General features: G+C 45.0%; 2 protein-coding genes across 6 annotated transcripts; both read right to left on the bottom strand.

Moving 5' to 3' along the window:
- Positions 1–10,237: 10,237 nt before the first annotated feature.
- Positions 10,238–27,425, bottom strand: TMEM265 (transmembrane protein 265). Of its 4 annotated transcripts, XM_033947022.1 has the most exons (4): positions 27,185–27,425; positions 14,846–14,920; positions 12,915–13,186; positions 10,238–11,323 (listed from the first exon to the last, which is right to left on the bottom strand). In XM_033947022.1, exons 3-4 carry the CDS (start codon positions 13,179–13,181, stop codon positions 11,165–11,167), a joined length of 426 nt encoding a protein of 141 aa, XP_033802913.1. In that variant the 5' UTR covers positions 13,182–13,186; positions 14,846–14,920; positions 27,185–27,425; the 3' UTR covers positions 10,238–11,164. The 4 variants fall into 4 exon arrangements, with proteins under 4 accessions (XP_033802913.1, XP_033802914.1, XP_033802912.1 ...); XM_033947023.1 differs by lacking the exon at positions 14,846–14,920 and having other exon boundaries at positions 27,172–27,425; XM_033947021.1 differs by lacking the exon at positions 14,846–14,920.
- Positions 27,426–90,191: 62,766 nt separating this feature from the next.
- On the bottom strand, positions 90,192–981,827 carry SRCAP (Snf2 related CREBBP activator protein). 2 transcript variants are annotated; one of them, XM_033945009.1, is made up of 34 exons: positions 981,568–981,827; positions 892,272–892,342; positions 856,841–857,076; positions 856,479–856,748; positions 805,598–805,783; positions 762,859–762,999; positions 762,421–762,655; positions 675,277–675,524; positions 637,323–637,410; positions 573,053–573,142; positions 544,276–544,425; positions 524,057–524,277; positions 523,157–523,334; positions 522,917–523,053; positions 477,354–477,523; positions 463,720–463,912; positions 423,596–423,732; positions 421,432–421,618; positions 420,975–421,144; positions 420,513–420,868; positions 382,797–383,051; positions 372,735–372,899; positions 369,969–370,214; positions 333,999–334,214; positions 311,400–313,492; positions 310,985–311,271; positions 283,080–283,282; positions 251,579–251,748; positions 221,852–222,048; positions 221,322–221,436; positions 179,350–179,481; positions 157,539–157,721; positions 124,431–124,514; positions 90,192–95,968 (listed from the first exon to the last, which is right to left on the bottom strand). In XM_033945009.1, the coding sequence occupies exons 3-34, from the start codon at positions 856,931–856,933 to the stop codon at positions 92,018–92,020; spliced, it is 11,547 nt and encodes a 3,848-aa protein (XP_033800900.1). In that variant the 5' UTR covers positions 856,934–857,076; positions 892,272–892,342; positions 981,568–981,827; the 3' UTR covers positions 90,192–92,017. The 2 variants fall into 2 exon arrangements, with proteins under 2 accessions (XP_033800900.1, XP_033800899.1); XM_033945008.1 differs by having other exon boundaries at positions 369,969–370,241; positions 981,568–981,826.
- Between the last annotated feature and the right edge of the window lie 75,697 nt (positions 981,828–1,057,524).

Here is a 1,057,524-nt window from a genome sequence, read left to right as displayed (position 1 = left end):
ATAGAAAAATAGACAAATATAGTGCAAAATATAGACAGCAGATATAAATTCTCAAAACTTAACACATTTTGATCACTAAATTGAAAATAAAATCATTTTCCTACCTTTTTGTTGTCTGGTGAGTCTCTGGTTGCACTTCCTTCTGACTGTGCATCCATTCTTTCTGTCTTTCTCTCTCCCTGCCCCCTTTTTTTCATTCTGTCTTTCTTTCTCGCTCCCTGCCCCCCTTTCTTTCTGTCTTTTTCTCGCTCCCTTCCTCCTTTCTTTCTTTCCCTAAGCACCCTAGCATCCTTCTAGTTTTCGCTGAATACGCCTTTCAGCACTATAGAAATGATAAATAGTAGTTGTAGTATATCAAGTCCTATGCCCTTTACCTACAAAATAGCTCATACCTAGAAAATGGTCCTTGACATGTTTTTGTGTTAACATAAGTGTGTACATGACTAGAATACCAGTACTTGTTCTGTGCCTTCCTGCTAGCTAGATCTAGGCAGCTCTTTATGGAATTATTGACCCCTTCCCCCCCCCGACTTGCCCAAGCTCCCCAGAAATGTAAGTGGTCACAGTGAGATCTGAATTCTGATTTTTGGGGCCTGCAACTCATAGTTCTGTTCACAGCACTCACACTTCTTAGAAGAGTGTCGGAAGAGAAGTTCACCCAGAACTTTCACCTTTCTATCTAAAGGTGTACAACTGCCCCCTGGTAAGCTCTTTAGGAAAGGACTTATGTCCAAGTAGTAATAATGCTGAAGCCACCCCGATTATTGTTGTGAAGGATGGGCTAAAAATTCAATAGTAATTATTCTTAAGCTGGAGGAGGGAGGGGAGCTGGAGAGAAAAATGAAGCATTGGGGTGGAGGATAGGGAACAAGATTAGAGGGAGAGGGAAAAAGGGCCATCTTTCCTATTTGCAGCGGGCTTGGGCACCTCCTGCAGCTGGTTGGCGTCGAGCAGCAGCTCCTCCAGGCTGCGGCTGTAGCGGTAGCTCTTGTCGAGCATAGCCTGCAGGGAGCAGTGCCGCTGGTCCACCAACTCCACATGCCGGTTGCAGGGCATGGTGAGGGCTGCTGCCGCCGCAGAAGCCCAGGCAGCTCACACATCAGACGGGGGGTGGGGCACTCACATCTAATGTGCGGATGGAGGGGGCCTCCTCACACCGTGGCCTAAGTCCCTTGGACGAACACTAGGCCAGGGCCATAGGGAGGGAAGGAGGGGGTGGTCCTGTCAGGGGGAGGGACTGTGATTGAGGCGAGCGTGCGAGCCAAGGTCCCCGGGGCACTTAGCGCTCCCTGCGCATTCTTTCTCATCCCTCACAGCCAGCCACTCGCGCCAACGGATAAATTCCAGGCTCCTTTTGAGCACCCCTGCACGTTGTTCCCAAGTACAGCTTCGGGATGCCGAAATGTCCCGTTTTGTCCCTATTTCGCTCCTTGTGACCCTGGGCAAGTCACTGAACCCTCTGTTGCTCCAGGTACCATAGGTGGATTATGAGCCTGCAGGGAAAAATACTTAAAGAGTGCCTGAATATAAAAACCATCTGGATGATCTTATGAAGATCAAAGCCATAATAAGTCCTCATAGCATTATGTGAAAGTATTTTATTGTATCAGCACCGAGACAGAGATTCAGCAATCAGACTGTCTGAATCAACAAAGCTTTGTGAAGTATCATATTTAGAGGGCCCTTTTCAATAGGACATCTCAGTCCAACTTTGGATGTCCCCAGCAAGACGTCCAAAAGTCAAGGCGAGAAAACGACCATTATCAAAACCACAAGATGTCCAATTTTTTTTAAATGGCCCATCTAGATGTACTGACTCTTAGGACTAAAGAGCTGCAAAAGAACAGAGCCAACAGGCATCTATAGGGGTCCCTCCTGGGGTCGCTGGAATCCCATAGGGGTGGAAGCACCTCTTGCTCCCGTGGGTGTGTTACCTCACTCTAAGAAGTTCAGATAGTGCCTCTTTCCAGCCACACTTCTTCACAAAGCTGCGGGCAGCGGTTTCTACACACTGCCTTTAGCTGACATGGAAGCCTTCCCTCTGACATCAGAGGAAGAAGGAGGTCGACTTGGATGGCTCTGGTGCACACCTGCGGGAGAAGGGCACGGACTTGGGACAAAGAAGGGAGGAGATGAGAGAGGAAGAAATGTTGAATGTGGCAATAGAGAAAGTGAGAAGGCACCCTGGACCCCTTTCTCTGCCCACTCCTTTTGCAGCAAGGGAAGGAATGAGAGAAAGAGATGATGGACAGTGAGAGAGGGAGACATGTTGCACATAGGGGTGGAGGAGAAAGGAAGAAATGCTATGCAGGCAGGTGTGGGGAAATAAATGAAGATTGAAATAGGACAGAAGGGAGTCAGGATGCTATACAATGGAAGGGAGGGAAGAGAGAGGGAGAAATGCTGGAGTGGACCATGGTAGGAGGAACCAATGGACAGCAACCAAAGAAGAATTTGCAGAAGACAGGAAAGCAGAAAAAAGAGAAACTGGAACCAACTTGATGGAAAAATAAATCTCTATAGACAACAAAGGTAAAATCAAGGAATTTATTAGAACATAGAAACATGTTGGCAGATAAAGGCCAAATGGTCCATCCAGTCTCCCATCCACAGTAACCATTTTCTCTCTGAGAGATCCCATGTGCCTATCCCACGCCTTCTTGAATTCAGACAGTCTCTTTCTCCACCACTTCTTCTAGGAAACTGTTCCACGCATCTACCACACTTTCTGTAAAACAGAATTTCCTTTATTACTCTGGAGCAGTGGTTCTCAACTCTGTCCTAGGGGACCCCCAGCCAATCTGGTTTTCAAGATATCCCTAATGAATATGCATAAGACATATTTGCATGCCTGTCTCCTCCATTATATGCAAATCTCATTCATGCATATTCTTTAGGGATATCTTGAAAACCCAACTGGCTGGGGGTCCCCTAGGACAGGGTTGAGAACCACTGCTCTGGAGCCTATCACCTCTTAACTTCATCCTATGCCTCTCATTCCAGAGCTTCCTTTCAATTGAAAAAGACTCGACTCGTGCATTTATGCCACGTAGGTATTTAAGCGTCTTTATCATATCTCCCCTCTCCCACATTTCCTCTAAAGTAGATATATATATTGAGATCTTTAAGTCTGTTCCTATACGCCTTATGATGAAGACCATGCACGATTTTAGTAGCCGCCTTCTGGACCGACTCCATCCTCTTTATATCTTTTTAAGATGCGGTCTTCAGAATTGTACACAATATTCTAAATGAGATATCACCAGAGTCTTATACAGGATCTTATACAGTATTATACCTCCTTTTTCCTACTGGCTATACCTCTTCCTGAGCACTCTTGCATCCTTCTAGCTTTCACCATCAACTTTGCAACCTGTTTGGCTACCTTAAGATCATAACATACAATCACACCCAAGTCCCATTCTTCTGTCTTGCACAAAAGTTCTTCACAACAGAGATGTCAAAAATTTGAAAAAAATCCTTGGAGGAATCAAAAAAGAGACCTCTAAAGGGATCAAAAAGACGCTGACCATTCAACACAGTTATTAAGACCCAATGGATTCACCGTATTTAGATGAAATATCCATTTCTGTTCTTTCTGACAGAGGAAACGCCTCCAATTTCCTCTCCGTATGGGCGGGGTACTTTGCTCCAATACCATGCATTTTAGGGCAAAAAAATCATGTTGCTACTGCTTGCAATGGGCAACCAGCAGCTTTTCCATTCTGTTTGTATTCAAACATGACTTATGTTCTTGCAGTCGCAATTTCAGACTCCTTGATGTCTGCCCTACATATAGTTGGGCACAAGGGCATTGCAAGCAGTAAATTACCCCACTTGATCTGTATGTAGTAGAAGCTCACAATTCATATTGAACATGAGTAACAGGATGCACAAATGTAGTACCTTCTAGCATAAGCTGGCACATAGAGCAACTCCCACATTGATAGTGGCCCACAGGGGTACTCGGGGCACATTCCTCTAAAGCTGGCAGGCAATTGGGACTGAGAATATCTCCTAAATTGGTGTTTCTTTGAAATGAAAAGAAAAATCTGGATGATTCAAAACAAGGGTGCCTCTTGGAGCAACTGATTCAGGAACCGACAAGAGGAGGGCTATTTTAGATTTGGTCCTCAGTGGAATGTGGGACATAGTATGGGAGGTAACTGTGTAGGGCCCGCTGGGAAACAGTGATCATAACGTGATCAAATTTGAGCTGATAACAAGTGATGTCACTAAAGAAATCTACTATAGCAGCATTTAATTTTCGCAAGGGTAACTGATAAAATGAGGAAAATGGTTAAAAAGAAGCTAAAAGGGTCTGTGGCAAAGTCAGAAGTGTAAACCAGGCATGGATGTTGTTTAAAAATACCATCGTGGAAGCGCAGACTAGATGTATTCCAAATATTAACAAAGGTGGAAAGAAGAGAAAACGAGAGCCGGCATGGTTTAAAGGTGAAGTGAAAGAGGCTATTACAGCCAATAAAACATCTTTTAAAGATTGGAAAAAAGGATCCCAATGAAGAATATAAGAAGAGACATAAGCACTAGCAAATTAGATGCAAAGCATTGATAATGAAAGGTAAACAAGAATATGAAGAACAACTTGCCAGAGACAAAAACTCATAGTAACAATTTTTTTAGGTACATCAAAAGCAGAAAACCTTTGAGGAAATCCATGGGACCTTTGGATGACCAAGGAGTAAAAGGTGTGCTCAGGGAGAATAAAGCCATAGCGGTGAGACTGAATTAATTTTTTTGCTTTGGTCTTTACAGAAGAAGACGTAAGAAACCTACCTGAACCGGAAATGGTTTTCAAGGGTGATGAGGTGGAGAAATTGAAAGAAATCTCGGTGAACCTGGAAGATGTACTAAGCCAAATTGACAAGATAAAGAGTGATAAATCACCTGGACTGGATGGTATACATCCCAGGGTACTGAAAGAACTCAAACATGAAATTGCTGATCTGCTGTTAATGATCTGTAACCTGTCATTAAAATCTACTGTAGTACCTCAAGATTGGAGGGTGGCCAATGTTACGCCAAATTTTAAAAAGATTTCCAGGGGAGATTTGGGAAATTACAGACTGGTAAGCCTGACTTTGGTGCCAGGCAAAATAGTGGAAACAATTATAAAAAATAAAATTGTGGAACATGTTTACAAACATGATTTAATGAGACAGAGTCGGCATGGGTTCAGCCGAGGAAAGTTTTGTCTCACCAATTTGCTTGACTTCTTTGAAGGTATGAATAAACATGTGGATAAAGGTGAGCCAGTTGATGTATTGTAGTGTATCTAGATTTCCAGAAGGCTTTTGACAATGTTCCTCATGAGAGCCTCCTGAGGAAATTAAAGTCATGGGATAGAATGCAATACATTGAAGCCTTCTGCCCAATGTGTGGCGGCAGCCATGAAGGCAAATAGGATGCTAGGAATTATTAGAAAAGGGATGGTTAACAAGACTAACAATGTTATAATGCCTCTGTATTGCTCAATGGTGCAACCTCACCTAGAGTATTGCATTCAGTTCTGGTCTCCTTTACTCAAAAAAAGATATAGGCCCTCTTCTATAAAAACTGTGATAGCAGCTTTTAGCGCGGGGAGCTGCGCTGAATGGCCTGCACAGCTCCTGAAGCTCATAGGAACTCAATGAGCATCGGGAGCAGTGGGTGGCTCCCTGTGCTAAAAACTGCTGTCGCAGTTTGATAGAAGAGGGCTTTAGCTGCACTAGAAAAGTTCAAAGAAGAGCAACCAAGATGATAAAGGGGCTTGAACTCCTCTTGTATGAGGAAAGGCTAGAGAGGTTAGGGCTCTTCAGCTTGTAAAAGAGACGGCTGAAGGGAGCTATGATTGAAGTCTATAAAAATCTTGAGTGGTGTAGAATGGGTACAAGTGGATCAAATTTTTTTACTGCATCATTATTTACAAAGACTAGGGGACACTCTATGAAGTTATAGAGTAATACTTTTAAAACCAATAGGAGGAAACATTTTTTTCACTCAGAGAAGCTCTGGAGCACAATTGTCAGAGGATGTGGTAAGAGCAGTTAATGTAGCTGGTTTTATTAAAGGTTTAGAAAATTTCCTGGAGGAAAAGTCCATAGTCTGCTGTTGAGATAGACATGGTTCGGTAGCATTGAATGCTGCTACTATTTGGGTTTTTTGCCAGGTACTTGCAACTTGGATTGGCCTCCGCAAAGATGGGATACTGGTATAGACCATTGGTCTGACCCAGTAAGGCTATTCTTATGTACTAGCAGCAAAATACTGATCGCTGCTGGCTGAATATTGGGCCCAGTATTCCTACTGCTCTTTCTGTTGTACAGTACTATATGAGAAGTACACACAAATAAACATCTATCACACACTGACATAGCCATACAGTCTTTAGCACGTGCTACTTGATTGTCATAATACATCTGATCTTACAGACAAAGTAGAAGCAGAAAGATGCCTCGAGCATAGTTCTAAGTTAAACATTTTAATAAGAAATATAAACAGCTTGCTCCCAATATTAAGCATGAAAGAGGTGCTCCCTTCCTCATTGCAGCCTTGCTCTGTCTCCATAGAAGAACAAAGGGCCCCAGGACATCATTACTAGGGTCAGTCTGTTATGTTCCTCCTGACATTGATATCCATAGGCATGCTGTATACTGGGGTTATTAATCTGCTTCTCAAAGGTCAGTTGAACAATTATTTTTATGTGAGTTTGCAAACCATTGGACCCCTGAGGAAGGCGTGTTTGCCAAAACATGGACTGTGTAGGATCCGGTTGAATTTTTATCACTATTTTTTATCATTGTACTTTTTAAATTGAATTTTCATGTTTTTATATGTCAGTGTTTAATAAATTATCTCCAGAATATCTGTATCCACAGTTTTTTGTTTTTGTTTTCATCGGTGGATTTTTTTACTTTAACCCATTTTCAAAACATGGAAAAGAATCCACAGCCCTGCTCCTAGATGTCCACTTTGATCTTCAAAAGAAAGAGTAATCTTTGACTAAATCAACTTATAAACAGTAACTGAATTGACAGTAATCAGAGCATGTGGCACCTATTCCCAAATAAATGCAAAATGTGAAGGCTGAAAATGTCAGAAGTGGCTCTACCAAAATGGAGAGCACAGGATATTTAAAAAACCCTCTTACTAGAACACAGAAAGGGATAATCATTACCCTGGGGATTACTGAATAATGGACAGTGTGTTATCCCAGGACAAGCAGGCAGCCTATTCTCACATGTGGGTGACGTCATCCACGGAGCCCGGATGCGGACAGCCTCGCAAGCAGACTTGCTTGAAGACACTCAGAAGTTTTGAGTCTGCCGCACCGCGCATGCGCGAATGCTTTCCCGCCCAGCACAGGGCGTGTCTCCTCAGTTTTCCTCGGAGCCGAGAAGTCCTTCTTTGACGCTCTGCGCTGAACTTAGTTCGCTTCCTGCCTTCTTTCACTGTGGCTCGTGTTTTATTTTCTTATTACCGTGTCATTGTGCTTTTCTTTTGGTCATTGTTAAAAAAAAAAAGTTAAATTTTTTTATCGAGTGACTGCGGGGCCTGCCGCACGCCCTCAGCCTGCAGGCTTCGACTTTGCAGCGGCTATTTTTCCTTCTATGTCCCAGCCAGTCACGGGCTTCAAGAAGTGTAGCCAATGCCAGCGTGCAATCTCCCTCACTGACTCACACGCTGGTGCCTTCAGTGTCTGGGGCCTGACTATTGCCCAGAGTCGTGCATTCGCTGTGCTTAACATTCAACCTCAAGCCCTCAAACGTCGAGTTCAAGTGAAGAAGATTTTTGGGATGGAAACCTGTACTACACTCTCGACACATTACAGTCACTCCTTCGTTGAGACTTGGTGGATGCTCTCTTCCAATCACTCCAGAGGTTTACTGTTTCAGACACCCCCTCATCAGAAGGTCCTCATGACAGATTCCTCGACCTACGCTTGGGGGGCTCATCTCGAAGGTCTCCGTACTCAAGGCCACTGGTCCAGAATGGATCGTCAGTGTCATATCAATCTGTTGGAACTCAGAGCGATCTTCAATGCTCTCAAAGCTTTTCAGCATCTTCTTCACGACCAGGTAGTCCTTATTCGGACAGACAATCAATTTGCCATGTACTACGTCAACAAGCAGAGAGAAACAGGATCTCTCCCTTTTTGTCAGCAAGTTCGACTGAGTGATCCATCACAATACCTTCCTAAAAGCTGTCTACATTCAAAGAGAGAAAAACTGTCTGGCGGACAAGTTGAGTCGTCTTCTGCAATCCCACGAATGGACACTCAATTCCTAGCCTCTTTATCACATTTTTTCTTAGTGGGGAATTCCTCAGATAGATCTCTTTGCATTTCCCCACAACTACAAACTACCTCAGTTCTGCTCCAGGATATACTCTTCTCATCGCCTCAAGGCAGATGCTTTCCTTCTGGAATGGACGAATCTCTTCCTGTATGCATTCCCTCCATTCCCTCTCATTCTCAAAACTTGTCAAGCTCAAGACCGATCATGCCACCATGATTCTAATAGCTCCTCGGTGGCCCAGGCAACCCTGGTTCTCCCTTCTTCAACTCAGCAGCAGGGAGCCATACCTTCTACCAGTTTTTCAATCTCTGCTTACATAGAGTCAGGGATCTCTACTTCATCCCAACCTGCAATCTCTACACTTGACAGCTTGGTACCTCTCAACATAACTCCCCTTCAGTTTTCTCAACCTGTTCAGGACATTTTAGAGGCTTCCAGAAAACCTGCCCCTAGATAATGCTACCACCAAAAATGGACTAGATTTTCTACGTGGTGCATCTCTCACAACAAGGAGCCTCAAGATACCTCCTTGTCTTCCGTCTTAGATTGTCTTCTGAACTTATCTACCTCTGGCCTCAAGTCTACATCCATTCGAGTCCATCTTCGTGCAATTGCTGCTTTCCATCATATCGAAGGTAAACCCCTTTCTGCTCATCCTGTGGTTTCCAGATTTATAAAAGGACTTTTCAATGTCAAAACTCCTCTTAAACCGCCTCCAGTAGTTTGGGATCTCAATGTTCTTGCTCAGTTAATGAAGCCTCCATTTGAACCAATGTCTATGGCTCATCTGAAATATCTCATTTGGAAAGTGGTGTTTCTCATTGCTCTCACATCTGCTCGAAGAGTCAGTGAGCTGCAAGCTTTAGTTGCTGATCCACCTTTCACAGTTTTCCATCATGACAAGGTGGTCCTCCATACTCATCCTAAATTCTTACCTAAAGTAGTTTCAGAATTTCATTTCAATCAATCCATTGTACTTCCAGTGTTTTTTCCAAGGCCTCATTCTCATCCTGGAGAATCAGCTCTTCATACCCTGGACTGTAAGCATGCTTTGGCCTTCTACTTAGAACGCACCAAACTACACAGATCTGTTCCTCAAATTTTTTGTCTCCTTCGATTCAAACAAGTTGGGACATCCGATTTCTAAGCGAACCATCTCCAACTGGATGGCTGCTTGTATCTCTTTCTGCTATGCTCAGGCTGGACTGCATCTACAGAGTCGAGTCACAGCCCACAAAGTCAGAGCCATGGTGGCTTCAGTAGCTTTCCTCAGATCCACTCCTATTGAGGACATTTGCAAAGCTACCACCTGGTCCTCGGTTCATACTTTCACCTCTCATTATTGTCTGGATGTTTTCTCCAGACGGGATGGCCATTTTGGCCAGGCAGTGTTACAAAATTTATTCTCCTGAATTGCCAACACTTCCACCATCCCATTCTGGTTAGCTTGGAGGTCACCCACATGTGAGAATAGGCTGCTTGCTTGTCCTGGGATAAAGCACAGTTACTTACCATAACAGGTGTTATCCAGAGACAGAAGGCAGCTATTCTCACAACCCACCCACCTCCCTGGGTTGGCTTCTCTGCCAGTTATTTGAACTGAGGAGACGCGCCCTGTGCTGGGCGGGAAGGCACTCACGCATGCGCAGTGTAGCAGACTCAAAACTTCTAAGTTTCTTCAAGCAAGTCTGCTTGCAAGGCTGTCCGCATCTGGGCTCCATGGATGATGTCACCCACATGTGAGAATAGCTGCCTGCTGTCCCTAGATAACACCTGTTATGGTAAGTAACTGTGCTTTCTCATTATCCGCATGCTTTATATTCACAAATTCACACAAAATAAAGTGTAACCCTTTTTTGCTATTTACAAGGTATTTTCATTTATTCATGGTCATACAGAGTGTCTTCCCATGAGAATGAAGATATTTGTAGAGCTGTGAATGAGTATTGTTACACCAAAAGATTTTATTTTTTTTTGTAAAAAACAAAGTGTGCATAAAATACATTTACAAAATGCAGAATTATAACGAGCTGTTCTTTGTAAGAGTACACAAAATGATGTTTTTAGTCATCAAAAATGTACAATAAGCAGGGTCACACAGGCACATAACTCTCTTTTTCCCAAAGAATCAATGATTTCATAGTCACGTTTTCGGTATTCACAAGGTTTTCTAGGAATAGGTTTCTAGGTTTCCAATGAATAGGAAGAACGTATTGTAGTTCTATGGGCTACCTCTGCATCCCATTTAAGGTTTTTCTAGTCTCAATGGAAGTATTAAAAATCACAACATAATATTGAATAAATATAGATACTCAAAGTCTGTATAGAAATGTAAACAGAAACAAAATCTGTTCTTCAGACATGGGGACCCAGTATTAATCTCACTTTATAGTCCACCTTCTCTCATACTTTTTCTTGGACCCAGATTCCTTCCACTTGCCTAATGGTCTTGAGAATTGTCCTCTATGGATTTTCCTCCGGGCGAGGCATTTTTCTGGATCAAAACAGTGGAACGTATGGCAAAAATTTATGTTGGGGGGAGATTTTCCCCTTATTGGAGGACAACTTTCACAAGCTACGATAGTTACTTGGATAAACACTGACTGAAATTTGCTGCTTCAATATAGATTTAAATACACATGTGGTTCCACAACACATACACCTTTAGTTAGATTAAGAGTTGGGATACCCAGGAGTGCATTTTGGGCAGGCTCAAGAGACACCATATATAAATTGTGAAGCTAATGGTCAAAAGATTTGTCTAGGTATTGTTCCCAGAGAATAGCCCACAGCATAGCACCAGGTTGTGCTCTATAACAGAAGGCTCATTAAGTAAGAAATCTTAAAAGTCTTCTACCCCTCTGGGATCACTCTGCTACAGCTAGGATATAAGACAGGAAATAAATGAAAAGGGGTACAAGGATAAGCGTAGTAAGCCAGAGGAGGATGCTGATGATGGAAAGTTTAATTGACTTCCGTCTGAATGGTTCTGCAACGACTCTGTTCACTTTCTCCTTTTCAACAGCCTGAAAGAAAAAAAGAAAGGGAGTAGCACATTCCCACATAATAGCCCTGAGACACACTAACACAGTGGTCTCAAACTCAAACCCATAGTGGGGCCACATTTTGGATTTGTAGGTACTTGGAGGGCCGCAGAAAAATAGTTAATGTCTTATTAAAGAAATGACAACTTTGCATGAGGTAAAACTCTTTATAGTTTATAAATCTTTCCTTTAACAGTTAAAGGAAAGATTTATAAACTATAAAGAGTTTTACCTTATGCAAAATTGTCATTAACTATTTTTTCTGCGGCCCTCCAAGTACCCTATTTATTCTGCAGCCCTCACATTTAAAGTTTAATATCTTTCCTTTCTCAAAACCGACACATTTCAATCACTATATTGAAAATAAAATCATTTTCTCTACCTTTGTTGGCTGGTGATTTTATTTTTCTGTGCTTTTAACTGTTTCCAGGGCCTTCTTGTCCTTTGACTGTTTTTCTCTCCGTCTTCACTTTCTGCCTTGCATCCATCTTTGGCATTAACTTAATATTCAATTTTTCTGCTTTCTTTTCAAAATCTACGTTTCCATGTCTTACCTTCCCTTCTATCTCTCTCTTCTTCTGTCCCTATTTCCATGGTCTGACATTTCTTTCTTTCCTTTCTCTCCCCCCCTCCTTCCTTTCTTTCCCCTGGTCTGGCATCTGTCTCCTTACATCCCCCAACTTTTTATTTCTTTCATCCTGTCCCCTTCTTTCTTTCTCTCTCTCTCCGTGCCCCCTTTCTTTCTTTTTTTCTTTCTCCATGCCCGCCCTTTCTTTCTGTCTTTCTCTCTCCATGCCCCTTTCTGTCTGTGTCCCGTCTCCCTTCTTTCTTTCTGTCTCCCTGTCCCCTCCTTTCTTTCTTTATTTCTCCCTGCCCTCCCCCAAGCCACCACCATTGGGGAACAGGCCGCCACCGCCGCAATCGGGGAACAGGCCAGCGCCGAGGTCTTAGCTCTCCCTGCTTATCTTCCCCAGCGTGGGGCTGACCAATTCTCGCCACCCGACGTCAATTCTAACGTCGGAGAAGAAGTTCCGGGCCAGCCAGGCAGCGATTGGCTGGCCCGGAACTTCCTCCCCGACGTTAGAATTGATGTCGGGTGTCGAGAATTGGTCGGTTCTGAGCTGGGGAAGATAAGCAGAGAGAGCTAAGACCTCGGTGCTGGCCTGTTCCCCGATTGCGGTGGCTTGAGGGAGGGCAGTGAGAAGGGAAGGGAAGCAGATTGGGGACCCCTGCTTTAGGCGAGCAGCAGTCGAGGCCTGTACGCGATTGTCTTCTCCACAATCAGAAAACTTGTGAAGTGGAGAGGACAGATTGCGGGCTGCAAAATAATCCCGGGGGGGGCTGCATGCACTAACACTACCTATGCTATATTACAGCTTGAGACATATCTGCATTATATGTGCTACATGGGTCTGCATTATTTGTGCACATCTCTACTGTATCACATCCTCAAAATATTCCTAAATTATCTGTGCTGCATAACAATCCTGAAACATACCTGCATTTCCTCTACTGGGCACATATCTATATGTATGACACTGATATTTTGTCTTCCAGGAAGCAAAAATATTACCTTCATTGCATTGAAAAGTGCAGCAATTCCAATGCAGGAGTAGCCACAGATGATACTGGCAATAGCAAGATGGCGCAGCTTATGTGATTTTTTAGTAGCAGAGGCAAACTCTGGGATCTCATTCAATCTATTGGCCTTGGTCACCACCTGTGTTAAGTGCTCTTCTGGGATTCTCTCTATGGTGATGGTCTCATGAGTGATGGGTGCCTCTTGAAGCAGTCTCTCTTCCAAATGTGCCTTCAAATGTCCATTGCCAATCTCAGCCATAATTACTAGGGGGAAAGTAGGAGAACCTGTTATTAGCAAAAGAGTAAAATACTAATAATACTTATTTTTATAGTACTACTAGATATATGTAGCACTGTGCAATGAAAATATGCATTCATGAATGATAAATCCTTACCCCCAAAGAAATCAGTTAGCAGGGTTTAAAAAAAGACTTGGATAATTTCCAAAAGGAGATGTCCATAGACCATTATTGAGATGGCTTGAGGAAATCCACTGCTTATTCCTGGGATAAGCAGCATAAAATCTGTTTTACTATTTGGAATCTAGCTAGGTACTTGGGACCTGGGTTGCCCATTGTTAGAAACAGGATTCTGGTCTTGATGGACCTTCGGTCTGTCCCAGCATGGCAATTCTTATGTTCTTAATTTACCAACTCTCTGAGATTGGCATCACCTCTACAGTCCTTGAATGGTTCTCTAAATTCCTTCGTTCCCGATCCTACACTGTCAATATGAATGGCACCTCATCCTCCCCCTGGATACCAACCTGCGGAGTCCCGCAAGGCTCACCTCTATCTCCCATCCTCTTCAACATTTATATGTCCTCTCTAAAACTTCTCCATCTATCCCCCCTCGAAACAATCTACACCTATGCTGATGACATCCTTGTCCTTCTTGAGACCGACTCGAACCTCACTAATCTCTCAGACAACATTTCCTCCTGTATCTCGAACCTCCAATCTTGGGCCCGCACCGTCCAAATGAAATTGAATGAATCCAAGACAAAACTTCTTTGGCTCGGCCCAAAATTAGAGCAGCTACCCACCTCATTTCCACTATCCTCTGGCTCCACTCTGCAGCTCGAATTCTCCAGCAAGGTCCTGGGTGTCATTATCGATTCTACACTGTCTTTCAATGATCACCTCAATTCCCTTGTAAAAAAATGTTATTTCAGCCTTCATATGCTGAGGAAAGTCAGATCTTGTTTCCATCAAAAACATTTTGCCGTTCTCGTCCAATCCATCATCCTCTCCAGATTGGACTATTGCAATTCTATCTTCATAACCCTAACAAAGAAAAACCTTCACAGACTCCAACGGATTCAAAATGCCGCAGCCAAGCTTATCTTTTCAAAAAGTAAATTTGACCACGTCACACCGCTCCTTTTCAAGCTTCATTGGCTTCCGATAATTTCCAGAATCCACTTCAAATGCATCTGTCTAACCTTCAAGATCATCCATGGCATCATTCCTCCATTAATCACGCTCTCTTGGAACTCCTCAAACCCTAACGCCTCCAGACCCATCCAAAAATCGAAACTCTCCTTCCCCTCACTAAAAGGCATTTCTCTCCCAGGAAAATTAGGGACTTCCCTCCCCTTCAGACTCACCGAGCTCTGGAACAACTTTACCTTCCCTCTTCGGAACCTTAGTGCTCTCCAACCCTTCCGTAAACAGCTGAAAACCTGGTTATTCTCTAAAACCTAACATCCCTCCTAATTTGACACCCTTGCCCTCTAACCTCCCTCTTTCCTCTGTTCCTCTTCTAACACTTTCCATGGAGTTCCTTTCAAATTACTATTCATGTAAACCGTGCCGAGCTCCACGATTGCGGAGATGGTGTGGTATATAAACCTAAGGTTTAGTTTAGTTTAGTTTAGTTTAGTACCAGAAGCAAATGACTTGCTCAGGGTAAAAGGAGTACCTGTGAGAGAAGTGGGATTTGAACACTGATTTCTCTGGTTTCCTCCTCCAACTACTATCAGAAGGGCTGTTGAGCCTAAATGGGTACAAAACAGAGTTCTGTCACCATCCTGAACAGGAAAGTCTGTGAATAGGGTCAGGACATCAGGGACAGACCAAGCCACTTTTGGTTTTCCCCTATTATAAAATCCCTCCTTTTGTAAGTAGCCTTGAAGCTACAACTTTCTCCATGCAATACAGGATTCTTTCAACTTATTCCTGGTGAGTATCACAAAATTTAAGATCAAGGGAAAATTACAAAACAAGTCGACCTGCAAGGTTTTAAAAAGGGGGGGAAACCCCCCCAGGTGCATGCAATCTAAACATGGGAACAACGTTATTGGTATCCACCTCAGTTTCCTTATCCTCAAGACAGGATTTTAATTAAATGTGTATTCGTTACTGTGGTACTTGGATGATATACATTTTTACGTTTCACAAATTTACAATATTTGTATAAATTTGAACTATATGCTTTTTGTCATTTTTCTCTTTTTCTTCTGTACATAATTTATATGGCACTATTAGCATTGTGAAGAATGTAATTGTTTTCATCCTGAAGCCCTTTAAAAATATTTGGATCAATTTTCCATGAAGATGGTAGTCATATTTTTTTTAAACATTAGCCACTGTTTATATATATGTGTGTGTATATATATATATATACATATATATATATATATATATATATACACACACACACAGTATTGAGAGAGCGAGAGATTTTTTTTTAGTGCTCAATATTCATATAGCGATATATAAATACTAAAATGTATATATATATATACAAGTCTTTAAGCACATTAACGGGTGCTAGAATATATGTCTGTCTTTCTTTCTGTCTCTCTCCCTACCCCTGTCTTTCTTTCTGTCTCACTCCCTGGCCCCCTTTGTCTGTCTGTCTCTCTCCCTGCCCCTGTGTCTTTCTTCCTTTCTTTCTGTCTTCCTCCCTACTTCCCTGTGCAGCAGCCTCAGCATTCCCTCTCCCTCCATTTCCCTGTGCAGCAGCATTTTTCCTTCCCCCCCCACTTTCCTGTGCAGAAGCTGAAGCAGCATTCCCTCCCCCTCCATGTTCTTATGCAGCAGCATTTTTCCCTCCCCCCCACTTCCCTGTGCAAAAGCCAAAGCAGCATTCCCTCCCCCTCCATTTCCCTGTGCAGCAGCATTTTTTTCCCTCCCCCCACTTCCCTGTGCAGCAGCCACAGCATTCCCTCTCCCTCCATTTCCCTGTGCAGCAGCAGGATTTCTCCATCCCCCCTACACTTCCCGCGGTCTGGCCGGCTCCCTTGCCAGAGTTATTTTTAAGTTTAAAGGTGCTGCGGCAGCTCCTCTAACTATCCCCTGCATCGGAAGTCTTCTCTGACGCAGGTGCGGCTCGTGAGAGGAGCCGTGGCGGCACCTGTAAACTGAAAAATAACTCCAGCAAGGGAGCTGGCCAACTGGCAGATCAATGAGAGCCACAGCTTCAAAACAGAGCCCTCTGTCGGACACTCTCCTGCCGCTACTAACAGGGGACAAACTGCCGCAACCGCAACTCTCCTGACGGTCCTCTAGGCGCAACTAAAAGGGGACCGACAACTGCCAAACACAGCCGCATGCGCCTGAAGCCGACCGCCATTGAAAGAGCTGCATGCTCATGCACCTCCAGCTAGCTCAGGCGCCATGAGGACTGGCACAGAAGCACACCTCATGGCACCAGGAATCACGATCTGTCAACAGCGCATGCTATACAGATAGCAGATGAGTAGCATTTCCACTCTTGGCTCTACTATGGTGGCAATTCTATAAGTGGGTGCCTCTTTGTAAGCATCCTGATGCTGTGTGGTGTGCACCTATTCTATAATGGCATTTGGATGCCTAGATTAGTGAAGACACCTAAATATAAGGCATGCCGAGTTCTACTAGTATTTAATATCCATATTGCTGGCATAACCGAGCATGCCTAAATGTGGCAAGGGAGAGCATAACTTTTAGTATTCTATAAGTTGCACATGTAACGGAGCCACACCAATGTCTCACCCATGCTCTGCCCCCATGTTTTTTCTCATGTTTGTGTATTATAATGCTACGTTTTGACACATATGTGCATGCAGAGGGGCACCTACTTATGGAATTGTCCTATATCTGGATAGTGCCAATATGGCTGGAAAGATTTTTGTTGTCACTATCCTTGTAGTGCTGTTGAAAATCCACAACTGGCAGACGTGTGTGAAAGCCAAGTGGGTGACAATTTCAACATGTACAAACTCTGTCCCTGAATATGTCTACACCTAAATCACATAGAAGTACTTATTTTCTCTCACAGTGTGTGCCTTTTACATGTACAATCCATCCCATATGCTTTTAGCATAAAAAGGCATTTATGCATCAAAAATCCTTTAAAAGACTATCCTCTTAGTAGTGGCTGCTAAATCTATAAGTTCATAGGCATATTGGACTCATTGACTGTTTATTCTTGTTTACATAATGCACAATTTGTATAATATTATTTAACTTCTTTTTCAACACATAGAAACATGACAATACAGTAGGTAGTGACAGCAAACAATTAGTTGATTCATCTGAAAGAAAGAATTTAACTAGATGAGTAATATAATACAAATTCTGCAAGTCTATATTATAAATCTAGTCTGCCCATTTTTTTTCTGACCATATTACTATGGAATGTATGGTGTAGTGGTTAGAGTTACAGCCTCAGCACCCTAGGCAAGTCACTTAATTCCCCATTGCCCCAGGTACATTAGACAGAATGTGAGCCCACCAGGACAGATCGGGAAAAATGCTTGAGTTCCTGAATGTAAAATATGTGGAGGGGCATAATTTAAAAAAACATCTAAGTCCCCTTTTGGTCTAAGTCAGTAGACGCTGAAGTTGGCAGCAGGGAAATGTCCATTCTCAAAAAAAAACGTTCAAATTTAGGATTTTTGAGAATTTGCCTACCTGCACATTCAGCAATCTACTGGCCCAGACTACCACTACGTCATATCCCTACACCACATTCCCGACCAAAAAATCGGCAAAGTCCCAGACGCCCAGACCTTTAAGGCGAAGGAGGGGCCAGTCCTTTGCCTAAAAGCAGGATTCTATAACTGCTCCCCCCACCGCAACGATCACGGCAGAAGAGATGCCTAATCTCTCCTACTGTGATTGCGATCCCCCCGAACTGCCGCAAACCGGCAGGAGAGATACCCTATCTCTCCTGCCAGAACCGCCCCCCCCTGACAAAACAGCGATCACCGGCAGAAGGGATCCCAAGCCTTCCTGCTGGCACCTGCCCAGAACCGGCAGGAGGGATCCCAAGCCCTCCTGCCAAAGTCGGCCCCCTGAACCCTCCCCCCCCCCCCCCGTGAATACGAGCAGGAGGGATCTCAGGCCCTCCTGCCCACAGCACAGCCCCCACCCCCCCTCAAATATGGGCAGGAGGGATCGCAGGCCCTCCAGCCCATGGTGCATGGGCATCTCTCCTGCTGGTATTCGCAGCAGTTCAGGGGGGAATCACGATCGCGTTCACCACAGCAGGTGGGCAGGTTGCCGGGACTGCTGAGCTGATTGCGGCAGCTGCAATCAACTCAGCGGCCCATATTCAGAACTTATACCTGTTTTGACTTGGTCTAAGTCAAAACATATAAGTTCTGACTGGGCAACCTCGTTAAACTTTTGGTTATACTTGCAGTACGACTAAGTCTAGGTCAGCCCATCTCCCGCCCTTTCCCCTCCACCAAAAACACCTTTTTTCGCTCTAGGCGTTCAGAGGCAGGAGAAAGGGCTAAGCTGGTTTTAGATACATCTAAAACCAGCTTTGATTATCCATATTTGGACGATCTGTCTTTTTGATTGTCCAAGTACTGATTTAGGCCACTTTTTGGACTTTTTTTTTTTTATTATTATGAGCCCCTTAGGCTATAAGTGGTAGATAAATACTATAAATAAATACAGTATTTCCAGCTATTAGTTACAGATTAACCATCTGCAAAATTCTTCCTCAGTTAACTTCCTGAATATACATTTACTAGGTCTAATTACAAAACTCTGCAGTAATCTAAAATAAATAGTCAGTGATACTAATATGGGTATTACCTAAACATCCTGGTCTCCTAGATCTGCTTTATTGTTTATGTTCAAATGATTTTTATTGATCCAAAATATCACAAAGAGACAGGTGAGTAACACAAGGCTCAAATTTAACATATAACAAAATGCAGTTTATAAAAACCCCTAACTCCACCCCCAAGTAAAGTATAACATGTGAAACAGACTGGAAAGTAGTAACACAAGGGCTTGGAGGTCAAACATAAAAGAACCACATTCAACAATTCAAGAGATGACTACGCACCAGCGTAGTCATGGTATTCCAGAAAGTCTCCCAAACTGCTTGAAAATGAGTCTGGCACAGATGAAAAGTTCCCAGGTCAGTAAATACATCAGCTAAGTCCTCCAAAGTGGGGGCTTCCACGTCCAGCCACTTAATCAGGACACATTTGAAAGTAATCAAAATTGACCATTTAAGAAAAGTACTCGTACGCTTTCATATCAGATGATGAACTGGATTATAGCCAAAACCTGCCCAACCTGATTCAATCTAAAAATTTGTTGGTTTTTTTTTTCTTCTTAGCTATTTCTGGGCAAGAATCCAAAGCTCTGCCCGGTACTGTTCTTAGGTTCCAACTACTGAAATCTCTGTCAAAGCTCACTCCAGTCCATCTACACCCTCTCAGCCATTGAAGCCCTCCCCAGCCCATCCTCCACCAAACGGCCATATACAGACACAGACCGTGCAAGTCTGCCCAGTATTGGCCTTAGTTCTTTTCTGACTCTAGATCCTCTGTGTTCATCCCATGCTTTTTTGAACTCTGTCAGCGTTTTCATCTCCACCACCTCTCTCGGGAGCGCATTCCAGGCATCCACCACCCTCTCCGTAAAGAAGAATTTTCTTACATTGCTCTTGAGTCTACTACCCCTCAACCTGGTTTTAATATTTTCCTTTCTCTGGAAAAGATTGTGTTCTACGTTAATACCTTTCAAGTATTTGAACGTCTGATTCATTTCTCCCCTGTCCCTCCTTTCCTCTAAGGTATACATATTCAGGGCTTCACGTCTCTCCTCTTATGTCTTTTGTCACAAACCTCATCATCCTCTGGATCGCTTCAAGCCTTTTTGTGTCTTTCACCAGATACGGTCTCCAAAACTGAACACAATACTCCAAGTGGGGCCTCACCAATGACCTGTACAGGGGCATCAACACCTTCATTCTTCTACTGGTTACACCTCTCTTTATACAGCCCAGTATCCTTCTAGCAGCAGCCACTGCCTTGTCACACTGTTTTTTTGCCTTTAGATCTTCGGACACTATCACCCCAAGATCCCTCTCCCCCTCCGTGCATATCAGCCTCTCTCCTCCTAGCATATACGGCTTCTTCCGATTGTTAATCCCCAAATGCATTACTCTGCATTGAATTTTAGTTGCCAGATATTAGACCATTCCTCTAACTTTTGTAGATCCTTTTTCATGTTTTCCACTCCCTCTGCTGTGTCTACTCTGTTACAAATCTTGGTATCATCAGCAAAAAGGCAAACCTTTCCTTTTAACCCTTCAGCAATGTCACTCACAAAAATATTGAACAGGATTGGCCCCAGCAACGAACCCTAAGGGACTCCACTACTCGCCTTTTCTTCCTCCGAACGACTTCCATTAACCACCACACTCTGGCGTCTGTCTGACAACCAGTTTCTAATCCAGTTCTCCATTTGGTTCCTCACTTCAGCCCTTCAAGTTTGTTCAATAGCCTCCTATGAAATCTAAGTAAATTACATCTATCATATGTCCTCGATCCAGCTCTCTGGTCACCCAATCAAAAAAATCAATCATTTGACAAGATTTACCTTTAGTAAAGCCATGTTGCCTCGGATTCTGTTATTCATTAGATTCTAGGAAAGTTCACTATCCTTTCTTTCAGCAACACTTCCATTATTTTTCCAACAACTGAACCTGTAGTTTCCCATTTCATCCCTGTGACCACTTTTATGAATAGGGACCACATCCGCTCTTCTCCAATCCCCAGGAACCACTCCCATCTCCAGAGATTTGTTGAATTAGTCTTTAATAGGACCCGCCAGAACCTCTCTGAGCTCCCTCAGTATCCTGGGATGGGCTTTGTTTACCTTCAGTTTTTCAAGTTGTTCATAAACACTTTCCTCCGTGAACAACACAGAATTTACTCCATTTTCCTGTGTAGATATGCCAGACAATCTCAGTTCTTCTCCAGGATTTTCTTCCATGAACACAGAGCAGAAGTATTTGTTTAGCACATTTGCTTTTTTCCTAATCACTCTCCACATATCAGTTCCTGGCATCTTTTAATTTAGCAATTCCATTTTTCATCTTCCTCCAAATGGTACCAATAAAGATAAAAATTTCATCCCAGAAACTAACTGTGCTAGGGCAAGACCAAAATTGCCTAACTCGCCTCTGGCTGACCACACTTAGTGCAGTCCGCTGTTAAATAGAACTTAGAAAGATATGCTCATTTAGGAGATATAGAGAGATGTAAAAACTGTTTATAATGCAGTTCCCAGAAATACATATATTTCCTCAAGGAGGGCACCTTTTTTATAGCCAAGAACACAATGTCATCTGGTAACACAACTTGAAGATCACAGGACCAAAAGGCTTGTAATCTAAGATGGTCAAACAAGGGGATCTCGTCTTTCAAATATCTATGATTAAATTTAAGTGGTACTTTCATCTGGGACCAAAAGTGTAGGCAGTGGACAAAAGTTCCTGTCGGCAAGAAGTCAGATTAAACCTCCCCAAGGAGGCAATGTAATGATGAATCTGTAGATATGCAAAACCATCAGTAGGAGGAATATTATACTCCAGTCTTCGCTCGCCCATCCTCTGTAACCAGATGAAACAAAAATTGGAGTCCTCTTGCTTCCCATGCTTTATTGTTTATTACATTCTGTGTGACCTACTAGACAGGTCCCCCAGTAAGTACCTGAGTTTCTGCTTGGGCTTCTGGTTATTATAGAACTTGCAGCCAGTCAATTCTACCATTACAATCTGTCAGACCCAGCCAGCTTGTCACCTTTATTTCCACTGTTAAATATCTCGAGTGTCCTTCTAGTGAGCCCTCATGCTCACTCTTGAATCAGGCAGCACCACTATAAACATTTATACCTGTATGGCTAGATCATATTCTATATTCTCTCTACTTTTAGTAAGTATGGAATCTCTGATCAATTTTGTATGTGCCTGGTGACACACACTACTTTGCAAGCATCACAATAATTCACTAAAAGCAAGACTGGTTCAGACCAGATTTAGAATTGTGGAATAGCCTGAAAGCTAGCTATAATGATTAACAGTGATTCTAGCCTCTAGTTTATCTCTAACTGGCTAAAGAGCCAGCTAATACAGAAAGCTAGGACAGGCAGCAATGAGTGGTTGGTGAGCCAATGCAGAGGAGTGTTTTACAGAGAGCATAGGACACTAGCAGACAGCATATTAAAATTAATGGTAATGAAGTTATTTGTTAATTTATGGCTCCAATACAAAGAAGAAAACACATGTCTGTAGTTTGGGGGGCACTGCCCTTCCCCAAATGCAGCAAGATGTGGGTGATGGACAAAATACTTCCTTATTAACTCTCATCCCATCAAACCTAGGGGTAGAGGCAGTAGGAGAAGGGGGGCGATGTTGGGACATTGAGAAGGAAGAGGAAGACAAAAATGGTTGAAGATGGGTGCAAAGCATATGAGGGCAAAAATGTAGATGAAGAGGGTTGGATGTTGGAGCAAAGAGGAAAGGCAGGGTAAATTAATATTGGTGGAATGGATATTATGGCAGGGGGTATAAGGGAAGAGGTGGGAGAATAAATGCTTGGGATTGGGAGAAGAAAGGGTCGATGAGGAAGAGGCAGAAAAAGGTAGAAGAGGTTAGAAGGAGATTAGTACAGGGGTCTAGAAAGTGATACAACCAAAGCAGTTTACATTTATTATGTGCAGGTACTTTTTCTGTCCCTAATGGGTTTATAATCTAAGAGGAAAGAGATGGGGAGTGGTGGAGAAACCTAATGGTTAGAGCAGTGGACTGGGAGCCAGAGTTCAAATTCCACTGCAGCTCCTTAGGCAAGTCACTTAAACCTCCATTCCCTCTGGTAAAAACTTGATTGGAAGCCCTATGGAGACAGGGGAAAAAAAACCCACCTACTATATGTGAATGTAACTTGCCTTGAGCTACAACTTAAAAGAAAGAAAAAGAAGAAGAGCTATAGGGAGGATAGGCAGAAATGGAAAGAAGTAGAGGAAAAAGGTGTTGTAGAGGAGGGAAGGATGGAGGTGAAGGAGAGGAGAAAGGATCATAGGTTGTAAAAAGATGAAAAAATAAATGGAACCTATAATACAAGCAAAAGTATGATAATAGCAGGATGGAAAAAAATCTAAGGAAATGCTGAGAATAAAATGGGTAACAGAAAAAAAACATAGAAATCAGAGGGGAGATGAAACATGAAAAAAGGAAGATGAATTAATAAGGAAAGGCTTATGAAATAAAAATATATATCCACAGCATAACATTCCAGCGTACATTTTGCTCAGATATGCAAACAGTACTAGCTGCCTTCAATGCAGTACCTTGTGCACACGTCTGGTAGTTTTACCCTGATAAGAACACTTCACACTCATATATGATTAGCCTACTATTTCAGCAGGCCTTCTTTGTTATGTTCGTGTAAGAAGTCATGTGTTCAGCTATTAATGCACGGCTCTAACACAGCATTCTGCATCAGCCCCTGAGTTGGTCCTGGTTTTATTATGACTGCACATATGATGATGTAACTCCTGTTGTTTTGTTTAGACAAAATCAGAAATATCTCTCAGTGCATGCAATGGAAGAAAAATTAGGACTTGTTCCTCTTGTCTTATGTGCCATTGAGTTATCTAGTAACTCCTCATCTTCCCAGCAATGGAGTTCAAGAGATGTGTGAGACAATTTAAAATCCTAATAAAATGAATGCATTCAGAACTAGTGGCGAAATAGAAACAGAAATGTTTTCCCGCCTGTACTGTGCAAAAGGTAACAGAGATGCACATTTCTGTTCATTGTTTTCTTTTCTCAAAACTTATTTTTTAAATTTTACTCTTTCAGTACAATATCCAAATATATTCACACAAAACAACAAAACCTCACCAAGAACCAAGTATAAGTCATCTATCAATGGATCAAAAAAGAAGATGCTGATCACAATGAAAATGAAAAATATCCAGCAGATATAAACACCTATATTATTACTTTGGATATAACATACTAGTGCAAGTGGCAGGATCAGATGTTTATACCACTCCAGAGCTGGTGAAAATGCTTTTACCGGCATTTGTCAAGCACACACACAAATTTTAATATTTTATGCTCCATATGCATATTTGCATATGTTTATTTTAATTAGCATTTTATATACTGCTTTTCTGAGATGAAACCAAAGTAGTTTACAATCAAAATCAACAGAAAGGGAAAGGAAGTACAAAATTAAACAGGAATGAGAAGGAAGGATACAGAGAAACAATGCTCAAGAGAAAAACAGAAGTGACCAGAGGAGGCAGGTAGGAAGATGTCTCTGTGTGGAGTGTCTTGCATTGTCTATATTAGAACCTTAGGCTGGACTCCGGCCTGTAAAAGATTAGGAATCTATGTTGGCAAAGCAGGAAAGCAGTGATATGGTCACAGTGAGCACAAGTGAGGGTTCTGGTAGAGGCACCCTGGACAGATTGAAGGTATATGAAGAGAATAGATATAAGACTGGCATAAACAACAGGATGTACAACAATATTTGAAAAGCAGAGGTATCAAGATAGTAATGGACAGAACAAAATAGGCATAAGGTGAAAAAACAGTACCTGATGTACTGTTGTATCCTGCCCTCCTTTGATAGGAAGTATGTTTTAAATGGAGACAGATAAAGCCGTGCAGCTCTCAATCTTCTTTAAGCTTTGGGCCCAGCACAGGAAAACTGAAGACCGTTCTATTCAAAGACGCTTTTGAAATATGAAATTTTTTCTCTAACAGACTATTTCAGACAGGATTCCAACTCCCTACTGTTCTATCCCTAATTGTCTTCCTGTCCTATTGATTTAATGGAGTTCTCCCCTTAACCTTTTGTTCGCTGTACTTTAGGCAGTCTCTTGTATGGCTGACTAATTACAGTTGTATGTATGACCCTATTCTTTTATGAAGTCTGTACACTGCTTAAAATTATGATAAGTGGTATAACAAATTTTAAATAAACTTGGAAAGTAGATAATAGCAGTGGTAGGCCCCATAGGGGAAAAGTTCTTGTGTGTGCCAGAGCTGTGCTGCTGCTATCCCCTTAAATTCTGCCGCTCTGGGTGAAAACCTCAGTCTGACTAGTAACAGGGCTGACCTTATACACTCATACACATTCCAGACAAAACCAAAGGAACACGTTCAACTATTAAAAAAAAACAACAACCAACCTATGCAGAATAATGCACACTGCCCACTGAAAACAAAGACACTAACACCATCACTCATCTCTGTATGCTGCCCTCACCATGGTGTGATGCCAATCACATTTTTTTTATATATATATAGGGGAGTGCACTGTAAATTTTCTATTTAATTTTCTTTTTTCATTTTGATTAGAGTTCATTTATCTCGCTTATTTTAAAATTAAAAACAAACTACACAGCAAAACAAAATTAAAGGTTAAAAAATCTGCTCCAAGCTCCATCCTGAATGCTAACAAACATGAAACCTCTTCCAGACTCTTTTCCCATTGCTCCCAACCTCTGGACCACTGTTTCCCATCCATAGTGTGAAACCAAAGCAGGAGCAAACGTTGAAAATAGCACCAGCTTCAAGTCAGCTGGCCACTTTCTGGAATGCACTAGGTATCAGTGGGATTAGGGACCACTGAGGATCACCATGGGAAGAGGTATTAGTTTTTGGGTGGTGGCAGGCTCCTATCTTGGAAATAAAACATAAAAGTTTTGTTTCTTTTTATATTAAAATGAACCAGGAAATATTGCCTCAGGCACAAGCACAGTTATTAACACTCCTTTAGGGCCAATCCAGAAGTATACTTCACCTGGAGTACTGAAACAGCTGAACCACCGCCTGTTGCTTTTCACCCACTTTTTTCTCATAAAAGAAAATCTAACAAAAAGGAAGAGTGCTGACGCTTTCATGTGTTTTTAAGAGGGTGGAAGAGTGTTCTGCACTTTTGGATCCCCTCATACAATTGATTTCCGATGTAGTTGGACCAATTCTGAGCTGAAAGAAGATCGGATAGCTTCCTAAGACTATTTTGCTTTGACTACCCATTCAATAGTATGGGGGAGGGGAGTGTGGCGCCATGGTTAGAGCTACAGCCTCAGCACCCTGGATGGGGTTGTGGGTTCAAATCAGCGCAGCTCCTTGTGACTCTGGGCAAGTCACATAATCCCCCCCCCCCATTGCCCCGGGTATGTTGGATAGTTTGTGAGCCCGCTGAGACAGGCAGGGAAAAATGCTTGAGTACCTGAATAAATGCATGCAATCCATTCTGAGCTCTCCTCTCCTGAAAGAATGGTATAGAAAAATAAATAAAGGGGGGGGGGTTCTCTGCCCATCCAGCTCTTCCCAACCCTTCGATTCTGGCACCTGGATAGATGCTGTGCTGTTCTGCCCTCTCCTCCCCTCCGCAATTTACTGTAACTGCTCTGCCCCCTCCCCCCCTCTTCTGGCAATTTACTGTAACTGCTCTGCCCCCTCCCACCCCCCGCTTCTGGCAATTTACTGTAACTGCTCTGCCCCCCCCCCCCCGTTTCTGACAATTTACTGTAACTGCTCTGCCCCCTCCCCCCCAACCCCCCCCCCCCCCCGTTTCTGGCAATTTACTGTAACTGCTCTGCCCCCTCCCCCCCCCCCGGCAATTTACTGTAACTGCTCTGCCCCCCCCCCCCCCCCCCGCTTCTGGCAATTTACTATAACTGCTCTGCCCCCTCCTCCCCCCCAGTTTCTGGCAATTTACTGTAACTGATCTGTCCCTTCCCTCCCCCCCGCTTCTGGAAATTTACTGTAACTGATCTGTCCCTTCCCTCCCCCCCGCTTCTGGCAATTTACTGTAACTGCTTTGCCCCCTCCCTCCTCGTTTCTGGCAATTTACTGTAACTGCTCTGCCCTCCCCCCCCCCCCCCCCCCACTCGTTTCTGGCAATTTACTGTAACTGCTGGATGGGTCTTGTGCTGTTCTGCCCCCCACCCGCCCGACAGAGTGGAATGAAAGTTTCAAACCTCTTAGTTTTACCTTAGTAGGATCTGGAGGTAGAAGCGCTCTGTCTTTTCACGGGGCTTCCCGCCACACTTTTGCCGCGTCTTATTTCCTGGGTCTCTTTCTCCCAGCGCTCGTCCTCTTCTGCACCTGTAGTTTCTTTCTCACCTCAGCCTATGTCGAGCTTTCGGGGTGTGTTCCAGCTCCAGCTTGGCTTTTGATGTCACTGCCTGACTCACGTTACCTGAATGTCTGGAATGCGCGCTCCCTTCTCCTCTCCAATTCCTCCCGAAATAGTTGGTAAACTGACGTCAGATTATAGGACTTTCCTCGCGCAGGTCACTCAGGCAATCTTAATGCTACCAAGACCGTTTGTAACTAGTCTAAACTGGTTTGAGATTTTCTGAGCTCATTTTAAGAGAGGCATCAGTGGAGCTGAAGGTTGAAAACAGATGGATGGTGGTAAGCAAGAGAAGGGGCAGAGTGTAGAAATATACGATTGCTATTACTGTATAAGACCGAGAAATTGTAAGAAGTGAGAGACTAAGGGCCTTTCTTTTAAAGGGTACATGATTTCCCCCCTCAAAAAAAGCCCCACTTTAATACTGCAGTTAATCAAATTTCAGCACCCCTCTGTGCTCTAGCCTTAGACTGCTCAAAAAGTAGCAAGTCTTACACCTCCTATAAAACTCATGCCCATATGCTCAAAACTCTCCGTGTCTTTAACGATCGACGCTAAACCAGATCTAACTGGTTTAACATTGAAGTATTTCAGCTACTGATGCCAAAAATGGCTAATCACGTTTTTTTCCATGGTTTGTAGCAGCCTCCGATAATCATATGTAAATGGATTACTACGAGCTTAGTATTAAAATGGGTTCTCCGATCAATGCTCAGATGATGCACAAAATGAAGCACCGGCTTTTAACGATTCAAAATTAGTGACAGATCACCAGGTGCCAGTAGCATTGAAATACCACTGTTAAAAGCATATATCAGCAGGTTTCGGCTGCTGATTGCATGTGGAAGTTCATAAAAATACATTTTATGGGATTGAGGACCATCTTAAATAATAAAATGCTAAGCGCGCATGTGCACTCGCGCCGCGTGTTCCCTGATCCCTTTTCTGTTGGGGTGTGGCGGGGTGTGGATTACTACGAGCTTAGTATTAAAATGGGTTCTCCGATCAATGCTCAGATGATGCACAAAATGAAGCACCGGCTTTTAACGATTCAAAATTAGTGACAGATCACCAGGTGCCAGTAGCATTGAAATACCACTGTTAAAAGCATATATCAGCAGGTTTCGGCTGCTGATTGCATGTGGAAGTTCATAAAAATACATTTTATGGGATTGAGGACCATCTTAAATAATAAAATGCTAAGCGCGCATGTGCACTCGCGCCGCGTGTTCCCTGATCCCTTTTCTGTTGGGGTGTGGCGGCACGAGTGCACATGCGCGCTTATTACCTCACAACAGCCTCTCTGCTCTCCACCTAGCACTGCTTTCAAAGGGCCCGGTCACCATGATCGACTCCACAAGCCGGGACCGCAGCCAGCCGCCGATCGCCTCCACAGCGCCTCTTTCCCTCCATCGATGGCTTCGAAGCCCCGGGTCGAGGAGAGCCCCGTGTGCGTGGCGGTGCGCATCCGATCCTTGCTGCCCACCCTCCCACCGCGACACAAACCTCCGGCCTGCAGCAGCTCCACAGCCGCCGATTGCCTCCACAAGCCCGCGAGGGGAGGAGGGAGAGGGCTGGGGCTGTCCCGCTGGCAGCATGGCCCCAATCCCCTTGCGCCCGCTCTCCGCCCCACTGCCGAGCTCTGAAGCAAAGAAGCCACAGTCCACCACGGCCCGCTGAGAGGGAGAGCAGCGCTGGCTCCGGGGAGGGAAGGGGGGGATACACACGAGGGCTCTGCCGCCAGCTCAGCTCAGCCGCTCCATCTCTGCCGGGGCTAACAGTAGCAGCCCCCGAAGCTCCTCACCAGCCTGTCCCGCCCCCTCGAGAAGGGTTAGGGTTAAAGTGAAATTCTGGCCTGGGCAGCTGTAAAAGGCAGACATGTAACGAAGCACTCTTAACGCTTCATTGGGGATCTGATCTGGGAAGGGAGGAAGAGAATTGGCTTGGGGGTAATAATGATGATGAGGTAAGGAAAGGGGGAGAGGAATAAGATGGAGAAAAAGCAATGAAGTAGGGGATAGAGAATGACACGGTGACAAAATTCATCACCGTCCCCATGGATAACCGCGGGAAACCATCTTCATGTCATTCCTTAAGGAGAGAGGGAAGAATCAGAGCATGAATGGCCTCAACCACTGACCCTCAAGCTTTGCTTTGAAGAATGCTGGTGTAGAAGGACCGAGGTTGAAATAGACACTAGAAAATGACATGGGATTATTTCCCGCGGTTATCCGTGGGGACGGGAACGGTGATGAATTTTGTCACCGTGTCATTCTCTAGTAGGGGAAAGGAAAGACCAGGATAAAGGGTCAGATAAGGAGAAATGAGGAAGGGATGAGAAATTAGATGGTGAGGCTGAAGGAAAAGGCAGAAATGGAACTAGGAGACAGCAATGGAAAAACTAGAAGGAGGGGGAAAAATTGAATAGGATAGTGGAAGGAAGATGGTCTGGTATGAATATTAAAAGAATGGAGTCAGGCAACATGGAATGCATTATTAGAAGGAGAAAAGAATGTAATCGCAGAAAGCGTGGGAGGAGAAGAAAGAATGGAAACTAAGAGTTGAACCCGGAAACAGAGACAAGAATGAAATAAAAAATAAAAAGATCAATTAAAGGGCTGCTGCTGGATAAGGTGAGCAATGATGGGGTGGTGGAGGACACAGGAGAGGAAAAAGGAAGAGAGAAAGGGTGGTGGTGGACAGCCAAGGAAAAAAAAAAGAAAGACAAATACAGAAAGCGGCTAAGGAGAGAGAAAAATAAATAAAACCACACACTCACACACATATATTCTAGCACCCGTTAATGTAACGGGCTATAAGACTAGTATAATATACACATGTGTAAAGAGCGCATCTTATTCATGTGTGTTAAAGATACATCTCATGCACATCCATTAAAAGCGTATACTGGCTGATCTGGGGCTGCTGATTGCATATGTCCCGCCGAAGCAGTGTAGAAAAAAGTATATATAGTATTATCTTGTGTTTTCACATTTGCTTGGTTTGTTGTTAAGTTTTCTGCCCCTCCTCTCATGAGATGTGCCAATGATACACTACAAAAAGGCACTCCTATGATTGACACGGGAAGGGTAAAACGCGGACCTCGCGGATCTAAACCCGCACGTCCTTAAAAATCTGAAGTCCGTGCCGCTTGTAGTTAGTTTCTGGCTCTGACAGACCTCGGTGACAATTTAGCTCTGACGGATCCATCTTAGCATAGGGAAGGAAAATTATTAGGATCCATCAGCGCTAAAATATCACCGAGGTCTGTCAGAGCCAGAGACTAGTGCTGGAGTGGCTCTAAAACGAATCCTTTAAACTGGTTTCCTGCAGCCCCAGTAAATTAAAAAATCTGAGGTCCGCGGCTCTGACAGACCTCAATGACATTGTAGCGCTGACAGATCCTAATACTTTTCCCTCCCTATGCTGAGATGGATCCGTCAGCGCTAAATTGTCACCGAGGTCTTTCAGAGCCAGAAACTAACTACAAGCGGCACAGACCTCAGATTTTTAAGGACATGCGGGTTTAAATCCACGAGGTCCGTCAGGTCCGCGTTTTACACCTTCCCGATTGACACTCATGCATCCCTGTGACATAGCTATTCTGCGCATGTGTCAGTAGCTCTCCTACAACTAATCAGATGGGATTACAGCGGACCTCTGTGAAACTTATTTGCATACGAAGTTGTTTGAACATCGATCACCGTTTTCAAATCCGACAATTTACTGGCACCAGAGTGAACCACAGGATTTTGTAATAAAAAGAGCATAGAGCCACAAAATTCAAACCTTATTGATTCTCCATCCCTACCCCCACATATCCAATCATTATCAAACACACCACATTAACAGGTTAGAGGGAGGAGGTACTATGAACCAAGGGAACATTAAAAATGAAAGCACACTTGAGTGGCAGGGAGCAATGTTACACTGTTCCCCTGCCTTGGTGAAGCAAACTATTCTCATTTTCCTGTCTCCTTCCACAAAGAATAGCATTAATTCCTTTGTTCCTTTTTGTGGATCATGTTCAAAAACTAGCAGCATTTCTTACTGGTAAAGAGTTCCAGATGCAAAATTCTGACTTAGGAAAGTGTACTTGCATTCCTCTAGCTACACCAAGAATAATCTTGTTTTGTCACAAAAGCAACCTCAGGGCATCTACCACAATGCCAAAATGATCAAGCAGCTGATTATGTAATAATAGGAGGGAGGAGAAGCCTAATCTTGGAACAGCACACTGAGGAGGAGCAGGGGAAGGAATCCCAAGGACTCTGTCGCCATGAGCAAAATCATTACATTCTCATTTACCTTAAGTACAAACTGTGAGCTCCTTTTACAAAGCTGCGGCAAATACACCATAGTTCATTCAATTCCTGAGGGTTTCAGTGCATTTGCTACTGCAGCTTTGTAAAAGTGACTCTGAGTTTGATCTCTCTATGGCAGGAAAATCTGAAGGTAACTCACCTTGAGCTACCAACGAAAAAAGCATGAACTAAATAAATATTAACAAAAGATTTAATTGACTGCATTAGGATGCAAAACCTATCTTGCTACACTGGATGAGTTAGGCATTAATAGAAAGAATGTTATACCTCTATAGCTGGAGGACTTGGGACATTTGCAGTGGCTCATGTGGTAAAGGTAGGGTGAGGGTGTATATTTCAGAGAATGTTTTTCCTTTTATCTTTGTATTATTTTGGCAATATGAGGGGTGTTCCATAATTTATTTACCTCAGTAGGAATGAAAAGAGTTTAAAAAGATGTTGTTTTATTTTTCAATATAGTCCCCTGATAGCTCCATAAACTTCATCCACTTTTCTTGCAATGACTTTAACCCTTTTGAAAATAATTCTTCTATCTGCCCTTCAAATCAGGTTGTCACAGCTTCCTTGACATCTTCATCACTTGAAAACTGCTGTTCATAAAGAGATTTCTTCAAAACTTGGAATAGGAAATAATCCAAGGGAGCCAGGTCAGGACTGTAGAGTGGATGGTTCAGCTGCTGAAACCCATATCCTCGGATGGCAGCCTGTGATTGTCATGACATGTTCACTGGCGCATCATTGTGCAGAAACAGCACACCTGCTGTGAATTTTCCTCATCTTTTCTCCTTGATTGACTCCTTCAAAGCAATCATTGTGTTTGTGTAACTTTCCCCAGTTAGGGTTGTCTTGTGTGGCATGAACTCCAGAAGCAAAAGTCCTTCATCAACCTAGAAGCCAGTTGCCATGACTTTGTCTGCAGATTTTTCTGTCTTGAACTATTTGGGGGTGGGAGATGACTTGTGCTTCCACTGCATTGATTCCATTTTGGACTCAGGATTTCTGTGATAGATTCAAGTCTCATCTTCAGTCACTAAACAATGAAAAAAAATCACTTGGTCTTCAAGGAGCATCTCCAAGTTCTCCTGACAGCACTGTAGCCTCATAGTCTTTTGACATGGTGTCAGCATTCTTGGAAGCCATCTTGCACTAACCTTGGACATGCCCAATTTTTCATTATTTTTCAAACTGTACCTGCTGAGATGCCCATTTCTTCAACTATTCGGGAGAGCTTAATTCATCTGTCTGACAAAATTAAATCCTTGGCTTTCTTGCACATTTCTGTGGAAGTTGTTTCCACAGGCCCTCCAGTGGACACTCTACCCTACTTAAACTGCTTGCTCCAAAATTTTACTTTGTAGATGATGAGGCAGTCTCACCATAAACTGCAGCCATGCATGCATGGAACTTCTGTGGCTTTTTCCCTTATTTTGTGATAAATTTTATCACTGAATGGCGCTCCAAATCTAGCAATTTCTTACTTGATTTGCATAAGGACTCTCCTAACATCCTGTCTCTTGGAATGTTAGACTCCCACTGAGCCACAACTGTGCATGAGTAACCTTGACATGTCACAACATGCATAGACTTGTTTCAGCATGCTTGCTACTTTCTTTCATACTCAGGAAGACAAATTATTCAACGCCCCTCATATGTATAAACTGTAATGTCACTAAAGATTCTTGAATCTGAGAGGCTTACCTATGTGGATGAGTGAGAGAGGAAATATCAGTTAGGTGGCATAAGGTTTTATTATGATGAATCTTATATGAATACCTTACTGCAGCTCTGCAGACTCATCAATAAAAATAGAAACATGCACACACCCATGTCTTTGTCAGGCAAGTGACTGGCCTACTATCCCATTCAGGAAGAACATCAATTTATCATTCTGTTCAGTTCTAATTGTACAGTAACCATATTAATCATCTGTTGATAGGTGATTTCAATATGCCAGATGTTGATTGGAACATTCCTATTATGGTATCATCCAAAAATAGGGAGATACTGGATTCTGTAAAGCGGGAACTGTTCTGGCAGCCGATAGGGTCTATACTGGTCCAATGGCTTATGAATAGGAAGAGTGCTGTTGATGTTACAATAGAAATGGATGATCATCTGGCATGCAGTGATCACCAGAGAATGTGGCTCAGTATTAGGACATGCGTGCAGAGGGTTAATTCAAAAGTGAGGGTCTTAGACATCAGGTGAAACTCATTTTGTCAAGAAGGGGAAATACCTCAAGGAATCAGTTAAATGGGAATAGCAGGGGTAAGTAGAAAAGCAGTGAGCAAAATTGAAAAAAGCTTCTTTTTTTTTGCTAGGAACTTAAATACAAATAAGAGAAAAAGGAGGCTGTCGTGGTTCTCAAAAGAAATAGCTGATAAGGCAAGGAAAAAGAGGTTACGAATAGCTTTCATAAACTACAAGAGATCACTGAAAGAGAAAGACAAGCAGCAACATCTAGATAAGGTAAAAGAAGCTGGTAAGCTAATCAAGAAAGCAAAGTACTGGAAGACAAAATAGCCAATACAGTAAGATTTAAATTTCATTTTATCTGATATATTGCAAATCATTAAAAAAACACAATTTTTTAAGTGGTTTGCAAAGTTCAAAATAAGTGGAATGTTACTCATAGAAGCAGTGAAATACCAAGGGGGGGAGGGTGGTAAGGGGTGCTGAATTGGTCACGGGTCTGCATTCCACCTGTGTGTGGCTGTCAGCTCTGTCGGCCACACCCCCTGACATCAACTTCATGTTCCAAGTTGGGGGACCAACAGAGCTGATGGCTGCTCACAGGGGGTGTTTTGGCCAGAGGAGGGGGTACATGGTCCCAGGTTCCCGCTTGGCCAGGTTTGCCACTAAATAGAAGTCAGAGATAGGGTGGACCTTCAACAGAAGGGACAGAAAATTTACTTACAATATAATCCTTATAACAAGTAAGATATAGGAGGGAGGAGAAAAACACAAGGTAACATGCTATAGCAGTCCAACATGACACTGGCTCAGGACAAAATACTGGACTGTACTTGTGGAAAGGCCTGATTGAAGAAGCAGGTGTTAAAGGACTATCAATTGCTGTTCTCCAGGCCTCACTTCCTCCAATCAGAAATCAGTCCATGATCTTCCTTGATTTGGCTCCCAATTCTCTGACCAGAAATCAGTCCACAAGCCTCCTAGATTCAGCTCCTTCATTCTCCTCAAGGGTCACCCCCTCCCATCACCAAGCCAGCATCCTTTCTCCATACAAAAAGGAATCACTCAGTCTCCAGATCCCTTAGGCTCTTTAGTTGGTTCCTCCTGCACAGTTGCTGGAAGTCATTGCTCCCCACCAATCAATAGTTTTTGTCCTCTAGATTCCTGGAGTAGACAGCCCCTCCACCGGCCCCCTTCCTGGGCCTAGCCTGGTCCTGTTCTCCCCTCTAGGGTTTTTCTCAGCAAACAATGTTCACAGTTCACTTTCTATTTGCAAATTAAGATGCAAATATATCTCCAGTTCACATTTCGCTAGCTGGGTATTCTTGGCTCGATCCCAACATTCAAGGAATTATACTAATGGAAATCCTGAAGGGTTAGTCCCCCTGCCCTGCCACCTCTCACATAGCTTTTCCTGGCCGACTACAACCACTCACAGCAGGGTCCCAGTCCAGTTGCTCTAAACGTACAGGGTGGGCTACAGAAAAGTAGCCCGCCTCTAATACCGGTGTCAGAAAGATAGTGTTCTCCCTGTGAGCAAGGGGTTATGGCCATCACGTTCCCTGGACTTGTCCACATGTGATTTATATCTGTGGAAATCTAAAGCAGAAAGTGTACACCAACATTTCACATACCCTAGATGAACTCAAGGAAAACATAATGAACACTATCTGCAGCATCACTGTTGAAGAGGTGCGAGCAGTATTAGCCAACATGATCCAACGTGCCCAAAGCTGCATAGATGTGAATGGGGACCCCTTTCACCATCTGTTGTAACTTGTGGGTAAGTGAATAAAAACAATCCACTTGCTCGTTCATCTTGTCATACTATCGCCGGAGGCAGGCTACTTTTCCATGGCCTACCCTAAACAAATAGATATTGAAACTAACCTTGGACTTCCAGTTTGGAGGGCATGGTAGGAGGACGCAGGTAGAAGAAACATAGAAACATAGAAAGATGACGGCAGAAAAGGGCTATAGCCCATCAAGTCTGCCCACTCTACTGTCCCACCCCATTAAGTCAGAGTGCTGCTCGACCCACGTAGAGATCCCACGTGGAGAGGCAGTAAAGGGACTGCAGGGACCAGATGGACTCCACCTGACAAGGAGAGGCAAGAACGTCTTCGGACATCGACTAGCCCACCTACTCTGAAGGGCTTTAAACTAGGTAAGTTGGGGGAGGGTACCCACTCATGTACTAGCGCAGTAAGTAATTTTCCAGGAGAGGAGAATCGACACTCCATTTCTGAGACCGAGGTAAGTTCACACAGTAAAAACAATCATATAAAAGCCACTCAAACTCAGGCGGGAAATTCTACACAGGGTCTTAGCAAACATAAAGTATGGAGGGCTATGTATGTTAATGCACACAGCTTAGGCAATAAAATTCTAGAATTAGAGACAGAGATAACGAACGCCGACCTCGATGTAATAGCGATATCTGAGACTTGGTTCACAGACTCACATGGATGGGACATGGCTATACCAGGATACAACTTACTTCGTTGGGACAGAGAGGGAAGAATAGGGGGTGGGGTAGCACTATACACTAGAGATAACATCAAAGTCACCAGAATCACAGATGTCAACTACACCGGGGAATCACTCTGGGTGAACCTGGCCAGAGGAAACGAAAAATACTTGTATCTGGGTGTAGTATACAGGCCCCCAAAACAGCAGGAAGACAGGGATATGGAAATAATCAAAGACATTGAGAACATCACTTTACGCGGGGACACGGTTCTGCTAGGGGACTTCAATATGCCTGATGCTGATTGGAAGACACTTTCCGCTACTACCAGCGGCAGCAGAAGGCTTTTAACCTCCATAAAAGGGGCACGACTCAAACAAATGGTGCTGGAGCCCACCAGAGATCAGGCGACACTGGACTTGATACTCACCAACGGAGAAAGCGTTTCAGAAGTTTCGGTAGGTGAGAACAAGCCCCAGTGGTTCTCTGCAGAGATCTCGGATCTTGTCAAGGAAAAGAAAAAAGCTTTTATTCTTTAGCACTCTCCAGACCAGTAGAGGTTAATCTTTACGAATGGGTATATATCCAATCATGACCAGCAGGTGGAGACTGAAAACAAAACTTTGGGACAGTATATACTATCCTCCCTTCTCTATTTCCCTCAGTCTTCTTTCAGTCTCCAGCAGGTGTTGATGTGATCTGTACCCATCTCCCTTGGTAGGGCTGTTGGAACTTGTTTAGGGGGTTTATTGTCCCTGTTTTTGGCCGGACGGAGCTTGGGCGGACCCTGTTTGGGGGTTCGTCCGACCTCGGGGGTGTCAAACCCGGCGGGTCTCGAGCGGGGTCCCTCCCCCCACTTCCTCCACCTCCCCACATTTTTTTAGAGGAGCCTCAGCAGTAAGCCTTGCCCCCTAAATCAAGCAAGGCATATTGCTTCGAGAGCCTGTGGAGTCTGTTCTGTAAAAAAAAAAAAAATCCTGAGGTAGTGCTGGTCTGGAGGGTTGTTTCCCTTTAAGAAAACTGTATTTTACTGTATTTTTTCAACTAACCGGCACTTTTTTACAGCTAGGTCGCGTATGGAGCAATGAGCACTTCTAAAGGGAAAAAGTGCTCATTGTGCTCCAGACGCGAGGCACTCGCGGCCGGCCTGTGCAAGCGGTGTTCGGGCCGGTGCGGTGGAGGAGCTCCGTCGGCAGCGGCTGCAGGCGCCCAGAGCTCCCCGCCGATGGTGCCTCGCGAGTCGGCAGGGAACGGTGGGGAAGCCCGGTCTTCTCCGTCCGCCCACGGAGGGATTCCCCGAGCCGCCGACAGTCGGGTTTTAGAGGATTCCCTCTCAGCTGATTTTTTGACAGCTGATGCCGGCTTGCCTGCTTTAGCGGCTGAGACTGTTCAGGTTTCTCAGCCGCTTCAGGCTATGGAGGGAGCTTTTTTGGCGGGAAAACCGCCATCTTCTCTGTCTGGCCCCTCCATTTTGTCTTCCACCTCAGGTGACCTTCCCCCTGTTTTGACTATGCAGGGGCAGGTTTCTGCTGGGTCCCCTGCTGTGGCAGGGAGTCCCTTGGGACCCTCGGGGGGGTTTTCTCCCGATTTCTTTTTTTCTTTATGCAGAGCCTATTTTCAGGCGGCTAGGGGTCCCGGTTGCGCCCAGGGGGTTTCGGGGGGTGGGGTTTCCTCCGCGCTCCCTGCGGCTTTGCCTCTCTCGTCTGGCGTGACGTCCCCTCCGCCGCCTCCCTTGTCCAAGCGTCCGCGGGTGTCGTGGGACGAAGATTTGTGGTCGGAGGAACGTGTCGGTCTGGAGGAGGACCTGGACCCTTCTGAGGAATTCCAGGACCCTCTGGAGGGAACGGAAGCTGGCGGCGGGTTGTCGGGTTTCCCGTTCGTCGGTGAAGAGGCGTCCGTGGTGCGCCTTTTTCAGAGAGATGAGCTGCCTGACCTTATTCAACAGGTTTCTTCGGTTTTGCGTTTTGAGGACGCGCCGCCGGAGACTCCGCGTGTGGGGGACCCTCTGTTACGGGGGATCCGTTCCGTTTCCCGCTCTTTTCCTATGCATCAGGATATTCGGGATATTATTCTGGAGCAGTGGAAAACGCCGGAGACGCCGTTTCGGCTGGCGCGCAGCATGGCTCGCCTGTATCCCATTCCTGAAGGGGATCGGGCTACGTTAGCTTCGCCAGTCGTGGATGCGGTGGTCTCGGCGATTTCCAAGCGGCATACCGTGCCTGTTGAGGGCGGTTCTGCCTTGCGGGACTCTGAGGAGCGCAAGTTGGAGAACATTCTTAAGCAAAATTTTCAGGTTTCTGCTTTTGGGGTCCAGGCGGCTATTTGTGGGGGACTGGTCGCTCGCGCCGTGTTTCGGTGGGCGGAGCGTGTCTTGGATCGAGAGTCTGATGACTGGTATCTGGTGGATCAGGAGGTAGCGAAGATTGAGATGGCTGCCTCTTTCCTCTCAGATGCTCTATATGACTTGGTGCGGATCTCGGCTAAGTCTATGGCTTTTGGCGTGGCCACAAGGCGTGTGTTGTGGCTGCGCGCTTGGGCGGCGGATGCTGCGTCCAAAGCTAAGCTTACTAAATTTCCCTTTCGGGGGTCGTTTTTATTTGGAGAGGACTTGGATAAGTTGATTCAGACTCTGTCGGACTCGAAAGTTCCCCGTCTGCCGGAGGACCGTGCCCGCCCTGCGTCTCGGGGTGGTGCGGCCCGGGGGCGTTTGCGGGAATTTCGCAAGTATCGCCCTGGGCGTGGGGCTGCTTCTTTCCAGTCTCCGGGGTTTTCCCGGGGTCGGTTCTTCCAGCGCATGCAGCCCTTTCGGGGGGCCCGTCGGGGGGCAGGGAATCCCTCCGCCGGTTCCCCCGCTTCCCGTCCTGCACAATGACGCCTTGCCGGCACCCCCGTTGGTTCCGGTGGGGGCCCGGCTGCGCGACTTTTTCCCTAAATGGGCCGAGATCACGTCCGATCAGTGGGTCCTGGAGGTGGTGCGGGACGGTTATGCCCTGGAGTTCACCCGCTCTCTGCCGGATTTTTTCCTCGCTTCTCCATGTCAGACTCCTGGGAAGACGCAGGCTTTTCGCCAGACCCTTCAGCGCTTGCTAGATCTCAGGGCAGTTGTGCCAGTGCCCCCTCTGGAGTGGGGCATGGGAAGGTACTCCATTTACTTTGTGGTGCCCAAGAAGGAGGGGACCTTTCGGCCCATCCTCGATTTGAAAGGGGTCAACAGGGCTCTCAAGATTCCCTCTTTCCGTATGGAAACTGCGGTCGGTCATTCTGGCGGTTCAGCCGGGGGAGTTTCTCACTTCTCTCGATCTGACGGAGGCCTACTTGCATGTTCCCATTCGGGCCTCTCATCAGCGTTTCCTGCGCTTTGCGATCTTGGGTCGGCACTATCAGTTCTGTGCGCTTCCCTTTGGGCTGGCCACGGCTCCCCGGACGTTCACCAAGGTGATGGTGGTCGTCGCGGCAGCCTTGCGGTCGGAGGGCATCCTGGTACACCCCTACCTGGACGACTGGTTAATTCGGGCAAAGTCGTTGCAGGAAAACTCCCGGGTTACGGCTCGGGTGGTGGAGTTTCTCCGGTCGCTGGGCTGGGTGGTCAACCTTTCCAAGAGCCGGTTGGTCCCGGCTCAGCGTCTGGAGTACCTAGGGGTGCTGTTCGACACCTCCTTGGGGAAGGTCTTCCTCCCAGAGGCCCGGGTGAGAAAATTGCAATCTCAGATTCGCCTGCTTTTGGCGTCCCGGTGTCCTCGGGCGCGAGATTTCCTCCAGGTCTTGGGGTCAATGGCGGCGTCCCTGGACGTGGTGAGGTGGGCGCGGGCCCACATGCGTCCTCTCCAGTATGCTCTGCTCCAGAGGTGGTCTCCCCAGAGGCACGGGATGGATGTTCCGGTTCCCCTGCGAGGCTTGGCGCGCTGCAGTCTACGTTGGTGGCTCCAGACCCCTCACCTAGTTCAGGGGGTGGGTCTGGATCTTCCGCAGTGGACGGTGCTCCTTACGGATGCGAGTCTCCTGGGTTGGGGGGCTCAGTGTCTGGGTCACTCAGCTCAGGGTACCTGGTCCGCGGAGGAGGCCTCCTGGTCGATCAACGTGTTGGAGACCAGAGCGGTCCGGCTGGCGCTGTTGGCTTTCCACTCCCTTTTGTTGGGCAAGTCGGTCAGAGTCCTGTCGGACAATGCCACGGCGGTGGCTTATGTCAATCGTCAGGGGGGCACCAAGAGCACTCAGGTGGCGCAGGAGGCGGCTCGGCTCATGGTTTGGGCGGAGTCGCATCTTCTGGACATCTCGGCCTCTCACATTGCCGGGGTAGAAAACGTTCAGGCGGACTTCCTCAGTCGTCACTTCTTGGATCCGGGAGAGTGGTGTCTCGGCGCCGTGGCGTTTCAGTTGATAGTGCGGGCTTGGGGGCAGCCCCTGATGGATCTGATGGCCACAAGTGGCAACGCCAAAGTACCCCGCTTCTTCAGTCGTCGCAGGGACGGTCTGGCCGAGGGTCTGGATGCTCTGGTCCAGCCATGGCCAACGGAGGGGCTGTTGTATGTGTGCCCTCCTTGGCCATTAGTGGGCAGAGTACTGCTTCGCATTGTTCGCCACCCGGGGCTGGTGGTTTTGGTGGCTCTGGATTGGCCTCGTCGTCCGTGGTATGCGGATCTGGTGAGGCATCTGGTGGCGGATCCTCTTCCTCTGCCTCTCGTGTGTGATCTCCTGACGCAGGGTCCCATTCCCATGTTCGACCCGTCTCCCTTTTGTCTTACGGCTTGGCTCTTGAAAGGGGCCGCCTGAGTAAGAAGGGATATTCAGATAAGGTGATCTCTACACTTTTGGGGTCCCGGAGGCTTTCTACCTCTCGGGCTTATGTGCGGGTTTGGCGTCTTTTTGAGGAATGGTGCCGGGCGCGGGGAGTGGTCTCTTTTCACGCTTCCCTGCCTCTCATTCTAGAGTTCTTGCAGGATGGCCTGGATAGAGGCCTAGCTTGGTCTTCTCTCCGGGTTCAACTGGCGGCCCTGTCGGCTTTTCAGGGGCTGGTGACAGGTCAGCGTTTGTCGGCCATTCCTGATGTAATTCGCTTTCTTCGGGCGGCCAAGTTGCTCAGGCCTCCCATTCGGCCCTCGATTCCCTCTTGGGATCTCAATCTGGTTCTCTCGGGTCTGGTGCGCCCGCCTTTCGAGCCGTTGGATGGCTGTTCTTTGAAGGACCTTACGCTGAAGTCGGTCTTTTTGGTGGCCATTACTTCCGCTAGGCGGGTTTCTGAGCTACAGGCTTTCTCTTGTAGGGCTCCCTTCCTGGAATTTTCGAGGGAGCGGGTTGTTTTGCGGCCTGTTCCTTCCTTTCTGCCGAAAGTAGTTTCTCCTTTTCATGTCAATCAATCGGTGGTCCTCCCGGTCTTGGGTAGTCGGGAGGGTTCTTCTGAGCAACGGCAGCTGTGCAAGTTGGATGTCGGTCGGGTCCTCCGCGCTTATGTGCAGCGGACCCGGGATTTTCGGAGCTCCGATCATCTCTTTGTCCTTCTGGCGGGTCCTCGTCGGGGGGCTGGAGCTTCTAAGGCTACTATTGCGCGCTGGATCAAGGAGACGATTGCTTCCGCTTATCTTCTGAGTCAGAAGCCGGTTCCGGAGTTTCTCAAGGCTCATTCCACTCGGGGTCAGGCGGCTTCTTGGGCTGAGTCGTCGCTCGTGCCTCCGGTGGATATTTGTAAGGCTGCGGTTTGGTCCTCCTTGCATTCATTTGTTAGGCATTATCGGGTAGATGTTCAGGCGCGTCGGGACGCGGTGTTCGGTGAGCGTGTTCTGGTATCGGCCCTTCGGGGGTCCCGCCCGTGAGAGGGACTGCTTTGGTACGTCCCATTCGTAAAGATTAACCTCTACTGGTCTGGAGAGTGCTAAAGAAGGAGAAATTAGGTTCTTACCTGCTAATTTACTTTCTTTTAGCTTCTCCAGACCAGTAGAGGTCCCCACCCTGTCTGTTGTTGTTGTTGTTGGGGCTGTTTCGCGGGCAGTTTTTGTTTTTTGCTGCGGGTTCTAGTATTTTTCTAGGGCCGGGGAGAATTAAAGAACAGCGGCTGTGGCTCGGTTGGCTTAGCTGGCGAGCTGTGGGGACATTTTCCTTCGGGTATTTCTCCTCTGCATTTTCCAACAGCATTTGGGTATGTTATTTGTTACTCCTGTTCGGAGTATTGTTTTCTTTCTGTTTTCCAGTTCTTGGTTCTGCTTGGCTATTCGGCAGACTGAGGGAAATAGAGAAGGGAGGATAGTATATACTGTCCCAAAGTTTTGTTTTCAGTCTCTACCTGCTGGTCATGATTGGATATATACCCATTCGTAAAGATTAACCTCTACTGGTCTGGAGAAGCTAAAAGAAAGTAAATTAGCAGGTAAGAACCTAATTTCTCCTTTCCTACAAGCATACTGGAAACAGGGTGGCAAAAGAAGACTATCTGACCAGGTCTAAAGCAGTCAAAGCGGCAGTCAGAGAGGCCAAGATTCAAACAGAAGAACAACTAGCGAAAAACATTAAAAAAGGGGATAAATCCTTCTTCAGATACATTAGCGACAGGAAACGAAACACAGATGGGATAGTACGTCTCAGGAAAACAGACGGGACCTATGCAGAAACGGATTCTGATAAAGCCAAACTACTAAATGAATACTTTTGCTCAGTCTTTACTTGTGAGGTGCCGGGGACCGGTCCACAACTGCAGGCAAGGCAAACCTCGGAAGACCCGTTTCAAAATTTCAAGTTTACACCCAGCAACGTCCATGGCGAACTATCAAAACTCAAGGTGAACAAAGCCATGGGACCGGACAATCTACACCCCAGGATTCTTAGGGAGTTGTGTGATGTCCTGGCGGAACTGCTATCCGTGCTGTTCAATCTTTCCCTAAGTACCGGAAAAGTCCCCATGGACTGAAAAACAGCTAACGTCATTCCATTGCACAAAAAAGGTTGCAGAACGGAGGCTGCGAATTACAGACCAGTCAGTCTCACCTCAATAGTGAGCAAACTCATGGAAAGACTTATTAAACACAAATTAGATACGATTCTGACCGAGGAGAATCTACAGGATCCCCAGCAGCATGGATTCACAAAGGGAAGGTCCTGTCAATCCAATCTGATCAGCTTCTTTGACTGGGTTACAAGGAAACTGGATATGGGGAAGTCTCTAGAAGTCGTGTACTTGGACTTCAGCAAAGCTTTTGATAGCGTCCCGCACCGCAGATTGTTGAGCAAAATGACTTCGATGGGATTGGGAGTGATATTGACGACATGGGTCAATGACTGGTTAAGCGGTAGAATCCAGAGGGTAGTGGTTAACGGTACCCCCTCCAATACATCAGAGGTGACCAGTGGAGTGCCACAGGGATCGGTCTTGGGACCAATCCTTTTCAACATATACATAAGAGACCTGACTCAAGGGCTTCAAGGTAAAATAACACTATTCGCCGACGACGCTAAACTATGCAACATAGTAGATAACAGCACCTTGCCCGACAGTATGGAACAGGACCTGCTCTTATTGGAACATTGGTCCTCGACTTGGCAGCTAGGCTTTAATGCCAAAAAATGTAAGGTCATGCACCTTGGCAGCAAAAACCCGTGCAGAACTTACACTCTGAATGGTGAGACCTTAGCTAGGACTAGGGCAGAACGTGCTTTGGGAGTAATCATTAGTGAAGACATGAAAACTGCCAAGCAGGTGGAGAAAGCTGCATCCAAGGCTAGACAAATGGTGGGATGCATCCATAGAGGTTTCGTCAGCCGGAGGCCCGAAGTCATAATGCCCCTGTACAGATCCATGGTGAGACCTCATCTTGAATATTGTGTTCAATTCTGGAGACCACATTATCAAAAAGATGTGCGGAGAATCGAGTCGGTTCAGCGAATGACCACCAGGATGGTCTCGGGACTCAAGAACTTCCCATATGAGGAAAGACTGAATAAACTGAAACTATACTCGCTCGAGGAACGTAGAGAGAGGGGGGACATGATTGAGACTTTTAAATATATCACGGGCCGCATCGAGGTGGAAGACGATATCTTCTTTCTTAAAGGACCTTCAACCACAAGAGGTCATCCGCTGAAAATCAAAGGTGGGCAATTTCATGGCGACGCCAGGAAGTATTTCTTCACCGAAAGGGTAGTCGATCATTGGAATGAACTTCCATTGCAGGTGATTAACGCCAGCAGCGTGCTCGATTTCAAAAAGAAATGGGATATGTATGTGGGATCTCTAGCCGGGTGAAGTCTGGGGGTGGGTCATTAGCGTGGGCAGACTTGATGGGCCACAGCCCTTTTCTGCCGTCATATTCTATGTTTCTATGTTTCTATGGATGTCCCATTTATTCTTAAAGTCGAGCACGCTAGTGGCCTTGATCACCTGCACCGGTAGTTTGTTCCAGTGATCCACCACCCTTTCTGTAAAGAAATACTTCCTGGTTGTCACCACCAAATCTCCCTCCTCTGAGTTTGAGTGGGTGCCCTCTTGTGACTGAAGGTCCCTTAGGAGAGGTCTATGATGAGGTAATTGCTTCCTCCTAAATCTGGTCCATGTAGTGCTTTTGTCCAAGCCCGGAAAGGATCCTCTGCAGATGGGCTCGTACTGCCCTATATCCCTTCTCAATCAAGATGCCAAATTGCTGGCAGCTATTTTAGCTAAACATTTGAATACCTTTTTGCCTTTGTTGATTCATGAAAATCAGGTGGGCTTTGTGCCGGGGAGGTATGCTTCTATGAATCTTCTTCGGGTGATGGTAGTACTGCATTCCTTGTGCGGGGTGGAAGGCTCCGCGGCTATCGCAGGGCTGGATATGGAAAAAGCTTTCGATAGTATTTTGTGGCAATACCTGTTCTGGGTATTGGAACAATTTGGGATGGGGGCAGTTTCATGAGTGGATTCAGAGTTTATATCAAGAACCTCAAGCGCTTGGTAAATGGTGAGCTCACTATTCCCTTTTCTTTGGGACGTGGGAGTCAGCAAGGGTGCCCATTATCCCCTTTTCTCTTTATGTTAGTTCTTGAACCTTTAGTAATCAGATTCGGGTGGATCCTGGAATTCACAGCATAACGCTGGGTGGTAGGGAGAGCCGTTTTAATTTATTTGCGGATGACATCTTGCTGTATATGGCACAGGCTCACTTGCATCTGGATCCAGTATAGGCCTTAATTTGTTCTTTTGGCAGAATATCTGGTTTGCGAGTTAACTGCAACAAATCTGAATTATTACTATTGGGATCCCCCGGAACAGAGGTCAGGCAGGCCATCCTGAGCATACCACCGGTAAAGAAACCTATGAGATATCTGGGAGTTTATTTGAGTACCAGCCCCAGCCTTATGTATAAATACAATGTCATTCACCATCTGGACAACATCCGGGCTTTGTGTGTTAAGTGAAAAGATCTCCCGTTAGGTGTGTGGGGATGGATAGCTTTGACGAAAATGGTGCTCCTTCCCAAGCTTTTGTATCCTTTGCAGACCTTACCGTTGTGGATACTTAACAGGGATGTAGCTGCCTTTCGCTCTATTGTGACCTCATTTATCTGGAGGAACAAGAGGGCTCGTACTGGTTATCAAAAGTTAGTTTTGGATAAGCAACAGGGGGGCTTGAATCTCCCGGATCTCCGCCTTTATAATGTGGTGGCATTGATTTGTTTTGTACATGAGGGTGGACGGGTCATACTCAGTATTCCCCGAAGGGGTGGTTGGAGGATTGGTGCTTGCCCCACTCTCTCATAAATTTGTTACATCTGAAATCCTCAGCGGTACAGTGGGAGGCCTCTAAACTTCAGCTTATACAGCCAATTTGATTGGCCTGGAGATGGTGGCAGAGATGCCTGCAGAAAGTGCCTGAAGCCTCACTATTCTTGCACATGGCAGGCAAGGGAAGGGGTAAAACGCAGACCTCATGGACCTCACGGATCTAAACCCGTACGGCCTTAAAAATCTGAGGTCCGTGTCGGTCCGTGTCCCTGCCGCTTGTAGTTTCTGTCGCTGACAGACCTTGATTGAGATTTGAGCACTGACGGATCCGTCTCAGCATAGGGAGGGAAAAGTGTTAGGATCCGTCAGCGCTAAAAATCTCTTCGAGGTTTGTCAGAGCCAGAGACTAGTGCTGGATTTTGGAGACTTCTTTTCCATAACGCACATCCAAAACCTATGTCCCCGCTCTCTTGGCTTTTGCTCTGCCGCTCCAGCACTAGTCTCTGGCTCTGACAGACCTCAAAGAGATTTTTAGTGCTGATGGATCCTAACACTTTTCCCTCCCTATGCTGAGATGGATCCGTCAGCGCTCATATCTCATTTAAGGTCTGTCAGCGACAGAAACTACAAGCGGCAGGGACACGGACCGACACTGACCTCAGATTTTTAAGGTCATACGGGTTTAGATCCGCGAGGTCCGTCAGGTCTGTGAGATCCGCGTTTTACCCCTTCCCGACAGCCAATGTGGATTTCCCTCCAGGTATGGGGAGTTCCTGGTTTCGGCTTTGGGGGATGTTGAGCTATGAAAGATCTATGGGATTTGGGTAATGGGGAATTTCCATCCTTCACTCAGTTGTCTCATCGGGCGGTGCCAGCTACCCATTACTGGGCTTACCTACAAGTTAGGCATTACTTTCATACTTTACAGTGGAGGTGGGGTAATCTTTGGCTTTGTGGTCCTTTGGATGCTTAATTCCTGCAAACTCCACCTGTCTTGAATAAACTCTCCATTTGGTATTGCATTCTGAAATCAGCATATGGAGTGAGATCTTTGGATAAATTAGCGAGGGCCTGGCAGTAGGATTTGGGAGTTGATTATTGCCACCAGAGTTTCCTTGATCTTTTTGATTCTTCTCACTCCTTGGTTGGGGCGGTTGACCTTAAAGAAACACAATATAAGATCATACATAGAGCATATATCTCACGGGTTTAGGGTGCAAAGATGGGCCTCTGAGAGGGGGATTAGTGTCCCAAATGTAAAACGTTTCCAGGTACACTGGTGCATCTTTTTTTGGAATGTCCTACCACAGAATTGTGGCGGTGGGTCCTTCTGCTTCTGGAGCAGACCTTGAATCACCCAGTCCCATGGTCTTATACTTTGCTCCTGCTGGGGGATCAAAGAAGTACACTAGTTTGAAATTCTTCTGGGGTTTGAGCCTGTGACATGTGAAGCAGTGCATATACATTGTGGGGACAGAAAAACTCACATTCCATAGACATTGGTGTGTAAAATTGTGTGTGTGTGCCACCCAGTCTCCCAGATGACACAGCAGTCATGCATAATTGTATGCTTGCATGCTGGGAATCCACAGAACCACTTGTTGAACATTGCATGCAATATCATCATAAATTTAAAGATTTGAAATGTTTGGCTATTGATCATGTGGCTTCTGAAAATAGAGGAGGCAATAGAAATAATAAGCTGCTTCAGTAAGAAACAAGATGGACAAATATGTTGAATTCAATAGAACCATTTGGACTTAATTCATATATATTGGAACACCTTTTTATGATTTTATCTTTTATATCCTTCATGGATCATGCCTATATTTGTACATAGAATTTATAACGTGATATAGAAGATAGATAGTATGGGGGGGGGCGTGGCCTGACTGCCGCGGAGTCTACACGCATGGCATAGCTGCTCCTCTGCTCCCACACCCAAAACAAGCTTAAATTGTGCTTTTTTCGCAAAAACGCTGCGTTTTTCAGCAAGATCTTACAGCCTTGGTCCCTCATGTCACCACCGAAACCGGCGAAAAACGAAACCGCTCCACCCACGCCGCTCGGAGGAAAGAGGCTGAAACCCGATCCGAGCACGCCGGAGAAAATGGCGCAGAAAAACGACGAGCCCTCACTTGACCTGCTCTTGAAAGAAATAAGATCAATCCGGGGCATGATACAGGAGCAGGTTGAAGAAACTAAGCTCTTAAGGGGGGAAATAGAGGCAATCAACTCCCAATTTGTTGATGCCCGTCACCGTTTGGATGCCTTGGAGGAAAAAACGTCTGCCATACCCTCCCTTCAAGAAACTGTAACTAAACATGACAAACTGATTACTACTTTACAAAGAGACTATGAAGATCTTTCTAATCGCAGCAGAAGATCCAACTTAAGAATTATTGGGCTACCTGAATCATCGGAGGGCTCTGATATGGTTGCCTTTCTTTCTGCTTTCCTGCCTGCTACCCTGGGTCTTGTCTTCTCACCCTCGCTGGAAATAGAGCATGCTCACCGCGTGCCGTCTCACCTCTCTGCACATGCATCTTCTCCCAGGCCTATTGTGGCTAAACTCCTCAGATTTCAGCACACATTACCGATCCTCACAGCAGCAAAATCTAAACCTCAGCTGCTACATCAAGGCAGGAAGTTTTTCATTGTTCCAGATCTGGCTAAAACCACAGCCTTGAAGAGAAAGGCTTTTCTCTCTCACCGGCAGGAGCTCAAAGACATTGGAGCCAAATACGGTCTTATGTACCCTGCCAGGATGAAAGTTACCTACAATAACCGCACTACTTCTTACACTGATCCTGAGGAGCTGGCTGCATTCCTGGACTCTCTGAAAATGCGCTGACATGCTGAGCTACTGATGTTTTTGCTTGCCTCTGGTTCCTGCTGTTAATGTTTTCTGCTGTTATAGTTTGCTAGTACATGACTGTACAATTTATTGCTTTGTGTGAATAAGCACACCACTCTCATGTTTCTCAAATTGAGTGGGTGTGGAGTAGTGTTAGCTGTTCCGTATGTGTTACTTCTCCATGCTCACAGGAGCACCCTTAAACTGTTTTATTCCATGCATGATAGTTTGGTCTTTCTTTTTTCTGACCTTGTATTATACTGTCACTGCTAGTCTATTTGCTCTTTCTCTTATGCTTTCTTTATTTCTACTTTCTGGCAGAAGTGTCTGCTTGATATTCTGGTTGTGTCATTTGCTTTTTTCTCATAAAGGTGATATCTACTATGTCCTACCACCGCATATAATAGATTATGGCTGACTTACATATCCTTTCTTTTAATGTGAATGGTTTGAACCATCCTATTAAAAGGAAAAAGATAGCCAACTATGTGTCTAATAAACATCCTGATGTGATTTATTTACAGGAGACCCACCTCCCGCCCGCTGCCTCCTTGAAATTTAAGTTGAAGGGATATTCCACTCATTTATATTCCCCTGCAACTCAGAGGAAGAAAAATGGGATATCAATACTTCTCAGTGACAAGCTATCCCCTGTAGTTCACTCTCTTAAAACAGATTCTGACGGTAGGTGGTGTCTGGTGCATGCTGCGTTGCACTCTGTAGATTTTGTGTTCCTTAACATTTACGCTCCTGTCTTGGACCACCCAGACTTTTTCAAAGACCTTCAGCTGGCGTTAGTTGAACACGATTCTTGTTCTCTGATATTGGGCGGGGATTTCAATCAAATTCAAGATATTTACATAGACAGATCATCCTCTTGCAGACCCTCCAAATCCAGATCTTTTGCAGCTCTGCATGCTTTAAAAGAAGCCTTCTCCCTTGTAGATCCATGGCGCTTACTACATCCAAAAGGTAGAGAATATTCCCACTTTTCACCGCCACACAACACCTACTCGAGGATTGATTTCTTTCTTCTTTCCTCTTCTCTCATTCAGGATGTGACAAACACTATCATACACCCAATATCTCTTATAGACCATGCGGCTATTTCTTTACATTTATCTGTTTCTGCTCCGCACAAAGAATCTCCCTCTTGGCGACTTAACAATGCCCTACTCTTAGATGAGATAATAATGGACAAAATCAAATCCTTTACTACGGAATTCTTCGAACTCAATACTAAAGATCCAGAAATCTGTCCTTCTAGCGTTTGGGAAGCCTACAAAGCTTCTCTCAGAGGTGAATTGATTAAGCTTGCTTCCTGGAAAAAGAAACAATCCATGCAAAAAGAAAAAGAATTGGAAATTTCTATCAAAAACCTAGAATTACAACATATGTCTACCCATTTACATGATCCATCCTTATTCCAACGTATTCAAAACCTTAAATATGAATATAATACCTTGGTCTCCTGCACGGCCCGACGAGATATCTTTATTTCAACTTCTGGTCACTATATGGGAGATAATCTTATGGGTCGCCCTTTAGCTAGATATCTCAAAACCAAATCAAAACGTTTACACATTTCAGCTATTCAAGACCCATCAGGACAATTAGTCAGAACCAGATCTTTGATTTCCTCCCAATTTGAAAAATTTTATACTGCCCTATATCAATCAGAGTTTTCGGCCCCTGATTCGGACATAGATTCTTTTCTTGCCTCTTTAGCTCTCCGACCATATCGGAATCTATTAAAGCAAAGCTAGATGCTCCTATAACTACATATGAGATTGAGACTGCTATATCCTCCTTACCCACTGGGAAAGCCCCTGGACCAGATGGGTTTACTGGTGAGTTTTTTAAAAGTTTCCGAGCTCTCTTGGCGCCTCAACTTCTAACATATTACGATTTCCTCCACTCCACTCCGGACAAACAATTTAACTTCACTGAGGCCACCATTGTAGTTATTCCCAAGCCAGATAGGGATGCTACTTTGGTTAAAAACTTTCGTCCTATCTCTCTCCTCAATTTGGATTACAAAATCATGGCGAAACTACTAGCATTAAGACTTACCACAGTGATCCCATCCCTCGTACATAAAGATCAAACAGGATTCATCAAACAAAGATACATAGGAGATAATTTACGCTTATTTCATCATATCAATGCTCACGCCAAAACAATGTCGGAGCCTGTGATTGGTCTGGCTATTGATGCTGAAAAGGCCTTTGACTTAGTGGAGTGGCCTTTCTTATTCCGAGTACTGACATGGTACAACTTTGGTTCCTTTTTCACAGATTGGATAGAAACATTATATCGACAACCCACGGCCCGTATCCTGATTAATAACTCTCTCTCTAACAGATTTTCCCTTCACAGAGGTACCCGTCAAGGCTGTCCCCTTTCACCATTATTATTTGATTTAGCATTGGAACCTCTACTATCAGCTATCCGACAGTGTTCCTTAATAAAAGGTATTCCCTCATCCAATCGAGACATTAAATTAGCAGCTTACGCCGATGACGTTCTTCTCTTTCTCAGAGATCCTCTTGTCTCTCTACCCCATCTCATCCGCATTGTTTCCCAATATTCTCATCTCTCTGGATACTCTGTCAATTGGGAGAAGTCAGAGATCTTTCCTCTCAATGACCATATTTCCTCCTCAGATCTAGCTCATTTCTCTTTTCCATGGTCACAAGAAGCTGTGAAATATTTGGGAGTCCTAATCCATAAAGATCCAGTTCATGCTCAGGATCTTAACATATCCAAAATCAAAAATTTAGTTTTAAATACTACAACGCGTTGGTCCCCGCTTTATCTGTCCTGGTGGGGTAGAATAGCCTCCATTAAAATGACTCTGGCCCCACAAATTAATTACACTCTTTCTATGCTTCCCCTTCTATGCCGAAAAACATTCTTTCATTGGCTTAATATGAAAATCTCTGAATTTATTTGGAACAAGAAAAAACCTCGTATTGCTCTCGCCAAGCTGAAGGCCTCTAAGATTAATGGCGGCCTAAATTTACCAGATTTTTATTATTATTATATTGCATCACTAGCCAAATATGGAGCTCAATGGATAGTTGATTCGAACCCTCAGGATCAGCCAGCATGGTTTGAAATGGAACGCTTTTTATGTATACCACTGCACGTCTCCTGCTTCCTTACAGTGTCAGTACCTAGACACTTGAGAAAGTATTCTTTGTTGAGTGCAACGCAGCATGCTTTACACCTCTTAGATGCAGCGGCTGAGATTCATGCTGATGAAGGACCACTCATGTCCCTTTGGAATAACTCTAAAATTCAAATCAGCGGAAGATCCCTCTCATGGAAGAGATGGCAGCGGGCGGGTGTGTGGTTTGTTCATCAATTGGTCTCCTCCACTTCTTTTGTCCCCTTTGATATTTTCCGTTCCACATACTCACTTCCATCCTCTGTACGTTCACAATGGCTTATGCTTACTGGAATATTAGCTAATATACATACACGCCCTGACTTTATGACCTCTATTCATACTGTTCGTCACTGGTCTACTCTGGCTTTACTGAAAGGTAAGGCGATATCTCTTTTTTATGGTATACTAAGAGATCACTTCTTCACCTTTTCATCTCAATCTATGAGCCATTGGGACTCTATTTTGAAAACCACGCTTTCTGAAATAGATTGGGAACTTTTCTGTTCTTCCACAAATCGTCCTTTTTTATCATCCAGAGTTTCGCAATCAATGTACTTTATTATGTGGAATGCAGTATGGACCCCATTTCGTATGTGGAAAGCGAATCTACAACAAGACTCTACCTGCTGGAACTGTTTGAAAGAACCTGGAACTCTTGATCACATGCTTTTCCACTGCAATATGGTTCATTCCTTTTGGCTCCGTATTTGGGACACCATAAAATCTATTACTAAATATTCAGAAGTGATCTCCATGGACATTATAATTCTTCGTTCTCAACACCCTTGTTTTGCACAATCAAACTGCCCACCTAAACTCATTGACACCATGTTTGTGACAGCTCTAATGCATATTTTGAAAAACTGGAAATCATCCTCACTACTGGACTACACCTTCTGGTGGAACTCTCTAAACATGTACCACAAATTTGAATCTTATGCATATGAGAAGAAATTGATTTCTCGATTCTCCACAAACTTGGCACGAAATAAATCACCTTGGTCATTCTTAGATTCATATGTTCGTTCTGCTCTGTAGACACTTCTGCCTCTCTCTCTCTATTTCTCTTTCTCTCTCTCTTCCTTTATCTTTCTCTCTCTTTCTCTCATTCTTCCTGTTTCTCTGTCTTTTTCTGTTTCTTTTATTAGCAGTTCCAGATACTCTGGATCCTTTTCACTAATCTAGTTCTATTCAAACGATTGTAGATACGGATATTTGATACATGATTTTTATTCTGATTCTATGTGTTTGAACTGCTTTCTGTTTATATTTCTTATAATATTCAATAAAATTATTGAACTAAAAAAAAAAAAAAAGAAGATAGTATGCACTTTAGTGACACTTTTGATGTAATTATTTATTTTGAATTTTTTTTAATAACATTAAGAAGTAACACAATGTTTTTATGGTAAAATGGGATGTAAGAGTCTATATTTATTGCGATTTGAACAAGCACTGTGATAGTGTTTTATATGTGGTATGACTGTAGTAAACACAGGTTAGAATGCACTGCGCATGTGCATAGTTCACAGAAGTTCTAGAGATAAATTAATTTAATTTTTAAATATTCTGAAAAGCGGTAACGAGATAAGAAAACAACATGATGGATTTTGTTAATTAATATTGAAAAATGATGCAGTACTAAAAATACTCCAATGGTTTTGACTCATGCATTTGATCAGTGTACTGCGAATGTGCAAGGATTTAAAAAGATGTAATGTAACATGGCGGGCAAGCAGATTTACTCTAGCCCCAAAGGAGAAAGGCCCTGTAAAAGGTGAGCCCGATTATGAGAAGTTTGGAAGTGTAAAGTAAAAGTTTTTAAGAACTTTAGAATTCGACTTGGAGACTCACCAAATTGTGAATGAGATGGATAATATTTAAATTCTAAAGTAGGTTCCATAGCGCCTCAGGGCTATAAAGTTATATTCAAATTATTTTTATTATTATTTCAACCAGAACATACAAATAGAAGTTGCATACGAATCCAGAGAATAACAGTGCTAGTTCACCCCTCCCCTCCCATCCCTCCCTCCCTTCCCTCCCCACCCCACCCCAAAAGTCCAATGCCACTACCATGACTGAGAGTGTAAGATAGTCCTAACAATTCAAGATATCCTGCCAGAAGCATTCCCAGGTCTGACAGAATTTGCGGCCCGGTCCACGATCTAAATCCCCCACCAGCGTCGCATGAGCAATCATCAACGCTCTCCATTGAGCGTAGGAAGGGGGATCACGGGACAACCAGTTAGTAAGAATTGCCTTCTTGCCCATCAAAAGCACTCTAGTGACAAAAGCTGACATTCCTTTGGGTTTGGGTGCAGCTATATTATAATGTCCAAATAAAGCTTTCGGTTGTGGGAGCCAACGCCTCCGCCAGAGCTGCGTAATATAGTGCCCTAAATGTCGCCAGAACTGTTGAATTTTGGGGCAATTCCAAAGCATATGCCCCAATGAAGCGTGAGCTTGTGCACATTTTGGGCAAGAGTGAATTGTAGTAATCCCCATCCGGGTTGCTCGTTCCGGCGGGATATAGAGTCTCAAAACAATTTTTAACTGCATTTCCCAGTGGACAATATTAGGAGACACCTTCAGAATGTTTTTCAGCGTCCTCTTTAGCTGTTGGGCCGTTAGCGTGCAGTGCAAGTCCTCAGCCCATGTTGCCGCTAAGATGGCCAAATTGGTGCCAGAGTGTCCATCCCGGATCCCCACTATGTGAAATCGAAGCGGAATCCGCTGTTGTGCAGAAAGGCTAAAGAGTTCTGAAAGAGCCTCCCTGTTATCTTCCTTAAGATGGTGCACTGGAAGAGATTGAACATAATGTCGGATTTGGTAGTATGCAAAAAAATCATTGGGTGGTAAAGTAAATGTCCGACGTAAGTCAGCAAAAGTTGCCAGTCTCCCCTCCTCGGAGAATAAGTGTAATAGGTATTGAAGTCCCTGCACACCCCACCTCTGGAAGGCGGTATTTTGCAGTCCAGGCTGAAAGGCTCCATTACCTTGGATGGGTAAGTATAATGAAACCTCAGAAGACAATCTAGCAATTTTGCAAACCCACTTCCAGGCTCGTCGAGCTGGTGCAAATATCGGGTACCGGGCCACCAAAGGACGAAGCCGTGGGTCTGCCACATGCAAGAAATAACTCACATGAAACGGAGCCAACAAAGACAACTCCAATGATGTCGCAGTAAAGTCAGATGTCCCCCTAAACCAATCATTAATGTGTCTCATCTGACAAGCAATAGCATACCAATGTACATTTAAAAAGCCATAACCCCCTCTATCCCTAGGTAAGCACATTCTAAGGAATTGCATGCGGGGTCGCTTACCTCCCCAAAGAAAACGTTGTAATCCTTTAATTAACCGGGCTTTATGAGAATAGGATAAGAGTAGGGGCAGGACCTGAAAACGATACAACCATTTGGGAAAGAGCACCATATTATAAAGAGCCACCCGTCCCGCTACTGTGAGCGGGAAAGTGGACCAGTTTTGTAAGTCCCGTAAAGTGTCTTGGAGTAGTGGGGAAATATTACAGTCATAAAGAGTCTGGAGGTCTCGGGGGATCCAAACCCCCAAGTATCGAATCGAGTGCTCAGCCCATGTGAAAGGGAAAGAGCCTCTCCATGTCCGTTGCAGTGTTACCGGACTAGCTAAAGCAACAGATTTTTGATAATTTAAGGTGAAGCCCGAATAAAATCTAAATTCGTTAAGGGATTGTAGAAGGTGTCGAATAGAGTGAGAAGGGTTAGTTAGCATAAACAAGATGTCATCTGCAAAGGCTAACACCTTTAATGAATGATCCCCGAAGTCCACCCCTACTATATCAGGATCCTGAGATACAGTGCGCAGAAAGGGTTCCAAGTACAATAAAAACAACAGGGGGGACAAAGGACATCCCTGCCGTGTGCCTCTTTCAATTAATATTGGGTCAGTGATAGTGTCATTAACAAGCAGTCTCGCCCACGGCGTCGAGTATAACGTGCGTAACGCTGTGGCGAACCAGCCCGAAATTCCCAGAAAGTGCAGTATTTCAAATAGAAATGTCCAATTAACTTGGTCAAAGGCTTGCGCTGCATCCAAGCTGAGTAAGAGCATCGGGGTATCCTGAGATTGTGTATGGGCCAAGGACAAGAGTGCCTTTCGAACGTTATGGACCACCTGCCTGCCCTTTACAAAGCCCACCTGTGACGACGCGATAACGTTCGGGAGAAGAGTGGCTAATCTATCAGCCAATATTTTGGATAAAATTTTTATGTCCACATTTAATAAAGATATGGGTCGATTGGACTCAGGAGCAGTGCGGTTCTTACCTGGCTTCAAAATCAAAGTAATCAAAGCCTCATTCGCCTCTGTGGGAAAATGTTCATCCCGCGTAACCTGCGAATAATAGTCCCTAAGGAAGGGACTCAGCTGCTCCGCTAAAAGTTTATAAAATTCTGCTGTAAAGCCATCCGACCCCGGAGCCGAGAAATTTCTTTGCTGTTTAATAACATGTGACAATTCTTTAGGAGTGATGGCTGCATTAAGAAATTCTACATCAGGGTCAGAGAGCGGCATTAGGCCGGAATCTGCCAAATAATCCCTAATGAGTGGGGCAGCTCCCGAGTCCTGGCGCCCATAGATCTTCTGGAAATGAGCCTTAAAAATCTGAGCAATGTGTGCTGTGGAGTGCTGTAAATGCCCCCTATCATCCTTCAGACCCATTACATAACGATGACCTCGAGCCTGTGTTGTTAACCGAGCTAATAATTTCCCCGCACGATTACCATAGTGATGGTAGCGGTATTTTTGATACAGAAGCATTTTAACCGTACGTTCATGGATATAGGAATTAAGGGTCGCCTCCACAGAAATCAGGCGTTCCCTAGAAGCTCGTGAAGGAAATTGTGTATAATGGTGTTTAGCAGAGGCCAATTCTTTTTCAAGCCTAAGGATGCCCCGAGATAACCGGCGATTCCGCGCTATCACATATGCTATACAATCACCCCTGAGCACTACCTTAGCTGTGCTCCAAAACAGCGTCGGATCGGTACAGTGTTGACCATTAAAGGTCAAAAAATCTTCCCATTTAGTTGTTAAATAAGATTTAAAATGGTCATCTGAATACAAATAACTAGGGAAGCGCCAGCGTACGGGTCCCCGAATGCCAAAGCCCAGGTTCACGTCAATCCAAATCATTGCGTGATCAGAAATAACTGCAGGACCTATAACCGCCGCGTCCACATTGTGAAATGCCCTACGTGTAGTAAGAATGTAATCTATTCGAGATTGAGTGTTATGCGCCCTGGAGCGATGAGTATAATCCCGTTCTGTAGTGTGTAAGAGCCTCCAGGGGTCAACCAGATCCAAAGTGGCACAGAGGTAGAGTATGCCTCTAGTTTGGGAGGAGCCTACGCTTTGTCCCGGCCCAGAGCGGTCATATGTCGGGTCTAGAACTTGATTAAAATCTCCAGCTAAATAGACCGGATCAGTAATGCGTTCTAAAAGCAATGCCGTGATACCTTCAAAGAAGGCGTGATCGTAAGTATTAGGAGCATAAATATTCAAAAGGTAGAAAGAGTATGTTCCTACCGTCATCTGTAGCAATACATATCTACCCTGTGTGTCGGCATCAATCACTCTCGCTGTATATGGTAAAGACTTACGAATCAGTATCGCCACCCCTGCTCGCTTTTGTGGAGAAGAGGCTGCATACACTGCGTCCACCCAGGACCTCCTCAACTTCCGATGCTCTAGCTCTGTCAATCGGGTTTCTTGTCTACTTTATTACGTTTTAATGTGTTAGAATTTTGGTACGTTTAACAGGTGAGGTAATGCCAGACACATTCCATGAGGTAATTCTCAGAGTATTAGCTATGCTGTGTAAGAGGGGCTAATAACAACAAATACTGTAAAGTGTGAGTAACAAAACCGCCCCAGGTTCCCAGCCATACCCAGGGCAGCCAGAAAGCACTCAGGACCCGCCCGAGTGCCCTCAATAGAGTAAGTGTGTTATCTGGCAAGAATCTCGCAGTAACTTCAAAATCTTCACTCTCTTTCGTCTCTATAGTATATCTATAGCAATATAATAGCAAAGGACTTCCCCCCTTTTGATCCCCTACACCCTCCCCCTCCCTTCCCTGCCTAACCCCCTGTCGCATGGTTTGGAAATCACAACTAGGGGTCCGCCCTCGGGCGGTCCCAGAGATGTGAAAGATCACAAATCAATGCCACTCCAGGCCCCGAGTCCCATCAGTGCAACAATAATTATTATACAGTGTTAGCCCAGTGTTAGGAAAACTTAGAGAAGATAACTTATCCACAACATACTATCCCATGAACAGTCAGAACATAACAGATGTAGAAACATCAACTCGAATCATGTTTACTAGCTAAAGTGAGCATAGAATTTAGCCCTCTCCATCAGGTCAAATCAGACTGGGTAAGCACGTGGGTATTCACGTATAGCGCAGCTTCCGCAGCCACGTCAAAAACATGCCATTGTCCCAGATGGTGAATTTGCAGGATGGCCGGGTACAAGAACAGGAAGCATACTTTTTTCTCAGCCAAGGAGGTACATATCGGATAAAATTGCTTCCTGCGCTCTGTGAGGGCCGCTGAGTAATCTTGGAAGATGTGGACCTCCGATTCTTCAAATTGTAAGGTCTCCCGGAGTTGTTTATATTTGCGCAAGATTTCCATTTTGTGGTTGTAATTCAATAGTTTGGCTATGACTATTCTAGGTCGGGCCTCTTGGGCCTGTTCCCTGCCCAGTCGGTGTGCCCTTTCAAGCTGGATAGGTCCCAAGACCTCAGGTAAAGAAAAGGTGTTAGTGAGCCATACTTCCAGGGCTCGGAGTAACTTTAGGCCTGCTACCGTTTCTGGGATACCCAGAAAACGTAAATTGGACCTACGTGAACGATTTTCCAGGTCCTCCAAGCGCTCTGCTTGCTTCCGGGTCAGGGCTTGTAGCTCCAGTAAAGTAGCTGCCTGGGTGGTCTGTGTATCTTCTAATCCGGATACTCTGGTCTCTAAAGCTGTAGTTCCGGCGGTCATCTCTGTGAGTAGATGTTCCATTTTTAATAGTTGTGCAGAAAGTTTATCAATGCGGGGCTGCATGGCTACTGTGACAGCCTGAGTGAGTGCTGTCAGCGCCTCCGGCGCTAGTTGTTGAATCGCTGGCGCGTGGGTGCCCGGCGCCATTTTGTTCCCGCTGCACTGCTGGCGTTCGCGGTCCTTCTTGTGCAGGTGGGTCGACATCAGCGGCACGGGAGAGGCTAAAAATTTCTCCATGCAGCGGGGGCTTTCAACGCTGCAAATCGCGGGTCTCCTGCGTTCTGCGGATCGCTGGCAACAGGGCGAATTTGGACTCGGGGCCCGGGAGCTCAGGCAGCGTGCGTCTGCCGCGGCTCAGTACATCACGTGACCTCAGGGCTATAAAGTTAAAAGTGAGTCTGTAATATCCTGAGCTTAAAACGATTGACTAGAGTCAGTGATATTTATGGGAACCGAGTAATTGTAAGGTTATTCTCCTATAGATATAGCCTTTTTAGAGTTATGCTTTACAAACAATATAAAATTAATTTAACCTGTATTGCGTACATCGGACATGAGTCAAAGCAATTTGATGATTGATAATAGTAAATGCTTTGATTTTAATAAATGATGAATTAAAATAATCAGATGGTGGTCATGAATAACTGTTAGCCACATTCTAAACTATCAGAGACTGTTAATTGCATGTACAACTGTTAATCACATGTACAACTGTTAACTGCATGAACAACTATTAGTCGCATGTATAACTATTAGGCACAAAGTAACTGTTAAGTGCATATATAATTGTTAGATGCATGTACAACAAGTTAGTTGCATATGTTAGTCGAATGTATTAGTAGCATCTGATCAACCACAAGAGTCAACTGCAAGTGACACATTAATCAGTCGCAGGAATATCTATTAGAAACATGCCCAATTATTAGTCGCTACTACCTGGACCTCCTAAGAACTAATCCCACCTGGATCAGCCAGCCAGGTCTCCTTGAGCACCTTCCTCTCCCGGGTCACAAAAAAAAAAAAAAATATTCTAGGGAAACAAAACCTTCCCCTGCCTCAGGACTTCAGAAATACTCAATCTACCTCCCAATCATGAATCTCCTACTAATCCTACTGATCTACCTAATAAGCGGTAACATCAAAGACGTTCACTCTCTCTACCCTCAATTACAATCCATCCACCACCCTGTTCTATCCTTCCCCTACATCACCAACCTGCAAGAAGACACTACAAATCATATTAATGTAATCTCATATAAAAAAAAGACACCACCATACCCTTAAAAAAAGAACAAGGGAAATAAAAACCATCAAAACCACTAACTCAACAGTAAATGCTGCAACCACCTCCATCCCATGTGCATATCTTAATACCAGATCTGTTAGAAACAAGGCATTCCTCATAAATGACTGGATCACCAGCAAACAAATAGCCTGGTTACTATCTGAAGATGATCCTATTAAATCTGATCTTCTACCAAACAATTTCAAAATCCTTACGTTAAACCGCACAGGAAAAAAAGGAGGAGGATTAGCCATAATCCTTAAAGAAGGATTCGAGTTCAAACTTCTAGATTCTAAAATGACCGACAACCTAGAAATCCTACCCTGTAAAATCAATAATACCCAGCTAGAAGAATCCTTAGCCAGCATACTATTCTACATCCCGCCTAAAAGCTGGCCCAAAGCCAAAGAAGACTTCTGCAAATTCGTCCTGCACAATTCTATCAGCCCCAACTACAACATCATCACAGGGGACATAAATTTACACCTAGACGAAGAGAACAACACAGACGCAATAGAGCTTAAAAACTTCTTAACTTTCCTCAACTACAACATCCCCGTACCCACACAAACTCACGAAAAAGGCCATCATTTAGACCTAATTGCCATGTCCACAAAGGAAAACCTTGACCCAATCATCTCTCTGACTGAAGGCACCTGGCATCACGACATCTGGTCCGACCACTTCACCTATTATTTTAAGCTGATCTGATCACGCCGAAAATCTAAAACACGTCTGATGATTAAAAAAGAACATCAAACAAGAGGTTATATTAATCCAGAAGAATACTAGTCAGAATACGAACCGCAGACAGTAACAGAGGAAGGAATAGTCTTCTGGGACCATTGGAATACAAACCAGTACTTCCATCCTAGATAAAATCGCCCCCATACATAAAAGCAAAAGCAACGCAAACAAATACAACAAATGGTTCGATACTGAACTATTAAAAATGAAACAAACAGCTAGGCGACTAGAAAGGATTTGGAATAAAACAGGAGAACTGACAGACCGCAACAAATGGAGAGCCTACATAAAAACCTACAAACAACTGATAAAAGACAAACGCAAAGCATTCTACTCCAGCAAAATTAACTTATCATGCAAAGGTTCACAAGGAATCAATACAAAAGAGTTATTCAACATAATCACAAACCTATTTGACACCACCCGCTACACCACACCTGAGCATAACACGAAGTTACCCACCGCGAGGGACCTAGCTCTATATTTTGATTCCAAAATTAAAAACCTAAAAAATAACTGTATAAGCAATAATGATGTAACAATCATCTCCAGCAACTACCAAATAGCTAACTCACATGACAATGAAATACCTACAGACATGATCTGGAGTTCCTTTCTAGATCCAGAATGGAATACCTACACCAAACTCTACAACAAATATTCTAAATCTCACTGCATCCTAGATACGTGCCCTCCGGAGATTATGAAAGCGGCACCACCAGAATTCAAAATATCACTATTACACTACCTAACCCACAACCTAAAAAATGGGACTTTCCTCACTAACAACAGCCACATAATAATAACCCACATCCCAAAAAATAGAAAAGAATCCTCAGCGCTAATAACAAACTACAGACCAATAACATCTATCCCATTCATTGTAAAAATCATGGAAGGACTAGTACACACCCAACTAATGGACTACCTTAATCAATTCTCTCTCCTGCATGAAACTCAATCCGGCTTTAGAACCCTATTCGGTACGGAGACAGTAATCTCTGCCATCCTAGACTATCTGCGCCTATTATTTAGTAAGGGCCTCAACGCCCTGATCATGCAATTCGACATGAGCTCTGCATTCGACTTGGTAGACCATGAGAAAATGATGCAATGCTTAGACGCCATTGGTATCAGAGCTGAGGTACTAAACTGGTTTCGTGGCATCCTCACATCCCGTTCTTACCAGGTACGCTTTAACAATGAACACTCCGACACCTGGAGCAACTCATCCGGAGTGCCACAAGGGTCACCGCTTTCCCCACTGCTTTTCAATATCTACATGTCCTCATTAGGTGTGAAACTAACCCAACTAGGAATAAAACTATTCAGCTACGCAGATGACTTTACGATCATCATCCCATTCGCCAACTTCATCTCGGAAACCATTCCCAAGGCATCCGATGCCATAAATGAGATGGAACAATGGATGACAGATTTCAAGCTCAACCCAGAAAAAAACAAAATTCTTCGTTGCCTCCCCTCACCCGCTTGACAATAAAACCCCACTATGCATCAATAAACTCAACTACCCTATTCAGCCCACCATGAAAATACTAGGTGTTATTCTAGACCAATGCCTAACAATGAAGGAACAAGTGGATTCCCTATTCAGAAAAGGTTTCCTTACTCTCTGGAAACTCAGAACCATTAAATCATACTTCGATACATCAACATTCAGAATCCTAGTGCAATCCCTCATACTGAGTCAGCTTGACTACTGCAACATCGCCTATCTAGCAATCTCACAAAAGAATATGAGACGTCTTCAAATAATGCAAAATGTTGCAGTTAGACTTATCTTCGGGCTGAAGAAATTCGTCATGTGACACCCTACTATCGGCAGCTGCACTGGCTACCAACGGAAGCCCGAGTAAGGTTTAAATTTGCCTGCCTCTGCTTCAAAGTACTATACGGCCTGACCCCCAAGTACATAACGGACCTTTTCGCATTTTCTAATAACAAACTCAAGAGAAACACACACCCAAAACTCATTTCTCCTCCAGTTAGAGGCTGCAAAATGAAAAAACACCACGAACACCTTCTCTCTCACCAAGCAGTCCTATGGGGCAAAGACCTAGACCAACTGTTTTCACCCACTACATATGGGGAATTCAGGAAACGCCTAAAAACATACCTGTTCCAGAAATACCTAAACAATTGACCCGCTCTCCCTCTCCCTCCCCCCTCCCTATTCCACCTGAACTTACAGCACTGTTGTAAATATAGTCTGTTATCTTCATCTTATCGTAACTTTACGTTGCTATTTATCCCCAACAGGTCCTATCGGACATTACCTACTAAAATGTACATATTACATTTTCGCTCAGCAAATTGTATTTCTATACTATTGCCTCCTGAGGTCTCTGATCTCTGTAATTCCTCTGAATATCTACTTATTGTATTTCGCTGAATGTCCAGCACTCTTGATTGTAAACCGCCTAGAAGTCGCAAGATTGTGGCGGTATAGAAGAATAAAGTTATTATTATTATCATCGTTATAAAACAAAGAATAATAAGTTATATTAACTGGTCCCATTGAAAATTCATTAATTAAATGACTGTGAATTACCACTATTTCAAATTCAATAATGATAAGTTAATACCAGTGGGTTTCTTAAAGTCATGCATTTAGATATTACAGAAGTATTTGATGATTGATGTAAATATTTAATCGATAGGGAACATATATTTAATTGAAAGTATTTATTAACTTTATGCATGGTTATTTATTGAATAATATGTTCTATATGAAGTAATCAATTGTAAATCATGAGTTATTAATTATTGTAATTTTATGAGTAGGAATGATTAAGTAGATAATTTAAAAATTTAATAATTGTATATAGTATTTAAAAATGTTTAATTTATGTATTGTATTAGCAGTTTTTAACACAGTCTAAAGGGTGTCAATAATGTATGCTATAATTGGTTTTGAAAATAATGTTTTTGTACCATACAGAGCTCCTCTATGCACCCTTGAGAAAGCCCTTTTGGGCAAAACGGGTCCCGTTGGGGCATGCTAGAGACACTGCATTAAAACGATAAGTAAAAAGAAATTGTGCTGTCAAATTAGTCTTTATTTCTGAACAATAACAAAAAGTAATACAGAAGTAAACAGACAAGCTACATTTAATAAGGAGACAAGGAGATGAGCCAAAGCCAGATATTCATGCATATGTTGTGTACAGATGTAAATGGCTTTGAAGGCCCTTTTGCCATCCTATAATTAAATCCAAACCAATGAGGATTGCGGTTGCTATGGTTGTTTCCAGTTTGGCCTCACTTTTTCATCGTCTACATCTTTTTAGTGTTTACACCGGGAGATCTCCCCAGTTCTCCAACTGCAGCTGAGTCTGGGTCGTTAGATGGGTTACATTCAGTTCATACAAGTTCTCCATATCCACAGTCAGTAATGTGCCCAAATACACAAAGGAGTCTGTCACCCAAGTCAATAGAAAACCTTCCCTCCACATCTGTGTTACCTCTGGTGAGGATGGGAAGACCTGAGACTTTTCTAGATTCAACCTCAACCCTGCATAGTCACCATATTCCTTAATGCCCAATGATGTCTTAAAGTGATTCTAGGTGCACTAGATCATCTGCAAACTGTGACAATCCCAGCGCTGCTGCTGGCCTGTCACCGGTTAGAAAAAGAAAGAAAAATAACCCAGCAGTAGAAAAGGCTTACCAGGAGTTTGACCCTGGTTCATGGATGGGTGAATCTGCCTATCCGGGTCCAGGCATGCCAGGGTCTAACTATTGGCAAGGTAGGTCCTTTAGTCCTACAAAACAGGCTAGGAATAAACAGCACATAAATCTTTCAGTGTGCCAGGGAAAGCACAGGCTTGTTCTCCTTTAAACAGAACTAACATCAGTTTTCAGGCTGGCCAGAAGGCTGCCGGTGCTGGATGGGTGATTCTGACTGAGCACATCACATTTAAAAATAAATTAATATTTAAAAAAAAAATTTTGCTTTGTTTGTTTAATCAAGTTTCAAGTTTATTCATGGCTTGATATATCGACCATCACATGTATCTGGGCGGTTTACAACATTAAAAATTAGAACGGTCTAATATAATTTTTGATTTAGGTGGGGTAAAATAAAAAGGGGGTAAACCTAAAACTATGACAAATTAGGACTGATTGGAAATGAGGTTTGGGGATAGGGAAGTTTTAATTACAATGATAAATAAAAATAAAAGGAAGGGTAGGGGGAAGGGGAGTAATGAGAGGGAAGCAGGAATGTCGCTTCTTAAAAGCTTTTTTTTTATAATCCCCCCCCCCCCAAGTTCAGTTTTTTGAATTCCAGTAATATTTATGGCCAGAAGGTAAGCCATAAAGAGCCTTGGCCCATGTCTGAGCTTCGTAGGTTTGGGCAGGGTTTTCTTAGGTATAAAAATGTAGGTTGCAGAAAATATTGTTAAGTTGTATGTGGACAAGATGGTTGAAAACCATTTAATTTGGGGGGTCACGTGATGGCTAGTTCCTGAGCGGACGTCTTGGCACAGAGCTCTGCTCCGACTTCCCCGATTTTGCCCTCTTATTCTTTGTTCATGGCTGATGGCGACTTCTTTTAAGAAGTATTTGAGCAGGCTAGTGAAGGGGAACATTGCTGTGCTCAGTGGAGGCGACAATCTATTCTCTGTGCCGTGAGGGATGCCGCCTAAAGTTTCCCGACCAGCGAAAACTAGTGGGGCTCAAGCGTGCAAGATGGCGGGGACGCAAACAGATGCCCTAGCGGATTGCTCCTCTGATGACGGCTGCAGGTGTCCATGAGGCATTTGTCACAATTACTAGATGACAAACTTGCTAAATTGCACGCCTCCATGGACGAACTAAAAGATGTCCTGGCGGGCCACGCGGCACAACTTCAACAGGTAGTGGTGCGCTTGTCAGCTCAGGAAGATCACACAGTGGCGGTGGCGGTGGATGGCAGGCTGGACTCAGTGGCGGTGGCGGTGGATGGCAGGCTGGACTCTCTGGAAACACGAGTCTGCCAGCTCATGGAGCAGGTCGAGGACCAGGAGAACAGGGCTCACCGGAAGAACCTCAGGATCATTGGTATTCCGGAGAGTGTTAAGGATCCTGAGCTCTTGAACCTCGTGGAGAGGTGGCTGCCGAAGGAGTTGGGCCTGCTGGAACAAAGCGGGCCCTGTGGTGGTGGAACGCGTGCACCGCGTGGGGCAACGCTGAGAGAGTGATGGCCATGGAAGACCGAGAGCCGTGTTGGCCCGTTTCCACAACTATGCCATAAAGGCTTGACTGCTTGATCTCTTTAAGAAATCACGACACCTGGCATATGAGGGCACAAAGATTTTGATCTTCCAATATTTTTCTACCAAGGTTGCCAAACAGCGCAGAACCTTCACGCCTTACTGCTCTCAGCTGGTCGCTAGAGGGATCAGATTTGCCTTCTTATACCCTGCTAAGGTGTGATTGACTCATGAGAATCGCACTTTTACTATGTCTACAGTGGAGGAACTAAAGCGTTTTATTGAGAGTCTCCCGGCCCAGTAGGGGAACTGTGGGACCCATGTTGCTACCTGCATGCTGGTTGACTATGGGAGCTATTGCCTTAAAGAATGATGGTCGATCTTCCTTTCTTCCCTGCCTCTCCACATTGCAGGGGCACATCCCTGTCCCTGAGGATGCCTCCTGTGTCACCTTGGGGGAACTCCCTGGAGGAACTTGACTTCTCTACTTGCTGTCCTGAATGGTGGGGGCTGCTCCTGTGGTGTTCAGAGAGCGAGCTTTTGTGCGGGGCTGCCTCTCCTCTGGAGCTCTGTTGGACACTTCATGGACTACTTTGGGTTTTGGTGCTGGGGGCTCAATGCACTATACAGTTTGGGTGTTGATGTTTCCATAAGTTCTTTGTATTTTTCTTTCTTCTGTTTCGTTAATCCACTGGTCATGGACTAGACTGGTTTCTGATGTTGTAGTTGACCTTGGGGGTTGGATGGGGGAGGGGCGTAAGGGGGACCGTCTATAGGGGCTGGGGGGTTAGTCTGAAGGAACAGGAAGTTTTGCTGGGGGAGGGTGGACTGTATCCTAGGAGTCTGTCTCGGCTTGATTCACTGTGTGAGTGGGCAGCACATCATCTCGGCTGGGAGGCCGTTGCTGCTGCCCCATGTAGGCTGTGGTTTTTCAAATACACCTGTGCTACACCTTGTCCTAGCTTTAATGTAGATGGGCTACACTCTCCTGTCAAGCGCAGCAAAGTGCTCCAATATTGCAGGAAACTACAGGTTGATGTTTTGCTCCTTCAAGAAATGCACCTCAGTGTCTCCGAGCATGCCAAAATGCGCAGGGATTGGGTGGGAGAGCTTGTCTATGCCTCATATAACAGCAGACAAAGGGGCGTTGCTGTGCTTTTCCACAAGAAACATACCTGCATGCTACACAAATTGGTTCAGGACCCTGAGGGTCGCTTTGTGATCTGGGCAGGGGAGTTTTTGGGGAAAAAGTATGCTTTTTGTTCTATTTATGCCCCCAATGTTTACTCTCATTGATTTTTTTCTGTTCTTGTGGCTGCCCTTGCCCCTTCCTCAGAGTATCAACTAGTGCTAAGTGGGGATTTTAATATTACTGCTGACTCTCTTATAGATTGCAAACCTCCCAAGCCTCGTTTACACCATGGAGACCATAAGGGGGTCAACTTTGTAAATCATCAGCTGGGCCTTGTGGGCCTGTGGCGCACGCTCCATCCTGACAAATCTGATTTTACCTATCATTCTTCAGTGCACAACATGCAGAGTCATTTAGACTAGTTGTTAGTGGCCCCGTCCCTTTTGTCTGGAGTTAAGCAAGTGCTGATTGAAGATGGCGTACTATCTGACCATTACTTGGTCTGGATGGAGCTGCTTGACCCGCAGGTGCCGCAGAGTTCATTGTCTGGTTGGAGAATAAATCCCTCCCTCTACGAGACTTCCGGGTTTTTTTGGAACAACAATGGGATTCTTATCTAGCAGACAACCCCCTCTTCTGATGTTTCGGAGGTGGTGTTCTGGGAGGTCAGTAAAGCAGTTTTATGGGGTAAAATTATTGCCTATACTACGCACAAGTGGAAAGTCCAAGACCAGACACTGTTGGACTTGGCACGCCAGTTGGGGATGGTTCGGGGTGATCTGCATTAATCTGGGTCTGTAGCCCTCAGGAGTCGGTATCTGGGGCTGCATCATCAAATTAATGAGCTGTTGGCTCAGAGGGCCTTATGGGACATTCAGATGTATAAGTATTGCATGCATCATTGGGGAAATAAGGCAGGAAAACTGCTGGCCTCCATGGTCAATCAAAGAGCTCGCAAGGGCCTTATCTCTAAAATACGGGCTCAGGATGGCACTGAGGCGACCACGTTGCCTGTTATTCATCAGAGCTTTATGACTTTTTATCAGGCCTTGTATGATCGGGGGGACTGTGACACCGAGCAGTGGGATACCTTTTTCTGGGACCTTCCTCTCCCTACTTGCATATTGTATTTCGCTGAATGCCCAGCACTCTTAATTGTAAACCGAAGTCGCAAGATTGTGGCGGTATAGAAGAATAAAGTTATTATTATTATTACTTTGACTCGGGAGCAGCGGGATAAGCTTAATGTGCTGGTGCAGGTGGTGGAAATTCAGAGAACTATACGGGCGTTGAAATTAGCCAAAGCACCCGGGCCTGATGGATTGGGCCCTGAATACTACAAACTGCTGGGGGATCGGGTGGTGGGTCCCTTTTGGGCTTTGTGCCAAACGCCCATATTGTTGTTCTCCTGAAGCCTGGTTGAGTGGAGGACCAGCTTAGGTCCTATTGGCCCATTTCTGTATAAAACCAAGATATTAAGTTGTTTGCTGCTATTATGGCTGCACGCCTAGGTCAGGTTCTGCCTTTCTTGGTCCACCCGGACCAGGCAGGCTTTGTTCCGGGCTGGTATTCCTCTGCTAATGTACTGCGGGCGCTTTCGGTGTTGCACAGCCCTGCTCTGCTGCGGGGGCATCCCAGCCATGAAAATGCCCTTATTGTTGGCTTGGATGCTGAAAAAGCGTTTGACAAGGTTTTATGGGATTACCTTTTTGGGTTCTGCCCCAGTTGGGCATTCTGGGTGGTTTCCTGGCTGGGATCTGCACTCTCTGTGAGCAACCTACTGCACAGATTTTGGTAAATGGTACGCTCACTTTTTCCTTTTCCCTAGCTAGGGATACCCGGCAGGGCTGCCTGCTCTCCCCTATGTTATTTGTTTTGGCCCTGGAACCTTTAGCAGCCAAGATCCGGCAACAGCGGGGTATACAGATGGGGTCTCAAGAATTTAAAATTAATTTGTTTGTAGATGATATGCTCATTTTCCTGAGCGATGCGGTTACGGGAGTCCCTTTGCTGGTGGGGTTTATCCGCCAATTTGGTGCATTTTCGGGTCTGCGGATTAATTTTGATAAATCTGAGGCTTTAGTGGTCAACCCGAAGTGCGTCCTGTGCACTGATCCTGCCTTTCCATTGCAGTGGTCTCAGGGTACGCTTAAGTATTTGGAGGTCTATTTGCATGTGGATCCCCGGGTGGTATACCGGAAAAACGTGTTGGACAAATTAGATGCTATTAGAGCTTTATGCTGGCAATGGATGGACTTTCTGATTTTGTTTCTCGGTCGCATTGCTCTTATTAAGATGGTCCTCCTGCCTAAATTGCTCTATCCCCTGCAAATGGCGCCCCTCTGGGTTAAACAAGCGGATGTGCAGGTTTTTAAGGGTATTATTTCCTCTTTCATTTGGCGCTCCCGGCGGGCGAGAATTTGGTATCATAAGCTGGTTAGAGAGCTTGCTTGGGGGGAGTCTATATAATGTGGCTGCTCTGCTCAGATGGGTGCATGAGGTGTACTCTGGTGAGTCTAAGTTTGCCCCGCCAGGGTTTTGGCAATTTTGGCTGCTCCGGTGTTGGTGTTTAATGTTTTGTGGAGTGGAGCAGGGGCTTGTGTCTCTATGCTTCGACCCACGCGCAGTGCATGGTGCTGGTGGCGATTGGTGGTGGGGGGCTCGACAGGCCCCCTCCCCCTTTATGGAGTTTGTGGCCAATCCTAGCTTCCCCACTAGCTTGCATGCCTTCATTTTGAGAGCTCGCTGATCCAGCTGCCGGTTTGTGGTTCAGGTTGCCGAGTTGGGCTCGGAGTTGATTCCCAGTTTCCAGTCTTGTCGGGATCATTGGATGTGGAGTGCGGGGTCAATACTGGCTTATCTACAACTTCACAGTTACTGCTCATCGCTCCACTCGCCAAGTGGGCAGGTGCCTGCTTTTCCCCCGTTGGATCAGGCTTTTCTTTCCTTCTCTCTTGAGTTCAACACACTATCGGACTGGTACAAGATGGGAAGGTCCTGGAAGCCCGCCAGGGTTTTGGAATTAATGGCTGGGGCTTGGAGTTCTGAGCTGGGAGAGGAGGTCACTGCTGAGGAGTTGGCCCTGTGTTTTGTGGAATGTGCTGGGGCTTCCCCTAACGTGGCCTTGCAGTACCATGGGCCTGTGGTCGGATGCTTTCTGCCCTTGTTGCCCGGCTCTCTGGGGTACGATGGTGCATCATTTCTTGGAATGCTCTTTTGTGGGACCTTTGTGGATGCAGGTGCTCCCGGTGGTGGAGGATGTTCTGGGGCGGCTTCTGGAGTGGTCTTACCATACTATGCTGCTTGGTGTCACGGGTCCCCTTGTTGAGGCTGGTCTCACAGAGCCTTCTCGGCGCTTTGTGTTGGTAGCTCTGGGGCTTACTAAAAAACTTATTCTGCATCATTGAGTGGGAGAGGTGCACCCCACGGTCCAACAGTGGCGGGCCAGCATGTCCCAAATGGTGACTTGGGAGCAACAGCGCAGGAAGGGTGCCACTAGTTGGAAGTCGGTGGCTTATGTTGACTGTTGGAGTTCTTTCTAGAGTGGGTCAGACTCCTGGGATGCAGGGGGGTAGGGGGTTCTGCATTACAAATTGAACTTTGCATGGGAGATATCTCTGTTCATTCATTTGCCCGGTAGTATTGTATACTTATATTGCTGGTTTTTGCCTTTTGTTGCTTACTGCTTGGCTGTTGTACATTTCTTCTGTGCACTGTTCCTCCAATAAACATATATTAAAAAAAAAAGAAAACCATTTAATTTTATGAATGTTTACTGCTTGAAAACCACTTAGAACTTAGGCGGTATAAAAAAACTTTTAATTAATTAAATAAATTGCAACTGGTTCATTTGGAATTTTGCTTATTTATCATCCACCAGGTTCTTGGTCTAATGTTGTCGAAAATTAAGAGAGATGATTTTTTTCTTATGCATGTCATTTCTCTAAATTTCTAGTATTGGGCGATATTAATTTGCCATTGGAATCTTGACAAAGATATTAATGTATTACTGTAGATTTAAATAAATTTCTATCATCATACTTTTTGGAGCTGGTGCCCTAAGGACCTAGATCCACAAAAGGTTAATCAAAAATATATAGAGAAAAAAACCATATAAATAAATGATTTAATTACTACCAAAATGAAGGAAAGAATCTCAGAATTGCCACTCCAAGGATCATAATACTATCATCCATATAAGGAATTGTGGCTAGGGTTTCTTTCATAGATCCAAAACCTTCATATATTAATTTGACTTATTCCGTCATTCAATTATAAATATATAACTTCACTACTCAATAATTTAAATCTTGATTTTTAGGTTTTTAAATTCAAAACTGTGCAAATAGCATTAACATTAGTGCAAAAATGCAAAATTGTGCAAAATAGCTGTGCAAAAGGCAAAATAACTTTGCTATAACAAACTGATTGGTAACGTTAAAACCCGTATCTCTCATAAACCCTGAGGAAGCCGCTGGCTAAGCAGCGAAACGGGTTCCTGTTGGATGTGATACATGGGGCTCAAAGCGGCGGTACTTTTATGCTGCTTTACTGCTAATGTCAAGCTGAAAGATAAGTGCTTGTCTAAGGCTGTAAAGTTATTTACCTAAGTTATTTTGGTAGTAATTAAATCATTTATTTATATGGTTTTTTTCTCTCTCTATTTTTGATTAACCTTTTGTGGATCTGTTTACTTGTGGTTAATTTTTCTTTTTTTTATTATGTTTTTGATTGAGCCCTAAGGACCTACTCATGAAAAGGGCCACTCTCTTGGTTTTCTTCAAGATTTTGTGGCAATATCTATTTATGGTGAAGGGGAGGAATATGTAGAAGCTGATAAAGAAAAGGCTGAATTGTTTAACAAATATTTCTGTTCTATGTTCACGGCTGAAGTGCTGGGAGTGGAGGAATAGACCCTGATCAATTTTCAGAGGGTTCGTGAGGAGCTAGCTAAAATAAAATTAGACAAAGCGATGAGACTGGATGGTGTACATCCGAGGGTGTTGAAGGAACTTAGGGAAGTTCTGGTAACTCCGCTGACTGACCTTTTCAATGAGTCTCTAGAGTCGGGAGTGGTACCAGAGGACTGGAGAAGGGCAAATGTGGAAGTAAGGAAGAAGTAGGGAATTACAGGCCAGTAAGTCTGACTTCTGTGGGAAGCAAATTAATGGAAACGCTTTTAAAACAGAAAATGGTCAAGTTTTTGGAATCTTGTGGATTTCAGGACTGGAAGCAACATGGATTCACTAGAGGTAGGTCTTGTCTGATCAATTTCTTTGACTGGGTGACCAGAGAATTAGATAGAGGATGTGCACTAGATGTGGTGTATTTAGATGTTAGCAAAGCCTCTGACAGTGTCACACACAGACGTCTAATAAATAAACTGAGTGCCCTTGGGATGGGTCCCAAAGTGACGGGCTGGGTTAGGATCTGGTTGAGTGGAAAGTGACAGAGGGTAGTGATCAATGGAGATCGCTCTGAGGAAAGGGATGTTACCAGTGGTGTGCCTCAAGGTTCTGTTCTTGGGCCTGTTCTTTTTAACATTTTTATAAATGATATTGCTGAAGGGTTGTTGGGTAAGATTTTCAAAATTTTGAACTTTGCTCGCAAGATTGCCATCTTGCAAGCCATCAGAGCAGGTAAAGGTCTGCGCTATGATAATAAGAACATCCTAGCGCAACTCTCTCTGCCAGTGGGGAGAAGTGGTTTGGCATTGCCGGATTTGAGAAGATATAATATCGCCTGTCTCCTTCGACATCTGGTAGATTGGATTAAGAACACTCAATACTATACCCCTGTTTCTCTTGAACAGCAGTTGATGGCACCAATGCACTTGTTATACGTACTATCTTCATGCTAAAAGACCTCATCGGATATTTCCTACTCGTTCTCCTCTGCTGAAATCTATGCAACAGTGCTGGAAATAGTTATGTAAATGTATGCAATTGCCTTTCACCTCCACCATTCTATTGCTCTTATGGGGGAATCAAGACTTGGACCCGGATGGTTCTAAGCTCTATTTGCAGAGATGGACTGACCATGGTTTATGTTATGTGCGAGATGTGGTACTGGAGCACGGACTTTCTCTTTCCTTTCAGGATCTTCAAGCTCGGGGAAATCTGTAGGCTTGAGATTGGTTTTCTTACGGCCAACTCTTTGGACCATAATACCTTAAATCAGGGGTGTCCAACCTGCGGCCCCATGAAGAATTTTTTGCGGCTCCACTCACGCTCTGCCGCTCCCAGCTGTTTCCTGTCTTGCCGGCTCCCTCCTCCGTCTTGCTGCAGCGTTCACTCAAAACCGTGGGCAGCGGCTCCTACGTGCCTGCTGCGGATGACCTGGAAGCGTTTCCTCTGTCGTGACATCAGAGGGAACATTTCCAGATCAGCCACGGGAGGCGCGTGGGAGCCGCTGCCCGCAGCTTTGAGAAAACACTGCAAGATGGAGGAAGGGTAAATATTACTGCTTTTTTGGTTTCCTCTCCACAGTGTCCCTTTAATGAAGGTTTATTATTAGGTATATACATCTTCTATATTAGTGACTGCAGATTTGGGACCTGCTCAACCTTTTTTTTTGCTCATTGTCTAGTGTTAGTGTTTGTGCGGCCCCAGAAAAAAATTTTTCGGCCAATGCAGCCCAGGGAAGCCAAAAGGTTGGACACGCCTGCCTTAAATGAAGACACCATGTCAAGGAAACATTTACTTTGTCTCGACAGCCCAGAACCAGCTTGTCCTTTCACCAGGTCAGTTTGGGTAGTTTTAGTGTTCCCTGGGACTGCAATGCTGTGGTGGTAGTGTGGAATCAAGATCTTGTCTCTTTTGAGCAGATAACCAGTGATGGCTTGCATCTTCTTATGAAACATCGCTCTGTGATGCTGCAAGAACAGCATTACAAATTCCTGTTACGATTTTACATTTCCCCTTACAGGGCAATTGTTGCAGGGTTTGCTTCTCATGCCAGCTGACCCAAGTGCCATTCAACGCCAGCTGGTTTATTTCATATGTTCTGGTCCAGTGACAGATTGCAAACCTTTTGGTCATTTGTTGGTCTTCATCTACATACAATCATGCAGAGAAGAGTTCCTTTGCGGGCGTATGTCCTGCTTTTTTCTCACATTTCTTCCTTTGGATTATCTAAGGGTAATTCTTTATTACTGCAAAAAGCTTCTTTGTTGGCTAGGAAATGCATACGTTTACTATGGCGGCAGGCAGAGGTACCTACTAGTGCTGCCCAATTCACGATTCGAATCGGTTCACCGATTCACTTTGGGTGAATCGATTCGAATCGATTTAAAATAAAAAAAAAATTGGCTTCCCGATTAGGCTGACCCTCCTCCCTTGCCCCCTAAAGTAGGAGCATCAGCACTGCTCTTGTTGGCTGGCCGCTGCCGCACCTGCTTTAGAGGGTGAGGGGGGAGGGTCAGTCGCAAAGTGCTGCTGTCTGGTTCCCCCCCCCCTTGGCATCTGGCTTCCCCACACGGTTTACCTTTGAAGAGCAGCCTGCACAGATTGTGGTGTTAGCGATGTTTGCAAACAGCTTCGGAGCTGTTTCATCTGCCACAGTCCCGCCCCTCCTCTGACATCAGAGGCAGGATCGCAGCAGAGGAAACAGCTCCGAAGCTGTTTGCAAACATCGCTAACACCACGATCTTCTCTGCAGGCTGCTCTTCAAAGGTAAAGGTGCAGGAAGGCCAGGGGGGAAGCCGGACACCACTGGGAGGCCAGGGGGAACTCGCAGGCCTTCCGGGGGGGGGGGGGGGTGACAGGCCTTCAGGTGGGACAGGCAGACAGGCCTTCAAGGGGGGAGACAGGCTGGCCTTCAGGGGTGGTATTCAGGCCTTTAAGGGGGGGAGAAGCCTTCAAGGTGGGGGGGGGGACAGATCTTCAAGGGAGGGGGCCCTGGTGTAGAAGTACACGGAGGGAGGAAGGGAAGGGGGGTTCAAAGAGACGTGCATAAGCTGGACTTGTGGGGAAAAAAAAATGGGCCTAAAACTAGAGGAGAAGAGAGATGATGGACAATGGGATTTAGGGAGGGAAGGAACTGAAAGGGAGAGAAGTTGGACACAAGGGTGGATAGGAGGGTAGCTGAGAAAAGAAAGGGAGATATGGTGGGGAAGGAGGGAGAGATGCTGGATGAAAAGGTGGATCTGTGGAGGGAGATGAAAAAATGGAAAGATGCCAGAGGACAGAGATGGCAGGTGGATGGTTAGCACGGAGAAAGAAGGAGACCCTGGAAAGCAAGTTATCAGAAGACAACCAGAGCCTGGGACCAACAAGATTTGAATAATGACCAGACAACAAAAGGTAGGAAAAATAATTTTATTTTCTGTTTTGTGATTACAATTTGTCAGATTTGAAATGTGTATCCTGCCAGAGCTGGTGTTAGACCGCAAACGTGAGCTAGGATTTTTGTTTGTTGATTTTGTTTACACCACAGCGCCAGTGTGGTTAGGAGAAGGCAAAGGGGGTAAAGAGGCTATAAAATAAACCCGATATTCTGACTGACGTCAGTACACTGCCAAGTCTTTTAAAATGAGGCTGTCGCCATTTTGTTTAGACTGTGAGACCGCTTTCAAATACATAGTGAGCAGTAAGTAAGTGAATTTATTGTGTATAAACTGTATAAAGTATATTGCTGTTTACTAAAATCAAAACAAAAAACTTTTTTCTATTCTTTCAGCGGCTTGTTTTCCATAATATTCGGCCCTGATGCAGTGGGTTGGAATCTTTGCCCACGAAACGTTGGCCACGTTGGCTTTTCTGTAATACAAGCGCTGACTCAAGATAAGTAGGCTTTCTAAATGAGAAATGTTGCCTAACTATTAATAAGAATTTCTAAATAAGAAATGTTGCTTAACTATCAATATATAATAACAATTAACCTTTGGAGTTAAATGAATGAATGCAGTTTCATGAAGTTTACAAGAGTGTAATGAAGGGAATGGAAACGAACTAATTACAGCATTTTTATATAGTGAAAAATTATAAAAAACGACCTTAAATAAAAATCACTAATTTATATTAGTTTTAGTCTTTTGATAAATAAAGTAAAATAATAGGAGTGAAGGAGTGAAGCCAATGATTGGAGAATAAGGAGCAATAAACAACTACGCTGAATACCCCAGTCATTGAATTTGACTACGCGTAGGCTCCATTACTGAGGCTTACTCCTGTTAGTAAAATAGAACTTTCATACACATCCTAGCTTAAGTGGGAATTATTGTTTGATATTATTGTATAAAATAAACCCACCAGGATGTTTGAAAAAACACCCAATTGGGAAGGAAAATTGAATTGAATCGAATCAAAAAACCAATTCAATAGGCTGAATCGAATTGAAATTTTTTTTCGTGAATCGGGCAGCACTGGTACCTACTATTACTATGTGGAAAAATTAACTATTTACCTTGTTAAAGTATGAATATTTGGATGTTAAGCATTGTGGCCCTGGTCGTTGGAGAAAATTCCGGGCTATTTGGGCTCCTGTTTGGGATAACTTGTCCCATGGAGTCCGAAGTGCTCTTTTTAATTTTTGACACTAGAGTGCTTAGGAGGGTGGGTGGAAATTGACTTGTTTTTGTTGGGTTCTTTCAGTCTCTGTGAAGAAACTACACGGTAGACTCTCTAATCCTTAGTTTTGTTTAAGGTTGTATTTCGTTTTCAGAGTGTTGCATCTTTTATCTTTTATACAAATTTCTAAATAAAAAAAATATAAATAATAATGAAAAAAAATTCATCTGCCATTTGGACGCCCAGTCTTCCAATTTCCTAAGGTCTACCTGCAAATTTTCACAATCCGCATGCGTTTTAACAACTTTGAACATAAGAACAAATTTAATCACCTCACTTGTCGTTCCAATTTCCAGATCATTTATAAATAAATTAAATAGCAGGGGTCTCAGTACAGACCCCTGCGGTACTCCACTACTTACTCTCCTCCACTGAGAAAAATGACCATTTAACCCCACCCTCTGTTTTTTATCCGATAACCAATTCCTAATCCACAACTGAACTTTGCCACCTATCCCATGACACTTTAAGTTTCTCAGGAGCCTCTCGTGAGGAACTTTATCAAAAGCTTTCTGAAAATCTAGATACACTATATCAATCAGCTCACCTTCATCCACATATTTATTCACACCTTCAAGGAAGTCAAGCAAATTTGTGAAGCAAGATCTCCCTCGGCTGAATCCATGCTGACTCCGTCTCATTAAATCATGTTTGTCTACATGTTCCACAATTTTATTTTTTACTAGTCTTTAAGCCCGTTACATTAATAGGTGCTAGAATAGATGTGTGTGTCTGTCTTTCTCTCTCTCTCCTTGGCCGCTTTCTGTCTGTCTTTCTTTCTCTTTTTCCTCCGCTGTCCACCATCACCCCTTCCAGCAGTAGCCCTTCTCCCTTCCTTTTATCTCCCCCGTGTCTAGCAGCACCTCTTCCGTGCTCCCCCTGTCCCTCTTACCTGCTCCCCGGTCCATCAGCACCTCTTCCGTGCTCCCCCTGTCCCTCTTCCCTGCTCCCCGGTCCATCAGCACCTCTTCCGTGCTCCCACTGTCCCTCTTCCCTGCTCCCCCAGTCCATCAGCACCTCTTCCTTGCTCCCCCGTCCTCTTCCCTGCTCCCCTGTCCATCAGCACCTCTTCCGTGCTCCCCATTCCTCTTCCCTGCACCCCTGTCCATCAGCACCTCTTCCCTGCTCCCCCATCCATCAGCATCTCTTCCGTGCTCCCCCTGTCCCTCTTCCCTGATCCCCCGTCCATCAGCACCTCACCCGTGCTCCCCCTGTCCCTCTTCCCTGCTCCCCCTGTCCAGCATGTTCGTTTGCAGCCTGGTGAGGATAGTGGTTGGCTGTAGCGAACCTCGCAGGGCTCTATGCACCTCAGTAGCAAGTTCCCTCTGACGCGATCGCGTACGTCAGAGGAAATGTGCTACCGAGGTGCTGAGTGGCCTGCGAAGTTTGCTACAGCCGTCCGCTATCCTCACCAGGTTCCTTTGAAGAGCGGCTTTGGCAGCGGTACTGGGCAGTTTCACAGCAGCGGTGGCCACCGTGGCCGGCAATCGGGCGGCAATGATAGCTCTGGCGCCGCTGGGAGAGAGCTTATCTGCGCTTCATCCAGCAGCAGCAGTTGGGTGAGTGAGGGCGGGAGGGGGAGAGTCGCCATAATGTTCTCTGCCGCCATGTTCTAAAATAGAATTCATCCATGAAACAGAAAACACGGCGGCAGGGATCACAAAACCTAAGTGCGCATACGTGCTTAGGGTTTTATTATATAGGATAATTGTTTCTACCATTTGCCTGGCACTGAAGTGAGGCTTTCTGCTCTGTAATTTCCTGGATCGCCCCTGGAGCCTTTTTAAAAAATTGGTGTAACATTGACCACCCTCCAATCTTCAGTTACTACAGACGATTTTAGCGACAGGTTACAGATCACTAACAACAGGTCAGCAATTTCATGTTTGAGTTCTTTTAGTACCCTGGCGATTTATCACTTTTTAACTTGTCAATTTGGCTTAGTATATCTCCTCTCTCTAACCTAGTGGCAGCTTACTGTGTGCTTTTAACTTTGCCACACAGCTGCCGCTAGCTATAGTTTAGAAACAGTTTCATCAGGCAGCCTCGGGGCATTTGCTAAGCGGGCCTGACTTGCATCATCAAAGCGGGCAGGCATAGCAAAGGCCCCGAGGCTGCCTGATGGAACCTCATCTAAACTAATGCTAGTGGCAGCTATGTGGTGAAGTTAAAAGCACCTTAAGCTGCCGCTACTGGTTTGGGGTAGGGAGAGAAGACGAGGAAGGCAGGAGTCCTGGCATGCACAATGGCAGCAAGGCAGGAGATCCAGCAAACGCAACGGTAGCAGGAGTCTTCAGGCAGCCACTGTGCAGTGCAGGTCTGCTCCGGAGCACTTCATTCTAATTCCGGGGCAGGCTTGCTCATTGATGTGGCAGCTGCCCTAAGATTTTAAAATAAAAAAAAATTAAAACACCAGGGTTGGCAGGCAGTACAAATGCACCCTGGCGCAGGCCGCAGTGAGAACCATATCGGGCCGCATGTTGTGCAGGGCTGTGTGGGATACTTTTAAGAGTATCAATAGAGAAGATTTAATATCGTTATTAAAAAAGTTTTCTTCTAAAAATTGTGCACTGGACATATGCCCTTCATCTCTTTTTATTTCTCTTCCAAATAATACTCTATCATGGTTAGTTGAATTTATTAATAGACTGCTAGCTGAAGGTTCTCTTCCACAAAATATAGGTAACATTATTATACCTATTCCAAAGTAACAAAACAGCGCTTTTTCTCAACCATCTAATTTTAAACCTGTAGCCAATATTCCTTTGTTGACTAAATTACTAGACACTCTGGTAAATAAACAGCTATCAAAATACATAGAACAATTCTCTTGTTTCCATCCAGCTCAATTTGGGTTTTGACCTAAACATAGCACTGAATTGCTATTGTTAACATCAACATCAAGAGTGAAATATTGGTTGAGTTTGGGTCATCAATTTATATTTCTACAATTTGATATTAGTGCAGCATTTGATTCAGTAGATCATTCACTATTAATGAGTAGATTAACCCCCTCTTTTACAAAGGCGTGTTAGCCGTTTTAGCATTCGCTAAATGCTAACACATCCATAGACTTATAATGGGTGCGTTAGCGTGCACGTAGATTTAGCATGTGCTAAAACACATAGTGCACCTTAGTAAAAGGAGCCCTTGGTGATTTGGGTTTGCATGGATCAGTTATCAAATGGTTCAATTAATTTCTTACAAAGCAGAGCTATTGTGTAATCAAGGATGGAATTTTCTCTAAAAGTTGGAACTTTTTGTGGAGTTCCACAGGGGTCTTCTATTTCTCCTATACTGTTTAATATTTTTATGAGTTCTGTGCAGTCATTGGTTCTGTTGGGTGAAGATCTTTTACTCTCTTTTGCTGATGATATCTTTTGGTTAATTCCAGTGGATAGGGATACTGCAAATGTCAATATCAAGATCAGGGATTGTATTGGAAACCTTGAAAGATGGGCTCTGTTCTGCAAACTGAAATGAAATACGAACACGACAAAAGTTTTATGGTATAATAATCAGTTGTCTTTGGTCCCTACATTGATCACATTGGAATCTAGAGTTTCTCTTAAAGTTGAAAAAACAACCACAGTATTAGGGGTTACTTTAGACCCCTCTTTGACATAAAAGGATCAAATTGCAAATTTATGGAAGAAAATTATGTATGTAATGAAACAGTTGAGATTATCTGATCTTCTACCAAACAATTTCAAAATCCTTACGTTAAACTGCACAGGAAAAAAAGGAGGAGGATTAGCCATAATCCTTAAAGAAGGATTCGAGTTCGAACTTCTAGATTCTAAAATGACCGACAACCTAGAAATCCTAGCCTGTAAAATCAATAATACCCAGCTAGAAGAATCCTTATCCAGCATACTATTCTACATCCCGCCTAAAAGCTGGCCCAAAGCCAAAGAAGACTTCTATGAATTCGTCCTGCACAATTCTATCAGCCCCAACTACAACATCATCACAGGGGACATAAATTTACACTTAGACGAAGAGAACAACACAGACGCAATAGAGCTTAAAAACTTCCTAACTCTACTCAACTATAACATCCCCGTACCCACACAAACTCACGAAAAAGGCCATCATTTAGACCTAGTTGCCATGTCCACACAGGAAAACCTTGACCCAATCATCTCTCTGACTGAAGGCACCTGGCATCACGACATCTGGTCCAACCACTTCACCTATTATTTTAAGCTGATCTGGTCACACCGAAAATCTAAAACACGTCCGATAATAAAAAAAGAACATCAAACAAGAGGTTATATTAATCCAGAAGAATACTGGTCAGAATACGAACCGCAGACAGTAATAGAGGAAGGAATAGATTTCTGGGAACACTGGAACACAACCAGCACATCCATCCTAGATAAAATCGCCCCCTTACATAAAAGCAAAAGCAATGCAAACAAACACAACAAATGGTTCGACGCCGAACTACTAAAAACGAAACAAACAGCTAGGCGACTAGAAAGAATTTGGAATAAAACAGGAGAACTGATTGACCACAACAATTGGAGAGCCTACATAAAAACCTACAAACAACTGATAAAAGACAAACGCAAAGCATTCTACTCCACCAAAATTAACTTATCATGCAAAGGTTCACAAGGAATCAATACAAAAGAGTTATTCAACATAGTCACAAACCTATTTGACACCACCCACTAACCACACCTGAGCACAACACGAAGTTACCCACCGCGAAGGACCTAGCTCTATATTTTAATTCCAAAATTAAAAACCTAAAAATAACTGTATAAGCAATAAACGATTTAACAATCATCCCCAGCAACTACCAAATAGCTAACTCACATGACAATGAAATACCTACAGACCTGATCTGGAGTTCCTTTCTAGAACCAGAAGGGAATACCTACACCAAACTCTACAACAAATACTCTAAATCTCACTGCATCCTAGATACGTGCCCTCCGGAAATTATGAAAGCGGCACCACCAGAATTCAAAATATCACTATTACACTACCTAACCCACAACCTAAAAAATGGGACTTTCCTCACTAACAACGGCCACATAATAATAACCCCCATCCCAAAAAATAGAAAAGAATCCTCAGCGCTAATAACAAACTACAGACCAATAGCATCTATCCCATTCATTGTAAAAATCATGGAAGGACTAGTACACACCCAACTAATGGACTACCTTAATCAATTCTCTCTCCTGCATGAAACTCAATCCGGCTTTAGAACCCTATTCAGTACGGAGACAGTAATCACTGCCATCCTAGACTATCTACGCCTATTATTTAGTAAAGGCCTCAACGCCCTGATCATGCAATTCAACATGAGCTCTGCATTCGACTAGGTAGACTATGAGAAAATGATGCAATGCTTAGACGCCATTGGTATCAGAGCTGAGGTACTAAACTGGTTTCGTGGCTTCCTCACATCCCGTTCTTACCAGGTACGCTTTAACAACGAACACTCCGACACCTGGAGCAACTCATCCGGAGTGCCACAAGGATCACCGCTTTCCCCACTGCTTTTCAATATCTACATGTCCTCATTAGGTGTGAAACTAACCCAACTAGGAATAAAACTATTCATCTACGCAGATGACTTTACGATCATCATCCCATTCGCCAACTCCATCTCGGAAACCATTCCCAAGGCATCCGATGCCATAAATGAGATGGAACAATGGATGACAGATTTCAAGCTCAACCCAGAAAAAACAAAATTCTTCGTTGCCTCCCCTCACCCACTTGACAATAAAACCCCACTATGCATCAATAAACTCAACTACCCTATTCAGCCCACCATGAAAATACTAGGTGTTATTCTAGACCAATGCCTAACAATGAAGGAACAAGTGGATTCCCTATTCAGAAAAGGTTTCCTTACTCTCTGGAAACTCAGAACCATTAAATCATACTTCGATACGTCAACATTCAGAATCCTAGTGCAATCCCTCATACTGAGTCAGCTTGACTACTGCAACATCACCTATCTAGCAATCTCACAAAAGAATATGAGACGTCTCCAAATAATGCAAAATGCTGCGGTCAGACTTATCTTCGGGCTGAAGAAATTCGACCATGTGACACCCTACTATCGGCAGCTGCACTGGCTACCAATGGAAGCCCGAGTAAGGTTTAAATTTGCCTGCCTCTGCTTCAAAGTACTATACGGCCTGACCCCCAAGTACATAACGGACCTTTTCGCATTTTCTAATAACAAACTCAAGAGAAACACACACCAAAACTCATTTCCCCTCCAGTTAGAGGCTGCAAAATGAAAAAACACCACGAACACCTTCTCTCTCACCAAGCAGTCCTATGGGGCAAAGACCTAGACCAACTGCTTTCGCCCACTACATACGGGGAATTCAGGAAACGCCTAAAAACATACCTGTTCCAGAAATACCTAAACAATTGACCCGCGCTCCCTCTCCCTCCCTATTCCACCTGAACTTACAGCACTGTTATAAATTTAATCTGCTATCTTCATCTTATCGTAACTTTACTTTGCTATTTATCCCCAACAGGTCCTGTCAGACATTACCTACTAAAATGTACATATTACATTTTCGCTCAGCAAATTGTATTTCTATACTATTGCCTCCTGAGGTCTCTGATCTCTGTATTTCCTCTGAATATCTACTTATTGTATTTCGCTGAATGTCCAGCACTCTTGATTGTAAACCGCCTAAAAGTCGCAAGATTGTGGCGGTATAGAAGAATAAAGTTATTATTATTAGTAGTAAAATCTTATTTTTTTATCATCACTTTGCATTGGTAGTACAAATATTAATATTATCACAACTATTGTACACTTCTCCCTCAATATTTGCAGGGGTTAGGGGCAGAGCTGGCCCGTGAATATAAAAAAAACACAAATAATATTCGGGCCGGTTCTGACCCATCCTCCGCCTTCTCCAGGAATCCCAGACCTTACCTTAAGCCCTCTGAGACTCCCCAGAACCATACCTTGTGGTCTAGCAGGCATTCAGGGCAGGAGCGATCTTCCTATGTTCTTGCTCCATGCAGATCACTCTCAAGAATGGATTCTACCAATATCATTACACTTTGCATAAATGTTACTTGCCTGTACCAGAAGCACATCAAGGCATATTAGTCTGTATGGTGTACTAACAGAGATCAGTACACCATACAGACTAATATGATCACTATCAATTCCTTTATATTGTAATCTTCACATTTACGATAACATAATAAAAGTTTACAGCATGAGATGCCATATGAACTATCAAATAAGATTAGAAGGTAAAATATTTTCCTGCGATATCCATGTAAAAAGATTCAAACATTTCCCATAATGTATTAAGAAAATCAAAATTTTTCTTAAACCTTCAGTTCATAAAAGATTTTCTGAACAAGATTTGCTTAGATTTTTAAAATTGACTATACACTCATGGTGTATGGTCACGCCCCATTTAAGTCAACTACATGACACTTTCAACTGTGCAGCTGACCCATGATCCTAATCTCTTCTGAAAGATGGTTGTTTCTGTATTTTGGGGGGAATATTGTATTTCTTTGCATTATATAAGCCCTGTGCAATTGTCCTTTAGCATACAACAGGATCCCTGGGGAAGGCTTGTTTGCCAAAATATGGCCTGTGTTGAATCCATTCTTTTGAACAAAGGATCGTATTGCACCAATCAAGGGAATTATCCTTTTGAATAAAGGACATGCTTGAATCAGCTCTGTCTCATTGCTCTGGTTATTCCTGCTGTCTTTTAATTAAGTAGTGCCCACCATTTCCCTTTTAAAATCCATAGAGATGTCCTCCAATGGAGACTTTATCCTATTCTGTGTAAGAGATGGTTCCAAAGAGAGACCTGTTGACACCTCCTGATCAAAGCAATCCTCAGATTTTTAACTGTACCCCTAGAACTGCTCAGGTTCAGAAAAATGCTGTGGCGATGTTGGAGGGAGAGTCTGGCCATTCAAGGCCTCATTGAGGGTTTTACTTGACTCCTGGGTGCCTAGATTTTGATTCAAATCAATGCCTCAGTGAAGCTTCCTCCCCTGTTGGACCGGACATCACATAAGCTGATACTAATACTGGTACTTATGCCTCTAGAATAGATACTATCATGCTTTCCAGACTAAGGGCTAGATCAGGGGTGGGCAACTCCAGTTATCGAGGGCCAGAATCCAGTCAGGTTTTCAGGATTTCCTCAATGAATATGCATTGAAAGCAGTGCATGCAAATAGATCTCATACATATTCATTGGGAAAATCCTGAAAACCTGACTGGATTCCGGCCCTCGAGGACCAGAGTTGCCCACTCCTGGGCTAAATTCACTAAAGATAGCAACTCAATTGCTGTTGGCCGATTTTCAAACAGTTATTGATTCACTATCAAATTTGCACAGAGGTGCAAATTATTTGCATGCAAACCCATCGACTCAATCGCTCAGTGAATGATTGAGACATGCGCAGAACCCTAACAGTGTGAGAGGAGAAGCAGCCTCCTGTAACTGCTGTCAGGGCTTCTGCTTTTTTTTTTTTTAATGGGACAGATGTTCTGCGCAACTTAAATGCGCACCATCTGTCCCATTAAAAAAGCCCTCCCCACATGCTAGCACCCTCAGCTACTGTTCCCCCCCCCAAATGGCAGGAAGGATGCCCACTCTGCCACTGTAGTGCCCCCCTCCCTGCCCTGGTGCCCATCTTTCTGTTGGGAGCAAGAGGTACCAAAAACACCTCCTGCTCCTCCTCTGGTTGCTAAGCCACTGGGCCTTAAGCCCCGCCCTGGTGCATCATGTGATGCACAAGGAGGGGCCTGAGGCATCTGAGCCAATCAGTGCCTGCCTTAGGAAAGAGTCTAAGGAAGTCCCTGATTGGCAATTTGTTTCTGGCCAACAGCGGAGCCCAAGGCATCTGAGCCAATCAGGGCCTAAGCCCAGTGGCATAGCGACCAGAGGAGGAGCAGGTGTTTTAGGTACCTCTTGCTCCCAACAGAAAGGTATGAGCACCTGGGTGGGGAGTAGGGCACTGCGGTGGCAGGAGGGAGGGGCATCCCTTCTGCCATTTTTTAGAGGTTCTGGGGGGATTGCCGGTGGCTCGGGGAGGGGGGCATTGGCAGCGGTGGGGGGATTTTTTCAATTTTTTATGGGGCAGATATTTTGCATGTGTAACACACACATAATATCTGTCATGGAAAAAGAAAAAAAAAAAATCAAACCCAGGTAGACCACAGCAATCGGGTTTTAGGATCAGTAAAACCCGATGCTAAATAGCCAAGCAATGTAAGTTAATCAATCGCTTGGCTGTTTTGCATGGGGTTTAACTGATTTGTGTGGCCAAATTGAAAAATGGGCAATTGAGGGGAAAAACATGCAGTGGGCCATTTTGTGAATCGGGTCGGTTAGCAGCGATGGTTGCTAAATCTGTGAAAACAGGTTTAGTGACGATCGCTGACTTTGGTGAATCTAGGCCTAATTGTGGCAATTGCGTTCCTTGTGGCTGTTGAACATTTTAATCTGATACTTCTTTGCACCTTGTTCAAATAAAAGTTTTGTCAAGATCATCGGTTCCAGTTTTTTGTTCTCTGCCTTAGATGGTAACTCAACATCTGACCTTCCTTAACCAGCTCCTCTTCAATTATTGCTAATGCTAAAAATTAAAGCTGTAGGAAAAAAGATGACATCTTCCTGGGACACTTGGTATAATGGTGTGACCTGAGCCCCTGAAATCTGCTAAATTGCCTCAGATGTAGGAGAGAATGCATTTTTTTTCCTGCAGGTATCCTTAGAAGGCGGTAAGATTGCAGCCAAGATCTCCCTGTTCTTAGCATCATGCATTAATGAAACAACGGTAGTGTGACTCGTTACCTTTACCCAACACTTTATCAGTTTGTTTTGATGCTAGTTCAGCAGAATCCTTTGCATTAGCTAAATGAGACTTCACAGTGTTTTGTCTTGATAGTCTTTGAAGGTTCTCAGCATTGAAGGACAATGTCTAATTGTCTAATTAAACTTCAGAACCCATGAAGTTGATGGGCATGAATTGGACTTAAAGAAGCCACACCTCTTCATATGTTTGATGGTCACAAAGACTGGCAGGTGGAACAGCTCAGAATAACATGACATACAAAAATAGAGAAAACCTAAAAAAATTGAAAATCCTAATCAGTTTACTTCTAATGGAATGGAAACCAGTGGATAAAGCAACTTTTAAAGAAGAAAATTTATCAGAACTTTTACCAGATGAAGAGAAAAAAAATCAAAACTTCTGGACTTCAAGGAAAAAACCCTTTGACTCGCTATTTGCCTTCTCCTAACCACATTGGCACTGTGGTATAAACAAAATCAACAAACAAAAAAGACTTTTCATCTCTCTGTTAAATCCTAGCTCACGTTTGCTGTCTAACACCAGCTCTGGCAGGATACACATTTCAAATCTGACAAATTGTAATCACAAAACAGAAAATAAAATTATTTTTCCTACCTTTTGTTGTCTGGTCATTATTCAAATCTTGTTGGTCCCAGGCTCTGGTTGTCTTCTGGGTCTCCTTCTTTCCCCGTGCTAACCATCCATTTGTCATCTCTGTCTTCTGGCATCTTTCCTTTTTTTTTGTCTCCCTCCACAGATCCATCTTTTCATCCAGCATCTCTCCCTCCTTCCCCACCACCACAGGGTCCACCATCTCTCCCTTTCTTTTCTCAACTACCCTCCTATCCAGTATCTCTATCCCCCCCTCCACACCATCCCTTGTGTTCAACTTCTCTCCCTTTCTGTTCCTTCCCTCCCTAAATCCCATTGTCCATCATCTCTCTTCTTCTCCTCTATTTTTAGATCCATTATTTCTTTCCCTCCCAAAGTCCAGCATATGCACATCTCTTTGAACTCCCTTCCCTCCCTCCGTGTACTTCTACACCAGGGCCCCCTCCCTTGAAGGTCTGTCCCCCCCTGAAGGCCTGTCCCACTCCTTGAAGGCCTGTCTCCCCCCCCTTGAAGGCCTGTCTCCCACCCTTGAAGGCCTGTCTCCCCCCCTTGAACGCTTCTCCCCCCCCTTAAAGGCCTGTATCCCACCCCTGGTAATAGTGATTTTGTATCAGGTCATGGGGTTGGGAAGACAGGTACGGCACATACTGGGAGAGGGATGGGAAGGACAAATGCGGGGGGGGGGAGGGAATTAGGAAAGGAGGAAAAGCGAGATGCTGCACAGGTGGAATAGTGGGAAGGGAGAGAAAGAAATGCTGCCGGTGGGGAAAGGAAAAGGAACGGAGAATTGTTGGACATAGGTGTGTGGTGTGAGAGGGAAAGAGAGATGATGTATATGGGGAAAGGAAAGAGGAAGAATTGCTGGACATGATAGTGGTGGAGAGGAGGAAGGGAGAAATGTTACGCTTAGATGACCCAAAGAAGGGAGAGATGCAGACCACAGAATGGAAGGGAAGGAGGGGGAGAGAGAGAGATGCCAGACAGCAGAAAGGAGAGGAGAGAAATGTTAGACCTCGGGAAGAGGGAGGGAAAGAGAGATAGATGCCAGACAATATGAGGGAGGAAGGGGGAAGACAGAGATGTCTGACCATGGGGGAGGGATGAGATGGTGCAGGATTGGAGGGAAAGGGGAGACAGAAGGATGAAATGGTGCATAGGGATGGGTGCGGCAGGAAAGAGATAAGAAGAAATGCTTCTTATGAATAGATGGGAGTAGGGGGAAAAAAAGAGGGAGGAGATGGTACACATGGAAAAGTAGATTTTGAGAAGAAAGCAGAAAAATGGAAGAACGTTGAATGTTAAAAGTTAAAAGTTAATGCTAAAAATGGATGCATGGCAGAAAGAGGAGACTGAGAGGGGACATGATCGAAACATTCAAGATAATGAAGGGAAAAGACTTAGTAGATAAAGATAGGTTGTTCACCCTCTCCAAGGTAGAGAGAACGAGAGGGCACTCTCTAAAGTTAAAAGGGGATAGATTCCGTACAAACGTAAGAAAGTTCTTCTTCACTCAGAGAGTGGTAGAAAACTGGAACGCTCTTCTGGAGGCTGTTATAGGGGAAAACACCTTCCAGGGATTCAAGACAAAGTTAGACAAGTTCCTGCTGAGCCAGAATTTACGCAGGTAAGGCTAGTATCAGTTAGGGCACAGGTCTTTCACCTAAGGGCATCCGTGGGAGCGGATTGCTGGACACGATGGACCACTGGTCTGACCCAGCAGTGGCAATTCTTATGTTCTTATGAGAGAAAACCTGGATACATAGTTAAGAGCACAGACAGAAGGAAGTGCAGCCAGCGATTGGGGAAAGATGTTTGAAAACCAAAATCACCAGACAACAAATGTAGGGGAAATTATTTTATTTTCAATTTAGTGATTGAATTGTGTCAGTTTTGAGAAATTACATCTACTGTCTATATTTTGTACTGTTAAGGAAGAAACACATTTGTTTCTATTTTTCTGGGGTTGTACTGCATGCAGAGTCTTGAATCTTAGGATTTCGTTTATATATATTAGTACTTTTAGTTTGTGGTCCCGTATTTGCATAGGGGTTTTCTGTGTTCTGGTAGGAATGAATGTTGAGAAGCATACGTCCAGTGTACTTTGTGTAGTTTAATTTTGTGGTTAACCATTATGTATTGTTAATAAGATTATATTGTATGTGTATATATAAAAAATGAATGAAAAAAATAGTATTATAATTGGTACTATTATGGGGGTGAGGTCTAGGGCGGAGCTTGTGGCCCCCCCCAAACAAAAATGCGTTCTGCTGCCTAAGCATTATAGCAGGGGTAGGGAACTTCAGTCCTCGAGAGATGTATTCCAGTCGGGTTTTCAGGATTTCCCCAATGAATATGCATGAGATCTATTTGTATGCACTGCTTTCAATGCATATTCATTGGGGAAACCCTGAAAACCCGACTGGAATACGGCTCTCAAGGACCGGAGTTCCCTACCCCTGCATTATAGGGTTCACTAGAGGAATGGTGAGGAAATGTCCTTGGTTTCCCCATATCATACTGTTCATTTACTCAAATGCATAAAACAGGTGGAAGCACAAAAAAATGTGAGACTTAAGAGAAGGAAAGGCATGTTTAAAGCTGCCTTCCATTTAGAGTTATATCTCTAAAAACCTAACTTCCTGCCTTACATGGGGAATATCATCAAAGTGGCTTACAGTAAAGTGATTTAAAATTTATATACATATATAAAAGACATAACAAAGGAAAGAAAAGTGGTAGGAATTTTATTTGGTAACACTTTATTCATAGCATTTATCTGGAGAAAGATTACAACAGGCTTCTGTACAATTTTTGAACATGCTGTGGTAGGAGAAACTGCTTTCTTGGGGGGGAGGGGGCAAGGGGAGACTCTTGTCCTCTTAACTCCCTTTTCCATCTCCCGACAACCCCATTTACTCCCCTGCCCCCTCAGCATGTTTCTCCTGTGCTTCCTATACAAAATAACCTTTGCATAGATTTTATTACGAGGAACCTATTTTACAGAGAGGAACTGTACACATGGTGATATAAGCAGATGAGGATTTCAGTTTTTTTCCCTTTCTCCTTTATCTTTCAAGAGCTCTGTAACCAAGTAATTAAAACATTGTATAGTTATTTTTTCATTTGTATAAAGAGACTGACCACAGCAGAGCAAGAAAAAAATAGAAAAGGGGAAAGCATAATCATATCTATGGCTAGTCTTTTAAGTCCCATAAGATCATTTTGCAACTGTGTAGGTCTTCCTTTCTCACCCCACTAATACATGCTTGCTTCATTGCCACCACTCACAACCTACAAGTTTGGTCACATAATTTAAAAACCTTAAGAAATTTTATAGTGCTCAACCAAAGAAAATCCCTTCCCATCTTAAATTCACCACTGATTCATTTTTTTTAGGTCTATAATAACCTACATATGTGAGTAGGGCTTGTATTCTGGGAAACAAAGGTGTGGACAATCCCCCTTCTGTTTGTAGTCTGAAGACCAGCTCCCTTGTTGATCTCTCCAATCCATGAATGGAGAAAATAAAGTTTCTGTTGAATATGACACAGCTAAAGAAATTTTGTAAATTTAAAGTGATTAAAAAATTAAGGAGCTATGTAGCTCCCAGTGGAGAACTTGCACCAGGTGTAGGAAGAAGGTTAAAGGAGTTACACTATGTCACTTCTCAGCCATTCACTGCATGCTAACCCAAAAGGCTTAACATGGAATGTCCAGCCTTTGATCTCAAGCATGATGGTCACCATCGTGAAACAATCAATTTCTGAAAGAAGCAGATTTGAATACTTACTAAATATAAAATGTTAGTAGTACGCATGCTTGTGCACCTCTGTTCCTTCCCCCCATCTGGTGCCTCAAGATTATTGCCAGAGAACAGAGCACACAGAACAATTACAGTCTCTCAACATTGACAAAACTTAATTGAAACAGATAACCTTGGTCCACAGATTGTTCTGCCTCTCTCATCCCTTTTAAAAGTGTGTGCTGAATAGGACACTGAAATTCTCTGGCTTGATTGCAAGAGACCTGCATGTATAACAATCCAGAATTCTAGATGATGGATCTAGTAAGGGATGGGTATTTATACCAATCATAACAGTCCAAATAACAGGTCCCTCAGCTGAGTTGGTTTGGGTGTTTTTGTGGGTTACTGCTTGGTCTCCTGACATTAAAACTGCTCAGGGATGGTGTACAGTCTCTTCAAGGATGATGGAATGTAAGCCATTGGGGCACGGTGGTGAAATATGTTCATTAGGCCCTGGGCTGTGCTCTCTTGGTGGTGAGATCACTAGCATCTGCCTCTATCAGCTGTTGGCAGATTTCTGATTTTCAGGACCATAAGAAATTAATGTGCAGTTGCATACACAAAATTGCTTGTTCAAGTGGAGAGATGGGGGAGAAAGGGTTTAAATAGACTGCTTCAGAATGACCTCCACCCCACTTACCATACAATTTCACAAACCTCTTCCAAGTAGCCTCCCATCTACTAGTCAAGGTTTTATGTCTGTTTTCAGCTTCTTTATCATTTTCTCTAGTTTTCTCCCTGGGTCACGTCTTGGGTTTCCGCCCTCGATGACTTAGAGATGAAGTAACTGCTGCTGTAGGAGCCCCAGACTTCCTCCCCAGAGTTGGTGAGGGGGCTGTTGGTGGTGTAGTGATGGAAAATGAAGAGGAGCGTGTGTTTCCAGCTGGTGTAGTGGCTGCAGCAGCAGCTGCAGCTGCCACACTGCGCAAGACACGGTTTACAGAGTTTTCTGAAACATATACATGCTTTTTCTTTTTCAACTTCTCTGACTCAGAGTCCACATCAATGCCACTCCGTAGCCGTTTCTGTGGCCTGTCATCATCCTCACTTAATGTCTCATCCCCAGACTCTGCTCTGGCTCTGTTTTGTCCACTTGAGCTCTCATCTGAAGAATTCTGCCTCTTCCGCGGTGGCAGCTTAGTGAGTTTCTTTTCACTCTCCAAGGCAGGCATCAGGTCACCTGGACGCTGCCGAGTGCACCTACCCTTAGGGGGTGATTTCAGTTCTGAAGCACTGCTTTCTAATGAAGAAGAATCATCTGGTCGCCATGTTACTATGGCTTTATCAGACTTTGCATCTTGCTTTGATGGCAACGGTTTGACTGCCTCACTGTCAGAATCTGTCCTATGGCGCCTAGTAATCCTATCAGAAGCCTCGTTTCCAGAATCAAGGCCTCTCTTGTCTGTAATGGTTTCTTGTTTCCCAAGCTTTCTAGGTGGTGGCCGTTTCCCCTCCACCTCTGAAGAGCTCTCACTGTCGGTTTGTATCTGTTGGCCAACTGATGAATCCCCTCTCACCTTGTGCCTCAGGGGGTCTTCCCCTGGTGCTTTCCGTTTCTTCTTGCGGATGGGTTTCTTAGCCTGATGCCTAAGGTTAGAGGCCTCATCAAAGGAACTCTCTTCATTGGAGATGGGAGATAGGCAGCTCTTCTCCCTCTGTGGTGGTGTCTCGATCTTAGGGGGTCTCCCACGCTTGCGTTTCTGTGGAGTATCACCACTATCTGCTGCTTGGCTGTCAGAGTGCTTTGGACTCCCCTTTTCTTCTTTTTTCAGTTTTTTATTCAGAGTAAGGGGAGTGTTAGGGGTGCTGGAGAAACTTGGATTTTCCTTTTCTGAATTTGGAGAATAGCCAGGAGAAGCTGGCAAGTGCATCTTGGGAGGCCTTCCCCGTTTTCGTTTCTCTGCAGGAGAGCCTGCTGAAGAAATGCTCTCACTTTCCGCAGAAGGTGGAGTCTTCAGAGCCAATGAAAGTATATTCTTGGCACTGGGATTCTCACTCTCATTTGCTGTGGCTTGGGTTTCTGGGCTAAGTTTGTTGTTGTCTGCAACATCCTGTTTGCTGTTCCCACACTCTGTAACTGCTTTGCCTTGGGGATTCATCTCATCTGGCAGCAAGCTTTCTGGAATTGGGCTCTGTTCTGGAGAATGAATCTCTAGGGAGGTTTCTGATTTAGGAAATTTGGGAGGACGGCCTCGCTTTCGTTTTAGATTAGTAGGGGAGCTATCTCCCTCTAGTCTCTCCCCTGAGGATGACAGTGGTAGTATCTTGCAATCCATCTCCAGAGTTTCAGAAAATGCCTCATCTTCTACTGAAAGTCTCTGTCTAACAGGGGGGCAATTACCAGGATCAGGGCTTCTTGTTGAGACTTCCCTGTTGGGCCTGTGACGAGTGGGCATTCGGCTTGCAAGCTCAAGGTTGCCAGTAGGTCTCTCTATTTCTTGGCTAGGGTTTTGCATGGATTGTGTTGAATCGTCTTGTTCTATTATTTTCATCTCCACCCAAGGAAAGCTGAGATGACTACTGCCAATTTCAGGCTTCTCAATCGAAGACAGGTTTCCAGCAGCAGCTGCTGCTCTGGTTTCTAGTTCAATTCTCCTCCTGATAGGTAGGTTCCTTAGTACAGGCATCTCCTTGCTGGAAGTCTCCATATCTGAGGGGCTGTTGGCAGAGTTCTCTTCAGGGCTGGTAGTGCCAGTCTTGGATCGGTTACGACGGCGCTTTACTGGCTCTCTCTCTTCTACCACAGTCACAAGGCGACCTGGGAGCTTTCGCAACACTTTGGCAGTAGGCGAGTCATCCTTCTGGCTCTGTAGAATCTCACTATCTGCTGTGGTCCGCCGCCGTGGTGTACGAGTGCCACATGGGCTCTCCTTCAGCTTTTCAGCATCTGCAGGAGAACAAACTACCTGCTTCTCTTCTGGGGATAATGGAGGCTCTGTCCCTTGCTCTTCTAAATATGTTGCCTGCCTCAGTGCTACACTTGGGTTTGATGATAATGCTGATTCAGTGGGAACTGAGAAATTTTCTTTTCCTTGCATCTCCATGTTGGAAATTTGGAACATGTCTTTGATACTGGGATCTTTGCTGTTCTGGTGCGATATCTTTGGTTCCACTTTGTTCTTCCAAACCTCATCAGGCACGACCAGACCAGGATGGTTTCTGTTGGTTATCATTAGTTTATCATCTGCTGCCACTGATCTGCTGCTGGTAAAGGACTTTGCAGCTAGAGTTAGCACCTCAGTCCCTCTCTTCTCCCCCATACAACTGTTCTCTTTCTTATCTGTCTCTCTTGCTTTTAAATCTCCAAGTGTTGTCAGCTTTTCTAGCTCCTTTGCCTGTCTGCTATGGTTTGATGTTGGTGTGGCCCTTTTCAGGATTGATCCAAGGGAAGTCTTTAGTTCACTATCACTAGGAGATATTTTGGCGATTCCTGTTGCTAAGCTCTGGCATGTTTCTGGGAGCATGGATGATCTTTTCTGCTTTGCAGCTAAACTTGGACTGAAGTAATCAGGAGCAAATTCTGTGTTCTTAATATGCATCCTCAGTCCTTTGAACCCCTGCTGGCACTTACTGGCATCTCTGCTTTGTGATGAGGAAGGCGATTCCTCAATTGTTTGAGCAGCAGTATAAGTTTTATTATGTTCATAGATGTTTTGCCTCACTTCCTGTAGATTACTTGACTCTCCCATGAACTTGTGCTCAGCAGTATCTTTATCACAGGGAAACAGTCTCTGCCATTCTGACAAACACTCTCTTGTCCCTTTTGATGCTTCACTGAGAAAATGTACTGAAGAAAGAATGTGACCAAGAGGCTGCTGTGAGTTGAATCTGCATCCGATGGTGGCATCCTCAGTACAATCTCTGCTTTGGCCTTTGGCTCCATCTACACTCTCTGTCTTGTTTGACTGAATTAAAGGCACTTGATTGGCTACTGGCAGAGCATGGGATTTCTGGTCTTCAGATTGGTTTATTTGAGCACCCTTACAGAGCTGTGTTGCTTGCTCTTCAAGAGTAGCAGCTACCAAGGCTCTACCATAGAGAATATCCTTGGAGGCCTCCTCTTCACTAGGTTTGAAAATAGATGGTGGAAGAATGGGTTTGGACTCCATATCTGCCTGCTTCTGAGTCACTCTCTCTGAGAGGGAGTTAGATGACTGCCAAAGGCTTCCTCTGGCAGTTTCATCTAATTCCCTCTTATTGTCCTGGAATATCACAACCCTATCTTCTGACTTGTGTTGAAGTGGTATCCGATTGGCAGTAGAGAGATGGGCTTGGGTATCTAAGACCAGTGGCTTCTTTACCTCCTGCCATTGCAAATGTGGCTGTTGTTTCCTTTCTCCTATGGCAGGTACTTCGTTTCCCTGAATAGCAGCCCTGAGTAGCCTTCTCTCACTGCTATGCCTAGGCTGTGAGTTCTCCCAGTGCACCATGCTCAATCTCTTGGCTTCCTGCCGTGTCTGTAGGAACTCTGATGCACCGAATTCCCTTTCTCCCAGCTCCGGTAGTCGTACACCCCGTAGTCGCTCACTCACTCGGGTGCCCATCCTCTCACTTAGCCTGTGAGGGTTCTTAGCCTTCTTATTCTTCTTGATGTGGCTCTCCTCACCAAATCTGATCTCCTCCTCTTCCTCAGGCAGTCGAAATACCTCATCTTTAGCCTGGTCCAAATCCTTCCTGGCTGCCTCCACTTGTTCCTGGGAGAGGGAAACAGATGTGAAATAAAGACATTCAAGATCGGTGCTTATGTTTATAGGTGGTATTATGCATATAGACTGCTGCAATGCAGAACGAAAGATTAGGTTCTTACCTCTGCTAATCTTCTTTCTTTTAAATCCATGCTCTATTTCAGGACAAGTGGGTTATGCATCTCCAATTGCTAGACAGCTTGTAGGAAACTCATTTACATAACTTTAGACCCTCCCTTTTTACCTCAAGACTGCCCTCAGGAATTCAGTTCGTATAAAGCAGACATTCACCTGTAAAGGACACAGACAAAAGGGAGGAGCACATGGAAACTCCCCGCCAAATCAGTTTAATCTGCTCATAACATGAAATATCACAAGCACTCAAAACAGGTTTTAAAACAGTGTAAATCTGAAATAAACCATGCTGTAGAGAGAAGGGGGCTCTACAACTAACAGAAGGGGGCCCTACAACTAGAAACCCCCAAGGCAAAGTGTGAAACAAATTTGGATGGAATTCCTCGAAAGGCTGGCCAGAAAATGTGAAGTCCAGCTTACCTGTACCAGTTAAGGCAGACAATCGGTGAATCAGCAATTCCGAGGGCAGGTTCCAGGAATAGAGCATGGATTTACAATAAAGAAGATTAGCAAAGGCAAGAATCTAATCTTTCATTCTTGTAAATCCTGCTCTATTCCTGGACAAGTGAGACATATCAGAGCAGTCCCATAAAATCAGGGTGGGACTGATGAGCCTGCTGCCAAAATAGAGGAACCAAAAGCAGCATATTGATCCTGTAAAACTTGGCAAAAGTATGCAAGAAGGTTTCCCCGAACTCGGAACATCTCAGGACCAAACTCTGTGAGTTACGGTCTGCCCTTAAGGATTTGGAGCTCGCAGCTCTTAGTGCTTATCTTCAAAAAATGCGACAGGACCACTTTGAGTTCAATAATAAAGCTAGCCGTTTGTTGGCTAATAAATTAAGAAAGCAGAAGACGCGGAATTTTGTTTCTCAGATCATTATTTCGGATGGCCACGATTGTCGTACTGCGGGAGAGATTGGGGATGCATTTCAGGAGTATTATACAGCCCTTATCTTTCCTCACTTTCCCTGCCTACTTTATCTGAAGGGGAACAGGACCTTCTGTCTAATCCTATCACCCAACAGGAGATCCTGGATGTCATCAAGGAATTACCTTTACATATGGCACCGGGCTTAGACAGATAAACCAATAAATTTAATAAAGCTTTCCAACACTTCCTTGCATCCTTATTGGAGCGGGTGTTTGCAACCCTTGATTCTGGGGCACCCCTGCTGAGTACTTGGCGGCTGGCGGTGGTCACATTGATCCCAAAGCCTGGGAAAGCACTCACTAGTTGTAGCTCTTATAGCCCTATTTTGTTGCTCATCACTGACTAAGATCTTTACGAAAGTTATTGCTACTCGATTGCAATTGGTTATCACTAAATTAGTCCATGCTGATCAGGCCTAATTTATTCAGAATAGACAAACAGTTGATAATATCAAGGCTGCTTTGAATTTGTTATGGCATGCGCAGAAGGAAGGATCTTCTACGTTGCTTTTGTCCCTCAACGCAGTCAAGGCTTTTGATAGGGTGAGTTGGGCTTTTCTTTTTCAGGTTATGACTCAAATGGGGTTTACGGGGAGATTTTTGTTTTGGGTTAAAGCTTTATATATTTCTCCATTAGCGAGGTTGAAAGTGAATGGGACTTACTTGGCTCCCTTGGACGTGCATAGGGGTACTCTGCAGGGGTGCGCCCTTTTCCCCATTATTATTTGCTCTCTCCAATGAGCCATTGGCACGTGCTATTCAAGCACATGGGGGTATTCATGGTATTTCTATGGGTTCTCACGAATATAAAGTATTATAAGTATTATTGTATGCTGACGATGTTCTTTTGTTCTTGCAGCGCCCTGAATCCTCTTTGAGGGAGCTGTCCCTCTGTTTGCAGGCTGTGACAAACCTCGTGAAGACACGAGGTTTATCACAGGAAAATATAGGAAAACATATAAACCCCAGTGAAGAAGGGCACAGCAGGTCAGAGTCCATGACAGTAATTTAGCTGACTATCCTATGTGCAGTGAAGATGAGACTGAAACAGAACAGGAAAGGTTTTCCTTACCTAAGGCAGTGCCAAAGCAAAGCAGGAAATCTGTGCCCTACTATTATCCAGTTCCTGTAAGGCAGAAAACAGACAGACAGTTTTCCCTAAGAGAAACGTCCCAAGCCCTTCCCTCCACTGAAGCCAAGGGGGTGTGGTATTTTTCCTCAGCTTAAAGCGAGGCTCTGCAAAGAGCAGGGCAGAGGAGGACGGGAGGAGAGACAGGACACTCAGAACGGGACTGAGCTTACCCCAGACCAGACAGGCAGCCCTGACTGGGAAATGAGAGAGGAGCAGGCTGAAGAAAACCGGTCTTCAGAGCCTGGTGAGGCTATGATATGGAAAGACAGCAATGCTATAGCCGAGATGTGGCCAGAGCAAATGGAAGTGGCTGAAACAAATGTGAGTTTATTGGATGTTTTCCTTAGCTGGTTTTTTCCTGATAGGCAGACTGTGTGTGCTGCAAGAGAAGGGATTTTTGGACTGTAAAGTTTGCTGCATTTTTCTTCTGTGCTGTAAGCAAAGGGACAGTATCCTTCACTGTATAAAAACAGTGACTATATTAAGCCAAACACTGAGCAGGAAACTCAACCTGTTTGTTTCCCTGATTCACTGTGTACAGATCTCCATGTGAGAACACCAGCTGTTAGTGGTTACTTTAGCAACTGTTAATTGAGTTCAGCCTGCATGCTTCCCAGAAACGTATTGAAAATCTCTGGGTTTAAAACTGCTATGTTTTCTCTGTTAAACACCATCTCAGTTTGGATTGAACTCATTTTTAACAACCAGTGTTTGCTGTCTACTGCCTAAATGCTAGAAAGCTGGCTGTGTGCCTTGCTAAGGAACTTGCTGCACAGAAGTGTAACTTGTTCTTTCTCCCATAGACAAGCAGGGTAATGCAGCCCCACTTGATGGTGAAGTTCCTGGACTGAGCCTGTGCCGTGGAAACTCTCCCCTAGTACATTAGGATTTTTTTTTCCTTCCTACTGAGCATGTGCAGCCACCCTGCCTGTGTAGCTCCATCCCCGAGTTTGACAGTTCTTTTTTCCTTCCAGCCTAAGCAGGTCATTCTCTCCCCTTTACCTTGCCTGACTAAACAACAAACCAGAATAAAACTCACTGTCAACTGACAACATCGATGTCAAATTACTTTCAACTCCTAGGCAGTTCATCCGCTAGGATCGGCGCTATAAAAAAAGAAAAGAAAAGTCAAAAAGTACACCCAGACTTTCCTCATAGAAAGGTAATCCTCAAATCAATTTATCATCTACACTGTACAAGCCCCAAAGTACCGCAATCATAAACAGTTCAATCGCAGCAACTGTCACCTCACAATCAGCGGTTTCAATACTGTGAAGTCAGACTGATGGACGGCGGCTTTATTCTGGCTCCACTTCCCGCCTCTGGCACTAGAAACTTGCCCAGACTGCTTACGTCCATCACTCCTCCTCCCCCTCAGGGCTCACAAATAGCACCGCCGGGGGTAGGCAAGTCTTCCTTGCTGCAGCTGTCAGACAAAAAGAAGGCAGCTGCAGCGGGAACTTCAAAAAAGAAGACAGGGAGGCCGGAAAAAACTGCCTCCTCACTACTGTCTACAGCAAGTCACAGCTCCAAATCTCAGCCTGTGTCTTTGTCTCTCAAGAGTACAGCTCAACGGACTGTGAGTTCTATATCTGCACAGCAGTCATCCCGGGCTACAGACATGCAGTATTCAGCTATGTTTCCAACGTCTCAACCATCTTCAACTGCAAGAAAGAGAGCTATTTCTCCTCCCACTGTGACTGAGGGAATTTCCTCACCTAAAGAGGCACCTCTGCCACAAGTCATGTCAGCAGCTGTTTCTCAACCCCCTATGGGGACTCTTCAAGGTTTCTTCTCACTGCTACAGGATTTCATAAGACAGATCCTCTCTTCCTCAGACCAGCACTCCTTCTCCAGCACTTTCACTGATGGTTCAGCAGTCTCCTCTTCAACCAGACCAGTATGTATCTTCAGATGTCTGTTGTCCAGACCCTCTTGGTGACCCACCAAATCTTCTCTGGTTTCCTCGTACATCGCTCTGTCCATCTCCTCAACAGCAGTCTTCCCCTTCACATGATTGGGTCAATTCTCCTGGTGCCACCACTGCGGCTGCAGATCCTTCCTTTCCTGTTCAGCCTACTGTGCAACCAGACCAAGGGGATGACTACTCATATCCTAAATTTCATCAAAAGGTCTCAAACCTTCTTCGTTTTTCTCAAGTTGCCACTCCACCTGATAAGAAGAATTTCCAGGCGATCCTGTAGTCTTGTAAAACTCCTTCAAAGGGCATGGTGTCACTCCCAGTGCATCAGATTCTTCAAGACCTACAATTAGCTAATTGGAAAAAACCCCAATTCGCCTCTACTTTCTCCAGACGCCTGGACGTGAAATACAAGGTTGAACAAGCACCTGGTCACGATGTACAACAATTTCCACACCACTCCATGGTAGCAGAGTCAGCCATTCATAAGGTCAAATTTTCAAAAAGCCAGTTCAACTCATCTCCGGGGAAGGATCACCGCTTCCTCGACTCAATTGGACGTAAGGTTTACCAAGGGTCAATGCTCAACTCGAAGATCTTAGCGCATCAATTGCAAATTCTGCATTTCCAAAACTCCATTTTGCAACAACTGGACACAGCTTCACCTGCAGAAGTGCAGAATCTGCACTTGGCACTGCAGGAATCTACTTATCTCATTAAAACCAATTATGATGCCTATGATATGAGTTCCAGAACAGCAGCAGTAGCAATTACGATTCGTCGCTCAGCATGGCTCAAAGCCTCAGACCTCAGATTGGATCTTCATGATAGATTGGCAGGTGCTCCATGTGCGAGAGATAGTCTGTTTGGTGAGCAAGTTAAAGCTACGATCTCGCAACTTAAAGAGGATTCTACAGCTATGCGAGAACTGTTGGCACATGCTCAAGATAATCTGCAACCTTATTGTAAGCCTTCCTCTTCTTTGGCATTCCAGAAATCATACCATCAACAATTTTTCCAGCAATATTACCCTAGGAGGCATTTTACCCCCTACTCTCGCCCTCCTCCATTAAGAAATCAATCTTTTCCAGTGTCACAGAAACGCCCTTGAGACCGTAAGCAACAGCCAGCGACTCAGCTTCCTCCACTCAAGACTACTCCTAGTTTTTGACCTCCTTCCAGTGGGGGGGGGGGGAGGGGGCGGCTAACACATTTTTTTCTCAACATGGCAGAATGTCACCATAGACCAGTGGGTCCTACCATCTCTCATGGCTATACACTCAATTTCCAGCTTCGTCACAACAATTCCCATCTTCCTCTGCCGTCCAACATCCCACATCATCACATTTTACAGCTGACCAAGGAGGTTGAGTCACTACTATAGAACACAATAGAGGAAGTACCTCAACACGAACAGTTCCAGGGGTTCTATTCCAAATTCTTTCTCATTCCCAAGAAGACGCAAGGTCTCTGACCTATCCTAGACCTTCGTCCATTGAACTTTTTTCTCATATCAGAGAAGTTTCGCTTGATCTCTGTCAACAATCCTTCCTCTGATCAGCCAAAATGATTAGTTAGCCGCCCTGGATCTCAAAGATGTATATACCCATATCCCGATTCATCCTGCCCACTGGAAATTCCTGATTCATGTGCCTCAACAAACACTACCTGTACACGGTTTTGCCTTTCGGCCTATCATCAGCACTACGCATATTCACAAAATGTCTAGCAGTGGTAGCAGCCGACCTCTGGAAACAACATCACATGGTATTTCCTTATCTCGACGACTGGCTCCTAGTAGTTCACTCCAAGGAGCAGCTCTTGCAGACTATTCAAGACACAAGGGCTGGGTTTTCTCATCAATTTCGAGAAATTGCACCTACAACCTGTGTGTTGCCTCTAGTTTATAGGCGCATGACTCGACATTGTCACTGCACGAGCTTATCTGTTAGAAGAACGTCATCAAGCAATCATCACTCTGGCACATCACATGCAACAAACTTCCGCTCTTTCAGCACGTGACGTCTTGCGTCTTTTGGGTCAAATGGTGGCGTCTCTTCCTCTAGTGCCACATGCCAGACTGCACATGCGTCCTCTGCAATGGCATCTCAAACTCAACTGGAATCAACATTTCCAGTCTCTGAACACCTTGATTCCGCTTTCACCAAAGATAAAAGAATCCCTTATCCTGGTGGATTCAGTCTCCGGCCCTCAAACAGGGATGCCCATTCCAACTTCCACCTCATCTCCTCACCATGACTATAGATGCCTCCAACAAGGGATGGGGAAGTGTATCTCAACCACCTTCAGACTCAATGGGTCTGGTCAGAAAGAGAATTTTACTTCCACACCAATCTACTGGAACTTTGGGCAATTTATTATGTCCTCAGAGCGTTCAGCAGGTATGTTCACAACACACGACTGCTAATTCAAACAGACAGTGTGTGGAGGAGTGTGTGGCGCAGTGGTTAGAGCTACAGCCTCAGCACTCTGGGGTTGAGGGTTCAAACCCCGCACTGCTCCATGTGACTCTGGGCAAGTCACTCAGACCTCCATAGCCCCAGGTACATTAGATAGATTGTGAGCCCACCGGGACAGATAGGGAAAATGCTTGAGTACCTGAATGTAAAAAACCACTTAGTTAACCTTGATAGGCGGTATATAAAAACCTAATAAACTTGAAACAACCAGATAGCAATGTTCTATCTAAACAAACAAGGGGGTTCAGGATCCTTACCCCTTTGCAGAGGCCCATAGTCTATGGACATTTGCTCTCTCCCTCTCTATAGCGAAACAAGCAGTATACATTCCAGGGCATATGAATATCATTGCAGATTCCCTCAGTCGAAAGTTCGACCCTCACAAGTGGACCTTAAACATGGAGGTACTCCAATCCATTTTTCACCAATGGGGCACTCCCGTGCCGGATCTCTTTGCTACCACAAAAAATGCTCAGTGTGCCCTGTATTGCTCCCAGGGACGTTTTCTCAATTCCATGGATTTCCAGTCTGTTGTACGCATTTCCAATGATACCTCTCATCTCCAAGGTTCTCCAAAAGACTATCAGAGATACAGCTCAATTGATTCTCATAGCGCCTCGGTGGCCACAACTGATCTGGTATCCCATCCTTCTGGACCTACTGGTTGCACACCCAATTCCATTAGAGGATCATTCGTCTCTTCTGTTCCAACAGGATACTCAACTACTCCATCCCAATCTTCACAGCCTACATCTCACAGCTTGGAGATTGAGCGGGCAATCCTCGCGGATGTTCCAGTCTCATCAGCAGCAAAAGCCATACTTCTTGCAGCTAGAAAAGCATCTACCAGGAAGTCATATCAGTTGAAATGGAGGTGGTTTTCCAGCAGGGCAGGATCGCAGGATCAAGATCCATTCTGCTCTCCGGAGGATCATATTCTGATTTACTGCATTTATCAAATTCAGATCTTAAGACCAACTCGGTACGTCTTCACCTTTCAGCTATATCAGCCTACCACCATTATTTGGAGGGGAAACCTCTTTCTCAAAATCCTCTGATTTCCCGATTTTTGAGAGGTCTTAACAACCTCCAGCCTCCTCTTCATACGCCACCTTCAGCCTGGGATCTCAACATTGTTTTGGACCAGCTGATGAAGGATCCCTTTGAGCCCTTGAGATCTGCTACACTACAGTTCCTAACCTGGAAAATGGCTTTTTTAGTGGCCCTTACTTAGGCTCTGGTGATCTATGAGCCATATCTTCATTTTTTTCCCCGATAAGGTGCTTCTTCGTACACACCCAAAGTTTCTTTCAAAAGTAGTCACGGATTTTCACATCAATCAATCCATTTCTTTGCCATCATTCTTTCCTCCTCCGCATGGGACCTCATTGGAGAAAACTCTTCATACACTAGACTGCAAATGAGCAATGCTTTACTACTTGAACAGGACTGCTGCTATCCGTACCACCAATCGATTATTTGTTTCCTTTAACGCAGCTACTCAAGGACATGCAGTTTCTAAACGAACTATATCGTCTTGGATTGCTAATTGCATCTCTTTTGCTTATAGGAAAGCTTCCATGTCTTCTCCAGGTCACATTGGGGCTCATCAAGTACGAGCAACGGCTTCCTCAGTTGTGAGCTTACAAGCAATTCCCATACAAGATATCTGCAAAGCAGCAACCTGGTCTTCAGTTCATACGTTTACCAAGCATTATTGTTTAGACAAAGGTTCCACACAAGACATTCAATTTGGACAATCTGTTCTTTGCAATTTGTTTTCACTGTCAAAATTTTAAAAAAAAAATTTGACTTGCCTCCTCCCATTTTCTTTATAAGGCTAGTGACTCACCATCAAGTGGGGCTGCATTACCCTGCTTATCTATCGGAGAAAGCAAAGTTGCTTACCTGTAAAAGATGTTCTCTGTAGACAGCAGGGGAATGCAGCCACACTTGCCCGCCCTCCATCCCCGCATGTAAGAACATAAGAACATAAGCAATGCCTCCGCTGGGTCAGACCTGAGGTCCATCATGCCCAGCAGTCCGCTCACGCGGCGGCCCAACAGGTCCAGGACCTGTGCAGTAAACCTCTATCTATACCCTTCTATCCCCTTTTCCAGCAGGAAATTGTCCAATCCTTTCTTAAACCCAAGTACTGTACTCTGCCCTATAACGTCCTCTGGAAGTGCATTCCAGGTATCCACCACACGTTGGGTAAAGAAGAACTTCCTAGCATTAGTTTTGAATCTGTCCCCTTTCAACTTTTCCGAATGTCCTCTTGTTTTTTTATTTTCTGAAAGTTTGAAGAATCTGTCCTTCTCTACTCTCTCTATGCCCTTCATGATCTTATAAGTCTCTATCATATCCCCTCTAAGTCTCCTCTTCTCCAGGGAAAAGAGACCCAGTTTCTCCAATCTCTCAGCGTATGAGAGGTTTTCCATCCCTTTTATCAAACGTGTCGCTCTCCTCTGAACCCTCTCGAGTAACACCATATCCTTCTTAAGGTACGGCGACCAATATTGGACGCAGTATTCCAGATGCGGGCGCACCATTGCCCGATACAATGGCAGGATAACTTCTACCGTCCTTGTTGTAATACCCTTCTTGATTATGCCTAGCATTCTATTTGCTTTCTTAGCGGCCGCTGCGCACTATGCCGTCGGCTTCATTGTCATGTCCACCATTACCCCCAAGTCCCTTTCTTGGCTACTCTCATTCAATAATATCCCTCCCATTGTATAGTTGTACCTCGGGTTTCCGCTTCCCACATGCAATACTTTACATTTCTCAACGTTGAACTTCATCTGCCATCTCGCCGCCCATTCCCCCAGTTTGTTCAAGTCCCTTTGCAATTCTTCACATTCCTCTTTAGTCCCAGCTCCACTAAATAGTTTTGTATCGTCCACAAATTTTATTATCTCACACTTCGTGCCTGTTTCTAGATCATTTATGAATATATTAAATAGCAGCGGCCCGAGCACCGAGCCCTGCGGAACACCACTCGTGACCCTCATCCAGTCCTAGTAGTGGCCCTTTACCCCTACCCTCTGTTTCCTACCCGCCAACCAGTTTCTGATCCATCTATGTACGTCTCCATCCACTCCATGGTTCTTCAGTTTCCGGAGTAGACGCTCGTGAGGCACCTTGTCAAAGGCTTTTTGGAAATCAAGGTATATGATATCTATGGGGTCTCCTCTGTCCATCCGTTTGTTAATTCCTTCGAAGAAGTGCAATAAGTTCGTTAGGCATGATCTTCCCCTGCAGAAACCATGTTGGCTTGTTATCAGAAGTTCGTTTCTTTCCAAATGTTCATCGATGTGTTCTTTAATCAGTGCTTCCGCCATTTTCCCCGGAACCGAGGTCAGACTCACTGGTCTGTAGTTTCCTGGGTCACCTCTTGATCCCTTTTTAAAGATGGGCGTGACGTTGGCTATCTTCCAATCCTCTGGGATCACGCCTGTTTTCAAGGATAGGTTGCAAATTTGCTGCAGTAGTTCCGCTATCTCTTCCTTTAATTCCTTCAGAACCCTTGGATGGATTCCGTCCGGACCCGGGGATTTGTCAATTTTAAGTTTTTCTATCTGCCTGTGTACATCATCAAGGCTCACTTCCATGGATGTTAATTTTTCTGCTTGATTTCCATTGAAGTTTTGCTCAGGTTCCGGTATGTTGGTTGTGTCTTCGTTTGTAAATACAGACGAGAAGAACATGTTGAGTCTTTCTGCGACTTCTTTCTCCTCCTTCACCGCTCCCTTCCTGTCTCCTTCGTCCAGCGGTCCCACCTCCTCCCTAGCTGGCTGTTTCCCTTTAACATATCTGAAGAATGGTTTGAAATTTCGTGCCTCCCTGGCTAGCCTCTCTTCATACTCTCTTTTGGCTTTTCGAACCACACGGTGACATTCTTTTTGATACTTCCTGTGCTCCTTCTGGTTCCCTTCAGTTTTGTCCTTTTTCCATTTCCTGAATGAATTTTTCTTATTGCCTATCGCTTCCTTCACTATTTTAGTCATCCATATCGGGTCTTTTGTTCGACTCTTTTTGCACCCCTTTCTGAATCTGGGGATGTGCAGATTTTGCGCCTCGCTCACCGTGTCCTTGAAAAAAGACCAGGCATGTTCTACTGTTTGCCATTTTTTTGGAAGTGTTCCTAAGTTTCTTCCTTACCATTTCCCTCATTGCTTCATAGTTTCCTTTCCTGAAGTTGAATGTTGTCGCTATGGTTCTCTTTCCGTTCGGTATTCCTACTTCAACCTTGAACTTGATCATGTTATGATCGCTGTTTCCCAACGGTCCCACTAATTCCACTTCCTTTGCAGGTCCTCTTAGTCCATTTAGGATTAGATCCAGAGTGGCATTTCCTCTCGTCGGTTCTCTAACAAGCTGCTCCATGAAGCAATCTTGTATAGCCTCCAGGAATTCTGTCTCCCTAGCGCATCTTGAGCTTCCAAGACTCCAGTCTATCCCAGGGTAGTTGAAGTCTCCCATAACAACTGTGTAACCGCTTTTGCATTCTCGCTTCATCTCGGCATCCATTTCTTTATCGCTATCTCCGGTTTGCCCGGGTGGACGATAGTATAGTCCCATCTTTATTTCATGCCCTTTCCTACCCGTTATTTTAACCCATAGCGATTCCAGTTTGTTGGTCGTCTCCACTGTGTCCATTCTTGTCGATTGTATGCTTTCTTTTACGTATAGGGCTCCTTTCTGTCCTGACCTGTCCTGGCGATAGAGCTTGTACCCCGGCAGTGCCATATCCCATTTGATTTCCTCATTCCACCACGTTTCAGTGATTCCAATGATGTCTATGTCATCGCTATTGGCCATGGCTTCTAGTTCCCCCATTTTGTTTCTTAGGCTCCTTGCATTAGTATATATGCAGTTTAGATCCTGGCATTTTGTGGTCTTCATTTCTTTTCCCTGTGCTTCGGTCTTTGGTGTCTTCTCTTTTGCTACAATCTTTCTAACCTCCTCTTCTGGGTTAGTTGACTCCTGTAATTTGTCCTTTGTTTCTTCCCAGCCTTTTTTCCCCTCAGTATCTTCACTGGATACATTCTTCCGAATCTTTGTTTCTTCCCAGCCTTTTTTCCCCTCAGTATCTTCACTGGATACATTCTTCCGAATCATCGACGCTAGGTCGACTGTCGGCTTTCCCCTTTCTCTTAGTTTAAAGCCTGTTCTAGTCCTCTCTTGATGTTGTTTGCTAGAAGTCTTGTTCCCGCCGTGCTCAGGTGCAGTCCATCTCTCCTGTAGAGCTTGCTCTTGCCCCAGAACGTTGTCCAGTTTCTCACAAAGAGGAACCCTTCTTCCTCACACCATCTCCTCATCCACGCATTTATTGATTGTAGTTCTTCCTGCCTTTTCACATCTGCACTCGGTACCGGTAGGATCTCTGAGAATGCTATCTTCTGGGTCCTCATCTTCAGCTTCCTTCCCAGAATCCTGAACTGTTCTATCAGCGTGCCTCTTCTGTAGTCTCTCCTGCTGACATCATTCGTCCCGATGTGGATCATTACTGCGGTCTCTTCCGTCTCTGCTCCTTCCAGGATCATCCCAATTTTGTCCACGATGTCCTTGGTTCTCGCTCCTGGGAGGCAGGTCACCAGGTGATCCTCTCTCCCTCCTGCTATGTGGCTGTCCACATGCCTCAGTATCGAGTCTCCCACCAGGATTGTTGACTTTCCCTTCTTCAGTTGACGTTTCGGTCTCAGGTCAATGTCCTCGGCATGCTTTGCTCTCTCTTCTTCTGGGCATCGACTACCCAATTCTTCCCCCTCGTGTGGTATTCTTCTGTGGTTGTCATCTATGAGGTCACCTACTTCTTGCTCCCCCTTCCAAGTTGGTGTTGGTGTAACTTCATCTCTCCTCTGGAGTTCGTTCTCTTCCACCCTCCTCCTGTATGCTTCCTCAATGAATTCCTCGAGTTCCCTGACTTCCTTCTCGATGTGTGTCTCACTCTTGAAGTCTTCAAATGCCCTGGTAGGGTCCTATGTGCTGTAAAGTCCTTCTAGCTCCTGTATCTTGTCCTCAAGTCGCTTAACTTCTTTCCTCAAGCTTTCCTCAACTTCTTATTGAGCTAGAGACATACTGTCAAACTTGGGGATGGAGCTACACAGGCAGGGTGGCTGCACATGGCCAGTAGGAAAAAAAAAAAAATCCTACTCTACTAAGAGAGAGTTTCCACAGCACAGGCTCAGTCCAGAGATTTCACCATCAAGTGTGGCTGCATTCCCATGCTATCTACGGAGAACACCTGTTATAGTTAAGCAACTTTGCTGTCTCATCTTCATGGTTTCCTGTGCCAGCAGCCTAGTAGTGCTGGTCTTTAATCACTGCCATAAACTCCCATCCTGCAGCTCAGAAATAGGGAGCTGCTTATTTCAGCTGTTGTACAACAATGAAGCGTTTAAGCTAAAAGATTGTATTCTTGTTCCTGCATAAAGTATGCCTAGCCTTAAGACTCTGGTGAAGGGGACTGTGTATAATCTTCTTGCTAAAGTCCAGAGCTGGCAGCAGAGTTAAGTTTTGTGGAACCTTTTCTTTTGGTTATATTTTCATGCTCACATTGAAACTTGTGAGGGACTATGATTTTGAGGCAAGTGGCCAAATAAAGTTTATATTTTCCATTAAGGCTATCCTGACTGAATAGTATTCTTTGAAAGACGTTTGAAAGAGCAATTCTAGGCTGTTGCCTAGGGGTAAAAATCCTGAAAGGCTCCCTTAGTTCCAGGGGGACCACGCCAGATTGGAGCAACGTGTCACTACCTGTCTGTCTGTTACGCTCTTTGAGGGCACAGGTATGACAAGGCCTATGGCCGATTATCGGGTTTCACAGTGAATACGGTTAAATCAGAGATTTTGAATGTCAATGCTCCCTTGGAGATATCCTGGGAGCTTCGTCAGGATTTCCCATACCGTTGGGTCACCTCCTCCCTTAAATATCTGGGGGTTCAGCTTATTGTTGCTGCCTCATTTTTATGCGGCTAATTTTCCAGAGCTTTTAGGTACTCTCTATAAGGAGTTGGATAGTTGGGAGGGACTTACTTTGAGCTGGACTGGTCGGATAGCGGCGGTGAAGATGATGCTTTTACTGCGGCTGTTATATCTTTTCATGGCTCTTCCGATCTCTCTGCTGGATTCTTTTTTTTGTCACCTTAATAGGAAGGTGTTTGCTTTCATCTGGGATAAAAAACCACCATGGATTCAGTGATCCCTTCTCTATAGATCGAAACTCCAGGGTGGGATGGGAGTGCCCAATTTTTGGGGTTATTACCAGGCAGCCCAATTGCAGGACATAGTGGCCTGTTTGCACTTGGATCGGCCCTGGATACAGATTGCGTAGAAATGTTTATCTACTATTTCATTATGGAAGTTGCCCTGGGTGCCAATCTGTATTTTACGGCATTACACGCATACCTCTAATCCTTATCTGCAATGTACTTTGCATGTAAAGCACCAGGTGCACCGTCAACTGTTTCCTGACTGGGTGTATTTTCGCCAGACGCCTATTTGTCTGATACCTGGGTTTTTCTCGGGTGGGGAGGAGCCTTTCCTTACACAGTGGACCCATGTGGGCCTTCGCACCCTGGGACAGGCCTGGTCTGAGACCTCTATACATTCTTTTGATCATTTGCAAGAAGAGTTTGGGCTGTTGGCGGTTGATTCTTTTAATTATTATACCGCAGTAATGATCCACATCGGGACGAATGATGTCAGCAGGAGAGACTACAGAAAAAGCATACTCGTAGAACAGTTCAAGATTCTGGGAAGGAAGCTGAGGATGAGGACCCAGAAGATAGCATTCTCAGAGATCCTACCGATACCGAGGGCAGATGTGAAAAGGCAGGAGGAACTACAATCAATAAATGCGTGGATGAGGAAATGGTGCGAGGAAGAAGGATTCCACTTCGTGAGGAACTGGACAACGTTCTGGGGCAAGAGCAAGCTCTACAGGAGAGATGGACTGCACTTGAGCGCAGCGGGAACAAGACTTCTAGCTAACAACGTCATGAGAGGAATAGAACAGGCTTTAAACTAAAAGGAAGGGGAAAGCCGACAGTCGACCTAGCGTCGACGATTCAGAAGAAGGTATCCCGTGAAGATACTAAGGGGAAAAAAGGCTGGGAAGAAACAAGGGACAAATTACAGGAGTCGACTAACCCAGAAGAGGAGGTTAGAAAGAGTGTAGCAAAAGAGAAGACACCAAAGACCGAAGCACAGGGAAAGGTAGTGAAGACAACAAAATGCCAGGACCTAAATTGCATATATACTAATGCAAGGAGCCTAAGCAACAAAATGGGGGAACTAGAGGCTGTGGCCAATGCAGAGGACATAGACATCATTGGAATCTCTGAAACATGGTGGAATGAGGAAAGCAAATGGTATACAGCACTGCCGGGGTACAAACTCTATCGCCAGGACAGGACAGGTCAGGACAGAAAGGAGGTGGAATAGCCCTATACATAAAAGAAAGCATACAATCGACAAGAATGGACACATTGGAGATGCCCAACAAGCTGGAATCGCTATGGGTTAAAATACCGGATAGGAAAGGACATGAAACAAAGATAGGCCTATACTATAGTCCACCCAGGCAAACCGGAGATATCGACAGAGAAATGGAAACCGAGATGAAGCGAGAATGCAAAAGTGGTTACACAGTTATTATGGGAGACTTCAACTGCCCCGGGATAGACTGGAAACTTGGAAGCTCAAGATGCGCTAGAGAGACAGAATTTCTGGAGGCTACACAAGATTACTTCATGGAGCAGCTTGTAGAGAACCGATGAGAGGAAATGCCATTCTGGATCTAATCCTAAATGGGTTAATGGACCCTGCAAAGGAAGTGGAAGTAGTGGGACCGTTGGGAAACAGCGATCATAATATGATCAAGTTCAAAGTTGAAGTAGGAATACCGAAAGGAAAGAGAACTATAGCAACAACTTTCAACTTCAGGAAAGGAAACTATGAAGCAATGAGGGAAATGGTAAGGAAGAAATGGCAAACGGTAGAACATGCCTGGCTTTTTTTCAAGAACACGGTGAGCGAGGCACAAAATTTGTACATACCCAGATTCAGAAAGGGGAGCAAAAAGAGTCGAACAAAAGACCCGGTATGGCTGACTAAAATAGTGAAGGAAGCGATAGGCAATAAGAAAAATTCATTCAGGAAATGGAAAAAGGACAAAACTGAGGGGAACTGGAAGGAGCACAGGAAGTATCAAAAAGAATGTCACCGAGTGGTTCGAAAAGCCAAAAGAGAATATGAAGAGAGGCTAGCCAGGGAGGCACGATATTTCAAACTGTTCTTCAGATATGTTAAAGGGAAACAGCCAGCTAGGGAGGAGGTGGGACCGCTGGATGATGGAGACAGGAAGGGGGTAGTGAAGAAGGAGAAAGAAGTCGTGGAAAGACTTAACATGTTCTTTTCGTCTGTATTTACGAACGAAGACAAGCAGAAAAATTAATATCCATGGAAGTGAGCCTTGAAGATGTGCGCAGGCAGATAGAAAAACTAAAAACTGACAAATCCCCGGGTCTAGACGGAATCCATCCAAGGGTTCTGAAGGAATTAAAGGAGGAGATAGCGGAACTACTGCAGCAATCCATCCAAGGGTTCTGAAGGAATTAAAGGAGGAGATAGCGGAACTACTGCAGCAAGTTTGCAACCTATCCCTGAAAACAGGTGTGATACCAGAGGATTGGAAGATAGCCAACGTCACGCCCATCTTTAAAAAAGGATCAAGAGGTGACCTGGGAAACTACTGACCGGTGAGTCTGACCTCGGCTCCGGTGAAAATGGCAGAAGCGCTGATAAAAAAAAACATCGATGAACATTTGGAAAGAAACAAACTTCTGATACCAAGCCAACATGGTTTCTGCAGGGGGAGATCGTGCTTAACTAACTTATTGCACTTCTTCGAAGGAATCAACAAACGGATGGACAAAGGAGACCCCATAGACATCGTATACCTAGATTTCCAAAAAGCCTTTGACAAGGTGCCTCACGAGCGTCTACTCCGGAAACTGAAGAACCATGGGGTGGACGGAGATGTACATATATGGATCAGAAACTGGTTGGCGGGTAGGAATCAGAGGGTAGGGGTGAAGGGCCACTACTCAGACTGGAAGAGGGTCACAAGTGATGTTCCGCAGGGCTCGGTGCTCAGGCCACTACTATTTAATATATTCATAAATGATCTAGAAATAGGGACGACGTGTGAGATAATAAAATTTGCAGACGACACCAAACTATTCAGTGGAGCTCGGACTAAAGAGGACTGCGAAGAATTGCAAAGGGACCTGAACAAACTAGGGGAATGGGCGACGAGATGGCAGATGAAGTTCAATGTTGAGAAATGTAAAGTACTGCATGTGGGAAGCAGAAACCTGAGGTACAACTATACGATGGGAGGGATGTTATTGAATGAGAGTACCCAGGAAGGGGTAATTGTGGACATGACAATGAAGCCGATGGCACAGTGCGCAGCGGCCGCTAAGAAAGCAAATAGAATGCTAGGTATAATCAAGAAGGGTATCACAACCAGGACGAAAGAAGTTATCCTGCAGTTGTATCGGGCGATGGTGCGCCCGCATCTGGAATACTGCGTCCAATATTGGTCGCCGTACCTTAAGAAGTAATGGCGATACTCGAGAGGGTTCAGAGGAGAGTGACACGTCTGATAAAAGGGATGGAAAACCTTCCATACGCTGAGAGATTGGAGAAACTGGGTCTCTTTTCCCTGGAGAAGAGGAGACTTAGAGGGGATATGATAGAGACTTATAAGATCATGAAGGGCATAGAGAGAGTAGAGAAGGAAAGGTTCTTCAAACTGTCAAATAATAAAAGAACAAGAGGGCATCTGGGAAAGTTGAAAGGGGACAGATTCAAAACAAATGCTAGGAAGTTCTTCTTTACCCAACGTGTGGTGGACACCTGGAATGCGCTTCCAGAGAATGTAATAGGGCAGAGTACGGTACTGGGATTTAAGAAAGGATTGGACAGTTTCCTGCTGGAAAAGAGGATAGAAGGGTATAAATAGAGGATTTCTGCACAGGTCCTGGACCTGTTGGGCCGTCGCGTGAGCGGACTGCTGGGCATGATGGACCTCAGGTCTGTCCCAGCAGAGGCATTGCTTATGTTCTTATGTTATGTTCTTTGTTTATAAATACGCATTTTGGGATCTTTGAGTGTTACAAAACTGGAACGGGTGCTCCTGTTGGAATGTGGGGTGGGGGGGGCTCTATTTCTTGATTATATCAAGTGTTGTTGGCGCGCCTTTCGCCTACTGATTTTTATAGGCTTCAATAGGAGGAGGATTTGGGGAGGTTTTCCCTCAGTCTTCTCGGCATCGCCTTTATAAATTTTTGTTTGCCACTTCGGTGTCTTATGCTTTTATTGAGAATAGATATAAGCTTTATTACCGTTGGTATTAAATCCCTGTTCGGTTATTTCAGTTCTATCATTCTGGGTCTGTGCATTGCTGGCGTGGGTGTGGGTAGCAAGATGATTTTTGCCATGTGTGGTTTTGTTGTCCTGTCGTACAGCGCTATTGGCAAGAGGTGGGTAAGCTTTTGGTGACTATTGTGAAAAAGCATTGCCCTTTGCTAATGGCTTGCTGTTTGCTATATGCCCCGATTCCAGGTTTTACCTCTGTGGAACATAGATTTGCTCTCCATCTGTTCACGGCAGCCCACCTTGAAATTGCTGCTAGCTGGAAACATAAGGGTTTTTCGGGTATACAAAGAGTTTGTGTTCGCCTGGATTCTTTACATCTAATGTCCAAAATGATGGCGCTCCAACGTCACACTATGCCCCTTTATCATAAGATGGGGGATCCTTACCTGATTTGGAGGGAGACTATCTGATGGCTACTTGTTGGAATCTTTCCCCGGTGGCACCTGGGATATGGGGGTGTTGCCCCTTCCACCTCTCTCTTCTTGCCTTCTGCCTACCTAAGAGCCTTTGTTGACAGATGTTTCTGCATTGGATCATTCTGAGGTGAGGAGGGGAGTTTCAGGGGAGGGGAGTTGGCAGGTGAGGAATGGTGGGTTTTGGGGATTCATGAGGTGATTTTATGTGCAGATACTTTGTAATTAGCTGTATTGTGAATCTATGGTTTTGTTTGTTGGGTTGTTTTCTTATTTTTTTTCTGGAAAATTTTCATAAATAAAAATTATTTTAAAAAAAAGTATGCAAGGAGGACCATGTACCAGCCCTGCAAACTTCCTCCAAAGAGATTGCCGAAAGCTCTGCCCAAAATTAGGAAATGCCTCACAGAAAGTGTGTGTGTGTGTGTGTGTGTGTGGGGGGGGGGGGGGGTCTTCTTTCTGGCCACAATATAGGTGGAAGAAATAGTCATACAGATCCATCTGGAAACTGTGGCTTTTGAAGCTGGCCTGCCCTCACGAGCAGGACCCACCAGTACGAACAGATGGTTGAAAATCCAAAACTCATTTGATACCTCCAGGTACTGCAACAAAATCCTACGCACATCTAGTGACCGCAACATCCGGTTGTGCTCTCTCGACCTGGAGGAAGTAAAGGTAGGAAATTGAACCTCCTGGTTAATTACATTACATTACATTAGGGATTTCTATTCCGCCATTACCTTGCAGTTAAGAACATAAGAACATAAGAAATGCCTTTGCTGGGTCAGACCCGAGGTCCATCGTGCCCAGCAGTCCGCTCACGCGGCAGCCCAACAGGTCCAGGACCTGTGCAGTAATCTTCTATCTATACCCCTCTATCCCCATTTCCAGTAGGAATTTGTCCAATCCTTTCTTGAACCCCAGTACCGTACTCTGCCTTATAACGTCCTCTGGAAGCGCATTCCAGGTGTCCACCACACGCTGAGTAAAGAAGAACTTCCTAGCATTTGTTTTGAATCTGTCCCCTTTCAACTTTTCCGAATGCCCTCTTGTTCTCTTTTTTTTCGAAAGTTCGAAGAATCTGTCCCTCTCTACTCTCTCTATGCCCTTCATGATCTTGTAAGTCTCTATCATATCCCCTCTAAGTCTCCTCTTCTCCAGGGAAAAGAGACCCAGCTTCTCCAATCTCTCAGAATATGACAGGTTTTCCATACCTATTATCAGACGTGTTGCTCTCCTTTGAACCCTCTCGACTAATGCCATATCCTTCTTAAGATACGGCGACCAATATTGGACGCAGTACTCCAAATGCGGGCGCACCATCGCCCGATACAACGGCAGGATAACTTATTTCGTTCTGGCTGTAATACCCTTTTTGATTATACCAAGCATTCTATTCGCTCTCTTAGCGGCCGCTGCACACTGTGCCGACGGCTTCATTGTAGAGAGTTGCGCGGGGACAGAAATCCCACCCGTCCCCGCCAAAGTCCCACCGTCCCCACCCGTCCCCGTGAGTTCAAGGCGGTGAGGAAACTAGAGACCACCTTCAGAAGAAAGGAGGGAACAGTGTGCAAAAACATGCTGGAATCCATGATCCTAAGAAAGGGATCCCAGCAGGAAAGAGCCTGAAGCTCAGAAACCCGACAGGTGGAAGTAATAGCCTTAGGAAGACTGTCTTGACAGTGAGATCTGTTAAGGATGCTTGCTCCTAAGGCTTATAAGGTGGACAAGCCAGAGACCAGAGTACACGATTGAGATTCCAAGTCAGACAGGATGGCTGCAGTAGAGGCTGAAGCCTCAGAGCTCCCCTCAGCAATCAGACAATGTCTGGGTGAGAGGCCAAAATGCTTCTCAGAGGCTTGGGACCCAGACAGGAGTGACTGACGATCTGGACCCTCAGAAAGTCGAAAGCCAGACCCTTTTCCAGGCCAGCCTGAAGGAACTCCAGGATCAGAGGAACCGAAGGCAGAGACAAAACTTCATGCCTCTGAATGCACCATGATTGATAACATCTCCAAGCTTTTGCATAGGTCGCTACAGTTGACTTCCTTTTGCAGCACAGAAGAGTAGCAGTCACACCCAAAGAGTAGCCCCTGTGGACTAAGGCCACTCACTCAATAGCCAGGCCGTAAGATCAAAGCAGTTTGGATCCTGAAGCACAATCGGACCCCGAGTTAGAAGACGAGGACATGGAAGACTGACAGTGTCCAGGTCCAGTTGCAGATGAACCAGATTGGCTTACCACAGATGCCCCGACCAGTTGGGCACCACGAGAATCAGTTGACCCCTGTGTGCTGTGATCCTTCTCAACAGACAGCCTATCATGGATCATGGAGGGAAGACATAAGAACATAAGAAGTTGCCTCCACTGGGTCAGACCAGAGGTCCATCGTGCCCAGCGGTCCGCTCCCGCGGCGGCCCATCAGGTCCATGACCTGTAAAGTGGTTTCTGACTATTCCTGTAACCTACCTCCACTTCTATCTGTACCCCTCAATCCCCTTTTCTTTTAGGAACCTATCTAGACCCTCCTTGAACCTCTGTAGCGTGCTCTGGCCTATCACATCCTCCGGGAGCGCGTTCCATGTGTCCACCACCCTCTGAGTGAAAAAGAACTTCCTAGCATTTGTTCTAAACCTGTCCTTTTTCAATTTCTCCGAGTGCCCCCTTGTACTTCCTTCATCTTTCCTGGAACCAAGGTCAAACTCACCTGCCTGTAGTTACCCGGGTCACCCCTTGATCCCTTCTTGGGGTGACCCGGGTAACTACAGGCCGGTGAGTTTGACCTCGGTTCCGGGAAAGATGATGGAAGCACTGATTAAGGACACCATCTGCGATCACATAGAAAACAATGGGCAGCTGAAGGCAAGCCAGCACGGCTTCTGCAAGGGAAGGTCATGCCTCACGAACTTGCTGTACTTCTTTGAGGGAATAAACATAAAGAAGACCCTCCAGTGGCCAAACCTGCACCAGCACATCTAAGCCTTTGTTGCCGGGATCGTGACGGAGGCTGATGAACCAATATGCAGCTGAACGCCCTCTGGGACAGGGACCATTCCTCAAGGTCAAGAGTCTGATGACTGAGATAATCCACCTGATCATTGTCAACCTAGACCACGAGGTGGGTTTCCACCTACCTACAGCAAAGCTGGGCCTCCACGCACAGAGAAGTGATCCTGGTGTCCCCTGGCAACTGACAGAAGTCACTGTCATGGTGGTGTCCCAAAAAATCCGCACGGCCCAATTCCAGAGAAGATGCTCAGAGTGGAGGACAGCCAGTTGATTCCAGGTGATTGACCACTTGTGTTCTAAGTGGGGCCACCGGCTCTGAACCGGACTGTGCAGACAAAGAGCACCCCAGCTGAAGAGGCTAGCAACCATTTTCAGGATCATCCACTTCGAGATCTGGAGGGTAAGACACCTGGACAGGGAAAGAGAACGTAACCACCAGGCTAGGTTATTCTGAGCCTCCGCTGTCTAGGGAAGTTGGGAATACAATGGATCCCGCTGCAGACCCCAGTGGGAAATAAGCGCATCCTGCAGCAGCCGCAGGAGTGCCCTGGTCCAAGGAACCACATTAATCATTGCCACCAGGGACCCCAGGACCAGAAGGGACTGCCAGGCCTTCAGGACCGGAGAGCCTAGAAAGTCCCAGAAAAAATGTCGAAGCTTCTCCTGGAACAAGACAGGCAGGCAAACCTTATTCTGACCTGGGGAGCAGCAACCCCCAAGTTATTTCAAGTCCTGTGTTGATTCGAGGTGACTCTTTAGGAAGTAAATCACCCAGCCCAGGTGTTGAAGCAGCTGGATGACTTGGCAAACCACCTGATGCTACTCTGACTCTGCCGGAGCCCTGAGTAACCAGTTGTCCAGACACGAGGGGATGTGAACACCAAGTATTTGCAGGTAGGCAGCCACCACCACCACCATCACCTTAGTGGAGGTCCTGGGTGCCGCTGCCAACCCGAAGGGTAGAGCCATAAACTGGTAATGCTGCTGAATGTGGAACCTGAGGTACTTCCTGTGTTCTGAAAAGATGGGAACATGAATAGACCTCTGTCAGGTCCAGAGAAGCTAAGAACTCCCCCAGAGCCACTGAGGCAATCACTGAGCGCACCATTTCCATACTGAAATGTTAAATTTTGAGGGATGCATTGACCACCTTGAGGTCCAGGATCGGTCTCTGATCTTCAGAGCCCCTCTGTGGCATGATAAAGTATATTGAATATAAGAACATAAGAAACGCCTTCACCGGATCAGACCTAGGTCCATCTAGTCCGGCGATCCGCACAGGCGGTGGCCCAGTTAGGTACTCCCTGTAGGAGACCCGGATTTCCCGTATCCCTTGATATGATTTGCAAGAAGGTGTGCATCCAACTTGCGCTTGAAACCCAGAACAGTAGTCTCCGCCACAACCTTCTCCGGGAGAGCATTCCAAGCGCCCACCACTCGCTGTGTGAAACAGAACTTCCTGACATTTGTCCTGAACCTGCTGCCACTCAGTTTCAGGCTATGTCCTCTTGTCCGTGTCACATCTGAAAATGTCAGTAATGCTGCTTCCTGGTCTATTTTGTCAACTCCTTTTAATATTTTAAAAGTCTCTATCAAATCCCCTCACAGTCTTCTCTTTTCGAGGGTGAACAGTCCCAGTTTTCTGAGGCATTCTTTGTAGCTCAAATTCTCCATACCTTTGACTAGTTTCGTGGCTCGCCTCTGCACCCTCTCCAGCAGAGTTATATCCTTCTTAAGGTATGGAGACCAGTGTTGGACACAGTATTCTAAGTGTGGTCTGACCATTGCTCTGTAAAGTGGCATTATGACATCCTCTGATCTACTCGTGATCCCCTTCTTAATCATGCCCAACATCCTGTTTGCTTTCTTCGCCGCCACCGCACATTAAGCCGATGGCTTTAGGGTTCTGTCTATCAGTACACCCAAATCCCTTTCTTGTTCGCATTTGGCTAATGTCACACCCAATATCCTATATTCATGTTCTTTGTTTTTCTTTCCCAGATGCATCACCTTGCATTTGTCTATGTTAAAATTCATCTGCCACTTTATCGCCCACTTTTCCAGCTGGTTCAGATCCTTCTGAAGATCCTCGCAGTCCCTTTGAGAGCCAACCGCCCGACATAGTTTTGTATCATCTGCAAACTTGATTATATTGCATGTTGTTTCCTCTTCCAGGTCATTTATAAAAATATTGAACAAGATGGGCCCAAGAACTGAACCCTGGGGGACTCCGCTAGTCACCTTCTCCCAGTCCGAGAATTTCCCATTTATGCTTACCCTCTGCATTCTGTTCTCTAGCCATTTGCCGATCCATCTGTGCACTTCTCTTCCTATTCCGTGACTTACTCATAAGCCTTGCATGCGGGACCTTATCAAACGCTTTCTGGAAGTCCAAGTAAATTATGTCCACTGGATCTCCACTATCCATTTGTTTGTTCACCTTCTCAAAGAATTGAAGTAAATTTGTCAAACATGACTTCCCTTTCTTGAAGCCGTGTTGACTAGCTCTTATTAGGTTGTGATCTTCCAGGTGTTGTACAATGATATCTTTAATTAGTGCTTCAATTATCTTCCCAGGAACCGATGTGAGACTCACAGGTCTGTAGTTTCCTGGTTCACCTCTTGATCCTTTTTTGAAAATTGGAATGACATTTGCTATCCTCCAGTCATCTGGTATTTGCCCGGTTCTAATTGACATGTTAGCTAAGGATTGTAATAGTTCCCCAATTTCTACTTTAAGTTCCTTTAATACTCTCGGGTGAATTCCATCCGGTCCAGGGGATTTGTCGCTTTTTAATTTGTCAATCTGAAAATATATCATGTCCAACTCCACATTTATTGTTGTGAGGCTTTCCTCTATGCCTCCGGTGAATATCCTCCCTGTTTCTGGCATTGTTGTAGTGTCCTCATTTGTGAAGACAGAGGCAAAGAATGAATTTAACCTATCGGCAACCTGTTTGTCTTCTTTAATTGACCCTTTCCTTCCTTGGTCGTTGAGAGGGCCCAATGCCTCTCTTGCTGGTTTTTTTCCTTTTATATATCTAAAAAAGGGCATGAAGTTTTTGGCTTCTTGCGCTATCTTTTCTTCATAGACTTTTTTGGCGTCTCTTACCACTTTATGACACTTTTTTTTGGTCGATTTTGTGACAGTTCCAGGCCTTTGTCGTTTTTTCCCGTTTCCATTTTTTCCTTTGATCTTTTTTCGCCTTCCTTTGGATATCTTCGGTATGTAAAGATTCTGTGCTTCTGTGATGGTGTTTTTCAGTAGAGACCATGCTTGATCAACTGTTTGGATTTCTGCTTTGCCCTTCTTGAGCCGTTTTCTAACCATGGTTCTCATGCTATCATAATTCCCTTTTTTGAAGTTAAAGGTTGTGGCTTTAGTCTTGATTGGTTTCCCCTTTCCGATGCCAATGGTAAAATTGATCATACTGTGATCACTTGTCTCCAGCGGGGCCGTAACCTCTACATCTGCTGTCCTTCCAGCAATGCCATTTATGACCAAGTCCAGGATTGCGTTTCCTCTTGTCGGTTCTCCCACCATTTGTTCAAGGAAGCAATCTCCTATCATTTCCAGGAATTTTAACTCCCTGCCGCAGATTGAATATCAGCTCATGCTCTGGAACAGGCTCAATGGCTACTAGGCTCAGCAATCTTTGAACCGTTGCCTCCACCCAGGAAACTTTTTCCGGCCTTCCTGCTGGGGAGATCAGAAAAAGCTCTGCCAGGAGCCGAAGAAACTAGAGCCAGTAGCCGTCCTGAAGAAGCTCCAAACTCAGTGGTCAGAGGTGATGGCTCTCCAATCTGTGGAAAGCGGCCTCCCAATCTGCGGAACAGCCAGAGACCTGTCGTCAGAACTGTTTCATAGAGGTCGAAGCTGAACGGCTTCCAGTTGATCATTGGTGCCAGGAACTGCTGAATTTCTGGCTGGCTGGCTGACTGAGAAGAACGCTGCCTGAAGGGCCGTCATAGTACTGACAGAAATGGCTGAAAGGACTGAAATGACTGAAAGGTAGGGCACCCTGAGCCTACAGGGGCCCGGGGCCTGTCATCTGGCAAGGACCGGATTTGTGGTCCAGTACTCTAGCCATAAGGTCAATCAGACCCTTACCAAACAGCAATTGCCCCCTGAAAGGCAGTCTACTCAGGGTCGCCTTAGAGGGTGAGTCACCAGATACTGGCAGATCCACAACTTCCTACGCAACAAAATGGAATACGTCGATAGCTTCCTGAACACTCCAAAGCTAATATGCAAGGCGTCTGCCATATAATCCACCCTGGAAGTCAAAAAGGGGAGATCCTGGATCATGATAATGTCAGGATCATGGCGAAGCGCATGTTTCATGTTTATTAAAATTTGATGCAAACACTTATAACATAGCTCTGGCCACATAGGAAGAAGCCACCGACTCTTTTAGACTGGCAGCCACAGGGTCAAGGTGAGCAAGGATAAAATCCACTTAATGGTCCTGAGCATCCTGCAGCTCCCCCCATCTTCCCCCCAGCACTGGGGATTGAAGCGTGCATAATGGCCTATGCCACTGAAAAACAACTTTCTGGTGTGCAAAACACTAACTAAAGGCATCCGCCATCGGATACAGCCTGAACATGGCTCGAACGCAACTTAAGGGACTCTCAGGTGCCTCCCAGGTATCTGTGAGCATTATGAAAATGTCCAGATGATCAGGGAAGGTCGCCAACTGCAGTTTCTTGCTACTCAGAAGAGAGCATTCTGCAGCCGCTGAATTAAAAACCCCTGGAGGGTCTTAGAGATCAAATCAACCAGAACCACGGGTTTGAAAAATCACCCAGATCCTGAGCCTCATGCAGATCTGGATCCCGGAGATTCATGAGTGCTGTAAAATCCCCCAAAGCAGTAGTACCAGTCTGCGTGAGCAAAGGCATCCTGGTTGGCCGTGTTATCAGCCAGCGAAAACATCCAGGGACAACTCGGAGAGACTGTACTGAAAACCCCGCATCTTAGGAACAGGGAGCCCTCAGTGCCAGCAAGGATGCCAGAGGAGGCATGGAAGATGCTTTTATCTTTGTCAAAAAAAAAGCCTGATATAGCATGCTAATAAATTCTGGGGGAAACCTGTCTGAGGCAGTAGCTGCCTCCTGCACACCTCTCTTAGAACTTCTGGAGGACTTATGCGCTTGAGACACAGAAGCACAGCTGCAATACACTGGCGCCATAAGCGTGCTGTCCATGGGGCCCACTTTCAACTTTTTGGACTCCTCCCAGCTTGAAAGAGTGGCAGGACCCCCTTCAGGGTCAAGGGAACTTTTGCCGATGAAATTTCACCCCTTTTCTGTGCCGCAGAGCACGTGGAACACGGCCACTTGCTAGACAGCCATCTACTGCAAACAGGGCCTTAATTTGAAGTATCCTGCCCTGGGGAGTCCATCTGAGTGGTTTTCTTGCAAAAACAAAGCTTGTAGAGGCAAAAAATAACTTTAAATTTAAATTGGTAACATCCTAGATGGCCACCATGGGCACAATTTTCGAACCAAATTAGCCCGGGAAAAGCATAGGAATCCCCCCAAATACAATGATTTTAGGGGTGGGGAACTACGGCTAACTCTCAAACTACCCAAAATTCACTTTTGGAGTCCCCCCAAAATCACTGAAAACAGGCTGTCAGCTCTGTATTCATTGTGCCATGCTGTGCTGGATGCTGCAGAAAAGGAAGCTGAAACAGCTTACAGGGAGATCCTCTGCTCAACAAGCATGCAAACTGGACTGCTGGTCTTCTGATTGCCCCTCCAGCCCAACTCCAATGGTCAAAGACCTCCGCCACCAACAGACACCCCTGCATACGCGAACTGGCAGAGGAATGGAGTCAGCCCTAATCCCGGATACACCTCCACAGAGCCAAATCCACTAGCGGATGAACCTGGAGTGAGATGGCTACCAAGGGAACAGTCCTTGAGCCCCAATCAAAAAGTGCAGGCTGTCCAGGGGGTGCACTGCCAGGTAGCCAACCCCAGGAAACAGACTTGTCCTCAAAGTCTGTGATCTCCCACAGCCAGAGCTGTCCCCGCTTAGAACCTCTGCAGCACGAACAAAAAGACCGAGTTTAAAGATAAATAAACACGAGCAGAAAAGACTAGCTCCTACTGAATTGAATTCCTGACGCCAGTCCTAAGGTAGGGGAAGACGGTCTAAAGTTATGTAAATGAGTTTCCTATAAGCTGTCTAGCGATTGCACATGCATAACCCACTTGTCCAGGAACAGAGTGGGATTGTACAAGAACTTAGAATTAACATGGAATGTGAACAATTGTAGTTAACCAATATGTGTGGACCACGGGCATAGCCACAGGTGGAGCCCTCTATTTTTAGCTCAGGTCCACCTAGCAGCACCCTACCCTTGGTGTTGCTAGTGGGGATCCCGCAATAGCTCTCCTAAGCTGACCTTAGAAGTCAGTGGCAGTGTTCCTGAGCCATTGACACTAGCATCCCACTCATGCATAAGAACTGAGTACATGTGGGGTGCCAGTGTCAGACTCAAGAGTGCTGCTACTGACTGCTGAGGTTGCCTAAGGGGAGCTATGTTGAGCTCAGATGTCTATCTGGTGGGACTTGAGGATCCCTACCAGCTAATGTATTTAAATTTTAAGTTAAGCTGGAAAGGGGAACAGAGCAGGGGGTCAGAGAGGAAATGCATGAAGCCCTTGTGCCCACCTTTCTTATCTCACTGAATCACTAGTGTTGATGTACAAGAATATGTGGGTATGTGCATGTGTGGAGTAACAAACATATCAGAAAATTCAACACATTTGGGTGTTGACTTTTAGATAAAGCAGATTGTCTCTATACTAGAAATTTCAAATTTGAAACATGCATTTTCAGTGCAAATTAAAACATCTTTGCAATAGATGTACCTGCTATGAAAAGATGTTGTGTTATGTCATATGACCTAAATGCACAAATCAGTTGTGTGCATCTGATTTTGTACTTGCTTACTAATGGAAGAAGCTGATTTTCACCTCTGCTTGCTTGAGTTCCTCTTTACAGATTTCTTCCAAAGAGGCTTCAAGAAAATTCATGGCATACCGTTCAATCGGTGTCAGCTGTAAAAGAGAAAAGGTGCTGTGAGCTGGGGACAGGGGCTTATTAAAAAGGAGAATGAATGTTATTCAAGTGAGAATAATTCAAAAAGTGAGAAGACTTTTGTCTTCTCAAAAGCTGTTAAACCAGGAAATTGGGTCTTACAGCATCCTAGAAGACACTTAGGCCCTGATTCTGCCCCTATAGTGGGAGGGGCCTTAGGCACCTGGACCAATCATGCCCTTGGATCCTGTGGGTTGGACAGTGGAGGGGAGGCCTGCCTCATTTGGACAGAGGTGGGCCTACTGGCCAACTTGCAGGTAAACCCAAAGGGGGGTTCTGGGGTGGGGGTTTTGTTGTGGGGGGGTCTGGCAGGAGGGTTTGGGCACCCTCCTGCCGGCGATCTTCGGGAGGGCCATTGGGGGGTCCGGCAGGAGGAGTCGGGCACCCTTCTGCTGGCGATCTTTGGGGGGGGGGGCGTTGGGGGATCCGGCAAGAGGAGTTGGGTACTCTCCTGCCGGCGATCTTCGGGAGGGTCCAGGTAGGGGGGTTGGGGCATTTAAAACCCGATTCTGTAACCGGCGTCTACAACATGGACATCGGTTACAGAATCGGATTAACTCTGGGCAGGTGTAGGCCCGATTCTTTATAGGACGACCAGGACAGGCGTCCTATACAGAATCCGAGCCTTAGTATGAAGCAGAAGTAGGCACAATGGGGTGAAAGTTTAAACTATTGCTTGCAGACAGTATTTTGAAAAAGCCTGTTATTTCTTCCACATATAGCTACATTTTTCTTGGCATTTCCATTTCTGTTTCACTAGCTGTCAGCGTTTAGTCTGTTTTCTGAACACTGACCACATCATCTTGGTTTTGTCCCCCTTAACACCTACAGATGACCATCCTTGCATTGTTAAGACCACTGTCTTTGGTTCTCCATTACACCAATAGTGTACTGTCAGCTCTACTGGCCAACACAAGTCAAACTTTCAATAGTGTTAGCAACATTCATTATGTGCTAAAACAGCAAGCACCCATGACAACTGATGCTCAGACATGAGGTCCCTCTGCTCTGCACATAGCCTTACCAATTTATTTGGTTATTTTCTTTTTTTTTTAATTTATATTTTAACACTATCAAGAAATACACTTCTTGTACAGAAATGAATAAGATATACAATTCCTATCTAAGGAAATTAAGTTAAAGAAAGTAAAATTATTCACTTAATCAATATTTAAAGTCCCATATTGATAAGGTCCCCAAGATTCTAATGAGTGAAATTCAATAAAGAAAAAAGGGAACTTGAGACGAGAAAGAGCGCGCAAGTGGTGCGAACCGGCTGTTGCAGCTCCGCGCGCCTTGTGGTTAATATACCAAAAAGCTAATTTGACGGTACACTCGGTCAGTTGTAAATAGCGACTGAAACAGTAGATTGTCTATGTATATTTACATTTCCTTTTTTTCTTTTCAGTCAGAATAATATTCCACCATGGGGGGCGTCACGTGCCTTTAAACAAGATGGCTGCTTAGCTTCTCTGCTCCGTTCCAGCCCAACCTAAATATCGCCAGCACAGCCCTGTTACACGGGAGTTCAGATCGCGGTTCGCTGCCTACCTCACTGAGAATGTCTGGCAAACCTAGTAAGTCGGATCCCGCCTCTGCCGCGAACTCGGTCTCCCCTCATTCGGCATCCAAACGCTCCAAACACGAGCCGCCATCACTACTGAAAACAGCCTTTCTATCTCGCACGACCTGCACGTTCTGAGGGAGCTCATGCAGGAAAATCTCGCTGCCACTGCCGACATCAAGAATGAGATGAGCAATATTATAGTTCAATTAAAGCAGCACAATGCCCGAATTGACCTCGTGGAGGAGCGCATGGATACACATGACTCCCAATACCTAACGGTTCAGCGTGATCTTCTCAAAATTTCCTCACTGCAGTCTGAATTGAAGGACATTTCCAACCGCATGCGTAGGAGCAATGTACGCCTTATTGGTCTCCCAGAATCTTCAGAAGGATCTAACATGTCAGTGTTTTTGCACTCCTTTATTCCTAAAATATTAAATATTCAATTCTCCCCTCCATTGGAGATTGAGCGTGCGCATAGGGTCCCCTCTGGCCTACCATCTCTGTCAAAGCCACCGAGACCCATCGTCATGAAACTCCTATGATACCCACAAGCCATCCATATCCTGCAATCAGCAAAATCTATTTCTGACCTAAAAGTAGATGGCAAGCGGATCATGTTTGTTCCTGATGTTTCAAAAGCAACAGCGCAAAAAAGAAAAGCTTTTCTCTCAATGCGTGCTCAGCTCAAAAGTATTGGAGCGCAATACGGGCTTTTTTACCCTGCTTGAATGAGGGTGACCTATCATAATGTTACAAAAAATTTCGACACCCCTGCAGACCTTCAAAAATACTTGGATGATTCTGTGGGTGCGATGACATGAATTTTCAATCTCATCATTTTCTACATTGAAGGACTGTGTCCCACATATCTCCGCATCTACCAAAGGCGGGCTGCGGAGTGATTTGCTGAGCTCCTCTTGTTAACATGCGACCCCATCTCAGGAGCTTCGTTTGTTATCTTATTCTAATTCACCTTAAGCATGAAATTGCTGTTTCTCTCCGTCTTTTCTTTTTTGTTCTCTTTCTACAGAGTGGTCACCCTCCCTTTCCACCTCAGCCATCTCTACTGATTGTCTTCAGTCACATCTGGATTTCATCATACCACGCCTTCTCGAATGGTTAAGATCCATCTTGTTTCCTTGAATGTTAAAGGGATAAATAATCCCATAAAGAGGACAAAGATACTACATTATTTCAAACACTTGAATGAGGACATTTGTCTCCTCCAGGAAACTCACCTCTCCTTAGAAGAAGCTTCGAAACTTTATGAAGGCTGGGTCCAACATTGCTTCGTCGCTCCTGCTCAGGGTAAGAAAAATGGAGTTATTACCCTGATGAAGAGATCCCTTAATTTCCAGCTCGTCTCTCACAAATTTGATCCTAACGGGCGTTGGTCACTTGTAGAGGGTTCTATAGCGGGCCAGCCCCTGAACATCTTCAACATCTACGCTCCCAACTCTGATGATCCCTCTTTCTTCAGATCTTTCCAGACTGTGAGCACAACCTCCCTGACATCCCTGAAATCTTTGCCGGAGATTTCAACTTTCCCATTGACCCATTCATCGACAGATCCTCCAATTGACGTCCAGCTAAGCTAGGTGTTCGTTCTGCTGTTCTCAAACTCATGGATCTCTATGGGTGGGTTGACATCTGGAGAATTTTCCACCCATCAACTAAAGACTACACTTTCTTCTCTGCCCCTCATCAATCCCACTCCAGGATTGACTATATTTTAGGTTCTAAGGATGTACTGAACCTTGTCTCATCATCCCAGATCCACGCTATTACAATTTCAGATCACGCAGCTGTTTCTTGTATATTTCACTGGTCTTCACCTTCCTCCTCTCGACATTGGAGACTGAACAACTTCCTCCTCCATGATGATGATTTCCTTTCACACATCAAAAAAGAATCTCAATCCTTCTTCGACACTAACATTGCCTCAGTCTCCGATTTCTCTATTGTGTGGGAATCATACAAAGCTTGGTTAAGAGGTGAAGTTATCAGTTACTCTGCCTTCCAGCTCAAAAAACGCAAATCTACTTTGTCTCAACTAGAAACAGATATACACTCGTATGAAACTATGCTCTACCATAGACATGACCCTTCCATATACAAAAAATTGCAACTTCTCAAATTCCAGTATAATGAAATTTTCAGTTCGCTCGCCTCAGCATCTATTTTTCGATGATCAGCTACATATTATTCATCTGCTAACCAATCTGGACATCTGCTGGCGTCATACCTAAAAGGAAAACACTCCAAGCACAGAATCACCCACATCAAATCTTCCACTGGTCTCCTTCATACTTCCACTAAAGATATCCTAGAAGAATTCCACACCTTCTACGAAGACCTCTACTCATCTGAGACTTCTTCAACAGACAATTCCATCCCTGATTTTTTTCAAACATTGGATCTACCTTCTCTCACTGCCTCCCAACAACACTCCTTACAACAACCGCTCTCTGCAGTGGAAATCACATCTGCCATCTCATCTCTACCATCAGCCAAAGCGCCGGGTCCCGATGGCTTAACTTCAGAATTCTTCAAAGCATTCACAGATCTTCTGACTCCACACCTCCTTTCTTACTTCCAGGACTTACTGTCTAACCCTCATGGACTCCATCGTTTTCTTGAGGCGAACATTATTGTCCTCCCGAAACCGAATAGGGACCCTCAACTTGTGAAAAATTATCGTCCTATTTCTTTATTGAATCTGGACTATAAAATCTTCGCAAAAATTTTAGTGTTCCGTCTGGAGAAAGTTCTGCCTTGTCTGATCCATAGAGACCAAGTAGGTTTTCTGAAAGGTCGCTTTGGAGCTGACAACACTAGATTGTTATGTCATGTACTCCATTCCACTCTGTCAGACTCTAGTCCCAAAGCAATTGTCTCGTTAGATGCTGAAAAAGCATTCGATAGAGTGGAATGGAATTATCTCTTTACTGTTTTGTCTAAATTTGGTCTACCTCCTTCCTTCATTCATATGATTTCTCTTCTCTATCATGCCCCCTTCAGCTAGGTTAATTGTTAAAGATGAAGCTTCTTCTCCTTTCACTTTACATAGAGGGACACGTCAAGGCTGCCCTATGTCCCCTCTCTTGTTTAATTTGGCCCTGGAACCCCTCCTAGTAGCTATTAGATCCTCGCCAACTATCAAAGGTATCTCCATAGCTGATATTGAGTTCAAAATCTCAGCTTATGCAGACGACATATTGCTTTACCTCTCTGACCCTGAGCCCTCTCTGACCTCTTTGATGCATCTAATTTCCTCTTTCTCACTAATTTCAGGTTATAAAATTAACTGGGATAAAACCGAAATTATGCCCCTAACTGATTCATGCATCCCATTTACTATTACCACTCAGCCTCTCACTTGGGTCACTGAAGGAATCAAATATCTAGGTCTCACATTTGGCAGAGTCCTCCGCTCAACTATACAACTAATCTCTGCTAAACTTCTTGCTCAACTTTCACTTACACTTTCTCCCTGGTCACTTTTACATCTATCTTGGTGGGGCCGTCTTGATACCTTAAAAATGATGGTAGTTCCGAAACTCACCTATATCTTTAATATGTTTCCTCTTCTATTCCCACCCTCACTGTATAAACAACTCGAATCAAAGATGTCTAGATTCCTGTGGAATGATAAGCCTCATAGGATCTCCCTTCACAAACTAAAAGCCCCCACACATCAGGGTGGTGTTAATTTTCCAGACCTTTTTAGTTACCACAAGGCCTTTATCTTACGGCAGGGAGCGGAATGGCTTTCTTCTTCTTCCTCACTGGATATCCCCAACTGGCTCCGCTTAGAAGCATCTCTAGTAAGGCCTCTCCCCCTCCTTCGCCTGATGAGAGCCTTGAGCTTTCCCAACCCTCTCAGGAATCCCATACTTTCAACAACACATAAAGTCCTTATGGAACTTGACACCCATCTTGACATCCCATGGAATCAATCTTCATTCTGTCCCATATGGTTCAATAAACATATAACTATTGATAAAAAACCTATTTCCTGGCCTCACTGGCTCACTCACCACATATAGGACTTAGGTTCTGTGAGTCACCCTGATGGAACCTTTCTTACATTCAATGAACTGATGGACTCCTTCTCCATTAATACGACACATTTCTACAGATGGCTACAGTTAAGATCCTCCATTAAAAAATCAGGTCTCTTTCCTATCACTTTCAACTTCGCTCCCTCTCTATATACACTTTCTCGACAATTTCTAGCACTTGGCCACACTGCCTCCCACTTTTATAAACTCCTCAAATCTTTAACCCCTACATCCGTATCCCACCTTCACTCTTCTTGGGAAACAGATCTTGAGACCCCTATCCCCGATGAGGCCTGGTCCCATATATATCACTCTACTTTCCATACCTCTCGGTCGGCCTCAAATCTCCAACACATGGTTTTTTTCTTACACAGAGCGATTTGGACCCCGGTCAAATCGAATAAAATCAATGCCTCCTTTTCTGATCAATGCTGGACCTGCCATTCCGACATAGGATCTCTAAAGCACCTCCTTTTTTCCTGTCCTACAATCACTTCTTACTGGTCCTCTGTATGGGATTCCATTTGCTCCGTCTTCCACATAAACATCCCTTTGACTTACCAAATGCTCTTATTGAAATCCTTCCAGGTATCCACCCTGATTTCTGCCTCAGATTATTTTCTGTTTGACATGTTATTCTCCTTGGCTATAAAAATCTTACTCACATGCTGGAAAGATTTATCCAAGGCTTCCCACTCACAGTGGTGGAATTTAGTAAGCCTTACCTACAGAACTGAAGCTTACTTGGCTAAATCTTCTAATAGATTTCGCTCCTTTCAGGAGAAATGGTCTCTTCTAAAATCTCATCTCCACTCCCTCTCTTCATCCTGAATAGACCACTCTTCTCTCTCCACTCCTCCCTCTTTCCTTTTCTTACGATATTATGATTTTCATGCTTAGGATTGCAGTTTGGTTATTTTTCACTTCTATATGATACATGCCCAGTCATTTTACACTGGCATCACGATTTTGCACTCTTATTTGCTATGTATTTAATAGTGTTATTAATTTCTTGCTGTACAGGGCTTTGATTGACTGTCACATATGTTTGTTCCATACCTTGCTTTGTATATTCATAAATTTAATAAACAAACCTTGACTAAAAAAAAAAAAAAAAGAAAAAAGGGAAAACACATCCTATTTCACAAAGTAGGCGGTCAACTATTAGTGAATACAGAAACAATTTCTTAATTTCTTATTAAGTTGTTGTTACAATTCCCCCTTCAAGACATTTCATGGTTAAGAATCCTGACAGCTGAGAAGGTTCAAAGAATATTTAGTTACTAGACTTATATTTTATGACACATTTGCACGGATATCTTAGAAGAAAAATTGCCCCCATTGCAGTCACCCCTGGTTTTAACAACAATTGTTTTCTACGTCTCTGGGTTCCTTTTGTCACATCTGGAAACACTTGAATTTTTTGACCCAGAAAATCCTTTTGTCTGTTCTTAAAGAATAATTTCAAGATCCAATTCTTGTCAGGCAACTGTGACCAACAAAGTAGCTGTTCTAACTAATTCTTTCAATGAGGTATCCAACATAGTTGTTAAATCCATCTGTTGATTCTAATCTTGTTGTTGCAGATGTTGTTGTCCCTCTTGATTTTTTATTGGAAGATAATACATTTTTGAGAAAGGAGGAAACAGTTCTTCTGATATATCAAGTATATAATTCCAATAAAAAGATTTGATATCGTGAAAATATTTTTTTTAACATATCTTTAGCTGATATTGAGGAAATTTTGGGGAAATTCAAAATTCTAATGTTATTTGCTCGACTATTATTTTCCAATATTTCCATTTTCCTTCTCAAGTTCAAATTATCTCTAATCATAGTGGATTGTGTCTGATTAACTTCCAAGAGGTCTTTTACAATTTTTTCCACTTTTGTATTTATTATGATATTATCTTTTTTCAAAATTGTTATGTCCTCCTTTTGTTCCTGGAACTTCTGCTCTAAGGTTTTAATGTGTGGTGACAAAGTCTGACCCAAAGTCCTATATTGAATCTAGGGTAACATTAGTGGGTTTAGAAATTGTAAAGATACTTGCTGTCTGTGATTCTTCCTCAGCTGCCCTGGGTCCCTCCTGAATGCCTTGTTCCTCTTGCTCCAGCGCTGGTTTCTCCGCAGTCAAGCTCTCATTCAGTGCCCCAGCTCAAAATAGCCTCCCGCGAGATAGAGTCCGCCACTTCAGAAAGAATGTCCTCCCGTGGAGAGCTGGCACTCTGTGGCTGTGGAGGTGGGGTCTTGGCGTCTGGGCTCAGAGTGGACTCCATCCCAGGGAAACTCGAGGCGGCTTCACTCATAGCCTGTGGTTCCAGCGGGCGACTCCCGGACACAATCGGCTCCTGCTGTATATGCCTCAGGAGATCTTCAATAGTTGCCTGCGAAGGGGTTCCTAAGCACCTTGAGACTAGAGCAGTGCCGAGCTCTATCTTTATGGAAATGATGTGGTATACAAACTTAAAGTTTAGTTTAGTTTAGTCATATAGCTGCACTGTGTTTTGCTATTGCTCGGTGGTTTTAGAACTGTTGAACATAATTTTGTGCTTGTTTTATTTTGCAGTGATCCAACTCTGACTCGGGGCCCGGGGGGACATCTCTTCGTGCCCTAATACGTCCACAGAGCCGCTCTCAAGTGGGTCTGGGGTTGTGCTTTTTCTGGAGGGGTTGTGTGGGATGGGGGGGGGGTGGGTGGGTAGGGGGATGGAGGGGGGAAGGGTTGGGGATAGTCTGAGGTTTTATATTCAGTGGTGTAACAACAACATGTTTTTGATAATTGGTTTCATAGTATACCTGTTATCCCAGGACAAGCAGGCAGGTATTCTCACTAGTGGGTGATGTCATCCGACAGAGCCCCGATACGGACATCTTGAAAGCATGTCTTGCTTGAAGAAACTTAGAAGTTTCGAGATGCCCGCACCGCGCATGCGCCAGTGCCTTCCCGCCCGATGTACCGGGCGTGTCTCCTCAGTTCTTTTCTTTCCGCGGAGCTGAGAAGTTGTCTTCATTCTGCGCTGACTGAATTTCAGTTTTTTTTGCCTTCTTTAACCCGCGTTTTTGTTTATTTCTTTAAATTTATTTCACTTTTATTTTATTTAAAAAAAAAAGTTAAAAATTATTTCTTCCGGCGGTTCGGCCGGGCCGGCCTCATGGCTGCGGCCTAGCGGCTTCGACCTTGCAGCGTCGATTTTCCGGCCTATGTCCCGACCAATCACCGGTTTTAAAAAGTGCAGCAAGTGCCAGCGTGCGATTTCGCTGACGGACCCGCATCGACGCTGCCTTCAGTGTCTTGGTCCGGAACACGTTCCGAAATCGTGCCGGCCTTGTTCCACGCTCACTGCGCGCTCGTTTAAGCGGCGCTGCTTGCTCTGGGAGTCGATGTTCAAGATGGAGACTGCCAAGGACATCTCTGCTGCTGCGGCTGTTGAGGTTTCGCCGGTCCATTTGAAACCTACATCTGCGACTCCTGCATCGAGCATCGTGAAGCCCGCATCGTTTGCCCCGGCTTCAGCTTCGAGTTCGGCATCGGCGCCTGCCTCCGTCTCCTCGGTTCAGGTACCGCCTTCCACTATCCCTCCCGTGGTCATCAAAGTGCCTAAAGCTAGCAAGCAGAAGCACTTGGCCACGAAGGAACGCGAAGACCGTGCAGGAGGACCCCCTTTCGGTGCGGATCCCTCCATATCGGCTTCGCTTCGATCCCTGCTAGAAGCTCAGTTTGTCGAGCTTATGCACACTATGGGACCCCGGCTTATCGCCAACATTCAGGGTGAGATTCCCACCCCGGTTTCAGGGGGCGGTCCGCCCCCTCCCCCTCGTCGTTCGATCTCTCTGCTCGACGAGGGGGATCGGCGGAGGGCGGCGGAATCCTCCAGGAGGGCTTCCCTTCCTGAGATGCCGCCTTTGGAGCCCATCACACCTCCACGACAACAGGGTGCTAGGGCGGCTCCTGATAATCGTAGTCCTGGGCATACTGCATCGCAGGAGGAGTTCTTCCGCACTCCATACCAGACATGGGTGGCGCTGCGTGAATCCGCATCTCTGCCACCTCTGCGATCCACTGCATCGAGTCCTATCCATTCCTTTGAGGCTTCGAAGGATCAATCGATGCATAGAAGATCTCGTTCTCCGTCCTGTCACCGGGAGGGGCATCGATCTCGGCACTCTTCTCGGCACTCCTCACGTCATTCGGAGGTGTCTCCGCAGAAAAAGATGCAGCGTTTGGGGTACTCCTCGTCGGATATGTCCCAGCCGGAGGGGCCAGAGTACGAGGAACCATCTACCTCCTATTCTCCATGCCGATCTCAGCTCTCCCTGGACCCGGAGGCTTCCACTTCTTCTAGTCCGTCTCGTCGGCCGGCCTTGGCAGACCAACTGTCTTTCTCATCCTTTCTCCGACAGATGGCGGATGACTTGGATGTGACTTTGGACACTGGGTCCAAATATTCTAAAGAGTATTTGGATACCATGCATTTGCCTCACCCTCCGGCGGAGACTCTTCGGCTTCCTCTGCATAAATTGCTGGACCAGACTTTCATGCGCTGTTTTGAGACACCGTATTCCATACCTGCAGTTCCCAGTAAGCTGGATGCTCGATACCGCATCGTTCACCACAAGGGGTTTGAGGGAGCTCAACTTTCTCATCAGTCCCTTCTGGTCGAGTCTTCTCTCAAGCGTTCTCACCCTTCCCAGGTCCACGCTTCCGTGCCTCCGGGCAGGGAGGGGAGAACGATGGACAAGTTTGGTAGACGTATCTACCAAAACTCGATGATGGCGACTCGAGTGCTCAATTACAATTTTTTCTTCTCTTCATATTTGGATTTCTTCTTGCCGGTGCTCCGCAAGTTCATCCCTTTCATCGATGCTCAGGCTCGTTTCCAGTTTGAGGAGGTGGTGGCGACCCTGTCCCAGTTGCGGCTGCAGCTGATGCAATCCTCCTACGATGCCTTCGAGCTCTCGGCACGTGCTGCGGCCTGTTCGGTCGCCATGCGTCGCCTGGCCTGGCTTCGCACTATTGATATGGATCCGAACCTCCAAGACAGACTTGCTAATGTGCCTTGTGCGGGAGCGGATCTGTTCGATGAGTCTATCGAGACTGTTACTAAAAAGCTTTCGGACCATGAGAAGTTTTTTCAGTCTATTCTGCGACCTAAACCGAAGCCTCAGCAGTCTCGTCCCTCTAGACCGCCTCAAATCTACCAGAGGCGTTATCAACCAAGGCAGACTCCTCCTGCGAGACAGCCTGCGAAGAGGCAGCCTCCACAGAAGACTCAACAGAAGCCTCAGATGCCGGCTGCACCCAAGGCTACTCAGCCTTTTTGACTCTCTTCCAGGGAGCATAACCGACGTTCTGTCTTCCCCTGTTTTTCCCATAGGGGGTCGACTCCATCATTTTTATCATCGATGGGAGTCAATCACCTCGGACCTGTGGGTCCTTACCATCGTAAGAGAAGGATACTCTCTTCATTTCCAACGGGTCCCCCCGGACCACCCTCCAAGAGAGTATCCTTCCAACTTGACGCAGGCCGCTCTTCTCCTCCAGGAGGCTCAGGCTTTGCTTCGGCTTCGGGCCGTCGAGCCGGTCCCGTTGGATCAGCAAAACCAAGGGTTTTACTCCCGGTATTTCCTGGTCCCGAAGAAGACGGGCGATCTGCGGCCCATTTTGGACCTTCGAGTCCTCAACAAGTTTTTAGTCAAGGAACGGTTCCGTATGCTGACCCTTGCCTCTCTCTATCCCCTCCTCGAGCAGAACGATTGGTTATGCTCTCTGGACCTCAAGGAGGCCTACACTCACATCCCGATTCATCCGGCCTCCCGCAAGTTCCTCAGATTTCGGGTGGGACATCTACATCTGCAGTATCGAGTGCTTCCATTCGGCCTTTCCTCGTCGCCCAGAGTCTTCACGAAGTGTCTGGTGGTGGTGGCCGCTGCACTCCGGAACATGGGTCTCCAGGTGTTTCCATACCTCGACGACTGGCTCATCAAGGCACCGTCGGCCCAGGGGGTCATTTCGGCGACCTTGACTACAATTTGTTTCCTGCAGAACTTGGGCTTCGAGATCAACTTTCCCAAGTCACATCTTCAGCCCACCCAGTCTCTCCCCTTTATCGGGGCGGTACTGGATACCATCCAACTTCGAGCATTCCTTCCTCCTCAACGCATGGAGGCTCTTCTTCTACTCTGCCAGTCGGTGTCTTCTCGCCAATCCATCTCAGCGAGACACATGATGGTCCTCCTGGGCCACATGGCCTCTACAGTTCATGTGACACCCTTTGCCAGGCTCCATCTCAGAATTCCTCAATGGACCTTGGCATCCCAGTGGACTCAGGTGTCCGATCCGTTGTCCCGCCACATTGTGGTCACTCCTGCTCTACGGCAGTCTCTTCTCTGGTGGATGTCCTCTTCGAATCTATCCAGAGGTTTGCTGTTTCACTCTCCTCCCCACCAGAAAGTTCTCACGACCGATTCACCGAACTATGCATGGGGAGCTCATCTGGATGGTCTTCGCACTCAGGGGTTCTGGACCAGTGCGGAACGACTCCATCAAATCAATCTCCTGGAGCTCAGAGCCATCTTCAATGCTCTCCAAGCTTTTCAACATCTGCTTCACGACATGGTGGTCCTAATTCGCACCGACAATCAGGTCGCCATGTATTATGTCAACAAACAAGGGGGCACGGGCTCGGCCCCTCTTTGCCAGGAAGCTCTTCGAGTTTGGGATTGGGCAGTCCGCCACAACACCTTCCTCAGAGCTGTCTACATTCAGGGGAAGGACAACGTCTTAGCAGACAAGTTGAGTCGTCTTCTCCAGCCTCACGAATGGACGCTCCACTCCGACCCCCTTCATCAAGTCTTTGCACGGTGGGGGACGCCTCAGATAGACCTCTTTGCAGCCCCCCACACCTTCAAACTGCCTCTGTTTTGCTCCAGGATATACACTCCTCATCGCCTCGAGGCAGACGCTTTTCTACTGGATTGGGGGAATCGCTTCCTATATGCGTTCCCTCCTTTTCCTCTCATTCAAAAGACTCTAGTCAAGTTGAGATCAGACCATGCCACCATGATTCTAATTGCTCCTCGGTGGCCCAGACAACCTTGGTTCTCCCTTCTACTTCAACTCAGCAGCAGGGAGCCAGTACTTCTTCCAGTGTTTCCTTCACTACTCACTCAACATCAAGGTTCACTACTTCATCCCAATCTGCAGTCCCTCCACCTGACAGCTTGGTTCCTTTCAACATTACTCCTCACCAGTTCTCTCAAGCAGTGAGGGAGGTCTTGGAGGCTTCAAGGAAGCCTGCTACTCGACAATGCTATTCCCAGAAATGGACTAGATTCTCTTCCTGGTGTATTTCCAATGCCACAGAACCTTAGCGTGCTTCACTATCTTCTGTATTGGACTATCTTCTACACCTGTCTCAGTCTGGTCTCAAGTCTACCTCCATACGAGTCCACTTGAGTGCTATTGCGGCGTTCCATCAGCCTCTACAGGGGAAACCTTTGTCTGCTCATCCTGTGGTTTCTAAATTTATGAAAGGTCTTTTCCATGTCAACCCTCCTATCAAACCTCCTCCTGTGGTTTGGGATCTCAATGTTGTCCTGTCTCATCTTATGAAGCCTCCGTTTGAACCTCTCAACAAGGCTCCACTTAAGTATCTCACCTGGAAGGTGGTTTTCCTGGTGGCCCTCACGTCAGCTCGCCGGGTCAGCGAGCTTCAGGCCCTAGTGGCGGATCCGCCGTTCACTGTATTCCATCATGACAAGGTGGTCCTTCGTACTCATCCAAAATTCTTGCCTAAAGTGGTCTCTGAATTTCACATCAACCAATCCATCGTGCTTCCAGTGTTCTTTCCAAAGCCTCATTCTCATCCTGGGGAATCTGCTTTGCACACTCTGGACTGTAAACGTGCTCTAGCTTTCTACTTGGATCGCACAAAGCCACACAGAACTGCTCCTCAACTTTTCGTCTCCTTTGATCCAAGCAAGTTGGGACGACCTGTATCGAAGCGCACCATCTCTAACTGGATGGCGGCTTGTATCTCTTCCTGCTATGCCCAGGCTGGATTATCCCTTCCCTGTAAGGTCACAGCCCATAAGGTCAGAGCAATGGCAGCCTCTGTAGCCTTCCTCAGATCGACACCAATTGAGGAGATTTGTAAGGCTGCCACTTGGTCCTCGGTTCATACATTCACCTCTCATTATTGTCTGGATACTTTTTCCAGACGGGATGGACAGTTTGGCCAAACAGTGTTACAAAATTTGTTCTCTTAAAATTGCCAACTCTCCCACCATCCCATAGGGGTTAGCTTGGAGGTCACCCACTAGTGAGAATACCTGCCTGCTTGTCCTGGGATAAAGCAATGTTACTTACCGTAACAGTTGTTATCCAGGGACAGCAGGCAGCTATTCTCACGTCCCACCCACCTCCCCTGGGTTGGCTTCTCAGGCTAGCTACCTGAACTGAGGAGACACGCCCGGTACATCGGGCGGGAAGGCATTGGCGCATGCGCGGTGCGGGCATCTCGAAACTTCTAAGTTTCTTCAAGCAAGACATGCTTTCAAGATGTCCGTATCGGGGCTCTGTCGGATGACATCACCCACTAGTGAGAATAGCTGCCTGCTGTCTCTGGATAACAACTGTTACGGTAAGTAACATTGCTTATTCTGCAGTCAGGGCCCCACTATTATTATCATCTTGAGTTAGACTGGGTACCCGAGATGACACTTTTCCACTAGTATACTTGCAGGTAATTTCCGTTCATTACCCACTAAGATCCCAGCACATGCCATGAGAATAGTTTTGTGGAATGTCTCCGGTATAACATCCCCCGTTAAGAGAATAAAAATTTTAAATCAGTTAAAACGTCATAGGGCGGACATTGTATGTTTGCAGGAAACATGCTTGACGGATGCAGAGCATTCTAAGCTGAATAGGACTTAGGTTGGTGCAGTCTTTGTGGCCTCCTCACCACAGAAACGAGTGGATGTAGTTATTTTGATTCATAAATCTCTACCTTACAAAGCCCGCCTTATAGAGAGTGACCCCCAGGGCCGCTATTTGTTGATCCATCTGATGGTGGGTGCTTATTTGTTTTACCTTTTGAATGTGTATGCACCCAACGTATATGATCACTCTTTTTTCGAACGCTTAACTGCGTTGCTACTAGAGCGAGTGGCAAACTCGGTGTTTTTAGCGGGAGACTTTAATCAGGTCTTGGACCCTAGCTGTGACCGCTCTTCGCATGGATTAATCTCGGGGGGTTCGCAGACGCGAGGTATTCCTAACTTTTGTGCAACATTGGATTTGGTTGACCATTGAGGCCTGCTCCATAACACTGTGCACATGGCATACTATCCAGAATAGATTACATTCTTACCACTAGATATTCCTTTTTAAATGTGGACTCAGCAGTTATAGGTCCCTCTATTATCTTGGATCACTCTTTGATTTGGGTGGACGTGAATGTGGGCTCTGGTCTTAGAGGTTCGCGGCATTGGCGATTTCCTAGCTACTTGTTTCAAGATACCCACTTTCAAACTTTCTTGCAAACTAAATGGGACGAGTTTGTGGAATTTAATGGTCAACATTGCCACACTCCTAACTCGTTCTGGAATACTGCTAAAGTTGTTCTACGGGGCAACTTTATTGCCTATGTTGTTGCTCGAAATAAGACGACAGTCTCAGGGAATTCTCTGTCTAGAACGAGATTTGGCGGCAGCTAAGCGTCATTATAATAATCATCTGTCTCCAGCCATGAAGGAAAATTTACTCTCTATTGACACAGCCCTTAATTCCCACATTCATGAACACACGGTTAAGATGTTATTCTATCAGAAGTTTAAGTACCATTGCTATGGGAACCGATCGGGGAAACTACTTGCTCAGTTAACAAAACGGGCAAAGGTCCCAAGATTTGTTTTAGGTCTAAAAGATGGTTTGGGGAGATTGCAACACAACACTGATCAGATAGCAGGAATCTTTTTGAATTATTTTGGGGGTATTTATAGGAGAGAAGACTCGAGGGGCTGGCCCTCTTGTCCAGGATTATATTGAGGACTCTGGTCTGCCGACTTTGACAGACCAAGACATTGATTATTTGAATACTCCCGTTACCCTCAAAGAATTACAGAAGGCTATCCAGATTCAGCGGAATTACGCGGCCCCTGGACTGGATGGATTTACTGCCGAATTTTACAAGTTGTTGTCTTCTCAGCTTGGAGGGCCTTTGCGCAACTATTACCATCAAGTTATAGAACAGGGGGAGTTCCCTAGGGGGTTAATGAAGCTCTGATTACACTGATCCCCAAACCGAGCAAGGAGGTGACCACCCCTGAGTCCTATTTCACTTCTTAATGTTGATATTAAAATTTTGGCAGAACGGCTTTCATCTATTTTTCCAAGAGTTATTGGGTCGGAACAAATGGGATTTGTGAAAGGACGACAGGCTGTACATAATGTTTGCAAGGCAATTCTGGCTCTTGCCCATGCTCACGCTCAAGATTCACCTTTGTTGTTGCTTAGCCTTGATGCAGCCCGTGCCTTTGACCAAGTGGATTGGACATATTTATTTGATGTGATGGATTATATGGGGCTGACTGGTTGGTATGCTCGGGCGATACGTACTCTATATGCATTCCCGGTGACTCGCCTATTGGTAAATGATGTAATCACAGATAGTTTTCCGATAGAACAGGGAACTAGACAGGGTTATCCTTTGTCCCCACTTTTGTTTTTGCTTTATTTGGAACCTTTCTTGCGAACAGTACTCCGGGACCCGGGTATTTCGGGGATTGCATTTGCTGAACATACAGTAAAGGTGTTAGCCTTTGCAGATGACTTGCTCTTTACTCTAACACAATCCTGTATTTCCATTTCTCATCTTTTACACTCCCTTGAAGAATTTCGGTTTTACTCAGGTTTTAAGTTAAATTATCATAAATCTCACGCGTTAGCCTGTCCTGCTACCCTAGAAGACACTTGGGAGGACAATTTTCCCTTTTCCTGGGCCCCTACCTCGATTAAATACTTGGGGATATGGCTCCCTCAGGATACTAATACTTTATATGCTTGTAATATTGATTCCCTATTGAAAGACACCTTGCAGTTCCTTAAAATTTGGTCCACATTCCCTTTATCGGTGGCAGGAAGGGTGGCTCTGTTCAATATGGTTCAGGATGGCAGTTTGAGTGCAGAGCTCCTCTCCCTGGACATTCTCACTAAAGATTTTATAACTATTTAATCCCTTCTGTTTAACTAAAGTGATTTCAGATGGCTTCAAGAAAACAACTTACATTGGATACTGTATTTGCTACAGATGGGAAAAGTAAAAGACCAAAATCAAACCCTGTAACACCATCTAACACCATTCCAGCAGGGGAGAGCCGACAGAGGAGGGCTGCAGTCCGGCCATCGGACCAACGGTCGGCTCGGGGGCCCTTTCCAGCGGGGCACTCGACACTGTCTTCGCTCCTCCCCCATTCCAGCAGGGGAGAGCCGACGGAGGAGGGCTGCAGTCCGGCAAACGGACCAACGGTCGGCTCGGGGGCCCGTTCCAGCGGGGCACCCGACATTGTCTTCGCTCCTCCTCCATTCCAGCAGGGGAGAGCCGACGGAGGAGGGCTGCAGTCCGGCCATTGGACCAACGGTCGGCTCGGGGGCCCGTTCCAGCGGGGCACCCGACACTGTCTTCGCTCCTCTCCCATTCCAGCAGGGGAGAGCCGACGGAGGAGGGCTGCAGTCCGGCCATCGGACCAACGGTTGGCTCGGGGGCCCGTTCAAGCTGGACTTCAGTTTTGATTGTTTTGATTTTATTTTCAATTCTTTTTAGTTTATGATATATTTTTAAATCTCACTTATTGTTTTACCACTTATTTTGTTTTATTTTATCATTCAAATTTCATTTAAATTTCCCCAGAATTCTATTGCTTCAACGGTTCTCCCTCTGCATCTATTCTTATCTCCCCTCTTTTTTCAACCTTTCAAAGTCCTTTAGATCATTGTAGTCTTATTAGAATGTTTATTTTCTTATTTTTCTCATCTATTCTCTATTTTATTTCTTCATTACTCTACTAATTGTCATTTTTCCAGGTACTTTAGTTAGATTGTGAGCCTTCGGGACAGTAAGGGAATTTCTAAGTACCTATTTTACTTATAATTTTAATGCACCCTATTGTCTATTTTTCTGTAAACTGCTTAGAATCCTAACGGAGTTTAGCAGTATATAAGAAATAAATTACATTACATTATTTCCCAATGGTTATATAGATTTCAGGTACTTCCTTTATTATCATCTCATATTCACAATATTCAACTTACTAGAGGCCTACAACGATACGTATAGCTATGTAAAAGACCTCGTATGACTTTTTCTAGGCTGTGTTTACCCAGGGATAGGGGGGGGTATGGGATGTTAAATGTTCACTGGTATGAATTCGCTTGTCAGATGCGACATATTAATGACTGGTTCAGAGGCATATCATGTTATATTGTTACTCAGCTAGAGTTAACTTTAGCCTGTTCCAAGGTAGTATTTCCCATTATCATTTCCACATGGACCCATCTTCCTGATGGATCTGCATTTTTCATTTTAAATAAGGCTTACATTTTTTATGAATTAGAATTGCTACACCTGCTTTCTTTCCTATAGCTGACGCAAAAAAACAATGTTTTATCCACTCACATTTCAGTTTATTAGATTCAATAGAAGTGAGTCTCTTGGATAAAGCAAATATCAATATTTTGTTGTTTTAGGAATAAAAGCATCTTTTTCCTTTTTATAGGATGGTTGAGGCCATTTACATTAAGTGAATATACTTTAATCTCCATTTAGAAAGTTAAAGATAAATATATAAATCATATCAAATCACATTTAAATACAAACATTAAACACATATATGCTAGAAAAAAAAATCATTTAATTTGGATTAATTTCTTCTCATTCTACTTCCCCATTCTTAAAACTGGCAATTAGGAGCTCAATCAACTGCCAGATAAAACTCCCACTCCTTTTCACATTGTAGATATTGCAAACCCAGAAAAAAACCTGAAACAATAAAACAGAGCAGAGGGCAATGATCCGTTCTCTAGTCCTGTATATTTAAACTTTAAAGGCTTAGTAGTGAACCCTTCCTGTCAAATACAGGTATCCTTGTCTTTGCGATAACATCAGCTGCTTATCCTTTAGTGGAGAAAATGTTACAGCGTCAAGGGCCGATTACGTAGTTTGTAAAGTTTGCACATTTAGAGCACTTTATTGTTTTGCACAGCATACAGCATTTTAAAAAATCTCTAAAAAATTGCTCATAGCTCAATGAAAGATATCCTGTTCCTGCTAATACTGATTGAAACATTTTGAAATATCAGTGCAGGCCTCTGAGAGCTTAGGAGCAACCTTTGACAATTAAGTCTACTTAGTTCTACTTCTGTTTGTTGTGTTCACATAAGTGTAGGACTTCATCCATTGATTATAATTGAACTAGTTGTTTAGCCCGTTACATTAACGGGTGCTAGCAGCCCTTCTCCCTTACTTTTACCTCCTCCCTGTCCAGCAGCACCCCCACCCATTCCCTTCTCCCCCTATATAGCAGTAGCCCTTCTCCTTTTATCTCCCCCTGTTCAGCATCATCCCATTTCCAGCTCCCCATATCCAGCAGTAGCTCTTCTCCTTTGCAGGAGCCCTTCTCCCTTCCTTTTACCTCCCCCCCCCATCTAGCAGCACCTCTTCCCTGCTTCCCCTATCCAGCAGTAGGCCTCCCTTCCTGTTACCTCCCCCCCTGTCCAGAATCACCTCTTCCCTGCTCCTCCTGTACTGCAGCACCCCCTTACCTGCTCCCCCTGTCCAGTCCGGTGATCTCCAGCCATCAGGCTGGCTCCTGCAGAGAGTCTAGTTCCTGTCCGGTCCCCGCCAGGCGTGCGAGCCTGCTCTGCCCCCTCCCGACCTGCCGGGAGTATTTGAATTAGACCCGACGATTCCTGTTGAGGGAAGCACTTTTCAGCGGTGAACTCCAGCCATCGGGCTGACATCCGCCTTGTTTTTTGTTTTTTTTTAGTTGAAAGATGCGGCGGTGGCTCCTCTCATGATCCCCGCCTGCGTCCCTTCCCGCGGGCCCAACTACACATGGCGATTCAAGCAGGGTGTCAGCACTCTTCACACGCTGCTTCGGGCCCTTCTACTGCCCTGATTTGCTCCGGACGTGCCAGAGTAAATCAGGGCAGTAGAAGGGCCCGAAGCAGCGTATGAAGAGTGCTGACACGCTGCTTGAATCGCCAGTCGGGCCCGCGGTAAGGGAAGAGGGGGGGGGGGGCGGTGGCAAATGAGTCGGACAGCGGAAAGTTGCTGGGCTCCTCGGTGTGGCCGCGATCCCTCTACTCCCAGACCCCGGAGGAACGGAGATCAATTTGCCGCCATTTTGAAGATCGTTCTGCCCTGCTCCTTGCCTTAGTATATTTTTAAGTTGAAAGACATGGCGGCGGCGGCTCCTCTCAAGATCCCCGACTGCATTGGACTTCCGACGCAGGTGGGGATCCTGAGAGGAGCCGCTGCCTGGTCTTTCAACTTAAAAATATAGTAAGGCAAGGAGCAGGGCAGAGCGAAGAACATTGATTCCCATAAGATCATCCGCCTCGGGGGAGACAAACGTCGCGTCCGACATCAGCTTCGGGGGAGGAGAGAGGACTTCAGGCAAGGAGCAGGGCAGATCAAAAAAACAGCACGGGCTGATAGCCGCTGTGTCCGACATCCATCTCGGGGGAGGAGAGAGAGTGTTTTGGGCGCATGCCACTCCTATCTGAGATGCTGTACATCTCACGGAAAACGGACCCACGCGATGGAACTGCGCATGCGCAGCCTAACGTTTTATTATATTAGATAATTGAACATAATCTCATGAAAGGGCAGAAATTATCACAAAAACTGGACTACAAAGGAGAAGAAAGTTTTGCCTTAACCAAAGTGATACATTAACCCTCCCCTTTTACAAAACCACAATAGCGTTTTTTAGTGCAGTCCTGCACGCTAAATGCTCTGCACTGCTCCCGACACTCATAGAGCTCATATGAGCATCGGGAGCAGCACAGAGCATTCAGCTTGCCGGCCTGCACTAAAAACTACTATCGCAGTTTTGTAAAAGAGGGGGTAAGAGTCTCACAGTCTTTTCTTGTCGGACAGTGCTGAAAAAAAGAGTGTATTGTTTGTATGGATTAAAAAGAATTGAGTGGTGTTAATAGTAGTGTGATTATAAAATGTAAAAGTCTAAATGAAATGTTGCTCGGGATATAAGTACATTCTGATTCCCAGATATTTATATCTCCTATGATGTGATTTGCTTCTTTTCATTGTTGAATGATAGGTTCTGACTGTATATTTCTATTTATACAGCTTCTGTGTTCTATTGTTGATTATGTTGATCTATTGTCATGCTCGAGTCCTAGTGACTTGATGAATTGCGAATCTAAAAGAAATCGGTTTTGTGCTAGTCCGGAAAGGTCCTCCAGTGTCATCCCCATGGTTGTTTTCAACATGTGCAGCCATCTGATTGCAGGTCGCCCTTTTCGTATGGTTCCTTCGATCTTCCCAAACATTATGGCCTTCTCCAGTGATCTCTCCCTTCTGATGGTGTGACCAAAATAAGACAGTAGTAACTTCATCATTTGGGCTTCAAGTGACAAAGCCAGTTTGATATCTTCCAGAATTGATTTGTTAGTTTTTCTGGCAGTCCACCCCACGCCTAAAATCCTTCTCCAGCATCAAAGCTCAAATGAGTCAATCCTCTTTCTGTCTTATAAGAACATAAGAAGTTGCCTCCACTGGGTCAGACCAGTGGTCCATCTCGCCCAGCGGTCCGCACCCGCGGCGGCCCATCAGGTCCACGACCTGTGAAGTGGTTTCTGAACACCTCTACAACCTACCTCAAGTTCTATCTGTACCCCTCTATCCCCTTATCCTCCAGGAACCTATCCAAACCCTCCTTGAACCCTTGTACAGAGTTCTGGCCTATCACATCCTCTGGAAGTGCGTTCCATGTGTCCACCACCCTCTGGGTAAAAAAGAACTTCCTAGCATTTGTTCTAAACCTGTCCCCTTTCAATTTCTTCGAGTGACCTCTAGTGTTTGTGGCTCCCCACAGTTTGAAGAATCTGTCCTTATTTACTTTCTCTATGCCCTTTAGGATTTTGAAGGTTTCTATCATGTCCCCTCTAAGTCTCCTCTTCTCCAGGGAGAACAGACCCAGCATTTTTAACCTGTCAGCGTATGAAAAATTTTCCATACCTTTTATCAGTTTAGTCGCCCTCCTCTGCACTCCCTCGAGTACCGCCATGTCCTTCTTGTGGTACGGCGCCCAGTACTGCACACAGTACTCCAGGTGCGGGCGCACCATTGCGCGATATAGCGGCATGATGACTTCTTTCGTCCTGGTTGTGATACCCTTTTTGATGATGCCCAGCATTCTGTTTGCTTTCTTTGAGGCTGTCGCACACTGCGCCGATGGTTTCAGTGATGTGTCTACCATCACCCCCAGGTCCCTTTCAAGGTTACTCACCCCTAGTAGTGTTCCCCCCATTTTGTAGCTGAACATCGGGTTCTTTTTCCCTACATGCATGACCTTGCATTTCTGTACGTTAAAACTCATTTGCCACTTGTTTGCCCAGTCTTCCAGTCTCGTTAGGTCCCTTTGCAGGTCTTCACAGTCTTCCGTGTTTCTAACCCTGCTGCAGAGTTTGGTGTCGTCAGCAAATTTGATAACCTCACATTTTGTCCCCGTCTCCAGATCGTTTATAAATATATTGAACAGTAGAGGTCCCAGCACCGACCCCTGCGGAACTCCGCTCGTGACCCATTGCCAGTCTGAGTAATGGCCTTTTATTCCAACCCTCTGTTTCCTGCCTGCCAACCAGTGTTTGATCCATCGGTAGATATCCCTTTGCACCCCGTGATTCCACAGCTTTTTATGTAGCCGTTCGTGAGGTACCTTGTCGAAGGCTTTTTGGAAGTCAAGGTAAATGATGTCTATGGATTCCCCCTTATCCATCTGGCTGTTTATTCCCTCAAAGAAGTGCAGCAAGTTCGTGAGGCACGACCTTCCCTTGCAGAAGCCATGCTGGCTCGCCTTCAGTTGTCCATTGTTTTCTATGTGTTCGCAGATTGCATCCTTTACCATTGCTTCCATCATCTTTCCCGGAACCGAGGTCAAGCTCACAGGCCTGTAGTTTCCCGGGTCACCCCTTGATCCCTTCTTGAAGATGGGTGTGACATTTGCTATTTTCCAGTCTTCTGGGATCTCCCCAGTTTTTAGGGAGAGGTTACATATTTGTTGAAGTGTCTGCTATTTCGTTTCTCAGTTCTTGGGTGGATGCCGTCCGGGCCTGGTGATTTGTCGCTCTTTAGTCTGTCTATCTGTCTGAGGACATCCTCTTTACTTACCTCTAGTTGAATCAGTCTTTTGTCGTGTTCTCCGTTTATAAACACCTCGGGTTCTGGGATATTGGATGTGTCCTCTCTGGTGAAGACTGACGAGAAGAAATTGTTTAACCTGTCAGCTATCTCTTTTTCTTCCTTTATCGCTCCTTTCCTGTCTCCATCATCCAGTGGTCCCACTTCCTCTCTGGCTGATTGTTTCCCTTTCACATACCTGAAGAAGGGTTTGAAGTTTCTTGCTTCTCCTGCCAGTCTTTCCTCATATTCTCTCTTTGCTTTCTTGACCTCTTGATGGCATTTTTTCTGGTGTCTTTTGTGTTCTTCCTGGTTTTCCTTTGTTGGTTCCTTTTTCCATTTCTTGAAGGATGATTTCTTGTCGCTTATCGCCTTTTTAACTGCAGTTGTTATCCATGCTGGGTTTCTAGTTCGATTTTTCTTGTTTCCGTAGTGTTCAGCTTTTGCATCTGTAACTGACCACTTGGAAAATGAGTGCGTGGACAAGTCTGATATTCGTTTGGAGTGTTTTCCTTACCTTTCAACACTTTGTCGAGAGCCTTCATTGAAGAAGGACCAAGTGCTATTGTGCAGAGTATTTCCTTCCTGCTAGTTGCTTCTTTGTTTACAAAAGAGCCCTGGAGACTGAAATCCTTTAGAACTTCTATTCTATCGCCTTCAAGCCCAAAATCTTCATCATTTTCTGTGTTCATGATCTTCATCTTGTTTATGTTCGGTTCTAATCCCATGTTATGACTTTCAGCTTTGACTTTTCTCAGTAGATACAGAATGCCTTCTTTGCTGCTGGTGATGAGCGTTATATCATCTGCATTGCGCAGGTTGTTTATTTTTCGGCTACCAACTTTGAAACCGACACTACTGTCTTCCAAATTTGCTTTTTTGAAGATGGTTTCACCATACAGGTTGAACAGGTAAGGTGACAAGATGCATCCTTGCCTGACTCCACATTTTATTGGAAACCAATCAGTGTTGCCATATTCAATTCTCACTGCAGCGTCTTGATTTTCATATAAGCTCTCTATCAGCTGAATTATGTGTTTGGGTATTCCCATTTGCACTAGAGTTCTCCATAGTTTATTGTGATCCACAAAGTCAAAAGCTTTGCTGTAGTGTTCTATTATTCTGGTTTTAATCATTCTCCTTGTCTTTCCTATGTTCAAATAATTTGTATTAAAGTTTGAAACAAAAGTGCCAGAAATACAAGCAATAAGGCATAGCTGAAATCTTACATAGGTGTACAATCCCCATCTACCCACCCCCCATCCCAAAGCCTGAGGTGAAACATCAGATCCAAAGCAATCAACATAAAAGAACTATGACTTCACATGTTCAAAAGTCGACTTCCAGCATGAGTAAGATCCATCCAGAATCGTTCCCAGATCAAACAGAAGTATCGGCCTGGCCCTGCATCAAGAATGGTAAAATGTCTATACTCCAAAGAAGCTTGCACTATCATCAGTGACCGCCACTGACCATATGAAGGCGGGTCATTAGACAGCCAATTAGTAAGTATGACTTTCTTGCCCATAAGCATCACTCTGACAAGAAAAGCTGTCATCCCTTTTGGTTTTGGAGACGTAATAGTATAATATCCAAAAAGTGCTCGAAGGGTTGGAGTCCAGCGTCGGCTCCACAATGTTGAAACGTAATGACCCAAGCAGAGCAAAACTGATTAATGAGAGGGCAAGACCAAAGCATATGGCCCAAAGAAGCACGTGCCTGAGTACACTTAGGACAGGTATGTACCGGCGTAATTCCCATTTGGTAAGCACGCATGGCGTATATAAAGTCGTTGAACAATTTTCAGTTGAAGTTCCCAATGCAGGACATTTGTAGACACTTGCTGCAGATTCTTAAGGACTTCTTGTAGTTGAGATGCAGTCAAAAAGCAATGAAGGTCCTCCGCCCAAGAAGTAGCCAACACCTCCAGATTAGGACCAGGGTGAGTATCACGCACACTTACATGATGAAATCGAAGAGGCACCGCTTGTTGTGCAGATAACTAAAGAGTTCAGAGATGGCCTCTACAATCCTCGGTCAAAGTATCGGCAGGCAATGAGTGAACATAATGTCTGATTTTATAGTAAGTCAAAGGTACATTGTAAATCTAAAAAGGAGACCAAATGTCCCTCTTCAGTAAACAGGTGAAATAAATATTGTAGTCCTTTATCAGCCCATCACTGAAAGGTAATACTGCGTAGACCAGGCAAGAAGTTACAATTGCCCTGAATATGGAGAAGATACAGATGACAATTTCAAGCATTTACAAACCCAGCGCCATGTCCGTCGTGCAGGGGCAAAAATAGGATATTGTGCCACCACTCGACGGAGGGCTGGAGCAGAGACATGTAATAGAAAACTAATGAATTATATTATTGGAAAAACTCCTGTAATTTATTCAATTTTTTTAAAAAAAGGATATTTAAGGGAGGGTTGGTAGAAACTTGCCTGTTCTGATGTTTTCAAGTTATCGTAAGATTGAGTGGGAGGGAATATGGGTGGGAATAGGGTTGGGATTGGGGTTTTTCTTATTTCAGAAAATGAATATTAAACTATGGGAAGAATTAGAAAGAGTGAAAATGGTAAGACAAGGAATTTTAATGAAAAGGTTACAAAATAATAGATTATTTGATATGATTTATATATTTATCTTTAACTTTCTAAATGGAGATTAAAGTATATTCACTTAATGTAAATGGCCTCAACCATCCTATAAAAAGGAAAAAGATGCTTTTATTCCTAAAACAACAAAATATTGATATTTGCTTTATCCAAGAGACTCACTTATCTTCTATTGAATCTAATAAACTGAAATGTGAGTGGATAAAACATTGTTTTTTTGCGTCAGCTATAGGAAAGAAAGCAGGTGTAGCAATTCTAATTTATAAAAAATGTAATGCCTTATTTAAAATGAAAAATGCAGATCCATCAGGAAGATGGGTCCATGTGGAAATGATAATGGGAAATACTACCTTGGAACTGTTCAATGTATACACACCTAATTCGAACCAAATTGAATTCTTTAAAAATCTTCACCAATTATTAATACCACTGGCTGCTTCTAATTTAGTTGTGGCTGGGGATTTCAATGCTGTTATAGATCCATGTATGAAGTCATTAGGGTTGGATAATTTGGTACAAAATTGTGTTTTGCATGATATATGGAGAATATTTCATTTTAATGATCGAGAATTTTCTTTTTACTCCCAGGTCCATAAATCTTTTTCTAGAATAGATTATTTATTTGTTTCAGATTCCTTAGTTCAACAAGTAACACAAGTATGCATTGATCCAATCATTCTATCTGATCATGGAGAGGTATGGATCAAAATAAATTTAATTGATCAAATGAATAATAAATCAATATGGAGATTTGATTGCAGAAACATTGTTTGCAGAAACAAATTTTATTGAGAGAATTCAACCAAAAATTAATGAATACTTTCAATTTAACAATACTGAAGATATCTCTATAGAAACAATTTGGGATGCTTTTAAAGCTACCATAAGAGGACAAATCATTTCTTATTCAACATTTACTAAAAAACAAATTAAAAAACAATTTTCTAATTTGGAACAAGAGATAAAGAGATTAGAATCAAACTTAATTAATAATTGGGACAATTCTACTTTACAAGAATTATTAAAAATTAAAGGGAAATGCAATGCGATTGCTTCTAAAATGGTAAGGAAATATTTATTCTTTCAACAAACAATGTATTATGGAAATTCAAATAAGGCGGGAAGATTATTGGCAAATTATTTAAAAGCAAAAAATTGGAAAACAAAAATATTGTTGGTGAAAGATGAAAAAGGGATTGAATATTCTCAAACTAATTTAATTTTAAAACAATTTTTGAAATTTTATAAATCCTTATATTCTTCTGAATCTTATTCAAACAAGGAAAAAGAAGGGTTAGAATTTTTAAATTTAGTTAAAGGACCAAAAATTCCTGATCACATAAAAGAAAAATTGGAAAAGCCAATATCATTAAAAGAATTACAAACAGCATTGGGGTCCCTTAGAGTTGGACCGCCCCAGGTGGTGATGGTTTCACAGTAGAGTTCTACAAATCTTTTCAAAATACCATATTACCTTATTTATTAAAATTATATCAAACACAATTGGATAATGGTTGTATAAAAGGAACTATGGCAGAATCAATTACTATTGTTTTACCAAAGCCAAATAAAGATCCCACATTTGTTTCTAACTACAGATGGGAAAATTTTGGCTAAAACATTAGCTTTACGTTTGGCTAAGGCTCTCCCCCACTTCACTGGAATGCATCGGACTGGATTTGTAGTTCAGAGACATTCTTCTAATAACACTAGATTGGCGTTACATATGTTAAATTTGTCTAAAGATATAAGTGATCCAGTTTTCTGTGTTTCGCTAGATGTAGAAAAAGCTTTTGATCAAGTGGAATGGTCCTTTATGTATCAAGCAATGGAATGGTTTGGAATTGGATCAGGATTCATACAAATGATTCAAACGTTGTATAGCTCCCCTACTGCAAGATTATATATTAATAATAACTTTTCAGAATGTTTTAAGTTACAGAGGGGGTTAGACAAGGTTGTCCGCTATCTCCTTTGCTTTTTGATATTGTATTAGAACCCTTATTATTAGCAATTCAGCAATCAAGGAAGATTAAGGGAATTCCTCTTAGAGATCAGGAATATAAGGTCTCAGTTTATGCGGATAATATTTTGCTTTATTTGAGGAATCCTGAAAGGAAGATTCTAAATTTACTTAACTTGATTAATAAATATGGAAAATTTTCAGGTTATAAAATAAATTGGAGTAAATCTGAAGTCCTTCCACTCAATGTTTATTGTACAAAAGGATTATTTGATACATTTTCTTTTGTCTGGAAAGATGAAGGAAATTAAATTTTTAGATATTTGGCTTAAAAATAAATTAGATGAGACAATAAAAATTAATGAAAAACATATATTACAGAAGGTTACTGAATTATGTGAGCATTGGAATCCTTTACATATTTCATGGTGGGGAAGAGTTCAAACAGTTAAAATGATGATTTCACCTGTGGTTTGTTACCAAATGGGAATGATACCAGTGTTTTTTCAGGGGTCTTTTTACAAAAAAATAAATAGTATTCTTACAAAATTTATCTGGCAAGGTAAAATAGCTAGAGTTGCCTTAGTGACTTTACAAAAATCAATTTGAGAGGGAGGGGTAAATTTTCCAAATTATTATAGGTATCATCAATCCTATATTATGTGCCAAGGTATGTATTGGGTCCTCCCAGAACTCATGGAAAAATTACCAGATTGGTTAAGACTGGAATGGCAACTCATGTCTCCTGTAAGGCTGTGTCATATTATTAGTACTAAAATGCCTAGGCTGTACAAAAAAAATAAATTATTTATTGACACCTGGAAAACTTTAAAATTGATAAATAATTTAACTTCTAATCCAATTCATAAATCTACAAATCAAACAATATGGCTTAACTCCAAGATTCAAATTGGCGAATTTAAGCTTGTCTGGAAGCAATGGTTAATAGCAGGAATTCGTACTCTTCATGATGTAATGTCTAATGGTAAACTGCTTGATTTTTCACAGTTGCAACAAAAATTTGGCTTGAATAAATCACAAAGTTATAAATGGCTGCAACTGAAGCAGGCCATTCAGGCTGGGTTCCCTGAATGGAAAAATCTTAATAATCAATATAGTTTAGAATTCCTATGCTTTCAAGCAGACTTTCTGGGACACCAAGCCGCACAGTGGTACAAATTAATATCTGGATTATTGCAAAAAACCCAAGGAATGGTCTTAGAGACATTTGGAGCATTGAGATTAAGCACGAAATTACGGCATCTCAATGGCCACGTATTTGGTCTTGGAGGATGAGATGTACAATGTCTGCATCTATGAGATAAACGTGGTTTTTCTTGCTGCATAGAGCTTTCTGGACCCCTGTCCATTTAAAAAAATTAGATAGCTCTAAATCTGATAAATGCTGGCATTGTCATCTTGAAGCAGGGACTTTAGATCATTTGTTATTCTATTGTCCATATATATTAGAATTTTGGAAATCAATCTTGAATCAAATTAATTCCCTATTAGAAAATCATATGACACAGTTTTATTTGGTATAGAAATGAGGGCTAAGAAACAAATCTCATCTAATAATAACAAGTTATTGCTAATTTTAACTGGGGTTGCCATTCAACAGATCACTTACAATTGGAAGAATTGGAATAGACTTAATTATTGTTTTTGGTGGAACTCTGTATGCCATATATATAAAATGGAAAGGATACTAGCTGTCCAAAAAGGAAATTATAACAAATTTCAAGATGTGTGGAGGCCATTAATAGATTATTGTAAAAATTACAAATATTCTTCCCTGTATAAAATTTTAAGACATTAAGGGGGGGAGGGGGGTGGGTATTTTTTATTATAATTGAAACAAATCATTTTCATAAAAGGGAGGGGGGTAATATTTTATATTATGATGATAAATTATAGGATTTCAAGTGTATTTGAATGCTTAATTGATAAATATCAATATTGTACTTGATTTAAGATTTGAAATGAATAAAGATTTAAAAAAAAGCAAAAAACAGCATGATATTTATTTTTTACTTGAAAAATTGTACAAGGCTTTCTTACAAAATAATATATTATTTCTTGATGTTCCAACTGAGATAAATGTATATGGAATACTTTTTTGATAAACATATCTATTTTTTTTAGTATATGTTGGCTGTATAACGTTTTTATACTCTTATATTTTTACTAGCTTTATAGCCCGTTACATTAACAGGTGCTAGAATATATGTGTGTGTCTGTCTATTTCTTTCTCTCTCTGTCTCCTTAGCCGCTTTTTCCTGTCCATTCTCCCTTTTTTTTACCTCCCCTGTGTTCACCACCACCCCTTCACTGCTCCCCTTATCCAGCAGCAGCCCTTCTCTCTTTGTTTTACCTCCCCCCCGTCCATCAGCACTTCTTCCTGCTCCCCCTGTCCAGCAGTAGGCCTCCCTTCATTTCCCTCCCCCGTGTCCATCATCACCTCTTCCTGTTCCCCCTGTCCAGCAATAAGCCTCCTTTCTTTTTTTCCCCCCTGTCCATCATCACCTCTTCCTGCTCGCATTTCCCTCCCCCTCCAGGTCCCTGTGCAGCAGTAGCAGCATTTTCCCCCACCCTCTTCCCTACTCTTACCACGAAGTGGCCTGCTCCTTTTGGCCCCTCCGCCTTCCATTCCCGCGGTCTAGCCTGCTCCAAGGGCCCCCCCTTCCCTTATTGTGTTCCCCGCAGGCAGGCCCAACTTCTCCCTGCACGTTACCTTTTTTAATTCTGTTGCTCTCCCTCGCATGGCTGCCTGCCTGGTCCCATTGAGCGGCTCGCGGCTGAAGTCTTTTTTGTTGGCGCTTCCCTGCTCTGTGTTTGTTTTGGTGTTGGTCTCTTTGGCTGATGTATGTGGATTTTTTTTTTTCTGTGTCTCTCTCTCCTTTTATTTTTTTCTTTCTTTCAATCTTTCTCTATTGCTCCTTGTCTTTAAGGGTTTTTTTTTTCCTGTGTGTGTCTCTCTCTGTTTGTATATGGAGGTGTCGTATGTCACCAATTTTTTTTTTTTTTTTGTAATAATTGAAGTTTCACAGAGTAAGTTTTTTTAAAAAAATGTAAATTACCAGCATTTATTCCCTCTCCATTTCCCTCCCCCCACACTACTTTCCTATGCAGCCGCAGCATTTTCCCTACCCCCCCTTTCCCTTCCCACGGTCTGGTTGGCTCCCTTAGTCCCTTTCCGCCCCCCCCTTCCCTTCCCGCGGTGCCGACAAACCTGCTACACCAGCAGCGTCTGCAGCATTGTACACACGCTGCTTCGGGGCCTTCTACTGCCCTGATTCGCTCTGCTTCTGTGCCAGAGTAAATCAGGGCAGTAGAAGGCCCCGAAGCAACATGTGTACAGTGCTGCTGGAGTCGGGACCGCGAGAAGGTTTCTAGAGAGTAGCTGAACAGGTCACCGGCAGTCAATGAAGGGCTGCTGTCCTCGGGGGCAGAGCACGCTAAACAGGCTGGTTCGCGGCTTTCTTCTGCCGTTGAGTCTCTATGTCATGTCATTGATGACATCATTAGTGATGCGGCAGAGGGACTCAACTGCAGGAGAAAGTCGCGAAGCAGCCTGTTTAACGTGCAGCGACTGCCAACGCTGGAGGGAGGTTTGTACCGGTATGTGCAGAAGCGATATGTCTCTCCCCCTCCAGTATCTGTGCAGCACTTTGCGGCGCATCCTCCCATCCTGAGTCGGCCACAACGCTCGAGTCTGTTTCTTCCTTTGTCTAGCCGCCGCATACGCACTCTGCCACGGACCTCAGATCACGGATCAGGGATTACAGATCACGCAGGTCTGAGTGCGCATGCGCGGCTAGCGTTTTATTATATAGGATACTCTCATCTCTGCATTTTCTGTTATTGTGATTATATGTACATATTACTTTTATGATCATGTTACCGTTATTTCATGATTATGTTTTTATGAAAATTTATTAGTTATTTTCATGTATGGATTTTTATATTATCTTTGTATTTTGATTTATAGACTCTTGATGCAGGCCATAAGGCCGAAACACATTCATGTTGAGTCTTTTTAGTGAAAAATAAAGGCACAGTAACATGTTTGAGCAACTGGCATATGATAGAGGGACACCGTAGATAGTATGAGTCTAATCAGCAGACAAGACTCTTGTTGCCACTTCAAAGGCACACAAGACTCAAATGTTGTCATTTAATCATAACAGTGCTTCATTTAAATCCAAAAGTAGCTTTTGTAGTTTTTTTAATCGTTGAATTCAGTTGCCAGTTGACTAAAATGTATTAAGCTGTTACATATTGATACTAGCAATTTAACGATGTTGTTCCATCTAGTTGGCAAGGGGGACATCAATTCAACCAATGAGAAGATCTTTATTCATAAATGTAGTCCCAACAAGGATCCTAGTTTTGGCGTAATCTAAACGCCTTCCTCATAGGGGTTGCCATTCAACAGATTACTGGAAATTGGAAAGATTATACTAAACTTAATTATACCTTTTGGTGGAATTCAGTATGTCATATTTACAAAATGGAGAGGGTGCTTGCCATGCAACAAGGAAATTATCATAAGTTTAAAAAGATTTGGGGGCCATTGATTACTTATTCTAATGATCAGACATCTTAAACACCTTGTTATTAGATAAGGTATAGGGAGGGTGGAGTTGGGAAAGATAATAATTGCTAATTGTTTTATTATTAATAAATGGGTGGGTGGGATGGGATTTCTTTTATATTTATATATTTTAAAGATTATAAGTAAGATTGTCAAGTGATTTGTTTTAAAAAAAAATTTTCTGATTATTATACACTTGTTGTAAGATTTGAAAATGAATAAAGATTTAAAAAAACAAAACAAAAAAAAACGCCTTCCTCAGGGGACACTTGTAAAACAACTCACTGAACACACTGGAGCCTTTGCCTGCCACTACACACGACTCTAGTGCATTCAGTGAGTTGTTTTACAAGTGTCCCCTGAGGAAGGCATTTAGATTAAGCCAAAACTAGGATCCTTGTTGGGACTACATTTATGAATAAAGATCTTCTCATTGATTGAATTGATGTCCCCCTTGCCTTTTCTTTGGATTGTCTATATCTCAAGATGAGGTGTCGTTCTTCTTCATTGTTCCATCTAGTTGGAACAGCCTATTTAAAGCTAATCTCAACTGCCATACCCCAGGGCCAGTCTAATTCAATAAGACTGTGGGATATTAGAACCACATTCTAAATCATCCAAAAACTCAGGAAGATCTGTTCCCTACTGGATCATGTAAACACTGCTTAAAAACTGTCTTCCAAAAACCTTGTAACTTTATTTTTTTTTTTTTTTACCTCTGAGCAGCTAATTTATGTACCTGTTCCACCAGTGCAGCAATCTCTTGCTCTGCCCTGGACATCTCCTCTTCTTCCTCTCTTCCCAGTCCATCATCTACATCAAGAGGGATGTTCTCATTGAACTCAGCCAGCTCTGCCACTTGCTCTGCTTTGGCCTGGGTTGCAGCCTGGATGTCTTCCTCATCTTCTGCCTTACAGAGGGCCTAATAAAAAAATTAAAGAATGCACAGGACGTATTATTATTTCAAAATATGATAACTCGTTATCAATGTCCAATTACAGATGATGTTGAGGTGATGGCATGGCAGAAAGGCAACTTAGGGGAACTAACAGATCTTGTAAAACAACATGAGATTGTGAATGCAAAAGTAAATGACAAAGTGGTCTTTAATAAAGGTTTACAAAGCACTTGACATTACAGATCTGGACAATATAGCCTTTCTACATAACCTTTTTCCAAGTGTCCTGACCACTGGCTGCTGCAATTGTTCTGTTTTCAGATTTCTGCATCCATCAAAATTTTCTCCACAGACCTTAAAATTTAGTCAAGACCTTAAAATCTAGTCTAATCAAACATACATGACAAAAAAAGAGTCTAGGAAAATGTATTTATTATAAAGAAATGGGCCTGATGTAAAAGCAACATAAAGATGAGTGTTTAATTTGGTCTGCATCTGAATACGGCACAAGAGAGTGTGATGCAAGTTACTCGGGAAGTATGTTCCATGAAAATGGCTGAACAACATTTAAAGAGTAGAGTTGATTAGTAGCAATGAAGGGAATAGATAAGCGATTTGCCAGATAAATGAAGCTCATGATGTAGTGTGTGCAAGGGAGAGAGAAGTTACGATAATTTGATATACCGTCATTTTTCCATGAATATCAAACTGGTTATGATGAGCAACGGAGTGAATGTATTTGGTAGGTGAGCTATAGAAGCATGTCCTTTATGCAGAAGCAAATGGGGAATCAATATAATGACCTGACCAGAGGGGGATATTTCATGGTCACAGTGATGGTGAAGAAATAAGTCATGCAGTTACATTTTGAATAAACTACAGTGGAGAAAAATGATTTTGTGCGAGGCTCACAAGGAGTAAGTTGCAGTCATATAAGCAGGAGGTGATGAGAGAGAGTAGATGAACATTTAGACAGAGACAATTATGTATTTCCATGGTACAAATTGCAGAGGAGAGGGCCTTTTCCCATTGAAAGGAAGCTCTGGCATAAAGGAGCAAAGGAAGGAAGAAGGAGTATAGAAATAATCTAATGAAATACTTCTTTATAAAAAGAGTAGAGGATGGGAGGAACAGCTTCCCTGTGGAGGTGGTGGAAACAAGAACTGTATCTGCATTCAAAAAGGCATGGAACAAACACAGAGGATTTCTAAAGAAGAGGAAATGATTGTAGAGTTTATTAGTTGGTATGGATGGGCAGACTATGGTCTTTAGCTACTGTAATTTTCTGTTTTTATTTTTGTGTCCCAAGTAATATACTCAGAAAAGATGGATTTTACCAATGTTCAAAATGAAGAAATGACATTTTAGCAGCGTTTTGAATGTGTACAGAGGTGAAATACACATCACAGATGGCCCAGAGGTAATAAGCCATCAGTTTTGGAGGACATATCTTGCTAAGGATATAAAAAGAAAAAAAACAAAACTTGAAACAGTTCAGAGGAAAGTGACAAAAATGGTAAAGGGTTTACACCAAAAGACATTAAAAAAAAAACTTGAGGACCTGAAAAAAAAATAAAAATAAATAAATAAATAAATAAATAAATATATATATATATATATATATATATATATATATATATTTTTTTTTTCAGGTCCTCAAGTTTTTTTTATGTCTTTTGGTGTAAACCCTTTACCATTTTTGTCACTTTCCTCTGAACTGTTTCAAGTTTGTTTTTTTTTTGTTTTTTTTTTAAATATCCTTAGCAAGATATGTCCTCCAAAACTGATGGCTTATTACCTCTGGGCCATCTGTGATGTGTATTTCACCTCTGTACACATTCAAAACGCTGCTAAAGCAATGTTACTTACCATAACAGTTGTTATCCAGGGACAGCAGGCAACTATTCTCACTAGTGGGTGATGACATCCGACAGAGCCCCGATACGGACGTCTCACAAGCATACTTGCTTGCAGAAACTTTAGAAGTTTCGAGATGCCCATACTGCGCATGCGCCAGTGCCTTCCCGCCCGATGGTCCGGGCGTGTCTCCTCAGTTCAGGTAGCTAGCAGAGAAGCCAACCCAGGGGAGGTGGGTGGGATGTGAGAATAGCTGCCTGCTGTCCCTGGATAACAACTGTTACGGTAAGTAACATTGCTTTATCCCAGGACAAGCAGGCAGGTATTCTCACTAGTGGGTGACCTCCAAGCTAACCTCAATGGGATGGTGGGAGAGTTGGCAACTTAAGAGAATAAATTTTGTAATACTGTTTGGCCAAACTGTCCATCCCGTCTGGAGAAAGTATCCAGACAATAATGTGAGGTGAATGTATGAACCGAGGACCAAGTGGCAGCCTTATAAATCTCCTCAATCGGTGTCGATCTGAGGAAGGCTACAGAGGCCGCCATTGCTCTGACCCTATGGGCTGTGACTTTACAGGGAAGGGGTAATCCAGCCTGGGCATAGCAGAAAGAGATGCAAGCCGCCTCCAATTGGAGATGGTACGCTTCGAGACAGGGCGTCCCAACTTGTTCAGATCAAAGGAGACGAAAAGTTGAGGAGCAATTCTGTGTGGTTTGGTGCGATCCAGGTAGAAAGCCAAAGCACGTTTACAGTCCAGAGTGTGAAGAGCTGATTCTCCAGGATGAGAATGAGGCTTTGGAAAAAACACAGGAAGAACGATGGATTGGTTGAGATGAAATTCAGAGACCACTTTAGGCAGGAATTTCGGATGAGTGCGAAGGACCACCTTGTCATGATGGAAAACTGTGAAAGGTGGATCCGCCACTAAGGCCTGAAGCTCACTGACTCTGTGGGCAGAAGTGAGGGCAACAAGAAAAACCACTTTCCAAGTGAGAAACTTCAGCCGAGCCCTGTTGAGAGGCTCAAAAGGAGGTTTCATAAGCTGAGAAAGGACAACATTGAGGTCCCAAACCACTGGAGGAGGTTTGAGAGGGGGATTGACATGGAAAAGTCCTTTCATAAATCTGGAAACCACAGGATGAGCAGAGAGAGGTTTCCCCTGGAGAGGCTGATGGAAAGCCGCAATAGCACTCAGGTGGACTCGTATTGAAGTAGACTTGAGGCCAGACTGAGACAGGTGTAGAAGATAGTCCAATACAGAAGTCAGGGAGGCTCTCTGAGGCTCCTTATGATTAGAAACACACCAGGAAGAAAATCTAGTCCACTTTTGGGAGTAGCATTGTCTAGTAGCAGGCTTCCGGGAAGCCTCCAATACTTCCCTCACCGCCAGGGAAAACTGGTGAGGAGTTACGTTGAGAGGAACCAAGCTGTCAGGTGGAGAGACTGCAGGTTGGGATGGAGTAGAGATCCCTGTTGCTGAGTAAGCAGTGAAGGAAACACCGGAAGAAGGAATGGCTCCCTGCTGCTGAATTGAAGTAGAAGGGAGTACCAAGGTTGTCTGGGCCACCGAGGAGCTATCAGAATCATGGTGGCATGGTCGGATTTCAATTTGACTAGAGTCTTTTGAAAGAGTGGAAATGGAGGAAACGCATACAGAAAGCGATTCCCCCAATCCAGCAGAAAGGTATCTGCCTCGAGACGATGAGGAGTGTAGATCCTGGAGCAGAATTGAGGCAGTTTGAAGTTGTGGGGAGCCGCAAAGAGGTCTATCTGAGGCGTCCCCCACTGAGTAAAGATCTGATGAAGGGGCCTGGAATGGAGGGTCCATTCGTGAGGTTGGAGAAGACGACTCAAGTTGTCCGCCAGGGCATTGTCCTTCCCTTGAATGTAGACAGCTTTGAGGAAGGTGTTGTGGCGAATCGCCCAATTCCAGACTCTGAGAGCTTCCTGGCAGAGGGAGGCCGAGTCCGTGCCCCCCTGCTTGTTGACATAATACATGGCGACCTGATTGTCCGTGCGAATGAGGACCACCATGTCGTGAAGCAGATGTTGAAACGCTTGAAGAGCATTGAAGATCGCTCTGAGCTCCAGAAAGTTGATATGATATAGCTGGTCCGCACTGGTCCAGAATCCCTGAGTGCGAAGACCGTCCAGATGAGCTCCCCATGCATAGGTCGAAGAATCTGTCGTGAGAACCTTCTGATGGGGAGGAGTGTGAAACAGCAAACCTCTGGATAGATTCAAAGAGGTCATCCACCAAAGTAGAGACTGCTGAAGAGCAGGAGTGACTATGATGTGACGAGTCAAGGGATCTGACACCTGAGTCCATAGAGAAGCCAGGGTCCACTGAGAAATTCTGAGGTGAAGTCTGGCAAAAGGCGTCACATGAACTGTAGAGGCCATGTGGCCCAGGAGAACCATCATGTGTCTCGCTGAGATGGACGGGCGAGAAGACACAGACTGGCAGAGACGAAGAAGAGTCTCCATGCGCTGAGGCGGAAGGAATGCTCTGAGCTGAATGGTATCCAGAATCGCCCCGATGAAGGGAAGAGACTGGGTAGGCTGTAGATGAGATTTGGGGAAGTTGATCTCGAAGCCCAAACTCTGCAGGAACCAAATCGTGGTTAGGGTCACCGAGATGACCCCTGGAGCCGAGGTGGCTTGATGAGCCAGTCGTCGAGGTAGGGAAATACCTGAAGCCCTTGGTTCCGGAGTGCAGCGGCCACTACCACCAGACATTTCGTGAAGACTCTGGGAGATGAGGACAGGCCGAATGGAAGCACTCGATACTGCAGATGTAGATGTCCCACCCGAAATCTGAGGAACTTGCGAGAGGCCGGATGAATGGGAATGTGAGTGTAGGCCTCCTTGAGATCCAGAGAGCATAACCAGTCGTTTTGCTCGAGGAGGGGGTAGAGAGAAGCAAGAGTCAGCATGCAAAATCTCTCCTTGACCAGGAACTTGTTGAGGATCCTGAGGTCCAGAATAGGTCGCAGGTCACCCGTCTTCTTCGGAACAAGGAAGTACCGGGAGTAAAAACCCCGGTTGTGTTGGTCCACAGGGACCGGCTTGATGGCCCGGAGCCGGAGCAAAGCCTGAGCTTCCTGAAGAAGGGCGGTCTGTGTCAAGTTGGAAGGATACTCTCTTGGAGGGTGGTCCGGGGGGACCCGATGGAACTGAAGAGAGTACCCTTCCCTGATGATGGTAAGGACCCAGAGGTCGGTGGTGATAGCTGCCCATCGATGATAAAAATGATGGAGGCGACTCCCAATGGGAAAAACAGGGAAAGGCAGAACGAGGTTGTTTATGCTCCCTAAGAGAGAGTCAAAAAGGCTGAGGAGCCTTGGGGACAGCAGAAGGCTGAGGTTTTTGTTGAGCCTTCTGTGGAAGTTGTCTCTTCGCTGGTTGTCTCGCAACAGGGGCCTGCCTGGGTGCATAGCGCCGCTGATAGATCAAGGGTGGTCGAGAAGGTCGAGACTGCGTCGGCTTAGGTTTGGGACGAAGAATGGACTGAAAAGATTTCTCATGGTCAGACAGTTTCTTCGTCACGGTCTCGATGGATTCGTCAAACAAATCTGCTCCTGCACAAGGAACGTTGGCAAGTCTGTCCTGGAGGTTCGGGTCCATGTCAATGGTCCGAAGCCACGCCAAGCGATGCATAGCCACAGAACAGGCGGCAGCCCGTGCCGAGAGCTCGAAGGCATCGTAGGAGGATTGCATCAATTGAAGGCGCAGCTGGAACAGCGAGGCGACCACTTCCTCAAATTCGAAGCGAGCCTGAGACTCGATGTAAGGCGTAAACTTCCGAAGCACAGGCAGGAAGAACTCCAAATAAGTTGCAAAATGAAAAGTATAATTGAGAACTCTGGAAGCCATCATCGAGTTCTGGTATATGCGCCTCCCGAATTTATCCATGGTCTAGCCCTCTCTGCCCGGAGGTACCGATGCTTACACCTGGGACGGATGAGACCTCTTGAGGGAGGATTCGACCAACAGGGATTGATGAGAGAGTTGAGAGCCCTCGAATCCCTTGTGATGCACTGTTCGGTACCTGGCATCCAACTTGCCAGGAACAGCAGGAATAGAGTACGGCGTTTCAAAACACCTCATGAAAGTTTGGTCGAGGAGTTTGTGCAGAGGAAGACGAAGAGACTCGGCAGGAGGATGAGGCAAATGCATGGTATCGAGGTATTCCTTGGAGTACCGTGAACCGGAGTCCAAGGTGATGTCCAGGTCATCCGCCACCTGTCGGAGGAAAGATGAAAAGGATAATTGGTCCGCCAGCACAGGCCGGCGGGACGGACTGGACGAAATCGAGGCCTCGGGATCCATGGAGACCTGTGATCGACAGGGCGAGAATGAGCCACAGGGATCCTCGAACTCCGGTGCCGGAGGAGAGACATCCAAAGAGGAATACCCTACACGAGGTAGCTTCTTCTGAGGCAAGACTGTAGAGTGCCGAGAGGAATGCCTCGAAGAATGCCTGGACCGATGCCCCTCCCGATGTCTGGAAGGGGATCTAGATCGGTGGTGCTTAGAATGGTCCCCAGAAGCCTCCAAGGAGTAGATTGGACTCGAGGCAGTAGAGCGAAGAGGCGGGAGATTCGACGCCTCTCGAGATGCATCCCAGGCCTGATAAGGAGTGCGGAAGAACTCTTCCTGTTTGCGATGCCCAGGGCTTCGATTACTCGAAGGGGGATTCCAAATATCCTCGTCTGGAGGCGTAATAGGCTCTAAGGGGGGCATGTCACTAAAAGAGGCCCGCCTCGAGGGACCGGCCACCGAGCGCCGCTCCTCCTCGCCGAGCAGCGAGAGCGAACGGCGAGGAGGAGGAGGAACCGGTTGGTCACCCTGGATCGTGGCCAGCAACTTGGGTCTCACGGTGGTCATAAGCTCGAAGAATTGAGCCTCCATAATTGATCATAACGTAGCCGACAAGGAGGGAGCCGCACCTAAAGTGGGACCTTCTGAACGGTTTTCGCGTTCCTTCATAGTAGAGTGCTTTGGCTTGGAAGCCTTCGGCACTTTGAGAACCACTGGCGGAATGGGAGGAGGAGGTACCTGATCCGAGGAGACGGAGGAAGGCACCGGAGCAGGAGGCGGGGGTCGAAGCTGGAATGAAGGAAGCCGGCTTCAGGAGACCCGGCGCAGCAAGAGTGGAGGGAGGCTTCGCAGATGCAGACGAAGCGCTGGTCGAAGTCGAAGCCGGAGGGTCCTTAACAGTTTCCATCTTGAACATCGACTCCCACAAAAAACAGCGACGCTTAAAAGCACGTGCTGTGAGAGTGGAACAAGGCCGGCACGATTTCGGAAAATGTTCTGGACCAAGACACTGCAGGCAGCGTCGATGCGGGTCCGTCAACGAAATTGCGCGCTGGCACTTGATACACTTTTTAAAACTGGTAATTGGCTGGGACATAGGCCGAAAAAGCTCTGCCGCAAGATCGAAGGAGCGGGGCCTGAGCCACGCGGCCGACCCGGTCGAATCACCGTAAGAAATTTTTTTTTTTTTTTTTTTTTAAATAAGAAACCGAATAAAGAAAACACACGATAAAGAGTAAAAGAACTCAAAACCGCGGCAATTAGAAGGCAAGAAACACGGGTTCAATTAGCGCAGAATTGAAGTAAACTTCTCAGCTCCGCGGAAACAAAAGAACTGAGGAGACACGCCTGGACCATCGGGCGGGAAGGCACTGGCGCATGCACGGTACGGGCATCTCGAAACTTCTGAAGTTTCTGCAAGCAAGTATGCTTGTGAGACGTCCGTATCGGGGCTCTGTCGGATGACATCACCCACTAGTGAGAATTCCTGCCTGCTTGTCCTGGGATAAAATGTCATTTCTTCATTTTGAACATTGGTAAAATCCATCTTTTCTGAGTATATTACTTGGGACACAAAAATAAAAACAGAAAATTACAGTAGCTAAAGTCCATAGTCTGCCCATCCATACCAACTAATAAACTCTACAATCATTTCCTCTTCTTTAGAAATCCTCTGTGTTTGTTCCATGCCTTTTTGAATTCAGATACAGTTCTTGTTTCCACCACCTCCACAGGGAAGCTGTTCCTCCCATCCTCTACTCTTTTTATAAAGAAGTATTTCATTAGATTATTTCTATACTCCTTCTTCCTTCCTTTGCTCCTTTATGCCAGAGCTTCCTTTCAATGGGAAAAGGCCCTCTCCTCTGCAATTTGTACCATGGAAATACATAAATGTCTCTGTCTATATATATATATATATTTTTGTTTTTTTTTTTCAGGTCTTCAAGTTTTTTTTTTATGTCTTTTGGTGTAAACCCTTTACCATTTTTGTCACTTTCCTCTGAACTGTTTCAAGTTTTTATTTTATTTTATTTTTTATATCCTTAGCAAGATATGTCCTCCAAAACTGATGGCTTATTACCTCTGGGCCATCTGTGATGTGTATTTCACCTCTGTACACATCTATCTATCTATATATATACTAGTCTTATAGCCCGTTAAATTAACGGGTGCTAGAATATATATGTGTGTGTCTGTCTTTATTTCTTTTTCTCTCTCCTTAGCCGCTTTCTGTATTTCTATCTTTCTTTCTTTCTTTCTTTTTTTTCCTTGGCTGTCCACCACCACCCCTTGTCTGCTCCCCCTGTTCATTCTCCCTTCCTTTTACCTCCCCTGTGTCCTCCCCCACCCCATCACTGCTCACCTTATCCAACAGCAGCCCTTTTCCCTTTATTTTACCTCCCCCCTCTTCCTGCTCCCTCGTTCATCAGCACCTCTTCCTGCTCCCCCTGTCCAGCAGTAGGCTTCCCTTCATTCCCCCCCCTGTCCATCAGCACCTCTTCCTGCTCTCCCTGTCCAGCAATATGCAGTTCAACAGCAGAGAAAGAGAAAAAACACTATACACTTTGGAATATGAAAAGAAAGCAGTCTACTTTTATTGTCTAGCCATTTTATTCATGTTTATCACAGTTTCTGCTCTCTTCTCTCAATTTTCTTACCAGGGTTTGCAGTCTATCTGGCTCTTTTCTCATTCCTGTCTTCACTTCCTCTCCTACATCCATCTCTGACTTTAACCTTATCTTTCAGTTTTCCTCCATTTATTCTTCTGCATCTCTATTTGCTTCTATTTCTCCAGTTGTTTGTTTTTTTTTTTGTTTTTTTTTGCTCACTCCTCCCTTCCAGCATCTTCTCTTTTTCTCTCTTCCCCCTTTATTTTCAGTCTTCTAACCAGTATCTGTCTTGCTCCCTCCATTCAGCATATCCTCTCCCCTCTTTCCTCCAACATCTCATCTCTCTCTCTCTGCCCATCACCTTTTACTCCTTGCTTCTTCCAATGGAGTCGCGAGTCAGGCCTGACATATAAAGCTGGAAGCCGATTCCTCCCGGAAGCAGTCCTCCATGTTGTTTGCCGGCCGCTGGAAGGAGGGGGGAGGGGGGAGTGTGTCAGGTCAAAAGCGCGCCGGGACAAAGGCGCGGCCAGACAATTGAGCGCAGCGCGGAGGCGCGCGCCGGGTTCCCCAACAAAACCCCCCGTTGGAGCCCCTAAAAACTTTAATTTTCTTCGGCGTGCGCCTCCGTCTTGCGCTCAGTTGTCGGCGCGCGCCTTTGTGAGCAGCCCTGCCTTCGGTCCCACTAAACCGGCTGGCAATAACGAAGCCAGACATCACGGGGGCTTTCCCTCTTGCTAAATCGCTATAGGCTTTGCCAGTCTCGATCCCACCCCTCAAAATCAGGAAGTAACTTCAGAGATGGACAGGATCGAGACCGGCAGAGCCTTTAGCAATTTGGCAAAAGGGAAGAACCCATGGCATCTGGCTTTGTTATTGGCAGCCAGTTTAACAGGGACAGGACCGAAGGCAGGACTGGTGAAGAGCAGAGGCTGGAGTCGGGCAAAGGAGGAGATTTACATTTGAGGGACGGCAGGACTCCGCGTTCACTCCCTCTGTGACGGTTCGTCTTCTGACAGTGACCTAGTAAGCGCGCATGCGCACTCGTGCGGCCACATCCCGACAGAAAAGGGATCAGGGAACACGTTTCGCTACTGCGCATGCGCGGGCTAGCATTTTATTATTTAAGATATATATATATATATACACCCTAGAACAGGGGTAGGCAATTCCGATCCTCGAGAGCCACAGGCAGGTAAGGTTATCAGGATATCCACAATAAATATGCATGAGATAATTTGCATCTCAAGGAGGCAGTGCATGCAAATCCATCTCAAACACATTAATTGTGGATCTCCTGAAAACCTGACCTGCCTGCTGCTCTTGAGGACCAAATTGCCTACCCCTGCCTTAGAAGAAAGGAAGGGTAAGGGGAGATATGATACAGATGTTAAAATACTTGAAAGGTATTAATGTACAAACATATCTTTTCCGGAGATGGGGAGATGATAAAACTAGAGGACAAGAACTGAGGTGCTTAGATGGCAATTATGGTCGTTAGTAAGTAAGGTCAGTACTGGGCAACCTTCTAAGGTCTGTGTCCCGATTGTTGCAAGGACAGATCAAAGCATGAATTTCTCTCAGAGATGGAGGGGAAAACATCTTAAAGAGTACCAAGTGTAATGTCAGTTAGAAACATTATTGGATTGTTGGTTTAATCAAGTATTGGCAATGAATGTAGCTATGCTGTAGCCAAAATTATAAATCCATTCTTTCAAGGCTACATCAATTGGCACTGTGGTGAATTGTCATCTTCCTGTTTGTTATGCTAATATTTAATTATGAAGAAGGAGTGTAACATGCACAGAGTAGCAGGTGCAGCTGTGGCCGCCTTGTTGGGCAGAATGAATGGACCATGTGTCTACCTGTTGTCATCTACTATGCCAACAGAATCAGAAGCATAAGAGTGCCATCCATGTAGAGAGAACTAGGGGGAGTGAGTTTATATTGAAAGATAAGGAGTTCTGTCGACTAAGTTAAAGAAAGATGATGGTGGGACACCCAGACAGTGACAGACACTTAGGTGAGATTTGTGACTTGGTTTTTGATAAAATCTTTGGTGTAGAAGGGTAGATCTTGGGGTACTAAAAAACATATGAGAAGATTAAAATACTGAGATAGAAAGAAAAGCCTTGAGATATACTGACTTACATTGACCCTCCTTTCTTTTTCACTTTTGAGCTGTAGACGCATCCGTCCCAAAACCCCTCTCATTTATGATATCGCCCAGCATTCCCACTCATTTTCCTGAGACATGGCTTTGCCCAGGTGAAGATCTATTCTAGCCCAAAGTCTTCCTAAGTACTCTACCTATTCCTCTCCAAGATCTAGTAATAAGGAAGGAGGCAGTGTTGCTTTACTAGCTCTGTCCTCCCTCCCTTTCACAGATTTCATATCTAGTCACCTTCCTCTCCTCGATGCCAACCTCCTAAGACTTAACTCTTCCCCCCCCCCCTCCATTCCCCCTTCGCTCGACCAGACCACCCACAATGCTTTTGCTGTCTCTCTGATACTGCTGTCTGTTTCCAGAACCAACTGGTCCTAGGAGATTTTAATCTACACCTAAAGACCTGCACATGATCCCGCAATAAGTGTTTTACTTCCCTTTTTACTGAAATTGATCTCTTGCAACACATCTAATTCCCTACACACATTGTTGGTCAGATCAAGTTCTTACCAGATCTTCAGACAGCTTAACTCTATCCAACTTTTCTTCACATCCCCTACCCTGGTCTGACTACTTTCTGGTTTCATTTTCCTTAACTTTTCCACAAGATCCTTTGCTCTACTACTCTTCAAGGTTTCCATCTCCCCCCTCCCCCACATCCACATTCCTGCTACATTCCCCTCGCTATCGGGTTCTGTCCAAGATGATTTTCTTCCTATGTCCGTCACTGAGGAAGCCCAAAACTGGGATTGCTCATTGCACACTTATTTGCTTCATGCTGTTCTACTGTCATCTGGATCTGCTAAGGGTCTTCACAAGTCATGGAACTAGCTTTATATGTCTCTCTAAAACAACTTTGCTTTGCGTAACTGGCGCAGTTACCTCTGCAGTGAATCTAGATCACTACAATGAACTCTGGCAGCAATATCACAATAAGATTAAATCTCTATGGCAAACTTATTACACAAATCTAATAAATAAATCTTCCAACCATTCTAAGAAACTCTATGGTCTGGTTAATCAGCTTTCCTCTGTTAACTCTGTCTTTTGCTTATCTGGGCAGCATTACTGCTTCTCATTTCGTGGCTCATTTCTCAAAAAAACCCCCCAAAAACAACAAAACCCCATCTCTCTTCATGCCTCATCCACTTCTCCAAATCCTCTTTAACTGTCTTCCTCCTCCCCTTTCCGCCCCATTGTGACCTCACTCTCTTCTTCATGGTCTTCACTTAACCTCCCTTCTATGACTCTACTGACTAAGTGCTTTAACTTATCCAGAAAAACCACCCGTCTCCTTGATCCAGTTCCTTCTAGTTGGTTAGCTAACTCGTCATGATCTCCTCTCTTTTGCCTCGGCCATAATTAACAGCAGCCTGTCTTTTGGTACTATTCCTTTATCCTAGAAGAATGCTATCCACAAGGACAGAGACATCAAATTCTGCTTAACAAGGGACTCTAACATATGCTCCTCAATGACCCTCAAGGCTGAGCCACCCTCAACGGGCACCGTATGCCGCTTTGTAATGGCTGAGACCACCGCATCCACCACCAGTGACTTCAAGATATCCTATCCCCCTCTGGGATGGGATACAGGCAAGCCATAGAACACGCAAAATGAAAAGATGCCTCTGGTGCTTTCCACTGCGCAAGCACAATATCCCAAATATCCTGATGCATAGGAAAAGAGCAGGATGCTGAGTGGATCCCCCAAAGCAGGATCTTCCTTGAAACACAACACCGAGCAGACCTGAAGAATAAGCTCCTGGAGCTCTTCCCGCTGAAAGATGTGCGCCACCGATGCATCCTCACTAGCTGATGGAACTGAAAACCCGCTGCCAGTGGCATCTGTCCCCCTGAGAGGATCTTGGAGGTCTCCCATAGGATCCAGGTCCTCATCAAGAGAAAACTGCTCCCCACAGAAAAAATCATCATCCCAAGAGACCCTTGGCCACTTGGAAGAGAGAGGAGGAGACGGGGACAAAACTGGCGCTGAGAGGGGACGAACCGGAGTAGATGCAGAGGGAAACTCCTCTCCTCGAGACCCCTGGGGCAGAAGCATAACCCCCAGCTACCTAAAGATAAGTCTTACACAAGGCAAAAACAAAATCAGCGAAAAACCTCTGGCGGCCCGATGGGACTCACTGCCAAAGCAGTGGAACCAGCAGAAACCTGCCCCTGTCTCCCAAATACAGGGGGAAGGTCACCTGAGGCTGCAGACAAAATGGAGGCGCTTACCACACCTGCTGTGACTGAGAACAGACTGGTTAGACTAGAGGGAAGCACAGCTATTAGTATTTCATCTAAAGTTTTGTCTCAGTCTCTCCCTGCTGGTCATGGTAAGCTATTACCCATCAGTGAACTGTACTGGTCTGGAGAGATGCTAAAGAAGTGCGTTTAGTGATATATGCCACTGAGGAATCCACCTCCGAGGACGTGAAGTGCTGGTGAAAAGCGGGCGCCATTGGATAGAGCCAAGACATGGCCTTGGTGCATTTCAAGGAGCCCTACAGTGTGTCCCAAATGTCAGTGAGAATCTAAACAATATCAGGATGACCAAGGAAGGAAGCAGACTGCAGCTTCTGATCACTCCCGAGGGAACATTCCGCAGCGACAAGCTGCCCAGTCTCCAGCTTCAGCTTCTGGAAGGACTCTGAAAGTAAGTCCACCAGATGTGCAGGCTTATAAAAATCTCCGCACCGTGGGGGTCCTCCCCCAGATCCAGGGGCCAACCTGGGTCTTGGTTATCCATGAAGGCCACAACATCCCCCACTGCAGTGGTGTCCATCTGTGTAATTAATGGCATGGTCAGGGCAGCATGGTCCACCCCAGATATTTTATGACTTTGTTTCAATAAAAGACTTGAGTTCCTACGCTGGTTGTGACGTCTCCAGTGCCTCTTCTTGCTATTTTTTCCCACTCCAGATACAGCCAGCGTACTAACTGGGAAAACAGAGGGCAGAACAGGGAAGAATCCTCGTGCCCTGGGAAAGAGGAGTCCCCACAGCTCGCGAGGACACTTGTGGAGGGGTGGCAGGCATTGACTCCTTAGCCAAAAATGCCTGATACATCATGGTAATAAAATCCAGAGTAAACCCCATCATTCGGGCAGGAGATGCCTCCTGCAAGCCCTTCTTTGAATTCTTGGAGGACATGTGAGGATTGGTTGCTGAATTGCGCTTGCATTTCACTGGGATGGCAAGTGTGCACTCCATGGGGCCTACAGGCGATATTTTCCCCTATTTGTGGGCAGGAACAGTGGTAGGACCCCATACAGAGGTAAAGGATACCTGAGCCAATGCAAGTTCACCCCTTGATGTGCCGCAGAGCATGTGAAACACAGCCGCTTGCTGGATAGCCATCTACTACAAATGGGGCATGAATCCACTGAATCCTGCCCTAGGGAATCCATCTGAGCAGTTTTCTAACAAAAACAAAGCTTGCAGCGACTAAAAATAATGTTTAAAAAAAGATTGTGAAAATCCAAGATAGCTGATGCATGTGCTAATTTTAATACAAATTAGTTTGGGAAAAAAAACAGGAAACTCCAGAAACTGCAATTTTAGGGTGAGAAGGTGGGGGTAGGGGCACACTCCCAAACCTACTAAAATAAACTTTTTTAAGATTCACCAAAATCACCGATTACGGCTGTCAGCCTTTTTAGTCACTGTGCCATGTGCTGCCTGGAAATGCATGGAGAGAATCTGAGATCTGTTTCAACAAGCAAGCAAACTGGACTGCTGATCTTCTGACTGTGTCCTCTGGCCCAATACCCATGGTCATGGACCTCCCCACTCTCAGATACCCCATGGATATGCCTGGTGGAGGAAACGCAGTCAGCCCTGATCCTGGGAAAACCTCCAAGGAGTCATGCAGCCTGTGCCCGACCCACTAGCGGATGAATCTGGGATGAGCAAAGTGATGTCATCTTACCGAATGGCCATGTGTAGCCGGAACTCCGTCGGGGCTAGCGGACATAGAAGCTTTAATTACTCCTCTAAAACAGCAACGCTCTCATATTTAAGAACAAATTGAATGGCGAACAGCTATTTTATAGAATGACCCTTCCGACTTGAATAAAGAACAACTGTAAACCACGGCGTTCAGAGGTTACCTCCCCCACCTCCAGAGAAAACAGGAGTTGTGAACGCCGACAGGGTAAAGAGCAGAGAACGAGGATTAAATTTAGCAACTCAGAGGTAACCAATTAAGACTGACCTGTTCTGGTTGCATTGATCCTGACCCGCCAATGGAGATAAGCGTTGGCCCTGGAGAAACTTATGAGAGAGGAGGCCCTGTTCGGACTGCACCACAGAACTTGTCATAGTTCTTTTGAAGAGGTTGTTGAGAAGACAGCCAGAGAGGAGGTCGAGAACCTGAGAGCGCGTTAGGAATCGGGAGGGAGAGCCCGAGAGGAAGCTGGCGATCGGGGAGCGCGCCGGGAGCTGTGAACGTGCGAGAGTGGAAACTGACTGCAAATGGCTCCATTTTGGTTTGCCCTCGCTCTGCTCCTTGGAGCGGCTCCCCTTAGAGAGCGTATTCTGCAAGCCTGTGAGAGGGGAGTCTGAGGGTGAATCTCTGTGCAGTGGAGGTGGCCCCTCTGGAGAGAGAAGATCGGGAGCTTAGAGGCGAGATCATTCTGAATCATGGAGTGAAGTTGGAGTTTTGTTGGGCCCGATAGATGTCTTTGCCCTGATTATTAATCCAGAGGGGGAACTCTTTCTGCCTATGAATGAAAACTGAATAAATAAATAGCAACTGGCTGGAAAAGTTCTGCAGTTGTGATTGGTGAATACCCGAGAGTTGCAGTTCTTCGATGCTGCTCTATACCTCCTTGGAAAATATCAATCCTGGGAAAGATTGCAAAGCAGGATAAGAGTTTGCGGATCGAGTCCAGAGGCCCCGGAGATAAGCTAAGTGGGGGCCCAGTTGGACCTGGATGATTGGTCTCAACCATTGCTTGTTTGGACAGAGGAGATATGGAGAAAAGCAACTAGGATTATACAGCAGGGAGGAAAAGCTTGCTCTCAAGGGGTTGCTATTGTGAGGTCATAGAAACATAGAAAGATGACGGCAGAAAAGGGCTACAGCCCACCAAGTCTGCCCACTCTACTGACCCACCCCATCGCGTCTGAGTGCCTTACTAGGCCTCTGTAGGGATCCCACGTAGATGTCCCATTTATTCTTAAAGTCGAGCACGCTGGTGGCCTTGGTCACCTGCTCCGGAAGCTTGTTCCAGCGACCCACCACTCTTTCCGTGAAGAAATACTTCCTGGTGTCACCCTTAAATTTCCCTCCTCTGAGTTTGAGCAGATGCCCTCTTGTGGCCGAGCGTCCCCTGAGTAGGAAGATGTCATCTTCCACCTCGACACGACCTGTGATGTACTTAAACGTCTCTATCATGTCCCCTCTCTCCCTGCGTTCCTCCAGAGTGTAGAGCTGCAATTTGTTCAGTCTCTCTTCGTACGAGAGACCCTTGAGCCCCGAGATATTCCTAGTGGCCATCCGCTGAACTGACTCGACTCTAAGCACATCTTTGCGGTAATGTGGCCTCCAGAACTGCCCACAGTACTCCAGATGAGGTCTCACCATGGTTCTGTACAGTGGCATTATGACCTCAGGTTTCCTGCTGACGAAGCTTCTATTGATACATCCCATCATTTGTCTTGCCTTGGATGATGCTTTCTCTACCTGATTTGCAGCCTTCATGTCTGCACTGATGATCACTCCCAAGTCTCGTTCTATTGTCGTCCTAGCTAATGTTTCTCCATTTAGGTGTAAGTTTTGCACGGATTCCTGCTACCGAGGTGCATAACCTTACATTTCTTAGCGTTGAAGCCCAGCTACCATGTTGAGGACCAGCTCTCCAACGCAAGGTCTGGAGAATTGAGAATAATTGTGGACCACCGCACCCCAGAATCTTTACCCTTGAAGAACTGGTAAGGAGAACAGGGTATACTGCTGACGGATAGTTGCAATCTATGGTTGTTTCTCCATAGAAAAAAGGTTACTGTATCAGTAACTTTTGCAGCTGATATTAGGCTGCAATAGGGTTTATCATTTTGAATTAATGGAGAATAAAGACTGTAAACGAAGTTAATGTTCTCCATTAGTGTTTTTCATTAGTCAATAGCTTGTAGATTTGAGGAGAATATTTTGCTTCAAATCAATGAAAAATGAAGATTTCATATAGTAAGTTTGTAACTTTTTAAAATGAACTAGAACCCTTGAACATAAATCTAACATCAGTTATAACACATGGCGAACCTTCATAAGTTGGAAAAATTCCGGTTTAATGATACATCAAGTGGTAAACGTGTAACGAAAACACCTCCAGTAGTAGCCTCTAAAATGGCATCTACAGAGCAACTCCAGTTATCACCGACAGAGGCTAGGTTAGAAAGTAACGCTACAAATTTAAGAGATTCTAGAAATGGGATTTCAAGATTTAAAAATCAGAGATAAAAGGAGTAAGAGAAGATTTGAAAAATGCTCTTACGGAAATTAGAACAGAAATGATGGAACTGAGAAGTAGATTTGAAGCTTCTGAACAACACGTTCATCAGTTAGAAGAAGAAATAAAAGAAGCTAAAAAGGTAATGTCTCAACAGGCGAAAGAGATTATAGATCTACAATTACAAACTGAAGACTTAGATAATAGATCTAGAAGGAATAACCTGCGCTTTAAGGGGATACCTGAAATGGAACAATATAAAAACTGTGTGGAAGTAGTGAAAGACCTTTGTAGCCAATTATTGAGTCCAGACGAGATAGTAGATAAAACAAATATCAACATCTTAAGAGCACATCATAGTCTGGGACCGAGTAGATCAAATACTCCAAAAGATGTTATAGTGTGCTTTGGAGATTATTTATTCAAGGAAAAAATACTCCAAGCTGCTCGAAATCAGCCTGGAATGGAAATACAATAGGAATATTTCAAGATTTAGCTCCCACAACTTTACAAAAAAGAAGAGCTTTTCGTGAAGTGACTCAAGTGTTGCGCTCAGAGGGTCACCGTTATAGATGGATGTACCCCTTTGCAATGTGGTTGACTATTAATGGAAAATCATGCAGAGTGAAACAGTTGAAGAAGCATGGACTATCTTGAAAGCTTTGGGGTGTAAAAATCTGCCTAATGAACTAAAGGTAGATATATTAAAGAAATCAGTGAGACCAGTAGAGACATTATCTATGATCACCCGTTCAAATAAGAAATTGATACTGATAGAGAAATAATCAATATTAAAAGTTATGGACTGTGGAAAACTATAGGATATTGTCTTGGAGGAAATTTAAGTGAAAGAAACCCGTTATAGGGAGAAATTGTGGTTGGTATATGGCCCATAAGAAAAAAGTTTATAAGGACTCTGAAATTGTTAAAGAGGTTAGGAATTTAGATACCTTTAGTGAATTGAAGAAGATAGTGATGCTCCATCTAGAATTCTTGAATTTTAGAAACAATAGATTACTTTTTAAATTTAGTGAAGAATGTGTTGCTAATAAGTGATAATTGTGAATTTTGTGGGGATACGTTACTATATGGTAAAAATCGGGTAATAAAGTTGAACGTAAAGAGTTTAATGGGGGGTAAAGAGATGAGTGTGTAGTTTGAGAGATGGGTAAGTGCTTTTATATAATTGATGGGGAGAATAAGGGGTTTTAGCCTTTGGAGAGGGACTTTAACTTTTCCCAATGGTTGATCCGAGTGGGTTGGGATCAACAAATCGGGGAGGGGAGTGGGATGGGAGGGAAGGAGGGACAGAAGGGCAACAACTATGGAAGGATCTGGAATCTAGTCCGAAGCCCTACAAACTTTGACTAGGCTCCTGGAATGTAAATGGGTTGAACAGTCCAGGGAAGATTGTTTTAAGGGAATTGAAGAGATTGCGTTGGGATATATGCTTACTGCAGGAAACACATTTAAGACCTCGTGATGAAGCCCTATTATGGGATCCAGCCTTTGATCAAATTTGGACACATAAAGATAGGGATACTATTACTAAAAAGGGCGGAATTGCAATATTGGTGAAAAAAGGTTTGGGAATGATTACAGATCAGATATATCGAGACAGCCATGAGAGATGCCTAGCTCTGAGGGGGACTATCCAAGGACGACAGGTGACCATAATAAATATATATGGGCCCAACTCCACACAGGTAGAGTTTTATAATACTTTAAAAAATGAATTAATATCGTTTACTCGAGGAGTTGTCCTATTAGGAGGGGATTTTAATAAATTCCCGGATGGGCGATTGGATCACTCTAAAGGAGGTAGGGGACTCTATAAGAGCTCCTATTAAAGCATTTAAGATTTTTATGCAGACTATAGGATTAGTCGATTGCTGGAGACTTTTGCATGGGACTCAGAGAAACTATACCTATTTTTCCCATGTACAACAAACTTATACTCGAATTGATGCGATTTGGATACATAGAAATCATTGGGGTGAGATTAAGGAAGCAGATATTGGGACCATACAAATCTCTGATCACGCACCGGTCTCAGTGGAATGGGAGGGAGCCATCGGGTGGGGAGGGTCCCGATATCGGAGATTGAACGAGTCTTTATTGATAAAGCCAGAAGTCAAAGCCGACATTATCCAAAATATAGCTACATATTTGGAATTTAATGATATTGGGGTAGTATCTGACGCAGTGTTATGGGATGCCCTGAAATCAGTCCTTAGAGGGATTTTCATTAAATGGGGAGCCCGTTTTAAACGTCAAAGAGCACAGACCATGTTGACCATACGAGAACAACTGCTAACGTTAGAATTAATTCATAAAGAGAATTTAGATCCTCAGATTATGATTCAATTACAAAAGCTATGGGGGGATTTACAACAACTTCAAATGGAAGAATATACCTTTATGAGAGAACGATTTCAGTCTTATCTTTTTGAGTATAGTAATAAACCTACGGCCCATCTGGCACGGTATATCAAAATAAAACAAATTAAGGGGACTATCACCTCAATCAAAGATGAGAAGGGCACCTTGCAGGTCTCTGATAAGAGATATCAGTACCTCGTTCTTGCAATATTATCGTCAGTTATATAGTACTGAAGGGGAGGTTAGGAAAGATATTGTTAACCAATATCTGGATGGGGTGGATATTCCTGGTCTTTCACCTGAGGATCAATTACTTTTACAAGCACCGGTCCCCAGGACTAGATGGATATACTAGTAAATTTTATAAAGTATTTGACGAACAAGTGGGACCTTTGTTGGTCCGGGTGATGAACGGAGTTTTGGAAGGAGAGTGTTTGCCTAGAACCATGGGAGAAGCTGGCATTATACTTTTGATAAGACCAGTTGCAACGTGGTTCATATAGAAGGGGTACAAGTGGATCGATTTTTCACTCCATCAAAAATTACAAAGACAAGGGGACACTCAATAAAGTTACAGGAAAATACTTTTAAAACCAATAGGAGGAAATTTTTTTCCACTCAGAGAATATTTAAGCTCTGGAATGCATTGCCAGAGGATGTGGTAAGAGCGGATAGCGTAGCTGGTTTTAAGAAAGGTTTGGACAAGTTCCTGGAGGAAAAGTCCATAGTCTGTTATTGAGAAAGACATGGGGGAAGTCACTGCTTGCCCTGGATCTTTAGCATGGGATATTGCTACTCCTTGGTTTTTGACCAGGTACTAGTGACCTGGATTGGCTACCATGAGAATGGGCTACTAGGCTTGATGGACCATTAGTTTGACCCAGTAAGGCTATTCTTATGTTCTTATGAATGTTTAATGTAATGTTGTTCTGCAAAGCATTAATAAAAATTGTTGAAATAAAATATCATTGGACATAAAAGTTAGTGCCAGGGCATGATGGTATTTTGCTGATAGGTGTGTACAAGGGCAGAGTTCACAGGTTATAAAATACACTATTCTCCACAAGTACATTTACACCTGCTTGAGAGCAGGAGTGTCTGCGCCTGCAAAATAGGCACAATTTCTGCTGCTTATGCTAGTATTTTATAAACATACATAGGCACTTAAACACTGTACGTCTCTTAAACCAGGTGCCCTGTTATAAAAATGATTGGATTTCTGTACGTTTTATGAAAATTTTCATTGAAGAATTGTTGGGTGGGGGGAAAGGGTTATAATGTCTACTTTAATGGATTATATGTATAAGAATGTCAAGTGCTGTATATTTTATAAGTAATGTAATGTTTTAATATTAATCATTTGTTTGTCAGTTTTAAAATGAATAAAGAATTTAAAAACAAACAAACAAAAAAAACAACAACCCTCTTAGAGTCTTATAGTATTTTGAAAGGCTGTGTATGTGCAGCAGATGTAGAACCACCATCAGAAAGAGAACTAACAAGTGCATGCAAGTTGGGTAGTATATAGAGAGGCTCAAATTATAACATATCCCGAAGCATTGACATCCTTATCTTTAGGAGAGAGAGAGAATATTATATGATAGAAGCCTGAAATCCCTGAAGCAAAAATAAGCACGTATGCTGTAGAGCAGGGCTGCCCAATTCCGGTCCTCAAGATCTGCTGGCATGCCAGGTTTTCAGAATATCCAAAATGAATATGCATGAGAGAGATTTGCCTGCACTGCCTTCTTGGTATGCAAATCTCTCTCATGCATATTCATTGTGGATATCCTGAAAATCTGGCCTGCCAGTAGATCTCGAGGACCGGACTTGGGCAGCCCTGCTGTAGAGTGAACTTGTACCTGCTCCAATATTTGGGTCTGCTTGATAGATGTGCCATCCTCCTCCTCTTCTTCTGGAAATGCTGCCTGTTTTTCAGTTTCCTTTTTTCCTAGCTCTTCAACAGGCATGTCAAATAGTTCACGGATTGTTTGCTTTAGTGTAGGGAGACAAAAGAAATGAAATGAGTTAGGCTTTGCCATCATATGCTTAACCTAATTAACCTGTCACCCACCTGCACACAGAGCCCAGATTTCTACATAAGTCATAGGAATATCCAAAAGCATGAAGGCTAAGATATGAGTACAAGAAACTGCATTTGAGTAGAAACAAGGACATCATATCTGGAGATATCAGACCATGGCAATGGATAGAGGCAGTGGTGTACCTAGGGTATGTGGCACCCGGGGCCCATCATTTTTTGACACCCCCCCCCATGTAAAAAAATATTTTTTGTAATGACCATGAAACAGAATAAATGGTCAGAATAGAAACAGGCAGTAAAAATTTTCTTATATTCCAAACATAACATAACATAAATTATGTCTGAATTGTCATGACATCAGAAGTACATATGGAGTAGTTGCAGGTGATGTTTGGGACAGTTCTGATTGTGTTAGTTCGGTTTTATGTGTTTTTTGAATAGAAGGGTTTTTATTTCTTTTTGAAGGTTTTGCAGTATGTGGTCGATGTCAATTGGTTGTAGGGTTGGGGGTCGAGTGTTGCAGCTCGAATGGCTAGGAGGTTGTCGAACAGTTTTTTTCTTTTGACGTTTTTGGTTGGAGGGTGTGTGAATGGTGCGTGAGTTCTCCTATGTCTGTTTGAAGTGGATTGAATTATTTAGCTGAAGAAATTAGTTACCCCCTCATCCCACACACATTAATTCTCTTCCATTTTTGTTCCCATTATAAAAAACACTGATAAGTTCCCAGAAAAAAAATACATTAAAATAAGAAGTGAAAACAAAGGCCCCTACAGATGAGAACATAACATAAGAATAGCCTAACTGGGTCAGACCAATGGTCCATCATGCCCAGTAGCCCATTCTCATGGTAGCCAATCCAGGATACTAATACCTGGTCAAAACCCAAAGAGTAGCAACATTCCATGCTACCGATCCAGGGCAAGCAGACACTTCCCCCCATGTCTTAATAACAGATTATGGACTTTTCCTCCAGGAATTTGTCCAAATCTTTCTTAAAACCAGCTACACTAACTGCTTTTACCATAACTTCTGGTCACTTCATTTTTAAGTTTAGATCTTTCCTTTCAAACAGAGACCTTGCTAGATGTCAAATACAGCACAAAATAACTTCACATGGACTTAGCTGTGCAGGAAATGTGAATCTCCTCATACACCCACCATATAGTGCAAAAATGTGCAAAGGTCTGTTTTTTTCTTTCGATCACTACATAGCCTAATGCCACACAAGCAGCGCTGTTACAAACATATTCTGTAGGTCAATGCGAAGGATAACAAAGTTTCCTTCCTTGGACCAGAAGGAGATCCTGATAAACCACTGGAAGAGATCCCAACACAACACCCAAAGACCCACTCAGTGTGTGAACCAGTTGAGTGGAGTGGACTAACTGGGGGGGTGGAAATGGGCCCGGAGTTTGCTCAGCAGAATTTCCCAGACCACCTTTTCCTCTCAACACATTGACACGCTACCACCACCACCACTAGAAACACCTCACTGGGTAGGCCAGCTATGCTATAAACTTTATAAAACACATTATTATATTTTCTTATAAAGCACATATTTTAACTGAACTCTCTGACATCCTCAGCCTTTCCATTCACAAAAATAGAAGGAAGAAAAGTTCCCATTTCCTGCTGTTTCATGTCCCCGGCCTATACAATATTTTTTTTCTGCAGACCATTCAAAAGTCTGACCAAATCCTCATTTCACTTGCATTATAAAGTACTGAGGATGCCATCTCTCCCCAATCCCAGGTCCTAAAGTCTAAGACAGTAGCGCAAACTAATGCTGCCAGATTCAGGAAAAAAAATTTCGATTTGATTCAGCCTATTGAATTGGTTTTTCAATTCGATTTTCCTGCCCAGTTGGGTGATTTTTTTCAAAACTTCTGGTGGGTTTTATAGCTTTTTCACCCCCTTTGGCTTCTCCTAACCACACTGGCGCTGTGGTGTAAATAAAATAAAGAAACAAAAAGGACTTTTCCTCTCTCTGTTAAATCCTAGCTCACGTTTGCAGTCCAACACCAGCTCTGTCAGGATACACATTTCAAATCTGACATATTATAATCACAAAACAGAAAATAAAATTAATTTTTCTACCTTTTGTTGTCTGGTTATATTTCAAATCTTGTTGGTCCAAGGCTCTGGTTTTCTTCTGATAACTTGCTTGCCAGGGTCTCCTTCTTTCTTCTTTCTGCGTGCTAACCATCCATCTGCCAACTCTGTCCTCCCTTTCCATTTCCCTTCCCTCCCCAGGAAGTCTGGTATCTTTCCTTTTTTTCATCTCCCTCCACAGATCCACCTTTTCTTAACTACCCTTTCATCCGGCATCTCTCCCTCCTTCCCTACCACCCCAGAGTCCACCATCTCTCCCTTTCTTTTCCCAATTACCCTCCTATCCAGTATCTCTATCCCTCCTCCACACCATCCCTTGTGTCCAATTTCTCTCCCTTTCAGTTCCTTCCCTCCCTAAATCCCATGGTCCATCATTTCTCTCCCTCTCCTCTATTTTCAGACCCATTATTTCTTCATCCCCCCCCCAAAGTTTGGCATATGCCCGTCTCTTTGAACACCCCCTTCCCTCCGTGTACTTCTAAACCAGGGTCCCCCCAAAGGCCTGTCCCCCCTTAAAGGTCTGCCTGTCCCCCCTTGAAGGCCTGCACCCCCCTCTTGTAGGCCTGTCCCCCCCTTGAAGGCCTGTCCCTCCCCCTTGTAGGCCTGTCCCTCCACCTTGAAGACCTGCCTGCCTGTCCCCCCCTTGAAGGCCTGTCCCCCCCCCTTGAAGGTCTGCACCCTCCCGAAGGCCTGTCCCCCCCTTGAAGGCCTGTCCCACCCCCTTGTAGGCCTGTCCCTCCCCTTGTAGGCCTGTCTCCCCCTTGAAGGCCTGCCTGCCTGTCCCCCCCTTGAAGGCCTGTCCCCCCTTGAAGTCCTGCACCCCCCCTGAAGGCCTGTCCCACCCCCTTGTAGGCCTGCCCACCACCTTGTAGACCTGTCCCCCCTTGTAGACCTGTCCCCCCTTGAAGGCCTGCCTGCCCCCCCCTTGAAGGTCTGCACCCCCCCCCCGAAGGCCTGTCCCCCCCCTTGAAGGCCTGCCTGCCTGTCACCCCCTCCCCCTTGAATGCCTGCCTTCCTGCCCACCCGCCCCACCCCGAAGGACCGCTCGCCCCCCTGGCCTCCCCGCACCACCTATGAAGCAGCACTACCTATGCTCCCGGCCTTGCCGTTCTGTCCCCACCACCACCACCACCCCCGAAGGACCGCTCGCCCCACTGACCTTCCTGCACCACCTATGAAGCAGCCGCAGCAGGATCGCGACGTCAGCTATCCCTGCGCTGCTTAGGCGCTGCTTCCTGCGCCGCGTTCCCGCCCCTCCTCTGGCCAGGGTGTCGACCGATGGTATCTGTTCGTTGTTATTTTTCAGGACCCATGTAGTGTCTGTTAGTCTATTCACTAGTTTAAACAGTTCTCTGCTATTTGTTTTGACTGCTCCTATCTTTTGTGCATAGTGTTTAGAACGTTTTTTTTTATCAGGGTTTTGTATTTTTTCATTTTTTGTTTCCAGTTTCTTTTATCTTACATTACATTACATTAGTGATTTCTATTCCGCTTGTGCCTTGCGGTTCTAAGCGGATTACAAGTTAGAGGACTGGACATTTCCAGTAGCATTGCAGTACATGTAATCAAGAGTGTGTCCAGTTACAATTGTTAGTCTGGATTTTTCCAGGAGAAATTGATAGCAGGTAGTAGATAGTGATAGGTTGTTTAGACGAATAGAGATAATACTGTTCGGATTCAGGGTGTTGCTGGTGGTGGTGATGGAGGTGGTCGTGAGAACATTTTCTAATACTTTTGTGAGGTTATGATGATGGGAAGTGTTTTTTGAAGAGATGAGTTTTGATTTCTTTTCGGAATACTTTAATGTCTGTAGATTTGGTCAGTAGATTGGTGATGGTAGTATCGATCTTTGCTGCCTGTGTCGCTAAAAGGCTGTCATATAGTTTCTTTCGTCGTGTTCCTTTGAGAGGGGGGTGAGTGAATAGGCTCTGAGTTCTCCTTAGTCTGTGTGAGAGGTTACGGTGTAGTCTGTTATTTAGGTAGCTGGGGGCTGTTCCATGTATTACTTTGTATAGTAGACAATAGAATTTGAACTGGGATCTTGCTTTTATTGGTAGCCAGTGTGAGTCTAGGTATGCTTTGGTGATGTGGTCATATTTGCCGAGTGAGTAGATGATTCTGAGGGCTGTGTTCTGAACTGTCTGTAATTGTTTTATCATGTAGTTTGGGCATGATAGGTATAGGCTGTTACAGTAATCTACAATACTTAGTACTAGGGATTGTACTACTATCTTGTATTGATCTTTGTTGAAGAATTTTCTTATTTTTCTTAGGTTACGTATTGTGAAGAAAGCTCTTTGGATGATTTTGTGGATTTGAGACTGCATTGTGCAGTTTCTGTCTAGTTGTATTCCCAGGATCTTGAGTGTACTTTGCATTGGGTACTTGATTGTATTTAGTACTAGTTCTGTGAGAGATGGTTTTTTTTCCTTCTCTCTAGTAGTAAGAATTTAGTTTTTTCCGAGTTCAGTTTTAGTTTATGACTTGACATCCATTTTTCTACCGTTTCCATTATTATTTTCAGGTGGTTTGTGGATACTGGGTCTTGAATGTTAAAGGGGAGGAGGATAGTTATGTCATCCGCGTAGCTGAATGATACTGTGTTTAGGGCGTCTAGGGTTATGCCTAGGGATGCTATGAAGAGGTTAAATAATATGGGTGATAATGGTGATCCTTGTGGTACTCCACATGGGTTTGACCATGGGTCGGATATGTGCTCTTTTGATTTGACTTTGTATGTTCGTGTTTTGAGGAAGCTTCGGAACCATTTGTGAACATTACCTGAGATTCCTATTGCGTCTAATGTCTGGAGTAGCGTGTGATGGTCAACTAGGTCGAATGCCGCAGAAAGATCGAGTTGAATGAGAAGCAGCTTGTTTCCTTTGCTGAGGTGTTGTCGGACAATGTCTAATAGTGATACCAGTAGAGTTTCTGTGCTATGGTTGGATCTGAATCCGGATTGTGATGGATGTAGTATGTGATGGTCTTCAAGGTAGTTGGAGAGGTGTTGTGCGACAAGGCCTTCTGTTATTTTAATGTTCTTCTTTTGTTTAAGTCACATGAGGATTTGCTGTATTTTTTGTAAAGCCTGTCCAAGTCTGACCATTGTATCTTTGGGAAGTTTGTCCATATCCTGTCTGCTGGGATTGCTTCATCTGTTTTGGGATTGATTCGTATTTCTTCTATGTTGGTTCTTGAGTTGTTGAATGTGGATCTGGTTGTGATGATTTTGTGTTTGAAATGATCTGCTAATTGGGTGGCTGTGGGAGTTTGGTTTCCTTGGGTGGCGAGAAATGGTTTGGTATCAGTGAGATTTCTTACGATGTTAAAAAGTATTCTTGTGTCTGGTTTTTCGGTGCTGATGAGTTTGGAGTAGTAGTTTTTTCGTTTTTCCTTCAGTTTGGTATATTGTTTGATTAGGATTTTCCATTCATCTTTGATGTGATTGTGTTTTTGTTTTTTCCATGTCCTTTCTAATTGTCTGCATTTTCTTTTTAGTTGTAGAAGTTCGTCGTCGAACCATTTATTAGATGGTCTGTCTATTTTGTTTTTGTTTTTTATTGGAGCTAGTTCGTTTAGTGTAGATTCACTGAGGGTCCGCCAACTGTTTATGAATTCTTTGGGGTTATTGGGGTCGATTTCGGGGTCGACTGTGTTCCAGAATGTGTGAGGTTCGATTTTCGGTCTGATCTTGATGAGTGATTTCTTTGGGATGGGCTTGTTGTTATTTTGAGCCCAATTGATGGTGAATGAATATTTGTAGTGATCTGACCATAGAGTAGGGTGCCAGGACCCGTTTGAGATGTAGATGTTTTGTTCGTTTTGATTTGGAGATGAATAAGCTGCTATATCGAGTTGATGACCTTTTTCGTGTGTGGGTTCTGGGTTGAGAATTTGATAGGATAAAGTGTTGAGGTATGAGAGTATATCTGTTGTTTGTTTGGATGATTGATCTTCTAAGTGGAGATTTAAGTCTCCGAGGATCAAGTTATGTGTGGAGGAGAGTGAGTTCTGGAAGATGAATTCCTCTTTGTCTGTTTTGAGCCATATTCTTTCTAGTTTTCTGAGTTCCTGTTTAAGAGCTAGTAGTTTAGCATCAAACCACTCTTTTGATACCCTTTCTTTCTTTATGTATGTTTGAACTGGTGCTATTTTGTTTAATACTTCTTTGGTGACCTTCCCCCATCTGGTAGGGAAATCCTGTTCATCATCCATTTTGGGATATAATTCGTAATGCGGCCAGAATTCGGGTGGATTTATGATGCTTCTGCCAGTGACTGTTATTTTCTTACTGATTTTGCTTATGTGTTTTGTAAATGATTGTTTCTTTTGCCAGCGTAACTCAAAGTTGCAAATGTAATGATCTGACCATATGCATTTCTCCCAAGCTCCTATGCAATAGTGGATCTTAGGTTCAGGGATGTCTTTGTGAGAAAAGGTGACTATATCTAATCGGTGTCCCTTTTCATGTGTTTCCTCCTTATCTGGTATTGTGAAACCTAGGGTAGTTAGAAACGTGTCAATTTCAATCACTTCTGGTTTTTCCACTTGCTCTAAGTGTATGTTTATGTCTCCCAGCAACATATTATACGGTTCTCTTATGGTATTAGTCGATAGGAATTCGAAGAATTCTTCTTTGGCTCTAGTCCATTTTTTTGGGGGGATATAGAATAGTGTCACAGTTAATGGTTCTTCTAGATCAGTGTTAGAGATCTTGCAAGTTAGGATTTCCAATTCTCTTACAAAGGGTGTATTGATGTACTGCTCACTGCAGTATGTAAAATGCTGCCTTTTCCTAGGTACACTCTTGTATGATGTGTGGATTGTTACTAAAAATCATGTTTTTCATACAGATGGGGGGGTGTCAAAAAACGATGGGCCTCGGGTGTCACATATGCTAAGTACACCACTGCCTTCATAGTTTATATCTAATCCACAAGCCTGCTTTTAGGACCTACAGGGTATGTATCCCTCTGATTCATGACAATTTCACTTCTCATGTTATCTTATCCATTCTTTTTATTATACAACTGCCCAGAAAAGCATCATTCTTTGACGTGATTGGACCTTGAAAACTAATGGCAACAGTGCTCTCCCCAGAAATTTTTTCCAGCTATGAAATACATTTGCTGCATTTAGTGTGTCACAAAAAACATGCTCTGTTTAGTGTGCCGAAGTTAAAAAAGTTTGAGAGATGCTGCTCTATACCATTTGAAAGAGGGCAAATATCTAATTATTCACTTCTAAAATTGGAAAAATATGGAACAAGTGTCAAACCTTAAGAAAGGCAGTCATATTGAGCATTGGAAAATAATTAATAATAATTAACTAATACAAATAGTACACATTTAGGGCTCCTTTTACTAAGCTGCGATAGCAGTTTTACTGCGCGCTTAGCTCGTGCAGAATTGCTGCACGTGCTAGATGCTAACGCCAGCATTGAGCTGGCGTTAGTTCTAGCCATGTAGCGCGGTAATTCTGCACACGTTAAAAACGCTATTGCAGCTTAGTAAAAGGAGCCCTTAATTTTCCCCACCACCAAATTTCCACATCCCGCCCCACCCGGCTACTTTTTCATGCCACCCGGCTGGAAAAAATTTCTGGGGAGAACACTGCAGCTGCTTAGCTGCTCATGTACTGGAGAAAAAAAAAATCAGGAAATCAGAACTTTCCTTAACCAAATTTAACCTCTGTGAAATTCCTTCCCCTTTCAGAGATTGGCTTATAAAAGGCTCTGAATGTAAAAACTGTACAAGGGAGTGAAGAGTTTTGCAAGACACTGTATATAATTTACTAGGTTTGTGCATTAGTAAACAGTCAAAATATGTGCCCTGTTCTTTTTAACCACTTAGGGAGTAAGTTATTAAGTTGCGTTAGGGCACTAATCCATATTATTTGCTCCTTAACACAACTTAAAGAATACTAATGCTGGGAACGGTGCCCTAACAGTGCTAAGTATGGTAAATAGTAATGAGATGCCAAACAAGATGTAAAGCACCTCTTTATTATGTAACCAGCACACTGCGGCTTGCAGTGTGCACCCAAGCTGCAATATGGTTGGTAAAACCCAGTGCCCCCTCAAGCAACAATCCCCTTCATAGGTCATTCTGGACCTACCTTAATAGTATTGGTGATGATTAGATGGGCCAGCACCCAAATCCAAAATCTCCTAGTACTAGCCTAGTCAAGGGTATGGGGTCATGTTTCTATATAGATGGACAGGGATGTTAACTTGAAGGCCACCAATGTTTTTGCCTGGTGCCAACCCTTGTGCAACCCTCCTGGAAAAGTCCAGACTACTAATTTGTATACTTACTCTTTGCTTTGTAATTCTCCTGGAAATGTCCAGACTATCAATTGTAACTTGCTATATACATGATTCTTAGTATTGTAACGCTCCTGGAAATGTCCAGACTACTATTTTGTAATCCGCTTAGAACCGCAAGGCACAAGCGGAATAGAAATCACTAATGTAATGTAATGTAATGTAAACAACTGGCTGCAGGGTGGTTGATCATTGGAATGATCTTACACTTCAGGTAGTAGAGGCCAGCAACGTGCTCGATTTTAAGAATAGATGGGATAAACATGTGGGTTCACTTTGAGGAAGTGCTTAAGGGGGAGGGTTCTTGAGTGGGCAGACTTGTTGGGCCGACGGCCCTTTTCTGCCGTCATATTCTATGTTTCTAAATGCTCCTGCGCTGCAGGACTAATGTTGATTTGTGAGGTGACTCACAGGCAGTATGGCTCCTTACCATAGGAGTCGGCAAACGGTAATACAGAGACACTGCAGGGTGGTGACTCCGGTGGTAATCAAGGCATGGTTAATGCTTGCGTTTACTTCACCTTGACGACTTCCCCCCTTAAAGATTTCATTTTTTAAGATGCAGTTTAATTATCCCGTACTAAATTATCTTTAGCAATTATAAATAAAGAAATTTCAGTTAAAAAATTCAATTAAAACACATTTGGTCTTCTATGCATTTCCTACAGGTGTGTTCATTTATTTACATAAACTGCACTTCTGGAAATTACCATATTGTTAAAAACATATAGATTGTATGCCAACATGCTGCTAAGACTTGTCGCTTCTATCTCTTCAATATCACCAGAATTCGTCCCTTCCTCTCCGAGCACACCTCATGCTTAGATTACCGCAATCTACTCCTAACTGGTATCCCTCTGTGTCTCCCCCTTGCAATCTGTGCAAAACTCTGCTGCGTGACTCATCTTCTATCAACCTTGCTATGCTCATATCACCCCTCTCCCTAAGTCACTTCACTGGCTTCCTATCTGCCATCGCATACAGTTCAAGTTCCTACTGCTGACCTATAAGTGTGTTCATTCTGTTGCCCCTCAATAACTCTCCTCGCTTCTCTCTCCTTATACACCTTCCAGAGAACTCAGTTCCTCAGATAAGTCACTCTTAATGTTACCCTTTTCCTCCACTGCCAATTCCAGACTTCGTTCCTTTCATCTAGATGCCCCCTATGCCTGGAATAAATTACCCGAGTTTGTCTGTCAAGCCCCTTCCCTTTTTTAAAAGCAGAATGAAAACCCACCTTTTTGATATAGCTTTCAATCCTTAACCCTACTCCTCTGCCCTCCAACCCATCCAGCTGATTAACCGTTCCCCTTAACTGTATCCATGACATCTTGTTTGTCTATCTTGCCTGTTTAGATTGTAAGCTCTTTTGAGCAGGGACTGTTTTCTTACTCTTTGTGACTCTATACAGCGCTGTGCATATCTGGTAGTGCTATAGAAATAATTAATAGTAGTAGTAGTAGTACCAATTATATGCATCATATCTGTGGCAGACAAAGCAGTTTCTTATCGTAACGGATGTTATCTGGTAACAGCAGGCAGATATTCTCACATGTGAGTGATGTCATCCACGGAGCCCAGTAAGGAAAGTGTGAAAAGAACATTACCACTAAGGTTTTAGAAACTTTGCGACTGCCTGCACCGCGCATGTACGAGTGCATTCCCACCCAACAGCTAAGAAGCCAACCAGGAGATGTGGAAGGGCTGTGGGAATATCTGCCTGCTGCCCCCAGATAACACCTGTTATTATAAGTAACTGTTCTTAATCCTAGGATAAGCAGGCAGCATATTCTCACATGTGGAACTCCCTAGCTTACTGTAATGGGATGCAGGGAGAGTTGGCCATTAAGAAGAAACTAAATTCTGTAATACTGCTTGGCCAAAATGACCATCTCATCTGAAATAGTATTCTAGACAGTAGTGAGATATGAATGTGTGAATTGAGGATCAAGTAGCTGCTTTGCAGATATCTTCAATAGGAGTGGAATGCAAAAAAGCTCAGACATTTTGTGCTGTAACACGTCCCTCGAGCTGCAGCCCAGACAGAGCATTAACAGAAGGGAATACAGGATGCTAACCATGTAGAAATAGTTTTCTTGGTTACAGGCAGGCTCAATCTGTTAGGGCCAAGGGATCCAAGATGGCCGACAGTCCCAGTCGCTGAGTAGCACGCTGGAGAAGACTACTTGAAAAATTTCTTTTAGAGTGATTTACTTACTTGAGATGCCGAAGAGGAGAGGCCGCAGCGCCGCTGGAGCCTCGCGGCGTTCAGCGGTCCCCTCGTTCGGCAATATTGAAGAACTCCTGCGTCGGATGCAGGATATCCCGGCAGCGTCGGCACCCCCCCCCCCCCGCTGGAGACGCCTCAGAGGGGCGGAAATGAGGTGATCTCCTTGGGGCTAGAGACTATGCTGAGCCCCGATGCTAGGGCACCTCCCCCACCTCCTCAGGTTACCAGCTCCCCACGAGTGGAGGAGCTCCCGGAAGAAGGCAAGCACCTACCCTCGGAGGCCAGGAAGAACAGAGAGGGGAGCGTGGAGATGGACTCCCTGAGTTTTCAGGTGAGTCCAAGTAGTACCGAGGATTTGGAAACATCAGGGATCATTTCAGCCCAGCAGAAGGATTGCCAGAAACAGCTGATAACCGGTGAGACTATTCAAATTTCTAATCTTTCATATGTTATTGAAAAAACCCAGAGAAGTAACACTGGACTCAATCTGGGACTTAGTTGCTGACCTGGCCAAGTCTGTTAAGCCCCAGCTTTTGCAGCTGGAAAATAAAATTACTCTTCAAGAAACTGAGATAAAAAATATAAAAGTTGAAATTGATGAATCCAAGAACTCTATTGTGAATATACAACAGGAGTTAAAAGCATCAAAACAGCTTAGTGAAGCAATGGTAAAAGATAACACAAGTTTGCGTAGAAAATTGGAAACTTTGGAGAACTTTTCTCGTAATAATAATCTCCGCCTGATTAATTTTCCTAAGATAGCCTCGGTGACACCTAGAGATATGTTGAAACGTTATATGGTAGAGATTTTGGGTATTCCAGAGGATACATTACCACCATTTACTCAAGTATACTACCTACCAATGAAAACTACTAAATTACCACTTAAACAACAGGAGGACAATCAACCACTTAATGTTTCAGCAATCTTGGAACTTTCGGATAGAGAGCTTGCATCTCCGGCAACATTGCTTCTTACGGTGGCTCTTGCACCAGATAAAAACTGGTTGCTTAGATTGTACTTTAGAAATAAAATGAAAGAATTTCTTGGACATAAAATATTAATGTTTCCAGATTTGGCACGGGAAACCCAGAGAAGAAGGCGAGAATTTCTTTTGATGAAGCCAGGTGTTATATCTCTTGGAGGGACTTTTTTCCTACGATACCCTTGTAAATGTGTAATACAGTACCATATGAAGAAATATGTATTCTTTGAGCCATTCCAGTTGACAGCCTTTCTGGCAGGAACTCGACTGGATGAAGGGAAATCAAGCGAGGTGCAATTGAATAAATGATATCCTTCCTCAGCTAAGGGATTTTGTTTTCTTACTATTTGAATTGATATTTGTTAGCATTTGTTAATATGTCCGCCTCATCCTTCTTGGATCTAATTTAGAGGACTTGAGCTGAATTTAAGCTAAACATTTATTTTTATTTGATTTGATTATTATGTATTTTACCTATGAGTATTATTTTCCTGCTTTTCTTCAACTTTCTGTACAAGTGGATACTTGATTTATAAAATGTAAAATTTGATAAATAAAAAATTAAAAAAAAAAAAAAAAAAATCTGTTAGGGCCAAAAGAGATAAACAGTTGAGGTATAGTACTGTGTGGCTTAGTCCTTTGTATGTAGTAAGCCAAGGCACGCTTACAGTCCAAATTGTGTAGAGCTGTTTCTCCAAGATGAGAATGAGGCTTTGGGAAAAAACCTGGAAGCACAATGGATTGATTCAGTTGAAAGTACTTGACTATTTGGGGGAGGAATTTTGGATGAGTTCTGAGGACCACCTTGTTATGATGAAATACTGTGAAAGGTGGATTGGAAACCAATGTCTGAAGTTCACTCACTTGACGAGTGGAAGTGACATGAGATCAAGAAGTCCATTTTCCAAGTGAGAAAATTAAGATAAGTAGATGCATGCCAGTGGTTCAAAAGGCAGCTTCATCAGACTGGCTAGGACTACACAGTGGCGTACCAAGGGGGGGCGGGGGGGGGGGTGATCCGCCCCAGGTGCAAGCCCTGAAGGGGTGCTCTCAGTCCGGTCCCCCCCCCGCGTCTGGATCCCCTCCCCCCCACCAGCCTCCCCGCACCATTCTGGCCTCCCCGCACCATTTACCTGGGGAAACAGCCTGCACAAGATCGCGATGCTAGCGATCTTTGCACTGCTTCGGCTCAGTTTCCTCCGCTGCGGTCCCGCCCCTCCTCTGACAGCAGAGGAGGGGCGGGACCGTGGTGGAGGAAACAGAGCCGAAGCAGTGCAAAGATCACTAGCATCGCGATCTTGTGCAGGCTGTTTCCCCAGGTAAATGGTGCGGGGAGGCCAGGGGGATGAGCAGTCCTTCGTCGTGGTGGTGGTGGTGGGGGCGAGCGGTCCTTCGAGGTGGTGGTGGGGCGAGTGGTCCATTGAGGTGGTGGGTGGGACGAGTGGTCCTTCGGGGGAGCAGCAGGCCTTCAGGGTGGGGTGGGCGGGCAGGCAGGCCTTGTGGGGGTGCAGGCTTTCAGGGGGGGAGGACAGGCCTTCAAGGGGGACAGGCAGGCAGGCCTTCAAGGGGGGGGGGACAGGCCTTCAAGGGGAACAGGCAGGCAGGCCTTCGGGGGGACAGGCAGGCAGGCCGGCCTTCAAGGGGGGGGGGGGGACAGGCCTTCAGGGGAGGGGAGGCCCTGGTGTAGAAGTACACGGAGGGAAGGGGGAGGGGTTCAAAGAGACGTGCATATGCCGGACTTTGGGTGGGAAGAAATAATGGGTCTGAAAATAGAGAAGAGGGAGAGAGATGATGGACCATGGGTTTTAGGGAGGGAAGGAACAGAAAGGGAGAGAAGTTGAACACAAGGGATGGTGTGGAGGGGGGGATAGAGATACTGGTTAAGAGGGTAGTTGGGAAAAGAAAGGGAGAGATGGTGGACCCTGGGGTGGTGGGGAAGGAGGGAGAGCTGCTGGATGAAAGGGTAGTTAAGAAAAGGTGGATCTGTGGAGGGAGACGAAAAAAAGGAAAGATGCCAGAGGGAAGGGAAACAGAAGGGGAGGACAGAGATGGCAGTGGATGGTTAGCACGGAAAAAGAAGGAGACCCTGGCAAGCAAGTTATCAGAAGACAACTAGAGCCTTGGACTAACAAGATTTGAAAAATAACCAGACAACAAAAGGTAGAAAAACTAATTTTATTTTCTGTTTTGTGATTACAATATGTCAAATTTGAAATGTGTATCCTGCCAGAGCTGGTGTTAAACCGAAAACGTGAGCTAGGATTTAACAGAGAGAGGAAAAGTCCTTTTAGTTTCTTTATTTTATTTACACCACAGCGCCAGTGAGATTAGGAGAAGTCAAAGGGGGGTGAAAAAGCTATAAAATAAACCCACCAGGATGTTTGAAAAAAACACCCAATTGGGCAGGAAAATCAAATCGATAAACCAATTCAATAGGCTGAATTGCATCAAAATTTTTCTTCCTGAATCTGGCAGCACTAGTTTGCGCTACTGTCTTAGACTTTAGGACCTGGGATTGGGGAGAGATGGCATCCTCAGTACTTTATAATGCAAGTGAAACGAGGATTTGGTCAGACTTTTGAAGGGTCTGCAGAAAAAAAATATTGTATAGGCCTGGGACATGAGACAGCAGGAAATGGGAACTTTTCTTCCTTCTATTTTTGTGAATGGAAAGGCTGAGGATGTCAGAGAGTTCAGTTAAAATATGTGCTTTATAAGAAAATATAATAATGTGTTTTATAAAGTTTATAGCATAGCTGGCCTACCCAGTGAGGTGTTTCTAGTGGTGGTGGTGGCAGCAGCGTGTCAATGTGTTGAGAGGAAGAGGTGGTCTGGGAAATTCTGCTGAGTAAACTCCGGGCCCATTTCCACCCCCCAGTTAGTCCACTCCACACAACTGGTTCACACACTGAGTGGGTCTTTGGGTGTTGTTTTGGGATCTCTTCCAGTGGTTTATCAGTATCTCCTTCTGGTCCAAGGAAGGAAACTTTGTTAACCTTAGCATTGACCTACAGAATATGTTTGTAGCAGTGCTGTTTGTGTGGCATTAGGCTATGTAGTGATAGAAAGAAAAAAAACCAGACCTTTGCACATTTTTGCACTATATGATGGGTGTATGAGGAGATTCACATTTCCTGCACAGCTAAGTCCGTGTGAAGTTACCTTGTGCTGTATTTGACATCTATGAAGATCTCTGTTTGGAAGGAAAGATCTAAACTTAAAAATGAAGTGGCCAGAAGTTATGGTAAAAGCAGGTAGTGTAGCTGGTTTTAAGAAAGATTTGGACAAATTCCTGGAGGAAAAGTCCATAGTCTGTTATTAAGACATGGGGGATGTGTCTGCTTGCCCTGGATCAGTAGCATGGAATGTTGCTACTCTTTGGGTTTTGACCAGGTATTAGTGACCTGGATTGGCTACCATGAGAATGGGCTACTGGGCATGATGGACCATTGGTCTGACCCAGTTAGGCTATTCTTATGTTATGTTCTCATCTGTAGGGGCCTTTGTTTTCACTTCTTATTTTAATGTATTTTTTTTCTGGGAACTTATCAGTGGTTTTTATAATGGGAACAAAAATGGAAGAAAATTAATGTGTGTGGAATGGGGGGGGGGGGTAACTATTTTATTCAGCTAAATAATTCAATCCACCTCACCAGACATAGGAGAACTCACACACCATTCACACACCCTCAAACAAAAACATCAAAAGAAAAAAAACTGTTCGACAACCTCCTAGCCATTCGAGCTGCAACACTCGACCCCCAACTCTACAACCTATTGACTACAAAACCTTAAAAAAAAAAATAAAAACCCTTCTATTCAAAAAACACATAAAACCGAACTAACACAATCAGAACTGTCCCAAGCATCACCTGCAACTACTCCATATGTACTTCTGATGTCATGACAATTCAGACATCATTTATGTTATGTTATGTTTGGAATAATGGTTACATATATGAGGTTCAATAAAAGAAAATTTTCACTGCCTGTTTCTATTCTGACCATTTATTCCGTTTCATGGTCATTGCAAAAAATATTTTTTTATATGGCGGAGGGTGTCAAAAAATGATGGGCCCCGGGTGCCACATACCCTAGGTACGCCACTGGGACTACATTAAGATCTCAGACAACTGGAGGCGGCTTGATTAGAGATTTGTATTTGAAAAGTCCTTTCATAAACCGGGAAACAAGTGGATGAGTGGCCAGAGGTTTATTGTTGACGGGAGCATGGAAAGCACTAATAGTACTGAGGTGAACTCTGACTGAAGTAATCTTAAGTTCAGAATTGGACAAATGGAGAAGACAGTCCAACACTGATGGAAGAGAAGAGGAGGAAGCATCCCGATTATGGAGATTATATCACAAATCGAATCATCCAATTGATAGCATTCCTGAGTAGATTTTCTGGAAGCAGCTATAATGGCTTGTACTGAGTCAGAAAGATTAAAATCTGCTGAAGTCAGACCAAGAGATACCAAGCTGCTAGGTGCAAAGATTGCAGATTGGGATGGAAAAGAGATCATTGACTCTGGGTGAGCAGAAATGGAAAGATCTGTAAAGGTATTGGATCCTTGGCACTCAGTTGAAGTAGAAGGGAAAACCAAGGTTGTCTGGGCCACTGAGGAGCTATCAGGATCATGGTGGCTGACTCACGCTTGAGCTTGACTAAAAGTCTTAAGAATGAGAGGGATTGGTGGAAATGCATAGAGGAACTTGTTCGTCCAATCCAGAAGAAATGCATCTGCTTCGAGATGATGAGGTGAGTACTGTTTGGAGCAAAACTAAAGCAATTTGTGGTTGTGGGGAGATGCAAATTAGTCTATCTGAGGAGTCCCCCCATAGTGAGAAGATGTGGCACAAGACTTTGGAGTTGAAAATCCACTCATGTGGCTGAATAAATCTGCTGTGCCTATCTATTAAAGCGTTCTGTTATCCCAGGACAAGCAGGCAGCATATTCCCACACATGGGTGACGTCACCGACGGAGCCCCGCAGCGGACAGCCTCGAAAGCAAACTTGCTTGAAGATCTCGAATTTTCGAGCACTGCACCGCGCCTGCGCGCGTGCCTTCCCGCCCGAACTAGGGGGCGCATCTCCTGAGAGGATCCTCAGTTTGTTTATTTCCGCGGAGACAAGAAGACACGTTTTCTTTCTCTGCAGCATTGCCTTCTCATCACCGCGGCTGTTTCTTTCTTTAAAGTCGGTCGCTGTGTTTGTCTTTATTTTTCCTTTATTTTTTCTCGTGATAAATATATAAAAAAAAAAAAAATAATTTTGTTTTTCGTTTTTGTTCGGCCGTCGAGCTTTGGGCCTAGGCCTAGGCTCCTTCGTTCGACACGGACTTTATTTTTTCCATGTCCCGGCCTCTTACCGGGTTTAAACGTTGTCGACAGTGTAATCGGGTGATTTCGGTCACCGATCCCCACTGCCGTTGTTTACAGTGCCTGGGTTCTTCTCATTCCCCAGAAGATTGTCATCGCTGCTTCACCCTTACTCCACGGGCTTTTCGGCGACGTTGTGCTCAATTTTTTAAACTTTTCGGCATGGAGCAATCTTCGGATCCGGCCTCGACCGTGGAGGCTGCCCCGGTCTCGAAGGCTTCGACTCCGACGACCTCGACACCTGTGGTCTCGAAGGCCTCGACCCAGACTTCGGCTGGAGTTTCGGTCTCGAAGGCCTCGACCTATTCTGCTTCGGTTGCCTCGAAGACGACGCCATCCACGAAGTCTTCTACGGGGGGTAAGTCTCCGAGTTCCCTTTCAGGTGCCATATCCAAGAAGCCACCAGAGTCCTCGGCACGTCCAGCTTCGAAGCGTACCTCCAAGATAAGGGAATACTCACCTTCGAGGTCGCCCTCTTCGGAGCGTACTGCTGCACCTGCGAGGACAGAATCTTCTGTCTCGGTGCCGATGCTGGAGGACATGTTAAAATCTATACTTACCACTCAGATTTCCTCTTTGGTGGCTCAACTGGTCCCGTCCTCGACCTTGCCTCGGATTGATCAGCCTGTCACTCAGCCAGAGCTTCCAGTCTCCCGAGGCCGATCCCGGACACCGAGGAACATTTCTTCATCAGAGTCTTCTCCGGGCTCACCTCCTCCGAAGCACCGGTCGAAGCATTCAAGACCTGTTACTTCCAAGCTACGGAGGGAGTCTTCGACTTTAGATACCGAGGCTTCTTTACCTCGCTCTTCGAAGACGAAACATGGATCTCGACATCATCGAGCCTCGACTCGAAGCCCTTCTCGATCCAGAACACCGTCGAAGCCAGTCCGTCGAGACAGTTCTCCACACACCTCGACTCATTCTGTACCACGTACACCTGGTACTTCTCCATCTAGGAGTTTGAAAAGAAAACATTCTCTTACTCCACCTCACAGTGCAGCTTCTTCTGTCACTCTACGTCTGGAATCAGACCTTTCACCATACTCTAGAGAGGCTTCTCAATCCTACTCAGTTCAGCCTAAATCTCGCAGTGGCTCTCCTGAGGAAACATCTGATCCAAAATCAATTTCTTTTGCCAAATTTATTTTTGACATGGGCCAAGCTCTCAAGCTAGACCTTCATTCAGACTCCAAATATACTCCTGAATACTTAGCGGATATGGAGCTTCCCCATCCACCGAAAGAGTCACTTAGATTACCTATGACTCCTGTTCTGCAGCAGACCTTCACTCGCAATATGGAAACTCCTTATTCTATCACTGCTATCCCATCCAAGTTAGAATCTCGTTATAGAACAGTCCCATGTAAAGGCTATGAAAAGTCTCAACTTTCTCATCAATCTCTGGTGGTAGAATCATCATTGAAGAAAGCACATCCCTCCAAAATTTATGCTTCAGTTCCTCCTGGTAGGGAAGGCCGTACCATGGATAAATTTGGTCGACGTTTATACCAGAACTCTATGATGGCAAATAGAGTTCTTAATTATAACTACATATTTATGTCCTACTTCAACCATTTTCTAAAGATTTTACCTTCCTTTTACCCGGACATCTCTACCAATCGTCTATCAGAATTTAAAAATATCCTTAAGACTCTTTCTCAGTTGAGACTATTCATGTTGCAAGCTTCCTATGATGCATTTGAACTCTCGTCTAGAGTATCGGCATTTGCTGTAGCCATGCGTCGGTTAGCATGGTTACGTATAGTGGACATGGATCCTAACCTTCAGGATAGATTGGCTAATCTTCCTTGTCAAGGAAATGAGTTATTTGATGACTCTATTGAGGCGGCTACCAAGCGTCTTTCAGAACATGAGCGCTCTTTTGCTTCCCTCATTCGTCCAAAACCTAAACCTGCACCAACTAGAGGTTTCAAACAAACTCCACGTCGCTCTCCGCAGAAAACAACTCCTGCTTTTTCTAGACCTCCTTCTCGTCGGCCTCCTCCACAACAACGACAACAGAAGTCTCAGACCCCTGCTGCCACCAAGCCTGCTCAGTCTTTTTGACAATCTCGACCTGAGCATTCAAATTTCTCTGTTTCCAAATTCTCCCCTCCCCATAGGGGGTCGCCTGTCCACATTTTATCATCAATGGGAGCTCATTACATCAGATCTCTGGGTACTTACCATCATACGAGAGGGATACTCTCTTCGACTCCTTCAGGTACCTCCAGATCGCCATCCAAGAGAGTGTCTTTCAAATCAGTCGCATCTTCCCCTCCTTCTTCAGGAGGCTCGAGCTCTTCTTCTCCTGCGAGCAGTGGAGGAAGTTCCTCTTCCCCAAAGGAACTTGGGATTCTACTCCCGTTATTTTCTAGTTCCCAAAAAGACAGGGGATTTGCGACCGATTTTGGATCTCAGAGCTCTCAACAAATATCTAGTCAAAGAGAAATTTCGAATGCTCACTCTGCCAACTCTATATTCCTTGATGGATCAAGGGGATTGGATGTGCTCCCTCGATCTCAAAGAGGCCTATACTCATATCCCTATTCATCCAGCATTTCGCAAGTACCTCAGATTCCAAGTAGGAAATCTTCATCTTCAGTACAGAGTTCTCCCCTTCGGATTGGCTTCTTCCCCCAGGGTTTTCACCAAATGCCTAGTGGTTGTGGCTGCAGCTCTTCGCAACCAGGGTCTCCAAGTATTTCCATACCTAGACGACTGGCTCATCAAGGCTCCCTCTTTTTCAGAGGTTATTGCAGCGACCCAACAGACAATTCTTTTTCTACAAAGTTTGGGATTTCACATCAATTTTCCCAAATCTCAGCTGACTCCTTCTCAGTCTCTCCAGTTCATAGGAGCAACTCTGGACACTATCAATCTGAGAGCATACCTTCCACAACCACGTCACGATGCACTCCTTCAAATTTCTCAACAATTCTTCCAACTTTCCACTGTTCCAGCAAGGAAAATGATGGTTCTGCTCGGTCACATGGCTTCTACAGTTCATGTGGTTCCTTTTGCCAGACTTCACCTTTGCATTCCTCAATGGACACTGGCATCTCAATGGCAACAATCAGTGGATCCACCAACTCGACTAATTTCCATCACTCCTTCATTAAAGAAGTCTCTCCGTTGGTGGATGCTCTCTTTGAATCTTTCAAGAGGTTTACTGTTTTACCCTCTTCCTCATCAGAAGGTCCTCACAACCGACTCATCAATGTACGCATGGGGAGCCCATGTGGACGGTCTTTGCACTCAAGGGCTCTGCCACTGTTCCCTCTAAGCTGAGCAGGAGTCCTCCACCCACAGTCTCACCAATAGAGGGTGCTGTTTTACTGTCACATTTTTCAATTGTGAGGGACAGGCAAGTTCTGCAGGACTCCAGGGAACATACCTGTCCTTAGCGACTGAAAATATTCCACCCCCTAGTGGTAGCAATGCAGCTGGAGGACACCTGCTCAGCTTAGAGGGAACACTGCCAGAGCCCTTGATTGTCTGGACCCAAGCGGACCGGCGGTGTCCTATAAATCTGTTGGAACTCAGAGCGATATTCTATGCTCTCAAAGCTTTTCAGCATCTACTTCACGACATGGTGATTCTAGTACGTACCGACAACCAAGTAGCCATGTATTACGTCAACAAACAGGGAGGGACGGGATCTCATTCCCTCTGTCAAGAAGCTCTGAAATTGTGGCATTGGGCGAATCTTCACAACATCTTCCTCAGAGCGGTTTATATTCAGGGTCAACACAATTGTTTGGCGGACAAATTGAGTCGTCTTCTACAACCTCACGAATGGACACTCAATTCTCCTACTCTTCGCCAAATTTTTGCTCGTTGGGGGACTCCGCAGATAGATCTGTTTGCCCCCTAACCCGCCCCACCATGTGCCCAGGCGGAAACAGGAAGCTGCATCAGAGGGAAGCTTTGGGCAAGCAGCACCGCTTGCACAATTACAGTTCCCGTTGCCTTTCTTACCCGCATTGCTTGCTTGTCTTACTTTCCGTCGATCAGGGGAGCCCACGTTGCTGATCGGAAGGAGGGGGGGGGGGGGGCCCGCATTGCCGATCGATGCTGGAGGAGCCCATCGCAGTTTGGGAAAAAAATGTTGATGCCCTCCTTCATCGGGCCCCCCTGACCATTTCGGGCCCTAGGCACGCATCGCCGTTTGGAAAAAACAATGTTGATGCCCTCCTGACTATTTCAGGCCCTAGGCATGTGCCTACTTGGCCTATTGGTTAATCTTGCCCTGGTCAGGCCCCATCCATCTCCTCCCAATCTCTGCCCCAGACCCCGCCCCCATAATAGTACTAATAATTGTAACACCATTTTTTTCCATTCATTTTTCATATATACACACACAACATAATCGTATTAACAACACATAACGGTTAACCACAAAATTAAACTACACAAAGCACACTGTATGCTTCTCAATATTCATTCCTACTAGAACACAGATAACCCCATGCAAATACGGGACCAAAAACTAAAAGTACTAATATATACAAACAAACCCTAAGATGCAGTATAACCCCAGAGAAATAGAAACAAATGCATTTCTTCTTGAACAGTGCAAAATACAGACAGCAGATGTAAATCAATCACTAAATTAAAAAATAAAACCATTCCCCCCTACTGCTGTTGTTTCCCTCCATGCTGTGCCTTGCCTTCTGGCCTGCCCCCTGGTGTTATCTTCAGGCCAGTTCTCTCTTCCTCTGTGCTGCAGTGCACAAAGCCATGGGCAGCGGCTCCTCGTGTGTCCCACGCTTCATCTGGAAGTCTTCCTTCTGACATTGCGATGTTGGAGAGAAGTCTTCCAGTTCAGGCGCAGGGCACATGTAGGAGCCCCTGCCCACAGCTTTGTGCACTGAGGAAGAGGGAGCCGCCCGAAGACAACGCCGCATCGATTATACCGTGAACCGGCAGCTGAAGAGCATTGTCTGGGGCCCGATGCACGTGCAGGCTCTGTGGACCGGCAGGAAATTTCTGTGGACCGCCACTGGTCCACGGACCGGTGGTTGAAGAACACTGCTCTAAACTAGTGGTGGAGAAAATAAAAGCAAAAGAGGTGGCGTTCCTGAAATATAAAAAAAAAAACCAAGAAGAAGAGTACAGAAAGGACTACCGGGTGAAACTGAAAGAAGCCAAGAGGGAGATATGCCTGGCAAAAGCGCAGGCGGAAGAGCAAATGGCTAAAAATGTAAAAAAGGGAGACAAAAATTTTTTCAGATATATCAGTGAAAGGAGGAAGATGAAAAATTGAATTGCTAAACTAAAAGATGCTAGAAACCGATATGTGGAGAGTGATGAAGAAAAAGCAAATGTGTTAAACAAATACTTCTGCTCTGTGTTCACGGAAACAAAACCTGGAGAAAGACTGAGATTGTCTGGCAAAGTTACACTAGAACAGTGTTTTTCAACCGCTGTTCCGCGGCACACTAGTGTGCCGCGAGATGTTGCCTGGTGTGCCGCAGGGCCGCCATCAGGGCAGTACTACCATCCTGCATTCAGGGGCCCGGAGCTGACAGGGGGCCCGGGCTCCCCCAGGGTCCTAGGCAGTGTTCTAAGGCAGAGTCACCCAGGACTCACTTTGTCTTGGCGATCTAATCTATCGAGCCGATAAGTCTTCTTCTCCCCGACGTCAATTCTGCAGTCGGAGAGGAAGTTCGGGCCAGCCAATCGCTGCCTGGCTGGGCGGAACTTCCTCTCCGATTGCAGAATTGATGTCAGGGAGAGTATGCGTCGGCGTCGGCTTTGGGGCCTGTTATCCATTGGTGGGTCCTGTTCCCCGATGGCAGCGGCAGTGGCTTGGGGAACGGCAGGGAGAAAGAAAGAAAGGGGGCAGGCAGGGAAACAGAAGGAAAGAAGAGAAACAGAAAAAAAGAAAGAAAGGTCAGGGAGAGAGGAAGAAAAAGTTGGGGGAGGGAATGAGGTGTGGAGGAGAGAAAGCATACAGGCTGATAGAAGGGAAGAAAGATTGGATGCACAGTCAGAAGAAGAAAGTGCAACCAGAAATCACCAGACAAGGTAGGAAAAATGATTTTATTTTAAATTTAGCAAAGTGGAGGCAGTATTACCACAGTTTTCAAAGGAATTTGCCCAAATAACTTAATAGTTAACTGGGTAAATTCCCAGAGATGAAAACTTCCCTTCACTTACTATGCACAGTTCTGAATTTATATCTGCTGTCTATATTTTACAATATGGTCACCTTTTACTAAACCGCAATAGTGGTTTTTAGCGCAGCGAACCTATGAGCGTCAAGAGCAGCGCTGGGCATTCAGCGCAGCTCCCTGCGCTAAAAACTGCTATTGTGGTTTAATAAAAAGGATGGAGGGTATATTTGTCTATTTTTGTATGCTATAAAAACCAAACACAGACAGAGACTGAGAGCTGTTGACGAAGAGCTACGTGTGTGTCTTTCTTCGATTCCAGCCAGAATATCAGCTTTGTGTTCAGCCAAACAGGCCCAGGTTTCGCACTGAATAAAGTATTTTATAATTTTTCACTATTCTGTTTACTTAATATTTCATAATAAAGTAATTATAAAATACTTTCTATATAGTCAATATAGGCACAGAGTTAAATTTTTTAACATTTTCTAATGGTGGTGTGCCTCGTGATTTTTTTCATGAAACAAGTGTGCCTTTGCCCAAAAAAGGTTGAAAAACACTGGTCTATCATAATCATCAGTTTGTTTTAAGGAAGCAAACTTTTGGAAAAAAATTGTTGTCCATTGTTTAAGAGCATTGCAAATTGCCCGCTAGCTCTAACAAGTTGATGTGAAATGTCTTTTCTTGAGCAGACCACTGACCTTGTGTTCTGAGACCATTCAGGTAGGCTCCCCAAGCATACATGGATGCATCCATGGTGAGCATTTTCTGATGTGTGTGTGTGAGGGGGGGGGGAATGTAAAATTACAACTCTCTGGAGAGATTTGTCAAATTCATCCACCACTGGAGAGATTGATGAAGAAGCAAGGTGACTGTGATCCATCGGGATCGAGGGCTTGAGACCATTGAGATGTTAGGGTCCACTAAGCTGATCTGAGATTAAGTTGTGTGAAGGGGATGACATGAACTGTAGAGGCCATGTGATCTAAGAGTTGCATCATCTGTCTTGCTGAGATGGTTTGTAGAGTAGAGGCATGACTACAAAGATGAAGTAAGGTGCCTTGTCTTTGTTGAGGTAGAAAAGCCCATAAAAGAGTAATGTCGAGTAGGGCCCCTATGAATTGCACTGGCTGCACCTCGAGGCTAGAGTAATATTTAAATTCTCTTGTCTCTGTTTCAAATCAATCTTTGGTCTGTGGCCCCTATGTACCTGGTGTCTCCCACTTCAATTTGGGTTGCACTATCAGGCCCACACGTAAAATCCACTTATTTACACACCCAACAATAAAGGACTGCCGTTACAAAAGGAAAACTGAACGACTGGCTGGGTAACATTATCATGCTCTCCTCTTCCTATCAAGGTTTTAGAAAATTAGTAAAAACAAAACTGTTCAACCGATTTGTCACCTAAGAATTTGTTGTTCATTATCTCTCGTATTCTGTATACCAAATTCATAGCTATGTCGCTGACTGTCCAGCTCTTCTTATTTGTACTTGCTTTCAGTGTACTTGTATTCATTGATTCTATTTTGTAACTTATTGCTGACTGTCCAGCTCCTCTTATTGTAACCGCCTCGAACTACCATGGCTTTGGCAGTATATAAGAAAATACATTATTATTATTATTGAGAGGGTTGAAGTTGCGATTTGGGAAAGATGACTTTGAACTCTAAAGCTGGAGAAAAGTTATTGGCAGAACTTTGTACTGGAAGTGTTGATGAGCTATCCAAAAAGCAGAAACTTTCTGTGATTGGGATGTATGGATGTGTGCATAGGCCTCTTTGAGGTCTAGAGAGCCCAGCCAATTGTTTTGTTCTAGAAGTGGGAATAGGGTCCCTAGAGACAGCATGCAAAACTTTTCTTTGACTAGATATTTGTTTAAGGCTCGGAGGTTGAGAATTGGATAAAGACCTCTCATCTTCTTTGGAATTAGGAAATACCTGACGTAGAACCCCTGATTTTTTTCTGATTAGGGGAAACTACTTCTAGGCATTAAGTTGAAGTAGAGCTTCAAATTCCTGAAGAAGAAGGGACATCTGTTGAGAAGTGAAAGAGGACTCTTTTGGAGGATGATCTGGAGGAATGATGATAGAATGGGGAGAATAACCTTCCTTGATGATCTAGGTGTCTGTGGTGATGAGTGTCAAGCGCCGATGGTATAACAGAAGTTAACCTCCAATGGGCTGGGAGAGAGATTGAGAAAGAGGAATTTTAGCTATGCTCTCTAAAAGTACACCAAAAGACTGGGCTGGTATCTGAGGAGCTGAAGACTGGGGTTTCTGAGGCCTCTGTTGTTCTGCCTCTTCCGAGGTGGATGCTTAGAAGAAGAGAATGTTGTCGGATAACACCTCTTATAGGAAGAAAAAGTAGATCTTTGAGGAGGTTTAGATGGTTGAGCCTTAGCCTTAAATCCCGTTATAATATTCCAACTCTGCTCTTGTCGAGTAAGTCTTTGAGTAGCATCCTCCACCTTGTCTCTGAAGAGTTTTTAACCGAGACAAGGAATATTAGCTAAGCGATCTTGAAAGATTAGTATCCATATCTGAGACTCACAGCCAGGTACAAGACGTCTCATAGCAATACACATTGCTAATGCTATAGATGTTACTTCAAATGCATCAAATGCTGTTCTTGCTATAAATTTTCGTGTTTGAAGTAGACTGTGAGTAGTCTCTTGAAATTCTGGTAGGTGGTCAGATGGAATATATTGCTCAAAATCAAGCAACTTCTTTATGAGTTGTTTAAGGTAAAAAGACATGTAGAAGTTGTAATTGAGAATCCGGTTAGTTAACAGAGTTCTGGTAAAGATGGTGTCCAAACTTATCCATAGTATGACCATCATGTCCTGGTGGTGCAGTGACACAGACACTGGAGCTGGAGAACTTTTTTAAAATAATTATTTTTTTTATTTAAACAAATTATCAAGAATAAACTTCTTGTACAGAATATGATTAAGACATCATTGATATAAACCAAAGGAAAAATAATAATTAGATGCAAAATTATTCACTTAATCATTTTAAAGTCCCAAATGTAGAGATCCAAGATGCAATCATGAGTGAGAAAACAAAATAAAGATAAAAGAGAATGTCCAATTACCAATTAGGCGGAAAGCTGAGAATGATACAAGAGTAATCTGATAAATTAAATTGTTACTATCTCCCCTTCAAGGTGCTTCTTGGAGAGAAATCCCATTAACTGTGAAGGTTTGAAGAAAATGTAATTACAGGATTTATACTTTACAATACATTTGCATGGGTATCGTAATAAAAATAATGCCCCCATTGCAATGACCCCTGGCTTAAGAAACAGAAATTCTTTCCTACGTTTCTGAGTTTCTTTTGTCACATCAGGAAATATCTGAACTTTGAGTCCAACAAATTCTTTATGTCTATTCTTGAAGTACAACGTTAATATGCAGTTCTTATCAGGTGATAGAACCACCGTGGCTAATAAGGTAGCTGGACTAGCTGCCTCCTTCATTGAGGATTCCAACATTGTAGTTAAGTCCATCTGTTCACCCTGTTCTTGTTGTTCTAAAGGATACTGTTCCTCCAATCTTTTTGTTGGTAGATAATATGTTTTTGAAAAAGGGGGGAAGTATCATGAGGAACATTAAGAACTTCAACATAACATATAATAGATGACGGCAGATAAAGACCCGAATGGTCCATCCATTCTGCCCAACCTGATTCAATTTAAATTTTTTTCTTCTTAGCTTCAAGAAAGTATTTTTTTAAGACTTCTTTTGCTGATAATGAAGGTACTTTCAGGAAATTCAAGAATCTAAGGTTATTTAGACAAATATTATTTTCCATCTTTTCCACCTTTCTCCTTAAATTAAGGTTGTCTCTAATCAGAGTGGTTTGCACATGATTTACTTCTGATATCTTTTTTTCAATTTTTTCCACATTGGGGGCGTGGCTTGGCGGCGCACAAGATGGAAGCGTAACAGTGGCGCTCCTCTAACCCGGGCAACAGGCAGGAAATTTGAAAAGTATTTCGCTGCTTTTTCTTCCCTGTAGTTGAAATAAAAAATTGTTTAACATGGCTACTACGCGACAAACGAAGTTAGAAACGGCATTCGCGGCAAAGCGTATAAAACGTGATCAGCTGACGCCATCGAAAGTGCCTCTTCCTGCGAAAGCTACAGACGTATCAGACAAGAACGATGTAATGGTGAAACTACTAAGTATTAAACAAATGCTTAAAGACAACACTAGCAGAATTATTGAGGTAAAAGAATTAGTGGTGAATTTAATCAGGCAAATGTAAATCGCTAATCAAAGAATATCACAGTTGGAGATTAGAGTGGAGCAGGTGGAACTCAATACAAAGCAATGTAAAAAGGACAGTCAAATTATTAAAGAAACGAAGAAACAACTTGAAGATTATGAGAATAGGGAAAGGAGAAAGAATGTAAGAATTATTGGTTTAGCGGAAGGATTGGAAGGGGAAGATACCATCCATTTTTTAGAAAATCTGTTGCCGAAATTGTTAGTTAAATTTAAAAAATCCATTAGAAATAGAACGAGCTCACAGGATTCTAACAAGGCGGTCAGCAAGCCAAGTGAGCCCAAGGCCTTTAATTTTTAGGCTGCTATGTTTCCAGCAGGCCCTAGAGATACTAAAATTGGCCAAAGCGGATGGAAACTTAAATTATAAGGGTTCTAAGTTGTTGTTGGTGCCAGATTTCGCAAAGAATACGGCAAACATGAGAAAGCAGTTCCTCATGTTAAGGCCACAAATGAGAGAAAAATAGCTCACTTATGGCTTATACTATCCAACAAAAATGAGAGTGACAAGTGGCAATAAGACTTTATATTTTGAAGATCCGGAAAAGTTAAAAGATTTCTTGTCAAAAACTGAGCCAATGTCTACTTAAATTGATATGAATTTTAATGACCTTGACATAATAACATCTTATAGTTTCTGGATTTATTACTTGATGGAAAGGATAGATTTTGATTTTCCAATGGAAAAAAATGAGATTTTCAATGATTTGAATGCTTGTGAAATATAAATACTATTGACTTTTACATATATTTCATTCAAGTAATTATATCAAGACTTTAAAGACAGTAAAATGTAAGGATACAAGGATTTTCATTCTGGAATGGTCATTACATAAAAGGAAGTTCAAGATCTTATCGTTGATAATTTGATTTAATCAAAAATTCCTTCAGAAAAAGATGCAATGTTCTCAGCTTGTGAATCTTGGAGAAGTCTCTTAAGAAAACATATTCATGCTGATAGCAATGGAAAAGGAAAACATATCTAAACTTGGAAAATATAGACATAGATGTAGTTGCTGGAGACAAGAATTCTTTCTCTTATGATTCTAGAAGATTTTACAAAGATTTGAATTGGACTCATTGAGAAGGAAATTAATATATAGAGAAATATTAGTTGTTTTGGTTTATGTGGATATAAATATTATGGTTTGTCTGTTATGTTGTGCTTAGGCATGTTTTTATTGGTTTTTCTCAGTGGAATCAGTTATTATTTAGAGAGGTCGGATAATATGAAGTTAATATCAAAGGTATTAAAGTGGGGGTTTTAATTTCATAGACATGTATGAAGATGAATTTATATTAGAGGTATTTGGAATTAATTCAGGGGAAAAAATGAACGAAAAAATGATGTTATTCAAAGAAGAAAGTATATAAACTGTCATTTAAAGGTGATTAATTTCAGATTTTTTAGAGAAAATTTTTGTAAGGATGATTTATAGGATAAAATTTTGACTATAATATAAAAATGATTTTATTGGCAGTAAATATATATAGATGGTATTTATTACTTATTGGATGCTAATTTAAGACTTAAATGAATTTTTTTAAGATAGTTTGTTCTTAGAACATTATTTAAGTTAATTATTCATTAATGAAAGTTAATAATTATGAAATTTATGATTGTGTTCGAAGGGAAGTATTCAAGGAGGGTAAAAAGGAATGGGGGTATAGAAATGGTGAAAAGATAAAATTAATGGGGAAAGGGAATGTTCTATTAATTTATTTTATCTATATATAGATAGTTGATGGTTAGTAAAGGGATATTTAATATTTTACTTAGTATGAAGAGAAATAGATAAGGCTTTAGGATGAGTTTCTTAAAATGGATAGGGGAGGTTTTATTCTCATATGTGTTGGTAAAGAGGGAATAATTCATACTGTTAAATTAAATTATGGGTTTATTACTTTTAAGTTTTGGTTGGGGAGGGAAAAGATATAAGTGGCCTGGGGAGTATTGTGATTGCTAATCCTATGTGTGTTCCAAGGCAGTCATTTTATTGGGGGGGGAGGGTTTTTTAAAATTTGGGTTTAGATGTGCAGGGGAAAAATAAACTCACTGAATTATTGGATGGTATTGTGGTATCTTTTGAGGTCCCTTTTTATTGTAATAATATACAGGAATTAAAATTTTTTTCATTAAATGTTAATGGCCTCAATCATCCAATTAAAAAACAGAAAATGCTTTCCTTTTTGAAGCAACAGAATGCAGACATATGCTATATTCAAGAGACACACTTGTCGGCCATAGAATCCCCCCCAAAATTAGAAGGGGATGGGTAAAGCATTGTTTTTTTGCCCCTGCTGTAGAGAAAAAAAGCAGGGGTAGCTATTTTAGTGAATAAGAAATGTACAGCTATATTTAAACAGATTGCAGCAGATCCCTTAGGAAGATGGTTACATGTGGACATAGAGCATGGGAAATAATACATTGCCACTTTTTAATGTATATGCCCCTAATTTGAATCAAAATGAAATTTTTAAAGCTCTACAGCAGTTAATACTACCACTGGCTGCTTCTAATTTAGTAGTGGCAAGGGACTTTAATGCTGTTATGGATCCTTTGATGGATAAAAAACCTAGTAAAATTATGAAATCATTAGGATTAGATAATTTTGTGCAGTCTTGTGATTTGAAAGATATTTGGTGAATACTTCATTTTAATGAACGGGAATTTTCTTTTGCTCCCAGGTTCACAAATCTTTTTCAAGAATAGATTATATTTTTGTTTCAGATCAATTAGTTCAGCAGTTACCACAAGCTTCCATTGATTCAATTATTTTGTCTGATCATGAAGGAGTGTGGATTGAATTTAAAATTGCTGAACAAGATAATAGTAGACCTGTGTGGAGATTTGATAATATATTGCTTGCGGATTCGAACTTTATTGAAGAATTTCAATTAAAAATGAACATTTCCAAATTAATACCTTGGAAGAAATTTCTTTGGAAACTTTATGGGATGCTTTTAAGGCAACCTTGAGAGGACAAATTATTTCATATTCAGCATATATTAGGAAACAGCTTAATAGAAAATTTTTCGATTTGGAACAAGAAATTAAGGTCTTGAAATCAAAATTGGTTGAAAAATGGCAACAAATTACTTTACAGGCTCTTCACAATTGGTTAGGAAAGAATTATTTTCACAGCAGGCCCTGTATTATGGAAACTCAAATAAGGCGGGAAGATTATTGGCAAATTATCTCAAAGTGAAAAAAAGAAAGAAAAAAAATTATTGGAATTAAAGATGAAAAAGGTGATTTTCATTCTCAAATTGGACCTATATAAAACAATTTCTAAATTTTTACAAAGCTTTATATTCTTCTGAGCCTTATTTAGTTAAGGAAAAAGATGGTTTAAAATTTTTTAAATTAATTGAGGGACCAAAAATTCCTGAGCATATAAAGAGAAGTTTGGATGAGCCTATATTGCTAAAAGAATTACAAACAATGTTGAAGTCCCTTAGAGTTGAATCCGCTCCAGGTGGGGATGGTTTTACGGTAGAGTTTTATAAATCATTTCAAAATTTCCTTTTACCACATTTATTAAATTTATATCAGGTTCAACTAACTAATGGTTGCACTACAGGTACTATGGCAGAATCTTTAACTATAGTTTTGCCGAAGCCAAATAAAGATCCAATGTTGGTTTCAAATTACAGGCCTATTTCTTTAATCAATGTTGATAGAAAACTGTTAGCTAAGTTATTGGCTTTACGTTTGGCTAAGGCTTTCCCTTATATCACTGGTATGCACCAAACAGGGTTCGTTGCTCAGAGACATTCCTCAAATAACACCAGGTTAGCTTTTCATATGTTAAACTTAACAAAAGCCTTGAAAGATCCAGCTTTCTCTGTGTCTTTGGATGCAGAGAAGGCCTTTGATCGAGTAGAGTGGATCTTTATGTATAAAGTAATGGATTGGTTTGGTATTGGTTCAGGATTTATACAGATGATTCAAGCTTTGTATAGCTCCCCTGCTGCTAGACTTTACATTAATAACAATTTTTCAGAATGTTTTGGTCTACAGAGAGGTGTTAGACAGGGTTGTCCTTTGTCTCCTTTGCTTTTTGATATTGTATTAGAACCCTTGTTGTTAGCTATTCAACAGGCAGAGGAGATTCAGGGTATTCCTTACACAGGTCGGGAATACAAGGTCTCTGCTTATGCAGATGACATATTGCTTCATTTGAGAAATCCTGAAACAACCATTCTACATTTTTTGGCATTGAAGTTGAGTTGCCATGTCCTAGACCAGCGCTCCAGCAGGAGTAGGTCATGCATCATGTTGTCGGGCATTGAATCTTCATCTGTTGTGCATTTGCCCACTACATTACTTAGTTTGGCGTCATCGGCGAATAATGTTATTTTACCTCGAAGCCCTTCTGCCAAGACCCTTATAAAGATGTTGAATAGGATTGGGCCCAAGTTGAATAGGATTGGGCCCAAGATTGAATAGGATTGGGCCCAAGTTGAATAGGATTGGGCCCAAGGTTGAATAGGATTGGGCCCAAGCTTGAATAGGATTGGGCCCAAGGTTGAATAGCATACCTTCTCAGACACCCTAATCTCTTATCCCCTCACACTAACTCACAGACAGACCTCTCAGACACCCTAATCTCTCAGACTCCCTAATCTCTCAGACAGACTTCTCTAACAGACGCACTTTTTAAAACAGACAGACTTTTCTAATTATTATTTTTTTTCTTTTCTTATTTACAAAACAGGCAGCTCCACAGGACTTCAATTACAACTGGGAGATGGCAGGGAGAACAAGAAGCGCCAAGGCTACTATCAAGACCAGCACTCCTGTCACTGTGGGGACCCAGGAGGTGGTAACGGCCTGTGTGCAGAAAGAGGAGGTCCCAGGTCGGTGGACAGAGGTCTCTGTGCAGACAGAGGCCATCCCCCGGCAGTACACCACAGTTTCTACACAGACGGAGGAGATGAGCCAGCTGGACGAAGAAATTTTACAGCAACTAAGGAGCCTAAGGGAGGAGGTGGAGTGCTTGAGAAGCATCCGAGAGGATGAGGCCTTCATTGACGGGGTTGTCCAAGAGCTGTCCCAAGTCACCGAGCAGGCGCAAGACACGTCCATCCTCAGGACGCCCAAACATTCAGCTTTAAAACGACGATTGGGGTACAGGAAATGGCTGGAGGCGCTGATTCCTGGCAGCTAGTGACGTCCTCCACAGGTAAGTCTAGGAGACCCATCCTCCCTTCTTCAATTTCTTCATCTTTTTCTTTTTCTTCCCAACAGGGCAGCTTTACATCTACCCCACAACTCACCCTGAAGAACAGATTCCAGATCTTACAGGAAGGGACTGCCGACGAGGAACAGGGTGAGGTCCTAACCGATGCCCCAGTTCCGGGGACTTCTGATCAAACCCCCCCCCCCAAGAAGCGCAGAGTAGTGGTCATTGGGGACTCCATGCTGAGGGGCACCGAGGGACCAATCTGCAGACCGGATATGCAGTCAAGGGAGGTTTGCTGTCTGCCTGGAGCCAGGATCCGAAATGTCACCGCCTGTCTAGATAAACTTCTCACACCCCAAGACCACTTCCCTATGCTTCTCATCCACGTCGGAACGAACGACACTGCCAGGAACATCCCGGAGAATATACCCATAGACTTTGGAGCCTTGGGTGAGAAGCTGAGGTGGAAGGGAGCCCAGGTGGTCTTCTCATCGATCCTCCCAGTTAAAGGCAAGGGAAGAGCCAGAGACGAGCGTATCCAGAGGACCAATGAGTGGCTACACGGATAGTGCAGGGAGATGAACTTCGGATTCCTGAACTATGGAGAGGCACTGCAGGGACTTCAGGGACCAGACGGACTCCATCTAACCAGTAGGGGTAAGAACATCTTCGGACACCGACTAGCCCATCTGCTTCGCAGGGCTTTAAACTAGGTAAGTCGGGGGAGGGCACCAGTGCAGTAGGTAACTATACTGAGGAGGAGAGTCACAGCCCCACTTCTGCAAACAATACATTAGGGGCCACACTAACTCAGATGGGAAACTCCCCACAGGGTCCTAGCAATCACAAGGTATGGAGGGCTATGTATGTTAATGCACACAGTTTAGGCAATAAAATTCTGGAACTGGAGACCGAAATAATAAATGCCGACCTAGATGTGGTGGCGATTTCCGATACTTGGTTCACAGACTCTCATGGGTGGGATATGGCTATACCGGGTTACAACTTACTTCGTCAGGACAGAGAGGGCAAGTTAGGGGGAGGGGTAGCACTATACACTAGAGAAGACATTAAAACTACAAGAATCATAGACGTCAAGTACACCGGGGAATCCCTCTAGGTGAACTTAGCCAGAGGCATCGAAAAATGCCTATATCTTGGTGTAATTTACAGACCTCCTAGACAGCCGGAAAACAAAGACATAGAATTAATCAAAGACATAGAGAATATCACTTTAAGGGGGGACACTGTACTGCTAGGGGACTTCAACATGCCCGATGCAGATTGGAACACACTCTCGGTGACGACCAGTGGCAGCAGAAGGCTATTATCCGCTATCAAAGGAGCACAACTCAAACAACTGGTATTGGAACCCACCAGGGCCCAGGCGATACTGGACCTGGTACTCACCAACAGAGAAAGCGTCTCGGAGGTCTCGGTAGGCGATAAGTTAGCCTCCAGCGACCACAACATGGTATGGTTCAAACTCAGGAAAGATTTCACTAGATCAAGCACGACAACAAAAGTACTTAACTTTCGTGGTGCTGACTTTAAACGCATGGGAGATTTTGTCCATCAGACACTGCAAAACCAAGCTGTGGCCGATAATACGGAAGCTATGTGGTCAACCTTGAAATCTACCCTACACGTAGCAACGAACCGCTACATAAAATCAGCAAGCAAATGGCGAAGAAACAATAGACCCCAATGGTTCACCGCAGAGATCTCAGACCTCATTAAAGAAAAGAAACAAGCATTCATTTCCTACAAAAATTCAGAGACAAGGGAGGCTAAATTAGAATACAAGGCCAAGTCTACAGTGGTGAAAGCGGCTGTCAGAGAGGCCAAGCATCGAGTTGAAGTAAACCTTGCAAGGAATATTAAGAAAGGGGACAAATCCTTCTTCAAGTATATTAGTGACAGAAAAAGAAACACTGATGGGATAGTGCGCCTAAAGAAACTAGAAGGGAATTATGTAGAATCAGATTCAGACAAAGCCGAACTACTAAATGAATACTTCTGCTCGGTCTTCACCTGCGAGGCACCGGGGTCCGGTCCACAGTTGCTGGCAAAGCAATGTTCAGAAGACCCGTTTCAGAATTTTGAGTTTACTTCCGGAGATGTCTACGACAAATTATCAAGACTCAAGGTGAACAAAGCAATGGGCCCGGACAATCTACATCCAAGAGTGCTCAATGAGCTCAGAGATGTCCTAGCGGAACCGTTATCCATACTCTTTAATCTCTCCCTGAGTACGGGAAGAGTCCCCTTAGACTGGAAAACAGCTAATGTCATTCCTCTGCACAAAAAGGGTTGCAGGACAGAGGCTGCGAATTACAGACCGGTGAGTCTCACATCGATAGTGTGTAAAATCATCGAAACACTAATCAAACGCAAGCTAGACACGATCCTGGATGAGAAGAATCTACGTGATCCCCACCAACATGAGTTCACCAAGGGTAGGTCCTGCCAATCCAACCTCATCAGTTTCTTTGACGGGTAACAAGACAATTGGATCTGGGTGAGTCCCTGGACGTAGTGTATTTGGACTTCAGCAAAGCTTTTGATAGCGTCCCCCACCGCAGGTTATTGAGCAAAATGAAATCAATGGGATTAGGTGATACACTAACCGCATGAGTCAAAGATTGGCTGAATGGTAGACTTCAGAGAATGGTGGTTAACGGTACCCTCTCTAAAACGTCGGAGGTGACCAGAGGTGTGCCGCAGGGCTCGGTCTTGGGCCCGATCCTTTTCAACATATTTGTAAGAGACATGGCTCAGGGGCTTCAAGGTAAAATAACTTATTCGCTGATGATGCCAAACTATGTAACATTGTAAGTGACAGCAATTTGTCTGACAGCATGACGCTAGACCTGCTTTTATTGGAACACTGGTCCTCGACCTGGCAGCTTAGTTTTAATGCTAAAAAATGCAAGGTCATGCATCTTGGCAACAATAATCCGTGCAGAACGTACACATCGAATGAAGAAACCTTGGCAAGGATGAAGCAGAATGAGATTTGGGAGTAATCATTAGCGAAGACATGAAAACTGCCAATCAAGTGGAGAAGGCTTCTTCCAAGGCCAGGCAAATGCTGGGTTGTATCTGGAGAAGCTTTGTTAGTCGGAAACCCAATGTCATAATGCCATTGTACAGAACCATGGTGAGGCCTCATCTGGAGTACTGCGTACAGTTTTGGAGGCCACATTACCGTAAGGATGTGCTGAAGGTTGAGTCAGTTCAGCGAATGGCCACCAGGATGGTCTCAGGACTCAAAGATCTATCGTACGAAGAAAGGCTAAACAAATTGCGGCTATACTCTCTCGAAGAACGTAGGGAGAGGGGAGACATGATTGAGACGTTTAAGTATATCACTGGTCGTACTGAGGTAGAAGATGATATTTTCTTTCTGAGAGGACCTTCGGCCACAAGAGGGCACCCGCTGAAAATAAAAAGCGGGAAGTTCCATGGCGATAACAGGAAGTACTTCTTCACCGAAAGAGTGGTTGGTAATTGGAATGAGCTTCCAGCACAGGTTATCGAGGCCAGTAGCATGCCAGATTTTAAGAACAGATGGGATGCTCATGTTGGATCTCTAAGAGGGAATGGGACATCAGAGTGTGATCTCTCACAGGGTAGTTAGGATGGTGGGTGGGTCAATAGAGTGGGCAGACTTGATGGGCCTTGGCCCTTTTCTGCCGTCACTTTTCTATGTTTCTACAGTGTCTGCATCTATGAGACAAACCTGTTTTTTTCTGTTACATAGAGCATTTTGGACCCTGATTCGTTTGCAGAAGTTAGATAGCTCAAGTCAAATAGATGCTGTCACTGTCATCTTGAAGCTGGGACATTAGATCATTTGTTATTCTATTGTCCATTGATTCTTGCTTTTTAGAAATCAATATGGGGTCAAATAAATTGTATGTTGGAAAATCCAATGGCATTATCCTATGATACTGTACTGTTTGGCATGTCAATGAGGGCTAAGAGACAAATATCATTTAAGAATAACAGGCTTCTACTTATTATGGCAGGGATTGCCATACAACAGATTACGAGTAATTGGAAAAACTGGAAGAGACTTAATTACAGTTTCTGGTGGAACTCTATATGACACATTTATAAAATGGAAAGGACAATAGCCATACAGCAGGGGAATTTTAGAAAATTTCAGGAGATTTGGGATAGAGAATGACACGGTGACAAAATTCATCACCGTTCCCGTCCCCGCGGATAACTGCGGGAAATAATCCCATGTCATTTTCTAGTGTCTATTTCAACCTCAGTCCTTCTACACCAGCATTCTTCAAAGCAAAGCTTGTGGGTCAGTGGTTGTGGCCATTCATACTCTGATTCTTCCCTCTCTCTTTAAAGAATGACATGAAGATGGTTTCCCACGGTTATCCGCGGGGACGGGAACGGTGATGAATTTTGTCACCGTGTCATTCTCTAATTTGGGAGCCATTAATAAAATATTGTAATGATTGAATATCACTTTTCCCCTTAAAAATGCACATCCGGGATGGGGGGGGGGGGAAAGATTTTTTGATTTGAGCATTAAATAAGGTATAGGCATGGGATTTATGGTAGGTTTTCTTGAATTTAAAAAATGTAATTGATTAGGGGGGAGGGGGATAAATTCTGATATGGAGTTTAACAGAATATTAAGTGTTATATTGTTATAAATGCTGTTACACTTATTGTAAGTTTTTTAAAAATGAATAAAGATTGGGAAAATTTCCACATTAGTTTTACCAAAATATTATCCTGTTTAAGTCCATTTAATTCAACCCTTTGTTCTAAGAATTTCTTTTCTAAGTCCTTAATTTGTGGTGACAAAGTCCATCCCAGAGTAACTACTAAATCCCATATGGAGTCTAGGGTGACATTAGTAGATTTAGCAATAGAAAATATACTAGCAGGTATTGAACCAGCTGCCTCAGGTTTAGAGATCTTCTCACCCTGAAAGCCTTGCTCCTCTTCTTGTCCCTTTGCTATTTCCACCGCAGAAACGATCTCCTCAAGTGCTTCGCCTGGTTCAGCCTCCCGGGAAATGGAGTCTGCCTCCTCGGACTAACTACTTTCCCGTGGAGAGGGGGCGGGGTCCTGGCATCGGGGCTCAGCGTCAACTCGAGCCCATGAAAACTCGCTGCAGCCTTATTCATTGCTAGCGGTTCCAGCGGGCAATTCCCCGGCAGTGTTGACTCTTGCCATAGGCGCATCAAAAAGTCTTCCATTATCGACTGCAGAGGATTTTCCAAGCGCCTCGAGGCTCCAGAGGCGCTTTTCCCTCTCTTCGGCATCAGTAAAAATTTGAAGGTAATTAATTGCTGAGTTTCTGAAAGCGTCTCACTGGAGGACTTTTTAAAGAGTTGACTAAACAAGCAACGATTGATGTGATAATTGTGGTTTATCAAATCCAGGACAAGATTGTATTCGATAAAGAGAGCCAATTTTTCTAGGAGCTATAGTAACAGAAAGAAGGATATCCCAGTTCTTAAAGAGTGTCTCTTTGAGAAGGTTGTGCAGAGGCAACTTAAGCTCTTTAGGAGGCTCGTAGTAATCTAAGGCATCAAGGAGTCCTGCTCTGAGCTCAGTATCTGCCTCTAACTTGATAGGCAGAGCTTTCCCCAACTGCCTGATATACTTAGTAAATGATAGTCCCGCTGGAGGAGATCTTCTTATGGGAGGAGGAGATGGATCTGAAGGGATGCCAAAGGACTCTGGAGCAGATAATGTAGGCTCATACTCAGTATCGTGTTGAGACAGGTCAGAATCAACATCTTGTACCCAAGGAGATGAAGGATGAAGATTTTCTAGGTCCGATGAGTGTGAGAGCGTCGAGCAGAGCTTCTTCAACAACATCAGTACTATCTGATGAGCGATGCGATAATCTTTTGGATCTAAAAGCATATAATGTTGATATTCGGCAATGCTGCAATGCAGAATGTTGATGCTTCAATGCAGAGCGTCAATGCTGCGATGGAGATTGTAGTTGAGAGGTAGAGCGCCGATGCTGCGATATAGAGCAGCTCTGTCTCAATGCAGACCTAGTACCATGTGGCCTCGATGTGTTAAGCTTAGTACTGAAGGAGTTGATGTAAGCAGTGGTGCTGAATGCAACTTAAATAGATAACTGAGCTCTCTGTGGAAGAATGCCTTCGGTTGTTCTCTGAAGACTTGCACTGGTACTCTTGGCTCAACAGCTGGTACCATCGGTGCTGCAGGGTGTCGAGGGATGGGAGATCTTGATGAGGATGCATGCTCTGTAGGAGACACTGCCTGCACTGAAGATCAATGACATTGATGCTTGATCTGCATAGAGGAATTTGATGCTGTAGAGGCCTGTGACGCTTGTTGAGAAGATAAAATTAATAACAAAATCTAGAAAATACGACCATGTTACCCTCTACTTCAAAATGACCATTGGCTGCCAAAATCTCTCTCATAACATTTAAAACAATTCATTCCAAACTGCCCCAATTTATTGATAAATATCTTATCCCATATGACCCACCCCGCAGTCTTGGATCATCTAATCGAAAATTGCTGACGGTCCCCTCCCTTCATATAATAGGAACCAAAAGGCATGACATTTTGGAATACCCTATCAGCTCTTGTTAGAGAAGAATCTAATCTCGAACGTTTCAAAAGCCTACTCAAGAGTCATTTATTTATAGAAGCTTTTAACATTTGATTTAAATTTTACAGTATCCTTTTTAACTCCCTTAAGGAATTAAGCAGCAACAAGCTCTTTCTTTTTTTTTCTTCCTTATTTGTCTTTCGTTCCTATCCAACTTGTATTTCTAACCCTATTTTCTCTTGTCTCCTGTCTGTCTGTCTCATTTATCCCTTTTTAATATGCCAATTATTAGTTGATGTTTCTTTGTAATTGTTTTCTTTTTGTAAGTATTAATGGTATTTTTATTATGTTCATGCTCTTTTTTTATTATATATTGTAAACTCGCTTAGAAATTAGATAAGTGATTAAATCAAATTTTAATAAAACCTTGAAACCTTAGCAGGCTTGCTAAATGGAAGAACAGCATTTAATATCGATGTTGCTACTGCCAGTACTGATGGCTCAGATTTATCAGTTGAGTCCATGGCCGAGCTAAACAGCTTTTCATGCTGGATACGTCGAACCTTTAATGAGCGTTTCTATAGTGTAGAACGAGTATAAATGTCTTCTCGATGCTCAGGCCCCAAACACTGTAAGCACCAACTATGCGGGGCACAGGTTTAGATATGGACTGAAAAATCTTGGTGGCAAAGTCAAAAGACTCAATGGTGAAACTGAGGTCGAAAAACTGCTCAAAGTTGAGAAAAAATAAATAAATTTTTTTTAGACCGAAGAAGACCACTATAAAAATAAAACAAATAAGGAAATAAAACTGAAGGGCAAAAAAGAACATCGTTGATGGGAAGGCAAAGCAATTTTGGACAGAGTCCAAAAACAACACTTATTCGTTCCACGGAAAATGAAGAACTGAGGTACCACGAGTAGCTGTCTTGCAGGAAGGCACTCACACAAGCATGGTAAATATACAGACACAAGCAGCGAAACTTGACCATACCATCTCCAACTTGCTGATAACAACGAGCGACTTCAAATCTTTTCGAAAAGAAATCAAAACCCTGTTATTAAAAAAAATTTATCCAGATGTCTTAACTCTAACCCTGGTTTTCCCCTCCGTGTAATTCCCCCCCAAACCTCTCCTCACCTCCAGTTATTCTTTCTCTTCAAAGCCTCTAGTATGTCAACTGCTTCCCAAATTGTATATTTACTGGAATTGCACTATCTCCTATTTGTACAGCTCCCCAAATTGTAAATCTATTGGAATAGCCCAGTCATATTTTCTGTATCCTAAACCCTAAATTGTAATTCTCCTGGAAATGTCCAGCTGTTTCTTTTGTAATCCGCCCAGAACTGCAAGGTACGGGCGGAATAGAAGTCATTAATGTAATGCAATGTAATGTAACATACCGTGCAAGTCTGCCCAGTATGCCCTTAGTTCTTCAATATTTACTATTATTTTCTGATTCTAGATTCTCTGTGTTCATCCCATGCTTCTTTGTCACTGTTTTCCTCTCCACCACCTCTCTTGGGAACGCATTCCAGGCATCCACCACCCTCTCCATAAAGAAGAATTTCCTTATATTGCTCTTGAGTCTACTACCCCTCAACCTCAAATTATGCCCTCTGGTTTTACCATTTTCCTTTTTCTGGAAAATATTTTGTTCTACATAATACCTTTCAAATATTTGAATGTCTGAATCATTATCTCGCCTGTCCCTCCTTTCTTCTAGGGTATACATATTCAGGGCTTCCAGTAGGGTTAGTCTCAGTTAGGGCGCTGGTCTTTGACCAGAGGGCCGCCACGTGAACGGACTGCTGGGCATGATGAACCACTGGTCTGACCTAGCAGCGGCAATTCTTAGGTTCTCCTCATACGTCAAGTCGTGAAGTTTCTAAAAACACTGTCTGTAATGGGCTCCATGGATGGCTTCACCCACATGTGAGAATATGCTGCCTGTTTGTCCTAGGATAAATGGAGTGATCTTGGAGAAGGTGGTAGATCTAGTTGTTACGGAAACAAGATTTTTTTCCTGCTGAGACTAACAGGTTTAATTTAATTTAATTTACTTTAATAATTTATGTAGTGCCTTTGAGCAGGCTGCAATAGTGCTTCTCAAGCTGGCCCTGGAGTACCCACTTTATCAAGTTGGTTTTTGGGATAATCACAATGAATATTTGCATACATTATCTTCATTGCATGCAGATATTCATGGTGATTAATTCAAAAATACAACTGGTTAGAGTATATGCTAAGACCAAATTGAGAAACAATAGTCTCCAAAAGTAATAATGAGCAAATTAAAGCAGAATCATACAAAAGAAAATGAAAGCAATGTTTAATATACCAAATTTGTATTGCCAGAATAAGAAAGATGCAGTTTTATGCCTTATAACAGACTAGTAGTGTATTCTATATTCCTCAAAGCTAACCTAAAAGTACTAACTATTGGAAGAATGAAACCAAATAGAATAAAATCAAGTTCCAAATCCCTTATCACTTTCCTTTTGGAAATGAATTACAGGCACTCTTACTCTTTGCCCTGCCCTTCAATAAATGACCCTCATTACCTGTCTGAAATAAGCTGTGGTAAAATTGCCCCCCTCGATGGCCATATCACCCAGCATCCGTTTTTGATTGGCTTTCTTCAGGATGTTCTCCTCCACTGTCCTTTCACTGATCAGTCTGTAGAGAGGTGAATATTTTACTCTTAAATTATTTCATAGCTTTTACCATTATATAAACAGAATTTTAAATACAGTAGGAATGGGTGGAAAAATTCAAGAGCAGGTTTAAAAATTAATATGAGAATGGTTAACACAAAAATTCTATGTTGATATAAATTAGAAGCCTCTGCAAAACCATTATGTATTAGTTTTTACCCAATGTTATTATTTAAAGTTTGTTTTGTATTGTATTGTCCTTATTTGACTATATTTAACATGTTCATCGCTTAGAATTTGATTAAGCGATTAATCAAGAAAAATAATAAACTTGATAAAACTTGATAAAAACTTACTGTTCACTACTGTTCTGTAAATGAACTGTGGTTTAAATCTCTCAGCACATACTCTTTCTACAACCCTTCTCTTGTACAGACCTGTAAATATGCACATCTCTAGTTTGTCCAATGCGATGACAGCGATCCTGTGCCTGGGCATCCATAGTAGGGTTCCAGTCACTGTCATAGAATATCACAGTATCTGCACCTGTCAGGTTGACGCCTACACCACCACTGCGTGTGGACAGAATGAAGCAGAAGATACGTTTGTCTGCATTGAAGCGCTCCATTAGAGCCTAAGAAAATTAAGGGGGGGGGGATGAAATAGCTGTTAATTATTAACTTAAAACCTAGAACAATTATTTCAGATTTTTTTGAAAACCAGACCAGTCAGGTGTGACATACAGATACAGAACACTGACTAACATTTCAAGTTCCAACACTATCCATTTCTTCTTAGAGCTTTCTTTTTAATTACAATGTTGGGGAATAAAAGAAGGATTTGAGAAGTTTTTGGTGCCTCATCTTGGAATTAACTTCAGTCACCACTTACAGATTTAACAATTCTGGAAACCAATGTTGCTAAGTTCTCTAGGGTACCACCAGAAAAATTTCTGTTTCAGGAAGCAAGTGAAAACCTGGCTCCTCTTCTAAGCCTTTAATACTACAGCAACTATCCACTCATCCCACACCCTGGGTTAGCATGCTTCACATTTTTAATTTAAGATCAGTTCCTCATATCTTATTCAACTGTACATATAATTTCCCTTCAGTTTATCCACCCAAGTATTAATCCAATGACTATGTACTACCTATCTTGTCCCATCTATACAGCTTTCCCTTTATATTTGCAGGGGTTAGGGGCATATCTCCCTCACGAATATTAAAAAATAGTGAATAATTTTAGGGTCCCCACCCTGACTCCCTCCCACAGCTTATCTTTAAAGAACTGGTGGTCTAGCAGTGAAGCAGGGCAGATCCACTATCAAGAACGGCTGCCTCAAGTTCCCACATCGATCTCGTGGGAACACATGACACCGGATGCAAGAACTTGAGGCAACTATTTTTGATAGCGGAACGTAGGAAGATTGCTCCTGTCCTGCTTCACTGCTAGACAACCAGGGCTTTAAAGGTAAGCTTTGGAGGCTTTAAAGGTAAGCTTTGGAGGCGAAAGGGAGGCTTCTTGTTTAGACACTTGTGAATAACCGTAAATATGGAGGGAGACCTGTATATTTCAAATGCACTTGTCCCCTCAGCTACCTATTAAGATGTTTCATTTTACTGTACAGTTAGCATCACATGCTATTTGAATGTTCTGTGTGCCTATTAAAGTGTTTAATTTGTATTGTGATTACATTGTGAGTATCATTATCTATGTTATATAAATGTTCTTCCATGCTGCTTATTATGGAATCATTCATACCCTGCTGACATATATATTTCTGCTAAATGTTCATATTTTTCTCCTGAAAATTTTCTTTAATGAGATATTGCAACACAAAGTGAAACAATACAAAAAGCAAAGGGGAAGTACAGAGATCATCATATGTGGCCCCTTTGTTCACCTCTACCACAACTAATAAACAAGAGAGAAATACAAATTAGAGAATGACACGGTGACTGTTACATGCGGGAGAAAAAAAAAGTCACTGTGGGTACAGGGACAAGGTCATTCACCGCCCCTTGGAGCGGTGAATGGCCTTGTCTTGTGGCGGTGAATGGCCTTGTCCCCGCACTAAAGTATCTGCTGCGTTGCTTTCCTTCCCTGCCCTCCTTGCAATCGCGCACTCGCTCCTTCCGCTGGCGGTGGCAAAAAAACCCCACAACATCCGAGCATCTCTTCCCTTTGTCTAGCCACTTCCCTCCCGACCCTCAACTTCACGGGCACTCTTTGGAATTTTCTATTCTTTCTAAGGTGTCCGGACGTGGTTAACCATTCTCACAAGTCCTGCGCCTGACTGCCCTAAAGCTTCTCCTCTAACGCACTTCCTGTTTGTGTCAGAGGAGAAGCTTTGGGGCAGTCAAGCGGGACTTGTGAGAATGTTGCTGCGTCTGGATACCCAGAAAGAAAAAAGTCTGAAGAGCGCCCATTAAAGGTGAGGGGAAGGGAGGAAGGTGGTGAAGGGAAGAGGATGAGTGGGGCTGAAGAGAAGTGGAGGGAGAGAGGGGTAGCAGATGCTGGTTGGAAAGGGGAGAGTGAGAGAGAGGAACAGACGCTGGATGGGAGAGCAGAGAAAGAATTGCGCTGAAGGGAAGTGGAGGGAGAGGGGGAGCAGATTCTTGTTGGAAAGGGAGAGTGAAAGGGGAACAGACGCTGAAAGTGGAGAGAGAGCAGACACTAGAAGAAGTGGGGAGGAGAGGAAGGGATGGGATGGGAGGATGCTGGATGGGATGGGAGTAGACGCTGGATGGGAGAGAATAGAGAGGGGAGCAGAATTTGAAAGGAAGTGGAGAGGAGAGAGCGAGCACATACTGGATGGAAGGAGGGAGGGGATAAAGAAAAAGAGCACATGCTGGATTGGGGTAAGAGGATAGATTTAGTGAAATACTGGAAGGGGTGAGGGAAAGAGGTAGCAAGTTTTAGGTAGACACAATGAAAGGGAAATTGAGGACTGGAAATTAAGTAGACAAGAGATAGAAAACAAATTGAGAAGGAAGAGCAGAAAAGGAAGGGGACGGGAAAGGGAGAGGAGAGAGAGATACCAGAGCGCTGGGGGAGGGGACAAATAACAGATCTGAAGGGAAAAAAGAAGTAGAAAGATGCTAAAAACCACCTGGGGAAGGAGAATTTGAAGGGAAGAAGACAGATGCCAGACCATGAGGGGGGGGGGGGAGCGGAGGGAAGAAGATGGGTGCCAAAACAATGGGGGAGGGAGAGATGGAAGGGAAAGACAGACAGTTTCTGGTAGAGGCATAGAAATAGAGCAGATGCCATAAGAAAGAGGCAGAAAGAAGGCAGACAGTGGATGGAATGAAGAGAATGACGAGAAGATGAGGAAAGCAGAAACTAGACAACAAAGGTAGAAAAAATTTCTATTTCTTTTCTTTGCTTAAGGACAAAGTAGTATTGCTTTAGGATAAAATAGCATTGTAGCTGTGTCCAGTATAAAACTATTTGAGGCTTGTGTGGATGGGATCAGATGGTTTGTGGGGATAGGGTGGGAACCGAGCTTGCGGGGATGGGGACTGAGTTAGCAGCCAAATTTTTTCCCCATGTCATTCTCTAATACAAATCACAGGAAAAAAAAATCATACATACATGAGCAATAAATACCAATCAAATACAAATGAACACTCTCTCCTAATACCCCAGCAATTATAACATCACTGAAGATCTCTCCAATGTTGATATCCTTGCCAGCTGCTGAAAAGCGCCCATCATGTTTTATTCAAGGCAGTTAACTTAGTCATCAGAAAAATATAGTCCAACTTAAGATAAAAGTCAGAAGTACCTCCTTACGCTTCCAATAGGAAGCCAGACACATTCTGACTGCCTTGACAATCAGAGCCAGAAATTTCTGAGCATCCAGATTCAGCTCAAGTGGGGCCTCATTTAATAGAAAATGTGTATTACTACCAGTACTGTGACATTTAAAATATCATTCAACAACTGCATAACCATTTGCCAGTATTCCTGGGCTTTAGGGCATCCCACCAAATAGGGACAAATGTACCTGACTGACTACACCCACTCCAACATAGGCCTATGCCTGACTTAAACATTTGTTGAATCTGGGCTGGAAAACAATATTACTGATAAAGCCATGCTCAATCATATTAGGAACTGGATATGGATAGTCTTAATAAAGTCTTATAACCCTTCTCCTATTATGAGCTTGGCCAGGACTGCTCTAATAGGGATTCCCATTTTACCTCATGTATGTGCTCTGTTGGTACACAAATCAAAAGAGTCTTATAAAGATGAGAAATAAGTCCAGTCTCAATCCGCATGAGAAAAACTTTTCAACAAGGAGAAGTTTTCTTGCACCCAATGATGCAAACAAAACCTTATAAAAAATCCTGAAGTTGAGAATAAAAGTGGTCAGTACTTACCAGACCAAATTAATACTGGAAAGCAGCAAATGCTATATATACTTTTTATCCTCTACCAGTTGCCCTAATCTTTGTAAAATGGATGTAAACCCCCTTGGTTGAAATCCTGAAGCATACAGTATGGGAGTGTTATAGAAGTATTGATTGGGGAAGAACTTTTTCCACACCTCCAACCAGGTGTACAGATGGTACCAATAGGAGCTCAAATACTCTGCGCCTCAATATCCCCAATGGCAACCACAGTAACATCCATAAAGGGAGTGGACAAATGTTCACATTTCTACTACTGATAAGACTATTGCAATTCAGTATTTCACGGTATTCATGTCCAAGACCTTGCACAAAACTCTGCAATCAAATCAATCAGAGTATGCAAAAAATTTGGCCACTTTACTCCACTCCTCTAAGAACATTGGCTCCCAGTCTTCCACAGAACTTGCTTTAAATTGCTATCACTAGTGTATAAAGTATACAACTTTCTCCAGAGACAAGCAGGGAATATGCAGGCACACTTGTTGGTGAAGTCCTCTGACTGAGCCTGTGTGTCAGTGCTCTCCCCTAGCTATAGAAAGCTTTTAACTTACTGAGCATGTGCAGGATGCCCTACACCTGGAGCCCCTCCCCTCATCTGTCAGGTTTTTCTTCAACCGCACCGGAGAATCCGCAGCATCAGTTTCAGATTAAGAGGGATCAGGGTCAGAGTCCTCTTGCAAATCAGAGTCTTTCAGCATTGAAGGGGAACAGTATTTGGAACAGTGCCATTCCGTGTCAGGATATTGTAATGTTTTCGTTTTCGAGAGACTTTACCCGACTTGACAGGCGTCTTGCCCGAGTGTCTGGACGATGAGGTATAGTGTTGGGTTGATGAAAACTGGTGTCGAGATTGATGCTTCGATGTCAGAGTTGCAGACTTGGAACACCGTCCATGGTGCATCAAAGGGGCATCGACAGTACCTGTAGCTGGTGTCTCAGTACACTCAGGCTGGACCGGCACTGGAGAAATCAGCGTCGGGAGCAAGTGGTAGAACTGGTCCCCAAGCTCCTACCAAAGCCTCCATCTTCTGCTTCAGGCGAAGCATCAGTACGTGTGACTTCATCGCCGGTACCTTGGGGGCAGCGACGCGTTTTGTCGAGAAGGATGCGGATGTCGAGGCACTCCTCGATAATGGAACGGTACTCTTCCGGGACTTGTGTAAGGTCGGCATGATTTGGCTCAATGCATTTTTGACCTGCATCCCTAATGGGGAAGGGGAAGGCTTCTTAGCCGGCTTACCTAATGGGATGGTATACTGCAACACCGAGGTATACTGCCTCAACCGGTGTCGGTGACTTCAATGTCAATGGTGTCGACGCAGGCTCCCCCTCCATAGTGACACCGAATAACTTTTCTTGCTGCAAAATATGATTTTTTATAGTTCTTTTTTTGCAGCGAAGAGCAGCACTTGCACATCTGGACACGGTGCTCAGGACTCATAAACACTGGAGACACCAGCTATGAGGGTCTGTAAGAGATATAGTGCAAGCAAAGTAACCGCACTTCTTGAATCCCGTCAGCGGGCGTGACATGGACAGGAAGACCGCGTCAGCTAAATCGAAATTGATGTCTGAGGAGTACAAGTAGGCCCTGCCGGGCCAAAAACCCGCGGATGGCAAAAACTAAATTAAACATTTTTTTTTTTTTATTAGTAAACAAGAAAAAACAAAAAAACAAAAGAAAGAACGATTCTGACTGCTGAAAACTAAGAACTGAGGGATCGCATGCCTACATCAGGCGGGAAGGCACTCACGCATGCAAGGTGCAGGCTATCGCAAATTTTGAAGTGTCCGTACCGGCGTTCCATCGGGGATGTCACCCACATGTGAGAATATGCTGCCTGCTTGTCCTGGGATAAAACATTAATACAGAGTTTTTAATCTTGTTAGCTAAATAGACAATTTAGAGCAATTAAAGGGCCATAAAAAAGTAGTAAGAGCCTGTTTGATGATATCATACAGCAGTCATAAAACAATAATAGGAAATACAATTAGCCAGGTGGACAGTGACAGATTCTGTTTTAGTGGCTAAAAGTAAAGTTTTGAACAGAGCCTGTTTAATGCTGTGTGGACATCCAAGGGTTGTTTGGCCCATTAAAGTTCTCTGAGTTTGGCTGCAACTTGGATCTCTCCAGTCACTGGCACAGATGACACTTACAACTTAAACGGTGATGTATATTTAATTTATGTTTAACTTATGTATATGTGCATGAGCAGTTTGTTAGACTGATATACAGGGAATAAAAGCTTGTTCTTTGCATTATGTTATGTGTCGTATTAACTAACAAAGAGATATCCAAAAGAACCTAAAGCAAAACACTCTGGCAGAAAAACTTGGCCCTCTACTGTGTTGAACTGAACCCCCAAATACTCTGGATTTTGAGTTGGCTTTCAAAAGGCTGTTTTAGAAAGTTATAATCCATCCCAGAACCTGCAGGAGCTGCAGAACCTGAGATACCATCTTGCGACAATTCATTGTAGACAGTGCTCTAATCAACCAAGCGTCCAAGTACGGATGAACTTGGATGCCTGCTTTGCATAGATGCACTGCTGCCACCACCATTACTGTGGTGAAAGTACGAGGCGCAGTTGTTAAACCGAAAGGCAGTGCTGAGAACTGAAAATGGCTCTCTGTAGAGAATGACACAGGGACAGAATTTGTCTTCGTCCATGCAGATAGCCATCCTGTGTCATTCTTTAGTGTCTATCTCAACCTCAGTCCTTGTACACCAGCATTCTTCAGTGCATTCTTGAGGGTCAGTGGCTGTGTCCATTCATACTCCAAATCTTCCCTCTCTCCTTAAAGATGGTTCCCTGTGGGGACAAGTTCTATCCCCATGTCATTTTCAACTTTCTAGCACATGAAACTGCAGAAATCTCTAGTGATCCGGAAAGATGGAGATATGTAAATAAGCTTCTGTCAAGTCTAGTGAGGCTAGAAATTCACCTGAACTACCAAGGCAATGACTGATCTCATCGTTTCCATCTGGAATCTGGGAACCTTCAATGCTGCATTAACTGCTTTGAGATCCAGAATTGGTCTCCAGTCTTCTGAGTCTTTCTGAGGTACCTGAAGTATACAGAGTATCTGTTTGAGCCAGAGTCTGCATCTAGTACCGGCTATATAGCTCCATTTTGTATCAACCGTTGTTCAGTCGCGCTGACCTTGGCTGCTCTCTCCAGTCTTCCTGCTGGAGAATCCAGAAAAAATGTCCCTGAGGAATCGATAGAATTCAAGTTTGCATCCTTCTTGAATGATATCCAGTATCCATTGATTTGAAGAATTCTGTATCCAAATCTTTCAGAACTTTGAAAGTCTCCCTCCTAGGTGGGGGATCTCGGAGGCCGACCTAGTAATCATTGATATTTCTAGGTATTTGCTGCTGAGCAAGAGCCAGCTATGGGAGGCTCTTCTGGAGCCTCCAAACCTCTGTCTACAGCCCTGAAAAGACCATTGTGATGAGAAACCTGCAGACTCATAGTGCAATTTTCTGTAGCCACAAAAGGAATCAAGGCAGGAACTTCCAGAGCCTCATGGTTTACTGTCTGGCAAGGATTTAGAATGGTGATCTATCACACTGGTCAAAAAGTTGTCCAGTCCTTTTCCAAAAAGCATCTGACCCTTTAAAGGGAACTTGTTAATGGTGGTTTTAGACGCTGAATCTCCTGCCCACTGCCTGATCGAGCGCATTCTATGAGTGGAAATTGTAAAAGCTGACACTTGACTCATGACCCTGAGCATGCTGTAAATAGCATCTGCCTCATAGTCTACACTGGTCAGTACCATAGGAGGGCTTCTCCCCCCCCCCCCCAGTGGTCATGTTCTGGCAAAGCATCCTATGGCAGGCCCGCAACACAAAGGGAGCTGCAGTTTCAAGGCCTAAAGCTAAGGCCGCAAACTGCCTCTTGAGGACTCTGCGATCCTGGGTATCCCTTCAGGACCACTTCCCCTTCACCAGGCAGAGAAGTATTCTTAGAAACTTGTGCCACCAGATAATACACCTTGGAGGGAGGAAATAATTGTTTGAAATCAGAAGCCACGGGATCCAATTTCTTTATTGCCTTGGCCCTCGACAAGAGGACCCTCTGGCAAATACCAATGCTCCGTTATCATCCTGGTAACTTCTGGGTGTGAAGAAAAGCACGTGGACTGAGACTTAGTACTGCTTAGCAGCGAGAACTAGTCAGCAGAAAATTGTGGGGGTCTCTAGATCCAGCTCCTGCAGAGAGACTGTAATCACCTCCATCATATCTGCAGGTTTGAATTGCCTACACAATGTTGGGTCCTGCCCTTGGACTAGGATTACCATCGACCCATGGTCTCCTGCTCCAAACTGAGACCCCAAATCCTCCAGGGAGGATGCATGCTGAAAGAGTAGAGGAATCATATCTGACCCCCAAATCATTCCAATCCTTTTCTGACCTGGCTCCTGCAGCTCTAATGGCTGTGACAGAGCCTCGCTCCAAGAATGAAAAACTCCTCTGAGCTCACAGACTAAGCTGACAACCCTTACTGCTTCTGGTAAACTGCATACATCAAAGACAAAATCCAGGCCAAAGACCTGATCTGGAACCTCCGAGGACCTCTGTTGGTCTACATTTCCTTTCAGGGTCAGGGACATCTGCAAAAAGGCGCTTCGCTGGCGATGCCAAGTCACAGTTAGAGGCGCTAATAGGGCTTTATAATCCAGATCTTGAGCTTTCTGCCCCTCCTGACCTGTGGAGTGACCAGAGGTTATACCCATGGCTTCTGCCTCCCCCCTCGAGTGCCCCGCAGCACACGGGACAAGATCGCTACTCAGCCGATCATCTAGCGCAAAACTGGCATGGTAAAGGGGAAAAACCACCTGAGAAGTTCATAATAATAGATTTCAACCAAAATTGAGGCAATTTAAGGGAGGAGGCAGCTTTTAAAACAAAATTTGGACATCTAAGATGGCTGCTGTGGCATTGTTTTGGCACCAGAAAATGGTTCGTGGGAGCAAAACAAAGACCAAAATTACTCAAAATAGTCATTTAGAGCTGGTGAACCCTTGGGACCTCCTCAGAAACACTTAGTTTTTCTAAAATCACACCTACCCAAATGTGTCAAAACACAAGGCCTGCAGGCCAAATTTGCCTGCAGTGACTGTGCGCTGGCTTGAGGGAAATGCAGTGTTTTCCTCATTGCCACCCCTGGGTGTGTTACCTTCTGGCCAGCTCTTTCATTCAATTCAATTTTTTTTTTATTCATTCATTCAATTTTATATACCGTTCTCCCAGGAGAGCTCAGAACAGTTTACATTAATTTCACTGCACAACAAAGTTTTTGCTTCCTGAACACTGCTGGGTGTTTCTTATAGAATTTTGGGTGCTGATCATGAATATTACATCAAAAATTACCCATCACGTACCATTTCAGAGAAATCTTCAATTTTGTCGTGATTTTTTCTTATATTTGGATGCAAACAATTTTTTCTCCCATAAGTGTCTTATCAACAACGGTTTGTGCCGCCTGGGTATGTCCATGCATAAAATCTAGCCAGGTTGGAAGCTGTTTTATGGAAAATGACATCCTGGGCATGTCTGGGCAGGTCTGAACGAGCTTGCGCTGTCTCACCATGCTATAATGGTGGCTTCCATACACCGATCCTGCTCATTTGGTTAATATAGATAGTCCGTGTGTGTATATAGTATCAGTATAGTAAAGTATAGTAGTATAGTAGCTGTAGCAATATAACAGTAAGTAAGCTTGATGCTATAGACGTTTTGGTGTCGGGCAATATGTCTCGTCGGTGTCGTAACAGCCGCGACACATTCTGCTATATCTGTGGGGAATATACACTTACGCCTCAGAGACGTTCGATGACTGCCCTTGTAAAGAAAGCCTATCATCTGTATTTTGGCTGCAAAATAGGTGATCAAGACAAGCAATGGGCGCCTCACAATTGCTGTGCGACATGTGCTGTTAGTCTGAGAGCCTGGCTCAGAGGTACTCGAAAGACGATGCCATTTGCTGTTCCGATGATATGGCGAGAACAGAAAGACCATGTGACGGACTGTTATTTCTGTTTGACTAATGTGTCTGGTTTCTCTGCCAAAAACAAGAAGTCAATTGAATATCCTAATCTGCCTTCAGCAATGAGACCCATGCCACATGATGACAGTCTTCCAGTTCCGAAACCACCAGAGGATTGGACCTTAGACGAACCAGATGAAGAAACTGCAGTGCAGGGTTCTAACAGTGACATTGACCCGGATTTTGAACCATCCTCATCAGGCGATCCACATCTGATAACACAGTCCGAATTGAACGATTTGGTCAGAGATTTGGGTCTGTCAAAAGCAAAAGCTGAGCTGCTAGGTTCGAGACTGCAGGAATGGTGTTTGCTATCACCAGGTACGAAAATTTCTGTGTTTCGAGACCGGCATCATGATATAACCAAATTTTTTGCACAAGTCGACAGTCTCTGTTTCTGTTGTGACATTGAAGGATTGTTCTCGGTCTTTGGTTGTGATCACAACCCGGAAGAGTGGCGTCTTTTCATTGATTCGTCAATGTTAAGCCTGAAAGCTGTTCTGTTGCACAATGGCAACGTTTATCCTTCAGTACCTGTTGGCTATGCAGCACATATGAAAGAAACATATGAGAATATGGAAATGTTACTAAAGTATGTCCAGTATACCAGGTATAACTGGAATATCTGTGGAGACCTCAAAGTCGTTGCTCTGTTACTAGGACTGCAGCTTGGCTATACAAAGTACTGCTGTTTCATCTGCGAATGGGACAGCCGAGACAGAGAGTCGCACTATTCTAGAAAGAACTGGCCACTCCGTAAAAAGTTAGTTCCAGGACAGAAAAATGTAGCACATGAATCGCTTGTTGACCCGACAAAGATATTTTTGCCTCCTCTTCACATTAAACTGGGACTCATGAAGAATTTTGTGAAAGCAATGAACAAGGAAGGGGAAGGTTTTCGTTATTTAAGACAGATGTTCCCAAGAATAACTGATGCCAAGATCAAAGAGGGTATTTTTGTTGGCCCCCAGATCAGACATGTTATGAGTGACAAGCGATTTGAAGATCTGTTAGTTGGGCCGGAAAAAATTGGCTGGAAAGCCTTGAAAGACGTTGTTGACAATTTTCTGGGCAATTACAGAGCCCCAAACTACATTCAGCTGGTAGACAAACTTCTCAAAGCATACAAGAGAATGAAGTGCAATATGTCACTCAAGATTCATTTCCTCCATTCACACTTGGACTTCTTCCCCGCAAATCTCGGTGCTGTGAGTGACGAGCACGGTGAAAGGTTTCATCAAGACATAGCTACGATGGAGAAACGATACCAGGGCAATTGGAATCCGTCAATGCTTGCCGACTATTGTTGGATGCTACAACGTGATGCACCAGACACTGAATATAAAAGAAACTCGGGAGCAAAACACTTTTAATTCTGTTTCATTTAGTCGCTTGTGCGAAACGTAAACTTGACTATATATTTTATTGTCAGTAAACATAAAAATGTCTATTTCTCATAGTTCTTACGTGATGCAGTAAAACCAAAACCATATTTGAGCATACCAAGTTGGTACCTGTCATAATCACCAAAAACTTTTCAGGAATCAAGACTTAACCAAAAAATTGTTGTGCAGTGTTTATTCAGGTACTCAAGCATTTTTCCCTGTCTGTCCTGGCGGGCTCACAATCTATCTAATGTACCTGGGACAATGGGGGGATTAAGTGACTTGCCCAGAGTCACAAAGAGCAGCGTGGGTTTGAACCCACAACCCCAGGGTGCTGAGGAGCTTTAACCACTGCGCCATACTCTCCCCTCCTCACTGCCGCAGTCGTTTCTGTGCACAAAGCCATGGGCGGCGGCTCCTATGCGTGTCTCACATGTGAACCAGAAGCTTTCTCTCTGACGTTGCAACATCAGAGGGAAGATTTCTGGATAAGGTGCGGTAAGCGTAAGTAGCTGCCACCTCCGGCTTTGTGCACAGAAACGACTGTGGCAATGATGTGGGGGAGCCAGCCAGAAGGTAAACCACCCGCCGGTGGGAGGCACCTAGTTGAGGTACAGCATGGAGGGAGGAAGAGGGGAGTGTTGGGACTCGAGAAAGAGGGAGCATAAACTTAGGACAAATGACAGAAAGAAGGAGGGAGGGGCATGAACTTGGGACTTAGAATGAAGCGAAGGAGAGAGGGGAGCATAAGCGACAGAATGGAAGAATGGAGAGAGTGAGGGAAAGAGATGCTAAGGTGAGGGAGGGATTAGAAAGAAAGAACTGGGTGTCAGAGAGGGGGAGAGAGATGGTGCACATGAGGAGGTGAAGAAAGAGGAGAATTGTTGGGCAGAGAGAGGGAGGGAGAGAGACTTATTGGACATGGTGGTGGGAGGAGTGAGGTAGAGATGCATGGGGAAGAGAGAGATAGACCATTGGAATGTTCTTATAATGCTGAGGCTATTCTACCTGGAAAAGCGGAGACTTAGAGGAGACATGATAGAAACCTTCAAAATCCTGAAGGGCATAGAGAAGGTAGACAGGGACAGATTCTTCAGACTGTGGGGAAATACAAGTACAAGGGGGCACTCGGAGAAATTGAAAGGGGACAGGTTTAGAACAAACGCTAGGAAGTTCTTTTTTACCCAAAGGGTGGTGGACACATGGAACGTGCTTCAGGAGGTTGTGATAAGCCAGAGCACAGTACAGGGGTTCAAGGAAGGTTTAGATAGATTCCTAAAGGATAAGTGGATTGAGGGGTACAGATAGAAGTAGAGGTAGGTTATAGAAATAGTCAGGGACCACTTCACAGGTCATAGGCCTGATGGCCGCCGCGGGAGCGGACCGCTGGGCACGATGGACCTCTGGTCTGACCCAGTGGAGGCAACCTCTTATGTTCTTATGAGATTATTTCCCGCGGTTATCCGCGAGGACGGGAATGGTGATGAATTTTGTCACCATGTCATTCTTTATTATGCTACTCAGGTGGCTGTCTGAAAATCCCTGGATACCTAAGCATTGACGTATGCATAGTTAAGCTCACTATAACACTGGTTCTTTATCACTTGTGGAAGTTATATATGAGTTGATTTGGTTATTCCAAGACAAGCAGGCAGCATATTCTCACATGTGGGACCTCCCTAGCTTACTAGATAGAGGGAGTGTTGGCCATTAAGAAAATAAATTTTGCAATACTGCTTAGCCGAAGTGACCATCCCATCCCATATGGAAAAAGATTCCAGACAGTAGTGAGATGTGAATGTATGAACTAAAGACCAAATAGCAGCTTTACAGATCTTATCAATAGGAGTGGAATGTAAGAAAGCAACTGAAGCTGCCATAGCTTTGTGTGCTGTAATACGACCCCCCTATTGCAGTCCAGCCTGAGCATAGCAGAAGGAAATGCAAGCCACCAACCATGCAGAAATAGTTCTCTTGGACACAGGTTGTCCCAACTTGTTAGGATCAAAGGAGATGGACAGTTGAGGAGATGTTCTATGTGGCTGAGTTCGCTGTAAGTAATAAGCTAAGGCTCATTTGCAATACAAAGTATGAAGAGGGTGACAATGAGGCTTGGGAAAGAAAACTGGAAGTACAATGGATTGACTGAGATGAAATTCAGTGACTACTTTTGGAAGGAACTGTGGATGGATGCAAAGCACTACTTTGTCATGGTGGAACAATGTAAAAGGCGGGACAGCCACCAGCGCTTGAAGTTCGCTCAATCACCGTGCAGAAGTAATGGAAATGAGAAATACTACTTTCCAAGTGAGATATTTAAGATGAGCCGAAGACATTGGTTTAAATGGAGGATTCATGAGTCTGGAGAGAACAACATTAAGATCCCAAACCACTGGATGCGGTTTGAGAGGTGATTTGACATTGAAAAGTCCTTTCATGAATCTGGAAACAAGAGGATGAGCAGTCAGAGGTTTACCATTGACTGGTCCACGAAAAGCACTGATAGCACTGAGATGAACTCTAACTGAAGTGGTTTTAAGACCAGAATTGGATAAATGGAGAAGATAATCCAATACGGAAGATATACTGAGGATGATGAAGATTACACCACGTAGAAAACCACATCAACTTCTGTTGGTAGCACTGCTGTGTAGAAGGTTTTCTGGATGCATCCAAAATAAGCTGGACAGGATCAGAAAGATCAGTGTCAGCTGATGTCATCCCGAAAGGTACAAAGCTATCAGGTGCAAAGACTGAAGAATGGGATGTAAAAGAGATCCTTGATGCTGCGTGAGAAGAGATGGAAAGATCTGCAAGGGTATTGGTTCCTTGATATTGAGTTGAAGTAGAAGGTAGAATCACTGTTGTCTGGGGCAATGAGGATCATGGTGGCCAATTCTTGTTTGAGCTTGACGAACATTTTGAGAAATGAGAGGAACTGGTGGAAATGCATAGAGGAATTTGTGTGTCCAATCTAGGAGAAAAGCATCTGTCTCTAGACGCTGGGAAGAGTTAAATTTTATATCTATGCTGATGATATCACCATTGTTATTCCCCTTACTATTCTGACCCCCAAGACTAAGATTCATCTATCATCCATTCTAAAGCAAATTGAACTATGGATGAGCGAATTCAAATTGAAGCTTAACACTGACAAAACTAAATTTTTCCTTGCAAGCCCTAATGACAAAATCAAAGACTCATCGATCTCCTTGAATGGTCAGGACTTCCCTATTGACCACTCCATTAAAATCCTGGGAGTCATCCTGGACCGCCACCTCACTCCAAATGCTCACACAGATTTAGTGGTTAAAAAATGCTTTTCAGTACTATGGAAACTCAGAATCATCAGAAAATACTTTGATGCAGCATCCTTCTGCTTACTGGTTCAATATTCCATCCTAAGCTTGCTCGATTATTGCAACATCATTTACCTGGGATCCTTAAAAAAAACAAAAACCATTCTAAGACTCAGAGTCATTCAAAATTCGGCAGTTCGACTGATTTTTGGGCTGAAGAAATGGGAACACATAAGCTCCTACTATCAAAAACTCCATTGGCTGCCCCTGGAGGCGCAAATCCTGTTTAAGTTCTCTTGTCTGTGTTATAAATCAATATTCGGTCTGGCCCCCACTTACCTAGTTTCCCATTTTAATCTGGCAAGTTCTTTTAGGCCCACACGAAGAATACATCTGTTCACCTATCCAACAATAAAAGCCTGCCACTACAAAAGATTCTTGGACAGAACTCTTGCCTTCCAGGCAGGCAAATGGAACGATTTGCTTAGTAACTTTATCACGCTCTCCTCATCCTACTTCAATTTTAGAAAATTGGTAAAAACGAGTTTGTTCAATCGATTTGTAAACTAAGAATCTATACAGCTCTGCTAAGAACTATATAGCTTTCCAATTCTTTCATTATGTAAGATTGTACTGTTGACTTTGATTGTAACCTCTTCGCTGATTGTCCAGCGCTTCTTGCTGTAAACCGCCTCAAACTTCCATGGCTTTGGCGGTATATAAGAATAAAATTATTATTATTATTACTGTCTGGAACAGAATTGAGGCAGCTTGTGATTGTGGGGGGATGCAAACAGGTCTATTTGAGGAGACCCTCAAAAAGAAAATATCTGATGCAAGACTGTGGAGTTGAGTGTCCACTTCATGGAGTCGGAGAAATCTGCTGAGTTTGTCGGTGAGAGAATTCTTCTCTCCTTGAATATAGATTGCTTTGAGGAATATGTTGTGAGCAATAGTCCAAAGCCAAATCTTCCGAACCTCCTGAAAAAGAAGGAGAGAACCTATTCCTCCTTGCTTGTTTATGCAATACATTGCCATCTGATTGTCCGTGCGGATTAGAAGGACTTGATTAGCTATAATATGCTGAAAAGTCTTGAGAGCATTGCCAATTGCCCTGAGTTCGAAGAGATTGAAGTGGAATTGCTGCTCTTGGAGGGACCAGTGACCCTGTGTACAAAGACTGTCCAGATAAGCTCCCCAAGCATACTTGAATGAGTCTGTGGTCAGTGACCCCAAGGCTTAGAGGAAATCCTGCACCCGAGGACACCGGAATGCCATAAGCAGGTGAATCTGAGATTGCAAATTGCTTACCCAGGCCTCTGGGAGGAAAGACTTTCCCCAAGGAAAGTCAAACACAGTCTAGTCTAGTCAAACACAACCAAGATACTCCAGGCGCTGCGAGGGGCCAACCAGCTCTTGGCAAGGTTGACAACCCATCTCAGCAATTGCAGAAACTCCATCACCCGAGCCGTGACCTGGGTGCTCTCCTGGAACGACTTTGAGCAAATCAACCAGTCGTCCAGGTAGGGAAGCACCAGAATGCCCTCTCTCCGCAAGGCTGCCGCGATGACCACCAGAACCTTGGTGAATGTCTGTGGAACCGTGGCCAAATCAAGGAAGCGCACAGAACTGATAGTGCTGACCCAAGATCGCAAAACTAAGGAAGCGCTGATGGGAGGCCCGGATTGAAACATGCAAGTAGGCCTCTGTCAGGTCAAGAGAGGCTAAATTCTTGCTGAACCGCCAGAATCACATATTGCAGTATCTCCAAGTGAGAAGACAGAACTCCGAGAGCCCTGTAGACCTCTTTAAATCTAAGATGGACTAAAAGGACCCCTCTTTCTTGGGCACCACAAAGTAAATCGAGTACCTGCCAGTGTAACATGTCTGAGGGGGAACCAGAACAACAGTTTAGAGATCTAGCAATCTTTTAAGGATATGGCGAAAAACATGCTTCTCCCACGCTGCCTGACAAGGAGAAGCTAGAAAATGATCTAGCAGAATATGGGCATACTGCAGAGCAGAACCGTCCTGAATCACCTCCAGCTGAGCACCTACCAGAACCAGAGTGGGCACAGAATCATTGGGGGAACCGGCGGAGGGATTCTCAGCTTCCCGACGGGCCTGACATGACTGCATTCGCTGAAAGAAACAACCCCTGGAGAAAGCAGAGGTCGGGGTAGGGAGCAGTCCCATGCTCAGGATGGTACCTGCAGAAATCTTGCAGACTCCCCTGAGCAGTGCCACCTCGAACAGCCTGGCAAGCACTGTCTTCAGACAGGCAGGGCACTTTAGAGTTTGTCAGAGTTTGAACTAACTAGTCCAAAACCTCTGGAAAACAACAAGGACCCCCCAGAAAGAAAATTTAAAGAGTTTAGTGATGGACACTGCATTCATCGACCAAGCCCGAAGCCAGAAGGTCCGATGCGCAGCCATGGATTTGGCAGACGTCCATAAGAAGTCATAGAGGGCCTCTGAGAGGAAAGAGGCAACCATCTAAATCTTCGCCACCTCCTGACCATCAGACTCACTGTCAGGGATCCACTCGGCCAACCAGTACCAAACAAATAGCTGCCTGGACCCCCAAGGCAGACACATCAAAATTCTGTTTAAGAATTGTCTCTAACTTTTGTTCCTCAGAGTCTGTTAAGACAGAACTGGCCACGACGGGCACAGTATGTCGCGTAGCAATAGTTGAGACCACTACGTCCATCACTGGCGACTTTAAGGCAGTCCTATCCCCCACCAGGACGGGATACAAACAAGCCAAGGAGCGCACAAACCGAAAAGAAACCTCCGGCAAAGTCCACTGCACCAGGATAATATCCAGAAAAAAACAGATGTATTGGACAAGAGTGAGAAGCAGAGGAAATCTCCCAAAGAAGAGGGTCCTCCATATTTGTGGTCACAGGTGGCGTCTCCTCAACTGGTAGATGGAAAAAAACAAGTTCCCAGTACAAGCGGCTGTCCCCTTGAGAGGATCCTGGAGGTGTCCCCAAGAGTCCAGGTCCTCATGAATTAGTTAAAACTCTCCTAAGACAACAAGTCCTCGTCTGAGGCGGTATGCGGGCGCCTGGATGAGGGAGGAGGAGGGGGGATGTGCAAAGAATTAAGGAATCAAAATATCAGGAGGCGCAGAGGGAACAAACCCCTGAGTCCCCCTGGACACAAGAAGGACCCCTGGCCACCAGAAAATATGCTTTACACAAAGCAAAAAGAAAATGAAGGGGAAAATCCCCCCTGGTGGCCCCATGGGACTCCCTGCCCCAGCTGTAACCTGTCCCTGTTATGTCAAAACAGGGAGAAGGCACCTGAGGCTAAATACAAGATGGAGGGGCTATCTGAGGAAAAATGGCAAAAACGTGCCACAAATAGCCCCTCCAGGGCCTGTTGCGGCTGAGAAGACTGAACTGTCTCAGATGCTAAAGCAGGCAAAAGCCGGCCTCAGCTGAGACAAAAAACAACTGATAGGAAATCTCCAGTCACACCACCGGTGGCGGCTGAGGAAATCCCTCCCTGGGCAGAAGGAAAAGACCGGGCTTCCCTGCAAAGCTCTGCTAGCTCGCGAGGCACTAGCGGCAGGGAGCCCTGGACACTGGCAACCACTGCCGACGAGACTCTTCCACCGCACTGGCCTGAACAGCTGTTTTCAGGCCAGCTGTGAGTGCCTTGCATCTGGACCAAATTGTGCACTAGAGAATGACACGGGAACTGTTTACTGTGGTAAACCATGGCCATTGCAGTAAATCCACAGGAATGGAGATATTTGCAACTGGTTTACCATAGGAATGGGGACAAGACCTTTTACCGTCCCGTGGGAGCGGTGAAAAATCTTGCTCCTATGGTAAAAAAAAATTGCATCCGTGTCAGACTCGGCATCTCCTTCCCAGCTCCTCTTGGGCCTATTTTACCTTCAGGAGCCAGCCATGCCACAATGAAGACAGAAGGAACCCAAAACCAAAGCCTGACACTAATGTGATTTGAAGAATAAAATTACCAGATAACAAAAGGTAGAAAAATTTAATTTGTTTTATATTTTCTGATTAGAATATTTCAGATTTGAAATATGTATCCTGCTAGAGCTGGTATTAAACATAACTGGGGACTGCAAAGCCCAGGCTGTGCTTCTTTAGCTTCCAGCTGGCATAGGGCTCTCTCTGACCAGTGGACAGTTGGCCTAGTTGCACTCCCCTAACACTATTCCCGTCATGTGTGACTGAAGTATTCTGTTAGCTTGATTTTTCTATGTAGCATTCTGTAGTAATTTGGTTTGTTCAGTTTTCACAATAGTTGAGGGGATATTTGAGAAAGGGAAGGGGAGTCAGGGGTTTTGTTGATCCTTGCTCTGTATTATTTGTGTTTATAAAATGACAATCATACAGAATTTTGTCTCTTTATACTTTAATAAAATAAGTTCATTATAAAATTATAACTATTCGAGGCTTGTGCGGATGGGATCTGACAGTTTGCAGGGCAGGGGCGGGGACTGAGCTCGCAGGGACGGGGCAGGAATAGGGACTAAGATTGTGGGGACAGGGCAGGAATGGGGATGAGCACAAGGGGATGGGGCACTTAAGGTGATAAATATTTCCCCTTTGCCATTCTCTATTGTGCACCTTTCCCACTGATAAGTGCTCAATTGCTTCATACGCGACCTAGCTGAAAGAAAAGTGTTGATTAGTTGAAAAATACAGTAATTTACAGCATATTTAAAGGGAAAGCAACCCTTCAGAATGACACTGCCTCTCCCACAGAACAGACTCCACTGACTCTCTAAACAATATGCCTTACCACCAGGGGGTAAGGCTTACTGTTGAGGCACCTCTAGAAAAATGTTGGGGAGATGGAGGAAAGGGGGGGGGAGGGACACCCCTCCCCCGCTCGAGACCTGCCGGGTTTGACACCCCCGAGGTTGGATGGACCCCCAAACAGGGTCTACCCAAGCTCAGTCTGGCAACAAAAAGGGACAAAAATTCCTAAACAAATTCCAACAGCCCTACCAAGGGAGATGGGTACAGCTCACCACATCTGCTGGAGACTGAGAGAAGACTGAGGTAATTAGGGAGGGATCACATGATATGTACAGTAGAGAATGACACAGGGAAAAAATTTGTCCCTGTCACCCCCAGCAACCATTGTCCCCGTCACTACTATCCTGCAGCAACCATACAAGCCTCAGTCCTGAAAAATTTAGCTTATTCCTTCCTTATAAATCAAAATTCTGATTGCTGAACTAGAGAAAGAGATGTTCAGCTGGCAGGGCTTTGTTTACAAATTTTTTATCAACACAACTAATATACTACTATATCCTAAAGCAAAAATTAAAATAAATATAAATTTTTTTTCTACCTTTGTTGTCTGGTTTCTGCTTTCCTCATCTTCTCATTCATTTCCTTCCAGTTGTTAAATATGATTTAAAATGGTCATCAGAAAACAAGTAACTAGGAAATCGCTAGTGTGCTGAGCCTCGTAAGCCAGAACCTACATTCACATCTATCCAAATCAACGCATGGTCTGATATTACCGCAGAATCAACATTTAGAAAAGCCCTGCTCATGCTAAGAATATAATCTATTCTAGAAAGTGTTCCATGTGCACGCGAGCGATGTGTATAGTCCCTTCCTGTCGTGTGTAATAAATGCCAGGGGTCTACCAAATCCAATGTGGTGCAAAGATAAGGTATTAGCCCGCCACTGTTGCACTGTTGGCCGCGTGGTGCCAATCCAGTGGCGAAGAATTAGCTTCTTAGTGATTCCTAAGGCCACTAAAAGAAAGCGCCGTCCAGGATCGCTAACACCCGCTTCCACCAGGGGACCTGTGACACCCAACAGCAACGTCTTATAAGACCAGTCTATAGATAATCTTATAACGTTCTCCAGCTCCCGAAGCACAAAAAATCCACAGGGGCCCTACATGTGAACACTCCAAAAAGTGATGTACCAAGGTGTCCCGACGAGCCGGACAACGGGGGCAGCAGGCCATAACCCCATCGTTGGTCCCTTACTTCTCGTTAAATAAGATTGGTGCAGAATCTGCAGGTGCACTTCCCACAAACTCACATTAGGTGAGGCTGAGGCGCATTCCTGAAAACACAAAACTAATTCATCAGTAGTGACCTGCTCTCCCAAAGCCGAAGTCCAATCCGATGCCATAGCATCAAGAAACCTGTCAGATCGTCTTTCCCTCCCCACTTTATACCACTCCGAGAGCGTGTTAAATTCCGATGGGGCGGACAAAAACTGTTGATCCAAGGAAGTGAAAGTGGGCAAGCTGCCCTCTGACGAACGGAGCGCCAAACAATAGCTACGCATCTGCAAGTAAGCCAACATAGACCCTGCGGTCCAACCCCAGCGATCCCGACATGCCAGAAAAGAGGGGACCGATCCCGACCCCACCTCATCAACCTGCCCCACAAAGTGGCACCCAGACATCCGGACTGAGGCAAAAAATGCATGTAACAAACCAGCAGGAAACTTAGGGTTACCTACCAATTCCGTAAAAGGCGAAGGACCTACCGCGCCCCCCAAGGAAGACCGCCACCAGCACCATGCACCATGCCATTCGTAAGGGTCGAAGCATAGAAGGGCAGGGTCCCGCCCCCTGCCACAGGAGGTTAAAAACTGACACCGGAGCTGACAAAAGGTACCAGAATCCAATCGGGGCGAACCTGGCAACTCCCGTATATAATTCATGCACCCATCTCAACAATGCAGCAACATTATAAAGACGCAAATCGGGCAAGTTCACACCACCGTGCTCGCGCCCCCTAATCAGTTTGTTATAGCCAATTTTCACCCGACGAGAGCGCCATATAAAGGATGAAACGACCCCTCTATAAGCCTGCACATCTTTCTGTTTGATCCAAATGGGCACCATTTGTAGTGGATATAGGAGCTTCGGCAAGAGGACCATTTTAATAAGGGCGACGCGTCCCAGGAGCGAAAGAGGAAACTCCATCCACTTCTTACACAAAGCTCGGACTGCATCTAATTTATCAAGTACGTTCTTCCGATAGACCACTCCCGGATCTGCATGCAGATATATTCCCAGATATTTGAGTGTGCCCTTAGACCATTGCAGCGGAAAGGAAGGATCATGCCATAGAGTGCACGGGGGGCGGACCGCCAGAGCCTCCGACTTATCAAAATTAATACGCAACCCGGAAAAGGCTCCAAATCTCTGTATAAGATCTATTAATCGAGGAACCCCCTCTTCAGCATCTCCCAGAAAGATGAGCATGTCATCCGCAAACAAATTAATTTTAAATTCCTGTGAACCCAACCAAATACCACGCATGTCAGTGCTCTGACGGAGCTTAGCTGCAAGAGGCTCTAGGGCCAAGACAAAAAGCATCGGGGAGAGGGGACATCCCTGGCGCGTCCCCCTTTCGAGTTCAAAAGAAGAGGTAAGCTCCCCGTTAATCAGGATTTGGGCCGTAGGATGAGCATATAATGATCGAATCCCAGTCAGAAAGCTTCCCATAATGCCGAACTGAGGAAGAACCCAAAAAAGATAATCCCATAACACTTTGTCGAACGCTTTTTCCGCGTCTAGACCAACTATAAGAGCGTTATGCTGGCCCGGGTGTTGCCCACCAAGTCCAGGATTTTGAAGCACCGAAAGCGCCCTCAGCACATTCGCAGAAGAATAGCGGCCCGGCACAAAACCTGCCTGGTCCGAATGAATTAAATTGGGCAAAACCCGACCCAGACGAGCCGCCATAATAGCAGCAAACAACTTGATATCTTGATTGAGCAGAGAAATAGGTCTATAGGATCCCAGTTGATCTTCCGCTCGACCCGGTTTCGGTAGAACCACAATATTGGCATGAGTTAGTCTATGCGGAGGCAGGTCACCTCTACTAAGAGCCCCACATAGGGCTTGAAATGGGCCCACCACTCGCACCCCCAACAACTTATAATATTCAGAACCCAATCCATCGGGTCCAGGGGCTTTAGCCAATTTTAAGGCCCAAATAGCTTGTTGAATTTTCAACCCTCGCACCGGGGCATTTAACACCTCTCGCTGCTCATGTCCCAGGGACGGAAGCTGTAGGTCTTGAAAGAAAGTCGTCCTCTGTCCTGTGTCACAGGTCCCCTTATCATATAGCGCCCTATAGTAATCAACAAAACTCTGCTGTATCCCAGCTTGGGCAGTTACCTCTCTACCATCAGGCGCCCTAATCCTTGAGATAAGGCGCTTCGGAGCCCTTGAGGCAACCAAAGATGCAAGCAATTTCCCCGCTTTGTTACCCCAGCGATGGAGGCGATATTTATACAATCTGATCTCTCTAAGGGCTCTGTCTGCCAATAAATCATTAATTTGCCTACGTAGGTCAAAATACTGATTTCGAGCTGTCGTGACACCCGGAGCATGTAAACTCCCACGCAGCGTGGCCAGACGGTGTGTCAAGTCCAACAGTGTCTTATCTTGGGCTCTGCGCTTGCGGGTGGTATAGCAATAATTTTACCACGCAAGACCGCCTTGCTCACCTCCCAAAACACCACCTCTGATACATCAGAAGCGGGGTTTTCGTTCACAAAGAAATCCCATTGTTGTTCCAGGAAATCCTTAAACTCATCATCTTCGTATAAAGTGGGATTCATACGCCAACTAGTAGTCGACCCCTGGGACCCCGGCCTATCAATAAGCTCCAGCCAAACCAAGTGGTAATCTGACAAAACACCATCTTCAATCACCACTTGTGGAATACCCGCCAGCAAAGAAGGAGCCACCAGCAGGTAGTCCAATCGGCTGTGAACATCATGCACTTGAGAGTGAAAAGTGAAGTCAGATTCAGTAGGATGCAGTGTGCGCCAGACATCAATCAGACCCAGTTGGTGCAGCACAAAATTCACCCCCTTGTGTTCGCCCCCTTTCAATCGAGGCTTAGGTGGCTTGCAATCAACAAGTGGGTCTGCCGTGATGTTAAAGTCCCCACCTAGTACCAATTGGTATTCAGAAAAAGGCGTCAAAGCCGCTACTAATACAGAAAAGAATCTATGAGAGTATACATTAGGTGCATAAAGAGAACAAAACACATATTTCTTCTCCAAGAAAACTCCTGCCCAGATCACATAACGCCCCTCAAGGTCCTGTATTACCTTGTGAATAGTACAAGGATGCTTTTTATGGAAGAGGAGAGCAACACCTCGCTGTCTGGAATTATATGAAGCAAAAACTACTTCCCCTACCCAATCCCTCTTTAGTTTAACATGTTCTGTCACGCTAAGGTAAGTCTCCTGAAGCATTAAAACATCTACTTTTAATTTTTTACAGTATTGAAGTAGTTTGCTGCGCTTCACTGGGGAGTGCAAGCCATCTATATTGAAGCTGGCAATCTTAACAGAACCCACAATAACAGTTGGTAAGAAGTAAGTCCCCCCAGAGACAACAAGTCTGTGGGGCAGCAGCGCCGGCCTCCCAGCCAAACCGGCACGCCACCCTCTGAAGTATCATTACAGTACCGATCAGAGACTCCAGGTGCATCACCCCCCCACCCCTGCCCCACCAAAAACCCCCCTCCCACCTTAATCCCAACGTGTCTCATCCCCTCAACCCTACCCCAAGACCCCCCACGCATCTCAACCATTCGTACACCAAACAATCCCCACACACACATCCAAAACCCCAGCACTATCTCCATTCCCCACTCCTTCTCACACGACCACTCTCGTCCCCCCATCCACCACCCAGCCCCCCGACAGAAAACTAAATTGAGAACCCCCACACAAACTCTAGAGGGTTAAAACACCCAGGCATATGAAAACATATCAAAACAGTGCAAAGAGAGCTGCATAAACAACAAACTGGCAATCTCTCAAACCGGCACTCAACAGAATCTCAAACCAAGAGTCCAGAGGCCAGAAGTCCTATAGCGCAGGTCCCCCTCTTCCGATGGACAACAAGGCGATGTGGCTTCCAATAGCTCAAGGAGACTGGATAGACTGGAGTCGTGCCACGCAAGCAGGTCTCACAGGCGGCAGCAAAACATAGACCCCCAGCAGCAGTGATCAAGGCAGAGTCACAACACAAAGCACAGAAGACCCGTTTCAGAATTTTGAGTTCACACCAGGTGAAGTTTACAGTGAACTGGCAAGACTCAAGGTGAACAAAGCTATGGGACCAGACAATTTGCACCCAAGAATGCTCAGAGAATTGAGCGATGTCCTGGCGAAACCGTTGGCTGAGCTATTCAATCTCTCCCTAAGTAAGGGGAAAGTTCCCCTGGACTGGAAATTAGCTAATGTCGTTCCTCTGCATAAAAAGGGTTGCAGGGCAGAGGCTGCGAATTATAGACCGGTGAGTCTCACATCAATAGTGTGCAAACTCATGGAAACACTAATTAAAAGCAAATTGGACACGATCTTGAATGAAGGGAATCTTCGGGATCCCAGTCAGCATGGATTCACCAAGGGTAGGTCCTGCCAATCCAATCTCATCAGCTTCTTTGACTGGGTAACAAGAAAGTTGGACTTGGGAGAGTCTTTGGATGTCGTGTACCTGGACTTCAGGAAAGCTTTTGACAGTGTCCCACACCGCAGGCTGCTAAGCAAGATGGAATCGATGGGGTTAGGAGAGACACTAACTGCATGGGTCAATGATTGGCTGAGTGGCAGACTTCAGAGGGTGGTGGTTAATGGTACCCTCTCTAAAACATCGGAGGTGACCAGTGGAGTGCCGCAGGGCTCGGTCCTGGGTCCACTCCTTTTCAACATATTCATAGGGGATCTGACTCAAGGGCTTCAAGGTAAAATAACACTATTCGCCGATGACGCCAAACTATGTAATATAGTAAGTGAATGCAGTTTACAGAATTATATGGCGCAGGACCTGCTTACATTGGAAAGTTGGTCCTCAACCTGGCAGCTAGGCTTCAATGCTAAGAAATGTAAGGTCATGCACCTCGGAAGCGGAAATCCATGCAGGACGTACTTCTTGAACGGAGAAACTTTAACTAGGACTTCAGCAGAACGAGATTTAGGAGTAATCATCAGTGCAGACATGAAAACTGCCAATCAAGTGGAGAAGGCTTCATCTAAGGCAAGGCAGATATTGGGTTGTATCAATAGAAGTTTCGTCAGCCGAAAGCCTGAAGTCATAATGCTGTTGTACAGGGCCATGGTGAGACCTTATCTGGAATACTGTGTGCAATTCTGGAGGCCACATTACAGTAAAGATGTGCGCAGAATTGAATCGGTTCAACGGACGGCCACCAGGATGATCTCGGGGCTCAAGGGTCTCTCGTACGAAGAGAGACTGAACAAATTGCAGCTCTACACTCTTGAGGAACGTAGGAAGAGGGGAGACATGATCGAAACATTTAAGTACCTCACGGGACGTGTCGAAGTGGAAGATGATATTTTCTTTCTCAAGGGACCCTCGGCCACAAGAGGGCACCCGCTCAAACTCAGGGGCGGAAAATTTCATGGCGACACCAGAAAGTATTTCTTCACAGAGAGAGTGGTTGATCATTGGAACAAGCTTCCAGTGCAGGTGATCGAGGCAGACAGCGTGCCAGACTTTAAGAATAAATGGGATACCCATGTGGGATCCCTACGAGGGTCAAGATAAGGAAATTGGGTCATTAGGGCATAGACAGGGGGTGGGTAAGCAGAGTGGGCAGACTTGATGGGCTGTAGCCCTTTTCTGCCGTCATCTTCTTCTTCTTCTAGTCAGCACCACACTGTCGGATGACCAAAGCGACTCGATAGAAGAAACACCACCCGAAATCACACGACAGACGCCCATCAGCGCTCCTGAGGCGCCGGGGGCGCCAGCAGCTTCTCAAGGAACTTTTTCAGCTCTTCCGCCATGCTCATGGTGAAAGTCCGATTTTCATGAGTTAGTCTCACCTTAGCGGGGTAAAGAAATGCAAATCTTATTCCCCTCGTGACCAACTGCGAGCAATACGGCGTAAGAGCCCTATGCTGCTCCGCAACTTTGGTGGAGAAATCTTGAAATAGCATAATCTTAGCCCCTTCATAGGACAGAGATCTATTTTTCTTGAACAGGTCCAACAGGCGTGCTTTGATGGCATAATTATGGAATCTGGCCAGCACTGGCCTCGGACGGCCCGTCTCCATCGCGACGCTGACCAACACGATGGACCCGCTCTACCACCACCGGGCCAGCCTGCTCCGCCAGGCCCAGCTCCTTCGGCAGCCATCCTTCCACCACATGGAGAAGCTCAGAATCTTTAACTGACTCCGGGAGCCCTATCAGACGGAGGTTCTTTCTGCGGGCCCTATTCTCCTGGTCTTCCACTCTCTCGAGCAGTTGGCACACTCGGGTCTCCAAGGAATCAAGCCTGCCATCGGCGACCACTGCTCTGTCTTCTTGGGCCGAGACCCGGTCCTCTACCTGGTGGATCTGCGCCGCATGGCCAGCCAGCACATCTTGAATTTCATCCATGGCAGCGTGCAGCTTGGCCAGTTTATCATCTAAAAGCTGAGAAAGGTTCCGCATGGATACCTGTAGCACCTTAACCGAGGTGCGGTCCGCTGGAGCCTCCGTTTGTGTCCCCGCCATTTTGAGAGCCGGTGCCACGCTGTTTCTTGGGGCCTTCGGGGCTCGAGTCGGCATCCCCCGCGCCGCCACCGTGATTCACGCACCAGACGCTCCCCAGCCCAGCGGGAGCGAACCCGGAAGTGCGGGAGCTGAAATGTTCAAAAATTTATCGGCGGCGGCAGGCGTTAGGGGAGCCGAATGGTGCAGGGAGGACGGAGCTCCGCGATCAGGCGTCCGATCAGGTGCCGGCCATCACGTGACCAGATCCTTTGTACTTTTTAACTGCAGATCATTTTGCCTTCAGTTTTCAGCAGCTTTTTCAGACAGACACATTAGATTTTTTTTCCCTCTTGCTTTTTTTTTTCTTAAAGATTTGCTTCAATTGAGGTTGGAAATAATAGTCAACTATAGGAACATTAGTCTTCCTTCTTAAACTTTTAAACTTATATCCATGACAAACATTCAGAAATGAACCAGAAGTCTTTTCTGAGAAAAGGAGCTGACATGCCCTACAGTACTCTCTCTCTTCACCCTCTTTATGAAAAGTCAGGTCTATTACACTCCTTAAGCCAGTGGTCCCCAACCCTGTCCTTGAGGACCACCAGGCTAATCGGGTTTCCAGGCTAGTCCTAATGAATATGCATGAGAGATTTGCATTTAATGTAAGTAACAGGCATGCAAATCTGCTCCATGTATATTCATTAGGGCTATCCTGAAAACCCGATTGGCCTGGTGGTCCTCGAGGACAGGGTTAGGAACACTAAGCAGACTGTGCCTAAAGATAATGGCATATACCAAACATGTGGCAGATATAAGGTCCTTCATAGCTGCTCTTGTCCCATATTTTTCCAAATCTGCTAAATATGCTATTCAATTACTATCGATAAAGCTACAGAACTTGTTTTCCCCAAATTGACAATCCCTTCCTATATGATTCTTCTTGCCAATCAATCCACACCTCCACCCCTCAAAATCCAATAGATTTGCCATTAGAGTTGGTAATATTGGAGCATCTTTTCTAAAGTAATAGAGCAGGGGTGCCCAAAAGGTTGATCATGATCAGCTCGCATTGCCTTAAAGTTCTACCTGCATCCCGATGCCATAAATAGGATGCAGAAGCTCCGGGCTGATCAGCCTTCCTCTTCCCAACATCAATTCTAACACTAGAGAGGAAGTTCTGGGCCAGCCAATCACTGCCTGGAACTTCCTCTCCGACGTCAGAATTGACGTTGGGGAAGAGGAATGCTGGTCGGCCCGACACTTCTGCGTCAGAAAGCAGGGAGAGCTTGGGGGCCTATTCCCCAATTGCGGCGGAAGTGGCTTGGGAGAAGGCAGGGAGAAAGAAAGAAAGGGGGCAGGCAGGGAGACAGAAAGAAAGAAAGGGGGCAGGTAGGGAGACAGAAAGAAAGGGAAACAGAAAGAAAGGGGGCAGGTAGGGAGACAGAAAGAAAGAAGGGAAACAGAAAGAAAGAAAGGGGGCAGGTAGGGAGACAGAAAGAAAGAAAGAAGGGAAACAGAAAGAAAGGGGGACAGTCAGACAGAAAGAAAGGGGGAATGGAGAGAGAAAAAGAAAGGGGAGACAGAAAGAAAGGGGGCATGGAGAGAGAGAAAGAAAGAAAGGGAGGCAGGGAGAAAGAAAGAAAGGGGAGGGGCAGGGAGAGAGGAAGAAAAAGTTGGGGGAGGGAATGAGGTCTGGAGGAGAGGAAGCATACAGTAGGCTGAAAGAAGGGAAGAAATATTGGATGCACAGTCAGAAGAAGAAAGTGCAAACAGAGACTCTTGAAATCACCAGACAACAAAGGTAGGAAAAATGATTTTATTTTCAATTTAGTGATCAAAATGTGTCCATTTTGAGAATTTATATCTGCTGTCTACATTTTGCACTGTGGCTCCCTTTTACTAAACCACAATAGAGTTTTTTAGCACAGAGAGCCTATAAGCATTGAGAGCAGTGCAGGGCATTCAGCGCAGCTCCCTGCGCTAAAAACTGCTACCGCGGTTTAGTAAAAAGGGAGGGGGGGGTATATTTGTCTATTTTTGTATAGTTGTTACTGAGGTGACATTGCATAGAGTCATCTGCCTTGACCTCTTTGAAAAAACTTTGGAATATTAATGATAATTAACATTTTCTCTGCGTAGTGTGTGCTTTGTATATATTTTTTTTAATATTGTTGGTATATCATTTTGACTTGGTCATTTTAAAAGTATCTCGCAAGCCCAAAAAGTGTGGGCACCCCTGTAATAGAGCATGCAGTCATTAAAAACCAATAAAGATGCATGCCTGGGAAGTGGGTGCTCATATTAATGAAGGGTAACAAAGAAATACAAATCTTAAAATAAACCAGAAAAGTCAGTCAAAGATCATTTAACTGCTAGAAAAAAATCAGTTAGAGAATACATCTTGAGCATGGCATTACAAATTAAAACACAAAATGCCAACAGTACTCAGAAGAAGCAAGGAAGGTTTTTCCTTATGGATTCTGGATACCTGTCTCTGTTCAACCCTAGTGGAGCCATCCAGCCTTAGGTAGATGTGTCCATGGTAGTTGAGAAATTGTTCCAGCACATCCAGCATGCGAGTCATCTGGGTGAAGATCAATACTCGGTGATTGCCAACCTTCAGCTGCCGCAGGAGCCTATCAAGTGTTTGAAGCTTCCCTACAAAAGCAAAAATGGGAAATATGAGCAGAGGAGCTAAATCTCTAAATAGGAACCAGTTACAATAAAAGAAATTTGTAAAGCACATACCATGTTTCCCCCAAAATAAGCCCTAGCATCATTTTGGGGTAGGTCTTAATATAAGCCCTACCCCAAAAATAAGCCCTAGTCCCGGGATTTGCCGGCAACTCTTCAACCCGGCCCTCCCCACCCCACCGTGCAGCTGAACCTCTACTGACCCTCCATCCTTCCCTCTCCGACCGAGCCCTACCTTTAACTGAAGCAGATTTGGGCCGGCAGCACTCTAAACAGGCTGCTTGGCCTTGTCTGTCATGGATTTCATTCTGCCGCATTACTGATTATGTCATCAGTAAAGCAGCAGAGTGAAATCCCTGAAGGACAAGACCAAGCAGTCTGTTTAGAGTGCTGCTGGCCCGACGCTGCTTTGTTTGAAGGTAAGGCTCTCACTCGCAGTTGGCGGGAAGGAAAGGATGGAGGGTCAGCAGGGGTTTGGCTGCGTGGTGGAGGGGGGTCTCAAGGGTTCTGCTGCACAAGAGATGGGAGAGAGGGAAGGATAGAAACTAGGCAAGGGTTCTGCTGCATAATAATAATAATAATTTTATTTCTTATATACCGCTATACCATAAGTTCAAAGTGGTTTACAACAAGAATCGTGCAGTGAGAGAATGCAGTGATTACAGCGAGAGACATATGTTTACAACAAGATACATATGTTTACAACAAGATACATATGTTTGGAACAGGATATATAAGATTAGGGCTGCTTGCAAGAAGATATATGCAATGAGAAAACAGGAAGTTTGCAACATGAAGCAAATGTTTTAGATCAGGTTACAGTACGAAATGGTTAGGACAGGGTACAAGAGATTAAAGCTGTTTACAGGAAGATATTTGCAATGTGAATAAGAGAGGATTAACCTTCCCTTCCTCACATAAGGGATGTGAGGAAGGGAAGGTTAGAAGCTGAGCAAGAGTTATGCTGCACGAGGGATGGGAGGGAGGGAAGGATAGAAGCTAGGCAAGGCTGCACGAGGGATGGAAGGGTGGGAAGGATAGAAGCTAGGCAAACTTCTGCTGCACAGGGGGATGGGAGGAAAGATGCTGCATATGTGGGGGAGAGAAAGGAAAGAGGAAGAATTGGGGTGAAGGAGAGGGAGGGAGAGATGATCATGTGCATATCCCGAAAATAAGACTTTGTGCCTTTTTTTGGGCCTCAAATGAATAAAAGACACTGTTTTATTTTCAGGGAAACATGGTAATACCAGCTAGAGTTCAACACAATTGACAAAAGAAAGACCAAACAACCATCAGGAATTCTATCAAATCCATATTTAACCACTCACAGCACAAATTTCCTAAATAAATATGCTTTTAACGATTTTTGAAACACAGTAAAACTAGATATTTGTCTTAAAGAGAGTGAAAGAGAATTCCATATAGATGTTACCTGATAAAATAAGCTATTATAAGACTCTGGTGAGACCTCATTTAAAATATTGTGTACAATTCTGGATATTGCACCTTCAAAAAGATATTTAAAAAATGGAGTCAGTCCAGAGAAGGGGTCTCAAAGTCCCTCCTTGAGGGTCGCAATCCAGTCGGGTTTTCAGGATTTCCCCAATGAATATGCATGAGATCTATGTGCATACACTGCTTTCAATGCATATTCATTGGGTAAATCCTGAAAACCCGACTGGATTGCAGCCCTCAAGGAGGGACTTTGAGTTCCCTGGTCCAGAGGAAGGCTACTAAAATGGTGCGTGGTCTTTGTCGTAAGGACGCGCCAGAGGGAATCACAGGCAGGAGAAAGCTGCGAAGCAGCCTGCTTAGAGTGAAGCGATGCTGTTTAGAGTCTCACGATGGGAGGGAGAGATAGGACGGTTGGGGGAAGGGGAGAATAGCAGTCTGCCCTGGGTGCTCGGCCTGGCGTCATGAACTTCTTCAGTTAGCAACAGCATTTACAATTCACTGCTGTTACCGGCTTCAGGCCTTCCTCTCTGCCGGGTCCTGCCTACTTCTTGTTTCCATGAAGGCAGGACCCGACAGAGAGGAAGGCCCGAAGCCGGCAACAGCAGCGAATTGTGAATGCTGCTGCTGCTCGAAGAAGTTCATGATGCCAGCCCTTGGGTGACAGAAGGAGGAAAGGGAGCAGAGGGGGAGAGACTTGCTGTACCCAACTGGAGGGAGAAGGAAGATGAGGGAATGAAAGGAGATGCCAGGGCTTGGAGGGAAGGGAGGAAGGAAGAAATGCCAGGGCATGGAGGGAAGGAGGAAGGTATGCCACACCAAGGGAAACGGAAGGGGGAAAGGAAGGAGGAGATGTCAAAGCATGGAGGGGGAGGGAGAGATTGAAGAAAAGGAAAGGAGAAAGATGCCAGAGAATCAGGGAAGGGAAGATACCAGACTGTGGAGTGCGAAGGAAAGAAAGGAGAGATCCCAATGCATATGGGATGGGGTGGTGACAAAGAGAGAAAAATGGAGAGGTGGCAGAGCTGAAATCAATCATGCACAAAGGAGAGAAGGGGCACAGGATAGACAGTTTATTGAAGGAGCATATAAAGAGGGAAGATGCCATATGGAACAGGGAGAGGGTGGACAGTGGATGGAAGGGGTTGATGCTGCATGGAAGACAGAGAGCGGACAGATGCTGGCTAGAAAGAAGAGAGTAAAGACAAGATGGTAGAAAAAATATTTTTTTGTTCCTTTAGAATAAAATAGTATTGTAGTTGTATTGAAAAAACTTTTATAAGCAGAAAATAAGGTAATCTTTTTATTGGACTCATTTTAATACATTTTTTACTAGCTTTTAGAGATCAAAATCCCATTTCTCAGGTCAGGACAGTATAATGTAACAGCAGTATACTATATTGATCTGAAGGAGGAGGCTAGGGCCTCTGAAAGTTAATTGAAAAATGGATTAGTCCAATAAAATGGTATATTATTTTCAATTTTTGATTTATTTCCATTTGTTAATTTGTAAAGTGGTGATTGTCAGTATTTTCAAATTTACATCTGCTATATTTATATTTTGTAGAGTATTAGGGGGCTATGTGTCATTGTTTCTATGGTGTTTCACTGTATGCAGTTTGGCTTCTTGCCGTATCAACATATTTCTATTTTTAGTTTGTGATTACTTATTCCATACTGGGTGAAGGTGTATCTGTGTTCTGTGTGTATGAAAGACATGGTTTTCTGTTAGTGCTGTCTAGCCTTGTTTGGCGAAATGCATCGGGCATGATTCTTGGGAGCACCTTGAATAAACCTGATTTGAATCTCTTTATTTGCTGCCAATCTTCTTTTGTTTCATGTTGGATTCTTTGGTGGACTGCTTGCCTTGTTGTTTTATTACAAGTTAGCATATATGGAGTGGAACATACTAGAGGAGTTACAGATTTGGTTGTTTATACATACATATGGGTTACAGTTGGTTGAAGTCGAGTGAGGCAGTTGAGAGGCGTTGTAAACTTGGTTATTAATATATACTTATATTTTGGATAGTATTACTGCTTTACCACATATTTGAACACTTATATACATATGGAAAGAGTTCATTGTTAAAGTCCTGGATAAGTAGGTAGGAAAGGAAAGAAGGGGGATTTGTTCAGAAATGTTTGGGAGTTGCATAGAAGAAAAACTGCACTGGTATACTAATCTTTGTTTGTTTTGGATTAAAAAAAAAAGAAATAGAAGTGAATAAAAAAACAGATAAATGGGGCGGGGGTATGAGTGGGGTGTGGGCGGGGCAGGGAGGCCCCAGTATACTTGTGTGCCTAGGGGCCCTCAAAGAATTAATCCTGCCCTGGAGGGAAGGAGACAGATGCCAGACCATGTGGAAGGAAGGAAGGAGGGAGTGAAAGGAAGGAGAAGAGATGCCAGATAATGGAGTGGAAGAGGGAGATGGAATGAGAGGAGAAAGATACCAGGGCATGGGGGAGGGAAGGGAAACTAAGGAGACATAAAATGCCAGACCAGAAGGAAAGGAAGGAGAGGAGGTGTCAGAGCAAGGAGGGAGAAGATGAGATAATAATAATAATAATTTTATTTTTATATACCGCCAAAGCCATGAAAAGTTCGAGGCAGTTTACATCAAGAAGCGCAGGACAATCAGCGTAGAGGTCAACAATTCAAAGAGATCTATACAATCTTATATAATGGAAGAAGTAGAAAGCTATAAAGTTCTTAAGGTTAATGGTTGAATTTGCAGTGCTATAGAATTCTTAGTTTACAAATCGTTGAACAAACTCGTTTTTATCAATTTTCTAAAATTGAGGTAGGTTGAGGAGTGTGAGATAACGTTACTCAGCCAATCGTTCCATTTGCCTGCCTGGAAGGTGAGGGTTCTGGGCAGGAATCTTTTATAGTGGCAGGCCTTTATTGTTGAGTAAGTGAACAGATGTATTCTTTGTGATAGGAGAGATGCCAGGGCATGGGGGCAGGGAAAGGAGAAGAGAGAGATGCCAGAATATAGGGGAGGGAGCCGAGACAAAAAAATGGAGAGGGAGTGAAGCTGAAATGAATCATGTACAAAGGAGAGAAAGGGCACAGGATATACAGTTTATTGAAGAGGGAAGATGCCATATGGAAAAGAGAGAGAGGGCGGACACTGGATGGAAAGGGCAGATAGGGTGGACAGTGGATGCAAGGGGCAGAGAGGTGGACAGTAGATGGAAGGGGTAGAGAGAAAGAGGGCAGAGGCCGGGTGGAAGGGGCAAAGAGAGAGGACAGATGTTGCATGGAAGGGAGAGAGGACAAATGCTGAATAGAAAGAAGAGAGCGAAAAGAAGATGATTAAAGCTAAAACGACAAAAGGTAGAAAAAATTTTGTTGCTTTATGTAGAAACAAGTAGTATTGTAACTGTTTCAATTGAAGTTTATCAATAGGAAATGGAAATAAAGCAATTTTTTTGGGACTAAACCCCTTTCCTCAGGTCAGGACAGGATACCATAACAGCAGTATACTGTACTGTCTTGAAGAAAGCTTTGGCCTCTGAAAGCTAATTACTACTAATTGAAAAATGGATTAGTCCAATAAAATGGTATTTTCTTATTTCTCATTATTTGTTTTATTTCTATTTGTTAATTTGTAAAGTGGTGATTGTTATGTAGCAATTTTTTCAAATTTACATCTACTGTCTTTATATTTTGCGCTGTATTAGGGGACACGTCACTGTTTCTGTGGTGTTAACTTTTGTCTACATACATATTTCTATTTTTAGTTTGTGATTATTCCATATTGGGCAAGGGTGTATCTGTGTTCTGTGTGTATGAAAAGGATATGGTATTCTGTTAGCATCGACTGTGCAGGATCTGGCTTGTTTAGTTTTACAATGCTTGTGTTGGTGTTCTAGTGTTTACTGCAGTGTTTAAGATGCTGCCTTTTCCTAGGTGCACCCTTGTTGTGTAACTCATGGATTATTACTAAAAATAACTTTTTTATATAGAGGAGAGGGTTGTTAAAAAATGATCAGCACTGGCTACATAAGAACATAAGAAGTTGCCTCCGCTGAGGCAGACCAGAGTCCATCTTGCCCAGCGGTCCGCACTCAAGGCCTAATTGCCTGAACAGTGTCCCTGACTAATTTTGTAACTGCCTCTAATCTTCTAATCCTATCCCTATAACCTACCTCTACTCCTATCTGTACTCCTCAATCCCTTTGTCCCCCAGGTACCTATCCAAACCTTCTTTGAAGCCCTGTAGCGTGCTCCTGCTTATCACATCCTCTGGTAGCGCGTTCCATGTATCCACCACCCTCTGGGTGAAAAACAACTTCCTGGCATTTGTTCTAAACCTTCCCCCTTTCAATTTCTCCGAGTGCCCCCTTGTACTTGTGGTTCCCCATAATTAAAAAAATCTGTCCCTGTCTACTCTTTCTATGCCCTTCATGATCTTGAAGGTTTCTATCATGTCCCCTCGAAGTCTCCGCTTTTCCAGGAAGAAAAGCCCCAGCTTCTTCAGTCTGTCAGTATATGAGAGGTCCTCCATACCCTTTATTAGCTTAGTTGCTCTTCTCTGGACTCTCTCAAGTACCGTCATGTCCTTCTTGAGGTACGGCGACCAGTACTGGACACAGTACTCCAGGTGCGGGCGCACCATTGCACGGTACAGTGGCAGGATGACTTCCTTCGTCCTGGACGTGATACCCTTAATGATGCCCAACATTTTGTTTGCCTTCCTTGAGGCTGTGGTGCACTGCGCCGACGCCTTCAATGATGTGTCTACCATCACTCCTAGGTCTCTTTCAAGGTTACTCACCCCTAGCGTGATCCCCCCATTTTGTAAGTGAACATCGGGTTCTTTTTCCCTACATGCATGACCTTGCATTTCCCTATGTTGAAGCTCATTTGCCACTTTTTGGCCCACTCTTCCAGCGCTGTCAGATCTTTTTGGAGATCTTTGCAGTCCTCCGTGTTTTCAACCCTGCTGTATAGTTTGGTGTCATCCGCAAATTTAATAACCTCACATTTTGTTCCTGCCTCCAGGTCGTTAATAAATATATTGAACAGGAGCGGTCCCAGCACCGACCCTTGCAGCTCTCCGCTCATGACCCATTGCCAGTCTGAGTAATGGCCCTTTACTCCAACCCTCTGTTTCCTGTCCGCCAGCCAGTTTTTGATCTATCGGTGGACCTCCCCTTGCACCCCGTGGTTCCATAGCTTCCTTAGCAGTCTTTCATGTGGTATCCTTGTCGAATGCCTTTTGGAAGTCAAGGTAAATGATGTCTATAGATTCTCCTTTATTCACCTGGCTGTTTACCCCCTCAAAGAAGTATAAGTTTGTGAGGCATGACCTGCCCTTGCAGAAGCCATGCTGGCTCGGCTTTAGCTGCCCAATGTTTTCGATGTGTTCCTAGATGCTGTCTTTAATCAGTGCTTCCATCATCTTTCCCGGGACCGAGGTCAAGCTCACCGGCCTGTAGTTTCCTGGGTCTCCCCTTGAGCCTTTCTTGAAGATGGGCGTGACATTTGCTATTTTCCAGTCTTCCGGCATCTCTCCAGTTTTTAAGGATAGGTTGCATATGTGTCGAAGTGGCTCAGCTATTTCGTTCCTTAGTTCCTTGAGTACCCTTGGGTGAATGCCGTCCGGACCCGGCGATTTGTCGCTCTTTAGCCTGTCTATCTGCCTGAGGACATCCACCTTGCTCACCTCTAGTTGGACCAGATTTTCATCCTGATCTCCTGTTACGATCTCTTCCGGTTCCGAAATGTTGGTTGTGTCCTCCCTCGTGAAAACTGAAGTGAATAACTCGTTTAACCTGTCCGCTATCTCCTTTTCCTCTTTTACCACTCCCTTTCTGTCTCCATCATCCAAGGGACCCACTTCCTCCCTTGCTGGTTGCTTCCCCTTGACGTACTTGAAGAATGATTTGAAGTTTGTTGCTTCCCCCGCCAGTCTCTCTTCATATTCTCTTTTTGCTTTCCTAACCACTCGGTGACACTGGATTTAATGACCATATTCTAACTTTACTGTTGACATAAGTGGTGTTCTCCCCCCCCCCCCCCCCGGCAGTAAAAATAATTAAAATTGTATTAACATAAAGCAGCTTTCAAATGACAAGCAAATATTAAATATTTTAATGCAGCTAATTATTATCTGCATCTTTACCTAAACTGTTTTGCCCTAGCTCTCACTATGATCTTAATCTGCTACTTTTTTATTTTGCTGTAGTACAATCACACAGGTCTCCTTCAAGGCTCAGTAAACACCTCTCCATAAATTATGTGGAAGAGGTCTGGAAGTGGAGATCGCATCTATTTCATATCCTCAGTGAGACCTTAGGAAGGAACCTAGTGATCAAAACATTATTAGAGGTGCTGTAGAGCCATTTCTTGTATGACTGGATTAGCTATATTTATCTTTTTTTGTTAGTTGTTTAAATTCATGCAGAAATAAATGGCTAGATTGAACCTAATGACTTCATTAATGCATTTCCCTTTTTTAAACCTCTATACCATTTGAAAGAGGGCAAATATCTAATTATTCACTTCTAGAATTAGATATTTTTTAAATTTAGTAAAAATATTCTGGCACAAGTGTCAAACCTTAAAAAAGGAAGTCATGTTGAGCATTGGAAAATAATTAATAATAATTAACTAATAAAAATAGTACACACTTAATTTTCCCCACCACCAAATTTCCCCATTCCACCCCGCCCCACCCGGCTATTTTTTCATGCCATCCGCCTGGAAAAAATTTCTGAGGAGAACACTGTACGGGATTAAAGATAAATACAATAATACAATAACTGATAGGATATAGATAGGATCAAGAAAGGGAAGATAAGGAGTACTGTCCATCTGTCCATGCAGGCCAGCACCCTGGTCATCTCAGAGCAATAGTAGAAGAAAGCCTTCAATGAGTAAAGTAAGAACACTGGCAAAATGCATTGTTAAATAAAAAGGTTTTTAACTCAAATTTAAATTTATCCAAAGTGGATTCATGTTGAAGATAAGAGGGGAGTGCATTCTAAAAGGAGGGTCCTGTCACCGAAAAAAATGCAATAATGATTGGGTAGTAAAATTAGATTATTCATATAATATGGTGCTTTACTATATATAATAGAAAAGATTAAAGTACAGAGCTCAAACTGCTCTAGCCTTCATTGGCAACAAATGCAGTTTTAAAAAACAGAGTAACCCTTTCAAAACTTGGGATACAAAGTATAAGACTAGCTGCAGTATTTTGTTAGGTCTGAAACTTTTCCTGGATTTCATCCTACATATAGGATTCCTTTTATTAAACGGCACCAGAAGTTTTTAGCACGGGCTGGCAAAGTAAATGCTCTGACCTCACAGAATTCCTATGAGCATTGGAGCATTTATCTCGCTGGTCTGAGCTAAAAACCTCTAGCACCGTTTAGTAAAATCCAGTGATAATTTATTACAATAATCAATCAGAGAAAAAATTAAGAGACTGCACTATTAATCTGAACTTGTCCTGTAGTATCTATTAAGTCTTAATTTTTTTTTTTTTAAATCTAACAAACTTTAACAACTTTTATTTGTATGCCAAAGAGATACCTGTCAACCACTACTCCCAGTATCCTATATAATAAAACCCTAGCCGCGCATGCGCACTCTTACCTGCGTGTTCCGTGATCTCTGATCAATAGGTCTGTGGCGGCAGGAGTGCGCATGCGCGCATATATCGCTCCCTGTCTCTGTGGCCGCCAGGACTGGCCTGCAGCGCTGGACTCCCTGCTCTCCACCTCCTCAAGCAAAAATTAAAAGCTGCAGTGTTGGCTGTTCTCACGAGCCACACCAGCGTCGAAGAAGGTTTCCGACGCTGGCGGGGATCGTGAGAGGAGCTGCTGTGGCACTTTTAAACTTAAAAAAAAACCTTCGGTTGCAGCAGGCCAGCCCGCGGGAAGGGAAGGGGGGCCGACAAAGAAGAGGACTCCAGCCACAGGAACGCAATAAGGGAAGGGAGGGGCATGGAGCAGGCTAGACCGCGGGAAGGGGAGGGGCCGAACGGAGCAAGCCAGATCGAAGCAGGACAGAACGCAGTAAAAGAAGGGGGAGGGGCCTAACGGAGCAGGCCAGATCAAGGTAAGAGAAGGGCAGGGAGGGTGGGGGGAAAATACTGTTACTGCTGCACAGGGACCTGGAGGGGAAGGGAAATACCGCTGCTGTTTCAGCACAGGAAAGTGGAGGGGGGGTGGAAGAAGGGAAATGCTGTTGCTGCTGCACAGGGAAAAGGAGGGAAAGAATGACAGACAGACAGCGGGAGGGAGACAGAAAGAAAGGAAGAAAAACACAGGGGCAGGGAGAGGGACAGAAAGACAGACAGAGAAAGGGGCCAGGGAGGGAGAGAGACAGAAAGATAGACAGAAAGACAGACATATATTCTAGCACCCGTTAATGTAACAGGCTTAATGACTAGTTTTTAAATAAGACTCCAGTTTAGTTTGCTTTATTAAAAAAAAATCATCATCAAGGCAATTCTTGGAAATGAAAAAGTTTATTACCTGGAAAATCTATTATAGCAATAATCAAGGCAATTTAAATCAACAATGAGAAACCAAACCAAACAGCCGCCAGCAGCACTCTTCATTTCATCGGAGGCAGGCAGCCCCCGCAGCAGTCTCGGCGTCCAGCGCAACGAGAGGGGTCCTTTGAGGCTCTTTAAAATCAAGGGAAGACGTGTGAAGGGAACCACCAGTGCCACAAGCAGCACTCTTCATTTCATTGGAGGCAGGTAGGCCCCGCAGCAGACCTGGCGTAGGGGTCCTTTGAGGCTCTTTAAAATCAAGGGAAGCCGCAGTACACGGCCCGCAGTCATGTGCATGAAGGGACGGGACCAAATGGGCAGGACACGCCCCTTTTGAGCCTGTGAGGAACTGAGAGCGGACTGGTATCAATTCCTTCCACCATGGGCAAAAAAAAAGGTGAAAATCCATCTACTAGCTTCAAGTGTGGGCCCAATTGATCGGCATCTTATGGTTTCTTCATTGCCACAGTTGGAAGAGCAGGTAACTTTAGGTATACACTCTGCCTCCCTGTCCTCAGGGGAGCCATCACCACCTCCCCAGCCATTAAGTTTTGTTGGAAAAGTAGAGACACTCTTCAAGGTTGAGGATGTAACCTACTCCTTACAACTGTCTGATATAACTGGACTTAATGTTTCAGATCAATCTGGTATGGTGGGAACAAAAGGTTTGACTCCTGCACAAATGGTTGAGGAACCAAGCCTGAGTGTTCTCCCTAAAGAAAAAGTAGTCACTTTAATTGATGTATGGTTAACTGTTAATAGAATTGAGTCTTCTTTGCAAAATACAGTTTTGAAATTGTGCCAGTTCTCCTCTGATACAGCAGTTAAAATGAATGAGCATGAAACTCGAATAACAGCTAGGAAATAAATTAGATAAATTGGATAAATCAGTGAGTAATTTACAGAGTATTGCCTTTGCTAACGTCAAAGATAGTATAATGGTTCATGCCAAGATGGAAAAAAAATGGAGAATTATAGAAAAGCTAAAAATCTTTGTTTCCTAGATTTTCCCATCACACATTACCTATCTCCATTGGAGTTATTAAGAATGTATATGAGGGAGATTTTGTAATATTCTAATGTGGATACCTTTGAGCCTGATAACCTCTTTTACATTCTGAGGGCTTCTAAGGAGGTGGTAGATGAGGGGGAAATAGATAAATTAGTATTGCCAGACATTTTGGATCTGTCTCATTTCCTTGAGTCTTCTAAGGACACAATTACAAAACATGCTACATGCTTGGTAGCTTTCAAAACAGAACTAGAAAAACAGGCTATTTTGAAGTTGTACTTTACTAAAACAGGCTCTGTTTTGTGGCCGAGTGTTAATATTTCCTGATGTTTCTAAGCAGACAGATAAAGAGGAGGCAGTTTCTATTGCTTAGGCCTAAGGCCTTAGCGGTGGGTGCGACCTTCTTCTTAAAATTCCCCTGTAAATGTCTTATTTCATTTGCAAGTGACAAATATGTGTTTCTGGACTCGGCCCAATTAGAAGATTTTCTTTTTTTTTTTTTTTTTTTAAGTTCTTTATTCATTTTAAATTTCTTACATCAAGTGATAAATATATAATACATATAATTTTCAATATACACTTGAATATCCATCAATATATATTTTAATACAAACATATATAAAGACCCCTTTTGCAATAAATTATAAATCATCTGTTATTATAATATTGTACCCACCCTAACCCCTATTATATGATCTATCCTTGTGCTATGATATCTGATCTTTAGAAAAAAGAGCCAATGGTCCCCAGATTTTATTAAATTTTTTAATATAACCATGTTGTAACGCTATTGCTTTTTCCATCTTATATATATGGCAAATAGAATTCCACCAAAAAGTGAAATTTAATTTTGTATGATCTTTCCAGTTTTGAGTAATTTGTTGTATGGCGACCCCTGTTAATATCAATAAAAGTTTATTCTTTTTTATAGGTATCATCAAGACAATTAGAAGATTTTCTTCGAGATAAACCTTTGCAGATAGTTTCTTAAAAATTATTATTTGATTGTTGAAGAGGGTAATTGATGATTTAAACAATGTGCCACATCTCTTTGCCTGCCAAGATGTTAAGCTTTTTTACTTTATCCTTTTTTAAGCGTTGGCACTCTTGGCCATTTTAATGTGGACTTGATCACTGATAAATTATTGCCTTTGACTTTACTTGATGAGCATTTGTATGCTATGTTTGAACTTGATATACTTGTGTTTTTGTTATGTAAATTTAACAAATAAATGAATAAATTTAAAAAAAACTAAAACCCCCAATAAGAAACCAAATAAAACACTATACTTAAGAAATAAAAGGAAACAGAGAAGGGGAAGGAGATACACAAATGCTAGTTAGCAGGAAAATTTAAACTAGCATCATAAAGAAAAATTTAAGAAATAAGCACATATCAAATCCTGTCTAAATTTACAAATGTGCAGTGTATTAAACTGGCTTAGAAGACGGAGTGGATGCCAAAGTGGGTTTAGTAGATGCTCTCGCTTCTAGAAAATTCTTAAAATGTTCTGGGTCCTGAAAAACATACGTCTTAGATTCCAATTTAACAATACATCTGCATGGAAATTTGAGAAAAGAATGTCCCTCCCAGGGCCAATAAATCTGATTTCAAAACCAACAGGCTTTTCTTCTGATTCAAATGGCCCTGGACAGGTCAGGAAATATTTGTATTCTATGTCCCAGAAACTCATTATCTTTAAACTGAAAGTATTATCTAAGGAGCCAGTTACAATCTGTCTTTAAAGCAATTAATGTGACAGATGTTACCACCAGACTAGACTCCTCTAAAAAACCTGTGAGTTCAAATATATCTGCTTGATTTTTTGTTCCCTGAGGAGAGACCCCCCTCCAGTCCACATAATATACTTGAGTTATAGGTGGTATAGATCTTTAGGGACTTGCAACATTTCATAATATATTTCTTTAGCATATCCAACGGAGAGAATACAGGAGATTCAGGGAAATTGATAAACACACAAATTCAAGCATCTCATAATTCTCCAATGACTCCAACTTTTGAAGAGTAATAGCACAATCTTTTACTAATGCTCCTTGAACCTCCGTAAATGTTAACAAATCTATCTACCTTGCTGCAACTGATCCAATTTTGAAAGCAAAGAGTCCTCCATTTAGTCCATTGCCTCCCACAGTTCCTCTAAAGTTATCTTCTCCAGTTTCTCTTTCCTCCTGGTTCCAAAAATGGCTCCCTCTGGTTGCTGAGGACTAAATGGAGTCTCTGGCAACTGGCCTCCAAATGCTCCTCCTTCACCAAATCGCCAGTTCCCCACTGCTCCGAGAGGCAATGTCAACGCTGTTGTCTCTTCAGCTGGTCCAGCCATGACCTCTTCAGTACTTGGCAGCTTCCCCTGCGGCAGTGTTTCAGCATCATTTCCAGGTCTCAGGGGCATTATATGTCACTCTAGGCTGAAGGACACATCAAAGATGTTTTGTTCTGCTTCTCCTCCTCAGAGCACTCCTGCCTTCTCAAGAAGGCTGGTAGCAGGAACCACAAAGCAGGAAACCCTTTTGCTGCACCAGAACCGAGGAGCCCTCAGATGCCGACGGGTAGGTTCGGGGCTTCCCCTTGCGCTTTACCATAGTTGGACCTGCATATATATTCTAGGCACAGACACTGCTCACAAATGAGCTGCCTAGATAGCCATCATCTTGACTCTTCCTCCCTAGTTTAGTTTGTTTTCAAATGCTATTTGCAGATTTTAAGATTACAAGGTGACCCTAGTGGCAGAAATTTGGTCTCTTTTAGCTTTAACCGATAATCATGTGCCCATTTTTCCCTCTAGCAAGTTTTCCATTACTATCAACTTTTTCATTAAAAGGAAGATATACAGTATAAGAATATAATCTGCATAACTAAAAGAGAAAATGTCCTTTTCTGATAAAATAAGTCCCAGAGAGGACTTAAATGAGTTAAATGAGTTATAAAAAGACATCCTTGCAGAACTCCACAACCATGACCAGTTCTCTGAAATAACATTACCCATGTTCGAGTTTCAAGTTTTATTAGGATTTACTATCCCGCTCAATTGGTAAAACCTTCCAGGCAGTTTACAACACCAATGAGAAAGAGGGGGAGGGGTCTTGTGCAATACATAGAGAGAAGACACACTACATGCTTTCAATGAAAAAAAGCCCTTGAACTAGCTGCTTATTTTATCTCCTATTCCAATACTGCTTAAGATCTCCATGAGAGTTCTACGATCGCCTACATCAAAAGTACTACAAATATCCAATTGCAGTAATACAATTTGTTGACCTTTGCTTTTAACAGTTCTCATTTCTGATATAAGAGTTCCAAGAACTGTTTCGCTACTATATTTATTATGAAATCCTGACTGTGAGAGTGCGGCATGTCAAAACATTCAAGGTAATATGAAAGCTGAACTGCTACAATTCTTTCCATTACTTTTGCATAGAAGCTACTGGTCAATAATTCAGAACGTCTAGCAAAGTCCCTTTCTGATCTTTTGGAGTTGAAATTAAGATTATACTGCATTACTCAGATGTTCTGGGAAGATTTCTTCCTTCAAATTTTCCATTACCCAATCTAATAAAATTCCTAACAATTTATTGAGATATTGGAAAAGTATCAAGTAGACAATGTGAGGAGGAAAACGTACATATTAGTTTCCTTAATTCCACGTCCATTACTGGTAAAAAGTTGTGCCATAAAGGTATTAGATTCTTAACTTGATATCTTTTTCTAGTAGATAGGGATGATATGCTGAACTATAGGGTTGCCCACGCTTACTCGTGAGCATTCTGCAGAAGATGTTAATCACAGCTTTTCAGCTCCTCCTCCTTCTCCCTGGTCTCTGCAGACCGTTTCAAGTTTCAAGTTTATTAAAAATTTGATTAATCACTTATTCAAAATTCTAAGCGATGTACAAAACAATAAAATTACAAATTTCTGGGGGAAACAAAACAAACGAATAAGACTAACCTGACAAAACATATTAAACAAAAGGAAGAAATGGGGAAAGAAATACAAGTTGTTGATAGTAAATAAGACAAGTAGGGGAAAAAAAACAATAGGAAGGATGAGAACAGTGGGCTTCAAATAAGTTGGGAAATAGGATTCAATTCAGGCTCCTAATCTAGCTTTCTAGCAGTCAAATGCATCTTTAAAAAGAAAGCATTTTAACTTGCTCTTGAATCTGTCTAGGTTGCGTTCTTCCCTTAAATAAATAGGGAGGGAATTCCATGTTTGGGGGGCTGTGACAGAAAAGATGAATTGCCACCGGGTGTTAATGTTTTTGAGAGAGGGAACAATTAATAAATGTTGGTTGTTTGACCTAAATAATCTTGTTGGAGTATGGGGAATCAATAATCTATGAATGAAGGCCGAATCCCTTAGTGATATGCGGTATATATAGATTTTGTGCCTCGGTGACCGTGTCCTTAAAAAGTGACCATGCTTGCTCTAGCATTTTTACAGTGCTTATCCTCTTCTTAATCTTCTTCCCCACCATGAGTCTCATCCCTTTGGAATTCCCTTTTCGGACGTTTAGTGTCATGGCCGACATTCTGGTCCGATGTTTTACCCCTGTGTCCAGGTTAAAGTGATCACAATATGATCCGCTTCGACCTGGACACAGGGGCAAAACATCGGACCAGAACGTTGGCCACGGCACTAAACTTCCGAAAAGGGAATTACAAAGGAATGAGACTCATGGTGGACAAGAAGATTAAGAAGAGGAAAAGCACTATAAAAATGCTAGAGCAAGCATGGTCCCTTTTTAAGGACACTGTCACCGAGGCGCAAATTCTATTTATACTGCGTTATCACCAAGGGATCCAAGAGGAAAAAGAACAGGAAACTGGCATGGTTCACTGTAGCAGTGAAGGAAGTGATCAGAGACAAGAAGACCTCGTTTAAGGAGTGGAAAAGGTAAAAAACGGACAAAAACTGGAAAAAGCACAAACATCATCAAAGCAGGTGCCACAAGGCAGTAAGAAGGGCCAAAAAAGACTAAGAGGAAAAAATAGCCAAAGAGGCGAAAAACTTCAAGCCATTCTTTCGATATGTTAAGGGGAAACGACCGGCGAAGGAAGCGGTGGGGCCGTTGGATGACCATGTAATAAAGGGAGCGCTAAAGGAAGACAAAGCCATCGCTGACAAACTGAACACATTTTTTGCGTCTGTCTTTACCAAAGAGGACATACGCAACATACCGCAACTGAAAGGGGCTACAGCTGAACTGCTCCAACTAATAGCCAATCTGTTGATTAAATCAGGAAAGATTCTGGAAGACTGGAAAGTGGCGAATGTTATGCCAATCTTCAAGAAAGGTTTGAAGGGAGATCTGGGAAACTACAGACCAGTGAGTCTGACTTCGGTACCGGGAAAGATGGTAGAGGCGCTGATAAAGGACTGCATTATCAATCACTTTGATGGACACACACTGATGAGGACCAGCCAGCACGGCTTCAGCAAAAGGAAGATCTTACTTGACAAACTTACTGCACTTCTTCGAAGGAGTAAATGGGCAGATAGACAAGGGTGACCCAGTTGACATCGTATATCTAGATTTTCAGAAGGCGTTCGACAAGGTTCCGCCTAAACACCTACTTTGAAAAACTGCGAGCCATGAAATCGAGAGTGATATACTCACATGGATTAAAAACTGGTTGGCGGATAGGAAACAGAGTAGGGGTGAATGGACAATACTCGGACTGGAAAAATGTCACGAGTGGAGTGTCACAGGGTTTGGTGCTCGGGCCTGTGCTCATTAACATATTTATAAATGGCCTAGAAATTGGCACGAGTGAGGTGATTAAATTTGCGGACGATACAAAGTTATTCAGAGTAGTGAGGACACAGAAGGATTGCGAAGACCTACAATGAGACAAATACGCTCGAGGAATGGGCTGTGAAATGGTAAATGAGTTTCAACATGGATAAGTGCAAGGTGATGCATGGTCGGTAACAAAAATCATATGCACGACTACAGAATGTCCGGAGGTATACTCGGAGAGAGTCTCCAGGAAAGAGACTCGGGAGTACTTGTAGACAAGTCAATGAAATCATCCATGCAATGTGCGGCAGTGGCAAAAAGGGCAAACAGAATGCTAGGAATGATAAAGGGGATCACAAACAGATCTGAAAAGGTTATCATGCCGTTATACCAGGCCATGGTACACCCCCACCTGGAATACTGTGTCTAACACTGGTCGCAGTATACATGAAAAAGGACATACTGCTACTCAAAAGGATCCAGAAAAGAGCGACAAAAATGGTTAAGGGACTGGAGGAGACTAGAGGCTAGAGAAACTGAACCTCTTCTCCCTTGAGAAGATAAGACTGAGTGGGGACATGATCGAAACATTCAAGATATTGCTCTTTTCACTGGTTTTCAGCATTATATCTGCTTAATTTCTCTTCTCCTCCCTGTTTCTTACTAAAAAAAATATAAAAAAGCACAAAAAATAAATCCTTCTCTTTCCTCTGTTAAATCTTATTTCCTCTTCCTGCATTTTTGTTTAAAATACTGTGTTTTAGGTGGTATAGAGCCTATATTTCTGGTCACTTCACAACCAATCAAGATGACCTTTATTCTATGCAATCACTGTGGTGCTTTAATTCCAAGACATACTATTTGGAGGCTTAAGGCTTGCCCCATCTGTCTTCAACTTGCCAGTATTAAGGAGGAGCTCTGCAAACTTAAACAGGAATTGAATACAATTAAAGCAGCTTCCATCACTCCACAAAATCATACCAACTTACCACCTCTACCTCAAAGAATAAAACAGCCCAGGAATAAATGGGTCACAGTAGGCTCAGGAAGACTGCGACATGTAACACAGAAACATCCACCTTCACTAATATTACCTCTACAGAATTCCTTCGCTCCACTAGTGCACTGCGATACTCAGGAAAACAGAAGGGAGGTGGGACTTGAACCAATGAAGGAAACTCAAGAGAACAAGAGCACCCTAAGTACAAATAAAAAAGCCAAAAACAGAAAACTATTACTGTTGGGGGATTCCATCATCAGAGGCATTAACCTTGGAACACAGGGCGAGGAGACCAAAATAGTGAAATGTCTTCCAGGATCCTCAGCTACCAGGAGTTCCAGACAAATACTGACTATAATTAAGGAAGAAACTAAGGATTTTAACACTGATGTTGTTATCCATCTGGGAACAAATGACCTGGCCAACAACTCCACACTTGCAGCACAGAAAGCTTTTCGGGAGCTTGGTGAGAGCGTGAAACCTTTTGTAAAGACTTTAGCTTTTTCTGAAATACTGCCTGCATATGGAAAAGGAGAGCAAAGAGTGAAAAACACAGAGGACTTTAATAGATGGCTCAGAGCCTGGTGTCATCAAGAAGGCTTCAGGTACATAGGAGGATGGGGAAATACATGGAAGGACAAGAAGCTATATTGCACTGATGGGCTACATATTACTACAGCAGGAAAAATAAACCTTGCAGAGAAATTTAGACAATATTTTTCTAGGCATTTAAACTAGAAGGTGGGGGTGGTGTATGTACGAAGGACAATTATAGAGACCACCCCCGGCAAAAGAAAAGATGTGATAGTAGTAAAGGCTGCAACATAAGCAATATCAGCAACTCATTTCTTAGTATTGCAACGGAAAGTGAAACGACACAAAAATCCATACGAAAAAGGAGATTATCGCTGAAAAATAGCTGGAAAGCGATGACCACAAATGCTCGCAGTCTAAGCAACAAAGTTCATGATCTGCAAGCCCTGATATTAGAGGCAGATCTAGATATTGTTGCTATCACAGAGACATGGTTCAGTGAATCACATGGATGGGATGCAAACATACCGGGATATAATCTTTTTAGGAAGGACAGAGATGGTCATAAAGGTGGAGGAGTAGCTCTCTATGTAAAGATCAATATCCAAGCGACCGAAATGCAAGGGACCTGGGGTGAGGAAGAAGTGATATGGATTGCTCTGAAAAGAGAAGATGGAACTTCTATCTACGTGGGTGTAGTCTACAGACCTCCGACTCAATCGCAGCAAATTGATAAGGATCTGATTGTGGATATCCAAAAGTTTGGAAGGAAAGAGGAGGTTCTGCTGTTGGGAGATTTCAACCTGCCGGATGCGGACTAGAATGTTCCGTCTGCGGAATCGGAAAGAAGTAGGGAGATTGTGGATGCCTTTCAAGAGGCTCTGCTCAGACAAATGGTGACGGAACCCACAAGGGAAAAAGCGATATTGGATCTGGTCCTCACAAATGGAGAGAGTATCTCTAATGTTCGAGTGGGTGCTCACCTGGGTAGTAGCGATCATCAAACGGTTTGGTTTGATATAACGGCTAAAGTGGAGAGCGGCCGCACGATACTTAAAGTCCTAGATTTCAAACGTACGGACTTTAATGCAATGGGAAAGTACCTGAAGAAAGAGCTGTTAGGATGGGAGGACATAAGAGAAGTGGAAAGACAGTGGTCTAAGCTGAAAGGAGCGATAAAAATGGCTACGGACCTTTATGTGAAGAAAATCAATAAAAACAAGAGAAAAAGGAAGCCGATATGGTTCTCCAACCTAGTGGCTGAGAAAATAAAGGCGAAAGAGTTGGCGTTCATGAAATATAAAAAAACCCAAGAAGAGGAGAGCAGAAAGGACTACAGGGTGAAACTGAAAAAAGCCAAGAGAGAGATACGTTTGGCGAAGGCACAGGCGGAAGAACAAATGGCTAAAAATGTAAAACAGGGAGATAAAAATTTTTTCAGATATATTGGTGAAAGGAGGAAGATAAAAAATGGAATTGCTAGGCTGAAAGATGCTGGGAACAAATATGTGGAGAGTGATGAGGAGAAAGCAAATGTGCTAAACAAATACTTCTGTTCTGTGTTCACAGAAGAAAATCCTGGAGAAGGACCGAGATTGTCTGGCAAAGTTACACGAGAAAATGGAGTAGATTCTGCGCTGTTCACGGAGGAGGGTGTTTATGAGCAACTTGAAAAACTGAAGGTGGACAAAGCGATGGGACCAGACGGGATCCATCCCAGGATACTAAGGGAGCTCAGAGAGGTTCTGGCGAGTCCTATTAAAGACTTGTTCAACAAATCTCTGGAGACGGGAGTGATTCCTGGGGATTGGAGGAGAGCGGATGTGGTCCCTATTCATAAAAGTGGTCACAGGGATGAAGCAGGAAACTACAGGCCGGTGAGCCTCACTTCAGTTGTTGGAAAAATAATGGAAGTGATGCTGAAAGAAAGGATAGTGTATTTCCTTGAATCTAATGGGTTACAGGATCCGAGGCAACATGGCTTTACAAAAGGTAAATCGTGCCAAACGAACCTGATTGAATTTTTTGATTGGGTGACCAGAGAGCTGGATCGAGGACATATGCTAGATGTAATTTACTTGGATTTCAGCAAAGCCTTTGATACAGTTCCTCATAAGAGGCTGTTGAACAAACTTGAAGGGCTGAAGTTAGGACCCAAAGTGGTGAACTGGGTCAGAAACTGGCTGTCGGACAGACGCCAGAGGGTGGTGGTTAATGGAAGTCGCTCGAAGGAAGGAAAGGTGACTAGTGGAGTCCCTCAGGGTTCGGTGCTGGGGCCAATCCTGTTCAATATGTATGTAAGTGACATTGCTGAAGGGTTAGAAGGAAAAGTGTGCCTTTTTGCAGATGATACCAAGATTTGTAACAGAGTAGACACCGAAGAGGGAGTGGAAAATATGAAAAAGGATCTGCAAAAGTTAGAGGAATGGTCTAATGCCTGGCAACTAAAATTCAATGCAAAGAAATGCAGAGTAATGCATTTGGGGATTAATAATAGGAAGGAACCGTATATGCTGGGAGGAGAGAAGCTGATATGCACGGACAGGGAGAGGGACCTTGGGGTGATAGTGTCCGAAGATCTAAAGGCGAAAAAACAGTGTGACAAGGCAGTGGCTGCTGCCAGAAGGATTCTGGGCTGTATAAAGAGAGGCGTAGTCAGTAGAAGGAAGAAGGTGTTGATGCCCCTGTACAGGTCATTGGTGAGGCCCCACTTGGAGTATTGTGTTCAGTTTTGGAGACCGTATCTGGTGAAAGACATAAGAAGACTTGAGGCGGTCCAGAGGAGGGCGACGAAAATGATAGGAGGCTTGCGCCAGAAGACGTATGAGGAGAGACTGGAAGTCCTGAATATGTATACCCTAGAGGAAAGGAGAGACAGGGGAGATATGATTCAGACGTTCAAATACTTAAAGGGTATTAACGTAGAACAAAATCTTTTCCAGAGAAAGGAAAATGGTAAAACCAGAGGACATAATTTGAGGTTGAGGGGTGGTAGATTCAGGGGCAATGTTAGGAAATTCTACTTTACGGAGAGGGTGGTGGATGCCTGGAATGCGCTCCCGAGAGAGGTGGTGGAGAGTAAAACTGTGACTGAGTTCAAAGAAGCGTGGGATGAACACAGAAGATTTAGAATCAGAAAATAATATTAAAGATTGAACTAGGCCAGTTACTGGGCAGACTTGTACGGTCTGTGTCTGTGCATGGCCGTTTGGAGGAGGATGGGCAGGGGAGGACTTCAATGGCTGGGAGGGTGTAGATGGGCTGGAGTAAGTCTTAACAGAGATTTCGGCAGTTGGAACCCAAGCACAGTACCGGGTAAAGCTTTGGATTCTCGCCCAGAAATAGCTAAGAAGAAAAAAAAAAAAATAATAATAATTTAAATTGAATCAGGTTGGGCAGACTGGATGGACCATTCGGGTCTTTATCTGCCGTCATCTACTATGTTACTATGTTACTATGAAGGGAATTTACTTAGTAGAGAAAGAGAGACTGTTCATCCTCTCCAAGGTGAAAAGAACGAGAGAGCATTCACTAACATTAGAAGGGAAAAGATTCTGTACAAATGTAAGGAAGTTCTTCTTCACTCAGAGAGTGGTAGAAATCTGGAACGCTCTTCCAGAGGCTGTTAGAGGAGAAAGCACCCTTCAGGGATTCAAGACAAGGTTGGATAAGTTCCTACTGGAACAGAACATACGCAAGTAAGGCTAGACTCAAATAGGGCACTGCTCTTTGACCTAAGGGCCGCAGCGTGAGTGGACTGCTGGGCACGATGGACCACTGGTCTGACCCAGCAGCGGCAATTCTTATGTTCTTATACTAAAGCCAGTGACAGTCCTACAGAAGAAGACAGGAGAAGGAGGGGTACAGGGAGTCTGATCTGCTTAGAAGAATTTTAAAACAATCACTGAACAAACAATGCAGTGAAAACATTAACAAGCTTCTGAGAGGAACAATGAATGTAAGAAAAATACAAGTTAAACAAGAAATATATAAACAGCCTGAACAATTATGGAACTCAATCATTCCTCCCTTTTAATTATACAGTATTCCCCCGATATTCGCGGGGGTTCCGTTCCAGGAACTCCCACGAATGTCGAAAAACCGCAAATACAGTTTTTAGGCAGGGGAGGCACGTGAGGGCAGCTGGAGAGGGCAGCCAGAGCACCGGCGAGTGAAGGAAATCACTCACTGTATGCTCCGATCGCCTCTTCCTGTACTAAAGTTGGGCCTCACCAATCATGAGCTGCTTTGACATGCAGGGGAGAAAACATGTACAGCAGCCTAGTCCCTGGCCATAGTTGAACCAGGTCTTCTAGCCCTGCACTTCCGGGCTCGTATCTGCAACTGAAGAATTTATCTGCCTTCTTGTTCTTTGCAGTTTCTATGGAGGTTGAAGATTGGACAACACCATCTTCTCAAAATGGCCTGGAAATGTTTTCAGAGACAACGTCCACTCTCCTGGGTCTAATGTCTGTCTGCTCAGATAATCCGCTTGAACATTGTCCACTCTGGCTACATGCATCGCAGAGGTTGTCTGAAAGCGTATTTCTGCCCAGCAGAACAATGCCTTTGCCTCCTGTTGAAGCAGAGTGATCCTGGTGCCTCCCTGCCGTGGCATTGTCGGGAAAGATTCTGACTGCTTTGCCCTCCAACAAAGACTGCAGTTGGACCAGCGCAATCCAAACTGCTTGGAATTTTGGACTATTGAGAGACTACTTTCATTGAGACGGAGTCCATTAGCCTTGTACTGGGTGACTGTTGCAATGTGCTCCCCAGCCGAAAAGGATGGCATCCATTCTCAAGTTGACCCAGGAATCAATCCAATGTAGAATACCCTTTGCCAGAGACTATGTTGGAACCACCAGTACATGCTGTGCTGTCCAGGGGAGTGGAACTTGCAGGGAGTCTCTCTGAGGTGACCAGCGAGACAGCAAAGTGACCTGGAGGGGGCGCATGGGTGCCTTTGCCCAGGGCACTATCTCTATTGTGGATGCCAATGACCCAAGAACTCAAGGTAATGCCATGCAATAGAGGCTGACTTGAACAACAGGTCTATAATCTGACCACAAAACTTCTGTTTGCATGCTTCTGGAAGAAAGACTTGGTCTCGGCCTAGGTGCCCCCCTAGCCATTGACACAAGTCACTGCTGTAGCATTGTCTGAGAAGGTCAGAACTTACTTGACCTTTGAGTCTTCTGTAGTTTCAGCAGCACTAGTCAATTGATCAACCATTTCTTCTAGGTAGGCAACCAACGCACCTGACTCAACCAACGATTGCAATAAGCTCCCAGCCAAGCAGACTGGCATCTGTTATGACGACCACCGAGGATGCTATGCGGAGGGGTATGACCTTGGTGAGGGACCGAGAGCAGAGCCACCAGTCCATGCTGACCTGGGCATCCAGTGCCAAGGCAGAGACTTCTGTAAAGAGTCTGTCTGCAGAGACCAACATGTGAATAATGCATGCTGGAGAGGATACATGTGGGCCCTTGCCCAAGGAACCACTTCTACCATGGCTGCCACAGAACATAGGACTTGAACATAGTCCTACGCTGACAGAGCTGGCTTGGTCAAGAGGCCCGTTATTTGTGCAAAGCTTCTGTCTGCATGCCTCTGGTAGAGACATGGCTAGCAGCCATGTTGAACAAGACCCCCATATATTCCAGGGATTGTGTCGGAAACAAATGGCTTTCTTTAATACACAATCTAACCCAGACCTTCCAGTAGTCGGATCACCTGATCCACCGTGTGATGACACTTGGACGATGAGGGGGACCAGATCAGCCAGTTGTCCAGGAAGGTATACACTTGCAGCTCCCAACTTTCGCAGGTGGGCTGCCAGCACTATCATCACTTTGGTGAATGTGGGGGAAAGCAGTCACCAGGCCAAAGGGCAGGGCTGAGAACTGGTAATGCTGTTCCAGAACATGAAACCTTAGGAACTTTCTGTGGTCCAGAAAAATGGGAATATATGAGTAGGCCTCCATCAAATCTAGAGAGACCAGAAACTCTCCTGGAGTTACCGCCGCTATGACAGATCAAACCGTCTCCATGCAAAAAAACGGGACCCTGAGCTCTGCATTCATGTAAGGTCCAGAATGGGTCTCCAATTGTTGGAGACTTTCTTTGGCATGATTAAGTATATGGAGTATCTGCCTGAGACCAAGTCTTCAAGTGGCAAAGGCTCTATGGCCTGAATGTCTAACAACCTTCTCACAGTGGCTTGCACTCGGGTCGCTTTTTCTGGGTGCCCCTTGGGAGAGTCCACAAACCAATCTGTTAGAGGCTGAGTGAATTCCAGCTTGTAGCCATTCTGGATGATATCCAGAACCCAGCAGTCAGATGAGATCCGAGCCCATTTCTGCACAAAATCTGCCCCCAATCTTGAAAAAGGCCACCCCCGACCTGGCTACATTGCGACTTCTTAGAAGAGGGAGCTGCTCAGGAAGCTGACGACTGGTTGTGTCTGGACCCTGGAAATCTCTGCCTGTAACTGTGGGAGAACTTGTGGGATGTGACTCTGGAATACTGTCTAGACCTCCTGGAGCCACAAAAATTAGAGCGGCTAGCGCCTCTAGACTATCTGGGCTTGTCAAGCAAGGTTTTGGGTAGACGATCCACTACACAGATCATGAGATCATCCAGTTCTTTCCTGAACAACAACTGCCCTTTGAAAGGGATCCGAATAAGAGTTGCTTTGGAGGTGCCAGATCCATAACATCCTTCGGGCAAAAATTGAATAAGTTGACACTTTACTCATGACACGAATTATGTCAGAAAGCATCTACCACATAATTGATTCCTGATAAAAGGAGATGGGGCACGCGCTCAATGCACTCACGATCTAGCGTTCATAGCCTAGAAAGATAGGCATGGTTCACAAAGGATGCTGCAGAAGCCGCCTTGACTCCCAAAGATTATGCCTCAAAAAGTCTCTTGAGGACCTAATCTACTCGGTGATCTTGCATATCCTTGAGCACCATGCCACCCTCACTCGGGAAAGAGGTGCGTTTTGTAACCTGTACAACCAAGAAATCAAGTCTGGGCTGCCATATTTTTCCTCACATTAAAAATTATACGGGTCAACGTGGTGGTGATAGCGCTTTTGTGAAAGAAACATTGGCGATTTTTCTCAACCAACGACTGAAAGCAAGTCTGTTGTTGACAGTGTGTTGCCAGCTTTCCTAATTTCTGCAAACATTTCTTCATCTGTAGTACAGCTCTACTAGTATACGCTCTCCCTTCACACATGGAATTTCTATCCATAAGGATTCCACACTGCTATGTATCATACAGAATGTTTAATTCTGTTTGACTCAATTTTCTGTCTAACATATAGAAAACATATAGAAAACCCCCTACTCCAATTTGATCCACTATCATTGCGATATAATTTATTCCCCAATAGCACAGTCAATAGGTGCCCCATTCACTGTCCTCTTGCCACCAGGTCTCTGAGATGTCTATTATAACTACATCTTCATTTAGTGCTATATATTCCCATCTTATTTTTTTAGGTTTCTAACATTTAGCCTTCAACTCATAACCTTACTCACCTCTTCCCTTTGCTCACTACCCTAGCCAGCAGTTTAACCATCTCCTCTAACTGTAATCCCTACCTTGGCATCCTGTTTGTCTGTATGGTAAAATTATGTTCTACCTGTTAATTTTCTTTCCTTTAGACGCAGCAGATGAATCCAGAGATAAGTGGGACAGCAGGTGGAGATAGAGAACTGACTCGCAGATGTATATCTTGGATGGAATCCCTCATGGCCAGCCAATATTGTTCTTGCCAAAGCATCAGGAACAATCCAGCTGCACATCAACAAACTTCTTTCCCATAAGCAAAAAGAGCATCCTGATCCACCAAGGAAACCAACCTGCAAAAGAAAAACCAAAATCCCCTTCTGAGAACATGAATGGGTGGAGCTCTGGATTCATCTGCTGCATCTAAAGGAAAGAAAATTAACAGGTAGGACATAATTTTACCTTCCTTAGCGCCGGCAGCACATGAATCCAGAGACAAGTGGGATGTAACAAAGCAAACCTGAAACCAGGTGGGACGAACCTGCCACCTTCTGACAGACGAAAACATCCAAGGCCTTAGAGGCCACAAAGCCCTTCCTACTACCAGGAAGATTAAAAAGAGGTGAACCGACCTCCTAAATCATAAAGAACACAAGGATAGTGCCAGAACACTCTATGTCCTCCCATCCAAACTTGGAAACCTTCGACTCCCCCTCAACCTACTCCCACGAATGACAGGAGGAAGAGGGACTAATTGACTTGAAAAAACAAAAAACAAGCAGCCAGGAAGAAGATCTGCTTGACCCCTTGTATCCCACTGGATAACTAGAAGACGGGGGATTCGAACACAATCTACACCGAGAGAGAAGAATCCAACGCATAACTTGCAAAAATAATAATGAGGACCAACTGTCTTTTAACCAACTGGCCCACAGCCCTAGAGGAGGCCAGCAGTCCCCCTAACCACTCAACGGAAGGATTCCCTACCCTGTCACTTAGCAGACTGTGATGTCTGAGGACCATCTGGGCGGAAGAAGGCTTGGGAGGACGCCCAGATCGCCTCTGAGCAAACCTAGACCTGGCACTGTAGGACATGTCATACGATGCCCTATACATCGATCTTCCTGAGCTTTACCTCCTGGCCTAGAGGGTGGTGATTGAGACAGACTTCTTGGCTTATCCTCCGGTAACCTCTGAGACTTACTCCCTCTTTTACAAAACTGTGATAGCAGTTTCTAGCGCGGGGAGCCACGATGAATGGCCCGTGCTCCTCCCAACACTCATAGGAACTCAGTGAGCGTCGGGAGTAGCACGGGCTATTCAGCGCGGCTCCCCGCGTTAGAAACTGCTATCGCAGTTTCGTAAAAGAGGGGGTAAGAGCCTCCAAATTCCTTAACTAACCTGTCCAGGTCTTATCCAACAATTGACCCTTAAACGGCATATGTACTATATGCAATTTAGAGGCCGCAGCCATAAGTGCCTCCTAGACACTAGACAGAGAAATCTGCTTAGCTGAGGCCCTAACCATATCATATAAGGCATCTGCTAGATATGCCAGCCCTGACTCCACATCCAGAAAGTCCGGGGGTAGAGCCATCCCTGACTCTACCAGATCATCTGTGATTCATTGGACCCATTGAAGACAAGCCCATGTCGTATAAGAACTGCACACAGCCGTCTGCAGAGTCAGGGCTGCCACATTGAATGAAGCCTTCAAGATAAACTCAATCTTCCATTCCTGTGCACCTTGCTGGCCATCCCCCACCCCTAACTGAGGCTGGGACAAAGACACCTGGGCCAGTCCACCACCTGAGCTCTCCCCTCCAGGTTTGTCCTTTGCAGTAAAAAAGCATTGTGTAGAAACCGGACAAACTCTGAAGAGAAGAACTGCATGCCGGTCAGCGAATCCTCCCTGTCTGCCTCTCCCTGTGCCATCCACGCACTCACTGCCCCGCTGAAGAAGACAGATGGAGCTCACTCACTGCTGTGGCATGCTCTCGTGAGGACGCTGCTTTCATTTCATCCAGCGCTTCTTTTACCCAAGGTGGCAATGTGCACTCCTGGGTCAAACAAACTGCCGCTGCATCTCCTGAGCTAAGGTGGAAGCCACTCCCGGCGCTTACCTCATTTAACCACTTCTGCCACCATTCCCAGCATAAACTGCTGTTCACACTCCTCCTGAATTCGAAAGGTAGACACTACTAGAAAAAACAGATTCAGGTTCTTTTTTTTTGGGGGGGAGGGGGAAGAAGCCATTGAACCAACGAAGCTCCTCAGGTATTCAAGTTCTTCAGGTAGGGAGGGGAGGAAAGGGACCTGGGAGAGCCTAGATGTTGCCCCCCAAGTTAGCACTGTTCAGCCAACACCCTGCAGCTCAACTGAGGCCTAAGCTAAAGGAGGATTTTGGCTTTCAGATTTAGGCAACTGAAACCGATAGCTGAAGCCAGGAGCCCAGAAGAATAGCAGTCATCCAACCTGCTGTAGATAACGCATACTGGCTGGCCATGAGGGATTCCATCCAAGATATACACCTGCAAGTCAGTTCTCCATCTCTACCTGCTGGTAGATATGTGCTATCCCACTTGTCTCTGGATTCATCTGCTGCCGGTGCTAAGGAATGATTGTTTAGATTGCAAACTCATTCGAGCAGGGACTGTCTCCTTTGCGACTCTGTACAGTGCTGCATACATCTGGTAGCGCTGTAGAAATAATAGTAGTGGTAGTAGTATAGACATTTCAAATTGTGCTGGGAGGGTGTAGATGGGCTGGAGTGAGCTATGACAGAGATTTCGGAAGTTGGAATCCAAGCACAGTACCGGGTAGAGGTATGGATTCTTGTCCAGAAATAGCTAAGAAGAAAAAATTTAAATTGAATCAGGAAGGGCAGACTGGATGGACCGTTCGGGTCTTTATCTGCCATCATCTACTATGTTACTATGTCTTGGCTCACCGCTGGACCACCAGGTCCAGACAGAGGTGGAGTGGGGGCGCAGACCAGAGGACTTTAATATAAAATGAGACCCCATTTTTGGGCCATTTCTTGGCACAAAAATCTTGGTTTATTCAAGTATATAAGGTAATTTGCTTGCTATACTAAAAGTTAAGCATCATTAACATTGCCTTTGATAGAATCTGTGGACCTTTGCACTTTATGTTTTTTCCTAAAGAGACCCCAAGTCCAGGAGGTTTGCTTACACATTCCAGAGTCCTGTTCACATATATAATTAGCAGCAGAACAGAGGACAGGACCTATGAATCCCAAAATTCTAGCTGCATTTAACTAAAAAAAAAAGAATCACTTAGCAAAATAACCACATATTTGTTTCATCTATAGGAAGAAAAAGCTAACAAAGTCTCCTCCCCTTACAAAAACTACTTGTAGTAAAATACAGATGAACAAAAAGGCACAGCAAAAAATTAATAATGATGTGGAAGTGTAGGGGTGATTCCTTCATCACACCTAAGGTTGGGCCTCTCTCACTGATGTCAAGAAGCATGAACAATCTTCTGCGAAAAAAATCATCTTTGCTGTCTGCTGCCTCCCAGATGCATTCTGGGTGTTACAAGAACTATCAGTGATTTTGTTATCATTTACTTGGCTTGGATTTTATTATACATTTGCCTTGGCCTTTATGATTCTTTTACATTGATTATTGATATCTTTGATTTATTGATGATTTTTATGGTATTGCTTATGTTTTGCTGTTTATGCATTTATAGTATCACCTTGGGTCTTGATGATCCTTTCCTATTAGTTAGGTTGAAGGTGAAATAGACTCCATTGAAGTTATTTCTCCTTCAAGGGGGGAACTGTAGGGGTGATTCCTTCCTCACACCTAAGGCTAGGCCTTTCTCACTGATGTCAAGAAGGGTGACGGGTCAAAAGCGCGTGAGGACAAAGGCGCATCGACAACCGAGCGTGGACAACTGAGCGCACGGCTTAATCATGCCGAAGAAAGCCCGTATTTTAAAGGGCTCTGACGGGGGGCGTGGGGGGGGGAACCCCCCCACTCTACTTAATAGGGATTGCGCTGCCTCACGCTGCCATGTTGGGGGGTTGTGGGGGGTGTAACCCCCCACATTATACTGAAAACTTAACTTTTTCCCTAAAAAACAGGGAAAAAGTTAAGTTTCCAGTATAATGAGGGGGGTTATAACCCCCCAAAACCCCCACAACACCAGCGCGATCTCTATTAAGTAAAGTGGGGGGGTTCTCCACCAACACCCCCCGTCGGAGCCCTTTAAAATACGTTTTTTCTTCGGCATGATGAAGTCCTGCTCAGTTGTCCACGCTCGGTTGTCGGCGCGCCTTTGTCCTCGTGCATTTTAGACTATGAACTGTCAAGAAGCATGAACAATCTTCTGCGAAAAAAAATCATCTTTGCTGTCTGCTGCCTGCCAGATGCATTCTGGGTATGTTACAAGAACTATGTGTTTCTAGTCAAGGACATTTGACTATGGATATGTGCTCAGCTCCTGAGAAATCTGTAGGAGGTAGGAGCTGCTCTGCTGTTCTTATCTTCGGAAGGTGCCTCTCAAGGCTTCGGGACAGAAAAGGCTATTGATTCAGGTTCTGTTTCTGGACTGGTTCTAGTGGTGGTCATCTGACGAGAACTAAGGAGAAAGGTGTCTAATAATTTTAGTCTAAGTTTTGAATGTGAAGAAGCTCGGATCGGAAACTTAGGTGTCTCTACACACCTTAATAATAAGAACTGATAAGTTTCCTCTTGTGACCGGCTCTCAGTGGAGAGTGAAACACAGAACTACCCTTTACACAGATCTGTTTTACATCATATAAGGAACTTTAGCAGATATAGCTTACAACTTGCTCCAGTGTCAAACACATCTGCTGCGCTGAAGGAAACGGACGAATTGCATCTCCCTGTTCTGAGGAGGCATAACCTTAAAGGGGTGAGAATAAGGAATTATCTATCTTATCAGCTGGGCTAGATAAAATTCTATTGTTTTGGGTTAAGGAGAGTTAAGGTCCTTTGATGATAAGTTATCTTAGATTGCTGCTAATCAGGAATTTTTTAAACTTTATTTTTTAATTCTTTATTCATTTAAAAATCTTCCAGCAAGTATACAGGAATATATCATTAATATCAACAATATAACACTTGAAATTCTTTTTATTGTAATTATAACAACATAAAAATTATTATAAGGAATTACCTAGTATGTATGAATTAGTCATATTTACTCATTTACTTAGGGATTATTGTGTAATAATTATGTAATGAGATACATGTATGTATACAGAGATATTGTGAACAAATAATTAGTTATTATTTACTGCTGGCTTGTAATTTATATATTTTTATACCTATAATAAAATATTTCATATAGCTCTGGTCCGTGGTGTATATATGGTGTATCCTAGACACAAGATATGCACACGACTATTTTGTTGCACTAATTTGTTATAGCCATAAATCTACCTACAGAAGCTTTAAAGGATATGTTCTTAACACCTGTTGTAATCCTTACCACAGTCATATTGGATGAGACGCAGATCTGGGAACTGGGTATGCATGTTGCATATGATGCGGTGCAAACAGCTGGCATGGGGAGAAAGCTCCCTTCGGAGAGTGTCTTGGAAGACAGCTTTTTGAAGTAGAAGTGATGGCGGTGGGTGAGAGCTATGGAGGCTGATGGCTGGTGCCTCCACAGGAGGCATAACAAAAATAAACCTGCAGGAAGGAAAAAAATAGGAGATCATAAGAGCACAATCAGAGAGTATGGTCATTTTTTGTTCTAATAATTTATACAGAAATCTGGAAAACAGGATTTTATATTCACCCATACACACCAGCTTCTCTTGCTCTATATGCGTAGTGCTACTTATTTAGGGTTCTACCTCCTCTGTAGATACAATTTGTATACTTCCATAAGAACTGTCATACTCAATCAGATTAAGTGTCCATCAAACCCAGTACCCTATTTCCAAGAATGTCCAATCCAGATCACAAATTGGCAGAATCTCACAAAGTAGCTAGATTTTATGCTTTCCCCAAATCTATCCTATTTATCAGTTTACAAACTTTTCCTCCAGGAACTTGTTAAAAAATATAAAGGTAATAAAATAATCTTCTTCCAAACTATTTCAAAGAACAATATAAAAAGTTTACGGGATTATATAAAACGGTCTATTCATTGGAAGGAACACATGTAGGAACTTGTCTGTCCAGTTTGGAAAAAATTGATCTGATTAGAGATGATGAGGAGAGTGGAGACAGGAGTTGAAGTGCTAAAGTTTGTGATTGTTGGTAGATGGAAATAGAATTAATGGTGGAGATCCCCAAGCCAAGTAGATTTGATAGAATAGAGATGAACTGAGTCACCACTCATAAGGCTGAAGGAATCTGTTGAAGTAGTCATTTAGAGCATTTTGTTTCTCCATTAGGTAAATTTGTTCAGGATGCGCAGGAGCACCCAAGAGGAGAACTGTATTGTCTCCTGGCAAAGAGGATGAGAGCCTGTAACTCCTTACATGATTATATAGTAGATGGCTATCTGAGTGCTGTGTTTATCAGGATTATTTGGTTCAGGAGACAATCTTGAAGGGTGTGAAAGGCAATGCAAAAGGCTCGAAGGTCCAATAAAGTGATATGGAGGGATCTCTCTTGTAGACTCCAAGAATCCCGAGTGTGAAGGCTGGCCAGGTAAGCTCCTCATGCATACCTGGAGGCATCTGTAATAGTATTTTCTGATGCAGAGGAACATGGAATAGGAGGCTTTGGACAGAGTACCTGAATGTAATCGCCACTGACGAGATTAAGAGGGAAGGCGACCTAGAGACACTGCAAGAGCAGGTCTGTAACCTGCGACCATTGAAGGACTAGAGTGAAATGAGTAGTTCTTAGATGTAGTCATGCAAATGGGGTTACATGAATTATGGATGCCTTAGTTGTCGAGTTGTAATGGTTTGTAGAACAGAGATTTTATGGAAAGGTGATGCTGAGTGTCTAGAACCTACTGAGGGAGCCCCAATGAATTCTAGAGTACAGGCTAGTTGGAGATGGGAATTTTTGTAACCGAGTATAAACCCTAGAAGTTGCAGTAGATGTATTGTTAGGTAGGTGGCTGATTGGACTGCTTGAGGTGACGACACCTTTATCAACCAGTTGTCCAGATAGGGGAACACATGAAAGCCTTATGAGTGGAGCGTTGCAGCCATAACAAATACATACTTTTGTCAATACTCTGGGTGCCGATACCAGGCCAAAAGGCAGTTCACTAAAGTAAAGGTGATGCTAGCCAACTTGAAAGTGCAGGAACTGCCTGTGGACTTGCAGAATGGGGATGTGTATGTATGCTTCCATGAGAACACAGCCAGTCGTTCTTCTCTTTCAGGGGATACGAGGTTGTTAAAAAGAGTATGCAGAATTTTTCCCTGACTATGCATTTGTTGAGAGTTACAGCCTCAGCACCTGAGGTTGTGGGTTCAAATCCCATGCTGCTCCTTGTGACCCTGGGCAAGTCACTCAATCCTCCATTGCCACAGGTATGTTAGATAGAATGTGAGCCCACCAGGATAGATAGGGAAAATGCTTGAGTACCTGATTGTAAACCGCTTCGATAACCTTAATAGGCGGTATATTAAAAAAAAAAAAAATGGAGGTCAAGAATTGATCGAAGACCTCTTATCTTTCTTGGTATGAGAAAGTACTTGGAATAGAACCCCTATTTCTCTATTGAGGTACTGGTTTGATAGCATTAAACTGCAGAGGGGCTGAGAATTTCTGCAGAGAACTACTGGGAATTGAAAGAGAATACTCACTGTAGTTTGTTTGGAGGAGTTCCGGTAGATGTAGAGCATACCCTTATTTCACCACTGGTAGAGAGTGAGTGGAACTCCGATGAGCCTGGAAGGAGGCTGTAGGATGTTGACTAGACGTTCCAGAAGAGCGCCAAAAAGACCGAGTCAACTCCTGCTAAGTAGGAGTTTGAGATTTTTGAGAGCATTGGTTTCTAGGGTGCTTTGGAGCTGGCATTCTGGAAGACATTGGTGGCATAGTGTAGTGCAGTTTAAAGGATATAGTCAACTGTTTAGGATCATAGGAATGGGTAGATTTCAGTGTCATCGACTTAAGAGGCTGAGGGAGAGGTCTTACTGCTATCATGCCTGGCGATCTTTTGTGCAGCTCTTTCAATTTGATCACCAAAAAGCTCATCTCCTAAACAAGGGATATTTACATTACATTAGGGATATTTCTATTCCGCCATTACCTTGCGGTTCAAGTCGGATTACAAATGGATTGTCTGGAGATTAGAAGTACTTGGGAAGTAGTTTGTACATTTGAGTTGCTAAGGATTACATCTGAGTTGTTAAGATATTGGAGGTACATATGTAGTAGTTGTAGGTGATGCTTGGGAGATTCCTGATTGTGTTAGTTGGGTTTTATGTGTGTTTTGAATAGAAGAGTTTTTATTGGTGGCTTGGCGCGCGCAAGAGATGGAGGTGTAGTCGCGCTGCTCCGTTATACCAGGCAACAAATTGAACATTAAAATGTACCTTCTGTCTTATTTTGAGCTCTAAGTATATATATTATTGGTATGGAAGATGGCTACTATGCAGCAATCAAAAATTGAAACGGCTTTTATGGTGTCGGGCACGGCGAAGCGTGTTAAACATGATCAGGCGACGCCGTCAAAAGCCCTGTTGCCGGAAGAGGAGGAGCTGGACAAGAAATAAATTATGGCAGAGCTCAGGAAAATACAGCGCATGATTCAAAGTAATGCAGGTAACATACAGGAAGTGAAGGAGGAGGTGGTTCACACTAATAGACAGATGGAGGTGGCTAATCAGCGAATGGCTGTGTTAGAATCTAAAGTGGAGCAGTGTAAGGAAGATAATAAAACCATCAAAGAGCTACAAAAACAACTTGAAGATTATGAGAACCGTGGGTGCAGAAAGAATGTGAAAATTATTGGTTTAGCGGAGAATTTGGAGGGGGGAATCCTATTCAGTTTTTGTAAACTTTATTACCTAAGTTGTTACAGTTGAGCTCAAAATTCCCCCTGGAAATTGAAAGAGCTCATAGAATTCATTCTCAACGGTCTGCAAATCAAGCAAAGCCAAGACCACTTATTTTTAAGCTTTTGAGATTCCAGCAAGCTTTTGAAACTTTAAGCTTGGCCAAAGCAGATAAAAATCTTAACTATAAAGGGCCTAAATTAATTTTTTTGCCTGATTTTGCCAAGTGCACTGCAGTTACAAGGCAACAGTTTCTACAGCTTAGACCTCAGTTGAGAGAAAAAGGTTTCAAATATGGATTATACTACCCTGCCAAGATGAGGGTTACGACTGGTAATAAATCCATTTATTTTGAAGATCCAGAGAAATTAAAGGATTTTCTGCTTACTTCGGAGCCAATGGTTACTTAAAGATTAATTTAAGATCAGAAGAATAGAAGGAGAGGAGCAAAGTAGATACTTATTTTATTATTTGTTTTGGGAGATCTTTATTTCTTTAATCCTATTACATTGTTAATTTGGGATTAATCTTTGCATATAAGTGGTGGTATCTAGAGAGGCATGAAGTAGAAGATGGTGAGATCCTGGTGTACCATGAAGGGCAGTGGCTTGAGTTCTGTGCCATTCACGTACTGTATGTCCTACAAAAGAAGCATTTCAGCTAGGAAGTGGCAGATGACATCTGTAAGAGGTTTGCATCAGATTCACGCTGGATCCCATACTGCAATGTCCTGGGCAGAGGCAATTACGATGTTTAATATGATAATGACAGCTATTCAGTTTTTGGACTTTGCAACTAGATGTGGGATATGTGTCTCCTTGGGCATACTTTTATTACATTGGATTGTTGTATGGAAGATTAATGGACTTTATTATAACTTGGATTCAAAGCTGAAGGTGTCACTAGTGATTGGAAAGGATACAAATGTAAAGCTTTTTCTTCAGGTACTTATTTCGTAAAAACTATTTATCTGTTTATTGTACTTAAAGATGTTGAGACCTTTGGGACTTCGCTGAATTCTGAATGATGAAAGTTTTGGACAGAATTGTGCATGAGAACATATGGAGAAACAACTTTTTAATCTTCCCGACTCTCTGTTTTTACAAAACTTTGTGCAAGCCGAGCTGCCACTCCTGTGCCTGTTATGGAATTTGACGAAAAGAGATGCTGCCTTTTCACTTGAATGCCTTTTGAGGATAGCGCCTGTTATTACTTGAAGAAGAGTTTATACCATGGCTCTTTCAGACAAGGCTTTTAAAACCATGCTGATCATCCTATAGCCAGACAGGTTTTCTGGGTAGTTCATTAATTGTATAAGGGAAGAGTTAGCACTGTCCAGAGTATTGTTTATTAATTACACTTCTTATGTCTATCTTGAAGATCTTATTTAAGGCTCTTTAATTGGATGGAAAGCTACTGCCTGTGGGTTATCTTTGCTTTTGCTCATTCGTTTAATAGGTTTCTGTCAGGATTTAAAGAAGATATTTGAGACTTTTCTTTATTAATATTCTATGTTGTAGTATGAAATGCAGGTTATTAGGTATATATTTATGGTTTATCAGAGCTCTGATACAATGTATAGAATGTTATATGAAATTATTTTAATGACAAGTATTTAATTGTGAGGATGGATTTCTGTTTTTTTATTTTGGATTAATTTTATTTGATTTAAGGAAATTTGAAAAAGCTGTTTTAATTGATTTTATTTTTAAAATGCTTGTAGGTGGATATAATGAATTGTATTTTAGATTTGTTTGCAAAATATTAAGTGTGAATATTTTTGGTATCTTTTTATATTATATATAAGAACATAAGAACATAAGTAGTGCCTCTGCCGGGTCAGACCAGAGGTCCATCCCGCCCAGCAGTCCGCCCCCGTGGCGGCCCAACAGGTCATGACCTGCCTTAATCACCAGAAGGGGCCCCCTTGCCCCCTAGGTTTCTCATCGAAGTCCTATCTTCCCATCAATGTCCTAACCCTCCGGCCTTGCACCTGCACGACCTGGTGAGCTGTCTATACTTATGCAACACCCCAGCACCTCCCTCAGTACCCCACGATCCCCTTTTCCCTCAGGAATCTGTCCAATCCCTGTTTGAATCCCTGTACTGTACTCTGCCGGATCACTTCCTCCGGGAGCGCATTCCATTTGTCCACGACCCTTTGGGTGAAGAAAAACTTCCTTGCATTTGATTTGAACCTATCTCCCTTCAGTTTCTCTGAGTGCCCCCTTGTACCTGTCGTCCCTTTTAGTCTGAAGAACCTGTCCCTGTCCACCCTCTCTATGCCCCTAAGTATTTTGAAGGTCTCTATCATATCCCCCCTGAGCCTCCTTTTTTCCAGAGAGAAGAGCCCCAGTTTATCCAGCCTCTCAGCATATGGGAAGTTTTCCAGCCCTCTTACCAGTTTCGTTGCCCTCCTTTGGACTCTCTCAAGAACTGCCATGTCCTTCTTGAGGTACTTATAAGTACAATGATTATTGGGGATAATATATGAGTTTAATTTATAAGATCTCTTTTGATGGTTTTATGAAATTTTAATTTCCTAATGTTTTAAAGTGTGTTTATCAAGTGATTAATTTAATTAATTGGTTGATTAATAGGAAATTTTATGTTTCTTTTAACTGGGAATGTAGTTGAATTATTAATTAATATTTTTGTTTATTGAGTGTGACTATATTTGATAAATTTATATGATTGATTGGGTGATTATTCTAATTTCTGAGATTGTAAATTGCATTATTGATGTTTAAGGTATTCATGAATTGATATCATATTAGTATTTTATAAGAGATGGATTTGTTTATTATGTTGCCTGGGGGGTATTGTGATTATATGTCCTATGCGTGTTCCAAGACAATCATTCTTAGGGGGAGGTTGGGGAGGGTTGTTGGTTTTGTTGGAATTAGGGGTAATGAATTTATAGATTTGAGTTATTATTAAACATATTAGGTGTAATGGTATCTGGTCATTTCAATAATATCAAGTCTATATATTATTGTTGGTTTCTATATGAGATTTTAGATGGAGATTAAGGTTTTTTCTTTAAATGTCAATGGCCTAAATCATCTAGTCAAAAGGAGGAAAATGTTAGCTTTCCTTCAGAAGCAAAATGCTGATGTATATTTTGTCCAGGAGACACATCTGTCATTAATAGAATCTAAGAAACTGAAAGGAGGTTGGGTTTCTAAAAGTTTTTTTGCCCCAGCAGTGAGGAAAAAGGCTGGGGTTGCTATTTTAGTTAATAGAAAGTGTTCAGCTGATTTTCAATTAATTGCTTCGGATCCTTCAGGAAGATGGGTACATGTTAAAATGGATTTGGGAAATACTACCCCGGATTTATTCAATGTGTATGCTCCAAATTAGAATCAAATGGAGTTTTTTAAACATTTACAGCAATTATTATTACCACTGGCTACTTCTAATTTAGTAGTGGCTGGAGATTTCAATGCTGTAATTGATCCAATTATTGATAAAAGACCAAGTAAAATTATAAAATCATTAGGGCTAGATAATTTAATACAATCTTGTGATTTAATTGATATATGGCGTATTCTTCATTTTAATGATCAAAACTTTTCTTTTTGTTCACAGGTCCATAATTCCTTTTCAAGAATTAATTATATTTTTGTTTCTAATAGAATAGTGCAGCGTGTGACGAAAGCTATTAGATCCTATTATTTTGTCTGAACATGGGGGAGGGGGGAGTGTGGTTTGAGTTACAATCTGATGAACAAGTTTGTCATAAACCAGTTTGGAAATTTAATAATGCTTTGCTTGCTGATTCAAAATTTCTTGAAGATTTTAAGTTGAAAATGATTGAATTTTTCCAAATTAATACCTCTGTGGATATAAGTATTGAAACATTATGGGATGCATTTAAGGCAACTATGAGAGGTAATATTATTTCTTATTTGGTATATATTAAAAAACAACTTAATTATAATTGGAAAGATTGGAGAAAATTAAATTACAACTTTTGGTGGAACTCTCTGTGCAAGATTTATTGCATTACAAAAGGGTTATTTCAAGAAATTTCAGGATGTATGGAAACCATTAACAAAATATTATACGGAGTAGCTGAGTTTGTTTCCCTTAATTTTATTAGTATTAATTGGGTGGGGTGGGGATATTTTATTAATACATATTTATATTATACTGGATTATATGCTAGGGAGGGAGGGAAGGGGGAGTGATAAGATTTTAAGTAATGTGCAAATGATAGTTTGTAAGTGATATATTTATTGTTAATGTGATTGAATATATGTAACACTTAATGTAATCTTAAAAATGAATAAAGAATATTAAAAAAAACCCACAACTTAAGAAACAATTTTCTGATTTAGAAAAAAAAATTAAGATATTGGAAAATAAATTAATCAATAGGTGGGAACAACATACTTTGCAGATCTTATTAAAAGCAAAAGCCAAATATAATGAGATATCTTCTCAATTTGTAAGGAAAGATTTGTTTTGTCAGCAAACTCAGTATTATGGTAACTCAAATAAGACGGGAAGATTATTAGCAAATTATCTTAAAGCAAAAAAGAGGAAAACTAAAGTTATTGCAATTAAGGATAAACAAGGAATTACACATACTAAAATTGAGCATATTTTAAAACAATTTTTTAAATTTTATAAAGATATGTATTCTTCCGAGTCTTATGGAAATAGAGAGCAGGATGGTTTAGAATTTTTAAATTTACTTAATGGACTGAAGGTTCCTGATCATATAAAAAGGAGTTTAGAAGAACCTATATCTTTAAAAGAATTAGAAACAGCATTGAGATCTCTTAGAGTTGGATCCGCTCCAGGTGGTGATGGTTATACTGTTGAGTTTTATAAATCATTTCAAATTACCCTTTTGCCATATTTGTTAAAGTTATATCATTATCAACTGAATAGAGGTTGTATTACAGGTACTATGGCTGATTCTTTAATTATTGTCTTGCCAAAACCAAACAGAGATTCTACTTTGGTTTCAAACTACAGGCCTATCTCGTTAATAAATGTAGATGGAAAACTTATTGCTAAAGTATTGGCTTTGCGTTTGGCTAAAGCTCTCCCTTTTATTATTGATGCTCATCAAACAGGATTTGTTGCTAAGAGACATTCTTCGAATAATACTAGATTAGCTTTTCATTCTCTTAATTTAACAAAAAAATGAATGATCCGGCTTTTCTGATATCTTTGGATGCAGAAAAAGCCTTTGATCGAGTTGAGTGGACTTTTATGTATCAGGCTTTAGAGTGGTTTGGTATAGGTTCTGGTTTTATTCAAATGATTCAGACACTGTATAGCTCTCCTGGTGCAAGATTATATATTAATAATAGTTTGTCAGATCGATTTAACTTGCTAAGGGGGGTTAGACAGGGGTTGTCCTTTATCTCCTTTACTCATTGATGTTGTTCTTGAACCCTTGTTAATAGCCATTAATCAGGCAAAGGAGATACGAGGCATTCCCTATTCAAATTGGGAATATAAACTCTCTGCTTATGCGGATGATATACTGTTTTATTTGAGGGAACCAGAAATTACCATTCCATGTTTACTTGAATAGAGAAGTTTGGAAAATTTTCTGGATATAAGATCAATTGGAGTAAGTCTGAAGTTCTTCCGCTCAATGTTCACTGTACCAAAGGATTATTTGAATCATTCTCATTTGTTTGGAAAGAAGATGGATTAAAATACTTAGGTATTATTATCAAAAATTCAATAGAGGACAGAATGAAGGAGAATGAAAAATTTTATTAAAGAAAATATCAGAAATGTGTGAGCAATGGAATCCTTTACATCTTTCTTGGTGGGTGAGAGTTCAAACTATTAAAATGATGATATTGCCTGTGGTTTGTTATCAAATGAGTATACCACCATATTTTTTTCAGGGGTCATTTTACAAAAAGTTAAATGGTATTCTTACTAAATTTGTTTGGTTGGGTAAAAGACCTAGAATTGCTTTAGTATCTTTACAAAAGACAATTGGGGACGGAGGGGTAAATTTTCCAAATTTTTATAGGTGTCATCAAGCCTATATTTTAAGACAGGGTATGTATTGGATCCTCCCAGATCTCATGGAGACTGTCCCAGATTGGTTATATTTAGAATGGCGACTCCTGTTTCTTTTGCATTTGTCTCATCTTATAAGTAAAATTGCCCAGGAAATATAAAGAAAATAGAATTTTGCTTGATACTTGGAGAACTTTATGTTATGTTAGTAATCTGTCACCAAATCCAATTTCTAAATCATTAAATCAATCCATTTGGCTAAACTTCAAGATTAAAGTTGGCGGATTTAAAATCGTTTGGAAGCATTGGATTATTAAAGGTATACGGACTTTAAATGATGTTGTTGTAAATGGTTCACTGCTTAGTTTTTCACAATTGCAACATAAATATGGTTTAAATAAATCACAAAATTTTAAGTGGTTGCAATTGAAGCAGACTATTCAGAAAGGGTTCCCTGAATGGAAAGATCTTAATACTCAGTATAGTTTGGAATTGCTATGCTTTCAGGCGGATTTCTTGGGTCACCAAGCCACACAGTGGTATAAATTGTTGTATGGATATTTGAATAAAAAGCACAAAACTGGTCTTAGGGATATTTGGAGCATTGAGATTGGGCATCAAATTTCTGCTTCTCAATGGCCACGACTTTGGTCTTGGAAAATAAAAACTACAAGGTCAGCATCTATGAGACAAACTTGGTTCTTTTTGTTGCATAGAGCTTTTTGGACCCCAGTACGTTTGCAGAAGTTGGATAGCTCTAGGTCTAATAGATGCTGGCATTGTAATTTAGATGCTGGGACTTTAGACCATTTACTTTTTTCTGTCCCTATATAAATGCCTTTTGGAGGTTAATTTGGTCCCAAATTAATTCATTGTTAGAAAATCATGTTGCCCTATCTTATGATACTATTTTATTTGGTACATCTATGAGATTAAAGAATCAAATTTCAGCAAATAACAATAAACTTTTGCTAATATTGACGGGGATTGCCATTCAACATATTACTGGAAATTGGAAGGATTATACTAAACTTAATTATACCTTTTGGTGGAATTCAGTCTGTCATATTTATAAAATGGAGAGAGTGCTTGCTATACAGCAAGGAAATTATAACACTTTTAAAAATATTTGGGGGCCATTGATTATATATTCTAATGACTAGACACTTTAAACACCTTTTTATTATATAGGAATATGATTAGTGTGGGATTGGGATGTATGATATATGTTTTAATTGGTTGATTCCTAATGGAAGGGATGGGGAGGTTTCTTTCTTTTTTATGCTTTTGAGAATAATATATAATATCAAGTGATTTGTAAGAATTCTCTGTTTCCAGAGTTGGAAAAAGGACCCAACAGAGGAAAACCGTCAGGCGCACAGGAAATGCCAAAAGGAATGCCACCGGGAGGTTAAAAAAGCAAAAGGGAAATACGAAGAGGGGCTGGCCAGGGAGGCGAAAAACTTCAAGGCATTCTTCAGTTACGTTAAGGGGAAGCGACCAGCGAGAGAGGAGGTGGGGCCGTTGGACGATGGGGACAGGAAGGGAGTGATTAAGGAGGATAAAGAGGTAGCTGAGAGGTTGAACACGTTCTTCTCGTCGGTTTTCACGAGCGAAGACACTTCTAATATACCGGACTCAGAGGACCTCATGAGTGGGGAACAGGCTGAGAAATTAGAACACATAGAGGTAAGTAAGGAGGATGTCCTCAAACAGATAGACAGGTTAAAATGCGGCAAATCACCGGGCCCGGACGGGATCCACCCAAGGGTTCTGAAGGAACTAAGACAGGAAATAGCGGGCACAATCCAACATGTTTGCAACCTATCCTTGAAAACGGGTGAGGTACCAGAGGACTGGAAATTGGCAAATGTCACACCCATCTTCAAGAAGGGATCGAGGGGTGACCCCGGGAACTACAGGCCGGTGAGCCTGACTTCAATTATAGGGAAGATGGTGGAAGCTATGATCAAGGACGGCATTTGCGAGCACATTGAGAGGAATGGCCTACTGAGAACAAGCCAGCACGGATTCTGTAAGGGGAGGTCGTGCCTAACGAACCTGCTGTACTTCTTTGAGGGAATAAGCAGTCGCATGGACAAAGGGGAGCCCATAGACATCATTTACCTCGATTTTCAGAAGGCTTTCGACAAGGTGCCACATGAAAGGCTACTTAAGAAGCTTTGGAACCACGGGGTGGGAGGGGATGTGCACAGATGGATCGAGCACTGGTTGTCGGGTAGACTGCAGAGGGTTGGAGTAAAGGGTCAATACTCTGACTGGCGGGGAGTCACGAGCGGTGTGCCACAGGGATCGGTGCTGGGGCCGTTACTCTTTAACATATTCATCAATGACCTGGAAAAGGAGGCAAAGTGTGAGGTTATAAAATTCGCAGACGATACCAAACTGTGCGGCAGAGTTAGGACCAGGGAGGAGTGTGAGGACCTACAAAGAGACCTGGACAAGCTGGAAGACTGGGCAAACAAATGGCAAATGCGCTTCAACGTGGACAAATGCAAGGTCATGCATATAGGGAAAAAGAACCCGTTGTTCAGCTACAAATTGGGGGGGGTATTGATGGGAGACAGCAGACTCGAGAGAGATTTGGGTGTGCTGGTGGATGCATCACTGAAGCCATCTGCACAGTGCGCGGCAGCCTCGAAAAAAGCCAACAGGATGCTGGGCATCATAAAAAAGGGCATAACAACCAGAACACGGGAAGTCATCATGCCATTGTATCGAGCGATGGTGCGTCCGCATCTGGAATACTGCGTTCAGTACTGGTCGCCGCACCTCAAGAAGGACATGGCGGTACTTGAGAGAGTCCAAAGGAGAGCAACGAAAATGGTAAAAGGGCTGGAACACTGCTCATACGCCGAGAGGCTGGATAGGCTGGGGCTCTTCTCTCTGGAAAAAAGGAGGCTCAGGGGAGATATGATAGAGACCTTCAAGATCATGAGGGGCATAGAGAGGGTGGATAGGGACAGATTCTTCAGACTGAAGGGGACAGCAAATACAAGGGGGCATTCTGAGAAACTGAAGGGAGATAGGTTCAGAACAAATGCAAGGAAGTTCTTTTTCACCCAGAGGGTCGTGGACACTTGGAATGCGCTACCGGAGGAAGTGATCAGGCAGGGTACGGTCCAAGGATTCAAACAGGGATTGGACGGATTCCTGAGGGATAAAGGGATCATGGGATACTGAGGGAGGAGCTGGGATGTAACAAAAGTATAGAAAGTTTGTCAGGTATTGAGCATAAACCAAACAGGTCGTGCATGTGCAGGACCGGAGGGCTGGGACTTCGATGGGAAGGCAGGACCAAATTGGGAGGCCAAGGTGGCAGGGGAGCCCCTTCAGATGATTCAGACAGGTTGTGATCTGTTTGGGCCGCCGCGGGAGCGGACTGCTGGGCAGGATGGACCTATGGTCTGACCCGGCAGAGGCACTGCTTATGTTCTTATGTTCTTAAATATTGTACACTTGTATGATTTGAAAATGAATAAAGATTTTTTTTAAAAAAAGAAGAGTTTTTATTTCTTTTTTGAAAGTTTGTAGTCTGTGGTCGTGGTCAGTAGGTTGTAGAATTGTGGGTCAAGTGTTGCAGCTCGAGTGGCTAGGAGGTTGTCGTATAGTTTGTTTTCTTTTGACGTTTTTGGTTGGAGGGTGTGTGAATGGTGCGTGGGTTCTCCTGTGTCTGGTTGAGGTGGACTGAATTAGTTGATTGTTCCAATAGGCTGGGCTGTCTCCGTTTATTGCTTTAAATAGTAGGCAGTAAAATTTGAAGTGTATTCTCCCTTGTATTGGGAGCCAATGTGAGTCGTGGTATGCCTCTGTGGTGTGGTTGAATTTCTTCAGTAAGTAGATCAGTCTTAGGGCTGTGTTTTGTATTGTTTGTAGTTGTTTTATCATGGTTGCTGTGCATGGGAGATATAGTATGTTGCAGTAGTCTATTAGACCTAGGATTAGGGATTGTACCAAGAGTTGGAATTGTTTTCTATCGAAGAATTTTCTGACTTGCCTCAGGTTTCTCATGACTGCAAATGATTTTTTTTATTGTTTTGTTGATTTGTGGCTGCATTGTACAGCCTCTGTCTATTAGCACTCCCAGGAGTTTTAAATTGTGTTGGAAGTAGTATGTTGTAGAGTTTATGACTAGGTTTGTTATGGTTGGGATTTTGTTATTTTCGAATAGGATGAAGTTTGTTTTGTCCAGATTTAGTTTTAGTTTGTGGTCTTTCATCCATGTTGCTATTGTTTCAAATGTTCTGTGTATCGTGTCTGCCATGGATGGTGCTGATTGATTGAACAGAAGGAGAATGGTGATGTCGTCTGCATAACCGTAAGAGGTTAGGCCTTGTTCGTCTAGGTAGGAACCGAGGGAAGCAATGTATAGGTTGAAGAGTGTGGGAGAAAGAGGTGATCCTTGGGGTACTCCGCAGGGGTTAGACCATGGCTTGGATTTTTCTTTATTTGTTTTAACTCTGTATGTTCTGGATTGTAGGAATCCTTTAAACCATGATAGTACCTTTCCACTGATTCCTATTGAGTCCAGTATTTGTAAAAGGATATTATGGTCTACCAGGTCAAAGGCTGTGGAGAGATCTAGTTGGATAATTAGCATTTTTTTGCCTGTGCTGAGGTGTTGTCTGGCGGTGTCCATGAGTGAGCCCAGTAGGGTCTCTGTGCAAGACTGCCTGGGATTCAAGTCTGTTGCACGAAGCTATGCTTGCCATTGCATTGTAATGGCTAAGGCTGATGCTCAGGAAGTTACGTCAAAAGCATCAAAACTGATCTTGACATGAATTTCCTAGTCTCAAGGAAATCATGTGTAGACTGTTGAAAATCAGGAAACTGGTCTACAAAGATAAATTGTTTGAAGTGAGACAGGTGTTGAACTAATAGCTTGAAACAGAAGGTCATATAGAAATTGTAGTTGAGGATATGGCTGGTAAGCATTGTATTCTGGAATAATTAACGGCCAAACCTGTCCAAAATACAACCCTCCTTAATTGGAGGAGTAGTGGCATATGATCTGGAGTTGGCCGACTTCTTCGAAACAAACTCTACCAGGAGAGACTGATGCTGCAATTGAGGCTTATTAAAGCCAGCACATGATTGCACCCTGTAAAGGACATCCCTGTAAAGGATATCCAATTTTGTTGGTGCTACTGGAATAAGTAGGGGAGTTTTCCAGTTTTTCAACATAGATTCTCACATGAGATCATGGAATGGGAGTTTTAGACATTCCTTAGGGATTTGCTCAAAGTCAAGTGCATCAAAAAATGTAGCTCTTGGTTCCGGTTCAGATTCTATCTTCACAAGAAGAGCTTGACCCATTTGCTTTATGAATGTTCTTGCCTTATGAATGTAAAAGAAAGGCTCTCTGGTGTGACCTACGCCTAGGCGGAAGAGATGGATCTGATGAAAGCCCATGGGACTCTGATGCAGAATGTTGTGGGTCAGAGAAATCCTGAAGGAACAGATCTGAGTCCTTTCGCTCTGTGACTGGAGATTTAAAAATTGTACCTCCAGAAGCATGACACTGTGTGGCATGGTGGCTATGGTGCTGACGATAACGTCAGGAAGGACCTAATGTCTCCTTTGATGACGGTCCGACGTTGATAAAGAGGAAGTATATCGATGACAGGACCTGGACTTGTGTCGAGGAGAAGATGTAGATGTCGTACCATGAGGCCTCATAGAGCCTTGCTCAGACTAGGATAATACCTGAAGAGTCAGTTCAGCAGTTAGCTTCGATTGGCTTTGATAGCTCTTTATGAAGCAGCTCGTGAAGTTGGTCCTGTTTGGTAAGTTGTAGTACCGAGGGAGGGTGTTGATGGTATTGTTGGTGACCTTGATGTAGAGGCATGCCTCAGAGGAAACACTTCCTGTAATGATGGAGAGCGAGGCTGCCGGTGACATTGTTTAGCATGCATTGACTACTCGATGCTAGAGATGCCGGAGTTGTGTGGCGAGGAGAAGCATGGAAATCCTTCATAGCTTGTTTATTAGATGGTATCGGCGTCGGTACTGAAAAAGTCAACGCTGAACAATGCGACAATTCTGGTGTTGGTTTTGATGCGGCTTTTTTTACATCAAACATAGTGGGTATTTCTTGATGGATCTTGGGGTCCACAAAGTTTCTCATGCTGTAGACATCGAGCAATCAAAGAGCATTTTTGTAATTATGAACATTGATGACAAGAGTCTACTCGGTGACACCAATTGTGTGGATCAGTGACTGATACTGAAAGATTAGGTACTACCTTTGCTAATCTTCTTTCTTGTAAATCCACGCTTTATTAATGGACAGATGGATTATGCATCCCATGTCGTGAGATTGCTTGTAGGAAGTCTATTTACATAATTTTTTAGACCCTCCCCTCTTACCTCAGGACTGTGTTCAGGCATCCAGTTCGTATAAAAGCAGACAGTCACCTATAAAGCACAGTTACTTACCGTTAACAGATGTTATCCGGGGACAGCAGGCAGATATTCTCACATGTGAGTGATGTCATCCACAGAGACTGGTATGGACAGTGTTAAAAGTGTATTGTCACTTTAAACTTCTTAAGAAGCTTCGAGACTGCCCGCTCTACACACATGCGAGTGCCTTCCCGCCTGTTGTTGGGTCGTGGTTCCTCAGTTCAGTAACCAAGCTAAGAAGCCAACCAGGGGAGGTGAGAGGGATGTGAGAATGTCTGCCTGCTGTTCCCAGATTAACACGTTATGGTAAATAAACTGTGCTTTATCCTTGGATAAGCAGGCAGCATATTCTCACATGTGGGACTCCCTAGCTTATGAATGGGATGGTGGGAGAGTTGGCCATTAGGAAGAAAATAAATTCTGTAAAACTGCTTGGCCAAAATGAGCATCTCGTCTGGAATAGGATTCTAGATCATAGTGAGATGTAAATGTGTGAAATGTGGACCAAATAGCAGCTTTGCAAATATCTTCAATGGGAATGGAATGCAAAAAAGCCACCAATGCTGCCATAGCGCAGACCTTTTGTGCTGTAACTCATCCTTTGAGCTGCAGCCCAGTCTGAGCATAGCAGAAGGAAATGCAGGCCATTAATCGTGTGGAAATAGTTTGTTATGTTACATGCAGGCCCAATCTGTTGGGGTCAAAAGAGATGAACTGTTGAGGTGAAAACCTGTGTGGCCTACTCTTCTGTATGTACTAAGCCAAGGCATATTTACAGTCTAATGTATGAAGAGCAGTTTCTCCAGGGTGAGAATAAGGTTTTGGAAAGAACACAAGTAGCAGAATGGATTGATTCAGGTGAAATTCCATAACTTTTGGAAAGAATTTAGGATGAGTTCTAAGAATCACTTTATCATGATGAAATACTGTAAATGGTGGACTACAAACCAACGTCTGTAGTTCATTCACTCCACGAGCAGAAGTGATAGAGATCAAGAAGACCATTTTCCAAGTGAGAAACGTAAGATGAGTAGATGCCAATGGTTTAAATGGCAGCAGCATCAGTCTGGTGAGGACTACATTGAGATCCCAGATAACTGGAGCCGGTTTTAGTGGAGGTTTTGTATTCAAGAGTCCTTTCATAAAATCGAGAAACAAGCGGATGAGTGACTAGAAGTTTATTGTTGAATGGAACATGGTAAGTACTAATAACACTGAGGTGAACTCTAACTATAGTGGTGGTCTTAAGTCCAGAGTTGGATAAATGGCAAAGGTAGTCCAATTCTGAAGAAATAGAAGATGTGGAGGGGTGATGGAGATTACACCACGAAATGAAGCGTGTCCATTTGAGTCGATAGCATTGAAAAGTAGAAGGCTTTCTGGAAGCAGCTATAATGGGTTGTACTGAGACAGAAAGATTCTACTCTGCTGAAGTTAGGCCAAGAGGTAACAAGCTGTCAGGTGCAGAGATTGTAGATTGGAATGTAAAAGAGATCCTTGACTCTGAGTGAGTAGAGATGGAAAGATCTGTAATGAAATTGGATCCTTGATACTCAGTTGAAGTAGAAGGGAAAACCAAGGCTGTCTGGGCCTCTAAGAGCTATTAGAATCATGATGTATGAGGAGAGACTGGAAGCCCTGAATATGAATACCATAGAGGAAAGGAGGGACAGGGGAGATATGATTCAGACGTTCAAGTACTTGAAAGGTATTAACGTTGAACAAAATCTTTTCCAGAGAAAGGAAAATGGTAAAACCAGAGGGCATAATTTCAGGCTGAAGGGTGGTAGACTCAAGAGCAATATAGGGAAATTCTTCTTTATGGAGAGGGTGGTGGATGCCTGGAAAGCGCTCCTGAGGGAGGTGGTGGAGAGGAAGCATGGGATGAGCACAGAGGATTGTAAATCAGAAAATAGTAAATATTGAAGAACTAAGGCCAGTACTAGGCAGACTTGTACTGTGTCTGTGTCCATATATGGCCATTTGGTTGAGGTTGGGCTGGGGAAGGCTTTGTTGGCTGGGATGGTTTAGATGGGCTGGAGTGAGCTTTGACGGAGACTTCAGCAGATGGAACCTAAGCACAGTACCGAGCAGAGCTTTGGGTTCTGGCCCAGAAATAGCTAAGAAGGAAATTTTAAATTAAATCAGTAATTTAAAGAGAGGGTAAGATTTGGCAGACTGGATGGATCTTTATCTGCCGTCATCTACTATGTTACTATGATGGCTGACTCTTGTTTGAGCTTGACTAACATCTTCAGAACCTTCCTCACTCTCCTTGTCATCTTTCCCCCGTCCCTACTCCCTTTGTACTTTTTAAACTGCTTGCAGAAGGTTGGCAATCACATCTTTCAGATTATGACCAGTCAGGCTCCATGCCTGCTGTGATCCCCGTTAAAGCTGGCAGGAAGAGTGAGAGGAAGCCCAAAAAGTGGGGTCTCACTTACAGTACCAGACAGACCAGCTGGATGAATTTGCAGACCCAGAATGGGGGGACAGGAAAATCCTACCTAGTCACTACACTCCAATCAGCAGCACTAAAAATGTGGATTTTAAACCTAGTGCTGGTTATAGCAAGCCAGGTAATTTCCCTAGTGTCCACCGGGGGAGCCCAAGAGAGCCCCAGGTGAGAGCAGGCTCAGCTAGGACAGGGCAGGGCTTTCACTCTGAAAAGCCTGCAGATTTCTCTTCACTGTTAGAGAGGCTAAGGAAGAGAAGTTTCCCAGCTTTGACCAGGGTGATGCCATAGACCCTATAAAAATAAAGGAAGCTGGTGCCTCTCCAGAGTTGGCAGCACAAGTCCTGGAGGAACCGATGGAGTTGCAGGAGGAGCTGATTCCAGAGGTAGAGCTGATGGATGTAAGTTTCGATGCCAAACCGTAATTGAAAGCAGTGCTGTTTTGGTGCTTTCTGTATTTGGCACACTAACTGAGGATACTGCCTGACTACAGTTTTGGTTTTTCAATATTTTTCTATTTTACTAACTGTTCAAGACTGACTGTTTGCTGGACTTAAGTTTGCAGTGCTGGAGTAAGCCCACAATAGTGTTTTTTGACTCTGTGTGGGGGTGGGGCACATCCTGGTGTCTTGGAAAGAAACTTTGTTTGATTTTTAGGTTTGTTTTTTTTTGGGGGGAGGGGTATTGCAGCTGCCTGGCTATAAGAACTTGCTTTTTCACTTGACAGCCAGAGTTTTCTAAGAAGCTGAGTTTTGCCTTATGAGAAAGCTATTTGAGATAAACTTTTGAAGGCAAACTTTAGACAAATTTCCTGGCCCCAGCACATAAACTGAACTTATCTGTATCTTGCTCTGGCAAGCAGAGGAGAGAATTTATAAAAAGAAGCTGTTTATGTTGAGAAGTACAGTTTTTGCTTTGAATGAACTGTGCAGGGAAATCCTGAAGGTTGCACAGGATTTTCCCCTGAAGTTTTTCTTTTCTGAAATTGAATTTTGGTTTTGTCTGGGCATATTCTGACCATTAAACTCTATTGAGAACTTTTGCAGTAAGAATTTTGTGTTTTGATTTTTATCTAATTTCAGTCCCTGCAGGGCTAACTCCTTCCTGAGTAGTGCACCTATGTCAGTTCTTGCTGTGGTCACCAGGGGTGCTGCTGTTCGCTCCTTGGAGACCCCGGTTATTATAAGATCCTCCTCCTTCACCAGTGGAATATAGTGCCTTCTTCAGTTTGTACCAAAGCAATTGATCTCAAATATACCAGAAGAAAAGAGGAAGAGCACGAAGAACTTCCCCAGATATATAATACCTTTCTGTTCTGCTCCATAACTGATAAAAAACAATAATAATTAGCATTAACTTGCAACATAGATGTATCAATGAACAAACCTGCTGAGTGTAACTAGCACTAACATATGAGGAGCTCCAAAGCTCAACAATCTCATACTTTATTAGTAATTTATTCATACATGTGCATCCGACAGGAAAAGAACTCCCGTTCCGGACTATACGGTTGTCTGAAGGAGAAAACAAGTGAACTGAAAAACCCACAGGCGGGCCGTACTGTGTGTATTAACAGAAAGAAGATTATCTAGGTAAGAACTTAATCTTTTATTGTTACATAAATACAGGAGTCTGTATGTTAGGTGACGTACCAAAGCAGTGTCAAGAGGTCTAGGGTTCATTTTTCTAATAATTTTCTATTAATTATGTAAGATTTAGGGTTGGGTGGGGGGTGGGTTTCCATTATATGAAAATATAATAATTAGAGGGATTCGAGAGTGGGAGGGGGAGGGTTATATTTTTAATTATAAGAAATAATGATAAGATGCACAAGTGCTTAGATTTATTTTATTTATTATAAATTTTTGTACACTTGATGAAAGTTTTAAAATGAATAAAGAATTAAAAAAAAAAAAAGAGGTCTAGGGTGACATTAGCCTGTAAAACTGAGGACCCAAAAGCAGCGTCCTCTCGAGTCACTATGGCCACTCTGTAGAACCTTGTAAAGGTATGAAAAGTGAACCAAGTAGGCTGCTCTACAGATCTCCTCAGGTGGGACTGCCCAGGACACCATCAATGAGGATGCCACACTTCTAGTCAAATGAGCTTTGATAGAAATAGGTGACTGTTTTCCACAGCCAATGTACATTGACAAGATTGCCATGCAGATCCATTTGGCGATAGAAACCTTGGATGCTGGTCTGCCTCTTCGGGACTGACTGGTTAGAACAAAAAGATGGTTGGAAAGTCGACAATCATTGGTCCTTTCCAGGTAGTGAAGTAAAACACTTTGCACATCCAGTCTCTGCAATATCTTATCTTGCCTAGTTGAACCCGTAGGCTGAAAGGCGGGCAACCAAACTTCTTAATGTGGAAGGCTGATACAATCTTCATTAGGAAAGAAGGTACCGTACTCATTGAAACACTAGCCTCTGTGATCTGAGAAAAGTCCCTCTGTAGGAAAGAACTTGCAATTCTGAGATTTGTCTCACTGATACCATTGCCACAAGAAATACTGTCTTCACCGTACGATCCAGAAGGGACGCCTCCTGGAGAGCTCAGAAAAACCCTTCAAAACGATATTATGATTCCAGGATGGAAAAGGCTGGTGCAATGGAGGCTGCAATCTGAGTGCCCCTTTCAAAAAACAAATCACATTCACATGAGATGCCAGAGATATCTTGCCCCCTTGAGCTTGAGAGCACAAGAAGCCCGGCACCTGAACCTGGAAAGACGCCATTGCTAGGCCTTTTTCTAGACCGGCCTGGAGATTACAGGAATTGGTGCCTTGAAAGGTTCTACCTGTTTTCAGGCACACCATAGCTGGAAAGCCTTCCAGGCTTTAATGTAAGCCACGAACACTGATGACTTTCTTGCTCGAAGTAGAGTGGTCACAGAGATGGGAGAGTGTGGCTACAGCCTCAGCACCCTGAGGTTGTAGGTTCATACCCATGCTGCTCCTTGTGACCTTGAGCAAGTCACTTAATCCCCCCTTTACCCCAGGTACATTGGATAGATTGTGAGCCCGTCGGGACAGACAGGGAAAAATGCTTGAGTATCTGAATAAATTCATGTAAACTGTTCTGAACTCCTTTGGGCAAATGGTATAGAAAATTGAATAAATAAATAAAAGATGAAGCGGGAAATTACAGGCCGGTAAGCCTCACTTCGGTTATTGGAAAAATAATGGGAGTGTTGCTGAAAAAGAAAGGATAGTGAACTTCCTAGAATCTAATGGGTTACAGGATTCGAATTAACATGGCTTTACTAAAGGTAAATTGTGCCAAACCAATATGATTGAATTTTTTGATTGGGTGACCAGAGAACTGGTTCAAGGACATATGCTAATTTACTTAGATTCCAGCAAAGCCTTTGATACGGTTCCTCATAGGAGGTTCTTGAACAAACTTGAAGGGCTGAAGTTAGGACCCAAAGTGATGAACTGGATTAGAAACTGGTTGTCGGACAGATGCCAGAGGGTGGTGGTTAATGGAAGTTGTTCGGAGGAAGGAAAGGTGAGTAGTGGAGTTCCTCAGGGTTTGGTGCTGGAGCCGATCCTGTTCAATATGTTTGTGAGTGACATTGCTGAAGGGATAGAAGGAAAGATCTGCCTTTTTGTAGAGTAGACACCAAGAAGGGAGTGGAAAACACCGGGAAGGGAGTGGAAAACATGAAAAAGGATCTGCAAAAGTTAGAGGAATGGTCTAATATCTGGCAACTAAAATTCAATGCAAAGACATGCAGAGTACAGAATATGGGGATTAATAATCGGAAGGAATCATATTTGCTGGGAGGTGAGAGGCTGATATGCACGGATGGGGAGAGGGACCTTGGGGTGATAGTATCTGAAGATGAAAAAACAGCGTGACAAAGTGGTGGCTGCTGCCAGAAGAATGCTGGGCTGTATAAAGAGAAGCGTAACCAGTAGAAGAAAGAAGGTGGTGATGCCCCTGTACAGGTTGTTGGTGAGGACCCCCTTGGATCATTGTGTTCAGTTTTGGAAACTGTAACTGGTGAAGGACATAAGAAGACTTGAAGCGGTCCAGAGGAGGGCGAAAAAAATGATAGGAGGTTAGCACCAAAAGATGTATGAGGAGAGACTGGAATCCCTGAATATGTATAAACTAGAGGAAAGGAGGGACAGGGGAGATATGATTCAGACGTTTAAGTACTTGAAAGGTATTAACGTAGAACAAAAGCTTTTCCAGAGAAAGGAAAATGGTAAAACCAGAGGGCATAATTTCAGGCTGAGGGGTGGTAGACTCAAGAGTAATGGAGTGAAATTCTTCTTTACAGAGAGGGTGGTGGATGCCTGGAATGTGCTACCGAGAGAGGCGGTGGAGAGGAAAACAGTGACAGAGTTCAAAAAAGCATAGGATGAACACAGAGGATCTAGAATCAGAAAATAATAGTAAATAATGAAGAACTAAGGCAAGTATTGGGCAGACTTGCATGGTCTGTGTTTGTATATGGCCGTTTGGTTGAGGATGGGTTGGGCAGAGCTTCATTGGCTGGGATGGTATAGATGGGCTGGAGTGAGCTTTGACAGAGACTTCAGTAGTTGGATTCTTACCCAGAAATAGCTGAAAATTTTTTTTTAGATTGAATCAGGTTTGGTAGACTGGATGGACCTTTTGGGTCTTTACCTGCCGTCATCTACTATGTTACTATGAAATGACTATTGTGTTTTTGCGAAAATAAGACACTGTCTTATATTAATTTTGGGCCCAAAAAAGGCACTAGGTCTTATTTTCAGGGATGTCTTATTTTTTCATGTACAATGATCATCTCTCCCTTCCTCTCCTCCACCCCAATTCTTCCTATTTCCTTTCTCTCCCCCACATGCGACTCTTTCCTCCCCTCTTACCCATCCTCTTGTGCAGCAGAACCCTTGCAGCTTCTATCCATCCCTCCCTCCCATCCCTTATGTAGTAGAACCCTAGCAGCTTCTATCCCTCCCTTCTTCCCATCCCCCCATGTAGCATCTTTCTATCACCCCGCCGACCCATCTCTTCCTAACATCCGAACCGTGAGACCGAAATAAATACCTTATAACAAACCGGCAGCGTTGGCAGCAATCTAGACAGGCTGCTTCGTGACCTACTTTCTTCTGGACATTCCTCTGCTACGTTCCTGATGATGTCCTGTGCATGAGACTGATGCCAACCCAAAAGGTAGAGCCACAAACTGGAAATGCCTTTGAAGTACATGGAATCTCAAATATTTCCTATGGTCTGGGAAAATAGGAATATGAAGTTAAGCCTCCATAAGATCCAGGGAAGTTAAGAAATCCACCAGAGCCACCGCTGCAATGACTGACCGAACTATCTCCATGTGGAAGCGTGGTATTCTCAGCACTGTATTCACAAACTTTAGGTCCAGGATTGGTCTCCAGTCTTCTGTGCCTTTCTTGGGCACTATGAAGTATCTGTTAGAGCAGTGGTCCCCAACCCTGTCCTGGAGGACCACCAGGCCAATCGAGTTTTCAGGCTAGCCCTAATGAATTTGCATGAGAGAGATTTGCATATAATGGAAGTGACAGGCATGCAAATCTGCTCCACACATATTCATTAGGGCTATCCTAAAAACCCAATTGGACTGGTGGTCCTCCAGAACAGGGTTGGGGACCACTGTGTTAGAGCCTGATTCTATTTCAGGTTCTACGGCTTGAATATCCAATAGTCTTTGCATTGTTGTTCAGACCCTTTTTCCGGCATCTGGCTGGCGAATCAATCAACAGATCTGAAGGAGGTCAATAGAACTTGATATAGTGGCCCTCTCAAATAAGATCTAGGATCCAGCGGTCCAAGGAAATATTCTCCCATTCTCTCTAGAATGCTGACAGCAACCCGCCAATGGGCTGACCTGGCATCTTTGTGACTTTTGGAGGTTGTGCTGATGCAAGACCTCGAGGGCTGCTGGTGTCTGCGGTTGTTAAATCTCTGTCTGGATCCCTGAAAGGATCTCTGAGTAGAGGAATCCGCAAAGTATTGGTGGTAACGTCGTAAGGAATGAAAATTGCCTTTGCCCAGTCTGCTGTCTGGCAGAGATTTTAAGGCAGTGATCCACCATACTGGCCATAAGATTGTCTAAGTCTTTACCAAATAGCATCTGCCCTTTGAAGGGCAGTCTGCTTAGCATGACTTTGGAGGCTGAATTATCCATCTATTGCCTGATCCAGAGCATCCTGCGAAATGTAACGGCATACACCAAAACACTGCTCATGACTCTGATGTCATATAGAGCACCTGACACATAATCCATCCACTCCAGCACTAGTTGGGGGCAGATGTCCTCCTCCTAAGTAGGACTCCACCTTAAGCTGGTGTGGCAGGTACATGTCACAAACGAGGCTGCTGCTGCAGTTTTGATCCCCAAAACCAGCACTTCAGATTGCCTCGTAAGCACCATATCTACCTTGCAAGCTTGTGTATCTTTTAACATCACTCCCCCCTCACTAGGGAGGGAGGTTCATTTAGTCATTTAAGCCACAGCGGAATCCACGTTTGGTTGACTAAACAGCTGCTGAAACTCCAGAACCATAGGATAAAGTTTGGTTATAGCTTTTGCCATCTTAAGGGAGCCTTCCGGAATCTCCCATTGCTCAGTGACCATCAAAGTGATGTCTGGATGTGCAGCTGAAAAAGTGGTCTGAACATTTAAGTCGCTCCCAACTGTGCACTGTGATGTGGATGGCTGCTGGGGCTCCAAATTTAACTCCTTCAGCGCATCCATAATAACATGTGGGACGGTAGCTGACTTGAAAAGCTGCTGCACCAATGGATTGTCCCTTTGGTCAATAAAGGCTTACAGTCTGACTTTCAATCCTCCGTCCAGTTCCGCTTGGTCACTGAGGCTGGGATCCAGCTTACTCCACGGTGAGGAGACCTCCAGAAGAGGGATCTCTCCCTGACTTACTGCCAGCACGCCCTCAGGTAATACAGCACTTCCTGGACTCATCAATAAGTTTCCACATGAGATTCACAAATTCTGGGGTAAATCCTTGCACAGATGGCCCCACAAACCCCTGCAGGACCTCAGATTGACTTATCTTGGGCTCCACAGCATCCATGCACTTGCGTTTCGCAACTTTGCTGTTTGAGGTCTCCAGGAGGGATTTTCTCCCTACCACTCAGACCCCCTGCATTTCCCAAGCCCTAGAGGACACAGAGGAGGCTAAGCCAGAGGCTCCTGAAAGTCAATCCTCATCTGATCATCCAATGCAAAACTGGCATGATATACGGGTAGAACAGTCTGAGGAGTCCATTTTGACCAAATCAATGAGTTTTGAGGTAGAATGAAGCTTTAGAAAAAAAGATTGTTTACAATTCAAGATAGTCACCACCAGAAACTCCACACTAAAAACGGTCAATGGGCGCTCCCCTGAAGGTTAAAAAACTCAGGGGAAGCGACTTTGGAGGAGGGGGGACACTCTCTCTGGCCCCAGAAACCCTTAAAATCTACTTTTTACATAGGGAATAATGGGGCTTTACTCACTGTGCTTTGCTGGTGCCTGCTTTACTGCAGCCTGACTGAATGGGGAGGACTTTCTGCCTCAAATCCTTGCTGGTGCCTGCTTTACTGCAGCCTGACTGAATGGGGAGGACTTTCTGCCTCAAATCATTGCAGGGAATAGTCCACAACTGGAGATCTTTAGGCTCACAATCAGATGCCACCCCTGTAGTGCGGCAGGGGGAGATTAAAAATGCAGCCGGGTCCCTGATACACAAAGGAATTCACAAAGGGGGCTCCACAGCCTGTGTTCAAGTCTCTGATAAATCAGCAGGCAAGCTGGCTCCCAGGGAATGGACCCCGAACCTCAAAGCAGCACAAAGCAGGCAGGCTCAACAGATACACGAGAGGGTTGCCCTGTGAGTCTACATCTTCTCCCAGACAGAGTAATCCCCCAAATGGGGTCCTTTGGCACTAAAGCCTCCTGAAATGGAAGACAAATGCCTGAAAATAATAAAAAAACGAACAAAGCAGATCATAACACACCTTCTCAGTTCGCTTGTGGAAGAAAAAACTGAAGAGGGCACTATACTCCACTGGTGAAGGAGGAGCTGAAAGATGTGCTTGGCGCACAGATTGATTACCTAACATACAGACTCCTATGTTTATGTAACAGAATTTGAAGTTTGATATTTGGGGGCAGGGAGTTTTATAGCTCTCTTTTTGTTCTCCTTAAATCTTTTTAGCCTGCTCTGCTTCTCATTTCCCCTTGACCTAGCCTTCTATTTCCCTCCACTCTCCAGCAAGCTCCATTGCACTTTTCCCTAGCCAGTTGTTGTTTATCAATCCATTCATTGCTTCCCATGTCTCACTCTCTTGTACAGGCAAGACTTCCTTTTGCTGGTAGGTTTCTCAGCTGATCTCTCCTCTTCACCTCCTGTTTGAATGCCACACAGTTCTTCTCCCTGTCCTCATCAACCAATTACTCACCTACTTGTCTTTATATCACAGCCATGCCTCCCTAGCTTGCATTCAACTTCAGCTTTGTTCTCCCTTTTACATTTCATATCTCTTCCCTCAACCCCTTTCCCTCACAACCAATGTCTTCTAGCTCTCTTTCCTTTTTCATTCCTTTCTCAATGCCTCCCTCAGCACTTGTACCACTCTCTATGGTAGACCAAAGGCAGGAAAATCCTATCTGACCTATACTGCAACTCACTGGTTGCAGTATATCTTTTGGTCAGATATCCTTTAGCCAGCCAATAAGCTGCAGAGGAGGCAAGGCCAGAAGCTTAGAAGACACCAACCTAAGGAATGTCTAACCAATGGGGTCTCCTAAGCTACTGGTTCTGCTTCCTTTGCAGCTTATTGGCCAAGAAATGCTTGACCAATGGGCTGTAGGGGGAGGCAGAAGTAGTAGCTGAGGCATCACAATCTTCCTTCTTGCTTTCCCTGCAGCTCTATTTCCTAAAGATTTCAACTCTGATAGCTGGGCATTGCTGGAAAGAATATTGAGGGTGCTCTAGCACCCCCAGAGCTGAAGCCAATGCCTCAGGTATTAAGGCCATATTAGAAAATTTATAGCATCTCAAAGTACTGCACATTATTTATTTTTTGTTGTGCAGGTGGTGTATATTTCCTTTTATATTTATCTATTTTTGTCTGGGTAGGTGGGATAGGTTTATAAATAAATTTAATAGCCTGAGATCATCAGGAGGGCCAAGGCAGGGTGACCAGGTTACTTTTTCCAGAAGGGAGACTTTGGCCAGTCCTGGATATCTGCCAACTTCATCCTGGTGCTTTATGGGACCTGCAGCACTGATTTCAATGTAGAGAATCATAGACTACAAATACTACACTGCTTTGGGATGTAATATTAAAATTGGAATGGCCAAAAAGTCTCCCTTCTGGGATGGGTAACCTGGTCACCCTAGGCCAGGAATACACCAGTTAAAATCAATCAATATGCCAACTCTCTGTGAGCAGCTCTAAAATGAAAAACAAGCAAGTAGAGATTTCTTGAGAATGGAGTGCTGAAATTGGGACCCTTTATTCTACCTTATGTTATCCTTCCCTCACCTTTCTATGATATGCATCAGCTGCTCCATCCTCTGCTGAGGCTGCAAGATGGCATGAGTGAGGGCTTCTGTTTGCTGCCAGTAGACAGCTAAGCTATGGGTATCCTGCTGCAGCTGCGCAGCCTGGCAGTAGGCATAGCCCACACCAGGCGGGCTACCAAATAGACTGCAGAGGCGGAGAACCTCTGTGCCGTAGATGGGAGAAAGCACGCAGTGCTGTTCACTAATACGAAACAGTCGTTCTAACCGCTCTTCTTTCTGCTTCTTCCGTGTCTCTTCAAGTGATTCCTGAGAAAAAAAGGTGATACATTTCAGTTGACTGAATGGTGATATTTAAAAACACAGAGGTGGTTAATTTAAAATACTATACTATCAATACACATGCTAAGAGCACATTGTGAACCTGATGAACTTACCAGGTAAAATGGGGATCGAGGTGGTGGGGGTGGTTGCCGTCGAGCTCTCTGCAGCATGAATGAGGTAGATGGTGGCGGTGGTGTCAATGCAGTGGATCTCAATGACAAAGTCTCAAGTTCCTCCTTAATGATTGGGCTCAGAGCTGTCAACACACATCTGGTTGTAGGTGTAGGGTCATGATCTGAGGTCCCTGCAAAGTTTGGGGCTACTGAAGACATGAGTCTGGAGTCATAGTTGGGGGCTGCTACAAGATTAGGGGCTAATGAAGGTTTGAGTACAGAGTCAGAGCTAGAAGTCATTGTCAGGTTAAGAGTTACAGAAGGCCTATGTAAAAAATCTAAGCTGGAGCTCATTGCAGTGTTTGAAGCTATTTGAGGCTTGGGGGCAGGGTTAAGACTGGAAGTCTTTGTAGGGTTAGGGGTTACTGGCCTGGATGTTGCAGTAGAAGCTGATATGGGAGTCTGAGACCCAGGAGCAAAGTTGGAGGAAATGACAGCCTTAGGATATGAAATAGATTTACAGCCAAGTACCACAGGTTTGGTTGGTAAAGGGGGGCTGGAAGTCAGTATTTGAGCTGTGTTAGCTACATCTATGGGCAATTGTGTGACAGCAGTGTTCGAGAGTGTCATAGACACAGGTAGAAGAGATGGGCTAGGGTCTGCCACGGATACTGGCAAAGAATTGGAGATGGCCATAGTCACTGGCGTGGTACAAGAGCTAGAGCCAACTACAGGCCCAGACAAGGGAAGAGAGTTGGATACCAGCACAGACTCTGAAAGGGTAGAAGAACAAGAGACTGTTAGAGCCACTGATAGGGCAGAAGAACTAGAGACAACTGTGGGTGCTGGCATGGGAGTACAAGTGGAAACAGATTTAGACAATGACACAGTAGAAAGATTGGAAGTTGTCAGAGGTACTGGCATGGGAGAAGAGTTAGATGCTTCCATAGAAATTGGAAAGACAGGAGGACTTGCGACAGCTGTAGGCCCTGGCAAGGAAGAAGGGCTGGTAATTGTTAGGGTTGCCAATGTAGAAACAGAGTTAGGAATCACCATGGGGACTGGTGAGTGAGCAGGGCTTGAGGTTATCATGGGCACCATGGACATCAGTGTGGAAACAGAACTGGATATGGTTGTTGAAAGTCTGGGCAAAGAATTTATGATTGCCATAGATGCTGCTGTGGGAGCAGTACTGGCTACAGGAGTTAGTGGTCTTGATGGAAGTGTGGGGCCCATCAAAGGTGCTGCAGTAGAAACAGTCGTAGCTACAGAAGGTTGAGATTTCTGGATAGTCACAAGAGAGGTGGCAGAAGCTGAAGTTGTTATTGGAGTTTGTGATCTGAGTGCTACTGTGGATACTGTCACAGGTACTGCAAGGGAAGCAGAGGTGGTTACAGGACTTAGAGGCCTTGGAAGAGTCACAGCTGCTGCAGCACAAGCTGAGGTGGCTATCACAGTTAGAGGCCTGGGGACACTCACAGATGTTGAAGTAGAAGCAGATGTGACAATAGGAGGTAGAGGCCTGGGGACTGTTGCAGTAGAAACAGGGTTGGCTATTGTAGTTAGAGGCTGGGCTGCTAGTGTGGAAACTGCTGGGGGCACTGTTGGTTGAGCCTGGTGGGGTACATTTGTCACAGACTTTGGTGCCAAAATGGGAGCACAGCTATAATTAGAATTCACAGGCCTGTGTGCTGCTATGGGTGGAGTAGGTGTCAGAGGTGTTGTTAAAGGTGCTGGACTGGAAATGAGAGTTGTAGGCCTGGATACTAGGGCAGGGACACAGTTGGGGGTTGGCAAGGACACCAAACCAGTTGCGAGAGTAACAGGCTTAGGTGCTAGTGTAGGCCCAGAACTAGAGAATGCTATATTAGGAGGCAGAGGCCTAGGTGCTAGTGTGGGAACAGAACCAGTTGCCAGAGTTCCAGGCCTTGGAGCAGGTGCCTGATTTTGAACAGTCACAGGCTGGGGTGTGAGAGCATGTACAGAAAGGGAAGCTACTGTTACAGGTTTGGGTGTCAGCACTGAAGAAGGGGTAGGGATAGGACCGACGGTTGTCTGGGTAGTGCTGGGGGTGGCCAAGGGAACTGCAGGAGCTGTGAAGAGAAAAAAACAACCCAAAAACCAAATGTTTTAGATCCTTCTAGTGTGGTGCTCAAATGAAAACTCCAGGTTACAGAATTAAGATTTTGTTTCCCCATTGCACCTACAGTACGAGGTGCAGCTGAAAAGTTCTCAACTCAACCAAGAAAAGAATGCTGTGGAGCCATGAACTTACAAGTTATTCCACACTTTTCTGGATACTTTTCGTTTCAGTAACATGAAATGAAGCAAAACATGTCAAGAAAAGTGTGGAATAACTTGTAAATTTCATGGCTCCACAACAATCTCTTCTTGGTTAGACTGAGAACTTTTCAGCTGCCCCTCGTACTTATAGATTCCTCTTTTAGACAATACATATTTCACCCCCAAAAAGTGAACAAAACAAGACAAATAAGAATATTATGTCCTTACCATGATAATATCTTTTCCAGTAGATAGGCAAGCCATTCTAGACAAGCAGGTTCTCTCTTCATAGCCGTGAGCCATCTACAGAAGAAATCCATTCTGGATTCTTTTCTGTGTCCCTTCTACTTCACTGTGAGCTCCACTGCCACCTGCAGTTAGTACCCAAGCATGCTAGAGCTCCAAACCAGTACTTGAAGTAAGGACAGAGAAGGGACACTCCAACAATACCGCATTAACATAAAATACTGTAACAATTAATGAATTGGCAACAGCCAACAGAAGCATCAAAGGAGCTGAGGTAATAATAATAATAATAATAACTTTATTCTTATATACCGCCATACCCATCGAGTTCTAGGCGGTTTACAACAATTAACAAATGATCTGCATTGACAAGCTTATTTACAACGTGTTACAAGCAGATTTACAAACAAATTACCAGCAGATTTACAGTAGATTACAACAATTTTCAATTTACAACAGCCAGCAATGAAGTTACCACAATTTACAGTAGTCTGCAATGAAAGGAAGATGTACAACAGTTTAACTGAAAATTGCGGCTTAGACCGAACTAGACAAGGGAAGTAGAGAGAGGAATCAGGGGGGAATCAGGGGGAATCAGGTGTGGGAGGAAGGGGTTGGGGGTGGGGCCGGGGTTATGTGAGGTGAAGGGATTAAATAGGAGTCGTGTTTGTTGAATAGGTAAGTTTTTAGTAGTTTTCTGAAGGCAAGGTAAGTGGGGGCCTCGAGTATCATCTGGGCTAGCCATGGGTTCAACTTGGCTGCTTGGAAGGCGAAAGTTCTTTCGAGGTAGTAACCCTGAAGATGCTAAAACATATTATACAGTATTCTTCAGGGCCAAAGGGCAGACTGGCTTTCAAAATACAACTTGGGGAAGCATATACAGCATGAAAACATTAGACAGGCACTGGAAGGAAAGGGCAGGAGTCTAGAATGACTCACCTACCTACTGGAAAAGATATTATCAAGGTAAGGACAATCTCTTTTTCCAGTGCAATAGGCGAGTAATTCTAGACAAGCAGGACATATCAAAGCAGTCCCATAAACCTAAGGCAGGCTGACTGCACCAGCTCTCAAATCTAGGATACAAAGGTAGTCCTGCAGCCACATCCACTCTGTAAAACTTGGCAAAGATATGCCATTCTGCAAATTTCCTCTAGCGAGAATGCCCTAGCTTCAGCTCCTGGTAGAATGCACCTTAACAGAAAGAGGGTACAGGGTCCCATAAACAATGCAGGCTGACTAAATGGCCTTATGGATCCATTCAGATAAGATGGCCTTGGAAGCGGGCATGCCTCGCTTAGACGAAAGAGACAGCCCAAACAGATGGACAGACATACAAAGTCATTGATGACCTCTAGATAATGAAGAAGTACTTGTCCTGTTCCTGTTCCCTAGAATCTGTAGGCAAATGGACTTCCTGACTCAAAGGAAATGCCGATACCCGCTTCGGGAGACAAGAAGGAACAGAGTGCAGTGAAATTCCAGTCTCTGCAATTCTGAGAAAAAGCTCTCAACAAGAAATAGCTGGGCGCTCCAAAACATGGCGCACTGATGACACTGTTACCAGAAAACTGCCTGAAGTGTCAAGGCCAAGAGGGACGCTTCTTCCAAAGGCTCGAATGGAGCCTTGGTGACGCTTCTGAGAACCATGTAGAGGTCCCATGAAGGGAAAGGTGATTTGCAAGGTGGTTGAATTTGAAAAGCATCCTTCAGAAATCTGGTGATATCTGGAACAAAAGAGCCCAGCGACTTGGACTTGAAGGAAAGCCACGGTGACACCATTGTTAAGGACCACTTGAAGAAACGCCAATACTACCGAAACTGGAGTGAGAACAGCTCCATATGTTCTTGTGTGCACCAATGCTGGAAAGACCTCGTCTTAGCATAGGCAGAGACTGTAGTTGCCTTCTTAGACTTGAGAAGGGTGGCAAAAACTACAGTTGAATATCCTTTGTGCTCTAACATAAGAACATAAGCAATGCCTCTGCTGGGTCACACCTGAGGTCCATCGTGCCCAGCAGTCCGCTCACGCTGCGGCCCAACCTGTGCAGTAATCTTCTATCTATACCCCTCTACTCCCTTTTCCAGCAGGAAATTGTCTAATCCTTTCTTGAACCCCAGTACCATACTCTGCCCTATTATGCTCTCTGGAAGCGCATTCCAGGTGTCCACCTCACGTTGGGTAAAGAAGAACTTCCTAGCATTCATTTTGAATCTGTCCCCTTTCAACTTTTCTGAATGCCCTCTTGTTCTTTTATTATTTGAAAGTTTGAAGAATCTGTCCCTCTCTACTCTCTCTATGCCCTTCATGATCTTGTAAGTCTCTATCATATCCCCTCTAAGTCTCCTCTTCTCCAGGGAAAAGAGACCCAGTTTCTCCAATCTCTCAGCGTATGAAAGGTTTTCCATCCCCTTTATCAGACGCGTCGCTCTCCTCTGAACCCTCTCGAGTAACGCCATGTCCTTCTTAAGGTACGGCAACCAATATTGGACACAGTACTCCAGATGCGGACGCACCATCACCCGATACAATGGCAGGATAACTTATTTCGTTCTGGTTGTAATACCCTTCTTGATTATGCCTAGCATTCTGTTTGCCTTCTTAGCGGCTGCTGCGCACTGTGCCGTTGGCTTCATTGTCATGTCCACCATTACCCCCAAGTCCCTTTCTTGGGTACTCTCATTTAATAACATCCCTCCCATCGTACAGTTGTACCTCGGGTTTCTGTTTCCCACATGTAATACTTTACATTTCTCAACGTTGAACTTCATCTGCCATCTCGTCGCCCATTCCCCTAGTTTGTTCAAGTCCCTTTGCAATTCTTCGCAATCCTCTTTAGTCTGAGCTCCACTAAATAGTTTGGTGTCGTCTGCAAATTTTATTATTTCGCACTTCTTCTCTGTTTCTAGATCATTTATGAATATATTAAATAGCAGCGGCCCGAGCACCGAGCCCTGCGGGACCCCACTCGTGACCCTCCTCCAGTCCGAGTAGTGGCCCTTCACTCCTACCCTCTGTTTCTTACCCACCAACCAGTTTCTGATCCATCTATTTACGTCCCCTTCCACCCCATGGTTCTTCAGTTTCTGGAGTAGGCGTTCATGGGGCACCTTGTCAAAGGCTTTTTGGAAATCTAGATATATGATGTCTATGGGGTCTCCTTTGTCCATCCGTTTGTTAATTCCTTCGAAGAAGTGCAATAAGTTTGTTAGGCACGATCTCCCCTTGCAGAAACCATGTTGGCTGGTTATCAGAAGTTCGTTTCTTTCAAAATGTACATTGATGTTTTCTTTTATCAGTGCTTCCGCCATTTTCCCCGGAACCGAGGTCAGACTCACCGGTCTGTAGTTTCCCGGGTCACCTCTTGATCCCTTTTTAAAGATGGGTGTAACATTGGCTATCTTCAATTCCTCCGGGATCACTCCTGTTTTCAGGGATAGATTGCAAATTTGCTGCAGTAGTTCCGTTATCGCCTCCTTTAATTCCTTCAGAACCCTTGGATGGATTCTGTCCGGACCCGAGGATTTGTCAGTTTTTAGTTTTTCTATCTGCCTGCGTACATCTTCAAGGCTCACTTCCATGGATGTTAATTTTTCTGCTTGATTTCCATTGAAGAATTGCTCAAGTTCCGGTATGTTGGATGTGTCTTCGTTTGTGAATACAGATGAAAATAACATGTTAAGTCTTTCTGCCACTTCTTTCTCCTCCTTCATTACTCCGTTCCTGTCTCCATCGTCCAGCGGTCCCACCTCCTCCCTAGCCGGTTGCTTCCCTTTAACATATCTAAAGAACGGTTTGAAATTTCGTGCTTCCCTGGCTAGCCTCTCTTCATACTCTCTCTTGGCTTTTTGAACCACTCGGTGACATTCTTTTTGATACTTCCTGTGCTCTTTCCAGTCCCCTCAGTTTTGTCCTTTTTCCATTTCCTGAATGAATTTTTCTTATTGCCTATCGCTTCCTTCACTATTTTAGTTATCCACGCCGGGTCTTTTGTTCGACTCTTTTTGCACCCCTTTCTGAATGTGGTAATATACAGATTTTGCGCCTCGCTCACCGTGTTCTTGAGAAAAGACCAGGCATGTTCTACCGTTTATAACTAATAAAGTGAATTTGAATAATAAACAATATTTATAAATCATTAAAAATAATTTTAAGAGTGCTCAGTGTGATATCTTATTCAAAACCAGCAGATTATGAGAATGAAGATATATAATCTTTACATCATTGCACTCACCTCCCTACCAGCCCTAGACATCTTATAGGATATAAATTGTTCAAGCAAACTTAAAATAAAAGATGTATATAGATGAATACTTAGCTGAATTCACAAGATGTCACTTTGATTGAAAGATATTGTAAAGTTCACCACTCATAAATGAGTTTGCTCAAAAAAAGTAGTCTTTAAAGGCTGATCGCTGGTGATTACTAATTTGGTGCAAAAAATTATTCCAAGTTGTTACTCCATGTTGTTATAGCTGGTTTAGAAATAATGTTGAATAAAGTGAGTCTCCACAACAACCACAAAACCCAAAATGAAAATCAACGTGTGGCTAAAATATCTTAGTCTGAAAGTTAAAGCAAAGTGTCCAACATTTCCTCAATGAGGAATGCATTCTTGCTTCATCTCGGCTTCCATTTCTTCATCGATATCTCCGGTTTTCCCGGGTGGACGATAGTATAGGCCCATTCTTATTTCAGGCCCTTTCCATCCCGGTATTTTAACCCATAGCGATTCCAGCTTGTTGGTCGTCTCTGCTGTGTCCATTTTTGTCGATTGTATGCTTTCTTTTATGTATAGGGCTATTCCACCTCCTTTCTGTTCTGACCTGTCCTGGCGATAGAGCTTGTACCCCGGCAGTGCTGTATCCCATTTGTTTTCTTCATTCCACCACGTTTCAGAGACTCCAATGATGTCTATGTCCTCTGCATTGGCCATGGCTTCTAATTCCTCCATTTTGTTTCTTAGGCTCCTTGCTTCACGTTCAATAGCCATGCTGAAAGAGTAAAACGATCTGGACCTGCCATGCATACCAGACCCTGAGAAAGCAGGTTTGGATGAACCTGCAACCTGAGCCCGTGGCCTGAGCAAAGACACAGCCGATCTGTAGGCCATGGCTTGCGAGGCCAGTCTGGAGCCACCAGAATGACACTGCACCTTGTTGAGCCACAATTTGTTGAATGACTTGGCAGATCATGAATCAGGGAGGAAAGACATACAACAGAAGGACATATGGTCTTCGCAGCTGGGCTTGAACCTTCAAATGAAAAAACAAACTGTTTCTTCTTGTTTCTCAACATTGCTGCGAGGTCAAAGTTGGGACAACCCTAGTGATGTATAATGGTCTGAAATGCTGTTGGAGACATCATCCCGGATCTAAAGTCTGTCTGTTGAGAAAGTCTGCTTGAATAATGCCCACTCCTGCAACATGAGCCGCTGAAAGCGCCTGAAGATGACGCTCCACCCAGTGGAGGAGTAGACGGGCCTCCAGACCTAGAGATGCACTCTTGGAATTTCTCAGGCAAAATGTCATATGCCACCGCTGTGGCATTGTTGGTGAAGACTCCAACCACTTGTTCTTCTAGAGCAGGGAAAGGGAACTCCAGTCCTCGAGAGCCATATTCCAGTTGGGTTTTCAGGATTTCCCCAATGAATATGCATTGAAAGCAGTGCATGCAAATAGATCTCATGCATATTCATTGGGGAAATCCTGAAAACCCGACTGGAATACGGCTCTCGAGGACCAGAGTTCCCTACCCAGTTCTAGAGTCTTCTGCAACCGCAGCAGAGCCAAATGTATGGCCTGCAGTTCCAGCCAGTTGATAGACCATTTCCTCTACGATGCCATCTGAAGCCCTTGAATCGGTCGGTAGCTGCAATGGGCTCCCCAGCCCTGAAGAATGGCACCTATCATCACAATCACTCAGAAAGCCATCCGCAGAGGCAGGCTTCTAGAGAAAAACTGAGGAAGAAACCACCACTACATGCTGGCTCAAGCCTCCAGCATCCAAGATAGACCCATCTGTAACCCGTCCGTCTATGGAGACAAGCACGTGAGCCACTTCTGTAGGAGAGAATGCATGTGAGACACAGAAGACACACAGCCAGGCAGACAAAGAGGACACAGCAGGCATAGAGGACTCACAGCCAGGCAGACACAGAGGACACAGCTGTCACAGAGCACATCAACAGCAGACGCGGAGGACAGCAATGGAAGCAGCAGACAGAAGCAGGAAGTTGAGCTACCCAGTATTTTCCACCGTCTGCCCTATGTCTGACTACCTCCCCTCTGCGGAGAACTGGAGAGCCTGAAGAAACGAGTCAGACTCCTGGAGGGCAGAAAACTGGAACTGGAGGCACTTTGAGCAGCGGAGGAGGAGAACAAGGATGCAGAGAACATCAAGACAGAGGAAACCATCAAAGAAGAGGTCTGAGAGCTGGAGAAGTTCATAGAGGAAGCATACAGGGAGACCATGGAAAATCACCAGCAACAGTGGAACTGCTGGGACACATCTACAGAGAGTGAGGACCGCCAGCAGGACAACACAGTAGCAGGATATGGAGGCAGCAGAGGGGACCCACAAGAAGACAAGTCCGGTGTAAGCCAATGCCAAGATGAGGGAAGATGGGTGTGCACGGAGGACACGGACCTACGGCTGGAGAGATGGACATACACCGGGGACACAGACTTGTGGCTGGAGAAGCAAGAGAGGGCAGCAATCGTCGTGGGGGGACTCTATTATGGGAGAAGTCTTCCTCCCACATAGCGGGAGGAAGACAGGATCGGCTGGTGATCTGCCTACCGGGAGCCAAGGTAGAAGACATAGTGAGCCACATCGACAGGATCGTCAACAGCATGGAGGAAGAAGAAGATACGGCAGTGGTGATCCATGTGGGGACGAACAACATGAGCAACAGGAACTACAACAGAGAAGTACTGAAGGACCAGTTCCAGACGCTAGGAAGGAAGCTGAAGATCAGAACGCAGAGGATAGCATTCTCAGAGATCCTGCCGGTACCCATAGCAGATGAGAAGAGACAGATAGAGCTGCAAGCAGTCAACGCGTGGATGCGGCGCTGGTATGTGGAAGAAGGATTTCACTTCATGCGCAACTGGACGACGTTCTGGGGGGAAGAGCAAGCTATACAGGAAGGATGGACTCCACCTCAGCAGAGACGGAACAAGACTACTTGCAAGGAACATCAAGAGAGAAGTTGAGAAGCTTTTAAACTAGGAAGAAGGGGAAAGCCGACAGTCGACCGAGAGAGAGAGTCAATGATTCGGGAACCAGTATACCCGGAGGATACCGTGCAGGAAGATGGACGGGAAGACTCACCAGATTACAGACAAGACAGATCGAAAGGGGCACAAGAGGGAAGGACATGCAAGAAGGGAACAGGCTGCAAACTCAAGTGTATGTACACGAATGCAAGGAGCCTCAGAAATAAGATGGGCGAATTAGAAGCTGTGGCACAAAAGTATAACGTTGACATCATCGGCATCACGGAAACATGGTGGACTGATGAAAATGTCTGGGACACGGTGCTACCGGGATACAAACTATACCGTAGAGACAGAGTGACTCAAAAAGGACGAGGCATTGCCATAAACGTCAAAGAGAGAATTGAATCTACTGGAGAGAATATACCACAACAGACGGATAAGTTAGAGTCTCTATGGGTCAAAATTCCAGGAACAAATGGACCGGAAATGAGGACAGGCATCTACTACTGACCTCCAGGGTAGTCTGAAGAAATTGATGGAGAAATGACGGATGAGATTAAACACAACTACAAGGGAGGCAACGCAGATATCATAGGGATAGAATTGAACCTCGGCACCTCCGGCTGTGCTAGAGAGACCAAGTTCCTGGAAACTGTAGGTGACTGCTTCCTGGAACAACTTGTCAAGGAAAACATGAGAGGAAACGCAATTCTAGACTTAATTCTAAATGGGCTGCGAGGACCGGCACAGGATGTAGAAGTAGAAGGGACGCTGGGAAACAGCGATCACAATATGATCCGCTTCAACCTGGAAACAGGGCCGAAACACTGGTCCAGAACGATGGCCATGGCACTAAACTTCCGAAAAGGGAATTATGAAGGGATGAGACGCATGGTGGGGAAGAAGATTAAGAAGAGGATAAACACTGTAAAGACGCTAGAGCAAGCTTAGTCTCTTTTTAAGGATACGGTCACTGAGGCACAAAATCTATATATACCATGTATCAACAAGGGATCAAAGAGGAATGGAAAGATCAAAGACATACGAAAACTGGAATAAGCACAAACATCAAAGCAGGTGCCATAAGGCGGTAAAAGGGGTCAAAGAAACTACGAGGAAACAATAGCCAAGAAGGCGAAGAACTTCAAGCCGTTCTTTCAACATATTAAAAGGAAAAGACCCGCGAAGGAAATGGTGGGACCGTTGGATGGCCAAGGAATAAAGGGAGCGTTAAAGGAGGACAAAGCAATCGCCAACAAACTGAACATGTTCTTTGCGTCTGTATTTACCGAAGAGGATATGCACAGCATACCGGAACCCATCAAGCTATATGCTGGAAGTGAAAACGGGAAACTGACAGGGTTAACGGTCAGTCTAGAAGAGGTATGCAGGCAGATTGATAGGCTCAAGAGCAATAAATCCCCGGGACCGGATGGCATCCATCTGAGGTTCATCAAGGAACTGAAAGGGACCATAGCTGAACTACTTCAACTAATAGCCAATCTGTCGAACAAAACGGGAAAGATTCCGGAGAACTGGAAGGTGGTGAATGTTATGCCGATCTTCAAAAAAGGTTTGAGGGGAGACCCGCGAAACTACAGACTGGTAAGTCTGACCTCGGTACCGGGAAAGATGGTGGAGGCGCTGATAAAGGACTGCATCATTGATCAACTTGACGGACACGATCTGATGAGGACCAGCCAGCACAGTTTCAGCAAAGGCAGAGCTTGTTTGACAAACTTGCTGCACGTGTTCGAGGGAGTGAACAGGCTGATAGATAAGGGCGACCCGGTCGACACTGTATATCTGGATTTTCAGAAGGCATTCGATAAGGTTCTGTATGAAAGCACAGTTACTTACTGTAACAGGTGTTATCCAGGGACAGTAGGCAGATATTCTCTACATGTGGGTGACGTCACCGACGGAGCCCCCTAGCGGACGTTTTCGCAAGCAGACTTGCTCGAAGATCTTCAGACTTGTGATTGGCCTGTGTGCCCCTCCCGCCCTGCCTAGGGCATGCATCTCCTCCGCGTGTCCTCAGTTTAGCAAGCAAAGAAGCCAACCCCGGGGAGGTGGGTGGGTGGGTTGCGAGAATATCTGCCTGCTGTCCCTGGATAACACCTGTTACGGTAAGTAGCTGCACTTTATCCCAGGACAAACAGGCAGCATATTCTCTACATGTGGGTGACCTCCAAACTAACCAGAAAGGGATGGAGGGAGAGTTGGCAATTTAGGAGAATAGATGCTGCAAAAATGACTGGCCAAAGTGGTCGTCACACCTGGAGAAAGCATTCAGACAGTAGTGAGAGGTGAATGTATGAACCGAGAACCAAGTGGCAGCCTTACAGATTTCCTCAATGGGAGTGGAGCGGAGGAAAGCAACAGACGCTGCCATCGCCCTGACCTTGTGGCCTGTGACTCGACCCAGCAGGGAGAGACCAATCTGAGCATAACAGAAATAAATACAAGTGGCCAACCAGTTAGAAATGGTCCGCATACAGACAGAGCGAGCCAAGCGATTAGGATCGAAAGAAAGGAACAGTTGGAGAGCAGAACAATGAGGAGCGGTGCGCTTCAAGTAGAAGGCTAGCGCACGCTTACAATCAAGAGAATGTAGAGCCACTCCCCCAGGGTGAGAATGGGGCTTCAGGAAAAACACAGGAAGAACAATGGATTGGTTGATGTGAAAATCAGAAACAATCTTAATCAAGAACTTATGATGGGTACGGAGAACCACCTTATCGTGATGGAAGACAGTGAAAGGTGGGTCCGCTACCAAGGCTTGAAGCTCACTGACCCGACGGGCAGAAGTGAGAGCAATAAGAAACACAACTTTCCAAGTAAGATACTTCAAGTGAGCCCACGCAAGCGGCTCGAACGGGGGTTTCATCAATTGAGCAAGGACCACGTTAAGGTCCCAAACCACCGGAGGAGGTTTGAGGGGGCGGATGAACGTGGAAAAGTCCTTTCATGAAGCGGGAAACCACAGGATGAACAGAGATAGGCTTTCTGTCAATCGGCTGATGAAAAGCAGCAATGGCACTAAGGTGGACTCAAACCGAAGAGAACTTGAGCCCAGCGCCAGACAAGTGCAACAGCTGACAAGGAGGCAGACAGCGGCTCCAGCTGCCGAGTAGCACACCAGGAAGAAAAGCGGGTCCCCTTCTGATGGTAAAATTGGCGAGTGGACTCCTTTTGTGACGCTTCCGGGACATCCAGCACAGGCTGGGAGAACTGGAACGAGGGCATTAAGTCTCGAGGAACCAAGCTGTTAAGTGCAGAGACTGAAGGTTGGGATGGAGCAGAGAACCCTGACTCTGCGTAAGCAGAGAAGAAAAAACAGGCAGAGAAAGAGGCTCCCTGGAACTGAGTTGCAACAGAAGGGAGAACCACGGCTGTCAGGGCCACCGAGGAGCAATCAGAATCATGGTGGCACGCGAAGACTTGAGCTTGACGAGAGTCTTCAGAATCAGAGGGAATGGAGGGAACGCATACAGGAACTCGTTTGTCAAATCCAGAAGGTAGGCATCTGCCTCGATCCTGAGAGGGGTGTAGACCCTGGAGCAGAAGCGGGGCAACTTGTGATTGAGGGGGGACGCGAACAGATCGACGTCCGGAGTCCCCCAACGAACAAACACCTGACACAGGGTTACAGAGTGGAGGGACCACTCGTGAGGCTGCAGGAGGCGACTCAACTTGTCTGCCAGACAGTTCCGCTGGCCCTGAATGTAGACAGCTCGAATGAATATGTTGCGGCGGATGGCCCAATCCCAGAGCCGCATCGCCTCCTGGCACAGGGACCTGGACCCCTTGCTCCCTGTTTGTTGATATAATAAATGGCGACTTGGTTGTCCGTGCAAACTAGCACCACCTGGTCGCGAAGTAGGTGACAAAAAGGAAAATCGCTCAAAGCTCCAGAAGATTGATGTGACAAAGGCAGACGGCACGGGACCAAACACCCTGGGTGTGCAGACCGTCCAGATGAGCCCCCCCAAGCATAGGTCGACGAGTCCGTCGTGAGGACGATTTGCCGAGGAGGAGCATGGAACAGAAAACCTCTGGAGAGATTGGAAGAGAGCATCCACCAACGGAAAGACCTCTTCAACAAAGGAGTCATGACAATGTGTCAGGAGAGAGAATCCTGTCCTGGTTCCACTAGGATGCCAGAGTCCATTGAGGAATACGGAGGTGAAGTCTGGCAAAAGGAGTCACGTGAACCGTGGAGGCCATGTGACCTAGGAGGACCATCATGAGCCGAACCGGCGCCGAGGGGTCACCCTTCGGCACAAACGGAGTAGGGCCTCATGACGAGCGTGAGGCAAGAAGGAGCAGAGACGAACCGTGTCCAGGACCGCTCCGATGAACTCGAGAGACTGGGTCGGGCAGAGGTGAGACTTGGGAAAGTTCACCTCGAAGCCGAGACTTTCAAGGAGCAAGATGGTCTGACTTGTTGCTAGCAGGACTTCGTTGCGAGAAGACGCTTTGATTAACCAGTCGTCGAGGTAGGGAAACATCTGCAGGCCGCGGAGGCGCAGGGCCACAGCCACCACAACTAGACATTTCATGAAAACCCTCGGAGAGGCCGCCACGCCGAAGGGAAGAACACGATACTGGAGATGGAGATTCCCCACCCAGAATCTCAAATACCGGCGAGAGGCCGGGTGTATCGGAATGTGCGTGTACACCTCCTTGAGGTCCAGTGAGCACAGCTAGTCCCCCTCGTCCAAGAGGGGATACAACGTGGGAAGGGTGAGCATTCTGAATCGTTCCTGGATCAGAAACTTGTTCAGAGCACGGAGGTCCAGGATCGGACGCAGATCCCCCGTCTTCTTGGTTACCAGAAAGTACCGGGAATAAAATCTGGAGTTCCACTGCTCTAGGGGAACCTCCTCGACCACCCGAAGGCGAAGAAGAGCTTGAGCTTCCTGTAGGAGGAGGGGAAGCTGAGACTGAGCAGAAGGAAACGCTCTTGGAGGCAAGTCCGGGGGTACGCGACTGAAGTGGAGGGAGTACCCCTCCCGGATGATAGACAGGACCCAATTGTTGGTGGTAAGACTCTCCCACTGGGTATAGAAATGATGGAGATGACCCCCGACGGGGAGGGAGGAAGGCTCCAGGAGGAAGGGAGCCTGAAGGCTTGGACTGGAATTGTCAAAAAGACGGCCGGGGCCAGCGGCTGAGTCTTAGGTTGACATTTCTGCTGCAGGGGCCATTTCGAAGGAGGCCTAGAGAAAGCATGAGTGGATTTTTGTGCATACCTCCGGAGAGGAATTTTATATTGGTGAGCCGGAGAGGCCTAAGGTTTAAGTTTCACCAGAGACGCAAAGGACCGCTCGTGGTCCGAGAAGCGCTTCGTGGCCGCCTCGATGGAATCATCGAAGAGCTCATGACCCACACACAGGAGATTGGCAAGGCGATCCTGTAAATTCGGATCCGTATCCACAATGCGGAGCCAAGCGAGGTGACGCATGGCAATCGCAAAGGCTGTAACCCTCGAGGACAATTTGAAGGCGTCGTAAGAGGCCTGAAACATATACAGGCGGAATTGGGAGAAGGTCTCCTCAAGGAGACGAAACTCCTGACGCCGAGGCTCTGGCACGACCTCCCGGAACGACCGGAGGGCATTTATACAGAACCGGAGGTAGGACGTGAAGATGAAATTGTAGTTAAGGACAAGGTTCGCCATCATCGAATTCTGATAAAGGCGGCGACCAAATTTGTCCATCGTACGGCCCTCCCTGCCCGGAGGGACGGCAGCATAAACCTTCGAAGGGTTAGACTTCTTCAAGGAAGACTCAATCACCAAGGATTGGTGGGAAAGCTGAGCACTTTCAAACCCTTTAACCGGGATAGTCCAGTAACGGGACTCCAACTTGGAGGGAATAGCCGTGACAGCATATGGTGTCTTCCAGGTTCCGGAGAAACGTCTGCCGGAGAACCTGATGCAACGGAGCGAAGCGCCTCGCGAGACGTATTATTAACTCCCATTTCCGTCAGGTATTCCTGGGTAAAGCGGGAGTTGGCCTGAAGATCCAAGTTCAAAGCTCTGCCCATGTCAGAGATGAAACGAGAAAAGGAGGGGGTCCGAGAAAAAGATTCATCCTCTGGGGGAGACTCTGACCGAGACCGGGGTGCAGCCGAGAAAGAGGGAGAAACTTCCCTGGAATAGTAAGCCAGAGCCTCAGTCCCGTGAACAGGAAACCAAAGAGGTTCGACTAAGGCGTGTAGGGGGCGTCGAGGAACGGCCCCATGCCAGATAGACCGGGGAAGACCCCAGGGTCTGAGGAAAGCGCTGGGGAAGCCTTGGAGAAGACGGGGTATAGGAAAAATCCCCAACTGGCTTCGAAGCAGTCCCTTTAGAAGCCGGCAAGCGCCTTGATAGGGAACATACACTAGAGTCCAATTTGAGGACAAGTGTGTGTCTGGACGGTTTCGAAGTCGGAGACCTGCCCTGACAGGGCGGGGAAGACCGGGGTCGTTTAGAAGAGGCGAGCCACGCCGCAGTAGCAGTGGAAAAAGTGGCCCCCAGCCTGGACACCCGAAAAGTCACCGGTGACTTAGGGGAGGAAGACTCGCTCGAGGGAATCCGACGAGTCTTATGGTTGAGGCCTCGAGAGACGAGGGGACGCTCAGGTTGGTCAGACCGCGACTGGGTCGAGACCGAGGTCAAAGGCGTCGAAGTCAGGACTAGTTGGCTTACCACCGAGGAAAACTGTGTGGTAATAATAGCCTTAAGAATGTCCTCGAACATAGGCACCGAGACCAAAGGTAGGTGGGTCTGAGGTGCAGCAGTGCGCTCCTTCGGGGGAGACCTCGAGGAAGAGTATTCCCTACGTGAGGAGGCACGCTTAGATTGATGTCTCGAAGACGCTGACGAGGCCGCGCTAACATGAGACTCCGAGGTAGGCTTCTTCGCTGGTATACCTGAGGAGGGAAGAGGAGACTTACCCGAAGCTGGAGTAGCAGGAGGGGCCGAGGCCGACGGGGACTTCGAGGCCGAGGCATCCAACGAGGGCTTCGAGGCTGAGCTCGAGGCCAGTCTCGCAGGATCCATGGGGCCAAAGAGTTGGAGAATCTTGGCCACCTGTCGACGAAGAGCCCGCGGTTGTAAAGTCGCACAACGGGGACACAACTCAGCGCGGTGCTCTGCACCCAGGCACGCCACACAACAACGATGAGGATCGGTGATGGAGATAACCCGGTTGCACTTAGTACAATTTTTAAATGCGGAACAAGGCCGGGACATAAGAAAAAGGAGGGCTGCGGCCCCGCGAGGCCAGGCTGCTAGGAGAAGACCGGGAACCCAGTCAAAAATATACGAACTGAAAAAAATGAAAATAGAGAAAATAAAAGACGCGAGCACAGCGACTCAACAGAAACTAACTAAACAAGCCGCGGTGCAAGAGGGACAACGATATCACGCGAAGCAAGGGAGCAATGCTTCTGGCTCCGCGGAAAACAGAGAACTGAGGACACGCGGAGGAGATGCATGCCCTAGGCAGGGCGGGAAGGGCACTCGCGCATGCGCGGGCCAATAGGAAGCCTGAAGGTCTTCAATCAGGTCTGCTTGCGAAAATGTCCGCTAGGGGACTCCGTCGGTGACATCACCTGGAGAAGGACCGAGATTGTCTGGCAAAGTTACATGAGAAAATGGAGTGGATTCTGCGCCATTCACGGAGGAGAGTATTTATGAGCAACTTGAAAAACTGAAGGTGGACAAAGCAATGGGACCAGACGGGATCCATCCCAGGATACTATGGGAGCTCAGAGAGGTTCTGGCGAGTCCTATTAAAGACTTGTTCAACAAATCTCTGGAGATGGGAGTGGTTCCTGGGGATTGGAGGAGAGCGGATGTGGTCCCTATTCACACAAGTAGTCACAGGAATGAAGCAGGAAACTACAGGCCAGTGAGCCTCACTTTAGTTGTTGGAAAAATAATGGAAGTGTTGCTGAAAGAAAGGATAGTGTACTTCCTTGAATCTAATGGGTTACAGGATCCGAGGCAACATGGCTTTACAAAAGGTAAATCGTGCCAAATGAACCTGATTGAATTTTTTGATTGGGTGACCAGAGAGCTGGATCAAGGACATATGCTAGATGTAATTTACTTAGATTTCAGCAAAGCCTTTGATACAGTTCCTCATAGGAGACTATTGAACAAACTTGAAGGGCTAAAGTTAGGACCCCAAAGTGGTGAACTGGGTTAGAAACTGGCTATCGGACAGATGCCAGAGGGTGGTGGTTAATGGAAGTCGCTCGGAGGAAGGAAAGGTGAGTAGTGGAGTCCCTCAGGGTTCGGTGCTGGGGCCGATCCTGTTCAATATGTTTGTGAGTGACATTGCTGAAGGGTTAGAAGGAAAAGTGTGCCTTTTTGCAGATGATAACAAGATTTGTAACAGAGTAGACACCGAAGAGGGAGTGGAAAATATGAAAAAGGATCTGCAAAAGTTAGAGGAATGGTCTAATGCCTGGCAACTAAAATTCAATGCAAAGAAATGCAGAGTAATGCATTTGGGGATTAATAATCGGAAGGAACCGTATATGCTGGGAGGTGAGAAGCTGATATGCACAGACGGGGAGAGGGACCTTGGGGTGATAGTGTCCGAAGATCTAAAGGCGAAAAAACAGTGTGACAAGGCAGTGGCTGCTGCCAGAAGGATGCTAGGCTGTATAAGAGAGAGGCGTAGCCAGTAGAAGGAAGAAGGTGTTGATGCCCCTGTACAGGTCATTGGTAAGGCCCCACTTGGAGTATTGTGTTCAGTTTTGGAGACCATATCTGGCGAAGGACATAAGAAGTCTTGAAGCAGTCCAGAGGAGGGTGACCAAAATGATAGGAGGCTTGCACCAGAAGACGTATGAGGAGAGACTGGAAGCCCTGAATATGTATACCCTAGAGGAAAGGAGGGACAGTGGAGATATGATTCAGACGTTCAAATACTTGAAGGGTATTAACGTAGAACAAAATCTTTTCCAGAGAAAGGAAAATGGTAAAACCAGAGGACATAATTTGAGATTGAGGGGTGGTAGATTCAAAGGCAATGCTAGGAAATTCTATTTTACGGAGAGGGTGGTGGATGCCTGGAATACGCTCCCGAGAGAGGTGGTGGAGAGTAAAACTGTGACTGAATTCAAAGAAGCATGGGATGAACACAGAGGATCTGGAATCAGAAAATAATATTAAATATTGAACTAAGGCCAGTACTGGGCAGACTTGCACGGTCTGTGTCTGTGTATGGCCGTTTGGTGGGGGATGGGCTGGGGAGGGCTTCAGTGGCTGAGAGGGTGTAGATGGGCTGGAGTAGTTTTTATCGGAGATTTCGGCAGTTGGAACCCAAGCACAGAACCGGGCAGAGCTTTGGATTCTTGCCCAGAAATAGCTAAGAAAAAAAAATTAAAAAATTTAAATTGAATCAGGTTGGGCAGACTGGATGGACCATTCGGGTCTTTATCTGCTGTCATCTACTATGTTACTATGTTACACATGTAGAGAATATGCTGCCTGCTTGTCCTGAAATAACGACTACTTTGGAAAATGGCGAGCCATGGAATCGAGGGTGAAATACTCACATGGATTAAAAACTGGCTGGAGCATAGGAGTGGGGATAAATGGTCAATATTCGGACTGGAAGAGCGTCACCAGTGGGGTGCCGCAGGGCTCGGTGCTTGAACCCGTGCTCTTCAACATCTTTATAAATGATCTGGACATAGGTACGACGAGCGAGGTGATTAAATTTGCGGATGATACAAAGTTATTCAGAGTAGTGAAGACGCAGGGGGATTGCGAAGATCTGCAACATGACATAATCAGGCTCGAGGAATGGGCATCGACATGGCAGATGAGGTTCAAAGTGGACAAGTGTAAAGTGATGCATGTTGGTAACAAAAATCTCATGCACGAATACAGGATGTCCGGGGCGATACTTGGAGAGACCTCCCAGGAAAGGGAGTTAGGAGTTCTGATCGACAAGTCGATGAAGCTGTCTGTGCAATGTGCAGCGGTGGCAAAAAGGGTGAACAGAATACTAGGAACGATAAAGGGGATCAAGAACAGATTGGAGAAGGTTATTATGCCGCTGTACTGGGCCATGGTGCGCCCTCATGTGGAGTATTACGTACAGCACTGGTCGCCGTACATGAAGGAGGACACGGTACTACTCGAGAGGGTCCAGAGAAGAGCGACCAAGATGATTAAGGGGTTGGAGGAGCTGCCGTACAGCGAAAGATTAGAGAAACTGGGCCTCTTCTCCCTCGAACAGAGGAGACTGAGAGGGGACATGATTGAAACATTCAAGGTGCTGAAGGGGATAGACTTAGTAGATAAGGACAGGTTGTTCACCCTCTCTCCAAGGTAGGGAGAATGAGAGGGCACTCTCTAAAGTTGAAAGGGGATACATTCCGTACAAGCGAAAGGAAGTTCTTCTTTACCCAGAGAGTGGTGGAAAACTGGAATGCCTCTTCTGGAGTCTGTCATAGGGGAAAACACCCTCCAGGGATTCAAGACAAAGTTAGACAAGTTCCTGCTGAATAAGAACGTATGCTGATAGGGCTAGTCTCAAGTTAGGGCGCTGGTCTTTGACTAGAGGGCCGCCGCGTGAGCAGACTGCTGGGCATGCGGCTATTCTTATGTTATAAGGCACCACTATTGTGGCAGCAATGGATCCCAGGATTTGAAGATAGCTCCACGTTGATGGGAGCGGACCTGTGCAGGAGACAAGGAATCTGAGTGTACAACTTCTGTTACGTGCCTGTGGAAGACAGACTCAGCTGGCAACTGTGTTGAACAAGTCTCCCAGGTATTTCAAGAATTGATTTGATAAATTACCATCCGACCCAAATCCTCCAGGACTCGGATCACCTGATCCATTGTGTCTCGCCCACTGGAGATTGAGGCAGCTCTCATCAGACAGTTGACCAGATAGGGATGCATTTGCAGACCCCTCTTGTGCAAGTGAGCTCTACCTCAACCATCACTTAGATGGATCGCGATGAGCTGTCACCAGGACAAATGGCAGAGTTGAAAAACTGACAATGATTTTCTAGAACATGAAATCTGAGAAACTTCTATGCTCTGGAAAAATAGGAATATGCCAGTAGGCCTATTCAGATGCAGAGAGGCTAAGAACTTTCCAGGGGTCACCGCTGCTATGACAGAATAAACCGTCTCCATGCAAAAGTGGAGAACTTTGAGCGCTGTATTTAAGTGAATAAGGTCCAGGATGGGTCTCTAATCAGAGCCTTTCTTTGGCATGAAAAAGGATATGGAGTATCTGCCTGAATCCACTTGTTCAGGCAGCACAGTAGTATAAATATCAAGCAACCTTCTTACAGTGGCCAAATCCTTGGCTGCCTTCTCCGGGTGCCCTATTGGATTGTCCACAAATCAATCCGCCAGAGGACAAATACCAGCTTGTAACCAGACCAAATGATGTCCAGAACTCACTGATTGGACGAAATCTGAAACCAGGCCTGCAGGAATGCAGAGAGCCTGCCCCCGAAATGAAAAGGGGGATCTCCCAGTCTGGCACCATTGCCAAAAAAAATGACTAAAATAAATAAAAAGGCTTGTGTACAGAAGGAAAAAAACTGTAGGCAGCAGTAGAGCCCTCTGTGAAGTAAGAAGCACACAGGAAAGGAGTGGATTCCTTCTTCAAGACTTGCAGCTATGGGGAAATTACCTGCTTGTCCGGAATGATATACTTATTGCACTAGAATTTGTGTCTAATAATACACTAATAGACTTACTATAAGACTGAAATGTTGATCTACATCTAAATTTTAGTTAGTATATTGACCTCCCTTGCTATTATCTGAATGAAAAATCTGTGGTCATTTGAGGGTACAAATACATTTAAACTTCATCTTCCTTACTGTCCATACCAAATCAGTCTAGACAAGTGGGATGAACCTAAGCTCTAGCCAGACTGGGTATAAAAAAGCCAAAAGGGCTCTTAGGACTCCACATCCAAGTATAGACTCTATATCCTCTATACCAGGGGTGGGGCAACGAGGGCCGCAATCCAGTCGGGTTTTTTGGATTTCCCCAATGAATATGCATGAGATCCATTTGCATACAAATGGAGTAATTTAGGATGCATATTCATTGGGGAAATCCTGAAAACTCAACTGGATTGCAGCCCTCGTTGCCCACCCCTGCGCTATACTCTATTCAAATCCAGGCTCGAAGTCTACTGGCGTTAAGGTCTAGCGTGCGAGGCAATTCAGCGCGTGCTAAGTACGCGCTAAAACCGCTATCGCAGCTTAGTAAAAGGAGCTCTTAGTTTAGCTCAGGGGGTGATATGGTAGAAGTCTATAAAATATTGCTTGGCGTGGAAAGAGTAGATGTGAATTGCTTGTTTACTGTTGCCATAAATACTAGAACTAGAGGGCATACGACGAAGCTACTAAGTAGTTGATTTAAAACAAACCAGAAAAAATATTTTTAAAAACTCAACATGTAATTAAACTCTGGAATTTATTGCCAGAGAATGTGGTGAAATCAGTTAGCATAGCAGGGTTTAAAAAAGGTTTGGATAATTTCCTAAAAGAGAAATCCATAGGCCATTATTGAGATGGCTTGGGGAAACCACTGCTTATTCCTAGGATAAGCAGCATAAAATCTGTTTTGCTCCTTGGGATCTTGCCAGGTACCTGTGACCTGGGTTGGCCACTTTTGGAAACAGGATACTGGGTTTAATATGGACCATCAGCAATTCTTATCAACTACTATGCTAATATGAATGTAAACTAGATCATACCCTGAAATTATATTAAGGTTATTACAGAGAAGACAATCCTCACATACTGGCACAATAAAATGAACCAGAAAAAGTGCCAAGGTCGTCTTACCCGCTGGGTCTGCACCAGACACTGGGGACTGAAGAGCTCTCATCAACGGCTGTGTTAAGCCAGGGGGAGGGCTGCTGGCCTGCAGAGGTACTGAAGGAAGAAGAGGAGTACTAGGTCGTAGAGGCTGCTGGAGGCTTGGGGAGGGAAGGCCATCTCTCGGTGCCTGTCTCACTACAATTTTCACCATACTGGCGCTGTTCCCCAGGGAAGAGGATCCTGTAGATAGCAGAAGGTACCAAGTATCAGCTTGCCCCTTCTAAGTGAGAACAAACTACAAAACAGCATCATTTTTTTGTAAGATTAGAATGCCAGTATGATACATCCTTCACAGCAGGCCTGCACAACTCAAAAATGATCCAGGGCTGAAACGAAGTCAGAAAATGTAGCAAGGACCGCAGGTAGTGGCCACAGCTTGAGGCACCTGGACGTGCGCGGATGTTGCCGTGATGACATCACGCACATGCATGACATCATCATGTTGACATCCACGCTTGCGCAGAGGTCTTCCAGACGGGCCCTGAGACGCCAGTAGGGGTGCCAGCAGGGAAAATGGTGGGAGAAAAGGAGAGGCACTAGTGCCGGCTGATTGCCTACAGCAGTGTTTCTCAACTTCAAGCTAAGAACCCCAACCACATATCTCCCAAGCTCCACCCTAAACCCACCCAAGCTCTTCCCCAGATCCTGCCCCATTTACTAATTGTAATGCAATTTTTTCCTTTCATTTTTTTTTAAATTTCTTTATTCATTTTTTCATATTACAACAAGTGTATCAGAAAAATACATATAATATAATAATATAATCTTATAAACACACACTTGATTTTCCTTCATGAATACTTTAAGTACAATATATCATATTCATATTTTTATAAGTCTAATAGATGTTGGCACTGTCATCTTGAGGCTGGGACATTATCCTTTCATTTTTCATATACACACAGCAGATATAAATTCTAAAAACTGACACATTTCAATCACTATATTGAAAATAAAATCATTTCCCCTACCTTTGTTATCTGATGACTTTATTTTTCTGTCCTTTTAACTTTGTTTCCAGGGCCTTTTTATCCATTGACTGTTTTTCTCTCCTTCTTCACTTGCATCCATCTTTGGCATTAACTTAACATTCGATTTTTCTGCTTTCTTCTCAAAATCTACTTTTCCATGTCTTACCTTCCCTTCCTATCTCTCTCTCTCCTTCCTTCCCCATTTTCATGGTCCGACATCTCTCTCCTTCCTCCCCCCCCCAGTAGTCCGACATCTCTCTCCTCTCCTTCCCATAATCTGGCCTCTCTCTCTCTACTACTACCACTACTATTATTATTTCTATAGCTCTACCAGATTCCCCTCCTTCTCTTCCATTCTCTGGTCTGGTATCTCCCCCTTCCTTTAGTCATCTCTCCTCCACCCCCATCTCCCTTCTCTTCCTGGCCGCCCTCCCAGTCCAACATTTCTCCCTCCTTTCCACCAGTCCAACATTTCTCTCTCTCCCTCTTTTCCCTGTAGTCTGGCATTTGTCTCCTTAGTTTCCCTTCCCTCTCCCATGCCCTGGCATCTCTCTCTTCTCATCTCCTTCAAACTCCTACTCCATTATCTAGCATAACCTTTCCTTCCTTTCTCTCCCTCCATCCTTCCTTCTTTTCCCCTGGGGGGAGAGGGGATGGTATAATGTTCTATTTATAGGTTTCATCAATAATTAAGAATACAATATTTATGATATTTTTGATTGAAATATTTGAGGGAAGGGTGGGTGGGGAGGGAATAAATTTATGTACTTACGATGACAATAGAAAGAAATTCAAGTGATGTGTAAAAGTTTTAAATGATGTAATATTGTGTACTTGTTAAAAGATGAAAAAATGAATAAAGAATTTGCAGAGAAGAAAGGCAAAAAAAACCCCAAAAAAATTTTTTATGAAATTTTATAAAATGTGAGGGAATACAAAAAATTTCAAATTAATATAGAGCCCATTGATGTCTTTTGTAGAATTATTATAGTTTAAATTTATTTTACGTATTACTTTACATATCCAAGGGAAGGGAGGGAATAAAAGGGTTTAAATGAATAATATCTTTCTTAACGATTTGGGAGGGGGTGAAGGTTCTGTTTACTGTTTTTATGATTTCAAAATGACTGTTTTATAGGCAGGATTTATTTGTTATATGATACTTATTATACTTCTAAGAACTAATGGATAATTTGATTGATAATATGGGGTAGGTAGGGAGGGATATTACCGTATTTGCCGGCGTATAGGACGACTGGGCGTATAAGACGACCCCCCAACTTTTAGTTAAAAAATAGAGTTTTGTGTTATACTCGCCGTATAAGACGACCCCTTCTTCCTTCTCCACCCCTTTGTATTCCCCCATGTGCTTTCAGCGTTCTTCTCCCTCCTCTGTCTTCAAGTGCTTTCAGAGTCCTTCCCCCCCCCTCCTGTCTTCACCATGGCATTTCAGCGTCCTTCTCCCCCCCCTCCTTCTCTACCGCCCCGGGTGCAGCACAGCCAGCCAGGTCCCCTTACTTTTGTGGCACTTCCCCGACCGACCGACAACAGCCCGGGTCCGACAAACTTCCCTTCCCTTAACCGCGAATCTAAATTACCTTCTTACAGCTGCTGTAAGAAGGTAATTTAGATTCGCGGCTACAGGGCAGGGAGGATTGTCGGACCCGGGCTGTTATCGGTCGGTCGGGGAAGTGCCACAAAAGTAAGGGGACCTGGCCGGCTGTGCTGCAACCGGGGCGGGGCGGCCGCCCCTCTCTCTTGGTACCGCGAGGCTACTCTCCTTCTCCTTACCTGCCATGCCTGCAGCACAGAGCCGAACGGAAGTCTTCCCGACGTCAGCGCTGACGTCGGAGGGAGGGAGGGCTTTGTTTAAGCTTTGTTTAAGCCCTCCCTCCCCTCCGACGTCAGCGCTGACGTCGGGAAGACTTCCGTTCGGCTCTGTGCTGCAAGCAGAGAAGGTAGGGAGAAGAAGAGCCGCGCGACTGAGTACATCCAGCCCCGCAAGTAAGGGCATGTAAACTGTATCCGGCGTATAAGACGACCCCCGACTTTGGGGAGGATTTTAAGGTACTAAAAAGTCGTCTTATACGCCGGCAAATACGGTACTTTGTTAATGTCATGTAAGATTATTAAGTGTTGTTTATTGTGCAAACTGTTTTCTTTACTGTTTTCACTTATTGGAAGTATTAAAATGAATAAAGAATTAAAAAAAAAAAATTGTAATACTGATTGGCCAAAGTGACCATCCTGTCTGGAATAAGATTCCAGATAGTAGTGAGGATGTGAATGTATGAACTGAGGACCAAGTAGCAGCTTTACAGATTTCATCAATAGGAGTTGAGCAGAGGAAAGCAACTAAAGCTGCCACAGCTTGGACTTTATGGGCTGTGATGAAACTCTCCAGTTGCTGCCCAGCCTGAGCATAGGTGGTTTGACACTGAAAAGTCCTTTCATGAATCTGAACACCAGAGGATGAGTAGTTAGATATTTACCATCAACTGGGCTGTGAAAAGCATTCATAGCACTGAGATGAACTCGAATTAAAGTGGTCTTGAGACCTGAATTGGATAAATATAGAAGATAATCCAATTCTGTAGAGATAGGTGTGTATATAGCATCATGATGATGAAGAGTACACCAAGTGACAAACCGTGTCCATTTTTGCTGGTAACTGCTGGGTAGACAGTTTTCTTGAAGCTTATAAAATAAGTCTGACAGGATGAGAAAGATGCTCCCCAGTCAATGTCAGCCCAAGAAGTACCAAGCTGTCAGGTGTAACGACTAAAGATTGGGATGAAGGAGAGATCCGTGACTCTACATGAGAAGAGATGGAGAAAATGGAAGAGGGATTAGTTCCTTGATAATGAGTTGAAGTAGAAGGGAGAAGCAGGGTTGCCTGGGCCACCGAAGAGCTATAAGAATCATGGTGGCTGATTCTTGTTTGAGCTTGACAAGCGTCTCAAAGATGAGAGGGATTGGAAGAAATGCATAATGAAATTTGTATGTCCAATCCAGAAGAAATGCATCCGGTTCCAGATGTTGGCGAGAGTACTGCCTAGAGCAAAACTGGGGCAGTTTGTGATTGTGGGGGTACACCAACAGGTATATCTGAAGAGTCCCCCAGAGGGAGAATATGTGAGCAATGGAGGACCCAGGAACCCAGAGGTACTTTCCAGTATACTGCACATAGTGTAATATGTACGACTACCTCCCCTTGGGAAGGCGGGAGTACATATGCAGTCGGTGTCAGGAACTGGAGAGCCTGAGGATGGAGGTCGGCAGATTGAGGGTCAAGGTCCAGGAACTCGAGGGACTAGAGGGACTGAGCAACACAGAGGAGACGAATTGGTCAACCAGGGACACAGACGGAGCAGACCCCATGGTGGACCAGGTGAGGGACCTCGAGAGATTCATCGAGGAGGCCTATAGGAGGAAGGTGGAGGAACAGGACCATCAGCTGCACGGACATATGTCGGCAGACGAGACCCAGGATCCACAAGGCGACACCGGGGAAGGACCTAGCGGAGGAATCACGCAAGAGGAGGAGATCGTGACCCACCGGGAACCCGAGGGAGAGACACCACATTACACTGAGGACACAGACCTGAGACAGAGGAGGTTGCCGAGGAAAGGGAAGTCTGCTATTGTGGTGGGAGACTCGATCTTGAGAGAGGTAGATAGTCACGTAGCTGGAGGAAGGGAGGACCGGCTAGTGACTTGTCTCCCAGGGGCCAAGACACGAGATGTCACTGATAGGATCGAGAGGATCCTGGACGGAGCAGAGACAGAGGAGACTGCGGTGATAATCCACATCGGAACGAATGATGTGAGCCGGAGGAACTTCAGCATGGCCACACTGACTGACCAGTTCAGGGCCCTGGGACGAAAGCTGAAGCGGAGTACCCGGAGGATAGCATTCTCAGAGATCCTGCCTGTACCGAGAGCAGATGCAAAGAGGCAGGCAGACCTCCAGGCTGTGAATGCATGGTTGAGGAGATGGTGCCAGGAGGAGGACTTCCACTTTGTGAGGAACTGGACGTCCTTCTGGGGAAAGAGCAAGCTCTACCGGCGAGACGGCCTGCACCTGAGCACAGCGGGAACTAGACTACTGGCAGCAAATGTGAGGAAGGAGATCGAGAGGGCTTTAAACTGAGGAGAGGGGGAAAGCCGACAGCTGATCTGATGTTGACGCTTCGGACAACAGTATCCAGAACAGATGCTGAATGGGCTGACTGCAAGGAGGAAGTAGAGAGACCGGTGAATCTTATGATCAGACAGCGAGGGAAACACCAGGTAAAGGGAGCTTGCTGGGAGGAGACTAAGGGGCATAGAGACACAGGGGGACTGGGTGGCACGAGGGCGAAAACTGAGGGCAATATAGGGGTGCCACAAGGCGAGGGGGATCAAACAGAGCCTCAAGGGATGATAGCCCAGGAGGAGACCGGTAGGGCTAGAAAACCCAGAGGAGAAGCTGGAGAGAGGGATGGCGGAAATGTGGGGAAACCGAAAGCTGCGAGAGTAAAGGCTAAGGGCAAAGCAGAAGCACAGGGAACAGGAGAACTGCCCGAAATTCAAGGGGAGGCGGCCCAGGTAAATACGGAGGTGGAGGAAAAACGACGGGACCTGCGGTGCCTATACGCCAATGCAAGAAGCCTCATGGCCAAGATGGGTGAACTAGAGGTCGTAGCCAAGGGGGAGGACCTGGATATAATTGGAATTACAGAAACATGGTGGGCAGAGGAGAATCAATGGGATGTGGCGCTGCCAGGGTACAAGCTCTACAGGAGGGACAGGACCCACAAGAAGGGGGGAGGCATAGCACTATATATAAAGGACTCCATCTACTCGGTCGGGATGGATATGGCAAAGAAGGCAGAGGGGCTGGAATCGCTTTGGGTCAAATTGCCGGGAAACAAGGGTACAGGCATAAAACTGGGGCTGTACTATCGCCCACCTGGTACGCCGGAGGAAATCGGACACGACTTGGAAGCTGAACTGAGACAAGAATGCAGGACTGGAAGTGTAACAGTGATGGGGGACTTCAACTACCCGGGGATTGACTGGAGTACGGGTCACTCCAACTGCACTAAGGAAACAGGATTTGTAGAAGCTGTGAGGGACTGCTTCATGGAGCAACTAGTCAAGGAACCGACGCGAGGGAGTGCTACTCTTGACCTCATCTTAAACGGATTAGGGGGGCCTGCAAGAGGGGTAGAAGTGGGAGGACCACTAGGCAACAGTGACCACAATGCGATCCGATTCACATTAGAAAGGGGGACACCCACAGTAAAGAGGACCGCAACAACTGCGCTCAACTTCAGGAAAGGGAACTATGTTGCTATGAGGGAAATGGTGGGGAGGAAGCTCAAAAACATCCTTAGGATGGAGACTGTAGGAAGCGCCTGGACCCTATTCAGGGACACCCTGCAGGAAGCACAAAGAATGTACGTCCCAAGTTTCAGAAAAGGCGGCAAAAACAAGCGGTCAAAGGACCCGGTTTGGATCTCAACAGAAGTAAAGAGGGCAATAAACGACAAGAAAGTGTCCTTCCGGAGATGGAAAAAGGACCCAACGGAGGAAAATCACCAGGCGCACAGGAAATGCCAAAAGGAATGCCACCGAGAGGTTAGAAAAGCAAAAGGGAAATATGAAGAGGGGTTGGCCAGGGAGGTGAAAAACTTCAAGGCATTCTTCAGTTACGTAAAGGGGAAGCGACCAGCGAGAGAGGAGGTGGGGCCGTTGGACGATGGGGATAGGAAGGGAGTGATCAAGGAGGATAAAGAGGTAGCTGAGAGGTTGAACACATTCTTCTCATCGGTTTTCACGAGAGAAGACACATCTAATATACCAGACTCAGAGGAGCTCATGAGTGGGGAACAGGCTGAAAAATTAGAACACATAGAGGTAAGTAAGGAGGATGTCCTCAAGCAGATAGACAGGTTAAAATGCGGCAAATCGCCGGGCCCGGACGGGATCCACCCAAGGGTTCTGAAAGAACTAAGACAAGAAATAGCGGGCACAATCCAGCATGTTTGCAACCTATCCTTGAAAACTGGAGAGGTACCAGAGGACTGGAAATTGGCGAATGTCACACCTATCTTCAAGAAGGGATCGAGGGGTGACCCCGGAAACTACAGGCCGGTGAGCCTGACTTCAATTATAGGGAAGATGGTGGAAGCTATGATCAAGGATGGTATTTGCGAGCATATCGAGAGATATGGCCTACTGAGAACAAGCCAGCATGGATTCTGTAAGGGAAGGTCATGCTTAACGAACCTTCTGTACTTCTTTGAGGGAATAAGCAGTCGGGTGGACAATGGGGAACCTATAGACATCATTTACCTTGATTTTCAAAAGGCTTTCGACAAGGTGCCACATGAAAGGCTGCTTAGGAAACTGTGGAACCACGGGGTGGGAGGGGATGTGCACAGATGGATCGGGCACTGGTTGTCGGGTAGACTGCAGAGGGTCGGAGTAAAGGGACAATACTCTGACTGGCAGGGAGTTACAAGCGGTGTGCCACAGGGATCGGTGCTAGGGCCGTTACTCTTCAACATATTTATCAATGACCTGGAAAAAGAGGCAAAGTGCGAGGTTATAAAATTTGCAGACGATACCAAACTGTGCGGCAGAGTTAGGTCTAGGGAGGAGTGTGAGGACCTGCAAAGGGACCTGGACAAGCTGGAAGACTGGGCAAACAAATGGCAAATGCGCTTTAATGTGGAAAAATGCAAGGTCATGCATATAGGGAAAAAGAACCCGTTGTTCAAATACAAATTGGGGGGGGCATTATTGGGAGACAGCAGTCTTGAGAGAGACCTGGGTGTGCTGGTGGATGCATCACTGAAGCCATCTGCACAGTGCGCAGCAGCCTCGAAAAAAGCCAACAGGATGCTGGGCATCATAAAGAGGGGCATAACAACCAGGACGAAGGAAGTCATCATGCCATTGTATCGAGCTATGGTGCGTCCACATCTGGAATACTGCGTTCAATATTGGTCGCCGTACCTCAAGAAGGACATGGCAGTGCTTGAGAGAGTCCAAAGGAGAGCAACGAAACTGGTAAGAGGGCTGGAACACTGCCCATACGCCGAGAGGTTGGATAGGCTGGGGCTCTTCTCTCTGGAAAAAAGGAGGCTCAGGGGAGATATGATAGAGACCTTCAAGATCATGAGGGGCATAGAGAGGGTGGATAGGGACAGATTCTTCAGGCTGAAGGGGTCAACAGGCACGAGGGGGCATTCGGAGAAACTGAAGGGAGATAGGTTCAGAACAAATGCAAGGAAGTTTTTCTTCACCCAAAGGGTCGTGGACACTTGGAATGCGCTACCGGAGGAAGTGATCAGGCAGAGTACGGTACAGGGATTCAAACAGGGATTGGACGGATTCCTGAAGGATAGGGGGATCATGGGATACTGAGAGAGGTGCTGGGATGTAACACAGGTATAGAAAGCAAACCAAGTAATAAGTATAGAAATCCAACCAGGTCGTGCATGTGCAAGACCAGAGGGTTAGGACTTCGATGGGAAGATAAGACTCAATGGGAAACCAAGGTGGCAAGGAGGCCCCTTCTGGTGACTTAGACAGGCCGTGACCTGTTCGGGCCGCCGCGGGAGCGGACTGCTGGGCAAGATGGACCTGTGGTCTGACCCAGCGGAGGCACTGCTTATGTTCTTATGTTCTTATGTTCTAGAACATAGTAACATAGTTGATGACGGCACATAAAGACCCGAATAGTCCATCCAGTCTGCCCAACCCTACCCACTCTTTAAATTACTGATTTAATTTAAATTTTCCTTTTTCTTAGCTATTGCTGGGCCAGAACCTAAAGCTCTGCCTGGAACTATGCTTAGGTTCCATATTCTGAAGCCTCCATCTTGTATGGCTGAAAAAACCTGCTGAGATTGTCTGAAAGAAAATTCTGTTCTCCTTGAATGTATACTTCTTTCAAAAATATGATGCGAGCAATTGCCCATTTCCAAATTTTCTGACCCTCTTGACAAAGGAGGAGAGAATCTGTGCCTCCTTGCTTGTTTACATTGCAATCTGATCGTCCATGCGAATTAGGAAGACGTGGTTAGTCACAATGTGCTGAAAAGCTTTGAGAGCATTGAAGATTGCTCTGAGTTCTAAGACACTGATATAACAAAGCTGGTCTTGGGCAGACCAGTGACCTTGACTGTGAAGACCATCTAGATCAGTGGCTCCCAACCCTGTCTTGGCGGACCACCAGGCCAATCGGGTTTTCAGGATAGCCCTAATGAATATGCATGAGAGAGATTTGCATATAATGGAAGTGACAGGCATGCAAATCTGCTCCATGCATATTCAGTAAGGCTATCCTGAAAACCCGATTGGCCTGGTGGTCTTCCAGGACAGGGCTGGGAACCACTGGTCTAGATGAGCCCCCCCCAGTGAGGTGGGCAAATCCGTGGTCAGAACCTTCTGTTGAGAAGGTAAGTGGAACATAGACCCTCTGGAAAGATAGGAAGAGTTCATCCACCACTACCACTACAGAGATTGTCAAAGTGAAGATGTGACTGTAATGTGTTGAAACAGTGGGTTGAGAGCTTGGGACCATTGAGAACCAAGAGTCCATTGAGGGGTCCCAAGATGAAGCATTGCAAACATGCACCATGGAAACCATGTGACCCAGGAGCACCATCATTTGTCTGTCCAAGATTGATGTAAGATGGTAAGTCTGATCGCAAAGCTGAATCAATTTGTCTTTTATTTGCCGAGGGAGAAATGCCTTGAGATGAATGGTGTTTAGCAGAGCTCCGATAAATTGGAGATTCTGAGAGGGTTTAAGTTGGGTTTTGGGAAAATTCATTTTGAAGCCCAACTGCTAGAAGAAGAGAACTGTCAACCGAGTCGCTGCCATCACTCCTTGCGAGGTTGGGTTCTTGATCAGCTCAGGGCCGCCATCAGGGCAGTACTACCAGTCCTGCATTCAGGGCCCGGAGCTGACAGAGGGCCCGGGCTCCCACAGGGTCCTAGGCCACAGTCTAGGGAGGGGGCGGTCTGACCCAGATGCACAGGAGAAAGCTGGACGGGGCACCTTCGGAGTTCAATACATCTCGAGCCGCGAGGCTCGTCTTCTGTTCCTACCTGCCCTGCCGCTCACATTTAGCCGATTGGAAGTGTTCCCCGATGTCAGCGCAGAAAGAAAGAAAGGGGGCAGGGTGAAACAAAGAAAAATGGGGCACGGAGAGAGAGAGAGAGAGAGAGAGAGAAAGACAGACATACAGAATGAAAGAGGGTGTGGAGAGAGAAAGAAAGAAGGGGGCAGGGTGAGAGAGAGAGAAAAACAGACACAGAAAGAAAGGGGGTATGGAGAGAGAGAAAAAGAAAGAAGGGGCAGGGTGAAACAAAGAAAAAGTTTGGGGAGGGAATGAGGTCTGGAGGAGAGGAAGCATACAGGAGGCTGAAAGAAGGGAAGAAATATTGGATGCACAGTCAGAAGAATAAAGTGCAACCAGAGACTGATGAAATTACCAAAGGTAGGAAAAATGATTTAATTCTCAATTTAGTGATCAAAATGTGTCTGCTTTGAGAATTTATATATGCTGTCTATATTTTGCACTATGGCCCCCTTTTACTAAACCGCAATAGCGTTTTTTAGCGCAGGGAGCCTATGAGCGTTGAGAGCAGCGTGGGGCATTCAGTGCAGCTCCCTGGGCTAAAAATCGCTATTGTGTTTTAGTAAAAAGGGAGGGGAAATATTTGTCTATTTTTGTATAGTTGTTACTGAGGTTACATTGCATAAAGTCATCTGCCTTGACCTCTTTGAAAACCCGCGGAATATAAATGATAATTAACATTTTCTCTGCATACAGCGTGCTTTGTGTTTTAAAAATTTTATTGTTGGTAGATCATTTTGACTTGGCCACAAAGGTAAGGGGGGAGGGAGGGAGGGGAGCTGCTGAAAGACATCTAGTAATCCTTGCAGGCTTGACTGTGCAGGGAATTATTTTTGTAAAATCATGTTTTGTTATGTGACTGGCATTATTTAGACTTTAATTTCTATGAATGAATAGAATGAAAATGATATAAATTACTTGCTTGTTTTTATGTGCGTGCGCTGAAGGAAAGTGGAGAGAGAGTGGGCTGAGGACGCTGAAGGGAAATGGAGAAGAGAGAGTGGGGAGAAGACGCTGATTTATAAATTGACAATTGTACAGAATATTGTTTCTTTTTTATATTCATCCATAGCTGCATGTTAATGATGTGTTCATATGCACTTATTTATCATCATAACATATACATCATCATTAACATGCAGCTGTGGATGTGTAAGGACAGGCTGAGGAGGATGGATGGGAAGGAAGGAAGGTGCACATATCAACATATCGTACATTTTTAACATGCATGATGCAGCTATAGGCAAGCTGAGGAGGATGGGATCATGCAGATGTGTATGTTCAGATATGCACTCAGATGTGTAGTTTTTTCTGATATATTTATTAAGCTTACAGTATTTATAAAAACACATTTAATACTTGTTACAAAAAATATTGTGCAACTGAGATTTTACATTCAAAAGTGAATTATAGCTACTAGCACTATTATTTATTAGTTATTTATTATGCAGATGTTTGTTAGTTTGTTATTAGTTCAGTATTAGACATATGTTAATTTAGAATAGATAGGCACAGATTAGTTTAGTTTAGGTTAGGTTAGGGCCCTGCTGAAAGAGTCTACCTTGACGTGATTGCAGGCTTACAAATCTTTTGGTCAAAGAGTGCGGTGACAGAGAAAAGTATGTGTGTATTCGGCCCATGGAAGAAGGGGGGGTCGGGGGGGGGGGGGAAGGGGTGCGTGGGGGTCCCAATAGGATTGCTCAGTAAGGGGCCCAGAAATTTCTGATGGCGGCCATGGATCAGCTAGTCATCCAAATAGGGAAACACCTGGAGACCCTGAGCCCTCAACGCTGCTGCCACTAAAATCAAACACTTGGTGAATACTCTGGGAGAGAATGCAAAGCCAAAGGGTCGGACTCTGTATTGGTAATGGTGCTGTGCCACCTGAAATCTTAGTAATTTTAGGGAGTACGGATGCACTGGAATATGAGTATAAGATCAAGAGAGAATAGCCAGTCATTGCGATCTAAGAGGGGATATAAAGTTGCTAGGAACAACATACAAAACTTTTCCTTCTCTAAAAACATGGTCAGGCTCCTGAGGTCTAAGATTGGACATAGATATCCCATCTTATTTGGAACTAAGAAATACCGGGAGTAAAATTCCGATTCCTCTGGAGATGTGGAACCTCTTCTATTACATTAGAAGAAGAACATAAGAACATAAGAATTGCCGCTGCTGGGTCAGACCAGTGGTCCATCGTGCCCAGCAGTCCACTCCCGCGGTGGCCCCCAGGTCAAAGACCTGCGCCCTAACCGAGACCAGCCCTACGTACGTTCTAGTTCCACAGGAACTTGTCTAACTTTGTCTTGAATCCCTGGAGGGTGTTTTCCCCTACGACAGCCTCCGGAAGAGTGTTCCAGTTTTCCACCACTCTCTGGGTGAAAAAGAGCTTCCTTACGTTTGTACAGAATCTATCCCCTTTTAACTTTAGAGAGTGCATAAGAACATAAGAACATAAGAACATAAGAAATGCCTCTGCTGGGTCAGACCCGAGGTCCATCGTGCCCAGCAGTCCGCTCACGCGGCGGCCCAACAGGTCCAGGACCTGTGCAGTAATCTTCTATCTATACCCCTCTATCCCCATTTCCAGTAGAAATTTGTCCAATCCTTTCTTGAACCCCAGTACCGTACTCTGCCTTATAACGTCCTCTGGAAGCGCATTCCAGGTGTCCACCACACGTTGGGTAAAGAAGAACTTCCTAGCATTTGTTTTGAATCTGTCCCCTTTCAACTTTTCCGAATGCCCTCTTGTTCTCTTATTTTTCGAAAGTTCGAAGAATCTGTCCCTCTCTACTCTCTCTATGCCCTTCATGATCTTATAAGTCTCTATCATATCCCCTCTAAGTCTCCTCTTCTCCAGGGAAAAGAGACCCAGCTTCTCCAATCTCTCAGAATATGACAGGTTTTCCATACCTATTATCAGACGTGTTGCTCTCCTTTGAACCCTCTCGACTAATGCCATATCCTTCTTAAGATACGGCGACCAATATTGGACGCAGTACTCCAAATGCGGGCGCACCATCGCCCGATACAACGGCAGGATAACTTCTTTCGTTCTGGCTGTAATACCCTTTTTGATTATACCAAGCATTCTATTCGCTCTCTTAGCAGCCGCTGCACACTGTACCGACGGCTTCATTGTCATGTCCACCATTACCCCCAAGTCCCTTTCCTGGGTACTCTTATTCAATAACATCCCTCCCATTGTATAGTTGTACCTCGAGTTTCTGCTCCCCACATGTAATACTTTACATTTTTCAATGTTGAACTTCATCTGCCATTTCGCCGCCCATTCTTCTAATTTGTTCAAGTCCCTTTGCAACTTTTCGCAGTCCTCTGTAGTCCGAGCTCCATTAAATAGTTTGGTGTCGTCCGCAAATTTTATTATCTCGCACTTCGTTCCTGTTTCTAGATCATTTATGAAGATATTAAATAGCAGCGGCCCGAGCACCGAGCCCTGCGGGACACCACTCGTGACCCTCCTCCAGTCGGAGTAGTGACCCTTCACTCCTACCCTTTGTTTTCTACCCTCCAACCAGTTTCTGATCCATCTATGAACGTCTCCTTCCACCCCATGGTTCTTCAGTTTCCGGAGTAGACGTTCATGGGGCACCTTGTCAAAGGCTTTTTGGAAATCTAGATATATGATGTCTATGGGGTCTCCTTTGTCCATCCGTTTGTTGATCCCTTCGAAGAAGTGCAATAAATTCGTTAGGCACGATCTTCCCTTGCAGAAACCATGCTGGCTGGTTATCAGAAGTTCATTTTTTTCAAAATGTTGATCGATGTTTTCTTTTATCAGTGCTTCTGCCATTTTCCCTGGAACCGAAGTCAGGCTCACCGGCCTGTAGTTTCCCGGGTCACCTCTTGATCCCTTTTTAAAGATGGGCGTAACGTTGGCTATCTTCCAATCTTCCGGGATCTCGCCTGTTTTCAGGGATAAGTTGCAAATTTGCTGCAGTAGTTCCGCTATCTCCTCCTTTAATTCCTTCAGAACCCTTGGATGTATGCCATCCGGACCCGGGGATTTGTCAGTTTTTAGTTTTTCTATCTGCCTACGAACGTCCTCAAGGCTCACTTCTATAGATGTTAATTTTTCTGCCTGACTTCCGTTGAAGAATTGCTCAGGTTCCGGTATGTTGGACGTGTTTTCGTTTGTAAATACAGACGAGAAGAACATGTTAAGTCTTTCTGCCACTACCTTCTCCTCCTTCACCACTCCCTTCCTGTCTCCGTCGTCCAGCGGTCCCACTTCCTCTCTAGCCGGCTGCTTCCCTTTAACATATCTGAAGAATGGTTTGAAATTTCTTGCTTCCCTGGCTAGCCTCTCTTCATACTCTCTTTTGGCTTTCCGAACCTCACGGTGACATTCTTTTTGATGCTTCTTGTGCTCTTTCCAGCTCCCCTCAGTTTTGTCCTTTTTCCATTTCTTGAATGATTTTTTCTTATTGCCTATCGCTTCCTTCACTGTTTTGGTTATCCACGCCGGGTCTTTTGTTCGATTCTTTTTACACCCCTTCCTGAATCTGGGGATATACAGATTTTGCGCCTCGCTCACCATGTCCCTGAAGAAGGACCAGGCATGATTTACCGTTAGCCATGTTTTGGAAGTGTTCCTAAGTTTCTTCCTTACCAATTCCCTCATTGCTTCGTAGTTTCCTTTCCTGAAGTTAAACGTTGTCGCAATGGATCTCTTGCCTTTTGACACTCCTACCTCAACCTTGAACTTGATCATATTATGATCGCTGTTTCCCAATGGTCCCACTACTTCTACTTCCTTTGCAGGTCCCCTTAACCCATTTAGGATTAGATCCAGAGTGGCATTTCCTCTCGTCGGTTCTCTAACAAGCTGTTCCATGAAACAATCCTGTGTAGCTTCCAGGAATTTTGTTTCCCTAGCGCATTTCGAGCTTCCAAGCCTCCAGTCTATCCCAGGGTAGTTGAAGTCTCCCATAATAACCGTGTTGCCGCTTTTGCATTCACGCTTCATCTCGGCTTCCATTTCCTCATCGATATCTCTGGTTTGCCCCGGTGGGCGATAAAACAGGCCCATCTTTATTTCAGGCCCTTTCCTTCCCGGTATTTTAACCCATAGAGATTCCGGCTTGCTGGCCGTCTCTGCTGTGTCCATTTGTGTGGATTGTATGCCTTCTTTTATGTATAGGGCTATTCCACCTCCTTTTTGTCCTGTTCTGTCCTGGCGATAGAGCTTGTATCCCGGTAGTGCTGTATCCCATTTGCTTTCCTCATTCCACCATGTTTCAGAGATTCCAATGATGTCGATGTCTTCTGCGTTCTCCCTACCTTGGAGAGAGTGAACAACCTGTCTTTATCTACTAAGTCTATTCCCTTCATGATCTTGAAGGTTTCAATCATATCCCCTCTCAGTATCCTCTTTTCAAGGGAGAAGAGGCCCAGTTTCTCTAATCTCTCTGCATCACAACTCCTCCAGCCCCTTAACCATTTTAATCGCTCTTCTCTGGACCCTTTCGAGTAGTACCATGTCCTTCTTCAAGTACGGCAACCAGTGCTGGATGCAGTATTCCAGGTGAGGGCGTACCATGGCCCAGTACAGCAGCATTATAACCTTCTCTGATCTGTTTGTGATCCCCTTCTTAATCATTTCAAGCATTCTGTTTGCCCTTTTCACCGCTTCATTGACTTGTCGACCAGTACTCCCAAATCTCTTTCCTGGGGTATCTCTCCGAGTACTGCACCAGACATCCTGTATTCGTGTACAAGATTTTTGTTACCAACATGCATCACCTTACAGTTATCCACGTTAAACTTCATTTGCCATGTCACAGCCCATTTCTTGAGCGTGTTTATGTCCTGTTGCAGGTCTTCACAATCCTCCTGCGTCTTTACTACTCTGAATAACTTCATATCATCTGCAAATTTAATCACCTTGCTCGTCGTTCCAATTTCCAGGTCATTTATACATATGTTGAAGAGCACAGGCTCAAGCACTGAACCCTGAGACACTCCACTGGTGACGCTTTTCCAGTCCGAGTATTGTCCATTTACCCCCAACTCTTTGCTTTCTATCTGCCAACCAGTTTTTGATCCATGTGTGTATTTCACACATGGCTCGCAATTTTTTGAAGTAGTTGTTCATGCGTCAAACGCCTTCTGAAAATCCAGATATACAATGTCGACCGGGTCATCTTTGTCTATCTGCCTGTTAACTCCCTCAAAAAAGTGCAGCAAGTTTGTCAAGCAAGATCTTCCTTTGCTGAAGCCATGCTGGCTGGTTCTCATCAGACTGTGTCCGTCAAGGTGGTCAACGATGCGATCATTTATCAGCACCTCTTCCATCTTTCCCGGTACTGAGGTCAGACTCACCGGCCTGTAGTTTCCCGGATCTCCCCTCAAACCTTTCTTGAAGATCAGCGTAACTTTCACCACTTTCCAATCTTCTGGAATCCTGCCTGATTTGATCGACAGATTGGCTATTAGTTGAAGAAGTTCAGCTATAACCCCTTTCAGTTCCTTGATTACTCTTGGATGGATGCCATCCGGTCCCAGGGATTTATCGCTCTTGAGCCTATCAATCTGCCTGCATACCTCTTCTAGACTGACCGTCAACCCAGTCAATTTCCGTCTTCGTTTCCTAGGTATAGCCTGTTAGCCTCCAGTATGTTGCGTATATCCTCTTCTGTAAATACAGATGTTCAGTTTGTCGGCTATGGCTTTGTCCTCCTTTAGCACTCCCTTTATTCCATGGTCATCCAATGGCCCCACCGCTTCCTTCGCAGGTCGTTTCCCTTTAATATATCGAAAGAACGGCTTGAAGTTTTTCGCCTCCTTGGCAATTTTTTCCTCGTAGTCCCTTTTGGCCCCTCTTACCGCCTTATGGCACCTGCGTTGATGTTGCTTGTGCTTTTTCCAGTTTTTGTCTGTTTTTGACCTTTTCCATACTTTAAAAGAAATCTTCTTGTCTTCGATCGCTTCTTTCACTGCTACAGTGAGCCACGCTGGTTCCTTGTTCTTTTTCCTCTTGGATCCTTTGTTGATATGCGGTATATATAGATTTTGTGCCTCAGTGACTGTGTCCTTGAAAATCTTCTTCCCCACCACGAGTCTCATCCCTTCGTAATTCCCTTTTCGGAAGTTCAGTGCTGTGGCCGTCGTTCTGGATTGTTGTTTCACACCCGTGTCCAGGTTGAAGCAGATCATATTATGATCACTGGTTCCCAGTGTCCCTTCTACTTCTACATCTTGCGCCGGTCCTTGTAGTCCATTTAGAAGTAAGTCCAGAATTGCATTTCCTCTCGTGTTTTCCTTGACAAGTTGTTCCAGGAAGCAATTGCCCACTGCATCCAGGAACTTGGTTTCCCTATTGCAGCCGGAGGTGCCTAGGTTCCAGTCTATCCCCGAGTAATTGAAGTCACCCGTGATAACTGCATTTCCTCCCTTGCAGTTGAGTTTAATCTCAGTCGTCACTTCTTCATCAATTTCTTCAGACTGCCCTGGGGGTCGTAGTAGATGCCGATCTTCATTTCCATTCCATTTGTTCCCGGAATTTTGACCCATAGAGATTCTAACTTATTCTTTGTTTCTGGCGTATTCTCTCCGGCAGACTCTATTCCCTCTTTGAAGTACAGGGCAATGCCCCCACCTTTTTGACCCACGCTGTCTCTGCGGTATAGCTTGTATCCCGGTAGCACAGTGTCCCAGACGTTTTCCTCATTCCACCATGTTTCCGTGATGCCGATGTCAGGTTCTCTTTTTGTGCCATAGTTTCTAACTCATTCATCTTGTTCCTTAGACTCCTTGCTTTCGTGTATATATATATTTGAGTTTTTGGCATGTTACTTTCTTGCACTTTCTTCCCTCTTGTGTCCCATTTGTTCCATCTGGATTTCTGTCCTGTCCATGATCCGCTGAGTCTTCCCCGCTAACTTCTTGCACAGTATCCTCTGGGCATACTGGTTCCCGAACCTTTGACTATCTCTTGAGGGTTGAAAGAGGACTCTCTCGGAGGATGATCTTGAGGCATAGTGACAAAGTGAAGAGAGTATCCCAGAGGTTTGTGGTTATTAATTTCCAACAGTGACAATACAATTGGAGCCAACCTCCGAGGCAGAGGCTGGGAAAGAGGAACAGTGGCTATGCTCTCCACAAGCTCAAAACAACTGAGCAGGCTTTGAAGGAGCTGCTGATTGAGCTTTCTGAGGACACTGTTGCTTTTGCTGCTGTGATCGAGGAGCAGCAGCTAGTTTTGAAGAAAAACGCCTTTGATATGAAGAAGAAAAGGAGATTATGTACTTACCCTGGTAAGTTCTTTTCCAGTAGATAGGTGAAACATTCTAGACCATAGGGTTATTTCCCACTACTCGCATGGTCTGCAGAAAAAAATTCATTACAGGTTTTTCACTCTTCCTATATTGCACTTCACAGGCTAGTTTAGCGTCCTCTAGCAGTCAGTACCCAAGCATAGAGACACACACATCTGTGAAGTAGAGGCACCTGTAACGACAGGCTAAACTATTGTTCTGCTCAAACAACTAAACAGTTCAAGTTTCAAGTTTATTAAAAATTTGTTTGACCGCTTAATCCAACTTCTAAGCAGTTAACATAATAAAATTACACAAAAATAAATTAAACATATTAAAACAGGGGAGACAAATGACTTACTCAAAACATACTGCAACAGTAGGGCAGATGGGGAGGAAATACAATAAGTATAGGATAGGTAAGTCATAAGGCTAAAACAGTAGGTTAGGTAAAAATTGAAAAAAAAAGGAAAAGAAAGAAGAGTGGCAATTTAACAAAAGGCATCTCGGAATAGAAATATTTTTAATGCTATTTTAAATTGTTTTATATCTAATTCATTGCGGAGATTTATAGGCAGTAAATTCCAAAGAGAAGGGGCAGTGACAGCAAAGTTGTTGGTACGTAAAGTATTTATTGATTTTAATGATGGTATAACTAAAAGATTTTGAGAAGTGGAACGTAGGGATTTAGTTGTTACATACGGGATTAAAAGACTGTTAATGAAATCAGGTTGGTTATTCATTTTAGTGGTAAATGTTAAAAATATAATTTTATAATTGATTCTGTATTCGATTGGCAGCCAATGAGCATCAACTAAAAGTGGGGTGACATGATCATATTTCTTTGCCCCGCTAATGATTTTAATAGTGGTATTTTGAATTATCTGTAATCGCCTCCAACAGAGGCGTCAAAGGAGTTCAGAACTACTCCCACGACAGGTTATATATATGTACAAACTCTTGTTAACCCCAAAGGGTTGACCCGTCTCCAAGAAACAGATTGGATAAGCAGAAGGAGACTGAAATCTGAAATCAGAATCTGAAACAAGCACAGCAAGGACACGGCAGGTGTCTAGAATCTCTCACCTATCTACTGGAAAAGATCTTACCAGGGTAAGTACATAATCTCCTTTTCCAGTGCAAAAGGTGATACATTCTAGACCAGTGGTCTCAAACTCAAACCCTTAGTGGGGCCATATTTTGGATTTGTAGGTACTTGGAGGGCAGCAGAAAAAATAGTTAATGTCTTATTAAAGAAATGACAACTTTATATGAGGTAAAACTCTTTATAGTTTATAAATCTAACAGTTAAAGGAAAGATTTATAAACTATAAAGAGTTTTACCTTATGCAAAATTGTCATTAGCTATTTTTTTCTGCGGCCCTCCAAGTACCCTATTTTTTCTGCAGCCCTCATATTTAAAGTTTAATATCTTTCCTTTCTCAAAACTGACACATTTCAATCACTATATTGAAAATAAAATCATTTTCCCTACCTTTGTTGGCTGGTGACTTTATTTTTCTGTGCTTTTAACTGTTTCCAGGGCCTTCTTGTCCTTTGACTGTTTTTCTCTCTGTCTTCACTTTCTGCCTTGCATCCATTTTTGGCATTAACTTAATATTCAATTTTTCTGCTTTCTTTTCAAAATCTACATTTCCATGTCTTACCTTCCCTTCTATCTCTCTCTTCTTCCGTCCCTATTTCCATGGTCTGACATTTCTTTCTTTCCTTTCTCTCCCTCCCTCCTTCCTTTCCCCTGGTCTGGCATCTGTCTCCTTCCATCCCCCAACTTTTTATTTCTTTCACCCTGCCCCCTTCTTTCTTATTCTCTCTCTCCATTCCCCCCTTTCTTTTTTTCTTTCTCCGTGCCCTCCCTTTCTTTCTGTCTTTCTCTCTCCATGCCCCTTTCTGTCTGTGTCCCGTCTCCCTCTTTCTTTCTGTCTCCCTGCCCCCCCCTTTATTTCTTTATGCCCTTCCCCAAGCCACCACCATTGAGGAACAGGCCGCCACAGCTGCAATCGGGGAACAGGCCAGCGCCGAGGTCTTAGCTCTCTCTGCTTATCTTCCCCAGCGCGAGGCCAACCAATTCTCGTCACCCGATGTCAATTCTAATGTCGAGGAGGAAATTCCGGGCCAGCTAGGCAGCGATTGGCTAGCCCGGAACTTCTTCCCCAACGTTAGAATTGATGTCGGGTGGCGAGAATTGGTTGGCTCCAAGCTAGGGAAAATAAGCAGGGAGAGCTAAGACCTCGGCATTGGCCTGTTTCCCAATTGCGGTGGCTTAGGGAAGGGCAGTGAGATGGGAAGGGAAGCAGATTGGGGACCCCTGCTTTAGGCGAGCCGCAGTCATGGTATGTACGCAATTGTCCTCTCCACAATTGGAAAACTTGTGAAGTGGAGAGGACAGATCGCGGGCTGCAAAATAGTCCCTGGGGGCCGTGTGTTTGAGACTGCTGTTCTAGACCATAGGGACGTACAAAAGCAGTCTCCCAAGAAGGCTAGGGTGGGCTTGCTGCGCCGGCCTTTAAGACCGAGGACCCAAATAGCAGAGTCCTGTCAAGCAGCAACATCCACTCTAGAACTTGGCAAACGTGTGAAAAGAAGACCATGTTGCTGCCCTGCAAATCTCCTCGGAAGAAACAGAACTAGCCTCCATCCATGAAGAAGCTACACTCCTGGTAGAAAGTGTCTTAACAGAAATAGGGGACAGTTGCCCCACAAGAATGTAAGTATACTAAATGGCTCTATGGATCCATCTAGAGATCATAGCCTTAGAAGCGGGAGAACCCCGCAGAATAAAATAAGCCACTACGACAGGTGGTCAGAAAACAAAACTCATGAGAGACTTGCCAATAATGCAGGAGTATCCTGCGCATGTCCAAGTTCTTTAGCAGACAATCCCAAGATTGAAACCCTTCAGCTGAACAACCGGGAAACCCACTTTTGAATGGACATGGAAAGCCGAACCAGCAAAAAGAAAGAAGGAACTTTCCACTCTCAGGAACTTAGAGCAAAGGGTGTCGACAATACAACACCTGCCATCCGGAAACTCTACAGTCTCAAGAGAGAGTGACCAGAAAAACCAGTCTGGAGAGTTAAATTCCAGAGAAAAGCATCCCTCCGTGGATCAAAGGAGGCTTGGCAAAGCCAGACCACACTACATTAAGGTCCCAGACCAGGAACGGATTCTTAATGGGCGGCCAGATATTTTGCAAAACCGAGCAACATCCAGACGCAACTCCAAAGAGAATTGCCAATCCTGGGATCTAGACCCAGAGAGACCAGCCACCGGGATCCACAGACACGCCACCATGAGGACTTTATACAGACCCGCTTGGAGAAAGCAAGGACCCGCCAAATCTGGGTTGAATAAGGATCCACCTGATCTTGGTCACTCCCATATTCTAAAGATCTTCTACGCCTTAGCGTAAACCAACACTAAGGACGACATGGTAGACCTAAGAAGCTTTAGCTATGACAAGCTCCGAATTGCCTTGATGATTTTTTTTTTAAAACTAACGCTGTGTGCTCAAGAGCTAAGCCGTAAGAGCAAAATGACCCAGATCGGACATGGCAGCCTGGCCTAGTTAAGATGGTCAGTAAAGACATTCAGGCACAGACTATATGCCATCCACAGCAGATCCGTGCACCACGGCCTTCAATGCAAATCATGAGCCACCAGAATGACGCTGCCGGGGTGAGTTGCAATCCTCTAAAGGACAAAGCCGAACAGCAGCCAAGGCGGAAAAATGGAGAGAAGAACCTCTGGAGGCCACAGTTGCTCAAGAGCATCAATTCTCTTACTTTCGAGCCAGATCTGCGACTGAAGAAGCATGGAACCATCTTGTTTGGTGCCGTACCCACGAGGTCAAGTCGGGGCTGCCCTCTGTGCCTCATGAGCACCCCAAATGCCTATTGCGCTAGGGACCACTCATCCGGAACTTTAGACTGATGGCTGAGGAAGTCTGTTGGAACATTGGCCAATGCGGCCCCATGCGCCGCCATTAGCGCCAGTAGAAGACTTTCTGCCCAAAGGAAAAGAAGTCAAGCTTCCTGATCCAAGAGAGAGTTCTTGGATCCTCTCTGATGATTAACAGAGACCACTGCCATCAATAATCGACCACTTGTGTGGTTACAGAGTCCAACAGTCCTGAAAAGGACGACGACCGTTGTGAGCCTTTCCCAGCCACAAAGGCTGGCATCCGTGGTTACTACAATCCAGGAGACAAGGCTTAATAGAACACTCTGGCAGAGTGACTGAGGATGAAGCCACCAGGTCATACACACTCTGGCCTCCAGCATCCAACACAGACTAAAACATCTTGGTGGGGGACCCAGTGAGAGAGGAAGGTATTTTGAAGAGAACACATGTATACATTCATCCAGGGAACCATGTCCAGCTTGGTAAGCTTGGAACCCAGAAACTGTAGGATGCCCCAGCTGAAGGGGCCTCCACCTTTAATATCTCTGAAATCTGTGACCAGAGCTTCAATTTTCGAGCCTCAGGCAGGTAAACATAGCCCGCTGCCGTATCGACTATTCCAGTGAATGCGTGGGTGGTTTTTTTTGTTTTTTTTAAAGTTGACAATTCAGCCTTCGTATTCCAGTATGCGGAGCACTATCACTACTGTAGTACACCCCTTTTTCCGGGGGCGCTCTGAGCCACCAGGCGGCCATAGAAGGCTGAGACTGCAACTCCATTCACCTCAGAGGAGCTGATAACTACCACCATCCCTGTGGTGAAGGACCAGGGTACAATCGCCAGCCCAAAGGACAGAGCCGAAAATTGACAAAGCTGATCCAGCACATGAAACTGCAGAAATTTGCAGGGAACTAGAAAAATGGGAATGTGCAAATTTGTCTCCTTAAGATCCAGGGAGGCCAGAAATTCCCCTGGAGCCATTGCTGGAGGTCTCCATCCAGAACCGAGGAAGCTTAAGAGTTGGATAGAAGTGCTGCAAAAGCAGAATCAGACTGCAAACTTTTGATCCTATCCTAGGAATGAAAAAATAAATAGAGTATTTGTGTAAACCCGAAGGTTAGCTTAGCACTGGCCGTACTGCTTTAATATCCAACAAGTGCTGAATAGCAGCCTGGAAAAAGCTCACTGTGTCTGGACTCCCAACAGCAGAAGACACTTAGTAGTCTGTGAGAGGCTGGGTAAAACCAGCTTGCAGTTCAACTGAATAAATTCCATGACCCACTGGACTTTAATGATGTGCAACCAGGCAGGCCTAAACTGCAAGAACCGAACCCTCTGTCTGCAGAGGGGCCCTCGGCTCCCTGGCACCATTGGGTAGGACAGGCAAGAAGAGCGGCAGTAAACAGAGCACGCCTGCAGCCTGGAACCCTGAGAAAATCTCTGCAAAGAGGATGAAAAATCTTGCCTGTAGCTATGAAAATATCGTCAGGAGCCACTCAAGGGAGGATGCCCAGGACCCTTGGGCAGTGCTCAACTATCCGGCCAGGTCTTTGGGTGATAGTTCATTACCGAAGTCAACCAGATCCTTGCCACACAACTGCCCCTGAAAAGGTAGCCGTGCCAGAGTTGCCTCGGAGGAGGAATCACCAGCCTACCACTGAACCCAGAGCATTCAGCGGGCCAGAACAGAATCCGCTGACACCCTTGCCAACACCTTCAAAAGGTCATAGAAGCCCTCCGCCATATAGGCCATCCCTGCCCATAAAGCAGAGGAAAAGGCGTTTGTAGCTGAGCTAGAAAAGCATACCACAAAGGACATAGGCACTGTAGCTCCAATGGCTAAATAGCTGGTTTAAAACTTTCCGTAGAACCACATTCACCTGGCTATCTTGCATAGATTTCAACACAACTGTCCTGTCACTAGGGAGAAAGTTGTGCTGGGTCAGCTGAGACATCAGGGAACTTCTCTTCGGCTGCCACAAAGCTGCGAACACTCCTGCGTCCGAGGATGCAAGCTAGACAAAGCCCGAGCTTTCCATAAAGGACCCTCCAGAGAGTCAAACTGCTCCAGAACTATGAATTCATATCTAGATGCCAGGAAAAGTCACAGATTGCGAACAAATACTGCAGAGCTAGGGAGAAAAAAATTGAAGAAATGAAAGGAGTGGGTTGAGAATCCATACTCAACTCTGGTAAAGATGTAGAAATGAGATCCAGTAGCACCTCAAACTTAAACAAGCACCTGACAATCGGATCTTCTCTAGGATCCAGAGCCCCAAAGGGATCCGCAGATCCAGCACTTAAGTCCAGATTCCCAAATCCGGGAAGTGCAGCACTGTTCCAAAAGAATCAGGACGGTCCGGAGCCAGCTGCAGGGACCCCGGATACAGTCTGGAAAGGAGGAACATACGGCACAGGCAGAAGTGCAGAGAAACACCCCCCCCCCCCCCAAGGCCACTTAGCCACTGCAATAAGTAGCAGGGGGAACAGAAAAGCACCCAGCAGCCAGACCCCTGGAGTAGAATACAGACCCATAAAAATCTCATAAATTCTGAGAAGGTATCTGGACCCGGGGGCATAGAGTCACCCTTCGACAGCTCATACTTGCACTTCTTAGGCTGCGGAGAATCCGTTTTGCGGCAGACATACAAAGCTGCAGAATCAAGCCCCCCAAAAATATGTGGCCACCCCAACCGGCACGCTGAGGGTATAATCACTTGCTTCTGTGAAGGGGAGGGTGAACCAATAGTTACTGCCGCCCCCCCCCCCTCCGACTGCGCCACATGGTATGTGGTGCAAAACGCTCTAAATGCAGTAATTTTTTCCCAAATGTGGCATGAATCCACACAAGGAGACCCTAAGGTCTCCATTCCAGCAGTTTTCCTGGCAAAATTTTGAATTTGCCAGGAAACAGTTGAAAAAAAGATAGTTAAAAATTCAAAATGGTCGACGGACCCACATTTGCTTAAAAAATGTGCCAAAAATGAAATTTCTCAAACTTTAAACACAACATAAATACTAAATTTCAGGTGGGGGAACATAGAGGAACACTAGAAAACCTTAAAACCCCTCAAAATTAACTTTTAAGAGATCGATTTTTGAGCCTTTCAGCTCCACTTTGTACTCACGATTACCATACAGAGAGCCTGCAGCTGCTCCGAGCCCTTTCAATAGCCTGTTTAGAATCCATTGCCACATTGCTGGAAATTCATCCTTCAAATTGATCTTTGGGCTGCTAGTCAAACACCTCTGTCTGACTATGCCTCCACCCATGCGGACCACCGGATTCGCATCTGGATGGGCGAAGGCACAAAATGCAGCCAGCATGCTGTGGAATACCGCTGAGCCCCCTAAGCGTGCTACACAGTCTATGCTCAACCCCCCGCTTAACAGGGAGTGAGACTAAGTCAGGGAGGGCCCTGAGCTCCAAGGAAGACTAAGCAGACTGGCTAACAGGTACCCCGAAGGGATTGGCCTGTCAGCTACAGACCGAAGTCTGTGAATTCTCGAACAGGCAGAGCTTCAAATCCATTTTAAACACGAAAATACCTGCAAAAGGGATGAAACTATGTCAAATTAAAATAATAAAATGGGGAGAGCAGAATCTATACAGCTGCAACCATGCATGCAGAAGAAAAGACTGCTAAAGAGTGCTAAACTTGCCTGTGAAGTACACCAGAGGCAGAGTGAAAAACCTGTAATGGATTTCTTCTGCAGACCATGTGAGTAATGGGAAATAATGTCTCAACTATTGCACTGGAAGGCTTAGGCTTGGATTTAACCAAAGCATCTCAATGTTTCTTAAGGTCAATGAGCTTTTGTGTAGCATTTTCAATAGAGTCACCAAAGAGCTCATCTCCTAAGCAGGGAATGTTAGCTAATCTGTACTGAAGATTGATATCTATATCTAAGACTCTTAGCCATGCAAGACGTCTCATGGCCACTGACACAGCTGAGGCTCTGGTTGATAATTCAAAGGCATCTTTAGGTGATATCGTCATATACCTTCTAGCTAAAGTAAGGGTGCAAAATATATGGTGCAATTCCTGCAGATGTTGAGAACGAATGTATCTATCAAAAGAAGGCAATTTTCGAACCTGATGCTTGTTGTAGCAGGAGATATAGAAATTATAATTTAGTACTCTGTTCGCTAACATGGAATTTTGGTACAGGTGACATCCAAATTTGTCAATAGTGCGCCCTTCACACCCTGGTGGCACTGAGGCATAGACTTTTGATGGAGTAGATTTTTTCAAGAATCATTAGAGGCTACCACTAATGACTAGTGCTGAAGCTGTGGTTTGTCAAAACCTGGTGAAGGAATGATCTTATACAGAGAGTCTAATTTTCTAGGAGTGTTTCCCAAGCCTTAAGAGACTCTTTAAGAATACCATGTAAATCTGAGAATTCTTTAGGAGGCTCATCATAATCTAAGGCCTACAAGTATTCAGCATTAGAATCAAGCTTCTAGCTTGATTGGTAGCTCTTTTCCCAACTGCCTAATAAATTTAGTGAAAAAGAATCTTTCAGTAAGAGATTTAGCCCTTGATGGAAACTTCTGTGGAGACTTTTCCAAGGGAGTGTTATAAGCCTCCGTTATAGACTCAGACAAATTCTCTACTGAATGAGACTGTAAGTCAAAGTCATAAAAGGGCTTTGGTGAAGGAGTGCATCAAGAAGATCGATGCTGATGTGGAGTCCGGTGTCAATCCGATGATGATGATGTGTGATGTGAAGCTCTTTTTCTCTTTGAAGAATGTAAGGGAGAGTGATGTTTTCTTTTGGAAGTACATGAGGAAGAACGATGCTAACTGGTCTTAGAGCTTCGAGAGGAGGAAGAGGAATAACGATGTCTCGATGGAGAACTGGACCTGAGATGTCTAGGCGTGGAGCATCAATTCTGTTCCGGAGAACCAGTTGCAGTACCGCTAGAACTAACAGGCTAATGCTGAGGCTGGGCTGGTACCGAGGGAGTTGATACTGGGATAAGCAATTTGAAAACATCACCCAACTCAGCTTGGAAAAGCGCATCAAGCTTTTCACGATAGGAAAGCACTGGTACTTCTGGCTTATCTGCCGGTACCATAGGTACCAAGGCTTGCCTCGGAGAGGGTGACCTCAATGAGGATGCACACCTCGATGTTGAGGCAAATCGTAAAGGTGGTTGTTGCTGCTTGGTCAGCATCAAGGGACTCGATGCAAGATTGACCTGTGATGCCGGTTGATAAGCTGATGGCTTCTTAGCTGGCTTACTGGACGGAGCGAGGTCTCCCGACGACTGTGTCGATAACGATGTCAAAGTCTTCAATATTGAAGACTGCTTGCCCGAACTTCTCCTCCTGTTGAAGTTTGCGGCTCTTGATGAAACATTTCTGCAGGGTAAAACACTGTGCACAGGATTCTACTCGGTGTTCAGGCCCAAGGCACTGCAAGCACCAACTATGTAGACTGGTGATAGAAATTGGCCTTTGGCACCTGCAACATTTTTTGAAGCCTGTTAACGAATCGGAGAAGGTTATCATGCCGCTGTACCGGGCCACGGTGCGCCCTCACCTAGAATACTGTGTCCAGCACTGGTCGCAGTACATGAAGAAGGACACGGTACTACTCGAAAGGGTCCAGAGAAGAGCGACTAAAATGGTTAAGAGGCTGGAGGAGTTGCCATACAGTGAGAGATTGGAGAAACTGGGCCTCTTCTCCCTTGAAAAGTGGAGACTGAGAGGAGACATGATCGAAACATTCAAAATACTGAAGGGACTAGACTTAGTAGATAAAGACAGACTGTTCAAACTCTCCAAAGTAGGGAGAACAAGAGGGCACTCTCTAAAGTTGAAAGAGGATAGATTCTGTACAAACGTAAGGAAGTTCTTCTTCACCCAGAGAGTGGTGAAGAGCTGGAACGCTCTTCCAGAGTCTGTTGTAGGGGAAAACACCCTCCAGGGTTTCAAGACTAAGCTGGACAAGTTCCTGCTAAACTGGGATGTTCGCAGGTGAGGCTGGATTCATTTAGAGCACTGGTCTTTGACCTGGGGGCTACTGTGTGAGTGGACTGCTGGACAGGATGGACCACTGGTCTGACCCAGCAGCGGCAATTCTTATGTTCTTATGGACATGGATGGAAAGAAATTGGCCTTTGGCACCTACAACACTTTTTGAAGCCCGTTAACAACCTGGACATGGATGGAAAGACTGTGTCAGCCAAGTCAAATTCAATGGCTGAAAGGAAAAAAATAAAGCCCTCGATGGCAAAATCCACGAGGAAAAGAAAGGAAAACCCCCCCAAACACTCTCCTCTTTTTTTTTTTTTTAGAAGAAGAAGAAATATTTAAAAGAAAAATACATGAGCAGAAAAGCAAATGGTAAAAAAATGAACAACATTCAGAGATATGACTTCTTAGCTCCGCGGAAAACTTAAGAACTGAGGCACCGCAAGCCTACATCAGATAGGAAGGCACTTGCGAATGTGTGGTGTAGGCAGTTTGTGAACTTTCTTAAGTTCTTAAAGTGGCGATGCATTTTTAAATCTGTCCATACTGGGGTTCCGTGGATGAGGTCTCTCACATGTGAGAATATGCTGCCTGCTTGTCCTGAGATAAAAGCTGACATCAGGGAGCTAGTGTAAAACTCCATACTCTAAAACTATTAGGAGTTACTTTTGACAGTAAATTTTCTTATCATTTTCACATTAGCTCAGTCGTTCAGAAATGCTTCTATCGACTCAGGATGATACGTTCCCTTGCAAAGTTACTTGAACCAGCTTCCTTGAACACATTGATCCACTCCCTAATGATTTCTTTATATAGACTACTGTAATGCCCTGTATAAGGGCATTACAAAAAAGGAAATTAGACGGCTTCAGATTGTATAAAACACAGCTATTAAGATCATTTGTGGCACAAAGAAATACGATCATGTTTCACCTCTTCTGATTAGTGCACATTGGTTACCAGTCGAATATAGAATCAGTTATAAAATCTTACTTTTAACATTTACAACAAAATTAAACAATCAACCAGAGTTCATTAACAGACACTTAATTCCTTATAATACTTTAAAATCTCTTTGTTCAATGTCTCAGAATCTTCTCGTCATACCTTCTTTAAAATTAATCAATACGTTGTGCTCCAATAATTTTGCCGTCACTGCCCCTACTCTCTGGAATTCACTGCCTAACCATTTGCGTAGTGAATTCGCTATAAAACAATTTAAAGCAAAACTAAAAACATTCTTGCTCCAGGATGCTTTTGGAGAACAACTGTCCTCTTAAGGACAAAAATTAAATCAAAATTATTACTTTTTACCCTAATCTATTGTATTTTCCCTTTTTTGTTGCATTTTTCTTTTACAATTGTAGTTCTCCTCCATTTTCCTATTGTTTGAAGTAGGTCTATACATCTTATCAGTGCTTTATTATGACACTTGGATTTTATCCAGTATCCCCAGTTTTAATATGTTTTTATGTAAATTTTATATTGTACACCGCTTAGAAACCTGATTAAGCGGTTTAAAAAATCTTTTAATAAACTTGAAACTGTGAATACACCTTCCCTTCCTGTATTTTTTTCAAGCAGACCTAAAGCACAGTTACTTACCGTAACAGTTGTTATCCAGGGACAGCAGGCAGCTATTCTCACAAGTGGGTGACGTGATCCAACGGAGCCCCGATGCGGACGCCTCACAAGCAGTCTTGCTTGAAGAAACTCGAAGTTTGAGTCATCCGCACCGCGCATGCGAGAGTGCCTTCCCGCCCAGCGTAGGGCGCGTCTCCTCAGTTCAGATAGCTAGCAGAGAAGCCAACCCAGGGGAGGTGGGTGGGATGTGAGAATAGCTGCCTGCTGTCCCTGGATAACAACTGTTACGGTAAGTAACTGTGCTTTATCCCAGGACAAGCAGGGAGGTATTCTCACAAGTGGGTGACCTCCAAGCTAACCAAAGTGGGATGGTAGGAGAGTTGGCAACTTAGGAGAATAAATTTTGCAATACTGTTTGGCCAAACTGTCCATCCCATCTGGAGAAAGTATCCAGACAATAATGAGAAGTGAAGGTATGAACCGAGGACCAAGTGGCAGCTTTACAAATCTCCACAATCAGTGTTGATCTGAGGAAAGCTACAGAGGCTGCCATTGCTCTGACCTTATGGGCTGTGACTTTACTGTGAAGGGGCAATCTGCCTGGGCAGAGCAGAAAGAGATGCAAACCGACATCCAGTTGGAGATGGTACGCTTAGAGATAGGATGTCCCAACTTGTTCGGATCAAAGGAGACAAAAAGTTGAGGAGCAGTTCTGTGCGGCTTGGTTTGTTCCAAATAGAAAGCCAAAGCACGTTTACAGTCCAGAGTATGAAGAGCTGATTCTCCAGGATGAGAATGAGGCTTTGGAAAGAACACTGGAAGAACAATGGATTGGTTGAGATGAAATTCCGAGACAACTTTAGGAAGGAACTTCGGATGAGTGCGAAGAACCACCTTGTCATGATGGAACACTGTAAAAGGCGGATCCGCAACCAATGCCTGGAGCTCACTGACTCGATGAGCAGAAGTGAGGCCAATGAGAAACACCACTTTCCAAGTGAGATACTTCAGATGAACCTTGTCAATTGGTTCAAATGGAGGTTTCATAAGCTGAGAAAGAATATTGAGGTCACAAACCACTGGCGGCGGTTTGAGAGGAGGATTGAAGTGGAAAAGTCCTTTCATGAATCCGGAAACCACCGGATGAGCAGAGAGAGGTTCCCCCTGAAGAGGCTGATGGAAAGCAGCAATTGCACTAAGGTGGACTCGTATTGAAGTAGACTTGAGGCCAGACTGAGAAAGGTGCAAAAGATAGTCCAAAACCGAAGATAAGGAGGAGTGTTGAGGCTCCTGATGATGAGAAAAACACCAAGTAGAAAATCTAGTCCATTTTTGGTGATAGCATTGTCTAGTAGCAGGCTTCCGTGAAGTTTCCAAAACATCCCTCACAGCTTGAGAAAACTGTATAGGAGCTATGTTGAGAGGAACCAAGCTGTCAGGTGTAGAGACTCCAGGTTGGGATGAAGCAGAGATCCCTGATGCTGCGTAAGCAGCGAGGGAAAAACTGGTAGAAGGTAAGGCTCCCTGCTGCTGAGTTGAAGCAGAAGGGAGTACCAAGGTTGTCTGGGCCACAGAGGAGCAATCAGAATCATGGTGGCATGGTCGGACCTCAGCTTGACTAGTCTTTTGAATGAGGAAATGGAGGAAACGCATATAGAAAGAGATTCGTCCAGTCCAGAAGAAAAGCATCTGCCTCGAGGCGATGAGGAGTGTAGATCCTGGAGCAGAACTGAGGCAGTTTGAAGTTGTGGGGAGCCGCAAAGAGGTCTATTTGAGGCGTTCCCCACAGAGAGAAAAGATGATGAAGGGGCGTGGAATGGAGAGTCCATTCGTGAGGCTGGAGAAGACGACTCAAGTTGTCCGCTAAGGCATTGTCCACCCCCTGAATGTAGACAGCTTTGAGGAAGGTGTTGTGGCGAATTGCCCAATCCCAAACTTTCAGAGCTTCCTGACAGCGGGAGGCCGATCCCGTGCCTCCCTGTTTGTTGACATAATACATGGCAACTTGGTTGTCCGTGTGAATGAGGACTACACAGTCGTGAAGCAGATGTTGAAAAGCATTGAGAGCATTGAAGATCGCCCTGAGTTCCAGGAGATTGATGTGGCACTGGCAATCTGTACTGGTCCAATAGCCTTGAGTGCAAAGACCATCTAGATGAGCCCCCCAGCGTAAGTCGAAGAGTCGGTCGTGAGAACCTTCTGATGGGGGGGGGCGCGTGTGAAACAGTAAGCCTCTGGATAGATTGGAAGAGAGCATCCACCAGCGAAGAGACTGTGTCAGAGCAGGAGTGACCTGGATATGTCGAGACAGAGGGTCGGAAACCTGCGTCCATTGAGATGCCAGGGTCCACTGAGGAATTCCGAGGTGAAGTCTGGCAAAAAGAGTCATGTGTACTGTAGAGGCCATGTGGCCCAGAAGAACCATCATGTGTCTTGCCGAGATGGACGGACGAGATGACACCGAATGACAAAGGTGGAGAAGAGCTTCCAGACGCTGCTGAGGGAGGAACTTTGGATACTATCCAGAACAGCACCGATGAATGGAAGTCTGAGAAGGTTGAAGATGGGATTTTGGAAAGTTGATCTCGAATCCCAGACTCTGCAGGAACCAGATAGTCCACTGGGTCGCCAGGACGACTCCCTGAGACGTGGAATCCTTGATGAGCCAGTCGTCCAGGTAGGGAAACACCTGAAGACCATGGTTCCTGAGCGCTGCGGCCACCACTACCAGGCACTTGGTGAAGACTCTGGGTGACGAGGCCAGGCCGAAAGGGAGAACCCTGTATTGAAAATGCAGATTTCCCACTCGAAATCTGAGATACTGATGGGAGGCCGGATGGATGGGAATGTGAGTGTAGGTCTCCTTGAGATCCAGAGAACATAACCAGTCGTCCTGCTCGAGAAGGGGATACAGAGATGCCAGGGTAAGCATGCGAAAACTTTTCCTTGACCAGAAACTTGTTGAGCACCCTGAGATCCAAAATAGGACGCAGATCGCCCGTCTTCTTCAGAACAAGGAAGTACCGGGAGTAAAACCCCTGGTTGTGCTGAGCCAAAGGAACTGGCTCGATAGCTCAGAGCTGCAACAAAGCCTGAGCTTCCTGAAGAAGAAGGGCGGTCTGGGCAGAGGTGGAAGGATACTCTCTTGGAGGATGTTCTGGAGGAACTTGATGGAGCTGAAGACAGTATCCCTCCCTTATGATGGAAAGGACCCAGAAGTCGGTGGTAATAGTTGTCCATCGATGGTAAAAATGATGAAGACGACCTCCGATAGGGGGAAAAACGGGGAAGGGCAGAACAACTGATGTTATGCTCTCCAGAAGACAGTCAAAAAGGCTGAGGAGCCTTGGGCACAGCAGGTGGTTGAGGCTTCTGCTGCTTCTGGGGATGCTGCCTCTTGACAGGCTGACGAATGGAAGGAGCCTGTTTTGGTGGAAAACGCCGTTGGTAAATCAGAGGCGGGCGTGAAGGACGAGGAGGAGCAGGCTTAGGCTTAGGACAGAGAATAGATTGAAAGGACTTCTCATGGTCCGAAAGCTTCTTGGTCGCTGCCTCAATGGACTCATCAAAGAGATCAGTGCCAGCACAAGGGACATTAGCCAGCCTGTCCTATAGATTTGGGTCCATGTCGATGGTTCTGAACCACGCCAGGTGTCGCATGGCCACCGAGCAAGCAGCAGCCCGAGCAGACAGCTCAAAGGCATCATATGAAGATTGGAGCAATTGTAGCCGGAGTTGGGACAATGAGGCCAGAACTTCCTAGAATTCAAAATGTGCCCGAGGATCCATGTAGGCCATGAACTTAGGGAGGATGGACAGAAAAAACTCGAAATATGTAATGAAATGAAAATTATAGTTGAGGACTCTGGAGGTCATCATGGAGTTCTGGTAAATTCGACGACCAAATCTGTCCATCGTCTTGCCCTCCCTGCCCGGTGGAACAGTGGCATATACTTGAGCAGGGTGAGACCGCTTCAACGAAGATTCCACTAGAAGGGATTGATGGGAAAGTTGGGCACTATCAAACCCCTTATGATGAACCGTCCGGTATCTGGAATCCAATTTCCCCGGAACAGCTGGGATGGAATAGGGGGTTTCCAGACAGCGGACAAAGGTCTGATCCAGGAGCTTATGAAGACGAAGCTTGAGGAATTCAGCAGGAGGTTGAGGGAGATGCATGGTCTCGAGATACTCCTTGGAAAATTTGGACCCAGTGTCCAGTTGAATGTCCAAATCAGCTGCCATCTGCCGTAAAAAGGAAGAAAAAGACAGCTGGTCAGCTAAAGCCGGGCCTCGAGAGGGACTCGAGGACGTCGAGGCTTCTGGATCCAAGGAGGACGGGGATCTGGATGGGGAGAAAGACCGCACCGTGTCCTCGAGATCCAGTAGTGGAGGAGGCGAAGTAGCCGGTGGAGAATACTGAAGAAAAGGCTGCTTCCGATGAGGTGAGGCATGCCTGGATGAGTGCTTCAAAAAATGTCTCGATCGATGATGCGAGCTGTGTCTCGAAGCAGGCCTCAACAAATGAGGTGAATGTGTCTTCGCTGAGGCCCCCAGAGAGTGGATGGGGCTGGAAGCGGTGGATCGAAGTAGAGGTAGTTGGCTGGAAGAACCACGAGGCACTCGCAAAGACTCGAGCCCTTGCATCGAGTGGATAGGTTCCAAAAGAGGCACTCGCAAAGACTTTACTCCTTGCATCGAGTGAATCGGTTCCAATGGAGGCATGGACAAAGACTCTGCTCCTTGCAATGCATGCATCGATGCCAGACCAGACACTCACAGAGACTCTGCTCCCTGTAGAGAGTGTGCTGAGGCACAGGAGGCGGCTCGACCTCGCGGGAGACCTCCGCATGCCCAGGCTGGAGTTGAGAGAGAAGCTTTGGCCCCATTGTGGTAAAGAGCTGAATGAATTGCTTCTCTAGTAAGGTCTGGAACGAAGCCGGCAAGGATGGATCTGCGTCTCCAACGGGACCACCTGCACGGGCTTCGTGCTCCCTTGAGGCAGTGTGAGAGTGCTTGGACTTAGAAGCCTTGAGCACTACCGGGGTAATGGGCTGCTGTGCTATCTGACCTGAAGACAGAGCGGAAGGCACTGCAGCCGGCGTCGAAGACAGAGCCGGTACAAACGAGGCAGGTTTGATGAGGCTCGGAACAGCAAGTGTGGGAGCCTGAAGAGACTCGGATGAGGTCGATGGTGAAGCACCCTTCGATGATGAAAGCTCCATCAAAGACTCCATGCTGTAAAGCTGCTCCCACAAGATGCAAAGACGCTTGAAAGCACAGGCTGTAAGTGTTGAGCAAGGCCGGCACGATTTCGGGAGATGTTGAGGCCCAAGACACCAAAGACAGCATTGATGAGGGTCCGTCAGTGAAATCACGCTCTGGCACTTGGAACACTTTTTAAAACCGGTTGCAGACCGGGACATAGGCCAAAAAAGCTCCGCCACAAGATTGAAGCCGCGGGGCTGCGGCCACGTGGCCTGCCCAGTCGAACAGATGGAAGAAATTTTTTTTTTTTGAAAAACAAGAAAGAACGACGAAAATCAGCGATTATGAGAAAAATAACCCAAAACCGCGGACTTAAGAAGGCACAAGTGAAAATACTTCGCGCAGAGAATCGAAGACGGACTTCTTGGCGCTGCGAAAAAGTAAGAACTGAGGAGATATGCCCTACGCTGGGCGGGAAGGCACTCGCACATGCGCGGTGCGGGCAACTCGAAACTTCGAGTTTCTTCAAGCAAGACTGCTTGTGAGGCATCCGCATCGGGGCTCCGTTGAATCACGTCACCCACTTGTGAGAATACCTGCCTGCTTGTCCTGGGATAATGCAAATCATCCAGCCTGTTCTTTAACAGCCCTCAATAGCCAATTCCGCACCCAGACAACACCCTTCAGCACCTTCAGAAGGTGAACAATTATTCAGCTTCAATAAGAGCCGGTCATTAAACAAGCAATAATTATTGCCTCCTTACTTCCAACACATAACCTTGTAGAACCATCACACAAAATATTAGAAAACCAGAGAGAGGCAATGCAAGCTTTTACCTTGAGTGGCTGATGAAGGGACATTGAACCCAGCTGAAGTACTAAACGAAGCAGCAGCAGCACTGGGCAAGATGGCAGGCTGGTGACTGGAAGCCAGAGGTTGCAAGGCCATGGCCTGTACTCCCACCTGTGCTTGCCCGCTCTGTTGCAGCTGTGTTGTTGGTGACTGTAGTGGCTGCTGCTGCTGAGCCATGGCTTGGATCAGAGCCACTTGAGTGGGCGGGCTGATAATATGATGCTGACCCCCTGCAGACACCAGATGAACTACATTACCTGAAACAGAAAAAAAGCAAGGAAAGGAGCCAAAAAGAGCATGTGTACCAGCCAATAAAAGAACCTTAAAGAAAGAAAAATAATTAAAAAAAATATAAGTGAGGGACACTGAAATATAAGTGAAAGAATGAAAATAAGTAGGATAGGGAGAAACAGCTAAAGAACAAGAAGTAAAAAACAGTAAGCAGACAAATAGCAATAAAGGACAACAAAACAGCAAGAAGTGCAAAGCCATCAAAACAAGGCAATACAACCCAGAAGAGAGAAATATTTCTTGAGCTAGAAGACAAGACATAGAATATGTACTATTCAGGTGAAGACTAGTACCGTATTTTCACGTAGATAACGCGCACCCGTGTAAAACGCGCACACGGGTATAGCACGCGAAAAACAAATTTATGTACAGAAATTTTTATATACCGCGCACACCCGTATACCGCGCATGCTGCCCGACTCTCCTTTCACCCGCCCCGACTCTCCTCTGGCCACCCCGACTCTCCTTTCGCCCGCCCCGACTCTCCTCTCCCCCTTGAAGTCCTGTCCCCACCCTGAAAGCCTGATGCCCTCCCGATGTCCGATTCAACCCCCCCCCCCACAGGACCGCTCGCACCCCCACCCCGAAGGACTGCTCGCACGCACTCCCACCCGCACCCCCACCCTGAAGGACCGCTCGCACCCCCACAGCATCCCGACCCCCTCATCATGTAGAAGCTCCTACCGGTGTCCTGCTGCTTCCTCTTGGCGGTCCCGACTCCCCGACACGATCGGGGTAAGAGGGAGCTCAAGCCCTCTTGCCCCAGCCAACCGCGGCACCCCCAACACGATCGGGGCAAGAGGGAGCTCAAGCCCTCTTGCCCCAGCCAACTGCGACACCCCCGACACGATCGGGGCAAGAGGGAGCTCAAGACCTCTTGCCCCCCCGACACGATCGGGGCAAAAGGGAGCCCAAGCCCTCTTGCTCCGCCGACTCCCCAACTCCCCGACAGTATCGGGCCAGGAGGGAGCCCAAGTCCTTCCTGGCCCTGGCGACCCCCCCCCCCCCCGCTAGTTGTTTGGGCCAGGAGGGAGCCCAAACCCTCCTGGCCACGGCGACCTCTTACCCCCACCCCGCACTACATTATGGGCAGGAGGGATCCCAGGCCCTCCTGCCCTCGACGCAACCCCCCCTCCCCCCAACGACTGCCCCCCCCCAAGAACCTCCGACCGCCCCTTCAGCCGACCCGCGACCCCCCTGGCCGACCCCCACGACACCCCCACCCCCGTACCTTTGTGTAGTTGGCTGGACAGACAGAAGCCAAACCCGCCTGTCCGGCAGGCAGCCAACGACGGAATGAGGCCGGATTGGCCCATCCGTCCCAAAGCTCCGCCTACTGGTGGGGCCTAAGGCGCCTGGGCCAATCAGAATAGGCCCGGGAGCCTTAGGTCCCTCCTGGGGGCGGGGCCTTGGGCACATGGTCGGGTTGGGCCCATGTGCCTCAGGCCCCGCCCCCAGGTGGGACCTAAGGCTCCCGGGCCTATTCTGATTGGCCCAGGCGCCTTAGGCCCCACCAGTAGGCGGAGCTTTGGGACAGATGGGCCAATCCAGCCTCATTCCGTCGTTCAGGCGAGTTTGGCTCCCGTCTGTCCGGCCAACTACACAAAGGTACGGGAAAGGGGGGTGTGGGTGTCGTGGGGGTTCGGCCAGGGGGGTCGCGGGTCGGCTGGGGGGGCGGTCGGAGGTTCTTGGGGGGGGGCGGTCGTTGGGGGGAGGGGGGTTTGCGTCGAGGGCAGGAGGGCCTGGGATCCCTCCTGCCCGTAATGTAGTGCAGGGTGGGGGTAGGAGGTCGCCGTGGCCAGGAGGGTTTGGGCTCCCTCCTGGCCCGAACAACTAGCGGGGGGGGGGGGGGGTCGCCAGGGCCAGGAAGGACTTGGGCTCCCTCCTGGCCCGATACTGTCAGGGAGTTGGGGAGTCAGCGGAGCAAGAGGGCTTGGGCTCCCTTTTGCCCCAATCGTGTTGGGGAGTCGGGGGGGGCAAGAGGGCTTGAGCTCCCTCTTGCCCCGATCGTGTCGGGGGTGCCGCGGTTGGCTGGGGCAAGAGGGCTTGAGCTCCCTCTTGTCCCGATCGTGTCGGGTGTCGGGACCGCCAAGAGGAAGCAGCAGGACACCGGTAGGAGCTTCTACATGATGGGGGGGGTCGGGAGGCTGTGGGAGTGCGAGCGGTCCTTCAGGGTGGGGGTGCGGGTGGGAGTGCGTGCGAGCGGTCCTTCGGGGTGGGGGTGCGAGCGGTCCTGCGGGGGGGGGGGGGATGAATCGGACGTCGGGGGGGGGGGGGAACTATGTAAAAAAAATTTTGTACAACGCGCTCACGCGTATAACGTGCAAGGGTATGCGCGGTACGTAAAAACCACGTATAACGTGCGCGTTATATGCGAGAAAATAAGGTAATAAGAAACCACAAAGAACTGGCACTTTGGACAGAAGAAGATAAAAGAGAAAGCTGGATCAGCTGTTTACCTTGCAGTTGTCGAGGCAGGCCCATATTGACATGGCGCACTTGTGTTCCTGTCAAAGTCAACTTGTTGCCCTGCAGCTGGAATGTGATGGGTTTGTTGCCCTGCACTCCCTGAAGGGGCTTGTTTGCCAGAGATGCAAGCTGTGCAATGCTGACTACCTCACCAGCTGCATATATAAACAGAAAAAGGGAGACGTGAGCACACCTAATATAGCAATCCCTGCAATATCAATACACAGCAGTATACCTTATAACCCAAGCTCTTCTATCTGAAAACTCATTATGTGAAAAAATCATGATCTCTGACTAATGTGACCATTTATTTTTTTCATCAAAACAGGACATCTATTAATATTCAGTCCTACCCCATCCCGCCCCCAATTTCTTCCATTCATTTTTCATGTACACACAATATCTTATTTCATAATGGTAACCATAAAATTAAAAAAAAAACAAAGCACCCTATATGCAGAGAAAATGTTAATTATCATTTATATTTGGGGGGTTTTCAAAGATGTCACCTCAGTAACTATAAAAAAATAGACAAATATAGTGCAAAATATAGACAGCAGATATAAATTCTCAAAACTGACACATTTTGATCACTAAATTGAAAATAAAATCATTTTTCCTACCTTTGCTGTCTGGTGATTCATGAATCTCTGGTTGCGTTTCCTTCTGACTGTGCATCCTTTCTTTCTTTCTGCACTCAGGCCCAACAATTGTCCCTTTCTATTCCCTCCCTCCTTCCTTCCTATGTCCTTAGTGCCCCCAGTGCCTCCTTCCTATGTCCTTAGTGTCCCCAGCGCCTCCTTCCTATGTCCTTAGTGTCCCCAGCGCCTCCTTCCTATGTCCTTAGTGTCTCCAGCGCTTCCTTCCTATGTCCTTAGTGCCCCCAGATCCAGTGTCAGTTCTCCTTTGTACCTTTGTTCCTGGTCTCCCTCTCTCCCCCTCCTCTGTTATGATCTTGCTTCTCTATGCTCTTCCTCGGGGTCTCTCCCCCCTCTGTCTGCACCTCCCATAGTTCTGCTTCTGCCTCCTGTCTTTCCCCTTTGGTCCAGGCTTTTATCTCTCTAGTCTTTCTTCTACTTACAACCCCCCCCCCCTTTCTCTGCTTCTTTCTCTCCTTCCTTCCTCCCTCTCTCCTTCCTTCCTATGTCCCCTCTTCACTGCCTTCCAGCCTTTGTCACACTCCCTTCCCCATAGCCTGCCTGCCTGCCTCCCCCAAAGCCAGCCTACCTGCTGGCCTACTTCCCCCAAAGCCAACCTGCCTACCTCCCTCCCGCACCCGATTTCCACCACCCCCGATTCGCTGCTTGCCATCCAGAATCCTTCTTCCTTGACGTCACTTCTGATGTCGGAGAGGAAGTTCCGGGCCAGCCAATCACTGCCTGGCTGGCCCAGAACTTCCTCTCCGACGTCAGAATTGACATCGGGAAGAAGGATACTGGACGGCAAGCAGTGGCTGCGGACTGGGTGGGGATGGTTTGAATCGGCGCTTCGAGACGCTATCCCTGAAAACGGGACATTTCGGTGTCCCGAAGCTGTGTGTGGGGACAATGGGACAGGGAATCAAAAAACGGAACGTATGGTCACCTTATCTCTGACCAGTGGTCTGTATTCAAAAAGCTTATCTGGAAATAGGTTAGCTTCATATATTCCATTAGAAATAAAAACTTCCCATTACCTGAAATTCTTTTAGTAGGCAACTCCCATTACTCAGACAAATCCATTTTCTGTAACAAGCCTAGTTCCAATCATTCTGGATAAAAAGTTATCTAATGTACCAACTTACTGGGAGATGCAGATTAGAAAACAGTGTACAATGCTGTGGATCCCTACACTGAAATCACGCTCTAACAATATACTTCACACCATATAAGTGACTGCTGAAAAGTTCTCAGGCCAACCAAGAATAGAATGAAACGGAGCCATGAAACTTACAAGTTATTCCACACTTATCTTGACACATTTCATTTCAATGATATGAAAAATGAGGACAAGGAATACCCAAAATAGAAAGGCTGAATTGCTAGATATACTACCAAGACACAGAGTAGAGATACTCCAAGGCTAAAGCCCCCACAACTAGCACTTAGATACCAAGAATAATATAAAGCAGAGCTATGAGGTTCAAGTACCATTTGAATTGCTAAATTAAAAACCAGTCTACAGTAGATAAATAAAAAACCAAATTGAAGCTCATTGTGGATTAAGCCACCAATATAGAGGATACATTGTGAGGATAAGAAAGTATGAACACCAATACAGGGCACATAAAATATTGTGAAGCTGAACCTTAGAAAAGTACTGAGGAAATGAAGTTAAGATGGTGAGGAACTGAATTGTAAAGACACTGATCAGCTAAAGTAGCCACTGACAACAATAACTAAAATATAAACACTGAGGAGAAACTCCACTGAATTAGATCAGAAGCCCCTCTGCTCTTGAGAAGTGGCAGAACAGTTTACATTGATTTTTGTTGTTTTTTTAAATTCTTTATTCATTTTTGCATATTACAACAAGTGTATTAGATAAAATCATATGAACTTATAAATACACACTTGATTAACTCTCATATAACTATAGTGAACTACTACTGTAGAGCTGAAATGGATAAGAACCTCTTCAATGTAGAAAACAAATCAAAAATATACAGGTTCCACATGCAATTGAATTGGTATTCAACAAGAGGAAAAGACCTCAGAAGCCTGCACCATAAAGAATATTCAATTCTAACAATGGTTTCTCAGCAGGACAGGCTCTCTATCATTGGTCTCAAAAACCTCTCGTATCCGATTAACAAAAACTTTTCAATTGTGTATTCAACACATCACTTTTTAATCGGTAATGTAATCGATAATGTAATGCACTTATCTGGATTAGTGATAAGGGGGGGGAGGGGAAGAGAGGTTGGTTGGATTGTGGCAGTGCAGCAGGAGAGAGTGGGCATCTCTCCTGCTGCCGGGGGGTGGTCGGGTTGCGGCGATTAGTGCAGCAGGAGAGAGTAGGCATCTCTCCTGCTGCAGAAGGGTTAGGGGTGTTGTGATGCAGCGGAGATCTCTCCCGCTGTTGCTGTGTTTTTGTTTTTTTTTTATTTTGGGCTGCGCTGACAGCAGCATTTTTTCTGTGCATGTGCCCATCAACGAAGGGCACATACAAATTAGGAAATCTTCGCTGCTATCCGCCGACCTCATTTGCATATGCAATTTTTTAAGAATGTCTCGGGTTTTTAGATTCGGTATCTATACGGATGTGTTAGCAGACCGTCAATTTTTAACGTGGATTTTTGAAAATCCTGCTCTCAGTTGACATTCAAACAAAATGATTATTAACTGACCATTTCTCTTTAGACTTTGCAACACACTAAAAGAATAAACCATTATGAGAAAATTATATGGGGTAAAACTGAAGCTAGCGTATATCAGTTTCATATAACTTCCCAATTAGACTTTTCAAATATTGGTCAATTGGAATGAAACTAATAAATATTCTAGATTAGGGGTGCCCAATACGTCAATTGCGATCGACCGGTTGATCTCTCAGGCAACAGGAGTCGAACGCGGAGCCATGCGGTTCCCCTTCTCTTTTTTTCCCCTTCTGACCGGCGTGCAATTAATTCACCTTGTGGAGAACGCCGGCCAATCATAATTCCCTTCATTTTTTTCCCCTCCTGACTGGCATCCAATTAATCCGCCTCTTGGAGAACGCTGGCCAATCAGAGTGCTGGTAGGGCAGGGTTAGAAGGTCGGCATGGGATGGAGCTTAGTGCCTACTACGCCAAACAGAAGCGGTACGCAGGTGTTTGGGCAACCAGGAGAAGTGCTTCTAGCTCTGGGCGGTTTGTTGCTTGTCCAAGCGCCTGTTATGGTAAGAGCCGATGTTGGGAATAGTGCTGCCCGATTCAAATCGATTCGATTCGGTGACTGACCTTCCCTCCTTGCCCCCTAAAGCAGGACCGGCAGCACTGCCTCTTGCTGGCCAGCCGCTCCTGCTTTAGAGGGCGAGGGAGGAGGGTCATTTGGGAAGTGCTGTGGCGTTCAGCTTTCCCCCTGGCCTCTCGCGCATCCCTTTACCTAATTCCAGCAAGGAGCAGCCTGCAGAGAGGATTGCCGGTACTTCATAGGCAGAGGTACGTCAGAGGCAGGATCGCGGCAGAGGGAAGACAGCTCCTGAGGCCTATGGCAACCTGCAAGGATCGCTAAAGTACCGATGATCTTCTGTGTAGGCTGCTTCCTGCTGGAATTAGGTAAAGGGATGTGCGGGAGGTCAGGGATGAACACAAAGGCCTTCTGGGGTGGAGACCAGGCCTTCGGGGGGGGGGGGGTGTGCAGGCCTTCAGGGGTGGAGATACAGGCCTTCGGGGGGGGGGGTGTGGGACAGGCAGGGAAAGAGAAAGAATCAGGGAAGTGGAGAAATCGGCGCAATGGCTTGGGGGGGCAAAGGGAGAGAGAAAGAAAGACAGGCAGGCAGGGAGGAGAGAGAACGAAAGACAGAAATAAAGAGGGGGCGGGGGAGAGAGATAGACAGGCAGAAATAAAAAGGGGGGCAAGGAGAGAGAGAAAGAAAGAGACAGAAAGAAAAGGGGAGGGGGCAGAAAGAAAGGAAAAAAGAAATATTGGATTTATAGAAGAAGGAAGTGCAACTAGAGACTCGTGAAATCACCAGACAAAAAGGTAGGAAAAATGATTTTATTTTAAATTTAGTGATCAAAATCTGTCCGTTTTGAGAATTTATTTCTGCTGTCTATATTTTGCAGAATGGCCCCCTTTTACTAAACCGTGATAGTGGTTTTTAGTTTTGGAAGCTGCGAGGGGCATTCAGCGCAGCTCCCTGCGCTAAAAACTGCTATCACGGTTTAGTAAAAGGGTAGGGGGTATATTTGTCTATTTTTGTATAGTTGTTACTAAGGTGACATTGCATATTTTAAAGTCATCTGCCTTGACCTCTGAAAAAAATCCCCAAATACAAATGATAATTAACATTTTCTCTGCGTACAGTGTGCTTTGTGTTTTTTTAAAATTTTATTGTTGGTAGATCATTTTGACTTCGTCATTTTAAAAGTAGCTTTCAAGCCAAAAAAGTATGGGCACTCCTGTTCTAGATGAAATTGTGCCATTAAAATCCAAATTTAGACTCTCTTGAAACCCCCCCCCCCAATCATACGCCATGATTTTCCAAAGATTTTCTTAAATTGAAGAGACCAGGTCATTATTTTAAACAAAGTTGAAAATTAAATAAAGAGAAATAATAAAGTCTTGGGGTAAATATTGCCTACAGTTAATAGTATCCCTTATAAAATCATCAAGTCCAGCTTTCAGAAAGGCAAAAATCAACAAGATCGGAGCCAAAAAAGGGCCCACCTGGTCCTGAGCGCACCAATGTTAGAATGCCTTTCACGCTTTAGTGCAAGCAAAAATTGTGGACAACTTCTTACACTAGAGAAGTGTGTCAATAACTACAGCAGAATAACCTTTGTGTTCTAAGGACGCATGCTCAAGAGCCATGCGGTAATAGTAAAGCGACTTTGGTCCTCCATGGAGACTGGATCCTGTGTAAGCAGGTCTAGATGGGCGCTCAGCCGAAGGTCGCAACCCTTGCAAAGATGCATCAGATCTGCGTACCACGGTCTATGAGGCCAATCTAGAGCCACCAGAATGACGCTGCTCAGATGGACCGTGATCTGCCAAACAACTCGGCCATCATGAGCCAGGGAGGAAAGACATACAGGAGAATCCCCTGAGGCCACAGCTGCACTAGAGCATTGAGACCCTTGCTTCTAGGCTTGGATTTTCAACTGAAGAAACAATCTGCTTTCTTGTTGTTTGCTGTGACCCCGAGGTCAAAGCAGGGTCAGCCCCAGCACCATACTATGGGTCAGAACACTGCTCCTGACAGGGCCCACTTGCCCGGATCCAGTCTGTCTGCTGAGGAAGTCGGCTTGAACATTTTTGACTCCCGCTACATGTACTGCCGATAGTGCCCGGAGGTGATGTTCCACCCATAGAAACAGAAGGCAAGCTTCATGAGCCAGAAGGGTGCTTTTAGTCTCTCCTTGACGATTGCCATAGGCTTCTGCAATCGAATCACAAAGCCAGCCCAATATATCTCAGCTCTAACTGGTTGTTTGACTATTTCCTCTGAGATGTGTCCAACTTTCCTGAGTGGGACAACGTTTGCAGTGGGCTGGCATCTGTCATCACTACAATCCAGGAGGAAATCTGCAGCACAACGCCACTGCAGAGCGACTACCGGAGAAGCCACCAATTCATGCTGGCCCAAACCTCTAAAGTTCAGGGAAGAAACGAATGTAAAGCATCCCTGTACGGAGCCCAGTGAGAGAGTAAGGCATGCTGGAGAGGATTCATGTGCGCTCTCGCCCATGGCACTACATATATTGTGGCTACCACGGACCCCTCAATATAGTCCCACACAGAAGGAGCCAGCAACTCCAGAAAGGAAGAAATCTGGGCACACAGTTTCAGTCTCTGGAAGATAGACATGGCTCACAGCCATGTTGAAGAGAACACCCAGATTTTCCAGAGACTGTGTGGGCATCAGCATGCTTTTTCTGTAGTTCACAATCCAACCCAGGTCCTCTAGCACCTGGATCACCTGATCCACCATGCACTGTCCCTTTGCCAACGAGGGAGCTCTGATCAGCCACAGACCCATTTTTTTTCAGGTAAGCTGCTACAACCATCATCACCTTGGTGAAGGTACAGGGAACTGTTGCCAGCTTAAAGAGCAGAGCCGAGAACTGGAAAAGCTGTTCCAGGACATAAAACCGCTAGAATATGCAGTGGGCCTGAAAAATCAGAATGTGCAAGTAGGCTTCTATGAGATCCAGCAAAGCAAGCAACTCTGCCAGGGCACCATTGCAATGACCAATCGCACTGTTTCCATGCGAAAGTGTGGAACTTTGAGAGCTGCATTCATGTGCTGAAGATTCAGAATAGGTCTCCAATCTTTGGGGCCTTTCTTTGGCACAATAAAGTATATAGAGTATCTGCTTGAGCCCGAGAGTTTGGGCAGCACCGGCTCCATAGCTTGAATATCCAGCAAGTGTTGAACAGTGGCTTGAACTTTTAGCGTCTTGTCGGGCTGACTCGTGGGAGAGTCCACAAACCAGTCCGTCAGAGATCGGGTAAATTTCAGCTTGTAGCCCAACCAAATAATGTCCAAGACCCACTGGTTGGACGAAATGCGAACCCAGCCAGACAAATGCTAAGTCTGCCACTTATCTGAAGAGGGACATCCCTCTACCTGGCATCATTGCACCTTTTTGGCAGAGGGTCAGGACAGGAAGTAGAAGGCTGTAGCTGGCACACCTAGGCAAATCTCTGCGAAGTGGCACTCAAATACTGTCAGGATTGCTGGGAGCCATGAAAATTAGAGCGACCAGAACCTCTAGAGGTCCTGGATCTACTGTCAGGTAGGGTCTTAGGGTGACGATCCACCACAGAATTTATGAGGTTGTCCAGGCCCTTGCCAAAGCAATACGTAACTGCCCCTTAAAGGGAAGTCTAAACAAAGTAGCCTTGGAAGCAGAATCACCAGCCCATTGCCTGTTCCAGAGCATCCTGAGGACAGAAATGCAATACACAGACACCTTTACCAAAATTTACATAAGGTCATACAAGGAGGAGGATCCACAGCCTCACTCTCCAGCATGCACAGTTGAGAAACACTCAAGTGTGTGTGACAAAGGATGCCGCTGAAGCAGCCTTTATGCCTAAAGTTCTGCATCTAAAAGTCTCCGGAGGACCACATCCACACGGTGAGCCTGCATCTCTTTAAGCACCACACTACCTTTACTGGGTAAAGAGATGCACTTAGTCAATTGTGCAACCAAAGAATCCACCTAGGCTGATCCAGAAGCTGCTGGCACTCTTGTACCAGAGGATACTACTACTACTATTCATTATTTCTATAGTGCTACCAGACACACACAGCACTGCACAAAGAATAAGAAAACATTCCCTGCTCGAAAGAGCTTACAATCTAAACAAGCTAGACATGGCCCTCGCAATCTTAAGGGCTAACTTTCGAAGAATCAAATTGCTCGGAAATCAGGGTGACAGGGAAAGGTGGAAGAATGCGAGCACACACCACACAGCCAGGAAGAAGTAGATGGAGCCAGCTGAATGACTAAATTCAACTCTTGCAAAGACTCCAAAATAAGATTTGGTAAAGCCGCAGACTTAAACGCAAAACCGTGGGATCATCCCCAGTTTCCAAAACCCTAGAATGATCCACAGATCCAGAACATAGTCCCTAATCTCCTGTCTCAGGAAGAACTGCACCTGTAAATAAGGGGTCAGCAAGCTGGTTATCAACATCAGCATCCCCCAGATCAGGATCAGGCAGAACAGGTACAGCGGCTGACTGAGATGAGGACGTGCCCATTGAAGCTATGCCACTAATGCATCTGAGGTGGAGAGGGACTGTGCAGGGGAAGAATGTTTCATAAATTCAGAGAAAACCTCCAGCTCCATGGATGTAGAGTCACCATTTGATAACTTAACTTTGCATTTCTTAAATTACATAGAGTCCACAGCCAGGCACACGGAACTAGTAGCCGTTCCAAGACCCGAAAATAAAGAAGGCCGCCACACTTGGCTAGCCAAGCATTTGGTCACCATTTTCAAAATGGGAGAGGCTAAGCTGGACGCTGCCGCCTCTCCAGGGCATGCCACATAGTACAAAAACGCTCTTAAAGCAGCAAATCTGCACAATCTTGGCAAGAATTCACATCAAGAGAGCCCAAGGACTCCATCCCAATAAGATTGGAGGCAAAAATTGCAGTTTTGGAGAAGCAGGGAGCTTGGGAGGGGGGGGGGGAAGATCGCTAAAAATCCATGATGGCCACCATTAAAATTGCAGGATTTTTTAGGAGGGGGACATGAAGAAACCCTCAAAACTTCAAGTTTCAAACCTCCCCCGATTCACCTCGCAGGCATTCTTTACTCACTGTGACCTGTGCTGAAAATGTGTTGCAGCTTGCCTCAGCTCTCTTTCAGTAGCTGGAATCGGAAAATCACTGCCTCATGCAGGGAATGCCTTTGCAATGCTGATCTTCGGATTGCCAGTCAGACCAACATCGGTGCATGGCGCATTTGCCAATTTGTTTCATATACCAGAAACCCTGAGCCAGTTCAATCACCCAGCTTCAGTGGCTAGTGCAGCTGCTCTTAAAGCGGTGTCATATGAATCAAATGATGGTAAATAAGATATGTTGTGCATTCATGCAAGGCATATAAAACTGATGATTTAGCTTCATGTTCAATCAACTCAAAGAAATATAGAGAAATGTGAAATTGGGTTTGCAAATCATGCAAGTAACATATTCAGGAATTATTATTTTTTTTTTTTTAAACTGTGTCTAAAAGCTTGTGATCTTTCCCAGGTGGAGCACTTGTAAAAGAACGAGTACTTTTGGAACACTGGAGAGCAGACAGCACCACTACGGAATGCTGGTGCGATAGCTGCAATTTGGTAAGATCTAGGAGAAACAGTAAAATCTGTTTTACTCCTTGAGATTTTGCTAGGTATTGGTGACCCAAGTAGACACTGCTGGAATAGTAAGTATAAAAGCATTGAAGTAGCCCAAGAAAAAGGGAATCACCTTTGTTTTGTCTGATTTTCTCTATCACTGTAAAAAATGGAGGAACACTGCCACTACATCATTTCATTGTTGGACTAGGAAAACTGCCATAAAAACAGAAGATCCCTTGAGAAGAGGATCCAACTGCCTGTTTCATGAGAGTTGTACGAATCCAGAGTATGTCTCAAATCACCAGAGATAGATTGAGTAGATCTAAGTTAAATAATTAAGACCAAGAGTTGGGGGAGCACTCACATACTTAAGGATTTTTCCAGACTCAGGTCTGGGAGAGCAGATTTGACTTGGAACCATAAAAAATGATGTCTCCCATATTTGGCCAATATCTGGCTTGTTCATGGCAACAAATCCCTTCCCATCAATGAGTGGCCCCTCTCTTCCTGATCTGCCTATCTCCAACAGCTATGTGCCATGTATAAAGAGCATTGTGGATACTCACAGGGTAGACGGGCTTGCATGTCTGGGGATAAGATGACTCGCTGCTGCATGGTGCCTCCTGCTGAAGGAAAGGTGTACCCTGGAAGCACTGGTGTCGATTTCATTGTCCCAACAACTGTGCTGGTAGATGTCACTGCAGTACTCGACCTCACTGTGGCCATAGTGCTGGGCTTCACACCAGTTGCTCCCAAAGGGCTGGAGAGAGGAGGAGTGAGAGGCTGTGGCACTGCTTGTACTAGCTGAGAAGCAGGAAAGACTAAGATGAGAAGAGAAACAGGAAATGGGTTAAGAACCAGCATATATCCACTGCAGTTCTCTCTTTGACAGTCTTACTTACAAGGAAGCTCAACCTCCGATGCTCAAAATGATTCTCTGGAGCTTTTACAAATCCCTGTAGCAGCCACTGAGAACCCTATGCAAATGCATTTCAAATAAGAATTTAAATGAGCACTCCTTGTAATTCTCAAAATGGAACACCCACCTCTTACCATGCAAAATGGCAGATTAGAAATAGAATGAAAACTAGAGTAGCCATCCTCTGTTGCTTTTCCTTTATTTAAAAATCGGAGCAACAGTCTTTTCCAAGTCATCAGATAGCTCTCCTTTTTTGAAGAGACAAATTAACAAAATACATTCTGATTGCTATAAGGAAGACTAGGTTATTACCTCGATAATCTTTCCAGTATAAAGAGACATGAATCTTGACCTGTGGGTTATTCTCTTTTATCTGTGAGGTTTGCAAGAGGAATCACCTACTGCTTTTCAGCTCTACCTCCTTATATTAAGTGGCCAGTGACCCATCTCCTCGGTTCATACCAAAGCAGTTGATCACCCCTAGACGAGGGGACCTCCCTGACCAAGTGAGGTCTTTCTGCTCTGCAATAAAGACAATTAATTAGACCTCATGAAACATAATACAAGGTGGTCCCAAACAAGCCACCTACCTGAGTGCAACTAGCACTAATATTTATACAGCTGTTATAAACTCTACCACGGGATTTTGTCATAGTGATCTATTGCAAAATTTATTGTACTTGGATAACAGCCAAAAACAATTATCTTCATTCTCCTTTTGCTGCTCCAAGACAAGCATTTGAAGACAAATATATATGTCTAAGACAGGAAGAAGGCTTAGCTGACATCTATAACAGGGAGACTCACATTTATTTATACTGGAAAGAAGAATCTCGAGGTAAGAACATAATCTTCCCATCCAATGCAAAAGAGATCCAGGTCTTGGTCAGTGGGACATACCAAAGCTGTCCCCTGTCTAGGGTGGGGCAGATGAGCCGGCTGCTAGCACCGAGGACCCAAATGTGTCGTCCATTTGCTCCACCACATCTACTCTGTAAACTTTTGTGAAAGTATGGAGAGTGGACAATATAGCTGCCTTATAATCTCCTTGGATGGTACTGTCTGCGTTTCTGCCCATGAGGAATCCACACTTTTGGAGGAATATGCCTTCACACAGATTGATGGCTGTTTAACATAGCCGACATAGGCAGACAAAATAACCATGCAGATCCATCTGGAAACAAAAGCCTTGGAGGCTGGCATTCCCAGTCTGCCAGGACTAGTGAGCACAAAAAATTATTTGAAAGATGAAAATCATGTCACCTCTAGATAAGGGAAAACTCTCCTCACAGTCTCTTCAAAACTTTGTCCTTTTTCTTTACATCTATAGTAGGAAAAGATGGACCTTTTGATTGAGATGGAACGCCAACACCACCTTTGGCAGAAAAGAAGGTACCGTGCGTAAAGCCACCCCCACCTCTGTAAATGTAAGGAACGACACTCTGTTACAGAGCCTGATGTTCTGAACCCCTTCTAGCAGAGGAGATAGCTACAAAAAAACCTTCTTGATGGTCAAATCCCTCAGTTACACCTCCTGCAAGGGCTTGTATGGGGCTTTACTGAGGGGCCCATAGCACAATGTGAAGATTTCATGGAAGGATGCAATTGCAATGCTCCCTTCCAAAACCTGTACACATCTGGATGGGAAGGCAAAGAGCCTTTCTCCAGATGGGTTCTAAAGCACGAGAGGCTTTACCTTGAGGATGCCAACCGCTAGACCTTGTTTGAGACCACCTGAAGAAATAATAGGACTACGGAAATTGGAGCCCAAAAAGGCTTTACCATCTGTTCAGTACAACAGCGTTGAAATGTCTTCCAAGCCTTAACATAGCCTGTGACCATAGTTACTACAGCTTCTGTCAATATGTTCCGAGTGAAAAAAATTTCCTCCTATTGGTTTTAAAAGTATTTCCCTGTAACACCCTCTTTGTAATTTTTGATGGAGTGAATAATTGATCCACTTTTATGTTTTACTCCACTCAGGATTTTGTAGACTTCAAGCACATCTCCTCCTCAGCAGTCTCTTTTCCAAGCTGAAGAGCCTAACCTTTTAAGTCTTTCCTCAAACGAGAGGAGTTCCATCCCCTTTATCATCTTGGTCACTCTTCTTTGAACCTTTTCTAGCAAAGCTATATCTTTCTTGAGATAAGGAGACCAGAATTGAATGCAATACTCCAGATGAGGTTGCACCATGGAGCAATACAGGGGCATTATAACATTCTTAGTCATGTTAACCATCTCTTTTTAATAATTCCTAGCATCCCTTTTGCTTTTTTGACCGCTGCTGCACATTGGGCGGAAGCTTTCATCGTATTGTCTACAATGATACCCAGATCCTTTTCTTGGACCCTAGCATCCGATAAGTGATTTGGGTTATTCTTCCCAATGTGCATCACTTTGTATTTGTCCACATTAAATTTCATCTGACACTTGGACACTCAGTCTTCCAATTTCCTAAGTCTGCCTGCAACTTTTCACAATCTGCATGTGTTTTAACAACTTTGAACAGTTTAGTGTCATCTGCAAATTTAATCACCTCATCTGTTGTTCCAATTTCCAGATCATTTATACATAAGTTAAATAGCACCGGTCCCAGTACAGACTACAGAATGACACGGGGAAAAAAATATGTACCCGTCTTCGCCCCATCCCTGCGAGCTCAGTCCCCGTCCCATCCCCACAAACCATCTGATCCCATCCGCACAAACCATCTCCCTTCTGCGCTTCTATTTTTCCCATTTTTAATATCTCCCCTCTGTATCTGTATACTCCCTTTTATGTCCGGCATTGCCCCCCTGTGTCCATATACCATCCCTCTGTATCTCCCCTTTATGTCTCTGTCCCTATGCCCCCATGCACATAAAGCACAGTTACTTACCGTAACATGTGTTATCCAGGGACAGCAGGCATATATCAGTGTTCCCGCTAAGCTGCGCTGGCGTGCGCTGGCGCACAAAATATTACATCGCAGCGCACAAGTTTCACGTCACAGCGCACACTCGAGCGGAGGTGAGAGGAAGCGGCGGCGGTCTGCCCTGATCGCCTAAGATGCAGCAGCGGCGGCTCCTTTCATGATCCCCGTAAATTACGGGGATGCCGCCGCTGCTGCATCTTAGGCGATCAGGGCAGACCGCCGCCGCTTCCTCTCACCTCCGCTCGAGTGTGCGCTGTGACGTGAAACTTGTGCGCTGCGATGTAATATTTTGTGCGCCAGCGCACGCCAGCGCAGCTTAGCGGGAACACTGATTCTCACATGTGGGTGACGTCATCTACGGAGCCCCAGCGCGGACAGCTTTTCAAGCAAACTTGATTGAAGTTTCAAGTTTGCTACACTGCACCACGCATGTGCATGCCTTCTTGCCCACTAGAGGGCGCATCCCCACCTCGTGGTCCTCAGTTCCATAACCAGCAAAGAAGCCATCCCCGGGGAGGAGGGCGGGTTGTGAGAATATATGCCTGCTGTCCCTGGATAACACCTGTTACGGTAAGTAACTGTGCTTTATCCCAGGACAAGCAGGCATGATATTCTCACATGTGGGTGACCTCCAAGCCAACCAAAAAAGGGCAGGTGGGAGGATGGCAATTTAGGAAAACAGGTTACGTAACACCGACTGGCCAAACCGGCCGTCGCTTCTGGACAAAGTGTCCAGACAGTAGTGGGAGGTGAACGTATGAACCGAAGACCAAGTGACAGCTTTACATATGTCCTCCACAGGGGTAGACCGGAGGAAAGCAACAGAAGCTGCCATAGCCCTGACCTTATGCCCCGTGACTCGACCATGGAGAGTGAGACCAGCCTGAGCGTAGCAAAAAGAAATACAAGCAGCGAGCCAGTTGGACAAGGTGCGCTTGGAAACACGATGTCCCAGCCGATTAGGATCAAAGGACAAGAATAATTGAGGAACCTTCCGATAAGACTTGGTACGTTGGAGATAAAAAGCCAACGCCCTCTTACAGTCCAGCGTGTGAAGAGCCGCCTCACCAGGATGAGAGTGGGGCTTCGGGAAGAACACCGGAAGGACAATAGACTGATTGAGGTGGAAATCAGACACAACCTTAGGTAGAAATTTGGGATGGGTGCGAAGAACCACCTTGTCATGATGGAACACAGTAAAGGGCGGGTCCGCAACCAAAGCCTGAAGCTCACTAATTCGACGAGCAGACGTGAGCGCAATTAAAAAGATCACTTTCCAAGTGAGAAACTTCGGAAGAGACTTGTCAATTGGCTCAAAGGGAGGTTTCATCAGCTGAGCCAAGACCACATTCAGATCCCAAACTACCGGAGGAGGTTTCAGAAGAGGATTAACATGAACTAAACCCTTCATGAAACGAACCACTAGAGGATGAAGAGAGAGAGAACGTCCCTCTAGATGCCGATGGAAAGCAGCAATAGCACTAAGATGCACCCGGATGGAAGTTGTCTTCAGCCCAGACTGGGACAAATGCGGCAAATATTCCAGAACCGAAGACACCGGAACCAAATTGGGGTCCAGATGATGTGAGGTACACCATGATACAAATCTGGTCCACTTCTGCGAATAAAAAAGCCGAGTCGAGGCCTTGCGCGAGGCTTCCAACACCTCCCGGACCGCCGGAGTCAGGGGGAAAGGAACCAAGCCGTCAGATGCAATGACGGAAGATTGGGATGCAACAGCGAACCCCGACTCTGAGACAGCAGAGAGGGAAAAACTGGCAGAAGTAGAGGCTCCCTGGCACTGAGTTGAAGGAGCAGGGAAAACCAGTGCTGACGAGGCCAACGTGGCGCTATGAAAATCATAGTTGCTCCGGATGACTTGAGGTGAACCAACGTCCTCAATATCAGAGGAAAAGGAGGAAACGCATAAAGGAATCTCCCTCCCCAGTCGAGAAGAAAGGCATCTGCCTCGAGACGGTCCTGGGAGTACATCCGGGAACAATAGAGGGGCAGTTTGCAAGTCTCGGGGGAGGCAAACAGATCCACCTGAGGAGTTCCCCAGCGGTCGAAGACCTCGCGCAGAACCTGGGAGTTCAATGACCACTTGTGCGGCTGGAGAAGCCGACTGAGCCTGTCCGCCAGGCAATTCTGTTCTCTTTGGATGTAAACCGCACGTAGGAAGATGTTCTGGGAGACCGCCCATTCCCAAAGGCGCAGGACTTCCTGGCACAGGGCCCAAGAACCCGTTCCCCCTTGTTTGTTCACATAATACATCGCCACCTGGTTGTCCGTACGCACGAGGACTACCTGGTCGCGGAGCAGGTAGCCGAACGCTCGAGCCGCCAGAAAAATGGCCCGAAGCTCCAACACATTGATGTGACAAAGACGGTCCTCCGCCGACCATAGACCCTGGGTCCGCAGACCGTCGAGATGAGCCCCCCACGCGTATTCCGAGGAATCCGTGGTCAGGACCTTGCGATGCGGCGGAACGAGAAAGAGCAAACCCCCGGAAAGATTGGAAGAGTTTGTCCACCAACGGAGCGAGCGTCTCAAAGAGGGAGTCACCGTTATCGGGCAAGAGAGTGGATCGCAATCCTGACGCCATTGGGAGGCCAAGGTCCACTGAGGAAGCCTCAGATGCAATCGGGCGAACGGAGTGACATGGACCGTCGACGCCATGTGGCCCAGAAGCACCAACATGCGATGAGCAGAAACTGCGGGCATCCTCGAAACCTGGCGACTCAATCGAAGCAGGGCCTGCAACCGAGGAGGAGGAAGGAAGGAACGGAGGCGAACCGTGTCCAGCACGGCTCCGATAAACTGAAGGGATTGAGTCGGGCTCAACTGAGACTTGGGGAAGTTCACCTCGAACCCCAGACGTTGAAGGAAGATGATAGTCTGTCGGGTCACTGAGATAACCCCCTCCCTGGTGGAGGCCTTGATTAGCCAATTGTCCAGGTAGGGAAAGACCTGGAGCCCCTGCGATCTCAGGGCTGCTGCAACCACCACCATACACTTGGTGAAGACTCGAGGGGACGAAGCCAGACCAAATGGGAGAACCCGATATTGAAGGTGCAAATCCCCCACTTGGAACCATAAATACTTGCGGAAAGCGGGATGCACCGGAACATGAGTGTAGGCTTCCTTCAAGTCTAGGGAGCACATCCAATCCCCTTCCTCCAACAGAGGGTATAAAACCGGAAGTGACAACATCCGGAACTTCTCCCGGACCAGGAATTTGTTGAGCTTCCGGAGGTCCAAAATGGGGCGCAAGTCCCCTGTCTTCTTTGGGACCAAGAAGTAACGGGAGTAAAACCCCGTTCCCTGTTGTTCTGGGGGCACTGGTTCCACCGCCCGTAGGCTCAACAAGGCCCTGGCCTCCAGAAGGAGAAGGGGAAGTTGGCTGCGGTTGCACGGACACATTCCGGGTGGATGGTCCGGCGGCGTGGTCGAGAAATTCAGCGAGTAGCCCTCGGAGATGATCCGGAGCACCCATGCGTCGGATGTAATCTCGGTCCAAGCCACAGAAAAGGACCGGAGTCGGCCCCCGATTGGAAGGGGGTCCGGTGACATTGCGGAGGGGGCCCGCCCCCATCCGCACAGCCCTTCAAAAGGACGGGGCCGGCTTGGACGCTCCCTGCGCCGGAGGTTTCGGCTGTCCCCCTCTACCCTGTTGGGGAGGACGCCGGCCTGGAGGTCTAGAAAATGCAGGAGTAGACTTCTGCGGGTATCTCTCGGGGGTGGCCGGAAAGATTTTTGCGGCGGGGCACGAGGTTTAGCACAGACCAAGGAGGCTAAGGAGCGCTCCTGTTCCGACAAACGTTTGGTCGCCGCCTCCAAGGATTCATCAAATAATTCTGAACTCACGCATGGTAAATTGGCCAGGCGTTCCTGTAGGTTAGGGTCCATATCGAGGGTACGGAGCCACGCTAGCCGGTGCATAGCCACCGCAAAGGCCGACACCCTCGAAGCAAGCTCAAACGCGTCGTACACAGCGTGGAACAGGTACAGCCGCAATTGAGACAAGTTGGACATGAATGTGGCAAACCCCTCCCGATGGGAAGCAGGCATGACCTCCCTATACTGAGGTAGGTCCTTCACCATGCTACGCAAATAAGATGAAAACGTAAATGCGTAGTTGAGGACCCTGATCGCCATGAGGGAATTAGAATAGAGGCGACGACCAAACTTGTCCAGGGTCCGTCCCTCCCTCCCGGGCGGGACCGCCACCGAGACTCTGGAGGGTTGAGTCTTCTTAAGCGCCGACTCCACGATCAACGACTGGTGTGAGAGCTGAGGCTTATCGAACCCTTTAGACGGAATGGTCCGGTACTTTGACTCCATCTTGGACAGCACCGCAGTGATTGTAAGAGGGGAGTCCAAGTTTTTGAGGAAGGTCTGGTGTAGGACCTTATTCAGAGGAAGGCGAGGAGTATCCCTCGGGGGAGTAGGAAGGTCCTGCTCCTCCAGGAATTCTTTGGTATATTGAGAACCCGCCATTAAGTCAAGCCCCAAGGATTGTGCCATATCCTGCACGAACCTGGAGAAAGAGGATGTTCTGGCGGGCGGCGAGGGAGTTCGAGATCTCCCCGCCGAACAAAAGGGGGATGCCTCGCGGGAATACCGCGGTTCCCTGCCAGACCCCGATCCCCAGGAGGCCACATCCAGCGACCTCGAAGGGGTCGGGGAATGCCTGCGCCCCAAAGAGCCCTTGGGGGAAGCCCCGGGGGTCCGAGGCACCGAGGCACGCCCCCTCCGTCTCGGGGAAGAATCTCTCGAACCCCCTCTCGCGGGGGAGCAAAACAGGCGTGGGTTGTCGAGGCGGAGCTCCGAGACACGCAAGGTCTCGCCCTCGAGCGGCGAAGAGCGACCACGCCTCCGAGGAGAAGCCCGAGAACGTTTGGGTTTTCTCGGACGACGCCTCGCCCGAGGCCGGCCCGAGGGCGAGGAGCCCCGAGAAGACCTCGAAGAAGAGGAGGACGATATCCTTCTGACCCGACGCACCTTGTCCCGAGGCCTTATGCTCCTCTCAGGCTGGGCCCCCGAGGTAGAAGTCGAGGGCAAGGTCGGGGTCGAGGCCGTCCCGGCACCCGAAGTCAAGGGTACCGAGACCGAGGCCGCCGAGGCCGGGGCCCTCAAGACCGGTGCAGTCGAGGCCGAAGCCTGCTGCAGTTGCTCGATGGCTCCTGACAGCTCCGAGGTAATCAACGCTCGGAGCAAGTCTTGGAAGGCCGGGATCCCCTTCATGGCCGGTAGGTCTGAGGCCGGGGGGTGCTCCCTGGAGGGCGACCTCGGTCTTGAGTATTCCCTCGGGGCACTAGTTTTGCCAACCCTGGGCTGGGCCGAGGACGACCCACCCGCTGTCGAGGAGCCCGAGGATGGCTTCTTCGCCGAACCTGGGGCTGAGGAGGGAAGCGGGGACTTACCCGAGGTAGGCTTGGTCGGAGCAGCAGGCTTCGATGAAGTCGAGGGACGCGGCTGGGGCGAGGATCCCGAGGCCGGGGCCGAAGCCGACGTCGAGGCCTTCCCCGCCGCGGAGTCGACCGCGAAAAGCTCCGCCATCCTGGCACGGCGTCGGCGGAGCGCTCTGGCCTGGAAAGTAGAGCACCTGTTGCAAGAGTCTGTCGGATGCTCAGGCCCTAAACAGAGCAAGCACCACCAGTGAGGATCGGTAATAGAAAGTAACCGATCGCACCGGGTGCACTTCTTAAAACCCGTCAAGGGACGGGACATGAAAACCGACAAGGCCGGAACGAGCACGGCCGGCGGCCGCGGCTCACGGGGGCCCCCGGAGCCAAATCGAGAAAAAGAAAGTCGGAAAGAGTTTTTTTTTTTTTTATTAACAAAGACGACTGAAAAGAAAGTAAAGCACAGCGACTGAGCAAAAAATCACCCAGACGCGGTGACAGAAGGCAAGCTATCAGAGCTCAATTTCCACAGGGCTTCTGGCTCCGCGGAAAAAACTGAACTGAGGACCACGAGGTGGGGATGCGCCCTCTAGTGGGCAAGAAGGTATGCACATGCGTGGTGCAGTGTAGCAAACTTGAAACTTCAATCAAGTTTGCCTGAAAAGCTGTCCGCGCTGGGGCTCCGTAGATGACGTCACCCACATGTGAGAATATCATGCCTGCTTGTCCTGGGATAATTTCCCTTCTGTTTTTGTTACCTTCCTAAGTCCAGATTTCCCCTCTCTCCTCTCCAACCCCATCTAGCTTCTTTCCCTCTTTCTCCCTCCACTTCCAGCATCTGGCTCACCTGTTTGTTCCCCCCTTCTCTTTCCTGCTGTGTCTTCATCCACTTGGCCCAGCATCTTTTTCCCTTTCACAGATTGCGCAGTCCAGCAGCCCCCTGCTGCTCGATTGCCGCGTCCCATCATCTCCCTTACTTTATGTGCGGAATTTAATTGTTCTTCTTCCAGCGGTACGATTTCAACAAGTCGCACGCGGCTTCTTCAGTTGAATCTTTTCCTCTGATGCGACTTCTGTTTCTGGTTGGGTCAGAGGAAAAGATTCAACAGAAGCAGCCGCGCATGTGCGCGACTTGTTGAAAGCATGCCGCTGGGAGAACAATTAAATTTAGCACATAAGGTGAGGGAGATGGCAGGACACGGCGATCGGGCGGGAGGAAGCTCCTGGACCGCATGATCTGTGACTGCACGTGTTCCCTTCACTGCGGAGACAAGATCATTCACTGCTCCACGGGGCAGTGAATGGCCTTGTCCCAGTCCCCATGGCGACTACTATTTTTTCGTGCCCTGTTTCGGTGGGTTACCTGCAGCTAGCCGTGGGTATCAGCCACCATGTCATTCTCTAGTACAGACCCCTGTGGCACTCCACTGTTTACTCTCCTCCATTGAAAAAAATGACCATTTATCCTACCTCCTGTTTTCTATCTGATAACCAATTCCAAATCCACAACTGAACTTTGCCACCTATCCTATGACACTTTATTGTCTCAGGAGGCTCTCAAAGAAACATGATGGCAGATAAAGGCCAAATGGCCCATCCAAAGTAACCATTATCTCTTCCTTTCTTTAAGAAATCCCACATGCCTATCCCAGGCTTTCTTGAAATCAAACACAGTCTCTCTCTCCACCACCTCTACCAGGAGACTGTTCCATGCATCTACCACCCTTTCTGTAAAAAAAAGTATTTCTTTAGATTATTCCTGAGCCTATCACCTCTTAACTTCATCCTATGCCCTCTCATTCCAGAGTTTCCTTTCAAATGGACTTAACTCATGCGCATTTACGCAATGTAGGTATTTAAATGTCTCTATCATATGTCTCCTCTTCCGCTTTTCCTCCAAAGTATACAGATTGAGATCTTTAAGTCTGTCCCCATACGCTTTATGAAGAAGACCATGCACCATTTTAGTAACCTTCCTCTGGACTGACTCCATCCTTTTTATATCCTTTTGAAGGTGTGGCCTCCAGAATTGTACACAATAGTCTAAATGAGGTCTCACCAGTGGCTTATACAGGGGCATCAATACATAGTAAGATAATAACCTAAATGACGGCAGATAAAGACCTGAACGGTCCATCCAGTCTGCCCCTACATTATACCCATTACAAAATACATGATTAGATTAACTTGTCTCTTCTTTGATATTTCTGGGCCTTATACAGTAAAGTCTGGTATTGTCCTAGGTTTCAAATGCTGAACTTGCCATTCAAACCCACTCCAGCATATCCAACCATCCCGTTGTTTGCAGGCTATCTACCGTAAAGTCTGGCCAGTAACAGCATCATCTATCATAATAAAACCCCAAACTTTCATGATCCCTGCCTCCGTGATCCATGCTTCCGTGTCACACATGCGCAGTAGAAGGAGCCAGCTGCGGTTTCCCCATCGCCCTCCCTTGGCGACACTGGCTCATTCTACTGCGCATGCTGAGGCACCTTAAGCACGGATGCATGGAGGCAGCAACCACGGCGACGACTTCCCCCTCTCGCCATTTAACAGGACCAAGGAGAGCACAAAAATAACGGAAGCAGGAATACTGACGCTCAGCATTCGGACTGTGGTTAGCAGTTGTTCAAGCTGGGAAGGAGGCAAAAGGAGTGATTTAAGAATAGGTGGGAGAAGGGGGCTAGAGCTGAAGCGTCTCAGCATATGAGAACAAAAGACAGGGGGCCAGGGAGAGAGATAGATAGAAAGAAATACAGACAGCGGGCAGGGAGAGAGACAGACAGACAGGGGGCCAGGGAGAGAGATAGAAAGAAAGAAAGATAGCGGGAGGGAGAGAGACAGAAAGAAAGGAAAAAAGAGACAGAGGCAGGGAGAGAGACAGAAAGAAAGACATATATTTTATCACCCATTAATGTAACGAATGCTAGGAAGTTCTTTTTTACCCAACATGTGATGGACACCTGGAATGCGCTTCCAGAGGGCGTAATAGGACAGCGTACGGTACTGGGGTTCAAGAAAGGATTGGACAATTTCCTGCTGGAAAGGGGTATAGATAGAGGATTACTGCACAGGTCCTGGACCTGTTGGACCGCTGCATGTGCGGACTGCTGGGCACGATGGACCTCAGGTCTAACCCAGCGGAGGTATTGCTTATGTTCTTATGCTTAAACACTAGTGTTCCATATTAGTGGAGTTCACATTGATGCCCACCCCAGTCCATCCTACATCGAATCACCATATATGGAACACAGACCGTGCAGGTCTGTCCAATACCGGCCTTAGTTCTTTAATTTACATCTTTCATTTTCTAATTAGAGATTCTCTATTTTTATCCCACGCTTTTTTGAATTCCATCACTGTTTTCCTATCCACCACTTCCCTCGGGAAGACATTTCAGGCATCTACCACCCTCTCCGTGAAAAATAATTTCCTAACATTGCTCCTGAATCTGCCTCCCTGAAACCTCAAATTATGCCTTCTCGTTTTACAATTTTTTCTTCTCTGGAAAAGATTTGGTTCTATATTAATATCTTTCAAGTATTTAAACTTCTGTATCAAATCTCCCCTGTCCCCTCCTCTCCTCCAGAGTATACATAGTTAGTTCATCCAGTCTCTTCTCGTACTTCTTTTGGTTTAAACCCCTTACCATTTTTGCCCCCCTTTCTACATGCTTTTGTAAATCCTTCTCCTCTCTCTTCCTTATTTTTATACTTTGTAAACCGTGTCGAGCTCCACTTCCGTGGAGATGATGCGGTATATAAACTTAAGGCTTAGTTTAGTTTAGTTTTTATATCTTTCACAAGATACAGCATCCAAAAATGAACACAATATACCAAGTGCGGCTTCACCAATGACCTATATAGTGGAATCAACACCTTTTCCTTCATCTGCTGGTTATTCCTCTTTCTATACTGCCTAGCATTCTTCTGGCTACAGCCACCACCTTATCAAACTGTTCAGATGCCTTTAGATCCTCAGACACAATCACCCAAGGTCACTCTCTCCGTTAGTGCTCCCAGCATAAGAACATAAGCATGGCCTCTGCCGAGTCAGACCATGGGTCCATCATGCCCAGCAGTCCGCTCCCGCGGCAGCCTCCCCAGGTCCATGACCTGTAAGTGATCTTATACCTAAAACATTCTATTCCTTAATCATTTAATATCCTGTATGGTAACCCTCTAACTATACCCTTCAATCCCCTTTTCCTTCAGGAAATCATCTAATCCCATTTTGAAACCCAAAATCGTACTCTGCTCTACCACCTCCTCTGGTAGCGCATTCCAGGTGTCCACCACCCTCTGAGTGAAAAAGAAGTTTCTAGCATTTGTTTGTCTCCTTTAAATTTTTGCGAATGCCCTCTTGTTTTTGTTGCCCCACCCAAATGCATCACTCTGCACTTCTTCACATTGAATTTTAGTTGCCAGACGTTAGACCATTCTTCTAACTTTTGCAGATCCTTTTTCATGTTTTCAACTCCATTCGGGGTGTCCACTCTGTTACAAATCTTGGTATCATCTGCAAAAAGGCTAACCTTACCTTCAAACTCTTCAGCAATGTCACTCACAAATATATTAAACAGAATCGATCCCAGCACCGATCCCTGAGGCACGCCACTTCTCACCTTATACTCCTCCGAGCGAATTCCATTAATCACCACCCTCTGGCGTCTGTCTGTCAACCAGCTTCTAATTCAGTTCACCACTTTGGGCACTAACTTCAACCCATGGAGTTTAATAGTCTCCTATGAGGAACCGTGTAAATGGCTTTGCTGAAATCTAAGTAAATTACATCTAGCGCACATCTAATTCTCTGGTCACCCATTCAAACAATTCAATCAAATTCGTTTGGCATAATTTACCTTTAGTAAACCCATGTTGCCTCGGATCTTGTAATCCATTAGATTCTAAGAATTTCACTATCCTTTCCTTCAGCAACATTTCCATTATTTTTCCAATAACTGAAGTGAGGCTTACTGGCCTGTAGTTTCCCGCTTCATCTCTGCAAACACTTTTGTGAAGAGGGACCACATCCGCCCTTCTCCTGTCCTGTGGAACCCTCTCCCGTCGCTAAAGATTTATTGTACAAATCTTTAAAAAGACCCACCAGAACCTCTCAGAGCTCCCTCAGTATCCTGGGATGGATCCTGTCTAGTCCCATAGCTTGGTCCACCTTTTGTTTTTCAAACACTTTCTTCCATGAAAGGTGCAGTATCCACTCCATTCTCAGGTGCAACTTTGCTAACCAATCACGGTCCTCCTCCATGGTTTTCTTCTGTGACTATCAAACAGAAGTATTTGTTTAGCACGTTTGCTTTGTCTTCATCACTCTCCACATAGCGGATCATACCTTCTTTCAGTCTCATAACTCCATTTTTTGTCTTTCTTCTTTCACTAATATACCTGAAAAAAACCTTTTAACTCCCTTTTTTATATTTATAGCCGCTTGTGCTTTCACCAGATGTATCTCTCTCTCTTAACTTCTTTCAGTTTCATCCGATATTTCTTTCTGAATTCCTCCTTTTAAGTTTTTTTTTGTATTTCACTAACACCAATTCTTTTGCTTTTATTTTTTCCACCACTAGTTTGGAGAACCATTATCAGTTTCCTTTTTCTCTTATTTTTATTAATTTTCTTTACACAAAGGTCAGTAGCTCTTTTTATTGCACCTTTCAACTTGGACCATTGTTTTTCCACTTCTCTTATGTCTTCCCATTCAATCAGCTCTCTCTTCAGGTACTCTCCCATGTTACTAATGTCCATACGTTTGAAATCCAGGAGTTTGAGATTTGTGTGGCCATTCTCCACTCTGACTGCTATATCGAACCAAACCACATAATGATCGCTATTTCCCAGGTGGGCCCCCATTCAGACATTAGACACTTTCTCCATTTGTGAGTACCAGATCCAGTATCGCTTTTTCCTTCATGGGTTCTGTCACCTTTTGTCTGAGCAGAGCCCCTTGAAAGGCATGCATGATCTTCCTACTTCTTACTGATTCCGCAAATGGAACTTTCCAGTCCGCATCCGGCAGGTTGAAATCATCCAGCAACAGCACCTTCCCTTTCTTTCCCATCTTTTATATATCTGTAATCAGATCTTTGTCAATCAAAGACATCCAACTAGAATATAACTCCTGAGAGATAAACTTTAGATCTAAAGCGTTGCCTAGAGTAAATTCCAAATTGTCTATGGAATCCATACATGTGTGCATAGATGCAATTGATATCAGAAAAGAGGTGTTAAACTGGTTCCAAGGCTTCCTTATACCCTGCACCTATCAAGTTTGTTTTAATTACAATCTCTTGGACACCTGGAATAACCCATCTGGCATCACACAGGGGTCACTTCTATCCCCATTACTTTTCAATGTTTACATGTTAACATTAGGTGCGCAACTGAACCAACTAGGGATAAAATTATTCAGTTATGCAGACAACTTTACGATCATCATCCCATTCGCCACCTCTCTCTCAGAAGTTACTCCCATGGCAACAGAAGTACTAAACTCAATGGAACGATGGATGACTGAATTTAGACTTAAGCTTAATTCAGAAAAAACAAAATTCTTCATAGCTTCATCACACCCACTAGATACTAAAACACCACTGTGCATCAACAATCTTAAGATACCCTATTCAACCCACTATGAAGGTTCTGGGCGTAACGCTGGACCAGGGCCTAACCATGAAAGACCAGGTAGACTCTTTGGTTAAAAAGGGTTTTTTTTTACTCTCTGGAAGCTTCGGTCCATCAGAGCATATTTTGATGCACCATCATTTACAATCCTGGTACAATCCCTCATACTGAGCCAACTGGATTACTGCAATATCGCCTAACTGACAATTTCCCAGAAAAATATGCAGCGATTACAACTAGTGCAGAATGCGTCAGTCAGGCTAATCTTCAGGTTGAAGAAGTTCGATCACATAACTTCCTCCTACCGACTCCTGCATTGGCTGCCGATGAAGGCACGTGTGAAGTTTAAATTCGGCTGCTTTTCCTTTAAGGTACTATTCAGACTAGCCCCCAAATACATAACCGACCTATTCTCCTTTCCAACCAATAGACATAAGAGAAGCTCAAACTTGAATTTTGTTTCCCCCCCGGTTAGAGGATGTAAATTCAAAAGACATCACCAACATCTTCTCTCTTATCAAGCAGCATTATGGGTCAATGATCTGAAACTACTACTTACGCTTGCCAATACATATGGGGAATTTAGGAGACACCTGAAAACATATCTGTTCTTAAAGTACATAGGAAACTGATTTGCACAATCTCTCCCACAATAACGGATCTCTAGAACTATTAATCAATACATATTAACTGTCAATTCTACTCAATCTGTAACATTTATAATCATTGTAAACCGCATAGAACTTCACGGTCCTGCAGTATATAAACCGTTGTTATTATTATTCTTTGTTTGTACAAGTTGCATATTAAAATTACCCAATTATCATATTTTAAGAAGAGCTCAAAAATATGCTCAAGCAAACAATAAAATGCCTTATCAGAATTATCTGGTAGAGAATACACTTAAAAGCTATAAAACCCAGGCATAAATTTAGCCTCAAATAAAACTATCAAATCAGAATTCTTTTCTAAAACTAAAGAAAAAATTTTTAAAATCACCAATAAATAAAAACAATCCACCTCCCTTTTTTAAAAGCCTTGAATTATAGATACAATTGTAACTAAAAGGACAACTGTCTAGGAGTGATATTATTAACTGCAATTAGCTAATTCTGTTATACATGAAATATCTAAACTATATTGAGAAAACCAATCATTTACAAAATCTTTTTTAAATTAATTGTACAAAAATTAACCCTGTTTAAGCTGACAATTTCTTTACTGGAACGGTTTATATCAATTTTTATGTATAAACCTATCATGTATGAACTTTGTTTGCTGCTGAACTCCCCTAATACAGCCTCAGTATAACAGGGGTCCTTGTTAGAGGCTGCTTACTCAAAGGACTTTTTCCAGCAGCTGCAATTGTTAGACGAGTGAGGTGATTAAATTTGCAGATGACACTAAACTATTCAAAGTTGTTAAAACGCATGCGGATTGTGAAAAATTGCAGGCGGACTTTAGAAAACTGGAAGACCGGTTGTCCAAATGGAAGATGAAATTTAATGTGGACAAATGCAAAGTGATGCACATTGGGAAGAATAACCTGAATCACAGTTACCAGATGCTAGGGTCCACCTTGGGGATTAGCACCCAAGAAAATGATCTGGGTGTCATCGTAGACAATACGATGAAATCTTCCATCCAATGTGCGGCGGCAGCCAAAAACGCAAATAGGATGCTAGGAATTATTAAACAAAGGATGGTTAACATGACTAAGAATGTTATAATGCCCTTGTATCGCTCCATGGTGCGACCTCATCTGGAGTATTGCGTTCAATTCTGGTCTCCTTATCTCAAGAAAGATATAGTGGTGCTAGAAAAGGTTCAAAGAAGAGCGACCAAGATGGTAAAGGAGATGGAACTCCTCTTGTTTGAGGAAAGATTAAAATGGTTAGGACTCTTCAGCTTGGAAAAGAGAAGGCTGAGGGGGAGATATAATTGAAGTCTACAAAATCTTGAGTGGAGTAGAACGGGTACAAGTGGATTGATTTTTCACTCCATCAAAAATTACAAAGACTATGGGACACTCAATAAAGTTTCAGGGAAATACTTTTAAAACCAATTGGAGGAAATTTTTTTTTCACTCAGAGAATAGTTAAGCTCTGGAACGCGTTGCCAGAGGATGTGGTAAGAGCGGATAGCGTAGCTAGTTTTAAGAAAAGTTTGGAAAAGTTCCTGGAGGAAAGGTCCATAGTCTCTTATTGAGAAAGACACGAGGGGGAAGCCACTGCTTGCCCTGTATCAGTAGCATGGAATATTGCTACACCTTGGGTTTTGGCCAGGTACTAGTGACCTGGATTGGCCACCGTGAGAACGAGCTACTGGGCTTGATGGACCATTGGTCTGACCCAGTAAGGCTATTCTTATGTTCTTACTCTGCATTAATAAGCTAAGTCTTCCATTCTGTGTAATTTTTTAAATTTTTTCCTTATACTCTACTTTACATAATTCATTGAGTCTACGAGGTCTGACAATTAAGTTCACAAACTCAACCTGGAAAAAGTGCTACATACCTCATTGCTGAATATCACTATGATCACCTTTGAAGTACTCCCCTTGGGAAGCTATGCATCGACACCAGTGACTAAGTCCACCCTTCAAAGAAATTTTGGAACTCTTTTTCTGGAATGCCCATCAGAGCTGTTATCGGGTAAAGAAAAAAGTAATTGGGAGCCAGATCAGGTGAGAAGGAAGGGTGTTTCAATACAGTTATTTGTTTTCTGGCTAAAACCTCCCTCACACAGTGCCATGTGAGTTGGTGCATTGTTGTGATGCAAGAACCATGACTTGTTGGTGAAAAGTTCAGGTTTTCTTCTAACTTTTTCACGCAGCCATTTCAGCACTTCTAAATAGTAAACTTGGTTAATTGTCTGTCCAGTTGATACAAATTTATAATGAACAATCCCTCTGATACAAAAAAAAAGGTTAGCAACAACATTTTGATTCTTGATTTGAACTGGCGGAACTTTTTGGGTCGTGGAGAATTGGCCGACTTCCATTGTGCACTTTGATGCTTTGTTTCAGTGTCGTATTAGTATACCCATATTTCATCACCAGTGATAACATGGTCTAAAACATCATCTTGCCTCTCCAAAAGGTCTTGGCAATCTTCGATTCTCCTTTGCTTTTGTTCATCGGTGAGCTCCTTCAGGACTATAACATAGTAACATAGACTATATTTATTTATTTGCTCAATTATTTAGCCCGTTCTCCCAAAGGAGCCCAGGACGGGTTATAAAGTACATCCATAATATAATCAAGACAGGACAGAGATGACATAAATTACAATATAAGTTGACTAGTGGCACTAGTTTTAAATCGACTTATCAAAACAAGGGCAATACAATATAGTAGTTCTAAAGAATGCTAGAAGTAGTCTGCATTCGTTCCGCTCCTCATTATTAAATAAATAAATGTAATCTGTCTTCCCGATCTTCAGCAGGGCCACCATGCACTCAATTAATTTTCATAGTGTGGCTTTACACTCCGAATCGTCACTGGATCTTTTCTTTTTCAAACTAATTTTCAATATGTCTTTAATAAATATATAAATATGTACTAAAAGTACTTAGCTTTGTGGCCTCGCTTCATGCAGAGGTGGATACAACATGTTTCACCCAAACATTTTAAAGGGTTTTTTCAAGGCTACCACCCTATGCTTCTTAAAGCCATTCCAAACCGACCGTTATGTCTAATTGAGGGTACTTTTAGTATATATTTATTAAACTCACCTCTCATCACCTTTTATAATATAATTAAATACTGATTTCCAATATAAAATGTGTTATGTGAAAAGCTCAGACCCAACAACCCATCTCTAGTGATAAACACGGAGGCAGTTGTGAATGAGACCATCATAGTTCGTCACTATCTCATACCACCGCATCTTGCATTAGATCTTACACTCTATTTCCACCACTAATTACTTATCTTTTGCAGTGATTCGGCTGTGACTTTCTCCACAACTGCTCCAGATCAATTGTAAAACATTTAGATGATAGCTCCATTTAGATTGAAGCTCCAATTCGTGAAACTCGAGTGTGTGTGTGTGTGTGTGTGTGGGGGGGGGGGTTTGAGGGAAATGTGAGACAGCTATCATCTAAATGTTTTACAATTGATCCGGAGCAGTTGTGGAGAAAGTCACAGCTGAATCACTGCAAAAGATAAGTAATTAGTGGTGGTAATATAATGTAAGATCTAATGCAAGATGTAGTGGTATGAGATAGTGAAGAGCTATGATGGTGCCATTCACAACTGCCTCCGTGTTTGTCACTAGAGGTGGGTTGTTGGGTCTGAGCTTTTCACATAACACATATTTTATATTGGAAATCAGCATTTAATTATATTATAAAAGGTGATAAGAGGTGAGATATCTAAGAAGATCACTTGAGTTCATTGTAATAATTTTCAATTGGAACTGAGTTATATTTATTAAAGACATAATAAGAAAAACATATTAAAAATTAGTTTGAAAAAGAAACGATCCAGTGACGATTCGGAGCTTAAAGCCACACACTATAAAAATTAATTGAGTGCATGGTGGCCCTGTTGAGGATTGGGAAGACAGATTACATTTATTTATTTAACAATGAGGAGCGGAACGAATGCAGACTACATCTAGCATTCTTTAGAACTAATAAATTACAATATAGACATGACAATAAAACATATACACTAAGCAGCACTTGGTGAGAGTAGGTGGCATAGGTGCGTTGATTCTGATTGGCATTTCTGGGTGCATGACCTTAAGGCACTAGGTTTGTGAAGATGAAGGTTTTCATGGCCTTCCTGAAGCTCCAAAGTCCATCTAGTGTTCTAACAGATGGGGTGCCATAGCCTGGGTATGAAATGTGAGTAAGAGCGTTTGTGAGCTGTTTCAGTTTTGAGGGAGCGGCCAGGAGGTATGGTCAGTCGTTTTTCTCCTTGGGACCTCAGTGGTCACTTTGGGAAGTAGATTTGTAGTGCAGAATCGTTTCATGTAAGGTTTTGAAAGCAAGGATTAGGGCCTTGAAGGCACAGCATTTTTGAATGGGCAGCCAGTGCATGGAAGCTAGTGCAGGGGTAATGTTTGCGGATGCCAAGGTTTTTCAAGAGCCGGATTGCAAAATTTTGCAACCTTTGGAGGTGGGAGAGAGTTTTGGTAGTCTAAGCGGAATAGTACAAAAGCGTACAGTAGTTGGGCGAATTCAGGTTCTGAGAACTATGCACATATGAATTTTAGCTGGCAGAGGTAGTAGAAGGAGGATGATACCAGTTTGGATACGTGATCCGTCATTGATAAGTTTGAGTTGAGAGTTACTCCTAGGTTGCGAACGTTATCCTTGGGTGTAAGGGTGTTTGTGCCCCAGGAAAAGAACAGACGGCGGTGTACGCAAGGATCTTTGTGGATCCAGAGAAGTTCTGACTTGTTCCTGGTCATCCAGGTCTTTATTTCAGTTAAGCAGGACTGGAGATTCTTGATTTGTGTGTCTCGGTGTCTGCCTAGGGGGAGGTAGAGTTGTAAGTTGTCTGAGAAAGAGTGAATTCTGATTCCATGTTTTTCCGCTATGTCCAGCACACATCTTTCTCATGCCAAGATTTTCAGTCAAGATTTTCCTGTTTCTCTATCGATGTTTACTTGGAATGCTATGCTTGTCACAGTCACCTGATGATTTTGAAGCACAAGTCAACAAATTTTTGCAATGCTTTCATCAGTTCTGTTCGTTACTGGCTGCCCTGACTTTTCTTCATCAGTGACACTTTCTCTCCCCTCAGAAAAAAAAATTTTATCCATTGTACATTGCTGTTTTCTTAATGGCATTATTTCCATACACCAGGGGTCTCAAAGTCCCTCCTTGAGGGCCGCAATCCAGTCAGGTTTTCAGGATTTCCCCAATGAATATGCATGAGATCAATGTGCATGCACTGCTTTCAATGCATATTCATTGGGGAAATCCTGAAAACCCGAATGGATTGCAACCCTCAAGGAGGGACTTTGAGATCCCTGCCATAAACTGTGGGATTTCACCTCCACTCTTACGTTTAACAAGAAATTTAATGTATGTTTATTGCTCTAATTCAAGCTCCGACATTATTGAAATGGCACATAAAAACACACAACAGCAATCATGAACACCACTCAGCAAGACACTGCCACAAGTTGACATGAACACAGCTGTGAGACACTGATTTACCAAGGTTATGAAACCTTACCTGGTTGTTTGTACAGTGCTGCCAACGTAAGCGCATGGAGGCAAGTTCGCAAACTTAATTATCAGACCTCGTATACCTAGTTTACATTTAACTGCTGTGTTATTTTTCAAAGATTTTTATTATTCATCACCATTTTGGAGAGTTTTGATTAGTTTTGATGGTTATTTTTTTAAAATTCTTTATTTGTATTTAACACAAAAACAAATCAAGAAATAACTTCTTGTTCAGAATATTTAGAAAGACATTACAATATATAATAAACATATAAAAAATAAAAAGGAAATACTTTTCTTAATCAATCTTTAGTCCATTATGTATAGATCCAAGAATCTTAATGAGTGAAATAAGGAAAATAGAATCACATCCAATTGAACAACAAAATTGCAATTTCCTGACTGTGGTTACAGGAATATCTTTAAATATTTAACTTGATGTTAATGGATCCCCTTCAAGGCGTTTCATAAGAGAGAAATCATGTCAGCTGAGATGGTTCAAAAAATATATATGTATTTGATCTATATTTTACAATACATTTACATGGGTATCGCAGAAAGAAAATTCCGCCCCCCCCCCTGCTGCTACCCCTGGTTCAACGTTTTTGGGTTTCCTTCGTCACATCTGAGAACATCTGTATCTTATGTCCAAGAAATTCTTTATCTCTATTTTTGAAAAACAGTTTCAGTAATCAATTTTTATCAGGTGTTAAAACCACTGTGAGTAAAAGAGTAGCGGGTTTTACTATTTCCTTGAGAGATGTTTCCAAGATTGTTGTCACGTCCATTTGAGAATTCTGGTTTTGTACCAATGGAGAAGATTCTTCTTTTGTTGTAGTTGGAAGATAAAATACTTGTAGGAAAGGAGGAAGCATATCGGCGCCCGGGCTCCCCTTTAAGAAGAAGGGAAGCCAGGGCACGAGGCAGACCTCAGCGGTTTCTGTCTTTTGTTTTTTGCTTTTTTTATTGCAGGGCAGGAGAGGCCGAGAGGGAGGAAGCCAGAGCAGGCAGGAGGACCGGCGAGAGATAGCTCTGCCCCCTCACCGCGTCATAGGTCGCATCGGCGCCCGGGCTCCCCTTTAAGAAGAAGGGAGCCAACGGCGCCCAGCCGTTCGGCGAGCGGCAAAGGCGCTCGCCTTAGCGAGAGCGCCTTTGCGAAGGAGCCTTGCGAGGGAGCCAGAAACGCCAAGTAATTCACTTTCTTTTCTCTTTTCTCTCTCTCTTACCCACAGCAGGAGCACACCAGCACTTCACGAGAGCGATGGAGGACCCAGGATCCCAGAGGTACTTTCCGGTATACTGCACAGAGTGTAATATGTACGACTACCTCCCCTTGGGAAGGCGGGAGTACATATGCAATCGGTGTCAGGAACTGGAAAGCCTGAGGATGGAAGTCGGCAGATTGAGGGTCAGGGTCCAGGAACTGGAGGGACTGAAGGGACTGCGCACCACAGAGGAGACGAGCTGGTCAACCAAGGACACAGACGGAGCAGGCCCCATTGTGGACCAGGTGAGGGACCTCGAGAGATTCATCGAGGAGGCCTATAGGAAGGTGGAGGGACAGGACCAGCAGCTGCACAGACGGATGTCGGCAGACGAGACCCAGGATCCACAAGGCGGCACCGGGGAAGGACCTAGCGGAGGAACCACGCAAGAGGAGGAGACCGTGACTCACCAAGACCCCGAGGGAGAGACACCGCACTACACCGAGGACACGGACCTGAGACAGAGGAGGTTGCTGAGGAAAGGGAAGTCTGCTATTGTGGTGGGAGACTCGATCTTGAGAGAGGTAGATAGTCACGTAGCTGGAGGAAGGGAGGACCGGCTAGTGACTTATCTCCCAGGGGCCAAGACATGAGACGTCACTGATAGGATCGAGAGGATCCTGGACGGAGCAGGGACAGAGGAGACTGCGGTGATAATCCACGTCGGAACAAATGATGTGAGCCGGAGGAACTTCAGCATGGCCACACTGACTGACCAGTTCAGGGTCCTGGGACGAAAGCTGAAGCGGAGTACCCGGAGGATAGCATTCTCAGAGATCCTGCCTGTACCGAGAGCAGATGCAAAGAGGCAGGCAGACCTCCAGGCTGTGAATGCATGGTTGAGGAGATGGTGCCAGGAGGAGGGCTTCCACTTTGTGATGAACTGGACGTCCTTCTGGGGAAAGAGTAAGCTCTACCAGTGGGACAGCCTGCACCTGAGCACAGCTGGAACTAGACTACTGGCAGCCAATGTGAGGAAGGAGATCGAGAGGGCTTTAAACTGAGGAGAGGGGGAAAGCCGACAGCTGATCTGATGTTGAAGCTTCGGACAACAGTATCCAGAACAGATGCTGAACGGGCTGACTGCAAGGAGGAAGTAGAGAGACCGGTGGATCTTATGATCAGACAGCGAGGGAAACATCAGGTAAAGGGAGCTTGCTGGGAGGAGACTAAGGGGCATGGAGACACAGGGGGACTGGGTGGCACAAGGGCGAAAGCTGAGGGCAATATAGGGGTGCCACAAGGCGAGGGGGATCGAACAGAGGCCAGGGCCCAGGAGGGGGCTAGAAAACCCAGAGGAAAAGCGGGGAACTGGGGTGGCGGGAATGTGGGGAAGCTGAAAGCTACGAGGGTAAAGGCTGAGGGCAAAGCAGAAGCACAGGGAACAGGAGAGGCGGCCCAGGTAAATGCAGAGATGGAGGAAAAATGACGGGACCTGCGGTGCTTATACGCAAATGCAAGAAACCTCATGGCCAAGATGGGTGAACTAGAGGTCGTGGCCAAGGGGGAGGACCTGGATATAATTGGAATTACAGAAACATGGTGAACAGAGGAGAATCAATGGGATGTGGCGCTGCCGGGGTACAAGCTCTACAGGAGGGACAGGACCCACAAGAAGGGGGGAGGCATAGCACTATATATAAAGGACTCTATCTACTCGGTCGGGATGGATATGGCAACGAAGGCAGAGGGACTGGAATCACTATGGGTCAAATTGCTGGGAAACAAGGGTGCAGGCATAAAACTGGGGCTGTACTATCGCCCACCTGGTGCGCCGGAAGGAGTCGGACACGACTTGGAAGCTGAACTGAGACAGGAGTGCAGGACTGGAAGTGTAACAGTGATGGGGGACTTCAACTACCCGGGGATAGACTGGAGTATGGGTCACTCCAACTGCACTAGGGAAACAGGATTTGTAGAAGCTGTGAGGGACTGCTTCATGGAGCAACTAGTCAGGGAACCGACGCGAGGGAGTGCTACTCTTGACCTCATCCTAAACGGATTAGGGGGGCCTGCAAGAGGGGTAGAAGTGGGAGGACCACTAGGCAACAGTGACCACAATGCGATCAGATTCACATTAGAAATGGGGACACCCATAGTAAGGAGGACCGCAACAACTGCGCTCAACTTCAGGAAAGGGAACTATGTTGCTATGAGGGAAATGGTGGGGAGGAAGCTCAGAAACATCTTTAGGATGGAGACTGTAGGAAGCGCCTGGACCCTATTCAGGGACACCCTGCAGGAAGCACAAAGAATGTACGTCCCCAGTTTCAGGAAAGGCTGCAAGAACAAGCGGTCAAAGGACCCGGTTTGGATCTCAACAGAAGTAAAGAGGGCAATAAATGACAAAAAAGTATCCTTCCGGAGATGGAAAAAGGACCCAACGGAGGAAAATCACCAGGCGCACAGGAAATGCCAAAAGGAATGCCACCGAGAGGTTAGAAAAGCAAAAGGGAAATACGAAGAGGGGCTGGCCAGGGAGGCGAAAAACTTCAAGGCATTCTTCAGTTACGTAAAGGGGAAGCGACCAGCGAGAGAGGAGGTGGGGCCGTTGGACGATGGGGATAGGAAGGGAGTGATTAAGGAGGATAAAGAGGTAGCTGAGATGTTGAACACGTTCTTCTCGTTGGTCTTCACGAGAGAAGACACATCTAATATACCAGACTCAGAGGAGCTCATGAGTGGGGAACAGGCTGAAAAATTGGAGCACATAGAGGTAAGTAAGGAGGATGTCCTCAAACAGATAGACAGGTTAAAATGCGGCAAATCACCGGGCCCGGACGGGATCCACCCAAGGATTCTGAAGGAACTAAGACAAGAAATATCGGGCACAATCCAGCATGTTTGCAACCTATCCTTGAAAACTGGAGAGGTACCAGAGGACTGGAAATTGGCGAATGACACACCTATCTTCAAGAAGGGATCGAGGGGTGACCCCGGGAACTACAGGCCGGTGAGCCTGACTTCAATTATAGGGAAGATGGTGGAAGCTATGATCAAGGACGGCATTTGCGAGCACATCAAGAGAAATGGCCTACTGAGAACAAGCCAGCACGGATTCTGTAAGGGAAGGTCATGCTTAACGAACCTTCTGTACTTCTTTGAGGGAATAAGCAGTCGGGTGGACAATGGGGAACCCATAGACATCATTTACCTCGATTTTCAAAAGGCTTTCGACAAGGTGCCACATGAAAGGCTGCTTAGGAAGCTGTGGAACCACGGGGTGGGAGGGGATGTGCACAGATGAATCGAGCACTGGTTGTCGGGTAGACTGCAGAGGGTCGGAGTAAAGGGCCAATATTCTGGAGTCACGAGCGGTGTGCCACAGGGATCGGTGCTGGGGCCGTTACTCTTCAACATATTTATCAATGACCTGGAAAAGGAGGCAAAGTGCGAGGTTATAAAATTTGCAGACGATACCAAACTGTGCGGCAGAGTTAGCTCCAGGGAGGAGTGTGAGGACCTGCAAAGGGACCTAGACAAGCTGGAAGACTGGGCAAACAAATGGCAAATGCGCTTTAACGTGGAAAAATGCAAGGTCATGCATATAGGGAAAAAGAACCCGTTGTTCAACTACAAATTGGGGGGGGGGCATTGTTGGGAGACAGCAGTCTTGAGAGAGACTTGGGTGTGCTGGTGGATGCATCACTGAAGCCATCTGCACAGTGCGCAGCAGCCTCGAAAAAAGCCAACAGGATGCTGGGCATCATAAAGAGGGGCATAACAACCAGGACGCGGGAAGTCATCATGCCATTGTATCGAGCGATGGTGCGTCCACATCTGGAATACTGTGTTCAATATTGGTCGCCGTACCTCAAGAAGGACATGGCAGTACTTGAGAGAGTCCAAAGGAGAGCAACGAAACTGGTAAGAGGGCTGGAACACTGCCCATACGCCGAGAGGTTGGATAGGCTGGGGCTCTTCTCTCTGGAAAAAAGGAGGCTCAGGGGAGATATGATAGAGACCTTCAAGATCATGAGGGGCATAGAGAGGGTGGATAGGGACAGATTCTTCAGGCTGAAGGGGACAACAGGTACGAGGGGGCATTCGGAGAAACTGAAGGGAGATAGGTTCAAAACAAATGCAAGAAAGTTTTTTCACCCAAAGGGTCGTGGACACTTGGAATGCGCTACCGGAGGAAGTGATCAGGCAGAGTACGGTACAAGGATTCAAACAGAGACTGGACGGATTCCTGAGGGATAAAGGGATCGTGGGATACTGAGAAAGCTAACCAGGTAATAAGTATAGAAACCCAACCAGGTCGTGCATGTGCAAGACCGGAGGGTTAGGACTTCGATGGGAAGATAGGACTCAATAGGAAACCAAGGTGGCAATGGGGCCCCTTCTGGTGATACAGACAGGTCGTGACCTGTTTGGGCCACCTCGGGAGCGTACTGCTGGGCAGGATGGACCTATGGTCTGACCCGGCGGAGGCACTGCTTATGTTCTTAATTAGATATTTTTTCAACATCTCTTTTGCGGATATCGTTGAAGTTTTAGGAAAGTTCAGAATTCTAAGGTTATTTAAACGAGAGATATTTTCTAAACTTTCAACTTTCCTTTTTAGTGTTAACTCTAATTAAAGTACCCTGCACCTGTTTTACTTCTAGTAATTTCTTTTCAATAGTGTCCACTTTAGTTTTCAATAAAGAGGTATCTTCTTTAACAACTTTAAATTCCTCCTTTTGTTCCAAAACTTTTTTTTCCAGTTCTAGTATTTATGGGGATAAAGTCTGTCCCAGGCTTGCAACTAAGTCCCAAATAGAATCCAGGGTAACATTAGTAGGTTTTAAAGAAGCAAATGTACCTGGTTGTATTGATTGAGTTTCCCCAATCACAGGGCTTCTCTCTCTTCTGCCTTGTTCATTTGGCTGCTCCATCGCTGTTTCTGTTGCAGGATTAAGTTCTTCCGGAGCCAAGCTCAAAATAGCCTCCCGGGATAGAGTCCACCTCTTCGGATAGACTGTCGTCCCGCAATGAGCTGGCTCCCTGTAGCTGTGGAGGCGGGGATCTTGCGTCGGGGATCAGCTTCACCTCGAGCCCAGGGAGGTTCACTGCTGCCTCACTCATTGCCGGAACCTCCAGCGGGCGAATCCCCGACAAAACTCGTTCCTGCTGTAAGCGCCTCAGAAATTCATCAATAGTTGCCATAGGAGGGGTGTCAGCAGTGCTCCTGCCCCATCTCTTCGGCATTTTCGTAGCATGAAGGTAAAGTGGGGAAACTATTCTGGGATCATCTCACCTACAGTTATTCCATCGTGGCCATCTTGGATCAACCCATCTTTTGATGGTTATTTTTGCTGTCCAGTCTGAGCACCTTTCTTGTATAGATCACTGAGATCTTTTCTCAATTTCTTTATAGGAGGATTTCAATTTATTTATTACTTATGATTAGGTTTTCTTGTGTAACACGGATTTTTCCTTGTGTACCCCACAGCAGTTTTTTTTAGCTTTACACAAGATGCGCTATGGAACCATTTAAAAGAGATTAGGTTCTTATATTGCTAATAACTTTTCTAGAAGACAGGTGTGTCATTCTGGATGAACAGGTTATATCCCAGTGCTCATGAACCCTGCAGAAAGAATCCACTCTGGATTTTTTCTAAATCCCTTATACTTCCCAGAGGGCTCTGCTGCTCCCTACAGTTAGTTCCAAACAGGCAAGCGCACAGTTAGTTCCAAACAGGCAAGCGCCTTTTCTAGAACAGATATGAAGCAGGGGTACAGGGAAAGTCCCCAAAGAATAAGTCTGTTCTGCTCTAAAATATTAAACATGTTAATCATTGAACAATGAAATCAATCATATCAAACAAAAATATTAATGGAGCTCAAATAATACCCCAAAGTATCCTAGCAATAGACTACTGTACTCTTCATATGCTTAAAGTCTGACTAGCATCCAACCTGCAGGTTTGGATAAGAACAATCTAAGTGAGACAGTAAGCAGGCGCAGGAAATAAATGACAGAGTAAAGGGGTCCAGAATGACACACCTATCTACTAGAAAAGATATTAACAAGGTAAGAGTGTAATCTCTTTTTCTAGTGCAATAGGTGAGCAGGACTTATAAAAGCAGTCCCATAAATCTAGGATGAGACCATTGTGCCGGCACACAACACTGAGGACCCAAAGGCAGAGTCCTCCCTTGCCACCACATCCACTCTGTAAAACTTGCAAATGTATGTAGAGTGGACCATAGAACATAAGAATAGCCTTACTGGGTCAGACCAAGGGTCAATCAAGACCACGTTGCTGTCCTATAAACCTTAACCGCCAAGCAATGCCCAACATAGTAATAACCCTGGTACTCTCAATTTTTGACTATTGCAATGCAATCCTAATGGGTGTACCAAAATACATGATTAAACAGATTCAAATGGTATAAAATGCAACAGCAAGATTTCTGCTGGGAAAATAGAGGCACACGAGTGCCACCCCATTACTGAAAGAACTACACTGGCTCCCGATTGAAAGCAGGGTGAAATTCAACATCCTACTGCTAATGCACAAAATAATTCGTTTCTCTGAACCACAATATCTAGAGGTCAGACTGCATCGGCACACAACGCACGCACTACACTTGAGCCAAAATCACCTGCTGGAAATTCCCTCCTTCCGCGACGTCAAATACAAAAGCGTCAGGAAAAGAATGATCTCGGTGATGGCTCCAAGGTGGTGAAATGCCCTACCAAAGGAACTAAAACTAGAAAAAGATACCAGAAAGTTCAAGAAAGGGATAAAGACCATCCTCTTCATAGACTACTTAGCCAAATAAAACGACATAAAGGAGACAGTTGGCTAGTCCCCCCCCCTCCCCTCAAAATCAGGAACTTGATAGGAAAAACACAAAAGGATAAATAAATCAAGGGCTGGAAGCACAGAAAACTAGACATTAGTGATTTCTATTCCGCCTTTACCTTGTGGTTCAAGGTGGATTACATAAGAATTGGTAAGGAGTAGTTGGTATTGCAGGAGAAGTTCGGAAAAAGTTTGTTGTGTTATACTGGTTTTATGTATTTTTTTGAAGAGTAGGGTTTTTGTTTCTTTTTTGAAGGTTTTATAGTCTGTGGTCGAAGTCAGCAGATTGATGAGTTGTCGGTCCAATTTCGCTGCTTTGATGGTCAGTAGGTTGTCATACATTTTTCTTCTTTTGACATTTTTGGTTGGCGGGTGTGTGAATATTGTGTGGGTTCTCCTGTGTCTGGTTGATGTGGATTGAGTTAGTCTATTGTTCCAGTAGGTAGGGCTGTCTCCGTTTATAGCTTTGAATAGAAGGCAGTGGAATTTAAAGTATACTCTGGCTTGTATTGGGAGCCAGTGAGTCATGGTATGCCTCTGTGATGTGGTCGTATTTTTCAATGAGTAGATAAGTCTTAGGGCTGTGATTTGTATTGTTTCAAGTTGTTTTATTGTGGTTGCTGGGCTGGGGAGATATAGTATGTTGCAGTAGTCTATTAGGCCTATGATTAGTGATAGAACCACGAGTAGGAATTGTTTTCTGTCGAAGAATTTTCGGACTTGTCTTAGGTTTCTCATAGTTGCGAATGATGTTTTTATTATTTTGTTGATTTGTGGTTGCATAGTACAGCCTCTGTCTATCAGCACTCTGAGAAGTTTTAGCGTGGGTTGAATGGGGTATGAGATCGAGTTTATTACTAGGTTAGTCAAGGTTGGGGTTTTGCTGTTTTCTAGGAGGATGAAGTTTGTTTTGTCAGGGTTAAGTTTTAGTTTGTGTTCTTTCATCCATGTTGGTACTGTTTCAAGTGTTCTGTGTATTGTGCCTACCATGGAGGGCTCAAGTTGGTCGAAGGAGAGGAGTGTGGTGATGTCATCTGCGTAGCTGTAGGAGGTGATGCCTAGTTTGTCTAGGTAGGAGCTTAGGGAGGCAATATATAGGTTGAAGAGAGTGGGAGACAGGGGTGATCCTTGGGAAAATCAAAATTTGAAGATTTCATATACCGAAACTCACTAATGACAACCTACAACTTAATTCTAGGAGACCTAAACCTCCACCTCGAAAACCAATCCTACAAACAAGTTGAAAACTTACTATCATACCTCGAGGCCTTAACATACAAGATACTAGACCCTCAAGTCACACATGAAAAAGGACACCAACTTGACATTGCAGCCTACGTGTCACAACAGCTCACTCAACCAGAAATCCACACATCAAACGGATACTGGTACTGCTTCCTCTGGTCTGACTAGTATATGTACTCCTTCAAAATCAACTGGATCAAAACAAAAGCAAACCAATTACACAAAAAATAACTTACAACGCACGTCAGTACATCGACCCCACCAAATTCTGGACAAAAACAGACACCATAATCCAAGACTGCAACCCCAAAAACTTCATCTCACAATGGAACCATATAAGTACAGCAACCCTAGATGAGCTAGCCCCAGAACAATCCATAGAATCCATAGAAAATCAAACAAATGGTTTGACAATGAATTACTCCAACTCAAAAGGCAATGCAGACAACTAGAAAGAAAATAGAGAAAAAGTAGCCAAGATTCCACAAAAACAGCATGGAGAACACTACACCAAAAATATAAACAAAAGCTGAAAGAAAAAAGAAAGACATACTACACAATGCAAATAGGATAAGGATCCCAAGACACAAAAAACTGTTCCAGTTACTAAAAGAACTCACAGACACCACACCTTATTTGACCAATAACAACTCCCCCCTCCCTCAGCCACCTTATTAGCCACATTCTTCAAAAATAAGATTGCAAATATCAGACCCACGTTTAATGGAACACCTACTCACCTAGAAGAGATCTCAACTCCCCCCCACAGAGAAAGAATCAGTAGCAGCAGACAGAACCTGTTCCCACTTCTCACCTATACAATGGTCAGACCTCAACAAACTATACAACAAATACAGTCACGCAGCCTGTGACCTTAACCACTGTCCACCATACCTATTGAAAACCTCCAGTACGCTATTCCACACTCTACTCCTACAGTGGATACAAACTCTACTCACAGATGGCCAATTTCCACAAGACCTCAGCGAAATCATCATAACTCCGATTCTAAAAGACCCCAAAGGAGCAACGGTCCAACCATTCAATTACAGACCCATAGCCTCAATCCCACTTTACGTCAAGCTAATGGAAGGCCTGCAAAACTAAACTAAACCTTAAGTTTATATACCACATCATCTCCACGGAAGTAGAGCTCGGCACGATTTACAAGAACTTAAAAATGAGAAAGGGTAGGAAAAGGTTTACATAAGTTTATAAATCGAGTGGAAAAGTAAGGGAAAAGAAATTACATGTTAGAGAAGAGCCAGGTTTTTAGTTGCTTGCGGAATAAATGGAGGGAGCTCGGGTTCCGCAGCGGGATAGTAAGGTCATTCCAGAGACCTGTGATTTTGAAAAGAAGTGATTTTCCCAGTTTACCTGCGTGGAGAATACCATGTAGGGAGGGGAAGGATAGTTTTCATTTATGGGCGGTCCTGGTGGAGTCAGGGCACGAGGAGTTGAAAGATAGTGGGATTAGGGAAGGAAGGATGCCGTGAATAATCTTAAAAGCCAGGCAAGAGCATTTGAATTGGACTCTGGAAATCACTGGGAGCCAATGAAGATTGGCCAGGAGTGGGGAGACGTGGTCAGATTTACGTTTTGCAAAAATCAGCTTGGCTGCCGTGTTCTGAATAAGCTGGAGTCTTTGGAGGCTTTTTTTTTGTTAAGCATAGGTAAATGGCATTACAATAGTCAAGTTTGGAGAGGATGATGGATTGGACAAGGACGGCGAAATGTTTTTGGCGGAAGAAGGGTCTTGTTTTCCTTAGCATGTGGAGGCTGAAAAAGCATGATTTTGTCAAGGAGTTTAGGTGGTCGTAGAGAGAGAGAGAGGAATCGATAATGATACCAAAGACCTTGCTTGAGAACTCAAGGTGTAAGGCAGTGCCTGAGGGCAGTGCGAAGAGGGTGGGCAGGTGTTCTAACTTTGGGCCGAGCCAGAGTAATTTTGTTTTTGATTCATTTAGTTTCATCTGTACCGAGAGGGACCAATAGTGGAGTCTCATTATGCAGGATGTTATGTTATCGTGGAGGTTGGTGAGGTTCTGGTCTGTTTCAAGAAGGACAAGGATATCGTCGGCGTATGTGTAGATTGTTTCAAGGGGGGAAAGCTGGAAGAGCTTCAATGAGGACATATAGATATTAAAAAGGATAGGGGAAAGGGGTGATCCCTGAGGCACAACGCAAGAAGGAGACCAAGGAGTGGACATGGTGCCATTAGAGTTGACAGTGTAGGAGCGAGAGGGAAGGAAGTTTGAAAACCAATTAAGAACGATGGAATCAATTCCTATCTCGGAAAGTTGATAAAGTAGTATGTCGTGGTGGACGACATCAAAAGCAGCAGAGAGGTCGAATTGTAACAGAACAGCGAATTTGTTTCGAGAATGTAGTTGTTGCACCTTTGATATTAGGGAGACAAGGAGGGACTCGGTGCTGAAGCTGGGTCTAAAGCCATGTTGATAGGGGGAGAGAATGGAGAATCTCTCTAGATAAGAAGATAGCTGGGTAGCGACTATGGACTCAAGCAGTTTGGTTAGGAGGGGGATGTTTGCTATGGGGCGGTAGTTCGATGGTGAGGAGGAGTCGAGATCAGCTTTTTTCAAAAGAGGGGATAAGGCAATGTGTCCCTTTTCTGTAGAGAACAGGCCAGATAGTAGGGCAGTGTTTACAAGATTGGTGAGGGAGGAGATGGCCTGCGCAGGAATGTTATCGTAAAGGTAGGATGGGAAAGGATCTAGGATACATTTGCAGGATTTCAATTTGAGACAATGTTTAGAGATCTGGGATTCGGAGGCTATTTCGAAGGCAGTCCAGGATCTATCAGCAGGGATAGGGTTGGAGTTGTTGGGAGGTAGAGAATTGTAGGAGATAGTTGGGGGGAAAGAGCTTCTTATGGTAATTATCTTATCATTAAAAAATTTGGCTAGGTCATTAGCAGATGATGGAGAGAGGGGGGAGGTGGAGTCAGTTTTTGAGGTTAAATTACGCCAGATGTTGAACAGTGTACTAGTTTGGTTTTTTGATCTGGTGATTTTGACACCATAGAAATTTTTTCTTGCTTTTGTCAATACCGTGTGGTAGAACTTGATATTGTCTCTCCAGGATTGTCTGTCAGAAGGGGATTTTGATTTTTTCCATTTACGCTCCAGTGCTCGACATTTCTGCTTCAATTCCCTATGATATGGAAGATACCAGGGAGCTTTATGGGAGTGGGAGATAAGTTTAGTACAGAGGGGAGCAAGCGCACGGTAAGTGGATTCAGAAAGGGTTACCCAGTTGTGCCAGTTGGAGTCAGGGTCGGTATGGTCAGGAGAAGGAGGGAGTTGGTTGAGAAATTGGGACCAGAACTGTTCACTCGTGAGTTTTTTGTGGTAGGTGATATAGTTTGTGGCTCGGGGAGGAGTGCCCAGATGGGACATGAAAATGGGAAGGCAGACGGAGCCAAGAAGGTGATCAGACCAGGGGACATGTTCCCAATGCGCTTCTTCAAGTTTTGTGTTCCGTCAGATCGAGGAAGCTGATGGTATCTAAAGCCCTAAACGTATACCTAGAAAACCACAACCTACTCCACCCCGCCCAGTCTGGCTTCAGAACCAACTACAGCACTGAGACCCTACTAGGAACACTCATGGACATCGCGAAACAACACCTCAGCAAAGGCAAGAAAATGCTGATCATACAACTAGACCTCTCTGCAGCCTTTGATCTAGTAGACCATGACATTATTAACATCTCTAGGAATCAGTTTTTGTGGAATAAGATTATGCAGGTTAGTTGCCTAAATACTTCAGGAACAGATGTTTTTAGGCGTTTCCTAAATTCCCCATAAGTAGTAGGCATAAGCAATTGTTCCAGATCTTTACCCCACAATGCTGCCTGATGTGAGAAAAGATGTTGATGATGTCTTTTAAATTTACATCCTCTAACCGGAGGGGAGACAAAATTCAAGTGTGAGCTTCTCTTATGTCTGTTGGCTGAGAAAGAGAAAAGGTCAGATATATATTCAGGGGCTAAACCGAATAGTACCTTAAAACAAAAACAACCAAACTTAAACTTCACATGTGCCTCCATCGGCAGCCAATGCAAAAGTCGGTAGGAAGGTGTTACATGATTGAACTTCTTCAACCTGAAAATCAGTTTGACCACTGCATTTTGCACCAGTTGTAGTCGCCGCTTATTCTTCAGGGAAATTGCCAAGTAGGCGATATTACAGTTGTCAAGTTGACTCAGTATGAGGAGTTGTACCAGAATTCTGAATGATGACATCAAAATATGCTCTAATGCAGTGGTTCCCAACCCTGTCTTGGAGGAACACCAGGCCAATTGGGTTTTCAGGCTAGCCCTAATGAATATGCATGAAGCAAATTTGCATGCCTATCACTTCCATCATATGCAAATCTCTCTCATGCATATTCATTAGGGCTAGCCTGAAAACCTGATTGGCCTGGTGTTCCTCCAGGACAGGGTTGGGAATCACTGCTCTAATGGACCGAAGCTTCCAGAGAATCAAAAAACCCTTTCTGATTATGGAGTCCATCTGGTCTTTCATGGTTAGGCTTTGGTCCAGTGTTACACCCAATACCGTTATAGTAGATTGAATAGGATAACTAAGTTTATTGATGCATAGTGAAGTTTTGGTATCAAACAGGTGTGGTGAAGCTACAAAAAATTTTGTTTTTTCTGAATAAAGTTTAGTCTGAATTCAGTCATCCATTGCTCCATCAGATTTAATACTGTTGCCTTGAGAGTAACTTCCGAGAGAGAGTTAGCGAATGGGATAATGATTGTAAAGTCATCTGCGTAACTAAATAATTTTATCCCCAGCTGGGTCAATTGCGCACCTAATGAAGACATGTAGACATTGAAAAGCAATGGGGGTAGTGATGACCCCTGCCAGATGGATTGCTCCAGGTATTAGAGAGATCGTAATTAAAACGTACTTGGTAGGTGCGGGACATAAGGAAACCTCGAAACCAGTCTAGCACCTCTTCTCTGATACCAATTGCATCTAAGCATTGTAGCAGTTTCCCATGGTCCACTAAGTCAAACGCAGAGCTCATATCGAATTGCATGATCAGGGCATTAAGGCCCTTACTAAACAGGAGACATAAATTATCCAAGATAGCCGCAATTACTGTCTCAGTGCTGAACAAAGGTCTAAAACCAGATTGAGTTTCATGTAAGAAAGAGAATTGATCAAGATATTCCATCAATTGGGTATGTACCAATCCTTCCATGATTTTTACAATAAATGGAATCGATGCTACTGGTCTATAGTTAGTTACTACTGCTGAAGATTCTAACTATTTTTTGGAATTGGGGTTATTATTAAGTGACCATTATTAGTGAGTAATTTTCCATTTTTTAGGTTATCGGTTAAATAATTCAGCAAAGATAGTTTAAAGTCTAATGGAACTGCTTTCATAATTTCTGGGGGACAAGAGTCCAAAACACAGTAGGATTTTGAGTATTTGTTATATAATTTGATATAGTTATTCCATTCTAAATCTTGAAAGGAACTCCAAATCATGTCAGCTGGTATTTCATTTCCTTGTATGTAAGCTATTTGATGTTCATATATGTCATTTGTCAGACAGTTATTTCTTAGTTTTTTAATTTTTGAATCAAAATGCTGTGCTAAATCATTTGCTGAAGGTAGTTTTGATATTATGCACGACTTGAGTGTAGCGTGTGATGTCAAATAAATCCGTAACCAAGTTGAACAGCTCTTTTGTATTGATTCCTTTGGGGCTAGTGTTAGATAAGTCGATTATGGAAGAGTAAAATGTTTTACGTTTTTCTTTTATCAGTTGTTTGTAGATTTTTATGATGGATCTCCAGTTGTTCCGGTCTGACAATTTTCCTGTTTTTTTCCAAATTCTTTTTAGTTGTCTTACTAGTTGTTTCATTTTTAGAAGTAAAAAGAGCCTACGGACTCCATCTCTGCTAGTTTTGAAGCAAAATAATGTGATCTGAAGCTTCTGAAAACGTTGAAAAATAATCGGGAAAATCCAAGATGGCCACCACAGCATGTTTTTTGGCACCAATAAAGCTTCTAAAATGGTAAATAGAAATTTAAAAGCTAGCAATTTTAGGGGGGGAACATGAAGGAAAATGCAACAACTTTCAAAAACATCATTTGCAGACCCCCCCCTTCCCTCAATTTCTCTCTTAGACTGTAACATGCCTTACTCACTGTGACTTGTAATGGTAATTTGCTGCAGCCTGCCTCAGTTCCTAAGGTAGCTGGATCTGGGAGAAGAAATCATTGCCTCAAACAGAACATCCTTCCAGCTAAGAATCTTTGGGCTGCCAGTCTGACAGCCTCCAACCACCACAGACCATGGACATGCAAAAATGAGAGGGGAGGTGAAATGTAGCTGGCACCCTGCAAGAACCCACTGAGCCCCTTATGGATGCCTAACATCCTATGCTCAAATCCCTGCAAGCAGTAGATGAGCAATGCTAGCAAGGGATGGCTCCAAGCGCCAAAAAGGCTTCTGCAGGCTGGTTAACAGGTAACACAAGGGACTGGCTTGTCAGCTGCAGAAATCAGTCTGCTTCTTCTCCATGTAGGCAGAGCTAGACCCTTGACTAGGGGAGCTCTCAGCACTGAAAGATGAAGAAAATACGTGAAAAACCCCAACCAAAAATAAAGAATTAAACAAAGCAGATCAGAAACACTCCTTCAGGCTTGTGTGCAAAAGGAAAAAACTACAGGGGTCCAGAGCCCTCTGTGGAGTAGGAGGGATTAAAAAAAAAAAATCTAGTGTGGATTCCTTCTACAAGGCTCATGAGCACTGGGATATATCCTGCTCATCCAGAATGATACATCTATTGAACTAGATATAAAATCATTTTAGTTGTCTGGAAGATACTTTTCCCTGGTTTGCTTCAATGCTTACCTTGAGGTGCAGACAATACTGGAGGGACTGATGTTGCTGTTGTCATCATAGTCATTGCCGTACTGTTCTGCTGTGCTGGCGCAGGAAGTAACACGGGAGGTGGCTGTACAACAGCTGGAAGAGGTGGTGGCAATGATGGTGTGGGAACAGATATAGAGACAGGCAGAGTGACCTCAGGCAGTGGGATAGCTGGAAAATTCTGCTGAAAGTCATTTGGGGGCAGGACTGGAGCTCCAGAATGGAAGTTGGGTGTTAATTCTGGGAGACTGGGCATAGGAGATGATGGTGGTGGTGCTCGTGGGCTGTTTACTAGAACCAAAGTCCGTCCATCTGGCCTTGGAATAGGCTGAAACATCCTGCAGGCAAAACAGAGGAATTTAGCAGAAGGTTCAGAACACAATCAAAAAGAGACTCAAAAGGTCATAAGCACCCAGTTGTACCCATAACTCTTCTAACAAATACCTGTTGACCTTCATTTTGACAGGTTTTGGTCTGGGAGGGGGATCAGGAGACTCAGCAATCTCCTCAATAAGACCTCGAGTTGCCTTGTGACTGGGTAAGAAGATGTCAGTCTCATAGCGAGATACACGTCCTTCCATGTTGATTAGGTCAAACATGCAGAGGTCTACATTCTGGAAGGAATGGTTGGAAAAAAGAAAATAGTAAGGACAAGAACATCAAATCAACTTTACCGCTACTTGTGGCCTTTTATTTTCTACCTTTGCAATCCTTCTCCCTCATCAACTGTTGTCTCCATTTATGCAAATGTTCTATAATTCACACCTGCATCTCCGAGTGCAGGACCTCACTACTCATTTTATTACTGTTCTTTCTTCCTGCCTATTCCATATCCTTCAAGAGCACCACAGTCTCTCTCTCCTTCTCTCCCTGCTAAGCCCCACTGATTCCAAAGACCTGCCTTGAAAGGGTCTTTTTCGAGGGCCTGCAGGACTAGCGAAGCTGTGTTGAAACAGATACCCTCTGTTATGAAGGGCGAATGAATGGGTCGAGGATCAAAGAGATTTGGATGATTGCACACTTTCCGCAATTGCATCAGAATGTTGATCACACTCATAAAATGTCCACTAACCAGAGTTTCTCTTGTTCTGAAAAAGAGGTGCAAAGACAGAAGCAAATATCATTTAACAATTTCCAATGCAATGTCCTCTGAATACCTGGCTGGCTATATGGGGTTCCATGTTTTCAGAGAGACACTTTTTTCTATCTACTGCTATTTTGTATGCTCCTAGGGCCACGATTTAACATTCTTGGCCAGTTTTTGTTCGTTGGGCCCAGAATTCTCTGAGTACCCTCTCCCAGCTATGGCTGGAAGGGAGGATGCAATCCTGGGAGGACCTCCAGGAATAATATGGTCTTTTGGGATGGGATTTGTTTTGTTATACTCAATTGAGGCATTTTCTTTACAGTAAGACATGAGACTCATTTTAAATAGGCATTACGGGTGGCCCCATTCCATTACAAGATTATATGGGGCTCTGCTGGGTAGATATAATCCTATTCAAAGCTGTACACGACAATGGGAGAGGGATTTGGGACAAATATTTGCTTTTTCGACTTGGCAATATGCTTTTCATAACTTGTTTAAAGTATCAATTGCAAGCAATATGGCTGAAAATGGGCATAAGATTCTATATAGGTGGTACTATACTCCGAAGCACCTGTTTAGGATTTACACTTCTGGATCTCCTGCCTACTGGCGGAAGTGTGGTGAGTCAGGCTCCTTTTACCATATTTGGTGGGGATATCACAAGGTTAGGTTCTTTTGGAAGTCTATAGGCCAGACATTATCCTCTTGAGGCCTACTATTGCCTGCTACATTTGAGGCCCCCTCATGTGTCTCTGTTTCATTATAAATTGGCTAAATATTTCTTTGTAGCGGGTAAACTCCTACTGGAAGAAGGGTGATACTCCATTGTTAGAGTATTTTTTACGAAAATATGATTGCTTCTGTTTGATGCTCAAGTTAACTGCTATGAGAAGGGGTAGATTGCACCACTTTTCTGCAGTGTGAGATGATTATATCCATTAGAGAGGGTTCTTTCAACAGTTGCTTATCTAGATGCTTTTGTTGTTATTGTCTGGAAATTGTGAGTGCTTCTTGGGTTGGGTGTTGCTCTTTTTGGTGAGAGTGTTTCATCTCCTCTTCTCTCTTGTCTTTCTTTCTTTCATCTATTTATTTTTCATTTATTTAGTAATTTATTTAGCCCATCCTCCCAAAGGAGCCCAGAATGGGTTACAAGAGTACATTCACAGGACAAACTTTGGTGAGGAATACCGACTTTACAGCATTTACAGTATAGACAAAGGGAGTTTAGATTACAGCATTTACAGTGTAGACATAATATACAGACTTAAAAATTCAGACTTAGTGGACATAGGGTGGATTAAATTGCAGCGTTTTCAGTGCAGATATAACATGGAGGTAAAATAACTTTTCTTAGCAGGTGGGAGCATCTTTGTTGTTGCTCTGGAGGGGTTGGGTTTGCTTTTGGGGGGAGGGGTTGGAGGGGAGAGATGATATGGTTATTTCATTGATATGGCAGACTTTCTTGTTTTGTATGTGTATGGTTGTATACTGTATATTATTGTTTCGCCCATTTGTGTTACTGTTTTTGGAAAATCAAAATAAACAAAAAAAACCCCAACAATTTCCAAGAAAAGTGAAGTCTTAATAAACTAAGATGGCTGAGATGGTTAAGATAGGCTGGAGTGAGCTTTGATGGAGACTCCTAAGCATACTACTGGGCAGGGCTCTGGGTTTCTGGCCCAGAAATATCTAAGTAAAAGGATCATTTAAACTAAATAATTAATTTATGGAGCATGTATGGTTGGGCAGACTGGATGGACCACTCGGGTCTTTATTTGACATCATTTACTATGTTACTACATATGTTACTATGTTAATAAATCTGAAAAACAAACCTTCAAACAGAAATAAGCAAGTATCACTTGCCACTTTGCAGACTAATAAGGACACAGTCAGGGCCAAGCCACATTGGCCTAGAGGAGCCAAATCTGCCCTTCAGACAGCACATCAGTAGCATCAATGAGTGTTCACTTACGCGGCCTGAGCCATGAAGTCATCATAAAGATAGCGCTGCCGCTTGGAAAGCCGGCATCTAATTACATGCTCATATTTCTTTGGCATCTGCTTCTCCACATCTACTTTCACTCTGCGTAGCAAAAAGGGCCGAAGAACCTGAAGGAGAAGCATATATATATATATATATATATCTATGTATATATATCTAAAGTTTATTTAAAACCTTGATATTTTGCCTGGGCTGCCGAGCAGATCATAATTTTGTATACAGCAAAATGGCATTTAAATAAATACCACTTACAAACAAACAAAAAAAGCCCTACTTGTGAGGAACAAAAGCACAGAAAATTAAATAGGAATCCGTTCACATTAAAAATGTTACTATATAATACATTTCCAAATACAGTAAAACCTTGGTTTGCGAGCATAATTCGTTCCAGAAGCATGCTTGTAATCCAAAGAACTCATATCAAAGCGAATTTCCCCTTAGGAAATAATGGAACCTCAGATGATTTGTTCCATAACCCCAAAACTTTAATACAAAATACCATACGTACTTGAATTGCAAGACCTCGTTCATTTAGAACAGTCACTACACTTCTGCAGCGTCAGCGAGAGAAGAACCAACGGCTCAGTTGTGGTGATGTGACGCATGTATACTATATGTACTCGTATTGCAAGACATTGCTTGTATATCAAGTTAAAATTTAATAAAATGCTTATCCTTTTTCCGATTCAATCCTTACTTGGCTACGTTTTATTCACGATATTTTTGTTATCTGGACTGGCATGAGAGAAGAACTGGATTTCACATGTGGTTACATTCAAGACATCCTCATGTTGAATTTAGCATGACATGTCATCCTCACCAAATTTCTTTTTGGATGTTTCAGTTATTAAAAAGGACAACTCGATTGTAACCACTGTATTTAGGAAAACTACAGACAGAAATACGTTTCTGGACTTTTCGAGCAATCATCCAGGTTCTCTAAAACGCAGTTTGCCCACTTCTCAGTTTTTCAGATATCGTCATTTATGCTCAGATATGAATGATTATAAACTCAAAAGTAAACAACTGTACACGAGATTGAAGAAGAGAGGCTATCCAACACCAACATTAAAGAAGGCCTATAAAAGAGCTAAATTTATCAATAGGGACCTTCTGTTTGTTCTGAGGGACAGAAACGTTGCTGACAATATTGTCACTTGTATCTTACAATATTCTCCTAAAATGAACAATGTCATAAAGATTATAAGGCGGCACTGGGAGATTTTAGAGTTGCACCCCACCTTTGTTGATACCCATCTTCGGATCACATTTACAAGGCAAAAGAATTTCAAGGAACTTTTAAGTCCCTCTGACATAGGCAGAATTTCTGATTTCCAAACCTCCTCCACTGGTCATTATAAATGTGGGGACTGTCTGACCTGTCAAGTGACTCTGGAACTCACGAACATTTTTGTGCATCCCCGTACAGGACAGATTTTTAATCTCAGACATACGACTTCATGCACATCTGTATTTGTGGTTTATGTGTTTATATGCCCATGTGCAAAAATCTATATAGGCCAGACCACTCATCCTTTTAAAACAAGAGTTACAGAACACAAGAGTTGCATACGGAACAATAGAGTGCAAGCTCCTTTAGTCTTGCATTGTTTGGAACAGAACCACACGTTTATGGACTTATGCTGCTGTGTCATAGATCACATCAAAGAAAACAGCGTCAATAGAGCTGAATGTCTTTTGTGAGCAGAGCAGTTTTGGATCCACAAATTGAATAGTGAAGAACCGGAATGTCTTAACCAAAAGCTGGAGTGGGGTGCCTTCTATTGAAAGAACGTGTTTGCATTTCAATCTCACTATTGAATTTAGGGCAATGGATTTTAGAAGCAAATCCCATTATAGGAGGTGGCACTAGTTTCTTTAAAAATCTAAAATTTGCTTAAACAAAATGAAAATTAATATAAAAAGAAAAAACACACACAATCTAGTTTCTATAGTTCACACAGGTTAGCGAATGGGTTTTTCTCTTGTTTGCAATTTGGTTTTTCCTCCTGCTATAGGAGGTTCTGTGTCTTTAAGAGTGTCTGAAGACTGACGCATTTGCACTTTTGATTTCATACCGGGAGGATTTAAACCCAGTCTGCACGCCTTGTAGCCATCTTTGAATGTCTGAGACGCATTGAGCGTCCGATTTAAAGGTATGTCTTGTATCGGTTTTTACTGTTACCCTGAGAAGATATATACTGGGGTCCAGTTTTAATTTGATGTTTTGATTCTGGTTACAGTTTTGATCGGAGATGTTACACCCTGAGGTAGCTGAATAGTGAAACGCTGGCTACCGTCGGTGTACCGATCAACCAAGATAAGTTGATATTTTCATCTATCACACAGTATATACATTTTTTTTGATTATACTTTTAAGTAATGCAGTGTTTTTCTAATTAAAGGAGGTTTTTTAGCCAGTGAGGTTAACGCTCAACCACCGTTATTCCACCATTGTGGAGGTGGGAGGGCCCTTGTCTGAGGCTTTTTCCTCCGTTGAGAATTGTAATCTCACTCTGCACGTTGTTTTTCAATACACCATCAGACAGTGTGCATCTAACCATTGTGGAAGTGTTATCTATTATAGTTGGTTTTTCACAGTATCCGAGTCTTTTTTGCTTATCTTGCAAAACACTTGCAAACCAAGTTACTTGCAATCCAAGATTTTACTGTACTAATAAAAACAACCAGATTCTCTAACTTCCAAAAGGCCAGATACTACACACATAACGGTTCCTCAATAGAAAAGTAAATTGCAGGAGGAAGTGGTATCATGGGGCTAGATGGCTGCCTGAAGCACAGCTTGCATACTATTTGTTGTAAATCCCCTTCATTACACCTGCAAAATCATTTACAAACTCGGCATCAGGTGGAGGAGTATGAACGGCATACAGTGATATACCCATATCAGACCAGCATCAATTAGAGTTAAAAACTTTTGCCTACCAATCCAGTTCAGAACAGCTTGGACAAGAGGATGGCCATGAAACCAGCGCCATGTGTGGGTCACTCAACTGACTATGCTGAAAACCCTTAGAGGGGATATTCCTGATATTATAGAGAAGAGCTTGAGATGTGTGGAAGCCTTCTTACATTTGGTACCACACCAATTTAGGAACAACAGGGCTTGCGGAAGGACTGGTTGTGCATATAAGAAGATAACTATCTTTAGACATCCTTCCTACAACATCTAAATTGATGTGTTGGCTGATGACTAAAACCTATGGTAATATATGCATAATAATGTTTTCAATTACAATTACAAGGCTTACCATATGAATGTAAAAGACTTGAATATACCCACTAAGCACCATTGTAAAGCAATGGCTAGGATGCGAATAATTGTAGCCTTTATACAGTGTAGTAATGTTCTGAAACAGGGATAATATAAGCACACTGATATTATGAGGCCCTGTGAAAGAATTATGAATCATTCCCATTCCCTCTCCCCTCTTGCCACGTAGCTAGTCTAAAGCAAGGGAAAATGTTAGCACCTTGTGACAGAATGTTGAGGCATTCTCCCCTCCCTTCTTGTCACAAGACCCCTGTCGCATATTAACCCTTATCTTATTTAAGCAGTCCTTATTTGGAAAGGACATCAGCTGACAGGCATTGAGGACGTGCAAAAAAGCACAGTTACTTAACGTAACAGGTGTTATCCAGGGACAGCATGTGGGTGACGTCATCAACGGAGCCCCCTAGCGGACGTTTTCGCAAGCAGACTTGCTTGAAGACCTTCAGGCTTGCGATTGGCCCGCGCATGCACGCGTGCCCCTCCCGCCCTGCCTAGGGCATGCGTCTCCTCAACGTGTCCTCAGTTCAGATAGCAAGCAAAGAAGCCAACCACAGGGAGGTGGGTGTGTTGCGAGAATATCTGCCTGCTGTCCCTGGATAACACCTGTTACGGTAAGTAACTGTGCTTTATCCCAGGACAAGCAGGGAGCATATTTTCTACATGTGGGTGACCTCCAAGCTAACTAGAATGGGATGGAGGGAAAGTTGGTAATTTAGGAGAATAGATGCTGCAAACCAGATTGGCCAAAGCGGCCATCACGCCTGGAGAAAGCATCCAGACAATAATGCGAGGTGAACGTATGAACCAAGTAACAAGTGGCAGCTTTACATATTTCCTCGATGGGAGTCGAGCGGAGGAAAGCAACAGACGCCGCCATCGCTCTGACCTTGTGGCCCGTGACTCGACCCAGAAGGGAGAGACCAGCCTGAGCGTAACAGAAAGAGATACAAGCGGCCAACCAGTTAGAAATGGTCCGCTTAGAAACAGTGCAACCCAAACGATTGGGGTCGAAAGAGATGAACAGCTGGGGAGCAGTACGGTGAGGAGTGGTGCGCTTCAAGTAGAAGGCCAGCGCTCGCTTAAAATCAAGAGAATGCAGAGCCGCCTCACCAGGGTGAGAATGGGGCTTCGGAAAAAACACAGGAAGAACAATGGATTGGTTGATGTGAAAATTAGAAACAATCTTGGGCAAGAATTTAGGATGGGTTCGGAGGACCACCTTATCATGATGGAAGACAGTGAAAGGTGGTTCCGCAACCAAGGCTTGAAGCTCACTGACCCGATGGGCAGAAGTGAGAGCAATAAGGAACACAACCTTCCAAGTAAGAAACTTCAAGTGAGCCCGCATGAGCGGCTCGAACGGGGGTTTCATCAATTGAGCAAGGACCACGTTTAGGTCCCAAACTACCGGAGGAGGTTTAAGGGGTGGCTGAACGTGGAAAAGTCCTTTCATGAAGCAGGAAACTACAGGATGAACAGAGATAGGCTGCCCGTCAATCGGCTGATGAAAAGCAGCAATGGTACTAAGGTGGACTCGAACCGAAGAAGACTGGAGCCTAGCACCAGATAAGTGTAACAGATAATCCAGGACAGCAGACAAGGAGGCAGACAGAGGCTCCAGCTGCCGGGTAGCACACCAGGAAGAAAAGCGGGTCCACTTTTGATGGTAACATTGGCGAGTGGACTCCTTCCGAGATGCTTCCAGGACAGACTGGGAGAGCTGGAACGAGGGAATTAAGTCTCGAGGAACCAATCCGTTAAGTGCAGAGACTGGAGGTTGGGATGAAGCAGAGAACCCTGATTCTGCGTAAGCAGAGAAGGAAAAACAGGCAGAGGAAGAGGCTCCCTGGAACTGAGTTGTAACAGAAGGGAGAACCAAGGTTGTCGGGGCCACCGAGGAGCTATCAGAATCATGGTGGCACGTGAAGACTTGAGGGTGACGAGAGTCTTCAGAATCAGAGGGAATGGAGGGAATGCATACAGGAACTCGTTCGTCCAATCCAGAAGGAAGGCATCTGCCTCAATCCTGAGAGGGGTGTAAACCCTGGAGCAGAAGCGGCAGTGGCATACCTAGTATATGTGACACCCTAGTATATGTGACACCAAATCCTTTCGAGACAAAATGAAAACCCCAGCCCTCTTAGACTATGCAGGATTCTCAATAATATCCCCCACCAGGTACGAAGTTTAACATGTTCTTTGGAACTCAAGTGGGTCTCCTGCATCAAGGCAATACTAGCCCTATGTTGTTGCAAAACCCATAAGATCTTACTTCATTTTATAGGAGAATGGACACCCTCCAAGTTCCAGGAAAAAATCTTTCGCGATTACCATTCAAGGTCTTTGTTGATTTTCAAGCTTACGTCTCAGATGATGTACTCTTTCAAGCTGCATAGGGCCAATGCCAGAGGGAAGCGGTAATTCTTTATGCAGCCAGTTATCAAGTTGAGACATTAGATGAGAATCTAATATAGTTTCAGGGAGACCAAATCTAATATTGTCCCTGCGGGAGCGATTTTCTAAGTCTTCAAGTCTAGCTTCTTGCAAACGAAGCTGCTCCTGCAGGGTTACTATTGATCCTGAAGTAGTCATTATTATATCCTCTAGTTCTGCTACATGGACCTACAGCTCACCAGTGCGACAGGTAATTTCTGATAGGAGAGACTCCACTCCTGTTCGTACAGATGGGGGGGGGGGTGCCAAAAAATAATGGGTCTCCAACTTGGAGGGGATAGCAGTGACAGCATATGGTGTCTCCAGGTTCCGGAGAAACGTCTGCCGAAGAACCTGATGCAATGGTAGGCAAAGTGCCTCACAAGGCATATTGTTAACTCCCACTTCCACCAGATATTCCTGGGTAAAGCAGGAGTCAGACTGAAGAGTCAAGTTCTAAGCTGTGCCCATGTCAGAGATGAAACGAGAAAGGGAGGAGATCTGAGAAGAGGAAGCATCCTCCGGAGGAGACTCCGACCGAGTTCGGGGCGCAGCCGAGAACGAATAGTAAGCCGGAATCTCAGAGTCCCGTGAATGTGAGACTGAAGAGGCTCGACTAAGGCGCGTAGGGGGCGTCGAAGAATGGCCCTGCGCCAAATAGACTGAGGAAGACCCCGGAGTCCGAGGAAATCGCTGAGAGAGCCTCGGAGAAGACGGGGCATAGGAAAAATTCCCAATAGGCTTCGAAGCAGTCCCCTTAGAAGCCGGCAAGCTTCTCGATGGGGAACAAACACTACAGTCCAATTCGAGGACAAGCGTGTGTGTAGACGGTCTCGAGGTCGAAGACCTGCCCTGACCAGGCAGGGAATACCGGGGCTTTTTAGAAGAGGCAAGCCTCACCCCAGTAGCGGGGGAAACACGGGCCCCCAGCTGGGACCCCAAAAAAGTCCCAAGCGCCTCAGGGGAGGAAGAATCGCTTGAGGGAACCCGATGAGTCTTGTGTACGACACCTCGAGAAACGAGGGGACGCTCAGGCTGGACAGACCGTGACTGGGTCGAAACCGAGGTCACCGGTGTCGAGGTCGGGACTAGTTGGCTCACCACCGAGGAAAGCTGTGTGGTAATGATAGACTTAAGCATGTCCTTGAACATAGGCACTGAGACCAAAGGAAGGTGGGTCGGAAGTGCAGCAGAGCGCTCCTTCGGGGGCGACCTTGAGGAATAGTATTCTCTAAGTGAGGAGGCTCGCTTAGAATGATGTCTCGAAGGCGCCAATGAGGTGGCGCTAGTATGAGACTCCGAGGAAGGCTTCTTTGCAGGCACACCTGAGGAGGAAAGAAGAGACTTACCCAAGGCCGGAGTAGCAGAAAAGGCCGAGGCTGGAGCCTTGGAGGCCGACGGGGACTTCGAGGCCAAGGTACCCAACGAGGGAGCTGAGGCCGAGGTCTTTGAGGCCGAGGCGCCCAACGAGGGCCCCAAGGCCGAGCTCGAGGCCTGCCCCGCAGGATCCATGGGGCCAAAGAGTTGAAGGATCTTGGCCACCCTTCGACGAAGAGCCCGCGGTTGTAGAGTCGCACAACGGGGACACGACTCAGCGCAGTGCTCTGCACCCAGGCACTCAACACACCAACGATGGGGGGTCGGTGATGGAGATAACCCGATTACACTGAGTACAGTTTTTAAAACCCGAACGAGGCCGGGACATAAGAAGAAGTACGGCTGCGGCCCCGCGAAGCCAGGCGGCCAGAGGAAGACCGGGAACCAGGCCAAAAAATACAAACTGAAAAAAAAATGAAAATAATAAAGACGTGAGCACAGCGACTTAAACAAAAATAATAAAGAAAGCCGTGGTGCAAGAGGGACAACGAGATTGCGCGCAGCAAGGGAGCAGTGCTTCTGGCTCCGCAGAAAACACTGAACTGAGGACACGCTGAGGAGACGCATGCCCTAGGCAGGGCGGGAGGGGCATGCGCGGGCCAATTGCAAGCCTGAAGGTCTTCAAGCAAGTCTGCTTGCAAAAACGTCTGCTAAGGGGCTCCGTTGATGACGTCACCCACATGTAGAGAATATGCTGCCTGCTTTTCCTGGGATAACACAGGTATTGTCTAAGTGCTGAGTTGGAGAGTGATCACGAGGTAAACGCATGTACCTTTGTATCCACCAATCATTAGATGTGTAAACGAGGGAGTTACTATGATGTCATTAGCTTAGAAGCATAACAAAAGGGACTCGGAGCTAGCCACTGGCAGAGCCTCCATCCCGACTCGTATCCTGCATGTGTGTGTTTGCTGTGTTCCATCCCTACAATACAGGAGACTCATTTACTATCTAAACATGAATATCTTATCTGCCATATGAACTATAAACTAACTTAGCCCCTACAAATGATACAATAAAACCAGACTGGGCATTCTCCTGACACAGACAATACTTTGGCAAGTACATAGATTTCTAGCTGACAAAGAAGGATGATATACCCTCTTAAATTATTAAACCAATATAGGCAAAGCTTTGTAAATATCTATGTCCCCAATAAGAATAATCAAGATATCTTCTTTGATATGCACACAACATTACTTACCAGGGAAGGAGGTAGAAGGCAGACTTCTGACAGGAGGAGATATTTATTAAGGTTGATAGAAAAAAAGAATACAAACATAGCAAAAGAACAAAAGTACAATCAAACTAAGAAACAGAATGGCATGCTCTGATGTACCGTAACTCTTCAGTACATAACCATTGTAAGCAAACAAATATTAAATAAATAGAAACCCCACACAAATAGAAGCCTCCAACCCTCCCACCTCCCTATTCAAACCCCTATCATCTAACCCCCCCTTAAAGCTAAGAGTAACAAAATGATGGATGTATACATTCTCAAGTAAGCAATGGCGTGGCAAGGGTGAGAGGCGCCCAGGGCAGTGGCGTCCCTCCTCCACCCTCCCACTGAGTTCGCACCCCCTTCCCTACCCTGTACCTCTTAACTTCTTGACATGATTAGTATCACCAACTCGCTACCCTTGTCAGCGCTCCCTCTGACATCACTTCCTAGACGCAGAACTTAGAAGTGATGCCAGAGGGAGAGCCAACGCTGGCGCAAGAAGTAGGTTGGAGTTGCTGCTTGTGCCAGCAAAGAAATATAGAGGTACGGTGGGGGAGTGAAGGCACGCACGGAGAAGGAGTGGGAAGGGTGGAGGGCGGAGAGGAGATGGGGTGCCTGCGCCCCCCCCCCCACCTTACTATGCCACTGATAGAAAGCATAACTGATGCCACATTTAAAGTGAAATTGCAGCCCATGAATGAGCCCTCTGCCAATTGTCATAATTGTCCCAAGTCTTATGATAAAGTGACAACTGGTTCCTTTTGAGGGTTCTAACTGACAATTTTCAGTATTTTTAACTCCGATGACTTCCGGGTTCTATCTGACATGTAGATGTTACAACACTCGCGAGGATTTATTGCAACTTAACTGTTCCTTCATTTCATAAGAAATTACATGGTTCTATGTACAGAAATTAGTCTATGCATGGGATTACAAAGTTCTAACTGCGAGCCAAAAGCATTGCGATGTTTTGTACAGTTAGAACCATGTAATTCTAAGGTCACGATTTGTTGAATATAATTCATTTTAGCCAACACAGCAGGGAGAGCAGGGAGATCCGGCTGCTTCCAAAAGGATGCCAACAGAAGATAACTTGCAGTGGTAACCTGATGCACCCACTTCCTCTTCCGTGTTGGCAAGGTAAAGGGACCATCATTCAAAAAACAGCATTCAATGGATTTGGGAATGAATATACCAAGCACATCAGATATAAATTGCATAATTTGGTCCCAATATGGAAAAATTATGTTCTTACCTGTTAATTTTCTTTCCTTTAGACCAGGGGTAGGCAATTCCAGTCCTCGAGAGCCGGAGCCAGGTCAGTTTTCAGGATATCCATAATAAATATGCATGAGATAGATTTACATCTCAAGGAGGCAGTGCATGCAAATCCATCTCATACATATTCATTGTGGATATCCTGAAAACCTGACCTGGCTCCGGCTCTCGAGGACCGGAATTGCCGACCCCTGCTTTGGATGCAGCAGATGAATCCAGAGACTAGTGGGATAGCACACATCTGCCAGTAGATGGAGATAGAGAAACTGATTAACAGGTGGTCCTCTTGGATGGAACGTCTCCTGCACCTTCTGTATCGCTTCTTGTTCAAACATCCGGAACCAGTAATATGCTCAGTATACAAAAAACTTCTTTCCCAAAACAAATTTCTAAAGTAATAAAACAGATTACAACTGCCAACTATAACATAACTTCTAAGGCTCCCAAAAGAGCAATTAACAGCAAATATCCAGAAAGGGCGGGGCTCTGGATTCATCTGCTGCGTCTAAAGGAAAGAAAATTAACAGGTAAGAACATAATTTTTCCTTCCTTAGCAACAGCAGCAGATGAATCCAGAGATTAGTGGGATGTAGCAAAGCAATCCTCAATCTGGATGGGAAGCAAACGCCGTCTCTGCAATGGTCAATGTGCCAAAGGCAGCCTCCACACGTGACGCCACATCCAACCGATAATACTTAGAAAAAGTATTCCGAACGACAAATTTCTTCCAAGGAAAAACCCCTGGACTCAGCCCATAAAGTTGCCATTGCTCTGGGCATGAAGATCCTCCAGCAACCACTTCCCTGCCATCAAGTAAGCGGAATTAACCGCCTCTCTGACCCAGCGGGTGACAGAAGCTTTGGACACCGCCATACCTTTGTTGCGTCCCGCGAATAAGACAAAAAGGTGATCCGAACATCGAAAGTCATTAGTAATCTGCAGATAGTGGCGAAGCATCCTATGGACATCGAGCAAACATAGGGAAGGAAAAGACTCCCCCCAATCCTCCTCCCAGAAGGGAGACTGGTTGGCATGAAAGGATGATACCACAGCATGCACAACCCGACAGCAACTAAAATTAAAACTAAATTTACCTCAGAGAAAACTATCCTTCCCAGACCTCAGCAGAAATTGATGTTATTACTGGCAGTTAGTCAGGAAAGCACAGTTCAGTCACAACAACTTTGGTCTCTTTTATTTATTTTTTTTAAAGGAAAGAAGAAAAAAAATAGAGTACCAAGCAAACCCCTCAATCTACCAGAGGGGAGGGTGGAGCAGGGTCCTAGGGGGCCCCAGGTGTAACTCCCAAAGCTGGCAACGCTCAGCCAGACACCCTTATCTCACTGAAGAGAGAAATCCTCAACAGGAGTCTCAAGAATAAAAATTGGAATTGCACAGCAAAAGCCAGAAGCTAGTGAAATAGTGACCATCCACCTGCTGGAGATGATACTGAAGGTGCAGGAGACGTTCCATCCAAGAGGACCACCTGTTAATCAGTTTCTCTATCTCCACCTGCTGATAGATGTGTGCTATCCCACTAGTCTCAAGATTCATCTGTTGCTGTTGCTAAGGAAAGTTGAACTTTGGGATAAAACAATCAAATGTGTTCAAAAGTATCCAAGGCTCTGCAAGCTCTCCAACAAAGTTCAGAACCTTGGCCAAATATAGTTTTAAGGTGTACTGGAGTATAGTACCAATGATACATTTTATATCTATTTTCTACCTTATTGCTAGCAATCTAAACCAGTGTTCTTCAACCACAAGTCCATGGACCAGTGCCGGTCCACAGAAATTTCCTGCCGGTCCACAGAGCCAGCATGTGCATCAGGCCCAAAACAGTGTTCTTCAACTGCCGGTCCATGGTGTAATCGATGCGGCGTTATCTTCGAGCCAGCTCCCTCTTCCTAACTGATTCAGTGCACAAAGCCACGGACAGTGGCTCCTACGGGCATCCTGCACCTGAACGTCAGAGGGAAGGCTTCCAGATGAGGCACGGGACGTGCAAGGTGCAATTAGTACTATTATGGGGGCAGGATTTGGGGTAGAGACTGGGTAGCGATGGGGGGGGGGGGGTCCTGGCCCACGACTTAGCCCAGTGTTCTTCAACTGCCGGTCCACAGAATAATTTTTTTATTTCTGCCGGTCAATAGGTCTAAAAAGGTTGAAAAACACTGATCTAAACTTTAAGGAGTGATTGGAAAATCCCCATTCTTTGTCTTTATAACATTTTATTTTTATTATTTTGAAATTTCAAATAATGTTTACAAAGAAACATAACAGGAGATGGAAACATAACAAATCGTTTTACATAATTATTATCATTACAAAATCAGAAATTCCATCTAGCCCTTATTAAAAGAAGAGGTGCCCTATTTAATAACAGAAATCTATTTCAAAGGAAAATTAAAGGAAAAAAACATCTTCCTTCTATATAAGCATCTTTTTCAAATCAGGCTCCTCAATTTGAAAATAGCTATCTCAACCAACAAAATATATAATCCCCCATTATTTTTGATCAAGAAATTGTATCAACTGAGCCAGATCCCTAAAAATATAATCTGTATTTTGAAAAATCACCAAACACTTGCAAGGGAACTTCAGAAAAAATGTGGCACCCAGTTCCACAACTCGAGGTTTCAAGGCTAAAAAGCCCTTCCTTCTGAGTTGGGTCGATCTTGCCACATCAGGGAACATTTGAACTTTAGTTCCACAAAATAAAGCATTTTTGTTTTTAAAATAAAGTTTCATCGTCAATGCCTTATCGCTCTCAGTCAAGAAAGTTACAAGTAAGGTAGCTCTCATCTGTATTACATCTTGGGAGTCTTCTAAAATATCTATCATATCTATATCAATAGATTTTAACTGATCTGTTCCTTGCTGCCTTGATAGATCTGTCTTTATAACATTTACCAATAAGCACCTCCCATTGCTGTTTATATTTTAAAGGTATAAAATACAAAAAATAATTGGTAAAGTATGTCTTGGGTAAATCACCATTGGAATGTACGTAGGACTTCAGGGAGAATCGAAAAGACTCTCCAAAAAATAATAAGGGTGGAGAACTAACTAAAGTGTTTCAGTACGGGCTTAATTATCCCTCCGAGTTACCAAAAGCCCCGGGCAGGTATTCATGAGTGACTAGCACTTAGACCAGCTTCTAAATAAATCCTGTCCCGTACATCATATAACCTTAGATGAATAAATATGAAGTACAAACGTACATTCAATGTGGGAACCAAGAAAAAATGCAAAAAAGTTTCAAAAGAACCCCAAAACTCAATGAAGAAAAAACCTAAATATCAAAAAGGAAATAATAACAAACATCCCCACGTGTGAAACCGCATAAAAACAAAAGATCCCAAGAGTCATATACGAATGGTGTAAATTGTTCATGACAGTTAATTTAAAAGTTCATAACGAGTCCATCTCCAAAGCGTTTCCAGTATAGTGTCCAATATAAAGAATAAATAACTAGTAAATAGGTAAATCGTGTCTTGATTCAATAAATGACTAATAAATATATAAATCGCATCTCCATTCACACAGTTCAAATGAATAAATAACTTAGCTCATTCATAGGCATACTATGTCTCCACTCGACAGGTCCTGTTTCGATATTGTTCGTCAGGAGGGAGAGTTCAGAACAGCAATAAATTCTCTAGTCCAAGAGCTTAAAACGCGATATCATTATGTAGTAAACCTCTCACTGAGTACAGCAGCTCAATCACGCTAAAACTCACAAACATACTGGGAGGGTTCTTTTAAAACAGCCAGAGGCCTCGCCCATGGCAACACCAGAATGTAATAACGTCGCTGGTCTAAGTGCTAGTCACTCATGAATACCTGGCCGGGGCTTTAGGTAACTTGGAAGGATAATTAAGCCCGTACTGAAACCCTTTAGTTAGTTCTCCTCCCTTATTATTTTTTGGAGAGTCTTTTCTATTCTCCCTGAAGTCCTACGTACATTCCAATGGTGATTTACCCAAGACATACTTTACCAATTATTTTTTGTATTTTATAATTTTTTGGGTAAAAAATTTTTGTTTTGGTTTTATGTTCTGTGTTCACAGAAGAAAATCCTGGAGAAGGACCGAGATTGTCTGGCAAAGTTACATGAGAAAATGGAGTAGATTCTGCGCCGTTCACGGAGGAGGGTGTTTATGAGCAACTTGAAAAACTGAAGGTGGACAAAGCGATGGGACCAGACGGGATCCATCACAGGATACTAAGGGAGCTCAGAGAAGTTCTGGCGAGTCCTATTAAAGACTTGTTCAACAAATCTCTGGAGACGGGAGTGATTCCTGGGGATTGGAGGAGAGCGGATGTGGTCCCTATTCATAAAAGTGGTCACAGGGATGAAGCAGGAAACTACAGGCCGGTGAGCCTCACTTCAGTTGTTGGAAAAATAATGGAAGTGTTGCTGAAAGAAAGGATAGTGTATTTCCTTGAATCTAATGGGTTACAGGATCCGAGGCAACATGGCTTTACAAAAGGTAAATCATGCCAAACGAACCTGATTGAATTTTTTGATTGGGTGACCAGAGAGCTGGATCGAGGACATATGCTAGATGTAATTTACTTGGATTTCAGCAAAGCCTTTGATACAGTTCCTCATAGGAGGCTGTTGAACAAACTTGAAGGGCTGAAGTTAGGACCCAAAGTGGTGAACTGGGTCAGAAACTGGCTGTCGGACAGACGCCAGAGGGTGGTGGTTAATGGAAGTCGCTCGAAGGAAGGAAAGGTGACTAGTGGAGTCCCTCAGGGTTCGGTGCTGGGGCCAATCCTGTTCAATATGTATGTAAGTGACATTGCTGAAGGGTTAGAAGGAAAAGTGTGCCTTTTTGCAGATGATACCAAGATTTGTAACAGAGTAGACACCGAAGAGGGAGTGGAAAATATGAAAAAGGATCTGCAAAAGTTAGAGGAATGGTCTAATGCCTGGCAACTAAAATTCAATGCAAAGAAATGCAGAGTAATGCATTTGGGGATTAATAATAGGAAGGAACCGTATATGCTGGGAGGAGAGAAGCTGATATGCACGGACGGGGAGAGGGACCTTGGGGTTATAGTGTCCGAAGATCTAAAGGCGAAAAAACAGTGAGACAAGGCAGTGGCTGCTGCCAGAAGGATGCTGGGCTGTATAAAGAGAGGCGTAGTCAGTAGAAGGAAGAAGGTGTTGACGCCCTTGTACAGGTCATTAGTGAGGCCCCACTTGGAGTATTGTGTTCAGTTTTGGAGACCGTATCTGGCGAAAGACGTAAGAAGACTTGAGGCGGTCCAGAGGAGGGCGACGAAAATGATAGGAGGCTTGCGCCAGAAGACATATGAGGAGAGACTGGAAGCCCTGAATATGTATACTCTAGAGCACAGGTGTCAAAGTCGGTCCTCGAGGGCCGGAATCCAGTCGGGTTTTCAGGATTTCCCCAATGAATATGCATGAGATCTATGTGCATGCACCGCTTTCAATGCATATTCATTGGGGAAATCCTGAAAACCCGACTGGATTACGGCCCTCGAGGAGGGACTTTGACACCCCTGCTCTAGAGGAAAGGAGAGACAGGGGAGATATGATTCAGACGTTCAAATACTTGAAGGGTATTAACGTAGAACAAAATCTTTTCCAGAGAAAGGAAAATGGTAAAACCAGAGGACATAATTTGAGGTTGAGGGGTGGTAGATTCAGGGGCAATGTTAGGAAATTCTACTTTACGGAGAGGGTAGTGGATGCCTGGAATGCGCTCCCGAGAGAGGTGGTGGAGAGTAAAACTGCAACTGAGTTCAAAGAAGCGTGGGATGAACACAGAAGATTTAGAATCAGAAAATAATATTAAATGTTGAACTAGGCCAGTTACTGGGCAGACTTGCACGGTCTGTGTCTGTGTATGGCCGTTTGGTGGAGGATGGGCAGGGGAGGGCTTCAATGGCTGGGAGGGTGTAGATGGGCTGGAGTAAGACTTAACAGAGATTTTGGCAGTTGGAACCCAAGTACAGTACCGGGTAAAGCTTTGGATTCTTGCCTAGAAATAGCTAAGAAGAAAAAATTAAAAAAAATAAAATTTTTTAATTGAATCAGGTTGGGCAGACTGGATGGACCATTCGGGTCTTTATCTGCCGTCATCTACTATGTTACTATGCAACGACAGGGCTTGCTAGTCGGGAAAACAAATAAATATTGCCCTCGAGTAATTCTGTTAGGTTTGTATCATTCAAAGCATAAAAACAAGTAAATAGGAGCCATACCAAACAGTACTTTAAAAACAGGTACAACCAAACTTAAATAATATTCTAGCCTCAAAAGGCAGCCAATGTAACTGTCGACAAGATAAAGTAATATGGTCATATTTTATATGGTCATATTTTTTCAACCCAAAAATTAGATGGACCGCCGTATTCTGTATAAGTCTCAATCTCTTTTGAAGCTTTTTATGAGATCCCAAATATATTACATTACATTAGTGATTTCTATTCCGCCAATACCTTGCGGTTCAAGGCAGATTACAAAAGAAGTTATCTGGCCATTTCCAGAGGAATTGAAGAGAAGAGAGATTTGCTACAGAGAATTGGGATGAGTTTTTCGGAGTTAGTTTGTCTTCAAGGATGTCTTGAATAGGATGGTTTTTATTTCTTTTCTAAACGATTTGTAGTCTGTAGTCGTTATCAGTAAATTGGAGAGTTGGTAGTCTAGTTTTGCTGCTTGAGTGGCTAGAAGGCCGTTGTAGAGGTTTTTTTTCGTTTGACGTCTTTGATTGGGGATGAGTGAACGGTCTGGTTGAGGTAGTTTGGATTAGGCGGTTGTTTAGGTAGGCTGGGCTGTCTCCTTTTATGGTTATATATTACAATAATCCAGAATGGACAAAATGGATGATTGTATCAGTAATCTAAATGATGCACTATCAAAAAAATTTTTTATCGTCCAAAGTTTCCACAAAGTTGTGTAACATTTTTTTACTAGTAAATTTGTGTGATCTTCCAGAGTTAAATGGCCCTCCAATATGACGCCCAAAATTTTAATCAAAGCGGAAATTAGAAAAGTTTGACCATTGAGATGTAGTTCTTTTTGTTTTATATTATCTGAGGGAAAAAATTTGGATTTTTCCGGATTCAATTTAAGTTTTGCCCTCTTTGTCCATTGCTCAATATGAATTAATAATGAGGAAATTCGGTTTGTTACATCTCCTGTAAAGGACATAAGCAGTAATACTATGGTAATATCATCAGCATAGACTCCCAGACTATGCAGCAATCTTCCCAATGGGTCTAAATAGATATTAAATAGGGTAGGTGATAAAGGGGAACATGAAAGCAGGCCTCAACACAATTGTGTTTAAGCCACTAGACCTGCATCAAGAGTTTATATAAAACAAATTAAATGCTAACTAGAAAAATTAAATACAATCAAATATATATGTGTTTTTAAAATACTCAGATTTAATAATATAATCACAAATATGTATAATAAAGCAAATCAAATACAGTGGTACCTTGGATTACGAGCATAATCCTTTCCAGGAGCATGCTCGTAATCCAAAATGCTCATTTATCAAAGCGAGTTTCCCCATAGGAAATAATGGAAACTCGCTTTGATGCGTTCCCCCCCCCCCCCGAGAACCGGCATTGCTCCCCTCGAAGGGCCCCCCCCCCGCGATCAGGCACCCCCCACTGCGATCTGGCACCCCCCCTGCCTCGAACCGGCACCCCCCGCCACGATCCGACCCCCCCCCGACACGATTGGGCACCCCGACACGATCCGACATCCCCCCTGACACAATTGGGCACCCCCCCCCCCGCCGCTTCTTACCCTCATCTGGGCACTCTTGAAAATCGGCTTCCTCCTCTGCTGGCCTTGAGCATGCTCAGATGCTCAAGGCCCAGCAGAGGAGGAAGCCGATTTTCAAGAGTGCCCAAATGATGCTCAAGGCCCAGCAGAGGAGGAAGCCGATTTTCAAGAGTGCCCAGATGAGGGTAAGAAGCGGCGGGGGGGGGGGGGGGTGTGCCCAATTGTGTCGGGGGGGGGGGTCAGATCGTGGCGGGGGGGTGCCCAATCGTGTCGGGGGGGTCGGATCGTGGCGGGGCGGGGCGGGGAGCCATGCTCGGTTTCTGAGGCACCGATTTTGCAAATGTTTTGCTCGTCTTGCAAAACACTCGCAAACCGGTGCACTCGTAAACCGAGGTACCACTGTATACATAAAAAGCATTTAAAAAAAATCTAAATGCATAAGGGGTAAAGGGATTAGATCTTGTATACTGTCTTTTTGTAGTTTTACAACCACATTCAAATTGGTTTACGTACCGATACTTCAAGCATTTTCCCTATTTGACGCGGTGGGTTCACAATACTCCATCTAATGTACCTGGGGAAAGTGGAGGATTAAGTGACATGCTCAGGGTCACAAGGAGCAGCGCGGGATTTGATTTTGAACCCACAATCTCAGGTGTTGAGACTGTAGCTTTAATTACTATACCACCCTCTCTTCTAAAACATAGAAACATGATGGCAGATAAAGGCCAAATGGCCCATCCTGTCTGCCCATCCACAGTAACCATTATCTTTTCCTCTCTCTAAGAGATCCCACATGCCTAACTGAGGCTTTCTTGATATCAGACACACTCTGTCTTCATCACTTCTTCCGGGAGACTGTTCCACTCATCTACCACCCTTTCTGTAAAAAAGTATTTCCTTAGATTGTACGTAGATAGTGTGTTCTATGAAACTGTACCATGTGCTGAAATGTCTCAGTATTTTCCTGTTCAGAACCGCCCAGAACTACTGGTTGGGCGGTATACAAAAAAATAAATTATTATTATTCCTGAGCCTATCACCTCTTAACTTCATCCTATGCCCTCTCATTCTAGAGTTTCCTTTCAAATGAAAGCGACTCGACTCATGGCATTTATGCCACATAGGTATTTAAACGTCTCTATCATATCTCCCCTCACTTGCCTTTCCTCCAAAGTATACAGATTGAGATCTTTAAGTCTGTCCCCATACACCTTAAGACGAAGACCACGCACCATTTTATTAGCCTTCCTCTGGACTGACTCCTTTTTTATATCTTTTTGAAGGTGTGGCCTCCAGAATTGTATACAATATTCTAAATGAGGTCTCACCAGAGTCTTATATAGGGGCATCAATACCTCCTTTTTCCTACTGGCCATACCTCTCCCTATGCACCCTAGCATCCTTCTAGCTTTTGCCGTCATCTTTTCAACCTGTTTGGTCACCTTAAGATCATTACATACAATCAAACCCAAATCCCGCTCTTCTGTCATGCACATAAGTTCTTCACCTCCTAAACTGTACCCTTCCCTCGTGTTTTTCCAACCCAAATGCATGACTTTGCATTTCTTAGCTGCCAAATTTCAGACATCCCTTTCCTCAGAGCGATCTCCATTGATCACTACCCTCTGTCACCTTCCACTCAACCAGTTCATGACCCATCTCGTCACTTTGGGAACCATCCCGAGGGCACACAGTTTATTTATTACACTGTCAAAGGCTTTGGCTAAAATCTAAATACACCATATCTAGCACACTTCCTCTATCTAATTCTCTGGCCACCCAGTCAAAGAAATTGATCAGATTTGTCTGACAAGACCTACCTCTAGTGAATCCATGTTGCCTTCGGTCCTATAATCCAACATATTCCAGAAACTTCACCATTCTCTGTTTTAAAAGCATTTCCATTAGTTTGCTTACCAGAGAAGTCAGACTTACCAGCCTGTAATTCCCCACTTGTTCCTTACTTCTACTTTTGTGGAGAGGGCTCACATCAACCCTTCTCCAGTCCTCCAGTACCACTCCTGACTCTAGAGACTCATTGAAAAGGTCAGTCAATGGAGCCACCAGAACCTCCCTAAATTCCTTTAGCACCTCAGATGTACACTATCTGGTCCCATCACTTTGTGCATTTTTATTTTAGCTAGCTCCTCACAAACACAATGTAAAATGTTAAGAGAATAAAAAGGGAATGGAATACGAAAAAGATAAAAAGACATGCATAATTAGTTGCAAAACAAGTTCATGAGATTTAGTGACTGCAATACATTTTGGACCTAGTAAGTGACAAGGAACAATTGAAAAACTGGTAATTCACCCTGCAAAAGCGGCCATGTATGTATGAAATATATGAAAATCCTGAACACGCCTGAAGGCCTATATCTAATCTAATCTGAATTTCTATATCAAACTTATCCAGTACAAGTTCAAGATTTACAAGCTAAGAGGCCCATATATCAATTCCTATCAGCTGCCCTCATATTAATTACGCCACTGTTCTAACTTTTAGATTTTAGATTACTTACATACTCCTTCAACTGTAATTGTATTCCAGATCGAATGCTTATTACCTGCATCTCAGTCACTGACTGTATGTATCTTTTTTGTAAACTGCTTTGAACTTATGGTATAGCGCTATATAAAATTATTATTATTATTATTATTAATAATATGGAGAATTGCAGTTACAACGCATCAATAAGTAAACGTTACATACCCCCTCTTCTACAAAGCCACGCGGTAATGGTCCCGAAGCCCATAGAGATTTAAAAGGGGCTGTTGCCAGGAAGCAGCCACTAGCGCGGCTTTGTAGAAGAGGGGGATAGTAGCAGATGAATAACGAGTATAGGTTCAATTTAGATATGCCATTATGGAGTCCTTGAAGGCAAAGGGAAGTAATAGTTACATTAACATAGAAGAACAGTATGCACAATTATAAGTAGGTGTCAAGTTTTTCAAATTTTCAAGTTTAATTAAAAAATTTTATAAGATCGCTCATAAGGTTTTTTAAGCAAGTTACAATAAAAAAGATTCAGGGGTTAAAATTAACATAAATTTTGAAATATGGATAACAAAACTAAACGGAGACATTTGACTTACAGGAAACGAAAGGTATGAAATACAATTATAAAAGTAAAAGAGGACATTTAAGGTAAGGACAAGAGCACTGGGACAAAAAAAAGTGTCCTCGATAGATAATGGCTAGAATCTAGAACTGAAGGTCATCACGGCGTGAATGCTTCTTTAAACAGATGACTTTTAAGTAGAGCTTTAAAACGGTTGAGAATTTTTCATGTCTCAGATGGGTGGATAACAAATTCTGATACTGAGGAGCGACAACAGAGAATATGTCCTGGCATTTGGTATTAATAATTTTTAGTGATGGAATAGTTAATAATCCAAGATCTGTTGATCTGAGTGTACGAGATGGTTCACAGGGAATGAGAAATTTATCAATGAATTGGGGGGGGGGGGAAGTGTTATTAATGTTTTAAATCTTAATAGAGAAATTTTATAAGAAATCATATATTTTATCGGAAGCCAGTAGGCCTCTTTCAACAGAGGGGTAACATGGTTAAATTTTTTAGAAATTGTTATAATTTTAATGGCTGCATTTTGTATTATCTGAAGATGCCTGATTTCCTTTTAAGTAATTTCAATGAGTAAGCTGATGCAATAGTCTAATTTGGAGATCAATAACGAATGAATCAGAGTATTTAGTGATTTAGGTTCCAAGAATTTTGAGATTAAACGGAGCATTCGAAGTTTGAAGAAACATTTAACCACACAATTACTATGTACATGAATTTTTTTGTCAAAGGTAACCTAAGATTTTTATGGCTGTAACCGATTGAAGTGGACTGTCTTTAAGTGTTACTGGGGCGCATAAAGAGATCCCTTTTTTCCAGGGGAAAATCATTGTTTTGGTTTTGGTGATATTTAACGCTAACATGTTTTCATTCAGCCTTAGCCTGATTTGTTCGTGTTTTTGATTGATGGACTTCAATTTCGTTTTATGATTTCACATTTTAAAGGGTGTAATAACTGTATTTCATCAGCATAAGCAAAAGCGGATAAGCCGACGGATTGGCAGAGGGTCAAATGAGGAGATAGGAAGATATTGAAAATAAGTGGTGACAGACTTGAACCTTGTGGTACCCCATGTTTATTAGAATAAGGGTCAGAAGTAGAATTGTTGAATGTAATCTTACATTGGCAATTAAAAAGACCAGAAAAAAATACCGATTGATGCAAGTCTTTTTAGAAGTAGAGAATGATCAATGGTATCAAAGGCTGAGGACAGATCGAGGGAGATGAGAACTACCGAAGTGTGATGATCCAAATGGTACAATAAGGTTGTCGTCATCCCAAGAAGAGAGTTTCTGTCAAATGATTTTTTTCTGAACCCAGTTTGATGAGGGTGTAGAACATTGGTAGATTCGATAAATTCTGAAAGATGATTAAATACTAGTTTCTCTGTCAATTCAGCAAGAAATGGGATATTTGCAACGGGTCTGTAGTTTGATTCTTCATGGGCACCAATTTTTTGATCTTTAATGACTGGATGAATTGTTGATACTTTCCATTGCATTGGTAGAGCACCTGTTTTTAGACTATTGACTATTAAAGTATGAATGAAAGGTCCAAAAGTGAGAGAAAAATTGTTTAAGGATGTAAGGTAGTATTACTTCTGTCTGAGAACCTTTTATGTTGGTGTTATGAAAGAGGTGCTCAATTTCAGCTAGTGACAGAAGGTTGAATTTGGAGCATTTTGTAGTGGGGAGATAATGTTCAGATGATTCACAATTGGTGTCTAGATTTGTGTGATGATCAATTTGTTTTCTAATAACTTTTGTTCTGAAAATAACAGGCCAATTATTGAGCTGTTGGGGCTTTGGTTAAAATGGACAGATTTTAAGATCGAATAAAGGCTGGATTTCTGGCTTTGATATTCGAGATGTATAGTATAGTTTTTTTTATTGGTAGATTTTGGCTTTGTAGAAAGAGGACTGGTTTTTATATTTTTCTAAGATTGATAATGTTTTGTTGTTACTCCATTTTCGTTCAAGGGATCTTAGTTGCTGTTTTAGTAGATGAAGTTCCTCAGAGTACCACAGGTTTTCTCACTCCTGAGTTGAAATGGTTCTATTTAAAAGCGGGGCAGTCTTATCTGTCAGCAAGTGTATGGCATTGTCCCACACTGATAATTGTTCCTCCAAGGCCAAATGTTCAAGATCTTCAATTTTTTGCTTAAAGAAGTCGGAGATAGCCGACATATTCAAGCTGTTAAAATCTCTGTATGAGATGGATTTTGATTGCAAGTGTTTTTTGTTTGATATTAATTAAACCTTAGTAGATATCAAAGCATGATCTAACCAGGGAATGAACTTGATTATACGTATTGAATACACTGAAGCTTGACATTTAGGGACAAGAATCACAGATTTACAAATGGTTTAAGGAGTGTGCAGAAATAAAGAAAAATGAGATAATAAAATGTAGATGATTCTTGGTTTGGAGGGAAGGCTGAGTTATTTTGCAAGAAATTTATCAAACACATATGTTTTCAGCTTTTTCCTGAAGGTGAGGTAGTTTGTCTCTGTCTTTAAGTTTGTAGGAAGGTCATTCCATGTGGGACAGCACCCTGCAAAGATAGCCCATATATGTAAGAAATATATTAAAATCCTGAACATGCCTGAAAGTCAATATCACAGATGGGAGCAGAAGAAAAAAAATAAAAGAAGAGGGAAGAAAAGGGAATAAAAAGGAAAATAAGGAAAAAAGGAGAAAAAAAGAAAGAAAAAGGGGAAGTAAAGGGGAGAAGGGGACGGGAGGGAACAGAAGAGGGAGGTAGGAGGGGGTGGAGAAAAACGGTGAAATAGAAAATTTTAACAAGCTTGGAAACTTGAAAGGGAGAGGAAAGGAAAAGAGGAGAGGAGAGGAAGACAGGAGGAAATAAAAAAGTAATCTGTCCAAAGGAACAGAAATTCTGAAATCTGTTGACTGAGGTAAGAATTATGGCGAGAGATTACTAGATCTAAAATACATCAAGCTGTATGGGTAGGGAGACCAATAAAATAACATAATAATAGCCATACTGGTTCATACCAATGGTCCATCTAGCCCAGTAACCCATCTTCACAGTGGCCAATCCAGGTCACCAGTACAGTGATATCTTGGATTACGAGCATAATCCGTTCCAGGAGCATACTCATAATCCAAAATGCTCGTTTATCAAAGCGAGTTTCCCCATAGGAAATAATGGAAATTCACTTTGATGCATTCCCCCCCCCCCCCCCGAGAACCGGCATTGCTCCCCTCGAAGGCCCCCCCCTGTGATCAGGCACCCCCCCTGTGATCCGGCACCCCCCCTGCCTCGAACCGGCACCCCCCACCACGATCCGACCACCCCCCCCGACACGATTGGGCAACCCCCGCCGCCACGATCCAACCCCCCCGACACGATTGGGCACACCCCCACCACGATCCGACCCCCCCGACCCGATTGAACACCCCCCCGCCACGATTGGGCACCCCCCCCGCCGCTTCTTACCCTCATCTGGGCACTCTTGAAAATCGGCCTCCTCGTCTGCTGGGCCTTGAGCATCTGAGCATGCTCAAGGCCCAGCAGAGGAGGAAGCCGATTTTCAAGAGTGCCCAGATGAGGGTAAGAAGCGGCAGGGGGGGGGTGCCCAATTGTGTCAGGGGGGATGTCGGATCGTGGCGGGGGTGTGCCCAATCGTGGCGGGGGGGTCGGATCGTGGCGGGGGGGTGCCCAATCGTGGCGGGGGGGTCGGATTGTGGCGGGGGGGGGGGTGCCAGTTCGAGGCAGGAGGGGTGCCGGATCGCAGGGGGGGTGCTCGTAAATCGAGCCATGCTCGGTTTCCGAGGCACCGATTTTGCAAATGTTTTGCTCGTCTTGCAAAACACTTGCAAACCGGTGCACTCGTAAACCGAGGTACCACTGTACTTGGCAAAAACCCAAGAGTAGCAACATTCCATCTACCGATCCAGGGCAAGCAGAGGCTTCCCCCATGTCTTTCTCAGAAACAGACTATGAACTTTTCCTCCAGAAAAGTATCCAAACTTTTCTTAATACCAGCTATGATATCCGCTCTTACCACCTGCAATGCATTTTACAGCTTAACTATTCTCTGAATTGAAAAATATTTCCTCCTATTGGTATTAAAAGCATTTCCCTATAACTTCATTGAGTATCCCCTAGTCATTGTAATTTTTGATGGGAGTGAAAAATTGATCTACCTTTACCCGTTCTACTCCACTCAAGATTTTGTAGACTTCAATCATATCCCCCCATAGCCATCTCTTTTCCAAGCTGAAGAGCCCTAAACTTTTTAGTCTTTCCTCATACGAGAGGAGTTCCATCCCTTTTTATTATCTTGGTTACTCTTCTTTGAAACTTTTCTAGTGCCGCTATATCTTTCTTGAGATAAGGAGGCCAGAATTGAATGCAATGCTCCAGGTAAAGTCATACCGTGGAGCGATACAGAGGCATTATAACGTTCTTAGTTTTTAAAATAATTCCTAGCATCTTGTTTGCTATTTTGGCCACTGCCACCGCACACTGGGTGGAAGGTTTCATTGTATTGTCTACAGACACCCGATCTTTATCTTGGGTGCTAACTCCCAAAGTGGACCCTAGCATCCGGTAACTGATTTGGGTTATTCTTCCCAATGTGCATCACTTTGCATTTGTCCACATTAAATTTCATCTACCACTTGGATGCCCAGTCTTCCAATTTCCTAAGGTCTGCCTGCAATTTTTCATTATCTGCATGTGTTTTAACAACTTTGAACAGTTTAGTGTCATTTGCAAATTTAATCACATCACTCATTTTTCCAATTTCCAGATCATTTATAAATAAGTTAAATAGCACCAGTCCCAGTACAGATCATTGCAGCACTCCACTGTTTACTCTCCTCCATTGAGAATAATGACCATTTAACCCTATCCTCTGTTTTTAATCTGATAACCAATTCCTAATCCACAAATGAACTATGCCACCTATCCCATAACTCTAATTTTCGCAGGAGCCTCTCATGAAGAACTGTCAAAAGCCTTCTGAAAATCTAGATACACTACATCAATCAGCTCATCTTTATCCACGTGTTTATTCACATCTTCAAAGATGTCAAGAAAATTGGTGAGGCAAGGTCTCCCTTAGCTGAACCCATGCTGACTCTGTCCCATTAAATCATGTTTGTTTACGTGTTCCACAATTTTATTTTTTTATAATAGTTTCCAACATTTTGTCCAGTTAGTTTTACTGGTCTGTAATTTTCCAGATCTCCCCTGGATCCCTTTTTAAAAATCTGAGTAACATTGGCCACCCTCCAATCTTCAGGTATTACAGACTATTTTAGTGACAGATTACTAACAGCATGTCAGCAATTTCTTGTTTGACTTTTTTTAGTATCCTGGGATATATACCATCCGGTCCAGGCGATTTATCACTTAACATGTCGATTTAGATTAGTACATTTTCCAGATTCACCAAGATTTCTTTCAGTTCCTCTGCATCATCACCCTTGAAAATCATTTCTGGTTCAGGTAGATATCTTAAATCTTCTTCCATAAATACCGAAGCAAAGAATGAATTCAGTCTCTCCACTATGGCCTTATCCTTCCTGAGTGCCCCAATGGTCCCATGGATTTCCTCACAGGTTTTCTGCTTCTGATGTACCTAAAAAAAATTATGAGTTTTTGCCTTTTCGGCAAGTTTCTCTTCATATTCTTTCTTAGCAGCAAGAAAAGTAAGAAAATAAATAGGCTGTTTATTTGATGGATCATCAATATGAAGATTAAGATCAACTAGAATGATTAGTGAGTGAAATTTAGTATTTCTAACAGCATCAGATCCCATCAGCATAGCAACAGGGGACATTAAAAAAGTAGAAGGTAAACCACTGGCTTAGAACCTATTTCCAGCAGGAGAAGTAATAGATAAGGGGGATGATTAGTGAGTGAAATTTAGTATTTCTAACAGCATCAGATCCCATCAGCATAGCAACAGGGGACATTAAAAAAGTAGAAGGTAAACCACTGGCTTAGAACCTATTTCCAGCAGAAGAAGTAATAGATAAGGGGGAGAAAAGCCAGTAGAGCAGGTACTCCACCGAGTGAAACAACAGACATGGTATTCAGTTGAAGACGAAGAAAAAGAATGGAGTCTTCTTCATTTTTAATCCAAGTCTCTGTTAAAAGAGAAGATCAACTTGGGAGGAGAAAATAAGTTTCTGTCTGTCTCTCTCCCTGGCCCCCAGTCTGTCTGTCTTTCTTTCTTTCTGTCTATCTCCATGGCTCACTGTCTTTCTCTCTGCTTCTCACCCTGTCTGTTTCTCTCTCTGCCTCCCCCGTCTGTCTGTCTCTCTTTCTTTCTCTCTCCCTGGCCCCCTGTCTGTCTTTCTCTCTGTCTCTCTCCCTGGCCCCTGTCTGCCTTTCTTTCTGTCTCTCTCCCTGGCCCCTGTCTGTCTGCCTTTCTTTCTGTCTCTCTCCCTGGCCCCCTGTCTGCCTTTCTTTCTGTCTCTCTCCCTGGCCCCCTGTCTGCCTTTCTTTCTGTCTCTCTCCCTGGCCCCCAGTCTGTCTGTCTTTCTTTCTTCCTGTCTCTCTCCCTGGCCCCCTGTCTACCTTTCTTTCTGTCTCTCTCCCTGGCCCCCTGTCTGTCTGTCTCTGTGGCCCCCTGTCTGTCTGTCTCTCTCCCTGGCTTCCTGTCTGCCTTTCTTTCTGTCTCTCTCTCTGGCCCCCCTGTCTGCCTTTCTTTCTGTCTCTCTCCCTGGCCCCCCTGTCTGCCTTTCTTTCTGTCTCTCTCCCTGGCCCCTGTCTGCCTTTCTTTCTGTCTCTCTCCCTGGCCCCTGTCTGCCTTTCTTTCTGTCTCTCTCCCTGGCCCCTGTCTGTCTGCCTTTCTTTCTGTCTCTCTCCCTGGCCCCCTGTCTGCCTTTAAGTCTCTCTCCCTTGCCCCCAGTCTGCCTTTCTTTCTGTCTCTCTCCCTGGCCCCCAGTCTGTCTGTCTTTCTTTCTTCCTGTCTCTCTCCCTGGCCCCCTGTCTACCTTTCTTTCTGTCTCTCTCCCTGGCCCCCTGTCTGTCTGTCTCTGTGGCCCCCTGTCTGTCTGTCTCTCTCCCTGGCTTCCTGTCTGCCTTTCTTTCTGTCTCTCTCTCTGGCCCCCCTGTCTGCCTTTCTTTCTGTCTCTCTCCCTGGCCCCCCTGTCTGCCTTTCTTTCTGTCTCTCTCCCTGGCCCTCTGTCTGCCTTTAAGTCTCTCTCCCTTGCCCCCAGTCGGTCTCTCTCCCTGGCCCCCAGTCTGTCTTTCTTTGTCTGTTTCTCTCTCTGCCTCCCCCGTCTGTCTGTCTCTCTTTCTTTCTCTCTCCCTGGCCCCCTGTCTGTCTCCATGGCCCCCAGTCTGTCTGTCTCTCTCCCTGGCCCCCTAACTGTCTGTCTCTCTTCCTGCCTCCCCGTCTGCCTTTCTTTCTGTCTCTCTCCCTGGCCCCCAGTCTGTCTGTCTCTCTCCCTGGCCCCGTCTGTCTGTCTGTCTCCCTGGCCCCCTGTCTGCTTTTCTTTCTGTCTCTCTCCCTGGCCACCAGTCTTTCTTTCTGTCTCTCTCCCTGGCCCCCGGTCTGTCTGTCTTTCTTTCTTCCTGTCTCTCTCCCTGGCCCCCTGTCTACCTTTCTTTCTGTCTCTCTCCCTGGCCCCTGTCTGTCTGTCTCTGTGGCCCCCTGTCTGTCTGTCTCTTTCCCTGGCTTCCTGTCTGCCTTTCTTTCTGTCTCTCTCTCTGGCCCCCCTGTCTGCCTTTCTTTCTGTCTCTCTCCCTGGCCCCCCTGTCTGCCTTTCTTTCTGTCTCTCTCCCTGGCCCTCTGTCTGCCTTTAAGTCTCTCTCCCTTGCCCCCAGTCTGTCTCTCTCCCTGGCCCCCAGTCTGTCTTTCTTTGTCTGTTTCTCTCTCTGCCTCCCCCGTCTGTCTGTCTTTCTTTCTTTCTCTCTCCCTGGCCCCCTGTCTGTCTCCATGGCCCCCAGTCTGTCTGTCTCTCTCCCTGGCCCCCTAACTGTCTGTCTCTCTCCCTGGCCCCCTGTCTCTCTTCCTGCCTCCCCGTCTGCCTTTCTTTCTGTCTCTCTCCCTGGCCCCCAGTCTGTCTGTCTCTCTCCCTGGCCCCGTCTGTCTGTCTGTCTCTCTGGCCCCGTCTGTCTTTCTGTCTCCCTGGCCCCCTGTCTGCTTTTCTTTCTGTCTCTCTCCCTGGCCACCAGTCTTTCTTTCTGTCTCTCTCCCTGGCCCCCTGTCTATCTATCTCTATCCCTGGCCCCGTCTATCTGTCTCTCTCCCTGGCCCCCTGTCTTTCTTTCTTTGTCTCTCCCTAGCCCCCTGTCTATCTTTCCATCTCTCTCGCTGGCCACCTGTCTCCCTGGCCCCCAGTCTGTCTGTTTTTCTTTCTTTCTGTCTCTCTCCCTGGCCCGCTGTCTGTCTCTCTTCCTGGCCACCTGTCATTCTTTCTGTCTCTCTCCATAGCCACCTTTGTCTATCTTTCTTTCTGTCTGTCTCTCTCCCTGGCCCCCTTTGTCTGTCTGTCTCTCTCCCTTGCTCCCCATCTGTCTTTCTTTCTATCTGTCTCTCTCTGGTCCCCTTTCTGTCTGTCTGTCTTTCTTTCTCTCTCTCTCCCTGCCCGCTATCTGTCTCTCTCCCTGGCCCCCAGTCTGTCTGTGTGTCTGTCTTTCATTCTCGTGCACTGAGATACTTCAGCTCCAGCCCCCTTCTCCCACCTACCCTTAAGTCACTCCTTTTGCCTCCTCCAAAGCCTGAACAACCGCCAACCACAGTCCAGATGCTGAGCGTCAGTATGCCTGCTTCCATTATTTTTATGCTCTACTTGGTCCTGTTAGACCGAGTGAGGGAGGGAGAGAGGGGGGAGATGCCACTGTGGTCACCGCCTCCGTTCGTCCATGCTTAAGGTGCCTCCGCATGCGCAGTAGAAGGAACCAGCGTCGTCAAGGGAGGGCGATGGGGAAACCACCGCTGGCTCATTCTACTGCACATGTGGGGGCACGGCCCCACGGAACACAGCGACTGAAGTGCGCATGCGCGCTAAGGGTATTATTATTACGGATTATATGTAGTATCAATGTAGTCTACATCATGAAAGTGTAAGGTCGCATGTTGCCATGCCATAGAGCAGCAGTGGTTGAACTGAGCTCCGTGCAACCATCCTGCATAACTTAGATTTTCTCTGCTGATCTCAATCTTTTCACACTGATATTCAATATACCTACAGTGTATTCGGTACTTTTACTGTCACTGAAAGATCCACACCTGATGGCAACTAAATCAGTGTGAAAAGAAAGAAAATCTGCGACAGCCAGATACCAAGATGACTGATCACTCTACTCCACCAAGCCCCTCCATAAGCTCGGCCTGGACAGCTGAAATAATGGCTGCAGTGGTCGAAGCTGCACTATATAAATTACAACAAATATACAACAGGGTGGAAGAAGTTCATGATCAGATAGATATCCTTTGCTTGGAACTGGATGCAGGTCTCCAGCACACCTTAGAAATGGAGGATCATTCAACAATGTTGGTGAAAATCCAGGAAATGCTGCAAAAGATGATTCTGGAGCTGGAAAAGTATGTAGATGATTTAGAAAATCAATCACACTGTAATAATTTACGACTGGTGGAACTGCCAGAATTGATCTTGGACAAAAACAATTTTTTCATCGAAAGAGCTCATCAATTGGGGACCCGCCATGAGGATTCAGCTAAACCTTATTTGGTAATCCTTAGAGCCCTCAACTTTAAACATAAACAATGGATTCTACAATCTCTATGATCAGGTCAGAACTCTATAAAAAATAAACCTATGCTTTGCTTTCACGACTATTCATCAAAGATACAACTGTGCAAATCTTTTGCTCTGATTTGTATTGTGTTGTATAAAAAACAGATCTGATTTCCCCTGCTTTATCCATTAAATCTTCGCATTTCACATGCAAGGCACACCCACTTTTTTAATCAAACTAAAGATGCATAAACTTTTGACTCTAACATTGGACTCTTTATCCACTTGAGCATTCCAGAATTTAATGAAGAAACTGGTGGACAAATGATTCTGGACTTCTTCACTGGACCCCACATAGTGATTTAGGTTCTCAGGTTTTCTTATCAGAGGATATACAGTATATTGATATGGAGAGACTGGACATATTATACTTACTTTAATACAATCTCTGATTTGGTTACTATATTCTTAAGATACTAGATAAACTTTAGATACAGTGAACCAGACTTGATTTTTTTTTTTTTTTGATTTTTGCTTTTCATGATCCATATTATTGTGGAGTCTTCTAGAATGTAAAATGCAGAATGTAGAAAGGGGGAAGGGGGATTGTTTATTGTTTATTCAAAGTATTTGATTAAACGCTTATCCAGCAGTACAAAGCGTTGAACAAAATTTAGAAATTACAGGAAGACAGATGGGTCTGCAATGTAAAACATATATATATTAAATTATTGGATAAACCAGGACTAAACAGACAAACTCAAATCTTTAAAACAATAGGAAAAAGGGGCGGAAATACAATTTTTATAGAAAGAATATATAAAAGGAAAATACAGTAGGAGAAGGGAAATAAAATCAAAAAATTAAGAAATTAATGGCATGGGATGATACTTCCATGACTGTTTCCTTAGAGGGAGTTGATTTAAAGGGGGGGCAGGAGACTGGAGATAAAAGGGGATAGTCTAGTGGGAATTAAAAGGGAGGGTAGATCGATTAACTTATTTTTCGCTCCATAAGATGCAATTTTTTCCCTCCCAAGAAGTGGGTGGAAATAAGGTGCGTTTTATAGAGCGAATATACAAACCCCTCCCCATCGGACTTTAAATTGTGGTCGCTGGACAGCAACCTCCTCATGATGTCGCAACCAGAGGTGCACAATCATGTTCCTGCATGGGCCTGTGCCACTTCTCACTTGTGCGCCTCTGGCCCCGACATCATGAGGAGGCTGCTGTCTAGCGACCAGCATAAGCGGGAAGTGGCGCACAATCAGGAAGTAGCTGAGACGCGCTCCACGATCTGCTCATCAGGGAGGGAGAGAGGCAGCACTCTGATCTGGAGGAGATGTTGCCTGACTCATGACCAGTTTCGGAGGGAGGATCTGGATCGGAGGAAACCATGTCAGACTCTGGCTCTGATCCAGCTCGAGGTTGGAGTACTAGTGAAACGTCTACCTGTATCCTCTCCTTCCCTCATCCCTCTCCCTACCCCTCTCCTCCCCCTCCCCTCCTCCCCCCTCTCTATAAATCGCCTTGAGCTTACCTAGATATGAGCGACGCAGAAACAGAAGAAATAGAAATAAATAGATGCAGTGGTTCCTGAAAGGAATGTTGCTGTTAAAGATAAATTTGGGTCTCAGTTTTGGAGGAAGGGTATCCCTGATAACCTTAAGCAAGAGTATGAAGGAAAAATAGGGATGGTGCCTGGCTTGCAATTGGTGCTGGCTCGGATCTGATCTGTGGAGACTGTGCTTGAATCCCGGGACTGGTTCTGAATTGGGCTCCCACCGCTCCTTCCTTCCCTCTTTCAGCCTCTACAGCTAATGGCCAAGTCGGTAGCAGCCCCTGCTTTGCTCCTTCTCCTCCCCTCACCCAGGGGAGGGGAAGGAGCAAGGCACTTCAAATATTCCAATAAGACAAGCTCTTTCGTATATTTTTACTAAACAGACCTCAGTAGCCTTTGTAAAGTTCAACATCACGTGTATTTTAAATTTTCAGTTAGCAAAATGATGTTGAGGGGAGGGGGACAGGGTGCAGAGCCTGGCAGGGAGTGAGGGGGGCTGGGTGCCGAGCCTGGTATATATTAGTATACAATTTGGTTCGGAATGTTTTTTCCCTTGTTTTCCTACTCTAAATGTGGTGGAGGTCTAGCCATCATACTCAAAAACAACATCAATATAAAGACCCTAGACAAACACTCCACCCCCCACCTAGACCTCCTAGCCTGTCAACTATCCGACGACTCTCTCATAGGAACAATAACATGCATCCTTTGTTATTCAACACCAGGAAAATGGAATGATAACAAACAAGCTCTTGAAGAATTTATCTACCAGAACTCCCTAACATCACCTCATAACCTACTCCTAGGAGACATAAACCTCCATCTAGAAGATCACACCTCTAAACAAGTAATAAATTTACTCGCATACCTCAAAGCACTGAACTTCCAGATCCTCAACCCCCAACCCACACACGGAAAAAGGCCACAAACTAGATGTCGCTGCTTACATGACCCAACACCCTCACAAACCCGAAATCCATATTTCGAATGGAGCCTGGCACCCTTCCCTCTGGTCAGATCACTATAAATACACCTTTAACATCAACTGGCCTCAACGCAATAACAAGCCTCCTCCACCCAAAACTTCCTTCAAAGCACGCCAAAAAATCGAACCCTACACATTCTGGGACAAAGCAGACCCCGCTATCACCAATATAGCCCCCAACGAATTCATACCCCAATGGCGAACCATAAGCGAAACCATCCTGAATGAGCTAGCCCCAGAAAAATCAAAATTCAAAATCTGCAGACCATCAGATAAATGGTTCGACTCCGAACTTCACCAATCAAAAAAGCTCTGCAGACAACTAGAAAGAGAATGGAAAAAAAATAAGAGCTTAGAACACACCAAAACAGCATGGAGAAATCAAATTAACCAATACAAGACCAAACTCAAGGAAAAACGGAAAGCCTACTACTCCAAATTGATAGGCACAAAAACCCCAGACACAAAAAAGCTATTCAATCTAGTAAAGAACCTCACTGACACCAAACCTTACCTAGCTACTCAAGGAATCCACCCACCGACAGCCATCCAACTAGCAGAGCATTTCAAAAACAAGATCACCAATATCAGAACTGCATTCATCAACACACACACCCATCTCGAAAAGATAACAACAAACCCCTCAACAGGTGAAGCCATCGTAGCAGACAGAAGCTGGTCCAACTTCCCAATCCTACTTTGGTCGGATATGAACCGACTCTACAATAAATACAGCCATGCTTCCAGCGAACTAAATAATTGCCCCACCTACCTGTTATCAAACGCCTCCACCACTTTCAAAGCCAACTTTATGCTATGGATTCAAACCACACTGACAGAAGGCCAATTCCCTCAGGACCTAGGAGAGATCTTAATCACCCCAATCATGAAAGACCACAAAGGCCCAATAGATAGCCCATCCAACTACAGACCTATCGCTTCAATACCGATATACGTTAAAATAATAGAAGGCCTAGTAGCACAATACTTCACCAACTACCTGAAAAACCATAACCTTCTTTACCCCTCACAATCAGGATTTCGAACCAACCACAGCACAGAAACATTACTTGTCTCACTACTAGATACAGCCCGGCAACACATCAGTAAAGGAAAAAGATGATGTTAATTCAACTTGACCTCTCCGCAGCATTTGACCTAGTTGACGACTCCTTATTACTACAAATACTTGACGCCATAGGGATCTCAGGCAAGGTCTACAATTGGTTTCAAGGATTCCTCAAATCAAGAACCTATAGGGTAAAGTCCAATGATATCAAATCAGAACCATGGTCCAATCCCTGCGGAGTTCCGCAAGGATCACCTCTCTCACCTACGCTCTTCAACCTCTTTATTTCCTCCCTAGGAGCCACTTTAGACAACCTAAATGTCACATCCTTCAGCTATGCAGACGATATCACCATACTCCTCCCCTTCGACCCATCAGAGACCACCACCACAGCAAAGCTAGAAACAACCTTAGATACAGTGGAAAAATGGATGATGGACCACAAACTGAAACTAAACTCAGAAAAAACAAAATTCCTATTGCTCAAAAAGGCCAAAACTCCTACCATCACAGAACTGAAAATAAAAAATACCAAATACCCAATACAACCCGAACTCAAACTCCTAGGAGTAACGATAGACAGATGCTGCACAATGCAGTCCCAAATCAACAAGACAACCCAGAAAGCTTTTCTAACTATGAGAAATCTACATAAAATCAGAAAATTTTTCAATCCAGCACAGTTCAGACTAATTGCCCAATCCCTAGTCTTAGGTTTGCTGGACTATTGCAACTCCTTCTATCTACCTTGTCCTGCCATGATGATAAAACAACTTCAGACCATACAAAACACCGCCCTCAGACTGATCTACTCCCTGAGAAAATATGATCACATTACAACTGCCTTCTTAGACTCTCACTGGCTACCCATACAAGCACGAATTCAATTCAAATTCTACTTTCTATTATTCAAAGCGCTAAATGGCTCTTCCCCCTCCTACCTAAACAACCGCTTAAACCAGATCTTCACTTCAAGACACAGAAGAACCCCGAACCCTTTTGCCTTCCCCCCACTCAAAGGCACACAGCGCAAGAAAATGTTTGACAACCTTCTGGCAACACAAGCAGCAAAACTCAACCATTCCATCTCCTACCTGCTAACGACAATGGGCGATCTCAAAACATTCCGAAAAGAAATCAAAACCCTGCTTTTCAAAAAATTCATCCAAATATCTTAACCCCTCTTCACCTACCTCCAGATAATTCTCCCCTATAAAATCCTCTCCAAATCACCTACCAAGTAAACAGATCCCTGAAATGTACTGTAATCTTACCTACTCTAAATGTAATCTATTTGTTTATATCACACAGTTCTGCACTGTCAATTTGCTATCCAACTTGTAAATCCCCTCAGAATCTTTCCAACTATATCTCCTCTGTTGGAAAAAAAAATAAAAATTGTATCTTCACTGGAAAATGTCCAGTCAAATATTTTGTAATCCGCCTTGAACTGCAAGGTATAGGCGGAATAGAAATCCGTAATGTAATGTAATGTAAATCTAGGGTGCGTCTTATGGTCAGGTGCGTCTTTTGGCGCGAAAAATACGGTATATATTGGTTGGAAATGACATGTTAAATTATCAACAGTAGTACATTTAACATTGTATCATGAACTATGCTGGATTAGAGAGGGTTTAATTTTATGAGGATGATGGAGGCTGGGATGGTATCTCCCTATTACGAGATCTGATTATCAGATACAAGTATATAGAATTATTTCTAATTGCTGGAGTGATTAAAAATTATAACCTGGAATGTGGGCGGGATTGGATCCCTTATAAAACGAACGAAGATGTTACATGAACATAAAAATTGCCTTACTGGAACAGACCAAAAGTCCATCAAGCCCTGTATCTTGTTTCCAACAGTGGTCAACCAAGGTCCCAAGAACCTAGTAAAACAGATTTCATGCTGCTTATCCTAGGAATAAGCAGTGGATTTCCCCAAGCCATCTCAATAATCTCCTATGGACTTCTTTTTTAGGAAATTATCCAAACCTTTTTTTAAACCCTAAGTTTACTGATTTCACCACATTCTCTGTCAAAGAATTCCAGAGTTTAATTACACATTTTGTCAGGAAATATTTTCACCGGTTTGTTTGAAATCTACAACTTAGTAGCTTAAGAATTGCCGCTGCTGGGTCAGACCAGTGGTCCATCGTGCCCAGCAGTCCACTCTCGCGATGGCCCCTAGGTCAAAGACCAGTACCCCCTAGTCCTAGTATTTTTATAAAGAGTAAACAAGCGATTCACATCTACCCTTTCCAGTCAAATTAGTATTTTACAGATCTCTATCATATCACTCCTGAGCTGTCTCTTCTCCAAGATGAAGAACCCTAGCTAATTTTCGGCGCCCTTCTCTGTAACCTTCTAATTCCAGTATATCTTTTACGAGATTATGGTGACCAGAATTGCATACAGTATTCGAGGTGCAACCATATAGAGCAATACTGTACAAGGGCATTATAACATTTCATCTTTGTTTTTCATTCCTTTCCTGATAATTCCTAACATTTTAATTGCTCTCTTAGCAGCCACGAACATTGAGCTGAGGGTTTCAACATATCCTCAATGATGACACCTAGATCATTTTCATCATTTTTATTGGCACTGACTTCTAAAGTGGAATCCTGCATCACGTAGCCATAGTTTGGGTTCCTCTTTCCTACATGTATCACTTTGCACTTGATCACATTAAACATCATCTGTCATTTTGATGCTGTCTCCCAAGATCCTCTTGCGATTTAATAACTTTGAATAACTTTATGTCATCAGCAAATTTAATTATCTCACTAGATCTCACTATCATTGATAACTATGTTAAAAAGCAACAGTCCAAGCACAGACCACTGGGGAACCCCCATTATTTACTCTTCTCCATTGAGAATATTGACCATTTAAACCTACTCCGTTTTCTTTTGACCACCAAGATCATGGTTCCTGGGCACTCTAAGAAGCGACACATCAGACGCCCTAACAAGCGCTATGGAGTGTAGGCTTAAAGACCCTCCTGCAGACAGGACTGCGCCAGAGCATTCAGGGTGTTGTTTCCGGCCTCTCGCTAATGACTAAAAACCGATTGGCCTGCTAGATCGCTGCAGTCACCATGAGGTGTACTATGCACTCGAATGTTCTTCTGGAGAGAGACACTCTCTGGGGTCTATTGTCTGGCAACTGAGAGAGTCTGCCTGAACTTTGCCCCCTCCTGTCATGTACACTGCAGACAGCACAACCCGGAGTCATTCCGCCCAATAAAAGGGCAACTTGGACTCCACGCTCAGGGAGGGGCTCCTCGTGCCCCCCTGCCAATGGACATAAAGCACTGCCTTGGCCACATCCAAGCACACTCAACAGTTCAATGACAGAGATAGGCCTGGAAAGGCAAAAGAGGCAGCTGAATTGCTCTCAGTTCCATGCAAATAGTCAACCACTTGTGTCCTGAGGGTACCCACTGGCCCTGACCCAGAATAGACATACAGATTGCCCCCTGGTCAGAGAGACTCGCTTCCTTTGAAAGTCATCTAATCCAAATCTGGAGCATAAGGCCCCTGGCTAGGGACATGGGATGCAACCTCCACATCATGCTGCTGTGCGCCGCTGCCAGCCAAGACTGCGGGAGCTAGCAATGGGTCCCACTGTGGAGTCAATCGGGACAACAGAGCCTGCTGCAAGGGATGCCGTCCAGCTCTGACCCACAGAACTCCAATGAACGTCACCGCCACAAGCCCCAGGACTTGGAAATACTGCCAGGCCATCGGGGTCTGAGTGGCTAAAAGATCTCTGATGACTGTCTGAATCATCTCTTGAAGGGAGATGAGAGGAATACTTTGTTCTATCCAGTGAGAAAGCAAACCCCTAAGTACTCCAAATACTGGGAGGGGTTTAAGTGACTCCCCCGAAGGTTGATCACCCAGCCCTGACGCTACAGCAAGTGGACCACCTGTTGAACCGCCTGGATCCTCTCGGCCAGAGAGGGAGCTCTGAATGGCAAATTGTCCAGATACATATGGACCAGGGCACTCAGATAGTGAAGATGTCCTGCCACTACCACAGGCACTTTGGTGAAGGGCCTGGATGCCGTCACCTACCAGAAGGTGAAAGCTGCAAACAAAGTGTTGCTCAAGGCTGTGAAACCGCAAAAACTTCCTGTGCGCTGTAAAAATGGGGATTAAAAAAATACACCTCTGTGAGATCCAGGGAGGTTGGAAACTCCCCCAGCATCACTGATTCAATGATGGAATGCACCATCTCCATGTGGAAGCAGGGCACCTGCAGTGCCGCATTGACCACTTAGAGATCCAGCCTTGGTCTCCAAATTTCAGAGTCTTTCATTGGCACGATGAAGCACATCGAGTATCTCCCTGAGTCCAAGTCGCCCGCTGGCAAGGGCTCAAAGGCCGCAAGATCCAAATGTTTGCGGACCATGGCCTGCACCCAAAGCGCCACCTTGGGGCGGTTGCAGGAGAAACTAGAAAGTACATGCAGAGAGGACAGAGAAACTCCAATGTAAGCCCATCTCACAACACCTCCAAGACCCAACCATCGGATGTGACGGTCTTCCATTCATCCAAGAAAGCAAACAACCGCCCCCCAAAGCGCAGGAAAGGGCCTGGAAGTTTTCCCCCAATAGCCTCGAAGCATGAGGAGAGAGATCCGTATCCTGCCTCGAAGAGAGGTGCCTCGATGGAGAGGAGTACCTCGAGGAGGAAGCAAATCGAGGCTTCTTGACTGCCTCAAAAGCTTGACAGCTAGAGTACAAAGCCTGGATTGATGAGGCACGAGGCCTCACAGACTTAGCAGGCAGCGCCTCGAGTACATGCTCAGACTGGCTTGCAGGGAGCAGGGTCCAGGCATATTGAGCAAACACAGTGCTAAGCTCCTTGTGTAGAATAGCTTTTCAGCATGTCCTGGAAAGTTGACACCGAAACCAATGAAACTGGTATTGAAGGTGCAGCAGTGCGCTCCATAGAGGGCGACCTCGAGGATGAGTATTCCCTATTTTTGGAGGCACGCTTCAAAGGAGGTCTCATATAGGCCGGCACAACTGCACTCATTGCCTGGATTGCCTGAGATTCTGGTTGAAGGGCCTGCAGAGGAAAAAGGAAACTTGCCTCTTTGGAGGAGCGGCAGACGAGGACTTCCCCAATGAAGGAGACTTGCCCAAGGTCGAGGGTTTGACCAACCAGGTCGCAGACAGGGTCGAGGCCTTTTCAGCAGACGGTTCCATGACCCCGAAAAGTTGCTGAATCTGGATCCGACGTCTCTTGAGAGCCCATTTCTGAAAAGTAGCACAGCAGGCACAAGGCTCAGGACGGTAGTCAGGTTCTAAGAAGTTAATACACCAACAGTGTAGGTTAGTGAGAGAAAATGCATGGTTACACTGGCTACACCTTTGAATCCCGTAACAAGCCGGGACATGAAAGAAAAGAACGGCTGCAGCTGAAACGAAGACCTGAGGTTATGGCTGCAGCCAATGCCAGTCGACGGAAGAAAAAGAAGGTTGTCTTTTCTTTTTTTACACGCGCCACACAGTGACTTGAAAATGAAAGAAATAAACAAAGCGTGTGAGAAGGCAATGGACAACGGGGAAGAGCTAGAAACAGGTTTCTCAGCTCTGCAGAAAAACAATAACTGAGGAGACATACGCCCTGACTCGGGCGGGAAGGCACTCACGCATGCACGTGGCACTCGTGAACTTTAAAGTTCTACAAGCAAGTTGCTTGCGAGGCTCTCCGTTACGGGGCTCTGTGGATGACGTCACCCACATGATGAGAATATGCTGCCTGCTTTCCTGGGATAACGAATGTATTGTATTTCTAGTAGCTATACTCACATTGCCTTTTCATTTGCCTTGCTACTGTGCTCAACCCCCTAAACATGTATTCAATCCTACACGCAGTACATAGAAATTTCACTGCTGCCGGTCCTCCTTTCAATCTGTTGTTCTGTATAGCTGCTATATGTGAATTTTTAACTTGTTACTAACCTTCCACTGTGTATGTAAAATTGTAACCCGTTCTGGGCTCTTCTGGGAGGACGGGCTAGAAAATCGACTAAATAAATAAAAGACAGTGTAGTAAAAGCAGTAAAGGAGCTGCAGAAATATATGGGATCTCTATAAATATGAAAAGCACAAGTAAATCCATGGTTAAAGATTGGCATATGATAGACAAGGGGAAAAAGATCAGACATGCCTAAGGTTTGCATCTCAATTGCTGAGCTGAAATAAAAAATAATTGGCCTCATTTTTACAAAGAAGTGACATATAGGCACTACACAATTCCCTTGTTCTCATGTAGGACTTTCCTAAACATACCTTGTGAAGCCTCTTGATGAGGCTCTCATTGTACTCTTGACTTCCTTCAATCATTCCAGTCAGTGGGTTGGAGAACCATTCTTTGAACTCACGGTGAGACTGGAAGACGTGAGGCATCAGGAAGTGCATTAAGGACCAGAGTTCCATTAGACTGTTCTGTAAAGGTGTGCCTGTCAGCAGCAGCCGCCTCTGGCTGGAAAGAAATGAAGCATCAATGGGGAGGAACATCAGCTTAAATACATTATCAGTATTCAACCTAATTTAAATAGGATGTTAAATTGGAACATAGATGTCAAAATTTCCTTTATATTTCACAAAAGGCTCACTGAAATAGAGCCTCTTATAAATTATATATACGGCCAATTATAGGGCCAGAGGAGTAAAAATGTTATTTGATGTGACACATATCAGAACTACTCAAAATACTAGCCCCAACATTAAGTTTCTCATGAGGATATAGCAAACAAACATACAAGTGTTCCAGCATGATATAAACTAAACTAAATCTTAAGTTTATATACCGCATCCTCTCCATAATTATAGAGCTTGGCACGGTTTACAAGAGCTTAATGTAAGGAAGGAACAGCATAATGGGGTTGGAGGTTAAGTATAGGGGAGAAGAGAGCATTACATTTTTGTGAATAGCCTAGTTTTCAGATGTTTTTGGAATAGTTGGAAGAAGCCTAGATTCCGTAGTGGGGCAGTAAGGTTATTCCAAAGCTCAGTGATTCTGATGAAGAGAGATTTCCCTAATTTTTTCGCAAAGAGGATATCTTTTAGCGAGGGGAAGGATAGTCTAAGTTTATGGGTAGGTCTGGTGGTATCAGGACTCAAGGAATTCCATGATAGTAGAATTAGGGGAGGGAGGATGCCATATAGGATCTTAAAAGCTAGGCAGGCGCATTTAAAATGGACCCTGGAAATTACTGGAAGCCAGAGAAGTTTGGACAGAAGTGGGGAAACATGATCAAATTTGCTTTTTGCGAAGATCAGCTTGGCCGCAGTGTTCTGAATCTGCTGAAGTCCTTTTTTTGGTTAGACTTAAATAGATGGAGTTACAGTAGTCTAGTCTAGAGAGGATGATAGATTGTACAAGAATGGCAAAATGTTGTTGGTGGAAGCAGGATCTCACTTAGCTTCCTAAATCTACTTAAAATAGTAACGTGAACATCAGAATGTGGCTGCCATTACATGGAATGCAAGAGTTATTTGAAACGTGACCATCTTCTATGAAGCAGAGCTATCAAAACATGATTCATGACCATAGGTTGTCTCTGAATGCTTTCTTAAGACAAGTTCTTTACAATTTTTTTTTTTTAATTTGCAATATGCAGCTTTGCGTTTTTGTGACAAATATTTAAAAGAATTACCATGTTTAGTAAGTAAGTTTAAATTTATGATATGGATTAATAAAATATTTGGAGATAATATATTGGACCAATAAGAATGTGTGTAGATATACACTTTTGGGCTCATAATCAAAGAGAACAGACTAAACACGTCCAAGGAAGTCATATAAGTCCAAACCACACAATCAAAACGGGAAGAACAGGACGTCCAGCCATGACACTCAACATCCAAATACTATAACCAAACCCATTACGTTTTATTTTGATGTGGCCACAAACGTACAGAATTAGACCGGCTTTAAAAGCGTCCACTGTTGTTCTGGTTGTGTGGGAGAGCTACAGTAGAGCATTTCTGTGACCAACTGCAGAGTGATTGAGTGCAAGATTGGCTAGCTTTCTGTGTCCCTCTCTATCTACCTGAACTAAACATGTCCTGTTGTTCTGCTTAATTCATACAATATGTTACAAATCTCACTCCATACCTCACAGACCCCAGCCATCCCACCTCCCCATGCTTTCTACCTGATACTTGTGTCCCTACCTGTCCCCCTCCCTCTTCCGTTTCCCCTCACCTTAGCTCTCTGTTGCTGTGCTCTTTCTCAGTTTGTCCCAAGTGCCAGGACCTGCAGAGTGAGTGCTCATTATCTCACCTGTGTGTGTGAAGGGGGTGGGCTGAAATCACAGTTACTTACTGGGATGGAGAGCTGCAGTGTTGAGCGTTTATTCATAAGGTTGAAGAATTCTGCTGAGCTTGTCTGCTAAGCAATTCTGTTCCCCCTGAATGTAGACTGCTCTGATGTAGATGTTCCAAGCAGTTGCCCACAGCCAAATTTTTTGAGCTTCCTGGCAAAGGAGGAGAGATCCTATGCCTCCTTGCTTGTTTATATAATACATCGCTACTTGATTGTCCGTGCGAAGCAAGAGGACTTCATTGTTTACGAGATCCTGAAAAGCTTTGAAAGCGTAGTAAATCACCTTGAGTTCCAGAAGATTGATATGGAACTTCTGTTCTTTGGCAGACCAATGACCTTGAGTCTGTAGACCATCCAGACGCGCCCCCCCCCCCAGGCGTAAGTAGACACATCCGTGGTCAAAACTTTATGATAAGGAGGAATGTGAAACAGGAGTCCTCTGGAAAGATTGGATAAAATCAACCACCACTGTCGAAGAGACGATGTCACAGAAATGTGTTGTGAGAGAGGATCCATTGCTTGGGACCATTGTGAGGCTAGAGACCATTGAGATGTTCTGAGATGGAGCCTCACCAGAGGAGTCACGTGGACCATAGATGCCATATGGCCCAGAAGAACCATCATTTGCCTGGCTGATATGGATTGGAGCTGGTCCACTTGATGACAAAGCTGAATCAGAGCATCCTTCTGGGGAAGAAATGCTCTCAGAGTAGTGTCAAGAATTATTACTATAAATTGAAGCCTTTGAGATGGAAGAAGCTGTGACTGTTAGCCAGCCTGCAGTTTTCTGTGGAGCTCAGGGCTGTCCTTGATGTGGTTTCACCTAATGTTAAGCATAGGTCAAGCACAGGCTGTTGGATGACATTAGGAGCCTTGGTGGTGTCTCGCAGGGTGCTGGCTGCATCTCTTCGCCCCCCCACCCCCCCACACACACCTATCCTTATGCGCATCCATTGGTCTGCAGAGGTGGAAGAGCAGTGAGACATGGGGTCTGACTGGCAGAAGTTTTCCTAACATTGAGGCAGTGAATTTCCCATCCAGCTACTGTGAGAGCTGAGACAATCTATAGCATAGATCAGGGGTGTCCAGTGAAATCTTGCTGCAGTGTTTGCACGTTTGTGCGGCCCCAGAAACATTTTTTTCGGCCAATGCGGCCCTATGAAGCCAAAAGGTTGGGCACCCCTGGCATAGATCTTCAGAGAGGTCACAGTGAGTACAAGCTGTCAGCTTTTGAGGTGAGTCGAGGGAGGTTGGAAAAATGGGGTTTTAAATGTTTCTGCATGTTCCTGTGTTCCCCCTCTTGGAAAACCCTAAAATCACCATTTTTTGCCTTTAGAACTGTGAAAAATATTGCGATTTTGGCACAAATTTCATGACAGCAACCATCTTGGATTTTTAGCTATCTTTTTTCTTAAGCTCTCTGCTTCTCCAAAACTACAAATTTTGCCTAGAAACTTGTTGGAATAGAGTCCTTGTACTTTGTCCATGTGGATTTTTGCCAGGATTGCACAAATGTGTTTTTAGAGTGTACTTGTACCATGTGCCGCATGGTGCAGCTGGGGGGAGGCAGCAGCATTCAACTTAGCCTCTCCCCTGCTGAAGCAGGTGACTAAATACTCAGCTAGCTTTGCGGGGCGGCCTTCTTTGCTATCGGGACTCAGCACAGCTCTTCCATCCGCTTAGCTGCAGACCCTCCACAGCCTAAGAAAAGCAAAATTGTCTTCTCACAGTGGCTCTTAGCCCCAGGAGCCAGCCATTGTATAGAGTTTATGAAATATTTGTGGACTGAGTTTCAGACCCGGCATTCTTCCCCTGCGCAGCCCTGCTCTGCTTCTGCGGCATCTCTGTGGTGTTGCTCTTTGGAACCGTCCTTGACTCAGCCTGCTGATGTTTTTGTGCTATCTCACCCTGATTATGGGATCCTGATGCAGATGTTTCGCTTTCTGATCCCTTATTTGCAGGTACAGCCCTTACCAGGGTGGGAGAACAGGGACTCAGTGTGGATCTGGGGATCCTTCTGGGTTTTTAGATCCTGGGGATGATCTCACAGTCCTGTGCTTATTTAGATCTGCACCTTTGCCGGACCTTATTTCTGAATCTTTGCAGGAGTTGCATTTGGTCACCCAGTTGGCTCCATCTACTTTTTCCTCCTGGCTTTGTGGTGTGCGCTTGCAGTCTATCTTTCCCTGGCACCCTGATTTGAGCATTCTGGTCTCAGAGCAGTTGACTTCCTGAAGGATGCTCTTCGCATTGCAAGAACTATGTCACGCTTGTATCCTCTGGCACAGGAGTGTCAGCAGCTTTTGGGTCAGCCCAGGATGGATTCTTCCATTTCGCAGGTATCTAAATGCATCTCTCTCCCCAGTGAAGGTGGTGTGGTGCTAATGGCTAGGAAGGACCACTGTGTGGCTTTGATCCTCTAGAAAGTCTTTGGGGCAGCTGCTTTAGGCATTTGTCCCTGTGTCATTTTCTAATTGTAGGTAGAGACTGCATATCTGGTACCCCCCACATACACTATCTCCCTTTGGGAATTGCACCCAATTTATATGTTCATTGAATGGAATGCTTTCCTTTTTCTGTAGGTTGCCTCATCTGTCTGGAGAGTGGGAGGAGAGGGGTGTTTCAGCATGACATGTGTGCAGTCTATTATGCCTATGATTAAGGGGAAGCGGGCTGTGCTATAGAACTTAACCCATAGTGCTCTGAAGAGCCTGGGGTATGGTGGGGAAGTAATGTAGTCATGGATGTAGGTGAGGAAGGCTTATAGGAATTGAGTGAAGTAATTTGAGATGACAGGCTGGGTAAGTCCTGTATTGGCTACTAGGACAGACCGGAAGCTTCTGCTGCCTAGAATGCTAGGGAACCGATGACCTTGAGGTGGATGGGTATAGGGTTATTCCTGCATGTGGGTACCTGCATTAGGGGTATGAGCTGCTGACAGAGATCCTGAATAACTGCCCTTTCAAAGCAGTATCTACCTAAATATTGCTGATCTGTGAGATCTAGGAAGCAGGAGTGAGCCCTGAAGACTCTGGTATGTCCTGTGGGAGGCCTCCCTGATCTCTCTATTCATACTGCAGCAGGATTTCAGCCACCACCAGTGTATTTATATCATCCATGACCCACTATCCCCACTATTTACCCCCAACTACCACAGGGTATGCTCCCTTCCTCTAGACCAGTGGTTCCCAAACTTGTCCTGGGGGACCCCCAGCCAGTCAGGTTTTCCAGATATCCCTAATGAATATGCATGAGAGAGATTTGCAAACCTGTCACTTCCATTATATGCAACCAGGACAGGTTTGGAAACCACTGCTCTAGACAGACCCTCAGGCACTCACACACAGCCAACAACAGCAGTACTCTTTATCCCAGGACAAGCAGACAACATTCTCACAGTGATATCACCGATGAAGCCCCGGTATGGACACTTCAAAAGTGCATCGCCAGTTTAAGACTTTCAGAAAGTTTGTGATAGCCCGCACCATGCATGCGCGAGTGCGTTCCCACACAACGTAGGTGTGTGGTCCCTCGGTTTTAGTTTCCATGGAGCTAAGAAGTCACATTTCAATGGCCGTTGATTGTATCTTGCCTTCCCGCTCTTGCGGTTTTCTTATATTTCTTTCTTTCTTTTCTTTTTCGTTTAGAAAAATAAAATTATTCATTTTTTTGCCGTCTGTGGGTTTTGGCCTGGCGGGGCCTTGTTGTCCACTTTAGCCATCGAGTTTAATTTGGCTGAGGCGGTGTTCCCGTCCATGTTATGCCCGCTGACCAGTTTTAAAAAGTGCAGTCACTGTGCTCGCACTATTTCATTTACAGACTCTCACAGCTGGTGCCTACAGTGTTTGGGTCCTGAACATTGAGTTCAGTCTTGTAAGCGCTGCACTTCCTTGCAGAAATGGACGATTAAAAACTGTATTTTACAGCAGGAGAAACTTTTCGGTGTCAGAAGACACATCGACGACACCGTCTACTTTGAAGACTCCGGCATTGAAGATTTCAACATCGCCAGTGGCATTGATGCCAGTGTCCCAACACATTGTGCCCTCGGGAATGCCAGCTAAGAAGCCATCCCTTCCCCATCAGGGACGCTGGTCACAAAGGCATCTAGTCAATTCATGCCGAACAAGCAAAAGTCCCTGCAGCGACCAGTTCCTTTATCGAAGAGTTCCTCAACATCGGCATCGCCTCCCTGGAACATATTGCAGCACCTGTGGTACCAGCAAAGAGACTTCAAGTAGCGGTGCTTAGTCTGAGGCAAAAGCTCGATGCTTTGCTTCGGGAGGAGCTCAGGAAACAGTTCCTCTTACTGCTCCCGACACTGACTCCTCCGGTGCCGGTCCAGCCTGAGCATAGCACGGCCATGACCACTGACACCGTTGATGCTCCATCAGTGCGGCGCAGGAAAGAAACACGTCACTCCATCCCGGCAACTCCTGCAACGAAGCATCGATCTTCTCGACACTAGTCTCCATCTGCCCAGTGTCACACTTCTTCATACAGGCATTCAGGCAGGACACCTGTCAAGTCTGGGAAGGTCTCTTGCAAGAGGAAACACTCTGAGACCCTGACACCGGAATGGCACCGATCCAAACACCGTTCCCCCTCGATGCTACAGGACTCTGACTTGCAGGACGACTCTGATCCTGCATCTCCATCTGCCACCGATGCTGAGGACTCTCCTGCCTTGGATTCTCCCAGGCGTTCTGCCACCACAGGCTACTTTTCCCACCAAAAAGTTGTTTTTCTCCAAATTTATACGTCAGATGGGAAAGGATCTATCGGTGCAGTTGGAGGCTGACTCTAAATATAGTAGAGTATCTTGAAACCCTGGACTATGACCAACCTCCAAAAGAGATGCTCAAACTCCCTTTGCATGGCATCTTGAGGGAAACTTTTTATAAGAATCTTTAATCACCACTCTTCATACCGGTGGCGCCTAGAAAACCGGAGTCTCTCTATAAAGTAATTGCTCTCCCAGAATTTGATAAACCTCAATTACCTCATCAATCCCTGGTTGTAGAGCCTACTTTAAAGAAATCTGCTTCAGCTAATGTTTATGTATCTGTCCCTCCTGGTAGGTAGGGCCATATTATGGATAAGTTTGGTCAGAGGCTCTACCAAAATTCCATGCTGGCTAATAGATCTGTTAACTATAATTTTTACTTTTCATGCTACCTCAAATATCTTATGAAGCAGTTTCCTGTATACCACAAGTACATCCCTACCTTATGCAAAATTGTCATTTCTTTAATAAGACATTAACTATTTTTTCTGCGGCCCTCCAAGTACTCTATTTTTTCTGCAGCCCTCACATTTTCTCAAAACTGACACATTTCAATCACTATGTTGAAAATAAAATTTTCCCTACCTTTGTTGGCTGGTGACTTTATTTTTCTGTGCTTTTAACAATGTTTCCAGGGCCTTCTTGTCCTTTGACTGTTTTTCTCTCAGTCTTCACTTTCTGCCTTGCATCCATCTTTCAAAATAAACAGTAGCTTGTATCTCACGGACCTCAGTGGTACCGTCTGCATGCCACTAAACTTTTAGAACATGCAGAATCAATGGCACCCCTAATCGTCATTGGTCCCTTATATTTTTTAACATTTTTAAAGATAATTTTGTTTTAAATTTATATTTCAAAAACGTATTACTTATCTTTAGCTACGCGGGTGGGGGTACGCAGCATTTCCCTTCCCCCTTTCCTGTGCAGCAGAGTCATTTCTCTTCCCTCCCTCTCCCTTTACCTGTGCAGCAGCAGCATTTCCCTAGGGTCCCCCTTTCCTGTGCAGCAGAAGCATTTCTCTTTCCCCTCCCCTTCCATTCCCTTCCTTGTGGAGCAGCAACGTGTCTGGCCGGCTCCCTTGCTCAGTTGATTGTTCCGTTCAAAGCCGCGGGTGGCGGCTCCTCGTGAGATCCATACCTGCGTCTGAAGCCTCTCTGATGTTGTGACGTCGGAGAGGCTTCCGATGCAAGAGTGGATAGCACGAGGAGCCGCCACCCGCGGCTTTGAACGGAACGATGACTGAGCCGGCCAGACATGCTGCTGCTCCACAAGGGAAGGGGGAAGATAAATGCTGGTGTGGATGGCACCAGGAGCCGCCGGCGGCCGCAGCTATCACCGGAACAATCAACTGCAGCAAGGGAGCCAGTTGATCATCGCGTCCAGATGGTGGGCCGCAAAATAGCACCTGGAGAGCCGCATGCGGCCCGTGGGCCACGTGTTTGATACCGCTGATCTAGACCTTTCAAGCCTGCTTCATCCTACCAACAAAGGTTTGCTACCAAAGCTTCTGCTCCTGCAAGACCTCCACAGAAGAAACTAAAACAATAGCAATGTCCTCCTAAGACCCAGCTTGTTGCTTAGGCCAAATCCATTTAGTCTTTTTGGCATGCTACTGGAGAGCAAAGCCTCAGTCCCCTTACTTCAATTTCTTCCTCAGCCAATTGCAGGGCATCTGCAACATTATATCCATCGTTGGGAGCTCATCACCTCTGATCTTTGGGTGCTGCAGATCATTTGGGAGGGTTACTCTTAGCATTTCACCGCCCTCCCTCCAGATCATCCTCCAAGAGAGTCTGCTTTCAACCCTCGACAGTCCTCTTCTTCAAGAGGTTCAATCCCTCCTTCTCCTCAATGACATCGAAGAAGTTCCTGAAACTCAGCAAAACCAAGTGTTTTACTCCTGCTATTTTTTAGTGGTGAAGAAGATGGGAGATCTCAGAGCCCTCAACAAGTTTCTGGTCAGAAAAATTTTGAATACTATCTCTAGCAACTCTATATCCCCTCTTGGCTCACAATGATTGGCTATGCTCTCTGGATCTGAAGGAAGCCTACACTCATATTCCAATTCACCAGGCTTCCTGGAAATATCTCCGTTTCCAAGTGGCTTCTCACCACTATCGGTACAAGGTCCTTTCATTCAGCCTCGCATCTTCCCCAGAGTCTTCACGAAGTGTCTGGTCATGGTAGCAGCGGCCTTGAGATCTTGGGGTCTTCAGGTGTTTCCCTATCTGGACACTAGCTCATCAAAGTCCCGTTAGGATGTTGTGCTAGCAACAAATCACACCATCTTGTTTCTCCAGAACTTGGGATTCGAAATCAACTTCCCCAAGTCACAATTACTAACAGTTACTCAGTGGGATTGGTCTGTCAGTTACATACCAAAGTCTGTGTGTGCTCAAAGAGGCAGAGCTGAGAAAACACTCTAAGCACCAGAATCCCTGAAAAAGGGATGAAAATATACCAAATAAAATAACAAAATGGAGAGAGCAGAACAAACACTCCTGCAGGCATGCGTACAGAAGGAAAGAACTATAGGTGGAGCAAAGGAGTCCAGTGAAGTATAGCTAAGGCAAAGTGAAAAATCCAGAGTGGATTCCTTCTGCAGATACACTTGGCTATAGGGATATTATCCATCTGTCTAGAATGTCTCACCTATTGCACTGGAAAATCCAGTATGAAGCCTTGTAATGTGGGTCTCTCTGACCCTGGCAGGGACCCTATTGGTCCTCCCGGGCTTCAAAGTCCCAGTTTCTCCAATCTCTCAGCGTATGAAAGGTTTTCCATACCTTTTATCAGACGTGTCGCTCTCCTCTGAACCCTTTCGAGTAACGCCATATCCTTCTTAAGGTACTGCGACCAATATTGGACGCAGTACTCCAGATGCGGACGCTCCATCGCCCGATACAATGGCAGGATAACTTCTTTTGATCTGGTAATAATACCCTTCTTGATTATACCTAGCATTCTATTCGCTCTCTTAGCAGCCGCTGTGCACTGTGCCGTCAGCTTCATTGTCATGTCCACCATTACCCCTAAGTCTCTTTCTTGGGTACTCTCCTTCAATGACATCCCTCCCATCATATAGCTGTACCTCGGGTTTCTGCTTTTCACATGAAGTACTTTACATTTCTCAACGTTGAACTTCATCTGCAATCTCGTCGCCCATTCCTTTAGTTTGTTCAAGTCCCTTTGCAATTCTTCGCAGTCCTCTTTAGTCCGAGCTCTACTAAATAGTTTGGTGTCATCCGCGAAAGGAAGAGGTGCCATGACAAATGTCTTTTTGTTCAACATAAAATGATTTGCCAAATCTTCCCCAGAAAACAGCAATATGATACTGTACAAAGAGTTAGGTATTGGGATAGAATTAGTAGATGTCAGTATAGCGTTGTGGTCTACCCCTAAGGTAGTGGCTGCATCACAGTTTCTATTTCTCTTAAATATAGAGAAATGTGATGCATACTCTCCCCATGCATTATGGTCTTGCACACCCAAAGTTTCTGGGGCTCTATTATGTGTTCAAGCCAGGACAATCTACTCAATCTCAATCATTCTTCGCCTTCCCCTCACTTAAACGATGCACCCATAAGAGATTCATCAACAGACTCCTACCCTACCAAGTACCCTCCAAAGATCCTGAATGGAGCCAACTGGTCAGAACATCAACCTCTTACATGCACTTCAGAAAGCTCCTAAAAATGCTCCTCTTCCCCAAGCAGGACGAGCCACCTTAAATTTTCCATGAAAAGACTCCCGAGTCCCGACCCACTGACTCTCTATTCTACATTGTTGCTCTAAGACTATGAACATTCCAACCTATTTATCTCCCTCCTTTTAAAACCCTGCTTAACCTCCCTCTATGCAATCTATACAATTTTAAGTCTTCTCTCCATTGCTGTAGCTCGCTGATTCTCCTCAGCCATTTTGCCTGTAAACCACCTCAAACCGAAAGGCTTTCGCAGTATATAAAGATTTATGTTATGTTATTACAGTTTTATCTTTGAGGATTTTAGTTGAGAAAGTAAACAGAAAAGGCAGAGGGCACATTTTACTTGGGAAGAAATGAATTAGCAATATTGGACACAAGAGAGCTTTCTAACTTATTGATCCTGGATAAGTGCTTTTCATAATTTAATTTTAAGCTGGCCTCACTATCAACAGGCAGAAAAGGATCATGCTTACATGGGAAGTAAATATTCAAAATTTTCCACCTAGAGCATGTAACATGGTACTTAACAAGCTATACTTACAGGGGTCGATATGGAGACCACAGGAGGGTGGCTGACAAACTCCTGCAGTTGGAACTGAATCAAAATATTCAATGCTGGGCCATTTCCAGTCAGCTCAAATTTAACCGGCTAAATCAATTTTAAGCACTGGCCAGTTAAGTTATAGCGGCCAAAGATAGAACAGCTATTTGCGCAGCCCAATTTGGTTGCTAAACTTGGCTGTCAGCACATAAATCGGCAGCTATCACACAATATAGCCAGCTACATTTTAGCTGCTAAGCACTAATATTCAGCAGCAGTGTTCTCCCTTGGCTTTTCCGCCAAGCTAATTTAGGTGAGCGCCCGGCTGTCATCTGTCGTGAATCCTGCTGCCGCTGCTGCTCAATATTGAAGAGCCGCCGAAAGTTCAACCACCAAAAGTTTCCATCTGACTTTTTTTAAAAAAAACAGCAGCAAGCGACTTGAACCCATGCTCTGGGGCTCTAACGGTACCACCGTCCGCACGGACGGCTTCCCTTCTCTTCCCTCCAAAACTGGAAGTTATATCCTGGGGGAGGGGGGAGGTAGGGAAGAGAAGGGAAGCCGGCACGGACAGTGGTACCGTTAGAGCTCCGGAGCATGTGGGAGATAAGTCAGCGACGGAGGGAAGTTAAAACTTGTCTTGCTGCTCTTCCTTGCTTCAGGCCTTCCTGGCTGCTGGGTCCTGCCTACTTTCTGTTTCCACGAAGGCAGGACCTGGCAACGAGGTAGGTCCGAAGCAAGCAAGTTGTAAGCTTCTTTCCCTCCCTTCCTTTGATCGCTGCCCTATTTCCCGCCTTAGCCTGTAGCGAATTGAACCCATGGTCTAGGGACGTGTGGCTGCGTGCGCGCTCCCCATAGGTGTGGTTCACCCTGCACGGGGAAAGGGTCAGGCTAGTAGCAGCAGGCGCTGCTGCCGTTGCTTCCTCCTCCTGCTCCCCAGCCACCTCTAAGCGAGTTTTGGGCTGGTTCTGTGCACGGCCCCCACCTCTGGGTGGCGCTGCTCTCTCCTCTCTTTGCCGCTGGTACCCTCCTGCTGGCGATGGCATGCCCATGCAACCCACTCCTTTGGGCCCCCTGAGTTGGTTTGCATGGCTGAGGTTACAAAAGGTAACGGCAGGAACCCTGGCCAAGCTATATGGAACACCGTGGGGCACAGTGGCTGAGGGAGGGTATCTGACTCGTTCTTTTCTGCCCTGTCGGAAGCAAATCCCCCCCCCTCCAATATAAGTTAGCTCAGTTTCGCCTCTGATCTGTTGAGCGAACAGCTAACTGATAGAGAAACGGTAAGGGCAGACTTTAAAGCTGGCACATAGGACTGCAGTACCACTTTGAATAAATCCAACTCGAATAAAAGAAAAATAAACAATAAAAAAGGTCCCTTTGGAAAGGCTGCAGGGTAGTTTTTTTTCATTACCGTTTCTGCTTTTGTATTTCATGAAAAGGAGTTTTGATTTTCCAAAAGCCATTGCATAGGTTTTATGTATTTTCCACCATCGCTTACCCCCCAGTCCATTAAGATATTTTAATGTGTAATAATAATAATAACAACAGCAGCTTATATACCGCAATACCGTGAAGTTCTATGCGGTTTACAAAGATTAAGCAAAGGTACAAATTGATTGACTTTAAGAGGGGAGAAAGAAAGAGGGTTAATAGGACAGGAAATCCCTTTTTGAGGAGAGAGTGATCAATAGAACAAGTTAATCGCTATAAAGGGGAGAGAGAAGAGAGGATCAGTTGTCTAGATACTTTAGGAACAGGTGTATTTTCAGACGTTTTACTGCGTTGACCTTGTAAATAAAATACTATGATGCCATAATGCCTACTGTTAAATGAATATTTTTGCTGCAGTCAATGTTTATTGCCTTATGTCTTATTTATACTTGCTATAACCGCTTTGGGTGATTTTTTTTTTTTGTTTTGTTCTAAAAACACAGCGCATACATTCAAATAAATAAACCAATACAAGATCTGGCCTCTAATGTGTTTGTCAAGTTTTAATCACTGTATCTTTAAGTCCCGTAGGTACATTAATTTATTAGACTGTTATACACAATGTTTTTGCCACTTACCCTCATTATATTTTGTTTATGATGTTGGCTTCTCTTGTACTTTTCCTTGAATGGGTTGATAATGAGGTGAAGATTCAAGCATTTTTCCATTTAAAATAACATCTTCCAATGTTCTTATGCCTGCCTGCAACCATTCCTTCCAGGCAATTTTAGAGCCGCCTATTTGAATCTTAGAGTTTAGCCATAGGGATTGACACAAAGACTGCTCTGCTATTTCACTTTTCCAGCGTCGTCAGGGTTTAGCGTTTAAACAACGTCACTTTCAATGCTGTATGTCTCATTGTAGCTACAATATATCTTATTGTTCAACAAGCCCTAACATCAACTCACCACTATTTCTCGGCTTGCTTCCAACAAGCATCAGAAGAAAGCCAAGAAATAGTGTCGAGCTGATATTAGGACTTGTTGAACAATAAGATATATTGAAGCTGTAAAGGGATTTTACCCACTGTGTTGAGATATCAATTAAATATAGTTAACACCCTCACCTGTTGAAGTTGAGCAGAGACTGCCAGCGCTGGGACTTGAAGTTCTTTATGTTCTGAGCTTCATCCAGGATAAGATACTTCCAATTCTTACGCCGGAAGGCTTGATGGTCCTGCAGTACCAGCTTGTAGGAGGTTATGCAGACATGGAAGGCATTTGGTTTTGTCCAGCCCTGGAAGATAGAATGGGGTAAATCACCTCTGAATCATAACTCTGTGCTTTATTTTCCCTCTATAAGAGAGCACAGAACCCGCCCACAAACAGCACAGTAGTTTAATAAGTCAGTCAGGAAGATATATAAGATACGTTAAGTGGGAAATGTCATCAGAAGCTGCTGACACGGATCATGCTCTCAGAGAGACCAGAAAGTCTTGAGCATGCACAGAGTTCCCACACAACTTTTACTTCAGCGACTCAGTCTACAACAAAGCTTACAAGGCAGCTCCCCTAGACAGTATGAGGATGTGTGTATCCAATCTATCCTATCATCTATGGACAACCTCACTACAAGGGTGAAGTTTTGTTTTCTCCGTCAACAACAAAATCATCACTATTCTCTGGAATCCCAAGCTAAATGGTGTCCTTTTCGGTACAATTTGGTATACGGTATTACTGCTGAGTCTCATGAGGTTACTGCAAGAACTCGCAGCACCTAATTTATTTATTTATTTTTTTACTACAGAGACTACATGGGTGAGAGTGTAGATGGATCATTGCTGCCCCTATTGGACCACCAGGGACATAAGGTAGGCCTGCAGGGGGACCAGGAGGGGAGGGGATAGGCTGGTTGGTTGTTTGCAGAGCCAGCATGAAGGTCACCATGAGGATGGGATGGAGGAAGGGATCAGTTGCTTCAGCACCCTGCACAAGAGCAGTACAGTAGGTCCGATAATCTTCTTTCAGTTAGGATTCCATAGTCTTAGGTGTTCAATCCCTTCCCCGCATTCTGAGAGTTGCAGAAATCCAAACACTTTTCTGAGTATGTCCTCCTCCTACATTAGAGTGAGATAGAGTCCCCTACAGTTCAGTCCCAAAGCCAAGAAACCATACAGGAACCAATCCATGACAAAGAAGGGGGCATGGGGGAACCTCCCCTGCAACAAACAATTTCTGTTAAAATCAGCTCTGCAAAATATAAAAACAAGTAATTAATAGGCAAAAGGCAACACAGAAAAGACATTGAGGAACAATGTAGAGCTCACCTGCTGTGTGCTATGAGCATCCATATGAAACAGCCATCAGAAAAATGCATGTCAACTTGCTGGAAAATTCTGAAGCCTGTAAGCAGAATAACTGAGGCAGAAAGAAATGCAAGTGATTCCGAAACAACGAAGCTTGCACAGAGAGGGTGAGCCATATGGAATCGTACAGGGACTAACAGAAAGATGATTATCGAAGGTAAAAACATAATCTTCCACTCTGTTACATCCCGACCAAAATCCATACTCCGACCAAAATCCATACTCCGACCAAAATCCATACTCTAAGTCAGTGGTTCCCAACCCTGTCCTGGAGGAACACCAGGCCAATTGGGTTTTCAGGCTAGCCCTAATGAATATGCATGAAGCAAATTTGCATGCCTATAACTTCCATCATATGCAAATCTCTCTCATGCATATTCATTAGGGCTAGCCTGAAAACCCGATTGGCCTGGTGTTCCTCCAGGACAGGGTTGGGAATCAATGCTCTAAGTAATGTAACAAAGCAATGGCAGTGTCAAGGGAGGGACATAAGAGCCTGCCCACAACACCGAAGTCCCAAGAACAGCATCAGAGTGAACTGCCACATCCATTCGGTAAAACCAGGTAAAGGTTTGAAGATAGGTCCAAGTAGCTGCCCTGCAAATTTCATCTGGATGAATTGCTCAAGACTCTGCCCACGAGGCAGCAACACATCTAGTCGAGTAGGCTGCAAGAGAAACTGGTGGCTGCCTACAGCAGTTGATGTATGTCGCAGAAATGACCATACGAATCCAATGGGTGATCGAGTACTTAGAATCAGGACCACCTGATTGAGATGGAATAGTCAGCACAAAGAGATGACCAGACAGCCGAAAGCCATAAGTCTTCTCCAACTAGTGAAGCAAGACTCTCCTGACATCCAATTTGTGGAAGATCCAATCTTTTCACACTGATCCCGTGAGGTGAAACACAGGAAAATAAACCTCCTGGGTGACATGGAAGTCAGAAACCACCTTCAATAGAAAAGAAGGTACCGTATGGAGAACCGTGGTTCACTGCGAAAGAGGTTTCTTTGGGAGAATTGCTACCTGAGAACTGTTACTTCTAATTGCTCCTCTGTGCTTGCCCCTGGGAGAACTTTGGAGGGAAGCTCTTGCTGCACTGCTGGCACAGATGATCTTAGCCACACCCCCTGAGTGATGTCACTCGGAGGAGGGAGGTGAAAAAGGCCAAGCCAGTGCTGGAGAAAGACAGAGGTTTCTTTGGGAGCTCCAATTTTTCTAGGTGTTTGAGTATCTGCCTTTGTATAGCAAAAATTTATGCACTGTGCTATCCAAGAAGAGAGAGTTCTTTTTGATACTGGTTTCCCTTGGGTAGCTGGATTATAGGAAATGAAAAGCTGGTTAGATTGTCGTAAGGAAGCCATTGCTCTGATGTAAATAAGCAATGCTCATCTGCAGTCTAATGTATGGAAAAGTTGCTCTGCTGAAGAACAATGCGGAGGAGGGAAAAACATTGGTAAGGTAATAGTTTGGTTGAGATGAAAATCTGTTGCAACCTTCAGAAGAAATTTTGGATGATTTCTGAGTTGAACTTTAGTAGGGAAAAATTGAAGATAAGGATAATATGTAACTAATGCTTGTAGTTCACCGACTCTTCTGGCGGAAGTTAGAGCTGTGAGAAAAATTGTTTTCCAAGTAAGAAAAGAAAGTGAAGCAGATCCCAGAGGTTCAAATGGGTTGTGCATCAAGACATCCAACACCAAATTCAGGACCCACGCTGGAGATGGATCACGGATGGGAGGTTTAAGATTGTGAAGACCTCGGAGAAATCTAGAGATGAGGGGATGATGTGAAAAAGGCTTACCATCCACAGGAATATGAAAAGCTGAGATCGCTGCCAAATGGTATCGAACTGAGTTAGACTTAAGACCAGACTCTGACAAATGCAGGAGATATGACAAAATGTGTTCTGTTGGACAGTTGAGAGGATTGTGATGGTGATCTTGAGACCAAATGGAAAACCTTTTCCATTTAGAATGATATGATTTCCTGGTAGACGGACTTCTTGCTGCTAGAAGAACAGTTTTCACTTGCTGAATAAATGGGAAATTCTCTAGGACTGAGCTCTCAATTTCCAAGCTGTCAGGCTGAGACTGCGAAGGTTGGGGTGAAGTAACTGGCCCTGCTGTTGAGATGGCAGAGATGGATGGTCTCCAAGAGGAATTGGGGGAGTATCCAGAAGGTCCAGGAGGAGTGGATACCAAATTTGACTGGGCCATTGAGGTGCAATGTGAGTCCTGTCCAAAGCGACTTTCTGAACCACCTTGGATATTAGAGGAAATGGAGGAAAAGCGTAGAGAAGTTTGTTGGCCCAATGAATGGAGAAAGCATCTCTTGCTATTGCTTGAGAAGTTGGGCGTAGAGAACAGAAGGCTGGGCATATAGCATTGGCTTGCGAAGCAAAGAGATCTACTGTTGGAGTGCCCCATAGAAGGAATATCTGATGTAGAATGGCAGGATCGAGGGTCCACATGTGTGGGTCGAACTTCCTGCTGAGAGAATCTGCAAGGATGTTGTGTTCTCCTGGAATGTAGACCACTTGCAGATGGACCCCTATAGTTCAAGTTTCAAGTTTCTTAGGATTTTATATACCGCCTATCAAGGTTATCTAAGCGGTTTTTACAATCAGGTACTCAAGCATAGTGAGAGCATAAGTCCACAGACGAAAAGCTTCTCTGCAGAGGGAGAGATCCTGAACCTCCCTACTTGATTGTCCATTTGAATCAGAACTTGTTTGTTGGGAAGCCAATGATGGAAGGCCCGAAGAGCATAATATACTGCCCAGAGTGCCAAGTGGTTGATATGTAGCTTTTGTCTGCTCGCCGACCAGTACCCTTGAATGCACCACTGGTCGAGATGCGCTCCATAGCCCAATGTGGAAGCATCTGCTGTTATCATGATGGATGAGGGAAAAGGCTGGAAAAGACAACCCTCCTTCAAGGAAGGGGAGTGAATCCACCAGAGGAGGGACTGTTTGAATGTGCTTTGGAAGTGGAATCATTCTAGCGAGGGAATGATGATGTTGATTCCAATGCAATCCGAGGTGTCACTGTAGCGGTCTCATGTGCAGTCTTGCATTTGGTACTAGGGATAAAAAAGCTGCCATGTGTCCGAGAAGTCATAAGATGGTTCGAGCTGGCATGGCTGAGACCTGCTGAAGTACTCTGCCAGGGCAATGATGGTCCAATGTCTTTCTGGAGGAAGATAGGCTCTTGCATGGTCCGTATTCAGGAGTGCTCCGATGAACATAAGGGAGCGAGTTGGAAGTAGATTGGACTTTTGATGATTGATGATGAATCCTAGAGATTGAAGGGATTTAACTGTGGCCTGCATAGTTATAAGCAACTGGTCTTGGAATGTGCCACCAAGAGCCAATCGTCCAAGTATGGAAAGACCATGTGATGTTTTCGAAGATGTACTGCTACCACACTTTGTGAAAACTCTTGGTGATGAAAAAAGACCAAACAGTAACACTTTGTACAGGAAATGTTGAGTCAGGAATTTGAACCGTAGGAAGTGCGAGTGAGAAGGATGAATGGGAATGTGGGTATAAGCATCTTTGAGGTCTAGAGCAGCTAACCAATCACATTGTTTTAAAAGAGGAAGAATAGTTGGTAGAGATATCATCCATAATTTTTCTCTTTTGAGGCACTACACGCAGATCTAAATATATATATACTTTCAATGTAATTTACACTATGGATAAAGTATATATACTAAGGTTCAATGTTATTATATCTTCCACCCTTCTAACCCTATGTTCTATTCTAAACGATTATAGGTGGATAAATAGCCTCAGAATCAAGTGACTGTATAGTTGTGTGGCATCTCAACAGTCCACTCATAATTTCAATCATAGGCTAAACCACCTCCCCCCAGTTTTAATATTTTAATTTTTCTTTTTTTATCCTTTTATCTTCCCAATTTTTTCTTTTTCTATAATAATTTTTTAACCCTTATCCTTTCATCTTTCTTAATTTAATTTATTTTAATTTAATATCACTTCTGCTAAAAAATTTCATAAATAACCTACATAAAATTTATTAATCCATTGTCTGGGGAATCGATTTCATCAAGGGACAGCATTCATTGCTTCTTGTAAATAAATTCATAATATTTATGTTCAGTCCATCAGATAATAGGTTCATAAATCTTCATACTGTTTCTTAATCCATCTTAGTAAGAAAACTAGCAGTGAGGTTTATCATAAATACACTCGTGAAAAAAAATCTTATCAGTTCCGTTTTCACCAGATATAATATATAGGCCAACAGGAAAACACTGCAGTGAGTAAATTAAGTTTCCTTTCTCACATCATTTGAAACAAGCCATGTAGCCTCTGAGGCTGATTCTTGCCTGTTTTCTCTCCTGATGTTTGCTGGCGATCCTGTGTTGTGCCTGGCAACCGATCCATGACGAGCGGCGTTGGGATGAGTTTGGAGAGGGAGTGCTGCCGAGGTCGGCGGTGGATGACTGGGTCGCCGAGCAGAGGCGGTTGTTGAGGCGGAGGCGTCGTGGCTGGGATGATGGGCGTGAACTGTGATCTCCCTGCAGCTAGACGTGCTCGGATCCCCTACTGGCAATGCGACACCAGCAGGATGGGAGGTCTGGAGAATGGCCGTTTTGTCATGCCGGAGTGTTGCAGCGTCAGATGTCCCACAGCCGACTGGATCATTGTTTGTGTGTTGCGATGTCTTCGGGGGCTGGGTGAACTGCTCTGTCTTGACCGGATAGCAGAGAATCGAAGCCGGAAGATCTGTGAGCTGTTGAATTTGATGAACAGCAGTCCAGAGGGTCGGGAAATGCTTCTTTCTGCTTTGAAGAGTGATCACAGGGCTGATGTACAAAGCTCGATGATGGCGGTTGCCCAGTGGAAACAGCTATAGCTCCAGAGTCGATAATCATTGATGACTGAGGGAAATAAAATTAAGCCCTTCCTGGCTTTTGTCCTATTTATATACTATTTTTATTTCTTTTGCTTAATTTTTCTTTTAATTAATTTTGTTCTTCAATAGTTTAATATTGAGAGCTCTATGTATTCTTGTTAGGATGTTTTGTATCTCATTTCCGCTATCTTTATTTTCTTATCTAATATTTGCTAATTTTGCTTGTCTTGGTACTTTAGTTAGATTGTGAGCCTTCGGGACAGTTAGGGAATTTCAAAGTACCCATTTCTTATTCAATTCATTTTAACATCTCTTCTCTTTGTTTCTTCCCCTCTTTTCAAATGCTCTTGTAATTCTTTCTCCTCTCTCCTCCTATATTTAAGATTTGTAAACCGTGCCAAGCTCCACTTTTGTGGAGATGATGCGGTATATAAACTTAAGGCTTAAATTAAATTAAATTATTTATCCACCTATAATCATATAGAATAGAACATAGGGTTAACAAGGGTGGAAGATATAGTATATACACTAAGGTTCAATGTTATTATATCTCTTTTGAGGCAGGCATTTAGAGGTCTGAGGTCTAGAATGGGTCGCAGGCCTTGAGTCTTTTTGGGAATGAGGAAGAAATGGGAGTAAAATCCCTGATTTTAATGACTTGGAAGTACTTCCTCGATGGCATTGTTGTTTAGTAGAAGAGTGACTTCTGCCGTAAGTTTCAGAATGTGTTGATGAGGTGAAGGAGGTTGAGAGGGAGTTACTTTGGGAAGGAAATTGAGAAAGTAATCCTGTGCTACAATGGAGAGAACCCACTGACCCGTCGTGATAGCCTGCCAGGTTGAAAGGAAATGAGTTAGCAGCCCCCCCCACTGATAAATGTTCAAAAACCAGGCGAAGGCTTTATAGCCAGAAGCTGTGAAATAGATGGCTGCTTCCTGTTTCTTGGATGCTGTTTAGGTAAGAAGGATGCAGATGATTGGTTCTTTTGTGGAATAGAATAAATGGAGTAAATCTACGTCGTGGGTAATATTGCTGAAAAAAGTGAAAGAAGATGAGGGCCATCAAAATTGTTGAGACTGCTCAGAAAAATGTGCTGAGAGTTCCCTACTAGAAGAATCTTCTTTCAGCTGAGAAACCGTTGCTTTGACCTGTTCACTGAAATGATCACCACCCAAGCAGGGAGCATCTGCTAATCTTTCATGCAGATCTTCCTGGAGATCAGACGCTCGCAACCACGCAGAGCGTCTGGATGCGATAGCGACTGCTGAAGTCCTAGATTGCATATCATAGGCATCGTAATTAGTCGTTATGGCACCACTTTTAACTTCTGGCCAATCCATTGGCTTTACAATACTCGCATACACAGATGACGTACAATTGATTCACCCAATTAACCTCAACAACCCAGAAGAAATAATACTTATCAATCAGAAATTGGAGAAAATCAAACTATGGCTAGACTCAAATATGCTAGCCCTCAACATGGAAAAGTCTAAAGTAATGATTTTCCCTATCAAGGAAGGCCTGTCCTTTCAGGCTTCTCTTAAACTCAACTCCTTGAATATTGAAATTGTAAATTTCTTAAAATTATTAGGGATCACGTTTGATAGCAAATTTACCTATCAGCTTCATATTAGCTCAGTAGTCAAGCGCTGCTTCTACAGATTGTGAATGATTAGATCACTCGCTAAACTGTTAGAACCTTCTTCTTTAAACATCCTAATCCACTCCCTAGTGATATCATGTATCGATTATTGTAATGCCCTCTTTAAAGGCATTACAAAAAAAGAATTAAAACACCTCCAAATTGCACAAAACATCGCAATAAAAATTATATTCAACGCCAAAAAATATGACCATGTTTCCCTCCTCCTACATGAAGCACACTGGTTGCCTGAACACAGGATTAGTTACAAAATGGTATTTTATCAATAGTCTTTTAATTCCCCACTGTCCATCTAGAACACTTCGCTCTTTGACACAAAACCTTCTGACGGTTCCATCCCTAAAGCAAATTAATACTATAAAATCAAATAATTTCGCTGTGACCTCGCCATCACTTTGGAATTCTATTCCTAATTACATTCGTGAAGAAGTATCTTTTGACTCACTTTAAAACAAAGCTAAAAACATTCCTGTTTCAAGATGCATTCGATACCTAATTGCCCTTGTAAGGGCAAAACACAAACCGACAGCAGATGGCATTTTTCTTCCCTTCCTCTCATCCTTTCCTTAATTGTTCTTTTTCTACTTTTAGTATAATATAATTCATCCCTTCTCCCCATTTGTTTCTGTTTGTCATACTATAAACTGTAGATTTTATTAGTCATATGTTTCCTCTATTATAGATGACAAAAGTTGTATTTTTATTGTACACCGCACACAAGTCTGATTGAGCGGTATAAAAAATTTTAAATAAACTTGAATTAGTCTTGATGAGGTGTTATGTAGATTCCTGCTGGGTAACCAGAAGATTCGGGAACTCTTCAGGGCAGGAGATCAGCTGGAAAGTCGGGAGCTGAGCAGGGCAGGAGATCAGCTGGAAAGTTGGGGGATGACTGCAGATCGTGGCAGAGAGCAGGAGAGCTGGAGGAGGCAGAGAGAGAGTCAGGGAGAGAGCAGAAGCAAAGAGCAGGTTTATTTTAGGGCTGCAGGGCTGGCAGGACAGTCAGAAAGGAGGTGAGTGACAGGTCCCCAGTAGTTGCTTCTTGTTGATCGGCCAATCCAGTCGGTGTTCAAGATTTTTGTTTTGTGAATCACGTCCCTGCCTACTTTGCATGCCGTTTCCCTCATTTGCATGCATGGATCGGAATCGGATCGGTACACAGGTTAGTGAAGCAGGTCGGAGGGAAATCGGGTCACAAAGGGCTCACAATCCGATCGGTACACGATTGGTTTGCTTAGTGAATCTAGCCCTATGTCCTCTCTTCCGGCAGAGAACACTGCACAGTCTCATAGAACTGAAGCTACTGGGGAGGGGGAGGGGACTTTAAGCAAAAAAGAAAAAGGTGCAGAGCAGAACAAAAGACTTCTGTATGAATTGTTTGCAGAAATTGCAACTGTAGGAGGCTCTAACTCACTCTCTAAGGTAAGAGGACCTGCTCAAAAAAGTGTTTGGATTTCTGTAACTCCAAGAATGCAGGAAGGGATGGAACTAGATTATGGAATCCAGAGGGGACGTAACAGAATATATGTTAAGTAATGTGGAGGTTCTCTTTCACCAAACTCATTTATCTCATACTAAAACTAAAGCTTGATGAGCTAAACCAGTGTTCTCAACTTCTTCACGCCAAGTACCCCCTTAGTCTAACAAATATTAATAGAGTACCCCTGCCCAGGCTCCGCCCCTGTTCCCACCCCCATAATAATACCACTAATTGTAATGCAGTTTCTTCCATCCATTTTTCATATACACACTCATATGATCTTATTAATATATAATGGCAACCACAAATTTTTTTTCTTTTTTTAAACCCACAAAGCACACTATACACACATAAAATGCTAATTATCATTTATATTCAGGGGGGTTTTCAAAGAGGTCAAGAAAGATTACTTTAAAATATGCAATTTCACCTCAGTAACAGCAATAGAAAAATAAGACAAATATAGTGCAAAATTTAGGAGAGATAAAGTCTCAAAACTGACACATTTCGATCACTAAATTGAAAATACAATCATTTTTCCTACCTTTGTCTTGTGATTTCATGAGTCTCTGGTTGCATTTCCTTCTGACTGTGCATCTAATATTTATTGCTTTCTGCCTCCTACACCCTTCCTCTCCACTGGACCTCATTCCCTTCCACAACCAACATCTCTCTCTGTCCCTCCACGAGTCCAACTTTTCTTCCTCTCTCCTCCACCCCTATTGGTAACGTCTCCCTCTCTCTCACTGCCCATCTGTCTTGAGAGATCCAGGCATCTCTCCCACCCTCTTACTGCCATATCCCCTTTCCCCCTCTCTCATCCCCCGGATCATGTGCAGCATTTTTCACCACTGCCCACCAGCCCCATGCCCATTTTTTCTTCTATCACCCCTTGTCAGCACAATGCCATATTTCTCCCACCATCACTATGTCAACATTCCTCTCCCTTGCATCTTTCAATCTGTCCCTCTGTTCCCTCTCCACCACCATATCCAACACTTCTCACTCTCATCTTTCTATTTCCCATGCATCTCTACCTCACTCCTCTCTCTGCCCAATTTTCCTTTCTTCCTTTCCCCATGCACACCATCTCTTTCCCTCTCACTCACACACACACAATTCTCCCTTTCCCTCCTATGTCCCAAGTTAGTGCCCCCTTCCTCCCTCCCTTCTGTGTCCCATGTTCATGCCCCCTCTCTTCCTTCTGTGTCCAGAGTTCGTGTCCCCCTTCTCTGTCTTCCAGCCTTTGTCCAAAAATCATGCCCCTTCCATGTCCCAAAGTGCTCTTTCCCTTCCCCTCATGTCCTCTCTCCCCCTTACTTGCTTGAGCCGCATTCGCTCCTTCTGCCTTCAGCGGCACACTCGTTGCAAGGACACACAGGCAGTGATTCAGCCGCTGCACTTGGCTGACCCACAAGCCTTCCCTCTGATATCAACTCTGTCATCGGAGAGGTTTCCGGGTCAGCTACGTGCGTGTGAACCGCTGCATGTCCCTGCAATGAGTGCCGCAGGAGGTAGCTGGGAACTTCTAACCCACCACCCCTGGGAAGGCTTTCCTCTGATGTCAGCTCCTGGGTCGGCTCCAGTGGAGGGGGGCGGGAAGGAAGGATGGATCCCTGGCGGTGTTTTGACAGAGGACAGGAAGGAGGGATCCTCAGTGGCAGCTTCGACGGAGGGCAGGAAGGATGAATCCCTTGTGGCAGCTTCGATGGAGGGTGGAGGACAGGAAGGAGGGATCCCTAGAAACAGCTTCAGAAGGGCGGGCAGGTAGGCAATATCCTCAGCAGCGGTCAATGCTGCATACCCCCAACAAGCAGCTTGCGTACCCCTAAGGATTTGCGTTCCACGCGTTGAGAAACACTGTGCGAAACCAAATGAAATTGGAAGGAACTTCAGTGCCCTCTGGATTTGGCATATGTGAATGGGGTTTAACAGACTCACAACTATAGATCAAAACAGAACCAAGATTGAGATTAGGGCACCATTTATAGAATGAAGCCCACAGTAAATATCATTATTAATCTGAGAAATCTCATGTATAAAGGATAGACAGAATACATTCTTCATGCTCCAATAGCATAGCCAATTCTTGCCATGCAAAATGATGAACCCATAACTGCAACTCAATAAGCTGAAGTTTATAAGAATATATGAGAACATAAGAATTGCCGCTGCTGGGTCAGACCAATGGTCCATCGTGCCCAGCAGTCCGCTCAAGCAGCAGCCCTTAGGTCAAAAACCAGTGCTCTGAGTCTAGCCTTACCTAAGTACATTCTGGTTCAGCAGGAGCTTTGTCTTGAATCCCTGGAGGATGTTTTCTCCTATAACAGTCTCCGGAAGAGCATTCCAGTTTTCTACCACTCTCTGGGTGAAGAACTTCCTTACGTTTGTATGGAATTTATCCCCTTTTAACTTTAGAGAGTGCCCTCTCGTTCTCTCTACCTCGGAGAGGGTGAACAACTTGTCTTTATCTACTAAGTCTATTCCCTGCATTATCTTGAATGTTTTGATTATGTCCCCTTGCAGTCAAGGGAGAAGAGGCCCAGTTTCTCTAATCTCTCACTGTATGGCAACTCCTCCAGTCCCTTAACCATTTTAGTCACTCTTCTCTGAACCCTTTAGAGTAGTACTGTGTCCTTCTTCATGTATGGCGACCAGTGCTGGACGCAGTATTCCAGGTGGGGGCGTACCATGGCCCGGTACAGCGCATTATAACCTTCTCCGATCTGTTCGTGATCACCTTCTTAATCATTCCTAGAATTCTGTTCGTCCTTTTCACCACCGCCGCACATTGCGTAAATGGCTTCATCGACTTGTCGACCAGTACTCCCAGGTACTGCACCGGACATCCTGTATAAGATTTTTCTTACCGACATGCATCACCTTACACTTATCCATGTTAAGCCCATTTCTCGAGCGTGTTTATGTCACATTGCAGGTCTTCGCAATCCTTCTGCATTCTCACTACTCTGAATAACTTTGTATCATCTGCAAATTTAATCACCTCGCTCGTCGTACCAATTTCCAGGTCGTTTATAAATATGTTGAAGAGTATGGGTCCAAGCACTGAACCCTGTTGCACTCCACTCGTGACGCTTTTCTAGTCCGAGTATTGTCCATTTACCCCACTCTCTGTTTACTATCCGCCAATCAGTTTTTAATCCACGTGAGTATTTCACCCTCGACTCCATGGCTTGCAATTTTTCAAAGTAGTCGTTCATGCGAAACCTTGTCGAACGCCTTCTGAAAATCTAGATATACAACGTTAACCAGGTTACCCTTGTCTATCTGCCTGTTTACTCCCTCGAAGAAGTGCAGCAAGTTCGTCAAGCAAGATCTTCTTTTGCTGAAACGTGTTGGCTGATCCTCATCAGATTGTGTCTGTCTAGGTGGTCAATGATGCGGTCCTTTATCAGCACCCCTACCATCTTTCCCGGTACAAAGGTCAGACTCACCGGTCTGTAGTTTCCCGGTTCTCCCCTCAAACCTTTTTTGAAGATCGGCGTAACATTAGCCATTTTCCAGTCTTCCGGAAACCTTCCCGATTTGATCGACAGATTGGCTATTAGTTGGAGCAGTTCAGCTATAGCCCCTTTCAGTTCCTTGATTACCCTCGGATGGATGCCATCCGGTCCTGGGGATTTATCAATTTTAAGCCTATCAATCTGCCTACGTACCTCTACTAGACTGACTGTCAATCCTGTCAGTTTCCCGTCTTCGTTTCCTGCATATAGCCTGTCGACTTCTGGTATGTTGCGTATGTCGGCGATGGCTTTGTCCTCCTTTAGCACTCCCTTTATTCCATGGTCATCCACCGAGATTAGGAATGGTATGCTGAATAGGTCCATTCTCGTGAGCATACAGCAGAAAGATGTAAATCACAGCTTTTGAAACCTCCTCCTTCTGCCAGAAGCCTGCTGCCCCTTACAGTTCATTCCAAAGCATGCAAAAGCTCTAAAGTAAAAGATATAAGAAGGAGGGACATGGGGAACTCCCCCAAACCAAGATTCTGATCTGCTCATATAATGTTATAACAGTCAATAATTAAACTGTAAAGTATAAATGAACGAACATTACCACTGAACAGTAAAACACATCAAATAAAAGCAACTGCTTGAACAACAGTGGAGGCCAATTATCTCTTGAAATTCTATTTACAAACCGATTCTAAATCCAAAGACTGACTGGCAGAAGTTTTAGCTATGGAGAGGGCCATGAAGCATATGGCAGAAACAGGCACATCAGGTGGGGGATGCAGTATACCATTAGTGGAAAAGATTATATCAAGTTAACAACCTAATCTCTTGTTTCAGTACAATAGGAATGGTATGTTGAACCTTAGGGATGTACCTAAGCAGTCCCCGAAGTCCCAGCTGAGAGAGATAAGTTTGCTTTCAGTACTGAGGATCCAAAAGAGGAATCCTCTTGCGCTGCTATATCCACCCTATAGAATTTAGTGAAAGTGTGTAGGGAAGACCATGTCGCAGATCTACATATCTCATCCAGAGGTAAAACTTGAAAACTATGTGCAAGGGACTCGGAACACTCTAGCCAAAAAAATCAACAGATTTCTTTGACCGCACAAGTGGACTCTCAATTCCAAAGTATTATGCCACATTTTTTCACTGTGGGGAACTCCTCAGATAGATTTATGTGCCTCTCTCCACAATCAAAAATTGCCTCAATACTGTTCCAGGCAGTATTCTCCTCACAGTCTGGAAGCAGATGCTTTTCTTCTGGATTAGATAGACAAGTTCCTATACGCATTTCCTCCAATTCCTCTCATTCTCAAGACATTAGTCAAACTCAAAACAGTCAGCCACCATGATCCTGATAGCTCCATGGTGGTCCAGAAAACCTTGGTACTTCCTTGTAATTCAGCTGAGTGCCAGGGATCCAATTCCCTTGCAAATCTTTCCATCTCTGCTCACTCAGAATCAACAGTCTCTTTTACATCCCAATCTGAAATCGCTACACCTCACAGCTTGGTACCTCTCAACCTGACTTCAGCAGAACCTAATCTCTCTGATGCTGTACAAGCCATTATAGCTGCTTCCAGAAAACCACCTACTCAACAATGTTATCAACAGAAGTGGACACATTTCATTTCGTGGTGTACTCTCCAGCACCTTAGTTAAACCAGAAGAAGTAATTTCTGATTCTTCTGTTACTTTGTTTTGTGAGGCAACACCACATTATCAGAAACAGCTTTTAGTTCCCTCAAACTTCATTCTGTGACCATGCCTTCAAACATGTCTAATTCCTCAAGCTCCATTTCAATATCATTTACTAACATTTCTTCTGGCATTGCCACATCATATTCAGTACCTTCAGAAGAATGATTAGAGGCTTCAGTTTTGAGGTTTTCTACATGCTTGCTTTGGGAAGTGCCGGTCTCTGCCTTCTGAATCTGAGCTTGCACAGGTCTGCTGCGTGCCCAGGATTCAGGTATGCTGTAAATTTGTGGCTGCCTCCCTGGCCTAGGGATTGGGCTGATTGTCTCTAGAAACACCTGTGGTTCTCTGGTGCTTTGCTAATGAGCCTGGATAGCTTCTCTGCTGTCTAGCCCTGCCCCCAGCAGATCTGACTGCAGGAGCCAATCCCTTTGTGGGTTTTGCTATCACCAGCCTGGTGCATGCTGGTACTTGTAGTTCTTTAGCATTCCCTACACTAGAACTAGGCAAGTATAATCGGGTCACTTTTGGACTGCCTTTCACTGGGGATAAATTCTACAGGGCAGTTTCCCTAACCTGTCTGCTTTTAGGAGCCGGTTTAGGGATAGTTTCAGGCAGGGTTTCTTCCAGCATGACAGGACTCTCCCTGTCACAGCTCACATGCAATGAATACCCCACACGAGGGCAGGAGGGAGGGAGATGGAGCCAGCCAGCCAGAAGAAGCTAAACATCTTCTGGGGGAGGAGGGCACGAACCTGAAAACCAGAATAGAGGAAGGGATAGAGAGGAATATGTATGGACACTTGGGGAGGGGGTGTTGTGTTGGGACTTGGGAAGGAGGGAAAGGGGCGCATTGGGACACTGAAGATTTAACGACGACCTCTGTTTGTAAGTGCAAGTCTGACTTAAGTCAGATATTCGTAAAACGGGGACTGATTCGTGAGACAAACTGTACCAGGTCTCCATTCCCCACCTGTCTGAGTCAGAATGTTGGGCAGATTGCATGAACAGAGGCACATTCCAAGGTGGCAATGGTTTCATTAACCTTTCCCCCCTGACTATTCAAGTCAGAACACATATCCAAAAATCATACCTCCAGCACAGGTATCCCCAGCTCCTTTACAGAAAAAAAAGGCAGAAACATTAGCGCAACCTTTAAGCGCGTTTCAAGCAATGATAAAAAAGGCCAGAGAGGAAGGGCTATATATTTCAGAAACAGGTTTAAAACCAGGACACTTCAAACAAAACTTCAAGGCAAATAGTAATAAACTGCCCATATGGAATAAAGGACGACCCCCTAATATTGGCAAGCACAAAGCCAACTGTGTCAAGTTAAAAATCTGAAATAGCTCACAGTGCAGGCATAGATTTATATATTCAAGCAGAACAAGAATTGACAAAAAGCATCAAGGATTTAGAAGCTGCGTCTGTGTGTGAGGGGGCTGTCTGCCTGCCTGAGCATTTTTTTTTGTGTTACTGATAAGATGGGTCTGAGGAGAAATTAGCGAAGGAGGAGTTGGTCAAAAGCTCTAGAGAGAGAATGGAGATTTTAACCTACTATCTTTATAACCTCTTATATTTGTAAATTTGTGACTTGGTTCAGAAAATAACAACAATAAATTATATTTTTGTAAATCAGTTGAAATACTGGTGACTAAGGTATGGGATGCTAATTATCCCTCATAAATTGGAGTCACTGTTATATTTCTAGATTCTCTCTGACATTGTAGCTAGGGTCAATTTCTTCCCCAAACTACCTGACCTTTGCACATCTTATCAAGTTTATTGACAAACTACAGCCCAGGTCCCTTTGTTTGCAATTCTTCAGTACTGATACCTTTGATGTTATCTCGGTTTCTCCAAAATTAGATATGAAGGATGTGTCCTTCCATAGCATTTGCCCACTCTGGTAAGCCAGTCATTAACTGGATGGCAGGACTCACTCAGAGATGAATTTAAACTTTTTTGACAGGTAATCTCTTTAAGATGGAACCTTCTATGGTAATAGTAATGTTTACATATTAATTAACTTGCGATCTAACTTTATTACAGAAAACAGTGGATAAGTGATTACGTCACTGAATGAACTGTGCCCAGATTTGGAATGCCTTCCCAGTTAATTGCAATTACGGTAAGTTATTTCTGCATCATGTTATTACAAGAATTAATAGACTCCTTATTGATTGGACACAAATTAATATTTGTATATTAATAGTATTTTGGTCATTTGTTGCAAACAACCTGCAGATTTGATCTATATAACACCAGACATTCAAAAAGGTGTCAGGTCAAAAGCGCAGCGCGGAGGTGCGCGTCCCTCTAAATTACTGTTTTTAGGGCTCCGATGGGGGGCGTCTTTACTTAATAGACATCGGGCCGCGTTGTGGGGGGGTGTGGGGGGTTGTAACCCCCCACATTTTACTGAAAACTTAACTTTTTCCCTGTTTTTAGGGAAAAAGTTCAGTTTACAGTAAAATGTGGAGGGTTACAACCCCCCCAAACCCCCCATAACGCCGGCGCGATGTCTATTAAGTAAACTGGGGGGTTCCCCAACAAACCCCCCCGTCGGAGCCCCTAAAAACTGTAATTTTGTACGGCGCGCGCCTCCGCACTGCGCTCAATTGTCGGCGTGCGCTTTTGTCTTTCGCGCCGTTGTCTATGACCCTTCAAAAATTGATAGCGATTATTAACCAGCATTTATTAACGCAATGGTTTGATAGGATTCAGGATAATATAACACTTTCTTTATTAATCCTTCCACAGAAACGCCAACCTATTGCAGTTTTAGGCCAGCTAACCCCTGATAATCGTTTACATATTGTGGAATGGATCTATTAATCACATACGTCCCCTAAGAATATCAGCTCTCCTCAATCCATGTATAGTTCTCTCATAAGTAAAGCAAGAAATCGAGCCTTAGCCATTCTGGGACTGGACCTGATATCTATCACTTTTCCCATTTCGCAAGAGCAATGGGACTTTCTTTTTCACTATAATGAGAAATTGCAAATTGCATTAACTAATTACATTGGTCATATTTGTCCTCGTTATCTTAACGATAAACGCTTAATTCTAGTTGCAGAAGGCGTTTTGGATTTTCATTCTGCATTAAGCTTAACACCTATAATTGACGCTCTCACTGTCTATACAGACGGCAGCAAGACACACGGAGTCGTGCTCTGGACCCAAGAAAATGCTTCTCAGGTCTTATTCACTTCCCCGCAACAATCCGCTCAGCGCTCAGATGTAGCCGCTATTATTCTTGCGCTGCAAACCTTTTCCCACTGTCCACTGAACCTGATCACAGGCAGTCTGTATGTTCGTAATTAGTCTACCAGCTTCCTGGTGCCTACGTCACCCCGTCAATTGATGACAACTTACTATCCTTGTTTCTTGAATTACGCCCATTATTGTCAACATGTAAATGCTTTCTTAGAGTGTTTCACATTCGTAGCCATCAAAATCTTCCTGGAATCATTTCTATAGGAGATAATATTGCAGACTCTGCACACTTTACCCCTTCCATAGATAATCATACATTCTTCCACCAAAATGCCACAGCCTTGGTAAAAATGTTTAATATTCCCTTAAATCAAGCTACACCTATAGTTCAATCTTGCCCACAAATGCTCTCATCTGCATTCTGCAGGGGACTTACAGTAAATCAAGTGTGGCAATTGGATGTCACACAATAACCCCCTTTCGGGAAATGGAAATATCTGCACATTACTATTGACACCTATTCTGATTATCTTTGGGTAACATCACAAACAGGAGAAACAATGAATCAAGTAATTAATCATATGTTACAATGCATTCCAGTTATGGGAAAGCCAAAAACTCTAAAAACAGACAATGGTGCTGCATATTCTTCCAATGTTTTTTCAGAGTTTTGCTTACAGTGGGATATCCAATTAATTCACGGTTTGCCTTATAATTCTACAGGACAAGCCATTGTGGAACATGTCAACCGTACATTAAAATCTTATCTATTAAACCAGAAACCAATGAAATATGCTGTTCCTAATTTGAGACAGGTTCAAATATCTTTATCCCTTTTTTTGTTCACTATTAACTATTTGAACTATTTTTCAGAGTAGTGTCTCCTAATCCTGTCTGGCATGCATCTGCTCCCTTCATAACCTGGAGAAGGGGTTATGCCGCTGTCTCAACTCCTACAGGTTCAGTTAGGGTACCGAACAGACACGTCCGGCCTGCATGAACAGAAACTACAGAAGAAAATTGAGCTGCCCCTACAAAAGAAAAGCAAGCAGCTGAAGACACCAGCGCAAGAACTACAGAGGAAAAGGTCGTGGCATCAACTCCTGCAGAACCCTATTCCTGAGTTTGATTCCATCTTAAAGAAAACACAACAAACTCCCACACCACAGCAAGATGACCGGAAAAGAAAGCGTTATTCTAAGACTGATCCTGTGACTTGAGGACACCTTAAAAGCTTGAGTAACCAAGCCATTCTCACCTTGAAAAAAGACTGATAATTTTCACATTAGGTGTGCAACTGTTGTGCTTTTTCTTTTTTTAATTTAACAAACCTGTCCTATGGTTTAATACCTTTATGCCAAAAAATATACACCCACACCATGCAAGCTATTTATAGTAGTACTGCAGATCTTCAGAATCTAATATGCCCATTATGATATTTTGTTAGCTGTTGTATTTTCTTTATTATTGTCTCATGCATTGTTCTCAAAAAAGAACTATTTGTTTATCCCATATTTTTATGTACTGTAACACCTGTCGCAGGTAATAGGCCTGTCCCATAGGTGGCAGTGATTTACATTTTTGATTATTTGCTGACGCATCACAAGTTCTTTTTAAGATTTACATTGAATTTGAGAACTTGGCCCTTGCACCACACTCAAAGAAGACAAAATCTGTCTTGTGTGTATCCATTGTTTGTATCACCTTCACATGAGTTAATTGTACCTATGATGCATATATTTGGGCTTTTTAAGGTTTGCTCTGGGCATTTCTTCTCCATCTTAATGCATTTAACTCTAGGCTACTATGCCCGGCACAAGACTGCGTGTGTGTGTTTCCTGTGTGGCATTCCTACAATGCTACAGGGATTCACACTGTCTCCCATTTTATTTATTTATTTTTTTGGGGGGAAATAAGACAACTGCAGAACCAGAAAGGTCTTCCATGTTAATCCTTCACGAAGACCTAAAGGAGCCAAACCCCTCCCCAAAGACACTCCCCCCCCCCCGCACTCCAGTGTCAAAAGTTCAAAAGCGAACTTCGTGCTCTATGGGACAGACCCTCCCAAACAGGAGCCCAAATTCTGTGAAACTTCCTCCGGGGGTCGGTGTTTGTGGGCGATGCCGGTTCACAGGGAGGGATGTGGAAGCGCATCAGTGGCCTCGGGGATGGGGGGTGTCTTTTGAGGATGTGGTGGGGGTGGAGCAGCGCCGGTGGCCGCGGGGGACCAATCAAGCAAGTTTCCCTTACTTCCTTTGGGGAAATTCGCTTTGAAATAGGAGTAATTTGGTTTACGAGCATGCTTCTGGAACAAATTATGCTCGTAAACCAAGGTTCTACTGTATAGTGCAAAATATAGACAGCAGATATAAATTCTCAAAGTATAGTGCAAAATAAAGACAGCAGATATAAATTCTCAAAACTGACATATTTTGATCACTAAATTGAAAATAAAATCATTTTTCCTACCTTTGTTGTCTGGTGATTTCATGAGTCTCTGGTTGTACTTTCTTCTGACTGTGCATCCAATATTTCTTTCTTTCTGCCTCCTGCATGCTTCCTCTCCTCCAGATTTCATTCCATTCCCCAACCAACATCTCTTTCTGTCCCTCCATGAGTCCAACTTTTCTTCCTCTCTCATTCCCCAGACCAATTTTTACCACTGCCCATTTCTTCTTCTATCACCCCTTTCCAAAACCATACCACATCTCTCCCTCCATCACTATGCCCAATATTCCTCCCCCTTGCATCCCCTTCAATCTGTTCCTCGTTGGGCATCTTCATTCGCCACTACAGCTCCTACAATCTGGAACTCTTTACCTCCACGTATAAGGGCGGAAAAAATTTAGATAAATTTAAGGGAAGCCTTAAATGCTTCCTTTTAAAAGATGCATATGAATGCTAAACAATTTCTGTGTCTGCCCTGATCGATTACCAACTTGATCTCCTTTAACCTATCAACTTGATCTGCTTCACTGCACTTCTGTTTTTATCTTATGCGTTCTCTTTGTCTCTTAAATTATAGCTCCCCCCTCTTTCCTCTTGTCTTTTTTTACATCTTGATAGTAAAACCAGTAAAACAATCAATAAGGGAATACAGCAGTATATACTAGTACAAGCAAAACTAAAAACACGCTGATGGTGTGTTTAGCAGGAATTCACATTCATCCAATAAAACAACAAAAGCAAACAAAAAATCATAAATAGAAAAATGGAGAAAAACAGACCTCACACGGACAACCAGGACTACACTGTACCCTAAGCCGTCTGTATCATCATTGGTCTGAAAAAAAATTCCATACATGAAAATTCAATCAATCTTTCATCTCATAAATAGGTTTTACTTTTCAAGCTTTTACTCCTCAGAGACTGGAAAAAAGTGAGTTTTCAACTGCATTAAACTATTTGTCAATGGCTACAGCTAGGAAATATTGCCTATAAGAAATAATTTTCAAAAATAACAAGCATAAATGAAAAGAGAATTATCTTTGAATAGTTTATCTGGAGAGATCCGTTTCTTGCTACTTCATAGGTCGCCCCAACCGCATAATCCCGACAGTCAGTACTTCTGTTTTGTCTCTTACAAGGCTACATCAGGGGAAAACTTCATAAAGACTTCTCCTTCAGTCAGCGAGCCTCAAAAATCTTCTCATGCAACTCCAAAATGCAGGAGAGATAACAATGATCCCCAAATGTGTGAGGTCTGTACTTCTCCATTTTTCTATTTATGATTTTTTTTGTTTACTTTTGTTGCTTTATTGGATGAATGTGAATTCCTGCTAAACACACCATCAGCACTTTTTTTTTTACATTTGTCATGTTTTGTCCAGTCATTAATTAGTATGATAAATGTTTCCCTTTTTTTTAAATTGTAAAATGCTTAGAATTTATGATTAGCGTTTTATCAAAATTTTAATAAACTTGAAACTTGATACTTTTCCTCTCCACCACCATATCCAACATTTCTCCCTCTCATCCTTCTATTCTTCATGCATCTCTACCTCACTCCTCTCTATGCCCAATTTTTCTCTTCCTTTCCCCATGTGCACCATCTCTTTCCCCATGTGCACCATCTCTTTCCCTCTCACTCACACACTCAGGCCCAACAATTGTCCTTTTCTATTCCCTCCCTCTCTCTTTCTTATGTCCCAAGTTAGTGCCCCCTTCCTCCTTCCTATGTCTCAAGTTAGTGCCCCCTCCCCCTCACAGCCTTCCAGCCTGTCTCACCCCCTTCCTATGAGTGATCCTTGACAATACCATTCTTCAAATCAGCTTAGAAGTGCAAAAATGTTTTTTTAAGCTACAGATAAGATCTCTCTCGTCACTTCTTGACTTAAAGTCAATTAACATTCTCATTCATTCATTGGTAATATTAACTCTAGATTACTGCAATTCTCTTTATCACGGTATTACTTAAAAAGAGATTTAAAAACTGCAACTTATTCAAAACACTGGCATAAAAATTATCTTTAACACTAACCGGGAAAGATGGTAGAAGCGCTTACCGGGAAAGATGGTAGAGGCGCTGATAAAGGACTGCATCATTGATCACCTTGACGGACATGGTCTGATGAGGACCAGCCAAGCCAGCACGGTTTCAGCAAAGGCAGATCTTGTTTGACAAACTTGCTGCACTTCTTCAAGGGAGTAAACAGGCAGATAAGGGCGACCTGGTCAACATTATATATCTGGACTTTCAGAAGGCGTTCGACAAGGTTCCACAAGAATGACTACTTCAGAAAATTGCAAGCCATGGAATCGAAGGAGAAATACTCACGTGGATTAAAAACTGGCTGAAGCATAGGAAACAGAGAGTGGGGGTAAATGGGCAATAATCAGACTGGAAGAGTGTCACCAGTGGGGTGCTGCAGGGCTCGGTGCTTGGACCCGTACTTTTCAACATCTTTATAAATGATCTGGACATAGGTACGACGAGCGAGGTGATTAAATTTGCGGACAACACAAAGTTATTTAGAGTAGTGAAGATGCAGGAGGATTGCAAAGATCTACAACGTGTCATAACCAGGCTCGAGGAATGGAAATCGACATGGCAGATGAGATTCAGCATGGATAAATGTAAAATGATGCATGTCGGTAACAAAAATCTCAGGCAAGAGTACAGGATGTCCGGGGCAGTACTTAGAAAGACCTCCCAGGAAAGGGACTTGGGAGTTCTGATCGACAAGTCGATGAAGCCGTCTATGCAATGTGCGGTGGTGGCAAAAAGGGCGAATAGAATGCTAGGAATGATAAAGAAGGTTATAATGCCGCTGTACCAGGCCATGATGTGCCCTCACCTGGAGTACTGCGTCCAGCACTGGTCGCTGTACATGAAGAAGGACACGCTGTACTACTCAAAAGGGTCCAGAGAACAGCGACTGGTTAAGGGACTGGAGGAGCTGCCGTACAGATTAGAGAAACTGGGCCTCTTCTCCCTCGAACAGAGGATATTGAGAGGGGACATGAATCGAAAATTTAAGATACTGAAGGGGATAGACTTAGTAGATAAAGACAAGTTGTTCACCCTCTCCAAGATAGGGAGAACGAGAGGGCACTCTTTAAAGTTGAAAGGGGATAGATTCCGTTCAAACGTAAGGAAGTTCTTCTTCACCCAGAGAGTGGTGGAAAACTGGAACGCTCTCCCGGAGGCTGTCATAGGGGAAAACACCCTCCAGGGATTCAAGACAAAGTTAGACAAGTTCCTACTGAACAGGGACATATGCTGGTAGGGCTGGTCTCAGTTAGGGCACTGGTCTTTGACAAAAGGGCCACCGCGTGAGCGGACTGCTGGGCACGATGGACCACTGGTCTGACTCAGCAGTGGCAATTCTTATGTTCTTAAGAAATTTGTTCATGTCACTTTCCCCTCCTGAAAAAAGGTCACTGGTTGCCCATTTCTCACAGTTAACATACAAAATTTTTCTCACCTTCAAAGTTCAATCTAGTCACATTCCCTCACTGACCTGCAATCGGCAGCGTCCAACAGCCAGATCAGGCCAGCTCCTCCACGGAGCCTCGTTTCAAGCCAACCCCCCAGTCGGGCGTGTGAGCTAGCCAGCTCCGCCCCTCCCGACCTGCGGGAAGGATTCAAAACTAATCAGAGGGAACGGTGCGCAGCCATTCGGCGCACTGGCTAAGGCACACGGCAAAGGCGCGTGCCTTAGCGTGCGCCTTTGCGAAGCAACTGAGCGGAGCAGAAGAATAAGATCCCCTACACCACAGCATCTTCCCCCCTGCAGCTAGGCTCTGTCCAGGGCGGCCTAACAACGGGTGTGAGAACCTCTACCTTACCATCAGCACCAAGTTACCCAACACGAAGACCTTCCCCCGATCCTCCAAGCTATCCTATCATCACAATCTGGAAGATCTTGGAAGACCTTCCCATTGACTGAAAAACGGATAAGTATTCGCATGTTTAACCAATTTGCATGTTTAGCCAATCAACTGAAAAACTGATAAGTATTTGCATGTTTAGCATATTTGCATGCCTAACCAATTGGCAGGAAAATCGATAAGTATTTGCATGTTTAACCAACTATAATCTCACAACTAAATGGCTTCAGTAAATCAGCATTTTCTACTGTTTCTCATATTTTACTGGTCCTGCTACAAAAGCAGGTCAGCCGATGCCCTGTACTCCACTCCTATCCCAATCCTCACAAGATCCCGTGTTACACCAACTTAGAAACCCAGAGACCTGCCCATCGATTCATACATGACTGTTCCGAAACGGGCCCTTTCCAAATCCCGGTCTTACCCTCCTCTCGTAAACCAAACAGACCCCCCTGCAAAAACCTGCAGAGACTGAGGAAAGTCTCCTACACAGTAACAACTGACTCCCCCCCCACTTCCAAATGGTCCAAGGTTTTTACCTAAATATTAGATCTATAAGGAACAATTGGTGAAAGACTGGCTTGAGGAGACCAACCCTGACTTTGTCCTGTTAACTGAAACGTGGCTGATCTCCGATAACGACATCATCATATACGAATGCCTCCCACTAGGGTTCAAAATCATTTCTCAGCCCAGAAACAGGGGAAAAGTGGGAGGATTAGCCATCATTGTAAAAGACTCATTTGAATCCACTATCTTAGCTTCAAAATCCTCAGTGAATCTCGAAATCCTTTCTTGTAAACTCTGGTCAGACCAATTAGAAGAGGGCTTAATCATCACGATATTTTACATCCCTCCCAAGAAATGGTCAACTGCTAAGGATACCTTCTTCGAATTCCTCCTTTCGAACTCAACAGCTGGTCCCTACAATCTACTGACTAGTGACCTGAATATCCACCTAGAGCAGGGAGAACAAGGCGATGCCAAAGAATTACTATCCTTTATCGCTTCTCTAGACTTCCTTGTGCCACCCCCAGAAAGAACCCACCAAAAAGGACACCAACTAGACCTAGATACCTTTTCTTCCAAAGACCTAGTCTATCCAAAAATGCTCTGGCACCAAACCACTTGGACCACCGTCCATACAATTTCCAATTCAACTGGCAAGCCAAATGTTTCCCAACCAAGCTCAAAGGGGCAAAAAGGATTAGGAAAATGGCAGCCTCCAGAGGCTTGGTAAACCCAGTAGAATTCTGGTCACATTACGAGGTCTCGACGGACTCAGACTCCCTCTCTGTAGACTTTTGGACCAATACGAGCATGCAAATTCTAAATAAGATGGCACCCATCAAATTAAGAAAAACAAGAAATAAAAACCTAGACGGCTGGTTTGACGCTAAGCTAGGAACAGTGAAACAAGAATTACGAAAACTGGAAAGACAATGGCTAAAATTAAGAGATAACATAGGAAGAACAACTTGGAGACTAAAATTAAAAGAATAAAAAAAACTTATAACTACAAAACGCACAAATTTTTACGCACAAAAAATAGGCTTTCCCAACACCAACACTAAGAATCTATTTAAACTAGTTAACAATCTTTACGATATACAGGTCTTTTCCCGCACCAAAACAGACTCCCCACCATCGGCCAATGCTTTGGCTGAATTTTTCAACTACAAAATCAATAACCTAAGATCCAACCTATCGGCCTACACAACCAACCATTTGAACTACCCAGTCGCCCAACACATTGACGAACCCAGGGTAGACATGCTCTGGAGCAATTTTTCTATCCCTACCTGGAATCAATTCTGCAAATTCTACTCAAAATATGCCAATTCGTACTGCAGATTAGACATTTGCTCACCTAACATCATGAAAGCCGCTCCAGTCACCTTCAAAGCCAAGTTACACGATTGGCTCTCCTCTCTATTATGGTCTGGTACATTTTCCAAGGAATTAGGTCAGATACTAATCACTCCGATTATAAAAAATCCCAAGGAATCTATTAAGTTGACATCGAATTACAGACCCATTGGAAGCACTCCCTTTTTTATAAAGCTGATGGAAGGCTTGGTAAACCAGGACTTAGTATCATACCTGGATAAATTCAGCATACTTCATGACAACCAATCAAGCTTTCATTCTGGGTTCAGCACGGAAACAGTCATTGCTTCATTGTTGGATTCCCTCCTGAATCTATTCAGCCAAGGTTCTAGTGCACTAATCCTTCTGCTGGACTTGAGTAGTGCCTTCGATTTAATTGATCATGCCATCCTAACTGACTCTCTGGAATCAATTGGACTCACCGGTAATGTACTGAAATGGTTCCAAGGTTTCCTGACTAAACGTTCGTACCAAGTCCATTGCGATAACAATCAATCCTCCAGCTGGGTAAATCCATGTGGAGTCCCACAGGGTTCCCCCCTATCCCCCACCCTGTTCAATATCTACCTTGCCTCATTGGCGAACCTACTGCAAAAATTAAAAAACAGATTTTACATCTATGCTGATGACATCACCATAGTCCATCCTCTAACAAAACTGACTCTCGAGACGAAGAATCATCTAGCATCAACATTAAAGCAAATTGACCCATGGATGACCGAGTTCAAACTGAAACTCAATGCTGAAAAAACCAAATTCTTCCTGGCGAGCCTGAATGACAAAATCAAAGATAGAAACATAGAAACAGACGGCAGATAAGGGCCACGGCCCATTTAGTCTGCCCACCTAAATACCCTCCCCTACCTTTCTCTGTGAATAGATCCCACGTGTCTATCCCATTTGGCCTTAAAATCAGGTACGCTGCTGGCATCAATCACCTGTAGTGGAAGACTATTCCAGCGATCAACCACTCTTTCAGTGAAAAAGAATTTCCTGGTGTCACCTCGCAGTTTCCCGCCCCTGATTTTCCACCGATGCCCTCTTGTTGTCGTGGGACCCTTGAAAAAGAAGATATCTTCCTCCGCCTCGATGCTGCCCGTAAGATACTTGAACGTCTCGATCATGTCTCCCCTCTCTCTGCGCTCCTCGAGCGAGTATAGCTGTAATTTGTCAAGCCATTCTTCGTATGGAAGATCCTTGAGTCCCGAGACCATCCGGGTGGCCATTCTCTGCACCGACTCCAGTCTCAGCACATCCTTGCGATAATGTGGCCTCCAAAATTGCACACAGTATTCCAGGTGGGGCCTCACCATGGATCTATACAATGGCATAATGACTTCCTCCTTACGACTGACGAAACCCCTTCGTATGCAACCCATGATTTGTCTTGCCTTGGACGAAGCCTGCTCCACTTGATTGGCAGACTTCATGTCCTCACTGACGATTACCCCCAAGTCTCGTTCTGCTACCGTTTTTGCTAGGATCTCGCCATTAAGGGTATAAGACTTGCATGGATTTTGGCTGCCCAAGTGCATAATTTTGCATTTTTTGGCATTGAAGTTGAGTTACCATGTCCTAGACCAGCGCTCCAGCAGGAGTAGGTCGTGCATCATGTTGTCAGGCATTGAATCTTCGTCTGTTGTGCATTTGCCCACTACATTACTTAGTTTGGCGTCATCGGCGAATAATGTTATTTTACCTCGAAGCCCTTCTGCCAAGTCCCTTATAAAGATGTTGAATAGGATTGGGCCCAAGACTGAGCCCTGTGGCACTCCACTGATCACCTCCGTCATTTCGGAGGGGGTGCCATTCACCACCACCCTTTGAAGCCTACCTCCAAGCCAGTTCCCAACCCATTGCGTCAATGTGTCACCTAATCCTATAGAACTCATCTTGCTCAGCAACCTGCGGTGTGGTACGCTATCGAATGCTTTGCTAAAGTCCAGGTACACGATGTCTAAGGACTCCCCAATATCCAGCTTCTCCGTCACCCAATCAAAGAAGCTGATCAGGTTGGATTGGCATGATCTCCCCTTAGTAAATCCATGTTGTCGGGGATCCTGTAGATTCTCTTCATCCAGGATCTTATCCAATTGGTGTTTGATTAGAGTTTCCATTAGTTTGCTCACTATCGATGTTAGACTCACTGGTCTGTAGTTTGCTGTCTCCATCTTTGAGCCTTTCTTGTGGAGTGGAATGACGTTAGCCGTCCTCTAGTCCAACGGGACGCTGCCTGTACTAAGGGAGAGGTTGAAGAGCGCGGACAGTGGCTCCGCCAAGACATCACTCAGCTCCCTAAGCACCCTGGGGTGCAGATTGTCCGGCCCCATTGCTTTGTTAACCTTGAGCTTTGACAGCTCACCGTAGACACTGCTGGGCGTAAACTCAAAGTTACTAAAGGGGTCAACTGAGCCAACCCTTGTCTGTAGCTGAGGGCCAAGCCCCGGCGCTTCTCGGGTGAAGACTGAGCAGAAGTATTCATTTAATAGTTGGGCTTTTTCCGAATCCTTTTCCACATAGTCTCCGTCTGGATTCCTAAGACGTACAATCCCGCCTGAGTTTTTTCTTCTGTCACTGATATACCTGAAGAAGGATTTATCTCCCTTCTGGATGTTCTTTGCCAGAGACTCTTCCATGTGGAATTTAGCCTCCCTGACTGCTGTTTTGACGGCTTTTGATTTGGTCAGGTAGTCTGCTCTAGAGTCCTGCTTCCCCGATTGTTTGTAAGAGATGAATGCTTTTTTCTTCTCCTTGATGAGGTCTGAGATCTCCGCAGTAAACCACTGTGGCTTATTGTTCCTTTGCCGTTTACTTACTGATTTAACATAGCGGTTTGTTGCTTCTTGTATGGTGGCTTTCAAAGTCAACCACATTTCTTCCACGTTATCAGTTTCTGCTTGGCTTTGTAGCGTCTGGTGAACGAAGTCTCCCATTTCTTTGAAATTTGTGTCCTTGAATTTGAGGACCTTGGTCAGTGTGGTAGATTTAGTGAAACCTTTCCTGAGATTGAACCATACCATGTTGTGGTCACTGGAGGCCAATGTGTCGCCCACCGAGACCTCTGTGACACTTTCTCCATTGGTAAGTATCAGGTCCAGTATTGCCTGATCCCTTGTTGATTCCAACACCAGTTGCCTGAGTCTTGCTCCCTTCATAGAGTTTAATAGCCTCCTGCTGCTGCCGGAAGCAGAGGTAAGTGTAACCCAATCCACATCAGGCATGTTGAAGTCACCTAGCAATACTGTGTCCCCACGCAAGGTGATATTTTCTATATCTCCGATTATTTCCATATCCAGGTCATCCTGTTGTCTTGGGGGTCTGTAAATTATGCCAAGATACAAGCATTTGTCCTTCCCTCTGGCCAAATTAACCCAAAGGGATTCCCCAGTATACTGGACATCTGTGATTCTCGTGACCTTAATGTCATCTTTAGTATATAATGCTACACCTCCTCCCATTCTGCCCTCCCTGTCCCGGCGAAGCAAGTTGTAACCCGGTATGACCATATCCCACCCGTGGGAGTCTGTGAGCCAGGTCTCGGATATCGCCACCACATCCAGGTCGGCATTCCTTATTTCTGTTTCCAATTCCAGGATCTTGTTTCCTAAACTGTGTGCGTTGACGTACATAGCCCTCCATGTTGTATTTTTGTTAAGTCTCAATGGGGATATTTCTGCTTGAGCTACTTGAACACCTTTAGCATTATTTGCGTTATTTGTGCTTTCCTTAGACCCAGAACCACAATGTGTATTCCCCATATACCCAGAACTACAGTGTGTACTCCCCTTAGACCCAGAATTACAATGTGACCCATAAATATGATGTGACCCTACTCCAGACTCGAAAGTGTGTGCACTCACCCCCGACCCAGAATTTCGGTGACTACTTACCTCAGCCTCAAAAAAGTATTGGCAGTTTAGTTCGCCAGGTATGTTATTTGTGCCTGTACCCTCCCCCGACTTACCTAGTTTAAAGCCCTGTGGAGTAGGCGGGCTAAACGGTGTCCAAGGACATTCTTCCCTCTTCTGGTCAGGTGTAGCCCGTCGTGTCCCTGAACAGACAGGTCTTCCCTATCGTCGATTCCATAAAAATCCTGGGAGTGACGCTAGACCGTTACCTCACACTAGACATCCACACAGAGTCACTGATCAAAAAAGGCTTCTCGACACTATGGAAACTTAGAACCATCAGAAAATACTTTGACGCAGCATCCTTTCGCCTACTGGTAGAATCCTCCATCTTAAGCCTGCTCGACTATTGTTATCATCATCTATCTGGGGTCCCTCAAGAAAACCATTCAAAGACTCCGAATCATACAAAATTCAGCAGTATGACTGATTTTCGGCATAAAAACATGGTATCACATAACCCCCTACTATCAAAAACTTCATTGGCTGCCCCTAGAAACAAGAGTGCTGTTCAAATTTGCCTGCCTTTGTTTCAAATCTGTTCTTGGTACGGCCCCCCTATACCTGGTCTCCCATTTTAAATTGGATTGCTCCACCAGGCTTACACGCAGAATACATATGTTCAGCCACCCTATAATAAAAACCTGCCGATACAAAAGATTCCTTGACAGAACTCTAGCCTTCCAAGCAAGTCAACAAAACGGCTGGCTAAGCATCATCATCAAGCACTCATCCTATCTTAATTTCAGAAAACTAGTTAAAACCAACCTGTTTAACTGATTTGTAACGAAGAACTCTTAAACCTTCCCCTGTACTCGATATCCCTATATTGTGACTTTATGTAACCAACGACTTCATTGTTATTTTTTTCCGTTGACTGTCCAGCTCTTCTTGTTGTAAACCGCCTCAAACTACTATGGCTTTGGCAGCATATAAAAATAAAATTATTATTATTATTTATAGGCAGGCTGCTGATTCCATATGAATCTCAGCGATCACTCCGTTCTTCTCAACAATATCTTTTTGCGGTCCCTTCCATCCATCAGTTATTCTATGATACAACACACAAGACTATTTACTTGGTAGTTGCCCCCCTCCCCTCCCATTATGGAATTCCTTCCCTTTGGCCCTGAGACAGGAAATTAACCTCAACAACTTAAATCTAGTCAAGTTTCAAGTTTAATAGTTCTCTTGATTAATCGCTTAATCATACTTCAAAGCGATGAACAATTTAAAATACATTCAATGGAAAACAATACAGTACAAACTTTAAATAATAACATTGGGTTAAAGACTAGCACAACATTTTCATAACACAAGGTAAAAAGGGATTGTGAAATACAATTCAATATAGAAAAGCAATACAAAGGAAAGGTACAAGAGGGAAACAAGTAAAAACATAATATAATACAATAAAATCAATGGCCTCAGGATTATTAAATTAAGTACCAAAGGCATCTATAAGATGAAATGTTTTTAGATTACTTTTGAATTTTCCTAGATCCTGCTCCTTTCGTAAATAAATTGGAAGGGCGTTCCAAGTCTGTGGGGCAGTTAACGAAAAAATGAACTGCCGTCTAGTATTGATAATCTTAAGCGAAGGTATAGTTAATAAATTTTGTTCATTAGATCTTAAAGCTCTGTTTGGATGATATGAAATTAATAATTTATATATGAATGCTGGAGTTTTATTGAAAAGAGATTTAAAGGTAAGCAGGCAAAGTTTATATGTTATCCGATGAATAACTGGAAGCCAATGCGTGTTTTTTAGAAGAGGTGTAACATGATCAATCTTTCTAGATTTGGTTATGAGTTTAATGGAAACATTTTGAATAATTTGAAGATGTTTAATTTCATTCAATGATATTCCTTTAAAGAGAGCATTGCAATAGTCTATTTTAGAAATCACCAAAGAGTGAATGAGAATATTTAGTGATTTTGGACATAAGAATTTTGAGATTGATCGAATCCTACGTAACCTATAAAAGGTGGATTTAACGATATTACTGATGTGATCATGAAAATTTAGTTTGTTGTCAAAAGTCACCCCTAAAATTTTTATATTTTTAACTATTTGTAGGGGGACATTTTTTATAGTAATAGGAGCAATAAGAGTGAAACTTTCTTTCCATGGGAAGAGCATCACGTTAGTTTTATTGATGTTAAGTGCCAGTTTGTTTGTGTTTAGCCAATGATGAACTAAATCAAGTTTCTCGCTAATCTCTTGGATATCAGACATTTTATTAGTATCTATAGAATGCAGGAGCTGGATATCATCTGCATATCCAAAAACTTGAAAACCCACGGATAAGGTAATTAGAGGGGCAAGAAAAATATTAAATAATAACGGAGAAAGAATAGACCCTTGAGGAACCCCATGAGTAGTTAATGAAGATTTTGATGTTGAGTCTTTAAAGAAAACGGTAGAAGTGCGGTCTATTAGGTAAGATGCAAACCAAGAAAGAACTTGGTCTGTAATACCAATGGATTGAAGTCTGTCAAAAAGGAGTTGATGATCGATCGTATCGAAGGCTGCAGAAAGATCAATAGAGATTAACAGAGTCGATTGATGGTGATCTAGAAAGTATTGAATAGAAGTGGTCATACCAATCAGTGAAAGTTCGGTATTATGGTGATGTCTAAAACCAGTTTGGTTAGGATGGAGAGCATTAGTTTTTTCTACAAAATCTGAGATTTGATTGAAAACTATCTTTTCTGTCAGTTTTGCCAGAAAAGGAATATTAGCTATTGGTCTGTAATTAGATAGATCTTCAGTACTAACGTTTTTATCTTTGATGATAGGACGAATGATTGATTTTTTTCCACGTCATTGGTACCGTGTTTTGACTCAGACTCTCAGTAATGGATAAAAGGTCCAAAAATATGAAAATAATGCTTTAGAATGAAAGGCGGAATTAGATCAGCTTTAGAGCCCTTCAAATTGATAGATTTAAGAGTGGACTCAATTTCCTTTAAACTAGGTAGTTTAAATCTAGAGCATCTTGAAATTAATGATTCTGCATCGGTTTGTTCATGATCATTTGTTACATGTTGGTTTACTGTAAAAGTTTTTCTAAAGTTATTAATTTTCTCAATAAAATGATCCGCAAGTTCCTGAGCGGTGGGAATAGAACCATCCGCTTCAGATTGTTGCTTATGAAATGTATTCCTAGAACTAAACGGCTCATGAGACTCAGACAATACCCACACATTAAAGATTGCCTTTCCCTTTCATTTTTCCCTTTCCCCTTTCTTTTTAGTTTTATGCAATGTATCCTACCCACTTTCCTTATGTTGCATGTTTTGTCTGTAATAATAATAATAACAGCTTATATACCGCAATACCGTGAAGTTCTATGCGGTTTACAAAGATTAAGCAAAGGTACAAATGTTCATGTAGTCAGTCTTTCCCATTCTTATAATTAAAGTGGGATATGAAGACTAAATAAACTTGAGTCTGAGAACCTCTGCCTGTAGACCTGGAGTTTGAATATGGGCGGGATCACCTGGAACCACAAAAATTAGAGCCTCCCGAACTTCTAGAGGTTTGGGGTTTGCTGTCGGGCAGAGTCTTAGGGTGACGATCCACTACAGAATTCATGAGATTGTCTAAGCTTTTGCCAAATAACAATTACCCTTTAAAGGGATGCCTAGCAGCTTTAGAGGTGGAATCACCAGCCCATAGTCTCATCCAGAGCATTCTGTGAGCAGAAATCAAATTCGCTGACACCTTACCCAGGACCCACACAAGGTCATGTAGGGAATCAGCAACATAATCAACCAAAAGAAGCTAAAGAGGCGGCTCTACAGCAAAAGTACATGACAAAGGACACACTGAGGCAGCTTTGACTCCCAAAGCAGCTTCCTTAGACAGTCTCCTGAGAACCACATCCACACGGTGGTCCTTCATGTCCTTGAGCACTACACCATCCACACTGAGAAGGGAGGTGCGCTTAATCACCTACACACCCAAAATGTTCACTTTAAGATAACCAAGAAGCCGCTGGCACTCCTGCTGCATAGGGTACAAACAGGACATAGCCCTTGCCACCTTAGAGTGCCTTCCGAAGAATTCCATTGCTCTGCGATCAGAATGCTCATATCAGGATGCCAGGGAAAAGCAGAAAACTGAGCTCATACTCCATAAAAGGAGAGAGGAGGAGGTAGGAGGAGCCAGTTGAGTGACTAAATTCAACTCCTGCAAAGACTCCAAAGTGAGATCAGGCAAAGCAGCATACTTAAATAAACGAAAAACCGTGGGATAGCTCCGAGGATCTAAAGCCAGAGAAAGATCCGACAAACTGTCCTCGCCAAGGGAAAAGAGTCCTTGGAAAACAAAGGGTCCACAAGCTGATCATCATCAAAAGCATTGCCCAAATCAAGGTCAGCTAACTCAAGGACAGTGGCTGACTAAGAAGAGGTCGTGCCTAAAGAGGCAAAACCGCTAAGAGAGAAGTCTGAGGTGGAGCAGGTCTGTGCAGGAGAAGCACGGCTATCCTGAAAGGTATTCCACAAAACTATCATAAATTCTGAGAAGACCTCTAGACCCTGGGGAATAGAGGTACCCTTAGATGACTTGACCTTGCGTTTCTTGGCCTGCAGGGCGTCCTCGTCTTTCATGCAGAAATGGGCTAGCCGCCCATTTAGTCACCTGCTTAGACAGGGGAGAGGTTAAGCATGATACTGCTGCCTCTCCCAGGCGTTCCATATGGTACAAGGTTGCTCCAGAGGTGGTGGATTTGTGCAAATCTGGTAAGGATTTAAAGTAGAAGAGCCCAAGGACTCCATTCCAATAAAATTTCAGGCAAAAATTGAAGCTTTGGAAGTTTAGAGAGCTTTTGAAAAAAAAAAAAAAAAATTCACTAAAAATCCAAGAAATTTGCACCAAAATCACTATATTTTTCACCTTTACCAAAGTACAAAAATCAGCGATTTTAGGATTTTTCAGGTGGGAGAAACATGGAGACATTCAGAAATCTCTAAAATTGTGAAATTAAGAACCCCTCCCCTCATAGGCTGTGACAGTCTTACTCACTGATCAATGCTGGAAATGTGCTATAGTCTACCACAGCTCTCTTACAGTAGCTGGAATCAGAGAATAATTGCCTGATGCTGAGAATGCCTCTTCAATGCTTATCTTCGGACTGCCAGTCAGACAAGGTGCCTGACCGTACCTCCACCTCCACGGACTGACAGACATGCTAAGGGAAAGGGTGGAAGTGAAAACACAGCTGATGCCCTTTGAGACACTGCTGAGCCTCCAAAGGATGCCTAACAGTCTTCACTTGAACCCCTGCTAAACGACTTGGAGACGGGGACGAACTGTGAGGTTATTAAATTTGCGGACGATACCAAACTCTGCAGCAGGGTTAGAACCACGGAAGATTGTGAAGACCTGCAAAGGGACCTAACGAGATTGGAAGAGTGGGCAAGAAAATGGCAAATGAGTTTTAACATTGAGAAATGCAAGGTCATGGATGTAGGGAAAAAGAACCCGATGTTCAACTATAAAATGGGGGGATCATTGTTAGGGGTGAGCAACCTTGAAAGAGACCTGGGGGTGATGGTGGACACAACATTGAAAGCATCAGCACAGTGTGCGACAGCCTCTAAGAAAGCGAACAGAATGTTGGGTATCATTAAAAAGGGTATCACGACCAGGACGAAGGAAGTCATCTTGCCGCTGTATCGTGCAATGGTGCGCCCACATCTGGAGTACTGTGTCCAGTACTGGTCGCCGTACCTCAAGAAGGACATGGCAGTACTTGAGGGAGTCCAGAGAAGAGCGACAAAACTGATAAAAGGTATGGAAAACTTCTCATACGCTGACAGGTTGGAAATGCTGGGGCTATTCTCCCTGGAAAAGCGGAGACTTAGAGGAGACATGATAGAAACCTTCAAAATCCTGAAGGGCATAGAGAAGGTAGACAGGGACAGATTCTTCAGACTGTGGTGAACCACAAGTACAAGGGGGCACTTGGAGAAATTGAAAGGGAACAGGTTTAGAACAAATGCTAGGAAGTTCTTTTTTACTCAGAGGGTGGTGGACACATGGAACGTGCTCCCGGAGGTTGTGATAGGCCAGAGCACACTACAGGGGTTCAAGGAGGGTCTAGATAGGTTCCTAAAGGATAAGGGGATTGAGGGGTACAGACAAAGGTAGAGGTAGGTTATAGAAATAGTCAGGAACCACTTCACAGGTCATGGGCCTGATGGGCCGCCGTGGGAGCGGACCGCTGAGCACGATGGACCTCTGGTCTGACCCAGTGAAGGCAACTTCTTATGCTTCTTATGAAATGTGGGAATGGCCATGAGCTCCAAAGAAACAAACACAGGCTGGCTAGCAAGTTCCACCGGGGATCAGCCTGTCAGCTGCAGACCGGAGTCTGCATCTTCACTACACAGGTAGAGCTGAAGAAATGCTCTGAACAAAGAAAATTCTGAAAAGGGATGAAAAAACACAGAAGAAAATAAGAAAAAGAGGAGAGCAGAACAGAAACATTTCTTCAGGCTCACTTGCACAAGGGAAAAACTACAGATGGCACAAGAGCTCCCAGTAAAGTAGAGGAGAGTCAGAGAAAATATCCAAAGTGGATTCCTTCTGCAGATGACTCGCAGCCATTGGAAGATAACCTACTAATCAAGAATGTCTCACTTATTGCACTGGAAAAATCATTACCCCTAGAAACTGCTAAACAAGGCTGAGTTTGTAGCATCCACCAACCTGACAGAAATATGCCATGAACGTGGTCAATCATGGTGGCTCTGTTTTGCATTAGAACTTTGACCAGCCAACAAGACATGTGATAAAAGTAACTCCTCAACATCACTTACCTTCACTAAACACTATGTGAGACTCTACTGCTATGAGTCTATCTGGAAGCTCTTTGCCTTTGTAGGTAGGTCAAGCTACTCAACCTTTGCACACAATTACAGGAAACAAGAACCCTTTGGTAAATGTTTGGGATTATTGGACCCACTGCAAAACAGTTCAAGGCATACAGCCATTTCATATTACAATCTAGGTTTAAAAAAAAAAAAATGGAGAAACTAAAATCTTCAGCTCCTTTGTCTGGACTGATTTTACATGAAACAGATTTACCCTTCCTTTCAGGAGAAATAGGTATCACTTTTTCCATCTTGAACACCTCAAGAATAGAAACCAACATCTCCTATCCAGTCTAATAACTTGGAGTAGCAGGAAGCACTTTTGGGGAAGAGAAAGAAAAAAATGAGATCCCTTCTCCATTCGCTGTATTCTTCCTATCCATCCAACAGTCATAGGGAAAACAATTGAGAAACTGAGGCTCCTAAGCATTAGGCTATTAAAAACTGAAGTATTTAGAAAATACTTGGCCTAAGGTCCTTGTGGGCTATGCTGCCATCAAAAGCAAAAGTCTCTTTTGAGGATCAGCTGAGATCAAAGCGCCCACACTGCACTACTCTAAACTTCTCTTATGTAGTGGGGTACAGGTAAGTCACCTTATGGTTCAGTTGTAGAATTCCTCCATCTAATGCCCTATAGTCTCTAATATCCCAAGGCAATGGGAAAGGCCTTGATGGTTTTCTAGACCCTTGCTAAAATATAAACCTCCCTCAAGCATTCTGGTTGGACATGAACTGGGGACTCACTAAACTGGTGACACATATTTTCCATGTAGAGCTTCAAAGCTGCTTTTCACAAAAATCCCTTCCCTCACCTACAAAGGCTCTTTCTCTCTTTCCAACAGATTTATGGAAATCCATATCATTTTCTACCTATCCTCCCTCTCCTTTAATGATCCCCAAATAAATACAGCAAACCAGGTTGAGAACCCTCCCAGGACATTCTGCAGGCTCTCTTAGAAGCCTGGGCATGTTGGGTCAGATTCCATGCCCAGGACTGATTTTTTATTTTTTTTTATAAATAAAAATGGCCATGGTAAAAAGGAAGACTAGAAGAACGAAAGATTAGGGTTCTTACCTCTGCTAATCTTCTTTCTTGTAAATCTCCTCTGGAGGCTGAACAGTAGGGTAATGTAACTCCTCAAGCTTTGAGATGTAGGTAATTTAAAATCAAGTTCTAGTCCCTCCCTATGGACACATCCTGTTACATAACCTGGAACTTCAGTCTGTACACAAGCCAGGTAGACCTAATAAAACAGGAAACACATGAAAAGAGAGAGAGGGGTGCGGCGACTCTCCGCTATATATCAATTCTGCTCAAGAGAAACAAATTCAAAACGAGCAGTGCAAGGTGGTCAAATTTTGCATAACAAGAAATTTGAACAGGAACAAATCGAAAACAGCATAACCTTTGATAAAGCAGACACAGCCTTAAGGGCAGAAGGGGCCACCATCCAGGGACCCCTCAAACCCTATAAACTTTACGCACTTATAAGGAACAAGCATGGGATTCTCAGCGAGGTTGGCCAAAAGCAGAAATCCAGCTTACCAGTTACTGGTCAGGCGACCTGCGAATTGGACAGAAAAAAATGGGTGGGTAGTTCAGCCTCCAGAGGAGATTTACAAGAAAGAAGATTAGCAGAGGTAAGAAACCTAATCTTTTGTTCTTGTACAATTCCTCTGGAGGCTGAACGGTATGGATATATCAGAGCAGTCCCAAAACATCAGGAGGGGCCCGATGAGCCTGCCGCCAATACTGACGCCCTAAAAGCTACATCATGCTTAGCTGCCACATCAATCCGGTAAAACTTGTTTAATGTATGTAGAGAGGCCCAAGTGGCCGCCATACAAATCCTCTTCAGGAGAGACCTCAGAGGATTCTGGCCACGAGGAAGTCAGTCCTCAGGTAGAGTGAGCCTACACCCCCAAGGGGAGGCTTCTTCCCTGCTAACACATAAGCAGCAGAAATGGCAGCATGGATCCATCAAGAGATGGTAGCCTGGGAAGCAGCCCGACCCCGAAGCGCAGGGCCTGCCAGGACAAACCGATGGACCGAAAGACATTCATGACTTCCAGGTATCTCAAAAGAAGACAATTATACAAAGGGTAAATATAGTCAATTACTGATATTCAATTAATTAAAATGAAATATTTAATTAATTTTATGTTATGGTATTCTTGGTTTAGCATCTCAAAAGAAGACGCCACACATCCACAGACCGCAAGACACGGTTCCTTGGACTTAGAGCCTGACTAAACAAAGGCAGGCAGCCTAACGTTCTGGTTGACATGGAATGTGGAAACCACTCTAGGATGAAAAAAAGGAACTATCCTCAAAAGGACAAGCTTGAAGACCCAACACTCTCCGTGCAGAAGTGACTGCAACTAGGAAAATGGTCTTAAATGTAGGATTTTTCAGAGAGATCCCATCCAGGGGCGGACAAGCCAGCGAATGGAGAACCAAGTTCAAATCCCACGTTGGACAAGGCAGTCACAAGGGAGGCCTCATCCTCCACGCCCCCCACAAGAAATGGACAACCCGATAGCCAGAGAACCCCTGATAGCAAAGGAATCCAAACATGAAAGTCCCGCAATCTGAACACAGAAAGGAAACCAAAAAACCCTTCCTGAGGCCAGCCTGCAGGAAGTACAGGATACGCGCCACTGAAGAACCAAGGGATTCACTTGAACCCTCTCAGCACAAGCCTGAAAGCCCCTCCAGGCTTTTGCATAGGCTGACAGTGGATTTCCGCTTCCTCTGAAGGAGCGTAGCGATGACCGCGGATGCCTAGCCCCAAGCTGTCAACGCCGTGCACTCAAGCACCATGCCGCAAGATCAAAGCTGTCAGGATCTTGAAGCGCTATGGGGCCCTGTGTGAGCAGCCGCCGATGGCAGGGGAGACCTAGATCTCTCCCCATGCTCAATCGCCCTAGGCCTGTGTACCATGGACTTCTGTGTCAGTCCAGGGCCACGAGGAATACCAGACCCATAAGAGAGGCCACCCGGCACAGAACATGCCCTATCATGGACTACGGAGGAAAAACAAAGAATCTCCCTCTGGGGCCAAGGATGGACCAGAGCAACCAGTTCTTTGTTGCTGAGCTTTCTGCAGTGGGCGGCTGAAGAATCAGGCCACCTTCCAGTTCTTGGCAGCCGCTATCAGATCTAAGGATGGATGGCCCCACCCGCGTACTATGGACTCGAATGCTAGTCTGGACAGGGACCATTCTCCCGGGTTCAGAATCTGGCAACTTAGAAAGTTCATCTGAACATTGACTACGCCGGCCACATGAGCTGTGGGCAAGGTCACAAGATGCCTGTTCTGATCTGGAAAGAAGCATCCAAGCCTCCAGACTCAGCAGGGGACTCTTTGTGCCCCCATTCCGGTAGACATAAGCTACCACCATCACACTGACAGAGAAAATGCGAACCACCATGCGAAGAAGAGACTTTCAAAAACGCAACCAGGCAAAATGTATTGCTCGATGTTCAAGGAGATTGATTGACCATCTACTCTCCAACTTTGTCCACCAGCCTTGTGCCGGAACAGACCAACAAACGGCCCCCCAACTGGACCGACTCACGTCTGTTGTCAGAGACACCAAGTCCAAGATTCGCAGAGGAAGCCCTCTGTACAGAGTCACAGGATGCAGCCATCACAGCATGCTGCTGCGGGCCACCGCCAACAAAGGCAGTATCACCCCCAGCGAATCCCGCTAAGGAATCCATCGAGTTAGGAAGGACAGCTGAAGAGGCCAGAGTCACGCACTGGCCCATGGAATCACATCTAAGGTCGCAACCATGAGACCTAGGAACTGCCAGGCCATTGGAGTAAAAACCTCCAACATGGCCCGAACAATACTCCATAGCTGAGCTTCCAGGAGTCTGACAGCAACACTTGGTTCCTGTCCATGTAATCAGCTCAAAGTAGCTTTTCTGCAGACGATCACCCAGCCGAGGCACTCCAGCATAAGCACCACCTGGTAAACTGCCTTGCGGCCCTCCTTCAGTGAGGGAGCGCTGATCAGCCAGACGTCCAGTTACAGATGGACTAGCGCAGGTGGGCAGCTCCTACCACCATGACCTTGGAGAAAGATCTGGGTGCTGATGCCAGCCGAACGGCAGCGTTGCGAAAGGAAATATCGCCCAAGCACATGAAATTTCAGGAACCTCCTGTGTTCTGGAAATATAGGAAAGTGGAGGTATGCCTCTGTGAGATCCGAGGAAGTCAAGAGCTCCCTGGGTGCTACAACTGAATGCACTGGTACCATCTGGAAAAGCGGAACTTGCAGTAAGGCAGACACTGCCTTTAGGGCCAGAAAAGGTCTCCAATCTTCGGAGCCTTTCTCTGGCATAAAGAAGTATAACGAGCATCTGCCAGAGTCCAAGTCATCTTTTGGAGCAGGGTCCATGGCCACCAGAGCCAGCAATCTGCAAACTGTGGCGCACACATGTCGGGCTCTTACCAGATTCCCGTGGTCGAAAACAGGAAGAAAACTGTCAGGGCTCAGAAAAAACTGCAGCCAGAGACCCTCTCTGAGCAGTTTGAGGACCCATCGGTCCAAAGTACCCCTCTGCCACACTGGAAGGTAGGCCGAAAGTATACCCCCCCAAACCGAGGGAGAAGCGCCAGGATCCTGGTCTCAGACTGCTACCAAGAGGGCAGGAGAACATATGTTGGAAGACTACAGTCATGCCGGACCTCCAAAGCGAGGTCCGGATGGGGCACCAAATCACTGGCCTGTCACCGGAGGCCCGATGTACTGGCGAGGGCACTGACAGGGACTAAAATTCTGTCATCCTGAACTCCGTGCTGGGCAAGGCTTAGAACCGGGTAGCATCTTCAATGAATGGTTCTGAACATGGGCCATGAGGACCATCCAGACCCTGGAAAAACCAAGGCAAACTTTTGCAAGGCAATCAGTTCAGAGTAGCCTTGGAGGAAAAACACAGGACCACTGACTGATCCACAGAATTCACTGAGTTGACACTAAATAAGCTTCAAGCTTAGCAAAAACAACTTTCATCATGTCATAGAGGGCATCTGCCCAAAGATTCACCCTGAAACCCGGAGATCCGGTCCCAAAAGGACAACCTCCTTGGGATCTTGGCGCAGTAAAGTAACATGCCCAGGCAACAAAGGTGGCAGTTGCGGTATATCTCAGTCCCGCCGCAGTGGAACTGAAAAAGGCACTTGAGGATGAAATCCAATTGCCTGTCCTGAACATCCTTCAGGACAACCCCTCCATCCAAGGGAAAGGAAGTGCGCTTAGCGATCTGCACCACAGCCAAAACTACTGTCAGCGGAGCCAGGGAGGTGAATTCTGGGCCCCATGGAAAACAAATACGCCATGTCTCTAGCACCTGTAAGGGGATCCAGACCTCTGAAAAAATCCTAGCCAAATCCGGATTGTCCAGAAAGGAAGCGGACAGCAGATGCTGAGCACTCATGAAGGAACAAACAGCCTATTCCTGTTGGACTGAAAACAGGTCAGGAACCGCAGGACTCAGAAATAAGGTCAGGCAAAAGGCTTGCGCACAGCCGGGGCAGCCCCCAAGGACTGGGACCCATTGGCAGGGGGATCCCAAAGATCCGTTAGAGTAGCAACATCTACGGACGCTGCCGCCAGCAAAGGTACAGAGACTTAAGAAGAAACAATGGCAGGAACCACCCGCCTGCTTCCCAATGTCCCAGCAAGCGAACACAGAGACATGCAGGAAGCCATAAGAGGAGCAGACCCCATCTGCTGCACAAGATTCTGAGTAGAAGAAAACAGGCACAGCCTTTTTACCCAGAAAATTCAGATACATTGTTTTTACAAAAATCAGAGGAAAATATGCACCCTCGGCAAATGCTGTTCTGCTTGCCTCAGATTCAAAAGGCACTTAGCAGAATTCCAACTTTTCTCCTGGTGCTATGCAGACGATGTGCCAAAACATCCTCTGCATCCTTTTAGGCGCGCCAGACGCTTTAGACGCATTTCCGAACTGGAGGGAAGTGGGGCCTCTCCTGAGGGGGGTAGTGGGTGATTTGTGCACGTTACGGCCCCTCACAACCCGTGGTGCGTAAAAAATACAGCTGCGAAACCGCTAGCCATCCGCTGCAAACGAGGCATGAATTCATGCTAACATGTCCCGAGGAGGCCATCTGAGAAGTTTGGAGCAAAAATGAAGCTCCTAAGGGCAAAAAATATACTTTTGAAAAAGTTTAAATAAAATCCAAGATGGCTACCACGGGTGCCGATTTTGCCCTAAAACAGCACGGGGAAAACTCAGGAAACTTAGGAAAATGACAATTTTGCATTTTTAGAGGTGGTGGGAGGGGGGGGTTAGGGCATACATGGAAAACACCCAAAACCAACTTTTGAAGACCCTCCCACAAAATTGCCAAAATACACATAAATACAGTGTACTCATAGTGGCTGTGCTAGTGGCAGGCTAGCTAACAAGCAAGCATGGAGATTTATTACCCCAGGAAGCTGGGAAAACTGGATTTTTCACTTCTTCTGACTGCCTTACCTGCCTGTTCACCCCCCGTCAGTGAGTATTCGGACCTCCGGAACAATTAGGAACGGTACGCAGTCCGGTCCCAATCCCAGTCACGCATCCACGGAACCAAGCATCCTGCACTCTACCCTATAGTGAACGAACCCAGGGAGAGTTAGCTCCCGATCCCCGATCTGTCCTGCAAGCTGTCCGAGGGGCTTACTGCAGTTTTACTAACAAGGCACCCTCCAGAAGCAGACAATTTAAATATAAAAGTCTGTGATCTCCTGCCAAAGGATGTCCCCGCAGGGTGAATCCACAGCACAAGGGCAAGACTCACACCAAAAACAAAATAAAGTTAACTAGAAATTTTAAAAATGAATCACGAGCAGAAGAAATAAGAACCAGAAGTCAAAACTGCAGGAAACAGACTTAAGTTCCGGGGTATGTAACAAGATTTGTCCCTAGGGAGGGGCTAGAACTTGATTTGAAGTTACCTGCAGCTCAAAGTTAGAGGAGTTACATTACCCTACCATTCAGCTTCCAGAGGAATTGTACAAGAAAGCCACACTGGATAACAGTTCCAGAAACTCAATCCTATATAATATAAAGCTAGCCGCACATGTGCACTCCTATCGGCGTGCTTCCGTGATCAGGTCTGTGGCCGCAGGAGTGCGCATGCGCGAATCCCCAGCACTTACCTACACTCGCCGGAAGGACTGGACCCCAGCGCTGGACATCTTGCTCTCCTGTCGGCTCCTCTCACGAGCCGCACCAGCGTCGAAGAAGGCTTCCGACGCTGGCGGGGATCGAGAGGAGTCGCGGCGACACCTCAAGGGGCGGGAAGGGAAGCGCAGAAAAAAAAATCCAGCTGCTACTTTCTTCGCGGGCCGTCGCTTCCCCCCCCCCCCGGCGAACCCCTCCCCCCCTGGCACACCCCTCCACGGCGCACCCGAACCCCTGTTGACCCTCCCACCGCTGAGTCCAGCAATGAGAGGTTCCCTCAACAGGAAGCGTCGGGTTCAATTCAAATGCTCCCGGCAGTTTGGGAGGGGGCGGAGCAGGCTCGCACACCCGGCGGGGACAGGGCAGGAACGAGACTCCCTGCAGGAGCCGGCCTGATGGCTGGAGTTTGCCGCTGAGTCTGGTGAGGAGTGCTTCCCTCAACAGGAACCGTCGGGTCGAATTCAAATACTCCCGGCAGGTCGGGAGGGGGCGGAGCAGGCTTGCACACCCGGCAGGGACACTCCCTGCAGGAGCCAGCCCGATGGCTGGAGATTGCTGGACTGGACAGGGGGAGCAGGTAAGGGGGTGCTGCAATACAGGAGGAGCAGGGAAGAGGTGTTGCTGGACAGGGGGGGAGGTAACAGGAAGGGAGGCCTACTGCTGGACAGGGGGAGCATGGAAGAGGTGCTGTTAGACAGGGGAGGAGATAAGAGGAAGGGAGGCCTACAGCTGGATAGGGGAAGCAGGGAAGAGTTGCTGCTAAACGAGGGCGGGGAGGGAGGTAAAAGGAAGTGAGAAGACTTACTGCTGGACAGGGGGAGAATGAATGGGTGCTGATGGACAGGGGGAGACTTAAAAAGAAGGAAGAAGGGCTCCTCCTGCAAAGGGGGAACAGGGAAGGGGTGCTGCTGGTCAGGGGGGAGGTAAAAGGAAGGGAGAAGGGCTATTGATGGACAGGGGGAGCAGGCAAGGGGTGGTGGTGGACAGCCAAAGAAAGAGAGACAGAAAGTGGCCAAGGAGAGAAAAAGAAAGACAGACAGACACACACATATTCTAGCACCCGTTAATGTAACGGGCTTAAAGACTAGTAAAGCAATATTCACAAAGTATGGTCCTTTAGAGATTTCTATAGAAAAGGAGATAAGGGTGTCATCGGCAGGCCTTTTCCCACTGGTCAGGTGCTAGAAGGAAGGAGGAAAAAGAGTTGCTCCTTTGAGGATGAAGCCAAACACTACAGGAGGTAGAACAGCTGTTATTCATTCCCATCAAAACAGCTGGTGCCACTGAACTTGTTTCCATCTCCCACTTATATGTGGTTGTCTGCTGCTGACTCCACTAGGAATCAGTTCCCTAAGGTGAAATAGCAATCAGCCTACACTGCATTGTTGCCTAAGAACCCCCTCAGACTCAAGACCCAACAAGGAAGTATCCATTCCCACCATCACTAGGCCAAGCAGCTACGTCATCTATTCCTCAAAAAACAAAACCTCATCTTTCACTCTAACGTTACTACATTAAAAAAAGAGCAGACTGATCCATTATGACAAACAGAAGACCAACGTCATCAACCCCTTAGCCTTCCTTGGGGTCCTCACTTTTTCTATAAAATTGGGCTAATGCACCCCTCTCCTCCTGCTCTCTAACACAGAGTACACAATTACTCACCTGCCTCTTAAGTTTTCGCTCCTTCTGGGCACCAAAGTAAGTGAGAATCTTGAAGCTAGGACACCAGCGCTTGAATTCCATCTCCCAGTTCAGCATCACGCTAGTGGGAACAATAATTAGGTGTGGCCCCCAGTTACCTGCTCAGAGGAAAGAATAAAAGTCAAAGGGCAGTGGAAACACAGAAAGTTGAGGGAACAGGTGAGAGGGTTTAATGTTATCTGGCTAGATAATAGTCCTTACCCTTTTCACAGGCCAGATGAGCCAGCAACGAAATGGTTTGGATGGTCTTCCCCAGGCCCATTTCATCAGCCAAGATGCCGTTTAGTTTCTTCTCATACATAGTGACCAACCAGTCCAGGCCAATATGTTGATACTCCCGCAATGTACCTCGTAGAAGGAAGGGGATGGGAGTCTTCACCTGTAGTCGACACAGAAAGGCAAGTTATCTTAGGAAATATTTTCATACAAACTTCTCTTTATTTAGAAAGATAAAACATAATGGCAGATAAAGGCCAAATGGCCCATCCAGTCTGCCAATCCACAGTAACCATTATCTCTTACTCTCTAAGAGATCCCACGTGCCTATCCCAGGCTTTCTTGAATTCAGACATAGTCTCTGTCTCCACCACCTCTTCTGGAAGACTTTCCAGGCATCTACCTCCCTTTCAGTAAAAAAATATTTCCTTGGATTACTCCTGATATATCAACTCTTAACTTCATCCTATGCCCTTTCATTCCAGAGCTTCTTTTCAAAATGAAAGATTCGACTAATGTGCATTTACGCCATGTAGGTATTTAAACGTCACTATTGTGTCTATCATATTTCTCCTCTCCCGCCTTTCCTCCAAAGTATTCAAATTGAGATCTAGCTTTTAAGGAAACCTTGGTACCACCCTTACCTGGGTTTTTCTTCTTCCCCTCCATGAATATTGCATGATTCTTTTGTGAGTCATCAAACAATTACTTTTTACATTTTCACCTTTCAATGCAAGACCTTCTAGTTTTATCAACACCACCATCTTCAACTAGTTTTTCTCTCTCTCTCAAATTCTACACTGCTGACCCTCTCTGGTTATCCTCAGTAAGTCCCTTTTATTTTGCTGTGTGTTACAGGGTAGCTCACCACTTTCCTTAAATTACCTGTGTGGTAGCCAAAGTATAACCTTTGGGCTGAAGACTCTCTGCTGTGGCAGCGATGTCTGTGATCTCTTTCTTTGGTCCATGGGGCTCAGTGTGAGCTAAGTCAACATTCTTTCTTCCATCTTGCCACTCATCATCTTCCTTCAGGAGATATTCCATTCCAATATCTTTCTCTTGGTCAGACACCACTTCATTTTTCTCCATTTCTACTCCTGTGAAATCTAGACAAAAAGAAAAATGATTAGTTAAGGAAAAACTGATTGCAAAATTATTCTATAAGTTTAGTTACTCACCTATAGCAAGTGTTTTCTAAGAATAGCAGGACATATACCCTATAAAGGTGATGTCATTTGACAGAGCCCCTTATACAGATGCTTCCAAGTATTCTTACGTTTTCTAGAAGCCTTTGGCAGCAGCAACCCTGCATGTATGCATACCTTACCGCCTGCATTAGCCACATGGGATTAGGTAGAATATAAAAGCTTAGAGAATTCAACTCCTAAAGGAGGTGAAGGGATTGTGGTAACGTGTCATCCCTATCCACAAAAGATTCAAAAAGGCTTCACCACTCAAAAATATTTAAATTACATTATATTAGAGATTTCTATTCCGCCATTACCTTGCGGTTCAAGGCGAGTTACAAAAGAGTTCAAAAAAACAGAGGGTTACAATGGAAGAACATTTGTCCTTTCTAAAGAGGTAAAGAGTAGGTTATGTAGTTTCAGTGTGGCGGGAAGAGGGAGGGGGGAAGTACGGTAAGTTTGAAGTTAAGGCTGTTTCAGGAATTTCTTTAAGAGTGTAGTTTTTATTTCTTTTCTGAAGTTATATGGCTGTTTCAGGAATTTCTTGAAGAGTGTAGTTTTTATTTCTTTTCTGAAGTTATATGGCTGTTTCAGGAATTTCTTGAAGAGTGTAGTTTTTATTTCTTTTCTGAAGTTATATGGCTGTTTCAGGAATTTCTTGAAGAGTGTAGTTTTTATTTCTTTTCTGAAGTTATATGGCTGTTTCAGGAATTTCTTGAAGAGTGTAGTTTTTATTTCTTTTCTGAAGTTATATGGCTGTTTCAGGAATTTCTTGAAGAGTGTAGTTTTTATTTCTTTTCTGAAGTTATATGGCTGTTTCAGGAATTTCTTGAAGAGTGTAGTTTTTATTTCTTTTCTGAAGTTATGGCTGTTTCAGGAATTTCTTGAAGAGTGTAGTTTTTATTTCTTTTCTGAAGTTATATGGTTGTTTCAGGAATTTCTTGAAGAGTGTAGTTTTTATTTCTTTTCTGAAGTTATATGGTTGTTTCAGGAATTTCTTGAAGAGTGTAGTTTTTATTTCTTTTCTGAAGTTATATGGTTGTTTCAGGAATTTCTTGAAGAGTGTAGTTTTTATTTCTTTTCTGAAGTTATATGGTTGTTTTAGGAATTTCTTGAAGAGTGTAGTTTTTATTTCTTTTCTGAAGTTATATGGTTGTTTTAGGAATTTCTTGAAGAGTGTAGTTTTTATTTCTTTTCTGAAGTTATATGGTTGTTTCAGGAATTTCTTGAAGAGTGTAGTTTTTATTTCTTTTCTGAAGTTATATGGCTGTTTCAGGAATTTCTTGAAGAGTGTAGTTTTTATTTCTTTTCTGAAGTTATGGCTGTTTCAGGAATTTCTTGAAGAGTATAGTTTTTATTTCTTTTCTGAACGTCTTGTAGTCTGGTGTCGTTATCAGTAGACTGGAGATTTGGTTATCTAGTTTAGTTGCTTGAGTGGCCAGGAGGCCATTGTATAGTTTTTTCCATTTTACTTCTTTGATTGAGGGGTGTGTGAATGGGGTGTGTGTTTTTCTATGTCTGATTGAGGTGGATTGGATGAGGCGGTTTATCTCTGTTACAAGACTCTATAGATAACCACCTTAAATAAACTTTTTTCTTTAGACCTAAGCAGTGTAACTGTGTGTATAGCAAACTCCACACACAGATTAATACCACCAACTTCTTCATCGGTCCAATATTCTTTAAAGTGCTAGTGCATTTAAAGTTTTAAAATTTATTTTATTGATATTAAATAAATACTCATCTTATAAACACGGCTACGGGTACATATTCTGACATAGGACTATGTTTCGCCATAAGCTGTTTCAAGGAAATCCCCCTACAAATTTAGAAAAAATAATCAATATCTTAAACACTCATAACCTGCTCTTTATTTCAGTTAGATAAAAGAACAACTTTAAAGCACACTATAAACATATAGTATACCTCTAGATTGCCAGTTCCATATCCCCCATATCGTTAAGTTGTATCAGGAAACATGGGTGCGGCGTTTTTTTAGTTTATATTCAAGTCAAAGAACAACAGGCAGACATCATTTTGCGTAGCCAATCATCATCTAGTATCATCAAAGAACAAACCCTACTAAGACATGGAGGCTCCTGATTGGAGTTCTAAACTAATGTCTCTATTTCAGCATTAAGCCCTAATGGTTTAACGCAATTCAAAGTAAAAACCCACTTTTGTTCTCTAAAGTTAAGTCTCTCTATAATATTCCCTCCCTCCCACCCTAATTTAACTTCGTCAATCACTCTCCATTTAATATCACTAATCCTATGCTTCTTTTCATGCCAGTGCTGAACCAGCGGCGCTTCCTCACTATTTGTGTTAATCTTTGATTTGTGTTCAGTCAGCCGAATGGATATTTTCCTATTCGTACGCCCTATATACAAGAGCTCACATGGGCATTTCATTAAATATACTATACAGGCACTCGAACAGGATGTATTAGATGTTGCATAATATTTTTTCTTTGTGCCTGGATCAATCCAACAAGAACTTGTCATTGAATGTGTGCACCATTGGCATTGGCCACAAGTGTTATGGGTACAATTCCTCTCCTGATCTTTATTCTTAATCTCAAATTTATTAAAAGATAATATCTCTTTAATCGTTCTTCCCCTCTTATAGGACACTGTGGGAACATCCCGAAACAGCGAACTAAGTTGTAAAACTGACCAATGATGTTTTATAATCTCAAAAAAGGCTTTACTTAAATTTGAGAAAGGAAAGACACATATTAGTAATTCATCCTCCCAATTCATAGTAGTTTTTTCTGCTATCAACAGTTCTCTTTGAGCAAACTTGGCCCGTAAATATCCCTTCATAATCGCTCTTGTTGGATAGTGTCGCTCTTGAAATCGTGCCTTCAGTATTTTTGCCTGCCTCTCATATTTGTCTCTCGTAGTACACAGTCTATGTATAAGGAGAAATTGACTGACTGGTATATTAAATTTTAGAAAATAGGGATGGAAGCTCTGAAAGTGTAGCAAGTTAATACACTCTACCTCCTTTCTATATAGGGTAGTGTCTATTCTACTATCTCTATCTTTAATAAGCATAAGATCTAAATATGCAATTCTCAATTTATGAAAAGGCATTGTAAACTTTAGGTGGGAATCGAGAGTATTAATCCAGTTTAAAAAGACTTCCAATTCATTTTGGGTCCCCCCCCCCCTAAAAATAAGAATATCATCCAGATATCTCGTCCATAATTTCACCTTCTGAAACAAAGGAGATGGATAAATTAGTTCCTTCTCGAATTTTGACATGTAGAGACTAACCACAGAAGGGGCTAAATCGCCCCCATGGCTACTCCCTGAATTTGTTGATAATACTCCCCATGATACCAAAAATAATTCTGAGTGATCACTAGTTTAGCTAATTCCATTAGCCATCCTACATCAAAACGTCCCAGATCTTACATACTCAGGACTTCCTCAATAATTCTTAGTGCTGCATTTTGAGGTATTTGAGTGTACAGGGAGGTAATAACGAGCGTCACTATTAGGGTGGGAGGGAGGGAATATTAGAGAGAGACTTAACTTTAGAGAACAAAAGTGGATTTTTATTTTGAATTGCGTTAAACTATTAAGGCTTAATGCTGAAATAGAGTGGATGACATTAGTTTAGAACTCCAATCAGGAGCCTCCATGCCTTAGTAGGGTTTGCTCTTTGATGATACTAGATAATGACTGGCTACGCTAAATGTCACCAGCACGTTGTTCTTTGACTTGAATATAAACTAAAAAAACGCCACGCCCACGTTTCCTGATAGAACTTAACGATATGGGGGATATGGAACTGGCAATCTAGAGGTATACTATATGTTTATAGTGTGCTTTAAAGTTGTTCTTTTATTTAACTGAAATAAGGAGCAGATTATAAATAAGTTAGAGTGTTTAAGATACTGATTATTTTTTCTAAATTTGTAGGGAGATTTCCTTGAAACAGCTTATGGCGAAACATAGTCCTAGGTCGGAATATGTACCCCTAGCCGTGTTTATGAGTATTTATTTATTTAATATCAATAAAATAAATTAAAAAACTTTAAATGCACTAGCACTTTAAAGAATATTGGACCGATGAAGAAGTTGGTGGTGTTAATCTGAGTGTGGAGTTTGCTATACACAGTTACACCGCTGAGGTCAAACGAAAAAAGTTTATTTAAGGTGGTTATCTATAGGATCCTTGTCCACAGATATTATCTAATATAGGTGAGTAAATTTGCTGTCCCTAAACACAAACAAGACATCTGCTGCACGTGGGAATCACTAGCTATCAGGTTCACCAAAACAAAGTGTAATTACTTACCTTTAATAAGTCAAGAGGATAGCAGGTATATACTCTCACATGTGGATGATGTCACTCACGGAACTCAATATGGACATTACCAAATGCACTGTCACTTTAAATCTTTAGGACATGACAAACACCACATACATGCCAGTGTCTTTCTGCCCAACGTCAGCTTATGGGACCATCTGTTCAGTAACAAAGCTAAAAAGCCAACTAAGGGGACCATCTCTTTAATTTACAGTGCTGCGTGCATCTGGTAACTCAATATAAATAATAAATAGTAGTGGTAGTAGTATGGCAGGTTGTGAGACTATATGCCTGCTATCTTTGCTTTCTCCGAGGATCATGCATCTGGAAGAAGTTTAATACTGAATGCACAAGAGCCTTGCAAAACCCTACAGGAATGGAGGAAAAGTTGGTTTTAAGTAGAGCACACATGTCAAACTCTGGCCCAGTACTAAAATTCGGCCCGCCAAACAATTCATGCCGTTGCAGAGATTTGGCTTGCCATGCCTTCGCTTCCTCCATCAGATACAGCGCAGCTCCGCCAATGTGAAAAGAAGCCACATCGAAATTGTAGCCTTGCCGTCGCTGCAGCACGTTCCCTCTGCCGCGGTCCCGTACATCAGAGGGGCAGGACTGCGGCAGAGGGAACATGCGGCGGCAGGGCTCCAATTCCGACATGGCTCCTATTCACATTGGCAGAGCTGCACTGCACCTGATGGCTGCACATGGATATGGTTGTGCACTGCTGGGCCCCTCTTTGGCCTCTCTCAGGCCCTCTCCTGCCTATCTGGGCATTGTGGATGCTCCCTCCTGTCTCAGACCACTGGAGGGAGGTGCCTGTCTTCAGCTGCCGGGATGGAGGGAGGAAAGAAGAAAGAAGGAGACCCTGACAAGCGAGTTATCAGAAGACAAAAAGAGCCTGGGACCACAACATGATCTGAATAATGACCAGACCACAAAAGGTAGAAAAAATAATTTTATTTTCTTCTTTTGTGATTACAATATGTCAGATTTGAAATGTGTATCCTGCCAGAGCTGGTGTTAGACAACAGGTGTAAACTAGGTCCTAAGAGAGAGGAAATGTCTTTTTTATTTATTTTGTTTACATCACAGAGCCGGCGTGGGGTTGGGGAGTTTGTAACCCTATACTTCTACTAAGATTAAAGAGTTATTTTATTAAGGGGCGCATTTAGCATAAAAGGACCCCTAAGTATCTTAATAAAAAATTCAGCCTGCGACTTAGCCTATGTTTTAGATTTCGGCCCCTATGTGATTGAGTTTGACACCCCTGACGAAGATAATAGATTGTTTCGAACTGCTTGTCCAAACTGTTTTTTTTCTGGAATTGTGTTCTAAACAGTAATGAGAAGAAAACATATGGATTGCGGACCAAGTAGCCACTTTGCAGATTTGCAGGGTGAAAACAAGCTACAGAGGCAGCCATGGCGCGTACATTATGGGCTATTACACAGGCTTTTAGCATCAGCCCAACCAGAGTATACAAGAAAGAGTGACACTCCGCTAGCCAAGTGGAAATGTTGGGCCTGCCCTGGACCCGCAATTCCGTCCCCCACAGCCAGAATTTTGAGAGAGAAGTACTCAGGTGCAGACTCGAAAATAATCCAAGACCCCCATTTTTGAGCTCAAAAATCTCAGGTCATATTCGAGTATATACAGTAATATCTCTTAGTGGAATCTTTCTAGGCAGCAAGTAAGATTATGCAATCAGATACCCCCAGGCAGATTTAAGGAACAAATTTCTACATCCTTAACATCCAGGCCGTGAAGGGCAGGGACTGGATATTGGTATACCTTGTTTAACTGCATAATGAACTTGCCTAAATAGCCTTATATCTGTTGTCCCAACAGACCCTGTAGCACCCATCCTATCCCCATCCAATAGCTGTCCTAGTGTCATATCTATGTTATTTGAATGTTCTGATGTGTACTTAGTTGTTTCATAAATATTACACGGACACTATTATATCTTTCATTTGAATTTCAGTGCTGTTATAAGAATATTTCTGAAACTGTTTCATTGTAATCCTATTAAGTTTCAATTTGATGATTTTGAATTTACATCACTCATTGTATTTGTTTATATTTGGCCTATTTACGGCAGTTATTCTTTTAACAAAATTATAAGTTTTATATTGAATTCTACTTGTTGTACATTTCTTTCAGTGAATTTCTTCATATAGGCGGTTAATAAATCAATAAATATGCAGAAGGGACCACTGAAGAAGGCATGGCCTGGTAGTGGGCTTTGTGGTCCCCAGCTATATCTAACACCAGATCTGGCAAAATACAGATTTCAAATCAGATATATTCTAATCACAAAAAAGAGATTAGGTTCTCACCTTGATAATATATTTGCTAGCAGGAAGAAGCAGAGAGAGGAGCAGAGAAGGCGGTGCTAGCAGGGGAAGAGGTGAGAGCTAACTCCGCCCACCCCTGACATCACCAGCCAAACTCCCCCCATAAAAGGGGACGAGCCAACGGCGCGCAGCCGTTCGGCGCGCGGCAAAGGTGCTCGTCTTAGCGAGAGCGCCTTTGCGAAGGGCCTCAAGAAGGGCATCAAGAAAGGGCTATCAACTATAACCGGACTCCCAACTTATAAGACTAGCTAACTAATCAATTGTCTTCAGTCTTTCTTTAGCGTTCTACCAAGTCTTTAACTATCAATCTACAACTTTCTACCAAGTCTTTAACTCTCAATCTTACAACTTTCTATCTCACCAACAAGCTACTAAATCTTTCTCACTAAACAGGCACACTAACAAACAAACGTTCTTAACTGACAATTAACTAACTGTTAACTAACTAACTACTACTACTACTAACTAACTAACTACTCCATCCCTCAGACCAAGAACTAACTAACTACCTCTATCCCTCCCTCAACACTTACTGACCAACACCTAACAGCCCCCACCCTAACAAACATCCTAAAAAAAAAAAAAAATAAAAATAAAAAAATTTTAAATTAAGAAATAATAACAATAAACCTTTGTAATGGCAGGTAGGACTAGAAGCAGCAAGACTTCAATCAAAACAGGCAGTTCAGTCAACGAGAGCACCCAGGGGATGGCTATGGTCCGAGTACAGATGGAAGGAGAACCAGGACGGAGGGCAGAGATCTCTGTACAGACAGAGGCCATCCCCTCAAAGATGTCTACAGTCTCAACGCAGACAGAAGTAATGGTTCAACCGGACGAAAGCCTTTTGATGGAGCTAAAGAGCCTGAGAGAGGAGGTTCAGCGCTTAAGGAGCATCCGAGACGACGAGACCTTCATCGATGGAGTCATCCAGGAGCTGTCTCAGATCGCTGAACAGGAACCTGACAAGACCACCCTGGGAATACCCATAGCATCCAAAACGGCCACCTTGAGACAAACTACCGGAATGCAGGAAGTGGTTGGAGACGCTGACTCCTGGCAGTTGGTGACTTCCTCCACAAGAAAATGCAGAGGACCTAACTCTGTCTCTTTTTCCCCCATACAGGACAGCTCAACATCGACACCTCATATCGCCCTGAGGAACAGATATCAGCTGCTACAGGAAGGTCCGGAGAAAGAGCTACAAGTAGTTGTTCAGCAGACGGTTCCAACTCCGGAATCAACAGTACAGCCCACCCCTAAGAAGCGCAGAGTGGTGGTCATCGGAGATTCGCTGCTGAGGGGCACCGAGGGACCAATCTGCAGACCAGACCTACAATCAAGAGAGGTCTGCTGTTTGCCAGGGGCCAGGATCCGGGATGTCACTGCTTGCATTGACAGACTCATCAAGCCCCGAGACAACTTCCCCATGGTTCTAATCCACGTCGGAACCAACGACACCGCAAGGAGCAGCCCGGACAGCATACCTGAAGACTTCAGGGCCCTGGGGAGAAGCTGAGGAGGATGGATGCGCAGGTAGTCTTCTCCTCGATTCTCCCAGTAAGGGGCAAGGGCAGAGCCAGAGAGGATCGAATACAAAGGGCAAACGACTGGCTGCGAGGATGGTGCAAGGAGATGAACTTTGGGTTTCTGCACCATGGAGAAGCATTGCAAGGACTACAGGGACACGACGGGCTACACCTAACCAGAAGAGGGAAAAATGTCCTTGGACACCGCCTAGCCCGCCTACTCCACAGGGCTTTAAACTAGGTAAGTCGGGGGAGGGTACAGGCACAAACAACATACCAGGCGAACTAAAATGCCAATACATTTATGAGGCTGAGGAAAGTAGACACCGAAATTCTGGGTCAGGGGTGAGTGCACACACTTTTGAGTCGGGAGTAGGGTCACATCATATTTATGGGTCACATTGTAATTCCGGGTCTAGGGGGAGTACACACTGTAGTTCTGGGTATATGGGGAGTACACATTGTGGTTCTGAGCCTCAGGAAAGCACAAATAACACAAACAATGCTAAAGGTGTTCAAATAGCTCAAACAGGAATATCCCCACTGAGACATAACAAAAATATAACATGGAGGGCTATGTACGTCAACGCACACAGTTTAGGAAACAAGATCCTGGAATTGGAAACAGAAATAAGGAATGCCGACCTGGATGTGGTGGCGATATCCGAAACCTGGCTCACAGACTCCCACGGGTGGGACATGGTCATACCGGGTTACAACTTGCTTCGCCGGGACAGAGAGGGTAGGAAGGGAGGGGGTGTAGCATTATATACTAAAGATGACATTAAGGTCACGAGAATCTCAGATGTCCAGTATACTGGGGAATCCCTTTGGGTTAATTTGGCCAGAGGGAAGGACAAATGCTTGTATCTTGGCGTAATTTACAGACCCCCAAGACAACAGGATGACCTGGATATGGAAATAATCGAAGATATAGAAAATATCACCTTGCGTGGGGACACAGTATTGCTAGGTGACTTCAACATGCCTGATGTGGATTGGGTTACACTTACCTCTGCTTCCGGCAGCAGCAGGAGGCTATTAAACTCTATGAAAGGAGCAAGCCTCAGGCAACTGGTGTTGGAACCGACAAGGGATCAGGCAATACTGGACCTGATACTTACCAATGGAGAAAGTGTCACAGAGGTCTCGGTGGGCGACACATTGGCCTCCAGTGACCACAACATGGTATGGTTCAATATCAGGAAAGGTTTCACTAAATCTACTACACTAACCAAAGTCCTCAAATTCAAGGACACAAATTTCAAAGAAATGGGAGACTTCGTTCACCAGGCGCTACAAAGCCAAGAAGAAACCGATAACGTGGAAGACATGTGGTCGACTTTGAAAGCAACCATACAAGAAGCAACAATCCGCTATGTAAAATCAGTAAGTAAACGGCGAAGGAACAATAAGCCACAGTGGTTTACTGCGGAGATCTCAGACCTGATCAAGGAGAAGAAAAAAGCATTCATCTCTTACAAACAATCAGGGAAGCAGGACTCTAGAGCAGACTACCTGGCCAAATCAAAAGCAGTCAAAACAGCAGTCAGGGAGGCTAAATTCCTCAAGGAGGAGTCTCTAGCAAAGAACATCCAGAAGGGAGATAAATCCTTCTTCAGGTATATCAGTGATAGAAGAAAAAACTCAGGCGGGATTGTACGTCTTAGGAAACCAGACGGAGACTATGTGGAAAAGGATTCGGAAAAAGCCCAACTATTAAATGAATACTTCTGCTCAGTCTTCACCCGAGAAGCGCCAGGGCTCGGCCCTCAGCTACAGACAAGGGTTGGCTCAGTTGACCCGTTTAGTAACTTTGAGTTTACGCCCAGCAGTGTCTACGGTGAGCTGTCAAAGCTCAAGGTTAACAAAGCAATGGGGCCGGACAACCTGCACCCCAGGGTGCTTAGGGAGCTGAGTGATGTCTTGGCGGAGCCACTGTCCGCGCTCTTCAACCTCTCCCTTAGTACAGGCAGCGTCCCGTTGGACTGGAGGATGGCTAACGTCATTCCACTCCACAAGAAAGGCTCAAAGATGGAGACAGCAAACTACAGACCAGTGAGTCTAACATCGATAGTGAGCAAACTAATGGAAACTCTAATCAAACACCAATTAGATAAGATCCTGGATGAGGAGAATCTACGGGATCCCCGACAACTTAGTAAATCCCCGATTTACTAAGGGGAGATCCTGCCAATCCAACCTGATCAGCTTCTTTGACTGGGTAACGGGGAAGCTGGATATTGGGGAGTCCCTGGACATCAAGTTTCAAGTTTCAAGTTTATTCAATCTTTTGATGGATCGCCTATAACAATTACTAAGCGATGTACATATAATAATAAAAAGAGATAAGAAACTTAACATAATAATTAATTACGTAACATAAACTAAAAACATTTAAAACGTACTTGAGGGGCAAGGGAAAATTAAAAAGTTACAATTTCGGGTTATATAAGAAAAAAGGGAAAGTACAAAAGGTAGGGTAAAAAGATAGAACAAAATGGCTCAAGCAAACTTCGTTAACTTCTTTAACAATAAAACCAGATCATAAATAATTTAAAAAAAAAAATAAAAAAATAAATAAAAAAAAAAAACTACTAAAGGTCGAAGGCATCATTAAATAGATATGTACCTGGACTTTAGCAAAGCATTCGATAGCGTACCACACCGCAGGTTACTGAGCAAGATGAGTTCTATAGGATTAGGTAACACATTGACGAAATGGGTTGGGAGCTGGCTTTGAGGTAGGGTCCAAAGGGTGGTGGTGAACGGCACCCCCTCCGAAATGACGGAGGTGATTAGTGGATTTTAAGGCCAAATGGGATAGGCACATGGGATCTATTCACAGGGCAAAGGTAGGGGAGGGACATTAAGGTGGGAAGACTAGATGGGCCGTGGGCCCTTATCTGCCGTCTATTTCTATGTTTCTATATGTTTCTATTTTCCATTAGATGGGGATGGTATGCTGAACCAAGGGTCTTCCATCTGCTCCCACGAGTTTATTGCAGAAGATAGTGATCATAGTTTTCAGTACCTCCTCCTTCTCCCTATTCTCTACTGCCCCCAGTCATTTAGTTTCAAAGCCAGCAACAGCCTTACATAAGAGAGCAGGAGGAGAATGGAGAGACCCCCCCCCCAAAAAAAAAAACAGGAACTTGATCTGCTAATGCAAATTAAAACAATGCTCACAGATATAATAATGCACCCTTAATAATAATAAGCCATAAGGAACTATGGAACTTAGAGAAACTTCCCTATGGAACAGTATATGCATGCAATATACAATTTCTTCAAAGAAAGGAAGTTAGCAGAAAGTTCAGATGCAGCCTCCAGAAAGCAAATAGTCCAGGCAGGTGCATCAACAACTATGGGCAGGGGATTCAGCATACAATTCCTATCTACTGGAAAAGATTATCAAGGTAAAAACCTAATCTCTTTTTCCAGTGCAATAGGAATGGTATGCTGAACCAAGGAACATACCTAAGCAGTCCCCAAAACCCTGGGTGGGAGAGATAAATCTGCCTGCAAAACAGAGGCCCACAAACGAAGAGTCCTCCTGTGCTGCCACATCTACCCTATAAAATTTGGAGAGGGTGTGAAGAGATGACCAAGTCATCGCTCTACAAATCTCATCTGGCAGGATTGTTCTAGATTCAGCTCAAGAGTAGAAAATCCCTCTTATTGAATGCACTCAGAGAGCAAAAAGAGGCTGCTTTCCACAGGCATGTAGGACGACAAAATAGCTAACCAAATCTATCTTGAAATGGTAGTCTTGGAAGCCAGTCTCCCCTTCTTCACCGGATTTGTCAACATGAAGATGTGGTCCGAGAGATGAAAATCATTTGTAACTTCCAGGTATCGCAAGATAGCCTTCTGTACATCCAGCAGCTTCAAGATTTTGTCCTTCTTTCTAGAAGGAGGAACTCTAACTCCCTAGTTGATACAGAATGCCGAAACCACCTTTGGTAAGAAAGAAGGGACAGTTTGCAAGGAGACCCCCCACATCCATGATACAGAGATAAGGTTCCCTGCAGGACAAGGCCTGCAACTCCAAGACATGTCTAGAAGAAGGAATGGCTACAACAAAGACTGTCTTGATAGTCAGGTCTATGAGCATGGCTCCTTATAAGAGCTCGAATGAAGGTTGTGAAAGCTTCTTCAGCATGGTGTTAAGGTTCCAGGAAGGACAGGGCTGGCGCACCAGAGGCTTAAGCCTCAGGGCATGCTTAAATAATCTGAGAATATCCAAGTAAGAATTCAAATAGTCCTTCTGGCTCATTGCCAAGCGCTCAATTTCCATGCCGTAAGACCAAAGTGCTCCGGATCTTGCAGCACTATCGGACCCTGAAATACAAATCCCTTGAGTAACTGAAGTCTCAGAGGGGGACCATCCGGAAGATGCATCAGATCTGCATACCACATATGCCGGAGTCAGTCCGGAGCTACCAAGATGACAAGTCCTAGGTGCCTGGCTACTCTTCTCAGCATTATGCCTATCATGAGCCAGGAAGGGAGCATGTACAGGACCTTGTCCGCTGACCAAGGTTGTACCAGGGCATTTATCCCTGAGCTTATGAACTCCTATCTGCAGCTGAAGAATCAGACTGCTTTCTTGTTCTTTGTCATCATCAAAAGGTTGAACGTTGTCCTGCCCCAGCGGTTGACAATGGGCTAAAATGCCTGATGATAGAGAGACCACTCTCCTGGGTCCAGAGTTTGTCTGCTGAGGAAGTCCGTCTTCACATTTTGTACTTCGGTGACACAAACTGCCAAAATGGCAAGAAGATGAGCTTCCACCTAATGGAAAAGAGCCTTCACCTCTTTCTGGAGTCTGACACTCCTGGTACCTCCTTGCCTGTTGATGCCTTGCCGTGGCATTGTCCAAAAACACTCTGCTTTGTTCATCAGACAGGTTTGAAACTGCTTCAGTACTAGTTGGATGGCACAGAGCTCCAGTCAGTTGATAGACCAATAGCAATGAGAAAGAGACCACCACCTCTGAACTGGATGGTCCTCGCAATGCACTCCCAAGCCAAGAGACTGGCATCCGTTGTCAGCGTGGTCCAAGAGTCAATCAAAAGAGGCATCCCTGAGACCAAAGACTGTGGACAAAGCCACCAGGCCATGCTGCAGTGGACAGCTGTCGCCTAGGGCAGTAGAACATGCAGAGTGTCCCTCTGCAAGGACCAACAAGACAGAAGGGAGTGTTCGGGAAGCATATGCACTCTCACCCAAGGTATCATGGCAGGCACTGAACCCAGAACTTGAAGATAGTTCCAGGCCAAGGAGAACTCTGTTGCATCAGAAGAGCTGGAATTTGGCCTCAAAGCTTCTGTTTGTGTATCTCTGGAAGAAACACTCAGACTTTTTCCATGTCGACTCTGACACAGCAATTTGCTTTTTTTTTTTCTACTTTATTGATTTTTGTTACTAAAAGATAACAAAATACAGGAAAATAAACAATATCATACATTAAAATAAATCTGATCAGGAAAAATTATACATCAATTCCAGTCCACATTATAGGAGCCAAATAATACTACACTTTAGTTATAAAAAAAAGTATGCAGAGCCCCTTAATTTAGAAGTTATGATATAATAGGGCTGGATATAAGAAGTTGCTTATACACCGCCAATATTTTGGATACAAAAAAAGAGTCTACATGAGGGTTTTGTAAAATATCCTTCAGGTACATTCTTAGGAGTTCCAGAGGTGCCAAATTGTGTGAGATAGGGAAGTTGAGGAATCTAAGATTCTTTTGCCTCATTAAATTCTCTGTTTTCTCCATTTGTATATGAAGCAAAGTACTATCCTTAATATTAGATATAGCTGTTTGCTGTAAAGCTTTAGCTGTACCTTCCAGTTTTTCCAATTTATTTTCCAAAGACTTTATCTGAGATTGTTGCTCATTTACTTTAACAGTTACATCTGAGGAAAATTGACATAAATTAGATACAGTAGCTTGTAATGAGGACTCAATCCTGTTAATAACCAGCCAGATATAATTCAAAGAAATTACTTTGTCTTTAAGAACTTCCTTATTAGACCCCAATACCATTTGAACCGGAGTCAAAGGCTGTGCTCCTAAGGATTTTCACCTTCCTGAGATAAATCCATAATAGCAGTTGGATGAGGAAATTGTGAAAGAGAGTTTGATGATTCCCCATTCCTAGGGGAGTCAATTAAACTCCCAGAAGAATTAAGTATCGGTTGAAGAGAAGGTGACAGTTACCCAGAGGAGAGAGACACAGATTGAGATGTTATGATTACCTTGTCTTCCATCAATGGTGAAAATAGGGGTTGTCCATTGGTCCTGAGGTCAGCTGAGATGGTACAATTTTAGCTTTTCTCTTCCCCATTTTGAAGCTCAATGGTAATCCCCTGGCCTCTACTTCTCGTGGCTCCGAAGGGGCTCATAAGGGGCATAACCTGCCCCTTAGGCCATACCCCTTTGGTCATGCGACCAAGGGTCGTATACTGTGGTTCACAGCTGATTGATATACTCTCCACCGGGTGAGGTTAGGTGGCTGTGGGGAAGCCTGCCTGATCTCCCACTGCTCCAGTAGCGGCTCTCCCGATTTGCTCTTTTAAAGTTGACAGTCCAGCTCAGGTTCTGAAGGATTGCCATGATGGCCTGGACTGCTCTCTCCACTTCCTCCCTTGAGGAGACTCGGATGAGCCAGTCGTCCAAGTAAGGTTAACACCCAATCCATTTTGCAGAGGTGGGCCACCACTACTACCATCACCTTGGTGAATGTCTGTGGGGCTGCGGCAAGACCAAAGGGCAGAATCATGAATTGAAAATGCTGCTCCAGGATATGAAAACGAAGGAAGTGCCTATGATCCACAAAGATGGGAATATGTAGATATGCCTTTGTCAGATCCAAAACTGCCAGAAACTCTCCTAACTGCACTGAGGCAATGACTAATCAAAGCGTCAATACGAAAACAAGGCACGAGAGCCACACTGATGTACTTGAGGTGAAGGATCTGTCTACAATCTTCGGAGCCTTTCTTGGACAAAACAAAGAAAATGGAGCATCTGCTGAGGCTGAGTCTGCGTCTGGCACCCATTTGATTGCATGAATATCGAGCAATGTATTTGGGGCCCTAGGTCATGGGTGGCTCTTTCCAGTTGGCCCGCTGGGGAGTCCACAAACCAGGCAGAAAGAGGACGGGCAAACTCCAACTTGCAGCTATCCCTGATAACCTCTAGCAATGGTCAGTTGTGATAGCTTCCCAAGCCTCCAGGAAATCCTGCAGTCTGCCTCCGATCTTGCATGGAGAGGCTGAAAGCCTGGCGTCATTGGGATTTCTTGGGCTGCCCACATGGATGAGAAGCAGAGCCCTGGGACTTTATATTCTTGGTGAACCTCTGTGGAGGGCTCCGAAAGAATCTCTGGGATGAGGATCCAGAAGAGAACAGGTGGCAACAGCGTAAGCCTTGAAAGGACCCAAGGGCTTGCCCTTTTGCAGCCTCAGGCCTGTTGTCCAGAAAAGATTTCAGATGGCGATCCTGGACACTAGCCATGAGATCATCCAATCTATGGCCAAATAGCATATTGCCCCTGAAAGGACATCCCCAGTCCAATATCAGATCCACAAAATCCGGTGAGCAGAAACAGAATAAGCAGAGACCTTGCCTACTACCCAAAACAGGTTATAAAGAGCATCAGCCATATAATCCACTCCCAGAAGCAACATCTGGGATGGTGGCTCTGAAGACGTTTCTCCATCACGTAACTTAGAATGGCAAGCTTGAGCAACAAAGGAGGCCGCCACAGCAGCCTTAACCGCCAGATTCAATGCATCAAACTGCCTTTTGAGCAACATGTCCAGCCTGCAATCCTGTTTATCCTTGAGTACCACGCCTCTCTCGCTGGGCAGGAACATGCGTTTCGTCACCTAAGCCACCAAGGAGTCCACTTTAGGCATAGCAAACATCTGTTTGAACTCCTGATCCATAGAATATAAGTTATAACTTGGACATTGCTTTTGCCACCTTAAGGGAGCCCTCGGGGTTCTCCCAGTGCTCAGAAATCAGAACTTTCATATCCAGATGCCATTGAAAGGTGGTAGGCTGAGAGTGGATCCTGCTAAGCTGAGCATAATGAGCTCCTTCAAAGACTCAATAGGAAGGTCCATCAGGACAGTAGACTTGAACAGCCTGCAATCAGAGGGTCCTTGCTCTGTTCTGCAGCAGCACTTACTCCCCGATCTACTTCACCCAGGATTGCATCGTCCTTGACTGAGGCTTCACTCTGAGAAAGAGTAAAAGCATCATCATCCTCAATGACCCAACTGACCAACTGTTAGAGTTTGAGGGAAACTTAGGTCTTCTCAGAGAACAGATGCAGGACCACAGGAAGGCTGAATGGCTGGTCACTCTCCAGCTGACCCAGAAGACATGCAAACATCCCCAAAACTGTGAACTTTCTTTGGCAAGCCTAAGTCAAGAGGAAAAGGCATAATGGACCAAGAACCCCTTTCAAAAGGAGGGTTAGAGCACTTGATTTTCAGTTTGAGGCCATTAGCACCCTTACCAGGCACTGGTGCCACACTCCTGGACTCCGAGAGGCTAAAATCATCCCCCAACAATCACTTGGTAGCCTTAATGAGATGATCAGAGACTAAACCTGAGGTTCCCACTTCCCAATCTTGTGCGGCAGAATACACGTTGAAAGAGCGCTCTTCTGGTGCCCAACCAGAGCAAACTTCGGTGACGGGATAATCGCGCGCCAGACACCAGCGTGCCGACAATCCAGCGCTGACAATTCGGCACCAAGAAAGAAGCGCGCTGCGGGAAAATTTATTTTTAAAGAGCTCCGACGGGGGTGTGTGAGGGAAACCCCACTTTACTGCATTGTGTCCGCGCTGCCGTTGGGGGTGGGGGGTGCAACCCCCCACATTATAGAGAAAATGTAACTTCTCCCCCCCAAAATCTCTATAATGGAGGGTTCCAATCCCTCAAACCCCCCCAACAGCAGCGCAAACACTATGCAGTAAAGTGGGGTTCCCCCTAAACACCCCCCGTCGGAGCTCTTTAAAAATAAGTTTTCCCGTAGCACGCTTCTTTCTTGCGCCGAATTGTCAGCGCATTGGTGTCTCGCACGCCACTTACTATGAACCGCAAACTTCACATGAAATCATGAAACTGAAGCCTGAAGATTCCAACCCTGGTGGACAGAATCACAAACGAGGCTTTTTAAGGAAATTTGAGAACTTAATTCAAATTGGGGAAAATCCAAGATGGCCACCGCTAAGATTTCAACAGTATGTCATGACTAAAGTAGGAGAACAAACTATACAGAAATGATTACTAGCTATGAAAAAAAAGAATGACTTAACCTCTTGTATCCTTCCCCTACACTACAAGAAAACAAACACTGCCAATCTTTCTATCAGATAACTTACAACAGGCACTGTCATCTTGATACAGGGACACTGGATCATCTGCTGTTCTATAGTCCTTTGATACTCAATTTTTGGAAGTCGATATGGGGATAGATTAATGCTATACTTGAGTCATCAATTCCATTGACATATGAGGTAATCATATGTGGGATGATATTACATCTGAAGCTCTCATTGCACAGATATAAAGGTTGACTTTTTCTTATTATGACCGGGATAGCCATGCAAATGGTTACTCGCAATTGGAAGAACTGGGATCGCCTTAACTTTACTTTTTGGTGGGCAAATTTATGTTTAAGTTATAGGTATGAAAAGATGAATGCAGATATGCTGGGGCATACTAAGAGATTTAAGTTAATTTGGGGCCCACTGACGTCTTTTATGGATTCATTATAGTTGTCTTTTCCTTTATTTCTGTTGGTATAATACACACAAACCCAGGGGGAGGGAAGGCGGGTATTCATTTTTTTGTATGGCTCTATTCCCTTATGAAAATGTTGGTTGGGTGGGGATTTTTTAATACTGTATGGATTCTGATTGATTATAAGTGCATATATGATTACTATTATTTGTATAGATATTGTATTGCATTTTTGTTAGCTTTAGAAACTCAAAGATTTTAAAAAAAAAAAAAATTCAATTTTGAGTTTTCACAGTTGCAACTAAAATTTGGTATTTCTAAATTTCAATTTTATAATTGGATGCAGCTGAAGCAGGCCATTCAGAAAGGGTTCCCTGATTGGTGTAACTTGGAAAAATATTATAGTTTGCAGTTTCTCTCCTTCCAGACAAATATGCTAGGACATCAGGCCGCCAGGTGGTATAAATTAATTTCTGAATTGGTAAATAAGAAACCCAAAAATGCGCTTAGAGACATTTGGAGCATCGAGATTAAGCAGTATATTTCTGCATCTCGATGGCCACGTATTTGGTCTTGGAGAATAAAATGTACAGCGTCAGCATCTATGAAGCAAACTTGTTTTTTTCAGTTACATCGTTCTTTTTGGACCTCAGTTAAATTGAATAAGTTAGATAGTTCTAAGTCTAATAGATGCTGGCACTGTCATTTAGACGTCGGTACTTTGGATCATTCACTGTTTTATTGTCCTAGGATTCTCAGTTTTTGGAAGTCGATTTGGGGACATAATAATATCTTAGAAGTTGAGATTCCTTTATCTTATGAAGTTGTGATTTGTGGAACAATATTGTATGTTAAAGATTCCCTAGATAAATATAGAAAGAGATTGTTTTTAATTATGACAGGAACAGCTATACAATTAATTATGAGAAACTGGAAAAATTGGGACCATTTAAATTTCACATTCTGGTGGGCAAATTTATGTCTTATTTATAAATATGAGAAAGTGAATGCTGATTTGTTGGGAAACATAAAAATTTTAAAATTAATATGGGGCCCATTGATATCATTTGTAGATCTATTATAGTTTTGAATATGTTGTTATATCAATTGCACATCCAGAGGGGATGGGTTGGGTGGGTGGGAAGGATTGGGTTGGGGTTTGCACAATTAAATATTTGCATATTTGGAAGCGTATGAATTTACTTTATCAATAACTTTATATATAATAATTTTTACGGGGGAAATATGTTGATCTCACTATATATTGTAAAGACTTTAGGTGATGTATAATGTGTAAAATGTATTCTTTTCCTTGTATTCACTTAATGAAAATATTAAAAATGAATAAAGATTAAAAAAAAAAAGATAACTTACAACAGATTCTCATCAATTGTGCAATTACAACAATTCTCCCTCGGTATTTGCGGGGGATAGAGGCGAACTGAGAAAAACCGTCAATATCTTCTTGTCCGGCTATGACCTCCGCCTCCCTCCCGCCTTCCCCCCGGCAACCTGGCTTTACCTGGTGGCCTAGTAGGCTTTCGAGGCAGGAGCGATCTTCCTACCCTCCTGCCCCATGCAGATCGCCAATAGGAAATGACTGCCATGAGTTCCCGTAGTCTCTCGAGACTACGACGGGAGCTTACGGCAGCCATTTCCTATTGGCGATCTACACGGGGCAGGAGCGTAAGAAGATCGCTCCTGCCCTGAAAGCTTGCTAGACCACCAGGTAAGGCAGGGATGCCGGGAGAAAGGTTGGAGAGAGGCAGGAATGTGGTAAAATATGGGGTTCCCCCCCCCACAAAAAAAATTGCAAATATGTGAAACCGCGAGTGTGGAAACCGCGAATGGGGAGGGGGAAGAGTACATAGGAGTGGAATCAGCCTTGCTATTAATTATCTCCATGCATACAACCCCTACATCGTACTGTACCCGTCTGAATGCTGCTCTCCTCTTCCTCTTCATCAGACTGCTCCGATTCGGAGAATATGCTACACGAGGAACTTTCTGATGCATTTTTTTTAAGGTCAGCAGAGTACACCGTTGAATATTTCTGTAGGAGCTCAGAAAGTGACATCTCTCCTGCCAGAGAAAAGCAAACATACATTGTTAGCTCAAACCCCCTGTTAGTAACTACTCATTTTCCCTTCAATAAAACAGTAAGGCACCAACTCTCCTTCTTTGGCTCCCTCAGAAATGCAAGCTTAGAATCTAAAACATTCATAAAATCTTCATCTTCACAACACAGAAGGGTACCCTCCTGCTCCCACCCCAAACAGGGCTTCTAAACTAGAAAAGTACGCCCCTTTATCCTTTATAAAACAGCCTACCCAAAAAACTCTACAAAGTTGCACCTGTTCCAAAGTAGGAATAGCTCAGTGTATTTATGTGCTGGTTGAAATTGACACGAGTGTGTCCATTTTATAAAATATAAACTTAAGTGTCGATCCTGTTCCTATGCTGTCCATGGATACTATGATTTTGTGAGCCTGTATAACCCTGGACAATTCTGTAGGCACCTATCTTGAACATCTAAAATTTTGCACACATTGACGTTGCTTATAAAATTGACCTCCATAACCCACAAAGATTGTCTCCTTCCAAATTTGCATTATAAACGTTCACATTTTCTTCAAGTGGCAGGATATAACCTACACATGTAATACAACTGGTACAGGCACAATCGGTTAGAATTTAACAGTTCAATATATGAATTCTGCATTGGTTGCAGTATTTAAATTATTCATTAACACCACTGTCCAGACACAATATTCAAACTTGAAAGAAAATGGTGAAAACCTCACCTAGATGTAGACAAGCTGAACTAAACAAAACACATGGCAATGTACCATCAAGCCTCAACAACAGTCAAAAAACATTCTCTCTCTCAACACATTGAACAAGCTGCAAATTCTTTTATTTCAACTATTTTATACACATAAGTATGCTAAAAAGAAAAAAAAACAAAAAAAACAACTGCAAATATCATTCCAAAAATGTAAACATTTTTCAAATGTCCACTTCAAGGAAAGATTACAAGACTACAGTATATATCTAAGAAATTATATATCTTAACTGAAATCTAGTTAGTAACCTAAGCAACAATAGTTAGATCCTGTTATCTTATATCCTATGTTTTTATTTAAAATAAATCTAAGAAACTTGCTCCAATTGCCAAAACTCTGGATTTTAAAGCCAGGAACTGTTTCCTACATTCCTAAGTGGCTCTTGTCACATCTGGTGGGGGGGGGGGACCCTTAATTGGCTGCCCACAAAAAAACTTATTTTTTATGTTTAAAGTAATTCCTTAATACCAGCAATTTATCTTTCTCTGATGAGGTACCAACAAAGTTGAATGAGAAGAAATATGTCTTGTGCATCTTCTAGTAAAACAGTAAGCTCCCCAACTGTTAAAGCAGGGCCAGCATCATCCACATCTCCCAAAGATAAAGCTTGTGATACAGGAAGGTACAAAATTTTCTGAATCACAATTAAATCAGAAGTTTCCAAATTCAAAATTTCTTTGAAATACTATCTAAGCAAAATTTCTACTGAAAATGAAGGAGATATAGGGAAATTTAGGAAACCTAAATTATTCACACACAAATGATTTTCTAATTGCTCTAATTTATGATGCATAAATAAGCTATCCTTCATAGCCAAGGTGTAATAGCCCAGAAGGTTTTCACTTTACTCTGCTTTTCTTCACTAGCAATTCTTAATTTTGTAACATCTTCTTGAACTACAGAGACAGCACAGTTACTTACCTGCAACAGGTGTTATCAAGTGAACAGCAGGCAGATATTCTCACATGTGGGTGATGTCATCCACAGAGCCCAGTACGGACAGTCCTAAAGTATATAATCACTAACGCTTGAGAATTCTCGAGATGGCGCAAGTGTCTTCCTGTCTCATGAGACCATCAGTCCAGTAAAAAAGCTAAGAAACCAACTAGGCAAGGTGGGAGGGGTGCGAGAATATCTGCCTTTTGTCCCTGGATAACACATGTTACAGGTAAGTAACTGTGTTTTTTCCCAGAACAATCAGGAAGCATATTCTCACATATGGGACTCCCTAGCTGATAAGTAAAGGATAGAGGGAAGGTGGCATTTAAATGGAGAATAAATTTTGTATTACTGCTTGGCTGAACAGACTATCTCGTGTGGAGTGAGATTACAGACAGTAACGGGATGTGAAAGCATGAACCGAGGACCAAGTGGCAGCTTTGCAGATTTCCTCAATAGGAATAGATCTAAGAAAAGCTACTGATACCGCCATGGCTCTGACTTTATGGGCTGTGACTCGACTCTTTAGATGCAGTCCAGCCTGAGCATAGCAGAAAGAGATGCAAGCAGCCATCCAGTTGGAGATGGTGCGCTTGGAAACTGGATGTCCCAACTTGTTTGGATCGAAGGAGACAAAAAGTTGATGAGCAGATCTATGTGGTTGAGTGCGTTGCAAGTAGAAAGCCAAAGCACGCTTACAATCCGGAGTATGCAGAGCTATTTCTTCAGGATGAGAATGAGGCTTTGGTAAAACAATGGAAGTACAATCGATTGGTTGAGATGAAATTCTGAAACCACTTTAGGTAAGAATTTAGGATGTGTACGAAGGACCACCTTGTCTTGATGGAATACTATGAAAGGTGGGTCCGCTACTAAAGCTTGGAGCTTGCTGACCCTGCGAGCAGATATAAGAACAATGAGAAAAACCACTCTCCAAGTGAGATATTTAAAATGAGCTGTATCCATTGGTTCAAAAGGAAGCTTCAAAAATGGAGCAAGAACAACATTAAGATCCCAAACCACTGGAGGAGGTTTGAGAGGTGGTTTGACATTGAAAAGTCCTTTCATAAATCTGGAAAGCACAGGGTGAGCAGAAAGGAGTTTCCCTTTGATAGGCTGATGAAAAGCAGCAATTGCACTGAGGTGGACTCGAATGGATGTGGATTTGAGGCTTGATTGTGATAAGTGGAACAGGTAATCCAAAACTGAAGATAAGGAGATAGATTGGGGCTCCTTGTGATGTATGGTGCACCAAGCAGAAAATCTAGTCCATTTCTGATCGTAGCATTGTCTAGTGGTAGGCTTCCTGGAAGCCTCTAAAATGTCCTGTACAGATTGAGAAAACTGTAGAGTTGCAGTTAGGTTGAGAGGTACCAAGCTGTCAGGTGCAGAGACTGCAGGTTGGGATGAAGTAGAGACCCTTGACTCTGTGTAAGCAGAGAGGGAAAAACTGGTACAAGAAGTGGCTCCCTGCTGCTGAGTTGAAGTAGAAGGGAGAACCAAGGTTGCCTGGGCACCGAGGAGCTATCAGAATTATGGTGGCATGCTCCTGTTTGAATTTGACAAGCGTCTTAAGAATCAGAGGAAATGGAGGGAATGCATAGAGAAACTGATTCATCTATTCCAGAAAGAAAGCATCTACCTCGAGGCGATGAGGAAAGTATATCCTGGAGCAGAACTGAGGCAGTTTGTGGTTGTGGGGAGACACAAAAAGATCTATCTGAGGAGTCCCCACCTGAGAAAAAATGTGATGGAAAGGCGAGGAATTTAGTGTCCATCAGTGAGGTTGCAAAAGATGACTCAATTTGTTCGCCAGACAGTTTTCTCTCCTTGAATATAAACTGCTTTCAGGAAGATGTTGTGATGGATTTGCCCAGCGTTACACCTGTTGAGCTTCCTGGCAAATAGGGAGAGATCCTGTTCCTCCCTGCTTGTTGACGTAGTACATGGCTACTTGGTTGTCTGTCCGAATGAGGACTACCTGGTCGTGGAGAAGATGCTGAAAAGTTTGAGAGCATTGAAGATTACTCTGAGTTCCAACAGATTGATATAACACTGACGATCCATGCTGGACCAATGGCCTTGAGTACAGAGACCATCGAGATGATCCCCCCCCAAGGTCGAGGAATCTGTCGTGAGGACCTTCTGATGAGGGGGGTGTTTGAAACAGTAAACCTCTGGAGAGACTGGAAGAGAGCATCCACCAGTGGAGAGACTGTTTCAACGAAGGAGTTAGGATATTGCCTAACTGACGATCCAAAATGGTCTGGATGAGAGCCTCCAAACGTGACTCAGAGACACTTTTGGGACACGCACAGCCTCCTTGGAAGAAGAACAACAACTCTTCTACTTGGAGACATGCTTCTTAGGCAGCTTGAGGACCACTGATGGCACCTGACCTGAGGGAGGCAGCGAGGCAAGCATCTCGTCAGGTGAAGACTTAGCAAATTTGCTCGAGGACGAGGTCCTGTTGAACGAGGCAGGCTTGATCTAGGAGGAGACTGAGGTCAAGGCAGAACCCCGGTAAGCTTGACCGGATGCAAAGTCGAGGTCGAGACGGGGCAATGGGATCCATACCACCAAAAAGCTTTTCCACCTGAACTCGACGACGCTTGCTGGCTCGAGGTTGAAGGATAGCACAGCGAGTGCATGACTTCGGACAATAGTCAGGTCCCAAACACTGAATACACCACCTATGTGGGTCAGTGAGGGAGATCGCGCGCTGGCAACGGCTATACTTTTTGAAGCATGTAACCAGCTTGGACACAGGTGGGAAGATAGCTTCAGCAAAATCGAAACCCAGCAGCGGTGGCCGCAAAGCAGGCCCCGCCGTGACAAATAAAATTAAAGTTGCGGTGAGAGAAGGCACGAAGTTTAGAACTGAGTCTAGCGCAGAGCGTCGAAAACACAACTTCTCAGCTCCATGGAAAACAGAGAACTTAGGAGACACGCGCCTTTGCATAGGCAGGAAGGCACTCTAGCATGCGCGGTGGGGCAGTCTCAAACTTTCTAAGTTCTGCAAGCAAATCAGCTTGCGAAGCTGTCCGCATCAGGGCTCCGTGGATGACGTCACCCACAGGTTGAGAATAGCTGCCTGCTTGTACTGGGATAATAAGGGATTTGAACCAAAAGAAGTATGAGAAGAGACTGGAAGACCTGAATATGTATTCTCTACAGGGGAAGAGGGACAAGGGAGATATGATACACACATTTAAATACTTGAAAGGAATTAATATAGAACCAAATCTTTTCCAGAGAAGGGAAAATGGTAAAACTAGAGGGCATAACTTGAGGTTGCATGGAAGAAGACTTAGGAGTAATGTTAGGAAATTCTTTTTCACGGAGAAGGTCATAGATGCCTGGAATGCCCTCCAGAGGGAGGTGGTGGAGACGAAAACGGTGATGGAATTCAAAAAAAGCATGGGATAAACACAGAAGATCTCTAATTAGAAAACAAAAGGTATAACCTAAAGAACTAAGGCCGGTAATGGACAAACCTGTACGGTTTGTGTCCCATATGTGGTGATTCAGTGTAGGATGGGTTGGGGAGAGCATCAATGGGAACTCAACTAACTAGGAACACGAGAATAATTAATGAGCAGAATGGATGGACTGTTCAGGTCTTTATCTGCCGTCATTTACTATGGTTACTATATGTGGGCAGGACACGACACAGGAAAGATGGAGGACCTTCGGCAGCTCTTTTAATCACTGCAGTGTCTCTGCCAGTAGTGACTGAGTAACAGTAGCATCATTGAACCACAAGGAAAAGGGAGAGTGAGAGAGAGGAAAAGCTGCCGGAAGCTTAGTACAGCAGGTGAGTAAAAGGCGGGGAGATTATGGAATGCGGCAGAGAGATTTGAACAGCTGGCTTGCAGTGGGTGCCTAAATGACCGAAGAGCACTTCTGATGTTGTGCCTTCCTCTCTGCTGGTCTCGTCTAATTTCTGTTTCTGCGAAGGCAGGACCCAAGAGAGGAAGGCAGGACCCAAGAGAGAAAGGCCTGATGATGGGTGATGGCTGCTGCTGCTGCTGTCAAAAAGGGAAGAAGTTTGAATGCAGATGCCAACCTCGGGAGCACCCCCTTATGCTCTGCAACCCTTTATGCTCAATTCAAATTGATTCAGCCAAACTGAATCAGTAAATCGATTCAAATTATGAATCAGACAGCATTAGTTCTGGTCAACAACAGTACATTACCTTAGGCACCAAGTTGTGGAGTGCCACCAGGACCTATACTGTCTCCTATTTTATTTATTGTAATAACTTCCTCAAGCCTTGAAACAAAATTCTAATCTGAGCTGATGATGTGCAACTACTCATACCCACTGAACCAGATCTACACACAGTCTTAAGTAAGCTGCTTGTCTAATTGCAGCTCAGGAATGGGCACAAACTGATTGAACTCAAGCAAAACAGATTCTTTGGGTGTCTAACACAATTGAACCAATAGCTGATTTCAAAATACCTTTTGAGAAGTATGAATGCCCCTAAAACCACAGGTCAGGAATCCTCACTCATTCAGATTCTTCAAACAACATTTAAAACCTGTTTATCACCTATGGCAGCTACAAAATATTTCTCTATACATTGAAAAGATGAGCCTGACCACTGTGGTCCATTCCATGACAATATCACAACTAAGCGGCTAAGCTTATTTTCGCAAAAGGCAAGTTCAACCATGTCTCTCCACTCCTGTCCAAGCTTCACTGGCTTCCAGTACACTCCAGAGTCCTCTTTAAATGTGCCTGCTTAGCCTTCAAGATCCTGCATGGCATCCTTCCTCCCGTTATTCCACTCTAAGTTTATTTTCACAAAAGGCAAGTTCGACCATGTCTCTCCACTCCTGTCCAAGCTTCACTGGCTTCCAGTACACTCCAGAGTCCTCTTTAAATGTGCCTGCTTAGCCTTCAAGATCCTGCACAGCATCCTTCCTCCCGTTATTCCACTCTTTTGGAACTCCTCAAACCCTAACTCCACCAGATCCTCCCAAAAATTGAAACTATCATTCCCTTCTACAAAAGGTATATCCCGCGCAGGAAAACTAGGAACATCCCTCCCCTTTAGAACCACAGAACTCTGGAACAACCCTCACATCCCTGCTCAGAAATTCAAACTCCCTCCAATTCTTCCGCAAACACCTGAAAACTTGGCTCTTTTCAAAAATCTAACACCTCCCGCTCTCTGGTACCTTGGCCCCTCTCTATCCTCTCAGTTCCTTTCCTATAACCCTTCATTGGATTTCCTTTTTATCCTAACCCTGTAAACCGTGCCGAGCTCTACGCTTGCGGAGATGGCGCGGTATACAAACCTAAGGTTTAGTTTAGTTTAGACTACTGTAAAGCTCTGTACAATGCTCAAACCAAAATAAGTTTGAATCAGCTCCAACTAATTCAAAATACTGCAGCAGAACTGAAAGAAGACTGCAAGTGGCATGACTACATCACATACCTTCTGTAAAATCCCCGTGAAGGCCTGCTCCCTGTCGCGAAGGCCTGCCCCCCGCCCCCCCACAAAGGCACTCTTCCTCCTCCTTCCCCGCCGTGATGGCCTGCCCCCCCCACAAAGGCACTCTTCTCCTCTTCCTCCTTGCCGTGAAGGCCTGCTACCCCCGCAAACCTGCATGTTCCCCCAGCTTGCCCGCTCTTACTTTAAGCAGCTAATACAGCAGCTTGCAGGATCGCTGGTGCTAAAGCGATCCCTGCAGCTGACCATCGTCCTCAGCCGCGATCCTGCCCCTGACGTCAGAGCAGGGGCAGGACCATAGCAGAGAGAACGTGCCGCAGAGAACAACGGGCAGCTGCAGGGATCACTATAGCACCAGTGATCCTGCAGGCTGCTGTATTAGCTGCTTAAGGTAAGAGCGGGGAAGCTGGGGGAACATGCAGGCCTTTCTAAACTAAACTAAACTAAACCTTGGGTTTATATACCGCACCATCTCCACGAATGCGGAGCTCGGCACGGTTTACAGGAAGAAAGATGAGAGAGGAACTACAGTGGAGAGATTAAAGAGTTAGGTGTAAAGGGGGAAGGTGAGAGGCCTAAGAGGGGGGAAGTGTTACAGTTTTGAGAATAGCCAGGTTTTTAGGTGTTTGCAGAAGAGTTGGAGGGAGCTTGAGGTTCGGAGAGGGGAGGTGAGGTTATTCCAGATCTCAGTGATTCTAAAGGGGAGGGATGACCCAAGTTTGCCTACATGGGAAATACCTTTTATGGAAGGGAAGGATAGTTTAAAAATTTGGGAGGATCTGGAGGAAGTAGGGGTTGGGGAGTTCCAGGATAGAGGGATAACGGCAGGAAGGATGCCATGTAGGATCTTGTAGGCCAGACACGCACATTTGAAGTGGATCCTGGGGATTACTGGGAGCCAATGGAGCTTAGACAGGAGTGGTGAGACGTGATCAAATTTGCTTTTTGCGAAAACAAGCTTAGCTGCGGCGTTCTGAATCCGCTGAAGTCTGTGGAGGCTTTTCTTGGTTAGGCTGAGGTAGATAGAATTGCAATAATCCAATCTGGAGAGGATGATGGATTGTACTAGGACTGCGAAGTGTTTTTGGTGAAAATAGGGTCTGACTTTCCTTAGCATGTGAAGGCTGAAGAAGCATTTCTTCACCAGGGATTGGAGATGTTCGTTGAAGGATAGAGAAGAGTCTAAGGTGACACCCAGAACTTTGCTTGAGAACAAAACTTTCTGACTGACCCTCCCCCTTCAAGTAGGAGCAGCAGCAAGCAGACAGCCAGCAAGAAGCAGCGTTGCCGCTCCTGCTTTAGGAAGGCACGGGGGAAGGGTTGGTCATCGAATCAGGAGGCCAATTTTTTTTTTAATTGAACCTATTCGAATCGATTCACCCGATTCAAATCGTGAATCAGGCAGCATTAGTAGACGAAGAATACAGGGAAATCTGCAAACAGGAGAAAATCTGACTAGAACTGATGTTATAGAGGACTTTACTCAACAGAAGTCATGAATATTATGGCACGCTTTACTCAGCGGCCAGGGGAACCACTAATACAATGGGTAATTTGAGTGCAGAAGCTGGGCACAGCAGGGATTATGTTGGATACCACAGACGCTCCCAAATTTGTTCGAAATAGTCAAGAAGCAGCAGTACAAAATACATTACGGGAGGATCCCGATCCTGCAAATTACACCCAATGGTCTTTATTAGAGGTAATTGGTAGGGGTGTCACGAGGTGGCCCTCAAATGATAAAATTTCTTATACATTAAAAGATGCTCAAATAAGAATTAAGGAGGAGGTTATGAAGGTAGCCTTAGTAATAGGTCATGCTGACACATATGTACCTTTTACAGTGTCTATGAGAAATAACATTATCAGGGATGCTGCACCGGCACACAAATAGGTAATTATGACTTTGTTGATCAATCAAACAGACAGGACTATTTTGGAAGTCTTGGAATCGGTCCGACAGTTAGGAGATCTGGGGGACTGGGGACTTCAAAATACTTTTGATAAAAAGTGTGAAGGACAATCCATATCAAAGAGGGCTAATCGGGTGTCTCGGAGAGATATGTTTTTGGCATTAATAAAAGATGGGGTAAAAAGGGAAGCAATAGATGGGAAAGTGCAGGGACCAGTGCAAACAGTGGTATTTTTAGGAATTAAATGGGCAAAAGAATGCCGAGAGGTGATAGAGAAATTAAACAGAAGATTGTAAACTTCCCTTCTACCCAAAGTAAAAGACAAACTCGGGCCTTTATTGGCCTTTTTGGATTCTGGAGGCAACATATTCCATATCTGGGGCGACATATAGTGTAGACTGGATAATAAAAGAATAGAAATATTGCTAAGTGACCTATATAATGTATAAAGTTTTGTTAGATAGTACTCCAAGTGATCTTGAAAATGTTTTTTACCTCAAAAGCTAACATTGTGAACCACTGTACCTTCACTTAAACCTCTCTTGTATTTTTTATAGATTGAAGCGTCCCTGCTTGCATTCTTTTATAACTGTGTGACAGAGCACAGAAATGGATAGAAAGGAGACTGGAAACACTATAGAGCAATTAACTTAAGTTTCTCTCTTTCTCTCTCTCTCTCTCTTTTAGAAGCTTAGCATCCAGACATGGCCATTCGAAACCAATTTCACGGTGCCATTTCTAATTATCGATAAAGTTAATTTGTTCATGTGTACGCACAAAGAAATATTTCCAGTGTTGTGACCTTATATTGGGAATCCAATGGATACCAAATATGATTATATGACTCTTATGATTAATAATGTGTTTATTTACAGATTAAATTCAACCCTGAATCCTTGCCGGTGGAAGAATGCATGCTGGAGCTCTGTGTTTGTCTATTTCTGTTATGTGGTACCTGTGCTGTGCTGTCTGTTTTAGCTTATGGGGGGTACCCCAGAAAACATTACACACTGGCCATTTCCAGAGTTTTGCCACCCCTTCTACTAGTCCAAATGGGAACATGTCCCTTTCCAAAAAGATTCTCCCACATATAAGAAAGCTTCTTATGAAAACCATGCTCACAATAATTTTATGCTATGGCTCACACAGTCCAATTATAATTTAGTTAGGAGTTATAAGCAACAAAGTTCATGATCTGCAAGCCCTGATATTAGAGGCAGATCTAGATATTGTTGCTATCACAGAGACATGGTTCAGCGAATCACATGGATGGGATGCAAACATACCGGGATATAATCTTTTTAGGAAGGACAGAGATGGTCATAAAGGTGGAGGAGTAGCTCTCTATGTAAAGATCAATATCCAAGCGACCGAAATGCAAGGGACCTGGGGAGAGGAAGAAGCGATATGGATTGCTCTGAAAAGAGAAGATGGAACTTCTATCTAAGTGGGTGTAGTCTACAGATCTCCGACTCAATCGCAGCAAATTGATAAGGATCTGATTGTGGATATCCAAAAGTTTGGAAGGAAAGAGGAGGTTCTGCTGTTGGGAGATTTCAACCTGCCGGATGCGGACTGGAATGTTCCGTCTGCGGAATCGAAAAGAAGTAGGGAGATTGTGGATGCCTTTCAAGAGGCTCTGCTCAGACAAATGGTGACGGAACCCACAAGGGAAAAAGCGATATTGGATCTGGTCCTCACAAATGGAGAGAGTATCTCTAATGTTCGAGTGGGTGCTCACCTGGGTAGTAGCGATCATCAAACGGTTTGGTTTGATATAACGGCTAAAGTGGAGAGCGGCCGCACGATACTTAAAGTCCTAGATTTCAAACGTACGGACTTTAATGCAATGGGAAAGTACCTGAAGAAAGAGCTGTTAGGATGGGAGGACATAAGAGAAGTGGAAAGACAGTGGTCTAAGCTGAAAGGAGCGATAAAAATGGCTACGGACCTTTATGTGAAGAAAATCAATAAAAACAAGAGAAAAAGGAAGCCGATATGGTTCTCCAACCTAGTGGCTGAGAAAATAAAGGCGAAAGAGTTGGCGTTCATGAAATATAAAAAAACCCAAGAAGAGGAGAGCAGAAAGGACTACAGGGTGAAACTGAAAGAAGCCAAGAGAGAGATACGTTTGGCGAAGGCACAGGCGGAAGAACAAATGGCTAAAAATGTAAAAAAGGGAGATAAAAATTTTTTCTGATATATTAGTGAAAGGAGGAAGATAAAAAATGGAATTGCTAGGCTAAAAGATGCTGGGAACAAATATGTGGAGAGTGATGAGGAGAAAGCAAATGTGCTAAACAAATACTTCTGTTCTGTGTTCACAGAAGAAAATCCTGGAGAAGGACCGAGATTGTCTGGCAAAGTTACACGAGAAAATGGAGTAGATTCTGCGCCGTTCACGGAGGAGGGTGTTTATGAGCAACTTGAAAAACTGAAGATGGACAAAGCGATGGGACCAGATGGGATCCATTCCAGGATACTAAGGGAGCTCAGAGAGGTTCTGGCGAGTCCTATTAAAGACTTGTTCAACAAATCTCTGGAGACGGGAGTGATTCCTGGGGATTGGAGGAGAGCGGATGTGGTCCCTATTCATAAAAGTGGTCACAGGGATGAAGCAGGAAACTACAGGCCGGTGAGCCTCACTTCAGTTGTTGGAAAAATAATGGAAGTGTTGCTGAAAGAAAGGATAGTATATTTCCTTGAATCTAATGGGTTACAGGATCCGAGGCAACATGGCTTTACAAAAGGTAAATCGTGCCAAACGAACCTGATTGAATTTTTTGATTGGGTGACCAGAGAGCTGAATCGAGGACATATGCTAGATGTAATTTACTTGGATTTCAGCAAAGACTTTGATACAGTTCCTCATAGGAGGTTGTTGAACAAACTTGAAGGGCTGAAGTTAGGACCCAAAGTGGTGAACTGGGTCAGAAACTGGATGTCGGACAGACGCCAGAGGGTGGTGGTTAATGGAAGTCGCTCGAAGGAAGGAAAGGTGACTAGTGGAGTCCCTCAGGGTTCGGTGCTGGGGCCAATCCTGTTCAATATGTATGTAAGTGACATTGCTGAAGGGTTAGAAGGAAAAGTGTGCCTTTTTGCAGATGATACCAAGATTTGTAACAGAGTAGACACCGAAGAGGGAATGGAAAATATGAAAAAGGATCTGCAAAAGTTAGAGGAATGGTCTAATGCCTGGCAACTAAAATTCAATGCAAAGAAATGCAGAGTAATGCATTTGGGGATTAATAATAGGAAGGAACCGTATATGCTGGGAGGAGAGAAGCTGATATGCACGGACGGGGAAAGGGACCTTGGGGTGATAGTGTCCGAAGATCTAAAGGCGAAAAAACAGTGTGACAAGGCAGTGGCTGCTGCCAGAAGGATTCTGGGCTGTATAAAGAGAGGCGTAGTCAGTAGAAGGAAGAAGGTGTTGATGCCCCTGTACAGGTCATTGGTGAGGCCCCACTTGGAGTATTGTGTTCAGTTTTGGAGACCGTATCTGGCGAAAGACGTAAGAAGACTTGAGGCGGTCCAGAGGAGGGCGACGAAAATGATAGGAGGCTTGCGCCAGAAGACGTATGAGGAGAGACTGGAAGCCCTGAATATGTATACCCTAGAGGAAAGGAGAGACAGGGGAGATATGATTCAGACGTTCAAATACTTAAAGGGTATTAACGTAGAACAAAATCTTTTCCAGAGAAAGGAAAATGGTAAAACCAGAGGACATAATTTGAGGTTGAGGGGTGGTAGATTCAGGGGCAATGTTAGGAAATTCTACTTTACGGAGAGGGTGGTGGATGCCTGGAATGCGCTCCCGAGAGAGGTGGTGGAGAGTAAAACTGTGACTGAGTTCAAAGAAGCGTGGGATGAACACAGAAGATTTAGAATCAGAAAATAATATTAAAGATTGAACTAGGCCAGTTACTGGGCAGACTTGTAAGGTCTGTGTCTGTGCATGGCCGTTTGGAGGAGGATGGGCAGGGGAGGGCTTCAATGGCTGGGAGGGTGTAGATGGGCTGGAGTAAGTCTTAACAGAGATTTCGGCAGTTGGAACCCAAGCACAGTACCGGGTAAAGCTTTGGATTCTCGCCCAGAAATAGCTAAGAAGAAAAAAAAAAAAAAAAAAAATTTAAATTGAATCAGGTTGGGCAGACTGGATGGACCATTCGGGTCGTTATCTGCCGTCATCTACTATGTTACTATGTTATATTATAAACAGTGCAGTGTACATTTCTGACATAAGTTATTTTGGTATTACCATCAGTACCTGTTTATGGTTTCTCCTCAGATAATTCAGAATACTGCCGTTAAACTCATCCATAATGGTAAAAAATATGATCATGTAACACCTTTTCTGAATAAATCTTACTGACTCCCAATTAACCATCATATTAGAGAGTTGCGCGGGGACAGAAATCCCACCCGTCCCCACCCGTCCCCGTGAGGACTCCCACCCGTCCCCACCCGTCCCCGCGAGGAATCCCCTCCGTCCCCACCCGTCCCCGTGAGGAATCCCCTACGTCCCCGCCTGTCCCTATAAACTACAGAAATAGTTATTTCATTTAATTATGCTACTGAATTAAAGGCTCTGGTAGAAACCCATTTAAAAATAAGCAAAAAGACTTTATTAATTTGGAAATATTAATTGGGAAGAATACATACTTTGTAAACGGGTTTCTACCAGAGCCTCTAATGTTTATAAATTTTTATCAACACAACTAATATACTACTTTATCCTTAAGCAAAAAAAAAAAATAATAATTTTTTTCCTACCTTTATTGCCTGGTTTCTGCTTTCTTCATGTTCTCATTCAATTCCTTCCATCCACTGCCTCTCTTCTCTCTGTGTCTTCCATTTGCTCTGTTACTGTGCCTCTCCCTTTCTCCCCCCTCCCAAATTGGTCTGGCACCCATCTTTTTCCCTCCGCTCCCCCCATAGTCTGGCACCTCTGTCTTCTTCCCTGCCAGCGTCTTCTTCCCATTCCCTCTTCCCCATTTCCTTTCAGTGTCCTTCTCCCCCACCATCTTTCCCATGTCCTGTCAGGCAGCATCCTTCTCCCCTCTCTGCCTTCCCCATGTCCTTTCAGTGGCATTCTCCACCCCTTTGTCTTCCCCAGTGCTTTCAGGGTCCTTCCCCCCCCCCCTTTCTCCCGTTTACCCCATGTCCTTTCAGCGTTCTTTTCCACCCCTTTGTCTTCCCCAGTACTTTCAGCGGCCTTCTCCCCCCCTTAAGCGTCTTTTCTTCTCCACTCCACCTTTCCTCCCTCCCTGCCTCCACCTTTGTGGCGCTTTTGCACCCGACCGACAACAGAACAGGCCCGGTCGGACAAATCTCCCTGTCCTGTAGCCGCGAATCTAAATTACCTTCTTACAGCAGCTGGAGTAGTGAAGCTGCTGTAAGAGGTAATTTAGATTCGCGGCTACAGGGCAGGGAGATTTGTCAGCCGGGCCTGTTGTCGGTCGATCGGGGGATCTGACCGGCTGTGCACATTCTCCGGGGCGGTCCGCCCCCTCCCCCCTCTTTCGTACGCCATTGCCTTCTTCCTACCTGCCCTGCCGCACACAGCCGACCGGAAGTCTTCCCGATGTCAGCGCTGACGTCGGAGGAAGGGAGGGCTTTGCTTAAGCCCTCCCTCCGACGTCAGCGCTGACATCGGGAAGATTTCCGTTCGGATGTGTGCTGCGACAGGGCAGGTAAGGAGAAGGAGACTACCCTCGCGGCTCGACCAACCCCGCTGCGATCCAACCCCGCAGGAACCCCGCGACCCTCGGAGGCGTCCCCACGGGATCCCCGCGACCCTAGGGGGCGTCCCCACGGGATCCCCGTGACCCAAAGGGGGAACCCGCGGGATCCCCGCGGGTCCCGCGGGATTCCCGTCATCCCCGTGCAGCTCTCTACATCATATTACTTTCAAAATTTTACTTTTAGTATTAAAAACTCTTACCACTAATGATAAATTACTTATCCCTTATAGCACTTCGTGTTCTCTCCGGTCTATTAATCAAAAGCTTATAATAGTCCCATCTTCCCATCTTTGAAAGTTATTGAAACTCGACAACATGATATGTTTTCAGTGATGGCTCCGCAGCTTTGGAATGCCATGCCTCAGCATTTAAGAGAGGAAAATGACTTGAGTCATTTTAAAAGTAACTTAAAGCGTTTTCTTTTTTAAAGATGCTTTTAATCTTTAAATTATGTTTAAACTTTATATTAGTTTTCTTCTTTGATTGCACTTTTCCCTCACTAGTGTTTTCTCCATACATGGTTCTCCTCTGTACTTTAAAACACTGAATTGCAGTTCTGTTCCCTCTTACCTTGTGTATTAGTTAGTCTATAAGTCTATTTGTCTAACCCATTATTTTAAATTTTAAACTGTATGTCTAAATATATTTTTATATGTTTATCAATTTTGTACCTCACTTAATAAAACTAAATAAGCGATTCATCAAACTAAAATAAAACTTGAAACTTAAGTTTTATAATAATAATTGTGCCCAGAACATAAAAGGGTGTATTTTCTGAATGTCCTACTGAATACCTTTAGGTGCATTAGTATTGTTTCTCTTTTCTCAAACTGAAAGGAGACAAGTTTAAAACAAATGCTAGGAAATTCTTTTTTACCCAGAGGGTGGTGGACACATGAAACGAGCTTCCGGAGGTTGTGATAGGCCAGAACACAGTACAGGGGATCAAGGAAGGTTTAGATAGGTTCCTAAAGGTTAAGGGGATTGAGGGGTACAGATAGGAGTAGAGGTAGGTTATAAAAATGGTCAGGAACTACTTCACAGGTCATAGACCTGTTGGGCCGCCGCGGGAGCAGACCGCTGGGCGCGATGGACCTCTGGTCTGACCCAGTGGAGGCAACTTCTTATGTTCTTATATTGTCACATGCTACCACATTAAAATAGAAACATAGAAGATGATGGCAGAAAAGGGCCATAGCCCATCAAGTCTGCCCACTCTAATGACCCACCCCACTTGATTTTACCCCCCTAGAGATCCCACATGTGTATCCCATTTCCTTTTAAAATCTGGCACGCTGCTGGCCTCAATCACCTGAAGTGGAAGTTCATTCCAATGATCAACCACCCTTTCGGTGAAGAAGAACTTACTGGTGTCGCCATGAAATTTCCCACTCCTGATTTTCAGCGGATGCCCTCTTGTGGCCGAGGGACCTTTAAGAAAGAAAATATCATCCTCCACTTCAATACGGCCCGTGATATATTTAAATGTCTCTATCATGTCTCCTCTCTCTCTACGTTCCTCGAGTGAGTATAGCTGCAATTTATTCAGCCTTTCCTCATACGGGAGATCTTTGAGTCCCGAGACCATCCTGGTGGCCATTCGTTGAACCGACTCAACTCTCAGCACACCTTTTTGGTAATGTGGCCTCCAGAATTGTACACAATATTCCAGATGAGGCCTCACCATGGATCTGTACAACAGCATTATAACTTCGGGCTTCCGGCTGTTAAAACCTTTATGAATACAACCCATCATTTGTCTTGCCTTTGATGAAGCCTTCTCCACTTGATTAGCAGTCTTCATGTCTTCGCTAATGATCACCCCCAAATCACGTTCCGCCTTGGTCCTAGCTAAGGTCTCACTATTTAGCGTGTAAGTTCTGCACGGATTCCTGCTGCCAAGGTGCATGACCTTACATTTTTTAGCATTTAAGCTTAGCTGCCAAGTCGAGGACCAATGTTCCAATAGAAGTAGGTCCTGCGTCATACTGTCTGGCAAAGTGCTCTTACTTACTATGTTGCATAGTTTGGCATCATCGGCGAATAATGTGATTTTACCCTGAAGCCCCTGAGTCAGATCTCCTACAAATATGTTGAAGAGGATCGGGCCCAAGACCGAGCCCTACGGCACTCCACTGATCACCTCTGACGTTTTTGAAGGGGCACCATTCACCACCACTCTCTGAAGTCTACCATTTAGCCAATCATTGACTCATGCAGTTAATGTTTCTTCCAGTCCCACTGATTTCATCTTGCTCAATAGTCTGCGGTGTGGGACACTATCAAAAGCTTTACTAAAGTCCAAGTACACAACGTCTAGGGACTCCCCCACATCCAGTTTCCTTGTTATCCAGTCAAAGAAACTAATTAGATTGGATTGGCAGGACCTGCCCTTGGTAAATCCATGTTGGCGGGGATCCCGTAGATTCTTCTCGTCCAGGATCGTATCTAATTTATGCTTAATTAGTGTTTCCATGAGTTTACTCACTATGGATGTGAGACTCACCGGTCTGTAATTCTCAGCCTCTGTCCTGCAGCCCTTTTTGTGGAGTGGGATTACATTGGCTGTTTTCCAGTCCAAGGGGACTCTTCCCGTATTCAAGGAAAGATTGAAGAGCATGGATAACGGCTCTGCCAGGACATCACACAGTTCTCCAAGCACCCTGTGGTGTAGATTGTCCGGTCCCATGGCTTTGTTCACTTTGAGTCTTGATAGTTCACAATAGACGCTGCTGGGAGTAAACTCGAAATTCCAGAACGGGTCTTCTGAGCTTTGCCTTACTTGCAACTGTGGACCTGACCCCGGCGCCTCGCAGGTAAAGACTGAACAGAAGTATTTGTTTAGTAGTTCGGCTTTATCGGAATCTGATTCTGCATAAGTCCTGTCTGCTTTCCTAAGGAGTACTATCCCATCTGTGTTTCTTTTCCTATCACTGATGTACCTGAAGAAGGATTTATCCCCTTTCTTATTGTCCTTTGCTAGATTCTCTTTTATTTGAAGCTTGACTTCTCTGACTACCGTTTTGACAGCTTTGGAACTGGCCAGATAGTCTTCTTTTGCCTCTCCTCTTCCTGATTGTTTGTAGAAAACAAATGCTTTTTTCTTTTTCTTAACGAGGTCCGAGATTTCTGTAGTGAACCATTGGGGTCTGTTATTTCTCCGTCGTTTGCTTACTGTTTTTATATAGCGATTTGTTGATTCATGTAGGGTAGATTTCAGGTTTGACCACATAACCTCTACATTATTGGTTTCAGCATGGTCTTGCAGCGCCTGATGGACGAAATCTCCCATGCGTTTGAAGTCAGTGCCCCGAAAGTTAAGGACCTTTGTTGTTGTGGTTGATCTGGTGAAACCTTTCCTAAGGTTGAACCAAACCATGTTACGGTCGCTGGAGGCCAGCGTATCACCTACCGAAACTTCCGATACGCTTTCTCCGTTGGTGAGTACCAGGTCTAGTATCGCCTGGTCCCTAGTGGGCTCCAATACTAATTGTTTGAGCCGTGCACCCTTTATGGAGGTTAACAACCTTTTGCTGCCGCTGGTTTTTGCGGAAAGTGCGTTCCAATCTGCATCGGACATACTGAAGTCCCCTAACAGTACTGTGTCCCCACGCAAAGTGATGTTTTCAATGTCTTTGATTAATTCCATATCCTTGTCTGCCTGTTGTCTTGGAGGTCTGTATATCATACCAAGATACAGGCATTTTTCGTTTCCTCTAGCCAGGTTCACCCAGTGGGATTCCCCGGTGTACATAAAGTGATTTTTCTCTTCTTTCTTTTTCCTATCTTCTCTTTTTCTCTCTCTTTCAAGTATATCTCCTGGTACCTTACTCGGCCAATTAGAGGTGTTTTTAGGATAAGTGTGTTGTGTCTAATAGTTTTTATAGTAATTGCAGTGTGCCTTTTTTTTATATTCCCAATTATTATTTCTATTATTATATATCCATTTATAATCACTAGTAGTGTTTGTAACTAAAGCATTGAAGCCAAACAGTCATGGTAAGATATTTTCCTTGGAAAATCACGTACTGGGAATTGGTATTCCATATAGACTTTCATACCTTTGCGATAGAATTGGTTAGCTCTGCTCTCTTATTCTTATGATTTGGCCAACATGCCGGGTTAAGAGAAAATTTCACCAGATCGAGAAGATGATGTCACGCAACCAGACATACAGTGCCATGCCATGACGCTATTATGTGGCACCAACTTGGGAATAGGAGTAAGCCTATATCCTGCTGCTTTACACTAGGGCTGGTCTCTGGGGGTGGTGCACTTGACTCTTACGTGAATGAAGGCATGTGAGTGGCATAGCAAGACTATTGAAACTGGAGCATAGCCAGACTCTAACCAAAGCTGCCAACGAAAACTGGATACAAGATGACTGCAATGATTGATGGTGAACATGGAGCTACCCTAAATGTAAGCAAGCCATGAGTAGGAGCACAAATGTAATATTAATAATGTCCATGATTCCTGATACGTGACATTTTCAAGTAAAATGTCTCTCAAAACCAGTTTTCCCAATGCCCCCTTTATGTAGGCATCAATATATTTATGTATCAAATTCCTGTTAAGGATTGTTACTTTTTCCACAATGCACTATTTTACCATCTGTGAAGGAAGCAATGCAAAATATAGCAATCCTAAATAAAGCAAATCAGAAACGTCTAAATACTAACTTGCATTCAGTGGCAGATCATATTGAAGCTACCACTGCACATCATTGGAGGGATGCTTTTACCGGATGGAGTACTACGGCACGAAAGGTGTTTCTTCATCCCTTACTCTATATTTGTTTAACTATTCTTATGTTTAACATTTCTTAATTGTCGGCTTACCTATTGTGTATACAAATGGACTCTCTCCTTCTATTCGGATGACTTCTTACTCGGAGGTGCAGACTTGATGATCCAGGAGTGGACTATTATGCCTATGGCCAGGGTGGAACTGAAACTTTGCATGCTACGTGACCGAATATAACCTGGGTGTTGCCGAAATCATGAACAGTCGTAGTTAGGGAAGCTGGTTACTGCAAAAATTCAGCTTGTGTAACCATGAACTGTCGTAGTTAGGGAAGCTGTGTACTGCAAAAATTCAGCTTGTGTAACCATGAACTGTCGTAGTTAGGGAAGCTGTGTACTGCAAAAATTCAGCTTGTGTAACCATGAACTGTCGTAGTTAGGGAAGCTGTGTACTGCAAAAATTCAGCTTGTGTAACCATGAACTGTCGTAGTTAGGGAAGCTGTGTACTGCAGAAATTCAGCTTGTGTGACCATGAACTGTCGTAGTTAGGGAAGCTGTGTACTGCAGAAATTCAGCTTGTGTAACCATGAACTGTCGTAGTTAGGGAAGCTGTGTACTGCAGAAATTCAGCTTGTGTAACCATGAACTGTCGTAGTTAGGGAAGCTGTGTACTGCAGAAATTCAGCTTGTGTAACCATGAACTGTCGTAGTTAGGGAAACTGTGTACTGCAGAAATTCAGCTTGTGTAACCATGAACTGTAGTAGTTAGGGAAGCTGTGTACTGCAGAAATTCAGCTTGTGTAACCATGAACTGTAGTAGTTAGGGAAGCTGTGTACTGCAGAAATTCAGCTTGTGTAACCATGAACTGTCGTAGTTAGGGAAGCTATGTACTGCAGAAATTCAGCTTGTGTAACCATGAACTGTCGTAGTTAGGGAAGCTGTGTACTGCAGAAATTCAGCTTGTGTAACCATGGACTCAGCAGTTCTCACCCTATATAAAAAAACGGGACTTTACAACAGAATCAGAATCCATCTTGTTGCAACTACGGGGAAGTCCTGTGATCTACCCATCCATCAATCGAAAGGGGTTCCCGATTGTGAGGAGTGGTGATGCCCGTGATCGCGGAGAAGTTATTCTATTTTTATATACATATATTTATATAGTATTATAAAGGGTTGTTGTCTATGCATTTATATTGTCTGTGTGCTTTTCTGAGTGTTACTGATCATCCCATTTGACAGAAATAAGTGGCGGAAAAATGAGTAATCCTATTATTATATTTCAATTTGCTGTTTTCAAGTTTAACCACAGGTAACAGTCTTTGGCAATATGCATACTCAAAGAAGAGCAAACTCCCCATAGGATCCGTCTACTAGCTGGAAGATACTCAAGCCTTTAAGGAGAATACCCAAGGCAGAAAACAGACAATTCAGAATAACTGAGCTTACACAGAGAGGGCAGAACATACTGAATCCTCCAGGGACTACCAGAAAGAAGATTATCAAAGGTGTAAACCTAATCTTCCATTCTGTTACAACTGAATTCAGTACACTAGGCAATGGCAGCATATAGGGAGGGAAAGAAGCGCTTGCCCGCGAACATAGGCAAATGAACCTCCTGGAAGACATGGAAGGCGGAAACCACCTTTGGTATAAAGGTACAGCACAGAGAACAATTCATGTGTCCGTGATTTGGTACAGTATGGAGAACAATTCCGTGATTCAGAGAAAGGGTACCTTGCAGTTTGAAGTTCCGAAATGCACTTTGCAGTCACAATGGTAACCAAAAGACAGTCCTGATCGTCAGATCCAAAAGAGTAGCATCCTTTAATGGCTTGAATGGGGCTTCCACAAGATCCTGTAGAACAATTTTAAGATTCCACAAAGGGAAAGGATGCAAGTGAGGCTGCAAATGAAGCGCCTCCCTCAAAAAACTGGGTAACATCTGGATGAGCAGTAAGCGAACAAGAACCCCTGCGGGCCCTGAAGCACAAAAAGCCAGTCACCTGATTAACTCTAGCCCCAAATAAGGAAGAATGCTGAAAGAGAGCTCCTTTATGAACCCTTGAAAAAGCCCTTTTGGGCGAAACGGGTCCTGACAGGGCATGCTAGAGACACTGCATTAAAAGGATAAGTATAAAGAAATGCTGTTTAGTTTTTATTTTTTTTAAAAGTAACAGAAAAAAACAGCAATAAGCAAATAAGCTATGTTTAAAAAGAGGCAATCAGATGAGCCAAAGCTGGACATTCAAACATATTTTTTATATAGATGTTAATGGCTTTGAAGGCTCTCTTGCCATCCTGTAATTGAACTCGAATAAGTGAGGTGTGCGGTTGCTGTGGCTCTCTCCCTGCTTCCCTGCCCCCACCGCAACTATAGGAAAGGAAGGTCCAGTTGCCGGCCTACAAGCCTTCTCCATGACATCAATTCTGATGTCGGAGAGGAAGTTCTGGGCCAGCCAATCACTGCCTGGCGCTAGGACGAAGGTTTGTGGGCCGGTGCCTGGACCTTCCTTTCCTGTAGTTGCGGTGGGGGAGTGTTGTGAGCTTCGGCGCTGGAAGGAGGGAGGCAGGCAGGCAGGCTGGCTTCAGAGGAGGGATGGGACAAAGGCTATAAGGTAGTGAGGGGGACATAGGAAGGAGGGAGGAAGGAAGAAAGAAGAGAGAGAGGCAGAGAAAAGGGGTGGGGGGGTTGTAAGCAGTAGAAAGACTAGAGAGAGAAAGGCCTGGACTACAGGGGAAAGACAGGAGGCAGATGCTGGACTATGTGAGGTGCAGACAGAATAGGAAGACCCTGAGGAAAAACAGAGAGATGGAAGATCATAACATAGAAGGGAGACCTGGAACAAAGGTGGTAGTAGGTACAAAGGAGAACCAACACTGGATCTGGGGAGGGTAACAGAGGGAAAAGAGAGAGAGTCCTGGATCCAAAGGGGATGGGGCTGGATTGTGAAAGAAATGTTGGATGCGAAAGTAAGAAAGAAAAATATTGGAGGCACAGTCAGAAGGAACCTGAACCAGAGTCTTATGAAATCACTAGACAACAAAGGTAGGAAAAATGATTTTATTTTCAATTTAGTGATCAAATGTGTCAGTTTTGAGAATTTATATCTGCTGTCTATATTTTGCACTATATTTGTCTATTTTTCTATAGTTACTGAGGTGACATTACATATTTTAAAGTCATCTGCCTTGACATCTTTGAAAAAAAACCAAAATTCAAATGATAATTAAGATTTTCACTGCGTATAGTATGCTTTGTGTTTTTAATTTTTTGGTTACTAGTATGAATTAATAAGATATTGAGTGTTCATGAAAAATTAATAGAAAAAAATTGGGGGTGGAGCTGAGGCAGGACTGAAAATTAATAGATGACTATTTATTTTTATTTTTTTCATCAAAACGGGACATGTTACTCATGAGGGAACATTCTGCAGTGACAGGCTGCTCGGACTGTAGCTTTAATTCCTAGAGAGATTCGGAGATCAAATCCACAAGATTTGCATGCCTAAAAAATCCTCCTCCAAATCAGGGAACTCTGTACTGATCTGGATTCTGTAGATCTGCCAGATCTGCCACATCCGCCACCACCACTATGCCCTCCAGCAAAAGCAGAGATATGGAAAACGTAACTGGAGCAACCGCTGGCACCAAGTGGAGGCAAGAGAAAAGACCTTGGTCCATAGGAGCAGGGATCCCTGTGACTGGCACAGAGGCCGGCAGAAAGGAAACAAGCAGAGACTTTGTAACCAACTATACCAGATAAAGCATATTAACAAAATCTGAGGAAAACCCAACCTCCACAGCAGGAGCCAACCCCTGCGTACCAGTTTTGGACTGCTTGGAGGATCTATGAGGTTTAGTTCCAAAGATGCGTTTGTGTTTCGACGTAGCGTCGCCTGTGCACTCCCCAGGGCCCCTCAACGCTATTTTCATGGGAGTCGGGGCAGTGAATCCGGGCAAGCCTCGCATAACTCGTGGGCCACAGCGCATGTAGAACACAGCTGCACATCCGACAGCCACCCACCGCAAGTGAGGCATGAATCCATGACTTCCTGCCCTGGGAAGGTCATCTTTGTTGTTTTATTTCAAAAATGAAGCTGGAAAGTATAAAAATAAACTTTAAAATCAAATCTGGAAAAATCCTCTTTTCTTGCGTTTCCTTGTTAACGTCAGGGTAAATTCAAACCCGTTGTCCCAAGAAAGGGATCTGTGCATTTCTAAAGTATATTTTCATTACAGCATTTAGGTCTTGCTGAGAAACAAACGAGATAAGCAGTGGCCCCTCTCCTCAATCTGTAACACCGATGACACCAAAATCTCTGAAATATTACCAAGATCTAATTTTTGTATTTCCTTTAACATCTTTGTAAAATGGAATGTAATAAAATGATAAATAAATTAAAAAAAAATATATATATATTACCAAGATCAATTTGAACCTAATTCTGGTGTTCTTGATTTGTTGTAACTGCTTCGTCCCCTTTTTTTTTTTTTTTTCAACAGAAGTAGGAAGGTAATAAATTTTATTTAGCAGAGGAATCAATTCAGGTGCGAAGCTTAAATTTTGTGTCAAATAATTTTATGAACATTTCAACTGAAGAAATATAGATCTTGGAAAATTTAATATTCTCAAATTTAACCTATTAAAATTTTCCAGTTGTTCTATTTTCCTATGAATTATTGTTTTATCTTTTATTAAAGTTTCATTGACTGTCTTCAAAGCAGTAATATCTTCATTTGTTTTTAGAAACTTTGATTCAGTGTCTTTTTTGATATCATCAACAGTTTTTACTAGAGAGTTAACTTTGCCTACCGGGTTTGAAGTTTCTTCGGTGGATTTTTGAATTGTTCCTTCCATTTTCTAGAGCATTCTCCAGATGTCCACAAGGGTTTCCTCCGGAGGAGTTGTTGTATTCCCTCAATTCCTAGTTGGTTTTTCCTTCTCCGCAACTCCCTGGTCAGCACTGCTCCCCTCATGAAAGATTGCTCCGCAACCACTTCAGTATCAGGGCTTCCTTCTAGCAAAGGCGTTTCCGTCATAGGACACAGAGGAATAGGGGTGAGAGAGATACTTCTGGCTTCGATGTGCCATCCAAGTCTCGGGACAGGAACGCCATGGCACCTCGCACTCCAGAATTTAGAGGAGCTCTGGTGGTAAAGTCCAGCAAAGTCTGGCGCATTGGCGTTAACGATTCTGACGGTGAGGGTCCCGTTCGGATTACACCTGCCTCCCCATTCCAAAGGCTCCCCAATTCTCACCTGCCTCCCCACCCACAAAGGCTTCCCAATCTCTCACCATGAAGCCACCCTCGTGGCTCCTTCTCCTCCTACTCTGTCCCTCGCTCAACACCACCCTCTGCTTATTACCTCCCTCTCCCAACCTCCTCAATTCCGCAAGTGTCAGTAATATCTGCCCTGGTTTCAGAATCCCCACGCTGATACGCACCAGAAACCATCCCCCCCAAAAAAAACCCTCGACGAACCAACCTTGCCTCTCTAAAGCTTATTCCCCCTGCCAACCTCCCAAACCTTGCTCCGACTCTCTCACCCCAGTCCCAACACTTTATTGCAATGTCAGATCCGCATGCAACAAGATCCAAATTTTGAAGGATCTACTCGAGGATTCTGACCCTGGATTCCTATGCATCACGGAATCATGGATCACAAAAGATGACCAATTTACTCAAAATGAACTCTGCTCCCACAGCTACCAGGGCCTCTTCTCTCCCAGAACTAACCGTAAAGAAGGTGGCCTGGCATTACTCTACAAATCATTCTTCGATGTCCAGCTCCTCGAAAAAGGCAGTCACACCTCACTAGAATACATGCTAGCCTCTGTCAACGATGAACTCCACCCTCATGCACTGGGTATCCTGCTTCTATATCGCCCACCTACCCCTTGGAACAAATCCTCTGAACTCGTCCTCGAGACTATAACAAATGCCTTCCTCAAATTCCAAAGACTACTGATTATCGGGGACATCAATCTCCACCTAGATGACCTCACCAGCAAGGACACAACCAAATTTATTAGCTTCCTCACCTCCCTTGGCTTCCCCCCCCCGCCCCATCCCCCAACCCATGAAAAGGGGCACACACTAGACCTCATTAGTTTCCTCGATCTTACCGCCCACAAAACTTTAGCCGGTGACACTCGCTGGGAACATGTACCCTGGTCAGACCACCTCTTAGGGACCTTCTATCTCCCCATTTTCATGTCGCCTTTTGGGGCCCCACCCCGCACTTTCAATTCCATTACCTTCCGCAAAAAAATTACGAACGACCTGTTCTGGACCAAATTTCTCAACCTATTCTCCTCCGTTCCTCAGCCTGCAGACCCAGAAACCAACTGGCAAAATTGGGTCACACTCTCCCAGTCCACCTATCACTCCCTCGCCCCTCTTTCCACTAAAACCATCTCCTACTCCTGTAAGGCCCCTTGGTATCTCCCCTATCACAGAGAACTAAAACAGAAATGTCGAGTTCTGGAGCGCAAATGGAAAAAAATCTAAATCCCCTATAGACAGACAGTCCTGGAGGGTCAATATCAAGTTCTACAATACAGTTCTGAAAAAAGCAAGACAGAACTTCTACGGAGATAAAATCACCAGATCCAACAATCAGAGCAGTACTCTATTCAATATCTGGCGTTCCTTAACTTCCAAAAAAGGCTCCACCTTGGTCCCCTCCTCTCCCTCAGCTGGTGTTCTGGCGAAATTCTTCAACGATAAGATCACTACCTTGAGATTCTCCTTACCACCTACAGTCCCCTACAACTCCCTGGTGCCCACCGACTCCAATTCTACCCTAACGACCTCCAACCCTATCCCAGTCGACAGATCCTGGTCCACCTTTGAGCTCGAATCCGAACCCATGGTCCTCAAACTTTGCCTCAAACTGAAATCCTGCAACTGCTCCTTAGACCCATTCCCCTCCTACCTATATGAGAAAATTCCCGTGCAGGCCATCTCATCTATTACCGAACTCATTAATTCCGCCTTACACTCGAGCCTTTTCTCCCCAGAAATGGGTCATATTGCCCTGACCCCTCTACTGAAAAAATCTGACCTAGACCCCTCCACACCATCCAGCTATCGCCCAATAGCAAATATCCCTCTATTAACCAAGTTGCTCGAGTCCATCATAGCCACCCAACTCGCATCATATTTAGAGAGATTCTCTATTTTCCTACCTTACCAATATGGATTTCGTCCCAATTTCAGCACCGAATCCCTACTGACCTCCTTAATCTCAATGGTCCAACTACTCCACTCTCGAAATAACTTCGCCGTCCTCCTTCAATTCGACCTTTCCACTGCTTTTGACGTTGTTCACCATGACATCCTAGTCTACCAACTCTCTGAGATAGGCATCAACTCCACAGTCCTAGACTGGTTCTCAAAATTCTTACGTTCTCGTTCTTACACCGTCAACATGAATGGCACCTCATCCGCCCCCTGGAAACCAACTTGTGGAGTCCCGCAAGGCTCTCCTCTTTCCCCTATTCTTTTCAACATCTATATGTCCTCCCTTAAACTCCTCCACCTATCCCCCCTATAAACAATTTACACTTATGCTGACGACATTCTAGTCCTCCTCGAGACCGACCCAAACCTTACCAACCTCTCGGAGAACATATCCTCCTGTATAACGAACCTTCAGTCCTGGGCCCATACTGTCAAAATGAAACTGAATGAGTCCAAAACTAAACTACTTTGGCTCGGCCCAAATCTAGACCAACTTCCCACCTCCATCTCTCTGTCCTCTGGCTCCACTTTGCAGCTGGAGTCCTCAAGCAATGTTTTGGGCATCATCATCGACTCTACTTTGTCTTTCAACGACCACCTCAATTCCTTGGCAAAAAAATGCTTTTTCAGCCTTCACATGCTGAGGAAAGTAAGATCCTACTTCCATCAAAATCACTTTATCGTCCTCGTCCAATCCATCACCCTGTCCAGATTGGACTATTGCAACTCAATCTAACTAAGCCTTACCAAGAAAAATCTTCATAGACTTCAGCAGATCCAGAATGCCGCGGCTAAGCTTATCTTTGCAAAAAGTAAATTTGACCATGTCTCACTGCTCCTGTCCAAGCTTCACTGGCTTCCAATTAATGCCAGGGTCCACTTTAAATGCGCCTGTCTAACTTTCAAAATCCTTCACGGCATCCTCCCTCCGTTTATCCCACTTTCCTGGAACTCCACAAATCTTAATACCACCAGACCCACTCACAAACTAAAACTATCCTTTCCTTCATTAAAAGGCATTTCCCGGGCAGGAAAACTAGGGACCTCCCTCCCCTTCAGATTCATTGAGCTCTGGAACAACCTTACCTCCCCCCTTCGGATCCTGAGCTCTCTCCAACTCTTCTGCAAACATCTGAAAACCTGGCTGTTTTCAAAAATGTAATACTTACTCCATCTTTGGCATCCTAAGCCCTCCAAATATTCTTCTCACTATATTCTTTAACCTTCATTGGAGTTCCTTTCTCTCCCAACTCTTGTAAACCGTGCCGAGCTCTACGATTGTGGAGAGGATGCGGTATAAAAACCTAAGGTTTAGTTTAGTTTAGTTTGTATGCGGCATTCTAGGAGGAAAATTTGAAACTTCAGCAGCTCGACCTCAACTTGCCTGCTACACTGCCACCATCTTGCCCATTCCCTGCCCGAGCCAAGACAGATTCTAATGATATTCAGCAGACACTGCTTCTGAATATTCATAGCCAGCACCAGATAAGACATTTAACCAGATAATGACTGCCATTATCTACATAAATGCCTTTAAATATCAGGCCCTAGCTGTGTCTAGTGACAAAATGCATTCTCAGAATCTAGGTGATTATATTTCTGAGTCACTAAGGCAGTAAGTAGAAGCACAGTCACACAGCAGGATATGAAGAAAGGATGACTTGAGTAACTAAAGCTGAGTAAATTTCAGCCAACTACAGCCAACAAGAACCTGCTGACGTGCTCAAAAACAGGTAACGAGACCTCAATCTGACATGATTTAAGAAACACCAAAAAGCCTTCTTGAGCAAGTTTTACCTTACCTTCTTTTGTCAGTTCATCCAGTTCCATCATGTGATCCTGCTCTCCTGCCAGCTCCTCTTCTGCCTCAATTGTCTCTTCTTCATCTTCAGCTAAGGACAGAAGATGTATGAATTATAGTCTTACAGAGGTAATTTTAGAAGGGGGTGCCTACATTAAATGTCAAAAAGGCATCTATTTTAAAATGCATTATAGGTGATTCTGTACTATTATAAAAGATGCATCCAAACCCAACCCCAATAGTGCCAAAAGTCCATGAATAAATTTACACCTGCTCTAAATGGAGAGATTAGGTACTTACCTTATTAATCTTCTTTCTGGTAGACAGACACTCCATTCCTGAACAAGTGGGTAGTCAACCTCTTCTCACGAGAACTCATGTAGGGAGTTTTATTAGTATTCTTTTACTCCTCCTCCCATCCATCTTGACCGTCCTTCAATTCCTCAGTTCATATCAAAGCAGATGATCAGCCCTGGAAAGGAAATAAAATAGGGAGGGGTACAGGGACACTCCCCGAAAAACATGTCTGTTCTGCTCATAACATGAAAACATATAATAGATTAACAATTTAACCATTTGCAATACAGAACAAGGTGAAAACCAAACAAGTCACCAACTTGCGCACAATCTGTACTGTGGAAGATTTTATAGATATTCCCTAGTTTCTTCAACATTGTAGTTGTGTGTTCTATCCTGGCAAGGCTGGACAAAAGAAACAAGTCCAAATTCCCAGGCATCATTGAGGAAGCAAGCAGGAAAAGGAACATCTGGCAGGGCGGGTTTCAGGAATGGAGTATCTAACTACCAGAAAGAAGATTACAGTTCAACAGACACTCCATTCCTGAACAAGTGGGGTCCTTCAAGGTTAGGGTGGGATAGATGAGCCTGCCTTCAGAATCGAAGATCCAAATGCAGAGTCATGTTTGGCCTATAATCTACTTTGTAAAACTTCATGAACTCTACAGATTTCTTCTGGGGAGAAAGCTGAAGATTCTGCCCATGAGAAAGTAAAGCTCCTTGTTGAGTGCATCTTTATGGATATAGGCAGATGTTTTCAAATTCCAAATAGGTTGATGAAATGACCATGCGGATCCAACTGAAAATAGTTGCTTTTGAAGCTAGTTGATCTTTACGTGCCACCCCTGCCAGTACAAACAGATGATCCGACAATCAAAATTCATTAATAATTTCCAGATACCACAGCACAGTAAGAGTCTGTAGACATCCAAAGATTTCAACACCTGATCACTTTTTCTTAATCCAGAGGGCGTGAAGGCAGGTAAACGTACTTCCTGGTTAATGTGGAAACTGGAAACAACTATCAGTGGTTTGGAAGCATTTACAGGCCTTTGTATATGCTGCTATAGTCGACTTCTTCCTGAATCTTATAATGCTGGAGACTACTGCATTCGAATAGCCATAAGACCAAAGCATTCTGGATCCTGCAGGGCAATTGGGTCCTGTGTGTAGCCGGGGACAGAGAAATCTGAGGCTTTGGTCCATTTGCAGATGGACCAGGTCTGCATACCATGGTTGCCTCTGCCATTCTTTGAGATCTAGAATCAAGCCTTCTGAGCCTCTCTTGAACACTATGAAGTATATCGCGTATCTGCCGGAGCCTGAGTCGTTCTTTAGTATGGGCTCTATGGCTTCAGGATCCAGTAATCTTTGCAGTGTTGCTCTGACTTTTGTCGCTTTTATTTTGCCATTTTATTTTTAAATCTCATTTTATTATAAACCGTTTAGATACCCAACTAATAAATGGTATATCAAAAATAAAGAAACTTGAGAAAAATCTAGAAAAAGGTCCAGGAGGGGGTGAAAACTTATACAATGTCTAGCACCCAGCGATCTGTGGTGATCTAGGCCCACTCTCCAAAATAGGCTGATAACCTCTCTCCACTGTGTGGAGGCTTGGCTGACGGCTTGGTGTCATAACTGTTTCTTTGAAGCTGTGGTGGAGCAGGATCCTGAAGATTGAGGGCACCTGCCTCTCCTCCCTCCCCCCCAAACCCCCCCCCCTCACACACACACACAAAAACCCTTTGCCTGGAATTTTGAAATCATCTCTGGCCTGAAGGCCCTTCTGAGAACTGGCAGTATTGCCTGGAGGTTCAAAAATTACCATGACCTTACTCCCTAGGGGCGTGAGGCCTGCTGACCAGTAAGGACTTTGGTTAATGATCCTGCACGCTGGCCATAAGATCATCCAGATGTTTTCCAAAGAATAACTGTCCCTCGAATGGAAGTTTACTCAGGGTCACCTTAGAGGAGGAATCTTCTGCCCACTGCCTAATCCATAACATTCTGTGGGTGGAAATGGAGTAAGCTGATATTTTGCTCATGACTGTGAATAGGCCATACAGAGAATCAGCCACATAATTCACTCCAGACATTAAAAACTGGAGATCTTTAACAATAGTCTCCAGATTGTGGCACAACTTACAAAGGCAAGCTCAGGCGACCAAACACACCACCGAAACTGCCTTCAAGTCTGAGGCAGTGACCGCAAAGAGCTTTATGTGCACAAAATCCAGTCAGCGGGCCTGGGCATCCTTCAATACCACGCCACCCTCAATAGGAAGAGAGATACACTTTGTAACATGTGCCACCAGTGAATCTATTTTTGGAGGAACAAAAAGCTGGTTAAATGCACCATCCATAGGATAGAGCTTTGTCATAGCCTTGGCCACCGAAAGGGGCCCCTCCAGGATTTCCCAATGGTCTGTAAGCATTTTAGCAATGTTTAAATGAGAGGGAAAGTAGGAAATCTGTGCCTTGGTACTGCTCATAAGTGAGCACTGTGTGCTAGAAGACTGAGAAATCTCTACCTTCAATTCCAGGAGGGATTCTGTGATCAGTTCCATAAGCACCGAAGGCTTAAAACAGCCTGCACATAAAGGAGTCCTTGCCAAGATCAGGGGCCTGCACCAGATTTGGATATGGCCCCTCTATAGATGAAGCTGCATCTCAAGCCAAAGAGGACCCCAACTAGGAGAGTAAAGACTTTGAAATAGAGTCACTTTCGTTCCAGTTCTCATCTGACTGAACTTCTCCGACTTGCACATGGCACTATTGCTGGGGAACTATGCTCTGGGGGGCAGGGGTACCTCCAGCGCCAACAAAGTAGGGAAACCCAACTCTTAACCCCAGATCTGAAGAAAAATTTATTTTGAAGATTCCCTCCCCTGATTTGGTTTCCCAGGCTGTCAGCTTGTTACTCACTGTGTGCCATGATGAGTGCTGGGAGCTGCAAATTTGGAAGCTGCAAACAGCTTAAAGAGAGAACCTCTGCCTCAACAAGCCTGGAATCCGGACTGCTTGTGTCTATTGACTGCCACTCAGGTCCAGCAAACTGGCTGGAGACCTCAACCCCTACTGGATCATGCAGACATAAACGGGAGGAAGAACACAGTTAGCTCCAATCCTGGAAAAACCACTACACAGCCACAGAACCTGTGCTCAAGCCCACTGCAGACAAAACTGGAGCGAGCCTTGCTCCCAAGGGAAGAGTCCCTGAGCCCCTGAACTGTTAGTGCAGGCTGCCAAGTAGGTACACTGCAAAGCAGTCTGCCCCTTGGAAGCAGACTCTTAACATCAGAATCTGTGCTCTCCCACAGCCAGAGCTGTCCCATAAGAGGAATCTTGTGCTGTCCCACAAGAGGAATCTTCTGCAGCATTGAAATGCCTCAAAAACGGTTAGCGAAAAAGACCAAATTTAAATGAAAAGAAACATGAGCAGAAAAGACAAACTCCTCCAGCTCACTTGTAAGAAGACAGCTGAGGAATTGAAAGACAGGCCAGATGGATGGGAGGAGGAGCAAAAGAATGCTAATGAAGTCCCTACAAGAGTTCTCTTGAGAAGAGGTTCACGAATAGAGTGTCTGTCATACCAAAAGTGTAAGTTTGTGTTTGTATTCTATGAAAGAGTACTACAATTCTATTTGCACCCTGCCCAAACTATGCTCTATGCCAGTGTTTTTCAACCGCTGTTCCGCGGCACACTAGTGTGCCGCGAGATGCTGCCTGGTGTGCCGCAGGGCCGCCGGGCCCGGAGCTGACAGGGGGCCCGAGGCAGGGGCGCCAGTAGCTCGCCAAGGCAAAGTGAGTCTATCACCCAGGACTCACTTTGTCTTGGCGATCTAATCTATCGAGCAGATAAGTCTAATTCTCCCCGACGTCAATTCTTTAGTCGGAGAGGAAGTTCGAGCCAACCAATCGCTGCCTGGCTGGGCGGAACTTCCTCTCCGATTGCAGAATTGACGTCAGGGAGAGCATGCGTCGGCGTCGGCTTTGGGGCCTGTTATCCATTGGTGGGTCCTGTTCCCCGATGGCAGTGGCAGTGGCTTGGGGAACAGCAGGGAGAAAGAAAGAAAGGGGGCAGGCAGGGAAACAGAAGGAAAGAAGAGAAACAGAAAAAAAGAAAGAAAGGTCAGGGAGACAGGAAGAAAAAGTTGGGGGAGGGAATGAGGTGTGGAGGAGAGAAAGCATGCAGGCTGATAGAAGGGAAGAAAGATTGGATGCACAGTCAGAAGAAGAAAGTGCAACCAGAAATCACCAGACAAGGTAGGAAAAATGATTTTATTTTAAATTTAGCAAAGTGGAGGCAGTATTACCACAGTTTTCAAAGGAATTTGCCCAAATAACTTAATAGTTAACTGGGTAAATTCCCAGAGATGAAAACTTCCCTTCACTTACTATGCACAGTTCTGAATTTATATCTGCTGTCTATATTTTACAATATGGTCACCTTTTACTAAACCGCAATAGTGGTTTTTAGCGCAGGGAGCCTATGAGCGTCAAGAGCAGCGCTGGACATTCAGCGCAGCTCCCTGCACTAAAAACTGCTATTGTGGTTTAATAAAAAGGATGGAGGGTATATTTGTCTATTTTTGTATGCTATAAAAACCAAATACAGAGAGAGACTGAGAGCTGTTGACGAAGAGCTACGTGTGTGTCTTTCTTCGATTCCAGCCAGAATATCAGCTTTGTGTTCAGCCAAACAGGCCCAGGTTTCGCACTGAATAAAGTATTTTATAATTTTTATTTTGTAATAAAGTAATTATAAAATACTTTCTTTGTGTTTATTTGATTCCTATTCAAGAGAATTACTTTATATATAGTCAATATAGGCAGAGAGTTAAATTTTTTAACATTTTCTAATGTGGTGTGCCTCGTGATTTTTTTCATGAAACAAGTGTGCCTTTGCCCAAAAAAGGTTGAAAAACACTGCTCTATGCAATAACTACTCAGAAAATTACATATATGTACCTGAAACCTTTTGATCATAATTTACTTCTTGCTCAGTTGTCTGAAACAGGTCTGACAAGCTTGGTCATTTCACAGTTTAAATCATTCCTTGATAATAAATCTTTTAGAATTCAATCATCTTCTGCTCCTTCATTAACTAGACAGATTCACTGTAGAGTCCCACAAGGTTTCATCCTTACACGTTACTGCTTATTAGTCCTTTAGCTCTATAGATACAATGTGCTACATTTTCTTTCCATATTTACACCGATGATACAGTCTCTTCAACAATGTTTACATAGGATTGCACAACGGTTATTCGACCATCGCTTGGTTCTCAATCCTGAAAAGATCCTGTTGGTTGTCTGGTCACTTGCTCAACCCAGATGAAGATGTTAACACAATGTGTTGAATAATCAGATGAAAATTACTGAGAAAGTGTATCTTATCTAGGAGTTCTGTTGGATTCTCAGCTCAGCTTTTGTTCACATGTGAAGAGTTAAAAAAAAAAAATTGCGGATGTTAAACAAGCTTCAGACATAGTTATCTAGGTATGACTAAGAATGTTGCTCAAACTATGGTGCTTGCTGGGTTGCACAATTGTAATATTATGTTTTTGGGAATCCCAATAACATGTATGTCTGCTTTGCAGGTAGCTCAGAACTTTATAATAAGAATGTTGTGTGGGACTGATAAATTTGAGCACAATACTAGACACTTTATTGAAATGTACTGGTTGACAATGGAGTTTTGGGTGAAATATAAGTTCATTTAAGCCTCAATCACATGGCACCTAAATATTTACATAGAAATAATAATAAATATAAACTGATTAACTTTTTCAATTCAAAAAATTACCCTGTTAAGACCTTCCAATATTTTGGTACTCTGATTCACAACTGGCATTTGGACTACAGGTTTTAATGCTATGTAAGTCCTGCTTTTTTACACAGATAGTTACATATAATTAGCAGCTGGTTCAACAAGTCCTTTCATGCACTCAATTAGATTATTGTAACATTTCTTATTTGGGCATGTCCTAGTTTTCAGTTTGCAAACTCCAGACTTTACAAGGTTGTGCCATCGTCTTCTACATCGAGTGAATAAAACTAGTGAATAAAACTGATCATTTTAAACCTTTGTTAAAGAAACATCATTGGCTTGATTGAGTAGCAAATTAAATTTCAGATTCTGTTTTTAACATTCAAAGCATTTTGGCAGGGTGACCCAGACTGCCTTAACTGTCTCAATATTCTGTGCACACTACATTCTTTAAATGACTACCAGTTAGTTTTATCTACACGGTTTGCTGCCCGATTCACGAATCAGATGAATCGATTCAAATCGATTCAATTAAAAAAAAAAAATCAGCCTCCCGATTCAATGACCAATCCTTCCTAAAGCAGGAGCTGCAGCACTCTTGCTGGCCGTCCGCTGCTGCTCCTGCTTGAGGGGGAAGAGTTAGTCAGAAATACCTCCCCCAGCTTCCCCGCTTTTACCTCCTTAAGGCTAACACGGCAGCCTGCAGGTTCGTTGGTGTTATAGCAATCCCTGCAGCGGCCCATCGTCCTCAGTGGCACGTTCTCTCTGCTATGTACTGCCCCTGCTCTGACATCAGAGACAGGACTGCAGAAGAGGGAATGTGCCGCTGAGGATGATGGGCAGCTGCAGGGATCGCTATAACACCAATGAGCCTGCAGGCTGCCATGTTAGCCTTAAAGAGGTAAGAGCGGGGAAGCTGGGGGAAGATACTTGCTTGCGGGGGGAGCAGGCGTTAGCGGCAGGGAGCACGCCGAAGAGTGCCTTCACGGCAGGGAGGCAGGCCTGTGCAGAGGAAGAGTTCCTTCGCGGTGGGGAAGCAGGCCTGTGCAGAGGGAGGAGGAGGAAGGAGTAAGAGAGGGGAGGGGAGATGCCAGACCTGGGGTGAAGGGAAGAGAGAGACCAAACCAAAAAGAGGGGGGAGGAAAGAAAAGGAGAGGTGCTGGACTAAAGGAGAGAGGGAGAAGAAATGCAAGACCACAAGGGGAAGGGTACAAGATGGACAGATACTGCTCCAAAGTAGGTAGGCAGGGTGCAGGATGGCAGGAGAGATAGTAGAAGAAAGCCTGTACCTGGGGAAAGGGGATACAGGAGGTAAGGAAGAGAGAAAGAAGAAGCTGGATATGGGGAGAGATAAGATGCTGGGCATGGAGGGAGCATAGGAATAGGGACACAAGGGGGACAGTACTGGAGAGGAGAATAGGGACAGGGACACAGAAGAGAGATGCTGAAGCTGCGGGGGGATGGAGATGCTGAAGCTGCGGGGGGATGGAGAGATGCCAGATCTCCGGCGGAGGAAAGTGAAACAGAAGGGGAGGACAGAGATGGAAGATGGATGGATAGCACGAAGAAAGAAGGAGAACTAGATGTAATTTACTTAGATTTCAACAAAGCATTTGATACAGTTCCTCATAGGAGACTGTTGAACAAACTTGAAGGGCTGAAGTTAGAAACTGGCTGTCGGACAGATGCCAGAGGGTGGTGGTTAATGGAAGTCGCTCGGAGGAAAGAAATGTGAGTAGTGGAGTCCCTTAGGGTTCGGTACTGGGGCCGATCCTGTTCAATATGTTTTTGAGTGACATTGCTGAAGGGTTAGAAGGAAAAGTGTGCCTTTTTGCAGATGATACCAAGATTTGTAACAGAGTAGACACCGAAAAGAGAGTGGAAAATATGAAAAAGGATTTGCAAAAGTTAGAGGAATGTTTTTTCTACCTGAGAGAATTGTAACTTTTCCCCTCTTATCCTTCTATATCATGTCTGTCCTTAACCCACATGTATGATGAAATTTGTTAAGTGTTATAAGTATATTAATTTTTACTTGTGTTTTAAAAATGTTTGTCCTCTAAATTGTTGTTTTTTAAAAAATGTTCATCGCTTAGAAAGTTTGTATAGGCGATTCATCAAATGGTAATAAAACTTGAAACTCTAATGCCTGGCAACTAAAATTCAATGCAAAGAAATGCAGAGTAATGCATTTGGGGATTAATAATCGGAAGGAACTGTATATGCTGGGAGGTGAGAAGCTGATATGCACGGACGGGGAGAGGGACCTTGGGGTGATAGTGTCCAAAGATCTAAAGGCAAAAAAACGGTATGACAAGGCAGTGGCTGCTGCCAGAAGGATGCTGGGCTGTATAAAGAGAGGCGTAGCCAGTAGAAGGAAGAAGGTGTTGACATCCCTGTACAGGTCATTGCTGAGGCCCCACTTGGAGTATTGTGTTCAGTTTTGGAGACCGTATCTGGCGAAGGACAAAGAAGACTTGAGGGGTCCAGAGGAGGGCGACGAAAATGATAGGAGGTTTGCGCCAGAAGACGTAGGAGGAGAGACTGGAAGCCCTGAATATGTATACCCTAGAGGAAAGGAGAGACAGGGGAGATATGATTTAGATGTTCAAATACTTGAAGGGCATTAACGTAGAACAAAATCTTTTCCAGAGAAAGAAAAAAGGTAAAACCAGAGGACATAATTTGAGGTTGAGGGGTGGTAGATTCAAAGGCAATGTTAGGAAGTTCTATTTTACGGAGAGGGTGGTGGATGCCTGGAATGCGCTACTGAGAGAGGTGGTGGAGAGTAAAACTGTGACTGAGTTCAAAGAAGCGTGGGATGAACACAGAGGATCTAGAATCAGAAAATAATATTAAATATTGAACTAAGGCCAGTACTGGGGCAGACTTGCACGGTCTGTGTCTATGTATGGCCGTTTGGTGGGGGATGGGCTGGGGAGGGCTTCAGTGGCTGGGAGGGTGTAGATGGGCTGGAGTAGATTTTAACAGAGATTTCGGCAGTTGGAACACAAGCACAGTACTGGGTAGAGCTTTGGATTCTTGCCCAGAAATAGCTGTGAAAAAAAAAAAATTTAAATTGAATCAGGTTGGGCAGACTGGATGGACCATTCGGGTCTTTATCTGCTGTCATCTACTATGTTACAGACCAACATGGGACCAACATGATTTGAAAAATAACCAGACAAGAAAAAGTAGGAAAAATAATTTTATTTTGTGTTTTGTGATTACAATATGTCATATTTTAAATGTATATCCTTCCAGAGCTGGTGTTGGACCGCGAACGTGAGCTAGGATTTAACAGAGAAAGGAAAAGTATTTTTTGTTTGTTTATTTTGTTTACACCACAGGACCAGTGTGGGTAGGAGAGGCCAAAAGGGGTGAAGAGACTATAAAATAAACCCATCAGGATGTTTGGTAAAAACCACCCAATTGGGCAGGAAAATCGAATCGAAAAATCGATTCAATAGGCTGAATTGAATCAAAATTTTTTTTTCCTGAATAGGGCAGCACTAGTTTGCACACCTGGAGTCATCGTTTCATAGTGCCCTTTTTTTTTTTTTTTTTTAATAAACAGCTCTGTGGAATTCTCTCCCTCCATCCATTTGGGGAAGGCTTCAATGAAGAAATTCAAGGCAGCAGTTAAAAATGGTTGTTTGAGCAAGCTTTCTCACATTAACTGATGGGCAGATTAGGCTCTTACCTCAATAATTTTCTCTCTAGTAGGAAGGCATATGAGTCTTGAACCAGTGGTTGTTTACCTCTAACTGTGAGTTGTGTAGAAGACATCATTTACATTTTTCAGTTCCGCCTCCTGCATCACTGGGATGTGCTATTGTTTTTACCATAATTGTCTTCTTTTCTATTAGCAAATTGTATTTCTCTACCCATCCTTTCCTCATTTTTACATGTTTGTATTGTTAGTTTTTAACATATTACGTATGTTTAGTTTTTGCTGTTTTGTTGTCCCCTTAATTTTATGTAATTTTAATGATGTTTATCGCTTAGAAATTTGAGTAAGCAATTAATCAAATATACAATAAACTTGAAACTCCGCAATTCGTACCAAAGCAGTTGAAAACCACTATAAGAGGAGAAAAAAAAGTAGGGGCACAGGGAACTCTCAAAGCTAAGTATACTCTGTTCTTAAATGATTACAATAAAAACTCCCAATGCCAATAGGAATATAACAAAACAAAACAACAACAAGGTGTAAGTGAACAAGCCACTTACCCGAGTGCAACCAGCACTAATACTTATGTAGTTCTCACAGTCTCTTATTTGTCTTTTTACAATAGAGTTCTTCTCATCACTCTTCAGACCTATCTGACAGGAGAAAGTCCAGCTTCTGGAAAAGCACAGTTACTTACCGTAACAGGTGTTATCCAGGGACAGCAGGCATATATTCTCACATGTGGGTGACGTCATCTACGGAGCCCTGATGCGGAAGCATTTTCAAGCAAACTTGATTGAAGATTTAAGTTTGCTCTGCTGCTCCACGCATGCGTGCCTTCCTGCTCCACTAGGGGGTGCATCCCCTCGTGGTCTCCAGTTCACTTAACTAGCAAAGAAGCCAACCTCGGGGAGGTGGGCGGGTTGTGAGAATATATGCCTGCTGTCCCTGGATAACACCTGTTACGGTAAGTAACTGTGCTTTATCCCAGGACAAGCAGGCATGATATTCTCACATGTGGGTGACCTCCAAGCTAACTGAAAAGGGATGGAGGGAAGTTGGCAATTTAAGCAAATAGATTTCGTAAAACCGATTGGCCGAACCGGCCATCGCTCCTGGACAGTGAGTCCAGACAGTAGTGGGAGGTGAAGGTATGAACCGAAGACCACGTGGCAGCTTTGCAGATTTCCTCAATAGGTGTGGACCTGAGGAACGCTACGGAGGCTGCCATCGCTCGGACCTTGTGTCCCGTTACTCGACCATGCAGCGTGAGACCAGCCTGAGCGTAGCAGAAGGAGATGCAGTCGGCCAGCCAGTTGGACAAGGTGCGCTTGGAGACTGGGTGACCTAACCGGTTTGAGTCGAAGGACAAAAACAATTGTGGGACTTTCCGGTGTGACTGAGTGCGTTGGAGGTAAAAGGCCAACGCTCTCTTACAGTCAAGAGTATGGAGCGCCATCTCTCCGGGGTGAGAGTGGGGCTTGGGGAAAAACACAGGCAAGACAATGGACTGATTGAGGTGAAAATCAGACACTACTTTAGGCAAGAACTTTGGATGGGTGCGGAGTACCACCTTGTCGTGATGGAATACCGTGAAGGGTGGGTCCGCTACCAGAGCTTGTAACTCACTAACCCGCCGGGCGGAATTGAGCGCGAGCAGGACAATCACCTTCCAAGTGAGGAATTTTGGATGGCATTTGTCTAGGGGCTCAAATGGAGGTTTCATTAGTTGAGCCAGAACCACGTTAAGGTCCCAAACCACCGGGGGAGGTTTGAGAGGAGGGTGGACATTCAGAAGACCCTTCATGAAGCGAGAGACTAAGGTAATGAGCGAGAGGGCTTTCCCTTCCAGGGGCTGATGAAAGGCCGCAATCGCACTGAGGTGTACTCGAATGGAGTTGGTCTTTAGGCCGGAATGAGATAATTGAAGCAAATAGTCAAGGACCAGAGGGACGGGGATCGACACCGGGTCCTGGCTGTGGGAGGAGCACCAGGTTGAGAATCTGGTCCACTTTTGGGAGTAGCAGGTTCTCGTCGAGGCCTTTCTAGAGGCCTCCAATATCTCCTTGACTGATTGAGACACGGGGAGAGCAGTCAGGGGGAGAGGAACCAAGCATTCAGATGAAGAGATTGAAGATTGGGATGTAACAGCGAACCCTGACCCTGTGATAGTAGAGAGGGAAACAGAGGCAGAGGCAGTGGATCTCTGACACTGAGTTGAAGTAGAAGGGAAAACCAAGGCTGGCGTGGCCAGCGAGGAGCAATCAGGATCAGGGTGGCTTGTACTGTTTTCAGGTGGACAAGCGTCCGCAGTATCCGAGGAAACGGCGGGAACGCGTACAGGAACCTTCCCTCCCAGTCGAGGGGGAAGGCGTCAGCCTCGAGCCGGTCCGGGGAGTACATCCGGGAGCAGAAGAGAGGCAGCTTGTGGTTGTGGGGGGATGCGAATAGATCTATTTGAGGCGTCCCCCACTTTTCGAACACCTGTCGTAGGATCTGAGAGTGCAGTGACCACTCATGTGGCTGGAGGAGGCGGCTGAGTCTGTCCGCCAGACAGTTTTGTTCTCCTTGTATGTACACCGCTCGAAGGAAGGTGTTGTTGGAGATTGCCCATTTCCAGAGGCGCAGGGCTTCCCGGCAAAGGGACCAAGACCCTGTTCCCCCTTGTTTGTTTACGTAGTACATTGCTACCTGGTTGTCGGTTCAGATGAGAACCACTCGGTCGTGGAGCAGATGTTGAAAAGCTACAGCTGCGAGATAGATGGCCCGAAGCTCTAGCACGTTGATGTGGCAGCGACGGTCTTCTGCTGACCACATCCCTTGAGTGCGTAGGCCGTCCAGATGGGCTCCCCAAGCGTACTCCGACGAGTCCGTGGTGAGTATCTTGCTGTGGGGTGGGGTGAGGAAGAGCAAACCTTTGGAAATATTTGAAGAGTCGGCCCACCAGCGGAGCGATCGTTGCAAAGAAGGCGTCACTGTCACGGGGCGATCGATCGGGTCCCGGTCTTGACGCCATTGAGAGGCCAGGGTCCATTGAGGAATTCTCAGATGGAGGCGGGCGAAGGGTGTGACGTGGACGGTGGAGGCCATGTGGCCCAGAAGAGTCATCATCTGCCGAGCTGATACCGAGGTCAGCAGGGAAAAACTTCGACTCAGACTTACTAACGCCTCTAGACGCGGAGGGGGGGAGGAAGGAACGGAGGCGAACCGTGTCCAGCGTGGCCCCGATGAACTGTAGGGACTGGGAGGGGCGTAGTTGGGATTTTGGGAAGTTTATTTTGAACCCCAGACTTTGTAGGTAGGTAATAGTCTGTTGGGTCGCTGAGATAACCGCTTCCTTGGACGGGGCTTTGATCAGCCAGTCGTCCAGGTAGGGGAATACCTAGAGGCCCTGGGAGCGTAAGGTTGCTGCGACCACCACGAGGCACTTGGTGAAGACCCGAGGTGATGATGCTAGGCCGAAGGGGAGGACACGGTATTGTAGGTGCCAGCCCCCTACCTGAAAACGCAAGAACTTGCGGTGAGCGGGGTGCACTGGGACATGTGTGTACACCTTCTTCAGATCGAGGGAGCAGAGCCAGTCGCCCTCGTTGATCAGGGGGTAGAGAAAGCATCCAAAATTTTTCCTGTACCAGAAATTTGTTGAGGCGTCTCAAATCTAGTATTGGGCGTAGGTCTCCCGTTTTCTTCGGTACCAGGAAGTAATGGGAGTAGAAGCCCTTCCCCCATTGGTCGGGGGGAACCTCCTCCACTGCTCTCAGGCTAAGCAGGTCTCGAGCTTCGGAGAGGAGTAGGGGTAGCTGCGTTCGGTTGGGAGGGCAATTCCTTGGGGGGTTGTCCGGAAGAATGGCCCGAAAGTTGAGAGAGTATCCTGATGAGATCACGCCAAGGACCCATGCGTCCGACGTGATTTGTTCCCAGCGAGGGTAAAAGGCTTTTAGGCGACCCCCGATGGGAAGGAGGCCTGGGACTATGGCGGAGGGGGCCCGCCCCCTTCCGCGTATCCCGTCAAAAGGACGGAGATGGTTTGGTAGTCGCAGGCGGTTGGGACTTGGGCATGGCCCGGTGGTGGGCTTGCGGACGCCTGGGTGGAGGCTGCGAGAAGGCAGGAGTGGATTTTTGTGGGTAGCGGCGCGGAGGGGCCCTATACGGCCTGGACGCGGGCGGTTTGGGTTTTTGTCGGACGAGGGAGGCAAACGAGCATTCATGTTCGGAGAGGCGTTTTGTAGCCGCCTCAATAGTGTCATCGAACAGTTCTTTTCCCACGCAGGGGAGGTTAGCCAACCGGTCCTGTAAGTTGGGGTCCATGTCGACCAGGCGTAGCCAAGCTAGTCAGCGCATGGCGATAGCAAAGGCTGCCTCTCTGGAGGAGAGTTCAAAACCATCGTAGGCCGCGTGGAATAGATGGAGGCGCAGGTTGGAGAGGGATTCCAATAGCAGGCTAAACGCTCCTTGGCGGGAGGCCGGTAGGTCAGTCTCAAAGGCTCTCAGTAGTCCAATGAGGTGTTTGAGGTAGGATGTGAAGGTGAAAGTGTAGCTTTGTACCCTAGAGGCCATCATCGCGTTTTGATATAGTCTCCTGCCGAACTTGTCTAGGGTTCGGCCTTCTCGGCCTGGGGGGACCGCCGCTGAGACCCGGGAGGGGTGAGCCTTTTTTAGGGAGGATTCTACTAACAGCGACTGGTGGGAGAGCTGTGGTTGTTCAAATCCCGGGAAGGGTACGGCTGTGACCATATAGGGGGTCTCCAGGTTCCTGAAGAGAGCCTGTTGGAGTACCGGGTTAGGCGGTAAGTGAAGGGACTCTCTGGGCAGTGATGGCATATCCAGTTCCGCTAGGTACTCTTTAGAGTATCTGGAGTTGGACTGGAGGTCTAAATTCAAAGCGTGGCCCATGTCCTGGACAAAGCGTGAGAAGGATGGTCGGGATGTTCCCGAGGCCCCGTGCGGGGTCGGTGAACGAGATCTTCGTCGGGTGGAGAAGGAAGGGGAGGCTTCTCTCGAGTAACGAGGTTCCTGCTCCGATCCAAGCTCCGAGACCGGGGAAGCACTGTGAAAGTGTTCCGGGGTTGTGGATCTCCGACGTCTCGAGGAGCCCCTCGGAGACGATGCCGGGGTTCGGGGTACCGATCGATGTCGAATCGGTGACCTCGACCCGGACTCCCTCGGTGAAAGCCTGAGACCTCAGATCGGAGCCCCGGTCCGAGGGGGAGTTCGGAGGATGTGTGGGTTGGAGAGTGATAACTCTGTCACCCTCAGCGGTCCCGTACGAGGTGTAGGTGAACGGCCTCGTAGAGTGGGGGAACCCCGGGCCTTCTTAGAGGTACGGCGGTTCGAGGTTTCTGTCGGTTTAGCCCGACGTTTTGCCCTGTGGCGGTCTGTGGAGGGAGAGCGCCTCGGGTGACTCGGCGAGTAGTCCGAGGAGGATGAGATGCGGCGAAGTTTGCGCACTTTTCCCCGAGGTGGCTCGACGCGAGGCTCAGGCTGGTCTGGCACATGCGGGGTCGAGGTCGAAGCACAGGCCGGTTGTAGATGGGCCATTGCAGCGGACATCTCCGACGAGATCATCGCTCGGAGTAGGTCCTGGAAGACGGGCACGGACAGCATCGAAGGCATGTCCCCTGCCTCGGTGCACTCCACCGGGGGCAACCTCGTATCAGAGTATTCCCGTGTGGTGGAGGCACGGCCCGAAGGCTTGGAGGGCTTCGTCGGGGCTGTAAGCATGGGACTTCCGCCATGCGTCGCCGGTGTCCCCGAGGTTGGTTTCTTTGCTGGTACAGAACCTGAAGAGGAGACTTACCCGGAGCCGAGGCTTTCTGTTGTCCCGAGGACTTCGGAGTCGAGTCTCGAGGCGATGCCGAGGTATTCGGGGCCGAGGTCAAGGCCGGGGCCGACCTCGAGGCCGAGGTAGAGGGTTGGTCTGGGGCGAAAAGATCCGCCATGCGGGCTTTCCTTCGACGGAGGGCCCGGTTCTGGAAAGTAGCGCACTGGGGGCAGGAGTCGGTTGGATGAGCGACCCCCAGGCAGAGGATGCACCGGCGATGCGGGTCTGTGATGGAAAGAAGCCGCTCGCAACGGGTGCACTTTTTAAAACCGGTCAAAGGCCGGGACATAGAATCGAAAGTGGCCGCGGCTCGAGTAGCCATGCGGCCACGGGGACCCGGAAGCCTCCGGGTCGGTCAAATGAAGCAGGAATCAAGTTGAAGAAGAAAAAACTTTCGCGCACAGCGACTTAAACGATGAAAAAACAAGAAAAATCGCGATGCTAGAAGGCAGTTGGGGCAGAGCCTGAAAAAACAAGACTTCTAGGCTCAGCGGAAAATTTTGAACTGGAGACCACGAGGGGATGCACCCCCTAGTGGAGCAGGAAGGCACGCATGTGTGGAGCAGCAGAGCAAACTTAAATCTTCAATCAAGTTTGCTTGAAAATGCTTCCGCATCGGGGCTCCGTAGATGACGTCACCCACATGTGAGAATATAATACATACATGTCTGAGAATGTCAGCAGGTGAAATGATATCTGATAGGGCAGGCCTTCAAGACTTATATGCCATTCTACTTGAAAGAAAATTATCAAGGAAGAACTTAATCTTCCCTTCTATTGCAAAAGGCATATGAGACTTGAATCAGTAGCAGTGTTCTCCCCAGGGCCTTTCAGCTGGGCACTCCGCCCAGCTTATTTAGATGAGCGTCCGGCTATAATCTCGATTGCAATCCTGCTGCTGCTGCCGCCTTCTGCTCAACATTAAAAAAAAAATCCTTCTCACCGGCTTGGAGATTTACCGGGCTGACTCGGCACAGCCTGAATTGCAGGAGCCTGATTTTTTTTTTAGTTTTTTAGTTTTTAACGCCAGCAAGCGACATGAACCCATGCTCTGGGACTCTAACATGTGCATGCCGCTTCTCTTCGAAATCGGAAGTCACGTCCCGAGGGGGGAAGAGAAGGGAAGTTGGCATGCACACGCCCCGGAGCATGGGTTCGCTAGGTCAGCTTACAACTTGCTCTTGCTTGCTTCCGGCTTTCCTCGCTGCCGGGTCCTGCCTACTTTCTGTTTCCGTGAAGGCAGGACCCGGCAACGAGGAAGGCCCGAAGAAAGCAAGAGCAGCGAGTTGTAAGCTTCCCTCCATTGCTGACTTATGGAAGATAGGTCAGCTACAGAATGACACGGGGAAAAAATCTGTCCCCATCACCGCCCCGTCCCACCATCCTCTGCACCGCCCCATCACCGCCGTTCCCTTCACTGCCCCGTCACCGTCACCGCCATCCCTTTCACCTCCCCGTCACCGCCACTGCCATCCCATTCACCGCCCCGTCCCCGTAGCATCCATATAAGCCTTAGTACTCTAATATTTAGCTTATTCCGTTCTTATAAATCAAAGTTCCTGCTGCTGAACTAGAGATGTGTAAGCAAATCAGCAGCGCCATCATTATATTAATAGGTTGCCTTCGTCGTCCCTGTCTTATGAAAGAGCACAGGCTGTGTACAAATGTTTGCAAGTTAAAGAACCACTCTCACTCAGGCTGATGATACCGAGGAGGGAGTGGAAAACATGAGAGAAGGGCTGTGGGAAATGCTGCTTGTAATGCAATTGAATCAAAATATGGAGCCACCATGGTGAATCTTTTAAAAAAATATATAAACATCTTTATTGCGAGCAAACCACATAACAAACATACAAAGGCCAAATAGGAATACATCCAGTCCAAGTTACCGATTACAGAATAATTTTACAATAATAAACAAAAGTAAGATAAAAATATGATACAATACCAAAGAAGTGAACAGTAGAGGCCAATGTTTAAGAGAAAGCAGAAAGAGAAAAATAGATTTGCAGGAGAGTTTTTTCCCCCCATATATTATAACATCCCTCCCCCCCAAAAAAAAACCTACCACCATCCCATAATCAGTACAACTCCCCTCACCCAACTTCCACCCACAGAAACCAATTATTTTTTCAATATAAGACTATGTTGTTGATGAGTGAGCGTATTCCAATAGGGCTCCTAGATCGCCTGGAATGCACTCCAGCGCTTGGACTCTGCACCGGCAGACATTACAAACAAATCATTCTGCCCCAAGGCAGAGGCCTCAATATTTATTTAAGTATTTATATACTTAAATAAAGGTCCAACAGCCCCCACCCTCCCTCCACCTCACCTTATATTCTGAGTTTGCCGGCTTCCTTTTTCCCGAGCCGCACGCATTCAAAAAGCCGTGCACGCGCGGCTGCGCGAGTCAATCAAACTTCTCCTCTCCTGCAACTTCCTGTTTCCGGTTGCGTCAGAGGAGAAAATTGATTGACTCGTGCAGCCGCACGTGCACGGCTGTGCGAACGCGTGCAGCTCGGGAAAAAGGAAGCTGGCAAACTCGAAATATAAGGTGAGGTGGAGGGAGGGAGCTGGCAAAACGCTACGGGCGGGCGGGCGGTGGCTGCGGGGACAGCACGATCCTTGATACCTCACTGCGGAGACAAGACCATTCACCGCTCCACGGGGTGGTGAATGGTCTTGTCCCCGTCCCCGCAGCGACTGCTATTTTTCTTTCCCCGTTCCGGCGGGTTACCCGCGGCTAAATGCGGTAGCTGCGGGTAAACCGCCACCGTGTCATTCTCTAAGGTCAGCGATGGAAGGAAGCTTACAACTTGTCTTAGTCCAGCTCTGCACAACATGCGGCCCAAAACGGATCTCACTGCGGCCCGCACCCGATATTGCTCTCACTCCACTCTCCTTTGAAAATCAGCTCAGGAGGCAAGATTTAGCCCGAGATCAGATGAACATTAAAGGGCATTTGAAGGCATCTGAGCAGATTGAGGAGAACATGTCCTGTTTTTCCATGCCTAAAAATACCACCTTGTCTAATGTAATCTCTGATCAGATCCTTAAGAGTGATGCAACTATGTATGCTGGACAGTCTCCTCCAGTAAACAGGGCTTTAAAGCCTGCAGCCATACAGAACCAGATGGCCAAGGGCTCCGAAGTGTAGTATTGCCAAGGGATCTGTCTCACAAGTTTTTGCTGCTGGCAGATGTAAACACAGCACAAGAAATAGAGACTTGTGGCATTCTGTGTGGAAAGCTGATGCATAATGAATTTATTATTACCCATGTAATAGTGCCAAAGCAGTCTGCTGGATCAGACTACAGTACAGTGATATGGAGAATGTGGAAGAATTATTCAGTGTTCAAGATCAACATGATCTCCTCACTGAAGAAAGACGGAGAGAAAAAGAGAGGCCTGGACCAAAGGGGAAAGACAGGAGGCAGATACTGGAGAGGGGGGAGAGAAGGGAAGGAGATAGAGATGTCAGACCATGGGGTGGAGTGGGAAGGAAGGAAAGGAGAAGAGAGAGATGCCAGAGCATAGGGGAGGAGTGGAGACAAAAAATGGAGAGGGGTTGAAGCTGAAATAAATCATGTACAAAGGAGAGAAAGGGCACAGGATATAGAGTTTTTTGAAGGGATATAGAAAGAGGGAAGATACCATATGGAACAGAGAGAGGGCAGACACTGGATGGAAAAGGCAGAAAGCGTGGACAGTGGATGCAAGGGGCAGAGATAGGGTAGACAGTAGATGGAAGGGGTAGAGAGAGGGTAGAGACTGGGTGGAAGGGGCAAAGAGAGAGGACAGATGTTGCATGGAAGGGAGCAAGGACAAATGCTGAATAGAAAGAAGAGAGTGAAGAGAAGATGACTAAAGCAGAAACGACAAAAGGTAGAAAAAAAATATTTTTGTTGCTTTACATAGAATCAAGTAGTATTGTAACTGTATTGATTAAAATTTATCAATAGGAAATGGAAATAAGGCAATTTTGGGGGGGAATAAACTCCTTTCCTCAGGTCAGGACAGGATACCATAACAGCTGTATACTGTACTGTCTTGAAGGAAGATTTGGCCTCTGAAAGCTAATTGAAAAATGGATTAGTCCAATAAAATGGTATTTTCATATTTCTCATTATTTTATTTTTATTTGTTAATTTGTAAAGTGGTGACTGTTATGTAGAAGTTTTTTCCAAATTTACATCTACTGTCTTATATTTTGCACAGTATTAGGGGACATGTGTCACTGTTTCTGTGGTGTTGCATTGTATGCAGAATCTGGTTTCTTGGTTCAGTTTAACTTTTGTCTACATATTTCTATTTTTAGTTTGTGATTATTCCATATTGGGCAAGGGTGTATCTGTCTGTGTGTATGAAAAGGACATGGCTTTCTGTTAGCATCGACTACAGGATCAATTGACTGTGCAGGATCTGGTTTGTTTAGTTTTACAATACGTGTGTTGGTGTTCTAGTGCTCACTGCAGTGTTTAAGATGCTGCCTTTTCCTAGATGCACCTTTATTGTCTGACTCATGGATTATTACTAAAAATATCTTTTTTTTATTTAGAGGAGGGGGTTGTTAAAATTGATTAGCACTGGCTGTCATATATACTAGGTACACCACTGGATTTAATGACCCTATTCTAACTTTACTGTTGACGTAAGTGTTGTCCCCCCCAACACACAGACACATACATTATAAAGAATTAAATTAAAGTTCTATTTATCATCAAGCAGCTTTCAAATGACATTATAAGCAAATAAAAATAAAATATTTTTAATATATTGCTAATTATTACCTGCATCTTTACCTATACTGTTTTGCCCTAGCTCTTACTTTGCACTATAGCAAAATAAAAAAGAAGCAGATAAAGATCAATCACACAGTTGCCCTTCAAGGCTCAGTAATACCTCTCCATAAATTATGTGGAAGAGGTCTGGAAGTGGGGATAGCATCTATTTCATATCCTCGGTGAGACCTCAGGAAGGAACCTAGTGATCAAAACATTATTAGAGGTGTTGTACAGCCATTTCTTGTATGACTGGATGAGCTATATTTATCTTTTTTTTTAGTTGTTTAAATTCATGCAGAAATAAATGGTTAGATTGAACCTAATGACTTCATTAACACATTTACCTTTTTTAAACCTCTATAGTATTTGAAAGAGGGTGAATATCTAATTATTCATTTCTAGAATTGGATACTTCTTAAATTTAGTAAAAATATTCTGGCACAAGTGTCAAACCTTAAAAAAGGAAGTCATATCGAGCATTGGAAAATAATAATAATTAACTAATAAAAATAGTATATATTTAATTTTCCCCAGTACCAAATTTCCCCACCCCACCAGGCTACTTTTTCATGCCACCCGGCTGGAAAAAATTTCTGGGGAGAACACTGCAGTAGGATATATCAAAGCAGTCCCCCGAGTTTAGGGTGGGGGCAGATGAGCCTGCTGATACCACTGAGGACCCAAAAGCAGTGAACAGTTGTGCCACTACATCCACCCAGTAACATTTTATAAGAGTATGGAGGTTGGACCATGTAGCCGCCCTACAAATCTTCTCGGGTGGAGCTGCCCGGGACTCCACCCATGAAGAAGCCACATTCCTCGTAGAGTATGGTCTAAAAAAAAAAACCAAAAAAACAAAAACCTGTGGTTCCTTCCACACCAATATATGCTGAAGAAATAGCCATGTGAATCCATCTTGAAATGGAAGCCTTAGAGACCAGCATCCCCTGGTGACTAGGGCTCATTAGAACACAAAAGATCTGAGAGACAAAAATCATTTGTCACCTCAAGTTAACGGAGAGCTCTCCTAACGTCCTGCAATGCCAAATCCTTTTTCAAGGAATGCAAGTAGCCAGACTTCCTGATTTACATGGAAGTCCAAAACCACATTTGGCAGAAAAGAAGGTACCATGCTCAGTGAGATCCCAGCCTCTGTATATCTGAGGAAAAGCTCTCTGCACGACATAGCCTGCAGCACCAAGATCCTTCACACTGAGGTGACAGCTACTAGGAAAGCTGTCTTAATGGTAAGATTCATAAGTAATGTCTCTTGTAAGGGCTCATATGGGCCTTACTGAGAGTATGAAAAACAATGTTAAGCTTCCATATTGGGAACAGCTGACGCACAGGAGAATGCACTTGCAATGCTCCTTTCAAAATCTGGTTACATCACTTTGAGGAACCAACAGCCAGGCCCTTCTCAAGACTGTCCTGAAGCAACTCCAGGACCGCTGACATAGAAACCTTAAAAGGCTCTACATTCTGTTTAGCACTCCAGCACTGAAATTTTCCCAAACCATGGCATAGGATGCAACAGTTGCTGTTTTCTTAGATCTTAGGAGGGTAGTTATGACCACCTCCAAGTAGCTCTTCTACACCAAGGCTGTGAGCTCCAGAGCTGATGCAAAGGTACAGCTTACTCCAAACATGCAATACTGTCCAAAAAATGGGGGGAAAAAGGGGGCATATCCAAACTGGGCTAATAATGTTCCAAAGTTCCAAGAACCTTTTTGAAGATTAAATTAAAACCACTACTAAATTAAAACCAAGAGCAAAGAAAGCATACTCAGTCTCCTAAATCTGTCAAATGACAAACAGGCCAGCATGTGCACACAATCAAGATTAAATAGTGAAAGCCTGATTTCATGAATAATGATGATCATTGTTCCTTTGCATCAGCTGGCTTTCATTCCTTGTGGTTTCTGTTTCTGATCCCAGCTAGGTAAGCCATCCTTTTACAGACTTTGGTATGTTTTATATGGTCTTTTTTATTAAGATGTTTTTCACCAGGTGTTTTTATTAAATTCTGATTGTATTTTTAATGAGTGATTGAATTTGTCCACATGTTTTATTGTCAAAGTTAAATGTCCCTGAAGCAGCCTTGTTTGGTGAAATGCGTTGAAGGCATTGTTCCTGGGAGCGCATTGAATAAATCTGTTATCTCCAGATTGTCTGCCGATTGTTTTGTTCCACGTTGGATTCTTTGGTGGATCACTTACCTTGTTGCTTTTTCACACCTTCCAGTGTGTTCACCAATATCTGCAGAGCTAGACTAATAGACCGCAGCGCCAATCTTGTTGATAGGCCATTTCCTCTAAGGGGCAAGCTTTTGGCTAATGACTGCAGCTGGAGTCACCAACGCAAACTTTGATGAGTCCCTCATATCCAGGTCAGCAGCATCTGGCAAGCATCCATCTGTGGAGACTAATGAGACAATAGCGTATACTGAAGAGGGTATAGATAAGCTTTTGACCAAGGAACCACCTCTGTGGTCGCTACCATCAACCACAGCACCTATAGATACTGCCAAGTTGTAGGAGCTGACTTCACCAGGATTCCCAAAATCTTTTTTCTTCAACTTCAGTTTGCTTGGCTCTGGAAGAAAAACATGGCCTTCTACCATGTTTCAATTCCAGGTAGGTCATCCAAAAACTGATGATCCAACCAAGGGTCCTGCAGCAGTTGGACCACCTGTACCACTGCATCTTTGCAGTCGGCCTTGGACGGGACTCTGATTGGCCAATCATCCAAGTATCGATGTACCTGGATCCCTGCCTTGCATAGATGCGCTGCTGCAATGGCCATCAACTTGGTAAAGGTATGAGGTGCCATTGCCAAACCCAATGAGAATGCCGAGTGTTGGAAATGTCTCTCCAGTAAATAGAACCTCAGGAACTTCCTGTGAGCCTGAAATATGGAAATATACAAGTAAGCCTCCATCAAATCCAGCGAGGCTAGAGATTCCCCCCTTGCCACCAAGGCTATGACTGAACGGTCTCCATCAGGAATCAGGGCATGTTCGGTGCTACATTGACCAACTTCAGATCTAGGATTTGGTCTCCAGTCATCTGAGGCTTGCTTGGGCATGCCAAGGGCTATAGAGTAACTACCCAAGCCTGACTCTTTGGTTGGTATGGGCTATACAACTTGAGTATTCATGAGCCTGTTCACCATTGCTTTCTCTGGCCATCCGACCAAAGAGTCCATAAATAAATTCAGCAGAAAATGAAAGAATTCTTGCTTGTAGCCCTATCGAATATTGTCCGTACCCAGTGGTTTGAGTACAGCCTCGCTCAGGACTTCCAATAAGCTGACAATGTCCCGCAGGAGTTCGGTGGTTGGCCTGGTGACCCTGAGACGTCTTGGAGGCTGCTGCGGGGCATGAACTTGAGGAATGAGCTCACCTGGAGCCTTCAACCTCTATGGAAAACCTTGAAATGATCTTTGAGAAGAGGACCCCTCTGAGAAATGACAAAACCATTAAGAACCTCAAAACCAACATGGCCTGTTCCCATAGAGGCACATAGCCTAGTGTCTGGCAAACACCGAGGGCAATAACCAGCCACACTGATCATAAGATCATCCAACCCTTTGCCAAAAAGCATATGGCCCCTGAAAAGGAGCCTGCTCAAAGAGGCCTTGGAAGTAGAATCTTCCACCCTTTGTTTGATCCAGAGCATTCTTCAGGCAGAGATAAAATAAGCAGAGACCTTGCTCATGACCCTGAACACATCATAGCGAGTATCTGCAACATAATCTAACCCCAAAAGTAGCAACTGGAGGTAGGCATCCTCTTCCGCTGATACAGCATGCCAGGTGCAAGCAACAAAGGAAGATGATGATGCTGCCTTCAGCCTAAAAGACCTCAAAAACTGTCTTTTGAGGACTAAATCTACCCTGCGGTCTTGTGCATCCTTTAAAATCACTCCACTTTCACAAAGAAGAGAAGTACGTTTGGTAAAGCACAGTTACTTACCCTAACAGGTGTTATCCAGGGACAGCAGGCAGATATTATCACTGATGGGTGACGGCACCGACAGAGCCCCGGTACGGACACTTTAGAGTGAATTGCACTCTAAGAACTTAGAAAGTTCTGGCTAGCCTGTACCGCACATGCGCGAGTGCCTTCCCGCCCGTAGGAGTGCGATTCCTCAGTTAAGATAAGCCAGCTAAGAAGCTAACATGGGAAAGTGAGTGGGTTGTGAGAATATCTGCCTGCTGTCCCTGGATAACACCTGTTATAATAACTGTGCTTTATCCCAGGACAAGCAGGCAGCATATTCTCACTGATGGGTAACTTCTAAGCTAACAGAATGGGATGGTGGGAAAGTTGGCCATTAGGAAAATAAATTTTGTAATACAGATTGGCCGAAGTGCCCATCCCGCCTGGAGAAAGACGCCAGACAGTAGTGAGAAGTGAAGTATGAATTGAGGACCAGGTGACAGCTTTACAGATTTCCTCAATAGGAGTAGATCTGAGGAAAGCCACAGAAGCTGCCATAGCTCTAACTTTATGGGCTGTGACACGGCTCTCCAGTGCCAGTCCGGTCTGAGCATAGCAGAACGAGATGTAGGCGGCAAGCCAGTTGGAAATAGTTCTCTTGGAAACAGGATGCCCCAACTTGTTTGGATCAAATGAGATGAAGAGTTGGGGAGAAGTTCTGTGAGGCTTTGTGCGATCAAGATAGTAAGCCAAAGCTCGTTTACAGTCCAACATATACAAGGCCGCTTCTCCAGGATGAGAATGAGGCTTAGGGGAAAAAACTGGTAAGACAATCAAATGATTGAGATGAAAGTCAGAGACAACTTTTGGCAGAAACTTTGGATGTGTGCGCAGAACCACCTTATCATGATGTGAAAGGTGGATCTGCTACTAGTGCTTGTAGAACTCACTGACCCTCCTGGCATAGAGGTGAGAGCAATAAAGAAGACCACTTTCCAGGTAAGAAACCTGAGAGGAGCTGTGGCCATTGGTTCAAACGGTGGCTTCATCAAAATGGAAAGAACCACATTAAGGTCCAAGACTATAAGTGGAGGCTTGAGAGGTGGTTTCACATTGAAAAGCCTCTTCATGAATCTGGATTCCAAAGGATGAGCAGTCAGAGGTTTTCCCTGCACTGGTTCATGAAAAGCAGTAATAGCACTGAGATGGACTCTAATGGATGTAGATTTAAGACCAGAGTCAGACAAAGAAAGTAGATAATCCAACACCAATTCTACTGCCAAGGAAGTTGGATCATGATGATGAAGAAAACACCAGGAAGAAAACCGAGTCAACTTCTGTTGGTAACATTATTGTGTCGCCGGTTTCCTGGAGGCATCAATAATTTGACAGACAGGCTGAGAGAGGATAAATTGAGAGGAATTCAGCCCGAGAGAAACCAAGCTGTCAGGTGTAGAGACTGCAGGTTGGGATGTAGTAAGCAGAGTAGGAAATATTGGCAGAAGTATGGGTTCCCTGGAGCTGAATTGAAGTAGAAGGGAGAACCAATGTTGTCTGGGGCACTATAAAGCAATGAGAATCATGGTTGCTGCTTCCCTTTTGAGCTTGAACAGAGTTCTCAACATGAGAGGAAGTGGAGAGCAGGCATATAAAAACCAACCCGTCCAATCTAGAAGAAAAGCATCTGCCGCCAGACAGAGAGGAGAGTAAAGTCTGGAGCAAAACTGGGACAACTGGTGATTGTGAGGGGCTGCAAATAAGTACACCTGTGGAGTGCCCCATTGAGCAAATACAGACTGGAGAGTTATAGAGTAGAGAGTCCATTCATGAGGGTGAAGGATTCTGCTGAGGTTGTCTGCTAGTGAATTCTTCTCTCCTTGAATGTAGACAGCCTTCAAAAACAGATTGTGAGCTGTCACCCAAGTTCAAATTTTTTGGGCCTCCTAACACAACAGGAGAGAACCCGTGCCTCCTTGCTTGTTTATATAGTACATGGCTACTTGATTGTCCATGCAAATGAGGAGGACTTGAGGACAGAGAAGATGCTGAAATGCCTTGAGAGCATAAAACATCGCTCTGAGTTCTAGGAAATGATGTGAAATTTTCACTCCCTGGCAGTCCAAAGACCCTGAGTCTGCAGATTGTCTATGTGCACCCCCCCCCATGCATAAGGAGACGCGTCTGTCGTGATGATTTTGTGATGTGGAGGCAAATGAAAAAGAAGACCTCTGGAAAGATTGGAGGAGGTCAACCACCATTGAAGCGACTGCAGAAGAGACGATGTCACATATATGTGCTGTGAAAGACAATCCATCGCCTGAAACCACTGAGAAGCCAGAGTCCACTGAGGAGTATGCAGATGGAGTCTCGCCAACGGTGTGACATGAACTGTGGAAGCCATATGGACTAGAACAGGGGTAGGCAATTCTGGTCCTCGAGAGCCGGAGCCAGGTAAGGTTTTCAGGATATCCATATTAAATATGCATGAGATAGATTTGCATCTCAAGGAGGCAGTGCATGCAAATCCATCTCATACATATTCATTGTGGATATCCTGAAAACTTGACCTGGCTCCAGCTCTCGAGGACCGGAATTGCCTACCCCTGGCCTAGAAGAACTATCATGTGTCTGGAAGAGATGGTCTGAAGTGGAAGCACTTGTTGACAGAGACGGATGAGAGTCTGAAGACAATCCGGTGGGAGGAACGCTCTCATGAGAGTGGTGTCCAGGATTGCCCCAATGAACTGAAGACGCTGAGTCGGAATGAGATGCGATTTGGGGAAATTGACCTTGAATCCCAGAAGCTGAAGGAAAGAAATGGTCTGAGATGTTGCTTGGACCACTTCCTGGGATGAAGGAGCCTTGATCAACCAGTCGTCCGGATAAGAAAAGACTTGGAGGCCATGAGAACGAAGAGATGTGGCCACTATAATCAGGCACTACATGAATACTCTGGGAGAAGATGCCAGGCCGAAGGGGAGTACCTTGTATTGGTAATGACAACGATTGATTTGAAATCTGAGGTATTTCCTGGAACCTGAATGAATAGGTATGTGTATGTAGGCTTCCTTGAGATCTAGGGAGCATAGCCATTCGTCCTGATTGAGGAGAGGATAAAGAAGCGCAAGAGACAACATTCTGAACTTCTCATTTGTTGAGATATCTGAGATCCAAAATGGGTCTCAGTCCTCCGGTTTTCTTGGGGACCAAGAAATAACGGGAGTAAAATCCCCTTCCCCGCTGATCGAGAGGAACTTTCTCGATGGCATTCAGCAGAAGAAGATTGTACCTCCTGCAGAAGAAGGGAGGACTGGGCAGGATTCAAAGCAGACTCTTTTGGAGGACTGTCTGGTGGAAGAGTCTGAAAATTGAGAGAGTAACCCTGATGAATGATGTTAAGGACCTAAAGGTCTGAGGTGATGAATTCCCAATGACTGATGAATAACTGAAGACGACCCCGATGGGCTGAGGGCAAGGATGAGAAATGAGAAGACTGGCTACGCCCCGTAGAAACATGTCAAAAAGGCTGAGCAGCTTTGGGTTGCGCAGCTTGCTTGTTCTGCTGCTGCTACTGGCGTGGTTGCTATTGCTGTTGTTGCCTTAGTCTACGAGGTTGAGGCTGAGAGCTCTGCAGAGGTCGAGCAGTAAAACGCCTCTGATAAGAAGACTATTGCCTGAAAGGTCGAGCAGGTGGAGGCTTCTTCTTGTTTTTAATCAAAGAATCCCATTTGGTTTCATGAGCCAATCATTTTTGGGTAGTAGTATCTAAGGATTCCCCAAAAAATTCATCACCCAAACAAGGAGCATTGGCTAGACAATCTTGATGGTTAACATCCAGCTCAGATACCCAAAGCCAAGCTAAGCACCTCATAGCCACAGCGGTAGCTCAAGATGTAAGCTTAAAGGTGTCATAGATTGAGCATACCAAAAACTTCCGGAGTTGTAACAAACTGGAAGTATACTGTTGTAGAAGAGGAACCTTGCACTCAGGAAGATACTTCTGAAGGGCAGACACGTGCTGAATCAAATGCTTGAGATAAAAGGGAAAATGGAAAGCATAATTACCAGACCGGTTGGCAAGCAGGGCCTCCTTTTGTCTTTTAGTTAGTTCAGAGGGAACTGCACATTTGCTTTACACCAAAGATGCCAAGTTGCTATCCGAGGGCTCCAGAAGAGATTTTTGTCCCAAAAAATGAGCCACACATGACAGTATTGCCCTAGAGCAGGGGTCTTAAAGTCCCTCCTTGAGGGCCCCAATCCAGTTTGGTTTTCAGGATTTCCCCAATGAATATACATGAGATCTATGTGCATGCATTGCTTTCAATGCATATTCATTGGGGAAATCCTGAAAACTCAACTGGATTGCTGTCCTCAAGGAGGGACTTTGAGATCCCTGCCCTAGAGGGACTAAAGGGGGCTAAGCCCAGTGCTCCTGTTCCTCCCGTCATATGCCCCATGGCACGTAGAACATGAACACTCCCCAACCAGCCACCCTGCGCAAATCTAGCATGAATCAAGGGTACAAAAGCCTGGATCCACCTCTAATGATTTTAATCAAAACTGAGGTGTTCGTGAGGCAGATAGAAGCTTTTATGTTCAATTGATTTTTATTATTTCAACCAGAACGTACAACTAGAAGTTGCATACAAATCCAAAAAATAACAGTGCAAGTTCACCCCCTCCCCATCCTTCCCTTCCCTCCCCACCCCACCCCAAAAGTCCAATGCCACTACTATGGCTGAGAGTGTAAGATAGTCCTAACAATTTAAGAGTCTACTGCGAGCATATGGTGTGAGGTCCTGCCAGAAGCATTCCCAGGTCTGACAGAATCTGCGGCCTGGTCCACGATCTAAATCTCCCACTAGTCTCCGCTCCAGCGTCGCATGAACAATCATCAACGCTCTCCATTGAGCGTAGGAAGGGGGATCTCGGGACAGCCAGTTAGTAAGAATTGCTTTCTTCCCCATCAAAAGCACTCTAGTGACAAAAGCTGACATTCCTTTGGGTTTGGGCGTGGCTATATTATAAAGTCCAAATAAAGCTATCGGTTGTGGGAGCCAACGTCTCCGCCAGAGCCGCGTAATATAGTGCCCTAATTGTCGCCAGAACTGTTGAATTTTGGGACAATTCCAAAGCATATGCCCCAATGATGCGTGAGCATGTGCACATTTCGGGCAAGAATGAATTGTAGTAATCCCCATCAGGGCTGCTCGATCCGGCAGGATATAGAGTCTCAAAACAATTTTTAACTGCATTTCCCAGTGGACAATATTAGGAGACACCTTCAGAATATTTTTCAGCGTCCTCTGTATCTGTTGGGCCGTTAACGTGCAGTGCAAGTCCTCAGCCCATGTTGCCGCTAAGATGTCCAAATTGGGGCCAGAGTGCCCATCCCGGATCCCCACTATGTGAAATCGAAGCAGAATCCGCTGTTGTGCAGAAAGGCTAAAGAGTTCTGAAAGAGTCTCCCTGTTATCTTCCTCAAGATGGTGCGCCGGAAGAGATTGAACGTAATGTCGGATTTGGTAATATGCAAAAAAATCATTAGGTGGTAAAGTAAATGTCCGACGTAAGTCAGCAAAAGTCGCCAGTTTTCCCTCCTCGGAGAATAAGTGGAATAGGTATTGAAGTCCCTGCACACCCCACCTCTGGAAGGCGGTATTTTGCAGTCCAGGCTGAAAGGCTCCATTGCCTTGGATGGGTAAGTATAATGAAACCTCAGAAGGCAATCTAGCAAGTTTGCAAACCCACTTCCATGCTCGTCGAGCCGGTGCAAATATCGGGTACTGGGCCACCAAAGGACGAAGCCGCGGGTCCGCCACATGCAAGAAATAACTCACATGAAACGGAGCCAGCAATGACAACTCCAATGACGTCGCAGTAAAGTCAGACGTCCCCCTAAACCAATCATTAATGTGTCTCATCTGACAGGCAATAGCATACCAATGTACATTTAATAAGCCATAACCCCCTCTGTCCCTAGGTAAGCACATTCTAAGAAATTGCATGCGGGGTCGCTTGCCTCCCCAAAGAAAACGTTGTAATCCTTTAATTAACCGGGCTTTATGAGAAAAGGATAAAAGCAAGGGCAGGACCTGAAATCGGTATAACCATTTGGGAAAGAGCACCATATTATAAAGAGCCACCCGTCCCGCTACTGTGAGCGGGAAAAGTGGACCAGTTTTGTAAGTCACGTAAAGTGTCATGGAGTAGTGGGGAAATGTTACAGTCATAAAGAGTCTTGAGGTCTCGGGGGATCCAAACCCCCAAGTATCGAATCGAGTGCACAGCCCATGTGAAAGGGAAATGGCCCCTCCATGTCTGCTGCAGTGTTACTGGACTGGCTAAAGCAACAGATTTCTGATAATTTAAGGTAAAGCCCGAATAAAATCTAAATTCGTTAAGGGATTGTATAAGGTGTCGGATAGAGTGAGAAGGGTTAGTAAGCATAAACAAGATGTCATCTGCAAAAGCTAACATCTTTAATGTTTGATCCCCGAAGTCCACCCCCACTATATCAGGATCCAGAGATACAGTGCGCAGAAAGAGCTCCAAGTACAATAAAAACAACAGGGGGGACAAAGGACATCCCTGCCGTGTGCCTCTTTCAATTAATATGGGGTCAGTGATAGTGTCATTAACAAGCAGTCTTGCCCGCGGTGTCGAGTATAACGTGCGTAATGCTGTGGCGAACCAGCCCGAAATTCCCATATAGTGCACTATTTCAAATAAAAATGTCCAATTGACTTGGTCAAAGGCTTGCGCTGCATCCAAGCTGAGTAATAGCATCGGGGTGTCATGAAATTGTGTATGGGCCAATGACAAGAGTGCCTTACGAACGTTATGGACCGCCTGCCTGCCCTTTACAAAGCCCACCTGTGTAGACGCGATGATATTTGGGAGTAGAGTGGCTAATCTATCCGCTAATATTTTAGATAAAATTTTTATGTCCACATTTAATAAAGATATGGGTCGATAGGACTCAGGAGCAGTGCTGTCTTTACCTGGCTTCAAAATCAAAGTAATCAACGCCTCATTCGCCTCTGTGGGAAAATGTTCATCCCGCGTAACCTGCGAATAGTAGTCCCTAAGGAAGGGACTCAGCTGCTCCGCTAAAAGTTTATAAAATTCAGCTGTAAAGCCATCCGGCCCCGGAGCCGAGAAATTTCTTTGCTGTTTAATAGCATGTGACAATTCTTTAGGTGTGATGGCTGCATTGAGAAATTCAACATCAGGGTCAGAGAGCGGCATTAGGCCGGAATCTGCCAAATAATCCCTAATAAGTGGAGCATCTCCCGAGTCCTGGCGACCATAGATCTTCTGGAAATGAGCCTTAAAAATCTGCGCAATGTGCGCTGTGGAGTGCTGTAGATGTCCCCTATCATCCTTCATTCCCATTACATAACGATGACCTCGAGCCTGTGTTGTTAATCGAGCTAATAATTTCCCCGCACGATTACCATAGCAATAGTAGCGGAATTTTTGATACAGAAGCATTTTAACCATGCGTTCATGGATATAAGAATTAAGAGTAGCCTCCACAGAGATCAGACGTTCCCTAGATGCTCGTGTAGGATATTGTGTATATTGGTGTTTAGCAGTTGCCAATTCCTTTCCTAACCTAAGGATGCCCCGAGATAATCGGCGATTCCGCGCTATAACATATGCTATACAATCACCTCTAAGCACTACCTTAGCTGTGCTCCAGAACAGCGTCGGGTTATTACAGTGTTGACCATTAAAGGTCAGAAAGTCTTCCCATTTAGTTATTAAATAAGTTTTAAAATGATCATCTGAATATAAGCAACTAGGGAATCGCCAACGTACGGGTCCCCGAATGCCAAAGCCCACGTTCACGTCAAGCCAGATCAACGCGTGGTCTGAAATGACTGTAGGACCTATTACCGCCGCATCCACATTTAAGAACGCCCTACTTGTGGTAAGAATATAATCTATTCTAGATTGGGTGTTATGCGCCCTGGAGCGGTGAGTATAATCCCGTTCTGTGGTGTGTAAGAGCCTCCAGGGGTCAACCAGATCCAGTGTGGCACAGAGGTAAGGTATGCCTCTAGTTTGGGACGAGCTCACGCTTTGTCCTGGCCCAGTACGGTCACAGGTCGGGTCTAGAACTTGGTTAAAATCCCCGGTTATATAGACCGGATCAGTAATGCGCTCTAAAAGCAATGCTGTGATGCCTTCAAAAAAGGCGTGATCGTATGTATTAGGTGCATAAATATTCAAAAGGTAGAAAGAGTATGTTCCTACTGTCATCTGTAACAATACATATCTGCCCTGTGTATCAGTGGCTACCACTTTCGCTGTGTATGGTAAGGACTTACGGATCAATATCACTACCCCCGCTCGCTTTTGTGGAGATGAGGCTGCATACACTGCGTCCACGCAGGACCTCCTCAACTTCTGATGCTCTATGTCCGTCAACCTGGTTTCCTGTAGGCATGCTATATCTACTTTATTCCGTTTTAGTTGTGTTAAAATTTTGGTTCTTTTAATAGGGGAGGTGATACCAGATACATTCCAGGAGGCTACCCTTAGAGTATTAGCCATGCAGTGTTAGAAGAGCTATGATCAGCAAAAAATAGAAAGCATGAATAAAGAAGCCACCCCAGGTTCCCAGCCATACCCGAGGTAGCCATAAGGCACTCAGGGCCTGCCCAAGTGCCTTCAATACAGTGGGTGAGTTACCGGACAAGAAGCTCACCATAGCTTCAAAACCTACACTCTCTTGCAGCCGTAAATTATATATATAGCCATATGATAGCAAAGGACTCCCCCCCATTCAACCCCCTCCCCCCTCTCCCCCCATTCAACCCCCTCCCCCCCCCCTTCCCATCCTATCCCCCTGGCGCATGGTTTGAGGTCACAACTAGGGGTCCGTCCTAGGGCGGTCCCAGAGGTGTGAAAGATCACAAAACAATGCCACTCCAGGCCCCGAGTCCCCAATAGTGCAAGAAGAACAGTTATACCTTAGAAGCCCAGTACCAAGAAAACAGCAAAAAATAACTTGTCCACAACATACTATCCCTTGAACAATCATAACTTAACAAATGCCAGATCGCCAGCTCAAGTCATGGTTACTGGCAAAAGTGGGCCTTAAATGTAGCCCTGAGCCACCACAGTTGAGGGCCAATGCTTCTCATAAACCCAGAACCAGAGTTCGACAAGCAGCCCGAGGGTGGTACACTCTAAGGTCCTGCTGTTAATCAGGTCAGATCAGACTGGGTAAGCACATGGGTGTTCAAATAGAGAGCCGCTTCCGCCGCTGTATCAAAAACATGCCATTGTCCCAGATGGTGGATACGCAATAGAGCCAGGTACAGGAACAGGAACCGTACTTTTTTTTCAGCCAAGGAAGCACATATCGGGTAAAATTGCTTCCTGCGCTCCGTTAGGGCCGCAGAGTAATCCTGGAAGATGCGGACCTCCGACTCTTCAAATTGTAAGGTCTCCCGGAGTTGTTTATATCTGCGTAGAATTTCCACCTTATGGTTATAATTTAAGAGTTTGGCTATAACCTCTCGGGCCTGTTCCCTGCCCAGACGGTGAGCCCGTTCAAGACGGATAGGTCCCAATCCCTCGGGTAAGGAAAAGGTTTTGGTAAACCATATCTCCAGGGTTTTTAGCAGCTTTGGACCCGCCACCGCCTCAGGAATTCCCAAAAAGCGTAAGTTGGATCTGCGGGAACGATTTTCCAGGTCTTCCAGTCTCTCCGCTTGCTTTTGGGTCAGGGCCTGCAGTTCCTGTAAGGTAGTGGCCTGGGTGTTCTGTGTGTCTTCCATGCTGGATACTCTAGTCTCCAATGCTGTTGTTCTTTTAGTCGTTTCTGAGAGCATATTTTCTACTTTTAAAATCTGCTCTGATAGCTTGTCGATGCTGGGCTGCATCGCTGCTGTCACAGCCTGGGTGAGGGCCGTCAGCGCCTCCGGCGCAATATGTTGGATCGCTGGGGTGAGGGTGCCCGACGCCATTTTTTCCCCTCCGCTCTGCGGGCGCTCCCGATCCTTTTTGTGCAGGCGGGTTGACATCGGGGGCGCGGAAGAGGACAGAAATCTGTCCATGCAGCGAGTTTGTAGCTGCACTTCAGAGCGCTAATTTCCGGCGATCCCCCGACGGCTGTAACCGGGCAATTCGGGACTCGGGGCCCGGGAGCTCTGGCAGCGCGTGTCTGCCGCGGCTCAACGCATCACGTGATCCCCCAGATAGAAGCTTTTAAAATCAAAATGAAAATCCAATATGGCCACGGTAGAAGCATTTTGACACCAAAACACAGCCTGGGAGAGCTAAATAAAAAATAAATAAAAGTTCAAAAATTCAAGAAAGGGGATTTAGAAATAGGGGACTCAAATCCAAACCCCACAAAATTCACTTATAGACACCCCCCCCCCCTCCGATGTCTGCCATATACTACAATGGACAATACTCACATTTCTGTTGGTGCTGTGCTTGCTTCACCTGAAACAGCAGCTGGAAGATGGAGAAGACCACTGCCTCAGACAAGCATAGAAAAATAGTTTCAAATGCTTGTTTTTTGGGGCTGCCAGTCAGACTAAGACTCTAGACCCCCCACAGCTCCTCCAGTATCATGGGGGGGGGGAAGGGGGGGAGAGAGACGCATCCGGCACCTAATAAATTCCTCAGGACCAACAAGGAGTCACACAGCCTGCACTCAAGCTTCGGTAACAACCAGGAGCAAGTTTTGCTACCAGGGAAATGGTTCCCGAGCCTCCAAAATTATTAAAGCACACTGGCTAGCTAGGTGCCCTGTAAAAGAGTTGCTCTCCCAGCTACAGGTCTGTGTCTTCTCCAAGGCAGAGTTGTCCCAGGAAAATTGGGGACATCTGAAGCATCAAAAAGACTCAAAATCAGGATAAAAACCAAAAAATAAACTAAAATTGAAGATCAAAAGGGTACCTTCAACTTGTGTGTAGAAGGAGAAACTGAGGAGCTACAGCACAGCCCAGTAATACAGGAGGCAGAGCTGAAAAATGTAGATGTCTTCTACAAAACTTGCAATTAAAGGTGAATAACCACAGATTCAAGGCTCATATGCCTTAGATGCAGTTTGCTGTTAGTCCCAATTTTTTTTCTGTTTTATATGATTTCCCTGGTATGTTTGTGCTTTTTTAAAAATCTATTATGAGTTTGCTTTCCTGTATGAATATTTTAGTTCTTTTCTCATCTATGTTATTATTAGATTGTGCACCACCTTGCTCTGTTTTTTGTTTACAGTTATCATGTGACCGGGCCAAGCGTTATTACCTGTCACATGTTCACCCCCAGGCACCTTGGTTCTCTGTTAAAATAACACCACGAGAGGGTTAAACACACATACATTCTATTAAAATCCATAACTACGGGCTTTTCCAACCCTCCTGGTCATTCCATTGGTCCTCCCTGGACTCAGTCTCCTCCAGTATTCCCATGAGTCCTTTCTGACCCTCCATTAGCCCACCAGGTCTTCGGCAGCGTCCAGTGCTAGTTGCCACCGTCCCAGCTGGTCCCTCCACCAGACTGCTTCTCAGTCTTTTGGCCAATTCTCCCAGGGTCCTTGGTCGCTCAGTCGTCTTATCCTGCACCCACGCATTGAGAGTTCTCCTAGTCCCTCAGCCGCCTTATCACAGATGCATGCACTGAGGACTCCTATCTGCTTTGTCGCTCAGTCATCTTATCCTGCACCAATGCACTGAGTGTTCTCCCAGGCACTCAGTTGTCTTCTCGCAGACTCGCACATTGAATACTCACCTGAATTCATATTCATAGGTCCCCATCTCTGGTTGTCAAGCCTAAGCCCCTTGAATCCAGTCTCTACTGGGTCCTCGGTTACTCTTCAGCTCTTTCCTGGGCTTCATTACAGGACCAGATCTTTGTCGGTGTATAGGTCCCTGCAGACCCTCCCACCATTGGGATTCTACTTCTCCACTGCACTAATCCCCCCTTTTAGGGCTGATCAGCCTGGCCACTCTACTCCACTGCACCAGACCCCCAGTCAGCAGTGGCTTACCGAGACTTATGCCAGAGGCCAGTATTCCTTCTCCTGAGGGTCACCCAGCTCCCGAAGGAGCTCCTTGCCTTCTGAACTCTCTGTTTTCAGCACCACAATCCACTCAGGGTGAGTGGACAGCTCCCAGCAGCACTTGCAGCTCTATGCAGATTAGCTCTTCACAAACTCAATGAGCTCCATTTCTCGGGCTCCCTCCACTGGCCTGTCATAACAGTTAAAGGTGGTTTAGTAAATTTGATAGAACTAAATAAAAGTTTGTGTGGATATGTTGTATGAGTAATTTCATAAAAACTCCTCTGTGTGTGTGTGTGAAACAGACTATACCCAGAGCTACCTTTAGAGCATTATTCCCATACAGTTGAAACAGTCAAAAGTTTGTAGGTTTTACATTTAGTTAGGTCAATAAAAAATATCTATAACTTAGTAGATGACAGCAGATAAAAGACTTGAATAGTCTATCCAGTTTGCCCAACAGTCACATACCATCAATGAATTGAAACAATGAATATGGTACAAAATACTTAGTCTTTATCCTGCTCTTTCGTCGTTATTTTCAGGACAGAGGCCAAGAAGTTCTCTCTAGCATATCCTAATCTGTCTTGTCATAATCAGGGCACACACCAGAGGAGTCTTTCTCGCACTAGCCTTATTTCCTCACAGATATAGTCAAATGACTTCTAGGCGGTTCACACTGAAGAGAGCTGGACAATCAGCAAATTACAAAATGCAAATAGTGAAAGTACAACATATTACACAAGAAATAGACAGAAGGAAAATATAAATTTAGTGTGACTTCTGTTTAGGAGATAGAAGCCACACTAAATTTATATTGGAATCGCTTTCCAACCATCACTTAATACATCAACATGAATGCAGTAATTTAAGATTTTTATTTTTTTATAAAACAAAACTGCAGGAAATGTACAAGATACAGGAGTTTTATTCAATATATTTATTAACGACCTGGAGGCAGGAACAAAATGTGAAGTTATTAAATTTGCGGATGACACCAAACTATACAGCAGGGTCAAAAACATGGAGGACTGCGAAGTTCTCCAAAAAGATCTGACAACGCTGGAAGAGTGGGCCAAAAAGTGGCAAATGAGCTTCAACATAGGGAAATGCAAGGTCATGCATGTGGGGAAAAAGAACCCGATGTTCACTTACAAAATGGGGGGGGGGGATCACCGCTAAGGGTGAGCAACCTTGAAAGAGACCTGGGAGTGATGGTAGACACAACATTGAAGGCGTCGGCGCAATGCGCCACAGCCTCAAGGAAAGCAAACAAAATGTTGGGTATCATTAAGAAGGATATCACGACCAGGACGAAGGAAATCATCCTGCCACTGTATCGTGCAATGGTGCGCCCGTACCTGGAGTACTGTGTCCAGTACTGGTCGCCGTACCTCAAGAAGGACATGGCGGTACTTGAGAGAATCCAGAGAAGAGCAACTAAGCTAATAAAGGGTATGGAAGACCTCTCATATACTGACAGACTGAAAAAGCTGGGGCTTTTCTCCCTGGAAAAGCGGAGACTTAGAGGAGACATGATAGAACCTTCAAGATCATGAAGGGCATAGAAAAAGTAGACAGGGACAGATTTTTCAAATTATGGGGGACCACAAGTACAAGGGGGCACTCAGAGAAATTGAAAGGGGAAAGGTTTAGAACAAACACCAGGAAGTTCTTTTTCACCCAAAGGGTGGTGGAAACATGGAACGCGCTACCGGAGGATGTGATAAGCAGGAGCACGCTACAGGGCTTCAAAGAAGGTTTGGATAGGTACCTGAAGGACAAAGGGATTGAGGGGTACAGATAGGAGTAGAGGTAGATTATAGGGATAGGATTAGAGGTAAGTTATAAAATTAGTCAAGGACCACTGTTCAGGCAAGTAGGCCTGATGGGCCGCCGCGGGAGCGGACCGCTGGGCAAGATGGACCTCTGGTCTGCCTCAGCGGAGGCAACTTCTTATGTTCTTATGTTCTTAGACACACCTGATGGTGTGAATAAAAATGAAGAAACACTTGGCATTAAATTTTAGCTGCCAAATTTCAGACCATTCTTCAAGCTTCGCTAAGAAATGCAAGGTCATGCATTTGGGTGAAAAACGTGAAAGAATGGTACATTTTATTGGGTGAAGAATTTATGTGCACAACAGAAGAGCGGGACTTGTAAGTTATTGTATGTGATGATCTTAAGGTGACGGCGAAAGCTAGAAGGCTGCTAGAGTGCATAGGGAGAGGCTCTCCTATACTCAGATGTCCCACTAAATACAGTCTCTGTCAACAGACTGCCTTAAGGATTCTTGGCAGGAAATTCTGTCAGAAACGTTGTGTCTCTCCACACAGACACATATACCATTACGGTTTCACCACCGTCACCTTCAAGAATGCTTGGGAGACTTAGCATATGAGATATATGCAACTAAATTGTCAGTCAACTTACAATGAGCAGTAGATGGCGCAGTAATTTTAAAAAGCTTGCTTTGCAGTCAACATTTATCTCCTCAGGTGACCCGCTTTGAAATGAATTACAAATTTCTTCTCCATCTCTACAGATCTCCTGCCTGTCTATCGAATTCAATGCAGTCCCACTGACCAATGCCTTAAATGTAAGCACTCTCCTGCAACTCTGGGACATCAATTCAGGTCTTATCCATTGGTACAAATATTTTGGACTCCGTTGCATGCTCATATCATATCTATGTGGAACTCAACCTATGCTTTGTGATCTAATTTATTTGCTCTTTAGGATCTACAACATTCTTCCCTGAAGGGATTTCAGGGCTTTCCGAAAAGTGCTATTCTAATAGGAAAGAAAGCCATCTTATACTATTGGGTTACAATTGATCCCTCCCCCATTCTCTCTCATTGGCGCACTTTGAAGATACAACAGGCATTAATGGAATGTCTCTCTTTGCCATCCCTGGGTACACAATTCTGTACCACCTGGGAACCATTTTGGTTGACCCTAACACACTCGGCTCAAAGTCATTTGCTTAACCCATAATTTCTTATGACCCTTTATACTGGATATTGGATAAATGGATAGTTTTTATTACTGTTAAGGTGGGGGATAGAAGGGATATCATGTGGCCTGTATTAGTTTTTGTATCCTTTGCATTATATGTTGTTGTTTTGGAGGGGGGGGTTGTAACACCTTTTGTATTTTTGCAAAATCCTCAAACAGATTTGAACATAAGATTGAGAAGGGAAGTCTCTTGTAAGGGCTCATATGGAGCCCTAAAGAGACATTACATTACATTAGAGATTTCTATTCCGCCGTTACCTTGCAGTTCAAGGCGGATTACAAAAGAGAGAAAAAACGGAGGGTTACAATGGAAGAACATTTGTCCTTTCTAGAGAGGTAAAGAGTAGGTTATGTAGTTTCTGTATGGCAGGAAGAGGGAGGGGGGAAGGACGGTAAGTTTGAAGTTAGGGCTGTTTCAGGAATTTCTTGAAGAATGTAGTTTTTATTTCTTTTCTGAAGTTATGGCTGTTTCAGGAATTTCTTGAAGAGTATAGTTTTTATTTCTTTTCTGAACGTCTTGTAGTCTGGTGTCGTTATCAGTAGATTGGAAGATTTGGTTATCTAGTTTAGCTGCTTGAGTGGCCAGAAGGCCATTGTATAGTTTTTTCCATTTTACTTCTTTGATCGGGGTGTGTGTTTTTCTATGTCTGATTGAGGTGGTTTGGATGAGGCGGTTGTTCAGGTAGGTTGGGCTGTCTCCGTTTAAGGCTTTAAATAACATACAGTAGAATTTAAATAGTATTCTTTCTTGGATTGGTAGCCAATGTGAGTTGATGTATGCTTCTGTAATATGGTTGTGTTTTCTCAATGAGTAGATGCGTCTCAGCTGTATTTTGGATTGTTTGTAGTTGTTTAGTCATTGTAGCAGGGCAGGGGAGATAGAGGATGTTGCAGTAATCTAGTAGATTTAGGATTAGGGATTGTACTATAAGCTGGAATTGTGTTTTTTCGAAGAATTTTCTGACTTGTCTTAGGTTTCTCATCACTGCGAATGATTTCTGTATTGTTTTATTTATTTGTGGTTGCATGGTGCAGCATCGGTCTATAGTCATTCCTAGTAGTTTTATGTTAGTTTGAATTGGATAGTTGATTGTGTTAATTTCTATATTGGTTATGGTTGGGACTTTGTCATTTTTGAGGAGGATGAATTTAGTTTTGTCTGTGTTGAGTTTCAGTTTGTGATCTTTCATCCAGGTTGCTACTGTTTCTAGTGTTCGGTGTAGTGTGTTTGTCATGGCAGTTTTTGGTTGATCAAAAGGTATGAGAATGGTCATGTCATCTGCATAACTATAGGTGGTTATGCCTAGGTTATCCAGGTAAGTTCTGAGAGAGGTAGTGTATAGTAGAGAATGACACGGGGAAAAAAGGAAGGATTTCTGTATTGTTTTATTTATTTGTGGTTGCATGGTGCAGCATCGGTCTATAGTCATTCCTAGTAGTTTTATGGTAGTTTGAATTGGATAGTTGATTGTGTTAATTTCTATATTGGGTATGGTTGGGACTTTGTCATTTTTGAGGAGGATGAATTTAGTTTTGTCTGTGTTGAGTTTGTTTGTGATCTTTCATCCAGGTTGCTACTGTTTCTAGTGTTCGGTGTAGTGTGTTTGTCATGGCAGTTTTTGGTTGATCAAAAGGTATGAGAATGGTCATGTCATCTGCATAACTATAGGTGGTTATGCCTAGGTTATCCAGGTAAGTTCTGAGAGAGGTAGTGTATAGTAGAGAATGACACGGGGAAAAAATCTGTCCCCGCCACCGCCCCGTCCCCGGCCCACCATCCTCTGCACCGCCCCGTCACCATCATCCCTTTCACCGCCCCGTCACGGCCACTGCCATCCCATTCACCGCCCCGTCACCGTCCCCGCTGCATCCATATAAGCCTTAGTACTGTAATATTTAGCTTATTCCTTTCTTATAAATCAAAGTTCCTGCTGCTGAACTAAAGAAAGAGATGTTCAGCTGGCAGGGCTTTGTTTATAAATTTTTATCAACACAACTAATATACTACTTTATCCTAAAGCAAAAAATAAATAGAATTTTTTTTCTACCTTTGTTGTCTGGTTTCTGCTTTCCACATCTTCTCATTCAATTCCTTCCATCCACTGTGTGTCTTCTCTCTGTGTCTTCCATTTGCTGTTACTGTGCCTCTCCCTTCACCCCCCCCCCCCAATTGGTCTAGCACCCATCTTCTTCCCTCCGCTCCCCCATAGTCTGGCATCTGTCTTCTTCCCATTCTGTCTTCCACATTTCCCTTCAGGGTCTGTTCCTCTCCACCCTCCTTCAATGTCTGTCCTATTCCTTTCCACCACCACCCTTCCCTCCCTCCTTTACCATCTATTCCTTTCTACCACCCTTCAGCTCCTCTCACGTGGCCTATCTATCTACCTTCCTCCCTCTTATTTTCATGGCACGTTACAATGTAATTTGTGCAAGCCACTGGAGCCTGCGAGCTCGGTCCCTGTCCCATCCCCACAAACCATCTCGCTTCTGTGCTCCTATTTTTTTTTTTTTTTTTTTTTACGGATTTCTATTCCGCCTATACCTTGCAGTTCAAGGCGGATTACATAAGATTTGACTGGACATTTCCAGAGATGATCACATTACAGAGGATTTTACTGGACATTTTCCAGTGAGGATACAAATTTTTTTTTTTTTTTTTTTCTTGGGGATCTTATGGGTTGGATAGAAAACTGACAGTGCCTAGCAGTGTGATATTAGCAAATGGAACACAGTTAGAGTAGGCAAGATTACAATCTTTTTATGGTCTGTTTATATGAAGGGTGATTAGGTGTGATACTTGGGGGAGGATTGTCTGGTGGTAGATGAGTTCAGTCGAGGTAGGTGAATTTTCTGGAGGTAGGTGAACTTAGCTGGAGGTAGGTGAAGTGGTTTAAGGTTTTTGGATGAATTTTTTAAAAAGCAGGGTTTTGATTTCTTTACGGAATGTTTTGAAGTCGTCCGATGTTGTCAGCAGGTTGGAGATGGAATGGTTGAGTTTTGCTGCTTGTGTTGCCAGAAGGTTGTCAAACATTTTCTTGCGTTGTGTGCCTTTGAGTGGAGGGAAGGCAAAAGGATTTGGGGTTCTTCTTTGTCTTGTGGTGGAGATCTGGTTTAAGCGATTGTTTAGGTAGGATGGGGAAGAGCCTTGTATTGCTTTGAATAATAGGCAGAGGAATTTGAATTGAATTCGTGCTTGTATGGGTAGCCAGTGGGAGTCTAAGAAGGCGGTTGTTATGTGATCATATTTTCTAAGTGAGTAGATCAGTCTGAGGGCGGTGTTTTGTATGGTCTGGAGTTGCTTTATCATAATGGCTGGACAAGGAAGATATAGGGAGTTGCAATAGTCCAGCAGACCTAAGACTAGGGATTGTACGACTAGTCTGAATTGTGTTTGGTTGAAGAATTTTCTGATTTTGCATAGGTTTCTCATGGTTAGGAAAGCTTTCTGGGTCGTCTTGTTGATTTGGGACTGCATTGTGCAACATCTGTCTATGGTGACTCCTAGTAGTTTTAGTTCGGGTTGTATTGGGTATTTGGTATTTTTGATTATCAGTTCTGTGATGGTAGGAGATTTGGCTTTTTCGAGCAGGAGGAATTTTGTTTTTTCTGAGTTTAGTTTTAGTTTATGATCCATCATCCATTTTTCTACTGTATCTAGGGTTGTTTCCAGCTTTGCGGTGGTGGTGGGCTCTGAAGGGTCGAAGGGGAGGAGTATGGTGATGTCGTCTGCGTAGCTAAAGGATGTGACATTTAGGTTATCTAAGGTGGCTCCTAGGGAGGAGATAAAGAGGTTGAAGAGTGTAGGTGAGAGAGGTGATCCTTGTGGAACTCCGCAGGGATTTGCCCATGGCTCTGATTTGATATCATTGTATTTTACCCTATAGGTTCTTGATTTGAGGAACCCTTGAAACCAGTTGTAAACTTTGCCAGAGATCCCTATGGCGTCGAGTATCTGTAGTAATATGGTGTGGTCAACTAGGTCAAATGCAGCAGAGAGGTCAAGTTGTATTAGTATCATCTTTTTTCCTTTACTGATGTGTTGCCGGGCTGTATCTAGAAGAGAGACAAGTAGTGTTTCTGTACTATGGTTGGTTCGAAATCCTGATTGTGAGGGGTGGAGTAGGTTATGTTTTTCCAGGTAGATTGTGAGGTATTTTCCCCATTTCTAATATCTCCCCTATGTATCTGCCATTGCCCCCCCCCCCCTGTGTCCATATACCATCCCCATGGCATGTCCCCTTTGTCTCTGTCCCTATGCCCCATGCACATAATTTCCCCTCTTTCTGTTACCTTCCTGTGTCCAGATTTCCCCTATCTTCCTCTTCCATACCAGTGTGTCTCTTCTTTTCAACCCCATCTAGCTTTTTTCCCTCTTTCTTTCCCCCCCCCTGCTTCTAGCATCTGGCTCACCTGCCTGTCCTTCCCTTTCTTTCCTGCTGTGCGCTTTTCTTTCCATTTTCATCCCCTTGGCCCAGAATCCTTTTCCCTTTTACTCCCTCCTTCCAGTTTGAGCCGGGAACACGGGCGATCGCACGGTCCTCGCAGCCCCCACCCGCCTGCCCAATCGATCGTAGTGATTAGCCAGCTCTCTCTCCCTTCTCCTCACCTTAGTTTGCAGGCTTTCTTTTTCGGCGACCTGCACGCTTTCCCAAAGAGTCCCCACCCGCCTGCCCAATCGATCGTAGTGTTTAGCCAGCTCTCTTCCTTCTCCTCACCTTAGTTTGCAGGCTTTCTTTTTCAGCGACCTGCACACTTTCCCAAAGAGCCCCCACACGCCTGCCCAATCGATCGTAGTGTTTAGCCAGCTCTCTCCCTTCTCCTCACCTTAGTTTGTAGGTTTTCTTTTTCGGCGACCTGCACGCTTTCCCAAAGAGCCCCCACCCGCCTGCCCAATCGATCGTAGTGTTTAGCCAGCTCTCTCCCTTCTCCTCACCTTAGTTTGTAGGTTTTCTTTTTCAGCGACCTGCACGCTTTCCCAAAGAGCCGCGCACGCGCAGCTGCTCAGTGTTCAATCTTCTGCTCTGCTGCAAGTTCCTGTTTCCGGTTGCGTCAGAGCAGAAGATCGAAACTGAGCAGCAGCGGGTGCGCGGCTCTTTGATAGTGTGCGGGTCGCCGAAAAAGAAAACCTACAAACTAGGGTGAGGAGAAGGGAGAGAGCTGGCTAAACACTAGGATCGATTGGGCAGGCAGGTGTAGGCTGCGGGGACCGCGCGATCCTTCATGCCTCACTGCGGGGACAAGACCATTCACCACCCCAAGGGGCGTTGAATGGCCTTGTCCCCATCGTCGCAGCGACTGCTAGTTTTCGTTCCCCGTTTTGGCGGGTTACCCGCGGCTAAATGCGGTGGCCGCAGGTAAACCGCCACCATGTCATTCTCTAGTGTATAGGTTGAAGAGAGTAGGGGATAGCAGGGATCCTTGTGGTACGCCGCAAGGGTTGGACCAAGGTTCAGATTTTTCTTTATCTGATTTTACTCTGTATGTTCTGGATTTTAGGAAGCCTTCAAACCAAGAGTATACTTTATCCGAGATGCCTATTTCATCAAAAATTTGTAGTAGGATGTTATGGTCTACCAGGTCAAATGCTGCGGTAAGGTCTAGTTGTATGAGAAGCATTTTTTTTCCTGTGCTGAGGTGTCAATGAGGGAACCCAGTAATGGCTCTGTGCTGAAGTTGGATCTGAAACCAGATTGCGTGAGGTGAAGTATATTATGGTCATCTAGATCAGTGATTCCCAACCCTGTCCTGGAGGAACACCAGGCCAATCGGGTTTTCAGGCTAGCCCTAATGAATATGCATGAGAGAGATTTGCATATGATGGAAGTGATAGGCATGCAAATTTGCTTCATGCATATTCATTAGGGCTAGCCTGAAAACCCAATTGGCCTGGTGTTCCTCCAGGACAGGGTTGGGAACCACTGATCTAGATAGTTGATGAGGTGTTTGGCTACTAGTCCTTCTGTCAGTTTGACATATAGAGGTATTGAGGCAATGGTTCTGTAGTTGGATGGTTGGTCTGTTGGTCCTTTTGGATCTTTTTGGATTGGGGTGATGATGATTTTGCCGAGGTCAGTTGGGAAAAGGCCGTCAGTGAGCATGGTCTGTATCCATTGCAGAAGTAGAGTACGGAATTTTGTGTTGGAGGTTGTAAGGAGATATGATGGGCAGTGGTTAAGGTCACAGGATGCACTTTTTGTAGAGTTTATTGAATTCAGACCATTGTATGTTGGGGAATTGAGACCATGTTCTTTCAGCTGCAGTTGATTCTTTATCTGTGGGAAGAATTGTGAGTTCGTTTAGGTGGGATGGTGTACAATTGAGGGTGGCTCTGGCATTTGTAATTTTGTTCTTGAAGTGTTCTGCTAAGAGGGTGGCTGAGGGGGGTGGGGTATTGATAGTGTTCATGTAGGATTTGGTGTCTGTTAGGTCTTAATATTTGGAATAGTTTTTTGGTATCTTGGGTTTCTGTGCCTATTAGATTAGTGTAATGTGTTTTTCTCTTGTCCTTTAGTCGTATTTTGTATTGTTTGTTAGTTTTTTCCAGGCGGTTTTCGTGTGATCTAGATTAGTTTTTCTCCATTTTCTTACTAGTCGTCTGCATTGTCTTTTAAGTAGGAGTAGTTCATTGTCAAACCATTGATCTGATCTTCTGCTGATTCTAGTTTTGGTTTGTAGTGGGGCTAGTTCATCAAGGATGTTGGTAGTCAGATTGTTCCATTGTGAGATGAAGTCCTTGGGGTCACAGTCCTAGATTGTTTCATCTATTTTTGTCCAGAATTTTGGGGGGGTCGATGTGTTTGTGTGAGGTGTAAGTTATTTTTTTGGGTTTAGGTATGGTTTCGTTCTTGGTCCAGTTGATGTTGAATGTGTATGTGTAGTGGTCTGACCAGAGGGATGGGGGACCAGGTTCCATTAGGTGTTTGAATTTCTGGGGAGGATGGTTGATGGGTCATGAAGGCTGCAATGTCAAGTTGGTGTCCTTTTTCATGCATGGTTTATGGGTTTAGGATTTGGAAGGATAAGGCATTGAGAAATGATAGACAGTTTTCTGCTGGTTTGGATGCTTGGTCTTCAATGTGTATGTTTAGGTCTCCTAAGATAAGGTTGTATTCTGCTGTTAATGAGTTTGGTATATGAAGTTTTCAAATTTAGGTCTTACTGTGGTCCAGTTTCCTGGTGTTATGTAGCAGAGCATGCAGTTTAGTGAGTTTTTTAGAGTAGTGCTTGAGAGATGGCAGGCAAGGCAGTCCATTTGTGGGGTGGAAGTTTTTTCGAGTATATTTAGGGTTAGGGAGTCCTTGATTAAGATTGCTAGTCCTCCTCCTCTTTTTTTCTCTCTGCAGGTCACTGTTATTTTGTATCCCTGAGGGCAAACTTCTGTTATTCTAGGATCTGCGTCTGAGGTTAACCAGGTTTCTGTGAGGAAAAGGCATTCTAGGTTTTCGGTTTTTATCCAGTTTTTTATGTGTTCTGTTTTAGGTCCTAAGACTCTGATGTTTAAGTAGGCACATGTTAGGGTGGTGATATCTGTTTGGAAATTGAGAGTCGTTTCAGGGTAGATGAGTGTTTTAGGAGGAGGTTGAGGTTTGGTCTTGGGAAGTGGTCTTCTTTTCCAGGCTAAGGTGATGGGATGTTGAGCGCTGGTTTGGTTGTTTGAGCTTCTAACTATTGGGGTTCTCCTGTTGTGGTGTTGGATTTTGTTTGCAGTGGAGCATGTGGGTGGGGCTGGTAAGTTGTTTGCTACTGCTTTCCAACTGGTAATGAGGAGGATTATCAGTAGGGTGGCCAGGGTGTGTGTTTGTGGGATTAGCTTCATTTTGGAGGGGCGGGGCGGGTAGTGGGGACGACTAGTTGGCTGTGAGAAAGTTGTTCTTCTTGTGTTGTACCTGGATGGGTAGGAGTAAGAATTATTTTAGTGTAGATGCTGTAGAGAGCCTTGGTGGTGTGTGAGTATATGTTGGGAGTGAAAACTGTGGTTGAGAGTAGCAGTTGAGCAAAACCCGACGGTGCACAATCGAGGGGGAGGGGTGGAGCACACTCCAACACCCTGAGTGCCTTCTGCCTTGCTCCTGCTCTGCCTCTGCTGCTGCTCCCGGTCCAAGACATCACAAGACGGTATTAAGATTCCAGTATGGAAATGACAGATGCACCAGAAAGCCCCTTTAAGGAATCAGGTGACAAATGGATGAAAGGAAAGAAATACTTTTTCCCTCTAAGCTCAGAAACATGAATGGCCTGCTATTTGCACTTTCAGCAATCCGACCAACAGACCCTTCTCAAGTCCCTCTTTCAAAAATTTCCAGGACTACCGAGATTGGGGCATCCAAGGGTTCTCTGCATTGACCTTAGCACACCAGTGCCAGAAAGTCTTCCAGGCATTAGCAAAGGCTGCCACTGTTGAGGTCTTTTTGGTTCTAAGTAGAATGGAAACGACCACCTCCGAGTATCCCTTCCTTACTAGGGTAGCCTGCACAAGGTCCATGCCATAAGCCCAAAGTGTTCTGGATTCTCAATTGGGACTGGAACTTGAGTCAGGAGATCCACCTGACTCATCAATTTGAGGCCTTCGTCTCTCTATAGATGAAATAGGTCTGCGGGGTTAATTGGGCACCACTAGGACTACCTACACCAGATGACTCGCGATCCTGCGAATGACTCGATCTAGCATGGGCTAAAGGGGAAACACAAACAACAGTCTCTTCTCTAGCCACAGTTGGACGTTAGGGCTCATGTCTTCAACTGTAGAAGTGATCCACCTTTCTGTTTATTGCCAAGACCAGATTCATCAGTGGGTGCCCCCACCACCGGACATTGACATAGAATGCTTGTGGGAACAGCAACCATTCTCCTAGGTCAAGAGTCAGTCGACTGAGATAGTTGGCCTGAACATTCTACAGTTCCGCAATGTGTGCAGCTGAGAGAGCCTGTAAATGAGCTTCTGCTCACCGAAAGAGGAGCTGGGCTTCTAGGAGTAAATAGGGCACTTCTGGTGTCTCCTTGTCAATTGACATAGGCTACTGCTGTCGCATTATCCAAGAAGACCCTGAATGCTTTGCCTTCCAGGGACTTCTCTAGGGCCTGCAACGCCAGCCAACTGGCTCTGAGTTCCAGGCAAGTTAAAGACCACTTCTGATGAACCAGAGACCAACGACCCTGAACTGGGTGTCCGTTGCAATGAAACTCCCCCCAAAAAAAACAAACAAAAAAGCACAGTTACTTACCGTAACAGGTGTTATCCAGGGACAGCAGGCAGATATTCTTAACGCATGGGTGACGTCACCGACGGAGCCCTCGGTACGGACCTTTTTAACTAGAAGTTTCTAGTTGGCCGCACCGCGCGTGCGCGAGTGCCTTCCCGCCCGACGGAGGAGTGCGTGGTCCCCAGTTAGGATAAGCCAGCTAAGAAGCCAACCCGGGGAGGTGGGTGGGACGTAAGAATATCTGCCTGCTGTCCCTGGATAACACCTGTTACGGTAAGTAACTGTGCTTTATCCCAGGACAAGCAGGCAGCATATTCTTAACGCATGGGTGACCTCCAAGCTAACAAAGAGGGAGGAGGGATGGTTGGCCATTAGGAAAATAAATTTTGTAACACAGATTGGCCGAAGTGTCCATCCCGTCTGGAGAAGGCATCCAGACAGTAGTGAGTAGTGAACGTGTGAACTGAGGACCAAGTGGCCGCCTTGCAGATTTCCTCGATGGGCGTGGAGCGGAGGAAAGCCACAGAAGCAGCCATAGCTCGGACTCTGTGTGCCGTGACAGCACCTTCCAGTGACAGACCGGCCCGAGCATAGCAGAACGCAATACAGGCAGCAAGCCAATTGGAAAGCGTTCGTTTGGAGACAGGATGACCCATACGGTTAGGGTCGAATGACAAAAAAAGCTGAGGAGAGGAGCGGTGAGCCCTGGTACGGTCAAGATAGTAGGCTAGGGCACGCTTACAATCCAGCGTGTGCAGCGCCTGTTCCCCAGGATGGGAATGGGGCTTAGGGAAAAAGACAGGCAACACAATGGACTGGTTGAGGTGAAAAGCTGAGACCACCTTAGGAAGAAATTTAGGATGGGTGCGCAGGACCACCTTGTCATGGTGAAAAACAGTGAAAGGTGGATCAGCGACCAGTGCATGCAGCTCACTAACCCTCCTGGCAGAGGTGATGGCAATCAGGAAAAGCACCTTCCAGGTAAGGAATTTGAGCGAAGTTGAGGCAAGAGGCTCAAAAGGAGGTTTCATGAGAGCTGATAAAACCACATTCAGGTCCCAGACGACAGGAGGAGGCTTCAGAGGTGGTTTGACATTGAAGAGACCTCTCATGAACCGGGAAACCAGAGGATGAGCCGTGAGGGGTTTTCCGAGGATAGGCTCGTGAAATGCAGTGATGGCACTGAGGTGGACTCTGATGGAGGTAGATTTGAGACCAGCATTGGACAGAGAGAGCAAATAGTCCAGTACAGATTCCACCGCCAAAGAGGTGGGATCCTGATGATGCCGCAGACACCAGGAGGAGAACCTGGTCCACTTCTGATGGTAATATTGGAGGGTGGCCGGTTTCCTGGAGGCGTCCAAAATGAGACGGACAGGCTGAGATAGATTCTCTGGAGAGGTCAGCCCGAGAGAAACCAAGCTGTCAGGTGGAGCGAAGACAGATTGGGATGTAGTAGAGATTGATGCTGCTGTGTAAGTAGAGTAGGAAACACAGGAAGAGGAATGGGCTCCCTGGAGCTGAGTTGGAGCAGGAGGGAGAACCAGTGTTGTCGTGGCCACCGAGGGGCGATGAGAATCATGGTGGCCCTGTCCCTGCGGAGCTTGAACAAGGTCCGCAACATCAGAGGAAGTGGAGGGAAGGCATACAGGAACCGATCCTTCCAATCGAGCAGGAATGCATCTGGTGCCAGACGATGAGGAGAGAAGAGTCTTGAACAGAATTGGGGCAGCTGATGATTGTGAGGTGCTGCAAAGAGGTCCACCTGCGGAGTGCCCCATCGAGCAAAGATGGAGTGGAGTGTTGGAGGATCCAGTGTCCACTCGTGAGGTTGAAGTATGCGGCTGAGATTGTCGGCCAGGGAGTTCTGTTCGCCCTGGATATAGACCGCCTTGAGGAAAAGATTGCGGGCCGTGGCCCAGGTCCAGATGCGTAGGGCCTCGAGGCAAAGGAGGCGAGATCCGGTGCCGCCTTGTTTGTTTATGTAGTACATGGCGACTTGATTGTCTGTGCACAGGAGAAGAACCTGGGGGCAGAGAAGATGCTGGAACGCTTTGAGAGCGTAGAACATGGCTCTGAGTTCCAGGAAATTGATGTGATGCTGACGCTCTTGTGGGGTCCAAAGACCCTGGGTGCGTAGATCCCCTAGATGGGCTCCCCACGCATAGGGGGAGGCATCTGTGGTGATGGTCATGGAGTGAGGGGGCAGATGAAAGAGTAGACCCCTGGAAAGATTTGAGGAGTTCAACCACCATTGGAGAGATTGCTGAAGAGATGATGTCACAGAGATGGGATGAGAAAGAAGATCCGTCGTTTGTGACCATTGGTTGGCGAGAGTCCATTGAGGTGTCCGGAGATGGAGGCGTGCCAGAGGAAGGACATGAACTGTCGATGCCATGTGGCCCAGGAGGACCATCATTTGTCGGGCAGGAATGGTGGGATGCATGAGGACCTGACGACAGAGATGGAGCAGGGTCCACTGACGATCGGAGGGAAGAAAAGCCCTCATTAGAGTGGTGTCCAGAACAGCTCCGATGAATTGAAGTCGCTGGGTGGGAAGCAGATGCGACTTGGGGTAGTTGATCTCGAACCCCAAGAGATGGAGGAGAGAGATGGTGTGATGAGTAGCCTGTAGCACAAGTTGAGGCGATGGTGCTTTCACCAACCAATCGTCCAAGTAGGGGAACACTTGGAGGTTGTGAGACCTGAGGAAGGCCGCTACCACTATCAGGCACTTGGTGAATACCCTGGGAGATGAGGCGAGGCCAAAGGGAAGCACCTTGTACTGATAGTGATGGTGGTGTACCTGGAAACGCAGGTAGCGGCGAGAAGTCTGATTGATGGAGATGTGAGTGTAGGCCTCCTTGAGGTCCAGGGAACATAGCCAATCGTGTTGAGAGAGAAGAGGGTAGAGCGTGGCAAGGGAAAGCATTCTGAACTTCTCCTTGACGAGGTGTTTGTTGAGGTTCCTGAGATCGAGAATGGGACGGAGGTCTCCTGTCTTTTTGGGTACCAGGAAGTAGCGGGAGTAGAATCCCTGACCCCTTTGTTCTGGAGGGACCTCTTCGATGGCATTGAGAAGAAGGAGGGATTGAACCTCCCTCAGGAGGAGGGGGATTTGAGATGAATGAGAAGCAGACTCTACGGGAGGGTTGTCCGGTGGAAGAGTCTGGAAGTTGAGAGAGTAGCCGTGGTGGATGATGTTGAGGACCCACTGGTCCGATGTGATGACCTCCCAACGGCTGGAGAAAATGGTGAGACGACCTCCGATTGGTTGTGGAAGAGGTAGCGAAGGTGGAAGACTGGCTATGCCCTGGAGAGAAGAGTCAAAAGGGCTGAGACGGCTTAGCAGAAGGCAGAGGCTTGTTAGGTTGAGTGGATTGAGAACGTGCCTGCGCCTGGTGATGTTGCTGCCGTGGCCGCCGAGACTGTTGGGAAGGCGGGTTGAGTGGTCTGGCTGAGAATCTGCGCTGGTATGAGGTTTGAGGCCTGTAAGGACGTGTAGGCGGAGCCTTCTTTTTTGGTTTAATCAGGGTGTCCCACCTAGTTTCATGCGCAGAGAGTTTTTGGGTGGTGGAATCCAGGGACTCTCCAAACAGTTCATCCCCAAGACAAGGGGCGTTGGCTAGACGATCTTGGTGATTAATGTCCAAGTCTGAGACTCTCAGCCAGGCCAGGCGGCGCATGGCTACAGCCATGGCAGAGGCACGGGAGGTAAGCTCGAAGGAATCATATATCGAGCGGACCAGGAACTTTCTCAATTGGAGGAGACCAGAGATTTGTTGCTGAAAAAGTGGGATCTTCCTCTCTGGGAGATACTTCTGGAGGGCTGACAACTGCTGGACCAAGTGTTTCATGTAGAATGAAAAATGGAAGGAATAGTTGTTCGCCCTGTTGGCCAACATGGCATTCTGATAGAGCCTCTTGCCAAACTTGTCCATGGTTTTACCCTCTCTGCCAGGAGGGGTGGAGGCATAGACACTGGAGCCCTGAGTCTTCTTTAAGGTGGATTCAACCAGGAGGGACTCATGGGGAAGTTGTGACTTATCGAATCCTGGAATAGGGATAACCCTATAAAGGTTATCTAACTTGCGTGGGGCCCCAGGTACTGTAAGGGGGTTTTCCCAATTTTTATAGAAAGTCTCCCGTAGGATGTCATGCACGGGTAGTTTAAGAAACTCCTTGGGAGGTTGCTCAAAATCCAGAGCCTCTAGAAAGGCTTGGGATTTCTTGGAGTCTGATTCCAGAGGGAGGGATAGGGCGGCAGACATCTCCCTGAGAAACTTTGAGAAGGAGGATTGCTCAGGCCTGGAGGTGGCATCAGGAGCTGAGGGATCCTCATCAGAGGAGGAGAGATCTTCCTCGGTACCGGGGGGAGACTCTTCCCACAAGTCTGGGTCCCGGACCTCCGGGTGTGCATGACGCGACACCGGGGTGGAAGGGTCGGTATGGTGAGTCTTGGACAAAGATTTCCCAGAGCGTACCGAAACGGTACCGGGGGAAGAGGACCGGCGTCGGTCCCGGTCCCGGGAAGAATGGTGCTCCGCTCGGTCCCGAGGAGGATCCGCAGTGGCATGTTGGGCCGAGAGAATCGGCATGGAGGTATTAATAGGTACCGATGGGGTGGACACCGGTGGCTCGGTACGGGGCTCGGGCCGGTCTGGTACCGGAAGGAGCGGTGCCAGGATAGTAGGCAACAGTTGCTCGAGCTGACGTTTCAGCTGGTCTTGCAGTTGACCCTGGAGGATGGCCGCAATTCGGTCATCCAGGGGAGGCACCGGAACCGCTTTCTTTTTCTTCGGTTCCTTAGGTGCCGCTCTACGTCCCGGCGATGAGGAGGCCGATGATGAGGCACTCACCGAAATCGGGACGGAGCGCTTTCGGGCTCGGCTCGAGGCCGGCAGGGTCGGTGTCGCCACTGTGGCTGGTGGGCGCTCGAGGGAAGGGGTAGGCTTCTTAGCCGGCTTACCTTGCGCCAGCGGCGCCGATGTGGGGTCGGGCGTCGTCGAAGCCGACGGTGCCGATTTCTGTGGTACCGCTGTCGAAGTCGAGGATTCCATGGTCAACCCGGTGCCGAACAACAGATCTTGTTGGATTTTTCGGTTTTTAAGCGTCCGCTTTTTAAGAGTGGCACAGCGGGTGCAGGAGTCCGCCCGATGCTCTGGCCCCAAACACTGTAAACACCAATTGTGTGGGTCAGTGAGGGAGATCGGGCGTGCACACCGCTGGCACTTCTTGAAACCGACCTGCGGGGGCATGAAGGGGAAAACAGCCTCCGCAAAATCGAATCCCGAGGCCTGGATAATGGCAACAGGCCCCGCCGGGGCAAAACGAAAAAAGATAGAAAAAATCAAAGTTTTTTTTTTTTTTTTTTTTGCAACTAAAAGAAAAGAAACCCGAAGGTGAATACAAATAAAATAAGAAAAAATTCGCGAGCGGGAAGGCAAAAAAGTGAGTTCAACGGCCGTTGAAAAACACACGCGTCTTCTTCGCTCCGCGGAAACGAAGAAACTGGGGACCACGCACTCCTCCGTCGGGCGGGAAGGCACTCGCGCACGCGCGGTGCGGCCAACTAGAAACTTCTAGTTAAAAAGGTCCGTACCGAGGGCTCCGTCGGTGACGTCACCCATGCGTTAAGAATATGCTGCCTGCTTGTCCTGGGATAAAACAGTAAAGGCTGGTATCGGTTGTCAGTATCTCCCAGGAGGAAATGCAAAGTGCCATGCCATTTGAGAGGAGGACTATCTGTAGCCACTACTGCAAGCAGTTCCTCACTTCTGGTGTACCTGGAAGTGGCTGCTGAAGCGAGCTCATCTGAGGAGACCAGTATGATAGAAAAGTCTTGAAGAGGTCAAATGTGAGCCCTTAACAAAAGGACCGCCTCTATGGCTGCTGACATGGACCCCAGGACCTGCAGATGCCAAGCCATAGAAGCCAGCCTCAGCAGAGGCCCGATATCTGCTTCTAGAGCATCTGTTTGCATGGCTCTGGAAGAAAAACCTGGCCTATGGATGTGTCGAAAAGAACCCCCAAGTACTCCAGGTGCTGGGTCGGTTCCAAGTGACTTCTTGAAGTTGATGATCCATCCCAAGTCCTGCATGAGTTGGACCACTCTTGAGACTGCCAGTTCACCCTCCTACTTGGAACCTCTGCCTTGCAGAGGTGAACTGCTGCCACCATCATTACCTTGGTAGAGGTGTGAGGCCAACGAAAGAGATGAGAATTGGAAATGCTGCTCCAACACATGGAAACAAGAACCAAGCTCACTGGGATAGGGAAGGGATAGGGACCAAACTCATAGGGACAGAGCAGGGATGGGGACAAATTTTTTCCCCACCTCATTCTCTACAATGGGGTTCTGAACAGCCAGTTGTTCAGGTATGAATGAACCTGTAAGCCTATCTTTCATAGATGGGCAGCCACTACCACCATCACGTAGTTGGCAATCCAACAAATGGCAGAAAACTGGTAATGGTATTCTATAACATGAATCCTTAGAAACTTTCCATGGTCTGGGAATACACCTCTGTCAGATCCAGAGAGCTAGGAATTCCCCCAAAGTAACCGCCGCTATGACAGAATGAACTGTCTCCATGTGAAAGCGCAGAACCTTGAGCGCTGCATTGACACAAGATCCAGAATGGGTCTCCAGGCGTCTAAGCCTTTCTTTGGCATTATGAAGTATCTACCCAAGCCTTCAAGAAGCACAGGTTCTATGCCCTGAATATCCAACAACCTTCTCACTGTGGCCTCTACCCTGTCTCCTTTTTCTAGTTGACCTGCTGGGGAGTCCACAAACCAGTCCATTAAGGGCCAGGCGAATTCCAGCTTGTAACTGCTCTGGATGATTTCCAGAACCCAACAGTCCAAGGATATTTGAGCCCAGGCCTGCACAAAGTCCAAAAACCACCCCCCAATCTTGAGGGGAACTGCTCCAGACCTGGCATCACAGTGTCTTTCTGGAGGTTGAAGCTGGACAGGAATCGGAGGCCTGGTTTCGTCTGGGTCTGGCAGACCTCTGTCTGTATCCCTGGAAGGATCTCTGAGAAGTAGCCCGTGAGTACTGCTCAGAGCATCTGGAGCCATGAAAATTAGAGTGCCCTGAGCATCTAGAGCAGGGGTGCCCAACACGTCGATCGCGATCGACAGGTCGCTCACTCAGGCGACCCCAGTCGATCGCAGAGCGGGTTCCCTTCTTCCCTTCTCTTTTTTCCCCTCCTGACTGGCCTGCTCCTGAATTCTGCTGCTGCCTCCGTTGCTCAACATTTAAAAAAACAAAAACCGGCTTGGAGAATTTATGCTCCGGGGGCTAACGTGTGCTTGTACCGGCTTCCCTTCTCTTCCCTCTGAAACCGGAAGTTATGTCCGGGGGGGGGGGGGAGAGAGAAGGGAAGCCGGCACGCACATGTTAGAGCCCCGTTCGCGGGCTCAAGCGGGAGACAGGTCAGTGAAGCTTGCAATATGCTCTTCTTGCTGCCAGGTCCTGCCTACTTTCTGTTTCCTCAAAGGCAGGACCTGGCAGCATTTCTCCCGATAGGTCGATCTTGGGCCGATCAGCATTCCTCTCCCCGACGTCAATTCTGCCGTCGGAGAGGAAGTTCTGGCCAGCGGAACTTCCTCTCCGACGGCAAAACTGACATCGGGGAGAGGAATGCTGGTGGGCCCGAAGCATGGAGAGCTTGGCCAGCGGTGGGCGGCTTTGGGGGCCTGTTATCCGATGGCAGCGGCAGTGGCTTGGGGGAGGGCAGGGAGAAAGAATGAAAAAGGGCAGGCAGGGAGACAGAAGGAAAGAAGAGAAACAGAAAAAAAGAAAGGGGGCATGAAGAGAGAAAGAAAGAGAGGGCAGGGAGAGAAGAAGAAAATGTTGGGGGGGGGGGAGAATGAGGTCAGGAGGAGAGGAAGCATACAGGCTAAAAGAAGGGAAGAAAGATTGGATGCACAGTCAGAAGAAGAAAGTGCAACCAGAGACTCATGAAATCACCAGACAAGGTAGGAAAAATGATTTTATTTTAAATTTAGTGATCAAAATGTGTCTGAATTTATATCTGCTCTCTATATTTTACAATATGGTCCCCTTTTACTAAACCGCAATAGAGGTTTTTAGCGCAGGGAGCCTATGAGCGTCGAGAGCAGCGTTGGGTATTCAGCGCAGCTCCCTGCGCTAAAAACTGCTATCGTGGTTTAGTAAAAAGGGAGGGGGTGGGTATTTGTCTATTTTTGTATGGTTGTTACTGAGGTGACAGTGCATAGAGTCATCTGCTTTGACCTCTTTGAAAAAACCCCAGAATAGGAATGATAATTAACAATTCTATGAGTACAGTGTGCGTTGTGTTTTTTTAAAATTTTATTGTTGGTAGATCATTTTGACTTGGTCATTTTAAAAGTAGCTCGCAAGCCCAAAAAGTGTAGGCACCCCTGATCTAGAGGTTCTGTGTCTGCTGTCGGGCAAAGATTTGAGATGATTATCTGCTACACTGGTTATGAGATCGACCATTCCTTAACCAAACATTTACCCTTTGGAAGGAAATCTGCTGAGAGGAGCCTTGGAGGTGGAGTCACCAGCCCATTGCCTGATCCAGAACATCCTGCAGGCCAAAATTGAATAAGCCGAAGCTTTGCTCATGACTGATGATGTCGTACAGAGTATATGTTAAGTAATCCACTCCTGCTTGGAGGAGATGGGGTAAAGGCTCGTCGCTCTTGCACTCAAGACTCCTTAACCTAGTATGACAGGCACAGGTCACAAAGGAGGCTGCTGTAGCCACTTTGATTCCTAAGGCCAAAGCCTCAAACAGTTTCTTGAGAACCACATTCACTCTGCGATCCATTAACACTACACTTCCCTGTGCTACTAAGAATCCACCTTGGGCTGAGTGAATAGCTAGTGACACTCCGGTGCTGAGCCACAGTCCTGGCAACCAATGCTCTGTGATCAATACATTAATATCAAGACGCCAGGAAAATGAAAAGACTGGGCTCTCATTCCGCTCATAACAGAGGAGGAACTCACTCCACCCATAATACAGGAACTCCCAAAGCGAATCAGTAATCAGATCTAACAGTGCCAAATGCTTGATTAACCAGAGAGCCATGGGATCATCACCTGGATTGACCACGGGGTCTAATGTGCTTGACTGCGAACTTGCATCCCAACAGGGAGGGGGCATCTTCAGACAGTAATTGCACAGCAAGAGAACCATCATCTGAATCTCCCTCAGAAAGGTCCCCAAGTCTGACCAGCAGCAGCCAGTGAAGTAGACGCACCCTGGGAGCCCTTGCCCCTCGTGCGCTGTCAAAAGCACTGCCAGACTTCCCCTTGGAAAGTCGGCTGTCCTGAAAGGTTCTCCACATCAAATTCACAAATTCCAGAGAAAAAATCATACTAGGCAGCACCGAGTCTCCTGTAAAGGACTCCAGCTTACATCTTTTGGGCTTCGCAGTCTCCGCACCCCTAAACTGAGGACAACTGCCATTCTGGAGCCCAGAAAAGAAAATTGTCCCAACGAACAGACTTCTTGCATATTCTTCATCCCTAGAGAACAAAGGGAAGCTAAGCCATCTGCTCCCACCCCAATTCATATGCTGCTCGTCATGTGGCCCAAGGATGCTCTTTGGGTGCCCACCCAGCGCAAACCTAACATGAATTAGATCAAAAGCACCCGAGAACTCCATCCCTACCAGTTTTGGGGCAAAAGCAAGGCGATTTGAAGCTTCTGGAGAACTTAGGAGGAAAAAAAAGAGACATCCAAGATAGCCACAGCGGCAGCTTTAGGCACAAAAAACTCCCTCAAAAATGCAAAAAAACAAAAAACAAAAAACCAACCCCCACCCCCAAAAACCTAGCGATTTTAGGATTTTACAGGTGGGGGAACATCAGGAAATAGACAGAAACCTTGAAAAAACATTAGCCTTACTCTTTGTGTCCTGTGTTGGCAATATGCTGCAGATCCAAAGTAGCTGCATCTGGGAGAAGAAATCACTGCCTCAAACATAATGTCCTTCCAGTGCTGAATCTTCAGGCTGCCAGTCTGACTGAGCCTCCAACCCCAGCAGACCGTGGATGCGTGAAAAAGGGGGAGAGGCAAATTACAGCCAGCATCCTGCTGAGCCCTCTATGGATGCCTAACATCTTGCACTCAAACCTGTGCAAGCAGTAGGTGAGCACTGTTACCATGGAATGGCCCTAAACTCCATAAAGGCTTCTGTATGGTGGCTAACAGGTACTACAAGGGATTGGCCTGTCAGCTGCAGACCTCAGTCATCTTCTCCTCCATGAAAGCAGAGCTGGACTCTAGAGAGTTGCGCGGGGACAGAAATCCCACCCGTCCCCGTGAAGAATCCTTCCGTCCCCACCCGTCCCCGCGAGGAATCCCCTCCTTCCCCACCCGTCCCCGTGAGGAATCCCCTCTGTCCCCGCCCATACCTATAAACTTCAGAAATAGTTATTTCATTTAATTATGCTACTGAATTAAAGGCTCTGGTAGAGACCCATTTACAAATAAGCAGAGACTTTATTAATTTGGAAATATTAACTGGGAAGAATACATACTTTGTAAACAGGTTTCCACCAGAGCCTCTAATGTAAATATAAAATATAAATACTCAGCTGATGAGAACCCCCAAGCTGTCAGCTGAGGGCTTCCTTGCAATTGGCCGGGGGTCCCTTTTGCCAAGCTTGGCAGGCAGCAGTAGCGTCCCTGAGTCACAGATGCTGGCACCTCAATGGCTCATGGATGTTGCCAGCGACTGCTGTGCTTGGTGGAGGGGAGTTCTGGCCATCTCTAGAGGAGGTCCTCTGCTGGCGGTGCTTGGGGATCCCCACCAGTCACAGCAAGGGTCAGTAAGTACTTCAACACTGTAGAAATAAAACCAGAAATGCATTTCCTTTTCTTTTGAACACAATACAAAGACATCTGCTATATACATTTCCCAAAGCTAACATATTTTAGTCAATAAATTCTGGTTTTTACCTTTGTTGTCTGGAGACTTATTTTTCCATAAAGTTGGTCCAGACTTCATTCCCTCGACCAACTTTTTCTTTCTTTCACCCTGCCCCCATTTCTTTCTTTCACCCTGCCCTCCCCCAAGCCACTGCCATTGGGGAACAGGCTGCCACCACCAGAGAACAGGCTACCACTGCTGCCGCAATTGGGGAACAGGCCGCCGCAAAGTTCTGAGTTCTCCCTGCTTCCCTTCCCCGTAAAGAGGATGCTGAAGCGCCGGGCCGACCAACCTTCCCATCTCCACTTAATCTCCACCCCAGACCCCACCCCCATAATAGTACTAATTGTAACCATTTTTTCCATCCATTTTTTATATATACACACATATAATTGTATTAACAACACATAATGGTTAACCACAAAATTAAAATACAGAAAGCACACTGTATGCTTTTAAACATTCATTTCTACCAGAAAACAGATAACCCCATTCAAATGCAGGACCAAAAACTAAAAGTACTAATATTCAAACAAACCCTAAGATGCAAGAATCTTCAAGCAGTACAACCCCAAGAGAAAACCAAACAAATGCATTTCTTCCTGAACAGACAGCAGATGCAAAATCACTAAATAAAAGCATCTCCTCTACCGTTGTTGTCCCTCTCCCTCCATATGTCTTGCTTTCTGGCCTGCCCCCCCGGTGTTAACTTCAGCCTGGTCCATGGTGCGATCAACGCAGGGTCTTCGGGCTGGCTCCCTGAGTGCTGCATTGCACAAAGCTGTGGGAAGCGGCTCCTCGCACGCGTCCCACACCTCATCTGGAAGCCTTCCCTCACTTTGCGACGTCAGAGAGAAGGTTTCCGGGTCAGGCGCAGGCCGCGGGTAGAAGCCTTTTCCCATGGCTTTGTGCACTGCAGCACTCAGGGAGCCTGCCCAAAGATGCCGCATTGATCGCACCGAAGACCGGCAGCTACTGAACAACTCTTGGGCCCGAAGGAGGTGCCGGCCCTGTGGACCGACAGAAAATTTCTGCGGACCGGTGGTTGAAGTTGAGCCGTGAGCCGCACTCAAGTGGATAAAGAGCCGCATGCGGTTCGCGAGCCGTGGTTTGCCAACCACTGATGTAGAGTAAACGGCAATCTCTTATGCATTAAGATGGCAACACCCCTTTGCCTCCCGTTGAAGGTAAAAGAGTAGACTTCCCCCACCCAACCCCTCAGCAGCTTGGCATGCTCGATCTGAGAAAGGTGGGTATCTTACAAATATGCTCTATCAGTACCCAGCTTCCTGAGATGAGTCAATATTCGTGAACGCTTAATGGGAGACTTGACTCCATCCACATTAAGTGACTTGACTCCATCACTTTCAAATCAGCCATAACCACAGACTATCTGGATGCCCAGCTACACTCCGCCGCAGATTGAGTATGTGCTACCAACCTCAATGCCCCCAGTACCTCATCCCACTCCCACCATCCCCACAAACATACACAGGCATACCCCCACACCAGACATACCATAGCCATACCCCCACCCCCCCTCCCACCTCCCCAGAGCATGCCTCCCCCAGCATACAATCCCATATGCACTTCCACAGCCCACCCAGAGAGGACCTCCTCCCCAGCCAAAAAAACAACACATTTCTGCATCCCATCCAAGAACACAACTGCAAAACCAAACTGGAGAGCCCAGCAAGACCCCAGTCAAATTGGGTCACAGGCAGAGAGCCGATAGCCAAAGCAGATTGAAGTTCTCACAGAGTGAAGGCCCCCCCGGCCCCCTGCAGAGTCCTCCAGTCAACAGAATACAGTCCAGGCAAATGCAGGTGCACAGGGGTCAGAACAGTAGGAGCCCCAGCAGGCCACAGCAAACATGGGGCCCAGGCAGGAACAGGGTTGCCAAAGATCAAACCCTAGGGCCAAAACCCTGTACCCAGCGAGGCGTCCCCGGCAAGATCCACGCCATTCCCCACAGGAAAGACAGAAGTCGTCCATCAGGCAGCACAGGGTCTTGCAAAAGCAATAAATCGGGCAGGAAGCCGCTCCATAACTGCCCTGGCTTCCTTCACCTTGGCAAGGGTAATCACCCTGCCATCCTGCCACACACGCAGCTTCGCCGGGAACACCAGTGCGAATTGGAGGCCTCGGTTGTGAAGATCGTGCAGAACGGTGACATAAGTTTGCAGCCACTTGCACGGAGTAATTGTTAAACAACAGCACTTTAGAGTCTTCATAGTACAAAGCCCCTGTGTTTTGGAAAGCTCGGTTGTTCTTCTTTTCCCTACCTGCCCTGCCGCAGCACACAGCCATCGGAAGTCTTCACGATGTCAGCACTAACGTCGGAGGGAGGGAGGGCTTTGCTTAAGCCCTCCCTCCCACGTCAGCGCTGACATCGTGGAAGACTTCCAGTCGGCTGTGTGCTGCGGCAAGGCAGGTAGGGAAAAGAAGATGAGCCTCGCGGCTCGAGTGCATCGGAACCCCGCAGGATCCCTGCGACCCTAGCAGGCGTCCCCCATAGGATCCCCATGACCCTAGGGGGCGTCCCCACAGGATCCCCACGACTCGAAGGGGGAACCCGCGGGTCCCCCATCATCCCCGTTCCAGTGCAGCTCTCTACTGGACTCTCGATTAGAGGAGTTCTTAGAACCAAACGATAAAGAAAATACACAAACAAAAAAAAAAATAAGTAGAACAGGTCAGAAACACTCCTTATGGCTCAAGTGCAAAAGGAAAAAACTGTAGGGGCAACAGAGCCCTCTGCAAAGTAGGAGAGAGTCAAAATCTGGAGTGGATCCATTCTACAAGGCTCACGAGCACAGGGATATAACCTGCTTATCCAGAATGAAATGCCTACTGCACTAGAAAATTATATTACAATCTAAACCTAATGTAAATGCATTGTTGTCTTCATCTATTCACTGAAGAAAACACAAACAGAAAATGAGCACAGATAAAAATCATATGGCCTATCCAATCTGCTCATCCAGAGCAACTGCTCTCTATATTCTCCCCAGAGATCCTCTGTTCTTGTCCTGTGCTTTCTTTAATTCACATACCACCTTTATCTCTGCTATCTCCACTAGGAGTTTATTCCATACCTTAGACCAGGGGTCAGCAACATTTTTAAAGCAAAGAGTTAAGTTATCTAAAATGTTTCACCTAAGATTTACAAAGAGCCGCAAGGTGTAGCTTCTCTCCTCTCCAACCCTTTGCAGGTCTCTGCACCTCTCATCCCTCCCTCCCTCCCCTACTCCTTCCCCCAACCCAGAGCCAATGTTCTCTCCCCTCTAAGCCGTAAGGTGTAGCTTTCTCTCCTCTTCAACTCCTTGAAGGTGTCTGCACCTCTCATCCCTCCCCTACCCCTTCACCCAACCTAGAGCCAAGGTTCTCTCCCCTCTCAGCTGCAAAGTGTAGCTTCTCTCCTCTCCAACCCCTTGCAGGTCTCATCTCATCCCTCCCTCCCCCACCTATCCCTTCCACCAACCCAGAGCCAAGGTTATCTCTCCTCTCCAGGCCCCTTTAATCTCCCTCCCAATCCCACAATCCCTCCCCTAGGCCTGCTGAGATACCGGGGGAACCAGCAAGGGTCTTTGTGGCAGATGTGCAGCCCTCTCACTCTTGCCTCCTCGCAGCTGCCTTCTAAAATGGATGCCGCGACCTCTCATGGTACTATAGGAAATGCTGCAAGTAGCTGTGAGAGGTTGCAGCAGCGAAAGGGCTGCGTTCCTGTCACAAAGACCGGCATTGGACCACCAGATACCTCGTTAGGCTCAGGAGGTGGGAGATCATGGAGTTGGGAGATTAAAGGGTCGGGGCCTGAAGAACCATAGCCACATGTGGCTCATAAGTCGCAGGTTGTCGACCCCTGCCTTAGACCTAAGATTACTCTTGAGTCTATCCACTTTCACCTTTATCCTATGCTTGCCACCAGTGCATTTATGCTATGGAGATATTTAAATGGCTCTATCAATCATATATCACTTCTTCTGCTTTTCTTACAATGTATACAAAGTATATTGAGCTCTTTAAGTCTGTTCCCATATGCTTTATAATGAAGACCAATGACCACTTTAATAGTCACCCTCGGGCCCATTCCTACCTGTTTATATCTTTTTGAAGTACTCTCAATGTATTCTCACCAAAGACTTATAGAGATGCACTATCACATCCTTTTTCCTCATGGTCAGTCCTCTTCCTATGTGCATAAGCATCCTTCTGACTTCTGGTGTAGCTTTTTCTATCCATTTGGCCACCTTAAGATTTGAATCAGCCCCAAGTCCTACTCTTTCTTGCATAGAAATAGGTCACTCCAACAATGTGGCAGAAAAACAGTGGGACTAGATTTAAAAAAAAAAAAAAAAGTAAAAAACCAAAACTCCTGTCAATCCACTTTTAGTTTTCTCTGAGAATTACATGGGTTTTTTGTTGTTTTTTTGAACTGTTCTCTTTGAGTTTTGCCCCAAATGCATGACACTGCATTTTTGCATTAAATTTTAACTGAGACATTCTAAACCATTCTTTAAACTTCACTAGATCCTTCCTCTAGTGAGGCTTTTAAGTTATTCTAGTTAAAAAAAAAAAAGTATCACCTATAAATTACTGCTTGACCCTCATTTCCACAGCATGGAGTAAAAAGGGGGGGGGGGGTCACTTTTACCTCTTTTGTAAACTGCATAGAACCGTAAGGCTCATGCGATATACAAATAAAAATTTATGTTATGTTATAACAGTTCCTCTACTCTCTTTGATTCCCCTCCTCCAGCAGAGACAGAATTCCAACCTCACCTTCTTCTTCATTAGCTGTGAATTCCTCATCCTCCTCTTCCTGCTCATCATAGCTGGCCTTTCTGGGGACAGTCTGTGGTAGTTTTCCCTGGAAAAATGAATTTTCTTTTAAATCCTTACAACTTAAATGGTTACTGTTTAATGTAAAATACAGTACGAAGTTGCTCTCTAATTATATGAAAAGCCAAGGTCATTTTGAGAATGAAAAAAAAAGATCAAACTAGGAAAAAAAAAGATCATACTGGAACAAAAGTTTATAAAGTGCTGATTTCAACACACCCTTCCAGTTTCTAGTAGTCATGGTCAAAGGAGAAGGTGAACTATAAGGTAACAGTTAGAGCAGCTAAATAACAAAATTGCTCATCTATAATGAGAAGGATTAATAAAACACAATACTGGGTAACATATCAGCACACATTTAGAACAGCTCTGTAAGTTTAGAAAAGGTAAAACCTATACTTAACGTATATACTTGAATATAAACCGTTCCAAATATAAACTGAGGTGACCCTTGTCTCCCGGAAAAAAGGTTGACTCGAATATAAACCAAGATTAGAAACTTGGGTGATCCTGGTGAGCCAGTCTACAAAGACCAGACATCCTTGCCATTAAGTTTTAACACAATTTTCTTTAACATTAAATATTTTATTAGTGTAAAACCACTGAGGAAGGGGATTTTGATCTACAAAAGTTAGAAAAAAAAGCATAAAAATAAGTCCAATAAAAAGATTACCTTATTTCCATTTTCTATTTATAAATATTTATCATTATAGCTACAATAGTACTGCATTCTAAACCAACAAAAAATAAAATCTTTTCTCTACCTTTTGTAAGCTCTGGTTTCTGCTTTCTTATCTCTTCACTTCACTTCTCCATTCCATCTAGCGTCCACCCTCTTTCTCGGTTCCTTCCATTTTTCTCTTTCTCCACTCCCTCCCCCATGCTCTGGTATCTCTCCCTTCTCCTTTTCTTGCTTCCTTCCCACCCCAACTCACCCATGGCGTGGCATATGCTTCCCTTCCCCCATGCCCCAGGATCTATCTCATTTCTTCTTCGTCCATCTCTCCCTCCATGCTCTGGCATCTCCTTTCCCTCCCTCTCTCCCTCCCCCTCCCTGTTGGCTTGGCATCTCCGACTTCTTACCTAACCCTCCCCCAAATGCCCTGGCATCTCTCTCCTCTCCTTTTCTTCCATCACCCCCTCCCCTTCCATACTTTGGTATCTCCTCTCTTTCCTTTCCCTCCCTCCTTTCTCCATGGCCTGGCATCTCTGTCTCTTTCCCTTCCCTCCTCCCATGCCCTGGCATCTCTTCCTCACCCTCCCTGGCCTGGCATCTCCTTCCCTTCCTTCCAACCATTCTTTCCCAATGGTCTGGCATCTCTCTTTTGTCAAATCTCCCTTCCTTGGTCTTTTCTCCTTTCTCCCCCCAATCGGGTGCAGCATTTCTCTCCCTCTCTCTGTCACCCTCCAATCTGCAGTGCAACCTTCACAATTCGCTGTTCTTGGCATTGGGCCTTCATCTCTGCCAGGTCCTGTCTACTTCCTGTTTCCAGAAAAGCAGGACCTGGCACAGGTTCAGCAGGAAGAGGACAGCTGTACCAAGTGGTCAGGTGGTAGCTTGAATATAAACCGAGATCCCCATTTTTGGGCCATTTTTCTGACCCAAAAATTTACATTTGAGTATATACGGTATCTAGTAATTTCCTTTTTTTCAGTCCTGCCAAATCAGTCCATACAAACAGGTTATGCTCTCCTACCAGTAGATGGAGCAAGAAATAAATAGCTCAGAGCCAACTTCACAACCGCTGCCATCAAGAATATATGTGGAAATGGCTTAAGCCACAGGCTATAAAAAGAACTGCTTGCTGCTAACCTTGCCCTTCAGCAAAAGCACTTGTAGGTGCTACAGATGCAAATCCTCAGGAAAATTTCAATGAAATACAGGATATCAAAGACATAAATCATGGACACTATAGTTGCAAAAGTAGAAAAGATTAAATTCTGATGGCCTGAATGACAGATGTGGAGGTTCAGAATGACCTATATGTGAAGAAAATAAATAAAAACAAGAGAAAAAGGAAACCGATATGGTTCTCCAAACTAGTGGCGGAGAAAATAAAGGCAAAAGAGTTGGCATTCCTGAAATATTTTAAAAAACAAGAATATAGAAAGGGTGAAACTAAAAGAAGCCAAGAGACAGATACGTCTGACGAAAGCACAGGCGGAAGAGTTTATGGCTAAAAATGTAGAAAAGGGAAACAAAAATTTTTTCAGATATATTAGTGACAGGAGGAAGATGAAAAATGGAATTGATAAACTAAAATATGCTGGGAACTGATATGTGGAGAGTGATGAGAAAAAAGCAAATGTGCTAAATCAATACTTCTGTTCTGTGTTCACGGAAGAAAATCAAGGTTCAAATTTATTTAGGATTTGATAAAATCGCTTTTTCATAGATTACAAAGCAATGAACAATTTAAAAAAATGGGGGAGGTGAGAAACAATTTTGGGATAAATCACAGACATACTTTCCACGAGAGGGAAATAGAGGGAGGAATTACAAATTAGTATAGGAAAGATAATAAAAAAGGAAAAAAACAGAAAGGCGTGATTGGACAGATGCAAGGCAGTGGTTATTCAGAAAGTGCGGACACTGTCTCTGGTGCTGTACTGAACAACGGCACTGTCACTTTCATTAGACGGACAGGGAACATCAGGTCTAACAATTGTTTACCTGCGTGCGCCAAGATCTTTTACAGTAAGGGGGTTGGAAGAAGACATCATTTTAGCAGTCACCAGTACCAGATTCCTCGGGGAGAACGTGGGATCAAAAAGGAGAAGCAGTTCACACTGAAAACTGCTCTCCTGCAGAAATATCATTCTGTCCAACAGGAGTGTTTCCACTAGGGAGGCCAGCAGCAGAGACAAGCTGAAAATTGCTGCGAAAGCATCGCCTCCACCAAGACCTCATCCAGAGAGAGGGTGGGGTCCAATTTCACTTGCGCTAGCCCCGGAGAAGGACTGAGATTGTCTGGCAAAGTTATGCAAGGAAATGGACAATCAGCGATTTATAGAATGCATGAAGAAAGATGTTACATAATAAGGAGAAATTATGTTCTTACCTGTTAATTTTCTTTCCTTTAGACTCAGCAGATGAATCCAGAGACCAATGGGATAGCACACATCTACCAGCAGGCGGAGATAGAGAAACTGATTGACAGGTGGTCCTATTGGCTGACACTCCTCCTGTTATCTCCAGTATGCTCTATCTCCCAGCAGGTGATGGTCGCTATTCAACTAGCGCCTAGATTCTGGCTGTGGCTGGATAACTATTTTCTCCTGTTGAGGTTTGCTCTTCAGTGAGACAACAATTCTATTTCTCCTATTGAGGTTTTACTCTTCAGTGAGACAGGGGTGTCCGGCTGAACGGTGCCGGCTTTAGGGGTACACCTGGGAACCCCTGGTCTCTGCCTCACCCTCCCCTCCAGCAATAGAGGGTCTGCCTTGGTCTCTCATTTCTTCTTTCCCTTAAAAAAAAAAAAAAAAGAAGAAGAGACCACAGTGGCTGAATTGCATTTCTACCCTGCTAGTGCTGAGAGACCGGCATTTACCGGCATCTACCAGCACTGAAAGGGAAGTTGTAAGTATTTGCTTGCTAACATGGTTGGAGCTGTACAATTGCGGGTTTTGTCTTTTCGTGGTGTTGGAACGGCGGCTTTGTAGTTTCTTGATGGAATGCTGAATTTGGTACGGTGGTAGCAATGTTTTCTTTCATTTAATTTATTGCAGATTGTATGAACTTTTTTCAGGGAAGGGCTCCGGGTATGTACTTCTGGTAACTTTAAGGAGCTGATCCCTTCCCGCGTGCAGGAAGCGCACGGTTTTTTCCTACTCTGAAGAGCACGTCGTGGCTTTCCTGCTGTGGCTCCGCACCGTTGCATTTACTGCACGCTCCAGCGGTGTCTAATTAATTGGCGGTTGGCTCCGGGGGTGTTTTTACGACACGGTTATATGGGGCTGACACACTTCTCCGTGAACTCATGCACGCGCTGGTTCTCAGGCACTGCTGGGACCTGCCTTGCGTCAGTGTTTGCTGTGGCTGGGTTTAAATTATTCAGCCGGTAAGTTTATTTTAACAGCATGCCGGCGCTGGTGTCTTATAGCGAGCATGGGGCTCGCGCTCGTGCTCCTACGCTGGTGAGAGTGCCACAGCGTTCAGTGAGTTTCCTTGGCAGCTAACTTTTCTTACCATCTGTCGCGGCCTCTGTAACTTTGGGATCAGATGCGTGGGCAGTTTCTAGCAGTTCCTGCATTGCTGTGACATGTGAGCTTGGTTTGTGATGTTCTCCCGAGTCGGTTACTTGCCACACTAGCATTATATCAGTTGGGAGCCTCTGCAGGTGCTTAGGAGAGAGGAACTGCTCTTTGCTTGACCGCCCAGTTTCTGCTTCCCTCCATGCTGGGTCAGTAGGGGGCAAATCGCTGTGTAACTTCTGTCGGTCGCAGGAGGGTACCCGGTGTTTCATTCGGGTATATCCTCATCTCTCTCTCAAGGTCTCCAAAGGGTGAGGCCATGTCATTTTGGATGTTTTCTTATGTTTGGTGTTTTTGTACATCGCTGAGTGTGTCTGCTAGCGCTTTAGTGGTTATTACTGAACTATGGAGCAGTTTCTATGGGGCATAATGGCTATTCACATTTTCCTGCAGGCAAAACTGTCTTTTTTCTGTTTCTAGCACAGCAGGGATGTCCAACATTTGGCCTTCACTGGGCCCCGTTAAAAAAAAAACGTGGGATCAAAAAGGGGAAGCAGTTCACACTGAAAACCTCTCTCCTGCAGAAAAATCATTCTGTCCAACAGAAGGAGTGTTTCCACTAGGGAGGCCAAGCTGAAAAACGCAACCACATTCTGTTGCTGCGAAAGCATCGCCTCCACCAAGACCTCATCCAGAGAGAGGGTGGAGTCCAATTTCACTCGTGCTAGCCCCGGAGAAGGACCGAGATTGTCTGGCAAGGTTACGCAAGAAAATGGAGTAGATTCTGTGCCGTTCACAGAGGAAAGTGTTTAATAATAATAATAACTATTTTTCTATACCGCCATAGTCAAATGACTTCTAGGCGGTTCACATTGAAAGAAGGCTGGACAATCAGCGAATTATAGAATGCATGAAGAAAGATGTTACATAATAAATTGGGGTTACATGGGGAAAGAATACATGAGAGAGGTTATCTGATTAGGCAAATAATTTATCAAATAGAGCAGTTTTAATTGATTTTTGGAATGTGTTGTGGGTCTGTCTGGCTTTATTTATATGGTTTCCCAGCCAGGTCATGAAGGTTCTGTCTAGGAAGGATTTGTATTTCCAGCCTGTGATCTTTGGGTATGCAAAGATGTTTTTGTTTCTGGTTGTTCGTGTGGGGTTGTGTAGAGTGAAGTGTGTTTGCAGGTAGGAAGGTGCTAGGCCCCAGACTTGTTTAAAACAGATACATGCAAATTTGAACAGTATTCGCGCCTCCACTGGTAGCCAGTGCAATTTTTTGTAGCAGGGGCTAATGTGGTTTGTTTTTCTCAGTCCGAAGATCAAGCGAACTGCAGTGTTTTGCACTAATCTTAATTTTTATACTGTTTTTTTTGGGATACCCAGGTAGGCGATGTTGCAGTAATATAGGGTAGATAGGATCAGCGACTGAACCAGTAATCTAAAGGATGTTGTGTCAAAGTATTTTTTAATAGTCCTTAGCTTTCACAGCATGTAAAAGCATTTCTTCACCAGTGGTCAGCCATGGTTAAGTGAGTATCTAGAGTGATACCCAGTATTTTTATGGTTTTGGAGATTGGATATTAACAACTTGAAAAACTGAAGGTGGACAAAGCGATGGGACTGGATACTGAGGGTGCTCAGAGAGGCTCTGGCGGGTCCTATTAAAGACTTGTTCAACAAATCTCTGGACACGGGAGTGGTTCCTGGGGATTGGAGAAGAGCAGATGTGGTCCCCATTCACAAAAGTGGTCACAGGGATGAAGCGGGAAACTACAGGCTGGTAAGCCTCACTTCAGTTGTTGGAAAAATAATGGAAGTGTTGCTGAAAGAAAGGATAGTGAACTTCCTAGAACCTAATGGTTACAGGATACGAGGCAACATGGCTTTACTAAAGGTAAATCGTGCCAAACAAACTGAATGAATTTTTTTTAATTGGGTGGCCGGAGAACTGGATAGAGGACATATGCTAGGTGTCATTTACTTAGATTTCAGCAAAGCCTTTGACACGGTTCCTCATAGGAGGCTCTTGAACAAACTTGAAGGGCTGAAGTTAGGACCCAAGGTGGGGAACTGGATTAGAAACTGGTTGTCAGACAGAACCAGAGGGTGGTGGTTAATGGAAGTTGCTCGGAGGAAAGAAAGGTGAGTAGTGGAGTCCCTTAGGGTTCAGTGCTGGGGCTGATCCTGTTCAATATTTTTGTGAGTGACATTGTTGAAGGGATAGAATAATAATAATAATTTTATTCTTATATACAGCTAGACCAAGATGATTCTAGGCGGTTCACAACAAATGAAGCTGGTACATACAATACAGATAAAATGCATCAAATTATAAATGTAAGAACTCATTAGAAAATTAAAACACGATGCATTAGGATACAAACCTATCAAATAGTTGTGTCTTTAACAATTTTCTAAAATCAAAATAAGAAGAAGCCTCTAACATAATTTTTCCAAACCATACATTCAGTTTAGCAGCCTGAAATGAGAGGGTTCTCTTAAAGAACTTCTTATAACAAGATTTTGTAGGGGGATATGTAAACAGATGTGCTCTGCATGTAGTCTTATTTGAATAACTCAAAGAAAAATGAAGGTAAGGTTTGCCTTTTTGCGGATGATACCAAGATTTGTAACAGAGTAGACACCGTGGAGGGAGTGGAAAACATGAAAAGGATCTGCAAAAGTTAGAGGAATGGTCTAATATCTGGCAACTAAAATTCAATGCAAAGAAATGCAGAGCAATGCATTTGGGGATTAATAATCAGAAGGAACCGTACATGCTGGAGGTGAGAGGCTGATGATATGCAAAGGGGGAGAGGGACCTTGGGGTGTTAGTGTCCGAAGATCTAAAGGCGAAAAAACTGTGTGACAAGGTGGTGACTGCTGCCAGAAGGATGCTGGGCTGTATAAAGAAAGAAGGCGTTGATGCCCCTGTACAGGTCATTGGTGAGGCCCCACTTGGAGTATTGTGTTCAGTTTTGGAGACCGTATCTGGCGAAGAACATAAGAAGACTTGAAGCGGTCCAGAGGAGGACGACGAAAATGATAGGAGGTTTGCGCCAGAAGACATATGAAGAGAGACTGGAAGCCCTGAATATGTATACCCTAGAGGAAAAGAGGGACAGGGGAGATATGATTCAGACATTTAAGTACTTGAAAGGTATTAACGTGAAACAAAATCTTTTCAAGAGAAAGGAAAATGGTAAAACCAGAGGGCATAATTTGAGGCTGAGGGGTGGGAGACTCAAGAGCATTGTAAGGAAATTCTTTATGGAGAGGGTGGTGGATGCCTGGAATGCGCTCCCGAGAGAGGTAGTGGAGAGGAAAACGGTAACGGAGTTAAAAAAAAGAGTGGGATGAACACAGAGGATCTAGAATCAGAAAATAATAGTAAATATTGAAGAACTAAGGCCAGTACTGGGCATGCTTGCCTGGTCTGTGTCTGTATATGGCCATTTGGTTGAGGATGGGCTGGGGAGGGTTTCAATGGCTGGGAGGGTGTAGATGAGCTTTGACGGAGACTTCAGTAGTTGGAACTTAAGCACAGTACCGGGCAGAGCTTTGGATTCTTTCCCAGAAATAGCTAAGATGAAAAATTAAATTAAATTGAATCAGGTTGGGCAGACTGGATGGACCATTCGGGTCTTTATCTGCCGTCATCTACTATGTTACTATGAATAGGCAACTTACAAAGGAGAGAGAGAGTGCAAAACTACAAATGCTACATAAAAAGATAGAGATTGTTTTCTCTGTCCTTTCCTGCATTATCCCAGAAGACACAGAAAAGATGGACACCAGATCCTGGGTGTGAACTATGTTACTGCAGTGTTTCTTTAATGCTACTTTTCTATTTGTGTTTAAAATTGAGAGACTTTGGGGTGAGGCCTTATCTAGAATATCCCTCAAGAGCCCCAATTGTTAAATTTTGAAGATTTCAGATCAAGAATATGCGATATGTGAATTTAGAAAAATTAGACACATGCATTATAATAATTTAAAAATACTTACCATCCCAGATATGTCCTCAGAATATGAAAAAGAAAGACAGGCTTGCTTACATATAAATCAGCCCTACTGTCCAAAGGTTTTAAAGAAGGCATTGGATCTCCTGCAAAATTGATGGTTACAATAAATGGGAATAAGAAAACTTTTACTGGATAATGAAGACTGCTGAAAACGTTCTGGCAGCATATGATTTGGAAGGTAAAACAGAAAGATCTGAGGCCTTAAAGTACACAAAGTGCAAGAAATGCATTGCAGAGCAGCCTACCAACAGGAAATGAGGCCAAAGGCCCTTTCAATACAACTCAGCAAATTGCCACCCCATCAGAATCTGAAGTGGCAATGCTCAAGGACAAGGAAGCTGGCCTCAGAGCTAATCTTAAGTTTGATCAATACTCAACAGAGGAGATGGACTCACTAAATCAAACTGCTCATTCAGCAGGGGAAGGTCATCACAAGGAAATCTAAACTCAGAAAACTAAGACAATCTTAGATGGTTCAGGACTGGTATTAAGTTTTGATTACTTGTGGCAACATAGACAGATCAACTTTCCATCTCAGTTAATGGTATTGAAAATATCTTAAACTCGTAAGTGACTGTTTTTAATTCAAGAATCTTGAAGAGTCAAAAGGGACCCAAGGTGGTGAAGGGAGGTAAGTTGGGTTGACAAAGGTGGGTGTCCGTTATATGAATGGGTGTATTTCTGGGTTATATGAATGAGTGCAACTGCTACAAGAAGGACTATAGGTCTGTAAGGAGAAGGAGGAAAAATTTTACCGTTCAAGCAAAACAACCCTGAGGCAGCGGTTAAAAAACTTTGGTCCGCGAAACGCAGGCCATATTGGGGACAAAAAAAGCGGCTTGATGGTGCTGTATGAAGGATTCAAGTGGCTAAAGAGTGAAAGCCAAAAATAATGCAGATAAGTACCATTACTAAATACAAAGATTAAGATAAAGTGCTTAGAATTATGTGAAGTGCTTCTCATAGAAAATAATATTATGCTGCCCATTAGGCTTAAAGAAAAATCATAGGTGTGAAAGCTCTGCGAGACTTATAGATGCATCAATAATCAAAGAAGACTGTGGATGAGATACAGCTATGTAAGAATATGGACTTCTAAAACAGGTTGAATCTTCAAACTAAAAAACTATATATTGGGACATATCATTATGAAGAAAAACAACATGAGAAAATGAATTGCAGTGCTACAATATCTATGTATGAATGATAGAAGGAAATATGAATTAAATTATTAAATTTTTTTATAAAGATGAAATTAGAGAAAGTATTAAATTATTATTAAATTAATTATGGGGGAAAGGTGGATAAAAGCCAGTGATTGCTATTCAGAGCGCATGAAAACATTCTTTGTTATAAACGCTCTAAGTCTGAGGCAATTTTCCACCTAGTATTAATGGTAAGATAAGTAGATAATTTTCTGATGGGCTAATTAATATTATTAGGATACAATGGAAAAGTAGGAATACTTTATAGTTTATAGTGTATTTCTGGGGGATGATGTTCCCTAATCCCTATTTGTCTATTTTGACTAGATTGTAAGCTCTATCAAACAGGGATTGGAAGATTAGGTTTATACCTTTGATAATCTTCTTTCTGATAGTCCCTGGAGGATTCCAGAAGGCGTGGGATAGACACGTGGGATCTCTCAGATAGAGAAAAAGATAATGGTTACTGCGGATGGGCAGACTAGATGGGCCATTTGGCCTTTATCTGCCATTATGTTTTTATATTTCTAGGTGTTCAATCCTAACCCATAGTCCAGGTGTTGCAGAAATCCACATCTATTCTGAACACATGCTCCATCCCCTTAGCCTGAGAGTTAGCAAACAACCCTAGTTCAGTCCCAAAACCAAGCACATACCTGCAAATCCAGGACAAGGGAGGTATGGGGGAGAATCCCCCTCAACACAAGTAAATCATGAACTGGCTTGCTTTGCAAAATATTAACAAGTGAGAAACAGGCACAAAGGCAACTCCTAAAAACATTGAGGAACAATGTAGTACTAACCTGCAGTGTGTAGCGAGCAATACAATAAAGGCCTTCGATAATGTGTATACTCACAGAAACTCTCCACAGGATCTGCCAACTGGCTGGAAAAACTTCAAACCTGTAATGAGAGTGACTGAGGCGGAAAAAGTAGACTACTCCAACAACTGAATGAAGACAAAGAAGGAAGGTCATATGAAATCCTCAAGGGACTAACAGAAAGAAGATTATCAAAGGTTTAAATGAATCTTCCATTCTGTGACATACCAAAGCCACGAAGGGACAGAAGAGCCTGCCCTCAAAACCAAGGTCCTGAAAAATGGCATCAGAACGCGCTGCCACAACAAAAGTTGCGGATCCAAGTTTAAATCAATCCATCCATGAATTTCCCATAGGAAATAATGGAGGTACTCAGTCTCTGTAGTGCCTGTCAGTGCTTTTAATAATAGCTTTATTTATATTCCGTCATACCTTTTTAGTTCAAGACGGTGTGCAAGAGGTGCTGTAAGGACAGCGAGGTAACATCAATTAGAATTGGGGAGGGGTAGAAAGACAATTATGTGATGAAGTGGCATAAAGCAGCTGAGTGGGAAAAAAATGACTTTCTGCCTCAAACAGCTCCAAATACCCATACTTGAAGATCTTCGGACTGCCAGCCAGCCAGAAACACACTTCAACCTCTACTCCTACGGATCCTCTGACATGCAGTAGAGGCAGGAAAGGCAGCCTGTACCTTGAAACCTGGGTGGGTTTTTGCCCAGACGTATACAGCCTATACTAGAAACTTGTGACAGAGTCACTGGCCAGCAAACTCCCACAGGAAGGGACCCTGGGTACTTGAAGGTGGTGGCACACATGCAGGTTGGCTCCACAGATCCACCAGAGTTTCTCTGTGAAGCTACAGTCTGGCACCGCAGGACTGCATCCTTTTCTCCGACAGGGGACCACCAGGGAGGGGTCTCAAGGCACTGAAGCCATCAAAACAAACTTTAAGGGAACTTGAAGGAAAAAAATAAGAAACAAACACAGCAACTGCAAAAGACTTCTGCTTGGACTGCTTGCAGAAAACTGAAACTAGGGTCGTTTGCTAACTCTCAGGCTAAAGGGGTGGAGCATGTGCTCAGAAAATATATGGATTTTTACAACAGCCAGACTGTGGGTTAGGAATGAACAACTTGCGTATGGAATCCAGAAGGGACATAACAAAATTGTCTCTTACATATTTAATGTGTAGCACTGCATACATCTGGCATCAAGGAGGATAAAAAATAATTGGATTTTTTTTAAAGTTTAAATTGGATTTCTTTAAATAAAATGCTTTTTTGAGGAAAAATCTATTTAAATATAGTTTTCTATTTAAAATGCATTATAGCCCAAATGCTATTCATCATGAAATAAGGATTAGTTTTCAATTATGTAGCATGAGGCTGTATATTCATGCAATGTTTAAATTTTTTGGGTAAATGAATTCCATCAGTCAATTCATAATGCCACAGGCAATTTTTCAATCTAAAGACATTATCACAGATGCTTGATTTTGCATTTCTTAAAACTGTGAATTTGTGTCTACAGTACAGAGATAAAATGCTTCTTCAAAGCAAAAATGTCATAAAATGTACAGAGTTGAGAAAAAGAACTTAGCCCTATTAGAACTTTGCAAATTGATGTACACAGAATCAACCCCTTACCTCTTAAGTGCTAAGTTTATACTGTATATCTGAACAAGAAGCTAAGTGTGAGGAGGGAGGGCCAAGCAGTAAATATGAAAGTAAATTCTTCTGAGCAGAATACTCCACAAGTCTTGGGATCTTTGTGTATATAACCTGAGGTTTATCATATTATTCTCTCCTTGAATGAGAAAAGCTATATTGGCAATAGGTCGTAAGAGAAACCCAGTTTGGGAATGTTTTAATTAAGTTCCTCTACTTCAGTGTTTTTCAACCGCTGTTCCGCGGCACACTAGTGTGCCGCGAGATGCTGCCTGGTGTGCCGCAGGGCCGCCGGGCCCGGAGCTGACAGGGGGCCCGAGGCAGGGGCGCCAGTAGCTCGCCAAGGCAAAGTGAGTCTATCACCCAGGACTCACTTTGTCTTGGCGATCTAATCTATCGAGCAGATAAGTCTAATTCTCCCCGACGTCAATTCTTTAGTCGGAGAGGAAGTTCGGGCCAACCAATCGCTGCCTGGCTGGGCGGAACTTCCTCTCCGATTGCAGAATTGACGTCAGGGAGAGCATGCGTCGGCGTCGGCTTTGGGGCCTGTTATCCATTGGTGGGTCCTGTTCCCCGATGGCAGCGGCAGTGGCAGTGGCTTGGGGAACAGCAGGGAGAAAGAAAGAAAGAAAGGGGGCAGGCAGGGAAACAGAAGGAAAGAAGAGAAACAGAAAAAAAGAAAGAAAGGTCAGGGAGAGAGGAAGAAAAAGTTGGGGGAAGGAATGAGGTGTGGAGGAGAGAAAGCATACAGGCTGATAGAAGGGAAGAAAGATTGGATGCACAGTCAGAAGAAGAAAGTGCAACCAGAAATCACCAGACAAGGTAGGAAAAATGATTTTATTTTAAATTTAGCAAAGTGGAGGCAGTATTACCACAGTTTTCAAAGGAATTTGCCCAAATAACTTAATAGTTAACTGGGTAAATTCCCAGAGATGAAAACTTCCCTTCACTTACTATGCACAGTTCTGAATTTATATCTGCTGTCTATATTTTACAATATGGTCACCTTTTACTAAACCGCAATAGTGGTTTTTAGCGCAGGGAGCCTATGAGCGTCAAGAGCAGCGCTGGACATTCAGCGCAGCTCCCTGCGCTAAAAACTGCTATTGTGGTTTAATAAAAAGGATGGAGGGTATATTTGTCTATTTTTGTATGCTATAAAAACCAAATACAGAGAGAGACTGAGAGCTGTTGACGAAGAGCTACGTGTGTGTCTTTCTTCGATTCCAGCCAGAATATCAGCTTTGTGTTCAGCCAAACAGGCCCAGGTTTCGCACTGAATAAAGTATTTTATAATTTTTATTTTGTAATAAAGTAATTATAAAATACTTTCTTTGTGTTTATTTGATTCCTATTCAAGAGAATTACTTTATATATAGTCAATATAGGCAGAGAGTTAAATTTTTTAACATTTTCTAATGGTGGTGTGCCTCGTGATTTTTTTCATGAAACAAGTGTGCCTTTGCCCAAAAAAGGTTGAAAAACACTGCTCTACTTATTGGTAAAGCAGAAATGTGTGCAAAATGCTAACACTGCAACAAAGAAATTCAAGGCCTAGTGGCCCAAATGAAAACATCTTGAGAAGTGTTTTGATGAAGATGAGAAAAGGAACATGTTTGAACAGGCAGGATCTTCAGGTTGGTAAACGTTTAGATTTCATCATATTTCTTTAAAACTGCCTTAAGGAATTGTCATATTTGAGCAAAAATATATTTGTTATTATTACTGTATGCTACCTTCATTTTGATAAAGTTAAGAAATAAAGAGTTAAGCAAATATTGGGGGGTAGTACTGAGTGGCAGTGACTACAATGAGTAAAACAAAATAAGCAGATATGGTATCAATAATAAAACAAGTTATTAGTGGTTTTTCTGTATTCGTGGGTCTGTTAATCCCATATCACAGCGAATATGGAGGGAGAAGTGTAGTTGATACCCCCTCTATGGATCTAAATAGACTGTACTTCTAAGAGCTAATTAATGGCTAACAGAGATGCCTTAAATTTGTAGACTACTAATTGGTTCAAGAGATCAGTCCAGGGATGGGTGGGAACTAAAAATCTAAACTGAGGCTTCTGAAGACATGGAAGTAATTAAGATGTGATATCAGCAAAGTGATGAGAGAAAGAGTTAAAGAGATTATGTATTTACCCTGGTAAGCTCTTTTCCAGTAGATAGGTGAGACATTCTAAAAAGTACAGTCATTTCCCTTTAGTCGTATGGTTGCAGAAGGAATCCACTCCGGATTCTTCACTCTGCCTTTATAGCAGTGGTTCCCAACCCTGTCCTGGAGGACCACCAGGCCAATCAGGTTTTCAGGCTAGCCCTGATGAATATGCATGGAGCAGATTTGCATGCCTGTCATTTCCATTATATGCAAATCTCTCTCATGCATATTCATTAAGGCTAGCCTGAAAACCCGAATAGCCTGGTGGTCCTCCAGGACAGGGTTGGAAACCACTGCTCTATAGTACTTCACTGGACTGTTTAGCTCCCTCTAAAGTTAGTACCCAAGCACAGAGAGCCACCCCAATATACAAGAAGTAGAGGTACCTGTAGCAACAGACTCAAACCAACTGTTCTGCTCAAGAATTCAAACATTAAAGTTGGCCCACACAGGCTTCAAAAGAGATGAAAACCACTCCCCAATAAATTGAAACATATATGCAAATTCTTTCCAGCCCTCAAGGGCTAAAAGGCATTCAAGGATCAGCTTGGAGAAGCAAAAACAAACTGAAACAGTAGGCCACACTACTGGTATAATGTGCCTTGACAGAAACCAGACTGTGTCCCCACAAGAATGTAAGCTAACAAAATGGGCCTACGGATCCATCTGGAAATTGTGGCCTTGGAAGCAGGAACGCCCCACTTAACTGAATGAGTCAGTACAAACAAATGATCAGAGAGACAAAATTCATTGGTGACCTCCAAGTAATGCAGAAGAACTCTACAAAACACCCAGTTTCTTCAATAGGCTGTCCTGTGACTTGGAACTTGTTGCCTGAATGTCAGGCAACCACACATCTTGATTGACATGGAAAACCAAAACCACGTTCGGCAAGCAGGAAGGAACTGACTGAAAGGAAACCCTCATCTCCAAAATACGGAGGAAAGGGTCGCTGCAAGACAAAGCCTGCAGTACTGACACATGACGCACCAATGTAATGGCACCAGAAAAAACAGCCTTGAGCAACAAGTCCAAGAGGGTAGCATCTTGAAGGGGCTCAAAAGGATCTTTAGTAAGGCTAGCGACAATACCTGGTTAAGTTCTCAGGAAGGGAAAAAGGTGCTTAACTGATGGTCAGACATGAAGAGCTCCCTTTAAGAATCTAGCGACATCAGGATGAAAAGCCAAGGAAGACAAACACTTCCAGGATCTGAAACAGGAGAGCCCAGCCACATGGACGCAAAAACCCCCCACAATAAGGCCTGAAGAAACGCTCTCTGTAAGGATAAAGTTGACGTGAGCAAAAATTTTCTATTACTCCATGAGTATTTCGTACAGATATAGACAGACATGCACACAAACAATCACAGGGAGGTTGGAAGAATTACAGGAGTGCATTCTCTTCATACTTTTGCTACTTTGTTCATCTGTAGTTTAGCTATATACTTATAGCTAATCTGTATTTTACTCAGCTATTGGATGTTTAATGCAGCTAAGAGAACACATTACCACAATCACCTCATCTCCCCTCACCACACACAAGCACTACGCCTATTTAAAAAAAAAAGGGGGGGTTAGGAGAAGACAGTAGGGAGCACTGAAGGAAAGGATTCCACCATCTACCAGCTGCCTCCTCCAGTACTCCTGTTACTGAATTATGCACACTATATACACGCCAGAGAAATATATATCAAAACAATGCACACTATACAAATACAGCTATGGTCAATCAAAAGTGACACATTTTATCATTTGGGTTCACAGATGGCTTTAAAGAACATAAATAGTTCTAATTTAATAGCAACCGATGTCTTCATTGATCCCACAATTCAACAGTATTTCAAGCTCAATACTTTTCTTCTCTTCAAAAAATATATGTGAAATTCTAATATATCTTAATAGACTTATCTTTTAACATTATTATTTTGATGGCCGCCTCTCCCGACATGAATTCACATTTCAAAATGATCTTCTTCAGGGTCAAGGCATCATTATTAATGGTAAATCTATAGAGAAAATACATACAATTAAACCCGAGGAAACCACTTCGGTTTATACTCCAATTTTATTAGCAAAATCTCAAATTAACTAAAAATTACCATACTTCAAAAAATATATCTGTATACAAAAAAAAAAACTATCAGTCATGCTGAGATAGCCCACTTCATCGAGCCCCATCGATGTCAAAGTATTTAACTGAAAAATTCATCATTGCTCTTTCAAATTCAAAAGATTTTCAGAGTCTCTACCCTCCCACCCAACTCTAACTAAATCTACAATTTGCCATTTCATATCACTGTCTATGGCCCATTCATTTCCAATGATTGACTAGAGGTGCTGTATCAGTATTCACTCTAGATTTATGTTCAGTAAGAAGTATTTTTATTGAACTTATTGTGTGCCCCAAATATAATTTATTACAATAACAAATGTACTATCACAAGTTGTGAAATCATGAGAATACAACTCTTTTTCTGGTAGTACGATGTACTAAACTGGTACCTATCATTGAAAGGGCACATCATTGACAATAGCCACAAACACCATGACAACCCGATTGAGGCTGTCTAGGTATCTGTACCATGGTGTTAATTATTTCTCTAATGTTTGTTGACCTTTCATATGCAAAAATTGTATGTGGGACGCAAAATAAAATTGTATGTGGGACACTCAATGAAAAAAATGACTGGATGTTGATAATGTGAAGTCCTCCTTGTACAATTTGTGATATTATGAATATAATTAATACAACTTTTGTCAATGAAAAATTCCTTAATGATTTTGAACCTATGAGGATAGTGTAGTGAGTTGTAGTGCTGACGTAATGACGTCTCCCACGTTACTATTTAAATTGGGTGGTTTAGATGCCATTGCTATACTGAATGATTGGAGTATGACGGGAGAGGTGGCTATCAAAATAATAATGCTAAAAGATAAGTCTATTAAGATATATTAGAATTTTATATATATTTTCAGAAGAGAAGAAAAGTATTGAGCATGAAATACTATTGAATTGTGGGATCAATGAAAACACTGGCTGTGATTGAATTAGAACTATTTGTGTTCTTTAAAATCATCTGAAGACCCACATGATAAGTTTTATGCCATTTTTGATTGACCATAGTTGTATCCTTGGTGCAATTATAATTTTGGTCAGTTTAATTTTCTGCCATATAAAAGTGACTGACACTAAACTAATACAACATTCAACAGAATGGTATCTGCAGAATTCTGGAAATATATGCAGGTACTTTAACATTTAGGTCTAGCTAAATCAGCCCTACCTCCCCAGCCCACATCTTCCTGTTAGCCATGTGACAGAATTTCAGCAGCACTTTAATAGAAATCCTGATGTTACTGACAACCATAAAATGCATTATTCATCAATGTTTTTGACAGGTTTTCAAGTGACCACAGGCTTCAGCTCTGCTAGCCTTTAGTTTACTGTTGCTTTATCCAAAATTAAGTACAGCTAATACAGTGTCTAGTATTAACTGTACCTAATGGTTAGAGCAGTAAATTGAGAACCAGGGACATCAGGGTTCAAATCCCACGGCCACTCCTTGAGATTTTGAACGAGTTACTTAAACCTCCACTGCCTCAGTACAAAACTTAAGATTGTAAACCCTCCAGGGACAGGAACATACCTACTGTTTCTGAAAGTAACCTACCTTGAACTACTCCTAAGAAAGTTGTGATCTAACTCCAAATCCAATACCTGGCATACTATTAAGTAAGGTAGTCAATGAAAAGCAGCACAGCCAAAAGATATGTAATACAAAGCACTACAAATGTCACTTAGGACCTATAAAGCCATTCTACCAAACCACTATAGCAGTAATTTCCACAATCCACAAAACACAAAACAAGGGCCTACCTAGAAAAAGAGGTGTCAGGTCAAAAGCGCACCGGGACAAAGGCGCGCGCAGACAATTGAGCGCAGCGCGGTGGTGCGCACCGAAGAAAATTACTGTTTTTAGGGGCTCCGACGGGGGGGCGTAGGGGGGGAACCCCCCCCACTTTACTTAATACAAATCATGCCGCGTTGTGGGGGCGTAGTGGGGGGTTTGGGGGGTTGTAACCCCCCACATTTTACTGAAAACTTCACTTTTTCCCTGTTTTTAGGGAAAAAGTTAAGTTTCCAGTAAAATGTGGAGGGTTACAACCCCCCAAACCCCCCACAACGCCGCCACAATCTGTATTAAGTAAAGTGGGGGGGCTCCCCAACAAAACCCCCGTCAGAGCCCCTAAAAACAGTAATTTTCTTCGGCGCGTGCCTCCGTCTTGCGCTCAGTTGTCGGTGCGCGCCTTTGTCTTCCGCGATTATGTCTATGAACCGAAAAAGACAACACCGTAACACAGCAACACACCTACTGAAAAACTGATCAGATTAGTACAGATCAATCCTGCACAGACTGGCAGAAAACCACATCCCTTGCAAACATGCACAACTCCTACAAACCCTCACCCAATGTAGAATAGAAATATGTAGGTAAAAATTAAACTGAACCCCCCAGGGAGGCAGACCATACAGTGAACACCAGACAAAACAATGATACATGTCCCTCTACAGTGTGCAAAATATGAAGATAACAGACAAATTAATTTCAAAACCTGACAGTCTAATCATGTGTCACAAATTAAATACAAATAAAAGAAAAGATGGAAAATAAAGAGATTATATCCTTACCTTGATAATATCTTTTCCAGTTGATAGGTGTATCATTCTAGACAAACAGGTAAATTCGCCATGGCCCCCAGCCATCTGTAGAAGAAATCCACTCCGGATTTTGTGTATCCCTACCTTACTGGAAGCTCTACTGCCACCTGCAGTTAGTACCCAAGGATGCTAGAGCTCCAACCTAGAGAATGACATGGGGACAAATTTTTCCCCGACCCCGCAGGAACTCAATTTCCCTGTCCCGTCCCCACGAGTTTTATCGCTGTCCCTGTCCCTTTCCTGTAAGCTTTGCCTTCCCCACACAAGCCTCTAACAGTTATGGTTTTAAAGTGTTGGAGGCTTGTGCAGATGAAGACAGAGCTTGCAGGAATGGGGAAGGGACAGGAAAAGAACTTGCAGGATGGAAAATTGAGTTCCTGTGGGGATGAGGAAAAATTTGTCCCTGTGCCATTCTCTACTCCAACCAATTATGTGAAGTAAGGACAGAGGGGACAACCTTTGGCAGAAAAGAAGGAACAGTGTGCAGGGAGACTCCAGTCTCCAAAATTCTGAGGAGAGGCTCTCAACAAGAAAGAGCCTGGAGCGCCGAATATGCCGCATGGAGAACACTGCTACCATCACAATCAGCTGCTGCCTCAGTGCCCCATTCTTTTCAATCAGCCTTAGAGTCTAGTTGGGCAGATTTCTCTCTTTTACTGGCCTCTTCCTTGTGGAAGCTCAACTCTTTTGCCATACTTTGTAGTCTGGACCCCCCTCTTCCAAGGCTTTCTTCCATTGCTCCTCAGCCCACTGGGCTAATTTCCTTGCCTTTTCCCCTTCCAGAAGTAGCTCTGCTACCTATTTTTGTAGAGTTGCATTGATAGATGTCAAGGAGGTTACCTGTCCTGCAACAGGGGAACCTCTTCTGCTTTCTGTTGCAAGCTGGCTTTTAATTCCGCAATTATTGGCTCTTGGCCAGAAGTTCTTTAATTTTTTGTCAGCGGGGAGTGGCTAGCTCTTGTCACCTCCCAGGGAAAATCTTTGGAAGAGGATTAGCCTCACCTCCCAGGGAATCCACAACCAGCTGAGCCTTGCTAGATCCAAACTCCAAGAAGTCCTGTTTCAAGATAACTTGGTAGGGAAGCAGGGCACAACCACTGCTTCCAGCTGGACTCACCCTATTGAAGTTTTAATAGGGATATGGGCTCTCGGATATCATCAACAATCCCCATGCTCACAGAATAGCTCTACCATCAGGTCATAATTCAGTTGCCATGAGGTTAAAAGGTCTCTTTGGACAAGAGTTTTTTTTAGTGCTGTCAGAGTCTAGTAAGGCCTGATAATAGTTTTAATTCAGTTTCACCCTCATAAGGCATTTCGCATCTTTGGGTTGGAGGCCCTCAAGAAATTACAGGTATGCAGATACATAATCATCTACCAGCCACGGACAATCTCTCACATAAATACACTTTCCTCCACACCCAAAGCAAACAGGAGATGTCAGGTCCGGCATTTTGTTCTCTTGGGGCTGAGAGGCTCTGAGTATGACAGCTTTTCCTTGGTTGGGGATTCCTGAAGGGTATGGGGTTCTGGATGTTTCTGGCCCCTTTCGTTTTGACTCCCTCCTGGGAGATCCCAGACTAAACCCCAGGGTGGAGTCCTTTAATCTTCTCAAACCCAACTTTGTCTTTTCTCCAAGGGGGACTTCCAGTGCTCCTACTTTCTCTGCAAATGTCTGCTTCAGACTGGGCCTGCAAAAAGGCTTCTGCTGTTTTAACAGCTTCCTCATGGGTCAATTTAGGCTGATATCGTATCCACTGTCTTATGGATTGAGGCAGTCCATTGAGGAACTCCTCCAAGAGTACCATTCTCGTTATCTCCAGGTCAGTTTTACCCTCAGGTTGAAGCCACTGTCAGGTCATTTCCTTAACTCTGTAGAAAAAACTCTGTGGATATTCCTTTCTTGTAAAGATGTTTTCTGGAACTGTTGCTAATAGGTTTCTGGGATGCACCCAGCTCTTTCAAGAATGGCAGCTTTCACTTGTGCATAAATTGCCGTCCCCATGGAACTGACATCTTAGAAAGCAATCTAATTACAACCAGTTAAAAGATTACCCAAATAGGCAGGCCATGCGGCTTCAGGCTACCCTGATAAGCGAGCAATCCTCTCAAAATTTGTCAGGATGGTCAACGCCAGGATGCTTGGGTGCATAAGGAGAGGAATTGTCAGTAGGAAAAGGGAGGTGAAAATGCTCTATCCTTATAGAGAAGATGTGGTATTTAAGCTTACGGTTTAGTTTGGTATAAGTCTCTAGTGTGGCGTCATTTGGAATATTATATGCAATTTTGGAGACCCCACCTTAAAAAAATATATAAAAAGGATGGAGTCGGTCCAGAGAGCTGCTACAAAATTGTTTCTTGGTCTTTCTCATGAACCGTATGGAGACAGACTTAGAGACCTTAATATGTATACTATGGAGGAAAGTCGGGAGAGAAGGGATATGATAGAGATATTTAAATATCTCCGTGGCATTAATGTACAGGTGGTGAGTCTTTTTCAAATGAAGTGGTAGATACGTGGAATAGTCTCCCAGAGTAGGTAGTGGAAATGAGGACTATCTGAATTCAAGATAGCATGGGACAAGCATGTGGGTTCTCTTAAGGAGAGGAGGAGATAGTGGATGTTGTGGATGGGCAGACTGGATGGGTCATCTGGCCTTTATCTGCAGTCATGTTTCTATGTTTTAGCACAGAACTAGAAGAGAAGTGTGCGTCTTGGGCACTTGAGGAACTATGGCTGCCTGAACCTGAGCTCTGCAACAATTGTTGCTGTATCTGATGCAGTTCCAAATGAGCTTGCATAAACTGCTGCCATTGTTGTATCTGTTGCTGCTGTCCTTCCAACTTTAAAAAACTAACTTTGTTCGGATGGGGGATTACATCAAGGAATTGTTGTCTGGATGGGAACGTCTGGAAGGAGTAGAAATGCAGTGAGCAAAACTGAAAGGAGTTATTGTAAGGGCGACAAATCTTTTTCTGAGGTAAGTAAGTAAAAGTAAGAAGGAAAGAATGCTGCTTTGGTTCTCAATAGTAGAGAAGGTAAGAAATAGCACAGTTTAAAATGACCAAGTCAAAATGATCTACCAACAATAAATTTTTTTTAAAAAAACAAAGCATACTGTAAGCAGAGAAAATGTTAATTATCATTTATATTCTGGGGTTTTTTCAAAGAGGTTAAGGAAGATGATTCTATGCAATGTCACCTCATTAACAACTATACAAAAATAGAAAATATACCCCCTCCCTTTTTACTAAACCGCGATAGTAGTTTTTGGCACTCGGAGCTGCGCTAAATGCCCCGCGCTGCTCTTGACGCTCATAGGCTCCCTGCGCTAAAAAATGCTATTGCGGTTTAGTAAAAGGGGGCCCATAGTGTAAAATATAGACAACAGATATAAATTCTCAAAACTGACACATTTTGATCAATAAATTGAAAATAAAATCGTTTTTCCTACCTTTGTTGTCTGGTGATCTCATGAGTCTCTGGTTGCACTTTCTTCTTCTGTCTGTGCATCCAATATTTCTTCCCTTCTTTCAGCCTACTGTATGCTTCCTCTCCTCCAGACCTCATTCCCTCCCCCAGCTTTTTCTTTCTCTCCCCCTGCCCCCTCCCCTTTCTTTCTGTCTCCATGCCCCCTTTCTTTCTGTCTTACTGTCCACCCTTTCTTTCTTTCTGTCTCCTTGTCCCTCCTTTCTTTCTGTTTCCCTTTCTGTCTCCCTGCTCCCCCCTTTCTTTCTTTCTCTCTCATTGTCTCATTTCTTTCTATCTCCTTGTCCCCCCGCCTGCCCCCTTTCTTTTTTTGTCTCCCTGTCCCGCCTTTCTTTCTGTTTCCCTTCTTTCTTTCAATATCAATGCCAGATGCAATTCCGGAGATGGTCTTTGGGCATCAGCGTCAGAGGTAGTAGACATTCTTGATTTTACCGATGCTTTTGATGTCGATGCTCCTGATGTCAGTGGAAAGTCTTTCGAATTGAAGTGGTTAAGTCCTTAATGATTGTTTCTGAAGTGTTGCGCAGTGCTTACAAGAATCTGGATGGTGGAGCAGGGCCAAGGCACTGAAGACACCAATTATGTGGGTCAGTGACTAAAATGATCCTGCTGCACAGAGTGCACCACTTAAAACCACAAGCAGATTTAGACATGAAAGGAAAGACAGCTGATGCAAGGAGGGATGAGACAGTGGTAGAGAGCACGTCAGGGTCAATAGCCTGAAAATTTCCAAATGTATGGGTAGTGATTGGATGGGTTGGGGGGGAGGATGAGGAGTTGTGAAGATTAATAGCTGATGGTCAGAAATGGTAAGATTCGAGGTGCAGAATTCGGTGTAGAGCATTTGGAGGAGAGGACGAGGTGAAGGCAGTGGTCTTTTTGGTGAGTAGGGGTGGTGGATCACAGCTGGAGGTCATATGAGGACATTAGAGAAAGAAACCTGGACGTATAGGAATCAGAGGAGTCATCAGCATGGATGTTAAAATTAATGAGGATAAGGGTGGGAGATGAGGGTTCAAGAAAGGAGGAGAGGCAGGAGTCAAAGTCAGTGAGGAAGGAGAAGGACTTATCAGGGGGTCGGTAAATGACTACTACTCCGAGACAGAGTAGCGAATAGACGGATTCCGTGAACTTCAAAGGAAAGAGAACAGTGAGACTGAGGCAGAAGGGGTTGATATTTATAAGACAATGAGAGTAGGAGTATCAACATTACCTCTATGACCATCTGGGTGAGGCGTGTGTGAGAAAAGGTACCCCCCCCCCCCCATGACACAGGGTGGTAGCTGAAACAGAGTCTTCAGGGCAGATCCAGGTTTCAGTTAGTGCTAGCAGATGGAGCTTTCTAGTGATAAAGAGATCATGGATGAAGGTAAGTTTGTTGGAGACGGAGCGGGCATTCCACAGGGCACATGAGAAGGGCAAGGAGGAACAGGGGGTGAGGGGGGAGGAGAGAAACAGAAATAAGATTGATTACATTGTGGTGTGATCTCCATGAGTAGGCTGAGGGATGATTGGGAGGATCGGGATTAGGATTACACAGGAGCAAGAGAAGGAGTAGGAGAATATGAGGGAGTGTGGAAAGGCATAGGAGTTATGCCATGGTCAAGTTGCATATAGGTAGAGTAGGGTTATCTGAAAAAGAGGGATAAAGTGTAGCTTTAGGGCTGAGAAGTTGAAAAGTGAGTTGTGGTGTGATGGGTTAAGTGGTTTGGGATGGGGAGGGGAGGGGGAAGGTCAGTAGAAGTAAGAGGAATTGGTAAACAGGGGTCATTGGGAAGGAGAGGGCGTGAGTAGAACTTACCTCCTAATTGGACAATGAGAATTGTCCTGGAAATGATGGTGCAAGACAGATGAGTGGGGGCTATGAATAGTGGTGAGAAGTCTCATCAGATGAAAGTAAAGTAAATTTTTAAAGTAAACTCACCATGGAGAGTCCACTCATGAAGGCCATAGCCATGCAAGTGCCACAGAAAAGTAAGGGTAAAGAAGGGTAAAAAATGCTCTGCTCACGCCGTCCCCACTGAAACAGAATGAATGAATGAATGGAGTTAATATAGATCTTTAAACTAGTGCTTCATTGTGGCTGGAGGAGGGACTTTGGAAGGGAATGAGTTGGTTGCAGGGTTGTGTAAAGCCTGGTTGGGTGAAAATCTTGCCAGTCAATAAATTTGTAGAGACAGGGCATGTCTTGAATTAATCAATTAGCAGGAAAGCTAAGATTGAAGATCAGATGTCACAGAAAAGACGACAATTTCATATGCATTTCAAAATACAGCATTAACAGAAATAGTCTGATGTAGCAACAGGACTTAAAGGAAAAAACACACTTTGAAATACTTGGGCACTGAGGAGACTGCGACGAAAAAAGAGGTCCAATCAATTCCACAGAAAGAATGACTGAGAAAATCCTGCACAGCACATGGGAAAGGGCACATATGCACAAGCGAACCTGTGGAAAAGCTTCCAGAAAAGTAGCTGAGTAGTGATTCCCACACTAGGTTCTGTTGGTCCTGCTAGTCCTCAGAGAAACAAAATTGTGTGTGTGTGTCAAGAGCACGTCCAGTAAAGAGAAATTAGGTCATTACCTGCTAATTTTCTTTCTTTTAGTCCTTCTAGGCCAGGGGTATCAAAAGTCGGTCCTCGAGGGCCGCAATCCAATCAAGTTTTCAGGGTTTCCCCAATGAATATGCATGAGATCTATTTGCATACAGTGTTTTCATTGTATGCTAATAGATCTCATGCATATTCATTGAGGAAATCCTGAAAACCTGGCTGGATTGCAGCCCTAAAGGACTGACTGACACCTGTGCTCTAGACCGACACAGAAACGGATGGGTTTACGCTCCTCTGCCAGCAGGTGGAGACTGAGACACTAACTTTTGGCTACAGTACAAGTGGGCTGGGCAGTCCCCATTACAATCAGTCTTAACGAATAGCCAAGCAGAAAAAAAAATCAAGGCTGAAAAACAATAACATCCGAACTCCCCACCTACAAGGAGAAGACAAAGGAAAAACACTGCTGGATACTGATTAGAACAAGAACCTTTCAAAAACACCCCACAGTTTGATAGCTAAACCAGCCAAACTAAAACCCACTGGCATGATAAAGAAGGGAATCACGAGTAGATCGGAGAAAGTTATAATGCCGCTTTATAGAGCAATGGTCAGACCACACTTGGAATACTTCGTCCAGCATTGGTCTCCATACCTAAAGAAGGATTTAAAACTGCTGGAGAGAGTGCAGAGTTGAGCACAACAAAGCTGGCGAAAGGTATGGAGAACCTGGATTACGAGGAACAACTTAAGAAACTGGGGTTGTTCTCCCTTGAGAAAAGGAGACTATGAGGTGATATGATCGAGACTTTCAAAATACTGAAAGGAATCGACAAAATAGAGTAGGAAAAACCATTATTTACAATGTCCAATGTGACACGGACAAGAGGACATGGACTGAAGCTAAGGGGGGACAAGTTCAGGACAAATATCAGGAAGTTCTGCTTCACGCAACGAGTGGTGGACACCTGGAATGCTCTCCCAGAAGAGGTAATTGCGGAATCCACCGTTCTAGGATTTAAGGGTAAGTTAGATGTACATCTCCTTATGAGTGGCATAGAGTGACATGGGTAAGGGTAAGCTAGATGCATTTCTCTTTACGAGAAGCTTAGAGTGATATGGGGACTAAAACTATGCCAGGCTCCTCCCTGAAGAGAAAGGAGCCCCAAAAGGGAAACTTACTGAGCTTAGCTTTAGATGCCGCACCTGCTGACCAACCCTGAAGCTACAGAGTATGGTGGGTCACTATACCGAGAGCCATGGATTTGGCCAAGTCATGCAATAGATCATACATGGCATCAGAGATATAAGAAGCTACCAGCTCAATCTTGGCAACTTCCCACTAAGGACCAGACCGCCACAAATCACCACCTGGACATACAGGGCAGCCACATCAAAACTTTGTTTAGGTAGAGCTGTTTAGGTAGAGCCTCCATTTTATAGTCCTGAGGGTCTCTCAGGGCCCAGCCACCTTCCACCGGCATAGTATGTCTGCGCATAATGGCTGAGACCACCATATCAACCACAGGAGATTTAAAGGTTTCCTCATCCCCATCAAGAATAGGGTAGTGTCTGGTCATGGATTGCATCAAGCGAAAAGATGCATCTGGAATTTTGCAATGATTGTGCACTACATCCCGATTATCCTGATGCACAGGGAAAGAGCGGGGTGCTGAATGGGGGTGGCTGTGGAACGGAAAAAGCCCACAGATAACCCTGAAACCCCCAGAACAGAAGAAGGACCCCCCAGCTGCCTGTAAATAAGCCTTGCACTTGGCTAACATAAAATCAGGGCTAAACAATCCTGGCGGCAATCCAGAAATCATAGCAGGAGCAGAAGACACATTTAAGACCTGTTCCTGTCGTTCTAAGACATAAGGAAGGTTGCCTGAAGTTGTGGGCAAAATGGACATGCTTCCCGCCAAAACAGAGAGAAGGGCTGTCACTAAAATGTCACCTGAAATAATACGTGGCACCAAAGCCAAACTCAACCCAGCTGCTACAGAAATACTGCTAGCATCCACAGCCACAGCGATAAGCAAATCCCCAGCCTCCACGGCGATCCACAACACTGAATCTGGCAGACGGCTGGCAGATGAGAAACCCTGGCGTAGGTGGCAGGTGAGGCCTGGTGTCACCACTGCCTCCCGCTGATGAGCAGTGTGCATGCCCCCTCGAGGCGGCTGGAACATTTTGTGCACCTGCCAGCCACATTCACCACTCGGCACCCACATAAAACGCACTTGTGCTACTTTTTTGGAGCACTCATAAAGCAATGTTACTTACCGTAACAGTTGTTATCCAGGGACAGCAGGCAGCTATTCTCACTAATGAGTGACGTGATCCAACGGAGCCCCAATGCGGACGCTTCTTTGAAGAAAACTCGAAGTTTCGAGTCGCCCGCACTGTGCATGCGTGAGTGCCTTCCTGCCCGATGCACAGGGCGTGACTCCTCAGTTCAGCTAGCTAGCAGAGAAGCCAACCCAGGGGAGGTGGGTGGGATGTGAGAATAGCTGCCTGCTGTCCCTGGATAACAACTGTTAAGGTAAATAACATTGCTTTATCCCAGAACAAGCAGGCAGGTATTCTCACTAATGGGTGACCTCCAAGCTAACCAGAATGGGATGGTGGGAGAGTTGGCAACTTAGGAGAATAAATTTTGCAGTACTGTTTGGCCAAACTGTCCATCCCGTCTGGAGAAGATATCCAGACAATGTGAGGTGAAGGTATGAACCGAGGACCAAGTGGCAGCTTTACAAATCTCGTCAATCGGTGTTGATCTGAGGAAGGCTACAGAAGCTGCCATCGCTCTGACCTTGTGGGCATAGTAAAATGAGATGCAAGCCGCCATCCAGTTGGAGATGGTGCGCTTGGAAACGGGGCGTCCCAACTTGTTCGGATCGAAGGAGATGAAAAGTTGAGGAGCAGATCTGTGAGGTTTGGTGCGTTCTAGGTAAAAAGCCAAAGCACGCTTACAGTCCAGAGTATGAAGAGAAGATTCTCCAGAGTGAGAGTGTGGCAGGACGATGGATTGGTTGAGATGAAATTCTGAGACAACCTTAGGAAGGAATTTTGGGTGTGTGGAGAACCATCTTGTCATGATGGAATACTGTAAAAGCAGGTCCGCAACCAAGGCTTGTAGCTCACTGACTCTTCGGGCAGAAGTGAGGCCAATGAGAAACACCACTTTCCAAGTGAGATACTTCAGGTGAGCCTTCTGAAGAGGTTCAAATGGAGGTTTCATAAGCTGAGAAAGAACCACATTGAGGTCCCAAACCTCCGGAGGCGGTTTGAGGGGAGGATTGACATGGAAGAGTCCTTTCATGAATCTGGAAACCACAGGATGAGCAGAGAGAGGTTTCCCTTGGAGAGGCTGATGGAAAGCAGCAATTACACTCGTATCGATGTAGACTTGAGACCAGAATGAGAGAGGTGCAAAAGATAATCCAAAACTGGACAAGGAGGAGTGTTGTGGCTCATGATGATGAGAAAACACCAAGCAGAAAATCTAGTCCACTTTTGGCAGTAGCATTGTTTAGTAGCGGGCTTCCTTGAAGCTTCCAGGACGTCTCTCACAGGTTGAGAAAACTGGAGAGGGGTTACATTGAGAGGAACCAAGCTGTCAGGTGTAGAGACTGCAGGTTGGGGTGAAGCAGAGATCCTTGATGCTGTGTAAGCAGAGATGGAAAGACTGGTAGAAGGTATGGCTCCCTGCTGCTGAGTTGAAGTAGAAGGGAGTACCAAGGTTGTCTGGGCCAGCGTGGAGCAATCAGGATCATGGTGGCATGGTCTGACTTCAGCTTCACTAGAGTCTTTTGGATGAGGGGAAATGGAGGAAACGCATATAGAAAGCGATTCGTCCAGTTCAGGAGGAATGCATCTGCCTCGAGGCGCTGAGGGGTGTAGATCCTGGAGCAGAAGTGAGGCAGTTTGAAATTGTGGGGCGTCTATCTGAGGCGTTCCCCAGAGAGAAGATATGATGCAGGGGCGTGGAGTTGAGGGTCCACTCATGAGGTTGCAGAAGACGGCTCAGGCTGTCTGCTAAGGCATTGTCCGACCCTTGAATGTAGACCGCTCTGAGGAAGGTGTTGTTTAATCCATCTTTATCTTATATTTCTTTTTTTCATGTTTGTCTTCCCTCCCATTGTTTTTACCTTTATATTAAATTTAATACAGATTGTAACCTTTAAATAATCTTCCTGTTGTTTCTATATTGTATTTATGAATTTTTGTTGTTTTGTTTTTGAAACACTGTATGTCTATGTAATAATTTACCTATGTTTTTAGATATTTGTAACCATTTTGTATATCGCCTAGAATATAGATTAGGCGATTAATCAAACTATATAATAAACTTGGAAACTTGTTGCAAGTCGCCCAGTCCCACACCTTCAGAGCTTCCTGGCAGAGGGAGGCCGATCTCGTACCTCCCTGCTTGTTCACGTAGTACATGGCGACCTAGTTGTCTGGAGAGCGTTGAAGATCACCCTGAGTTCCAGGAGATTGATGTGGCACTGGCAGTCCGTGCTGGTCCAGTAACCCTGGGTGTGGAGGCCGTCCAGTTGGGCCCCCCCAGGCATAAGTCGACGAGTCGGTCGTGAGGACTTTCTGGTGCTGGGGGGTGTGGAACAACAAGCCTCTGGATAGATTGGAGGAGAGCATCCACCAGCAAAGAGACTGTTGTAGAGCAGGAGTGACCCGGATGAGGTGAGTCAGAGGGTCGGACATCTGGGACGCCAGGGTCCATTGGGGAATCCTGAGGTGAAGTCTGGCAAGCGGAATCACGTGAACTCTAGAGGCCATGTGGCCTAGAAGGACCATCATTTGTCTCGCTGAGATGGACGTGCGAGAGGATACTGAGTGGCAGAGATGAAGGAGGGCGTCCCTGCGTGGGGGCAGCAGGAACGTTCCGAGTTGGGTAGTATCCAGAATCGCTCCAATGAAGGGAAGAGTCTGGAACGGTTGTAGGTGGGATTTGAGGAAGTTGATCTCAAATCCCAGATGTTGCACTAACCAAATTGTCTTCTGGATCACAAGAGCGGCTCCCTGAGATGTGGAATCCTTGATGAGCCAATCGTCCAGGTAAGGAAACGCCTGGAGGCCCTGGCTCCTGAGTGCTGTGGCCACCATAACCAGGCATTTGGTGACGACTCTGGGTGACGAGGACAGGCCGAAGGGTAGCACTCGGTATTGGAGGTGAAGGTGTCCCACTCTGAATCTGAGATATTGACAGGAGGCTGGATGAATTGGAATGTGAGTGTAGGCCTCCTTGAGATCCAGTGAGCATAACCAATCGTTCTGCTCGAGGAGGGGGTAGAGTGATGCCAGGGTCAGCATGCGAAACTTTTCTTTGACCAGATATTTGTTGAATACCCTGAGGTCCAAGATGGATCGCAGGTCGCCCGTCTTCTTTGGAACAAGGAAGTATCGGGAGCAAAACCCTTGTTCTGTTGGTCCTGGGGGACCGGTTCGACAGCCCCCAGCTGTAACAAGGCCTGAGCTTCCTGAAGAAGAAGGGCGGTCTGGGTCAAGTTGGAAGGATACTCTCTTGGAGGGTGCTCCGGAGGAGCTTGGTGGAACTAAAGGGAGTATCCTTCTTTTATGATGGAAAGAACCCAGAGATCTGTGGTGATAGCCTTCCATCGGTGGTAGAAATGAAGGAGGCGGCCTCCGATGGGTTGATTTACAGAGAAAGGGAGGACGATGGAGGAAATGTCCTCTTTGAGACAGTCAAAAGGGCTGGGGGGTCTTAGGTGCGGCCGGTGGCTGAGGCTTATGCTGGTGTTTCTGCGGGTGCTGTCTCTTCACAGGATGTCTGCTGGGGGGAGCCTGTTTTGGAGGGTAGCACCGCTGGAATACCAACGGTGGGTGAGGCTGGCGAGGAGAAGCAGGCCTGGGCTTCAGACGCAGGATGGACTGGAAGGATTGTTCATGAAACGATAGCTTCTTGGTCACCGCCTCGATGGATTCGTCGAAGAGGTTGGTGCCAACACAAGGAACGTGTGCGAGCCTGTACTAGAGGTTGGGATCCATGTCAATGGTCCTCAGCCATGCCAGCCGGCGCATGGCCACTGAGCACGCTGTTGCTCGAGCCGCGAGCTCAAAGGCATCGTACGAGGACTGCATCAACTGTACCCGGAACTGGGATAGCGAAGCCAGCGCTTCTTGGTACTCGAAGTGTGCCCTCGTGTCCACGTAGGGCATAAACTTCTGGAATACCGATAGGAGGAACTCCAAGTATGTTGTGAAGTGAAACTTGTAGTTCAGGACTCTCGAGGCCATCATGGAGTTCTGGTACACTCTCCTGCCGAATCGGTCCATGGTTTTTCCTTCTCTGCCAGGCGGGACGGCAGCGTAGACCTGGGAGAGATGGGATTGCTTCAATGATGTCTCCACCAACAGGGACTGGTGAGAGAGTTGAGAGCTGTCGAACCCTTTGCGATGGACCGTGCGGTACCTGGTGTCCGGTTTACACGGGACAGCAGGAATGGAGTAAGGTGTCTCGAGGCATCGAGCGAAGGTCTGGTCCAGAAGCTTGTGCAACGGAAGCTTAAGGGACTCAGCAGGTGGTTGAGGGAGGCGCATAGTCTCCAGGTATTCCTTTGAGAATTTGAAACCCGTGTCCAACGGTATGTCCATGTCCTCAGCTATCTGTCAGAGTAACGAGGAGATGGACAGTTGGTCTCCCATTGCCTGGCTCCGTGATGGGCTCGATGAGGTCAAGGCTTCCGGGTCTGCTGGGGACAGGGATCGAGATGGTGAGAAAGATCCCATTGTGTCCTCGAGTTCTGGCATCGGTGGAGGTGAGTAGTCCAGGTATGCCTGTTTCCGTCGAGGCGAGGCGTGCCTGGATGAATGTCTCGAGGAATGCCTCGATCGGTGTCGAGAGGTTGGCCTCGATGGACAGGGTGAGGCAGGCTTCGTTGAGGCCCCCAGGTAGTGGATGGGGCTGGAAGCGGTCGATCGAAGCAGGGGTTGCTGCCGTTGAGGCTCGAACCCCCTTTGGGGTGATCGGTTTCAATGGAGGCATTCACAAAGACTCTGCTCCTTGCATTGAATGAATCGGCTCCAACGGAGGCACTCGCAAAGACTCTGCTCCTTGCATCGAGTGAATCGGCTCCAACGGAGGCACTCGCAAAGACTCTGCTCCTTGCATCGAGTGAATCGGCTCCAACGGAGGCACTCGCAAAGACTCTGCTCCTTGCATCGAGTGTATCGGTTCCAAAGGTGGCATAGGCAAAGACTCTGCTCCTTGCGATGCATGCATTGTTGCCAGATCAGACACTCGCAGAGACTCTGCTCCCTGTTGAGAGTGTGTTCCCCACTGAGGCACTGGAGGCGGCTCGACCTCACGGGAGGCCTCCGCGTGCCCAGGCTGGATTTGAGAGAGAAGCTGAGGCCTCATCGTGGTAAAGAGCTCGATGAAGTGCTTCTGTAGCATGGTCTGGAACGAGACCAGCAAGGATGGATCCGCATCTGAAATGGGACCACCTGCACGGGCCTCGTGTTCCCTTGGAGCAGCGTGTGAGTGCTTGGACTTCGAGGCCTTGGGCACTTTCAACTTGACTGGGGGAATGGGCTGCTGGGCTACCTGACCTGAGGAGGTTGAGGAAGGTATCACAGCAGGCGCTGGAATCTGAGCCGGGACAAACGAGGCGGGCTTGATGAGACTCGGCGCCGCAGAGATGGAAGACTGTGGGGCTGCGGATGATGTCAAAGGTGCGGGTCCCTTTGAGGTCGATGGCTCCGTCGAGGACTCCATGAAGAGCGATTCTCACAGGACGCAATGGCGCTTGAAAGCACGTGCGGTGAGTGTGGAGCAAGGCCGGCACGTTTTCGGGATGTGTTCAGGCCCGAGACACCGAACACAGTGTCGATGAGGGTCCGTTAGCGAAATCGCGCGCTGGTACTTGTCACACTTTTTAAAACCGGTGATAAGCCGGGACATAGGCCGAAAAAGCTCCGCTGCAAGATCGAAGCCGCAGGGCTGCGGCCACGTGGCCTGCCTGGTCGAACGGTACGAAGAAATTTATTTTATTTAATTTTTTTTAAGCAATAAAACACGATGAAAATCAGCGATTACGATCAATTAAAATCAAAACCGTGGACTTAGAAGGCACAAGCGAAGGAACTTTGCGCAGAGAATCGAAGACGGACTTCTCGGCTCTGCGGAAATGTAAGAACTGAGGAGTCACGCCCAGTGCATTGGGCGGGAAGGCACTCGCGCATGCGCGGTGCGGGAGATTTAAAACTTTGAGTTTTCTTCAAAGAAGCGTCCGCATCAGGGCTCCGTTGGATCACGTCACCCATTAGTGAGAATACCTGCCTGTTTGTCCTGGGATAATGAATGCACTTAAAACCCATACTCGAAGGAAGTGACGTCAGCACCCAAGATGGGTGCTTAATCTCTGAGCTCCGTCTGCCTCTCGCCTGCATTTCACCCCTCCCACGATCGCAGCTGCGCTGAGCGGGTGATTTTTAGTATTTCTACCTCTGCTACTGGTCGAACACGCTATGGCGGCGAAGAAACAGCAGTCCATTATGGACTTTGCAAACACGAAGCCCGTGGCCTATGAACGCGAGGGCGACCTGATGGCATCTACTTTGCCTGCGATGCTGAATAGCGCGACTGCTGCAGTTGACTCACCCCCACCATCGAAATTGCTGGCGGACCTCAAATTGTGGATGGCTGAGATTAAGGCCGATCTTAAAGAGGTCCAAGCTGATTTTTCTACTCTGACTGCAGACCTCCGAGGTGAACTAGTGGCGGTGGGGCAGCAGGTAGCGGTTGCAGAGGAACAGCTGGAGGATCTTGAGGACCGGCTTGAGGCCCTGGGTATTCATGAAAAAGACACTAGGCAAACCCTGGTGCAGCTCACTGACAAAATAGAGGATCTGGAGAACAGGGGGAGGCGATGTAACCTACGGTTCCGGGTTGTTCCTGAATCACCTGAATATAATAATGCTGAGACTGTGGTGGGGCATATAGTTCTTGCTATCTTGAGAGAACAGGATTCGAAGGCTCAGCTCCCTACGATGCTGCTGGAGCGAGTTCACAGGGCCTTGGGGCGGTCTCGTGCTAATGTGGCCCGAGATATTGTTGCCTGCTTCTGCAGTTTCAAAGTGAAAGAACAAATTTTGCAATGGGCCTGTACACATGGTCCTAATACCTGGGACTCCTAAGATATTGAAGTCTTTCAGGATATAGCCTCTGTAACTTTGAAGCGGCTTAGAGAGCTCTGCCCCTTGACGTTATTGCTCTGAGATCAGGGCACCCACTATAAGTGGCAGCACCCCTTTGCTCTTGCCTATTATCAAGAGGGCAAATTGCATAGGGTCCGTTCCAAGGAAGAAGCTATGGAGAAATTCCCTCAACTTAAGCCTACATCTGAATTGGCCCCGATGGAGATGGAAGCACGGACCAAGCCACAGCATCCGAGATGGCAACGCCTGGCATCTGGCAAACATCGGCTACAGAGACAGTCGTTCCAAGCGACCATGAATATGGGTCTTCTATTTGGGTGCTCTGTTTTAGTCTTATAATACTTTTAAAAGACACAAGGGGAATCTCAGAATGCCACTTGTCTGCTTGTTGATTCCTGCAGTATAATGTAGCAGCACTCGTCACTGGCTCACCAAATGTGTCCTCTATTCTATTCTAATCTCTTTTTTATATTCTTTACACTGTTTCTAATTCTAATTTTTCATACATTTTCTGTGCTCTTTAATAAATAAATAAATATGCTAATATCTTTAAAGTCATTTCCAGAATCTCAATTCATTGAATTTTTATCTCTTTCATGTTTTCTTAGTCATTTCATTCATTTCAATAATTTATTATTCTTTCTGATTCTTTTTCAAGTAATATACTGAACATTTCTTATCCCCTAGATAACTTAGCTTTATTAGTGCAATGTCGCTGTTACACTACACCCCATCAATGCATTTCGTATCTTCCTCAGGACGGGGGAAGTGCCTTAACAACTACATTTCATTCATTAGTTTTCTCACGCTGCTTACAATGTCATCCAAATACTTATACCTTATACTGACTTATACTGACGGGGGTTGCCATTCAACATATTACTGGAAATTGGAAGGATTATACTAAACTTAATTATACCTTTTGGTAGAATTCAGTTTGTCATATTTATAAAATGGAGAGGGTGCTTGCTATACAGCAAGGAAATTATAATAGTTTCAAAAAGATTTGGGGGCCATTGATTGCATATTCTAATGATTAGACACCTTGGACACCTTTTTATTACATAGGACTATATTTAATGTGGGGATGGGGAGGTATGTTATGTGATTTAATGGGTTTATTCCTGAAGAATGGGATGGGTGGGGAAGGGGTCTTTTTATATGCATTTGACAATAATTGTTAGAATGTCAAGTGATTTGTACGAATTATCTGTTGAATTTTGTACACTTGTTGCAAGAGTTAAAACTGAATAAAGAGTTAAAAAAAAGAAAGAAAAAAAAAGAAATTTTGAACCTTATCATGCCACCTGAGCAGGTTGTTGTACTACAATCTGCCTTCCCTTACCAATGGGTATTGGGGCCATCAAATATCTAGGGGTCTCATTGACTTCTGATCCGGCAGAGCTTTATCAGGCTAATTTCCCTGCCTTGCTTGAGTCCATTTTTGGAGAATTGGACAGGTGGGAGGGTTTGAATGTTAGCGGGCTTGGTAGGATTGCTGCAGTGAAGATGATTATATTGCCTAAGTTGCTGTATCTGTTCTTGGCCTTGTCCATTGCGCTCTCCCCCTGCGTTCTTTCAAAGCCTGCATAGGAGGGTGTTTCTCTATATTTAGAAAAGGAGGCCTCCTCGGGTCCGCCAGTCTATCCTCTTTCAAAGTAAATCACAGGGAGGTATGTGCATACCCAATTTCAGTCTGTAGTATAAAGCTGCTCTGTTGCAAGAGATTGCGGTGTGGGTTAACTATGAAGATCGCCCTTGGTTGTCCATGGTTCAGTCTTTCCTATCCGATTTTACGTTGTGGAAGATGCCATGGGCTCCAATGGATGCTTTGTGGGACAGGCTTCACCATGATAATTCCTATATAGCTATGATCTCGCGCACCTGGTATAAAGTGCGTAAGAGCATGTCCCCGGAGTGGGTATATTTTTTGCATACCCCCATTTGTACTGCTCAGGGTTTCCATGTAGGTCGGGAGGAACCGGTTAGAGATTACTTGGTGCGGGAAGGTCTTCATACTTTGGGCCAAGTTTGGGAGGATGGGGAGGTCCTTTCCTTTGCTTTTCTTAGTGATGAATATGGGCTTACGATGCGGGATATTTTTGTATATACCCAGTTGCGTTCCTTCTTCTATAGCAAGCCCTTTTGGGACCTTAGTCTGGAGGAGACCTTCCTGGAACGGGCCCTTCATTCCAGGGTGGGCAGGGGAAGTATCTCCCACATGTATCGTGCCCTTTTGCTTCGTGAAGCCCTTTGAGACCCCTATAGGGATGCTTGGGAAGGGGTGTTGGAATTGTGAGGGAGGCCGGTGGCATGGCAGCTTCAACTACCTGTATTGTACACCACCATAGAAAATGGGTATAAGATGTACTACCACTGGTATCTCACACCTGTCAAGCTTCACCGGTTTCCCAGCACCTTTTCTAAACAATGTTGGAGGGACTGTGCCCACCGGGGGGATTTCTTCCACATGTGGTGGACATGCCCTATGATTCAGCGCTACTGGTATCAGGTGGGGCAGGTGGTGGTGCGAGTGCTACAGAAACATTACCCTTTGATTCCAGCTTGTTGCTGGGTTATACCAGGGCTGAGTAGCATTTGGTGGCCTTTATTTTCACAACTGGACGTTTGGGGGTGGCTGCGAAATGGAAGCAACCCAACTGTCCCGTACTCTTATTGTTTTACGCTAAATTGAACTATCTCCAGTTAATGTCCAAATTGACTGCACTCAGACATGCGGCCATGCCGGCTTATAGTAAGATCTGGGATGTTTTTACGGTGTGGAGGACCCAACAGAGGTAACATCTTTGTGTGTTTTTGCTGTAAGACTGTAGGGGTGGGATGGGATGGGGGTAGGGATGGGTGGGCGGGATTGGGGTTCTTAGGACTGTCCAGTTTTCATGTTAGCTTCTTGTTGATTTGTTTGTGTTTGCTTTTTCTTAATAAAATTTTGAAACTGAAAAAACAAACCCAAAAAACAAACCCACTCAACAATGCCATACTAAAAGGCGGCCTCAGGACCACAGTATGCTCCTTTTATTTCTTGTGTCTTTTTATTTAACTTCTCACAGCTGTCTCAAGAGAGCAGACCCCACAGGCACTCTAAACTGTAGTCTATGCCAAACAGGTGGCCAGGCGTACTACAGCTGAGGCTCCACTAAATTCAGAAAACTTAGGGAGGTGGGGAAAATGGGGAGAGGGACTAAACCCTTCCACGTGTGGCACCCCCAAAGTTAGTAGGACCCCCCAAGATCTGTCCGGACAGCAAAAGGGACAAGAAAATATTCATTAAATCAGAAAAACAGGCCCAAAACAAACCTCAGCACAGACTGTACAATCTTACCACTCCACCTGCTAGACACTGAGAAAAGACTGATTGTAATGGGGACTGCACAGCCCACTTGTACTGTAGCCAAGTTAGTGTCTCAGTCTCCACCTGCTGACAGAAGAGCGTAAACCCATCAGCAGTAACAAGAGACATTCAGTGAGGCAGTGACCATCAGCAGTTCCTCTACATACCAAGGAAATCCTTCCAGATTTTTCAGAGCTCTGAGACAGTTGCTCAATGGCCATCAAATAAAGTCACCCACTGCTGTGGTTGATTTTGTCATGGTTTGTCAATGGAGAAAACCTACATCCAAACCATTAATTTTCCCATACTCTTTTAGAACACATGAGCTTCCATAATGCATTGTTGCAACAATCTCCATAAGAATGTTACATTTAGATGCACTTCTTCATACATCTTCACTGAGTGCCCCTTCCCTTAAAAATAGAACAAGCTCAGGTGCAAGTCACTAACATTTCCCCATTTACAAGACTGCAGAGTCAGAAGAGCACCTTCAAAGACTTGGTTAGTTTCTCCTCTTCATCCTCATCATCTTCACTGGTAGAACTCAGGATATGGTGTGAGTTGGCCAGCATTTGTGGGGCTAAAGATTGTAGCAGTTCTTCTAGAGGAAGCTCACTCTCCTTTCTCAACAACTCAACCTCCTGCCATTGTGTTTCAGCATCATTTCCTTCCTGCTGCTCTTCTACCTCAATCGTCTCTTCATCATCTTCCTCTTCATGTGGCTGGAAGTCCCCATCTAAAATGAAAGAACACCACATTAAGAGATATGAAAGGTCATACTTATTCCATTTACTAGTTTTAAAAAATATTGCATGTCAATTCAAAAACAGCCCAGATAGTAGATGTATACAATTCAGAACATATACTAGACTAGATAAAGGGCTCCAGGATGCTGTTTTTATTTATAATCCACTCATCAAGCCTTCTAGGCAGCGTACAAAACATTCATAAATTCAATGACATACACAACACTAATTGCACAATTCCATAAGTAACTCTGCTTCATATTCATTCTGCTCATTTTGTTCACATCACCCATAAGCTTTCTGAAACAGTAAGTTTTCCAAAACTCTCTTAAATTCCTTCATGTCCTAAAGTGTGCATAAAGAGAACGGTAATACATTCCAGAGCTTTGGGCCCGTGATGGAAAAGACCGATGAGCGATAATGCTCCAATCTCACTATTTTAAAAGAAGGCTCATCTAATTTTGCTTGAGTCATCAATCTCAAAGCTCTGAATGGCTGGTATAATTTCAGATTAGTTGCAATAATCACAGATATGATGCTACTCAATGCCTTAAATAGCAATAGTAAGACCTTATACTCAACTCTCTGCCAAACTGAAAACCAATGTAGTCACTTCAGAATTGGAGTCACATGTTCATATCGCGATCTTACACAAATAAGTATTGCTGTTGCATTCTGAGCTACCTGTAAAGCTTGTATCAAATTCTGTGAAGTGCCCAGAAAAAGGAGATTATGTACTTACCCTGGTAAGATCTTTTCCAGTAGATAGGCAAGACATTCTAGACCACTGTTCTTCAACCGCCGGTCCGTGGACCGGTGCCAGTCCACAGAAATTTCCTGACAATCTGCAGGGCCAGCAAGTGCATCGGGCCCCTGGACTCTTAATTACGCCACTCTTAATGAGGCCCTTATCCAAACCAGCCTGGAGAAAAGTAAGAACCCGCAACACAGGAGCCGAAAAAGGGTCTAATTGATCCTGGGTACACTACTGTCTGAAGTTGCTCCACGCTTTAGCATAGGTTGACACCATGGAAGACTTCTTGGATTTGAGAAGTGTGGCAATTACAAGCTCCAAATAGCCTTTTCGTTCTAAGACTGCACCCTCAAGAGCAAAGCCATAAGAGCAAAACCATAAGAGCAAAGCAACTCGGATCTTCCATGGCCACTGGGCCCTGAGTAAGAAGGTCCATGCAGGCGCTCAGGCGCAGACACCATCCTACTTGCAGTCGCATCAGATCTGTGTACCAGGGGTCTTCGGGGTCAATCGGGAGCCACTAGAATGACTCGGCCTGTACAAGTCGCAATTCTCCGAAGAACCCTGCCTATCATCGGCCAGGATGGGAAGACATATAGTAGAACATCCGGAGGCCACAGTTAAATGAGTGCATCGATCCCTGCACTTCCAGGCTCGAATCCTCGGCTGAAGAAGCATGGTGCTTTCTTGTTTTGTGCTGTGGCCATGAGATCGAGGAAGGGTTTACCCCAACGTCGCACAATCTTCTGAAACGCCTGAGGCAACAGGGTCCATTCACCAGAATCCAAACTCTGGTGACTGAGGAAATCCACTTGAACAATGTCCACTCCGGCCACATGGCATGCCATCAGTGTCAGGAGATGACATTCCACCCAAAGGAACAGAAGCCAAGCCTCCTGAATCAAAGGAGAGCTCTTGGTTCCCTCCTTGTCAATTGTCATAGGCCACTGCCTTTGCATTGTCGGAAAAAACTCGAACAGCTTATCCCTCCAGATGAGTCTGCAATGCTCTCTGGGTTAGCCGGATGGCCCTTAGCTCTACCCTGCTGATGGACCACTTCCTCTGCGACGGGGTCCAACAGGCTTGAAGGGGAAGACTATCGCAGTGAGCCCCCAGCCTGGAAGGCTGGCATCCGTGGTTACCACAATCCAGAAGGCAATCTACAATGGCACGCCCTTGCAGAGCGATTGTAGGTGAAGCCACCAGGCCATGCTTGCTCTGGCCTCCAACGTCCACGGCAGATGCATCTCCAAGGCATTCCGGTGTGCCGCTCATCGAGAAAGCAAGGCATGTTGAAGAGGACACATGTACACCCTGGCCCAGGAGACCACATCCAGTGCGGCCACCATGGAGCCCAACACCTGCAACTAGTCCCACACTGGAGCTGACTTCTGCAACAGGGCTGAAATCTGCATACACAGCTTTTGTCTGTGAAGTTCAGGCAGGTAAACGTGACCTTCTGCTGTATTGAACAGAATTCACAGGTATTCTATGGATCATGTGGGTAGCAGGTGGCTCTTTTGGAAGTTGATGATCCAGCCCAAAGATTCCAGCACCCAGAGCACCCTTTCCACCACAGAATGCCCCTCTTCCAACGAGGGAACTCTGATCCACATATGGGTCATCCACATATGGGTGATCTTGCAAACCCATCTTCCTCAGATGAGCTGCTACTACCACCATTACCTTGGTGAACGTCCAGGGTGCCATTGCCAGGCCAAAAGGCAGAGCTGAAAACTGATAATGCTGACCCATTTATAAGACTGCAGAGTCAGAAGAGCACCTTCAAAGACTTGGTTATTATCCCAGGACAAGCAGGCAGCATATTTTCTACATGTGGGTGACGTCATCCACGGAGCCCCGTAGTGGACAGCCTCGCAAGCAAACTTGCTTGAAGATCTTCAAAGTTTGCGAGTGCAGCACCGCGCATGCGTGAGTGCTTTCCCGCCCAAGTCAGGGCGCGCGTCTCCTCAACGTGGCCTCAGTTCTTAATTTTCCACGGAGCCAAGAAGCCCTGTCTCTCAGCTCTGCGTGTTTACTAAGTGCCTTCTTGCTTTATTGTTTTATACGAGTTAGTTGCTGTGCATCACGTCTTTTAAAAAAAACACCAAAAAAAACCCTTTTTGTTATTTTTTTCCGTTCCTTCGGCCCGGGGGCCCCCGGGTTTCGACCAGGCCGCCTGGTCTCGTTCGGCCGCAGCTGGCTTTCTCCCCTATGTCTCAGCCTGTCACCGGGTTTAAGAAGTGCACATAGTGTGGTTGGGTGATCTCCATTACCGACCCTCATCGTTGGTGCATTCAGTGCCTGGGCTCCGACCACCAGACTGAGTCCGGCCCGCGCTGTGCCACTCTTCAACCGCGGACCCTTTGTAGGCGGCATGCTCGGATCCTCAAGCTCTTCGGCGATATGGAGCAGCCGGAGGACAAGACCTCGACTTCAGCCTCGGCCCTGGTAGCGACCTTGGCCTCAAGGGACTCGATCAAGTCGCCCCCGGCCTCATAGGCCCCGTCTTCGGGTAAGTCTCCTCTTCCTCTTTCAAGATTCACTACCAAAGAAGTTTTCCAAGGAATCTCAGGCAGTCCAGGCAACGAGTGCAGTCATGCCAACCTCTACAAAACCTCCCTCCAAATGTGCCTCCAAACATAGGAAATACTCTTCCTCGACATCGCCCTCAATGGAGCTGCACCTGTCCGACCAGATCCATTGGTCTCGGTGCCCATGTTCGAGTTCATGCTGAAGGCCATCCTGACCACACAAATTTTGTCCGTCTTGGCCCAGCTTGCCCCTGCCTCGATCTCACTCCCTGCGAGCCAGCCTGAGCGCCCTACCGAGGCTCCTCGGGATAAGCCTCGCCAGTCTCGCTAGTTGTCCTCAAGTGACTCTTCTCCTCATATTTCCAGGCCTGAGTTGCCAGCCGTTAAGCCTCGATTGAGGCACCATGCTAAGCTTGCCTCGTCCTCGAGGCACCTGCTTTCTAAGTGGCCGAAGGACTCCCCTCCTCGGAGGGGACGGTCTCCAGTGCCTCGGGTCTCGAGGTCCATCGAGGCCTCTGTGCAGCCTGGGCATGGGTCTCAACCTCGGCAGTCTTCCACGGCTCCTGGGTCTCCGAGTCGAGGCAAGTCGAAGTCGAGAACACCCTCGAGGCTGTTCGGGAGAGTTCCTTCCTCCCTGGGCTCTCCGAGGCATGCCCCACGGGTCTCCATTCCTCGGACTCCAGGGTCTTCTCCTTCGAGGCTGCTCAAACGTAGGCACTCTTTGACTCCTCCACTGTCGCATAGCAAAGCCTCCTCGGTGTCCCTGTTACTGGACACGTATATGCCTGCTCAATTTCTAGAGAGGCTTCCCCTTCCTTCTCAGCTGCTCCGAGGTCTAGATCCTCTTCGCCTCTTGAGGGGCCTTCCTCTTCCAAGGCTTCCTCCTTTACCAAGTTCGTCTTTGAAATGGGTAAGGCTCTTCAGCTGGATCTCCAGTCTGAATCCAGATATACCGTAGAATATTTGTCAGAGATAGAGCTTCCTCATCCACCCAGGGAATCTCTCTGTCTCCCGCTGAATCCGGTCTTGAAACAGACTTTCTTCAGGAATCTGGAGACCCCTTATGCCACTCCTACTATCCCTTCCAAGATGAAATCTCGCTATCGAACGGTCCATTGCAAGGGGTTTGAGAAAGCGCAACTGTCCCATCAGTCCTTGGTGTGGAATCTTTTTTGAAGAAATCTAACCCATCCAAGGTCTACGCTGCTGTCCCCCCCGGGCAGGGAGGGACATACCATGGACAAGTTTGGCCTTCGTCTTTACCAGAACTCGATGATGGCCAATAGGGTCCTAAATTATAACTTCAACTTTACGTCCTACTTTAAACACTGCATTAAGACCATGCCGTCTTTCCATTCTGATTTGGCTGCTCACCGTCTGCCGGAGTTCCGTTGGTTTCAGGAGACGCTTTCTCAGATTCGTCTCTTTATGCTCCAAGCCACGTATGATGCCTTTGAGTTGTCCTTTAGGGTTACGGCCTTTGTAGTGGCTATGTGCCACTTGGCCTGGCTATGCATAGTGGATATGGATCCCAACTTGCAAGATCGTCTGGCAAACCTTCCTTGCTTGGGGAATGAGCTGTTTGATGACTCCATCGAAGCGGCTACCAAACATCTCTCGGAACACGAGCAATCCTTTGCCTCCCTGGTGCGGCCTAAGGCAAAGGCTCCTCCAGCTAAGCCATATAAGCTTCCTCCGCGGCACTATCCCCAGAAGTCTACGCCTTCTTTTTCCCGCCTGCCGCCCAGGTGTCAGCAGCAGCAGCGTCCACAAAAGCCTCAGACCCCTGCTGCGGCTAAACTAACGTCGACTTTTTGACAATCCAAGTCAGAGCATAACACCCCCTTATGTCCAGCAGCCTTTTCTCCTGCCCATAGGAGGTCGTCTCAGTCTCTTATCAACAGTGGGAGCTGATTACATCGGACCTCTGGATTCTCACCATCATTCGGGAACGGTACTCACTTCAATTCCAGACCTTCCTCCAAGAGAGTGTCCTCCCAACAGGTCGCAACTTCTCCTTCTTTTTCGCCTCCGAGCTGTCGAGGAGGTTCCTTTGTGCCAACGGGACAAGGGATTTTACTCCTGGTATTTTCTGGTCCCCAAGAAGACCAGGGACTTGCACCCTATTCTGGATCTGAGAGCTCTCAACAAATTTCTGGTCAAAAAAAAAGTTTTGCATGGCCTCTCTCCCCACTTTGTACCCCCTGATGGACGAGGGGGATTGGTTATGCTCACTGGATCTCAAAGAGGCTTACACTTATATCCTGATTCATCCGGCCTCTTGCAGATTTCTGAGATTCCGGGTAGGGAATCTCCATCTACAGTACCATCTCCCTTTCAGACTCGCCTCATCCCCGAGGGTATTCACGAAGTGCCTCGTTGTAGTGGCCGCCACCCTGCGGACGCAAGCCTTCAGGTGTTTCCATAACTCGACGACTGGCTCATCAAAATGTCATCTCAACGGGCGGTTATTGCAGCAACCAAACAGACTATTACGTTCCTCCAAAGTCTGAGCTTTGAGGTCAACTTCCCCAAGTCCCAGTTGTGTCCTCAATCTCTCCAGTTCATCAGTGCGGTGTTGGACACACTTCAACTCAGATCCTTCCTGCCTCAACCTCGTCAGGATACTCTCATTCACCTTTGCCAATGGGTGTCTCTTCTTTCCACAGTTTCAGCCAGGCACATGGCGGTCCTGCTGGGAAACATGGCCTCCACGGTTCATGTGACTCCTTTTGCCAGACTTCACCTCTGAGTTCTTCAGTGGACCCTGGCATCACAGTGGCGGCAGGATCGAGATCCCGTCTCTCAACATATTGCAGTGACTCCTTTGTTGAGACAGTCTCTCCACTGGTGGATGCTCTCTTTCAATCTTTCCAGAGGTTTTCTGGTTCACGCATCCTCTCCGCAGGTGGTCCTAACGACAGACTCTTCCGCCTACGCATGGGGGGGCTCACCTCGACGGTCTCCGTACTCAAGGCCATTGGTCGAGTGCGGATTGTCGCTGTCATATCAATCTGTTGGAGCTCCGAGCCATTTTCAATGCTCTAAAAGCCTTTCATCATGTTTCGCAACCACGTGGTCTTCGTTCGAACGGACAACCAACTAGCCATGTAATATATCAACAAATAGGGAAGTGTGGGATCCCTGTCTCTTTGCCAGGAAGCTCTGAAGATTTGGGATTGGGTGATAAGTCACAACCTCTTTCTCAGAGTGGTCTACATTCAGGGCCAGCAGAACTGTCTGGCAGACAAATTGAGCCGTCTTCTGCAACCTCACGAATGGACACTCAATTCTTCGACTCTGTGTCAGGTGTTTGTTCGATGGGGGACTCCGCATATAAATCTGTTTGCGTCCCCCCTCAACCACAAGTTGCCTCATTTCTGCTCAAGGATTTACTCTCCTCACCGGCTCAAGGCAGATGCTTTCCTTCTGGATTGGACGAACCTGTTTCTATATGCGTTCCCTCCATTCCCTGTTTCTGAAGACTCTCGTCATGCTCAAGTCAGTCCACGCCACCATGATTTTGATAGCTCCTCGGTGGCCCAGACATCCGTGGTTCTCCCTTCTACTTCAACTCAGTGCCAGATAGCCTCTGCTTCTTCCAGTTTTTCCTTCTCTGCTTACTCAGAGTCAATGCTTCATCCCAACCTGCAGTCTCTGCACATAACAGCTTGGTTCCTCGTAACCTGATTGCCTCATTCCAGTTTTCCCAGTCTGTACAGGAAGTTCGAGGCTTCTAGGAAACAGTTTACTAGACAGTGTTGTACGCAAAAATGGACTAGATTTTCTTCTTGGTGTGCTACGTTTTGCATGGAGCCGCAATCTGCCTCCTTGTCTTCGTGCTGGATTATCTGCTGCACCTATCTCGGGCTGGTGTCAAATCAACATCTATTTGAGTCCACCTTAGTGCCATTGCTGCTTTTCATCAGCCAATTGATGGGAAACCTCTCTCTGTTCATCCTGTGGTTTCCCGGTTTATGAAGGGTCTTTTCAATGCCCATCCTCCACTAAAACCTCCTCATTTGAAGTATCTCACTTGGAAAGTAATGTTCCTTATTGCCCTCATGTCTGCTCACAGGGTCAGTGAGCTGCAAGCTTTGGTTGCGGATTCACCTTTCACCATTTTCCATTATGATAAGGTGGTCCTCCGTACACATCCTAAATTCTTGCCTAAAGTGGTTTCGGATTTCCACCTCAATCAATCCATTGTTCTTCCAGTGATTTTTTCCAAAGCCTCATTCTCATCCTGTAGAAATGGCACTTCATACTCTGGACTGTAAGCGTGCTTTGGCTTTCTACTTGCAACACACTCAAGCTCATCGGATTACACCTCAACTTTTCATATCTTCTGATCCAAATAGGTTGGGGCATCCTGTTTCTAAGCGAACAATCTCCAACTGGTTGGCTGCTTGTATCTCTTCCTGCTATGCTCAGGCTGGTCTCCCTCTGAAGAGTAGAGTCACAGGCCATAAGGTCAGAGTGATGAGTCTGTAGCTTTCCTCAGATCAACTCTTATTGAGGAAATCTGCAAGGCCGCCACTTGGTCCTCGGTTCATAAATTCATCTCTCACTACTGTCTGGATACTTTTTCCAGACGTGACGGCCATTTTGGTCAGTCCATTTTGCAAAATCTGTTCTCCTAAATTGCCAACTCTCCCACCATCCCATTCTGGTTAGCTTGGAGGTCACCCACATGTAGAGAATATGCTGCCTGCTTATCCTGGGATAAAGCAAAGTTACTTACCGTAACCGGTGTTATCCAAGGACAGCAGGCAGATATTTTCGCAACCCACTCACCTCCCCTGGTTGGCTTCTTTACTAGCTATCTGAACTGAGGCCACACTGAGGAGACACGCGCCCTGACTCGGACAAGAAGGCACTTGCGTGTCCACGGTGCAGCACTCGCAAACTTTGAAGATCTTCAAGCAAGTCTGCTTGTGAGGCTGTCCACTACGGGGCTCCGTGAATGACGTCATCCATATGTAGAGAATATCTGCCTGCTGTCCCTGGATAACACCTGTTATGGTAAGTAACTGTGCTGTTTTTCTTCATCCTCATCTTCACTGGTGGAACTCTGGCTATGATGTGAATTGGCTAGCATTTGTAGGGGTAAAGATTGTAGCAGCTCTAGCCTGCAGTCAGCTGGAAAAATGGGGATGTGCAGGTACACCTCCATAAGATCCAAGGAGACCAGAAACTCCCCTGGAGATACTTCCACAATGACCGACTTCACGGTCTCCGTCTGGAACCGAGGAATCTTGAGGCTGCATTCACATATTTCAGATCTAGAATAGGTCTCCAATCTTCTGACCCTTTCTTTGGCATGATAAAGTAAACAGAGTATCTGCCTGAGTCCGAAAAATCGCTTGGCACTGGCTCTATTGCTCGAATATCTAGCAAACGCTGAACTGTAGCTTGGACTTTGCGCACTTTTTCCTGACTCCCTGCAGGAGAGGTCACAAACCTATCAGACAAGGGTTGGTCGAATTCCAGCTTGTAGCCCAAATAATTTCTAAGACCCACTGAACTGTGGCAATGTGCATCCAGGCATGCAGAAACTTGAAAAGCCAACCCCCTATTTTTAGAGGGATCCCTAGCTTCCTGACGTCATTGTGTCTTGCTGACAGGTCGGGCAGGATGGGCAGTGGCAAGCTAGGAATGTCTGTAACCCGCATATTGCCCTCTGATGCTTCGTGAAGATCTCTGCGCCGAAGAGGAAGAACACTGTTTGTAGTCCCGAAAGGTTTTTCTGGAGCCACGAAAAGTAGAACGCCCAGGTCCTTCAGGTCTGGCCCGACTATCTGGTAGAGACTTAGGGCGTCGGTCTATCACCACATCCATGAAATCATCCAACCCTTTGCCAAATAATAACTGCCCCTTAAAAGGCAGGCAAGCCAGGGTTGCCTTGGAGGTGGAATCACCAGCCCTTTGCCAAACCCAGAGCATTCGGCGGGCTGAGATTGAATAGGCTGAGACCTTTGCCATTACTCTCACAAGGTCATATAAGCCATCTGCCAGGTAGTCTGTCCCAGCCATAAAAAGTTGAGGAGGATCTACCACCTCAGTGAGCGTATGCAACCGAGCCATATAGGTGTAGGCCACAAATGACATAACCACAACAGCTATGACACCTAAATTAGCTGTCTAAAATTTTTTCCTGAGGATCACATCCACCCGGCGATCCTGCATATCTTAACACAAAGCCCCTGTTTCTCTTTTGTTACTTCCCATCCCTCTACCCCCTCCCTTTTATTTTTATTTATAATTGTAATTAAAACTTCCCTATCCCCAAAATCTCTTGCTTCTAATCAGTCTTAATTTGTCATAATATTAGGTTTACCCTCTTTTTATTTTCTCACTTAAATCAAAAATTATATTAGACTTTAAAAATTTTTAATATTTTAAACCGTCCAGATATATGCGATGGTCAGAATATCAAGCCATGAATAAACTTGAAACTTGAAGTGCGCCGGATCACCTGGGCCACCAAGGAATCCACCTTGGGTTGTCCCAGCAGCTGCTGACACTCCTGCACCAGAGGATACAAACGAGACATGACCTAAGTATTTTGCAAGGCACATTCCAGAGAGTCAAACTGTTCTGTGACTAAAAAACTCAAATCCGGATGCCAGGGAAAAATGGCAGATTGGGCACGTGTACTGTAGAGCCATGGAGAAGAAGTGGGAGAAGAGATAGCAGTGGGCTTTTCATCCAAGCCCAATTCCTGTAAGGATTCAGCAAGTCAGGGAGCTGCAACTTTAAACAAACGCAGCACAGTTGGGTCTTCTCCAGGATTCAGAGCCCCTAAGGGATCCACAGATCCAGTATCCCAATCTGGATCCTTCAATCCGGTGAATAAATGATCAGCGATATACAGATCCACTGCTGCAGTCTCCTGAACAGGCTGTGAAACAGCCAGGGCAGTCTGAGAAACTGACAGCCCCGAAGAAATACCGGTGCTATGTGACGGCAGAGGGACATTCAGCAGCCAGACCCTTCAAGTGAAACTCAGACCATAAAAATTTCATGAACTCCAAGGAGGCATCTGGGCCTCGGGGCATAGAGTCACCCTTAGAAAAGAACATAAGAATAGCCTTACTGGGTCAGACCAATGGTCCATCAGGCCCAGTAGCCCGTTCTCACAGAGGCCAATCCAGGTCACTAGTATCTGGCCAAAACCCAAGGAGTAGCAATATTCCATGCTACCAATCCAGGGCAAGCAGTGGCTTCCCCCTTGTCTTTCTCAATAACAGACTATGGACTTTTCCTCCAGGAACTTGTCCAAACCTTTCTTAAAACCAGCTACTCTTAGACTTGCATTTCTTAGGCTACAGACCAATAAAGATGTGGACCTAAGCCCTAAAAATAAAGGCAGCCGCCTCAACAGGCTAGCTGAGCGTGTAATCACCTGCTTCTGCGGAGGAGAGGCTGAACCCGAAGTTACCGCTCCTCCTCCCCTGGACCATGCATCATATGGCACACAGACACTCCAAAAGCGGCAAATTTGCGTAAATTTTACATGAATCCACAATAGGAGACCCTAAGGACTCCACCCCAGCAGTTTTACTTGCAAAAATTTGAAAAATGAAGAAGCAGGAAAAAGTTGAAAAAAAGATCACTAAAAATTCAAGATGGCCAACAGATCAAATTCACACCAAAAAAACAGCTTTCCCGAAATAAAAAAAATTCCAAAAATTGTATATTTCAGGAACCCAGGGGAACACTAAAAAAAAACAACAAAAAAACCCCCTCCCAAACCTCTCGAAATTAGGTTTTGAAAATTGCTGATAGAGCTCGTCAGCTCCTTTTACTCACAGTACTGAAGATAGATGCTGCATCTGCTTTTCTAGCTTCTGTGAAAAGCCAGACTCAGAATTCACTGACACACTGCTGGGAAAGCTGATACCAAGCTGATTCTTCGGGCTGCCAGTCAGACCCACTGTCTGAGTATGCCTTCACCCCTGTGGACCACCGATTGCGCACCAGGACGGGTGGAGGCGCAAAACACAGCCTGCATGCTGCGGAACACTGCTGAGCCCCCTAAGCGTGCTAAACGGTCTGCGGCCAGCCCCCCACTTAACAGGAGCAAGACCAAATCAGGGACTGTCCTGAGCTCCAAGGAAGAATAGTAGACCAGCTAACAGGTACCCCAAAAGGATCGGTCTGTTAGCTACAGACCAAAGTATGGAATTCTCAAGCAGGCAGCCTGTTCAATTGCTTGAAATGTGAAAGAACCACGAAAGGGAATGAAACTGCACCAAAATAAAAAATGTGAGAGAGCAGAACTGTAATACCTGCAGCCATGCATTCAAACGAGAAAGACTGATGGGAGGAGCTAAGCTAGCCTGTGGAAAATCTGGAATGGTTCTTTTCTGCAGTCCATGTGGGTAAAGGGAAATAACCCTATGGTTTGGAACAGGGGTGTCAAAGTCCCTCCTCGAGGGCCGCAATCCAGTTGGGTTTTCAGGATTTCCCCAATTAATATGCATGAGATCTATTAGCATAGAATGAAAGTAGTGCATGCAAATAGATCTCATGCATATTCATTGGGGGAAATCCTGAAAACCCAACTGGATTGCAGCTCTCAAAGAGGGATTTTGACACCCCTGGTCTAGAATGTCTCACCTATTGCAATGGAATAAGGCATTACAGTAATCAAAACAGGGGCTCTCAATGCTCTGAATTACCTTCCTAAAATTTTCCTCAGTAAGATATTCCCTCAATCTACATAAAACATACAGAATCTATAAAATACATGAATATAAACTTTTTCCACCTAACTTTTCATAGAAGAAACGGATTCATTCATAACTCCTAAATTCCTAACCTTACTTACTACTTGTACCAAAACATTTGCAATAAGTGCTTTAGAAGGGACATCATCTACTGGATAAGGTGGCAACATAATTTGAGTTTTAACAATGTTCAGTTTTAATCCATTCTTCAATCATACGTAAACATGAATTTATGATTTTAATACTATGGTCCATAGTAGAGAATGACACAGGGGCAAAGTTTGTTCCCTGGCCCCGTGAGTTCTATCCCCACCCCTGAAGACTCTGTCCTCATTTGCACAAGCCTCAAACACTTATGGTTTTATATTTAAATCTTTTTATTAGTGCTGCAGATCTAGCACATTAATACTCAATTAATGCACCAAATCTAACAGATCAAAAAATTGATTGGAATTAACCAAACTGCTGCTCCCATGCCAGATAATAATAATAGCTTATTTATATCCTGTCATACCTTTTCAGTTCAAGACGGTGTACAATAATAACAGGGTACAGTGAGTTTACTGTGCGAAGTTAGGCACAAATATTACAGCCTTAGATTAGAGAGGGAACAAATAAGTAAAGCTTAAAGCAATAAAAGAAATGGCATTGGATAAAGAGAGGTGCCTTTCAATCATAGGATTAGAGTGGGAACGAGCAAGCAGAGGATACGCATTGGGATTGGTGTGGGATTGAGCAAGTTGTGGGGATTATGCAAACTGGGGTTTTTCAGGTGTGGGGAGGGCATGTGGCTTAGGGAGAAGGGTGGGGCATAGGGGGAAAATAGCTGGGAGGGGAAAATGGCTGGAGTTGGGGCTGTTAGATGAATTTGTCAAATAGGTTGGTCTGCAGAATCATGTGTGCAGAATCATGTGGTCAGCATGTGTGCACTGCTGCTGGTTCTGCATGACCTGGAAACAGGAAGTTACATCAAGCTCTGAAGAAACTTCCTGTTTCTGGGTCATACAGAGCCAGCAACAGCATAGAAGTGCTGATGGCGACACTGTGGGTCCAGTACAGGAACAACAGATCAGACTTGTAGCTCGTTTAACCGTTCTCCTGTCTGCTTCCACCGCCGTTTCCCGTCTCTGGTCTCATGCCATGGTGGGCCAGAGCAGCAGCAGCACTTATAGGTAGGTAAAAAGCTGGGAAAGGCAGTGCTTGAGCGAGTATCAGGTCATGGACGGTGGGGTAAGGCCTACAAGGTGATAAGAGACATGAAAAGCTGGACAACTGGCTGCCAAGGTTTGGGAGAGAGATTGGGAATGGGGTTTCGGGGGCCTTGAGCCATGCTGAGAGGGGCACACAGCTGAAATTTCAGCTAGGGAATTGGTCTTTAATTTTAAAAAGTCCATGAGTCAATGGTGGCCCATGGGGACCTGTCTGGTGGCTCCTGCTGTCATTCTGGTTTTTAGGTTTAAGAACATAAGCAATGCCTCTGCTGGGTCAGACCTGAGGTCCATCGTGCCCAGCAGTCCGCTCACACGGTGGCCCAACAGGTTCAGGACCTGTGCAGTAATCTTCTATCTATACCCCTCTATCCCCTTTTCCAGCAGGAAATTGTCCAATCCTTTCTTAAACCCTGTTTCGTACTCTGCCCTATTACATCCTCTGGAAGCGCATTCCAGGTGTCCACCACACGTTGGGTAAAGAAGAACTTCCTAGCATTCGTTTTGAAACCTTCCCCTTTCAACTTTTCCAAATGCCCTCTTGTTCTTTTATTTTTTTAAAGTTTGAAGAATCTGTCTCTCTCTACTCTCTCTATGCCCTTCATGATCTTGTAAGACTCTATCATATTCCCTCTAAGTCTCCTCTTCTCCAGGGAAAAGAGACCCAGTTTCTCCAATCTCTCAGCGTATGAAAGGTTTTCCATCCCTACGCTGAGAGATTGGAGAAACTGGGTCTCTGCTCCCACTCTACATGAGTCCAGGGATTTCTCCTACCTCCCCCTTCCCTGGTGTTTTAAATTTGCAACTCTTAATCGAAGATTAAGGCAGGCTGGTATCAGGCAGGCTGGGGGCCTTCTCTCACACCCTCTGATAGCAACATCCTTTTGCCGCGCAGACAGAACTGGTGGAAAGGAAGGCTTTAGGACTGTCTGCTGTCAGCCTGCATTAATCTCTGAGAAAGACCACATATTTACAGCATCTGGAATAAGTAGGAGAAACTGCCAGGCCCATGGGAGGAGAAGGGAAAGGGAGAAGAGGCTCGAGAGTAAAATGCTGACTTGGATGCTTGATCAGGGAAGGGGGATATAGATGAGCGAGAGAGGGATGCTTGATCAGGAAAGGGATATATGGGAGAGAAAGGGATTCTTCCTATGGGGAGGGGAATACTGGAGAGAAAGTAAAATACTTGGGGAAGGGGAAGAGCAGAAAGAGTGAAATACTTGGGGAAGGAGAAAGAGGGGTGTTTGACTGGGGGAGGGGAATATAGGGGAGAGATGCTTGCTCTGGGGAAGAGATAAGGGAAAGAGAGATGATTGCTATATGTTAAAAAGGGTTATGATTTCATTGCAAACCTTATATTTCAGGATTTTTTTGTATTTTCTTTATAAAATATCTTACATATTAATCGCGATTAATCACAATTAAAAAGTTTTAATCTTCCTGCAGTCTGACTTTTTTATTAAAGTATAAAAACGGACAATATTCTTTATAACTGTTTATAAATGAAGCCTTCCATTTCTATCTGGTATTGGTAGAACCTTCCTAAAGATTCAGTTGCCTATGTTTTTACATCATCTGGAAAGGTAATTAGATTGTCTTTCATACATGAGTGTAGAAGAGACCCTAAACTGTGTAGTGAATTAAGAGGAAAATAAGTGTCTATTAAATGTTAGAAATGTTCTATTATGTCAGCAATGATGGATGTGAAGTAAAGCACCCCCAAACCATATATAAAAAAAAGCTCAAACCAGGAAAATATTGCTATTAGGGGATTCTATCAGAGGGATTAACCTTGGAACACAGGACAAAGAACTCAAAATAGTGAAATGCCTTCTGAGATCCTCAGCCACCAGGAATGCCAGACAAATACTGAACGTAATTAGGGAAGAAGCAAAGAATTTGAACCATGATATTATCCACCTCGTTATAAATGACCTAGCAACAATAACCAACTTGCAGCGCAGAAAGCTTTTCGAGAGCTGGGGAAGGGGACAAAACCTTTTGTAAAGACTGTAGCTTATCCAGAAGTACTGCCTACTTATGGAAAGGGAGAGGAAAGAATACACAACACTGATGCTTTAGTTCCCAGGCACACCATCTGGAGGCTCAAGGCTTGCCCCATCTGTCTTCAACTTGCTAGAATCAAAGAGGAGCTCTGTAAACTTAAGCAGGAATTGTAGCCTATTAAAGCAGCTACAATCACTCCACACAAATATACTAATTTACCACCATTGCCCCAAAGAATAAAACAACCCAGGACTAAATGGATCACAGTCGGCTCAGGTAGAATGCAGCATGCGTCACAGAAACTTCCACCTTCACAATTGTTGCCTCTAAAGAATCATTTTGCTCCATTAGAGCATTGTGATGCTCAAGATGAAAGAACTGAGAAGGAACCAGAACCAGTGAAGATAACTTGTGAAATTAAACATCCCCAAAGTAGAGAATGACACAGGAACCGTTTACCACAGTAAACCCGAAGTAATGGGGACATTTGCATCTGCTTTAACGCAGGAATGGGGACAAGACCTTTCACCATCCTACGGGAATGGGACAAGCGTAAAAAGTCTTGCTCCTGTGGTAAAAAATTGCGCCCATGTAAGACTCGGCATCTCCTCCCCAGCTCCTCTTGGGTCTATTTTACCTTCAGGAGCCAGCCATGTCACAATGAAGACAGAAGGAACCCAAAACCAAAGCCTGAGATCAATGTGATTTGAAGAATAAAATTACCAGAGAACAAAAGATAGAAAAAAAATATTTTGTGATTAGAATATTTCAGATTTGAAATATGTATCCTGCTAGAGCTGGTATTAGACATAACTGGGAACCGCAAAGTCCAGGCTGTGCTTCTTTAGCTTCTAGCTGGCTTAAGGCTCTCTGACCAGAGGGCAATTGCCCTAGTTCCGGGGTGCCCAATAGGTCAATCGTGATCGACCGGTAGATTGCCAAGGCAAAGTGAGTCGATTGCGTGATAGACTCACTTTGCCTTGGCAATCTACCAGGCCGTCAGCCTTCCGCTCCCCGACGTCAATTCTGCTGTCGGAGAGGAAGTTCGGGCCAGCCAATCACTGCCTGGCTGGGCCAGAACTTCCTCTCCGACAGTAGAATTGAAGTCGAGGAGAGGAATGCTGGTCAGCCCGATGCAGGGAAGCAGGGAGAGCTTGAGGTGGCGGCAGCTTTGGGGCCTGTTATCTGATGGCAGCGGCGGCTTGGGAGCCTGTTCCCCGATGGTGACAGCAGTGGCTTGGTGGAGGGCAGGGAGAAAGAAAGAAAGGGGACAGGCAGGGAGACAGAAGGAAAGAAGGGAAATAAAAAAAGAAAAGGGGGCATGAAGAGAGAAATAAAGAAAGGGAGGCAAGGATAAAGAAAGGGCAGGGAGAGAGGAAGAAAAAGTTGGGGGAGGGATTGAGGTCTGGAGGAGAGGAAGCATACAGGCTGAAAGAAGGGAAGAAAGATTGGATGCATAGTCAGAAGAAGAAAGTGCAACCAGAGACTCATGAAATCACCAGACAACAAAGGTAGGAAAAATGATTTTATTTTCAATTTAGTGATCAAAATGTGTCTGAATTTATATCTGCTGTCTATATTTTGCACTATGGCCCCCCTTTTACTAAACCACAATAGCGTTTTTTAGCGCAGGGAGCCTATGAGCGTCGATAACAGCGCTGGGCATTCAGCACAGCTCCCTGCGCTAAAAACTGCTATTGTGGTTTAGTAAAAAGGGAGGGGGGTATATTTGTCTATTTTTGTATGGTTGTTACTGAGGTGACAGTGCACAGAGTCATCTGCCTTGATCTCTTTGAAAACACCCCAGAATAGGAATGATAATTAACATTTTCTCAGCGTACAGTGTGCTTTGTTTTTTTTTTTTTATTTTATTGTTGGTAGATCATTTTGACCTGGTCATTTTAAAAGTGAGATCCTGCTTCCACCAAAAACACTTTGCCATCCTCGTACAATCCTTTATCCTCTCCAGATTGGATTATTGCAATTCCATTTACCTAAGCTTAACAAAGAAAAGCCTCCACAGACTCCAACTAATCCAGAACACCGCGGCCAAACTTATCTTCTCAAAAAGTAAATTTGACCATGTCACACCGCTCCTATCCAAACTCCACTGGCTTCCCGTTATTTCCAGGGTCTACTTTAAATGTGCCTGCCTAACCTTCAAGATCCTCCACGGTATCCTTCCTCCTTTTATCCCTCTATCCTGGAATTCCTCAAATCCAACCTCCACTAGATCCACTCAAAAATTAAAACTATCCTACCCCTCCTTAAAAGGCATCTCCCTTGTTGGTAAACTTGGCTCTTCCCTCCCTTTCAGAATCACTCAGCTCTGGAACAGTCTCCCTTCCCCTCTCCGCAATTTGAGCCCCCTTCTACCATTCCGTAAGCATCTGAAGACCTGGCTCTTCTCCAGAACGTAACCCGTCCCGCTCCTGGCACTCTCACACCAACCTCTCTTCTCTCATACTTATATAATTCCACTGGAGTTCCGTTCCTTCCCTAACCATGTAAACCGTGTCGAGCTCCATCTGCGGAGATGATGCGGTATATAAACCCAAGATTTAGATTAGATTAGATTAGAAAAGTAGCTTGCAAGCCCAAAAAGTGTGGGCACCCCTGCCCTAGTTGCTCTCCCCCCTAACACTATTCCTGCCATGTGTGACTTAAGTATTCCATTAGCTTGATTTTTCTATGTAGTATTCTGTAGTAATTTGGTTTCTTTAGTTTTCACAATAGCGGAGGGGATATTTGTGAAAGGGGTTTTGTTGATCCTTGCTCTGTATTATTTCTGTTTATAAAATGTCAATTGTACAGAGTAGTCTCTTTTTTATACTTTAATAAAATAAATTCAGTATAAAACTATTTGAGGCTTGTGCGGGTGGGATCTGACGGTTTGCGGGGACGGGGACGGGGACCGAGCCTGAACTTCTGACACTTTCTGGGCAGAGGTGATGGTAAGGTCCATCAAGGAAGCTTGGTCCAAAAACTCATAGGGCGTATTCACTTGTGCCTGGAGAACCAGATTAAGAGTTCACGCCTAAAAAGGCCATCACACTGGAGGGCAGAGCCATAACTATCTGGGTACATGCAAATGTGCAGTAAGGGTGCTCTTATTGATCCTAGGCCCAAAACAGAAGAGCCCAGCTATCAGAACTATCAGGAAGCCAATTGTTAGGCCCTATTCTACACCCTCCTGGAGAAAAGTGAGCATCACCAAGATTGGAGCCGAGCTCAGGTATTCACACCTCTAAGCACACAAGTATGGAAACACTTCCAGGCCTTTGCGTAGAATGCTAGTTGACTTTTTCCTGTACCTCACTTTTTCCTGTACCTCTAGCCAAGCAGCCTTTGTGCATTAGCTCTATGTGCTCAAGAGCCATATCTATGACCACAGTGTTCTGGATCTTGCATGGAAATTGAACCCTATATGAGTATCCAGGAATGTTAAGGAAGTTTGAGACTTTAATCCTTTTACAGACGGACTAGGTCTGCATACCAAGAGAGTCTCAGACAGTCTGGTGCCACTAGAATCACTCTTTCCTGTTGCACCATGATCCTGCACAGAAGACAGCCTATCTTGAGCCACGGAGAGAAGGCATACAGAAGACCTGCCTTTGGCCAGGGTTGAACCAGGTATGCCCCCAAGGTAAAGCCTTAGCATGCTCCCATACAGACATAAAGGGAGGAGAAGTAGCAGCCATTATAAAAACAATCATCATCCCAAGACTGATAAACACTATCACACTAAATGGCATTGAATGCCTCACCACCTCCACTGGTCATACCAGAAACCACAACTTTGCCCTGATCTACAGAGCCCCAAACTCCCCTATGAACGTCCTAGACGACCTCATAATAGTCATCAGCAAGCTAGTTATCTCTCACCAATGAATCACCATCTTTGGCGACTTCAACTTCACAAACTACCCCAACACAACCAGGACACCACAACTCCACAACAACATAAAACCTAGGTTTCCACCAGATTACCTACTCAACCACCCACACTGCGTGTCATACGCTGGACATAATCTTCACACAAAAAGATCAACCTGCCAACCCTCACATCTAGCACTATATCTCCAAACCAGAACCCTGGTCCAACCACTACTTATCACATTCCATCTCATGAACACTGCTACAGAACCCCCGAATAAGACCATAATCCAACTCAAGAAAATACTCAACCCTAACTCTGTCAACCTAAAATAGCCAAAATGACAGGATCTGAAACCCCTTGAAGAAGCCGCATCAAACTGGCATGCAGAAGTCAAGATCCTGTATGAAAACCTAGCAGAAACTAAGGAAATAAAACCTAACGCTCATAACTTCTCCTTCCCCTGGTTTATGGACCTCAGGAAAAAGAGGAGGGAACTAAGAAAAGCTAAAAGAAATTGGTACAAATCCAAAGACAAAAAGGACAAAACCAGCAGGGAAAAAAGAGACCTAGCCAACAATACAGAACTATCCATCCATGATATAGAAAAAAGTTTACTGTACCAATCTTGTACCAAAAGCTCCAAATAGATCAAGATCTTGTACCAATAGCTCCAAACTCGCCCGCCTATCAATCTCTTGGGAATCAACCACCCTGATGGCCAAAGACAAAGTATGCAGCTTAGGGGTGAACCCTGGCAGCGACCTCTTGCTCTCTGACCATATCTCCCAAATAGTTTCTGCCTCATTCTACTGCATCCGACAACTACAGAAAATCAGATGATATTTCTCGGAACCAGCTCTCCCAGCTACTCTTGGAGGGTTATTTGGAGGAGTGGTTACAAGATGGAAAGAGTTAACCTTCCTTGATGACTGAGGATCCAAGAGTCCGTTGTGATGAGAGTCCAATGCTGATGAAACAATTGTAGATGACCTCTGATAGGATGGGGAAGAGGTTAAAGAGGCGGTATCTAAAAGTACGTAAAAAATACTGAGCTGGTTTTTGTGGGGCCGAAGGATGAGACTTAAGGCCTTTGTTGTTTTTACCTCTTCTGTGATGGAGGCTTAGATTCTTCCTTTTATAGGAGGCTTAGACTGCTTTTAGCTTTAGATCTGTTTAAAGAGTTCTAGTTTTGATCTTGCTAAGTAAGCTTTTGAGTAACTGCCAAACAGTTCTTCATCAAAACATGGGATGTTGGCTAAGCGATCTTGAAGATTAATGTCTATGTTAGAAACTTGCAACCAAGTAAGATGTCTCAGGCACAGACATGGCCAAAGCTCTGGATGTTAGCTTAAATGCGACAAATGCAGTTCTTGCCATATACTTTCTGGTTTGGAGGATATTGTGAACCTGCACTGAAAATCCTCAAGATGATGCAAAGGAATATGTTACTCAAATTCACTCACGTGCCTTGCTAGATGTTTAAGGTAGAAGGACATGTAGAAGCCATAATTTAGAACTCTGTTGGCCAACATAGAATTTTAATAAGCGATGGCCAAATTTATCCATAGACCTCTTCTCCCGTCTAGTGATGCTGGAGCTGTTGGATTTTTTTAAGGGTTGATTCTACAAGAAAGGACTTATGTTGGAGTTGTGGCTTGTCAAACCCCAAACAGGATATTATTCTGTAGAGGGAATCAATTTTTCATGGAGCTAGTGTGACAGAAAAAGGAGTCTCCCAATTTTTGAAGTGTGTCCTTAAGGAAACTATGTAAGGGCAACTTAAGCAGCTCCTTAGGAGGTTCATTGAAATCTAAAGTATCCAATAGTTCGGCTTTGGGTTCAATGTCAGCTTCCAACTTGATAGGAAGAACCTTTCCCAACTGTCTAATATATTTAGTGAAGGAAAGTCCATCAGGTGGAGACCTCCTTCTAGAAGGAGAAAGAGACGAATTTGAAGGAAGGCCATAAGATTCAAGAGCTGATAGAGTAGTCTCACATTCAGAATCACAGTGGCCACGAGAAAGATCAGAGTCATAAAGTTCAGGTGACCTATGAGAACAGCGAGAACATTCTCGATGTTGATAACGATCTGATGAGGATGATGAAGAGGAACGACATAAAGATCTTCGATATCTGGAAGCATAGGAGAGAGAGTGATGATGCTTCGATGAAGAAATGTCGACATTTCAATGGAGAACCTAGGTGCTTCGATATTGATCTTTGGGATTTTGATGCAGATCAACAATGTCTCACAGAGGAGGAATGATACCTCAATGAAGAGTTGTCATCTAATTATTATTATTATTATATTCTTGTATACTGCCATACCCAATGAGTTCTAGGCGGTTCACATCAATTAATTAGGATCCGATCTGCACACGGATTTACAACATTTTGTCGGGGTTACAAGCAACGAGGAAGGAAATGTTGGAACATTTTAGCAGAAATTTAACAGAGTTACAGGCAGCGACAAGTTGGATTGGCCGGGAAGAAGGAGGGAGAGAGAAACACAGGAGGGGAGAGGGAGGGGAGGAGCGCCGATAGGAAACAGAGCGGTGCGTCAGTGCAGACCTGGAATCGGTACCCTAAGGTCTCAATATGCTATGCTTAGGCTAGGCCGGTACCAAGGGAGTCGATGCAAGCATTGGTGTTGAGTGCAATTTGAATAGGTCACCGATCTCTACCCAGAAAAACTCAATGAGTTGTTCCTTAAAAATTTGCACTGGTACCCTTTAATAGCCGGTACCATCAGTGCGGTAGGGTGTCGAGGGGTGGGTGATCTCGAAGAGGATGCACACCCTGAAGGAGGATTGACTGAAGGAGAGTGTTGGTGTTGATGCTTGGCCTGCATCAAGGGACTCAATTTTGTATAGGCCTCCGATGCTTGCTGGGAAGAGGATGGCTTCTGAGAAGGTTTCTCCGATGATGAAATAACTTCCAAAGTTGATGTCGATGCCAGTGTTTCTGGTACCAAAGGCTCAGTATGACCCACAGAGTCCATGTCCGAGCTGAAGATCTTCTCTTGTTGGATGCAGCAGCCTTCAACGAGCATTTCAGCAGTGTGAAACAATACATAGTGATGTCTACCTTATGTTCAGGGCCCAAACACTGCAAACACCAACTATGCGGGTCAGTAATGGAAATAGGGCGCCAACACTAACAGCACTTCTTAAACCTGCTCGATAGTTTAGACAGAGAAAAATCTCAGTGGCGAGGTTAAACTCACTTTTAGTGAAAGAAAAAGAAAAGCTCGCCGAGGGAGAAAAAAAAAGAACTGAAGGCCTGTCCATACAACTGAGGGGAAAAAAACCCACAAAAATTATTATTTTTTGACCGAATAAGTAATAAAATAAGAAAGATAGAATCAGAAAATAACTTGGCAAGAGCCAAGAAAAAAAGAGACATTGACTGGAAGGCAACAATCGCACTAGAAAGAGTCCAGAAAAAAGTACTTCTTTGAACCACAACAAACAAAGAACTGAGGTACCACAAGCCGACGTCGGGCAAAAAGGCACTCGCGCATGAATGGGGTGGGCAGTCGCGAAGTTTCTAAAAACTTAAAGTGACAATACACTTTTACCAGTGTCCTTACTGGGCTCCGTGGATGACATCACCTACATGTGAGAATGTGCTGCTTCCTTGTCTTAATATTAATCAATCTTTGAAAAAAAATATAATATAAATATAAAGTTGGGAATATAAAGTGCATATGCAGATGATATTCTGCTTTATTTGAGGAAGCCGGAGATTACCATTCCATGCTTATTGGAATTGATTGATACATTTGGTAAATTTTCAGGTTATAAAATTAACTGGAATAAGTCAGAAATTTTACCTTTAAATATATATTGTTCTAAAGGATTATTTGATTCTTTTCCATTTGTATGGAAAGAAGATGGATTAAAATATTTAGGTATTCAAATTAAAAGTACTATTGAAGATACAGTAAAAGAAAATGAAAAATTTTTATTGAAAAGAGTTACGGAGTTATGTGAGCAATGGAATCCTTTACATCTTTCTTGGTGGGGGAGAGTTCAAACTATTAAAATGATAATTTTGCCTGTGGTTTGTTATCAAATGAGTATGATTCCAATTTTTTTTCAAGGGTCCTTTTATAAAAAGCTTAATGGTATTCTAACAAAATTTCTTTGATTGGGTAAAATGCCTAGAATTGCTTTAGTATCCTTGCAAAAGCCAATTGAGGAGGGTGGGGTAAATTTTCCAAATTTTTATAGGTATCATCAACCCTATATTTTACGTCAAGGTATGTATTGGATCCTCCCAGAACTCATAGATAATGCCCCGGATTGGTTGTATTTAGAATGGCCCCTCCTTGTTCCCTTTAAATTTAGTTCATGTGCCAAGTATCAATATGCCTAGGAGATATAAGGAGAATAAAATTTTAATGGATACATGGAAAAAATTGAGATATATTAGCAATTTAACACCTATTCCAATTAATAAATCAACTAATCAATCCTTATGGATAAACTCCAAGATTAAAATTGGCGGATATCAAGTCTTATGGAAGAACTGGATTATTGCGGGTATTTGAACTCTGAAAGATGTTATTTCAGATGGTAAACTGTTTGATTTTTCATAATTGCAGCATAGATTTGGTCTTAATAAATCACAAAGTTTTAAGTGGTTGCAGTTGAAGCAGGCTATTCAGGTGGGGTTCCCTAAATGGAAGTATCTTAATAATCAATATAGTATGGTGTTCCTATGCTTCCAAGCAGACTTCCTAGGACATCAAGCCGCATTGTGGTATAAATTGTTATCTGGATACTTGAATAAAAAACCAAAATGTGGTCTGAGAGACATTTGGAGCATTGAGATCAAGCAGCAGATTTCTGCATCTCAGTGGACATGAATTTGGTCTTGGAGAATGAGATGTACAGTGTCAGCATCTATGAGGCAAACCTGGTTTTTTTTTGTTGCATAGAGCGTTTTGGACCCCTGTTTGTTTACAAAAGTTAGATAGCTCTAGATCTAATAGATGCTGGCACTGTAATCTGGAACCAGGGACATTGGATCATCTACTTTATTACTGTCCCTGTATCAAGTTATTTTTGAATTCAATTTGGACTCAAGTAAATTCTCTACTGGAAAACCATGTTGCGCTTTCTTATGATACGGTTTTATTTGGAATAGTTGAGAAAAAAAAGAGTCAAATATCATCACACAACAAACTTTTATTAATTATGACAGGGGTTGCCATTCAACATATTACCAATAACTAGAAAAATTACAAAAATCTTAATTACACATTCTGGTGGAATTCGTTATGTCATATTTTTAAGATGGAAAGAGCATTAGCGTTGCAAAAAGGGAATTATAATAACTTCGTAAAGATTTGGAGGCCATTGGAAAAGTATTGTAATGAATAGGCATCCATTTTTTTTCTTCCTTTTTTAGATTTATTATATGCACACTCAGGGGGGAGGGAGGATTTAGGGAGGAAATATTATAATTATGTTTATAATAATAGTATATTTTATATAAAATAACTGATGAAGGGTGGGTGGGTAGGGTTTATATCATTAATGGTCTATTAGATTTAATATGTTAGATTTTAAAGTGCTATATTGGAATCAATTTATGATATGTTTATGTGCACTTGTTGTTTGATTTTAAAATGAATAAAGAATTGGGGGGAAAAAAAAAAAAAAAAGATTAAAATCCAAGATGGCCGCATTAGCAAATTTGTGCCAAAAACAGCAAAAATTAAAAAATCTAAAAATGAAAAATAGTGATTTGGGGGAAGGGAGACCTGAACCCTACCCTCAGAAACTCTGAGAAATAAATTTTACAGAGTTCCACAGACCACCCCTAAAGCTCCCATTGGAAATAATGGAGGTGTACTTACACTATGGTGAAGTGCCTGCCTGCCAGCTCTGTTACACTGCAGTTGAATGGAGGAGAAGGAATTTCTGCCTCAGAAACTACTCCAAATGACCAAACTTGAAGATCTTCGGACTGCCAGTCAGATGGACACCGAATGTAACCTCCATCCCCATGGAAACTGTCCACCCGACCTGGGGCAGGAAATGCAGCTTGCACCCGGAAACCCGGAGGGATATTTTATTTAGGATGCATACAACCTATGCATGAGAACTCCCAGGGGAATGGACCCAGAGTCTGAGAAAGGTGGCATAAGCAGGCTGGTTCCACAGATCCACCTAGGTTTCTTTGTGAAGCAGCAGTCCAGCTCCACGGGCTGTGTCCAATCCTCTGGCAGAGGACACCACACAGGGTCTCAAGGCACTGAAGCCACCAGGGGAGGGGGGGGGGAACATAAGAATTGTGGCTTCTGGGTCAGACTAGTGGTCCATCGTGCCCAACAGTCCGCTCACGCGGCGGCCACCAGGTCAAAGACCAGTGCTCTAAATGAGTACACCCTCACCTGCGTACATTCCAGTTTAGCAGGAACTTATCCAACTTTGTCTTGAATCCCTAGAGGGTGTTTTCCCTATAACGGACTCCGGAAGAGCGTTCCAGTTTTCTATCACTCTCTAGGTGAAGAAGAACTTCCTTACGTTTGTACGGAATCTATTCCCTTTCACATTTAGAGAGTGCCCTCTCATTCTCCCTACCTTGGGGAGGGTGAACAATCTGTCTTTATCTGCTAAGTCTATTCCCTTCAGTATTTTGAATGTTTCCATCATGTCCCCTCTCAGTTAGAGAGCTGCACGGGAATGGGACGATGGGAATCCCGCGGGACTCGCAGGTATCCCACGGGTTCTCCCTTCGGGTCACAGGGATCCCGTGGGGACGCCCTCTAGGGTCTCGGGGATCCCATGGGGACGGGAGGCAGCTTGAGCCAAATGGCTCATCTTCTTTTCCTGCCCTTCTGCTCCCAGCACACCACACGTAGCCGACCTGGAAGTCTTCCCCCGACGTCCAAGCTGACGTCGGAGGTAAGGCTTCGGGTCAGCCACATGGAGCGAGCAGGGCAAACTGCCCTGTGAAGACAGGAGGGGTCAGAAAAGGCAGGGCCCGCTGCCCTGAAGAACTGCAGCACTCGGGAGACAGGAGGGGGGCAGAAAAGGCAGGGCCCGCTGCCCTGCAAAGAAGTGCAGCTCAATCAGTCGGGAGAAACAGGGCTGTTTTGTGTTGTGTATTCAGTACACATATCTGGTAAGTGATCATTTAAATGCATTTTGGGGGGGCTTTCCTTTAGGCTTTGTCTTTTCAAAGTTTATTGCACTTTCTCTGGAATTTTGCTTTTCAGCATTGGGAGGGGGGGGTTAGCTTTCTTTAGATGGCCCGTTCCGTATTTTCTCTGTGTGTTTTATTGACTTCTGACCATATGCATATCATAGTGTACTGTTATCTAGTTTTTTAAGGGGAAATAAGCATTTAATAATTCTTTTTGTTTTTGTTTGGAGAAACAAAAAACCACAATGGTTCAACAAGGAAATTTCGGGCCTCATTAAAAAGAAAAAAGAAACATTTATCACCTACAAACATCTTGGGAAAAGGGAGGCAAAAGAAGACTATCTGGCCAGATCTAAGGCTGTCAAAAAGGAAGTCAGGGAAGCCAAACGTCGAACAGAGGAAGATCTAGCACGGAACATTAAAAAAGGGGACAAATCCTTCTTTAGGTACATTAGCGACAGGAAGAGAAACAAAAATGGGATAGAACGCCTTAGGCAAGCAGATGGAAACTACGCAGAATCTGATACTACCAAGGCAGAACTGCTAAACGAATACTTCTGCTCAGTATTCACCTGTGAAGCACCGGGAGCTGGTCCACAACTACAGACAAGAGACAGCCAAAATGACCTGTTTCATGATTACGAGTTTACACCCAGTAGCGTCTACCACGAACTTTCAAGACTCAAAGTAGACAAAGCCATGGGACCAGACAATCTACATCCCAGGGTACTCAGAGAGCTGAGTGAAGTTCTGGCTGAACCACTATCCGTGCTCTTCAATCTTTCCATGCGCACGGGAAAAGTACCCCTAGACTGGAAAACAGCTAACGTAATTCCACTCCACAAAAAGGGCTGCAGAACAGAGTCAGAAAATTACAGACCTGTGAGTCTTACATCCATAGTGTGCAAACTCATGGAAACACTAATCAAACAGAAACTTGACAAAATTCTAGATGAAGAAAATTTACGTGATCCACATCAACACGGATTTACCAAGGGAAGGTCCTGCCAATCTAATCTGATTGACTTCTTTGACTGGGTGACCAGTCATCTGGACGCCGGGGAGTCCCTAGACGTGATATATTTGGACTTCAGCAAAGCTTTTGATAGCGTCCCACACCGCAGGCTGTTGAACAAACTAAAATCGATGGGATTAGGAGATACATTCACTGCATGGGTAAGGGATTGGCTAGATGGTAGGCTTCAAAGGGTGATGGTAAATGGTACCCCCTCCGAAACGTCAGCAGTGATGAGTGGAGTACCTCAGGGCTCCGTCTTAGGGCTGATTCTATTCAATTTATTCATAGGAGATTTGACCCAAGGGACCTTTCAGGACCATAAGGATCGTAGGCCAATTTTTGTGGTTTTGACGACATTTTTATGGTAAAAAGGGCTTGCAGATGCCAAAAAATTGATTTTTTTTTGTGAAATATCATTATTTTTTTTAAAAAAAAATCAAACTTCTGGCTTATGGACAGTGTGGCAAGTGAATCTTCTCGTCAATCTGGCAACGACGCTAATGAATGAATGTCGGAACCAGTTTGTTTACATAAAGGCAGTATCATATGGAATCCGTACATATCAAATTTAGAACTGTAGACTATCCCAATCAAAATTTATAGGATTTTAAAGTTATGGGACAAATATGTCCCTTGGTCCTGAAAGGGTTAAGGGAAAAGTATCACTGTTTGCCGACGATGCCAAACTATGCAACATAGTACACAAAAGCAGTGTGCCTGACTTTATGACGCAGGACCTACGACAACTGGAACAGTGGTCATCAACTTGGCAGCTAGGCTTCAATGCTAAAAAATGTAAAGTAATGCACCTAGGCAAAAAAAATCCACACAGAACTTACACACTAAATGGTGAAACCTTGTCCAGGACCACGGTGGAACGTGATTTAGGAGTGATCATTAGTGATGATATGAAGGCTGCCAATCAAGTAGAGAAGGCTTCGTCCAAAGCAAGACAAATGATGGGCTGCATCCATAGGGGTTTTGTCAGCAGAAAACCTGAAGTCATAATGCCACTGTACAGATCCATGGTGAGACCTCATCTCGAGTATTGTGTTCAATTCTGGAGACCACACTACCGGAAAGATGTGTTGAGAATTGAGTCGGTTCAGCGAATGGCTACCAGGATGGTCTTGGGGCTCAGGGATCTCACGTATGAAAAAAGGTTAAAAAAACTGTGGATGTACTCACTGGAGGAGCGAAGAGAGAGGGGGGACATGATTGAGACCTTTAAATATATCACGGGGCGTATAGAGGTGAAAGATGATATCTTCAGTCTTACAGGGCCCTCGGTAACCAGAGGACACTCGCTGAAAATCAGGGGAGGGAAATTTCAAGGTGATGCTAGGAAGTACTTCTTCACCGAACGGGTGGTCGATCATTGGAACGAGCTGCCTCAGCAGGTGATCGAGGCCAACAGCGTGTCAGATTTTAAGAGAAAATGGGATATTCATGTGGGATCTATAGGGGAGTAAGAATCAGGGAGTGGGTCATTGGTATGGGCAGACTCGATGGGCTATGGCCCTTTTCTGCCGTCAATTTCTATGTTTCTATGTTTCTAAAGTGCAGGGCTATACAAGTGAAGAATGGAAATGAGTCCACTGATGGGTCTGAACTGAAGTAATAGATAGAAGGTAAACAAAATACTGTACAATGTAAAAGGGAGAATTGGGCGTGAGTGTGTCAATGAGAGGGAAACAGAGATGGTGCACACGGGGAATGGAAGAAAGAGGAGAATTTTTGGTCATAGGGAGGGAGTGAGTTACAGATGAGAGGGAAGAAAAAGATGAGGGAGAAATGTTGTGGTGGAAAGGGTACAGTATGACAGACTGAAAGGGATGCAAGAGGGAGAAATGTTGGGCATTGGATTGGTGGGCAGGGGCAAAAGATGCTGCACATGGTCCAGGGGATGACAGAGGGATAAATGCTGGACCATGGTAGGAGGAACCAATGGACAGCAACAGAAGAATTTACAGAAGATGGGAAAGTGGAAAAAAGAAACCGGGATCAACTTAATGGAAAAATAAGTTTCCAGACAACAAAGGTAAAAAACGGAATTTATTGACTAAAATATGTTAGCTTTGGGAAATGTATATAGCAGATGTCTTTGTATTGTGTTCAAAAGAAAAGGAAATGCATTTCTGGTTTTATTTCTAGTGTTGAAGTACTTGCTGACCCTTGCTGTGACTGGTGAGGATCCCCAAGCACCGCCAGCAGAGGACCTCCTTTAGAGACAGCCAGAACTCCCCTCCACCAAGCGCAACAGTAGCTGGCAGCATCCATGAGCCAATGAGGTGCCAGCATCTGTGACTCAGGGACGCTACTGCTGCCTGCCAAGCTTGGCAAAAGGGACCCCCGGCCAAATGCAAAGGAAGTCCTCAGCTGACAGCTTGGGGGTTCTCCTCAGCTGAGTATTAATATTTTATATTTATATTAGAGGTTCTGGTAAGAAACCCATTTACAAAGTATGTATTCTTCCCAATTAATATTTCCAAATTAATAAAGTCTCTTTGCTTATTTGTAAATGGATTTCTACCAGAGCCTTTCATTTAGTAGCATAATTAAATAAAATAACTATTTCTGAAGTTTATAGGAACGGGTGGGGACGGGTGGGATTTTGGCAGGGACGGGTGGGGATGGGTGGGATTTCTGTCCCCGCGCAACTCTCTACTCTCAGTTTCCTCTTTTCAAGGGAGAAGAGGCCTAATTTCTCCAATCTCTCACTGTACGGCAACTCCTCTAGCCCCTTAACCATTTTAGTCGCTCTTCTCTGGACCCTTTCAAGTTGTACTGTGTCCTTCTTCATGTATGGCAACCAGTGCTGGACGCAGTACTCCAGGTGAGGACGCACCATGGCCCGGTACAGCGGCATGATAACCTTCTCCGATCTGTTCGTGATCCCCTTCTTTATTATTCCTAGCATTCTGTTCGCCCTTTTTGCGGCCGCCGTAAATTGCACGGACGGCTTCATCGAATTGTTGATCAGAACTCCCAAGTCTCTTTCCTGGGAGGTCTCTCCAAGTACTGCCCCAGACATCCTGTATTCGTGCATGAGATTTTTGTTACCGACATGCATCACTTTACACTTATCCACATTGAACCTCATTTGCCATGTCGATGCCCATTTCTCGAGCTTGATTATGTCACGTTGCAGATCTTCGCAATCCCCCTGTGTCTTCACTACTCTGAATAACTTTGTATCGTCCGCAAATTTAATCATCTCACTCGTCGTACCAATGTCCAGATTGTTTATAAAGATGTTGAAGAGCACGGGTCCAAGAACCGAGCCCTGCGGCACCCCACTAGTGACGCTCTTCCAGTCCGAGTATTGTCCAATTACCCCCACTCTTTGTTTCCTATACTCCAGCCAGTTTTTAATCCACGTGAATATTTCACCCTCGATTTCATGGCTCACAATTTTCCGAAGTAGTCATTCATGTGGAACCTTGTCGAACGCTTTCTGAAAATTCAGATATACAATGTCGATCAGGTCGCCCTTGTCTATCTACCTGTTTACTCCCTCAAAAAAGTGCAGCAAGTACGTCAAACAAGATCTGCCTTTGCTGAAACCGTGCTGGCTGGTCCTCATCAGACCGTGTCCATCAAGGTGATCAATGATTCAGTCCTTTATCAGCGCCTCTACCATCTTTCATGGTACTTTAAGTGAAAAAATAAGATACAGAACAGAACAAAAGACTTCTGAATGGATTGCTTACAGAAATTGAAAACTGTAGGGAGCTCTAACTCACTAAGGTAGGAAGAGCACATGCTCAGAAAAGCGTTTGGATTTCTGCAACTCCCTGATTGCAGGGAAGGGATTGAACACCTAGAGAATGGAATCTGGAAGGGATGTAACAGAAAGGCCTTTGAATCTAGAAACTAGAGGATGAACAGAAAACAGCATTTTGTCTAGTGATGTATGAAAGCACTGCTAGCACGGAAGTAAACTAACTGAAGTAGTTTTAAGACCAGAGTTGGAAAGGTGCCAGAAAACAGTTAAGCACCGATGGAAGAGTGTATGTGATTGGATCCAGCAAGTGATGTTTACATCAGACTGTGGAGTCCACTTGAAATGATAGGAGTGGAGTGGGTGGCGCTGTGGTTAAAGCTACAGTCTCAGCACCCTAAGGTTGTCGGTTCAAACCCATGCTGCTCCTTTGACCCTAGCCATGTCACCTAATTCCCCCATTGCCCCAAGTACATTAGACAGATTATGAACCCGCCGGAACAGACAGGGAAAAATGCTTTGAGTACCTGATTAAATTCATGTAAACCATTCTGAGCACCCCTGGGAGAACGGTATAGAAAAATGAACAAATAAATAAATAGCAGTGCTGAGTGGAAGTTTTTCTAGAAGCTTCAATGATGGCTGACACTGGTGCAAATAGTTCTGGGAAGAAATAGCACAGTTACTTACCGTAACAGGTGTTATCCAGGGACAGCAGGCATATATTCTCACATGTGGGTGACGTCATCTACGGAGCCCCGGCGCGGACAGCTTTTCAAGCAAACTTGATTGAAGTTTCAAGTTTGCACACTGCACCACGCATGTGCGTGCCTTCTCGCCCACTAGAGGGCGCATCCCACCTCGTGGTCCTCAGTTCCATAACTAGCAAGGAAGCCATCCCCGGGGAGGCGGGCGGGTTGTGAGAATATATGCCTGCTGTCCCTGGATAACACCTGTTACGGTAAGTAACTGTGCTTTATCCCAGGACAAGCAGGCATGATATTCTCACATGTGGGTGACCTCCAAGCTAACCAAAAAAGGGCAGGTGGGAGGATGGCAATTTAGGAAAACAGATTTTGCAAAACTGACTGGCCAAACCGGCCGTCACTCCTGGATAAAGTGTCCAGGCAGTAATGAGAGGTGAATGTATGAACCGAAGACCAAGTGGCAGCCTTGCATATGTCCTCCATCGGAGTGGATCGGAGGAAAGCTATCGAAGCTGCCATCGCTCGGACCTTGTGCCCCGTGACTCGACCCGGGGGAGGAAGGCCGGCCTGAGCGTAGCAAAAGGAAATGCAAGCGGCCAACCAGTTAGACAGAGTGCGCTTGGAAACTGGATGCCCTAATCGATTGGGATCGAAGGACAAAAACAATTGAGGAACCTTCCGATGAGGCCTGGTGCGTTGAAGATAAAATGCCAACGCCCTCTTACAGTCAAGCGTGTGAAGCGCCGTCTCGCCCGGATGGGAGTGGGGCTTCGGGAAGAACACAGGAAGGACAATGGACTGATTGAGGTGGAAGTCAGAAACAACTTTAGGTAAAAACTTAGGATGGGTGCGGAGGACCACCTTGTCGTGATGAAAGACAGTGAAAGGAGGGTCCGCAACCAAGGCTTGCAACTCCCCAATCCGCCTGGCGGAGGTGAGGGCAATTAGAAACACCGCCTTCCAAGTCAGAAATTTCAAGAGGGACTTGTTGAGTGGCTCAAAAGGGGGTTTCATCAGTTGAGCCAGAACTACATTCAAATTCCACACGACAGACGGAGGCTTAAGAGGGGGGCAAACCCTGAGTAACCCTTTCATGAAGCGTGTCACCAAGGGATGGAGTGACAGAGGGCGTCCCTCCAGAGGTTGGTGGAAAGCGGAAATCGCACTGAGATGAACCCGCACCGAAGTGGTTTTCAAGCCGGAGCGCGACAAATGAAATAAATATTCTAAAACCGAGGATACCGGAACTGATACCGGATCCAGGTGAAAAGACGAGCACCAGGTGGAAAACCTGGTCCATTTCTGCGCATAGCAAAGCCTCGTCGAGATCTTGCGGGAGGCTTCCAACACCTCCTTCACCGATTGAGACAGGTCCGGAGGAGTCAGGGAACAAGAAACCAGGCTGTCAGGTGCAATGACTGCAGATTGGGATGTAACATGGATCCTTGACTCTGAGACAGCAGAGAAGGAGAGACAGGCAGGGGAAGAGGCTCCCTGGTACTGAGCTGGAGCAGCAGGGAGAACCAGTGCTGACGCGGCCACCGAGGTGCTATGAGAATCATCGTGGCCGTGGACGATTTTAGGTGTACCAACGTTCGCATGATCAGAGGGAACGGAGGGAATGCATACAGGAACCTCCCTTCCCAGTCGAGTAGGAAGGCATCCGCTTCCAGACGGTCCTGCGAGTACATCCGAGAACAATATAGTGGTAGTTTGTGTGTCTCCGGAGAGGCAAACAGATCCACCTGTGGCGTTCCCCAGCGAGCGAAAACCTCGCGTAGAACTGCTGAGTGTAGAGTCCACTCGTGCGGTTGCAGAAGTCGACTCAGTTTGTCCGCCAGGCAATTCCGTTCTCCTTGGATGTAGACCGCCCGGAGGAAGATGTTCCGGGAGGCCGCCCACTCCCAGAGGCGAAGAGCTTCGGAGCAGAGGGGCCATGACCCCGTTCCTCCCTGCTTGTTCACATAATACATTGCCACCTGATTGTCCGTGCGGACGAGGACCACCTGGTCCTGCAATATGTGAACGAAGGCTCGAAGTGCTAGGAAGATGGCTCGCAGCTCTAGCACGTTGATGTGACACTGACGGTCTTCTGTCGACCACAGGCCCTGCGTGCGAAGACCGTTGAGATGGGCTCCCCACGCGTACTCCGAGGGGTCCGTGGTCAGGACCTTGCGAAAGGGCGGAGTGCGAAACAATAGCCCCATGGACAGATTTGAAGAGTCTGTCCACCAACGCAGCGATTTCCGCAAGGGCGGAGTTACCGAAATGAGGCGAGACACCGGGTCGCACTCCTGACGCCACTGGGACGCGAGGGTCCACTGAGGGATCCTCAGATGTAGCCTCGCAAACGGTGTGACATGTACCGTCGAGGCCATATGGCCCAGCAGCATCATCATGCGCTTGGCCGACACCTTCGACAGTTGAGAGACCTGGTGGCTCATCCGTACCAGGGCTTCCAACCGCTGGGTCGGCAGGTAGGAGCGTAGGCGCACCGTGTCCAGCACCGCACCTATGAATTGAAGAGACTGCGACGGCCTCAACTGAGACTTTGGAAAGTTTATCTCGAACCCGAGAGTTTGCAGGAAGGCAATAGACTGTCGGGTCGCTGAGATAACCCCCTCCCTGGTCGGGGCTTTGATGAGCCAATCGTCCAGGTAAGGGAACACGTGAAGTCCACGCGACCTGAGGGCTGCTGCAACCACCACCATGCACTTCGTGAATACTCGTGGGGACGCGGCCAGGCCGAAGGGCAGTACCCTGTACTGGAGGTGGAGGTCCCCCACCTGGAATCGTAAGAATCTTCGACAGGCGGGGTGCACCGGAACATGGGTGTATGCTTCCTTCAGGTCGAGGGAGCACATCCAGTCCCCTTCCTCCAAGAGGGGATACAGAACCGGGAGAGACAGCATTCGAAACTTCTCCCGGGCCAGGAATTTGTTGAGCTTCCTGAGGTCCAGTATGGGGCGCAGGTCCCCGGTCTTTTTTGGGACCAAGAAGTAGCGGGAGTAAAACCCCGTACCCCACTGGTCCTTGGGGACCGGCTCGACCGCCCGAAGCTTCAAGAGGGCTTTGGCTTCGGTTATAAGGGTCGGTAGCTGCGAACGGTTGCAGGGTACTAAACTTGGGGGACTGTCCGGCGGCGAGGACACAAAGTTGAGCGAGTAGCCCTCGGAGACGATCCGGAGCACCCAAGCGTCTGAGGTAATCCCGGTCCATGCCTCCCGGAAGGACCGAAGACGGCCCCCGATAGGAAGGGGTTCTTGTGAAAGTGCGGAGGGGAACCCGCCCCGTCCGCTCAGCCCGTCAAAAGGAAGGCGCTGGCTTAGAAGGGCCCTGCGCCGGGGCTTGGGGTTGTCCCCCTCTGCCTCGCTGAGACGGACGTCTCGGAGGCGGTCTCGAGAAAGCCGGGGTCGACTTCTGAGGGTATCGGCGCGGCGGAGGCCGAAAGGGTTTCTGCGGCGGGGGCCTAGGTTTGGGGCGGACCAGGGATGCTAGAGAGCGCTCCTGTTCCGACAAGCGCTTGGTCGCCGCGTCCAATGACTCGTCGAATAACTCGGACCCCACACAAGGCAAGTCTGCCAGGCGTTCCTGCAGGTTTGGGTCCATGTCGAGGGTGCGAAGCCAGGCCAAGCGGCGCATGGCCACCGCGAGGGCCGACACCCTCGAAACCAGCTCAAAGGCGTCGTACACTGCATGGAATAGGTACAACCGCAATTGAGACAGGTTGGACATAAACTTGTCGAATCCTGCTCTTTGGGAGTCCGGTAACGAGTTTCGATATTGAGGAAGGTCCTTCACCATACCACGCAAAAAGGAGGCCATCAGGGAATTTGAATAGAGGCGACGGCCAAACTTGTCCAGGGTCCGCCCCTCCCTGCCTGGTGGAACCGCCGCAGAAACCCGTGAGGGCTGTGATTTTTTAAGAGCAGACTCCACCAGAAGGGACTGGTGTGAGAGCTGCGCCTTATCGAACCCTTTAGGGGGAATCGTCCTATACTTCGATTCCATTTTTGAAGGCACAGACGTGACTGTAAGAGGGTTTGACAAGTTCTTCAGCCAGGTTTGCAGAAGGACACTGTTGAGAGGGAGTCTAGGCACCTCCCTAGGAAGAGTGGGGAGGTCCTGTTCCTCCAAAAATTCTTTGGAATACCGAGAGCCTACCATCAGGTCAATCCCCAGGGCTTGGGCCATGTCCTGAACGAAGGATGAAAATGAGGACGGCCTAGCCTGGGGAGAGGGGGTTCTCGACCGCCCCACCGAGGAGAGGGGGGAGGCCTCATGGGAATAATGAGGGTCCCTAACCGATCCCGAATCCCAGGATCCCCTCTCGAGGGCCCTCGAGGGGGAAGGGGAAGTTATCCTCCTCGCAGAACCCTTGGGTGAGGACCCCGGGGTTCGTGGGACACTCTCCCGTTTCCTCGGCGAGGCGGCCCGGGAAGACTTCCCATGGGGTGAGCGGAGGAGCCTCGGGTTGTCGAGGCGCAGCTCCGACACCTGCAGCGCCTCGCCCCCGAACGACGAGGAACGGTCGCGCCGAGGCGAGCCTCGGGGCCGCTTGGACTTCCTCGATCGACGCCCCGTCCGAGGTCGCGTCGAGGGCGAGGCGTGTCTGGAAGACCCGGAGGAAGAGGAGGAAAGGCGGCGCACTCTGCGCAACTTTTCTTTGGGCCTTACACTGCGCTCAGGGGGTTCCCCCGAGGTCGAGGTCCGGGGCGGGGCCGAGACCGAGGTGAACGGGGCCACAGTACCCGAGACCGAGGTCGCCGAGGCCGGGGCTCCCGAGGGAGCCGAGGCCGGGGCCTCCGAGACCGAAGGCGCCCAGGCCGAGGTCGAGGCCGCCGGGACCGCAGCACGCTGCAACACTTCCAGGGCTCCCGACAGCTCCGATGAGATCAGAGCTCGGAGGAGATCCTGGAAGGCCGGAATCCCCACGAAGGTGGGGAGTTCCGAGTCCGGGGCACACTCCCTGGAGGGCGACCTCGGTCTCGAGTATTCCCTCGGGGTGTGCGGAGTCGAGGTCCGATGCGGGGCCGGGGTCGACCCACCCGCCTTGGCCTGACTCGAGGATGGCTTCTTTGCTGAAGGGGATGGAACAGAGGACTTACCCGAAGCTTGCTTCACTGACGACGCCTTCGAGGAAGAGGGCCGAGGCGAGGCCGAGGCCCCCGAGGACGCCGAGGCCGAGGTCAAGGCCGGGGCCGAAGCCGAGGCCGACGTCGAGGCCTTAGGCGGCGCGTCGACGGCGAACAATTCGGCCATTCTTGCCTTACGGCGACGGAGGGCCCTGTTTTGGAAGGTAGCACAGCGATCACACGAGTCTGTCGGATGTTCGGGCCCAAGACAGACAATGCACCACCGGTGAGGGTCAGTGATGGAAAGCAACCTCTCACACCGGCTGCACTTTTTGAATCCCGTAACAGGACGGGACATCCACGAAGAAAAAGAAGAAGGCCGGGAACGTACCGACGTCCCGTGGCCACGGCTTCCGGGAGCCCCCGGAGGCCGACGAAAAACGAAAGACTTTTTTTTTTTTTTTTTTTTTTTTTGAAAAGAAACGAAAGGAAAACAGCACCGCGAACTAATACGAAGGGAAAAACAAACTAAACGCGGCAGCTAGAAGGCAAAAACACTGGAGCTCAGATCCACAGGGCTTTCTTGCTCCGCGGAAAAATTTGAACTGAGGACCACGAGGTGGGATGCGCCCTCTAGTGGGCGAGAAGGCACGCACATGCGTGGTGCAGTGTGCAAACTTGAAACTTCAATCAAGTTTGCTTGAAAAGCTGTCCGCGCCGGGGCTCCGTAGATGACGTCACCCACATGTGAGAATATCATGCCTGCTTGTCCTGGGATAACATGTTCTAGCTGGATTCTGTGGTTGACTATGTAGATAAGACAATTATCTTATGGCAACAACTTATTACAGCTGTTCTTGACATGATAGCTCCAATTTGTAAGAGTGAAACAGAAAAATAATACCTGGTTCACGAATAAACTGCTAGACTACAGAAAGAGTACAAAAACAAGAATGGGCATGGAAAAAAAAAAAAAACAATCAGAGGAACACTGTCAGTTGAAGAGACAAGAAGTTAAGTTTTTTACAAACTGGCAGTAACTGAAGATAAGACTTTATTATGATACCTTGATTAACCAATCAAATAAATCCAAACGTCTATTCAAGATCTTTACTTTGTTAATTTCCACTACAGATGTTACCTCAAATTCCTCCTGATTAAGATAGTCTAGCCAATTACTTCCAGAACAAAATCAAAATCATAAGAGAATCATTTATCCATATATTTGAAGCCTACATGGAGATGAACTCAGTACAAATAGATATGAAACAAGGGATTCCTGCACATAGGTGCTGGAAAGAATTCTCTATGGTGATCACAGCTGAAGTCACTAGCTTATTAAAAAGATTATCTAAAACAGTGTTCTTCAACCTTTTGACACCTATGGACCAGCGGAAATAAAATAATTATTTTGTGGACCAGCACCAGTCCGCGGACCAGCAGTTGAAGAACAGTGGGCTAAGTCGTGCCCATCTCCACTCAATCTCCGCCCCGGATCCCGCCCCCATAATAATACTAATTGTAACACAATTTTTTCAATTATATTAACAGCACATAATGGTTAACCACAAAATTAAAATACACAAAGGACACTGTATGCTTTTTAACATTCATTCCTATCAAAAAACAGATAATCTCATGCAAATGCAGGACCAAAACCTAAAAGTACTAATATTTACGAACAAATCCTAAGATGCAAGACTCTGCAAGCAGTACAACCCCAGAGGAAAAGAAACAAATGCATTTCTTCCTGAACAGACAAATCAATCACCCCCTAAACTGTACCGTTCCTTCAGGATTTTGAAGCCAAAATGCATGACCTTGCATTTCTTAGCATTAAATTTTAGCTACCAAATTTCAGCCCATTCTTCAAGCTTCGCTAGGTCTTTCTTTATGTCATTCACACAACTCAGGGTATCTACTTTATTGCAGATTTTAGTATCATCCGCAAAGAGGCAAATATTACCCAACAGCCCCTTCAGCAATATCGCTTATAAAAATGTTAAAAAGAACAGGCCCAAGAACAGAACCTTGAGGCACATCACTGGTAATATCCCTTTCCCTCAGAGCGATCTCTATTGACCACTACCCTCTGTCGTCTTCTACTTAACCAGTTCTTGACCCAGCACGTCACTTTGGGGCCTATCCTAAGAGAACTCAGTTTATACATTAGCCATTTGTGTGGTGCACTGTCAAAGGCTTTGCTAAAATCCAAAATCACCACATCTAGCACACTCCCTCTATCCAATTCTCTGATCACCCAATCAAAGAAATTGATCAGATTGTCTGACAAGACCTACCTCATGTGAATCCATGTTGCCTCTGGTCCTGTAATTTATAGGATTCCAGAAACTTGACCATTCTCTGTTTTAAAAGTGTTTCCATTAATTTCCTTGCCACAGAAGTCAGACTTACTGGCCTGTAATTCCCTACTTCTTCCTTACTTCCACTTTTGTGGAGAGGGACCACATCCACCCTTCTCCAATCCTCCAGTACCACTCCCAACTCTAGAGACTCATTGAAAAGGTCATTCAGCAAACCCACCAGAATTTCCATAAGTTCCTTCAGCACCCTCAGATGTACACCATCCAGCCCCATCGCTTTGTCTACCTTTAATTTAGCTAGCTCCTCGTGAACACAACCCTCTGAAAACTGATCAGGGTCTACCACTCCACTATCCCTATTTGCATTTGTCTTCTGCAGTCCGGCTCCCAGATCTTCAGATATCTGTCCTACTAACTTACTGGCAAAGGGGGGGCGGAGCCTGACTGGCACGGTGATCAGACGCATAGGGTAATCGTTCCTCCACGCTGATTTATTTTCTCAGATACTACGGAGCATTCAGGTGACTTTTCTACCTCTACATAATCAATTTTGCCTACCCATATTAACTGGCATGACTCCTCTGAAAACTAACAAAGGTGATCCGCCTCTGATGGCCTCTCTTGGCGGCAAAAGGCCTAAAACTGACCTGGGCTTGCCGGATAAAATGGCACCGAACCATGATGACTCGCAACTCAATCTCTTGATTAAAGAAATACGCTCAGTCAAACAAATTGTGCAAGAGCAAGTCACAGAAACCAAATTAATACGGGAAGAAATGGAATCACTTAACGCTCAGTTCGTGGATGTAAGGCATCGTATTGATGCTCTTGAAGAACAAACAGCATCCATACAAACGAAAATGTCACTGGTTGACAAAAATGATAAACTAATTTCCTCCCTACAACGTGATCTGGAAGACCTATCCAATCGCAGCAGGAGATCTAACATTAGAATCATTGGCTTACCTGAAGCTTTGTAATGCTCTGAAAAGGCTGCATTCTTGGCTGATTTCCTACCTAAATCTTTGGGTCTATCCTCCTGGTCCCGCTTGAAATAAAGCGGGCGCACCGCGTGCCCTCCAAGCCGGCCTCGCACCACAATACTCCGCGGCCTATTGTAGCTAAACCTCTCCGATTTCAACATGCCCTGCAAATCATCACTGCTGCGAAATCTCACCCACAATTGCTGCATCAGGGAAGCAAATTCTTCATCGTTCCAGACCTGGCTAAATCCACGGCGCTCAAGAGGAAAGCATTTCTCTCCCACCGCTAAGAGCTCAAAGATATTGGCGCGAAATATGGCCTAATGTACCCGGCCAGAATGAAGGCGACATATAACAATCGCACCACCTCTTACTCGGATCCTGAAGAGCTCGGCTCATTCCTTGAATCCTTAAGAATGCAGTGACTTGATTCATGCTGAATGTTATGACACGTATTTTTGAGTTCTCTTTTATATTCAATCACCTGAACACTCATCCACATTACTTGCTATTGTCAGTGTGGAGCTGTTTTCTGGTTGCTCTGCACGCTCACCACTCGTTCCATCAGGAACACCCACATATTATTGTGTGTATTTGCACATCAGCATGGCTATCTGTTCAGCTATGCTATGTGTTTTTCTGCTTAGTATATCTTCTCTATATATATTTTCTCCTTACTTTATCTCACTTTGCAGAAGTGGTCTCTCCATTATTGTTCATTGCAATGTATACCTGTTGATTTATCTATTAGAGTGTCATAATATTATTTGCTGTATTATGGATTATGGCTGACTTACACGTTCTCTCTTACAATGTTAATGGGCTGAATCAGCCCATCAAACGGAAAAAGGTTGCTCATTATATTACTGGTAAACATCCAGATGTTATTTTCCTTCAGGAAACTCATCTTCCCTCTGCAGCAGCTACTAAACTGGACATTAAAGGCTACTCTTCCCATTTCTTTTCTCCAGCAGCTCATAATAAAAAGAATGGTGTCTCCATTCTGTTTAACAATAAATTACAAATTAATATTTTGTCCCACACCACGGACACAGAGGGAAGATGGTACCTGATTCATGCTGTGTTGCACTCATCTGAATATGTTTTTCTTAACATCTATGCTCCAGTCCTAGATCATCCAGAATTTTTCAGGGACCTTCAAATCTCATTATTGTCCTACGGATCTTATCCACTTATTATTGAAGGCGATTTCAACCAAACTTAGAATCTCTATCTAGATAGATCGTCCTCATGTAAACCGTCCAAATCTAAATCCTTCCTGGAACTCCTTAATCTCAAAAATAACTTCTCTCTCGTTGATCCATAGCAAATATTAAATCCAAAGGGCAGGGAATACTCACACTTTTCCCTTCCGCATAATACATACTCCAGAATTGACTACTTTCTCATCTCTCCTTCTTTAACTCATACATTGTCTAATGTCATCATACACCCAATTACCCTCACCGATATTGCGGCCTTCTCTCTGCATCTCGCTATTTCTCCTCTATCCTCTAGCACCCTCACATGGAGACTTCATAATCATCTTCTTCTTGATGAAGAGATTTCTGAAAAACATAACTCTTCACGGTTGAATTTTTTGTTATTAACTCAGCCGATCCTGACATTTGCCCTGCTATCATTTGGGAAGCTTATAAAGCCTCCCTTAGAGGAGAATTGATCAAACTCTCAGCTTGGAAAAAGAAACTCCAAATTCAAAAAGAAAAAGACCTTGAACAATCTATCAAATTACTAGAGTTAAAACACATGTCTGTTCATACGAATAACTCTTTAATCTATCAACAAATCCTAAAACTTAAATACGAATACAACTCTATTCTTTCATATAAAGCTAGGCAAGATCTGTTCTTGCATGCTTCTGGTCACTATATGGGTGATAATGTCATGGGGAAACCTCTATCCAAATATCTTAAGACAAAATCCCCAAAAAACTTCATATCGCGTCCATCCAAAACTCCTTTGGACACATCGTTACCAAGAAGGACTTGATTGCCGCACAATTTGAACACTTCTATTCGAAACTGTACCAATAAGAACTCTCCAAGCCAGACTCAGATATTGATTCTTTCCTTGACAAAACAAATCATCCTTTATTGGCTGATTCCACCAAAACTGAGCTGGATACTCCTATCTCTTCTTCAGAACTCTCGAGAGCGATTTCCTCCTTGAACAACAACAAAGCACCGGGATCAGATGGGTTCACTAATGAATTCTTCAAAAAATTTCATGATCATCTAGCTCCCCATATGCTCAATTACTACAATTTCATACATCAATCTCCTGATAAACAATATAATTTTGCTGATGCCACCATAATAGTTTTCCCCAAACCAGACAGGGACCCCACTCTAGTTAAAAATTACAGACCTATCTCTCTCCTAAATTTAGATTATAAGATTCTGGCCAAAATACTGTCTCTGAGACTCAACAAAGTAATCGCCCCTCTTATACATAAAGACCAAGTTGGTTTCATAAAAAAACGATACATTGGAGATAATCTACGACTTTTTCATCATATTAATGTACATGTCAAATCGCTTCAGGATCCTGTGGTGGGCCTTGCCATTGACGCAGAAAAAGCATTTGATTGAATTGAATGGCCATTATTGCTAAGGGTCCTTCAATGGTATAATTTTGGACCATACTTCATTAATTGGATCAAAACTCTGTACTGGCAACCCTCCTCACATATCCTGATCAACAACTCCCTTTTCAATAAATTATTTCTACGAAGAGGAACCCGATCTTTGTTATTTAATCTTGCTCTAGAATCTTTACTAGCCTCTATCCGTCAAAACCCTACGGTTCAAGGGATCACATCCACTTCTAGACAACATAAACTCGCCGCATATGCTGATGATATCCTCCTCTTCATCAGAGATCCTCGCAATTCCTTACCTGCTCTTATAACTTTAGTCACTGAGTATTCCCTTCTCTCGGGTTACCTGGTTAACTGAGAAAAATCTGAACTTTCGCCCCTAAATGATCTCATAACCTCTTCCGAATTATCTCACTTCCCCTTCAAATGGTCGTATGATCCCATTAAATATCTGGGTATTTTAATTCATAAAGACCCTTCTCATGTCATGGATCTTAATGTAACCAAGATCAAAAAACTGATAACACAAACAACCTCACACTGGTCTCCTCTCTTCTTGTCGTGGTGGGGTAGAATTGCCTCCATTAAGATGACCTTAGCCCCTCAAATTACATATATAATATCCATGTTTCCCTCTCAATGCAAAAAATCATTGTTCCAATGGATTAACAACACACTTTCTAGATTTATCTAGAACGATAAAAAACCTCGTATAGCTCTTACAAAATTGAAGGCTTCTAAATCTCATGGAGATATGAACCTCCCTGATTTTCACTTGTATTATATAGCCTCTTTAGAAGATCTCTTTCACATGATTCCCCCGCATGGCTTGAGATGGAACAACACATAATACAAGGGCTGGTCACTGATAAGACCCCCTGGTAATTTTCCCAGCATAATATTGAATGCAATTAACACAGTAAATGACAGCAGATAAAGACCCAAATGGTCCATTCAGTCTGCCCAACCTTAACCACTCTTTAAATTACTGATTTAATTTAAATTATCCTTCTTCTTAGCTATTTCTGGGCCAGAACCCAAAGCTCTGCCCGGTACTGTGCTTAGGTTCCATCTACTGAAGTCTCCGTCAAAGCTCACTCCATCAAAGCTCATTACAGCCATAGAAACCCTCCCTAGATGTGTGAAAACAAGGTAAAAACTAAACACTGAAACTGAAATGAGTTAACACAATACTGAGGGACCAGTGTAATAAGTTGTGCTATCCTTTAATATAGAAGTTTACTCTTGAATAAGTGTGACAGAAGAAGCAAGTTATCCCAGACCATGATATTAATTATCTCCCTAATGATAGTGGGGACTTAGAGCTCAGGAAAAACCCCAAAAAACAAACAGCTGACCCCCTTGATGGAGGCAACCAGAGCCAAAAAATTGTAGCATAAATGGTTAATGCAGCTGTACCAAACTGCTGGGTGGTGCAGCTGATAAAAAAGTTGGGTGGCACAACCAAGCAGACTGCCGAGAAGCAGCTAAACACATCCTGGCAGAGCAAAAGAGCAACAGAACTAGGTGGTGTGACACCCGACAGATGGCAGGCACTGGGGCAAAAATGTCCTACTTCTGTCTGGTACCGCTAAGTAATACAACCAACTGGAGCAGTAGTGTAATACAGATATTTGATATAGATGACTGATGAAGCCAAGCAACATAATGCTGTAGGTGTATAAACTAGCTGGCTGACGTAGCCCAATACTACAGTTGGCTGGAGAAGATATGCACCAAACCTAGCCAAGAGATCTGTGCACCAGAGCTAGCGTACCAGAGGAGGCTAATGTAGCGGTGCACGCGAGATAGCTGGTATAGCTATGTACTAGAGGTGGCTGATATAACCATGGGTCAGGATTAGCTGGAGGGGCAAAACAATAGAATTCTCTGATGAAGCTGTGGCCTAGAGGTAGCTGGTATAGCCAAGCAGTACAGTCAGATAGTGTAGCCATGCAGTAGAACTGGCTGGTTTGGCTATGTACAAGAGCTAGCTTGGACATGCATTAGATCTCATGGTGTGATCAAGTAGTAGAGATAGCTGGAGTGGCTGAAAGCCAGAGTTAGATGGTGTAGTACAATATATTTTTATTTATTTATTTAAATTTCTTATCCGCCTATACCTAGGCAGCTTATAAAAATACAATCATAATATTAAAACACAGACAAATCATATATAATAATATCTTCCATAAAACAAATACATTCACACACCCGCCAATCAAAGAAGTTAAACGAAAAAAACTTTACAATGGCCTCCTTGCCATCCAAGCAGCGAAACTGGATAACCAAATCTCCAATCTGCTGATTACAACCACGGACTTCAGGTTATTCAGAAAAGAAATAAAGACCATATTTCTTCAAGAAATCCCTGATTAAGTCTTAACATCACAATTACCTCATTCCTCCTATCTTCTTAACTCCCTGAGAATACTCGCCCTCTTCCCTAGTGATGACTTCTGATCTCTTCTTGTAACAGACCACTGTTCTCTTCTTGTAACTGACCAACCTTAATTCTTTTGTAATCCGCCTTGAACTGCAAGGTAATGGCAGAATAGAAATCTCTAATGTAATGTAATGTAATTCTCTTAATTATCTCCATACAATAAAACCAGAAACATAACATATCGAGCTTCTTAACCACATAACCATAAGTTCAATGCGGCTTATAAAAGATTATAAACAATAAATAATATCATAAAGAACAAGTATTTTGAGAAAAAATAGGTTTTCAACTGAGTTCTAAAATGTTTATAAGAACAAGCTGTAAGCAATAACGATCGAAATTCTTTATCATGGGAAGCTGCTTGAAATGCTAAAGTATGATCAAGAAATTTCTTGCTTTTAAAACCCTGTACGGATGGAAAAGTAAACAGGGCGTGAGATCTTCTACTATGTTTATACGATGCTATAGAAAATCTATTGACCATACAGAACGGAGCAGTACCATAGATAACCTTATAACAGAGACATCCCAACTTAAACAAGACACGAGCCTCCATTGGGAGCTAATGCAACTCACAATAGAACGGTGTCACGTGGTCATACTTTTTCAGATCATTTAAACGCCTCCACAAACAGAGTAGTTTTCAATACTTTTTGAATGTTTGTATATCTGGTAAGTGCCATTGTGCACCATCATTGGCTGAAGCATCATTGGCTGTTGGCTAAAGCATTTGTGCAACTCAGCTGGCTGAAACAGCAGACTGGTGTGATATACCTGACTTGAGATGTAGTTGTACAATACAATTAAAAAAGGTACAAAAGTGCATTAGAAGTGTTCAGTGACACCATGCCATACAGCTGCTGGCGCTGCTCAGATACAGCAGTGGCTGGAGGTTGTATGAAATAGTTTTGGACAATGTGCAATATCAGGGAGCAGAGCTTTTGTGAAAACCCAACATAGCTAACCTTTAGCACTGCAGCATAAAGCCAGTTGTTCCAGCAATGCAAGACTGCCAAATTCCACCACTGTAAAAATGAGTCAGTTGCTCAGAAAATGTAACATTGTACATCTAAATGCCATCAATCACCTTGAAAGCACACAAACTCAACTCACATTGGAGCAAGATATATTTATAACCTCAGCAGTGCCGCTTTTAGAAAGCTGGGTTTTTTTCAAACAGACTAATGCGTTGTGGGAAACACATTCTAATTGAGGGATCACAGCCCTGATGAAACCCATGTTGGATGAAACATGTTGGTGACAGTATCCCTTAGAATGGGCCAGTATAGCTAAGCTAAGTATTAGCTCTTATCTACAATAAGTTTTACTTTGGCACTATTGCACCTTATGAAAAATTAAGACATTCACAAATTTAAAAACAAAACAAAAATGGCCCGGTGAGGATATAATGTATAAATCCAACCACTATGAAACATATTTGAGTGGCTGGTGGCATTTCTGAGCGTCAATTGCATTCAATATTACGCTGGGAAAATTACCAGGGGGTCTTAGCAGTGACCAGCCCTTGTATTATGTGTTGATTTCTACTTTCCCATCTTTAGAGACTTTTTCAACTATATAGTTTGCATTAATTGAGATGGAACAACACATATGTTCTCCATATCCTATGTCTGTCATATGTACAATGAATTTACCTAAAAGATTGAGAGAATACACTATTGAGTGCAACACAGCTGGCCCAACATCTGGATGCAGTTGCTGATATTTCTATCTATAATAGACCTGATATGTCATTATGGTATAACTCCAAACTCCAACACAAAGGCATACCTTTTTCTTAGAAAAAGTGGCAAAAGGCTGGTTTCTGGTCAGTGGCTCAATTAAGACCTTCTGACTCAATCATACCTTTCTCCACATTATGTACTCAATATCCCTCATTGCTTCAAAGCCACTCTCAATGGATTCTCTTGACCTCCGCAATATCTAAAGTATCACTCCATTTTGAAGTCAGCTTCCCTTAACACCGTTCATCACTGGTGCAAGTTTGTTATAACTGGTGGCAAAGCTATCTCTACCTTCTACCATATTCTACGGGATCACCACTATATCTTTTCTCCTTACTCTATGAAACATTGGGAGACCATGTTATCTACACCTATACAAGACATTGATTGGGAACTGCTATGGTCAGTGACAAACCGACCACTGATGTCATCGAGTTTCCCAGTCTATGTTCTATATCTTGTGGCATGCAGTCTGGACTCCATTCCGTATGTGGAAAGCCAAACTCAAACCAGATCCAAATGTTGGCATTGCCTTGAAGCTGATTGCATTCTTGATCATATGTTGTTTCACTGCAAAACTATTCACTCCTTCTGGTCCCGCATTTGGTCTACTGTCCAAGCTATCACCTCTTGTACCTCTGAACTAACTTTTGATGTGATCATTATCTGATCTCAACTCCCTTGTTTTGCCAACTCTGACTGCCCTTCAAAACTGATCGATGCTATGATTGTAACGGCTCTTATGCATATTCTAAAATATTGGAAGTCAGCCTCCTTACTGGACTACACTTTTTGGTGGAACTCACTTTGCCTTTACCATAAATATGAATCATATACTTATGAAAAACATATTTCCAAACTTTCTATACATACCTTCCACCCTCCTTCTTCTTGGAAATTCTTAAGATCATTTTCTACAATCTGGCTAGTTGACCACTCCTGCCGCATGATGATGTACTTCTTCTATGTAGACCCTGTTTCTTTCTTCTCTCTTTTCCTTTCCTCCTTCCTTCTAATATCCTCTATTTAGCCTCTCTCTTAAGGCCTTGTTTGCAATTGATTGGTTACTGGAGTTTATTGTACGATGGAATGTACCTATTCGTGCTAGTCACATTATAATGCTATGTAGTGATACGTACTTTCACTGTATTTATAGTTTCTGACCTTTGTTTATATCCCCAAAATTTCAATAAAACTTTTGAACTTTAAAAAAAAACCAAAAAAAAAAAAACCCAAAAAAAACTTACTGGCAAAGACACAACAGGAAAAAATCCTCAATACTCCACTTCAACTCAGCGTTGATTTTTTTCTTTAATCCCTCAGCTCAGACAGAAAGTCTCCCAAACCTAGTGCTCTGAAATTGCATCATTCAATTTGTTTTACTGGCTTGTGCAAGCAATAAGCAGGACCTTCACGTTATAAGTAGACCCCTGATAAAGGCATCTCCATACAATAAAACACAGACTGTGTAGGGTCCTCCCTACCTCGCAGCTTTTCAGCACCGCCACATAGCACTCCTACATTTGGCTTTCTGTACCTTAGTACCATTCTGGTTATCACAGGCATCATCACCTCGCCAATTAGCACCAGTCTGAGACCTTTTGACGTCATCTGTAGATGCAATTGACTATATTGCACTTCAAGACCAGTTTTGGTTTACATAGGCATTTTTGCCTTATGGACTAATACAATAATAACAGTGCTATAAGTAGAAACAGCATGCACTGATAGAAGTGGTGTCCTAACTAGGGATCCCAAAAAACTGAGTGCTAAATCCAATCAGATGGCACTCTATAAACACTGGCCAGTAAATAGAAATCCAGCTTACCAGTACTGGAAAGGCAGACAATTGGCGAATCTGGAAAATATAGGCCGATTGTATGCATTTCCAGTACTGGTAAGCTGGATTTCTATTTTATGATCAGTATTGGCCAGAAGTTATGTTGAGAGCTATCATAGCTGTCTGCCAGAGTTAACATCAATGGCAAAGACCTATCTTAAAATTCTCTGTTTGACTTTCAAAGCCCTACATCGGGCAACTCCACCCTATCTAGCAGCTATAACCATTCCATATACACCATGCATTGTGCTCATTAGATTCACTGAGATTATAGTACTTCTCTCAACTAAAGCAACCCACTAAGAATCAACTCGTAATTCTGCATTTTTCATTTTAGCTCTATAATCGACCACAAATCATTTATAATGAACTTTCATTTCATAAATTTGTCTTTATTAAAAATCCACTCTATTAATCTGGCATTTAACATAGTAACATAGTAGGTGACGGCAGATAAAGACCCGAATGGTCCATCTAGTCTGCCCAACCTGATTCAATCTAAAAATTTATTGGGGGGTTTTTCTTCTTCTTAGCTATTTCTGGGCAAGAATCCAAAGCTCTGCCTGGTACTGTTCTTAGGTTCCAACTAGTAAAGACTCCATCAAAGCTCACTCCAGTCCATCTACACCCTCCCAGCCATTGAAGCCCTCTCTAGCCCATCCTCCATTAAATGGCCATATACAGACACATACTGTGCAAGTCTGCCCACTACAGGCCTTAGTTCTTCAATATTTACTATTCTTTTCTGATTCTAGATCCTCTGTGTTCATCCCACGCTTTTTTGAACTCTCGTCACCATTTTCATTTCTACCACCTCTCTCAGGTGCACATTCCAAGCAACACCACCCTCTCCATAAAGAAGAATTTCCTTACATTGCTCTCGAGTCTACCACCCCTCAACCTCAAATTATGTCCTCTGGTTTTACCATTTTCCTTTCTCTGGAAAAGATTTTGTTCTATGTTAATACCTTTCAAGTATTTGAACGTCTGAATCATATCTCCCCTGTCCCTCCTTTCCTCTAAGCCATATTCAGGGCTCCCAGTCTCTCCTCATATGTCTTTTGGCGCAAACCTCCTATCATTTTCGTCGCTCTCCTCTGGACCGCTTCAAGCCTTTTTGTGTCCTTCGCCAGATACGGTCTCCAAAACTGGGGTCTCACCAATGATCTGTACAGAGGCATCAACACCTTCACTCTTCTACTGGTTACGCCTCTCTTTAGACAGCCCAGCATCCTTCTGGCAGCAGCCACCGCCCTATCGCACTGTTTTTTCGCCTTTAGATCTTCAGACACTATCACCCCAAGATCCCTCTCCCCATCCATGCATAATAGCCTCTCATCTCCCAGCTTATACGGCTCCTTCCGATTAATTCCCAAATGCATTTTTCTGCATTTCTTTGCATTGAATTTTAGTTGCCAGATATTAGACCATTCCTAACTTTTGTAGATCCTTTTTCATGTTTTCCACTCCCTCTGCAGTGTCTACTCTGCTACAAATCTTGTTATCATCCGCAAAACGGCAAACCTTTCCTTCTAACCCTTCGGCAATGTCACTCACAAACATATTGAACAGGATCGGCCCAGGCACTGAACCCTGAGGGACTCCACTACTCACCTTTTCTTCCTCCGAGCGACTTCCATTAACCACCACCCTCTGGTCTCTTGTCTGACAACCAGTTTCTAATCCAGATCACCACTTTGGTTCCTAATTTCAGCCCTTCAAGTTTGTTCAAGAGTCTCCTATGAGGAACTGTCAAAGGCTTTGCTGAAATCTAAGTAAATTACATCTAGCATATGTCCTCGATCTAGCTCTCTGGTCACTCAATCAAAAAATTCAATCAGGTTTGTTTGACAAGATTTACCTTTAGTAAAGCCATGTTGCCTCAGATCCTGTAACCCATTAGACTCTAGGAAGTTCAATATCCTTTCTTTCAGCAACACTTCAATTATTTTTCCAACAACCGAAATGAGGCTTACCAGCCTGTAGTCTCCCGCTTCATCCCTGTGAACACTTTTGTGAATAGAGATCACATCCGCTCTTTTCTAATCCCCAGGAACCTCTCCCACCTCCAGAGATTTGTTGAACAAGTCTTTAATAGGGCGCACCAGAACCTCTCTGAGCTCCCTTAGTATCCTGTCCGGTCCCATCGCTTTGTCCACCTTCAGTTTTTCAAATTTATAAACTAAACTAAAACTTAACCTTATATACCGGGTCTTCAACCAAAGGAAGCTCGACACGGTAAACAATAAATTAAAAAAAATAAAGTAAACAAATACAAGAGAGTTAATTTTCAAAATGTTTAGCAAATAAAGTTTTTAGAAGTTTATGGAAGAGTTGGAAGGAACTGGGACACCTCAAAATTAGGAGAAGTTCATTCCCTAATTGGGGAAATTTAAACGCCAGAGAGCTACTAAAATTCTTAACTCCTTGAATTCCTTTCCTAGAAGGAAGAGAAAGTTAAAATCGATGAATGCCTCTCGCATATGAAAATCTATAAACATTCCACTGCAGAGGAACAAGAGGAGCAAAGATACAATATAAAATCTTAAAAACAATACATACACTTAAACTGAATTCTAAAATAAACTGGGAGCCAATGGAGAGAGAAAAGCAATGAAGTCACATGGTCGAATTTGCTCTTTCCTCCGTAAACGGCGCAGAATCTACTCCATTTTCCCGTGTAACTTTGCCAGACAATCTCGGTCCTTCTCCAGAACTTTATTCCGTGAACACAAAGCAGAAGTATTTGTTTAGCACGTTTGCTTTTTCCTCATTACTCTTCAAAATAACGGTTCCTAGCATCTTTAACGGCCTCTTTTACAAAGCCGCGTTAGCAGCTGTTGCATGGCAACAGCCCCGAAGCCCTTTAAATCTCTATGGGCTTCCGGGCCGCTAGCGCAGCTTTGTAAAAGAGGCCGTTAGTTTAGCAATTCCATTTTTCATCTTCATCCTTTCAGTGATATATCTGAAAAAAAAATTGTCTCCCTTTTTTACATTTTAATTTGCTCTTCCACCTGCACTTTCGCCAGATGTATCTCCCTCTTGCTTCTTTCAGTTTCATAAGAACATAAGAAGTTGCCTCCGCTGAGGCAGACCAGAGGTCCATCTCGCCCAGCGGTCCGCTCCCGTGGCGGCCCATCAGGCCTATTGCTTGAGCAGTGGTCCCTGACTATTTCTATAACCTACCTCTACTCCTATCCCTATAACCTACCTCTACTCCTATCCCTATAACCTAGCTCTACTCCTATCTGTACCCCTCAATCCCTTTGTCCTCTAGGAACCTATCCAAACCTTCTTTGAAGCCCTGTAACGTGCTCCTGCCTACCACAGCCTCCGGAAGCGCATTCCATGTATCCACCACCCTCTGGGTGAAAAAGAACTTCCTAGCGTTTGTTCTAAACCTGTCCCCTTTCAATTTCTCCGAGTGCCCCCTTGTACTTGTGGTTCCCCATAATTTGAAAAATCTGTCCCTGCCTACTTTTTCTATGCCCTTCAGGATCTTGAAGGTTTCTATCATGTCTCCTCTAAGTCTCCGCTTCTCCAGGGAGAACAGCCCCAACTTTTTTAGTCTGTCAGTATATGAGAGATTTTCCATACCCTTTATCAGCTTAGTTGCTCTTCTCTGGACTCCCTCAAGTACTGCCATGTCCTTCTTGAGGTACGACGAGCAGTACTGGATACAGTATTCCAGATGCGGGCGCACCATTGCACGATACAGTGGCAGGATGACTTCTTTCGTCCTGGTCGTGATACCCTTTTTAATGATACCCAACATTGTTTGCTTTACTTGAGGCTGTGGTGCACTGTGCCGACGCCTTCAATGTTGTGTCTACCATCACTCCCAGGTCTCTTTCAAGGTTACTTACCCCTAGCAGTGATCCCCCCATTTTGTAAGTGAACATCGGGTTCTTTTTCCCTACATGCATGACCTTGCATTTCCCTATGTTGAAGCTCATTTGCCACTTTTTGGCCCACTCTTCCAGTGTCGTCAGATCCTTTTGGAGATCTTCGCAGTCTGCCGTGGTTTTAACCCTGCTGTATAGTTTGGTGTCTTCCGCAAATTTAATTACCTCACATTTTGTTCCCGCCTCCAGGTCGTTAATGAATATATTGAACAGGAGCGGTCCCAGCACCGACCCCTGCGGAACTCCGCTCGTGACCCATTGCCAGTCTGAATAATGGCCCTTTACTCCAACCCTCTATTTCCTGTCTGCCAGCCAGTTTTTGATCCATCGGTGGACCTTCCCTTGCACCCCGTGGTTCCATAGCTTCTTAAGCAGTCTTTTGTGTGGTACCTTGTCGAAGGCTTTTTGGAAGTCAAGGTAAATGATGTCTATGGATTCCCCTTTATCCACCTGGCTGTTTACCCCCTCAAAGATGTACAATAAGTTTGTGAGGCATGACCTACCCCTTGCAGAAGCCATGCTGACTCGACTTTAGCTGTCCATTGTTTTCGATGTGTTCACAGATGCTTTCCTTAATCAGCGCTTTCATCATCTTTCCCGGGACCGAGGTCAAGCTCACCGGCCTGTAGTTTCCTGGGTCACCCCTTGAACCTTTCTTGAAGATGGGCATGACATTTGCTATTTTCCAGTCCTCCGTGATCTCTCCAGTTTTTAACGATAGGTTGCATATTTGTCGAAGTGGCTCTGCTATTTCGTTCCTTAGTTCCTTGAGTACCCTTGGGTGAATGCCGTCCAGACCTGGCGATTTGTCGCTCTTTAGCCTGTCTATCTGCCTGAGGAAATTCTCTTGGCTTACCTCTAGTTGGACCAGCTTATCATCCTGATCTCCATTTACGATCTCCTCGGGTTCCGGAATGTTGGTTGTGTCTTCCCTCGTGAAGACTGACGTGAAGAACTCATTTAACTTGTCAGCTATCTCTTTTTCCTCTTTTACCACTCCCTTTCTGTCTCCATTATCCAAGGGTCCCACTTCCTCCCTTGCTGGTTGCTTCCCCTTAACGTACCTGAAGAATGATTTGAAGTTTGTTGCTTCCCCCGCCAGTCTCTCTTCATATTCTCTTTTTGCTTTCCTAACCACTCGGTGACACTCCTTTTGGTGTTCTTTGTGCTCCTTTTGGTTGTCCTTTGTTTGGTCCTTTTTCCATTTTTTGAACGATGCTTTCTTGTCACTTATCGCCTTTTTCACTGCATTTGTTATCCACACTGGGTTTTTTGTTCTATTTTTTTTGCACCCTTTCCTGAACTTGGGGACGCACAGGTTCTGTGCTTCGTGCATAGTGCCCTTGAGTAGGGTACAGGCTTTTTCTACGGACTCCATCTTCCTTGTGTTGCCGTTGAGTTTCTTTCCCACCATTTTCCTCATGGCATCATAATTCCCTTTTTTGAAGTTGAGTGCCGTCGTTGTGGTTCTTTTCACCTTTGATAATCCAATTTCTAGCCTGCACTGGATCATGTTGTGATCGCTATTTCCTAGTGGGGCTGGTACCGCCACCTCCTTTTCGGGTCCCCCTAATCCATTGAAGATTAGGTCAAGAGTGGCATCTCCCCGTGTTGGTTCTGTGACCAGCTGTTCCATGAAACAGTCCCTCGTGACCTCCAGGAATTTGGTCTCCCTCGTACAATTTGAGTGCCCGATATTCCAGTCTATCCCAGGGTAGTTGAAGTCCCCCATCACCACCACACTTCCGCTTTTGCATACCTGCCTCAGTTCAGCCTCCAGGTCCTGGTCGATTTCTTCCGGTTGTCCAGGTGGGCGATAGTACAGACCCAATTTTATGTCTGCTCCAGTTCCTCCCGGTAGCTTAACCCATAGTGATTTCAAGCCATTCACCCTTACTGTTGTTTCCATCCTGGTTGAGGGTATGGAGTCATTTATATATAGCGCTATTCCTCCACCCTTTTTATGTGTCCTGTCTCTCCTGTAGAGTTTGTACCCTGGTATGGCCACATCCCATTTATTGTCATCAGTCCACCACGTTTCTGTGACTCCAATTATGTCTAGGTCCTTCTTGCTGGCTATGACTTCCAGCTCTCCCATTTTGGCCCTTAGGCTCCTAGCATTAGTGTATAGGCAATGTAAGTCCCAGTTGTTTGCCCTCTCTGCTGGTTTTCCTCGTGGTTTGGCACTCCTGCCGACCCCCTCATGGGTTGCCAGTCCCCGAGCCTCGTCTTGCTCATCCTCCTCCTGCGGTGTGTCTGTTTCGTCCTCAGCCTGTTTCCCCATTTTTGGTTGCTCCTCTGGCTCCCGTTGTTCTCTGTTGATCCTGCTTGCTAGTTTCATTTGTGCCCTGGGCCCCTGCATTGCATCCTTAGGTCCTTTTTCCAAAAATTCCCACTCAGTCCCGAGCCCACTTTTACAATGTCCTTGCCCCTCTGGCTCTCGTTGTTCTCTGTTGATCCTGCTTGCTAGTTTCATTTGTGCCCTGAGCCCCTGCATTGCGTCCTTAGGTCCTTTTTCCAAAAATTCCCACTCAGTGCCGAGCCCTCTTTTACAATGTCCTTGCTCAGTATCCTTATTTGATACTATTGTCCGATGTGTTGAGGTCAGATCGACTATCAGCTTTCCCCTTCTCCTCAGTTTAAAGCCAAGTCAATGACGCTTTGGACGTTGCGTGCCAGCATCCTCGTTCCAGCCGTGCTCAGGTGCAGTCCGTCTCTCCTGTAGAGCCTGTTCTTCCCCAAGAAAGTTGTCCAGTTCCGAACAAAGTGGAAACCCTCCTCTTCGCACCATCTCCTCAGCCAACTGTTTATTGCTTGTAGTTCGCTCTGCTTCCTTGCGTCCGCTCTCGGTACTAGCAGGATCTCTGAAAAGGCTATCTTCCTTGTCCTCAGTTTCAGTTTCCTCCCCAGGATTCTGAACTGGTCAGTTAGTGTAGTCCTGTTGTAGTTCCTCCTGCTGACGTTGTTGATTCCAATGTGGATTACTACTGCTGTTTCCTCCGTCTCGGCTCCCTCCAGGATCCTCTCAATTCTGTCGATGACGTCCTTCGTTCTTGCCCCCGGGAGACATGTCACTAGTCGGTCCTCTCCCTCCGGCTATGTGACTGTCCATTTCTCTCAGAATTGAGTCTTCCACTACGATAGCAGATCTCCCCTTCCTCAACTGTCTCTCTTGTCTCAGGTCTGTGTCAGTGGCGCAGTCCGCTAGTCCTTCCGCCGGGCTCTGTTGGGTCTCCACCTCATCTGTCTGTCCAGATCCTCCACAAGGTCCTACTCCCATGGCGTCTGGTGGATTCTGTCGTCCAACTGTTGGTTCTCTCCTGGTGTGCTGGTGGTCCTGTGCCTCCACCATCCTGCAGGCCTCCTCGATGAACTTCTCGAGCTCTCTAACTTGTTCCGTGATGTGGCTCTCCTTGGTGGTGTCTTCAGTTGCCCAGCACTGTTCCTCTATGGTGCAGAGTCCCTCCAGCTCCTGGACTCTAACCTGCAGTCTCCCGACCTCCTTCTTCCGGCTATCCAGTTCCTGGCATCGACCGCATATGTACGCCTGCCTCCCGGAGGGGAGGTAGTCATACATATGACACTCGGTGCAGTATACTGGGAAGCTCCGCTGGGTTCCTGCTGCCTCCATTTCACCCGGTAGTCCTTTCTTAACTCTTCTTCTTGGGGTTTTTTATATTTCAGGAATGCCAACTCTTTTGCCTTTATTTTCTCCACTAGTTTGAAGAACCATGTTGGTTTCTTTTTTCTCTTATTTTTATTTATTTTCTTCACATAAAGATCCATAGCTTCTTTTATAGCTCCTTTCAGCTTAGACTGTTTTTGCACTTCTCTTATGTCCTCCCATCGTAACAGCTTTCTTCAGGTACTCTCCCATTTTATTAAAATCCGTACGTTTGAAATCTAGGACTTTTAGTATTGTACAGCCAGCCGCCTTCCACTTTAGCCGTTATATCAAACTAAACCGTTTGATGATCGCTATTTCCCAGGTGAGCACCCCCTTGTACATTAGATATACTCTCTCCATTTGTGAGGACCAGATCCAATATCGCTCAACCTTATTCCTGGTTGAGAGGAGGTGACTGTTTTCTGGAGACCACACTGAAGTTTACCTATTGTTTTAACATTTTTTTTTCTCTCTTGATTAGTAAGTTTAAGTCTTTCATATTAACTACTGTATAATGTTTTTTCTTGAGTTGATTGTTTTTAATGTATTGTAAGCTGCAATCACCTATTGCAAAATTGCAGGGTACCAAATTAAGGAGGTCACGTGATGCTGTGAGACAGGGAAGACATGAGTCAACCTAGCTCCTGGGCCCTGTATGAAACGTGCACACCGTCTGGGGCGCTCACAGCCCCGAGATCTATGTCCCTGGCTGGTAATTATCAAGTTCTACAATTATAATCGTAAAGTGGAAATTTTGAGGAAATAAAAACTGATTAAGGAACCCATAGACATCATTTATCTCGACTTCCAAAAAAGCCTTTGACAAGGTACCTCATAAGCGGCTACTTAGGTAGTTGTGGAACCACGGGGTGGAAGGGGACGTATACAGATGGATTAAGCACTGGTTGGCAGGCAGAAAGCAAAGGGTTGGTGTGAAGGGCCACTACTCGGACTGGAGGAAAGTCACGAGTGGCGTCCCGCAGGGGTCAATGCTCGGACCGCTGCTGTTCAATGTGTTTATAAACGACCTAGAAACGGGGACAAAGTGTGAAGTCATAAAATTTGCTTATGACACAAAACTATGTAGCAGGGTTAGAACCGTGGAAGATTGTGAAGATTTACAAAGGGACCTAAACAAACTAGAAGAGTGGGCAAAAAAATGGCAAATGAGCTTCAATATAGAGAAATGCAAGGTCATGCATATAGGGAAAAAAGAACCCGATGTTCAGCTACAAAATGGGGGGATCAATGCTAGGGGAAAGTACCTTGAAAAAGACCTGGGTGTGCTGGTGGACACAACGATGAAATCAACAGCACAATGTGCGGCAGCCTCAAAGAAAGCAAACCAAATGTTGGGTATTATTAAGAAGGGTATTACAACAAGGACAAAGGAAGTCATCCTGCCGCTGTATCGCGCGATGGTGCGCCCACATCTGGAATACTGTGTCCAGTATTGGTCACCGCACCTCAAGAAAGACATGGTGATACTTGAGAGGGTTCAGAGAAGAGTGACGAAAATGATAAAAGGTATGGAAAACCTTTCATACGCAGACAGGTTAGAAAGGCTGGGGCTCTTCTCCCTGGAAAAGCGGAGACTCAGAGGAGACATGATAGAGACCTTTAAGATCATGAAGGGCATAGAGAAGGTAGAAAGGGACAGATTCTTTAGCCTACTGGGAACCACTAGAACAAGGGGGCACTCAGAAAAATTGAAAGGGGGCAGGTTTAGAACCAATGCTAGGAAATTCTTTTTCACTCAGAGGGTGGTAGACACCTGGAATGCGCTTCCGGAGATGTGATAGGACAGAGTACACTACCGGGTTTCAAGGAAGGATTGGATAAGTTCATGAAAGATAAGAGGATTGAGGGATACAGATAGAGGTAGAGATAGGCTATGATAGGGCATAGACAGAAGGACAGGGGGGCTTAAATGATTTAAACAAGAATCACCTTACAGGTCATGGACCTGATGGGCCGCCGCAGGAGCGGGCTGCTGGGCGCGATGGACCTTGGTCTGACCCAGCGGAGGCAACTTCTTATGTTCTTATGTTATGCTATGAGGATTCTGCAATATGTATTTTTCAAGATTACCGTATTTGCCGGCGTATAAGACGACTTTTTAGTACCTTAAAATCCTCCCCAAAGTCGGGGGTCGTCTTATACGCCGGGTACAGTTTACATGCCCTTACTTGCGGGGCTGGATGTACTCAGTCGCGCGGCTCTTCTTCTCCCTACCTTCTCTGCTTGCAGCACAGAGCCGAACGGAAGTCTTCCCGACGTCAGCGCTGACGTCGGAGGGGAGGGAGGGCTTAAACAAAGCTTAAACAAAGCCCTCCCTCCCTCCGACGTCAGCGCTGACGTCGGGAAGACTTCCGTTCGGCTCTGCTGCAGGCATGGCAGGTAAGGAGAGAGAGAGTACCAAGAGAGAGGGGCGGCCGCCCCGCCCCGGTTGCAGCACAGCCGGCCAGGTCCCCTTACTTTTGTGGCACTTCCCCGACCGACCGATAACAGCCCGGGTCCGACAATCCTCCCTGCCCTGTAGCCGCGAATCTAAATTACCTTCTTACAGCAGCTGTAAGAAGGTAATTTAGATTCGCGGTTAAGGGCAGGGAAGTTTGTCGGACCCGGGCTGTTGTCGGTCGGTCGGGGAAGTGCCACAAAAGTAAGGGGACCTGGCTGGCTGTGCTGCACCCGGGGCGGTAGAGAAGGGGGGGGGGGAAGGACTCTGAAAGCACTTGAAGACAGAGGAGGGAGAAGAACGCTGAAAGCACATGGGGGAATACAAAGGGGTGGAGAAGGAAGAAGGGGTCGTCTTATACGGCGAGTATAACACAAAACTCTATTTTTTAACTAAAAGTTGGGGGGTCGTCTTATACGCCCAGTCGTCCTATACGCCGGCAAATACGGTACTTTGCAGCGCTTAGTGAGAAACGCAAACTTTTTTATCCTTTGTGTTCTAAACTGGCGGAAAAGAAGATCCAATTCATGTTGATCTATCCAGCTATTCTTCAATTAAATCATGAAGGTCTTTGGCACACCTTTGATACATCTGAAGAAACTTGCATCAACACCCATATAGACCACTCTGCTGACCATACTTGATTGCATATCCTAGCGGGCAGGATTTCTACAGTATTATAGTCACGTCATTGACCCCCTGGGGGGGGGGACTTTGATCGCTGGGTATTGCAGTCATTCTGATGTTTTAATGATATAAATGGGCCTTTAAAGATGCTCTATATAATTTTGCATGCATGCACACTTCTGATGGTTTGATATTGTATCACTGTTTGATATGTACGTCATATTCTCATATGGGCATTTTGTAATAAATTGCTTGTTTTTTCTTAACTTACTGTTACTTTGAGGACCTGGGGTTCGGGGCAGCATTGCACACTTATTATTCATATCTTCTTGGGTTGGGGTGAGACATTTGCAACCTCGAGGGGAGATGGGTTAAATTGTGGGTTACTTTGGGAAGTGGGGAGGGAGGAGGGGAGAATGGGAAAACATTTTATATAATTGTTCTTTTTCCTAATAGCACATCTGTTTAGGCTGAGCATTTTTGACTTTTCACATCTGTGCATTCTTTACTTTGTACTGGGCATTGTCCTTGGGGGCTGGCTTTTAGAATTATCCTAGGTGAGGCTGGGCACCTGGGATTTTTTTTTGTTTGCATTGTGGTGATCTTTTATGAACTTTCCTTTCTTTTGTAGTACATGAGTCCTGCTAATTCATTACATACATTAACGTAGAACGTCTCTGGTATAACATCTCCCATCAAACGCACTAAAATATTGAATTAACTGCAGCGTTATAGAGTGAACATAGCTTGTCTCCAGGAAACTAAGCTTTCGGATGTGGAACATCAGAAACTGAATAGGAATTAGGTGGGTGCAGCATCTTCGACACAGAAGCGCGCAGGTGTAGCTATTCTTATTCACAAGTCCTTACTCTCATAGAGCACAGTTATTAGCACAGGACATGGAGGGCCACTATGTACTTTTACGGTTCACTTTGGCCTATTGTACCTTTCATCTCCTCAATGTTTATGCTCCCAATGCTTTCTTTCCTTTTCTATTTTGAATGGAGTTCTTTTCAAATTATTTTGAATTATATATATTGTAAACCGCTTGGATCTTTTTTGGGCTATATTAGTTATATATAAAGTTTTTAATAAACATAAATGATCATGCTTTCTTTGAAACGTTGGTTCACCTAGTGGTAGAGCGAGTTGATGAGCCCTTGTTCCTGATTGGTGATCTCAACCAAATATTAGATCTCGCTTTGGACCGCTCCATTCCCAGCTGTTCTCTGGGTGGAGCTTGATCGCGAGGAGTCCCATATCTGTGCTCCAGATTAGATCTGGTGGATCCCTGGCATTTACTTAACACCCAAGTATGTGATTATACCCATAGAGCTCATGCCCACGGCACTCTCTCTAGAATTGACTACATTCTCTCATCCAGATCTACGTTTTCAAATATTCACTCAGCGGAAATTGGTCCTTCAACTATTTCTGACCACTCTTTGGTCTGGGTGGATGTTAATATAGGCTTTAGTTTGTGAGGCCCAACTAGATGGCAATTCCCCAGGTATCTATTTGGGGATATTCACTTTAAAGACTATCCTATGTCAAAGTGGGCAGATTTTATGTACTTTAATGAGCAACACAGTTTAGCCAGAACTATTTTGGGATACTGCCAAAACGGTTCTTTGTGGGGATTGTTTACCATACATTGTTGCCCGCAAACGCCATTTATCTCTGGGCATTATATGTTTAAAACATGACTTATGTGGAACAAAATAGGCCTATATAGCTAATTTGTCCCTATCTGCTAAGGAAGCGTTGGGTTGTTACTGAGGCAGCTCTTAACTCCCTTATACATGAATGTACAAAGAAATTATTATTTTACAGAAAATTTAATTATCATCGATATAGCAATCGATCAAGGAAGCTTCTCACTTTATATCAGGTCTTTCTGATGTTTCGGGGATCCTTTACCACAAATTCGAGGTCACCCTCATCTTTTATGATTATTTCAAACAGGTCTATATTGGGCTCTGGTCCATCAGTGGTGGATTACTTGGAGGAATACTCAGGTATTCCAATACTATGAATTGGCGAGGGACTCTCTTACTGCCCCATTAACACTCAAAGAACTTCAAACTGCAATCAAATCACAGCATAATCACTCGGCACTGGGTCCGAATGGATTTACACCAGAGTTCTAAAAATTGCTCTTACCTCACTTATGTGTTCGGTTCTGAGATTATTACTCACATATAATACGTGAAGGGGAATTTTCTGATGGTCCCATTGAAGCGCTCATTACTCTTATTTTGAAACCAGGAAAAACTGAGGCATCTCCTGAATCTTATCAACCCATATCTCTGATTAATGTGGATCTGAAAATTTTGGCTAAAATCCTTGCTGATCGTCTTTCTGTGTACCTACCCCGCTTGATAGGACCTGAACAGGTAGGATTCGTGCAAGGGCAGCAATCAGTGATCAATGTCCACAACGTCTTATTGGCCATGTCTCATGCTATCAAACATCAGATCTCACACTCTGATTGTTAGTCTAGATGCGGCTCGTGCCTCTGACCAGGTGGACTGGACTTATCTCTTCACGCTGCTGGACTATATTGGCATAGAAGGCTGGTATCTCCAGGCCATCATGGCCCTATATTCATCTCCAGTGGCAAGAATCTTGGTGAATATTTGTACAGACCCCTTTCCTTTCGGTTGAGGCACTCACCGAGGTTGCCCACTGTCCCCCGTTATTTTTTTACTTTATTTCGAACCATTCATACGCACGATTCTAAAGGATCCTGATGTATCTGGAATGTCAATGTCAACCTCTACAATTAAAATATTGGCATTTGCAGATCTGCTTTTTACTTTAGAGAACCCGAAAGCATTTCTTGATATTTTATCCCAGACCAAACTCTGGTTTGGGGTTTTTTTAACCGCCAAAAATCCTTGGCTTTGGAAAATTTCATTTCTACTCTGTTTTTTTTGGTTTGTTTGTTTTAAACCGCTAAAAATCCTTGGCTTTGGCCCTTCCTCCTACCTTACAAAACTCCTGGAAGGGGGCGTTCCAATTAACATGGCCTAAGGACTCTATTAAGTATCTTGGAATCCTCCTTCATAGAGACTTATCCACCCTGTATTCTTTTATTGGACACTATGTAAATACTGCAAATATGGCAATCTTCCTTTGTCTGTCTCAGGTAGAGTGGCCCTCTATAACATGGTTGTATTTCCTCTGTGGTTCTACAGATTCCAGATTCTACCATTACTGCTATCACATATGCATGAGTCAAAACTGACTAGGGCCCATCAGCATTATTCATGGGGTGATAGGAGAGCGCGGCTGCCCCTTGCCAGGTCCTGTTTCCCAAAGAAGAGGGGAGGATTTGGGCTGTTAAACATTCGTTGGTATGATATGATGTGTCAGATGCGCCATATTAATAATCGGTTTAGAGGCACATCATGTTTTTCAGATACTCCTTTGGAAACCTCTTTTATTTCCCTATCACTTTAGTTATATGCTCCATGTGTCTAATCCGTTTTACGCCCTTATTTTGCAACATACCCTATCTTTCCTCCTGCACGCAGGGCCTGGCACTGGGTATGCCGTATCCGTAAAGCATACGTCATCCCTTTAAGACTCTGCAATATATATTTCAATTGTTTACAGAAGAAAGCACTTTATGTACATTTGAAACATTGAGGCGGACTTACACTTATTTTCAAATTCGACACTATATACAATCTCTACCACCTTGTCACCTCACAGAAACTTGTTGAGAGACTCTGAAATGTATAGCCTTTCAGAACAGCACATACCATTACGTTTTCATATGGGACTGTAGGAGTGCCAACCAGGGGTCAACTTTACTGTACTGGTAGTCCAAAAACCTTCACACTCAATTATCAGCACAACAGTTACAGTGAGCTTGAAGACGGCCTCCATGCTGACACCCTGTGTACTACATTGGGAAATTTAAATTTCTACTATGGCTCCACATTTCTCTGACACGTGCATATCGTATGGCTATAAGCTCTTCTCATTGTTGTCTCAAATGTTCACAGCCTTATGTTTCTCTTGGACATCAAGTTTGGAGTTGCCCTGGGATTTTTTCTTTTTGGGCTACCTTGGGACACTTTATTTCATCATTATGGAAATGTCGTTGGACTCAGACTCCACAAGCCCTCTTTGGACACAATGGGGCTCACTTTCAAAGCACTTAGACTTACAAAATTCCATAGGTTACTACTATGTAACTTTGAAAGTCTAAGTGCTTTGAAAATATGCCTCTATGCCATTACATCTCAGCCTAAGGGCACGTCTACATTTGTGGCCCATTTGGTCCTCCTTGGTAAAAAGGCTATCTTGACTGCTGGTTGACTCCAGATCCACCAACGTACATACGGTCACTGGATATCGCTCATTATCGTTCAAGCATCATTGGCATGTTGGAATTTTGTGGACACTAATTCTTCACAGGGTCGACACTTTCAACAAATTTGGGAGCCCTTTTGGATGGTGCTCACGCCCTATGCTCATAGTAGAATTTTGAATGCTTAATATACATGTCTTAATTGTGGTTAAGTGTTTTGCACTTTTGAATCTACGTACTTTTGAGGGTGAGGGGATAAGAGGGGGGTAAGGATTGGGTTGTTTTGTTGTTTGATGTTATATACTGTGGTATACTGTTCTCTATTTTCTGAAACTTAAGATATTCAAATATAACAAACTTGACCTCGATGGGTCTCAACCCACTAAATTAGACACCTAATCAATGGCCACAAAGGGAATATATACAGCCAGCCCTAAGTGAGCCAAGGTTGCATGAAGGCATCTAAGACCTTCAGATAATGGCTCCTTTCTATGACTGAAGAATTGCAAAACCATTGCATTTGCAGATCTGGCCATGAGGTCTATGAGCAGGGTACTTCCAGAGACTATCACCTGAAAGGTACTATCTGACAGAGGCTACCCTCCCCAGATCCAGCAAATTCCTGCAAAGAAAATAGACATTCACAGTCTGTAGAGATTCTTGTTCTGGGAACAAACAGCTGTCGCTTCCTAAGCCAACAGACTGTTCGTGCCCCTCTATCAAATGACATAGCTACTGCTGTCACATTGTTTGATAAGACTTGAACCACCATGTGGAAAAGAAAAGGATCAAAGAGCTAGAGGACCAACAAATGACCCTGATCTCTAATTGATTATCAATGCCGCCTCGGAAACCCAACATCCCTGTGTTCCTTGCCACCTGCAATGAGCCCCAGGGCTTCTAGATCTATACTGCATTCCAAGTGACACCTATCCCATCCATCAGAAAAGATTGTGCCACGTTGATCATGCAAGAGTCAGATGACAATACAGCTCATCTGATGACTGGGGAGTCCAATATGACAAAAATGCCTTCAACCAAAGGACTACATCTATAATGATTATCATGGACCCTAGCACTTGCAAGACCTTCCAAGCCGATGGCCAGATTATTTAGAGGAGGGCTTTTAATCTGTGCCTGAAGCCTGTGAATCCTGATCTCCAGGAAAACTCCCTTCACCACTCAGGTACTGAAACGAAACTCAAGATACTCCAGAGACAATCAACTAACTCTTGAAGAAACTCACTTCCTAACCAAGATACTGAAGAAAGTCCACTATCCATTCAATAACCTGTCTGTTCTCCTCAAAGGACTTTACTCAAAGCAGCCAATTGTCCAAGTAAACCTTCATTTGTGAAGATGAGCTGCTGCGACCACAATAACCTTGGAGAAGCCCCTGGCATTGTGGCAATGCCAAAGGGCAGAACCTTGAACTATCACCGTTTTCCCAAGATTGAAAAGTGCAAAAACCTCATGAAGGTCTGGAAGAATTGGATGTTTAGATAGAACTTTAGAGGTCTAAAGATGCCAGGAACTCCCCCCAGTGAATGGCAACTATGATCAATCTCAGAGTCTCCAAGGGGAAGGAGGCAATCTTGAGCACCTGGGTTTCTCCCTTGATGTCTAGAATAGGACAAAAGGGACCTTCTTAGGTAACACAAATTAGATAGAATATCTGCCAGAACCTTGCTGCTCTTCTTACAGCACTGGGACAACTGCCTCCTTGGTCAAAAACTTTTCCAGGGTCTGGTGCAAAGCCATAGCTGATCTTGACCTTTCCTCACCTTCTAACTACCGTCCCATAGCAAATATCCCTCTCCTGACTAAAATGCTAGAGGCCATCATTTCCACCCAGTTCTCATCCTACCTAGAGAGATTCTCCATTCTCTTACCTTACCAATATGGCATCAGACCCAACTTCAGCACCGAATCCCTACTGGTCTCATTAATTTCAAAGGTGCAACAATTACACTCTCGTAATAACAGTGGCGTACCTAGGGTATGTGGCACCCAGGGCCCATCATTTTTTGACACCCCCCCCCCCCCCCCCCATGTAAAAAAAAATATTTTTTGCAATAATCATGAAACGGAATAAATGGTCAGAATAGAAACAGGCAGTGAAAATTTTCTTTTATTGAACCTCATATATGTAACCATTATTCCAAACATAACATAACAAATTATGTCTGAATTGTCATGACATTAGAAGTACATATGGTGTAGTTGCAAATGATGCTTGGAACATTTCTGATTGTTTTAGTTCGGTTTTATGTGTTTTTTGAATAGAAGGGTTTTTATTTTTTTTTGAAGGTTTTGTAGTCTGTGGTCGAGGTCAACAGGTTGTTGAGTTGGGGGTCGAGTGTTGCAGCTCGAGTGGCTAGGAGGTTGTTGTACATTTTTTTTTCTTTTGACGTTTTTGGTTGGAGGGTGTGTGAATGGTGTGTGGGTTCTCCTATGTCTGGTTGAGGTGGATTGAACTAGTCGATTGTTCCAATAGGCTGGGCTGTCTACGTTTATTGCTTTAAATAGTAGGCAAGAAAATTTGAAGTGTATTCTCGCTTGTATTGGGAGCCAATGTGAGTTGAGGTATGCCTCTGTGATGTGGTCGAATTTCTTCAGTGAGTAGACCAGTCTAAGGGCTGTGTTTTGTATTGGGTATAGTTTTATCATGGTTGTGGAATCTTGACTGTTTTTCCTTCATTTTGTTTCTAGTTGTCTGCATTGTCTTTTTAGTAGGAGTACTTCATTGCTCTGGGAGTTGGTAAGTATGAGAGAGACAGATGAATGTAGGCAAACTTGTTGGAGACAAGACTTTGCACAAGGTACATAATAAAGAGAGGAGGAATAGGAATAAGATTGGAAAGGTGGCAATTTGAACCAGTGGGGTAAGAGTTTATAGAGTTAGGATTGGGACCGATAGCCCAAGCAGAGAACAAACAAGAGAGAGAGTATGGAGAACAGAACGGAGATGGCTGAATGAACAGACCAGTAAAAGCCATCACATTGTTTCAGATCAACTGTGAAAAATATGATCTACTCTGGTATTTGCCAGCTACTTCTGATGCAGACTGTCCAAGGAACATGGCTTGACATAGCATGGCTTATCTTAAGAACATGTGAAGAAAGTGGATACTGGGAGGGGTGAAAGAAAGAGGAAGCTAGGTAAAAAAAAAGGAGGCATTAAAAAATTTGGAAACCTCTATTCTAGTGACCCTATACTGTTAGTACATCCATTTTTAATGGTCTGGCATCTGAACACCAAAGTAAACTTATTTAGCTGAAGAACTTCTGGCCACTTCATTTTTAAGCTTAGATCTTTCCTTCCAAACAGAGACCTTGCTAGATGTCAAATACAGAACAAGGTAACTTCATATGGACTTAGCTGTGCAGGAAATGTGAATCTCCTCATACACCCACCATATAGTGCAAAAATGTTCAAAGGTCTGGTTTTTTCTTTCGATCACTACATAGCCTAATGCCACACAAGCAGTGCTGTTACAAACATATTCTGAAGGTCAATGCTAAGGTTAACAAAGTTTCTCTCCTTGGACCACAAGGAGATACTGACAAACCACTGGAAAAGATCCCAAAACAACTACCCAGGCACAACAACCAAAGACCCACTAAGTGTGTGAACCAGTTCAGTGGAGTGGACTAACTTGGGGGGGGAAATAGGCCCGGAGTTTGCTCAGCAGAATTTCCCAGACCACCTCTTCCTCTCAACACACTGACACGCTGTCACCACCCACCACCACTAGAACACCTCACCGGGTAGGCCAGCAATGCTTATAAACTTTATAAAACACATTATTATATTTTCTTATTAAGCACATATTTTAACTGAACTCTCTGATATCCTCAGCCTTGCCATTCACAAAAACAGAAGGAAGAAAAGATCCCATTTCCTGCTCATGTTCCCGGCCTATACAATATTTTTCTTCTGCAGACACTTCAAAAATCTGACCATATCCTCGTTTCACTTGCATTATAAAGTACTGAGGATGCCATCTCTTCCCATTCCCAGGTCCTAAAGTCTAAGACAGTAGCGCAAACTAGTGCTGCCCGATTTAGGGGGAAAAGAAATTCAATTTGATTCAGCCTATTGAATTGGTTTTTCAATTCGATTCGATTTTCCTGCCCAATTGGTTGTTTTGTTTTGTTTTTTCAAACATCCTGGTGGGTTTATTTTATAGCTTTTTCACCCCCTTTGGCTTCTCCTAAATCAGTGGGTCCCAACCCTGTCCTGGAGGACCACCAGGCCAATCAGGTTTTCAGGATAGCCCTAATGAATATGCATGGAGCAGATTTGCATGCCTCTCACTTCCATTATATGCAACTCTCTCTCATGCATATTCATTAGGGCTAGCCTAAAAACCCAATTGGCCTGGTGGTCCTCCAGGACAAGGTTGGGAACCAGTGGTGTAAACAAAATAAAGAAACAAAAAGGACTTTTCCTCTCTCTGTTAAATCCTAGCTCACATTTGCAGTCTAACACCAGCTCTGGCAGATTACATTTTTCAAATCTGACATATTGTAATCACAAAACAGAAAATAAAATTATTTTTTCTACCTTTTGTTGTCTGGTCAGTATTCAAATCTTGTTGGTCCCAGGCTCTGGTTGTCTTGCTTGCCATGGTCTCCTTCTTTCTTCTTTCTCCGTGCTAACCATCCATCTGCCATCTCTGTCCTCCACTTCCATTTCCCTTCCCTCCCCCGGAGGTCTGGCATCTTTTCGTCTCCATCCACAGATTCACCTTTTCTCAACTTCCCTTTCATCCAGCATCTCTCCCTCCATCCCCACCACCCCAGGGTCCAATATCTCTCCCTTTCTCTTCCCAACTATCCTCCTATCCAGTATCTCTATCCTCCCTCCACACCATCCCTTGTGTCCAACTTCTCTCCCTTTCTGTTCCTTCCCTCCCTAAATCCCATTATCCACCATCTTTCTCCCACTCCTCTGTTTTTAGACCCATTATTTCTTCCCCCCAAAGTCCGGCATATGCACCTATCTTTGAACCTCCCTTTCCCTCCCTCCCTCCGTGTACTTCTACACTAGGACCCGCTCCCCTGGAGGTTTGTCCCCCCCTGAAGGCCTACACCCCCCTGAAGGCCTGCACCACCCCCCGAAGGCCTGCACCCCATCCCTGAAGGCCTGCACCCCATCCCTGAAGGCCTGCACCCCATCCCTGAAGGCCTGCACCCCATCCCTGAAGGCCTATACCCCATCCCTAAAGGCCTATACCCCATCCCTAAAGGCCTATACCCCATCCCTAAAGGCCTATACCCCATCCCTAAAGGCCTATACCCCATCCCTAAAGGCCTATCCCCCATCCCTAAAGGCCTATCCCCCATCCCTAAAGGCCTATCCCCCCCCCGGCCTGTCCCCCCTGAAGGCCTGTCCCCCCTGAAGGCCTGTCCCCCCTGAACCCCTGAAGGCCTGCACTCCCTCCAAAGTTCTGTCCCCCCCCAGAAGGCCTGCACACCCCTGAAGGTCTGTCCCCCCACGAAGGCCTGTCCCCCCGAACCCCCGAAGGCCTGCACTCCCCCGAAGGCCTGTACTCCCCCCCAAAGGTCGGTGTCCCCCCACCCGAAAGACTGCACCTCCTCCCCGAAGGCCTATCCCCCCACGAAGGCCTGTCCCCACGAACCCCTGAAGGCCTGCACCCCCCCCCCCCCCCGAAGGCCAGTACCTCCCCTCCTCCCCTCCCGGGAAGGCCTGTATGTTCCCCTCTGGCCTCCCGTGACTCCCTTTACCCGATTCCTGCAGAAAGCAATCTGCAGAAAGGATCACGGGTACTTCAGCGATCCGTGCAGGTTGCCATAGGCCTCCTGAGTTGTCGTCCCTCTGCCGCGGTCCTGCCCCTCCTCTGATGTCGTCCACCACGATATTCTAATTTATCAACTTTCCGAGATTGGCATCGACTCCATAGTCTTAAGAGTGGTTCTTGAACTTCTTACATTCCTACTCCTACATTGTCAACATAAATGGCACATGTCCGCTCCTTGGAAACCACAGGGATTACCCCATCCCCTATTCTCTTCAACATCTCTTCAACAGAGACTGGATGGATTCCTGAGGGATAAAGGGATCATGGGATACTGAGAAAGCTAACCAGAAAATAAATGTAGAAACCCAACCAGGTCGTGCAGGTGCAAGACCGGAGGGCTAGGACTTTGATGGGAAGATAGGACTCAATTAGGAAACCGAGGTGGCATGGGGGCCCCTTCTGGTGATTTAGACAGGTCGTGACCTGTTTGGGCCGCCGCGGGAGCGGACTGCTGGGCAGGATGGACCTATGGTCTGACCCGGCGGAGGCACTGCTATCTACATATCTTCCCTGAAACTCTTCCATCTATCTTCACTTGAAACAATCATATACATATGCTGACGACATCCTTGTCCTTCTCGAGACAGACTCAAACCTTACCAACCTCTCTGAGAACATAACAGCTTGCATAACAAAACTCCAATCCTTGTCTCTCTCAGTTCAAATGAAACTGAACGAGTCCAAAATTTCTCTGGCTCGGTCCAAAATTAGAACAGCTGCCTACCTTCTTCACACTGCCCTCTGACACCACACTGCAGCTTGAGTTCTCAAGCAAAGTTCTAGGCATCATTATCGACTCTTCTCTTTCCTTCAATGACCACCTCAACTCCTTGGTAAAATCATGCTTTTTTAGCCTCCAAATTCTGAGGAAAGTGAGATCCTGCTTCCGCCAACAACATTTTGCCATCCTTGTTCAATCCATCATCCTCTCCAGACTAGACTATTGTAATTCCATTTATCTAAGTGTAACTAAAAAAGTCTTCAAAGACATCAACTAATTAAGAACACTGTGGCCAAGTTGATCTTTGCAAAATGCAAATTTGATCATGTTTCTCCATTTCTGTCCAAACTCCACTGGCTCCCAATAATTTCCAGGGTTCATTTTAAATGTGCCTGCCTAGCTTTTGAAATCCTACATGGCATCCTCCCTTCCCTAATCCCACTGTCTTGGAACTTCTCGAGTCCTGACAGCACCAGGCCTCCCAAAAACTTAAACTATCCTTCCCCTCGCTAAAAGGTATCCTCTATGCGGGAAAATTAGGAAAATCTCTCTTCTTCAGAATCACAGGGCTTTGGAATAATCTTACTACCCCACTACAGAATCAGGGCTCCTTCCAACTATTCCGCAAGCACCTGAAAATTAGGCTTTTCACAAAAACATAGTAACATAGTAGATGACAGCAGATAAAGACCCAAATGGTCCATCCAGTCTGCCCAACCTGATTCAATTTAAATTTTTTAAAATTTTTTCTTCTTAGCTATTTCTAGGCAAGAATCCAAAGCTCTACCCGTGACTGTGCTTGGGTTCCAACTGCTGAAATCTCAGTGATCCCAGAAATTGACTCCTTCACCTATCTCCGCTTGTAGTTCATATTAAGAGCAATATTCTTCTGGATTAATATAACCTCTTGTGTGATGTTCTCTTTTTATCCTTGGATGTGTTTTAGATTTTAAATGAGTCCAGATTAACTTGAAATAATAAGTAAAATGGTCAGACCAGATATCGTGACACCAGGTGCCATGAGGTAGAGAGAAGGCAGGGTCTAAAATTTCCTTTGTGGACATAACTACCACATCTAAGTGATGACCTTTTTCATGTGTTTGTGTGGGTAAAGGGAGATTGTAATTGAGTAGGGATAGAAAGTTTTTAAAGTCTTTCGTACCAGGAATGTTCTCTTCATCTAGGTGTATGTTTATGTCACCTGCGATGATATTGTAAGAAGGAATAATTGAATTATGTAGAACAAATTCACAAAAGTCCTCTTTGGCTTTTGGCCAGCTTTTCAGTGGGACATAGAATAATATACAAGATAGGGATTCTTCTAGTTCCTTATTACTGATTTTACAGGCTAATATTTCTAACTGATTGGTCATTTTGGAATTCAATAGTTCAAACTCAAATCCTTCCATAAGAATAATTGCTAATCCTCCCCCTTTTCTACCCTCACAGTTTAGCGTAAGGATTTTAAAATTATCTGGTAGAAGATCAAATATTATTGGATCATCTTCACACAATAGCCATGTTTCGGTTAGAAAAAGACAGGCTATTTGCTTGCTGATGATCCAATCTTTAATTAGAAAAGCTTTATTCCTGACAGATCTAGTATTAAGATATGCACAGGGAACAGAGGCAGATGTGATAGGTTTGGTAGGGGTAGTGGTTCTGATAGGTTTTATTTCCCTTATTCTTTTTTTAAGGGTTCGTTGATGTCTTCCTTTATTTGAAATTACATTAATATGATTTATCCTGTCTTCTTGTGGGTCAATTATATGCTTGATTGATAGAGCAGGGTAATGGATTGAATATAATTGTGGATAGTGAGTTAACATCTTTGATGCTACCGCTTATTAGATAGATCAATAAAATCAATAGGAAATTCATGTTTGGAGGGTAGTATGTCTCTTCCTGTCGCAATAGCTATATTGGTTTCCCTAATACTCCTAATTTCTAGGTTGTTTAGTTGATAAACAGATTGATATAGCTCTTAAGATGATACAGATAGATATAGCTCTTAAGATGTAGCCAGTAACTGGTAGTAGTGATTGTGTTGGGGGAGTTAGCTCTCACAACTTAAATCATACATACGTCTAATACATGGGTCTAGCACATGCGTCTAACACATGCATCTAATGCATATGCCTAATTCATGCATCTAATATATGCGTTTGATGTGTCTAGTAGAGAATGACACGGTGACAAAATTCATCACCGTTACCGTCCCTGCGGATAACCGCAGGAAATAAACCCATGTCATTTTCTAGTGTCTATTTCATCCTCTGTCCTTCTACACCAGCATTATTCAAAGCAAAGCTTGCGGGTGAGTGGTTGTGGCCATTCATACTCTGATTCTTCCCTCTTTCCTTAAAGAATGACATGAAGATTGTTTCCCGCAGTTATCCACGGGGACGGGAACGGTGATGAATTTTGTCACCGTATCATTCTCTAGTGTCTAGCACATGCATCCCATGCATCTAAAACATGCGTTTAGCAATCACATATGTGTAATACATGTGTCTAGCACAAGAACATAAGAAATGGCTTCGCCGGATCAGACTCTAGGTCCATCCAGTCCGGCGACCCGCACCCGCGGAGGCCAAGCTAGGTGTTCTCTGCTGAGAAACCTTGTTTACTCGTATCCCCCAATGTGATTTGCAAGAAGGTGCGTATCCAACTTGCTCTTGAATCCCAGAATGTTGGTCTCCATCACGACCTCCTCAGGGAGAGCGTTCCAAGCGTCCACCACTCGTTGTGCGAAACAGAACTTCCTTATATTTGTCCTGGGTCTTGTGCCCCTCAGTTTCAGCCCATGACCTCTTGTCCGGGTCACATTTGACAATGTGAATAACGATGTTTCTTGCTCTATTTTGTCAAATCCTTTTAGTATTTTAAAAGTCTCTATCATGTCTCCTCGCAGTCTTCTCTTCTCGAGGGTGAACAATCCCAGTTTTCCAAGGCGTTCTTTGTAGCTCAAATTCTCGATACCTTTAACTAGCTTCGTGGCTCGCCTTTGCACCCTCTCCAGTAGGGTTATATCCTTCTTTAGGTAGGGAGACCAGTGTTGGACACAGTACTCTAAGTGTGGTCTGACCATTGCTCTGTAAAGTGGCATGATGACGTCCGCCGATCTACTTGTAATTCCCTTCTTTATCATACCCAACATCCTGTTTGCCTTCTTTGCTGCCGCTGCGCATTGAGCCGACGGCTTCAGGGTCCTGTCTATCAGCACCCCCAGGTCCCTTTCTTGTTCGGTCTTGCCCAGTGTCACACCTAACATTTTATATTCATGTTCCTTGTTTTTCTTACCCAGGTGCATCACTTTGCATTTTTCTATGTTAAACTTCATCTGCCACTTTTCCGCCCATTTCTCTAGCTGGTTCAAATCTCTCTGAAGTTCTTCTCTGTCCTTTTGTGACCCAACTACCCGACATAGTTTTGTGTCATCTGCAAACTTGATTAAATTACTTGTTGTTTCATCTTCTAGGTCGTTTATGAAGATATTGAACAAGATGGGCCCAAGAACCGATCCCTGGGGTACACCGCTTGTCACCTCTTCCCAGTCCGAGAACTTCCCTTTTATGCCCACCCTCTGCAATCTGTTTTCTAACCATTTGCTTATCCATCTTAGTATATCTCCTTCTATTCCATGACTTTGTAGTTTCTTCAGAAGCCTTGCGTGGGGAACCTTGTCGAACGCTTTCTGGAAGTCCAAGTATATTATATCCACCGGTTCACCGCTATCACCGCTATTTGTTTGTTTACCTCCTCAAAAAATTTAAGTAAATTAGTCAAACATGACTTCCCTTTCCTAAAGCCGTGTTGGCTGGCTCTCATCAGGTTGTGATTTTCCAGGTGTTGCTCTATGCTATCCTTTATTAGTGCTTCAATCATCTTCCCAGGAACCGACTTAAGACTCACAGGTCTATAGTTGCCCGGTTCTCCTCTCGATCCCTTTTTGAAGATTGGGATGACATTCGCTATCTTCCAGTCGTCTGGTATTTGCCCGGTTTTAATTGACAAGTTAGCTAGGGATTGTAATAGTTCTCCGATTTCTATCTTAAGCTCCTTAAGCACTCTTGGGTGATTTCCATCTGGTCCAGGGGATATATCACTCCTCAATTTGTCGATCTGATAATATATCATGTTCAAATCCACATTAACTGTGGTGAGGCTATCCTCAATTTCTCCCTTGAATGCTCTCCCCTGTTTCTGGCATTGATGCAGTGTCCTCCTTGGTAAAGACAGACGCAAAGAATGACTTTAGCTTATCCGCAATCTGTTTGTCTTCCTTGATGCACCCTTTTCTTCCTTGGTCGTCGAGAGGGCCCACTGCCTCCTTAGCTGGTTTTTTCCCTTTTATGTATCTAAAAAAGGGCTTTAAGTTTTTGGCTTCTTGCGCTATCTTTTCCTCATAGACTTTTTTGGCGTCTCTTACCGCCTTGTGACACTTCTTCTGGTCGACCTTGTGACTGTTCCAGGCCTCCGTTGTGTGTTCACGTTTCCATTTTTTAAAAGAGTTCCTCTTATCCCTTACTGCCTCCTTCACCTCTTTAGTTAGCCAAGCTGGTTCTCCTTTGTTTTTATTTCTCCTTCCTTTGGATATCTGCGGAATGTAGAGATTCTGCGCTTCGGTGATAGTATTTTTTAGTAGGGACCATGCTTGATCGACCGTTTGGCTGCCTTTTTCTTGAGCCGTTTTTTAACCATGACTCTCATGCTGTCGTATTTCCCTTTTCTGAAGTTAAAGGCTGTGGTTTGAGTCTTGGTATGTTTCCCCTTCCCGATGCCAATTTTGAAATTGATCATGCTGTGATCGCTTGTCCCCAACGGAACAGTGACCTGTACATCTGTTGTCCTTCCAGTTATGCCATTTAGGACCAAGTCCAAGGTGGCAGTTCCTCTTGTTGGTTCTCCCACCATTTGTTCTAGGAAGCAGTCCCCTATCATTTCCAGGAACTTGGATTCCCTGCCGCAGTTTGAGATGCCTAGGTTCCAGTTTATCCCGGGAAAGTTAAAGTCTCCCATGATCGTTACATTTCCTGCTCTACATCTATTGGTGATTTCTTTTAGCATTTCTATGTCTGTTTCTTCCTTTTGTCCCGGGGGTCGATAATAGAGGCCAATTTTCGTTTCAGCCTCATTTTGTCTAGGAATCTTTATCCAGAGGGATTCCAATTTTTCTTTCCCTTCTGTCATCCCTTCTCTGATAGACTCTACTCCTTCATGAACATACAGGGCAATACCTCCCCCTTTTTGCCCTATTCTATCTTTTCTGTATAATTTGTATCCCCTTAGTACAGTGTCCCATTCGTTTTCTTCGTTCCACCATGTTTCTGTTATCCCAATGATATCCAGTCCTTCTCGTCTTGCTATTGCTTCCAGTTCCCCCATTTTGTTTCCCAAGCTTCTGGCATTCGTGTACATACATTTGAGCTCCCTTTGCACATTTGTGTACACACAATTGATTTCTCTTGGGGGAACCTTCTTGGATTTTTCAGTCTTCTCATCCCTTTTTGTATTCTTTTGTGCTCTATCTCTGTTACTTTCGATTTCAGCATGCTCTTTCCCTTTGTATGAGCAGGCACTTGTAGTTTCTTCTTTGGGGTCCCCTGATGCCCGGGCCATCGACTGATTGTCGACTGTCGGCTCTCCCCTGACCTTTAGTTTAAAGCCTTCTCAATGGTCTTCTTCATGTTTTCGGCCAAGACTCTTGCTCCTTGCTTGGTGAGATGTAGGCCGTCCCTTCTGTAGTATCTGCCACTTCCCCAGAACGCCGTCCAGTTGCGCACGAAGTCGAATCCCTCCTCATCGCCCCATCGTCTCATCCAGGCGTTGATTGTTCGCAGTTCATCCTGTCTCTTTCCATCCGCTCTCGGAACTGGGAGGATCTCGGAGAAGGCCACTTTCACCTCCCTGACCTTCAGTTTTCTTCCGAGTGAGCGGAGTTGACCCTTCAGTTCTTCCCTGTCGTACTTCCTTCCGCTCACATCATTGGTTCCCACATGGATGAGCACAGTGTCCTCTCCTCCTGCGTTGTCTAGGATCCTGGTGATCCTGCTGGCCACATCCTTTACTCTTGCACCAGGCAGGCAGGTGACCATTCTATCTTCTCTCCCTCCTGCGATGTGACTGTCCACATTGCGTATGATGGAATCTCCAACGATGATCCCTATCTTCTTAATTCGGGGATTCTTGGGGGGTCGTAAGTCCGTATCCATGGAGTAGGCCCTGTCTTCATCTTCTACTGCCGCGGTCTCCTCCTTGTCCATTGTAGTGGTGCCTCCTTCCTCATCGCATGAACCCTCTTCCTTGGTTGTTGTTCTTGCACTGATCTCCAACCCTGGGACCTCCACATGCTGATGGTGAGCTTCCTCGATGTATCTCTCCAATTCCTCGATCACTTCGGTGGTACTGGACTCCCCTAGTAACTTCTCCTGCTTGCAGTTTTCTTCTTTCCTGACGAGGAGTTCTTCTAATTCTATCACAGTTCCTTCCAGCAGCCGGACTTGCTGTTTCAGGCTTTCCAGTTCCTTGCGTCGACTGCAAACATATGGCCTAGTCCCCGAGGGGAGGTAGTCATACATATTGCAGCCGGTGCAGAAGACTGGAAAGCTCACCATCTGGCTTCCGTGGACGTTCATATCTTGTTCCCCTTCTGAATTGTCTGTGCTTTTATCCAGTCGGCTGTGCGTGTCCTGCCCTCCTGTTAGCTGTCCTCCTGTTTCTTGCGCGTTGTGCTGGTGCTGCTGAGATCTCTGCGAATACCTGGTCTCTGTGAGCTGCTGAGTTCTCTGTGGGTGCCTGGTTTAGGTGTGTGCTGTGTGGCTAAGTAAAGGAAACAAAATTCAGTAAGATTGTAACTTACGTTTGGGGCTCTCAGTTTGTCAGCCTAGCATCTAATGAGTCTAGCACAAGCATCTAATGCGTCTAGCACATGCATCTAATGCGTCTAGCACTTGCGTCCCAGGCGTCTACTACTACATGCGTTTAGCAATCACACATGCGTCTAACACATGCATCTAACAATTACACATGCATCTAACAATCCGGCAAGTAAAGTGTGGAGAACAAAAAACTTCAGCAAAAATTTTAACAGAAGAACCTTAGCAAAAACCTTAATTAAGGCCGCTTCTGTGGGGGCGGAGCACGCTCACATGCCCGGCCCAGTAAGAAGAGAGGCGGTTTGGGAGCCCTGAAACTGTTGGTCTCGGCGCAGGTTGCCGGTATCAGTGGGAGCAGGCAGGAGGGCAGGAACTGGTAGTCGGCTCTAGTTGCTGCAGATTTATAGGTTCCCGGCTGCTTCTGGGGGGGGGGGGGGGGCGAAGCACGCTTATACGCCCGGCCCAGTAAAAAGAGAGGCGGCTTGGGAGCCCTGAAGTCATTGGTTTTGGCGCGGGTCGCCAGTATCGGTGGAAGCAGGTAGGAGAGCAGGAACTGGTGGTCAGCTCTAGCTGCTGCAGATTTAAAGGTTCCAGGCCGCTTTCTGGGGGGTGGAGCACGCTCACACGCCCAGCCCAGTAAGAAGACAGGCGGCTTGGGAGCCCTGAAGTCATTGGTCTCAGCGTAGGTCATCAGTATTGGTGGGAGCAGGCAGGAGGGCAGGAACTGGTGGTCGGCTCAAGCTGTTGCATATTTAAAGGTTCCCGGCCGCTTTAGGGGGGCAGAGCATGTTCACACGCCAGCCCAGTAAGAAGAGAAGCGACTTAGAGCCCTGAAGTCTTTGGTCTTGGCGTGGGTCGCTGGTATCGGTGGGAGCATGCAGGAGGGCAGGAACTAGGGTATACATATTGAGGGCTTCCAGTCTCTCCTCATATGTCTTCTGGCGCAAGTCTCCTATCATTTCCGTCGCCCTCCTCTGGACCGCTTCAAGTCTTCTTACGTCCTTTGCCAGATACGGTCTTCAAAACTGAACACAATACTCCAAGTGGGGCCAAACCAATGACCTGTACAGGGGCATCAACACCTTCTTCCTTCTACGGCTACGCCTCTCTTTATATATCCCAGCATCCTTCTGGCAGCAGCCACCGCCTTGTCACACTGATTTTTCGCCTTTAGATCTTCGGATACTATCACCCCAAGGTCCCTCTCCCCATCCAGTGCATATTAGCTTCTCACCTCCCAGCATATACGGTTCCTTCCGATTATTAATCCCCAAATGCATTTCTTTGCATCGCACTCTGCATTTCTTTGCATTGAATTTTAGCTGCCAGGCATTAGACCATTCCTCTAACTTTTCCAGATCCTTTTTCATATTTTCCACTCCCTCTTTGGTGTCTACTCTATTACAAATCTTGGTATCATCTGCAAAAGGCACACTTTTCCTTCTAAGCCTTCAGCAATGTCACTCACAAACATATTGAACAGGATCGGCCCCAGCACCAAACCCTGAGGAACTCCACTACTCACCTTTCCTTCCTCCAAGCGACTTCCATTAACCAACACCCTCTGGCATCTTGTCTGACAACCAGTTTCTAACCCACTTTGGATCCTAACTTCAGCCCTTCAAGTTTGTTCAACAGCCTCCTATGAGGAACTGTATCAAAGGCTTTGCTGAAATCTAAGTAAATTACATCTAGCATATATCTTCGATCCAGCTCTCTGGTTGCCTAATCAAAAAATTCAATCAGGTTCATTTGGCACAATTTACCTTTTGTAAAGCCATGTTGCCTCGGATCCTGTAACCCATTAGATTCAAGGAAGTACACTATCCTTTCTTTCAGCAGCACTTCCATTATTTTTCCAACAACCGAAGTGAGGCTCACTGGCCTGTAGTTTCCCGCTTCATCCCTGTGACCACTTTTGTGAACAGAGACCACATCCGCTCTCCTCCAATCCCCGGGAACCTATCCTGTCTCCAGAGATTTGTTGAATAAGTCTTTAATAGGACCTGCCAGAACCTCTCTGAGCTCCCTCAATATCCTGGGATGGATCCCGTCTGGTCCCAGGATACTAAGGGAGCTCAGAGAGGATTTGGCGGGTACTATTAAAGACTTATATAATGCTCTCCTCTCCCCTATACTCAGCCTTCAAACCCAATGTGTTATTCCTTCCTATATTAAGCTCTTGTAACCTGTGCCGAGCTCTATAATTATGGAGAGGATGTGGTATAGAACAGTTACTTACCATAACAGATGTTATCCAGGAACAGCAGGCAGCTATTCTCACATATGGGTGACGTCATCGACGGAGCCCGGATGCGGAAGCCTCGCAATCAGACTTGCTTGTAGAAACTAGAAGTTTCGAGTCAGCCGCACCGTGCATGCACAAGTGCCTTCCCGCCCAGCGTAGGGCGCGTCTCCTCAGTTCAGATAGCTAGCAGAGAAGCCAACCAGGGAAGGTGGGTGGGTTGTGAGAATAGCTGCCTGCTGTCCCTGGATAACATCTGTTACGGTAAGTAACTGTGCTGTATCCCAGGACAAGCAGGCAGCCTATTCTAAACTAAACTAAACTAAACCTTGGGTTTGTATACCGCATCATCTCTACATTCACAAAGCTCGATACGGTTAACAAGGGTTAGGGTAGAAAGGAACTTCAGTGAAAGGAAAAGACAAAATGAAGAGAAAATTTAGGACAGAGTAACCAGAGAGAGGAAGAGTTACATTTTTGAAAATAACCAGGTTTTCAGATGTTTACGGAAGATTTGGAGGGAGCTCAGATTCCTAAGAGGGGAGGTAAGATTGTTCCAGAGCTCAGTGATTCTGAAAGGGAGGGAGGAATCTAGTTTTCCTACAAGGGAAACGCCTTTTCGAGAAGGAAAGGAAAGTTTCAGTTTTTGGATAGATCTGGTGGAATTGGGGTTAGAGGAATTCCAAGAAAGAGGAATAAAAGGGGGGAAAATGCCGTGTAGGATCTTGAAAGTAAGGCAGGCACATTTGAAGTAGACTCTGGAGATTATCGAGAGCCAGTGGAGCTTGGACAAAAGTGGTGAGACGTGGTCGAATTTGCTTTTTGTGAAGATAAGCTTAGCAACGGCATTTTGAATCCGCTGGAGTCTTTGAAGGTTTTTCTTTGTTAGGCTTAGGTAGATAGAGTTGCAATAGTCCAGTCTGGAAAAGATGGTGGATTGGACAAGGATGGCAAAGTGTTTTTGATGGAAACAGGTTCTCACTTTCCTTAGCATGTGAAAGCCGAAGAAACATTTTTTTATTAGGGAGTTGAGGTGATCGTTGAAGGAAAGTGTAGAGTCAATGATGACTCCCAGAATTTTACTTGAGTATTCAAGATGCAGGGTGGGGCCAGAGGACAGTGGGATGGAGGTGGGCAGTTGGTCCAGTTTTGGGCTGAGCCAGAGAAGTTTTGTTTTGGATTCGTTCAGTTTCATCTGCACAGTGTGGGCCCAGGATTGAAGGTTCGATATATGGGTGACTTCCAAGCTAACCAGAATGGAATGGTGGGAGCGTTGACAATTTAGGAGAATACATTTTGTAATACTGCCTAGCCAAAATGGCCATCCTGTCTGGAGAAAACATCCAGACAATAGTGAGATGTGAAAGTGTGAAAGTGTGAACCGAGGACCAAGTAGCAGCATTGCAAATTTCCTCAATAGGAGTAGATCTGAGGAAAGCTACTGAACCTGCCATTGCTCTGACTTTATGGGCTGTGATTCTAATGTGTAGGTGTAATCCAGCCTGGGCATAGCAGAATGAGATACAAGCAGCCATCCAGTTGGAGATGGTACGCTTAGAGATCGGATGTCCCAACTTGTTTGGATCAAAGGAGACAAAAAGTTGAGGATTTGGTGCATTCCAAATAGAAGGCCAAAGCACGTTTACAGTCCAGAGTATGAAGAGCTGATTCTCCAGGATGAGAATGCGGTTTTGGAAAGAACACTGGAAGAACAATGGATTGGTTGAGATGAAATTCTGATACCACTTTAGGGAGGAATTTAGGATTAGTATGGGGGAACACCTTGTCATGATGGAGCACAGTGTAAGGTGGATCAACAACTAAAGCTTGCAGCTCACTGACTCTTTGAGCAGAAGTGAGGGCAATGAGAAACACCACTTTCCAAGTGAGATACTTCAGATGAGCCGTAGACATTGGTTCAAATGGAGGCTTCATCAATTGAGCAAGAACAACACTGAGGTCCCAAACCACTGGAGGAGGTTTGAGAGGAGGTTTGACATTGAAAAGTCCTTTCATAAATCTGGAAACCACCGGATGAGCAGAGAGTGGTTTCCCTTCAATAGGCTGATGGAAAGCAGCAATTGCACTTAGATGGACTTGGATCGATGTAGACTTAAGACCAGAGGTGGATAAGTGCAAAAGGTAGTCCAAAACAGAAGATAAGGAGGAATGTTGAGGCTCCTTATCATGAGAAAAACAGCACGTAGAAAATCTAGTCCATTTCTGGTGATAGTATTGTCTAGTGGTAGGCTTCCTAGAAGCTTCTAAAATGTATCTTACAGGTTGAGAAAACTGAAGAGGAGTTATGTTGAGAGGTACCAAGCTGTCAGGTGTAGAGACATGGAGGTTGGGATGAAGCAGAGATCCCTGACTTTGTGTAAGCAGAGATGGAAATTGTAATTGAGGACTTTAGAGGACATCATGGCATTTTGATAGATGCGACGTCCAAATTTGTCCATAGTTTTCCCTTCTCTTCCAGGAGGAACGGTAGCATAAACCTTGGAAGGATGGGATCTTTTCAAGGAAGACTCCACAAGTAGCGATTGGTGAGATAACTGAATTCTCAAATCCTTTACAATGGAGAGTTTTATATATGGAGTCTAATTTGCCTGGAACAGCTGGAATTGAATAAGGAGTCTCCAGGCATCTGGTAAAAGTTTGAGACAAAAGCTTGTGAGTAGGAAGCTTAAGTGACTCTGCTGAAGTTGAGGAAGATGCATGACTTCGAGATACTCCTTAGAGTATTTGGAACCAGCATCCAATTGAAGGTCCAAGTCCACAGCCATCTGACGAAGAAAAGAGGAGAAAGATAGCTGATCCGGTAATGCTTTGCCTTGAGAAGGACTCGAGGTCGTCGAGGCAGCCTGGGTCGAAGATGAAGCTTCGGCTGGAAAAAAGGCATCAAAAGAATAGGGAGACTTGGACGAGGCAATCAAAACTGCTGAGTCTTCGAGGTGTGGAAGTGGAGACCTCGAACGAGGAGTCTGCGATCTAGTAGAAGTAGGTGTAGATCGAGATTTAGTTGAAGAAGGACGCTCCTTAGAAGGAAGCTCCTTAGAAGAAGAACTATGCCTGGAAGGATGCCTAGATGAAGGTCTCGATCATCGTTGAGAACAGTGCTTGGAAGCAGATCTCGAAGATCGAGGAGACTTCGCCCTGGAGAGGGAAACAGCTGATGCCTCCAAAGAATGGATAGGACTAGAGACTGTGGATTGAAGCTCCAGAGGCTTGATGGAGGAACCTTGATGCACTCCCAAAGACTCTACTCCTTGTATGGAGTGTGATGATTCCTGCCGAGGCACTTGCAAAGAATCTGCTCCTTGCTTCACGTGCTTAGATGCCAGACAAGACACCCGCAGAGACTCTGCTCCCTGCATAGAGTGTGTAGACTCAGACTGAGGCATAGGAAGAGGCTCGACCTCGCGGGAGTCTACAGAATGCCCAGACTGGATTAGAGTAGTTAGCTTCGGTCCCATTTAGGTGAGGAACTGAACAAATTGCTGCTCTAACATGGTCTGGAAAGAAGCCGGCAAGGATGGATCAGCGTCTGAAACCAGACCACCTGCCTTGGCTGGAGGTTCCACCGAGGCAGTGGAAATGTGCTTCGATTTAGAAGTCTTAGGCACTTTAAGCACCACCGGTGGAACTGTCTGCTGAGCTATCTGACCTGAGGAAACAGGAGGAGATACAGCAGACGTCGAGGAAAGAGCCGCTGCAAACGAAGGTCTGATGAGGCTCGAGGTCGAAGCAGTGGAGGCAGGAGGGCCCTCGGTCAAAGGAGAGACCGAGGTCAGCTTCGGGGTTGAAAAAGTGGTCGAATCCATCTGGAAGAGCTTCTCCACTGAAAGTAGACGACGTTTAAGGGCTCAAGGTTGAAGAGTAGCACAGCGTTCGCACGACTTTGGATGATGTTGTGGCCCAAGGCACTTGAGGCACCTGGTGTGTGGGTCCTTGAGAGAAATCGCACATTGACACTGGCTACACTTCTTAAAGCCTGTCGCTGGCCGGGACAAAAAAGGAAAAACAGCCGCTGCAAGGTTGAAGCCCCTGGGCTGCGGCCGAGCGGCCTGCCCCGGCAGCCGAACGGAGGAAATAAAAATTTATTTATTTTTTTTAAACTAGAAATAAAAGAAATAAAGTAAGTACAGCGATTCGTGAAGAAAAATAACACAAACCGCGGTGAGAGAAGGCACGAAGTGAGAAAGTTAAACGCAGAGAGTCAAAGACAGACTTCTCGGCTCCGAGGAAAACTAAGAACTGAGGAGCACTGGGCAGGAAGGCACTCGCGCATGCGCGGTGTGGCTGATTCGAAACTTCTAGTTTCTACAAGCAAGTCTGCTTACGAGGCTTCCGCATCCGGGCTCCGATGACGTCACCCATAGGCTGCCTGCTTGTCCTGGGATAAATAAACTTAAGGTTTAGTTTAGTTTAGCCTCAGAGGGGACTCACAAGGGAAAACCAGGAAGGCATTGTGAAGTAGTTGAGAACATTTCACGGCACAACCAGACTGAAAAACTTCCAGGACTCATTAATCCAAATATATCTGGGCCCATCTCTGATTAAAAGAGCTGTAGAAACATTCCCATATTTGGAGGATAGATCCCCAAAACCTTCATTGGATAGTATAGGAGGTCTTAAGTGCTCTTTGTCCAGCTTCCTGACCAATGTCTACCATTTCTAAAGGACTAATCCCTAGACCAAAACTAGCTTTGCTGTAAAGTACCAGCTCTGCCAGGACAGAATCTATGTACATCTCTGAAACAGTCTCCAACAGAAGTTTGAGAACTCAAATGGGATTTATATTCAGGAAGACATAGCACTTTGCACTTCCCAGGTTTTTTCACTAACTTCTCCAAATCTTCACTGAACAGCCATTACCGTGAAAAAGCAAAGGATTAAGACACACATTAGATGTTACATCCACAATCCAATTCCTGAACTAAAGGAAATGTTTTGCCAAAGATCAGTCATATAAAGTGCCTGCAAGAAAGGCTGTGCCCATCTCCAAATTAAATCACAGTTTCTGAACCCTCAAGCTGAAGATCCAGATGTTTTCTGCCCAGTAAAGATATGAACCCCTTGCAAATGGTCTGCCTGTAAGGCCAGGGCAGAAACCTCAAAAGACCTCTTTAAAAGCACCCAAACAGCAAAGATGGCCACAAATGGAGACAGAACTACAGGTCTAAATTCTTCTCTCAATAAAGAATTTCCATTTGGTTCTGTGGTTACATCTCCGTTTTTTTATCATATCCACTGTTTTCAGTTCTTTTCATATCTTGCAGAGATTTCTTTTCTTCTACATTCTTGTCTCTTTAAAAGCACCCCAATACGGTAATCCTGAGAGTACTTTACCCCTTCTAGTTGAATAGTAGTCTTCTTAGTGACAACTGCCACCAGCGCATCTATTTTAGATAAGCAGAACCTCTCTAACTCCATCAAAGGAAGCTGTTAAAACTTAGCCCTGGCACTTCCAAATTTTTAGAGCAGCATCCAGCCTCTATCATTTCTTTGAGATCTTCATTTAATAGAAAAGTCTTAGTTGGCTGCCAAATCCCCTTTTCCTGGTCATTGGAAGCTGATCTTCAGTTAAACTAACAGATCTGAGAAACCAAGCAAGGCAACTCTGGCTTCTGAAAGATCTGGACAACTATTATATTTTTAATATTTATATACCACTTCTAGCCTAAGTGGTTTACATTCAGTTACTCAAGCATTTTTTCCTACCTGTTCCAGTGGGCTCACACCCTTCCTAATAACTAAACATGTAGCAGAATGGGATGAAACAACTGAGGGTCCTTCCCCAGGGGAACAGCTGCACTCCTCCCCCATCCCCCCCCCCCCACCCAAGGATCATCAAGATCAAAGAACTTCTTGCTCAGGTCCTCATTCAAAGAAAAAAAGGGAAGATAAAGACTGCAAACCCTCTGAATCCTCTATCTCCTGTCTGAGAGAGTACTATAGTATCTTTCCACCAAATAGTCCAACCACATCTTGAACACCTGAAGGTTCCAGCAAAGCAGGCACTGACAGCTACTGTCTTACAACAAAAAGCCTGATATAACAGGAGCACAAACTTCAAGGAGGAGGACATCAACTCCCCTGAATCATGCCTGGTAGGAAACAGAGGATCCTCTAAAGAAGCAGGAGTCACTCCAAGCACCCCCAAAATGGTGAACGAGGCCTTCCGAGGAATGAGGCATTTTAGCCACATTTGCTGGTCCATCTCAAGACACCTGGGAAGAACCTTGTTCCTTCCACTGTCTCCTCCTAAACTCCAACTTCAAGCACAGGCAGCAAAGACTGATAACTGAAAAAGCTTGGCACCATGCAATAGCTCACCCCTCAGAGCCCAGCAACTCTCTCTCAACTCTGTAGCAACAAGTCTGACTCCAAAAGTCTCTAACTCAAATACCTTTGTTGAAAGGTCTTTTCTTTTTTTACAATGGTTTTAGCATTCTGAAAGATGGCTCTCAAGGAACCCTCTCAGTAACGGGAGAGGAGACCAAGGCATAATCTTGACTCCATGGGGTAGGGAGAAGACCCAAAGACTGGTGTGTGCATTCATAGGACTAAGCACCAGACCAGGCAGCATCTCTAACCATGGCTTCAAACCCTGTTAAATCAGAAACAAGATTAGTATGTCAAATTTTGAGTTCTGCTCAAAACAAATTTTTCTTTAACCGAACATAGCTGCATCACCTACCATCTGCTGAGGAGACAGAAATACTGGCTGGCTTAGGGCTTCACACCATCTTAACAGGTGCTATCACTCAGTTTTCATACTATCCCCATTTGCTAGTAGGAAAACACAATGTCTGTTTTATCATTTCCTCTGTGAGAAATTTCTGAACCCCTATTTGTCTATTTTGATTAGACTGTAAGCTCTATAAAGCAGAGATTATCTCTTACATGTTTAATGTTCAGCACTGCTTATGTCTGGCAGCATTATAGAAATAAGTAGTACTACATACCCACTTATCAGGAATGGTCTAAAGATAGGGAATATGAATTTAAATAGTATAAACCTCCAGATAAGCAAGTGGCAGTGATGTGAAACGTTACTAGAAATTTTAGCACAAACCAAAGGAAACAGCATTTGTCCCCATATAACCTGATCTCTTCTCATATCTATGACCCCACCCCCTCCTCCTGGGACCACAATATTAGGTAATACTTTAGCGATGACTACTTTATACTAAAGTATAAACTATTTTGAAGTATATAAAGCATCTGTGAGAGATTTTAAAAAGAGAAAAAAACTCCCTCAGAAACTGTAACCTACAGAAACAAAAGGAGCAACTGCATTGTCTTGTTGTATAACCCTGCTACATGGTATGAAAAGAATAGCAAACAAAGTAGCAAGCAGGCTATATGCTGGGGCATCAGATTCAAAGTTTAATTTTATAGTCACTATAAGGGAGCCCAATCCCTTGCCTGTAATGGAGTCAAAAGGACCCTGAACAGATATGCACCTTCCTCCTCTTGACCATGGCCAAAGGGCTGGGGGCTGGAGACAGGAGAAGCAGCCTGCGATGATCCAGGCAGAGAGGAACCAGTCTCTCTGGCAGCAGATGGCACACACTCATTCAGGCTCTGGCTCAGCAGGTCAGAGTACTTCTCGGTCTGCCCAACAATGAAGTCCAGCTGCAAGTCCAGAGCCTTCTTCCGCTTCTCCTCCAGACGAGACTGCTGCTTAAAATGCACCACCTGCCCCGGGGGGGATAAGAAAGATAAGCAAGGTGAGGTTATGGGAAAGGATATACTACTGCCTTATATTAGAAGCATGTAAAACCCCCTTACTCCCTTTTGCCACCCATAAAAAAATATATTCAGATATACCCTTGAACTCCCAGGACCCTACTTCCCAACAAGAGCTGGTCCACTTAGTCCTATATGTAATCCATTCCTACCTTTTCCACATTGGCCCAGAACATGCGAATTTCTTTGGCAATGGAAGAAGCTATACGTCGGAGTTTGGCTTGCTCCTCTCTCTTGGCCTTCTCCTCTTTTTGTTTCTGCTCCTCATGATGCCGGATTACCATCCTCACAACCTGCATAGGCGTTAAAGAATATGAGAAAAAGATTAGAAATTTACTCTTACATCTGTCAGTTCCTGTCCAGAGATGCACTCTCTTACACTGCCTGCTGAACATCAAAATATTTTGACATTTTACAATGTTTTTTCAATTATTTGACCAAAATGCCTCTCTCCAACTCTCACTTCTAATTACTATTACTACTATTAATTATTTCTATAATGCTACTAGACATATGCAGCGCTGTACATATTTACAAAAAACACAGTCCTTGCTTGAAAGCACATACAATCTAAACATACAAGATAGACAAATAGGATGTCATGGATACAATTAAGGGGAACAGGTAATCTTTGCTGGCTGGGTTATAGATTACTTAAACTAATACAGCAAAGCCAAAAACGGTGCAGCTACCAAAATTCACTACTCAACGTATCCACTTACTTGATAAGTAAATATTTGCCAAGACTAGCCAGGGAAACAGGACCACATTAATTACAAAAATGAGTCTCAAAACCATCAAGCAGAGACACAAGCTCATCTGAACATTAAGGCATTAAAGGCTCCAAAGTAGTTAAATCATAGGCTCCTCTACCCGGGGGAAAACTGCATAGAAACATAGAAGATGACGGCAGATAAGGGCCAAAGCCCATCAGGTCTGCCCTCAAAGGGCCTGCTGACAAAAACCTACGGTTATACCCACCGGATGAGCAAAATTTGTCTCCAAAGTTCCCAAAACTTTGTCCTGGTAAACACGGAATAGTAGCTTGAAAACAAAAATCAAAATCACAAAAAATATAGAAACATAGAAACATAGAAATAGACGGCAGATAAGGGCCACGGCCCATCAAGTCTGCCCACTCTAATGACCCTTCTTATTTATCTTTGCGGATAGATCCCACATGTCTATCCCATCTGGCCTTAAAATCTGGCACGCTGCTGGCCTCAATAACCTGGAGTGGAAGACTATTCCAGCGATCAACTACCCTTTCAGTGAAGAAGAACTTCCTAGTGTCACCGTGCAGTTTCCCGCCCCTGATTTTCCACGGATGCCCCCTTGTTGCCGCGGGACCCTTGAAAAAGAAGATATCTTCATCCACCTCGATGCGGCCCGTGAGATACTTGAATGTCTCGATCATATCTCCCCTCTCTCTACGTTCCTCGAGTGAGTAGAGCTGCAACTTCCCTAACCGCTCCTCGTATGGGAGCTCCTTGAGTCCCGAGACCATCCTGGTGGCCATTCTCTGGACCGATTCCAGTCTCAGCACATCCTTGCGGTAATGCGGCCTCCAGAATTGCACACAGTACTCCAGGTGCGGTCTCACCATGGATCTATACAGTGGCATAATGACTTCCGGTTTGCGGCTGACGAAACTCCTGCGTATGCAACCTATGATTTGCCTTGCTTTGGATGAAGCTTGCTCCACTTGGTTTGCAGATTTCATGTCTTCCCTGACAATCACCCCTAAGTCTCTTTCCGCTTCAGTTCTTGTCAGGATCTCGCCATTTAGGGTGTAAACCTTGCATGGATTTCGGCTCCCCATGTGCATGACTGCATTTTTTGGCATTGAAACTGAGTTGCCAGGACCTAGACCAGCGCTCCAGTAGAAGTAGGTCATGCATCATATCGTCTGCCATTGAATTTTTGTCTGTTGTGCTTTTGCTCACTACATATAAATGTAAACATAGAAAAGCTCCACTGGTACTTATCTCTAGACGGTTGCAACCATGTAGTCTCAAGGGGTCCACTTGCACCTGCAAACACGCTGTCCCACACGTGAATTTGTAATCCAACTAGAGTCAGGGAGCTATTCACATACCACCCCCTTCACTTGTTTTGCTGAATTCTGCTGCTTCAGGAAAGAAGGAAGCTAAGAAACACACACGTACTGCTGTTGAGAAGAGGAGTTACAAGCTGTTACACCCATGTTCAAAAGGGAGCCAGCAACTCCGAAATGCGCCAGGCTGAATGATTGCCACTAGGAACACTGTTTTGACCATAAGTTCTAAGAGAGATGCATGCTTATATGGTTCAAATGGAGTTGACCTTTCAGTACCTCATTAAGTTTACACGTTGAAAAGGGCTGAAGCAGGGGCGACCTCAGACAAAGTTCCTCCCCTGAAAAATCTGATCATGTCAGGGAGAGTACTAAGCGAACTGGAACATGTATGCACTCTGAAACAGGAAAGTCCTGCCACCCGTACCTTGAGGAAACCCACTGCCAGGCCTTTTTCTAGACCAGCCTGCAAAAAGGCTAGGATCACCAGGATGGAAGCAATGGTCCCTGGCACACCACTGCTGGAAAGCCTTCCAAGCCTTGGCATAAGCTGACATAGTAAAAGGTTTCTTAGACTTCAAGAGAGTAGCAATCACCAAGTCAGAGTATCCACATAGACTTAAGGCCTTGCGCTCAAGAGCCATACAATAAGACCAACGCGCTGGGGTTTCTCCACAGCAACAGGCCCCTGACAAAGGTCTCAATGAAGAGGGAGTCTGAACTTCTCATCTCCCTGCACATACCATGACCAGAGAGGCCAGTCCGAGACCATTAGAATCATCAGGCCCGGATGAGCCTCAATCCTACGTATGGCTTGATCTTCCATGGACTAAGGCAGAAATATATAAAAGAGTTCTTGAGTCAGCTAAGTTATTTCATATTATGTTTTTCAACAGCTGATTAATGCTCTGATACTATATACGCATAATCACGACATCACATTATTTGGCACATTCATTATTATATATTGGGTTTACCTTCACAAGTGACATCTCAAAGTGAATATAATCATTTTTGCGACAGGGTTCAGATAGGGACTGCTATTCCTTCTAAGGTGTTTCAGAACTCAGAGCGCCGAATGTATGGCCCAGAGATCCAGACAACTTATCAACCAGCCCTTCCAATGATGATCCTTGAATGGCGCAATCCCCACAAAGAGCCACCCCAGCCCAAGAGACTGGCATCGGTCACGAGTGTAACCCACTCTGTGATCCTGAGGGGGATGACCTTCGAGAGCAGACCCCCGAATCCATCAGCATAGACTGTTCCTTGCTGGCTCCGTCTAAGGGAGGGGCATCTGAAGCAAATGATGCACCACAGGGACAAGAGATATGGCTCCAGCAGTCACATGTGCATTCGAACCCATAGTACTAAATCCAGGGAGGCCACCATTGATCCCAGGACCTGAAGATACTGCCAAGCAGTAGGAGTCGGGATCGTCAAGAGATCCAGGATTTCCAAATCTAAGATTCCAAACATAAAACTTGCCATACTGGAATAGACTGTTTCTAATAGTGTCCAACCCAGGTCCCAAGTATATAGCAAGATCCCAAGTAGTAAAAGAGATTTCATGCCAGGAATTCTACTTTTGTGTGCTGCTAGAATGAATTTTAAAAACTCAACTGTTTGTGAAGGCTTTTTTGAGTTGAAATTTTATATTCAAACGATTTGAAGATTTCTGACGTTTATCGATCATTTTTAAGAGTGTCTTTTTAAACAACTGAATTATATGTTTGTTTAACATTTTATGCTTGTTACTATGGAAACTGTATAGGCAATATACGGTATAGCACAGTTACTTACCGTAACAGGTGTTATCCAGGGACAGCAGGCAGATATTCTTGACTGATGGGTGACGGCACCGACGGAGCCCCGTTACGGACAATTTTAGAATGATTGCACTCTAAGAACTTAGAAAGTTCTAGCTAGGCCGCACCGCGCGTGCACTTTCCCGCCCGACGGAGGCGCGCGGTCCCCAGTTAAGATAAGCCAGCTAAGAAGCCAACCGGGGAGATGGGAGGGACCCAAGAATATCTGCCTGCTGTCCCTGGATAACACCTGTTATGGTAAGTAACTGTGCTTTATCCCAGTACAAGCAGGCAGCATATTCTTGATTGATGGGTGACCTCCAAGCTAACAAAAAGAGGGATGGAGGGAAGGTTGGCCATTAGGAAAAAAGATTTTGTAAAACAGATTGGCCGAAGTGTCCATCCCGTCTGGAGAATGAATCCAGACAATAGTGAGATGTAAAAGTATGAACCGAGGACCAAGTAGCAGCCTTGCAGATTTCCTCAAAGGAAGTGGAGCGGAGGAAAGCTACAGACGCTGCCATAGCTCTAACCTTGTGGCCCGTGACAGAACCTTCCAGTGTCAGGCCCGACTGAGCATAACAGAATGAAACGCAAGCAGCAAGCCAATTGGATAAAGTGCGTTTAGAAACAGGATGACCCATTTTGTTAGGGTCAAAAGACAAAAAAAGTTGAGGAGATGATCTGTGAGGCTTAGTGCATTCGAGATAGTAAGCCAAAGCACGTTTACAGTCCAAAGTATGTAAAGCCTGTTCACCTGGATGAGAATGAGGCTTCGGGAAAAAAACAGGCAAGACAATGGACTGGTTAAGGTGAAATTCAGACACAACCTTAGGGAGAAACTTTGGATGGGTACGCAGAACCACCTTATCATGGTGAAAAACAGTGAAAGGTGGATCTGCCACCAATGCATGTAACTCATTGACCCTCCTGGCAGAGGTGAGAGCAATAAGGAAGAGCACTTTCCAAGTGAGAAATTTGAAATGTACTGTGGCCAAAGGTTCAAAAGGAGGCTTCATTAAGGCAGAAAGAACTACATTGAGATCCCAGACCACAGGAGGGGGGCTTGAGAGGTGGTTTAACGTTGAACAGGCCCCTCATGAATCTGGAAACCAAAGGATGAGCAGAGAGGGGTTTTCCATGAATTGGCTCATGGAAAGCAGCAATGGCACTGAGATGAACTCTGATAGAGGTAGATTTGAGACCAGAAGCAGACAAGGAAAGAAGATAGTCCAACACCAGCCCCACTGCTAGAGACGTGGGATTATGGTGATGCAAGAGGCACCAGGAAGAAAACCGAGACCACTTCTGTTGATAACAATGAAGGGTGGTCGGTTTCCTGGAAGCATCAATGATAGAACGAACAGACTGAGAAAGAAGAGAATGAGCCGCAGTTAGCCCGAGAGATACCAAGCTGTCAGGTGCAGAGATTGTAAGTTGGGATGTAGTAGGGACTGCTGATGCTGAGTAAGCAGAGAAGGAAACAGTGGAAGAAGTATGGGTTCCCTGGTACTGAGTTGAAGTAGAAGGGAAAACCAGTGTTACCTGGGCCACCGTGGAGCGATGAGAATCATGGTGGACTGTTCCCTCCTGAACTTGAACAAAGTCCTCAGCATGAGAGGTAGAGGAGGAAATGCATAAAGGAAGAGATTGGTCCAATCCAGGAGAAATGCATCGGGTACCAGACGGTGAGGGGAGTAAAGTCTGGAGCAAAACAGGGGCAGTTGATGATTGTGAGGAGCTGCAAACAGGTCCACCTGAGGAGTGCCCCATTGAGCGAAAATGGACTGGAGAGTCATGGGATCGAGAGTCCATTCGTGAGGTTGGAGAATTCTGCTGAGATTGTCTGCTAAGGAATTCTGCTCCCCTTGAATGTAGACAGCTTTCAGGAATAAATGACGAGCTGTCGCCCAAGACCAAATCCGTTGGGCTTCCTGACACAACAGGCCCGTTCCACCATGTTTGTTGATGTAGTACATGGCGACTTGATTGTCTGTGCAAAGAAGTAGTACTTGAGGAAAGAGGAGATGCTGGAATGCCTTGAGGGCGTAAAACATCGCTCGGAGCTCCAGGAAATTGATGTGATGTTTCTTTTCCTGGGCAGTCCAAAAATCCTGAGTTTGGAATTCGTTCAAGTGAGCCCCCCAGGCATAGGGGGAGGAATCTGTAGTGATGACCAGCTGATGAGGAGGTAGATGGAATAGTAGACCTCTGGATAGATTTGAAGATGTCAACCACCAGCGTAGCGACTGTCGAAGAGACGATGTCACAGATATGTGTTGTGAGCAAGGATCTGTCGCTTGTGACCACTGGGTTGCTAGGGTCCATTGAGGAGTGCGCAGGTGAAGACGTGCGAAGGGGGTGACATGCACCGTCGATGCCATAAGCCCCAAGAGCACCATCATGTGATTTGCTGAGATGGTAAGCTGTTGAGACACCAGCAGACAAAGTTGAAGGATGGTCTGAAGGCGGTTGGGTGGGAGAAACACCCTCATAAGCACAGTGTCCAGAATGGCGCCAATGAATTGAAGTCGCTGGGTTGGAATGAGATGCGACTTGGGGATATTGATTTCGAACCCCAACAGTTGAAGAAATTGAATGGTCTGGTTGGTGGCAAGAAGCACCGCCTGAGGGGAATGAGCCTTGATCAACCAGTCGTCCAGATAAGGGAAGACCTGAAAATTGTGAGCGCGGAGATAGGCTGCGACCACAATCAGACACTTGGTGAACACCCTGGGAGAGGAGGCCAGACCGAATGGCAGCACCTTGTACTGGTAATGAGTGTGACTGATGAGAAAGCGTAGATATTGCCTGGATGCTAGATGGATAGAAATATGTGTATAGGCCTCTTTGAGATCGAGGGAGCATAGCCAGTCGCCCTGAGTGAGAAGAGGGTAGAGTGTGGCAAGAGAGAGCATTTTGAACTTCTCCTTGACCAAGCATTTGTTGAGATCTCTGAGATCTAATATAGGTCTGAGGTTCCCGGTCTTTTTGGGAACTAGAAAGTACCGGGAGTAAAATCCCTGACCTCGCTGATCTGGAGGAACCTCTTCTATGGCATTGAGAAGAAGGAAGGATTGAACCTCTTGAGTGAGAAGGAGGGATTGAGACCTGGTGGAAGCAGACTCTTTTGGCAGGCTTAACAGAGGAGGAGTCTGAAAATTGAGGGAGTAACCGTGGGCGATGATAGAGAGCGCCCATTGATCGGTGGTAATTACCTCCCATCGGGCCATAAAGATTTGGAGGCGGCCTCCGATAGGTTGTGGAAGAGGACATGAGGGAGGAAGGCTGGCTATGCCCTGGAGAAGAGAGTCAAAAGGGCTGAGTTGGTTTAGGCTGAGGAACAGGCTGTTATTGACGAGCCTGTTGGTGCTGTTGCTGTCTCCGGGGCTGAGGAGGATGAGGCTGAATTGGCCGAGCGGAGAAACGGCGCTGATACGACGTCTGCTGCCTGAAAGGACGAGCAGGAGGGGGTTTCTTTTTGTTTTTCAATAAGGTATCCCACCTCGTCTCATGAGCCGAAAGTTTCTGGGTGGTGGTATCTAGAGATTCCCCAAACAGCTCATCACCCAGGCAGGGAGCATTGGCAAGGCGGTCCTGGTGGTTCACATCAAGTTCTGAGACGCGAAGCCATGCTAAGCGTCTCATAGCTACAGACATTGCAGTAGCTCGTGATGTCAGCTCAAATGTGTCATAGATGGAACGGACCATGAATTTTCTGAGCTGTCAGAGATTGGCAGTACATTGCTGAAAAGCAGAAAGTTTGCAGTCTGGAATATATTTGTGAAAAGTGGCCATCTGCTGGATAAGATGTTTCAGGTAAAAGGAGAAGTGAAAGGCATAGTTACCTGAACGGTTGGCCAACATAGCATTCTGGTAAAGTCTTTTACCGAATTTGTCCATATCCTTGCCTTCTCTGCCAGGAGGGACAGAAGCATACACACTGGAGCCTGCAGATTTCTTCAGGGTTGACTCCACCAGCAAAGATTCATGTGGCAGCTGAGGTTTGTCAAACCCTGGGATAGGAATAACCTTATAAAGCGATTCCAGTTTTCTTGGAGCTCCTGGGATGGTGAGAGGAGTCTCCAGATTTTTATAAAAAGTTTCCCTTAAGATATCATGCAAAAATTCTTTAGGAGGTTGGTCAAAATCCAAAGCATCAAGGAATGCCTTGGACTTTTTAGAATCAGATTCCAATGGGATTGAAAGGGTGTCTGACATCTCCTTAAGAAACCTAGTGAAGGAAGTGTGCTCTGGCTTACTAGCAGGATCCTGCACAGATGGGTCAGCCTCATCCGATGAAAAGTCATCATCGGTACCGAGAGGGTCCTCTGAATCATCCCATAAATCAGGGTCGCGTACCGATGGGAGACGGCCCTGAGTTAAAGGAGTAGAGGATTCGGTATGTCTGGTTTTGCGTACCGATTTGCCAGAACGCATCGACACCGTACCTGGTGAAAGTAAAGCAGTACGGGTTTCAGAAGGTGGTACCGGCTCGGAGACTGAATGAACAGCTCGTCGTAGAGACTTCGGTTCTGCCGACAGAACAGGCATAGATATGGAAGAGGCAGATTTAAGCGGTGCCAATAACATCGATGCCGACAAAATAGGCTGTTCTACAATCGGTACCGCAGGCTCAGTGGGTACCGACACTGGAAGGGTCGGAGTTAGAAGAGCCGGGAGAAGGTGCTGTAACTGCTCCTTAAGTTGGACCTGGAGGATGGATGCTATACGCTCATCCAGGGATGGTCCGGATGGCACCGGTACTGCTTTTTTCTTGCTCGGTACCTGCGGTGCAGCTCGACGCTCAGGCGAAGTAGATGCCGATGAAGAGGCAGTGACTTCTATCGAAGCGGAGCGTTTACAGGGCCGGCGCGCAGTCTGCAGGACTTGGCTCACTGCATGTTCGACTGGCGGGCCGAGAACTGTAGGGGATGGCTTCTTAGCCGGCTTACCAAGATGTATCTTGCGATGTCGAAAGCGCCGGTGCCGACTTGGAGGAAGTTGCCGATGTCGGGGTCGATGCCGGTGGAACTTCCATAGCGGCACCAAAAAGAAGCTGCTGTTGAATCTGGTGATTCTTCAAAGTTCTCTTTTGAAGAGAAGCACAGCGGGTGCACGTCGCAGCCCTATGGTCCGGACCCAAGCATTGAAGGCACCACTTGTGCGGGTCGGATAAAGAAATAGGGCGTGCACACCGCTGACACTTTTTAAAACCCGGTGAAGGGGGCATGAAGGGAAAAGCGGCAGTAGCAAAATCGAAGCTCGAGGCTTCGATGGTGCCAACAGGCCCCGTTGGGGCCGACCGAAAAAGTCGGAAAAAAAAATGGACTTTTTTTTTTTTTTAAGAAACTAAAAGAAAAAAAGAACATGAAAAGGTTCACGAGGAAAAATACGCGAGTGGGAAGGCGAAAAAAAGGATTTTCCAACAGCCGTTGGAAAACACGCGTTTTCTTAGCTCCGCGGAAACTAAGAAACTGGGGACCGCGCGCCTCCGTCGGGCGGGAAGGCACTCGCGCACGCGCGGTGCAGCCTAGCTAGAACTTTCTAAGTTCTTAGAGTGCAATCACTCTAAAATTGTCCGTACCAGGGCTCCGTCGGTGCCGTCACCCATCAGTCAAGAATATGCTGCCTGCTTGTCCTGGGATAAATAAATTTTAAATAAATGCTGCTTATCCTAGGACTAACCAGTGGATTTCCCCAAGCCATCTATTTTAGGAAATTATCCAAACCTTTTATAAACCCTGATAAGCTAACTGATTTCACCACATTTTTTTACAACAAATTGCAGAGTTTAATTATATGTTGTGTGGAGAAAGCAATGTTACTTACCGTAACAGTTGTTATCCAGGGACAGCAGGCAGCTATTCTCACTAGTGGGTGATGTCATCAGACAGAGCCCCGGTACGGACGTCTCACAAGCACGTGTTGCTTGTAGAAACTTAAAGTTTCTAGATGCCCGCACCGCGCATGCGCCGGTGCCTTCCTACCCGGAGATCCGGGCGTGTCTCCTCAGTTCAGGTAGCTAGCCTGAGAAGCCAACCCAGGGGAGGTGGGTGGGACGTGAGAATAGCTGCCTGCTGTCCCTGGATAACAACTGTTACGGTAAGTAACATTGCTTTATCCCAGGACAAGCAGGCAGGTATTCTCACTAGTGGGTGACCTCCAAGCTAACCTCAGTGGGATGGAGGGGGAGTTGGCGACTTAAGAGAATAAATTTTTCAATACTGTTTGGCCAAACTGTCCATCCCGTCTGGAGAGGGTATCCAGACAATAATGTGAGGTGAATGTGTGAACCGAGGACCAGGTGGCAGCCTTGCAAATTTCCTCGATTGGTGTTGATCTGAGGAATGCTACTGAGGCTGCCATTGCTCTGACCTTATGGGCTGTGACCTTACAAGGAAGTGATAATCCAGCCTGGGCATAGCAGAAAGAGATACAAGCCGCCATCCAATTAGAGATGGTGCGTTTTGATACGGGTCTTCCCAACTTGTTAGGGTCGAAGGAGACAAAAAGTTGAGGAGTGGTTCTGTGTGGCTTGGTGCGATCCAGGTAGAAAGCCAAGGCACGTTTACAGTCTAGAGTGTGAAGGGCCGATTCTCCGTGGTGAGAATGAGGCTTAGGGAAGAATACTGGAAGTACAATGGATTGGTTGAGATGAAATTCGGAGACCACCTTAGGCAGGAATTTCGGGTGAGTGCGGAGGACCACCTTGTCATGGTGGAATACTGTGAATGGTGGGTCCGCCATCAATGCCTGGAGTTCGCTGACTCTGCGAGCGGACGTAAGGGCTACAAGGAAAAGCACTTTCCAGGTGAGATACTTCAGAGGGGCCCTGTTGAGTGGTTCAAACGGGGGCTTCATGAGGTGGGAAAGGACTACATTGAGGTCCCAAACTACTGGGGGTGGTTTGAGAGGAGGGTTAACATGGAAGAGTCCTTTCATAAATCTGGCGACCACCGGATGGGCCGAGAGGGGTTTCCCTTGTAGAGGCTGGTGGAACGCCGCAATAGCGCTCAGGTGGACTCGTATGGATGTGGACTTGAGCCCAGATTGAGATAGGTGTAGGAGATAGTCCAGCACGGAGGATAAGGAAGCTCGCTGAGGTTCCTTTGACTTAGAAACGCACCATGAGGAGAATCTGGTCCATTTCTGGGAGTAGCATTGTCGAGTGGCGGGCTTCCTGGAAGCTTCCAAGACCTCCCTCACTTCTTGTGAGAATTGGTGAGGGGTTACGTTGAGAGGAACCAAGCTGTCAGGTGGAGAGACTGCAGGTTGGGATGAAGTAGTGATCCTTGATGTTGAGTAAGTAGTGAAGGAAACACTGGAAGTGGTACTGGTTCCCTGCTGCTGAGTTGAAGTAGGAGGGAGAACCAAGGTTGTCTGGGCCACCGAGGAGCTATTAGAATCATGGTGGCCCGTTCGAGTTTCAGCTTGACCAGAGTCTTCTGGATCAGCGGGAATGGTGGGAACGCATATAGAAATCGTTTCCCCCAGTTCAGTAGAAAAGCATCTGCCTCGAGGCGATGAGGAGTGTAGATCCTGGAGCAAAACTGAGGCAGTTTGGCGTTGTGGGGAGCCGCAAAGAGGTCTATCTGAGGCGTCCCCCATTGCGTGAAGATTTGGTGAAGGGGGTTGGAATGGAGAGTCCATTCGTGCGGTTGTAGCAGACGGCTTAGTTTGTCTGCTAAGACGTTGTTCTCCCCCTGGATGTATACTGCTCTGAGTAGGGCGTTGTGGCGTACCGCCCAGTCCCAGACTCGTAGAGCTTCCTGGCAAAGGAGGGCCGAGCCCGTGCCTCCTTGCTTGTTGATATAATACATGGCGGCCTGATTGTCTGTGCGAATGAGGATTACCATGTCGTGGAGTAGGTGTTGGAAAGCTTGGAGCGCATTGAAGATGGCTCTGAGTTCCAATAGATTGATTTGGTGTAGTCTTTCCGCACTGGTCCAGAATCCTTGGGTGCGGAGACCCTCCAGGTGGGCCCCCCATGCGTAATTCGACGAATCGGTTGTGAGAACTTTCTGATGGGGGGGAGAGTGCATCAGCAAACCTCTGGATAGATTCGAAGAGGTCATCCACCAAAGTAGAGACTGCCGAAGAGCAGGTGTGACTACGATGCGTTTGGATAGTGGATCGGATGTCTGATTCCACTGTGATGCCAGGGTCCACTGGGGGATCCTGAGGTGGAGTCTGGCAAAGGGTGTCACGTGTACTGTGGAGGCCATATGGCCCAGGAGCACCATCAGTTGTCTCGCCGGTAGGGTTTGGCGAGTAGCCACCGACTGGCAGAGATGAAGAAGAGACTCCATGCGTTGCCGGGGCAGGAATGCTCGGAGTCGGGTGGTGTCCAGGACCGCTCCGATGAAGGGGAGGGACTGGGTGGGTTGTAGATGAGACTTGGAGAAGTTGATCTCGAAGCCCAAATTCTGGAGGAAGTAGGTTGTAGCCAAGGCCGCCGAAGTGACCTCTGGGGCTGACGGGGCCTTGATGAGCCAGTCGTCGAGGTATGGAAACACCTGTAGACCCCTGTCCCGGAGTGCTGCGGCCACTACCACCAGGCACTTTGTGAAGACTCTGGGGGACGAAGATAGGCCGAATGGTAGCACTCGATACTGTAGGTGCAGATTTCCCACCCGAAATCTGAGGAACTTTCGGGAGGCCGGGTGAATGGGGATGTGAGTGTAGGCCTCCTTGAGATCCAGGGAGCATAACCAGTCGTTCTGCTCGAGGAGGGGGTATAGAGAAGCCAAAGTCAACATGCGAAACTTCTCTTTGACCAGGAACTTGTTGAGGGCCCGAAGGTCTAAAATGGGTCGCAGATCGCCCGTTTTCTTCGGGACGAGGAAGTACCGGGAGTAAAACCCTCGGTTCAATTGGTCTGACGGGACCGGCTCGACAGCCCGAAGCTGAAGTAAGGTTTGGACTTCCTGAAGAAGAAGGGCGGTCTGCGTCGAGCTTGAAGGATACTCTCTTGGAGGATGGTCCGGGGGGACCCGGTGGAATTGAAGAGAGTATCCTTCTCTTATGATGGAGAGGACCCATAGGTCCGTGGTTATGGCCTCCCATCGGTGGTAAAAAAGATGGAGGCGGCCCCCTATGGGAGAGGCCGAGGTTATGCTCCCGGGAGGGGCGTCAAAAGGGCTGGGGAGCCTTAGATACAGCCGGTGGCTGAAGTTTTTGCTGAGACTTCTGGGGAGGTTGTCTCTTCGCAGGTTGTCTCGCAGCAGGCGTTTGTCTGGGCATGTAACGCCGCTGGTAAATCAGGGGTGGCCTGGAAGGTCGAGACTGTTGAGGTTTGGGTTTGGGCCGTAGGATGGATTGAAAGGATTTTTCATGATCCGACAGCTTCTTGGTAACAGTTTCGATAGACTCATCGAACAGGTCAGCTCCAGCACATGGTACGTTGGCGAGTCTGTCCTGTAGGTTGGGATCCATATCGATAGTACGGAGCCATGCCAGGCGACGCATAGCTACCGCGCTTGCGGCGGCGCGTGCCGAGAGTTCGAATGCATCGAAGGAGGATTGCATCAGCTGGAGGCGTAATTGGGAGAGGGAGGCTACCACTTCCTCGAACTCGAATCGAGCTTGGTTGTCTATGAACGGAGTGAACTTGCGGAGTACCGGCAAGAAGAACTCCAGATAGGAAGAGAAAAAGAAGTTGTAGTTTAGCACCCGTGACGCCATCATGGAGTTTTGGTAGAATTTTCTACCAAATTTGTCCATCGTTCTCCCCTCTCGGCCCGGCGGTACAGAGGCGTAGACCTGGGAGGGATGAGAGCGTTTAAGGGAGGACTCGACCAGTAGGGATTGGTGGGAGAGTTGAGGGCCCTCGAACCCTTTATGGTGCACGATGCGGTATCAAGCATCGAGTTTGCTGGGGATCGCCGGTATGGAATACGGCGTTTCGAAGCACTGCATGAAGGTCTGGTCCAGTAATTTATGCAAGGGGAGCCGAAGCGACTCCGTTGGAGGGTTAGGTAAATGCATGGTGTCCAGATACTCTTTGGAGTATCTGGAGCCCGTGTCAAGGGTCACATCCAGATCATCCGCCATTTGTCGGAGGAATGATGAGAAGGACAATTGTTCCGCCAGCGTCGGTCTGTGGGACGGGCTGGAGGAGGATGAGGCCTCCAGGTCCGTGGACATCGGGGAGTGACAAGGAGAATCGGGCACCGGTGTCTCCTCGTACTCCGGGCCCCTCGGAGGGGACACCTCTGATGAGGAGTATCCCCTACGTTGCAGTTTTTTCTGCGGTGACACCTCCGAATGGCGTGAGGAGTGCCAGGATGAGTGTCTCGATCGGTGCCCGTCTCGGTGGCGGGACGGGGATCGGGATCGTCTGTGCATCGCATGGTCTCCCGAGGCCCCCAAGTGGATAGGGCTGGAAGCGGTGGATCGTAACTGGGTTTGCGATGCGGGTTCTTGCGATGCTACCCAAGTCTGGTAAGGAGTACGGAAGAACTCTTCCTGACTATGCCCAGGGCTTCGAGTATCGATCGGAGGTCTGGTCCCATGTTGGCGCGGAGGCGTAATGGGTTCTAATGGCGGCATATCGGTAAGCGGGGCTTGCCGCGTGGGCATCGCCGCCCTCCCCCGTTCGTCCTCGTCGGTTGTCGAGGTCGAACGGTGTGGGGGAGGGGGAGGGGGCGGACCGCCCCTTTGGATCGGTACCGGGAGGTCACCCTGTATGGCAGCGATGAGCCCGGGTCCGATGGTCTGCATGAGCTCAACGAATTGAGCTTCCAGCACGGACCGTAGCGAAGCCGATAAGGAGGGATCCGCACCGAAAGGGGGTCCTCCTGCACGGACATCGCGCTCCTTCGAGGCCGAGTGCTTCTGCTTAGTAGCTTTCGGCACTTTGATGACCATTGGTGGCACTGTGGAAGGAAGAGGTACCTGAACCGAGGAGACCGGGGCAGGCACCGACGTCGAGCTCGTGGATGGTGTCGGGGCGAGCGATGCCGGTTTCACCACGCTCGATGCAGGAGGGGTCGATGCCGGTTTTGCCCGAACCGGGGAGGTATCGGATGAAGTGGAGGCTGAGGGATCCTTAGCTGCGTCCATCTTGAACATCGATTCCCACAATAGGCAACGCCGCTTGAATGAGCGTGCCGTAAGGGTAGAGCAAGGCCTGCACGATTTCGGAATGTGGTCAGGGCCCAAACACTGCAAACAGCGCCAGTGAGGGTCCGTGAGTGAAATCGCGCGTTGGCACTTGCTGCACTTTTTAAACCCGGTGATTGGCCGGGACATAGGCCGGAAAATCTCCGCCGCGAGGTCGAAGCCAGTGGGCCTGAGCCACGTGGCCGGCCCGTTCGACCCGCCGGAGGAAATAATCTTCTTTTTTTTTTTTTTTTTTTTTTTTACCGAAAAGAAAAGAACTGTTAACTGTAATTAAAAGAAAGCGAAAACGCGGACAAGGAAGGCAAATTTAACTGAATTCAGCTAGCGCATGATGAAGTTGAACTTCTCAGCTCCGCGGAAAAGAAAGAACTGAGGAGACACGCCCGGATCTCCGGGTAGGAAGGCACCGGCGCATGCGCGGTGCGGGCATCTAGAAACTTTAAGTTTCTACAAGCAACACGTGCTTGTGAGACGTCCGTACCGGGGCTCTGTCTGATGACATCACCCACTAGTGAGAATACCTGCCTGCTTGTCCTGGGATAAATATATTTTCTGGTTTGTTTTAAATCTACTTCTTAGCAGCTTCATTGAATTCCCCCTAGTCCTAATATTTTTAGAACAAGTAAACAAACGATTCACATCTATCCTTTCTACTCCACTCATACCACCTCTAAACCGTGTCTCATCCAAACTCAAGAGCCCTAACCATTTTAACCTTTCCTCATAGGAAAATTGTCCCATCCCTTTTTCATTTTCGTCGCCCTTCTCTAATTCTGCTATAAAAATTGCACACAGTATTTAAGGTGTGACCCTGTACCATAGAGCAATACAAGAGCATTATATCATTTTCATCTTTGTTTTCCATTCCTTTCCTGATAATTCCTAACATTCTGTTTGCTTTCTTCGCCACAACCGCACTTTGACCACAGGGTTCCAATGTATCCTCAATGATAACACCTAATCTTTTCCTGGGCATTCCTAACTTGGAACCCTGCATTTGGGCTGTAAACACCTGAGGGAATGGTACAGTTTAGGGGGAAAAGAACTTATGTGCATAACAGAAGAGCGGGACTTGGGTGTGGGTCTGATTATATGTGATGATCTTAAGGTGGCCAAACAGGTTGAAAAGGTGACAGCAAAAGCTAGAAGGATGCTAGGTTGTATAGGGAGAGGTATGACCAAAAGGAAAAAGGAGGTAATGATGACCCTATATAAGACTGATGAGACCTAATTTAGAATATTGTATGCAATTCTGGAGTCTGCGCCTTCAAAAAGATATAAAAAAAGATGAGTAGGTTCAGAGAAAGGTTACTAAAATGGAGCGTGGTCATCACAAGGTGTATGGGGACAGACTTAAAGATCTCAATCTGTATACTTCAGAAAAAGGGCGGAAGAGAGAAGATATGATAGAGATGTTTAAATACAATCAGCAAAAAAAATTGTTATTAGCCTAGTGGTGGAGATACCCCATGAAAGTACATTTATAATAAGTGGAGAAAAAGCCTCAACTTATATGGACGGCAACCCAATGAGTTCTTAAGCCGGTCCTGCTCGTGTCATAGGCAAAAAAAACTCCACACGTTTCAAAATGTAACTTTTCAAAACAGGACCAAAGCCACCACTGTGCACAGGGAGCCAGAAAAAGAACAAAACAGTTCACTTGTCTTCTGACGATAGCAACAACAGCAGCGAGTAGATCTTCCTGCTATAGCACTTCTCACGCTGAAAAAAGACAAAGAACTGGATGTCACCAACAAGGCTCTTGTTTCGCTGAACAACAGCTGCGTCAGGGCAATCACATTGAAAAGTTACATTTTGAAATGTGTGGAGTTTTTTTTACCTATTATACAGAGCAGGACTGGCTTAAGAACTCATTGGGTTGCCGTCCATATATTGTTGATAAGTTGAGGCTTTTTCTCCACCTATTATAAATGTACTTACATGGGGTATCTTCACCACTTTTTTTTTGCTGATTGTATTTATATCTTTTTTTTGGCTGATTGTATTTATATCTTGTTCTTGCGATTTGGATTCTTGAGAGATGTTTAAATACCTACATGGCATAAATGCACATGAGGTGAATCTCTTTCATTTGAAAGGAAGCTCTGGAATGAGAGGGCATAGGATGAAGTTAAGAGGTGATAGGCTCAGGAAATATATTTTTACAGAAAGGGTGGTAGATGTGTGGAACAGTCTACCAGAAGAGGTTGAGGAGATAGAGACTGTGTGTGAATTGAAGAAAGCGTGGGATTGGCACATGGGATCTCTTAGAGAGAGGAAGAGATAAAGCACAGTTACTTACCCTAATAGTTGTTATCCAGGGACAGCAGGCAGATATTCTTAACAAGTGGGTGACATCACCAACGAAGCCCCGCAGCGGACAGCCTCGCAAGCAGACTTGCTTGAAAATCTTTATAAGATCTTTACTAGGGTTTTAGCCCGTTACATTAACTAGAGTAGATGTCTGTTTTGGTTTTTTTTATTTGTCTCTCTCCTTGGATGCTGTCTGTCATTCTTTCTGTCTGTCTCTCCCTGGACCCTGTCTCTCTATCTTTATTTCTAACTCTATCCTCTTCCCTCAATCCTGCATGTGCCCTTTTTTCTTTCTCCTCTCCACTTCCTTCCAACGTCTGCTCCTCCTGTCCCCCACACTTCCATTCAGTGTCTGTCTCCCTCTCTCTACCCCTTCCATCTACTGTTCACTTTCTGTCTTGACCCTTTCATTCACTGCTCTCTCTTCTCTTTCCTTCCAGTGTCCACCCTCTCTCTCTCTCTGTTCCCTATGGCATCTCCTCCTTCCTTTCCCCTTGTTCTGGCATACCTTCCTCCTTCCCTCCATGCCCTGCCATGTCTTCTTCCCTCCAAGCCATTCTCTCCCCCTCTGCTCCCTTTCCTCCTTGAACTTCATCGGGCAGCAGAAGCATTCACAATTCATTGCTTTTGCCGACTTCAGGTCTTCCTCTCTGGCGGGTCCTTAGGCAGGACCCGCCAGAGAGGAAGGCCTGAAGCCGGCAACAGCAGCAAATTGTAAACGCTGCTGCTGCCTGAAGCATCCGAAGCAGACGCTTCTCTACCCTCCCAGCCCAACCCCCGGTGACTCTGTTATGTCTCCCTCCCATGCGACATGACCTTAACAAACCTCCCTCCAGCGTTGGCAGCCGCAGCACGCTAAACAGGCTGCTTCGCAGCTTTCTCCTGCAGTTGAGTCCCTCTGTCGCGTCACTGATGACGTCACCAGCAGGACACTCATTGGCAGGAGAAAGCCGCGAAGCAGCCTGTTTAGGTGCTGCGACTGCCAACGCTGGAGGGAGGTTTGTGCCTGTATGTGGCTGTGAGTTTGGGCGATTTCAGGCCTCCTACGACCCCTGTCTTTGTAGAGCAGGGAATCCAGCGCTGGCAGCGAGTCCTGCCGGCAAGTGTAGGTAGGTGTAAGGCTGGGGACTCACGCATGCGCAGTCCCGCAGCCACAGACCTATGGATCATGGAAGCACGCAGATAGGAGTGCACATGTGCGGCTAGGGTTTTATTATATAGGATAAGAGATTACGAGTGCTGCACTGTGCATGCGCGAGTGCCTTCCCACCCGAGTCAGGGCACGCGTCTCCTGTGAGGTACCTCAGTTCAGATAGCTAGCTAAGAAGCCAACCAGGGGAGGAGGGTGGGTTGTGAGAATATCTACCTGCTGTCTCTGGATAACAACTGTTAGGGTAAGTAACTGTGCTTTATCCCAGGACAAGCAGGCAGCATATTCTCAACAGGTGGGTGACCTCCAAACTAAGCATAAAGGGATGGAGGGAGAGTTGACAACTCAAGAAAAGAGATTTTGTAAAACAGACTGGCCAAAATGGCCATCCCTTCTGGAGAAAGTATCCAGACAATAATGAGAGGTGAAAGTATGAACCAAGGACCAAGTGGCAGCCTTGCAGATTTCCTCAATAGGAGTTGATCTGAGGAAAGCTACAGCTGCCATTGCTCTAACTCTGTGGCCCGTGACTCGACCCTGCAGAGGGAGACCAGTCTGAGCATAGCAGAAAGAGATGCAAGCAGCCATCCAGTTGGATATGGTTCGCTTCGAGACAGGATGCCCCAACTTATTTGGATCGAAGGAGATGAAAAGTTGTGGGGCTGTTCTGTGAGGTTGAGTATGTTGCAAGTAGAAAGCCAGGGCACGCTTACAGTCTAAGGTATGGAGTGTGACTTCTCCAGGGTGAGAATGAGGCTTTGGAATAAATACTGGAAGAACAATAGATTGATTGATGTGAAATTCTGAAACAACTTTAGGCAAGAATTTTGGATGAGTACGGAGGACCACTTTGTCATGTTGTAAAACTGTGAAAGGTGGATCTGCAACCAAGGCTTGTAACTCACTGACTCTTCGAGAAGACGTGAGGGCAATCAGGAACACCACTTTCCAAGTAAGACACTTGAGATGAGCCTTGTCAATTGGTTCAAGTGGGGGCTTCATCAACTGAGCCAGGACGACATTGAGAGCCCAGACCACTGGAGGTGGTTTGAGTGGAGGATTAACATTAAAAAGTGCTTTCATGAAGCGGGAAACTACAGGGTGTGCAGACAGAGGTTTCCCATCATGAGGCTGATGAAAAGCAGCAATCGCACTGAGATGTACTCGGATAGATGTAGACTGGAGTCCAGATTGTGATAAGTGAAGTAAATAATCCAAAACCGAAGGAGGTAGACATTGGCTCCATTTGGCGAGTAGAACATCAAGTAAAAAATCTAGTCCATTTCTGACCGTTAACACTGCCAAGTGGACGGCTTTCTGGAAGCTACCAAAATGTCCTATACAGATTGAGAAAACTGTAGAGAGTCAGTCAGGTTGAACGGTACCAAGCTGTTAAGTGTAGAGACTGCAGATTGGGATGAAGTAAGGATCTTTGACTCTGAGTAAGCAGAGAGGGGAAAACTGGTAGAAGCAGAGGCTCCCTGGTGCTGAGTTGAAGTAGAAGGGAGTACCACGGTTGTCTGGGCCACCAAGGAGCTATCAGAATCATGGTGGCATGTTCTGTCTTGAGTTTGACAAGAGTCTTGAGAATCAGAGGGAATGGAGGGAAGGCATAGAAAAACTGACCCGTCCAGTCCAGGAGGATAGCATCTGCCTCGAAATGCTGGGGAGAGTAAATCCAGGAGCAGAACTGAGGCAGCTTGTTGTTGAGGGGAGATGCAAAGAGGTCTATCTGAGGGGTCCCCCACTGAGCAAACACCCGACGAAGAGGCGAGGAATTGAGTGTCCATTCGTGAGGTTGCAGAAGAAGACTCAATTTGTCCACCAGACACTTCGTGAAGACTCTGGGGAATGAGGCAAGTCCGAAAGGAAGAACTCTATATTGTAAATGAAGATTCCCCACCCGAAATCTTAAATACTTGTGAGAGGCTGGATGAATCGGGATACGAGTGTAAGCCTCTTTGAGATCCAGAGAGCATAGCCAATCTCCCTGATTCATCAGGGAATACAGAGTTGATAAAGAAAGCATCCAAAACTTCTCTTTGACTAGAAAGTTGTTGAGGGCTCTGAGGTCCAGGATGGGTCGCAAGTCCCCATCTTCTTTGGGACTAGAAAATGATGGGAGTAAAAGCCCATGTCCCGTTGATTCAAGGGAACCTCCTCAACAATTTGAAGACGAAGAAGAACCTGAGCTTCCTGAAGAAGGGGAATTTGCAACGAATTGGAAGGACACTCTTTTGGAGGGCGATCTGGAGGCACCTGAAGAAAGTGAAGCGAGTATCCCTCCCGAAGGATAGTGAGAACCCAGAGATCTGAGGTGATCATCTCCTACTGGTGATAAAAATAGTGGAAACGACCTCCAATGGGCAGAAGAGAAGTCTGATGGAGGGAGGTTGGTATGCTCAGACTGGGAATGTCAAAAAGACTGAGCTGGTTTAGCCACAGCAGGGGTCTGCGCTTTCTGCTGCATTGGTTGCTGTGGCGGTCGTCTAGGCGGAGGCCTTGAGAAAGCTGGCATCGTTTTTTTGAGGGTAACAATGTGGTGGAGGCTTGTAGGGCCGAGTGAAAGGAATCTTAGGCTTCGGCCGGATCAAGGAAGCAAAAGAGCGCTCATGTTCAGAGAGGCGCTTTGTAGCAGCTTCAATAGAATCATCAAAAAGTTCATTTCCCTGGCACGGCAAGTTCGCTAGACGGTCCTGCAAATTGGGATCCATATCAACAATGCGGAGCCAAGCGAGGCGACGCATGGCTACTGCAAAAGCAGAAACTCTGGAAGAGAGCTAAAAGGCATCGTATGTGGCTTACAGCATGAAGAGTCGAAGTTGAGACAGAGTTCGAATAATCTGTTTGAATTCTGGAAGACATTGTTCCTCAAGAGCCGGATAGAACTTAGGCATTATTTTGAGGAAGTGGTTAAAATAAGCAGTGAAAGTATAATTGTAATTGAGAATTATGTTAGCCATCATGGAATTCGGCCAAACTTGTCCTGGTACGGCCCTCCCTGCCTGGAGGAACCGCAGTGTAGAGCTTAGATGGTTGAGCTTTCTTTAATGAAGATTCCACAACCAAAGACTAGTGGGACAATTGAGATTTCGCAAATCTCTTACAAGATACAGTGCGATATTTGGATTCCAGCTTAGATGGAATGGCTGTAATGGAATAAGGAGTTTCCATATTCCTGAAGAAAGTTTGCTTTATGACAAGAGTCATAGGAAGCCTCAAGGTCTCCTTGGGTGGATGTGGCAACTCCATGTCGGCCAAGTATTCAGGAGTGTACTTGGAATCAGAGTGGAGATCCTGCACTCGTTGCCGATAGAAGCACATGTGAAGTTTAAGTTTGGATGTTTCTGCTTCAAGATAATATCCGGTTTAGCACCTAAATATATAACTGACCTTTTCTCTTTCTCAACCAACAGACATAAGAGAAGCTCACACTTGAAGTTTGTTTCTCCACGGGGTAGAGCAGGGGTAGGTCCTCAAGAGCCGTATTCCAGTCGGGTTTTCAGGATTTCCTCAATGAATATGCATAAAGCAGTGCATGCAAATAGATCTCATGCATATTCATTGGGGAAATCCTGAAAACCCGACTGGAATACGGCTCTCGAGGACCAGAATTCCCTACCCTTGAGTTAAAGGACATCATCAACATCTTTTCTCTTATCAAGCAGCATTATGGGGTAAAGATCTAGAACAACTGCTTATGCATGGTGATAACTATGGGGAATTTAGGAGACACCTCAAAACATACCTGTTAATGAAGTACTGCATGTACATGAAGTAATGATGTACTGCATCGAGTGTCATATGTATGACTACCTCCCCTCCGGGAGGCAGGCGTACATATGCGGTCGATGTCAGGAACTGGATAGCCTGAGGAAGGAGGTCGGGAGACTGCAGGCCAAGGTCCAGGAGCTGGAAGGACTGTGCACCTTAGAGGAACCATGCTGGACAACGGAGGATACCACCGGAGAGAGTCACGTCACGGAGCAAGTAAGAGAGCTCGAGAAATTCATTGAGGAGGCCTGCAGGATGGTGGCGGCTCAGGACAAACAGCACATCGGAATGGAACCAACAATTGGACAGAATCCACCAGACGCCATGAGAGTAGGACCTTGCGGAGGAGCTGGACAGACAGAGGAGATAGTGACCCAACCGAACCCAGAGGAAATTCTAACGGATCGCGACACGGACCTGAGACCAGAGAGACAACCAAGGAAGGGGAAGTCTGCAATTGTAGTGGGAGACTCAATCCTGAGAGAAGTGGACAGTCACATAGCAGGAGGGAGAGAGGACCGACTAGTGACATGTCTCCCAGGGGCGAGAACGAAGGACGTCATTGACAAAATAGAGAGAATCCTGGACGGAGCTGAAACAGAGGAGACAGCGGTGATAATCCACGTTGGAACCAACGACATCAGCAGGAGGAGCTACAACAGGACTACACTAACTGAGCAGTTCAGGATCCTGGGGAGGAAACTGAAGCTGAGGACAAGGAGGATAGCCTTCTCGGAGATCCTGCCAGTACCGAGGGCAGATGCTAAGAGACAGACCGAGCTGCAAGCAGTAAACGGTTGGCTGAGGAGATGGTGCGAAGAGGAGGGTTTCCAATTTGTACGGAACTGGACAACTTTCTGGGGGAAGAACAAGCTCTACAGGAGGGACGGACTGCACCTGAGCACGGTTGGGACGAGGTTGCTGGCACGCAACGTCCAGAGCAGCATAGACTTGGCTTTAAACTGAGGAGAAGGGGAAAGCCAACAGTCGACCTGACCTCGACACATCGGACCAAAGTATCAAACAAGGATACTGAACCAGAAATTTGTAAAAGAGGGCTCGGGACTGTGAGGGAACTTTTGGGAAAAGGATACATGGATGCAATGCAGGGAGCCAATGCACAAACGAACCTAGCAAGCAGAATTAAGAGAGAGCAACAGGAGCCAGAGGGTCATCCAAACATGGGGGAGCAGGCTGAGGACAACATATACACACCGCAAGATGGGGATGAACACAACAAAGCTCCGGGGCTGGCAACCCATGAGGAGGTTGGCAGGGGCGCCAAACCACGAGGAAAACCAGCGGAAAAGGCAAACAACCAGGACTTAAATTGCCTATACACTAATGCTAGGAGCCTAAGAGCCAAAATGGGAGAACTAGAAGTCATAGCCAATACAAAGGACCTGGACATAATAGGAGTCACAGAAACGTGGTGGACTGACGACAACAAATGGGATGTGGCCATACCAGGGTACAAACTCTACAGGAGGGACAGGACACACAAGAAGGGTGGAGGAATAGCGCTTTATATAAAGGACTCCATACCTTCAACCAGGATAGAAACAACAGTAAGGGCGGACGACTTGGAATCACTATGGATTAAGCTACCTGGAGGAGCTGGAGCAGACATAAAATTGGGCCTGTACTATCGCCCACCTGGACAAACGGAAGCACTCGACCAGGACCTGGAGGCTGAGCTGAGGCAGATATGCAAAAGCGGAAGCGTGATGGTGATGGGAGACTTCAACTACCCTGGGATAGACTGGAGTATTGGACACTCAAACTGCACAAGGGAGACCAAATTCCTGGAAACCACGAGGGACTGTTTCATGGAACAGCTGGTCACGGAACCAACACGGGGGGATGCAACTCTCGACCTAATCCTCAATGGGCTAGGGGGACCTGCAAAGGAGGTGGCGGTGCTAGAACCCCTAGGAAACAGCGATCACAACATGATCCAGTGCAAGCTGGAAATTGGACCATCAAAGGTGAAAAGATCCACAGCAACAGCACTCAACTTCAAAAAAGGGAATTATGATGGCATGAGGAAACTGGTGGGAAAGAAACTCAATGGTAGCGAAAGGAAGATGGAGTCTGTAGAAAAAGCCTGGTCCCTACTCAAGGGCACGGTGCAAGAGGCACAGAACCTGTACATCCCCAGATTCAGGAAGGGGTGCAAAAAAAACCGAACAAAAAACCCAGCGTGGATAACAACTGCAGTGAAAAAGGCGATAAGTGACAAGAAAACATCGTTCAAAAAATGGAAAAAGGACCAAACAAAGGACAACCAAATGGAACACAAAGAACACCAAAGGAAGTGTCACCGTGTGGTTAAAAAAGCTAAAAGGGAATATGAGGAGAGACTGGCGGGGGAAGCAACAAACTTCAAATCGTTCTTCAGATATGTGAAGGGGAAGCAACCGGCAAGGGAAGAAGTGGGGCCATTGGATGATGGAGACAAAAAAGGAGTGGTAAAAGAGGAAAAAGAGATAGCAGACAGGTTAAATAAGTTCTTCACGTCAGTCTTCACGAGGGAGGATACATCCAATATTCTGGAACCGGAGGACATCGTAAATGGGGATCGGGATGAAAAGCTGGTCCAACTAGAGGTAAGCCAAGAGGATGTCCTCAGACAGATAGACAGACTAAAGAGCGACAAATCGCCAGGTCCGGACGGCATTCACCCAAGGGTACTAAAGGAACTAAGGAACGTAATAGCAGAGCCACTTCGCCAAATATGTAACCTATCCTTAAAGACTGGAGAGATCCCGGAGGATTGGAAAATTGCAAATGTCACGCCCATCTTCAAGAAGGGTTCAAGGGGGGACCCAGGGAACTACAGGCCGGTGAGCTTGACCTCGGTCCCGGGAAAAATGATGGAAGCACTGATTAAGGACAGTATCTGTGAACACATAGAAAACAATGGACAGCTAAAGACGAGCCAGCACGGCTTCTGCAAGGGTAGGTCATGCCTCACAAACTTATTGTACTTCTTTGAGGGAGTAAATAGACAGGTGGATAAAGGAGAATCCATTGACATCATTTACCTTGACTTTCAAAAAGCCTTTGACAAGGTACCGCACGAAAGATTGCTTAAAAAACTGTGGAGACACGGGGTGCAAGGGGAGGTCCACCGATGGATCAAAAACTGGCTGGCAGACAGGAAACAGAGGGTTGGAGTGAAGGGCCATTACTCAGACTGGCATGGGGTCACGAGCGGAGTTCCGCAGGGGTCGGTGCTGGGACCGCTCCTGTTCAATATATTTATTAATGACCTGGAGGCGGGAACAAATTGCGAAGTTATTAAATTTGCGGATGACACCAAACTCTACCACAGGGTTGAAACCATGGAAGACTGCGAAGATCTGCAAAGGGACCTAACGACGCTAGAAGAATGGGCCAAAAAATGGCAAATGAACTTTAATGTAGGGAAATGCAAGGTCATGCATGTAGGGAAAAAGAACCCGATGTTCAGCTACAAAATGGGAGGATCACTGCTAGGGGTAAGTAACCTTGAAAGAGACCTGGGAGTGATGGTGGACACGTCTTTAAAGGCGTCGGCACAGTGCGCCACAGCCTCAAGAAAAGCAAACAAAATGTTGGGTATCATTAAGAAGGGTATCACGACCAGGACGAAGGAGGTCATCCTGCCACTGTATCGTGCAATGGTGCGACCGCATCTGGAGTACTGTGTCCAATATTGGTCGCCGTACCTCAAAAAGGACATGGCAGTACTTGAGGGAGTCCAGAGAAGAGCAACTAAACTGATAAGAGGTATGGAAAACCTCTCATATACTGACAGACTGAAAAAGCTGGGGCTGTTCTCCCTGGAAAAGCGGAGACTTAGAGGAGACATGATAGAAACCTTCAAGATCCTGAAGGGTATAGAAAAAGTAGACAGGGACAGATTTTTCAGATTACGGGGAACCACAAGTACAAGGGGGCACTCGGAAAAATTAAAAGGAGACAGGTTTAAAACAAATGCCAGAAAGTTCTTTTTCACCCAGAGGGTGGTGGACACATGGAACGCGCTCCCGGAGGCTGTGATAGGCCGGAGCACGTTACAAGGCTTCAAAGAAGGTTTGGATAGGTTCCTAGAGGATAAAGGAATTGAAGGGTACAGATAAGAGTAGCGGTAGGTTATAGGGATAGTCTGGGACCATTGCTCAGGCAATGGGCCTGATGGGCCGCCGCGGGAGCGGACCGCTGGGCGAGATGGACCTCTGGTCTGCCTCAGCGGAGGCAACTTCTTATGTTCTTATGTTCTTATGTTCTTAGGTAGCTGATCTGCACAATCTTTCCCACAACAACTGATCTCTAGAACTGTTAGTCACTAATTTCTAACTTTGTCCATTCTACTCAATTTGTAGCATTTTTAATTATTGTAAACCGCATAGAACTTCATGGTCCTGCGGTATATAAACCATTATTATTATAAAGTTGAATGAGACCATCTGACATTGTTGAGGAAGGAATGCTCTGAGTTGCACAGTGTCCAGTACAGTTCCGATGAACTGTAGAGTATGAGAGGGCTGTAGCTGGGATTTTGGAAAGTTGATTTTGAACCCAAAGCTTTAGAACACAGGTGTCAAAGTCGGTCCTCGAGGGCCAGAATCCAGTCGGGTTTTCAGGATTTCCCCAATGAATCTGCATGAGATCTATTTGCATGCACTGCTTTCAATGCATATTCATTGGGGAAATCCAGAAAACCCGACTGGATTCCGGCCCTCGAGGAGGGACTTTGACACCCCTGCTTTAGAGGAACCAAGTAGTCCGTTGGGTCGCTACAATAACCCCCTGAGATTTTGAATCTTTGATGAGCCAATCGTCCAGGTATGAAAAACCTGAAGACCATGGTTTCGCAGAGCTGCTGCTACTACCACTAGGCACTTGGTGAAGACTCTGGGAGATGATGCCAGGCCGAAAGGTAACACTCTGTACTTGATGAATGTGGGTATAAGCCTCTTTGAGATCCAGAGAGCAAAACCAATCGTTGTGATCTAGAAGGGGTTATAAGGATGCCAGAGACAGCATCCAAAATTTTTCTCTGACAAGGAATTTGTTGAGTGCTCTGAGATACAAAATAGGTTGGAGATCACCCATCTTCTTCGGAATGAGCTAATAGAATGATTTTTTTTCAGCTATTACACTTTCAAATTTGTTGGTTATGCATACCGTGTTCCACCCTACAATGTATTCTACCTTAGATAAGTCCTTCAACAGTTCAACATGTTTTTAATAGCCAAGAATAATAAGATGTTAAGTAAACGAGCATTGGGTTCGGGCATAGAATAAGTGAGACCATGTTGTCCAAGAATAATAATTTTAAGATATAAGAGTTTAATTATATTTAGAATGGTGGATATGGTGCTCCAGACTTTATCCCAATACAATTTAATATGTGAGCATTGGTATAACATGTGCGGCAGTGTACCTTCGAATTTTCCACAGGATCAGCATAGATTAGAGCAGGGGTGTCAAAGTCCCTCCTCGAGGGCCGCAATCCAGTCAGGTTTTCTGGATTTCCTCAATGAATATGCATGAGATCTATTTGCATGCACTGTGTTCATTGTATGCTAATAGAGCTCATGCATATTCATTGGGGAAATCCTGAAAACCCGACTGGATTGCGGCCCTCGAGGAGGGACTTTGACACCCCTGGATTAGAGCCTTCTTTGGAAAATTTAGCAAGTTTATGCAGCGTCCAGAGGGATCGATGTAGTAGAAAGTATATTGATTGAAGGACTGGAGCCAATCTAATAGATGTGAATACTCTGGTCCACACTTTCTGCCAAAGCAAGCTCATCATCAGCGGAAATGTTTAAATCTGGATGCAATGCACTCAACATTGCTGATATAGACACAGGTGAAGTTTGCTCAATAAAGTGTACCATTTAGAGGCAACACCTTTAAGAGGAGCTATAGTAATAATATTTTGAAGGAGATCAGGTATTGGTTTCAATTTTAGAAGTTCCAGAATTGAAGCACACACCACAAGTTTTAATTGAAGCCAATTAATATATTGATTGGCTGGTAGATTAAATTTATCATGCACTTCTTCAAAAGCCAACCATCAATTATTACATAAAAGATCTTGCAGTGTGTCCAGATACCATAGGCCAATTCAAAGCTATGTTATTTATTTTAAAAGTGTTATTGTTCCATAATGAAATCAATGTGGTGTCCTTCTATTTGATTTTCATAATTCTATCAAAATGTAAGAGAACCTTATATGTTGAATGGAAAATACAATTATATTTTTTCAGAGAGGAGGATATTGAGAGGATGCAAGCAAGATTGTTGGTACCCTATAAGATTTTTTCCAGAGAAAGCCAAGAGGGGGGGGGTCAAATGTAGTTTTATTAAGAAGCCATAATGAGCCCTGACGCATTATGAAGGCTTGATGATATTTTTAAAAGTCTGGAAAGTTTACTCCACCGTTCAATTTATCATTTTTAAGTTTGTGCAATGCTATCCATGGTTGGCTATTTTTCCACAAGAATTTGCTCAACAGTTTTTCAATAACACGGTATGCATTCTAGTGTAATAGAAGGGCAACATACTTAATGCATAGTTAATTTTGGGTTGAATCATCATTTTGATCGTGGCCAAGCGCCCCCACCAGGTAATTTTTAATGGTGACCATTTAAGTGTTAAGTTCTTTATTATGGATAGCATGTAATCCTCATTTAGTTTTCCTGTATCCTCCAAAGTTGGACCTATGAAAAATCCTAAATACTTCAATTTGTATGCATTCCAAACAAAACCAAAGGAGTTAATATTTTGTTTATCTTCATTGCAGTTCAGAGTCATTAATTCAGTCTTAGTCGTATTTAATTTATAGCCAGAGACCTGCACATAGGACTCAATTGCCTTGATGACATGTGGGATAGTCTTGTTTAATGCACAGCATAACATCATCTGCATACGCAGCAAGTTTGATTTCACAACCACAGTATTTAAATCCTTGAATTTCTGATTTTGCGCCTATAACCACCAATAGCAGTTCCAGTGATAAATTAAAGAGCAACGGGGACAACGGGCATCCTTGACGGGTGCCTCTAGAGCAGGGATCTCAAAGTCCTTCCTTGAGGGCCGCAAACCAGTAGGATTTCCCCAATGAATATACATTGAAAGCAGTGCATGCACATAGATCTCATGCATATTCATTGGGGAAATCCTGAAAACCTGAATGGATTGCGGCCCTCAAGGAGGGACTTTGAGACCCCTGCTCTAGAGGGTTTGAAGAAATCAGAGGTGAATATTAATGGAAACTCTTGTTCTGGGATTTGAGTATAACACCATTATCATGTTAATAAAATGATCAGGAATACCAAATTTACATAATGTAGCACAAATAAAAGGCCATTCCACTCTATCAAACGCCTTTTCAGCGTCAAGCCCTATTAGTGTAAATTTTTGAGTAGCGGATTAAGATGCTGCAATAACATTCAATAACATACGGGAGTTGTTAAGAGTGTCTACCATTGATAAATCCAGTTTGGCCTGTGGTAATCAGGAGTGATATTACTTGTTGTAATCTAGTTGCCAGTATCTTGGCGTAGATTTTAGCATACACATTAATCATGGAAAGCGGTCTGTAATTGGTTACAAACTGGGGATCCTTTCCCTGTTTAGGGATAACTATAATGGTTGTGTCTGTAAAAGTACCTGAAGCAGCTCCTTGTGATATCAAATATGTAAAAAAAATTGTTGCATATATGGGGCAAGTATATGTTTAAAAGATGAGTCAAATTCAGTAGTAAACCCATCAGGGCCTGGAGATTTATTTTGACCATATCATCAATTGTGTCAGCTATCTCACTTTGTGTGATTGGCGAAGATAAGATGCTCTTGGGCTGAAGTAGGTAAAGATGGTAAGTCAATTCCATCTAAGAAAGTGTGAGAGATTTTTTTATTAGCTAGTTCAGAGGAATAAAGTTTTTCATAGTATCTTTTAAATTCCTGAAGAATCTCAGGTGTTGTGGATATATTATCTACTTCATAAAAATAGGTAGATTGCCAATATAAATCTTTTCACTTTTCTTTTGCAAGTATGTTGCTAGAAGATGACCTGATTTGTTATTGTCAGAATAATTAGCCTTAGTGATGAAAACCGAGCGAGCCGCATTTTCCCGTAGAATAGAATTGTATTGGAAGCAAAGTTTTTGAAGGTCAAGAAGAATGTTAATGTTGTTAATATCCAGTTGGTGATCATGTTCCTTTTTTTTAATGTCGCATTCTAGAGCATAAATTTCTGCAGCTTGTGATTTTCTAAATTTGGAGTTAAGTGAAATTATTATGCCTCTAATATATGCTTTGAATGCATCCCATGTAATAATCTAGCTAGTATCTTTTGGATTACTGAACTGAAAAAAACTCTTTAATAGCTGTAATAACTTGATCTTTAAATTTAGCTTCATGTAAAAGGCTAGAATTAAATCTCCACTGTATAGGAGCAGCCACTTGGGTAAATTTTCTAAAGTAAAAGTTATAGCAGCATGATCCGATATTGAGATTTCTTCAATGGTGGCATCTTTTATGAAGTGGCTAATAGAATGGCTGATGAGAAACATATCCATGCGCGAATATGAACAATGAGGAGGTGAATAAAAAGTGAAGTCTTTGTTGGTTGGGTGAAGGTCTCTCCAAATATCAATCAGGTTCATGTGTGACATTAGGTCCATAAGAATAGATTTGGCCTTAGGTGTTCTATAAGATGCTTTTGATATTCTATCAATGAGGGAGTTCATGATTATATTGTAATCACCAGCCACAATATGATGCATCACATTAGTTGCAATTTCTTCAAAGAACTCGGTGGAGTCAGTTACGGGAGCATAGATGTTAGTGAGTCATAGTGGAGTTATTTATATTCAGAGTAATTTGTACCCACCTACCATGATCATCATTAGTTGTAGTCATAGTGGAGTTATTTATATTCAGAGTAATTTGTACCCACCTACCATAATCATCATTAGTTGTAGATAGTATTGTGATATCAGGTCGATTTTTAACTAAAATGATTACTCCATTTTTAATCCCAACTGCAGGAGAGAAAAAAGGCTGACGAGCCTATTTGACTTTTACTTTAGCAGCCTCAAAAGCATTGAGATGAGTTTCTTTTAACAGAATAATGTCTGGATGTTTGGAATTTAAGTATGAAAATATTTTTTTCCCGTTTTATGACATTATTTAGACTCTTGACATTCAGTGAAATTAATTTAAGGGACAAGTGAACAATAATATGAAAGTCATCATCAGTATTGGAAGGAGACAGCGTGCTCGGGTAGCTTGACAGAGAGGGAGAGTCGGAGACAAAGAGTTCTGCACAGGGGAAGGAGGCAGGAAGAAGCACAGGACTCGGGGAAACGGCGAGAGTACGCTCCGCCCACCCCCACCGCGTCAGAGGCAGCGTCGGACTCCCCCTTGAAAGGGGGCGGAGCCAACGCGGAGAGCATTGAATCGGGTTGCCAGAGCGAAGGAGAAGGAGGCAGCGTGCTCGGGTAGCTTGACAGAGAGGGAGAGTCGGAGACAAAGAGTTCTGCACAGGGGAAGGAGGCAGGAAGAAGCACAGGACTCGGGGAAGCGGCGAGAGTACGCTCCGCCCACCCCCACCGCGTCAGAGGCAGCGTTGGACTCCCCCTTGAAAGGGGGCGGGGCCAACGGTGCACAGCCGTTCGGCGCATGGCGAAGGCGAGCAGCAAAGGCGCTCGCCTTAGCGAGAGCGCCTTTGCGAAGGGCCTTTGAGAAGGGACAAGTCAACGGAGTAAGACAGAAGGGTAAAGAAGCGACAAGTACAGAAGGAAAGCACAGAAGGTAAGAGAGAGACAGACACAAAGGGCCAAGCCGTTCACACAAGTATACCAAGCAGGCAGAGGGAGAGAGTGAGAGAGAGGACCCCAGCAGCAGGTAGAGAGAGAGAGAGAGACACCAGCATAGAGAGAGAAGACACCAGCACAGAGAGAGATACAGAGAAGACACCACCACCAGAGACAGTTAGAGAGAGAAAGAGAGGGCACCAGCACAGAGAGAGTCAGGGAGGACACCAGCAGCAGATAGGGAGAGAGAAAGGACACAAAGCGGACACAAGTCACAAGTAATCTCAACTGATATCTTAAAGTAGGAACAACAATGGAAGCAGAAGGAAGCCAGAAGATGAGCTTTCCAGTGTTCTGCACAGACTGTCATATGTATGACTATCTCCCCTCGGGGAGACAGTCATATGTATGCAGTCGGTGTCAGGAACTGAAAAGCTTGAAGAAGGAGGTCAAGCGACTAGAGGACAGGATACAGGAGATCGAAGGATTTCACACCACGGAGAGACACATTGAGGAGGAAGTCAGGGAGCTCGAGAGATTCATTGAAGAGGCATACAGGACGAAGGTGGAAGAGAACGAACTTCAGATGAAAGAAGAAGCTATACGGATACCAACATGCATGGGAGAGCAAGAAGAAGATTACCTCAAGGATGACACCCACAGAGGACTACCGCAAGAGGGGGAGAATTTGGCTAGTCGAGGCCCAGAAGAAGAAAGAGTGAAGCACTTTGAGGACATTGACCTGAGACCGAAGCGAAAATTGAAGAAGGGAAAGTCAGCGATCCTAGTGGGAGACTCGATCCTTAGGCATGTGGACAGCCACATAGCAGGAGGGAGAGAGGACCGACTGGTGACCTGCCTTCCGGGAGCAAGAACCAAGGACATCGTGGACAAAATTGGAATGATCCTGGAAGGGGCGGAGACAGAAGAGACAGCTGTAGTGATCCACATCGGGACGAACGATGCCATCAAGAGAGACTACAAAAGAAGCACGCTGTTAGAACAATTCAAGATTCTGGGAAGGAAGCTGAGGATGAGGGCCCAGAAGATAGTGTTCTCAGAGATCCTACCAGTACCGAGGGCAGATATGAAAAGACAAGAGGAACTATAATCAATAAATACGTGGATGAGGAGATGGTGTGAGGAAGAAGGATTCCACTTCGTGAGGAACTGGACGGCGTTTTGGGGCAAGAGCAAGCTCTTCAGGAAAGATGGACTGCACCTCAGCGCAGCAGGAACTAGACTCCTAGCAAACAACGTCAAGAGAGGAATAGAACAGGCTTTAAACTAAGAAGAAGGGGAAAGCCGACAGTTGACCAAGGGTCGACGATTCGGAAGACGGTATCCTGCGAAGATACTGAGGGGAAAAATGGCTGGGAAGAAACAAGGGACAGATTGCAGGGGTTGACAAACCCAGAAGAAGTGGTTACAATGTCTGCAGCAAAAGAGAAGAAAATATGGACCGAAGCACAGGGAAAGGAAAGGAGGACAGCAAAATACCAGGATCTAAAGTGCATATATGCTAATGCAAGGAGCCTAAGAAACAAAATGGGGGAACTAGAAGCCTTGGCCAACACAGAAGACATCGACATCATTGGAATCTCTGAAACATGGTGGAATGAGGAAAGCAAATGGGTTACAACACTACCGGGATACAAGCTCTATCGCCAGGACAGATCAGGACAAAAAGGAGGTAGAATAGCCCTATACATAAAAGAAGGCATACCATCCACAAAAATGGACACAGCAGAGATGGCCAGCAAGCTGGAATCTCTATGGATCAAAATACCGGGAAGGAAAGGGCCTGAAATAAAGATGGGCCTATTTTATCGCCCACCCGGGCAAACCAGAGATATCGATGAGGAAATGGAAGTCGAGATGAAGCGAGAATGCAAAAGCGGCAACACGGTTATTATGGGAGACTTCAACTACCCTGGGATAGACTGGAGTCTTGGAAGCTCAAAATGCACTAGGGAGACAAAATTCCTGGAAGCTACACAGGATTGCTTCATGGAAAAGCTTGTTAAGAGAACCGACGAGAGGAAATGCCACTCTGGATCTAATCCTAAATGGGTTAAGGGGACCTGCAAAGGAAGTAGAAGTAGTGGGACCGTTGGGAAACAGCGATCATAATATGATCAAGTTCAAGGTTGAGGTAGGAGTGTCAAAAGGCAAGAGATCCATTGCGACAACCTTTAACTTCAGGAAGGGAAACTACGAAGCAATGAGGGAATTGTTAAGGAAGAAACTTAGGAACACTTCCAAAACATGGCTAACGGTAAATCATGCCTGGTCCTTCTTCAGGGACATGGTGAGCGAGGTGCAAAATCTGTATATCCCCAGATTCAGGAAGGGGTGCAAAAAGAATCGAACAAAAGACCCGGCGTGGATAACCAAAACAGTGAAGGAAGCGATAGGCAATAAGAAAAATTCATTCAAGAAATGGAAAAAGGACAAAACTGAGGGGAATTGGAAAGAGCACAAGAAGCATCAAAAAGAATGTCACCGTGAGGTTCGGAAAGCCAAAAGAGAGTATGAAGAGAGGCTAGCCAGGGAAGCAAGAAATTTCAAACCATTCTTCAGATATGTTAAAGGGAAGCAGCCGGCTAGAGAGGAAGTGGGACCGCTGGACGACGGAGACAGGAAGGGAGTGGTGAAGGAGGAGAAGGTAGTGGCAGAAAGGCTTAACATGTTCTTCTCGTCTGTATTTACAAACGAAAACACGTCCAACATACCGGATCCTGAGCAATTCTTCAACGGAAGTCAAGCAGAAAAATTAACATCCATAGAAGTGAGCCTTGAGGACGTTCGTAGGCAGATAGAAAAACTAAAAACTGACAAATCCCCGGGTCCGGATGGCATACATTCTAGGGTTCTGAAGGAATTAAAGGAGGAGATAGCAGAACTACTGCAGCAAATTTGCAACTTATCCCTGAAAACAGGCGAGATCCCGGAAGATTGGAAGATAGCCAACGTTACGCCCATCTTTAAAAAGGGATCAAGAGGTGACCCGGGAAACTACAGGCCGGTGAGCCTGACTTCGGTTCCAGGGAAAATGGCAGAAGCACTGATAAAAGAAAACATCGATCAACATTTTGAAAAACATGAACTTCTGATAACCAGCCAGCATGGTTTCTGCAAGGGAAGATCGTGCCTAACAAACTTATTGCACTTCTTCGAAGGAATCAACAAACGGATGGACAAAGGAGACCCCATAGACATCATATATCTAGATTTCCAAAAAGCCTTTGACAAGGTGCCCCATGAACGTCTACTCCGGAAATTGAAGAACCATGGGGTGGAAGGAGACGTACATAGATGGATCAGAAACTGGTTGGAGGGTAGAAAACAAAGGGTAGGAGTGAAGGGTCACTACTCCGACTGGAGGAGGGTCACGAGTGGTGTCCCGCAGGGCTCGGTGCTCGGACCACTGCTATTTAATATCTTCATAAATGATCTAGAAACAGGGACGAAGTGCGAGATAATAAAATTTGCGGACGACACCAAACTATTTAATGGAGCTCAGACTACAGAGGACTGCGAAGAATTGCAAAGGGACTTGAACAAACTAGAAGAATGGGCGGCGAAATGGCAGATGAAGTTCAACATTGAGAAATGTAAAGTATTACATGTGGGGAGCAGAAACTCGAGGTACAACTATACAATGGGAGTGATGTTATTGAATAAGAGTACCCAGGAAAGGGACTTGGGGGTAATGGTGGACATGACAATGAAGCCGTCGGCACAGTGTGCAGCGGCCGCTAAGAGAGCGAATAGAATGCTTGGTATAATCAAAAAGGGTATTATAGCCAGAACGAAAGAAGTTATCCTGCCGTTGTATCGGGCGATGGTGCGCCCGCATTTGGAGTACTGCATCCAATATTGGTCGCCGTACCTTAAGAAGGATATGGCGTTAGTCGAGAGGGTTCAGAGGAGAGCGACACGTCTGATAAAAGGTATGGAAAACCTGTCATATTCTGAGAGATTGGAGAAGCTGGGTCTCTTTTCCCTGGAGAAGAGGAGACTTAGAGGAGATATGATAGAGACTTATAAGATCATGAAGGGCATAGAGAGAGTAAAGAGGGACAGATTCTTCAAACTTTCTAATAACAAAAGAACAAGAGGGCATTCGGAAAAGCTGACAGGAGACAGATTCAAAACAAATGCTAGGAAGTTCTTCTTTACCCAACGTGTGGTGGACACCTGGAATGCGCTTCCAGAGGACGTAATAGGGCAGAGTACGGTACTGGGGTTCAAGAAAGGATTGGATAAATTCCTACTGGAAATGGGGATAGAGGGGTATAGATAGAAGATTACTACACAGGTCCGGGACCTGTTGGGCCACCGCGTGAGTGGACTGCTGGGCATGATGGACCTCGGGTCTGACCCAGCAGAGGCATTTCTTATGTTCTTATGTATTGTAAGTGAAAAACAGACAAAAAATTGATGCTCATTGGGAAAATGGTTACAGATGAGAGGTACAAATAAGAAGTAGCGTATCACCTTATATGTACTGGAAGTGTAGACACCTGTGGTGCTAAACAGGTGATGCCACATTTTAGGGGAGAGAAAAGAAAGGCGTGAGCAAGCCACAAAAAGCAGGCTCCCTCACAGTATATTACAGACAGTTTTTGTAGTAATAGAGAAAAAGATATTAAATAAAGATCCTTATAATTTTGACACGTTAGAAATTTCCAAGGAATTGAAATTCACAAACTGAGTCAAATATACCTAAACTAATAAATCATGTTATAAAGACTCATTAACATTACATAAGTTCAATTGTCCTAAATATTTTTGAATGTGTGTGTGTGTGGCTTTTATCCTCCATAAAAGGAGCACAACTCAAACAATTGTTTTAGAGCCCACTAGGGTCCAGGCGATTCTAGACCTGGTACTCACCAACGGAGAAAGCGTCTCGGAGATCACGGTAGGTGATAAGCTAGCCTCCAGTGACCAAAACATGGTATGGTTCACCCTCAGGAAAGGTTCCACTAGATCAAGCATGACAACAAAAGTACTCAACTTTCGAGGCACTGACTTCAAACGCTTGGGAGATTTCGTCCATCGGGCACTACAAAACCAAGCTAAGACTGATGATGTGGAGGCTATGTGGTCAACTTTGAAATCTACCCTACACGTAGCAACAAACCGCTACATAAAATCAGTAAGCAAACGGCGAAGAAACAATAGACCACAATGGTTCACCGCAGAGGTCTCAGACCCTTTAAAGAAAAGAAACGAGCATTTATTTCCTACAAACATTTGGAGACAAGGGAGGCTAAATTAGAATACATGGTCAAGTCTACAGCGCAAGAAAAGACAGGGGGTCCAACACAATAAAATTTGCCTGCATCGTGTACACGCCTGCAGTTTTGGTTTGTTTGCTTCAAGTCTACAGCGGTCAAAGCGGCAGTCAGAGAGGCCAAGCATCGGGTTGAAATAAACCTAGCTAAGAACATTAAGAAAGGGGACAAATCCTTCTTCAGGTATATTAGTGACAGAAAAAGAAACACTGACGGGATAGTGCGCCTTAGGAAACCAGATGGGAATTATGTAGAATCAGATTCAGATAAAGCCGAACTCCTAAATTAATACTTCTGCTCAGTCTTCACCTCCGAGGCACCACAGTTGCAGGCAAAGCGGAGTTCGGATGACCCATTTCGGAATTTTGAATTCACACCCGGTGACATCTACGAAGAACTATCAAGACTCCAGGTGAACAAAGCCATGGGACCAGACAATCTACATCCCAGAGTGCTCAGTAAGCTCAGTGATGTCCTAGCGGAACTGCTATCTGTACCCTTCAATCTCTCCCTGAGTTCGGAAAGAGTCCCCTTGGTCTGGAAAACAGCCAATGTCATTCCTCTGCACAAAAAGGGTTGCATGGCAGAGACTGCGAATTACAGGCCGGTGAGTCTCACATCGATAGTGAGTAAACTCATGGAAACTCTAATCAAACAAAAATTGGACACGATCCTAGACGAGGAGAATCTTCGCGATTCCCACCAACATGGATTCACCAAGGGTAGGTCCTGCCAATCCAATCTCATCAGCTTCTTTGACTGGGTAACAAGAAAACTAGATTTGGGAGAGTCCCTGGACGTCGTGTACTTGGACTTCAGTAAAGCTTTTGATAGTGTCCCCCACCGCAGGTTATTGAGCAAGATGAAATCGATGGGATTAGGTGAAACACTAACTGCATGGGTCAGCGATTGGCGGAGTGGTAGACTTCAGAGAGTGGTGGTTAATGGTACCCCCTCCAAAACTTCGGAGGTGACTAGTGGTGTGCCGCAGGGCTCGGTCTTGGGCCCGATCCTTTTCAACATATTCATAGGAGATATGATTCGGGGGCTTCAAGATAAAATAACATTATTCGCCGATGATGCCAAACTATGTAACATTGTAAGTAACAACAAATTGTCCAACAGTATGACGCAGGACCTGAATTCATTGGAACATTGGTCCTCGACCTGGCAGCTTAACTTCAACGCTAAAAAATGCAAGGTCATGCCGAGATGGTAATTGCGAGCTTGTTTAACTTCCCGGCGGCTCCTCTCACGATCGCCGCCTATATTGGAAGCCTTCTCAGACGCAGGAGCAGTTCGTGAGAGGAGACGCTGCAATGTCTTTTAAGTTAAAAAGAAACTTCGGCCAGTGGGGCCTTATTGCGCGACGTGGAGAGAAGGGAGGCTTGTCTGGCGCGCATGCACACTCCTACCGCCACAGCCCGACAGATCAGGGAAGCACGCAGTGAGAGTGCACATGTGCGCTTAGCATTTTATTATTATAGATATATGTATGTATGTATGTATGTATGTATGTATGTATGTGAAACCTTAAAGTAATTTAGATGGTTAATTATCAAATTCATGTTAATTATGTATTGTTATGTAAACATATGCATTATAAATTATGTATTGTAATGGTTAAATCAAAGTATGCATTATATATTGCAAAATTTGGCATAGTAATAAAGTTTCTTTTAACCAGATTAGTTCATTGATTGAAGAGATATCATTGAATATTATGTTAAGTTTTATTAGAGTTTATAAATTAGTTATACTAATGACATTACAACAATATTATATATTAATTACTATATTATACTATGTAACTGTTTAGTATTGTCAATGTATTTAGTATTGTAATATATAAGAACATATGAAATGCCTGCACCGGATCAGACCTGGGGTCCATCCAGTCCAGTGATCCGCACACGCGGAGGCTCAGCCAGGCATACCCTGACGCATACATTAGTCACTCGTATCCCTCAATGTGTCCTGCAAGAAGATGTGCGTCCAATTTTCCCTTAAATCCTAGAATGGTAGTTTCCTCCACCATCTCTTTCGGGAGAGAGTTCCAGGCGTTCACCACGCGCTGTGTGAAGCAGAACTTTCTGACATCTGTCCTGGCCGTGGCCCCTCTCAACTTCAGGCCATGACCTCTGGTCCGAGTCTGGGTCACATTCGCCAATGTGAATAAGGCTATTTCTTGCTCTCCATCCTTTCCCTCTGCTGGTAAGTGAGCTTGCTCCATTTTGTCGAATCCTTTTAGCAATTTAAAAGTCTCTATTAGATCCCCTCTTAGTCTTCTCTTCTCAAGGGTGAATAATCCCAGTTTTCTGAGGCGATCCTTGTAGCTCAAGTTCTCCATACCTTCTACTAGCTTCGTCGCTCGCCTCTGCACCTTCTCCAGCAGTGTTATATCCTTCTTCAGGTATGGAGACCAGTGTTGGACACAGTATTCCAAGTGTGGTCTGACCATTGCTCTATAAAGCGGCATTATGACCTCCCTTGATCTACTCGTGATTCCCTTCTTTATCATGCCTAACATCCTGTTAGCTTTCTTTGCCGCTTGAGTTTATTATAACCAGTTTGGATTTAATTTATTTATGTTTTATTTTTATTTTTTTTATTGAATTTAGTGTTGTGAATGTTATAATTATATATTACGGGTTATAAAATATAGTATTATAATGGTGTTTCTATAATAGGTGTACATTAATAAAATTATAGCCAATAAGGCACAAAACATATGTTGATTTAATAATTGTATTTGTATGAGATTAGCGTTATTCTTTAATAAATCCTCCCCAATGTAAATATAATGAAGAATATACATACCTCAGGAATTTAAAACCCCCAAACTTGTTATATATTTAGTCTAATATATATTTATATATTTAATCTAACCATCTTTGAAACTCTGTGGTATTGTAGAACAGACATATATATTATTAAGGTCTATCAGTTTTGACAATCTAAGTTAATAACAATGGTTGAATAGCAAGCAAGCAGCTTTGAAACAAGATTTGACAAGACCTGGCAATTAGAAAAAAAAATCCCCCAAACCCTTTGGAACCTTCATTACAAATGGCAAGCCCTTGTTCAAGCAAGGGAAAAATAATAAAAGTTAGTCAACCATGAAGAAGAATAACATCTATAACCACAGAGATCTTTACATCAGCAAAGCAAAGGATTAGTTCTTGAGAGGCTCACTAGGAGGAAGAGGCATTCTCAGTTCTAGATACTCAAGAGTATTTTGAGTCAGATTCTAAAAATATGTTAAGATCCTTACTCATTTTACATAGAAACTTGGTAAAGGATACCAAGACTGAAGAGGTATGACCTCATTGAGAAGAAGGTGATCAAGAACCCCTCAAGGTACCTCTCATAGCAGAGTTAGAAGGTGAAGCTTCTCTTGAGTATTGATACCTGATATCTGAATCCATAGGCAAAGATGACCCACTTCTGGAATGTGAAGAGAACCTCGGAAAAGAACTCGACTGATGAGAGTGGTGAGGTTCCACAATAGATCTCATCGACGAAGGAGTTTGTGGTCTTGAAGAGCCTCGATGCCTGGAGAAACGAGACCTATCTCAAGAAAAAGACCTGGGCCCTGATGGAGAAGTATGTCTCGAATCATGGCCTCGTGATTGAGTCTAATCCAGTCTGGAAGATGAATGTTGAGGCGTCCTTACCCAGTGCCTCAAAAAGGGTAACGCTTTATGTCAGGGGTAGGGAACTCCAGTCCTCGAGAGCTGTATTCCATTCGGGTTTTCAGGATTTCCCCAATCAATATGCATTGAAAGCAGTACATGCAAATAGATCTCATGCATATGCATGTTTTAAGGTTTCAGACTTGTTGAAAGCCGCCAGAGCGTATGTGCAGTCACGTGCGTGTGTGGGCAGAAGCTTCTCCTTTTGACGCAACTTCCGGTTGCGTCAGAGGAGAAGCTTCCGCCCACACACGCACGTGACTGCACGTACGCTCTGGCAGCTTTAAACAAGTTGGAAACCTTAAAACGCGCCGAGAAGGTAAGAGGGAGGAGGGAGATGCAAGGACCGCACGAGGGGTGCCAAAGGGCAGTGAGGTGGTGAGGGGGAAGGGTGGATGTTGCAGGGACAGGGCAGTGAAGGGGGAAGGTGGTCCGGTGATGGGGCAGTGACGGGGACAGATTTTTTCCCTGTCATTCTCTACTGCTGAGTGCTCAGGCTGGACTGCAGGAAGTAGAGTCGAGGCAGGAGTGAATTGGGCAAGCATGTTACCAAACTCCTGATGCAGAATAATTGCCAACATATTCTGCAAAACCAGCACCAAGACCATTGAATCTGGTACATTTGGTGTGACTATAGGCTCCAAGAAGACAACCTCGAAGAAGATAGATGTCTCGATTTTGAGATACGTTTCTTGGGAAGCTTATAAACCACCGGTTCTAAGGGTGGCATGTCTGGAGGAGTTGGCTTAGCTATCTTACCTGAGGGAGACAGTGAGGCTAACAGCTCCTCAGGAGAAGATTTAGCTGATTTCCCCAAAGACAAGGACTTCCCAAACAAGGAAGGTTTGATTAAAGTCGAGGTAAAAGGCGGTAGCCCCATAGAAGACTTGACTGGATTCGGGGGTCGAGATCGGGGTTGGAATCCGGGTCAGGGCCTTAGATGAAGGCCTATCCATGCCGCCGAATATTTTTTCTACCTGAACTCAACGACGTTTAACAGCTCAAGATTGAAGCGTAGCACAGCGGGCACATGACTTCCGGATGGTCAGATCCTAAACACTGTACACACCAGTTGCGTGGGTCCTAAACACTGTACACACCAGTTGTGTGGGACAGTGAGGGAGATCACGTGCTGGCAGCGGCTACACTTCTTGAAGTCTATGACCGGCCGAGACATAGAATGAAAAACAGCCAAAGCTATGTCGAAGCCCACCGGCTGAGGCTGCAGGACAAACTTTTTTTTTTTTTTTATTAAAGAAAATGAAATGCGTAATAAACACAGCGACCGTGTAAGGAAAAAACACGAGCCGCGGTGAGAGAAGGTACGAATAGAACCAAGTCTAGCGCAGAGCGTCAAAACGAGGACTTTTCAGCTCCGCGGAAAACTGAGGAGACGAGTGCCCTAGGTTGGACAGGAAGGCACTCGCGCATGCGCGGTGCGGCAATCACGAACTTTCTAAAAGTTTTACAAGCAAGCCTGCTTGCGAGGCTGTCCGCATAGGGGCTCCGTGGATGACGTCACCCACATGTGAGAATATGCTGCCTGCTTGTCCTGGGATAATACCATGTTCTCATAAAAAGTAAAAGGTCTCGGTAGCAGCATAACCTGAAGATGTTTCATTCCCCATAGATCATCAAATTGCTTCATTTCTTTCACTTTTTCAACTTTCCTTCTAGTTACAGGTCACCTCCAGTGGACCCAGAAATGGTGATCATCTCAATTCCTGAATGCCTGAAGTGACATTAAAGCTGATACCAAGAGGGACAAAGTTACCTCTTATAAATCAGAACAGGCAACAGAACATGGAGGTGGTAGGAATGTCACTGGTGAATATACACACCTTTCTGGCTACACCTCTCTTCCAGCGGCGCTCTTGAGCAAAATCTGCAGCCAGCCATTGCATCTCCTCACAGAGGTAATCCCAGTGTACCTTAGGCCGGATTGGCTCTGGCACCTTAGAAAGTCGCCGTAATGACCAGAAACCCTCCTTTTTCAGCTCTGCGATACGATGCTCAATCTCTGCCTCCTGCCAGGAGGAAAAAACAGACATAAGGAGGAAGTTTTAAAGCTTAAAATAAAGAAATGGAATGACAATTCTTCTCAAATCTAACCACACACTTACTGAAGAACATCCAGCACTCTTATGGTCATACAACTAACAAGCTTCCTTGCTCATTATACCTTCCAGCACTGCTCTGGGGATAGAGGTTAAGCAAATTCAAGGTCACATCATAGTAGTGATACTGAGGAATCAAGCAGAAATTTTTCTGACACATTGTATGTGCAAAATTTAATCAAAACTGTACTGTAAATCTAAAGCATTAGAGAATAAAACCAAATCACCTCTCTTTACATATGTTCTCCAGACAGCAGGACACAAGTTCTCACCAATGGGCGATGTCACCAACACAGCTCAACATGGGAAACATTTTCCAGCTCATATGTACCCAGACACTTTTGGAAAAGCCCATCTCTTATGCATGTCATTTCCCACCTGCCACCTCTGGACAAGGACTGCCTTAGTCTATATTCAAGTTCAACATAGAATCTACTTTCTTAAGAAGGAGAGCAGGAATGTAGAGACTTGTGTCTTGCTGTCCATGGAGACCACCTACTACTTATTTCTAAAGTGCTGCTAGACATACACAGGGCTGTACATTAAACATATAAGAGAGACAATCCCTGCACAATAGAGCTTACATAAAACAGACAAGTGGGTTAGGGAATTTCTTACATAGGAAATGATAAAACGGACATGGGTACTTTACAAGTGAGTGGGAGTTAGGAGTTAAAAACAGCCTTAAAAAAGTGGGCTTTTAGCCTAGATTTGACTGATGCTAGAGATGGAGCTTGACGTACTGACTCAGGCAGTCTGTTCCATGCATACGGTGCAGAAAGACAGAAGGGAAGGCGTCTGGAGTTGGCAATTTGTGATGTCTTTATGGATTTCTGCGAAGGTCTTCTCCGTTTTGCTGCTGCCCATTTTTCCTAACATCCTCTTCTCTTTCAAAATCAGAGCCCAACAGGTGCTCTCCAAGTTTTTCACTAGGGGCAGGGAAGCTAAAAAGTAATGTTACTTACCGTAACAATTGTTATCCAGGGACAGCAGGCAGCTATTCTCATTAGTGGGTGACGTCACCCGACGGAGCCCCGATGCGGACATCTCATAAGCATACTTGCTTGTAGAAACTTTAGAAGTTTCGAGTCGCCCACACCGCGCATGCGCGAGTGCCTTCCTGCCCGATACACCAGGCGTGTCTCCTCGGTTCAGATAGCTAGCAAAGAAGTCAACCCAGGGGAGGTGGGTGGGACGTGAGAATAGCTGCCTGCTGTCCCTGGATAACAACCGTTATGGTAAGTAACATTGCTTTATCCCAGGACAAGCAGGCAGGTATTCTCACTAGTGGGTGACCTCCAAGCTAACTACAATGGGATGGTGGGAGAGTTGGCAACTTAGGAGAATAAATTTTGTAATACTGTTTGGCCAAACTGTCCATCCTGTCTGGAGAAAGTATCCAGACAATAATGAGAAGTGAAGGTATGAACCGAGGACCAAGTAGCAGCCTTACAAATCTCCTCAATCGGTGTCGATCTGAGGAAGGCTACAGAGGCTGCCATTGCTCTGACCTTATGGGCTGTGACTTTACTGTGAAGGGGTAATCCAGCCTGGGCATAGCAGAAAGAGATACAAACCGCCATCCAGTTGGAGATGGTACGCTTAGAGATAGGACGTCCCAATTTGTTCGGGTCAAAGGAGATGAAAAGTTGAGGAGCAGTTCTGTGTGGCTTGGTGTGTTCCAGGTAGAAAGCCAAAGCACGCTTACAGTCCAGAGTATAAAGAGCTGATTCTCCAGGGTGAGAATGAGGCTTTGGAAAAAACACTGGAAGAACAATGGATTGATTCAGATGAAATTCCGAGACCACTTTAGGAAGGAATTTTGGATGAGTGTGAAGAACGACCTTGTCATGATGGAACACAGTAAAAGGTGGATCCGCAACCAAAGCTTGAAGCTCACTAACTCAACGAGCAGAAGTAAGGCCAATGAGAAACACCACTTTCCAAGTGAGATACTTCAGAGGAGCCTTGTTAAGAGGTTCAAATGGAGGCTTCATAAGCTGAGAAAGAACAACATTGAGGTCCCAAACCACAGGAGGCGGTTTGAGGTGAGGGTTGACATGAAAAAGTCCTTTCATGAATCTGGAAACCACAGGATGAGCAGAAAGAGGTTTCCCTTGAAGAGGCTGATGGAAAGCAGCAATTGCACTCAAATGGACTCGGATCGATGTAGACTTGAGGCCAGAATGAGATAAGTGCAAAAGATAGTCCAACACAGAGGATAAGGAGGCATGTTGAGGCTCCTTATGATGAGAAAAACACCATGCAGAAAATCTAGTCCACTTTTGGGAATAGCACTGTCTGGTAGCAAGCTTCCGTGAAGCTTCTAAAACATCTCTCACAGCTTGGGAAAACTGAAGGGGGGTTATGTTGAGAGGAACCAAGCTGTCAGGTGAAGCGACTGCAGGATGGGATGAAGCAGAGATCCCTGATGCTGCGTAAGCAGAGATGGAAACACTGGTAGAAGGAAGGGCTCCCTGCTGCTCAGCTGAAGTAGAAGGGAGTACCAGGATTGTCTGGGCCACCGAGGAGCAATCAGAATCATGGTGGCCCAGTCGGACCTGAGCTTGACCAGAGTCTTTTGAATGAGAGGAAACGCATACAGAAAGAGATTCCTCCAGTCCAGAAGAAATGCATCTGCCTCGAGGCGGTGAGGAGTGTAGATCCTGGAGCAGAACTGAGGCAATTTGAAGTTGTGGGGGGCTGCAAAGAAGTCTATCTGAGGCGTTCCCCACAGAGAGAAGATGTGATGAAGGGGCATGGAATGTAGAGTCCATTCGTGAGGCTGTAGAAGACGACTCAAGTTGTCCGCCAAGGCATTGTCCGCCTCCTGAATGTAGACAGCTTTGAGGAAGATCTTGTGGCGAATTGCCCAATCCCAGACTTTCAGAGCTTCCTGACAAAGGGAGGCCGATCCCGTGCCTCCGTTTGTTGACATAATACATGGCGACCTGGTTGTCCGTGCGAATGAGAACTACCTTGTCGTGAAGGAGATGCTGAAAAGCATTGAGAGCATTGAAAATCGCTCTGAGTTCCAGTAGATTGATGTGACATAGGCGGTCCGCACTGGTCCAATAGCCTTGAGTGCGCAGACCATCCAGATGAGCCCCCATAGGTTGAGGAGTCAGTTGTGAGAACCTTCTCATGGGGAGGCATGTGAAACAGCAAACCTCTGGAGAGATTGGAAGAAAGCATCCACCAGCGAAGAGACTGTGTCAGAGCAGGAGTGACCTGGATGTGACGAGTCAGAGGGTAGGATACCTGCGTCCATTGAGATGCCAGTGTCCACTGAGGAATTCTGAGGTGAAGTCTGGCAAAAGGAGTCACATGTACTGTAGAGGCCATGTGGCCCAGAAGAACCATCATGTGTCTCGCCGAGATGGACGGGCGAGAGGACACTGAATGACAAAGACGAAGAAGAGCATCCAGGCGTTGTGGAGGAAGGAATGCCCTGAGTCGAATGGTATCCAGAACAGCTCCTATGAAGGGAAGAGTCTGGGAAGGTTGCAGATGAGATTTTGGAAAGTTGATCTCGAACCACCGACTCTGCAGGAACCAGTTCGTCCTTCGGGTCGCCTGGACGACTCCCTGAGATGTGGAATCCTTGATGAGCCAGTCGTCGAGGTAGGGAAACACCTGGAGACCGTGGTTTCTGAGTGCTGCGGCCACTACAACCAGGCACTTGGTGAAGACTCTGGGAGACGAAGCCAGGTCGAAAGGAAGCACTCGGTATTGAAGATGAAGATGTCCCACCCGAAATCTGAGGTATTGACGGGAGGCCGGATGGATGAGAATATGAGTGTAGGCCTCCTTGAGATCCAGAGAGCATAACCAGTAGTTCTGCTCGAGGAGGGGATAGAGAGAAGCCAAAGTTAACATGCGAAACTTCTCTTTGACCAGAAACTTGTTGAACAACCTGAGGTCCAAAATAGGACGTAGATAGCCTGTCTTCTTCGGAACAAGGAAGTATCGGGAGTAAAAACCCTTGTTCCGGTGGTCCAAAGGGACCGGCTCGACAGCCTGAAGCCGGAGCAAAGCCTGAGCTTCCTGAAGAAGGGCGGTCTGGGTTAAGTTGGAAGGATACTCTCTTGGAGGATGTTCTGGAGGAACTTGATGGAACTGAAGAGAGTATCCCTCCCTTACGATGGAAAGGACACAGAGGTCAGTGGTGATAGTCGTCCATCGATGATAAAAATGATGGAGACGACCTCCGATGGGAAAAACAGGGGAGGGCAGAACGATGGCAGTTATGCTCTCTACGAGACAGTCAAAAAGGCTGAGGAGCCTTGGGGACAGCAGAAGTTGAAGGTTTTTGCTGCTGCTTTGGTGTGTGTTGTCTCTTAACAGGCTGACGGATGGTAGGTGCCTGTTTCGGTGGGTAACGCCGCTGGTAGATCAAAGGTGGGCGTGATGAACGAGGAGGAGCAGACTTGGGCTTCGGACGGAGAATTGATTGAAAAGACTTCTCGTGGTCAGACAGCTTCTTGGTTGCCGCCTCGATGGACTCATCGAAGAGGTCGGCTCCAGCACACGGGACGTTAGCCAGAATGTCCTGAAGATTCAGGTCCATATCGATGGTCCTAAGCCACATCAGGCATCGCATGGCTCCCAAACAAGCAGCAGCCCTCGCCAAGAGCTCAAAAGCGTCGTAAGAAGACTGCATCATCTGGAGCCGTAGTTGGGACAACGAAGCCAGAACTTCCTGGTACTCGAAGTGAGCTTGCGAGTCCAAATAGGGCAGAAACTTTTGCAGAACTGAGAGGAAAAACTCGAAGTAGGTGGCAAAATGAAAACTATAATTCAGGATTCGCGAGGCCATCATCGAGTTCTGGTAGATGCGCCTGCCAAATCTGTTCATGGTTTTGCCCTCCCGGCCAGGTGGAATGGTGGCATAGACCTGGGAAGGGTGAGACCGCTTCAATGAGGATTCCACCAGGAGAGACTGATGAGAGAGCTGGGCCCCATCGAATCCCTTATGGTGGACTGTGCGGTACCTGGCATTCAATTTCCCCAGAACAGCTGGGATGGAGTAAGGTGTCTCAAAACAGAGCATGAAGGTCTGGTCCAGCAGCTTATGCAGAGGAAGCCGAAGGGACTCAGCAGGCGGTTGAGGGAGATGCATCGTCTCCAGATATTCCTTGGAAAATTTGGACCCTGTGTCCAGGGTAATGTCCAGATCCAAAGCCATCTGTCGGAGGAAAGAGGAGAAAGACAGCTGGTCAGCCAGAGCAGGGCCTCGAGAAGAACTCGAGGACGACGAGGCTTCTGGATCCAACGAGGCCGGGGATCGGCAGGGAGAAAAAGATCCCAAGGTGTCCTCGAGCTCTGGCATAGGAGGAGGTGAAGACTCCGGAGGCAAATAGTCGAGGAAAGGCTGCTTCCGACGAGGCGAGGCATGCCTCGATGAATGCCTCGAAGAATGCCTCGAGCGATGGCCAGAACTGTGCCTGGAAGTAGGCCTCGACCATCGAGGCGAGCGAGGCACCGTCGAGGCTTCCAGCGAGTGGATGGGGCTGGAGGCGGTGGATCGAAGCAGAGGTGGTTGGGTAGAAGCACCTCGAGGCTCGGCATCGAGGGCAACGGGTCCGGAGGAGGCCCTTGCAGAGACTCGGCTCCCGGCATCGAGGGAATCGGTTCCAACGGAGACACTCGCAAAGACTCTGCTCCATGCATCGAGTGAATCGTTCTAATGGAGGCATGGGCAAAGACTCTGCTTCTTGCGATGCATGCATCAATGCCAGACCAGACACTCGCAGAGACTCGGCTCCCTACAGCGAGAGTGTACGACGTGGAGGCACCGGAGGCGGCTCGACCTCGCAGGAGGCCCCCGCGTGCCCAGGCTGGATTTGGGAGAGAAGCTTCGGCCCCATAATGGTAAAGAGCTCGATGAACTGCTTCTCCAGCAAGGTCTAGAACGAAGCCGGCAAGGAGGGATCCGCATCCGCAATGGGACCTCCTGCACGGACATCAGGATCCCTGGCGCCCAGGTGCTTGGACTTAGAGGTCTTGGGCACCTTGAGCACCACAGGGGAAATGGGCTGCTTTGCTACCTGACCTGAGGCAGAGGAAGGCCCCGCAGTAGGCAGCGGAGTCGAAGCCGGCATAAACGAAGCAGGCTTGAGGAGACTCGGGGCCACAGAGCTGGAAGGCTGAAGAGTCGAGGCGGAAGTCGAAGGTTTGGCGCTCTTCTATGAGGTCAGCACCGACGAAGCCTCCATGCTGAACAGCGACTCCAAGACGCAGCGACGCTTGAACGCACATGCTGTAAGTGTAGAACAAGGCCGGCACAATTTCGGAAGGTGTTGAGGCCCGAGACACTGAAGGCAGCGTCGATGAGGGTCCGTCAGCAAAATCACGCGCTGCCACTCGACACACTTCTTAAAACCGGTGATAGGCCGGGACATAGGCTGAAAAATCTCCGCCGCTAGGTCGAAGCCGCGGGGCCTGCCCAGTCGAACGGACGGAAAAATTTTTTTTTTTTTTTTTGAAAAACAAGAAAACACGACGAAAATCAACGATTATGAGTGAAAAAAACCCAAAACCGCGGACTTAGAAGGCACAAGTGAAGTTACTTCACGCAGAGAGTCGAAGACGGACTTCTCGGCTCCGTGGAAAAGTAAGAACTGAGGAGACACGCCCGCTGCATCGGGCAGGAAGGCAATCGCGCATGCGCGGTGTGGGCGACTCGAAACTTCTAAAGTTTCTACAAGCAACTATGCTTGTGAGACGTCCGCATCGGGGCTCCGTCAGATGATGTCACCCACTAGTGAAAATACCTGCCTGCTTGTCCTGGGATAAAGCACAGTTACTTACCGTAACAGGTGTTATCCAGGGACAGCAGGCAGATATTCTTAACGTATGGGTGACGTCACCGACGGAGCCCCGGTACGGACCTTTTTAACTAGAAAGTTCTAGTTGGCCGCACCGCGCATGCGCGAGTGCCTTCCCGCCCGACGGAGGAGTGCGTGGTCTCCAGTTAGGATAAGCCAGCTAAGAAGCCAACCCGGGGAGGTGGGTGGGTCGTAAGAATATCTGCCTGCTGTCCCTGGATAACACCTGTTACGGTAAGTAACTGTGCTTTATCCCAGGACAAGCAGGCAGCATATTCTTAACGTATGGGTGACCTCTAAGCTAACAGAGAGGGAGGAGGGATGGTTGGCCATTAGGAAAATAAATTTTGTAACACAGATTGACCAAAGTGCCCATCCCGTCTGGAGAAGGCATCCAGACAGTAGTGAGTAGTGAATGTGTGAACTGAAGACCAAGTGGCTGCCCTGCAGATTTCCTCAATGGGCGTGGAACGGAGGAAAGCCACAGAGGCAGCCATAGCCCTGACTTTATGGGCCGTGACAGCTCCTTCCAGTGACAGGCCGGCCCGAGCATAACAGAACGCAATACAGGCAGCAAGCCAATTGGACAGCGTTCGTTTAGATACAGGGTGACCCCGACGGTTAGGATCGAAGGTCAGAAAGAGTTGAGGAGAGGAGCGGTGAGCCCTGGTACGGTCAAGGTAGTACGCCAGGGCACGCTTACAATCCAGCGTGTGCAGAGCCTGTTCCCCAGGATGAGAATGTGGTTTTGGGAAGAAGACAGGTAACACGATGGACTGGTTGAGGTGAAAGGCTGAAACCACCTTAGGAAGGAATTTTGGATGGGTACGCAGAACCACCTTGTCATGGTGAAAGACAGTGAACGGTGGATCGGCGACCAGTGCATGTAGCTCACTAACCCTCCTGGCAGAGGTGATGGCAATGAGGAAAAGCACCTTCCATGTGAGAAGTTTGAGCGAGGTAGTAGCAAGAGGCTCAAAGGGGGGTTTCATGAGGGCTGACAAAACCACATTGAGGTCCCAGACGACCGGGGGAGGCTGAAGAGGTGGTTTGATATTGAAGAGGCCTCTCATGAACCGGGAAACCAGAGGATGAGCCGTGAGGGGTTTTCCAAGGATAGGCTCGTGAAAAGCAGTGATAGCGCTGAGGTGGACTCTGATCGAGGTAGACTTGAGACCAGCGTTAGACAGAGAGAGCAAATAGTCCAGTACAGTCTCCACGGCCAATGAGGTGGGATTGTGATGATGCAGGAGGCACCAAGAGGAGAACCGGGTCCATTTCTGATGGTAACATTGGAGTGTGGAGGGTTTCCTGGAGGCCTCCAAAATGCGACGGACAGGCTGAGACAGGTTTCCTGGAGAGGTCAGCCCGAGAGAAACCAAGCTGTCAGGTGGAGGGAAGACAGATTGGGATGTAGCAGAGACTGACGTTGCTGCGTAAGCAGAGAAGGAAATACAGGAAGAGGAATGGGCTCCCTGGAGCTGAGTTGGAGTAGGAGGGAGAACCAGTGTTGCCTGGGCCACCGAGGGGCGATGAGAATCATGGTGGCTCTGTCCTTGCGGAGTTTGAACAGGGTCCGCAACATCAGAGGAAGTGGAGGGAAGGCATAGAGGAACCGATCCGTCCAGTCGAGTAGGAATGCATCCGGGGCCAGACGATGTGGAGAGAAGAGTCTGGAGCAGAACTGGGGCAGCTGATGGTTGTGAGGAGCTGCAAAGAGGTCCACCTGCGGGGTGCCCCAGCGAGCAAAGATGGAGTGGAGGGTGGGAGGATCCAGGGTCCACTCGTGAGGCTGAAGGATGCGGCTGAGCTGGTCGGCCAGGGAGTTCTGTTCGCCCTGGATATAGACCGCTTTGAGGTAAAGATTGTGGGCTGTGGCCCAGGTCCAAATTCGGAGGGCCTCCTGACAAAGGAGACGAGATCCGGTGCCGCCTTGCTTGTTGATGTAGTACATGGCGACCTGGTTGTCCGTGCACAGGAGAAGAACCTGAGGATAGAGAAGGTGCTGGAAGGCCTTGAGAGCATAAAACATGGCTCTGAGTTCCAGGAAATTGATATGATGTTGACGCTCCTGAGGGGTCCAGAGTCCCTGGGTGCGTAAATCCCCTATGTGAGCTCCCCATGCATAGGGGGAGGCATCTGTGGTGATGATCATGGAATGAGGGGGTGGATGCAAAAGGAGGCCCCTGGAAAGATTTGAGGAGTTCAACCACCATTGAAGAGATCGCTGAAGAGACGATGTCACAGAGATGGGATGAGAAAGAGGATCCCTGGTCTGTGACCATTGGTTGGCGAGGGTCCATTGCGGTATCCTCAGATGGAGTCGCGCCAGAGGAACTACATGGACTGTCGAGGCCATGTGACCCAGAAGAATCATCATCTGGCGAGCAGGGATGGATGGTTGTAGGAGCACCTGTCGACAGAGGTGAAGTAGTGTTCGGTGCCGGTCGGCAGGAAGGAACGCTCTCATGAGGTTGGTATCGAGAAGTGCTCCGATGAACTGAAGGCGCTGCGTAGGAAGCAGATGCGACTTGGGATAATTGATCTCGAACCCCAAGAGATGGAGGAAAGAGATGGTGTGGTGAGTTGATTGCAGCACAAGTGGTGAGGTTGTTGCTTTCACCAACCAATCGTCCAAGTAGGGGAACACTTGAAGGTTGTGGGACCTGAGACAGGCCGCTACCACAATCAGGCACTTGGTGAACACCCTGGGTGATGATGCGAGACCAAAGGGTAGCACTTTGTACTGATAGTGGTGATTCAGTATCTGGAATCGGAGGTAGCGACGTGAAGCCTGATGGATTGGGATATGAGTGTAAGCCTCCTTGAGGTCCAGGGAACATAGCCAGTCGTGTTGAGACAGAAGAGGATAAAGTGTGGCAAGGGAGAGCATCCTGAATTTTTCCTTGACCAAACACTTGTTGAGGTTCCTGAGATCGAGGATAGGACGAAGATCCCCTGTTTTCTTGGGTACCAAGAAGTAGCGGGAGTAAAATCCCTGACCTCTTTGGTCTGGTGGAACTTCTTCGATGGCATTGAGAAGGAGGAGGGATTGGACCTCCCTGAGGAGGAGAGGAGTTTGGGAGGAGTGAGAAGCAGACTCTACGGGAGGATGGTCTGGAGGAAGAGTCTGAAACCTTAGTGAGTATCCGTGACGGATGATGTTTAGAACCCACAGGTCTGATGTGATGGCCTCCCAGCGTCGTAGAAAGATGGTGAGGCGGCCCCCGATAGGTTGAGGCAGAGGCAGCGAGGGTTGGAGACTGGCTATGCCCTGGAGAAAGGAGTCAAAAGGGCTGAGGAGGCTTAGTTTGAGGGAGAGGCTTAGCTGTCTGGTGAGATTGCGAGCGAGCCTGAGAGTGTTGTTGTTGTTGTTGGCGAGGCCGACAAGATTGCTGTTGAGGAGGATTCAGTGGCCTAGCAGAAAAGCGACGTTGGTAAGAAGACTGAGGTCTGTATGGTCGTGTTGGCGGAGTCTTCTTTTTAGGCTTAATGAGGGTGTCCCATCTCGTCTCATGAGCCGAAAGTTTTTGTGTGGTGGTATCTAGAGACTCCCCAAAAAGTTCATCACCAAGACAGGGCGCGTTGGCAAGGCGGTCTTGGTGGTTCACATCCAGGTCAGATACTCTCAGCCAGGCAAGGCGTCGCATGGCAATTGCCAGAGCAGAGGCACGGGAGGAGAGCTCGAAGGAGTCATAGATTGAGCGTACCATGAACTTCCTAAGCTGAAGGAGGGTGGAAATTTGTTGCTGAAACAATGGGACCTTGCGTTCAGGGATGTACTTTTGCAGAGCAGAAAGTTGTTGTACCAGATATTTCATATAAAAAGAAAAATGAAATGAGTAATTGTTGGCTCTGCTAGCCAGCATGGCATTCTGGTACAGGCGCTTTCCAAATTTATCCATTGTTTTACCCTCTCTGCCAGGAGGGGTGGAGGCATAGACACTGGAACCATGAGATTTTTTGAGAGTGGATTCTACCAGGAGGCTCTCATGTGGCAACTGGGGTTTATCAAATCCCGGGATAGGGATGACCCGGTATAAACTGTCCAGTTTCTTAGGGGCACCTGGAACAGTAAGGGGGTTCTCCAAGTTTTTATAAAACGTCTCCCGCAGAATATCATGGACGGGGAGTTTGAGAAATTCCTTGGGGGGTTGGTCGAAGTCCAAGGCTTCTAGAAAGGCCTGGGACTTCTTGGAGTCGGACTCAAGTGGGATGGAAAGAGCCCCAGACATCTCCCGAAGGAATTTTGTAAATGAGGACTGCTCGGGTTTGGAGGTGGATTCAGCCATGGAGGGTTCCTCATCAGTGGAAGAGGCATCCTCCTCGGTACCGAGTGGGGATTGCTCCCATAAGTCAGGGTCCCTGATGGCCGGCTCAGCATGGCGGGTTTTAGAAAGGGACTTGCCAGATCTCATGGATACGGTGCCGGGGGATGAAGACCGGTGCCGATCTCTGTCCCGGGAGGAGTGGTGTCGATCCCGGTCCCGAGACGATCGATGTCGATCTTGGGGTCGGGATGGGTCCTCCGCCGTGCAGGTCTGTAGTGTAGGCTGTGCCGATAAGACCGGCATCGAAGTGTTCATCGGTACCGAGGGGGTGGCCACTGGCGTAGTGGTGCGAGGCTCGGGCCGGACCGGTACCGGAAGGAGTGGTGCCAGCAGGGTTGGAAGCAGTTCCTGAAGCTGGTGCTGGAGTTGTTCCTGTAATTTAGTCTGGAGGATGGCCGAGATACGGTCCTCCAATGGGGGCACCGGTACCGTTTTACTTTTCTTCGGTACCATAGGTGCCGCTCTACGCTCCGGTGATGAGGAGGCCGATGAAGAGGCACTCACCGTTATCGGAGCGGAGCGCTTACGGGACTTGCGGGACGTCGGAAGGACCGGTGTCACTGCCGTGGCTGGAGGGCGCTCGAGGGAAGTGGAAGGCTTCTTAGCCGGCTTACCTGGCGCCATCGACCCCGCAGAAGGATCAGGTGGTGTCGATGTTGACGGTGCCGATTTCGGCGGTGCCGTCGACGTCGGGGTCGGATCCATAGCAGAACCGGTGCCGAAGAGGAGATTCTGCTGAATTTGTCTATTTTTAAGTGTGCGTTTTTGAAGAGTCGCGCAGCGGGTGCAGGTGTCAGCCCGATGTTCCGGACCCAAGCACTGTAGGCACCAGTTGTGTGGGTCCGAAAGGGAAATCGGGCGTGCACACCGCTGGCACTTCTTAAAACCCGGCTGAGGGGGCATGAAGGGAAATACGGCCTCAGCGAAATCAAAGCCGGAGGCTTGTATGATGGCAACAGGCCCCGCCGGGGCCTGTTGAAAAATAAAGGAAAAAATAAAGTTTTTTGTTTTTTTTTTTGTAGATTAGAAAGAAAACAGAAAACCCGAAGGAAAAAAGCAGAAAAAATCAGAATAACGCGAGCGGGAAGGCAAAAAAGGAGTGTTCAACAGCCGTTGAATACCACATGCGTCTTCTTCGCTCCGCGGAAACGAAGAAACTGGAGACCACGCACTCCTCCGTCGGGCGGGAAGGCACTCGCGCATGCGCGGTGCGGCCAACTAGAACTTTCTAGTTAAAAAGGTCCGTACCGGGGCTCCGTCGGTGACGTCACCCATACGTTAAGAATATGCTGCCTGCTTGTCCTGGGATAAATATTTTTACAGCTTTCTTAAAAGCATCTAGCCTATAGATCACATGTGTCAAACACAAGGCCCGCGGGCCAAATCCGGCCCGCCAGGCCTTGCAATGTGGCCCGCACCGCGCTGTCATCACTGCACGCCGCTGCGTTCCATCACAATGACACGCGGTGACATAGGAGGCTTGTGATCTCGCCGGCCGTACTTGCTATCTATCTCCCCCCATCGACCGTCCCCCCCAAGAACCTCCGACCGCCCCCCCAGCCGACCCGCGACCCCCCTGGCTGACCCCCACGACACCCCCACCCCCCTTCCCCGTACCTTTCTGTAGTTGGCCGGACAGACGGGAGCCAAACCCGCCTGTCCGGCAGGCAGCCAACGACGGAATGAGGCCGGATTGGCCCATCCGTCTCAAAGCTCCGCCTACTGGTGGGGCCTAAGGCGCCTGGGCCAATCAGAATCAAAGTGATTCTTGGTCTTTTCCCAAACCAAACAAATTTTGTAAGAATATTGTTAAGTTTTTTATAAAATGACCCCTGAAAAAATATTGGTATCATACTCATTTGATAACAAACCACAGGCAATACCATCATTTTAATTGTTTGAACTGTTAACTTTATAAGGGCACGTGGCCTGAATCATCGCCAGTTCCAGCAGTTTTTACAGGAGGTGGGTGCAGAGCATGGAGACGTGCCATACCACACAGAAGTAAGATGGCTGAGCAAGAGCGCAGTCCTCAAAATATTTTTTGAGCTCAGAGAACAAATTGCTCTTTTCATGGAAAGTAAAGGAAAGCCCTTGCCTGAACTTTCGGATCCCACCTGGCTATGTGATTTTGCTATGATGTGTGACATATGCGAGCATCTCGCCCAACTGAATCTGAAGCTGCAGAGACGCAAACAAGTCATCACGAAGATGTCTGACATGATCACAGCATTCCAGTGTAAACTTCAACTATGGAAGTCCCAACTGGAACAGGACAATCTTGCCCACTTTCCCGTTTGTTTGAGTATCTCAACCACTATTTCTGGTACTTTTCCTTGCAGTCGGCTGGCTACCAAAGTTAGCCGTTTACTAAGTGAATTTGAGCGGCGCTTCTCTGACTTTAGAACACAGCACTCAGGCTTTGACATCTTTGCCAATCCTTTTACAGTTGATGTCAACAATGTGCCCCATCACCTTCAGATGGAGATAATCGAGCTTCAGTCTGACAGTGGCCTGAAATCAAGGTTTCAGGATGTTGAAATTGAGGACTTCTACCCTCTACTGCCCCCTGACTCAATGCCAGAGCTCCGACTTCATGCTGCCCGTATTCTATCCATGTTCGGGAGCACCTATCTTTGTGAACAGATGTTTTCAATAATGAATCTGAACAAAAACAAGCACAGATCACGCATTACCGATGACAACCTCCATGCTGTTTTGCGGGTTGCTACAGCCCAAGAAATAAAACCGAACATTGACTCATTGATACGGGGAAAACTGTGTCAGACATCTAGCCAGAAAACAAAACAATGAGCATTTTAGGTACATTCCAATATTACTGTTTTGCTTGATACCAATATTACTGTTTTGCTTGATAGCATGTGAGTTGGTTAACAGCACTGTTAAGGAAAAGATTGTTCCACTCATTTTAAATTCACATTTCTGGTTAACATTGTCAGTTTATGACTGTTCAGTAAACCATTCGGCCCGCGATTTAGGCTGGATTTTAGATTTTGGCCCTTTCTCTGATTGAGTTCGACACCCCTGCTATAGATAAACAAAATTCTGAAGATCTGAGCACAAAAAGCCATGGGACAAAAGGCAATGTTCTGTTATGGGTTGGGACCTGGTTAAAAGGTAGACAACAGACCATTTCAGAGGCAGCATTCGGTGCAGAGCGCAGTGAGCTGGAGAGTTGAGGCTCTGAACTTATTTTCTTTCAAATTACCTTGCCGCCTTGCTCCTGGAGAGCCCCTTGGACATCGTGGTGCCTACCTACCAACAGGCACTAGTAAGGACACCATCTGAACATCGGGTCCTATCCCAGGAGTTAAGACGCAGCTCCGAAAAGATATGAAGAGCTGCTGGATATTACTTAAAGATAAGTCTGAATACTTGATTTTGAAGTTTATATTACTGTTGTAATGGGGAAATGCAAGAATAAGCCCGGGTGTCAACCCCTGTGATATCAGGCCCTATAGATAAACATTTTACTCCAGTAAATATTCCACAAGTTTGGAATGATATGAATGAAATAATTTCAAGAGCATCCTTAAGTTCTCTAGAACGTATCTCTCCACCTCCACCTGATCTCTCGGGTGCTTTGGGGCCAGAAGTTGCCCCACAGTTAGCTTCATTGGAAGCCTCTGAAGTTCAACTGGCCTCAGAAATTGTTTTCTCAAAAATGCCACAAGTTTTTTCTGAATCTGTAAGCCAGTTGGAAAGTTAGGATGAAAACCCAAGGGAAGTTACTTTAAAAGATTTGTGGTCTTTAAATACGAGGATGGAGGCAATGCTGAAAAATGTTTTGGTTTTCTCCAATGAGGTGGTTGATAAGTTAGTAAATATTGATTCTAATACAGTATTAGGAAACTAGATAAACGATTGCTAGGGGTGAAAAAACAAGTACTGAATTTGCAATCTTTTTCTGCAACCTCTAGCAAAGTTTCATTGAACATATACTATAAATTGGAAATGATGGCAAACCAGGCAAGGGCAAAAAATTTAAGGTTGGTTAATTTTCCATCTACCCATGTTATCTCCTGAGATACTTCTCCGGAAGTATCTTAAGGAGACACTAGGGGTACTTAATTCAGATTAGAGGTCTGCACAGGAACGGGGATCGCGGGTCCTGCGGGAATCCTGGGGGGATCCCCCCTAGGTTGACGGGACTCCCACGGGAACCCCTCCCAGGCCCATGGGACTCCCACAGGGACCCCTCCAAGGCTGATGGGATTCCCACAGGGATGGACCTGGGGTTCCTATCCTGAGGCCTACCTAATTTCCGGTCCGGGTCTAGCGCAGAGATGAGCTCCCGAGTCCCAACGAATCAGCAGCAACAGTCTCTGTCATTTAGGCATTGAGCTCAGCACGTAGGCACACAGACTATGTGCCTATGTGCTGAGCTCCATGCCTACGTGACAGAGACAGTTGCTGTTGATTAATGGGGAGGTATCACGTGCAGGCTAGAGCGGGCGGACAGAGTCCTCCTCCTCCCCCCCTCCCCGGGGACAAACCCGAAATGAGCTAAGTTAACTTCGCCGGTCATGTGCAGCGTTCAGGGCCCGGTTCTGCTGCACAAGCCGCAATCTGTGGCTCAAAGCTGAATGGGGTTCAGTGGACGCTGAGGGCTGCTGAAATGAAGCTGCGAAAACCCAGCGAGGCGCTGCAACCCGGGATCTTGGACTGCAGCAAGCGAGGATGAAAACTTCTCTGCCACTACTGGAATCCAGCTTTCTGAAGCTCCGTGAGCTTGAATGGTCTGCTTGCCATTTCTTTTCCTCACTCTGGCTCTCTTATTCCACTTTTTCTTATTTCCTAGTTTGTCACTAATTCTATCATCTTTCTCTCCCATCATTCAGCATTTCCCCCTCTCTCTCTGCTTCCCTTCTATCCAGTATTTCTCTTTTCTCTCCAGCATCTTCCCTCTCCTCCATTTCCATCCAGAATCTGCCCTCTTTCTCTTTTCCATCCAGCATCTGCCCATCTTTCTCTTCCCCCTTTCAGCCCAGCATCTGCTTCATTTCTCTTTCTCTCCCTTCTATTCAGTGTCTGTCCCATCTTTCTCTTTCCTCCCTTCCATCCGCATCCTTCCCCTCTCCTTCCTTCCATTCAATGTCTTCCTCCCCTCTCCTTTTCTTTACATCCATCATGTCTTTTTCTTTTTCCCCAGGCATTCCAGCTTGTCTGTTATCTTTCCCCTTTCATCCAGTGTGTCTGATCCCTCCCCCTTTCTATCAACAGTCTGTCTCCTCTCACCTCCTACATCCAGTATCTACCCCCTCCCACCTGACACTTCAGCTGCCGCCAGATTGACACAAAGCCTACCCTCCGACGTCAGCTCTGACTTTGGGGGAAGACTTCCGGGTCGGCTACATAAAGCGTGCTGCAGGCAGGAAAAGAAGACGAGCCTCTGTGCTCGAGCTGCCTCCAACCCCTGCTGTTATCTGGACTCGAATGAAGGAGTGGGAGGGAGTGCGTTTTTGGACACAGAAGGCATGAACTTGGGAGAGAAGAAGGGAGGGAAAGAGATGCTGAGGTGGGGGAGGAAATAGAAAGGAGAATTGGGCATGGGTGTGTCAGTGAGCGGGAAAGAGAAATGGTTGTGTACACACGGGGAATGGAAGAAAGAGGAGAATTTTTGGTCAAAGGGAGGGAGTGAGGTACAGATGAGAGGGAAAAAGATGAGAGGGAGAAATGTGGTGGAAGGGAACAGTGGGACACATTGAAAGGAATGCAAGAAGGAGGAATGGAGGGAGAGCTGTGGCATAGTGCTGGAGAGGGGTGATAGAACAGAAGGAGAAAAGTCGGGCATGGGGCTGGTGGGCAGGGGCAAAAGATGAGAAAGGGATAAATGCTGGGCCATGGTAGGAGGAACCAATGGACAGCAACAGAAGAATTTACAGAAGATGGGAAAGCGGAAAAAAACTGAGATCAACTTGATGGAAAAATAAGTTTCCAGACAACAAAGGTAAAAAACGGAATTTATTGACTAAAATATGTTAGCTTTGGGAAATGTATAAAGCAGATGTCTTTGTATTGTGTTCAAAAGAAAAGGAAATGCATTTCTGGTTTTATTTCTACAGTGTTGAAGTACTTACTGACCCTTGCTGTGGCTGGTGGGGATGCCCAAGCACTGCCAGCAGAGGACCTCCTCTAGAGATGACTATAACTCCCCTCCACCAAGCGCAGCAGTCGCTGGCAGCATCCATGAGCCACTGAGGTGCCAGCATCTGTGACTCTGACACTACTGCTACCTGCCAAGCTTGGCAAAAGGGACCCCCAGCCAACTACAGAGGAAGTCCTCAGCTGACAGTTTGAGGGTCCTCATCAGCTGAGTATTTATATTTAGAGGCTCTGGTAGAAACCCATTTACAAGTATATATTCTTCTCAATTAATATTTCCAAATTAAAGTGTCTTTGCTTGTTTGTAAATGGGTCTCTACCAGAGCCTTTAATTCAGTAATAAATGAAATAAATACTTCTGAAGTTTATATAGGGACGGGCAGGGATGGATTTCATTCCAGCGGGCATGGGTTTGATTTCTGTCCCCGCGCAACTCTCTAATTCAGATACAATGGTATTTTCAAATTTATATTATGTTCCTCAAAAAAACAGAAGCTCCCAGCTGGAGAGGAGATTGATCAATTAACAAATATTGATTTTGATTGAACTAATTTCTTGGGAGGACTCCCAGGACACGATTCCAACACTGTGCCACTCTCTTAATTTCTTGTCTAAATGAATTAGATAAAACTCTTTATCATGAAACTTCACTTTAGAAAGAGAGAGAAAAAATTCTGTGGAGATAAAGTTTTGATGTTCCCCGATGTATCAAGAGCTACACAGCTTAGGAGGAAAGCTTTTCTGGCTTTGAAACTTAAAGCTATTGAGTTGGGAGCTATTTATTTCCCTCGCAAATGTTTTCTACATATCCAAGATAAAGATTATGTTTTCTGGGACCCATTACAATTAGAATCTTTTCTTCAGGGCAGTAAGCCTAGTTGATTTTGTAATTTTTTTTTTTTTTTTTTTTTCCCAGATATGGGGTTACCGCTCCTTGATAATAAGGAAAATAAAGGGGAGACTGGTGTTTTTTTTCTCCTCCCATATTGTTTTTCTTTTGATTTCCAAGATGTCTTTAGTTTGAATTTAATGAATGTTTCTTCTCAAAATTGGTGGGGCTAGATGGATTACCTATTCTTTAGGTACTTTAAACATTTTACTGTAATTTCCTTATCACTATGTTCAATGTCTTTACTTTGTTTGTAACATTGTAAGAAATATTTTCAATTAAAACAAAAACAAAAATCCAGACTATGTCTCTCAGTGGAGGAGAGTGAGTAATGGAGTGTCACAAGGATCTGTACTGGGACAACTATTATTTAACATATTTATAAATGATCTGGAAATGGGAACAATGACTTTGGCGATTACATTTACAGATGAAATAAAACTATTCAAAGCTGTTAAAACAAAAGCGGACTGTGAAAAATTGCAGGAAGACACTACAAAATTGGAAGACTGGGCATCCAAATGGCAGGTGACATTTAATGTGGACAAATGTAAAATGAAACACTTTGAAGAATAATCCAAATAAGTTATTTGATGCTAGGGTCCACCTTAGGAGTCAGCACCAAAGAAAAAGATCTAGGGGTTATCGTAGACGATACTCTGAAATCTTTTGCTCACTGTGTGGCGGCAGCCGGAAAAATGTGTAAATAAGATAAGAATATTATACACTTCTCCCTCCGTATACACAGGGGTTAGGGGCAGAGCCGGCCTGCAAATATTAAAAAAACGCGAATAATATTCGGGCCGGTTCTGCCCCTAACCCCCGCTTCCCACCGGCTATTTTAAGCACTGTAAGCCCTCCCTTAAGCCTTACCTGGTGGTCTAACGGGTTTTCAGGGCAGGAGCGATCTTCACATGCTCCTGCCCCATGCAGATCGCTCACAGGAAATGGCTGGCTTGAGCTCCTGTCGTAGTCTCGAGAGACAATGGGAGCTCAAGGCAGCCATTTCCTACGAGAGATCTGCACAGGGAAGGAGTGTGGGAAGATCACTCCTGCCCCGAAAACCTGCTAGACCACCAAGTAAGGCTTAAGGGAGGGCTTACAGGGCTTAAAATAGCCCAAAAAATAAATTTTTGTTTGTTTGTTTTAAAATCGCGAATAACTGAATCAGCGGATGCTGAAACCGCAGATTCAGAGGGGGAAGTGTAATGCCTTTGTATTGCTCCATGGTGCAACTTCAGAATAGAATGCATTACTCAAGGTGGTCACAATATCTAAAAAAAAATATAGCAGAATTAGAAACAGTTCAAAGAAGGGCAACCAAATTAATAAAGGGGATGGAACTCCTTTCATATGAGAAAAGCTATAGGGGGGTCAGTGCTCTTCTGCTTCGAAAACAGACGACTGAGATCTACAAAATCCTGAATGATGTAGGACGGATAAAGGTTAACCAATTTTTTATTTTTTACACTCTTTCAAAAATACACATACTGGGGGATACTCAATGAAGTTACAAAGTAATAAAGCTTACAACAATGCTGAATAGTTAAGCTCTGGGACTTGTTGCTAGAGGATGTAGTTAAATTAGTTAGTATATCTGAATTTAATTTTTTTTTTTTAAAGTTTGGACAAGTTCCTGGGGAAAAGGTCTACAATCTGCTATTGAGATAGACATTAGAAAGCCAATGCTTACACTGGGATCAGTAGCCTGGCATCTTGGGATTCTACCAGGTACTTGTAACCTGATCAGCCACTATTGAAAGCAGGATACTATGCTAGAGATACCATCAGTCTGACCTAGTACAGCTATTCTTATGTTCTCATATACTGCTCAATATAGGAGAGTGTGTGGCACAGTAGTTAGAACTACAGCCTCAGCACCCCGAAGTTGTGGATTCAAATATCATGCTGCTCCTTGTGATCCAGGGCAAGTCACTTAATCCCCCATTACCCTAGGTGCATTGGGTAGAGTGTGAGCCCACCGGGACAGATAGGGAAAAATGGTTGAGTACCTGAATGTAAAGCACAGTTACTTACCGTAACAGGTGTTATCCAGGGACAGCAGGCAGATATTCTCACATGTGGGTGATGTCATCCACGGAGCCCCGACGCGGACAGCTTTTCAAGCAAACTTGATTGAAGTTTCAAGCTTGCTATGCTGCATCATGCATGTGCATGCCTTCTACCTCCACTAGAGGGCGCATCCCCACCTCGTGTTCCTTAGTTCCATAGCTAGCAAAGAAGCCATCCCCGGGGAGGAGGGCGGGTTGTGAGAATATCTGCCTGCTGTCCCTGGATAACACCTGTTACGGTAAGTAACTGTGCTTTATCCCAGGACAAGCAGGCAGCATATTCTCACATGTGGGTGACCTCCAAGCCAACCAAAAAAGGGTAGGTGGGAGGATGGCAATTTAAGAAAAAAGGTTACGCAAAACCGACTGGCCAAACCGGCCGTCGCTCCTGGACAAAGTATCCAGACAGTAGTGGGAGGTGAAAGTATGAACCGAAGACCAAGTGGCAGCCTTGCAGATGTCCTCAACAGGTGTAGACCGGAGGAAAGCAACAGAAGCTGTCATAGCCCGGACCTTATGCCCCGTGACTCAACCATGGAGCGTGAGACCAGCCTGAGCGTAGCAAAAAGAAATACAAGCAGCCAACCAGTTGGACAAGGTGCGCTTGGAAACAGGACGTCCTAACCGATTAGGGTCGAAGGACAAAAACAATTGAGGAATCTTCCGATGAGACTGAGTGCGTTGAAGATAAAAAGCCAACGCCCTCTTACAGTCAAGCGTGTGAAGCGCCACCTCGCCAGGATGACAGTGGGGCTTCGGAAAAAATACCGGAAGAACAATAGACTGATTGAAGTGGAAACCAGACACAACCTTAGGCAAAAATTTAGGATGGGTGCGGAGAACCACCTTGTCATGATGGAACACTGTAAAAGGCAGGTTCACAACCAAGGCCTGCAGCTCACTAATCCGCCGAGCGGAAATGAGCGCAAGCAGAAAAATCACCTTCCAAGTGAGAAACTTGAGATGAGATTTGTCCATAGGCTCAAACGGAGGTTTCATTAGTTGAGCCAGTACCACATTGAGATCCCAAACCACAGGAGGAGGCTTTAGAGGAGGATGGACGTTCAAAAGACCCCTCATGAAACGAGTAACCAGAGGATGAAGGGAGAGGGACCTACCCTCAAGGTGCCGATGAAAAGCAGCAATTGCACTGAGATGCACCCGAATAGAAGTTGTCTTCAGACCGGACTGAGATAAATGAAGCAAATATTCCAGGACCGAAGCCACCGGAACCGAGCTCGGGTCCAGATGATGGGAGGAACACCAGGATGAAAATCTGGTCCATTTCAGAGAATAGCAAAGTTGAGTCGAGACCTTGCGCGAAGCTTCCAAAACCTCCCTGACAGAATGAGAAACAGGAACCGAAGTCAGGGGGAAAGGAACCAAGCCGTCAGATGTAATGACTGAAGATTGGGATGCAACAGCGAACCCCGACTCTGAGACAGCAGAGAGGGAAAAACAGGCAGAAGCAGAGGATCCCTGACACTGAGTTGAAGGAGCAGGGAGAACCAGGGCTGACGAGGCCAACGGGGCGCAATGAGAATCAGATTGGCCCGCGCAGATTTGAGATGGACCAACGTCCTCAAAATCAGAGGGAAAGGAGGAAACGCATAAAGGAACCTCCCTCCCCAGTCGAGAAGAAAGGCATCTGCCTCTAGACGATCCGGAGAGTACATCCGAGAACAATAGAGAGGGAGATTGTGATTCTCCGGGGAGGCACACAGATCTACTTGAGGAGTCCCCCACCGGTCGAAGACTTGATGCAGGACCCGAGAGTAGAGCGACCACTCGTGTGGCTGCAGAAGGCGACTTAGTTTGTCCGCCAGACAGTTCCGCTCTCCTTGTATGTAAACTGCCCGAAGGAAGGTGTTCTGAGAGACCGCCCACTCCCAAAGGCGAAGGGCCACCTGGCACAGAGACCAAGAGCCCGTCCCCCCTTGTTTGTTCACATAGTACATTGCCACCTGGTTGTCCGTCCGTACTAGGACTACCTGATCGCGCAGCAGGTGGCAGAAAGTCCGAGCAGCCAGAAAGATGCCGCGAAGCTCCAAGACATTGATGTGACAAAGACGGTCCTCCGCCGACCACAGTCCTTGAGTCCGCAGACCGTCGAGATGAGCCCCCCAAGCGTACTACGAAGAGTCCGTGGTTAGGACCTTGTGATGCGGAGGGGCGAGAAAGAGCAAACCCCTGGAAAGATTGGAAGAGTTGGTCCACCAACGGAGCGAGCGTTTCAAAGAGGGAGTCATTGTCACAGGAGTGGAGACCGGGTCCCGGTCCTGACGCCACTGTGAGGCCAATGTCCACTGAGGAAGCCTCAGATGCAAGCGGGCAAATGGCGTGACATGAACTGTAGAAGCCATGTGACCCAGCAGAATCATCAGGCGCTGCGCCGATACCGAGGGCAGCAGCAAGACCTGGCGACTCAGGCGGAGAAGGGCCTCCAACCGCGGAGGAGGGAGGAACGAACGGAGATGAACCGTGTCCAGCATGGCCCCGATGAACTGAAGGGATTGAGAAGGGCACAATTGAGACTTTGGGAAGTTCACTTCGAACCCCAGATGCTGAAGGAAGATGATAGTCTGTCATGTCGCTGAGATAACCCCCTCCCTGGACGGAGCTTTGATCAGCCAATCGTCCAAGTAGGGAAAAACCTGCAGGCCCTGGGATCGCAGGGCTGCTACGACTACCACCATGCACTTCGTGAAGACTCGAGGGGACGAAGCCAAGCCAAAGGGGAGGACCCGGTATTGAAGGTGCATCTCCCCCACTTGGAAACGCAGAAACTTGCGGAAGGCGAAATGCACCGGAACATGGGTATAAGCCTCCTTCAGGTCGAGGGAGCACATCCAGTCCCCCTCGTCCAGTAGTGGGTACAGGACCGGCAGAGATAGCATACAGAACTTCTCCCAGACAAGGAACTTGTTGAGTCTCCGGAGGTCCAAAATGGGGCGCAGGTCCCCGGTCTTCTTCGGGACCAGAAAATAGCGGGAGTAGAATCCCCTCCCCCGCTGATCGTGGGGCACCCGCTCCACCGCCCGGAGACCCAACAAGGCCCTGGCCTCCGAGAGAAGAAGGGGGAGCTGCGACCTGTTGGAAGGGCACGCGCCGGGCGGACTGTCCGGCGGGATTTCCCTGAAGTTGAGGGAAAAACCCTCCGAGACGACTCGGAGGACCCAAGCATTGGAGGTGATGAGAGTCCAAGAGGGATGAAATGCCCTCAACCGACCCCCGATGGGCAACGGGGTAGATGACAGTGCGAAGGGGGCCCGCCCCCATCCGCTCAAGGCGTCAAAAAGACTGTGCAGGCTTAGACGCCCCTTGCGCCTGAGGCTTCTGTTGCGGAGCCCTGGACTGCTGAGGGGGTCTCCTTGGCTTGGGCCTGGAGAAAGCCGGCGTGGTCTTCTGTGGATAGCGCCTAGGTGGAGGACGGTAAGGCTTTGGAGCACACGACTTCGCCTTTGGGCGCACGAGGGAGGCGAAGTAGCGTTCGTGCTCGGAGAGGCGTTTTGTAGCCACCTCCAGAGACTCATCAAAGAGTTCCGAGCCTATGCAGGGCAAATTGGCCAGGCGCTCCTGCAGGTTGGGGTCCATATCCACGATACGCAGCCACGCCAGGCGACGCATCGCCACCGCAAACGCGGAGACCCTAGAGGTCAGTTCGAAGGCGTCGTAGGTGGCGTGGAATAGGAAAAAGAGCAGCTGAGACAGAGATTCCATCAGCTTTCCAAAGTCCCCCCTATGGGATTCAGGCATGACCCCATGATAACGGGGCATGGACTTCACCAGATGACGAAGGTACGAGGTGAATGTAAACGCATAATTGAGTACCCGATTTGCCATCATGGAATTTTGGTATAGGCACCGTCCGAACTTATCCAGGGTGCGCCCCTCACGCTCCGGCAGAACCGCCGCGGACACCCGAGAAGGTTGGGACTTCTTAAGAGAAGACTCCACCAGCAAGGACTGGTGGGACAACTGAGCCTTCTCAAAAGCAAGGACTGGTGGGACAACTGAGCCTTCTCAAAGCCCTTACAAGGCACCGTGCGGTATTTGGATTCCATCTTGGAGGGGACAGCCGTCACCACATAGGGGGAATCCAAATTCCACAAGAAAGTCTGCTGCAGGCGGCGGGGAGACAACCGAGGAGGAGAGGGCAAATCCTGTTCCTCCAAAAATTCTTTGGAATACTGAAACCCCGCCAAAAGGTCCAGATCCAAAGCCTTCCCCATGTCCACCACAAACCTCGAAAACGAGGAAGGACGCAAAGGAGGGGAAGGAGAGCGAGAGTCTCGAGCCGCCGAAAACGACGGGGTCGCCTCGCGAGAGTAGCGGGGCTCACGACCAGTGCCAGCCTCCGACTCCCAGGAAACCGCGCCGAGGGAATGTGCCGGGGTCGGAGACCTCCGAGGCCCCGAGGAGCCCCTCGGGGAAGACCTCGGGGTACAGGGCACAGAGATCTTCCGCCGCCACGGGGGAGGAATCCCTTGAGCCCCGTGGCGAACCCTTCCTAGCAAGGGAACGGAACAGCCTCGGATTAGACAGGCTGAGCTCCGAAATCGTAAGAGCCTCGACCTCCCGGGCCGGCGAGGAGCGACCCCGCCGCCGAGGAGACCCACGAGGACGTTTGGACCTCCTTGACCGGCGCTTCGCCCGAGGCCGGCCCGAGGGCGAGGACCCGCGGGAGGCTCCCGACGAGGAGTCGGAGGAAGAAATCCTGCGAACAAGGCGCACCTTGTCCCGAGGTCGAACACTACGCTCAGGCTGGTCCGGTGCCGAGACCAAGGCTAAGGCTGGGGCCGAGGCAGGTGTCAACACCGGGGCTGAGGACGGCTGCAAATGGGCCAGGGCGGAGGACAGCTCCGAGGAGATAAGCGCTCGGAGCATGTCCTGGAACACAGGGACGGCCATCATAGACGGCATGTCCGACGCCGTCGGGTGCTCCGCAGAGGGCGACCTCGGCAGCGAGTATTCCCGAGGAGCACCCAACTTCGACGTCCGGGGCGGGGCCAAGGACGACCCACCCGCCCCCGTCGAGGAACCCGAGGAAGGCTTCTTCGATGACCCTGGAGCTGAGGAAGGAAGCGGGGACATACCCGGGGTCGAGGATGAAGGCTTCGAGGAGGAAGACATCCGAGGCGAGGTCGAGGGTACCGAGGCCGAGGTCAAAGCCGGGGCTGAAGCCGAGGCCTTCCCAGCCGCGGGTTCCACAATGAAGAGCTCCGCCATGCGAGAACGCCGGCGGCGGAGTGCCCGAGGTTGGAAGGTGGAACACCGAGGGCAGGAGTCCGTAGGGTGATCCGCACCCAAGCAGATGAGGCACCACCGGTGGGGATCGGTGATCGAAAGCAACCGATCGCAGCGGGTGCACTTCTTGAAGCCCGACAGAGGCCGGGACATGAACGAAAAACAAGGCCGCGAACGAGGTCCCGCGACCGCGGCAACCGGAAGCCCCCGGTGCCTCCACGAAAAAGTATTTTTTTTTTTTTTTGACAATTTACAACTTCGCAGACGAAAGGAAAACAAAAAAATGCACAGCGGCTAAGTAAAACAACCCAGCCACGGTGACAGAAGGCAAAAAGGCACGGAGCAAAACCACGACAGGGCTTCTGGCTCCGCGGAAGAAACAGAACTGAGGACCACGAGGTGGGGATGCGCCCTCTAGTGGAGGGAGAAGGCATGCACATGCGTGGTGCAGCATAGCAAGCTTGAAACTTCAATCAAATTTGCTTGAAAAGCTGTCCGCGTCGGGGCTCTGTGGATGACATCACCCACATGTGAGAATATGCTGCCTGCTTGTCCTGGGATAAAACCACTTAGGCTATAAGTGGTATGTATACAATCATGTGAAAAAATTAGGAAACCCCATGAAATATCTTCTCCTGCCTCTCCAGCTGCCCTATCCTGTCTCCCCCGCTAAAAACCATATTCACGGTTTTTCAAGATTCGTGGGGGTTCCTGGAACAAAACCCGCGCGAATATCGGGGGAGTACTGTATGGATGCTGGGGGGATGGTGGGCACGGGGACTGGACAGTGACTGGGATGGTGGTCTTGGGGACAGGGCAGTGACAGGGACAAATTTTTTCCTCGTGTCATTCTCTAATTGCAGGTAAACAACAAAAATTGACCTCGATTTACTCATGAAACAAAAGATACCCACAAAAATGTGTACTATAACTGAGGAAAAAATTAGGATACCCCCACATATCCTCTCACTTAAAGTGGTTGAAATCATACACAGGTGTATCACATCAGGTGCACATGATTAGAACAACGTTGCTCAGCATTTTAAAGGAGCTTTGCCCTACTTAAACCTCAAACATTTAGTTTAGTGTGCTCATGACTGCTGCGGTGAAAGTGAGCACAATGGTGAGATAAAAGAGCTGTCAAAGGCCTTCAGAAAGAAGATTGTAGCAGCTTATAAGTCTGGTAAGGGATTTAAAAAGATCTCGAAAGAATTTGACATTAGCCATCCCACGGTCTGGAAAATAGTGTACAAGTGGAGGACTTTCCAAACAACTGCCAACATAGAAACATAGAAATAGATGGCAGATAAGGGCCACGGTCCATCTAGTCTGCCCACCCCATGACCCTCCCCTACCTTTCTCTGTGAATAGATCCCACGTGTCTATCCCATTTGGCCTTAAAATCAGGCACGCTGCTGGCCTCAATAACCTGAAGTGGAAGACTATTCCAGCGATCAACCACCCTTTCAGTGAAAAAGAATTTCCTGGTGTCCCCGTGCAGTTTCCCGCCCCTGATTTTCCACAGATGCCCCCTTGTTGTGCGGGACCCTTGAAAAAGAAGATATCTTCTTCCACCTCGATGCGGCCCGTGAGATACTTGAATGTCTCGATCATGTCACCCTTCTCTCTGCGTTCCTCAAGTGAGTACAGCTGCAACTTATCCAGCCGTTCCTCGTACGGGAGATCCTTGAGTCCCGAGACCATCCGGGTGGCCATTCTCTAGACCGACTCCAGTCTCAGCACATCCTTATGGTAATGCAGCCTCCAAAATTGCACACAGTATTCCAGGTGGGGCCTCACCATGGATCTATACAATGGCATAATGACTTCAGGCTTACGGCTGACGAAACTCCTGCGTATGCAACCTATGATTTGCCTTGCCTTGGATGAAGCTTGCTCCACTTGATTGGCAGTTTTCATGTTCTCACTGACGATCACCCCTAAGTCTCATTCTGCTTCAGTTCTTGTTAGGATCTTGCCATTAAGGGTGCAAGTCTTGCATGGATTTTGGCTGCCCAGGTGCATGACTTTGCATTTATTTGGCATTGAAGCTAAGTTGCCAGGACCTAGCGCTCCAGTAGGAGTAGGTCGTGCATCATGTTGTCGGACATTGAATTTATGTCTGTTGTGCTTTTGCCCACTACATTGCTTAGTTTGGCGTCATCGGCGAATAATGTTATTTTACCTCGCACCCCTTTTGCCAAGTCTCTTATAAAGATATTGAATAAGATCGGGCCCAGGACCAAGCCCTGCGGCACTCCACTGATTACCTCCGTCATTTCGGAGGGGGTGCCGTTCACCACTACCCTCTGAAGCCTACCTCCAAGCCAGTTCCCAACCCATTTTGTCAATGTGTCGCCCAATCCTATAGAACTCATCTTGCTCAGCAACCTGCGGTGTGGTATGCTATCGAATGCTTTACTGAAGACCAGGTTTTCGATGTCCAGGGACTCCCCAATATCCAGCTTCCTCGTCACCCAGTCAAAGAAGCTGCTCAGGTTGGATTGGCAGGATCTCCCCTTAGTAAATCCATGTTGACGGGGATCCCGTAGATTCTCCTCATTCAGGATCGTATCCAATTGACGTTTGATTAGAGTTTCCATTAGTTTGCACACTATTGATGCGAGACTCACCGGTCTGTAGTTTGCTGTCTCCATCTTGGAGCCTTTCTTGTGGAGTGGAATGACGTTAGCCATCTTCCAGTCCAACGGGACGATACCTGTACTAAGGGAGAGATTGAAGAGCGCGGATAGCTGTTCCGCCAAGACATCACACAACTCCCTGAGCACCCTGGGGTGTAGATTATCAGGCCCCATTGCCTTGTTAACCTTAAGCTTTGACAGCTCGCAGTAGACACCGCTGGGTGTAAACTTGAAATTACTAAATGGGTCATCTGCGTCAACCCTTGTCTGTAGCTGAGGGCCGAGTCCTGGCGCCTCGCGGGTGAAGACCGAGCAGAAGTATTCATTTAACAGTTGGGCTTTTTCCAAGTCCGCTTCTACATAGTCTGGTTTCCTAAGATGTACTATCCCGCCTGAGTTCTTATTTCTGTCACTGAAGGATTTATCTCCTTTCTGGATGTTCTTCGCTAGAGACTCCTCCATGCGAAATTTGGCCTCCCTAACTGCTGTTTTGACGGCTTTTGACTTGGCCAGATAGACTTCCCTAGAGTCCTGTTTCCCTGATTGTTTGTAAGAGATGAATGCTTTTTTCTTCTCCTTGATGAGGTCTGAAATCTCCGTAGAGAACCACTGTGGCTTATTGTTCCTTCGCCGTTTATTTACTGATTTAACATAGCGGTTTGTTGCTTCTTGTATGGTGGCTTTCAAAGTCGACCACATTTCTTCCACGTTATCGGTTTCTGCTTGGCTTTGTAGCGCCTGGTGAACGAAGTCTCCCATTTCTTTGAAGTTTGTGTCCTTGAATTTGAGGACCTTGGTCAGTGTGGTAGATTTAGTGAAACCTTTCCTGAGACTGAACTATACCATGTTGTGGTCACTAGAGAATGACACGGGGGAAAAATCTGTCCCCGTCACTGCACCGTCCCCGGCCCACCATCCTCTGCACCGCCCCGTCACCGCCGTTCCTTTCACCGCCATCCCTTTCACCGCCCCGTCACCACCACTGCCATCCCATTCACCGCCCCGTCACCGTCCCCGTCTAGCACCCATTTTCTTCCCTCCGCTCCCTCATAGTCTGGCATCTGTCTTCTTCCCTTCCAGCGTCTTCTCCCCACTCTGCCTTCCACATTTCCTTTCAGGGTCTGTTCCTCTCTACCCTCTTTCAATGTCTGTTCTATTCCTTTCCACCACCACCCTTCCCTCCCTCCTTTACCATCTGTTCCTTTCTACCACCCTTCTTTCATATCTTCTATCAGTCCCCCCACCATCACTAGCAATCTCTCTTCTCCCTTACCATGAGCAAATAGAACTTCTGAAAATTGTATTGCTGAGGCATTATTTCTAGTACGCCTTTTTTTCCAGATGGATAATGACATCAATTTTATAATTCTTACTGTCTGCTCTGATTTCATTCACAATTTGGTTTGTGTTTTGTACCTGAGGATTCCATGAGGCATTTAACCTTTTCCTGTCTCTTCTGTGATTTCAAGTTGATTCCTTCAATAATGGAGTCTCAAGGCAGTAGCAGTTTTCTATTTTGGGCTCTTTTGACATTGTTTAAGGGATTTCTTGTACATTTAGTGCTGGTCTTCTTTGATGAGGTCACTTCAGAATCTATTTCCAAGGAAGAGAAACTTTTTCCCTTTCACTCCCTCCTTCCTTGTGTGAGCCGGAACACGCGGTCCCCGCAAGCAAGTAATTTTATATCATTTTCATTCTATTCATTCATAGAAATTAAAGTCTAGATAATGCCAGTCACATAACAAAACATGATTTTACAAAAATAATTCCCTGCACAGTCAAGCCTGCAAGGATTACTAGATGTCTTTCAGCAGCTCCCCTCCCTCCCTCCCCCTTACCTTTGTGGCCAAGTCAAAATGATCTACCAACAATAAAATTTTAATAACACAAAGCACGATGTACGCAGAGAAAATGTTAATTATCATTTATATTCCGCGGGTTTTCAAAGAAGTCAAGGCAGATGACTTTATGCAATGTCACCTCAGTAACAACTATACAAAAATAGACAAATATTCCCCCTCCCTTTTAACTAAACTGTGATAGCGGTTTTTAGTGCAGGGAGCTGCTCTGAATGCCCCACGCTGCTCTTGACGCTCATAGGCTCCCTGCGCTAAAAACCGCTATTGCATTTTAGTAAAAGGGGGCCATAGTGCAAAATATAGACAGCAAATATAAATTCTCAAAACGGACACATTTTGATCACTAAGTTGAAAATAAAATCATTTTTCCTACCTTTTTGTCTGGTGATTTCATGAGTCTCTGGTCCTTCTGATCCTTCTTCTTTCTTCTCCTGCCCCCCCCCCTCTTTCTTTCTCTCTCCCCCTGGCTCCCCTCTTTCTTTTTGCCTTTCTTTCTCTCTCCCCTTGGTCCCCCTCTTTCTTTCTGCCTTTCTTTCTCTCTCCCCCTGACCCCTCTTTATTTCTGCCTTTCTTTCTCTCTCCCCCTGCCCCCCCTCTTTATTTTTTCCTTTCTTTCTCTCTCCCCCTAGCCCCCACAAAGCCATCGTGCCAATTTCTCCACTTCCACGATTCTTTCCCTACCCTCACCCCCAAGCCAGCAGCCGATTTCACCCTGCTCCTTCCTCGATGTCCTGAACTTCATCGGGCAGCAGCAGCATTCACAATTCACTGATGTTGCCCGCTTCAGGCCTTCCTCTCTGTTGGGTCCTGTCTTCATGAAAACAGGAAGTAGGCAGGACCCGGCAGAGAACAAGGCCTGAAGCCGGCAACAGCAGTGAATTGTAAACGCTGCTGCTGCCCGAAGAAGGTAATGGAGCACCGAGGCAGACCGCTTCTCCCCCCTCCCAGCCGAATCCCCGCTGACCCTCCTATCTCCCCCCCCCCCAAGTGAACCTTTCCGACTCTCCCAGCGAGAGCAGCAAACCTCCTTCGCGGCTTTCTCCTCCCTCTGCCGCGTCACTTATGACGTCATCAGTTATGCGGCAGAGGGAGGAGAAAGTCGACGCTACTGGAGGGAGGTTTGCTGCTTCGCTGGGAGGGTCGGAAAGGTTCACTTGGGGGGGGAGATAGGACGGTCAGCGGGGATTCGGCTGGGATGAGGGAGAAGCGGTCTGCCTCGGTGCTCCAAGGCCTGGCGCCATTACCTTTTTCGCCCCTCCCGCCCCCCCTTGGTACGCTACTGCTCTCCAGCTCTCCTTAGTTTGCCGGTTTTCTTTTTCGGCGACCGGCACGCTTTCAAAGAGCCGCGCACGCGCGGCAGCTCAAAGTTCAATCTTCTGCTCTGCTGCAACTTCCTGTTTCCGGTTGGGTCAGAGCAGAAGATTGAATACTGAGCAGCCGCACGTGCGCGGCTCTTTTGAAAGCGTTCCGGTCGCCGAAAAAGAAAGCCGGCAAACTAAGGTGAGGTGGAGAGAGGAAGCTGGTTAAATGATCGAGCCGGCGTGCGGGTGGGCGGATGGGGGTGCGGGGACCGCACGATCCTTTATGCCTCACTGCGGTGACAAGACCATTCACCGCTCCACGGGGCGGTGATGGCCTTGTCCCCGTCCCCGCAGAGGCTGCTAATTTTCATTCCCCGTTTTTGGCGGGTTACCCGCGGCTAAACGCAGTAGCCGCGGGTAAACCGCCACCGTGTCATTCTCTAGTGGTCACTGGAGGCCAATGTGTCACCCACCGAGACCTCTGTGACACTTTCTCCATTGGTAAGTATCAGGTCCAGTATTGCCTGATCTCTAGTTGGTTCAAACACAAGTTGCCTGAGTCTTGCTCCCTTCATAGAGTTTAAACAAAATAAATACCAACTACCCTCCTTATCCAGCATCTTAATCCCCCCTCTATACCATCCCTAGAGTCCTATTTCCCTGATTGTTTGTAAGAGATGAATGCTTTTTTCTTCTCCTTGATGAGGTCTGAAATCTCCGCAGAGAACCACTGTGGCTTATTGTTCCTTCGCCGTTTATTTACTGATTTAATATAGCGGTTTGTTGCTTCTTGTATGGTGGCTTTCAAAGTCGACCACATTTCTTCCACGTTATCGGTTTCTGCTTGGCTTCTCTCCCTTTCTGTTCCTTCCCTCCCTAAATCCCATTGTCCACCATCTCTCTCCCTCTCCTCTGTTTTAACCACACTAACAACTTGATTTCCAAACACAATGCATATGAATAGTGAAAACTTTTGCTATTCAGTTAAAAAAATTTTTCTAGTGTGTTTCCGGCTCTTTGTGCTACTTTGTTGCTTCATTTCTTTTTTTACCCAGGAGCTCCATTCCTAGAAGAGAAAGTTTAACAGATGCTCAGTCGTTTTCCCCTCATTGTCTGTGCCTTCTGCTATTTCTCTGCCCATGCTGCTCGCTGAGAAACAGCTTGGCAAAAAACTCTGACTCTAATATAATTTAAATATATTGCCCAACCCTCATAGGTTGTGAAAAGTCAAGGTCTTACCTTCCACTAATTTTGGCAGTCTGCAGAGAGGATCGCCAGTGCTGTAGCGATCCTTTCAGGCTGCCATTGTCCTGAATACCACGTTCCCTCTGCCACGTTCCCGCCCCTCCTCTGACGTCAGGGGCAGGATCCCGCCCCTCCTCTGACGTCAGGGAATGTGGTGCTCAGGATGACGCAGCCTGCAAGGATTGCTACAGCTACAGCGATCCTCTCTGCAGGTTGCCAAATTTGCATAAATGCATAAAACCATATTTTTGGGATGTTCATATCTTCAGCTTCACTTGACTGTAAAAGCTCATATTGCAAATCTTGGAAGTACCTCATAGTATATGTCTGCTGGTAAAATTGTACCCTCAGCTGACTTACCTACCAGCAGCAGTATGGAACTAAACTGTGCCAAAAATTTTCATTCGTTAATTTTTTTGCCTACTTTGCTGACCTGTAGAAATGGAAACACGTTCGCAAAAGATTTCAAACTTGTCCCAAGGTGTTGTACCAAACTACTGCAAACTTTCAGACTCCTAGGTAGTTTCCTTCTGCCGCAGTGCTTAAGCAAAGTTGGTGTTTTAGGTCACACAAGGCATGGGAGTGGATCAATTGCTTTTGTTCAACCACCCCTAGCTCCTGACCAAATTCAGATAGATCCAAAAATTTTTTGCAGAGTTTCATTTCAGACCCTTGACAACACCCCTGTAAAATTTGATTGGATTTCAAGGGGGGTCAAGCATGGGCAGTTTTCAGTAATTGTCCACTTGACATGGAATGACCCCAAAGCAACCCGGGTCCTCCATACAGACCGGACCCTATGTAAGAAAGTCTGGATGGGCACTTGGCTAAAGGCCATGACCTTTGCGGAGACGCATCAGATCTGCGTGCCATAGTCTGGAGCCACTAAAATGACACAATCCACCAAATGACTTCGCCTGTCATAGGCCAGGAAGGAAAAACATACAGGAGAAGCTCCTGAGGCCACAGCAGCACTACAGCATCGAGACCCTCACTTCCAGACTCTGATCTTCAACTGAAGAAACGATTCGCTTTCTTGTTCTCTGTTGTGGCCATGAGGTCAAAGAAGGGCTGACTCCAGCACCGCACTATGGTTTGGAACACCACTGAGGACAGGTCCCACTCACCTGAATCCAAAGTCTGTCTGCTGAGGAAGTCTGATTGAACATTGTTGACTCCCACCACATGCACAGGTGTTAGCGCCTGGAGGTGTCAGTTCCACCCAGAAAAAAAAAAGGCGGGCTTACTGAACCAGAGGAGTGTCCTTGGTCCCTCTCTGACGATTGACATAGGCTACTGCCATTGCACTGTCAGAGAAGTTCCTGACTGCTTGGCCCTCCAGATTCTTCTGCAATCACACCAGAGCCAGCCGAATGGCTCTCAGCTCCAACCAGTTGATTGACCATTTCCTCTGAGAGGGAGTCCAACATCCCTGGATGGGACAACGATTGGCTTGGGCTCCCCAGCCCTGAAGGTTGGCATCTGTCATCAACATGATCCAAGAGGCAATCCACAGCAGAATGCCCCTACAGAGTGATTATGGGAGAAGCCAACAAGTTATGCTGGCCCAGCCTCCAAAGTCTAGGGAAAACAGGTCTGTAACACATCCTTGTGCAGAGCCTAGTGAGAACACGTGCTCCATGCTGGAGAGAACACGGGTGCCCTCACCCAAGGAACCACATCCAATGTTGCAGCCATGGAGCCCAGGACCTGAAGATAGTCCCACACTAAAGGAGCCGGCTGTTCCAGAAGGGAGGAAATCTGAGAACACAGTTTCTGTCTATGTGCATCTTGAAGATAGACACAACCTACAACCGTGTAGAACTCCAAGATATTTGGAACGGCAATGAGGAAAAAAGAGTCAAATATCGTCACATAACAACAAACTTTTATTAATTATGACAGGAGTTGCCATTCAACATATTACCAATAATTGGAAAAATTACAAAAATCTTAATTACACATTCTGGTGGAATTTGTTATGCCATATTTTTAAGATGGAAAGAGCAATAGCGTTACAAAAAGGGAATTATAATAACTTTGCAAAGATTTGGGGGCCATTGGAAAAGTATTGTGATGAATAGGCATCAACTCTTTTTTTTTTTTTCCTTTTCTTTTCTTTTTTAGATTTATCTAGCACACTCAAGGGGGAGGGTGGATTTGGGGTGAAAGTTAAAAAGCTATGTTTATAATATATTGCATAATATAGTATAATGTTTTCTGGTTGAGAATTTGATTAAGGATGGGTGGGTAGGGATTTTTATATTATTAGATTTTTTGTGTTAGATATTACAGCGCTATATTGGAATTATTTATGATACATTTTTATACACTTGTTATTTGAGTTAAAATTGAATAAAGATATTTAAAAAATAAAGAAAGAAAAAGAAAAAAACACCTAATTGGGCAGGAAAATCGAATCAAATTGAAAAACCAATTCAATAGGTTGAATCAAATCGAATCGAAATTTTTTTTTCTGAATCAGCAGCACTACAAGACCCACTGAAGAACATTAAGAAAGGGGACAAATCCTTCTTCAGGTACATTAGCGACAGGAAAAAGAACGCAGACGGGATAGTACGCCTTAGAACGCCAGACGGGAATTATGTGGAAACAGATTCTGAAAAAGCCAAACTAATGAACGATTACTTCTGTTCAGTCTTTACCTGCGAGGCACCAGGGCACGGGCCACGGCTGGAAGCAAAGGAAAGCAAGGAAGACCCATTTCTGAATTTTGAGTTCACACCAGCTGATATTTACAGAGAACTTTCAAGACTCAAGGTGAACAAAGCCATGGGACCGGACAATTTGCACCCAATAGTGCTCAGAGAGCTGTGCGATGTTCTGGCGGAACCGTTAGCCATGCTCTTCAATCTCTCCCTAAGTACGGGGAGAGCCCCCTGGACTGGAAAACAGCTAACGTCGTTCCTCTGCACAAAAAGGGTTGCAGAGCAGAGGCTGCAAATTACAGACCAGTGAGTCTCACATCAATAGTGTGTAAACTCATGGAAACTCTACTTAAAGGTAAATTAGACACGATAATGGATGAAGGGAATCTAAGGGATCCCTGTCAACATGGATTCACCAGAGACAGGTCATGCCAATCCAATCTTATAAGCTTCTTTGATTGGGTGACAGGAAAGCTAGACTCGGGAGAGTCTCTGGACATAGTATACTTGGATTTCAGTAAAGCTTTCAACAGTGTCCCACACCGTAGACTATTAAACAAGATGAAATCGATGGGTTTGGGTGAGAAACTAACTCATGGGTCAGTGATTGGCTGAGTGGAAGACTTCAGAGGGTGGTGGTCAATGGCACCCTCTCTGAGACATCGGAGGTGACTAGCGGAGTGCCACAGGGCTCAGTCCTGGGACCATCCCTTTTCAACATATTCATAGGGGACTTGACCCGGGGGCTTCAGGGTAAAGTAGTACTGTTCGCCGACGACGCCAAACTGTGTAACATAGTAAGTGAAAGCAACCTCAAGGATAGTATGACGCAAGATCTGATCACTTTGGAAAACTGGTCCTCGACATGGCAGCTGGGCTTCAACGCTAAAAAATGTAAGGTCATGCATCTCGGCAGCGGAAATCCATACAGAACATACTCCTTGAATGGAGAAACGCTAGCTAGGACTTCAGAGGAACGGGACTTGGGGATAATCATCAGTGCAGACATGAAGGCTGCTAAACAAGTAGAGAAAGCCTCATCAAAGGCAAGGCAAATGATGGGATGTATCAATAGAAGCTTCGTCAGCCGTAAACCTGAAGTCATAATGCCACTCTACAGAACCATGGTGAGACCTCATCTGGAATACTATGTGCAATTCTGGAGGCCACATTACCGGAAAGATGTGCTTCAAGCTGAGTCGGTCCAGCGGATGGCTACTAGGATGGTCACGGGACTCAAGGGTCTCTCATACGAAGAAAGACTGGGCAAACTGCAGCTCTATACCCTAGAGGAGTGCAGGGAAAGGGGTGACATGATTGAGACATTTAAGTACGTCACAGGTCGTGTCGAGGTGGAAAACGATATATTCTTTCCCAAGGGACCCTCGGTCACAAGGGGGCACCCGCTCAAACTCAGAGGAGGGAAATTTAGTGGTGACACCAGGAAGTATTTCTTCACAGAAAGGGTGGTAGATCACTGGAACAAACTTCCGGTGCAGCGTGCTCGATTTTAAAATAAATGGGACATCCACGTGGGATCCCTACGAGGGTCGAGTTAAGGAACTAGGTCATTAGCATTCAGACTTAATGGGGTGGGTCAATAGAGTGGGCAGACTTGATGGGCTGTAGCCCTTTTCTGCCATCATTTTTCTATGTTCTATGTTTCTATGGTTGGACGAAATGTGAACTCAGGCGGGCAGGAATTCTGAGAGTCTGCCCCCTATCTGTAGAGGGGCATCCCTCAGCCTGGCATCATTGCGCCTTTTTGGCAGAGGGCGCAGAATGGGAGGCAGAGAGCTGGGATTGCCTTTAGCCAGCATACCATCACCAGGAGCCCTGGGAAAATCTCTGTGACATCGCACTTACATACATGTGGAATTGGCTGGAACCACGAAAATTAGATAGACTAGAATCCCTAGATGTCCTGGGTCTGCTATCAGGCAGGGTCATAGGACAAGTGTCTATCACAGAATTCATGAGGTTGTCCAGGCCCTTGCCAAACAATAACTGTCCCTTACAGGAAAGTCTAGCCAAAGTAGCCTTGGAAGTGGAATCACCAGCCCATTGTCTGATCCAGAGCATCCTGTGGGCAGAAATGGAGTACGTCACTTTTGCCAAAACCTGCATACGGTCATACAGTGCGTCAGCAACACAATCCAAATCAGCCAAAAGAAGTTGAGGAGGAGAATCCACAGCCTCACTTTCCAGCGTGCGCAATTGAGAGATACAGGAATGTGTAACAAAGGACGCCATCGAAGTCGCCTTTATGCCTAAAGCAACGAAGAGTCTCCGGAGAAACACATCCAGACGGCAGTCCTACATATCTTTAAGCACCACACCACCTTCACTAGGAAGAGAGGTATGTTTAGTCACCTGCAAAACTAAAAAGAATCCACCCTAAACTGACCCAGAAGCTGCTGGAACTCCTGTGGCAGAGAATACAAAGGATACATGGCCCTTGCTATCTTAAGAGCACCTTCCGGAGAGTCATACTGCTCCAAGATTAAAACACTCAAATCAGGGTGCCAGGGGAAGGTAGCAGGCAGTGAGCGCACACCACAAAGCCAGGAAGTAGTAGTGAGCTGGCTAAGTGACTAAATTCAACTCCTGCAAAGACTCTGAAATAAGATTCAGGAAAGACGCAGACTTAAATAAATGCAGAACTGTGGGATCATTCCCAGGTTCTAAAACTACAGAGGGATCTGAAGATCCGGCACACAGTCCCTGGACCCCCCAATCTGGGAAGCGTTGCGCCTGTAAATAAGGGGTCAGCAATCTGGTCATCATCATAAGGATCTCCCAGATCAGGATCAGGCAGCGCAAGAACAGCAGCTGACTGGGATAAGGACATGCTCATAGAAGCAATGCCACTAAGAGATATCAATATAAAAGGTCAGTTGAAAAAAATATGCCTTCAAATGTCTTTAGAAATTTTGAAAAGATTCTTCCTCTCTCAATTCTACAGGCAAGCTGTTCCATAAAGCACAGTTACTTACCGTAACAGGTGTTATCCAGGGACAGTAGGCATATATTCTCACATGTGGGTGAAGTCATCTACGGAGCACCGATGCCGACAGCTTTTCAAGCAAACTTGATTGAAAATTTAAGTTTGCTCTGCTGCACCACGCATGCGTGCCTTCCTGCTCCACTAGAGGGCGCATCCCCTCCTTGTGGTCTCCAGTTCACATATCCAGCAAAGAAGCCAACCTCGGGGAGGTGGGCGGGTTGTGAGAATATATGCCTGCTGTCCCTGGATAACACCTGTTACGGTAAGTAACTGTGCTTTATCCCAGGACAAGAAGGCATGATATTCTCACATGTGGGTGACCTCCAAGCTAACTGAGAAGGGATGGAGGGAAGTTGGCAATTTAAGCAAACAGATTACGCAAAACCGACTGGCCAAACCGGCCGTCGCTCCTGGACAGTGTATCCAGACAGTAGTGGGAGGTGAAAGTATGAACCGAAACCACGTGGAAGCCTTGCAGATTTCCTCAATAGGTGTGGACTGGAGGAAAGCTACCGAAGCTGCCATCGCTCGGACCCTATGTCCCGTTACCCGACCATGCAGCGCGAGACCAGCCTGAGCGTAGCAAAAGGAAATACAAGCGGCCAACCAGTTGGACAAGGTGCGCTTGGAAACTGGGCGCCCCAATCGATTGGGGTCGAAGTACAAAAACAATTGTGGAACTGTCCGATGAGACTGAGTGCGTTGGAGGTAAAAGGCCAACGCTCTCTTACAGTCAAGTGTGTGGAGCGCCACCTCTCCGGGGTGAGAGTGGGGCTTTGGAAAAAACACAGGTAAAACAATGGACTGATTGAGATGGAAATCAGACACCACTTTAGGCAAAAACTTAGGATGAGTGCGGAGAACCACCTTATCATGATGGAATACAGTGAAAGGCGGATCCGCCACCAGCACTTGCAGTTCACTTACCCGCCGAGCGGAAGTGAGTGCAAGCAGGAAAATTACCTTCCAAGTGAGAAACTTAAGGTGACATTTGTCAAGGGGCTCAAACGGAGATTTCATGAGTTGAGCCAGGACCACATTTAGATCCCAAACCACCGGGGGAGGTTTGAGAGGAGGATGGACATTCAGGAGGCCGGACATTCAGGAGGCCCTTCATGAAGCGAGAGACCAAGGGATGGAGTGAAAGGGCCTTCCCATCCAGGGGCTCATGAAATGCAGCAATCGCACTAAGATGTACTCGAATGGAATTGGTATTCAGGCCGGAGTGAGATAAATGAAGTAAGTACTCCAGAACCAAAGCCACAGGTACCGACACCGGGTCCTGGCGGTGAGAGGAACACCAGGACGAGAATCTAGTCCACTTCTGGGAGTAGCAGATTCTAGTCGAGATCTTCCGAGAGGCCTCCAATACCTCCCTGACCGACTGAGATATAGGGAAAGAGGTCAGGGGGAAAGAAACCAAGCAGTCAGATGAAGAGACTGAAGATTGTGATGTAACAGTGAACCCCGACTCTGAGATAGTAGAGAGGGAAACACAGGCAGAAGCAGAGGTTCTCAAACACTGAGTTGAAGTAGTAGGGAGAACCAAGGCTGGCGGGGCCACCGAGGAGCAATCAAGATCAGGGTGGCCCGTACCGATTTGAGATGGACCAGCGTCCGCAGAATCAGTGGGAAAGGCGGGAACGCGTACAGGAACCTTCCCTCCCAATCCAGGAAGAAGGCGTCGGCCTCGAGACGGTCCGGGGAGTATATCCGGGAGCAAGAGAGAGGCAGTTTGTGATTGAGGGGGGAGGCGAACAGATCTATCTGAGGCGTCCCCCACCTGTCGAACACTTTTCGCAAGACCTGAGAATGCAGGGACCACTCGTGCGGCTGGAGGAGGCGACTGAGCCTGTCCGCCAGACAATTTCGCTCCCCTTGTATGTAGACTGCTCAAAGGAAGATGTTGTGGGACGCAGCCCACTTCCAGAGACGGAGAGCCTCCTGACAGAGGGACCAGGACCCTGTCCCACCTTGTTTGTTGACATAATACATCGCCACCTGGTTGTCCATACGGACGAGAACCACCTGGTCGTGAAGTAGATGTTAAAAGGCCACGGCGGCGAAATAGATGGCCCGGAGCTCCAGCACGTTGATGTGGCAGTGGCAATCTTCTGCTGACCACATCCCCTGAGTGCGTAGACCATCCAGATGAGCCTCCCAAGCGTAATCCGACGAGTCTGTGGTGAGGACCTTGTGGTGTGGGGGGGGGGGGCGAGAAAGAGTAAACCGTTGGAAAGATTCGAAGAGTCAGCCCACCAGCGGAGCGGTCTTTGCCAGGAAGGAGTCACTGTCACGGGGCGGGTGATCGAGTCTCGATCCTGACGCCATTGAGAGGCCAAAGTCCATTGCGGGATCCGCAGATGGAGACGGGCGAAGGGAGTGACATGGACAGTGGAGGCCATATGGCCCAGAAGTGTCATCATTTGTCGTGCCGGGACCGAGTCCCGCATCGAGACTTGTCGGCTCAGATTTACCAATGCCTCCAGACGCGGAGGAGGAAGGAAGGCACGGAGACGGACCATGTCTAGCACGGCCCCGATGAACTGTAAGGACTGAGAGGGGCACAGCTGGGATTTTGGGAAGTTTACCTTGAAGGTAAATAATAGTCTGTTGGGTCACTGAGATAACCCCCTCCCTGGACGGGGCCTTGATCAGCCAATCGTCCAGGTAGGGGAATACTTGAAGACCCTGGGAATGCAAGGCAGCTGCGACCACCACGAGACACTTTGTGAAGACCCGAGGGGATGAGGCCAGGCCAAAGGGGAGGACCCGATATTGTAGATGTAGGTCTCCCACCTGAAAGCGCAGGAATCTGCGGTAAGCGGGATGCACCGGGACATGTGTGTAGGCCTTCTTCAGATTGAGGGAGCAGAGCCAATCGCCCTCGTCAAGTAGATGGTAAAGAATCAGGAGGGAAAGCATCCGAAACTTTTCCCGTACCAGAAACTTGTTGAGGCGTCTCAGGTCCAGAATCGGACGCAGGTCTCCCGTCTTCTTCGGTACTAGGAAGTAACGGGAGTAAAACCCTTGTCCCCATTGGCAGGGGGGGGACCACTTCCACCGCCCGCAGGCGAAGAATGTCTCGGGCCTCCGAGAGAAGGAGGGGCAACTGCGTCCGATTGGAAGGACACGCACTCGGAGGGCTGTCGGGAGGGAGTTCCCGAAAGTTGAGAAAGTACCCGGATGAGATCACGCCAAGGACCCAAGCGTCCGACGTGATGGACTCCCAACGAGGGTAGAAGGCTTGTAGGCGGCCCCCGATGGGAAGGAGGCCTGGCGGTGGCGCGGAGAGGGCCAGCCCCCATCCGCGCATCTCGTCAAAAGGACGGAGCCGGCTTGGCCGGGGCAGTCGGTTGAGATTTCGACAATGCCCTAGAATGAGCCTGTTGACGCCTTGGTGGAGGTCTCAAAAAGGCTGGGGTGGACTTTTGCGGGTAATGGCGAGGCGTACCCCGTAGGGGACGAGAAGTGGCCGGTTTAGGCTTGGGACGCACGAGGGAAGCGAACGACCGCTCATGCTCCGACAAGCGTTTTGTAGCCGCTTCAATAGTGTCGTCAAAGAGTTCCTTACCGACACAAGGAAGATTAGCCAACCGGTCGCATGCTGCGAGTGGCGTTTCGCCCCGCGGAGCCCCGTGGGGGAAGAACGCCTCCAGGAACTCGGTGAGGTATCCGAGGAGGACGATAGGCGCCGGGATCAGCGCAATTTGCCCTGAGGTACTTCGACGTGAGGCTCAGGCTGGTCCGGCGCACGCGAGGTCGAGGTCGGGGCTGGAGTAAGGTGAGCGAGGGCCGCGGACAGCTCCGACGATATCATCGCCCGGAGCATGTCTTGGAAAACCGGCACGGACAGCATCGAGGGCATGTCCAAGGCTGGAGTGCACTCCACTGGGGGCGACCTCGTGTCAGAGTATTCCCGTGTGGTGGAGGCACGGCCCGAAGATTTAGAGGACTTGGTCGGAACCGAAGGCAAGGTGGTTCCACCATGCCCGGCCGACGTCCCCGAGGCTGGCTTCTTCGCTGGTGCGGAACCTGAGGAAGGAAGAGGGGACTTACCCGGAGCCGAGGACTTCAGGGAACCCGAGGTCTTCGGGGTCGAGTCTCGAGGCGGGGCCGAGGGAGCTGAGGCCAAGGTCAAGGCCGGGGCCGACTTCGAGGCCGAGGGCTGGTCGACCACAAAAAGGTCCGCCATCCTGGCCTTACGCCGACGAAGCTCCCGGTTTTGGAAAGTGGCGCACCGGGGGCAGGACTTGGTGGGATGATCAGCACCCAAACACCTGATGCACCAACGATGCGGGTCGGTAAGCGAAAGCAGACGCTCGCACCGGGTGCACTTTTTAAACCCGGACAGGGGCCGGGACATAAGACGAAAAATAGGCCACGGCCGTGACAACCCGGGAGCCCCCGGGCGGTCAAAAATGAACCGCGACTCGCGATTCGATGGCAGGAACAAAAAATAAAACAATAAAAAGGCGCACAGCGACTTCCGACTAAATTAAAATAAGAAATCGCGGTGTAAGAAGGCACATGGGGCAGAGCCCAAGAAATACAGGACTTCTTGGCTCCGCGGAAAAAATCGAACTGGAGACCACGAGGAGGGGATGTGCCCTCTAGTGGAGCAGGAAGGCGACGTAGGCGTGGTGCAGCAGAGCAAACTTAAATCTTCAATCGAGTTTGCTTGAAAAGCTGTCCGCATCGGGGCTCCGTAGATGACGTCACCCACATGTGAGAATATCATGCCTGCTTGTCCTGGGATAATATTGGGACTAAATAAAAAAAAATTTTTAAATGCACAATTTCTAGTCGAAGCAAGATGAGCCTTCTTGAAATATGAAGGTACAACTACTCTGTTATCATTCAAAGATCTTAATAAACATCTAGGTGCAAAGAATAACACCAAGTTAGAAAGATATAACTGTTGTAATTCAAACAATGCTCTATGTGCTATCAGAAAATAATATTAAATATTGAACTAAGGCCAGTACTGGGCAGACTTGCACGGTCTGTGTCTGTATATGGCCGTTTGGGGGAGGATGGGCTGGAGAGGGCTTCAATGGCTGGGAGGGTTTAGATGGGATGGAGTAGGTTTTAATGGAGATTTCGGCAGTGGGAACCCAAGCACAGTACCGGGTAGAGCTTTGGATTCTTGCCCAGAAATAGCTAAGAAGAAAAAATTTAAACAATTTAAATTGAATCAGGTTGGGCAGACTGGATGGACCATTCGGGTCTTTATCTGCCGTCATCTACTATGGTACTATGTTATGTTACTATGTTACTATCAAAATCTAGCAGCCAAGCCAAGCTCTGAAAATAAAAAAGGCCATCCCACTAGGCTAGCCAAACATTTTGTCACCTGCTTAATTATGGGAGAGGCTAAGCTTGGAACTGCTGCCTCTCCATGATGCAAAGATTGCTCCTGAGGCGGCAAATATGCACAATTCTGGTAAGAATTCACGTTAGGAGAGCCCAAGGACTCCACCCCAACATGTTTTGAGGCAAAAACTGCAACTGGGGAAGCAGGGAGCTTTTAAAAAAAAAAATTAAAAAGCTTGCTAAAAATCCAAGATGGCCACCGCTAAGACAGTCATGCCAAAATCACAATCCCCATCTTTTACTAAGGCGCACACTAGCGCAAACAGCTAGCGTGCCTTAGTAAAAGGACCCCAATATTTTTCACATATAACAAAGTTCAAAATGGCGATTTTAGGATTATTTAGGTCAGGGAACATAGGCGGACATGCAGAAACCTTCAAAACTTCCATTTTCAAACCTCACAGGCTGTAATAGTCTTTACTCACTGTGCTGATTTTCCACTCCCGCTACATGGGCTGAAGAGAGTGCCTGAAGATGAGCCTCCGCACACCTGAACAACATCTACTCCTCCAGATGTAAAGGAGCACTCTTGTTGCCCCCTCGTCTGTTCACATACACTACCACGGTGGCATTAACTGAAAATACCAATTGCCTTGCCTTCCAGATCTTTTCCCAATGTTTTTAATGCTAGCTGAATGGCCCTCAATTGCAGACAATTTATAGACCATTTTCTCTGATGGAGAGACCATTGACCCTGCAGAGGATGCCCACTGATAGGCTGGCATTGGTTGTGAGATTTGGAAATGAACACCCCCCAATAAGGAGTCTACCTGGAGCCACCAGAGCAAGCTGTTCCTAGCTTCCAGTCCAGGGAGGCCACATTTAGAGGAAATGACATGGGGGGGGGGGGGGGACATCAGGAGAGAAGACAATCCATGTGCGCCCTCACCCAGTGAACCACTTCCAGGGTGGCTGCATTTGAGTCTAGGACCTGAAAGTAATGTCAGGCAATGGAGGCTTTGCAATCTGCTTCCTGAGCTTCTGTTTATGTGGTTTGGGAAAAAAAGACATGGCCCTTTGCTGTATCGAAGCAGAACCGGCAGGAAACCTCCGCCACCCACTGAACAAATCACGCACATGAACAAACAGAGGAATGCAGTCAGCTCCGATCCTGTGCACATCTCCATGGAGCCATGCAGCCTGCGCTCAAATCAACTAGCTGATGAACCTGCTAGCTAGCTCCCAAGTAGAGAGTTGCGCGGGGACAGAAATCCCACCCGTCCCCGCCAAAGTCCCACCCGTCCCCACCCGTCCCCGTGAGGAATCCCACCCGTCCCCGTGAGGAATCCCTCCGTCCCCACCCGTCCCCGCGAGGAATCCCCTCCGTCCCCACCCGTCCCCGCAAGGAATCCCCTCCGTCCCCGCCCGTCCATATAAACTTCAGAAATAGTTATTTCATTTAATTATGCTACTGAATTAAAGGCTCTGGTAGAAACCCATTTACAAATAAGCAAAAACATAGAAACATAGAAATAGACGGCAGATAAGGGCCCACGGCCCATCTAGTCTGCCCACCTTAATGTCCCTCCTCTACCTTTGCCCTGTGAATAGATCCCATGTGCCGATCCCATTTGGCCTTAAAATCAGGCACGCTGCTGGCCTCAATCACCTGTAGTGGAAGACTATTCCAGCGATCAACCACTCTTTCAGTGAAAAAGAATTTCCTGGTGTCACCTCGTAGTTTCCCGCCCCTGATTTTCAACGGATGCCCTCTTGTTGTCGTGGGACCCTTGAAAAAGAAGACATTTTCCTCCGCCTCGATGCGGCCCGTAAGATACTTGAACGTCTCGATCATGTCCCCCCTCTCTCTGCGCTCCTCGAGCGAGTATAGCTGTAATTTGTCAAGCCGTTTTTCGTATGGTAGATCCTTGAGTCCCGAGACCATCCGGGTGGCCATTCTTTGCACCGACTCCAGTCTCAGCACATCCTTGCGATAATGCGGCCTCCAGAATTGCACACAGTATTCCAGGTGGGGCCTCACCATGGATCTATACAATGGCATAATGACTTCCGCCTTACGACTGACGAAACCCCTTCGTATGCAGCCCATGATTTGTCTTGCCTTGGACGAAGCCTGCTCCACTTGATTGGCAGACTTCATGTCCTCACTGACGATTACCCCCAAGTCTCGTTCTGCTACCGTTTTTGCTAGGATCTCGCCATTAAGGGTATAAGACTTGCATGGATTCTGGCTGCCCAGGTGCATAACTTTGCATTTTTTGGCATTGAAGTTGAGTTGCCATGTCCTAGACCATCGCTCCAGTAGGAGTAGGTCGTGCATCATGTTGTCGGGCACTGAATCTTCGTCTGTTGTGCATTTGCCCACTACATTACTCAGTTTGGCGTCATCGGCGAATAATGTTATTTTACCACGAAGCCCTTCTGCCAAGTCTCTTATAAAGATGTTGAATAGGATTGGGCCCAAGACTGAGCCCTGTGGTACTCCACTAATCACCTCCGTCATTTCGGAGGGGGTGCCGTTCACCACCACCCTTTGGAGCCTACCTCCAAGCCAGCTCCCAACCCATTTCGTCAATGTGTTACCTAATCCTATAGAATTCATCTTGCTCAGTAGCCTGCGGTGTGGTACGCTATCGAATGCTTTGCTAAAGTCCAGGTACACGATGTCCAGGGACTCCCCTATATCCAGCTTCCCCGTTACCCAGTCAAAGAAGCTGATCAGGTTGGATTGGCAGGATCTCCCCTTAGTAAATCCATGTTGTCGGGGATCCCGTAGATTCTCCTCATCCAGGATCTTATCTAATTGGTGTTTGATTAGAGTTTCCATTAGTTTGCTCACTATCGATGTTAGACTCACTGGTCTGTAGTTTGCTGTCTCCATCTTTGAGCCTTTCTTGTGGAGTGGAATGACGTTAGCCGTCCTCCAGTCCAACGGGACGCTGCCTGTACTAAGGGAGAGGTTGAAGAGCGCGGACAGTGGCTCCGCCAAGACATCACTCAGCTCCCTAAGCACCCTGGGGTGCAGGTTGTCCGGCCCCATTGCTTTGTTAACCTTGAGCTTTGACAGCTCACCGTAGACACTGCTGGGCGTAAACTCAAAGTTACTAAACGGGTCAACTGAGCCAACCCTTGTCTGTAGCTGAGGGCCGAGCCCTGGCGCTTCTCGGGTGAAGACTGAGCAGAAGTATTCATTTAATAGTTGGGCTTTTTCCGAATCCTTTTCCACATAGTCTCCGTCTGGTTTCCTAAGACGTACAATCCCGCCTGAGTTTTTTCTTCTATCACTGATATACCTGAAGAAGGATTTATCTCCCTTCTGGATGTTCTTTGCTAGAGACTCCTCCTTGAGGAATTTAGCCTCCCTGACTGCTGTTTTGACTGCTTTTGATTTGGCCAGGTAGTCTGCTCTAGAGTCCTGCTTCCCTGATTGTTTGTAAGAGATGAATGCTTTTTTCTTCTCCTTGATCAGGTCTGAGATCTCCGCAGTAAACCACTGTGGCTTATTGTTCCTTCGCCGTTTACTTACTGATTTTACATAGCGGTTTGTTGCTTCTTGTATGGTTGCTTTCAAAGTCGACCACATGTCTTCCACGTTATCGGTTTCTTCTTGGCTTTGTAGCGCCTGGTGAACGAAGTCTCCCATTTCTTTGAAATTTGTGTCCTTGAATTTGAGGACTTTGGTTAGTGTAGTAGATTTAGTGAAACCTTTCCTGATATTGAACCATACCATGTTGTGGTCACTGGAGGCCAATGTGTCGCCCACCGAGACCTCTGTGACACTTTCTCCATTGGTAAGTATCAGGTCCAGTATTGCCTGATCCCTTGTCGGTTCCAACACCAGTTGCCTGAGGCTTGCTCCTTTCATAGAGTTTAATAGCCTCCTGCTGCTGCCGGAAGCAGAGGTAAGTGTAACCCAATCCACATCAGGCATGTTGAAGTCACCTAGCAATACTGTGTCCCCACGCAAGGTGATATTTTCTATATCTTCGATTATTTCCATATCCAGGTCATCCTGTTGTCTTGGGGGTCTGTAAATTACGCCAAGATACAAGCATTTGTCCTTCCCTCTGGCCAAATTAACCCAAAGGGATTCCCCAGTATACTGGACATCTGAGATTCTCGTGACCTTAATGTCATCTTTAGTATATAATGCTACACCCCCTCCCTTCCTACCCTCTCTGTCCCGGCGAAGCAAATTGTAACCCGGTATGACCATGTCCCACCCGTGGGAGTCTGTGAGCCAGGTTTCGGATATCGCCACCACATCCAGGTCGGCATTCCTTATTTCTGTTTCCAATTCCAGGATCTTGTTTCCTAAACTGTGTGCGTTGACGTACATAGCCCTCCATGCTATATTTTTGTTATGTCTCAGTGGGGATATTCCTGTTTGAGCTATTTGAACACCTTTAGCATTGTTTGTGTTATTTGTGCTTTCCTGAGGCTCAGAACCACAATGTGTACTCCCCATATACCCAGAACTACAGTGTGTACTCCCCCTAGACCTGGAATTACAATGTGACCCATAAATATGATGTGACCCTACTCCCGACTCAAAAAGACTTTATTAATTTGAAAATATTAATTGGGAAGAATACATACTTTGCAAATGGGTTTCTACCAGAGCCTCTAATGTTTATAAATTTTTATCCGAACAATAATTGGGAAATATGCAATGATACTCTGTGAATAACTCAAATTGGTATACTACAGTGTTTCACAGATATTGTAACTATTGTAGATATTAGTTACAATATCTGTGAAACACAGTAGTATATAAATTTTTATCAACACAACTAATATACTACTTTATCCTGAAGCAAAATAAAAAAAAAGAAATATAATTCTTTTCCTACCTTTGTTGCCTGGTTTCTGCTTTCCTCATGTTCTCATTCAATTCCTTCCATCCACTGTCTCTCTTCCTTCTGCATCTTCCATTTGCTCTGTTACTATGCCTCTCCCTTTCTTCCCCCTTCCAAATTGGTCTGGCACCCATCTTCTTCTCTCCGCTCCCCCATAGTCTGGCATCTGTCTTCTTCCCTGCCAGTGTCTTCTCCCTACTCTCTCTTCCCCATTTCCTTTCAGCTTCTTCTCCCCCCATCTTCCCCATGTCCAGTCAGCGTCCTTCTCCCCCCTCTGTCTTCCTCATGTGCTTTCAGTGTCCTTCTCCCCCCTCTGCTTCCCCATGTCCTTTCAGCGTCCTTCTCCCTCTCTGTCTTCCCCATGGCCTTTCAGCGTCCTTCTCCCCCCCCCCCCCCCCGTCTTCCCCATGTCCTTTCAACGTCCTTCTCCACCCCTTTGTCTTCCCCATGTGCTTTCAGCATCCTTCTCCACCCCTTTGTCTTCCCCATGTGCTTTCAGCATCCTTCTCCCCCCTCTGTCTTCCACAAGTGCTTTCAGAGTCCTTCCCCCCCCCGCCCTTCCCATGGCCTTTCAGCGTCCTTCTCCACCCCTTTGTATTCCCCATGTGCTTTCAGCGTCCTTCTCCCTCCTCTGTCTTCAAGTGCTTTCAGAGTTCTTCCCCCCCTCCTCCCGTCTTCCCCATGGCCTTTCAGCGTCCTTCTCCCCACTCCTTCTCTACCGCCCCGGGTGCAGTACAGCCGGCCAGGTCCCCTTACTTTTGTGGTACTTCCCCGACCGACTGACAACAGCCCCGGTCCGACAAACCTCCCTGCCCTTAACTGCGAATCTAAATTACCTTATTACAGCTGCTGTAAGAAGATAATTTAGATTCGCGGCTACAGGGCAGGGAGGATTATCGGACCAGGGCTGTTGTCGGTCGGTCGGGGAAGTGCCACAAAAGTAAGGGGACCTGGCCGGCTGTGCTGCAACCGGGGCGGGGTGTGGCGGGGCAGACCGCCCCCTCCCTTGGTAGCCACTCGAACCACGAGGCTACTCTCCTCCTTACCTGCACTGCCTGCAGCATAGAGCCAAACGGAAGTCTTCCCGACGTCAGCGCTGACGTCGGGAAGACTTCCGTTCGGCTCTGTGCTGCAAGCAGAGAAGGTAGGGAGAAGAGCCGCGCGACTGAGTACATCCAGCTTTGTTTAAGCCCTCCCTCCCCTCCGACGTCAGCGGTGACGTCGGGAAGACTTCCGTTCGGCTCTGTGCTGCAAGCAGAGAAGGTAGGGAGAAGAGCCGCGCGACTGAGTACATCCAGCCCCGCAGGAACCCCGCGACCCTCGGAGGCGTCCCCACGGGATCCCCGCGACCCTAGGGGGCGTCCCCACGGGATCCCCGCAACCCTAGGGGGCGTCCCCACGGGATCCCCGTGACCCAAAGGGGGAACCCGCGGGATGCCCGCGGGTCCCGCGGGATTCCCGTCGTCCCCGTTCCCGTGCAGCTCTCTACTCCCAAGGGAACGGTCCCAGAGCCCTGATCTGAAGGTGCAGGCTGTCCAAGAGGTGCACTGCAAGGCAGCCAACCCCCTGGAAACAAACTTTATCCACAAAGTCTGTGAGCTCTCGCAGCTAGAGTTGACCCCCCCTGGGAGCCTCTGCAGCACAAAGATGCAAAATGTAAAAAAAATATTGATTAGAAGAAAAATTACACAAGCAGCAGAAAAGACTAGCTCCTACTGTCTTGCTGGTAGGGAAGCAACTGGAACTCAGCGGGCAGTGCTGAGGTAAGAAGAGAGTGTCTGAAAAAATTATGTAAATGAGCTTCCTACAGGCAGTCTCATGACATGGGATGCATAACACACTTGTTGAGAAATAGAGCAGAATTGTACAAGAATTTCAGGAAGTATTTTTATTTTAAAGTGAATGAAACTAAGAAGAATCTAAACCATAATGGATGTAAAGTACACAATATATCATAAAGCCCAGAGGCTGTGTGAATTTTAGCAGTGCCCCACTGAGAAATTTTTCAACTGGAGTCAGACAATTTTACACTCAGATTCAAGTAGCCTAAGGTTGATATACAGTCTGAATTCACATCATCATATGAGAGAGAGAAAGAGAGAGAGGAGAATAAACATTGACAGGGGCTACAGAAATCCAGTAGAAGACAAAAAAACGCACAGAAGTGGAGACCAGAGCTTGAGATACATACATGCTTGGCCTGTTCTGCTATATCTGCTTGGCTCTTCTCCCACTTCTGCCCTTTGGAGCCCTGGTTGTGCAGGCTTGGATCTGGCAGGCTACCTCCCCTGCGGTGCAGCCGAGGACCTTCAAAGGCCGGAATGCTCTCCCAGGACTCTGTAGAAGAATGGGACAGGTGTGGTAGTGGTGGGGAGGAGACGCCAATGCCAGAAATGAGGGACCCCGAGGAGTACAGGGAAACAGGGTTGCTCCTAGTCATTCTGTCCAGTTGATGCACAGTCTATCAAATCACAGAAGAAGTATGTGAATAGAAGACAGTATCGCATAGTACAGTCACAATAAAATAAGGACATCTTTTCAGTTGCACAGTACCTGTGTCTGCAGAAGGTGGGGTTGCTGGGTAGCAATACCCATGTGCATCTTCCTCCCCCCTTGCTCTGTACGGCTCTCCTGGATAATGTCCATGGCAGCTGAGATGCTAGGTTCCTGCTCAGGAGCATACTGGGAACCGGCCACATTCTGGTCAGCCGGCTGCCGGGGAGAGCTCTCCAGCTCCTGAGTCCCTTGGCGGCCCAGCCTAGGCTCTGGACCAGTTGCTTTGCAACAGTCTGTGGAAAGAAATAAGGGAAATATTAGAGAACAGATACACAAAACTGCTGTACCCACAGCTGCTGCCAAGCATATTCTGGTAATATTTTCAAATGGGTTAGTTTAACATATAATAAGGAAAGCAGGAGAGCCAAGATTCTCACGAGTCACAAACATGCAGGAAAGTGAGGTCCAAAGTAACACATCCAGGAGACAAAGGATGAACATAACCACTTCTACTTTTTGTTAATTGAAGATAAAGATCATAATTATGAACAGGAGCAACATAACTCAATACAGCTGTGTTTCAGCAGAGGTGCTTGTCTCAGCAGTCTAAAGCACTGTGAGAGTTACCGTATTTTTCACTCCATAAGACACACTTTTTCCCCCCCAAAAAAGTGGGTGGATATAAGGGTGCGTCTTAAACGAATATACAAAAAAAAAAAAAAAAAAAAAACAACACCCCGGCGGTACCTTTAAATGTTGTAGGTAGGTGGACGGCTGCCTGCTGCTTGTTGGGGCCCACGGCGCACAAGCGCGCTAATGCCTGGGCCCGTACACATCCCTAATTGGGCCGGTATCTGGTGTTTCGCAGGGCTGTTGCCTGCCGATTACCGGCACGTTGGGGCCAGCGGCGCAAAAGCGTGCTGATGCGTGGGCGGGCGCAACTTCAGAATGGCTGCCTCAGTAGAACTGAGCAGTCATTCAGAAGTGGTGCCTGCCCATGCAGCAGCATGCTTGTGCGCCGCTGGCCCCGAAAAGTGTCCGGGCCCAGGCATTAGCACGCTTGTGCGCCGTGGGCCCCAACAAGCAGCAGGCAGCCGTCCACCTACCTATAACATTTAAAGGTACCGCTGGGGGGGGGGGGGGGCTGGGATGGATTTTAACAGTGCTGGGGGGTATGTAAAAATGATAATTGGGGGGGTGCTGGTTTAGAATTTAAAGGTGCTGGGGAGTATGTAAAAATGATGATTGATTGGGGGTGCTGGGATGAAATTTAAAGGTGTCGGGTATATATTAGTATACAATATGGTTCAGAATGGGGGTTTTTCTTGTTTTCCTTCTCTAAATCTGGGGTGCATCTTATGGTGAGGTGCGTCTTATGGAGCGAAAAATACGGTAAATGGACTTTAATATGATATTGTAAGCTACATTAACAAAAATTAATAATGAAGACGTATATTGTAGTGGTAAATATAAGTGAGTCATACTTATTTGTATGCCCAAGACCTGAATTAGTCTAAATGAGACCTTTGAACCAAAGACTGACTGCATAATAACCATCCTGTCGTGGATTCTGAATGCACAGCATAATGGACTTTGCCAAGGACACTTCAGATCGCCATCTTGGTTAAGCTCCCTTGTTCCACTCTGTACCATTCTAGTCACACCAGGTTCCCAAGAATGGCATGCTACAAGAATTACAGAATCATGTTTTTGGGTTGTTGTTTGTTTGTTAGGTTTTTTTTGGTGGGTATTTTTTTGGGGGAGGGGGTTAAGTACATTTAACTCATACAGTACATTGTGCTTTGGACTTCTGATGAAGGAACAACTGCCAAAACATAGCCATTTCAAGTTCTGCTTCTTGTAGTTGCCAGTATTGATATTATTTGTGATCTTTAAGTTCAATTGACAACAGAAGCAGTTATGTACATCCTTGGAATCCTGGATGTGTTGCTTTGGACTGCACTTTCCTACTTGTTAGTTTAACAAAAGTTTGTCCAACCTTTACTTAATAGGGGCCACATTTTATATTTTGTAACATTTGGAGGGCCAAAACAACACGTCTGCGTGCATGCACTCATACTATGAGGCAATCGGTCTTTATAACAGCACCTAAATTATATATGTGAAGAAATATATATATATTACTATCATCAAAAACAATTTCTCCATCTTTTTTTAAACACTTTTTAAAAAATTCTTAATAATGGACTTCAGCAGCTATCTTCAGGCCAGCAAAAATAGCTCAGAAGGAGCTCATGTCCATATTTATAATTGATATCAAAGAGGCAAAAAATATTTTTCTTTTACATAAATACTTTCATAGTTTCCAAACTTTTTTTAAATCTTAAATAGCACTCATCTCATCAGTGCTCCTGAAGATCTTACAAAAGAAAACTCCCAACATGATATCACGTTTCGCCATCAACCTTTCTCAGGGTTTGTTCCCTACAAACAATAAAACATCTTTAATTATGTCCTTCAAATATATCCTATTCAATATCAAATTAACAATACCCCACTGATTCCTCCCACATTCTTCAACACAATTTAAATATCTCAACTGACTTAAGATGACCAATCAGACTACACACTCATACTCTCATTCATTCAACCTCCGCATTCAATCCAAATGGAGAAACAGTATTTTAAATATCTACTGTTCTTTATAATTTAGCCATCTATCAGTCACCACCCGCCCACCCAACTTTAACCTGATCAATCACACGCCATTGAATATCTTCAATCAAATGTTCTGCTTCCACCCAATGAGGGACTAAAGGAACCTACATAGTTTTAATTACTATAGGGGACTTACGCTCATTAAGTCAAAGTTTAACTGAATGGCTACTCCTGCCTATATACATAAAGTTGAAAAAGGCATATAATCATATATATTATTCCTGCACTATCACTATAAGTACTGTATTTTCTGCTAGAGCCCGGTATTCCCCATTCTTTCCCTTTAATAGTAGAATTATACCACTGACACCAGCCGCATGCAGAATGTCCCCTTACTCTAACCTCCCCAACCTCATTCTTATCTATAGGTTCCCATATCCCAATGTCAAAATGTTCCCATTTTTCTCTACCATCAGTACAGTACCTGAAAAATCTGTTTGTTTCATTAAACTTAAAAGGCAATAAAGATTTACTTCCTCCATGTATTCTGAAATTTTTTTTAATATATTTGGTAAATATATACATCAATTAATCTGAACTTCGCTAGAGAAAGGGACTATTCCCAATAAATGGAAAAATGCTACCATCCATCCTATACCGAAAGATGCAAAGTGGAATCTAGATGATCCTAGAAATTACCGCCCTATAGCAAAAATACCATTCATAGTGAAAATGATTTAAAAAATAGTATTCAACCAAGTTTCAAAATTTTTTGAGAAAATGAGAGCACTACACCCACATCAAACGGGATTCCGATAGCACTGCTCTACCGAGCACTCTTTAATAGGACTAACTTCTTCTATCCTATATTTCTGGGATCAACATAAATCGGTTCTCCTTATATCCTTAGATTTATCTTCAGCGTTCGATACGATTGATCATCATCTACTCTTAAGCAGATTAGAATCCTTGAGAATCTCATAAGTTGTTCTACAATGGTTTCAATCTTACTTTAATGAAAGATCTTCTAAAGTAATATTCAATGGATCGTCAGCAAATTTAAAACCAACAAATTTCGGCATTCCGCAGGGATCAATCCTATCCCCATTACTGTTTAATGCATTTATGGCGCCACTGTTAACTCTTAGTTAGTCACTGGGTTTATACCCTTTGCTTATGAAGATGATGTACAACTTCTGTACCTTGTAGGCATGAGTTCAGCTGTAAATATCACAGAAATTAATGAGAAACTATCCAAAATAGCTAGGTGGCTACATGACAATAAATTATCCCTGAATACATCCAAAACAGAAACCATGCTCTTTCCATGTAGGGAGGGACAGGAACTAGGAACCAACATAATTATGAGCACAATTAACCTCAAAACAGTTACTAAGGTGAAGATTCTTAGAGTCATATTAGACCAAAAGCTTAGTTATCATGAGCAAGTTAGTTCACTAGTAAGAACATGTTTCTATAGGCTAAGAATGATCAGATCTTTATCGGCTTTCCTGGACGAAGCAGCATTAAACACATTAATACACTCACTAGTAATATCAAAAATTGATTATTGCAATGCCTTTTATAAAGGGGCTGCTTTAAAAGAGATACGCAGAATACAAATGCTTCAAAACACTGCTATAAAACTAATTAAGAAAAAGAAAATTTGATCATGTTACACCGCTTCTAAAGGAAGAACACTGACTACCAATAAACTACAGAATCACTTACAAAATAGCTTTACTCGCACATAAAACTCTTATAAATATAGCTCCCATATTTTTAGAAAGATATCTAATACAATACTCCCCCATAAAATCCTTAAGATCTGAAGATAAAGCCTTGCTAGTAGTACCTTCCTTAAAAGTTATATATTCTAAGAGAGATATGATCTTTTCCGCCACAGCTCCACAAATTTGGAATTCACTTCCACTCAATATAAGAGAAGAAAAATCACTTAGCAAGTTTAAAAGTCTCCTAAAGAGCTGGCTATTCAAGGACGCTTTCCAATAGATTTGTCATAACCTATAATAGTTTCAGGAAGATGATCTAATAGAATCAAGCGGGTAGTTGTTCCCCAACCTTCTGTGACTTAACCCTCCCCTGGTTTTATTTCTATTTTAGCTTTGTTGTTTTTTTTTTAGAATTGTATTTATGTTAATTGTTGTTAACCGCTTCCCCCCTTACATATACAATTGTATTAGTAATGAATGTTATGTTTGTTGGTTTTTAATATTTTACATAATTTTGGAACTTGTGTAAATCACATTGGATTTGGACAATGCGAGGTAATCAAAGAAACTAAATAAACTTGAAACTATTGCAATCTAGAGTAAAGAATGACACGGGGGAAAAATTTGTCCCCGTCTCTGCCCCACCCCCACAAGCTCAGTCCCGGCCTGTTCCTGCGAGCTCGGTCCATGTCCCCGCAACCATCCGATCCCATCCACACAAGCCTCGAATAGTTTTATACTGAACTTATTTTATTAAGGTTTAAAAAGAAACAATATTCTGTACAATTGTCGTTTTATAAATCTAAGTTCAGGTTGCCAAACTAGAGAAAGAGATCTTCAGCTGGCAGGGCTTTGTTTATAAATGTTTATCAACACTATTAATAAACTACTTTATCCTACAGCCAAAAAAAAAAAAGAATTTTTTTTTCTACCTTTGTTGTCTGGTTTCTGCTTTCCTTCATTCAATTCTTTCCATCCACTGTCTGCCTTCTCTCTGCCTCTTCCATATGCTCTGCTATTGTGCGTCTCCCTTCCATCTCTCATTCCACCCCCACTGGTCTGGCACCCATCTTCTTACCTCCGCTCCCCCCATAGTCTGGCATCTGTCTTCTTCCCTTCCATCTTTCCTTCCCTCCCCAAGTGGTTTTTAGCATCTCTCTCCTCCTTTCCTCCCCTCAGATCTGTCTGCCAAATCCAGCATGTGCCTTTTTTTTTTCTTTATCTCTTCTCTCTGTTCTCCATTTCCCTTCAGTGTCTTCGCCCTCTCTCTTCCCATTTCCCTTCAGCATCTTCTCCCCCTCTCTCTTCCCCATTTCCCTTCAGCGTCTTCTCCCCCTCTCTCACTTCCCCATTTCCCTTCAGCATCTTCTCTCCCTCTCTCACTTCCCCATTTTCCTTCATCATCTTCTCTCCTCTCTTTCTTCCCATCTCCGTCTTCTTCCCTCTCTCTCTTCCCCATTTCCCTTTAGCATCTTCTCCCCTCTCTTTCTTCCCATCTCCGTCTTCTCCCCTCTCTCTCTTCCCCATTTCCCTTTAGCATCTTCTCCCCTCTCTTTCTTCCCATCTCCGTCTTCTCCCCTCTCTCTTCCCCATTTCCTTTTAGCATCTTCTCCCCTCTCTTTCTTCCCATCTCCGTCTTCCCCCTCTCTCTCTCTTCCCCATTTCCCTTTAGCATCTTCTCCTCTCTCTTTCTTCCCATCTCCGTCTTCTCCCCTCTCTCTCTTCCCCATTTCCCTTTAGCATCTTATCCCCTCTCTTTCTTCCCATCACCGTCTTCTCCCCTGTCTCTCTTCCCCATTTCTCTTTAGCATCTTCTCCCCTATCTCTTCCCATAAGAATAGAAACAACTCAACAAATTCATCAAACACAAATTAAGAGTGATAGTGTAAAGTCAAGATTGCAATATAGGAGAATGTCTGAAATGTGTTTATAAGAATGAGGTTGGAGTAAAGGGACATTCTGTGTGCTAGTGTCAGTGGTGTAATTCTACTATTAAAGGGAAAGAATGGGAAATACTAGGTTCTAACAGAATATTGACATCTAAATGCAGTTCTTCTTGTGATAGTGCAGTAGTAGTATAAATGATTCTATGTCCTTGCAACCTGATATATATAATAATAATAACTTTATTTTGTATACCGCAATACCAGAAGCAGTCCAGGAGCAGGAGCAGTCCAATTAAACTTTGACTTAATGAGCATAAGTCCCCTATTGTAACTAAAACTATGCAGGCTCCTTTAGTCTTTCATTGGGTGGAAGTGGAACATTTGATTGAAGATATTCAATGGCATGTGACTGATCAGGTTAAAGTTGGGTGAGCGAGTAGCAACGTTGATAGATGACTAAATTATAAAGAACAACAGTGGATATTTAAAAGACAGTTTCTCCATTTGGATTGAATTTGGAGGCTGAATAGATGACGTTAGTATTAGTGTGTAGTCTGATTACTCAGCTTAGGTCAACTGAGAGATTTAAATTGTGTTGTACGACGACGCCATGTTCAGATAAGAGTAATGCTAAAGATAAATAGTGTATATATGGAAGTATGAATGTGGGAGGAATCAGTGGGCTATTGTTAATTTGATATTGAATAGGATATATTTGAAAGATATAACTAAAGATGTTTTATTGGGTGTAACTCGCCCTGGATAAGGGCGGGATATAAATAAATAAAACAAACAAACAAACAAACCCTGAGAGAGCATGATGGCAAAATATGATGTCAAGTCGGGAGTTCCCTTTTAAGATCTTCAGGAGCACTGATGAGATGAGTGCTATTTAAGATAAGAAAGTTTAGAAACTATTAAAGTATTTATATAAAAGAAGAAATATTTATTGCATCTGATGATATCAATTATAAATATGGACTTATGAAGATTTTGGCTATGATATTCATTCTGAGCTATTTTTGCTGGCTCTGAAGATAGCTACTGAAGTCCATGATTAGATGGGCCATTTGGCCTTTATCTGCTGTCATGTTTCTATGCTTCTATTAAGAATTATAAAAAAGTGTTAAATGTGGAGAAATTGTTTTTGATGACACTCATACTATGAGAATCAAACACACTGAGAATACACAAAACAAAATTTGAATTACACTTTTTTATTAATTTACTTATACACTTTTATACACCCATTCTAGATGGTGTACAATAAAACTGAAAGAAATATAAAAACAGTCCTAAAATTCGACATCTAGTAAATACAATGTTAATATATCTTATAAATAAAAGCAAAGGTCAATTTCCTGATCCCACCATGTTTCCCCGAAAATATGACCTACCCCGAAAATAAGCCCTAGCATGATTTTTGGGGTAGGTCTTACTATAAGCCCTACTCCAAAAATAAGCCCTAGTTGCGATTCACCAGCAGCGTTTCCCCCGCCACCGCACAGCCATCCTTCCCTCCCAACTGAACCGCTGACCACAAGCGAGCCCTACATACCGGTATCTCCCTCCAAATCAGCGTCAGGCCGGCCTTGTCCGCCAGTGAATTCTCTCTGCCGCATCATTGATGTCACCAGTAACGTGGCAGAGAGAATTCACTGGCGGACAAGGCCAAAGCAGCCTGTTTAGAGTGCTGCCGGCCTGACGGTGATTTGGAGGGAGCTACCGGTATGTAGGGCTCGCTTGTGGTCAGCAGTTCGGATGGGAGGAAAGGATAGAAGTTGGCCAAGGGTTCTGCTGCACGAGGGATGGGAGGGAGGGAAGGATGGAAGCTTTGCAAGGGTTCTGCTGCACGAGGGAGGGATGGAAGCTTGACAAGTGTTCTGCTGCACGAGGGATGGGAGGGAGGGAGGAAAGGATGGAAGCTGGGCAAGAGTTCTGCTGCACAAGGGGATGGGCGAGAGGCGAGGAAAGATGCTGCACATGTGAGAGAGAGAAAGGAAAGAGGAAGAATTGGGGTGAAGGAGAAGAAGGGAGAGATGATTATGTACATACCCCAAAAATAAGACAGTGTCATATTAATTTGGGGCCCCATATTAATATAAGACACTGTCTTATTTTCAGGGAAACATGGTATGTGCAGCTTATTCATTTTGATATCAGGCTATTGAGGAATGGGTTTCATGCCCCATTATTTTTTACAAAATCCATTTTGTTTGGAAAGAAATCAAAAATTAACATTTTTTATTAACTATTTGTATGCCATTTCATGAGTTTAGCCAAATTAATGAGATATTTGGCAGTGCCTCTGCAAGCACATGTAATCTATATTAAGTTTAAGTTTTAAGTTAAGTTTTAAGTTTAAGTTTCATTAAGTTTATTAGGATTTTATATACCGCCTATCAAAGTTTTCTAAGCGGTTTTACAATCAGGTACTCAAGCATTTTCCCTATCTGTCCCGGTGGGCTCACAATCTATCTAACGTACCTGGGGCTATGGAGGATTAAGTGACTTGCCCAAGGTCACAAGGAGCAGTGCGGGGTTTGAACCCATAACCCCAGGGTGCTGAGGCAGTAGATCCAACCACACACTCCTGCTCCTTTTGATGAGCTGGCAATTCTAAGTATGCCAGATAAATAATCATCATTTGATATACTTCATTCTTGAGAACAGTTGGTTCACAGTTATAACTATTACTATTAATACTACTACTATTTATAATTTCTATAGCACTGAAAAGCTTATTCAGCACTGTACATTTAGCATGTAATAGATGGTCTCTGCTCAAAAGAGCTTACAATCTAATTTGGACAGTCAGATAGGGAGTTTCTTGCAAAGAGAATGATAGGATGGAGAGAATGAAGGTAAGAGGAGTTAGGAGTCGAATGCTGCCATGAAAAAGTGCGCTTTTAGCTTAAATTTGAATACTGCTAGAGATGGAAGGTTAAGTGGAAGACATGAGAGAAACAAGTTGCAGTAATCTAAGTAAGAGGAGATGTGTGGCTCAGAAAGGAAAGATCAGATTTTGGTAATTAGAGGAAGAAGCGACAGGTTTTAGAGGTTTGTTGGATCTGAGCAGAAAAGAGAGAAGAGTCAAATATGATACCAAGGTTGCAAGTTGACAAGACAGGAAGGAAGAGTGTTGTCCACAAAAATAGAGAACTGGGAGGAGGGAGATGGATTTAGGTGGAAATTTCTCTCTTTCCACCATCCCTCCACTATGTTCAATATTTCACTCACTCTTCCTTCATCCCCTTGGTTCAGCTTTTTTCTCTTTCCTTTTCTCTCTTCCTCCCTGCAGGTCCTGCACCTTTCTCCCTTCCCTTTAGTTCGCTTCCCATTGGTCCAACAACTCTATCCCCTCCCTTCAGCGCCGAAGTGTGGGTCTGGCACCTCCCCTTCTCTCCAGCTCCACCCACCACATGGGCCCATCACCTGTTTCCCTTCTCCCCCCCAATCCCCAGACCCCAATACTTCCCTTCAGCTCCAGCCCGGCCAAACCCTGTAATTGTCCCCCCAGCCCCAGACCAGATCCAGTAACTATTAACCGTCACCCTTCCCTTCAGCAGCCCAAGCGACCACTCTCCCAAACCCATCCCTCCTTCTTGGATACAGAAGCAGCCCCCCTCGTGAGAGCAGCAGCTTCCCTACCACCCTCTTGCAGTTCCAAAAGCCCTCGCACCCTCCCTCTCTCTCTCCCCGATTGTTGGCGGCAACAAAAATAAAAATAAAATAAACAAACCTGTATGACTCTCCTGGGTAGGCCCCTTCCCACCTCCCAGGACGGGCCTACCAGTCAGTTAAGAACATAAGAATTGCCGCTGTTGAGACAGACCAGTGGTCCATTGTGCTCATGCAGCGGCCCTTAGGTCAAAGGCCAGTGCTCTATTTGAGTCTAGCCTTACCTGCATACGTTCTGGTTCAGCAGGAACTTATCTAACTTTTTCTTGAATCCCTGGAGGGTGCTTTCCCTATAACAGCCTCTGGAAGAGCGTTCCAGATTTCTACTACTCTCTGGGTAAAGAAGAACTTCCTTACCTTTGTACAGAATCTATCCCCTTTTAAATTTAGAGAGTGCCCTCTTGCTCTCTTCACCTTGGAGAGGGTGAACAATCTCTCTTTCTCTACTAAGTCTATTCCCTACAATATCTTGAATGTTTCGACCATTTCCCCTCCCAGTCTCCTCTTTTCACATTTCTCTAGCCTCTCATTGTACGGCAAACTCCTCCAGTCCCTTAACCATTTTTGTGGCTCTTCTTCTGGACCCTTTCGATTAGTACTACTCCAGGAATCTTCTTGCTTGAGTCCCTCCTGTAACTCCCCAGGAGGGAGCGTGGCTGTTGGACTCGCAAGGGGGGCTGCTGCTGCCCCAGCAATCGTTGACCAGGAGGGGTGGGAAGGGAGGCAACTCACAGCAGATCGTTTATTGCGGGGAAAAGGTCTTTCACCGCTCTATGGGGCAGTGAACGGCCTTGTCCCCAGACCCGCAGCAACCAGTCGATTTCTTTTCCCATTCCCCATGGCTAGCCATAGGAAACTGTCACTGTGTCGTTCTCTGGTGAGCAGTACAGATAACGTGGGTTATACAAATTGAACGAGTACAAAATATGATAATGCACAAGTTGCGCTGGACTGGAACAGTCTAGTCAAATCAAAGAATGTGTCTTATGTCAAGACTACATTGACCTGACTGAAGAATTGAAGAAAAATATTGGAAGAACAGTGGAGAATGATTGTTTGCTTTTATCCAGGAAGTTAGCTCTGTCTGACCAATCTAAAGCGGTGAATGCCATTGAATCTTCATCTTTGCAAGAACAGATTGAAGACCAAGTGGAAATCTCTTCCAATCAACCTTTTTCTGAGTTTGATGCCATGGTAAAGGAACAAGTGGACCTAGCTGATGCGTGCTCTTCTGAGGAAGAAAAGGCTCAGTTAGCACAGTTGTTGTACAAGTATCGAGATCTCTTTGCAGTGGATTCTTATGACACTGGCCTGACCGATCTACATGTGACCAAGATTCCTACGGATCCCCACAGTAAGCCCGTCTTCGTGCGTCAGTATAAGATTCCTTTGGCCTCGTATGAGTCCGTGCAAGAGATACTTGATACCCTGGAAACTAGGGGTATTATTAGGCCTTGCAACAGTACACACAACTCACCCTTGTGGCCAATCCTGAAGAAGAATAACAGTTGGAGAATTGCCTTGGACTACCGACAGCTAAACAAGCGAGTACCCTTGTCTAGGTGGCCTATGGCCCATCTTGACCAGAACTTGACTACCATTAAAGGAGCTAAGTATTTTACCAGCTTGGATTTGGCGTCTGGATTTTGGACAGTTCCTGTACATCCACCGGATCAATACAAACTAGCATTTACCTTTGGGAAGAAACAGTACACGTGGAATAGAACACCTTTTGGTTTTCTGAACTCTCCAGCTGAGTTCAACATATTTCTCCTTAAAGCCCTTCCAGATGCGGAAGCTCGAGGAACTCTAGTCTATGTGGATGACATCCTGATCAAGAGTCCCACCTTTCAGAAACACCTGGAAGAGGTAGAACATGTGTTCCAACAATTGCAAAATGCAGGAGCTAAATTGACCCTTGCCAAAGGTCAATAGTGCCGAACATCTCTGAATTACTTAGGGTATGACATTTCCTCTGAAGGTCTTCGACCACAGAAGAAAAGGATACAGGCCCTACAACAGTTGAGGAGACCTACCAATTTGACGGAACTTCGTTCATTTTTGGGTATATGCAACTATTCTTGACAGTTCATAGATCAGTATGCAGAGATCTCTAGACCCTTGGTCGCCTTACTGAAGAAGGATGTACCTTGGACGTGGGGTCCTGAACAGGACAATGCTATGCAAGAGATGAAAGAGCAGCTTAGTCGCTTTCCTTGCTTGGCCTACCCCGAAAGTGGTCATGAATTCTTCATCGACATAGGATTCTCCAAACACTCTATGAGTGCTGTCCTGTACCAGAAATACGACTCTGACAAGCGTGTGGTGGCCTATGCAAGCAAAGGCTTCACCGATGTAGAAAAGAAGTATTCTGACTGTGAAAAAGCTCTTCTGTCAACTGTTTGGGCTCTTCAACATTTTCGGAGTTACATCCAAGGAGAAAAACTTATTGTAGAGACTTGTCATCAACCCATTAGTTTCTTGGGTAGTGACAAGATCAAAATTGGTCGTGTCTCCAATAGCCGAATAGTCTCATGGACTTTGGCTCTCCAAGGATGGCCTTTACAGGTAAAGTATGCCCTGAAACATCGTAACACAGTAGCCCAAGGGATAGCAGAATTGCATGATTGTACAGAACAAGATTCTCTTACAGGTATACCGGAACCTGATATTTCACCAGAAGAGGAGGAACCCTATCGTCATCATCTTTATGATGAACAGCTATGTGCCAATATACCTCAAGTCTACGTGGATGGCTGTGCCTTCCACCAAGCCTTGACCCATGCTCTGGTCGCAGGAGTAGGTGTAGTATGGAATGTCGACACACCTATGGAAACCTTGAAGTATAGATTGGGTGCTAAAACCAACCAATATGCAGAGATTGTAGCAGCCCTAGTCGCTATACAGTCTGCGGTACAGAAGGGGATCCCAGAACTGATTATCTGTACAGATTCTGATTATGTGCGTCAGAACTTTGTGTCTCACTTACCCGTGTGGAAAAAGAAGGACATGTTAAATTCCAAAAGAAAGCCTGTCCATCATGGCGACTTGATTCTAGCCTTAGATCAATTGGTTCGAGAAAATGACATGATCATCCATTGGAAGAAAGTGAAAGGTCACGCCAAGGTTAATAGTTCTGAAAAGATCAGAAATGACCTTGCGGATCAACTGGCCAAAGAAGGTGCTTTGTCAGGTGAACTATGGCAATGCCCTGAAGAGTTGTTCTCGATGGTACATGCTATTACTCGACACCAAGCGAAACAGGTAGCTGACACACCTGTAGTGCAGTGGGGTAATGATGTCCCTTCCTTTGATCTTGTAACCGCTCAGAAGACAGATCTTATCCTGGGAAAGTTCTATCACTTCATACAGAATCCACAGGATCATCCATTGTCTGAAGACGACCAGAAGGATGAAGAACTGAGGATACTCTACACCTCCAGAGAGAAATTCTCGATTCACCAGGACCTGCTCACTCGGACGAGTAAGCATGGTATCGTGCAGTGGGTTGTACCCCGTGCATATCGAGGAATCATGTTGCAACATGCCCATGATGAACCTTGTGCTGGACATAGAGGTGAAGAAGTTACATATGAGACACTGAAGCAAGTGGCCTACTGGCCTCATATGCGGCAAGATGTGCAGTTATATACGAGAGGTTGCTTGACTTGTTGTCAATTTCAACCCTCTACACCACTTCACCAAGCACTCTTGAGAAAGAAGGGTTTGGTCATGCCCTGGTCCGACATCCAAATTGATTGGATTGGCCCAGTGGTCCGTTCCTCCCGAGGTAATAAGTATATGCTGACTGTCACCTGTTTGTTTACCAAGTGGATTGAGTGCTTGCCTGCACCCAATTGTACAGCGGAGACTACAGCTACCTTGTTACTGAATCATGTGTTCAGTAGGTGGGGTTTGCCCACGCGAGTGGACTCAGACCAAGGATCACATTTCACTGCGGATGTGATGCGACACATGTGGAAGATGCTAGGAGTGAAAAGTAAATTGCACATAGCTTACCACCCTCAATCATCGGGACAAGTGGAAAGAGCGAATCGTACCATCATCACAATCCTGAAGAAGTACGTGTCTACCTCTGGTAAGGATTGGGACATGAAGTTACCTTTGGTACTGATGGCTATTCGTGCCACACCTCACCGGTCTACGGGGGTGACGCCTTTTGAAATGATGACAGGTAGAGAAATGACATTACCGATTCATTTGTTGTATAGAACTAATGATGTAAATCTTTCTAGTGCTACTGCTGCTCATGAATATGTCACCCATTTACGTCAACATTTACAGGGTGCATTTTCCTTTGCCCAGAAAAATCTGGAAACTGCTGCTAAAGGTAGAAAAGCCTATTATGATCATAGGATTACCACAAAGGAATACCAAATTGGCGACAAGGTATTCTATTACAATTTTGGCAAAACCAAAACCAAAGAAAGTAAATTTTTGCCAAGCTGGCATGGTCCATTCCTTATAGTGGAAAAAGCTTCACCTGTGGCTTATCAAATTCGCACCAAGTCAAATTCTCCAGGTGCAGATGTCCTTAAATGGGTCCACATTAATCAACTGAGACCATGTCATCCCACTAAATTTGCCCAGGATGAAACCATTGTTGTGATGAATGACATTAACCTAGCAACAGCCTAGGCTGTTCTCTCTCTTTTCTGTTTTTCAGATGGCGAAACGAGTTCTGCCGATGCTGTTCCTGGTTGTCTTGCTGATTGGAGTTGTTACCAAAGTGATCGATCCTGATCTGCAGTCCCGTGTTGTCCTTCAAGATTCTCCTGGTTTCTTGTTCTTCTCGTTCCAGATCTTTCTCCAGAACATCTTCTTTCAATGTTTCTCTTTTCCATTTGAACTCTACTCCTACTGAGACTGAATTGGAAATCCTGGATGTTTTCCGTGGACATCCCATCAACTTTACCCTTGAAGTGGAACAATATTTGTTGTCAAAGCCTTCCCACACTATTGAACTGAAAGTTGATAATGATAAGCTTCATGTTGAGGACTATCATGTTGGCTCCTCCAATGTACATGAAATTGTTGATACCCGCAGTATTGACCTTTTTATCACTGTTGTTATTCCAATTTTTGCCATCCTGTGGGTTCTCTTATTTGGGTTCTCTGTTTTTGCACTCTATGAGACCATCCGGATTCGACATCTTATTCATCATAAACCATCACATCTGGACTTAAGAATGCAAGATTACATTGTGGCTATGAAGGAGTGATTTTGCTAGCCGTATTTGTGATTTTGGTCTATTGTCTTAACTTTTGCTTTGGCATACCTTTTGTGCCTTGCTAAGTAGTTATGATTTTTGATTTTATCATATATTGCCATTTATCAGTGATTTTGTTATCACTTATTTGGCTGGGTTCATATATTTAGCCCTTGCCTTTATGATTATTATACATTGATTATTGATATCTTTGATTTATTGCTGATTTATATGGTATTGCTTATGTTTATGCATTTTTGTATCACCTTGGGTCTTTGATGATCCTTTCCTAATTAGTTAGGTTGAAGGTGAAATAGACTCCATTGAAGTTATTTCTCCTTCAAGAGGGGGGACTGTAGGGGTATTTTCGTATTCACACCTGAAGGTTAGGCCTCTATGATGTCACCAAGCCTGAACCATTGTCTCAAGAAATCATTCTGCAAGAAACTTTCCAGCATGAATTTTGCAAGAAGAAAGAAGTACACAGCTTTGCTGTTTCTGCCTGATGCATTATGGGTATGTATCAGAATGTTATTCTACTCAAGGACATTCATCTGTGCCTTCATTATAGGACTGTGTGAATCTGGGGGAAATTATCCTGTTCTTATCTGTCTAACGGCCCTGGGTCTTCCAGCACATATGATACTTTCCACAGAAAGGCTATTCATCCAAGTTCTGTTTCTGGATTGGTCCGAGGAAGTCATCTGATGAGATCCAAGAAAGAAGGTGCTAATTATTAGTTAGTCTGTGTTGAGGTGTGGGAGAACTCACATCTTCCCACAAGTGATCTACACGTAACCTTTTCTTTTAATAATTAGACCTGTAAGTTACCTCGTGTGACTCTCTGCCTAAGAGAGAGAAATTCGGACTTTTAAACAGCTCTGAATTCAGCACTGAAAGGAACTTGTTTGCTGATGATTTATTGCCTTACCCAGGACGGACGAACACGTGTACCTTTAACAAGGATTTCCTGCATCTCCTAAAAGCTAACAAGAAGAAGTTTCCCTTCCACCTAATTTCGCCGGAGAGGCTGATCAAAAGGTGAGGATACGGAATTTACAGTCTTATCAGCTGGGTTAGATAAGGATCAATTGTGATAGAGGCAAGGTTCGTAAAGCTCCATTGGTGATAATATAATCATTTGCTAATCAGGGATTATTATTATTATTATAAGGAATTGTTTAGTGTGTGTGTAACCAGTATTATTAATTAGTTTCTAACAATTATATTGTGATAATTATGTACTGAGTTTCATTTATGTAATCAGATATTTTGTGATCAATATTTAGATATTGCAGCTGGCTTGTGAATTATATTTTTCTATTTTCATAATAAAAGTATTTCTCATTAGCCTGGGTGTGTGTCGTGTAAACAGGCAATAAAGCTGAACCTGGATCAGAGTTTATGGTTTTCCCTAGACAAAACTAACAGAGACGTAACTTGTTTATGAAACTGCTTAGTGTACCATAAATCTTCCTACAGTCCAGAGTATGAAGAGCTGTTTCTCCAGGATGAGAATGAGGCTTTGGAAAAAACACTTTAAGAATGGATTGATTGAGATGAAATTCTGAAACCAATTTAGGTAAGAAGGTAATTTAGATTCGCGGTTAAGGGCAGGGAGGTTTGTCGGACCGGGGCTGTTGTCGGTCGGTCAGGGAAGCGCCACAAAAGTAAGGGGACCTGGCCGGCTGTGCTGCACCAGGGGCGCACCGCCCCCCTCCCTTGGTAGCCACTCGAGCCGCGAGGCTACTCTCCTTCTCCTTACCTGCCCTGCCTGCAGCACAGAGCCGAACGGAAGTCTTCACGACGTCAGCACTGTTGAGGGAGGTACTTGAAAAAATTAGGCATGGCGTTGACCAAATGCTTCAGATAAGAACACAAAGTTATAGTTCAAAATACGGTTTGTCATCATCGAATTTTGATACAACCGATGGCCAAACTTGTCCATAGTTCTTCCCTCTCGACCAGGAGGGACTGTGGCATAAACTTTGGCAGGATTAGATCTTTTCAAAGAGGATTTAACAAGAAGAGATTGATGTGAGAGTTGAGACTTCTCAAATCCTTTACAAGACATCATCCTATATCAAGATTCCAACTTTGCTGGCACAGCAGGAACGGAATATGGTGTATCAAGATTTCTTTTGAAGGTTTGAGAAAGAATGCCATTCATGGGTAATTTGAGAGACTCCCTAGAAGGATGAGACATACCCAGTTCTTTCAAATACTCCTTAGAGTATTTTGAGTCATATTCCAAAGTAATGTTAAGATCTTTACTCATTTGGGATAGAAATTTGGTAAAATACCCCGGATCTTAAGAGGTATGACCTCGTTGAGGAGAAGGTGAATGAGAATCCCTCAAGGTACCTTTCACAGCACAGAATGAAGGTGAAGCCTCTCTGGAGTATTCATACCTGAGATCAGAATCCATAGGCAAATATGCAAACGAATGCCCACTTCTGTAAGAAAACCTCATAGGAGAAGGACTCGACTGACGAGAATGGTGAGGCTCCACAACAGATCTTCTCAACAAAGGAGTTCAAAGAGTCTTGATGCTTCAATAAACGAGGCCTGTTTTGAGACGAGGACCTGGGCCTCGATGAATGCCTCGACAAATGTAGTGAAGAGCTATGCCTCGAATCACGGTTCCATGATCGAGACAAATCCAGCCTCGAAGAGGAATGTCGAGGTATCCTCACCCTGTGCCTCGAAGAGGTAGGGCTGGAAGTCAGAGATCAACGTTGAGACACTAGTAAGGACTCATCTCCTTGTATAGAGGTATCTTGAGGCACTCGGAAGGACTCAACTCCTTGCATAAAGTGTGTAGATTGATCTCAAGGCACTCTCAAGGACTCTACTCCTTGAATAGTGGCTAGGTTGAGCTCGAGGCACTCAACTCCTGGTAATAATGCTGAGTGCTCAGGCTGGACTGCAGGAAGCAGGGTCGAGGCAGGAGTCAATTTGGCAAGCATGCTACCAAACTCCTGATGAGTGCTCAGGCTGGACTGCAGGAAGCAGGATCGAGGCAGGAGTCAATTTGGCAAGCATGCTACCAAACTCCTGATGAGTGCTCAGGCTGGACTGTAGGAAGCAGGGTCGAGGCAGGAGTCAATTTGGCAAGCATGCTACCAAACTCCTGATGCAGAATAGTTTCCAACATATTCTGCAAAGCCGGCACTGAGACCACTGGATCTGGTACAATTAGTGTGCCTATGGACTCCAAGGAAGACGACCTCGAGGAAGAGTGTTGCCTCGATTTTGAGACACGTTTCCTGAATAGCCTCGGACCCACCGGTTCCAATGGTGGCATGTCCGGAGGGGTTGACTTAGCTATCTTACCTGATGAAGACACTGAGGATAACGATGCCTCAGAAGATTTAGCTGATTTTCCCAAAGACGAAGACTTCCCTATCGAGGAAAGTTGGAGTGAGGTCGAGGTTGAAAGTTTTGGTCCCGTACAAGACTTTGCTGGAGTCGAGGTCGGGGCTGGAATCAGGGTCAAGGCCAATCCATTTCCCCGAATATTTTTTTCAATCTGATCTCGACGACATTTAAGGGCTCGACTTTGAAGTGTAGCAAAGTGGGTGCACAACTCCAGATGATGATCAAGTCCTAAACACTGTACACACCACTTGTGTGGGTCAGTGATGGAGATCACGCGTTGACACCGGCTACACTTCTTGAACCCTGTGACCAGACTGGACATGGAATAAAACATGGCCGCAACGAAATCGAAGCCCGCAACGAAATCGAAGCTAAAGCTGCGGAGTATGCCCCGACGTTACATGATCGAAAAAACAAACTTTTTTTTTTTTATCAAACGCACAAATAACACAGCGACCCTGTAAGAAAATACACAAGCCACGGTGAGAGAAGGCATGAGTTTATAACTAACTCTCGCGCAGAGCCTTGAAACGAGTGCTTCTCGGCTCCATAGAAAACTTAGAACTGAGGAGATGCTGAGGAGACGCATGCCCTACCTCGGGCAGAACGGCACTCACGCATGCATTGTGCGGCAGTCATGAACTTTCTAAAAGTTCTTCAAGCAAGTCTGCTTGTGAAGCTGTCTGCATTGGGGCTCCGCGGATGACGTCACCCATATGTTGAGAATATGCTGCCTGCTTATCCTGGGATAAAATAAGAATTTACTTCAGTAATGTAAGTAGTACAAAGTGGGGTGCCCACACAGCCAAGATTGAAGACTTGACTTTGGGAAGTATACGCTCTCAATAGTGTTCTAAAGTGGCATTCCCGAAACTCAGCATTATGTACCAAAAATGGTTTATGTTTAATAGCTCTGAGCAAAAGATCCATCCCAAGGACCCTCCCTAAATCCCGCCGCCAAGCTTCCAATATAGAATAAAAATCCTGGGAGGGACCAAGGGCACCAAGCTGCTTATGAAAAAAAAGGAAATGGAAACTCTGGACCTGGGATCCATCTCGCCCTCCAAAAAGGTATGAAAACGGATCCCAAAATCCAAAAATAAAGAACCCCCAGGCAAAGACCCCACATAAAGGATCAATTGACAATGAGCATAAACAAGCCCAGGAAGGGGGATGCCATGCTGCTGCAATTCATCACAGGACAGGACAGGAGCTTCCCATTGTCCCACAAAACATGGAAAAGATACTCAAAGCCCCTAGCCCACCACCTACCAAAAATGGAAGGGACCAACCCTGGGGGAAAGGAGAGATTCCCTGCCAGAGGCAATAAAACATTAATACAGTCAAACCTTGTTTTGCGAATGTTTTGCAAGATAAGCAAAACACTCAGCAAACTTTTGACTCGCAAACCGAGTGTTGACTCGATTTGCGAGCATCCCCCCCCCCCCCCCCCCCGATAACCGGCATTGCTCTCCCACACTCGCAAAGGCCCCCTCGCTCCAACCGCCCCCCCCCCCGGAACGGTTATGCTCGTAATCCAAGGTACCACTGTATGTGGATCCTGATGCCACAACGGAAGCAACCGCCACCAAACTACCCAAAGTGGTTGAAACAAAATGCTACCTCTACCGGGATGTGGTTCCTCCGCCAACCGAAAATGAAGAAAAGAGAGGAGGTGAACAGGATAAAAATAATCCCATTCCAAAGAGGTGTCAGTATACAGAGTAGTACCCAAAACCCAGTCCAGAATATGTCGTAAAAGACAAGCCTGATTATATAGAGCAATATTCGGCACCCTGAAGCTTCCCCCAATCCCAGAAGCCCAACAGCAACTGCCAATGTAACTTAGGTTCCTTGCCTCCCCAACAAAATTTAGATAAAGAGTTTAAAGCCTGTACATCTTTCTGCAAGAGACATAAGGGAAGTGTCTGGAGAACATATAGCCCCTTTGGGAACAAAACCATCCGAAAGAGGTACACTCTCTCCATCAGCGAAAGCGGAAACTCAAGCCAGGTAGTCAAAACAGAGGCAGTAGTGGAAAGTAAACGATCCACATTCAAGCAGTAAAGCTGGTGAACATTCATTGACAAGTGGATCCCTAAGTACCGAAAAAAGACCCAGCCCATTTCAAGGGAAAATCCCCCCCCAGGTGGTGCTCAGAAGAAGCCAGCGCCTCCGATTTCTTCAGATTCAGAGCAAAGCTGGAAAAGTCCCCATATTCCCGAACACTTTCCAAAAGAGTAGGCAGGGACCCATGCGGAGTAGTTAACAAGACAAAGAGGTCAACAGCAAACGCCGCAACCTTAAAATGAGTAGCTCCCAACTGAAGGCCACTAATGTCCACATTAGATTGTAGATCTTGAATCAAAGGGTCCAAGGGTAGTGCAAACAACAGTGGCGCGAGAGGGCAGCCCTGGCAAGTGCCCTGATGAATAACAAAGCGGCTTGGAAGGTTTTAATGCAGATAACCAGACATGAACAATCCATAACTAAGTTATCTTTTGAATGACCTCTTCTCTCTTAAGAGCTCACCACCTAAGCACAGGATCTTGGCCAAGCTCTCAGCCATGCTTGCTTCCTCAAGGCAATGGATAACACGGATGCTCTGGAGTATACATCAAAAGTGTCCAATACTGAGAGTAGTGATGTCGCAGAGTGTAATGGCTGCCTAATAAAGAGCTCCTCCAACTCGCAGCAGAATTTCTGCTATTATAAGAGGTGGGTTAGCGTTTTCTATTTTATTTTAGTGGATTGGTGTGCAGGACGGCAGTGAATTTATGGAGGGAAAGAAGGGCAAGCGGACTTAAAATCTTTTGCCTATCAAGCGACGGAAACAACGGAGGCCCGAGTTGCGAGCAAGCATTAGCAGCACACAGTTGATCTTACTCTGGGATCAGTGTCTACTGCATTGGAAGTGCTCGCCCAGCCACGAGTGGGGAAATGTGCTCTTGGCTGGCGGATTTGATGGATACCATGCTATCCATCCAGACTTCCCTTCAGTCCGATGTGGCTAAGATCCGGCAATCCGTTGAGGATATGGGCGCCCAATTGCAGGACTTGGAGAAGCATGTCATAGATCATGTCACGGACATTGAGGCCCTTAGAGCTCACTGGGCTCATCTTGAAAGTAATCAGGAGGACATTTTGCTTTGGTTAGATGGGAAAAACTGAAGTAGAAGGAACAATATTCACACTCGAGGAGTGCCAGAGTCCCTGCTGGATACAGAGGTTCGCGCACAGCTTACGGGCATTTGCAAGCGGTTTCTTCCGGAGGCGGACCCGGGAATGGAATTACCCTCACTAGATTTTGAAAGAGTTCCCACGATATTGTGGCCCGTTTTCTGCAGTATCCGGTGAAAGCCCAGGTGTTACAAGCAGCAAGGAAAGTGGGACATATTACTTGGGAAAACTCCAAAGTGGAGTTATTTGCAGATCTTTCAGCAATTACCCTGAGGTAGAGACTTGACTTTCGGGATGTCACTCGCTGTTTATCATCTCATGCTATTCGATATTGGTGGCTTTTCCCATTTGGACTTTCATTCCAAGTGGGGTCACAGCAACACAAGTAGAAGAGGCTTTGACGATTTTGAAGGAGGCTAAGCTACTGTCCGCACAAGATGAGACTTCCATACCGTCAGCTGCCTTACCTCAATTGCAGCATTGGAAAAGAGTTCCCTATAATGGCAGGCGATTGTAGAGGCAGTCTGGACTGGAGCAGGGCTCTGCTTCAGGAACAACTTAAGTTATTCTTTTCATGCTGGAAGTAGCATTGAGTTTTGTACTAGCAATTGTTTAATTCAGTTCAGTGAGGATTTAGTGAATGCTGGCATTTAGGCTTTTTGCTTGGTAATTTTCTTACTCACCTGATTTGGGATGGCATGTTTTGGTGGATTGTCATGCTTGCGGACACACACTTTCTATCATAGCCCAAAAACATGGAGGGCTCTTGTTTGGAATGGGGGAGGGGGGTTGTTTATTTGCTGTTTGGGGGGTGGGGGCAAGAGGGGAGGGCCACTGTCTGTAGTATGAGTGGGGGGTGGGTAAATGGGCTGATTATAGAATACATGGTGAGGGTCTTTTTGATTTGGCTGGGTGAGAAACATAGATGACACTGAAGGGACTTCGGTTTTTTACTCTCAATGTAAGAGGTCTTAATCCTGGGACAACACTGTGCAGATGAAACTGAACGAATCTAAAACAAAACTTCTCTGGCTCGGCCCAAAATTGGACCAACTGCCCACCTCCATCCCACTGTCCTCTGGCCCCACTCTGCATCTTGAATATTCTAGTAAAGTTCTGGGAGTCATCATTGACTCTACACTTTTCTTCAACGACCACCTCAACGACCACCTCAACTCCCTAGTAAACAAATGTTTCTTCAGCCTTCACATGCTGAGAAAAGTGAGATCCTGTTTCCATCAAAAACACTTTGCCGTCCTTGTCCAATCCACCATCTTTTCCAGACTGGACTACTGCAACTCTATCTACCTTAGCCTAACAAAGAAAAACCTTCAAAGACTCCAACGGATTCAGAATACCGCTGCTAAGCTTATCTTCGCAAAAAGCAAATTCGACCACGTCTCACCGCTTTTATCCAAGCTCCACTGGCTTCCGATTATCTCCAGAGTCCACTTCAAATGTGCCTGCCTCACTTTCAAGATCCTACACGGTATCCTCCCTCCCTTCATTCCTCTTTCTTGGAACTCCTCTAACCCCAATTCTGCCAGATCCACCCAAAAACTGAAACTTTCCTTTCCCTCTCTAAAAGGCGTTTCACTTGTAGGAAAACTAGGTTCTTCCCTCCCTTTCAGAATCACTCAGCTCTGGAACAACCTTATCTCCCCTCTTAGGAATCTGAGCTCCCTCCAACTCTTCCGTAAACATCTGAAAACCTGGTTATTCTCAAAAATGTAACTCCTCCTCCCTCTCTGGTTATTCTAGTCCTCTAAATTTTCTCTTCATTTTGCCTCTTCCCTCCACTGGAGTTCCTTTCTACCCTAACTCTTGTTAACCGCGTCGAGCTTTACGAATGTAGAGATGATGCGGTATACAAACCTAAGGTTTAGATTAGATTAGATTGGATTAATATGCCACAAAAGAGGCAGCTGCTTTTTAAGGAGGCTGATAGGTTGAAGGCTGGAATGGGTTTCTTCCAGGAGACCCACCTTAAACCACAACATGAATCATTTCTACACCATCCTAACTATCCCCATGTTTATCTTGCCTCGAATCATGATGGTACGAAGAAACATGGGGTTGGGATTGCTAAATACCTGGATCCGCAGGTTAAGTAGGTGACACAAGATCCACAGGGTCATTATATAATATTGACAGTGGAGCATAATCAGATTCTTTATACATTTTGTAATATTTATGGTCCAAATTCTGTGCAGAAAGTTTTTTTGGAATCTTTGGATCTCATGGGGTGGTGGATGGTCATTTGATCATGGGAGATTTTAATCTCACCTATGATATTGGCTGGGATAATTCGACCAGAGCGATTCTCTATGGGAAGTCTGATAGAAAGCAGTTGCACTCCTTTACAGCATGGGATTTGATTGACCCTTGGAAGCATTTTAATCCAACCACAAAAGACTATACTTATTACTCTGAAGTGCATAATTCTTATTCGCGTATAGATTTTTGGAGTTAGTAAAGATTTGCTTTCCCAGATACCGGATACTCATCGAAGTGTGGTCTGATCATGTGGCCTTAAGGGTGTGGTCTAATCATGTGCCAGTACATTGTGTTTTGTGCTAACATTTAGTTCCTTTTGGCAGAAAATTTTGGAGGTTTTGGTTAGTTTGCTTGCGGATCCTGTGATTGTGTCCTGAATAGAAACCTGTCTTCAGGAATACATTCAATTCAATTTTTTGGGAAGGTATTAAGGCTGTTTTACGGGGCCATATTATCTCTATTGAGGCACATAGACGTAGAGAACGGGGTAGGCATCAGGAGGCTTTGCGACAACAATTGCTCTTTTTGGAACAATCCCACAAACGTAATCCTATTTCAACCTCCTTACTAGCTCACATGGATACGGTCTGTAGGGATCTTCAGGAGTTGCAATTGTCAGAGCAGAAACATTTTAAGAATGGAAATAGGGATGGGCGCTTGTTTGCATATAAATTAAAAAAGAGAAACATGAGAAATGTTACAATAGTGCACGTAGCGGATGGTTCTCGTGTTATACTCCTGCAAGTATAGCTCAGGCTTTCCTTTCTTTTTATCGGAAGCTTTATACCCCTGAAAACTCGGTGGCCCAAGTCCGAATTGATGCCTATCTGGCTCAAGCTCATCTCCCTAGCTTGATGGTGGAGGAATCTGAGGCATTGTCAGCTCCAATTACTGCTGAGGAAACTCTTTAGACTATTTCTTCCTTAGCTTATGGGAAGGCTCCCGGCTTGGATGGGGTTTCTAATCATTTTTATACATATTAAGGTCTCTAAGTCTGCCCCATATGATTTATGACAACCACTAACCAATTTTGAAGCAGCCCTCAGGACCGACTCCATCCTTATCTAATATAATAAAGCCCTAAGCGCGCATGCGTACTCCTACCTGTGTGCAGGAGTGCACATGCGCGAGAATCCCCTGAGGCGGATGTCGGCCGCGGCCGCTGTCGGCGGCTGCAGGCCACGGCGGAAGATGGCTTCATCTGTCTGATTTATGTCATGAATAGCTTAGCAGCGGCACTTTATGTCTGGCAAAGAGGCGAAATGAAGCTCATTAGTTGATGTGCTTTGCATCTTGGATATTTTGACTCACGCCATCCCCTAAATAAAGGGCGGGCATTTGATCTTCAGGAGGTTACGTCTGTGACAGCTGTGATTGATGGCTTAATAATCCTTGAGGTTGCAGAGGTGACTTAATCAGTTTCAGGGGAAAATGAAGGGGTTGGAGGCATGTATGCTGCTTGATTATGTGAGGGAGGAGAATCTACTCTTCCCTTCCAACATGTTTTAGGGCCATGAGGAGCAGTTTTAGGAAGTGTGTGGAAGTGCACTTGGGCCTTGGATAAAGGAAGAATCAGAAAGCAATGTTGGTAGAGGGTGTGAAAGGGGGAAAGGGAGAGATGGAAATGATAGGACCACTGCTGCTTTGGGGCACTGAGGGAGGAAAGGTTGGTACGTCAGGACTGCTGCTGCCGCCTCGGGTAAGTAAAGACCCTGTCAGGAGGGCCAAAAGGGTACAAAGGAAATGGTGAAAGGTGATATGGTGGGACTGGGATCAGTGGGAGGCAGGATCCGGGCATGATAGAGGCGGGGCATGTAACAAATGTAACAGGCTAAAACACTAGTTTAATATATATCTCTTTTTGAAGGTGGGGGGGTCTCCAAAACTGCACACAATATTCCAAATGGGGCCTCACTAAAAACTTATACAACAGTATTATTACATCTTTTCCTATTGTCCAGTCCTCTTCTTATGCACCTAAGCTTTAACCATCGCTTTTTCTGCCTGCTTTGTCATCCTGAGATTATCAGACACAATCACCCCCAAATCCCACTCTTCTTCCACACGCAAAAGTACTTTGCCTTCTTTACTATACTGTTCTCCTGGATTTTTGCAGCCATGCATGACCCTGCATTTTTTAGCATTAAATCTTAGTTGCCAATTACCAGATCCCGCCCCATGTTATCCACACCGGAATGTCTACCCTGATACAGAGCTTGGTATCTACAAAAAGACAAACTTTGCCAGACCGTCCTTCCGTAATATCACTTACAAAGACGTTAAATAGAGCTAGCCCAAGGATAGATCCCTTCAGCACTCCATTAATATCATCCTTATCCTCCGAGCAAACTCCATTTATGACTACCCTTCGTCTCCTTCCACTTAACCAGCTTTTAATCCAGTTTAACATAGAAACCATAGAATATGATGCAAAAAAGGGTCGTCGGCCCAACATGTCTGCCCACTCAAAAGAACCCTCCCCTTAAAATAATACTCCCCTAAGCAATTCCCCGAAGTGAACCCACACATTTATCCCATCGCTTCTTGAAGTCGAGCACATTGCTGGCCTCAACTACCTGACGTGGAAGGCCATTCCAATAATCAACCACACTTTCGGTAAAGAAGTACTTCCTGATGTCACCATGAAATATCCCACCTTTGAGTTTGAACGGATGCCCTCTTGTTGCCGTGGGACCCGTAAGAAAAAGGATATCTTCCTCCACCTCGATACGGCCTGAAAGATATTTGAACTTCTCTATCATGTCTCCCCTCTCTCTGCGTTCTTCGAGAGAATATAGCTGCAGCCTGCTTAGACACTCTTTATAAGGGAGATCCTTGAGTCCTGAGACCATCTTGGTGGCCATTCGCTGGACCGATTCCATTCTCTTCACGTCTTTTTAATAATGTGGCCTCCAAAACTGAACACAGTACTCCAGATGAGATCTCATCTGTACAACGACATTATAACTTCAGGCTTTCGGCTGACAAAATTTCTTCGGATGCAACCCAGCATTCGTCTAGCCTTGGCCGAAGCTTTCTCCACCTTAGTTGCCGTCTTCATATCTTCGCTAATGATTACACCCAGGTCCCATTCTTCGACAGTTCTTGTTAAGGTTTCCCCGTTCAGGGTGTATGTACTGCTGGGGTTACCGCTACCAAGGTGCATAACTTTACACTTTTTGGCATTAAAGCTCAGTTGCCAAGTTTTAGACCATTGTTCCAATAAAAGTAGGTCCTGCCTCATAGTGTCAGGAACGGTTGCGCTGTCAACCGCGTTGCATAGCTTAGCGTCATCGGCGAATAGTGTAATTTTACCTCGAAGTCTCTGAGGTAGGTCTCGTACAAAGATATTAAACAGTATCAGACCCAAGACTGAGCCCTGCGGCACTCCACTGGTTACAGCTGACGTTTCTGAGGGGGTACCATTTACCACCACCCTCTGAAGTCTACCACTGAGCCAGTCTTTAACCCATGCAGTCAAAGTTTCTCCTAATCCCATCGCTTTCATCTTGTTTAATAGCCTATGGTGTGGGACACTATCAAAAGTCTTACTGAAGTCTAAATACACGATATCCAGGGATTTCCCCCTGTCCAGTTGTTTCGTTACCCAGTCAAAGAAGCTTATCAGATTGGATTCACAAGACCTTTCCTTCGTGAACCCATGCTGCTGAGGGTCCCTCAACTTCTCGTCATCCAGAATCGTATCCAATCTGTTTTTAATCAACGTTTCCATAAGTTTAAACACTATTGATGTGAGACTCACCGGTCTATAATTTTCAGTCTCTGACCTGCATCCCTTTTTGTGGAGCGGAATGACATTAGTAGTTTTTCAGTCCAAGAGGACTTTTCCCTTGTTTAGGAAAAGACTGAAAAGCTCAGATAACGGTTCTGCCAGGACATCTCTCAGTTCCCGAAGTACTCTGGGGTGCAGATTATCCGGCCCCATTGCTTTGTTCACTTTTAGCCTCGATAGCTCATGGTATACATTGCTAGCGGTAAATTCAAAATCCCGGAACAGGTCCTCCGAGCACTCCCTTGTTTGCAGCTGCGGACTGGATCCTGGCGCCTAACAGGTAAAGACCGAGCAGAAGTATCCATCGAGTAGTTCGGCTTTGTCCGAGTCTGAGTCTACATAGTTACCGTCAGGTTTCCTTAGGCGCACAATCCCGTCTGTATTTCTTTTTCTGTCGCTAACATACCTGAAAAAGGATTTATCCCCTTTGTTTACATGCCTAGCTATATTCTCTTCCTGACTGCTGTTTTAACAGTTCTAGATTTCACCAGATAGGCTTTTTTAGCTTCTTTACCTTCCGGCTGTTGTTTGTAGGATACAAATGCACTTTTCTTCTGCTTAACTAGTTCTGAGATCTCCGTGGAGAACCATTGGGGGTCTATTTTTTCTCCATCGTTTATTCACAGTCTTCATGTAGAGATTGATTGCTTCCTGCAAGGTAGATTTCAGAGCCGACCACATTACCTCCACACTGTCCGTTGTGTCCCGGTTTTGCAGTGCCTCATAGACATAATCTTCCATGTTTGTCACTTTGGGGACCATACCACATGCATTTAGTTTATTTATCAATTGCCTATACGGCAGTGTCAACAGCTTTGCTAAAGTCCAAGTACAATACATCTATCACCTCTCCCATATCCAACTGTTTCATCACCCAGTCAAAGAAAATCAATCAGATTTGTCTGACAAGACCTGCCTCTCATAAAACCATGCTACCTTGGGTGCTGCAGTCCATTCGATGCTAGAAATCTCACTATCCTATGCTTAAGAAGCATTTTCATTTGTTTACTCACTACCAAGGACAGACTAACCGGTCTATAATTCTCAGTCTCCTCCTTACTTCTGCTTTTGTGCAAATGGACCATATCTGCTCTTCTCCAGTCTTCCGGGACCATATTGGACTCCTAAGGAAGCATTAAAAAGATGAGACAATAGAGCCACCAGAACCTCACAAGAGTTTCTTGAGTACCCTTAGATGTATCCCATCAGGCCCCATCACTTTGTCTACTTTTAATTTAGCTAGTTCCTCACAAACAGTCTTCTGAGAATCTTTCCCAGTCTACTACAAATCCATTACCATTTGCATTCATTTTTTGCGGTCCTACCCCCGGTCTTTCATCCATGAACACAGAACAGAAATAATTGTTAAGCAGCTCGGCCTTATCCTTATCAGTTTCTGCATATTTGTCCCCTCACCCTTGAGTCTCATTATGCCATTTTGACACTTCTTCCTATCACTTACATACATTTTGTCCCCCAATTTTACCTTATCTATTATCTTTTCTTCCATTTGCACCTTTGCTTTTCTGACAGCTTTTCCCACTTCTCGTAGTTTTTCCACATATTTTTGTCTGTCTTACTCTTTCGGAGACATTTTGTAATCTACAAAGATTAACCTTTTTTTCTCTCACCTTATCAGATAATGCATTTGAGAACCAAAGTAACCTTCTTTTCCTTTTATGTACTTTCCTAACAAAGATTTGTTGCCTTTAGGATAGCATAAGAACATAAGCAATGCCTCCACTGGGTCAGACCTGAGGTCCATCGTGCCCAGCAGTCCGCTCACGCGGCGGCCCAACAGGTCCAGGATCTGCGCAGTAGCTCCCTATCTATACCCTTCTATCCCTTTTTCCAGCAGGAAATTGTCCAATCCTTTCTTGAACTCCAGTACCGTACTCTGTCCTATTACGTCCTCTGGAAGTGCATAAAGAAAAACTTCCTAGCATTTGTTTTGAATCTGTCCCCTTCCAATTTTTCCGAGTGCCCTCTTGTTCTTATATGTTTTGAAAGTTTGAAGAATCTATCCCTCTCTACTTTCTCTATGCCCTTCATGATCTTGTAGGTCTCTATCATGTCTCCTCTGAGTCTTCGCTTTTCCAGGGAGAAGAGCCCCAGCCTCTTCAATCTTTCAGTGTATGTAAGTTTTCCATGCCCTTAATCATTCGTGTAGTTCTCCTCTGGTCCCTCTGAAGTATTGCCATATCCTTCTTAAGGTGCGGTGACCAATACTGAACCCAGTACTCCAGGTGCGGGCGCACCATTGCCCGATACAACGGCAGGATGACTTCTTTTGTTCTGGTCGTAATACCCTTCTTAATAATACCCAACATTCTGTTTGCCTTCTTCGCGGCTGCTGCACATTGTGCCGCTGACTTCATTGTTGTATCCACCAGTATACCCAAATCTCTTTCAAGATTACTTCCCTCTAATACTAATCCCCCCATTTGGTAGCTGAACATCGGGTTCTTTCTCCCTATATGCATGACCTTACATTTCCCTACATTGAAGTTCATCTGCCATTTATTCGCCCACTCCTCCAGTTTGTTTAGGTCCCTTTGTAGGTCCTCACACTCTTCCATAGTTCTAACCCTTCTACAGAGTTTAGTGTCATCCGCAAATTTTATAACTTCACATTTCGTCCCCGTTTCCAGGTCATTAATAAATACATTAAACAGCAGCGGTCCCAGTACAGACCCCTGCGGAACTCCGCTCGTGACCTTCCTCCAGCCCGAGTAGTGACCCTTCACTCCAACCCTCTGTCTTCTGCCTGCCAACCAGTGTTTGACCCATCTGAGTACGTCCCCTTCCACCCCGTGGTTCCAAAGCTTCCTAAGTAGCCGCTCATGGGGTACCTTGTCAAATGACTTTTGGAAGTCGAGGTAAATGATGTCTACGGGTTCCCCTTTGTCCAACTGGCTGTTCACCCCCTCAAAGAAGTGCAGTAAGTTTGTTTGGCACGATCTTCCCTTGCAGAAGCCATGTTGGCTTGCTTTCATCAGCCCATTTTTTTCGATGTGCTCACAGATACTGTCCTTTATCAGTGCTTCTACCATCTTGACCGGAACCGATGTCAAACTTACCGGCCTGTAGTTTCTCGGGTTTCCTCTTGACCCCTTTTTAAAGATAGGTGCAACATTTGCTATCTTCCAGTCCTCTGGGATCTCTCCAGTTTTCAAGGATAGGTTGCAAACTCGTTGGAGTATTCCCGCTATCTCATTTCTTAGTTCTTTTAGTACCCTAGGGTGGATTCCATCCGGGCCTGGTGATTTGTCGCTTTTCAATCTATCAATCTGTTGGAGGACATCCTCATGGCTCACCTCTATTGTTGACAGTTTTTCTTCTTGATCACCATGGAAGATCACGTCGGGTTCTGGTACACTGGATGTGTCCTCGCTTGTGAAGACTGACAAGAAGAATTTGTTTAACCTGTCGGCTACCTCTTTTTGTTCCTTTATCACTCCCTTTTTGTCTCCATCATCCAACGGTCCTACTTCCTCCCTCGCCGGTTGCTTCCCCTTAACATATCTGAAGAGCGATTTGAAGTTTTTTGCCTCCCTGGCCAGCCTCTCTTCGTATTCTCTTTTCGCCCTCCTAACCATTTGATGACATTCTCTTTGGCGTTTTCTGTGTTCCTTCCAGTTTTCCCCAGTTTGATCCTTTTTCCATTTCCGGAATGAATTTTTCTTGTCTCCTATCGCTTTCTTCACCTCATTGTTTATCCATGCGGGGTCTTTTGTTCGGATTTTTTTGCACCCTTTTCTAAATCTGGGGATGTACATATGTTGTGCTTCTTGCACTGTGCCCTTGAATAGAGACCAGGCTTGCTCTACAGTTTCTCTTTTCCTTGAGCTATTTGTGAGTTTTTTCCTTACCATTGCTCTCATAGCATCATAGTTCCCTTTCTTGAAGTTGAACGTTGTCACTGTGGTTCTCTTCCCTTTTGCTGTACCTACTCCTAATTTGTACAAAATCATGTTGTGATCGCTGTTTCCTAGTGGTCCTACTACTTCTACTTCCTTTGCAGGTCCCCCAATTCCATTGAGGATTAGGTCAAGAGTGGCATTTCCTCTTGTTGGTTCTTTGACAAGCTGATCCATAAAGCAGTCCCTCACAGCCTCTAAGAATTCTGTTTCCCTCGCACAGTTCGAGTTTCCAATATTCCAGTTTATCCCAGGGTAGTTAAAATCTCCCATTACTGTCACGTTCCTGTTGTTGCCTTCCCGCCTCAATTCTGCTGCCAGATCTTTGTTGTTTGCTTCCGTTTGTCCAGGTGGACGATAGTATAGACCCAATCTTATGTCAAGGCCATTTTTTCCTGGTAATTTAACCCATAATGACTCCAATCCTTCCGCCTTTGGTTCTATATCCACTCCGGACGAGGGAATGGTGTCTTTTATGTATAGTGCTATTCCTCCACCCTTCTTGTGGGTCCTGTCTCTTCTATAGAGTTTGTACCCTGGCAGTACTATGTCCCATTGGTTATCCTCGTTCCACCATGTTTCCGTTATTCCAATGATGTCTAGGTCTTCCTTTTTTGGCTATGACTTCTAATTCTCCCATTTTAGACTTTAGGCTCCTTGCATTTGCGTACAAGCAATTTAAGTCCCGGTTTTTTCTTTTCTCAGCATCTTTTAGTTTCGCCCACTGCTTTTCTACTTCATTCAGCTGTCCCCATCCAACTAACTCTTCCTTGAAGTCTTCCCCCATCTTGACAAAGTTAGTTCTTTTAAGTCTAGAACCTTCAATCTTGAGTAAGTCCTCTCAACCTGCATTTTGATATTGAACCTCACCATTCTGTGATCACTAGAGGCTAAATGATCACTTCCCCCGTTGTAAGCATCAAGTCCAAAATAGTTCTATCCCGTGTAGGTTCCATTACTTATTGCCGGAACAATTCTTCCTGTGGCAAATCCAAGATTACATTACATTACATTAGAGATTTCTATTCCGCCATTACCTTTTGGTTCAAGGCGGATTACAAAAGAGTTATAGAAGGAGGTCATTTCTTGTGAAGGTAAAGAATAAATCAAGTAGTATCGGTGAGTTAGGGAGAAGATGGGAAGAAGGTGGTATTAAGCCTTTTTTAGGGATTTCTTGAAGAGTATAGTTTTTATTTCTTTTCTGAACATCTTGTAGTCTGGGGTTATCATCAGTAGATTGGAGATTTGGTTATCTATTTTTGCTGCTTGAGTGGCTAGGAGGCCACCATATATTTGTTTCCGTTTAACTTCTTTGATTGGGGGGGTGAATGGGGTGTGTTTTTCTATGTCTGGTTGATTTTTATTCCGCCATTACCTTGCGGTTCAAGGCGGATTACAAAAGAGGATTTCTGGACATGTCCAGAGGTGTTACAAAGTAGAGCGGGTTGCTTCAGAGGATTGAAATGTTTCATACAGTGTTAGTTAGTCTTCATGATCTCCTTGCTTCTAGACAATCCCACAGCTGGAACAGTCCAATCAACATCCGGCATATTAATATCACCTACCAATAGTACTTCCCGTGTGTTGGAGTAAAGGCTTAAAAACAGCTTCAAAAAAAAAAAAATGTGCTTTTAGTATGGATTTAAATACTGCCAGAGACGGAGCCTCATATACCGAGTCAGGCAGTTTGTTCTGGGCATACGGTGCAGCAAAAGTAGAAGCAATTGATTTGGGAGTCGGAAGTAGAGGAGAAAGGTACAGGCAAGAGACTTACCCAATGAACAGTTTATGGGGAAGAGTATAGGGAGATATGAGACAGGAAAGACACTGAGGAGCTGCAGAGTGAATACACCTGTAGGTCAATAAGAGGAGTTTGACCTATATTCAGAAACGAACAGGGAGCAAATTAAGTGACTTGAGGACATGGGTAATGTGAGCATAACGACACTTGGCAAAAGATGAGGCATGCAGCAAAATGCAATCTGCTTAGAAGGTGAGAGAGATGATTTAGTGGAAGATCTGTGAAAAGCAAGTTGCAGTTGTCTAAGCAAGAGGTGATGAGAGTGTGAATGAGGGTCTTAGTGGAGTGCTCAGAAAGAAAAGGCCAGATTTTAGTGACGTTGTAGAGAAAGAAACGACAGGTTTTGGCAATCTGTTGGATATGTGAAAAGAAGGAAAGAGATGATTCAAAAATGGCCCCAAGGTCTTTGGAGGAAAGGTGAGAGAGGGAAGATAATAGAGATGTTTAAAAACCTATGTGGCATAAATGTGCATGAGGCAACTATCTTAATTGAGAGAAAGCTCTGGAATGGGAGGGCATAGGATGAATGTGAAAGATGACAGATTTAGAAGTAACCTCAGAAAATACTTTTTCTCAGAAAGGATGGTGAATGCTTGAAACAGCCTCCCAGTGGAAGTGGTGGAGACAATGAATTTACCTGAATTCAGGACAGCTTGGATCTCTAAGGGAGAGGAGGGGAGAGTAGATGGCATGGTTTGGCAGACAGGCCACATGGTCTTTATTTGCCTTCATTTTTCTATGTTTTTATTTAATCTGAAATTAAAGGTTTAATTTTCAAGCTTCTTTATTAGATTTTTACTAGATTTTTCTTGGGCCGTTTGCCCTTATCTCACGTAAAAAAAAAAAAAAAAATCAAGTCCATGGTACCATAGTCAATGAGATAATTTCTGTATCTTCCTGCAGGTTATTTGTATAAATACCACAACAGGATTGAACCTCGTGTCTTTACCAATTCGTACATGGATAAGCACTATGTTGTGTTGTAAGAAATATGGTCTCCTAAAAGGTATTATTGTCCTCTCTGAGTCAGTAGCTGCACAGGCACAGGAACAGCCTTGTTGCAGGCTACAACAGATAGTGGAGTTTACTGTTGGCACCAGCTACCAAATCCCAATCTACTACAGATAGGGACCTGTTTAAAGTGCCTTTACAGCAGTATCACAAATATCACATGAAAGAAAAACATATGTACAATCTATACTCCCGGCAGAATTCTGTGCAAATACACGATGCAGCAGCTATTCCCACATGCTACCTACCAGTAATCTACAGGAAGGAAGGACAGAGAGATATTGGATCCACAAGCAGAAAGGAGTGATGGAGAGTGGAGAGGGAAGAAGAAAGACGCTGAGAATGGTAGAACCCTGAGGGGGAGGAGAGGGTGGCAAGGAAACGAATGAGAGGATAGATATAAGAGAGGGTTGAGGAAAGAATGAAATGGAGAATGGGAAAGAAGATGAAAATTTGATAAGTAGCTGAAAAGTGAAAAAAAGGAGAAGAGTAAGACAGAAGCAGAAAAGAGTTAAAAGGGAATGATTAATATGTTTGAGGCAGGTGTAATGAGGGAATAGACAAGATAAGAGTAGAAAAGATAAATGGACTGCAGCCACTTGAAGGAGAATTAGCAGACAACAGGGATGCAGAAAAAAGAAACTGGAACCAATACAATGGAAAAATAAAACATCCAGACAACAAAGGTAGAAGAAAAGCATTTTGTTTTAAATGTTTTAAAAGGAATATGGACAATTAGCAAAAATATTGTTTAAAATTTTGACAAATAAACTTGCAGAATTTTGTAGAATTTACTAATTTTGTGTGCACAATTTTGAATTTTTTTGCACAGAATTTTGCCAGGAGTAAATATATAAAACTGGTGCTCAACTCACTGCCAACATAATAGTGTAGTTAATGCACCAGATTAATGCACCATCTCCTCCCGTCCCTCCTCCACCCCAGGGACTCTTGCTTCACAAAAGATAGTCTTACTTGCTTCAACTGAGAGTTCTGTTTCTTCAATCTCCACTTCCACCTTGAGGCTTTGGCAGGGGATATAGTTTCTGTAATAAGAAAGACAAGCCATTGATTATACATTGTGAGACAAAAGGCTAACAAAATATCTGGTTGTCAACTGATAATCTTACTCCTGGCACTTGCAATCCCATTGCCTTCTACCAAGTTACTGCATATTGGTAATTTATCCGTCCCTCCTAAGGCCATCATTATCTACCTCAGAGCCCCATCAGCAGACACTAGTGCTGCCTGATGCACGATTCAATTCGATTCAGTTCGGGTGAATCGATTTGTTTGGGGTTTTTCAATCAGCCTAGCCTATTCAGTGGCCCAGGGTTTCTTACTACTCATTGGGGATAGGCGGGCTGACCGCCGCTGCTGCTCCCTGCTCACCGCCATGGCTGCTCCCTGCCCATTTACCACAACTCCAAGAAAGTAAGGTAAGGGCCAGCGTGCAGCGATTGCACACCACCAGCCCAGAAGCCTTCCCCCAATGTCAGCTCTGACGTCAGAGAGAAGGTTCAGGCCAGCCAATCGCTGCTTTGCTGGCCCGGACCTTCTCTCCAACGTCAGAATTGACGTCAGGGGAAGGATTGTGAGCCAGTGGCATGCACTCGCTGCACACTGGTACTGACCGTACCTTCCTGGAGTTGCGAAGAGCAGCAGACCGGGGGGAGAGGAGGAGGAATCTACGGCAGGTAGGCAGGCTTCGGTGCAGCAGGGAGGGAGGGAAGGGGACACTAACTTACATAGGAAGGAAGGAAGGAGGGTGGGAAGGGGGCACTAACTTACATAGGAAGGAAGGAAAGGGGCACTAACTTACATACCATGTGTCCCCGAAAATAAGCTCTAGCAGGATTTTCGGGGTAAGTCTTAATATAAGCACTACCACAAAAATAAGCTCTAGTCCCAGGATTCGCCGGCAGTTTATCTTTCCTCCTAACCTCCCATCCCTTGAGCAGCAGAACCCTTGAGCGAGCACCGCCCCACCCCCCTGAGCATCCAAACCCCCATCCTACCCTCTCTCCCATCCGAACCCCGCTGACCGCGAGCAAGCCCTACATATGGTACTTCAGGCTGCTTCAGCCTTGTCTGCCCATGAATTCATTCTGCTGCGTTACTGCGCGGTGGGGGCGAGTGCTCGGGGGGGTGGTCACTCAAGGATTCTGCAAAAGTAGGAAAAATGATTTTATTTTCTGTTTTGTGATTACAATATGTCAGATTTGAAATGTGTATCCTGCCAGAGCTGGTGTTAGACCGCGAACGTGAGCTAAGATTTAACAGAGAGAGGAAAAGTATTTTTTGTTTATACCACAGTGCCAGTGTGGGTAGAAGAGGGCAAAGGGGGTAAAGAGGCCATAAAAGAGGTGAAGAGGCTATAAAATAAACCCACCAGGATGCTTGGGAAAAAAAAAACACCCAATTGAGCAGGAAAATCAAATTGAATTGAAAAATCGATTCAATAGGCTGAATTGAATCAAATTTTTTTTCCTGAATCGGGCAGCTCTAGCAGACGCTACCAGTGCTCTTCCCCAAGCCACTTTTTCCACCTCTGTAGTGCTACTTATTGCATTCCCTACCAATATCCCTGCAACACTGCTGCCATTTCAGTTTTTTCATGCTCCTCAGCGCTGTCATTCTTTCCCTTCTTTCCGCTGTTGTCAATAGTTCTAACCCTTCTCAATGCTGTCAACCACATGTTCCAATTAAAGGGAACTGTAGAGCACCACTGCAGATGAATACTGTGATTATTGTAGCAATAGTAAAACAAGATCATGCCTTCTGTGAGAAGGACCATTCTCCTGGGTCCAGAATCTGTCGGCTGAGGAAATCTGCCTGAACATTGTCAATGCCAGCCACTGTGAGCGACAGATGAGCTTCCACTCAACGAAACAGCATGTGAGCTTCTTAGCCCAAGGGAGCTACTTCTCAAACCCCCTTGACAATTTATATACGCCATCGCAGTGGCGTTGTCAGAGAAGACTCAAACTGCTTTTCATACTAGAATGGGATGGAGAGCAAGCAATGCCAGTCAAACTGAACCGAGTTCTAGACAATTGACCGACAAATGTTTCTGACAAGTCCACTGCCCCTGAATGGATCATTCCCCACAGTAAGCACCCCAACCCGACAGGTTGTCATCCATCATGATACATCATAAACTCCGATATCCAAAGAAGCCTGCCCTGACGGAGAGCCTCCCCCTGAAGCCACCAGCTCAGGCTGCTGTGAGCTGTCTCTGTCCAGGGGAGCAGCATCTGAAGGGAATGATGCTGTGAAGACCACCAAGAGAGAAAGGACTAGGGGAACTACCTCCAAAGAGGCCGCCATGGACCCCAGAATCTGAAGATACAACCAGGTCATAGAAGCCAAACAGTCCAGGAGAGCTCTGATCTGCTGTTGAAGTTTCTGTCTGCATGCCTCAGGACCTTTCTTGGTATCGAAGAGAAGCCCCAGATATTCCAAAGACTGGGAGGGCATCAAGTTGCTCTTTTTGAAGTTGACATTCCCCAACGCCTGCAACTGAGACACTACCGTCTCTACTGCACTTTTGCACACCAAACAAGACAGAGCTCGAAACAACCAGTTGTCCAGGTAAAGATGGACTTGGATCCCCTGCCAGTGGAGAAAAGGCCGCCACAACTATCTTCACCTTGGGGGGGGGGGTGAAAAATCAATCCACTTGTACCCATCCACTCCACTCATGATTTTGTAAACTTCAATCATATTTTGGTTGCTCTTCTTTGAACCTTTTCCAGCGCCACTATATCTTTGATATAAGAAAACCAGAACTGAACACAATTCTCCAAGTGAGGTCACACCATGGAGCGATACAGAGGCATTATAACATTCTTAGTCTTGTTAACCATCCCTTTTTAATAATTCCTAGCATCTCGTTTGCTTTTTTGTTCTGGTTGTGAAAATCTTTCTTAGCAACAAGAAGGCAGACAACTACACACAATTAGTAGAGGATATGCTCTTTCATTTCAACAGGCTTGATTATAACATGAATGTTCAAGTCCATTATCTGCACAGTCATTTAGATCGCTTTCCAGAGAACCTTGGTTACTAAGCAAAGAGCAAGGTGAAAGATTTCACCAAGACATAAAAACAATGGAAGCCAGATACCAAGGAAGATGGGATGCACAGAGGATGGCAGACTATTGGACTCTTATGCGGAATTGTCCTGGCAGATCCCACTCTCAGAAGTCTTCTTGTGTGTTGAATGACCAGAAAGTTTGTATCATAAACTTGGGCTTTTGGTATGAAATAAGTAGATTTTCATGTTGAATACTTTTCTTTTCCTTCATGCTTAAAAGACATTAAACACTACATTAAAATATTCTGATTTTTTAATGGGCATGCAGAGTGAACAGTGGTATATGGCACATGTTCTATATCTCAAAAACTAGAACTGATAGGAGAAAACTGGTGCCATTTTTGGAATCAGCAGGTCAAATATACCCAGAAACAGGTCTAACATTTGAGGCACCAAAATGAATGTTGGCCAGTGTTATCTTTAAATTTGGCTGTTTTTGCTATAAGGTGCTCCATGGGCTATTATTTAGTTATCTGATGGATCATTTCCTTTTTAAGGATTCTATTCGTTTGATGCACCACCCAATATTGTTTGCATTTCCATCTTTCAGGGGCTGTATTTACAAGAAATATTTAAGTAGAATGCTTTAATAAGAACATAAGTAGTGCCTTTGCTGGGTAAGACCAGGGGTCCATCGCACACAGCAGTCCGTTCACGCGGCGGCCCATCAGGTCCAGGACCTGTATAGTATTTCTCTATCTATACCCTTCAATCTCCTTTTCCTTCAGGAAAGCATCCAATCCCTTTTTGAAACCCAATAGCATGCTCTGTCCTATCACACCTTCTGGAAGCGCATTCCAAGTGTCCACCACCCTCTGGGTGAAGAAGAACTTCCTAGCATTGTTTCTGAATCTGTCCCCTCTTAGTTTTTCCGAATGCCCTCACGTTCTTGTAGCTTTCGAAAGTTCGAAGAATCTGTCCCTCTCCACTTTCTCTGTGCCCTTCATGATCTTGTAAGTCTCTATCATGTCCCCTCTAAGTCTCCGCTTCTCCAGTGAAAAGAGCTCCAGTTTCCCTAATCTTTCAGCGTATAAAAGGTTTTCCATACCTTTTATCAGTCACGTCGCTCTCCTCTGAACTCTCTCGAGTATCGCCATATCCTTCTTAAGGTACGGCGACCAATACTGGACACAGTACTCCAGATGCGGGCACACCATCGCCCGATACAATGGCAGGATAAAGTCCTTCGCTCTGGTTGTGATACCCTTCTTGATAATACCTAGCATTCTGTTCGCCTTCTTAGCGGCCGCTGCGCACTGTGCCAATGGCTTCATTGATTTGTCCACCAGTACCCCCAAGTCCTTTTCTAGGCTACTTTCACCCATTGCCAGCCCTCCCATCGTATAGCTGTACATTAGGTTTCTGTTTCCCACATGCAAGACCGTACATTTTTCTACATTTAAATTCATCTGCCATTTATTCGCCCACTCTCCCAGTTTGTTCAAGTCCTTTTGTAATCCTCACAGTCCTCCTTAGTCCCAACCCTACTAAAAAGCTTGGTATCATCTGCGAATTTTATAATTTCGCACTTCGTCCCGGTTTCTAGGTCATTAATAAATATATTGAACAGCAGCGGTCTGAGTACCGACCTCTGCGTAACACCACTTGTGACTCTCCTCCAGTTCGAGTAGTGGCCCTTCACTCCTACTCTTTGTTTCCTCCCCGCCAACCAGTTTTTGATCCATCTATTCACCTCTCCTTCCACCCCATGGTTCTTCAGTTTCCATAGTAGGCGTTCATGGGGTACCTTGTCGAAAGCTTTTTGGAAATCCAAGTATACGATGTTTATGGGGGTCCCTTCGTCCATTTGTTTGTTAATTCCTTCGAAGAAGTGCAGTAAGTTCGTTAGGCACGATCTTCCCTTGCAGAAGCCATGTTGGCTTGTTTTCATCAGTTTATTCCTTTCTAGATGCTCATCGATGCTGTCTTTCATCAGCGCTTCGGCCATCTTCCCCGGCACCGAAGTCAGACTTACCGGTCTGTAGTTCCCGGGGTCACCTCTCGATCCTTTTTTAAAGATGGGCATAACATTAGCTATTTTACAATCCTCCGGGATCACGCCTGTTTTCAGGGATAGGTTACAAACTTGCTGTAGTAGTTCCGCTATTTCCTCCTTTAGTTTCTTCAAAACCCTAGGGTGGATTCCGTCTGGGCCCGGAAATTTGTCAGTTTTTAATCTATCTAACTGCTTATGTACATCTTCGAGGCATACCTCCATGGATGTTAATTTTTCTGCTTGATCTCCTTTGAAGATTTTTTTCAGGTTCCGGCACGTTTTGTAAATACTGACGAAAAGAACATGTTTAGTCTATCCGCCACTTCTTTTTCTTCTTTCACCACTCCTTTCCTATCTCCGTCATCCAGCGGTCCCACCTCCTCCCTTGCCGGCTGCTTCCCTTTAACATATCTGAAGAACAGTTTGAAATGTCGTGCTTCCCTGGCTAGCCTCTCTTCGTATTCTCTTTTTGCTCTTCTAACCACTCGGTGACATTCTTTTTGATGCTTCCTGTGCTCTTTCCAATTCTCCCCAGTTTTGTCCTTTTTCTACATCCGGAAAGATTTTTTCTTATCCCCTATCGCTTTCTTTACTTCTTTAGTTATCCACGCCGGGTCTTTTGGTCTGTTCTTTTTGCATCCTTTTCTAAATCTGAGGATATACAGATTTTGCACTTCGCTCAAGCATCAATGTGGGAACCTGAAATACATTTTATTAACCTCCACTTCTTTCTTACATTTTAGGAAACTGTTGAAAAAACATATTTAAGAAATTTTTGGATGCTTAATTTGTTTTAATTTACAGCAAAAAAATAAAATAGAAATAGATAGATAGATATAGATATATAAAAATTATGTTCTTACCTGTTAATTTTCTTTCCTTTAGACGCAGATGAATCCAGAGACCAATGGGATAGCACACATCTACCAGCAGGTGGAGATAGAGAAACTGATTAACAGGTGGTCCTATTGGCTGGCACACCTCCTGCATCTTCAGTATTGCTCCTTGCCCAAGCATCGGTAACCATCAAAATGCTTACCATGTAAAAAGCTTCATTCTCATAACAAATTTCAAAAGGTAATAATACAGAATACAACTATCAATAATAACAGACTTCGAAAGTTGCAAAAGAAAAAACCAACAATCAATATCCAGAAAGGGTGGGGCTCTAGATTCATCTGCTGCGTCTAAAGGAAAGAAAATTAAAAGGTAAGAACATAATTTTTCCTTCCTTAGCAACAGCAGATGAATCCAGAGACCAATGGGATGTAGCAAAGCAATCCTCAATTTGGGTGGGAAGCAAACGCCACCTCCACAACAACTGAAGCACTAAACGCTGCCTCCACATGCGCCCCCACATCCAACCGGTAATACTGAGATAAAAGTATTCTTGGAAGACCAAGTAGCCGCATGACAAAACTTCTCCAAGGAAAAAACCTGTGGACTATGTCCAAGTAGCCGCTATTGCTCTGGCTGAATGGTCATGGAAGTTCTTCTGCCAAGTGAGCGTAAAGAATGTCCTCCTGGACCCTTCGAGCAATGGAGGCTTTGGACGCTGCCATACGTTTGTCGCATACCTTGAAAAAGAAGTGATCTAAATGACTAAAAGTCGTTAGAAACCTACAGATTGCGGAGAATGCTAAGCACTTTTAAAAAAAGCAGTGATGAAAAGCTCGCCTCCCCATTCCTCCTCCCAGGAAGAAGGAAAGAAAAGTGAGAGCGGCATAAAAGAAAGGATGACACCACCTTAGAAAGAAATTGTGGTACTGTCCGAACTGACACCCCAGAATTTGTAAATCAGAAATAAGAATCCCTGCCGTACAAGGCCTGCAACTCAGAAAACCGCTGAGTTGAAGCCATGGCCACAAGAAACAGTGTTCAAAGTCACAACCTTTTAGAGTCTCAAAAGACAAGGTTGAAACGAATTTGTAAACTGCGAAGAAGTACCTTAAGACTGTACTCTGGACAGGGCTTTTTAAGAGGTGTACGAATATACTGTACTCATTTTAGGAACTGAACTACATGAAGCTGAAAAGTAAGCAAAGAGCGAGATACCTAGCCCTTGTAACAAGCTAAGATTGCCACTTGAAGCTGAAGGGAATTGAATGCTAAGCCCTTGGCAATACGCTTGTGCCAAAAAAGAAAGAATATAAATTATAGAACTCTGGAAGGGTGTCAATGTTGAGAAGTACCCAAGAAAAGCCTCCAAAAGGAAGCATAAGCCACATAAGCTGTATCGCTTGGAGAAAAGAAGAAATAACCTGTTTCGCATAAACCTTACACATTAGCCATGACTTTTCAAAAGCTAGGTCGTAATTACATTACATTACATTACATTAGGGACTTCTATTCCGCCTATACCTTGCAGTTCAAGGCGGATTACAAAAGAGCTAACTGGACATTTCCAGTGAAGTTACAACAGTTTTGGGGGTTTTTGGGGGTTTTTTGGTTACAAGGGAGGAGAGGTACCTGAATTAATTCTGGAAGAACTTGCAAATTGGATATTAAATTGACTGTACGTTACTATGTGATATAACAAATAGATTACAGTTAGAGTACAAATAAGATTACGTAACATTTCAGGGATCTGAATACTTGGTTGGTGTTTTGGGGAGGAAGAGATTATTTAAGTGGAGGTTTTGGGGGAGAATTTATCTAGGAGGAGGGGGAAGGGTTGGGTTAAGATATCTAGATAAATTTTTTGAAAAGTAGGGTTTTGATTTCTTTTCGAAAAGTTTTGAAGTCGCCCGTTGCCGTCAACAGGTTGGAAATGGAGTGATTAAGTTTTGCTGCTTGCATCGCCAGAAGGTTATCAAACATCTTTTTGCGCTGAGTGCCCTTGAGTGGAGGAAAGGCAAGGGTTCAGAGTTCTTCTTTGTCTTGAGGTGAGGATCTGGTTTAGGCAGTTGTTTAGATAGGGGGGGGGGGGGGAGACGTTTAATGCTTTGAATAATAGACAGTAGAATTTGAATTGAATTCGTGCTTGCATAGGTAGCCAGTGAGAGTCTAGGAAGGCAGTTGTAATATGATCATATTTTCTCAGGGAGTAGATCAGTCTGAGGGCAGTGTTTTGTATAGTCTGAAGTTGTTTTATCATGTTGGCAGGACAAGGTAGATAGAGGGAATTGCAACAGTCCAGTAGACCTAAGACTAGGGATTGGACAATTAGCCTGAATTGTGCTGGGTCGAAGAATTTTCTTATTTACGTAGATTTCTCATAATTAAAAAAGCTTTCTGGGATGTTTTATTGATTTGGGACTGCATTGTGAAGCATCTGTCTATCGTTACTCCTAGGAGTTTGAGTTCGGGCTGTATTGGGTATTTGGTGTTTTTAATTTTCAGTTCTGTAATGGTAGGAGTTTTGGCCTTTTCGAGCAGAAGTAATTTTGTTTTATCTGAGTTTAGTTTCAGTTTGTGGTCTACCATCCATTTTTCCACTGCATCTAGGGTTATTTCCAGTTTTGCTGTAGTGGTGGGCTCTGATGGGTCGAAGGGGAGGAGTATGGTGATGTCGTCTGCGTAGCTGAAGGATGTAACATTTAAGTTATCTAAAGTGGCTCCAAGGGAGGAAATAAAGAGGTTGAAGAGCATAGGTGATAGAGGTGATCCTTGTGGAACTCCGCATGGGTTGGACCATGGTTCTGATTTGATATTATTGGACTTTACCCTGTAGGTTCTTGATTTGAGGAATCCTTGGAACCAATTGTAGACCTTGCCTGAGATCCCAATGGCGTCAAGTATCTGTAGCAGTATGGAGTGGTCAACCAGGTCAAATGCTGCGGAGAGGTCAAGTTGGATTAGCATCATCTTTTTGCCTTTGCTAATTTGCTGTCGAGCTGTGTCTAGTAGTGTTACAAGTAGTGTTTCTGTGCTGTGGTTGGTTCGAAATCCTGATTGTGAGGGGTGAAGTAGATTATGGTCTTCCAGGTAGTTGGTGAGGTATTGTGCAACTAGACCTTCTATTATTTTAACGTATATTGGTATTGAAGTGATTGGTCTGTAGTTGGAGGGGTTATCTATTGGGCCTTTGTGGTCTTTCATGATTAGAGTGATTATGATCTCTCCAAGGTCTTGAGGGAATTGACCTTCTGTTAATACCAAAATAGGACGAATATCCACGTTGATCAGACCCTAGGTGAGTAAATCTGGAGAAAACAGGAATCTCAACAGTTCGGCAGTCGAAAGACTCATCAGATCTACATAGCAAGGATGGCGCAGCCAATCCGGAGATTCTCTTTACTGTGCCTTGAAAGCGAGCCTGAGGTAGCAAATCCATCCAATCATCAGCTAGGGGAAAACACTTAAAAAGAGAAACCAGAGGCGAGAAAGAAGCAACGCTGCTAGCCACTCTGACTGCCACTCCCTGCGTCTGCTGAAGAAGCTAGGAAGCGTTGAATTTCAAGACGAGGCCATGAGGTCTAGTTCTAGGAGATCTCACCTTTGTACAAAGAGCTGGAACGCCTGAGCAAATAGTTCCCAATTTCCAGGATGTAGAAGATGTTACTACTACTACTATTTATTTTTTCTAAAGCGCTGAAAGGCGTACACAGCGCTGTACATTTTAACATACAATAGACGGTCCATGCTCAGATTTTGTGGTGAGAAAGTCTATCTAAACTCTTTTCCTGTCCTGTAAAATGATGCGCTGACAGAAAAGGAAGATGAGATTCCATCCATTGAAGTAGAGCCATTACTTTACTCGCCAACTAAGTACATCAGGTCAGCTCGGCAGCGTTTTTTTTTTTTTTCTCTCTTCTTTTTTCTTTACAGGAGCAGAGAGGCAGAGGGGAAGGCAGGAGGAAGCAGCCAGAGCAGGCTGTTAGACCGGGGTCGCGGCGAGAGTTAGCTCCGCCCACCCCCACCCGCGTCAGAGGTTACATCGGGCCCGGGCTCCCCCTATAAGAAGAAGGGAGCCAGGGCACGAGGCAAACCTCGGCAACGTTTTTTTTCTCTTCTTTTTTCTTTACAGGAGCAGAGAGGCAGAGGGGAAGGCAGGAGGAAGCAGCCAGAGCAGGCTGTTAGACCGGGGTCGCGGCGAGAGTTAGCTCCGCCCACCCCCACCCGCGTCAGAGGTTACATCGGGCCCGGGCTCCCCCTATAAGAAGAAGGGAGCCAACGGCGCCCAGCCATTCGGCGAAGGAGCCTTGAGAAGGAGCCGAGACAGCAGCAGCAGCAGCAAAAATCTTTTTTTTTCTCTCTCATTACTCTCTTCTCTCTCTACCCTTTCAGCTAGTTGCACGCCGGACACCACTCATACACACCGAGGAACCAAAGGAGCAAGGAAAAAGAAATGGAGGCTGCAGGAACCCAGCGGAGCTACCCAGTGTACTGCATCGAGTGTCATATGTATGACTACCTCCCCTCCGGGAGGCAGGCGTACATATGCGGTCGATGTCAGGACCTGGATAGCCTGAGGAATGAGGTCGGGAGACTGCAGGCCAGGGTTCAGGAGCTGGAAGGACTGTGCACCTTAGAGGAACCGCGCTGGACAACGGAGGATACCACCGGAGAGAGTCACGTCACGGAGCAAGTAAGAGAGCTCGAGAAATTCATCGAGGAGGCCTGCAGGATGGTGGCGGCTCAGGACAAACAGCACATCGGAGTGGAACCAACAATTGGACAGAATCCACCAGACGCCATGAGAGTAGGACCTTGCGGAGGAGCTGGACAGACAGAGGAGATAGTGACCCAACAGAACCCAGAGGAAAATCTAGCGGATCATGACACGGACCTGAGACCAGAGAGACAACCAAGGAAGGGGAAGTCTGCAATTGTAGTGGGAGACTCAATCCTGAGAGAAGTGGACAGTCACATAGCAGGAGGGAGAGAGGACCGACTAGTGACATGTCTCCCGGGGGCGAGAACGAAGGACGTCATTGACAGAATAGAGAGAATCCTGGACGGAGCTGAAACAGAGGAGACAGCGGTGATAATCCACGTTGGAACCAACGACATCAGCAGGAGGAGCTACAACAGGACTACACTAACTGAGCAGTTCAGGATCCTGGGGAGGAAACTGAAGCTGAGGACAAGGAGGATAGCCTTCTCAGAGATCCTGCCAGTACCGAGGGCAGATGCTAAGAGACAGACCGAGCTGCAAGCCGTAAACGGTTGGCTGAGGAGATGGTGCGAAGAGGAGGGTTTCCACTTTGTACGGAACTGGACAACTTTTTGGGGGAAGAACAAGCTCTACAGGAGGGACGGACTGCACCTGAGCACGGCTGGGACGAGGTTGCTGGCACGCAACGTTCAGAGCAGCATAGACTTGGCTTTAAACTGAGGAGAAGGGGAAAGCCGACAGTCGACCTGACCTCGACACATCGGACCAAAGTATCAAACAAGGATACTGAACCAGAAATTTGTAAAAGAGGGCTCGGGACTGAGAGGGAACTTTTGGGAAAAGGACACAAGGACGCAATGCAGGGAGCCAATGCACAAACGAACCTAGCAAGCAGAACTAAGAGAGAGCAACAGGAGCCAGAGGGTCATCCAAACATGGGGGAGCAGGCTGAGGACAACATAGACACACCGCAGGATGGGGATAAACACAACAAAGCTCGGGGGCTGGCAACCCATGAGGAGGTTGGCAGGGGCGCCAAACCACGAGGAAAACCAGCGGAAAAGGCAAACAACCAGGACTTAAATTGCCTATACACTAATGCTAGGAGCCTAAGAGCCAAAATGGGAGAATTAGAAGTCATAGCCAGTACAAAGGACCTGGACATAATAGGAGTCACAGAAACGTGGTGGACTGACGACAACAAATGGGATGTGGCAGGGTACAAACTCTACAGGAGGGACAGGACACACAAGAAGGGTGGAGGAATAGCGCTTTATATAAAGGACTCCATACCTTCAACCAGGATAGAAACAACAGTAAGGGCGGACGACTTGGAATCACTATGGATTAAGCTACCTGGAGGAGCTGGAGCAGACATAAAATTGGGCCTGTACTATCGCCCACCTGGACAACCGGAAGCACTCGACCAGGACCTGGAGGCTGAGCTGAGACAGATATGCAAAAGCGGAAGCGTGATGGTGATGGGAGACTTCAACTACCCTGGGATAGACTGGAGTATTGGACACTCAAACTGCACAAGGGAGACCAAATTCCTGGAAACCACGAGGGACTGTTTCATGGAACAGCTTGTCACGGAACCAACACGGGGGGATGCAACTCTCGACCTAATCCTCAATGAGCTAGGGGGACCTGCAAAGGAGGTGGTGGTGCTAGAACCCCTAGGAAACAGCGATCACAACATGATCCAGTGCAAGCTGGAAATTGGACCATCAAAGGTGAAAAGATCCACAGCGACAGCACTCAACTTCAAAAAAGGGAATTATGATGGCATGAGGAAATTGGTGGGAAAGAAACTCAACGGTAACGCAAGGAAGATGGAGTCTGTAGAAAAAGCCTGGTCCCTACTCAAGGGCACGGTGCAAGAGGCACAGAACCTGTACATCCCCAGATTCAGGAAGGGGTGCAAAAAAAAACAAACAAAAAACCCAGCGTGGATAACAACTGCGGTGAAAAAGGCGATAAGTGACAAGAAAGCATCGTTCAAAAAATGGAAAAAGGACCAAACAAAGGACAACCAAAAGGAGCACAAAGAACACCAAAGGGAGTGTCACCGTGTGGTTAGAAAATCTAAAAGAGAATATGAGGAGAGACTGGCGGGGGAAGCAAGAAACTTCAAATCGTTCTTCAGATATGTGAAGGGGAAGCAATCGGCAAGGGAAGAAGTGGGGCCATTGGATGATGGAGACAAAAAAGGAGTGGTAAAGGAGGAAAAAGAGATAGCAGACAGGTTAAATAAGTTCTTCACGTCAGTCTTCACGAGGGAGGACACATCCAATATTCCGGAACCGGAGGACATCGTAAATGGGGATCGGGATGAAAAGCTGGTCCAACTAGAGGTAAGCCAAGAGGATGTCCTCAGGCAGATAGACAGACTAAAGAGCGACAAATCGCCAGGTCCGGACGGCATTCACCCAAGGGTACTCAAGGAACTAAGGAACGTAATAGCAGAGCCACTTCGCCAAATATGTAACCTATCCTTAAAAACTGGAGAGATCCCGGAGGATTGGAAAATTGCAAATGTCACACCCATCTTCAAGAAGGGTTCAAGGGGGGACCCGGGGAACTACAGGCCGGTGAGCTTGACCTCGGTCCCGGGAAAACTGATGGAAGCATTGATTAAGGACAGTATCTGTGAACACATAGAAAACAATGGACAGCTAAAGTCGAGCCAGCACGGCTTCTGCAAGGGTAGGTCATGCCTCACAAACTTATTGTACTTCTTTGAGGGGGTAAACAGACAGGTGGATAAAGGGGAATCCATTGACATCATTTACCTTGACTTTCAAAAAGCCTTTGACAAGGTACCGCACGAAAGACTGCTTAAAAAGCTGTGGAGACACGGGGTGCAAGGGGAGGTCCACCGATGGATCAAAAACTGGCTGGCAGACAGAAAACAGAGGGTTGGAGTGAAGGGCCATTACTCAGACTGGCATGGGGTCACGAGCGGAGTTCCGCAGGGGTCGGTGCTGGGACCGCTCCTGTTTAATATATTTATTAATGACCTGGAGGTGGGAACAAATTGCGAAGTTATTAAATTTGCGGATGACACCAAACTCTACCGCAGGGTTGAAACCATGGAAGACTGTGAAGATCTGCAAAGGGACCTAACGACGCTAGAAGAATGGGCCAAAAAATGGCAAATGAACTTTAACGTAGGGAAATGCAAGGTCATGCATGTAGGGAAAAAGAACCCGATGTTCAGCTACAAAATGGGAGAATCACTGCTAGGGGTAAGTAACCTTGAAAGAGACCTGGGAGTGATGGTGGACACGTCTTTGAAGGCGTCGGCACAGTGCGCCACAGCCTCAAGAAAAGCAAACAAGATGTTGGGTATCATTAAGAAGGGTATCACGACCAGGACAAAGGAGGTCATCCTGCCACTGTATCGTGCAATGGTGCGACCGCATCTGGAGTACTGTGTCCAGTATTGGTCGCCGTACCTCAAAAAGGACATGGCGGTACTTGAGGGAGTCCAGAGAAGAGCAACTAAACTGATAAGAGGTATGGAAAACCTCTCATATACTGACAGACTGAAAAAGCTGGGGCTGTTCTCCCTGGAAAAGCGGAGACTTAGAGGAGACATGATAGAAACCTTCAAGATCCTGAAGGGTATAGAAAAAGTAGACAGGGACAGATTTTTCAGATTATGGGGAACCACAAGTACAAGGGGGCACTCGGAAAAATTAAAAGGAGACAGGTTTAAAACAAATGCCAGAAAGTTCTTTTTCACCCAGAGGGTGGTGGACACATGGAACGCGCTTCCGGAGGCTGTGATAGGCCGGAGCACGTTACAAGGCTTCAAAGAAGGTTTGGATAGGTTCCTAGAGGATAAAGGAATTGAGAGGTACAGATAAGAGTAGCGGTAGGTTATAGGGATAGTCTGGGACCATTGCTCAGGAAATGGGCCTGATGGGCCACCGCGGGAGCGGACCGCTGGGCGAGATGGACCTCTGGTCTGCCTCAGCGGAGGCAACTTCTTATGTTCTTAGGTCCTTTCCTGACTGTAGAGAAATACCACTGTCATAACACTGTCCTAAAATACCTTTATCATCATTCCGGAAGAATGGTCTGAAACTCCTGAAACGGTAGCCTGACCATGCTTCAGTCCAGAAGAATGAACGAGTACTGAGTCTCCTCTTAATACCAGACTCCTTGCACTGAGGATTGAAGGCACTGAGCCCCCCAACCCAACAGCCTGGGATGTTTGGTGACTTTGAGCCAGTCCAGCAAAGACCGAGGCATGCCTTTGAAAAGATTAATCTCGCTGAGCCACTAAATTATATTGAGCGATGCTTGAGGAGCCTACTAGATACTACAATTGGAGCCTTGAGATACCGGGAACCACTGAACAAAAGCGACTGCTGTAGCATTAGCATGTGAAAACAAGCTGAAGTTCCCAGTGGAATCACCACCATAGATCCTAGAACCTGCACAGAATCCCATACTCTTGTTCTTGGTGACTGAAGAAGGTAAACCTAAAACTGTAACCAGTCACCCTAGTCTCTGGGAAGAAACACATTCCTCTCCTACATGGACATCCCCTGATATTCCAATAATTAGTACAGGAGAAAAGAGCTTTCTGGAAATTTGAAGATTCACATCCAAAGAATTGAAGAAAAGAAGTTCAAATAAAAGAAATCACCCATTTGTCTGACAAATTGACCTGACTGGAAGACATCCGAATCAAGCAGTTGTCTAAGAAAGAAAGTACCTAAATCTCCTGTTTGCGCCAAAATGCCACTACTGCCCTCATTTTCTAAAATGTTCATGGAGCCATAGCTAGGCCAAATGGCATTTGCCAAAACTGATAGCGCTGCACGATATGAGCTAAGCGAAGATAGTGCAAATTCGGTGTCCATAGGGAAATTGTAAATATTCTCACAGTTTTTCTCCAGAAATGTCTAACTCTGAGAAACTAATTTACCAGAATGAGATCCAGCCCCCGTCTGACCAATTCCCTCATCTTAGGCACTATGAAGTAAATGGAATAACTTCCCTTAGTTCCGGAAGAACTAAAACTACTGCCCCGAGTACCAGTAACACTTAAAAGGGGTCTCGCACGAACATAACCTTTGGAAGTTCAATACATGGTCACTCCAAGAAAGAATCTGAAAAGGGAGGAAGATTCAAAGTTGTAAGCATCCTGAAAAATGCCCAAAGCCCCGTGACCTGAAATCATAGTTGTCTCCCCCTCACAAGAAAGCATAAAGAGTTACCAGAGGAAGTTAAGACCCCTTCAGAATGAAAAGTAGACAGTCGGGGAACGGCTGGACAAGAGCTGTAAATTCTGAAAGAAAGGAACTTTCCCAGAAAAAAATGCAGCTTTCTGATGTAAAATGGAGTACCGTATTTTCACGCATATAACGCGCGCGTTATACACGATTTTTACAAACCTTGCGCGTTATACGCGTGAGCGCGTTGTATAAATTTTTTTTTACATATTTCCCTCCCCCCAATTCATCATCCGGAATGAGCGCTCGCACTCCCACCCCGAAGGACCGCTCGAACCCCCACAGACTCCCCCCCCTCCCCCATGGAGAAGCTGTCTACCTTGTTTCCGGATGCCAGCAAGCCCAGAGAAAGGGCGGGACCGCCGGAAGAGGAAGCAGCGTAGCGCAGGGCTCAGAGAAGGGGCGGGACTGCCGGCAGAGGAAACAGCTGGGCTCGCTGGCATCCGGAAACAAGGTAGACAGCTTCTCCATGGGGGAGGGAGGGAGGCTGTGGGGGTTCGAGCGGTCCTTCGGGTGGGGGTGCGAGCAGTCCATCGGGGTGGGAGTGCGAGCGGTGGGGGTGCGAGCGGTCCTTCCGGATGATGAATTGGGCGTCTGGGGGGGCATCAGGCTTTCAGGATGGGGACAGGACTTCAAGGGGGGACAGGTAGACCTTCAAGGGGGGGACAGGATTTCAAGGGGGGACAGGACTTCAAGGGGGACAGGCAGACCTTCAAGGGGGGACAGGACTTCAAGGGGGGACAGGTAGATCTTCAAGGGGGGGACAGGTAGACCTTCAAGGGGGGACAGGTAGACCTTCAAGGGGGGACAGGCAGGCCTTCAAGGGGGGACAGGCAAGCCTTCAAGGGGGGACAGGCAAGCCTTCAAGGGGGGGACAGGCAGGCCTTCAAGGGGGGACAGGCAGGCCTTCAAGGGGGGACAGGAAGGCCTTCAAGGGGGGACAGGAAGGCTTTCAAGGGGGGACAGGCAGGCCTTCAAGGGGGGACAGGCAGACCTTCAAGGGGGACAGGCAGGACTTCAAGGGGTGACAGGCAGACCTTCAAGGGGGGACAGGACTTCAAGGGGGACATGCAGACCTTCAAGGGGGACATGCAGACCTTCAAGGGGGGACATGCAGACCTTCAAGGGGGGACATGCAGACCTTCAAGGGGGGACATGCAGACCTTCAAGGGGGGACAGGACTTCAAGGGGGGACATGCAGACCTTCAAGGGGGGACATGCAGACCTTCAAGGAGGGACATGCAGACCTTCAAGGGGGGACATGCAGACCTTCAAGGGGGGACAGGACTTCAAGGGGAGACAGGACTTCAAGGGGGGATATGCAGACCTTCAAGGGGGGACAGGACTTCAAGGGGGACAGGCAGACCTTCAGGGGGGGACAGGACTTCAAGGGGGACAGGCAAACCTTCAAGGGGGGACAGGCAGACTTTCAAGGGGGGACAGGATTTCAAGGGGGGACAGGGCTTCAAGGGGGGACAGGCAGACCTTCAAGGGGGGACAGGACTTCAAGAGAGACAGGCAGACCGAAGGGGGTGAAAAAGCTATAAAATAAACCCACCAGCGTGTCAATGTGTTGAGAGGAAGAGGTGGTCTGGGAAATTCTGCTGAGAGAACTCCGGGTCCATTTCCACCCCCCAGTTACCCTAGTCCACTCCACTCAACTGGTTCACACACTGAGTGGGTCTTTGGGTGTTGTGCCTGGGTAGTTGTTTTGGGATCTCTTCTAGTGGTTTGTCAGTATCTCCTTGTGGTCCAAGGAAGGAAACTTTGTTAACCTTAGCATTGACCTTCAGAATATATTTGTAACTGCGCTGCTTGTGTGGCATTACCGTAGGCTATGTAGTGATGGAAAGAAAAAAAACAGACCTTTGCACATTTTTTACACTAGGTATATGGTATAGCAGTGTTCTCCCCAGGGCCTTTCAGCCGGGCGCTCCGCCCAGCTAATTTAGATTAGCGCCCGGCTGTAATCTCGATCGCAATCCTGCTGCTGCTGCCGCCTTCTGCTCAACATTAAAAAAATAACCCTTCTCACCAGCTTGGAGATTTACCTGGCTGACTCGGCACAGCCTGAATCGCAGGAGCCTGAATTTTTTTTTTTTTTTAAGTTTTTAACGCCAGCAAAGCGACTTGAACCCATGCTCCGGGGCTCTAACATGTGCATGCCGCTTCTCTCCGAAACCGGAAGTCACGTCCTGAGGGAGGAAGAGAAGGGAAGTGGCATGCACACACCCCGGAGCATGGGTTCGCTATAGGAGACAGGTCAGCTTACAACTTGCTCTTGCTTGCTTCGGGCTTTCTTCGCTCCGGATCCTGCCTACTTTCTGTTTCCAAAAGTAGGCAGGACCCGGCAACGAGGAAGGCCCGAAGCAAGCAAGAGCAGCGAGTTGTAAGCTTCCTTCCGTTGTTGACTTATGGAAGATAGGTCAGCGATGGAAGGAAGCTTACAACTTGCCTTAGTCCAGCCCTGCACAACATGCGGCCCAAAACGGATCTCACTGCCGATATGGCTCTCACTCCGCTCTCCTTTGAAGATCAGCTCAGGAGGCAAGATTTAGCCCGAGATCAGACGAATATTAAAGGGCATTTGAAGGCATCTGAGCAGATTGAGAAGAACATGTCCAGTTTTTCCATGCCTAAAAAAAATACCACCTTGTCTAATGTAATCTCTGATCAGATCCTTAAGAGTGATGCAACTATGAATGCTGGATAGTCTCCTTCAGTAAACAGAGCTTTAAAGCCTGCAACCATACAGAACCAGATGGTCAAAGGGCTCCGAAGTGTAGTATTGCCAAGAGATCTGTCTCACAAGTTTCTGACGCTGGCAGATGTAAGCACAGCAGCACAAGAAATAGAGACTTGTGGCATTCTATGTAGAAAGCTGATGCATAATGAATTTACTATTACCCATGTAATAGTGCCAAAGCAGGCTGCTGGACCAGACTACAGTACAGTGATATGGAGAATGTGGAAGAATTATTCAGTGTTCAAGATCAACATGATCTCCTCACAGAAGAAAGACGGAGAGAAAGAGAGAGGCCTGGACCAAAGGGGAAAGACAGGAGGCAGATACTAGAGAGGGGGGAGAGAAGGGAAGGAGATAGAGATTTCAGACCATGGGGTGGAGTGGGAAGGAAGGAAAGGAGAAGAGAGAGATGCCAGAGCATAGGGGTGGAGACAAAAAAGAGACAAAAAATGGAGAGGGGTTGAAGCTGAAATAAATCATGTACAAAGGAGAGAAAGGGCACAGGATATAGAGTTTATTGAAGGGACATAGAAAGAGGGAAGATACCATATGGAACAGAGAGAGGGCAGACACTGGATGGAAAAGGCATAAAGGGTGGACAGTGGATGCAAGGGGCAGAGATAGGGTGGACAGTAGATGGAAGGGGTAGAGAGAGGGTAGAGGCTGGGTGGAAGGGGCAAAGAGAGAGGACAGATGTTGCATGGAAGGGAGCGAGGACAAATGCTGAATAGAAAGAAGAGAGTGAAGAGAAGATGACTAAAGCAGAAACGACAAATGGTAGAAAAAAAAATATTTTTGTTGCTTTACGTAGAATCAAGTAGTATTGTAACTGTATTGATTAAAATTTATCAATAGGAAATGGAAATAAGGCAATTTTGGGAGGGAATAAACCCCTTTCCTCAGGTCAAGACAGGATACCATAACAGCTGTATACTGTACTGTCTTGAAGAAAGATTTGGCCTCTGAAAGCTAATTGAAAAATGGATTAATCCAATAAAATGGTATTTTCATATTTCTCATTATTTTATTTCTATTTGTTAATTTGTAAAGTGGTGACTTATGTAGAAGTTTTTTTCAAATTTACATCTACTGTCTTTATATTTTGCACAATATTAGGGGACATGTGTCACTGTTTCTGTGGTGTTGCACTGTATGCAGAGTCTGGTTTCTTGGTTCAGTTTAACTTTTGTCTACATATTTCTATTTTTAGTTTGTGATTATTTCATATTGGGCGAGGTGTTCTGTGTGTATGAAAAGGACATGGCTTTCTGTTAGCATCGACTACAGGATCAATTGACTGTGTAGGATCTGGTTTGTTTAGTTTTACAATGCGTGTGTTGGTGTTCTAGTGCTCACTGCAGTGTTTAAGATGCTGCCTTTTCCTAGATTTTTTTTATTTATTTATTTATTTATTTATTTGGATTTTTATCCCGTCCTCCCAGTAGCTCAGAACGGTCTACAAATGAACATACACAGTGGAGAGTAACTAGACATATAAGTAATACAACAGGTTTAAGTGATTGGACTTATAGATTGTGGAGAGAATTAAATACAGGGAGAATACAGCAGAATGAGAGAAGGGGGAAATACAGTAGTTTAGTTTAAGGAAAGTTATATGTGTTTAGGTACAATTTGTCAGTGGAGAGAGTAAGAGAGGATTATACTGGAGATTGGGGAGGTGATAGGAGAGAGGAGGGGTGGGGCGTAAGGGGGGGAGAAGACAGAGAAGATCTTTAGTTGAAGAGGAGGGTCTTTACCGATTTACAGAATGTTAATAATGAGTTCTGTTGTCTGAGTTGAGGGGGGAGTTGGTTCCAGAGGTGTGGAATGAAGTGGCTGTAGGATCGTTTGTGGGCAGTTTCTGTGAGCAGGGATCTTCCGGGGGGGGTGCATAGGCTTATCTCTTATTTTGAGCGGAGGGTGCGAGTGGGGTTGTAGATGGGAAGCTTGGATTTTATGTAGGAGGGGGTGGTGGAATAGATTCTCTTGTGGGCAATTGCCAGGGCTTTGAAAGTACAGCGTTGGCTAATTGGGAGCCAGTGTTCAGCATGGAGTGCCGGGGAGATGGGATCGTGGTAGTTGAGGTTGTGTAGGAGGCGGATGGCTGCATTTTGGACCCGTTGGAGGCGTTTGATATTATTTTTGGTTAGTCCATTAAATAGGAAGTTACAATAATCCATTCTGGAGAGGACATATGCGTATAGGAGTTGGGCGAGGTCTGGTGTGGAGATGTAGGGTTTGATCCTTTTCAGTTGGCGAAGGTAGTAGAAGGAGGTGGAGACTACTTGGGATATGTGGGCAGATAGGGATAGGTGTCCGTCTAGGGTTACTCCCAGGCTGCGAACTTGATCTGCTGCCGTTAGTAGAGTGGAATCCCATGTTAGTGTAGGTCGCCGGTATTTGGTGTTTTTGTTTCTGATCCATAGGAGTTCGGTTTTGGAGGCGTTAAGTTGAAGTTTGTTGTTTGACATCCAAGTTTTCATGTCAGTGAGGCAGAGTTCGAGGTTAGCAATTTGGGATGGCCGGTTTTCGCCTAAGGGGAGGAGCAGCTGGATGTCATCTGCATAAGAGTGGATTTTGATGTTATATTTTTGCGCTATATCGATGACAGGTTTGATGTAGAGGTTGAATAGGAGGGGGGATAGAAGGGCGCCTTGAGGAACACCATACTTGATAGGCTTAGGGTTAGATTTATGTGTCCCTAGTAGGACAGTTTGGGTCCTTTGGTGGAGGAAGGAGGTGATCCATTGGAGGGCTGTGTCTTTGATTCCGAGGTCGTGGAGTCTAGATGTGAGGAGGTGGTGGTCAACTGTGTCGAAGGCAGCGCTAAGGTCAAGTAGGACTAGTAGGGCATCACTGCCTTTGTCGAGTATTGACCAGCTGTCGTCGATGATATCAAGGAGTACTGATTCTGTGCTGTGGCCTTTACGGAAGCCGGATTGGGATGGGGATAGGGCAGCTTGTTCTTCAATGAAAGGGTGTAGACCAGGGGTGTCGAAGTCGGTCCTCGAGGGTCGCAATCCAGTCGGGTTTTCAAGATTTCCCCAATGAATATGAATGAGATCTATGTGCATATTCATTGGGGAAATTCTGAAAACCCGACTGGATTGCGGCCCTCGAGGACCGACTTCGACACCTGTGGTGTAGACGGTGGAGCACAATTCGTTCAAGGAGTTTGGAGACAATTGGGAGGTTGGAGACTGGGCGATAGTTGCCAGGTTCGTTAGGATCAAGGGAGGGTTTTTTGAGAGTGGGCTTGATAATAGCTGATTTCCAGCTGAGGGGGACAGTTCCAGTAGTTAGAGAGGTGTTAATGATGGGGAGGATGGATTCTGCCATGGCGTCTCCGGCGGACAGCAGGAGGCTGGACCGGCAGGGGTCGAGGATGGTGTTGGAGGGTTTGAGTTCTCTCAGGGTTTCGAGGACCTCCGCATGAGTAGTTAGATGAAATTGGGAGAGAGTGGCGGAAGGGGGGGTATATGGAATTGGCTGTAGCTGAGTTGGAGTGGGTTTGGTGGTGGCGTCGAGGTTAGCTCGGATGTTTTGTACTTTGGACTGGAAGAAGTCTGAGAGAGTCTCGCTATCGAGTTCTGTTTGGTTGGTTTGATTATTCCTTTGGGCGTTGGTGAAGAGATGGTTGGTGAGGGTGAACAGTTGTTTAGATCTAGAAGGGGCTTGTTGTAGGAGACGAGAGTAGTAGGTCTTTTTTGCTTCTAGAATGGCAGCTTTGTATGTGGTGGATATGCTTTTCCAGTGGGTTTTGGTTTCATTGCCCGGGTGTTTGGCCCAGATTCTTTCTGCTTTTCTCAGGGATCGTTTTATGGATCGGATGTCATTAGTGTACCAGGGAGCAGGTGCTTTGTTGGTGATTATTTGGGTTGTTTTTGTCTGGACCAGGTTATTATAGAGGGATTGGATGTTAGAGTGCCTTGTGGCGGCTGCCAGGTCAATTGATAGGGGATGTTGGGTACAAGATTCATTTAGGGTGCGAATACCTGCGGCCATAGCTTGAGGGTTGACCGAATTAGGGATTTGACGTAGGGTAGTATCGAGTGGGAGTTCGAATTCAATGAGGTGGTGGTCTGACCATGGGACAGGTGTGGTGGTGTAAGTTTGCTGGGGCTCTGCCGCTGGGTCTCTGAGGGTGAAGAGCAAGTCTAAGATGTTGCCTGCTGAGTGCGTGGGGGTGGTTATAGCTTGGTGGAATCCTAGGTCGGAGAGGGAGGAGAGGAAGTTGTCAATATGTCCTGAGGTGTTGGGGTAGTCTGGGAAATTGAAATCTCCTAGGATTGTCATGTGTTTGTGTGAGATGGCTAGTTCAGTGATGAATTCGAGGAGGGTTTCTAGGGTATCTGCTGGGGAGTTGGGGGTTCTGTAGAGGAGTATGAGGGCGGTTTTTTGTTTGTGGCCTATGGTGAACGCAATAGCTTCTAGGGAGGGAATATTGATGGAGTTTATTAGTTTTGGTGTGGCGGAGGTTTTGATAATGGAAGTCACTCCACCTCCTTTCCCAGAGGTACGCGAGCAGGCTAGAGCCTGGTAGCCTGGAGGACATAGTTCGCCTAGCGTTATCCCATCGTTGTCTTGGAGCCAGGTTTCGGTGATCATGAGGGCGTCCCAAGTCTTGTCGCAGATGAGGTCATGTAGGAGGAAGGATTTATTGTTGACTGATCTTGCATTGATGAGTGCTAATTTGAGTGTGTTGCGAGAGGGGGTTTGTGGAGAGGGAAGAATAGGGATGAGGTTGGCAGGGTTTCTGGAACGGCTTTTTTTAGGTTGGGGGGAGATATCACCGTATCTGCCTTGGCCTGTAATAATGGGGATGGTGAAGTATAGTGTTGTAAGGAGTGTAGTGGGAGTGGTGGGAGTGGGAATGGGCGGGAGGGTGGTTTGTAAAGTGATGGGAGGAGGGGCGGGGAGGGTGGTGGCCTGGAGAGTTGGATGCATGGCAGGAAGGGGGTTTGGGGCGTTAGGTCGGAGGGATTCAGGGGAGACTCACTATCAAGTCTCGGTTTAGTCCTATTGTTGAGTTAAAGTTTGGTGGGGGTCAATTTTGATAAAATTAGATCAGGAGCTTGGAGCTGAAGTGTTATTATTAGGGCAGCTGGAGGAGCAAGTAGAGAAAGGGAAAGCTAGGAGACAGAAAAGGAAGGAGCCAGAGAGCAACCAATTAAGTTAAAGAGGATTGAGTAATTTACTGTTGCTAGTTATAGTAAGTTGTGTATGCTGTTATGTTAGTTAGAGAGCATGCAGCTTGTGTGAGGGATAACAAGTGGTTTTTAAACAAACAATAAATGTCGGCTTTCCTGTGTCGTGGGGGGGCGGAGCAGGGCTCCCACGCTCCTCTCTCGATGCAGGGGGCTGAAAAAAGAGGACAGGCACCTCCGATGACAGGCACCACCCTTATTGTGTGACTCATGGATTGTTACTAAAAATATATTTTTTTTATATAGAGGAGGGGGTTGTTAAAAAAATGATTAGCACTGGCTATCATATATTCTAGGTACACCACTGGATTTAATGACTCTATTCTAACTTTACTGTTGACATAGGTGTTGTCCCCCCCAACACAGACACACATTATAAAGAATTAAATTAAAGTTGTATTATCATCAAGTAGCTTTCAAATGACATTATAAGCAAATAAAAATAAAATATTTTTAATACATTGCTAATTATTACCTGCATCTTTACCTATACTGTTTTGCCCTAGCTCTTACTTTGCACTATAGCAAAATAAAAAAGAAGCAGATAAAGATCAATCACACAGGTGCCCTTCAAGGCTCAGTAACACCTCTCCATAAATTATGTGGAAGAGGTCTGGAAATGGGGATAGCATCTATTTCATATCCTCAGTGAGACCTCAGGAAGGAACCTAGTGATCAAAACATTATTAGAGGTGTTGTACAGCCATTTCTTGTATGACTGGATGAGCTATATTTATCTTTTTTTTTAGTTGTTTAAATTCATGCAGAAATAAATGGTTAGATTGAACCTAATGACTTCATTAACGCATTTCCCTTTTTTAAACCTCTATACTCTTTGAAAGAGGGTGAATATCTAATTATTCACTTCTAGAATTGGATACTTCTTAAATTTAGTAAAATTATTCTGGCACAAGTGTCAAACCTTAAAAAAGGAAGTCATATCGAGCATTGGAAAATAATAATAATTAACTAATAAAAATAGTATACATTTAATTTTCCCCACTACCAAATTGCCCCGCCCCGCCCCACCCGGCTACTTTTTCATGCCACCCGGCTGGAAAAACTTTCTGGGGAGAACACTGTATAGGTATATAGGTATTCCTGCACAGCTAAGTTCTTGTGAAGTTACGGTACCTTATTCTTTCTGTATTTGACATCTAGCAAGGTCTCTGTTTGGAAGGAAAGATTTAAGTTATGGTAAAAGCAGATAGCGTTGCTGGTTTTAAAAAGGTTTGGACAAATTCCTGGAGGAAAAGTCCATAGTCTGTTATTAAGACATGGGGGAAGCGTCTGCTTGCCCTGGATCGGTAGCATGGAATGTTGTTATTCTTTGGGTTTTGACCAGGTATTTAGTGACCTAGATTGGCTACCATGAGAATGGGCTACTGTGCATGATGGACCATTGGACTGACCCAGTTAGACTATTCTTATGTTCTCATCTTTAGGGGCCTTTGTTTTCACTTCTTATTTTAATGTATCTTTTTCTGGGAACTTATCAGTGTTTTTTATAATGGGAACAAAAATGGAAGAGAATTACCGTAATGTGTGTGGAATGGGGGGGGGGGGGGTTAACTACCATAATTTCTTCAGCTAAATAATTCAATCCACCTCAACCAGATATAGGAGAACTCACGCACCATTCACACATCCTCCAACCAAAAACGTCAAAAGAAAAAAACTGTTCATTCTTATAAACAATCGTATAACTTTTAATCTAGAATTAGTGAGTATGAATTCAGCAACAAGAACAGAAATCACATGTTCATTCTTATAAACTATAACATTTACCAGTAATCTACGGTAGATCAAACGAAGTATCGAGGACAAAATAATCTAAATACAGTTACCGTAGTTACGGTAAAGTTGTAAATAAACAAAGTTTACAGGTTTATTCAGTCATCATCATCACAGTCATCTGAATCCTTGAATCCTTCAAAATCTGAATTGTCATCATCGTCATTAAATAAAGTGAGCACGGCCTGCAGACGATCCTCGTTTATTTCCGAAGTGATATCGTCATCATCATCATCGCTGATATCCGTGTTGTTGCCTCCTTCCGCTGCACTGGTAGTAGCCGTAGTGTCATTGGTTTCATAAACAATGCCCGCTTTTCTAAATCCGTTTACAATAGTATTTGGTGTTATTTTGTCCCATGCTGAAGCCACCCACTTGCAGACTTCCGTGAAAGTTGCCCGCTTCAGCCGCCCCGCGGGTGTGTACTCGTGCGTGCTGCTCTGCATCCACTCCTCCCACTCCTTTCTAACAAAAGTCTTGAATGGATGATTCACTGCGATGTCAAGTGGCTGCAGCTTACATGTCAGGCCTCCAGGTATCACAGCGATGTGGGCACGAGTAGAATTAATGTAGGCCTGAACATTTTTTTCTTTATGGGCAGCCATGGCATCAAAAATTAACGAGGATTTTTTTGCAAAGAATCCACCCTGTCTTGCCCTAAAGCATTTATCTACCCACAATCTCATTACGTCGCAGTCTATCCATCCCTTCTTGTTGCAATGCACAACCACACTGGTGGGCAGCTTTTCACGGGGCATAGTGACCCTTTTGAAAATGAGCATGGGCTTTAACTTAACCCCGCTAGCTGAGCAACCAAAAACTACTGTAAAACACGTTCTTTCATGCCCAGTTGTGGTGATGGCAACAGATTTAGTACCTGTGGGGACTACGGTTCTTGTCGCTGGAATGTCGAATGCCATTGGAATTTCATCCATGTTGATGACGTCCTTTGCAGTGATGGCAAGTTCAGATATTTCTTTGGTGACAAAGTCACGGAAATTAATCAATTTTTGCTGCCAGTCATCCGGAAGTCGCTGGCCAACAGTTGTTCTCATTCGAACTGATAGTCCGTTCCTTTTCATAAATTTTGAGATCCATGTGAAGTCAGCTTTGAAGTCGGGTATTCCTCTTCTATTGGCAAGTAGTTTTGCCTTCATCTGAATCTCAACAGTAGAGACTGATTGATTTTGCTCCCTTCTCGCCAGAATCCACTGCATCAAGTCATCCTCCAGCTGAGGCCATTTTGGTTTGGCCCCACGACGTGCCCGTTTGCGCGGATTGCATTTCTCCAGTTCCTTCTTATCTTTTCTCCATTCACGCACCGATGTTTCTCCAACATTGAACTCTCTCGCTGCGGCCCGGTTGCCTATTTCCTCAGCTTTCGCAACGACTTTAAGCTGTATATGACTTTCGTCTCATTCCTGGCATTATGGAGGTAAATTTAAATTTAATTGATAAACTCTACTACCGGGTAGATAAATGCAGAATACCAATCTGAAGAGATCAAATTAAAATGAGGGCTCTACATGCAGCATTAATCTTTTATAGGCTTACCCAAAGGCTGAGATGCTGTTGTAAAGGCAAAATGGTATTCACTGGGCAAATTACAAGGCCAGATAGAGGGGGGACAAAGCCATGTGGTCAAAAGCACGCCGCGACAAAGGCCCGCCTTGGTGACAGATCAAAAGCGCGCCCCGACAACCCGGCGCAGAAAACTGAGCGGCAAGCATGTTCAGACCATCTTCTTTGTCTGTAGATGGTCTGCGCATGCTTACAGAGCTGGGAGCAGGACAGGGCGGCGAAAGGAGAGTCGGGACCAGAGGAGACTCGGGGCAGGGCTGGAAACGAGAGTCGGGATCAGAGGAGACTCGGGGCAGGGCTGGAAACGAGAGTCGGGACCAGAGGAGACTCTGGGCAGGGCTGGAAACGAGAGTCGGGACCAGAGGAGACTCTGGGCAGGGCTGGAAACGAGAGTTGGGGTGGCAAGCAGCATGCGCGGTATACGCTATATAAAATTTTTTTTACATATATTTCGATTTCACGCACGCTATACCCGGGTGCACGTTATATACGTGAAAATACGGTATGTTAGAATTCTGAAAACAGTGCTAACTCCATGTAATGTTAGCCAAAAACTGACTGCCTTTAAAGTGAAGACATACTAGACATAATCTACAAGCTTCACTGCGCCCCATGGGAAACAATCTGTACCCTAATTGTTATCAGATAAAGCTCACATCCCTAAAGAGAGCTTCAGGGATGATTCCAACAGCCACATAGCATTTGCTACTCTGTGGGTTTGTGAGAATAGATAACTTGTTCCTGGTTAGAAGGAGCCACATAGCTCTTCCTGTCAGTTTGGGGGACTGTCTAACAGGTGCCATGAGAAGGTGGCGACCTGAGAAATCTGTGCAAGAAGCTTTGAAACTTGCAGTCCCTGGCACACTAGAAATAAAAAAGACAGTTCAGGAATCAATTCTATAGTGCTACCAGAAACACACAGCACATTGGTGCTACCAGACACACACAGCACTACACAGAGGCACAAAGAATAAGAAAACCTCTAAACCTACATAGACTCAGCCTTCAGGGACACCGAGAGAGACAAGAAGATACCCATATGAAACACAGGGTACTCTCATGCTGCTGACATCACTGTACAGCAATTTGCCTTCTGTCGACCCATAACGGCAAAAAACCGAGATTAGGCGGCTTAGCACAGGACAGAATCTCTTTCTTAAGCACCGTGAGGCGTGATAGTATAGTCCTAAAGTAGTTGAATCTTTTCAAGTACAGAGAGAGGGGAAACACACACACAAGGTATATCACCGCAACAGTGGCAAAAGCTGTTGAAACACCCCTGACGCGTAGAACCCCGAAAACAGGGAAGCCACGGGATAGTGACCTAAGTCAACTGCAAAATAAACTCCGTGAACGCTGCGGTTTTCCCGCTAGCACCGGAGACCCAAGCGCGTGCCTGTTTCATGCTGAAATGAGCTGGCTCTATCAACAATGCATTAAAAAACCTACCCGGAGCCAACCATTAAAATATTTTTCCCACTGTCATGGTATAAAATGCTTAAAATAAATATTGGAGAGAAATAAATGAATGCTGCTTCGTTCTCAACTTAGGAAAATAAGCACACGTCTTATGCGTTCAGTCAGGAACCGGCTATGTGAAGAACACACCCGGAGCCATCCAAATATTTACTTCCACCCGGCTGCGGGAACTGCCAAGCAAAGTCCACCTCAGGGAGAAATCCCACTACCAAAGCTCACATGATGCGTGGCTGTACTTATTGTAGAGTTTGTTGAATTTGGTCCAATGTATCTTAGGGAATTGGGACCAAGATCTGTCTGCAGCACAAGATTCATATTCTGTGGGGAGTATTGTGACTTCGAGTAGGTGGGCTGGGTTCCTATTGAGAGTAGCTCTGGTGTTTGTAATTTTATTCTTGAAGTGTTCTGCTAGGAGGGAGGCTGAAGGGGATGGGTTATTGTTAGTGGTCAAATAGGGTATGGTGTTAGTTAGATCTTTTAATATTTGGAATAGTTTTTTGGTGTCTTGGGTTTCCGTGCCTATTATGTTGGTGTAATGTTTTTCTCTCTTTTCTTTTAATAGAAGTTTGTATTGTTTGTTAATTTTTTTTTTTTCAGGCGTCTACATTGTCTCTTGAGTAGGAGTAATTCGTCGTCGAACCATTGGTCTGATCATCTGCAGGTTCTGGTTTTGGTTCGTAGTGGGGCTTGTTCATCAAGGATGTTATTGCTCAAATTGCTCCACTGTAAAATGAAGTCTTTGTGGTTATCTTCTTGGATTGTTTCATCTACTTTTGACCAGAATATGGAGGGCTCGATGCGTTTGCGTGATGTGTAGGTTACTATTTTGGATATTGGTTTGGTTTTGGTTTAGTTGATGTTGAAGGTGTAAGCGTAGTGGTCTGACTAGAGGGATGGGGACCAGGTTCCATTAGACATTTGAATTTCTGAAGTAGATGTTTGATGTGTCATGAAGACTGCAATGTCAAGTTGGTGACCTTTCTCATGGGTAGTTTGTGGGTTTAAAATTTGGAAGGATAAGGCATTGAGGAAAGAAAGGAGGTTGTCTACTTGCTTGGATGAATGGTCTTCAAGATGAAGGTTTAGATCTCCTAGGATAAGGTTGTGTGCTGCTGTTAGTGAGTTTTGGTATATGAAGTTTTCAAATTCAGATCTAACCATGGCCCAGATTCCCGGTGTTATATAACAGAGCATGCAGTTTAATGCGTTTTTTAGTGTGGTGGATGAGATTTGACCTGCTAGAAGGTCCATGTAAGGGGTGGATATTTTTTCTGATATGTTTAGGGTTAGGGAGGCTTTGATTAAGATTGCTAATCCACCTCCTTGTTTTTTCTCTCTGCAGGTCACTGTAATTTTGTATCCCTGAGGGCAGACTTCTGTAATTCTTGGGTCTGTGTCCGATGTTAGCCAGGTTTCTGTGAGGAAGAGGCAGTCTAGGTTTTCTAGGTTATCCGGTTTTTATAAGTTCTGTTTTTGGGCCTAGGGATCTGATGTTTAAGTAGGCACATTTAAGGGTGGTGGTTTCTGTTTGGTAGTTATGATTCGTTTTAGGGTAGATGAGTGAATGTGGATTATGGTGAGGTTTGGTCTTAGGTTGTGTTGCTCTTCTTCCCCATGCTGGTGTTATGGGGTGTTGAACACTTGTTTGGTGGTTAGAGTTTCTGTCTGTTGGAACTCTCCTGTTAGGGTGATGGGTTTTGTTTGCAATTGAGCTAGTGGAAATGTTGGGTAGGTTGTTTGCTTCTACCTTACAACTGGAGATGAGAAGGATTATTAATAGGATGATCTGGGTGTTTGTTTGTGGAATTAGCTTCATTATGAAGGTGGGGGCAGATGATAGAGGCAGTGTGGTTTTCAGTGGTTAGGTAGTTGATTGTGTATTGTGTCTGGGTAGGATTATGGATTGTGAATGGAGAATGTTTTTTAAATGTTTTTTAAAAAGCTTTGTAGAATGTTTTAAAACCCAAAAACAGATATAGAGGTTTTTTTGTTTGTTTTTTTGGCTTAGGTCTGACAATAAAAGCAAAGGATTTTTCATGGTCAGACAATTTCTTGGTGGCTGCCTTGATAGATTCATCAAAGAGGTCATTGCCCTCACAAGGAACATTAGCTAAGCAGTCTTGAAGATTAGGGTCAATGGTACGAAGCCAGGCAAGACGACACATAGCTACAGAGCAAGCAGCTGCTAGGGAAGACAACTCGAAGGCATCATAAGATGACTGGAAGAGATGCAAACAAAGAGTTGAGACAAAGAAGCAAGGACTTCTTGAAATTCAAAGTGCATTTGAGTATCCAAATAATTCAAGAACTTTGGTAGTAAAGAAATAAGAAATTCAAAATAAGTGATGGATTGAAAATTATAGTTGAGGACTTTAGAGGATATCATAGCATTTTGATAGATGCAACATCCAACTTTGTCCAGTTTTCCCTTCCCTTCCAGGAGGAATGGTGGCATAAACCTTGGAAGGATGGGACCTCTTTAATGAGGACTCGACAAACAGGGATTGATGAGATAACTGTGAGTTGTCAAACCCTTTGCGATACAGTTTTATACCTAGAGTCCAATTTGCCTGGAACAGCTGGTATGGAAAAAGGTGTTTCCATGCATTGACCAAAAGTCTGATTCAAAAGCTTATGAAGAGGAAGCTTAAGTAACTTCGCCGGAGGTTGAGGAAGATGCATGACTTCGAGATACTCCTTAGAGTATTTAAAGCCAGTGTCTAATTGAAGATACAAGTCTACAGCCATCTGACGAAGGAAAGATGAGAAAGATAGCTGATCCGCCAATGCTTTGCCTCGAGAAGGACTCGAGGACATCGAGGCAGCTTGGGTCGAAGATGAAGCCTCGGCAGGAAAAAAGGCATCGAAGGAACATGGTGACTTGGACGAGGCATCAAAATTGGGATATCCTTAAGGCATTGGAAACCTCGAACGAGGAGTCGGTGGTCTAGTCGAAGTTGGGGTAGATCAAGGCTTAGTTGAAGAAGGTCGTTCTTTAGAAGAACTATGCCTGGAAGGATGCCTCGATGAAGGCCTCGATCGACGGTGAGAACTGTGCCTGGAAGTAGATCTCGAGGATCGAGGAGACTTCGCCTCGGAGAAGGAAGCAGCCGATGCTATCAAAGAATGGATAGGACTGGAGGCTATAGATCGAAGCTCCAGAGGCTTGATGGAGGAACCTCGATGCACTCCCAAAGACTCTGCTCCTTGTATAGAGTGTGAGGAATCGAGCCGAGGCATTCGCAAAGAATCTGCTCCTTGCTTCACATGCTTGGATACCAGACCAGACACTCGCAGAGACTCTGCTCCCTGCAAAGAGTGTGTAAGCTCAGAATGAGGCAAAGGAAGCGGCTCGACCTTGCGGGAGTCTACTGAATGCCCAGGCTGGATAAGAGGAAGCAGTTTGGGTCCCATATTTGTAAGGAACTGAATAAACTGCTTCTCTAACATGGTCAGAAAAGAAGCCGGCAAGGATGGATCCGCGTCTGAAACCAGACCATCTGCTTTGGCTGGAGGTTCCTTCGAGGTAGTGTGAGTGTGCTTCAACCTGGGAGTCTTAGGCACTTTAATCACTACCGGTGGAACCGACTGCTGAGCTATCTGACCTGAGGAAACAGGGGAAGATACAGCAGAAGTCATCGAAGAAAGAGCCGCTGCAAACGACGAAGGTCTGATGAGGCTCCAGGTGGAAGATGTCTGTTGAGCTGTTGCTGGGTGTCCTCTTCCGTCTGCACAGAGACTGAAGTCTTTGGTGGGGATCAGCTTCAGTCTGTATAGAGATCTCCACCGTCCATCGGGGGGGGGGGGGGGGGGTCTTCCTCAGTCTGCACAGACTGTGACCTTCATCTGGATCTCTTCGGCAGCCGGGGGGGTTGATCTTTGATTGTAGTTTTGGTGCTTCTTGTCTTCCCTGCCATTCTTGGTCTTTTTTTTTTTTTTTATACCTGGGTTTGTATTTCGGTTGTTGGTATGAGTTGGTTGGTTTGTCTGCTAGTGTTAGTTGTTGTTTAGTCTGTTCGCTGTGTGCTCGCTATGTGTTATCTGTTGCTGAATCACCTGAGTACTGCACTACCGGCAGGTGATTTGTCGCGCAGTAGTTAGGTATACATCTAGCTATATGTCTGGTCTAATCACTAGCTTGGCTTGTTGTGCATTATACTTTTGGCCTTAACACTGATTAGATTTGTCATGCAGTATCTAGTTAGACATATCGTGCAGTAACGTTCTGATTAATGGTAACTTTTTGTTCAGCAATAGGTTTAACAATAGGCTATACTTTTTGATTAATGGTAACTTTTTGTTCAGCAATAGGTTTAACAATAGGCTATACTTTTTGATTAAAGGCTATACATTCTGATTAATGGTAATTTTTTGTTTAGCAATAGGTTTTACAATAAACAATACAGTAGTTTTACAGTAAACAATACAGCACAGTTACTTACCGTTAACAGGTGTTATCCAGGGACAGCAGGCAGATATTCTCACATGTGGGTGACGTCATCTACGGAGCCCCAGCGCGGACAGCTTTTCAAGCAAACTTGATTGAAGTTTCAAGTTTGCTACACTGCACCACGCATGTGCATGCCTTCTTGCCCACTAGAGGGCGCATCTCACCTCGTGGTCCTCAGTTCCATAACTAGCAAAGAAGCCATCCCCGGGGAGGCGGGCGGGTTGTGAGAATATCTGCCTGCTGTCCCTGGATAACACCTGTTACGGTAAGTAACTGTGCTTTATCCCAGGACAAGCAGGCAGCATATTCTCACATGTGGGTGACCTCCAAGCCAACCAAAAAAGGGCAGGTGGGAGGATGGCAATTTAGGAAAACAGATTACGTAACACCGACTGGCCAAACCGGCCGTCGCTTCTGGACAGAGTGTCCAGACAGTAGTGGGAGGTGAACGTATGAACCAAAGACCAAGTGGCAGCTTTACATATGTCCTCCATAGGAGTAGAACGGAGGAAAGCAACCGAAGCTGCCATCGCCCTGACCTTATGCCCCGTGACTCGACCCGGGAGCGCAAGACCAGCCTGAGCGTAGCAAAAAGAAATACAAGCAGCCAACCAGTTGGACAAGGTGCGCTTGAAAACAGGATGTCCTAAATGATTAGGATCAAAGGACAAAAACAATTGAGGAACCTTCCGATGAGACCTGGTATGTTGGAGATAAAATGCCAACGCCCTCTTACAGTCAAGCGTGTGGAGCGCCGTCTCGCCAGGATGGGAGTGGGGCTTAGGAAAGAATACAGGAAGAACAATGGACTGATTGAGGTGGAAATCAGACACAACTTTAGGTAAAAATTTAGGATGGGTGCGGAGAACCACCTTGTCATGATGAAACACAGTAAAAGGCGGGTCCGCAACCAAAGCCTGCAGCTCACTAATCCGTCGAGCAGATGTGAGGGCAATCAGAAATACCACCTTCCAAGTAAGAAATTTCAGGAGAGACTTGTCGATAGGCTCAAAGGGAGGTTTCATCAGTTGAGCTAAGACAACATTCAAATCCCAAACGACGGGAGGAGGCTTCAGAGGGGGACAAACATTGATTAGACCCTTCATGAAACGAGTCACCAGAGGATGAAGCAACAGAGAACGTCCTTCCAAGTGACGATGGAAAGCAGAAATGGCACTGAGATGCACCCGAACGGATGTCGTCTTCAGGCCTGAATTAGACAGATGCAACAAGTAGTCCAGCACCGAAGACACCAGGACGGAATCCGGATCCAGATGACGCGAGGAGCACCAGGAGGAAAACCTGGTCCATTTCTGGGAATAACAAAGCCTGGTCGAGACCTTGCGCGAGGCTTCCAAAACTTCCCTCACCGACTGAGAAACAGGAACCGAAGTCAAGGGGAGAGGAACCAAGCGGTCAGGTGTAACGACTGAAGATTGGGATGCAACAGCGAACCCCGACTCTGAGATAGCAGAGAGGGAAACACAGGCAGAAGCAGAGGCTCCCTGACACTGAGTTGAAGAAGCAGGGAGAACCAGTGTTGACGAGGCCACCGAGGCGCAATGAGAATCATAGTGGCTCTGGATGATTTGAGACGAACCAACGTCCTCAAGATCAGGGGAAAAGGAGGAAACGCATAAAGGAACCTCCCTCCCCAGTCGAGAAGAAAGGCATCTGCTTCTAGACGGTCCAGGGAGTACATCCGAGAACAATACAGGGGTAGTTTGTGAGTCTCCGGAGAAGCAAACAGATCCACCTGCGGAGTCCCCCAGCGGTCGAAGACGTCGCGCAGGACTCTGGAGTTGAGTGACCACTCGTGCGGCTGGAGAAGCCGACTGAGTTTGTCTGCCAAGCAGTTCCGTTCTCCCTGGATATAGACAGCCTGCAGGAAGATGTTCTGGGAGATCGCCCATTCCCAAAGGCGCAGAGCTTCCCGGCAAAGGGACCAAGAGCCCGTCCCACCTTGCTTGTTCACATAATACATGGCCACCTGGTTGTCCGTTCGCACAAGGACTACTTGATCGCGGAGTAGGTGGCAGAATGTTCGAGCCGCCAGAAAGATGGCACGAAGCTCCAACACATTGATGTGACAGCGTCGGTCCTCCGCCGACCACAGGCCCTGGGTCCGCAGACCGTCGAGGTGGGCCCCCCACGCGTACTCCGAGGAGTCCGTGGTCAGAACCTTGCGATGTGGAGGGACGAGAAAGAGCAAACCCCCGGAAAGATTCAAAGAGTCGGTCCACCAACGGAGCGATCGTCTCAAAGAAGGAGTCACCGCTATGAGACAAGAGGCAGGATCGCAATCCTGGCGCCACTGAGAGGCCAGAGTCCACTGAGGAATTCTCAGGTGCAGTCTGGCGAACGGAGTGACATGGACCGTAGACGCCATGTGGCCCAGAAGCATCATCATGCACTGAGCCGACACAACAGGTAGCCGAGACACCAGACGACCCAACCGAACTAAAGCCTCCAAACGAGGAGGAGGGATGAACGAACGGAGGCGAACAGTGTCCAGCACTGCGCCTATAAATTGAAGTGATTGGGTCGGGCACAACAGTGACTTGGGAAAGTTCACTTCGAACCCCAGTCGCTGAAGGAAGATGATAGACTGTCGGGTCGCTGAGATAACCCCCTCCCTGGTCGGGGCCTTGATCAGCCAATCGTCCAGGTAGGGGAAGACCTGAAGCCCCCGAGACCTCAGGGCTGCAGCGACTACCACCATACACTTCGTGAAGACTCGAGGGGACGAAGCCAGGCCGAAGGGGAGGACCCGGTACTGTAGGTGTAGCTGGCCCACCTGGAACCGTAAGAATTTGCGGAAGGTGGGATGCACCGGAACATGGGTATACGCTTCCTTCAGGTCCAGGGAGCACATCCAGTCCCCTTCCTCCAAGAGAGGATACAATACCGGAAGCGACAACATCCGGAACTTCTCCCGGACCAGGAACTTGTTGAGCTTTCTGAGGTCTAGAATGGGGCGCAAGTCCCCGGTCTTTTTTGGGACCAAAAAGTAACGGGAGTAAAAACCCCGCCCCCGCTGATCGGGGGGTACAGGTTCCACCGCCCGAAGCCTCAACAAGGCCTTGGCCTCGGCCATGAGGATGGGGAGCTGGGTCCGATTGTATGGGCAAGCCCCCGGTGGCTGTTCCGGCGGCGCAGACCAAAAGTTGAAAGAGTAGCCCTCGGAGACAGTCCGGAGCACCCAAGCGTCGGATGTTATCTCGGTCCAAGCCGCATAAAAGGACCGGAGTCGACCCCCTATGGGAAGGGGGTCCGGCGCGATCGCGGAGGGGGGCCGGCCCCATCCGCATAGCCCGTCAAAAGGACGGCGCTGGCTTGGACGGACCCTGCGCCGGAGGTTTCGTTTGTCCCCCTCTTCCCTGTTGAGGTGGACGCCGTGGCGGAGGCCTAGAAAAGGCCGGCGTCGACTTCTGAGGGTAACGCCTCGGAGGAGGCCGGAAGGGTTTCTGCGGCGTGGCCCGAGGTTTCGGACGGACCAACGAGGCCAACGAGCGCTCCTGCTCCGACAACCGTTTGGTCGCCGCCTCTAGGGATTCATCAAACAATTCGGACCCCACGCAAGGTAAATCCGCTAGGCGTTCCTGCAGGTTTAGATCCATATCGAGGGTGCGTAGCCACGCTAGTCGGCGCATAGCTACCGCAAAAGCCGACACCCTCGACACCAGCTCAAACGCGTCGTACACAGCGTGAAACAGGTACAGGCGCAATTGAGAAAGGTTGGACATAAACCTGGCGAATCCTTCCCTACGGGAGTCCGGTAGGTCGTCGTGATACTGAGGCAGGTCCTTCACCATGCCACGTAAATAGGATGAGAAAGTAAAGGCATAATTGAGAACCCTGGTTGCCATAAGGGAATTCGAATAGAGGCGACGACCAAACTTGTCCAGGGTCCGACCCTCCCTGCCGGGCGGGACAGCAGCAGAAACTCTGGAGGGTTGTGTCTTTTTCAGCGCCGACTCGACAAGCAAAGACTGGTGGGAGAGTTGAGCCTTATCGAATCCCTTGGGTGGAATAGTCCTATACTTGGACTCCATCTTAGACGGCACCGCTGTGACCGTAAGAGGTGAAGTCAGGTTCTTAAGGAAGGTCTGATGAAGGACCTTATTCAAGGGAAGTCGGGGAGTTTCCCTCGGGGGAGTGGGAAGGTCCTGCTCCTCGAGGAACTCTTTGGTGTATTGAGATCCAGCCATGAGGTCTAGACCCAAGGCACGTGCCATGTCCTGCACGAAACTGGAGGAAGAGGACGGTCTGGCAGGCGGCGAGGGGGTTCTCGACCTCCCCGCCGAACAGAAGGGGGAAGCCTCGTGGGAATAGCGTGGTTCCCTACCGGATCCGGAGTCCCAAGAGGCCAGATCCAATGGCCTCGAGGGGGTCGGGGAATGTCTACGTCTCGAAGAACCCCTGGGAGAGGTCCCAGGTGTCCGAGGTACCGAGGCACGCCCCCTCCTCTTTGGCGAGGAGTCACGCGAACCCCCTTTCGCTGGGGAACGAAGCAGCCTCGGGTTGTCGAGGCGAAGCTCCGAGACCCGCAAGGACTCGCCCCCGAGCGGCGAGGAGCGACCACGTCGCCGAGGAGAACCTCGCGAACGCTTAGGCCTCCTCGGACGACGCCTCGCCCGAGGCCGGCCCGAGGGTGAGGAGTCCCGGGAGGACCTCGAGGAAGAGGAGGAGGAGATCCGCCTCACCCTGCGCACCTTGTCACGGGGTCTTACGCTACTCTCAGGCGGGGCCCCCGAGGCCGAAGTCGAGGGTAAGGTCGGGGCCGAGGTCGGTGCCGCCCCGGTACCCGAGATCGAGGGAGTCGAGACCGAGGCCGCCAAGGTCGGGGCCCTCGAGGCCGAAGCTGTCGAGGCCAAAGCCTGCTGCAAATGCTCGAGGGCCCCAGACAGCTCCGAGGCAATCAATGCTCGGAGCAAGTCTTGGAACGCTGGGATCCCCACCATGGTGGGCAGGTCCGAGGCAGGGGGATGCTCCCTGGAGGGCGACCTCATTCTCGAGTATTCCCTCGGGGCATTAGTGGCTGTAGTTCTGGGCGGGGCCGAGGACGACCCACCCGCCTTTTAGGAGCCCGAAGATGGCTTCTTCGTCGACCCTGGAGTCGGGGATGGAAGAGAGGACTTACCCGAGGCAGGTTTAGTCGAAGAAGTAGTCTGCGATGTCGAGGGACGCGGCGAAGCCGAGTATCCCGAGGCCGAGGTCAAGGCCGGGGCCGAAGCCGAGGCCAACGTCGAGGCCTTCGCCGGCACGGCGTCGGCGGAGCGCTCTGGCCTGAAAGGTGGCGCACCGATCGCAAGAGTCAGTCGGATGCTCAGGCCCTAAGCAGAGCAAGCACCACCGGTGTGGATCGGTGATGGAAAGTTACCGCTCACACCGGGTGCACTTTTTGAAACCCGTCAAGGGACGGGACATGAAAAACCGACCCGGCCGAAAGCAAGGCCGGTCGCGGCCGCGGCTCACGGGAGCCCCCGGAGCCGACGGAAAGAAAATATATATATTTTTTTTTTTTTTTACGAAACTGTCAAAACAACCGAAAAAACAATAAAGTAAAGCACAACGACCGATTAAAATCCACCGGACGCGGCGACAGAAGGCAAAAACAGCAGAGCTCAATTACCACAGGGCTTCTGGCTCCGCGGAAAAAACTGAACTGAGGACCACGAGGTGGGATGCGCCCTCTAGTGGGCAAGAAGGCATGCACATGCGTGGTGCAGTGTAGCAAACTTGAAAGTTCAATCAAGTTTGCTTGAAAAGCTGTCTGCGCTGGGGCTCCGTAGATGACGTCACCCCCATGTGAGAATATGCTGCCTGCTTGTCCTGGGATAAAATAAGTTATACTATTATTTCTTAACAATAGATAGCCCCCCCCCCTTTTTTTTTTTGTTCGTTTAGCAATAGTAAACAAAACAATAGGTTATACTATTCGGTGCAGCCTCGGCGCTTCTTTTAACTCAAAAGTTCTCCCCTGCTGGATCGGGGGAGGGGCGGAGCTGTGCTCTTGAGCTTTCTACGCTAAACTGGTTTCGGTGCGGCCTCGGCGCTTCTTTTATCTCAAAAGTTCTCCCCTGCTGGATCGGGGGAGGGGCGGAGCTGTGCTCTTGAGCTTCCTCGCCGCTGGTGCCCTGCCGCTGGTTTCGGTGCGGCCTCGGCGCTTCTTTTATCTCAAAAGTTCTCCCCTGCTGGATCGGGGGAGGGGCGGAGCTGTGCTCTTGAGCTTCCTCGCCGCTGGTGCCCTGCCGCTGGTTTTGATGCGGCCTCGGTGCTTCTTTTAACTCTTCACCGCGAGACCATTGAATAGCGCATTGCAGTAATCCATGTGGGAGAGTAGGAAGCTGTAGCAGAGGGAATGCAGCGTGTTAACTTCATTCAAACTGCCCATGGCCTAAAGAGTGCAGGACTGCTGCGCTGGAAACAAAATATGCAGTTAGGTATCCTGAAGCCTGCATCCCCACCAACACTTTCCATCTCCCCCTCCAGACAGCTTTGCCAACAAAATAGGTGTGTCGTACCAGTGTAACAAAGCTTTGTACCTATTTTCCACCATCACAGTGGCTAGGCCAAAAGTAGCTGTATGCTTCCAAGTCATTTCCCATTCCTCAGGGGTGATAGACCGACCCAGATCCACTTCCCAGGCAGACACATATTTCAGGGGCACATCGGACCTACTATTGAAGCAGGCATATATAGCGGAAATCATGCCTTTTTTCACCTCAGGGCCCAACAGCTTCTCAAATTCAGTTCCCCCCCACCCCCAAGGAGTTCTCTCAGGATCCCTGCTCGCTCCCTAGACTCTAACTCCATTTTTTTAAAAAACACCTCAGGCCCAACTTCACCAACCCTGCAAAAAGCCCACTAGAGAGCTCAGCTGCACTCCCAGCCCAGTAGGGCAGAAAGGAAGGTAGCAGTCTTCTCCTCCCCTCTCTATGGCCTCCAATATAGTGCCCAGTAGGGCAGAAAGGAAGGTAGCAGTCTTCTCCTCCCCTCTCCATAGCCTCCAATATAGTGCCAGACCTATCAGGAGCCAACACCCCGCATCCAGCTCCCAGGCAGAGGCACATCTATCTCCTCACACAAAAACATGACGACACCCCGCATATGCAAGTCCTCCTTCTACTCTTCCTGGTTTTAACAAACTGGAAAACAGCAGGGTACTACATATTCCCTATCCCAGTTATGACAGAATCCTACAAACATCTTCAACCATCCAGGAAACTCCACTCACCCAGAAATCTGATAGACTGCTCAACGTTCACCCTTAAAAGCATCCCTCCCAGTTGGGGAAAAAGACCACCTCCTAAGCCAAGAACAAAAGCCCACAACCTCCATCCACAACCAAGAAACCTCCTCCACCCAAAATACACTCCTAATCCCCATTCAAGATACACCTCAATAGCTTGTGCATATATGAACATTAGATCGATAGGCCCTAAGAGAGCCCTAATAAAGGACTGGATAGTTGAAGAAAAACTAGGTTGCCTGTTCCTAGCCGAAACCTGGCTTACCTCCGATTCTGACCCCTGCATAATAGAATTCTGCCCCAAGGGATACAAATTAGAGATGATCTGCCGAGAAAAAAAGCGAGGGGGAGGTCAAAAACAACCTCAACATAAAAGTTCTAGACAAATACTCTACTCCCCACTTGGATCTTCTAGCCTACCAAATATCCGACGATACACTCAAAGGTACCTTGACCTGCATTCTCTGCTACATAACACCAGGAAAGTGGATCACCAAAAACAAGTACTCGAAGACTTCATCTTCCAGAACTCTCTAACGTCAACTCATAACCTGCTCCTAGGAGACATAAACCTCCACCTAGAAGACCATACCTCCAAAATATACTCTCATACCTCAAAGCACTAACCTACCAGATTCTTAACTCCCAATCCACACACGACAAAGGCCACAAACTAGATATCGCTGCATACATGACCCAACACCCTCACACTCCTGAAATCCACATCTCAAACGGGGCCTGGCACCCCTCCCTCTGGTCAAACCACTATAAATACACCTTCAACATCAACTGGGCTCAATACAATAACAAACATCATCCCCACAAAACCCCCTTCAAAACCTGCCAAAAAAAAAAAAAAAATCGAACCTACCACATTCTGGGACAAAGCAGACCTCGCAATCGATATAATAGACCCCAAAGAATTCATATCCCAATGGAGAACCGTAAGTGAAACAATCCTAAATGAGCTAGCTCCAGAAAAACCAAAATACAAACTTTGCAGACCGTCTGACAAATGATTCGACACAGAACTCCTCCAACTCAAAAAGCATCGCAGACAACTCGAAAGAGACTGGGAAAAAAAGAACCCAGAACATACTAAAATAGCATGGAGAAGCCTAATCAAACAAAATAAGATCAAACTCAAGGAAAAACGAAAAACTTACTACTCCAAACTGGTCGGCATGGAGGCACAAGACACAAAAAAGCTATTCAAACTAGTAAAAAAACCTCACTGATACCAAACCTTTCCTAGCCGCACAAGGAAACCACCCAACAGCAACCCAACTTGCAGACCACTTCAAAAACAAGATTACTAAGATCAGGACCACCTTCATCAACACTCACACCCACCTCGACGAGATAATAACAAACCCTGCAATAAGAGAAGCCATTGCAGCTGACAGAAACTGGACCAAATTCCCAGTAGTGCATTGGTCTGATATGAACCGACTCTACAAAAAATACAGTCAAGCATCATGCAACTTGAACAACTGTCCCACATATCTGATAACAAATGCCTCCCCCAAATTTAGAGCTAGCCTCTTGCAATGGATACAAACCACACTCACGGAAGGTCTATTCCCACAAGACCTAGGAGAGATCATAATCACCCCAATTGTTAAAGATCATAAAGGCCCAACAGATATCCCCTCCAACTACAGACCCATCGCTTCAATACCAATATACGTCAAATTAATAGGACTAGTTGCTCAATACCTCACTAACTACCTGGAAGACCACAACCTACATCATCCCTCACAATCAGGGTTCAGATCTAACCATAGCACAGAGTCACTTCTAGCAACCCTACTAGACACAGCCCGTCAGCACCTCAGCAAAGGCGGAAGGATGCTGATAATTCAACTTGACCTCTCTGCTGCATTTGACCTGGTTGACCACTCCACACTACTACAGATACTTGAAGCCATAGGGATTTCAGGCAGGGTACACAACTGGTTCCAAGGATTTCTTAAATCAAAAACTTACAGAGTAAAATCAAACGATCTTAAATTGGACCCATGGTCTATAACCCCTGTGGAGTTCCACAAGGGTCACCACTGTCGCCTACGCTCTTTAACCTCTTTATATCCTCCCTAGGGACCACTCTAGATAACCTAAATGTAACATCTTTCAGCTACGCAGACGACATCACCATACTCTTCCCCTTTGATTCTCCAGATCCCACCTCAACTGAAAAACTGAAAAAAAAAAACATTAGAAGCAGTGGAAAAATGGATGTTAGACCACAAACTGAAACTAAACTCAGACAAAACAAAGGAAAAATTATGTTCTTACCTGTTAATTTTCTTTCCCTTAGACGTAGCAGAAGAATCCAGAGACCAATGGGATAGCCCACATCTACCAGCAGGCGGAGATAGAGAAACTGATTAACAGGTGGTCCTATTGGCTGGCACTCCTCCTGTTTATCCAGTATAGCTCCTTGTCCAAGCATCCGTAACCATCAATAGGCATAGCATGTAAAAAACTTCTTTCCCATAATAAATCTCAAAATGCAATAATACAGAAAACAACCCGCCAAAATAATAAACTGCGAAAGTTGCAAAAGAGAAAACCGAGAGACAATAACCAGAAAGGGTGGGGCTCTGGATTCATCTGCTGCGTCTAAGTGAAAGAAAATTAACAGGTAAGAACATAATTTTTCCTTCCCTAGCAACAGCAGCAGATGAATCCAGAGACCAAAGGGATGTAGCAAAGGAATCCTCAATCTGGGTGGGAAGCAAACGCCGCCTTCACAACAACCAAAGCACAAAACGCCCCTACCGCATGCGCCCCCACATCCAAGCAGAAATGCGGAGAGAAAGCACTCTCGGAAGACCAAGTAGCCGCGAGACAAATCTCCTCCAAGGAAAAAACCTCTGGGCCGAGCCCAAGAAGTAGCTATCACTCCGGCGGAATGGTCATGAAGTTCTTTCGCCAACCACTTCCTGCCAGCAAGTAAGCATCGACCCATCGAGCGATGGAGGCTTCGGGATGCCACCATATGTTTGAGGCGTCCCTTGAAGAATACAAAAAGGAGATATAGACAACTAAAAGTCGTTAGAAACCGAGCTCGCAGAGAACGCTACGTACGTACTAAAAAAATGCAGTGAATAAAAGCACTGCTCCCAAGTTCACCTCCCAGGAAGAAGGAAGGAAAAGTGAGCATGACATAAAAGAAAGGATGACACCCCCCTAGAAGGAAATAGTGGTACCATCCGAACTGATACCCCATATTTCGGAAATCAGAAATAGGAATCCCCGCTGAACAAGGCCTGCAACATAGAAAACTGCAGAGCTGAAGCCATGGCCACAAGAAACAACATGATCAACGGCACAGCCCTTCAGAGTCCCAAAAGACAAGGATGAAATGAAGCCTTCGGTAAACTGAGAAGTACGTAAAGATTGTACTCCAAACCGGGCTTCCTAAGAGGTGCATGAATATACCGCACTCTGTGTAGGAATTGAACTACATGAAGCTGAGAAGTAAGCGAAGAGCAATATACCTAGCCCTTGTAACAAGCCAAAAATGGCACTAGAAGCTGAAGGGAATTGAATGCTAAGCCCTCGGCAATACACTTGTGCCCAAAAAGGAACTCTGGAGTGGTTCAAACGCTAAGAAGCCCCCAAGAAAGCAAAAACCTCCAAAAGGAAGCAGAAGCCACAGGAGAAGACGTCCGTAGCACCTGGATAAAAGAAGAAACAACCTGCTTCTCATAACCTTTACACGTCAGCCAAGACCTTTCCAAAAAGCTAGGTCGTAATACTAAAGTAGTACAAATATCCATGTAGATCGGACCCTAGGCGAGCAAAGCCGGAGATACCAGGAAACTTCTTAGTTCGGCTGTCGAAAGACTCATCAAATCCACATAGTAAGGATGGCGCCGCCAATCCAGAGATTCTACAAATACAGTGCCCGGAAAGCGAGCTCGAGATGGCAAATCCAAGCCGTCATCAGCCAGCGGAAAACACTGAAAAAGAGAAGGCAGAGGCGAAAAAGGAGCCACGCAGCAACCCCCTCTAACTCCCACTCCCTGGGCCCGCTGAAGAAGCTAGGAAGCTTAGAATTGAGAGACAAGGCCATGAGGTCTAGTTCCACGAGATCTCACATCCATAAAAAGAGCTAGAACGCCCGAGCCACAAATCTCAACATCCAGGATGCAGAAGATTACACTATTACTAACATGCACACTTTCCAGAGCGTAAACAGCGCTGTACACTGTAACATACAAGAAATGGGCCATGCTCAGATTCCGCGGAGAGAAAGTCCAAACTCTTATCCTGATCCATAAAAGGACCTGTCAACAGAAAACTAAGATGAGAGTCCACCCATTGAAGCAGACCAACTTCACCTGCCAACTGAGTACAGCACCTACTGCCCAAGCTGTAGAGAAATACCCCCATCCTAATACTGACCAAAAGGACCCTCAGCGGCAATCCGGAAGAATGATCTGAAGCTCCAGAAAGGTAGCCTGACCCTGCTCAAGAGTAGAAGAATGAACAAGTACTGAGTCGCCTCTGAAGACCAGACTCCTGGAGCCGAGGATGGAAGCCATCGATCCCCCCAACCCGACAGCCCGGAATGGTCGGTGGTCATGAGCCAGTCCAGCAAAGACCGAGGCATGCCTCGAAAAGAGAAATCTCGCTGAGCCATCAAATCATACAGAGCGATGCAGGAGTAGCATATCAAATAATTGGAGCCCTGAGATACCGGGAACCACCGGAACCAAAGCGACTGCTGTAGCATCAGAAGGGGATAGCAAGCCGAAGTTACCAGTGGAGTCAGCAATATGGATCCTAGAACCTGTACAGAATCCCATACTCTTGGACATGGTAAGCGAAGAAGAATTATATGGCGCAGGACCTGCTTACATTGGAAAGTTGGTCCTCAACCTGGCAGCTAGGCTTCAATGCTAAGAAATGTAAGGTCATGCACCTCGGAAGCGGAAATCCATGCAGGACGTACTTCTTGAATGGAGAAACTTTAACTAGGACTTCAGCAGAACGAGATTTAGGAGTAATCATCAGTGCAGACATGAAAACTGCCAATCAAGTGGAGAAGGCTTCATCTAAGGCAAGGCAGATATTGGGTTGTATCAATAGAAGTTTCGTCAGCGGAAAGCCTGAAGTCATAATGCCGTTGTACAGGGCCATGGTGAGACCTCATCTGGAATACTGTGTGCAATTCTGGAGGCCACATTACAGTAAAGATGTGCGCAGAATTGAATCGGTTTCGGACGGCCACCAGGATGATCTTGGGGCTCAAGGGACTCTCGTATGAAGAGAGACTGAACAAATTGCAGCTCTACACTTTCGAGGAACTTAGGGAGAGGAGAGACATGATCGAAACATTTAAGTACCTCACGGGACGTGTCGAAGTGGAAGATGATATTTTCTTTCTCAAGGGACCCTCGGCCACAAAAGGGCACCCGCACAAACTCAGGGGCGGAAAATTTCATGGCGACACCAGAAAGTATTTCTTCACAGAGAGAGTGGTTGATCATTGGAACAAGCTTCCAGTGCAGGTGATCGAGGCAGACAGCGTGCCAGACTTTAAGAATAAATGGGATACCCATGTGGGATCCCTACGAGGGTCAAGATAAGAAAATTGGGTCATTAAGGCATAGACAGGGGATGGGTAAGCAGAGTGGGCAGATTTGATGGGCTGTAGCCCTTTTCTGCCGTCATCTTCTATGTTTCTATGTAATCTGAGACCGAGACCCCACGCCCAAGTCTCTGGAAAGAAACACATGTCTCTCCTATATGAATACTGAAAAATAGGTGGAAACTCTTTTAAGTGTCCAAAAAATGAGTAACTCAAACAATATGTGTGGAACACTTTATATTGTATATAATGTGATTAAAACAGAGGAAAAAGGACCTCAAAAAACCCCAAGATCATAATCAATAAAGTTATAACCAAACGGGGTTAGGTTTTCATCACCGGTCCAAAACCCCTGTGTGAATTATTTAAAATATTTTTTTACTCGTTTTTATAATGCAATATGTGATATATAATAATATTTGAATATTGTGATTTAAAATCTCTCAAATTGCTAAAGAGCAAGTTAAAGCCGGCAGATTTGTTTTCAGTCTTTTTGACTGATTCATAATATATTTTTTCTAATCATATACTTTTAAACATATGTACTATCAATCAGATAAGTTAACAATGTCTTAGCGTCTTGTTTGAATACAGACGTTAGTTTACCTTTAAAATTTTCTCAGAGTTAAGTATATACAGCGTCATCATTCCTGACGTCATTCAAGAATTTGATTGGTTAAAAAAATCTTGGCGTCCTGTTTAAATTCGGGCGCCATCTTGTTTTACAATTGTTGCTGGCAAAATAACTCGCAACCATACCGCAGGCAAGTTATACATTTTATTAAATATTTGCATTGTATTGCTTGTTTTGATGCTTGCGGTTTTATTTGGTTCATTAACAGAATATTCTAACATGTAGCATCAGCAGTCATAATATCATTACGTTATCAAAATGAATATGTCCTTATTTGTCGTAAAAACATTGATATAATGTTATTTTTCTCTCTCTTTCTTTAAGAAATTTTGAGCAAAGTGTGTACCGGCACCGTATTTCTTATCGTTACCCCTGAAGAAGCCCGTTGAGCGAAACGGTTGGGCCTCCATTGGGCTATTAAGATAAGTGCTTGGTCTATTTCACATTATAGAAAGCCTGAAAACAAATCTGCCGGCTTTAACTTGCTCTTTAGCAATTTGAGAGATTTTAAATCACAATATTTAAATATTATTATATATCACATATTGCATTATAAAAACAAGTAAAAAAATATTTTAAATAATTCACACAGGGGTTTTGGACCGGTGATGAAAACCTAACCCCGTTTGGTTATAACTTTATTGATTATGATCTTGGGGTTTTTTGAGGTTCTTTTTCCTCTGTTTTAATCACATTATATACAATATAAAGTCTCCTATATGAATAAAAACATTATCCCGATATACCTATAAATAGTACAGGAGAAAAGAGCGCTGCAAATTCGAAGATGCACGTTTAAGGAACTGAGGAAAAGAAACCACCCTTTTCGTGTCAGTCAAATGGCCCGACTGGAAGTTGTCCGAATCAAGCAGGCAGTCAAGAAGAAATCAGATAAATCGCCTGGCAGCGCCAAAACGGTACCACCACTCATATCATCTAAAACGCTTGTGAATCCTTGGGTAGGTGAAATAGCATGTGCCAAAACCGAAAGCGCCGCTCCAAGAGAGGCAGGCAAACCTAGTGCCGATTCTGAGTCCATAGAGAAAACATAAATACACTCCCAGGTTGCCAGCAGAAATGTGTAACCCTGAGAACTAATGCAGCAGAATGGGATCCAGCCTGCCCAATACCCCCGTCTTGGCCACCATGCAGTAAGTGGTTCCCTAAGAACTACAAGAACCAGGGGGGTCACGTGATGCAGCCTACCTGATAGGACGCGTGCTGGCGGAGCTCCCTCAGATCCCCCGCTAAATCGGCGATTATATCCTGCTTTCCTCCCCACCGAGCGGCTGCCCTGCCGAGTAAAAGTGAGTCTTGGTTCCGCTGCAGCTGTGGTGTCTTAATCGGGTCCCACTGCTTGGAATGCCTGTGAAACAGGCTCGGGCAGCTAAAGAAAGGCCGGCTCTGACCCCGACCAAGATGGCGACGGAGACCGCCACTTTCACGGTCCCCGCAGGGGACTGGGTGCAGGAGATCATGCGGTCGGTGTCAGCTGCGCTGGCGGACCGTCTTAATAAGCTACAATCGGGAATGGAGGAAATGCATGAAAAATTTGATTCTCATGCGCGCCGGATTGCCGACATGGAGCAGCTGATTTCTGGGCAGGAAGATGTCTGTAGTGGCCTGGATGCCAGAGTGATCACGCTGCAACAGGAAACAGAGGCCCTGAAAGCACAGCTGGACGAGCAGGAGAACAGAAGCCGTCGGAACAATCTTAGGCTGGTGGGGCTTCCAGAGGCGGTCGCGGATGCGGAGTTGTATCATATTTTCTCCAACTGGCTGCCAGAACAGCTGCAAGAGTCTGGTATGGCCTTCGCTTGTGAGCGTGCCCACCGGATTGGGTCCATGCAGCAAGCGGAGAACAGGAGACCACGCACCGCCATTGCCCGCTATGTCAACTGGCGTGAGAAGGAGTCCATTCTACGGGCATATCGCAGGGCAGGACCTCTGGAATACAAAGGAGTGAAGATTCTTCTCTTCAATGATTACTCTGTCAGAGTGGCGGCGCAGCGCAAGTTGATGTCACCTTTCTGCTCAGTGCTGCATTCCAAAGGCATCCAGTTCGCCCTCACTTTTCCTGCTAAGCTGCGAGTTTGGAGGGATGGCAAATCATTCACCTTGCAAGACGCAGATGAGGCCCGCCGCTTTGTGGACAAACTTTGAGGCTGCTGGTTTTCTCCAGGCATAAATGGTCACGTGGACCGGACTGACTATTGCAGGACCTGTGGCATTCCCTACTGACAAATCTTGCGCAGGGAAGACTCCAGAGTGCACTCCTGACAGGACACTAGGATTCCCGGACTGGAGTCTTTGTGCTCTCTTCCAGGGCCCAGTAAGGACCTTTCTGATTCTGCAGGACTCTTGTGGCTCTGTTTTGTCTTTCTATGTCCACCCGTTTGGTGGGGCACAGTGTTATCGTTGCTGAGTTCTTTTTTTCTCTTTTTGGATGTGGAGGGGAGGTGGGGGGGGCTCCCTGACGAGCGGGGTGGGAGGTGTGTCTTTGGGTGGTGCGGGGCTGGGGAAGGGAGCTACCACTGAAGGTCTTGGGTTGGGGGGGAGTGTGTGGGGGGCTTTTGGGGTTGTATGGTTGGGTGTGCATGGGTAGGGTGGTTGTTTGTATGGATGTGGATGTATGGTATGACTGGTCCTAGATGGGGGAATGGCACCTATCTTTTCTCTACCCAGGGACTTAGCTGGGAGGTCCCGCTGGGGTGGTTGAACTTTTATAATGGTCAATTCTCTGAGTGTTGGCCTTTTGACACTGGCTGATTTAAAGGTGGTTACTCTTAACGTTGCTGGCCTTCGGTCACCTATAAAGAGATCGAGAGTACTGGCCTCCTTACGAAAAATGAGTGCCGATGTGGCATATCTCCAGGAGACTCACATGTCACAATTGAAACATTCTAAATTACGTAGAAGCTGGGTGGGTGAGGTATACTCCTCCTCCTTTGGGGGTAGGCGGCGAGGGGTAGCGATCCTTCTCAGCAAACAGTTACCTTTTCAGTTTCACAAGCTGGTTCAAGACCGCGAGGGGAGATTTGTTATGGTATTGGGGGAGCTTTGGGGTAAGAAACTGATGCTCTGCAATATCTATGCTCCGAATGTATACACTCACAGCTTTTTCTCTACTCTCCTCTCTAAACTGTCAGAATATACCGAATATCATCTTATCTTGGGCGGGGACTTTAATATCACTGCTGATCCGAGCTTCGACTGTAAGCCACCCCGAGTGTCGCCCCGTGATCATGCCGCAAGAGGGGTTAACTTCCTACTTAGCCACTTAGACATCGTGGATATATGGCGCACCTTCAGCAAAGGACGATCTTGCTTGACGAACCTGCTGCACTTCTTCGAGGGAGTCAACAGGCAGATAGACAAGGGTGACCCAGTCGACATTATATATCTGGATTTTCAGAAGGCATTCGACAAGGTTCCGCATGAACGTCTTCTTCGGAAAATTGAGAACCATGGAATAGAGGGTGAACTACTCACGTGGATTAGAAACTGGCTAACAGATAGGAAACAGAGAGTGGGGGTAAATGGACAATACTCTGACTGGAAGAACGTCACTAGTGGGGTGCCGCAGGGCTGGGTGCTTGGACCTGTGCTCTTCAACATATTCATAAATGATCTGGAAATAGGTACGATGAGTGAGGTGATTAAATTTGCGGACGATACGAAGTTATTCAGAGTAGTGAAGACGCAGGGGGACTGTGAAGACCTGCAACACGACATAACCATGCTCGAGAAATGGGCAACAACATGGTAAATGAGGTTCAACGTGGATAAGTGTAAAGTAATGCATGTTGGTATCAAAAATCCCATGCACGAATACAGGATGTCCGGGGCGGTACTTGGGGAGACCACCCAGGAAAGGGATTTGGGAGTACTGATTGACAAGTCGATGAAGCCGTCTGCACAATGTTCGGCGGCGGCGAAAAGGGCAAACAGAATGCTAGGAATGATTAAGAAGGGAATCACGAATAGATCGGAGAAGGTAATCATGCCGCTGTACCGGGCCATGGTACGCCCTCACCTGGAATACTGCGTCCAGCACTGGTCGCCGTACATGAAGGACATGGCACTACTCGAAAGGGTTCATAGAAGAGCAACTAAAATGGTTAAGGGGTTGGAGGAGCTGCCGTACAATGAGAGATTAGAGAAGCTGGGCCTATTCTCCCTTGAAAAGAGGAGATTGAGAGGGGACATGATCGAAACATTCAAGATAATGAAGGGATTAGATTCAGTAGATAAAGACAGATTGTTCACCCTCTCCAAGGCAGAGAGGACGAGAGGGCACTCTCTAAAGTTAAAAGGGGATAGATTCCGTACAAACGTAAGGAAGTTCTTCTTCACCCAGAGAGTGGTGGAGAGCTGGAATGCTCTTCCAGAGGCTGTTATAAGGGAAAACACCCTCCAGGGATTCAAGACAAGGTTGGACAAGTTTTTGCTGAACCAGAACGAGCGCAGGTAGGATTGGTCTCGGTTAGGGCACAGGTCTTTGACCTGGGGGCCGCCGCGTGAGCGGACTGCTGGGCGCGATGGACCGCTGGTCTGACCCAGCAGCGGCAATTCTTATGTTCTTACATCCTTCTGATAGGGACTTCACTTTCTTTTCGCACGCTCATACCACATACGCTCGCCTAGATTATCTTCTTCTATATCGCCGGCTGTTTCCAGCGGCAATTCGAGCAGACATCTTGGAGAGCACCGTTTCTGATCATGCTCCAGTGGTGGTGACCCTCTCTTTTTCATCTGGGGTTCGGGGAAAGTCCTGGAAGCTGTCTCCTCAATTGTATACGGATAAGGCATTCCGAGAATATCTTAGAGCGTGGTGGGTGGATTATCAAATGACTAATCAGAATGATGATGTGAGCCCCAGTACGTACTGGTATGCCTCTAAAGCGGTGATGAGAGGGCATGTTATAGCATACACGGCTCATAAGAGGAAAGAGCAGGATGGGAAGATATTGCAACTTACGAGTGACATGCGTATTCTCAGGCAGCGCCATATTCAGTCTATGTCTGACTCTGACAAACGAGAACTTCAGTCTCTGAAGGAACAGATAGAGGGGCTGCTTAATGATCGTATGCGGACTTCTTTGTACTTTCACAGATATCAACTGTATCGCTGGGGGAGCAAAGCAGGGAAACTTTTAGCTAATTTGGTGCGACCACCAAAAAAAAGGCAAGTTATTACATCCATTAAGGATGCCCGGGGTACTGAATACACTACAGCTCAGCAGATAGAAGAACAATTTGTCTCTTTCTACTCGAAGCTGTACGAAGCTCGTCCTTTGGACCGAGAGGCCTTGCTGTCCTTTTTCTCTGATCTTCAGATTCCGGGGCTTGAGGACTCGCAGCTCCAGACCTTAAACGCTCCGCTTACAAGGGAGGAAATTTTGCGGGGTATCCGCTCCCTTATCTTGGCGAAGGCGCCGGGCCCTGACGGTTTAGGCCCGGAATATTATAGGATTCTTCAGGATTTGGTGGCTGAGCCTTTGTGCGCCCTGTATAATGGAGTGTCAGCGGGCGAGGCCGAGTTTCCCGATAACCTTGCCCATGTGGTTTTACTGCCGAAACCGGGCAAGGACCATGCATTGGTGAGTTCGTATCGGCCCATCTCTCTCTTAGACCAGGACATAAAGCTGTTGGCGGCTACCCTAGCGCGTAGGCTGAATTCTGTTTTACCAGACCTTATTCACCATGATCAGGTGGGTTTTGTTCCCGGCCGATATGCTTCCATGAATTTGATGAAAGTGCTGGGAGCCATTCGGATCCATGCGGGATGCGGGGGCCATTCAGCTATCGCGGGATTGGACATGGAAAAGGCGTTTGACAGCATCTCCTGGGAATATCTTTTCTGGACTTTGGAGCGATACGGATTTTGAGGCTCCTTTCTGGCTTGGGTGAAGGCGTTGTATGTGGACCCGCAGGCACGCTTATTAATCAATGGCAGTTTGACGGCCCGTTTTGGCCTTCAACGAGGCATTCGGCAGAGCTGCCCCCTGTCCCCTTTACTATTTTTGTTGGCCATGGAACCATTAGCCATCAAAATTAGAGGGTGTAATCATTTCCGGGGGGTGAGAGTAGGGGGCCACGAGTGCAAAATCAGCTTGTTTGCGGATGATATCCTTTTGTATTTAGATCAGGCTTCCATTCATTTGGATCCAGCTCTTGCGGTGGTGAGAGCCTTTGGGTTGCCTTCTGGCCTTCAGGTGAACTGCTCTAAGTCGGAACTTTTACTGCTGTCTGGGGGCCCGCCGGAGCCATGGCACGCGCTCTTGGCTATTCTGCCCACGACGGTGCCTATGAGGTATCTGGGCGTCTTCTTGAGCACACAGTCTTCCGTCCTCTATGCGGAAAATGTTCTGCGTCCGCTGGAGGAGATTAACAAGCTATGTCAGCGTTGGAAGGATTTGCCGTTGGGCCTGATAGCGCTAGTCAAAATGGTCATGCTTCCGAAACTGTTATACCCTTTACAGACCATCCCGATCTGGTTGCGTCGCAAGGAGGAACTTAAGTTCAAATCGATTATCTCTAAATTTATCTGGCGCTCCAAGGCTCCACGAATTAGTATGGCGAAATTGATGTTGGATAAGTCTGAATGTCCCTGACATTCGTCTCTACAATGTGGCCGCGCTTCTGCGCTGGATACATGAGGGATACTCGGGATGCGAACGATATTCTCCGCAGGGATGGGTGGAGGGTTGGACTCATCCTTTTCAATTCATGAACATGCTCCACTCCCAATCCGATCCCTCTCACCGGTACAGAGTTCAGATGCAATTCATGTGGCCTTTACGGCAGGCCTGGCGATGGTGGAGGCGCCGACAGGGGCTTAGCCCCGCGGTGTCTCCCTTTCTTCGTTTCTTGGGAAATTCCAACTTTCAACCGGGCTGGGGAAATTCTGCATTTCGGGGTTGGGCGTCTCGGAGTTGTACGGTCATGGCGCAGCTGCTTGAGTTGGATTCCCGGACTTTTCCCTCTTTCTCCCAGGTTCAGCGAACATGGGACCTCCCCAATCACTTTCTGTTTTCCTACTTTCAGGTCTGCCATTATTGGGAGGCAGAAAGGAACCGATGTCCCGGAGCATGGTCGCTTGGGAGGCTAGACACTCAATTTCTCTCCACCCCGCCCTCTATGAATAAGCTTTCATATTGGTATAAAATATTGAAGATATCGAGTCCCACTGAAGCTATATCCAGAGTAAGAGAGGTTTGGCAGGGTGATCTGGGTGTATCTATTGAGGAGCATCAGTTTCAGGAGTGTTTTGCCACCCTTTTTGCATTCACTAAATCTGTCGAGTACCAGGACACTCAATTTAAGATCCTGCACTGATATTACTTAACTCGACAGCGGGGAGCCAGCTTGGGACTCTGAGAAGATGCCTCTTGTGTTAAATGCAAATGCCAGTCAGGTACGTACCTCCACTCTTTTCTGGAATGCTCTAAACTTACCCTCTGGAGGGAGATGCTGGCTGTGTTGGAGGCTATCCTTCAACGGTCGGTGGAATGGGACTACGGGGTTTTACTTCTAGGGTTGCAGGAGCCGCTTATTGAACAGGGTTTGTCTGTCCCCCAGCGGCGCTTCCTTTATAATGTATTCCTAGTGATTAAAAAAGCAATTCTTTCTAGTTGGATTTCTGAGGCCCCCCCTCCCATTGCACTATGGCATGCCAAATTGCGGGACATGGCCACTTTTGAACGCCAATGGTATGCGGGATCTTCCAAATGTGATAAAAGATATTATGTGGCATTGTGGGACAGCTTGTTGCGCTCGATCTCTGCTCCGGAGCCAGTACCCGGTGACAACTAATTTTGAGCTTCTGGCCCCGAGGTGAAGACCCCCTTTTGGGGGTTCTTGGGAGTCCTCTGCTTATCTGGGTGACCTTTTCCCTATTTCTCCTTCTATTTTCCGTCTGTAGGTCTATTTCCTTTTCTATACTCACTGACAGCTCTTCTATCTAGGACTGGAGGGGAGGGGGGCGGTTTGCTTGTTTGTGTGTGGGGGGGGGGTTAGTGAGAAAGGGAGATGTGCCTGTTGTTGTCATGTGTGTGCTTGGTGTGCATGGGCTTTGAGTCGGGCTTGAGGAATGTCTATTTGGATATTTTTGGGGGTAAGTAACAATGGGTGAAGTTGGCACTGCCTTATGGCGGGGAATTTCCTTGTATTTTTGTTCACGGATCCCTCTCGACACCCCGATGTCTCTGGTTTGGTTTGCTTTTACCAGCTGTTTTTATATCTCTTATGTTATTTGCATGCAGATTATGGTATTGTTGCCGCCTGAATGTATGTTCTGCTTCACTGCTAATAAACATATATTTAAAAAAAAAAAGAACTACAAGAACCGTCCTGAGGACCAGTAACACTTCAAAGAGAAACACAAAACAGAGAGACTCCATGAACGAACTGGAAACCTGAGGAGAATGCAAAGGTGCAAGCATCCTGGAAAATGTGCACAACCCCCTGATCTGACAGTATAGCGACTACTCCCTCATGAGAAAGCCTGACGAGGCCTTGGAAGAAGTCAAGATCCCCTCAGAATGAAGTGCAAAAGGTCAGTAAACGGCAGGATGAGCACTGTAGGAACTGGAAGAAGAAAGAAATTCTCCTAGGAAAAAAAATCAAGATTCGTAACCAGTGTTCCCTCTAAGCGGGCGGGTGTTGTGAGCAAACTTTTTTCACTGTGAGCTAAAAATATCGGGCGCCAGCAAGTTATGAGCCAAATAAATATGTTGCTTTCTACCACAGAACTTCCTTACGTTTGTATGGAATCTATCCCCTTTCAACTTTAGAGAGTGCCCTCTCGTTCTCCCTGCCTTAGCTACTAAGTCTATTCCCTTCAGTACCTTGAATGTTTCTATCATGTCCCCTCTCAATCTCCTCTGCTCAAGGGAGAAGAGGCCCAGTTTCTCTAATCTTTCGCTGTACGGCAACTCCTCCAGCCCCTTAACCATTTTAGTTGCTCTTCTCTGGATCCTTTCGAGTAGTACCGTGTCCTTCTTAAAGTACCAGTGCTGGACGCAGTATTCCAGGTGAGGGCGTACCATGGCCCGGTACAGCAGCATGATAACCTTCTCTGTCTCTTCAGTCCAGCATCTGCCCCTTCCATTCACTGTCTGTCTTTCCCTGCCATCTCTCCTCCTGCCCCCCCCCCCACCCCCCAATTTGGTCTAGCATCCATCATCTTCCTTCTGTTCCCCTCATGGTCTGGCATCTCTATCCTTCCCTCCCCCCTGTGGTTTTTAGCATATCTCTCTTCTCATTTCCTCCACTCAGATCTGATCATTCTCTGCTCTCTCTTCCCTTTTCTTCTCTGGTCTTCCTTCTCTATTTTCTGCCTCCATCTAAATTAAATTCTTTCTTACTATTTAGTCCCGTTTCCCTCTTTTCACTGTGTCTACACACAGCTTGTCACCCCTTTCCCTCACCCCTCCATTATCTTACTATTTTCTTCCCCCTTTATTTATCTCCTCCTTCCATCCAGTATGTGTTCTTTCCCCACTTCCATTCAGCATCTGCTCTCCCTTCTCAACTGACATCCATCTGCCTTCTGCTCTCTCTCCCTTCTTCTCACTTCCATCATCTGTCCCCTTCTCTCTCTCTCTCATCTCCTCCATTCCATCATCTGCCCCTTCTCTCTCTCTCTCTCTCTCCCCCCCCCCAACTTCCATCATCTGCCCCCCTTCCCCTCACCCTTGTGGGTCACTTTCTTTCCCCTGAGGGTGGCTCATGTCACAGGGGAAGCTTTGGCCGAGCAGAACCGCTTGATTGACAGTGGAACTTACTTGATTGATGTCGATGCTGGGGCTCGTTGCCGTTTGAAGGAAAAAAAAAAGGTGGAAAAAAGGAACCTGTAAAGGCGAGAGGAAGGGAAACCTCCAGGACAGCTGCTTTTTGCCCTCCTTCAGCGGCCCAAGAGTTCAGACCAGCAGCGGCAGCTGTGTATGCTTTTAACTTCGGCACAGAGCTGCCCCTAATCAATAGTTTAGCGCGGTTTCATGAGGCAGCCTCGGGGCCTTTGATAGCCGGCCCGCTTCGATGATGCGATGTGGGCCGGCCTAGCAAAGGCCCCGAGGCTGCCTTATGAAACCGCGCTAAACTATTGATTAGGGGCAGCTCTGTGCCGAAGTTAAAAGCATACACAGCTGCCGCTGCTGGTCTGGAGGTGCGGAGACAAGGCAGGAGGCAAACGCGGTGGAAGGCAGGAGTCCCGGCACAGCGACTGCAACAGGAAGTTGCAAGTCAGCTGACGCCGGCCTTTCGTTGCGGCGGGGACCGAATCCTTCGTGGACCGGCAAGATTTTGTTTGCGGACCGGCGGTTGAAGAACTGTGCTCTACACTGTGTGCGCTGCGACGAGAAACTTGTGCGCTGCGAGGTAATATTTTGTGCGCGTGCGCACGTCAACGCAGCTTAGCGGGAACACTGTTCGTAACCCATGAAAACAGTACTAACTCCATGCAATGGGAGCGAAATACGTATGGCCTATAAAGGGAATACGTACTAGATGCAATCAAGATGCTGTATCTACCGCCCTTTGGAAAACAACAGCAACTTAACAGGTATCAGACAAAAGCGTCGTGACCTGCCCATATGACAGCTCCCTGTCCATGAGAAAGCTGAAAAAGCTGACAGCGGAAGAAATGACCCCTACAAAGTGCAGCAGCGGTCATAAAACGTGCTTGAGGACAATCACAATTTCAGCAAAGAAGAAAGGAACACTCCTGAAACCCAACTATACTCGCAATGTAGCAATGACCAAGTCGGAAGACTGAAAAAACAATAGGAAACTGCGGCAGCCTGCAGCAACTTAAACTGCATACAAGGTGCTCCAAAAACCAACCGCCCCCAAAGGGCAACCTTGTTTGGGTGTTTTGGGTTTTTTCACAGTAACCAAGGCGGCTCATGTCCCTAGAACCGCACTATAGGGACATAAAGCAGTTCCGCAGCACTACCAGACACAAGCAGCACTGCACCTAGGCAGAAAGATCAGGGAAACCGGCACACACACACACAGTCCCACTAGGCAGGGACCCCTAGAGAGAGAAAGAACCACCCGAATGAAACGCGGGCACTCCCTGCCCCCCCCACCCACTTCGCTGTGCCGCCTGCCAACCCATTCCGGAGAAGAACTGAATACAGGCGGCCAATCTAGGGCAGAATCACATGTGAAAGTGCCTGGAGACAGAACAAAGCAGGCCCAAGAACAAAAGGCCACCGCTCTGCAAGAGAAGCTGGGGGAACACACATACACACCAAACTTGACCACTGCAACAACGAACAACATTGAGGCAACGGCACCGACTCAGGTGACCCCGTAAAGGGATAAGCCGCGGCACGCTCCGAGACAGCCAACTACACAACACAACCCTCTCTGAACGCTGCGGTGCAGGAGACACAAGCGCGTGACAGTTTCACGCCAAAATATGCCGGCACCGAAAACAGCACTGCAGAAAACAGTCCTGGAGGCCCGTGCTGACATAGCAACACACAGCCGAGGCTCACCGTGAATAAAATACACCCCGGGGGAGGAGACGTTTGAAAGGCGGTCGGGTCTCAACAGCGTTGGAGAACCCCCCGCAAACCACATGCGCTCTGCAAAGCCCCGGCTTCCGGACAGTCTCAGAAGAACACATCGGGAGCCGTCCTCACCACCCCGAGAGCCGCGCAAACATGCAGCGCCCCAAGGCAACACTGGGAGCCGTCCAAGTACCCACCACCCCCCCTGGCCGCTATACTGCTGAGCAGAGTGAGCCCCAGAAACCGACAAACACAGCAGCACCATTACCAGGGAAGGAAAGGAAGCTCGTACCCCAAATGCACAGGAAAGCACAGGCTCCCTCAATCAAGAGTAGCCCTTCACAGATGCAACCCTGAGAAATCCAATTCCACTACACCAAAAAGAAAAACTCAGCACTTAACAAAATAAGCGTCCCGCAGTTCAAACACCAGAAGAAGTAAACTCATACTCACAACCTCATGATTAGTGTCAGCAGAAGCCCAAATGCCATTGCCGAGCATGTGCAGGGCAGAAAAATAACTGCAGTGTCCCTTTTTTTTTTTTTTTTTTTTTTTTTTTTAAATAAGGGAAAGAAGGAAAAAAGGGAAACTAAGGCAGACCCTCTATCAATGGAGGGAGGGTGAGGCAGGGACCTGGGGGGGGCTCAGGTGTAACCCCTAAAGCCGGCACCGTTCAGCTGGACACCCCTGTCTCACTGAAGAGAAAATCTCAACAGGAGAAATAGCATTGCCAGCTCACTGAAGAGAAACCTCAACAGGAGAAACAAAATGGCAGTCTCACTGAAGAGAAACCTCAACAGGAGAAAATAAAGTTCCAGTCACAGCCAGAATTCAGGAGCTAGTTGAATAGGGACCATTTCCTGCTGGGAGATAGAGAATACTGGATAAACAGGAGGTGTGCCAACCAATAGGACCACCTGTTAATCAGTTTCTCTATCTCCGCCTGCTGGTAGATGTGGGCTATCCCATTGGTCTCTGGATTCATCTGCTGCTGTTGCTAGGGAAATTTATTTTGCTCGAAAAGGCCAAAACCCCTTCCATTTCAGAATTAGATATTAATGCCACCAAATACCTTATACAGTCCGATCTTAAACTCCTAGGAGTGTTGATAGACAGATGCTGCACTATCAGTGTTCTCCCCAGGGCCTTTCAGCCGGGCACTACGCCCAGCTAATTTAGATGACCGTCCGGCTGTCATCTATCGCAAATCCTGCTGCCGCCGCCGTACAACATAAAAAAAACACCTCTTACCGGCTTGGAGACGCGAGCTCAGTGATTTGTATGTATTTGTATTTATTGGATATGCGGCAGTGATTTGTATTTATTTCACAGGCAGCTGCCTTAGCCCTTAGCGAACTCATGCTTCGGGGCTCTAAGGTGTGCGTGCTGGCTTCCCTTCTCTTCCACACACACCCCCGGGACATAACTTCCGGTTTCAGAGGGAAGAGAAGGGAAACCGGCACGCACACCTTAGAGCCTAGAAGCGTGAGTTCGCTACGGGCTAAGGCAGCTGCCTATGAAATAAATACAAATCACTGCCGATTTATAAGCACGGGACAGCACATCAGAAGCCGATCTGAAGGGCAGTCCTCAGGTTGCCTCCAGTTTTGCTCAGGAGGGTTACTGAGCTATTTTGCTGTTTCTTTAACCAGGCTCTGTCCTCTGATTGGGTATGTTTCCCTGTCTCCAGAAAGCAGAATAATCCTGCTGGGTTGAGTGTAAACAACACCTCCCACAAAGCTGCTGATAATGCCTCTGCTCATCAGATCAGATCGTGTGGCTGCAGTGAGTCTGGGACTCCTCTGGGAGAGAAAAAAAAAGTGTCAACTTCCCTTCAGTTCCGGCAAGCAGGGTGATCAAGACCACTGGGGGGTTTCTGACACGGGAAAGTTTAGTTTTTGGTCTCTTGGATTGTTACTCGATTTATAACCTCGTTTTTTTCTTGAGAGGGAGCAGAATCCGAGTTGTGCCTCTGCCACTTTAATTTCCTGGCGAAGGAAGGGGTCAGTTGCTCTGATCTTTCCTAAGTCACAGCAAATGCCCATTGACCCCCAAAACAGGCAGGATGGCAAGCCATTATTAATCAGTTGTATGCATCTATGGGTAGCAAAGAGAGTTTTCTCACTGGGTTCCAGTGCTGTTTGCTATTTGAACTACAGTGCTTAACGTGTGCAGCTCAGAAGAGAGGTGTTTTTTTTGTGGGTTAAGAAAAAAAAAAAATCCTATCCCTTACAATACAGGGAAAAAAATCTTGGCAAATCATCAGATGAGAGCTGCTACTTGAAGCTCTTACATGGTATGATTTTAAAGTGCAGGGATTTTCATGCTGTGCATTGTGCACAGATGTTGGTATGAGTTAATGATCGTGCAAACGGGGCTATGTGCATGGCTGCAGTTTCCAAGTCCTGCAAGAAGGTAGAGTTGTAGTTCTATGACAGAAATCGAGTTTTCTCTGGGCGATTTTCAAAACTTCAGGCCAATGTAAAGTTTGTGGATACCTTCTCTTTGATAACTGGTACACCACATCTATCATGAAACTAAGAGCATTGAGCACTTTCTCTTTGAAAAAGTCATCCAAGAAAATAAGTATTCCCATAGATTTAAATCTTCCTTTTCTGGAAACAGCATCTGGGTAAATAGCTTAAAAAAATTGCTCTCAATGCATAGACTTTCCTAAGTTTGGGAACTGGGTAAAATAAGGGTTGCCCGGATACCACAGACCTCGCACATCTTTGTGGCATGGGGGTCTGCAGGGCATTTTTTAACACCCGCAGACCTCACGGTTCCCGCTCACCCTTGAGGTAAGCAAATTTTTAAGGATGTGAGGTAGAGATCCGCGAGGTTCATGGGGCCTGCAGGATCCTCATTTTACCCAGTCCTCTAGGTTTGTGTGTTGTCATTATGTATGTCATGCACAAAATATATATTTTTTTGTGGTGTTTTGGGGGACATGAGTGATTAATCATACTTTTCTTGGGTCTCTTTTAGGTATCAAACAAAATTGTTCCTTAAGGATCTTTTTCCTGTACATGTTCTTGCCCTAGATGGAAACACCAGGGATGGACTGTCAAAGGAAAGGAAGAGCAGAGAGGGTGGACAGTGGATGCAAAGGTCAGAGAGAGGGTGGACAGTGGATGCAAGGGTCAGAGAGAGGGTGGACAGTGGATGCAAGGGTCAGAGAGAGGGTGGACAGTAGATGGAAGAGAGCGAGAGGGCAGAGGCTGGGTGGAAGGGGCAAAGAGAGATGATAGATGTTGCATGGAAGGGAGTGAGGACAAACACTGAATAGAAAGAAGAGAGTGAACAGAAGATGATTAAAGCAGAAACGACAAAAAGTAGAAAAAAAAATTTGTTGCTTTATGTAGAATCAAGTAGTATTGTAACTATTGATTAAAGTTTATACATAGGAAATGGAAATAAGACAGTTTTTTGGGACTAAACCCCTTTCCTCAGGTCAGGACAGGATACCATAACAGCTGTATACTGTACAGCCTTGAAGAAAGATTTGGCCTCTGAAAGCTAATTGAAAAATGGATTAGTCCAATAAAATGTTATTTTCTTATTTCTCATTATTTGTTTTATTTCTATTTGTTAATTTGTAAAGTGGTGATTGTTATATATATTTTTTTCAAATTTACATCTACTGTCATTTTGCACAGTAATAGAGGACGTGTGTCACTGTTTCTGTGGTGTTGCATTATATGCAGTCTGGTTTCTTGGTTCAGTTTAACTTTTGTCTACATATTTCTATTTTTAAGTTTGTGATTATTCCATATTGGGCGAGGGTGTATCTGTGTGTATAAAAAGGACATGGCTTTCTGTTAGCAATGACTGTACAGGATCAATTGACTGTGCAGGATCTGGTTTAGTTTTACAATGTGTAGTGTTGGTGGTGTTCTAGTGCTCACCTGCAGTGTTTAAGATGCTGCTTTTTCCAAGGTGCACCCTTGTTGTGTGACTCATGGATTATTACTAAAAAGCAATGTTACTTACCGTAACAGTTGTTATCCAGGGACAGCAGGCAGCTATTCTCACTAGTGGGTGATGTCATCCGACAGAGCCCCGATGCGGACGTCTCACAAGCATACTTGCTTGAAGAAACTTCAGAAGTTTCGAGATGCCCGCACCGCGCATGCGCGAGTGCCTTCCCGCCCGATGGTCCGGGCGTGTCTCCTCAGTTCAGGTAGCTAGCCGAGAAGCCAACCTCCCGGTGGGTGGGACGTGAGAATAGCTGTCTGCTGTCCCTGGATAACAACTGTTACGGTAAGTAACATTGCTTTATCCCAGGACAAGCAGGCAGGTATTCTCACTAGTGGGTGACCTCCAAGCTAACCTCAATAGGATGGTGGGAGAGTTGGCAACTTAGGAGAATAAATTCTGTAATACTGTTTGGCCAAACTGTCCATCCTGTCTGGAGAAAGCATCCAGACAATAATGAGAGGTGAAAGTATGAACCGAGGACCAAGTGGCAGCCTTACAAATCTCCTCAATCGGTGTCGATCTGAGGAAGGCTACAGAGGCCGCCATTGCTCTGACCTTATGGGCTGTGACCTTACAGGGAAGGGGCAATCCAGCCTGGGCATAGCAGAAAGAAATGCAAGCCACCATCCAGTTAGAGATGGTACGCTTCGAGATAGGACGTCCCAACTTGTTCGGATCAAAGGAGACAAAAAGTTGAGGGGCAGATCTGTGTGGTTTGGTGCGATCCAGGTAGAAAGCCAAAGCACGTTTACAGTCCAGAGTGTGAAGAGCTGATTCTCCAGGATGAGAATGAGGCTTTGGAAAAAACACTGGAAGTACAATGGATTGGTTGAGATGAAATTCAGAGACTACTTTAGGCAGGAATTTCGGATGAGTGCGAAGGACCACCTTGTCATGATGAAATACTGTGAAAGGTGGATCCGCCACTAAGGCCTGAAGCTCACTGACTGCGGGCAGAAGTGAGGGCAACAAGAAAAACCACTTTCCAAGTGAGAAACTTCAGCGGAGCCTTGTTGAGAGGCTCAAAAGGAGGTTTCATTAGTTGAGAAAGGACAACATTGAGATCCCAAACCACTGGAGGAGATTTGAGAGGAGGGTTGACATGGAAAAGTTATTTCATAAATCTGGAAACCACAGGATGAGCAGAGAGAGGTTTCCCTTGTAGAGGCTGATGGAAAGCCACAATTGCACTCAGATGTACTCGTATCGATGTAGACTTGAGGCCAGAATGAGATAGGTGCAGAAGATAATCCAAAACAGAGGATAGGGAGGCTCGTTGAGGCTCCTTACGATTAGAAACACACCAGGAAGAAAATCTAGTCCATTTCTGGGAGTAGCATTGTCTAGTAGCAGGTTTCCAGAAAGCCTCCAAGACATCCCTCACCGCCTGGGAAAACTAGTGGGGAGTTACTTTGAGAGGAACCAAGCTGTCAGGTGGAGAGACTGCAGGTTGGGATGGAGCAGAGATCCTTGATGCTGAATAAGCAGTGAAGGAAACACTGGAAGAAGGAATGGCTCCCTGCTGCTGAGTTGAAGTAGAAGGGAGTACTGAGGTTGTCTGGGCCACCGAGGAGCTATCAGAATCATGGTGGCATGATCTGACTTGAGCTTGACTAGAGTCTTTTGAATGAGAGGAAACGGAGGAAATGCATAGAGAAAGAGATTCCTCCAGTCCAGAAGAAAGGCATCTGCCTCGAGGCGATGAGGAGTGTAGATCCTGGAGCAGAATTGAGGTAGTTTGCAGTTGTGGGGAGCCGCAAAGAGGTCTATCTGAGGCATCCCCCACTGAGAGAAGATCTGATGAAGGGGCTTGGAATGGAGAGTCCATTCGTGAGGCTGTAGGAGACGACTTAAGTTATCTGCCAAGGCATTGTCCTTCCCCTGAATGTAGACAGCTTTGAGGAAGGTGTTGTGGCGAATCACCCAATCCCAGACTCTGAGAGCTTCCTGGCAGAGGGAGGCTGATCCCGTGCCCCCCTGCTTGTTGACATAATACATGGCGACCTGGTTGTCCGTGCGAATGAGGACCACCAGGTCGTGAAGCAGATGTTGAAAAGCCTGAAGAGCATTGAAAAATCGCCCTGAATTCCAGAAGATTGATATGGCACAGACAGTCCGCACTGATCCAGAAGCCTTGAGTGCGAAGACCGTCCAGATGAGCCCCCCATGCATAGGTCGAGGAATCGGTTGTGAGGACCTTTTGGTGGGGAGGAGTGTGAAATAGCAAACCTCTGGATAGATTCGAAGAGATCATCCACCAACGCAGAGACTGCAGAAGAGCAGGAGTGACTTGGATGTGTCGAGTCAAAGGATCTGACACCTGCATCCACTGAGGAATTCTGAGGTGAAGTCTGGCAAAAGGAGTCACATGAACTGTAGAGGCCATGTGGCCCAGGAGAACCATCATGAGTCTCGCGGAGATGGACTGGCGAGAAGACACTTACTGGCAGAGATGAAGCAGAGCAAGGAACGCTCTGAGCTGGATGGTATCGAGCACTGCCCCGATGAAGGGGAGAGACTGGGTCGGTTGCAGATGAGACTTTGGGAAGTTGATTTCGAATCCCAGACTCTGCAGGAACCAGATAGTCTGTTGGGTCGCCGAGATGACCCCTTGGGCCGAGGCGGCTTTGATGAGCCAGTCGTCAAGGTAGGGAAACACCTGAAGACCATGGTTCCGGAGTGCAGCAGCCACCACCACCAGACACTTGGTGAAAACTCTGGGGAACGAGGATAGGCCAAAAGGCAGCACTCGATACTGCAGATGCAGATGTCCCACCCGAAATCTGAGGAATTTGCGAGAGGCCGGATGAATGGGAATATGAGTGTAGGCCTCTTTTAAATCCAGAGAGCATAACCAGTCGTTCTGCTCGAGGAGGGGGTAGAGAGAAGCTAAGGTCAGCATGCGAAATCTCTCCTTGACCAGGAACTTGTTGAGAATTCTGAGGTCCAGAATTGGACGCAGGTCGCCCGTCTTCTTCGGAACAAGGAAGTACCGGGAGTAAAACCCCCGGTTGTGTTGGTCCATAGGGACCAGCTCGACGCCGGAGCAAAGCCTGAGCTTTCTGAAGAAGAAGGGCGGTCTGGGTCAAGTTGGAAGGATACTCTCTTGGAGGATGGTCCGAGGGGACCCGGTGGAACTGAAGAGAGTATCCTTCTCTGATGATGGTAAGGACCCAAAGATCGGTGGTTATAGACATCCATCGATGATAAAAATGATGGAGTCGACCCCCAATGGGAAACACAGGAGATAGCAGAACGGTGTTGGTTATGCTCCCTACTAGAGAGTCAAAAAGGCTGAGGCGCCTTAGGGACAGCCGAAGGCTGAGGCTTTTGTTGAGCCTTCTGAGGCGGTTGTCTCTTCGCTGGCTGTCTCGCAGCAGGAGCTTGCCTGGGAGTATAACGCTGCTGATATATCAAGGGCGGTCGAGAAGGTCGAGACTGAGCAGGCTTAGGCTTGGGACGAAGGATGGATTGGAAAGATTTTTCATGATCCGACAGCTTCTTCGTCACGGTCTCAATAGACTCATCAAACAAATCTGTACCCGCACAGGGTACATTGGCAAGCCTGTCCTGGAGATTCGGTCCATGTCAATGGTTCAAAGCCAGGCCAAGCAACGCATGGCCAAGGAGCAGGCGGCCGCCCGTGCCGAGAGCTCGAAGGCATCATAGGAGGATTGCATGAGTTGAAGACGCAGTTGGGACAACGAGGCAACGACCTCCTCGAATTCAAAACGCGCCTGAGATTCGATGTAAGGTGTAAACTTCCGAAGCACAGGCAGGAAGAACTCAAAATAGGTGGCAAAATGGAAGTTGTAATTGAGAACGCGGGAAGCCATCATCGCGTTCTGGTAGATGCGCCGTCCAAACTTATCCACAGTCCGGCCCTCTCTGCCTGGTGGAACCGAGGCATACACCTGGGACGGATGAGAACGCTTGAGAGAGGACTCGACCAACAGAGACTGATGGGAGAGTTGGGAGCCCTCAAACCCCTTGTGGTGCACTGTGCGGTACCTGGCATCCAACTTACCAGGAACGGCAGGAATAGAATACGGTGTTTCAAAACATCACATGAAAGTCTGATCGAGGAGTTTGTGGAGAGGCAGGCGATGAGACTCGGCAGGAGGATGAGGCAGATGCATGGTATCCAGGTATTCCTTGGAGTATCGAGATCCCGAGTCCAAGGTGATGTCAAGATCATCCGCCATCTGCCGCAAAAAGGATGAAAAAGACAACTGATCCGCCAACACAGGCCTGTGGGATGGACTGGAAGATGTCAACGCCTCCGGATCCAGGGAAGCCTGGGATCGACAAGGAGCGTAAGAGCCATAGGGTTCCTCGTATTTCGGGCCCGGAGGAGGGGAGACATCCGAAAATGAATACCCTACATGATGAAGCTTCTTCTGAGGCGAGACTGTAGAATGTCTGGAGGAATGCCTCGAAGAGTGTCGGGACCGATGACCCTCCCTGTGTCTTAAAGGGGATCTGGATCAGCGACGCCTCGAAGGTTCCCCAGAGGCCTCCAAGGAATAGATGGGGCTGGAGGCTATCGAGCGAAGAGGAGGATGGATTGCTGCCTCCCGAGCCGTATTCCACGGGTCGAGGGAGGGTTTGGCTTTGAAGGGACTGCGGAAGAATTCCTCCTGACGATGCCCCGGGCTGTGACCACCCGAAGGCACCTCCCATACTTCTTCGCTCTGAACGGGGATGGGTTCCAAAGGCGGCATGTCACTAAACGACGCACGCCTCGATGAACTGGTGGCTAAGCGCCGCTCCTCGTCCCCTAGCAGCGAGCGAGCGGCGAGGGGGAGGAGGAGGGGGCGGCTCGCCCCCCCGAAGAGGAACTGTCTGCCCAGCCTGGATTGTAGCAAGCCACTTGGGCCCCATGGTGGTCATGATATCGATGAATTGAGCCTCCATGATGGACCGCAGCGAAGCCGCCAAGGGAGGAGCCGCACTCGAAGTGGGACCTCCTGTACGGTCTTCGCGTTCCCGAGTGGTCGAGTGCTTTGCCTTAGAAGCTTTCGGCACTTTGATGACCACCGGGGGAATGGTCGGAGGAGGTACCTGATCTGAGGAGACCGAAGAAGGCACTGGAGCAGGAGGTGGGGTCGAAGCCGGGACAAAGGAGGCCGGCTTCAAGAGACCCGATGCAGCAGGAGCAGAAGACGACTTCGGAGGAACAGGCGAAGCACTTGTTGAAGTCGAAGCGGAAGGTCCTTTAGCAGCTTCCATCTTGAACATCGACTCCCACAGGAAACAGCGACGCTTAAACGCACGTGCTGTTAAAGTGGAACAAGGCCGGCATGATTTCAGAAAATGTTCTGGACCAAGACACTGCAGACAGCGTCGATGCGGGTCCGTCAACAAAATTGCGCGCTGGCACTTGATGCACTTTTTAAAACCGGTAATCAGCCAGGACATAGACCGAAAAAGCTCCGCCGCTAGATCGAAGGAGCGCGGCCTGAGCCACGCGGCCGACCTGGTCGGATTTCCGGAAGAAATTTTTTTTTTTTAAATTTTGAAAAATAACAAACAAAAGAAGAAAACACACGATTAAGAGAAAAATAACTCAAAACCGCGGTGCTAGAAGGCAAGAACACGGGTTCACTCAGCGCAGAGAGTTGAAGCAAACTTCTCAACTCCGCGGAAAGAAAAGAACTGAGGCGACACGCCCAGACCATCGGGCGGGAAGGCACTCGCGCATGCGCGGTGCGGGCATCTCGAAACTTCTGAAGTTTCTTCAACCAAGTATGCTTGTGAGACGTCCGCATTGGGGCTCTGTCTGATGACATCACCCACTAGTGAGAATACCTGCCTGCTTGTCCTGGGATAAATATCTTTTTTATATAGAGGAGGGTTTTAAAAAAATGATCAGCACTGGCTGTCATATATACTAGGTATGCCACAGAATATAATGACCCTATTCTTACTTTACTGTTGACATAGGCGTTGTCCCCCCACTACCACCACACACACACACACTATATAAAAAAAATTAAATTAAAGTTGTATTAACATCAAGCAGCTTTCAAATGACATTATAAACAAATAAAAATAAAATATTTTTTTAATACATTGCTAATTATTACCTGCATCTTTACCTAAACTGTTTTGCCCTAGCTTTCACTTTGATCTTAATCTGCTACTTTATTATTTTGCTGTAGTGCAATCACACAGGTCTCCTTCAAGGCTCAGTAACACCTCTCCATAAATTATGTGGAAGAGGTCTGGAAATGGGGATTGCATCTATTTCATATCCTCAATGAGACCTCAGGAAGGAACCTAGTGATCAAAACATTATTAGAGGTGCTGTAGAGCTGTTTCTTGTATGACTGGATGAGCTATATTTATCTTTTTTTTCTTAGTTGTTTAAATTCATGCAGAAATAAATGGCTAGATTGAACCCAATGACTTCATCAACACATTTCCCTTTTTTAAACCTCTATACCATTTGAAAGAGGGCGCATATCTAATTATTCACTTCTAGAATTGGATACTTCTTAAATTTAGTAAAAATATTCTGGCACAAGTGTCAAACCTTAAAAAAGGAAGTCATATTGAGTATTGGAAAGCAATAATAATTAACTAATAAAAATAGTACACATTTAGGGCTCATTTTACAAAGGTACGCTAGGGTTTTTAGTGCATGCACCCGATTAGCGCGCGCTACCTGAAAAACTACCACCTGCTCAAGAGGAGGCGGTAGCGACTAGCGCACGGGGCATTTTAGCGCACGCTATTTCGCGCATTAAGACCCTAACACACCTTTGTAAAAGGAGCCCTTAATTTTCCCCACTACCAAATTTCCCCACCCGGCTACTTTTTCATGCCACCCGGCTGGAAAAAATTTCTGGGGAGAACACTGGATGTTGAAAATTAGATAGGACAATGTGTCCCTAAAGGCTCTCACATGGTCATTCCCCCCCACCTCCAAATCTAGCTGACCACCCTCCAGATTTATTCAGTCTCTAAAAGCACTATTTGGATTCAAAAATAAGTGTAGGTCATCTTTCCACTTGATTTTCCTCCCTTTCTGTCCAATATTCAAAGCAAGGCCAAACAGCATTAGAATTCTTCATGAGTCCCTTACAGTCAAGTCTTCAAGTATAGGTCCCAGATTAATGTAGCAGGACTCAAGAAAATTGAATCTGCACTAGAGAGTTGCGCGGGGACAGAAATCCCACCAGTCCCCACGAGGACTCCCACCCGTCCCCGCAAGGAATCCCTCCGTCCCCGCGAGGAATCCCCTCCGTCCCCACCCGTCCCCGCGAGGAATCCCCTACATCCCCGCCCGTCCCTATAAACTACAGAAATAGTTATTTCATTTAATTATGCTACTGAATTAAAGGCTCTGGGAGAAACCCATTTAAAAATAAGCAAAAAGACTTTATTAATTTGGAAATATTAATTGGGAATACATACTTTGTAAACGGGTTTCTACCAGAGCCTCTAATGTTTATAAATTTTTATCAACACAACTAATATACTACTTTATCCTTAAGCAAAAAAAAAAAAAAAAAAGAATTTTTTTCCTACCTTTATTGCCTGGTTTCTGCTTTCTTCATGTTCTCATTCAATTCCTTCCATCCACTGCCTCTCTTCTCTCTGTGTCTTCCATTTGCTCTGTTACTGTGCCTCTCCCTTTCTCCCCCCTCCCAAATTGGTCTGGCACCCATCTTTTTCCCTCCGCTCCCCCCATAGGCTGGCACCTCTGTCTTCTTCCATGCCAGCGTCTTCTTCCCATTCCCTCTTCCCCATTTCCTTTCAGTGTTCTTCTCCCCCACCATCTTCCCCATGTCCTGTCAGGCAGCATCCTTCTCCCCCCTCTGCCTTCCCCATGTCCTTTCAGCATCCTTCTTCCCCCTCTGCCTTCCCCATGTCCTTTCAGCGGCCTTTCTCCCCTCTGTCTTCCCCATGTCCTTTCAGCGGCCTTCTCCACCCCTGTTTTCCCCATGTCCTTTCAGTGGCATTCTCCACCCCTTTGTCTTCCCCAGTGCTTTCAGGGTCCTTCCCCCCCTCCTCCCGTTTACCCCATGTCCTTTCAGTGTTCTTTTCTACCCCTTTGTCTTCCCCAGTGCTTTCAGCGGCCTTCTCCCCCCTTAAGCGTCTTTTCTTCTCCACTCCACCTTTCCTCCCTCCCTGCCTCCACCTTTGTGGCGCTTTTGCACCCGACCGACAACAAAACAGGCCCGGTCGGACAAATCTCCCTGTCCTGCAGCCGCGAATTTAAATTACCTTCTTACAGCAGCTGGAGTAGTGAAGCTGTTGTAAGAGGTAATTTAGATTCGCGGCTACAGGGCAGGGAGATTTGTCGGCCGGGCCTGTTGTCGGTCGATCGGGGGACCTGACCGGCTGTGCACATTCTCCGGGGCGGACCGCCCCCTCCCCCCTCTTTCGTACGCCATTGCCTTCTCCCTACCTGCCCTGCCGCACACAGCCGACCGGAAGTCTTCCTGATGTCAGCGCTGACGTCGGAGGAAGGGAGGGCTTTGCTTAAGCCCTCCCTCCGACGTCAGCGCTGACATTGGGAAGATTTTCGTTCGGCTGTGTGCTGCGACAGGGCAGGTAAGGAGAAGGAGACTACCCTCGCGGCTCGAGTGCACTGCGATCCAACCCCGCAGGAACCCCGCGACCCTCGGAGGCGTCCCCACGGGATCCCCGTGACCCAAAGGGGGAACCCGCGGGATCCCCGCGGGATTCCCGTCATCCCCGTTCCCGTGCAGCTCTCTAATCTGCACACCATCCCCTGAGAGGTGGTCCATCTCCATATCCTGATTCCTAACATAGGAGATAAGAACCTGGGTCTCCCTGCTTGTTGACAAAGTACATTACAACCTGAATGTTTTTTTAGACCAAGATAATTTGGTTTGCCATCTGATCTCTGATTTAGGAGACTGCACCCAACTCCAATGGACTACCTCTGGGCCCTGTTGCAATCAATTTAACAAAGCCCACAATACAAAACTCCCACAGAAAACAATCAGAATGCCCACAGTATTGGAAAAGACTTGTTTTAGCTGCTGCTCCACCTTTTTATGCATCTCAAGGGCCTAACCCTCCTCCACAGAAATGGCAGTCTTCTTGCTCACAGCTATGACAAATATCCACTTTGGGGAACAGTTAATATCTTTCCACTTCCTATAGTGTTTTGGGAGGATACAGACAGGTACTCCAGGGTCAACTCTGCTAACATCATGCACAAGAGAGCTTTATTGAGTGGAAAGTGCATTGGAGGCCCTGGAGAAAACCTCCAGGATGGGGTTCCCCTCAATAGGCTAAGTGGAATACATCAAAATACAAGGCCCCAGAGACTAAGTCAATGAGACAAGATAGCTCCTCCAATCAGAGCAGAATAACTAGAAAGTGCTCTTCTTCCTCATCCAGAGAAGGAGATACTGGGGCTCAGAGTCCAAGTAGTTGCCTCCATCCTCATTTACTACTGGAGGTCAAAGAATCTTCTATAAGGACCAGGTTACTTCTATACCTTTTTGCTCCAAGGGAGGGCTCCCCCATATGGCCCCCATGACTGGGCTGTCCTCTCAAGCAAAGGAGGCCTAGCATCTGATGCCAGATCTAGCTTAACCAGCAGAACCACTGATGAAACCACTCTACCCCAGGGACTCTTAAGGAACCTGAAGGACCACGCCACGTACCCCTTAATCTTGATATGGGCCAAGACCACTCCAGCAACTGGCCCGGGAACAGACAAAAGGAGGAGCTATTTTAGATTTGGTCCTTAGTGGCATAGTACAGAAGTTAACTGTGTTGGGTCCGCTGGGAAACAGTGATCCAATTTGAGCTGATACTGGGAGTGACGTCGCAAAAGAAATCTACTGTACAGGCATTTAATGTTCAAAATGGGCAATATGATAAACATAACATAACATACTCATAAAAGCAATTTCTAGATCGCATAACTGTTAAGTTCTATGTGGTTAACAAAAGATTAAATAATAAAACTACAGATGGATGAAAAAAAACATGAAAGTTTGCAGTTAATTACACAAAAATTTGGCGAACAAATAAGATTTTAATTGTTTCCTAAAATGTAAATAAGAAACAGAGGATGAAGATACATATTTGAACTACTTATCCCAGGTGGCAGTTTGATAGGAAAGTGTGTGTTCATGATATTTTCAAAATTTACAACCTGAAATGGCTGGAAATGTAAAAAGAGGATGAGTTTTACAAGGGCACCTTTGTGTCGAAATATAAAACGATTTAGCCAAATATTGCGAGACTTGACTAAAAGATAATCTATAGCAAATACAGCCCAGTTTAAAGATGATACATGCCTCTACTACAGAGGATCTCCACCTGTGTGATGCCGGCGCCAGCTGACTGTCTACAGGACATGCCTCTCGCAAAGAGAGGCACATCTTGTAAGCAATCTCCTGACACCGCACCTCTTCTCTCTGCCGGCCCTTCTCACCAGCTCTCCTCTCTGCCGGCCCTTCTCTCCTCTCGGCACAAGGCCTGTTTGAAGGGATTTTGCACATACGCTGACATCGGCATGCTGATGTCACATGATCAAACTGATGCCAGCACTTCCGGGTGTCTCGAGCCGGGGACACTCGGTTCATTGTGCCCCAGCTCAAAAAAGTTTGCAAAACACTTCTCTACTGGCAACCAGTGTAAATCCCAGTAGAAGAGAGTAACATGGTCAAACTTCTTTAAGCCAAAAATAAGTCTGACCGCAGCATTTTGAATAATTCTTCATCTGGACAGATTCTTTTTAATAACCAAGGATTGAACCAACATTTTAAATGCTGGAAGATCAAAATATGCCCTGTGCACGCAATTTCCACAATGTGTTAAACCCTTTCTGTACAACAGAGTCTACTTGATTCTTTATAAATTACAATCAAGAATCACCCCCCAAGATTTTAATAGATGAATGGATATGATACACAGACTGTATAGTTATGGAGGATTCATGCTTCCCTTTGCGAGAGGACACAAAAAAGAACTTGGTTTTCTCAGAATTTAATTTCAATTTATATTCCCTTCATCCATTTTTTCAATCACTCCCAATGTTTCTTCAGCAATGTGACTAATACTCATGACTGAAAATGGAGTAGGAATTATGAGTGTAATATCATCTGCATAACTAAACAGTTTGCTGCCAAGATTACCTAATCTTGTACCAAGGGGAAGATAGATAAACATTGGAAAAGAAATGGAGAAAGTGGTGAACCCTGAGGGACGCCACAGGGATTGGACCATGTGCTCCAGGAAAATGGTTAAAAATAAGCTAAAAAGGATCAATTGCAAAGGTTAGGACTATAAACCAGGCATGGATGTTATTTAAAAATACCAACATGGAAGCCCAGACGTATTCCATGTATCAGCAAAGGTGGAAAGAAGAGGAAACAAGAGCCGGCATGGTTAAAAGGTGAAGTGAAAGAGGCTATAAAAGCCAAAAAATACACATCCTTTAAAGAATGGAAAAAGGATCTGAATAAAGAAAATAAGAAGAAACACAAACACTGGCAAGTTAGATGCAAAACATTGATAAAGACCGCTAAGAAAGAACATGAAGAAAAACTTGCAAAGAGGCAAAAACTCATAACAATTTTTTTAGGTTCATCAGAAGCAGAAAAACTGTGAGGGAATCCTTGGGACCGTTGGATGATCAAGGAGCAAAATGGGCACTCGGGGAGTATAAGGCCATAGCGGAGAGACAATGATTTTTTTGCTTCGGTCTTTACAGAAGAAGATGTAAGAAATCTACCTGAACCAGAAATGGTTTTCAAGGGTAATGATGCAGAGGAACTGAAAGAAGTCTCGGTGAATCTGGAAGATGTACTAAGCCAAATCAATAAATTAAAAAGTGATAAATCACCTGGACCGGATGGTATACATTACAGGGTACTAAAAGAATTCAAGCATGAAATTGCTGACCTGCTGTTAGTGATCTGTCGTTAAAATCATCTGTAGTACCTGAAGATTGGACGGTGGCCAATGTTACGCCAATTTGTTAGCACCCAAGAAAAGGATCTGAGTGGCATCGTAGAAAATACGATGAAACATTCCACCCGATGTGCGGTGGCAGCCAAAAAAGCAAACAGGATGCTAGGAATTATTTTTTGATATTGTTTATTGAGATGTTTCAGTGTGATATTATTATTCTACATGATATATTCACAAGGTGATTTTATTATATGTTATCTCATGCATTATACTGTAGCCATGTTCATCTCATATTTACTGGTTATTGTACTAGATGTTTCCACTGGTTTATATTCTTATAAATACTTTCAATAAAAATACCTTGACAAAAAAAAAAAAAACAGATGGGCTGCGAGGTAAAATAACATTATTCGCCGATGACGCCAAACTAAGCAATGTAGTGGGCAAAAGCACAACAGACATAAATTCAATGTCCAACAACATGATGCACGACCTACTCCTACTGGAGCGCTGGTCTACGTCCTAGCAAAAAATACAAAGTCAGGCAGCCAAAATCCATGCAAGACTTACACCCTTAATGGTGAGATCCTAACAAGAACTCAAGCAGAACGAGACTTAGGGGTGATCGTTAGTGAGAACATGAAGACTGCCAATCAAGTGGAGCAAGCTTCATCCAAGGCAAGGCAAATCATAGGCTGCATACGCAGGAGTTTCGTCAGCCGTAAGCCTGAAGTCATTATGCCATTGTATAGATCCATGGTGAGGCCCCACCTGGAATACTGTGTGCAATTCTGGAGGCCGCATTACCGTAAGGATGTGCTGAGACTGGAGTCGGTCCAGAGAATGGCCACCCGGATGGTCTCGGGACTCAAGGATCTCCCGTACGAGGAACGGCTGGATAAGTTGCAGCTGTATTCACTCGAGGAACACAGAGAGAGGGGTGACGTGATCGAGACATTCAAGTATCTCACGGGCCGCATCGAGGTGGAAGAAGATATCTTCTTTTTCAAGGGTCCCGCGGCAACAAGGGGGCATCCGTGGATAATCAGGGGTGGGAAACTGCACGGGGACACCAGGAAATTCTTTTTCACTGAAAGGGTGGTTGATCGCTGGAATAGTCTTCCACTTCAGGTTATTGAGGCCAGCAGCGTGCCTGATTTTAAGGCCAAATGGGATAGACACGTGGGATCTATTCACAGAGAAAGGTAGGGGAGGGTCATTGGGGTGGGCAGACTAGATTGGCCGTGGCCCTTATCTAATCTAATCTAAACCTTAAGTTTATATACCGCATCATCTCCATGAGAATGGAACTCGACACGGTTTACAAGAACTTAAAATAGTGGGTAGAGAAGAAGAAAAAGGATTACATGAACTTATGTGTAGAAGGGGGGAGAGGAAGGATAGAGCTACAATTTGCTGAAAAGCCAGGTTTTCAGTTGTTTGCGGAATAACTGAAGGGAGCTCAGGTTCCGCAGCGTGGTGGTGAGGTCGTTCCAAAGACCTGTGATTTTGAAGAGAAGGGATTTTCCCAGTTTGCCTGAATAGTGGATGCCGCGTGGAGAGGGGAAGGCTAGTTTAAGCCTTTGGGCAGTTCTGGAGGAGTCGGGACTGGAGGAGTTGAAAGACAGTGGGATAAGAGGAGGCAGGATTCCGTGAATGATCTTGAAAGCCAGGCAGGAACATTTGAAATGGATTCTGGAGATTATTGGGAGCCAATGAAGTTTGGCAAGGAGTGGGGAGGCATGGTCAGACTTGCGTTTTGAGAAGATCAGTTTGGCTGCAGTATTCTGGATTAGCTGGAGTCTTAGAATACTTTTTTTTATATAGATTTAAGTAGATGGTGTTGCAGTAATCTAGTTTGGAGAGGATGATGGATTGGACAAGGATGGCAAAGTGTTGTTGGCTGAAGTAGGATCTAGCTTTCCTCAGCATGTGAAGGCTGAAAAAGCATGATTTTGCCAAGGAGTTGAGGTGGTCATTCAGGGAGAGAGAGGAATCTTATCTGCCGTCTATTTCTATGTTTCTATGGTTAACAAGACTAAATGGAGTATTGCGTTCAATTCTGGTCTCCTGATCTCAAGAAAGATATAGCGGCACTAGAAAAGGTTCAAAGAAGAACAACCAAGATGATAAAGGGGATGGAACTCTCATCATATGAGGAAAGACTAAAAAGGTTAGGGCTCTTCAGCTTGGAAAAGAGACAGCTATGGGGAGATATGATTGAATTCTACAAAATCCTGAGTGGAGTATAACGGGTATAAGTAGATCGATTTTTCACTCCCTCAAAAATTACAAGACTAGGAGGACCCTCGAAGTTACAGGGAAATACTTTTAAAAACAGTAGGAGGAAATTTTTTTCACTCAGAGAATAGTTAAGCTCTGGAACACGTTGCTAGAGGTTGTGGTAAGAGCGGGTAGCATAGCTAGCTTTAAGAAAGGTTTGGACAATTTCCTGGAGAAAAAGTCCATAGTTTGCTATTGAGAAAGACAAGGGGGAAGCCACTGCTTGTCCTGGATCAGTACAGTAGCATAAAGGTTGCTACTCCTTGGGTTTTGGCCAGGTACTAGGGACCTGGATTGGCCACAGTGAAAACAGGCTACTGGGCTTGATGGACCAGTGGTCTCACCCAGTAAAGCTATTCTTATGTTGAGCACTTTGAGGGAAAGGCCAACCGAACTTCTCCCCTATCCCAGACCTTTTCCAACAACACATATTGTAAACAAAGTGCTGCTGGCCTACTTCCATGCACAGTCACAATCAGTATGCAGCTGCTCTGTGGCTTTCCCCTAACCTAGCCCAGAACTCACCAGACTCCTACAATGCCCCATACAGCACTCCAGGTATATTTTCTTTCAAAGTCTCCTGGACTTTAATTTTTTTTTAGTAGCTTTATTCTCCTGACTGTAGGTGAATAAGGCTAAATCAGGCAGCTTTACCAGATCTGCTTGGGGGTGGGGGGGAAGAGAAATCCTTAAAGGGATACAGAGGCAGAAAAGTAAGAGATGAGGACCCATAACTCTCAAAGGCAACTCAAGAGTCTTGTAGGGACCGAGCCTAGTGCTAACCAAGTTATCACACATGTTTGCTGCTACACAAACAAGCTCTATTAGGACAGGTCCTTGGACTGAAGCCCTGGGAACAAGGCCCTTTAGCTCTACCACAAAGAGTAACCATAGCCTGCACAGTGGGGGAGCTAAGCCTGGGACAAGCTGCACTGATCAGCCTAACCTACCATCTGCTGGAGACAAAGAAAAACACCTGCTGTTTTCTAGAGAGTACCAACTGGTGGTAAGGTCAATGGAAAAAAATCAGTTTCTGTACCTTCATCTGCTGGAAAGAGGGAAAATACACCCAATTGGGAAGACAGGTGCAGCTGGATGCTAAGGAAGGATTCCATAACTATGATTTCATGATTTCTCTACTCATTTTATGTCTCCAGCAGAATATTCCAGGAATCCACCAAACTTTCTGTGAAAATATATATTGTTATGTTTCTGCAGTATCTTTATTCCCTAGTTCTACATTAATCTCTTTCAAGTATCTTTAGACTTGGGAAAAAACTATTGATTTATAATACTATTTATAGAGTAGAGGAAAAAAACTTCAGAATCGCAGCTAGAAGTGGGACTGTCGGGGAATATTTAAAGCTAAATTTCCCTAACAATTATACTATATATTCTTGAATATAAGTCGATCTGAATATAAATCGAGACCCCCATTGTTCCTCAAAAAAGAAGGCAAAATGGTTGTCTCGAATATAAGCTGGGTGGTTTAATATTAAAGTGCCCTGCCCTGATATGCACCCAGCGCCCCCTCCCCCCCTGCCAGGCAATGCACCCAGCCCCCTTCCCTCCCTCCCAAGTTCTCCATTCTGCCCCCCTCCAAGCTCTGTCCATCGTATCTCCTCTGCCGCTGGAATCTCTGGTGGTCCAGGTGTAGCAGGCAGGAGCGAGCATTCCACACTCCTGCCCCGCTCAGTCGCTGCTGCGAGTTCCAGCTTCAGCTGCTGCTCAGCGCTAAGCAGCTTCCTGAACGGCTCCTGCAAGCCATTCAGGAAGCTGCTTAGCGCTGAGCAGCAGCACCAAATTGCATTCTTGCTCGGTACTGTTCAGCGGCTAAAGCCAGAACTCGCAGCAGGCAGGAGTGAGGAACGTTCGCTTCTGCCCACTACATTTCTGGCCCACCAGGGATTCCAGCAGCAGAAGAGGCACGATGGACAGGGCAGGGAGGGGGGACAGGGTGCAGAGCCTGGCAGCCCGGCGGAGACCTACAATAAGTCTGGGAGGGGATTGGGTGGGTAATAGCCCAAATTTAAACCGGGACCCCAATATTTTGGCCCCAAAATCCCAGTTTATATTTGAGTATATATAGTATGTACTTTTTTTGCAATTTATTAAATACTATGGCCCCCTTTTACTAAACCATGGGAGCAAATGCTGAAAAGTAAATGCTCCGATGCCCACTCAATCCCTATGGTCGTCTGAGCATTTAATACATCGGCCCGTGCTATTGGGCTTAGTAAAAGAGGGGGTATGTTTGCAAAGGTGGTTTTTTGCCAATGAAATGAATATTAACAAGTCAGCTCAATGCGCTGGATAAGCACAATGAACATTTGAGACTTCAGTAGCTGGGTAAATTCAAGTTGAGATTCCATCTCCAATTCCGAGGCTTTTCTCCACTTTATAAATAGATTTATTAATAGAATTAAAAGCATTAATTACAAGCATGTTTATTAATAAAGTTAAATATTGTGTTTAGTAGTGCGAGACATCACTACACTCCTAATGGAGAACTGTATGGTTGGGTAATATAGTAACACACCACTTCTCTTGTTATAGAAAGCTACTGCTTATCCCTGAGGGCAACAAAGTATCTTTCTACTTCAGTGTTCTCCCTAGGGCCTTTTAGCCGGGCAGTCCGCCCAGTTAATTTAGATGAGCGCCCGGCTATCATCCGCTCGTGAATTCTGCTGCTGCCCGCTGCTCAACATTAAAAAACAAAACAAAACAAATAAAAACCGCTTGGAGATTTCACGCCTTAGCCCGTAGTGAATTGATGCTCCAGGGCTCTAACGTGTGCGTGCCGGCTTCTCTTCTCTTCCCTCCGAAACCGGAAGTTATGTCTGGGGGGGGGGGGAGAGAAGGGAAGCCGGCACGCACATGTTAGAGCCCCAGAGCATGTGTTCGCTGCGGGCTAAGGCGGCACTAGCCTGCAATTTGTATTTGGTGTGTGTATGCGATGGGCGGCTCCCGTTCCCGATCAGGAAGACGGGCCTGGGGAGGTAAAAAATTGCTTTGGGGAAACGCAGCGCCGGCATGCTTCCTGCTGCCACTGTCATTTTCTATCCTCTATATCTTGGACTAGCAGCAGCACCGTTCTCTCCTAATAAAGAAAGTAACACCCCCTCCCCGAAAAAAAAACAGGCGATTTTCAAACCCTCCCCGTAACACTAGCCTGCAATTTATATTTTGTGGGCGTATGCGCTGGGCGGCTCCCATTCCCGATCAGGAAGACGAGCCTGGGGATGTAGAAAATTGCTTTGGGGAAACTTGTTTCAAGGTAAAAGAATGTGAAAACGTCACTTATCAACTCAAGGCTACTTCCGTAAAGGAAATTAAATGTTTCCAGTGTGGTGCCAAGGTGATTTGGATCGCCTCTCTTCTTCTTCACGTCTTGAGAGGCCAAACGTTTTTCACCCGCCCTGGCTTTCTTGCGTTTACCTACTTGTGAAGTAAATCTTAAAAGTAGTGCCCCTTGCTTTCCCAGGCAGGGGAAAAAGTTAAAAACCAATGATGAGGAACTGTTTGTATGTTCATTTTCAGTCCCTTAGTACAGAGGTTCCCAACACGTGATATGTAGCGCCGGCAAGCTTCCCGCCACTGTTATTTTTTATTCTCTATACCCTGGACTAGTAGCAGCACCGCTCTCTTCTTATTGTAATTTGCCTGACAGCTGCAGTAGTGTTATCGAATCGATTCCCTTCTGCAGCCTCGGGTATTTTGCTAGGCCGCTCCACCTCCAATAATGTAACTTCCTTCTTCCTCGGAGGCCCCGAGGCTGCTGGAGGGAATTTACTCGCTAAAGCTACAGCAGCAGTCAGGCAAGTTACAACAGACACCACTCCCCTGTTAATTGGGAGGGGGGAGTGGTGCCAATGGACCTGAGAGATAAGAGGGAGGGGTGCTGATAGAAGGAGACGAAAAGAGGAGAGGAGGGAGTGGTGCTGCTAGACCTGGGAGGTGAATGGGTAAGGGAAGGAAGAGGAGCCCTGCTAATCAAAGAGGAGAGGTGCTGCTGGCCCTGGGGGTGGAAAGGAGAGGTGCTGCAGCTAGTCAGTGGGGGAAACGGAAGTAGAGGGGAGGGAGAGATGCTGTTGGAGCTGAGTGGTGGAGGGAAGTGAGAAGGAGAGGTGCTGCTGGATTGGGAACAGAAGAGTGCTGCTGGACTTAAAATGGAAGAGGGAAAGCTGCAGCAGGACTGAGGGGAGAGCAGTGGAGGAGGAGAGTGGATAGGGGAAGAGCAGTGGAGGAGGAGAGTCAGAGGGAAGGGGGAAGAAAAATGCTGCTGCTGCACCCAACTGAGGAGAGAGAGGGAAGGAAGGAGAAGAAAGACCAGGAAGGGAGAGGAGAGGAAAGAGAGATGCCAAAACCATGGGAAGGAAGGAAAGGCGATACTAGACCATGGAGGGAGAGATGCCAGGGCATGGGGGGGAGGAGGGAGATGCCAGATCAGGGGAAAGGAAGGAGGGAGGTTGAGAAGAGATGCCAGATAATGAAGGGAGAGAGGAGAGAGATGCTAGGGCAAGGAGGAGGGAAGGGAAACTAAGGAGACAAATGTCAGACCAGAGGGAAAGGAAGGAGAGGAGGTGCCAGAGCAGAGAGGGAGGGAAGGGAAGGAGATAGAGATGGCAGACCATGGTGTGGAGTGGGCAGGAAGGAAGGAAAGTAGAAGAGAGAGATGCCAGAGCATAGGGGAGGGAGTGGAGTCAGAAAAATGGAGAGGGGATGAAGCTGAAATGAATCATTTATAAAGGAGAGAAAGGGCACAGTTTATTGAAGGGACATAAAAAAGGGAAGATGCTGTATGGAAGAGAGAGAGGGCGGATACTAGATGGAAAGGGCAAACAGAGGGTGGACAGTGGAAGGAAGGGGCAGAGAGAGCAGAGGTTGGGTGGAAGGGGCAAAGATAGAGGGCAGATGTTGCATCAAAGGGAGAGAGGACAAACGCTGTATAGAAAGAAAAGAGTGAAGAGAAGATGATTAAAGCAGAAACTACAAAAGGTAGAGATATTTTTTTGTTGCTTTACATAGAATCAAGTAGTATTGTAACTGTATTGATAAAACTTTATAAATAGGAAATGGAAATAAGGCTATTTCTTTTGGACTAAACCCCTTTCCTCAGGTCAGGACAGGATATCATAACAGCTGCATACTGTACTATCTTGAAGAAAGATTTGGCCTCTGAAAGCTAACTGAAAAATGGATTAGTCCAATAAAATTGTATTTCTTATTTCTTGTTATTTGTTTTATTTCTATTTGGTTTTTAAAGTGGTGATTGTTATGTATCAGTTTTTTCAAATTTACATCTACTGTCTTTATATTTTGTACAGTATTAGGGGATGTGTCACTGTTTCTGTGGTGTTGCATTAATTTAACTTTTGTCTACATATTTCTATTTTTAATTTGTGATTATTCCATATTGGGTGAGGGTGTTTCTCTGTTCTGTGTGTATGAAAAGGACATGGTTTCCTGTTAGCACTGACTACAAAATCAGTTGACTGTGCAGGATCTGATGTGTTTAGTTTTACAATTCGTGTGTTGGTGCTCTAGTGTTCTTCAACTGCCAGTTTGTGGAATGGTGCCGGTCCGCAGAAATTTTCTGCCAGTCCGCAGGGCCGGCACCTCCATCGGGCCCAAGACAATGTTTTGCAGCGATCAACGCAGCGTCTTCGGGCCGGCTCCCTGGGTGCTGCAGGGCACAAAGCCGTGGGAAAAGGTTCCTACCCACATCCTACACCTCAACCGGAAGTCTTCTCTCGTGTCATATACTAGGTACACCACTGGATTTAATGACCCTATTCTAACCACCAAATTTCCCTGTCCCACCCCACCCGGCTACTTTTTCATACCAACCGGCTGGAAAAAAATTCTGGGGAGAACACTGTACTTTATGGGTTTCTGTCAGAGTTGGTCACTTGGATCTGTACCACAGTATACAGGGCTAGATAGACCTTTAGTCTCATGCAGCATGGCAACTCATATTCTGTCTTTCTCAAATCCTTCAGAGCTTCTCCCGCCTCCAAAGATCTATTAAACACATCCTTTAATGGATCTGTCAAAGCCTCCGAGCTCTTTGTATCCTGGAACTGTTTTGCAAGTTGTTTATAAACCCCTCACAGAATGTCCATGGGAAATGGAAGGGATGGAAACTTTATTTAAAAATTTGGGGACCCTCTTTGGTGCAATTGCATCCCAGAGGAAGGAGTAATTTACTTAATGAACTCTAAATAGTAGTGTTGGTACCCCTGGGGTATCCTTGTTCCAGGGTGTTTCACGGTGGGGAGAAATGGGATAGGGTTCTAGTTGTAAGGCGGGTTCGGAGGGGGATAGCATAGCAGGTTCAGAATGAGGGGGACTGTTTGAAATCGTTCAGGTTGGTTCTTGGTTTTCTGGGGGGGGGGGGTAGGTGATGCTGATGATTTAGCTCCTTGGTGGGCTTTATACCTCATCTTTCCTCCCCCCCAAAAATTTGTATTTGTTTTCTGTTACTATGGAACTGATTTCTATTGTTGTACAGGGTTTCTTTCATGCCTGGACTAGTTGGGATGTGGGCTGAGAGGGGGTTGTCTGGGTTGGTTGGTTTTTGTACAATGACAAATCTGATGACATGGATTATGCTGCGTTTAGTGTTTAATGTATATTTGTTATCAGTCATCAATAAAAATCTAATCTAATCCAGTATTTCTGAGTCACGCTATGCTGTTGTCTGCATTGAGGGGTGGATTCTGCCCCTCATTATTTCTCATTTATCTTCCATAGCACCTCTATTGACTAATTCAATTAAGCCAGAATCCAAGCTGGCATTTGTGTTGGACGTCTGGCAGTGAGCTCCATGTCAGTGTCCTCTGATTTTCCCTCTTCAACCACTGGCGGCAGCATTTTTTATTTTGAGACGCAGGGCTGAGTGATTTCCGACCCTGCTTGTTCTCTGATGCTATCTCGTCTTCGGCTGCTTAGGATTTTTCTTTGGCACTCAATGGGGAAGAGGAAGGGAGCTATGCGGCTGAATCCTCCGGCAGCCACGAGCTCCAGGAATCTAATTCAGACAACACTGGATGCCGGAATGACGCATCATCAGAGAGGGATGCTACCAGCTTCGGAAGGAATGCCAGATTCTGTCACGAACCTTGTATGGATCAGGCTTCTCTTAGCCCGATCAAAGTTCAGGTTCCTCTTCAGCCCGAGAGAGAAAACTATGTGGAGGGAGACGCATTCCTGCATACCTGGGGAGAGGGACAGCTGGAGAGCCCCAGAGGAGCAGTAGGAGCTCGTTGGCCCCAAACAGATGCTGGTAAGAACTCAATTTCTGCTCCTATTAGTTACCAATTTGGAGAGATAATTAAGCCTGCAACAGTTAGTTTAGATCAGTGGTCTCAAACTCAAACCCTTTGCAGGGCCACATTTTGGATTTGTAGGTACTTGGAGGGCCGCAGAAAAAATAGTTAATGTCTTATTAAAGAAATTACAATTTTGCATGAGATAAAAATCTTTCTAGTTTATAAATCTTTCCTTTTGGCTAAAGAGACATATGATCAAGAAACTGTTTTATTTTACTTTTGTGTTTATGATAAACATACCGAGGGCCTCAAAATAGTACCTGGCGGGCCACATGTGGTCCCCGGCCCATGAATTTGCGACCACTGGCTTAGATGCTCTGTGGGAAGCTATTGTGACAATGGACTCCAACCTCAAAAAAGCCATCTCAATGCTACATTCAGATAGTGTTACTATCAGCTCTCAAGTAAATGAGTATGGACTTAAGTTAAGAGAACAAGGTAAAAGAATACAGCAGCATGATGAGCAGATCAATTCACTTAAATAACTGGAACTGGAAACCATTAGAGAGATCTTTCATTTACAGAAAATTAAAATTTATGGAAAATAAACAAAGGAGGAATAATTTGAGGTTTTTGAATTTTCCCAAGTCTCCAGTGATTTCTGGTCTGGAAATCATCCGGAAATATCTGCAAGACACTCTCTCAATACCAGAAGAAAGTTTACCACCTATTGTTAGAGTGCAATATATTTCTTCGGAGACGCAAGAAAGTTCACTCATACAGGCCCAGTAGGAACAGATGCAAGTGGATTGAACTTAAATTTTTTGGAAAGCTCCCTTGAAGTAATAACTGAAAGAACTACTCTGTCTCATTTGCTTTAGAATTTGATAGGGATTCTTCAAACCTATTTCAGACATATGAATACTACACTTTTTTGGGTTCAACTAATTCATATATTTCCTGACATTTCTCGAGAAACGCAGAAGAGAAGAAAAGACTTCTTGGTCTACAGACCAAGAGGTTTGGCTTTGGGTGGTTCTTTTGTTCTAAAATTTCCTGCTAAGTGTTGTATCTCATTAGAAGAAAAAAAGTTTTCTTTTTTTTTAAACCCAAGCAATTGTTACAATTTGCTGTGGCTAAGGAAGGGTGGAGAGTAACCACTGGTTCAATAATAGCACCTACAGTTTAACGAACCAGCTGCTGGAAGTAGTCTCTGTTATTTCTATTATGTTCTGATAAATGATTTATTATATTTTCTTTATTGAAGTTTACTTAGGTCTTGGCTCATGTAATTTGTGGACTAAATTTTCTCTTTTGGTCGGGGTATACCATCCAATTTTTCTTTATATTGTAATTCTAATCAGTATTCAAGTTGAAGTGCTTTTTTAAAATGTAAAATTTTAATAAAATAAAAAAAACTAATTCAATTGAGAGTACCTCTAATGAAACCTCACTCCCTCATGCAAGACTTCTGAACAGAACTACAGTATTTTTCGCTCCATAAGACATTTTTCCCCTAAAAAAGTGGGTGGAAATAAGGGTGCATCTTATGCAGCGAATACCATGCCCCCCCCCCGGTACCTTTATGTAATCCTGGCGGTCCAGCACTGCATCGTCAGGCTCTCCTAGTCCCCATCTTTCGTGGCAGTGAGAGGCAGGCACAAGCCCTGAGCACACCTGCCTGGTCCCATGCCGTCGCCTGAATGGTGTCATCAACTCGGTCCAGCGCTGCATTGGCAGGCTCCCTCATCTGCCGCAGAAGTTAAAGGCAGGCGCGAGCCCCAAGCGCACCTGCCTGGTCCTGCGCCACCACCCAAATGGTGCCGTTGGTTCTCACGAGACTCGCGGGAGCTGACAGCACCATTCGAGTGGTGGCACGGGACCAGGCAGGTGAACTCAGGGCTTGCATCTGTCTTTCACTTCCACAGCAGATGGGGGAGCCTGCCGATGCACGCTGGACCAAGCTGATGGCACCATTTGGGCGGCAGTGCAGGAAAAGGCAGGCGTGCTCGGGGCTCACGCCTGCCTCTAACTGCCACGACAGATGGGGATTCGGGTGGCCATCCAGTAGGGCAGGCTGCCGATGCAGCGCTGGACTTCCAGGATTGCAGAAAGGTACCGGGGAGAGGGAGGAGTCTTGCAGAAAGGTACCGGGGAAGGGGGCCCTCCTGCCGGAATTAATCAGTAGGAGTCCCAGCCCTGCAGAAAGGTACCCTGCAGAAAGATATCAGGAAAGGGGGCCCTGCTGCTGGAATTATAGTAAATTAGAGATGTGCATTTTCCAAAGCTGAGTAGGAAACAGAAAGACTTCCCTGCCTGCCCTGTCCCTACCTGCTTGCCAGCCACTAGACACTGCCCTGTCCCGGCCTACCACAAGAGGGGGGACAGGGTTCAGAGCCTGGCAAGGAGTGTGGGGTTGGGTACAGAGTCTGGTAGGGAGAATTTGGTTCAGAATGGGTTTTTTTCTTGTTTTCCTCCTCTAAATCTAAGGTGCGTCTTATAGTTAGGTGCGTCTTATGGAGCAAAAAATATGGTATGTTTGCTTGATGCACCCCTCCTAATCACCAAGGCAAACACAAACAAAAAAATCCAACGGAACTGAAGTGATGTGTCAAACAACGAACAGAGGAAAAGACTGCAGAGATGGATGTACAAGATGCCAAGTATTTAATCAAAAAATGTTACTTTGAACAATAAGCAATTCTGTATCCAAAATATGGTCCAATTGGGTGATGAAACGGGACCCGACAAGGTCCGTGTTTTGAAAAAACACTCCTTCCTCAGGGATACTAAAAGGTATTAGGATCACATTCTGGGATACCATATGAATTACAACTGGATAAAAAGGCAATTTAGTAGACTAGTGAACGAGTCGAGTTAGCGCCTTCGCAGTGCAAAATCAAAAAGTTCCTAATCACCACCACCTTATTGTTCTTTCAGACATAGGTGGACTAAGGGATAGGGATTTTGTAACTTTTCCTACCCTCTCTCTTTTAATTACATATTTTGTATTGATAAGGGATAGGGACTCATATACCGTATACTCATATACCGCATATACACAACCACATTCAAAGCAGTTTATGTACAAGTACTCAAGCATTTTCCCTATCTGTCCCGGTAGGCTCACAATCTATCTAATGTACCTGTTTTCTTTGTCATGCTGCAACTGATATATCCCTTCCTGTTATATTTTACTTGATTTTGTTGCATGCTTAGATTCCTTACTATTTGTGGCATATCAAATAAACTGAACCTGATAGCTGTAGTCACAATCTATCCTGCTGTTTCTATTGCAAACGTTCATGTTTTTAAGCACAGCTGGCAGCTCAGTATTATCTGAATTAAAGTTATTTAGGATCAATTACTTAGGAACTGGGGAAGTCTTAATTACAGAGAACTTATGAATCAACCAATAGAATATGTAATCTCAAATAGCCTAGGAAATATAGCAGCTAGAACTGATACAGTTAATTATACTAGAAGCAGCTAACTTAAGGGGAAATGGGGAAGTCTCATTTTGTGAGTGATCACTTCCTGTTAACAGGTGCTGGGGCAGTTATACTAGAAGCAGCTAACTTAAGGGAAAATGGGGAAGTCTCATTTTGTAAGTGATCACTTCCTGTTAACAGGTGTAGGGCAGCACGGTTGTTACAAGTAATCTAAAGCTATGCATTATTCAAAATTAAAATCCCCCCTCAAAAAAAATAAAAAGTCTACCCCACTACACCTAGTGGTCAGACTTACGAAACATGATTGTAGGATTCCAGAATGAGACCTAGTGCATACATTCCTTGCCTAAGGAATGTTGATCTAATAACTAAATCCCCACAAGGTAGAACTACCTTTAAGAAGTGGTTAATCTGTTTTTTCTTTTTGATTTTGAATTGGTCTAATAACTAGGCCAAACTGGGAGAGGATTTAAAATAAGGTGAAAAATTTCAGACAGTTAAAAATGAAAGTTGATAAAATAGGAAGCAACTTAACACCCCCAATAAAAAAATAAACCCTACCTATAGAACCCTACCTATAGATTTGCTTCCCAATCTGATCCTTACAAATTTTTTTTAAGTAAACAAGCAAATGGTTTACCTTTAATCGCTACCTGACTCTTTGACCCTAAGGCCTCCAGCACAACTTTTCTAAGTGCTGGAGGCTGAGTGCCCTTGAGTGGAGGGAAGGCAAAAGGGTTCAGAGTTCTTCTTTGTCTTGAGGTGAGGATCTGGTTTAGGCGGTTGTTTAGATGGGGGGAGCGGAGACGTTTAATGCTTTGAATAATAGACAGTAGAATTTGAATTGAATTCGTGCTTGCATAGGTAGCCAGTGAGAGTCTAGGAAAGCAGTTGTAATATGATCATATTTTCTCAGGGAGTAGATCAGTCTGAGGGCGGTGTTTTGTATGGACCTGATGGGCCGCCGTGGGTGCGGACTGCTGGGCACGATGGACCTCTGGTCTGACCCAGCGGAGGCAACTTCTTATATTCTTACATATTTCACCCCCAAGTCAAAGCTAGGAAGCCTACACAACAGCACCAAAAGATGGCCTCAAAACACTCCCCCACCCCTCATCACCAAAGAAAATTGTGGCCTTTCCACTACCAGTATCTATAATCTTGAGGTATCAACCTGCTCTCTCCTGTTCACTTTACCCTTTCAAGACCCCCCCCCCCTTCCAATTCCCTATCCACAGGACACTAGGTCATCCAGTCTTCTGCAACCCCAGAAACCGGTACTTCACAACATCTAGCCAGCAATACCAAACCACCAAGAACAAGCCAGACTCTCACTGAAAGCTAATATCGAAGATAAAAGAAATACTTAACCAAAATATTCAGCACTCCCTGATACGTATGTTAGCACCAGCATTTAATGACCAGGCGCATGCAACTCACACCTGTAAGTTGATTTTACAACCAATCAACGACCCGGCGCGAAACACACTTACTGCCTCGAAACTTAAAAGTCCCTCATACACAAACAGTACCAGTCAGCACACAAAAGCAAAGTTTGATCAAAGTAAAGCCGCTGCAACTATGCGTCCTTATACAGGAAAATACACGAAACACACTTGCTCCATTACTTAACATAATTTCATATACTACAAAATATACAAAAAAATCTATTAAGACAACTTCTACACCTCCTCTACCTCTGCCCTTCCAAATTACGTCACGTCCCTATATCAGCGTAAAAAAAAAAATCACCCTTTGTATTTAGTTTCTCACATGCATTAAAACCAAAACGATTGGAGAATAAATAAAACGGAAGAGATATGATCAGGGGGTAAAAAGCGTACACGCAAACAGCAAGCGACAACCGGCATACAAGCGCGAGCGCCCACATCAAGGGCAGCGCATGCGTCCTCTCAATACAACGGCACAAACTATGCAAAAGCGAGTAGTTCATACTTTTACTTTTGGTCTAGACATTTCTCTTCTTTGTCTGGCTTTCGGGAACGTCTTAGATATTTAAAAAACTCTCTGTTTTCTTCTCTCTAATTATATCCAACATTCAATAGGGAAAATAAAAGGAAGAGAAGCCTCAACATCCAGCATGCTTTGCGTGACTGCGGTGAGTGGAGGAGGGGGAAGAGGCGGAGGCGCCGACTGCGGTCGCCATCTTGCCTCCCTTTCTTACCTGCGTTTCTTTCACTAAATTCAGTGTGAAGCGGTCCCCATCTGAACTGAATCCACCTCAATCCAAGCCTGCCAGACACTCTTCTTCCCACCGGTACCTGGCCGTCCGCTGGGGGAGGAGCCGACACCTAGTTTCTACGCGTTCGGTTTTCTCCCTGGGCCTCGCAGCAGTAGCAGCTCAGCGTCTCTCTAAGGGGGAGGTGGAGGAACCTGAGCTCACAACTGCTCGTCCAATCCTGGCCCATTGAGGGCGTGGCGTCGTGTTGCGTCCTTCCATCCCTCTCTCGCGAGGTTGCTTACCTAGCACTTGGTGAATAGATAGTTCAGCTTCCGCACATTCTTTTATACTTTATTCTGCTTCTAGTTGTTTTTTAGGGTGCAAGTTCTTGTAGTTTGTCCAACATAAAAATTGTTCAAAAAGCTGTATACTTTGAAAAATAAAAAAGTCACAGGTTATTTCCGTTGCAGTTGTTTTGAATTTTACCAATAGCCAGAAAAGTAGTTATAGGATCGTAGGTTTTTTTTTTTTTAATATTATACTGTATAAAGAGATTGTGGAGTATTTTTTTTTTTAATTAACATACGCTGTTTTGGATTTTGTAAAATTTATTTATAGATTAACTTTTTAGTTGTCTGAAAACTCTATTCATTAAAAGTATACATCTTAATCTATGAGCAAGTTCTAACAAAAAAGTGATACATATTTGTTCATTGGCCTTTATTTTTACAGTTTCTGCAGAACTAAGCGGCAACCACACTGAAACTATTCACAGAATATATATAGAACTTAATGAGTCTGCTCAAAATAACATTTTGTCTTAGTTACAATGTAGTAGTGGAGGTGAGGAGTGCCTAGTGGTAGAGCTTCTGCTTCAGCACCCTGATGTTTTGGGATCAAATCCCAGCAAAGCTCCTTATGACCCCGAGCAAGTGACCTAATCCTCCAGTGATGTAAACCTTATTGAGCATATAACCACAAAAAAGGGGTATACAAGTCCCTTTCCCTCCCTTCCAATAACTTTATCTGGTCAGAGTAGCCAAATTTCTATTAATTACATTCATCAAAAAATTGTATAACTTACATTCCTTTTCATGCTGCTAGATCAGGAGTTATTTCACATCTGTGGCCACATGCAGCAGATCTGGTTTTTCAAGATATCCATAATGACTATATGTGAGCTAAATTTAAATGCACTACCTCCATCATATGTAAATCTACATATGGCTGGTTTGAGAATCCCTGGCAAGACGAGTCCAGACAAACATAGAAACATGATGGCAGATAAAGGCAAAATGGCCAATCTAGTTTGCCCATCCACAGTAACCATTATCTATTTTCTCTCTCTGAGAGATCCCACGTGCCTATTCCAGGTCTTTTGAATTCAGACACAGTCTCTGTCTCCACCACCACTTCTGGGAGATTGTTCCACGCCTCTACCACCCTTTCTGTAAATGGAGATTACCTCTTAGCCTATCACCTCTTAACTTCATCCTATGCCCTCTCATTCCAGAGCTTCCTTTCAAATGAAAGAGACTTGACTCATGCACATTTACGCCACGTAGGTATTTAAACATCTCTATCATATCTCCCTTCTCCCACCTGTCCTCCAAAGTATACATATTGAGATCTTTTTTTTAATAATCTTTATTAAATTTTCCAACTACAATTGTGCATACAAATAATTCATGTACATATAATATTACAAGAAAAGCACAATAAATTTACATAGTAATAATCAATTATTTTCCCCCCACCCTCCCACCTATTAATCAAGAAAATAAATACCCACAAGAAACTATCTAAAAATTCCCAAAACAATTCCAGTACAAACCCCTCCCCCACCCTCCCACCCTGGATGTGTATGTTTAAAGATCAGTAAAATAAAGTCAGTTATTCCTTACAAAATTTAGTCAACGGCTCCCAAACATCCATAAATTTCCTGTACCTTCCCTGCTGTATAGCCATCAGATGCTCCATTTTAAAAGTATAACAAAGAGATTCCCACCAGAAAGTGTAATTTAACCTATCCCAGTTCTTCCAATTCTTCAAAATAAGTTTTATGGCAACCCCTAACTTGCTACTTTGTACTGTAATGCTGCTGGAAATGTCCAGACTTCTAATTTGTAATCCACTTAGAACCGCAAGGCACAAGCGGAATAGAAATCACTAATGTAATGTAATGTAAGTTTGTTATTCCTAGCAGATATTTGACTTTTAGCTCTCATTAACGTACCAAATAGGATGGTATCATACATCAATGCCACTGGATTTTCCAATATATTGTTCACTTGATCCCAGATAGTTCTCCAAAATTTAAGTATCAAGGGACAATAGTATAATAAATGATCCATAGTCCCAGCTTGTGCCAGCATCTATTAGACTTTGAACTATCTAATTTCTGTAAACGAACTGGGGTCCAAAATATCCTATGTAATAAGAAAAACCATGTTTGTCTCATAGATGCAGACATCATACATTTCATCCTCCAAGTCCAAATTCGTGGCCATTGAGATGCAGTAATCTGATGCTTTATCTCAATGCTCCAAATGTCACGAAGACCAGTCTTTGGTTTCTTATTCAAAAATCCAGATATTAATTTATACCACTGAGCAGCCTGGTGCCCCAGGAAGTTCACTTGAAAACACAAAACCAGCAAGCTATATTGATTTTTAAAATTTTTCCACTCAGGGAACCCTTCCTGAATGGCCTGCTTCAACTGCAACCATCTATAACTTTGAGAATTAGCAAGACCAAATGTATGTTGCAATTGTGAAAAGTCAAGCAGTTTACCATCTGACGTTACATCATTCAAAGTGCGTATATCTGCCTTTATCCAATGTTTCCAGATGACCTTAAACCTACCTAGTTGAATCTTGGAGTTCAGCCAAAGGGACTGACAGGTGGATTTATGAATTGGAATAGGTGTCAAATTATTAATACATTTTAATGTCTGCCATGTGTCCAGCAAAATTCTATTGTTCTTATATAACCTTGGAAACCTGATACTCAAAATATGACTTAATCTCAGTGGAGACAGGAGCTGCCATTCCAATCATAACCAATCAGGAAGATTTTCCATGAGCTCGGGGAGGATCCAATACACACCCTGATGCATTATATAGGCTTGATGGTACCTATAAAAGTTTCTTATAAAAGATCTTTAAGTCTGTCCCCATACACTTTATGATGAAGACCATGCACTATTGTAATAGCCTTCCTCTGGACCAATTCCATCCTTTTTATATCTTTTTGAAGATGCGATCTCCAGAATTATACACAATATTCTAAATGAGGTCTCAACAGGGGCATCAATACCTCCTTTTTCTGACAGGCCATAGCTCTTCCTATGCACCCTAGCATCCTTCTATCTGTCGCCATTGCCTTTTCAACCTGTTTAATCTTGAGACGCTTTACAGCAGTTGGCGAATCTCGGCGTATTAGTCTTTTTGGTTTATGATAGTTTAATCTACATAATTTGTGGCATATTTTTTTTTTATCCTTTTTTACCATGACCCCTGACGAAGGTTTATCCGAAACACGGACCGTGTCGGGTCCCTTGTTTGGTAAAAGGGTTTTTATTATACTTTTTGTTTTGTCACAATAAATTTTGCCTGCATCTTGTACATATCTGCAGTTGTTTTGTTTGTCAACCTGTTTAATCACCATAAGCTCATCACATACAATCACACCCAAGTCCCGCTCTTCTTCTTCACCCCCTAAACTGTACCATTCCCTCGGGTTTTTACAGTCCAAATACATGTTTCATTTCATTTCATGTTTCATTTTAGCTGCCAAATTTCAGACCATTGTTCAAGCTTCACTAGGTCTTTCTTCATGTTATTCACACCATCCAGGATGTCTACACTATTGCAGATTTTGGTATCATACGCAAAAAGGCACATCTTACCTGACAGCCCTTCTGCATTATCACTTATGTTAAAAAGAACAGGCCCAAGAACAGAACCTTGAGGCACACCCTTGGTTGGAAAAAGTTGGAAAAACTGGACATTGAAGTTTTTCCCATGAATTTGATTGTGCTTGATCAGAAAATAATTTTTTTTTAAATTTGTTAAGTCCAGCCTAGAATCACTCAAAGTCACTGAGTACATAAAGCTCCATTTTTCTTAAAATTTGTTATTATATTTGATTAATGGAGCAAATTTCTTGGTATTATAACTATACCTGAATTGTGTTCAGTTCTGGAGGCTGTACCTTGTTAAGGATATAAGACTTGAAGTGGTCCAGAGGAAGGCAACAAAAATTATATCGGGATTATGCCAAGAGACTTGACTACCTGAATGTGTATACCCTGGAGGTCCTGGACCTGATGGGCCGCTGCGTGAGTGGACTGCTGGGCATGATGGACCTCAGGTCTGACCCAGCAGAGGCACGGCTTATGTTCTTATGACTTAGGAATCCTGTTTCCATCTATTTCATTCTACAAAATAGCTGGGGGGGGGGGAGTTATTGTTTAACAGTCATCACTGCTTGGGAGGAGGGAGGTTCTTGTGTTCTTATAAGTTTTCCCTTATTCATTTCACATTTCTTTTATTATTGTTATATTTAGGTGACCATTTATTATATCTTATGGAGTTTAACAATGAATTAGGTCCTTGTAGTATTGGGATTTATGATGGTTCAGAATGTTACATACCATGCGGTCATTTGATTGCTGAGCATCTAAAAGCTGTTAAAAAATAAAGCTTTAAACCAGGCCAAAAACATTGTATATATGAAGGTTCTCAATCTGATTTTGGTAGTGATTACTCCCATTAATGCAGCTGAAAACCTCAATGTCAGTTTTATACCTCTTGGTATTTCCCTTTTAAAAATACAGCAGGTTATGAGGCAAAATACTTTGAGTTATGCCAAGCGCAAATTCAGTGAAGCCCAAGGGGTCATCGCTAATCAAATTTTATCTAATAGTGACTTATCTCCTGCTGATGTTGAACAAGAATCAGCAAGTGATATGTGTCAAAAATCTACTGACTATGACCTTTTTCCAAAGGAACTGAAGCTTGGAACTTTCCAACCATAAGGAAAAAATACAAATTCTGACCCTGGCCCCAAGTTAAAAAAACTGCAAAAGAATTCACTGTCTCAACCAGAATGATGAAAAGAGCCAGGACGACGGCATTCTTGCTGTTCAAACACTAAAACAAGGGCAAATGCTTGTTAAGTAAGTTAATCCAATCAACAAAAAGACCAAAATGAGAGGAGAAAACCAAAACAAAAATAACTCCCACCAAAAATGCAAGATAACTATCAAATATTTTTTGTGAAGAGAAGATATTGGTGAATATGTGCACTCCGGCACATTATGAAAAGACAAATGGAACAATTAGCTCATTTTGTTAACATACTCACATTATATGGCTCCTCAAACTGAAACAATTCATATGTGTGTTAAATAAATTATGTGTTAATTTCTCACCCAATAAACCTCAAAATGAAAATACTAAAGGATTCACTCTGTGGAACTGCATGCTTAATAGTGACAAAAAGTCAATCAAACTTATCTGATGCATAACATGAAGGGAATGTTGGCAAAATCCAGTGAGGGGCCTCATTTCGTTGTCTTCCTCAGGGATTGTTATGCGTTCAAGTTCATCAACCACTCCCTATATTGATTTACTTAAAAATGCTGTGTAGCTGAAAATAGTTCGCTCAGAATGATACATTGCTCAAGAGTACAAAGTTAAGTCAACATGGGGTCTTAAATCATGAAAGACACAGCCATAAATACAGAATGGTGTCACAAATTAAACTTTATTATACAAAAATGCATAGACAAAATGAAAATTGCTGAGTAAGTTAAGTAAAAAGTCCTAGATTTTTATGTCATTTTTTTTTTTGTATGATGATCTCCCAGCAACAACAGAGCTGAACTTGAATAGTTCAATGACCATTCATCTTTTACCCGCCTAAACAAGATAAGTTCTATTATATACTCTTTTTTTCATTCATATAGAGTAAAGTTTTAGGATATAGGAGGCAGGCAGGTGCTATGATGTTGTTTATCATACCGTTTTAAAACACTGTTGCCAGTGTAGATATGGTGATTTGACTGAGCTCTTTAAAATATGTATTTATTTTTATTTTTTGATATTGGAAAAGTTGTAAGAATTTCTTTTGGTCACTGTGAGGATTACTACTAATAATCATTTCTATAGTGCTACTAGATTTAGCAAAGCAGTTAAGATTGTTATTGTGCACTCAACAAAGCATTGATAGATATTGCATGATCTGAGAATTAACCTTAAGCTATTATTGTATTTGTTTTTATGGTTTTTAAATTCTGTTTTCTTTTAACTGTCTTAAGGCTCTTACCGTGATTTTATTTTTCTCAGCTTAATCCCTTGTGATCTTTCTGCCGCCGCGCAGCGGCGGCGCGTTCCAGGACCCACTACTCAACTTCCGGTATATGGCACTTAAAATCAGTCACTTTGCGGCGCACGCCGCAAAGGCGCGCGCCGAAGGCGCGCGCCAAAGGAGCGCGCTTAAGGAGCAGGTTCTGCTCCTTAGTGCGCTCCTTTGTGCGATACTGCAATACGGAAGCCAGAGAACTTTAATAATTCGTCCCAATTCCAAACTATCCATACAAACATTTTACAAAAAATCTTTTTATTGTTGTTTCATAGCTTTTTTTCTCTGTGCCTTTTTCGCTTCTTACACTCAAGATTCTAAAACTGTAGAAATGGATAATACACCATCATTAATTCCAGTCTTCTGGGGTCACAGACCTATTAAATTAGAAGCTAAGCAAAATAATTTACATAATGCCATTCAAAATAATTTAAAAATATTTACTTCTGATAGAAATCCATCTAATAATTTAAACTCCTTCCAAAAACATAACTCTAAAGCTTTAAATATTGGATTAATTAATACTCGTTCTATTAAAACAAAATATCATCTCATCAAGGATCTTATTTCATACCACTCCTTAGATATTTTATTTTTAACCGAAACGTGGTTATCAGAAGGAGAAGAAGCATATCTCTCATTTGCCTGCCCCAATGGATTTTCTTTTTGTTTTAACCATCGTTTTAACAAAAAAGGTGGAGGACTGGCTGTAATATTTAAAGATCTATTAATTACTCAAGTGGACAAATCTACAGGATTCTCATCTATTGAATATTTACAAATTACCATTCAATCAAAACCCAAAATAGATGCTCTATTAGTCTACCTACCTCCTCCAATAAATTCAGATAATATTACTATTCTTCAATCTTTACTTTTTGAATTTGGTAGTTCTTCATCAAATCCATGGATCTTGTGAGATTTTAATATTCATTTTGATGAACAAAATAACAGTTTTACTAAATCCATTTTTTCCTTTTTCAACCAACTTGATCTTTGTTCTTTAATAACACAGCCAACTCATCAAGCAGGTCATACAATTGATACAGTCTTAATTCCATTGTCAGAAAAGAATAATTTCACGGTTAATCACTGTCTTCCAGTTCCATGGTCGGATCATTATCTGATTTCACTAACCTTTAAAAATCCAAATATTGAAAATAAAGTTAAACAAAAAATAATTGCTGTCAGGAATTACAAGGAACTATCTAGAGAATCATTACAAACTGCATTTGACTTAGACTTTCCTGATCCAACTACTCAGACAATAGACGACTTAACTAATATGTGGAATAAGGCCATTCAATCCACTCTAAATACATTAGTTCCAATACAAAATAGAATCATTTCTGCTCGTAAAATTTGTAACCCATGGTTTTCTACAGAACTTCTACTTCTTAAAAAACAGCTAAGATCACGAGAACGTAAATGGAGAAAGGATAAAACTCACTTAAATTTAGTTTCATATAAGGAATATTCTGAACTTTATAAAAAAAAAATAAATCAAACCAAAATGGAATACTATTCCGAGAAAATACTTAAGGCTAAAAACCCTTCTATTCTCTATTCAATCATTAATAATATAACTCCAAGCAAAAATAAATATCTTGACTCAAATACTATAATTCCAACAGCTCAAGAATTTGCTGATTATTTCATTGATAAAATTAACAACATTAAGAAATCATTTAAAAACTCACTCCTTCCAACTGATTTGGATCAAAGTCATCATGACTTACTGTCTTCAAAATGTTCCAAATTTAAAATACCGAGCCTAAAGGAGACTGAACTTATTCTAAAAACTCTGAACATCAAGGGTTCCAAGGCTGATCAAATACCACCACTAATTCTTAAACAATATTTTGACATCTTTGGACCTAAGATTCACGTACTAGTTACAGAAAGTTTAAACCAACACACAGTACCATTAGACTGGAAAAAATCATATATTCGACCAATTATGAAAACAAAAAATATTAGTCCAACTGATCTAACTAATTTTAGACCTATTTCAAACATTACATTTTTGGCAAAATTAACTGAGAAAATTGTTTTTAACCAAATTTCAGAGTTTATAGAACAAACCAATGTGTTACATCCAAATCAAACAGGTTTTAGACAACACCATAGTACGGAACACTCTCTTATCGGTATGACAACTTCTATCCAATACTTCTTAGATCATCATCAATCGGTGCTATTAACCTCGCTCGACCTTTCAGCAGCGTTTGATACGATTGATCACCACTTACTCCTTGATAGACTTCACTCTGTGGGGATTACAGATGAAGTTCTAGCTTGGTTTACATCATACTTTAAGGATCGCACATCCACAGTTATTTTCAATGAATCGTCATCCTTACCCTCACATATTACACATGGGGTTCCTCAGGGGTCTATTCTTTCACCTTTGCTTTTTAATATTTTTTTGGCTCCACTACTGACACTATGCCAATCCATTGGATTTCACGTTTTTGCCTATGCCGATGATATACAATTATTGCACCCATTAGTTTATAACAACATAAATGAAATTTCGGCCATTAATGAAAAACTAGATCAAGTGCATCATTGACTTGACAAAAACAGACTCGCTCTTAACATTAAAAAATCTAATGTCATGCTTTTTCCCTGGAAGGATAGTTTTTCTCTTATTACTCCTATTTCAATCTCAAATGTTCCTCTTCAATTAGTTAAAAATATAAAAATTTTAGGAGTAATTTTTGACAATAAACTCAACTTTCACGATCATATCAGTAGCATTGTGAAAACTACCTTTTACAGATTACGGAAAATTCGTTCTATTTCTAAATTTCTCTGTCCTAAATCACTAAATATACTTATTCATTCTCTGGTGATATCTAAAATCGATTATTGCAATTCCCTATTTAAAGGAATTGCTTTACAAGAAATAAAACGTCTACAAATTATCCAGAATGCTTCAATTAAATTAATAACTAAATCCAAAAAGTTTGATCATGTAACACCACTCCTTAAAAAGGCTCACTGGCTTCCTGTTTTACACAGAATCACTCATAAATTATGCACAATTATTTTTAAAACTTTATATAATAAGTCCCCGGCATTTCTATTTAGACTACTTATCCCTTATTCTACAAAGAGAACCTTGAGATCAAGCGAACAAAATCTTTTGTCTATTCCTTCTCTAAAAATTATCAATACTAGGAGACAATATATCTTCTCCTGTACGGCACCGCAGACATGGAACGCCCTCCCTATGTTTTTACGGGAGGAGAAAGAGTTTCTAAAATTTAAAAACGAATTAAAGACTTTCCTTTTTAGAGATGCATTTGCAAGCTAATTTTTAATCTTATTACTTTGCTTATTTTAATTCCCCTTTAATGTCTTATTACCCTTTTGTACTCCCCTTTGATGTTTCTTCTTTACTTTACAAATTGTATTTCATCCCTCCTTACCTTGTGTTAATATTGTTAATTTTTAGTTTTTTAAGTTTATTTATTAATTGTATGGACTGTTTTGTTACCTAATCTATGTAATTTTTTTAAATGTTCACCGCTTAGAAACCTTGTCTGGGGGGTCACGTGATGCACTCATCCTGATCAGACGTGTCTGAGTACCTCTCCCGAACTCTGGGCTAACTTTTAGCTGTATCCCGCTATATATCTGCCTCTCCAGCCTGTTTTCTTCATCTATAGTCTGGGGCAAGTTGTTGGCTGCGCGTTTGTACCAATTCTGGCAGAGGCTCTCCGTTATGCCAGCTAGAGTCCAGAAGTCTGCTAAAGTGGTACGAGGCCCTGCTACACCAGCTAAGATGGCGGACCATGCTACATCTGACCGCATGCAGCTCACTCCAACCGTCATGCTGCAGGCCGATGCGATCGAGGAACTGAAAAAACACCTTACAACTTTCTTGGATGACAAACTAACTCGATTGCAGTCCACGGTCGACGGGCTTAAGGACTCGGTGGAACGGCAGACCACTCGCCTGCAACATGTGGAGGACAGGGTCTCGGCGCAGGACGATCGCACTGTGGCCCTAGAGGCGGGAGTCCGAGCTCTGGAGGAGAAATGCCGCAAGCTGGAGGACCGGGCTGAGGACATTGAGAACCGGAGCCGTAGAAATAATATAAGGCTTATCGGGCTCCCAGAATCAATATCGGGCGCGGATTTGCATGCCCTGGTCTCCACGTGGCTACCTAAGGCGCTGGAGATGGATACTGGAGATTCGCCCCTTCTGGTCGAGAGAGTGCATAGGATCGGAGCTTACAGGGAGGGAGAGCGGAAGCCGCGGCCAGTCATTGCCCGCATTCTTAATTTCGCTGACAAGAATCAGATTATGCTCCACTATAAAGCGAAAGGCAATGTTTCGTATGAGGGCCAGAGGCTTCTCCTATTTCAAGACTACTCTCCTCGTGTCTCCGAGCAGCGCCGCGCTATGGCTCCGTATTGCACACAGCTCCACTCGAAGCAGCTGCGTTTTGCTTTGCAATATCCGGCAAAACTAAGAGTCTACCATGCCAACAAAACTCACTATTTCAACACCCCGGCGGAGATTCGATCCTTCCTAGAGGGTTTGCCAGACTGAGTCACGCGCCCTTGACTGTATCTTACCTTTCCAGCTTGCAGTGAATCGGAGACCAGATCCTGCTATGGGCTCCATGAAGATGATACCCTGCTACAACCTTGCTGAGCCGGACATTCTGTGATATTTGCCTTTCTGAACTGGCTTCTTTCTTCCTTCTCCCTCTATCCCTTGCTGTTTGGGGCCCTACGGGATCCGGGTGTGACCCGTTGTTTATATTTTGATGTGTGAACGGGTGATCCCTGGGCCTGGGACCGAGCGGACTTGGCTTCGGGGTCCTATTGTTTTTCCTATTTCTCTCCTTTCTCTATCTTGCACCTGCGAACTGGCTGTTTTTCTTCTTGCTCGGAGGGGGCTCGAGGCTGTGCGCTCCTTTGGTAGGCCTGCTACTGCTCATTGCTGCCTTCATGGCGTCTGTTATCAGCCGGGCAGTGAATGGGGCTCTTAGTACTGTGTTCTCTCCTCTCGTTTCTGCTTTCCTCCTTGTCTGGGGTTCGGCTTCCTGTCTGTACCGTCTTCTAACTTTCCCTTCCTGGACTTTGGGGATCCGGGTTCGGGATGGATTGTTTAGAGCTGAGGGGGTAGCCATTCTCTGGCTCCCGTGGGCATCCGGGAGATTGTAATGGGGACTACCTGTACTATGCTCCTCTCATGCTTTGTATTTGCTCCTCGATTTGAATGGCTTTTCCCCTGCTGGGCGGCGGTTCTTGGGAATGCTGGGCATATCTTTTGGGGCTTGCGGTGATTTATTTTTCTTTCTTTTTTGGGAGGTGGGGGCTTCCGGGTCTGCTGGGAGTTTTGCTTTGAGGGGCATGAGTTAGTGGGCAGGGGATTGGTTGAGTAGCAGCGTGGGTATGGCATGGGGTGTCTCGGGGTTGGATTGGGAGTCTATATTAGTTTAGCGGGATTTTCTTTTCTGCCTGATATCGGCCGAGGGTACGGGAGGGGGGAGGGATGGTTGAGTGCAGACAGTTTTTCTTGGGATTGGGGTTTTGGTAAGTCAGGGGAGGACTTTCCGGGAGGGGGGAGTGAGGTGGTAGGTGGGGTAGGATGTGTGTTGCATGGCTGTGGATGCTTGTAGGGGGGGGGGGGGTGTCGGTGGGGTGGGGTGGAGATTCGGGGTAGTGAGGACTGGGGGACCGGAGGGGCTGCGGGACTCCTGTTTTTCCCTGGAGCCGGGCTTGGCTGGGAGGTCCGGTCTCTGGCCTGTTTTTTTTTCTTTGCTAACAGACTGCTATGGTGGCTTTTTTTGCTAAGCAGCTATGGTTAATTTGACTGTTGTTACTCTGAAGGTAGATGGTATACACTCTCCAATTAAACGCAAGAAAATTCTCACATGGCTTCGGCAACACCACGTTGACGTAGCCTTCCTGCAGGAAACTCACCTGACGGGTACTGAACATGAGAAACTACGGAGAGAATGGGTGGGAGATGTGAGTTACTCCGCGTATAATGGACGACAAAGAGGGGTGGCCATTTTACTGCATAAACACTTACCGTTCCACACTCACAAGATTATTCCAGATAGAGATGGCCGATATGTCATTGTGTTGGGGGAGGTCTGGGGTTATCAATTCCTCTTTTGCAACCTTTATGCCCCAAACGTTTATAGTCATAGTTTTTTCTCTGGGCTGCTGGGAATTCTAGCTCAATATCCCACTTACCAATTGATTGTGGGGGGGGATTTTAATATTGCTGCTGATTCGACCTTGGATTGCTCTCCTGCCAAGCCGCGGCCTAGACACTTTGCTCGCATGGGGGTGAATTTTTTATGTGCTCAGCTGGAGGTTGTGGACGCCTGGAGAACGCTTCATCCATTTGATAGGGAATATACCTTTTACTCTAACCCTCATTCTGCGTATTCTCGTTTGGATTACATTCTGGTGTCCTCTAATTTTTTCGCCTGCGTGGATGAGGTTACTGTGGAAGATGTCTCCTTCTCTGATCATTCGGCGGTGGTGCTCACATTAGGGATCACTGGTATGAAGGGGGAGAGAACTTGGCGGTTCCCTGCTGCTTTGTACTCGGACCGGGAGTTCGGAATCTATTTGCGGGCCCGTTGGCTGGAGTACGTTGCGCATAATGATACCCCTGACGTGGACTTCGAGGTGTTCTGGGACGCCTCTAAAGCGGTGATGCGGGGCCATATTATTCAATATGTGGCCACTAAAAGAAAACAGCAGGGAGAGAAACTTCTTGCCCTCGCGGACCGCTTGGCTGTGTTACGCGCACGTCACAGGACGTCCTTGACGGAGTCGGATGGACAACAGATTAAATTAATACGCCGTCAGATCAATGAGATCTTGGACTCTCGGGCTCGTCAGGATCTCTATTATCAGAGGTTTAGGCTTTATCAGTGGGGTGGTAAGGCGGGTAAACTTCTTGCGAACCTAGTTCGGCCCTATCGGAAAAAACAAATTATCCGGCAGGTGAAGAATGCTAGAGGGGATAGCGTTACGCAGGAAGCCCAAATCCGGGAACAGTTTGTGGCTTTTTATAGCGCTCTTTATGCACGACGGGATTTTACGGAGGCGGATCGCGATTTTTTTTTCCGGGATATTTGTCTCCCACGGATCTCCGTTACTCAGGCTGACCAACTAAGTGCCCCTATCTCTCTAGAGGAAGTCCGGTTAGGGATCCGAAAGTTGAAGCTTACTAAGTCTCCGGGGCCCAATGGTTTCGGCCCGGAATATTACAAACTCTTGCCTGATCTTCTTGCGCAACCCTTGGGGAATTTCTTTAACTTTCTAGCTGCATCTACATCTGGTCTCCGGACCAACTTAGCCCACATCACCCTGCTCCCTAAACCCGGAAAGGATCTTACGCAGGTAGGATCCTACCGACCGATTTCGTTGCTGAACCAGGATGTTAAATTATTGGCCTCCATATTGGCGGCCAGACTGAATTTGGTTTTGCCCCAGCTTATCGTAGATGATCAGGTTGGTTTTGTCCCCCAACGGTACGCTTCTATGAATCTCCTTAAAGCATTGGCGGCGATCCATGAACACCGCGATGGAGGGGGCACCTCTGCTATCGTTGGGTTGGACATGGAGAAAGCCTTTGACAGCATTTCGTGGCAGTATCTCTTTTGGGTGCTTCGGGAGTATGGTATGGAAGGGAACTTTCTTATGTGGATCCAGGGCTTATATACGTTACCGCAGGCCAGACTTATCATTAATGGAGGCCTTTCATCCCCCTTCTCGCTATGTAGGGGCACGCGACAGGGGTGCCCCCTTTCCCCTCTTCTTTTTGTCTTAGCACTGGAACCGCTCGCCATCAAGATCCGTAATACTTCTCTGCTGCGAGGTATCCAGATTGGGAGCGTGGAGTGCCGTATCACGTTGTTTGCGGATGATATCTTACTGTTTTTGGACCAGGCACCCCTTCATTTGCCGGTGGCGTTGCGCTTGGTAGCGGAGTTTGGGGTATTGTCGGGCCTCCAGGTAAATTGTGCTAAGTCTGAGCTCCTTCCTCTGGCTGGAATGGGTCCAGAACCCTGGCATGCTACTTTGCAGATACCGCCTGTGCGGAAGCCGATGAGATATCTTGGTATTTACCTCCATACTGATCCTCGGGTTATGTACAAAAGTAATGTGGTAGCAGCTATTGATAAAATTCAAACCTTGTGTTCTGCCTGGCGAGATCTCCCGCTGACCCTGTTGGGGAGGGCGGCTCTGGTTAAAATGATCCTCCTACCCAAATTGCTGTACCCTTTACAAACGGTACCCTTTTGGGTGCTGCAGCGAGATGTTGGGCGGCTTCGGTCCATTTTTACCTCGTTTTTATGGCGCCAGAAGGCTGCGAGGATAGCTTATGTGAAATTGACTCTCGCTAAACGGGAAGGGGGCTTGAGCCTTCCGGACATCCGTGCGTATAATGTGGCGGCTCTCTTGCGGTTTGTCCATGAAGGGGTGACTGGAATTGCCCGTTTTTCTCCGTCTGGGTGGCTGACTGGGTGGTGCGCACCTTATACTTTCATCAATCTTATCCATGGGTCCTCGAGTAGGAGGGGGGGCGGCGCATTGCTCTCGAGGCAGCGGTTTTTGCGCCCTTTTCGTTTGGCATGGAGGTGGTGGCGTAGACTACAGGGCCGGTCCCCGAATGCCTCCCCATTGTTGCAACTTCAGGGTAATCCTGGCTTCACCCCAGGTCTCGGCCATTCTCCCTTCAAATCATGGGCATCTAGGGGGGCCTCTAACCTCTCTTCTCTGATTGAGGCTACCACGGGTACTTTTGTTTCATTTGCTTCCATTCGGGAACGCTGGGGCGTCCCTAACCAGCAATTTTTTGCTTATTTACAGGCCCGGCACTATTGCCAGACTCTGCATCAACAGTTCGGAGTGGATTGGTTGGGTGGCCCTCTGGATGATTACCTACTTACTATCCCGGCTTCTCAGAGCTCCTTGTCGGTCTGGTACAGAGTGATTCGTTCTGCAGCCCTCCAGGATCACTTATCTGTTCTTAGAGAACGGTGGAACCACGATCTTGATGCTCAGTATACCCCTGAGTCTTTTCTCGATCTTTTTTACACTTTGCATGCTTTTGTGAAGTCGGCGGCTTGGCAGGAAACTCAATTTAAAATCCTCCACAGGGCTTACATTACTCGAGAGAGAGGGGCGGGCATGGGTTTATGGGAAGACTCGTTGTGTACTAGGTGTTCAGGGGCCTCGGGGACGCTCATCCACTCCTTTTTGGAGTGTCCTCACCTATCTATCTGGAATTTTTCTTTTGCACAGTTGCAGTTGGTCTTGCAACGATCAGTTGAGTGGGATTACAAGACCTTGCTACTCGGTGACCAGTCTCTGTTGGAGGAGCAGGGTTTCCAGGTGCCGCAACGGCGCTTCATTTACATGACTGTACTGACGGTTAAACGTACAATCTTACAATATTGGGTGCAGGAGGGATCTGTCTCCTCGGACAGCTGGCTGAATCAGATGATTGAGCTGGCGCGATTCGAACTTGGCTATTTTAAACGCTCTTCTAACCCTGAGATATTGGCTTACCTGGCTCTTTGGAGGGTGTTCCTGCAGCTACCTCTGGTTCTCCGGCGTGGGGTGGGTGGGGAGGGGGGGTTGGTATGAATGGATGGTGAGACTGGTGAGCATGGGAGGGGTTTGCATGTCTGGTTGCCTGATCTGTGTTGGTTGGTATGTGTGCTAATTCCTTTGTGGAACAAAATAGGGGGTGGGTTGGGTCTGTTTTCCAACAACATAAAAAGTCCTGAGGCTTACACAGGAGACGGGCTGTTATTACTTGGAAGGCCTTGTGTTTGGAGGTTTCTCTTGTTCTTCTGTTGGGGATTGTTCTGCCTCTGTATTGCTAGTCTGTATCTGCCTTTTTTGTTATGCAATTGTGTTCTGTATTATTGGATTTGCCTGTTTCTCTTGTGGCCTCTTGAATAAAAATGATGTTCAAAAAAAAAAAAGAAACCTTGTCTAAGGCGGTTAATCAAGCCACCCAATAAACTTGAAACTTGAAACTTGCAACCTGAAGGAACTTTACACCATTTTTCAGGAGCTGAAACTGGGTTCTGTTATTCTCAAAATTCTGTAAGTATCATTAGGAACTCATTCAGTCTGCATCTGTACAATTTATGTGAATGTGAAACTTATGGCTTTTGAGCAAAACTATTTGTGATGTTAACTCAAAAGACTGCATGTTGCAGCAGTGTGAAAAAATGCCCTGGGGGGATTCCTCAGGAGGAATATCTTGCAGATTATTTTAGTGACCCTGATGATATTATTGCAATTAAGCAATGGATTCACACAGAATGGGATACCTTAGAAACTTGGCAATTATCCTTAGATGATTTTATTTTCAGAATTACCGTAGTTGGCAAAATTTGTAAGCTGGCCAGCTACCATTTCATCTCCAAGCACCAAAGTATCTGTCTGAAGGAAATGGAAGAAAATCTAAAGAAGGGTCATGTCATGATTTTGATGGACATGGCTGATGATTCCTTTATTGCTCAAGAAGCAGTGCAGGTATTTCATTGGAAAAATAGGTAACACTCTACCCTTTTGTTTACTGCAACCCTGATATCCAATGTCTCTGTGCATGCATGATCAGTGACTGCACCACAACACGATAGCTGTACGTAAGTTTTTTAGAAAGCTCATTGAGTATTTAAAGGGCATTTTACCTGTTTTAGAGCATATTCACTACTTTAGCAATGGTTCTGTTTCTCAGTACAAAAACTTCTAAAATTTAATTAATCATTGCAGTCATAATAATAATGACTTTCATGTCACAGCTGATTGGAAGTTTTTAGGCACCAGACAATGGAAAATCACCCTTTAATGGGATTGGAGGAACCATAAAGTGGTTAGCTGCCCGTGCTAGTTTACAACATCCATCAAGAACCATATTTTGACACCAGAGGATCCGTTTGACTTTTGCAACAAAAGTGTTCCTGGTATCAAATTTTCCTTTATCCTAAAGACCTGTTCAGGATGAGAGGTTTAGTTGCTTGTACAAGGGAAAATCATCAGTTCAAGCCCATTGAGGCATCTAAAATGTGTATTAGCAAAATTTCAAATAACACCATCTCATTCATTGCAATGGGCTTGAAGTGATGATTTTCCCTTGTCCTAGCTAGCAACTAAACCTCTCATCCTGAACAGGTCTGATTGATTCAATGTCCTCTGTTCTGCCCCCACATTCCTGTAAGAAGGTTGCTTCTATTGAAGAATGTAAACAGTGTCTGTAGCTTTAAGGCAAGTTACCAGTGCTTCATGCATGGTGGGCTGAGACATCCTCCCCCCCTTTGTCTGTTCTGAGTTCAGATTCTGTTCTAAACAAGCACATGACCATAAGGAAATATCGTTCTCCATCTGGTTTCCACTTTCGGAACTGCTAGTCTCTAAGCAGTTTGGTATTGCTAAGTTCTGAAGTATAATATTATTCTCTACAAAGTTTGTGGAATACACTCCTGGCTATTCCTACCTCTGGAAATGTTCTGGTAGAATATGGACTATGCAGAAGGCAAGATTCCTTGAGAGTAACTGAATTGTAAGTTTATTTCTTTGTTTTGAATTTGTATTAAAGAAGAATTACTTAAGAAATCCAGAGCCCAGTCTGATAATGTTATTAAGCTACAGATCCAATGAGTTTATGCTGTCTGAGAGCAGGAATAGTGAAAAATAGTTAAACAGAGCAATGCTCAATTAAAACCAGTTGAAAAATATACAGTAAAACCAGCCAGAGAATGGTATAACTGTGAACAGGGTTCAATAGAAACTTGAAGTAGATAAAGGACACTTATCAGACACAAGCAGTGAGATTGCCCAAGAGTTATGTGTGGCATACAGTCTGGTTTAAAAGCAGCAAGTGAAGCTGCATGTATGCTTAGATCTGATCAAAGCCGTATTACAAGAACCTATCAAGCTGTAAGATCTGGACTGTGTAGAAATAGAAGAAATCATTGCTCTGTATTTCAAGTGAAGCTGGATCCTCTGTGAACTATAGGATTGCATTTGACAAAGAACTATTTGATTCGGTACACTAGGGGGAAAATTCTGTATAGAACACCAGTCTCAGCAGCTGCATAAGAAGCGGCTGAGAATCGCAGACTGGCGTCCTCTACAGAATCTGGGACAATCAGAGCCTTAGGCCCCTCCCCGGTGCATTCCAAACTCCATTTTGGAGTGACGGTCCTATGCATCCCTCCAACCAGACTTTCATCTTAAAAGAGGCTCCATCTGGACAGGACTGTGAATGCACGGTAGAGACAGTGGTATCTCTGCTACAGCACTTGGATTGGATTATAAACTTCAAGAAGAGCCAGTTGACACCATCACAGACCTTGGAGTATCTGGGCCTTCTCTTTGACACCAGGCAGGGTAGTGTGTTTCTTCCTGAGCCAAACTTCAGTAGCAGATCAGAGATCTCCTGGACCTTCCAGCCCCCACAGCCTGGCATTATTTGCAGGTGCTGGGGTCCATGGCAGCCTCCTTGGAGGCAGTCCCCTGGGCCAGAGCGCATGTGCCCTCTATAGGAGTCCCTCCTTTCTTGCTGGTCTCTGCAGTGTCATCCCCTTCACAGGCCGCTCCCCTGGATGGAAACAGCTTAAAGTTGTCTTTCTGGTCACCATTGTATTGGCACAGCAGAGCTTCAAGCACTTTCATGCAGGGAACCCTTTCTCTGACTTACAGATGCAGGACTACTTCTTCGTACTGTACCTGCCTTTCTACTGAAGGTGGTTTTCTCTTCCAATGTCAACAAGTAGGTTCATTTGCCTGTGTTTATTCCATAGGCTCAGAAAGAAACAATCAGATTTTATGCAAATTGGATATCAAGAGAGTCTTGCTCCATTATTTGGAGAGGACTAATGATTTTTAGCTGTCTAATCACCTCTTTGTCCTGACTACCCCACCTCAACATAGTAGGTTAGCATCTAAGACCTCGATCACCCATTGGATTCATATAGCAATTTCTGTGACTTATATCACCCATGGCAAGCATCCGCTGGTTTCCCTTAAGGTCCTGATAGCAACAATAGTATTAAGCAGGATATAAGGTGGGCCCATAACCCAATATATATGAGACACCCCTTGCCTTGGAAACCTGAACAGACACCAGTATATATATATAAATAAAAGATGAAGTTGAAGGATATAGAAATTCTTTAGAGTTATAATAAAAAAAATATTGCTTGGTTAGATGTTTGATCCAGCAACATTCTGTTTTCTTAACAGAATACAGGAAGTACCTAAGGTTACTGCACCCTAAGCTAAGCTGACAGGAGCGAAACCAATAGCATGTGATAACTAAGTAATTATTATTGCTAGGGATAATTACTAATGAAAGAAATCATGTGATCAGAACTAACCAAAAGAACATTGCTGGAGTATGCAATATATCATTGGACCTTAATGAAGCAATTGTAATTAAACATAGAAAAAAGCAGCAGAAAAGGGCTATAGCCCACCAAGTCTGCCCATTCCAAGTATTCCCTCCCCTGAATTTACTCCCTTAAAGATCCCACGCGAGTCTCCCATTTTCTCTTAAAATCCGTCACGCTGCTGGCCTTTATCACCTGAAGTGGGAGTCTGTTCCAATGATCCACTACTCTTTCAGTGAAGAAGTACTTCCTGGAGTCACCATGAAACTTCCCTCCCCTGATTTTCAGCGGATGCCCTCTGGTGGTCGAGGGTCCCATGAGCCAGAAGATATCATCTTCTGACTCGATGCGTCCCGTGATGTACTTATATGTTTCAATCATATCTCCCCTTAAGTGATGTTATAAACCAAATAAAATGGCCAGTTACTTGTAATCAGGGAGATTCTTGGCTGGTATTCTAGCAGTTAACATAACACAACATAAAAATCTATTTCTAGACCACATATACCAATGAGTTCTATGCGGTTTACAAAAGATTAATTACAAAATACATAATCATGAAAAGGAAAAGCAGCTAAGGGATAAGAAATTTCAAAAATAAAAAAGTTTTTAGTTGTCTCCTAAACTGTAAGTAAGAAGTAGACATAGATAACAACCATTTAAAGTCTTTGTCCCAAAATGCTGCCTGGAAAGAGAGAGTTCCATCGTGATATCTTTTAAGTCTACAACCCTTAACCGGCAGAAAAATTAAGAAAGCTTTAGTAGAACACCAAGAACTCCCAAGGCCTTGGAATGTTTAAACTTAAATTGTGTCTGGTGATTATTTCCTTGGCCTCCTCCAGAGATGGAAGAAATAGCTGAGGGGTATGGAACCTGTTCATGAAGTTATTAAGAGCAAACAGTTTTGTGCTGTGACACTGATCTATCTCTGGTGGACGCCAATGAATTTATATTCAAGTATGACCATGATCTGTAGTTTGTTTAAAGAAACATGATGATTAGGAACTGCAGGAAATATTAAGAGAAGCTGCAGGAAATATTAAGATGTCACAGGGTTGGTGTGGCTTTGACTGATAGGGGTAATGTAAGAGTCATGACAGGGAACTCTCTTGCCTTTTTTCTGTCAGGGAACTCTCGTGCCCATTCATCAACAGCTTCAAATGATTAGAGTAAGGTTTCCTCTAAACAGATACATACATAGTAACATAGTAACATAGTAGATGACAGCAGATAAAGACCCAAATGTACCACTAAAATCTTGAAAAAGGAAACTGAATCCATTCCATCATCTGAAATCCTTGCTGAATTTTTTAATAATAAAATTCTTGATTTGAGAGCAACTATACCCCCAACCACAGTTGATCTTGATTTTTAATCCAAATCTGGAATCCAGGAAAAGGCATCCAGGATGGATATGTCTTGGGATCACTTTGAGTTTTCAAACTGGCACCAATTTCTAACTTTGTTTAACAAATATACTAAATCAAATTGCTAGCTGGATGAATGTCCCTCAAAACTTATGAGAGATGCAACATTTGATTTTAAAAAGGATTTATTTAATTGGTTAACTATTGCTCTAACCAGGGGGATGTTTAATGAGGAAATGGGACATATTTTGATTACACCTATCCCAAAAAAATCAAAAGGCATCAATTGCTTTAGAATCAAATTATAGACCTATAGCAAGTATTCCTTTATTTACCAAACTCCTGGAGGGACTGGTTAATTTAGAACTGGTGAACTATCTGGATAAATTCAACATCCTTAATGAACACCATCTTTATGGGTTTTTTTTTACTACAGGCACTAGTGCTTTAATTTTGCAACTGGATCTTGGCAATGCTTTCGATTTGGTTGACCATGAAATAATGCTACATTGCTAGGATGCAATGGAAGACTCTCGGGAAGAGTCTGGAATTGGTTTCAGGGCTTCTTGACAAAAAGATCATATCGAGTGGTGTGTGATGGAAAATATTCCCATTCTTGGAGTAATCCATCTGGGGTACCTCAGGGTTCCCCGTTGTCGCCCATGTTTTTTAACGTTTATATCTCATCCTTAGGACACCTTCTACAGAAGCTGAATTTAAATTTTTACATATATGCAGATAATATCTCTATTTTAATTCCTTTGAATAACATAACAAAAGAAATTTTGGAACAGATTTCTCAAATTATGACTGAAATAGAACAATGGACAACAAATTTTAAACTGAAATTGAATACAGAAAAGACAAAAATCTTTTTAGCAAGTCCAATGACAAAATAACTAAGACATCGCTTCATCTTAATGGTCATGATTACACAATTTTAAAATCTATAAAAATATTAGGAGTCACTTTAGACTCCCATTTAACTTTTTGCAGAACATACGAATTTGATGGTGAAAAAGTGCTTTTTTGCACTATGGAAATTAAAGACCATCAAAAAATATTTTGACCCTTTATCTTTTAGATTGTTGGTGCAGGCACTGGTACTATTTATATTGGACTACTGCAATTTTGTTTACTTGGGCATACCAAAGAAAGTTGTGAGAAAATTGAGAATAGTGCAGAATACATCTCTTCACCTGATATTTGGGCTGAAGAAAAGCAAACATATCAGTCCTTATTATCGATTATTACACTGGCTACCAGTGGAAGCACGAGTAATATTTAAATTTTCATGCCTTTGTTTTAAGTTGGTTTGGGGATTGGCCTTTTAGCCCATTTCGAGCTACATAACCCTCTGAGGTTAACCAGGAACTGTAATTTATTTGCATACCTGAAGATTTTAGGCTGTAAATTTAGGTCTTTATTAGATAGGATGCTTGCATTTCAAGCAAGCAAACAACAGTCCTGGTTGGGTAACTACATTAACGGAGCCATGCTGTCTTCCAAAAAGAAATTAAGACAGTATTGTTTGATAAATTTATCTCTCAATTCAAGGTTTTATTCTTAACATAATAATTTTACTATATTAACAAATATTTTTATTGTCTTTAGTTAATATGCTGTATTTCGCTGATTGTCCAGTTTTTCTCTTTTGTGTAAACCGCTTAGAATTCTTTTGATTGAGGCGGTATAGAAAAATAAAGTTATGTTATGTTATGTAAATAGCATGATTTCCATTGGAAAACTGGTACAAATCTGAATGCCAGGCAAGAGATGGAATTAGTCATGACCGGTGAATGTATCAGTGGTAAACCCCCACATGGTAGAAACGAGAGAGACAATTATGTTTAGGTGCCAGTTTGATATGAGAAGATGATGGAGTTAATTGTATTATAGGATATAAGAGGGGGGGGCCCATAACCAATACGTATTAGATACAATTTTAGTTAAAACCATAAAAAACACTAATATTATATAAAAAGATGTAGCTGAATAATATAAATGCTTCAGAGATTGTGACACAGCATAGTATAGAAAACACAGCATGTAGAGTACATATTTTTCTGTTGTAAAACAAAATATTTTGGTTTAATGTCTGGAACAAGACGCTGAAGCCATAACATAGTTGTTCCCTGAAAATAAGCTAAGAGTCAGAACATATTTGTCACTTGTAGAGTTAGTGGAAATCATGTGATTGTAGCCCACAGAAGTATATTGTCTAGCAAATGTTAAAGTTTTTGTAAACTAGATGTTTGCAATAGAATAGCAATCCTATTAGGCAGAAAAGGGTGCAAAAAGAGTCGAACAAAAGACCCGGCGTGAATAACTAATGAAGTGAAGAAAGCGATAGGTGATAAGAAGAACTCATTCAAGAAATGGAAAAAGGGTAAAACCGAGGAAAACTGGAAAGAACACAGGAAGTATCAAAAAGAATATCACCTCGTGGTTAGAAAAGCAAAAAGAGAACATGAAGAGAGGCTAGCCAAGGAAGCACGAAATTTCAAACCGTTCTTTAGATATGTTAAAGGGAAGCAGCCGGTTAGGGATGAGGTGGGACTGTTGGATGAAGGAGATAGGAAGGGTGTGGTGAAGGAGGAGAAAGAAGTGGCAGAAAGACTAAACACATTCTTTTCGTCAGTATTTACAAATGAGGACACATCCAACATACTGGAACCTGAACAAATCTTCAAAGGAGAAGAAGAAAAATTAACATCCATGGAAGTAAACCTTGAAGACATACACAGGCAGTTAGAAAAATTAAAAACTGACAAATCACCAGGCCCAGACGGAATCCACCCTAGGATACTGAAAGAGCTTAAGGAGGAAACATCGGAACTACTACAGCAAGTTTGTAATTTATCCCTGAAAACAGGCGTGATCCCGGAGGATTGGAAGATAGCCAACGTTACGCCCATCTTTAAAAAGGGATCAAGAGGTGACCCGGGGAACTATAGACCGGTAAGTCTGACCTCAGTTCTGGGGAAAATGGCGGAAGCACTGCTAAAAGACACCATCGAGGAGCATCTAGAAAAGAATAAACTTATGAAAACAAGCCAACATGGCTTCTGCAAGGGAAGATCGTGCCTAACGAACTTATTGCACTTCTTCGAAGGAATTATCAAACGGATGGATAAAGGGGACCCCATTGACATAGTATACTTAGACTTCCAAAAAGCCTTTGACAAGGTACCCCATGAACGCCTACTTCGGAAACTGAAGAACCATGGGGTGGAAGGAGACGTACACAGATGGATCAAGAATTGGTTGGCAGGTAGGAAACAGAGGGTAGGAGTGAAGGGCCACTAACTCGGACTGGAGGAGGGTTATGAGTGGTGTTCCGCAGGTGTCGGTGCTCGGACCAGAAGAGGGAAGAACGTCCTGGGACACCGCTTAGCCCGCCTACTTCACAAGGCTTTAAACTAGGTAAGTTGGGGGAGGGTACTGGCACAAACAACCTACTTGACGAGCTAAGCTACCAATTTCTTCTTGAGACTGAAGTAAGGGAGACTAAAGAAAGTAAACACTATAATTCAGGGTCACATTATAATTCTGGATCACATTGTTATGCTGGGGCTAAGGGGAGTATACATTGTAAATCTGGGTCTAAGGGGAGTTCAAATTGTAATTCTGGATCTAGGAGGGGTGCACACTGTGATTCTGGGACTAGGAGAAGTACACATTGTAATTCTGGGTCCAGCGACAGAATACACACTGCAAACTATATTATAGGAAGTCAAGTTGCTCAAGAGGGAATACCCCCACAGAGTACACACAATTCTGAGTCTGGGTTAGCCATAAACTGTAGTTTTGGGTATGGGGAGTCCGGGAAAGGTGCACATTGCAGCTCTGGGTCTAGGAAGAATACGAGACATGCAAATAATGCTAAAGGTGGCCTAGCTGCTATAGCAGGAATGTCCCCACTGAGACATAACAAACATACAACATGGAGGGCTATGTACGTCAACGCCCACAGTCTGGGAAACAAGATCCTGGAACTGGAAACAGAAATGATAAATGCCGACTTGGATGTGGTGGCGATATCTGAGACCTGGCTCACAGACTCCCACGGGTGGGACATGGTCATACCGGGTTACAACTTGCTTCGCCGGGACAGGGAGGGCAAAATGGGAGGAGGTGTAGCATTATATACTAAAGATGACATTAAAGTCACCAGAATCACAGATGTACGGTACACTGGAGAATCCCTTTGGGTAAATTTGGCCAGAGGGAAGGACAAATGCTTGTATCTTGGTGTAGTATACAGACCCCCAAGACAACAGGATGACCAAGATATGGAATTAATCGGAGATATAGAGAATATCACCTTGCGTGGGGACACAGTACTGTTAGGTGACTTCAACATGCCTGATGTGGATTGGGTCACGCTTTCCTCTGCTTCATGCAGCAGCAGGAGGCTATTAAATTCCTTGAAGGGAGCAAGACTAAGGCAACTAGTGTTGGAACCAACAAGGGATCAGGCAATCCTAGACCTGATACTTACCAATGGAGAAAGTGTCACAGAGGTCTCGGTGGGCGACACATTGGCCTCCAGCGACCACAACATGGTATGGTTCAATCTCAGAAAAGGTTTCACTAAATCTACCACACTAACCAAGGTCCTTAAATTCAAGGACACAAACTTCAAAGAAATGGGAGACTTCGTTCACCAGGTGCTACAAAGCCAAACAGAAACCGATAACGTGGAAGAAATGTGGTCAACTATAAAAGCCACCATACAGGAAGCAACAAACCGCTATGTTAAATCGGTAAGTAAACGGAGTAGGAACAATAAGCCACAATGGTTCTCTACGGAGATCTCGGACCTCATCAAGGAGAAGAAAAAAGCATTCATCTCTTACAAACAATCAGGGAAACAGGACTCCAGGGAAATCTATCTGACCAAGTCAAAAACAGTCAAAACAGCAGTTAGGGAGGCCAAATTCCGCATGGAGGAGTCTTTAGCAAGGAACATAAAGAGAGGAGATAAATCCTTTTTCAGGTATATCAGTGACAGGAACAAGAACTCAGGTGGGATAGTACGCCTCAGGAAACCAGGGGGAGACTATGCAGAAACGGACTCGGAGAAAGCCCAACTGTTAAATGAATACTTCTGCTCAGTCTTCACCCGCGAGGCGCCGGGACTTGGTCCTCAGCTGCAGACAAGGGTTGGCTCAGCTGATCCATTTAGTAATTTTGAGTTTACGCCCAGCAGTGTCTACTGCGAGCTGTCAAATCTCAAGGTTAACAAGGCAATGGGGCCTGACAACCTACACCCCAGGGTGCTCAGGGAGTTGTGTGATGTCTTGGCGGAACCGCTATCCGCACTCTTCAATCTCTCCCTTAGTACAGGTGACGTCCCGTTGGACTGGAAAATGGCTAACGTCATTCCACTTCATAAGAAAGGCTCCAAGATGGAAACAGCAAACTACAGACCGGTGAGTCTCGCATCAATAGTGAGCAAACTAATGGAAACTCTAATCAAACGCCAATTGGATACGATCATGAACGAGGAGAATCTACGTGATCCCCGTCAACATGGATTTACTAAGGGGAGATCCTGCCAATCCAACCTGATCAGCTTCTTTGACTGGGTGACGAGAAAGCTGGATGTTGGGGAGTCCCTGGACATCGTATACCTGGACTTCAGCAAAGCATTCGATAGCGTACCACACCGCAGGTTGCTGAGCAAAATGAGTTCTATAGGATTGGGCGACACGCTGACGAAATGGATTGGGAACTGGCTTGAGGGTAGGCTTCAGAGGGTAATGGTGAATGGCACCCCCTCCGAAACGACGGAGGTGATCAGTGGAGTGCCACAGGGCTCCGTCCTGGGCCCGATCCTGTTCAACATCTACATAAGAGACTTGGCAGAAGGTCTCCGAGGTAAAATAACATTATTCGCTGATGACGCCAAACTAAGCAATGTAGTGGCCAAGAGTACAACAGACAAAAACTCAATGCCCGACAACATGATGCACGACCTACTACTACTGGAGCGCTGGTCTAGGTCCTGGCAACTCAGCTTCAATGCCAAAAAATGCAAAGTCATGCACCTGGGCAGCCATAATCCATGCAAGACTTACACCCTAAATGGCGAGATCCTAACAAGAACTAATGCAGAGCGTGACCTAGGGGTGATCGTCAGTGAGGACATGAAGGCTGCCAATCAAGTGGAGCAAGCTTCCTCCAAAGCAAGGCAAATCATAGGTTGCATACGCAGGAGTTTCGTCAGCCGTAAGCCTGAAGTCATTATGCCATTGTATAGATCCATGGTGAGACCACACCTGGAGTACTGTGTGCAATTTTGGAGGCCGCATTACCGAAAAGATGTGCTGAGACTAGAGTCGGTGCAGAGAATGGCAACCCGGATGATCGCTGGGCTCAAGGATCTCCCTTACGAGGAAAGGCTGGATAAGTTACAGCTCTACTCACTCGAGGAACGCAGAGAGAGGGGAGACATGATAGAGACGTTCAAATATCTCACGGGTCGCATCGAAGTGGAAGAAGATATCTTCCTTCTCATGGGTCCCACGGCAACCAGGGGGCACCCGTGGAAAATCAGGGGAGGGAAACTGCACAGTGACACCAGGAAATTCTTTTTCACTGAGAGAGTGGTTGACCGCTGGAATAATCTTCCACTTCAGGTCACTGAGGCCAGCAGCGTGCCTGATTTTAAGGCCAAATGGGATAGATACGTGGGATCTATTCACTGAGTTAGGTGGGGAAGGGTCATTGCGGTGGGCAGACTAGATGGGCCGTGGCCCTTATCTGCCGTCTATTTCTATGTTTCTATGTTTCTATTCAATGTATTCATAAATGATCTAGAAACAGGGACGAAGTGCGAAGTAATAAAATTCACAGACAACACCAAACTATTTAGTGGGGCTAGGACTATAGAGGACTGCAAAGGTTTACAAAGGGACCTGATTTTGCCACCTGAACAAACTAGGGGAGTGGGTGATGAGATGGCAGATGAAGTTAAATGTAGAGAAATGTAAAGTCTTGCATGTAGGAAACAGAAACCCTAGATACAGCTACACGATGGGAGGGCTGTTATTGAGTGAGAGTACTCAAGAAAGGGACTTGTGGGTAATAGTCGACAAGACAATGAAGCCGTCGGCGCAGTGCGCAGCGGCTACTAAGAAAGCAAATAGAATGCTAGGTATAATCAAGAAGGGTATTACAACCAGAATGAAAGAAGTTATCCTGCCGTTGTATCGGGCAATGGTGCGCCCACATCTGGAGTACTGCGTCCAATATTGGTCGCCATACCTAAAGAAGGATATGGCGATACTCGAGAGGGTTCAGAGGAGAGTGACGCGTCTGATAAAGGAATGGAAAACCTTTCATATGCTGAGAGATTGGAGAAACTGGGTCTCTTTTCCCTGGAGAAGAGGAGACTTAGAGGGGATATGATTCAGACTTATAAGATCTTGAGGGGAATAGAGAAAGTGGAGAGGGACAGAGTCTTCAAACTTTCGAAAAGTACAAGAATGAGAGGCCATTCAGAAAAATTAAGATGGACAGATTCAGAACCAATGCTAGGAAGTTCTTCTTCACCCACGGGTGGTGGACACCTGGAATGCGCTTCCAGAGGGCGTGATAGGACAAGGTACAATCCATTTACCTTGGATTGTACCTTGGAATTCAAGAAGGGTTTGGACAATTTTCTGAAGGAAAAGCGGATAGAAGGATATAGATAGAAGGTTACTATACAGGTCCTGGACCTGGTGGGCCCCCGTGTGAGCGGACTGCTGGGCATGATGGACCTCTGCTCTGACCCAGCAGAGGCACTTCTTATGTTCTTATAACAATAAGGCATGATATAAATTTAAACAATATTTTGCAATAGAATAGAGCATGTCTATAAGGTCAGCATGTCCTCGGTGAGCATGTTGTTCACTTCCTTCTATTGCTGACAGAGGTGAAACGAATAGCATGTGATGAGTTGTCATTACTTGTTGCTAAGGAAAAGTACTAATGAAGTATGATTAACCAGAAACTATGTGACTTGAACAGAACCAATAGAATATTGCTGAAGCATGCAATTTGTAAATGGATTGTAATTCGAAGATGTACCAATTACGTATGTTTAATAATGAATTAATTGAAATCATTATCCCAATAAAATGGCAGTCACTTGTAATTATGGGAGACTTTTGGCTGTCAGCATACCAATTTTTTTAGTAAGTGGTCAAAACACTCCTCAATACTCCTCTTCATTACTTCAATACTCAACACTCCTCTTCAATATTTAACTACACTTTTGTGTTAGATTTTTTGTCTTTGATCTCCTCTGAGATAGAATTAAGGTGTGGCTTGTCCAAGACCAAACAGTTTTGTGCTGTGACTCGGATCTATCTCTGGGGGAACATCAATGGATTCAGGTGAGACCATGGTCTGTTGATTTTTTTCTGAAGCAGCATGATAAGGAACAGCTGCAGGAGAAGTTGAAGTTGGCTTTACATGCTGGGCTGTTTTACAAAAGCACTATGATTAGAAAAAAAGAGAGATTGAGGTTTCTGTTTAATGTGAAGGTATGTACCAAAGATCCAAGGCTCTCTTCGCTTATACCGTTGTCAGTACTAGGAGCTCTTTCTGTGTATGACACGGTGCAACCGAAAAAAACATACAGGATGCGTCCAGGGTTAAAATTCCATGATAATGGCAATATTTTTGAGTACTCATCTTAAATTGTTACATTTTTCTTTCTTATCACTGCTGAAGGTTAAAAAAAACCAAAGTTCCACAGCTGACAGGCAGTGTGTTATGAATATATGGTTTGCTTGCTAATTGCTAAACGTTTTACTCCTGCGAAAGAATGTGAACTATTTTTAAATCTATAAACTAGTGCTGCCCAATTCAGGAAAAAAAAAATTCGATTTGATTCGATTCAGCCTATTGAATCGATTTTTCTATTCGATTTGATTTTCCTGCCCAACTGGGTGTTTTGTTTTTTTTAAACATCCTGGTGGGTTTATTTTATAACCTCTTCACCCCTTTTATAGCCTCTTCACCCCCTTTGCCTTCTCCTAACCACACTGGCGCTGTGGTGTAAACAAACAAAAAAGACTTTTCCTCTCTCTGTTGAATCTTAGCTCACATTTGTGGTCTAACACCAGCTCTGGCATGATACACGTTTCAAATCTGACATATTGTAATCACAAAACAGAAAATAAAATGATTTTCCATCCTTCCCCACCACCCCAGGGTCCACCATCTCTCCCTTTCTTTTCCCAACTACCCTCCTATCCAGTATCTTTATCCCCCCTCCACACCATCCCTTGTGTCCAACTTCTCTCTCTATTTGTTCCTTCCCTCCCTAAATCCCATTGCCCATCATCTCTCTCCCTCTCCTCTATTTTTAGACCCATTATTTCTTCCCCCCCCAAAGTCCGGCATATGCACGTCTCTTTGAACCCCCCCCCTTCCCTCCCTCCCTCTGTGTACTTCTACACCACGGCCAATTCCCCTGAAGGTTTGTCCCCCCCCTGAAGGTCTGTCCCCCCACTTGAAGGCCTACACCCTACCCCTGAAGACCTGCCTGTCCCCCCTGAAGGCCTGCACCAAAGGCCTGCCTGTTCCCCTGAAGGCCTGTACAACCCCCCCCCAAAGGACTGAACCCCCCCGGAAGGCCTGCGTGTTCCCCCGGAAGGCCTGTACAACCCCCCCCCCCCACCGAAGGACTGCACCCCCCTCCCCGGAAGGCCTGCGTGTTCCCCCTGGCCTCCCGGCATCAATTTACCTAATTTCAGCAGCCTAGATAAGATCGCTAGTGCTAGCGATCTTTGCAAGCTGCCATCGGGTCTTCCGAGCTGCCTTCTCTCTGCCGCGGTCCCGCCCCTCCTCTGTTGTCAAAGGAGGGGCGGGTCCGCGGCAGAGAGAAAGCAGCTTGGAAGACCCGATGGCAGCTCACAAAGATTGCCTAGCACTAGCGATCTTATCCAGGTTGCTGAAATTAGGTAAATTGATGCCGGGAGGCCAGGGGGGAAGCCAGACAGAAGCACTTCCCGACTGACACTCTAAAGCAGGAGTGGCAGCGGCCGGCCAGCAAGAGGCAATGCTGCCGATCCTGCTTTAGGGGGGAAGGGTCAGTCACCTAAACGGGAGGCCGATTTTTTTTGTTTTGAATCGATTCGAACCGATTCACCCGAAATGAATCGGTGAATCGATTCGAATCGTGAATCGAGCAGCACTACTATAAACTAATGCTAGAGTTTGATGGACTATAATTCTACAGGATTGCATGTCAGAATTTAGAATTGTATCCGTGTATAACTATGTATAAAATGTTTTTAGTTCCAAACAGTGTGTCTTTATTGAATCTGTTAGAGAGGAAGTGGGATCTGTAGGTGTTAGTGCTTGAGAATTTTGGGAAATGTAGCACCATATTTCTTTTAACAGTAACGTACTTGGAGATGTATTTAAGTCTTAATAATTAGGTAACTTGTTTATGTAATCAAGCTGGCGTAGGTTTGATGCTTTTTTAAAAAAAAAATTCTTTATTTTGAATTAAGTTAGGAACAAGTCAAAAAAACACACCATATCATAATGTTCTCAACAGAGCAGGAACAAACAATGCACTGAACAATCTCAACTGAAGATCCTGGGAACATAACATCAAGTATCGCACATGTCCCGTACTCAAACCCCAACTTCAACAGACCCTCCTCCCCCCTCCCCCCTCCCCCCCCCCCCCCCCGATGCTGTCTTTTTCATTTAATGTATTAGGTACAAATGGTTTAACTTCTGTTTTATTTTTGCTTCCTCATCCCTTCCTGACGCGGTTAATATTAATGAACCTAATTTAAATGCCTGGCATTACCTCACTGACTAAGTTAACTTTTTCAGTGTTTAACCCCTGTGTTATCTAATACATTCTGATTTTTGTTTCCAGTGCTTGGTTATGTCCTTGCAAGAAAAGGTAATGTTTTCCTAAATGTTGTAATAGAAGGAGTAACTCTCAAGTGGTTTACAGAGTTTTAGTAGATTTGATTAAGAACAGAGTGTCTATAAGCTGGAGGTTTTTTAAAAAAATACCTCAGAGCTTTTTTTTTTTTAATTTTTATGGGTTCTTCATAAGAATGTGTTCATTTAGGGGTCCTTTTACTAAGGCGCACCAGCTGTTTTAGCGTGTACTAAACGCTAATGCGTTCATTATATTCTATGGACACATTAGCGTTTAGCGCATGCTAATATTTAGCACACGCTAAAACAGCTAGTGCACCTAGTAAAAGAGGGGATTAATGAAGAGTGTGTATAACATCTTTGCAACTACCCCTATGATCTTTTGTGATTTTATGATGTTAAGATAAGTAAAAGAAAATATTTTGGCTGGACCATTCAGGTCTTTATCTGCCGTCATCTACTGTGTTACTATGTATGTTACTATGTTACCCTGCATCTGAGCCATAATAAATAAGGATTTGAGTTTCCCTTTTTCTTTCTAAGCAATGAAATACCACCAAATTAAGAATGTGAGGGTTAGTTCTGCTAATTTGCTCCCATGAAAGTCACTGTTTCAAGTTTATTTGGTCTTGATATACCACTTTTAAATGCAAAGTGGTTTACAATTATACAGAAAAAAAATATTTTAAAAAAATATAAAAATGGGCAGAAACAGGCTTACATGAACAGTACAGACATAACATGCTACATAAGGGTAAAATGGGAAGGATACGCTGCATGAAATAAAAAGAAAGGGGGCAGGGAAGAATGAAAGGGGTAAAGGGAGTCTTTAATGTTAGTCCAATTGCCTGAGTCTCATGAGTGGTAGATCCTAGGAATAGATCTCATAAGCATCCTTGAAAATAAATGTTTTAAAGCTAGATTTAAAGTTGTTGAGGTTATTTTCTTGTCTCAGGGACAAAGGTAAGGCATTCTATAATGTGGGTGCGGCTATTGAAAAACTTGTTTTGCGTAAAACAACTGACTGATGGACAGAAGGAACTGCATGAAGATATTGTTTAGAAGAACGTAGTGACCACTGAGATTCATAGGGAATCAGCAATCTATCTATGAATGAGGGAATATGACTAGATTGAATTTTGAAAGCAAGAAGAGTTTTGAAAGTAACCCTGTGGGAAATAGGTAACCAGTGAGCTTTTTTAAGGAGAGGGGTGATATGATCAACGGCCAGCAACCACCAGCCCAGCCCAGCCTCAGAGCCTCGTTCCGGCCCTGTCCCTGCTGGGCATGCGAGCCTGCTGGGAACTTTAAACTTTAAATTACAGCGGAGGGAACGGCACTCACCAGCCATAGAGACCAGTCAGGTTCAGTCTGAACCTGCAGCGGAGGGAGCTCTCCCGCACCAGCTCCAATGGTCAGCAACCACCAGCTCGGCCCAGCCTCAGAGCCTTTGCGAAGCGACTGAGCGGAGCGACTCAACGATCGAGTAGAGGAAGCTGAAAGTAAGATCACTGAGCACCTCTCCCCAGCAGCCAAAAACTGCCGGGTGGCCTATCATCGGGCGTAGGAGCCTGTCCCCCCACTACCATCTCACCAGTGCTGAGTTTGCTCAAAATCCAACTGGAAGATCGCCATGCCCTACCCTCTCTCACCCCTCAACAGCCAACGCCTGCTCCTAACGGTCTCACCTCCTGTCTTGCAAGATCTCCCCATAAGGCACACCATCTGAATAAACTGATAAGTATTTGCATGACATTTGCATGGTTAGTCTATTACCCTTACTCCAGATAAAGCTAACTTATTCTTTGTTACATACTCACTACATGATGGCTTCTTTAAATATGTTCTATTGGTCCTGCTACAAAAGCTGGTCAGCTGATGCTCTATATTCTACTCCTATTCCAATCCTCACAAGGCCTCATTTTACCAACCTAGAACCCCACACGACCGCCCATTGATTTTTACATGATTGTTCCGAACGAGGCCCTTTTCAAATCTCAGTTGTTCCCCCTTCACATAAACCAAACAGACCTCATTGTAAAAAACAGCAGATGTTGAGGAAAGTTACCTACTCAGTAACAACAGACCCCCCCTCCATCAAAAGGTCCAAGGATTCTACTTAAATATTCAATCTATTAGGAATAAGTCCCAGCTAGTAAAAGACTGGTTAGAGGAGACCAACCCAGACTTTGTTCTTTTAACCGAAACATGGTTGGTTTCCGACAACAATATCATAATGCGTGTCTTCCACCTGGGTTTAAAATTATTTCGTAACCCAGAAGCATGGGAAGAGGGGGAAGGATTAGCCATTATTGTAAGAGATTCATTTGCGTCCACCATCTTAGCTTCGCAATCCTCAAAGGATCTCAAAATTTTTCTTGCAAACTCATGTCAGACCAGTTAGAAGATGGCTTAATTATTAAGCTATTTTATATTCCTCCCAAGAAATGGTCCACTGCTAAGGACAACTTCTTCAAATTCCTCCTTACTAACTCAACAGCGGGTCCATATAACCTACTGACTGGCGATCTGAACATTCACCTAGAGCAGGAAGAGCAGGGTGACGCCAAAGATTTACTATCCTTTATCGCTTCTCTAGACTTCTTCACGCTGGCCCTAGAAAAGACCCATCAAAAAAGACATCAACTATACCTAGTAACCTTTTCTTCTAAAGACCTAGTCCATCCCAAGATTCTCTGGGAGCAAGCCACTTGGACTGATTCTCTATGGTCAGACCACCGATTATGTAATTTCCAATTCAGCTGGCAAGCAAGATGTTCCCCATCCAATCCCAAGGTGGCAAAAAGGAATAAGAAAATGATAGCCACTAGAGATTTAGTAAATCCTGTGGAATTCTGGTCACATTATGACATTACTTTTAACTCAGACCCCGACTCCTTCTCTGTAGATTCCTGGACCAAAACGAGTATGCAGATATTAAACAAAATGGCCCCCATCAAATCAAGAAAAATGAGAAACAAAAATCTGGAAGGCTGATTTGATGCCGAGCTAGGAACAGTGAAACGGGAGTTATGGAAACTTGAAAGACAATGGCTGAAATCAGGTGACAGTAAAGGGAGAGCGAATTGGAGACTAAAATTAAAAGAATATAAAAAACTAATAACAGTAAAACGCACTAATTTTTACGCACAAAAAATTGGTTCTCCAAACACCAACACTAGAAATCTTTTTAAATTAGTCAACAATTTCTATGACATACAGACCTTTTCCCACCCTACCTTAGACTCCCCACCATCAGCCGATGCACTGGCCGAGTTTTTTAACAACAAAATTATCAACCTGAGATCCATCCTTTCGGTCACTATAACCAATCATTCGAACTACCCATTTGCTCAACACATAAACGAACCTAGGGTAGACATGTTCTGGAATAATTTTACTACCCCTACCTGGCAACAATTCTGCACATTTTATTCAAAATACGTTGATTCCTACTGCAAATTAGACTGTTGCCCACCAAATATTATGAAAATTGCTCCAGTCACCTTCAAAGCTAAATTACATAATTGGCTTTCTTCTCTACTACTGTCAGGCACTTTTCCCGAGGCCTTAGGCCAGATTCTGATCACTCCGATTGTAAAAACATCGAACTACAGATCCATCGCGAACATACTACATGACAACCAGTCAGGTTTTCGTTCCGGGTTTAGCACGGAAACAGTTATTGCCTCATTGCTAGATTCCCTCCATAGCTTATTTAGTCAGGGTACAAGTGCACTAGTCCTGCAATTTGATTTAAGTAACGCCTTCGACTTAGTCAATCATGTCATCCTAATTGAATGCCTGGAGTCAATTGGACTTTCGGGTAATGTGTTAAAATGGTTTCAGGGTTTTTTGAGTAAACGATCGTACCAAGTTTACAATGACAACAAACAATTCTTACATAGAAACATAGAAACATAGAAATTGACGGCAGAAAAGGGCCACAGCCCATCGAGTCTGCCCATACCAATGACCCACTCCCTGACTTTTACTCCCCTATAGATCCCATGTGAATATCCCATTTTCTCTTAAAATCTGACACACTGTTGGCCTCAATCACCTGCTGAGGTAGCTCATTCTTCAGCTGCTCGTTCTTCACCTGCTGAGGTAGCTCGTTCTTCAGCTGGGTTAACTCATGTGGAGTCCTGCAGGGTTCCCCCTATCCCCTACACTATTTAACATCTACCTAGCCTCATTGGGGAATCTATTGCAAAGCTTAAAAGTCAAATTTTACATCTATGCTGACGACATCACTTTAGTTTTTCCCTAACAAACCTGACTTCTGAGATGAAGAACCATCTGGCATCTATATTAAAGTAAATTTTCCCTCTTGTTTTGACATTGTTTGTATAAGTTATTATATTTAACAGATTTAAATTTTGTCCAGGAATGTTTGTATCTGTCAATCTAACTTGTCTAGATTCTTGTTTGTGAGATATGTTTCCCATAATTTTGTATTTTTATCTAGTGTACATCGCCTAGAATTTGGAATAGGCGATTAATCAAATTTTATAATAAACTTGAAACTTGAAATTGATCAATGGATGGCCAAATTCAAATTGAAACTCAACTCAGAAAAAAACAAATTCTTCCTTGCGAGCCCGAATGACAAACTCAAAGATTCTTCAATTTCCTTGAATGGTCGAGTCTTTCCTATTGTCGATTCCATAAAAATTCTGGGAGTAACTCTGGACCGTTACCTTACCCTAGAGGCACACATGGATTATTGGTTAGAAAAGGCTTCTCGATATTATGGAAACTAAGAACCATCAGAAAGTACTTTGATGCAACTTCATTCCGTTTACTGGTGCAATCCTCCATTCTAAGCATGCTCGACTACTGCAACATCATTTATTTGGGGTCTTTCAAGAAAGCCATTCAAAGACTCTGAATTATCCAAAACTCGGCAGTACAACTGATTTTTAGCATAAAAAAATGGGACCACATAACCCCCTATTATCAAAAACTTCATTGGCTGCCCCTGGAGGCAAGAGTCCTGTTCAAATTTGCCAGTCATTGTTTCAAATCCATTCTTGGTTCAGCCCCTATGCACTTGGTCTCTCATTTCAACTTGGATTGTTCTATTAGGCCTACATGCAGAGTCTACATGTTCACCCATCCAACAATAAAGGCCTGCCGATACAAAAGATACCTGCAACACTTGCTTTCCAAGCAGGCCAAATGAACAATTGGCTGGGTAATGTAATTATGCACTCCTCATCCTATCTAAGTTTTAGAAAACTAGTAAAACAAACTTGTACAACCGATTTGTAACCTAAGAATTCCTATTGCTCTATCTCTTTATACACTAACCGATTTGTAACCAAGATCTCTCAAACCCTCTCTATACTCTGCTTACATGTATTGATGACTTTACATTGTGCCTATCATCGCTGATTGTCCAACTCCTCTTATTATAAACCACCTCTAACTATTATGGCATTGGTGGTATATATGAATAAAATTATTATTTTTTTTTTAATACCATAGCTGTATGGAATAGATGAGTGTTAGATGGAACATGCATATTTTCTGTTATATAACACTAAACCAAATTCCCATACTGCTACCATAGTATATTGATCAAGGGCTGTCTGCACCAGCCAATTCTAATCAACAGGCTCTAATCCGTCTTCCTTCAATAAGGGAGAAATTTTGTTATAAAATAATCCAGAAAGCCCTCTAAAAACACATCTACCGACACCTTTTTTTTTTTTTTTTTTTTGCTTATTCTCTCCCTTTGCCAGTGTGACACCCCCACTTTCTAATTAGTGATTTCTGTTAAAATCATCTCAGACATTGCAGGGGCATTTGCAAAAGAGCAGATGACTGTTAAAGAGTTAATTCCCTAGGTAATATGTAATTAGATTGTGTCCTCAGTTGAAGAAAGTCATGACTTGTTTTTTACTCCTATCCCTTTGGTCTGGGATTGCCCTGTTGCCCCAGGTACATTAGACAGATTGTGATCCCACTGGGACAGACAAGGAGAATGCTTGAGTACTTGAATAAATTAATGTGATCTGTGCTGAGCTCCTTTGGGAGAATGGTATAGAAAATTTAATAATTTTTATAGAAAGACACCTATGCAGTGGCGTACCAAGGGGGGGCAGGGGGCTGGTCCGCCTCGGGTGCACACTCCAAAGGGGTGCACAGCCAGCCAGGTCCGGAAGCTCCCACGCTGCTGAAAACGACACCTCACCGCGGCTGCCGTATTTATTCCAGAGCATAAATACGGCAGCCGTGCTGAAGTGCACGTAGGTCCCGCGATGACGACTACTGCTGCCGCTGCTTCGGAAGAGATAAGTGATGTCGGAGGGGGGTTGACCGGCAGCCACAGTCATCATGGGACCTTTCCGCAACTCCCTGCATCTGCCGGTCCAGCCCCCCTCCGACGTCACTTACCTCTTCCGGAGCAGAGGCAGTAGTAGTCATCATTGTGGGACCTTGCTGATTTCGATGGAGAGAGAAAGAAGCATAGTAGGTTAGTGAAAGGAGAAAAAGGGGGGCAGGGTTGTATGGAAGCATGGTGAAGGGTAAGAAAGGGGGTCAGGGTGGTATGGAGCGTGGTGAAGGGTGAGAAAGGGGGTCAGGGTGATATGGAAGTGTGGGGAAGGGTGAGAAAGGGGTCAGGGTGGTATGGAAGGGTGGTGAAGGGAGAGAAAGGGGGCCAGGGTGGTTTGGAAGGGTGAGAAAAGGGGTCAGGGTGGTATGGAAGCATGGTGAAGGGTGAGAAAGGGGGTCAGGGTGGTATGGAAGTGTGGTGAAGGGTGAGAAAGGGGGTCAGGGTGGTATGGAAGGGTGGTGAAGGGAGAGAAAGGGGTTCAGGGTGGTATGGAAGGGTGTGGACAGGGAGAAAGGGGGTCAGGGTGGTATGGAACGGTGTGGAGGGTGAGAAAGGGGATCAGGGTGGTAAGGAAAGAGGGAGGGTGAGAGGGGGTCAGGGTGGTATGGAAGCATAGTGAAGGGTGAGAAAGGGGGTAGATGCTGATGGAAATGGGGGGAAGGGAGAGTGAAATGCCAGACCATGGGGGTGTGGGAGAGATGGAAGGGGAAGGCATAAAGTTTCTGGAAGGTGAATAGAAGGAGAGAAGATGCCATAAAGAAGGGGCAGAGAGAGGGTAGACAGTGGATGAAAGGAAGAGAGAGACAAAAAGATGAGGAAAGCAGAAACCAGAGAAGACAAGGTAGAAAAAAATTATATTTATTTATTTCTTTTATTTTTTGGTTTAGGGGAGATGCATCGCTGTTTCTGTGGTGTTGCATTATATGCAGAGTCCATTTTCTTGGTGCTTCAGTTTAATCTTTGTCTACGTATTTTTATTCTATCTCCCCATTTACAAAACTGTAGAGCGTTTTTTTAGCGTTGGCATCTGAGCTGTTACCACCATGGCTAAAAACCACACTACAGTTTTGTAAAAGAGGGAGGGGTTAGTTTGTGATTACATACTAGGCGAAGGTATTTTTCTGTGTTCTGTGTGTTCGAAAAGACATGGTTTTCTGTTAGGATTGACTGTGTAGGATTGATCTGTACTAGTCTGGCTTGTTTAGTTTTACAATGGGTTTATTGACGTACTGCTCACTGCAGTATGTAAGATGCTGCCTTTTCCTACACTCTTGTGTAACAATCCACACTCTTGTGTGACGTGTGGATTGTTACTAAAAATCATGTTTTTCATACAGATGGGGGGTGTCAAAATATGATGGGCCCCGGGTGCCACATATGCTAGGTATGCCACTGCACCTATGTATTATGAAACAGCTTAGATTAGTAAAGCTTATTTCTTTTTACATTATTTTGTTGTCTTTAGTTCAAGTGTCACTGTCGCTATAACATGCTTGTTATGTTTTACAAAGATTTCTTCAAAGTATTAGACATAGCAAACAAGATTAACTTTTATGATTCTAGGATAACACTTAGAATAAGTTTGTTTTATTTCTTTGCATTTATTTTAAATGCTGTACATACTCTGTTAATGATGCTAGTTAGTATATGTACTATTGAAACTGAATTACTTAGGGCCTCTTCTATTAAACTGTGCCAGCAGTTTTTAGCGCGGGAAGCTGCGCTGAATGGCCCGCGCTGCTCCTGATGCTCATAGAGTTCCTATGAGCGTCGAGAGTAGCGCAGGATTCAGCACAGCTCTCTGCGCTAAAAACTGCTAGCACAGTTTAATAGAAGAGGGGGTTAGTTACAAAAATCCTGTTCTTATTAATATGCAAAGACAGTTTCATAAAGACACCTGTAATGTTAAATAGATCTGTTGTGTGTTATATGCAATCCTAATTTTAAATCTGCTTGAAGCAATTTTAGAAAAGGTTGTATTGAATAATCTTGGAATAGGTGATTATTTAATATGTTATAATGTAATATGTTATAATTTTCCCTCACATTCTCTCCCACTGACTGCAGCGGTGAGAGTGGGAAATTAGAATTTTACTCTTCGTCTTCAAGAATTGTAATGTATAGCAGGGGTGCCCAACTCCGGCCCTCGAGGGCCGTAATCCAGTCAGGTCTTCAGGATTTCCCCAGTGAATTTGCATGAGATCTATTTGCCTGTACTGCTTCTATTGCATGCATATTAATCTCATGCATATTCATTTGGGAAATCCTGAAAACCTGAACTGGCGAGGGCCGAACTTGGGCACCCCTGATGTATGGTAAATTGAACAAAAGTTATGTTTTCCAATGTTGTAGTTCTATAAATACCATTTATTGTGTTCATGTTGCTATTACAATTTGCAATAATTTACCTGTTTAATTAAGGACTAAAGCTAATTATTGGGATCCTGTTTAAGAGTATATGAATTATATTATATATATTATATGACTTTTGTATCTTCCCATAGACTGTGTATTATAAAAGGGGAAGCAAATTTCTGAACCTGTGTAAAAGTCAATCAAGAAATAGAACAATATTTAATATTTGAATCATTAACCTGATGCATTCTCCTTTTTCTCTTCCCAGAGGTCAAATTCATATTTCATTAATGAAGTTATGACATGCATTAAAAGGGCCACCCAGTTTAAACTGGGTGGCAAATAACATTGGGTGAAGGCAAAGCCCAAAATGAAAATTGGGTGGGGGCAGAGGAAAGGAGAAGGGTAGGATAGAGACAGAAAGGAAGGAATAGGATTGGTGGGAGTGAGGAGCTCGGGGATTGGCTAAAGGAGAAGTGAGGAGGAAATGAATGGGATTGGGTGTTGAGTTTGGGTGGGTAAAATTAGTTTTGTGGGAGAGGGAAAGAAGAGGGCGGTGCGGGAAGAGTCAGTATTCCTTTTCGGTGTGAGAAAAATATTTTTGGGCCTATATAGGTTTGACTACCTGAGCAGCGTCGGTACCAGGCATCAGCTGGTGTTTTTTTCGGCAAAAATTACATTACATTACATTAGAGATTTCTATTTCGACATTACCAAAATCTGCTGTGCGGCTGGAGCAGTAGGTTCGTGGCTGCGTGTGGGGAGGCAGGAGTTGTTGTCTGGGAACGGATGAGCATCGGTGTTAGTGCATCGGGCAGCCAGCGCGTTTGATTAGTCAGCGTGGCTGTCAGCAGTTGTGAAGGAGGGGGGAGCGTGTGAGTCTGAGGAGGCAGCGGTAGCCGAGTTTTCAGTGAGCTTCTGGAGCGCAGTGTGATAGTGGGAACTGTAGGTGGATGACGGAGTGGGGAGTGACATTGCAAGAACGAGGTGGGCGGTGAAATTGTTAGTTGGGGGGGTCTTGGGGAGAGTTCTTTAGGGTGGTAGGGTGATGTGGATGCAGTAGGGAGGTAGGCTGGGGGTGGACAGTGGTTTGAGAGAGGTAGAGGTGGTGCGGTTGGGGGGCGGATAGTAGGGCAGTTAGGTGAGGACAAGAGAATATATTAACACACTGCATCATATTCAAGTTATATTAATACAAATAACCCATCGAAAGCCTAATTACTCTTTGTTTTCTTTTCCTCTGCTTCTCACAGTTGAGTGTGGGGAGGTGGGGGTTTTGGTTACTTGGGTTTGGGTGTGTTTGGGGGCATTGAGATGGGGGGGGAGTTAAAAAAGGCGGGGGTAGGGGTAAGGAAGTGGGGTAGAAGAGAGTTGCAAAAGGAAAGAGTGTGAAGAGAGGGTCGGGTGGCGGAGTACAAAATGGGGTGGGTAAGAAGCAGGGTACTGGGCGGGGTACCAGTGTTCTGGGAACGGGAGTTAGGAGGGCAGGAAAAAAAGATCAGTTGGTGGCAGAGGCTGTGAGGGGGGTCTGTGGGGGTTTCTCAGGTTCCAGAGTCTTCATCGGCGGAGATGATGGTCCAGGACACCAGCAGGACTCCGGTGATAGAAGTTGCCAGTACCAGTGTTGCAGCGGCACCGGGGACATCTGGTGAGATGGTACAATCTTTGTTGGTGGTTTAGGGAGATGTGCGGGGTGATGGAGTGGGTGAGGGTCCTCTCACGGGCCGGTCTGTGGGGGAGCATCATTTGGGGTGTGAAGATGTTCGTAAGAGCTTAAGGGAGAAAAGTTTTTGAAGTGTTTGAGGCATATAGTTAAGCATATGGATTTTGAGAAGTGAAAAAAGCGAGCAGTAGGGGGCGCTCCCATAGCGGTTTGGGAATCCTTGGATTCTTCTGACTCGTCACAGTTTTCCTCTTCCTCATCCTCTGAAGGAGAGGATGGGGCCGATTTGGTTAGGGGTTCTTCCGCAGGGTTGAATGTAAGTGCGGAGGGAGCCCCTGGAATTTCTAGGAAAGGCCATACCTATGTGCCATTGCCCCTTTAGATTGTCATATTTCCCCTAAGTGGAAGCGTAAGATTTTGCGAGGCAATTATATTGATTTTTTTAGTTTGTTGGCTAGAGAACAGGAGGGGCAGGGGCTTAAGGATGGTAATAAAGATGATGGGAAGAGGAAACAAGGGCGTGTAGCAAAAAATATTTTTAATTGGTTGTTGGGTTTTAATGCATTTGCCAGTGTATTAGGGGAGGCCTGGATGGAACTTTATTCTGGTTTGTTACACTAGGCCGATCTTATTTTGCACGCTTACCGGACATATGGGGGATGGTTTTGGCTCAATTATGATGAGCAATTTCAGAAGAGTTTAGTGAGGGATAAAGCTGATTGTTGGGGTGTTAGGGATGTGGATTTGTGGCTGTCAGAGATGACACCATCTCGTGGTTCTGCCTTTTACCCCCTTCAACCCACAGTTGGGGCCATGGGGGGTGGTTTTTCCTCAGCAGGAGCAGAAGGCTTTGGGAATCCCAGATTGTCTCACCCTGGGTTGGGATCGGGGGGGGGGGGGGATGTGGGTCTGGGGTGTGGGGCCAGTTTGTGGGGAGACCTACTAGCACAGCCTGTTTTTAATTCAATGCGGGTTGGAGGTGTTTGATGCTATTTCTGAAGCAGAGTGGGGTGGATTCTTCTATCCCTGTATCTGAACAATAGCTAATTGATTTCATTGTGTCTGGTGTGCAGCAAGGATGGTCATTTGCCATAGTTTTGCAAGCGGTTGCTAGCTTGACTTTTGTGTCACAATTATTACATTGGGGCAATGTCACTGGGACATTTCTGGTAAAAAGGCTTTTACTGGGTTATGCCCGTGCTGGGGTGGTTTATCGACCTCGCTTAAGATGTCGGCCTATTCTTTATGACTCTTTGGTTGAGTTATGTGATCGATTACCAAAAATTTGTTTTTCATCTTTTGAAGTCATATTGTTCCAGTTGGCCTTTGCAATTGCCTTTTTTGCTGCTTGTCGGGTGGGTGAGCTGGTTGCACAGGGTGAATTTGGTTTACAGGCTCAGGATGTGCACTTGGATATGAAGTATTTGCCTATTTATTTCCGACGGTCTAAAATGGATCAGGAAGGAAAAGGTGCGTGGTGTGTGTTGAGGGGTCAGGACATGCTTCCATTTTGTCCAGTTCGTTATGCCCTGGTTTATAGGGACATTAGGCCCCAGGGAGGTACTTATTGGTTGGTGCATCAAAATGGTATGCCCCTGACCCGATATCCATTTGCAGCGATTTTACGCAAAACCTTAGCTGCTGTTGGATATGACCCTAGAGAATATGGGACACATTCTTTTAGGATCGGAGCTACTTCAACGGCAGCAGCGGTTGGAGCGTCGCCTGCCTTCATTAAGAGGGTTGGTAGATGGCGATCCAACTGTTATAAGGGATATGTCCAGGGTATGGCATAGGATGTCTGTTGAATTTGTTGTTTTTTCTGTCAGTTTGTTTTTCATATCCCAGGCATCCTGCTCATCTGCCTCCTGATATATGCGTCTGAGTTTGTGGACACTCGCTCATATTTTGAGCACATAAGCAAGCACAAGAATTCCGCTGGGGGCATAATCTGGGACTGGTTGAGCATGGGATTTGGCTACACTAGCTGGGAATTCGAGGCATGTATTGGGACCAGCTGTTGCCTACATTACATCAAGCCAGTCGTTTTTCTACACCTGTACTTATCCTGATTCATTTAGGAGGCAGGAGGCAATGATTTATGCAAAGTAAAAGGGGTCAATTTAATTTGTCAGATGAAGAGCGATTTATTATTTGTGGCCTGTGCATTTCCTGGAGCATGTATTGTTTGGTCTCATATCCTCCCACGGCGTTGCTGGAGGGATGCATAGAAACCTGCAGCTATTGAGCGGCTCCGTAAGAGGGTAAATGCAGACATTTCAAAATTTGTTTTGATGTTGGGGGGGTTGGTTTTGGTGCATGATCTCATTTCAGTGGATTGTCTGGGTTTATTTCATCCAGATGGGGTTCATTTATCTGTTATTGGGGTGAACATTTTCCTGAGTGCTCTTCAGGATTTGATTGGGAGTTGTTTAGGGAGATAGTTAGCTGCGGTGTGTGGGGTGGGGGCAAGAAAGAATCTGTCACTGCCTGTGGCCTAGAGGAAAGCATTTTATTACAAATGGTTTGAAAGTTAATATAAATGAGATAAGAGTTGAATTATGTCCTCGTGGGCGGCACTGCCACAAGTTGAGGTGGCTTGACGACACCATGGGTCACCGGAGAATGTAAAGGAGGATAGGTAGAGACTGGGGCTAGTTCAATACCGATTAGCACCAGGAATTGATTCAAGAAATTTGAAAAATTGTTTGAGAATTGGTTATATGTTATAATCAATTGAGTAATGAAGATGATGTTAAATAAAGCTGCGGCCAACTTTTTTGCCAATTAAAGAGCGTATTTGAATTATTTGGAATGGGTGGGGAATATGAGATATATGAGGAGTGTGGCTGATGTACGAGTCCCAATGTTATTTAATTTAGAAAGCTACAATGTCAGAGATTATAAGTGTCTTAGATAAGGCTATTTGTATAACATTTGTGAATCTGCTCCATTTTTTAATATTTGCTACATGAACTTTATAACAACTAGGAATGCTGCCATTGTTAAGTTCATTTTTTTATAGCTAGTGAACATTTAATAATATATAATCTAATCTTTGATTCATCCCAACAGGAGGGCTCGACTCGGTTAACAGAATATTAATAAATTTACATAAGATTAGAACAGGAACTGTATCTTTTAAGCCAAAGTATTATCTTTTATGACTGATTATTTGAAACAGAAAAATCATTAATAAAATTCTGAAATAAATATGTCTTCAATGCTTTATGAAAAGAGGGTACATGAAAGAGAGTTCTAATTGTAGAAGGGAGATCATTCCAAACTTTTACGAATAAAAAAGAAAATGATTGACAAAAATTGGCCATAGTTTTTATCTTTTTAACAGTAGGAAAGCCAAGTTTATATTTCTGAGAACTCCTAGAGTTGGAGATTTCCTGAGAATTAAATGAAACAGAGACCAACGGAGAAAAAATACTATATAAGATTTTGAAAATTACAGTTGCACACTTACCGGTAAATTGAATCCTCCAGTAGACAGGAAGCCAGTGAAAAGATCTCAATAAAGGTGTGACATGGTCATATTTATGTTTACCATATATCAATTTGGCTGCCATATTCTGGATAAGTTGCAACCTCTTCAAATTGCATTTATTTAAACAAGCATAAAGCGAGTTGCCATAGTCCAACTAAGATAGAATAATAGCTTGAACCAGAACTGCAAAATGCTGCTGAAGATAAAGATGACATACTCTTCTAAGCATCTTTAAACTTAAAAAAAAAACATTTTTGTAACATTATTAATTTGAACAGGTAGTGAAAGTGAGGAATCCAGAATAAAACCCAGAATTCTAGATGAAAAATCAATTTTCAGTGAGTCACCAGAGGCTAACAAAATTGAGCTGGGCAACTGCTCAATTTTTGGCCCAAACCATAATAATTTTGTCTTAGTAGTACAATAAAACATTGGATTGCAAGTAACTTGGTTTGGTACAAGACAAGCAAAACTTCTTATTAAATTTTAACCTGATATACAAGCAATATCTTGCAATACAAGTACATACAGTATATAGTACACACATCACAACTGAGCCGATGGTTCTTCTCTCTCCGACACTGCAAGAGTGTAGTGACTGTTCTAAACAAGCAAAGTCTTGCAATACGAGTACATACAGTATACACACGTCACATCATCACAACTGAGCCGATGGTTCTTCTCTCTCTGACGCTGCAGGAGTGTAGTGACTGTTCTAAACGAGTGAGGTCTTGCACTACAAGTACGTATAGTATTTTGTATTAACGTTTTTGGGTTATGGAACAAATCGTCTGAGTTTACATTATTTCCTATGGGGAAATTTGCTTTGATATACGAGTGCTTTGGATTACAAGCATGCTTCTGGAACGAATTATGCTCGCAAACCAAGGTTTTACTGTATTTAATTTAATGCACACTGAAGATGCCCAAATCTTGAATTCTTAAGATGCAGGAATTAATATCTGATTTCAAACTAGTCAAAGAAGGTCAACTTCCAACAAAATAAAAATATCATCTGCATAATTATAAATTGTTTCAATGGAAGACAGTTTCAAAGACTGCAAAGTAGTCACATAAATATTAAACAAAATAGGTGTGCCCTGTGATACTTCACAGGTAGAGGTCTAGGTAGGTGAAAACATGCCCCCATTATGAACTTGATATGATCTTAACATCAAAAATCCTTTGAACCAGTCTAATACTTTTCCGTTGAGACTGATACTAGTTAATAATTTAATCAAAGTATTATGGTTAACGACATCAAAAGCCGCTAAGTCAAATTGCAACAAAATTGCATATTGACTCTGAGACAAAAGACCCTGAACTTTCGCTTCCAATGAAATCAGTACTATAATTTGTATGAAACCCATGCTGAAAAGGGAACAAAATCAAAAATTTATCCAAATATTCTGAAAGCTGTTTAGAAAAAATATTAAAACTGTAAACCATAAAATAGCATGGGAGGGAATATTGCAAAAGATATAGGCTGGAAAAAGATCAAGTAAACATTTATTTTTTCAAAATTTTACACAAAGATTCTTTATTTATTTAAACTGATTAATAACTTAACCGATACTATACTGGTTTTAAAAGTGGATAATGAATGCTTGCCATCTCCTGATACTCTTGCAGAGTTCTTCAATAATAAAATTTTAGATTTGAGAGCAACATTACAATCTCCTACTTGCAACTATGATGCTTCATAACTTAGTTACTTGGAAGATGGCTCAAGGGCTGATATGTCCTGAGATCATTTCCAAGCCCCAGACTGGCAACAGTTTTTAAAGTAGATGAAGCATTTTTCATTACGTTTGGGGGACAATCGTCCAGCAAACAGTTCGATTTGACATATTTATTGAACCCTTCCTGAGAGTCCTATTGTGTCTAAACAACGCAACAATATTTATTGTTCAATAAATATGTCAAATCGAACTGTTTGCTGGACGATTGTCCCCCAAACATAACAAAAAATGCTTCATCTACTTTTAAAGCGGATTTATTTAAATGAGCTACTTTCTCTTTGATTAAGGGACTGTTTCCTGATGAATTGGGTCATATTTTGGTTACCCCTATTCTTAAATATCAGAAGGTATGAATTGCCACAAAATCCAATTATACACTCTTAGCAAGCATTCCTTTGTTTACCAAATTACTGGAAGGTTTAGTTAATTTAGAATTAGTAAGTTATTTGGATAAATTTAATATCCTTAATGACCATCAGTCAGGATTTAGAAGAGGATATAGTACGGAGACCGTCTTAACTTCAATGCTTGATTATCTTCATAGTCTATTTAGCAAAGACACTAGTGCCTTAATTCTTCAGTTAGATTTTAGTAGTGCCTTTGATCTAGTAGATCATGAAATATTGTTGAGTTGTTTAGAGACAATAGGACTTTCAGGAAGGGTCTGGAACTGGTTTCCAAGGTTTTTTGAAGAAAAGATCTTATCAAGTGATTTGTGACGATAGCTAATCTCATTCATGGAGCAACCCATCTGGTGTGCCTCAAGGTTCTCCGCTATCGCCTACCTTATTCAACATCTACATTTCCCCTTTAGGACATTTATTATAGAGTTTAATGTAAAATTTTATATATACGTAGATGACATTTCTATTTCAATCCCTCTAAATAATTTTACCACTGAAATTTTAAACCAGGTATCTTCTATTATGACTCAGATAGAACAGTGGACAATTAATTTCAAACTGAAACTCAATACGGAAAAGACCAAACTTTTCTTGGCTAGTCCCAATGACATAATAACAAACTCATTGCTTCATCTTAATGGTCATGACTACCCGATTATTAAATCTATCAAAATTCTGGGAGTCACACTAGACCGACATTTAAAACTAGCAGAACACACAAACTTAGTGGTACAAAAATGCTTTTTTACATTGTGGAAATTAAGAACCATAAAAAAATATTTTGATCCTTTATCGTTCAGACTATTGGTGCAGGCATTAGTTTTATCTTAGACTATTGTGACATCATCTATTTAGGAGCACCCAAAAAAATTCTAAGGAAATTAAGGATAATTAAGGTTTAAAAAAGAACGACCATATTAGTCCATATTATTGTTTACTTCATTGGCTGCCTTTGGAGGCAAGAATATTATTCAAATTTTCCTGTATCTGCTTTAAGCTGATATCGGGATTGTCTTCAGCTTACCTTTTTCCTCATTTTGTGTTGCATAGATCATCAAGAGAAACTAGAAACTTCTACTTATTTGCTTATCCAAAAATTAATGGGTATAGATATAAGACCTTCTTAGATAGGACCCTAGCATTTCAAGCTGGTAGGCAACAATCTTGGTTAGGTAAATGTATTCAGCAAGCTATGTTATCCTATTGCAATTTTCAAAAGTTAATTAAGACCACTTTGTTCAATAAGTTTATTACTTAGTGAGTTTTATTATTGAAATTCTATTTTACAAATATTTGTATTTTTTACTGTATTATTGTATTTTGCTGATTGTCCAGCTCTTTTTAGTGTAAACCACCTAGAACTTTTGGGTATGGCGGTATAAAAAAATAGTTATTATTATTAATTGAGTTTCTAATATTAAGTCAAAAGTAGGCCAGTATTTATTTGCTGGAATATTATCTACAATAGATATAAGTAAGTCTGTACTATTGGAAAATGAGGATATAATTGTTAAGATTTTTGTCCTTAAAAAAGGTTGCCAATTTATCAACAGAAAGCATTTGAGTATTAGTACATCATTCCCATCAGTAGTAACAGATTTCCAGAGTAAAAAAGAGCTTTATTCTGATCTTTCGCTGTGGTAATTTCATTGTCATAATAAATTTTCCTTGCTTTATTGATTTTATAATTATTTATACAAATCAATATAAGAAATAACAGACCTAAAATGATTCCAGTCTATATAAGAAATGAGTTCAAAGTATGACCCTGTTCATGAATAGCTATTGGAGAATAGTTTAAATCTAAGGAATTCAAGAAAGATTTAAAATTGGCGATATCAATGTTATTTTCCTTCTCTAAATGGAGATTGATATCACTTATTAACAGAAGTCTTGAGAACTTTAATGATGCATTTGAAATAACTTCAGAAACAATATCTATGGATTTACTCCAGGCTACAGGTGGGCAATAAAATAGAATATACCTAAAGGTTGAGCATATAGTTCATCTTTCACAGAAATAATCATATATTCCAAATTTGATTTGATATTTTTCTCATAAAGCACAGTTACTTACCGTAACAGGTGTTATCCAGGGACAGCAGGCAGATATTCTTACTGATAGGTGATGGCACCGACGGAGCCCCGGTATGGACACTTTAGAGTGAATTGCACTCTAAGAACTTAGAAAGTTCTGACTAGCCCTCACCGCGCATGCGCAAGTGCCTTTCCACCCTAGGCGTGTGATCCCTCAGTTAAGATAAGCCAGCTAAGAAGCCAACCCGGGGAGGTGGGTGGGTTGTGAGAATATCTGCCTGCTGTCCCTGGTTAACACCTGTTACGGTAAGTAACTGTGCTTTATCCCAGGACAAGCAGGCAGCATATTCTCATTGATGGGTGACCTCCAAGCTAACAGAGTGGGATGGTGGGAGAGTTGGCCATTAGGAAAACAAATTTTATAATACAGATTGGCCAAAGTGCCCCTCCCACCTGGAGAATGACTCCAGACAGTAGCGAGAAGTGAAGGTATGAATTGAGCACCAGGTGGCAGCTTTACCGAATTCCTCAAGATGTAGTTGAAAGGAAAACAACAAAAGCTGTCAGAACTCGAACTCAGTGGACTGCGACACAATTTCCCCGTGCCAGTCCAGTCTGAGTTTTGCAGAACGAAAAGCAGGCAATTAGCCAGTTGAAAATCGTTCTCATGAAGAAAAGATACCCAATCTGGGTTAAATCAAAAGAAAAGTGAGAGAGAAAAATACTGCAGCTTTGATCGATGAATTAAGGAGGACAAAAAACCGCTTACATTCCAAAGTATACAAAGCAAGGGCTCCCGTAGGAGCATGAGGTGCAGGAAAAAACACAGACAGAAGAACTGACTGAGTGAGATGAAAAGCATCAAGATGCAGAAGAGGTTTTGGATATGTACACAGAACTACCTCGATATGATGAAACACTGTGAAGAATGAAGCTGCTAGTAATGCATGTAACTCACCGACCCTCCTGGCAGAGGTGAGAGTAAGAAAGAAAAACCACTTTCCAGGCAAGAAACACAAGTTGAGCATTGTTAAAAATGGTAGCATCAACAAACAGGAAGTAACTACAGGAAGTGCTCAGATGACATGAGGAGACTGTAGAGGTGGTTTCACAGGGAAAAAGTTCCATCATAAACCTGGAAACCCAGTAGAAAAGGCTATAGCCTAAATTATAGGAGAAGGTATGAAGTGTGGTTATACACATTTAAAAAAACCCTGTCATGAATCTAGAAACCAGAAAGAGGTTGACCCTTGACTGACAAAGGGAAAAAACGCAATAGTATTGGAAAGAAGTCTGAGAGATATAGACTTGAGACTAGAATCAAGCAAAAGGAGAAATAAGGCATGATCAATTTCACAGCTAGGAAGGTGGAACATGCAGATAAAAAAGACACCAGGAAAAAACCAACACCAATTTTAATAGTAGGATGGTTGAGTGGCTGGTGTCCTGGAGAAATCCAGAAATTAACAAACGGGCTGAGAAAGATGTAATGAAATGGATGCAGCCCTAGGAAAATCCAATGGAGACTGGAATAAATCAAAGATTCCTGAGTCGGAGTGAACCGAGTAGGAAAACTAGAAGAAGATAGGGCTCCCTAAAATTGAGTTGAAGAAGGGAGAGCCCATGTTTCCTGGGCCACCATGAAGTAAAGAGCAGCATGGTGGGTACATCTCTGTTGAGCCTGAATAAAATGCTCAATAGGAGAAGAAATGGAGGGAATGCATATAGAAATATGCCCGTCCAATCCAGGAGAAAAAAATCTGTTGCCAGACAAAGAAGGGAGAAAAGTCTGGAGTATAAAGATTAAAGAATCCTTCTGAAATTGTCTGCTAAGAAATTCAGTTCCCCATGAATAGCAGCAAGAGCAGATAGCAAGTTGCCTCTCAAGTCCATAAAAATAGGGCCTTCTGACATAACAGGAGACAGCCCTAGTCTCCTTGCTCAATTATATGTAGTGTATAACCACTGAACTGACTGTGCAAGGGAGGAGGACTTGAGGACAGAGGAGATGATGAAAAACCATGAGGGTCTAAAAACATCACTCGAAAAATTAGGAAATGGATGGGAAATTCCATTGCCTGACAGTCGAAAGACCCTGAGGCTGTAGAGTGCCCATATGAACCCCCCATGCAGAAAAAGATGCATCAGGCATAATGTGTAAGGAGAGGACAAATAAAAAAGGGAACCTCCTTATAGAGTAGAGGTGATCAGCCCTAATCAAAGCAACTGCAGAGGATAGATATACATACTTTGAGAGATGAGCCCTCTCCTGATACCATGGAAAAGAAAAGAACCATCATGTGTCCAGCAGGAAAGGATTGAAACAACTGCGGACCCTGACGAATGAGAGATTGAAAGCAATCTGAAAGAAGAAACACTCACAAGAGTGGTGTCAAGGAATACCCCAATGAAAAACAGACATGAATTTGGGTATGTAAACTCAAAATCGAAAGAAAATGAGATGGTTTGAGAAGGTGTCAAAACCATTTTCTAAGAAAAAACAGCCGGGGAAATACCAGATGTTTAAAAAAGGAAAAAACTGAAAAGGCCCTGTAATCGAATAGATGTGGCCAGCACAATGAGACACCTCCTGAAGAATCTGGGAGCAAATGCCAGTCGAAAACAAAACAAAAAAAACAACCTATACTGGGAAGGTTTTTTTTATTTTCTGGCCATCGATTTTCTAATCCTATTCATGAGTTTAATTCCCTCCTCCTATTGTGTTTCCCTCTAATATACTTTTGCCATAAATTTGTAGTCTTGCCCTTTTTCCTATTGTTTCTAAAATTAGTGTTTGTTTGTTTAGCCCAAGTTTGTCTAACAATTTAATACATACATGTCTAATAATGTACATAAGTCTGTCTTTCTGTATTTTTTTAAATTTTGTTCAACGCTTTGTACTGTTGGATAAGCATTTAATCAAATATTTTAAATAAAGATAAAGGAGAACGGCTGAGTAGAACTGAAAAGCATAGCTTGAAAGCCGTATGAATTGGAGCATGGTGCGGCTGCCTTGAAACCCAGGAAGCAGAGCCATGAGGTCTGAAGAAGGAAAAACTAGTCCTGAAGAACTTTCTTGACTGGAAAAAAGAGTTCTGAGATCCAGAAAAAACACAGTCTCCCAGTGTACTTGAAAAACAAGGGAAAGAAGGGATGAGAATCCCCAACTCAATTAATGGAAGAGAACCCTTCAAGGAGAATTAGCAGGAGAAAAAGGAAGGACTGCAGGAGAAAAAGGAAGGACTGCATAAGATCCCACATAGACTCTCAAGAGAAAACAGTCTGAGAACAGGGGAAAACATTAAGGGGTAAATTCTCTATTACTGCGTTTAACTTAGGCGTGCTTTGGACGTCCGATGTAAGTGAATAATTACGGAGTTAAGGGTCTTAATTAATGTTAATTGGGTAATTAACGACACATAGACGTCCCTATGAAGTACTTGATGAACTGACGTCTATCGAAAGCATAGTCCCGTCTCCAGCTCTGGACGTGGGCGTTCCGTGGGCGTTCCGTGGGCGTGCCAAATGGGGACGCTAGATAGGCGCTACCTGAGCGAACGCCTGCGTCTAAATATCGTGAATTATGTAGACGTAAGAAACCCTGGTCTAACTTGGATTTCAATGCCGTTTCAACTATTGTAATTGCGGTTCTTTGTTACACGCGAGGCAGACGTCCGCTGTGTTTTTCATCAATAATTCCAATAGTGAATTTCAATAGGTAATTTTCATCTTTTCTCTGTCCTAATAAATATAATGACACCATAACAATGGAACACATTATATTGCATGGATAACAAACCACATTTCTGCCCGAACCATAATATAATTTACACATGGCTATTACAACCCCCTTTTTCTTCTCAACAAACAGCACTGCAATCGGCTCTCTTTTGAAAGCAAAGAAAAACCAGCACACATTATCAGCACTTAAAAAGAGAATAAACAGATACACACCTTAACATTCCAGCTTCCCTCATTGCAAAATGGAGGTCTTCAGTTGCACAAAACTGACCTCATTGTGACCTCATCAATCTGCACCTTCAAAGTAGTATGCCACAATTAAAAGTTGTGCTGGGTGTAGAACCCACAACCTCTGGATGTTAGTAGCACAGGCTGGCTCCTAACCCATAGAGCTACAGCTGCTTGACTGAGATGTCTGTGCTTCATTAGGTATCATATCAGGATGAACTCAAATAAGTTTAAGCAAAGGAATGCCTAAAGATTTGGAAAGTTTTCAAGTAGAAAACAAATATCAAATATGTATTAAAGAATTGTAGCACAAATAACGCCTAAATGGAACAGATTACTTACAGTCATATATGCATTAGTACAGTGCTTAGAATGAAGATTAGCGTGTGAGAAAAACGGAGCTCCACCTCACATGCATTCAAGCACACTTGGGAATATGGGTTTGGGGCTCAGTGAAAGCAGCGCTTTTAACCATTGAGCTACCACTCTTTTGTCTCAACCTACTATGACATTATAGCTAAACTCCTTTTCCCTTAGCACTTCACTAAGATATGATATGACAAGGGAGCCAGAGGCATTGGAGCTATAGGTCACCTTACAAATGGCAAAGTCCACCATGTAGACCCTGTTATAAGAGCTAATAGGAAAAAACTAGGACCTTATTAAAATGAGCAAAGGTGGGAGTCGAACCGGGGAGTTTCAGAGGTCAGAGCTCAGAACAGGAGCATTACCGTGTTGAGCTACAAATGCTTTCTTGTGCTTATAGCAGTTTTGTGAGACAAAACACTGCCGTTGTATATTATTGTTTCTTCACCATTTCAGAAATGTATACTTTACCATGATATAAACTAACAAAGTATGCCATGTTTAAAAGGAGAAATATAAGATGAGTTGAACTCAAATTCTTAGCATGGAAGGGGGAAAAGTTTATTTTTCTGCTACACAGCAAAGTTGTACAGTAATGTTATATTCAACTCCTATAAGAAGTGGAAAGCATCATCAAAGTGCACCTGGAAGGTAGATATGGCACAAGTAAAATACAGGCTGGGATTTGAACACTCAAAGACCGGAAGATTGGTAGAGAGTGCCTTTCCTCACTGACCTACAGCTCCAATGCCTCTGGCTCCCTTGTCATATCATATCTTAGTGAAGTGCTAAGGGAAAAGGAGTTTAGCTATAATGTCATAGTAGGCTGAGACAAAAGAGTGGTAGCTCAATGGTTAAAAGCGCTGCTTTCACTGAGCCCCAAACCCATATTCCCAAGTGTGCTTGAATGCATGTGAGGTGAAGCTCTGTTTTTCTCACACGCTAATCTTCATTCTAAGCACTGTACTAATGCATATATGACTGTAAGTAATCTGTTCCGTTTAGGCGTTATTTGTGCTGCAATTCTTTAATACATATTTGATATTTGTTTTCTACTTGAAAACTTTCCAAATCTTTAGGCATTCCTTTGCTTAAACTTATTTGAGTTCATCCTGATATGATACCTAATGAAGCACAGACAGCTCAGTCAAGCAGCTGTAGCTCTATGGGTTAGGAGCCAGCCTGTGCTCCTAACATCCAGAGATTGTGGGTTCTACACCCAGCATGTCTTTTAATTGTGGCATACTACTTTGAAGGTGCAGATTGATGAGGTCACAATGAGGTCAGTTTTGTGCAACTGAAGACCTCCATTTTGCAATGAGGGAAGCTGGAATGTTAAGGTGTGTATCTGTTTATTCTCTTTTTAAGTGCTGATAATGTGTGCTGTGTTTTCTTTGCTTTCAAAAAAGAGCCGATTGCAGTGCTGTTTGTTGAGAAGAAAAAGGGGGTTGTAATAGCCATATGTAAATTATATTATGGTTCGGGCAGAAATGTGGTTTGTTATCCACATTTTTCTAATGTCCAACCCACACCATGCTCACACGCTAATCTTCATTCTAAGCATCTTCACTTTTGTTTCCTTGCATCCTAACAGTTCTCAGAAGTGGTGGAATTTGCTGTTTCTCCTCAGCATTCTGCAGCCACAGGTGCATGAGATACTTTCATTTGCTCCTAACTGCAAGCCATTCTAGTAGGAATGTGTTTCTTTTGATGCAATATAGGCATTGGCCAACAGCTATGAGTTAAATCAAACTTCAGAGGGCTTGGACAGATGTTGAAGAATGATCCAGTTAGGGGGGGATGTTTTTGGTGGGGGGAGGGTGTTCAGCATGAGAGAGAACAGGTTGCATTAAATATTAGACAATGGGCTGCACATAATAAAAGCTGAAGCAAAATATTGATATGTAAAGGCAAGGCTAAAGAGTTACCAGGTGTCCTGGCTGAGAAATGAATATAACCTATTTGCTAACCTTACTCAAGACTTGAACCCCCTGATGTATGGAAGATGAGAAAGCAATGCCTTAAGGCATAGAGCTATAGAGGTAACTTTGTTTAGAACATAGAGCTTCGTATCAAAGCTTAGAGATGTGAAGGAAATGACTGCAACGTCACTACAGCTGTATATTGCAAAACGATATCCAATGCACATCCAATTAGATTTGAATCCTAACGGTTCCTATGACGTCAGCCGCTAATTAGGCGTGCTTTAGTATATAGAAAGCTTTGGCACAGTCATTTTTCCTATATAAGACCCCCTCATGTGAGTTGGTGTTTGTGGTGTTCCGTTTCCTCAATGATGAAACTTTGTGCTATGACTTGCCTATTCTCCTTTATACTCCCTTCTGCCTTTGACACTCCTCCCCACCCCCATTATCTGTATTTCTTTAGTTTATGGATTTTTCTGGGTGTTGGTGTGAGGGATTATTGAGGACTTAAATTTTGTGTTAAGTGTGGAGGGGAATAAATTGTTAGGGAAAAGAAGGGGCCAGGTCAGGTTACACACAGATGCCCACACCCACCACTCTCCCTGCTTTCATAATGTCATGGTCTGCCCCACCTCCATTTTCCATATTAGCAGAGTACACCAAAAAGAAAGAGCGGAGGGGGCCTACAACTTTCAATTAACTCCAAGTGGAATGGATGGGAACCTGTGTTTAAATATGGGAAATATGTCATCAACCAAGGCAGCTACTGCACCAGATGGGATACATATTAATGAGATTCTTAAGTTGAATGCAGGAGAGGTGTCTAGATATGGCCAGACTTGGGGGAGGGGGGAGCAGAGATATGCTGGATAGTAGTCTGGAATGAGAAAAGATAAAAGCAAGAGGTGGAGGATGTCATGGAGGCAAGGAGAGATTAGGGATGCAAGGGTATTTGCAAACAGAAAGGGTGAAAGGTTGACACTGGGGATGGAAGGAGATTAGGGAGAAACACTAGGTTTTGAGGTGGAATGGAGAGATGGCATGTAGGTTCCAGCCCTCTCCTCCCCTCCCCTGGTATGCATCAAGGAAAATAACAGAAAAGAGAGGGACAGATGTTGATGCATAGGGAGCTAGGTTGTGAAAGGTGGGATAAGAGGATTGTAAGGGATAGCCCTAATGAGCATGCATGAGAGACCTGCATCTAATGGAGGTGTCAGCCATCAAATCTACCACTATGCATATCCATTAGGGGTATCCTCAAACCCTTAACTGGCCTAGTGGTCGTTCATGACACTGTTGGGACATACCTCTGTAAACCACATGATACAGCAATGTAGCTCTGTGAAGCACCTAACGAATACAATATAAGCTGAAACACAAACACACTGTCAGCTATATATGTTTCATTTATTTGATGGATTTTATTGTAAAACATAAATCCATTGACTTGCTGTTGTACATAATAGATGGAAATATGCATAATATAGGATGCAACCACAAAAAACAAAAGGGAACAAGCCTGAAGAAGTATTTAATACCTTATTTAACTCAGATGGTGCTCAGAATCCACGGATGGAATAGAAAAAACTCAGGATGGGGAACAAACCCCTAAAGAGATTGGTCATTGAAAGTGCTTCATTCTGTTTAGCATGTCCATAACATAGGTGAGTATTCAATGATTCAAAAAAATATAGTTTCAAAAAGTGCAAGCAAACTTAACTTCAAAGTCCATACAGCGATGGTCCGGCAGGGTTCTGACGCGTTTTGCCAAGGAGGCTTCTTCAGAGAACCCGCTGTGCTGTGTGCAATTCATAATTAAATGCTTCCTGGTTCAAAGGAAGAAGTCTTTCATTTCCTGTGACAAAGATGAAGTCAGGCAAATGTCCAGGCTGCCAACAGATGGCACGGGTTGCACCTTAAGATGAAGTCAGGCAAATGTCCAGGCTGCCAACAGATGGCACGGGTTGCACCTTAAGATGAAGTCAGGCAAATGTCCAGGCTGCCAACAGATGGCACGGGTTGCACCTTAAGATGAAGTCAGGCAAATGTCCAGGTTGCCAACAGATGGCACGGGTTGCACCTTAAGATGAAGTCAGCAACATGGCTCCTGGAGAGCTACAGATCCTTGGAAGGGTGTAATAGTTATTATCCAACTATGATGCCCTCGATGGGAGTTGAAGCTGATGAAGATTGGCACTCAGGCCAGGAGGCTATCTGGATGAAAGATCTGCAGTGACTGAACCGTGATATAGAGGCTGTGGCGTGTACATGCAGAGGAGGTCCAGCGGAGCCCCAGGGTCCATGCGGCATGACTGGCCTGGGAGTGTTCAGAGGACATAGTGGGTCCTAATGGGGGTCCTTTCCTTTTCCCTTTCCCCGGCCACGGCCTCGACTCCGGCCACGGGTGGCCGGGGGGGAACCCTGGCTGGTGGGAGCCTGGCTGGAGGAGGTCTGGGAGGTGGATTGAGGTCCAGGATCCCCATGGGAGGCAGTCTGGGTGATGAACTGGGGGAGAAGGTGTGAAAGAATGCCACACATGTTCTCCAGCGCCCGGTGAGTTCCTGCCTGCTCTTCCAGGATTGCAGTCTGCAGAGCACGTGTTGCAGACTGCTCGGCCACCAGGGAGGCCAGGTGCTGGTTCATTACATGTGTGGCTTCTTTTATCTCAGCCACCTCCCTGATGAGCAAAGTTTGTCTCTGGTGGATGTGGTCACCCACCTCCACCAATTGACGGTGGAGCTCATCAGGGGGGGCCTCCAGCTCATCACCCTGATGGAAATCTTCCTCCCCCAGGGCTCCAACCTCATCCACCTCTTCTTCCCCCTCCAACTCTTCCCCCTCCTCTACTGCCCTGTTGTCATCGTGGGGATGAAGGGGGGGCGCCGGTGCAGCTTGTGTATCAGTGTTCTGAGGAGGAGGGTGGCGTATGATGTGCCAGCCACTGCTTCCTCCTCCTCCTCATCCCCTTCATCCCTATCAGCAGCAGAAGGAGGATGGGACGCCTCTGCAAAAAGACAAGAAAATACACATTGGTATTAGTTGAAAGCGGTAACATCTGAGAACATCATTTGAATTGCATCACAGGTCACAATACTGTACATCTGGTCATTTACAAGGTATTATGCAGGCTAACATATGGAACATTAGCAACGTATTCCACATGTTAGGCTTCCAAGAGTATCAAAACAGGCAATGGCTTTTATTATATTACTATGAATTGCATTGGTTTATAGTACTGTTGTAGTTTAGAAAGATATAAAATATGAGTTAAAACACCAACAAGTCAATGGCTTCTATGTAAAGTGATCTTACCTTGGTGCCCCAGGGAAGTATCAATGGCTCCCACAACAGGACCTATTCCAGGACCCACTATGTCCATCACCTCACTCTCCAGGACAGTCAGTTGGAGGTTGCCGCAAGGACCCTGCGCATTAATCCGTTCCTGCTTCCGCCGGACCTCTCTCCGCAGGGCACGCCACCGTTTTTTCAGAGCCTCTATATCACGGCCCTGATGGTGTACAGCATCTATGTCACTGCAGATTCTTCTCCAGATAGCATGCTGGCCTTCTATCCCAATCCTATCAGCTTCCCTCCCAAAGAGGGAATCATAGTTGGCCCCGACTTGGGCCACAAGGATCTGCAACTCTCCATGCAAGAAATTCGATTTTCGCTTTGGAGCCATGTTGCAAGGTGTAGCCATCTTTTCAGGCTACTTGTAGAACACGTTCAAACACACCCCCTGTACAACACCCAATGAGGTGTGATGGGCGTGGTTAGGAAGCGGGCCAAGGAACCGCACCCGAACGGCGCCCAATAGGCATAGAGAAAGTTTTCCCGCCATGCTGACGTCAAACGCTACAAAGGCGTGCATGGGTATAAGAAGGTCTAGGTGAGCAGCGTTTCCTTTCTATTCTATCCTATTGCTTATGCAGATGTTTGAGACTTTACTCTGTCTTAGTCTTTTACATTTTTTTTCCTATCTCTGCCTCCCATTTCTCTCTATTCCACAGAGCCATTAACAATATTCTAATATGTTGTTTTATCTTTTCTAGAAGCAGCTCAGATAGTAAGTCCAGGTGAGAATGATATTTTGTAAGCTACTTAGAACTATCATAGAACTAAAGAAACCAACCAGCAAACACTGACTTCTCTTTATGGGCTTTCATTGTGTGCTATTGTTTATACTAGTTATTTTATTTCTGATATTGTGACCAGTCAGATGCAAGCCCTGCCAGAATTCTAGATAAACTAAAAAAAACAAGGGTAAAAGTAGAAACCCGGCATGAAAATTCCAGGATCTTCCACGATGAGTTTGAGGAAGATAATATAAGCCACCACCAGGGGAGCTCTAGAGGCCCCTGGTCTACTGCTGACACTGCCAGATCAGGACACGCCCCTGGGGTAGATAAGCCAGCAGTGGCATTCAAACAAGGAAGCCGGTTAGGGAGGAAGTTTGGGTCTTGCCTCCCTAAAGATCCACCTAAGCCAAACAGGGACAACCGTCCTGTTCCCATGGATTGGACTGAGACTGAACCAGCTAAGGACTTGTCAGGTCTCAGCGAGGAACCTATGGATTTTGAGGAAGCCTGTGCTGGCTTGGAATCCAATTATCCTGAGAGTATGCAGGTGGACTTGGCTTGTTGCCACAAACAGTGAGTGTGGTTGCTGTTGAACTGTTTGTGTGCTGTTTTTCTTTTCCTTTTCTCTAAATTGCTGGTTTTTGGTTTGTTGTGAGAAAGCTTAGTGAGATTGGGGAGAGGTTTTGCTTCCACCTTGGGAGGGAATTTTGAAAAGCTATCTGTTGGCTTTAATTTGCAAAACCTAATGCTATCTCCTGTTCCTGGCATTACCATAAACCTGCCAGAGGCTTTATTTTGTTTTAAGCACTGTGGAGTTGCTAGAAACAGTGCACTGAACTGTATTTTTGTATATTGCCCAAGCTACTTGGATTTAGTTATAAGCACGGTGGAATTGTTGGAACCAGTGCACTGAACTGTATTTTTTGTATATTGCACAAACTACTTAGGAGTAGGCTTGTGCTGGTTGAGGAGAGCTGAACCCTCAGCTGCCATTTTTGACTTTATTTTGGTTTTTGCCTTTTGCATTTTGCTTTGCTGGTGTTTTGGCCTACTGACATTTGCATCTTTCCTGATGAACTGTTTACCTTTATGTTTGAGACCAGTAAAGCTGAATTATATTTTCATGAACCTGATTTGTGAGTTTTGATTTTCTGGTTAACTCCAGTCCAGTCCTGCAGGGTGACTCCATGCCGGGTCACACGTTAATGTACTGTGTTTTGTAGCCACCATTATCTCTACTGAGCCCTGCTCTGGGCTACAGGGGTGGCCACATATTTGGTGTCAGAAGTGGGACTTTGCACCTCCTGCAGGACACTCGAGAAACTGCAATTGGGGAAAAAAAAAAAAAAAAAGGGTTTTCTTTTGCGGTGCCATTTTGGGACTTGTGCTGGAAGAGGCATATTTGCTTACCCTTTATTTTTTGGTAATTGGAACTATTGAACAATCTGCTAATTGTGTGGAGAAGTATATTTTTCTTTTTTTCAACCTACTTTGTCTGGAGTTTCCGGTTACCTATTCGGAGGAGGAGTTCCCACCCGGAAGGCGGAAGCAAGGACAAGGTCTCCAGCATATCCTGTGGAGGAGTGCAGCGAGGAGCGCAGTTGGAGCTGGGAGTTGACAGAACAAGGTCGGAGATCCAGAGTCGGTTCCAGTGGACCTGAGTGTCAGAGGGGCAAGCCGTGCGGAGAGAACGACTGGAGGCCAAGGAGGCCTAAAACCCAAAGGCGCAGACTCACCAGGTCTATCGGTAAGAGTACCTAGGCTGGGGGGTCTGGTAAAAGGGAGGAACACGCTTACCAAGCAGCCACACTTGGGTTCCTTTTCTTTCTGTTTGCTTTTCAGGACTTCGCTATGGAGCAAGCCCAGATAGTGACAGTGCTGGCCGAGGATGACCGGAGACAAGCCGAGGAACTGAGAGGCCTTTTGGAGACCAATGAGGCGCGTTGGCAAGCTCGTCAGGACGCAATGATGCGGCAGTACGATGAGCTAAGGAAGACCATACAAGAGCAAGCGAAAGTCTTTGCCCATATATTACAGCAGTCTTTAACTCCTCCGGCAAGTCAAACTCTACCCAGTATTCTCAAGCCAGCTCCGGTAGGACTTAACATTTCTACACATTTAGAGTCGTTAGAGACTGTTCCCCGAGATATCCCAGAAGTCTTGTTCACTCCTGAGACCCTAGGAGGAAGTCTGGGAAGTAGGGATCATATTTCTGCTAGCCCAAATCCTTCAGGAGTAGGCCCAAGTCGGGGACCGCTACTTGAACGTACTCTGTGGCAAAACTCCAGTGGGTTAGAGGTAAGGAGGGATAGGGAACCCCTCGTTAGAGTTGCCTCTACCCCTTTATCTTGGCCTAGGACACCGAGCAGTAAAAGGAAGTGCTATAGGTGTGGGCAGTTGGGACATACACAAGAAGCCTGTAAGGTGGTAAACATATCCAGCCGTAAGGTTAATGGGGTTACCAGGGGGAACGAAATAGGTATCCCAGAGCAGCAGCTGGAAAAGGCGTGTACTACGCCAGTGTCTGTAGGCGGGCACGACACAGTTGCGTTGATAGACACCGGTGCCGATCAGTCGATGATGGCAGTGGGCTTCTGGGAGAAAGTGTTCCCTGGGGAAAAGGAAAGTTCCAACGCGAAAAGGGTGATTATTAAATGTATACACGGAGATAGTGCAACATATACCCTTAGGTCCACCACGATCCTGCACCATGATAAGGTTTATCAGGTTTCCGTGGCTTTGGTGCCTGATGCCCCGTATAACCTTATTCTGGGTCAGGATTGGCCAGGATTAAAGGAGTGTCTAGGTACAAGATAGGGGTTGGTCAATACTCGCTCCCAGGGTTTACCCACGGAAAGCTCGAAGACTGAACTGGGGCAGGTATTCCCTTTCCAAGAAGGAATAGTGGAACGACCCTCTCAAAAACAGGCAAGGGCCTCAAGGGTGCAGAATAGAAGACAGAGGCAGCAACGCACTCAGGCCTTGCAAAAGATTGGACAGACACAGGAGTTCCCAGGGCTGCCGCAAGAAATAGTGGATACCTTTCCCACATTTCTTAGGGAACAACGCGCTGACCCGTCGTTGCAAGATCTGTGGGATGTGGCTACAGAGTCCACATCTGGGAAAACTGGATTCAGAAGGAAGAGGGGTCTTCTTTATAAGGTTGAATCTGGCCCAGAACGGTTAGGGGAGAGAAATGAGCAATTGGTGGTCCCAAAGGGGTTTAGAAAGATCATTCTACAATTGGCTCACGATTCTCCATTAGCGGGCCACAAGGGGGTACTCGCAACTCAGACCCAAATTCTGGGCAGGTTCTTCTGGCCGGGATTGAGACAGGAGGTGGAGGCATTTTGTAAGTCTTGTCCAGTTTGTCAACAATTGACAATGGATAAGCCACCTCGTGCTCCTCTAATCCCAATTCCAGTTGTGGATGAACCCCTCAAAAGATTAGCCATGGACATTGTAGGCCCTTTGGAAAAAACGGTAAGGGGATATAACTTTATCTTTGTGATAATGGACGTGGCTACAAGATTTCCCTGGGCTTTTCCCCTGCGGAAAGCAACTTCAAAGGCATTAATGAAAGAATTAATGGGACTATTCTATAACATTGGTTTCCCCAGGGAGGTTCTGTCGGATCGGGGGAGTAACTTCCTATCTAGGGAAATGGAAGGATTTTGGAGGGAGTTAGGAATAAGACATAAGACCTCTGCTTATCACCCGCAGGCTAATGGCCTGGTTGAGCGTTTTAACCAGACTCTCAAACATATGTTGAAAAGAGGGCTTAAAGGGAATATGAGGGACTGGGACTTGTTCATCCCTTATGTCTTATTTGCTGCCAGGGAGAGAGTACAGGATTCTTTAGGGGTCAGTCCCTTCGAAATGTTATTTGGACGCGCTCCTAGAGGACTCCTGGATGTGGTAAAGGAAGGATGGGACCCACTGAATGAGGCTGAACTGGATGTGTTATCTCATTTGACCCAACTTAAACAGAGATTAGCTCAAGTTGCTGGTCTGCTGCGGGAAAATTTAGAATTTGCCCAAAGAAAACAAAAGACCTATTATGATAGAAACACAAAAGATCGCCAGTTGGAAGTCGGGGAGCGGGTACTGATACTGGTCCCATCTGACCCCCACAAGTTCCTGGCTCATTGGAAAGGGCCAGCCACTGTGGTAGAAAAAATAGGTCCCGTAAATTATAGGGTAAAAGACGGGAAAAACCATGTCCAGTCTTATCATATTAACCTACTTAAGCCCTGGAAGGATAGAGAAACCTTGGCATTGGTTGCACAAAGGTGTCAGGAGGATGATCTGGGACCTCAGGTAGCAGACTTGGGACAAACTGAAGAGGTAAATATAGGAGAAGAATTGTCTCTATCTCAAGTCCAGCAAGTACAGGCCCTTATTAAAAGATTCTCAGATGTATTTTCCTCCATCCCAGGACGTACTAGAGGAGTTACCCATGACATAGTCACAAGTCCTGGTAAGGTAGTCAGGGTTCGGCCCTATCGTCTCTCAGAGGAGAAGAAAAAATTAGTTAATAAGCTAGTGCAAGAAATGCTGTCACTGGGGGTTATTGAGCCCTCACAAAGTCCTTGGTGCAGCCCTATAGTTATTGTGCCAAAGGCTGATGGCTCTCCCCGGTTCTGCATTGACTTCCGACAGGTTAATGAAGTATCACAATTCGATGCATTTCCTATGCCACGAGTGGACGAGCTGCTAGACCGTTTAGGTCAGGCCCAATATCTCACGACCATTGACCTCACTAAGGGTTATTGGCAAATCCCTTTGACTTCTAGTGCTAAGCCTAAAACGGCCTTTAGTACTCCCTATGGGCTGTACCAGTTTACCCGCATGCCATTTGGACTGCATGGGGCTGCTGCTACTTGCCAAAGGGCAGTAAATGAGGTTTTGAGGGGACACCACGCCTACGCAGAGGCCTACCTTGATGACATTGTCATCTACTCCTCCTCATGGCAGCAGCATCTTGAGCATGTTACTGCCGTATTGCAGGCACTAAGGAAAACAGGGTTTACAGTAAACCCCAAAAAGTGTTTTCTGGGTCAGAGGGAGGTAAAGTACTTAGGGTACACGATAGGTAGAGGCCAGGTTAAACCCTTAGTGGATAAGGTGCAGTGTATTCAAGATTTTCCTCAGCCTATCACAAAGAAACAAATGCGAGGTTTTTTAGGCTTGCTAGGGTATTACAGAAGATTTATACCTAACTTTGCCACCAGGGCCACCCCACTGACAAATATGCTAAAGAAAGATGTCCCTGATAGGTTACAATGGGGAAATGAAGGAGTAAAAGCTTTTCATGACCTGAAAGACAGTTTGTGTAAACAACCGGTCCTTACGGCCATTGATTACAACAAACCGTTGATCCTTCAGACGGATGCGTCTGGTTGTGGATTAGGAGCCATACTTAGCCAGGAGCACCACGGCATAGAGCATCCAGTGTTATATCTAAGTAGGAAATTGCATCCCAATGAGAGAAATTATGCGGTGGTTGAGTTAGAGTGTTTGGCCGCAAAATGGGCAATGCAGACACTGGACCATTATTTAGGGGAACGACCATTTACGTTAGTCACCGACCACGTTGCCCTTAAGTGGTTAGGTACCATGCGTAATAACAATGCCCGCCTTACTAGATGGTACCTAGCCCTACAAACTTTCAGGTTTACAGTGGTCCACCGCCCGGGGCGGCTGAACACTAATGTGGACATACTGTCCCGTATCCCTGAAAAGGCTACTCCTACTGATGCTGGTGGGGATAAGCTTCGTTTAAGGGTGGGGGTATGTGACCAGTCAGATGCAAGCCCTGCCAGAATTCTAGATAAACTAAAAAAAACAAGGGTAAAAGTAGAAACCCGGCATGAAAATTCCAGGATCTTCCACGATGAGTTTGAGGAAGATAATATAAGCCACCACCAGGGGAGCTCTAGAGGCCCCTGGTCTACTGCTGACACTGCCAGATCAGGACACGCCCCTGGGGTAGATAAGCCAGCAGTGGCATTCAAACAAGGAAGCCGGTTAGGGAGGAAGTTTGGGTCTTGCCTCCCTAAAGATCCACCTAAGCCAAACAGGGACAACCGTCCTGTTCCCATGGATTGGACTGAGACTGAACCAGCTAAGGACTTGTCAGGTCTCAGCGAGGAACCTATGGATTTTGAGGAAGCCTGTGCTGGCTTGGAATCCAATTATCCTGAGAGTATGCAGGTGGACTTGGCTTGTTGCCACAAACAGTGAGTGTGGTTGCTGTTGAACTGTTTGTGTGCTGTTTTTCTTTTCCTTTTCTCTAAATTGCTGGTTTTTGGTTTGTTGTGAGAAAGCTTAGTGAGATTGGGGAGAGGTTTTGCTTCCACCTTGGGAGGGAATTTTGAAAAGCTATCTGTTGGCTTTAATTTGCAAAACCTAATGCTATCTCCTGTTCCTGGCATTACCATAAACCTGCCAGAGGCTTTATTTTGTTTTAAGCACTGTGGAGTTGCTAGAAACAGTGCACTGAACTGTATTTTTGTATATTGCCCAAGCTACTTGGATTTAGTTATAAGCACGGTGGAATTGTTGGAACCAGTGCACTGAACTGTATTTTTTGTATATTGCACAAACTACTTAGGAGTAGGCTTGTGCTGGTTGAGGAGAGCTGAACCCTCAGCTGCCATTTTTGACTTTATTTTGGTTTTTGCCTTTTGCATTTTGCTTTGCTGGTGTTTTGGCCTACTGACATTTGCATCTTTCCTGATGAACTGTTTACCTTTATGTTTGAGACCAGTAAAGCTGAATTATATTTTCATGAACCTGATTTGTGAGTTTTGATTTTCTGGTTAACTCCAGTCCAGTCCTGCAGGGTGACTCCATGCCGGGTCACATTTTTTTCAATGAAAAGCTTTTATTGAAATACACTCCAAACAGTACAATTTCACAGGAAACGCAGGAACAAAGATATATAGAGCAAAATACCTCGCTCCAAAATAACAACAAAAACATGTGCAATTCCCACAGACTAATAAGAGCAATCAAAAACACCCACCAAATCACAGCCCATACCCCCCCCACCCACCCACCCCCCTAGGGACATAACACAATACCTACATCTCTCAATAAGGTTGAGAAACAATCCATTCCAAACAGAAACCAAAACGTGAAAAGGAATATGGTTATGGGATCCCCCCAAGTATCGCCCATCCAGTCCTACTCCAAAACAAACCCAAAGCCCCTAGCCACCCCTACCACAAACCCCCACAGAAGCCCAAAAACTACGCCAAATATGAGCATAGCCATGTAATTTACCATGACGCAAAGCCGTTAAGTGATAAAGGTTCTGCCAATTAAGCAAGCGTTGCTCCACCAGGGCCCACGTGGGAGGGAGCGCCTGATTCCACAGAGAGGCAATGGCCAATCTAGCAGCAGTGAATGCCAACTTACAAAATAAAGAGTCACCCCAAGCCAAATCTAATTGATGCCAAAACAACAAGGCGTGTCGCCAATCAGCCGGTATCTGGACATCTAAGATCCGGGACACCCGAACAAAAACCTCAGTCCAGAATCCACACACCTGCCCACACTGCCACCACATATGAAAGTTGGTACCCACTTCCCCACAGCCCCTCCAACATAGGTCACTCGCACCTCCCTGCCAACGAGCCACAACCTGAGGGGTATAGTACCACCGAAAGAGGACCTTGTAACCATTCTCGATCAGCAAAGCAGCTATACCTGCCGAGGAGATCTCCGACCATATGTCACCCCAAGTGTCCCAGGAAATAGCCGAACCACAATCATCTTCCCAAGCCCTCATGTAGGGAAGGGGAGTCCCCCGACAATTAAGGCACCTATATACTGCAGAGAGAGCTCCCTTCCGAAGCACTGGACCCAATAGCAGCTCAAAGGGCATCTTACCACCCCTCAAGTCTCCCAGAAGACCCGAGGCCCTGATATAATGGAGAACCTGCAGATAGGGGAACAAATCCCTTATCCCAAACCCATACTTGCCCCTGAGTTCCGTAAAGGGTCTAACACCGCCCAGGACCGGGTCCCACAACTGTCCCACACAAACTAAGCCCCGTGACTCCCAGTCTGCAAACACTCCCCCATCCCTTCCCGGTGGAAAGTCAGGGTTGTGTCTCAACGGAGTATACCAGGAATGTCGCCTACTCCCCAATAAACAAGCTCTGGTCTGGTTCCATACCCTCAAGGAAGTCACTACCGAGGATACCCCCCCTACCAGTCGCGCCCTACCAGGCACCCACGGCCGATGTAACAAAGGCACCCCATCACTTAAACTTTGCTCAATTTCCACCCACGGTTTCGGCGTCTGCGTCTGCCATTCTAAAAGGGCGCGCAGCTGAGCAGCCTGATAATATTTCACCACATCCAGGACCCCCAACCCCCCATCCCCTCTCCCCATACATAAGACCTTCCTACTCACCCTTGGCCGTCGACCAGCCCAAATAAAATTAAAGATATGCCTTTGAACCCCCTCTAACGTTTTTCTACCCACCCAAAGAGGCAATACCTGGAATAAGAACAACAAACGAGGCAGAATCATCATCTTCACAATGGCCACCCGGCCCAACCAAGAGAAATACAGATCTTTCCAATTAAGCAAATCTTGGCGAATACGACGAAAGAGCGGAGGAAAGTTGAGGTCATATAACTCCACTCCCGGCGGTCCAAAATAAACCCCGAGATATCGCAAAGAACGCTGAACCCACCGAAACGGATACCGGTCTCGGAGATAGGAAACCCGGTCAGAAGGCAAGTTAATGTTGAGGAGCTCCGATTTACCAACATTGACCCGAAATCCCGACACCTCACCATAGATATCCAACTCCCGCAATATAGCCGGCAAGGAAGTTGCAGGGTCTTCCACCGTAAACAAAATATCATCTGCAAACAAAGCCAACTTAAAATCCCCTCCCGGCACCGTGACCCCCTTAATATCCTGATTCATCCGCACTCGCTGCGCCAGGGGTTCCACCGTCAAAGCGAAAAGGAGCGGGGAAAGGGGACACCCCTGACGTGTTCCCCTTGCCAGAGAGAAAGTCTCCGAATAACCACCATTCACCTTGATGCAACTCAGAGGTCCACTATATAGGACCCGAATCCAGTCCCTCATTCGTGGACCCAGACCCACAGACTCCAGGACCTGAAATAAAAAAGGCCAAGCTACCCTATCGAACGCCTTCTCAGCATCAATAGACAAAAACACCGTTTCTCTCACCCCCCCCCCCTGGCCCGGTCATACAAGTTATAGACCCTACGAGTATTATCACCCACCTGTCTGCCTACCACAAAGCCCGACTGATCTGGATGGATCAGCCGAGGGATCCAACTCATCAATCGGTCCGCCAAAATTTGCGTGAAGATCTTAGTATCAACCCCCAACAGGGATATCGGCCTGTAGGAAGCACATTGAAGGGGATCCTTCCCCTCCTTAGCCAGCACTGTCACGCCCGCCAAGCGCATGAAGTAGGGGAGGGCACTATTCCCTTGTAAAGAATTAAGAAAACGCAACAAAGGGGGCAGCAGCAGATCTTGAAAACGTTTGTAGTACCGAAAGGTAAAACCGTCCAACCCAGGTGACTTACCAAGCTTCATAGAGCGCAGCGCACTACGAGCCTCAATCAATGTAAGAGGGCGGTACAACCTCGCCACATCAACCTGTGCAATCCGGGGCAACTCTGCTGAAGCTAAATAAGCGTCCTGGTCCTGCGAGGGCCCTGGAGCTTCCAGGGTATAGAGTTGAGAATAATATTCCACAAAACGTGCACGGATAGCATCCTCAGTCTGTAACACTTCCCCAGAGGCTGCCCGGAGCGAAAAGATCTGGTTGCGCGTCTGTCGCACCTTAAGACGATGTGCAACCAGTCGACTAGCTTTATTAGAAAACTCAAAATATCTCTGTTGGAGGAGCTGTAAGTTATGGTGCAATCTGTCCAAGTCTAAAGCCTGGAGATCCCTACGGGCCTGAAACAAGCGCTCCCGCAATTCCACATTCCAAGGGGAACGCTTATGCAAACTCTCCAACCTACCAATCACATTCAACAGGCCCGCTGCATCCTCCCGCCGTTTACGCTGCCGGGCCGACAGGGCTATTAACCTGCCCCTAAGGGTAGCCTTTAACCCCTCCCAAACCGCTTCCAACGAAGCTCCACACTCCACATTTACATCTAGATATTCTTGTATCCACCCTTCAATCTGTGTTCCCACCTCTGGGTCATCTAGAAGACTATCATTGAAACGCCAAAATTTCCGTCCCGAGCCTCCACCCACCCCCTGGAATCGCAACCACACCGGGGCATGGTCCGACCACGTGAGGGACTCAATCCCCGCGGACTCCACCCTCCGGAGTAGTCCCCGCTCCACAAAATTGAATATGAGGAATGTATTCCCGAAAAGTAGGTATAGTCCTTAACCGAAGGATGGAGCCACCTCCAGCAGTCCACCACATTCAGATTGGCCAATGCCTCACGCAACAGTTTACGATCCCTTCTCCCATAATGATCCGCCCTCCCTGAGTTATCCAAATGAGGGGTCACTGTAAGATTGAAATCCCCACCAAAAACCAGGGCCCCCCCCTTAAACTTGAGGATCCGAGGGACCAACTCACGGAAGAAGGTCCCCTGACCCTCATTAGGGGCATAGACATTTACCAGGGAGTACAAGACCCCCTCAATCATAGCCTCCAACATAATGTATCTGCCCTGAGGATCCCTCACCACCCTACGCACCTCACAACGGATCCCCTTACGAATAAGAATTCCCACCCCACCCCTCTTAGAAGTGCCCACCCGGGAAGCCCAAAAGGCCTGTGGGAACCTGTGATCCCCAACCAAGGATTCATGGGACTGCAGTAAATGTGTTTCCTGGACAAAGCAGACATCAGCCCTCAAACGGAGCAATTCCCTGTAGAAGGCCCTTCTCTTGTTGGGGGAATTGAGACCCCTAATGTTATAAGAGACCAATTTAAATGCCCCCATATTCCAAATAAAATAATGACAATGCAAACCCAACCCCAACAGATATGTCCCCCCCCTCTCCCCCCCATCCCTCCCCACCCCCCCTCCCCCACAGTGAGAGTCCTCAGATCTCCCACCAACATACAAAGAAGTGAACCATCTCCATGGCCCCTTACACACATCCCACACTCAAACATCAACTATCAAAAACGGTGTATACAAAAATCCCCCACACCCAACCCACCAATCCCCCAAACTCCCATGCTATAATGCACACTCTCCCCTCCCCCACACTGCAATACCCCCCATATAACACAAACCCAAAACCTTCAACTTCCCCCACCCGCCTCATCCCAAACCAGGTAGGGTATACCCCCTACAAAACACTCTCCCAAGGGGCAAGACTCAACAGTCCATTCCCTGGGGGGGGGGGGAGTCCAAAGACCCCCCGCCGAGACATAAAACTGGCTGTAGAAACAGGAAAAGAACAAGTACAGTCAGTCAGCTCTCAGGGGGGAGCACTCGAGGAAGAAGCGGAGGCCCGAGGAGGGGGTCCACCCCCTCGGCCGCCCCTCCCGCTCCGGGATCCATTTTCCACCCGTTGCCAGCGGGAGGAGGCAGGGCGCCCACCCTGGCCAGGCACCACACCTCCCGCCGGAACAGCCTCCTCAGGGATCTCAATCCCCGCTTGTTGCAACAGCCCACGAGCCTCTCGAACAGTGGAAACTCTGGTGTGGACTCCGTTGATGGTAATAACTCCAAAAGAGTAAGTCCAACGACAGCGCAAATTGCTGCGCTGCAAAGCCTTGGTCACTTCTCTGAACGCCCGCCGTTTCTGAAGCGTGCCAGCAGCTAGGTCCTGATAAAACTCCAGCCGGTGACCCTCCCAGGTGACCGTGCCCATCTCCCGGGCTCTGCGGAAGATCCGCTCTTTAAGGACAAAGCTCTGAAGACACAACACTATATCTTTTGGTTGATCCAGTGTCCGGGGTCCCAGCGCGCGATGAGCCCGCTCCAGTCCTGGCTCCAGGGTGTCATCTTGCAGGAGCCTCCTGATCAGCTTGATTGTAGTAGCACGAACATCCTTAAACTCAGGCAGGTCTGGTAGGCCCCGCACCCTCAGATTATTACGCCGGGTGCGGTTCTCCAGGTCCTCGACCTTATCCAGAAGAAGTTGGTAATCCGCAGACACCGTCTCCAGTGATCTCTGCATTCCGGTTACACTGTCCTCACAGCTATCCATGCGCATCTCCACCACCTCGACCCTCGTGCCCACCTCCACCAGGTCAGTGCGCAACTCCTGCACCGCCTCCCGAACCTGCACTGCCACTGCAGAGATTTCAGATTTTACCTTTGCAATCCATTGCTGCATATCCGCTTTAGTAAGCGGGTCCATCGGTGTACTCTCCTGCACCGGGTCCACGACCATGTCAGCCACAGCCGCTAGGGTCCCGCTCAATTTTGCCGCCTCCCCGCTGCACGGCTCAGGGCCCATGCTGCCACGTGCAGCCCGGCTCAGCGCTTGTTCCATCGTGCGCTGGCCGGGTTTGTCGCCAGGCAACTTTTTTCGCGTTGCCATAGTGATCACAGTGGCTTCTCACACCTCACCAGCTCCCGGGGACAAAAAATTTGCGCCGTTTACACACCGAAATGATAGTTATTTCGCCGGCCCGAACGGAGCTCTCAGTTCAAGCTCCCATCTGTGGCGATGACGTCACTTCCTCCATTAACAGAAGTCTTGAGAACTTTAATGATGCATTTGAAATAACTTCAGAAACAATATCTATGGATTTACTCCAGGCTACAGGTGGGCAATAAAATAGAATAATACCTAAAGGTTGAGCATATAGTTCATCTTTCACAGAAAGAATCATATATTCCAAATTTGATTTGATATTTTTCTCATAAAGTACAGTTACTTACCGTAACAGGTGTTATCTAGGGACAGCAGGCAGATATTCTTACTGATAGGTGATGGCACCGACGGAGCCCCGGTATGGACACTTTAGAGTGAATTGCACTCTAAGAACTTAGAAAGTTCTGACTAGCCCTCACCGCGCATGCGCAAGTGCCTTTCCACCCGTAGGCGTGTGATCCCTCAGTTAAGATAAGCCAGCTAAGAAGCCAACCCGGGGAGGTGGGTGGGTTGTGAGAATATCTGCCTGCTGTCCCTGGTTAACACCTGTTACGGTAAGTAACTGTGCTTTATCCCAGGACAAGCAGGCAGCATATTCTCTTGATGGGTGACCTCCAAGCTAACAGAGTGGGATGGTGGGAGAGTTGGCCATTAGGAAAACAAATTTTATAATACAGATTGGCCAAAGTGCCCCTTCCACCTGGAGAATGACTCCAGACAGTAGCGAGAAGTGAAGGTATGAATTGAGGACCAGGTGGCAGCTTTACCGAATTCCTCAAGATGTAGTTGAAAGGAAAACAACAAAAGCTGTCAGAACTCGAACTCAGTGGACTGCGACACAATTTCCCCGTGCCAGTCCAGTCTGAGTTTTGCAGAACGAAAAGCAGGCAATTAGCCAGTTGAAAATCGTTCTCATGAAGAAAAGATACCCAATCTGGGTTAAATCAAAAGAAAAGTGAGAGAGAAAAATACTGCAGCTTTGATCGATGAATTAAGGAGGACAAAAAACCGCTTACATTCCAAAGTATACAAAGCAAGGGCTCCCGTAGGAGCATGAGGTGCAGGAAAAAACACAGACAGAAGAACTGACTGAGTGAGATGAAAAGCATCAAGATGCAGAAGAGGTTTTGGATATGTACACAGAACTACCTCGATATGATGAAACACTGTGAAGAATGAAGCTGCTAGTAATGCATGTAACTCACCGACCCTCCTGGCAGAGGTGAGAGTAAGAAAGAAAAACCACTTTCCAGGCAAGAAACACAAGTTGAGCATTGTTAAAAATGGTAGCATCAACAAACAGGAAGTAACTACAGGAAGTGCTCAGATGACATGAGGAGACTGTAGAGGTGGTTTCACAGGGAAAAAGTTCCATCATAAACCTGGAAACCCAGTAGAAAAGGCTATAGCCTAAATTATAGGAGAAGGTATGAAGTGTGGTTATACACATTTAAAAAAACCCTGTCATGAATCTAGAAACCAGAAAGAGGTTGACCCTTGACTGACAAAGGGGAAAAAACGCAATAGTATTGGAAAGAAGTCTGAGAGATATAGACTTGAGACTAGAATCAAGCAAAAGGAGAAATAAGGCATGATCAATTTCACAGCTAGGAAGGTGGAACATGCAGATAAAAAAGACACCAGGAAAAAACCAACACCAATTTTAATAGTAGGATGGTTGAGTGGCTGGTGTCCTGGAGAAATCCAGAAATTAACAAACGGGCTGAGAAAGATGTAATGAAATGGATGCAGCCCTAGGAAAAACCAATGGAGACTGGAATAAATCAAAGATTCCTGAGTCGGAGTGAACCGAGTAGGAAAACTAGAAGAAGATAGGGCTCCCTAAAATTGAGTTGAAGAAGGGAGAGCCCATGTTTCCTGGGCCACCATGAAGTAAAGAGCAGCATGGTGGGTACATCTCTGTTGAGCCTGAATAAAATGCTCAATAGGAGAAGAAATGGAGGGAATGCATATAGAAATATGCCCGTTGTGGCGCAGCCGGCATCCGTGGATAAGTTTGGCTCCGGCCAGCGCACAAGATAGGTTACCTCCGACGTGCTTCCATAAAGCTGGAAGTCCTGCTGGTGTTCAAGTTCAATAAAGTGAGACAGGATTCAAAAAAGTTAATTCCCAAAATCACTCACAATCTTGGTTTATTGGTAAATGACTCTGAAGCAGTCTTCTTGGTTATACAGAACAATAAAAAGAAAACTAGGAACAAAAACAAAATGAGCTGAGAACAGTGTCCCACAGCTCCCACCTTTATGCAGGTAAGTATAAGCAAATTAACTTCCAAGTTCTGCCTTTGAAAAGAGGCAGCCAACATAAGTCCACTGCTTTTCCAGTTCCTAATCAGTGTGGTGTCCAAGCCTAGGTTATGGCAGGCTTGGCCCCAGCCAACTTGAAAGAAGCTGGTGGGGGGAGGGGAGTAGCTGAATCCACTAATTATTTCTGTTATTACAGAATGCCACAAATGGCCCCACAATCCCTACCAAGGATGACAAGTGGATTCTTCCCCAAACTACTTCCTCACTCCACAGTGTTCAAACAAAAACACAAAATATAAACTTAAGCAGTGCAGTTCAATTCAGCTTAAAAAAAAAAAACGTTTTTCTTTCAGGCTGCACAGAAAGAAAAGTTCAGCACTACTATCCTTCTTCATTCAAATGCACACAGCTGCTGGGAAGCAGCATAAACAATTGCTATCCTGAGCATGAAGAGAAAAACACAACTTTCAGACAAGTAACTTAATTGTCCTCCATAGGCATACCTTCAGGAATGTAAGCAGTTTCCTGGCAATCCATGGGTTCTACTTCTGCTGGCTGGTTAGCCACAGGGTCAGTGTCAAAACCCACCATCTCTATATCTGTAGAGCAGTGAGGGTCAGGAGCCCCGTCCTGAACACCTCCTTCCTGAGCTGGCTCAGGG

Source organism: Geotrypetes seraphini, chromosome 5 (assembly GCF_902459505.1).
Source record: "Geotrypetes seraphini chromosome 5, aGeoSer1.1, whole genome shotgun sequence".
NCBI lineage: Eukaryota > Metazoa > Chordata > Amphibia > Gymnophiona > Dermophiidae > Geotrypetes > Geotrypetes seraphini.
Note: the sequence above shows the minus strand (reverse complement) of the source record. Positions and strands in the feature narration are given on the sequence as shown.

Bases quoted from the DNA above. Each gene is read 5' to 3' on its own strand.
- SRCAP (XM_033945008.1), bottom strand. From the start codon at position 856,933: ATGGACATTATCCAGGAGAGCCGTACAGAGCAAGGGGGGAGGAAGATG. The intron at 383,052-420,512 runs GTAAGCATTGAA...TTCTCATCTTAG, and splicing joins AGTATTGTCTGCACCTCAAG to TCTTTCCTGCTTCTCAGCTA. The intron at 157,722-179,349 runs GTACAAGTTCAC...TTTTTTTATTAG, and splicing joins AGACCCAAATATTGGAGCAG to GCCCTCTGTAAGGCAGAAGA.
- TMEM265 (XM_033947020.1), bottom strand. From the start codon at position 26,508: ATGGGCAGAGAACCCCCCCCCCTTTATTTATTTTTCTATACCATTCTT. The intron at 13,187-26,417 runs GTACTCAAGCAT...CTTTCCCCCTAG, and splicing joins GATTGCATGCATTTATTCAG to TAATTATGGCTGAGATTGGC. The intron at 11,324-12,914 runs GTAATATTTTTG...TTTTTCTTTCAG, and splicing joins CACTTTTCAATGCAATGAAG to GCTGTTGAAAAGGAGAAAGT.